General features: G+C 39.2%; 10 protein-coding genes across 21 annotated transcripts in view; 5 read left to right on the forward strand and 5 right to left on the reverse strand.

Moving 5' to 3' along the window:
- Positions 1 to 5187: 5187 nt before the first annotated feature.
- Frl (formin-like protein) lies at positions 5188 to 494353 on the forward strand. Its single transcript, XM_071590308.1, has 19 exons — positions 5188 to 5646; positions 316456 to 316539; positions 429656 to 429742; positions 445140 to 445219; positions 460144 to 460227; positions 461562 to 461856; positions 477651 to 477727; positions 481347 to 481518; positions 481772 to 481915; positions 483029 to 483145; positions 484318 to 484585; positions 485053 to 485321; positions 486616 to 486829; positions 487734 to 487861; positions 488551 to 488715; positions 490055 to 490334; positions 490798 to 491084; positions 492434 to 492550; positions 492683 to 494353. Exons 1-19 carry the CDS (start codon positions 5410 to 5412, stop codon positions 492920 to 492922), a joined length of 3345 nt encoding a protein of 1114 aa, XP_071446409.1. The 5' UTR covers positions 5188 to 5409; the 3' UTR covers positions 492923 to 494353.
- Positions 494354 to 498911: 4558 nt separating this feature from the next.
- Positions 498912 to 526203, forward strand: Arp8 (Actin-related protein 8). Its single transcript, XM_071590210.1, has 12 exons — positions 498912 to 499016; positions 499136 to 499303; positions 499542 to 499748; positions 504558 to 504731; positions 507050 to 507160; positions 508152 to 508268; positions 510565 to 510717; positions 510854 to 510928; positions 511062 to 511208; positions 520814 to 521099; positions 523156 to 523284; positions 523807 to 526203. Exons 1-12 carry the CDS (start codon positions 498987 to 498989, stop codon positions 523977 to 523979), a joined length of 1770 nt encoding a protein of 589 aa, XP_071446311.1. The 5' UTR covers positions 498912 to 498986; the 3' UTR covers positions 523980 to 526203.
- Positions 526204 to 532055: 5852 nt separating this feature from the next.
- On the reverse strand, positions 532056 to 590703 carry magu (SPARC related modular calcium binding-like protein magu). Of its 2 annotated transcripts, XM_071590349.1 has the most exons (13): positions 590632 to 590703; positions 574633 to 574737; positions 572799 to 573101; positions 571204 to 571263; positions 569257 to 569361; positions 568011 to 568274; positions 545570 to 545668; positions 542167 to 542244; positions 541874 to 541999; positions 540330 to 540534; positions 538934 to 539024; positions 536986 to 537241; positions 532056 to 533591 (listed from the first exon to the last, which is right to left on the reverse strand). In XM_071590349.1, the coding sequence occupies exons 1-13, from the start codon at positions 590681 to 590683 to the stop codon at positions 533515 to 533517; spliced, it is 1821 nt and encodes a 606-aa protein (XP_071446450.1). In that variant the 5' UTR covers positions 590684 to 590703; the 3' UTR covers positions 532056 to 533514. The 2 variants fall into 2 exon arrangements, with proteins under 2 accessions (XP_071446450.1, XP_071446451.1); XM_071590350.1 differs by lacking the exon at positions 545570 to 545668.
- A 361747-nt stretch (positions 590704 to 952450) lies between these two features.
- Positions 952451 to 990313, reverse strand: trc (Serine/threonine-protein kinase tricornered). 6 transcript variants are annotated; one of them, XM_071589702.1, is made up of 13 exons: positions 990248 to 990299; positions 990117 to 990164; positions 988309 to 988451; positions 987832 to 987932; positions 977257 to 977392; positions 973929 to 974103; positions 972945 to 973152; positions 969455 to 969572; positions 968165 to 968304; positions 962337 to 962579; positions 961869 to 961992; positions 958713 to 958900; positions 952452 to 955249 (listed from the first exon to the last, which is right to left on the reverse strand). In XM_071589702.1, the coding sequence occupies exons 3-13, from the start codon at positions 988347 to 988349 to the stop codon at positions 955137 to 955139; spliced, it is 1587 nt and encodes a 528-aa protein (XP_071445803.1). In that variant the 5' UTR covers positions 988350 to 988451; positions 990117 to 990164; positions 990248 to 990299; the 3' UTR covers positions 952452 to 955136. The 6 variants fall into 6 exon arrangements, with proteins under 6 accessions (XP_071445806.1, XP_071445803.1, XP_071445808.1 ...); XM_071589705.1 differs by having other exon boundaries at positions 952451 to 955249; positions 962337 to 962540; positions 990117 to 990293; XM_071589707.1 differs by lacking the exon at positions 988309 to 988451 and having other exon boundaries at positions 990248 to 990313.
- A 189-nt stretch (positions 990314 to 990502) lies between these two features.
- On the forward strand, positions 990503 to 997759 carry Taf11 (TATA-box binding protein associated factor 11). Its single transcript, XM_071590787.1, has 4 exons — positions 990503 to 990993; positions 991143 to 991230; positions 997087 to 997183; positions 997284 to 997759. The coding sequence occupies exons 1-4, from the start codon at positions 990581 to 990583 to the stop codon at positions 997415 to 997417; spliced, it is 732 nt and encodes a 243-aa protein (XP_071446888.1). The 5' UTR covers positions 990503 to 990580; the 3' UTR covers positions 997418 to 997759.
- Positions 997760 to 997767: 8 nt separating this feature from the next.
- pds5 (cohesin associated factor B pds5) lies at positions 997768 to 1078701 on the reverse strand. Of its 5 annotated transcripts, none has more exons than XM_071590785.1 (30): positions 1078624 to 1078701; positions 1075780 to 1076083; positions 1070307 to 1070507; positions 1069077 to 1069261; positions 1068792 to 1068999; positions 1068423 to 1068682; positions 1068065 to 1068311; positions 1066468 to 1066619; positions 1065444 to 1065590; positions 1064618 to 1064882; positions 1063257 to 1063370; positions 1060390 to 1060494; positions 1056196 to 1056337; positions 1054009 to 1054160; positions 1053724 to 1053849; positions 1052494 to 1052595; positions 1051371 to 1051504; positions 1051118 to 1051241; positions 1048821 to 1049040; positions 1045976 to 1046238; positions 1043459 to 1043598; positions 1041839 to 1042052; positions 1024618 to 1024650; positions 1018390 to 1018434; positions 1013134 to 1013698; positions 1004244 to 1004328; positions 1003684 to 1003962; positions 1002150 to 1002383; positions 1000593 to 1000797; positions 997768 to 999353 (listed from the first exon to the last, which is right to left on the reverse strand). In XM_071590785.1, the coding sequence occupies exons 2-30, from the start codon at positions 1075960 to 1075962 to the stop codon at positions 999321 to 999323; spliced, it is 5163 nt and encodes a 1720-aa protein (XP_071446886.1). In that variant the 5' UTR covers positions 1075963 to 1076083; positions 1078624 to 1078701; the 3' UTR covers positions 997768 to 999320. The 5 variants fall into 5 exon arrangements, with proteins under 5 accessions (XP_071446886.1, XP_071446882.1, XP_071446883.1 ...); XM_071590781.1 differs by having other exon boundaries at positions 1003684 to 1003983; XM_071590782.1 differs by lacking the exon at positions 1078624 to 1078701 and adding an exon at positions 1078242 to 1078387 and having other exon boundaries at positions 1003684 to 1003983.
- A 3967-nt stretch (positions 1078702 to 1082668) lies between these two features.
- Positions 1082669 to 1090778, forward strand: parvin (beta-parvin). The gene is made up of 8 exons (XM_071589852.1): positions 1082669 to 1082807; positions 1083052 to 1083141; positions 1083261 to 1083434; positions 1085020 to 1085117; positions 1086842 to 1087003; positions 1088899 to 1089039; positions 1089210 to 1089453; positions 1090022 to 1090778. Exons 1-8 carry the CDS (start codon positions 1082693 to 1082695, stop codon positions 1090096 to 1090098), a joined length of 1101 nt encoding a protein of 366 aa, XP_071445953.1. The 5' UTR covers positions 1082669 to 1082692; the 3' UTR covers positions 1090099 to 1090778.
- A 5246-nt stretch (positions 1090779 to 1096024) lies between these two features.
- Positions 1096025 to 1099691, reverse strand: LOC139692359 (uncharacterized). Its single transcript, XM_071590509.1, has 5 exons — positions 1099527 to 1099691; positions 1097956 to 1098086; positions 1097735 to 1097871; positions 1097144 to 1097395; positions 1096025 to 1096221 (listed from the first exon to the last, which is right to left on the reverse strand). Exons 1-5 carry the CDS (start codon positions 1099599 to 1099601, stop codon positions 1096091 to 1096093), a joined length of 726 nt encoding a protein of 241 aa, XP_071446610.1. The 5' UTR covers positions 1099602 to 1099691; the 3' UTR covers positions 1096025 to 1096090.
- Positions 1099692 to 1100505: 814 nt separating this feature from the next.
- UbcE2M (NEDD8-conjugating enzyme UbcE2M) lies at positions 1100506 to 1105450 on the forward strand. The gene is made up of 4 exons (XM_071590345.1): positions 1100506 to 1100756; positions 1101007 to 1101101; positions 1102410 to 1102616; positions 1103946 to 1105450. The coding sequence occupies exons 1-4, from the start codon at positions 1100651 to 1100653 to the stop codon at positions 1104084 to 1104086; spliced, it is 549 nt and encodes a 182-aa protein (XP_071446446.1). The 5' UTR covers positions 1100506 to 1100650; the 3' UTR covers positions 1104087 to 1105450.
- An 8910-nt stretch (positions 1105451 to 1114360) lies between these two features.
- The window catches only part of LOC139692341 (uncharacterized), a 103814-nt gene continuing 64741 nt past the window's right edge, over positions 1114361 to 1153433 (reverse strand). The window contains exons 2-16 of one of the 2 annotated variants that reach the window (XM_071590464.1): positions 1151145 to 1151281; positions 1150815 to 1150925; positions 1146675 to 1146846; positions 1146139 to 1146268; positions 1140920 to 1141158; positions 1140164 to 1140289; positions 1137778 to 1137885; positions 1137454 to 1137588; positions 1134784 to 1134915; positions 1131977 to 1132334; positions 1127998 to 1128131; positions 1126339 to 1126782; positions 1125547 to 1125703; positions 1118275 to 1118416; positions 1114361 to 1116838 (exon numbers count right to left, since the gene is read on the reverse strand). In XM_071590464.1, the coding sequence (XP_071446565.1) occupies positions 1115533 to 1116838; positions 1118275 to 1118416; positions 1125547 to 1125703; positions 1126339 to 1126782; positions 1127998 to 1128131; positions 1131977 to 1132334; positions 1134784 to 1134915; positions 1137454 to 1137588; positions 1137778 to 1137885; positions 1140164 to 1140289; positions 1140920 to 1141158; positions 1146139 to 1146268; positions 1146675 to 1146846; positions 1150815 to 1150925; positions 1151145 to 1151215 (3765 nt within the window). In that variant the 5' untranslated portion in view covers positions 1151216 to 1151281 and the 3' untranslated portion in view covers positions 1114361 to 1115532. Of the gene's footprint in view, positions 1116839 to 1118274; positions 1118417 to 1125546; positions 1125704 to 1126338; positions 1126783 to 1127997; positions 1128132 to 1131976; positions 1132335 to 1134783; positions 1134916 to 1137453; positions 1137589 to 1137777; positions 1137886 to 1140163; positions 1140290 to 1140919; positions 1141159 to 1146082; positions 1146269 to 1146674; positions 1146847 to 1150814; positions 1150926 to 1151144; positions 1151282 to 1153433 lie in introns of those variants that run through there. The other variant, XM_071590465.1, reaches the window with a different exon arrangement.

Genomic DNA, 1153433 nt, shown 5'->3' on the forward strand with positions numbered 1-1153433 from the left:
TGGTATGTCCACAACACTCATGCAGTTTATGGTGCCTACTCTTCCTCAGTGGCCGATATTATTGTTTGAATGATGGATAGAGCTAGAGCTAAGACACCATGTTGCTCATATTGACAAATTCTTCAACCTCAGTTTCCTGTTCCTGGAAAGGCATGTATACATATAGATGAAAGGGACTGATATTGGGTAATTAATTTTGATTTAATTATTTAATGACTTTATTGGGGCAAGATTGAGACTTCATAGTCCCTTCTTCCACCTAACTCCTAATTTATAGCCATTATGATACATCCAAATATCCCTGGAATAAAGGATATTTTTCACTGCTTTCACCTGGGAAAGATAGTGAAATATTGCACTTACAGGGCTTAAACAAGCTTTTACCAATGATGAAATATGATATTCCAGCTCCCTCAGATATTTTCAGAAATAGCCTCATGAAATGGGTTCAATTTGTACACTCTGAATAAGTTTTTTTATTTCCTCTATCATTAATTACATACTATAATTCAGCTATTTGATTTTATCTCATTGGATGAAAATTGAATTAAAAATCGTTTCTTAAAATTTTAGGATGGAGTTGCATACCAATTAGATTTGGCCGAGGAAACATTTCTTTTTGGTTGCCTTCCAATTATCCAATGTAATGTTAGACTCAAAAGTCAATAGGCAATAAAATTCATGGAGAATACAAAACAAAAGTGTAAATGAAGATCACTAACAGCAATATGTCGTGTAATCATTTTCCATGGAATGCCAAAAATATCAGGTGGATTGAATTGAAGATTCACTGCATTTTGAAGTTGTCCCCATCATTAGTCGCTTAGGGTATAAAAATGATATCTCTTTGAGCTAAAATAGTATAAAACAAATATTACATGCATCATGAATGTCATTAAAATGTTGAATACTGCCTTGTGATGACAGCCTTAGTCAATCTTAACTTATTACTCTCAGTTTGCCAGTGAGCTCGTCAAAATCACTCTCTTAATTCAATCGTTCTAAATTAAATGGGATTTTATCGAAATCATGTCCCAATGGAGGAATATTTTTTCCAATTTATACTGACGTAATGTTTTTTTTAACTTTGACTGACTATATAAAAACCTTTCTAACCATCTTGAAGCTCGTTTCTCATGATTGGAAGATATGTTAATATTTTATTAGATGTTGTTTTCAATGGTTGATATGTGTATAAAACGGATTATTTATGACATGAAATAGACAAGTTAGTCCAAATTAATGACATCTAAAATGCCAGCAGTCTTAAACATAAGCATTGGAATAATCAGCTTGAGCAAGTGAATAATATGAAATGATGAAGAAGTAAATGGAGAATAAATTGAAACAAATTGGTTTGTAAGGACATGTGCATAGTAGATTTAAATAAGGAAAGGGCTATCCTCTTAGATGAAATAAGTTCTAAATTTGAGGGACATTAATTGCATGATATTGTTTGGCTGGTAATGAAGCAGAGAGCTCATAAAATTTAAGCATCTCTCAACACAAAGAGTTAATAATTATATTTTGCCATCTGCTTCCGAAAATAAATCAATTTACATTTACCATAATGCTGCAATTCCCCCTCTACCTTATCCCTTATACATATTTTGAATATCCTGAGTATAATCTTGCCTAGCCAACATCTTAATCAAATTTAATCCTAAGGTTTGTTAAATACCTATGTAGGTGTGTGATAGTACCCAAAAGGTGTTGGTACCTATATGCATACAAGTAATTTGACATAAAAATATTAAGTTGATTTGCTGGCAGACTACAGGATCCAACATTCTGTTACTATCTTGAGGGCTTTGGTGTCAATTCCAGATTATATCTCTAGGAACTGGTAAACCTTGACTGTGCAATTTTATCTACAATTTTCAAATTCTTGTGTAGAAGCTGTAGATGGCATCTCTTCTCTAGAGAAAGAAAGTAGGCCCCAAATTTGGTCATGATTTTGCAAACTACAGGCTTAGTACAAACACTATGAGCGACCAAATCAGCCTTTAGACTGATCATTGGTTTTAGCATAATTATCAATAGCCTGGTGATAAAGTCTGCTACCAAGAGCCTGAACCAGTCAAGTGTTATATTTCAAACCACATTCTAGTTATCCACACAACCGAAACTTATTTGATCTAGCCTTCAATGAACTGAAAAGTCTGATGAAAAATTATTGTGAATTTTCTTGATTCATTTATTTGAGCACATATTGTTATTTTCGTTAAATGGCTATACATTCTCATGTAAGGCAAAGGGCATTATTCTGGGCCCAAAGACAAACTAGGTTGTGCATTTATCAGGTGGATTGGAATTTTTTATTACAGGTGGATTAGGTGATGTCTTTTTCATTGACTCTTTCCTATGACTATATAATAAATTGTGGGCAGGCTCTTTTATAAATGTGTCGTAAATGACCTATTTTTGATGCATTACACATTGCAATATTTGCTTCCAAAAACTACATAAAACATGAAATTTTTGTCATGCTAGCCTGGTTTATCATGGTAATGGGAATTATTGTGAGGTACAAAAAAGGATGGAAGTATAGGGGTATATATGATACTTTGGCAGTGATAAGGTGGCACACTGAAATAAATTTAGAAGAAAACCAGGTTGTGCTTGTTTTATTCATGGATTTCAAAGAGTCATTCAACAGATTAAATAGGGTAGAATTAATGAATGAATTGCAGAAGATATGAGTAAACTGACAGGATGGGTGACTTACACAACATCTGTATATGTCTCAGACTGCACGGGTGTGTACAGCAAATGAAGATGGGCATGTTAGCTAGGAAGTAAAGAGTGGGAGTAGGTCCATTATTACCCATGCTTTCCAATGTGTAAGTGGAAGAAATAAAAGAAGCTTAGGAAGAGCTGGGGATAGGAATGAAAGTAGCTGGGAAAATTATTGAATCAGTTAGAGTTGAGGATGATTAAGCTTAAGTTAGACAGACAACCAAAGGATCGCAATCAATGATGAATGAAGGTATATGTAAATGCCATACAAGGTCTGTCCCAAAATTAGTGGGACTTATTTTTTCCCGGGTGGCGGTTTCACTGACTGGGTTCGAGAGAGGGAAGTCTCAGGAAAGGCTGGAGGCCAGTGGCAGTCGGCACCCAGCCTTTGCGGAGTGCGGATCGTTCGTTTGCGAAACCTTACCCCATCAAATTTTGCGTGAAACTGGGCAAAACCGGGAAAGAGACTTATGACATGTTCCTGGCAGCTTATAGTAATAACGGCATGGGTAGGTAGGGCGTTTTGGAATGGCACAAGTTTTTTCGGGAGAGTAAAGATGATATTGTAGACGCCGAACGTTTGTGATGCCCGTTGACCTCAAAAAGTGAGGAAATTCTTGCAAGAGTGAAGGCTTTGGCGGACAGGGATCACAGATTAAGTGTTCGCATGGTTTATGAAGAACCAGGCATGCCTAAAAGTGATGTGCATCAACATGTGATTGAAAACATCGACATGATAAAGGTGTGTTGCGAAGTTGGTACCGCGAGTGCTCTCGGACGAACAAAAGGAATCTCGCACGCGGATCTGCCAAGAGCCTCTCGACCATGTGAGTGAGGATCCAAATTTTTAGACAATGCCCTGTCAGACTTCTTCCTCTCTCCCCGCCTCAAATTTGTGCCGAAAGAACGTCACCATGGCCCACAGTAAGCGTTACAACAGGCCGTGACGAGAGAGCTTAGCAGCATTCCGGGCCGCCTACCAGAGGGCGTATGAGGCGCGTAAAACCCACTGGCAGCGGTGATGAATGTAGAAGGGTGCTACTTGGGAAACTTATGAGTGCTTGAGTAAATTTTGGCAATGTTCTTAAAATCGACTCAGTCCTACTACTTTTGGGACAGACCTTATAGATATGAGATAAGAATCAATGTTAATGAGACAATGATGATGATGTTTTCACAAAATAAGAATGTAATCAGAATTAAAATTGGAAGCCATATGGTAGAATAGAGTAAGTGAAACAGTTTGCCTCTTTAGGAAGAGGATTGTCTAAGAATAGGGTAAAAAGAACTGCATTAGGCAAAGAAATATTTAGAGAGGGAGTTGATGACACGAGTCATGAGTACAGAAGAAGAAAAAATCATTGAAATTGAAAATTTAATGATATTGGACGGCTCCTAAAGATGACCGTTGAGTCAAGGGACAAGTGTATACTGGAGGCCTTTGAGATATGGTTATGGAGGAAAATGGAAAAATTGAAATGGACAGAAAGAATAACGAAGTTTTGGGCATTGTGGGGGAGAAGGTTCTAGGAAGAAATTCAATGGCAGCAAAACTTCATGCAAGAGGTATTAAATAGCCATTGACTGTTAAAGAGGGAAGAATGTTGGGTATTTGAGGCAGAAAAATAATAGGAATTTTGGATGAAAAGAAAGGAAGTATGTTTCTTTAAGGATTGAATTAAAATGTCTGAATTTTGAGAATTTCAATTTCGCTGGGTGCAGTGTTTCATGACGTGGATGTATATTTTAGCTTGAACCCGAGACTGCTCTTTTGAAAAATCTCCTCAAACAAGTTCACATCAAAGACACCTCAAGGAAATGAAGCTCAGTAGAAAACAATGAAATGAATTAAAATTTTTACATTTGAAGGGCTTCGCAGCTTTTCTTCATATTCGTACCTTCACATATATTATCTTGCAGCCACGTTTTCTTTTATAAAATGTTCTAATCCTGTTTACTGACATCCATTATACTTATAGCCCAAGTTAACTAAACAAGTGACCAGTACTCCTCATTCTTTAAAAATTTTCGATAGTTATGATAAATAGCTGCTAAAGTAATCAGAAATTTCGTGCGTAGATCGAGACTATACGTATGATAAGCAGCATTGAAGAGTTCCGTCATTACATCGCATTGGAACGATGCCATGTTACTTTTTCCTGAGAGAATTTTCATGAAAGGATTCTTTACATTTGCGACAATCAGTTTCAAGACTAATTTAGAGAAATCTCGGCTGTTTTCCACCCGTACTACCATAACAAAATCACTTATTTACGTGTATATTAACCACGTTGAAGCTGCGATCAACCCCACCCTCTTAGCATTTCGGCATTCTTTTGTCTTTCGAGCAGTACAGGGTTCCGACTAGCTCTGCGAGATGGAGGTAATCGGAGCGCATGCGTCTTGCAATCCCAGCAGCACACACGAAGCTTCCTGCCAGTAGTTGGGCACAGACGTGCGAGCTGTTGACGGAGCTCAGTTTTAACAACGGAATGGAGGCAGAGGTACCTGTTGATTCGGGCGTGCGGTACCTCTTGTTTTCTTAACATCACAGGATGGAAATAAGCAGTGCATGTGTTTGGCAATGTTTATAAATTAATTTTAATTTGTGACGAAGTGAAAGTGTTGGTGTGTGCACCCCATGTTAGTGAAATACCTTCTGGAAGAACGATGGGGAATTCATTCAGCTTGAAGAGTGAGTCGCCGCCCTCCTCGGCCTTGCCCACTCTATCACCTTTACCTGTAGGTGGAAACAACAAAGTTGCTTTGAACAATGCATCTTCAATGGGAACTGCAAGACCCGTCACGACCACATCTCCTACTACAACATCTACAACTTCATCCGTCAGGAGTAAACAACCAATGCCGGATTCCAGTGAATTGGATAGGAGATTCACCAAAGTTTTGGTAAGTGTTGTGAAGTTCTGTTTGGCGTTATTCCTGCTATAAAATGGTTGTCGGAATGAATGTTTGAAATTTTACCGTTGTTACCACTTGTTGACTGCTTCCGTCGCCATAGTAACCGTGGAAGGTAAAAGTTTTCCTTGTGTGATAATTTGCTCTTCGGCAATAATTTCAAGTAAAATATTGACAATTGTTATCTTTTTTATAAATAGCATCCTTGTATGCTTTCTTCGGTGCATCAGTGCACTGTCATAGTCGTTCCGCATTAAGTGATGAACGACTATTAATGAATGTCATTTAATGTTGCAATTGTGTGGAATTAAATGTGTGTCCTGTAAGACCCATAAAAATAATTTAGTTATAGTACTCTTTGGAATCATTAAATTGCGTACTTTTGATTCGTCTATCTTAAAATTGCTCTCTGGTCTATTAGCATTTGCTGACGAAGAGTAAAGATGCTTTCTCGACAATTAAATTCTCTCGATATGTAATTTGCGACCATTGTGCTTTCGCGAAATACGTTCCATTACTTTTGATGGCGTGTGAATAACTTGATGTAGTATGGCGAAGGTTTCTTTTGTTATTACACCTTTTCTTTTGTTTTCTGACGCGATGCCGACATCGCCAATTGTTCATAAGGATTTGCTGTTCAAGTTAATATATGCCAACTGATTATCTTTGAATGGCAAGCACTTTAAATAGGTTGTATTGCTTGTTAATGTGTTCTTGAATTATTTTCGTAGCTACGGAAATACATGCGCTGTATCATTTGTTTCGTCATTTGAATGAGTATTAACTCTTGTGGTGAAAAAAGTATTATTTGGACTATGTTTTTGCTTGTCGTCGGATGTACAAAACGTTTCTCTTTTCCCTCCATTTTTTTGTCTGCTTTGCCAAGGAGAGAGGGATGGCAAGAAGGGAACACAAGTGTTGCACACACTCGCAGACAACGGGCATACACAAACGACCTTTTCTCTCTCTCCCTCAACTCTGCGCTGTTGTCAAATCTCATTGAATGATGGGTGTGGGATTTTTTGAGCTGCACGAATTTTTCTCTACATATTTCTTGCCTCTTCTCCTTTGCCTCTCTCATTTAGTAGTTGACGGTAGTATCTATTGCGTCGGGAGGTGGAAGTATGTGTGACTGTTCTCGAGTAATACGTTCTCACATTGTTTGTACCCCGTTTTTTTCGCCCGGTTTGTGACCATCGCCTCACAGGGACTGCGAGTTTTACGACTGATCGTTCTCACTTTCTCGGACGTTTTTCCGCGAATGAGTCACAAGTTGAGAAATCGCTTCCTGACTTTCCTTCTAATCTGACACGATTCGCTCTCAGATTATAGGAGTGGGGTGGTATTATGTTTCTTTGCTACAATCCGGGCAATAGTGCAGTACAATCTAAGGCCACTTATGTTTTGGTGGAGGTGTTAATTTGAGTAAAAACTTCTTTTTATCCTACCTCTCTTAGACACGAGCATTGAAAGCTCCACTGATTTTATTGTTTTGAAAGTCCGAAATCAAGAGGATAACGAATGGTAACGATGTGACATTGAAACTGTAATGTTGTCCTGCAATCAGGAAAGTCGGGAGAATAAGGCAAGAGATGAAAATAGATTGGAGGGAAAGGAGGCTAAAGCGCAACCTGTACATGTCTCAGACTGCTCAGGTGCGGGTGGGAAACGGGGAGTCAGGATGGGCAGTGTTAGGAAGGGGTGTAAGGCAGGGTTGCCCATTATCACCGTTGCTGTTCAACCTGTATGCAGAGGAAATGATCAAAGAGGCATGGGAAGAACTCGAGGTAGGAATGAATGTGGGCGGGGAATTCGTAAAATCAGTTAGGTTTGCTGATGACCAAGCTTTAGTTTGTCAGTCAGCCAAGGGGCTGCAAGCATTGCTGAGTGAATTGGAAATTCAGTGCGACAGGTATGGGATGAGAATCAATATTAATAAAACAAAGGTTATGCGATTTTCTAGAAAGAAAAAGGCCAAGCTTAACATTAAAATAGGAGGGCAAAAACTAGAGCAGGTAGAACAGTTTACGTATCTCGGTAGTGTTTTGGACCAACACGGTCAAAGTAGTAGGGACGTAAGGAGAAGAATTGCGCTAGGCAAAGAGGCTTTCACAAGGAGGAGGGAGTTGATGACAGGGACGTTGAGTAAGGATGTTAAGAAAAGACTCGTAAAAACTTTGATATGGAGCGTAGCTATGTACGGCGCGGAAACGTGGTCATTGAAGCAGGAGGATAGACGTAGATTGGAGGCTTTTGAAATGTGGGTGTGGAGAAGAATGGAGAAGGTGAAATGGACAGAGAAGAAAACAAATGAGGAAGTACTTGGTATGGTGGGCGAAGAGAGGGGTTTGTTGGGAGCAATCCTATGGAGGCAGGAAAGGTGGATGAAGGGGGTGTTCACCGGCAGTGGGATGTTGAAGACTGTGATAGAGGGTAGAATGTTGGGCAAAAGAGGAAAGGGAAGGAACAGGATAGGGATGTTGGACGGGATGAATGGAGGAAGAAAGTACTCAGAGATGAAGAGGGACCTGATATAGAGTAGGATGATGGATTTTGTGTTTTGTTAGGAGTAATTAAATATTTGTTTGGTAGTTGTGTCCATCCAAAAACCTATCTTAACCGGTATATTACCTTAAAAAAAAAAAAATATATATATATATATATATATATATATATATATATATATATATATATATATATACATACTCATATATACAGAAACAGATATAAGGAAAAGGGATAGGAACACATATAAAGGACGAACACAATAGAGGTGGGGAAGGCGGAATCGAACGGATCACAAGAGTAAAAATATTTCCTCAACCGGGACTCGAACACCGGATCTTTCCACTTGCCGGGCGGATGCTCTTAACCACTTGAGCTATCGAGGATAGTCAATTTACCCTGAGATCCGTGGGTCTAATATGTCGCCAAGCGCCCCGATTCTTTCAGCCAAGAGATGGCGTCAGGGGGCTGTTTCACCCACCAAAGGAGAAATAGACAATACACAAGGAAAGGAAAGGACAGTGGGTTAGAATTCATACAACATCATACAGGAAAGGAACAGTGCGTTTCGTGGCACGCATAGCCAGAAGAAAGAGATGAGCCACATTGGCCAAATAAACATTCAAACACGAAATCCCGCCAAACGGCGAATAAATACTCATATATACAGAAACAGATATAAGGAAAAGGGATAGGAACACATATAAAGGACGAACACAATAGAGGTGGGGAAGGCGGAATCGAACGGATCACAAGAGTAAAACTATATGAGCCAATGTGGCTCATCTCTTTCTTCTGGCTATGCGTGCCACGAAACGCACTGTTCCTTTCCTGTATGATGTTGTATGAATTCTAACCCACTGTCCTTTCCTTTCCTTGTGTATTGTCTATTTCTCCTTTGGTGGGTGAAACAGCCCCCTGACGCCATCTCTTGGCTGAAAGAATCGGGGCGCTTGGCGACATATTAGACCCACGGATCTCAGGGTAAATTGACTATCCTCGATAGCTCAAGTGGTTAAGAGCATCCGCCCGGCAAGTGGAAAGATCCGGTGTTCGAGTCCCGGTTGAGGAAATATTTTTACTCTTGTGATCCGTTCGATTCCGCCTTCCCCACCTCTATTGTGTTCGTCCTTTATATGTGTTCCTATCCCTTTTCCTTATATCTGTTTCTGTATATATGAGTATTTATTCGCCGTTTGGCGGGATTTCGTGTTTGAATGTTTATATATATATATATATATATATGGTGGAGCTGCAGGTGCCCAGATTGCCTTGCCCGGAAACGAACCCGGGACCCTCTGGTCAGCAGTCCAACGCTCTACCCACTGGACTACCGCGACCCACCATATATATATATGTACATGACAGGGGGTGCGGGCCCTAGGTGAAATGGAAGAGGGAGAGAGAGGGCGTTTAAGGGGTGTGGGAAAGAAAAGAATATCCACTGAAAATCCTTAAGAGGTGTGCATGCTGGTGCACATACGAGTATACATGCATGCTAGCGGTCATCTTTTTTTAAATATTAAATAAGTGTTAATATTACCCACTACAGAAGTTTTCAGTTGTATTAAATAGGAGGAGATACAAAGAAACATGAACTACATATATTATAGACCGCAAAACCTTACTGAGACAGGTCCTGCATTACTGGGAAGCGAGAAGGTCAGAACATTAATTAAGCTGTGTTCAATCTACTTGAGGTCCTTGTGCCCCTGAGTACCCCTGACTGTGCAGATAGAAAAGTGGTGCCCTGCTGAATGGCTGTTGTTATGGCATCCCTGTTTGTTATTATTATTGTTATGTTGATATTTTGGTATACATATCCCAAGTGTGAGTTAGAAATGATTAATGAAACAATATCAACCGAAGGTAATTAATCATCTTAATCAACTGCGTGGTGCGCCGATTTTCCTTGCAAAGTATATTTTCCTAGAGGATCTGATGATAATTGAGCGTTGACCTCTCCCACGAGACCAATTTCTTCATGCGGTGTCTCTTCAAAGGTTTGTTTCTCTTTCCAAAACGAACTCCACGAAGATAGCGTAGTCTTAAGAGTTTATACGCTTCAATATTAGGTTTATTTCGCCTCACTCTCTTTTACGAGCAATTCCAGCGTCATTCTTCGAAAAAGTAGTTTTCAACGATTATTGTGCCGTGGTTTCAGCCATTTGCTGGCGTTATTTGTCTGGAATAAAATCCTTAGCCAAATCTGTTTTTTTTGTTGCAAAACTTCCCGATGAAAAACTCAGTTTGGGGCTGAAGGGAAGATAATAGTGTTCATGATAAAAACACATATTTCCGGATTCATGAGTTTGAGGGAGAAATGTGGAATACCAAAGTCCTGGAATACTGTTTTTTCTAAGATTATTTTTATGCAAATTGCAAATTTTTATTGAGTTACAAATTTTTAAGATTCATCCAGGAATGTGACAAAATTATTTGTGTGACCGTCAGTAGTGTCTTTCGAAATCTAATACTTTTTATGATCGTAATAAAAAAAATGTTAAATGCATTTATTCGTCCTACTTATATTAACGGCGTTTTGATCATCTTGTCCCACAATCAGTTGATGCAGGTAAGCAGATTGAAATGGGTCCAAACATGATCGCGGTACTAAGTGTTAACGCAACGGGCGGGTATTGAGAAGACGTTGCTAATCTTGCATATGTTCCCGTAAGGGAATGGACGTTAGGTAATCATTGCCCACGGCGTTAATGGAATTTATTCACTTCAAGGAAGAGTAAAAAGCATCAAAGAATCAAATTGAACGGTGGTGATGGGCATCGGAGGTAATGTTAGAGGAATTAAGAAGGCTTTCTTATGCGTCGCATATAAAACTAAAAAGAGGAGAATATTTTTTCATTTTAAAAGGAATGAATGCTTTAAAGATTCAATCGCGGTTCATTCGGAAGTTTAGGGTCCCGTCTGCTATTAACGCTCATTCAAATCACCAGATGGCTTCTTTGTTTTTCTGCATGTGTATATTTAAATTTGGATCCCGGACCATCGGAAGGGAGTTGGTTAACAAACCGGATCATTCTTTGCTTCCGCCGTCGAATAGAATCATGTGATATTGGTCAAGGTCACTTTGAATAACGTGATAATTTATGTAATCGAAGGAGCATATTTTTGACCTGAAAAATGTCAATAGGTCGCGACGAATAAAACCATTTGGTTTCGTTCATTTTGGAATTCTATGTTGTGTAGTCGTTAGTAATTACGGCAATGGGGGGTGGCGATCTTTGTAATGCCACATTCATGACATCGTTGTCCAGCTCGCAACAACGTTTCTCCGAACGACATGGGTGCATGTACTTTGGCTCGATCGGTATTTTTTAAGATTCCTATTTTTTATTAGGTGTCTCATAAGACGAAGGACGTAGTAAACTCTCTTAACCAACAATTATATTTTATTTCTCTCATCTGGATTGCTGTGTTTATCAGGCGAACTCTTTCTTAGCGAGAAGTATTGAAAGTAATTAATCTATGCTTTTGAGATATGTCAAATGTGATAGGCACATACGCGGCATTGTCATGCGCGTGATTCATATCGTTGTAATGGGTTCATTAGGGTAGATCGGGTTTTTTCTAGTGCGTAAATAATTTTATGTTTCTGTTCTTGGTACACCATTTTATCTATTAATTTTTGATTCCGGTAAAGTTTCAAAATGATAGTTTGCTATGCTGGACATTGGCGCGCTTTTTTCTAGTTTTAGGTAGGAAAGGCGGAATGCTTGAAAGTTATTTAACCGTTGCCGAGCTTGAGACAATGGCTAATAAACACCGCCGACGACTTGCTAGAACGATGATTTGCCGAAGCGGTGGCGTGAAACGTCACACTTTCCATTGTTGTTCGAGACATAAACAAATAGGTGGTTCAGCTGCTATTTAACATTCAAAATGCACAACATTAGTGACCGACTCAGTTTTTTGAAATTTGATTGAAATTCGATTTATTATGATTTACGTCTAGAAAAAATGCTTAAATTTAAATGGAACAACTTTTAAGGTGCACAGTGTCTGGCGAGTAGTGAAGTTGTAAGTCCCGAGTAATAATTTTGCATTGAACAGAGGTCTTGATTTTACTGAGAAAAATTCTTAGGGCTTCACGTACTCGTCGGTGGAACGGAGAATTTTCTTTAGCTAGGTGGTTTCTTTTCTCAATGGTTTTCAATGAAATAGACATTTTATAACGGGAAGTTCGATTGCGCTTGTACTCTATAGGTTCCAACAAATATAATAGCGGGGCATTGGCTTGTTTTTGGTTTGTGCGTAAACGTATACTTTTTGGTTACTACGATGTTAGTATATGATGTGGCTGATATTTATTGGCATGCTTCCCCATCTAATCTTTTCCTAGGATAAAACGGATAATTTTAGAACAGCATGCAAAATTTAGACAAGTTCAGTCTCCGAAATAAAGTGTCTTTTTCCTCTTCTCTCATTGCTGAAACTTCCTGCACTATTTTTTTCTATCTAAGGCTGCGATCATGTGAAATAAAACGGAATTTTTGTATCTTTGCCGCTCCAGTAGAACTTTTGTGATGTTGGCTGCTTTTGAATCGCAGAAATATGTTCCGGAAGAAACTGCACGGATGAAACTCGTCACTGGTTCGTACTTCTCGACGAAAGTTCCTGTGCCGCGGTGTGTTTTTCAGTTCCGATCTTATCACGTCACTCATCTCTCCGGAAACCGCTACTTCCCTGACGCAAGCAAAGGATAAGAGGTAGAATGAGGCGGAAAATCCGCGAGGAAAGGGATTTCTCGTGGCAAGCATGGGAGATCAGCGTGTGACCGATCTGCTGAAGAAGTGTGACTGTGATTTTTTTCTAAGACCGTATTTATATTCATATGAATACTCATCCTGCTGTTCCCATTCGGGGAAGGCGAAGTCAAAACAGCTAGACGTAAATGCATCAGGTACCACACGGAGAGTTATTCCGCGCGTAATAATTGCTTGGAAAAATTTCGGATGAGCACAATACGAAATGAGTCGTTTTCAAAGTTCTTCCAGAGTATGCTCATCTGTGGTAACCTTTTTGCTATAATAATTTACGACAAAGTTGAAGCGATAAGTGTGAAGATGAAAAGTCGCGGTCTTCGGTGGCTGTCCGGAGAGGTTTTTCTCTGCTTTTACACTGTTTTCAGTTGTACTGTTTCTCACAGTTTTTATTCTCCTTCCTCTCTTCTCATTTGTCACTTCTTTGTGCAAGAACTTGAACCTATTCGAGCGTAAGGGGCCGTCCTTTAAATTACGAAGGGATTTTAGGGGAGGGTGTATTTGGTTACGTTTATTTTACTTGCGTTGAGGAGTATTTACTAGTATAATTAAGTAAGGTCTATTATTGCATTAATTCAACCATTGTGCATGAAGAAAGGATTTTGATTATCCTAGAATACGTAAGAAGGCACCGTGCAAATATTCTCCGATTCAACTGAGGTTTCAGAATTATTAGAGAATGTAGCAGGCAATTGGAACTGCCTGGACATCTTTGTTTAATTACACTGAATGCATAATACCACTAAATAATTAGCGTAATACCCTGAAGTAACAATTTGCCTTAATAAGGCACTGTACTGTTTCGGTGCAAACGCGTAGTAGAAATGGTCGCTCATCCTCCAAAAAAGATTGTGAAAATGCTTTTGCCTACAAGAAGCCTAAATACGCTCCTTTTTCTTATCTTTTGGGAAAAGATGCCGTTATCGTGTTAATGAAAGCGCCGATAATTACGTAAGCGCGGGGATGAAGGTATTATCTAAAGGATCCATACCTAAAGGGAGGAGGGAAGGGGTAAAAAAATCGAAAATGGCCTTGTGCAATTTCATTGCGTAGAAATGAGAGGTATTAAGGAGGGATCTTACTAATAATTGTATTATTTTATCGGGAACAGGAATTTCGTGACCTTGTAATGTTGTATTCCCTCGTAGGATGAAAGTTGTGAACGATATTCGTCTTTCCATTCGAAGTACGTATTTAGGGATGACACTTTCATCGAGAATCTAATTTAAAGATATTTAGAGGAACAATTTTGTGAATAATTACTTGAAATGTTGAAACTGTTGTTTTGGGATAAGCGGATAACTATCGAATAAAACTTGACGAATACTGTATTTCATTTGGACCGTGAGATATTTTTTAGGTCCGCCATTTCAAATATTTAGTCAATTTAAAGGAAAGATGGGCCTTTTTGATCAAATATCTTTTTTAGCTGTCGGCGTAATGGGTTGCCTGAACCCAGCTTTGTGAAAGCTTGGCTTCTGAAGTCAACATGACCTTCACCTAAAATATGTCCTCGAGGATTTTTTTCCGGCCCCAAACCCTCGACTGACCTTCGATGGGCAGTCCCTTGGGAGTCGGCCCAAAAGGTAAAAAAATACAAAATAGGCACTTACTAACGTAGTAACAAGGCTTTTCTTTTGGCATGTGATCCATCGAGAATATTCATCGGCGAAGAAGATTACATAACACATCTCACCCGAATTGGACGCAAAATGCACCACATTTTTGAACGAAGCTAAATTTTATTGGAATTTCCATGCGCCAGCAAAGATAAACTTCTTATCGTGTTCTCTGAGCTTTGAAAGCTTTGTGAAGAGAATTCAAGGATAAAATAAATATCAATTATTTGGCTTAGAATTTGGTACCTCTGTAACCAAGGAGATTGCTAACGTACGAGTACGCATCTAACGGTGTTTAATTTTTTATCTCGTTTTGAAAATTACTATCGGCTATATTGATGATATAATGTCGTGGTTTTTAAAGATGCATTGTTAATGTGAGTGGAGACGTTTATTTGTAATTGTATTGTTGGTTCTTCCTAGTGCTTAATATTGTCATAATAAAGTGACGAAGTAAATATCGCCTTTCCATCATCAGAACGGGAATCGTTTGCTAAAGTGCAACCTTTGCAAACTGGGTTTTTCGATGGTGATGGAGAAAAGGTTTACCTCCTTATCACTGGTTTAAAACTTCTATAATACACTTGCTACTCTCCTTTAGTGCGGTTGGATGTGCTAACCACATGCGGATGTCCGATTTTTATTTATTATAAACATGGGATAGGCATAGGGATATTTTCTCCCTATTTCAATTGAGCGAATGGAAATTTGTAGATTAAATTATATACAAGTCGAGTATACTTTACCTTCGTACCTAATTGGCTTTCGCTGAACTTTTTCCCTTGCGAAATTGAGAATTTGTCCCGTTCTTGTTCTGCCATAGTTTTTAGCAAATCGGTCTTGAACACTTGCTTATCGCAATTTGTTTATCTCCAATACGTTTTATTTTTACAACAATACCTACTATCTGTTTGTCAATTCCTTGTAGTCTTATTTCCTTGTGCTCTGAACCTTAACACCATTTAATTTTTTTTTTTAAGTTTAACTTTTTTTTGATCATCGTGTCGCGTCGATGACAGTTTTATTCCGAAAAGTCTTTTCTAGTTTTTGCTGTTTCTGTTTTTGTGGTGTTACCGAATGAAAAATCTACCTTGATTTATTTGCGGTTACCCAGATCATTGAACTTTGTTTTTAGTATTCAAGGCTATTGGTATGCTTTTTTCTCCTGCCATTGAGTTTTATTGTTTCCATTCTTCGTTGCATCGACTGCATTATATGGGTGTCGGAGGAATTTGTTTCATCAAAAGAACCGGCGTTTTTCACCGTCAGCGACGATCATCGCATCCGAGTGGCGATAAAATGTTCCTTGTCTCGTATTGTATGTGTGCTGAGAGTTTGTCGGCCGTCGATTCTTCCTCTCTCTTCAGTATCACTGAAACCTTCTTGTCCTGCAGTCTCATTCAATAGCCATTTCCTCTCCACGAGCGGACACAATTGCGACCTTCAACGTCCACTGGCTTTCCAATGGTTCACTTCCGATTCTATGACTCCTCTTTACGATCCTATCTTGTCCAGGGAGGGTTGATATGGGAAACAGAGATATCTCTGCTTCGGGGAGTGGGACATTTGGGCCATACTCGTCCCCACTCGTCGGCACGGTTGGGTGTGTAAAAATTATTTTTTTCTAGCATCGTCCGTCGATGCATGATAACCATCGAGGTGACGCCGTTACATCGACGTGACGACAATGTTCAGGGTAAATCGAGTAATATCGGATATATACTGTTTTTTTAGCGTAAACAAGAGAATTATTTGGTAACTTGTGGCCGTTCAAAACCTACCTAAACTGGTAAATTACCGATAGTAATAATAATAATCGGATATATCGGCCAATATCGCCCATATCGTGATACTTACTGCCTAGTCCACATCTGCAATGTCGTCAAACCGAACATAATTACCCGCCCACGTTGTATCGGTTACTTGACATTTTCCATGTCCACCTGGTCGACATGATAGCAATATCTGCATGATTTCCATAAAGCGTCGAATCGTATGGCCTTAAGTGCGGGCCCGGATGATCTTTTGCCTAATGATAAATAATCGCGTTGAGTGGATGCGCAGACAGGGCTGTCTGTTTGTTCCAAACGCTTCCAGTGGGTCCCGCATTCACGCGAATGCTAGCGGTTGCGGTATTGACCCACACATAGGGCTCAATGTGGAAGAGACCTAAGGTACAAAATACATGCTGGTGACAAATAAGAGATATGAAATATATAATTAGGTTCCTGTTGGTAATATTTTATTGAGAGTTTGAAATCAAGGTATGCATTCTGTATAATATGGTTCTCATTTTATGGTATTTGTCTCATTTTTTCATCAGTGCTATTGTTATTCACTTCAGGTGTTCAGCTTCTTGTTAATTCAATTATTTAGCTAGTGTTGCAATGAACTGACAGAAGAATTAGTCCTACAGTAGTTGTTTTATGATAAACCCACGAGATTTAACTTTTTACTCAGGTTATCTTATGTATGCCGAAGTTCTAAATACAAAAATCTGGCACTGAAAATTGTCTGCCGTCAGTGCCTTGTATTAATTTAGATTTTCTGTCCTTCATGGCGTTCTAAGTGTGACTAATGCAATGGGAGGTGGATGGATCCTCATGGATCGGAGGGTCTTCACGATAGTATACGTACGTAGAGCAGTAAAATAAATACGCTAGAAGTACGCGTGGAAATAATTTCTTCTCTACGCTTGTTTCCCTGCTATGGTGGACTATGGATAAACCATTCGGAGGTTTGACATGTCGCCTAACTTTGCAACATGCCTACTTAGGAGAATCTTGTTTTTTTAACTCAGATTTTCTATTAATTTAAATATTAACTGCCGTTTTCAAATCACAGAATCGATCATATTGCTGCCTAATTCGCGAAGATCTCGGCGTGTTTTTTTTCAAATTTAAATCGAAAAAACTGCGATGTCCGCAGCGATGACGCTTGATATAACCCGATAGGTATTATCGAGGCACGAAGGCAAAACGGGAATATCTCCGAGCGTCTGGCATCCCTAGATCATGCGGTCGAGCGTAAAGAATTGAGGGATGCCGACCGCGTCCTCGGCCACGCTCCCTTGTCCTCCGCTCCGTCGCCTGTCCCCTCCTAACCCGACTCTTTCTCACGCATCTTCCGCGTTGTTTTTCTTGCTCTCTCACACACATCCCCTGCTTTTTTCCCGCCGCATCCGGACCCTCCGTAGTTCGGATGGGGCGATGTTGGAGGAGTAGGGGGTTGGGGGTGGCGGCAGGGAACGCGTCAGGGTTTTGTGGGGGAGGACATAAACACACGTGCTGTTATGGTGATGATTACTTTTTTTTCCACCCGCACGGGTTATGCCATCCAGCCGTGGTGTTCGAGAAAGGACTCACTGTGGTCGTTCTAGCGCTCCCTCTACTTCACTTTCTCAAGAGCTTCTTCAATCAAGTTTGAGTGGGGACACGGTGTGTTTACGGTGCATATTTCCTACGTGAAAAACTTCCCAGGCCAAATTTAACGGATGACTATCGCTACTTTATTCTGAGGTCTATCCAAGCTGTCGATAAATAATTAATTTTTTATTAATAAAAAGATAAAAATAATTTCTAATAATTTTGTGGCCAGGAAACCTTTTATTTTCTTGAAGGGTCTTGTGGGCAGGATTTGGCCGTGTTCATTCTACCGTTTTCGGAATAATGTGGAAAGTTGAACACTACCTCCATTGGGTTGGTACCACTGTGAGGGTTTCAGGGATATTTTTACTCAGGCACCTAATTTCTGAGAAGGGAAGGTAGCACACATTTCTGGAGGATTTGTTCGTTGAGACATTCGTTGATTGACGGAGAGTTCATATGCTAATGAGGCTGGTGCGAACGAACATGCTACCATGGGCTTCCGGTCGCAGATAACGACTTCGAGACGTTAGATGTTATTTCGCTCATAAGACGTATTACGCCTTTTTCTTGGGTAGCGTGGTTTCAAGTACTGTACGACTACTAGTAGTCACGTACAATTTTATGTTTGTGTGGAATGTAAGGGAATGCAAAATTGGATATTAGTTCATTTTTGGGGATTTATTTCAAGTAGTTTTTTAAATCCAGTTTAAGAATTCAGAAGAACATTCAGAGAATTATCTATTGACATAATAGGATATACTGCCTGCCATTGTGACTGTGGTAGAGAAATAATTTCCTCGAAGTAAGTCTTCGTGTAGATCATGAGTGGAGTTTCTAACACTGATATATTTTTTCTGTAGCATACAAGAACGTTCGCTCGCTGCAAAAATCCCTCATCCACCTAAGTTTTAAGAAAGAGAATTTGAAACTATTGACTGTAGTTGGCACGGTATCATCCGTTCATCATTGATGCATTTGCATGCGATAATTCGTGTGCTTTAATAACTGCACTATATTTTATGTTGTGAAAATGAAGCTCGTTCTTCTTTGCCGTTAATGTCACCATTCGAGTTGATATTTATTTTTTGTTTAACATTATACTGAGAGTATATACGCTTCAAAATGTGACTCTCCAGTGCAGACGTTAGTTATAGTTCAACTCCTCTGACATATGGTAGCCACATTAATATTTTTGTGGGCTTTTAATCATTAACCTGCCTCGGAAACTAAGTCATAGCAGCTGGCCAGGAATCGCGATTATTCTCTGCTCATATTGATATTCAGATTTAATACCTACGGTGCCGCCATTAATCACTGCGAACGCTTCCCACCCTACTAATCGTATGGTGTTTAAGATTTTCCTAATTGCCTTTTTGAATTGATGGCGAATTTCCATGCCAATATTTTTCCAAAATTAAGTGAAATAACTTTCAGGTACCATGCCGTTCTTTGCCCCATCGTTGTTATTTTAGCAACTGAAACAAGCTCGGGAAAGTGACTGTAAATGATATTCACTCCTTGGTTAGCAAGTGTGGCTTCAATCGGCCTGAGAGTCATACTAGCTGAAGCGTTGACCTTTCGATTGGGTTATTCGGTATTGCGGAACGTAATGGCTTTCTCTTTCGCAAGCCGTATTTTGCGTCGCACTGTTGGTGCGTTCGCGATTTATGGATGGTGCTGTTCCGCAGCTGGTGCACCTGTCACAAATCAAGCTGAAGGTGCGCCTGTGAATTGAAGGCATTGTGGTATTTCTGGCATCTCAGCACCTTGATGCAAGGAACATGCCGTACATTTGGTTGGGTGGGATGGAAGAAAGACTTCGGCTCTAGCGACACGTAAAATTGAAAAACAAATATGGTGATGTTGTGGTGATGTCGTAGAGGGTCTCTTGCGGAGAAAGGCTGAATGGATAAAAAAAAACGTTGTCGTGGAACAGTAAAAGTTCGGATACTTAGGAAACAATGAGGTTACATGCGTTGTTAAAATAATTAGATAATTGCAAAGCGTACAAGTTCAATGAGGGACTAACACAGAGGGACTAACTTACACTGAGGGATGAATTACACAGAGGGACTAACTCTAGCTCCTAATTGTGTTTGTATGCGTGATCAAAATAAGAAAAAATATGTTAAAGACATATTACGGGCCCCGACTTACTATGGTAGATCATATCTCCAACGTCAAATTAGAGAGATAGATAGTAGAACTGATAGATTAAAAATGTCGTTTTTTCCTCGTACCATTAGAGGTCAAATAAATGTGACAGCAATCGGTTGGGAGATAATTAGGGTTGGTTGTGTGTATATTTTGTCGATATTCTGCATGTTTTCTCATGCATGTTAGTTTTTTAATAGACGCATCTTTTTGACAGTTCTACAGCACGATTTGAATATACGTATCCCTATCATTAAACATTGTTGCATGTCAGTGCCTTTTTTTGTGTGGTTAACTTTTTTCGAGTACATGGTCAAACTAATATTTTTGTAGAGGTGACATCATTGGGATTGTGCCTGCATGGCTGGTGACCTTTCACCCCTCCACCACAAACCCTTGCGGTAGTTTGAGGGTTATTGTGTAGATGTAGATGAAGGCAAAGGGAATTGGTTGGCGAACAGTGCGATTTAAGGAATCCTACTAACATCTCACAATGCATAAGCACCTTGGTAGGAATTTTCGTGTACAGCCATCTGACTGACATTATGATTTCTCCTCTCCAGTGTTCGGCACATTGGAGGGAATGAAGGTATGCAGCAATTTCCGCTTTCGGATTTTGACCTATCGGCGTGTGCGATTTTAGTGAGTCCAAAGCTGTGATGGTTTCAGCCAGTATTCCATTTCCACTGTCAATCCTTTTCTATTTCTGGATTTCCCCCGAGGGAAGAAAACTCCAAAACGACTCACTTTTCCCCTTCAGCTGTACGAGTCATTTAATTCCACGGTGTGTTGCCCTCGCAGCAAAGTGGAGTTAATAGCACAGTAGAGAAGTTGTTAACCGTGTCTTCGACGGGCGATGCGAAAGTGAGTTCTTGCAATACCCTTCATTTTATCCTCCTGTAGTATTCGCCAAAATCGTATTATTTGTTGCGGTGACTTCATTGATCTTGTTTACCTGAAAAATCCTTTTCTAAATGGGCAAGTTTCTTCTTGCTTCACTTTCCACGTCGATGTCGCAGTTTTTATTCCCAAATTAGTCTCTCCGGTAATATGAAATACCTCCTATTATCCCCTATTTATTCAAAACTTTTTCAGTCTGGAGTTTACTCCCATTTTTGTGACAAAATCGTTTATTCCTCCATACATGTGGTTTAGTGGAAGACAGCGATAGAGGAAGAACGTTCGGCAAACGTACGTGAGGAAAAGGATAGGGGTGTTGGACGGAATGAAGGGGGATAAAAATGAATGCGGAATTGAAGGAAGGTTTATCGGAGTGTGTGGTGCCAGGATGTGTCTGGTTAGGCGAGGCTAAGAAATTTAGCAGTGCTCTTGTGTGTCCATCCAAAACCAACCTTAAACACTGGAATGACAATTACGTTTTGTTTCAAGGTCACCGGTTTAGGATAAATATCTTCTTTCCGAGTATGTACATGTATGAATATATTTGATGGCAATTACAGAGTTAGGAATTAACTTGGAGACGACCCTTTAAAAATGTACTTCTCAGTCTCTTCTAGTTGTAACGGGCATCTCAAGTATCTTAATTAAGTACACGTAACACCCTGCTCAAGTGGTCTCCTCTCTCACCCACCTGCCTGTTTATTCAAACCACAACATTCAAAGCAACTTATTTGTTTTATTATGTCATTGCGATACCGTTGTTAATTTCAAATTTGTGCTATCCCGAGGATAGCATCTCGGCACGACGGGCAATTCGACATCCTCCCCCCCCGGACCAGCCCAGTCGTTCCTGAACGTTCTCATTGCTGCGACCTCCTGCCCGCCGTCGGAAGGAATAGATAGGCGGGGACATTGGACGCTCGACCCCTCCATGCGCTCAACCAAGAGGCCCGAGGATTTTATCGTCGTCGACGTCAAAATATCCTGTCGTACAAACAACATCATTCAAGCAAGTTGTCGACATTAACGTCCCTTTAACCCCCTTGCACTCCGAGCGAGGGTGAGCGAAATTATGTGCAGGAAATGACACTTGAAGTGGATGGGGAGAGAGTGGGATGAAACACCTCCAGGTTGAATGAATGGATTGTGGATTGAGCAGCCGTGTCCATCTCTCCTTCAGCCTCATCCTCAATCACGGCCGTTTTCATTGCTATCATTTCTCCCTCTCACTTGTCGTCGTCCGCCTCCCTGACGCCCTCATCCCCCCCCCTTCTCTCTCGTACCACTGGCATACTCGTCCTATTTAATATCTCGAGCCCTCCGCTCCTTTATTTCATTCGATCCCTCTCCCCACTCCAGTGAAGCAGAAATTTTGACACACTGCTCACGTTGTGCAGCCGATACCTTAGGTGTTAATTTACTGGTGTATTTATTCATTGGGCGAAGTTTCCTGTCCTTAAAAAATAGTTTTATTTTTAAAGAATTTAGGGTATTCATTTGCACAAAAGTCATCCGCGTTAGCAGTATTAAATTTTCTTCTTCAATGGAGATTTATATGTATATTTATATATAAGCGTATTTTTACATATTATATATATATATTATATATATATATATATATATATATATATATATATATATATATATATATATATATATATATATATTCACACACACATATGTATATACGCACACACCCATACATATAAATAAATAAATAAATATATATATTTGTATATAGGACTCTTTAATCAGTTTTTACATTGGAGAACTCGGTCAAACAAACTCCTTATTCCTCGTTGATAAGGCAGTAATCTCATGTTCTATTTTGTTACGAATTACTTAGTAGTAGTAGTCTTGCATTTTAAGTGTCCTTCGGCTGCGATCATATCGCACTGCGAAATGCCTTAAATCCTTCGCGTTGCAGCACAATATCCTTGCCCGAAGCTTTATTTGAACCCGCTCGTATTCTTTCGTGCGTGCTATTCTGCGACGTAACTGTGTTGGTTGATCATCAAATTATTGTGATGTTATCATTTAGCTGTCCGGTAAAACCACTTGTGACGTGGGATAGTTCTCGTTTATGTATTTATTTTTTTCCCAATTTTGGTACATCCTATATTAGTTTGTTATGTTTATAATATCTAATAGCATTTTTACATATTTAAATGCATGTTTGTTCCACAACAAAGGCTGCTAGGAAATTACTATGTACGCGCGTGTTTACTGCGAGTTAGGCACCATTTATCCGAATAGAAGTTGTGCGTGAAAAATTTGTCCCACGGCAGAAGGTCACCGCCGGAAAAGTCTAACCCATGTGTGAGTATTCTTTTCTGTGTCAAGTTTTGAATTCAAATTAAATTATCATTTAAAGTTTTAGTGTAATAGTTTTGCAGGTAAAGTATCTTTAATAATTACTTCCTTTCCCGAACTACGCTCGTAGCTTTTCCGTTCTAACGTCCGTTGCATGTACGAGGGTCATCCGGAAAGTAGTACCCGTTCGTGAAATAAAGACACAAAAGTAAATATTAACAAACATAAAAAATTTTATTTGAAAGAGGATACTTTAAACTACTTCTCAACATAATCTCCAAGCAAATTAAGGCATTTGTCATAACGTGTGACAAGTTTCTGTATTCCTGCTGCATAGTCCTTCGCCGCCAGCTCATTGAGATACGCGAGGGACCCATCTTGCACAAATTTTTGCATAATGCAGATGGTGTTTAACAATTTCATGAACAATTGTTCGAGAAACATTGGGAAAATGCTCACAGATGTCATCAATTGTGACGCGCCGATCGTTCCTCACGAATTCGTCAACTGAGCTCACCAGTTGGTCTGTAATGACAGACGGTCTCTCCGAACGCTCATCGTCGTGTGTGTTCCCCCTCCCCATGTTGAAGTTGCGACACCACCGCCGAACAGACGACTCGTCCATTACATTGTCTCCATACACCTCCTTTAATTGGCGATGAATATCACATGGGCGAACGTTTCTTGCATTGAGGAATTTAATCACTGCCCTCACTTCACAACTGGCGGCGTTCTCAATTTTTTTAAACATTGTAAACAATCACAGAAACAACACAGGCAATGCTAGCGTCACGCAACTTGGCTCAGAGAAGGCAGACAAGCCACTGAAGCTATCTGACCTCGTCCAGCGGCTACTCGCGTCGTCAGCACTTCATGCGGCACGAACGGGTACTACTTTCCGGATGACCCTCGTACATATGTACGTCTTTGATGTAGATGATACTATTACAGACGAATCACCGACTGTCGAAGGTTTAGGTGCGGTCTTTGATCTATTAAAGGATTCGGCGTGGGTCGTTCAATAAGTCCTTAGGAAAACAAAGAAAATTATTTTGGGTATTTTTTTATTTTTCAACACTTTCTCCTTTTAGCTCGATGCCTTTTCCCCGGCGATTATATAAATTTTTTAATGAATTCAAACAGTGGGATTTCGGATGGTTCTCACAAAAGTATCTGCGTTGGAGATGACCTCCTCGTTCGACGTGAGTTGTTTTCCGCCGACTCATATTTCAAGTTTGGATGCATAAAAAGGCACTGGGGCTCACACTAGTGATTTATAGGGGATGTTGTAATAATTCGAACTTTAATTCCATTATTTTCGCAATCGAAACTGACCAGGTGTGCGCACCTGTGCATTGTTTTGATGGAAGAAAATCTTGTTCATTACTAAATTTTGACTTTTTTCTTGATTTTTTTCACCCAACCGGTACAATAACGATGCTAAATACTCTCCGTTAGTCCTCTTTGCAAGTAATCTATGTAGGTGTAATCCCAAAAAAAAACCGTGATATCCCCTTGTCGGCCAATTTCACCGCCTTCGCCTTCTTCGGAGCTGGCTCGCCTTTAGAACCCCATTGTTTCGATTTGATTCCTTTGTCTATGGAATGTAATAGTGTGTCTGTGTTTCGTCCTCGGGTATGTATCGACGCAGGAACTCGGCAGGATTGCGACCGAAAACCACAAACCAGCCTTCGAATCGACTTCACGATAGTGCTAATTCTCCAGTGTGTTTAGACGCGGCAGCCATCTTGTCGAGATTGTCACACCTAATTTTTCGTGGAAAATTAAAAACATGACTTACTTTGATATGCCTGTGGCCTCGATAATTTTGCAAACTTTGATTCGTCGATCAATCAAAATCAAATCGTAGATTTTTCTTGATCATCTCGGAGGAAGACTTGTCCACCAAACGCCCTAAATGATGTTCATTCTTTGCAGATGTAAGACCACTGTTAATCTCTTTCACCCAATTGTAAACAGTCGAAACACATGAGTAGATGTGTCATGAACTTCATCCAACTCGACTTTGATGTCTTTCGGTGTTAACCTTTTAATAGAATTGTTTAAGCAGGAAATTAATTTTGTACCATTTTTATAAATAAACCATAGTTTGTTGCTTCATTTGGCTGCGGAAATGAATCCACCTGATGGGTATAGATGGAGCTGTAACAGCAGTCTACTGAGAGATTAGACTTACGAAAATGAACCATTTTGTGTTATTACCAGTACCATCTCTTGAATTTTTTTAAGGTAGTATTGAACGGCCCTCGTACATTTTACTATAAAATGTCATGTGACCCCCCTTTTCTTAATTAAATTGGGGCGTGGCAGTGGGAATGGGTCTGGCTCAAATGGGTATGGGAGATACGAGACCCGTCCAGGGGACTACCACAACATTGGTTCCATAACGCCATGGCCTTTCCTCCCCCGCGCGTCTGGTCTAGTTCAAGGCAATCACAAGTGCCCCTGGATGCTGTCCCTCCTCCATTTCCCCCCGTGTTTTTCGGACCATATTACTGGGCATCTCCGCATCCTGTAGCCTCGTTCTAGCATCCCTCCTTCGCTCGCTATGGTGAGCGAGCCTCATCCTCCCTGCCCCGCAATCACGGAGCGCGCAACTCTATCGTCAAGAGGATGTGGTGCTGAAAGGGATGTCCTCCCTTAACTCGAGGCGGCGGACGCGACGTGCCTGAATCGTCACCGTGTTGTGGGTTAGACGCCTGGTTTCCATTTCGAATCCAAAGGAGGAGGATTCGGAGAATGCGATTTCGAAAGACGATCGGCCATTTTCTAAATGGAGACGATACAAGTTTTAGTTTCAATTACGAAACCACTGGATGAGACTGGGCCTGTTGAAATAAAAAAATAAATAAATATTCTTCTATCTGAGTGTGTTAACCGAGGGACTTGTTCATTTTTGTTCTCTCTTCCGGATTTGATATTTTTCCATCCGTTTGTGACCGATGGAGGTATTCTAAATTTGCTACTTGGTGTCGGGGAGAAAAGCTATATTTCACCGATGCTTTTTTATGTAGTTTATGTCGAATGAAAAGTTTTATTCGATCATAGTTATGACGTGTTTTTCCAACCAAAAACTTTGTGGAGAACTGGTCGATGTATTATTCGTTTATCGGCTCATGTAAGCAATTTTGCTTATTTTCTTTGTCCAGGTCGTAGGTGAAACCGAAGGATTCCTAACTGCATGGAATGAGATCAGTTGCCGAGCGATCATGTTGGTCGGATACGAATTGTATTCCAGTCCTATATGCCGTTGATAACGTTAAAAGTTGACCAGTTTTTTTTTGGCCTTAATTTTTTATTATCAAGGAAAAGAAAACAATTAGTGCCACAAACCCGGTTTCCGAAGAAGTATGAGTGAGAATAGTCAGCTGTTAGTGAGTGGAAAATGAGGTCGCATACCTCGTTTTAATTACTTTCCTCAGTTTCTAGCGGGAAATAATGGTAAAAGGAATACTTGGTGTTTGTAAATAAGTCAGTGCGAACCTTACAGCATAGGAGGTAGCCATTTGCCCCATTTTATTACTTAGTTCCCTTAACGCAAATATTTGATCGAGTATTTACGTGTATGCATTGAAAGTCCGTATTAAAAATTAGCAGCTATTTTCAGTTCTATGAAAGTTAAATATTGGAAATCATTATTCCCTGTTGTGAACTTATGAAACCAAATGAAATGTCTATATTGTAGTGTTTATCTACGTAATTTATTCGCCATAAATACCGTTTCCAGAAAATTGCATGGTAATTTTGCTGTAAATTACATTAATTAAAAATAGCAATTTTCCACAAAAATAAAATTTAATGCGACCGGTTTCAATGTTACTACATCATCATCACCTGATGATGATGTAGTAACATTGAAACCGGTCGCATTAAATTTTATTTTTGTGGAAAATTGCTATTTTTAATTAATCATGATATTCCACCATATCACGCCTGAAACGTCTCTTTTTATTTGTAAATTACATCTTGGGGTTATATTCCCGCGGTAATTTTTTCTTCGAAACGAAGTTGAATAGTCATTAATTTTGCGGTGTATTTTGTAATCTTAAATTTTTTTGTAATGTCGTTATCCCCGAATCTATCTCTCGCAAAGCCCCCTTCTGATTGACCTCCTCCATCCCATTGCGCTCAAACTATCTCATTTCGAATGGGAAATGAGTATCTCGGAGGGTGTGGGGAGGTACCCCGTCGGTGGAGGTTCGGGACCCTTTGAGCATCTAATGGAATCGAGACGACCCTGCACTCACAATGGAGTAGGATGGCCGGGTGGAGATGGCTGGGGGAGGGACTATCTCACTCCCCCCTACGAGGGATTCTCCTACAGAGGCGACCTTATACCCGCTCTAAAGAGAAACCGGAATTTTCAGTGGTCTGCCTAAAAGGTGCAGAATACCTACGTGACACAAACTCGTACACAAGTTGTCCCGTGCCGGTGGGTTTAGCGCCCATTCCTGAACTACCATCACCTGTCCTCTTCTCTGCAGGAGGTCCAGACGCAGTCCTTTTCACCTTCTCTCCACCCCGCCCCCCACCAATACCCATCCCAGCCACCCCTTCCAGGTAAAGGGCTGTCGGTTGAATCGAATGCAAATAAATTCTCCATTGTTATTCTCCCTCATCACTTTCTTCGGTGTCTGCGAAACAGGGGTAAGTGGTCCTCGTGGCGGCGGGGGTAGACCGTAGTTTCGGCAAGGGATGCCTCAGTTGGTCCTATCCTTGTTGCCAAGGCGCGAAATTGGCGAGCAGTGTTGTCGATTTTCGGGGCTTCAGCTGCGTTTACTTATTCCCTTCCTTCAGCCCCTTCCCATCTTGACCGGAGATTTTTTTCGTTGAAGCAAATGTGCACGCCAAAGCAATTCAAATGTATGACCCAACTTGTTGTACGAGGACACATTTACGAACACGCGTACTCCGAATTACCCCAACGAATACGTATTCAGCGTTTGCTAATTTCTGCTAGAATTAAGACTCGAATCGTTTATGGTAACATTGGATTTAATGTGAAGAATATCACGGTCTTATGTTGAACATTATTTCATTTTTCCCACCCTTGTCACTTTCTAGTCGCGATTTGTATTGTATGCCACTTTCAAATCTGAAGAGCCAATTCTGTTTTTTTTTCGCGGCATTAAGCTCGTGAAAGAGGCCCTCGCTTTTTTTACTGTCGAATGTGGATGTTAGAGGGAGCTATTGATCACACGAGTCTTCACTTTAGCAGGCGGTGGCTGTTTGACTGTCGTTAATTATATTATGTGCCACGTTAGATGTGTCGATTTAATTGGTAATTATGGAAACGAAAATACTTGATTGGTAATTAATCCTGAGTACAAATGAGGATTACCTTGTTCGTACCAAAGGGGTTCAAGTGGAATATCATTTTTTACCTGCAAAATTTATCCTTTATTTTTGTGAAATAGATACATTTGATGTCAGCCGCTATCGACCTTGTTGTGGTGAATCAGTATTTTTCGGCGCAAGTAGTCGAGATTTTTCCCTGTTAGTTGGATATGTCTATAAACTGGTATCCGGGATTCAATTATGGACGCTTGATTAAATGCTCAACGTTAAACTGTAGGAAAGATGTTCATCCAAGTCCGCATTTTGGGGTTTTACCAAGACGTCCCTTCTCTGGTTCGAATTGCCATTTATAGAGATGTGTGCCATTTTGAGTACGTTTGCGCTATTTTATACATTTTACTTTTTCCTCTGCTGTTGGAGCGCGAATACGTAAACCTAACTTCCTCTCATGCGTCTGCACCAGTCGAAGTTCTATGAGAACTAAATGCCACTGAAAAAACCATTCCTCCATCCCTATCGGAACCATTCCTTACATTTTGTTTTAGTTCTGGTACTCCTTCCACGAGAAAGACTACTTGCTACAGAGTTGGAGATGTGGCATGCTGGCTTTACTGTATTAAAGATCAATGCCATTTAAAAGTTACCGATAGAAGAGGATCCATTCATTCTAGTCTGGGTTTAGACGTGTGATAACTCTCGCTTCACGTGCTGAGTATGAATCAAGTGTTTCTTTCGTGTATTTCTTAGGGCATTGGAAAAATAATTACGAGCGTCACATCCTCCAGATTATCGGTATCTATGACTCTCTATACGACTTAAATAGTATTTTCGCGACAGGGGAAAATAGTTTCGAAACATTCTTTTCTGCTGATTTCTTCCCTGAATTGATTTCCTATTTTTTTCTAAGTTCGTACACTAGTATTATATCCTTTTATTTTAGATTTGGCGTTCTGATGCCTATAAACAGCAAAAATTACAATGTACTCATTAATACGTGGCACTTCTTCCGGTGTGGTATTACGGGGAAGATATCACAAGGAAAAATATCGTTTATGAAACATGCCTAAATCGAGATTTTCAGAATATATACAGATAGGAAAGTGTTCGCCAGGGAAGTGCCTTGTTGAAAAAATCGTTTTTTTTAAACTCGCCGCTCGTCAGCCACGAGTCCGCGTCTCCCCTTACGCTCTCGGCGTAAATTCTCTATTCCCCCTTGGCTCCTAACGAATGTTTGTGCTCGTCGAGGATAATGGAAGGGTGATCCTTTGCTACCCTTGTAAATAAGATTCCATCTCTTAAGGGTTATGCCGTTTGGGAATCGCGGTGAACCTCTAAAGCGAAACCTTCCCGTACCAAAATTCACCATAATAAATTCACCGTACTCGGTAGGAAACTCGCCTCAAATAAAGGATAGGGAGGTACTGAGTGTAGTTATGACTCCACGATGTCTCATTCAAAAGAGATGACACCATGACTCGGCCAAGACACGCTTATGAAAAGTGCTCTCATGTACTTTAATCTTAAATTGAAGATGATCCGTGTGATTTTGTCTGTTGTCCTGAATTTTAAATATATTGCTGGCTGTCCCTTTCATTATTTAGATCTCGTCCCCGTCTCGTCCTTCGATTTTTTTGAGTGGAGCAAAGATTGTGTTCCGAAAAGTGCTATTCAATTACGATTTTTTATGACATTGGACAAGTAGCATTAACATACTCCCGCAACTCCTTAGCGCAATGTCACAAAGTCATCTTTAATCATTTCACCTAGTCCGAGTAAGCCCACAGTAAGAGTACAGCCCAACTATTGTACAAACCTTATTATTCGCGTATTCATAAAAGTGACTAGTGAATAAAAAATTTTATGCAATACTGTCTTGTGTAGTCTCATGAATTACTGCCATGTGACGTTCACCTAAATTATATGGGCGAAGGTGAGGTAATATTACAGTTGTACATTTTAAAACTAGAAATAAGAAATCAATATATTGAAGGATATGTAAAGGCCTACGATTACAGCTTCAACTCTCCGAAAGAATACGTTAAGTGAGTTGGCGAAATTAAACTCGGAGTCTCTAGAAATAAGGGAATCAAGTGCGAAATCTTGACGTTCTCTGAGCTTCTGCAAATAATAAAAAGAGTATGCACAGATAATCTAGATGTTTTTTTTATTCTGGCCTCTTATAAATCATATCTTTATTCTTTTCTTCTCTGCGGAACAAGCCGCTTCCTTCCCAAATATATTGCTCCCAACGGGAAATTTATGAAGAGAATATTTTTTTCACCGAGAGCATTCAATTTATACAGCTCCCTACTTTCTCATTTTGATGAAAATTCTCTATTCTGTAAATATTTCCGAATTCGTTGAGCCGAAATAAAACTATTGGTGTGAATCCATTGGAAGGCGAACCCATTAGTTTCGCTCGCATGCGCATTGAGGCTTTACGTACGTGCGCTTCCCAAAGTTATCTCGTAACTGATGTAACACCAATCCAATCTTAAAACTCGCACTGTTCTCCAAGTAGCCGTGAAAGTCGTTCCTCGCCTTAGCTTGCCCCATACTCCTGTGCTTCGCTAGACGTGACGGCGTTTGGTTTCTAATAATGGCTTCCCTAGGGATATTTTCTTAGCCTGCTTAACTTCTCTGTTGTTATTGCTTATTGAACGTTTTTCCTGGTGTTTGTAGGCAGTCAAGTTAATTGTGATTTTACTTTGATTTAGCCTCAGCGGTCGAATTGACCTAATTAGACAAGTTTGATACACGCCCAAAGTGAATCGATTTATTTATACTACTATAGTTAACTGGATTTATTTCATACTTTCAGTCCGAGCGAGATATCTTTTACCAGCATACTTGTAGATGCCATTCATCATTCACATTAAAGATGTTGTAAGTAAAAATGTTTTCGCTTATATGTTGGTGGCGTTTATTTTCGTTATTCTCTTCATCATACATATAAAGTGGCATTATATTTAAATGCAATAATATTTTATTGGTTAATAATCATATATTGCTTACTTATTCACAAAGAATCAGCCTCTCCAACATAGTAAGTCATAGATTTTGGAAACCAAAACCTTAACCCGGAAGTCCATCCGAAATTTTTCCCAAAGGAAGAAAGAATATCTTGTTTTGTTACGGTTTCTCGGATGTTCTCGGCTGCTCTTGGCAATTAACAGTCCTATTTTTCTCTAATTCTCTAATTCATATGCAAGTAATTTCGATAATATTTATTTTAAAAAATTGTTTCCTTTCTATAATAATGACGTGGAGACATTGATTTTTCGGGTACCAGATCTTCCTGGGAAATACCCTGATGTGTGAATTTCACCCGCAGTCGGGATTAGTACTGGGCGAAGTCTACCATCCCCTACTAAACCGACCTTCGGGTTGATGACTGTGTTTATCGTTAAATAAATTAATAAATATATATATATATATATATATATATATATATATATATATATATATATATATAATATTTCGGTTACTCTTTATCATTGCATGTATTTTTTAGTAATTAGATAAACTCCCATTATTGCCATGTGGAAATGTTTAGGTATTAATATTTACCTTGGATTTTCAAGGTCTCAATTATTTCTGATAAATTTTCTTTTTGAATGTAGATTAAAAACAATATATTCGGTCTTATTTTTGTTAGCAAATTTTCTCAGTTGATGTTAACGGAATGTCCCTTATTGTCATGTGAAAATTGTGTGAAATCTTGAAGGAAAAAACCATTATGACCAAATATTTTGTGGAATTACTACCTTGATCAAAAAGTTCCCGGAATAACCACCGTGTGGCGCTCCCATCGTTCCGATTTGAGTTCTGTTTTTTTGTTAAATTGGTACATCTGTTGTTGATATTCCCTTTAAATCTTAGTGTCATAACTTGACATTTGCAAAAGTTACGTAGCCAAGAGTACATCTATCTCTGTGTGTGTTGGCGATTTTTTACAATTTCAGAAATGGATTTAAATTTGCAACAACGAACTTGTATTAAATTTTGCGTAAAAAACGGATTTAGTGGCGCACGGACGTTGGAAATGTTGGAAAAGTGTTTCGGCAACGATTCTCTAAAAAAAACGGTCGTTTACCAGTGGCACGAGCGGTTCAGAAGTGGTCGTGAGTCAATCGAAGATGATGAACGCAGTGGCAGACCATCGACATCGAAAGTCGGTGAAAAAATTGATAAAGTAAAAGAAATGTTGGTCAATAACCGCAAATTAATCATCAGAGAAATAGCGGAGGACTTGAACATTGCCTATGGATCCGCCCAAGACATTGTGGTTAATGATTTGGGTTTCCGTCGTGTAGCAGCAAAGTTGGTGCCAAAAGACCTCAATTTCATGCAAAAAAGAGACCGTGTTGACGTCGCAAAAGACATGATTTGCGAGGCTGAATCCGATCCCACATTCATCAAAAGGATCATTACTGGAGACGACACGTGGGTTTATGAGTACGACACGCAATCCAGACATCAGGCAAGTGAATGGCGTTCACCAAATGAGCCGAGACCAAAAAAACCACGTCGTTTTCAGTCAAAAAAGAAGGCAATGCTGACGGTTTTCATGGATTACAACGGTGTAGTGCATCATGAATTTTTGCCAGAAGGCCAGACAGTAAACAAAGAGTATTATTTGGGCGTTATGAGACGTTTGCGTGAAGCAATTCGCCGAAAGAGACCAGAAATGTGGGCAGAAAACTCGTGGATTTTGCACCATGATAACGCACCGTCGCACAGTGCTATCATTATTCGTAATTTTTTGACGAAAAATGCAACAAATACCATCCAACAGCCACCGAATTCACCTGATTTGGCTCCCTGTGACTTCTTTCTGTTCAATCGAGTTAAAAAACCATTACGGGGAACGCGTTTTAGCAGCCGAGAGGAAGTAATGGAAAAATCGCAGGAAGCACTGATGGACATACCGAAAACCGAATATAAAAAATGTTTCGAGGATTGGATCAAGCGCTGGCATAAGTGTGTTGCAGTCGATGGGGATTACTTTGAAGGGGACAATATAGATTTAGATGAATAAACTTGTATTTTTAATTTTCTGAATAAATTCCGGGAAATTTTTGATCAAGGTAGTATATTTCATCGTTATCCATTTTTTTCGAGAGATCGTATTGATTCGCATAAATATTTTAGCCTGAGGTGATTATAGCAATAACGTGTGCTGGTAGTAATTTCGCATTCAATATTTCGTGCAATGTGTTCAGCCACTTTAGACTTACTGCAGTTTCATCTCCGGCACCCCAATGTGGTCAAGGAAGGGCTGCGTGCAGTTATTTTGGAATTGGGCGCGGTCACTTCCATCCCAAGAAGCCCCTCGCCTTACGGAACACTAAAGGACACCCACGCGACTTTATTACGGAGCCTTCATTACATTCATATCCCAGCCCGCCCTCGGTGTTCTGCCCCTTCGGGGTTATTCCCGCGCACCATAAGGCGCCGACAGGAAGAGAAATATTACAAAAAAAATGGTGATCACGCACCATAAATGGAGGGTAAATTATATAGAGGGGGAATAAGCATACCTTCTCTCCTTCATCGTGAGAATTGATTGAGTCGAGAAGCCATCATTTTTGCGGAGGCGTTTTATAAAATTTCGGCTTCGTGTCCGCTGGGCATCCTCAACCCATAATCTCCATGCGTGCATCGTGAGTGGTCATTGCTTGGTGCCCACGCAGATTGTTGGTTAGGCGGTTCATGGTCTACGCCTGCTCCAACGTTTTTTCATTAACTAAAGGGTATAGCTCTAGGATACACAGGCTAAGATGACGTGTTGACATTTTCGTACGTTTGAAACTAAAATTTCCCCTGCTTTGGATTTGATGGAGTGATTTGTATAATTGATTCTAAGATGTTTCATCGCACCTGGCCATGACTGTATCTCAAATGCTCACACGTGTGTAGTACGAAGTTAACTCTTACGGAGGTCATTCCGCCATACCTCGTATTTATTCGTATTTATTTGCCAAATTCGTCAAAATGTTTTATCACTCTCGCTTAGTAGCAATGTAAGAGTATTTAATTGAAACTCACTGCAATCATGTCGCATTTATCAATTGGTCAGGTTTTATAATGTTCTGTTGAATTAAAATTTAGAATTAATCTCCGGGCAAAGCCAAAATTTAGTGTTATCATTGTCAGTTCAGTTCAAACCGATCATTTTAGTGTTCGCCAACTTGAAGGCTGATTTAATACGGTTGGTATGTTGAAAAGAAAAATAATCGCCGTCCGCCGGCGCTTATAAAATTCGACCTGTTGGTAATCTCCACGTTAACTGAAAATCGGATTTAACGAGACAAAATAAAAAACGTACCTTAGAGATGCTGGAATTAAACGGAATTTCCGCGAAAGTCTGATTTTAGCCTTATACTCTCACCTTTGGTCGTATGTTTAACAATTATGGAATGTACTGTGCTTACATGGTAGTATTCCAGTCCCGACCAATGTCCTTAAGTAATTGAATTTGTTGTCGATATTTTAAAGAGAATATTGTGCAACCCTCATTTATATCTCCGCATTGAATTAATATGGACACACGAGTCCTTAAGGTTGTTTCCGGGTCGGTAGCGCTGTGCGATTCCATACAAATGCATCTCGTGTGCATTATGCAGCGTAATATTGCGCGGTCTCAGTTACCCCTCTTCTCTTGCAGATGTTTTATTTCGACTTTGGGGAAGAAACCCAAAAATATCTCCGATTCAAACTCAAATGCGCATTTCACGTCACCGGAATAGTCATCAGTATTATTAATGGCTTTCGCGTTGGCAGTGAGTAGCTGATATGAGGAATTTCTGTCTGACGATATAAAATAACGGATTCATTCGTAATTTTCTAATGTGTTTTTTTTTCTTTTGCGGTGCCCTCCTTACCTTTATGACGGAAGTCCTTTCGGGTTGATGTTGGGTATTTTTCTTTTCGTGTTAAAAAGGCTTAGTAAGATTGACAAAAAAGAAAAAAAATAATGGGATGAGGAGTGGATCGTTCCGAATCTTTGATCGCGGCAACTCACGGAAAGAACGCGGTTCTCAAGCGACGAAGGGGGAAAAGGTCATTTCCGGCGGCGGGTCTGGCCTAATTGACAGCGGTCGCCTCCTCCTCCTCCTCTAGCACGGGACGACGGAAGCAGAAAGGGATCCATTGTGTACGAAAGTGAACTGACGAAGGGCGTGACCCCCAGGCGGAAATCATGGAAGAATCAATCCATCCCCCAAAAGCTTTCTCCTTCTGTCCAATAAATCGTGTTTTAGATTGCACGTGTTTTTACGGGGGTTTAAGTGAATTGGTTCTCTTTCATCTCTTCCCGAACGAGCGTGCGTCCAGATCGTGTTGTTTTCAGGGACTCGATTTTTACGGCTCATAATGGAAGTGGTTAGTTTCAATTTGAAAAAAAAAACGTAAATCATATGACATTTCCGATTTATTTTAACCGCCTATTTTTGAAATCTTGTCTCGTGAAAGCAAGAGTTGGAAATAGAAAAAGAAAACAAAAACGTTTCGATACATGTACACATGGTATCATCTTCGGGAAGTTTGGTATTTGTTGTGAACGTTGTTAGCGTCAGCGATATTTAATCCCAAAGTAATCACGGAAGAAAAGACTAGTTGTCAATACTATTCCAAGTAAAAGTGTTCTAGTAAATTATGACAGTTTCTGTGTGAATTTGGAAGAAATACTTGAACCATCGACGATGGTATTACTTTTAAAAATTACCACTTCACTTACTGTAGTGTGGGTTTCTCGGAAACACACACTATTGGTTAACTCTCCCCAGCGGGGAAGGGAGGGTTGATGGCGTGTGGAAACTGTGCAGGAAACTGCGCGGCTCTCAGCACACCGACCCTCTCATCATAAGCGGAAATCAAGTAGCGACCTCCCCGGCGGAGAAGGCAGAGATGCTAGCGAGATACCTCGAAGGCGTCTTCACTCCAAACCCAGGGAACAGTACTTCCGCGGCGATTGAGGCGGAAATCCACGACACTGGGGAAGCCGATGTCGAGATTCCTGGGCCTGTCATCGAGAAAGAAGACGCCAAAGCGGTTATGCGTCACCTTCACCCAAGGAAAGCGCCCGGCATTGACGGCATATCTAATACCGTCTTCCGGGAAATTCCGAAGGCGGCGGTGGCATACCTGGCCACCGCCGCCTTCCGAATTTCCTTCTTCCCGTCCACCTGGAGGAGAGCAAGAATCGTCTGCTTTCCAAAGTCGCAGAAGACTGAGTTTGGCCCCGGAGGCTTCCGGCCCATCTCCCTTCTGGACGGCTTTGGAAAGATATTCGAAAGAATACTGCAGGGGCCGATCCGCGACTTCATACGGGCAGAAGAAATTTTCCCGGAGGAACAGTTCGGCTTCCGCGAACGGCACTCAACAATCCATCAGCTAGCGAGGACTACATACTTCATCACGGACGCCTTCAACAGGAGGATGGCGGTAGCCGGTGCCTTCTTTGACATAAGGAAGGCATTCGACCGCGTCGAACACCCAGCCCTTCTGTTGAAGATGCAGCGACTCCGCTTCCCGGCATGGATCTGGCGCCTAATCAGATCCTACCTGCAGGACAGGACATTCGTCACCAGCTGGCTCAGGACGGACTCAGGGGTTCGACGGATACACGCCGGCGTGCCTCAGGGCTCAGTTCTTGGGCCTATGATGTTTAATATCTACACTCATGACATCCCTAGGGATCATGTGCGGAATGGAATCCTGTCCCTATTTGCAGACGACGCGGCGCTACTCTACCGCTCTTGGCAGAAGAACCTTGCTGCCGAGCGACTTCAGGAGGCCATCGATGATCTCATTAAATGGTATCGTCGATGGTGGATTGAAGTCAATGCCGGGAAGACGAAAGCCATCGTCTTCTAAACCGGCCGAGGAGCGCCGCCAAACGAGCGATTGTCGGTGGGTGGAATCGTCCTTCCGTGGGAGTCTGAAGTCCTTTATCTTGGTGTGCTGATGGATCGAAAGCTCGCCTGGAAATCCCAGTGCAAGCGTGCCCGCGCCAAGGGCTTTTCGGCGATGAGTCGACTTCGGCCGATTCTTCACCCGCGAGTCCTAAGCGCGGACGCTAAGAGAAGACTGTACCGGGCGTGCGTGATCCCAGTAATTACGTACGCATCACCGGTATGGTCTGAGTGCCATAGACGAGTCTTGCTCGAATCCAGGTAGTGTAGACTGCTGTACTTTGGTGTATATTGGGGCAGGGTCGCTACGAACCCGCCTCAAGCATGCACCGCGACGGGAATTTGGAACCGCTAGACGTTCTACTTCCGAAGGCAGCGCAGGATTTCTTCTTTCGTCGGACTTCGCTGTTATCGGAAGTATCTCCGAGGCACAGGTCTGGCCGTGGGATCGTCACAAACGACTTCTCGCTAGCCTAGACACCTTTGCATCACTTCCGCCAGGGAAGAAGCCAAGGAAGTGCTAAGAAGACTTCCCTGAAGTAATAGAGCCGCCAAGAGACAACGCAGAAGAACACAAAACGTCTTCATAGTCCCAAGGACTGGTAAGACGAATGGGACGCGTCCACAAAGAGATGCCTGATATCCTGCCTCTGAGCCCGTCGGTCGAGACACCAGAGACGCCCAACCTGGCCCTGCTGCACCTCTCTCGGCTTTCCGTGCCGCCTCCGAGTCCGTTGGTCTAGCGTACGACCATGCCCGAGACGCCCTGCACCAGTAAGTGCTCGCTCGTCCCTACTCCCCGGTGCCTGAGCCCCATTGCTTAGAGGGTTAAGTAAAAGACGCATAAACTGAATACGACTCTCATTCTGTGCTACGCTCCGACCAATGATGTCGCGGCCGCCAACCACGTGACATTATTCTGGTGTCAGGTGTGGGGTAGCGCAGAAATTTTCAGGCCCGAACCCGTAACGTAAAACTTAATCCCCCAAGTGATTCATTAACATTCCAAAATAATTTTTCAATTCCCCATCAGAATGTTGGAATCTTATCTACCGATAATTTTGTTTTTCATTTTCGTGTATGTCGTTTGAACCTATTGCTCTGGCTAAATTAGTTTAACCCTTATTCATTTTCATATTTCGGTGTCGCGTGCTACTGTTTACCGTCATCGCTTGGCCTAGTTATTCCCCGTTAAACCCTTTCTCCCCCCATTTTGAATCGCCTTCCCTAAGAAGTTTCACTAAACTAGATGATTTCGATCCTTTTGTGCCTTCAATTGAGCCTGACACCTTAGTCCATCCTCCAGGGAATAATCCATCCACAAGCAACACTTGGGGAACCTTGTCTATTTCCTTCCAAATTTTACCGGTGACGATGATTTGACGGTCGAGAAATTTTTAGAATGCTGAAAAAACCACCTGCCACTTTAGCTCTCGGAATGAAACTCAAAATCTTTGCGTAGCCTTCCCTTTTGATAAATTAGGAATAGACCCGTACGACCGCGTAGTGAGAAGCGCCTCAGGCCATGCATTGGTGCCTAATGGTCAGAGTGCGTACCTTTCTGTATGGACAATGGTGTTTACCCTCAGGATGCTTTAGTAATAAATCTAGGGGACACACACTATGAGGGCATATTTGGCATGGATTTTATGAAAAAGTATCGTAGCAAGATTTCTAGAGAATGTAGGAATGAACCAAATCTTAGAGCCTGAACGTAAGGAAGAGAGTCAAGGGGAGGAACTCAGTGAGAGTTCTGTGTGTATCAAGAGAAAAGTAAAGATTCCTCCGCTCTCGTGCGTCATGGCAGACACTTGTAAGAAAGATTTGGCAGGTAAAGAAGTGGTGATAGAATGGGAAGATAAGAATGTTTTGGTACCCCCAATGTTAACACGAGTTGAAGAAGACGGAACGTTTCCTCTTTTGCTATCTAATACGGGTAAAGACGAGCAGTTTGTTAAGAAAGAAACAGAAATACCAGTAGGAATGAAAGAAAAGGGTATAATTGAAACTGTAAATGAAAATTCAGTTGAAGTGGTAGAATTATGGCCCAAAAATTGTCCGCAAAGTGACCTGTTGTCTGCAGAATGGAGTATCCCAGTCACGCCCGAGAAACCTTCACCCCTGGAAAGGATCTGTACTTGGTGCCATCCCTGACCCAGCCCTTGATGACCATGGCCGCCTCCACATGGGAAGAAGATGCCCGATGCACGGAAGACGATGGACGCAAAGTTGCTGTCTCGACCACAACCACCTGGCAGCCTCCGACACCTGGGAAGGACATCGATTGGGCCCTGTTGCCCCCAATCAATTCGGTGATGCGAGAGGTTACCCCCAGCAGTTACTCCCTTCCTATCCAAAGGCCCCTTGCCGCACTCCCTAGCCACCAAAGAAACTCCCCGAGAGCCAGAAAACCTCTCCGCCACGCCCATCGTAAGCACAATCGCAGGCGAAGAGCCGCAAACGCCGCCCGGAAAGCTGAAATCCAGCTGTGCCTATAACTGTCTCACAAGTATACCAGACCTTCCAACTTTCTGACCTTCCTCTACGGCTGCGTCGAGGAGTTCACTTGGTTCGTGGAGGACAAGACCGGCTGGACAAGCGGACTCTGCATGCTCTTCGATCTATTCCAGACGGTGTGTATAGTGCTCACGTGAATGTTAGTGCAAGCTACGAGGAAAGAGGAGAAGGCGTACGAGTAACGAATTTCCCAGGCGTGAAGGTGGCACCGTATGAAAAAGACTTAATAGAACTGAAAATGTCACCGTCCTCAAAATACTTCATTTCAAGTGCCGTTTTGTGAAACATTACCAAAGACGGAGTGCTTCTTTATTTGAATCCTAGTGAATTGTACTTATATTCTAATGTTTGCTGTGATTCTATGATTTGTTCTACGAACAATCAGCCTGAGAAAATGTCGAGGTTACTGCATTAATGTAGTGTTATGAATTTCACAAGTGAACACTGTGAAGGTGAATGTTGTTTTATTGTTATTTTTTATGATTTTCATTCATTACTTTTGCCAATGTAATATCAAAAAAAAGTGTACATTCATGTAAGGGTTAAGGCACCGAACCACCATCTGTTTTATTTCTGTATTGTCGTTGGGTGGTAACAAAATATGGCATGGCACGCACACCCCACCCCCGGGCCTAATTTGCTGCGAGGGTGATGTAGTGTCGGTTTCTCGGAAACCTACACTATTGGTTAACTCTCCCAAGCATACCAGACAATGTATGGTGATCCGAAGAATCTCCGAGGCACAGGTGTGGCCGTGGGATCGTCACAAACGACCCATCGCTAGCCTGGACACCCCTGCATCACTTCCGCCAGGGAAGAAGCCAAGGAAGTGCTAAGAAGACTTCCCTGAAGTAATAAAGCCACCAAGACGCAACGTAGAAGAACACAAAACGTCTTCATAGTCCTAAGGACTGGTAAGACGATTGGGACGCCTCCACAAAGAGGTAGTCAAATTGGGCGAGGAAGCGAAGCAGGACCCCCATTCCTTACCCAATTCCCTTCCCGACTCCTGGCCCCCATTCCTTACCCCCGATTTCTCACCTGGCACCCTGTCTCCGAGTCCGTCGGTCTTAGGCTCCTACGACCACACCAGAGATGGCCAGCCTGGCCCGGCCGCTCGTCCCTACTCCCCGGTGCCTGACCCTTATTGCTTGATAGGGCTCAAATAAAAGACGCATATACCGAATACGACTCTCACATTCTGTGCTACTCTCCCACCAATGATGTCGCGGCCGCCAACCGCGCGACATTACTTGCTGAATTTTACCATTATGGGGAGAAGGTCGGACAGGCAAAGGGGAGAGGAAAAGGTTGTGCGTGGCAGATGGAATTAATACCGATACAGGGTCAGTCCCAAAAATAAGCAGAATGACTTTTTGCCACCAATGCAAATGGCTGAAGTGGGGTGCTTTGCGGTGGGAAAGGTAATGGGATATCTTGTGAAAGCAACGTGACCGACGTCAGGTGTTGCCGATTACTGTTGGACTGGACCCCTGTTCGACGGTCACGTCACGAATTCACGATGCCTCTTTCCATGGAGCAATGATCTGCGATAAAATTGTGCATTAAACTTGGAAAACTGGGTTCGGAGACCATGACCATGATTAAGGATGCTTATGGAGATGGAGAAATGTCACAAGTGATGGTTTTCTCCTTGCACAGGATGTTCTGGGAGAGTAACGAGGAGGTTGACGATGAGGAATGCCCTGGACATTCATGAAAATGGGGATCGGGATGGTGCGGTGGCTAACGTACTGGCTTCCCACCGAGAGGGCCCGGGTTCAAATCCCGAAGACGACAGATACTTTTCGGTGGTAGCCCGATCCCTACTTTAAGGTGCTTTGTCGAGAGCGCTTTAAGTGAGTACGCCGTTCGTCCGTCGGGTGGGACATTAAACTGCAACCGCTTTGGCGCCTTTCGACAAGAGTAGGCTAATGCCGACGCTGGGTTGCCCATCCATCCATGATGACGCAAATGACCTTAGCTGTTGGTCGCCTGCCCTAAAACTACTACTAAGTGTAGTGGGGTTTACAGCTCTCTTGGTATGGTCATTTTTTTTGGGGAAAGTGTAAAGACCGATCGGGATACGTTCTTTTGAACATTTTTTTTATTTTGAATCGTTGATACTGTTGTCACATTTATTGTGACCGTTCCTTTTGCTTGAGGTTGTTTTACCATGGAGAGTAATTTTTGTACGTGCACTTCTCACCCTCTGCACCAGGTGATTTTCAGTCAGATCAAATGTTAGTCGAAACACTGCACATGGCTATTTATGCATAATACAGAATTTCGTTTTAAGATAAGCTTGAAATCGTACCAGGATGAGGATTATCATAATCCCACTTATGTAAAGCGACAACGGTATTTCTGTTACAATTTAAAAGTCACCTCCTGGTCAAAGCAATAGTTTCTCTAAGATTCTTCCAGCATACTATATAATATGTTTTTCATTTCTTTGGTCAAATATAGTTGTATTTTGAAGTGGGTGTCTTTCTTTGTGGGTTCTGATAGTTGATTGATGACGTTATACTTTTACGATTATATTCGCGTACGGTAGGTCGTGGTAGGCCGGTTGGCAGAGCGGTCCGCTGATGACTGGAGGGTCCGAGTTCCATTCCCGGCGACGCCTCTGGGCACCCCCAGCTTCACACACGCTGTGATTTTTTGGGTGGCAGGTTTTCTTGTGAAACCTTGGCACAGGCTACACATTGAAAATGGCTACCCTTCGTATCCTAATGTGTTACATTTACACGCCTTATAGGGCTGAATAGTAGTTCAGTTTTATGTGAACTACTTTCGTCTGCATAGCTAACCTTTGGGGTCGATCTCTGTGGTTGGTTCGTGTGTGAGATATCATCTTTCATTGGGTAGTTCATCTTTATTGTATCCTTTCCTCAATTACATTTCTGAATCCGATCGATGATATAATCGTCTCCCTGGTAAAAGAACTTGTTCATCCGGAAATTCGATAACTAGTATTTGTAGCAGAATGCCTGGCTGTACCCAATATTTTCGTAATGCCATGTAATAGCACTTCCTTTTCCAACAGTAATCGGAAAAATTTTATCGATTCCAAGTTATCGTTTATCACGCTTTCATTATGCCCACGGAGTGGATTACCTAGTTCCAGTTGTTGTTATCCCTCGTATTATGGATTTTTTTAAGTGCCATTATTCAAAATTGATCTTATCCCGTTGGTGTCGGCGACGGGTGATATTCAGAATCGATTTAGATTCGAAGTGTATTTCCATTTTGATTTAAGCGATAAGCCTTCGGCATTTTATCGATGCACTGTCTTTTTTTGTACACACCAGTCGTGTCGTTGAATTATTATTGACCCACGTTTTTTTAATATCTCAGGATTATTTTGGATTTACCTGCAGTAAACATACTCTAAAGTATCGTAATTTAATGGAAAGTATAATGTGTATAAAAAGGCATAACCTTGTTTCTTCAGTCCTCTCGATTGTATTCATGAAAGAAGAGATCTTTTTAAATCGTTTCCGGACTTTTTAAAATTCACGCCAACGGATGGTCGGAGGGCGCTGCGGAATCTTTAACTGTTCAGTCAGAACCTTCAATCTTGATAACTTCATAGTTGCAACTACGACTGTTTCACTAAAACAATTATTTTTTCTTTTTGAGAGATTTTAAGAATTTTATGAAAAGGAAGAGCAGTGCGTGTGTGTGAAATTTTGTGACGTTTAGAAAAACGTCCACGGAAATTTTTCAGTTGTTACGAGAGGCTTTCGGGGATGAATGTTTGATTGTTTCAAGCAGTCATGAATGGTGCGTGGTGTTCAAAGAAGGTCGGAAATCGTCTGTACCCTATCCTCGTTGAGGCAGGTCGAACCTTGACGGGCAACTCTTGGTTTTCTTGGACTGGAAGGGGGTTGTCTACCCCGAATATCTTCCACAAGGTGAAGGTATTAATTTTTTTCATTACCTTTAAACCTTAAGAAAACTGCACGAGGCTGTTAGGACAATACCTGTACTGTGGGGAGCGGGTGTTGCGTCACGACAAAGCACCTGCTCTTACACGATTTGTGCATGAAAACAGTGTTGTGGTCATCCTCCAGGCCTCTTACTCACCCGATCTGGCCCCTGCGGTCTTTTTACTGTTTCCGATGATCAAGTACCCGATGAAAACACAGAAATTTGATAGCATTGAGTTGATAAAAGAAAAACCACTGACTGAGCTAAAAAGTATTTCAGAAGAAGCGCTTTCCAGATTCTTTCAGCGGTGGCGGTGGGAAAAATTGTATTGCTTTCCAAGGGTAGTACTTTGAAGGAGATCCTGTTGAATATTTTGTAAAAATGCGATTATATTTTTACAAAATAAGTCCAGTAACTTTTAGATCAGATCAGACCCCAGTGTTGGGATCGAGAATTTCCTACTATAAGAAGACGGTGACTGCCTTTTAAGGTTCATATTCGGGTGCTGCTCTTAGGCAATGTCAGCAAATGCAATACTGTGTAATGATCTAATAACTAATATGTGAATCATATGGATGCGGAGGTCATACAAGTAAATATTTCATTTCCCCAAGTCGCAAAGAAAAACTTAGATATTCCACAATCGGAATGTTTAACGTGATGGCAAGGTGAAGATCCTGTAGCCAATATTGATTTTTGTGGAATTCTATACCGATATTTCGGTCAACTAGGTGACCATCACCAGGAGTGAGTGTTTGACAACGGGGAAGACAACAGTAGCGAGGTACTGTCAGTAGTCATCTGAGTCATTGTCGCCTTATAAATTCTCAGTGAATATTTCTCACCCTCCTCATTCCAGTAAATATTGTTCGATAATCTGTTGATAATTGGGTTCCTCTATGTTTTAATGACGTCTTGTTCGTGTATATTATTACTTCCGATTTTCAGGCTTCATGATGTATTGCTTAGCGTTTTATTAGTGTCGACTTTTTGTTTAATTTTGATTTAACTTCGGAATTGAGTCGCTGCTATGCGTTTATGGTTTTGTTTTGATTCCCAAGTAATGGGATTGATTTTGATGCACGCTGAGGGGTGTTCAATTCTCCCGCATTCTACGACTTAGTCGTCCATGTTTTCAGGAAATTCGGTCACGATAAATGGAAATCTGATAAATTATTTCCCCCCTTTCCAATTCTGTTTATATGCATGCGTTCAAAATTGTCTGATTGATAAAGATCTCGGACATTTCATTTTTAAAAATTTCAAAATGGAGCCTTTTTCAAAATTATTTTTATCCATTAGAATTTTTGCTACACTATTTGGATGTACTGATCGTCGCGAAAGTTTCCTTTGCACTTAAGTTCTCTTCGTTTTTTCGTCATGATATGATTCTTAAGGCGCAAACGAGTATACGGGTATTTTTGTATAGAATCGGGTTTTTGGGGAGATTTTTCGTCCTAATTCATGCCTTAGATGCCTTAATTCTTCCCCAGGGCCGGGTTATTCTGTTAAGTCATTTTTATTGATAATTTTGATAGATATTATAATAAATTAGGGTTCCTCAAAATTATGAATGACAAACGCGTTTCGCCGATCGCGGATTGTGTAGGCACCTGCTGCCATGATAGAAAAATGAAATGAAGGGATATGGCCTGTTGCTTGGCAATTGTAGTAACGAAGGTACGTAGACTCCTAATAATAATGTTAACAATAACTCTTATATCGATATTTTGGTTAAAGGGTGACTATCTATGGGAAATATGTTTGGGCTTCACACCTTTAAGACCTCAAGGTAATGGAACACTTTTCTTTATTCTTGATCGCTACGTTAAGCGAAAATAAATAATTCCTGATCCCCGTCTTATCATAAATTATTCTGAGAAAAAAAATTAAATCAAAATCAGTATTTCACACAATGTGTTGTCCGAAGCAGTGGCATTTATTCATTATGGTACATTTTATCACCTGAGTAACAACGCCATATACTCAAATTTAGTTTGGGATCGTTCAACCTTACGTGCCAAATCAATAAGACACAATTGTACCCCAATGAACGGGTGGGTACTATGGAAGTAAATGGCATTTGAAATCTGTGCATAAATATCTTTGTAATATATAAGAGAAAGGAACGTTGAAGCATTGGTTTGTTTGAGAGAACCGTTTGTTCATCGCACTGAATAATACATGTGTGTACTTCAGGATACTCTTTTGACCTAATGTCTTTTCTCGGAACTTTTCGCCGGTAAGAAACTTTCCCTTCTCGAAGGGGTTGTGGGCCGAAATCCTCCTGGAATTGGGTTTTCTCTGCATGATGGACTTACTTGTCGCCCGCTCTTTTATTTTTATTTTATGAATCTGTTTTATTCCCCATCGTGAAATCCACAGACCTTACCTATTCTCTTGCTTCACTCACGACGCTGTGATTGAGTTGTCGATACTTTGTTCCTGTTTTCATCAGGAATGCTCGATCAATTCCACGCAAGTGGAATGTGACCCACGTATTTCCCTTTTTATTAGTCCTCGTTGTTATTCGTCCCTTGTTTGAAGGAATTTCCGAGAGACATCGCGACTTTTTTTTCCTGGGATATTTTCCCTCTCTCCTCATCCCATCCATGGATCGTTGGCGAGAATTCACGAGCTTTGGAATGGAGTGGAAAGGGGCGAATCCGTCACACTGAATTTACGGGGTCGTTCGGTTGGCGGAATCCTCCCCTTAAGCTCCTCCTCTCCCCCCTATAGCATTTTTGCTGTAGCGTGAGAGCACCACCGAAAATATGATCGTAAATGGACGTTAGCGAACTTGTGGTATGTTGTTGCTTTGCTTTTCGGGTGTAGATAGTGACTCGTAATCCCCTTGGGATCTTGATGCGCATTACGGGTCACAATTAACCTTTGAACAGTAATGCTATGTTTTTCATCCTATTCTGGTTACGTGGGGTGACAATTTTAAAAAATTCGTATCTCACACCCATTATGACTATGAGAGTCCTATGGGGGCTCATTTTTGAAATGTGAAATCACGTGATACATTGATTGACGTGAACCATGGTAAAGGTCCGGAGTTGCAAGCGTAAGCCGTTTTCGTTTGGCGCGAGATTTCAACCCGCTCTGGGGTGTTTTTTCACCCCCGTTACCGTTCTAGGGTTAAGAACGGATTTGGTACTCTAGTATTTACTAGTTGAAACATACTACGGGGTAATAATTGCCTGCCCTTCGTCACTAGACAAACCTATCTCATAATAAATTACTAAGTGGACAGTGCAAATTTTACTCTTATTTGCGGAATGGTCTTTCCCCACGTTACCGGAACTTGGTCGAATTGACATATTAAAGGGTTGTTGCAGACTTGGTTGAAAATCGAGAATACACCGGAATTTTTGAATGGCTTCGATTAATCGGGAAGCACAAGAGAAATTGCTGTTTTAACCGGCAAAATTCTACTCCTATTCCATTTCGTCGTTAGTTTTAGTGCATTTACTCACAGTTCGGCAACATAAAATTATATGTTTTGCGGGTTATGCGCTAGTCGTGTGATTTCCTGGTGGTTTTAAATGCGTAATACTTGTGTGTTTGTGTGGTTGGTTATTATTCAAAATTAAGGCGAGTAATGTAGTGAACGAATTTTCCAAACAGGCGCGTCCTGCCGCCCTTTCACATAATTTTCAATAATTTTCATTTGAATTAATGAGTGTCCAACCCCACAATTGTTGCCGAAGATATACTAATTCTGTGCGTTTATGATTATCTAGTATAAAAGATGATTGATCTAAAACTTTCCGAAAAATGGGAAAGATTGAGCGATGTATTAATTTAAAAAAACCTCCACTGAGCCTTTCCGGTATTGTTTCTACTCTTATGAATGAGATGGTGACCGCTAAGTACGCATTATAACAATGCTGGTCGCTGTTGTCATAATACGATTACCAAAATAGCGACAAGCGTTCCCGTAATGCCCATTTTTTGGGAATTGTCTCATCGAGAAGAGCTTGGTAAAAGAACAACGATCATCGGTCACAAATTAATTCTGATTACTGCCGTGTTAGACTTATATTTCCTTCGTTTTACTCTTTTAACTCAATACTTGGGTTATTTCCCGGTTACCCTGCCAGAAAGCTGCCATTGAGTTTGCGGTATTTGTTCGGCGGACGTCGTAAAAATCAATTGATACTCTTGCGGGATATTAAGGCTGATGTATTTTAGTCATGATGATATTTACCCAAAACATCACCGGATACCCTGTAATAAGGCTAAGCTAGAGTTAGTAGTAGATTTCTGCCCAGATGTTGGCTGGAACCCGCGGATTTTAGCTAGGCAGGCAGAAACGAAACCAACCATCCCTTCAAGACTGTCTGTAATGGATATCCTGTCGATGAATTAATGGCAATCTACATATCAAACGCCGAAGCACGTAGTGATCCCATTTATTTTTACTGCTACAAGTTCGAACCTTGAATATTTCCCCCGTAAATTTATGGCCGTATTTCTTCCACCAGAGGTTTGCCTGTCCCTAGTCGAACGTTTCACCTTAAAAATAGCTTCGCACCTTACGATTTATGTGCACCTCGTATTTATGTCTGCAATTGCGTTTTATTCTTCGCTTGGAAATTGTATTCCTGTAGCGTTTATTATATATATATATATATATATATATATATATATATATATATAATCTATTATTTTAATTGCAAGCTAATATATTGTTAGCTTGTCCACTTATTCCCCAAATGTGTTTCACCCAGGAGAGGTCGTGAGTGAGGGTAACACCCAGGCATTTAATAGGGTCTACATATTACTTTTCGGTGTCCCTAATGCAGCAGGCGTTCGGGAGGGAATTGTTCTTTTTCCAAAAATTTATCTCTACGCCCTTTTTAAGTTTAATTCTAATTCTAATTCTGATTGAGTGTCGCACCAGCGTTATATAGCATTAAGGTCATCTGATAAAGCTGTTGTGTCCTCAGGATCACGGATATCACGGTAAACCACAGCATCATCGGCAAATAAACGTATTTTACTAGTGACTACGGAGTCAATGTCGTTAACGTAAAGTTGGAATAAAAGAGGTCCGATAACACTTCCCTGGGGAACACCTGAAGCAATTTCTAATGCATTTGAGCCAACTCCATATATCACTACTCTTTGTACTCGACCATTCAAAAAGTCTTTGATCCAACCCCGGATATTTTTATCTGTGCCCATATGCTTCTAGCTTTGCAAGTCGTTTACTATGAGGTACTTTGTCGAGGGCTTTCTTAAAATATATAAAAATATCATCCACTGGAAAATTGCTATCTGCCGAAGTAAGAATATCTTGAACAAAAAGCGCAAGTTGGGAATTATTATTATTATTAGTTTTGGGGAATGACATGAAACTCGTGTGAAAGCTTTGTTTCAGATATCCGTACGCTGTTCAACAGAAATCTGTGACTTACTCTCTCTGGGTAAGAATTGGATTTTATGTCGGCATCTTAATTCGTAGACTTACTCTTTTTCTTACTTTTGACCTCTGAATCTTCCACCCCAATGGAGATAATGTTAGTCTGAATGAGAACTTCCAACAGTTATGTGCCTTTTCGGATTCATGCTTCCTTTCCATCCTCTTGTAATTGAAGATAAGAGATCCGTTACTGTTTGATATTTGCCGCAGATTCTCTCAGTTTACAAAGATCGTTTATGTCGCTCCCAGATGCGGCATGGTATTGAATTTCGTGCAAATGAAGTACTTGTGGTCTTGCCGCCAATCGATAGAATCAACCGCAAGTATCAATTGTTGACCCATTGTGAAACGGTCGCCTTTGTGGCTTTCGACGGCCAAGAACTATGAATCAACGGTATCAGTTGACATATATGCTCAATGGTTACCCTGACGTCAACCGCCATTAATAATCGGAGGCTTCATGCGCAATTGATCAAATAAAGTACTGCTTCGTTTGCAATATATACCCGCATACATCCTTATAGCCAGTTTATTTTTCTATCTGCTTGTGATAGCAGTTTTTGTCTTGAGGTAATTGAAATCATATTGATCGATATCTGGATTCGGCGTCCACTTGCTACTGTACATATTTTTACCTAGTTTTTATACTTACATTTATCCTTTTAATTTGATAAGCAAGAGTATTGCTTTCCCAATGAGAGCCTCAATTGTTAAATTCAGAAGTGGTATAGTTCAACCCTCCGTAAATGCCGCTCATGAATATTATAGTTGCAACCTCCCTTTCACTATGTGGGCGCGAGAATTTGCTTCCCTTCGATTATAATGCCAGCTGCCGTTGGTTGTCATTTGATATCCATCGTGTGGGAGATAATGAAAGGTTTCTTAGTTCGGAGCCGAGTGTACAAATCTTTTCACAGTTGGACAAACTTCCACTGTCCCGCCTTTTGTGTTCTAACGTGTCGACATCGGGAGAGATCTCTCTTTTTTGTGTGGGAAATTGCTGTTTAATGGATGGCGTGGTTTTCTACGATGTTTTTACTTGTACTTTCTCATTTTCGGGTTATGTATTGTTCCTACAATCCCAAATCTGGTGTCTAATTTTAATAAAGAAATCTATTTTAGCCTCGGTTATAAAACGCCTGTTCTTACGTGGTTGTTTTAAGATCACGAGTGTTCATATATGTATGTATCCCCTTATATATGTACGTATCCCCGTCTAAAATATACGTTACGGATTTTAACACTCATCAACACCCGTGCGGGTATCCCGAATCGGATACCCGAATACCTTATCGAGTACGAGTAGCAATTGAATGGAACAATTTTGCAGAAGAAATTCCTCGCTCATGAAACTATATTCAGGCACTCCAAGTGTCGTCTGAGTAAATACTGCCTCTTATGATCAATTTTTAGGTGAGTTTTTGTATGATTTATCTTCCGTGGATGCTTCTAATGGATTCAGCTTTACTCTCCCATTTATCGATGAGAATAGGTCATTGGTAACGTGATACATACTGACTGCAGGTACTCGCACTCGCATACGATCGCAATCAGCAAAACTATCATGTCTTCATTTTTCTCGGAGTGATATCCTAAGTTCTTTTCTGTCATTTCAAAATATTTCACTGCCTAAAAATATGAGTTCATTCGAGCATTATTATCGTTGTCATCCTAATCAGCATAATCGGTGTAGGATACCACATTCATTGGGATTCTTCCTCGAATGCCGCAAAGCCTTGGCTTTGGTTCTAAAATGTTTTTCGTAATACTGAAAGAACGTGTAATGTGTGCGCCCTAAAAGTGGGAAGTTCAACGTAAGAATTTCTCTTCCCCCAATTCGGCAGCCTCCATGCTCTTCTCCCTTTTCCCTCCATTAGCCGCCATTACCTTTTCGCCTCAAATTTCTCCCGATAGACTCTCGTTTAAGGTCCCTTCTCCCTCAATCCCTGTAATTGCGAAACTCTTTTCGGCAATTCTTTTTTTCCTTCTTTTTTTCACCTTCCTCCCAGTCTTTTTCTGTTGAAACGCTACTTTTATTCGCCGTCCGGGATAAAAGATTTTTCTCCCTCCGCTATCTTCCTATCTCCCTTTCCTCTTTTCCCTCCCTCCCTCACTCATTTTCTCCTTCCGTCTCCAATAATTCTTTTCCCTACCCTCAAGGTTTTCACTTTCCTCTGCATCCCTTTTCCTTTATGCCCTTCCCTTCATTTTAATCAAAGGCACCCCGATCCCAAATTACATCTATTAACAGTGTTTCCATCTAACTCGCTAGTTATACGTACCGACTTTGGCACACATCATCCTGTAAAAAAAGCCAGGATATTAAAAATGTTATGTTAACTACGGATAGAAAGCAAGTCGTTCTAGGTTATTAGTTGCTCTAGGTTATCAGTGATTAGCGCTTGCCAGTAATTTGACTTTTTTTTAACTCTGTCCCTAATGTGTCTCTCTGTACTGACATGGGAAGATAAATGTTATAAATAATGCTGGGGACAGCAGCTAGCATCGTAAAAACACATATGGTCACAGACGATAGATTTACGATTATCTTACGCCGTAGAAGCAAAGATATTAGAAATGTTCGTATAAACGTTTAAGTTATAACATGGATGCCTGCGTAGTTTTACATCTTTGTGTTTCGCTTGTCCATGACACGCGTTTAAACTTCCAGTAAGCGTTTGTGACCAGAGACTTTTGTGTAAACATTTCCGGTCGTAACCTTGGACAAAATTTTATATCTTTAATAAGTAATTGAAATATGCAACTAAGCTCTAAACGACGCTGGTTCAATAGCGTTTGGCCAATTTTCCTTTCCCACGAGTGCACGCAGCGAGGTATTTTTTAACAGATACGAACAAACGCACACGTACTAACTCACGAAAAAAATAAAGGGAAAAATATCCATTTGATATAATTTGTTACCATAGCCATTTAAAAAAACATATATTGCTCTGGCTCAATTTTTGTTTTTTTTTGTTCACTTTTGAAAGCCTGCCATATGACATATAGGTTTGAAATTCAATTTTTTCCAGAAGCCTTTTTTAATGAACACTTCCTGGGATAGCAGAAAATATTGAAAATTAATTGTTATCTTTCCGACTTTTCGTTCTCCTCTGGATAATTATTTTTGTTGAATAGGAGCGTAAAAATAACCCAAAGGCCGAGCTTTTAACCACAAGCATTGCTCTTCCCTGAGCCCTTTTAATTCCAAATCTTACTCCCATCTATTATTTCCCCTCTGACGGGAGAGAATTCCCTTAGCCCTCTCTCCCTCGACATTTTGCTCACTCTTCCTCTTGCTCCGTTTCTATATCCGATTTCCAAAGGTTCATTATTTCTTCAATTCTGCCCACATATTTTTCTTTCCTCCGGTGATCTTAATTACACGAAAAGTTGAGTCAAACTTAAAAGTCATATCAAATAATCCTTCTAACATTCAATTACCAATCATCGTTTAGTTCGTTTCGGTTTTCCCGCGAATTACTCAATTTGTGCAAAATTCTTATATCTATCAATGGCGAATAGATGGACTGCTTCCCTGTCTCATTTCTACTCAGAGGTCATACCGTCTTAATAATAGATAGGCGCATGCCTCTAGACGTCGGAGTTATAATTTAAAGTAAATTAACTGTTTATACCATGATTGATTTGATATTTTTCATAGTTCAAAATACTCGAAAAATGTATTTTCCCGTTTATTTTCAATTAATTATAATTAAAGCTATAGGAATACCCTAAATATATTTAATCAATTTATCCTGAGAATATCGTATTATTTACTTAGTGCATTTTTTGATAAAGTTGGCTTTCTTTTATCTGGGCAGGGGCTGGATCTCGTGCGGGTGGGATAAGAGGGAGTATGGACAAAGGGGTCATCGGAAAACGTCTCTCATCCGCCTGCGTCGAAGTTAGACCCTAGGATTGGAATTGCATGAAAGAATATCCTTTAATTAATATTTGAGTGCCCCAAAAATATCAAGGTGCTTGGGTTTAATGTGCGTTATTGCACGCAACGAAAAAATATTCTGGAGTACGAAGTTAGTAATTATACGATAACGTGAGAGGTGTTTTACTAATTAAGTTGCCTGTCATCAATCCTTTCCTCTTGTGCGCATGTTTATATATTTCCATCTGAATACTACCCTGCAAGCTACCGATAGGGTGTGTGGCAGGGTATGATTAACCACATGTGTATGTGTTTTTATACATGTATAAACATATGTGTACATTTGGTTAGTTATAAAAATCACCTAAAACAGTTGAAAGTTGTTATAAAACTGTGAACACAATTGCACTTATTTACCTGCACCCGTTAATTGTGTTCATATTTCATCAATTTCGACGAAACTTGAATGAATTGGTCAATGAAAGCCACATCGGTGTCTATTTAACCGAAATGGTCGTTCAATCGAGTCAACTTCCATCCACTCTCCTATTTTGCTCTCGTCCGTTGGATTGGTTCACTTCAGCTGTGGTGATACACATTCCTCCGTTCCTAATTTCCCTTATCGTTTTTCCACAAATCCCCTTCTGGTCCACCGGAGTCTTCTTTTCCTTGCCAGTTTGTGTAGTGACGCGATTGCTGAAATTTTATCTTTATTATTAATGCCGTACTGCGGGTAAGAAGTTGTGGGAAATCATCCAAGTGTAATGATTTCTGCCTGCCATTCCGCACCGTAGTGGCCTGCATTTTGCGGACCAATGCTCTTTCGTACGGGCAACCCACACCACATTTACACTGGTTTTTGTGATTGGTGGTTTTGGCACTCTGACGTGGGATTCTTCATATCCCAAAGGAGTTCGATTCGTATTGATATTTTGCTTTTAAGGTTACTGAATTGCAATGAATTTCTCACTCTCTTAATACGAATGTGTAATAAGTAATTTTTTATTTTCTTTATTTTTAAGAGAAAGTTTGTCCTGCTCTGTTTCATAGTTTTGTGTTAAATTTTTATAGCTGTTAAAGTCGTATGGTTACTTCAAAGTTCACGTTCCTGCGTTAATCATTATGATGTATAAGTTCATTTTTTAGCCACTAGTAACCTAGAGGTTCAGAGAAAAATTTTCTATTTTAGAAAATTTTTAATGTACTGAAACTTGATTTGTGTATTTGGATTTATAACTAATGGCATTTGCTCTCTTATTCTCTCCCACCAATTTTTTATTATTGTGTTTTTATCACCTGGTCGGAGGCCATTAACTTAGGTTTGAAGATTATTATTCAGAAGTTTTTTACCTTAAAGATTTCCATTTTATAACCTTCGCCATTAGGATCATTTTTCATGGCTCGATTATTTATTAATGTTAAATTCTAAGGTCTCTGTGTTACGAAATGTATTTTCTGTCTTTAAGAATGTACCATAATCAGTCATTTTCATTCTCGAGATTTTTACTTCTGATATTAATTATGCCTTAAGATATATTGGTGCTCGGTATCAATTTGTCTCTTACCAGCAACCACGCCATCCCAATGTTTTGAAAACGGACAGGATGTAATTACCATTTCAATGTTAATTGGTACCGAAGTCGGCGTTGCTTTTTTCCAGTGTTTTTATTAGTGGAATTGGTAGCATGTCAGTGATCCTTGCACTCGAAAGGGTTCCAAGTTATGAGAGACTCTTGGTAAATGTTTCCAACTTAGTCGCGGAATTTGCATTCACTCCTTCTAAATGGCACATTCAATCGTCTGAGCAGGACCCCGACCCCATTTCGTCGCGTTTATTCTACGGAAAATAATCAGGAAGATAGATTGACTCATTTCCAGTTTGCCCCGCGAGAAGCCGTTCCGTTTCAGGGGGACGCTTCTCTGACAAATGACTCGCAACTGGCGCGTCACCCCTCCAGGCGTTCACCACTCCCATCTTCAATTTCCTCGTCCTCTCTGTCTCCCTCTCACACAAACACACTCTCTCTCTTTTGAGTTTGCCCGAACTCTTTTTCGTCATTCCACTAGGGTATATCTCCTCGAGGGTATCCGACCTTCACCACTATTTCCTCTTAGGGAAGTGTAAACACTAGGGTTTGCACTGCTGGACAGCGTGGGTGAGCTGAAGTAATCAGAGAAGTTTAAGGTTAGACTTTTCAGAGATGAGAATTCGGAGAAATGAGTTAAAATTCTATGATATTCTTGAGTTGCCAAAATTAAATAAAATGGATAAATAAATTTTATAGTTTCATAATTATGAGCTGCTGTGGATTTAACCTCTTTCATCATTATTTTGTAGAATTTCACTGTTCTTAGTTGATTCTAATACACTAATAGGGAGTGTCAAATATTAATAATCTCATTACTTCTTCTCAATCAATTGTCTTGAATAAATTACAATTCTGACCCACCAAACCTGTGGGAAATTTGTATATACAGAATTGTGATAAATTTTGTAAACCATACCATCATTTACGCTTACATTGTCTGTATTAGCATGCGTAATGAGGCTGCATATATAGCTGATCCGGATGAACGAGAAGGAAAATCATGTTACCATCTTTAGTGTTGTATGGTCTGCCAAATTTTTCCTTGGAAGGATTACCTCGGTGTTTATATCTTTTCCCTCGGTTAAAACTGTTATTTACCATATAAACTCCATTTTGTGTTTGGTGTATGGTATAGCAGATAACTTAATATCGAGTAAAATTGTTCTATGCTATTTTTAGCAGTGTTCAGGTCCGACATGACCTCGATGTCTGGGGGCATAATACTTGAGCCTTAAAGCTTTTCAGGTAAAGGAAGAGGTGGGTGTATCTGCCCCGCTAGCTGTTTACCCCCTTCTTCGTTCTACTCTCTGGTCGCATCGCTCATCTCTCTCCCCAATCTCCGTCACTTCATTAAGGCCTCCTTGGTCATCCCCGAGTCTCCTTCAGAGTCCTCCACGAGGGCGGCCCCTTGGTTTGCTGTTATTCCACCGAACAAAGTGGTCGTCGAGCACGTTTGACATAACCCTCGAAAGGACATTCAACTCCATGGAGCCAGTTGCTGTCCTCCTCGTGTTTTATTTTATCGCTCTTTTTCACTCCTCGCAATGGTGAAAAGCTATGAACTGTAACTCTCCTTACGTTGCCCATATCTCTCCTTTCAGATATAATAATAATAATAATTGGAGTTCGTAGCGATTTGATAATAGCCATATTGATGTTATTGTTACAATTTTTTCGGGACACCGTTAACAACAAATCAACTCTCAGCTGTTGACACGTCAAGAGTCACGATTGTAGGATGGGCATCACTCGTAAAAATATTTTATTTCCATTACAATTATTCGATAACAAGACATTACGAGACAGTAACCCACCCTGGAACCTTGATGTCCGCCGAATGTCTGACCTCATCAAGTACAGGGTTGGTCGAGCGGTTGGAATTAGTGGGGAGAAAAATTCTGAGAAAAATACTAGGACTACAAAAATCCAGAGATGGCTCATATAGAAGGGGAGGGAACCGAGATGGGAAATAGCTCAGTAACCATCTGAATGTACCCGAACACCACTGAATACCTACTACCACTACTATTCTTCTTTATAAAAGCTTGCTCTGTTGTTATGTGAGTTTTATTTATGCAACATTTCATGCAGCTATTCATTCATAGAGGAGATAATAGGTCTCTATGAAAAAAATTGTGTCAAAATTAAATGTTTTTTCATTAACTCAATAATGCAAATGATGTCAGGCGTAACCTGTGTGGAAACTTGTTCTGCGTCCTGATTGTGGGCCTTATAATGGTAAACTAAATCATATTCATTCATTCAAGCCATCAAATTTTCATTAGAAGTGGGGATATTCGGGAAGGAAAACTTCCGTTTTTTTTGTTTGCCATCGAAATGGTTTCAAGAAAATGTCGAAAGTTATGCGCCTTATCATATACAAGTTATTCATGAGTATTAAATGACGTGCGTGAAATTTTGTAAGGCCCTTGCTCCCAACTTTAATCAGGTGCTTGTTAAAAAAGTTAATAACACAAAGTAATCTCTTGGAAGAGCACATGAAAGTTGTTCTTGAGTCATATGAGGCCTATTACGTTCGTTCGAATTCAAGTTCCGTCCGCACACCTTGAAGTGCATCGAAAAAATGACATTATTCAGCATTTATCTTTGTTGTTAAGGTAGACAATCTTACGTTAATTCTTATTCCAGTCACATGTTAGCATTCGCTCGTCTTTTTCTTATGAATAATTGAGTTCACTCCCTTGCTCAGAAGCCAGGATAACCGCTGTGCAGCTAATTTTAGTATCCACGTTCACGTTAGAGGGGGAATAGAAAATAAATTGCTCTTTCAATAATATTTTGGACCAAATTTTCACATTTATGGGATATGAACGGAATGGATCGGGTAAGGAAATGTCTAGTGGTTATTTTAAAACTTGAAATTGAGTTTCAGAACGTGGTGACGAAGGTAAATTGATTTCATCTGCCGGACATGAAATGGTTATGGCATTTTTATATTACCTCATTTTTCCTGCTGCCGGAGAGTTCATTGGGTCCTCAATGAAAATGGGTGGAGGGAAAAAAATATTTGCGGTAGGTGTGCTTATCAACCTAGCCATATGGCGTAGAGGATTATAAATTACTTTATTGCGATCAGGATATATGACACAAAGTTAAGTGCTATGAATTTTAACAAACCGAACGGTATTAGGGTTAACCCTGTGAAATTTATCCATGATGGAAAGGAAACAAACTATGCAAATTTCACTTGAATAGAGATTTATTCACGACCCGGGTTTCAAACACTTAATGTCATCTTCAGGTGACTATACAGAGTTACATATCCTATATATATGAAAAGCAATGGGGGGGGGGTAGGGGTTTAGGAGCGGAGGAGAAGGGAAGAGGGAGGGGCGAGAGGGGGGGGGAGAGGGAAAAGAGTGTAGAGGGAAGTTTGAGAGAGAAAGGGGTGTCGAAGCGGGCAAGGATCATTCTATGTTCGCCAGGCATCTCCTTGAATATGGACATTATAGCAATTTCGCTCCAGAAATTTTGCACTTCGAAGATAAGGAGAGGAGACTGGACGCCCTCGAAGCGTTGGAAATCGTCCAGCATTCCCGAAGAAAGACGTTACTAGTTAACGACCAAATTCTCCCATCCCACTCCCCATTTTTTTCCATTCCCTTTGAGTCCATGGGACTACCCAATGTAAGACGCTGATGAGGAGGAGACGGAATTTCCCCTTCCCTCCCCCCTTTTCCTCCCGGTACGCTGGCCTCCCCCGCAGGAGGCCCTTCCAACGCCGACCCTTGGAAACCAAGCCAGGTAATGAGGACGTTACCTAAAAACCACCAAGCCCAGCCGGTCAACGCCCAGCCAACGACACCAGTGACCGACTATGACTCACAGGACACAGCGGAATTTTCGGCTCGTGGACCTTCCCCCCCCCTCCCATCCTCTACCAGAACCCTCCCTCCCTCCCTTTCTTCCCCAACCCCCCCCCCCGTTTTCCTCCTTCTCTCTCCTTACCCAACCCAAACACCCCTTTCTCTCTCAAACCTCCCTCTACACTCTTTTCCCTCTCCCCCCCCTCTCGCCCCTCCCTCTTCCCTTCTCCTCCGCTCCTAAACCCCTACCCCCCCCATTGCTTTTCATATATATAGGATATGTAACTCTGTATAGTCACCTGAAGATGACATTAAGTGTTTGAAACCCGGGTCGTGAATAAATCTCTATTCAAGTGAAATTTGCATAGTTTGTTTCCTTTCCAGCTATGAATTTTGAATGGTTCAAAGTATTTTGCTCAATACTTAAAAAAATTTTCTTTGAATTGCCCAGTTTCTGCTATCCCGAATGATGTAAATGCGTGTATGTAGACTTGTGGGCAGGAAATAATATCATAAACCAGAAGTGGTGTGATTATGACGAAAAATATACATAGGTATTAATCTTCGATAATTCATATTGTAAGTTCAAAGCAATTGGCTGTTGTGCTTAAAATTTATAGAGTGCCCCCGGAATATTTAGTTATAATGTATGCTTAACCTACATTTCCATTCCTCCCGGTCAACATCCAAGCAAGCAGATAGTCATTCATAATTGTGAATCGGATTACTCAGTAACATTGGGTAATTATTTTTGCCGTTCTATGGTCGCAGGAACTAGCAAGTTGTGTATTCGAAGGAAAATGACATTAGAGGGAAAAAACCAACGTGCTTCTTGTTTGAAATTCCGATTTCTACGGAAATTAAATACCCTAAAGAAAATATTTTTCACGAGGACTCTCATTTCCTTCTTTCCTCCCCTTTGATTGAAATACTAGATATCCAATCTGTTCTGATGAAGTTCATTTTAGCCATGGGAAGTTTTTTAGAGATATTTTTCCTACAAGTCTTTTTAGAGATAAAATCATATCATAATCTCATCATAATATCAGGCATTTCTTTACGTGAAATATGCAAAACTAGTTAAGTCGTCAACTTGAATTTGGGTTTGACCTGAGAGGGTAGATCAATTAATCAGAGGGAGACAATCAATAGAAGGCGTAGGTAATCCGTGGATAGAGGCAATTCAAGTGTTGGAGTCCAGTTTCTTCTTTTATTCCGCCGTTTTTCTCCAAATAGTTCTGGAAATTCCCAATCTCCTAGTACTCCTAATGAGTAATTAGTATGGATTTGAAAAAGGTCCTCACAAGGTCTCAGTTGCGGAGATCCTATACCCATTTTTCATTTCATTGGCCTCATAATCCCGGTCCGGCTAGTTCTTATAATACCTTGGCATTTTTTTAAATCTCCGTGTTACATATTTTTGTGTGACTAATATTTTTAATACACGACATTTTGCATTGCTAGTTTGTCAATGCTTTATGTTTCTCAGGTCATGGCTGATATTTCTCAGCTCTTAGTTATCGTGTTCTTCCGAATCGTGATAGATTTTATTAAAGATATGCAGGGTGAGATGAGTGACACTAAGATATTCAACTTCTGCCTATTTATTCGTGGAATTACCAATGGTTTGATTCCCAATTTACAATGAATCGATTCCATCAATTTCCCGCGGCTGCACCTTTTTGTAGGGTCACTGTTTGATAATATAACATGCGTCGTTCCACCTTCGTCACATTTATCTTTTAGAAAGTTTGGGGTGGCTTCTATCTCGCCACACTTGTTTTTTATAACGTGGTCATTTAAAACGTTTCCATTCCATTGTCACTGCTCTATGGTCTTCGAGGACGCCAATGACGGCTAACCCATTTCCTCGATATTGGTGTTATCTCTTGGAAAACAAACTTATTTTCGAAGAAACGAGTTGGGAATGCTATCCTTGGTTACCTACTACGCTCGTGTGTGAAAGCCTACGGTGGCATTCACAATTAAATTCTTCGCCCTACTGCGCTGGAAAGTAAGACGGCCTGAAAGTCTTTTCCGACCCGTAGTTTCCCTTCGCTTTATCACCCGAAGTAAGCCTTCAGTTCGTTTATATTTGTGATAGGATTCACGCGCGTAAATATATATGTACATGTTTTTACCGTCCGACTGAATATCTGGACTTCTTGACGGAAAATAATTCTAGAGCGACGGTCTTGTGTGGCGACAAAGACGATTAAGGTATTTTTCAAAATTCGAAGACTATTTTTGTGACAAGTGGTAGTTATCTTCTGTTTACGTCCAAACTTTTTTCTTGAATTATATTCTCCTCGATTTTCGTCACCTCTGCATTTTGGAATGAATTTATTCTTAAAATGGCACGCAAGAAAAGGGCTTCTTAGAAAAGATCTAGGCTCCCAACTTTTATCAAAGGGGAATGTGTAGTTTGAGTATATAGAAGATTTTGTCGTGGGCTTGGGGGAGAGTTGGGTTGTTGAGAACTACTAGGAAAATATTTTACATGTTGAAGTATAGGTACCTATTTGAAACGTATAAACGAATTATCTCTCTCACACACACAAATTTTACAGCGAAAATTATATAAATAAGTTTGGTGTGTATATTTCCATGGGATGGATTTCCTCGTGGTGAAGACTCCAAGAAAATAAATTATAAGTAATCTATTGCGATCCATCAATGTCATCTACTTATTTGTATTCTTCTCTTTTTCAGGTAAGCAATTGACGTATGAGCATCACGCACTCCATCCCAAGTGACTGGATTCGTATTGTATGTGTCTGTTTATTTTTCTTTCAATTAATTATTTATTATTTTCCTGTTCTGTAACCAAATGGTGTGAGGCGATGAATAATGCTTCTGCGAAAATTCCTATTTCAGTAGTAGTGGCGGTGAAATTCGAAATTTAATCTCCCCTTGCTGACATTTTATCTTTTTAAGTAAATCTAAATAGGAATTGCGTGTATCTAAAGGGTTATAATTTAGAATGTGTCGTTTCAATGACTAACGCTTGTGTCACTTTTCCCAGGGTAGTTTAATGCAATTGGGAAAGGAGAAGTTAGGAGGCGTAGCAAAACTCTGGAAATTATTTTAGAAGTCGTTTTCTAAGCTGATTACATTTCTACTCTTCCTAGTCCAACTCGCGTCCTCACTTAATTCCTTATAGAATCGAATCTGATTTATAATTGATGAAATCGCTTCAAATTTCCCCGATTCATTCTCTCGATTCAGTGTTCAAAATAAGATTAATCAAACTAAAAACTAATAACCAACTAAATAAAAATGTAAACACTGGTCTTTAATTCCCGGGGCCTGGAGATTTAAAAACAACTAAGAACCATGGAACGCTCAAATGGCATTTGTGGCCTCCGCGGATAAAGGTTGAGTTTTTAAAACGCTAAGGATGGCGTGACGAGATAATGGAGGTGTAACATGGCGGCGTAGACACGAAGGGAAGGGAAAGCTTAAGGTCCCTTGTCCAAAATACACGACCTTTTCAACTCAAATAGCCGTTCTTTTTTCGCCCCCTTTTCTCTAAACTTTACATTCTAGGAATACGCCTTTCAGTCTTTATTCGTTCCAAACACGTAACATTTGTTGTTAGAATGAAGCGAAGATGTAATAAATTGTTTTGGAGGTTTCATATTTCGTAACATTTTTTAGTAGACTCATAAATGCCTTCAAGCGTTAGCCCTTTCACCAATGCAAGTCAAAGTGAGATGGACTTAGGAGCTAAATTCCGTTTTTGTCAAAAATGAAATGCCCTTTAAATTATCCCCATGTTAATGCCACTATATCTGTGTATATATATATATATATATATATATATATATATATATATATATATATATATATATATATGTATGTATATATATATGTATGTATATATGTATTTTTATAAGTGTATATATGTATATATACATATATATATATGTATACATATACATGTATATAATGTATAACACTTAGCACTAGTGGACACAGACAAAAACACAGAAACACACAAAAAAAGAGACTCACTATTTTTCGAATTTTCGGTGGTCGTTGCCACCTTTATCAAGGAAGAGAGGGACAGAAGCGATGGATGGAAGGGACGGGTTTGGAGGGGCAGCGTTAGAAGGGTGGGGAAAATGTAGAAGGTGATGGGGGTGGAAGGGGGATGAAAATATAATTAGAGCAGGGTAATTAGTGCCTAATATTGATTCATGGCCAGTTCCAGGACTCCAAAAGCCAGATGAAGGATTGCTCTAGTGTTTTCAGTTTCAGAGGAGGATCAGAGGGTGGGAGGGATGCTATGATGGATACACTATAGCATTTATCAAAGGGAGTGTTGTGTTCGGAGGCGTGTTTGGGGATAGGGAGCATGTCAATTAAGGAAGAGTTTTTGCATGAGGCTCGGTGGTTGTTGATTCTGATATTGAGGGGTGTGGTGGTTTGCCCAATATAATAGGCAGGGCAGAGTTGGCACTTCATGCAATAAACCCAGATGTAAAACATGCCCTATTTTCAAAACCAAAATCCCATCCCTCTCCCACCCGCTTTTTAACTCTCTCCCACCAATTCCCTCCTCTACTTGCACTTCTAGCAATGTAGTGTACCTTCTGAAGTGCCAACTCTGCCCTGCCTATTATATTGCCTATGGATCCGCCCAAGACATTGTGGTTAATGATTTGGGTTTCCGTCGTGTAGCAGCAAAGTTGGTGCCAAAAGACCTCAATTTCATGCAAAAAAGAGACCGTGTTGACGTCGCAAAAGACATGATTTGCGAGGCTGAATCCGATCCCACATTCATCAAAAGGATCATTACTGGAGACGAGACGTGGGTTTATGAGTACGACACGCAATCCAGACATCAGGCAAGTGAATGGCGTTCACCAAATGAGCCGAGACCAAAAAAACCACGTCGTTTTCAGTCAAAAAAGAAGGCAATGCTGACGGTTTTCATGGATTACAACGGTGTAGTGCATCATGAATTTTTGCCAGAAGGCCAGACAGTAAACAAAGAGTATTATTTGGGCGTTATGAGACGTTTGCGTGAAGCAATTCGCCGAAAGAGACCAGAAATGTGGGCAGAAAACTCGTGGATTTTGCACCATGATAACGCACCGTCGCACAGTGCTATCATTATTCGTAATTTTTTGACGAAAAATGCAACAAATACCATCCAACAGCCACCGAATTCACCTGATTTGGCTCCCTGTGACTTCTTTCTGTTCAATCGAGTTAAAAAACCATTACGGGGAACGCGTTTTAGCAGCCGAGAGGAAGTAATGGAAAAATCGCAGGAAGCACTGATGGACATACCGAAAACCGAATATAAAAAATGTTTCGAGGATTGGATCAAGCGCTGGCATAAGTGTGTTGCAGTCGATGGGGATTACTTTGAAGGGGACAATATAGATTTAGATGAATAAACTTGTATTTTTAATTTTCTGAATAAATTCCGGGAAATTTTTGATCAAGGTAGTATATATGTATTTTTATATAGTGTATATATGTATATATATATATATATATGTATATATAGTATATTAGTATTATATATGTGTATGTATTTTATATATATTTCCACGTATCCATGTACTCATTTCTGGATTGACACAATTTTAATCTGGCTTTCAGCGTGTCAGTTTTTCTGGCATTGTGCTCAGAGTATTAATAAAGGCTAAGTGCTTTTATAGGAGTAAATTTCAACTGGAACCTTGATTTTAATTTAGGTCTTGTTTTTTTCCATCAGCGACGGAAAATTAAGATGTGCTTTGAGTGTCCTTACGCTAAGAAGTATGAGTAATGTGTAGCTTAATTTTGCAAACCATTCTAGGGATGAGTTTATTTGGCGAAAGCGTACGTAAAGGATACGAACCCCACCCGCTTGTGATCTTGTCCCCGCCCACCCATTTACATTCAGCCAATAGCTGCCATTGTTTACGCCCTTACATCTTGGAGGATTGTTTGTGTTTCCGTTTTCAAGACGCCCTTTCTTAGAAAGCTTCCAGCTAGTCACTGTCAATCTTGCGCCGTGGGACGTCGTCTTCCGTTTCCTTCAAAGGGGACGATGCGACCTTTTAGACCTCTTCAAGGACCTTGCCAAGGATGGCCATTGCATGTAAACACTCTGGTCGCTTAGTATTGCCTCCAAAAGAAGAGGTTCTTCATTCTGCTCCTCTCTAGTCTATTTGTACATTAATTCGCTTGTAGTTCTAGCGGATGTAGTCTTGTAGTGATTATCTTATAAATAGGTCGCCTGACAATGTTTGTGCGTGAATTTTTCCTCACTCCTTTCAAGGCGTCACGAATAATGCATTATTGATTTTTGTGTATTTTTTTGTTCTAGTCGGAAATGTATGGGTGGGAATACTGCAGAAATATACATGACACTCTCCTTTTGGGTCTCTTATTATATCGTCATTGTAGGTAGTCTGGTAGGGTAGAGTTAGTTGTTTGAAACGCTTCTAATAATTATTGAGGAGAGGAATTATGAGAAATTCCTTTTCGCCTAAACTCTTCGTTTGCCTCACCTTATTTCCTTCATCAATTCTTCATACTTTCTATTCCAGAATTGATGCTAAAATATATTGTAAATGAAATTATGGTTTCATTGACCTTTCAGATGGTTTTTAAGGTCCTTAATTAATATGTGCAATATGTAGACTAACAACATTCTTGCACCAACTACAATTAAATGTATTACCTGTAATTCTGTTACTCTACTTTCTGTATTTTTCATATGTCCGTTCGTAGGGTGTATAGTTTTACACATATTGTAAAATCATTAACTTATTGGATTACCTATCTTACTAGTATATAAATCTGAGAATTAATTTCTTTGTTTGGGGGCAAATCACGCAAGGATGTAGAGTTAGGGCTTCAAATGTTTTGCTTAAATAAGGCAAAAATACACCAGGTAACGTAGGCTAAGTCCGATTTGGTTATACTTCTCTGGAAATTTTAGAATTTCCTGTGCTATTGCGAGTATTTATTATTCGCATATTTATTACTCTCATTTAAGTTTTTTCATTGAGTTTGTTTGCAAATTTTTTTAACTTTGTATGGTAGGATAATTCTTCCAAGCAAATTTTCCTTGGTGAGAAATCCCTGAAACTTTTTCAAGTTATTATTTTGCAGCTAAAAAGGTACCTTTTCTTTCGGAGACCCTCTTCGCTGAATTGCAATGGAGTTCAAATTATTATGGAAATCAGTATAGAGAAGGTAATTGTTGCATTATGCGCCACTCTTGAAGGTAGTTGTTTGTGAGTCCTTTCATGTTGTTATCGTCCGGATTGCGCTGTTCACCGTTCACGTAACTTGCACCGCGCTTCCGGCGGTTTCATCATCGTGTGTCTGATCCACGCTCGACGCGTTCTCGTACGCATTATGCCCACCTTGCCCGCTCGTCTCTTGCTTCAATTGACTGCGAAGGGATCGTCAAAACGTCGGCGCCGAACCATTACCGAGGCCCTTTGGGATGACCCCAAGGGCAAGGCTCGCGATGTCGAACGGCGTAGATGCCGTTTCATCACTGCGATTCTTCTGAGAATGAACCTCGACGACCTTGCTATGCTCTCCCGTTATTCTAAGGAATCTCAGGGTAGTTGTTGTACCACGATCATCGGTCGGCTCAAATTCGAGCCATTCAGCTTCGAGAACAGTCGATAGATGTCTCTTGATTTTTTTCTTTTTCATCCATCGTGTTTTTGTCGTTACGTATTTTGTTTGTTTTTTTTTTATTCCTACTCCCGAGAATCTAAAATAAAACTCTCTCTTACATAAACAACCATGATATGAAAAAAATTTAAAAAAGTTTTCAAAAATTAATTAATTAAGGGTGGTTTTGTGTTCAGCTTGGAATACAGTCCGACGGCCGACATGTCTCGCTTCCTACACACTAGTTCCTGTTGCCCAGGGCGAATTTCAAAGCTTGTGAAGGCAGACCTACGTAGATATTTTCCATTGCAGTTATTTTTATATAGCCAGGTTATCAGATATACTGCGCTCTTAATGTGGACGAAATTTGAGGAAATTAATCGTCAGTGACTGGTGTGTATGCATTGATAACTACGTGCGCAGGCACTACCTCAGCGTAGTCTTGAGAGGCTCATAGATCGGACCATTTTTTGAGCTAGGATTAGTTTGACAGAATAAAGAAATCATTCGAGATCTAAATCAAGCTGATTTCTCTTTTGATTCCACTTTCGGAATTTAAAAGAAAGAATAGCGAGAAATTAATGATCCTCCCAATTTCTGGCGTCGACTTTATGATAGCCCTCATCATTTCCCTCGAAATCATTTTCAGCCTTCCCAACTCTGTCAGCTCTCTTCCTCTTCTTCCCTTTTCTTTCTTCGGGCCCTCCCCCTTGTCGTAACGTCATTCATGTTCCAGCCCTGCCCTTAAGCCTGGCGACCTCTACGTGTTCTACCCGGAATCTCTTCGCCAATTATTTTTGCATTTGCGCATATACCCTCTCAACTATGTGCAGGATGTCTTCTTCAAAATGCAATGGAAAAATTGAAAGTGATCGATGCCAAGTGATTGATTCGTGTCGCCACGGAAAATTTACCGGTCATATCAACATCTCAACCGAAACAATTTCCCTTGTGGGGTCTCACAAACGGACAGCGTCCCAAGTTTCTTGATACGCGTGCACATGTATTTTTCATTTGTCATTCAACGTGTTTTTTCTGCCGATTCGCTCTCTTCTGCCTATCTACAATCCCGCGTACCATTAAATGAAAATGGTATTTTCAAGGAACGGAAATTGAATTTGCTCGGGTATGTTTTACTTTCCAAGATTATTATTGTGTATGTTATTTTCACTGTAATGAATAGTATTTTCTATGCAAGTAAATGCAAGATGATTTCAGTAAATGTTATTAGTAAATGTATTAATTAATTCAGTATATCTGATAGATTCCACGCCGTGGGCATCGATGTCCCTACACCGGTTCATGAGAGAAAGAGAGAAGCCTTTTCGAACCGCAGTATGATTTTGAAAAGCGGTAGAGTAACCAATTAATGAATTGTTTAATAATAATTACCGTAAAATAGCCGAGAGACTTATTTTCCGTTATATATCCTTGCTAAAGCTCCCGCCCTGGTTTGCAAATGAATAGCAAGGTTTTAGAGATTTGTTCCACCTGGATTCAATTCGTTGAACGATAGGTCCGCCGGCATTCCAGTCAGCAACTTCGGACCTATTGATTTCTGTATTTTTTAAATGTGTATTTTGTGATTACATCGGGCATTCGATCCATTCAGATAGTGCCCAGCGATGGAGTTACAGACGACCTCATGGTGGTTTCTTGGTAACCAGCATTTTGAAATCATTTTCGGCAGTGTAATACCAACGTCGATTGTGTTGTGTTTTGAGGGTTGGAATGCCAGAGGTTACGTTATCCGCTTAGCGCATGCTCCTCTAGTTTTTATTTCTAACCCACTTTTCCCTCGTGATAAAAATTAGTGAAGGCCGTTGCCTAATGACGCTCTTCGAGTACATCGATACCAAGTTATCGCGATTGAAAACGAGGGGTATGGGAATGTTTAACTCTGTGCCATAAGATTTACTTAAAGTTTCACGTTTTGCAATGGCGGCATCTTTATCTGGTTATCATTGGGAGCCGATGTTATGGGTCACTGTTTCCGACGATATGAGATGGAACAACATCACGTATAGTAACAATCGTATCGCCACTGTCCACTTTTCTAATATTTATATTTAGTCCACAGAGCACGTTTCGAAACCGTTTCTGTTATTATTTTAACACAGGAAGCGTCGCAATGAAACGTTAGTATTTCAATTTATCAATAATCTATGCAAATAATTGTATCGTTTGAGAGTTGGGTGTTTTTGTGAGGTTTAAGGATGTCAAGAATAGACAAGTGAAAACTTCAGTATGTAGCGTGGTCTTGTTCGGCTTGGAAACTTGGTCTTAGATGATAGTCGTAGAAGGTAGGCTATTGAAATGTGGGCGTGGGGAAGGAAGAAAAATGTAGAATGGGCGGAAAGGAAAACTAATGAAGAAGCATTTGGCATGTTGAGGGAGGAGGCGGGGGTTTGTCGGAGAAATCCAAAGGAGGATGCAAAGCATTTTGATTGGCGATGGAATACCGAAGACTGATAGAAAGGAGGGCGTTAGCAATGCGAGTTAGGGGGAAGAAAAGAATAGGCATGTTGAAGGGGATGAAGGGAGGTAGAAAGCAAAAAAACGTGGTATTGAACAACAGTTTAATGAACTAGCGTGGGATATCAGGTTGTATCTTACTAGGCGAGGCTAGAAATTATGAGCCTGTTCAGTCTGTGTCCATCAAAAACTTGCATTAAACGGTAGACTAACATTTAATAATCCTTCCTATTCGCCTCCCTCCCTTTCTTTTTTTATTGTCGTGGAAATTACTGATTTTCCCGTAGAAACATCGATGCGTATCACTTTAGTTCCGTCTTTCCCGATGTGAAAGCCGTCCCATTCATTTCTCCGATGGTCCAATCGCGTCCCTCCCCTCGAGGCGCCCGCTGCTTCATCCGCCCTTCCCTCCACCCCCCCCCCCCCCCGTCTGACTCAGAGCACCATCTCCCCACTCAGAGAAGTCGAGTTTCTCCCGCCGGTGGTGGCGGATCGCGAAGAGCTCAGACGGAGAGATTTCTGAAGTTTAAGTGCGTTGCTCTCCAGAAAATGTGGTCCCGGGGGAAAAAATTCTGTCTGAAATGATCTCATCTCCCTTTCTCATTTCGAAGGGCGGACGGAGCTCTAATGCTTATCTCTCCTTTCATCCATTTTATCCCTCGCTTTTACTTTTTTTCCGATATCCGCCCGTACACCATTTCGCTGATTATTTTCATCCCCTTCACTTCATCTATTCTCCTGGCATTCTTTTAATGTTAGATATGAATATTGGTGAATTGGAGTATAATGTCAAGATCATTAAGAATATATCACTCCCTGTGCATTTAAATTGATGAATCCTTAGTTGCAAAAGATATCCCTTGTAATGTCAAAGTTTATTTACCGGGAAAATAAGAAGCATAATTATAACTGTGCATTTAATTAATATACAATGATTTGAAGAGAAAAGTTAACAGTTCCAAAGGTGATAGGAGGTATGATATTTGAAAGTTTTCATTTACATGGGGATTTGATTGAGAGCAGTATTGAGACTTGGTACTGAGCCATGCTAATAGAATCATTTCGTAAAGAACCTTTTGTTATTACCAAGTTGGTGCCCAGTTGTAATGACACTCGTTTCTACCTGGCTCTCATTTGTTCATTCTCTTTTCTCTAATCCATAAGTTGCAAAATGGCTCCCTTAAATGGCATTTTTTTCTCTTAAAAAACTACTATACATGAAATTTAAAAGTTCGGAGGTATGAAATAATTTTAACCGGCAAAATTTATTTTCTCCCAAACAATGTTGAAATAGATTTTGTATAATTTTTTGGAAATGGGGGGCGTGGCAGTCCAGGGGTAGAGCGTTGGACTACCGACCGAAAGACGCGGGTTGGATTCCCGGGCACGCCTCTAGGCATATTCAGTTTCACCTAAGCTGTGGGTGAACTCTACCATCACCAATCAAAACGACCCTCGAGTTGATAACTGTATTTTTGGTTTTTGATTTTGGACCCATCTGGCTAATTCAAATAATTGCGGGAGATGCCGCGACAGTTGCTTTAACGGAATCATCCGCCCATGTTCATTGAAATGTAGGAATTTCGCCGTGCGATAATAATTAGCCCATCAAGTAGAATGATTTTTACTCTGTGAAATTCATAAATTACAGAATTGGCTATTTCTGTGACAGCCGGATAGAGGAATCCCGTCATTACATGCCCCAATTATGTATAATGTCTTTTAAGTTGATATAGCGGGCGGCGGAATCAAAGTTTTTTAGGGATTTTATTTTGATTTCCCATTGAGGACTTCCCATTGTTAGTCTCACTTAAAGCACACGCAAACGAGGGCATATTATTTTAGATTAGTTAACTTTTACTTGGACATTCCTCGGTTGACCACCAAGCTGTCGCTGACCTAATTTCCGAGTGCTATATTCTTATGCAATTGCATATTTTTAAAATGCGTAAATCGGTTTACTCCTTTTCTGAAAATATACGCCATGAAATGTTCGGTCTTCCAGGATTCCGCGGCTTGAGGTTTTAGAGCGTACGCTAATGGTTGTAGAAAGAAAAATATTCAAAATCACATTCAATATTGACGTTCCTCCGTGAAACATCCGCTGAAGTGCGGGGAGCACAGAAAATAGTATTTACTCAGTGGCGGTGGTCCTTGGAATGGCTCGGTGAAATATTTTCGTCCCCTCACGCTTGCGATTACCACCTTCTCCCGATAACTTCTTGCGGACTATGAGCGGAGTTTCCCCCCCCCTTCCCATAAGACGATACTTCATCTGTTAGTATTTTTATTTAATTTTCCAATCCCTTCCGGGGCATTATTTGTTTCATCGGGTCCATTCATTTGTCGCTCCGTTAAGTTGAAGGACGTATCTAGCTAGGCGTCGATCGAAGCGCGCTGTTGAGTTCATTTGTGTGTTGGAAGAAGAATGTTTTAAGTAATGTATACTTTTCCCTGTAGTCCCATGTTTCTCCACGCTTGCATGGGTCACTTGCACTTATGTTTAAGACATTCTTTTTGTTGAACCCAACCAGATTAGTGATCTTATATTGTGATCAATTAAGTTTTAAATATAATAGTGCAAAGAAAGTTTAAACGTGTTTAGTTTCATAAATATTTTTAAAATTTTCACAGTTTTGAGGCAGTTTATGAGTAAGAAATTCAGAAAGTTTTATCTGAACATAATGCTAGTAATGAATTTCACTTGGGGCCTCGTAGAGAGTGGAATAATCCTCCCTGATCAATACGGACTATCCTTACCGGCCGTACAATCAGTTCCTGGCTTATTAACTCTTTTCCATTAGCGTCATTAAATTCTGTTCCATAACTTTTAGTGCCACTGAGTTTATTTTCTCCCATCCTTAAAGAAAGTACTATATTTTTACGCAACAATTTTAGAGGGTAAAAATCATTCGCCTTGACTGGGATTCGAACCCGGAACACTCGATGTCCGGCCAAGTGCTTTAGCCAGTTAAGCTATGTTGGCGTCTTCTAAACTCTGAATTTTGGTGACTTTAAAGGCACAAGATTTTGTGACGAAATACCGTGCCTACAAGTGCACAGGCATTCGTAGTCGTGTGCGACGCGCCACAGTCCACGATGTTTACGCCAACTTTAAACACTTAGGCTGTTTTTACCTTAGACAAATTCCAAGAAACTGCGGGAGATGCCGCAATAGTAACTTTTAACGGAGTCACCCGCTGATATGCATTTCAGTGCTACAATTTCAGAGGGTACAAATCATTCGCCTTGACCGGGATTCGAACCCGAATCCATCGCTGTCCGGTATTTATTTATTTATGTACGGTATTTCGTCACAACATCTTGTTCCTTTGAAGCCCCCGAAATCTATAACTTTAAGTGGACGCCTAGGTAGCTTAACTCGCTAAAGCACTCAGCCCGACATGGACGGATCCGGGTTCGAATCCCGGTAAAGGCGAATGATTTTAACACTCTGAAATTGTTGCATTTTATCCCGTAGTTTCTCGGAATTTACTACAGTTTTTTATGAATATTATAATTTAACTGTTGGTGGCGCTGGGATGGATTCATAATTTGATGAAAAGAAACGGGCTGTCTTTCCTTATTTTTCCTTTTTCTAAGATCCTAAATTTTTTTCCAGTCCTTTTTTACTAAAATGTCCGATTCGCAAAAGATCTCTTTCCGTTCCTACCTGTGGTCGGATTTCTAGATGGATTTCTCTCCTTTCCTTCCCTTCTTTACTTAAGCATTGTATTCAGACCTCTGTATTCAGAAATTTCTCGACTGACGAACCGTCAAGGAAGAAAATTACCCCTGATGGCAAAGACAGTATATATTGAAAAACCTCCTTTCCACATTAGATAAATGTAAAATGTACTTCTCACGGAGTGCATATCCATTGTTTCCCTGCAGTTTTCCATTTATGTGGTCGCTTAGATGCGTCAATCCAGCATTGTGACCGTTTCAGGGATCTCCTGGTTACGCGAATTATTATTCGCGGGAAAAAACCTTCGTTGACCGCAAGTGTGGGAAATATGTTTTTCTTAGCAGTTCGTTTTCCATAGAGCTGTACGGGAAGCGTTGCCGGTTGTAATAAAGACAAGATTCTCACCAAAAATGGTAATTCACTTATGGAGAAAATATCGTTTCATAATATACATATACATAGTATGCTAAGGTGTTTAGAACCGGTGCTAAAGAAGTAATTCCGTTAAAAACGATTCTTTTCCGGGTTTTATTTCTCATGAATAAAAATTAAGACTTGCTTCTTCTGTAATACGTAGCATGTTAAGAAAGCATGAGTATCATAGAGCCAGGGGAGTGTTACATCGTATCAGTATTGAAACTACGCATATGTTGGTACAATGTATTTTATTATTTTTCTGTTTGTTACTTTTAGCAGATGACGTAATATTACATTCAATAAACGGGAAAGTTCCTTTGGAGCTTACCTTTGTCCTTAATTATATCGTGGTGTGTTCCATAATTTTTCCTCCATTTTATTTGTATTTCGCTTTTATTCCCAATACCTGTCCTTAAATTCTTTGTAATACTAGCTGTTAGCTTTAAAACCCCAACGAATTTACCCCGGTGATGTCGGTGGTGCGGTGGCTATCGTACTGGCTTCCCACCCAGAGGGCCCGGGTTCAAATCAGGCGGTGTTGAATATTTTTCAGGGGTAACTCCCTATTTGAGGTGTTTTGTGGAAGGCACTTGAAGTGAGCCCGGCGTCCGTCAGATGGGACGTTAAGCTCGGGACCCCTTGGCGCCTTCCGTAAAGAGTAGGCTAATGCCAACGCCGGGTTTCTCTCCACCCTTCACCCTTTCCTGTCCATTACTAATGGCGCAATTGACCTCAGCTGTAGGTCGCCTCCCCTAAATACTACTACTTCGAATTTGTACCACTGTTTTTAGTTTTGCATGGTACACCAAGGGGAAGAAATATCAATAAAATTCATTCTCAGTCATTTAAACATTTTAACGTAGTTTTCCCATCGGTCAATCTCGAACACTACACCACATGCCATCATATTAAATTTCCTGTGAAGATTTATGTGACTCAATCCAGGTACTGTTTACGTTCCCATCTAGGTGATAGATAAGCGTATAATGCTTGATAATATGGCTGGAAAACTATTGAGTTTGGCTGTGAACATTTCTATTCCCATGCATACCTACTGCATGATGTTAATTGCCAGCTCCGGCGTCGTCTGCTCGATTTCCGTCTTGATGGATAATCCTTCACATGCGGTTTCAGTTCGTTTTTATCCTTGTTGTTATTTCTTCTTAATACTATTTGTAAAAAGCCAAAATTTAGCTGTTCTCACATTAGTGCTAAAATAAAAAAAAGGAAGATAAGAGACGCACTGGCAAATTTGTCAATTCGCCAGCGTGGGTTTTGCCACAATAATTCTATGTTATTATTCTAATGCACTGTTATTAAAAAATCATTTATTCCTTATTTTAATTATTTTATCAAATAACTTTAAATGAAGTTGTAACGAATTTTCTCTTAGTTTAGTTTTCTATTGGTCTCTGTAGATCTAAGTCTTTCGGTATTCACTCCGTGTTGATATCTCTGCGACAACAGTTTTGCGGAAGTTGCAGTCAGTGTCTTCAAGTAAGAACTGTATTAGTGTCAAGTGTATCAATGTCGAGTGTATCAAGTGTTAGAAGTAAATCCCGGAAGATATATCTGCACTCGGTGGAAGCCTTCACAAGGAATGGTCTATGTAGTTTCGTTCACTGGTAAACGTTTTTGATACTTCGTTTCTAACACTTCCAGCGTTATTCCTTTTGGTCAAAACTGGTTTCTCAAGTGATTTCGTGAATAATAAGTGAATATTTCTTCCTGATAGGCCGGTAAACATGTTAAGCACGCGGTTGCTCTTTCCAGTGTGGACGGAAACGGATATCGAATCTTCTTCACTCATGTGATCTTTCTACTGGACGACCGCGTCTTCATTCGGTCTTCAGAAGTTTGACTTTAGCATCGGGACAAACTTTTCTCGATCGTCATGTGAATGGTACATTCAAACCGAATCCTCATACTATATAAACATGCCTTTGCACTCAGGAAGTCGTGACGGATGTCAGCTGCGATAGCGGTATCGAAGGATGACGAATGTGTTTGTTGGCTGGCAACGATGGGCTCAACTTAACTCCCAAAATGTGGTGTAACACGCATATTTCCTTTAATGAATGTGCAGTTTAAAACCTGCCAAAGTGGAAATTGCAGGGGGACCACGTGTTTTTTCCGGGATGTACGGGTTTTCCAATTGACGTAGGTAAGGCAATTAATATAGACGTCATTGCGAAAAATTAAAAACAGGAAGGGCATAATGTTACCCATTTTAATTTAATAATTTGCCTTAAAAACTTCAAAGTACGGAAGAAAGTCATAAAGAGAAAATAAAAGGGTTTTACGATCGCAGTTGGTGTTATAAACTTTGAGCAACTGAAAAGTTTTTAACATTTTAACTAGAAAATGAATTAACTATTATTTATGTCTTTAAATTAGGCTCTAGTGCAATCTATTTATAGATACAGAAAACTACGCGGAGTACTTTTACGCCCATGTTTCGGAGCGTCCAATTATAGAACAAAAAGATAATAATAGATAACCATTCATATGTATTTTTCCAATTTTACAGGTTTCTGTTTTATGCAACTCCCTTTTGGACAGGCTTCATTTGTTGAACAAATCAGCCAAAAACGGCACAAAGACTTTTATATTGGCTGACAGGCAATGCATATAATTTTTACCATATACTACCTTGAACAAAAAGTTCCCGGAATAACCACCGTGTGGCGCTCCCATCGTTCCGATTTGAGTTCTGTTTTTTTTGTTAAATTGGTACATCTGTTGTTGATATTCCCTTTAAATCTTAGTGTCATAACTTGACATTTGCAAAAGTTACGTAGCCAAGAGTACATCTATCTCTGTGTGTGCTGGCGATTTTTTACAATTTCAGAAATGGATTTAAATTTGCAACAACGAACTTGTATTAAATTTTGCGTAAAAAACGGATTTAGTGGCGCACGGACGTTGGAAATGTTGGAAAAGTGTTTCGGCAACGATTCTCTATAAAAAACGGTCGTTTACCAGTGGCACGAGCGGTTCAGAAGTGGTCGTGAGTCAATCGAAGATGATGAACGCAGTGGCAGACCATCGACATCGAAAGTCGGTGAAAAAATTGATAAAGTAAAAGAAATGTTGGTCAATAACCGCAAATTAACCATCAGAGAAATAGCGGAGGACTTGAACATTGCCTATGGATCCGCCCAAGACATTGTGGTTAATGATTTGGGTTTCCGTCGTGTAGCAGCAAAGTTGGTGCCGAGAGACCTCAATTTCATGCAAAAAAGAGACCGTGTTGACGTCGCAAAAGACATGATTTGCGAGGCTGAATCCGATCCCACATTCATCAAAAGGATCATTACTGGAGACGAGACGTGGGTTTATGAGTACGACACGCAATCCAGACATCAGGCAAGTGAATGGCGTTCACCAAATGAGCCGAGACCAAAAAAACCACGTCGTTTTCAGTCAAAAAAGAAGGCAATGCTGACGGTTTTCATGGATTACAACGGTGTAGTGCATCATGAATTTTTGCCAGAAGGCCAGACAGTAAACAAAGAGTATTATTTGGGCGTTATGAGACGTTTGCGTGAAGCAATTCGCCGAAAGAGACCAGAAATGTGGGCAGAAAACTCGTGGATTTTGCACCATGATAACGCACCGTCGCACAGTGCTATCATTATTCGTAATTTTTTGACGAAAAATGCAACAAATACCATCCAACAGCCACCGAATTCACCTGATTTGGCTCCCTGTGACTTCTTTCTGTTCAATCGAGTTAAAAAACCATTACGGGGAACGCGTTTTAGCAGCCGAGAGGAAGTAATGGAAAAATCGCAGGAAGCACTGATGGACATACCGAAAACCGACCGTAACTTTTGCAAATGTCAAGTTATGACACTAAGATTTAAAGGGAATATCAACAACAGATGTACCAATTTAACAAAAAAAACAGAACTCAAATCGGAACGATGGGAGCGCCACACGGTGGTTATTCCGGGAACTTTTTGATCAAGGTAGTATGTGCGTATTTATGTACATATTGGTGCATGTTTGTGTGTGTCTGTTTCGAGTCCACCCCTTGGGATAGATCGCCTCTTCTTAACCTCTCATTCCCACCCCCTCTCATTAACAATTGTGAGCAGGGGAGTCCAATCTCCATTAAGCTTTTAAAAGCCTTGCATACCTTTCGTAATGTTCAATGGGGCGAGAACAGGTCCATATTGCCGTACACAAAAATTATTATCCAATATCCTTTTTTTAGTTTTCCTGCAGTGCACTCCGTCTGTGTGGAAGGGTACGTGAGAGCGTTTAACGGTAATCCATCGCTCATTCTGAGCGTTCACAAACGCATTCGATGAGGTATTTTTTGTTGTACATTGATGAATCTGGTGTCGACCGACTCAGCCTATTGCGAATGTGGATGGAGAATGGCGAAATGCAGCCTAACGCGATGTTTTTTCAACGTTCGTGATGCATTGCCGTAATTTCCCTTTTGCATCGAGCACCCGTTAATATGCGGCAGGTGTCGGCTCATGATTGTGTTTTGTTTTCCGGCTGCAGAAGCGAAGTTAATGACCGCGATTTCCCGCCCTCGACGTTCGGGCGTCGTCGCTCTTATAACCCCTTCCTGTCACTCGACGATCTCGTTCGAAATCGATTCAATCGAGTATCGATTGGGACTCCTTTCTCCGTTCCCTATTCAAGGTTATTCTTTTTTTTTTAACTCCGTAGGGTTAATCCATGAAAGTGCTCCGTGATTGGTCCATTGAAATAACGAGAAAAGCTCTTTCGAGTGATCCTAGGGCGTTTCGTTTACAGCCGCGAATCACGATGGTTGCTGTGAGTTGAGCCTTGTTTTCTACGCCGCCGACCTCCCTATCGATTTCCTTTTTTGTTGTTGTTCTCGAGGGCTCTTTGCTCTGACAACGATGTTTTTGCTATGGTTCCACGATATGTCATTAAACCTCGGTGGGTATATCTGGCAAATATAGTATATCTTCTCTTCCCAGGCGCTTGCGTTCAAGTCCTCTTGCGTTGTCTTTGAAGGTGCTCGGGCAACGACAAGAAATATATCGGCAGGCATAATGGATCTTGGTTAGGATAATTTGCGTGGATTAATTAAAAAGTAACGTATTCATTATTTATTTTTATCGGAATGAGGCAATCTGGTTGTATTGTTACCATTTAATCTGTATTAGACGAAATAACCCTAAAAAAATTTCATTATTCCTAATGCGGATAAAAATTTTAGTTTTTGGTCAATTCTTTCCCGCGCGACCTAATGCCATTTCGGATGAATTAAATTCTTTCCCGTTAGCCCAAATGCCATCGCGGCCAAAATTTCATTGATCAGGGATTCGTTCTCAAAGTTGCAAACCAGTTTACATGTCACTTTTATTTGCATCTTAAGTCTAGTGATAGCAGTATATGGCGCAGAACTTGTCATTTGGCTTGTTGCGTAGTGTGTAAGTTTGACAGTTTTAAATTACATTTAATGCTTTCACAGGACATGCAAATCTTCCTGTATAGTTGAGAATGATGCCTCTGTCCATCGCAATGGAGTTTTAGAACTTCCTAATTTCGTTGTTTATGCATAAATAATGTTGATTCCGATTAATTCGTCGAAAGTTTTCATAATTAACGTACTGCTGTAGATATCCGAGGCCGACAGCAGACAGACCCTTGACCCTTCTTCTGACCGTTCTAAAGTGTTACTCCTAATAAACACGTTAATGTGTTTTTCAGGAATTTACTATTATGAATAAAATTTGGAAATATACAATAAAATATAGAATTCCTAATTAACTGAGTGGTTCATAATTTTAATGCGATGTCTGGTAAATCCCGTGTCTGCTAGGGGATCTATCACATACGTTTTAATATGGTTCTGCACTGCTTAGATGGCATGTTAAAAGGGGAATTTTCAGTGCTATTTTGTTATAGATAACCAAAATTTGTGCATCAATTTGTGATCCTTTATTGTCAATGTATTTGACTTGCTCACTGTCAGGGAAAAATCTCCATTGCGCACTTTTCACCATTCAAACTGTCCTTATTCAGCACGCCAAACATACGCCATTCATTTCACCTCCCCCTACGCCTTGGTTGGGCCCCACGGATTAGGGTCATCAAAACAAGATTTCCCACTGACAGAACTTGGGATAACGCAACTATTTCCTTCATGCGCTCGGTTCAGTTTTATCTCGCTATCACCAAAGCAGCGCGCTTTTGTTTTGATCTTTCCGCTTGAAGAATGTGATTTCCTCTTAGGTGACGAGAGGTAATCATTATTCCGGCCGCTCTTTCTTCATGATATACTCTCGTAACGTGTTGCAAAACATGAGTAGATAAAAACCTTGTTATCGATTTTATCTAAGCATATGTTATGTATTTCGGAAGAATATTTTTGCATTTCATAGAAGGAATCATCCCTCCTTCGGTCGGGAATCTCCCATATTTTTGAAAATGTTAAAAAGTTTTTTATATAACTCTTTTTCGTAAGTTTTTTTGTGCTATCTTATTTCCATCCGCAGTCGTCTTTGACCTAACGCAATTGTCTGGTTTTAGCATTTCGCAAATTTCTACTTTATCTAATGAGTTCATCACTGGTACACGATTCTCAACTTTTTATGTCAAATATTTGTTCGAGAAGCAACGTTCACTTTGTTTAGTTCTTCATTAATATTTATTAATTAACGCAGCTGACTCTTCATAATCAGGATGGAAGTCATTTACAAGATATGTTTGGTAGGGTCCTAAAAAATATGAAATCATATACTTTGGCCTCGTCAATATTATTTTTTTTGTTATTTTAACCTTTATTTCATGCATAATGTAATTTATTACTGTATAAGTTCAAACTATGTGGGAGCACATACATTTGTAATTTTCGTTCTCATGCAGGATGCTATTAAATAAGTGAACAAGGAGCGAGTAGTATGGAATGGAATTTCATTAATTACAAATCTGTAATATCTAAACATAGTTAATAGGTATAAGACTATCAAATTGTACTAGAAAACTCTCAGAAACTTTCATTTTGCATTCCGGTTGATTCGTAGTTTATATTTGCGGCACTAAGTAAATCATACTTTCATCAATTCCTTGAATACCGTTGGTATACATGTACATTCTTTGGACTACAATTTAAGCTATTATTTAACTATCGTAAGGTACAACATATGACTATTTCGAAGTATTGTATGTATTGAAGGTAAACGGACGTAAATTATGAAGATTACCTTTGTCGAATTTAGTGCATTTGTAGAAAATCACAAGTAATGACCATTTTATGGCTTTAAAATTCAATCTCTGTGTATTAACCGACTGTTAGAATTTTGGAGAAACGCTCTTCAGAAAATCAGAAGGCCTGTCATGTATAGATAGCATGGTCTCTGCTGGGTGAGGACTAGTTTCTTAATTCATTACCAGACTAATGCATACCTGTACAAATCTCTCATGCCCAAAGTGGTACTCGAACTATGGTCCTCGGGTTAGGGATTTCTACCAGACTAATCCGAAATGCATGTAGATTGTATTAAATGGCTCATGGTCCGCTCAGATTTTCGCAATTTTTCTCAGGGGCTAAATTTTCGACTTCGTATGGTAACATTGTTAGCCAACGAGGCGTTTTAGGTGCTCTATCTTCATGGATGACAGTCTTTGGGACGTAATTTGAGATTAAGGAGCTTTTCGTCTCTCTCTCTCTCGTCCCCTTCTTTCTATTCCTCACCTTCCCTTTCCTTTTCCTTCCTCCACCGTTCATTCACTTCCCTGCTCCGTGGCCTCTCTTGCTTCCGACACGTTCTGGCTACTAGCGAGCTATTCTTTTTTTATTTTATTTTTTGGCTTTTACGGTAGCTTCAGCCCGGTCCCATTTTATCGCTCCCCCACGAGACTTATCGCAACTGGAGATCTTAATCGCTTCCAGAGGCCTTTCGGCGCACCACCCGGGATCGTTAAATCAGGGAATGCGAAAACAATTCTGGGGCTCCCATATTTTTTTTTGTTCATCTCTCCCTTCGATTCAGGGTCTCGTCCTCCATCCCACGCGAACATTGCTTTTATCCGCCCGCGCGTGCGTTTGTAAGTCACTGAGTCTCGCGTTCCTGATTTTCACGCTGCTAGATTGTCATTATGATAATCTGATTAGTCAAGCGGCCCTTTATTGCAGTTTTTTTCTGCCCACTACGCCGAGAAGAGTTAACCTCGGGTTCGACCAAGTTATATGCTGTAGGGATCCACCGTTCCAGATTGAAAATAAGACCTTATTAGGCATTGCGCAATAAAGAAAGAAATTGAGTTGATTTTATGGCGGTCAAGGGCTATATTTTCCACTATATCTGGTTTATTCCTGATTTTTCGGCTTGGAGTGGCTACTGATTAACGCGGTGTCCGTTATTAGGGACGATAATTGTGTTCAATCATGATATGTTGTGAACCGTAATGTCTGAATGGAGAATATGTCATAACACCGTTGTAAAGGTGTATCAAGCCAAAAAACTCTATGAAATCGAAGTATCTTGGCTAATGATGGTTAACGATGTCTTGGAGAGTGATGTTTACACCGTTGACATTGTCATAATTCATAACAAAATTTGAGAATGATTAGAAATTCAATGTAATTTGTCTCATTTTGGGTTGTAAACCACTCAAACTCAGGTGTCCTGCCCCTTAGATGAAAGGGGTAAATTTGTAATGGAAAAAAGAAATAAATCATAAAACAACGAATAAGCTTTTGTGCTTTAAAATTGACATCTGCATAAAAACCCCGCGAGCCAAATAAAGGTGTGTGACAGGGGGTGCAAGCACCAGGTGGGATGGGTAAGAGATACGGGAGAGGAAGGGTACTTAAAAAGGTCAGGGAAAGGGAAGAAATATTCTTAGAAAAATCCCAAAAAGATGTGCAAATCCATGTACATGCTAGCGGAAAACTTCGTTCCAAATAAGTGTTAATTTCTCCCTCTAAAATATTCTTTGGTATACGAAAAAGGAGGGAATAAAAATGAATCACTACGACATGCGATAGACCTCCACCATACAGGTCATGCAGAACTGGAAATTAAGAAACGAGAAAGTTCTATTTATTCATGGCCATGAAACTTACGATTCCCACCCTTAAAGTTTAGAAATAGTACTTCCCGGCACTACTTGAAAACTTTGATTTCGCGAGGAAGATAATTTTATAGCATCTGTCAAGTGAATTCGATGTTTACCTTTGAGGCTGGCCTTCGGTGGGTAGTCGTTAGCTTCAGCGCATTGCGTTTCTTCCCAACCAAGATTTTTTCAGCACCATAAATTGCATTACGAAATCAAATACAATGGGGTTTAAACTTTTTAAATGTATTTGTGTGAAGAAATGAATACTTGGTCCTTGGAAAGTTCTAGGTAGCAGTGTAATGCGATTTAGATTATACATGGCATTAAATTGCGCTTTTAGAATTTGGTAAATCGAGGGATCTACTGGCTAGATTCCTCTTTTTACGTTTGTGGTCTTTCCTGTTTGGCTTAATGTTATGCTTGGCCTTCAGGTCTCCGCTATTTTAAAATATCCTCGTTCCTCCCCGACTTCCCTCAAGCATGGTGCAATCGGGAACTTCTAGCCGTTAGTGTGGGAGGGTGAAGGGTCCCTGGTATGACATGGTTTGGTTGTTGGCCCACCGCCAACATTTTGGGAAGACTGCTGGAACCTCATAGACCTGTCTCTTAAGATTTCGTATTTTGGGCTAATATTTACGCAAGGAAGTTGTGTTAAACATCCAAAATGTGTGTTTACGGCATCCGAATCTCGTCAGTAGAAGGAATCTACTTCCAAGACACCAGAGATTGGGAATGAAACATGAAAGGATCAAGTACATGAAAGAAGTATGGTAAATGCAGTAATTGAATATCATTTTTGATATTTATGAGCGAATTGCTTTCATTTTCAATGTTACTAATCAATCTGTTTTGCCTTTGACGATCTCATTAAATGACCAACATTATCTTAGTTTAAAAATGTTCCATGATTTTCACTTCGATTCCTCTCTCAGATTATTATGATATCTTGTATTAGGGCATAATAACAAACTCGCTCTAATGTTTCAGGTCCAAGAATGTAGTATAAATTTTAATATAGTATTTCATGTGCACTAAGCCCCATGGAATATTCATTCTATTTAATTCGTCTCCACTGGACAAGGGGAAGGGCACTCTCTTATTTTATTCGTCCCATTTTCTCTTCCCCTATGTATAATTAGCATAACTATAATGTAGAATATTCTATCTGATTATCTTTGTGAATCAGGGCACCGTAGTAACGAATAACTTAGTCCTTCAAGTTATGAATTTTGAGGTCAGTGTGTATGTATGTATTTTTTTCCTGTGTGGTTTGGATGGTATTTATGGAAAAATTATTGCTACTACTTGTACTACTAGAAAGAAGTTCCAACTTCCTGCCATTGTTTATCCGTAACTTCTCTCTGAATAGGCCGCGCCGTTCATAACTCGTTGTGAACGGCGCGGTTTCTGTGGAATGAAAGGATAAAAGAAAATTACGTTCAAGTATTCTTGTGGAAATACGAAACGTGGGTAATTTCAATGCTTTTATGTGGGGTTTCGTGGAAGAGTTTGTAAGACTCCCGAGTTAACGTATAATGGTGCTACCATTTTCCCGTTTCTCCAAGCTACAAATCAATTTATAATACCTTGTAATGTGCACTTACTAAGCCTACTGACCGTAATAAGTGTGCGAATCTCTTGTTATTTACCTACCTCGAACAGTATGCGAATTTGACATCTAGATATTAAATTTGAGTATTTTCAAAGGACTTAAAAATCGGCTTTTAGCTTTGAAAAACCCTGCCTTGAGTCTGTAATTCATGTTACTTGCTGACTGCTTTCTATGATTTTTATAAATAGGTTAACTACGCACGAGTGTATCCTTAACGGGGATTGTATTTCATTATGGCATCCACGGCGATCCTGTCTCCCCCTCAGATCGAGGAGATGATTGCGGTCATACATGCTAATGGATTAAGTTCAATAGTGAGTGACAATTTCATTGTTCTCGTTTCCGCGGCAAACAGGCGGAATCATTATTTCGCTGTTATGCGAAAAATATCCAATCATCTGGGAGAATTAAAGTCGTGCAGTGTTTGGAAATACATAATTTGGCAGATTTACTATTCATGAGACGGAGCCATTGTACTGTTTCTTATGGTAACGAAACATAAACATAACATGAAAATAACGCGTTGCATACGCATAGGTCGAAAATGGCTCCAAGAATAGGGGAAGCTTTGCAATGAACGTTTTTACTCATTGAAGCATTTACGCTTTATACTAATGGGCAACCTCATGTAACAGTTTGTAGTTAATTAAAGTAAAAATACGTATTCGTGTTCGATACATGCGTAAAAAATGTGCAATGAATTGTAGTTAATTAAAGTAAAAATACGTATTCGTGTTCGATACATGCGTAAAAAATGTGCAATGAATAATTTTCGTAATCTTTGGAAACTAGATATACCTTTGACTCTGTCAGTAGGTTAACGAATTTTATGATGAAAAAAATTATTTTAAAATCGGTAACGAATAAAAGTGTACAGCTAATATTATATAACCGTTAAATATGAGCGAAATTTTCGCAAAACTCCATTATTAACTACAACTTACGCCACACGTGTATTATGTAAAATTAAGAGGTAAAAAAATCCTTGGCTACGCCTATTTTATTTAAAATCTTTTGGCCAAAATTGGTATCTTTGGTTTCCTATTTTTTTCATAGCCATATTGGTGCTAATAAAATATCTTATCTCCCTTAGTGTTTCTTATCGTAATATAGCAAAAAACTACAACTTTATAATTGAATACGAATCATCCTAATGATTTATATGGAATCCCTTTCTACATCCAAGCGCAAATTTAAAATACATACCGCTGCTCTGTTTATTGGGGTAGATTATCAAGTCCCTAAAAGTATTTTAAATTATTCTTTAAAATCGGATCATGCGGGCTATTCCATTGATTGAGTCTGTCAAAAAAATTTGTATTATCTTAAATGTTTTTCACTCATTATAGGTATTAGCTTTTGAGCGTCATTACTCCATGGGCCATGACTGGTAAAGAAATAATTGGTGAAAGCATAACCCCATTCCTCCATAAGTGTTATGCAATTCTTAAGGAAATTAAGGCATTTTCAAATGTAAAATATTCATTAAATAAAGTCTTAACGTTATTATAATGTATAGCCTTCAGGTAGACGAGAGTGAAAGCTGCAATTTGCATGCAAAAAACGGTAGCTATTCCGAGTTGGTTGAAAAAGAGGATTCCCCTCCGTGGAAGCCAGTTTTTTAATGCAATAATTCCTCGGAAAGTATGTCGCGAAAGTCATTCGCCGTATAATACACATTCCACTCTTTCACTTGCGCTGTTGGAATGAAATCACACTATCTAAGTATCTTGCTGTTGATGAATACGTCCTGGTAGAAAAATCAAACTCCCTTCAGAATCCTATTGCCACTTAGTCCTTAAAATATTTTTGCACGATATCTCCTGGAGATTCTTAATGACCGGGAGCATGGTCTTTGTTATTACGGCAGTCTTTCATTTTCTTCTTCTCCTGGGTTGGACCGGCAAAGACAGCAATAGCGGGAAAGGAAAGCGGCGGGATCACAAATACCTTTTCTGCGACTTTAGCAATAAGTTCCCATTTCATCGGGCGGGAGGGCCTCCCACGGGGGGAGAGGTGGGGGCCCCTTTTTCCCTCTCTGCTCCCAGAAGGGTGGCTTTCCTCCGATTAATCTCCTTCCCCACCCCCGTCTTCCTTCTCGGAACTTGAAGAAGCGTCGTTTCGTGAATGGCGGCCTTTATGCACTTTCCCCATCTCGGAGAGCTCGCTTTATCCTTTCGCCCCACTTCCCTCACTCCATCCCTCCCCAACACAAACCCTCCTCATCCCGAGCGCCCGCCCAACCATTCCTCCTCTCCACGCTTTGCTTCCGATGGCTATTTCGGGATCCTCACTATCTCATCCCCCAGCTTCCTCCTCCTTCCTCTTCTGCTCCAGTGGGCTTTGGTACTCTTCCCATCCTCTCCCCAAGTCCCCTATCCTTTCACGAGGGCGCCCATTTTGGTTCGTGTGTAAGCGGCGATTTCTCTACTCCCTGCCGCACATAGGAGGCGCCTATTCAACGGTCTGGTTTCTCTCAATGGCGGATGTGACTAGTAGAAATACTATCGGCGATTAAAAAGGAAAGGGACCCTAGTTTAAAGGCGGAAGAATAATCTGTGTAGCGTATGCCCTTGACCGAAATCGGACGGTGAGCATTACGTGAGCTTACATGAGAACCTTTTTTTATCTATTTGAGGAACGAGCGTGTCCGTTAAATTCACCTCGTAATTTGCTCCGAAATCCGGGATTTGTAAAAATCCGTATGCCGCAGGGCCCAAAAAACTTTTGAACGACTCCTCCCTTGGGCTGAATAAACAAGAATCTTGCGCCAGCAGACGCGAATATTGGCGGGATGAATAATGCACCTTCTGCGTATACCCAAAATTTGACATAAATTGGATTCGTTTCTTCTGATAGGCCCATGAAAAATTATTACGGAAGATGAATTTTTGTTATTGTATGCAATTACATTTAAATACGCGAATGCTTATGATTTTAAACGTAAGGGTTCGAGCATATTCTCTTTTTGCGCCTAAGACATTTCAGTAATAGGTAGCTCATTCCATGTCTCTTTTCATTCAAAAGCACGGCGGTAGCCAGTTAATGTAAAATAGTGAAAAATTACATATATACAGAGAAGGGAGAAATAGATGCACTGTACAGAAAGGAGAAAGAAGTATCAGGCAGTAGCAAGGGAGAAACCACCCACTCTATTTTATATACCCATGAAAATTATTTATCGAACCAAGCCATTCCTTTGCGGGCGTACCGGAAAGGAATGGCTAGCAACGGTAGTGACTTCGGAAGATTCAGTAGAGATGGAGGGAATGCATAGAGGATCTACGATATAAGTATGTTAAGGACGTAGAAGGGGACAGCTTAGGCTCATACATTCTTGATTGGGAGATACAGGGCACTGTAGAAAGAGCACTAAGGGAGTTGACATCAAATACGGTTGTGGGGATAGACCACTTTTCAGCGGAACAGTTTAAGGGTTAAGAAAAAACTTGGATGAATTTTTTGGACGAATTTGAGAGAGAAATTCGGCCAGAAGACTTCGTCAGATCTGTTACAGATTAGTTCCTATTACATAAAAGAGGTGAATTCTGCAATATCTGAGGATTACAGAGCAATAAGTTTGATTTCGTAAGCAGCTTAAGTGGGTCCTCATGGTTTTCAATTAGAGGATGGAGAGCAGGGCAAATGTTTATTTAGGGGATGATCAGTTTGGGTTTAGGAAGGGGAGAGGCACGCGTGAGGCAATTGCAGTAATGACTCATATAAAAAGGAATATAGAATGTCATTAGAATGTATTTGTCTGTTTCTTAGATTTCGTAAATGCGTTTGATTGAGTGAATTGGGTAGAAGTAATGAATGTATTGGAGAACATAGGAGTAGATTGGAGAGAGAGCCGATTATCCGCCACCTGTGAAAGTGTCAAGCTGCTCACGTGTGTGTAGCGGATGGAAAGTCGGGGTGGGTAGAGTTAGGAAGATGGGTAAGACACGGGTGTCCCTTATCACCCGTGTTTTTCAGCGTATATTTGGAGGAAATGGTTAATGAGGCATGTGAAGAACTGGAGATGGAAACGAAAGTCGGTGGAAAATTCATAAAATCATTTAGGTTTGCTGATGATCAAGCTTTTGTAAGCCAGTCAGCTAAGTGTTTACAATTATTGCTGAGCACCTTAGAAAATCAGTGTCCTAGGTATGAGATGAAGTTCATGGTAAACAAGGTAAAGGTTATGAGGTTTACTAGGTTGGGGAAGGCAAATTTAAAAGTTAAATTGGAGGGAAAAACAGAGCAGATGAAACAGTTTACCTATCTTAGTAGTGCTTTGGATCAAAAAGATCAAAGTAATGGGGAAATAAGAAGAAGAACAACGTTAGATAAAGAAGCTTTCACCAGGGGGAACTGATGACTCGACGTTGAAAAAGGGTTTCAGGGGAAAAAGGCTCGTTAAAACTGAAATATTCAATGTAGTTATGTACGGCGCGGAAACATGGTAATTGAAACAAAATGATATGAGTAGATTGGAGTCTTTCGAAATGTGGCTGTGAAGAAAGATGGAAGAGGTAAATTTGACGAAAAACAAAAGCCAACGAAAACGTGACAGGCATAATGGGGTAGGAGAGACGGTTGTTGGGAGAAGTCCGAAGAAGGCAGGAAAGGTACATTTACGATATGCTTTGCTTATTTTTGAAGAATTATGCGCAGCTATTGCAAAAGTGTTGCGGCTCTAAAATGAACTCGGATGGATGACACCCTTTGAAGTACCATCCTCTTTTAGCCCCTCGCCCTCCGGCTGCTTTCTTGCTCCCACGAAGCTCGAAACGGCATGAATAAAAAACGAAAAATCCCAAATCTGAACTCATTGGAATTTAATTTATTTTTAGAAATACGCTCCATGTAAATTTGATAACTATAATAATAGATTTGGGAATTAAATCTTCATCTTTTTGTATAAAAATGAAAGAAAACTACCTTCGCAGTACCGAGTAAATATATCATCCATGGATAGCCATTTGTAGGTTTTCCTTATCCAAAGTTCCCTGTCTAAATCGCGTCTCCGTAGGCTCCCGAGACCTCGTTTTGGGAACCGTTGCAAAATATTTTTTCTAATTTTTTTAACGCTAAACGATGCTGCTTATTTCACTCTATTAATTGACTCTAGCCTCTTTTTTAGCGACTCAAAGTTGCAGCCCGAGAACAACATTAATGAAAGACATTTAATTACTTAAACCGCTACGTTTTATTATCGATAACCTTCATTTTTCGCCAATGTGCATTTCTTTATGTACACCCTTCACCCTTTTTAAACGCAACCCTCCCCAAACTTAGTCGCATCCATGAATATGTTATGAGATTGTTCTCCCATTGTTCGTTACATTTTGTTCCTTCCCTTTCGGGAGACATTATACGTCTCCGAGGTGTGGCCGTCGTAGACGCAGTGGGTGCGGGGAGGGTGGAAGGAAGGGAGGGTGGGTGGGAGTTGGGGACGAGGAGGGGGTGCGGGGTGGAGGCAAGGAAGGACAACACACCTCTCATCCCTCCCCCTTCTTCCCATTTTTGGGGGAAGGACGCGCTTTGAATCTCAAAAGCGACTTAAGCGTCGTGGGGTCGTCTCGCCATCCGCACTCCCTCTCCTTTTCCTTTCTTCTTGTTTCCCTGGCTCCTTTCCCATTCCCCTCCCGACGGGTGGTGTTCCTCTTTTTGGAAACCCGTCTTTTTCGAAACAAAAGCTCAAGAAGGAAGTCGCGAGGGAAGGAAAGTGTTTCTTTTTTTGTGGGAGGGGGTGTAAGGAAAGAGGGGCATTGGGAGGGGGAAAGGTTAACGTCTCACTGCGGAGTCAAGAGGTAAAAAGCGATGAGTGCCGAATCCCGTCACCGGTGCGGGCCTACCGCAAAGGAATACGTAGCTTGCAAAGGTAGTGACTTAGGAAGGCATAGTGCCACGTGCGGCTGTAATCGGTGGGTGGAGACATGCGATCGGTAGTTTTTGAAAGCTGTAGCGTTGGTGTAGATGTTTGATTTGTTGGCTGAACTTTAATGGCAGAGGGTAATATTTCGAGCTCTTCAAGTTTCCTAATAAATTATTCCAAGTAGTGTTGCTGTTGGGGCCTTCATTTCATAATGGTTCAGATGTTTTTAACCGAAACCTTCGTTTCGAAGTTAACTGAATATGTTTTGATCATTTTCCTGTTTCTGACTAAATGCTTGCGCGTATATTTACACGATTGTGTTACTTGTTTTATGGGAATCATAATTTAAGACGTATTGATCGGTGCCCCATCAAATTATTGTATTTAATATTTCCATTATAAATATAAACACTTTTTTAACTGATAACCTGTAATCATGAGAAGAGTTAATAGGCGTTGGGCTGCAAAGTGACCGAGTGCTTCTTTAGAAAGCGGAGATAGTATAATTTCCCGTAAGTCATTTCAGGATTTTAAGGCGAAATTCCAGGTATTTTTGTCACTTTAGGAATACTATAGGAAGTTAAAACTTTGTCCTCACATTATCGAGTTCGACAACCAACGAGAAGGTATTACTACAACATGTGATGTGCCTGGCGAGTATGGTCGATTCCGCGACTCTGAATTTTTGAAAAAATCCACTGAGCGTATTTTATTTTTTTATTTTGATTCGGCAAAGTTGGCAGTCAAGTTTTGAATTTCTTCATTGACCTACAGCCTGAAGTAGCATCCTTTGTTGCTGACTTACTCAGGATTCACGTTACGGCAGTCAATACTTTTTAAAGAGTCAATCGCAACGCTGTATTTGACTTATAATTTTATTTCAGTGTTATCACTCGTACCTGACAACTTTGATGTGACCGATAGAAGGTTGAAGGTCAAGAGTCTTTAACCAATCGCCATTAATTATAGCTTCCCCTAAAGCCTCGCTCCTCCGAGGCAATTGCGCGTTATATCGCAGGATGTAATTCTAAGTGTATTGCGAAAGACATCCTAAGTTTTATCTGCATCATATTGTGTAACTTAGCTAATGTAGCATTCCCTTGCATCAGTTTCCGGTTTAAGGGAAAAGGTGTATCCCAATTGAGGCACATGTTACCTCTAGAAAGATTAATTTACCATAAGAACCCATGACTACTCATTTTATAGCCATATGGACGCGGTTTCTGATAATTCGTGGGATGAAATGTTAGAATGGAATACATTTCGAGTAACTATGTGGAAATACGAAATGGGGTTAATTTTAATATTTGGTTTTATGATTCAGAAAGCCAAAAAATTCGACACTGTTTTCAGGCATTGTATGTTTCGAACCCTTCTTTCTTTAGCAGATACTCTATATATTGGGAACTTTTCACTTGGAGACCTTTCCTTGGGTTATCTCTCAAGTTTCGCCTCAATTAACATCTCTTTCCACTCCTGAACAACAAGTTTCATTCATTTTCCCTTTATGTTTGGAGGGAAGGGACAAGAAATAGTGGAGTTTGAGTTAAATGAGTTAGGAGCGTCGGACGTGCAGTCAGTAAAAATGGTGGTGTGAATGGCAAAAATATATCAAAGACGCCCGTCTCTCCGTGGAAACGTTTCCTGAGAAATATTATGCGATTGATCCCTTGGGCTTTTCGTTTCCTAGTCTGTGATGCGGAGATGTGTTTTTTCGCAAAGGCAAAGTTTTACGGCGTCGTTTACCTCCCATCGGTAGGAAACGGTAAACGAATGCGAGCTTCCATTATTTCTTCGTGACTTAAGTTATTCACTTCGTTGAGACAACGCTCCGACAGTGTTGGATTGTTAACCTCATCGTGCATGTCCACTGTTTGTTACACACATTTATTCTTCTTTTGAAAATATTAGAATCAGTTAAGAATGTCCTTCTTAACGACTGTTAGGAATTTATGTTCTACTAAATAGTAACAAGAGAAAAGCCAATGTTAAAAAATATGAAGCTGAAGAACTCATACTGAAGAACATTCTTCAATATTTCATTTGAAAGAAGGTCAACAATAAATTATCTTTGTTCTTATTTATTGCACTGCAGCATATTTTTGAAATTTGACGTCGATGTGGGGTTAATTGTTGTGTGCATTTGACTTGATTTTGAATATGCCACCTGCCGTCGATTCGGGAAAATTCTTCGGGATTTTTCAGAAGAGCAGACGGCCCATATTTTCTCTGATACATTCCTTTCACGTCGAAATTTATCACATGTTATCAGGCTTGTATTGGAACTCCCGATCCAACACTTCTTAGCAGCTTCTTTCAGTTGATATCCTCGAGTACCTATTGCCTGTGTTCCGAGACTTCAAATGAAGGATGTGTCAAATTGAAATGTAAGACTATTGTCTGTGGTATACGATCTACGTGTGAGATAGCAATGTGATGTCGAGCCTCCAAGGAATGATAAGTATCGCATTTCGAATCGTAGTAAGTGAATAAAATGCTGATGTGTGAATACGCGTATGCGATATTCCTTTTCCAAAATTCTGAATATTGATGTGAAATGTATTGAAGCGGTGACGTAGCGTGTGTATTGATCGACATCTAAATCACAAATACATCGTACATTTGTTGGATAGAATGGGTTAATTTGGCACAAGAGTAAAATGTCATCAAATCGCGCGACTTTATGGTCAACTATAATGACGACATAGCATTTTAAATGTATCTACACTTTAGCAATATTAAAGTCAAGCTCCGCGATGTTCGACATCGAGAAGCCATACTCAAACTATTCGGGAACTTTCCGGCCAAATTGCAATTACCTTTTGTCTTTTTTGAAGATTTTTTTGTCCCTGGTAGACAAAGTTAAGTTAGACGTGCTCAGCACACCAAGCGGTCTGCGGGAAAGTTCGTCTCTCCTCCAAAGTCCCTTTACTTAACAAAAATCGTGCCCAGCTTTGTGCGAGCAAAGGAAGTAATTCTCTTATATTCGTGAAACGAAATTGTCACCGCAGATTGCACGGGCTTGCCCTCGGTCGTAACGTGCACATTTTGAAGCCAGCCGACGATAGCCAATTAGCAGAGTGCCGCTTTCCATCGAAGGAGCTAGGATAGTATCCTATTCCTATCGTCGCCCAAACTTTCGGTCCTCTCCTCCCATCCACGGCCGCTGAGGGTTTTCACGTGCCCCGTTGTAAGGTGACCGGTGTCCCGCTTTAGATTTATGCGAGGTCCCCTTACTCTTCCCACCCCCCTACCCCGGATTATGTCTCCATCCCCTTTATGCAGCCTCCGCGGCGTAATAGAAACCTGGGCTTAAAATTTTCGATCGATGCATGTGCGTATCTGCGGTTCATTAGTGTGGTGGCAAGGGAAAGCAGCACTCCCATGCCATTTCGTAATCCCTCGCGCTCGGACTGTTTGAACGATTGAGTTTTTTTCTTTTTTTCCGTCCAATTTCCTCCGAGACTGTTCGGAAAATTAGAAATTAGTCACTTCCGCACATGCTGCCCAGGAATTTGGCCCTTAAAATGATGATTATCCTTTTTTCTGAAAGCGGTATTCAGTAGCGTCGCTCCCGTCCTGAGACTACTCACTCTTCGCTATGGGTGCTGGGGGGTGAATTCGTTAGGTCGATGGAAAACTGTCGAATAATGTAGATAGAATTATGGCGAAAGTTATTAATTTGAATTTTCATTTTGGGTAATTTTCTGAAGGAGAGTATGAGCGAACAAAGCTGTCGCTTACTAAGATTTATCCTCTTCAAACTTAAACGGTATTACGATCTAGGAAAAGCCTGACTTCCTTCGGTATTTTTGCGTTTTCTGACTTGCGTCGTATATTTTTTCAAAATATTTCACGCAGTGATGCCTTTGTTAATGTGTTTACGGCATGAAGATCTAAGCAAAAGTGTAATGACTTGAGATGCAATCTGCTAAGATCTCTACTTCCTTTGCAGCTCTTGGAAAGTTCGTGTGGCAGGTAATTTCAGCTCTCCTCAAAGCACGGTGACTGGCTATGTGTTTCTGTAATGTGGTCAAAACACCTTGAGGAAAAAAAAGTTTGTTGTCATGGGTTGTTGACCTTACGTTTGGGGCATTGTACACGAGCCCATGACAAAGTAAAAAAATATTTAGCCTTCCGCTTCGAGACGAAGAAAATCAATTCAATTTGGGCTGCTTTTGGAAAATTTTGTCCTTTCTACGTCTTGTGGTTGACAAAAGTTCTTGAAAGGAATGTAAAGCTCTTTCCGTGCTGAGTGGAAGTCACTTGAATCACTCATACTGGTGTTGGCTGACTCTCTACTTCTGACTTCTACAGTGTCAGAATTTGGTCGCCAGCTTTAGGTAATAGATACTGAAAGATATATAGATGCATTGCTTTCTTGCTTAAAAAATGGTACCTCGCATTCGGGCGTTGTTTATTGAACCCTTAGTGGACTGAAGCAGAATGCTGAATTGTAATCAACAGTTACGTACTATGAATGGAAAAAAAGGTAGTGTGCAGTGCTTTAGGGAAGAAAATACTACAATATTTCGGAATTTAAATCTTAAGAGCCTTCTTGTAATATTAAAACCGTTTTCTAGCAACTGTTGTTTGAATTTTATGCCCGCACAAATCTCGCTGTAATGCTTACGGTGATTGATGTCTTCATTTAAATTATGAAGTTAATCAATCATTACCACCGGTTGAATCAATCAGCACCTTATTGGAACACGTAAAGGGGTTGTTGAACGACGACCTAAAGTACTTGAAATTTGAGCCTGTGGAATCATTTCCTAAAATTTTCTCCATTATCAATTAAAATAACGCACACATTCTCACGACAGCAAAAAGTCAGCCGCAACCCGAAATCCCTGGTTGGACTTTTTTTAAGATTTATTTGAAGAGAGATTCATCTCATGACAGTGGTTCAAAGATTGATTAACGATTTAATTACTTACAGTGAGCCATTGAATGGGACATATTCACGAGAGTTATGGGAATCAACACGCCCATGATCCTTAAAAGATTAGTCTCTGGCAGTCATTCAGCGGCAACGTATACGTCAGTAATGAAGATATTTAACCCCTCTCTCTATCTCCTAATTCAGCGCCTCCGATAATGAAATTTTCAACCTCTTCCTTGGGTTTGACTCCGCGTTGTACGGCCCAAGAAGGGTTGCAGTGTAGTCGGCGTCCGAAATCTATTCAGAAAGTCAGGGAACCAACTTGGCGTGCACTCATTGTTTGCTTCCCTTTCTGTCCTTTCCCTTTCTTTCCACCATAAAATTCCGCCGACAAGAGAAGCGAGAACATCGCATTCGGTCCGGTCCTTTTCTCTTCCATTATCATCACTGGAGTAAATCTCTCCCGCTTCCCTACAGTTCAAGTCTCCTCTGGTGGTCGTTGTACGGGCACCCGTCCAGCTTTTACCCTCCCAGCCAAAGGGCGCGCAGTCTCCCATTCTATCCTTCCATCTTCCTCCCACCATTTGTCTCCATCTCTCTCCATCTCTCTCCTTCTACTCTCTTCCTCTGCACCCACACTCCCACCAGGCCTTGCATTAAGTCTCCCGAACTTGCCAACTTCGAAGATTTAACGTCCGATTTTTTCTGTTACTTTTGTTACCATCAGGAGTCAACGCACGCATTCACGGTGTGAGTTTGCATATTTTATTGTGAAGTTTTTGTCCCTGGTTTCCGTATAGAAAAAGTTCAAAAACGCATTAACTTCGATTGATTTTCTACTCAAAGTGAAAAATGTGAAATTGTCAATGTGTTCGGTGTGTTTTCATGTTCTCTAATCCATTTCTCTTTTGAATTTCACTTCACTTAGACCCATTGAATGGGTCTCTGTTCATTTCCTTCGGCTGGGTTTGAATGTTCATTAGTTTGCCATCAGATGCTAATCAAAAAGGATTTATCTATTTCGGCATTTCCATTGACCGTTGGGACTGATAAAACGCCTCGGGTACCGGTATTGTTACGGTGGTACGATGAATGTATTGGTGGTGGTGTATTGGTGACTCTTGATTGTATCCATAAATATTGTTAATCTTTCCTCTTATAATGGGAGTGACCCACCAACCACACTCTTAAAATGTTTTGGAGCGAGACGGAAAATCATTGAGTTTTACGCTGGCTGTATAGCTCATGAAAGTGTCACTGGCGTGGTGTCAAAGGAGAGATATCTAAAAGGAATACTCGTGGTTTCCGAGCGTATCCTCTCGAGTTTTCCACCGAGTTAGACCTCCATCTCCGCTGACCGGCAATTAGACCTCCATCTCCGTCGTCTCCGGGGCTATGTCGTTTCATCACGCCTACCTATTCCCTCCTCCCACAGAGCGCATATTCAATATCTCACAACTTGAGAATAAGTAGAGCTGTTTCCATAAGAAATCCTCGGCTCCGGTTTTTTGGCCTTACGCTAAAATATGTTGGCTAAAATGTCATAGCTTTTTTCGTCTCCTAATTGGCTCTTTATTATTTTTCTCTTCTCCGATATAGGTTCCCATGCGTTACTGTGTCGGTAACCGGAATCCGTATTGAAATTATTGTTTTGGAGCCGGATCTCAGCGGCCTCCTTTGTCATAAGAGGTAGTTGTTCAATATCCTCTCCCAGGTATTCCGTATTCGATGTCTAAATTTATTTGCATAGATTCCTCTTGTGCCTGTTATCGTGTACGGTTTTGATGTTACTTGCAATTACTTTCTAGATGTAAATCATATATATGTATATATATATATATATGTGTGTGTATATATATATATATATATATATATATATATATATATATATATATATATATATATATATATGTGTGTGTGTGTGTGTATAAATCTTGAATAACAATTCATTTCAATGGATTTTGAGCCGCACAGAAAAATCATGTGTCCTTCAAGTCAGAGGTCTTCAACCTGGAGTCTCGAAGGTTCAACTTTAATTTAGATTTATGTAGGGGTGTCAATGGTACGACTGTAATTACGACATGAGAAAACAGTCCCGCATTGGACCCCCAATTCAGATAATAGTGACAAAGTCGGAGAGGTAGACTTTAGAATAAGTATACATTTCCTCGCACAAATTACGACCTCAGTGCGGAGTGAGAGGGAAAGGGATTGAACGCCAACACTGCAAATACATATCTTCCCCCTTTCAGTCTTCTTCCTCTCCTTTTTCGCGGAAAACGTCCTTAACAGAATCTACCTCTCACCCTTCCGTCGGTTTGCTGGATATTTGTGTGTGGATATGGAAGAAATCTTTACCCTAACACGGCAAGGTAAGCAGTTTTGGTGGGACATGATAGAAATCTCAGGAAAGATGTTGCGTCGCTTCTACGAACATTTTCAGCGCAAAAATTATTCTTCTCAAGCGTTCAGTGACCCCACTGTATTTGTACTATTATGTCCTACCCTTGTGTTTGAGATAACAACGGTAAGGAAATAGGCTTCCAGCACACCAATTAGAGCAATCCCTCCCCGCGGGTTAATGACCTCAAATGAGCCTTCATTCCCGATTGAACTTTTGAGTAGGGTGTACAGCTAACCGCTTTTCTAAATTATAATTCTCTTTTTAAATTACTTCGACCCCCAGCCGCGAGAGCCTCCACCCTACAATGGTTATAACTCCGCGGTCTTATTAATTAGTCATGCTCGCAAGCATTTTGCGTTAGCAAACGCGGGTAGATTGCCTTCTTATCGCTCAATAAAAATAAGTGGTGGTGCTACTGCCTGAGATTAATGCAGGTTGCCTCCGTATTTTCACCCTAAGCCTTCCCGTAAATAATTCTGCATAAACGCGGCATGAATTATTCGACGAATGATTTGCCGCCTGTGCGCCATGAGCGACTTGAAGATTTAAAGTGCAGCCGTGGGTGCTGTATTCCGTTGAAGCCAGCGTGTATATAGATGTATTTTTAAAGGATGCACATTTACTAACCATGTTGCATGTAACAGCGATGCTGAGTTAAAGGGGTGCGCCTGCAATAAGAATGTTTCTCCCCGCAAATATTTGCTGTCAAAGAAATAATCACTATTCTAAGGGCCTCAGTTTATCCGTACCTGTATCCACTTATTCTACTACGCGAGAAGTAAGTAATGTTAGGTAATATAGCTCATGAGTACATATTAGCAATCAGCGTTAGTCCATGATGTTTATTTGTTGGATTACGGTTGTAAATTTCCGTGACGTATTTTGGATGCATTCTGCATGCTTCTCGAGTTTTCTCTGCATTCATTGATTTTGACAGCCTAATTAAATGAAATAGAACTCTAAATGGCGTTATTGGATTATTTTTCGTAGGGCAGGTAAATGAGTTAGATTAATCGACAAATATTAGAGGACTATTGAAGGTATATTGAAGATTCTTGGTTAAATGTAACTTTGTTGTCATATGACGAGGGTAGTTTCAAAGATTCTCGGAATAACCGCTAGATGTCAGCGCTAGCCCAACGAGTTATCCGCGTAGTAATAGGTAATCCTAATGGGTAAACGCGTCACGCGTCAGTGCTCTGGGAAGAGATCCGAGGTGCTGACGCCTCTTTGTTGTTGTTTCCGTATAGTTATTTGTGAAAATGGAAAAAAATTCAGATTAGAACAGAGGTTAAATACTTCGCAAAGAAAGTTATGAAAGCAAAGGGAATTCATCCTGACATTCAGAACTCCCTGGAGGATGCTGCTCCTTCACATTCAACTGTTGCCGTGTGGACAAACGAGCTTAAGTTTGGTTGGGATAGCTTAGATGATGACCTGCGTAGTAGTCGCCCAAAGTGTGCCACTACCCTAGAATTTATTGCAAAAGTGCATAAAATAGTCATGGAGGGTCGCCAAATTGAAGTGCAAGAAATCGCTGAAGCTGTATGGATGTCATCTAAACCTGAACATATCACATTTTTACAGGGGTATTGGATGTGGAAAAAATATCTGTCTGCTAGATGGGTGCCGCGACTCTTGATGCAGGATCACAAACGCATTAGAATGGAAATTTTCGAACAATTTTTGACCCGTTTTTAGAGCAACCAAGATTTTTGTGCCGGTTTGTGACCACAGATGAAACTTTGATCCACTACTATACCCCAGGGACAAAACAGCAGCCAAAGCAATGGGAGCATATTGATTCACCACCTCCAAATGGACCAAAGGCAATATGGTCGGCCTGAAAGGCAATGGCTTCAGTTTTCTGGAATGCGAAAGGGATTCTGTTGATAAATTATCTTCCCTCTGGTCAAGCAATTATTGGACAATACCACGCTAACCTCTTGGACTAACTACTGCAAAATATGCACGAAAGAAGGCCAAGTTTGGCGAGGAGGAAAGTCATCTTTCATCAAGACAATGCACGTCCACACACTAGTATCATTGCCGTGGCAAAAATACATGAACTGAGATAGGAGTTGTTGCCCCACCCGCCTTATTCGCCTGATTTGGCTCCATCAGATTTCCATTTCTTCCTCAAGCTCAAAATTTTCCTCGACGAAGATTCACTTCAAACAAAGAAATTACAGCCGAAGTAGACGGGTGGTTTGCAGGCATTGGAACATCGCTGGACTAAGTGCGTTAGTGTAAAGGGAGACTACGTTGAAAAATAAAAAAGTTTCACTGAAGTAAATCGTTTATTTCTATTCCATTCCGAGGACTTTCAAATCACTCTCCCATAACAGCGGGATTCCTACAATTTCTTTCTAAAAATCTCCTCCTCCACACTGGTGAGTTAAGCAAATGTTTTTGTAAATATTTTCGTAAAATTGAGGCAATGCCTTGTATTCTTGTTGTAACTTAATAGCGGATCGCACCTTTGCAGAACATTGGCAATTTTTAATAGTTAATTCTTCCAGAGTTTGGATAATTTGTAATAGTTAATTCTTCCAGAGTTTGGATAATTTGTAGTGCGTAATGATAAACGGAATCGGTTCCTACTGGGAAAGAAATGCAGGAGAAAGAGAGCTCATCCTTGCAATCCAAGTTTTCTTTCCTAAGCTGCTAACAGTAATGTTTTCATTTTTTCTCTTCCCACCTAACTGCGTAATGTTAAGTGATTTTTTAACTCACGAAAAATGAAAATCTTCTTCAATCCTAAATAGCCCCAAGTCGCGCATATCCCTTCTTTTTTCGGATTATGACAGTAGATACACATTCTGTCCTAGCAAGATTAGTCATTGATCTTCGAGCGCTCTTTTCAAATATTTGATTCTCTTGTCTTCTCGACGGTCAATATACCAGCTTTCCTTATCGTTCTAAGTGCCAGTTCATCTCTTGCTCAGCCACATCAAAGGGTCTCGTGGAAAACGAGGCTGTTTGTTTTATAAGTAATGATTGTTTTCTCGCCTTTTCATCGTATCTATTTTCAGCGTTTTCTGTCTTTTTATTGGCCGTGATACCTTTTTGTAAACCATTTGTTGACAATGTTTATGGAAAGCAATCGTGATTCATGTATAACACTGTTAAAAAGTCTAAGGTATAAAAAGTCACCGTACGAAACTCATTTTTTTTCTATTTTTGCAAATAAAGTTTGTTACTTCAATCGACTAGGATAATGAAACAACGAAATGGTTATAGTTGAAACCTTATCGGTAATCTCTAAGAGCAAGAGAAAAGAGGCCTACTAAAAGCCAATATTTTCCGATACCACGAGCGCCATCTCTTGGTTTTAACTAAGGAGTTATGGAACGACTCACAATCTACATAGATCAATGGCAACCCTTAAAGAAAAGAGGTTGGTAATGCACACACAAAGCTGTTAAATTAATGCGACGTGCGTCAATTGGTGCATATTAATTCGCAGGGTGGGAGTTTGTTCCGTCAAATCCGTGAGTTCGAGTTCCTACGATTTAGGGGGATCGGCGGAAGTCGCTTAAGAAAGTCACTGGCCTAACTATCGCCTACTTATACTACCTTGATCAAAAAGTTCCCGGAATAACCACCGTGTGGCGCTCCCATCGTTCCGATTTGAGTTCTGTTTTTTTTGTTAAATTGGTACATCTGTTGTTGATATTCCCTTTAAATCTTAGTGTCATAACTTGACATTTGCAAAAGTTACGGTCGGTTTTCGGTATGTCCATCAGTGCTTCCTGCGATTTTTCCATTACTTCCTCTCGGCTGCTAAAACGCGTTCCCCGTAATGGTTTTTTAACTCGATTGAACAGAATGAAGTCACAGGGAACCAAATCAGGTGAATTCGGTGGCTGTTGGATGGTATTTGTTGCATTTTTCGTCAAAAAATTACGAATAATGATAGCACTGTGCGACGGTGCGTTATCATGGTGCAAAATCCACGAGTTTTCTGCCCACATTTCTGGTCTCTTTCGGCGAATTGCTTCACGCAAACGTCTCATAACGCCCAAATAATACTCTTTGTTTACTGTCTGGCCTTCTGGCAAAAATTCATGATGCACTATACCGTTGTAATCCATGAAAACCGTCACCATTGCCTTCTTTTTTGACTGAAAACGACGTGGTTTTTTTGGTCTCGGCTCATTTGGTGAACGCCATTCACTTGCCTGATGTCTGGATTGCGTGTCGTACTTATAAACCCACGTCTCGTCTCCAGTAATGATCCTTTTGATGAATGTGGGATCGGATTCAGCCTCGCAAATCATGTCTTTTGCGACGTCAACACGGTCTCTTTTTTGCATGAAATTGAGGTCTTTTGCTGCTACACGACGGAAACCCAAATCATTAACCACAATGTCTTGGGCGGATCCATAGGCAATGTTCAAGTCCTCCGCTATTTCTCTGATGGTTAATTTGCGGTTATTGACCAACATTTCTTTTACTTTATCAATTTTTTCACCGACTTTCGATGTCGATGGTCTGCCACTGCGTTCATCATCTTCGATTGACTCACGACCACTTCTGAACCGCTCGTGCCACTGGTAAACGACCGTTTTTTTTAGAGAATCGTTGCCGAAACACTTTTCCAACATTTCCAACGTCCGTGCGCCACTAAATCCGTTTTTTACGCAAAATTTAATACAAGTTCGTTGTTGCAAATTTAAATCCATTTCTGCAATTGTAAAAAATCGCCAACACACACAGAGATAGATGTACTCTTGGCTACGTAACTTTTGCAAATGTCAAGTTATGACACTAAGATTTAAAGGGAATATCAACAACAGATGTACCAATTTAACAAAAAAAAACAGAACTCAAATCGGAACGATGGGAGCGCCACACGGTGGTTATTCCGGGAACTTTTTGATCAAGGTAGTATGCCTCTATAATGCTCATGAGCCACCACCATTTCCGATCGGTGAGTGCACGCACTGGCGCTTGAGGTATTAATCAATCTCGCCCAGAAATTCGAGCACAGGGATCGCCTGGGAGGCGATTAGAGAAACGATGCGATTAATGGCCATAGAGTATCACGGTGGAAGTGTTTGCTAACCGTGTTGAGCTAAATCGATACTTGTCCATCCTGATTTTAACGTTAACGTTACTTATTGGAAGTTTACGATTACGAGGTTCCGTTCCTCCATCACATCGTGGCTCTCAGACTAGCAAGTGGACTGACGTGGTCCACTCCAACGCTTTTCGGTATTTTCTTGGTCGCCATCAAGGTTTGACCAATCGAGGACCTCCTCTGGGACGACGCTAATCTTTTCTTCTTGACATGCTCGTTTTAAGAAATTCACTTTTACGATAATATTCCCCTGAATTGAGAATAATCTTCGTAATCTGTGTATAGTGTGTGCTGGATTCAAGCATTTATGATCTAAACCGCCACGCATGAAATCCTTCATTGAAGGTGAATTATTTTTATTTCAATGTTTTAATGCGACATCAATAAACTTTTACAGCCTCCATTGTTATTTAGCCATAAATGTTAGCAGTACATTGTTTCAAAAGTGTACGAGTTTCTTAAGAGTGCCTCTGTTTCTTTCACCGTATTTCAGTTTTCTATTTCCAAGCAAATAATTAAGAGCGCGTCACATTGACCCAAACACCATATTATTTAGTTGAGGTACTCGAAACCTAATTCTGGAAGATCAAGAAAATTGGTTCTTCCGGCCTCATCATTTAGTTTCCCAGCTTTATTATAGTGTAGACTTCCGTTTATCTGGTCACGATTCAACTAACGACCACGTTATCTGCTCTCGGTTTTTCCATACGATGAATCATAAAAATTATGTCCATAGCTCCAACGTTGCATCTGCTCCTTGGCTCACCGAATCATCAGGAAAAGAAATTTCGGGGAAATATATGGACGGAAAGAAGGGATGCTTCTAGTTCTCAGAATCCAGGTCAGCCCGTCTAATACAAAGGGTAGATTCCGTAGCTACCCAAAGCTCTAAACTCAATTAAATTGTGATGATGTTAATGGGGCATTTCACTTACTGAGAATTTACCGTAGACTTCGATAGGAACAAGTACTCTACGTTATATTATTTTTAATGTATTCACGGCACAGTGCTACCTTGCACTAAAGATTTTTAAATTCCGCATACTTGCTGTATCCCTTTTTACTCTCTTTCCTTGCTCACTCAACCTTCTCCCCCCTCCATGAAAGTCTCCAATATTCCGTTCCAAGTCAAAACACTGTTTTTCAGCTTTTCTTGCTTCCTTCGTTTTTTCCCAACAACCACCTACCCTCCTCCGCCATGCCTAGTACTTCCTCGCATTTATGTTCCCTCCCCGTCGACTTTACTTTTTTCAATCCTTTTCTACACCCACATAAAAAAATCTTCAGAAATATTTCTTTCTTTCGAAATTTAATTAATTTTACGAAATTATATTTATAAAGAAATGTGTGTGTGTATGTATGTGTGTATTTTTTTATATATAGTATGTATATATATGCATTGCGGTAGTCCAGGGGTAGAGCGTTGGACTACTAACCGGAGGGCCAGGGTTCTATTCCCGGGCAAGCCTCTCTGGGCCCCTGCAGCTCCACCCAAGCTATGTGATTTTTTGAGTACCAGACCCTGATGTGTGAATTTCACACGCCATATAGGGCTTAGTACTGGGCGAACTCTACCATCACCTACCTTCGGGTTGTTACTGTGTTTACGGTTTCATGTATATACTCTTCGTTATAAATTTTGAACGTGTGTTCGGAAAAACCGGCCATTCTCTTATTTGATCTCGCAATAGTTAGATGAGAAGTCTAGTGTTCTGAAGTGGCGAAAAGAGGGCTTTGATTTTATACACCGGACTCCCTGTACTTCTGGTAATAGACTGCATTTTGGGCCGACTTCGTCGCACAAGCACCCGTCTGGAACACCGGGGGCGCACCTTATTAGCGCGACGCAATTTACGAACGGTCCGATTGGTTGACCCGCGCGATTCGTGTGCGGATCGATGATTTTCTCTCCTCCGCCGCTCGGTACCGCATGGCCGTGATTTTCACGCGGGAGAAAAAGCGGGGGCGAGAGAAAAGGTATGGAGAGACCAGAAAAAGAGAAATGAGGACGAGTGCGCGAATGCGTGTACCACGTATCGCTTCGATCCGAGAGATCGCCGTCATGCGGTTCGGACCCCGGGCGTGAGGGGATCGAGTGGGAGAGGATGTGTGATCGATTGGCCGGCGGTGTTTGCTCCTTGTCCCCTGCCCACCTCCCTCCCTCCCGGACCGTCCCCGCTCGCCTGTCGTCGCCTCCGTCGGACGTGCCGCGGCTTCGGGATGAATGAGAGGACTGGCGCGGCGAAGCGTGGAGGAGTCGAGGAGGAAGCGGAGGAGGGAAGAAAGGAGAAAAGGGCTTCTCTAAGCGTGGGAGAGAAAGGGGAGTAGAGGGAGAGTAAAGGATTGGGCAGTTGTTGTGGGAACGGGTGTGAGGGAGAGAGAGAGAGAGAGAGATCGGCTGATTTCGAAGTAAAAGGTGGCCAGGGCTGCCAATCTGTACACCTTTTACTAACTGCTAATCCTGAAGGTGCGATCGCGACCCCTTCACAGCCGAAGTCGAAGGAATATGTCGTCTAGGGTATAATTATTATGATATCATTATTATGAAAACATTATTGTAATAATTTCATTTATTTGAAGGAAAAAGATAAAATACATTTAGTTTTCCAAGCTTAATATTGGAACAATCACTATCGTTACTAGAAACTATTGACATCGAGTTATGAGTTCCCTCATGAAGTGATTTTTTGAAAAACACGCAACAAATCTCCTTTTACGTTGAAGTTAAATATTAGTTGAAGTTTTACCTTGCTTATGCATTTTATTTATTTTTAATGTGAATGAATGTATCTCAGAAATAGGATTAGATAGGAATAATGGGCCACTTTACCGTAACTGTGTCCAACTGCTCAGGTGCGTATGGTGGATGGATAGTCTGGCTGGACAGTGTTGGGAATAGAAGAAAGACAGGGATACCCATTATCGCCAGTGCGGCTCAACGTCTATGTGGAGGAAGTGATAATAATGGCAATGGAGGAACAGGAGATAGTAATGAATGTCGGTGAACGAGTGAAATCATGAAATCAGATATGCAGATTATCCAAATTCAGTTAAACAGTCAACCAAAGGGTTATAATCATTGTTGAGCGCATTAGAAAATCAGTGTGCTAGGTATGGGATAGAATGTAAATGTGGGGTTCATAATTAATCTTGCTTATGGAAGTTAATATTGTTTTTGTTTATGCCATACATTAAATATTCTAATAATTTATGAATACTTATTTATTTATTTATTATTATTTTTCCTTTTCATGATTGATTGAATTGACATAGTTTACAGTGTGGAATCGAGTAAAATTCTAGATGGATTCTTTAAGAAGTAATGATCGTGTGTCCTATGGTCAGGTCATTGGAATTTCTCTCGTCCATTTGTTCCGTGGGCAAACTTAAGCGGAATCAAAATCATTCATCCCTCTTCCTCAATGTCTAATGGCCATTAGTTTTCATCTGAAGCTCCGATCACTCAGCGAATCCTCTCATGCAGAATATCTTATGGGGATAGCTACTTTGGTGGCAAGCAGCTGCCTGAAAAACGTACCTTGTTTTCTCTGGCATTTTTGCACTCCTCCATCCATCTCTTCATAAGAGGTCTTGGTTTTCTGCTGATGTTCGGAATGCTTATTAGAGAATGCCTTCGTCGGTGAGCATTACAGGAATGCAAATTGCGGAAGTTGAGCGTCTTCAAAAGTTTTGTTTACAGCGGGATCCCGCGAGCGGTAGGGAAGGCATTTTACTCGACTCTCCTTAATCTTTTGTGGTCGAATTTAACATACTTTGAAAACATTTTAACCATCGTCAGAGTATTTATGATCTCGCATTTTATTGGGTACCGGCGGGCTATAATTAGGATGCTATCGGATTACTCACTTCTACCTTAAAAAAATAAATCCATCTTTAAAACAATTTTAAGTGAAAACTGAAGGGAAGTTTTTATACACGTGGTGCCCTAAATAACATTTTCACGAGTTATTTCCTTGTTTGATCCGGTTGGTTGAAGTGATATGATATCATTATTCACGTGTTGGTATTCTCTTCAATATGTCCGTGTCAGGGAAAATGGTGATGTCACTGATGCCAAAACCATGGTCGGTTTGTATCAAACATTGGCGCAAAAGCTATCAGTTGTTTTGATTACATCAATGCGAATTATCATCGAACGACCAGCGGTATTTTTCTCCAAGTTACACGATAGTTAATTTACACGCACCGAGTCTTCTGATGGTGATGCAAGGTTTTTTATAATAAGTATCGGTTAAAAATTTTTTTGACATGTGCCTTAAATGCTGAATTCAGTGTGTCGGTCAAGTGTGCGCATAATCGCAGATCGTATTGGCATTCATAAGATGACAGTGTACACCATTATCACTGAAAATTTGGCGATGCGAAAGATCTGCGCTAAACTCGTCCCGAAGTTCTTGACGGACGACCAAGAGCTGAGTCGAGTGGCTACTTGCGAAGACCTTAAGCAACGGCATCGCAACACATCCCCAACCCGCTCACAGTCCCGGCTTGGCACCAGACTATTTAATATTCCCAAAAGTGAAACCCTACCTCAAAGGATACCACCTTGGGACCCTAAGTGCCGTCAAAGAAGCTTGCACGCGTACCCGTATGGACCTTCCGGAATCCGCCTACCAGGGAGCCTTCGAGTCGTGGAAAAACCGCTGACTAAGGTGTGTCGACGCTCCAGGGATACGCTTCGACGAATTTTAGGCCTTGTAGCAATATCTGAAATAAATCTATTTTTCCGAAAATTTACCCGAAAGTTTTTCATACAAACTATATAAATATTGTAGCACTTGTTATCCTACCTCCGTTACACTACATGTAAGTTTGGACGGTTTATGTTTCATTTACGACTGTTTTCGGAGGACTTGTAAATCGAGTGGTAGCTGGGGGAAACGAGTCCCAGGACGTCGTTTTTTTTTCTTGGGTTAGGTGTATTTATTTCTTGGGGATCGGTTTATGTCATTTTTGATTGACGTTCTAAACGTTCACCTTCGTTGGAAGAACTCGTCTTCCTTCGACGAAGCTCCCATTTCTATTCATTCCTTTTATAATTTCCGCTCCGAGTTCAACTCCCGAGTGTCAGTACTTCTTCGGACCCGCACCAGAAAGGGAATATGCGGCCGGAGTCGCCTTGTTGGTCCTTGCCGCTCGTCCTTGTGCCATTTATCTGAAAAGGCAAAGCAAATAATCAAGAGTAGGAGTAACGGTTGTCCCAACTGTTGCGTGAAATTTCTCCTAAACCACCACCCGACGAAGCATGAAGGAATCCCACTTCCGACACCAACCCATTAAAAAAGACAAACACTCTCACGTGCGCCTCGTACGCATCATTCGCCCTCTTACTTTCAATGTGCGACTCCCACTTCACCATTCCTATGTATTCCCAGTGGAGTAAATTCGCCACTAGATGAATTGGTCTTTGCGATCGGGAGCTATGTTGTTGGGTCTCAGAGTTAAAATCGTGCTTTACGAGGGTATCAAGGAAGATATTTGGGTGCATTGTCTTCATAAAAATTGTATAAATTTTACTATGCATTAGATACCGATCAAAATACGTTTGTTAGCTCGTTAAACACTTTTTCATCATTGCTCCAATTTTACTATTTAGGCAGCGAGATCGCTGGTGATGGAAGAAACAAGAGGGCTATGGTAAAGTCCTTAGCAGATTATTAAAGCGACCGATGGAGCAAAAATATACCTACATCGTGTGATTTGCTATAATGTTGGAGTTTATGTGAATCTTGCACAACAGCTAACTTCATGGTTCTATTTAAAAACCGATGAAGCAAAGCCAAGACCGAGTCATTTGTCCCCGTTCGCAAATTACGTCACTCGCTTTGAGAGGAAATGGTTTGGCTTTTAGCGTCACCTTCCGTGCTGAGGGAGTATTGGGTTTGACGATGCTTGGCGTCACTCTAGATGTCTTTGCAGGTGAATACAGGTGTTGAGCGAGCTTCATATTCCATTGAAGATATTACTTTTCAGCCTGGGCAGGGAGATAATATACGATGGGACCTATCGTCAGGAATTTGCGTTTGATTTCTCAACTCTTGTCATAAATTTGCTCTGTGAGGATTTTCTGTTTGGCTTTCTTCCTGCAAAGAGTCGATTCGCAACTTTCTGGCGGGTGTCCAGTCAGCTGAGGGATCGCGAATCGTAGCCATCACGCCAAGTCCAAGGGTTCCATGCAGAATTGTCGGGAGCGAATGCAACGCACGTCATCTTATGGGAGAGTTCGCTTCAGCATGACAGACCGTATCCGCGAAGGAGGAAGGGTTTTTAAATAGCCAAAAACACTGTGATGCCATTTATTTATTTATCTTTCCCTCCTTTCTCTGGGTTTCCTGGAAATATGTATGCTGGTGATTTTTAAACCGTACTCTTGCTCTAAATGGCAAATTAGAAATTACGTTTAATCTGTTTTTCGGTTCATTCGAAGACTACTAAATGACAAGGTAGCTTTTTGGACTCTCCGTGGTGCCTATTTTCTTCTGCGGATCGCTTGAACTCCCTCATTTTTTCTCCCTGCATAATTTTCATTTTCATTTCTTATTAACTCCTGCCTGCCTTCATGCTATCTAATAACATTCCTCTTTTCCATCTTTTACCCCGCTTACCCGACGTGCGCCCTTCCATCACGCTGTTCAGCATCCCACTACCTTGCAATACTCTTTCCTCTTCACACTTTCTCTGTCTTTTTCGGATTTTCCCCGACAATTTTCCTCTCTTTGCCCACACTATTCAAATCTTCATCGTTCGCCATCCTCTCTGTACAGCTTATACTCGTATTCTTCGTCACACCCACAACTCATAAGCCTCCAATCCCCTTGCCTCCTAAGACCAGATTTCATATCCATACTATTATTATTAAAAATACACATGTACTGATAGACAGTGTCAGGTGGCACACAAGTCCCAAATAATCACAAAGGTAAAATCAGTCGTTAAACAAAAGTACACTGAAAGGGAAAACACATTTCTTTCAAAAAGCAAGAAAATCCTCATCTCATTAACATCATTCAATCCGCAAGAAAAAGAAAGATAAATTAAAAAAATAAGCTGTTACATATAATTTTACACCACACATCAATCAAATTATTACATATATTCCTTACATCTATTCTTAAAAGTATGCACTCTGTTAGGAAAGGGCTCGAATATTTTTGCAGGTAAGGTGTTCCAATCAACAATTGTTTTATTTAGAAAAAAAAATTATTCGTTCTTTTTGCCCGGCATTTTACCTTAAATTTGTGGTCATTTCTCCCTATAAAATTTGGGTTCCCCGCCTCTTTCCTAAGATCTGCCCAAGCTTTCTCCCCCTTCAGAATCCATATAGTGCTGCGCTACACAAAAACGTTTTAATAATCTTATCATCGGATCTTCACTTAAATGTTTTAATGTACGAACATTATGTCGTTATTTTTTAAGTCTCCATAGCACTTCATTATCTTCAATTCTTAGATCACTGAGAACTATAGGTCGTTCTTTATTCCGAACAGAAGTATTGCCTACCCGCTACGTGGTGCAAAATCTTATACTACGAGAATGTGCACACCGAAGTAATAATTTTCTTAAATTGACTGTTACGTACGTGAGCTCATACGCACACTATTTTGGTCTAATCTTTGTTTCGTTTTTTATTGGAAGGATGAATTTTTTTCTGATCGCCGAAAAAGAAATACCCTCTAATCTTATCTTGCTGGTGCTTCCCCCTTGACTCGCGGTTCGTGTGACTATTGCATGGGTCGTGGGAGAATTAGGGAGAATGGCCTCGGTGGCGACGCTTTTTTCCGTTCCCATTGCCGCGCCCCTCTCCTATTACCTCCCGCTTGACTTTCAGCTGTTCCCCGAAGCGTAAAAAAAATGGTAGTGAATAAATGAATGCAGAACGACAACCTCTCCCCTCCCTACTCTTCCTCTCTTTCTTATTTCTGCAGTGTCGTGTTGACATGTCCGCGGTGGAATCCCGTGGGCTGATGGGCCTGGTTTGGAGGCCAGATGATCCCGTAATAAAAAAGATTGACATTTTTTCCCTCTTTCCTTTCTCTCTCTCTTTCCATTCCTCAGTACTCTTATTGTAAAGGAACGGTTCTCCGGTGCCCATTGGTTGGCTGCGGGCGCTCAGGAATGCACCTACGACGAGCCGTGGCCGTGAGCAAACGGAATTCTAGCCCTATCGTCCTGCTAGGGCGATTTCGTCATACTTTTCCTTTACTTCTGTTCTATCGCATTCCTCGCACCTCTTGTGAAACGAAGGGCTTAACCGTCCTCCACACCCGAAGTTTTGCTGTTGTTATTGGACAGCAACATTGACGAGGGGTGATCACTTGATGATATGCCACCGCCATGACGCCATAGAAAGTTAAATTTTAATATAGAGAGGGTAGTAATTCTACCACGTCATGGATATGGAAAATTTCCTCCTCTTTTAATTGATGCGCTCAAATGTCGCATTTTAGAACGCCATCTGGAAATTGTTCCAATTCATGTAAAAGTATTGACAAAGCGTTTTTTTTTGTCTAAATAGTACTCAATAATTGCCCGTAGCAGTGACATAATTTGCTGTTGTTGGAGGTGAGTAAATAATCCGCAGGATTACTTAATCTTTTAATATCAACTCACGAAATTATTTTTCTCTGAAACGTAAAAATTTGCAAGCATCCATTTGATATTAATTAATATTACTTAAATCAGACTAAATAGTTCTTTAGTTCAACATACCCTAAACCTTATTAATAACTAAAATAACCAAACTTTTCCTCTCTATACTTCACTTCCCCTACTCTTATCCTCCCCTCTCATATTTAAAAACATTCAATTTAACACTGGAAAAGCGTAGTGCACACACAGGAGCTATCAACCTATCGCTCGTTGTCACGAGTGAAACACAGACCAGAAACATTGATTCCCACTACTGTTGGAAAAATTTGCGCAATGCAAGTTGTCTAAATTATTTTTTGCTCTAGCGGTAGAGGCTTGTATTTAGGTACAGTGTGACATCGATTTCTTTCGCTCATACCCTGCACGCTGTGCAGTATCCCAAGTTTCAGTGGAGGCGCGATCGTAAAATTGAACTCCTTTTTTTTCCATCTCTCCCCATCGGCTGTGCGGTTAACAAGCATAATTTTCCTCCGGAGTAATGTTGTGGGTACATCATTATCACATATTACCAAAAATTGAAAATTACGAAAGTAACGACCGCCTTTTGGAGCAAGCTGTTATACACTGAGGTATAACGCTCTCTGTGCGTGGTCTCTTTTGAAAGCTCGGCCAGTATTTCCCTCCATAGCGTGTTGCAATCCTTGTTTTTATATTTGGAAGAAGAAGTAAGTCCCAACATTGTGAATTGAGAATTCTGTTTTTGCTCAATTCCAGTTTCGGAGAGAAATTCAAACGGGCAAATAAGCGAATGTCACCGCAGGAGCGAGTTTCGAACGTTCTCAATTTCTTTGTCTCCACCGTTTATCATTGTGATCTTGAGGAATGTCGTCTCTTAACGGTAGTCACGTTTTCCATATTCATGAAAGTTGTACGTTTCCTCCTTCAGCTCGATAGGATACCATCTTCGTGGCAAGGAAGTGTTCACAGTTCCCAAAGAAGAAGTAAAGACTCAAGATCGCTCCGGATCGCCTTCCTGGGGATCCTTTTTCCTTTTTTCTGAAGGAAACAGTAAATCCATTAATCCCCCGACACTTCGATCTAATTTTGTGGCTTCATAATGTAGATGTGTATTTCATCCATTGGTAATGTCTTTTGAAATATCTTATAGCTCTCTTTGTTCAATAGCTTCTCCGTCAGATAAGGTTCGCGGGGTGTTCGCAACATACTCCTGCATATTCATTCTGGATATTTATTTCATTCCGTTAATATTTGTTTGGAATTAATTTGGAATGTTCCTTAGAGAGTACTAACATTTAGGGTGATGATTAATCATAAAGTATTTATATTTTGAAATACTGGGACAGACTAAATCATTCTACGTAGACGCACGGTTTTAGCTATTTGTCTCTGTCCAAGACAGATAAGTTGAATTATTTTATTTCTCTCAATAGGATAGGATGACTTGCATGTAAAATTATGTTTTGGTAATTCTTGTTCAGATATTTTTGATGGGCTGAGGAATCAAACAAACTTTCATATTTTGTACTCTGATACGTTTAGGTATAGTCAACCATTTCGTTCGGTTTCATTCTTTTGAATTAGGATTTGCATTTTCGAAAATATTAGGAAATTCCCTACCTTCCCCTCACATATAAGCGCGCCCCCTGAGCCGTGAAATATGCAGTGACTCATTTTTACGTCATGAGTTCGCAATAGATATTTGCATCTGTGCATATTTTCCGTATACATTTTAGGTTGAGACGAAACTCATCACGGAGCGTATTTAAACTGTAAATCCGTTGTTACATGCCACCACTGTCGTAACCATTTCTGGTAAAGCATTCCAAGTTTAGTTCTCAGCTGCTGTTTGGATCAAAGAATATCGTAACTTTTGGATTCTTCATTTGTTTTCCTCACTTTTGTGAGCTGCAGCCAATCGGATCGCTCCCGTTTGTGATTCGACATGCATAAAAGACGTTCGAAAGATGTTTCCCATTATCGGGAATTGGACGCCGTCGGTTTTTAATCAGCTGCGGGTTGTATTCTATTCGTGATGTGCGCCATTTCTGAGGATTTTGTGCTACTACGGGAATGTGACGAAAGGCTCTTGCAGCACCTCCACTTATACCTAAACGTCGCATTCCGATTCCGTGCGTGTACATGTGCGGCTGGTTGTTGACCGAATGGGGGAGGGTCGAGGTTGGTTGACTCTAGTTGGTCGCGACGGTATGTTTCAGTGGTGTCTTACCGGTCGGGAATGGGAAATTACGTAGTGGGAGGGAGAGGTGCACCTATACAGGGGTCGGACGAGAAAAGGAGAAGGTAGAGAGAGGGGAGAAGCCCAGGGGTCGTGACGGTTGGTCGTGACACTGTTATGCAGTGGGAGTTTCCCCCCTCCTCACCGTTGTTCCATCCTCCTCTGCCCTCTTGCGCATTACTCAAGAGCCGCACGACCGAAACAGCAAACCAAGGCTACCCATTGAAGTTTTGCCCCAATTTTTTCACTCCTAAATTGACAAATAATGTATCACCTTTAAATCATGTTAACTAGTCAAACCTATGGGAAAGATTCAGTATAATTCTTGCGATGAAATTCCACAAAAATACGGCTATTGAATATCTGAGTAATTTAGATTTGGCCTGATTTTGATGAAACAAACGTTAAATTAGTATTAAAAATAACGAAAATAGGAGGTTTTAAATATTTATCTGGAAGAGAAGTCTCGATAAAATGGATTAGTGTCAAGTAACGTCTGCCAACCTTCGTGATAAATTTATGTAATTAGATTTATTTAGGGGTTTTCTTCAGGGTATCTTTCTTATTTCGTTGGTGATTATGCTTCGTAGGTAGCGCTGCTGTGGGTGTAATTTTCCATGTTATTGTTTTGCATGTGCTATTGTTCCTTTTTACGGTTGGTGACCTAACACCCCCCGCCACACGCCCTTGCGGCGGCTTGCGGGGTAGGTATTATGTCGATGTAGATGTAGGCGTAGCAAAATATTTACATTTATAGTTTTTTTTGTCTTTACTTCTAATCATCAATTTGATGCTAATTAAGTTTGATGTTGAGTTTAACTATGTATTTTCAGCATCATTGCGGATAGATGGGTAGATATGCCGCAAATCAATATTTGACGCTGGGTACTCCATAGTGACTACTGGAGATGAGATTTTCAACCTTAAGGTTAAATTAAGTTATCAGCGGAGACATCCCTGTCGTATTGTTGCCGAGCAATCCAGAATTCATTTTGGTTTTCTTAGCCATACCTTGAAATGTACGAGACATTTTGTTTTTGAGACCTTGGGCCTTGCAGTTTTATCGTAAATAGTTCGAGTTTTTTTTTTTAGGAGTGGCTTTTGAAAAGCCCCAGATCGGTATCAGGAAATCACTGATTCAATGGTGTTTTTCCCTGAAATAATCGGCTTTTTGCCTTTTCTAGACTAAGTGCGGGATGCTATTGCGTTTGGGGTTCATACTTGCTACATAAGGGAAATATTCGGAAACCAAGCTAGGGGTATCACTCTCCAGAGTCATTTGGCCTGGGTCAAGTCCATTGGCAGTTTTCCGGGTCCCTCCCCCCTTTCCCCTCTGATTCTTCCATTTGTACCGCCTGCTATGCTCCCCTTTCCATCTGGAAATCGTCTTTCCACCATGATATATTGGTATCTTCCGTTACGTATTACGGATCTTTCCATCTCTTTCTTTCTGCTCCTTCGGATCCCTTCGTTCGGTGATCTCGGATCCCCGCAGATGGAGACCGTCTGATTATTTAGTGGTGGACTGTCTGCTGCCCTTTGTTCGGACAAGGAGTCGTCGCTATCTCGAGGGTGAAATCTCGCGGCACTAATAAATCTCGTGAGTTGGGATAACAAGGGCGCGCAAGCCACCGTATCCATTCCTCAACTCTCCCTCTTTTCTCTTCTTCCGAGACTTCCTTATCCATTTTCTCTTATCCAGAGCGCCTTCTCCCCTGCATCTTTCCCCTTTACCTTCTTACAGTACTTTCTCTTGCACTTCAAGTTATTCAGGCGGACCTTATGGCCGTTTTACATTCCTTAGATCAGTGTCGAAGTACATCTACGAAGTCGAAGTACGATTTTCGAAGCAAGTACGGAATTTGTGGTACTCGTATACGTAGCCTATAAAAAGTTGTGGCTGTATTGGATAATTAAACCCGTTCAATTCGATTTTCGAAGTGAAGAATAGAAATTAATACCTTCCTTATGTTCAATATGATTCTTAATTCCAAATGCCAATCACAGAGGAGCAGGGAGGTCAAATTTTTCGACGGACCACCGATGTTGACTATGGAATTAAATAAATTTAGGGCTTAGGATCACGAAGTACGATCGAAGTGGCGCGCGACGTCATAGTCGGCTTATTGGGTATGTTATTCCTTTATTCAGTCGATAAATGTATTAAATATGGAAGATAGTACTGTCATCTTAACCAGATCATGAAATGCCCGACTAGTAATGTTCGAGTGAAGCAGCTAATTCTATTATCAGATCATGAAACCGTAAGGTGGATTATGGCGTCGCGCCCTATTTTCCCTGCTTTTTAATCTGCCTGCAACTCTAGCGGGTGTGTGACAGTTATGGGGGTTTCATATAGAGCTTGATATAAAGCTATAAATAAAATACTCTTTGATGTTGGGAAAAAGCCATTTACCGCGATCTGCCATTCTATAAAACGTGTTCTGGAGAAGTCTTCCCAATGTCAACAGCGAAGTACATTAAAGTAGGGAGTATCTGTGCAATACCTAGACTATTTAATGTTTTAAAATTAACTTGAGAGCGAGGCGTCGATGAAAACACAACGGCGTTAGCGCTAGCGTGAAAATCCCATACTGGTAGATGGTTCCATTTAAAAGGAATCGTCAAACTTAACGGAACCATATTTAAATAACATAGAAATAATGCTCCTCTAATACATTATTTAGATTTATTCGTTATGAAAATTGATTGATCATCTAAATGTCTCTTAAATTTACTGGAGATTTTAAAATATTTGGTAAGTTGCAAGGTTCGACATTTTGGCATTTCGGTTTGTCCCTAATGCCTTCCGACGCGTATATGCGAATTTTCCAGATCCCTTTCGTTTCCATGTATTTTCTTTGAATTTCATCATCATGAGTTTTAAAGCAATAAACTCGGGAAAATAATAGAACATAGTCGTATCAATGCTAAGATATTTTTCACAATGTTGTCAAAGTTAGGAAGAATAATAAATTTAAGGTGTGTTGTGTTTTATTATTTGTGATGCGTTTTTCTGAAATCTTATGGTAATCAGGTTCCCTAATTAGAGATAATAATTACAATGTCGTAATTTTGAGTGTTACTCGCTCGCTTAAAAGTAATTTCCATCTTTATACTATTCCCTGGATTCCACGCCATTAGTTTGGATTCTGGACGTCTTTTGTCACGGCAAATTGTCCCTGTAGATTTTTTTCTCTACTCACCCTCTTTAAGGAGTTTTATGATCATCCCATAGTAATTTATCCTCTACGAGAAGACATTCGGGTTGGGGTCGGTTAGTTTTTCTTCCCTCAGGCTCTTGTAGTGGCTGTTACGCTGCGCCTTTCATTATCCCTCGATCCCTTAGTTTCTTTACGCAAACGAGAATGGGGTCGAGAACCATACCTAGACTAAAACTTTCATCCGTAAGACTTTCTCAAAAATAGTTGCTGGTTTGCGGAGGTATTCCTAATTGAGATATGGTAGACACACCACTTTTTGCGTTTTTCCTTTCCTCCACTTACGCTGCTCGGCATCACGAAGGCTTCACAAATTCATATGCTCGAAGCATTATTTCTATGGAATGGGCATGCGCTATGTTTCTTTCATGCATTTGTATTCTGGCGTCTTTACCCATTCCATTTGTTAACCGCGTAAGGAATGATTTCTGGTTCTTCCGCTTGCAAAATAGGAGTTGGTTCTGACCCGGCGCTCAAGTAATAATGCTCCTGGTGCAAAGAACGTTAAGGATAGTGAAATACTTTTATACCTTAGGGAAAGTAGTGAATTTCATTCTTATTTTTAATTTTGGTATGATTAATTGCGATTCTTTCTTGTGAATGAAGATAACCTTATTAACTGAGGTAAGTAATATTGTTTGTAAGATATTTTCGTTACCTTGGATATAAATTTAATTTCTTTATAGGGACTGAATTTTCCATTTCTGGAGCACGCTATCTTGTTTATCAGAAATTTGGTAACAGTTGTCGTTGTTGCCTTGGTTACGACTGACAGAAACTGTAAATAATGCATCAAGATTTTTTAAATGGAGCTCTGATGCCGCCGAAGGAAACGAAGAAACCGAAATTTTGGGAGGAATTTTGGCTTGGTAACAAATAAATATATTTTTTTGACAATGATCTCATTAAAATTTCAGTTCTATCACTTTTTTGATATTGTTATTTTCCCATCGTAAATGCATATATATGTATGTGTGTATGTATATATATATAAATATGTATGTATAACCTCAGTTCGTCTATTTCTCAAATATTCGAATGGCTTTGGATGATATATTTCGTCTATTATTTCCCATCTATTAAACTGGTTGTTACTGAATGCTTAGTGAAAATTTTGAAGTGAGCGGCTGCTGCGAATCCAGGTAATTCGGGCTCCAATTCGCGACTCCTTCCTCGTCACTCCTACCCCATCTCATTCGATTTGTACACCGTCGAGTCAATCCCGGCATTTCGCTCCCTGCTGACTCTCTTCAATTACTGAGTCTATAAATGTATACCATTCCTACCTATTCCCCCTTTCCAGTCGGCGTGCCATTCTCTCTCTAACCAGGTTTTCTCTCTGCCCAACACTGACCATATCTGCACTTCGTGCCTCACCCCACCACATATTTCCTTGTAATTCGTCCGTGTCATCCAGTCAGCATCAATCAATCAACCGGAGAATGTGCGTCCAGTTCAACTTTTGGGATCGAGAAGCCAGGGGATGAGAGGGAAAATTAAGAGCCAATCCAGCGTGTTTGGATTTGATTGTGTCTGTTACTGTTGTACGGTCGTGGGCGTTGTCTATGGTTCTCATTCCATCCTCCTCGGTAAATACCTCATTTTCATCGTATTCTCCCATGTTATAGGCGCGTGACGTTCCCTGGACATGAAGTGGGGGAGCATTCGTGAACTTCTTCTTTATCAATTTCTTAGTAATTATGTTCGAAATACCCTTTCGCAATAGGCTACATTCAAGAAGTACAGTTATTCTGTTTTTTATGTTTATTTTTTCAGCCTGTTTCGAATATGCGAGTGAAAATGTTCATGCTGAACAAAATAAAAATTTGGAACAGGCAATAATTCATTTTAAATACTTTATTCAAAACTGGTTGTTCTCTTTGGATATTTTATGATTGTGGGAGGCCACCTGTGTGACTAGAATTTAAGAATCCATTCGATTATTGGTCATTACCGGGATTCCGTATTGCTTGTTAGAATAATTATTCAGGTTTTTTCTTTCGAATTTGTTATCTAACCCGATGATTTTCATGACTTTGTCACAAGAGGTAATATTAAATGATTTAACTGAGTCATGTTATGACGTTCTTTGGTTTTGTTTGTTGCTCCTTCCACTCTAGAACTGTTTTATATGGGAATTTGATTTATGACTTAATCGTTCGATGAACTTTTGTTGAACGTGTCCGTAATATTTAGGAATATGTATAGGCATATCTTTATTATGAAAAGAAATCGAATGGATGACTATTAAAAATCGATGTGCTTGGTTTTTTTAGCCTGACCCGTTGTTCATTATTTGTCTTTCTAATGTGTGGCACCCAAAGCCAAAAATTATAATATTTTTGGGCACGCAAGAATTTCATTTATCACCCGTATTATCATTATTCAAGCTTTCAAAAGTCCTTTTACACTCGTTAGTTCAATTTATATATATTTATCTACCCGGCGAAGTATAAAAATTACATCACTTAAGGCAAGTTCTAATGTAAAAAAATTTTTTTTAATTGGTTCGTCGCAATGCATTTACTGCAACGTATTGCGATGAAACTGATTTGGAACTGAAAAGTTTGTTGTTCATTATTTAGTGTTGCATGTTATGAGTAGATAGGTTATTCTAAATAAATATAACTTAATTGGAATAATTGTCAGTTTCCAATTTTACATTCATTGTCCTGTATTGGTTGACTGTTTTCCAGGAATTCCTAGAGTTTTTATTTGTAACATATTCTTTATTAAATTCGAACTATCTTTTGCTCTTATATCGCATGCCTTTGAGCATTAAATTTCTTTCTTTCGGAACATTTCAATTCTAGTTCTTAAACATTCTGTTCGCATTGATTCGTGGTATGTCTTTCTCTCGATATAAGCTTTTAGGGGTGGTCTACCTTTGCGCTTAAACCCAACGGAGGCATTACGGTCACGCCTCGCTGCTCCATTTAAGGAGTGATTTTTAAGAACTGCTTTTGCAGTGGGCTCCTTCCATGGTCATTGCCATCCCCTCTACGGCAGTCGTTGAATAACAGCATTTTTAAGTCGACGCGTATAATTTGTCCCTCCTTCCGGACAAGCATGACCGGCTTTACATTTCGATACCGTGGGTGCCTTATGTTTTGACGCCATGTCAATATCGGTATGTATTTCCCTGTGAAGCAGCGTGAACGCAGCAGCCGGACAGCCTAAAACCCTATCCCCGCCACTAAAATCCTTCCGGGCCTTCGATGCTGTAGTCAGCCGACCGACTCAGCATTTCGTAGTCCCATTCCATCCCTCTTTTGCTCCACCCGAGGAGAACTTTGACAATTCTCTCGAAATAAAGAAAACGTCTGGAGCAAGGGAAAAAAGCGCTTTTTCCGTTCTTTTTTACGATATTTTTGGACGACGATTTGGGAAGCATCACCGGTTCAAAATATAGTGACAAAAGAAAAGAGATAGGCCGAGGACCAGATAGATTCAAGAATTCGTTTTACCCTCGCAAAATCCGAGACGACAGCACAGAGGGAAACACTATCATGTTAAAAAAAATTACCCTCCGCAGACTTCGTCCCTTCCCCTTTTTATGGCCTGGTTTTTAAGATCTCCTGTCGCACGCCCTTGCTTGCGGTTCGCTCTGGTTATTGAGAGGGAAAGAAATTTCATTCAAGAGAAGAAAATTTTTCCCAATTGATAATAGCATTGAGTTTGGTGAACTTCTTTAGAGCGTTTTCATTTAACAGTTGGAATTTCCGTGTGACTAGCCTTGTTGAAATGGAAGAAATTTGCGTCATAAAGTCGTATTATTAATAGCCAAGGCATAAATTGAACCAAGCACCGGGGTTAACTTACTTGGGAGGATGGTACTTATGAAATAAAAATGTAGATGATCTCTATATGCACGCATTGCCGAGATAAAGTTGGCTGTCCTCCCCCCGAGTTTTTTTCCTCATTCCATCCTCGTCGAGTTTCCTTCAGTCTCCACTGTCTTGAGCCCTCATACATACACCTACATGCACGAAACGTGACAGCAAGATTTTGTAAATCCTCGGGTATATTGTGCGTATATCAAATGACAATTAGCCATCATCGTTGTGTCTTGAGAAAAAGAGCTGTGGTGTTTGGCCGAAATTACACGCTGAGGTTTTTATAGCGAGCTAATCGCTCCATCTTTTTTCAATTTTGTTTTTGGCGTAAATTATACATTGCATTTTGTTGGAGCAGGTAGAGCGCATGTCACATTTATCAGAATTTTTATCCCGATGGCTTGTTACACTCAAGGATATGTACGACTTCTCCGTGAAACTCTTATTACTTGCGTATTATATTGCATTTTCGTCATGCGTATCATATTGTCCATATTTAACAGAGTTTTATAAATAGGCAGAAAGGGATGAATTTGGTAGCTCGTGTTTCGCCCTTTCCTCCCACAATCATTCATTCAGTTCCTTCGGGCGTAAGAATAAAGCTCCATCATCATTATATGGATTGATTTTTGACTTCTTCCTTAGGTGTTCCCGACGGGCGAAAAATTCTTCTCTCTCTCCCGGGCGTCCCTCTCTACCGTATTGCCAGATTCCCTCGCCATTTTCCCCTCTAGGGATTGCTGGAGGAGAGGGAGACCGAGTCTAGGGTTTGTTGGGGTTGGCAAAGGAGGGTGTTCTTCCCCTTAGTGAAAGAGGGAATTGGGATTGGAAGGTTTTGTACGGTGGGTGGAAGGGGAGAGTTTTATTTTTCGGGTCGTGAAAGGGGGAGGGGCGTCGAATTGGCGTTCGGTTGCTAGCCAGTGAAGGTACTCGGGTCGAAGTGTAATAAATAGATCACGACGAGCGTAGTGATGTGTGGTGTAAACACTATTTTGTCTCCCTCGATCACCTTATTCCGCAAATTGATTCATTCCACAAAGAGGAAATGAGAATAATTTGGGGTTTTGCATGCATTTCAAATAGGGAATTCCAATTGCAAGGGGATTGAAAAACATCCATTTTGGAAATCGGTCTTCAATGGTACTCTTGAATTTCTCGGCCGAATCTGGTATGCAGTGGTGAATAGGGGTTCGTTACGCACCGTCACGGGGCGGAACGTCCTGGCTACTGACTTCTGTGGGCAGAATACAGAGTGACTTCGCAGAATTGAAATTTTAAAAAACATAATGCAATGCATGCGGAATTAAAATATGAAGTAATTCTGGTTAAATCATATGTAGTCAGTCCACGGATAAGCGGACTTCGATAATGTAATCCAAATACGGGCCGACCAAACTAATGAGCCCATGTCGCCAGGGGGTAAATTTTCGCAGTTCTACACTCCTAGTCTTTCAGTATGATGGGAGACTTTCGATGTATAATATATTTATGAATTATTTATCAAAAAAGGGAAAGAGTAACCCCGATCACACTAACTAAATGTTGCTTGCTTTGACGAACATTTTAGTACCGTATATTGAAGACACTCCTTGCATCGTATCTTGACTTCTACGATGCTAATCGATGATTTTAAATATTTAGTAGTCGGACAACGTCCTTACGTTTCCTCTTCATTGCTGTACCCAAGTTGTTTTTTCGTTGTTTTCCAGTTTTGTTTGGTTAATAGTTATTATTGGTAAAATTGGATTCGTCATTCATAACTTTAGGTACTACCATGTAGATGGCTTCAGATGCGTACTTGATCTACCATCTACAGATGATTTCAATTGATATAAAACTGACAATTTATAATGCTGTGAAATTCCAATAGGTTACAGAAGAGCACATGATAATTGTGAATGGATCTGGTAAATTTTGGTCATCTCAGGTAGGTCAAACTGTCACGTGTATGATCTTATTTAATATTTTCTAAATTTCAATTAATTACTTAGGCTGGACTCCATCAAGAATGACAATATTTGTGGTTTTGGGCAACCAACAATGAAGGCGTTGCATAATTAACAATGCGCGGAAAACAGTGTATGCCAACATTATATAAATAAGTATAAATATATGTATATATATACACGAGAGTATATGTATAATTATTAGGTAGGATGATAATTAGCCATTTTGGTTGGTGCCAGAGAAGACGTGAAGCATGGGAGAAGCTTTGCTTTGTTCAAACGATGTGCACATTTTCTCCTACGGTTGCTAACGCGTTTCCACGGCGTTCGTGCTTGCGTTGCTGCGATAGACTGCGTGCGAAGTTTCAGGTTGCCTTGTGGATGGGAGTGGTGGGCTTGCTAGGGGATTTTGGGTAGATGCAGCAGTGGGAGGGGATGGGAGAGAGAGCAGGGATGAGAAGGGACCGCGGGGTTAATCCACTCCACCGCCACTCGCCCTCCCGCCGACGGAAGGTGACTGACACTGACGTATGGATGGATTGGGGGGGCGGTCCGCCCCTCCTCCCCCGCACCATTGCCCTCCCTCTTATTCCCCCACCGCCATCCTCCCCCCCTCCACCCTCCCCCAGGGAACGAGCGTGGCGGGAAGGGAAAGAAGACAAAGACGGGGGGAAAGAGACGTCTTAGGGAAAGGGAAATGGATGCACCAGCACGTAAAGGCTTTTCGATGTTCCGTTTGCGAAACTAACCCTGGGTTGGAATCAGTATGGTGGCTTGAGTATGCGGTCTAACTTCCATTCCTTTGGAATGTCAGTTATTATTAAGGAGTTTAACGGTGCTTACTTGTTTGCCTGAAATAGATGCAGTACGCAACATCGTCCGCCCGTTGGGGTATCTAAAGTCTGGGAAACTTGTCGCTCTTCAGTAATACACGTACGTAATGTGACTCCGTGACAGGAATTGTATTTTGGTGACAGAGCTTGCTGTTGATAATCTTTTTCTAAGAGATACGTCAGAAGAGGGCGTCAGTCCTAATTTTAAATTTGTGAGTCCTAACGGAATTCTTCAAATTCCGTTTCATGTCGAAGCCGATCGCCACTCAATAAATATCAATCTACAATGCTTCAACTATTATCCGTCCGGAGTGAAACTTATCCCCATTTTAAATGTTATTGCTGAACTCGATATCTCGTCGAATTAAAAAAAAACAAGTAGCTGGGAAAAACCAATGATACTTATGGTAGTAGCAGAAGATGGAGAAGTAATAATTCAGCTTGCATCTCGTAGGCATGCCTTAAGCTTACAAAGAAATATTTCGATGTTTTACTGTCACGTGGCATTGTTCTTTAATTATGGTGGTACAAATACTGATTGATTACATAGCGTACATGTATAGTTACGCACGTTAATTTTCCTTTTCAAGCATGATTACTGCTATCGTAATGGCTTTAACGAATGAGTCTGATTTGTCGTTTAAACTTGCAAAATAATATTAGAAGTTTTGAGATCGCCCTGTCAAGGTCGCCCCTCTATGACAAAGGCTAAGTTTGCGAGAAAGAACTCGCCAGAAGGCATCCCCTGAAACGATTAGTAACTGCGTCCAAAAATGTCTTTGGAAGAGAAATCTCGATAAAAACGGAGGTAGACGCTCGTTAAATAATATCTGCCGTCAGAAAATTCAACTGTGGGAGAAATGTTTCACGACCATCACGAATGTTTCCTTCATCTTTCCCCTTTGTGGAATACTTCAAAATGAAAAATCAACTGTTAATTGGTTGTGGGAGAAATGATTGTTCTCTTTGCGACAATCACGGCTCCATTCCTGTGTGAACATGAATAGTCGCCAAAATACTCCAAATTAATACTTGTCTAAAAATGAACTTTCACTAAACTAAGGATGAATATGACATCTTATTCGATGAAGCTGTAAATATGGAGTCGTATCTGCAAAGTACAGGGTTCGTCCGGAAAATAAGTGTACTGACTCCTGGGCTGGGCGCGCCGCACCAGGCGCGCCCAGCACCGCTCTGACGGGCTGCGATTGGAGGGGGGTATGTTGGCAAGCGACGCTGAAAAAGGCAGTCGGCTCTGAGCTGTGGTGTAGTGAGGAGCTCTGTTAACGCGAACCTCCACGCTCGACCCACGTCACGAAATGCGATGCCGAAGTTTTTGGAGCAGCGTTATTCCATCAAATTTGCGGTAAAGCTTGGGAAATCGTCTACCGAAACTGTCGGTATGATTAACCAGGCTTACGGGGAGTCAGCCATGTCCAGAAACATGATCTTTCGGTGGCACAAGATGTTCGTGGAGGGCAGAGAAGAGGTCGACGACGAGTCTTCGAGAGGTTCCCGATGATGCCTTCGCGGGAGCGTTCCAGGAATGGGAACGCCACTGGAACAAGTGTATCGACTCACAAGGGTCCTATTTTGAGGAATATTAGCTTAAGATATGTCAAAGTGTAATAAATTTCTTTTCCTGAGCTCAGTACACCTATTTTCCGGACGAACCCTGTATGCATTATATTTCGATTGAAAAATTGCTATTGGAAAGAAGTACAATTACAAACATTGTTACATCACTTACACACAAAATTCAGTTGTGAACTGGCATTGTAGTGACATCAGAAAATCCATTAGTTTTTTTAAGCCTGTTTTTGTCGGAGTCATTTTTGATAAATTGTGGTACACTAGTCGTGTAGTGCCTTCAGAGAGTTTAAGGGCTAAGTTTTGTGATATTTAATTGTGTGAGCTTGGCTGATCCATATTTTATTTCGTCTTGCCGGACTTGCTTGAGGATTGGTCTAGTGGTGATCACGATTTATTAAAAACTATTTACGAAAACGTTGTGGTGGATTGCCTCTAATAGCAACGATCGCCTTTCTTGTGTCAATGTCTATTAAGACGTGAATATGATCAATGAAGAATGTTTTCTATAATCTATCCTTTAGTGATGAACAATTGCAATGCAATATGAACTTAATCCTGCCTAATGCAATAACCGCCAGGCATCTGATAGATACATTCATTTCTATTAGACAGGATATTCCACTCTTTTTGTAAAAATGTATAATTTTAAGAAACATTGAATTGAAAATCTTCCATCCGATATTATGTGACCTGTCTCTCTCTCCCCCCCCCCATTACTTCTGCGGGTATCCTATGAATGAAGCCTGGAGCTTAAAGGTTCGATAAATTAACTCTCTAAGATGGAGTTTTGTTGAAAACGCGTTGCATTATAGTTTTCATGATTAATTAATCGCATCGGTTGCTTTGTTTGGGTCGTAAAGCTCTTGCCTATTAACCATATGGTTATAGGTACGAATTTTGCGTAAGGTATAAAGTCAGGGTGTATGTGCGTAATGCAATTTGAAATTTAAAGTTAGACAATCTAACAACCAGAGACACTCGCAGTTTTATCCTAATACTTCCGTAATATCAATCTTACATCGGCTTCGAGTGTCTAATGTTTACCATATTATCCTCCTTACCTTACGAAAAAAAAACCAACGTCCTATTGGGTCTTCCCCTTAGCCTTTTCCGGTAAACGAGCTTTTGCAGCTTCGTGCTTTCTTTCTTGTATTTTCCAAGTGGATTTTTTTAGCATTATTGTTTGCTGATATTAGTTTGTTGTCCCTCAGAACGAGAGCATTTCGTTCCAGCTACTTAAGAAACCCAGCATTCTACGTTGACTTCCTTATCTGGTGTCATGCTCATGAAAGGATAACTTATCCGTGGTAACTCAAAGACAAGTCTTCTCCCTTACAAGTTTTTATAAGACGACAGCTGTTACGAGGATGGTGGTGCCCTCTGCGGTGTTAGTTACTTTGTCGGAGATATCAGTCAATGATAAGTTCCGTTTAACCAGTATTTTACAAAGTGAACTTCATATGCTTGCGTGTTAGTCGCACGTTTTGATGCACTGCCATATTTTGATAATCCTTGCTTTTATTCTGTCATCACTCCATTTTACTCTGTATCCTTGGTCTGAACATCACTGTCGTTTCCCGCCCTTTTCGTTTGATTGGGGTGCTTGATGCCCCATTTTTTTGTTCCTGCGTAGCTGTGGCGCGAGTATTATACTGTTTCTTTCCCCAATTGCCTTCATTACCATAATTTTACATCTCGCTCTACCCTGTATTTACTTCTCTCGAGTACCAAGAAGTAAATTGCATGATAACTGATAATGGGAGAGATTTCGCGGGAACAAACCCTCGGAATGGCCGTCATCATATCGTCGTGCGAATGGTAATAATTACGGATAATTAAGAATATCTCTCTACCCTGTTATTCACATTTTAGAACTACAGGAAATATAATGATGTATAATTTGAGGATGTTAATTAGAGAACTAGCCGAAACTGACTCCCAGCACGACAACCAGTTGGGTTAAAAATTCAAACGTGACGCTGGCGTTCTTCTGTAGACATAAGCGATAGTAATATATGAATGATTAATGATCGACGGTAGTAAGATGACTATTAAAGGTTTTGTGATTAACTTCTCAAGTGCTGAGGCTTCCCGCGAGTGGATGCAGCTCCTAGCTCCCTGTCGCTTACCTCCTTTCAAGTTTGGAGTGTACTGATTTGCTGGAAGGATATTGTCATGTCCTGTCTCGAAGAGGATGGTTTTACCTTTCTGGGAAGTGAAGCTAAGGGTCGCAACTCTCAAGAGTTGTGAAGTACGACCATCCCGACCCGCCGCGCTGCCGCTGATAAGTTGGTTTCCCGCTCGTCCACTTTCACTTCTTATTCTGATTTACTTTCTCTCTCCGCTTCTTCCTTCGGCGCGTAGACCCGTTAGCGCAATGTGTGCGCGTCTGACACAGCAGATGGGCTCGAGGATGCAGTTGACTGATAAGTGGGAGTTACAGCCTTCACGCGGGGAAAAGAAAGAACGGGAAATAACATTCACTAGGTTCGTCCTTAAAAAGGGTGAACCGAGGTTCATCGTAACTGGTTGAATGAAAACAAACTCGCCGCCTGAAAATATGTGCCTTGAGAATTCCGTCATTTAACCTGCTCTTGTGATAGGTTTGCGTATGTTGAAATTTACAAAATATTGTGGTTTGCATGTTATTCATTGTTTTCGTATAATATTTTCTTTCTGTTCTCAGCGATCTGTGGGTCAGTATGTTAATTAAATAAGAAAATTCTCTCTTAGGAAGTTTTATTTATGTTTCTGTATCAAGTTCAGACGTTCTACAGGAGATCGTACACCTAGGTTATTGAGATACCGATTCATTACAGATTACAAGCTTTTATTACAGATTACTACTATACTTAAAGTCTTCTATAGCTCGGGTGAGCAATTTTTTGCTTGAATACTTCGTTATTATAATACCTTAATTGCACCAGATTATCTTACGATTTCAATTATTCATATCATTTCGAGCCATTCTGGTTCCATCTAGTACCAAATGTGCTAAGAGATGACAAAGGAAACAAAAATTGCGAAGGTAGGTGATAGCCTTAGCTTGGGTCAACTTGGCCACCGACTACCGGATCCAAGTTGTTTAACATGCTAGTCAGTGATTTGCTGTTTATGGTGTGGGCTTCCTATCTATCAAATCACATCCCTTTTGACTTCCCTAACTCCCCTCCTTCATATCAAGTACATTTTGTTAAAAATAATCAACCCTCCGCCTTTCCCATTACCTCCGGCTGAATTTTTTTAAATTCATTATGTTTTTCAATCTTACACTTAGCCGTTAAAAATACCGAGTACTGTCTTTCGAGATTTTTTGGATTGCTGTATTTTATTCAGAATTATTTGAGTCGTCGTCCTTGTCCTATAAATTTCGGATTCTTCCTGTGTGCTGTCAAATTGCCTGTTTTTCCTGTAATTCATTTCAGTAAGCTACTCTCCGAGTACGAGTATATTACCATTCCCTCTTGAGTAGTCGTACCTTGTAAGTAAAGATGCCTCAATCTCAAAAATTTGACCATTAGTTTTATAGGAATGCTTTATTCTCTCCCATCTGATGGCAGGGCTTAGAAAGTTAAAGTCAGCATGGTTTCTTCATTCCCCTTTTCCTATCGGTTGTTGCTATTTTTGTCCAGGGGAAAACTATGAACGCGTCGAGTGTTCCGTCTTATTAAATGCACCAATATTGTTTTCCTGCGCATGCCCGAAATGGCAATTCAGCCATGTAAACCAGTTTATTGCGAACATGTTTTCTTGCCGGAGAGTTCTGGAGTTTACGTCACGGACTCTCGCTGCTTTCTCTTGAGTCGTTGGCGGTGCCCCCTCAGCTGTTTACTCTCCGCCCTTCGGCGCACATCTCACCGAAAAGAAAACTAGAAAAAACCCCGCAATAGTTTTCTTGGACGGGAAAAATTCTATCGGATCTCTAGAGAGAAAAATGAGACCTGCGAATGATTTTATTTTCCTCTTGGACATCCGTTTATTAAACATCACAGCCTCCCCCTCCTTCTCCATTTCTTTTATGCACTGGGTGTATTCTAGTTCTAAGGTCTCTTATTTTTTGCTGATGAACTACTGACACCAGAAAATTTAAACAGCTGTTACTTCCCAACAATCTCCCTGTAGACGTACACATTTTTTTTACAAAGTCGACGCCATTATTCCATGGCCGCTGAGAATGCTTCTGTGAAGCCCTTTTGCCTAGTGGAAAATTACCGATGGTCCGTGGTCGAGGCATTTTGAGTTCGTTGTCGCACGATATGTTCTCCATTCTCTGAACTGTCGCACCCACGAGCGCACATTTTACATCAATTACACCGAAACAGCATGTCTCACTCAATTGACGATTGATTTCGGTGTACGTTAAACCACACGAGTTGAGGAAAAAGGTTGATTTCATGCTGTGCTTGTACACTCAATGACGCCATTCTCAAGTGCTGAAAACGCGTCTCCCACTAGTGACCGCTATGTGAATCGTGTGCACGTCGCGGTGCAATGATGTGTGTCTTATATTTAGAAAGAATTTTAGTCTATTTTAAGCTCAGTCACTTATTAATGGCTACTTTCAGTTCTGAGGAATAGTAGTGAGATCTTAGAATTTGAACGAGCTTGGAATCCGAGTGCCAGTTTCGTCGACTTGACATAATCGATCTCTGAAAGGAGAATTCGACTTCAATTGGTAATTACGGTGACCGGAATGCGGTGAATGTATCTCTATAGTTCACTTGCTACATCATTATTCTAATCGAAGATATTTTCTTTCTTGCCTTCTTCGAATTTGGATCCATAGCAAACAAATGAAACGACTTAACTTCTGCTGAAGGCCAAGCAGAAGTGATTTGGAAGATATTGGTTTAGTCCCTGAGCTAATTTTCTGAGTCGCCAACTTTTCGAGTACCCTGAGATTATTTAGATAAAGTTTATGTGCCTACATTTTTTTATTCGAGAGCCCATTCCATGTTAGGAAACGGATAAAAAATTCATTGAAGTTTTTCCTTGGTTTACAAGTGACGTGTTTCGTGGAAGTTAAGGGTAATAGTTAAAATCAGTAGTGGAGTGCCTGTTTCGAATTTTGCTGTAATGTATGCACATTTCTTTCGATACCAAGGCGTTAACTGACGAATTTCGATGTCACAGTTTTGGAAATATATTATAATATTTATAACAAGTTTAAAATGATATAAAATAGTTTCTTATTAAAATTAAAGTTTTTTCCATCCAACGAGCTATTTTATGTTTATCAGCATTTATTAAACTTGCAAGGCACTGTTGGCATTGTAAAATATACATAGTCTCGCCTCAAATCCGTGGAATTTATAAAATAAAGTTCCTCTGAACGGAGTGTTTATTCTCCTGCGGTATTCCTGGATTTAGTATCTCGAAGTTGGCGGTGCATTTTTTCCCAAGGGCTCGGAAAATATTGTCTATTTTCCATGGTGATTAAAATCAAAGATGATTTGTGCAATATGTTAAGAATTTGCAGCATGTAATAAATGCTGCATCGGAAGCGAATAGATTTTTCATACAATTAAGTGGCCAGCAAGGGAAATGACGCACGTAAAACTTGGACATTGAATACGACTAAATGACCCGCATTAAGTGGCATTGCGTCTTTATGTTAAGCCATGTCACTCGTTCTCAATCCGTTCTCGCAATCTTAATTGTGAAATAAGGATTCCCAGATCTATTTTAGTCGATGTTTTTCTTTCTCTCTGCCCTGCGTGCATTATGTGAAATTCAAATCCAAATTAGGCTTAATGTGCACGCTTGGCGAGAAACGTGCAAGAAGATTAATCGTCGTCATTGAAGAAGAATTTCCTTTGTCCTGCTACCTGTATGCTAATTTGTCTCGTGAAAGTCCTTGGCACGCTTCTCGGGCGATGGTGGAACCAGAGCAATTTTCAGGGCGAAAGATTCTTCCAAAGGAATGTAAACCACCTGCTTCCGAATGAGAATTCCTTTTATTTATTTATTTTCGTACCCTGCAGGCCACCGCTAGGCTGTTTGGAATGGGGTGAATACACACCGGACTAATTTTGACCCGAATATGACCCTACCGCGGTCGGACAGTTTAATACTGGTCCCTCATCGTTCGTGGAAAAAATGTCATCTTCAATCTATCTGTTCTACACTTGATCTATCTTATTTTATCAGCCTATCTCTTCTATCGTAGCACGATAATAATAAATAATAAATATAATACAATACTCACGAAAATGAATGGGTAATCATACATTTTCGACATCACTGCCAAAGAGACGTCCTTCCAATTTATGCAAGAGATTTAAACGCCTTTTCAGTACCCGGAGCCGTAGCGCACCTTTTTCCATAGCCATCTGAGGTTAAATTATCCTCGAGGTAGAGCATTAACTACCTATTTTATTGTCTGTTGAACTGCAAATGAGTTGATGGCGCATGTTTTGTATAGTGTATTGGTAGTTTATATGTGGAAATGATGAGTGAAAATCTACGTACGTTTTATGGAACAGTGCTTAGAAATATCGTAGAAAGGCTATTCTTACTTTCCCTTCCCAAGCCAAACAGCATTATCATTGTTGGTTTGGTTTTAATAAAGTATAGCATGAATCGCGGCATTATCTTTCATCGTATCAAACCTCAAATTGTAACTATCTTCTGTCATTTTCTATTCCTTAGCATGAGCAATAGAACGAAAATCAGCAGCATAACTCAATCCTTACCTACCTCCGTATAGCATTCCTTAGATTTGGTATTCCTTTAATTTATATGTATGAATTAAGGCGGTTTTACTAGATCTTCTCGCCCTCAATTCGCACAAAAACTTTTTTCTGTGCGTTTATGCGTTTTTCACTTTTTCCTAAAGAAATTTGGTTTCCTATTTCAGCATAATGCAATTCATTCAAATTTTGGACTACTAAGCGATAAGGTTTATATTATTTTCCGGGATGGCACGACCTGTAACTTCTTGAAATCTGAATCTATCTCAAATCAGTAAAAATGATGATCGTCGTAGTAACTTGGATGGAATCGCGTGATAAGAATTGAAATTTTCTTTTTTTAATTCCACACAAGTTAACTGAATGAACCTGATCGATTTCGACGTCGATGCAACGACATCAAGAGACTACATCGTCGGCATTGGGCAGAATATTCCTAATATATGATTTAAAATGTTACCGTGTACCTCATTTCTTTTTATCTTTATCCGTTTTTTCTCATCGTTCGTATCCTCAATTGACGCTTTACAGCGTATTTTATTTGATGAAATAAACGAAGAGTTATTTTTTCTTTCCTCTTGACTTACTTATCTTTGCTCGTTTAAGTCTGAGGCTTCGAAAAAGTGAATTCGTACAATTGAATTTTGCTCTTACTGATTGGTGCTAAAGGGCGATGGACAACCCTAATGTTCAGTTACTATTTCCCAAGTAAATATTTATCAGGAAAAAGCCATAGTTTTATTGTGCGCATATTTTTCCTCTTGGGTTCTCTCTCTTCCATTTCCGAATTCTCAACTGTCCAGTTGGTCTCAAATTCGATTCTTATTCCGTCTGTTATTTTTTACCTATTCGTTAGAGTGATTGATCCGATGACCGATGAATCGTTAATTGTGTCATTCATTAACTTCGTCAACGGTTCTATTCGTCGCTCCCAAACACGTCGTCCCCGACTGGTTTGCCCGTTTGCGCCTTTTGCGAGTTGGGTGTTTGGTAACTTTCGCGTTGTCAGCTTGTTGCTTTAGTTTTACCTTGTGTGTGCGCCGCGATCATCATTAAATTGCCCGCCCCTTTGTGGATTCGACGCGCGTCGGGTCGTGATTCAGCTCGTTGGCTCACCTGTTGTGTTCCCCTTTCTTCGCCTGCCTTGCTTATGCATGCGATTTCTCGCCGTGCCCTCGTTTGGCTCGTTCCACGAAGGTTAAAAAGTGCACATCAAAGCGTCGGACTATTTCCCTGCTCTGTTACTATATTCTGCATCGTGTGGTATTCGCACGCGCAAGTCTGCTTGTATGTAAATACTGCTTGCATAATATATTCTCTGATATGTTAGGTGATGTTGCTTTCCCTTGTGCTTCCCTTGATAATTTATTAGGTATTTGTCCACAAGGGACTACCCAGCTTTCCATATGTTTTTCATAGTAAATAAATCGTAGTAAAGATTCCGGTAATTTTGATTTTAATGACAGTTCGAATGTAGAAAGTGTAGTAGGTTTCCGTTAAATTGGCATATAATTTCGGCTATTTGTCTATAATACCGAATATAGGAAAAAGATTTTTCCACGATGGGCTGGGGCACCTAAATTTTTCTCCGTTCTTGGGTCGAATTACCGATTTTCGATAATATGAAACAGGTTTTTAAAAAACCTTTGTTTGGGGTAGTACATGCTTCGTGAAATCAGTGCGGAGGAAAGATGCATATTGACCTAGATTATATGGAAGGTCTGGACTCGAGAAGGATTTCTAACGGTATCGGAAGCATTAGAATTATATATTTGAATCTGATGCATCAGCTTCATAAGATGATCTTTATAAATACATTATGTTTGATTAAGAACTAGTTGTGCTCTGGAAACGAAATAGTGTCCCGGAACTCACGGGTGACCTACGTGTACGGAATACGGTGACCTCGTATTTGAAGACTATGGGGCTTGATTATTGAGTTATAGCGAGTTATTGAGCATATAGCGAGTCTACCACGTCTTTTAGGGTCAGTGAAATGTGCATTAAATAATGAGAAGTTGTTTTTGAAATTTCACGTTAAATTTGGGGTCCTTTAAAAATCGAAACTCGAACAATTTCGTCTGCTGTATATCAGCCGAAAACCCTTCGTTACTGGATATGGTTAAAGAGTGAGTGAGAAGCCTTTGTGCCGTTTTTGGCTGCCTTGTTAAATAAATAAATAAATAAAGTATAGTGCTGAGCTCGACACCTTGTTTCTGTTTAATATTATTAACCTGAAGATGTTGGGTTGAGTAGCCGGGGGCTGTTGAAGACTGATAGCGGGAGAGAAAGTTGGGTAAGCGAGGTAGAGGCAGGAAAAGAATAGGCATGTGTGTCAGGACGAAGCGAGGTAGAAAGTATATGTTGATTAAAAATGATTTATCGTAATGTAGGCTGTCGCAGTATATATTATCGTGATCCATGGGACTCAGGGGCGAAAAAAAAATAAGTCGTTGGGGGCAACAAAAACCTAGCTTGACTGGTAGGCTAGTATTATTAATGTTATCAAGTAATTGAGATTGCTTAATCACCTGCAGTGTTTAATTGTTTTGCCGATTAATTATATATGTTTTATTTTATTGATTGAACAAAAATGGCGCCACGCGCAATTTAGACCCAACTTTGGGCATTTAGAGCCTTAAAGTGTGGTGTCACCAGCGAATCTTTCGGATCTATCGCCTCTAAAGAATAATTTGTTCCCCACAGCTTTCCTTTTTTTCTATATAAAAATCGCAAGCCGCGTTATGCGACGCCTTCCCTCTTTTTGCTCCGAGATGAGAAGTCCCGGGATGAATACGTCCCCAGATCAATGGCTCGGAAGTAATTAGAGTCCGTTCTCAACGTGTTTTTTCGTGGATTTCGTGGCGAGAGCTGCGATGTACCTCCACTCCCTTTCTGTCGTTTTCTTGATAACTCACCTGGGTATATTTCTTATGGAAATGGAATTCCTCTCGCTCATTAATGGTTATAATGAGGAAAATCTTGGATTCGGGAAGGTAAAATTTCCGTAGTCTTGACAACCGATTGCTTAGATGGGATGGATATCCCATCATCATCTCTGTTAGGGAAATTGATGGTTTAAATGGGCAATCGGGGTTTAATTCTATTTAAATTCCTTTAAAGTATCCCCAAACATTGGAAGGAGTGACGCCGTCCGCTAAAATTTCGCTAAATGGTACATTGCACATGCTTATTCTAGGTTGGGGCAAGGAACGATGAAAACCATTGTAGTCCAACATTTTGATGAAATATCTACTGGATATATCAATTACTATGGAAATACTATTTTACTGCGATATCTTTTTGTTGCATTAATATACCTGTTTTATTTCCGCGCAGCATAGTGAAGTTTTAGTGATTTTCATTAGCGGTTTTTGTTAGGACTCATATTCATTCTGCCTATGAATTGTTCGAGGCTTTAGACTCCAATTTTTGGCGTGTGATTATTGGGGCCCACCCATTTTATTTAAATTTACAGATTAGCAATGAAATAGTCAAATAGCGGAGTTGTTTCAAGTTACAAGACATTCATAATTTTACTCTTTATGTCCATTGTCGTTTTTTTAAATGTTTTGAATCTCATGAGTTGACTATAAAATCTCTATCGATCCATGCCAAGTACTGTTAAAGGTTAATGTAATTAAAGAGTGGAGCCATAGCAGGTCCCGAGGTAATCATACCGATTTACTCTTTGCGTTCATTATCTGTGTTCACTTAGGATGAATAAACGCTCAAATCTCTCTCTCCAAATTAACATTACTCACATTTTATGGTCGTCGAACCGTCGTCATATATCTGCTTCCACGAAGCATATATGCAATGGGATTATTTCGCGTTGCAGAAGTGCTCTAAATGTTATCCTTGTCAAAGTTCTAATTAGCAGAAGCAAATAAATTTGTTTGATCGAAAATATTTTACGGCAATTATATGGCATTTTTTTCGATATTTTAAATTGAAAAAAATAGTCCTTCATCCCCATTCATGCATAACGAAAGTTGATCTGAAAATTGAAGCTTTAATTAACTACATCAACCACTTTTTTCTATGGTATTAGAATAGCAAAATATTGCGGGAAAAGTGCTTGAACATTTTTTCTCGAGATAATCGTTTTTCAATTAGGTCATTGTCGAATATAATGTAATTACATCTTGCTCTCCGTCGTCTGTTGGTCGAAATGGCACGAGATAGAGGTGCTGTCCGTACCTACTCTTGTAAACTTAGCGGGTGATCGTACGAGATCTCGTATTTGCGACGGGTCATAATATGCGGGCAGGTTCGTCAACCTGGGGACGACCAACTTTTTGGTAGAGAGGTAGTCGGCCTTAGGGCAACTTGGGGACCGCCGGACGACCGGTAGGAGCAGAAGGAGGCGGATGGCTTATTATGTTTAGGCATTATTTCCCACTCCATACCTCCACCCACACCTTCATTTCCATTCATCATTTCCTCCCCATCCTCACCCTCGACGCCATCGGCACGTGACTCCTTGATTGGCGTGACTCGCCGAAAACGCCCACCTGCTGCTCTTCCGTCCCCCCCGCCCTCCCAGCTTGTTCCCTTGGTTCCCGACATAAACCATATCCACTCCCTTCCCATATCTGTTTCTATCCCTCTCTCTTCCGCATTCGGGCGTGTCTTTCTCGGCATGACTGACGTGTTTCCCCAAAGATTCTCTGCCTGGCCTCTGCCGAGAACAGACGTGCTCGAGCTCGCTCCCTAGAACCGGTTCGACCCTACCTGAGACTACCTGCGTGCCTGCTGATACTTCTGTACCTCTGTGTTTGTTCTTCCCAGTGAAGTGTAGTTTAGTGTTAGCTTTAATTTTGTGAAATAGTTAAGTTTATTTAGTTTTTGTGTTGCTTGTTATTAGTTTTTAATAGTTTGGTGGTATTCCTAGTGGGTACTCGTAGTGGCTTGCGGTGGTTTTTGTCCGTCGAATCTAATTGGTTATCGGTGAGTGCTTTATTTTCTTTACCATCTTTTTTCTTTCCTTTCTTTACTATCTTCCAAAGCATAACTTATTGATTGAGGTAAATTTAACTAACCCCTCTTAGAAATTTTAGCGTAGCGTATACAAGTTAGCTTTTGTTGGGAACTCGTTTGTTATTTAAGATGGCTTCATCTAGGTCCCCTGTTGCCATGCTCGAAGGCACTGGCGAATGCGCGGCTTTAAGGGCCCGTATTGTCATGCTGGAGAGAATGGTACGGGAGCTTCGATCGGAGATCGCTGGCCGGAGGACTCCCCTCAGGAGAGATGGTGCTCGGGGTGGGAATACGAAAACCCGCCACGCCCATATGGGTGCACGGATTCGTCCGAATGCAACACGTGGCTGGGCGATTAGAGACCTACCCCGTGTCCCATCTCCCAACGAGGGAGTGTCTCACGTCCGTAGGTCGGACGATTGGAGGGTCGTCTCTCGGGGCAAGGGGAAGGTAACGCTGCGGCGTGGATTGGACTCTGCGGAGGCAGATACCATCCCCGTCTCCAACAGGTACCAGGTGCTGTCGGATGACAGCACCACCGTACCTGCAGCCCCTATCCCTACTCCGAGGGCACTGCCTAGGGTAAGACGTCAGGGAACGGGAAGGGAGGGAGTTGTAGTAATAGGTAGCTCGAATGTCCGTCGTGTAATGGTTCCATTGAGGGAAAGGGCGCGCCGCGTAGGCGCCGATCAACGGGTGACCGCCTGGTGTATACCAGGCGGAGGAGTCCCTCAGGTGACGAAGGCAATCGAGGCGGCGGTCAAAGGCACGAAGTGCTCTAGGCTGCAGGTCGTGGCCCATGTGGGCACCAACGACGTCACGGACCGTGGATCCGAGGAGGTCCTCCGTTCCCTTAGGGAACTGAACTCCGAGGTGAAGCGCGTCCAGGGCGTCGAGGGGGTTCGGCTGGGACTAACGGTCTGCAGCATCGTTCCGAGGGAGGATCGCGGGTCTCTGGTTTGGAGCCGAGTGGAAGGCATAAACCAGAGACTATCGAGATTCTGCTCGGACATAGGAGCCTCCTTCGTCGACCTGAGACCAACCCTCCGATCTTGCAGGACTCCCCTTAACCGATCTGGGGTCCATTACACGGCGGAAGCGGCGAGTAAGGTGGCGGATAGGATACTCGACCACTGTAGGCCTTTTTTAGGATAAAGGGCAGGTCACTTAGTGGGTCAGTAACATCTGGGGATAGCGCGTATAATATTATTAATAAAAATATTAAAGTCACCGACAACACTGGCATTGATTTAGAAAGAATTGTGACACGCACTTCCCCACAAAGGCGTCCTAAACTACAGTCAGGCACAAATAAGGACGTTATTCAACATCAAAATAACTTAACTATACTTGTTATAAATTGCAGAAGCCTCAAGAACAAATCAGCGGATCTAGAACACATCATCCAAACTCATTCCGCTGATATAGTATTAGGCACAGAGAGTTGGCTGTGCAATGACATAAACGACCAAGAAATTTTCCCAATAGATTTCAAAGTTTACCGACACGATAGAGATACAAGACCCGGAGGAGGGGTTTTCGTGGCAGTTAAAAGTCATTTTGAAAGCAGGCAAGTTTCATTTGAAAATACGAGTAATAACATAGAAAGTGTTTGGTGCACCTTACTACGGACCAATCAACCCAATATAAATTTATGCTCTTTCTACAGACCTCCAGACTCAGATTTGAAAACACTTCAGACCCTCAACGATCAAATTTACAATTTTACACGTAAATATAATAACAGCATAAACATAATTGGTGGCGACTTTAATCTCCCTGGTATAGATTGGGACAACAATATCGTTAAATCTGGGACCCGCGATCGCGAATCTTGCAATTCCATGATAAAATTGGTTCAAAGAAACTCCCTCCATCAAGCAGTACGCATGCCCACCCGTGGAAAAAACATATTGGATCTATTTCTTACAAACACGCCTGAACGTATTATTAGTGTATCAACTGATGAGGGGTTGAGTGACCATAAAGCAATTAATGTCCACTTGGACATAGAAATAAAAAAGATCATTAAACCAAAAAGAAAAATTTATAATTACCATAAAGCAGACTTTGAATCTTTTGCCAATCAATTAAACTCTTCACTACCCGAGTTCAAAACCCGCTTAAGTCATGTCAACGTGGAAGAAACTTGGACAGAATTTGTCAATATCATGCAAAAAGGAATCGTAGATTTCATACCTATAAAATACGTTAAAGCAAATCGCGACCCCAGGTGGTACAATAAAGACGTTAGAAAAGCCCTTCGAAAGCAGAGAATGCTACACTCTAGGGTAAAGAGGGCAGGCGTGAACACATCATCCCCTGAGAATAAACAATTATGGGACACATATAGATCCTCTAAAATTGAAACCAAAACACAATTACGTAGCGCTTTACTGGACTTTAAACGCAAAGAACTTTGCGAGCACTTGGACACTGACCCCAAAGCTTTCTGGTCATATGTTAGGGAAGTAAATGGGAGTAAACAAACCGTGGCTTGCTTAAGGGATTGTAGCAATATAATTCATACAGACAGTGAGGGTAAAGCTAACATCTTAAATTCATTCTTCCAAAGCGTTTTCTCGAATGATGTTGCCACCGCATATCTCCAAGAAACAATACATACTCCACCCATGGAAAAAATAACAGTGGACCAACAAGGAATTCTAAAATTGCTTAACGAGATTAAACCCAACAAATCCCCGGGTCCCGAAAATATACCAGCTAGGGTGATAAAACATTTAGCTCCAAACATTGCCCCGTACCTTGAATTTATATTCAACAAATCCCTCACAGAGTGCAAAGTACCTAAGATTTGGAAAACCGCGCAAATAACGCCTATTTTTAAAAGTGGTGACAGGGAGGATCCCAGTAATTACAGACCTATATCTCTCACTTCTATCTGTTGCAAAATCTTAGAGCACATAATTGTCAGTTCAATAATGAGACACCTTGACAACATTAACTTTTTAAGTGACAATCAACACGGATTCAGGAAAACCCGCTCCTGCGAGACCCAATTAGGATTATTTACACATGATTTACTTTTATCGGGTGAGAGAGGTAGGCAAGTGGATGCCATCTTCTTAGATTTTCAAAAGGCATTTGATAAGGTCCCACACGGTAAACTCATTCATAAATTAAAGGTCGCGGGTATAAACAAGGGCGCCATAAGTTGGGTTAAAGATTTTCTTTCAGAGCGGGAACAGAGGGTAGTCCTTGATGGCGCTAGTTCCGACAGCGTTCGAGTCACGTCGGGGGTACCTCAGGGAAGTGTGATCGGGCCATTGCTTTTCTTGATTTTTGTTAACGATTTGAACCGCGAAGTGAAAAGTAAAATTAGGATGTTCGCGGATGACACGGTGATCTATCGGGAGATATCTGAGGATGAGGATCGTTTTATTCTAGAGCAGGATTTAGATTGCATTACTAAATGGTGTTCTAACTGGGGATTGACTCTAAATTATAATAAATGTTCAGTGGTAAATTTCTTTAAAAGATCAACGGGATTTGCTTACAAATTAGCTGGAGGTGACCTAGCAGTAGTTGATACGGTAAAATACCTAGGTGTCACATTCACCAAAGACTTAACTTGGGGGACTCACATACGTAAAGTCTGCGGTCAAGCATATAAAAAATTGGGATTCATTAGACGCATTGTCGGCAAAAGTGACTCGAAGGTCAAGGAACGTTGTTACCACGCTCTTGTAAGGCCTCATTTAGAATACGCATGCAGCGTGTGGGATCCGAGTGAAAAAGGTCTCATTCGGGAAATTGAGAAGGTTCAACGCCGGGCAGCCCGTTTTGTAAAAAATTCCTACGATAAAACGCAAAGCGTCACCGAAATGCTCATGGACTTGGGGTGGGAATCATTGGCTGAGAGACGATTCAATGCAAGATTGAAATTATTAAATAAATTTAGATCCGCATGTTTCAGCACCGAGGTCTCGCAAATTATTCGTACTCCTACATACATTAGTCGCTTGGATCATGCATATAAAATTCGGGAAATAGATGCCAGAACTAGCCGACTCAAGGACTCCTTCTTCCCACGGACAATACGGGATAGCAACTGCAGGGTTATAGCTAGCAAAAATTCCACTTGCCACCCTCAGCGTCTAAAAAATAATTAGTTGTATTTAAATGCATGCTCTTCCACTAACCTTATGTGTTTTGTTATAATAACACATTCTTCCCGAATGACCTCATTCATGTTCTGTTCATCTGTTTTTAAGTTTCCCTTTCAATCCCTCGTCCCTCTCCGCGGGGGGAAATTCCTGCTACCTGCAACGTTGGGTCGCATTCCCTGCCTTTTAAAGACTCTTTGGGGGCAGAGTGTTTCGTGGTGCATTTTCATGTGGTGTTTCAATTTCTTGCTTGTTGTGTCCTGGCTTCCGTGTTGTAGGATGTCTTTCGTGCTGCATCATGGGGTGCAGTTTTTTAGTTGTTTTGCGGTTTATGTGTTTGCATGAGTATTGGATGAAGGGATTTTTGCATGAGTGTGTGCGCTGCTGTTGGTGTAATTTTCCGTGCTGTTTTTTTTTTTTTTGCATGTGGTATTTTTCTTTTTTACGGTTGGTGACCTAGCACCCCCCGCCACACGCCCTTGCGGCGGCTTGCGGGGTATTATGTAGATGTAGATGTAGAAAGGAAATGTGCTCGTTTTGTCTCTCAAGGTGTCCAATGGAAGACGCCCCGAAATATTTAAGGAGACGATGTTCAACTTTGCAAAAAATACTTTCTTTTTTTATAGTGGTGGCTTCCATTTTTATTTTGAGCACATTTTCTTTTTTGATTTGTGACCTTAGTCAAGTCTTAATACTTATTTTCTGTTTTATTAACTTGATCCCGGGGTTATCTTTTCAATAAACATATTTTCCACTGTCGTTGCATATGGCTTATAGTTTTACATCGTTGCTGTTTTTCCATTAATAAGAATTAGAGACTTTCTTAAAAATTCCACTTTCTTAGTTTGACTTTCTTGTGAAATTATTGCATTTTTGGGAGGAATTGAGTGATTTACGATTAAATTACAAGCGGGAAAATTAAATAAAAGAGATATTAAATATACGACATATTATGGATCGTATGACCGGGGTTTAAGTGAGCATTACCCTTCGTATCCTTTTGCACTGGTGGAAGCCGTCCCCAACACAAGTAAATCGTAGAAGAAAGTAATTCATTAGTACATACGGTGGTATGCATAATGATGTAAAAACCCTTCGCTGCAATTTATTTGTTAATCGAGTAGCACTACACAACTTTACCTTTGTGGAATAAGTGTGTGCTCTGTTGGAACATATAATTTTTAGTGTCTTATTCAAATAGAATACCATAACTTTTTAACACTGAAGGAAATATAGCAAGAAATAATGAGCTCTACGGCCTCTCAATTAAAGAAGAAAGGGGAAGAAAACTCCAATGGCCGTAAGACTTGACTTTCAACCTTGTGTTGGAGGTGTTTTCCCTTCGGTTCGCTGAAGAGGGCCACTTTGTGGCCGAAACACGCGTGTTCGACGCATTTTCTAGTTGCTCTTTACCTGTGTCCAGATTCTCCCAGAGGTTGGGCCCTTTTGAGTGTGTGTGCGTTTCTTGAGTGCTTGTGTGTGTGATTGGTCTGTGCCAGTCACAGAGTGTGTGCTTGAGAATATCCTGGAATCTTTAACGGGGTCTACTCTACAGCCTCGTGAAGGATTCCATCTCCATCTGAAATTCTTTAACAGGGTCTCACAGCCTCGTGAAGGATTTCAGTCAGGATAGTGTGCGTGTGGCTGTGTGTTGGTCCCTGACGCGGATTAATTTCCCGTAAACCACCACAGAGGGTATTCTGGTCGAGAGGTTGTGGTTGGTCCCTGACGCGGATTAATTTCCCGTAAACCACCACAGAGGGTATTCTGGTCGAGAGGTTGTGGTTGGTCCCTGACGTGATTCCCGTCACACCAACACAACAATTGGTCTGACGAGAGATTGGCAACTAATTCTTACGGCCATTGGAGTTTTCTTCCCCTTTCTTCTTTACTGAAGGAAATGACTGCATTAGTAGCTACATTAGTAATTAATTGGGATAAAGTGTTATTTCCTTTATCGATTGGAATAAAGGGTGTTAAAATGCCATTTAGGAGCGATTTTATACTGTAAAAATGATTTACATGGCTCCTGGGAACGGCTTACAGAAAATGTCGATAGCGACTGAAAGTGTAAGTAGACCTCATTACTCAATCATCCAAAGGAAGCAGTTAACACAACTGCACGCTGTTTCGTCGCAAAAAACCTGTTAAATTCCACATAAATTTGCACTGAACTAGAAATCCACTACCAACACAGTTTTCGTAAGGCAGTCACCATGTATCTTACATAAATTTCAACTAGGTCGAATAGATCTTGTTATAATGGTCCTGAGCGTCGTCACTGGCAAACCTTTTTTATAATGTAGATATGCAGCATTTTAATCTCAGATGTGCTCTCAATGGAATTTTATTGTTAGGGTGTACCGATTGTTTTTAGTATTCAGAAGTAAAGGAATGTGAGTTGCCTTCCCTTTATTTACACTAGGCGTTATAAAAAAGAATTACTTTATCTAATGGCATTTTTTTTTTGTTTTGTCCATTTCCCGTGGTAACTACTGGTTCAGTGATTTCATGGAATAATCCCGGGTTGACTCATGATTCTCTTGTCCTTGAATCGAGAAGTAGCGAAATCATGTACCGTGAAGTATAATCTGCGACGTCCCATTTTCTAAAATGGACGAAAGTATGAAGAAAATATCCTAAAAAAGACACGGAAGAACGTATAAATGTGGATTTTATTTGATGAGATTGTTACGAGAACGGAGCTTGTTTAGATACACAGAGTGGTAAAGGGTTTGTAGTTTTCATTTGAATTAAAAGAAAGTTATCGTCGAAATGGAGATAGACTACTTACGCTGGAGAATTCTCTCGCTGCTATTTTATGAGCAGAATATCGTTACTGGAGATGAACGGCTCGAAAATCGAGCCAGTTATACTTTTGTAGTTCAAAGAAAGGAATAGTTGTTGCCACTTGCTCTGCGCTTAACGTGCTAACTAATTAATGCGGCCCGCGCTTCCATTTCCCTCGTTTATCCTACCTATTAGATCGGAAATATAGGGTGTCTGTGACTTCAATTTCTTTTCTCGTGACCTACTGGACGGATTTTTGTGCTTTCGTTATTTTATCTCAAAAATAAAAATGTGTTGATTTCAGTCGCAGTGCCATAATTGGCCAGTTGGTGTGGGGCCAATTAAAGCGGGGGAGGATGGGGGTATTTCACTGTAATTATGGGCGAATGCTAGAATTCAATAGTCGTTGGCATTGGTGTTTTTTTTTAATCGTTTAGAATTTAATTTCGTGTTGTTTTCTTCATATATCTGGTTGCAAAACGTGTCACCTGTTTCGCCTTACACTAGTTGATTTAACTAGACTATGCGCTAGATTATGTTTATAGAAAATTGTTTTTTAGCTGCCTTTAAAATGCAAATACGTGTCAGTTTCTGTATCATATAAATATTTTGTTAAATTTTGTGAGTGAAGGTGTAATTTTCTTTCTTTTAACAGCGGCAGAATCATTCAATTCATGCTAACGATAAAAATATCGACGTAGCTTTAGACGGAAACTCGCAGAAAAATCGATATCTTACTAATTTCCAGACGATACAGAAGATGTTATTATGATTCATTATCTTTTTGTCAAACATTGACTATTACTAGAAATCGCGATTGACGTCCGTGAAGTGCTTTTACGATACCTAATTGAGCATTCATACCACGAATTCCAAATTTTCTTCGCAGTAGACATTTATTTAAACCATTTTTAAAATGTTTTCGCCCCGATCTTAGCCAATTGAGAAGGATGTCTAGCTTAAAACACATTACTCACGTTCTCCTGTTATACTCTGGACCTGGTAAAAGTGTGCTGGTATTACGACCATTCAAAAGTTCCATTTCAACGTATATAATCTACGCTTAGCTGATTTATGCGTCATTAACTTTTTTATCGGTAGGAATCATTTAAAAAGTAATGTTAGGTTGTCTTTATTTTGTTAATGGTTCACGGTATTTTCTCAACGGCCGCGTACAACCCTGAACACTGAAAAAAAAATAGGTAGCAGATCAATAAAGACCAAGTGTGAAACACGCTTTAGAAATAGTCTGAAAGTAAATGTGAATAATAACCATACAGTCTTAAGCATTGTTAATGGAAGGTAAAAGTGGCAAAGAAATGGCAATTCGAAGAACTTTGAAACTTGAGTAGTAATAGTAGTATTTAGGGGAGGCGACCGACAGCTGAGGTCATTTGCGCCATAGAGGATGGACAGGAAAGGATGAAGGGTGGAGAGAAACCCAGCGTCCGCATTAGCCTACTCTTAACGAAAGGCGCCAAGGGGTCCGCAGCTTAACGTCCCATCCGACGGACGGTGTACTCATTCAAAGTGCCCTCCACAAAGCACCTTTAGTAGGGATCGAGATACCTCTGAAAAATATTCAAAACCGCCGGGATTTGAACCTGGGCCCTCTGAGTGAGAAGCCAGTACGTTAGCCCCCGCACCAACTCGATCCCCACTTGACTTGAGAAAACTTAAAAAGAGGTGGGGTAAATTGACCATAGCTGCAGCAGGCCTATTGACTGTCGGATAAAGTGAGCATCTAACCATAAAGAAGGAAGTGTAGAGACGGGAATCATTTAGGGTTGTAAATATGAAAGGTCAAGGCAATGGTTATGAATTTTGTCTTAACCCTGCCTACCCAACCCAGCTCATATATTGCGTGGGAAAAACTCTGAGTAAAATTGTCAAATTGCCCTAGATATAAGATACCTACATAGAGTATCCTTGAAAATAAATTCACGTTTAAGTATTTTAATGAAATTTTCCGTAAAATACTTTCGCGAAAAAATAATTTGAATTTACGAGAGAGTCCCATTCTTTGCCTGGTGATTATCTATATACGTAAACATTAATAAAATTTAAAAAGTAGCTGGAGTTCTCAAAACTGCCTTGTTCCCAACCAATCTCTTCATTCCCTCATAGCTGTTTCATCTTGTGCTGACATTTTCCTCTAGTAGTTAATCCTGGCTCTTCTTTTGTGATTCTTTCCATCCATATTTCCTTTAAATGTGATTTTCAGAAAATATCGTGCCTCAGGATCCTCCAATCAGTTTCCATCTTCTTTTAATGGCCCTCCATGGGCTTCTATCTTCATCCGCTCGTTGTACATCTTCATTTGTTAGTCTGTTTATCCATTTTATTGTCGTGATTATTTCGGTAAAACCACATTTTCACTGGCTTCAGAAGTCTATTTTCAGACCTTCGCTCCTATCATCGAAGTCAATTCCTTATATGTTGCAATGAGTTACTTTCTCCTGCCTATGCTAGTTCTAGCATATTTGCTTCCTCACATGGGAAACCTTCACTATTCTAATTCTACCTACTATGTCCCTATTGCTTATTGCATCACAAGTAATCAAAAGAGCAAAATATTTCCTTCAGCTCCTCGGTGTCATTCCCTAGTCTTTCCAGGAGATTTTCTTCCTTTCTTCGACTGCAGACCATTGCTTCAGTTTTATAATATTAAATATTGGTGGTGAAAAATGTTTTATTTAATGCCGGAGTGGTTGGTCCATGGTGGATGATTTAAGGCGTCAAAGATTAATTTATTGGAAGAAGCTAAGAAGTGTAACGGTATTCAGTTTGTGGCCATCTAAAACCTACCTTAAATGGTAGAATACCATTAATAGTGATCGATCACAGCCGTTGGTTTTAAGTCGTTGAAAATACTACTCGGTGTGGAAACCGTGGTAATTAAATATTGGTTGTAAAAAAGGAGCGTGTTTTTATGTCATAAATTTCGTTTCATACCCGAGTGGTTGGTCATAGCCATGTGTTAAGACATCTGTGCCCGATATGTCCAGTCGTAGGTGGACCACTGAGAAAGATCAACCATCTTTCTTTTTGCCCTCCCGACACCGTCTGATAAACGATGGGTGCAAGCGGCCGTGTCGTTTTTAGGGCGCTCGGAGACTGTTGGGTATCTCGTATCCTTATCCGACGGCGGGTGACTTGGAAAAAAAACCCAGGGTAGGCAATTAATGAAGTGGTGCCGCCATTGTTAAAATTTTTTGTAACGTTAACGGTTCGTGGGAATATTAATTCAATTAGCTGAATCGAGGTCGTTTCCCACGGAAACCGACTAAATAATTTGTAAGGAAGGGAGGGGAGGGGGGGAAGGTAGAATAGCGGTGTGCGCAGTTTGACCCGTTTTTCTCCTCCTTTTTATTTATTTTTATTCGGTCTTTCAACAGGAAACGCAAATGCACACGCTCTTGTTGTGAGTGGAAATGCCCGTCTGTGTTTTCCTTGCTTTCCCGTGGTGAAGTTGCATTGCCCGTACTTAAGTGTCTTTTGTCTGCTTACTGTAATTCTAACTAATGCATGTTTCTTTCTTTTTTTCATAGGTAAGTACCCGCCAAACTCCGCGATGTGTGACGGATTTTTTTTCATCGCTTTGTTTACGGTGAGGGCCGGGTAAGCAATTTTCTACAAGTTTTTATTGTCCTTCACGTGTACTCTTTTAGAGTAGCCTTCGATGGCTCGTGTGCTGATTATGGTGGACAGCATAAATCATCCTATTCCTCATGGTCAAAACCATGCGCCATTATTTTCAACCATGTACTCATGTCCTCAATATCGTGTTCGCGATGCTAAAATTTTGAAATGTCGCAAATTTCCCAGTTGACTAAGTAACTTCCCTTAATGTAGGGGAATTTCCCACGTATCATAAAAACGCGGAATCCATTTTTTTCCTAAAAAAGTCGGGAATGACAGATAAGAGCGACGTGCCTTTTCCTTGTTGAGAGCAATGCATTTATAGTATAGGATATCATACCGACAAGTATCCACTTACAGCGGACTTAATATCAACTAGAACAGTATCACGATCAACCGGGATGGACCGGGTGAGCCCAGGGATCGTATCTTAGGCGGTTCCAAGCTCTTACGGAATATTTTTGGCTTGAATAAATTTCAAAATAAATATTTCTTACCCGAACCACACTTTTTGAGCACCTTTTGTCCCTCGAGCATAAAATAATGTTCTTTAAGGATGCGTTGCGCTCTCTTAATTAGTGCCGCGATTAGTTTCAAAGTGAACATTATTTTCAATTTTATTTGTAGATAAGGTTGTTGTCTAGATCACTGCCTGATTGCAGGAGTGGGAAGACGGACTCTCATTGACTTCCAGCGATGTGAACCGAGAGAAAAAAAGGGATCAATAGGAAGTACCTAATCATATTAATTATTTCGTGTAAACCATTTGAATTTATTTTAGCATCCATTTGATTGAAAAGTAATTACTCAGACTATTGAGGTGCAAGTTAAAGTCGTATTTTTTTAACTTAGTAAAAATTTAAACTCCGTAAAAAAACCGGTACTTTACCGAATTTTTATTACCAAATTCCATTAGCGTTTATCTATTCGTTGAAAGCAATGATAAATGAAGCTAAAGCATGAACGCGTATATGTAGCTGTAGATGTGTTCATAAATTTTATTGTTATATTTTTCTCTTATGTGAACAATGTGTTATATGTAACTGATCATCAGATAAATAATATTTTCATGTGAAAGCCGTATGCTAAATAATATCTTCTGGCCTAGATCACTATCCCGACCCCAAAGCCGCATATTTTTCCGGGATATGCTTTCTGTGTTAGGCGAAGGTGGCTTGTATTATATGGAAACGTGGTGAAATTAATGATATTCCGCTGAAATGGTGCCTTAAAATATATGTTGCCAATACAGGATTAAACTGAAGTCATCCTTTCCTCCTCTGAGGACTCCATCGACTGTCGTCTTGCGCGGTAAAAATGGGCGTGGCGGTGCGTGAATCCCTTTTTTTCCGTCTGGCTAGAAAGAACTTTCTCCTTTCACGCAGTGATTACTTTAATATGTTTTGAAGTTTGTATGTTATTATATTCTTTCTTTAGTCACCATTGAAATATTCCTCAATTTGCATTTCGTAGCTTTTGCAAAATTCTTGATTAGGTTTTGTACTGTAGTCTCGGTATGATCGGAACCCACCAGAGCGTTCCAATCGAGGGATTGGAGCGTTTTTCCGTCCCCTCTCGACACCATAGTCTCGTGAGATGACCCTCGGCAAAGGCTTCCAAGAGGAACGACGTGGGAGGAACATGCCTCTACTCTTCATATCTCCTCCACTCCCCGCTCCCGTCACCTCCTCCTCTCCCTCATTCTCTCCACATGATGATGAGAGTTTTTCGTGGTCGCTGTGGTCACTGGGGGGGGAGTGATCAGGATGGTGGAGGTGTTTGCGTGTGGGTAGCGTTGGCGAGTGTGGCTCCAGAAGTCGGAAGGTTTTTCGGGTGTCCCCCGTGCGTGGCTCGAATGCTTAGTGAGATAGGCAGAGGGACGCCTCGAAGGTGGACGTGGAGGTTTTAAAGTAAGACGCGCACTCAAGTCCGACCGTCTTTGATTCCTGGCTCCAGGGAGGCTTCATATGAGATTCCTACTGGAGAGAGTAAGACGTTGGATTGAGGCAGGGAGGGAAACAATCCATTTAATTACATTTTTTCCTCCAATAGCATGTTGTGTAAGTGTTATTCAGAATGAAAATTCGTGCATTCATTGATACACAATTCTATTTTTTTACCATTGGCAGCTTCTGAATATTACTAATTGTTAAGGAGCACTGAATGTTACATATATTCATAGTATTCTACATCGTGGAAATGACAGTTTAACGCCTGATGTTCCTACTTTTGCGAGGAAGTCTTGTATTTGCGTTCACAAGGAAAAAAAGGGAAGTTTATGAGAATAATCGTCAAGAAATTCCTTTTGCAAGCCGGTTAAAACTCGTTTATACTTTAAAACCTGCTGGTATCAACGTTGAAGATGTTTTTGTACAGTTTTAGTAAAAATAAAGATATTGCAAAACTTTGGTTACGTATAAGTTTATCGCATTGAAATATGAAATATTTTTTCAGGTGATGAATTGTTCATGATCCTTTTCCAGAAGATAAATTAGTTGTTTTAACTCTTCTGTATATTAACCGGTGCACTGTATTCACATAATAGAATAGCAGTCCAGTTTTAACACAACTAACTTTGAGGTCGACCTTTACGGGAATCGCCGTAGATCTTCGCTTTATTTTCTTGATCTATAGATATTTAACACCTGACCATTTGCTTACATGGGAGTGAGGGGAGAAGGGTGAATAGCGAAGCGATTTCCGCCTTGTAATTTTCTTAAGAGCCCGGAGATAAATATTCCTGCTTTCCTTTCACGTGAAAATGATAAAAAAATAATAAGCGAAAAGCAGAACTTTATCCATATTTTCTTTGCGTGTGACATTCCATGAACTTCTTTTTGCTTCCGCTAGAATACAAACGTAGGTATCCTTCCCTTAAAGTTTTATCTCTTACTTGGTCTTCGTCATTTCGAACGTAATCTTTGATTAATAACCCTTTATGTTCCCTTAACATTTTACAGATATTATACACGTTAGATATTATATAATGTGTTCATGCCGGTACTAATATTTTTTGAGAATCAGTGTTTACGAGTGCTGTGGTGACCCGTGAGCTGTTGATTGACCTAGCTTTAGTAGTCGTTACATAATACAGCTAGGGGCCGTCAAATGAAAACCGAACACCCGCTACAACGTGACCGTGGAATGGTTTTGGACTGTGGGTCTAAACGCACCGTTATGGACCGTGAGTTGTCACTATACAGTTCTACCATAGCGATGGCAGAATCGATGCGTAACAATAGTGTTGCCACCTTTCGCTGAAAACACAATATTCAGAAATTCCGAATAGAAATGGATTTGATTAGCAAAAATAATAGTAATTTTAGCACATGATGGTCTGTAGAATTTATACTTTGTTTTGATATACGTAAATGTGTGTATACACATGCATAACTTTAAAAAAATGATTTCCTTAAGGTGGAAGGTAGTTGAATATTTTCGTGGGAGCAACTCACAGCACTCCTTAATGTGACGTGTAGGCAGGTGTATGCAACGTAATATTGTTTAACTAAAACGGCGGATTTGCTTTGGCGGATCGACGGAATTAACTCAAAATGCTCTTCGAACGTCAACCGTTATTATGGAGTCTCCGTGCAAGGTCATATGACTTATAGCGAGCAACGTGGCGTCGGGGTCGACGTTGATGTTTCCTTAATGTCAATGGTTTGACATGACACTGGTGTCGGAGTCAACATTCGACTCGTGTCAGTATTAATCGCCGTCCATGGCGACATCGTCTCCTCCTCGACATGTCGGTGAACGGACGACATCGCTGCGAGATCGAAAATAATACTCCGCGCAAGTGATGGTCGGAGGCCCGTTACGCCTCTCATCCATGGCCCCGCAACCCTGTTTCGATTCCCGAGAGTCGTGGGATTTCTTTTTAATCCCTCCCTCCCACTCGTTTCCCTCATCTCTCTGTCAGTGAGTATTAGTATCCGTCAAGTGAGACTGCGCTGGATGTAGGAGAGGCGCCGCTGTGCGGATGTCCGCCCACGATAATATTGCTTGGACTTGAAATATGGCGCCGTCTTGCGATCAGTGATAGCTTTGGTGTCGTTGGATGGGATGCGAGACGATTGAATGTAAAAATAAGAGATGGTCTGCTGCGAAGTGCCGGGAGCACGTTCGGGAATGAACAATGAAGGGAAAGGATGCTACCTGAAGATTATCATCCCGATCAGGACCGTCTTTCACATAACTTACGCAGATCACATTAGGGTAGTGGTAAGGTTGAGGAATGGCATTCTTTCTATATTTAAAATTCGACAGCACCATATCCTCCTTATAACTAATTCCTGAGCAAATGAACATTTAGACCCACCACCACGTACAAAAGAAAGGAGCTGATATGCGTGCGGTTATCACCTCCATTTCCTCATATTGGCGTGTTTTACGTTTAGATGATATCACATGTGTGAATATACATGTCTATGTACTTGAGTATATCCGTAGAACAGTTATTGCAAATGCAATTCCATCACTTTCCTCAAATTAAGCGAAATTAAGAGGTAATCGTAGTTGACATGAAAGTGTCACCTTTATCCTCTTTAATGACTTATCATTGGATGTAAAGTTATAAAAAACATTCTTTTTATAAAAAGTATCGGGAAAAGTTTCGGAAAAATAGATTTATTTTGAATATTACTTCAATGCCTTAAAATTCTTCTAAGTACATCCCTTAAGCATCGACACACTTTGGTCATTGGCTTCTCCACGACTCGAAGGCTCCCTGGTAGGCGGATTCCGGAAGGTCCTTAAGGGTCCGCATGCAAGCTTCTTCGACGACGTTCAGGGTCCCAAGGTGATGTCCTTTGAGGTAGGATTTCACTTTTGGGAATAGGAAATAGTATGCTGGTGTCAAGTAAGGGGGTTGAGGAATCGTCGCGATGCCTTTGCAGAAGGTCTTCGCAAGGCAATCGACTCTGACCTTGGTCGTCCGTCAAGATCTGCGGATCGAGTTTAGCGCCGGCCTTCTGCATCGCCAAATGTTAGTGATAATGGTGTGCACTGCTATCTTATCAATGCTAATACGAACCGTGAACATGTACACACTTAACCGATGGTCTGCATTGAGTACTACGCACACGTCAGCAAAATATTGTTACCATTACTTTTCATTACCGACCCCGGTGGCGGCGGGGTAACGTCCTCGTCTTCCATTCCAAGGGTCGCGGGTTCGATTCCCGCCTGGGTGAGTTTTCCTCCATCTAGGGCTTGGGTGTTTGTAAATGTGATCATTGTTATCGTTGTTAACAGTTCGATGTAAAGGCCAAAATGCGCTGTTTTCGGACTAATTCTGAATAAATAAATAAATAAATAAAATACAAACCTAGTAATAAGGTGAGCCTCTAAAAAGTGGAATTCATTAAGGTACACCATTTTACATTCACTTCGTTTCTGTAAAATGGTTTGTATTAATTTTCACATTCCAGGATTGGGGTGACACATTTGTCATAGATAACCTCGTAAACCCTCAGCCTAACACTTCCAGTCATCAATACAATAATTTTATAGCATACATTTCCGTAGTTTGTGGTTTAACTTTGAGGAATCGATTCAGTTAGAATGAAAAACTACAAATCTGTTATTCCTGTATTTTATCAGGATACGACCTTTTACGAAGTTCAGCGTGACTTGAAGGTAACGTTGAACGTCAAAAACCGGGTCGTGTATACAATATGTTTGAATTAAAAAAATAATAGTTTTTTCATTCTTACATACATTTAATACATAATGTAAATATCATAGAAGGAATATAAACAAAATTCACCGTTTTTTTAGGAGAATTATTTCATAATTAAAGTAATAGATGTTGAAACTACCAAAAACAAAAGCTATTCTCTCATTATTTTAATACGTAGAACATCTATTTAATGAGTCATACAATTGGGAGCATTGAGTTGTTTTATTACGTTGCTACGCGAAAGTGCCGTTAGAATGCTACTGAGCGACGTTGAACTGATTTCAGATAGTTCTCAAAATGAGTTTATTTGGACCACTTCATTTCCGCGGGCCAGGAAACGGAAGCAGGAGCTTTCTCACATCTGAGCTTTTCTGTATTTTCCCAACATATGCTTGCGTTCTGATTCACATCCCACAAGTAGGTCACTTAGTTACCAGTAGATAATGTTTCAGATCCGTAAAGCTAACCATCCACTTGCTGAACTACTTTGAATTACTTTTCATATTGGTCGTAGTAATACTATAATTAGTTATTTAATGGAAGTTAGAATTTATTGCCTTGGGTATCACATTCCCTCGAGGAAATTTGGTGAATTAACCGTCCGTTTTATATTGAGAAATCGTGAATAATATTACCATCTGATAAAAATAAAAATATTAATACTTTGTATTTGTCTTTGCTCACTGGATATTTTTCTATTTTTCAAAATGGTTTTTTTTTACGTGGAACATGCGTGTGAGAAAAAAATTGATAAATGTTTTAATAATTATCATAGATGAAACGCAGAAACGCATATCAAAATAAAATATGGTGCTAATGCAAATAAAGAAGAGTCGAAAAATGCACACATCAGTTGGAGGAACCTCAAAGTTGCCGGAATTATAACCTGCAATCTGTGGATTAGTATGCGAGGATTTCAAGGTCAACGCCTTCAAGAACGGCGTTCAAAAGTAACGTTACATCAAAGACGTTACCTTAGAAATGGTACAAAGTTTCGGTCTAATAAAGGAAACGTAAAACTCGAAAATAATATCGTTCCGTTGAAATCCATGCTTCTTCCACAAGAGTTAAAATTGTTGGTTTAAAGGTCTGAGAATTGATGAAGATGACTCATTAACACTGTTTGCCGTAGGCTTTATGTTAGGCGTTGTTATCTTACTTTTTATAGGTCGATCATCGGAGTTTATTTACCTTCACAGCTCAATGTAATCTTTAAATGCAGACGCTTGATAAGATAAATATTACCTGCAGCTCTTGTGTACCCCTCCAAAATAATTTTATAGCTCAACTGTTAACGTGAACCGATGGTCTTCCCCCTTATTAAAAATCATCACTTCTGACCAAGCTCGAGAAGTTGGAGACTCATGGGAAACAAGTTATTAGGAGCCCAAGTTTGCATTTTTCCTGCGCTTTCTCCGCGCATTGCGTAATTTTAATGCGTTTAAGCTGTCGAACCACATAAAACATTTTATGATTGTCACCAGTCATGACCATAAAAAACATTGCATGAATTTCAACAAAGTTCCGTTTTAGGTAACCATGTAAGTAATGTTACCATAAGATCATGCAAAATTCAGCATCGGGAAATTGAAAGTCGTCGAAAGTTTTGCGTGTTTGAGAAATAGGAATTGAAACATTGGTACATGTGATAATTGTCAAACTTTCACTCGTATTACTCTGATTTGTTGATCAGTAAACTCAATCTAATGAAAGTGCTCGTGCCGATCCTATGAAGTGGTATAGGCATTGTCACTCAATGAGAGAAAGTTTAATTTTATCCATTTTTCTTGTAAGTTTTCTTATTTGAGGACCGAGTGTGTGGCCCAGTGGGTAGAGAGCTGGGCTAGTGACCGGAAGACCCGGGTTCAATTCCAATTAACTACTCTGGGTACAATTAACTTCCCAAAATGTGATATTTCGGGTGCGAGATTAATGATAGTGTGAACTCACTGGCAGCACAGGGACAAAAACTGCTCCTTCCTACCGTGATGTGTGAGTTCCACACGCATTAGTATTCAGCGAATTCTACCCTTAGCTACCACACCAATCTTATGGGTTGACTAGTGTATGTTTATTTCTTATTAATTCTTCTTTCTCCTCTCCATCTCTCACGACGCAGCGCAGTTCCCTCTAGTGGAGTCGTGACGCTCAACTTGGGGAACAACTCCTCTAACGTTAGGAGGCGAAATCAATGCACCCTCGTGGTTAACCCGACCAACAAGTTACCTCCCTTCCTCATGAATAGGCTTCTGGGGTTTCTGGCTCGAGTGCTGCATCGTTGTTAACCGACGGGCAGGGAGGGGGACTGAGGGCGGCGGGATGAATTTTTCTTCTGATCTTCGTCTTTGATATGCAAATGTCCCCTCCATCCTCGCACTACTGGCACCCTCTTCCAGCCGCCCTCAGACGTTAAACTCTCCCTTCTTTGTCGTGCCCTCCCTGCCATTCTAAACGACCCCTCTTGCCTTTGCTTCTACCACCAGGGTGTGTGTGAAAGAGGGGGAGGGATAGTTAAGTGAAAGGAATAAATAAGCGAATGATTTACTCGAATACGGGCGCTTGGTCGTGAGTTTGAGAAACCACTTAAGAGAATATACATCTCACACGCAAGCATAATCTCTCCCCTTTGAATATAGTTTACCAATATTTCGTATGAATGGCTGCAAGTTGCGAAATTTAAAATATCCTAGTGCGATGTGAATTTATGCAAAGGTATTGATACCCCCACCGTCGTAATTAAGTTGAATTTTGGCATTGATACGAGTACGTTGATATATAATAGGCCGACATCGCTATAAAAAATGATACATGGATCCACCTGTCCGGTTTCGCGACAATTTTGGTGTGTCTATTTGCAACTGTTCTCGCCTACATTAAGCACGATATCGAAATGTTGGATATTCACCATTCTATCGATATTCTCGTTGTAAGTTGTTGTATGGCAATGGAGGGGTTTATTCCTTACTCCCCCCTTTTTATTCTCCTCTCTCTATCTCATTTTAAATAAGTAAAAGAGACCAATTTCTTTGTTCTTCGCCCAATGATGACTTCGTTTTCCTTTGAAAGTTGAAACCAAGGCATGGAAGTAAAGAAATTTCGCGTGAAATCTGCACCAATAGATACATGATCCCTGCCCTTCTCCAGTCTATATCTTCTTTATCGTGAGACAAAACCGGAAATAATATCGGTTTGCAATAACCTTTCCCATTAGCATTCATTTTCAGTTCAAAATCGAATTACATCACTGCATATACAACGAATTTCTCCTATCGTTGTATCGAAATTGTGTTCGATTGGACCTCCGAGTTAAAAATAGGGAGTTGGATGGATAAATAATGAGGCAGATTCAAGTACTTTTTCTTCCCTCACACAATACGCAGACTCAAATCAAATCGAACCCAAATCCTTTGAAAAATTAAATTAACTTAAAATACTTAAATTTAATGAATTATTCAAGCAAAACGATAATTTAATGATGTATATAGACATTCTGTGTGTGTGCGCGCGCGCTCGAGTGTTGTAATTATATAGAAGTTAGCATACTATTCAAGTGATTGTGTAAACTAATATTTCTGATTGTATGGCTGGTGTGCTATCACCCCGCGCCACACACCCTTAGGGGGTATTGTGTAGATGTGCGAATACAACTAAGGCTTGATTCTCGCTCACTGTCCACCACAACTCATGGAACGAGCCTCCGAGGAAGTGTGTTTCTTTCGCCTGTCTCACGCTGATGACGGAATATTTAGCAGTTGTGAATGTTTTTTCGGAAGGGTTTTTTGGGAATAATAACGATGCGAGGGCAGGTATTGGAGGGAAGAGTTGCTGTGGACGCAATGCAGTATTCATGATGAGAGGAATCTAATTGGGGAGGGGACCGAATCGTATAAGGGCGTCTCCGAGTCCTTTCCATTCATATAAAACGTGCCATGAAATGGTTTCACGCTTTGACTGCTTCGACACAAGAGGAAGGATTTGGGGGTCACCCTTCCAACCCGGACCTTTGATTAAAGTCGGAATGCATGGATAATCATGGTTCAATTTTACGCTTATTTTTTCTCGTACATAAACGCCGTGCTCACAAATCCGGCCCCGTAAAAGTATCAACATTTTAGCACGACCTTAATATTTCGTAAATTTGAACATGAACGGATGCATTAAACACATTTCAATTACCTCTTTGATTTCTTTTTACATTTTGTTGGCTTCATAAGGGATTGTTATCTCTCGGCTTAAAAACGGGTTAGCTTAATTTTCAACGTCTTTACTTTGTCAAATATTTGGCATTTTGAAAAAAATCTTGCTAGACCACCTTCAGTATTACTCTCGGGCATATGGACTGTTTCCCCATGAAGTCCGTATGGAATATTTCTTGACTACATATTGGCAAGTGAGCTATCCTGTGTATCATGTAATGACTGCTTTCACTAACAGCTCACAATTCAACGTGGGCGACGAATGAAAGAATTATTACTGGAACGAGCGACGGCAATAATACCTCGGGATTCCTAAACCCGCATCACTAAATCATTTGTCACGCACGAAATAAGGATAATTTAAGCTATAGCTCATTCAAACCAAGACCACAGTTATCAATCCGAACGTTCATTTGATTAGTACTAATAGAGCTCAGTATAACACAAAGCCCAACTGCGCGTGAAATTCACACACCAGAGTCAGAATGGCCTTGTGGTGCCGGATATGGTACCTGAAAACTCATATGGCTGGGGTGAAGCTGAGGTTGTCCATCCAGGTTCGAACCCAGGACCTCCGGTCGCTCTATCCACTGGATTATCACGTCCTTATCTCATCAGGGTAAAAGCAAATGATATTCGCTGTTGCCATTTATCCGCGTGCTTGTGATCACTTCACCCGTGCAATTGCCGCTTGTGTGAAATACCTGTAATTCTTGTTAAAAAGCTATTTTTTTTACCTATCTCTTGGTTCTTAATGTTTGCGAATGGCGGGGTTACCGAATCGAAAGTTACAACAGCAGCGATAATCGGAAGCGGAGGCTATGTATAATTTGATTCTCTTAAAGGAAGCCTCCGTGCCTAGCTTAAAGAAGTTCATTTTTGGTATTGCTGATGGATTTCGACGCAATAATCTTTATTTTGATGCTAACATACCCCGGTATAGATATCCGATGAACTTTTCAACTTGTCAAAATAGCCTAAAATTATAGCGTAAACTTCTAAATTATTATATCAAGAGTTGGAAAAGCCTTAGATAAATTTCACCTTGTGATTGGTTCTATTGAATGACGTTCGTTGCCCCACGGCCGCTGCTTTCGGATTGCAAAGTTGTCGAGCGATGTGATAGGTTTACGAGGTGATTCCTCGACATGTTCTGGAACAGAAAATGTGATAGTTTAATTAGTTAGACAGATACAGGGTGGCATTTCCAATATCCTCCTTAGTGACTGGCGTACGTAATTATTTTGAAATTACGATTCGGTGTATCTTTGTCGCCATCCCATAACTTAATGATTGCATGGAGGGTGACAGTATGATTTGGGCTTCACGATCGAGTGCTGTAGCTGTGGATTCTTGGGTTGCATTTGACTTTTAAGCTCGGCCTCGTTCCCCCCAGGGTCCCGCGTGTTCACTTTTGGTTGATTTTAACCTTCTGGATATATATTCAAGACCTTTCGTGGAAAATAACTCCAGAATTTCCATTGGAATCCTGTATTTCCATGGAGTCAGCGACATCATTCTATGAATTTCCTTTGAAAATCACGACGAGGTTTTCCAGCGGAGTAGGCACTTTCCCTAATCATCGTCGGACTCCCCTCCTAACTCGGGAGACATCTTTGCTCTGTCCTCGCACTCCAACCGAGGTCTTCACGGTCTGCAGATTCTCAAACTCGGCGTTTATTCGAAGAAATCATTGCCTCTTGTGAATTTTGCTCTTTTCGTGTTCCTGCCGCCGTGGGGGCCCGTTTGCGCGCACGAACGCCCGCGGCTCCGTTCCCATCCGCTCGGGAAGCCAAAAATATGGTTTCATTCTCTTATCCTTTCGAATTTACCCTTTCTATCGCTACCCGTTGACCTTTTGGCATCTTCCCCTGCGACGATGTATAAACGGTGAAATCAGGGGGAAAGAGGGGTGGAATTGTGGTGACTTTGGGTGGTGGGTCCTAGGGCTGTGTTGAAATTATCAAATTTCAATAGTCGTAATGATAGGTTGAGTTAATGTACTGATTTGTAAACATGCGCTTTGTGATATCCCGTTTTCTATTATCCGAGAATCGATTTAACTGAATATTTGGTTTTGTGGATTTGGATCGAGTATATTGCTAACATTGTTAATCATAGTGCATCGATGTCGTCCAGTGTTGTGTCTATGTAGTCTACAAGAAAACCAGGGGAAGGAAGTAGATTTATGCTTACACACCGAAAGAGCATCGTAGAGTTGCCTAGCCCTCATGTATTGTAAATGCGATATTGCTAAGTAGATGGGTTTATATGTAAATAATAGTGCTTAATTTTTTCAGTTAGATGAGGCTGAAAAGTTTCCTCTGTCCCCTAAACTATTCTCACATTTTTCGGAAAATATTCTATTTGCATAATGTGAAAACGCAGACACTGTATGCAAATTGCAGTCCTAGTGGTCTTCCATTGACAATTGGTGAAATATAAATGTACACACATTGAAACACGAAATCCCGCCGTATAGTGAAGAAATATTCATTCACATGGAAATAGATATAAGGAAAAGGGATAGATAGGAACACATAGAAAGGACGAACATAGGAGAGGTGGGGAAGGCGGAATCGAACAGATCACGAGCGTAAAAATCTAAAATAAATAAATAAAAAGATATAATTATAAACAAATATATATATAAATATAAATTCCACGCCATTTGGCCCACTACGCCATTGATCCATGCTTTGCACGCTTGATTCGCCACCCCCACTCGTGCATTTGTTGTGATTTCACACTGCCACCCACAGAAGGGACAGGAATATTCCCTCCTCCATGGAGCCTTCTACCTCCGTAGCGTCTTATGTGGACGCCCCCTTCTTGCCCCGGAAGAAATTCTCTCAGAGCGAGAAGGGAAAGAAATAAGATATTTCCATCACGGCGGAATTCGGACGGAGGGAAGGCGCTTATCGGGGAGAGCGTAGTGTCACCGTTTAGCGAAGGGGTTGACAAATTAGGGTGATGGTATTAATGGGGGTGGCGCCATGAATGAAGTTCCCCAAAGAGCACTCGACAATTTGCGTTAGAGTGACTGATAAAATTAATCTTCAGCGGATTCACAGTTTTCGCTATTGATATTTTTGTACCAATGTGGCTTTTTTAATACAAGCCCTGCTACTGTCCCAAGAAAATGTTAAAAAAAATGAACAATGACGAGTTCAAAATCCACTAGGCGAGAAATTGCTGCATATCGAGCGTTGTTTATAACTTTTCTCTCATCGACGGATCGTAATTTTCATCCACTGGGAGTGATGAGAATTGTAAGGTGAGAAATGTAGAGCAAGGCGATGAGTATGTTCGACTAAGGGGGTCAGGGAAGATTATGCATTAAAGAGTTAAGTAATAGGATATAATTTCGTTATATTGTTGTGATTTTCCTGGGTTATTTTACCTGATTATCACTTAATCCTCTCAAGGCCTACGAATAATTTCTTGGGTGACATTGGAGGCTACTTAGCTCCTGCGTTTCCCTTATTGTCTTGCCTTCGATTCTCTCTTCCATTTTATGCGGGGAGAATTCATTATTCCTCACGGTTAACGTGTGCGTCTCCTTTGAACTGAGTGTTGTGAAACTAAATGGCTGGGAACAGAGCATTTGTGCGCAGTGAGACATGGTTTTGCCTTTGAAACGAATGTACGTAACTAGTCAAGTTTTATTTTGGCCTCTACTAAGTATTTTTCCAGGAAATAAGAATTGTTCCTGGAAGTGCTTGGTATTCCATTTCGTATTTATGTCTTAAAACCTCGATGCACCTAAGTTGTAAAATCTAAACATTCCCCGGTTTCAATGCTTAATCGATTTTTTTCGATTTACTGGTTAATATTTCCGCAATGACAAGTTACAAAGTTAATGAAGAATATTTAACTCTTAAAAAATTAACTAAACAGAATGAACCCCCATTTTAGAAGAGATTTCTTTTCGGGGTGGAGTAAAAAAAGAAGAGAAAGGACCCTACAAAGAGGCAGCGATGGCGGTAAATCAATGCAGAAGCATCGTCAGGAGTTAAATACGCTGCTATATAGTATCATTTAAAAAAGTCCTTAGGCAGTTACCTGTTCCCGCTGAGAATTTGAGAAATGCGAAAATGTTGATTATGTTGGCATTGGCAAGTGGCTGGCGGGCACTTAAGATGCGATAGTTTTATGTCACTTCAAAGGACCGGAGTATATGTCATCCATTGAACGCCAGTATGGCAAACATTTTCACCTTTCCACAATTCTCTGGTGCCGGTGACTTCCGACAGGCTTAAGAGAATGATAGTTTGTCTCCCTCGCATAAATTTGCGACAATAGGGGTAAAGAAAGGAAAGGGAAGGTGGATCCTTTGCCTCAATGCTTCGAGTATTTGGTAAACAAGGATTGAAGAAATTTCAAGAAGTTCTCTCGGGTTTCCCACCGGGTCAGGTTGCAGTACACCGACGTTTCGAAGGCTGACTCTGCCATCGTCTTCAGGGTGAAGTGAAGTTCACTTTTCACTTTCAGTTTCAGTTTCCCACCGGGTCAGGTTGCAGTACACCGACGTTTCGAAGGCTGACTCTGCCATCGTCTTCAGGGTGAAGTGAAGTTCACTTTCACTTTCAGTTTCAGTTTCCCACCGGGTCAGGTTGCAGTACACCGACGTTTCGAAGGCTGACTCTGCCATCGTCTTCAGGGTGAAGTGAAGTTCACTTCACCCTGAAGACGATGGCTGAGTCAGCCTTCGAAACGTCGGTGTACTGCAACCTGACCCGGTTGGAAACCCGAGAGAACTTCTTGAATACCATACGCCGGGAAAACCCGAGATCCTTCATTGAAAAAATTATTTACAAAAGTGACTCAGGTTCGCACTCTTTTTATTCAAGTTTTGACATCGTCTTTATTGACCGCTAATTTTATTTTCGTTTACCAGAATCATTTTATTTCTAAACATTGTCCCACAGGCTGCCGCAGCGAGGACGTGTGGCAGGGAGTGTCAGGACACAATTCATTAAAAATAAATAATAAATGTTTGTAAAGTAGGAATATTTATTGATTTGTCAATTAAACTCTCTCTTAGTGTTGTGGTCCTCGTGAATTGCGAAAACAAAAAACGAGTAGCGTTATATACCGATATTAAATGTGCATCGTTTTGATGGGCGATGGGAGGTCGGAGACTCGGAGACTGGAGAGAATGTTGGGTAAGCGAGGTAAGGGGAGGAAGAGAATAGGCGCACTGGACGGAATGCAAGGGGTAGAATGTACGCGAGATTGAAATAGGGCTTGCTGTACTGTGGAGTTTCAGCTTGTTTCTTGTTGGGGGATGCTCAAAAATGTGGCGCTATTCAGTCTGTTCCCATCCAAAACCTACTTAAATTGATAGGATTCCATAATGATATCATTGGTATCCTGGAACCACGCAATCTTATCACCAGTGTTCAAAAAGAAAGTCCTAGTCAATGTCGTATATTCATTCACCCGACACAAACATGTCCCAACTATACGTAAGTTTAAAAAATCTGATCAGGAAGCAAGGTGTAGGAAAGGTTTCGAAAAACTGTTTTTGTCTGTTCTGTTGCACTCGTCAGAAAATTTCGCCGTTGGTCTCTTCAGTGGATGGGGGTGTGCGGGCGAATGAATCCAGTCTTTGGAAAGTGTCGAAAGTGAAGGGATACGATTGGGTAGTGTTGGAGGGGGGTTGAAATGATTGCGTTTGGGGACACGGTCCGAATACCGTTCAATTGTTTCGCCGTTGGCATCCGTTTTCTGTTGTTGGAGGAGGTCGGGATGTATTCATTGAGCCGTTTCGCTTCTACTCCCCGCTTTGACTTTCGTAACCGTTTCAATAGATCTCCCCTTCCTCTTTAATGTTGGAAAAAACGCAGTAATGTCTTTCCATCGTCGGGAAATAGAGCGGGCCCGTGCACCCCGGAAAGTCTCGCATAATCGAATGGATTCAGTTATTTTTTAAAGGGAAGCTAGTCCTTTATCTTTTAAAGGGAACGCTTTAATGTTCAGGGTTTTTTAGGCTTGGAATCTCTCCTCCTATGGTTTTTAAATGTATATATTTAAAATGTGTCGTTATTTCCATCATATTAATATTGCCTCCTCTGCATATATTAATGAAAGACGAGCGGCCTTAGATATGGTTTAGCGTTGAGGCTATAAAATTGATACTCGCCCTTTGTTTGAGTGGTGTGGAAGAATTTCGTCCACGGCGGTCATATTAGGATGATTGAGTATTTAGTTGTGGCGACAAACGATGTTCTGAGTCATAAATATTTTCTAATTAATCGAATAATGGTTCTTTTGTACCAATAATATTCCTTCACTATTCTACGAGGATAGTCATTACGAGTGGAATTTCCTCATAATGATCCCCTCTAGAGTAAAATAGGAAGAGGAGACTAGACTCACGGAGCAAAATGATGTCAAAAAGTGGAAGTAGTAAATTTCGTGTGTAAAAATTTATTTTTCGGTATTTTAAAATTAAAAATATTGAGTTATCTTGTAAGGGTGCGCTTTTCTTCGGTGAGATATTATCAAGAATTCAGGTCACGCCTGATTTGAAGTTGTTTTCCTTAGTTTGCTATTTTCACCGTGAAATATCTAGTAATTACGTAATCGTTAAATATATCAAGAGAATAGAAAAGTTATGATGTAATTGCGGAATAATAAAGGGCGTGGTAGCTAAATAACTTGGAAAATTGAAGATAATGAGAATTTTGTGCTATATCAAGGGTAGTGGTAAGTTCCTATCAGGGTGCGAGTATAGTTGTAATTACGTTTCAGGTCCTGTAAAAGGAAATAGTGTAGGGATGTTATGGTTTATATGCAAATGGAAACTTTCCAATGGTAGTGTGTTCGACTTGTTTCTTCATGTACGTAAACGAGAGAGCTTTCCTATAATTAGTATTATTGAACTCAGTTTATCTCTGTTAATGCATAAGCGAGACAAAATGAGATATTGCTCAAGGTGTTGATATTGCTTGATTATGTTTCAATCTTACGATACCTTTCACCATGTCATGGGGCATGGTAGGTCGCTAGACTAGGTACTTTTAATATTTTTCTATTGTTTTCCTGTAGCATTATTTCCTTAAGTCATCACATAACAATTTCACGGTGGTTATCGTTATACTTGTTATTATATCTCTATATTAATGCCTCCGATATTGTAGAATCCATTTTAATTCCTCCCGTAAACACTAAAGATACTTTTATTGTGCGGAAATTTTTTTGTTTCTTTATTTTTTCATTGTCCGTTGTTTGTGACTTTATCGAAATTCTTTCCGTGCGGAGAGTTTTTAATCAGCGCGGACTAGTGGGGAGTCATTGCGTGGCCATGCGTCACATTTCGTAATTTCCGTCCTCGTGTTTCTTCGGGGACGTCTCCCGCGCTCAGGAAGAAAAGGATTGGTTGGGAAATGAGCGGGGAGGAGTGCAATCTTCCCCGCGGGCTCCCTTATCGCCGAGTGGAAATTGCCTTCTCCCTCTCTCTCCCTCCCTCCCTCCTCGGAATGGATTGTCGTCGTCTCCCTTTCTCACCCCCCCCATCCCCTTGCACCCCACCGAACGCATTGCACTGGTGTCTCCCCTCAGGGCGGAGATGGGAGTGCACCAAATGTCGCGTGGAGCCGTGCATGAAAGACTTTTAGTGGAGGGGTGGGTGGGTGGTTTGGCTCACGACGGCCCTGAATGAGGGGGTTTGGGGTTTTTTTTTGCTCTCCATGGCGTCACGGAAAGGAATCTACGCCCGTCGGGAAAAGAATATGGGAAAAAATCCACTCCCCCAAAGAATTCTCCTTCCTCCACGGGATGGGCTGGGTTTATCACCAGAGGGCGCTCTCCGCCTTTTCCATCGTATGGCCTTAAGACTGTAAGTTTTCCTTTATAACATTCGTAATAATCCGCTCGGTCATGTGACCAGATTGCAATATTTCAATGTCCATCCTTTTCGTCAAAAGTTTTCCTCTTGGGGATTATTTTTTTGCGTTTGTCCGTCTTCCGCTAGCGGGATGCACGCAAGGGTCTCTGTGACGACCGCGGGAAGAGTCGAGCGAGTTTCGACCGTCACGCCAAGGCTAGTATTCCTCGCAAATTATTAAGTGAATTGCCTTTTGAGACCGAAGTGATGCCATTCTTATGGTGAGTTAGTTGTGGCGTGACGGGATGTCACATTTGGGGCGAGTTTTGGAAAAAGTCGGACGTCCTCTATGTGTCATTTCTCTATCCCTTCCCATATCAGAATAGTTCGCTGCACTAGTGGCGCACCTTATCGCGTTACGACGATGCGCATTTCGGATCGGCGAGAGGTCTCCAGTGAAAAATTCTTCCGATGCTGAATAAATTCCTGCGATTGGTTCGCATGATTCTATTTTCGCCTTGTCTGAAACCCAGATCGCAGCTTCATGTTCGGTGCAATCTCAACTCCGTAGCAAGGGAGAAACTGAAAGGCTAGAGTTAGGACTTATTGATGCTATAAATTCGCGATGGATGAAATCCAAAGGCGGGGGAATAGGGAGAATATGTCAGAGTCGTCCCTCAGGAAAGACGATGACAATGTTGTACGAAGCGTGTTTTTGAATTCTCCCGTAATAAATGAAATATATCTATGATTAAAATTAAATTTTTGGGTTTGAGTCACCGTGCTTGATGCTTTTTCGCAATGCTTCCAAGGTCCTTTTTTAATTCTCCTGGCTCAAAATGCAGTTAAATTTTACGCATGCCCCTTGCTTAGCGAAGACTATTGCTGCTAACTTTTGCCGAATGCTTAATCGTTTATTGCACAGTTGAAGCGATACTTTTTATCCTAATTAACTTCCCTAAGTAATCCTTCGTAGCAGTCATGGTATTTTTGTAAAATCTAATGCCTTCCGTTCTTCCACGAAAACCTCGCGCGAATATTCTTTCCGCATGATACACGACCGTGCGACATGAGAGACACGTGCCTCTCCCTCCTAGTTTAAATTCCTTAAATTAATTAGGGGCACTCGTGGAAGAGTCGAGGTACTCAAAAGATCCAGGTGGCTCCTGCCCACCACGTAATTCTCTCTCTGGCTCTGTTTTCTGTCGAATATAATTGCATTTTGCGGGTGGTCCTCTGAATCAGCATTGACGACTCGACTCCAACCCCCCTTGGTTCGGAAGATGTCTGCGCTCCTCCTCACTCCTTCGTTGCGGAGAAGAATAGTCATAATTCCCTTTCATTTCGTTCGGGGGTGGGTAATTGCATTTTCCATTGATGAAAGGTATTAATTATCGAATGCGTTTACTTCGTTTCCGTTCTCATTATCTTTTCTCTCTTCGCGGGCTTGGCGTTAATGATGGCCATTGTGGGGACACGCGACAAGATATGTAATTTACGTCATTTAAGATAAATATTCTATTGAGGAAAGGTGGTAGATCAGAGAGAGTCGGCCTCATCATATCACTATCGTATCAAGAAACTCGGAACCGTTCTCCGTACTGCTCTCAGGAACTTGGAGTGCCATCTGTTAATCACCATCCTCCAGAATTACCCGAGTCAACTTCTTGAGAAGCTCACAATGAGCACTGCCCTCATCCCGCATCCCCATTTGTTCTTAACCTAACGAATAAACGCATTCAAGTAGTTCAAGTCATGCGTGTCGTCCCTTATTATATTCAAACAAAGTCCTCCTCTGACCTTTATTCTGCAAGAATATGCTCACACATTGTTTGTCCTTATCGCAGTCTTTTTCTTTTCATCTGTCTTCTTGTCTTTCCTCGTAAAATCCTTGTCATCCATCCGTTCTATTCAATGGTCGAGAAATATGACTCGCATCGTTCGTATTGATGGTTTGTTTTCGCGATTACTCCAGATTTGGCATCAATTGCTGGGTTCAGTTAAGGCAAACTGCTGAATTCTTTCCGGGAAACTCACAATCGCAGTAAATAGTTCCCGACAAACAGATTCTAAGGTCATATTTTATAATAATTACAGCCAAGTCGCGTCGAGACATTTCATTATGGACTTAATAAGCGTAAATCGCTCAAGGGTATTAGTCTAGCAATTTATGTGGAGTAGTTTTCAAGGAGAGGTCGATATCTGTGTGTTCACTTTTATCACGAGATACGAAAATACGAAACACTACCATTGGATGTTAATTAGCGGAATTGTGCCTTTGAATATTCATTTGGAGGGTACTCTAGTACCCTCCAAGAGTTCGCATACGGCCTAGTTAGACGTTCCTTCCGAGCCATTGAATCCGTTTAAACCCTCTTCGATGGGGAATGGGAGGGGATGGGAAGGATCAGGGAAGATTGAATAGGAGTTGGCTTTTGTGTGCCCAAGCTCTGATTCCTTACGAGAAGGGCGACGGTAGCGATAGGTTGAGGAGTTGGGAGAGAGTGGAAGAATCTGAGTGTAGGTTAGGTCTCTCTCTCTCTCTCTTATGTTGTATTCCCTATGAGAAGGTATAGTTTGAGAGAGAGGAGATAGAGAGGTGAAACCAACTTTCCATATTGGCTTCATGGCTAATATTTTCTCTTCTTGGTACTATGCAGGAGATGAGAACGAAACTTGAGAGTTGAAAAGGCTCTCCGGACGGTGTATGAAAAGTATAGGGCTCTGCGCGAATCCTTTAACGTTAATGTCCCATATTCTGGGGCTTAACCCTAAAAATGCCTGAATGGAAATATATTTAAAAGAAAATGGGAGTTTTAGCCGATTATAATTGTGTGAATGAATAAAATGTGAGCATGTGTGTCTCACATTTTTTCCTAACATTTCTGATTTCTTAGTTTGAAAGAAAAATATGCGATGACAGTCAGTACATGTCATTGGAAGAGATATGACGCAGATGATACTATAAGGAAGTCGGATGCTGAAGATGGTAATAGATGGTAGAATGCTAAGAAAACGTGTTTGTTGGAAGAAAAGGATGGGTATTTTGGATTGGATTAAGGTAGGTAGGCAGTATGCAGATCTAAAAAGGGTTGATAAAAAATTAGGAATATTCTTGTCATGTCATTAGGGCTTAGAGTACAGCAGTATACTACCTTGATCAAAAATGTCCCGGAATTTATTCAGAAAATTAAAAATACAAGTTTATTCATCTAAATCTATATTGTCCCCTTCAAAGTAATCCCCATCGACTGCAACACACTTATGCCAGCGCTTGATCCAATCCTCGAAACATTTTTTATATTCGGTTTTCGGTATGTCCATCAGTGCTTCCTGCGATTTTTCCATTACTTCCTCTCGGCTGCTAAAACGCGTTCCCCGTAATGGTTTTTTAACTCGATTGAACATAAAGAAGTCACAGGGAGCCAAATCAGGTGAATTCGGTGGCTGTTGGATGGTATTTGTTGCATTTTTCGTCAAAAAATTACGAATAATGATAGCACTGTGCGACGGTGCGTTATCATGGTGCAAAATCCACGAGTTTTCTGCCCACATTTCTGGTCTCTTTCGGCGAATTGCTTCACGCAAACGTCTCATAACGCCCAAATAATACTCTTTGTTTACTGTCTGGCCTTCTGGCAAAAATTCATGATGCACTACACCGTTGTAATCCATGAAAACCGTCAGCATTGCCTTCTTTTTTGACTGAAAACGACGTGGTTTTTTTTGTCTCGGCTCATTTGGTGAACGCCATTCACTTGCCTGATGTCTGGATTGCGTGTCGTACTCATAAACCCACGTCTCGTCTCCAGTAATGATCCTTTTGATGAATGTGGGATCGGATTCAGCCTCGCAAATCATGTCTTTTGCGACGTCAACACGGTCTCTTTTTTGCATGAAATTGAGGTCTTTTGGCACCAACTTTGCTGCTACACGACGGAAACCCAAATCATTAACCACAATGTCTTGGGCGGATCCATAGGCAATGTTCAAGTCCTCCGCTATTTCTCTGATGGTTAATTTGCGGTTATTGACCAACATTTCTTTTACTTTATCAATTTTTTCACCGACTTTCGATGTCGATGGTCTGCCACTGCGTTCATCATCTTCGATTGACTCACGACCACTTCTGAACCGCTCGTGCCACTGGTAAACGACCGTTTTTTTTAGAGAATCGTTGCCGAAACACTTTTCCAACATTTCCAACGTCCGTGCGCCACTAAATCCGTTTTTTACGCAAAATTTAATACAAGTTCGTTGTTGCAAATTTAAATCCATTTCTGAAATTGTAAAAAATCGCCAACACACACAGAGATAGATGTACTCTTGGCTACGTAACTTTTGCAAATGTCAAGTTATGACACTAAGATTTAAAGGGAATATCAAAAACAGATGTACCAATTTAACAAAAAAAACAGAACTCAAATCGGAACGATGGGAGCGCCACACGGTGGTTATTCCGGGAACTTTTTGATCAAGGTAGTATAATTAAGCATCTCGCCGATCAGTGCCACTTTCAGTCAAAAGGTGACCGTAAATAAAATAGACTAACGCCAATAATAATTCCGATTTCTATTCAGTTGCCGAGGATGTACATCTATACGTACAAAATACCCCACAGGCCGTCAGAAGGGCGAGTGGCGGGGGATGATAGGTCACCAGCCATGCTTACACAAGGACTACACCACTGCACAAACATTAGTTCGATCATGCCCTCGAACAAATTTATATGCCGATAAATAATAGGGATGGGGTTGGAGCGAAATGACCATCCCTGTCGAAGCATCCCCCAAACAAAATACCTACCTACCTATCTTGAAACCGTGCATTTAAATCTCAATCCAATTTCTCCTCTACCCTCGTTTTGTGCAGATCTCAATTTAACATATTTTTACTGGCTGGTGAGCGCATTTTCATTTCGCCGTAGGACTTATTTTTGGCATTGAGTGAATAAAATATTGATTTGATCGTGCGTGGTGCTGTATTTGGATGAGAGAAAATCCTGGAAAAAACTCTGATGAAGAGTTAATATTTGCCGTTCAGAATGTGATGGAAAAATCTCTTTCAAATTAGGCCAACGGCATGGCGATTAGGATAACCAACGGCTGGATATAACGCTTCAGAGAGCTAGGTCACGTAGTAATACGCTTTTAATCATTGCCTTGTCTTGCAGCGGTGATCGTAATATTAGGGCGTCAGTGGAGACCTTGATGCGGTTTAGGACGATGCCTTCTAGAGAATCACAGTAGGGAAGGCATTTCTCCCAGTAGTGACACGTAGTAGTATCCTATTCGGAAAGAAAAGTATTTTTTTTGTGTTTTCTTTTAACTTTTCCAAACACGGTGGTGTAGGTGGAGGCGACGTCTCGAAAATCTGCCGAGCCGCCCGACGAAGGTATGTTGTGTGACTCGAGAACGGGTAATCCTTCTTCAGATGTTTTTATCTCCCCGTGGCTACCGTCAGGAGAGTTTCCTTACTACGTGTGGGGGCTCCGTTGTCGGCGGCGGTGAGGGAGGGAACCCCTCGCTTCGGAAGAGAAAAAGGACGATTTCACAGGTGTTCCTTTTTTCGTAGGATGCCTTTTTTTTACAGTGGATAGTGATATCAATTCCAGCGGCGTTTCAGGAAGAAACTCCTTCCTTTATTTTTCGTCCGGTCACGAAGGGTGGCAATACCTCTACAGAAGCGCTATTCATGTGGTGTAATCCGAGCAAGTGGGCGGCTAACGAGGGTCTTTTTTTCCTCCCCTTTTATATTCCGTCTCCCCTTTTTGACTTCTTCTCACATCTCCGTCACGAGTGGTCCGAAATGGATCTTCGGTCGCCTCGCCGGTTTTGAGTCGGTCGGTATTCCTTTTATTCGACTGGCAGTAGAGTGATGGGTGGATAGGGGGGTGGGGGTGGCGGGTTGAGTTGATCCCGAGGAGATGGAAAAGGTCATGACCATGCATTTTTCATTTTTGTTTATCTGTGTGCAGCGTGGGAGGTAAAAGGAGGATAGGGGGTTTATTCATTCATTTTTTGGGAAGATGAGTGCGGTGGTGTGTTTTCCAATGTATCTATCGATACCACGTCAACGTGCATTATTTATAGATAGTACTAAAAACTCAGAACGCGTCGTAAATTCGAAATGGAGTTCATAAGTATACAGGAGCATGCATTGCTATACTGCATCATCTTTATGATTCGTTCGCTCTTTTCTCACTGGGTGAGAACTTAAAGTAGTTGGGATAGTGCGGTAGCTAATGCAATGGCCTCAAACTCCCAAGGCCCGGGTTTCGAATCCCGGAAATGGCAGGATTTTTCAGTGGTATTCGGATCCCTACTTCGCTATGCATCACATCAGGTGATAATAATGCACAGAGTCGAAACCACGGTCTTGTGAAATAAGTATTTCATGCGGAATAGCAAAATTTATTCTGTCTCTATCCTCATTTGGATGGGACGTTTAATTCTGCAATACCCTTTGGTACCTTTCGTTAAGAGTACGCTAATAACGACGCCGGGTTTTTCTCCACCCTTTAATTCTCTGGATATCCCACCCCTCCCGAATTACTCACCTTTCCCAATTGGCTCAAATTACATCATTTGCCGGTCAACACCTCCCCCCTTAACAAATGATACTAAAATTCTGTTAACGCCAGTTAACCTGCCTGAGTGCAGAGCATTCCGAAGTAAAAAGATAGTAATTTTCCAAAGTTATTGCGTACAATTCGTTTTGATGCCTTTTCGTCGCAATCAGGTACGAAGCATAACAGATACATTAGGTGCCTGATGGTGGTACGTGCTGTTCATTATAAATCGCCGTAGAAAATCACTATTTTATTGTTTCGGAGACATTTAATTTTCACAGGGGAATATAAATTGACGATCGTCTATGACTCCGGTTCAAGTAAGACGTTCATCATAACGAGTTTGTCTATAATACTCGTAAGTGTACAGACGTTTTCACATCATCCGCACCTCTCCGATCGAAAGTATTTTCTGTGGCGTTGAGAATGTATAGAAATATTACGGGCATATACAGTTTGTGATTTGCTCAAGATTTCAATACGATAGGCGGATAATTAATTATTATTTAAGGTTAGCTAGGTGTTTTCTATAGTATCTCGTATCTTAGATTTGGCATAATGGTAACGTATTTAATTCAAGGATGGAGTTCCCGTAAGTCGCAGTATGTATCAAAAGTGTATTTTTCTGCACCGAAAATATAAGTGCGTAGGGCATGTAAATAGAAATGCCATTCTCGTGATCTGTGAATTGTATTCCTCAGTTGACGGCGAAAGTGAAGCGATAGTGATCGACGCCGAGTTTCTATGTAGGTATCTGGCCCATTTCTTTCATAATCGTTTTTGTTGAAAGATGGTATCATGTTTCCTCGATTAAAAAATAACTCGCCTTCATTGTTATTTTAATGCTTTGAAAGGCATTATCAGCTAATTGTAAATTACTTAGATAAACTTTCGGTATGGAAGGCACAATAAAACTGGGATTGCTTTTGTCAAGAAAAGTGTCTCTACCTCATAAACATATTGCCAACTATTCATGTAACTTTATAGAGCATAGTAGTTTTCCACGCAATGTTATTATGCCGACTGCTGTTCATTCGACGTTTTTGTGTCATTTTCAAGCCAGACTTCGTCTTCAAAACGGCATATTAGTGTTGAAACCGCGTTCGATAATATATAATTGTGTGGAAATTATTAAAGTCTTCTATTTAAGAATACGGAATCCATGAATTGAAGACAGATGCCTTAGCCATATTATTGCGGCAATAGTTGAATTTTTAGAAAAATGTTAAGAGTTATATTCTGTATTTATTTTCAGCGTTGACTTACAGTGAAAATGAAATTGAAGTGCAGGAATCGTAATGAGTTAATGTCTTAGGCGTAGTGAGTTAACGTTGGTAAGGTATGTCATTGAAATGAATTACAAAAAGGTTCTTTTGTCCTTGTTAAAAAAACTGAAAAGTTGGGAGTATCTGTCAACTGCGAAGTCCATGAATTAATTGTATGGACGTCATGATCTGAATATTTTAACGTAGAGTCATTAGCGAAGAATGGTCGCCCTCTGTCGAATCTTTAAAATTTCGCACTTCTAATAACCAAGGGTTGAAGGCTTAGTTTTTAACTCTTTGGCTTTTTTCGTTTCACTCAGCCAGCATATAGCTTCCTCTTTTCCGTCTTCGAGGAGTGCATTCTGAAGGAACTTTCTCACCTCGCAACGGAGAACTTTCTTGCGCTTACACTCTACGAAATTGAGTATCTCCTTATCTGGAAGGATTTCGCGTCCGGAATTGAAAGACTTCAAGAGATCCAACACCTCCTTCCACTTTAAGTGCCTCATTCACGGTAGTGTTCTCTCCCATTGAGGGCCATTTCTCTAGTATAATTCCGTTTGAACCTTCCCGGAGAAGATTTTTGGAATTAACTGCGCCTTACGGTTCTTAGCTGAACAATCCATCCGAAGCGGTGCATTGTTGCGATAATAGCGTTTAGAGTTCGCCCTAGCGATTATGGAGAGTTATTTCAGATGAGACGCGGAACACGGCAAAGCGTAATCTTTTGCTTACTGCCAAATAAAGAGGAAAAAAATATTAATTTTGTAAGTTACCTAGTTGATATTGCACATCCTTGGGAATTGAAAAGAAAGTATTTGGACTATTTTTTTGTCGCAGGTTACCATATTAGCAGTATCAGCAGTAGTAATAATAGCGATTACTTTGTAATTATCCGAAGACAATGGCCACTACTTACCGTAAACTGAACTCGAGGTCATCGGTTGACCGAAGCAATATGTCTCCTCGCAACTTAAAGAGTTAGCCTTCGGGTTCGGTTTTTACATACTATATAATTCATTTGATTCTCAGTTAACATTATTAAAAAAATGGAGGAAAATGAGCGCGAAAGGTTCTGAGGTGTACTATCAATCAAATTTTGTCGAGTGCTTGATGCGACTTGGGCCAAGTTAAGATTCTCCGTATTCTTCCTTCCATGAAAGTTAAGCATCATTGGAAGATCAGAAATGTAAACTTTTTGATTTTTCAGAAAGCCTGACGTACTACTCGCATAATGCCGTTTCATATTCTAGTTCAATCTATCTCGTCTTTCTCAGAATCAATTTGATGCACCGTAAGCTTGTGCGTTCTTATCTCTGTAGTTGAATTATGAATTACCAAACTATCAGTGTTGGTTCATCTCCCTAGTCACGCCCTTGCTCTTTTTTTAGACTTAGGTGCGATAACCAACAAGATAGTGGTTGTTTTGTGTCCATAATTTGACGTCCTTTGGCAACTGCTCTCGTTTAATCATTGAAGATTTTTATCATAATTTCATATGTAATCGATGTGTTAGTATCGTGTATGATGTTAAAGTTATCGAGGTAGGTCATCCTAAAGAATTAAGAAAATGTTAGCGAGTTTCTTTGACAAAGTAAGGTCTGTATGAGCTCGGTATACTTCTCGTTACACTCCGATTTAATTATTCCTCCCTAATATCTCATTCGGGCTTCATGTCATCATGTGTCATTTTACAGAATTTATGGGCAAAATATCATAATCTACATAATATGACAAAATTTTCGCAGAAATGTCCTTTGTTCATTGCTTATCCACGGTTTTGACTGACTAGATAATTTAATCCACCCGAATTTCGGTTTACCATGCCTAACGGCGTGTGAACTTCTAATCAGTGCAGAGCCAGGGGACAACTCGTTTCGCTGTGCCGCCCATGGTTTCCCATGATGATCTGGTACGCGACAAATCCTACAGATCGGGTGAAGACGAGGGTGACTGGGACTCGAACCCGTGGCCTCCGGTCAGTAGCCAAACGCTTTACCCTTTGGACTCACAGTTTTCATCATATTGTATTATTTCAGATGAGATACTTCCTATCGTGTGACTAAAATATGATTTTCTTATGATCTTATTCACTCTAATAATGGTTGGTTAGTCTTCAGTGGTAAATTAGCTGTGTGTATGTAAGTTTTTATGCTGGTTTTGTTGTTCACTATAGTCTTCTTCTGCTGACTTCATGTGTTTTTCAGTGCGAAGCCCGCATCCTAACGGATGAAGATCCGTTTGGAATGAGTACTACGTAATTGCATCTCAAAATAATTCATTTCAAAATAATATTGATGTCCATACCAACTCCCAGTGGCCTTAGTTTTTCCGTTTTGTTTGTAAAAAATGGGATGCAAATCGGAATATCCTCACGTGTTTGGAAAACAGCTAAAATTTAGTTGATTGGTCTTCTTAAATTTATTTTTCCATATGAATCGCTGAAAATATCGACATTGGTGATCCCTGTCGAGGAACGAGCTCTTGTTCGTGATTCTAACCGCAGCGATCCCCCTTCATACGATAGGATGAAAACGCCTCAATGAAGTGAAATGGTGGATTCAGGGGCGTGTCACGGCAGTAATGGCCCCGCTGAAACCGGCTCACTGGCCTTAATTTACCTCACATCCATGGGAACAGTTAGCTCGATATCGATGCAGTCACCAATAGAATTACGAAGATAGACACGGGACGTCCACTTTTATTCTATAAATAACTTTAAACTATGATTGCAAAAATATTTGGGTTACCTAATTCTATTTTCTTTAAGAATTCTCTCTCTCCCATCCCCTCCAAATATATATCCGTCCGTGATGTATTGTCTACTGGTGATTACTAATTTTAATTCTTTTGCTGGATTCTGTCGATGGGTAGCATTGGCCATTCATCCATAGCATTTTTTTTATTTTAAAAGCATAAAAAATAATCGACTCGCATCCTTGTGTCGCCGTTCTCGCGTGCGGCCGTCAATCGGGCTTCATTCGGAAGAAGGGGCAGGCAGGCGGGCGAGCAGAAACGGAAGCAGGTCACGACCGTGGCCCCGGAGAACCCCGCGGGGGCGTCCCGCAGGGCGGGTGGGAGAGAGGGAGAGGTCACGACATCCTCGCCGGGTCGGTTCGTCCGTCCACAGCATTAACTCCCGCCCACGCCTGGATGGTCGAAGTACATATTTGCAATGTAGGGCGAGGGACTCGCGAGCCCGCTATGGGTGTGATGCGGCGAAAAATCTCAATTTTGTACGTTCACTTTGCCAAATAAGGCTCCCAGAAAATGAAAATCTGCTATTCAGAGCCTGGTCACTTGTCCATATCTCTAAAATCCTTTAAAAAATACTATGAAATCGCAGCTGACTGCAATGCAGAAACCGTGTAATATGAAAATGGAAGATTCGCAAAAGAAATTTGATGACCTTTGGCATTTTGCTCACCAAATATAATACTATTTTGCCGCTTCAATAATGAAAATCGTGGAAGACAAGAATCACCGTAATAGAATAAATGGTTGATATATCTCTAACTCCGCTGTTTGTCAACGAGGTAATTCGACCTAAGAAATAATTTTAGTTTTTAAGTTTCTTATATCAGAGCTATAGTCTTGGTATAGAGGTATAGTACTTGCTCTTGGATTTGGCAGAAGCGAGCGGTGAGTTGCTCGTTCAGTGACTTCTGAAAGTGACCAAAGTTATAATTTTACAGGCCTAATCAAGCCACACAATAGAATGCGTGTACATCTCCAAAATTCTAAGTAAATTAGTCTTTAGCGTTGGGTGATGTATGTAATATGTGTTCGGTTGGACCTTAATATGATTAATAAAAGCGCTTAAAGAAAATCTATCACACATCACCATTTTTTCCCGATTATTTTTCGCCATATTTATATCCTAAGACGGGAAAGTTCGTTTGACTTTTATGATGCTTACGATTCAAGATATTGTCGTCTATCACGCGATAGGTCGTGTGCCCTTTATGACGAGGTATTGCTAAATACGGCTTGTTTTTCGGGTGGATTCCGTTGATCCAACGAGGTGGAAATGCTCGTCTTCGGAGAAGTCCTCGATTTCACACTTACACGTTGGTTTAAGTAGTGGAGAAGATGAGTGCCTTGCGATGAAAACTGGACGAGTGAATTTGGAGAACCGAAACGCTCGTTTCCTCTGAGGAAATCAGCCCAGAAATGTAAATAATTGGTCCTTGTGCAATAAATTGATCTGGGAGTAGCGTTAGCGGCGTCTAATTTCCATGGGGTTTGTGTGGCTGTCAGGAGAGTTCGTCTGCGAGAGAGTGTGTGTGTAATGCGGTGAGGAGGAAATATCGCGTGCCTTCCGCTCGAACTCGAACGGTCGAGGAGAACCAAAAGATTTATTTATTCCCTTTCCTTCGGCTCTGCTCGCCAAGGAATGAGACTGGCGTGACAATGGATTTTTCCAAGTTGTCGAATTTGCTGGGTCTCTCTCTCTCATTCCCAGTTCTCCCATCACACCTTCGGAGCTTCGTGAAAAGTTTCGGCTCTCTACTTGATCCGAGATCTCTCTCTTTGGAGGAAAAGGGTGATGTGATAATCAAAATCCACGGCGTCTATCTCAACTTATTTAAAGAGTGAGAGAACATTATTCATTGCTGGGAGTTTGTGGAAATGGCGACGGAACTTAACTGGGCGGTATGTCACTACCGTGATGGCGCCCATCAAACACCCGCGTAGCAGGAGGGCATTTTGTGCTACAGTTGGACCTTGAATTGAGGAGGAGGATGAGGACGTTTATGAGCAATCATTACTCATGAAACCAAAGCAATCTCGATTAAATCTTCATCAAATGAATTATGACTCCTAATCTCCTTTTTATTTAAAACGGCGTAGAGTAAGTAATTTATAGGTAAAGCCACTTGCGCTATTGACTCGTTAAAGGGATTTTTATTGTTTAATCTGCATCGCATGTAGATGTTACCCCGCCAGCCATCGCTAGGGTATGTGGCAGGGGGTGATTCAGCACCATTAATAAAATAACGTTTTCTTACATGTTATTTACCAGTTAATATGTTAAAAAATGAAAATAAGGAAAACAGTTTATATATTAGTTGTATGAATATACGATATCTTAGCGTAAAATAAATTTCTGCTCATGCTAGATGAGCTGCTAGTAAGAGCAACTATAAAAGGTTTGTATATATAAGGGGTTTGGAGTCAGCGTGACCTCAGAACTCAATAGACTCGCTCATCTAATCGAAATTAAGCCAGGACTTATGAGACGTTATTAAGGCAAACTTAAGTCAGTCAATATTGCCACTAACCTCAGTTTCTCGTAATTTCTCTCGCCCTTTTCAGTATCGCCCTACAATGGTCCGATGCGTCGAATAACCAAGGGCAATTACGTAACGTGTGCAATCCGGTTTTGCCCGCCCTGCCCTTTCGTTGAAGGAATGGATTTCCGTTAAAGAGTTTCACACGGGCGAATGAAGGTAGGATATACGAGCCGAGTGGAGGGAGAGAGAGAGACGAGGGAGGTCGAGGGAACCTTTAATGGGAAGCGGTTTGAATAATTACCCGAGGCCTCAATTGTCTAAGCGGCGACTTTTGTTACGAGAACGTGGGAACTAATCAAGGTGCACAGCGATGCCCGATAGGTGGTGGGATCCATGGAGAGCTCGTTGAATAGGTCGCGTTCAGAATTTAAGTAATTCCTGAGGCCGCTGTGGAAGGGTAATCTCTAGAGCTGTCTTCCATGTTTCAACCCTGCGGAGAAAAATTTGCAAAAATGTTTCATTAAACATTATAAACTTCCTGCATACTTCAACCTTTTAATTAAATACCCTTGCGCCAGAGTAGTATCAGACGCGGATGAATTTAATGTAATCCTTGCAAGTGTACTGTTGCCCAACAGCGGTATCATAAAATTGGGCGACCCAAGTCAGAATTTCGTTAGTAGTTTTCTAGAAAATGGACAAAGAACGTTGAGTTAACCTTTTGTTTTTCGTTCCTAAACGGTATCAATGCACGTGCGACCGTTTATGCTGCCCCTGGAAGAGTTGTGAGAGCATAATCTATTTTTTATAAATCAATAACAAAATCAAATCATGGCGAAAACAAAGAGTGAATAATGATTACATTTCTATGAAAAGAAATAATAGTGAGGTTGGGTACAGAAAAATTTTATTTACTCCTCACCTTGAAAAGGGAGATATTTTCGTGGTCTCTTCTTGAGTTGGAATTGCGTAGGCGAGGGGAGAAATAAGAGGTGTGTAGTTAATAATAAGGGAATAATAAAATAGTATACAGTTCAACTTCGTCGTCGACTGTTATCAATCGTTATCTGGAAACGCTGATGCAAAGTTCCAAAGCAATTCTACCCTTTTTAATATAAAAGGTAAACATACCGTCTTAGAGAGGCTACCCGCCAATTAATTATGTCTGCCTGCCCGAGTAAGCACCGCAAATCATGTGGCTTTGTATTAAATTAAGGGGAATGATGAAAGAGATTTTCGTTTCGTCGTTTCTGTTGAAATTTTGATCCTGAATGGTGAGAATGTGATCAGGTTCACAAAGAATTTTATAAATCTAACCACTACCAAACCACATTTTAAGCTACTATAGGATAACTAATTATCAAAACCTATCCTAGAAGACATTAAAAGCGTGGAAAATTATATAGCTGCTTCAATTATTAATATGATCGATTTCTGCGACGTTAATCCACCTACCACCTCTTTAATGAGAATGTGATCATCGATCGAAACTTTGAGTCTTTCGAGCGAGTATGCCCTTCAGGATTCCCCTTCTCTCTCAGTACGTCATTGTAAATCGCTCGCTTTCTTTGTTAAGGATGAAAATATCTGAAAAGAGTTTATTTATTGAATTTTTTTTAAAAAGACGCAACGAAATTTTCAATTCCGCTTTCGTTCATGTCAAGTGATAGTTTACGAGCCAAAGTTAACCCGATCGGGTAGCTCATTTTTCACGTCTCCCGTAGCGTTTTATCTCGTGGCTATTACCGGTTTCGCATCCAAATGATCGTATTATATCGATGTTTTTCATATTCGCTCGAGGTGCAAAAACCGTTTTCTTCCTGCCAGGTTGCCAACCCTTTTGCGGAATAGAGCGTGCTTCTCCGATATCTGTTTCCGTAGCCGTGCTACTTAATGTTAGCAAAGAATTCACTTGTCATTAACGGTTACGCAAATTTCTGCCCTTAACCTTCGTAGCACGAAGTCAATGCCGGAGGCAAAGGTGAAAAAAAAGTGTGAATTTTTTTTCGTGTGGCGGATTGAAACGAGTCGTTATGCAGATAATGTCGATTCCAGAATATTTTACGGGTTCGCTCCCACTGGCCGTTAATAATGCTAAAAATATATTCCTTCGATTCTTTTTTAGGGTGAGAATTAATGGCCACTCTGTGAGCAATGGCTATGGAGCCAGAGGGATGCTGAGAGGTTAGAAGCTTACTGGCTCACGGATTTGCAAGATGGAGAGGGGAATCAGAATATTGTATTGAATTGATAATACACTTTGAAACAATTTTCCCTTGGACCCTGCTCCAAGTTCCTTTTGTTGCCTTGTAGTTTGCTTCGCGCTCAAATTAAATAGTTTGGTGCCTGGTAAATTTTGCGAAATTTTTATTTATTTTTGTAAAAATGGCTTGCATTTGAATGCAGGATGTTTATTTCTGAATTAATATACAAAGTAAATATTGGAATATGTTTCATCACAAGTCATCTCCACTCCGAAAAGAGGAAACGTTTCATAAGAGGTTTTAAATAAGTGAGTTTGATGTAGTTATTGTATTACCGTTATTAACTGAAGATAGATAGCAGTAGCAAAACTATGAAAAGGAGTACTTCAGTTATATTATTTAGATCAAATTCCTCTTTGATATACTCATCCGTACGAATACGCATGTGTTTACGAATTTCTTACGCTTCTTTATTTAGAACTTCCAATTTGTTTTAAACCGTGTTACACCAAATGAATGGAGTGTTCCTTAATACTGACCAATGAATTTTTAGTTCAATTGGATGATGAATTACTAATAGTAATTTAGTGAAAACATATTATTTGGCAGAGTTACCAAAATGAATATTATCATAAACGACATTATGGTGAAGTTTTTTTTGAAGAATTTTGAAAAATAAAAACTTTGCAAGTTCCACTGATTTACGAAAAACGATCGGTTTCGTCGAATAGTCGAAATCATCAGGTAAGAAGTACAAGATAAATAAAATTAAGTAGAACTTTTGAGTTATCAGTTTTTCTTTTTCACAACGTATCATGAAGTTCCATAAAGTTGAGCGGAAAACCGTCGACGTTTTTTGAAATAATCAGACGTACGGGTACAATTACGTATCCCTCTTTGCCAATGATTTTGTTTTGTTTTTAATGTTCAAAAGTTTAGCAGCCTAGTGGGTGAATCTTAGCCTTGATACAGGATTTGTAACTTATGGAAGCATGAATGTTGCTTATAGCAGGGTTTCATTTCCACAATACTGTGTATGTATGTATGTGTATATATTTTATGTATTATATTATAAAAATATATATAGATAGATATATAGTGTAAAGAATCGGGGCGCTTGGCGACATATAAGACCCACGGATCTCAGGGTAAATTACATATCCTCGATAGCTCAAGTGGTTAAGAGCATCCGCCCGGCAAGTGGAAAGATCCGGTGTTCGAGTCCCGGTTGAGGAAATATTTTTACTCTTGTGATCCGTTCGATTCCGCCTTCCCCACCTCTATTGTGTTCGTCCTTTATACGTGTTCCTATCCCTTTTCCTTATATATGTTTCTGTATATATGAGTATATATATATATGTATATATATGTGTGTATATATATAAATATATATATATATATATATATATATATATATACACACACATATATATACATATATATATGTACACATATATATTTATATAGATGTATAGATGATATATATTTATATATCTATATATATTTATATAGATGATATATATATATATATATATATATATATATATATATATATATATATATATATATATATATCGGAGCCCTCACGAGAGCAACATAGCATTTGAACGGCGCAATAGAACTAAAAATAAAATAGATAACACGTAAAAGGACACTCACATTTTAGATTGTTTGACCTTTCGGCCTTCCCTGAGGCCTTTTTCAGGTGAGACTCCTGTAATATATTGTATTTTGTGTTCTATTGTGCCGTTTTAAGTCGTAAAAAAATTGTTCTGGTTTTAAATCGGCATATGAGTTTAAGTATTCTGAGCTGAATTCAAGCTGTTTGATATTACAGGTACTAGAGCAATCGTTTGCATCGTAGAAGGAACGGGGAAAGAAACTGGGCGTGTACGTGATTTCCCTGAATGCGTGCTTTTCTCGCATCGGGTAAAGATTCGAGTTGATTGATCGTTAGGTCCTATGTGTAAAAATTATTCTTTGGAGTGGCGATTATGATTTTGTTCTTCGAGATTTTTTGTTATTTTTTCCCTCGCCAGACGTTTTTGGTAATCGGTTTGTGCATGTTTTGAAGTCATATTTAATCCCAGGCAGAACCTGTGTTACAGTGCACATCTTGTGATAGGTTAAATGATAGAAACATGCGGGAACAAGCCCCAGCGTTTATCTTATCGCTTTTTAATTATGAGGTAATGTAATAAATTTGTGCTTTAATACACGGCAATGGTTTAAATGTTCAGCCTGGTTGAAACATTCGGACTTTGAAATACCCAAATGCAATGAGTTAATGGAATCTTTTGCCTACCCTGGAAGGAAACATAAAATGAAAGGACCTCGGTGAACATCGACCTCAGAATATTTCGAACTAAGAAGTAGGTTATGATGAAATGGGGTTTATGATACAATACTCAAGGAAGATACGGTTACAGACATGGAAGCGGGGAATGGAAGCGTTCCTAGTACTCAATTGGACAGAGATATAGGCAATTTAAAATGCAAATCGGAAAAATTAATAGCCTACAAAATCCGATGCTCAATTGGATATTGAAATTCATGTCAAAGCGACTCATTGAAATGGTATGTCAAAGCGACTCATTGAAATGGTATGTCAAAGCGAGCAAAGAGTAAATATTAAGACGAGTAGAAAAAGGAGTTGATATATGGAGCACTAAATGGGAAAAAAATTAATTGAGCCCTCCTTCAGACGCGTTGCATTTGTAAGAATATAATTAAAGGAAATACCCCGAAAAAAGTACGAAGGGTAAAAGTTAAAAAATGGCAGAATATGCATGTAGTTACATGGCATGCCATATAGAGAGGGAATCAAGCACAAACAACCCACAAAACCTCTGAGAATTAACTTTGGATTGGGAAAATGGTGGAATATCGTTAACCGATATTTACGACGAAATTATGATGAATGAATTCATATTTCGTGATTCATAGTGTATGGGTCAATTGCAAGTTCGTGTACTAATATTTATACAAATCTTTTCCCCGGCACATGCCACCTTGTGTGGTTGATGGTGCTACAATTATTATTTTCAAGCAGAAGTGAGTATGAAGTCGAATTTTAAGATTCCATTATTTCCTAAAATATATTTTTTTAAACGATGGTTCATAGTTGTTAATCTTTTGGCTCTCAAAGTGGTAAGATCTGTGAGAATAATATTTGGCCGGCCAAGGACTCGTGCGTTGTTTGGAGAATAATGGGAGAATGACCCCCGATTGGGAAAAAATCCTGCTGAATCCTGTAATTATGCTCTTGATTTAGTGGTGCTCTTGTATCTGTCATATCCTTGGTACAGTTATGAAAGTGGTCCTAATGCCGTAGGAGTGCCTTATTAATGGTGGAATCTTTCAAAATTACAATCCATGTAACTTATCAAGTTAATATAAATTTGAAAATACGAGGTACCTGGTGTGCATTAACCTTATATTCTTCTTCCTTATTTTTCACGCGGAATATTTCATGAAGGTTTTTTTTTAAAAAAGGGCAATACTGGTATTTTAGATGGAAGCAGATTTGGAAATTCACTTAATTAGATTACTGTGGGATTGATGAAAGCTTTAATTAAAAACCGGGACGACTTAATGAAGAGTAGGATATGTACGAGTATATCACCTCGAGCTACTAAGGAGCCGCTCTCGCCGATAGAGCATTGAACTTAAAGAGGAATGCAATTGGCCTAGAGGGTGTATGACCCTTGGGTCACGTTTCGCACTCCCGCTTTGAATGGAAGATTCAATCCCTCTCTTTCTTTATTTTGACGATCCCTTGAGTTTTTCTTTTCAGATCTCCGAGTTGACTCCGTCTCTTAAGAGATTGCGACTGACGTCAGGCTCTCTTTAAAATGCAAATCTCGTTTTTCGTTGACATTACCAATGGCGTTTCATTAGAGTAATATCGTTTCTCTTCATTTGTTTCGTTCGACGCTAATTCCGCTTATGTTCCATTCTTGTAAGGGCGCGCAATTAACTTCCGTGTGCGTGCGAGTTGGAATTCTAAATTTCGCCTCCGATCGATCTTCCCGGATCTTTTTATATGAACGAAGGAACTGGACTAAATTTATGTATATTAGCGTAAAAAACAATGTTTCCTTGAGTATGCCTTTCAATAACGGTAACCTCATTTAGATCCGTTTGGAATCGTACGGATTTTTTTTGCTTATAAGTTAGTGAGTGAGTTGGGAAGTTAGTGAGAGATAACACATGAATAGAATCTTTATCGCCCCCGCTTTGGCCTGAGAGGATGCACTACATTTGTTGGCCTTCTTCGTACGCGTATGAGACAATACAGGAGGTCGTTTAATCTTCAGTTTTCTCAGGTTGGAATGTTTTCCTCCAGCCTTTGCCTGGAAATAATTGTGTCCATCATCAAGCAAAATTTTGAGAAAAAATAAAAAAAATTATATTATGAGAAAATGTTTATCCATCTATTGCATAAAATTATGGTTTTCTGATAATCATATTTCTTTGCGAGCATTCAGCTATTGAAAGCAATATTTTAATGGATTTGGGAGTTTAAATTATCCTTTCAGGAAAACTTTTCACATCTCTTTACATTGGAATCGGATATGTGATATTTTAAAAAAGCCATATACATAGTAATCAACCCGAAGGTCGGTTTGGTAGGTGATGGTAGAGTTGACCCAGTACTAAGCCTTATACGGCATGTGAAATTCACACATCAGGGAAGGGGGGCCGGCTCCTTTCTCTGTGCCGGTTATGGTTTCCCGGGAAGATCTGGTACCCGAAAAATCGCATAGCTGGGGTAGCTGCAGGTGCCCAGAGACTTGTCCGGGAATCGAACCCGGGATCCTCTGGTCAACGTAAATTACGTAGTCCAACGCTCTACCCCATGGACTACCGCGACCACATATAGTATGATATTTATATTACCGTAAATCGTAGTTGAGTTCACAAGCTCCCTTCGGCTTGATATTCTAAGTTAAGGACTCAATTTCCTTAAATTACGTCAGCCCATTTTTGGCTTTTTATGTGGGTCCAACCCATTGTAAGTTATGTATCCCTAATCAGCACTAATCGTTTTCGAAAATAGGAAGAAAGCGCATCTAAATTTGACCAAAGCGTTTTTCACGTCGATTACATTCTGTTGAATTCAGTTACGTGTTTTTACTTAAACAAAGTAGATCGCCATGAATGATAACTTTTTTATTTTGTTGGTATCAGGATAAGCATACGCTGAAATAAATTACAAATTTACGTACTCTTTTTAACTGGTCCGTAAATGCTTGAATGATTCTATATCTACGGTGTCATTATTGAACAAATGAGCAATGTTTATTTGGTGATCAAAGATAATTAAAATTCTTTCATAGTAAATATGGCTGAAGTAATTCATTAATAGCCTTGCACAAGTTTCCTCCTGGATTCCCCCACCCGCGTAAAGAAATAATAAAATTACACGGCTCCGCTGACCAAAAAAAGCCTTACGTAATTTAAGGACAGTCCTCCAAGTTCACGCGACCAACGGTGCTCTGTTTCGTGTTCTGTGTCATTACTCGGGAGGTAATTGACCGTCTCAAATTTAATTTCCGTTTTCATTGAAGTTAACAGCAGAACTTCTTCCTATTTAATTTCTAAGTTTTGGTGACTGCCACAAATTTGACTGTCACGTCTAGGAGTCTTTGACCTGCCAAGGGACCACTTTGCCATTTTTTCGCTGTAATTAATTTCAGTTAGGCATTAAGGGAAGTATCTCTCATTTGATAGGTGTCAATATTTTTTCCTGAAAGGAAAACTTCCTCGCGCCTCTCGGAAACGTCACGGGCATTTTAGATTTTCCTCTATCATTCCTGGTTGATGGGACATTCGTCCGGCAATGACTCACCCAAAGGAGAGTTTATTGAGGAAATTCATCCCACGCAGTCCACGAATTGAATGATATTTGTTCCAATGAGCGTATTGTCCTAGGGGAGATTGGCATTTATGTGGAGGGTGAAATTGCATAACAAATGAAACAGACTGGCTTATAGAACGATGATGAGGCCCTTGTGGTCGGATTTTCATAGAGTTTCGACGTTAGCTCATCCACGTCGACATTGGGGTAACTTGAAATGCGGTCTCATTTTGAAAATTTCTTTTATATAATGCCACCCGGGGAAGTTAATTAGACCTGGGGTGATAATTTTAAATTCCAACGGCGGACGTATATTTCGGATGTGCGCGTTGGTATTTTGAGCTGTAGTAATCATTACGCAGTGACGTACGCATTGCGTCATTTTTAACGCCAATTTGAATTTTTGGCACCGTACATGACTTTACATTAGAACATTAGAAGGATGAATTGTGTTGGAGCCACATAGCTAGTCGTAACGAAAGTCGGCAGGAGCACGATCCGAAATACGAAAAAAGTGAATAAGCCTCCAGAAATCCGATTCCAACTCCTTGTGAGAAATCAGAGCACTATTGACCGCACTGGTACGATCTCACGCTCTCACTTCTGTCATGCAAATGTTATCGAGGATGATTATTTTGCAGCAGGGGTAAGGAAACGTTTTGGCACGAGGTCCATTGGAGGGCATCATCGGCAGGAGTGTCACATATTCTACGGGAACGCGTACGGGAGTATGTTTTAAGTCGAAAAAAGTTTGAGGTGGCGACAAAAAGTTCACTCTTACCACGGGAAAAATTGAGAATATCTTCACTTAGGTCGAAGTGCTTGATTTTGGTAAAACAATTAAATAAGCCTTGAGATTGCTTTCCTTTCTTTATGTTTTAGTTCGCAAAAAGAGTCATCAGCCGTTACGTTGAGTTGTGTTTTCGTATCTAAAAATATCGTAATTTCCCCTCTGCTTTGAGAATCCCGCCGAATCAATTTTACCCGGATGGATCATTTCCCTACATCGCGGCGATAGTTTCCCGGCTTCTGCAATATTCATCCTTCACAACTTTTGTTCTCGGAAGAACTAATCTGTGGTCTATAGTACCGAAGGATAACTGTCGAATCGAATTAGTTTGTACACTTCATGTCACGTGGTGAGCGGGGATGAATATGTGGAAATTTTAAAGGACTCTCTCTGGCTTTGACGCTAAATGAACGAATCCTCGTCACGAAAGACAGCAAAATGTGTATCACGAGAGGTTGTCAGTCCTACCGGTGACGCGTAAGGATTAATCCCGCCCGCTTCGTAGTTTCGGCTCGTGTAGCTGTACCTCGGTAGCTTCGGCAGCACAATGAGAGGAACCACAAAGAAAAATGCGGGCGTATTTTATTTCCGAGTGTCATTCAAAACCGCGTAAAAATACATAGAGCGAACGGGTACATTGTGCTGCAACCCATTGCGTAAATGAAAAGTGTTGAGGTAGAAGGGAGAGAAAGAGAGAAGCGAGTGTTTTCGCCCGTTGTATTTATTTTTTTTTCTCGTCGTCTCTCTCGGCGCGGCCATAAAAGGCGTCCATCCCCGGACGGAACTCGCAGGTGTCCTCTCCACACTCATCCGTTTCTCCACCCTCCCCCTCCCTCGTTTCTCCGCCCTTCCGGCTTAAATCCTTTAGGGTGTTGGTGCGGGGGAGGAGGGTGTGGAGGAGAGCGGAGGACGTATGGCAAGGGGCGTGGTCGGAGGGATAAGGAAGGATTACGCTTCTGTCGTTCCGACGTGTGTCACATGAAGCGCTAATGCGAGAGGGAGTGAGACAAAAGACCTCTCTCTCTCTCTCGATATATATTGCATTCACTAGATCTTCACCTTACTGATAAATATGTTGCTGCAATTATTTTTACTCTTAATGATTCTCGTTTCTCCGTGGTAGTCTCATTACAAACAACCAGATACGTCTGAGATCCAGGCCTGTTTGGTACGCTTTTGGGTTTCTTTAAGTGTTTGATTTTCATTTATTAATATTAGTTCTTCATGCTTGAACCTCAAAGCAAGCTTTAGCTCCTTTGACAACGTATCTTGTCTATAATTACTTAGCCATTCATGCGTTTTTCTTTTGAATGCACCTCAGAAGTTGAAAATTATGTTCTAAAAAGTCATTATTTTCCTAAGAATTTTTAAATCCCCTTTCGGTCATCATCCTGTGTGTCGTATTAATATGAACATAGATGTTGTGACAATTCAACGTTGGATAGAAATGAGAGGGTAATTCAACTATGGAATGGGTTAGATTTATCAAAGAATTCGGTTGAATTAAGAGGAGCTCATTCCTTCGCATATATAGTATTATGCGCTCGGTTGTAATCGGAAGAACTGGTCATAATTTGCAATTGCTATTACATGCTAACATATATTTTTACCCGTGCTCTCGTTATTCTATAAGAATTTCTATAAGCGATATTAAATTCGAAAGAAAATAGTAAATACGAACTCGTATTTGTTATTATTGAGGATAGACTACCGGTAAAACTATGGACTGAGCTCCACACTTCTAATTCCCACCGAACACGACATCAAATGCCGTGACGCACTCCAGTAAACCACTTTTAAACTAATAAAATATTTTTTACTGCAATTTATTCCATCCAACATGCCTAATATTTTACCTCTGCTGCGAGATAATTTCAGACCTATTTTGCTTGATGATAACCCCTGGTATTATTAAGGAGTACTGAAAGTTTTTATATGAGAGGTATTTTAAAACGTGTTAAGGACTGGCTTTTGCGGTGCGTAAAGGGCTACTAAGGTAACAGAACTTCAGCAAATTAAATTTGGAAGGGACAAAGGCAGTCTGACAGGCAAGTTGATGGAATTTAAATTTGGAGGTAGTTGAAGAAGGTAACTTAATTTTTTTGTAAATGAAAACGGAAAGCATGCATGTGCTGTCTACCACCACCAATTACACACTCGGTTTGAATTACTCTACGTTGGTTAAATATTAATTAATTTTAATATCTTTGTTAGAATAAATTGGCAACCCTAATTACTTTTATAGAATGTGGCGTACGCTATATTTTTTAGTAAAACTATCTCCTCTAACTAGAGATGGGCTAGTTTGATATAAGTCAAATGTTCGAAAGACTTGTCACTTGCTGTAATGAATTTCTCCTATAAACTGCCTCGGGGATTGCGCCTGCGCGATTGATTTGATGAGGGTGTGTTGCACTTGGTTAGAAGATTTGGCAGGATGCAATGTAATATATAGTATTCAAATCGTCATTCTCTAATAGTTTAATTGCGGGCAGCATGATTTTTCATTTATTTTTTGTGCTGAAAACTAAAAAAAATAGATTTGTAATTAATTATCTCTTAATTCTGATCCTTGGGCAATATTAGTATCAAATGATTAGCCGTCAATTCAGAAACAATCCCTATATGCTTTAACAACGCATCTGGTTTACAATTATTGAGCAGAAGGAAACCACTCATAATTTTTTCTGATATGCAATGCACATCAGAAGTTGAATATCATGTTCTAAACATCCTAAAAGTGCTTTCGGTTGCCATCCTGTTTTTTGTATTAACGTGAACGTAGTCGTTGTTGTAATTCAACGTTGAATAGAAATGAGAGGCTAATTCAAGTAGGAATGGGTTTGAGTTTTTAAAAGGACTCAGTTGAATGAACAGGCACTCTTTCCTGCCTTGCAGATTACGCGATCCGTTTTAGTCGAAATAACTGGTTATAATTGGCGATTGCTCTTACATGTTAACATTTATTTACCCGCAGTAACGTAATAAAAGCTGGTGCCCTCCTAATCACCTCCTATCTCTCGCCCCATGGCGGCGGCTCTCAAGGTGTAATGATGTAAACATATTCACGCCCGAAGCTCTCTAGATCCACCCGCATTGTGTTGAAAAGATGTACGTAATTCCTTTGATCCAATCCATTATTTTTCCGTAGCTCGCGAGCATAATGGCTCTAATTTGTGTTTTTAATTTCTCCTCCTTATAAGTTTCCTATGCGTTCCGACATTTTTTTCAAAAAAAACTTCCTTTGAACTCCCCCGTCACGGTCTGGTATCCACATCTTCCCATAATTTATTCACAGACCGTCACCCCCTCCTACTCTCTCACGTCTCCTTAAACCCTTCCTTTTCCCTCTCTCTCCTGTCTTGGCCTTCAGATCTCCTTCCTCCTCCTCTCCATCCCTCCTGTCCGTTCCCTCTTTCTCTCGGCTTCTCCATCATTTCCGCCTCATGATCTTCGACTTGTCGTCCCAAAATCCATCCCGTTGCAACATCACGGCACTTCTGCGTCCGTATGTAACGTGGCGTACTCTGCGCGCCCAAGGGATCCGCCCACCTTCCCAGTCCCGCGCCGTGCCTTATCTTTTTTTCCCGCCCACTGCGGGATTATAACTTTGAGGAATGCTTCGCCTAACAGTTTTCTGGGATACGTGCTTGCTTGACGTAGTTCGCCGCCGACGGAGGCAGGAGGGTACGCGTCGTGACTGAGATTTCACTTAATATCCTCCTGCTAGGAAATCGGCACTTCAGGGTAATAATTTCGTAAAACTTGATTTGATTAGGAAAACTTATTTTTCTGATATTTGAGGTAAACATTGTCTAGAGCCTCTCGTTGTTCAATGATAACGTAATAACGTACATGATACGTCATCAAAGAAATTGCCATATTCTATACATTTTTATTTCCTCACTTTTTCTTCATGCTTACCCAATAAGGTGCTAATGACCTCAGTCCGCGATGCACCTAAAAGTTAACATGCTAATACTACTACCACACGTATTAGGGTTAGAGTGCCTTGCTCCTTTCCATGTGACACCATTCCGTTTCCCAATTAGAAAACAGCCCTGCCTCATTCTTTGGAGGTTAGGGTTGTTCTAAGTTTGTCAAGGGGGTTGAACCTGGGCCTCATTTGCCCAATGCTCAAGTCATTTGCCGAATGCTCAGCCAAAATTGCTGCCTCTATTTGTGGTGCCATATATAGGCTTAGTTGTGGGAGACATTTTTTCGTAGTTTCGTGCCAGGGAATATGGAAAATGAATTTTTCGAAAACTGAACATTTTTCGGCTTCACCGGTATTTGTAGTGGAGATCTCCGGGCTCGATAGCAGATTTGCTCTACTTATACTACCGCAGACCATTTCTGTCTTAAGTGTATGTATTTAAATTAAATTTATCGCGTTCCGATTTCAAATATAAGACCAATATTGCCAGATCCTGTGTATGTTATTTTATTTTCCAGAATTTTATTTTCAATGTTTTTTGCCCCATTGCCTTTCAACGAAAAATGACTAGTGTGTAAAAACTTCATTGGCTTGTTTTTTCGATACTGTTTATTTTTTATAACCTGTCCATTTTTTGGTAGGCCACTGCAGCTCTCAGTACCTCCCATCGATCCTTACTTTCATTCGTAATGAAAAACTCAGTTACCTGTGAGCTCTGGGGCGAAAATATGAAAATGAAAGGTTGGAAAAATCCCGAAGAGTAAAGTTATTTTCTGTCATAGAACATGACCATGAAAAACAGCCGCATCCCATTTAGCTTCTTGTCCCTTGTGAACCTGAGAATCTCCTCATAAGATTGCGCCGCCCATCTGCTCCACAATTGAAATGAATAAGACATTTCAAATTTTGGAATTTCAAAGGTAGCTAAAGAATTTCAACTTTGGGCGTCGGAAATGAAATTCACTTAAATCTATCGCAGCCTGGACCCAGGGGGTGACAAAAGAGGGAGGTAAGAGGAAATCTGTGGTCCTCCCAAATTTTTTTATATCCCCCCTCCATTGTAGTCAGACTTGCACTTCTTTGCCAATAGATTGAATGATTCAAGAAAACTCCTTTCTTGCAAGTTCGCCCGTGCAGAAGAGTCGCTCCTCTTTCGGGCGTGTCGTGGAAGTCCGTCCAACAAAGGCTCGGCCGGCCAGCATTCACTTAAAAGAAGTGTACCTTGATCGTATTCAGGGTGCAATCGGGGAAAAAATCCCGCAAACTTCCCGTCCGGAATACGTCCTTTTTTATGTAGAGCACGCATGCTGGAGACGCACGACCGGCTGCATAAAAGAAGAGTAGGGAGTGGGCGAGTGGTTGGAAGGCCACAACGGGTGATTTTTATCGTCCTCCCTTGTTGTTCTTTGCCCTTTCGGTGATGTCGTCGTTTAGGGAGGCAAGTGCGATCGCCGTACCCTAGCGGGGAAGAGAATCTGTTTTCCGGAGTTCAATTTCTGGAAAAAAAAATGATTTTCCTGAATGCTACCCCTGGGAAGGAACTTTCCCCTCCTTCCGACATAAGATCGCCTCCCTCCCTCCAATCGTAGCGGAAACTTTGAAGGAGGGATGATCCTATTCATTCTGAGATATTGTTGTAAGAAGGTCGATGTGCTGTTATACCTGGTGCAAGTGTGATGTTCATTGATTCAAGATGGTCTCGCTCTACTCGAGTGGGCGAATTAGCTGTTAATTAATTATTTAGTATCACAACTCTTGTTAACGAGGACCGTCTCGAATTCAAGTTTCGTTCGTTTCAGTGTCGAGAAGTACACTACGACGTCGTTGCATATGTCTTGTTAAGGGAGAATGATGAATGGTTGCGTTCGTCTCCCCATGCGAACCGTGGTACTTCTAGCGTTCAAAATTTTCCAAGAGATTCGGTGATTCTTTGAGCTGATTGCAAAATAAATATACATTTAATTAGGAAGACAGAATGGGTTTGTTGCGTTTCACGTACCGGAAAATGCCCCTTAGTTTCAATTTGAAAGCCTCACGAGGGGTCGCCGACCCCTGAGCCGTATTCACCCGAGTGAACTGAAAATCCTCACTTCGTCGTTTTTCGCCATTTTGTTTTCGTGCACGCTGCAGTTTGGTTTGGGCCTCGATCAGCCCTTGATGGTCCAGTCCCTTTTCGGGAAGGGATCTTCCTCGTCGACATCATGTCCGTGTGGTGTTTCCAAGGCCTCCAAGTAGAGGGGGACAAACGGGAGTGTTTTTATTATTCAGACTGCTCTTTTCGATTACAAATGCGGGCGCATACACGGATGGCGTGTTTGCCGATGAGTCATTAACGTCGTGGGTTTTCTGTAGTGGATATTTTGTGGTCCTCGGGAAAAGATCTTAATTTGGAAAAAAATGTGAAATCCGAAATTCGATTACGTCAAAATCCCTAGATCTGGTGTTTGTTATTTGAGCTCCATATTGATGTGCTGTATTTAGGAATATATTGAAAACGTATTGCTGATACGAAAACGCATCATTTTTTACTACTTCCTGTGTTTTTGTTGACCTTGATCTTGATAGAAGATTTAAATTTATTTTATTCACGTTTGCCTTCGAATCGAGTGGAGAATTGTGTCAACTGCTTAAATAATCGGTCAGAGAACTCATTCCTCTTTACTCTCTCTGATTTTTCGGGGAGACCAAATAGGAATGAATTTTTTCGGTCACATTCGACGGTCGTTAACAGTCATTTTTTGTTCGTTCCCTAAAATATTCCCCATATGACTCGTCGGTTTGTTTCGGAGTCACGGTATAAAAGTTTCTTCGTCTTATGAAATAACCGGAATCGAAGGGGAGAGACGGATTTCTTCTCTGGCGAGATTGATATGCCGTCTTTAATTTTTGACGAGGTTGAATGCCTTGTAGTTGGAGAGCTTTTAAGAAGGTAGCATGAATTTTTTTTATGTCCACCCCCTAATCCTTTCCGGGCGCCAAGCCCCCTAGCCCCGTCCCATCCTCTTTCCCTTCATGCGGGAGAACGGAACGAGACCGTGTCCCTCCCGTGCTCTCGTTATCCTAAAAGAAGAGATAAGGAGAATTGGATGGGGAATTTAAATTTGTAATGTATTCTGTCTTCTTCTCCCTACCTCTTTTTTCGTTTTTACTCTTGAATCTGGAATCGCGTCACATTTTCGCATTTCCTTTCTTCTCCTCCCGCCTAGAATTCAGCCATTGTTTTTATGTCGTTGAAAATGCTACTCGGTTTGGAGACCGTGGTCATTCAATATTGGTGGTAAAAAAGAAGTATACTTTTATTTCATACGTTTCGTTTTATACTCGCGTAGTCGGTGCTTAAATAGCAAAACTCATCCTTTAACTTCAGCGTGTCTTTCCTTAGTCTTACTTGGATGATCTTTTTCTTATTTCAACTATAGAGAATGCCTTAGCTTTAATTTTGTTTATTTTAAGGTTGTATTTCCTCAAGCTCTTTTTCAATGCATGCTAGTTTCCTTGTAAGGTTTTTTCTTTGATGTGAGTATGGGCATTTAGTTCGCAAATCATAGGATACTTATCGATTCTTTTCGATTTCATGCGCCATATCATATCTTTTCCTTCATCTCGTTAATGGTCATCTCAAAATGCAGTTAAATATCAGTTCCGATAATGAGTTGCTTTGTATATTTAATTTCTTCATATTAGTTTAATCCCTGTGAGTGCGGTATCTTATTGATGGCTGATAATAACATCCGTCAATTTACAAGAAACTGTAGGAGATGCCGCGACCGTAACTTTTTGACGGAGTCATCCGCTAATATGCATTACAATGCAAAAATTGCCGAGTGTAAAAATCATTCGCCTTGACTGGGATTCTGACCCGGATCCCTTGATGTCTGGCTGAATACATTGCCCAGTTAAGCTATCGAGACGTCCTCTTATACTCCGGATCCGGGTTCGAATCCCGACGAGGTGATTGACTGTTACACTCTGCAATTTTTGCATTGCAATACTTCAGTTTTGTTATTATAATATATTTTTGCTATCATCATTCGCAATTAAGGTTTTTTCGTGTTAAATTGCGCGTTGCCTGTACCAATAATGTGTTCCTCTCTTAATAATCATATTTGTTTCTCTTTCAGGTAAGTTCAGGTTTCCTGAGATTCCGTTTTCCTAAAATTGAACTTTAAGCTGTAAATGTAAGTATGCCAACCATTAGTCCTATTTTTATATTCAATCACTATTTAGAATATGCATTACGGCTTATTTTATATTTTAAAATCATCTTTCAATCCAAAGAAAAAGGACATTAAGATCTATTATTGGAGCCCTGGCAAAAAATAAAGTCTTCGTCCAAAATGAAGCTCTTTCTGGCTGTTTTTATTAATCTAATAAAGTAAAGTATTACTTAGCGTTCGCACATAAAAATCAATTGATAAGTAATAAGTTTAAATTCTCGTAAGCCTGATCATGTAATGCATGAACTTTATGGGAAAAAGTATTATTTAAATGTGTCCAAAAGTCAAAATATTTCACCATAAAAGATTGCTCGAGTCACAGGGGCGTTGGTGTACTAATTTTGCATATTCAAAAATAATTTTACATTTGTGTACGTATAGATGTGCGACCTACATACATTGATTTTCTCTAATAGCAAAATAATTGACACTTACTGGATCTCTTTAGCACATATTAGATGTGTTTGTGCGGCCCTTTGAGGTATGGGTGATGTGGTCAAACATTTTATTATTAATATACAGAGTGGATATATATAGTGGTTAATATACGTGTGTATATTTTCAGAATATGTCAAGGGAATCATTATTTCGCGCACCTTAGCCAAGACCATTAGTTATATGAGGGATGACACTGTCGTTTTTTACGTATGTTATTTTTTGGCCGAGTCTGAGTCATGCCACTAACAGTTTGAGTTATTCTTCATTTAAACTGAAGTTTTATGAATTATATAAACATTGAAGTTATTGGCATAATTCTTCAGTTCAAATGAAACTGCGTGTTGTCGTTCTAGTAATTACCCTCGGCTTCGTTTTGATTAATGGGGAAACGGGTACTCTTTTCAGCCCACATTTCGCAACTTAAATTTATCTCTTCTCGTAAATCTGACCATTATATTTTGGGAGACAGATATAAAATTGTACTTGAGAAAACCGTGATGACATTTATATTGAACCATAGTAAGTGGTGACCATTCCAAAAGCGTATGCAAGTGATGTACCTTATCCTCATTTTCTTCTCCTGCATTCTTTCCCTGATTTCCTGCTGCGTCCTTCATGCTCATTGAGGGAAAGAATGAATCCATTGAATTCTTACGCCCTCTCAAGCGTCCTTGAGCTATTTCTCTTTTAATAACGCCAGCTTTAAGTTGACGTGAGTCACGTCGACGGGCGCTCGTAAAAGGGAGTGGGAGCGTGACACTCTTCCTTCGATTTAAAGCCGTCCCTCCACAAGATTGAGTTAATAGTGCTCTCAGAATGAGTCGAAAATATGCTTTTATTGTGTACGAACATGGCACGTACAAATTCAATGACTTCCCCCCCCCTCCCCCGTATGATTTATATTTGAAAGATCACGGCGAATTTTCCGAAAGAACCATGATTTTAGTGGTCATCGTGGTTTGGTGAAAGTTAATATTCAGTGATTTATTTTGACTCTTTGAGGAGGCGTTTAAGTGTAATTTAAATAACGCAGACCTCTCACTTCAATACGTCACGGGTTTTACGCAAAACCAGTATGCCAACACTGCCCCAATGGGAATGAATCTCAGTGGTCTGCCGGAATACTTACCCAATTCTTTTTTTTTAGATATGCGTCAAGTTGATAGGCACGAATATGGCCTGAAGATCTTTGGTACCTTCAGTCGGAGGTTAGCTTCACTTTTCTGTAGCATGCATCTTTTTGGCGTCTGGTTTTTCTCCCTCGATTCTTCTTCGCATAATTATTTTTTTCCTTTTTGGTGGTCATCTTGAGACATCGTCGTCAGGCCGAGATTTGATAAAAAATTCCGACGTTTATACTGTGGGCTCCATACGTACCTACTATGTCTATTTCTGCATCTCATTTGCGCCGAAGATTTTTAAATTTAGTGGCCCAACTCAAACAAAATTAATTAATTGTATTTCGTCGAAGTATTCTAATGAATCTTTCACAATACCACTGCCACTAAAGGATGCATACGCGTGTCTGCATCTACAAGTTACATACATATTCTATTTAGGGCAGGATTATGGCAGTCTTTTAAACCAAGATGGTTAAACCTGTAAAGGAGTATTGCGTTAGGCAATGTAGCTTTCACAAGGAGGACGGAAATGATGGCAGGAACGTTGAGGGAGCATGTGAGAAAAGATTAGCGAAAACTTTGAGGTGGAGCGTGGTTTTGTGCGACGCGAGAGCGTGGTCGTTTTTATTCTTACTTGGGAGTGCATTGGAGAATGAACTTTTGGACAGTCGTAAGTGGTGAATGATTAGAAATAAATTTAAAAAATCCCAATTATCATATTTTCGATATTCTTATATATATATATATATATATATATATATATATATATATATATATATATATATATATATATATATATATATATATATATATATATATATATATATATATATATATATATATATATATATATATATATATATATATATATATATACACACACGAGGGTCATCCGGAAAGTAGTACCCGTTCGTGAAATAAAGACACAAAAGTAAATATTAACAAACATAAAAAATTTTATTTGAAAGAGGATACTTTAAACTACTTCTCAACATAATCTCCAAGCAAATTAAGGCATTTGTCATAACGTGTGACAAGTTTCTGTATTCCTGCTGCATAGTCCTTCGCCGCCAGCTCATTGAGATACGCGAGGGACCCATCTTGCACAAATTTTTGCATAATGCAGATGGTGTTTAACAATTTCATGAACAATTGTTCGAGAAACATTGGGAAAATGCTCACAGATGTCATCAATTGTGACGCGCCGATCGTTCCTCACGAATTCGTCAACTGAGCTCACCAGTTGGTCTGTAATGACAGACGGTCTCTCCGAACGCTCATCGTCGTGTGTGTTCCCCCTCCCCATGTTGAAGTTGCGACACCACCGCCGAACAGACGACTCGTCCATTACATTGTCTCCATACACCTCCTTTAATTGGCGATGAATATCACATGGGCGAACGTTTCTTGCATTGAGGAATTTAATCACTGCCCTCACTTCACAACTGGCGGCGTTCTCAATTTTTTTAAACATTGTAAACAATCACAGAAACAACACAGGCAATGCTAGCGTCACGCAACTTGGCTCAGAGAAGGCAGACAAGCCACTGAAGCTATCTGACCTCGTCCAGCGGCTACTCGCGTCGTCAGCACTTCATGCGGCACGAACGGGTACTACTTTCCGGATGACCCTCGTATAAATCTCTATAGTTAAGTGGAATATCGAAAAAATATGAAAATGGGGATAAAGTATAATTTTTTAAATGCTTACTACTTAAAAGGATAGGCATATTGAACGGATTTAAGGAGGATAGAAAGTATGCGAAGTTGAGAAGCCGATTAATGTAAATTGGAGTGTCAGGGTTTGTCTTGTGTGAAGAAGATAATGAATGTGGGATTGTTCAGTCTGTGTTCACCCAAACCCTGCCTCAAACGGTGGATTACCAATTAATAATAATCATGACGACACTGTCATATACATTAAAGTGTATTATGCTATACTTTTAGATCCAAATTGGACTACTTATCTGTACCTTTAGTTCGTTTCTAATGCCTCAATGATATCGCAAGTTTTGCTTGTAATATTCGAGCACGCCCATCTCAAACCATTCTATTAGTGTAGTCTAACTCGCGATGTAAGAATGGTAAGGCAATTGCTATGATGAAATCATTTTAAACACTTGCGAGCTGTAGAGAAACTTGGTCGAAATACAACTACTGAGTAGGCGTCTGGGATATTTTTGAACTGAGTCCGATTTTAGTTTTCTCGGTGATTATAAATCGTTCCGTCTCGGTGATTATAAACCATTGCGCCTCCCTTGTTCGCTTATCCCTGCTACCGTGCGTAGTCATCCAGATTCCGTTCATTAAGAAGCCGCCCATGATTAAAACTCCCTTAATTATCTCGAGGGGGCTTGTTCGCAAATTTTTAATCTGGTTTTCCCGTGATGCCCTCAGAAGGAAGGTGCGCCTCATTACGTCTTTTAACGCGATTCGTTCATTTTTTTGTCTGCGCGCGCATTTTTCATAATCGCCGTTACCGGCTTTCCAATGAACGTTCTCCGATATTGCTTTTGTATCGTGCGGGGCATGTCGTGGGAGTTTCCTTCGGAAGAATCTTGCCCCACCGTCGTCTCTTTTTAATTTTAACCAGAGGCTTCTTAAGCACCGGCCGGTGATTCCACGGACGCTTCAGTGAGACTAAGTAAGCAGCTTAGGAAGTAAAGTGATGCTCAATGAGTGTAAGATCTTGAAAGACCCTGTCGGATAAGAAGTATCGTAATACACGAGGTGGTAGTGAGACTAAGGGTTTAAATAAAAAAATTCTTTCACCCTTTCAACTCGAGGATAAATTCACTAGTGTATAATTATATGCTCTGAAGAATACTTAATTTGTGCTCGGATTGTTATCGTGCGAATCTAGTTAATTTAGAGGAAATTAGTTGGCTAGATATGATTTTATTCCAAAATCCCGATTTAATATCATCCTTCCGCTGTGTCTGTATTCAGAACGACGCTGTGGAATTCTAATTACGATTTTTTGAGAATCTATACAAGGGAAATTTAATATAATTTGTAATGATAGAAATTAGAAAGGAGCTATGAAATACAGTCGTAAATATCAACTCAAATTTCGACCTACGGAAGTAAAAATATTCGATGCCAAAACAGTAAATTTAATGTTCGAAAATTATTTAAAATTTTCCAGGGATTTGTAACTGGGGAAATTATTCTAATTACAGTATTATCGTTACCTTGGGTAAGAATCCTTATTTATTTAAGGGTTCCTCGGGTAAGGTACTCGTACCAGTTCCTGGGATTTTCCCGAAATACGGTAAGAATGAAAGGTGATCATGTTTTCATGCCGGAACATTTACAAAATAGTGAAATAAAATTATTGGGAGGTAAAACATCCTTTTGACGTATCTATGCTCGTGTAATTGTTTGTAAATTAGTACCAGTTGTAAGTTTTGTGCTCCCATTGAGTCTATAAAATTTCGTCAATCTCCTTAGTTTTTTCTCGCATGTTCTTCGCCTGGACGTCGGGGAAGTGTCATGTTCAGGCACGATTGTGTTATTTTACGCCAGAATACGCCTAGGTTCACGCTCGTTTTTCAAATGAAATCTACTTCAGTTGTGACATGCTGCGGTTATTTTCTTGGGAGTTTTATTCTTCCTTTTCCTTTTGATTTATCTGCTGTCTTTTATAGCGGTAATTGTTTATTGCAGTCCAGCATGTGTTCATTTTGCGTCTTCGAGTCTTTAATTAGATTTTCGTGATGACCGTTACCACTTTCTCTCTTTCATCTCGTATCCGTGATAAAGTTGTTTCGGTGCAGTGACTCTGATCATGCCCCTTTTCCGAGGCCTACGGTTACATATTCGTGAAATACCCGTGAAAAACTTCCCGAAATTCAAGTAATTGTAATGGTCAATGATTTATTCATCGCCTGTCCATGTTGAAGGCATTGAGACAATAATGTGCCTCTTGAAAATTACAATGTAGAGCCGATATAATTTTAAAACTGACTTTCATGCCATATGCAATGCAATAATTCGTGATTTTCAAAACGTCCTTTTTACATGAGTACAAGGGAGAATATGTGGATGTTAAGCAACAAGCTTTGGAGCTGATTAGTGAGTTTTATATCTTGGTTAAATCCTGAACCTAGCCACAATCAGCACAGTAGCGTTGCCAGACAATAACTGTGCTAACTGTAAACGTATCCTATTTTATTTTTCTTTGGAAGAGATGGTGTTTTGGTGGGTGTAAAAATTCAGTTTCCTTAAAAAAGCATCTTCCCATTTCCCTTTTCAAATTATTTGATGAAAGTAATTTTGTGATCCTTTCCATCGTCGCTACGAAGTTCATTGGAGATTCGTCTATTTATTTCCACATAACTTTCCTCTCGAATGGAGCCCAAAGAGTATCTCGAAATGAATCTCGATTGAATTGGTATACAAATTGAGAAAATGTGCTTTGCGCTTGGGAACGATTGTTCATAAAATCAGAATGCCCGAAGCGTTAAAGAAATTTGGCAAGTCATGAAACATAATGGATCATAGTCAAATAAATCAGTTATAAATCAAAAGAGTATGGTCTAACGTATGTAAAAATCAATACCGTATTATTTTAGATCTTCGGCTGCAAAACATTGTTTAATAAGATCGCAAATCAATTCTTAAGATGCTCGAAAGCCACACGTTCAGTGTAGGAAAACCAGTTCCTTTCACTGTGCCACCATTTCTTTTCTTACAAAGTTCTTCCATCGAGAAAACGCGAAAGGTGTTTTGGGAGGCAAATATCTGTGAAATCATTACTAAGGTGATCTTTTCGAACGAATTATCTACATGTATCGGAGAATTTTGTCTTCTGTAATACATTTACGATGCAGGAATAATTCCACCTTTTAACAATCTCATCCTTGTTTCTAATCTGGCTCGACAGGTGGGTGGTATTTTGTCGGGAAGTGTGTTTTCTCCTACATGTATTTAATTTGTAGTATATTAAATAAAATCAGTTCTTTAGATTTCTGTTGCTGCTCTTAATGGCGCATGGAACTTAAAAGATTTACGTGACCCGGAAGTGTTCCCACGAGATGATCGTGGTTTTTCAGTCCTTGTTAAACAAAATTCAGGCACGATACTGCCCTCTCCTCATTTCTTTCGGGAGAGCATCGAACGTGGGGGGGGGGGGTGCAGGAGGAAACTGTAGCGCCATCGTGCACAATCGTAATCGCGTCCCCCTTCCCCCGTGCTAACTCCGTCGAGAGGGCTGGAGCAGAGTGAAAGGGGGAACCGGGCGGAGTGTTGAGGGTGGAGCAGCAGTCATGGAAAAGGTCGAAGTCGAGGATCAGAAAGGGAGAGTTTTCAGCGAGCAGTCGAGTCGTCTCTAATTGGAGAGGTCGGTCGTCGAGAGTGATGGGTAGGAAAGTGAGGTCACGCACTTTGCGGAGGTCGCCGAATACATTTATGAATGCGTCCATGTACCGTATCAATGAATGATCTTTTTATATAAAATACATACGCTCAAAATCACTATTGCGATTTTCGAAAGACAATTCTATTAACAGGAGGGCTCAAACATTTTTCTTTGATGTTTCGTTCGTGTGAGTGTGAAATGGATATTATTTTAAAATTGTGCATTTATAATTAATATACATACGTGTGTACGTATGTGTGTGTGTGTATATATATATATATATATATATATATATATATATATATATATATATATATATATATATATATAATTGGCTGACACAACATAACACAAATAGAAAAGAATAGACACATATAAAAGAACACTTACACGGTAAATTGTTCGAGCTTTCGGCCCTCTCAGGGGCCTTCTTCAAGAGGCCTTCAGGGGCCTTCCTCTCTTGAAGAAGGCCCCTGAGAGGGCCGAAAGCTCGAACAATTTACCGTGTAAGTGTTCTTTTATATGTGTCTATTCTTTTCTATTTGTGTTATGTTGTGTCAGCCAATTATTGTGCCGCTCGTATGAGTTTTTCCGTACAATCGTTATATATATATATATATATATATATATATATATATATATATATATAATATGTATGTGTGTGTATGTATATATATATATATATAATAATGGGCTGACACAATATAACACAAATAGAAAAGAATAGACCACTTGAAGAAGGCCTCTGAGAGGGCCGAAAGCTCGAACAATTTACCGTGTGAGTGTTCTTTTAAATGTGTCTATTCTTTTCTATTTGTGTTATAATGTGTCAGCCCATTATTGTGCCGCTCGTGTGAGTTTTTCCTGAAAATCGTTATGCATATATGTATATATATATATATATATATATATATATATATATATATATATATATATATGTGTGTGTATAATATATGTATGTGTGTGTGTATACACGCACACATGCTTACGTACAGAAAGGCTTCCTATCCATCGATTTTTTTCAAAAGCACGCTCGTTTTTTCCTCCCTAATTTTTTGCAATTCGGATGAAAGGGTGACTCGCCAGACGGAAGGGAGCTGTTGGGAGGGTGTGGGGAGAGCTGTGGAGTTTGCTCAGGCGTCAGTGTCTTCTTTCCCCCCTTATTATTTTTAGTGATACATACATACATCCCTTTTCATTTTCTTCTCCCATTGCCGTTGTCGACAGTGCACAGAGAATCTTTTTACTGTAAAGTACTCGGTAGAAAATGAAGATGCTTGTTTTGTGAAATGTCGCTAGTCTAATTCTGTGCTATGGATTCATAACCAAAAAGTATGGTCGATTTCTAATCAGCCACATCTCTAGGGACAAAAGGAGTGAAGTATTAATTACATTTCTGGCCAACATTAAGGCTTATGTTATTTCCTCTATTAACCAAAGGGACCTCGCACTCTAGTTCAGGTCACTTACTATTTAAGAGCACCAGTTGAACTATGAAAATAAATTGGAGGATGGATGAAGAGGAGAGGAAAGAATATCTACCTGGCTCTCTGGAGAATACATATAATCATGTTGGCATAAAAATGACAGGAACCAAATTCAATGGGGTTCATTGCTACCAAAGTTTTGCCTTAGCATCAATCTCCCCTAAATTCGATGCGTAGAGAGGGACTCGTAGATAGCTGCTGGAGGTGTGGGATGTATAGAAGTTGTAATTCTCTTCTTTTTATCAGTATTGTATCGGCTTATGGTAGGACTTTGATGCCCCCTGGCACTACATACTATTAGAAAAACGAAATATCCAACTGCCCACCGTTGATTTGATAAGTTTTTATTTATATGACTCAAAATTATCTTTAATCCCGTATTAATTATTACAGTGACTCATTATTTAGCCTTGCAAAGTTTTCTACTTCGTTTTCCCATCATTTTCCCCTCTTTTACCACTTTCAGCATACCATTTCCTCTCAGCACTTCTTGTATCCACCTGTCCAGTCCTATCTTCTTCAATTTTCTCCCATCAGCCGTATCTCTTCCCTTGCCATGCCCAGAACTTAATTGTTTATTTTCCAATCTGTCCATTTCATTTTCTCTGTTTTTCTCCAAACCCACGTCTCCAGTCTACTAACACAAATTTTCTTTAGATGTCTCTATACTCTGCTTACCTACCATAATATACTTGAATTGGAATAAATAATTGATTTAAACATTTAGGTTTGAGGATAGATCTCTCAAACTCTAAAACATCTGTGTCGCTATGGTAATAAGATTACGAAGATATGTCAAGTTATTTTTGCTTTAATTTAAAATTGAAAAGAAAGAAGTAGGGACGGGAGGTCAATTCTGGAGATTGAATCTTTCCTAAATTTACAGAATTACTCATTTTTAATTATATCGTGTCAATGTATAGAAAAAGTAATCAGCGCCATTCTTTGTTGCCATTAAAATGCGCTAAAGAAATTGAAACTTGGATCATGTAACCGAATTAATAACCGGGAAAAAAGGAATCATGTCCCTTTTTCATAATTTGATACCGCCCCAATCACCACCAAGAAAAAAAATAATTTATGACCTGTCTTCTACTAAGATGAGGCATCAATAGGGTGAGGATTCAGTACCCAGGGGTAAGACATTGTCTCTACTACTGCTTAACGTCGATTACATGCTAGAAAATGGAGTGGTTGAAATTTCAATGCTGCGTAGAGGTGTAAATATTATTCCTCGCAGAGGTCAGTGGGAGGTAATGATAAGAAAATCAGTAAGACAGGGTTATATGCAAAGGAAATGAGATACGTGTTAGGCTCATTATTATTACGACGTGAAACTACTTGTAATCACGAAATTTTAAAGTGTTTAATTTTTTTAGGGGTGCCGAAAAATGGATTTTCGCCGAAGTTTTCCTGCGTGAAAACGCTCGTCGTTTCAATAGGGGAATTGTTTTATTAAAGCATTACAATTCTTTATGTGCATATTGTTATTGCGCTTCATCATTGGAACTCCGGGCAATTTAATGGGGACTTGCTTCTGTAATGCGATCGAAATTTATCAGAAAGTGACAGCTTCATTGTTTATAATGTTTTGTTCGTATGAATTCATCCGCCAGAAAGCATGTCATTCTTTTGTGCCTTGAGTGTACTCGCTACAAGCTGCGTCACTTTGATGGAGATTTATTCCTTGGGTTTCTGTTTGCATGTCATACACGCTCATTAGCCATTTTGTGATAAATGAGGAATAGATAGTGGAAATGATGAAAGGGCGTTTCCGTCAATTTTTTTTTTACGACTGATATCCAAACGCGATACGGTGACGTGTGATTCATTATCAGGGATATGACATTTATGACGGGGCCCGTGAACTTTGTGTGAGCTCTCTCTCAGCGATACCCCGTGGAAAAAGGCCAGAATACTCTCTTCCTCTCATCGAAGCTGGAGTGTGTGTGGACTCACATTGGGGGCGCAAATATTTATGAGACGACGTAGATGGGATCGCGTGGTATAAACGGCGATTAAAGCCGTCTGTTGCATAAGCAGGCTCGGAAAATGATGAACAGGGACGCTCTGTGCATGTACATTGTGCACGCACAAGTTTCTGCACGCAGAATTTTGTCGAAAGTTCAGCATTTGGACCCAACGATTGTATTTCGCAATTAGTACTCCGTACTTTAAATCATCGAGGCTTCTTATAGTTGATGAATATTATTAAGGAACGGTCAAAGCTTTTTTATGGCATTTTTCATGCAAAATTTGTCAATTTTTTTAAATTGAATAAGGAATCGCATTAATTATCCCTTCGTATGTGAGGAGTAAACGCAAGGCCATTTATGACAGACTGGGAAATTTCTGTTGCTGCATTATTCGATTTCCTTTCCCTTTAATTTATTCTGTGGTGATATTTGTCGAGGAAAGGTAGAATTTAATTCACTGTTCTAATCTTCTTATCAATAATTAGATTGCCCTCTCCTTGTGTTAATTCATCTGTTTTTATCATTCTTGTTAATAACACCTATTATAATGGCCATGAAAATTGTTCAACAATTCCATATTAACTAATTGAAACCGTAAACAGAGTAAAATATAGCATTTCGGGCAAAACTTGGTAAAATATTTCATTTCCATTATAATAGAAGGATGACACATGTCAATTTTCACACTTACTCTAGTACCCCGACCATGCGTTCAACACAGTGTGTCATTAACTCCTTGATTACCTTTGCATATTACGGTACATTTTATTGAAATCATGGTTGGTGTATTAAATTAAGTTTGTAAATGGATTTATGTTATCATTTTATTTCAATTAAAATTACAATTTCGTCGCATTCTGAAGGTCAATAGTATATCTCAGGGTGATGATACCATAGGCTTCACCAGCAATAAATTAATTGTCAGGCCTAAGTTCAACCTGTGAGTACTTCTTAAAAATCAAAGTATGGATATTGGATGGCTGAGGGCCGGAGTAGCTTTTATATAGCATCGGTCTTCGGTCGTCAGACATTTCCGATTCCCTCTCAGCTCATTAGGTATCTATCTCTCTCAGCCGGTGCCATTCATCGATATCGTGAGTTTCGTCAACAGAAAACAGTGTAGTGTGAATCGATGTTTCTGGACCCCACCGTGATCGAGGTCCTAATCCCCCTCTCTCTCTCCAAGAACGGGCAACCCGCCTTCCGGGTCCCGACTGTAAATCACTCCGCCCGCGCCGTCCCAGGTGCCCGTGAAGCGGCCTGTGTGTCTCTCTCCCGGTGGTCCGTCCGTGAGATCGCCCCAGCTCAGCCTTTCCCCCCTCAGCCTCCCTCCCCCACTCCCGCGAGTCCCTCTCTCCTCCCTACCATTTCCTTTGTGCACTCACCTCCGAAGTCACACAATGGCATCCAGTTGTGAATGAGTCCGCCCACTTCAGCCTTTTAGACCACGCCGCTGCACGCATTCCCCTTTCGCCCCACGGGATGGTGACGTTGGGTCTACGGTAGCTTTTAATCGAGGCCATTTTCCTCTCCATCCCATTCATCCTCATCCCGTGCGCACCATATATAAATATATACGTACACGCCCCCACTCGACTCTTTTCGGCGTGGAGGCTCAAGTTTGGCCGTGCGTGAAAGTGCATTTTCTAATTAATCCGGGTAATTTAATTTTATCGGTCGAGTGTTTGTAAAAGGACTTTCGCCTTTCGTTTAAACGGTGTTCAACGAATCAATTTGCAGGTGACCGACTTATCCGTCTCTAAAAAAAGGACGATAGTACGATAGATAGTTAGGCCGTAAATCGGAGTCGTTAGGTGACGCAATCAGTATTGTGGTGGGATTTTTTCTGGACGTCGGGTGTGTCTAGTTCTTTTCGAGGCGTTGAATGTAATGCCCTGTAAATGAAGTTAAAGCAAAAAGCACTCCTCTGCAAATTCTAAATTATTCCAAGAAAATACCTCCCCCCCCCCTAATAATCCTGTATTTTCTCATGTACACGGCTTTTCACTTTAGAGTATGCGAGGTCTTCAGTTGTAATTAGGAGGTGCGTTCAGGAAATTATATTATTTCGTTAAAATTGTTTTTGTAACTTAAGATTTCTTCTTCTGCTCTCTGAAGGGGTTAGGTGCTGGAAAACTCATGTTTATCTAGCTCTCAGAATGAAGAAGACCTTTACAATCCCCTGAAGTATAAATCAGTTGTAGATAATAAACCTCTCGTTTTGGGGTAGGAGTCGGAAACAAGATCGAACATCTGAGTGAATATGGAAACGTATGTTGAATGATTTAAACAAAAGATACGTGTCGTTGATTCCGACACTCGGCGTTTTCCCAGAATCTATTTGTCACATTGGCAGTGAATGTTTTTCTTATACCGAAGGGGCAGTTATTCTGAGCGAATATTCCCCATTTGATTAAATGTCTCATTCGTATAAAATTAATTTTGAAAAAAATGAAGCCCTAAATATATGTCGCTAGTTGTGATTAATGCCCGCCGAGTGATCAAAACGTTATCGTGATGCGTTATGAGGCTTATTTTAAATAATGGGTCGGAATTAATTCAATCTGAGAGACCGCACTACGTTTAAAAATGAGAAAAGAATGCAATTGAAATAATGAACATGATGAATTAAACATCATTCAGACCGGGTGATCCTGGTGAGCATTTCTACCATTTTAAAAGGTACAGGTCGAGATACAAGTCCTTCTAGTTTGCTCGTGGAGTAAATACGGTGGAAATGAATGCGTGTATTCCAGGACTTATTAATACTTTTCTGAGAAGGCGTGGTTTGGAATGCTTCACTTAACATTTACATTTGTCTTCAGAAGACTTGTAACTTGACTTTTGGCTTCGAGAAACGGACCCCTGATGACAACCCTAGGCACATAGGGGTCCGTTTGTACACCGTCTTTGGAACTACCTGTAAACAAATGAGGAAGGGATGTTGATTAACGTGAAATTACAATATGAATCACGCTAATCAACCCGAAGGTTTGCTTAATGAGTGAGGATGCAGTTTACGTCGTTCTTAGCCTTAAGGCGGCGTGTGAAATTTTTTACATTCAGATTGTGGGGGGATCAGGAGGGACGATTAGTTATGCGAAAAATCGTACAGCTTGCGAGAAGCTGTGGGTTCCTTTAGGCGTCTCCTTGATATGGAGCAGAATCAGGAATGTGATGCTGGAATGGGGACTTCCTGATGGGAACGACGTTCATTTTAGCTGCGAAATCAGACCGTGTTAGCCAAAGGCCATGGGTATCATACTGGCTCAGGAAAAAGCCAAAACGATAATCCGAACGATTTCATATTTACCAATAACTCGTGAATCAGATGATCAGAGATGATACACGAAAAAATTGCTATTACGACTCCAGACACTCGGGAAAGAAATCGGGATGATAGGCGGGTTCGACGGGAGAATCGGGAAAATGCGGGAATGGGAATCTGTAAAGTGAGTGGCCGTCCTGCGTGCCCAAAATTATTCGAATGAAGAATTGAAAAAGGATCAATGTGGGTCCCAAGCGAGTGTGGTCATCCTTGGAACCGACTTGGGCTCTGGGGAGGAGGGTTGGGTGATCCAACCCGAATCATCATCGCCATGCATCGCGCATGAGCGAACGAATCGTCGCGACTTATTTCGACTGCGTAGCGCTCATCCAGCGGAATTCGGTGGGCGAGGCGGGTCTCCAATATCCATTCATTCGTCAGCCACCGCTCCTCCGTCAATCCTCTCTTCCCCAACTTCTTCGAAACAGTTTGTCGATCAGTTCTTTTGGAACCAAACTACGTTAATCAATTGTAACGACAGAGCCTTTGAAGGTTGTATCCGCGCACAACGACACAATTGTTATATATCATTAATATCGACGTACTCTTTTGTGCAAAAATAGTCCTTTTGGGCTGTCTAACCTCACTTATGAAAGCAACCTTCGGGGTGATAACTGTGGTTTACCGTTTTAGGTAGGTTTTTTGTCGGACGTAGGTTGAGCACTACTACATTTCGGAGGACACGTAACGAGACACAAATCTGACACCCCACACTACTGTAGACCCTTCTTTAATTCCACATACTTCCATCCGCCATTTATTCCGCCCAACATGCCTGCACTTTTCCTCCCCCTTCCGCTTGCCTAAAGCTCTCACCGCTATCACACAGCCTTCTACATTTCATTGTCAAGCAAAATGCTGTTCGTCCCGTTTTCCTGCAATTTCCTGGATTTATTCCGGCAACCTTTTGCCCCTCCCTCACTAAATCAAGCACTTCTTCGTTTGTATACTTTCCATCCATTTTATCTACGATCATTTTCAAAAGGATGTAGGCAGTCACTCGCCCGCGAGCCGGAAATCGGCGAAATGCGAAAACGTCAGTGCCCGACAGGAGTTTTGTCACGAGTTCACGCGGCAGCCGTGAGTTTATGCCTGGCTTGGCGTACGGGCTCGTCCCGCTGCGCTGCTGGGCGAGACGGCCACGGTGGAGATGGCCGGGGAGAGGGGCGTGGGGGGGGAAGTTGGGCGTTTATTTGCGCTCTTGTGTGTGTTTTAGTTGGTCTGAGAGAGGAGGAGGAGCGGCGACGCGAGGTGCGTGGTGTTGAGGTAGGGCGGCGGCGGTTTGGGGGGCGGAGCGGGGCGGCGTGGCACGAACCGCACAACAGTCACGCCGGCATCGATCTGAAATTCACCACCTGCACATACCCCTCCACTCATCCCTCAGCCTCTCTCTCCTCTAACTCTCCCACACGTCCCTCCCATCCACAACTTCCCGGTGCCCGGCGATACAAGGCCTGAGGAGGGGGTTCGGGCGTGCAAAACCCCGGCAATATCATCATCATCATCCAAAATGGAGGGTGGGAGTTGAGGGCGTAGAATAGGAAAAGTCCGCTCGTCTCTCCGTAACCGCGACGTAATCCCTTCCCGACCCCTGATCCCAGTGGTCACGCCCTGGTTGTGCAGGGTCCTAATTCTCCGACCGACAGTTATACAAATGCGAAATTCGTCGGTAGCGATTCGATTTGGGCGAGGTCTGTGGTGATGTTAGCAGGCATGTAATCGTCAGCCCTGATCGTGTGGTTCATTGAGTTCTATGAATTGCTTTGATGATCTTGTTAAGACATTGGGCGGAGAATTGGGTGAGATATGCACCACAAGAACAATCATGATATTAGCAAAAGGGGAATAGGAGTTCACTCTTTTATGGTCCCATGCCGCGGATGATGTGCCGTAATGTGTCCTTTGTGAAACAGAGCTGTCAGGAAAATCCAGTCGACTTTTCCCTATCTCGAGTTCTTATTGCCGTTGTTACTCTAGGCACGCCAGCAATAAACATATTCCGGGAAATAGGACTTCATGTTCCGTATTTAATGGTGCCTGAAGGCCTTAAGTGAACGAGATAACAAACAGGTCACCTTTTTGTCAGAATGGGGATGAATTTCTTAATTATTTTAGTCAGAATATGCTACCCGCAAATGGACTTTATGCAGACAATGTTTGTTTTCTGTATGTATAAATAATCTCGGTTTAATGCGGATCGAAACTGACTTTGCAAAGGACCTTCCCTCATGACTGCTGCTGTGCTGGGAGATCAGAAGAAAAACTCCGGGAAAGTCTCGTACATTTAATCTGTAGCGCTCTTGCTGGCTCGTAGCTGGATTCCTCTTCCGAGGTGATAGATAGAGAATGGATGACTTTAATAGGAGGAATCTGTGCTCGTCGGGGCCTTTCCTCAAATTAACGGCGTTTTCGTTGTTTGAAAAGGGATATTTGGTACCAAAACTGGAAAATTACCGGCACAAATTGCGTAAAATTCGTCATTTTTCTGTAACAGTCCTGTTCTTCGCTCCACATCTCCCCATCGGTCTCCCATGCCAAAATTTCTGAATGGATTTAACTTTTCTATTCCTCACCATTTTTGAAAAATTGTTGTCCACGGTTGTTTCCCTTTCAGGTGTATTGCTATGGTCATGTTTTTTATGCATAAATAGTTGACGCCAAACCGAGGAGAATAATTGAACCATACTCATTAGTATGGGTTTGAATAAAATATACGTAGCCCGTAGTCCTGAAAATTCTGTTTAATGGTAACTGCCAAATCATAATTATCAGTGTTTTTCCTCGATGATCAAGAACCTTTACTAAACATTCTGGTGTGTAGTTGTATTAGAAAGAATTTTTTTGCTGTATTAATTGGAGCTATTTCGCCAAAACTTTCATGTATTCTTTCGAGTCAATCTAACGATGGTGATGACTATGAGAAAGGATTGATAGACCTATGAAAAGTAAATAGGACCCGATAATCGAATTCCATGGATTCGCAGCACTCGCTAGCAAAAACGCCGGAAAATCATTTCTTTAAATAATTTAATTCTTGTGCGAGGAATATCCTTTCTTTGATTGAATTAGTTCTTGTGATATCACTCGTGTTGACGAGGTGGTCGGGAAAAAGTACACCTACGAAATATTATCATTCCCCTTCTCGTTTACAACATCCTTTGGCAATATACTATCTGCTTGGCTTTGCTTTCAAATCGCTTTGAGTTCGTGTTCAGAAGAGCTCAAAATCCTCTCCAGCCCGATCTATCGGACGGTGTGCGGTGATTGGAGGAAAAACGACACGTAGCATAAGGACGAAAAAGAACATTTGAGTTCGAACAAATGACACTGCGAAAGGGCTAATCCTAGTTGTCGGATCTCTGTAATTTATTTCCGACCTTAGTCGATGGGAAGGTTTTAAAAAGTTTAAGAGACATAAACTGGGACGTTTCGGAAGCTTTTCAGTCTTGCAACAAAGGGTGCATCTCGAAGGAAATCTAAAACAGAAGACCCAAAAACACAAGGCTTTCGTCGGAACTTCGGTAATGAACGTACGGAGAGTACCCAACATGATTTTAAGTTTTTTCCGCGGGGGAAAAGAAAAACAACGTGGAAATTGCTAAGTCGGTAAGGCTTTTTGTGTTATTCTTCTTTTATCGAAAAACTTCTTCTTCGAATGTTTGAGTCTTTTTCTATTCGCGAAAAAATCCTAACTTAGCTTGGAAAACTCTTGGAGAAGGGAAATAAAAATAGAAAGAATGCAAGACCGATGGTTGTGATGAAAGCTAGGATGTTGGTGACAGCGCGCAGATGCGAATGAAGGGGGTGAAAAATCATTACGTGGGCGAGGGGAGTGAGTATCTGAATGGCTTAAGTGTAGTGCAAGGGAGACATTGGGGTGGACTAGACAAAAGGGTTCGCAAACACTCCAAGGTGCACGAGTTCACGTAGGCATTCATATTCGTGCCCAGTTAACACATGTGGTAGGGAACGGCGTTGCCAGTTCTGATTTGTGAGGGACTGCATATGTGTACTCCGACTCGTCTGGAAGGATCCGGACATGAATCGCCACAAGAGGAGCACTCTTATGAAATATACGTTATGAACTTGTAAAAAAAACGGCATTTTAGTGATTTACACGAGAACCTACAGTTCTACAAAATAGATACTCCTCCGGCAATGACAAAAGTCTGACGGAATATTTTTTATAGGTGGCATTTCATTAAATTTTGAGTTTTCAGTCCTGTATGAGTGCTGTGCGTCTTTTCGATTGAGTTGACGGGCGTTCGTGGTCGCATTAATGGTCCACCGTAAATACTGAGTAGTGCAGATATATTAGTGGTGCTTAAGGTAGACCGGGTCTCAGAGTTACGTATTCCAGAATCCTGAAAATCTGTGATAGCATCTCCGATCAGTACGTTCTACCGACTGAGACCATGAAAAGATGAGCTTCCGAAACTACTTCTTGCGCGATTCTTCCTTAAATGCGGCGCTTTTAGTATGGGCTGCACGTAGTGTGCCACACTCCCAGCATCCATGAATACGTTAATTTTAATAGGCAAATATAATCTAGATGTTCAGAAAAATGAAAATGAAATAATTTGATTCTTATTGATAATATGATTGCAATACAATATGCATTAGCCGTAATTTTTTCGTAGGTAAAGAATTTTGAAGAATTGAACTTTTCAAATTTTTCATCACAAGATGAAATTGGAGGCATACTTCACACGGAAGCTTTCTCAGCAAACAGAAAGTGAACCGTTTAATGTAAACCAAACAAACAAATGCGCTCGTAATTAAATTATATTTGATCATTTGGAAAAAAATGTAATATTGCATTTAAAATTAATAACTATGCCGATTTATTTCGGAAAAAATAAGTACGATATCGTACCACGAGGGGAACTGAAGTCCATTCGCACCTTATAGTTACATCATATCCTGAAGATCAGAAATTAATTTGAATCGTGATAATCTGTATCAGGGACGTAATACTCTTTCTCCATGCTTAGACGTTTCAGGCGTGATGTGGTGGACTATCATGATTAATTAAAAATTGGAAATTTCCCGCAAAATAAAATTTAATACGGCCGGTTTCAAAGTAACTATATCATAGTCAGACCTGATGATGATGTATTTGCATTGAAACCGGTCGTATTAAATTTTAGTTTGCGGAAAATTGGCAACTTTTAATGAAACTTAGACATAATATATAAAACTAAAGAATTATTTCATTTAAAACATTTAGGAAGTGAATGACAATAGTTAACGAATTCACGAAGTCAGGTCAGGCCCACCTTGAGCGTAACGTCTTAAGGAAACGTAAGATCTCATCACACTGAAGAGAGGAGACGCCAGCGGATATTGCGTCAAGTGGATGGTGGTTAAGACGAGGGGAATCTTTCACTTCTCTCGGAAGTAGCTGCATAAGACGGAATGGAAGGAGCTCGAGGGTTATCAAGCGGAGATTAGATAGAGCTAACCAAGAAGAGGTTTACCCAGGATGAGGCGTCCACTTTGCTCTAAGAAGATAAGGTTACAAGTAAGGAATCCAATACGCGAAAACATTCCTGTGGAGTGTGAACTCCGCTCGATCGGAGAGACATGGGTCGTTCTATAGACTAAGACCAGAGGAGAATAAGTTGCTGATGGTAAAAATGTGAAATGTGGAAGTAGAGTAGCTGTATTAATTATTATGCAAAGGAAGCTTACAACTAGGTTCATTTGTGCCTATAGTGATCGGTTGGGGTCGGATGTTCAGAGTATGAGGGAGGGTGGAGAGAACTTAGCACGGCTTAGGTCTACTCTTTTCGAAAGGCGCCAAGGGGTCCACAATTTAACGTCCCATCCGACGGACAGCGTACTACACTTGGAGTGCTCTCCACATATCACCCCAAGTGGTGTTCGTGGGATACCGCTGAAAATTCCAGACACCTCCTGGATTCGAACCTGGGCGCTAGGGGTGGGAAGCCAAGTACATTAGCCACTGTACAATCCCAATCCCAGTGAAGAGGCATATGGAGGAGGGAAAGTGCACCACGAAGAATAACAAGGGACAAATACTTAGACCCAAGTAAAGAGGCAGTGTGGCGTAAGAGGGAAATGCTGTTATGGGGTGAGGAAGTCACCGTGGGGAAAGGAAGAATTGAGTATTATTATACCCGTAATGAAGGAAGTGGAAATTAGGGAACTTCACCAATTTTGATACTGGATGAAATATTAGAAAACAAGCGTTAATATCAAGATATTCTTTGTTTGGTGATCTCTTAACATCGGCGTGTGGAAACACCAACGGAAATAGTTCCTCATCCCTAGGTCATTACAAGGTAAATGAAATTCAATGAAAGTTCATTAAAGGCTCAATGGGTTCTTATCTGCTCTAAAATTGTTGAAATAGTATTAATGAAATCTTTAATTTCCTTAAAAACAATGGTAAAATTACATTTTATTCGGTAATTTATTGAATATATTGTAATTGTTGACCGGAAGATTGATATAGTTGTATTGAAGCTTGATATGAACAATTCGTGCGTGGCAAAGTTCCAATTTTTTTCATTTGATCGGTCACATTAAGTTTCAAGCCGTTTTTATTTCGAAACTCTTGTCGTTACCGTCCCCGGTTTTCACATATGAAGTGGCATGTGCAGAAATTTGAAACGTATGTTCCGTCTGACTTTACAGTGACAAATGTTCATCAGATGGAGAAGAGTTAAAGTGGCAACACTGTTCGTTAGTTGGGCGAGGGGGGGTTGGATGCGACTTTTTTTCCCCCGTGGAAGTATTCCCCTCGGCATGAAACCCACAAGTGGAGGAGGTAAGAGAAAATGGGGGAGCAGGGGATAAAAAGAGGGGATAAAAAAATGAAAGACGGGGAACAGTGATCCTCTCTCATTCGCTCCAATCTCACTCTCACAATGCCTTATCCGGACAAACGAAGAGACAGACGCGACACCACCGAGGTTGTTTAGACGCTCAAACCGTCTTAGTGAGAAGTAATGCTTATATTCACGCTGTTTCCGGCGTGGTACCATTTAGTGCACCCTTCGGTTGCGTTAACGGTTGGTCACGGTTAAATTCAAGTTTTTAGTGAACGTGTAGCTTTTACCATAGCGATCTTAATTAAAAGAGTCATAATCGTGTGATATGTCAGTTAGGCCCGAGTTTTTTTTACATCATGTCTATTATTATTATTGATGTTGAACTTAAGCTCAACCTTAACATACGGTTAGAGCCAAAATCGGTTTCATACTCGATATTTAACTCAAAAATAATCCTTTTGAAATGCCGGTGAACTTGAAGATGTACATAATACAATTATTGTAGTTGTTTGTTTGCGTTCACTAGCGAGGATTTATTTAATCAGTAACCTCCCCATTAAAGTAAGTGCCTACATTAACTAGCAGTTGGAGTTAACGAGGCATTATAAAACCTTCCCTTACGAGTGGTAGTAGCGGAGGGTTTGGATGCGTATTCCGCAAACCTCGTAGTCGGCCAGATTTATCCTCTTCTGCATTGCAATGAGGCTTCGGTTCGTCAAACGTAATGCTACACTTTTTTCCATATTAATGCATTATGGGAAACTATTCATCATGTGGGGAAATTTAAAAGGTTTAGGAGATCCATGCAACAGGATTAATGGCTAAGATTTAGATGCTTCTTTGTAACATGGTATGACATTCCAAGGTAATTCTTGAAAAGATTTATAGGCAGATAAAAGACAACGTTCTGGACCATTTTTATCGCCATTAATTTTTTGTGAATGGAGATTTTCACTAGTCATTCAAAAGTTTTCCGAAACTTTGACTTAAGAATAAAAATGAGCACATGTAGGTGATTTTGGAGATGTGGCTGTCGAAAAGGGTGGGAAAAATATGACTTGTCGGGATGACGACGAACAAAGAGTAGGATGGACGAAGATGGACACTTTTGGATTGATGAGCGGGATTTTGCGAAGAACAAAAAAAAATATTTTGTTCAGGAAAAAGTGATTATATTTTGCATAGTCTTGAAAATCCCACGAAGATGTTCAATATTTTTATAGGGACCGTCGAAGTCTTGTTTTAACTCGGTTGATCACTTATAATAATATTAATAATGATCGCAGTTATTATTCCACTTGACATGGAGAATCTAAAATTCCGGGGTCCCCAAATTAACGAATTCTATTGAGAGTTAATGAAATACGTATACCACTTGGCTGCAGTCGACGTTGCTCCATAAATATGAGGAAATTGGTCCCCGACAGGTCAAGTGCTGAAAACACAAGCTCCAGAACAGCATTCACACTTGAGCAACTGCTGTCATGTTTGTGTCTTTTACTTTTAATAATGCGTGCGGCCGGCGCGTTCTCGAGAATATACGAAGAGCAGCCGAGGGAGGCGGAGGGGCGTCTCCTCCCCCGCTTCGACCGCTTCCTCCCCTTGATGCATGCGAATGCCAAGGGCCCTCCAGAGCGCCGCCTGCCCTGCCCCCCCCCCCCCCCCAAACCCTCGGTGCGTCTGCGATTCTCGACAGGAGTGGGAAAGGTTTTAAAGCGGGTTGAAGGGATTGTACGCATGCACTGAAGGGGTTGGGGTGTTTCAAGTGGTGGTTGAAGGATTTTTCTTCTACCAAAGGGTGGAATCCGGGGATGGGGGGTGGTGGTTGTGAGTCTACACCAACTGATGTTTCGAAAGGACGTCTGGCATGGAATTGCAATGCCGGGTCCCCCGATGCAGGGGATAGTTACCTCCTCGAATGTGTGATTCGATTTTTCCGAGTGGGAACACGATTTATCTGTTTCATGCCTTCTGATAAAGACAGAGGGTCCATTTTAGATGTATGCAAGCTGACTTGAGGAATAAAAACAATTCTTACGGAGAAAAGATTCGGTATTACCGTTGATAGTTTGGTTGTGGTATTGTGTGAAATAATACAGGTTATAGATAGGTAAATTTTTGCCGAAATTATTTATCGATTGTTTTCATATATATATATATATATATATATATATATATATATATATATATAAATAACACAGTAATAAACCATAAACACAGTAATCAACCGGAAGGTCGGTTTGGTAGGTGATGAGTAGCCCCTGTCTCCTGCAGAACTCAACTGCTTTCTCCCCGCGGTCATTCCTCGTGCCTAAACCGTAGTCCCCCACCTCATCACCATCTCTTCCTTCGCCTACCGTCGCATTCCAATCCCCCATCACTATCAAATGTTTCCCTGCAGGAACACACGCGATCATGTCCTCTAACTGATCGTATATCCTATCAACCTCTTCTTCCTTATGGTTGCTCGGTGGCATGTATACCTGAATAATAACTAAGTTCGTCGGTTCTGCTTTTATCTCCACTAGTAGTATTCTATCCGTTACCTGCTCTATGTTGACTACACTTCTTCCTACCTCTTCATTTAATACTATGGCAACCCCTCGTTGGCCCTCGTCCCCACCGCTGTATATTATTCTATACTTATCACTCCAGTAATCCCCGCTATCTTTCCATCTCACCTCGCATAGACCTAAAATATCTATATTTCCCCTTTCCATCTCTCGCTTAACATTCTCCAATTTCCCTGTCCTCATCATTGTCCTAACATTCCACGTTCCTTTTCTAACTAATGTGGTCTTCTTCTCCTGCGTCTTCTGTCCTGGTGCTGCTGGTTTTCCCTTGCAAGGGTTTCGTGGGATGACGACCGCGGAAGCCTTGCCTCCCCCACTGCCGGGCACGACACACGGCCGATTGGGCCGAGCCCCGTGGTTGCCAGGACTCAAAATATCTGTATAGTCCATCATATTTTTCTTGGGAATGATAATTGAGGTGGTTTCCCGTTGCCTTCCTCAATAGTGTTTTTAACGTGACACCATCACTTACTGGCCGCCCCACTGGGGTCAGACGCCATTGCAGCCGCCTCACTGAGGAACAGACGCTGCGTGGACTACCTTTCGTCTGGCTCCTAACCTTCGACCTATCTGGCATGGGTGATCCTACCAGGAGCAATTTTTATTACTCCTGCCAGCAGAGCTCTAGGGGTCATCGGAACGCACAAGCCCTTCCACCACGTCAAGGTTGTAGTCCGGGGAGGGATATATATATATATATATATATATATATATATATATATATATATATATATATATATATATATAACGATTGTCCGGAAAAACTCATACGAGCGGCACAATAATGGGCTGACACAACATAACACAAATAGAAAAGAATAGACACATATAAAAGAACACTTACACGGTAAATTGTTCGAGCTTTCGGCCCTCTCAGGGGCCTTCTTCAAGAGAGACTCATGAGTCTCTCTTGAAGAAGGCCCCTGAGAGGGCCGAAAGCTCGAACAATTTACCGTGTAAGTGTTCTTTTATATGTGTCTATTCTTTTCTATTTGTGTTATGTTGTGTCAGCCCATTATATATATATATATATATATATATATATATATATATATATATATATATATATATATATATATCCCTCCCCGGACTACAACCTTGACGTGGTGGAAGGGCTTGTGCGTTCCGATGACCCCTAGAGCTGTACTGGCGGGAGTAATAATTATTGCTCCTGGTAGGGTCACCCATGCCAGATAGGTCGAAGGTTAGGAGCCAGACGAAAGGTAGTCCACGCAGCGTCTGTTCCTCAGTGAGGCGGCTGCAATGGCGTCTGACCCCAGTGGGGCGGCCAGTAAGTGATGGTGTCACGTTAAAAACACTATTGAGGAAGGCAACGGGAAACCACCTCAATTATCATTCCCTAGAAAAATATGATGGACAATAGAGATAATTTGAGTCCTGGCAACCACGGGGCTCGGCCCAATCGGCCGTGTGTCGTGCCCGGCAGTGGGGGAGGCAAGGCTTCCGCGGTCGTCATCCCACGAAACCCTTGCAAGGGAAAACCAGCAGCAGCAGGACAGAAGACGCAGGAGAAGAAGACAAAATTAGTTAGAATAGGAACGTGGAATGTTAGGACAATGATGAGGACAGGGAAATTGGAGAATGTTAAGCGAGAGATGGAAAGGGGAAATATAGATATTTTAGGTCTATGCGAGGTGAGATGGAAAGATAGCGGGGATTACTGGAGTGATAAGTATAGAATAATATACAGCGGTGGGGACGAGAGCCAACGAGGGGTTGCCATAGTATTAAATGAAGAGGTAGGAAGAAGCGTAGTCAACATAGAGCAGGTAACGGATAGAATACTACTAGTGGAGATAAAAGCAGAACCGACGAACTTAGTTATTATTCAGGTATACATGCCGCCGAGCAACCATAAGGAAGAAGAGGTCGATAAGATATACGATCAGTTAGAGGACATGATCGCGTGTGTTCCAGCAGGGAAACATTTGATAGTGATGGGGGACATGAATGCGACGGTAGGCGAAGGAAGAGATGGTGATGAGGTGGGCGACTACGGTTTAGGCACGAGGAATGACCGCGGGGAGAAAGCAGTTGAGTTCTGCAGGAGACAGGGGTTAGTCATCACCAACACTTGGTTTAGACACCACAAAAGACGCAGGTATACATGGAAAATGCCAGGTGACTCAGGAAGATATCAGCTAGATTATATCCTGGTTAGACACAGGTTTAGGAATAGTGTGATAAATTCCCACAGCTTTCCGGGAGCGGATGCGGACTCAGACCACAATTTAGTTGTTATGAAATGTAGCGTACGTTTCAAAAAGATAAGGCAGGGGCGGCGAGTTAGAAAATGGAATGTAGAAGCATTAAATGGGTTGAAAAGGAAGGAATACAAACAGGCGGTAGAGAAAATAATGGAGGATGGTAAAGGGCTTATTACTATCGAAGAAAAATGGGAAATGATCAAAAAAGGGTTGTCTAAAGCCGCAAAAGACACTATTGGAACCGTTAACGCTAAAAGGACTAGGAAACCATGGATCACGGATGAGATGATAACAAAGATGGATGAGCGGCGAAAATGGAAGAATATAAATACAGAATTAGGCAAAATGAAGTACAAAGAATTGAACAATAAATTGAGGCGGGCAACAAATAAGGCAAAAGACGCATGGTGGAAGACGCAGTGCGAGGATATGGAAAGTCTCCAGAGGAAGGGCGAAATCGGTGCGCTGTACAGCAAAGTTAAATCGTTATCGGGAAGTAAGAAAGGAAGAGATATGCTAATAGTTAGAGATAAAGCGGGTAAGGTAATAGTTGACGCAGGAAAGATCCAAGAGAGATGGAAGGAGTATATAGAAGAACTGTATAGTAAAGAACTCAGACCAACACAGTTAGACATTGAAAAAGAAAATGACGTAGAGGAAGACAGCTTAGGTCCAGGCATACTAGACAATGAGATAGAAAGGGCATTAAGAGAGATGAAACTAAATAAGGCCGTGGGGGTAGATAACATTCCCGTGGAACTTTTAAAATGCTTAGGAAAATGTGGGAGGAAGAGGCTATATGGGCTGATCCGTAGCATTTATGAGGAGGGAATCTGGCCGGAAGACTTTGTGAGAGCAGTTTTAGTTCCGATTCCGAAAAAGGTAAAGGCCACGTCATGTGAGGACTATAGGACAATTAGTTTGATATCCCACGCAGCTAAAGTTGTTCTCAGGATCATAAACAAACGGATAGAGAGTAGGGCAAATGATTACTTAGGGGATGATCAGTTTGGGTTTAGGAAGGGGAGAGGTACGCGTGATGCCATTGCAGTAATGAGATTATTAATCGAGAGGAATATAGAACACAACCAGGAGGTATTTGCCTGTTTCGTAGATTTCGAAAAAGCGTTTGATAGAGTGAATTGGGAAAAACTAATGAGTATATTGCAGAAAATAGGAATAGATTGGAGGGAAAGGAGGCTAATCCGCAACCTGTACATGTCTCAGACTGCTCAGGTGCGGGTGGGAAACGGGGAGTCAGGATGGGCAGTGTTAGGAAGGGGTGTAAGGCAGGGTTGCCCATTATCACCGTTGCTGTTCAACCTGTATGCAGAGGAAATGATCAAAGAGGCATGGGAAGAACTCAAGGTAGGAATGAAAGTGGGCGGGGGATTCGTAAAATCAGTTAGGTTTGCTGATGACCAAGCTTTAGTTTGTCAGTCAGCCAAGGGGCTGCAAGCATTGCTTAGTGAATTGGAAATTCAGTGCGACAGGTATGGGATGAGAATCAACATTAATAAAACAAAGGTTATGCGATTTTCTAGAAAGAAAAAGGCTAATCTTAACATTAAAGTAAGAGGGCAAAAGCTAGAGCAGGTAGAACAGTTTACGTATCTCGGTAGTGTTTTGGACCAACACGGTCAAAGTAGTAGGGACGTAAGGAGAAGAATTGCGCTAGGCAAAGAGGCTTTCACGAGGAGGAGGGAGTTGATGACGGGGACTTTGAGTAAGGATGTTAAGAAAAGACTCGTAAAAACTTTGATATGGAGCGTAGCTATGTACGGCGCGGAAACGTGGTCATTGAAGCAGGAGGATAGACGTAGACTGGAGGCTTTTGAAATGTGGGTGTGGAGAAGAATGGAAAAGGTGAAATGGACAGAGAAGAAAACAAATGAGGAAGTACTTGGTATGGTGGGCGAAGAGAGGGGTTTGTTGGGAGCAATCCTATGGAGGCAGGAAAAGTGGATGAAGGGGGTGTTGACCGGCAGTGGGATGTTGAAGACTGTGATAGAGGGTAGAATGTTGGGCAAAAGAGGAAAGGGAAGGAACAGGATAGGGATGTTGGACGGGATGAAGGGAGGAAGAAAGTACTCAGAGATGAAGAGGGACATGGTGTAGAGTAGAATTTAGGGTTGTGTTTTGTTAGTAGTCACAAAATATTTGTTTGGTAGTTGTGTCCATCAAAAAACCTACCTTAACCGGTAGATTACCTTAAAAAAAAAAAAAAAATATATATATATATATATATATATATATATATATATATATATATATATATCGGCCGTTGATATAATAGTACTCTGCGTGAATGGAAATATTTTGATGTTGGTAGTGTATATATCGTACAGCAGTGAGTAGTGTTACGACAGATCGGGAGGTGAGAATGAAAATTTGCAAATCGGCAGATGGGAAACCAATTATTGGGCAACTCTTGTGGTAACAATTTGAAATGTAAACATTTGATGTGTGCATCAAATATCCATTCATTCACTCGATCGTCTAGAAATTACTATGTCATGCTTTCGAGTGATATTCTCTTTATGCTCATTGTGGATGGTAATGAATTCTTAATTTGACCCCTATTAATTATCCTTCCTCCAGCAGTGTTGCCTTTCCTGTATATTTGTTTTATGACAATGAAACCTTGTAAAACATCCATAAAAGCTAAAAATACATTCCCTAGGAAGAGGGAAACTCGTTGATTGAATAGCTGACACATAAGATTTAAGCTAGCCGGGCTTAGAACTTTTCAGTAGGGTTAATACGGAGTATGAACATTTCGCTCGTGTCCAACTTTTGAAACAGAGCATTCCAATTGTGAATCTTCACCCTTGATAACGAATATACGGTGTTTTGAAAATATGACTTGTCACATTGTCGTTAGCACACCTTCAGAATTTACTTTTTACATCATAGTTAGTTGCAAATATTTCTTGTAAGGAGGCTACTGCTTCTTTGGCCAGGCTAGATTGGTATTCTAATCATTAAATTTACCATTAAACGCACTAACTGTGGTATGCAATTTATGGTCTCCGTGGCGACATGCCGCAAATGCACATAAATGATATAGTACTTTCTAAATGCAGTATCGATTGTAGCATAAAACTTACATGAATGGCGAAAGGGTAATCACCTATAGAATAGGTGGTATTGATAGGTGAAATCACCATTGAAAATATTTACATCATGGTAGGAATCCGTTATTTGTTTTAAACTTGAATCGGGTGTCTAATCGTTACGAAATTTCTTCTAAATGTACAGTTTGATGGACCTTTGCAAATACTATCTTATAGTCTTACTATCTCGAGCTTCCTTTCTTCGAGAACTTATTTCCTTCGAACTTCAATTCTTCGAATGGGTGTATCGATCTCAATCCTGTCATGGAAGGGACTTTATTAATTAAAAGTCAAAGCAAAAATAGCAGTGTATTTCTGCGTATATTGCGTTCAAAAACTGAAATGAATCCGAACTGTAGTATGTGGTAATATAGGAGGGATAGCGAGTGACCAAGTTTGTTAATTTTTGTGATTCCGTGTGGAACCCAAGACCTACCAATTTATTAAACGTCGCTGCAACGGGCGCCGTTTGAGTGAATTTCATCCGAGGTTTCATCCTTTCCGCTTCTTTGTTGTCTTGAAGTCAATTGCGTGCAAACCCCAAAGCCACTTGAGCCCAGCGACCAGGTTGATATCGTCGTGTTTGGTCCTTCGTCCTCATTTTCGTTTCGATGGTCTCGAGAGGATACCCCGTTGATTGCTTTCCTTAATTGAGTTCTTTCGTCGCAGCGATTGTGTGTGTGTAATTTTCGGCGCCCGTCACCTCTTTCCCGCTCCCTTTCCAACCTCCTTTCGTCGTTCATTAGTCGCCTCTTCTGACTTTGCATTTTTTTAAACGGGTAGCGGAGAGATCCACGATTGGGGATACATCGCAACACAACTTTTATGTTTCAAAATCTACGCACTAACGTATTAAGCATTATGATGCGGATGTTCTCCTTTGATTTTTCCTCAATCTGGTTTCGTCTCTTTTTATTCTACTCTACGGACAACTCTAACTGAGCCTTTTTTCGTTTTGTCATTGGTAGAAAGTGATTATTGTGCATGGGGTCCGACAGCTGTGGTCATTTATGTCCATGAGAGATGTTGGAGTAACTTGTGGGTAGACTGCATGGGATGACGAAGGGTAGAGGGAAACCCAGTGCCCATTTCTCAAAGCTAGAAATCGATTTACAAGTTCTCTGGAAACTAGCTTTAAACGTAATATAAAACTTAGCAATGGATTTATACTTTATTCTACTGCATATAGTATTGGCTAGTTACAACAAGTGCATGGAAATTGCAATGGCTTGTAAATTATTAAATTAAAAAAAACTTTTACCTTTGAGTTACGAGCCCCCTTATTCTGTTGGAAAATTAACAATTTACTAAAATTTAAAAAAATCTCCCTTACTCCTCCATCATCCTTCTAGCCGTTATTTGTGTTAATCCATCTTGATGTTCCTTCCTGTAAACCGGCTCACATTACTTAATTACAGGACCACATATAGGATATGCTTCCATACCATTTTAATTTCCAGATATTTTCACAGAATTAACACGACTAAGCTATGACCGAGTGTGTCTTAAGTATGTCCTCTAATTTCTCAGTGGGAAGATTCATATCTACAAAGGCAACCTTAACCACATCGTGCCAGCGACCAATTGTGAGAATCAGTAGCATAATACGAACGTTTACTCCTCGGTATAGTGTAATCGTTTTCAGTCATGGATTAAATATTGCCTAGCATTAATTTTTAGATCAATCGCCTTAGACGGTTGAATACTTAATATTAATGCCTAATGCCTAAACAATGACTAATGGCCACCCTGATGAAGGTGGTTCAGACAGTGTATTTTGATCTTCAAGAGCGTGAGTTATTTTCATCCCTCTCTCCCAGTAAAAAAGATTAAAGGATCGGGCTTCTTTTACTATCTTAGTTTAAATTAATTTATCCGAATGAAGTTTTGCCTGGAAGTCAAATGTCCCATTTTCATCTTTCGTAATATTTTTTATTTTCGCTTATTCATTTTTTTTCGACCTTATCCAGAAGTCGTTCTCCTTTACTCCGTGCGCCGCTTGCGCTTCTACTCTCTTTCCCGCTGAAGTCATTTAAAATTCCGTCCATGTTCTGTAATTCTGTTTTGTCCCATTCTTTATCAAAGAAGCCTTTAAAAAAGTAAACAAATGCATGTTGTTAGTTTTACTGAAAACGATTAACATTTATAATTGTAGCTGTACTGCCTTCAACTACCTCGAGAAAGAAAAGGCTATTAAAGAAGTCCAAATTGGAAATTTAAGACGTAAAATTTATCGATTACCTTCATTTTAGAATGAAATTATTTGTCCATTCCGAAAATAAATATAGCAACGATGAATTTACATCGAGTGGCTTTTGCCTTTTAAATATTAACGGTGCGAATTGAAGACGGTGTCGTTGTTGCCTTATCATTCTTTCTGATAAAGTTATTTTGTACCATATGATTGCGGCATTTTGCTGTGCTCTCTGTGGTGTTCGATATAGGCAAAGACAAAGTTTTATGGAGGGATTTATTCAAACAAAGTGGTAAATCTTCAGCTGGGGATCTGGTTGGTGCGGTGGGTAGTGTATTAGCTTCCCACCATGAGTACTCAATTTCGAAGCGTGGTGATGGCCGAATTTTGCATTGGTTCTTAGGTTGATAGGTGGAGAGCCCTTGAAGTACTAATATTCTTTACCAGATTTCTCTCCACCCTTGCTGTCTCTCCTATCCTTACTGATGCAAATGGCTTCGGCTGGCCATTATAACTAGCACTACTTTGTCTTTAGGATTCGCCTTCGTCACGTTTTGATGGACTTTTCTGCGCTGTTCTTTCGACAGTCTCATATCTCCGATCCATAGAGTGTCAAAGGGAATTGATATGTACTCATGGGCACAATGCCTTCCTGTTCATAGAGAGTATCTCAAACGAGTAACGAAAAATACAATTCGATCCGGTTGGAGGCTATGTTCCTTCCCACGTGCCGTGTAATGCAATTTTTTTTAGGAATGGGCGGAAATAGGATTCATCCTACAAATGAAGCCAACTTCGCGCTCTAGTTTACAAGTACAGAGTTAGCATAGAATGAGCTTAATGCCTTTGTGCCCTCTGCTCAATAACCCCTTCCCCCGTCTCTGGGTTGCCTCTGAGTGATATTTCCTCTCTTCCGCCCGTTCCCCAGGATGTTGCCGTGTGCGTAGGAAAGCGGATAAGGGACACGGACGGAGAGGCGGAATTTTACGACCGCGGCACGGCGTAAAGCTGTATATTGCGAGAGATAAACAAAATAGGGACGGAATGAGGTGACAAAGAAATCCCGTCCACGGAGACGTGACGTCACGTGCAAGGGGGTGGTTTATGTTCGAGTGAGACGCGGCAAGAAAGAGTTGATCCGGCGGAAATGCTTAAATTCGAAAGGTCGTTTTGGGTGTGGGGAAATGTTTAATATCTTGTAGGTGTGCCAACAAGACGACCCAAGTTAGCATGTCGGATGGATCTGGTGTTCCCAGATTTAATTTACTAAGCAAATACGAAGCGAGTCAAGCAAATAACCGAGGCGTTCTTCCTCGGCTCGACGAAAGCGTTATACTATATATTTGGCGAAAGCTATGATAAATACGTGCGGATTTCGTGGAAAGTATATAAGTAGCGACTTCGGTGTTCCCCATTTCATTTCAAATGATTCATAATCGATACGAAACGGTTGCTAGTTTATAATCAAGTAGTGTAGTAAGTATATATGAAGTGTATTAATCCCTTTACATATTATAATCTTTAATATTAAGTATATACGATATCGAAGTTGCCATTTAATCACGTGAAATGCGTGATTCAGTTGAATTACATTCACTTTTGAATCGAATCTTGTTCCATTGCTTTCACATTATTACATGTTATGTGGAGATGTTGTTTTTTCCTAAGTTTACTGCCTTTTCTGTCCCAGAATCATAAGTAATGAGGATTAGAAATTAGAGCGGGATTATTAGGAAAAGGCAAATTGGGAGGGGAGAGCGTATATTTTTATGATGATTAATAGTAGTCTACCGGTTATGGTTGATTTTGGATGGACTCTCCGACTAACCATTGCCACATTTCTAAACCTGTCTCGTGTAACGCGATGTGTTACCCTACCCTGCAATATGCCTTTCTTTCTCATACTTACTGCCTCCCTTTATACCGTCCAACATGTTGATTCTTTTTCCTACCCTGCCTCTCTTCCCATCTCTCCTCTATCACATTCTTCAACATTCTCGCCCATCAATACGCCCCGCATCCATATTTCCTGCCTTCTGAGAACTTCTCCCAATGACCTCTCTCCTCCCCTACCAACTCTAGTGCTTCTTCAATTGCTTTCCTTTCCGTCCATTTTTAGTATATCTATTTCTCCTCAAACCCAACCTTAAAGGCTTTTTATCTACGCTTATCTTCTTTCCCCTACGACCAAGTTTCCGAACCGTACAATACTACACCTTATGACTTAACAAAAAAATAAGAATGGCAGTGGTTGTGACTAAGAGAGTAATTTATTTTTCGGTTAATCCTTTTCCGGAAAGAACATCCAGCCACTGTAGTCGGGATTAGGCCGTCTTCTTCCTCTCCTCTTCTACGGACTCGGCTTACCACAATAAAAGTGATTTTCCAACCAGCTCGTTCCCCTTTTGCCCGGGGGAGCGATCGTGTTTCTGTGCATGTGCGTAGCCGTCGAAGGAAGAGGGGATACGTACGGACAGATGTGTGCGAGCAACATCGCACAGCAGCAGCTCATCTGAATCCATGTTCTCTAAGGTCTTCTCTTCCCCGGAATAAAAGCGAGGCGCCCGAGATTTGCGGGGCATCATCATCGTCCGAGGCCGACGCCTCCACGTGCGCTCACCCCACCTCGTCCGTCCAGTCCATTCACTCGTTTGGATCCCGGACCTTCGTTTCGCGGAAGCGTGTTGGAGCAGGCGAGCGAGGCGAGTCTTAATATACGCCATTCTCCATCTTCCCCCGAGTTGGTGTTTCCCTCACAACCTCTCTTTTCCTCTCTTTTCATTTATGAACTAGAAAAGACAAGTGGAAGGAATGCCGAGGATCTATCGCCCTACGCAAATGGCCTTTGAGATAACTAAGAACTTTTGGTGGTGCCAAGTGACCAGGGTATTATACATGCATATTGACCCACTGAAACCGTTAGTGCTCCACTGCTCTGTCATAAATTTTGATTGTGTAAAATTTCCATGGTGGACTTCTTGTTGTCTACGGGCGTGTGCACCTCGTCTGTATGCAGCCAGTGTCTTGTCCTTCCTAATCTCCACTTCCGTTAAAACCCATTTGCGATCCTCCTTTGAACATCTTGGGTCAATTAAAGGAAGATTTCAATGGTATTTCTGGAGAGTAATTGCATTATATTTATTGCGTGAAAGCAAGGTCTGCCGGAGATGCTGGAACTGTCACAGGTTTTGTGAAGCTTTATTTTTAAATTGGTTGAAGAAGTTTCTTCGTGACAGTTGGTGAATTATTTAGTATTTCATCTAGTCCGCATTCAACCTTGTAGGTATTCAATAGTCAGTCCTGCATGTATGCAGAAGGAAATACGAGCTTGTAGACCACTAAACAAATCCTACGTGATCAATTTGTCTCGCGTATGATGGATTTGGCAAAGAGTTCTTGGAAGTATGAGTGATAAGTAAAGTAAAACGATACTTTTGTTTTCACAGTAACATCGTAGTAGATCGATAATTTGTTTAATGGTAGTTGTTAATCGACCCCGCCTTACTTTGGCGATAAATTGGCTTGAAACTGAAATTGTCGCTATCAAAAGGACCTTTATGCTTTAATTAACTTCCGAAATTCATAAACCTGCGGTAATTCAAATGAAACGAGAAGTTTAGGGTGCTCAACTTTAATAGGAATCATCAATGGAGTGAAAATACCCCTTAAACTGTGAATAATTTGTCTTCACTTCCTAAATTTCATTGCTTTCCAGTCACTTTATTAACTTACGTAAAACATTTTTTTCCAATAGAATCCTGCCATCCTTCGTCGACTGAATGGTATACAGGGAAATAAGGATCCAACTAAATCACGAGCTACTCTCTAGAGACTTAGACACAATCTCGGATTGGCGCTAGGAATCTTTAATGCGAAGTGCGATTTTTGAAATTTTGGAAAAAAGGAAGTGGCGAACAGGACATAAAATATGAAATAGTAGGTCCAGTGCTAACTACGGCCAATCAAGTTCAATATTTGGGGGTAGTAATTACACCACGCTTTTCATGGGGAGCACATAACAGGACCATATGCGGATCCGCTTTAAAGAAACTCGGCGTCATTAAACGGATGGTGGGAAAATGTAATAAGAAAGTTAAAGAGAGGTGTTATTTTGCTCTAGTTCTTTCTAGCTCTAGGCCTCATTTGGAATATGCTGCAAGTATTTAGGATCCTTAGGAGAAAATTTGGCAAAAAAGAATTAGATAAAGTCCAGAGAAAATCCGCCAGATTCGTTAAAATTGTTAAAAGAACATAAGTGTGACAGGTCTCTTAGGGGATTTAGGCTGGGAACCACTTGAAGTGCGAAGAGAACAAGCGAGGCTTAGACTTTTAGAAAGGTTCAGAATAAGTGAGTTTAACGATGGCACTAAACGAATTATTATAGCCTTTACTTCAGTGGATCAGACAACAAAGATAAAATAAAGGAGATAGATTCCAGTACAGATAGATACAAATACACATTCTTTCCCCGAACAAACAGGAATCATAATAGTAAGAAACCGAAGTCACTTTAGAAATATGAAAAACATTTAATTAAAATTTGGAACACAAAAACATAAACATTGCAAAGACATCAGGTAAATTTGTAGGTGCATGTGTACGTATGTTAGTTGGTAGTTTGTGTACTTGCATGTTTGTGGGTTGTAATGGTTTTTGCATGTATACCATGTGTTGTTTGTGGACTGTATAAATTTGTGGCTTTTACATGCGGTTTTTTTCTAAATTACTGACACCCCCCGCCACACGCCCTTAAGGCGGTTTGCGGGGTACTAAGTAGATGTGGAAGTTGATTACATGAAATCCTCCTGAAAATTTTGTAAACTTTGCTTCCCCTTCGGTCACGCTCACTCAAGTTTCTTTTTCCACTTAGAAGCGGAGGGTACCATTTGAATTTTTAATCCTGCCTTAATGGGAGGGTGAGAGTATCGTGGAACTTATTGCCTTCTCCTGAGTCGGAACATCTATCGGAGGAGTGGTAAGTGAGAGAGGTTTTCGGAGTACGGTGTGAGGCTTCGTGCGTTTGGGGGTTTTGCTAGAACACCAGAGAGTCGGGGTGCGCTCTGGCGTAAAAGGCGCACGCACGGACGCAGACCACGAAGTAGCGTCTGCTGGATGAGGTTTCCGTGGTCAGGTAACCCCGGGCACGTTTTTCTTCTGGATGAGGGCGAGGCGAGCGCGTTTATGCTGAGTCCCGCTCCTCGGGTACAGCCTGGCCTATCTTTTCGTGTTTCGTTTTCCTCGATGATTTTTTTCCTTTGAAACCTGTCATCAGAAAGTAACTCGATGAGTACTGCGATTGTAAAAAAAACATCTTCCGAGAAGGAGAGAATCACGGATGTGCTGTGAATAAATGTGGAAAGATTTTTGAGAATATGAGTGCATAAAAAGTAGAGTAAGTTTCACGGGTTTTTACAAGTGGATACGAAGGTTGAATGACGAAATAAGATTGGGAGTCCCACAGTCGAGGAATAGGTCCGGAAGATATCTCGGATAGAGTTTGGTGGAAACAATGGCATCCCTGCCTTCATCGCCATTTATGTAACAACTCAGTAAGAAGTGATATTACTAATTTTTGTTTCCTTTGCTTTCGAAAAGGGATAATAATTTCTGCATGTTTGTGCAATTACTCTGCTAATGGCTTCTTAACAGAGTCTGGCTAACGTTACGTGCGTTCAAGCATTCTTCCTATCTCCTTCGTAGTTCCTAGTTTTTCCTTATCCTCTTGAACTTTTTTCTCCCAGTCCGTTCTTCCTCACAATGCCATTCGACATTCGTTTCGATTCTATCGCCTTTCAATCCTTCTAATTCATTCGTTTCACTTCTCCTGCATTACTCAATCTGTCCTTTCATTGCCCATTGAATCCGTTCCCTCAACCAGCTGATCTAGTGAACTAATTTTCCTCTCTGTTTATGTTGAGCTCTGTCAGGTGGGAGAGGAAGTCGTGAAGATTTGTTGGAATAATGAAGTCCATTGAGCGGAGTTTGGCTTTTGTTCGCTCTATTTTTTGACAGAAAAAGGATGTCAAATAACAATAACTGTACAGCATCTTTGAAATTTTCCAAAGTGCAGGAAGGTACTAATCCAAGGAAAGGAAGAGCCTGCCCAAACCTGCACTGAAGAGCACACGTAACTCATAAGGCCGAGTACTCTGCTAGTGGTGATTTCATTGCTGTCTGCTGGTACATAAACTGCACCCGCAAAGATGATAAATAGTAATCATCCAGACGACCCTGCGGTTACTAGGGAAACTTGCAGAGCATGGTCGTGTAAAGAGCCAGTTTAAATGAATTTAGGCCCTGGAATGTTAATGGAAGCCAAATAGTAGTTCTAATTCTTAGAACCGCGAGGGCTGCTGGGATAAATTGCGCACGGTGCCAGCAATTAGTGTTCGGCCGGAATCCGGAAGAGGAGGTTCGCTGAGAGAGAAACGGCGTGAGAACCAGAGCGTACTCTATAAACGAAAAGCGTCTAGGGATAACGATTTATCTTGCCGACGCGCGAAGTGCTACACTACAATCCACACGTAATATTAGTGCCGACCGGTGTGCGAAACCATAAAAATTCCGTCATTTCTGCGAATCAAGGTCAAGGGCGCTAACTTAATGGCCTCTTAACTTCCGATATCAACCCAAAGGAAGGATACAAAAGTTTCCACGACTACACTTAGAATTTCTCGCAGCAGCTTCCTCTTTTCCCCGCCATGTTTAAACCTTCGTCGTCAGCCTTCCTCTCTATCCAACTTATATTTCTCCACTTTTCCCCTTGCTAATAGTTAGTAAGTCTCATTTTGCACCCATTTTCTGGCCTTAAAAGTAAGGTATGGTAATGCAGGTAAGGCAATGCAAATTAATTAATATTATTCACAGTTCAAAATATGTAGTTTAAATTAATTAATATTTCTCATCACCGTAATGGAATCATATTAGAAACGTTAATTTTTTCAAAACTTGGATGAGTCTTGGAGAAAATTATATTTATTCGGAAATAAGTTTCATTGGGCTGTTAGTGTTTACGATTGTGTATGGGAAATGCGGTCCAATTTTTTAGTTATCTCTCCAATTGTATGAAATGGATCGGCATAAGCGGTACGGGTATGCTCAAAAATGATTATATTTATTCGACGCGAAATTTCAATAATTTTGAGTCAATGAATAAGTTTTATCATAGGGACCAACATGTGTGAAGGTGGACTGTGACAAAATGTGACTATTTTTAAGGATGCTTAATAAATATATTACTATAGCTTGTGAAGAAATTGAGGACGTAAGGGAGCAGGTAAAATGGGAGACAAATTCGCGGGGCATTTTTCACCCTAGGGCAGCAGGGTTCACTGGCTGCATGTGGAACGGGCGGGTGGGTGGGTGGGAAAAGTGAAAGGAGGTTGGAGAAGGCAGGGGCCAAGAGTCAAGGGTATGGCGAATATGTGTGTGTAGAGAGAGAGAGAGGAGAAATTGAATGGATATACCAGGGAGATCGATGAGGTTCTACATTGTTCGTTTGCATCAATCTCTGGAACGGGTTGATTTGCTTGGATCATGTCCGTCCGCCTGAGTGGGGTTGTACGGCTCTATGGGTTTTATGTCCACGCTTGGGGAGGGATATTCCGAGTGATTAGAAAAAAATCGGGCCACGAGATGTTTTTTTGTTTGATTTTCATGTTTATACCCCGACCGTCCGCCCCTTGCTGTTTATTTCATCTCAGTTTGTGAACGTTCGAGTTTTTAAATGTACATCCCCCGCGTTGACTCGCTTGCGAGCGATGAGTCTTTGCTCATCAAGCCTGTGCCAAGTCAAAAAGTATTCCGCCATTACGATATCAGCTTTTTGGCTGTTCATTTTACCTTCGTTATGTGATTACCCCAACCGTGATTTTATTTTGTTATCTTTTTTAACTTTAGTGAAGTAAGTGCGAGGAAAAATTATTGTAACTCTATATTCATTTGCATAAATGAAAAAATTGGAAAAATAAGATGCGTTCCAGATTTAAAATTTAACGTTTGAGTGAATGGTTTTATGAGATGAAACTATTGAAACAGTACACGAAGAGGAACGAATCAGGAACTGAATGGACCCTTATTTACATTTTCAATCGGGTGATCAAAGTGACGGTTTCTAGCTCAAGGCCAGATGGAGGAGGCATCTGAAGTTTTGATGAACGATTGAATATTCAACCCTAAGGAATACGTTTTTCAAACAGAACTAAATTTAATGTCACAAATTAGCTGCCCTACCAATCAATCCTGATGTCCGCTTGCCAAGTTGCTCTTATCACGAGCGATTTGATGCGAATTGTGCATACCTTCTAGGATATATTTTCTTTGCTCTGGATTTATTTTTTATTTTTTTACGAAGAGCTGTAATTTATAAATCTTTCACTATTATGCGTTGAAATTGTTTTTTTTAGTGTCCTTCCCTGCGCAAGAAGATGGATGATCGTGGCTTTAAACTCGGGTAATGGTTTTCAGTACGATGAAGTTAACAAGAAGGTTAAAACACTATCGGGAAGTTAGAAGGGAAGATTGTGTTAACAGTTAGAGATAAGTCAGGTAAAATACTAGTTGAAACAGAAAAGATCCTAGAGAGATGGAAGGAATACAGGTATACCTCTAAAAAAAGAAGAACTGTGTGGCAAAGAACTTAGGCCAACATGGTTAGACATAGAAAGAGAACATGACGAAGACCAGGATAGGGCATTAAGGGAGATGAAATCAAACAAGGCCGTGGGCGTGGAAAACATTCCTACTGAACTATTAAAAGGTTTAGAAAAATGTTGGAGGAAGAGTCTTTATAGACTGATTTGTAGTATCTATGGCCGGAAGACTTTGTGAGATCAATGTTATTTCCTATTCCGAAAAAGGTAAAGGCTACATCATGTTAGGACTTCAGAACAATAAGTTTGATATCCCACGTAGCTAAAATTGTTCTCAGGATCACCAACAAAAGGATAGAGATCAGGGCCAATGATTGCTTAGGGGATGATCAGTTTGGGTTTCGGATGGGGAGAGGCACGCGCGGTGCCATTGGAGTAATGAGGTCACTAAACGAGAGGGATGTAGAATAACATCAGGACGTATTAGCCAGTTTCGTAGATTTCGAAAAGGCGTTTGATAGAGTGAATTGGGAAACACTAATGAGATATTGCCGAAAATAGGTATAGATTGGAGGGACAGGAGACTAATCCGCAACCTGTACATGTCTCAGACTGCTCAGGTGCGAGAGGGGAACGGAGAGTCAGGATGGGCAGTGTTAGGAAGAGGTGTAAGGCAGGGTTGTCCATTGTCACCGGTGCTGTTTAACATATACGAGTACTATGTGGAGAAAATGATTCAAGAGGCATGGGAAGAACCGGAGATAGGGATGAAAGTCACCGGGGAAATCGTAAAATCAGTTTGGTTTTCTGATGACCAAACTCTAGTTTGTCAGTCAGGTGTTTCAAGGATTGAAGAGTGAATTTCAGTGCGATACATGTGGGATGAGAATTGATATTAATAAAACAATGGTTATGCGATTTTCTAGAAAGAGAAAAGCTAAGCTTAAGATTAAAATAGGGGGGCAAAAACTAGATCTGGTGGAACAGTTTACGTATATCGGAAGTGTTTTGGACCAACACGGTCAAAGTAGTAGATCGTAAAGAGAAGAATTACCCTGGGGAAAGAGGTTTTCACAAGAAAGAGGGAGTTGATGAGAGGGACGTTGAGTAAGGATGTTAAGAAAAGACTCGTAAAAACTTTCATATGGAGCATGGTTATGGGCGGCGCGGAAACATGGTCCCTGAAGCAGGAGGATAGACGTAGATTGGAGGCTTTTGAAATGTCTGCGTGGAGAAGGCTGGAGAAGGTGAAATGGACAGAGAAGAAAACAAATGAGGAAGTACTTGGTATGGTGGGCGAGGACAGGGGTTTTTTGGGAGAAATCCTATGTAGGCAGGAAAAATGTATGAAGGGCGTATTGATCGGCAGTGGGATGTGGAAGACTGTGATAGAGGGGAGAATGTTAGGTAAACGAGGAAAGGGCAAGAGTAGAATGAAGTAAGTCGTGTATTCAGGAAGGCAATTTGAGAAACATATAAATTATGAGGGCTCCGGATTTAAAGGCCATTATTATTATATTGAGCCTAGTATTAATTGCTATATCGATCAGTGAAATTTTCGGTAATCATTATGTTCTAGGACTGAGATTAAGCAATATGACCTTTGTTCTGCTTATTGAAGTTTTGCATAATAATGTTTTAGTCTTTGGTAAAACTGCGGCAAATTGACGATTTTTCCTCTCGCTTCATTCGTGACCACAAGGGTGAAACACATCAATGCAACAATTCAACTACTCGACAAATGTAATCATTTGGAATGATAACAATCGTCATTGACACTAATGGCTGGTGACCTTCCCCCCCCCCGCTGCGGAGGGTCGTGTCGTACTATATTGCAACGTATGCATAATTGCATTTTTTTTTCATGGGGACGCGATCTGCATATGATCTCCTTTGCTCCGTCCGGAATAGGTGATTAATTCAGGGTATTTTAGGCCTGTAGGGAGTGAAGGAAGGGAGGGAACCCTAGGATTGGCTTTTACCTACCCTTTAACGACAGACGGTTTAACAACCTTCCTGAAATACGGTGCTTGAAATGTTTATCGCACGGCACTCGTGTAGGAATCGGAAAATTTAGTCAAAAATTCGCCAAGTTCGGGATTTGAATAAAGGGCATCGCCTTTAACAGTAAAATTCACGTTCAATGAAGGTGTGTAACTATGATCAATAGTCTAGAATAATAATTATGTGTCCGAATTTCATATATCTCCTGGAAAGTTTAAATTATTGCATCATTTAATATAATGATGAATCATCAATTTTATCGATTTTTAGAACCTCTTATAGTAGTTCTGGAAAAAGTCATCGGATTTCTGACGGGAATACGACGAAACATTTTCTCAATTGCGCAGGGATAAAATACTGTTATATTTAACTATAACGCGGCCAATGGAAGCGCTTGGTTACTTGGAAGACCGTGATATTTTAAAATTGATTTACGTTTAATGACATCTACAATCTACCGGTGATTGGTTAGGCTACTACTATTCATTGTCCCAAGTAATCAGTCCTAAGATTTGTTTGCCGAAGTTCTCCACCCAGTTTAATCATTGACCAGCCTCTTCATGTGCATTTCTTTTATCTTTGATGCTTGTCGTTATAGTTGGCGTGCCGGCTTGGTTAATCTAATGGGTTTCGCGCTCACCTATCTGGTGAAAGCACGCCGGTTTAAATCCCGGCATGGATGTTGTCGACTCTGATGCTGGTTCTGTTCTTGGGACGAATTCTGACATGCCATGGGGCGCTCATCAGGATTCCGGGGGGAAACAAGACATCAGGCACGCACGGAGAGGAAGAAAGTGATTAGCATGTTCAGTAAAAAATAAATTTTCAATCTAGGGTCTTCCCCTCACTTTTTACAAGATGGCGATCCTCGTCAGGCCAGCTTTTATTTAAATACTTCAAGACAAGCAATCATATATCTACAATAATATATGCATACACAATTTTTATCACCTCGTTACGGATTTTCGTAATTACTAATTCCTTCTTTATGCACCTACTTAAAAGCCGCTGAAAGAAAACTATTTCATCAAGAACTTCCGCACTTTTTACGTCAGATATTCATTGCAGTGTTCCAGAGTGCGTGCGTGATCTTCCTTCCTCCCATCAGGGAATCCCGATTACATTGAATGTTGAAGCATTAGCCACCGTTCCCGTACTCATCGGTGTCACGCAGGACCGTGCACAATATCGATTAATCCGCCTCTAACGGACCAACGAAGCGCTCTCTCTCTCCCTTCTGCTCCCTCTCTCGATGCCGAGGGGAGCGGCCGGTTGATGCTTTCGCGTGCGTGCAGCCTCCCAACCCGGCGCCCCCCTTTGTACGAATTGTTCCCGGCGTCCCACGTTTCCTCCCCGCCTCCCACGCCCCCGAGACCATGGGGTCGTGGGAGGAGGTGGTGGATGCGTCCGGCCCCCGTTCACGTAGAGCAGATTGTGTCGCGTGGTTCACTTCGGGTCCGCAGTTCGTACCGTTTTTGTCCGAAGAGATGAGGACGGAACCCGAGCTGGGACGAGTGAATGGCGGGAGAGGCGACAGACCCCTTGATCAGTAGTGGACCGGGGGGGAAGAGAGAGGAGGGATCGTTTCCCCGGGGACGGGAGCGATGGGCGTGGGCATTTAAAGTGACCACGGTCTAATGCATTGTCGGGTTGCGGTCGGATCCGCTGGCTTCGCCCAAGAATTTTACGGGGTCGGAGGACAAGGCGAGGTATCGAACCTTGGTGGAAAAAAAATTTGTTCCCTCGTTCCCAAGCAAGTACGGACCGGTTAAAAAAACCTGATACACATGGCGATACTGCAGAGAGAGAAAAAAAACAAAACCGGCATAGTCGGGCAAAGGCTCTTCTTCCGAACCGCCGGTTCCCGATAATTTTTACCCTTCCTCTCCCCTCCCAAACTCTGGTCGACCCCTGACAACAACTATCGGCGACGTGACCATCGTATTTTTCTCTGACGAGCTGTAAAACTCTCTTGCGTTGGTGATCTATCAGAGTGACCACCCAAAGCGGGAAAGTCCGGAAAAAGTCGTAATTTCTAAACCAAATCCGGAAAAACGGGGAAAGGGCCGAATTCATTTAATAAGTCGGCCATTTGATGTTATAATCGAGAATATTGTATTGGAATGACGTTTCTTTCAGCTGTGAGGTGAGTCCGTGTTAGTCAGAGGCCATAGAGCGGTCAGTAACTGACAAAAGCCGTAACTATACCCCAACCGATTCCTGTTATACCAGTGGCTAGCGAAGCGGTGGGGAATGATCCACAAAATACTGTAAATACCTAATCAGCCTCCTAACATTCGGGAGAGTGATTGGGAAAAAAAAGGACGGCGTGTTCTGCAGGGAAATAGGCAAAACTCCGGGAACGGGAGTCCATATTTTGGGTAACCATCTTTAACAGGACCATTCATGAATGGTATTCAAATATTTTTATCCTCAATTCTTTTAAGCCCACTCTTTTCGCAAAAAAGCTTTTTGTATCGAGAAAATTAATTCGTAGAATCGATATTGAAAAGGAATGTCTACCTGTACGTCAATAGATTATTCAGGATCCAAGGGAATACTGCCAAGGGCTCGAGTTTTTTTTATACATGCATACTGTTGGTTTTCTCATTGCGCACCTACGGCAAGAAAAAAATGGAGCCTTGTAAAATAAATAAATGCCAATTTTTAGAAAGTGAATACAAAACTGTGCGTATTTCTTTTGAAAGATGATGGAGTTTTTGGGAGAGCCGTGATATGCGAGGTCAAATCAGTGAGGGAAATTGCTTATAACGGCGATTTGTTTTGTGATTGTAGGAAGTGTGGGTCCGAATCTTCGGTAATTCGATAAATACTGTAAAGAGAACTAAATTCTTGTCTCTAAATTACAAGAAGCACCTCAAAATGCTGTATTGACACTGACGTAAAGAGCGTCGTCAAATCAACATCCAACGATGCTTATTATTCATTATTATATGGTAATCTACCACTGAAATTAAAGTGGGATTTACCCAGGCTAAATACGCCTGCACGTCTTAGCCTTGCCTAACAAGAAAACCTGACATCCCACACTACAATAAACCCTTTCAGCCTTACTTAATTCTGTCCAACATGCCTAACATTCCCCTCCTCAACTATTTTGCCCAAAGTCCTCCCCTCTATCATAGTCTTCAACTCTCACATGGCAATCAAAATAATTTGTATCCACCTTTCCTGCCTCTTTCCTATTTCTCCCAACAACCCCCTCTCTTTCCCCACAATGCCAAGTACTTCTTTGTTTCTTTTCCTTCACTTCCGTTATACCTTTTGGATCCTTCTCCCCACTCACATTTTAAAAGCGTCCAAAAGCACAAGTCCTCTCGTATTGATTTTACTATTTCTTTCGTATATGCGTTGAAAAACACGAATGACAATCCTGTCTTACCACCCTGCCTAGCACCGCTTTCCTTGAATCTCTATCCGACACATACACCTGAGCAGTCGGAGACTTAGTATGCAGCTTGCGTGTAAGTCGCCTTTTCCTCCAATCTACCCTCTGTCATCTGTAATTTATCATTAATCCTATCCGATTTACTCTGTCGAACATATTTTATAAGTATACGAAGTAAAAAAATATCCTGGTTTGTACCCTGTTCCTTTTTATTAGTGTCTCATTACTGCTGGAGTAGCCTTGTCCACTTCCTGAACCCTAACTTATCTTCCCTTAGTAATCATTTGCCCTCATTATTAATAACTTCAGGTTATATATTCAAATAATATCAAAGGAGACACAAACATCGAAATTGCATGTTCATAATTATTGCGAATTTCACGCACCGTTAAATTTTTCCTGCATTAAATTAATACGAATGGTAACCATGCTCAAAATACGTATGCAATGGGAAACTGCTAATTGTATGCCAACGTCTTACGCTATGGTGTAGTCTCCGAAAAATTCAAGGGTTTGTTTCTACCACATAAATTTCTTGGTTAGATGAAGTATTTAGGTATAGATACCGTTTTAAAAGAGGACCAAATGACGCTTATCAACCTATTCTAACGGAATCGTTTTTATCTACGCCGTCGATCCGCCGGATTCAAATTATCTCCTAATTCTCCTTTCCACCTTTTTCTATTACCCCGTGTGAACCTCTCTTTATTTTCTTTTCTCTCTCTCACTAATAGCGTGCGGAAAGCCCACCGGATTGAACCAATCAATGTCTCCGAGACTGCACGCGATCCCGTGCAGAATATTACGTGCTTTCAATCTTCCGCAGGCAAAAACATACCCCGCGGGGAAATGAACTAGTTAATTTTTTTCGCGCTGGGATGAAAAGGAGTCGTTCCTTGATAGACCCTCTGCGGTAAAAAATATCTCGCCCTCCGTGTACCGAAACGACAACTAAAAATGGAAGACGGACGCTTGGGAACGTGAGCACAGATGAATACGAGCATTTCGGCACCAGGTTTTTCCCTGGTAGGCAGATTGACCCGGATGCCATTCTGTAATGAATATTGCATGGTATAATGATTAGAAATTTTGCCAAAGGGTTTACCTGTTTAATCACCGTAATAGCGGTAATGGCGTCACGCTTGTAGGTTCTTGGTGTCCTATAATTTCCAAAAGTCTGCAGGCCGTCGCGGACACGATGGGAATCAGGCGAGGGTGAAATCGCTCTTTTAATTGGCATTCATCGAATGGCAGGAATTGGGTAGGGTTGGGTGATATCTTACTTCTTGAGGTCAGAGTACTCGCCAGCTGAATGTCGACAATGCGAATACCACCTTCCCCCAAGTCTCGGCTCGCCATTGACTGACTGACTACCGACTATTTGAAGTAATAGTGCTTACAAAATGAGTTAACGTTTGACGATTGGCGAAAGATAAATTGCTGTCCGATGTTCCAGTTGCCGAAGTATTTTCTCTGCCAATTGTTTGCTATGTATTCGAAAGACAGATACAATTATGTCTACCTCGTAGCTTTTTTATCGTGCAGAGAAATAGTTTTTGTCGTTGCTTCAGCAGGATGTTGTTGTCCTGTTCTCAAACTAAGTTCATTTTTAATCCGAGTACTTGGCAATGTTTCCTTTTGTTCGTTCTAAAGTAATTGATTTTCTCGGGAATGATTTCTGATGTTTCATTCCCATTCCCCATTTTTATGCTAATTTGTACATCCCAGTAATCTCTAAAATTTCATAAACTAATTTTAATGACCGTTGGAGAAAATTTTTCCGCGTTGCTACCATACTATAACCTCCACAGTAACAGGACAAATTGATTAATCGGGAAGAATTACTAATATCGGCAAGGCTCATTGCTTTAATGCAGCTGTTGTGTGTTTTTTGCGGGTTGACCGGGTGCATTCGTTGCATGATTAGCCATTTAACCAATCAACTCAGTATTCATTTTGAATCAGTAGCCCTTTTTAAGTTTTGGTTTCAGAAAAAGTATACGAATCGAAAAAATAATGGGTCTCCAGAAGCCAAGAATTTATTTTATTAGTTCTTCAAACTTCAAAGCTCTCACATCATGTGTGTATTATAAATAACCATTAACCATCTTGGCAAAATCTTTAGTTCCTGTAGAAAAAACATATTTTGTAAATTCCGGAAAATTGCGACAAAATCGGTTCTGTCGAATGCCTTCCTAGTTGCGGAAGAATGGAATTTTCGTCATATCTCTATTGCACGAAAGTGGAGGGTCATTAGAGTTTTCTCTGAATGCGTTTCGATTGGGAGGGGATCCTCAAATTCGACCGCAAAGGGCTAATTTATTTGTTGAAATATCAAACATAAGGTTTAAAAATAGCTTTGTATAGGTAGATAATCGCTTGAAAACATTCATTTTGATTAATCCAGAATCAAGAAATGACGATATGGCGAAAATAAATGAGCCCCGTGTGACCTTAGTTTACTGATTAAACATTTAAGGGTCACAGAAATACCCGCGGTATTAATTGTCGCTCCATGTTAATTATTGCGACTACTTTGATTTGATTTAACTCCACGTGGAGGACTTGGGCTTGGAAAAGGTTCTTCGGTCCATTTATGCTAAAATAAGGATCACGAACGACCCTTCTGAAATATTGGCAGGGCGTGGTTCCTCAGTCGCTCTCGTTGTTTTATTTTTCTTCCTTTTGGCAGTTCCCATCTGCTCTCCTTCATGAGAGTAAGACGGCGCAAGCCGTTCTTTCTTCCGCTTTCGCCCCCCCACCGTTCCCCGCCCGTCTCTACCCTCCCATCTTTGTATGAGGAGGAAGTAATGGTCGCCCCCACGGAACATAAGCCATCTCCGCCATGTTACTCAACGGCGGAGAGGGGGTGGATGTCTGCGGTGCGTTCACCGTCGCGACGCGTCGTCGTCCGATAACATTTATGCTTACATCCGATGAGGGATTGCGTGGTCCGGTCGCAGTTCGTTTTCAGGTTGGCGGTGACTCCTGTGACACGAGGGATGGGATGGTTCATCTGAAGAAGACGGGAAATAAGCTAGGCCATGCCGAAATAATTGTTGAATTTATTTTCTTTTCAAAATTTCATTTTGAAGGAGCGTAGGAAACTGGTAGTAGTGTTAAAGTGTTTTTCTGTCGGAGCTTCTTCTACAGGGTCGCACCCAAAAGTGGTAGGACTGATTTTTTTACAAGAATTTTATTGGCGATATACTTACATCAACTTAATAATCTTCAAAGTATGCTCCTTGAGCTGCTACACTCTTAGTATAACGTTGCTCCCATTCCCCGTACGCCCGCTGGAAATTTTCTTTGGGGATGCCGTTGATGACCCTCGTCGAAGCCTATTGAACGGCCTTGCAATGGAATTGCATTTTGAATTGTGAGCTGTCCAACCAAATTTTTCCTTCCTTCCGAACCAAATTTTTTCACATGATGAATAATCTTTTTCCATTCCCTTTTATTTTTCGGAAATCGCTGGAAAGTTTCCTAAAATTCTTTCTTCTGTAGACTCTTCAAATTATGCGTCCGTGACAATTTCTAATAGCTCGTTCTTAATGTAGTGAGTACAGTCAAAATTATTAAGTCATTAAAGGTCATTATTACCTTGATTATTAAAAGTATCAAAAGTCATTATTACCTTGAGTATTAATCCCTTCCCTGAAGAAATACATTTTTCGGGACGTACATATTTTAATCATGGGCTCAAGTGAATGCGAGTAACTACCGAGCTTAAATGTTCTATTTTAATGGAAAAAATGGCCAAAGCCAAAGTGTTTCAGCTTCGATCATAGACAAGTAGAAATAATTCCATCAGTTTTAATTTTCACCTTTAGTGGAAAACTATGGGAGTTAATAAAAATGTGCGTAAAATTACATTTTTTATGTTACAACAGAAGTAATAAATAAGAAGTTATTAAACACTGAAGGTGAAAGCTTGGAAACGTTTCAGGGTAAATGGAAATAAGCCTCTTAGATAAGAAATGACTATGTTCATATAACCGCTATGTTTTCTAATGATGCCTAGATTTTCTATTGATTTCAATTGCATAATTACTTACATATCAAAATGTATGCGCTTAAACTCATGTCATATTTGTTAGATTCACATTTCAGATAAAAACGATCGGCGTGTGTAAACTGAGATGCTTCCCGGACTCTTGGCCACTAGCACACCAAGTCCAAGCCAATCGGTTTGGAGTCTGTTAGGAATGAGCCATGGAGCCATTGTCCGTTCATTGATTGCAACTGCAAGGCTGGACAAACTGCGATTGTGGCATATCTTCCGGTTGCAACTTGCGTCACATCCGCCTGTCTCATTTTGTGGTGGAATATTTAGAGCTATGATTCGTACCCACTTCTGTTGTCAAGCAACCAAACGAAGCGGTAGTTTGGATACCGATGTTCGATATCGGAATTTCGCAACACATTCACGACAAGATCGTCGACCCCAGATTGCATCATCCTGTATAAAGTTGGGTATTTCTCCGGGAGATCCACACCTTACTACATTGCCTCATCGGATATACATGGTGATGGCAGGGACCATAAATAGCGATGTAAAGAAAAGACTTGTGAAAGCTTTAATATTGAGCCGGCATTAGTGTAGTAGTGTCATGCGGAAATTGAGGCAATCTTTGCCAAAATTTCCGGAGCAGAAGTGAATGAAATTGCCTTTGGTTTAAACGTAGCTGATGTGTGCTAATGAAATAAATGGCTGACGGAATCAATCTTTTGATAGAATTGAATTTGAAATGGAGCAAATTGAAAGAGTGTGGTTTTTTCATGTGTCCATTGGGGACATATTGGTGGTGATAAAAGCTTGAAAAGAGTCTTTGTCTTATTTAAAGATACATTTCAACACTAATATTCAATCGTCCTTTGGCATATTTGTGCAGATGACCGATGGCTGAGGCTATTTGCTCCATTGGAAAGAGACGAATAATTGGGAAAAGATGATATGTTATGTCAAACGATATCCGATAAAAAAATTGGAATTCTGCTGAGAACTCATTCATCTCTTTTACTTGAGTATATTTTTTTAGAAGTTGGAACCATATCTTATGGGCGTGATTTATAGTTTTCGGTTGCTTCTTCTACGCAAAAATTGTCGGGAAGGAATATGAGAAGAGAAAGGTTAAAATATTCTCTAGCTACTCGATTAAGTGTTTTCCATAAGAGTTTTATCAAATTTAACCCTGTAATTTTTCGATTATGGTTTGATTGACGTTATTAGTATCCGGACAAAATCGCAAGCCGCCTTATTGGAAACTACGTATACCAGTACTCATTCATCATGTGATTTGAATTGTGTATTGGTACCTTAGCCCTAGAAAGCTGACTATTCCGTTTCCCTTTTGCTGGTGACTCCGAGTCATTGAAACAACAATTTTGCTAGGCAAAAAAGCTTTTACATACGAGGGCGATTCAATAAGTACCCATGTTAGAAATGAAGAAACCATTTTTTCAAAAACTTTATTTTTATTTTTCATAACTGTTCCCTTTTAGAGAGATACACTCATCCCTACGTTCCGGCCATTTTTTTAACCCCTCCAAAAATAGGATTTGTTGAACTCACCAAAATACACCTCTGTCTCGGTGATAACTTCCTCGTTTGAGCTAATTTTTTTCCCGCGAGCCATTTCTTCATGTTAGGGAATAAGAAAAAGCCGCAGGGAGCCAGATCGGGTGAATACGGGGGGTGCGGTAGCAATTCATAACGTAGTTCATGCAAATTGGCGGCGACAACTCCGGATGAATGTGCTGGTGCGTTGTGAGCAATCGCGGCACCCATCGGGCCGACATTTTTTTCATCGCCAACTTATCATGTGAAATATTAATTGCCGTTCCGGTCGACACACCCACGGCCTCTGCTACTTCGCGCACTTTCGTTCGTCGATCAGCGAGAATCATGGCGTGGACTTTTTGAATGACTTCCTCAGTAACCACGTCTGCCGGGCGTTCTGGTCGCTCCACATCAAACACAAATGTTCGCCCACGTTTAAATTCGTTGAACCAATATCTAACTGTGGTCATAGATGGCGAAGTGTCCCCATAAAAAGCATCCAACTTTGCTTTTATCTCCTCGCATTTCTCCTCATCCAAAAACAAAAAGCGAATGAGCGAACGATACTGCTCTTTTTCCATCTTATCGAAAATCACGAAACACGTCTCATTCGAATGGCTGCCAAATCCAAACTAACCTTTAAATCAGTCAGAAATATTTTTCACCGTTGTTTGATAGATGGCAGCACACGATGATAGCATAAATTTCCCTCAGGAACATCCTTTGGCCTCAAACACGGGTACTTATTAAACCGCCCTCGTACAAGTGGGGAGGGGTAATTTGATGCGAGGGACCATAAGTAATGGAAGAAAACTTTTGTAAGATTTGATATTGTGCTGACAGTATTATTGTAGGACTTGGAGACATAATCGTTGAGGCAAGGGGTCAGGTGCCGAGTGGGGACTTGAAAGAAATGAAGCGGGATGGAAAAAGTGGAATGGGCGGAAAGATAAACCGGTGGAGAGGTATGTTCTGAGAGATTCAAAGTAGGCAGGAAAAGTTGATGTAGGGTATCTTGAGTGTCAGTGGAATATTGTGGGACTGTGACAGAGGGGATAATTCTGGGAAACGAAAAATGTAGATGTAGGAAAAGAATATTCACGTGGGAGGGAATAATGAATGGAAACAGTAGAGTTTGGAATGTAATAATGGCTTATTCTAATGCAGATTTTAGAGTAGAAATTTATTTAGTGTCGCGTTAGGCTTAGAAATTTTGCTGTACTCCCATTGGCAGTGATTCCATCAAAACCGTACATTTTTGGATGGATATTAATAATAATAATAATAATAATAATCTCTGGCGGGTGTTATACGAGCTTTTAACAGTGGAAAATAAACTTAACAATTTCAGGTTTAACATTGTGGAATTCCTTCATGATGAGGGTAAAAAAGAAACTTGTGGAAAATAAGATGAAATAAGCGCATAGCAACGAATGGAGAGTACTTTGAAGGGGAAAAAATCGATGTAGACTAAATTTTGCAAAATAAAGTTTTTTTTAAGGCCTCAATTCGCGTATTTATTGGGCAGACCTTTTACGTCGGTATGATATCCGTAAAAAAAAAGCACATGATAATAATGAACTCGGGTTGTCGACCTGCTCCCTCAATGCCATATTTACCAATAAAAGCAACACTCTCCACACACGGTTTTAACAGTGTGCTTCCTATTTGGATTTCCTTTTCCGCGATGTCTGGGCATAGAATTATTTTCGTCCATTCGCCACAGTGGGAAGGGAGTGAGGAGGATGAGGGGTCACAAAGCGGAGTGTTTCACAGCTGCATCCACCCCCACCATCTGGCCCGTTCGTTCATCCCTCTCTCTCTCTGTGTTCCCTCAACCCTTCACCCGTTGCGCATCATCCCTCGGATGTTCCATACCCCTTCTGGGTGGGATATCGTCGGGAGTGTTGGCGTCGATTTTCACTGCGGGTTGTGGGATCTATTTTAACGTGCGTCCGTTTTCTCTGTTTGCCTTGGATCGACCCCCAAAATTCGTATATACGAGTAACGTACGTAATAAGCTTTCCCGTCGTTAGCTTATCCAGTGATGAATTAATTTTTTTCTTGCGAAGACGGCAAGTTTACGAACCACAGATTTATTCTCGTGGTGTGCCAGGCGGTTTCTTTTTTATTTCGCTTCTGTCCAAGCGGACCTTCGTCGCCGCTCCGTCTATTTGTGCATCCCTGGTGTGTTGATATTCGATGGTGTATGTACTTGATCCCCGGCATGTGTCTTCACTCGTTATCTTCCAAGCGTTTGTCATTACATCTGAGGAATAATTTATTTATTGGGCTTAATTGCGGAAAGGAAGCGAGATTATGTTTTTTACTCATTTTCAGTAGCTGACTCCAGTTTTGCTTACTTGTTCTGTTAAACCTCAGACTCTTTATTAAAAAAATGTTTATTTCCTAAGCCTAAGCGCTTTTGAATGTCGCTGAATTGTATGATTAATAGCAAATGTCGATTAAGTTATGAATTGTTCTATATCATCGCTGTATGACTTGATTTAAATAAAATATTTTGTTCTTTTACAGGTAAGTGTCATTGTTTCCGGGGAAATTGACCAGAGAATACTTGGTATAGCTGGAAAACCGTGAGTCTGACGTGTGTAATCGTGTAATATTCAGCTCGTGCAACATCTTTTTTTCCTTTTTTGAATTAGCATTTTCACATTGGCTACATTATTAACATTATCAAAAATTTGATTTGTATGCTGAGAAATCATTCATTCAATCCTCCTGGAATTTATGGTCTCCGTATAAGTCTAGGAGTACGTCCTATACGAGTTATTGAATACGAATTAATTGAAGAATACGAGTTATAAGTATTATCGTATTTCGGTGCTTAAGAAATAGAAAATTTTTAGAAGAGTATAAGGCAAAAGAATGGCCAATTGGTAGAAAATAATTTACAATGGTAACTTAAGTATATAGGTATACCTGTACAATTATTTAGGTATACCTGTATAATTACCTCTCAGTCGAGTAAATGTTAATTATGTCCGTCATAATTCACATCAATATATTTTTAATTTCATTCGATTGGAGTGAGTATTTTTAGTAGCATTGGACATTTTATCTTTTGTATACTGTTGTTTGAAAAGCTGAGGATGTTGCGTGAAACTAAATAGAAATAAGTTAATACGTATATTTAGTGCATTGGTTACTTTAACATTGTTATGATATACTGCAAACATGACTCCGGCCTCAAAATCTGTTGGATCCGGGGCATCTTAAGTTTTTTTTTAATTCTTCGATATTGCGATATTCCCAGAAGTAAATTGAGCCTCGTATTGTTTTTTATTAGCAACCTCTTCCCCGAAGAATTCCTATTTTAATTGCATCTCCATGTCTTGCGTGTCTTATTTGCCTTTCTCTCCCATCTTCTATTTCCTCCTCCCTCAAACGTTTTCTGCATTTCCCACTCGTTCCGTTTGGAGCACGCTTCCCTTCCCCTTAACTATAATCTTTTAACTTCCTCTCTTTAATGTTATTTTTTAATCTAAATGTGTAAGGGCAGAAAGTTTTTTTTAAATACTGATGATACCTAAGCATTTATGATTGTGCAACTTCTCTTTCGGTGTTGCTTTTATGAATAATGTTGTCCACATCCTTACATATCCACGGCTGTTGTTTCAATGACGGTGAACTTTTTTTTTTGGAGAACCGTTTAATGAAATCCCTTACTTTTCCAAAAGTATTATATTGCGGTTATCTTTATGCTCTGTTCTGTCTGAGTAAGTTGTTAAATTTGTGGGAATAAAATGTGCGCTATAATTATGGCCGTACTGATGTACAGGAGAATAATCGTAATGACTCCTACTCTCTCACCGTGATGTCCGCTGAGGGATTTTCAACTTTCTCATAGACATTTTTATAGTTTCCTTGAGAATATCTTTCTTTACTCAATCGGAAAAATCTTTCGCTACTAAACTTGATCAATCTCGGTGATAACTTTCTTCATTACCCTGAAAGCGTTAGATCCGGTTATCATACTCCGAAATCAGATTGAAAAAATATTTTCTGACCTTTTTTGGGCTACTAGTTTCCGCTGGAAACCAAGTAATAGTAATTGAATTTATTTCTTTGAGTGATTTCATTCGCGTATATTTTCTTGTGAAGACGCGATAGACGTCTTCTGGTTAAGTGCTGTGATTTAATTAATCCGATTTAATATCATGTAATAATGACAATTACGTATGGAAAAATCCTGAATAGAAATATACTCATATTATTAAGAACTATTCCGCGGAGGCCTTCTTAAAAAGCAATTACATTTGTTTTGGATTAAGTAGACCGGTCTGAAGCAAGGAATCTTTGAAATATCTACCGTTAATTGGTCGCGAGTCTCTCACGGTCTTTTTTTATTATTAAGGTTGGGAGACCTACATGTTTCAAAATTCTGTTTATTCTTTAAGGTTGGTTTCTGAAAAAGAGGAGAAAAAAAAAACGTTTCAATGAAATAATTTTCCCGCGAGCGAAGTCTGGTGAAATTCTCCGAATACCAATTTCATTTAAGTGATTTATACTTCCGTGGATTAATACTTTCATCCTTTTGTCCCCTTAACGCTAGAGTTTTCCTCTTTCCCCATATTAATTATGCATTATCAGTTCCATTAAAACGCTTTCCGGAATTGAAATTAATTTCGAAATCCTGACACAATGATTGAAGTCGAGCAAAGTTTTCAAAACTTCTCTTTCAATATGTTTCCTTTCTCTTAGTATAAATTTAATTTTGGTTATTCTGGTGTAGGGCTAATTGGCTCGTGATGGTATTTGCATCAGTCACTCGAGATAAGTGGCGATGAACTACGTATGTGTAAAGGTGTGCTACTATGGCACTCGGTACCCACGAGATAAAACAAGACTGCTCTGTCTCTATGCCCGTAGCAAATAAATTTTGAGCAGTTATCTCATACGAGTCAACACTTAACCGCAAACAAAGCTTAGGCTTAAGTATCTACGTGGCATTTTACCTTCGCAGGCATGCTTGTGCATAAATTTTGGCCTGATGGCACTCGTACTCGGTTGTATCCTTACTTGTTGCGCGTCAGTGTGAACTCTAGTTACTGGTATATACTTTTCATTTATCGCCAGAGAATATGACTTTTCGATTAAAAAATGTTTCGCTTTATGCAGTTTTCGAAAATTTTCAGAACACGAGAATATTCGTCTATGGAGACTAGTAGTAGTAGCTTTAAGGGAGGGGACCGATAGCCGAGGTCATTTGCGCCATTAGGAATGGAGAGGGAAGGAAGAGGAAGGGTGGACAGAGAAACCCGGCGTAGGTATGAGCCTACTCTTGACGAAAGGCACCTAGAGGTCCACAGCTTAACGTCCTATCCAACGACGATGTGCTCACTAAAAGTGCTCTCCACAAAGCATCTCAAGTAGAGATCGGGATACCACTGAATAATATCTGCCTCCGGGATTCAAGCCCGGGCCCTCTGGGTGGGAAGCCAGCACGTTAGCTACCGCACCATCACGAACCCCTCTCTCTACAGAGATTCTTTGCGGAAAAGTTCATGTATATTTTGTGGACGGCTTAAATTAATGCTGCGGGAATCTTATCGACTTTGGAATGAAATTAATTTTCTGTTAAAACTCGTGAAAGTAGTCATATAATGCCTTTTAATTAATAGATCAAAATAAGTTCGGTCATTCGTATTATATATGATTATAGTGTCGTCTCATGCATAGTTCCGTGATTAAAATTGAATTAACTTCATTAATATTCACTGTAACCTTTATCGAGGGCAATTATTTTTTGAAACTACAGATCACTGCCATATTTTCCTAATAGATTATATTTTAGTTTTGAAAATAACCTTTCATTTTTTCAAATTACCTTCAGTTAGTGTGCATTTTTTCGTGTACAGGGATGCATTCGCGAAGTGCGTTCCAATATGCCCATGTGTTCGTAGACCTGTCATCATATACTTATTCGTAACCTTCCAATATTTCCTGCCCTTTTATTGGAAGTTTTGAGGGGTGCAGTCAAGTGTGAGAGTGAATCAGAAATGTAATCAATTTCGTTAGTGTTTGATGAGGAATGTTTGGGGTAGGCAAACGAAAACTGTGAGCATTACGTCATTAATTATCTTGCAATCAATTCAAGGCTTTCATTGGACATTAATGGAGTGTTAGGAGAGTCTTAAGGGCCTCCTATGGACTTTCCCTTGCGTCATGCTGGCTACTTTCTTAGAGTGATGGTGCAAGACTAATTGGACCAGGCGTCGTTTCTATCCACGATGTAGACGGAAGTATTGTCGTTCACGTAAGTAGTCGAAGTATTGAAACACGAAATGAAAAGAAATCGTGGCTTTGACACCTGATTATTCTGGTTTGGGCATTTCTCGCGAGTAAAATTTAAAATGCACTTTAGAAACCCATACGAGGTCTTGTATGGCATTTTGATTCGGAGTCAAAGATCGTATCGCAGAGTAGAGATCATGGTGCGATAGCGATTGCAACAATTTTGAATGGATGAATGCTATTTCCCATTCCGCATTTCGTGGAATATCGGTTTGGGGCTTTATTCCAAAATTGAGAGGGTTTATCAGAGTTCATTAATTAACCTTTTGATTGGTTGCGCTGCAGAGGACGATGAAATCGTTTTCGCATCACGGACCCTCATAATTTACGCCTCAGAGCTTCAGTTCCCTCTGATCGTTTTCTTTCGAGTCGCTTTATATTCGCAGCCGTCGTGAACATTTTATCTCAATTCTCGTATGTATCCTGAGTGGGAGAAAGAGCAAATGGGTTATTTTTTGTCAAGAGGACTGTGTTAGTCTCTTTGCTTGAATTTAGTTGTGCATGAGTGGGTGTGTATTTGTCGCAGAAATCATTCCTCCTTTTTCTCTGGCTGCCTTTGTGTACCTTTGAGGCCGTCTTCTACGGAGTGCTTGTAAGCGGAGCCCTGAAAAGTCTCGGATTTTCCCTCTCCCGGTACGAATCCTCGTCGTTCGCTCGCTTGAAAATTTTCCCCGTGCATCGCTCGAATACTAAGAGCCCGTCTCGCCGCGTACGTCTTCCTCAAAGAGTCGGGGGTATAACCTTTTGTCTGCTACTTCTTAAAAGCAGTACTTCCTTCTGCGAGATAAAAGGGAATGAGTGTTTCCTCCAACCAGCATCCTTTGCCATTTTCATAGCTTTTAGCATCCTAGAAATCAGGGCAGGAAACATTCAGTAAGTATTTTGCCATGTGAAAGACGTTTTGAATTCCAAATTCTTTCTTTCTTTAAAGTCAGAGACGCAATTCTAGTTGCTGCAGTGGCGGTAAAGTTTTTCACGTTATTTCTCTACCCTGCATGTCTTTCGTAAAATTACCGTTTTAAAATTGAGATTCGAATTGTTTTGATGTGCAGGAGATTTTCATGGGTTTGTTATTTAAAGATTTTTTAAAAATTGCGTAACGTAGTTCAGAAGTTTTTCGTTCCAAAATTAGTTATTTTGTTAAAAATTTCAGACTGTCAGTATTGAATACAACTGGACGGGGCGGACGTTGGACACCGTCCTGGTGTCATATCTGGCTTTTTAAGCTGTAGATCACCTGGCGCTTATTGTTAAGAAAAAACGTTAAATTATAAGTAGCTTTCAGTGATGACGCAGGATTTTCTTCCCATCTCTATTCTCTGTCCTTAGTAATTATTTTATCGCTTATCCTGAATGGCGCAAATGAAATGAAGAGTCTAAATCCTTTCGTTTGAAATCATACTAGTCTCTTTCTTTCGTAATCATCCTCTTTTCTCCTCTACTTTATGTGGCGTAACGAAAGATACTGGTTGAGAAATATGTCAGGAATTCATCTCCGATTTAAACCGCGTTGTGTATTTTCATTGGCTCTCGATAGCATAATTAAAGCAAGAGAAAATAAAATATCGACGTTTTTTTGCCTTTGATAACTCCATGAAATCCGTTTAATAAATGCCCTCAATGATAGGTATTTTTTATTAGGATATAACTTTGTTTGGTTTTTCAGTTAATTCATATGCCATCCGGATTTTTTTATTCGGCTTCACTTTTTATGGACCAGCTATTCGCGACCTCGGCCTCTCCATCTAATCGGATTCGTTTGATGTGTGAATGAAAGGATTGTGCCGACCATGGGTTTAAATGTCCATACTAATAACCTAGGAATCGTTTCATTGCCCTGAGATTGTTCGAGTACTGCCCTCGCGAAAATTTTAACCCCAAGTTCGATAACTATTTTTCCTTCCCGCCCATGTCTGATTTGACCAACCTGTGGCACGCTTGCAGTCGTTAGCACGCTGGAAAGTTCCACGCTCTTACATGAGTTTTGACCGACGCATCACATTTTCAAAATTTCAACAGGATTAACGATCGTTTTTTTAATGTTACAGGTAAGAGGTAAGATTGAAATAGTTGTGGCACTTCTTGAAATGTGAAACCATAACCATCCGGGTCACAGATTTTCTATTCAGTGGGGTGTGACGAAAGTAAAACTTCTTACCTCAGTTTTCTTCCATTACTTAATTTCCATGCTCATAATGTGTAAAATATTTTCCATGAATGGAATAAACAGGTTTTCGGGACTTTTCACCCTGAAACTAAGACTGGATGGAATGACCCGTTTAAATGTATCACCCCTTTTCCTTATGGCACTTGACATGCATTCACCTTCAGACTTTCATCAGCTTGAAATGTTATTTTGAAACGTATCCTTGACTTTGATCCTCTCCACACACGCCATATCTCATCTCCCTCGTGGTATTATTCTTGTTTACTCTTCCTGGTCCGGACCTCTATAACTCCTTGAATTTCTCGACTATTTAGTATTTAAATTGAAATTGGTAGCTCCGTGGAACTATTTCGTTTGGAATTCGTTACGGTTTTCATCTGTATTTTTTTCATTATTTGTCTAATTCAATTAGTCATATGCTATATATTTTGTACCAAATAAATGATAGTCCTTCCTGTTCCATCGTGCAATCGAGCGCCTAAGTTCGGTGGGGTGGAAAAAATGCCTCCCATTCCCGATTCAGTAGCATAGAATCGTACTGTTGAGCTCGATGAAATGGCAAGAGTTTTTTTCTTAATTTTACAGTTTTTATTTATTTTCTTCCCGTCCTCTTTCCTATCTCTCTTTTCCTAGACGCCTTCTGCCAAAAGCGTTGTTGCCGCTTCAATGCGTAAGTGTACATGTATTACCTTGTACTTAAAAATCCCATTCTCAAATACTGCTTTTTAATTTGATCAGATGGATTTTTCGAATCGACAGTCGTTTGAACATCGAGTTTCCGTCCATGATGCTCCTCGAATTGTGATGGGTTCTTCAATGCGAATGATTTGGGGTTGCGTGGGACAGATATTATTGTTTGGTCTAGAAGTGTTATTACGTTATGGGTTTTGAGAAAATACATACATGCCAGACGATGATAAATTACTATTGTGTTTACTTTACTCTGCGTATTGGAATAATTATACGAGTAATGCCACTGGATCTCTGGTGTAGCGAAGTCAAATTTGCTCCAACTTCCAGCCATCTCATTCCAACGGGACCAAGGATTCGATTTTTCCTGTGTTCCATTATTTTCCTGGTAACTCAAATGAAGACTTTGATTGAATGCATCACGAGTCCTTGAAGCGAAGTAATTTGTTTATTTTTCTTTTAAAATTAGTGGAAGGGCAAATAATTCCGAGGCGAAATATTCCAAAGAGCAGTGCATACAGTGTGGCTTGATTTTTAAATTAGGTAGCGTAAGCGTAAAATCGTGATTAAGGTGTTCATAGATTTGATCTGGATGCGAATTAATGGCTGCTGTTTCAAATTTCGATCATATAATACTGTTTTTTCGTGTGTTTGTACTTACAAAGGATTCAGAAAATGTAAATTCAAAAATTTAGAAAATTGTAATATTTCCGTCTTCAGTAATTTCATTTAGAAAAAGAAAATAATATTAACACAGCGGATAATAATATTACCCGCTGTGTTATTCTGGAGAATTTCCAGTGATCGGTGATTTCATCCAGCTATTTTCATTTTAAAAGAATCTTCTAGTTTTTATGTACATTCTTCGTCCTAAGTCAATTAAACATTTTATTGCCCATGATGAAAAGCATTGACTCCATAACGAAAGTCATTCATCTCCCATTTTTTTCCTTCCAATCTTTATGATGCGTCAATGAAACATAATCTTGGAATTTGTTGTTGCCAAGAAATGCATTCCCCAGATCACCATTGGATAAGATCTCTCACGAAGGCCATGCATTTTGCAATTAAACGATTTAATGCACCCGCGGTTAAATAAAAGAATATTCATACCCTCCAAATTATTGCAAGTTCGTTGAGTTTGCTTGGCTGCTTGAGTTCAAATTGAAATTCCGGTGGAATGTATTCCTTTACTTTGTTGTTGGGAGAAATTATTCACTCAATGGGTGCTCCAGCCTATTTGTACCCTTAAATCTGTTTTAACTTTGACTATGTTTATATGCATATATTTTACTAAGTGTATTAAGGTAGGTTTTTGATGGATCCCGTTCCTGAGCTCTGCTATTTTTACGTCTCTAATAGGTACTAGATAAATACTTAAAAAATGACCACTGCAGTGGTCATTTTTCAACTCCGCATACTTCCTACCTCCCTTTATTCCGCGCAACATGCCTATTCGTTTCCCGCTTCTACCTCGTCTGCTCAACATTCTATTATCTGCTTCAGTCTTAAGCAGTCCATTTCCGCTCAGTTTGTCTTGCAACCACTTTTCTTGACTTCTTCGTGTGCAATTTTTCGTCCATTCTACTTTTTCCATTTTGAGCGCAGTAAAGCCTCATTTAACAGTTACTCCATTTTCTCATCGTCAATGTTTCCGAAGCCTGCAGTACAACGTCCCATACTTAAATGTTTACCTTCTTCGCATCTGCTCATTCTCCAAGTCATCAACTCCCTCCTTCGCATCAACATCTCTATGGACTCAAACTCATGCATATTCTCTTGTTTAATCGACTTTAGTTCCCGCATCGTATAATACAATCTTCCATGTTTAAATTTTCATTTGTCTTTTCTTTTAAATCTTTATTTGAATTCCCTGTCATCAAACCCTTGCTTTTGTGGGCATTTAAATATACTCGTATATATTTTTATCTATTTATCTGCATGGCATGCGTATGTATAGTATTTTTATGTATTGAATATTTGTATGTTGTATATTTTGTGTTATAGTTATTAATTAACTAGGTAACTGATGTATTGTGTTGCTGTATGTTGGTCTCTAGATATTTTACGTATTAATTTTACTACTATTCATGCACAATTTATCTAATATATTTATAAGTTTAATATTATAAATGTGCGAAGAGGGGTTAGGTGGTAGAAGAGACCCCATAGCATCAATCCCACCCCAAAATAAAGACGACTATCTATCTATCAATCTATCTCATTTCAATCTATTCCCCGGCGAATTTGTCGAATACTCGCCCGGGTTACATCTTGAGGCCAGCCGTACGTTGTTGAGTAGCAGACGCGCCGTTGACCATTTCTCCTCATGAGTGGCACCCGGGCATGAAGCGGGGAAGCCCCAGGGGGTCCATAGGACCCGGCCCTGCCCCCAAGGGGAGATCGGAGATGGAGGAGTAGGGTTCCTTCCCCCCTGTGAGTCGTGGATGGGGTGCCGTCGCCACTTAACGCGCCTCAGGGGGATGAGGTGATGCAGGACGTACGGAAGGGCCCCAAAGTGAAGTGGGGCGTGGCACCGGAAGTGATGTAGCACCGCTTGTGTGTGTGTGTGTGTGCGCGCCCGCTCTGACCCCTTTTCTTCCTTCCCCCATGTCGTCCTCCACTCCCCGTACTTTTTCTCTTTTCAAACGCCCCCTTTCCGTCCGCGTAATCCTCGCTGCTCCCCTTGGTGCGCATTGGTGTCCCCGCCCAGCCCGCCTCTTACACGTGGGCTGCGTCAAGCGATGCGATCGGCGCGGGAGAACCGTTGGTCTGGCTTCGTGATTACTACTCATTTAGCCCCAGTTGGCCCACCGAAGTAAAAGTAGCGCGCGCGTTAACTACGCCTACTAAATTTGAGCTGCCTATTTCATGGGTGCAATATTATAGGTCTGGTATGGAAATAGTGAATAGTGTATGTATGGTAGGAGGTTGCAGTATATCTGATTGATTATGTAATTCTGATTTACTCGACTAGATGGTTCCTTTGTCATTTTCGTTTAAATTTTTATTCGTTGAAGAAAATTGAATTAAAAATGCTTCCCTATGCTCCTTTATCATTTGAAGTTCCAATTAATATTGTGTTTTCGCAGAAATTTGTGGACTATTGTATTAGAATGGGTATCAAAATCATTGAGGCTCTTAGGGAGTGATTAAAAAAATGGTTGGGAAACACTGGTTGAAGAGATTAGTTTATGAATTAAATGATTCATCTGGTTGCTATTGCATATTTTTTGCGGAAAAAAAGGATTTCACAAATATTTGAATGCCATCACCTCGTATATCAGCATTCTTATGGTTGAGGTACGGTCAGTTGAGCATTCCTGGAAGTTTGCTCTTTTAGCCCCAGGGTTAAATTTTCATCGTGGTCGAAAAATACATCCTTCGAATCTTCAAGGACGGATTATCCATTGTTTCCATATTAAAAGAGAGAGATTATAACAAAAGAAAGAATAGCTGGATCGTAATTGGAATTCCAAACAATAACGGTGCCCTAAAGGCGAGCTGTCCGGGACTGTGTTCTGGAGGAATGTTTTGTTTTTACTTTGACGCAAGGAGTCTCTCCTTGCGTCAGAGTACAAAGTCTACTTATTCTAGTTCGCGAATAACGATTTTCTTTTCTTCAACTCTTTCAATTCAAGGTTCCAATTCTAATGCTAGCATGTTAACTAGCCTGTTCAATAATCCGTTCCAGGAAGACGTCCACTCTGCGCATGTAGTCCTCCTACGCGGGGGGAAAATAGGGATGAGAACATTCGACCTTGTGGGGAAGACGTAATAACGTCCTTTCATGCTTAGCCTGAGGAAGAGAGGTGGGGGAGGGGGGTGGAGGTAGTGGATTTACTCGTCAATTATAATGACTGCGTGGGTTTGGGGGAGAGAGAGAAAGACAAGAAAGGATCGGATGTTCTCCTCCTCCGGTGTGTTTGTTCTTATTTCTTCGCTCGAATCCGTAGCTCTCCGATCGGTTTGTAAATTGGTCCTACTTCTTCCAGACCTCGCTTCGTGATATGATCGTGCGAGACAAGCAGCGCCAGTCTGTCTGGAGCCGGGGACGTCAAAAACTTTTACATCCTACCGGCCGCCGAGATGCCGCTAAGGGCATACCGCCGCCGTCGAAGGCGCTTGCGTGTCGTATCCTGCGCGTTTTTCCTCGGCCCTTACCCGTCCTTCAGCCAGTTAGTCGTCGCTTGAAACGAAATATCTCCCACCTCCGAGCTGTCGACAACATCGGGGTGTTAGGCGATCTTTTAAGTGAAGGAGATTAAGGATAAAGGGATTCTTTTAGTAAATTGAAGTTTGCTAGGAATAATGATGCCTCTAAAACGTTGCTATGATAAACTGAGTAGGGTATCAAAATTATTAGAGAGGCTAGTTTGGGAATCACTCATGGAGCGAAGGTTAAATTACAGATTGAATTTCTTGCATTAATTGGAAGGATGTCTCTTTAATGTTGAAAATTTATTATTACTCCCATCGTATTACGGTAGGATGGATAATGTGATTACTCGTAAAAGTAGAGAGATCAGGTTTTGAACATATAAATTTAAGATGTGATTTTCCCCACGGCCAATAAGGGATGAGAATAACTGATCTGACTGCGCTAGGGTGAGATAATATTTTGCGTCAAATGTAGTTTGGTGTGTAATCACACCCTGCCACACGCCCTAGCGTTGGCTTATAGGGTACCATTTATGCATTTCTCTTTAGTAGTACGAAGTGTATGTACTGGATCGATAAATTTTGATAGAATGTTACCATCTTCCATTTGTTTATCCATGGTACTACGCGAAGTTGAACGTTCAGTTAGCTTACATTTAGAAAGGAAAACTTGCAGATTTTTTGCTTATTTCAGCTGATTATTTAATCGTTATGTTATTTGTGCGTTAAAAACGCACCATACCCCGATCTCCAGTGCCGAGTGTTTTGGCTGTTCTTTGGAACTTTTCGCATGCTCTGGCAAAAGGTGTTGTAGTGAATTATTCAGTTACCCTTCGAAATGAGTGTTTATTACTCGTGTTTTATGATATGTTAACGTTGAATTAATTATTCTTATGAGCTTGCCTATCTTCGGGTGTCCTTCACTTTGATTCCTTTGCCCATTTCCATACGCACTGGTTCCAGTGTCCCTGCTGCGGCCTGGACTCCTTGGTAAAATGGGCGAATCATATGACCTAGCATCAGTATGATAGATTACGATATATGTATGTAAATTAACTCAAGTCGTGCGAATCAAGGTAACTAAAGGTACATGCACAAGGGTATCTAAGTGAGGTATAGTACTTACTATCTATACATACGAGAGGAGTTGTTAGGTGCTCTTGATGTCTCAATTGGAAGTGCCGTCTTTTTTCTAAGTGTCAATCGCTGGGACTCCGAATCCAAATTTGCAAACTTCAAATAAAATAATCCCAACTCGAGATCATTCGCATTCATGAATGTTGTGTAATTGGGGGTAGGCGATTATAGATAAATATATATAATTTATGTCCACAAGTTGACACATTATCCTGTATCTGATTTGGACGCAAGTACGCCTGGAATTCTCATATGTTGTTCCATATTCAGGGTACACATCCAACACTGGATTTTTTAATATTTAAGATGATAAAACACTACGGAGCTTCAGCCTTTTCGTAGCCAAATTTTAGGAACCTTTATAGCTTTTCTTTAAGAAAATTGAACCTTCCACCGATTTTAAGATGATCACATATTTGGTAAAAACGTTAAAAATGTGCCCAAAAATATTAGCGTTTTGCTTTTTTTTACTTTTTAGTCAATGATAATCGAATCTGGATTCATTTGTGAGTGCTAAAGACTGTGATTCATTTAAGCAATCTGATAAGTGATTATAAAATTCAAGTTAGAGTGCCCTATTATCAGATTAAAATTTGAATTTTTAATATCTATTTGGATCAGAGGGTAATGTCCTGATATCTTAACTCCGTGGGCCTCGGATCACTCTACTCTTTAGCCAGAATTTACAGCCAAAACGATCGTGTTTGGATGTGGTAGGTTGATTACTTCAAGGGCGACTAACTATTGTTAGAGCAGTGCAGTTTAAGCGGCCTCATCCGCATGCTAGAGTAATCCAAACTGACGACGGCTTCCTCTCTCAACTCCTCTCTTTCCCTAGGCTCATTCCCTTCTCTAATGACCCACGGCTTCGCCATGTGATCCTCGAGGTGTTTCGCCCAACAGTGTATTATTAAAATGTGTTTTCTCTGGCGTAACTTGATGAAATTTTCATAACATATTGAAATTATATTATTGAATTTATAATTCGACACCCTTTATTTATTGCCCCTCTACACATCAGGTGATGACGACGTCCAACGTCGAAACCTGGGTCGTGTTTTAAAATAAAGTGTGTGGAATTATAAAGTCAATAATTGCATTTCAAGTGTATGATTAATATATCATGTTATAAGTATGTCATATCATCGCCATAATTATTATATCCTCAGTCATAAAATATTGCACCTGGAAATGACGTTCTTTCAGCGCGGAAGAATCGTTGAAGATAGAAAAGTAGCGAATAAGAAGTTCATTGAGGATAGAATTAATCGCGATGTTAACGGCTGATCAGGAATAATTAATGCTGAAAGATTTTAAACGTCGCTTTTGATTGACCACAAATAAATTTTCGTTGGAGTATCTTCTTTCTGAAAATTTAGCTCATCAGTGTTCCCACGTGATTTGGGGTCCTAAATGGAACATGAACATACGTAAATAGAATGCATGGAAGTAGTCGCTACATGTACCACAGTTAGCTTCTGCCGCTCATTTGCTTCGATTCGAAATTTTAGCATAATTTAAACCGTGGTATGCTCTTCTGAAACATTTATAATTATTTAATTGAGTCCTCTTTAGTATATATCTGTCAATGTACATGTACAACGTCACCGGCTAAGAAAATAGGACGTCGCCGATGTTTGCGGGTCAACGGTGTACAGTTCTTGAACAGCTGCTTCTCTGCACTTCAGGTAAATACTATATTTAGGGAAATTTCTAGCCTAACCATCGAACGGTGCCCTTCATAGTGATTGGTTTCCTTGTTATTAAAGTGGATGTGCTTGAAACCCGCGCGACCCCTTAATTAGCTAATTTTTTCGGTTGTCTGCGCAGTTCTCTTATCGCTGGTCGCGGCGCAATTCGTCCCGGCGTGCGTGACCACGGGAGATGTCGTTAGTCATTTGGTTTCACTCTTCCCTTCTCAAATCTTACTCTTGTGTGATGTACCGCCCCAATTTTCCAATATTCCACGGAACATTTCTGTACTTTATACATACATACAGTTCATTTTTTTGCCTTTCTATTTAATGGAATTTTTCTTCTACTAATGCCTCTAGGAGGCTTCTATCCTGTTTTCAAATGTTTCTATTCTTTAAAATGTTTAGGCAGAAGTGAAATTTCATTCTAATGCCATGTCTGAAGGAGTCGACGTTACCAATTTTCGACGTAAGGATTTAAAGTAAACATTAAATTAGAGCCCGGCTCAGCTGTTTCCAAAATGTTCTCGTTTGACATACGATTAGGTATTCATAGAATTGCATCATTATGTCATTCGGCTGAGGAGTAAAGTGCATGTTGATGTCTAATCGTTACTTGGCTCAAAGAAACGTTATGACGATAGACAAGTTTCTTCGGATTTTCTCCGGTATGAGTGTGTAGATGACGTGTGTCCTGACGGTGTAAAATCTATGAAGGGCAATGAGAAAAGAAACATGTCTTCTTCCTGTATCTTACTTGGTAAACAGCCGCTCGTATGAAAGGTTGTGTTTGGATTCAACCGTCAATTAATTCAGTGGTAATATCTGGAAAGGGTGGGAAGAAAAGAATCATCAGTTTGAACTTTTAAAGAAATGGTACTTGTATTAGACGATCAGAATTTCATAAATGCTTCCGACCGGAATTTGTTTTGTGGATTGCATTAGTATTCGTAGCACCATTCGTATATACTCGCTAGACGAAACAGAAATAGTGCCAGTTGAACGGTTTGAGGATTACTGGATTACCCGTCATTGGTAATGATTGTCGTCATTTTATTTCGTTGCCCCTTTGGCGACTTTCCTCCCTAACACATTAGTTTCCCTCTCCTCTCTTTCTCTCGCTTCCTCCTCACCCCATCGCACTTTCCTTCTCCTCCTCCCCAAAACACTCTTCCTCCCCCCCCCCACCTCCCTCGACGCGCGTAATCCCATACGCGTGACATTGCCTCGCCTGTGCAGGAGACCGTGGGAAGTAAAGGAGGGCACAAGGCGAGGGGAGTGGGGAGGAAGTAGAGGGTGTGTTTAAAAAAAATACTCTACCGAGTTGCACTGCTGCCAGGTCACTATTTGAATTTGTTGATTTTTTTTATTTTGTCCCGGTGTTCAATCGTCGTGACTGGCCTGACTGTTGATGTTGCTTCGACTCCGAGTCACTTATCGTAAACTGCATAAAGGAAGCGAAATTTTGCGAGTCAATTTCATGAATTGTGAACTCTGGCGTGTGTTTTCATCGAGTCGATCCCGAGGTTTTCGTTTTTACGCTTCGGGCATTCGCCATCAACTCACTCTCTTCCTCCCTTCCCATAGCTGCAGCTCGCATTATAATCAACGTACTACGATACCGTGTGTTAAGGGCCATTACTGTGTTGCGTACCACTTCTCCCCTCTTGTTGGTTTGATCTTTTGAATGAGCATTGTTACTTATCATTATTCTAAAAACAGAGATCTAATTTTTTTGCGCGTCGGGGTTTAGTTAATCGATTCCTAATTATGGCTCCGAGGTTCGCCCGAGTATTACGGGCCCCGCTGTTGATTTTCTAAGAGATTACCGGGCGTTGGTGACATTTTTTTGTCTTTTGGTGTGCAATGTGAGGGCATTTGCGTTATTGCCAATATTTTATCATCAGAGAAAACATCACCCATCCTCCTGTTCTGTGATCCCATGGGCGTAAGTGGCCTCCGCTTTGTCGCCGCCGCATTTCACAGCTGCGCGGAAGGTCGCCTGTGCTCGTGCTAGTTTCCACATTGCGCTTTTCCGTTGTTCTCTTTTTCTATTTATATTTCCGCGCGACCTAATGCTGCGTTGACGTAAGCGGCAGGATGTGCACCATATGATCGGGTGGACTCAGTGCATGCATTCTCTTTAATTGTTGTCCATCAGAAATACTGGAGAGGGAGAAATTTAAGAGCAGCAGTGTGGAGCGGGCATTGGTGATTTGGTGGCTCACGTTATAGTCCATCTCTTCGTTAGCTCCAACGCTTGGAATATGCACGTAAAACTTTTCCTAAGGCGAGTATGTTTTTCGGCGGCTTGCTGTATTTTTTATGGCTTATAATTCCATCGTTAAGTTATTCATGCATGGGAACGAGTAACAGAGTTTTTTATAGCAATTTTTCGTTATATTTAACTTGTTGAACCTATTTCTATGACCTTGTTTGAAGAAAAGGTATTAATTACACAGTGATATTGACAGCATAGTGGTATGTTTCAACAGGGACAAGGAAAAATGTTGACTTCGTAATCCAGCTTTGTTGGAAATATATATAAAAAGTTATCTTTCCGCCCATTATGAAATATTTATGCCCTATCTATATTACTTTGGATGAATGTGGTTACTAGAACCAAACCTGAACACGGCATTGCGCAAAAATTCCAAGTGCGGACACGGTATGGAAATTTTCTTGCCGATAACGATAAGCGTGTAAATGTATCAACACTATTGCTTATCGCCAAAGCGTTTTCCGTATTATGAAGTATCAAATGATGCTCATTTCACGGAATTATTAATCATTGAAGCAGGGTTCGTTAATTGAAATATATTTAAATGTAAAAGATATTACGCCTTTCGGTCCGCAACGTAATGTGAAAACGTTCATCTGGAAGGGGGGATGGCGTATTGTAACCATTTGGTGAGACGGTGCTATGCCGAATCTCGTACGCATGGATGAAACCCGCCGCTTTCAGACTCCGTCTAGTCTAAGGCCCACCCATGAACCGTAGATTTTACTATTCTTTTCCAGGACTTCCTCCCACCTTTTACTTATTTTATGCATCTGCTGGCACGCCACCCAGCCGGCGCTTCTCTTCCCGACCCCTAATGGAAATGTTTCCAAATATATCGCCTCTCCGGGGCAAAAGTTATCTCCAAAACCCTCCAGTTTATCGGGCGAGTTCGCCCCTTCGTTGTGGTCCGCACATCCTTTTCTCCATTCGCGTTTGCTCCAGGTTCAAATTGTAAGTTGGTGTCTCGAATGCAGTAATTTCAAACCGATCAGTGGGAGAGCCGGAACATATAAATTTGATGCCTGTTCTTGCGCAAGCCTTTTAAATGGTGATAATTTATTAACTGACGAGTGATCATCATAGTAATATCAAAACGAAGACAGGATGGAAGTAATAAATTAAAGGGATGTAAGGTTTTATGTGAATAACTCAAAGCTATGCGTGTTTTGGCTTCACCTACCTCGGTGTGAAGGATATTCATGAATGTACTGAAGTATCATTGTGTGTTTACTCAAATTTAGAGGTGGTCTTGGAACTTTACAATTTTTTAATTGTGTGTTACCTCCAAAAATACACAGTGTTTGTATTACTCTTTACGTAAGTTTTTGCTACGAACCTCGAGTTCAGGACTTGGAAAGTTTGATGAAACAGCCACCGTTTAAGTTTGATAATCTATTTTTTTCTCAGTTTCCTTTACTGAAATCTACGTGAGCAAAACTTCATGGTAATGAAATGGGTCTGTTGTTATTGTGCTCATGCGTATGACGATGTTTTTGCTCTAGTAAATAGACTCATTGAATCGTAGGTGGAATCTGCGCCACACCGAGTTTGATTGCAAAATAATGTAACTGGTTTGTATGCTATGGCTTGAAGCTTTGGATGTTGGAAAATTCTTTCGCAGCGGAACGATTTAGAATGCTTGTGTGTCGATGTAAAGGTGTCTACTCGTATGTGAATACGCGTGGATTGCCTTTTTTTATCGATGAATTTCGAGGCACTTGCCGATGGTCCAGTTTTCTTTTATGGCTCCCGTTCGTATTCATGTCTCACTCTCGCACAATGCACGGGTCGAATAAATGTTTTTGAAAACATCGGTCATAATTCAAATAAAAGAGCCCACATTTTCTTTGCTCCGATTTCTGAAAGAAATAAAAATTTATGTATGGAACTAAACGAATTCCATTATTATTCTGGACCTTGTTGTGAGTTCCTAGATTTGCACTTTTATGATTCAACTAGTAACACGGTTTTCGTTGCATTTATTCCTTGATGAGTTTACATAGAAAATTTCAATTATTTCATAGAATTTCTACTTATTTATTTTTGGGTATAATATTGTGTGCAAATATCTCATATGAAACATCTCCTAATGAACATTATATGATCAATTTCTCCAACACGATTGAAAAGTTTTAATTATTTTGCCAATTTTATTGTTTTGAACGTGGCTGTGTTTAGCACTTGGTTTAAAAAAAATTATTTCTGGGTAAAATAAGAGCTTTATATTAATGAAAGGGTTGAGGCGGTTCTAAATGGCCTCTTTTTGTCTTAGTTTTTCCTAATCCAACCCTTTTTCTGCATAGCAGTGTCACCAAAACTAGATTTTGATAATGAATTTAGGTCACAGGCCTGGTTTAAACAGGTATGGTAATTCAATAATTAGTTTTCTAAATAACTGGGAGAGGAGGGACAGGAATAGGTGCGAGGGAGTTCTCTTCTTGCACGTGTGCTGCCAGAAAAACAGGAATTTTGTGAAGCCGTCCTTTTGGATAATATTCTACCATATTTCCCTCCGTTATACGGAAGAAAAGATCCCAATACCCTCCCCCATCCCATTATTATTTCAGTTTGATATCGCTCAATGGCACGTTGTCGTGTCCTCCTCGCAAACTCCCTTAAGGAACAAAACGAATGTTGCTTTAAGAAAAATACTCACCGCGCTCGGTTTCTCTCTCGTGGGTGATGTCGGTGTCTTCACGACATCTTTAAAGGAAACCAGATGGAAGGATTTAAACAGATATAGCTTCCTCAGATTTTAAAGAAACCCGCGCCCGCAACTTAGATACATCGAGAAGAGTAGATATTTTTCCACTTTACGATGAAGAGTTTACCCGCTCTTTTCCACGAATAATTTATCGCACCTTTGCGTTTTCCTCCTTGTCGAAAATCTAATGCGAAGGTTTCGTTCCGCTGTCTACGGTGCACCCATCCCTCCACTAAAACACCCAACTTCCCCCTAAAGATCTCCCACCCTCCACCCACTCCTTTCCTCTTCATCTCCACTCTCGTTGCTGCGTTCCTTTCTCGGTGTAGTCTTAGGTGGAAAGACGCAAAGTTTCCTCAGAAAAGGGTTTTTTGATGTATTGGTACCTTCAGTGGAAATTCTTTCGCTCCCGATACTTACGTTGAGACCCGAGGTAAACAGTGGTAGAAAACGCTTTCCAGTCTTATTAACTTCATAGGAATACACCAGAACGAGTAAATACCTGTAGAGCGAGTTCTAGACCTCAAAACCTTCTTAGGTGCTGGGAAAGTTCTCATTGAAAAATCGAAGGTCTTAAATAATTTATTAAGTGTTTAAATTTCTACGAAGGTGATGTCAGTTAGTAGTAGAATTAAGAGTCGGGAACTTGAGATTAAGTAATGGAGAGAGTATCTAGAGGGAGGGACCGTACGTTAACTTTGAAATACAACAACCTCACATTTATGTTAAACATGAACGACACCCGTGCATGAGATTTTTAATAATTCCCTTCCGCGACAGAATTTTTGTTAAATTCCTATTTCCTAAGTATAGATTACTCGGATCTCTCTATCACCTCGATACGTTTTTCATTGGATAACGTGAGATCATAAATTGTGATTCCATCAATGGCTTAAACCGTATCCTTGGTTTTTCCTTAATTTTATCACATTTCTCCACCAAACTGCGGGCGTGTAATCTAGTGGGTAGTGGCGTTGGGCTAGCGACCGAATGGCCCGGGTTTATATCCGGGTGATGCCTCTGGGCACCCTGAGATCCACCCAAGCTGTGAGATTTTTTGGGCTCAAGATAATCCTGGGAAACCACTTGCGAAGTAGGGAAAGCGGCCATCCTCATCTGCTCTGAAGTTGTAGATCTCCCACGCCGTTGGGCTAATTTACTAATGAGTTCTTCCCCCAACTCTCGAGTAGACTTTCTGGTTGGTTGCTGTGGTTTATTAGTGCCCCCCAAAACAATTGATGCCCACTCTTATTAAGATGGGTGTGATGACATCCGCCGTGCAGCGGCTCTCACAGCCTTCATTATTTTTCCTTCGGAAGGGGCGGGGCTGGTACCCTGTGATACTCCTTAAAAGGCGTCCGGGGAGACTCCGTATTTGTAATCTGGTGCAAGACGGGACAATAAAACCCCCTTTCGCGATCCGCTTCTTGTCTATGCTTGCTTTGCAAGTTTGCCTTTTGCTCCGTTTTCATATCCCACCCCCGAATCCTTTCTTCTTTTCCCACGCCGATCATTTCCACCCCCATTCATCCTGTACCAACTCTAAATAAAAAAATCTCCTCTCTTCCTTCCACCTCCCCCTCGAAGAACCCTACTGCGGCTTCTATCCATACCCCCCTCCCACATTCCTCTCCTGCGCGCCCTTCTCCTCCCTCAGGCCCTCCAAAGCTCGCGCTTTCTTATCGCTTCGTTTGAATATCGTCCCCGCCAACACTTCCACCGAAGGCTCTGCTTCCTTAATAAATCTCTCTCCAAGCCATCTCATCCACCTCCTCCTTTCTTACGCCAGTACCTCCTTTATTCCATACCCCTTTTTTCACTTCTCCGTTCTTCTTATTTTCCGGTTCGCCATCAGTCTTCTTTTCCCATTTCCCTCGTTCGCATCCTTTCGATTCCCAATGACTCCTCTTCCCATTCGTCTTCGTTCAGACGTTCGCATCTCTTCTGAGTTTCAATCGAATGTTGTCGTTTTCCCGTTTGGGTATGGCATCGTATCATTATATTCTATTCTATTTTTCGAATTGTTCATTCTTCTCACTTCTGTGTTCCTGTGATGAACATATCTCCTCAGCTGTATTTGTACCTATATATTCATTGCCATTTACGAAATTTTCAGCAATTAACTTGGAGTGGTCAGTTTAAATCTTAAAAGTCTACTAATTTATTTTTTTATAAACAGCGCCATTTTCTTTGTATTCATTCTTTAGTCCTTTCCTATATTCTTGCATTTTATAGGGTTTACTGTTTCAGATCAAAGGAGTTTTAATCAATGGTGGTAGTGGTTTTTTTAGTAGAGGCGACCGATGGCTGAGGATTTTCAGGGAACGAGGGAGGAAGGGTGTAGAGTAACCCGGCGCCAGCGTTAGCCTAATCTTAAAGCTAGGCGCCAACGCGTCCACAGTTTATCGTCCCATCCGACGGGCGGCGTACTCCAGTTGAAGTGCTCTCTATATTACATAGCGGGATCGGGATACCATTAAAAATCCCGCCCTAATCGGGATTTTAACCTTTCGTTTTGGGATCTTAGTATTCCACCCACCGCACCAATCCGATTCCTCTAAAAATTAATGTTATGAAGATAAATGAAACTTTCACCAGTTAATTTTGATTAATTTCGCCAAACACTATCAACATGAAATTCAATTGGAAAATCACATAACGGTGTTCATCGATTGGTAAAATGAAAATATCCTGTGGATTTGTACAAATCGTCGTTTTTATCCTCGAATATGAATTTGAAAATATCTCACCCAGTAACGCTTGAATTTAAATTAGTTATTTTAGAAAATAATCAATCAGTCTTTTTGAAAAAGAGCGGAAATACGTGGTGGTGCATTTATTTCTCTATGAAATAGTTTGCAACGGGCTAGGAGCAAAATGAGAAAAAAGTCTCTTTCATCTAAATTGTACTCCCCTTATAGTTTTACCTTGTAAAGAAATGGTAATCGGTACTCCGAACTGGCAAGTTCGTCGGGTGTATTTCAACTTTCGAGGGTCAGAACAGTGGGACTTAGTGCTTAGTTCGTTCGGCTACTTTCCTCAGGGCCTAAGAAGGCTCATTCAGCAAAGCCGTAGACGTGCGATTTTCTGAGGAGCAGCACTTTCTGGGTGACCGCAGGTGACTCGGGGAAAGTAATTAGCTGAAGTGTCCTCAATGTGTGAATTTCCTGAGCCCGAGGGGTATAAAAAGCAACTTTCGGTTTGATGACTTTTTCAAGCTAGTCATGATGAATGTTATCATTTTCTCTGCTTTTTTTATCATTATAGATAAAACCACTTTATATTTATTTCTGAAAGCAAGTTTTATGAACCCAAATAACGGGTTTGAGAGTGATTATCTGTGCTGGTGAAAGATAAAAATGGATTTTTCAAATTTATTAGAGATTATTTTGTACTATAAATTATGAATGAATAGTTAACTTATATGAAGACGGAAGCAGTGTTGATTCATTATTCATCGTGATACGATTTGAGAAACTATCGTAAAATGTTTTCCATTGATTAGACAAGGATGGAGAGAATGGCACTCTAGAAGAACTTCTTCTAGATCGTAAGACAGGAGGGAAAAATTGATTATAAATCGTTCGGATTGCAAAGTAATATATTATTGGTAAAATAATGATATTTTTGTGTTAAAATTTTAGTTATTTTCTACTCTTATTTTTCGACTATTTTCTCGGATGTTCATTTTTATCCCCTTACGATAGTAACAGAACCTTCCGAGGAAATGTCTTTGATCAAAGCACTCCGGATATTAATTTTTTCTAAACGCCTGCTTTTATGCATTATTTATGAACGGCGTAAATTCCATGTTGTAATCAAGTCTGACCTAAGTAATGCAGCAGAATACTGAGCGGAGTAATACCAGGTTGTGCACTGTCGTCCTTCACTTAAAATCTTCATATTATGGAGACAATGCAATTACATACAACGCAGCAGGAGTCCTAATGTGTAACTTTAAGATGCTTTACCTTACTTTAAGATTTTAACTTTGATAGGTAACAAGTGTAACTTTAAGATAAAACAAGAATATTATCTTTAGCACGCCGAAGCACATAGTGCAAAAATGTAGATTAGCGGGCAAATTCTACAAGTGGGGGAACTTTGGTTCTTCCAAGGGATCACAAGCAATTTGGGTAAAACATAAAGAACATAGTTTCAAAATAGTAATACTCTTTAGTTCAATTAGAGGAAAAATATAATCGCAGCATTAAACTGTCTGTATATTTTGACACCTAAGGATAGTATTATTTTTTGATGTGCCTGAATTGCGAGACATTTGAATATGTATAAATAATTGTTTATACATGAACTCGTATATGTACATACTACCCTTACTGACAGTTTTGGCGTATGTGTGCTAACACACATATACAGGTCATATTTAGCCTGAATAAGTGGGTTTACAGCTTATTACATCTTTACATAATAAAAGTTTTAAAATCTGAGTTATTTAGAGTCAACTTTTTAAAGTTTAAGAAGCCCTGTCATTCTTACAACATGACTCGGCCGATAGCGACTGGGTCCAATGCGTCTTTTAGCCCCCTTCTAGTAAAAAATTAGCCCGTAAGATCCGGTACTTGTTGCACACCGGCAAAAGGTGTCCAACGGTTAAAGGAGAGTATCTGACATCGCAGTGTGGTGGGTTTCTTTCCTCACTGTAGAGGCATATAGGGTAAATTACATGCTGGCCTGCCATGGGTAGTGGCGGAAGGAGAGCAATAAGCATTGGAACCAATGGGAAAGTTGTATTATAATACGAGGATGTTGGTAATGGACAGATCGAGAGGTTAACGAAGAAGAGCGCGTAAAAGAACGAACCGTACAGATATCTCTGAAAATGTTAAACAGGGAACTTATTGCTCATTCATTGAACTATGGTGGCTTGTTGCAGACGATCTTGTGAGGCTTAGTAAATGAGAAAAGACGCTGGCTTTTTTATTGGCTTTTTTGATTGACTTTCTCTGTACCCTGCAAGTCACCGCTAGGGTGTGAATACACATTAGACTAATTTTGACCCGAAACCCTGCCACCCTACTCTAAGTATAGACAATAATTATTCGTTTAGGGCCGGAAACTGAGAAAAAATTCATACCTGTAAGACTGGAAAGGTACATTCCGTATTTAATCATAAATTTAAATAAACTATCTTATTAATATACGAGTATGATTGTAATTTAGTACATCGTGTTATACGTCCAGAAATGGGGTAATTATGACTATCCAACCTCTTGTTCGACCAGTAATCAAACTAGTACGCGTGGACATACTCAGAGAAAACAAATAAATGAGTGGGGAATTGTCAAGGTATAATAGAATTAGAGATTCCCACTAGGCACATCAACGAACGACTGACAGTAGAATACAGCTAATTTCACCTGCGAATTATGAAGTCGACGAGTACCAGTTACAAATAGGAGAGACAATGACGGCTGATAGCGAAGCTATGAGGAATATTTCCAATACGGTGGAAGAAACAGGCGATGAAGGATGAAAGTGAAGAAATGTGAACTAAGTTGGTGTTTTTGGGTAGAATTGAAGCCGATTTGATAGCTGAGTCAATTGATGGAGTACAATTGGTGACAGTCGATTAAGATAATGCACATGGTGGTATTATTTGTGGTGATCCGAGTTTTAATCGTTTTGGTAGACTCACTTCAATCTTACTGTTTCTCGTCCATGCTTAGAATCCACTACTTTGGCAAGCATGCCCACGTCACACTACCAAATCTGAACCAAATGAATGAATTCAAACACTTCGGCGGAGAGCATACGCTGTAAACTGCCTGCGCAAGGGAAAAACTTGCTGGTAGCGCTTCTTGAAGTCGTTCATATTACCTCGAATATTCTTAGTTAAGTTACGCCGGGACTTTCCGAGATGGAGAACTTTTGAGTCTAAATAAACTTGGTAAGCCTATTCCCTGGGTAGGTACACACAAAGAGAGCTTGCGTACACAACTAGAGCATTGTATGGATTTCCATTAATTAAAGTCAGTATCTGGAAGTTTATTTCTTAAAAGAATTAAAAAACATGAAAAATGCCTGTTCTCGTAAGTTTCCGGAGACTTTGAACTTGAAAGCTGCGATTGATATTATAGGCATTCGAAATTCTAAATACTTGGTTATAGATGTTCTCTCATTTTGAATTCCATTGTGTTAGAATATTTTTACTGTTACCCCATATATTTCGTGAGCACGAATTAGGACCCGTAATTTCAGGTCATCTGTTCGTAATATAGTCTTCCGCGTTGAGATTAACTCGGAAACTTTTTTATCTTATGTGAAAAGTGTTATCATTTGTAATGATGATTTCTTCAGAATAACGAGCCGATTGTCCGGGACTTCAATGTTTTTTAAGTAAATTGAATTATAAAATCACCCATTGAATATTCTAGCCCCACTATCTGAAAGGAAAATAGCTTATTATAGGTAATGTAAAGCAATAAATGGACTACTCTTGGGGTTAGATTGTTTAAGATGTCCCCATACTTTCAAACAGGCATACGAATTAACTTCGAATCTGATGCAGGAATGAAATGTTTCAAATTTTGGAATATAATAATTAAAAATCTCCAGCATCGAAACAGCAGTTATATTCTTAACTGGGATGGGGACTTCTATTGTTATTCCTTAGTTGTGTCCGTGACATTCGTCCACGATGTCGTGATAGTACCTTGTCTTCTTTTGGTTTTGAGTGCTGTAGCGACAGAGGTTAATCTTCATAAGTCTTAATTTAAAGCCCGGAGTTTGTCTTTCACTACCTCCTCTTCTCTTCAATAGTCAAGTGATAGGTCGTCGTTAATATGACAGTAGTCGTGTTAGCAGTCGTGGTTATCACCTCATACCTCAAATCTCCTTCACTGAAGGAGAAAAATCGGGTTTTAAACAAATGTCGTCGTGAAAAAATCCCAAAGGTTACCTACTTTATTAACTGCTGATATGGACCTCAAATATGTTTCACTGTGTCGAGTTAATTCTTCTTTTGTTTTAGATTAAACCTTTTGTGTAAAGATGTGTTCCTCCCTCTGAACTCGACGCAGTTGAATGGTGGAATCGTGTGTTTCTCTTTTACAAAATCCGACGAGTGATGGACGAGAACGCCCCCGGGGGAGATTTTCCCCAGCGCCCTTCAGGAAGGAATTGGAATACGCACTCCCGGATTCACGGAGGGGCGGGACCCACCCAGACCCTCGGCTTCTCCCTCCCTCGTTTTCGCCATCCCGCACCCTTACCGCACCCCCCCCCCCTGCGTGCATCTCTAGCACGGGTCGGTAGGTTCATCGACTCCGGCCGATTCGGAATGACTTGGCCGCAAAGGGAACGGAGAGGGGATCTCCCGCATTGCATCACGGGGTCGTTCGTCCGGCGCCGCCGGTGCGCCATCATCACCGACGCCACCGCCGTGGTGAATGGGACGCGGGAATGTCCCCGAGGGTGGGGGAGGACGCGGGAGGTGGCGAACGGGGAAGGCGGAGAGGGGTTCCGAGAGCGTAGTGCTGCGGAAATACACGTCCCCTTTATATCGAAGACCACAAGGGAAATACGTGGCAAGTCCCTTTCCGTAGACTACCAGGCTGCGCATTGAACTCGGGGGTTGTTAACAAAAATGGAATGCTTTTTGATGTCGTTGTCAACGAGAGGAAAAACCTGACAATTCAAAATAATAATCGTTTTGGAATTAGTCGTAGAGGAAATTAACCGGGTAACTTTGAATTTCTACATTTATCCTCTGTTCTCTGTTGTAACGTCTCAAAAACGTTATGTTTCATTAAGGAAATACCGCTTGTCTTTTTATCAATTGTGCAAAAGAGTGCGGTAGATACAGGTATGTCTCTACTTGTGTACGTATGTCTCTACTTCTACGTGTCTATAAATGATACTCGAGCCCTAATAAGCGTAAATCTTTCACTTTATTCTTAATTGTATAACATGTGAGGAACTGTTTTCTTCAGTGAAAAATCTTGCAGTTCTGTTGTTAATGTTTGCGTCAGGATTTCTCATGAGCGCGCCCGAGATATGCACGGCTTATGCAAACGGTATTACTTATTCATGAACGGTATGAAATGAAACACGAAAAGCGCGGTGCCATGAAAATTTTACCGGTACAAGAACTCGAGAAAGGCGTGTTGCGCATGTCTCCGTCGAGCGACTACGTGTTCTTCAAAAAGTACGTCGCCTCAAGTACGTATGAGTACATACGGAACGTTGGGCCGCTTCGGGGCGTCGTGTCTCTCCGATATGGGAGCGTTGCCCGTTTCCCGGAGCCGTGGGACGTGAGTAAAAGATCGTGGGGTGGCGGGGGCATGGCGGGAGATGCAAAGGGGCGGAGGGCGTGTCGCGTGCACGAAATGCGGCCATATTGATAGACCCGAAATGTGTGCTCGGATTGCTGCTGAACCCCCGTCGGGGATTCCATCGAGATATCTCGGAAAGGTGCACGTGATTCCAGGAAATAACCATTCATATTATCCATATTATTTATTCTGGATTATGGGCTTTTACTCCAGGTGTAGTTGTTTCCTTTAAATAAGAGGTTGTTGCCCTCAATGTGGAAGTCGTGGGATTAAACTGAGTGGTACTCTTTATACGGTTAATACATTTTGCTGCGAACGCTGCAATCCCTAAGTATAAACAGTTGACTCTATGTACGTGTAATAATTCCCCTGATTATGATTGGGTCTCAATGAAAATTTAATAGCAGTCAAAGCTCGTGAAATGACAGGGAAAAAGAGAATGTTGAATTAACTTGTTGCAATCCTCCCAACCTTTCACTATCGAAGAATTCTACGTCGTTTAGCCGTAAATTTCGGTGTCTTGCATAAATTTTACGATTCAAATTATTGTTTTATGTTTTTCAGTTAATATTTTTATGCTCTCTCAATTTAATTATATTTCAACAACATTTTTGTCCAGGAAAATAAAATAATGCGAGTCGAGTCTAGCATCAGTTTCGTCGTGGGTTCGTGTCGTGTATTTCGATGAAGTGGCACTAAGGCGAGCCCTTTCAACCGTGCTGATCTCATGAATATCCAACTCCTACGTTTAAAATCGTCTATTTTAAAATAAAAACGTGGTATTTGAAAATGTTTACATTGCTCCTCTTCCAACGTACTCACCACCGCCTCCCAGGTCCTTCCTTGCCGAATTGACGCGATCGAAATTCTTTTGTCGAACGCGCCCCTACGCCCAACCTCCCTTCTTCTACTTCTCCGACCCCGGCCGCCGATGTTTATTCGGAAGAGGAGTGTCCTTTCAAAGAGCAGACTCCAGCAGGGCAGTCAAACAGAATGTGCCGGAGCTTTTTTATTTCTTTTCATCCAGGAGCAGTCTCGAGCTGAGGGAAAGGAAAACTTCCGCTTCGCACTCAAGAGCTTGTATTTTCTTTTGTTTCATTCCTCCGCCTGCGATCCTATATCCTCTTTCATTTTTTTAAGGGATCATTTCCGATTAGCGCGGGCGGTTTTATTTTTCTACAGCTCATCATTAGGCGGTGATAGACTTCATCGCGCCGTAAGAAATTGAGTGTCGAGATCGAAGATTTTTGTTAGACTAATGGGGAAAAATGTCCGTGTCCATTTCTTCCGAAATCATTTTGTTGAAACCGGGTTGTTAGATAAAATATTTTGGTGGCAATGAATATTTAGCTAATTTTATCCAGCATTCGTAATTACCTCCAACTCAAATGTGTTGATCTTATGATATCTGAGCATCTGATTGAAAGACGTCCTTCCTATTTATTTGTTTGTTTACGTGATTTCGGCATTGGAATTGCGTTCTTAATGTGCTTGCTTCTTTTCTTTAATAAGACAAGTGCTTGTTTGGTTTGACCATTTTTTGGTCTTCTTGACGAACTCAAAAAGTTGTTCATGTCAGATGGTTTGCGTTCACTTTTGATGAACCTATTGGGCCGTTTTAATTTATAAGATCACTCTTTAGGATTAGTCCTGTTTTCATATCGTCACCTAATAAAATCTGTTCTAATAGCCGCTGAATGTTTTGAGTTCATGAAACAAGCAATTAAAATAATTTTCTACAGTGCTCTTGACAATCAATTCTTCTTGGGAATATATTATCTCATTATTGACCGACACAATGAAAACACAAGCTAAAAAGACATTTACTCTTTGCGTTCTGTTTCAACGTATTATCCTGAATTTTCATTTGATTCAATTTGTCCACCGTGAAATCGTGGTTCAAATTCGTCGTACTGACGCATTTCTTCCCTAAGTGGCTGGGAACTCGTCCAACCTCGAAAGTTTATTCAGATATATTCTGATTACCATTCCTTCAGAAATTTGTTCACTGCATGTCCTCTTCTGGTATTTTTTTTGTTTTCCAAGTAAAAAAAATGGATTCAAACACTTGGTCTACCATGGAAATGAAATGAGATGACAGGTACCGAAATATAAATAGTCATATTGGAATTCCTGGGATATAAAAACTTACTTGTGTATGAAACCAAATGTAGATCTAAAATTTTAGTTCATGCGTTTACACATTTAACAGATAGTACTACGCTTAAACATAGTACAATAATAATAAAATAAATGAAAGATAAGGACACCAGAAAATTTCATTTACAAGTGATATGGTAATGCTCTCTATCCGTACTCTGCAAATAGAATATCCGGAAAGAGTCCCCGAATCTTCGTGACATTTCCCATATGCGAGAGGGCTTTGATTGACATCTCTCGCTTTGTGTAGACGTATTCTGCGGCTAATGTCAGATACAGTGATCATTTCGATGTACGAGTAGAGTGGCGTGCGCGCTCTATGATTTCCTACAGGAATCCTAGCTCAAAAATATCCCGCTCGCGTGGTGAGAAAGAGGGTCGACTGCCTTAAACCCGCGTGGGGTTCTTTCGCAACGGGATCTGTGTGACAGGGTGCTTTAAGGCGTGAGGTTCTTATGCCCGTGCGTCGGGAATCCCGAGGCGAAATTAATTCGAGGCGGGGCTTTGAATTGTTGGGGCGTTGGTTGCGGTCGGTCCCCCCCCCCCTTTCCCCCTTCCACCGTATTTGAAAGGGAGTTTTTTGGGGTGAGGTGAGTTGTAAAGGGTTTTCCCTTCGCAAAGTGCCGACGCTCTTCGCTTCGAGTGTTCGCTCGCCACCCTTCTTCCCTTCAAAAGAGGGATCGGGTGGAGTGAAGAGGTGTTTCCTCGTAGTTAGGCCGATTGCCCTGAGGGTTGTAAGAAGAGTACGGTCCTCAAAACACGCGTACGGTGCGTTGCAGTGTCAAAGATACACACTCCTGGGAAAACCTGTCAACGTTCCGTCAGCATTGATTAATCCACATCTACGAGCTGAAAGACGCTGTCATGCATTTAGTTACCAAGGTAGTCGTCATGTACTGTAATCATATTCTGTAGTTTGTAAAGAAATAATACGGTTGGCATCGAACATTGATGTAAACAATATTATATTTACGACATCGGTAAAGAGACGTGACGAAATTACAGAAACGAAAACTTACGCAGTTTATAAAATTGCAAGAGTTTTCGTCACTGTCCCTCCGGAACAGTTCCACCACGTCACACCTGAATCTGTTATTTATATTAGACGTGACAAAATCGTACATTTACTTTTTCTGCACGCATAAAGGTTGCTATCTTGATCCTGCCACATATTATAATTAAAATTATCTCATGAATGGTGGTAAAAATGTGAGAGCATGTGCCTTAATAAAGGAAAAATAAAGCTTGTGCGTTGAAAGTTATGCATTAACGAAGCAATATTTCCATCTGACTACGCTCTGATTGAGAATCATGTAAAGGTGACGAACGAATTTTAGAATGCTCTAATTTGGCAGTCGATTTACAATCAATTTCTGAAATGGATGAGCTGTCAATTTATTTGGTGGAGGTATTCTAGCAATTAGTAATTGCTTCAATAACATTTACATATCACTTAGTTTTGAGTGTATCACCCTTGATTTTATGCACTGTTGCAGCTATTTCTGCAATTACATATTTTATATTGATATTACACCAACACATTGTAAGGACTGAATCCTCTTGCTGAAATATTTCTTTGTAAAACGCTTCCTTAAGATTTGGCCGGGCTGATTGCGAAGTAATACTCTGTTTTCCAAGCACATGTTTTACGAATGCTTGTGTGGTCGCTCTTCATCTTCGGGTAATGCCAACACAGTTATTCTCGAACAACTTGTAAGCCAAAAGGGATCAATAACCCTTGGGGAATGCTTTAGCATACAAAGGAATCACATTCCATATTGGAGACAGAAGTGTAAGATTATTTCAATTGTTTCTAAGGTAGATAATTAAGTACAGAAGACTGTTGATTGATCTGGAAAACTAATGCATATACATGAGTCAGGACTTTCGAAACACATTTGAGAAATAAAAACAACCTCTGGGCTACAGTATTGCTTCATACAGGTGCCTTCCTACCCACAGCTTGTTTATTCTCTTTCCCGCATGCGCGAGTTACTCCTTCTCCACGTTTCAATATCACTTGACGGATTTCTTTTTATCTTTGCAAACATAATAACGCATTCATTCGAAAGAGAAGGGATCAGTCTCGTCGAATCCAATGAAAATATTCTTTTTGCATCCCGAAGAAAGTACCTATCGCTCACTAACCCACAATGGAGCCATTTTTATTCAATTGGATTATCCAAGAAGCTTCCTCCCGCGCGCGGAGGCTGGGGTTCAGATGAGGTTATTCAGTTCAGCTACCAAGAAATCACGTATAAGTAGGTATACAATGGAGTGTGGTTAGAAAATCACCAGCGTTGAAAATACCGATCCGAACCAGTGTAACGGCGCGCGTCTAGTGCATATTGGAGTTCCGAAAGCTTATTCATCGTCCGAGTTGAATGAAGCGTTGCTCTCCATCCGGAGGAGGGCAGCGGAGTGAGATTCGGGTGAGGGGTGCACGGCACGCAGGGAAAATGGCGCGGCGGCGGGGGAAGAGAGAAGGAAGGAAAGGGAGCTGGATACATGAGGAATAGGCGGGGGAGCTGGGAGGAAAGTGCCTGCATCTGGTCGTGTCGGTGGCGGGCGGCTTAGGGGCCTCATATCCTTTTTTCAGCAGGGGAGACGGAATAAACGGCGGCTGTTCTAGTGGATTGGTATGCGTGCGTCGCCCTGGTTTCCTCGTCTCCCAACCCTTAGGCGGAGGTGCTCTTGGCCTAGGCGACATTTGTGCCGGGCATCGTGTTTACGTAGTTCAAGTGAATAATTTGGTCGGCCATGAGTCCGTGAAGAGTTGAGGCGAGATCCCTTGCTTGGCTTTCTTCTCGACGGTGCCCAAGAATTTCCCGTGGACACCGATTTTCATTTTTATTTCCGTTAATTCATATCGTGCGGTTTTGATATTTGGTGGAAGAAGAGATCGGAATGACGAGCATGAAGCACTGAAAGAAGGCACACGAAATGTGTCTGAATCGCTGCAACGTTTACGATTTCTAACTCCATTTGCTTTTAGTATTATTGCAAAATTTTATTATTTTAAATTATATTGTGCTAAAATTGTTACCATTTAACTTTGCTCAAAATGATAACTTTAAATTAACTTTATTTAACCGTAGCAGTACATATTGTTACTTAATGTAACCCAAACTAATCAACCCGAAGGTTTGTTTGGCAGGTGAGGGTAAAGCTGACCTAACACTATATAGCGTGTGAAATTCACACATCAGGTTAGTGGGGTCCATTCCCTTTGCCACATGTGGTTTCACAGGAAGAATTGGTACCCGAAATATCACTCTGATTTTGTGAAACTGGGTATGTCTGAAGTACTCGGAATCGAACCAGGGCTTTCAAGTACAAGTTTGCAGTAGACCGGCGCTCCTCGGAATACCACGCCCCTTATTGGTGCTACGAAAATTTCACGTAAAAGCCCTCTATGAATATTACACAATTTTTTCAAAAAATTAGAATGTTTTTGTGTGGGGGGATTTGGGACGTTTTGATTTTTTTTTCTTTTCCTCCTTAATATTTACTATATTTGTTTGCATCAATATCATTTCAAATCTCAGGTATAGAGAAGACGAGATATTTAGGTATATTGTTTCTCTAGTATGGAAAGGGTAACGTTGAAGTAGCTGACAGAATAAATAATGGCCGAGGAACTAGATCAGCGCCTGCATTTACGTGTTTTTATGGAAATAAAGACACGGATTAGGTGGCTAATTAGTGGTAGGAAGTATAATCGAGCTGGTACATGGAATATAAACGAAAGAGTTTAGGATCACTTGATGACAGCGGTAATGGAATTTTTGTGACGCACTATACGGAATACTAGGTTGGAAAGACGTAGTAATAGGAAGGAGCCAAGAGAAAAAATGTAAATTCCTGGTATATTGGATGACGTTCAGGGGCGTAGGATGTTTGAGTTGTTGGGTCATGTCAGTAGGATGTGGGAGGAAAGTTTACCGTAAAGAGTTTTGGGCTGGGTGCACCGTGGAGAAAAGGAGACGAGGGTGTCCAAGGCGTAAGTGGATGAAAGGTGTAACTGTGGCAAATAAATTTTTCTTGGCGAATATTCATTCTTTAGTGGGCTACGGAAAGGATCTCTCAGCTCAAGTAGATGGCGGAAAGGCCACAGCTGATTATTGGTGGCATTGCAGTGCAGGAGTCTCTATGTTTCCAACTGGCAAGAAAAGCATTTACATAAATTCACTCTCTTTTCTTAGTTAATTATATTTTTCGTTCGTTAAAATTTTTAAGAACAGAAGGAAAGAAAGAACGCGTGCCAATTATTGATGTAATCTTTTGATCTGGGCTTTAAGGTTCCGCTAAAATTCGAATATTGAGAAAAAACGAGTATTGTCACAATCTAAAATAAACTTGTGATTTTGAAGTACATGTATGTATTCGTATTATTTGCGTTTGAATATTTTTGGTGCAGAATATATGAAATAATTCCTTAAGATTTTTTTACTTTTTGCTTACGTTTCCTGATCGAATTTTCGAGTGCCTTTTTATACTATTTTTCTTGTTATGGATTAAACTTTCATCACATTTTATACTCGTGCATAGTTTTTATGACATCGACTATTTTCGAGGGGTCCATTCCCTGATCCCAACTTCGTATTTCATTCGTGACTTCTCTGTCTCTCATGGTAAACGCGAACATTTATTACCATATGTATCTCCGCTTAGCCATTTATTACTCCCCTTTGCAACATCAAATTATTTTATTCATTCGCATCATAGGATGTGAAACTAAAGCGCGATATTTTCACATCCCATACGAATAAAATCATTCGGAATTGTTTTGTATTCAGATTTTATTGTGCCGACTCTGTTTTGGGCTTCATCTGCGCGACAGGAATGAATGATGTCGTCCTAGTATATTGCCGCGTTCTTTTTGTGGAGACAAATTTATTTCGTCAGGGTCAAAACAGAGAGACCTATGCGTCAGTCGGTAGGTTCTTAAAACCATCAAATCAGCCTGAGTGACATGGAGTTCCGTCATCCCCATTCTCCGTTTCCTCCTCTGTAAGACCATCATCATTTCGCCCCCTCTTTCCGGAGAGCTGTGAGACCTGGGTCCAGAGTTATTTGGATTTATTTGAGGTTGAATATTTTTAAGCTTTTCCTTTCACTCTGCGAAAGAGGCAGGGACTCGTGGGAAAGGGATTGAAGAATTTCAAGCACCTTTTTATATCGAACATCTCGTTAGCATAGCGGTGAGCCATATTCGATTGCAATAGCTCGTTGAGAGGTTGTTTTGTTGATAATGATAAGTTTTTATTTATTTTGGGAAAAATTAAAATGGGTGGAGAGGGAAATAAACGAAGTTTACAAGATGTGGTGGGGGAGGAGAGAAAATTGTTGGGAGAAATCCAAAAGAGATGAGAAATGTGGATGCTGGCGTTTTGTATGGCGACAGAATGTTAAAGGCTGGAATAGAGGTGAGAAATTTAAGCAGGAGGAAAAGAGTTGGCTTGTTCGACGGGATGAAGGGATCCAGAAAGTATGTGGGATTAAAAAAGGGCCTAGGGCTTATCGTTGTGCAGGGCATCATGTTGTTTTGTGTTTGTTTGGGTGAGCATAGAAATGTAGCCCAGCTAATCTATAGTATGCTTCTCAGAAAATCAATCTCAGTACCGGTCTGTGAATTTTTAGGACACATTCGTCCATGCGCTTATTTTAGGATGTCTTCATCATTTTAATTAATAGCCGCGAAATATAACTTATTTATATTTTCTTCAGATTTGTATCCGTTAAAATCCTTCTCTCTCCGACTTTCCGCCTTCATTTTTTGGCTGCAATCTCTTTTAATTGTTGTCCAGGCCGCTTAAAGGAAGCGGTCTCTCCTAGAGTGAGAGGTTGATTGTTTTACTTCACTCATCTTTTTTTTCTAGTTACGTGTTTTTCTCCGCCTTCAATTCCGTGGGAAGCTCTCTCCCATTTTCAAGTGCGGCTTTTTTTTGGACAGCTGTGTGGTGTCGCTCGGCGGAAGCTATTAAAGTTGTCCATTAAAATCTTTGAGCGTCTTAAACGATCCTTCCTTTTCTTCCCTACGAGGCTTCCTACGCCATTAGGGCTTTATTAGTCTTCGACTGATGGCGGAGTCGGTACACGTCTCGGCTGAGGTTCTTGAGCTCACCGATAGAGAGGGAGACCTTCCATTGGGGACCCCATGATGCAGTAATGTCACGAGTATTTTTATTGTGATCGTAATATGGTCTATTTTGAGTGTTGAGTAGAGAGTGTGGCGTCAGAAGGATGCGATGACTAAGTTTCTCTTTTATTTATTTATTGTCCATGTTTGTATCCAAGTCTTGAAAGAGTAATGAATATTTCTACAGAATTCATATATTTAGATTGACTCTGTTTTGTCATGTTAGAAAGAACTTACAACATATAGTATAGGTTCGGTATTGGGCGTTTTGCTGTCAAGATTTTTTCCATGAAACGTAAGCCATCGCGACAATATATACTCGTATCCATTCACGAATATATTCAGGAAATTTTCTAATTATTAATGGTAGTTAGTGTTGGATGTTACCTAATTACCATTATCTGTTATGCTTCACGATAACTTCATTGTTTGCCCTACATTATTACCTAATTCATTTTTTAGCCATTTCTACCTGCTGTCATGCTCTCCAAAAGACTAATCTCTCCCTCCCTCTACCCCGCTTACCCAACGTTCTCCCTTCTATCGCGGCCCTCAAACTACTCAGTGCAATTCAATGCTTGGTCCATTCACCTTCTTTGCCTTTTTTCGATTCATCCAACCAACTTCCTCTCGTCGACGATCCCTACGTATTTAAAAACCTCAGTTTGTCTTCCTCTCTCTCCGATTATTTTCTTCGTCACATTCACATCTCGAAGGCCTTCAATCTACGCTTATCCTCTTGCCCCCAAATCAGGTTTCAGCTCTATACAACGCTACTCGATATTAAAATCGTAATTAATTAATTAATTATTTATCAATAAAATTCCTCTTATGACCTAAATTATTTAAAACTTTAGCGTTTCTAATCCCTAACCTTGCCATGAAATGCGTACGCTCTTTGATTTTTTGTGCATGAAGGTTTTCATGAATTAAGATAGTGTTTTGGTAACTATGCGACTATAGTATTTTATCACTGTGTTATTCTCCTACGTTTCCTCCCATTAATGAAGTGCGCAAACATGACTGCTTACGAGTCTTTTTTCGCCGAAATGCTATTCTTCTAAGGAAGGACATTTTAGTAAATCCATTAGGTAGTAAATCCAATGGTGGTTTTTGCAATATAGACGCTCTCCTAAATATGTATGAAATAAAATCTTAAAACATAATTAAAGTCAATGATGGTATCCGAATGAATACCGTAGAAAGTTTGTTACTTTTGCGATTTTTTAAATAAATTTTGGAATAAAACATTATTTTAATAGCATGCCAAATGTAACCATAATTTGAAAAATAAAGGGCAAAATGAGTAGCATTTCAAAACGTTATTAATTGAATTCCATGTGTTCGAGGCATCACGTGGCTTGTCGTTTGATATATACCACCAGTCAAGACTTCTCATTTGTGGTCAGGCAAAAGTAATAAACAGCGTGTGGTCCTTTTCGTTTTATTTCGACTGAGTTATTCATAACGAATGAAATCTTTGGTTTTTTTGCGAAACGAGCCACTCGGCAGCCATCACTACTAATAAAATTAAAGTTGCCATTTATCTTACTCGCTTGACGTAAATACCCGGCCAGGCGTCTGCCTGCAGAACGCTGAACGCACGCCTAGTGAATAACGTGCCCCGCGATCCTGGCAGTCTTCGTTCGCCTCGATTACATTATATAAGTGATAAATACTAGCAGAAGCACGCCCTGTTATAAAGAGGACGTTTCCAAGCATAGGCGAGGTATTTTAGGAGAAAATGTGGGGTTTAAATGTGTTTTGGATAATACGTGATGATATTTTTTCTTGCCTATCTATCTGGTTTTTTCCCCATGATTCTCAGTGCGTTTAATCAATAGAGAACGTTTCCATACTAGATGGGGGACGGCTTTACGCTGACGGTGACCGTAAACATCGCGGACTTGTCACTCGACGTGCTCGGTTTAACTAACATTAGTTGTGGGGCGGTCTTGCTCCCACTTGATCTTTAATCGTGGAACCTCGCATAGTAACGGAGGGGAAGAAACAAAATACTCTTTCCTCTACCGTGAGTCATTTGTTTCGTAGCGTCCATTGAAATCCGCCGTCCGACTTGTCCCCCTGTGTTGAGTGAACGGGGGGGGATCAGGAGTTGGGGTGGGAAGGGTTTCCTCAATGCGAGCCTGCCGATTTTCATCTCCTTGGCGGGCGGCTGGCTCCTGCGTGGCTCACTCCGTCCTCCCCCGCACCTCCCCATTCGTGTGCGCCGTTTAATTATGCTCCCCTCCCTTCGCAGTGGGAGTTCACCATCCCAGAACATTTTAACGAGGTTTCCACAGACGTGAATTCATCGTGAGTTGAATAGCGCATGCGATGACGACCCTGGGTTTAAAGGGAAATATCGAATCAACCCAGACTTCGGCTAATTGATCTCCACCCTCCTAGGCGAGACACACCTCTTATCCCAATCGGAAAAATTTTAGATTCAATAGAATATATGTATATATATATATGTTTGTTTATATATACGTATATATATACATATATACATATATATATACATATATATATATATGTGTGTGTGTGTGTGTGTATGTATATATATATATAATTATATGTATAAAATAGGTATGTATATGTATAATTATATGTATAAACTAGGTAATTTAATGATGCCGTGGCCAATGGCAGCGTGTTACCCTCAGATTTCTCCTCTTCCCCTTCATAATTTTTTATGTTTTAATGTGTATGTACTGACTCAAAAGAGTCAACACCTCATTAATCAGCTAACGAAGAGCTCGTTCATTCTGTGGGAAGTAAATTTCATCATTAGCGAAGGTTAGCCGATACAAAGTGAACGCCACGCAGGCCACAGTTATGGGAATCACGGGTGAGTGGCTCGCCACATTCTTGGTACATGGAGGAAAATTATTCCTGTGGCAGTGTGTGGGTGAAAAAGGTGAGAGTGTTAAAATTTCTTCTGTCTACGTTGACTATGCCATGAAAAAAACTTCACATGTGATACTGGGGTGTGCATTTGAATGAATTAATTTGACTAATTTAAGATACACTGCCGTTATATTTTTTCCTGTTATATTCCAGACTTTTAAATCGTGAAAAATTGAAAATTGGACGAAAAAATCTTCTTACTACTAGGGCCTATCATGTTGATTCAATGAACATATTTTTGCACTGTACAAAACCACGCTCCACATAAAAGTTTTGACTAACCTTTTCTTAATATCTTTGCTCTTAACTTCCCAAAATCGACTCCCCCCTCCTTGTGAAAGCTTTATTGTCCGATGCAGTTCTTCTGCTGATGTTCCTACAACTTTGAAAATCAATAAGTTTGTGTTTTTTATGTATATCCCCAGGTAAGGAAGTTACCACTACTCTCAATCTGTATTTCAGGAATTAAAAATATAATTTAGTACTAGTTGTGCGGACGCTTTTTAATGCACCAACGTCAAAACTCCCGCTTTGATGGTTTGGACTCGTGTCGTTGTCCGGGCGAACGCCATCATAAGAACGCGCACTTCATCGAAGAGAGAATGGGCCTCTTAGCCCCCCCTCCCCGGCGAGAGGGCGTGAAGAGAAAGGGGCGCGATTGTTTACGCGTCGGACGAGGGCGCTGATCTCCCTCTTCCGGTCAGAGAGCTTCCGTGGCGAGACCCTCCAACTCGTCCTCGCCCCCGGTCATCACGCACACTCACTTCTGATGCCTTGGAGCTCAATCGGAAGCGGCGTCCTCTAGAATGACGGCCAAGATTTTTCCTTCCCCCCCGAAAACCTTTTCTCTCACTCTGCAACCCCCTTTTCCTCCATTGCTTATTATTTGGTAGTCTACCCTTGTGATGGAGATTTTGGCTGGAGACAGACTCCAGACTCCTACATTTTTTAGTCTAAACGATGAAGACAAAACCTGACACCAGGCATTACGATAAACTATTCTTCAATTCCGCATTTATTCTCCCTACCTCCAAACCGTCCAAAATGCATACGCTTCTCCTCCCCCTATCTCCCTGGCTTTACATCCTCCTGCCTAATACAGTCTACCGTGTTCCATCGTCATAAAAAAAATGCTCTTCATCCATCTTTCCTTTGCATCCTTTGGATTTCTCACAACAACGCTCTCTTCTCCCCCACTATGCCTAGTGCTTCTTCGTTTTATTTTCTATCCGTCCATATTACTTTGTCCATCCTCCACTCCCACATATCAAAAGCATCCAATCTATGCCTCTCCTCTTGTTTCAGCGACCTAGTTTCCTTTTCCACTGTCGACGAGTAATAAAAAAGTGGAGGATTTCCTTTGAGCGTCTTAGATATCATGGTATTCCTTGATTTATTTATCACAGTTTTTAAGTCCTAGTTTTAAATTGTTTGAACTCTTAACCGCTTCAATTTGTCATCCATTCAGCTTATTTCTCATTCGTGAAACCTCCATTTTATCTGTTGCTTCTGCACCAAGTGACGAGGAGACGATGAGTTCATGAGCGATCGCAGCGTAGAGGAATATTTCACTCTCCGTGCTGTCTTTGTTTCCTAACCTGGCGATTTTGTTTCGAATGAAACTGATCGATGAGAACTTTATTTTTTACCTTTTCTATTATTTCACTGTACTATTTGCATTGTGCATATTTTCAATTTTCTGTGAACGATTAATTTTTATGTCAATCAGAACTCAAGGTTTGAAAACCTGTTGCAGGTGAATTCATTTTGGTTCTTTGTCTTCTTTTCCATCGTTGATCTAATCAATAGTTTACGACGTAGTCAAATATGAAACCCGACAGCTTTGAAGATGTATCTTAACCATAGGGTAATATCTGTATGTGATGAAACGAAGTGATACCTGCTGCTTCTATTATATTCTAGGCCCTCAGGAGGTGTTGAGGGCAATCGAGGTTCCCTTTAATTTGTCGCATAAGAAAGGATATTTCTCTACCTTTTCTTGCAAATTATTTGTATTCAGTTTTCTTATCTTCATCGTGACTCAAATATGTGGTACCTCTTACAATAAATTCTCTTTCATCGAAGTATTTTGTCCGTTACTTCTCACCCGCGCGGCGATTAGGGAGTGCGATTGGTTACTCGTCGATCATTATGCTTAAAATATTTGATTGCGTCCGTTGCATAGGATGTTATAGGAAAGTTGTACAGATATATGTTCTTCAAGTGTTGATGTTTTTGGGAAGTCTAGAATGCATGGCCTTGCAAGCATTTACACCGCATTACGTAATTCATGAGATGAATTCAAAGGTAACGGACAAGTATTGTAGTGGTGGATAAGGATAAACTAAAGCCCACTCAATGCCCTTGGCAATAATCCCGGATGATCCTCTTCCGTGCATATTATGTATATATTTTTTTTTATTGCCAAAATATTTATGCCTCTGGAAATATTCAGATTTGTGTGTAATTGAATTCTCGCCGGCCGACTTGCATGCCGAATACAATTGGGCGAGCGCCGTTTACGCACAAACAAGGCTAATATTTCCTCGAAAGTTCGCGCGCTCATTTGCATAAATGCACGCCCACGGCGAATTTATCTGACCGTGCGTGGTATATGTATATAAGGGGGTGAATTGCCGTGCTTGCTCTGCCCTTCCCCTCCCCCCTCGTGAAGATAGGCGGGTGGTCGATTGGGAAAACGGGAATTTCCCGTGCTTACCTAGGTGCGCGGTAATTACTGTGCACCGTCGGTTCGAGGCCTGTGTGCGTGTGTTTGCGTGAGGGATGGGGGTAGTGGACCTTCTACGGCTGCTCGCTCCCTCCTCTCTTGTGTCCGCTGCACAGCCGCGTGTTCACGAGATAGGCCATCATTCGGTCGTGATGCGCTCTGCGGCGTTGCCAAGTCCCCGTCTCCCACCCGCACTCTCCCTAGCTCTCTCTCTCCACGCGTCCCTCTCTCCGCAACCCCCTTCTCTCACTTCCCCGTATCTCTCTCTCTTGTGACTTGGCTCGCTACTCCCACGCCCCGTGGCAACCCTTCCCTCCTCCGCCCTCCTCATCCCTTTCACGAGTAGGGTCTGTTAGGAGGAGCAGGAGGAGGAGGTGGCGGGGACATCTGGACCAGTCGCAGCTATCGCTCCGTAGCGGTGGCTGCAACATCGTGCGGTCTTCCCTGGCGCATCCAGGTTAGAGAGAAAGGAGGCCCTATGGCCGTGGACCCAGCCTCGTTCATCTTTTCACCGGCTAGGGTTGACTTTTTTCCTCGTATGGCTTGCCGTATTTTGAAGACTGGGGCAATATTTTCGTTCATATGGTTTTTGTTGTGTAGTTGATCGTTGCATAACTGCACCCAGGACCTTTTTTTAAACCAAATGAAATATTCGCATCATTTAAGCTTCGTTTATTTCGACGAACGTCAGAATCAAATTGGAAGCGGCATGTTCCGCCTTTTATGTCCAGAATTTGTAGGGAAGCAGTGGTCGTTTGCTGCGCCAAAAAAGTTGCTCTCATGGTAAACAGTGCGGACAAGTGCTCCAGAGTAGTGTTTTTTTGCAATAATTGTCTCGAACATGCATGAACTCATTCTCCTAGGAAATAAAAATAACGCCAGAAATGTGTGGAATGGAAAGTATGACGTTTTCAGTTGGCGAGCCGTGTGACTTCTCTGGAAAACTACAGAAAACATCGTCACGCATTGTGTTCTCAGCGCTCGAGAATGGAGAATAATGTGACCGGCCTAAGGCCGAAACTTCAAATTTACATCGTTTTATTATTTTATATGAAGCGAATATTTATTCATCTGTAACAGCGATGCAAGAGAAGAATGTCACTATTATTTAACATATGATATGTGTACATATTTGAAAAAATATGTTTAAATAATGCGTGAAAGAAATGCCAAATGGATATTGACTATTGACTCTATCTGGTCCTGATAAGGCAATCAGATGTTGGCTTTACGGCTGAAGACACGTTAACAAGGCAATTGATATCAAAATATTTAACAAATTGTATAGTTACACATTGTGCCAAAGAGAATTTTTGGATGTAATTGTACCTCTCATGTGACAACCACATTTTTGTTATCTTTTTCATATTATTTATGGAACATAACTGCCTTAAGGCTTGAGGTAGTTTATTAAAAAAAGTAGAGGTACCGGTGCCTCCAATTTCATTTGATCATGATTAGTGTAGAACGTCTTTATTTTTAATTCTGATTGTCCATTTTTGCTAATTCATTTTTTTGTGTTGTGATTGTAATAATTGAACTTGTTTAGGCTTTCCACTCCAGCTTTTCAGTTTTGTTAACTTGAATAAACTTCCCTGAAGCTGCTTAAAGAAACTAGTTGGTAGTTCATACGGTCAGTTACGTTCGTGTTCCATGCACATCATTCGATTCTTGGCGTCAATCAGCGTTCAAGCCTACCCGATTCTCATATCTGAAAATCAGTTGTCTGATAAATATCAGACCTTGCCTCTTTCGAAGGCTTTTCAAGTGCGTACTCTGTTATTTTCCATGCTAGCGTTTAGGAAATGTCGGACAGGACGGAGTGCACAGCTTCAAGTAGGGACATTCATGTTTCCCTGCGCGGGCACACCTTCGTTTGACTCGACCCCTTGTTGCTTCTATCTCCCTTTCTCTTTCCCGTTCCCAACCGGAAAGGGTTGGCGAGTGAAGGAGTGAGAGGGAGGGGTGTGGGAGGGGACGGGTTAGAGGTTTGGTGAGGGGGTAGGAGGGAGATCGTGTTGAGTGGGGGGGAGGAGCGCAGGGTATAATAACCCGATCCCCGGCTCGTACCAACCCAACGCCCACGCTCCTCCAACCCCTCCCTCTTTTTTTGTGTCCCCCCCCTCATCCCCTTGCCCCCCGCTCGCTCCCCTTCGGTTGACACAGAGATGCTGTCCCTCCCACCTCTCCACCCCCCCTCGCGTCTGGGGGCGCCCTCTCGTCCCTTTCAAAGGGTTCCCCCCCTCCCGCACTCTCAATCTCCCTTTTCATCGTCTTTCCCACTCCCCGTCACCCCCGTCTTCCCTTCCTCATTCTGTGGTGCTCGCACACCGCCAACACCCCTCTCTCTCTCTCTCTTTTTCCGACCCCTCCGGCGCCCCCCTCCCCCTCAGCCTCCAAAAAAAAGAGAAGGAAAAATAAGGAACTGGATTCCTCCCTCACATGCGCACGCACGTTAGGGGATCACATCACCCTTCGGTAGGAATCGTCAGGGGAGGAATTTCTGAAAAAAGCCGCCGACGTCTCTCCTTCCGATGCTATTCTTCGCCGCATGATATTCGCGATAATTGGCGATCGGAGAAGAGGATGTCATCTGGTGAGGATTTACATGCGCCGATTTATAGTCGTAATTTTTTTATGCTAACGATAGGTGTGTGAGGGTTTTGGTGGGTAATTAAATGTTTTTGGCCTTATTTTCAAGATATATGCAATACTAATGTTTATTATTTAATCGCTACTTTGTTTAAGTCATTTTTAACAAGCTTCGCGTACGCTTAAAAATAATTTATGTGAAGTACTTATGGAGTCAAAAAAAATATATCACTCTTGTTGCATTATTATACTGGAAATGGTGGTATTAACATGTGAATTCCTCTTTCGTCGGATAAGAGGTTGCAAGTTCATTTACTTGTTGGAATTGTTATCTGCAGTTGTGTCTCATGCATGGTGCGTGAATTTGTACATGTGCATGCCTGGTGTGGACACACGCCCTACCACAGGGGACCTGCTACCTTCCAGGTAGCTTGCAGGGTATTATGTAGTTGTAGAATGGATGTGCGAAGTGCCAGTAATCTTTTCCAACGTTCATTACGGAAAGGTTTGGTTGTCAAAACACCTTCCTTTGGCAATATTTTGATTCAATGAGGAAATACACGTGGGAAACTAAATTAGAATTTTGACCTCGATTAAATGTTGATCTCGACCACCCTATCAGTCATTAAACCGTATTTACTGCTTAGGCTTCGTGTACACAAATTACGCCCTGCAGGTAGGTGTTGGCCTATATTGACTCCGCCCTCCCCCACATTACGTTTTGTCATGGTGATTATATCCTCCATTTCCACATGAGTTCACAAAGCCTGTATCTGGGTTTTTCTGCTCGCCTCAATTCGAAAAAATGCTTATATTGTTGATGTTTGTCGGCGCCAGGTAAGCAAACCTATCTTTGTGTGTCCGGCCTCAGGGTCGTTCTCCTCATTATGGGTTCTATGAGTGACGTCACGGATACCTCGACTCCCTTTCGTCGCATATTGCCAATGACGCTTGCCGGGGATCGGGATGGTGCGGAGGCTAACGTACAGGCTTCCTACCGGGAGGATCCGGGTTCAAATCCTGGAGGCAACAAATAATTTTCATTGAAATCCCGATCCCTACTTGAGGTGCTTTGTGGAGAGCACTTTGAGTTTGTACAACGTCCTTCGGTTGGGACGTTAAAATGCGGACCCCTTGGCGCCTTTCGACAAGAGTAGGCTAATGCCGACGCCGAGTTTCTCTCCTCCCTTCCTTTCACATCCATCCCTAATGGAGCAAATGACCTTAGCTGTCGGACGCCTCCCATAAAAACTACTCACGCTTGCCTCCTCTCTAATCAAACTACGTGACGTAAGCCTTAATTGCTGGCTAAGAGTATAGTAGATTTTCATTAGATTTAGCTTGTTTTTAAAAATTGCGATATTTAAGGCCGTGCGTAATTAACATAGTATTTGTAATCATTTAACTCGAATAGATGATGGTGTAGGACGGCAGCCTAAGGAACTGAGAAAGGAAGCATCAAATGGAACTCGATAGTTTTGGAGAGCTGCTATTAGGCGACCGTCGGATTGATATTTCATGAATGGGGCTGCCGTATTTTATTCCAGTCAATAGAAGGGGATAGTAGATTTATTCTTGGAGAAAGCTATGATATATTATTCAAATGCAAATGACATTCACAAATGCACGATTCATGATTTTAATCTGCTATTTATTTTCACGGATACAAAAGTACTATGTTAGAAGATGTGTGTCCATAAGCAATTTAAATTACGTAAGTATTTTTGAAAAAATATTTGAGTATAAAAATAACAAAAAAAGAAAATACATTGGCTTTATTTTTTAATGATGGAATCAGTAAATGCGTTGCATTGGAATCAGATTGGATTATATATATCTGAAATGAAAGTGATGGTGGGAGATCATTTTTATGCTTATTTAACGTTAATAAATATTCATAAACATATTTTGGGAGAGATGCCTTGATAATATTTTAGAGCAATATTACAATCCCTGGTGGGGGAAAAAAGTTTTTATTTTGGCATAAATAATTTTCCTGGCGAATTCCCAAAATGGTGAGATGTTTTTTCGCATATCTTGGGCGCAAAGTTTTATTTCAAACAACATTATTCCATCATATTAATTTGGTATGTTTTATCTTCTACGTGAACCTTTTTAATGCTGACGCGAAGTTAATGAACTCTTGTCACTGCTAAATAGAATGAGGTGGTTGTAATTCCGGAAAAAACTGGTATATTTTGTGATAGATTAAAAATATAATTACTGAAGTCCATAATACCTGCAGATAAATCCTTTAATGATCATGAGAGTCGGGAGAAAATGTGAAGCGTCACACCATAGATTCTTCGGCAGTTAAATTCGCTTATACGAGAGTATCCTTAATGCTCATTGACTATTCATGTGTGCTTCATTGAAATTTTCATCCATTAATGGTTCCAATCGACTTATTCAATTACACGTCAATTTTATGGTAGCCTCTTTTGTTCCCTCGGCAATGAAATGTGTCGCAGACAATAAAAGGCTGTTAAGTCCACCGATGAGAAACCACTTGAATGCGTGCCTATACTTATTCATGTATGTATGCACATACTTCCTATTTGCGGGACTTGTCCGAAGCTTCAGATAGGGAGGATGGACAGAATCGTAATTGTAAGTTCCCTATGGTTGAATTGATTGGTTGAGTTGAAGTATGATTTTTACGGACACCGCATCAATTGTTTGGACAAGAGCTTTGATTTTCTCAATAGTTTTAATGTATAATGTTGTATGATTTTAACAATAATAATTATAAATTAAAATATTTAATGCATAATTTTATGTTTTTATTATAATTTCAATATACTCATACATGTATTATAATATATCAGTCCTGTAAAATCTAATGGAACGGTTGATATCCTTTTTCCTTTCTCCAAGGAGATTCTTTTCAGAGTAAGTTTACAAAACTCTTCGATGGTAGTAGTTTCGATTTTGTAGTTACGCCATCTGTCACATCCAAAGGAATTTTGTAGTAAAAAACCATAATTACAGTAATCAACCCGAAGGTCGGTTTGGTAGGTGATGGTAGAACTCGCTCGGTAAGCCTGACGGCCCTATACGGCGTATGGAATTCACACATTAGGGCCAGCGCATTTCCCTGTGCCGGTTATGATCTCCCAGGGTGATCTGGTACCCGAAAAATCACATAGCTTGGGTGGAGCTTAGGGTGCCCAGAGAGGCTTGCCTGGGAATTGAACCCGGCTCCCCCGGTCCAACGCTTGATCCCTAGATTACTGCGACCCCCTTTTCCCTAGTAACTACATCTAAATAATAACTCGCGGCAAGGGAATGTGGCGGGTAATGTTAGGTCACCACCCGTAAAAAAATAAACCCACATGTTTAACTAACGAATTCTAAAATGAAGTATGCTTTCGTGCAAATTTATGCATGCATTTGCATTAATTGTAGAATTAACAAATACATGTCACCCAATGAAAATGCAATGGGGTTCTATTTTGTCATAGATAAGTGAGGACTTTCGGTCATTTACATTTTATTTACGGTGTAATAGACATTGACGGCCATTTAGGTCATAGTAAATAAAGTGAATTTCGAGGCTATTCAAACTTCCTACTATAGTATCACGTGATGTCACTGGTGAAATGTGAAAATATGCATATTTACATTTCTGGGAAAAGTAATCACACTGCACCTGCATCTAAAGCTTCCGGGGATAAGTAGAAGCGGAGCAAACTGGTGCGATAATTATCTCTCTCTCTCTTGCTTTGAGCATAACACGAGGAAAATTATTTTGTGGAGAGATTAAAGGCGCGTGGTTTCATCGAACGAGAAATCGGAAAATATTCGGATGCACGGGCATGGAATTGCAGATGGAGGCCAATGCTCTCCCTCACCCCAAAGTTAACGGGTAAACTTTGGTTTATTTTGTAAAAAGAACCGTTTAAATCTGGAAAGAATACGACTTGTATTTTCTGAAAGAAATGAGTGTGTGTAGGAAAGTTTTTTGGGGGTAGGGATGGCAATGCTTTTCGATGGTTTCTGGCTCAACTTTGTGTGGATGAAAAAGTCATTATGGTGGGAAAATACTTATGTGGTACAAATATTAGTGCATGCTTATAATGAATCGGGGATGAAGGTCACATACGTCTTAGGCATTATTATATTAACTGATAGACTGAATAAATTGTAGTTCCCAGATTATATGAGCTGTGATTGACGAAAAAATGTCTCATCGTAAAATAAAGTCCCTCTAGTACTTAAACATTGATTTCATTAATTATTTTATAGTCTGGGTGCGTCATTCAATTTTTTTTAAATCCTCATGTTGCCAGCAGAGTTGGAATCTCCAGAAACTCTAAATTTAACGAAAAGAAAATGCATTTGGGGTGGGAACTATGCAGAGGTGAATAACGGGTTATTATTATATACAGGGTTCGTCCGGAAAATAAGTGTGCTGAGCTCAGGAAAAAAAATTTATTACACTTTTACATATCTTAAGCTAATATTCCTCAAAATAGGACCCTTGTGAGTCGATAGACTTGTTCCAGCGGCGTTCCCATTCCTGGAACGCTCCCGCGAAGGCATCATCGGGAACCTCTCGAAGACTCGTCGTCGACCTCTTCTCTGCCCTCCACGAACATCTTGTGCCACCGAAAGATCATGTTTCTGGACATGGCTGACTCCCCGTAAGCCTGGTTAATCATACCGACAGTTTCGGTAGACGATTTCCCAAGCTTTACCGCAAATTTGATGGAATAACGCTGCTCCAAAAACTTCGGCATCGCGTTCCGTGACGTGGGTCGAGCGTGGAGGTTCGCGTTAACAGAGCTCCTCACTACACCACAGCTCAGAGCCGACTGCCTTTTTCAGCGTCGCTTGCCAACATACCCCCCTCCAATCGCAGCCCGTCAGAGCGGTGCTGGGCGCGCCTGGAGCGGCGCGCCCAGCCCAGGAGTCAGTATACTTATTTTCCGGACGAACCCTGTATAGTCTAGAGTTTGTGGCTATTTATTGTCACGTCAGTCTAGGGTTTAGTAACACACTAGCGCGTTGTCAAATCCGTCGAAAACCTACCCTAACCGGGTGCCTTAACACTAGGCTACCCTAGCTGCAAAAAAAAAACGACTTGCCATACGGCTCTGTGACAACTTACGAGGTAATTCATTTTTGCGAATGTGTAATACCCTCAACTTTGCAACACTTATTATTTCATTACTCATATTATTTTGGAGTAATTTCGTTGATTCTCTGCATTTGAGAGAAAAGAGCTTATTAAACATGACAGTCCCGAAAATAACGGAGGGCATGAAAAATCCTGCGCCGTATGTTTTTCATTCATATTTTATTCGGGATCACAGGGCCATTGTCCACTCCTCCCATCCACGCGTGGCCATTATTTAATCCTGTTTCTTCCGTCCGCAAACCACTTTCCCACGCATCGATTCAACCGCAAGGCTAAGGTTAACAACTCGATTACCTTTTCCGATACGACCTCCAGCGTAAGAGGGACGTGGAATGGCGGTGAGGGAGTGAGGGAGTTTAACGACCGATAGTGAACTTGCCCGCGGATCGGTTGTCATTGTAGTCTCATTACCGCCATCACCAAGATCGCGTCAACGGCCACACCACCAAGTCTCCGTTCCCCCGGCGTGAGGGTGCTGCAGGGAACCCGTCGTCGGATGGAACGTGTTCGCGTGGATCGTGTTACAAGGACAGTCTCGCAGAAATCCTTTCATGCACTCCTGACACGTGAGCGGATGCCAGCGGAGCAATCTTCTCGCACCTCAGGTGTCCTTTTGACGCAAGGGGTCGCCCACATCGCCTTATTCTTAGGTCACAGCAAAATGGGGAAGCGGTGAGAAATTGACTGGAAGTTGCAAGACATACACTAAATGTCTGAGTGAAGCATGATAAACGGCAGAGAGAATGAAATTTTCTTAAGCATTCCAGTGCTGGGAAGGATGGATTATCGACTGTAAAGTAGGAAACCATAAACACAGTAATCAACCCGAAGAGTTCAGTCCAGTCCTAAACCCTATACGGCGTGTGAAAATCACGCATGAGGGCAGGGGGGCCAGTTCCTTTCCCTGTGTCGGTTATGGTTTCTCAGGAAGATGTGGTACCCGAAAAATCACATAGCTTGGGTGGAGCTGAGGGTGCCTAGAGAGGCTTCCTGGGAATCGAACCCGGACCGTTCGGTCAGTAGTCCAACTCTACCCCTGGGCTACCGCGTACCCTGCGGTACGCGAAATACTCATTCCAAAGTTGAGGAAATAGGGGATAATAGATTTCACACAGTGTTAAGGTGGTGCTGAAACTTCGTGACACAGCAACTGATTTTTAAAGTAAGGTGACACGGTATCAAAAAACGTGTTACTAGGAAGAAAAATCCCAAATCGTATATTGGGACCCTATAAGTATAATTAAAGACGTGTCAATGTCATCAAGTATGCCAGTACCATGTCAGATTTATATTTATATTACATAAATCCTTTGTGTTCGATCTGTCGAAGGATCGATTCTCCTGATAGGTTTAGGATGAATTCCCAAGTAAACGCAGTATTTTTCCTCTATAAATTAAAATAGCTCCATAAAAATAAAAAAAGGCAAGATAACATAATAAATGTATTCTTTAAATTCATATAACTTCGAATAAATTTATTAAAAAAATAAGGTTTAATTTATTGTAATGTAGGAAACCTTGTCTTTAGACCTTATTCCTTTGTTAAGAGAACCCACATTAAATTACAGAAAAACTTGTTCCCAATATTTCATTCTCGAATAAAAATGTAGTAAGAAGATATTTTCCCAGCTAGTCTATTAGAAATAGTTTTTATGTAAAAGCAAGGGTATTTCATTATTTCAATCCTAATTACTTAGATTTATTCATACTCGGATAGTTTTCAGGCTGTTGCCGCATGGCATGAGTTTATTTTCATCTAAGTAGTGAACATCAGGCCAGTAGTAATTTAACACTGGCCACAGCATCCTTCTACTAAAATTATATAAGATTAGTAGTCTTTGCTGTCCCATCACCTGTATTCTCTCCTTATTTTTCTTGTTTCTTTTTGTTTACCACTGTCTGTCTATGACACTTTTTCCAATCATCCACTGTATAAGTGGTAAGTCCCTTTAATTGGTGAGAATGTTTAATTCGGTTGAAAGCTTGACGAATTTCTAGGCATCATCTCAATGCCCTAACTGCAGGCTTATAACGACGATGTGGCCAAAAAGAAAAACTCATCCGGGTGAGGCGTGCGTCACTTTAGCGTTGTTCATTTCTCTGGTGTATCTTCGCCTTTGACCGCCCTCGCTGGGTATCATCGTGCTGAAAACCCATGGCGAAATAGGAAGCTCCAACACGTAGCAGCGCTGTTGTTAATGGTGCCAAAAGTACCCGGCGTACGCCCACTCTACTCAACCGTGGCAGGTTTGGGAGTCTTCCTGCAAGAACTACAGCCTGAATCATAGCCGTTCACCCATCTTGAACTTTGTGACTTGGTGACCTAAATTGTTCGTCACCCTCCGAGAAAGAGGACTCGCTCTTAACCTAATTCGATGCATTGAGCCTTCGACGATTTCTACGAATTAATTTTCCGATGAGTACGCTCACGCAAATTTCCCCCGACCACAATTCCGTCGAACAGTTCGTGCTCGACGTTCAGGTTGGTGTACTATGTTCACGATGAATCGAGATGACGATGGAATAAACGGGCTTTTCAAGAATACTTTTCATTTCCGTAGTTCTCTGCGGTATATAGTATACCACTAAAATGAACCGGAAGTTATATCACGTCTTGCCTTTTGGCGAAAACATTGACTCAGAATGCGGTCATAATACTGGCCCCACACTGTCGCGAATTATGCTCTGCCAATGATGTCAGTCGCTTGTAACGGATGTGTCACAATGACGTTGGCGCGCCTTTAGGGTAGTAAGGAGAAGTGATGACGATAGCATGGCCGACCGAAGTGAACGTTAGGAAAAATCATTATTTCTTCCAGTGACCACAGTTAAGGTAATTCACTTTAGTAAGTCAGTGTGCGCGAGTGAAAAATAGAGGTGATATTCCCGGTGATATTACGAAACCTTGCTGAGGCCATAGGTAATCAAAGTGGTCAAAAGTCGTCTCAGTTATGTTTGAAATTCAACGATATACGCTTTTTTTAACGCTAACCTCAGAATACTCACTTTTGATAATCTAATAAATGAAAATTGAAAGTTGCTTTTAAGTCCGTCAGGTCTTAGAAGATTTGCTCTATGTTTTCTACTGCTGTCGAAATTATGAATGGCATTTCATGACAAATGTTATGTCTGACTCATTCTCTTAATTATTTTCCTGACGAATAGGAGGAGAAACTTAATTATTTCATTATTTAATATAGTCATACATGTATATATTATTCATTATATTTTACTTTGATTTGCCCATTGGATTTTTGCTTCCGCTGTGAATAATATGCATACTTTCGCTAACTAGATTTGTTCTGTGGCATCGGCCTACTTTTTCCAATTACAGATTTTTTCTGTTTCGCAATTTCCCGGTGATTATTTTATTCTAGTCTGTGGTAGGCTCAGTCTGGAAGACAAGGTCTACTCCACCCATGACCAGGCAAAGGTCGTCCTTTTGTGGGTCTCTTGATAGTTTACGACTGGGCGTCGAAAGAATTGGTGACTCTGTCCGTTTTCCAAGGCCGAGAAAGTGGATTAAAAGACATCCGATCTTGAGAAGCATTAAAGTGTTCCACAAAATGGAGAAAAGTCATTCTGTAGAGTACTTCCTAACGTCCTTGAATTCGGCTTAGCATTTATGAAAGGCTTATGGTATCTTCCGGGGTGATTGTCATGCCGTTGTGTGAATTTATTAGTGTAATATTTTTACGTCGACTCGGGGGTCGTGTAGATAGGATTTGGCAATGGGCTCACACGACATGAGAGACCGCATCCGTTTAAAAAGATTAAAATCAATTAAATATTTGACTTCGAACTGTGTAACGTGACCCCCCCTCCCACCTCACCTAGACACGGACTCCCTGTGCGCCTCCCCCCACCAGTCCCTCTCGACGTGACTTCTGTTCCGAAGGGCCTTTTAGGACCCCGCTCGTCCCGCACCGCCCTCCTTTAACCCGCCGCTCGTTGACCCAATCAGCAAATGCTCCCGTCGTCTGTCACTTGTCATCCCACGGTCCATATCCTCCCTCTCACTCCGCGATTACCCAACCGTCCCCTCCCCGCCGCGTCTTCCCTCGTCCTCCCCCGTTCCCCTCTCTTCCCTCGACCCCCCTTTCCCCTCTCTTCCTGTCTCCGCACGAGTAATGCATTCTCCGTCTGTCAAATAAATCTCCGGAATTCGTCTGGCCATAAGAAATTCGAGATTCCTACTTACAATGCTTTTGATGGGGAAGGGAGACATTTTCACCCGTGGTGGTTAGGCCAACAACACGGGTACAATGAGTGAGTGAGTAAGACAGTAAATCGTCTCTTACTTATCCAGAAGTGTCTATCTTCGGTACGATCACATCAAGGGAACTCATTCACGGACGCACCAAGGAGGGAATTTTTTATTTTGACTGCGACACGTGCGTTTCCGTCGGGATAAAGTATTTCAATCATCTCCGTTCCCTAGAAACGAACTTTCACTTGGGCTAAGTGTTCCTCTTAAAACGAAACCCAGGGTACGATCAAACTTCGGAGTTTTATTTTTTGTATTCAAGACTTCGAAATTTTCATTTAATTCAACTCTAAGAATTTTTAATAGCTTTAAAACAAGGAAATTGAAAAACTTATGCACAATGCGTTCATAATTTTTTCCTCTACGATCTATCGAAATTTTTTGGAAGGATTCCAGTTACTTTTAAAAAATTCCCACGATTTATACTTATGCTATTAATTCTTCCTTAGCATCGGTGAAGGTGAATAGGATGAAATTTATGCTTTTGAAAACTCGGGTGTCTAGTGTCATTACCCTTCAGTGGAAAAGGATGAGCATAGATTTTGGGTATTGAAAAGCCTGCAGCGGTGAGGTTTATTTTCATGCCGATATAAATATGTATATTATGCATATATATGTATGTATGTGTATATATATATATTTATTTATATACACATACATATATATATATATATATATATATATATATAAACAACATATATTTATATGTATATATATATATTGTTGAAGCACTCACAAGAGCAATTTTAGAAGGCACAATAGAACACATAAAATACTACCTTGATCAAAAAGTTCCCGGAATAACCACCGTGTGGCGCTCCCATCGTTCCGATTTGAGTTCTGTTTTTTTTGTTAAATTGGTACATCTGTTGTTGATATTCCCTTTAAATCTTAGTGTCATAACTTGACATTTGCAAAAGTTACGGTCGGTTTTCGGTATGTCCATCAGTGCTTCCTGCGATTTTTCCATTACTTCCTCTCGGCTGCTAAAACGCGTTCCCCGTAATGGTTTTTTAACTCGATTGAACAGAAAGAAGTCACAGGGAGCCAAATCAGGTGAATTCGGTGGCTGTTGGATGGTATTTGTTGCATTTTTCGTCAAAAAATTACGAATAATGATAGCACTGTGCGACGGTGCGTTATCATGGTGCAAAATCCACGAGTTTTCTGCCCACATTTCTGGTCTCTTTCGGCGAATTGCTTCACGCAAACGTCTCATAACGCCCAAATAATACTCTTTGTTTACTGTCTGGCCTTCTGGAAAAAATTCATGATGCACTACACCGTTGTAATCCATGAAAACCGTCAGCATTGCCTTCTTTTTTGACTGAAAACGACGTGGTTTTTTTGGTCTCGGCTCATTTGGTGAACGCCATTCACTTGCCTGATGTCTGGATTGCGTGTCGTACTCATAAACCCACGTCTCGTCTCCAGTAATGATCCTTTTGATGAATGTGGGATCGGATTCAGCCTCGCAAATCATGTCTTTTGCGACGTCAACACGGTCTCTTTTTTGCATGAAATTGAGGTATTTTGGCACCAACTTTGCTGCTACACGACGGAAACCCAAATCATTAACCACAATGTCTTGGGCGGATCCATAGGCAATGTTCAAGTCTTCCGCTATTTCTCTGATGGTTAATTTGCGGTTATTGACCAACATTTCTTTTACTTTATCAATTTTTTCACCGACTTTCGATGTCGATGGTCTGCCACTGCGTTCATCATCTTCGATTGACTCACGACCACTTCTGAACCGCTCGTGCCACTGGTAAACGACCGTTTTTTTTAGAGAATCGTTGCCGAAACACTTTTCCAACATTTCCAACGTCCGTGCGCCACTAAATCCGTTTTTTACGCAAAATTTAATACAAGTTCGTTGTTGCAAATTTGAATCCATTTCTGAAATTGTAAAAAATCGCCAACACACACAGAGATAGATGTACTCTTGGCTACGTAACTTTTGCAAATGTCAAGTTATGACACTAAGATTTAAAGGGAATATCAACAACAGATGTACCAATTTAACAAAAAAACAGAACTCAAATCGGAACGATGGGAGCGCCACACGGTGGTTATTCCGGGAACTTTTTGTTCAAGGTAGTAGATAACACTTAAAAGGAGGACACTCACATTGTAGATTGTTTGAGCTTTCGGCCTTCTTCAAGTAAGACCTTTTAAATGTTATCTATTTTATTTGTGTTATATATATGTATAAATAATAAATAAATAAATATATATATATATATATTTATTTATTTATTTATATTTCACATTTAAGATAGTTTAAGCAAAATATAGCTTAAACTATCTTAAATATGAGTGTCCTTTTAAGAGTTTTCTGTATATATTTTTGTGTTCTGTTGTGCCGTCCAAATTGCTCTCGTTGCTGGTGCTTTTACATGATCGATTTATATATTTATGTGCGTGTGTGGGTGTATATATACATTACATATACATATGTTTGCAAGACCTCGTTCCCAGGATCGCCTCTCCAAGTCCTATAGTCTTTGGGACGACCTGGCATTCTCTGGAATCAATCCTTCCCTTCAATTAACCCTTCTATGGCGGGGGAGGCTTGAGGTGTCTGGAGAGGGGGGGTGCAGGGAGTGAATGGCCCGCTCTTTTACTCTCCTTGCATTCCCTCTCTTACCGTCTGCCCCACACTCTTGAGTTCACTCATCTTCCAACCCCCGCTCTCTCCCTCTCTCTCGACATTCATCCTCAAGCTTTTATATCCTCCCCATTGATCCACGCCTACCGCGGTGGTGGGTATGTGAACCCGTCTTCTCTCCTAGCTAAAGGCCGCGGGTTCAAATTCCGTTTCGTGGCGAGGGTGTTGCTTTCACTCAATCTTGAGTTACTTGGTTGGAATGTTTGGACGATAGTGTTTCGAACCCATTAACCCGAAGTCACTCAGATTTCAGCATCGCTAATCTGTGATAGTGTTAATGAAAATGGGACCCTCGACTTTGTTCTATCATGAACTTTTGAGTAATACGAGAGAGGCGAGTGAAAAGCAGTTTGAACTATTCTAGGTATCGCAATGAAGTCTGCAACCTAGGCGCAGGTCTTCTTCATGGTAGATTTTATGTTTTCATTTTATTTTATGTGTTCGTGCGCTACTTCTTTCGACTATAATTGTATCACACTAATTCATTGATGTTGTACAGGTATTAGTCGCCTTTGGATCTTATCATTACCAACATCATTGGATAGTCAGTGTTATAAGTATTAGTATTAAGCAACAAAAGTATTTATTTACCATCAGTGCTGAATAAAATTCATTCATTAAAAGGTGATGTGGTAAGTACAGGTTGCTTGCTTTTCTGTGTGATATAAAACACTATAAAACACAATTATGTACACTCTGCTTTGTTAGCCTCCGGGTCGAAGGTGGTGTTTTAGTTTTTGGTTCATCTACATCTACAAAATACTCCTTAAGCCAATGCAAGGGCATGTGGCGGGAGGTATTAGGACACCACCCGTGAAACAGAAGGTGCATGAATGGTTTGGTCATTGATAGGGAAAAGTAGTACATTTAGTAATTTTATTGAGATTACCCAGAATCGTGCGAATACATACGTGCGTCAATACTCGTACAGGCGAATGCTTAATGCAATAGCTCTTGAGTCAGTGCAGGCATTGGCGAAAGCGTTTTCTTATTCAGTTTTAATTTCTGCACGCTCTAGTTGCTTTATTCTTCACATATCCCTTTAATTTCAATAAATAATTGAAAATAACTTACCTCATATGTAATCAATCTTAATTTCTAGCTGAGGGTAAAGATCACCTAGTACTATGCTCGACGGCACTTGAAATTCACACTTCAAGTTAGGGGGGCGTTTCCTTTCCCTTTGCCGCCTGTGGTTTCCCATGAAAATTTGGTTCCCGAATAATCATACAGCTTGGGTTAAGATGAGTGTGTGCCTAGAGGTGGTACCGGAAATCAAACCCGGACCCATCGGTTAGTGGTAACCCAGCGATCTGTGACGCCCATCATTAACTTACTACTCCAACAGAAAAAAACACAAATTACGATCAGGGTTTCAAATGAATAATTATCACCTTTAGATCGCCTTTTGTCTCTCGTCTTTCGAAGGTCCCTTATACATATTCTCGTTTTCTTTGACGATGACCCATGTGTCCAATCCTTTGAACGTATATCACTTTTCAAAAAGAAAATTTAGGGAGAAAAATTTGTGGAAGGTACAATTTGTACGTTATACCATTCTTAGGAAACTGAAAAATATTCTCATTACCAAAATAATGTAGTTGCAGTGATAGCGTCGTTCGGTTGAATCCCAGTCTCATTATTTTAATTGATGTCACTCTCTACCTAGTCTTTATCCCTCTAAGTGTACGAGATGAATTTTCGTATAGATTTTCAATGTACCTGGAGACTTTGGCTAAGGTAATCCTTTATTACATTTTCTGAAAAAAAATACGCTTATTCAGTTAACATGAGGTAAAGAACATTCCTGTTGGAGAAAGGATATTCTTTTCTCTGGAAGCTTTTGTGTCCAACTGTCCGGATTCTTGTTTGTTGACTGTTTCTGCAATTCGTATAGGATGCAAGTCGTTGAGGAGGCCTAAACTTGTGTTTACAGATTTTTTCCGGTAATTTGATGGTAGTACTCGGGCCTTTACGCCGTCGAATGGGAAATGGGTAGCGGCCGATAAAGTTGCCCCCGGGGTTGCAGGAAGCGAAGCGTGCTGCGGCAGTAGATGGAGGCAGACCCACGATGCGATAAAAAGGAGGGAGGAAGGCATCTCTATAAATAGGTCGGACAGCATGCAGACCGGCACCCTTAAAACATTCCCTCTCTACTCAAAGGCGGGGTTCGGGGAACAGATGCTTTCACGTCGCTCATGAATGAAACGGCCGCGATCACCCTCGCTTGCTACTGGGTGGATAATACGTACTATATGGGCTTCCGAGTGTTCAGAAAGATGTGATGGTATCTCATGCCATTCTGGTCGATATAACGTTGCTGTTTCGTTTCTTGCAATGCGATTTTGCATACACGACTGATTTTCAATGGCACGAACTCCCCTGCAGTACACAACCAGCATTACTCAAAAACACTGTGCATTAAGGAAGTGGCGTTGTCGGTCTGTCCATAGGTATAATGACGCCATGACCGGAGGATCAGAGGTGATCCGATGTCCCTAAGTAGAGAAGTTCGTTTTGGGTTGGTAGGAGAGGATAGAATTAGAGGAATCGTAATGTCACATGGAATTGGGAAAATTCGATCTTCCTCGTTAAAACTAACATATAGCTTCTATAAAATAAGTTTCGTGCCCCAATCTAAGGCATTAACGATGGTGAAGTGACCCTACGTTTTACAGTAATTCTGAAATCGAAAAATTTGTAAGGAGTTGCATTAGAAGAAATGTTAGGCTAGGGTAGATTATTAGAGAAATTTAACGCGGTAAAGGGGTTTAGGAATGATCGCAAAGAGCATTTAATTACCGGGCACGCCTCTGTGCACCCTCAGCTTCATCCAAGCTGTGTGATTTTTCGGAAACTAGTTCTTGGGGTATCATGGGCGGGAAAGGGTAAGGAACTTACCCCTACCCTGGTATTCTTAATACGCCGTTGTGCTTAGTGCGTGGTGAACTCTTGACTATCTTATCAAACCGACCTTTGGGTTCATAACTTTGATTTTTTTATTTTTTGTTAAATGTATAGAAATGGCAAATGTATTTATTTATCACAATCCGCGGAGCCCGAAGATTTAGATAGGTACATTCAATTAATTAGAGGAAATATAATCAATGGAGTGTGTCCAGATGCCAGATTGTGAATAACGCATTTCTTGTGCATAGTGCGGCGCAAAGCAAGCGATAGTGCAAATAATTTTGTGGATTCGAGGATTTTTGATGGTTAACGAAAAACCGCACGCAACCCCAATGAGGCATTCACAGTCTTTTCAGGGTTGCTTTCGCGATAACGAATTCTAGTCACGGTGATGAAAAACTTGTGCAAAGAAACGAGGGAAAACGTTGGGTGGTGGAAGAGAATTTTACCACTGGGACTCCTCACCCCTTTTCTCTGTTCCGGGGTTGCTTCCAATGCCCAAGGGCCCTTCACAGCCTTCCCATGCCTGTCTTTTCAAACTTTGGCCAAAGGATTTCGCCGGGAAGGACCTTATGTTAGTGGAGAGAAACGGAGGGGTATGGGAAGGTCGAACGGTGAACGTCCGGCGCGGGGGTATAGGGTCAGATTGGGGAAGAGGAAGGGGGGGTGGGAGTCAAAAACCCTGTGAACACCCTGCGGACGGGGAAGAACGGGAATTGGATGGAGAGGCGAGTTTGGGGGGGGGGGGAGGCGTCCGACTCGAATGTGTCTGGCGTTCCGAAGGGAATTTTATGTTGTTTCCTCTGAGGTCATCGGAGAACATATTCTTGAATTTGGTTTATAGTTACAAATTCTTGCGCTCGTTGTTCAAGTAGCCTAATTAGTCTAATGTTGTAAGCGAAGTGAAATGCCGTGCTCTCTAGGAGGTCGGGTTGGCGGTGAATTTTGAAAAATCGGTGAGAGAAGATGGTAGATGATTGGGAAATCGTTGGTTACTCTGAAATGAAAATTTTTGGATGATTAGTCAAAAGATTGTTTCTTCCTACCGCGTGAAATTAGTTCCTTCTATGCCCCCGAAAGTGATGTAGCCGATATGAATAGCGGACAATTTTGGAGACCTCGCTAGTTTTATGTTATTAGTTTCCAGATGAATGGTTACGCTTTTACCTGTGAGAAAAGTGAAGGAACTGAGGAAGCGGAGTGTGATTTAAAGTCGACTCGCTACATTTATTATAAAGTTCAAAACCCAATATCACGAAGTAAGTAAAAACAAAGAAGCAAAGATAAATCCTGATAGTTACCCAGGTTGTCTTTGTAGAGTCATATTGTTTGTTTGAGAATTTTTTTGAAAGTCTTTCTCTTGCGATGAAATGAAGTGCCATTTGTAAACTTAGAGCTACGGTAACAGTCAAGGAATTAGAGGGCTATAGAATAAAGGTTCAACGATTTTCGTGTAAAGCTATGCAGTGATGCTTTTTGCATATAATGTTATACGTTGGTATTCTACGAGCCACCAAGTAGACATATGGCAGTTTGTGTGAGCCTGCCGTTAGTGCTCTAGTTGTCGAATTTGTGATTATACTTTACGAGGGGTTCGTAAAAGGAAGACTGTATGGCTCACTTTTCATATCTCGTATATTATTATTTTTTTTTACTTTATTTCGACTCTGACATCTCAGGGTTTAAAATATTCACAAATGTCAATATCTGACTTCGGGCGTGCATTTTTCTCTAGTATTATTATCTTTTTTATTTAACCCGAAGGTCTAACATGGCTCTATTTATCTTGTGGTCTCGTTTATTGTAATGGTTTCAGCCAGGCTGCCTGGCACAAGGTCAAGTCTCTCTTTACCTTTTTATCTTCACATTGAAAGGTCGAATCTTAATTTTGACTACCCTCTATTGGTTGCATTACTCCTGTAAGGATTTTGACAAATTTGACGAATATTATTTCCAATCGCATAGCCAATTAAATTCCTGAATTGATGCAATTTGACGATTTCACACGTTTCAAAATCAACTTTTTGTTTTACAATCGGTATCGTTGGTTTGGCATTCGGCTCGATAGGTTTCTCTATGACTTGGGATATTATTATGATTTTTTGTACATCATATTTATGGGTGAATCCTAAACCCTGCCCCTGAAAGAGACCATTAAGATATTCGGGTGAAATTGTGAGGTACTTGAGTGACATAAACCAAGGATCAGTTCCATGTCAAATGTACAGCTGACGGAAAAGTATGAGTATTAGCGCGTCTGCGTTCCCAGTACCCCTTGCGTTCTACGGAACCCCGCGTGGTCACCGTTTCTTTTACCGCGGAAGGCTCCCGTAAGCCGTTGGCCTTGGTAGAAATTAAATGGCGCGTGTAATCGGTTACCGTGCGCTCTGCAAGTTTTCGCGTCCCTCCGGAATCGGAAAATCGCAAATGGCTCGTGTTTTGGGAAAGAGGAGTCTCTGCGAGCGGAAGCGGACAGCGGACGTAATAAGTATCCGCCCAAGCAAGTGGTTTCATGCGTCACCGCCCTCAAACGGTCGGGGAGTCGTTTTGTCTCCTTCCGATTCTGATAATCTGACGTTAATATCTCGTGCTAGGGACGACAGGATGCAAGGGCGTGGCCAGATACGCGTGTATTCACAATTGAGAAACTGGTATTTGCCAAACTTAACGGTAGAGTTCCAGTTCTGAATGGCCTGTCTTGGTATGGTGGAGGTTTGCCGTATAAATGGTTGTGGTTCATATTTGCTCTCTTCTTTTTGTATGAAAAACATATATTTTACTGGGTGAAATTTCCGCTTATTTCGAACTATGTTTTCGGCCAGCATGCGTATAAATTTGCACGTTATTTTGAGGTTTTTTTAGTGGATGTTTTTTCCCTACTTCTCCCTCATCTTCCCTTATCCCTTACCCATCCCACCTGGTGCTTGCAACCCCCCTGCGCACCTTTTTGGTGGATTGCGGCCTATTTATGTATATGTGAAAATTTGAAGAAGTCATACCATACGCCTGTATGTAGATTCCATTCTCAAAAACGTTGCATGCATTTAACATCCCTTAAAAATCAAAACTAATTCCAGAAGTGATCAATTACAGATGAAAACCCCCACCTGATCGTGAAAATCTCAGGTAGAAAAATGCTAAGCATTAGAAAATCAAGTGCGGAAGCCTTAGTACCCTTTCAAGCTCAGGTCCCCCAGAATGTATCAGCAGGTCGGAAAATGACCATTCAGAATTGGAGTAATTGCCCAAAAGATTCGTTTTTCGCTCGTGAAGCGGTGAACACGGCACAGGACATACTAAAATGCTAAAAAATATCTCCATCGTTCATATTATTCAAATAATTATTGCAAGTTAATCAAGCAGTACTTTTTCTCCATTTTCATTCATAGTTGCTGCTATAAAACTACCGCCATGCGTAAGCCTTGTAGTCAGTCTAGGCCATTGTGTTATAACTACAGATCTGAGAAAAACACAGGAAGATTAGTTTTCTTTACCAAATCGCAGAAATAAAGGCAAAAAGGTTAAATTTTCACAGCCTATGAAAAATGTGGTGTAGAAATACTTGTATCATTTTTTATTTATGTCTCGTAAGACAACTATTCATCTTCGTTGAGCATCGTATATGATATTGTGTCTAGAAGCAGAGTTGTCCATCGTACTCTTAATTCTAATTGAACATTTCAGGAAAGTTTATGATTTAAAAAAATGGAATTGTAACTGATAAAAAGACGTTTGGAAATAAAAATGAGGGGTGATCTTTAGTAAATGAATTAGAATAAACTGCGAGGATTATAAGCATTCATTGAAGTGCTGATTATCGAAGGGGCATAATTAATGGAACTATTATTAATAAGTGGCCATTCACTTGAGGGGCCCGGGTTCCACTCCCGGGCAAGGCACTCTGGGCACCTACAGCTCCACCCAAGCTATGTGATTTTTCGGGCACGAGATCTTCCTGGGAAACCACAGGGAAAGGAACTGACCCCTCTATCCTGATGTGTGAATTTCACGCGCCGTATAGACCTTAGTACTGGGTGAACTATACCATCACCTAGCAAAGCAACCTTTCGGTTGATTACTGTGTTTATGGTTTTTTTATTATTATTGATGAATAGCTAACATATATCAGATATTGTATATTGTTAGAGTAATATGGTGGAAGTGGTTGCAGAATAATTGTTTCACTGTTATTTATTTGAGCATTCAATCACTTGGTAAAAATATATTCTAGGAGTAGTACTAGTTATAAAGGCATTGATGGAAAAATCATCAGAGTTTACAATAAGTAATACATTAATTGCACTGCGGACATAGTCTTCGATTGAAGATAACTTCGATTGAACAATGAGAAAGCGTTGACCTCAGTAAAAACAAACGAACGAGTAAATAATCCAATTCTACTTAAGACACAGTTCGTCTTCCAAGGTCTAAGATGGTCTTTTTGATGCAATTGGGTTTGCACGAATCACTTACTCTCACTGTCTTTGAGGGTAAATGAGATACGTCACGGAAATAGACATGTCCGTTGATTCCCAGAATCGGTGATGTCGAATATTGTTGGTTGTGGAATACAGTGAATCATACTTAGTCGAACGTCAATGGATATTGATGTCTAAGCATTATTTTCGCTGTTGCTGATGTCGACTTCGCTACGCAACATTTCTCGCACTTCTCCGAGTTTGTCAAAGGTCGACATATTGTCTGTCGGTATGCAGCTCCATCATTTGTATCGATTACCATCGCTAAGAATTTTATCAAATCGAATATCAAACTCTCTATTCTTGGAAATCGAATATTTTCTAGTTGGCACGTTTTTTTAAACTATCATCAACATTTTCAGTATTAGCAACCCCGAAATCATCGCGAATAAAATAAATTATCAACTATGAAATTACTCAAGCATTAATGATTTGCAAAATACTTGGAGCAAGCAATTAAGTTGACTATTTTCCAATGCGACCCGAACTATTTAGTCGGAATAATCGAAATCAGTCGGACGGTGGCTACTCCATTCGAGAATCCAACTCGGTTTCCATCGAGATTGTTTGTGTTAAACGTAAAATTCGACCGCACGACTCGTGATCAAATCATCTCCTGGGTGTGATCGCCACTAAATCCAATAGCGTCGCGCCAATATACATGTTGTATCCCTTATCTATGCTGTTTATCGTTCTCGATATTTACGTCTTTTAATCCTCCCGTTCACTGGACTACCGTAATGCTTCGGCATAATCGATCGGAGGAGTTAACTTGGTACATTCAGTCATCCGCCTCCCAATGAGCCGAGCGTTGCGCCTAAATAGGGATTACGAATGCGGCGTGCATCCAGGGAGGGAGGTGAAGAGGACCTTGTACAAGGACAGCGGTGCTGGGGACAGTGACCATTGTTGTGTCGGTCCCCTTTGTCGGGTCGCGTTCGTCGAACCCTTTTGAGTATCTTATAAATAAATGTCCTTCTGCCTTGTATCTCCCTCCCCCCCTCATATCCCTTCCATCCTGCCTTGGGCGGGGAAGGGTTAGAAGTCGCCAGAATGGCGGGTGTTGACGTCACTTCCGCAGCCGGGTGATTGGGGATGAGGGTTTGGGGGGGGTCCCTGGGGTTGGTTTGTGTTTCCAATGGTGTGGGGGAGGATGTGAGGTGGCAGTCTTGCGGTTGTGGGGAGAGAGAGAGAGAGAGAGGTGTGTGTGACGAGGCGGAGGTCATTTGCGATTCCGGTCTCTTCTCTTTCCTTTCTCTGACTGCTTAGAATATTCGCTTCCTCCTCCTAAGGCCTGCGTGGCCGAGAGATGGGTGATTTTCGAGACAGTTGAACGTAAATAACATGCTGTTGTGGCAAATGAGTAACTTACGCGTATAAGGAACCGGCCGGGTGAAAATTTACTTTTTATCCAAATTGAAAAGTCACTTCTATTGGGTTTCTAATTGTTGTATGTAGGCAGTGGCAATTCTTAAGGGAACATAGTAACCAGGTGGTTAGACCGGCTGCTGACCAGAGGAGCCGGGTTCGATTCCCGGTAACTTTGTACACCCCCAGCCATACCCAGGCAGTGTGATACGTGGGGCACCAAAATTCCTTTTACCACAGTTGACCCAGGGAAAGGAATTGACGCCTTGCCTTGGGTTAGGTTCGTTCTAGTGATATCTATCCTCGCCTATCAAACTGACCTTTGAGTTGGTTACTGGTTTTTTCTTGGTAGACTGTGTGAAAGAAACCCCTATAATAAAAAATCTACTCGTAGTCAGGCCTATTTTCGGCTTCGGATTGCAGCAAGTCATTAATTCAACGATTTCCTACTCTACATACATATCATGAAAAATCTATTAACATCAATGTCCCAATGGCATAGGAAGTAGGCAAAGGTAGCAGTGAGAAATCGTTAATTGCGGCTGCGTTGGTTTTCATTCAGTGCTACACTTAACTCTGAGAAACTTTCGTTGGAATTATCTGATTGGCAAAACTTGGTATTCGTTTTCTATGGAGTAATTTCATATCACCTCCATTATTTGTTATAAGACATTGGGTTTCAATATTCCTTTAAAAATATTTGTAACACTTCATTGAGGAGTTATAACAAATATGGGTTGTTGCCAACTTACGAAGGTTCTAGAATGGCAAATTGACTCCTGATTTCCTGTAATCTTGTTAAGCTCGTAGTTTTTCATCGTTTTCGTGAAACAGGAATATTGGCGACATTTCAGATAATTCAGATGGTTCTTCGCTTTTTACTTTGACCATGCTTCATTTTTTTGAAAAAACTGAAGGGGTATTCTACGAAACATAATTTAAGTAAGAAGTGCGTTAGCGTGTGTAAAAAGTATGTAATAAATCCTACAACAGCATGTATCCATATTAATTATGAATAAATAGACAGCATTGCTTTGTCTCTTAAATTTCACGGATTTTGATATTATTTCGCACAGGTGACCTAATCATAGAAGAAGCTTTAAGTCTCTTATCTATACTCGCGTATCCGATAAGGGATTTGAAGTCGTGTTGTTTCGGGTCATTCATTTGGCGCGCAGTCCACCGGGGGTTGTAGTACCAGTGTGTGTGCATGCATAACTGAATTGCGCCAAAGTCCTTTCGAACTTTATTTTTTCTTTTATTCCGCAGTCTTGTCTATCGGAAAGTTACGTTTGGTAGAATTGTTCTTGTCATTGATCACTAGTTAATTCTGCTCTCGAAATTCTACGTTTCCCCAGTGTTTTATGTCGATTGTCATCCTCCCTTTGCCAGCGACTGGATTCGGATCGCCGACACTTGGAAAGGCTGGGATTGAGAATTCCTCAAATTAGGGTAATCCTTGGAAGTTTGGTCCGACTCGTCCGCTTTGCCTTCATGACGCGCAGGGTGATGTGTAGTTCTGGAACAATTTGGCCATTCCTCCTCACTCGTCCCCCTTTATTCCCGGTCCGATCCCCCGAAACTTCTCCCCAAGCCCGCGGATGCATGCTGGGATGCCTCTTCGCCGCAGCTTCCTTCACCCGATTCATCTCCTCTCCGTATGTTGGAGCCTGGAAGTTGACTATGTAATCATAAGTTTCCTAGAGGAGACTATTTCTGCATTACATGGGTTACTAACGGGTTCCTTTGCTCGGAGAATTATGTATGGGAGAAGTAGTTTATGGTGTGTAATGGGTTATTGTGATCTGTGAGAAATAAGGTGGTTGGTTTCGGAGATTTTGTGTTGTGAAATGTTGTTTTGAAAAATGTTGGAAAATCCCATTCGGCGATGGTCGGTCTTTCCGTTTCCGTTCTGTGGCTCAGCATACCAGTTGTGAAATTTCGAAACTGGAATTTCATCGGTCAAAATAATCCCTTTAAAAATATGATAATACAGGGTACGGCAACATAGCTTTCTTTTTTCATAGGCAAAACGCCTTCAAAAAAGGGAGTTACGTTGCCGCACCCTGTTTATCCCCTTTTCTGTGAATTTAATTTAAATAAATCTTGGTCATTAAAAGATAGACCTCTTGCGATATAGGAGCGATAATACCGGTACAAGTTACGACACGCACCTCAACCAATGACCTATTTTTGGCCATTCGCAACAATTTTAGAAGTTTGTTAGACTTCATTTGGAAGAAATATTTCTTCTTGTATATTGCTTAGCCTTTTTTTTTATTAGGTAATCTACCGGTTAAGGTAGGTTTTTGGATGGAAATAATTACTAATTAAATAATTTGTGACCCCTAGCAAAACACAACATCCTACTCTACATCAGGTCCCTCTTGAGCTCTGAGTACTTTCTTCCTCCCTTCATCCCGTCCAACATCCCTATCCTGTTCCTTCCCTTTCCTCGTTTGCCTAACATTCTCCCCTCAATTACATGCTTAGCCTCACGAAGTTATATTTTGACTTTCAAGTTTCTAAGTGTATAGTTTTGAAAAGTAAACCTTCGCGATATTTTCCTTTTGTTTTATTTCGCTTGCATTTGGGTATATTTCACGTCCAGTGGATTTTTCTGGCCTTTTCATCTAAGTATATGAGAAAATATCTTTGCTCGCGGGATATATGTCTCCATGTGGAACCCTTGATCAGATTGTAAAAAGTTGATAGTTTCCTTGGAAGGGAGATGAAAATGTGTGAAGCTTGTTCGTCTTGAGAAGAGGCTTTCGAAATATTTGAACTTGCCTGAGATTGACCTTAAGTCATACAGGTTTAATTGCTGATTCGGGAGTCGTGAGTCATAAGAGCAAACCTGAACAAAACCTTAAGAATGAATGCGTTACCTTATAAATAAAAATTGGGTTAGCGTAAACTTGCGCTGATTTAAAACGTGAATTCTTTAACCTCTCTTTGCCATAAAACGGGTTTCTCTAAGTAGTATATCTATCTGCAGCCTGCATAGTGTTAATAGTCATCTGTTTTTTTCTAAAAAATGCTATTGAGACAATAAAATTTAGATTTTACAAGGACACCATCCAACGAAAAATCAAGGCACTTTCATCAAGCCTTTTTATCGTTAGATTTTCGTTAATTCCTCGTGAATTAGATCAGGGGTTACATTTTCATAGTTCATGGAATGTTAAGTGTATCCACAAGACCCGAAAATGAATGAAACAATGGAATCATCTTCTAACTTATTGAACTTCGAAACTGGTGTCAATTTGGAATCGATCATCATAATTCAATTGAGTCTGGATTAAAAATGTCAAGTGACTTTGCTGGTAAATTTATCACTGCCGCCAAGGAAATGCCAATTTTACTATAAAGAGTTTTCCTCTGGCCTCTTTAGCGATATACGATGGGCCGGTGGGAAACGGTGAGCCTCGCTCATAATCTTTCCTGTTATCCATCGAACCAATCTACCTCGTCATACTAAATATGGAAAAAATATCAGGGATATATAGCTGATAATTTGTTTGAAAATTCGTTGCATTATTGCGGAGTTAATTCCAGTAATGCTGGTAGATACCGTCGCCTGATGTATGACCCGACCCTAAATTGCTTAATCTATTGCTACTGGACAAGAATACTAATGCCTGAATTTATTTTTATCCAGTCAAAGATATTTTGCCCTTTTATTGCGGTTTAAAGATATTTTGCCCTTTTATTGCGTCAAACCTTTTTTAATTAGTTTAACAACGCTTACTGTAAAACATGCTGTTAAGAGCATCTATTATGTATGCCAAGAGAAATATATGTAAACCGTTGTGGAAGTCGCCCATTTTCACTTATGGATGGTTGGATACCTTAGCAAATAATCTCCTGACAAATGAATCCAGTTCTCGTAGGAATGGTGTTAGATTTATCCACGTCGCTTTCCCAATATTCTTATTTTGGCTCTTCGACCGAATTTGATTAATTGAACTCAATGCTCTATCATCCTCTTCCAGTCCCTGCTATATTAATTCTTTCATAATTACTTATTCTTAATGGTATAATTTGCTATTGAGGAGTGTGCTGACGGATGTCTTATTGGTTGTCTATCCTCTTCATTTTGAGAATAATGTCCGTGTAGATGTTTATTATCAATTTTTAATCTAATGCCTGTTTTTCGTCGTCTTTTAGATTAATTTAATTGGGTCATTGCCGTCTGGGATCGTTTATGTGAGTACGAAAAGACTGGTTAATTATGAGCTGCCGCGTTTTTTCATCCAGCTTCGGGGAAAAAGTTGAATATGAATTGCCATTTTACCGTTTTGTTTCTCAGGTATTACTTGATTTGGTGACTCTAGTAAGCTACCATGGTTTTTGACGTATAAATGTCACATTGATTGATGCATTATGGTCTCGATTTTGCTGCTTTCGGCGATCCGACCTAGCTTTCTTTTCAGTCGCATAACCCGGGTTCGAACTGCGTGATTTTTCAGTTGATTCCTCTACATTGTCAGGACTCACGCTTCATAAAGAGCGCATTTTTTTCTCATTCCTATCTCCGCCCCGTTTTAAATTTAAAAAAAATCGTGCGTTTTTATTTTCACAGCATTCAATCATTAATAGATGGACTCTGTGTTATCAAAATTTATTTCAGTATTCCCTCTCCAGAGATCAGCGTTCTTGATATTCCTAAAAGTCCTCGAGCTAGTGTTGCTTATATTTTTCTTTCAAAGTAAAGGAAAACGTTTTTGAGATTTGGTAGAAAACTGGAAATCGAGACGATGTCTACATGTTAATTGGTCAGGTAGTAAGTTAATTTAATGTGCTTATTCTGTTGAATAAATATTTTATTGACAGTCCTGTCTGTATTTATAAATTTGTGTATAGTTATTTATGACTTTGTGTGTATGAATACACAATTACAATTTAGTGTTCGTGCATGATAATTATTGTAAAACTCATTGCATCACTAATTTGACTTCTTTAATTAAACTCCCCGTCTCATTTCATTTAATGCCAAATTATAGGGATTTTTTTCCAAAGATTTAGACAAATCCTATACCAATTCAACAGTTCTACGACTAATTTGTCCTTGCCAATAATCCTAACCGTTATGTAAAACTTGTTTATCGTTGTGGTATTTCCTTGTACCTATTCAAGAGCTTCACTTTCCCTACCCATATTAGACTTTGCCGAGTTATTTTCCCCTTCACTGAAGAAGGACCTACTCACTCGAGTGTTCTCGCAGTCTCTAACCCCTCCTTCTCCTTTTTCTCTTCGCAGGCTTCCATGGATTTGCCGCCGGACAAAGCCAAGTTGCTCAAGCAGTATGACGACGAAAAGAAGTGGGACATTATCTGTGATCAGGTAAGAGAGTGTTTTCCATTGCTTCTCGTTTCCAAGTTGGGTATTGCTGTTGCAGCAAGCTTAGAGGGGGGGAGATAGAGACGTGTGGGGGGGGGGGTCGTCATCCGGAATCAGAAAAGAAAAAAGGAGGACGCCTCAATTTATTAATTCCTGCACTGTCTCGGCGAATGCGAGCTTCAGAGATCTCAGAGATGAAAAGTGTCCTTATTTGCGCTTAAAGTGCCTTAATCGCGGCCGTGCATCGCACTCTCAGCGGTTAAGCACGGTGCATTAGTCTTCTCTGTCGTTACTCGGGTAACTGCCGAGATCTCGTAGAAATACTGACATGATTACCTTTGAATCACCTAAAATGTAGCTATCTCAACGGTTCAAAGGAGAATGCAGCGAAAGGTTGGATTTTGTCGGAACCACGTGACTTATCGTACAACCTGTGGGGGGAAGGGGGGGTTGTCATAACCACCGTTTCTCCATCGTTTTGTAATTTTTTCCTCACGCCCTCAATTTTATGATAGGAATAAGTGGCAGGGAAAAATGAACTAATTGTATCGTCACTATTGAGTGAACCAGTGAAACTTCACACACTGGTACCTGAAATGCGATGGTACCAAAGCAGCGGAAGAATCGAAGCGAAAGAAGATTTTTGTACTGGATATCCAAATACATGACCTACTGGTGGATGCTCAACTTTTTATGTTGTAAATCGAAAATATGGCCTTCATTAAGGGGAAATTTCTTGAAAATTCGTAAATCGACGATTTATCTCCGCGGAATTCCTTTGTGAGATGGCGCCATATTTTTTTTTCTTTGCCAATTTTTTACCATTTGTCTCTCGGTATGCACATAGAAAAATTCTGCTGAGGGGTCATCAAGCCATTTTCAACCCTGAGTATTGAGATAGGGTAGAAAGAATGATGGCTTGGATTGGTTTCGCTGTTAAACAGAAAGCGCGCTTGATTCCCCGAAGTTTTTCTGAATCGAGATTTCGGCGCACACTCCTCTTGAAATGCATGTGCGCCCCTCTCTATCTCCCTCTCATCCTGTCTCGTGTTTATTTTTTTCTTCGTCTAGTCGGGCCACTTCTTTTTTTCCTCGTGAATCATCGCCGTGGCAAAGTCTGATTTATCGTATCGTCCAAACGGCCACCTCCTTCCTCCTCCTACATCCTCCCCATCCTCCTTCCGCTGATTCCCATGTCTTCCCTCCCCTCCCCGTCAAATCCTCCGTCCTGTCTCTTTTCTCTTAGGCCTCCTCTCTCTTCGGAGCCGAACCCTTTGGCCTTCTGAGTCTACAGTACAGGCCCTCTCCCCTCATCTTTCTCCCTCCCTCTCTCCTTCTTTTAGTGCATCCACGTCCCAGCTATTTGATGATGCATTAGTCACCCCTTTAAGGAGTCGTTTCTCACCACCCCAGGCACCCACCCACGCGCCTGCCCATCCACCCACCTCCACCTACGTACCGCCGTGTTGCACACATCTCCACACTTCTCGCTCCTCTGGATTCACACTTCTCCTTCCATAGCCTTCGCGCTACTCACTCGGTTAACTATTCCTGCATTTCGTTCCTCCGAAGACCCAATGGCGTCATCGGATTAAATGCAACCGCGCGGTCGCTTTTGTAGCTGGATTCGAATGCTTGAACTACTGCGAACGCCCTGAGAAATACACGTCATAAAATGATTTGGCAGTTTACCGAGAAGAAGTCGTACGTGAATCCCATCAAGAGCTTTTAGGTTTTATGTTATTTCGTTCGACTTCAGATTTGTATATGTATTATTTTCAATGTGTTGGGGGCTATTGCACACGTTATATTCCATGTGTTTGTAAATCCACGTAGATTTGATTAGGGACGTGATCTCAAATGTTGGAAGGTTGTAATTGTAGAAACTTTAGTGCATTAGCCAATGGTAAGTAGGAGACTCTCGGAAAAAATTCGCCAACATCACAGACTACCAGTTACATTTTAGCTATGTGAAATTGAACTAGGTCATTGCTTTATTTCAGATGAACGGATGTAAATAATTTATGGCTTTTGTGGATTTAGCTACTATCGCATACTATAAGAGAGAGCCTTTCAGCATAAAAACAATTTTACTTAGATCTCCTTGATTGGGAAATAAGATTAGTTTACCTTGATTGGGGATTCCAAGTTAATTCAGAAATTCCCATCCGCTATAGTAGATTTACGTCCAAAGCGTAATGTTAATTTGGATTCGCAATTCTGGCCTCTTCTGACTGTAATACCTTTTTGTAGGGCTAATTTTTGAAGTGAGAAGGCTTATGATGTACGTGTTTCTCATTTTTACCCGCTTTCCTGCACCGTTATTTCTGGGAATTGACTTTTTGTGTTTCACAAGACTCTGGTAACCACATAATGGATGCCAATATCTTCGCCGTGTTTTTCTTGGCTTTCCCAAGTAGATGTTAGATATGTTAATACCCTGCAAGCTAGGGTGTGTGGCTGGGGATGAATACACACCAGAATAATTTTGAACAGAATATTTCTACTCCCATTGCGATTGGACCACGGTATTCTGATCCCTTATTGTTCCCGGAAAAAATGACATCCTAAATCTATCTGTTCTACCCTTAATCTACCGAATTATATTGAAATGATCTCTCTTACCGTAGTACGATGGGGGTAATAATACATTTTCAACATCATTGCTAAAGAGACATCCTTCCAATTTATTCTAGAGATTTAATCTGTAATTTAACCATCTCTACACGCTTGATTCCCAGCCTAGATCCTCTAATATTTTGGATACGCTACTTAGTTTATCATAACAACGTTATACAAGCTCTAGCTCCTCTACGCTGCACGCGATTCAAATCGGAAATCAATCCAACTTTCGACAAGTCAAAGAGCACTCTATCAACTCTCGTTATCAATCTAAAAGTATTTCGAATTCATGTTGTCGTCTCCCTCTAGGATTTCCGTAACCCGGCTTCCGTAGACGTTAAAACTATATGAGTGAGATAATATCTTTCCCCGTGAACGCCTTGAAAGAGGATTTTGTTCATTTCTTCTTCATTTAATTTTTGTATCTTCCTATTGAGGATAATGGGTTCATGATTACGGGGCGGATGTGGGGTATGGGGGGGGGGGGAGAATTGGCGTGGCAACGCACGACATGTTGGCGTGCATGGTAGGATCGGAAGTCTCGTGTTGGAGACTTACCATGATCGTTTTTCAAACTCTCTCCCGTTGCGTCAAGTGTTACGTCGACCTTGCGAAAAAAATATTACTGGCATCTCGCCTCGCAGGATTAAATGAGGAAAGGAGATTACTTAGCGTAAGTTCTCTTATCTCTTCCTCTGGAGGGCGACTATTCTCATAAGTGAGCTATGATTCAGCCTGGAGAAATAGCCACTTAGGAGCGACCCCTCAGTATCCTCGCCGGTTGAGCGATGCTCGCCCCGAATGACTCTTTTCCGTCTTCTGCCGCTTTTTTTTTATTCCTCACTATTTTCCCTCTTATGGAATGGGTGTTTTTCGAACCACTGATGTGCCCCGAAATGTTATGAGTTGAATAAAATCCGACCATCTAACGTTACTAGGCCATTTACCCCTGGCCCCTAAGTATAGATTATGTGCATTGCGGCGGATCCGAGAGTCTTAAGCCATTGATGTCGCCAGTGCGGTAATGCGTTGGTGCTTTCTTCTCGAGTGCGCTTGCGCCCTCGCATTTGGTCTCGAGATATTTCTCAGCACATACCCTGGGGTTTTGTTTTCATTTGACGGCATATGTATTCACGCAGTAGTGCTCTGCCAAATTCGCAGAATGCATAATCACCTATTTTCCCGTGACAAATCGTCATTATTAAATTTTTTCCTACTCTCTTCACTTGTTCTTCATTTTGCATGGCTTCAATCACTTTCGGACGTGACCTGGGAGAGATTTTTGCCTTAAATTTCATTTCGATCGAAAAATGATTTTTCTTGTACTTTTGGTCTGCTTCACATCATAGCGGTCGATATGAAAAGTTTTTCGGCATCGAATAATAAACGAGGATATTAAGAATTTTATACCTCGGACCGTCTCACGTCCTCTCCTTCCATAACCGTGAAGATCGTAAAGGAATTATTTTTATCTATTGAAAGTTTTCGATCGTCTCCGTAAGCTGGGTTCTCGAATGAGAAAAATCGTTTTTGTCATGGATTTCAGCGAAGCTTAAACGATCGAATCGTCGGAGAGGAATAGATAGGCGTCGTTTCGAAGGATTATGGGTAAGCCATAGAGACCCACATGAAATTCGGGAAGTATGAACGTAAAACTTGTCGTCTTCAGAATTGAAACATTCCTTTGTGAGATTACTGGAGTTTGTTCACGAGATGGTCTTGTCGCAATATTCGAGCCCGACCACGTAATTCAAGGTCGGACATGGCGTTCTTTCTCATATATACGTCATCTGGTGTCGTCTTCAAATTCCCTTGTCGATTGCAAAAACTTAATCTATAATGTATTCGTCCTCGCCATGTCGAGAACGAAGAAGTCTTTCCCTCTTCTTGTTAGCGAAAACTATCTTGACGCCTCGCCTGTTTTATTTATCCTGTTGTAATTTACTCCTGCGTGTCCGACGTTTTTCACTACCATAAGGCTTACCGTGTTAAATTGCTCTGCGGTTTTATCTATTTCCTCCTTTTCAGGTTTGTTCGGCAAAAGGAGCGATTTCTCTCAGCCAAAAAAATCGGCCGTAAAGTTTTTGTCACGCTGTGGATTCCACTAAACTTTTTCGAAGAGTATTCTTTACTGTCGCATTGAAACACCATGAAATATTTCGTTCGAATGCGAAGGACTGCATATTTTAGAGTACAGGATTCGCATGAAGAACACTTACAATATTTCACAAGTATCTTTAAAGTATATGCTCTAGTTATTTAATATATACTCTAGTTATTTAATATATACTACCTTGATCAAAAATTTCCCGGAATTTATTCAGAAAATTAAAAATACAAGTTTATTCATCTAAATCTATATTGTCCCCTTCAAAGTAATCCCCATCGACTGCAACACACTTATGCCAGCGCTTGATCCAATCCTCGAAACATTTTTTATATTCGGTTTTCGGTATGTCCATCAGTGCTTCCTGCGATTTTTCCATTACTTCCTCTCGGCTGCTAAAACGCGTTCCCCGTAATGGTTTTTTAACTCGATTGAACAGAAAGAAGTCACAGGGAGCCAAATCAGGTGAATTCGGTGGCTGTTGGATGGTATTTGTTGCATTTTTCGTCAAAAAATTACGAATAATGATAGCACTGTGCGACGGTGCGTTATCATGGTGCAAAATCCACGAGTTTTCTGCCCACATTTCTGGTCTCTTTCGGCGAATTGCTTCACGCAAACGTCTCATAACGCCCAAATAATACTCTTTGTTTACTGTCTGGCCTTCTGGCAAAAATTCATGATGCACTACACCGTTGTAATCCATGAAAACCGTCAGCATTGCCTTCTTTTTTGACTGAAAACGACGTGGTTTTTTTGGTCTCGGCTCATTTGGTGAACGCCATTCACTTGCCTGATGTCTGGATTGCGTGTCGTACTCATAAACCCACGTCTCGTCTCCAGTAATGATCCTTTTGATGAATGTGGGATCGGATTCAGCCTCGCAAATCATGTCTTTTGCGACGTCAACACGGTCTCTTTTTTGCATGAAATTGAGGTATTTTGGCACCAACTTTGCTGCTACACGACGGAAACCCAAATCATTAACCACAATGTCTTGGGCGGATCCATAGGCAATGTTCAAGTCTTCCGCTATTTCTCTGATGGTTAATTTGCGGTTATTGACCAACATTTCTTTTACTTTATCAATTTTTTCACCGACTTTCGATGTCGATGGTCTGCCACTGCGTTCATCATCTTCGATTGACTCACGACCACTTCTGAACCGCTCGTGCCACTGGTAAACGACCGTTTTTTTTAGAGAATCGTTGCCGAAACACTTTTCCAACATTTCCAACGTCCGTGCGCCACTAAATCCGTTTTTTACGCAAAATTTAATACAAGTTCGTTGTTTGCAAATTTAAATCCATTTCTGCAATTGTAAAAAATCGCCAACACACACAGAGATAGATGTACTCTTGGCTACGTAACTTTTGCAAATGTCAAGTTATGACACTAAGATTTAAAGGGAATATCAACAACAGATGTACCAATTTAACAAAAAAAACAGAACTCAAATCGGAACGATGGGAGCGGCATACGGTGGTTATTCCGGGAACTTTTTGATCAAGGTAGTACTCTAGTTATTCGTATTGTGCAATCTTTAAGTATACATGGTCCCATACGAGAGATTTAGTTAGACCATACAGGTAGATGCCGAAATGTCGGCAAGGGTGAAAGATCCGGAGTTCAAGTCACGGTCGAGGAAATATTTTTACACTTGTGATTTGCCTGATTCCGCCTTCCCCACCTGTACTGTGTTCGTCGTTTATCCTATCCGTTCGTTCCTATCCCTTTTCCTTACATCTATTTCCATGTGAATGAGTGGCGGGATTATGGTTTGAATGTGTATTCATATATATATATTTATTATAATCATCGAATTAAAAAAAAAATTCATGGAGTCCCAAAATGATTGGTCGATTTAGAGAGTAAAATTTGAACACAATACTTTTTTGGCGTTAAGCCATTCAAGCAAAATCTGAAAACTTGTAATTTTATAAGAACTTGAGTCAGTGCTACTCGAATATTGTGTATTTTTCGTCCTTATAAGTTTTTTAGATTTGGTAATTATATCTTAGACTGCAAAATTGGTCAGTTGAGCTTGAGTGTTGTCACAAATGCATCCTGGAGCTGATATGTATCACATTTTCAAAAATGACTGCTTCCATGTGTCCAATCGTTACAATATGATGGTAATTGCCATATCGAACATGATTAAATAATTTTAAAAAGTGACTGACTCGCGTTCATTGAAATACTGAGAATAAATTTCTCGGATGTACTATATTTATTAATCGTTGGATGATGAATAGGGAATAACGATTGTTGAAAATAAATTAAATACAGCTCTTCCACTTAATTTTGGCTTGTTATTGGATTCCGAACATTCCTTCGGAAATCGATCATGAATAAGATTCCAACCAGTTATTGAAATCAGACTCACGTACGTTATGTTGGTTGCCTTTTTGAAAGAGTGCATTTATCAGTCACTTATACTTGGTGTTGAATTTATTAAGTTAACAAACGGAGAGCCAACGTTAAGATTATTCGCGCCTGTCGACTCTTCTGTCTCGCTTTATTCAAATTATTACGCACAAAGAAGACTTAAGAATGGAGAGCGACTGCAGGAACAGAATTTTGACACTTGTACTTATTATCGTCGTTGCATTATGTAAATCTGGAGTAATTAGAATATACTTATGAATCATTCGGGTATATTCCTTATCGTAATGGGAACAGTTGTGTGACCTTCCGCAAGGCATCATTGTTGAATTATTAAAATATTATTTAAATATCAGAATCATGACTTAATATAAAATGTTATCGTGCTCATCATGACAGGAGAACCGTCGATCCCTACCATTTCAGTTGAACTCCTCCTCCTTTGCTTTCGCCATTAATCTTAAATAGGAGCGTTCTTCATCATTTATAATACGCTTTCCCAAAGTCACACGAGTATTGCTTATGCGCCTCGGATGGTAGCCGCTGGAAGCAGGAAGACTATTTGGAAAACCTTACCTACTTTACTATTTACGGTATTCTAGCGGTTGTGTTAGGTTCTCTTCGGGCACACAGACATATATTGCTAAATTTTGAATCCGTACCTAATAAGACAGCCAAACACCTTACAAGCAATGCCGCACACTGATTGCCACCCTTCTTCCCGTCCAACATGCGTCCTCTTTTGCTCCTGCTAACTTGCATGACCAATGTCTGTCACACTCTTCAACATTCCATCGCCGGTCAAAATTCTCAGCATTCACCTTTCCTGCCTGCTTTGGATTGCTCCCAACAACTTTTTATCCTCTCCCACCATGTCTCGTATTTCTTCGTTTTATTTTCCGTTAATTTTACCTTCTCCATCCTTCTCCACCCCCACATCTCAAAATCCTTCGGTCTACGTCTATCATCTCGCTTCGACGACCAAGTTTCCGCGCCGCGCAAAACCACTCTTCATATAAAATTTGTCACCAATCATATTATAAAATCGTCACTGAAGGTTCATGTTATTAAATATTGTAAAAGTTAATTTAGTCTGCCTGCTGGATGAGTATCAAGGGTATGAATTTAATCATTTCACTGAGGGATTAATTCAAGCCTTGAATGAAATTGGAAGACGAGGCGACGAGAAGGTAAGGCTATTTGATAAACTGATATGGGTCCCTCTTTCAATTCTTGCTCTAACAGTGCAAAAAAACACAACTATTCGCTCCACTCTCAGATCAAATGCTGCCTAATGCTCCTTCCAGATAAATGCACTTCACTAATTTGCCGGATTGTTTAATGACATAACACTCCCTGACGCGTGTCCTTGTGGCGGCTTGTGAACGTAGATGTCGGTGAATGTCTTTTGATCAAGACACGCGCGTCGTCGTCGTGTTTAAGCCCGTTTTCGCGGCGGTTGGCCTCGATATCAGCGGCCTCTCGGGTCGACGGCCCGGCCACCTCCCCCTCGAGGTGATTTCCACAAATAAGGCACTGGTTAAATGCCAGGTGAAATGTTTCTCTCCCCTTCGGTATCCACTGATTGCCTTTTCATTTCCTTATGTCATGCCCGAGTTGCTACGAAGGGAAATGTAAACTGTGGAATGTCCAGTCGGCTCCCAAATATCGAAACTTCCTGAATAATTCACGTGACGCAGCAGAAATTAGTTTTGGTTTCATAGCGTTTTATTATCGTTTTAAATATTTCTTTGCAATGAGTGATGCCTCTGGTACACTGTGAGGTGATATTTTTAAAAATTAGCCCCAATGATTCTCTAGGAAATCCTAGGTCTCTTGAGGCATAAGTATTTTCCAAACTCCCAATTCAAGGATTGGAAGAGATTTCCTTCGCCTTTAATCATGATTAAACCAAATACAATAATCTCCGTTGCAGTCATGAAGGACCCTTTACCTAAAGTTATTTCATAAGAACCTATTATGTGGTGGATTAACGGGAGAAGCTTCCTTTGTCTAACAAGAAGTCTCGAAGTGCTGATGCATTACCCTTGCATATGTATTTCTTGCCTTCGATAAGGTGCGGTATCCTATTCCGACTAATCTGTTCGGTAGGGCAAGGCTAGATGAATATTACGTTTTAAAAAGAACTGGTAGGCTTTAATGTGTGTAAATTAAACCAATTGTGATAATATGTATATTCGTCATCAGGTATTGCAAATAATGCATTATTATCAGGTAAATGAGAACTGATAATAATGATGCATTGGCATTGAAACGCGTTGCACTCTGGAGATAGTTACAATTATAAATTATAATTTTATTTATTCTATTAATTCTCTTGATTATAGCTCCTCGGGGTGAGCTCTTTATTAGCCTTTCAAGTCTTCATGTTGATTGTCATGGCTTTTCACCTAAATTAAAAACCATTGTATAAATTGTCACTTTATAATTTTAACTCGCCGAATTTGATTTTAACCACGTGTCGTCATCAATGTGTAAGAGTAGATAAACTTTGATGATGTTATAAGTTGTCGAGGTCATGGTCGGTGAATTAAAATTAGTGGTGTGTGATGGGACATAGCGGTTTTTTGTCATGAGTACCGCGAAATTTCGCCGAGTGACACATAACTAAATCTTTATTTTTCTTGACTTTCATCCTAATTTTTGAGATGTTACTAAGAATGGGCCGTCATAGTGGAAGTAGTGGGCACTTAAGTCTTAGGCGCGTTTTAAGACTTGGTCAATTCCCGCGTTGTAATTATTGAGTTTTAGGGCGTTCCATTTGTCGGGTGGACAAAATGCAAGGGAAAACCGATGATCTCCTAGCATCATCAATGCTGAAGCAGAGCGTTCCCGATACTCTCTCGTTTTCGGGATAGAAGTTTACCCTCCGGAACAGCTGTCCATTTTTCTTTTGAGTCTAACCCTTCCGTAGATCGGTTATTTCTGGCCCCTGCTGTTAGTGAAGGTGGAATTAACGTAGGCACAAATTAATTAGATGAGCATCAGGTGGTCATCGTGTATTTTTTTGTTTCTTTCGACCTGGAGGTCCTTGCACGATCGGTGGTAACACAATTACATTTGCTTGTATCGGGTTATCCTGGTGGTGAAAACCGCCAGTGTGTGCTGGAGGTAATAACATCTGGCAATGATGTAGAGAATGGAATCCTTAGAGAATGAATAAATAAGAGAGAGTAAGAAAGATGGCGAGGAGCAGACAAAAGTTTTCCATCAAATTTTTAATACCGCATCAGACCTTTAAAGAGCATTCCCCATCCTTTCTCTCTTCTTCTTTCCCCATAGCCCATTCCTTTTAAGGTGCATCATCGTTCCGAAAAAAATTGCCGTTCATATCACTACTCGACGTTTTATTCCCTTCACTTTTATGTACGCTCTAAACGATTGGATGGAATTACGAGGCATGATCGTTCCTCTGTTACAAGTTTTGAAGAAATCTGAAAAAAGAGCCGCGCAATAAATATCAGTAATTAATTATATCCGTCGTGAATTGCACAAAATCTTCCAAGAATTTAATTTACCCCCCCCCCCCACGGACTCCTATTTTGAAGCGTACAAAATTGTTTTCCAATTTGTATCCTTGAGACTTATTGCAAACCGAAATGTTATTATCGCGTTTTTAGAAGTAGCGCATCCATGAGAGTTAGCCCTTTCTTAAAGAAATATGTATGTTAAATGAGAACCCGGGAGCGGTTTATTGTTCCTGCAGAAGGACGATCTTAAAGGCGGAGCTGTTCATAATGTCGCAGTAAATTTGATCATTACTATTTCTCTCGGAATTTCATTTGTCATTTTATTTAATTTTGACTGGAGGGGATAAAAGTTGTTGCGCTGAAAACCAGAAAAATATTCACGAGATATTATTTTCCGCGTCAGCCTTTGCCAAATTAATGGGAAATGGCGCAAAAAAGTAATTGTTCGAACTTTGATGCATGCCTTAGGAAAACTTGTGCGTCTCAGAAGTTTCTTTTGCATGAAATTCTCGTCGTCATTGTCTTCCCATTGCTCGGCCTGCTGGCGCCCTGCCTTTTTGGAATATTTGTTTTTCCCAAGGCGTTCCATTTTCATCTCTCCCGTGTTATCCGTGACTCTAATCTTCTGGAACTTCGCTCCTTTAGCAGACGCCCTCCTCCTGTCGCTCTCCTCAGTGCCGCAGCTTCCTTGACTCCTCCCTGGCTTCTCATCCCTTGCCATCTGTTGATGATTTCATCGAGCTCCAGATGACAGCACCTTCACGCATCGATAAAAAAGGGAACGCAAGATGCCAGTGTTGTTATACGGCTCTCTCTGACATCACATGTTTATATATATATATATGTATAATATCTCGATGATGTAGAAGCACTCACGAGAGCAATACTTATATCGGCACAATAGAACACAAACTAAAACAGGTAGCACAAGAAAGAGAGGACAATCACATTGTAGGTTGTTTGAGCGTTCGGCCTTCTCCGGGGCCTTCTTCAAGTAATATATGTATATATATATATATATTATATATACATAATAGATATGATACATATATATAATATATATAATATATATATATATATATAATTATATATTTATTAAAATTATATATATATTCCTTCCTCCCGACTTTCTCAAATGCTATTATTTTCTTTTTTCTTCCACCCCCACCCTCCGCGAATCCAATATGCTCTCTTTGCTTGCATCCGCACTTCTTAACCACTCCAAGTTGGTCTTCCTGCCTCTTTAATTGAACGCTGGTTATCCAACCTCCTGGCGGAAATGAAAGAGCGAGCTCGGTGTTATTTTAGTTCTTTTCGTGGAAGTCCGCATTTTTCCCTGGAAGCGTAAATTAAATTTGAATTCCCTCGTCAGTACTCTCTGAGGACATAAGTAATTAAATACAAATGAACTTTGTAGTCTTTGACTGTTTTCTCATGCACAAACCAAAGTAAATATCTTCTTGTCCTCGAACATTGTCTTGTCCTTATTTTAAACCTTAGGGTCCCACATTCCAGTCCTCAATTCAATTTCCTTTGACCAACTATGGAAAGCTTCTCAAATATAATTTACTTTCTCCCCTAAAGCCGGATTAATGCGTAAAACTACAATTTCCGTTCATTATTATTTGGTAGCTTACCTTCTTGAGATAGATTTTTTTCCTCCGTAAATAACGCAGTGAAAATTTGGAAGTGATCGTTACTGCTCTCAAAACTCACAAAAGTACATCGAATTAATTGAAGAAGTAGTTATATTCTTATGCACGAATTATATACGTGTGCACACCATAGCAGTGTCTAGCCCTTACTTCCGGTATTCCAACCATCCTATGGGACGTTCGACTGTAATCCCCTCGTCGCTTTTCTCAAGGAGTAAGCTGATGCCTGCGTCGGATTACCCTCACCACTTCCGCTCCCTAAAAATTCTACCCTCCCATAATTGTCCACCAGTCGAATTGGTGATAATTATGCTATTTCAGCTTATTATTCCATTATTTTAACAGCAATTACTGTCCGCTTAATTTATACAAGTACACTCGCCAAAGTTAAATGACATTATGCCCGGTTTTATGTCGTTTCGTTAACTTTAATTGTTGGTTATTGTGAGTGTGAACTTAGCGTTGAGGTTACCGACAAATGCGATATTGTTTACGAATGAGATTTATCATGAATGAATATGAGAATTGTAAACGTAGCAACACCGTGTGTTACTCATTATGCTTTTTGACGGTTGGTTTTGAACTTAACTAGCGTTCATAAAACTTGAGTTTTCACCTTAACGTGAGGTTTAAGATAACCTTTAGTTTAACGAAACAAGAAAGGCTGACCTTAGTGCCAGCTGCAACTCGCCACCTGTAAACGCTTGCTAACTAAGCCCATCAAAATTAGTCCCCATGGTATGTTGAAACGCAGGAAGACGGCAACTTTATCATTTCGCCCGCGCTACACGTAAACCTCCAACTAGTTCTCCACGGAATGCCGCAAGCTGAGTTTGAAAAGCTATTTTACTGCGCCCGGAGATGCCATGTGTCATATGGTTACGTCCGGCCGAATTCCTACACCCCGTACGTACAAGTAGTCTTCATGACGGAATACTGAATTTCCGGGATTTGAATTCGTATTTCGCCTGAAATTCACGATTCAATAACCCCTCATCGGTGTCTCTCAATTGCTATTTCAAATATTCATGATGAATAAAACTTTAATCGCGAAAGTTCAATGATAATATAATTATATTGTAAAGTTTAGATCTGATTTAGCTGCAGTAACTAATGCGTGGAAATATTCGTTCTCCACTATAAGGCGTTGTAATGTTTGAATCTAATGTATCTTTATTTTTAATCTTTTGAATGAGACGAACGAATGGTGCATTTTTGCTGCAGGGAGAAGATTTAGCCATTGAGGAAAGAAGGAAGAACCATTGTATTCCACATACCGGGGATACGAATATATTATAATTCCCTCCTGAGAAAATGGGTTATTTATTTTTAAAATATGATATTCATATTTTATGGGAAGGAAATATTTCAGGGGGAACGAGAGATAAATGAGAATAATTTTTCAAAGAACGTGCGAATGCGCCAAGGATATAACTCTGTAATGTTTCAAATGAAATATTTCTTCGGCGTGATTACTCCGAACCCAAGTCGGTGGAGGTAATTAAAGAGCCGGGCGAAATTCAGTTTTTCTCCGAAGTAGTTATTTGCGGCGCATTTTTCGTATATGTGGGTGTTTGTGAGCCAGTCATAGTAGAACTATGTAGTGGAATTTTCCCCCACCGTCTTGGCTTGGCTGCAGCATATTGCTCTCGTGGGCGTTCGATGCACAAATTATCCTTCGGTCGCATCTGGGACGACGATTAATCAGCTTCCAAGGGCTGGCGAAGTAAATTTTTCATCCTCCCTCGCAATGGTGGACTAGGGACGATGGAACGAGATCAACGTGTTGTTAGGAATGAGAAATGGAATTATCGAAACTGTAGGCTGTGACAAATTCTTTAGAGTTGAAATGTAGTGTATTTATAAAGAGTAGTGAGAAGGATTCTCGGGATTCCGCTAGATTTTTACTCTCTCCGTCCCTACAACATTTAATGGATGTAGTATTGGCAGGTGGAAGATTGATTTTATTATGCCTTCCTTTTATGCTGAAGTTATTTTCCTTGTAAATCTATGAGAAGTTCATGAACCAATATTTTTGGTGTCCAGTAAAATGATGTATAGGCATTTTCCTAATGTGGAATGAAATAGGGTTGAACCCTGTGAAATGTCGCCGTTAGAAATACGTAATACGGTTAAGAATATTCAGTTCCGTATTGAATGGTGAAGTTTTAATGTTGGTGAAGATTTCTGGAAACGTGCAAATTTAATAAAGGGGTCAGTTCTGAGTGTCAGTAAAATATGGCGTGGAGAGGACATTGCTGAAAGTAGCACCTTATTATCGACGAGTATTCTTTGCTTTCTGTTGTTTTTATTAAATTAGTTGAATATTATTTCAATTAATTTGTTTTGAAGTTAGAGTGTGAGCTTTGTATTCGGAGTTTCGTTTTTGGGGGGATGGGGTCCCTGTAGTTTTCCTGTGGGTTTTTTATTTAATCTGCTCAACTTTTTTTCCTTACAAAATGGATGTAAATTATGATGCAGGATACGAGTATCCGTCAAAACTTTCCCTAATATTATAGCTGTGAAATGTTAAAGCTTTCCTTTTACGGAATCCGAGGAAAGAAAAGAAATCGATTGTAACCATCAAATGAAGTCCCGAGTAATAAATGAAATGGAATATTTGATAATTGGGTTCGAAGGAGAACTTTTTTTGTCAATCTCACTGAATCCTCTGCCATTTTTCCAGTATACATAATTTTCACGACGAATGCAAATTTATCATTTGGCGTAGTTTTTTTTTAATGGGATGACAGAGAAGTAAAGAAAATGCCTCTATTAAAAGCCTATGGGGAAAGACTTACTTTTCCTTGATGGAATTTGTTTAAAATTGTTATTGCGGTGTCGGATTGGTCTCCTCTTGATTTAAGATAATTGTTTTGATTGAATTGCATCTCGGAAGATAGGCGGACGTATTTACCGCTCTTGGATATACTTATGATCTTCCGTCATTGCTCGATAGAGAGATCCTAAAGGCCAGAGAGGATAGATTTGACTCAAGGTTGCTCGCATTTTTGAAGGCGACAGATCGCCTGATCACAATATGAGAGCTTCCCTACCGAACAATCCTGATTCCACATTCACGTGCCGCTTTGGAACTCCAAGGCAAAGGAATTTCACTTCAATCATATTCCGTCGAAAAAAATAAGCAGCCTTTCGATGTTCGCGACGAGCATTCGCGTATTCAGTCCTGTCCCCAACGGGGGAAGATGCGCACTATTATCGGAGTGATTTCGAATATCCAGTTCTTTTAAAGTGTCTCGCTCTTGCCTTTCACCGTTATCCAGAGGCAACGGTGTATCGAAAAGGACGGCTCTTCTGTTTATCCGCATCGAGCGAGTACCCTCGCTATCGCCGCCGAAGAACAGGTTTTTCTCGCCAAGTAGGTACACTCACCCCTCCCTCCCCCCCCAATCCACCCTGTTTCTTGGAAGAGCTTATTTTAATGCTCTTTTCGTGATTAACCGCCGTCGAGGGCTCTCCAAAAAATTCTATTTGCTGGCTCAGTGCCTGCCAATATTTATCACATCGCGTTCGTTCTTCGTCGTTGGTTTTTGCGGTGAATTTGGAATGGCAATGTCAGTTTTGCAATTTCATTTGACTTGAAAATATTACCATGGTGCAAAAACACGGTGCGTTTTTCTCATTTTCATTAATCTCATTGAGTGAGCGTGATTGGATGTAGAATAGTTTCCAACAAAATTTAATCATTTCTGCCACTATTCCCTTCCTGTGGGGGCTGATTTTATTTGTCTTTCTGAGGTGGATGCTGTTTTATATGGTGTGTTCAATTTAGAATTCAGTGAGTTTTACATGCAACTACGCCCTGAAACCCGTGAGGTCGTTCAGCGCTGTTCAAATGCCAACTAAGATTTGCAAAATTGACAGAAAATTGTCTATTGCATGAATTTTTAGAGACCAAGGACACATTACCTTAAAATTAGTTATGTCGGTATTTTTTGAAGAGAACTTTTGCAAGATTGTAAAAAACACATTGATTTGAGGCTATTGTATTCATTTATATTTTAGAATGGTTGGTACCTAAGCGTTTTACTATATTTCGTGTGAGTTATTCTTTTTGTGAAATTTATGGAACGAAAGACAAAGGATAATTAATTATATCTATCTTCCCTGAGAGAGTCCACCGTGCATGGTCGTGCAGGGAGGGTAATGGAATTAACATTATAAACTCGAGTAACACGATCCATTAGTTCAATAACCTTTTCTATATGTGTTCATTTTGCGAATTCTAATCAGCAGAGGTAAAACTCGTGTTTTATGGGATCTCTTGATACCAGAACGTATCGTTATCACTCGAGTGTCTTCTTCTACGAGTTAACCGCCTTTGTAATCCTCAGATTACCCTTCATAGATGTGGTTCTCTATTAAATTGTGGCCCCACCCGTAGGAAAATACAATTGGTATACAAGAAGAAAAATTTAAAATATCGGTTCTTTTCACTTAATACCTTTATTGATTACCTTGTCTTTTCCGTAACAATTCGGGCTTAAATTGACGCCGATTAACAAAACCGGTGGCATGTTCAGGAGCTATGGATAACTTTTCAGTTTGTTGATAAACCTGTTTTTTACTGTCTGACCACTGGCTCACGCAAATAAACGTTATAACAATAATATCGAACAAGATATGCGTCATAGGATTTCTCCCTTTTTCTTTTACATTTGGTTAAGAAATATAAGTAATTAAGTTAAGTCTTTACGTACATGTATGTACGAGTATCCTCCTCCACTTTACAGAGATGTCTCGACGCTCCTAGTTCTCCAAGTGGCGGTTAACTTACATAACTATAAGAACTGTGTGCCTCATTTCCTGTTATATCCATCATGGAATTACTTCATTGAAAACGTAGTGAGAGTGTGAATCCATTTAGAATATCGTATTTAACAACTCTTGGTATCATATGCTGATCTTCGTTCCTAGGAGATGATTTTTTTAAATTTTAGAATTCATACATTAGTTTATGCACTAAGCAACGAAGCTTCCATTTGAGCCATAGGATATGAATAATATAAACTGTAGAAAGGAAAGAAAGTCTGGAGGAAACTTAAAAAATCAGTTAGGTTTTGGGATGGTTAAGCTTCAGTTTGTTCGTTAGCCAAGGAGTTTGCTGAGAGCATTGGAAAGTCAGTGCGATAGGTACGGGAGGAGAAAAAATATAAATAAAATAAAGGTCATGCGGTTTTCCAGAAAGATAATGGCTAGTTCGATGTCAAAACTAAGTCAAATTTAAAATAGGACGGCAAAAACTAGAGCAGGTGGAACTGTTCACGTATCTCGGAAATGTGCTGGATGAAAATTGTCAAAGTAGTACGGACAGAAGGAGAAGAATTGCGTTGACCTATCTGACATGGGCGACACTACCAGAAGCAACCATCATTGCTCCTACTAGCACAGTTCTAGGGATCATCATAACTCTCAATCCCTTCCGCCACGTCTGGTTTGTAGTCTATGTAATGAAAAAGGTGAAATGGGCCGAAAGGAAAATAAACGAGGAAGTGCTAGGTGTGATTAGAGAGGAGAGGGGAGTGTTGGGAGAAATCTAAGAGAGGCAGGAAAGGTGGATTTAGAGCATTTTGATTGGCAATGGGATTTTGTTGTTAGAAGAAGGTGATAGAAGGGAGAATGTTAGACAAACGAGGAAAATCCAGGAATAGGAAAATGGTGGAAGGGATGAAGAGAGGAAGGAGGTATCTCCTACAAAGTTGATGAGGGGCTTATTGTAGAATAGGATGTTGGGTTGTGTACTGTGAGGAGAGGCAAGGGATTTGTCGCCATGCCGTTTGGTAGTTTGTCTCCATCCAAAACTTACCTTAACCGGTTGACGAGATAATGAAAGGTAATAAAAAAATTGACGGTTGACCAGTAATAAAAAATATATATTTATGCCTTTGAAAACTGTAATCAGTCCGCTGATATTTATTTTATCAAGAAAGTATTGAATTGTAACACAAACTAGTGGATTTATCTTAATTTCTCCTTTTATTATATTTTTCTAACTTGTTTTAGGTATCTACTCGTGTACATATATGTTACGATATTACCCAAATGGTATTTTTCTGTAGGACTGGTACTTCCAGTGCACTTCTAAGTGCGTATTGTTTACTTTTCTGCGCTGTTTCAAGGGGACCTGATATCCTCAGCAGGTAGTCATAAGAAATTCTCCTCTGAGAAGTCTATTCCACATTTGTGTTTTTGCAACACTCATTATACATTTTTTAAGCTTTTTGGAATGTAAGTCCGATCGAGATGAGCAGCACGAGAAAGATGGTTTTAATCTGACCGTGAAATCGGTGGATCACATCATCAACAACTCGTATGGCTGCGTTAAAATTGTCCTCTTTGGAGGAATGCATCAATTGAGTAGACTTGGAACGAGGGGATTCGTCATAATTGCGTAAGCCGTTCAGGGAGGGTGCGTTGATCTTGTTTTGAAAGACGTCTTGCGGAAATGGATTTCTCGTGTGAGCTCCCTGGCGGAGGACGGCAGATGGGGTCGACGCAGATGTGTTGGTGTGAGTGCGCTCGCGCGCTTCGCCCAGGAGATCATATCATCCTCGCCGCTGCTCGTGGACGCAACAAGACCCCCTCTTCCTCCGTGGTGGGGGGGGCGGTAAACCACTCTCTCGCACCTACTCCTCTCCATTTGATCTTTTCCTCGGAGGAGGCACCCACACGCTCCTTCTCACATCTCGTGTTCTTCCGCCTGTTTAATTAGATCCTCGCCGAGAATCAATCCTTCGGCGACCCCTCCCGGTTGTGCAGACCCGGCCGCCAAGCATTGTCTCTTTAGGTAAATACGTTTTCCCCTCTTGTCTCTGGGGGCGGTCTGCTACGTCCCCGAGAAAATCGTTGTTGGTATTTAATTGGTTCCAATTGACGAAACGGAGCTAAAAGATCAAACAACAATTACTGCACCTCTTGGGAGGCAAACGTAGAGATTTTTAAAAAGTAAAATTTCCACCTGTCCGTTTTAATTTTTCCGGTGGAAAAAATGTCTTGTCAATCATTTCCATATGGTGAACGTCTAGGAAAGGTTTTATTTAACTTTTAAATGAAGGAGACTTCCCTTTCGTGTTAGTAACAAATTTTCATTTTTAATAAGTTCCAAAACTAAGTCATTTAAAGTCATGTACTTGTATTTTGGAAGTAGGTAATAAATTGTAAGAATGTGTAATAAACTTCAATTCATTTTGTAAATTTCCATTCGTTTAAAATGCTTTAAAATATAAACTTTGAGAATACTTGTTCGTTTTTTTGCATAATTATTATTCGAACGTAATGTACTTAGTAGTTTTTACAGAAACGGCTGTCATAAAGTGATTAGATATTATGTATACAATTAAATTAGCAAGTCTTCCCCTTAGAAAACCGAGCATAACTCCAAAAAATTAAAATTACTATTTTAATTCACCGGTGTTGCAAGTAGCCACAGGAACGTTCCAATCAGGTTTTGAAGTTGTTATACCTGTAGGAGTAGAAATTTAACCAGAAAGCGTTTATTCGTTAGACTTCCAATTTTCTCATAACTTTTTGTGCCGGCCCATGTATATTACCCCAATGGTATTTTTCCTCCATCGTCCATTTTCGGAAGTTTCCATTACCCTTCCCCCTCTAAGAATGTTTTTCTGCATTTAGAATAATTGCGGAAATTCTAATTATTCCGCGTGCGCATACCAATACGTGTATTTCTTTGAAATAATCCAAATCCATATTTCACTCGTTTACATTCAATTGTTCAGTTCCATATCAATTTGTTTTTTGTTGTTTTATCCCTTGAAAATATTTATTCGCTGTGATTTTATATTCATAAATGCTAATTTATATCCTGCAACTTTGTATTTAGTGCTTTACTTAACCTCGTCGGGTTTTTATGTAGTTTATAAATGTATATCCTTATTCCTCTTATTTTGGTATTTGGTCACTAGCGTGATAAAACCTTAACAATATAGCTGGGAATCAAAATATCCCCACAGATGGCCAGACGGGCATGTCCAGATGCTCGAAGAGACTGGGAAAATCAGTCTCGCGTAAAAAAATAAAGCCGACTATTTATTCTCTCACCTTGGACGCTCAAGCGCGACGCCCAGTTTGGGAACAACTGCACTAGGATTATGGTCATCCCTAGATAATTGATCGGGCAATTAAAACCCATCCAACCGATGAAAGAGATGGCGGGAGCAGTATAATTAATATCTTCATCTTTGGTATTATAATGGAGGATCGTCAGTAACAGGGGTGTTCGACCCTCGGGACTCATGCAGTCTAAGCAAGCAATTTTAAACTAATAAACGTAAAATTTAATATTGTTTTACTATGCGAATGAACGATTATTTGCAAGAATGAAGCACGCCAAGAGTAACATGAAAACCAAAATAACCGATGGGCACCTAAAAGCTCAATGAAAAATGCAGCTATTTCCATGGTACCAGATATAAATGAGATGGGTTTATAAGTATAGTTCCAAATGTCCCTTTAGAATAATGTTAATCTTTTTTCTTTATTTTTGCAGTATTAAAAAAAAATTAATATGTGCTTGCGGTTCTTTATTCTTTATTGACCACAAACGTATATTATAACCAAATGTATTCTACATATACCTAAAAAAACAAATTACTTTTTTGTATTTCACCAAAGAACTCTAAACGGTGGATATAACGAAAATTATCAAGGGACTATTATGTTCTCCTCATATATCGTTATTATTTGTATTCTAAATTTTGCTCGAGACAATCCTTCTACCAAAGCGGCCCAGAAAACCCAGAAGGTTAGACAAGCCTGGCTTGCGGCCACTCTTAATTTCACGTGACCATTTTATTATATTACTCATCTGTCTTTCACTAAATAAATAAACTTGCTATTTTTTCACACAAAAAAACTTAATTATACTACTTCCGGTTTCGACGCACAGGTGACATCATCAGGCATATCTATCAGAAGAAATACCAAGTTTATTCATTCGGTAGTCATGAATTTTCTCTAAGTATAGGCTCGAATCATCGAATTCATGTGTCTTCGGTTTGCTCTGCCTCGTCCTTCTGCGCTTTTAACGATTCATCTTTGAAAATGAAGGGAGGTGTTTCATTAAAACTCTTATTTTGAGTTTTTCTTTACGACTGTGAGACGTGGGCAATAGGGACAGTCGCCGGGGGCATTGAAAATGTGGTACGGCCGAAAAATCATGAAAAGAAAATAAACGAACGAAGTACTTCGACGAGTAGTGGGTGAAGAGAGGAGCATGGAGGACACGTACTAGAAGAAGATGGAAATTACTTGGGCATATCCTCCTGAGTCGCGTTAGTTCACTAATCAGCTTGATTAATGCGAACATAAGAGGGGAAGAATTACAGAGGAAGGCAAGGGATAAATTATGTGGAGCGGTAATGAAAGATGTCAGCGCATTGAACTGTGAAGGAATGAAGAGATTGACATGGATCAATATAGCATGGAGAGCTGCTACAAACCAATCCTCGGGTTCAAGATCCGTGAAGCTATAGAAAATCATCTTCGGCGTTCCACTTAGGTTTCCTTTCCGTCATTCTGCTTGGTTAAATGTATAACAGCTAATTGCTAGTATGCTTTACTAGTAACCTTGTAGTTAATTATAATTGACGTTCGCTCTACTTAGTTTCTTCGTAATAAATGAGTAGCCTGTTTATCAAAGCTCCTTATTCATTAATAATTCCTAAGGAACCAGAAGGTATAATGTACGTATATTACGAAACATTCAAATTTGGAGACTGTAATATAGGTAAGTAACGAGTCCTACACCATGTATTACAATCGCCGCACTCCGTGGGTGCAAATTACAAGGACTTGTAGCTTTGAGAAACGGAGCCCTGGTGTTCTCGGGCATCGAATGCTGTGATGCATCTGAAAATTCTAAATTATGCTGCTTACTTGCACTACTTCAGTTTTTTATTTCATCCGTTTATCTACCAATGCCGATTCCTGGCAAGATGGAAATATTCAATCTCCGCTTTGAAAAGGTATCTCCTAGTGGTATAATTTCTTACGTTTCGTATATCCATTCCCACAGGGCATGTTGTTTTCGACTCTGATGGAGGTCTTCGACTTCCTGTGAGGATTGTGTTTAAAACTAAAATAGAAATAATTCCTATCGGGTAATGGTAATGAGTCTCGGTATTGAGCTACGCAAGATTCGCGAGTTTGGTTTGCGTGAGCCTCTGGAGATGGCGTTTTTGGCCTCGAGATTAGGTCGCACAACCTTTAGATGAGTGGAAAATACGATTTTGTTGCTAAATTTCGTTTATTCTCTGCTGAAGAGCAAAATTTTGAGCTTCGCGCGAAATATAGACGACCTTATTTCACTCCGTACTGAAGAAATTGAGAAACACGAAAATTGACACCCGAATACTCCCAAATTTACTCGATTGCAGTCGATCAAAAGGTTACGTAATCGAAGCCCGGGTCCGAGATCCTATTGGGAATTTTTTCCATTGTATTCAAACAGAGATGTGAGCACGCACACAGAGACCTCGCCCCCCCATTCCACCCCCCTCCCCTCCATACGCCACTTCGGGAAAAATTTGCTTTCGCTCGTAAGACGTCCGTGTACTACATACGAGCATCGCATCACCGCCTTCACATTTTTCCTTTCGCCGTGGAGTCAGTGAGTCGTTCTTCCAGTGGACGATTCTTCTCCGTCCATCACGGATGACTCACCGGTCCGCTTCACCTTCACGGAAGCGCGAGAGGTTCACAGCTGATCCTCGGGTTCCCCTCACCGTCCCTAGTGGGCAGCACCGTCCACTGATATCTAGTCGCTTAACTCGTTTGCGTAAGGAATTGCGTTCGATTGCCCCAGCCCAGTTCAACCGATCTCAGATGTAATATGTCACTGTCAATCCAGCTTTTCATATTGTGTTTGAGAATAAAGTATGTGGGAATGAATCAACTGTGGAATAATTCTCCATTCGCGTTAAATATCGGAACATCTGTCGAGATTTCGAATGAAAAATCAGTATTTGAAAGGATTTATTTAAGGGACGCGGGGTATTATTTCAATTACCTTAATCGAAGAATCAAGAGTCGGTTATTCAATCCTGCAGATTGCGTAGGAAGATGGTAATTTTTGTTTTATATCAAAATATGAACATTAAACTTATGTCATCGTATTTCAGTCCTAACACAGGTTTAAAGTAGTAGTTTTAGGGGAGGCGACCGATAGCTAAGGTCATTTGCGCAAGGATGGATGGGAAAGGATGAAGGGTGGAGAGAAACCCGGCGTTGGCATTAGCTTAACCTTGTCGAAAGGCACCAATGGGTCCACAGTTTAACATCCCATCCAACGGACGTTTCACTCACTGAAAGTGCTCTCCACAGAGCGCCTCAAGTAGGGATCGGGGTTCCTCTGAAAAAATCTGCCCTCACGTCGGGAAGCCTGTACGTTAGCCACCGCACATTACCGATCCCCTAGATAGGTTATTATTATACACGTACTATTATTCCCTTTATTCTTCTCTATACACTCCTCCATTTCTCTATTTCCCTCACCTCCGATAAGCTTTTTTGTTTCACTCCTTAATTTCTTTGTCTTCCCCACGTGATCCTCTCTTTATTATTCCTTTCTATTGTGTTTATAACTGATCCATCCATTGTGCCTCAAGGTGTGCCCTGAAACTAGTTCTTCTTTGCCGTCCGTATACGTATAGTCCTTTCCTCTTCTGCTCTTTTCTATATTTCCTCGTTCCTCACGATATCGGTCCATTTAAATGTTTAGAATTCTCTGCTAGTGTGTTTCTACCCTTCGATGGGGCTTCTTTCCAATGTTCCATGTCTCTGATCTGTAGATTTTCATGCTCCATGCGGTGACTTTAAGGTGCACGTCTTCCACGTTTGAGTTCGCGAGAATCAGTTTGTCTTCATGATATATCGTGAGGTGCATTCGTTTTTTTCATTTTTTAAACCGGAAATTCAGAGATAACCTAAAGGTCCGACATAATCTACGGCATGTCATTTCCGAAGGAATACAGTAGGGCGCAGAATGACAACCTTAATGAATATGGGTATCTAATCCGAGGACTTAGAATTTTGTTGCAATTGTGCTACCACCAGGATCAGTCCCAAATCGCACAATTCTCCCCAGTGAGAAAAGGGACTGGCTCTCGAGGAGCAGAAACCCTATCAAGGCAATTGACGCCTCGGTCTCAAACGGACGCTAATATTTTGATTGGAAACGAGACCCTTTTTCGAAGAATTTCAATTTTGCACAAGAAGTTTAATTGTGCTGCCCACACCCCCTTTTCCCACTCCGACTGGCACCAGCTACCCAGGGAGGAGGTCCCATCGCCCGAACGCCACTCGTAAACGATACGTAAAAATAGCGTCGTGGCGTGAATGGTGGTCCTTTCATCGCGTTTATCTCGTCCGTTCCCTCGGGAGAGGGTGGGGAGAAGCGGGAGCGCTCCTCTTCTTCCTGCTCCGAGGGGAAGGAGAAGAGGAGGCTGACGCGGTAAGATTGATGCGATCCCGTCGCCGCGTGATGAATAAACGCCATTGTGGTTCGCGACACAGGTTTTAAGGCATTCGGAAATTCCGCGCAACTCACTCCCCCCCTCTCTCTTTCCCCCCTCTTCGGAAATAAGACGCGTTCGGTGATCAATTTGGGCGATCCGTTTCGCTCAAGTCAGAATTCGGGGGCTGACTCTATCGAGGCGTGTGGTGACGTCCGAGCACAGCTGTGTCGGCGATGCGCTTCCTTCAGCATTGCTCGAGGAGGGAAGGCTCCCCCACCTCATTCATGTGCAACCAATGCCACCGTGTGTTGAGGAAACATTTCTCTCTCGTCAGTATCGTTCGAGTCAGCAGAATCCTCACGCAGCGTTGGCCTCTTTTGCAATCAACCATCGCCTCACGCGCTCTGTCATTTTACGGAATTCATGGTGCGATTGGCTAAGATCGTGTGGAGTGATATTTAGGTAAACAAAGTATTCTCTACTTTTTTTTTGCACCGTCCAAGCAGTTACTGTGACATTCTGTACAGTCAGAGCCCAGCGACTTCTCGCTTCCTTAGTATTCTAAGAGTCGATTGAATTCCCATCCAGTATCACCTTCTTTTGCAACGTACCATCACGTCACTCAGGCACCGTCAGGTTATGGAATTCATGAATAATTGACTAAGACTAGGTGGAATGATATAAACGTCAGCAAAGTAGTCCCTGTTTTTCTTCACATTTCAAATATTTACCGCGATCATCTAGTGTGTCTGTTTCAAAATAATCCCCCTATTCGACATCGAATATTCCTTAAAACGTCGTATTTAAATGAAAGTAGAGTCTAGAGGTCGAATTACGGAGAGAGAATGTCAATGGATTTGACCCCAAAATGAGCAACGTATCTCAAAGCAGGGTCATTGAATGTCATTAAATTTTCTTAATTAGGATGATCGATTATTATGATCGAACTGTGATGATTCAAGCGATTAAACCTTTGCTGCAATTATTACCAAAAGTCGTCCACCTGAAATCTCGTTTGAAGAGTGAGTATTGAGTTAATCGCGTATTAAGCCCAACGGCCTGTGTAGTAAAATTAGGGCAAAGTGAGACCCTATTGCCAACCGCAGTTATTCGTGAGGTTTAATTACCAAGGAAAGTGTTCAGTTTGGGTTTAGCAAGGAATGTCCGGAAGAATCTCTGGGATTCAAGTTCGCCTGCTGGTTATTAGCCGAATATTAATTCAGATTCACAAATTATCGAGAAATTAATTATGTTGCTGTGCCTCTAATTTTTAATGAAATACCTAAAGATTTAAGAATAATACAGTCTGTAACTACTGTGAAAGGGAGAATAAAAGACTGGCTATTATACAGAATGGATTAGGGCTTGGAACAAAACGTGACACAATATATCTAGCTTTATAATGGTAACACTTTAAGCTCTAGTTTTTGTTAACGTGGCACCTGTTGTCAAGCCAGAGCTGATTGGCTTAGCAGGACCAGAACGAGTATTCCATGTATACATTTTAAATTTATACTACTTTTGTATATTATGAAGATCGTATCTAATTGGTATATGATAAAGATTGACCGTAATTGTTTGTTGTGTTGATTGTCTTAATTCTTTTTATATTATATATGATGAAGATTGTACTACAATTGTAAATTATACATAAAAAGCAATAAATGCCTTGGGATAACTGATTTACTATTTTATTCGCCTGTAATTTCACGATAGCATTGCGGCAGACTTGGAGAAATATATATTTTTTCGAGAAATAATGATAACTTATGGGTAAATGGGCATAATATAGGTTTATGTATCCAGGGTCCATGGTTTCACGGAAGTCGGCGTTGAGACAAGCGAATTTCGACGTGATTTCGCGCAAGAGATTAATAGCTGGCTTAATGGTGGCAAAGGGATCCACTTCCACTTCCCCCCCCCCTTATTCCTCCTCCCCTTTCTCTGATTGCGTCACGGGAAAAACATCCGCTGGGAGCCACACACGGAGCGCTCTCGCATTCAAGCCAGTTGGTGCAAAACTGACCCATTACGAAGTTCTCGAATCGATCAGAAGTATTACATACTCAAACTCATGCTGGTTCGAGCCCTTTCGTCGTATAGTTGTGTTTTATACGTGTTATCTCTCGCATTATTTTGCATGAATTTGTTAGAGCTTTATATTTGCTAAGGCCATTAACCTCCTTTGCTCGTACGGAATTTTTAATCGAATATACTGGCCCGTGCAACTCTTGGATAATTGATAGTTTTTTTTTTCTTTTGAACTCTTATCTCTAAAAAAACGTCGTCTTGGCCTAATTTAGATAAAACTGTCTTAACTAATCTTTATTGTGGAGCGAAGGGTCAAATGAAGAATGGCGAACATAATTATTTGGAAATACATAAAACCGACGAGGTTATCTTTATTGGTCTTACCTATATCATTCAGGTGTCAGGACTTACTTGACTTGATTCTTCGTTGCCATTTCTAAATTATTCTTAAATTAAGACCTCAACGATTCGAATCCTGTTGTGGTTTCAATATTTTTACCTCATATCGTTCGATTGCTTTAGTAGTTAAAGGAGGGATTACCTCTGCAGTTTTCGCGCCATTGTAAGCATCGAAAATTTTTTTTTCGTTTTTAGAATTGATGTGAAAATAACATTCCCCTTTTTTCTTGTTAGATTCGGATTTTTTATGAACCTTCGCAGAGAGAGAGAGAGAGAAAATTTTCTGAAGGAACGGGCGCCTTCTCAAGTCGAACAATTTGATTAAATGTGCCAATAACGGATCTCATTCCCTTTCCCTCATTTATTCCCGTCGAAAAACTTTTGATTATTTCTCCTAAATTTCACTTGCTCCTGTATCAGATAAGCTTCACGACTCACCCAGAATATAATGCGCAAATGAAACGACGCCGCGTGTTTTTGAGGTGGAAATATTTTACTTTCAATCCCTACTTTTCTATGTGCACCTTTTCATTTGCTCCATTTTCCGTTTCGTTTCCTCCGAATACTTAAGTAATGATACACGTATTTTCGGCTGTTTTTCTAAGGGGAATACTGACGAGAAATGATAAGGTTTACTGCTTATACCACTGGTATTTGATCATTATAAAACTGCTATTAACTACTGTCATTCATCGATATTTATTTATTTCGTCACCTTGGTGATCAGCCCGAAATTCGTTTTAATGGGTGAGGGATAAGAGAGGCTCACTTCATCCTCCGCCCTAGCGGTGAACGAAGCATAATCATTCCGGCTAGAGCGGCCAGCATCATTTCCCTCTTCCACCTGTGATTTCCCTTCAAGTTCTTGTACTTTTCGGTAATTCACACCAACTGTGTTTTGCATCTACGTGTAGGCTTCTCCGCAATTGAAATCTGGGACATTTCGGCTATTACCGGAACTTTCTTGTGAAATAATTTTTTAGGTGTGTTTCGAACTTGATTTTTTATGATTCTTTTCTATTACGGTTCTTCATTTACCTTTTTCTCGTTGACGTGATTAAAAATGTCTCCGATCAAGTGCGTTGCATTAGCCAAAATTAAAATTTTTAACGGTTCGCTAAGTATGGAACAATTTGATCCGAGCATACCCGTATTGATAGTGTAGTAACATGATCAAGTGGAATACATTTATGTACCAAAAATACGAGGGTCATCCGGAAAGTAGTACCCGTTCGTGCCGCATGAAGTGCTGACGACGCGAGTAGCCGCTGGACGAGGTCAGATAGCTTCAGTGGCTTGTCTGCCTTCTCTGAGCCAAGTTGCGTGACGCTAGCATTGCCTGTGTTGTTTCTGTGATTGTTTACAATGTTTAAAAAAATTGAGAACGCCGCCAGTTGTGAAGTGAGGGCAGTGATTAAATTCCTCAATGCAAGAAACGTTCGCCCATGTGATATTCATCGCCAATTAAAGGAGGTGTATGGAGACAATGTAATGGACGAGTCGTCTGTTCGGCGGTGGTGTCGCAACTTCAACATGGGGAGGGGGAACACACACGACGATGAGCGTTCGGAGAGACCGTCTGTCATTACAGACCAACTGGTGAGCTCAGTTGACGAATTCGTGAGGAACGATCGGCGCGTCACAATTGATGACATCTGTGAGCATTTTCCCAATGTTTCTCGAACAATTGTTCATGAAATTGTTAAACACCATCTGCATTATGCAAAAATTTGTGCAAGATGGGTCCCTCGCGTATCTCAATGAGCTGGCGGCGAAGGACTATGCAGCAGGAATACAGAAACTTGTCACACGTTATGACAAATGCCTTAATTTGCTTGGAGATTATGTTGAGAAGTAGTTTAAAGTATCCTCTTTCAAATAAAATTTTTTATGTTTGTTAATATTTACTTTTGTGTCTTTATTTCACGAACGGGTACTACTTTCCGGATGACCCTCGTATATGTCAATTATCGGATTGGACAACAGTTGCTATCGGGTCACTGTTAAAAACAGTAACAAATACATTAATCATTCAAGCTCAATTTTTTTTTATATGACTTTTCTATAATTAAATTGGGGACGTGGTAGTCCAGGGGTAGAGCGTAGGATTGCGGGCCGTGGGGCCCGGGCTTCACCCCTGGGCCTTCTCACCTTCATTTGAACTATATGATTTTTCGGGTGTCATAACTTCTCCAGAAACCGTAGGAGGCTCATACAGAAGTACTCGTCCCCGTGCCGTCTTGTATGAATTTCACGAGCTATTGGATTTGGTACTATCCTCTTAGGTGAACCCTACCCTCACATGTAGAACCATGGTTATGGTTTTAATCATTAAATAAATGTATTGCGTGCCAATGAATGGAATATGGCAAGGGGTACGGACACCGGTGATGAGGGATGAATGCTAGGAAAGGGATTAAGGGACTACAACGATGAAAAAATTCAAGGTGCTGTCGTCACACCATTGTTCTTGGCAAAAGGAATGTGTTTCTGTTGCAATATAAAATTTCAGTTTTATGGGATCGAGCGACTAAGCCCCGGTCGCACCATCAAATCTAAGAACTCATCGTAGGACAAGAACAATGCATTCTTAAGAGGACGAAACCAACGACCTTGGGTTATCGGACCGGTATTTAACCGACTTCACCCGCGCGGGTGTCTAATATTTTATAATTATTTTTTCAGCGTGTTCTCTCCTTCAATATTCTCGGACAGATTGTTAAACGAAAAAAAAAACTTAATAATTGATTGAATTTCACAGATGTGATAACTTTTCCGTGGTTGCCATCCGTCCTTTGGTAGTGTTTCTTTTTTTAAACGAAATCCTTCGTAAATAACAGCAAGGCATGGGGTAAGGAGCGTGAATTCGTAACTTCTTTCGTACGTCTGCCATCGATTTCGCCACTCCCTCGGCAGCCTGGAATTGTAGATTTTATCCGGCATTCATTTTTAATTTTTTTCGGGGCTTCGGAATGCTAGCCTGTTGACTTGCCCCACTCCCTCCTGCCATCTCCCTCCCACTGAGAAGGATGGAGATCCTTCCCAAGGGGCGGCCGATTCCTTCGAGGGAGAGATCTTCAAGGACGTTCGAGGACGTCTTGATAGGGAGGCGTCGACCTCTCATCGGGAGCGGTGGTCGCGAACGCAGCGGCGGAAACGGGAGCGGCCAGCTTGGCGGCGGTGCATTGCGGTCGCAACCCCACGCCATTAATTACCCCCTTACCCCCTCCCCCAATCTTCGTGTCTTCCGTTGACTTTTTTCGGGAGACGCAAAACCAATCAAGGCTTTTTCTTAAATGGGGTGCATCTTCTTGTTTAGTAGCGGATTTTTCTATCTTGCAAACGTTTCGTCAATCTCCTCAGGATTTTTCGGTGATAAAAATTGGAACTTTTCCTACAAGGTGTCTTAGTGCTAGCAAGATATACTGAAGAAATAAGTCAAGAATGTGTATTTAATTTCGTTTTTGTTTTTAAATCCTAACAAAGTAGGACTCATAATATGTTATGGCTGTAGCGTTTACAAAACTGTTTTATTTTTTTTCAATTATTTTTTTTCGTTTTCGCTGTTTAAAGAAACCTTCAGCGAGTTTTCATGTTTTGGTCCTTTTTTTCAGTAGTAATCTTCTGAAATAACTGACCAAACTACTATGTCAGGGTAGGTTTTTAATGAATCCCGTAACTACTCATTGCTGTATTCTAAAGCCCCAACCAACATGGCACAAGATATCCTTAAATCCCATGCTACATGTTACAACAGCTCGTTCTTTAGCTCTATGTACTTCATCCCACCATTATTTCCATTCAAAACCTATTATTTTTCTCCCTATACCTTTCTCAGCATTCTCGTCTTTCTTTTTTCCTCTCCTAATTAATTTATAAGTTGCAATATGTTTTCTAAATTTTTTATGAAACCTTTATGAGAGTCAGTGCAAATGTGGTTCAACATTTATTGATATTATATTGACCACCGTCATTACGTTTAATCAGTTTATCCAATCACTACGTAAGTGACGCAGTGTTGAATATTATTATCTATTTTTCGAATTTATTATTGTCAATTGATATTATTGTGACTATATTACATTGACATATCTCGCGCCAAATTGTTGCAATTATCACATGATACACTCGTTTAGAACTATCACATTTCGACTTAATCGTATTTTTTTCTTGTACAAACAAACACGACATTCATGTTTTATTGCTTATCCGAATGATAGTTTTTAAAGTTGCCGTCACGAGCGCTACCTTACTGCAGTTTTTGCATATGTGTGGTTACAAGTCCTTGCTTCCACAACGATTTCCATTTAACCGAAAATAATTAGGCAGAGATTAGGCGAGTGATGTAGTATAATTCATCCAATGTAGGAGAAAGGTTTGTGGAATGTGTGACCCTATCTAGGAAATTTCACGCGATGATACAAGAGAGAATTGTGTGTGAAATAATTCTTCCCGAGACGCCGGAATTTTTGTTTTCCCATTGGAACCCGTTGCTTCGCCTTTAAAGAAGAATGGGGGCGACTATTCAACCTCAAGGAGATTTATTCCACGGGAAAATGGAAGTGCAGGCCATGTTGCGCCTTCATTTCAAGCCCTTGTGTTTCTTTACAGCTTCGCGACGTGTTCGTCCATTGTTTTATCTTTCTCCCCGTGTAACCATTCATTTTGGTTTAAATATTTAAGAGATTAAAAGGGATCAATATCCCTACCGTCTCTCTTACTCTCTCTCTCTCTCTCTTCACAAGTGTTATACTTAACTAAAAGCAAGATTCCTTTCACTTTGACGCCCGCTTTAATTGATGCTAACTTATTTACTTGATCATTCCATCCACAGCCGCTACCATACATTCTGCAGTAGGAATTATAGAAACCCCGCTTAAAGTATGAGTATTAATATACAAGTAAAATATGATACACGAGTACTCTATGGCAAAAGATTTAGATTGCAAACTAGGAAGCAGTTCGTCAAAACGTTCGTGTGGAGCATGGCACTCTAAGGGTCGGAGACATGGAATATTGGAAAAGTGGACCAACGAGGAATAGAAGCCTTTGAAACATGGTGCTGGAGGGAAATGCTGAAGATTAAATGGACCGACAAAGTGAGGAATAATGAAGTATATAGAAGAGCAGAAGAGGAAAGGAGAGTTCAAAGGCAAAGAAGAACTAAATGGATTGGACATACCTTTAGGCAAAATGGATCAGTTAGAAACATAATAGAAGGAAAAATTTAAGGTGAGATCTCGCGAGGAAGGCCAAGAGACATGTAAATAGGGTAAATTAAGGACGTAAAACAGGGATCCTATCAGAAGGTGAGGGAATTAACTCTGAATAGAGAAGAATGGAGGGCTGCAGTAAACCAATCTTAGGATTGAAATACTGATGGTAATATGACAAAAGGAGCGTAGTAGTCCAGTGGGTTGAGGATTGGACTACTTACTGGAGGGCCTGGGTTTGATTCCCTGTGGCACCTCTGGGAACCCTCAGCTTCAACCAAGATGTGTGATTTTTCCGGTACTAGATCTGACTGGAAAACCACAGGTGACCCGGGGAATTAGACTCGCTTCCACACCCTGTTAGTGTGGGAATTTCCAACGTCGTTCAAACCGAGTATTAGGTGAGCAATTATAATTAACCATTGTGTTGACTACTTTGCTTTGGTTATGGAAAAACTAAAAGAAGAATGAATGAAAGATGACCTTCAAAGGAAAAGACTAGGCATCTTGAATGGTCCGAAGAAATATTTTAACAATGAGAAGCTGTTGAATGAAATGGTGGAGTGGAAAAGGTTTTAATGTTGTTTTGAAGCCTTTGAGAATTCTCCGAGGATTTTAAAGTGTTTGTATATGTATGTATTACATATATAATACCTTGATCAAAAAGTTCCCGGAATAACCACCGTATGCCGCTCCCATCGTTCCGATTTGAGTTCTGTTTTTTTGTTAAATTGGTACATCTGTTGTTGATATTCCCTTTAAATCTTAGTGTCATAACTTGACATTTGCAAAAGTTACGTAGCCAAGAGTACATCTATCTCTGTGTGTGTTGGCGATTTTTTACAATTGCAGAAATGGATTTAAATTTGCAACAACGAACTTGTATTAAATTTTGCGTAAAAAACGGATTTAGTGGCGCACGGACGTTGGAAATGTTGGAAAAGTGTTTCGGCAACGATTCTCTAAAAAAAACGGTCGTTTACCAGTGGCACGAGCGGTTCAGAAGTGGTCGTGAGTCAATCGAAGATGATGAACGCAGTGGCAGACCATCGACATCGAAAGTCGGTGAAAAAATTGATAAAGTAAAAGAAATGTTGGTCAATAACCGCAAATTAACCATCAGAGAAATAGCGGAGGACTTGAACATTGCCTATGGATCCGCCCAAGACATTGTGGTTAATGATTTGGGTTTCCGTCGTGTAGCAGCAAAGTTGGTGCCAAAAGACCTCAATTTCATGCAAAAAAGAGACCGTGTTGACGTCGCAAAAGACATGATTTGCGAGGCTGAATCCGATCCCACATTCATCAAAAGGATCATTACTGGAGACGAGACGTGGGTTTATGAGTACGACACGCAATCCAGACATCAGGCAAGTGAATGGCGTTCACCAAATGAGCCGAGACCAAAAAAACCACGTCGTTTTCAGTCAAAAAAGAAGGCAATGCTGACGGTTTTCATGGATTACAACGGTGTAGTGCATCATGAATTTTTGCCAGAAGGCCAGACAGTAAACAAAGAGTATTATTTGGGCGTTATGAGACGTTTGCGTGAAGCAATTCGCCGAAAGAGACCAGAAATGTGGGCAGAAAACTCGTGGATTTTGCACCATGATAACGCACCGTCGCACAGTGCTATCATTATTCGTAATTTTTTGACGAAAAATGCAACAAATACCATCCAACAGCCACCGAATTCACCTGATTTGGCTCCCTGTGACTTCTTTCTGTTCAATCGAGTTAAAAACCCATTACGGGGAACGCGTTTTAGCAGCCGAGAGGAAGTAATGGAAAAATCGCAGGAAGCACTGATGGACATACCGAAAACCGAATATAAAAAATGTTTCGAGGATTGGATCAAGCGCTGGCATAAGTGTGTTGCAGTCGATGGGGATTACTTTGAAGGGGACAATATAGATTTAGATGAATAAACTTGTATTTTTAATTTTCTGAATAAATTCCGGGAAATTTTTGATCATGGTAGTATATATATATATATATATATATATATATATATATATATATATATATATTCGGTAAGGAATAAATGTACATGTTGGAATACCATCAATATTTCAGTTGTACATACATATGAATTGCTCTCTCTAAGAGAGAAATTCCTTGTTCGAGCGTAATTCCTGGCGACAAGTTGTACTTACGTAGATTCCATGAAAATGCAATATGTTAAAGAATTACGAAGTGCGTATTTAGGTACCTTGCATATTAAACTTATTTACCATTAGTTTTTCACTCGTTTACTCTCGCTCTACCGGTCCCTGTAAACCACGAGTTTAAAAGAAACTCATGCGATGATAACACTCGTGTAGTTCTAAGCACTGCTCCGGTCAAAGAACGCGAATAAATTGCATCAGTTGGGAAGGCATAAAATATACCGCAAAAAGAGATGAAATTTTCTTGCTGCGAAGCCTCCTCATGTCAGTTAAGAGAAGGAACATTATTTCCTGGAGCAAGGGATGTTCCGGCTACGTACTTATACTTACGTAGTACTTGGCTTGTAGAAAATTCGTGAAAGATTAGAATGCGTCTCGAGGGACGGGAGGGTTTTATTTCTCAAGGGTCGTAAATTCTATCCCCGCCCCTCCGCGCCGCCATCCCCAGTTCCCACCCTACAAAAGATTTTCAAGAGCAGCGCTTTATTGCCGTTCCTTTGTTTCCATCCCGAGGAGAAGAGGGAAGGGAGAGAGGGAAAGACTGCCGTAAGTTCTCTTCTTCCCGTGCCTTCTTTTTTCATCCCCCCTTCGACGGTACACAAGAAATGCATGCGGCGAAAGGAGGAAAAGAAAGGAGTGTGGGGGGGGGGTGAAAGAGGGGGTAGCAAATAATGCTGCGGGCGCCCGAGGCGGCGGCGTTTATCCCCTGGGAGGAATCGTCTCTTCCGCCCATCGGAGGTAATGAGAAGGGTGGAGTCGCTGAATTGGCCGCGTCGAATTTGTGAGTTGTGGCGGAGAATCAGAGGCATGCATCCGGAGGTGTAGCATTATGGGGGGAGGGGGGGGAGGAGGGTTGTCGAACCCCTGCACGGTGGGGGCTGGACAGCTTCAGAATGAGATATCTCGTGAAAAAAATGGTGGCAAGTCCGTGTATTTTCAATTTATTTACTTGTAGATACTTCATGGGCGGATGATCGTATTTTTGTGCAGGAAATTCCAATTTTTTTTGCGTGTCTTTGCGACTAATCCGAGGCGATTTACATTTATGGCATAATTGATTTAAACCTAACGTGCACTATTACTGTTTCTCCTCAAATCTCGAAACCAACACGAACTTTTTGGGATTTATTTTTTACATTTTAATTCTAATTTTTACACTGAATATGTTAATTTCAATTCCGGAAGTTAGGTATCGCAAAAAATATTCATTTGACTGAAAAAATGCAATTAAAGCGTCAATGTGCCAGATATTTTTGGTCCCAAAAATATGATTAAATTTAAATGTAACCACTCCTTTGCATTATGCATGATACATTCGGTTTCAGATATTACTTAGAAAAGAATCCATATGAGGAGATTATAAGTACAACCTTTTGTGTTTGTATTTATAGATCCTACTTGTAATATGTTCGTAGACTTCCGAGTGGATGTTTTAATTTAGAACCGTGTACCTTTTAAAACTTTATAAAATAACTCAGTTCTTTGTTTATGCACAGAAGGTAGCTTTGCTGAGGTTGATTTCCTATGGCAATTTTTCCATATCCCAATATAAATACGTGTAAATCCCTTCATTTCATTCGGATCCGAAATGCCGTTGGTGGAGAAATTTGTGGTTTGTATGCTCCGTAATTGAGGGCGTATACTTCAAACGTATAGTTTCTTTTTGAGGAAAAAAAGTCAATTGAAGTTGCTTAAATTTATCTGTGAAATATTAGTCTATTCAATGAGATATCCTGCCAATTTTTTATTCAGTTTGGTTTGTAGTTTGTAAGCGTCAAACGAGATGAGGTATTATCTTCTCATATGGACGGAAGCAGTGAAACAAACGCCATTAGTTCTGAATTTTGTTTTACAAAAGCAATCAAGGAAAGAAAATAATGAGTCCCATTGTTAATTTATTTATATTAAGTCCACGCGAAATAAGCTGTATTTTTCTTGCGATTTTTGGGGGGTGGGGGTGAATTTGGTGATTTTTATTCCTTAAAATGTAGAAGGAATATAATGTATACCGACCAAACTAATTGACTTAATTATTACGTGATACCTTTCACATTTTCTCTTTCCGATGGCGTATCGTACGTTAGATGGCAGTTTGGCAAGGCGGATGTGGAGGTGGTCTTTGAAGCAAGTGTGGACGTGGTTTCGGCGGAAATTGCGAAAGGGAGGAAGCTTAGAAGGCGAGGACGAGTGGAAATCGTACTAGGTGTTGTACTGGTTGAAATTTTCAGGAGTGAAGAGACGTTTGTGCAGACGCGTAGCGCAGTAAAGCGGTAAACGTACCGTGATCACCAATTAAATGGCATGATGAATATCCTATTTTTTTACTAGCTGTCGGTTTTCCATTCAGGTTCCTCTTCAAGCCGTAACGAGGGCTATCCTGCTTTTCCATCCCCCTCTCCCCTCCGGCTTAATTGTGATTGCCTGTGTCTCCTTAACGCGGCTGAGTCAAAGAGCTGGGAACACGCATAACTGCCTACGAGAAGCGGATGTGATGGGCGCCTTATTTTCTTCTACTTCAAATTGTTTCAAAGGTGTCACTTCGTGAAATGCTTGCGTAAATTTCAAGCCAAGATGTAATTTCCCGGATTTCTGCGCTGAAAGCAGATTAATGTGACAGGCGTCGTGTCAAACGGCGTAAATAAATCTCCTTCGGGACGGAAACGAAGCATACCGCTCTCACTGAATGGTATCTTAATTTTGGTCGAGATATTTTTTTCTTATTTAGGTATTTTAAACACTTTGGTGGTGGAATATAATCTTTACTCGTTCTTTTTTATCTTTGCAATTTCATTTAAAGCTCTGAGTTTCAGTAGTCGCAGAGTAATGAAACCTGAATTCTCACTCTTTGCTCTTTTCGGCGAAGATCAATTTGCAACCCTTTCTGGAATACTCTTCAAAGCAAACCAGTTGTTGAAGCGTCATTTACTCAGGGCTTAAGTGCGTATTGTGAATGCAGTGTAAACTTCTGAATTGGTCCAGCGCATTAAATTTTCGCTTATCGATGAGCCGGTTTAGTCAATTAATATAATTCATGTTTTCATATTCAGGTAATGTAAAGTCTTGTGTCTATATACTGTCTACCAGGTCCATCCGCATAGCTCCGTGGAATTGCGTTCGCAGTCCGTTGCAAAACTGAATGATTTCAGGTGGTGTTATTCAATGATTCAAATAATGGTGAATGACACCTTAACCGTTGGAGTTCCCTAAGCATGGATAAAATTTCAGCCTTGTGAAATTCTCGCTTGTCATGTAGCAATGTTAACGTAAGATGCTCTCAGCGTAGGGAGAAAATAAATCCATTAAGAATATCCGAGCTGCAACCTGAAATTTGTGCCAAATTGTAATAGGGAGTATTCCTGTGAGTTAGAATGATTTTGGGGAGAAATGCATTTGCGAACAACCGAGTTAGGTGATAAATGCAGCCACTTTTCCATCGAAGAAACATCAATAAAGCTCGCGAATATTACAAATCGCTTACGAAGATCTTGCATATTAGCTTATTGGCACTCATTATCTTGAAAAGTAGTTCAGACTGTATGATGATATTTGTGTGGAGCGGCTGACTGCATCAGTAACGAGATTCTAGCCCGACGTTCGTTTAAGGCAAGAGCTTGGCTTGCCCGTTCAGGCCATTCCGTGTTGTCCAGTATCCTAATCCGTTACTTAGTCCAAGTGCACCATGGTGCTCGCGTGAGATGTGCGTAAACGGTGCTGAAATTAAGGGTGCACGGAAAATTCACCGGGATTTCGACGTGGGTCCCCTGGGAATGACCTTGTTGCCGTCTTTATGCAAATCCCCGTGGCTGCCGGAAGATCGAGGGCAGATTAGGTGGCCAGGGAAGGGCGCTGCTGCCCGATGCGAATCTCGACATTTCTTCTCCCCTCTCTTTTCCTGATTTTTCCGGCTTAAACATGGCCGCCTCTTCGTAATTGCCGCTGCGGCATTTGCATCCACACTCCACTCTGCTGAGAAAGTCATTTATGACGTGGCAGATATGGCGGTGCCCCGCAAAGATTTTGTCCATTTACAGCCGGCTGCCTGGTTACAACGCAAATAATGGGGAAGCCATTGTGATAGAGAGATGTCTTCTGTGTTTAAATAAATGTAATGGTGTCATGGGTTGAATTAATGAAACATCTAATCCAATCTAACATTTCCAATCTAACATTGGAATTAATGTTATGTCCTTCAATTGCATCAATTTTTTTATTTGGATAAAACCCCGTTTATTCTTGTCATACTTCTCTAATGTTTACACATAATCTCCTCGTAAAATTGCGCCACAGCTGCTCCTTTGTAGCCTTAATAATTTTTCATCCCTGACCTCGTCTCACAAAACGAGCTCAGAAAACAAGTATTCGAATAGGATTTTTTAGTTACTTGGTTGATTAATCAATTCAAGAAATTAACTTTTACGAGGACGTAAATAAATATCTTACGTAATAAGTATTTTATGGCATTCCCAGAACCGTGAAATAAAACAGCGTACAGTTGCACGGTAAAATTTGTGTCTAATGATGTAGTTAAACATCAATACGCTTAAGTGTCTCCCCGTCCTCGCGAATGAGCTGCGTCGATCTCTTTATTGAGTTCATCAAAGGAGCTTTTATTTGTGCCCTTTTCATTTCAAGTAAATATTTTTAGAGCCTGCTAGGTGGAGATGAGGAGGCGGCCTGGGAGAATGTGATAAGGAAGGGAGAAGGGATTTCGGTCGTGGGGATCGGTCTAAAGGTCGGGAACTTGTTGCCTCAGGTCGTGAACCCTTGCCTTATTCCTTCCAGCCTTCTCTCTCTCTCCTTCACCCCCACTCCTCCTCCTCCCGTTCTCTCTCTTTCTCTCTCTCCCTCTCCTTCACCCCCACTTCTCCCCCTCCCCCTCCCCTTCCTTTCCCCCTCTCCCTCACTCCTTTTCGCTCTTCTGGCAATTCTTTCTCCGCCCACTCCAAGCTTTTCTGGTTGCGTTCAAACGAAATTTGTTTCCTCCATCCGACGCGTTCAAGTTTTCCAGTACTACCTTGATCAAAAATTTCCCGGAATTTATTCAGAAAATTAAAAATACAAGTTTATTCATCTAAATCTATATTGTCCCCTTCAAAGTAATCCCCATCGACTGCAACACACTTATGCCAGCGCTTGATCCAATCCTCGAAACATTTTTTATACTCGGTTTTCGGTATGTCCATCAGTGCTTCCTGCGATTTTTCCATTACTTCCTCTCGGCTGCTAAAACGCGTTCCCCGTAATGGGTTTTTAACTCGATTGAACAGAAAGAAGTCACAGGGAGCCAAATCAGGTGAATTCGGTGGCTGTTGGATGGTATTTGTTGCATTTTTCGTCAAAAAATTACGAATAATGATAGCACTGTGCGACGGTGCGTTATCATGGTGCAAAATCCACGAGTTTTCTGCCCACATTTCTGGTCTCTTTCGGCGAATTGCTTCACGCAAACGTCTCATAACGCCCAAATAATACTCTTTGTTTACTGTCTGGCCTTCTGGCAAAAATTCATGATGCACTACACCGTTGTAATCCATGAAAACCGTCAGCATTGCCTTCTTTTTTGACTGAAAACGACGTGGTTTTTTTGGTCTCGGCTCATTTGGTGAACGCCATTCACTTGCCTGATGTCTGGATTGCGTGTCGTACTCATAAACCCACGTCTCGTCTCCAGTAATGATCCTTTTGATGAATGTGGGATCGGATTCAGCCTCGCAAATCATGTCTTTTGCGACGTCAACACGGTCTCTTTTTTGCATGAAATTGAGGTCTTTCGGAACCAACTTTGCTGCTACACGACGGAAACCCAAATCATTAACCACAATGTCTTGGGCGGATCCATAGGCAATGTTCAAGTCCTCCGCTATTTCTCTGATGGTTAATTTGCGGTTATTGACCAACATTTCTTTTACTTTATCAATTTTTTCACCGACTTTCGATGTCGATGGTCTGCCACTGCGTTCATCATCTTCGATTGACTCACGACCACTTCTGAACCGCTCGTGCCACTGGTAAACGACCGTTTTTTTTAGAGAATCGTTGCCGAAACACTTTTCCAACATTTCCAACGTCCGTGCGCCACTAAATCCGTTTTTTACGCAAAATTTAATACAAGTTCGTTGTTGCAAATTTAAATCCATTTCTGAAATTGTAAAAAATCGCCAACACACACAGAGATAGATGTACTCTTGGCTACGTAACTTTTGCAAATGTCAAGTTATGACACTAAGATTTAAAGGGAATATCAACAACAAATGTACCAATTTAACAAAAAAAAACAGAACTCAAATCGGAACGATGGGAGCGCCACACGGTGGTTATTCCGGGAACTTTTTGATCAAGGTAGTATGTGTTTGAATCAGAGTCCTTTCGTGCTTATAGGACCTCAGCGAAAATTGTTGTTTTTCGATTTTCGGAGATAAAAAATTGCGTCAATGCCACCCTGGTGAGTCCAACGCAGCTTTTATTACAATTAATTCGGAAATGATTTCTTTGTTTGTTCACTATTATGAAATATGCTCTCCGCGAGTTCATCTATGAATCATTATGATAGTATTTCCCTCTAAATGATGCGGTAATTCGCCGTAATGTTTTTAACATATGGGTTTCAGGAAGTTCTGTCTACAGAATATCATTATTAATTCTTTTCTTCATTCATGCAAATATTGACTGTTAGCATTTCAATGCAGCAATTTCAGAGTGCAAAAATCATTCGCCTTGACTGGGATTCGAACCCAGATCCCTCAATATCCGGTCGAGTGCTTTAGCCACTTAAGCTACCGAGGCGTCCTCTTAAACTCTGAAATTTTGGGGCTTTTAAAGGAACAAGATGTTGTGACGAAATACCGTACATACAATGTCACAGGCATTCGTAGTAGGCATTTGAGGGAAATTGTTGCATTGAAATGCACATTAGCGGATGACTCCGTTAAAAGTTACTGTTGCGGCATCTCCCGCAGTTTCTTTGGACTGTTAGCATATTTGTCTCCCATCATAGAATCACGTAAATGGAATGACTTTTTTAATTCTTTTGTAACAAACCTCTTCGTTTCTGCACATTTTGACTTGATTTAGTTCTATAGTACCAATGAATTCCAAGATGTCCCTGTCGTCTTATATTGAATTTAATTTCGTGCCCATATTAACTACTATTCAAGCAAAGCATAAGTGTAACGCAGAGTGAATCTGGTTACCGACCATTTGATTTGTATTGAAACAATGCGATAAATCAAGCGGTTAAATGTTTACTTACCTCTGGTTAACTCAAAATTATATGTATGTATGTATATGTATGTATATGTATGTATATATATATATATATATATATATATATATATATATATTATTTGGACGGCACAATAGAACACAAATAAAACAGTAACACATAAAAGTACACTCACATTGGAAATTGTTTAAGCTTTCGGCCTTCTCCGAGGCCTTCTTCAAGTAAGAGTCTCAGGTATAGATATAGGGGAAAAGGATAGGAAAAGATGTAAAATACAAACACTGTTATATTTTAATATATTTTACACAGTGATATTATTTTTCCGTATATCTATATCCACGTGAATTAATGTGCGTTCGTCGTTTGGCGGGTTTTCGTTTTTGAATGCATGTATGCATATATTTGAGATTGTGACGAATGAAATATTGAGACAAGTAGTCCTGTCTGTTTTTCTATTAGCTTCATGATTATCCTAGTGCGATAGACTACCGAAAAGTTTTTAACTTTGTCTATTTAAGATTGCAAACTGTATAAAATCTCTCGATTATGCTAGGCGTAAGTTTCACGTTAGAAGTTTATTGATCAAATTAAGAATTTAACTCCGCAGAAAATATTTCGAGGCAAGACTGACAATTAGGATTCTCGGCTTAATTGATAGGCAGTGCAACTGGTAGCATAATGAAATCCCTCAAAGCCCTGTTCGATGTCTCAGTTGGTCGTGTTGTCTCTCCGAAAGTGGCTCCCTCTAAGTGACACGCTTATGGGCTTGTTCTAAGAGGAATTTCCGTTTCTGCATGATTCCCTTTTGTCTTTCATTGGCTTCTCCTCTTTAAGGGGTTTTTAAAGTATTCGCGTTAAAGAGATTGAGAGGAAAGAGGTAGGGAGGCAAGCTCTGCGTCTTTGGCCACGTACAAACATCGCTCACTACCCTTGTCCTCCCACGCTCTCTCAGCTCTCTCTAAATACTTATCTCCTTCCCTTTCTCCCCCTTCGATTCTTTACCTCCTCCTCTCCCACTTTCAGTTCCCTTTAGAAGGTTTCACGGGGAACGCGCCATGCCACCCATTATCCCTGCCCCACCACCCCTCGGGTTTTTACTTCATGGAAAGATTGCCTCCCTGTTCGCTGCTTGGCATTTTCATGCTCTGATACGGAAACACCGAGACTAATTTCTCAACACCGTACGCAAATTGGAACCTTGCATTGTACTCGAATTATTTGAATAATTACAAAATTCCGCTCTGTGTACACACACATATATATATATACACACACGATATATATATATATATATACACACACGATATATATATATATATATATATATATATATATATATATATATATATATATATATATATATATATATATTTAATGGGCTGACACAATATAACACAAATAGAAAAGAATAGACACATTTAAAAGAACAATCACACGGTAAATAATTATTTATATATATATATGCATACATTGAAACACGAAATTCCGCCAAACGGCGAACAAATACTCATTCACATAGAAATAGATATAAGGAAAAGGGATAGGAACACATATTAAGGACGGTAACACAGTAGAGGTGGGGAAGGCGGAATCAGGCAAATCACGAGTGTAAAAATATTTCCCAGACCGGAACTTGAACTCCGGATCTTTCCACTTGCCGGGCGGAAGCTCTCAACCACTTGAGCTATGTAGGAAACGTAATTTACACTGAGATCTGCGATGCTTTATGCAACCAAGTACCCCAATTGTTTTGGCCGAGAGATGGCGTTAGGGAGCTGTTTCACCCATCATAGGAGAAATAGGCAACACAGCCAAGAGGAAAGGATTATAGTTTAGCAATCATGTAACATCATAAAGGATAGGAACAGTGTGTTTCGTGTCACGCATTGCCAGAAGAATAGACGAGCCACATATTGTATATATACATACATACATATGTGTGTGTATATGTATATATATATATATATATATATATATATATACTCATATATACAGAAACATATATAAGGAAAAGGGATAGGAACACGTATAAAGGACGAACACAATAGAGGTGGGGAAGGCGGAATCGAACGGATCACAAGAGTAAAAATATTTCCTCAACCGGGACTCGAACACCGGATCTTTCCACTTGCCGGGCGGATGCTCTTAACCACTTGAGCTATCGAGGATATGTAATTTACCCTGAGATCCGTGGGTCTTATATGTCGCCAAGCGCCCCGATTCTTTAGCCAAGAGATGGCGTCAGTGGGCTGTTTCACCCACCAAAGGAGAAATAGACAATACACAAGAGGAAAGGACAGGGGTTAGAATTCATACAACATCATACAGGAAAAGAACAGTGCGTTTCGTGGCACGCATAGCCAGAAGAAAGAGATGAGCCACATTGGCCAAATACACATTCAAACACGAAATCCCGCCAAACGGCGAATAAATACTCATATATACAGAAACATATATAAGGAAAAGGGATAGGAACACGTATAAAGGACGAACACAATAGAGGTGGGGAAGGCGGAATCGAACGGATCACAAGAGTAAAAATATTTCCTCAACCGGGACTCGAACACCGGATCTTTCCACTTGCCGGGCGGATGCTCTTAACCACTTGAGCTATCGAGGATATGTAATTTACCCTGAGATCCGTGGGTCTTACATGTCGCCAAGCGCCCCGAATATATATATATGCATGTATATATATATATATATATGCATGTATGTATATATATATATATATATATTTTTTTTTTTTTTTTTAAGGTAATCTACCGGTTAAGGTAGGTTTTTCGATGGACACAACTACCAAACAAATATTTTGTGACTACTAACAAAACACAACCCTAAATTCTACTCTACACCAGGTCCCTCTTCATCTCTGAGTACTTTCTTCCGCCCTTCATCCCGTCCAACATCCCTATCCTGTTCCTTCCCTTTCCTCTTTTGCCCAACATTCTACCCTCTATCACAGTCTTCAACATCCCACTGCCAGTCAACACCCCCTTCATCCACTTTTCCTGCCTCCATAGGATTGCTCCCAACAAACCCCTCTCTTCGCCCACCATACCAAGTACTTCCTCATTTGTTTTCTTCTCTGTCCATTTCACCTTCTCCATTCTTCTCCACACCCACATTTCAAAAGCCTCCAGTCTACGTCTATCCTCCTGCTTCAATGACCACGTTTCCGCGCCGTACACAGCTACGCTCCATATCAAAGTTTTTACGAGTCTTTTCTTAACATCCTTACTTAAAGTCCCCGTCATCAACTCCCTCCTCCTCGTGAAAGCCTCTTTGCCTAGCGCAATTCTTCTCCTTACGTCCCTACTACTTTGACCGTGTTGGTCCAAAACACTACCGAGATACGTAAACTGTTCTACCTGCTCTAGTTTTTGCCCTCCTATTTCAATGTTAAGCTTGCCCTTTTTCTTTCTAGAAAATCGCATAACCTTTGTTTTATTAATGTTGATTCCCATCCCATACCTGTCGCACTGAATTTCCAATTCACTCAGCAATGCTTGCAGCCCCTTGGCTGACTGACAAACTAAAGCTTGGTCATCAGCAAACCTAACTGATTTTACGAATTCCCCGCCCACATTCATTCCTACCTCGAGTTCTTCCCATGCCTCTTTGATCATTTCCTCTGCATACAGGTTGAACAGCAACGGTGATAATGGGCAACCCTGCCTTACACCCCTTCCTAACATTGCCCATCCTGACTCCCCGTTTCCCACCCGCACTTGAGCAGTCTGAGACATGTACAGGTTGCGGATTAGCCTCCTTTCCCTCCAATCTATTCCTATTTTCTGCAATATACTCATTAGTTTTTCCCAATTCACTCTATCAAACGCTTTTTCGAAATCTACGAAACAGGCAAATACCTCCTGGTTGTGTTCTATATTCCTCTCGATTAATAATCTCATTACTGCAATGGCATCACGCGTACCTTTCCCCTTCCTAAACCCAAACTGATCATCCCCTAAGTAATCACTTGTCCTACTCTCTATCCTTTTGTTTATGATCCTGAGAACAACTTTAGCTGCGTGGGATATCAAACTAATTGTCCTATAGTCCTCACATGACGTGGCCTTTACCTTTTTCGCAATCGGAACTAAAACTGCTCTCACAAAGTCTTCCGGCCAGATTCCCTCCTCATAAATGCTGCAGATCAGCCTATATAGCCTCTTCCTCCCACATTTTCCTAAGCATTTTAAAAGTTCCACGGGAATGTTATCTACCCCCACGGCCTTATTTAGTTTCATCTCCCTTAATGCCCTTTCTATCTCATTGTCTAGTATGCCTGGACCTAAGCTATCTTCCTCTACGTCATTTTCTTTTTCAATGTCTAACTTTGTTGATCTGAGTCCTTTACTATACAGTTCTTCTATATACTCCTTCCATCTCTCTTGGATCTTTCCTGCGTCAACTATTACCTTACCCGCCTTATCTCTAACTGTTAGCATAGCTCTTCCTTTCTTACTTCCCGATAACGATTTAACTTTGCTGTACAGCGCACCGATTTCACCCTTCCTCTGCAGACTTTCCATATCCTCGCACTGCGTCTTCCACCATGCGTCTTTTGCCTTATTTGTTGCCCGCCTCAATTTATTGTTCAATTCTTTGTACTTCATTTTGCCTAATTCTGTATTTATATTCTTCCATTTTCGCCGCTCATCCATCTATGTAATCATCTCATCCATCTTTGTAATCATCTCATCCGTGATCCATGGTTTCCTAGTCCTTTTAGCGTTAACGGTTCCAATAGTGTCTTTTGCGGCTTTAGACAACCCTTTCTTGATCATTTCCCATTTTTCTTCGATAGTTATAAGCCCTTTACCATCCTCCATTATTTTCTCTACCGCCTGTTTGTATTCCTTCCTTTTCAACCCATTTAATGCTTCTACATTCCATTTTCTAACTCGCCGCCCCTGCCTTATCTTTTTGAAACGTACGCTACATTTCATAACAACTAAATTGTGGTCTGAGTCCGCATCCGCTCCCGGGAAGCTGTGAGAATTTATCACACTGTTCCTAAACCTGTGTCTAACCAGGATATAATCTAGCTGATATCTTCCTGAGTCACCTGGCATTTTCCATGCATACCTGCGTCTTTTGTGGTGTCTAAACCAAGTGTTGGTGATGACTAACCCCTGTCTCCTGCAGAACTCAACTGCTTTCTCCCCGCGGTCATTCCTCGTGCCTAAACCGTAGTCGCCCACCTCATCACCATCTCTTCCTTCGCCTACCGTCGCATTCCAATCCCCCATCACTATCAAATGTTTCCCTGCAGGAACACACGCGATCATGTCCTCTAACTGATCGTATATCTTATCGACCTCTTCTTCCTTATGGTTGCTCGGTGGCATGTATACCTGAATAATAACTAAGTTCGTCGGTTCTGCTTTTATCTCCACTAGTAGTATTCTATCCGTTACCTGCTCTATGTTGACTACGCTTCTCCCTACCTCTTCATTTAATACAATGGCAACCCCTCGTTGGCTCTCTTCCCCGCCGCTGTATATTATTCTGTACTTATCACTCCAGTAATCCCCGCTATCTTTCCATCTCACCTCGCATAGACCTAAAATATCTATATTTCCCCTTTCCATCTCTCGCTTAACATTCTCCAATTTCCCTGTCCTCATCATTGTCCTAACATTCCACGTTCCTATTCTAACTAATATGGTTTTCTTCTCCTGCGTCTTCTGTCCTGCTGCGGCTGGTTTTCCCATGCAAGGGTTTCGTGGGATGACGACCGCGGAAGCCTTGCCTCCCCCACTGCCGGGCACGACACACGGCCGATTGGGCCGAGCCCCGTGGTTGCCAGGACTCAAAATATCTGTAAAGTCCATCATATTTTTCTTGGGAATGATAATTGAGGTGGTTTCCCGTTGCCTTCCTCAATAGTGTTTTTAACGTGACACCATCACTTACTGGCCGCCCCACTGGGGTCAGACGCCATTGCAGCCGCCTCACTGAGGAACAGACGCTGCGTGGACTACCTTTCGTCTGGCTCCTAACCTTCGACCTATCTGGCAAGGGTGACCCTACCAGGAGCAATAATTATTACTCCCGCCAGCACAGCTCTAGGGGTCATCGGAACGCACAAGCCCGTCCAGCACGTCAAGGTTGTAGTCCGGGGAGGGGTATATATATATATATATATATATATATATATATATATATATATATATATATATATATATATATAACTTATGCGAAAGTCTTACGGATGTGAATAGTAATGTGTACCACGATAACACTAACGAACAAAAACACAGAAAAGAAACTCACAGGCATTCCGAATTTTCAGTGGCGCTGCCACCTTTCTTAGGGGAGAATGAAGGACCTGTTTCTTCCTTCTCTGCATTGAGAAAGGTGGAGGCGCCACTGAAAATTATGAATACGTGTGAGTTTCATTTTTGTGTGTTTCCAATATTTTTGTTTTGGTTCGCTTATGCTATTGTGATACACACAATTATTTTTGGAATCTGTACAACAGCTGTGAAACTACGGCATTCCTCTGGTGATTCCCTACCTACTACCTCATTCCCAATCGTCTGGTGATTGTACTCTTGTTTAATGTTCATAATGATGAAAACGCGCTCTGTTACTGAATGAATGATTGAAATAAAGTTCTTGATTTGATATCGCGCCAATTCATTATCGGAGAGAAAAAGAGAGAAAATTGTGTCCCCCTTATATTTTAACTGGTTAACAAAATCGAGCTCAGCTTGGAAATTTCATTTCCAACTGAAAAAAAGTATTTTTTAGATTCGGAGTGATATTTTTAACGGCATTAGTCTTCACTTTTACCCTGTTAATAGAGAAGTGTATTAGCTCTGAAGGCGAAATTCGCTCCTAGAAACTATATCGTTGTTGTAGCGGACAAGTTTCTCGTTTTCTATAAATTATATTTTTCTGCGTCGCGAAAGCTGATCGTGTATCATCCCTGCCTCTCTCCATATCTCGCAGTGAAGTCGGCGGGTTGTCGCCTTGAAGCTTGCGTTTGTTCCGTGCCGGCATTCGCTGCATGTGGGGTCGGCTCATGGTAGTTGCATTGCCGTGCGGGTTATTTTTATTTATTTTTTTTAATCCCGGTCAAGGCAGGCGGGTGGGCGTGTTGATGGGTGAAACGAAAGGGTGGGGGAGGAGGGTGGAGAGTGAGAAGGGGTGGGGGGGGATTAGGTTGTGTGACAACGACCGCCCTGGATATACGCCTCTGCCTCTCCCTCCTCTCTCTCCCTTCCCTTCCGACACTTCACCCCCATGACATCATCGTTATTCATTACGCCGCCTTCTCCACTTTGATATCTCCCTGCTCGGAGGACGTGTGACCTTCCTATGAAGTGGGCGCTCTCTTGCACGTGAACGGGATGTGAAACTTTCCTTACTCACACGAGTAACATGAGTGGAGGGGGGAGAAGGGGAGAATCATTAGTAATTTTTTCCCTCATGTAGCCCAGAGATAGGTATGTCTTTATGTTTTCTTCGACGGAACCCCGTCCCGCCCCCCTCCCCGCTTCCCTTTGGGCTGATTCACACATGGAGGCCTCGACCGAAAGCCTCGTCTCCTCCCCACCTATCGCTCGAAATATCGACGAAAAGCCCTCGCCCGGCACTTAATCCGTGTTCTTAGTGCTCCACCGACCCATTCGAGAGAATATAAAGAGCGCATTCGTGCTGACCTACCTGAAGAAAATATGTGATTTCCCGTGTACATTTTTGATGTCTTTGAGGAGACGCTGTAATTCAATGAGTCAAAACGAACGAGTCGGTCCATGTGCGACGTAAGCATAGTGTTATGAAAGAAGAATTCCGGCTCTAAACCCACCTTCCAGATTGTTTCAAAAATTGAAATCATGGCATGTGCAGTGGGTATAATTTTGATGGCACGCTCGTTCTTTTTATCTGCGACGGGTATGCTTACGTTCGTGGTTCAAAGCCATGTATTACCGAATGGTAAACCAAATCATGCACAAATATGTAAGGTTGAGGTCTCCTGATAAAATCTGAAAATATTGCTCTGCGATGAACTGATGGGGAAGGAATTACCTCCACTCTTAATTCTATTGACTGAGGAGCATGTATAATAATCGTAGACAAAGTGAAATACTTGAGAGTGAAGTTCCCGATGTGGAGAAAAACGTTCAGGATAACAGTGGAGCTGCATTAAAGAAATTTGTCTGCGTCACACGATTAGTAGAAGGATACCAAATTGAAAATTTGCTGAAGAGGAGCTATTTCGCCTCGGAAAATTACAGAAAAGGTCGAGCTAACCACTCATGAATTCATTGGCTGGCGAGTCCTCGAAGATAAAATAAGGATAATCTGCATTCAGGTACAAATCGACATAAAAATCCTGTTTTCACACAAACAACTCATGATCACAGTAATTCCCAAAGTAGAAAAAAAGAAGTTAACTGATTATATTCTAAATTTGATAATCAAATCGTTAGTTACCGTACTGATTGCTCGTCTAACACTCACTATCATACTCCCGTACGGTTTTAGGTGATCTTTAAATATGGATATGGAAAGGATTCTCTCCTGAGAGGTCTCATATTTAGTTTGTATTTGACTCTTTACTCTGTTTACTCAATTCGTGGGTGTATCCTTGCGTGCATTTTACTATCTTAATCATAATTGAGTTCCCAAGAAATTTCACAAAAGGTTGCATGTTTTCCTTCTTATTTATGACTCTTTGTTGAAGATCGCTGTGAACTGTCGATGAGTTGATGGTGAATGGACGTACTAGATCGAATTACGACCATAGGAATACGCGTATTAATGTGGCTGTTCCACTGCTAGTGTTGCTCTGGTTATTCTCCATTTAGGCATCGTGATGATTGGGATAGGACATCATATTTTCTTATATATGGTATTTTTCTTCATACTATCGTCTTCATTTTTTAGAAAAAAAATGCTTTTGATACTTATCGTAAATAAAGTTGGGATAAATTTATCAGGGTGTGCCGATTCCTAAGCTCATTTAGCACCTTTCACAAATCCCACATTTTCTATAAGATTAATGGGTAATCGATCAAGAAATACCCTTACACCCACATTTCCCACATTGCACGACTCATTCCTTTTTGCTGTCACTCGCTCGCCTGCGTTCTTAGTGTATTGCCCACAGTTTTCATCAGAATTCATTCGTAAGATTAAATGTATGATCGTAGTACGAGTAGTCAACCTGAAAATTGGTTTGACAGGTGAGAGTAGAGGTCACCCAATATTAAACCCAACGGCGTGTGAAATTCTTATATCAAGGTAGGAGGGTCGGTTTCTTACTCTGTGTGCCGCCTGAGGTCTTCCAGTAAAACCTGTAGCCCGAAAAATCACTCGGCTTTGGTGGAGCTGTAGATGCCCAGATGCGTCACCCAGGCCCTCCTCCACTCGGTAACCAAGCGCCTTACCCACTGATTAAATTTTGACTGAAAAAGTACTTGTTTATATCGTGTCCATTCCAAAGCGAACTCACATATCTAGCCTATCCTACGTCCAATTTTATAACTACGAGTATGCATCAGGTATTCGACCGATGGGCGTCGTCTGCTCCATATGTCACTGCTTTTATTTCGTCTTGCGAAGGAGCTACCCTGAAGCGTTTGAGGGAATGTTAACCTTCGGGAATTCGATGAAGAAGGAGAAGATAATATGGCTAGGTTATTTGGGTAGAAACTCAGGGTAGTTGTACCGGCAAATCCACTATCGTTTCTGCCCCCGGCTACAGCGTTCTTGCTGGTGGGGAAGGTTCGTCAGGGGTAGTGGCTATGCTTGATCCTAGGTGTGTGTGAGCGCCCTTGTAATCGGGTTGGATCTCGCAGGTGACTGCCGTGACGGATGTGAGATTCGTTAGGGGGTGGGAGAGGAGGAGGGTGGGAAGGCTGAAGGGGGATAAGTTCTGCCAAACACGAGCTTCGATATTGTGAAGCGGCAAAAAGAGTTTCGGCTCCTCCATTGTCGAGGTCGACAATGGAGTAGGCCGGGCGACTGCTCCGTGCTCAAGCTGCAGGGAAACGCTTCTCCCCGCCAACAACAATGGCAGGATTTTGTCGAGATTTTGATTATCCGCTCTGATGCGTCGCGTCCCGTCTTTACAGCCTTTGGTTACGGCTGATCGCGTGTCCCTTTGTTCCTCAGTCTGACAGTCAGCACGTCTCTCTCACTTATTTTCGCTCGACAAAAATAAAATGCAATTTACCGGCGAAAATCAAGTCACTTGTTTTTTTTAAATTGTCGCTGTTATAGGGCTTGAGTCCCCCTTAGCTCGGCGTTACTAGATGCTTGATGCTCATTGCGCTCTTCGTGCTAAGTCCGTTTGTAGAAACTGCATTCGCGGGTGAAAATGTTAAGATAACGTAAAACACGGAACTGGTCGCGGGAAACTAATCATTTAGCGATTGTTCTTGCACGAATACAGGGTTCGTCCGGAAAATAAGTGTACTGATTTTTTCCCGCCGCTCCAGGCGCGCACCGCTCTGACGGGCTGCGATTGGAGGGGGTTATGTTGGCAAGCGACGCTGAAAAAGGCAGTCGGCTCTGAGCTGTGGTGTAGTGAGGAGCTCTGTTAACGCGAACCTCCACGCTCGACCCACGTCACGGAACGCGATGCCGAAGTTTTTGGAGCAGCGTTATTCCATCAAATTTGCGGTAAAGCTCGGGAAATCGTCTACCGAAACTGTCGGTATGATTAACCAGGCTTACGGGGAGTCAGCCATGTCCAGAAACATGATCTTTCGGTGGCACAAGATGATCGTGGAGGGCAGAGAAGAGGTCGACGACGAGTCTTCGAGAGGTTCCCGATGATGCCTTCGCGGGAGCGTTCCAGGAATGGGAACGCCGCTGGAACAAGTGTATCGACTCACAAGGGTCCTATTTTGAGGAATATTAGCTTAAGATATGTAAAAGTGTAATAAATTTTTTTTCCTGAGCTCAGTACACTTATTTTCCGGACAAACCCTGTACATAGAGGAAAGCGTAGAAATATTGGTGAATCTCTTAGTTTTGGTATTCTCCCGCGAGTAAACATTATCTAATCGGTTAACTTCGTTTTAATAGTTCGGCTCTTATTTTTGAATGATGAATGCATTCTTTTTTTCTGGCATCGTCACAACGTGATGTCTCATGGCAGTGGTGTGCAATAGTGTAAAATATAATTATAAATCAGTTCTGAAAATGGGTCCTGTACGAAAATCGCCTACTTTTCCTAGGTTAGTGATTCGCGCTTGCAACCACTGACTTATGGAATATTTTCTTTCTCGTGCACAGCTGTCCACCGGTTAAGAGAATAGGCATACAATAAAACGAGCGCTTATTTTTCCTCCTCTCGTTTCACTTGGGTATCGGTTTAAAGTAGGGGTATCGAATTATATATTGAAAGAGAACAAAAATTCGAACTATCCGAGTAATCTGCATGTTTGCGCGGATATTTGGACAGGAAATGTACTACTATGAAAGTATTGCGCTAATGTTTGTGGTTGTGAAACAAGCCGATATGGCACGGAGCGAATGGATGCCTTGCGAATGGATGATTGGCTCTGTAAGTAAATATCTAAGGAAAAGGAATATCCATCATACAATAGATCGTTGTTTATCTGTCCTAGTAGAGGACTCAGTAGAATCGTAGTTGCCTCCAGGCATTTCTGTCTTGTGCTTTCCTCGTCAAATTCGCCTGTATATAGCTCTTCCTATCTTTATATCGGTCATTACGTCAAATTTCTGTCTTCCTCTGTCCCATTTACCTTTCCTTCAGTGAATATTTCCCAAATGCAGTCTCTCTTTAAGAGACACCCTATCCATCTTTATTTCCCTTTTCTTGCACTTTTCAATATGCTTCCTTCCTTTCCAATAATTTTCAGGGATACTTTATTACAGGGCATGGTGCTTAATGGTAAAGTTTCCTCTCTAAAAATATAGAATCAGCATGGATTGGAGACTTTTGAAATGTGGGTTAAGAGAAGAATGGAGAAAGTAAAGTCGATCGAAATGAGAACAAACGGCGTTAGGTGTGGTTAGGGAACTAAATTACCGGGAAAAATTTTAGGAAGATGGGAAAGTGAATCATGGAGATATTGAGTCATAGCGGGGCGTTGAGGGTTCTCTTGGAAGGTAAAACATTTGGCAAATGGAGGAGTAAATAAAAGAATAGAAAAGAGAGGTGAAAATATTATGGGATGGAGAGAGAATTAACGATGATCCCAAGGGAATGTCTTTGTTCGAAATTGTTTCAGATGACTATGGCGATATTTAATAGTTTTAGGAACAGTGCAAAGCATGCCTTTACGATTAGGTAAGCATTTGGATTAATTAAAGGGTCGCAATTTTAGAATTATTGATTACTAAAGCAGCCATATTTATTAAATTCATACTCCAAAGTAAGGGATAAAACAAATATATTTCTCGCATTCTAGATATTAAATATCTTATTATGGATTTTTATGCACCACATGTTAAATGTGAAGTCCTATGTAACTTCTCGCCCGTATTCTATGGATGGAGTAATCTCCCATAGTCATCGGCCAACTTGCAGCTCACCAAATTGCACTTTTTATTTCAAAACCTTGACCACCTTCTGAGACGGCTCAATAAATTAAGTAATTTCATTGAAAAGTGGGGCGGTACTTCTTTTGTTGTGGCCGTGTGGACGAGAATCTAGGCATATGCTGCAGTTTTCTCCCGAAAGCTTTTCGCGTTTTCTGAAAATGAAAATGTCGACTTCACACGTGGGTATTCCTTATGAGTCATTATCTCATCACGATTAGGGTTTAGAATGTACCTGTTTCCAAGAATATACTTAATGAGGAAAGGCATTGAATATTGCGGTCCCCCCCCCAACTTTATTCTCCAATTCCCAACCCGATAAGCGTTTTATACTCTCCCGACCGGTCGGTTATATGGAGCAATACCGTGCCTCCCTCCATACTCTACCCCTTTCTCTATAGCCTTTCCCACTCCACCCTCCATTGATAACATCTCCGCTCACCCACCTTCGACTCCCGCCTCCCTAGATTATCTCTGCGGCGGCAAAAATGGCATAAGTTCAAAAGATCCCGGGGAGGAGAGAGGTCGCCCCCAATGTCGTGCTCGCACTACGCCTTGCACACGTGGAGGTCAGTCGGCACGCCCTCCCCCACCGCCTTCGATAACAATTCCATTTTCTTTCGCCTCCCCTCCCTCCCACCTCCCCCCTACCCGAAAGGCGAACCTTTTATTCCATCCCTACCACCATTGAAAAGAAAAGAGATACTCGAAAGATATGAGTGAAGCTGGAAGGAAAGGGTGTGTTGAAAGGAGAGAGGCGGTGGGGGAAGGGAGGAGGGAAGGGGGCGATTGGGTGTGGATGCGTGATTCACGGACGGCGGTTGTTATGACAGCGGTCGGCGGAGGCCCCGGTTGCCGTTCCCTCCTGGGTCCGCAGGCCCCATTCTCGCGCTCACTGGGTGGTGGGGCTAAACCGATCTCTGATATATTTTTTGTCCGCGGCGTTGAATGCATTTTTCGAACGGAGGTGGCATGGGCTACACGCAACTAAACAGGCGGTTAGGTCTCGAAAACTCATGCCCTGAATGAATTTTATCCCCCCACTCGAGCCTTGGATTTAAAATAAAAGCCTTACAATGCCGAGGAACAAGGTCTGGCATCACTTTTTCATAATGAGGGAGCGGCACACAACCACGGGGTTTCTTTTGTCATGGCAGGTACACGTATTTAACACGTTGCTGGACTGTAAAACTTGTAGCCTACGAAAAAGATCAGTGAAATAAAGTAGGTATTCCCGCGGAAAGCAGGAAAAATCCGTGAATCCGTGAACCATTAACATGTATGCCTTTAAACTGAGGAATCTCCTCAAAAAATCCCCGATCGTTGTTTGGTTAACGATTTCATAAAATAACTACCATTGGTATACACCTATGTGGTGATATTTTTTAAGTATCTCTGAAACGAGGTACTATAAAGGAAAGATAGGACGAAAGGATAATGGGTGATTGAGTTGTCGCTGAATCTACTTCTATGAACATCGATGAACCTTTCCCACGCGCAATTGAGCGAATTGGAGTGCGGGAGAAAGATCTCTGAACTTTCTGGGCCTCCTCAATGAAATTTTAATCTGGAAAAAATTTTAATTTTGAGCCTGAAAAGCCTGTGAAATCGGGGAATTTTAAGAAATACAATAAGTAGTAACCCTGAAATATTATTCTTGTGTAAAAAAGAAGGCATAATTTTAGGAGGTTACGTAGAATGCAAAGTAAAATTGATAAAAAATAATTCGCACAATGATGGAGATTTTGAATCCTTTATGATATATGAAGGGATGAATCAATGTTAGTTCGTTTTGTCACTCTCCATAACGCGTCGGATCGTAAATAAGGATTAGGGGCAACTTTCACGTTTCATCCTCGTGCTCACGTGCTCATTTCACGGAATTATTTATTTATTAAGGTTGCACGAGGAGTGAAAACTTGACTTTAATGGATAGAGCTCTCGCGAGTGGATGGACTATGCTCGCGAAGCCCTAGGTTTAAATCCGAAAGATTAATTGGACCTATGTATATGTTTGTTGAAATGTGCGAATTAGGAAGTTTTCGGATAACTTTTTATGGAGTAAATTTCACCTCTTTTTTATTCAGAATAGTGAATTTAAAAACAATTTTAGATGGCCACTTAATTCAATTATGCAAAACGATCTGAAAAATGTTGGCTGCTCTTTCATTTTTTATTCGATTTTTGTAACCAGCGAACGAGACGTTTCAATGATGCAATCGTAGATATAAACCGTTATTTAGCATTTTAAGATTTAAAAATTCTTAAAAGTAAACGAGATGTGGCTTTTTGCACTTTAATTTGAACTCTGCTCTGTACGAAGAAAGTCTTATTCAAATAAAAGAAGTCTTTCATCCAATGACAGGATGAAGGATTTCGAATGATACCAATCGGGTCCAAGTAAAGTTTTTTGAGTAGGTGTCCGACTTATCCAGGCGGTTTTAGGAAAAGAACTCCTCCCTAACCTTGAATGCGTTACTACACGGTCGATATATGGTAATAAGAGGCGCTTTGAGAAAACCCAGTTCCTTTGGTAAATTTCAATAATTGTTTAACAAAGGCTATTGTGGAATTGGCGTTACTATTATTTTGCGATGTTATGTGTGTCTTTGGTGCGTGTTTTCCCGTACTTATTCTGTTATTTCTATTTTCAGGTTAGTGACATTTCAGCCTTAAGTGAAATTGTGAAAAGTTTGCCGATTTCCGGTGAGTTCTCAGTTCTTTGCATGCCGGGAAAACTCGGAATAAGTCTCTCGAGCTGACCACAGCGTATAGGTTCACGTATGCATAGCTTTCCATCAAATTGTGGTAATTTCACAGAAAAAAATGATTTGCCTTGATCGTGACTCGAATTCGGACCCGAAATCAAAATCCGGACGAGTGCCTTCACCAGTCACGGCACCGCGGCGGCCTTTGTAAGTGTGAATTTCTAAATGGCCGAGGCATTCAGCAGCTTATCGATGGTTCCGAGTTCGAATCTCGGTCAAGGCGAAATATTTTTCACCCTGTGAAATTCTCGCAATTCGGTGACTCCGATAAAGTAATAGTTGTGGCATTTTTCGAGGTTCTTTGAACAGCTTTGCATCTCCTCGCTATCCTTTCTCAATCAAGGGACGTTGAAGTAAATAGGCTCTAAGAATAACATTTCTGTACTGTGCTACGATTAAGTCTTCGTCGATGTGGAATTGACTGTTCGACATCGGTTATCATCGATTCACCGAGTCGCTAGTCCTCTTTTAGCTGTCAAGTCCGATAATACTCCTCTTCTCATACCACTTTTCTCACCACGATGATTCTTAGGATCTCAGTATCGATGCATCGACTCCTGGCTCGTCATCCAAAGGCAGTGGTGATTCTCCGAGCATCGCACCGGCCCTCCGTTTCACATTCAAGCTTCGTCCCCTCCCATTCAGCGTAAATAAATCTCTTTACGAGGCCGCTCGCGAGTATGACCGCTCTCCCGGCGCCGGCGTCTGACACTTGAGGAACGGGTGGGTGACTAACAAGTGAGAGGGAGGGGGAGTGAGTGTTCAAAGTCCCTTCGGGTGCTCCGGCGTCCCTTCCCCTTCACTCGTCTCGCAATCCCATCGACACGTTCGCGCACCCCCTCTAACCCCTGTCACGTTCACGCGCACTCTCCCTCGCCTCCCCCCCTCGCTATCACGTTCGTCTCGACTAACTCCGTGATTTTTGGACGCTTAAGGGAAAGACTAAAACGAGGGTTGAACGACGTTGTGCGACGGATATTTACCGTCCCGGTCACTATCTCCGAAAATGAAAAGGCCAGTCTTGCATGAATGTGGCGGCCAGGTGCCCTTTTATTTCGTACCCCGCCCTCAAAATTTACCTTTTAGTCCCTCTTAAAGTTTACAAACGTCGTTTACCTAAGTTGATTTTGAAGAGTTGACGACAGATTTTGATGAATCTGATGATTAGAGTCTCGACAAAGTGCTCAACAGTGCTCTATGTGCTATCTTTCGATCCTTCCGTAATAATTCGTGTATTTTCGGTTCTTTCGTAATTGATTAAGATAGTAGGAAATCGAATTATTGATCAAAGGAGGTCCTAGTGAAACGTAGGTGTAAATAGTCGTTAGAGGACGTCCAAAAAACCTTACCTTTAATGGCTACAATGCCTCGAAGGATAGTTACCTAATTCATGACACTTTTGGCGACAATTAAACTATACTTTTCAGGGATTGAAGTATTTTGTTCTTTATGTGTGGTGCCTCGACCAGTAAATATATGATGATTAGATTAATATTCACTTGATGAAATTAGATTTGTTAGTGATAATTTGATAAGAGGAAAATGGTCGAACACGCAGTCAGATATGTAACTAGTTAATTTATGTGAACACCCTTGTTTATGTGTATGTGAACACCCTTGTTTATGTTTATGTGAACACCCACAATTTCCCTGAGCACCCACTTAGTCTTACAGCATTATTACCTCATATCTCCATTACCAATTAATATCGTATGATTGATTTCATAGACTGCGTTTGCATTTCTGTTGCTAAACATTATTACATCCTTTCAACGTTGACATAGCGTCGTTCTCGCGGATACAGTGTTCGATAACTAATTTGTTACTCCACTTAAGAGTTCCAATTGTGGACCCACCGAAAAAAATCAAACTTTAGTTTATCAATGGCCATTTGTAATCCTAGTCGCCTCTATCGGGAAAAAAATAAATCATTCACTCCCTTGCGTCATCAAATTGAACAAAGTGGGGGCTCTCGATGTGATATGGCACTACTTCCGGCGTTGGGATTCAGAAGTGGCGTCTTCCGTGGTAATTAACACCCACCAAGAGCATTCAGTCTCCACTAAATCTTCAACGCCTCGTTGGTGGTAATTCCTACTGTGGTATTGGGGGCTTTTTTTAACCCCATTCCGTCGTCAGCTCGGAAAATCCAACCAGTTGGCACCGTAGGAGGTAGTCTCCATGAAACCCGAAGGGGTAGATGACGTGGTACAGAGTTCGGGGGGTAAGGGCGGTCTAATTCGACGTCAGATTCGTCTCATTTGCCACGCTTCGGGATCCTTTGCGATTGATTTAAGGGTGCCGCTCGGCAGGACCGGTGTGGGCCCTCGGCACCCTGGCCGCCTAGTACAATGAATCATCATCTTCACTCCATCGTGGAAGGATGCCGGCCGAGTTCCCCCTCGGAAATATGGGTTGGGCGATCGAGGGAATCTGAGATTGTCGATGATCGATTGGATCCGCTGAGTCTCTTTAATACCTCCTTTTATGTCTGGTTCGATTGTGTTCGGGAAGAATTATGCAGTCACAGTCGGAACTTGACGACACGGCATCTCTCAAGTCCTTGAATCCACCTCGTCTGTCGACCACGAAAGTTGAATAGAACTTTTTCCTTAGGCAAACTGGCATTCAAAATATTTTGTTGAAAATTGGGAAAAGCGGAAAAAAATATGTGACAAACATGAATTTCGTCGTACAAATTTTATCGGGTAGCCGGACGGCAACTTTTCAAGTTGCGTTCAAACTATTGATAATTATAACTCATTTTAATTAGTAGTAATAATGGCAGTAAGGAATTCTAATTAGTGGTGAGACAACCTATTTCTTAGTATTAGTGGTAATGAAAAGAAATATATTATTCCTCTATACCCTGGTAGTAGAAACTCATTTAATTATGCAGGAGATAAGTCTCGAGTGGAAAGTCGATAATAATTGAAGGAAAACTCAAAAATGGACCCAGACGAGGAGATTGCTGTTTGTCATATTTTAGCGTGCATGTTGAATGAAGTGTTCATATTTTGCTGTCCTCATTGAGGTTACACCTGAATGAACCAGCTGTACGAAAGAAACAAATTCTGGTGATTTTTTTTTCACGAGTCACTTTGGTGCTGCAAAGGGATATTATTTAGTAGTCCACCGTCTGTGGTAGGTTTTTTATGGTCACAAATGAAACTGTGTTTCCGTTATAAAGTCATGGGGTTAATAATTGAAGTGGTTTCCTGTTGCCTTCCTCAATAGTGTTTTTAATGTGACGCCATCACTCAATGGCCACACCACTGGCGTCAGACGCCTTTTCAGTCGCCTCACTGAGAAATAGACGCTGCGCGGATTACCTTTCTCTGGCTCCTACCCTTCGACCCATGAGTTGGTGACCATACTGGGAGCAATTATTACTCGTATTACTACTTCCAGCAAAGCTCTAGGGGTCATCAGAACGCAAAAGCCCTTCCACTACGCTAAGGTTGTAGTCCATGCGGAGAATATTTCATATTGAATACCATAAAATGAAATGCGCCAGATTGTTTTGTGAATGTGATAGCCGTAACAGTATAGCTTCGCGTATGAAGGCAATGCATGAAAAGAATATTATTTTTATGCATTAAATAAGTTATTATTCAGCTCCAGAATCCCTCTGGAAAAGATTATTCCACCTTAACTTAAAAACTAGCATATTGAGGAGATAGTTTCCTAGTCCTTACGTATATGGTCCCAGTCACCCAGTAATACAGGTAAAAACTGTCGAAATCTGCTCTAACGTTTGGGAATGAAGTGCCCGAAAGAAAAGAGCACTGGATTAGGGGATACTAGTCGTCTATCTTTTTCCTGCGTATTATTAAGAAACCATATTTTTCATTATCAAGCTTTCTTCATCTGGTTACACTCAGTACATTATCATTTTTCACTCTTTGAAAAGACCTCGTAAATAAATGAATGGAATGGGACAAAAACAATAAAATGGCTTGGTATAAAATTTACCGAACATTTATGGAAAAAGCTCGGAAACACAGCGCACGCATGCAAATGATCCAGAATCAAGCAGTTCACTTTTCATTTTTCATAAAAATTAGTGACGTTATTGTAAGAATCTGAAAATTGAGTGGAATTTCATATTTTATCCATGGAAAAATAGATGACAAAGCTTGCCCGCCAGCTTTCGCCAGTATAAAGTCGTGAACCATCATATCTCTCTCTTTCTCTCTCCTCTTTTCCGAGTTTTCCGAATTATTTCTCACCTGCGTAGAAATTAAATTATCAGTCAACAGCCTTGGGAAAGTTTCAAAGGGAAGCCCACTCGAGAGCCATCTCGCGGCGAATCCCGTGACTAGCGTCGGGAGTGAGAAAGGATTCATCTCTCTCTTTCGCGCCTCAATTTCTCTCTCTCCCTCTCTCTGTCTCTCTCCTATCGCTCGCCCTATGCCAACCCGTTTCTTCATCCGTTATGGTCCGTCCCTCTCCTCTTCCCCTTCTCCACCCGCCGCTGACACTCACACAAACACACACACTCTTGCGGCGTAGTGTCAGTGAGGGCGTGCTTCATTGCCTGTGATTGTGTTAGCTCGCCTCGTCATCCTTCCTCCCCCATCCCCTTGGCTCATCGATTAGCGGGGAAGGGGAAGGGTGCTGGGCGGGGGATTCTACGGGGCCGTAGTAGAATGACCCCTGTCAGTCTCCCCCTTGGGTGTCTGTCTGCATTTTGATGTCGATCAAATCATACTATATACGACGGTCGAGTCATTACGGCTATCTCGAAGTTTGCACCCCCCCCCCATTAGAAGATGCTCTCGTGCTGAGCGTCACCAACCGCGGCCATTGCGATTGTTTTCCTCGAGTAAGCGTCGTTTGACTTTCATCGCGTTAGGCACGTAGTAATTTGTCATCATCGGCCATCAAAATAGCGCGGACGTAAATGGTAAAGTGTGAGGCACTTCATCAGCGATTTTGTGCGCAAGTTATAAATAAAATTGACCTAACTCTTACTTAACTCTTCTCTAAGGAATCGGCAGCGTGTTCTTTTTCCCTCCCTTCATTGTAAACTTAATAGTAAATTCCCCCATCTGGTCTACAAAATTATCAAAACTTGCATCACGCCAGTCTGGATATCTGCAATCCAATTCTAGTATTAATGTTGGCCCTCCAAGCGAATCTCCATCCACTTGAAGGAGGGTAACTATTCTGTTGCTGGTTGCTCGAATCATTTTTTCTTAAGAATTAGCCAGCGCTGTGATTTTAATAGGTGAGGATACACCTCGCCCCGAGGTAAGTTTGAAGACATGTGCAATCACACTTTCAATGGTATGGAGGCCAATTCCTTTCCCCACACCACTAGGTTTCCCACGATTTACTAACAACAACAAAATCGCACCTCTTGGATGTTTCTCTGCAGTTGCTCGAAGGTCCCAGTCTGTATACGAACCCAGAACCCTCGTGTGCTAAACCTACCCCACCGCTTCCTATTAATAATAATTAACTATAAATCGTCAACTGCGTTATACGGAGTAAATTGTTGTAGAAAATCACAATTTTAATATTTTATATGACATTCAATGTAGAAATTGTAAAGGTGGCATGGAAACAACTGGCGATAAGAATGAAAGCCGGTGAAAAATGTGTAAAATCACTTAGTATCGCGGATGATCAAACTTTTGATAACTAGGAAACCGAGTCTGCTGAGCGCGTTACGAAACAAGGAGATGGACATGGGAAGAGAATCAATGTAAACAAGTCAAAGGCGTTTCAGTTTACGATAAAAAAGTAAGGCAGCGTTAAACGTTAAACTTTGAGGGTAAAAATAACAGGTTCCTACCAAAGACATGTTTTAGACGACCTCAGCGAAAAGAATTAATCTTATCAAAGAAGCTTTATTTATTTATACATACCCTGAAAGCCACCGCCAGGGTGTTTGGAAGGGGGTGAATACACCGTACAATAATTTTACCCGAACATGACCCTACCGCGCTCGGAAAATGTTATTATGATCCCTTATCGTTCTTGAAAAAATGGCACCTTAAATCTATCTGTTCTACACTTAATCCCTCTAGTTGTTTTAGCATGATATCTGCTACCGTAGTACGATGGGGGTAATAGTACATTTTCAACATCACTGCTAAAGAGACCTCCCTCCAATTTATGCAAGAGCTGCAATCTGTAATTTAACCTTCGCTTATGTACATATAACCTTAACCATAACCTTCGCTTATGTAATTTAACCTTCGCTCTGCTTATAACCTTTTACAAGGTGGAGGGAACTGCTGGCATACTTGTGCATTGTGATATTATATGTGCCTTGTAGACGTGGAGTAAGAATGTTAAGAAAAGACCAGCGAAAACCTTTGTTTGGTGCGTTTTCTTATATGGTTCAGATATATTGGTCGTTAAAACAAAATAATAGGCGCGGATTTGGAGGCTTTTGAGATGTGGGTATGGAATCGATGGAAAAAGTGAAATGGACAGAAAGGAAATCAATCGAGGAAGTGTTGGCAACGGTGGTGGGAGAGATTGTTGGAGGAAATCCAAAGGAGACAGGAAAGATGGATGCAGAGCGTTTTGATCGGCGATAGAATTTTGAAGACTGTGAGAGAGGGAGAATGTTAGACAGGCGAGGTAGGGGAAGGAAAAGGAGAGGCATATTGGACAGAATGAAGGGAGGTAGAAAGTATACAAAATTGAAGAAGTATTTCTTTACAGTGGAGGATGTCAAGTTGTGTCTTGTTAGGCAGGCTAAAAAATATAGCGGTTATCAGTTAGTTCCCGTCCAGAACTTAATCTTAAACGATAGACTACCAAATGAATAAGCTAATATTTATAAGAACGTCTTAACCCTCCGGATTTTAGGTAAATGAGCTTCCACATTCAAAAACTAGGCGTTTGACGAGGAATTCAAAGGGGTGTGATCCAGAATTCTTTCGACAGAATTAATAACATAGTTGGGGTTGGCCGAACAATGCCGAGGATCCTTTCGTGGAAAGTTAAAATGTTAAATCTATCGTACAATATGTTTAAACATAAGTGACTTCCCCATATTAAAGAAAGATGGCCAATTTTCAATGTTGTCTAGACGCCTAAGGGCGATGCTCATTCGAAAACGTAGAGAAATGATATTAGGCGTCAGGGCACGTATTAAGGACGTGAGATCTCAAGCCGAGAGAAATTGTGGGCGCGAACATTTCGAAATCCGGACTATTGGCGTCTATGTTGGTATCGTCATCGATGGGGAGTGGGAATGGGGGGATTTCGCAAACCTCTTCTTCATCTTCACGCTATTCCTTTCTCTTCTTCCAATTCCCTCCCCCTCGAGACCACCCCCGATTTCGCCTCTCCTTTAGCTCATCCCATTCGCACCGCGACATTGAAGTATGAGCAGAATCGGTGATTTCTCTAGGTACCTCACCTGGTCCATTCCAGAGTTGAGTAATTAAAAAAAAATCACGACGTGGGCGAGAAAGGTCAGTCTCCGTCTTTCCCGTCGCCACGGGGACAACGGTTGCTGTTTCGGCGTCATCCTTCGTTGTTGGTATCGGTGATGATGGCGTTCTCTGCGGTGAGGTCACCGCCAATACCTCGTGAGCCGAGCCCTGTACGGACGGCGGATATACGCGAAAAAAAACATTAGCACAACAGAGAATGAGATTTCGGATAAAGACGACGTTTCCAGAGCTGGATATAAGCAATTTTTCTCATTTGTAAAACGTTTAGCCGAAAACATCATAGTAATTTCATTTTTATGTTTTAATCAATTATGTTAGACATTTTCAATTATTCGGCGAGGTAGTTAATTAAACTAGAGATCTGGGCTACTGACTGTAAGGCTTCGGTTCGATTCCGGATTTTGACTCTGGGTACAGTCAGCTGTTTGATTTACCTTACCCTGATGTGAGACTTTCGCCTGTAGTTGACCTTAAAAGTGCTACCCTCACCGTCATACCAACTTTGGGTTGATAACCGTGGGTTTTTTGTAATGAACCTTTCGGTGTTTCGGACAAAATAGCTTGCGTCACAATCGTCGGAAAATGGTGAGAAGTTTCCCCCAACTAATATTTTTATCAAAACTATATTTGACTATTTGCAATTTTTTTTCAAAATAATAGAATGGGCGGAAATTAGTTGCATAAAAAACATGAAAGCGTGTTACAAGTCCGTGTGTGTGTCCTGCACTATGGAGAAGTTCATCATTCGTAATTCCGTGGAACATATGTCCGATTCATGTTATGGGTTTAATTTTGATTTAAGTTTTCTACTAACTTTGTGGAAATATTATGCCTCGATAAGCACTATGTCATATCGGCGGATGCTAATCCCTGTTTCAAGGATTCGAATTGGCATCTTTCGGGTATTGTTTTCGTCGCCCGCGCATGATATCTAATATCATGCGGCATTAAGGCAAAATCTGGGTGTTTGATGTTAGTGTTTGATGTTGGCGCTCTTTACCTCCAAACTTCAATTGGTCATGCACTTAATCATCACTGTACTCGATTAATATAATCGGTTGTCCACATTCTTCGCGAGAAATTCGATTGTTCAAAGGAATCATGTAGGTAATTGAAAGATTTTGCACCCATGACGAAATCGAACAAAGATCGTTTGTGGACCAAAAAAAAAACAAACAACAGCGTAGACACTTTTTATCCCGGATAATTTATGATTCTATACATTTTATGCAACTCTGAAAATATTTTTAATTGTCAAGGCAGCAGTATTAGAAAAAGATTAAATATGGGAAACCTCGCCTCTTAGACAACGTATTTGAGGTTGATGATGTAGCAGTTATTGTGCAGTTTACACGTACGTGTATATGACCGTGATTTTAGACATGAAGTTTTGCGTGTCAAAAATAAACCCTAAATTCCAACGTAGTCACCGCCGCTGACCCAGTATTCCTTAAATATTTCCTTTTTCATTTAAAATTTCTAATTTTGGATACTTAGTTTCAATATGACTATGATGTTTACCAGTTTTAGGCCGCTTTAGCGTATTACCATTCACTGCTCCTGGGTTCTTATTTCTTTCCAGATAAGGTTCACAAATAGAAACACTATGGGAAGAACTAGCAGCTGTTCCGACCGATTACTCTAAAGGGCGGTTTTCCTAGCACGAGACGTAAATAAGACGAATCATCGCAATTTTCGAATCCCTCGCTGTCTGTCGCTCGCTCCCGGAATGTCTGCCTTGTGGGATCTTTCTCGGGCTCTTCTTCGCCTTTTCTTTTTTTTGTAGAATCTGCGGCGGCAGATGTCCCGACCGTGGGCGTCCCGAGTGGGCGCGTGCCCTTCCAACATTGAGTGGTTATTCCCAAAAATGTGGATGGAAAGGGGACGACGACGGGCCCTCTGACCCTCCTCCGCTCCTCGAGTTTCAAGGAACCACTCTCCTCACTCGGACCCTTCCTTCCAGGATGTCCAGGAATGGGGAGGGAAATGGCGGCAGCGTTACTCGTCGCGTGGCAGTTGGTGTGACGAAAGACGCCGGAAGGTGTGTCCCTTTATGCGCCACAAATGGCGACAGCGCAACAGTGCTGCCCTTGAGGTCGTGTGTGCGTTTCGAGAGAATTCACTTGCAAATAATTTGAGTGGAAATTTGATCGCTTGACCCAGCGAGCGGATTCGTAGCCTTTTTTCGAGGACGTTGCCTCAGAGACTGCGGGGTGCTTGCATAACTTCGCTCCCCTGAGGTACCCGAACACGTGAATACTGCCTCTGTGAGCTAAAATGCTCGTGGATTTCCGCTGCCCTTAAGCGTGCTGCAATAGCACCCGTAAACTGTACTTGCTCACGGCCACCGTTTCTATCTTATCAAAGCACCTTTCAATTTTCTCGAATTATTTCGTTAGTGTTCCTTCACAGCAGCATACAGGGTTCGTCCGGAAAATAAGTGTACTGAGCTCAGGAAAAAAAATGTATTACACTTTTACATATCTTAAGCTAATATTCCTCAAAATAGGACCCTTGTGAGTCGATACACTTGTTCCAGCGGCGTTCCCATTCCTGGAACGCTCCCGCGAAGGCATCATCGGGAACCTCTCGAAGACTCGTCGTCGACCTCTTCTCTGCCCTCCACGATCATCTTGTGCCACCGAAAGATCGTGTTTCTGGACATGGCTGACTCCCCGTAAGCCTGGTTAATCATACCGACAGTTTCGGTAGACGATTTCCCGAGCTTTACCGCAAATTTGATGGAATAACGCTGCTCCAAAAACTTCGGCATCGCGTTCCGTGACGTGGGTCGAGCGTGGAGGTTCGCGTTAACAGAGCTCCTCACTACACCACAGCTCAGAGCCGACTGCCTTTTTCAGCGTCGCTTGCCAACATACCCCCTCCAATCGCAGCCCGTCAGAGCGGTGCTGGGCGCGCCTGGAGCGGCGGGAAAAAAATCAGTAGTCAGTACACTTATTTTCCGGACGAACCCTGTATACTTCTTTATTGCATCTTAAATATTATTTATAGTGTTTAAGAAATGTTATATATGCAGGGTCCGTACAAAAGGTATCGGGACTGGTTCGCTGTAACCTCAACGGAGCGGTGGATGGGGATCCGACCGATTGGCTCGGCAGTGGGGCAGGTCCCCCATCACTCAGGCGCACTTTAGTTCAGTCGCTTCCGGGCGTGCGTTGAGACAGTAGGTGGATTTTTGTGACGTGTGATTGTTTGTGGTGTCGTCGCGCCAGCATGGAGCGCACCTTCGAGCAACGCTACGCTGTGAAGTTTTGCGTTAAACTCGGGTAATCCGCGTCGGAGACACTTTAATTCATTAAACGGGCTTATGGGGATGATGCCTTAACCCGCACAAGAGTTTTTGAGTGGTACAAAATGTTAAAGGATGGCCGGGAGCTCGTCGAAGACTAGCACCGCGTCGGACGCCCGACGACCGCTCGAACCGATGCTCAGGTGGCCTAAGTGAAAAACGTTTTGGTCTCTTGACAGGCGTTTAACCATCGGCCTTATCAGTGAGGAGACCGGCCATTCAGTCGATACTGTCCACACCATTGTAACCGAGGATCTTGCAATGAGGAAAGTGTGCGCTAAGCTGGTGGCGAAAGTCTTGAGTGGGGAACACAAACTGTCGCGGGTGGAAATTTCGCTGCTGACAAAATACACCGTGGCAACGTCGCCTCATCCCCCCCCTACAACCCCGACCTGGCTCCATCTGACTTTTTCCCTTTTCCGCGAATAAAAAGGGAACTCAAAGGATATCGGTTCGGCTCAATCGAGGCGGTTCAAGCGGCGACGACAAAGGCTCTGAACGGTATTCCGGAAACCGACTTCCAGCGGGCTTTTGACGAGTGGTAGACGCGCCGATTTAAGTGTATTGATGCAGGAGGAATGTATTCTGAAGATTATTAAGTAATTGTTATGATAACTGCAATAAAATTTGATTTTTGGAACCAGTCCCGATACCTTTTGTACGGACCTTGTATAATATATTTATAAAATATCTTCGAAATGGAACGCTCTTCGGCGACACACAAATATGTAAAAACACAGATGTAGATTTTTAGAATATAGAGACACAAAGAAAGGACACTCACAATTTGTTATTTTACGTTTCGACAGCACGGCTGTCGTCTTCAGAATGGCGTTCTCGGGGAAGAGCGGAGAGGATGTGCGGGGGAGAGGTGGGGGAAGGAGAGGTAAAGGGACCAATAGGAAATGAACAAGGGGGTGGGGGGATATGTAGGCAGCCAATTGATGCATTCAGTGGGCTTGGTTCAGCCCGGGCGGTTTGAATGATTGGGCCACCCAGATATGCGCCATCTCGCGGGTTCTCACCTCTATTATACTCGCAGATTTGGGAAGGATTTCAATCGCCGAAACAGAGAAGCAGTCGTCAAAAGATTGGTTGTGGGAAGCGGTGTGAGTAGGGATGGGATAATTAAGAAAGGTGGGAGATTTGGTGGAATATCGGTGGTTATTCATGCGGAGGGAAAGTGCGGTCTTGCATTCGCCCACGTAGAAGGCAGGGCAGAAGTTACAGGAGAGGCGATATATAATATTTTTTGAGGTACAGGTGGCGAGTGGTTGGGAGTTGGTACTGAGTGAGGGGGAGGGTCTTAAAAGATGACAGCATTTGCAGCGTGGGCGGTTGCATGGTGCGGATAGGGGCGGGGAAGAGACGGGGGTGCTTGAAGTTGGATTTGTGGACTTAAAGATGTCTCGCAGGTTCGACGGGCGTTTAAACGAAACAGAGGGACAGTGTGGGAATAAAAGTGATGTGGACTGAGTGTTATTGATAATTGGGAAGAGGTCACGGATTAGATGTTTAATTTTGTGTGTTCCGGGGAAGAAAGTGGTGATAAGATTAGGGCATTTTGGGCGGTTTGGTTTGGGGAGGGGAGTGTATTGGGTAGACGGTTTGAGGATTTTACTGTTTAGCAGTTTTTCAGGGTACCCACATTTTCTGAGGGATTCATGCAGCTGGTCCAAGTATTTCTGTTGGGAGGGGGTGCTGTTGCAGAGACGGAAGCCACGGATAGAGAGTGAGAATGGGATGGAGCGCTTTGTGTGAGCAGGATGGCAGCTGTCGAAATGAAGATATTGTTGCTTTTTGGTTGGTTTAATGTGGACTGAAGTGTGAAACGTATTGTTTTGGAGGTGAATATCGATATCTAGGAAGGTAATATTCGAGTCGGATATAGAAGAAGTGAATGATACTGAGGAGGAGGAGTTGAGAGAGGAAATGAAAGAGGATAAAGTTTCGCGTCCGTGGGACCAAAGGAGGAAAATATCATCGATATAGCGGGCCCAGAAAAGTGGTTTTAGGGTTTGTTGTTGCAGAAAGTCGTGTTCTAGTTTACCCATAAAAAGATTGGCGTATGCAGGAGCCATACGCGTGCCCATTGCAGTGCCTTTTATTTGTAAATATATTTTGTCATTGAATTGAAAAGCATTTTTGGTAAGAACGATTTGGCTCAATTCGAGGAGGAAATCTGTGGATGGGGTGTGTGGTGTGGATCGTAGGGAGAGGTAATGTTTCAGGGCTTCTAAGCCTATTGTGAGTGTCCTTTCTTTGTGTCTCTATATTCTAAAAATCTACATCTGTGTTTATATATATATATATATATATATATATATATATATATATATATATATATATATATATATATATATATATATATATATATATATATATATATATATATATATATATATATATATATAACGATTGTACGGAAAAACTCACACCAGCGGCACAATAATGGGCTGACACAATATAACACAAATAGAATAAAATAGCAACATTTAAAAGGACACTCACCGTGTCTAAAGGACTATCCGTGTGAGTGTCCTTTTAAATGTTGTTATTTTATTCTATTTGTGTTATATTGTGTCAGCCCATTATATGTATATATATATATGTATATATATATATATATGTATATATATATATATATGTATATATATATATGTATATATATATATATGTGTATATATATATATGTATATATATATATGTATATATATATATATATATATATATATATATATATATATATATATATATATATATACAAATATATAAAAACACAGATGTAGATTTTTAGAATATAGAGACACAAAGAAAGGTCACCCACAATTTGTTATTTTACGTTTCGACAGCACGGCTGTCGTCTTCAGAATGGCGTTTTCGGGGAAGAGCGGAGAGGATGTGCGGGGGAGAGGTGGGGGAAGGAGAGGTAAAGGGACCAATAGGAAATGAACAAGGGGGTGGGGGGGATATGCAGCCAATTGATGTATTCAGTGGGCTTGGTTCAGCCCGGGCGGTTTGAACGATTGGGCCACCCAGACGACAGCCGTGCTGTCGTCTGGGTGGCCTTTCTGAAGACGACAGCCCTGCTGTCGAAACGTAAAATAACAAATTGTGAGTGTCCTTTCTTTGTGTCTCTATATTCTAAAAATCTACATCTGTGTTTTTATATATTTGTGTGTCGCCGAAGAGCGTTCCATTTCGAAGATATTATATTTATATATATATATATATATATATATATATATATATATATATACTCATATATACAGAAACATATATAAGGAAAAGGGATAGGAACACGTATAAAGGACGAACACAATAGAGGTGGGGAAGGCGGAATCGAACGGATCACAAGAGTAAAAATATTTCCTCAACCGGGACTCGAACACCGGATCTTTCCACTTGCCGGGCGGATGCTCTTAACCACTTGAGCTATCGAGGATATGTAATTTACCCTGAGATCCGTGGGTCTTATATGTCGCCAAGCGCCCAGATTCTTTAGCCAAGAGATGGCGTCAGGGGGCTGTTTCACCCACCAAAGGAGAAATAGACAATACACAAGAGGAAAGGACAGTGGTTAGAATTCATACAACATCATACAGGAAAAGAACAGTGCGTTTCGTGGCACGCATAGCCAGAAGAAAGAGATGAGCCACATTGGCCAAATACACATTCAAACACGAAACACGCCCGGCAAGTGGAAAGATCCGGTGTTCGAGTCCCGGTTGAGGAAATATTTTTAGTCTTGTGATCCGTTCGATTCCGCCTTCCCCACCTCTATTGTGTTCGTCCTTTATACGTGTTCCTATCCCTTTTCCTTATATATGTTTCTGTATATATGAGTATGTATTCGCCGTTTGGCGGGATTTCGTGTTTGAATGTGTATATATATATATATATATATATATATATATATATATATATATATATATATATATATATATATAAATCATCGCTCTTTTTGGAAGAGACTCGTATGCAGTTATACTTATTCCTATGTATTCTTATTCCTGTATTTTTTTATTATATATATATATATATATATACACATACATATCTTGTAATAAAGTCCCCCGCACACAAATGACACACGTATTCCAAATTTTCGGTGGCCATACCACCTTCCGCTAAGGAAAGGGAGGACTATTGAAAACCACCTCCTCTTGGCGAAAGGAGGGATTTCATGGGAAAGAAGGGTCAGAAGTTTAGTCCCTAAGATTTGTAATTCATAAAGGCGATTTTCCGCTCATAACCATTTGATTTTTCCATTTTATATCCCATGGAATTCTCGTCAACTTATACCTAAGATCTCCCATGAAATTTGGATTTCCTATGGTATAATTTCATGGGCAATTGCGCCCATCAACATTAAGGCTGAGTGTTATGGTGTCTATATGTCCGAAGTCCCGACTGTTCCGTGGTTGAAAGTGTTTCCCCATTTTTCATTGCATGCCCGTGGTAATGGAGAACTTAATATCGAATTGATTACGATGGAGACACCATATCCAATGGGGTGGTCCGATCTTTTACCCGGCCAACGGAATAGCCCCGATATCCTTTCTTTTTAGCTCCTTTTCTCTCTCTCCGTCGTCTACACAGCAGAGCGCCGGCCGTGGGGATTACAAACGACCTTCCCTCGGCGACGTCCGCCCGCCATAGCGTCCTTTTTCCAGTCTGCCTCCGCCGTCGGGTGTTTCATGCTTCGTTGGCGATGCTTGCTTCTTTATGGCGTTTAGTGGTTGCGCTTCATTGGATCTCAGGATCGATCATAAATGGTGTCGAACGTGAGTTAATCTCTGGGAATAGAGTCTTTTTCTGCGTCCGTGGGACGTATGCTGTTCACCCTCAATCCAGAAATCGTGTCGCGATCAACGGTGAGATATGTCCCGTCTGGGCTTGATCACCACCTCCATCCTTTCTTCTCCATTCTTTTCCGCCACATTGCCATTTGACTGGCTTTAAAAAAAATTGAAGTAACGATTTGAGTTCTGGAAGTTTCCAAATACCTTCCCTTGACGTTTCCAAGATGGTTAAGGGATTCGGTTCATTATCATTCTGGTCATACTCTCCAATTGTTTGCTGAAAATCAGCATTTTAAACGTATTTTTCGATTTTTTTTGATTGGACACTTTTGTCAAATCAGGTTTTGATCACAGGTCAGGGGCCAATTCTGTTCGTTATTGCCTTTATAAACATAAATCCTTACAAGAATACACGCCTGGTTCATTTTCTGTAATGTATCTCGAATGTTTCTAAACGGACAATTGAGTTTTTTACGTGAGTTTCGAGTTAATTTATCGTGGCGTTGATCGCATTTGAAAGTTGTCATGAATGTATAAACCGTCTTCCTTTACCTTAATTTTTGGGAGATCATTATCGAGCGTATGAAGGTGAGTCAAGTCCAAGCCTTAGAAGTGCGCCAACGATTGGAAACACCCGAGTCAATGTCCTGATAGTTCGTAGCAGTGACGCATATTTTTTGTGGATTGATCCACAGCCGGTCTTACGATGACGGAACGCAATAATGTGGTGGAAAATTAGTGTAAACATGGCTTCGCTTGAGACATGCTCCTCAGAGCAATGGTGTTTTGTCATTCAATTATTTTAATTTTGCCTAGCAAAATTTAACTTTGGTGATGAGCGTCTATCACTCCAGCAGATTTGCGTGTTGTCTAAAAATTACGTGAACATCCTTTTTCTTCTGTACTAGATAGTTAAGAAGATAGTACTTCCGTGCTATCTTCTTTACTGGGTCAGGAATATTGAGTAACGACACAAAGAGGCCTTTGGAGCAGTTGAACCCATGATTTTTGGGGTAACCAAGCTCAGTAACACTTGTATTGCCCGCTATGAAGACTAAACATAAAAATTATATGCGTGTGCACCTATTGCATTCAATAAATTGCGAGTTAAAAATATTCAAGTTTTAAGGTAAATGTCCATCCTCGAAATACTACCTTGATCAAAAAGTTCCCGGAATAACCACCGTGTGGCGCTCCCATCGTTCCGATTTGAGTTCTGTTTTTTTTGTTAAATTGGTACATCTGTTGTTGATATTCCCTTTAAATCTTAGTGTCATAACTTGACATTTGCAAAAGTTACGTAGCCAAGAGTACATCTATCTCTGTGTGTGTTGGCGATTTTTTTACAATTTCAGAAATGGATTTAAATTTGCAACAACGAACTTGTATTAAATTTTGCGTAAAAAACGGATTTAGTGGCGCACGGACGATGGAAATGTTGGAAAAGTGTTTCGGCAACGATTCTCTAAAAAAAACGGTCGTTTACCAGTGGCACGAGCGGTTCAGAAGTGGTCGTGAGTCAATCGAAGATGATGAACGCAGTGGCAGACCATCGACATCGAAAGTCGGTGAAAAAATTGATAAAGTAAAAGAAATGTTGGTCAATAACCGCAAATTAACCATCAGAGAAATAGCGGAGGACTTGAACATTGCCTATGGATCCGCCCAAGACATTGTGGTTAATGATTTGGGTTTCCGTCGTGTAGCAGCAAAGTTGGTTCCAAAAGACCTCAATTTCATGCAAAAAAGAGACCGTGTTGACGTCGCAAAAGACATGATTTGCGAGGCTGAATCCGATCCCACATTCATCAAAAGGATCATTACTGGAGACGAGACGTGGGTTTATGAGTACGACACGCAATCCAGACATCAGGCAAGTGAATGGCGTTCACCAAATGAGCCGAGACCAAAAAAACCACGTCGTTTTCAGTCAAAAAAGAAGGCAATGCTGACGGTTTTCATGGATTACAACGGTGTAGTGCATCATGAATTTTTGCCAGAAGGCCAGCCAGTAAACAAAGAGTATTATTTGGGCGTTATGAGACGTTTGCGTGAAGCAATTCGCCGAAAGAGACCAGAAATGTGGGCAGAAAACTCGTGGATTTTGCACCATGATAACGCACCGTCGCACAGTGCTATCATTATTCGTAATTTTTTGACGAAAAATGCAACAAATACCATCCAACAGCCACCGAATTCACCTGATTTGGCTCCCTGTGACTTCTTTCTGTTCAATCGAGTTAAAAAACCATTACGGGGAACGCGTTTTAGCAGCCGAGAGGAAGTAATGGAAAAATCGCAGGAAGCACTGATGGACATACCGAAAACCGACCGTAACTTTTGCAAATGTCAAGTTATGACACTAAGATTTAAAGGGAATATCAACAACAGATGTACCAATTTAACAAAAAAAACAGAACTCAAATCGGAACAATGGGAGCGCCACACGGTGGTTATTCCGGGAACTTTTTGATCAAGGTAGTTGTTTTAGATCAAGTATGTTGGCACTGAAGTAATGTCCTCAATGCATAATGCATGAAAGTATCACCAAGGGTCAACCTCCTTCATGCTGAGAATGTTTATCAAGATTTAAAATTCGAGGCGAAGAAATTTCTGCTAGTTTCTCCAATTTCACAGTACGTACTTGCTTGTCAAACTTCAACCTCCCATCGAGAATCTAAAAACTTTGAAAATAGCCCTTCTTTATTCGCTGTTTTCATGAGCCTGTCAAATGCAGAGATGTTTTCAAAATTTAGGACGCACATTGATATTCGCTGGTATTTCGAATGTAGTAGTTTACTGGTCAGAGTTAGTTTTATCAAATTTTGTCGGAGCTGCATGAACGACATTTTAATATCAGAAATTCATTTTCAGTCTCGCTAAACGTTTTATTTCAATATTATGTGTATCTTAGTAAATGAAAATAGTTGTTTTAATGGAGGAGACTGATTTTTTAACTTGCTAATGAATATATTTCTCTGTCTCTTTTCTGAAAAAATTATAGTCTCCAAGTTTCGACATTCTTCACTGTTATTTACTCTTCCTTTAGTATCGAGTACGAACGTCCTGCCGTCGGAAAACAGATTTCGTTTTTCGTTACTGTATTCGGAAAAATGAGTTTGTTTACTCAAATGGTAAAGAAGTAGCTTTTCCTCATTAAGGATTATTATTTTTAAAGCTGCACTGTGGACAGTATTTCTTTGTCCTGTTCCCCGTAAAATTTGAAATTTCTGTCTGACTGATGAACCGAAGAAGCACCCGTTTAATTATTTCGTGTCGTATCCTATTAATGAATCGCCTTCTTACTTCACCCCACCAGTCGGTATATTATTTTTTCCCTTAGCCGATGGAGAGAATATGTCGTTATCAAGGTCTTCAATTTTATCATTAAAAACACCTTAATAATTCTGTAAACCCTGGCTCGATTAATAATTATAAACTGTAGCTTGAAAAATATAGTTATTTGCGATGAACATTTTTTTGCTGAGTAAGGGACGGGGAGAAGCTCCATCCTAGTTTAAAAGCGAGTATATGTAAGATCTTACATGTTATGACCGGAGCACGGACGAAGGTTGGATGAGTGACCTCCATACCTCTACCGTGGTTCTCTTGTCCCCCGTCTTGCGTGAGGCAAACAGGTAAAGCGTGGGTTGGCACAATGGACCGCGAGGTCTAAGTTCCCGGGACTACTAGTCGAACACCCCCCCCCTCTCTCCCCTCCAGCGACAATCTGTCTTAGTAAGGGACGTCTGCCTCTCTTCAGTACGTGGCTTCCCGTTCTCCAAGGAGCTTTGGCACTTCGCAGACGTTTTCCTCGTGACTTGGGCCGAACTGTAGTTGGGAAAGATAGCGATTCTCTCCCTCCCCACCCCTTCCCCCATTTCCCTCTCTCTCTCTGTATCCCCCGACGCGTCCTTTTTTCCGTCTTCCTGTCGTCTCGTCTCACCGCGGGGACTGGGGGCACTTCCGCCGCTCCAGTCTCCCCCTTCTTCCCCTGCGATTTTCTTATTTTACGAGGAAGGGTTTAGGCGGCGAACCTCTTTGGGGGGACGATCGTGACGCGCTCTTCTCGAAATCGCATCCGTGCACTATCCCAGTCCCGAAGCATGTCCCGGAGCTTCGCGGAAACGTGCAGTTTTCCCCGGAAGGAAACGGAAGCGAGGAGGAGATGTTAATCGCGCGGAAGGCAGTGGGAGTGACGGAAGTAGACACGCGAACCAGTATCTACTGCGCACTCGTTCTCTCGTTGATGTAATCGAGAGTGTTTCGTTTGAATCTTTAAACGACCAGATCGTCCCATTGACGGGTGAAAAGGCCAGAGAACTATTTTTCTTTCCCCTCTATAGATTGTATTCTTCGTCCGTCTCCGTTATTGAATCGGTGGAAAAAGCGTTGGAAGGAATTTAATCTGCACTAAGCGAATGCATTCGATAGGATCCATTAAGCATCGATTCGTCGACAATGGTGAGAGGTTGGTTCAAGTCAGATCGCGCTCAGCAAGTTCGTGGTGGCAACTTTTTGAAAAATCAGCCCATTTTCTCGTAGACCTAGTCTCCCTGAAAACTACGTACAGCGAAAGAATGGCACTTTTCCTACGCTGAATTGATGAGGAAAAAATCCTATGAAGGATATAGTAGAGGGTCGTTTTCAGACGCGTTAAGTTTCCCCGAAGTACGGAATGCAGTAGATTCCTTTTAATAATGCCCCGATTTAAGTTATAAGCGATGTAATTTCACGTTCAACGGTAATTTCGTAATAAAAAAACGATTACGTCTAAATACAAGTACTTGATTTTGATCAATACTTGTATGTGATGTGAAAGTCTCACGGATGTGAATAATTAGCTATATCAAGTTAGCGCTAGCGAACAAAATCAATTCGAGGAAACAAGCAAAAGAAGAAACTCACAAATTTTCGAATTTTCGGTGGTCAAGCCACCTTTCTCCGGGAAGAGAAGAGAGGAACCTACATTCATTTCTTTCTCTTCTTTGGGAAAGGTAGCTTGACACCGAAAATTAGAACACGAATGAGTTTCTTTATATATATATATATATATATATATATATATATATATATATATATATATATATATCAGCAACAATCGGTATAAGAACACATGGAAAGAACACTCACATGTTATTTCTTAATAATTTCAACGGAAATATTAAGAAATAACGTGTGTTCTTATATTGTTTGTTAATGTCCAAGTTTTTTATTCAACACTTCCGTGTTACTTCGTCGAAATAATATATAAATATATATATATGTATATATATATATATATATATATATATATATATATTATTTCGTTATTTATAAACATTTATTTCGTATTTTATAAACACACTACATTTTTCTATATATATAGTGTGTTTGTGTACATATAATTTGGACGGCACAATAGAACGCAAAAATATAAATAGAGAACACGTAAAAGGACACACACACGTCCACTTCAGTCTGACCTGAAGAAGTCCGAGTGCTTCTACACTCATTTTCATTCAATCATTGTTAATAGAAATACATTCCGTAACTTACCCCCTCTTGTTAGAAATAACTTCACCAGATTAATTTAATCTGCATTCACGTTTCCTTGCCAGGAGGAAGCCTGGACATCCCTCGACTTTCCCTATTTTATTTTCGGTTATTCTTACCTCCAAGTGTGATTTCACTCACAATTGGAATGCACGGAGAGACCCATGAGGGAAAGCCGGTAGTGATTGATTCTTCTTTCGGATGATATTATTCGTTTTGTATATTCATGAATCAGCCTTGAAAAATTGCCTGCCAGGTGGTTGATCATGAAGTAATGGAGTATTATTTTCCTTTATTCATTGAGGCTTTAATAAGAGTTTCGTATTTATTTTTATATTTCAGACTCTTGAATTGTATGTTTAAATATTTACCTTGTTGAATTTCTAGCTATTTCAAACAAGGGATAGGATCCAGCGGCGACAATACGCTTCTTTTCTCTCTTTCCGTTTCATACTTCGTTCTTGTCAACCACTTGGGACTCTTTTTATTTATATCAGAATAATTTTTTTCAACATTGCGTCTTGATCATATCCTTAGCATCATATGTGAAAAAGGTTTCCCAGCAGAGTGCCTGCTGCCTCTTCACTGTCGCAGTCGCCTGTATGAAGGAATTCTCTGTTATTTCTCATCCATTTAAGGAATTTTTTCTTGGTTCACTGTCAAGTGCTTCAGAGTTGGTGGCTGGCTACGAAAGCGTTTGGGAAGTGTTTACTCAAGAATCAGTCTCAAAAAGGTGCTTTTTGCTCCCAGAATACTTTTTTTTACGACGAGAGACGCATTTCTCCTTTCAGAAGTTTTTAATAACGAGAAGTAATATCAATTCAAGAGAAAAATACCTTCGAAAAGTTTCTTCCATCCTATCAGGGGATACATTCTGGGAATGGTTTTTTTTCTCTCTCTCCTGCAGTAGAACTTTTATGTACTTAGGGATATTGAACGTTCATTTTTTAAAGCAAGCAATCCCGTTCAAATCAAGAGTTTCAGAATCCTTGTAAGAGTTTCCATTTACACATGTTTTAGTAGCGCGCAAATTCTATTATATCGACTAGCCGTGTATGTTCAAGATCGATTTGAAGCTGTAATACGTCTTCAACTTATAAATATAGTTTCATAATCGGATACGAATCTTTGTATCTTTGAAATTGCCCAAAGTTACCATTTGTTAGTCAATAAATTGCATATAATGCCTGTTAAATGTTCAGTTTTTTAAAAAGACATAGTTACGTTATTTTTCTAGTTTTGGAACTTTTTTTCGTTCAAGATCCTCCAAAGATTTATAGCATTTAGCGGGATGTTTTACGATACATGATGGGTTTTTCATGGTAATACGCCAGGTATAAGACGCTCTTAAAAATTTCGGAAGACTAGGCATAGAGAGAGGAATAACCTAGAGATTTATTCTTTCTTCTTGGCAATTAAATGTGAAACTTAATGCCCTTTCCCAAACTAATGCATATTGGAGCCACTTCTTGCCTCGGCTGGCAAGCGGCTTGTTTCGGGGCGGTAATTTGGTGTCTTGCTGTGGTCTTGACCTTGCGTCACGAGCTCAAGTGCTTCAGAGCCCTCTTTAACTCTTCCCGTGAACTGGAACACCAGTCAAAACCTCAGTTCCTCACTCTCTCTCCAACTTATAGTCCCTTTCCCTGGAAGCTCTTGTGCACGTTGGGCTCTGTTGGAAAATCATGACTCAGGCCCGCATCCGCCCTTCCATCCTCTAGGGTGGACGCGAAAGTGAGGGTCTCAGGCGAAGGACAGAGCTACAAATTTCGGTAACACTCGAGAGCATATTCCTCGCACTCGCGCCTTAAGTAGAAGGGGTGTGTTTCCGTTTCGCCGGAGTTCGGTGTTGCTTCGTGAAGGTATAGACCATGGTGGTTTATCCATGATCTCGGGAGTAATGCCGTCTGGTGGCTAATTTGAGGTAATGCAAATGGTAAAATGAACCTCCTACGTTTCAACTTTCCGGACGAATGCTCGGAACTACGGGGCCATTCAGGCTTCGTAGTTCTTTTTCAATATGAAAAGATCATACTGTACGGAACCAGGTGTTTCGTCTGGTTTGATCAGCCGCCTGCTAGTTATGAGTTAACGTAAAATAGTGTGTAATATGTCCAAGTATGGTGGGTGACATTGCTTTGTAGAACTCCTCCATGGCAAGCAGGAGAGTTAATACTTTTTAATACTAGTTAATGCTTTTCCACGCATTATACATTTATTTTCCACCAGTTTCGATACTGAGTGTCATCATCTGGCAATTTCACAAAATTATGACGTGGTTATGTCATGGCATGGTCTCCAACATCCACCCTCTACCTACTACCCTGCCCACAGTGCTATATAAACGTGTAAATAAAGGGGATCGAGATGGTGCGGGGGCTAACGTACTGACTGCCCACCCAGAGGGCCCGGGTTCAAATCCCGGCGGTGTTGAATATTTTTCAGAGGTATCTCGATCCCTATTTGAGGTGCTTTGTGGAGGGCAGTTTGAGTGAGTACGCCGTCCGTCGGATGGGACGTTAAGCTGCGGACCCCTTGGCGCCTTTCGTTAAGAGTAGGCTTATACCGACGCCGGGTTTCTCTCCAACCTTCATCCTTTCCTGTCCATCTTCTATGGCGTAAATGACCTCAGCTGTCGGTCGCCTCCCCTAAATACTACTACGTGTATATAATTCGAATGTATGAAGAATACTATGTATTTTCCACAAAACTTATACTATTAAAAAAGTGTCGTGAAAATACATAGTATTCTCCTTCCATTCGGAAATGACTTCACATTTATCAGAAAGCAAATATTTTAACCGTGGCTAGTGGATAGGCGTGGGAAGAATTATTTGTTTTAGTTTTTGTTGCATCATGCGGCTCAAAGTAACTTATAAAGGCCACCGCACCTAGACTGATGGACGGTGACCTTTCAGGGTATGGGATGGAATGAGGAAGATTCTTACAGATGTGTCTTTTTAAGAACTGCAATCGATAAAATTCCGTTAGGGTTGATGTTATTGTCAGTAATTTGGCTTTCAATTGGCCTATTCTACTTAATAATTATTTGATGTAATTTCAATAATTATTAGGATTGATCACTCTCACGAAACTTTAATTTTCAAGCCAGTGGATATATATATATATATATATATATATATATATATATATATATATATATATATATATATATATATATATATATATATATATATATGCGAACCTTCCCAACCTTGGCCGTTTTTTGTATGGTGTAGCAATGTGCGTAGCTTGGACTTATATTTTTTATCGTATTATTATGGGTTCCATTTATTAGAGAGTCATATAGCTACATACGCGTCCAGACACAAACTAGCCTAATCTTCAGCGCCATAATAAAGCAGTCAAATTAAACTGGGCCGGGAAAGTGTGAAACTTGATGTGTGGTCCGCGCGTTGTTGGGGAGAGCGAGATTTCGGAGGCAATCAAAATTCCGGCGCGAAAAAATATTCACCTTAATATTTCACGATCAACTTCTTTCCCTTTATAAACACACGTGTTATTCGAGGTTCACGAAGTAGGAGGAGCTTTTCTTGGAGGACATCGACTTCTCGGAATGGGACTTTGATGCAGGCATTTATGGACAATGAATTTTCCTGTGAGATTTTCAGAGAAATCATAAATCCCCTGACCACGAACATCCTTCAGATAGATACCATTCCGAGATTTAGTTACTCTTGAATGTTGCAGTATATTTACTCGAAATAAAAAATGTTAGCTTTTGTTTTAAAAACGTGCCGCAATGAAGGAATATAATTTTAGTGGATGAACGGTCACTAGAGAACAATTTTTCTGCTCGTTTCTCCAACGAGAAACGTTCAATGTTTCTTTAGCTTGTTATAGATACTAAAATAAGTTAAAATAGATAATAAAAGTGGAGACGTTGGGGAGAAATGTGTCAATAAGTATCGATGAGTAAAGCTGTCCACTCATCTCTATTCACTTTAAAATATAATGAAGATAGTTTCATGCTTGCAGATACTATAACACCAATAATAATGTTTTGTTGTTTTTTTTGCATTGCAAAAATAATCTCATGCGTAATTAGTATTTAGATGCCAGCATTATAATACTCAAACATAAAAATAACTGCATTGCTCGCTTGTAATTCCATGCCCGTCTAATTGATCCACGTAAAAGAAAAATTATATCACTCTCGTGAAATCTGAAGAGGCAGCTGAAACATTCTGAGGACATGGCCAATGAGTCGTCCTACGTAATCCATCTCACTAAAATTATCGAAGCGATTTTATGAGCCAACCCTGAGTGCCTGTGTTCAGTCGCCGTTTATTGGGAGGCGAATCCTGGTATATTACCATCGAGATATTCACGAGGCGCATCAGTGTTTCGAGGTGAAAAGGATTTCGACAAAAGACATCGTTAAAAGTGGCGCCAGCGAAGGCGAGCGTCGTTCCCTTAATTTGTTGCTCCACAGCATCGACGATGGGGGAAGAAGGGACGTGGATGGGGGCCCTCTTCCCATCCCCATCAGCAGCGTAAGGTGCGGCGATAAAATAATAAGATCGGTCGTCGGAAACGGCGGCGGGGTCCGTTAAAGAGTGAAATGGTTGCGGAGCCCGCACGAGCTCCCGAAACAATCGGCACGGATGATGTGGGGAAGGAGGGGGCAGGAAGGGTGAGGAATGACGCGAGGGGGAGCGGGCGGTGAAAAGAGGCGAGGGAGGGAGTTAAGTTGTTCTCCGTGGCCCTTAAAACAGAGCAAACTCGCTTAGTCCCGCCCCTTCTGCCCCCACAATAAAGTCCTCTCCGCGGGAGTAATTACACAAACGACGCTGCCGGGCGACGAGTGGATTAGAAGTCTTCCCCCGAGGCGGCGGTGCGTGGTTAAATTGCCCGTTAAGGGAATCTACAATCACCACCCACTGTGTTCACGCCATTCTCGTCGGTCTTAGGGTTTTCCCAATGGCATCCCCATTTTGATGCGGAGGGTGAGATTTAGCTCCTCTACTTCGTATGGAGCAGTCGTGAACAGAGACTTTCGCAAGTCCAATCGTGGCTCGCGTTGGATGGAAATGACGCTGACCAACGCGAAAGCTTCCATTGACCTCATTTAAGTTTAAATACTTGCATTCATTAGCTAAGAGTTCTTTAATATTTGTTATAAATTTCTCCTTAATAGCTTTGGCGACTTCCCGCATTATCGATTAGGGATAACTACTGACTGAAATAAATAGTGTAAGTATGTTTTTCGGTTTTAAGTCTTCATCGGCGCATATTTCAGGGCGAAACTTCTTTTAACTAAGTCTAGAACTATTATTTTCCATGCTCGAGGTTGGATTCAAATCATTGGGTTGCGTGGCCAGTGGGTAACCGATTTGGACGCAGGCTGGTGGCAACTCTGCTAATGTATTACGAAAATGGATGTCTTTATAAATTGTATACACACTCGTTTATCTGAGTAACTTGTGTCGGTAGATTTTTAGTAGGTTTAAGAATAAAGAATAGCATTTTTTCTTGTTGAATTAGTTAACAGAATATAATATAAAAAAACGATCTCTCACTGTAAAATCATGCAATGTATTGAAGGATTTGGTGAGTGAAAATGTGTATTGAACATTTTTTATTTTTTCCTCCTGGTTTTCTACAATAGATCATGTTACTCCTCCCTTAATGACTTTAATTATTCCACGCCTCCCCGGGGAACTGCTGCGCGCTGTTTGCCGTCCTCCGGTGCAAGCATTAATTGCCTACTAAGTGTGGCGATATAGTTAATTTCCATCTCTAGGGATAGGTGGGTAATTAGGGTTAGGTAGGAGTTGAGGGAATGGGGTGAGGCTCTAAGGAAGTCGGTGGTAAACGCATCGTCAATCTCCGTTGAAGTTGTGGAAGAGTTTTCTTCCGCAAGATATCGTGTTTCTAAATGTAATGCATACTTAGTTTATCCCTTCGTCTTTATCTCTCCATCCGCTATTTTGTTGTTCATAATTCTTAGGCAGCAGTGCATTTGCATTGCTTCAATTCTTTTCTTCTACACGCTGCCATCCCAATAGCGCCTAAGCCTCGAGCCTGTGGAGAAGACCACCCCATACGTATGCTCATGTTTTTTATTACTAGGATTGTGTTGTACTATGCTACATATGTAGATTTCCCAACCTTTGGAAAATTTTCTTGGTCGTAGTCTTCATTCAATTCTCGTATTACATCGTATTCTTCTTGCAATTTGCTTAATATTCCTGCGTCAAGAGTTGAATCTTGTGCGCCGAGTGGTGCGATTGTTTCGCCTTCCGTTATTTTGCCGCTCACCATTGTCATGGTTTTGTTTTTGTCTCAAAGTTGTTTTTCTTTGTCGCTATTTTGTAGGTGAACAACATCGTGTATTGTGGTAAAAATATTCTCCACCATACTTAATCAACTCCAGTTTCACTCGTACTCTATGATTTTTAGGATATCAGATATTCCTGAAAAACCACTGACGGTAGAGTGAATGAGAAAGCAGACCCCCTACCATGAAGCATATCAAACCAATCCTGGATTTTATTGCTTTGTTTTTTTTTATTGTCATGCAATTAATTTGACGGCGATTCTAATTGTTCCTCATCTTGCATCACAGGCGAAACTATTGCAGACGAAATCGAAATTTCAAAGGAGGAAGGAAGTATGGTACTCTCAATTTGCCCATCTGTCTTTCGTATTTCTTCAAATGGCGATCACCTGTTTCAATCAGATCACGGCGGCCCTTCATACATATTTTGAGGAACTCGATACGGAATTGCCTTCATTGCTCGGAATTTTTTGCCTTGGCACAAGATCTAATCTTCGTCATTATTCGCCCTGGTTCGGCGTCAGCTGTTGAATGCCCATCGGGAAAAAAATCTACCGTTTCTTTCGTGGCTCGTCTGGGGTTTTAAGGGATGAGTTTTTTTTATTCCGGAAATGCCTGGATCCTTACTCCCCGCAGCGCTTTGGCTCAGGTTCACGCCCGAGCTGGGCTTCCCCTAATCACCGACGGGAGGTGGCTGCGGAGAAATGGCTATTTTCTAAAAGAGAATCATTAGCAGTAATCCTATACCAGTCGTGTTATTCTAGCCAACTTTATTTTTGTTCTTCTGGAAGGACTGTTCACGGGTCATGATACTGTTTGAGTGGCAGTATTTATGTTATTATTGTAAATACATATTTATTGTTAGTAAAATTACGGCTCGGTACTGTTACGCTAGCTGTCTATGTCGACATTTTAATTACGTGCAAAATGACCATATCCTCCTCACGCTTACGTCTTAAAAATTGTTTTTGCCAAAATTTATGTAAGTCAGCACTGCGTCTGATTTTACAACTCCTTTCAATGTCCAGGTTGTTGCAAGCCGTAATATTTGCCGGGGGTTTTTATTTATTTTTCAGAAAAAAATCAAATCGTTAGTATGCGAAAACAGAATTTAAAAATGTTTTCATTTATACGTTATTAAGATTAAGATTACGATACTCACTTGAGTTTTCCAACATACTTTATTAGCATTCTTATCGGTAGCTACATTATAGCTATCGGTAATTATTAATTTATCAATTATTATTAGATTTCACGTAGTAAATTTCGGATATAAGCAATGTCGCCGAGGTCTCTCTCGATTCTTTTAGTTTTTCTTCGAAGTAGCCGTAATGAAGCATGAAGATATGGATGATTTTAAGAACGGGTTATATGTTGCAATGTAAGGTTACTAACATCATTGAGAGTAATAGACGACTATTGGTATAGAAGCGAATAATAAATTGTTAAATTTGATCTCAAATCAATAAAGAGGTTATGACTGCTTTTCGCATGATTTTATGCATTTCACCATTAAACGACGAGATTATCATCGATTTCCTGCTTTCAATATTCCTGAAAAGGTTATAACTGGAGAGTGTTCTGCATTTTACTCCTTTGTGCTTCCGCGTTTTTTTTTCCTCGTGCTGCGACTCAGTTTATGGAATCGTGCTTAATATATTCTTTTCACTAATTTAACACATGCGTTGTCAAAATCTGGTCTAGTATTAAGTTTATGAATCAATGATAACATCATTTTTTATTAACGAGATGAAATAGCAACTAAAATAGTAACGGCATACTAAAAGTAATGCATAAATGAAGGAACCTATTTTTGTACTTAATGTTTCAGTTATTTATTTTTTTTAATTAGCTGAATAAAGAATGGAAAACGAAATAGCCGAGACATTAAACTTTTCGGTAACTGTTTCCAAACACTCCCGAGTGAATGAGCGAAAACGTGCGTACATCCGTTTTATTATTTTTTATTCATCTGTGTTATTGGCGGGTCACTGGCTTAGGAGGAATCCTTGTTAACCCTGAACGAGTGAGTAAGTGTGATTCACGGTCTAACACACTCGGGTGATTGAGTGATTGCGAACGTGAATTTGGGCTTCTTTTCTTTTTTGATTTTTTTATTCAATCTGTTTTTCATTCCTGTGTGAGTACAACGGGTCCCTGGTATAGGAGATAATATCCTGTGTGTGTGTGTGTGTGAATGCGAGTCACTAGAGTGACCGTAATTCCTTGACACACCCTGGTGATCGAATGGTTGCAAGTTAGTTTCCTTATTTATTAATTTTGCATTGCTGGTGTGATTGAGGTACACGTGGGTTACAAATACACCCAAGTGACCTAGTGTTTGTTTCCTATCTTCCCCTTACTTGTATACATTTTTTGACCGCCCACTCATTAAACAAACCTAGTGCCAAACAAGTTTTACCGTCTCAGCTATAACGTCTTACATTTCATTTCTTAGGAACGTTTATGTTAAATTTACATTGAATGCAAAATGTTTTAAGTTTTGAAATTAAAACAAGCATTTTTCGGCAGCCGCATGAAATGCCATAGGTATACATTCTCCCCACGCAACCGTTGTGAATATCTCCACTCACAGCTTATCCGAAGTTTCTTATTTACGAAGAAAATCCTGGAGGAGGATGAGCCCTTTTCGGCGTATAAATTAGCATACCGATCTCACCGGGGCAGTAGAGGTGTGGCAAGTAGTTTCTCAACTCAATGACACCATCGATATGAAATTAAATGATGACTCATCCGTCGGCCATGCATTGGGTTCTATTTCCGTGTTTATATTGAAGTCACGTTCATATTTCCTAGGACTTATTCTAGTTCCTTGTTCAAGTGGACTTTCCACCGTGAATTAAGGAGCACACTGAATTTTATTCAGGTACTACTCGTTTAAATGTTTCAGCATTAACTTCAGACACTACTGATGATGACGCTGAAGCGTTGAAACTAGTCTCACTTGAATAAAATTATGTGGACGAATACAGTGTTTCCTATTTCATGTGCATGAACTACCACATAGTTGAGCCTAAAACAATCGAACCTTCCACCATTGGCATTATTGTTTTTTCATCTTAATTAACGAATCAATTTCATTCTTCAAATATTTAAAAGAAAACAATATTCATCTGACTTCAAACCTTCGTACGTGTCATGAAGAGGTTTTATCGTTCACTAATGGATTTTAATGCTTTTGCTTAATGCTCAGTGTTCAAAATGCTCCCGTGTCCTGGAATCAACTCCTAATCATTGCCCCCAACTATTCCTATTTTTAAATTTTTTTCATAACATGCGAGATGCAGTGTTTTCCAAGCTGAAACACGAAGAGTAGAATTTAAACTCGAGGGTTTTTGGGTCGATTGGCAATTCACAAAAGTGGATATTAGGTCAGAGTCTGCATGGAATATAAAACCTGTGATGTTTTTCTCTTAGCGAAATTGAGTTCCTAGGATATATTTCAGTGGTTGAGATAGCCTACGTACGTGCTATGGTGACTTTGTAGTAGTGAACCCACGTCATGAGAGGCGAATCATTTGATTGTCTACGTTTTCGACTTATGGTCGATTTGGATTTTTTTCAAGGAGACCACTGAACAAAATTGACAATCGCGGCTCGTATTTAGTCCGTGAGAAGCTGTGTTGACGTCATCTCCGCGAATGTGCGCTACCTACGCACCGTCCCCCTTCCCATACCCTCTCTCCACTGCTGTTTCCCCTTTCACGCCCCTCCCGTCACCAAGGTTTCTTTCTGTGCTCCTTTGACTTCAGCTCCACATTCCCCCCGCTTTCCAGTAGAAGCAATTAGTGGTAGCCTAGTGGGTAGAGTGACCTGAAGGTTCCGGGTTCAAATTGGGATTGATGTTTCTAACCCATCCACATTTATTTATAATTACTTGTCAAGGGAGTATGACGGGGTGTACGGTTCCAGCCTTTTAAGTTAAAATATGTAATTATATGTGAATGCGTGTATATATGTAATATATATATATATATATATATATATATATATATATATATATATATATATATATACTCATTCACTTGGAAATAGATATAAGGAAAAGGGATAGGAACACGTATAAAGGACGAACACAGTAGACGTGGGGAAGGCGAAATCAGGAAAATCACAAGTGTAAAAATATTTCCTAGCCCGGGACTTGAACTCCGGATCCTTCCACTTGCCGGACGGATGCTCTGACCACTTGAGCTATATATATATATATATATATATATATATATATATATATATATATATATATATATATATATATATATATATATATATATATATATACGAATATTTAAGGCAGTATGATTTCTTTGTCAGATGACTTTAATGATATACAACGCTGGTACGACACGTGGCTTTTATTAGAATATTATTAGAATTAAACTAAAAAGAGTGCGCAGTCATAAATTTGTGGAAAAAGAGTCCCTCCTGAACGCCTACTGCTTTGGGAACACCGAACTGGAATGTGTAGACTCAATTAAATGGCTAAACGTTACCCTCACTCACGATCTCTCCTGGATGAAACACATACGGGGAAATGTGAACCTGCTAAAAAAAATTAGGATTTATTAGAAGAGTACTGGGTAAAGGTGATGAAAAGGCCTAGGATAAATGTTATCTGTCGCTTGTTAGACCTCGTTTAGAATATGCTGCAAGTATATGTGATGCTCTTGAAGTTGGATCAATTGCCGGATTGGATCGCGTACAGCGTAGAGGAACTAGATTTGTTAAACGTTGTTATGATAAACTTTGCAGCGTATCCAAAATATTAGAACAGTTAGGCTGGGAATCACTCACGAAGCGAAGGTTAAATTACAGATTGTAGTTCTTGCATAAAGTGGTAGGAGGTCTCTTTAGCAGCGAGGTTGAAAATGTATTATTACCCCCATCGTACTACAGTAGGAGAGATCCTGCTAATAAAATTAGAGAGATTTAAGTATAGAACAGATAGACTTAAGTTGTCATTTTTTCCACGAAGGATAGGGGATCATAATAACATTGTTCGACCGCGGTAGGGTCAAGTACGGGTAAAATTACTCTGGTGTGTGTTCACCCTCTGCCACATACCCTGGTGGTGACTTGCAGGGTACATACAGGTATGAATAAAAAAGGCATACCACTCGTACACTTATGTGCCTACAATAAAACACCGCTGTTTACATTTCAAACTTTAATTTGCATTCTCTGATAATTGTTTCAATCACTTTTGTCATCATCACCTTGATGATGGCGCACGTTTTCGAAATATTCGTTTAGTTAATTAAAATATTATTAAAATTATATTGTATCAGTTTATGCATAATATTTTACTATGGATATCATTAGTTTTCACTTGCTGACTCCTTAATGATTATTTTCATGAATGCAAACTTATCTACATAATTCAATAATTGTTTTATGTATTTGAGTGAATCTTTAATATTTTCTTCATGAATTTAGAATGTCGGTTAGATCGGTTGAATTTTATTATCATTGTGTATTGTGGGAAAGAGGAATGTGTATTTGAATCTGACACTGATTTTGTCTCTCTTATGTTATCCTGGTCATCTCTGCCAATGCAATGTCTTACCATACTAATTCCCTGGGTGTCCTAAGTTAACACGGATTTCCTGTACCTCTCCAATAGTCTAAGTAATGCCCACCCATTTCGTGACTGTACGGCCTCCCATTGTAACACACCCCTCATGGTTACTCTTTTCTCGTAGAAAATTTTAAAAGATATTTGGATTTTTCTTTGAAGTTTTCCCATTCCTTAATAAATATTATCTCCAATGGATCCCAAATTTAAGCTCAATATAATTTATTTAGCTGTCGTACCAGGTCCTACTTAATAGTGATATGCCGCAGACTGGGCTCTTTGCCGCGAGTTTGTGAATTTCACACGCCGTCTAGGCCTTAGTACAAGGCGCACTCTATTCTCACCCACCAAACAAATTTTCGTGTTGATTTCTGTGGTTTTTCCCCAAAAGGAGCAAGATAGTCAGTCAGCTGCTCTGCGCTTCTCTTTGACGCTCTTCCGTCATCACTCCAGCTTTCATTTCTCTCCCTTTTCGTTCTGACGAGATTGCCAGCGTGAGGCGCAATAACCCACCTACAGAGTCCGCCTCGCGTAAATATTTGCGTTTTTCTCATGCAAACATTGCCATTCCCCGAGGAACGAAATACATTTTATTTTAGAAGCGTATAAGCCATTTGGGAAGCATACAAAATGTATACGTTATCATAATTCCTGTTTTCAGTAATCATCGGATCACTAGAGAACTTAAAATTTCTACAACTATGTTTTTCATTTCTGTAAATCGTGCTAAATGATGATACCATACCATGATGAAATAAATTGGATAGACTAGATTAACAAATGAAAATTTACTTCGAGGAGCGGGTGAAGAGGACACTTACATGAAGGGAAAAATTGATTGGACATATCTTGAGGCATTATATCTCACGGAAAACCGTAATTGGAGGAAGCATCAAGGGGAAGTGTTACAGAGGAAGGGGTAAGTTGGCTAAGAGAAGTAGATGGATTGGAAAATGTGGGTGCAAGGAGCTTTGAGGGAATGAAGAGATTGGTGGGGAACAGGACAGTTTGGAGAACTACTCCTAACCAATCCTCGAATTGAGAGGACCCGTGATGATAAAACAGTGCAAATAATAGGAATGGAAATCGTAAAATATTTCCGTTGTTTCAAAAATAAGCAATAAGATGAATGAAAGTTGGCTGTTGTTTTCTCAGATCTTCTCTACTTACTACCTCACCCGTTTATCTTAGTTTCTAGGAAATATTCAACTTCAGCGACTAATCTAATTAATCGAGTTGCTCGTAAAAATCATTGTAATATATTTCATACATTTTATTTTAATCAAATGACAATTAAGCGAAAAGACCGACACAGTCTCAGTATCTGTAACAAATTTTAAAGTGTTTCATTTTGAGTTTCATTGAAGGTCTTTGATTTAAATTGCTGAACATACGTTGCCATTCAAAAATCCCCAGTTGAAAAATAGCGTAATTACATCTGTGTGTGCTATTGGAGATACCCCCTTGTCAGTATCCGTTCAGCATGAGCGTTATTGTCAAGAGACAAACTGACAATAGGTAAGAGTCGATCTTTGATTTTTACAGAGGGAAAGTACTTGAATTTAATTTTAACGAACACTTTATTTCTATTATTGATTGTTTTACGTATGGTAGAAATGAAATTATATTCAGTTTGCCAAATTTAAAATAGTTATCAAGATAAATTAGATAATAGTGATGGTATTTATGACATTTTAATTAGTCCCGCGTTAAGAAGTAAAAGTATGGTAGATAACTCATTTAACGGAGTTTTATTTGCATGAAAATAGCATTAATTTATTCAATTAATTTTAGATACCCTTTTGAAATGTGAAAATATTGGAATATAAATAAACATGTAAATATTTGAATTTGAATGATAAACAGCATTTATAGCCACTTTTTCGGCGTGATTGATATTCTTTCTCGTAAATATACCGACATTTTTAATTTTCAGTATTAGAATTTTTTATTTTGCTCGTTTCCGATGCATTCATTTTTTTCTGTGCAATATATGTGTGTGTGTGTGTGTGTACATGTATGTATATATATATAATATATATATATATATATATATATATATATATATATATATATATGTACTCATTTTGTCAAAATGCTTGCGAGAAGGAAATATTTGACGCGGAGAGCAGTCCCGGCTAAATTTTCGACATTCTCTTCGTTTGTCACTGTCCATCTAGAAAATTCCACAGCTCCTTTTATGTAATTTACATTGTTATTTTTGGTGAATTACGTAGCGATTGCAAGCATAAAATGACGAATGATATTAGTCCTCGATAAAGTTCATTCAGAATACGCGATAAAAATTCATAAGTTATTCTTGCTACTTACTGTCCGAGGGATTACTAAGGCATTCGGTTTCCCGTCGATCCCCCACGAAAGTTTACGTTGGCGTTCGAGATGCCACCTATTTGCATGTATATGCGTAATTAAAGTGAGGGCCCAGCCATGAGTTGCAATGTTGTTAACTCATCAGACCGACGGCCATGACCTCTCTGACGTGGTGATTACGACCGTGCAGGATGAATTTGCCATATATAGGTATTTCGAGTGCTTAGTCATGTGCTGCACCGTATGCCTGCTTTGTAAGTGTCGCCATATTCGCTGCAGTGTTCTTTTGAGTGTACATCTTGTCCTTTTTATTCTAGGAGAAATGAAACTTTCAGTTTGCGTCTCGGACCCTCTCTCTTTACTCCTTCCCCCTCTCCGCTCACTCCCCTCTCAGTCTCTCCCTCCCTCTCCTCTCCATTGATGACTCACGTTGTTGTGGACCTACCCCACCCCCCAGCCACTCCTTGAACACCTTCGGAGACAGCATTCCCTCCCCAACCAGTCATCACAGCCGTGCCTCTCCTACCTCCTCTCTCTCTCACGCATCTTGGCCGAGACTCTCGCTACGAGTTCGCGGGAGCGACGCTCGCGTTCATTTTCGTAACCGAGACTGGAGAAACAGCAGCTGCCTGTGTTGCCGGAACCACTGCTTCGTCAAGCACTCGTCAGCGCACTCATTTGTGCTCTTTATTTAAGAATTACTCATGTTCGTACCAATTTCTCATACTGTTGATGTTCCACGAAAAGCAAGTTATATGTTACCGACCGTTTCAAGGTTGTTCAATACCTTCGCAGAAAACGCCCACTTACATTCGCCCATGTGATGTGTTTACCTTTTTACTTGAGACATTAGCAAGTTCGTAAATCATTTGGAATAAGACTCGTTAACTTGAATACGTATGGTACGTACCTTTTTTGTTTAGCTTCCATTTTACCGGATGTTGGCATTGGAAAAAGCCATGAATTGGTAAACATCAACATTTTCGTGTCGTACAGCACTTAGACTCGAAAAAAGGGGACACTTTAATTCTCGTCGTAAAGTAATCAACCAAAATGTTGGTTTCATATGTGAGGGTAGAGTTCACCTTGTACCACCAAATCCAACAGCTTGTGAAATACACACTTTAGACGGAATTGGGAGCAGTTCCTTTCCCTGTGCCGCCTGTGGTTTCCCAGGAAGATCTGGTGCCCGAGAAAGCACATAGCTTTATTGAAGTTGAGGGTGCCCGAGAGGCATCTCCAAGAATCATATCTGGGCCCGCCGGTCAGTAGCCCGGCACACTGCCCACTGGACTACCATGTCACCCTAACCGCGTAACACTCTTCAAAAATTCCCTCTATTTTAATGAAATACACTTAAATTCTATGGTACTCGGGTCAACTTGATCTAACTTCCTGCTAAAATTGGAAAATAAAACATGGTAAGTTCCACTGCATTGTATTAAAAACGACCGGTTTCATCGAAAAGTCGACATGATCGACGAAACCGGTCGTTTTTAATAAAATTCAGTGGGTATTAACAAGGTTTAATTTTCCAGTTAAAAACTTCTATAATTTTAAATTTAAGATGGTAAGGATGTTCTGTTAAAAGTTCCTCTGAATCTCTATATGCCCAGGTTCAAGTTAGATCTCAATATTTCCAACTCAGTAGCCGCATGTGTGATCTTTTTATAATTATGAAGTAACGCTAATCTTTTTGGAGTCTTTTTCAAGAGGTACTTCTTTAATTCCGATTAGAAGCTTTAGTTCTTGTGTCGAAGGAGATTAAATATTCTTGTTTTTATAAAGTAATATTCCGTAATAGGACGATTTCACTTATAAATGCCGTTTTATGCTTAATTTTTATGTTTATTGGCTTCCAATGTTTACATCTTCGGATTCGGGTATAAAATAATCTCCATGGTTGAAATTGTGCTACTTTTATCACAAGGGGGGCAATTTAAACAGCGAATGTCATAGTAGTAATGTTAAATGAAAGATATCATGAATGCAATTAAGACATTGAGGTGGGTAAGGGATTTGTACAATTGCAGATATAAATCCAGTGGATTTACTGTTACTTCCTTATATTTTTCTTTGGCAAGCAGCCATAACACAGTCTTTGTTTAAAAACTATTAGGTGGGGCTGACTTCATCCACAAGTTGACAAACTAAAACGTTAAGTACAGGCATGATTAATAGCCCTTCCATGTCATCTCTTTTTCTAGCCCAAAATTAGGAAAATTGTTTTTTTAATAATTTACACTATCTGCTATGACCAAATATAATTCCCTTTATTTTAAGGTAAACCTAATACGTCTAAGACCTATTTAAGATGAAGATATGTGCGCGGAACTTATTTCCTTGACAGTCCAGGAGAATGCTGATCGATAGAATAGATACCTCTGGGGGGATCCTAGCCCTCATAGAATCCAGGAGCCGATTGGTCTCGCATGATCCTCTTCAGCTGGTTTCCCCCTCCCCGTGGATGGCGCTTATGTTGATATTTTTTTCTCAGCAACGAAATTTTGTTCATAGGGGATGTTAAACTCGAGTCTCTCTCTGCATCCCTTCCCTCTTCCCCCTTCCTCCCATGCATCGCAAGTGGAACGGCATTTCGATCACTCGACGATTTGGCATCAAAGTTGCTCGAGCGCTTAGAGCTAGCTCCCTCCATTAATTGCTTTTAAAGCCCTTCTTTCACCTCCTGAGGAGGACGCGATGCCTTTCGCGGGAAACTATCCCCGCCATCTATTGATGACTCGTGCAAACCCATCGAGTGCGCTCTCGGGATAGTAGCCCCAGGCGGTAAATTCCTGATATTTGGTATCGTGAACAAACATCGCGTGCGTGACACTTGACGGTTTTAGATAATTTGGATGATGCCTGGACAGTCTTAGTTCTTGCAGGAATTTTCCCAATCGGTGAACTCCCGATGTTGTTGGATGTAAATTGTTTTTTATTAATCGTTGTCCTCGAGGTGTGTATTGACGTAATTAGCATCAGAATTGAAGATTTCTATTTTTTATCGAGGCTATGCCAAGCTCGCAAGAAATTCTTCACTAACGAACTCACTTCGAGATCCACGACGAGTGATGATAATGCGTGTCTCGCTATCGCGAGTATTTAAGCTCGCTCTCTCAATTCAAGAAAGGGATCCTCGCGAAACAAACCTGCGTTGCCCTGCTCTGGAGACTGAAATACCCACCGCTGTTCTCGCGCCTTCTGGTGGTATCCCTGATGCGCCGTTTTGTTTCTCGACGATAAGAGGATGAACGTAGGGAGGAGAAGATAACATTGGCGCTCGTTCGTCCGGCTAATTTAGAAAGATAAATTCGTTTGGCCATGTTTGCTTGTGCGTTTCATTTCACTGCCCCCCCCCCTCCCTCTCACCAGTAACCGTCGAGTCGTTGAGAGTTTCCACTCGGTCGCGTGCTTAATGCGACTCGGAGAGAGCGCCGAGCCAAGAAACGCTCTATAGTATGTCGAGGAAACGTAAAAGTAAAACAAGCCTTTGAAATTTCTCTCCCCCTGGCGGCGTCCCGCGAGCCCTGCGGTCACGCCCCAAAACTTAGGAGTGCGTGAGTGCAGACGGGGCACATCCTCATGCCTACAAAGTTAAAATTATTATTTTTTTTATATTCTAGTGTGTAAGTCTGTTTTAGATGGACAAAGACTGAACAGCGATACATTTTTCTTGCCTCTCCTAACAAGACACAACCTGTCAGCTGACACTGCAATGATTCGTTCTTCGATTTTACATACCTCCTTCATCCCTTCATTCGTCCCAACATACCTATCCTATTCCTTCCTTTTTCCTAGGTTGCCTAACGTTATCCCCTCTGTCGCAGTCTTCAACATCCCATCGCCAATCAAAATGTTCTCCACTTAGCTTCCCAGTTACCTTGTGATTTCTCCCAATATTCCCCTCCCCCATCATGCTTATCACTTGTTTCCTATGCCTAGCATACCCCATTTGTTTTCATTTCTGTCCACTTAACCTTTCCGTCCTTCTCCACACAAATTTCGAAAGCCTCCAATCTACAGCCATCATCCTGCTTCAATGACCATGTTTCCTCGCCGTACAAACGATTCAAGCGGGGAGGCCGGCAGGTGTCGATGGGGAAGGCGGGGGTGAGTGAGAATGTTTATTATACAATTAAGAGTCATGTTGACTTTTTTAACTTACCAACGATGGCGTAATTCTAGCCTAGGATAAAAATTCTAAAATGGTTCATATTTTTTCGTAAATGTTTCACAAAAGAGGATTCTAATTTTAAAGCAATTTTTTTGTTCCTTCAACTCAGTGGAGCACCATCCGCGGGCCACATGCAGCGCGTCGGGACTTATTATAGACTCCGCGACCGCTAATTTTGATTTTTTATGATTAAACCTTATTCTAAATAGTACATCACTTCGTTTTTCTCTTATAACTTTAATTTAATTGTTTAATTTTAAATGTATGTTATTTTAAGGAGCTAATAATGTAAAACATAATTTAAATTCACGAAGCATTAATTTATGTACTCGTATTTGCCACGATGTTCGTGATGCGGCCGGCCAGCTAGGAAAATGTCACTCGTGATAGGAAAAGCTTGTTATTGGGGAAAATGTTCTACATCACTGCTTTATCTTATCCTGATTATTCTGATTCATGTGCCCAGTACACCAATATTCGGAATTTCACATTCAAGAAAAGACACCCCTTTCACGAAGAAAATTTTATGCGAATTGGAGAACACTTTTCCTTCCAATAAGGCTCGATTGTTATTTTCAATCCTTCGGCCGTCTTTCCCTAAACACCAGATACCGATATTGTAATTTGGACGGAAGTGTGTCCTTTCTCCTTTAATCAGCCAGAATTGAAAGTGAACAAAGTTCGTTTAATTTTAATAGGAACTGGCTTCGTAAGCACGTTTCCGTTAATTAAATGCACGGTTTTTAATTTTGCCCGCGTGAATACCATATATTCTGATAGCTTATTTTAATTTACTCTCGGGGAGACCCTTTGAACCGGGTATCGATTTACAAACGTTAATTACTCTCAGTTTACGGAAATTTAAAATCCAGTTAAGGATGGTTTGAAGAGATTCAGTCACGTGTTCGTTTCCCATTGATGTTGTAGCTCCATTTCGTACTGATAGATATTTAAAAGACGAAAGATATTTAAAACTGAATATTTGAACTGATATTTAAAACTGACTGAAAGATATTTAAAACTGATGGAGATTAAAAGAATATTTGTACCAATTATTGATCGTTTTTGCAGTTTCCAAAACTTCTCTGAAATAGGTAATACCTCAATTCCTGGATGTGTAAAGATTTTAAAGAGACCGTGCACTTTTACCCGCGATTATGTATGTTATGTTCTGCCAGCCACATTTTTTGCAAAAGTGGGGCGTAAGTGAAGTTTTTTTGTATGCATATCAGAATTTTATAAAGTGTTAGACCAAGCTTCTGCGCTTGATTTCGGCCTACAGAAAAAATATTGTCATTAAATGCTTTTGTCGTTTTAGCAAAATGGCGATATTTAAAAGCTGACGAAGTATTTTTTGGATTAATGGACTTTTTCTATGACTTCCCTCCTTCGGGAATCCTTCCACATCCTTCCAGTTCGAGTGATTCTTGATATTTGATGTTGAAACATTTTCAACTACTGTTGAGTGTTTGTCCACGGACGAAACGCGAGTTAAACGACCCTTATAAATTTCAATTGTAAATTATTATATGATTCTCGGACCAACGGTGCGTTAGATTTCGAATGTTCCAAGCCCCATATGATTGATTGGCTATGAAATAAATAAAATGATCGGTTCCAAAAAAGGCTACGTCAACTTTCAACCATGCTATTCCGTATAATTCACATTCGAGTCGTGTGACAGTTTTAGAAAGTTCTGGTCGATTTTAGATTAATGTTTGGAGAGATCAGATGCGCAATGTATCCCCCTATTTATTGTCATAAAGATCATGCGCTAATTGCGTCCCCAGAAAAAAATAATGGCTGAAATCTGTCATTGAGTTCTTACGTAATAATCGACGTAAATTGACGATGAGAACTAATTATGTAAATTTTCCACAAATGAGTTTTAGAAAGTGAACGATTAACCCCGCTTCGGACTCGGAAAAATCTTCAGCACTGCGGGTAAATCCTTCGATATTTCCAGCTACACTATGCGTCATCTTTGTCATCGGTAATTTTGACTGATGAATGCTAATGCTACTACGCAGTGTGATGAAAAACTCTTCCGGTTCTTCACTGCTTCTCGTAAAGGTGCGGAGGTGATTACCAAACCAAATGTGAAGTTTTCCGGAAATGAAATGAAACCGTAGATCATCGTAATGGGTAGGATTTGCACGTATACTGCTCTTGGCTCCCCTTGAAATAATGCATTAAATTGATCAGTGTCGAGCCCAAAAAGTGTTCTGTCCCCACGACACTGTATAGTGGTCGCAGATCTTCCAAGTTGACACTGGAAATTATAATATCCATTGATACTCGGATCATAAACGTATGCATTTCAGCAGGTGATTATAAATTGAGGATTATTGGCCACTATTTTACTGATTGAGGTAGGGTTTGGATGGACACAGAACGAATGCCACAACATTCCTTAGTCTCGCCTAACAAGACCCAATGTGACACTCTACTCTACAATACTTCAATCTGCATACTTTCTGCCTCCCTTCATTCTGTCGAACATGCCTATAGTTTTCATATTCGATTCCATAACTACTACCACCACCCTCCTTAACTTGCCTAGGGTCTTTCCTTCAGTCACAGTCGTCAACATACTGACGCCGATCAAAATGCTCCGCATCCATCTTTCCTACCGCCTTTGAATTTCTCCCAACTATCCTCTCTATTACCCCACCATGTATAGCACACCCTCGTTTGTTTTCCTTTGAGTTCACTTCCCTTCCCGCAATGCGTAGTACTTCATTGTTTTTTCTCCTTTCCGTTCATTTTACCTTTTCCATCCTTCCCCACGCCCACATTTCAAAATCCTCAAGTCAAATCGTTTAGTAGCCGTCAGCTGTCATATGACAGTCAAAGAGACGAAAAGGAGAATGCTTACAAATATATTTAACCGCTAAATTCGTGACATGGTGGTACAGACGTGTCAAATTGGAAAATGAATAGCTCTTTGCTATCGACAGGTTTCATTTGGACACCACCAGTTTTGACTTCATTGTGCCAAGATCATTTGAAATGAAGAGTCGCCTCGAGGTTCTCGATAGAAGTCATATTGTAAAAGTGTAGAGTTTTACGGTTCAATAAAAATTTAAGTTTTTAGATGGAATTTCAAATCTGTATCAATATGTTAATTTTTCTGCGCCCGGTACCTCCTGTGCTCGCTAGCGAGACTAAAATATGCCGGCGTTCGTTAAGACCGCTGCCGTGGTCGCGTTTCAAACTGGGGCGGGGCAATCGGAGCAGCTTCCCTAGGCGTGGCTGAAAAGGGAGGAATGTTGTCCATAGTGGGAAGCATAGTAAATTTATTGCGAAACTTTTATGTATTTGCTATAGAAAAGTCAAAAGTGTCTGGTCTAATGCAATTTAATCTAATATTTATAAAGAAAAATAACTAGATAGCGGCATTACATACAATGCCGAAATTTATGCTATTCTAATCATATTAAACTGTCGCCGAATGTATTTGTTTGGCTAGTTCAGACAATAGCACCTTAGAATGTTGCTTACGTCTTAACTTAGTGAGCAAAGTTTCATTTTCCTTATCGGAAAGTTATCCTTACCGTGTACGACATCAGTTCTAAAATGATACGGGTTCTTGAAATTTGTTTTTCATTCCACTTATTATTTTCATTCCACGTTAAACTATTTGAATTGTCTTTAAGGAATTTTCTCCTCGGATGGAAGAATCCCTATGCCGTTATTTTAAGACATTGACAGTATCCAGATCGAGGCGGACGATGCGTCGCACCATCCTCCCCCCCCTCCCCCAATTCCTCCTAATCCATCCTGCCAATACGCAAATGCGGAAAATGTCGCCGAAACGAATCGAATGATTTCGGCTTTCGAGCGTCTCCCGCAGATGTTGCCGCCGCGTCTGTGGAAATGCTGTCTGCATATTATTCTGCCCTCACATCCCCGTCGGGCGGGCACTCCCTCCGTCTCCCTTTCCCATTCAACCCCCTCCCCGAATTCTCGGCGGTGGACTGCGGCCGCATTAAAATGGCAGGTGGGGATGGCGAGAGGGGTCTGGGTGTATGTGTGTGTGTGTGTGTGTGTGTGTGTGTGTGTGTGTGTGTGTGTGTGTGTGAGCGTCCCAAGTGCGTGGGTGTGTTTGCACGTCTGTCTGACTGCGGCACGGGAGCAGGATTTGGCGTCTGCGTACATTATTACCTCCCCCCCTTCCCCCTTTCCTCTCCCATACCACCCTACTCTCACCAACCCGCACTCATATCCCCCCCGCCCCACTCTACAGCCCCCTTCTACGACGCCGCATCACCCTCCTCGCAGGAGGGCGCCCGATCGATTCCCGGTGCACACTCACACACACTCACGCTCTTTGCGTAATTGCGTCCCATCCGTAGTGGGTCCGACTTTCATCCTTCTAACACCCCCCCTCCCCACCTGCTCCTCTCCCTATCTTTCCCGCTCTCCCTTATCCTTTCCCCGCCTCCCCTTCACCCCTCCCTCCACCGCCAACCCCGAATTCCCGTCTTTTCCGGCCGCCCCCACTCTCAGCGTGCCATTAATGGGTTGATGTCAGTTCCGTTCCTTGGAATGGGTTCGCTTTTCAAACTCATCTACTCGCGCCTTTTAGTAATTAATTCACCGGGTTAAACCTTTGCTGAAATCTAGCATAGGCTTGTGTCTACAAATTCGACCCGAGAGCCACTTTAGGGGTTTGCGTTGGGAGAAGTGAGGTAGGAAGAACACTTTGGCGGGTATGTTGGGTTGGGTGGTCAGGTGAACGTGGCTCGCAATTGCCTTGGAGTAAATTTACTCGTTCACTCAAGCTTTACTTATTTTGCGACTAGTGTTGGGAAAAATTTATTCTTCATGAAATGATGGATCCGATAACATTAAGTTCTTATGTGTTAATTGATTAGCGGTGAGGCTTGAATCTATCATTTCGTCCCTTCTCTTTAGTCCCTTTAACTGGAAAATGAAAATCACATATTGCTGAAAGCGATATCCCCTTATTTGACTAAGTTATAGTATTATATGCATACTCGATCATTGTGGTTGCAAAAACGATTGAATTTAATCTTGATTTGGGAACTCACCAAGATTATGATTTACTGCAAATGATGAAGCATTAGTTCTTATTATTATTGTTTTTCGACTTTATTGATAAATTCGATGACATTTCACATATTTTCGGCTATTTTGACAGGCTTTAGGAGAATTCGTGAATCATTTTATTTCTATATACTATATTCCCCTTCTTTTCCGGACAAATCGTAACTCATGAGATCAAGAGACTGGACCGGAAATTCTGCTCGGTGGAAATTACGAATATTAGGTAAAATTGACTACTTTAATGGCGGGCGGAAATATCTTACCTTTACACCTGTTGAAAAAGTTTTGTTGGGGCAAGTTTTGTAAATAAAAATTAGTGAAATTGATACAAAGTCATGTTTACCAATATATATGTAATAAAGCATACCTCAATCTTCGCTGGGTTATACGCTGTCCTTTGTTGTCTTCATTTTTCTTTCGATGGCGTTGTCATTTGCTCTAGACCGTCATTCAAATTCCACTCGTATTTTCTCTCGAACATAGCTTTATCCTGTTCCACTTTTTCTTCGTTTTGATCGTTCATGACATTTCAATGTGTGCCCAAGACATTTCCATTGTACTACTATCCTCTCTGACACCACCCGTTTCTTACGAATCTCTCATAGCTTCTTCCGTAAGGTAAGGTGTCAGACAGCACGTTTCCGGACTATAAGAGGTACTTTACGAATCGTCGTGTGTTGCTCATTTAGAGCTTTCTAACGGTGGTGCATATGCTTCAACACTTAACACTTCTACTTCGCTCAGTAATAGTGTTTGAGAATTTACATTTACGATTGTTTTATAGAGAACTTGTACGTTTACCTACAGCACTCAGACTCAGCTCCCTGGGGTGATCATGACTACTCCCTTAATTCGAGTTAGCATAAAACCCCTACGATGGTAATCCCTCTAAATAATGGAGAACTTAACGTTTATTGTGAAGAATCGGAATAGATGAGCGATATTGGGTGAATGAAAAGGATATATTGATACTTTACAGTGGTTCGTCAGTTAAAGCTGATGCATAAACATTATTAAGGGTTAATTTTGGTTAAGAATGAGACGAGTACACGATTAATGTATCAATTTACTTCTGCGCATGGGAATCTCATAGCGGTTGCTTGAGTAAATAACTTGTGGCCAACGATATTTGGCCCTTTTGTTTTTTTCGGTAGAACGCTATTGCGATCTTCTCGTTCCCAATCTGCTATATTCGACTCGTGGTGCCAACTCCCAAGATGCGAAGTTCCTGAAAAAATTGGCTATATGAAATAAAAATTTATAATTTCACAAGAGACTAGCAAATAAAACTCATCAATCTTAGCCACTTGTTGTATGAAATAAAATTTTATAAATTCGCAGAAAATTATTTTAAAAATTAATCAATATTAGCCATATCCCACTTTTCATATTTTTAAAATTATAAAACCGGCTTAATTTCATAATTGAATTTTTTTAAACAGGTACTTATTGTTAGTTTTGATGTTATAGATGGAGTCTCAATTTATACATTTTTTTCGTTCTTTCCCAGCACAGTTTTATTAATTTTAAATGTCGCAAGATCCAGAATTCTGTTTTAAAAATGAACATCTCTCCTCTAATGGTACGCACAATTGATGCGCGCAAACGAAGTAGGATAAATTTCCCTTTGAACAAAGCAGATTCATTAAGGATGATTTGGAGTCACCTTTGTTCCATTGGGCGGTGTGTTTTCCGATATTCATTTTACTTTTCCAATCAATGCACTCTAGTAGACCTCGCTACTTTAAAACTTGCCCTTCTTTGAGACTGACGGAATCGTTGTTGGCCCTATGCACATATTTTTATATTTTTTCAAAAGCTCGTTTAAATTGACGGCTATTGGTACGAGCACTGGCTTTAATCTTTTTCATAAGGACGGCAATTTCAACCGATTTCTTATCCAAAGAATTTTTTACGAGTAATGTGGTAATTTTAATCCAATACTTACGAATATTGGTACGTCATTTACACACTGAAATGAGGACATAAGAGCAGAAACAGCGATCATTACGAAACAGTAAATTTCTCTCGAAGTGCATAAACTATATTCTATCTCGAAGTCTCAACAGCAGACAATATTTATGGGTGCACGAGTTTCTCGTGGCGGCAGACGCGGATTCAAGCGATTTAATTTTCCTAAATACACATTTCCCTCCGCTATGGTTTTCCGATAAGCCGCAGTGGCGCCAAATGCGTTGTCCTTTGTGGATCGTATATTGCCGCCGCGCATCCGACTCTACACCACTTGCTTGCCAAGTCTCGCATCCGCAATAATGGAGGGACGCAGAAATAAATACAGTTTTGCATATGCCGTCGGGGGGCGAGGAGAGGGGGCGGAGGGAGGGGGACGAACGGCCGAATTTAAATCTGCGGATTGCCTATACAGAGGAAGCTATGTAGCTAGATGAAAAATAACAACGGAAGCGTACATTTGAAACTCGTGGGTTAACAAAAATGTTTTGGTGCTCGGCAGTCGCGGGCAATTCTCATTAGTGCCGTGTACGCCTCTTCAGAGACCACCCACCATATACCCAAAATGCTGGCAAATATTACTAAGACTTTTAATCTTGTAATAATGAATAATAATAAAGATAATGATGAATGAATATTGATAGATCTTGAACTTATGCAGTATTTATGTCATTTTTCTTACAGAGAAATACATGAAAATCATATTAAATTTAAAGCTATTCGCAATAATTTAGAGATCACGGCGAAATCTGCTGTGGATTATTTGGTTCGGTTGGGGTATATATAGGTAATTATGAGACGTGGTGTCGGACATAAATATTACTTGTATAGTAATATTCATTTTGAATTTATTAAAAACAAAAACATACTACAATAGCTTGTCCCCCCCACCTCCAATAGAATCGATCTTCTCCCCTGCGGGATAGGCATTTGCTCATGATCTTTATGTGTGGTACGCAGGTTGTTCCTGATTTGAATATCATCATAGTCTGATTTTGTGGGAAAATGCTAGCGTTTCTGAACAGTGAACTTTTGAGTCCGCAGTATACTTGTAGAATGTTGTCTAAACGAAGGGCCAGAGTTTCGTATTTCGAACCTACAATGTTAGGAATGAATCACATAGCAAATTCAAAGATCTGCTACAAATGTAACTTTGACGAAGTCATCCGCTAATGTTCCTTAAGATGCAACAATTCCAAAGTGTAAAAATCCCGGTCAAGGCGAATGTTTGTCGACTCTCGTAACATATGGTCTGTTTCAATAAAAACTCAGATAAGCAAAGATACCTAGTGTTGCATGCTCGGTAGTTGTGTGGGAATATAAGGTTATTAAACTACCATGCAACACGGAATGGTTGACTGGCTGAGTTTTCCGTCGAGAAAGTCGAAATTTAGGTGATTCACAACCTGCATGACAAACGCGAAACTTGAAACTCGGACCCAAGTTTCACCTGCCAAAAACGCTCGTTTATTTTTCCGACACAACTTCCTATTTTTCCCCTGTGATTCAGGAAAACGTTATCTTATTTTAGAGATCACTAAAAATGGGCGATTCCGCAGCTCAAATATTTATTGTAGTCATAAATAATTAGTTTGTGGACTTGTCAACTTTTTAGTTATCTCTTAGTGAAGTTTGGTTTCCACTTAATGTCGCTTGAACCTTCAGTTATTTTAATTTTCTTAATTTTTTTCGTCAATTGTTAATGTCTAATTGACTTAAAATTCGCTTATTACGTATTTCAATATTCAATTTTCCATCATCATTTTCCTTCATTTAATTTACTGCCATGGAGATGAATGGCATTGGGAGTTGACGAACTGCTGCTCTTGATGTTTTCGTCGTGGTTTTTCATCAAATTGAAGGAAAACTCAGCGTATCTTGACCTCATTAATTATGTATCAATGTATATCGCGCCATAAAGGTAATGGCGTTTTGGTGCGCATTAATTAATAAGTATCACGCTTCAACAATTCCGCATTGCACAGAATTTGCTAAAAGTTTTATCTTGAAAGAATTTTGGACGGTTTAAATCCAAAGATCATCATTTTGGGGAGATGTCAGTACATTTCTAAGCTCGTAAGCTTTGGTATATTTTTTTCAAACAATTGGTGAATTGAGATCGATTCATATTTTTACCAATGTCAAGTTATATATTCACATGGTCGCTCTCATCTTTCCGCTTGTCCACGCTTGGATAGTGCGTAAACCGCCGTAGTTCCGTCTTACTTCTTTCATCGACTGACGTTCCACTAGTCCGTTTCTGCTCCTCCTTGCATAACTCGAAGTCTTTTCGCCTCTAATCGACTCGATTCTGTCTTGCAAAATAAAGAGTTTCTCCCGTATAGGAGCGGAAAGCGAAGCTCCTGTTTTAAGCGTGCCGAATTATTTCTGTCGTGAATTCTTTTTTCGTTTAGCTGCATTGTCATGGAACAGTGAATGCATACGACTGCCTCCCTAACATCCGTTGAATGTTGAACAACTTCATTCGTTGCTTGCATCCGTTGCGAGAATTCGTCCCGAGGAATTGATCCGTCCAACAGTGTCCTCTTTTTACATCTGGACATTATCGATCGTGTTGAGGATTTGTGGTGATCAACATGTCATTGACGCGAGCAAGCAGGCATTTTTTAAGTGTCTCAGAAAATGAGTTCGGCATCGTAATTGATATTCTCCATCGCCTATTTTTATGGATTATGGTCAGTAACATGACCAGCCATTTAAGTCCTGAAAACGAAGAGAAATGTACGCTATTCTCTTCTGACGAAAACAATGTAAATGTTATGATTTTTGCTCTGATAATTTAGTGCACCGAGACCTATATAATTGCATCTAATAATAATAATGGGTTCCGAATTAATCGGCGAACAGCGACATCGTGTCAATGAAGTGCTCATTTTTTTTCTTTTTATTGACCAGCGTGTGAGTTATCTCTCAGCCTTTTGTGCATTTCTGGAGCGATAAAGCACACTTCTACGATACATAATAATGATGATCTCTCAATCGTTGTGGTCCTTTTCTCTTTAAAATTCGTATTCCATAATGACATTAAATGTAAAGCAAATCCTCCATATGAAGCAAACAAAAATTGTGTATTGCTAAATAATACACAATTAATAAACAATAAAAAATTGTTCATTTGCTAAATCTTCGTAAAAAATAAGTGAATCTTCTGCGTTTTAATATGAAGTAAGATTATATTTGAGAAATTAACGTCATTTCAAATAGAAAAAACATTGAAATAGAGTAATTATTATCCCCATTGCTCCAGAGTGCAATTATGAATTAGTCGTAATTGATGAATGAAGTTGTCTCTGAAATGTCACTCTGGCCTATCCTCGACGTTTGAATGTTTTTTTCGTGACAAAAAGAAATCCATGATTCTTTAAGTGTCATGCGCGCACTATGGCAGCAAATGTATACGGGACCTTAGTTATAGTGAAATTGAGAAGACTAAGTACGGTAGAGGCCTGCAAGTACTACACAATTTATCCCAATCCCATTTGTATTTCGGCATAATGGCGAAAATGTATGGTTTGCAGAATTACGTAAACCAATCGAATGGAAATATTGTCTCACTGAATAATTAAACTTAGTATTTTTATTTTTTTTAAAGGAACATTAAATTTGCTCGACATGTACTCAGACATAACAACTTCTGGGAAAACGTAATGGAGGGGAGGGTAATAGGAACAAAAAGAAAGAGGAAGGCCAAGAAATAAATTAATAGATGATATAAAAATTACTATGATAGTAACAACCTACAATGTACTGAAAAGAATGACAATGGAGAGGGATCAATGGCTGCAACGACAAGGCTCCGCCTTTAGAAGATGATGATTTTTTCACACAAATATTCTCTCTTTGTCATTGACAAAAATACGGCGCGACTCCGCCGTAAGTCTTTATAAAGTCGTTGAATTATCTTCAGGTTATCGAGGGAGCGGTATTGGTTCGAACCTAGTGTAAAGGGACGAGAGCGCAACCAACTGAACGCGATGTATCAACGAAACACATACATTCATATGCGCCGCCTCGTTCATCTTTAAAATTTATTCCGTGACGCTTTTGGAATTAAATTCCCGGAAAAGTAATTCAAGGTCAGTGACTCATGGTTAGGATCAAGCTTCTTGTTTAGGTTCTAGCCTCCCGGTAAACAGCACCATCCTCCCATTTCCGGCCACTACACCCTTCCACCCACTGTCCCCTTGGAACTCGCCTTCAGGGTCGCCCGCGTGGCGAATGCTTTCGCGTCTCTACGCCCTCCCGCTCGTGTAGTAGACATATAGTATTCTTAGGGCTCCATAGCGTCTAAGTGACGTACTGTGTTATACAAAGATGCTTGTTCAAGTCCTCGTAATCTCCGTTGATATTCGTTGTCCTTAATTGTATTCCTTTCGTTTCTTTTAATTCGAATATCTTTTTTCCTCGCTGCCCGTGAAATTTACCGCCTCGCGAAAGGGAGAGAAGGCCTCCTCTCTTTTTGTTTTCATTAGCGCATTGTCTTGTTGGTTTTGCATTTTTTATGTTCCCCTATCTTCACATATTTTATTCCTCCCCGTGCCTGGTTGTGTGGCATCTTCTGTCCACCGCCACACCCTTTACTTTCACCCTCTCTTCCTTTCTTATCATCACCTCGAGAAGGAAAGCTCACAAGTCGAGAAACTTCGAAGGTTATGGCCATTGTGTGTAAAAAGATTATCCAAATTTTTTTCTCGGAAACGAGGAAACGCCACGCCCACTTGGCTAATGTTAAGCCGACCCCTGTCCGAAAGAGAAGGGTTGTCGGAACGGGGGATTGTGGGGGGGGGGTGTTTTTTTTTATTTAAAGAGCGCGGGGTATTTTGGGTGGATGGAAATTTCCTCGACTTTTGATGAATGGCCCTTTCTCTCATCTCCACTGGCGAAGAATGGTTTTCCGTGGGCGAAAGGTTTCTCTCCGAAGTTCCTCTTTTTCCCTGAACTGCCATTTCTGGTTTTTTTTATCTTTTCTGCTGCTTCTGCTGAAAATTCGCCGTCACGACGGAGTTACGGCGGGGGGGGGGGGGAGGTTTCTTGTAAATAAAACGAGGTCAATTAATTCCATCCGCAAAATGAGATCTTCTTTGTGCTAATGCACTCATACTTATTGAAATGTAATGAAATAATTGACTTTGTAATTCCACACACTTTATTTAAAAAACACGACCCAGGTTTCGACGTTGAACGTCATAATCAGTTGACGTCATTATCAGGTGACATCAGGCCACCTAATGAAACGTCGAAACCTGGGTCGTGTTTTTTAAATAAAGTGTGTGGAATTACAAAGTCAATTATTTCATTACATTTCAATATGCTATGCAAATTCCACAAAGTTACGCCTGAGACAACAAATTTCAAAAATTGCACTCATACTTATTTCAGTTATGCTCGCTTCGCACTACAGACCAATTCCCATATTCTGGGTGACTCCTTGGGTGACGACTCATCCGTGGTCAGTGAGAGACTTAGAGTCATGAGGGCTGTTATGATGAAATTTGAATTTTTAAACGAGAGAGCATCATTATTTTGTCTGAGTTTGGTATTTAAAATTTTGAAAATATGTTTTACTCCCTTTGAAATGTAATTTAGCATTTCATGTTGTAGTATTTATGTGTCAGGACTCCATAAATGAGGTATTCTTAAGTATATTTTATAAAAGGCAGTAAACAGGGGCAAACAACTTCGATTTTTGTCGCGTCATGTCTGGTTAAAATTGTGATTAGGCTTAGAATATTGTAACCCAGAACTAATTTTTATAATTTAAACGATTCATAATTAACTCAAAAAAGTGGTAGGTAAAGTTTTTTACTCTAAGAAAACTTGTTATGTTTATCAGGAAATGCAATACGATTACCTTAGCTAAACTTTCAACTTCTGTTTCCGGTTTAAGAGATACAAATGTTGCGCGAATAAAAGACTACCGAAAAACTGTTAGTATGTTGTAAAAATATCTTCATATTTTCCCTCGGGAACTGTTTCTAGGCTTTAAAGTTGCCAAGTATTCCAAATTAGACCAAGTACTACATTAAAGTCAAACAAAAAGATATTTAATTGAGCGGATGATAATCAATCCGGGAGGAAACGCGAAAGTCAAGGGGAACTGTTTAAAAATTCTATACCACCTAGAATGCTAAATTTTTGAATTTTTTTAATTACGATTTTTTAAATATTTTTACAAAGGATTTTACGGAGAAGGTTACGAAGGATTTTATGACGGCCGAGCGAAACTCCAAAATTAATATATCTCGTCTACATCCGAAATCCATCTTTTTTTTACCGACGTAGCTTTAGCTAATTGGGAAGCTCTTCTGTGATCTGAGAGGAATGACTTTTTCGAGATTTACAAAGTAAAGCTTCGAATTCAAGGAGTAAAATTGATTAGTCACCGACACTCGATTAAAATCCCCCGCCTTTGAGGTAGCATCATTTTTATTCATTGAGTGTAATTCAGAACGTTTGCTGCCCATCTTCCCTGAATACAAATAAGAATGCTAACGAGCGGTAAAATTGAAAAAAAATACTCGATGTGAGTATTGGTCTGGTGATTTCATGAATAGTGAAGACTTCTTTGTGAATTTCTTTTGTGACAAATGTGTTTCTTTGCCTTCTACCCGTAATTAAATCCCTCGGTTCATAGCGATCTAACTGAAAATATCGTGAGTGAATATTATCAGGGATCTAAAATAACTCAGTTTGGTAATGTTTTGACCTTGATCTTCTCACTCTCGTGGTATACCAAACCCTCGTGCCTCGTTTCACCCACTTTATACTTTTCTTTGAACTTTCAGCTTTATTAATAATTTTCATTGCAACCTGTTCATAAATCCAAAGAAACTGCGGGAGATGCCGCAACAGTAACTTTTAACGGAGTCATCCGCTAATGTGCATTTCAAAAATTTCAGAGTTTAAGATGACGCCTCGATAGCTGTCTAAAGCACTCGACCGGACATGGAGGGATCCGGATTCGAATCCCGGTCAAGGCGAATGATTTTTACACTCTGAAATTGTTTCTTTGAAATGTTCATAAATCACCTTCATTACGGCCTTGCGTATTGCTTTTATGTGTGCGCAATATATTTTATTATTCATTGAATTGTGCGGGTACCAAATAACCGTGGAAAATTATATACAATGGCTGAGAGGAAATGGAGACGGCGAATGATGACTTTCGATGGCATGGTGGTAATTTCAACGGTGGAGTTATTTCCAAATTTAAAACAAATTCGAACCCTCCCTCCCGATTTTACTCGTGGACTACGTGGATGTAGATCCGCGGCGTATTAATATCGTCATACAGCCGGAGTTTTGTAATATGGAATTGATACGAGAGTCTTGTTTGAATTTTATGAAAAATAATCTCCAAGAATGCTGCTAGTGTGAGTAATTCTACTCTAGCAAAGGTTTTTTGAGACTCCAGGATAAATTTCGTATTGAGGCTGTCAGTGGCATGGCAGTTTTTACATTGATTACCTTTTTCGCAAACTCAGCACTTCTGCACCTGGCATTGTGATTGTTTTTGGCCCACGTGAATCCTCCCTGTCGGACAGGCTTTCCTCAGGCCAGAAGAGCCGACAGTTTTGAAAGAAAAGCCTCAGTTGATTGTGTTCATCCTGATAGTGTCATCACCATGAATGATTACTTCTGATCCCCCAGACGCAACTCTATTTCCCACGCCTCTGTTCAAAATATATCCCGGGTCATCCTGCCTGGATTTTTACGTTGGCACCTGTGATTTACTGTCGACTCCTTCCCCGGATTTATTGCCCTCTCGGAATATTCCGCGTATCTGCCTCTTCGGTGATGACCATAAAATGATTTTCGCAAACGCCGAGTAGAAAATCTTTCTGAGCGGAAATCTTGAATTTGCAAGTTTAAGGAGTCAAATCCACGCCACTCCTCTGGGATTTTTCATTTCATCGGGAGAGTTTTGATGCCGGCCTAAACGTAAACCGAAAACTACATATCCATCTTCAGCCGTTTATGACGTAATTTAGCGTCATGAATGAGCCGGGAAATTCATGCGTAATTTCGTGATAATTCTACCTTTTTCATATTTTTTGCTAAATAATTGGTGCATGCATATAAACAAGTGTTGATATTTAGTAGATTGTGGTGTTTATTAAGTGTTCTAAAAGTACGAAGGGAACTGTTTGACGATTTTGTGATATACTATACATGATTATTTGTGATCATAATTGATTACTTAAATGATTATAAATGGACACCCCGGCGAAATCTATATATATATATATATATATATATATATATATATATATATATATATATATATATATTTATAAATTGCAAGGCATAAACAATAGACTACCAATTGAAAGGTAAGGTCAATTATTATATACTAAAACTTGAAAATGGGTAACTTGCCCAATAGTTCTGATAATATCTCATACGCGTATGCACAAAATAAATACTCTGGAAACTAAAAATAGTAACGAGATCGTGATAAGAAGTCACCTGACTTTTTTACCGAATGTTTTTGAGTTCTCGGACAATATATTTCTATTCCTCTTAGTGTTTAGGTGTAAATATTTCATGTAAATGTCTATGGGAATATTTAAGGATATGCGAGTGAGTGAGTGATTAAGTAGGGTCCACGTTATACTTACGACATGATCTGTCTTACTATTATGGTGGTGGTCTATGCTATTAGTGGTTGTGATTCATTTTTATTCCTTCCTATTTCATATGCATGCGAACTTGTGCAGTGGGTAAAATTACCATTGTGCGACGTGTTTTAAATTAAGTTTTCTGCTAACATATAAATAAATATATATACATGTGTGTATAAATATATATATATATATATATATATATATATATATATATATATATATATATAAATACACACACACACATGTATATATGTATGTATATATATATATTTATATATACACGTATGTATGTGCCCACCATGCCTATCTTTAAAGGATTTTTTGTGGATATTCTTTCCCTTTTCCTCACCCTGTGAACATCCTCCCTCTCCCTTACCCTTTCCACCTAGTGCTTGCACCTCTTGTCACTCACCTTTTTGGTAGTTCGCGGGGTATTTGTGTAGATGGACATACCGTAGATGCAGAACTCTAAACTACGTATTTTATCTGAAGTGAAAAATTCCATGCTGACAGAAGCCACGCTTTGATTTTATTCACCTATTGTTGTTGTTTGATTTTATTCACCATCTTGTATATCAATTAAGAAAGGGTTATTTTCTGTCATTTTTAAGTGTTAATTTCCAGTTATAAATGAAGGACTCATCTTGAGTTCGTGCCGAAGTCGGAAACTGTATGACCATTTATTTGATGAGAGGAGCCTGACAAGTTAATATAACTTACCTATCCTTTAAATTATGCTTGCACTACCTATATCTTATCCCATTGTGCGTATAATATAAATTTCAAAAAATTTCTCTTTTTTATTTAATAAACCTCCTAATTTTGGTTGCTAATTGTGTATGTTTTTTTGTCTTTTCAGGAGAGAGTTCAAGCCAAAGATCCCCCATCGTACTACCTAAACAAATTGAGGACTTACTTGGATCCCAAGGCCTCAAGGAGTTCTAGGGTAAGTAAAAGACTTTTAAACTTATCCATCATGAATTAAGGTATTGATATAATTCCAGTTACTGTCATTAACTAAATCCCCATGCAGTAGCTTAGTCATCGAACACTACGAAGCAAAACCCTAGCACATTGATACAAATTTACGAAATGGTTTGGCTTTATCAAGGCTAAAAAATGGGGCAAAAAGTCGCGAAATTTTCTGCATGGAACACATCACAGATCATTTTTTACCATGGACTGTGTCCTTTCAGAGGTGGGGATCGGAATCCGATCATCATTTTATTTTTTATCGGTACTTGCAATATATATCCCATGGCTTTCACGTGCCCTCTGACCTCTCTTTGTATCCCTACTCTGTTTTTTTACTGGACGGTTCTTCAAAGGGAACCCTTTAGCCATGGAAGAAAAATTCATGCTGACTGGGTAGATTTTGATCAGCTATTGATTGATATTTTTGAATAAGTGTTCGTTTCGTTAAAATGTAAAAAAATTGTATTCAAACCCTCGATGTGTGTTGGAAAAAATCATTGGCATATTTTAGGGTTGGAATTTTTTAGTATTCAGGGAATTTTATGAACGTAACCGGCATGGCTTAGTTACGCATGGCATAGTTTTGCTTAAAGTACGCTCTTTATATCTAGAGTTTCATTTTAAGGTAATATAGAGCCTTCGTGTCGTAGGAAACATTATCCATGCATTCGTTTTATTTATAAGCTCGTTTTAAACTTTTTTATTTTTTTTCCAATTTAAGCTTCATTCAAAATTCTCAAAATAACTTGTAATGGACGCCCAGTCCAGTATAGAATCACCACGCTTTATAAATCTCGAGGTTAGTAGCAATTTCTCCCATTTATTAAAAAAACTGAGATAATGTTAGCTCTATTTTTTATCGCTTGAAATTGAAAATTAGAGACGACATTAGTACTCAGTGATTCTTAGTTGTAGACATAACCTATACCTGTATGTTAAGATGCTATGCTGACTTCTTCGAAAAAAATGTTAACGGCCAATTGAAAATGTTGATGGAATTTCACATTTTTGAGATATGATGACTTTCTGTAAAGACTTGTGTCAATATATGTAGATATTTTTCCCGGAATGATCAAATATCGGCCTGTTGTTCTTAATATTTTGAATTTGTGAATATTTGAGTAAATCAGCAAAAATGCTATTGCATAAATACACACTCCCCTCTTTATTGCGTGCAAGTGAAACTCGGATGTGACGGCATAAGCTTAGATGTCGATTAAATGCGGCGAGTCGCGATCACTTGACGATTGTTGGCCGTTAAACTTTGAGCAGTAAGGCGTATGGAATAATGAGTGTTTCATGATAAAATGTGGGCCGGTTGCACCAATAATAGACGGGAATGAGATACATTTTTAATGCCGTTTTGATCGTAGGGAAAGACTGAATTATTGTTCAATCACCAAGCACGAGAGAAAGTAAATACTTTGAGAGGAAAGTTTGGACCGAGAAATTGATGTGTAAAATTGGTCGAAGGGACTCGCAAAACGAGGAATCATGGAAGTATCATGAATAGGAAAGCATGCAAGAAACTATTTATGAACGTATCGGAGTCGGAAGGGTTTTGCAAGGATAGAACAAAAAGAAATTAATTGGTAAAAGTGAGAATGCGTCCTCTTATAAACTAAAAATCTGATTTTTAAATTGAACTTACGACGAAACGGAATGACAACCAGGTAGTACCTTAGCTTTAAACTACTTCCATTCGTTCTCTTTCTAAAAATATACAGATACAACGTTTGAAACACAGATGGCTACCCGTAATAATCAACTCCGTGGAATACATCGGTTTTTCATAAATTTCTACTTTTCAGGGGCGAATGAAAATTTTTAGGTGGGCGAGGTAATCGAAAATGTTGGGGGGACCGTTCCCGTGTGAGACAATTTCGGGTGTTCTGGTATTCTTGCGCCAAAGGCATATTTTGTTCTGCCATTTTTTTTGCTGGCGCTCGTGTAGCGTGAAATTTATAGTTTTCGTATTTGGAATTTGGTGTAATTTTTTTATAAGTAGTGATTCCATACTTTATGGCATTTGTTCTCTTTAAGGCTGAGGATCGTGTGCTAGCTTCTTTACGCATTAGAGTCGTATATAAACTTCAAAAAACTTCTCCCGAGCATAGAAACCTCTCCATTATTTTTTCCGGTCTATAAACTTTTCCCCATCCACTGATCCCTCCCATAAAATTGGAAAAGAATGACATTAGCTCTGTATTGTATTGTACAATTCCTGGCTCCGAAACATTTCCCATGTTCACCAGAACTCCACCTCTCGGAATTCGTAGCTTAAAGTATGGTTTAGATCCAGATAAGTATCGGGCTTGCTCAACGCGAATGACCACAACATTGGAACAGCCATCCAAGCATTTTCGGCGGTCGTTGTCTCCACTAGCAGCGTCGAACGGACGTTGCCATGGCTACGCAGCTGGAATTCATCACGCGGTATGGATTCTTTGAACAATTTCTGGGGAAATATGCAGCCGTTAGTGAATGAATTAATATTATCATTTCCGGGTCACGTGTCATTGACGCAATCGATTCCGATATTGCCAGTGAGCCCTCTGGTCGGCGGCGTCTTTGATCTCATCTCCCCCTTTATCAGATTAAAATAAACACCCCCTATGTGGGCCAGTTGAAACTAAGGGGAATACGTTTTTTATTGGCCGCACTTGTCTCGTACGAGCTTACGGAACGATATCACGTCGCACGTCGGGAAAAATTGGAAGTAATCTTGTTTGTCTGCGGTAATTGGTCTGCGCAATATATCCTCCCGGCGCGGTTAGAATTGTTTTAACGCGACGGAAATGGGATGGGACTATTAAAGGGAACTAGGTTAGGAACTCTAAAAAAGAAACCTCTGCTAATTTTAAGACTTTATATTCCTGCACGGCGCTGGAGTTAACTTCACTCGCTTAGGTTTTACGTCCTGCAGTGTACAGGACAGTTGGATCACGAGGATATAATGAGATAGTTTCCCGCAGTAATAAATTTAAGTGCTCCTTTATCTTTCGTGCGTGGTGCGATCACAGCCGCACCAAAGTTATTCTCCCCGTCACTTTAGGTAGGCCTTGTTATGATCTGTCATTCTTTCTGTACCAAATACATGATTTTCCTCCGCTAACCGTATCAAATTCTAAGATAGAATTTCTTCAGTTGATTATTATGATGTTTTCCTGACTCAGTAAGAGAATTTGGTTTACAGATTAGTACATTAATCACATTAAACAGAAAAAAAGTTCCTTGTAATGCAATCGTTTTATAAACACTCTTGGAAGTATGAAAACTTGAAGGGAGACCTCGAAACCATTTAGGTCATCTCAAGCTGTAAGATTTATCCAAAGGTGCATTAGTAACAATTTTCTGTGATACTTAAAATAATTTTAATGGCTTTCCTCCCCTTCTTATTGATTTAATAGGGTCTCTTAGAGTAGTGTGTCCTATTTATATCTCTCCATTATTTTTTAAATTAATTTATGTACCCTGCAAGCCACCGCTTGGATGTGTGGCAGGGGGCGAAAGCACACCAGACTTATTTTGACCCGGATATGACTCTACGGGCAATGTTATTTTGTTCCTGCATCGGTCGATCAGTTGATTTGATCCCAAATATAGGTAATGTTTTTATTTCTTTAAAAAAAAACGTATGCAAATCCTTTAGAAAATGTGTCCCATGCCATTAATAGTATCTGACCCCGGATTTAGGCCGATCACTTAAAATTCTTGAGCATATTTTTGGAAAAAAATTGATTTGAAGGTAAGCCTACAGTAACTTGTACTTTTTTATTTTTAATTGAATAGGTTAAGGAATTGTGGTAATAATAAGTGATTCATGCCAGAAGGTATCTTTTTTGTTTGCATGAATCTAACATTCCACGCCCTCAATTTACCTCCCCAAATTTTGTCAGAGTGATTTAATCTTATTATTAGTAATTTCGTTGCCTCCATATCTTATGAAAGGCACTATTACATTAGTAAAATAATGAATACTACTGCTTCTCATATCCTTTCCAATATCATTGTGATTCCACGTTTAAATAAAATGGTACATCATGAATTGTTTCCTGAAACCTACATATAGTATAAGCTTTTATAGCTCGAAACACATCGTTTTGAGTGCTATGCTCATCCAAAAATGTTTTTATCGCTTTTCAAATCACTGCTCATATAATGAACTACCAAAATTGCGTGCAGTGATGTTCTGTTGCTTAAATGAGTTAAAGTTCCCAGCGTGGGTGAAATCGTTGAATAAATCTCTGTTTACGTAATCGGAATTCAAGCAGTTGAGCATCAGAATACATCATGGAAGTATTAGTAAATATCTGTTTAGTTTACGTGCAAAATTTTAATCCACCCTGGGGTTTTGATAGAAAAAAACAAAAAATAGGTATTTATCAATTTAAAGTTGATAGGGCCTTCTTTTAAATGTCATGAAATTTAATGCTAACTTTTATTCTTTCGAAACTCTGTCTAAAACTGAGAAAGATTAGCATTTTTTTATATATTTAAGACGATTGGTGATTTTTTCATTACGAATTTCTACCGAACCACATCGTTTTATATTCCGGCAAAACAATAGATCAGGCAAAAGAGGTGACTTTGGACTTTGCGGTGAATCGGTGTTCTGGTACCTTCTCGATATCGCAGCTTTTGATAGCTCCCGAGGCGCATCGCCCCGTCATCTGTGGGATTTGTGCTTATTTCTTTTACCAATGCAGCGGTGGACATTCCGTGAAGCCTGTAAATATTTTGGCTGAGCGTCCCGCAGGCAGCCCCATCATTCTTCTTTTGAGAACTTCAAAGTTCCTGCTGGGCATCATACCGCACGTGGCGTTCGCCTAAAAATAAGCGCCTAAGTTGATTCACTGGTTCGCCGCAATGAACCTGTGACGCGTCATTTAGGCGTCTCTATGTCCCTCTGGAAAAAACTCTTTTTAAGTTGAATTTAGTGTATCGGTGACGAATTATTAAAAAGCCATCGTCTGAGGACTTCTCTTTATCAAAAACGAATCGATAGAAAGGATGTCGACTGCAATGAACGAGAGTCGTTCATTTTTTATCCCCTCTGTTTAGGTTCTTAAAAACTTAACCAAAAAAGTATTAGTCTTATGAAAAGATGTAGGTTGAATGGCGTCACCCATCGACTAATTACGGGTTGCACTTGTGGAAGTTTAGTTCTATGCTGAGACGAACATATTCCCAGCTGCCTGCTAAAAAGTTGATTTTACGCGGCTGAGTGTAGTTTTAAGAAATCCAACATAATTTAAATCGGAGAGAACAATTTAAAAAAATCAGCATAATCTCGGGATTCCTAGTGCTCTAAAAGTTACAAAATGCAGTGTCAAGACAGCAACGAATATAACTGAAGTGGACTTAAGTCTTGGCATCAAGAATATCCAGCCAGTTTCTCACATTTTCTGCGTAGTTTTAAGCGGTTATAATTAGTGCTCTACAATTCGATTTCAGAGTGAAACACAATCGACTCCGAATGGATAGCGATGATATTAATGGCGAAGCAAGACTGAAGTCTTCTCACGAGAATATTCGTAGCTTGACTGACAGTGACTCTAGATTCTTTCAGGATTGTCTCTCATGTTGCAACACAAAAATAAACAAAGCAATATTAAGTAAATATAGTCGAGAATTTGATAATAATAGAAGAATAAGAGGGAAGAGTAAAAAACGAAATTAATAAATAAAATCCAGTTGGTGTTGCGGGCATATGATATGTTTGCCCAGCCGTGTATTCCTACGCCAATCAGTTCGCTCCGTCGGAATGCCTGTGAAATTTTTGTCGGATGAAGTCATGAACGCCTTCGCACCTGGGCCGTGCAAATGAACGGGATCGTAATCGCCCCGTCGTAGGAAGTCGAAACGGATGCTACCGCCTGAAAAGGAGGGCGCTCTTACTACAACCATTCCGCACTTGCACTTTTACGAAAACTTGTGTGATTACGAGTATTTTCCTTTCGAATTCTCCCATGAATCCTTGACCCCTTCGGTGTCTTCTCACAACGTACCCTGGTCGCCTTGTTTCGTTATTCGTGTTATCCCCACCCCCCCAAACCCTCACCGTGTGTGAACCCTCCCTCCACCAGTCCTTGCCCACACGAGAGGTTATCCTTTTTCGTCGCGCAGGACACACGTGTGCGTGGGCGGAGCAGTTTCCGAGATTGGAGAGGAGGGTCGGAGAGGGACGTGGAGGAGTTGGGGTGTGTGGATGGGTGGAACGGCGGGTCGGAATGAGTGTTGGGGGGGGGGGTTTCAGTCACTTTTCAATGGGTTGTTTATGATCTCTCATCTGAGGGAGGGGAGGAAGCAGGATGGAAGAGGGATGGGCTGTGCGGGGAGCGAGTGTCGAGAGGGAGGAAGTGCGGCAGGGAAATAAAGCGTTGAGTGGGCATTGTTCAGGATCGTGGTCGTTGAATGAGAAAGACCAAGGTCCTCATCCTTCAGGTTGCAGTGCGTGCAGAGTTCTTTTCTCCTCCTAGTCCCTTAGTCATTGGTGCAAAATGAATCTTGGGGAACTCCGAATCCTTGTAGATTCCATGTACCAGGGTGTTGACGATATCATTTTTGTATCGGTATTATCGCAGAGTACTGCATGAATTAAATAGTTCAGATATATTTTAAATCGCTGGTCTCCAAACCTTTTAGATCGCGTACACCTAAGACAGGAAAAAATGGATACTGCGGACCTGCGCTCATACCTATGCAAACACACATATACGTAAGTACGTATTTCATCAACACTTAAAAATAAAATGAATATGCATCCCTACGAATCGACTCCCACGCCATACTCTGGAGATTACTGGTACCAGTAATATGATTTGTTACTCTGTAATCGACTATCTTGTCCAACATTCAGTGTTTTAACAGTATGTAGGGTCTTTGACCTTTTTCTCAGGTATCTTTTTTACGTTGTTACTGCTTCGGGCAGTAATTTATCTTCTCTTGCCATGATATGGCCGGCAAAAACAACGGTTTTTGGAACAACCTCCTGTGCTGAAATGAAATAGCAATAGCATAAAGATATAAATGAGATAGATGAAGAAAGAAGACATTTTTCTGAGCTGATACACAGGATTTCTGGAATTTCAACGGATGTTATCTATGTGCCAAAACAAAGATAACGTGTTAGAAATTGTTTCGTCCCTTGATGCTTGGTTTCCGGGTGACGGCAATATTAAGCCTTCATTCTCTTGAGTTGACGGCGTAGTGGCATGCATAATTGGAAGGAGAAATGATCGTAGCATATTGCCCCAAAGCCCTCAATGCAACTTGTTTTGTGGCAATTAATTCGAAAATTACTGTAGGATCAACTGCACCGTGTAAACTCGTGCGGTGGACCCGGAAGCATCACATAGCCGTTGACCGGATGATGTAAGGTAAAACGCAACATTTTAAGCTCTGGGAGAGTGTAACGAAGGTTGGCTTGTATTTCGGGTTGTATCTCCTTAGGGTCCCTTTCTCTTCAGAGTATGCAAATGATTTTGGTTGAAACTCGAAAGCCTAGCATCCCGCGGCACACATTCATTTAAATCCATCTTGTATTTATTCTCAGACCACGCCCCTGGGATAATACCGTGTACTTCCGAAACACCCCGCTGTTTTCAGGATTCTTGTTGAAATTAACTGTAGGAGAAATTGAATGTCACTGAGACCAACAGTTGTGCGCGCAGATTTTGTTTTCGGTTTCAGGGGCCATGTTCATATTCACCATTTTCCCTGGGCTTTCGTGAAATATTTAATTTAGGTATTTTCGTTGAAAGTGATGGAAGAGGAACAAAATTTGAATTTTGTCCGTACTTGGGAAATTTTGGCGCAATTATTTGTTTGAGTTTCTTATTGTATTAATTTATTATATTTGGATATGGTATTGGTAAACTTATCTTTTTAACTTGTTTTTAAATTTTCAATCCCACTTGTGTTCATTCAGAAGCTTAACAAGCAGCTGTGGTGGTAGACGAAGTGATTGCTAATGCCGTTTGCTACGTTAGTGAGTAACTGTGTGGATAGATAGAAATGACAACTTGAGTGTTCGTTAGGAAAATGGAGAAAGTGATAGATGAATTAATAGCTGATTAATAGGGTGCACTTAACTAATGATCCATTTTTTACGTATCTAGCGGACAGTGTGTACTGCTTTAGATGAGTGTGCACTGTGCCCGTTGGGAAATGTTCGTTCAAATATTTAGATTGCTCACAAGTGTGTCGGAGGAAGTTTGATTGGGCCATTTTATCATGTGAACTCTTTGAAAGTGTTCAGCTTGTAGCACGAGACGTCTTTCATTAGCTTTAAACTCAATATACTAGTTCTCCGATTAAAAACATGAAGTTAAAACCCTTTCATCCGTTGTCTGGATCTTTTACAACGCTCCGCAGTAAAGGCGGAACCTTTTGCAACTACGAGTCCAAAAAGAACGCGAAAACACCTTGCCGACGCGAATGCCGTAAATGTCATGAGGGGCTTATCTCGTGCCGTTCTTTCCGGAAAAGGGATTACCTCGTTCGAAATTGAGTTTCTGGGTCTTAAATCATTTCCTTTCGTGCGGAATGGGTGAATTTCATCGCGCGTCTAACGAGAGGACGTCCCCGGAGCGGGAGGGAGGAGAAGGTAAGACGCTTCCTCCGCGTTTATGTCGACAGGTTCCTGTGATGCAATTTGTGTTCCTTAAAGAGGTGTGAAAACGAGGCACACACGCCTTGCAAAACGTTGACACGCATTCAACGCCCAGAGACGTTCAACGTCCTCGTGTAGGTACGGATTTTTCTCTGAGCCAACCGATGTCATATAAGTCTGGTGTAAGGTACAGAGTTGATGGGAAATAAACGTCAGAGCGGTGTAGTAACCCCTTCATGACCGGCCAGTCTTAATGAATTTTGAGTATCACGCGTCCAAGTTGAATTTTGGTACTTTGCCAACTGTGTGGATAGATACTTTAGTTTTCGTTCTAGCAAATATCTGTGTTACATTTGATAGAATGTTGAGAATGCTTATTAGACTAGTTAAAATCCTGGGATTAATTTATTACTCTTCATTGAAAGTTAAAAAGTGGATGAAGGGGGTTATGACCGGCAGTGGGATGTTGAAGACTGTAATTGACGGGAGAATGTTTGGCAAGCGAGGAAAGGGAAGGAACAGGATAGGGATGTTGGACGGGATGAAGGAAGGAAGAAAGTACTCAGAGCTGAAGAGGGACCTGATGTAGAGTAGGATGTTGTGTTTTGCTAGGGGACACAAATTATTTAATTAGTAATTATGTCCATCCAAAAACCTACCTTAACCGGTAGAATACATAATAATAAATAATAATAATTGAAAGTTATTTAATGTCTCGAATAAATTCTAAAGCGTGCTTTTTCCCCATCGTTCAACGCCTTTAAACCCATAATCAAACATGATCTATAATTGGTTTTGACTAAAGTACAGTTGTATCCAGGGAGAGAAAGAGAGAGAATTCGGTGAAAGTTAATATTGTCATCTGCATGAATATTTCTTCATTTTTCTTGTGCGATCGAGGATTGTTAGATTCATGGGGCCAGCAGCTAGAATCAAGGTATCTGATGTTTGTTTTTAAACTTGTCTATGAAACAGTGCCCTCAGTAACCTATATCACATGGTTCGTTAATGTTCGGTACTATAGGATACTCCTCAACCCTTAAGATATTTCGGAAACCACTCTCCGGCTTGACGATTTGTAATTCTAACTTCGTAAAGGACAGAAGTGGAAAAAACGAGGCGATTCCATATTTTTCTGAATATGGAATATCTGTCGTCAAAACTTAATTCCTTTGTTCCGTATCCGTGTGCATTATTGAAACCATTTTTGTAGTTAAATTTCTGTTACCGTATTATTTCTGTTAAGGAGAATGTCGGGGGTTGGGATTGAGAGATTATTAATGTATTTAGGTAATGGGTACTCAGTCAATGATATTATTTTTTGTACCTCAGTGGGCGTCGTAGCGCTCAGTTAATTATAAGCTTCAGAAAGCCTTTTTCTTTAGAAAGAGGATGTGGCCAAATTGAGGCTTTTGAAATGGATGTATTGAGAAGGGTGGAAAAAGAAAATTGCAACGGAAACGTTTTAGGTAGGTTGAGCCTTGGAGGGAGGTTATCCTCGAAGGGGGGATTCGATTTAGGCCCAGAATAGCGTACATTTCTGAAGTCGTACGGTTACCCCTAAATGAAAACATCGTCTTATTTAGCATACAATGGAGTTTACGTTAATTTATGCTAACGCTTAGTATTATGCGTATTTTCCCCGGGAGGGACTATAGAGTGGATTATTAAATTTTCAATTTTGAGTCATCTCTTCGCTGCAAACGTAAATACCCGGGGAAAACCGCACCAAATTGCAACTTATTAAAAATCTTATATCCTCCAGGGATCGCGCCAATAAACAGAAGAAGTCAAAATGAACGGGATGATTTAAAATATTTGGTAGCCTTTTATTAGATTACGTATAGAGAAAATCGGTTTTGAAAATATTGAGAATAGCTAACGTAATTGAGTTGAGGATTTCTCTCTCCAAAATGAAATTCTGCACCAATCATTATCTGCTATATTCTGAACTATAAACTTTGGAATTATAGAATTATGCCAGATTTTGCGTAATTTTTACCATTATTTTTGGCCCAGAGTTTGGCGATGTAAATTGCGTATGGTGTGCATTCTATGCGTAGTAGAGTATTGCTCTTTGTGTATTGATTAAAGTTGGCGCCGTGACTAAGAATGAATAACTTCTACCGTAGTATTGAAAGACGAAAACGGTCATCTAATGTATCTTATTTCAAAACAGGATCTTTGATGCCTTGAGTTAGGTACACGTGAAAATCTTACGAAATTCTTGAACTGAACCCTTAAAGGCTGATGAGACCATAAATTAATTTTCCTGCCATTTATTTGTGGTTATTTCGGATATTTAATGATAATATCATAGTCGCTTGTTTCCTCTGCATTTTCTGCTTTTATTTTTTTCTTACTTTCACATATTTATTCAAATATACCCTGAATAAGCTGAAAGAAGCCATTTATTCTCATTTTGGTTTCCATGTTTCCTAATTGATCTTGTCCACCATGTCAAAGGAATGAAAAAAAAGGAAAAATAGAAATTTTCACCTGAAACTATATGGAATTACAGGGGAACTTTTCCAGCATATTTGGCTAACATCCTGTATCAGCTCAGTAAGATTTCTGGTACCTTAAACCGGGGGTCAATCAAGGTGGAGTAGCTCTGAGTAGTAACTGATATTACCCATTATCACGAGGTTATGATGCCGAGAAACCTCTCTCCCCTCCCCAAGAGTTAATCAAAATTCAACGATTGCATGTAAAGTATCATTATTCTGTAACAAAGCGTGGCTTCATAATACTGAGGAATCTTCAGGATGTACGGATAACCAATATGCGTTATTACTTTCTCTGGTTAGAACAGCTTTAGGTGAATTTCGGAAATCCATTGTGATCAAAGTGGGCGTGGGGGGTTTGGTCGTTCTCTTCTCTCCCCTCCTCTTGCTTCGTGAGTACGTCATTTACCTAAATTAATTGGTTGTCCTCCGTTTAAGGTAGATTTTATATGGACACAAACTTAACACCGCAATATATCTTAAACTCGCCTATCAAGGCACACCCTGACACTCAAAACTGCTTTAAACTCTTCTTAAATTCGGCGTATATTGCACCTCCCTTCGCTTCGGCCGATATGCCAATTCTTTTCCTACCCCTTCCTCGTTTGCATAGCATTCTCCCCTCTATTAGTCTTCAACAATCCATTGCCTATCAAAATTCTCTTCATCCACCTTTCCTGCCTCCTTTGTATTTATCCCAACAATCCTCTGGTACTTCTTTTATTTTACTTTCTATTCAGTTTACCTTTTCCACCCTTCCCCACGCCCACATTCCAAAAGCCTCCAAATTTAAACCTATCATCTTGTTTCAATTACCATGCTCCCACGCTGTAAAAAAATATGTTCCATATCAAAGTTTTGACGAATGGTTCTTAACGTCCTTACTTGACGTCCCTATCATATAGAAATCCTCCTTGAGAAAGCTTCTTTACCTAATGCAATTCTTATGCCCCCAATAATTTGACCATCTTGGTCCAACACACTTCCAAGAGAGGTAAACTGTTCTACCTGCTCCAGTTTTGTCCTTCCAATTTAAATGTTTAGCTTAGCCTACTTCCTTCTCAAAAACTTCATAACCTTTTGTTTTATTTACCATGATCTTCGTTCCATGCCTTGCACACAGAATTTCTTAAGCGCTCGGCAATGATTGTAACCCCTTGACTGACTGTCTAACTAAGTCTTGATCGTCTGCGACTCGAAATGATTTTGTGGATTCCTCTCCTACTTTCGCTTCTACCTCCGGCCAACCCCATGCTTTTCTTGCCATGAACTCCTGATGTACAATGGTATAGTATTGTATGTATATTGAATGGGGGGCATATACTTAGATTATTTCAGTAACGACGCTAGCGCAGGTCTTTTTGAGATGCATTTTATTTCGTCACGGAAAGGAAATGGAATTAGCATTTAAAAGAAATTGGATAATAAGAATTAAAGGGCTCTTATGCGTAGTCAACCGCGAAGGAAAACAAGCGTCTATAGGCATTTACCTGGCTGGATGTGCTCGTCGTCCACGGTGAGGGATTTATGTCCATCCCTCCTCCGGATCACGGGGGATGTAAAAGAGCGAGCGGAGGGAGTGAGCTGTTGGGACCGCTGCCGCCACTCAGCGTTTGGCCTGATTGAATTAGACCGCAATCCGTCAGATGGCAGCACCAGCCACGCAACGAGCCACTTTCCGAGGAGGCAGGTTGTGGAGCCGTGGTGGGAAGAGAATGTGGTGCCGGTGGGAGAGAGTGAGAGTGGTGAGGTTTGGCTCCTCTATATAGCTCCCTTTTCCGCCTATCTTCTTCCCATCCTCCAACCTTACGATCCCTCCACACGCACCTTAACTTTACCCTTTCCAGAACTAAAGTCCCGCTTAACCCTCCTAGGGCATTACCTAGATTCAATGTTTAGTGTCAGAATGATAGAAAGACTTTGCGTGGAAATAAGCCAATTAACCAACCAAATCAATTAAATTGTTCTCACGTAGTAGAATATTAAATCAGCTAAATTCAGCGAGACTTTGTGATTCTTCGAGCAAAAGTGATTTAACTGCTTTCACCGTCGCAAGTACCCATAATACCAAATCAGTTGTAAATGTATTGTGAAAAATGGGTATTTTCATCGCGAAGTGAAAACTATGAAATATCCTAGGAAGTGAATCGAGACAAGTGTGCACTTACAGTTTCTAGAAGCAATGTTGTCACTACTTATCATTGCGTTTGGGTCTTCTAATTAATAATATCCCAAAATGCGTGGGCAAGATTGGATTTTTTTTGCGCTAAATACATTTTTACTGACAATTATGAATGCTTGTTTATTGTTTGTAATTATTAGAGTATTTATATGTTTGAACTTTTACTTATATATTAGGAGATACCAAAGGAATGTATTATCATACCGTTGTATTGCATACAAAACTTACCTTAGTCGGTAGAATACCAATAATATTAATGCCTTTTATGTCTTCGGTTCTTGAAATTCTTTGTTTCTTATTCTACCAGATAGATCTCCGGATCTTGCTCTAAAAAATCGTCTTGTATCCCCTCTTTTTGATTTCTGGAATCTTCGCAATCTGCTATCTCGGAGACGATCGACACAAGCACACGTCCTTATCAAGGACTTGTACGAGCATGCGATCAATGCACTTACCAGATATTTAAGAGATGTTCGAACGGTTCATTCAGCACGCAAACTAATTTCGGTTAATCCCGTCACCGCACCTCATCCATACCTGGTGTCGGGTTAAAAGCCCGCGACCTTCGGCTTCTCCGGTTAGAACATTATACGCCAGGGTAATCAGGGTGACGAGGTTGGCACCTCAATTTTCCCCAGGATTAAGGTTTTCCCAGGGTGTGGATAATTAACGGCAAATTTATTGGTATCTGATGTGCGATCACATCACTCTGGTGGAAGGGGCGAACTGTAATTCGACCCGCCGATAAAAGTCACCCGCGTGGAATACGGTGACATGAGAGTAGGTCGATTTATCGAAAACTGAGGAAAGAACGTAATTCGTGTGTACAAGGGTCAGTAATTATATTAGTTGAGCATAGTCGGAGTTGCGCTATCGTTGTTTCATAATATTTTAAAAGAGAGAAATACAAATAAGCGCGAATATCCTTAAAATTTTTAAACAAAATTAAAGAAAAACGCTATCGGTCGTTTCATTTTTATGGGTATAAAAAAGGTGTTTAGAAATATGCCTTCGAACTTTTTTTGCGTTGAAATATTACACTAACATTGAGTTTTTTTTGTGCCAATCACGGAATACCGCTGGTTAATTTTGCTACTATTATTCAACTTACTTACGCACCTAACTATATACTCAATAGTTTCAATGGCCGTCATGAGAGATGATTAAAATATTGATGTTTTGACTGACATTATTATGTACGATGAGTTAATTCTGTAGTGTTAAACCTGGAGCGTGTCCTGCTACGTCCGCTGAAAATGTTGGAAATGACGTTCAGATGAAGATTAAATGAAGAAATGCGTTACGTAAAGAAGCATTTTACGAAGGGGGGGGGGATTGATTTCAGGCACCTTAAGTAAATGTGTAGAGGAAAAATGAAGCGAAATCTTTAACATGGGGAGTAATTTTACATGGTTCAGAAACTTGGCCGTTTGAGACAGGGAGTAAACATAGATTGGAGGCTTTTGGGCTGTGGGCCTGGGAAAGAATGGAAAAAGTGAAATAGATGGAAAGGAGAGCAAACGATGACGTTTAAGGAATGCTTGGGGATGAGAGACGTATGTTGGGAGTTATTCAAATAAGGCAGGACAAGTGGACGGAAGAGATTCTGCTCTGTTCTGAGAGGCAATGAGATGCTGAAGATGGTAATAGAAGGGAGAATGCTGGGAAAGCGAAGTGCAGGGAGGAAAAGGCATTTCGGATGGAATTATAGGAGGTAGATGATTTGAATAACGAGTTATTGCAATATTTAGTGAGCATGCTGTTTAAGGATATTTTGTGTCACGTTAATTAGGGCCTAGGAATACAGTAGTGTGTAGTGCCAGGGTGCACCAGAAGTCTACCCTAAAATAGACTAGTTGTACCCTATTATTTACCGTTGTTAGTAATAACTCGTCTGGGGTTAAACATTAAACTAACTCACTCTAAGTGAAATATTGGTGAATTTATAGACAAATGAATGCCAATGATGATGACAGTGATGATGTTGTATTTTTGCATTATGATAGTTGATCAGCCGTTTATCACGTTGCTCATGTTTGTGTGTACCCAATTGTTTTTGCAGAAACGGAAGATGGTGGGCGACTCGACGTCGACGCAGGTCCTTCGGGATCTCGAGATATCGCTTCGGACCAACCACATCGAGTAAGTACGCTTGCATCTCTCCCCCCCCCCCTCTGTTTCCAAACTTATGGTTTTGTTGCTGCTTCTCCGGCTTCCTTTTGATTTGTCATCTCTGAATCTCTTCTCCACGTAACTGAAAACCTTGCCAATTTTTGTAGTAATGTTTCTCTAGCGGTTAATCGCAAGCATTTTTGGCGTGGCACGTGCCCACGATGATTTTATTATGAATCCTTTTTTCACCTTACCGTGATCTAACGGTCTGTGGCTGCCACAGGTTGGGATTAGCCTAAATTTCCATGTTGTCAGGATGAATTTCGGGATGAAGGAGCTGGAATAGCTCCCACCCTCTCAATTCTTTTCTCCCTTCGAAAAACTTTTAACCTAATTTCAGGGGTTAAAATTAGATGCATATCATATAATATAAGGATAATATGCTGTGTCGTTAAAATTAATTATTTTTGTGGCATGTTACAGGGCCGGTGCTGTTGCTACTTCCCTCTTTGGTTGAAAGTTAAAGGTTTTATACTGGGAGCATTTATACCATGTATGCCAAACAAAAATTGGTCTATACTTCAGAATGCATATGTTTTAGAGAAAAATATATGTCCGTGTGTTCTGATCGAATCCAAATATCAGCATTTGTTATCAATTATAGGTAAAGTTTGGTAGTGTGCATAATCATTTTCGAAAGTCTGTGGACCATCATTAAACTTCCTGAGATTTGGAGAAATGTGATATCGTTTATTATGTTGGCATTCACTGACTAGTGGGCACTCTGACCTCTTAAAAGTGGCGTGCGTCCAAATGCCTGCAAACATGTGAACGCCAAAATACAAGCGTTTTTGCATTTCCCCTAATCCCATAGCTTTGTTTCTGTCTTTAGTCTTTTGAAAATTATAGTGTGGGCGTCGAACGGTCCTTGAAATCTAAAACTTTATTGGTATGTTCAAGAATTTCCATTATTCGGCAGCATGATTTTTCGCAATGAGATTATTAGGACTCTTTAATGGCTGGCTATACTTTGTAGCTTTACCGCAGTTCAAGTTCACCATTAAAGCTTGGCTCATACTCTTTAAGGGATTCAAACTACGAGCCTTCTAGCGTGTTTCTCTTTGGTACATTTTTACTGCGTTGTATTTTATTACCCGTTGCAAACTCGGAAATAGAGGCTAACAGATAAATGGAAAGAAGATGTTTAAGTGATATTCTTCATTTAGTGTGATTTATAACCACTTCTTAAACTTGTGCGTTTTATTTTTTTTAATGCTGTGCCTGCTTGTTCAAGAGGTTTGATAATTGGGTATTTAATGCAGGTGATCTTTGAGCAGATGAACCGCAAATTTAATAAATGAAAAAGAAACACTTTGTTCCAATCCACCAATTTATAATAAATGAAAAAGAAACACTTTGTTCCAATCCACCAATTTATTACAGGTACGACTAGTTTCGACGCTACGGCGTCATCCTCAGGTACAAAGTTTAAAGTCACAATCATTGTATATATACTCTCTTCTGGAAAGGGTGGGGGAGTTGTGGGAAGAGGGGGCGGGGAGGGGAGTACGGGGGTAGGTACGAAAGTATGTGGGAGAGGGTAGGGAACACCAGGAAAAGCGTTAGTGAGTGGGGGGGATTGGAAGGTGGGTTAAGAAAGGGGAAATTAGGGGAAAGGGGAGGGGATTAGTAAGCTAGGGATTTCATTGGTCAGTATAATTTGAGTCAATGGCTAATGGGGATACAGGTACGGGTTAGGAGTCAATGGGAGTTGGGGGGAAGGGGTTATTGGTTCTGTTTTTCTGTTATTGCTAGGGAGGCTTCCAGGAGAGGTGATACGTTTTCAAACAGAATGTCATTGAGTAAAGGATGTTTCTTCATTGTTCTCCGGATCTCCAACTCTTCCTTCTTGTCCATCCTCCTCCCTTTTTCTTCCCGATGTTAAAGGAAGAGTTGGAGATCCGGAGAACAATGAAGAAACATCCTTTACTCAATGACATTCTGTTTGAAAACGTATCACCTCTCCTGGAAGCCTCCCTAGCAATAACAGAAAAACAGAACCAATAACCCCTTCCCCCCAACTCCCATTGACTCCTAACCCGTACCTGTATCCCCATTAGCCATTGACTCAAATTATACTGACCAATGAAATCCCTAGCTTACTAATCCCCTCCCCTTTCCCCTAATTTCCCCTTTCTTAACCCACCTTCCAATCCCCCCCACTCACTAACGCTTTTCCTGGTGTTCCCTACCCTCTCCCACATACTTTCGTACCTACCCCCGTACTCCCCTCCCCGCCCCCTCTTCCCACAACTCCCCCACCCTTTCCAGAAGAGAGTATATATACAATGATTGTGACTTTAAACTTTGTACCTGAGGATGACGCCGTAGCGTCGAAACTAGTCGTACCTGTAATAAATTGGTGGATTGGAACAAAGTGTTTCTTTTTCATTTATTATAAATTGGTGGATTGGAACAAAGTGTTTCTTTTTCATTTATTAAAATGAACTTCCACAAAGTTGAGGCTGAAACTATTGAACTAATTAAGAACGCAAATTTAATATTTATTCCAAATGTTCTAAAAGATCCTGGTTAAAGAAAATATTCCTGGAATGAAAGAATTTTGTTATTTTTGAACGAAAGTTTAGTTGACCGTAGAAGGAAAACTGTTGGAACTAATTTCTTCCCCTATCGAGTTGTCAATTATATGTCACTCGAACTTTAATTTTGAAATTAACTTTATTTTTTTTTCCTAAAACGTTCCAAATAGACTTTCTACGAAGTATGATTTCTACCGAAATTTTTAGCTCGGAATGTAAATTATTAAATTTAAATAAATCTTATAAAAACATTTTTATTATGGAAAACGTGTTATTTTGTTCAAGATAACTGGGAAAAGGTTGCATTTAAGAAAAGATGTGATAGAATGCTACCTGCAATAATATTTAGCCCACAAATTACTCTTAGGTAACTAATAAAGTCCAGTAATGGTTTCTCGGATTGATAGGTCTTTCGTTGGCTGAAAAAACCGCTGCCCTTACCTCAATAAGGTAGTAAAGCGAACTCCTAAGTCGCTCGATCGTGGAAATCTTCGTATTTCCTTGCGTCTCATTTCAATCTTCGTTCCATTCTTATCGATATATTTATTTCATTCATCAATTGAAATTCGATAATCCAATTATCGAGGAGCGGATAGTTTACTTAAACTTAATTTGATCTCGCGAATGCCATATGGACGGTTAAGTTAATAATATAAGATTAAGGTTAAGAATAAGAAGAAGGTTAAGAATATACATCTCCACCCTCTCCGGAATATCATCACGACCACTTTGTATTTTTTCGGGTTCCAGCCGCGTTTTCTATAGTTTTGCGAAAATTTATGAATCCAATTGCTAAATATCGCACAAGCAAATATGGTGTTTTTATTAGTAATTCTCTGAACTCGCGATTGCCGTATTTTATCTTTCATTGCTTTGAGGGTCTGTTGGAAATTCAGGTGATGTTAGTGGCGATTAATGGGAACTGTAATGGGTCTATACGTGTTTAGATTTATATCTCGAAGGCAGTACGGCCGTTGTTATCTCTCCCGTTGATTTTCTCGTATCTCCTTATGAAATAGTGTATTCTGACCCTTACCTTTCCTTGAGTCCCCCTTTCCCTAAAAATAGCAGATATTTCGCCATGAGATATTGTGCGGTAAAAGATAATCACATTCGCGCTATTGCGCTAGTTCCAAGAACCTGTCGTCATCTTCAGTAAGTAACTTAAACACCGGGGACTCTTTAAAAAGCTTGGTTTTTTTTTCTTCCGTGGCTGTTTCAAATCGGAATATCCGTGATAAATCTGTCCATACCCTCCCATGCAAATGTAACTCCCTCTTAAAATTGTTCGATTGGAAAAACTGTGATGAGCCGTGAAACTTGTTTCGAGTTGGGGGTTTGGGGAAAGGGGACGGAACTACTTCTTTGGCCATAAATTTTGTGGAAGTTAGCGGGAGATATATCTCATTGCTCAAATTCACGCTGACGGGAGTATCAGATGCAATGACAATCCCGTCATACCGGACTTGCATGTTGTTCACCTGTTTTCTTGGTTCCTCGCCTGAGACGAAGAGGGCATTGGTGGATGAAGCACCATGAGTGTTCGCTGCTTTATTCTGATTGATGAATGGTAAAAAGATCGCATGCGTTCTAAGAGGGATATGAGTTTGCTTGTATAGAGACTAGGCTTTCGAGGATCACCGCACGTTATACGATTGCGCCTTTTGTTGACCTCATTTCTACGTATGGTTCCATAGTTCACAATTCCACTGGACAAGGTAGTATTTTTTTGCAACTTTCCCGTGATATCTAAAACTTGGATCACATTTTAAATTAATCAATTTACATCGGAATCGGGTTGCTTGAGAGTGCAGCCCAAAGTCGGTGGTAAACTCCACCTGAGACTGAATACGACCACGAGAGCGACAGCAAACGAGTACCGTGAGGGAAAGTTGAAAAGCACTTTGAAGAGAGAGAGTTCAAGAGTACGTGAAACCGTTTGGGAGTAAAAGGTGAAATATTAGTACGGTGACTAAGGCAATTATTTAAAATTTATAAATCGGTACGTATTCTTTTGTATATTCAGCAAGGCGGGAAAATGAGAAGTAATTTTAAATCATATTTATTGAGATAGGAAGTTATTTAAGGTAATTTTGGCTGGGGAAAAAGGTTGTTTTGGTTGGAATTTTTCAGGAATACAAGTCTTGTTAATAGAGGCTGTATATGATTTAGATGTTTTGTTTCACTCTTATTTCATTACTTGCAAAAACTTCACTCGAGGATTAATTGAAATCTTCTTTTTACTGCCATTAGGCCATCGAAGCGTATGTAATTTGTGTTTTTATTTATTACTCTATTATTACTTATTATTGCTAACATTTCTTCTTCTAAAACGATTCCCAGTTCACCTATTTAGGAAATATTTTAGAAGAAAGTGGGCAAAATTGTAAGGATATTAAAAGAATTGCGTTGGTTAAAGAAGCTTTTACAAGAAGGTGGGAGTTGATGACAGACCCTTTAAGTGGAGAAGTAAAGAAAAGAGGAGTGAACACTTTAATATGGAGGGTAGTTTCAGGTGGCGCGGAAACTCGTTAGTTACGGCAAGAGTATAATTGCAGATTTTGGAGTCTTTAGTGATGCGGATGAGGAGAAGACTGGAGAAAATAAAATGGGCAGTAAGGAAAACGCACGATGTAGATCCATGGACGGTAGGCTCGAAGGAAGAAGGTTGTTGAGAGAAATTCGAAGAGGGCAGGACGAGTGAGTGGATGCAGGAGATACTGAGAGGAAATGAGATACCGAAGACGGTGATAGAGTGGAGAATGCTGGGAAAGCGATCTAGTGGGAGGGGAAGAATTGGCATTTTGTATATAAATAAGGGGGGTCGTAAAAGTATGCAGATCTAGAGAACGAGTGATCGTAATGCATGTATGTAGTGAGTATATCTTTTAAGGTTATTTAATGTCGCGTTATTTAGGGCTCAGGATTACATTAGTGTGCAATGCGAGGGTCCATCAAATGGAACATACAAGGCACGGTAGATTACTGCTAATAAAAATGCTATTTAAGTTCATTTTTTCGCGCGTGGTAATTACAAGAAGAAGGATGAGGAAGTTAGTTCTCTGAGGACGACGTTAATTTAGGTGGTGTGGGCGGCGATTGGACTTAAACGTCTTAAGTGGTTCGGGTTGCGCAGGGCGCGTGATATCCGGCGCTTGGTGCATTTCCCGAAACCAGTAACACCTCCAACAGGCGACTGTGTTTCCATACTCCATGTAATGACAGTCGAGGGGACTGCAGTTGCCTATCTATTCCCTTTGCCTAATAACCGAAATCTTATCTCCCTGTCGCTCTGATCCTTCCCCCACCCCCCACCCTTCCTGATCCCTTTTGCTGACGTTCAGTCCCAGTCGAATCAAGTCGAGGACATGTGAATCCAATCAGAAAATCCCCTTATCGCGATCTTCCTAATCCGATTGAAATCTTTTCTTCTGCTCGCCTCATCTCTCTCCCCCCCCCTATCTCTCTCTCTCCTCCCTTCTTTGTAATTTCGGGCAGACCGAAGGAAACCAATAGTCCGTCCTGTCATGTCGGTTTCTCGTGCCCTACCGTTTTTCGTGAAATGAAATTCACCGTATATCGCGCGCCAAGGTTCGTCATTATTTTTACTATGAAAACGAACTGCATCACATTAATGGGTAGTAATTTTCTGAAGATTAATCATAATTCGGTCGCTGAATAAACTGAAATTCTGTAAAATATGTATTCATTTTATTAAGAAATACATAATATATCTTTATTGTTAAATTTTAATTGGGTTTTAATCTTATTTTCGAGCCAGCAGTTCGCTTAATTAGAGGTATTATTTTAATAATTATCTCTCTGAGACTTGATGCGGGGAATCTATCCAAAAAAATGAGTAGGTCTAAAAATTTTGGAGAGTGAGGTTTATGTGAACGATCGATCACTTCATTTATATGACTTAAGCTTTGTGGTGACTCCCTAAGGTCCGAGATTGGATATCTCCAAAGAGAATCCTCCCTTTGAATGCACGGTTGATGGCATAAGAATGAAATCTATTCCTTTTTGTCCGAGGTGGCATCCCGTTGTGAAATTTCTACAATTGCCATTCATCACATTTGCACGTGAGTTTGTGTCACACCCTTTTCACGTCAAGCCGGCGGGTGACTTGATGTCATAAGAGAGGCTCTTGGAATGATAACACTATTGTGTTGTATACTGCGTAATGTATATTCGTTTCAATAATTCTTGATCACTGAATTCGTGATGTTAATCGCTTATGCCTTATATGACGTGCGGAGTTCAAACATATTTCTTAGGATAAAAAAATGCTCGCATAAAAGTGAAGTTTTGCATACGAGCCGCAGCTGCTCGCTTGCTGAGGTCAAACGATACCGTTGCGTTTCAGACTTCGCTGTGCGAGCGGTAAAAATACTTTTGTTTATATGTAGCGCACCTGCACTGCAGTGAAATGAATATACTTTATATGAATATGCATGATCGCAGCTGGTTGCTGGCTTTTATTCCATGCGGGCCCTCGGTTCCATTCTCCCATCCGTTTCGTTTGCTATGGCTTGGTGGAAGGGTTCCCTCCTCCGAATGTACGTGAGTCGCACGTGGGAGATATCACAATGCATACATCTCCCATCTAGTAATTACTGTGGTATCCTCCGCCTGTCTCCTTTATGGAGGATATCGGAGGGATAGTTGATCGTCGTGAATGGAAGGCAAGTAGGGCGTTTGGGTGGCTCAATCCCGCACTCTTAACGTTTCACCGGATCTCGAGTGAAGGATCTCCCTCTCTTGGTCACATCCCTTGCCCCCTCCCCCCTTTATCCTTTCGCCATCTCTTTCCCTGGCGTGCGTAATGGCAGCGCTTCTTTATTTTTAGATCGGGGATCATTTTGCGTATTGCACGCCTTAGGGGTTGTTGGTCCTTTTGTACTATATCCCCCTCGTCATCCCCTCCCTCGACCAATTTCGCGGTGTCTCCAATCGTGACGGAAGGGGTCTTTGGAGACGAGGGACACGGGGTCGCCTTCGATTGGTGTGCATCCAGGCTCGATGGGGGTAGGGAGCGGTGCAGTAAGGGGGCTGGGTCGCGATAGCGAGGGGGACAACGTCCGTTGCCATAGAAACCACGCCGTCGCTGGGATAGGAGGATATTGGTATAGAAATGCGAAAAAATAAGTCTCTCCTTTGTCTGTTCGATGTGTTTCATGGTTATCTGGGCTCACTTCCGTGCGTTTTTGTTTCGAATTGGTGTAAAAGCTTTTTATTTACCTCGCAGGACGTGTGCGCATTCTGGATAAAAGCACATTATATGACAGCGATACGTACATAAAATTTTATGAAACGAGCCAAGGACTAATACAGGTATTTATGTCGTCTCTCGGGTCTGAAAGGCCCTTAAGGAGTCTCTTACGTCGAAATGTTCCTTGTGATTTTTTGCGTAATAGAGTCCTTGGTAACTCCAAGCACTGGAGTATCGCATCGGAGATTTTTATATAGGGATATGTACTTCTTAGAGTATCTCGAATATTAAATCACGGGCTGTAAATGCTCTCTCTCTCCATACAAACTCTCGTGTGGGAGTTATGTATGGAAAATTCAATGTTCTATTTTATCGCAGCTATTGTTGAGGTCATTCCACTTGGCCTCTCCACTCCTCACCCACTTTATTCCTTAGTGTTCGAGACCTATTATTGAAGGCGATGATCGTTGCTCATTTGGAAAGAGTTAATTTCACACAAACCCATAGCTGGTTTTGCTTATCTCGTCAGCTGAATTCTTGGCGCACGATTTTTATAACATCTGTTGTAATCATAACATTTATTTGCGAAACTATATTTTGTTTGGATTCCTCTAAGGATAGAATTGATGCATATTAAAAATTTTATAGTCATTTCTGATGATATAATTTATATTAACCATGGCCATGACCAGCGAGAGCTTGATGTGGGATGTTACGCAACCGCAGAACATTCGAAGTTTTACGAAATTTTGAAATTATATTCTCGGCGGTGATAGTATTATTGTGGTGGAAAATATCCATTTTGAAAGGTAAATGACATGGCATTTTTTCTACTTTTGAAAGAATTTTATTTAAGGTAAATGAAGGTAATTTCTCTGTGGGAAAATGCCTAGTTATTTATCCTACGAAATTTGATTTTGATGAATTTTTGGTTGAATTTAACTTACCCAGAAATATTTCTAGAGGAACGGCCATTAAAAAAAACAGTCAAAGTCATTGTGTTAACTTCTAATCCACCCCAATGAAAGGTGCTTCCTTTCGATATTATTATATACTCGTATTGTATCATCGGTGCCTTCATGAAGTATTTCATTTTCTTGGTACGCGAAATGGGTCGAGTGAGTCATAAATGTAATGAATTTGGAAGCATACGGTCAAAGACACACCATACTGTATTCTAATATGCTCACTACAGTTGAGCATTCGTTGCCTTGCGATTTTTGTTAAATTTCGTGCTTGTTTTTCCTCCGGAAACGTCTACTTCAGGAACGTCGGATTTTACGCGTTCGGAAGATTCCGCGTAAAAATGCTGCAAAATGTTACGTGAAACAAATTGCTTACGGTAAAGAATTCGGCTCGATCGACGAAGGAAATGGGCGCATATTTCTTTTCAAAACTATTTCTCACTGATTGCCAAATCCAGAGGACTCCGCTTGTGAATGTGAAACTTTCAAGAAGCGGGTCACGGACCCCAATTTAAAGATTCGCAATTCTTATTTTGTAGTATATGTCCCTAGGGAATAAATATCGGTGTCCTGTGTGGTCAATGATCATCATTGGAGCGAATACTATTTTTCATTTATGAAAATAGTGCGATATTCGTCCGGTATTTTTTCTTGTTTTTTTAACTGCTTGATAGACACTCACGCGACGATAATCAGAAAAAAACACTTGCTGCTGTGGCTCAAATTCCTTTTTCAGCACGAATTCATTCCCGTGTAGTTAACCCCTCGAAAAAAGTGATGAAAAAATAGGAGGAAGAAAAATTGTGATGTCGTTGAGACAAAAAATCTGCCTTTTCCTAAATATTTTCTAGTTAATTTTTTAAAAATATTTTCTCTTTCGCAGCGACATAACCAGTCAAAAGTGTCGGGATTATCATCTCTAGCAGAAGAAATGCAATCGAAAATTTTCTGCAACTGCACCATGGATCTTTTGCTCATGTCGTCACTCTGGGCCTTTTTAAATGTAAATAAAATGCCTTTGTCTTTTTCATCAGGCCTTTGTATGTGCTTTATTGGATTTAACTTACTAAAAAGCTTCGCGAAAAGAATCCTGCTCCTGTTTTTTGCATTTCTTCAGTGAAAATGACTCTTTGAAACGAAGAGAACTCACACTACGAGGAACAAATGAAGACGTTTCAAGTATAATAATAAAAAGAAAAAAAAATGTATTAAATTTATTTCAAAGATCAGAGGAGAACAAAGTAGATCTATTTTGGTAAATTACTTTTTAGTTTGAGATACGTTTATCCCTTGAGACGGTTATTTCCCCGTCGCCTTTCTTCCGTTGTTCATGGTATATTAAATTCACCACTTGAAGGTGATTTGTATTTTGTATTTTATCTTATATAGACTACTCTCGAAAATATCATTTTCATGGTATCCATGGCGTTTCAATAATGATTTAATTTGTTAATTATAAAAATATAAAACAAAAGAATGGTTTCAAAAATTTGAACCCGTAACGATGCGGTAAACACAACTGAATAATATTGAACTGACGTAGAATTTCAAGTCATGGTAAATCATTTTGCCATGGACAGTCATTGAGAACAAATTTTTAAACCGATAGAGGATGTTTTGTGTACCCATTTTCCTGGTTACATTTTACATGTTCTTATTAAACGCATTAATGACCGTGAGTCATAGAATTCAAAAGACCTTTAGCGAGTTCGTATTTAAATGAATGTCAAATTCGTTCTAGGGAACCCCTCGGTGCGGAGTGGATTTGTAACGTCTTCTCCGTCTTACAATAGCTCCACGTGAATTAATTCAATAGTGATGTTTAGATGTCCATTACCTAATTGAAAGCTCCACGAAGTCCTCTCCACTCTCGTCAATTGCGTTTCGCGGTAATCTCATCTTTGATTGCTTCTCCCTCCTCCTCACCCTCCGCCTCTCACACTCCACTCTCAAAACCCTCCGTGGCCCAACGTCGGGCAATCAAGGGCGAAGGTTTTAAATTATTTTGTAGATTTCATTCGCTATGATCAAGGAAACGTTTAATTCCCTTACTACCCGTCTGCGTAAATCATTATGCCATGTTATTTTTGAGCTGAAAATATTTGAAATTTTCAGCGCTTCCTTCATTTCTATGAATTTCGAAATAGAAATCAATTCTATAATATTTAGTGCGCTATCATATGGTAGGTGTTGGTTAGTAGCCTACTCTTAACCAAACCACGGCTTAGTGTTGTCGATGGAAGTCCTCACCTCGCTTATTGTAGGAGGAGGATCCTTTGGGATAAATTCCCCCCCCCCCCCGGCTTGAATTCGAAGACATTTACATGACTCCTTTCGAGTTGGGGCACTTGACTTCACCTCCGACCTTTCGACCATCTCTCATAACTCGACATGTCCAATCTCGTCTTCATCACTTCTGATTTAACATCATCCTCCTCGCTCCCATTTTCCAGAATTAGGTTTCGGAGAGGTACCTTTTCAAGTCATATTTGGTGAGAACCGAGAAAGTAAAAGCCACGATGAGCAATTTTAAGGGAAAGAAAAACATATGCATATGTGCGCGCATTGTGGCACAGCGTATTTCTCTAGGAGCGTGCAAGGAAGAGAAAATAGGAGAAAAGTTCCAAAGAGGAGGGGACCAGAGGAAGCATATTTAAGCCTAATAGGGATGTACGACAAAAGAGGAACCCAGGTGTCCGAGGGAATTGGCTAAGGGAGAGACGACTGTAGTCAACCTATCTCCGGGTTGAAATACGGACGTATATTTATTTCGTGAGTGCATTCAACTCCTCGGGCTCTTCGCTTCTCAGGCCAGGCCCCACCCAGTCACTCCCGTCCGTGAAATTCATGATAATAATTCTGGGGTAGATGCGCGTAGAATTGAACACTTAGGGAGGAACGTGAGTGCCTAGTTCTTTTGCTTACTTTGCTCAAGGGAAGGGAATGTTTTTATGAAACGTGGTTTTAATGAGAGGTAGCAATGGCAGAGAATAGGAAGGGCGGAGAGAAACTGATATTGTCGTCTTCTTGGAGAATTTCACCTGGTGTTTGCACATTAGCATGCCTTGCATTTAAACAGCCAGTGAAAAATACATGAAGATGCGTTAACCGGGATCCTGAAAAACCGCTCCTGGCATCTCATCTGGTGTTCAAAGGGCAGAACCATCGGCAAAACTCCTATACTCAAGGCGGCACTCGAACCCGCGACCTTTGGGTTCGAGGAAGAGCGCGGTATCCACCCGACTAATCCTGCCGTGAATGAGAATCAATCAGCGGGGGCACAATAAACAACATTAATGATGCTTGCCTTCAGCGCTCATGCGAGCTCATAGTTGCCAGAATGCATAGTTCATTGTGTTGTTTGTTTTTTTAAATCCCAGTAAAATCACTCACCTAAGTATCGTGGTAATCCCTTTGTGTGTGGAACGTTTTTCGTATATTAAGTCGTCGGGTATTAAGAGGAACGGTTATGAATGTTCGGAATGATTTTTTGACTCTCGATTTTCCTCTCGAATCCAAATTTGCCACTCGGAGTGGAGCGTTCGCGTTTGGGAAAACGGTGCGGCTTCCTAATTGTTTCGGATGTCCGTTGTAATTATCCCATCCCGGAATGTTTGCTGGCGTATTACGACTTCGTCCCGAGGAGGCTCGTTTCTCAGAATTTTACGCCGTCTTAGTACTCTTTGATTCATTCCCCTCTCGTTTCGGGCTACCTTTCGACGATCAATTAAAGGGAGTTGGGATGAATAATGGGCGTAAGAGAGTGCGTGTGTGCGTAGTTTCGTCGTGCAGCAGGAGAGATACGGACACCCGCCGCATGGGCAAATCCAGTTGAGGTATTCACGTTGAAGAGGAAATTATAAATGTTAAATATTAAAGGATCTGGGCGCCCCTTACCGTAAATTTTTGCCCTCGTTCCCTCCAGAGTGGCCACCCCACCCCGGGTCTCAACCCTTACGCCCAATTACGAATCAGACCCACGGTCCGCCAGAAGACCGTAATAATTCATTCCCCGCTCCCTTGCCGTTCTTCCGCTCCTCGTGTGTGTGTGATTTATCGCCTATTTCCCTCCTCACCGTAACTCTTCCGTGCTCTCGAGCCGCTCACGAAAGTCTCCTCCGTAACATCATTTCTTCCCGTCCTTCTCGCACTCACCCTGGTTTCATCTCCGTAATGCGCGGATTTGGCCCTCTCGTTTTCTCGTTCTCCCGTTCGCCTTTGCCTCTCTCCGTCCACCGACGCTAAAAAGAAAGGAAGGCCCTTCGCGTTTAGCGCGTCGCACGATCGTTGAATGAGCTCGCGCGATAACAGTTTTCCGTCCCCTTGATAACCTAATTAAGACCCAGTTAATCCATCTCCAGGTAAAGGGTTTTGGAGATACGAATAAGTTATCTCCCGAATAAAACTGAGTGTGGCGTTTATCCACTCGTAATTGGGCGTTATGCGCGTGGCAATGCCGCCGTCCACCAGCGAGCATTTCATATCAAATGAGAGGAAATTATCCGCCTAAGTGGCAATTAAGAGTTGAACCCACGTTATAAATATGTATTTATAAATATGTATAAATATATATAAATAAATATATACATAAATATTTATAAATATACATAGATTTAAATATGTATAAACATATATAAATGTATGTATAAATATACATAAATATGTATAAATATAAAAAATAGTTTTGGAATGAATCCTCCTCTGTATTTGCCCAGCGAACACATCTTAGTTTTCTACCGGGTATTCGGAGGATAAGTTGATAAAGACGGGCCTGAAATAAAATGAAGAGGTCAACATTCTAAATTTAAATGTTATCATAACGGGAATTTCGAACCACTCATCCCATGTTTATTGGTGCAATTCTGGTGAGTGGTTTCCGTGCCCTCTAGCTCTACTACTTTATTGGAAAGCATGGGTCATTGTCGAATTCACCCTTTTTCCCTGCTCCCTGTCATTCATTGGTCTTAATAACAGACTCGGTTTTAAAATGGTCCAAATCTATTCATGCATAACGTCTCCCACCAAAAACGTTCGTTAATATCGGTGGTTAATCGCGCTCAGAAATGGAGGCGACGTAAGTTAAAACTTTGTCTTGTCTTCTTCGCAATTCCCGTCGCAATTTCAACTGACGTCGTGATTATTTAAGTGCCCCTAAAAACTTTTGAAGGATAATGAGATTAGTTCTTCTCGTTTAGTTTTTATAGAACGACATCATCGGAGCAAAATTTTATTTGATTGTTCGGGCATTATCCAATTAAGAATAAATCTAGCAAAAAAGGGAAAGTTTTCGTCTAGTAGGTAATCAAGCCTATTAAAACTCCTAGGTTTGATGATCTATGATTTATTTTGTGTAGCATTTTTGTGTAACTGAAGAAATCTTTGTTTTCAGTACTGATTTTAACATTCGTTCAACAACATAATGACTGAATTGCACTTCATGCACAAAATGAATGAAGTATTTCGTCCATTATTTGAACAAAAAGATAAAATTTTACCTATATATTAGTGTTAACGCCCATGCGGTGATTTAAGCCAAGCGAAGTTACAAATTGTAATTTTTAATGTATTTGAATTCATGCCCTGAGGCAGCATGTCTCCAGGTAGAGTGTGGTTAGCGGATGCATGGAGGGAAAGATCCGAGCGTCCGTAATGAGTAGATGAAACTTCATTTATCCAGATTTGTTTAACCTGGTCAGCTGTGAAAGCGCCGATAGTAAATCAAAGGCGCTGATTATTTCGCGAAAGAAAGTCTCCCCTTTGGATCGGCAAAAAACAGGAGACCTTCGTTGAAAACACATGAGCACCTGATTATATAACTTCGTGATTCATAAAAGTTAATAGAGGACCGCCGACATATATTTTTGTTTGTTTATAAAATTAATTGTTTGTACCGAAATCGTTATTTTTAGTTTAAATTCAAGTTTTTTCTTTTCCGTTTCCCTATTATTTTCTTTCTCCTGTGTGCTGAAATATATTGTCTTTTTCTTCGATAGGTGTTTGGGCATTTAAGGCTTTGTTTTTCTTTTTTTATCGTCTCAACCTAGATGGAGCTCAACATTATTTTGTAAAAGACGAATAAAATAGATTCTTTCACAATTACTCGATAATTTGAGAGAAGATTATAAGTGAATTATTTTGGGAACAGTTAAACAAAGCATTATTTTTTTCTTACAGGTGGGTCCGTGAATTTTTAGACGAGCAGAACAATGGCCTGGACGTTCTTATCGACTACTTAAGCTGGAGGCTTATCATGATGAGGTGAGTTTTTGTTTCCCGACAAGGGATACTGATAGTCGTTTGGTTTTGAATTAATTCCTCTTATTGATAAGATTTTATAAATATGTTTACACGCTCCTCTTAACATACTGAAAACATATGACTGATATTGGATGAAGAAAAAATTCAAAAATCAATTTTCCCCAACCCCTTCTTGTAGCAGTAGTTTTTTCCTATCTTAGGAATTGTTTTTTTTTGTTTTTTTTACAGTATTATGGGTTTTCTTTTCTGAAAAAAACCAGCCTGAATGATAACTTAAAGTAAATCACCAAAACAAGATGACCTTGCATTATGGCAAAACTTTGTTTATGAGTTACGAAAAATATTGAATCTTTGTGTTAGTCCGGTTGAAATTGAATTTTGCGAGGTTGCAACACCCTCCCCCCCTGCCCGTGGGAATCATTAGTGCCCCAAACTACTTAATAGTGACATCACACTACCCGAATAAAGTAAGAGAAAGGGACTGTAGCACGGATATATTCGTATACCGTCGATTCTGTGTCAAATCAGGCAAGAAATGGCGTTATACGATTTTTTTAATAGTCTACACAATTTTAGGTTTTAAAAAGAAACAAAAAATATCAACTCGGAGTCGACCATCTCCAACTGTTTTTGAGATATTTCGGTTCAGTCTTGGAGCGACTCGTCAAACAGGTGCCATTTAAAATTCATCGCATCGTGAAGTAGTCGGCGCAGACAATTTTAGGTTCTCTACAAGTATAGACTTGTGTATAGTTCATGTAATGTTGTTTATTTAATATATTTCAACATCGTTTTTATGAAAAGCACATTATATATAGTTATAAATTTGTATTCATATATTTCACTTTGGTTCCACCCTTTCACAAGAATGAAAAACTTGTATCAGGCATCTCCATCTACGATAAATTCCATAATCCCTCGTCATAAAAAATTGTTTCTAAATTGAAAGCAGCCGAGCGATGGTGGCGTACGAGGTCAATGGATCGCAAGTTTGACGCACCCTCATGGTTTCAAAGGGTGAATTGTAATGATTCAATTAATCACGTATTCATTGTACAAAATTATTATCACGAACTCACCACATTTGCCTAAAATTACGAACGTGGTGTTGCGTCCAAACTACCACACGCTGCCGCGTGCAACCGTGGCAGTTTGCAGATTATCATGGCGTAGTTGTAGGCCTCTCTTGTGTTGGGCAGAAACCACAGAATGCGCAAAGACCTCTGTAATGGACAAATATTTGATTTGATGGTGGCGAACAAAGATGTGTAACATTTGTTTGCTCCCGCGTCTCGGCCCTTGTCCCGACTTTCCCGTCTGCCTCCCTCCATTAGGCACGAGCAGAGGATCATCGAGAGCCGGCTCGAGTCCTCCGAGGAGCGCATCTCGTCCTCACTGCCCCGAAGCTGCGTGGGCGGCGGGAACCACAACAGCCAGCAGCACCAGGGCAATGGGACGGGGCCCTCGAGGCCTTCCCTGCTTCTCCACCAGCAGCTCCTCCCGCCCACCGGCACCGACAGCCCCGGGGCCAAGCGGAGGTCCCGGCACGTCGCCAAACTCAACATGGGTGAGGCCAAGGACGACATACACGTCTGCATTATGTGCCTGCGAGCCATCATGAACAACAAGGTCAGTTCCCAGCCCGCTTTCGCGATATACCTTGCTTCGAATTGGAAAATGTTTTCCCTCATCCCTCCGGTTCCTTGAGATACTACGGGGCTCATTATCACAGCGATCAACCCAATCATTGTTTTTCATGGATGAGGGTAGATCTCCTTTCGTAATAAGTAGATATTGCGTGTGAAGTTAATAAAATCAGCGCATAAGGACCAGTTGTTCCTTACCAGATTTTTTGCATGAATTTCTTAGCCAGAAAATCGTATTTTTATGGATATTTATATGGGGGTTTCCGAATACGTCTCTCAGGATTTTAACTTGATAACCACCGATCAGTGTCCACTATGCTAACACTCCACCCATAGATACACTAGTAATTCACCAGAACGTTGGTTTGATTAAATAGGGGAGAGTAGAGCTCTTAGGTACTCCTATGTACCTTACATTTCATATGTAATTCACGTCTCAGAGTTTAGGGCGCAGATTCCTGTGCCACGTGCGTTTTTCCAAGGGAGATTATTTTCTGTAAAACTACAGCTTGGGTGAATTTGGCGGTTTCCAGCGCTTTTCTCTTATTTATCGTAATGGCTTGTTGACTTATTTAATGCCCACTGTATAAGTATTTGCTCGTAGAAACAAATGCGAGACCCATGACGTCACCCGAGCACCCAATGGCAAAGCTGCTTGGCTGCTTCAGACCAATAAGCTGCATGAATGGAAGCGTCTCTCAGATGACGATAGAGGAGCGCCATTTATATTCAAACATCTCTATTCATCAGCAGGCTATCATTCAATTCCCATGATTTTGTTGCCTGTGTAAGATTTTAGCTTTAGCTGAAAAATTCTTATACATGGATGAAGCCGAAAAATTACCTTTTCGTTTTCACCTGTTGTATTCACAAATAAAAATGCGTTCTTTCTTCGAAGTGGCTGAATAAGTTTACTTCGCGAACTCTATAAAATTCAAGGTTTAAAATTTATTAATTAAAAGAGTCAAAGTTGTAGCAATAAGTTACGAAACACCACACGTTAATCGTTACAATTTTTATAAAAAACTCTGGGTCATTTTCTTCAATTTACTCTTTGTCTTGCTGATTTTTACAAATGCGTTTTTGATTTTCGTTTGCAAATGCTTTATGCGTGATGCTGCTCCAAATGACTTTTTTTTGTCTGTTAATGAGAATGAGTAAAAGAAAATTATATCGATACCGTAAAAATTACACCTATGCTCCTTTGAAATCCGTGGGTTTGTTTTGAAACTAGGTTACCCTTAGATTCGTAGAGTTTAAAGAAAAAGGGCTGAAGTTTTCTTTTAGTAAGCATGAACAAAAATTTCTAATGTACCCGGAGTTTAACCGTAACCATATCTTGACTGCTAGTTCCATCCTTCCTCTTTGTAGAGTCGTGAGTCGTTTTCGGTTTCTCGTTATGAATTGGTCGTTATTTAGGGTACAACAGGGCTTCATTCGTGACCTGGAAATTTAAGTGTCGCTAACCCAAAGTCGTTGATCGCACGCGGAAGTAACGCCCGCATGCATCCACTCATTGTATGAGGCCATTCATATATCTATCTATATGGTGTTTATTTGACGCCATGGCCAGCCATCGTTCACCCCTTCCCAAGAATCAACTCTGACATTCGGGAAGCGTTGAGAAAGGAATTATATTCCCCCCGACCGTTCTTGGAAGACAGAAAGCTAGCGGAAGGTGGCCGGAATAATTTGTCGATTTGTGACACATTTCATCTCGGTATTAATGTTACTGATAAATTCTAATAAACCTCGCCCCTCGTTACCCTAAATCCTCCGTGGATGTCATGCGGGCCGCCGTTAGTGATAATGCTAAAAGTCCTGCCTTAAAAGTGCACGCGATGGGCCCCCATTTTTCTCCACCCCTTCGTGGCTATTCGAATGGAAAATATTTGACAAGCGACTCCGCGATCCAGGGCAAGCGGATGTATGCGCAATGCATCGCGGGTCCCCTTGACGGTCGCGTTTTACAATGAGTCGTTCGATCTCTTTCTTTCTTATCCTGCAGCGTCAAAATATGTGCCTTAGACTACTCATACTATTTTGACAAATTGATTTTTGTGGCACGTTATTTAATATTATTCGAGATATTCTTTATAAATTACGACTACAGTATTTCTACATCAGTTAACTATTATTATGGGGTGAAACTTCATAGCATAACTTCATCACACTCCGTGTACAAGATAGGAAAATCGTGCACAGGATACGTTATCTGGAAAGTTGATGTCTAGTCACAGTTCCATTGCAATATGGATAGGTCACACAATAGATATCGCTCGTGCCAATGTAAACTGTGCGTTGTACAGAGTTCATTTGCAAATTTTATGGAACATAGTAAACACCTACTAACAGGATACGTAGAATCTCTTCCTTGGCATCGCGCGCTCAGCAGTTGACAGATTCATCCAAATTAAAAGTATAAAGCATAACACAGAATGGTACAATTTATAAAACATAACACGGATGGTAAAACGTGGACGAAGAAAATCGTTAAGACGTCAAAGGACATGTTAGGCAAAGATGAACAGTATAAGGAACGATACCCCTGGCGACAAAAGGATGATATCATAAGATTCCAAGATATTATTTAGGGCGAATGATTTGAAGGAATTTCGGAAAGCATTAAAATAACCCAAAAGTAAATTATTTGCTGAAAATTTACCCCATCCCGAAAGCAGTTAGGTCGTATGTCTGAGAGGTTAAGAGAAACAAGTGTACTTATTCACAATGAAAAACAACAAAGGCGAAAGAGTAACAGTAGTTTGCAGTTTGGAAAAGGCCGAATAATTAAATTCCTTATTTCAAAACGTCTTCACCAATGTCTCACCAGACGTATCCTATTGCTTACCAAATTGTTTCCACCAACCGATGCCCAAAATCGAAATTTCATATACTGGAATAGAACATTTGTTGAAAAATATAAACCCTAGCAAATCCTCCGGGCTTGATCAAATACCAGCTCGTATGAACTACCGTCGGAAATTGCACTGTATCTAGTAATCATATTTAAGATGTCCCTAGTAGATCACAAGGTTCCCAGTAACTGGAAAACGGCTAATGTAACTCCTATATTTAAAAACGGAGAGAAGAAGGAACTAAGCAATTATAGACCTATTTCCCTCGCATCCATTTCGAGCAAGGTTATGGAACATGTAGTTGCTAGTTCGATCGTGAAGCACCTCGGTAATCAAGAGTTATTGATGAAAAATGAACACGGTGTCCGAAAGAGTAAATCTTGCGAGACAACTTGCGCCTTTTGTTTATGATACCTTTGGTTCGGGAGAGAGAAAAATTCCAGTGGCTTCGGTTTTTCTAGATTTTGAACAAGCTTTTGACAAAGTGCCTCATAGGGTATTACTCACCATGCTAGAAGGTTATAACATAGATAAAAAGTCTTTTTGAATGGTCGGATACAAAGAGTAGTCATAGATGGAGTTCGCTCTAATAAAGTAGAAGTCACTTAAGGTGTTCCCGAGGGAGGTTTTATCAGACCTTCGCTCTCTCTCCTTCTTAACGTTAATGTCATTATCTGCGTGGTATATAGATACGTGTATTTGCCGACGATACAGTGATTTACAGAGGTATGCGCAGCCCTGAGGATAAGTAGTTTTAGCAGATGACCTTAATGCTTTTTAAGGTGATGGGACACTTGGCAATTAGAATTTAACTTAAAAAAGTGCGTAGTGATGAATTTTTTGATTAAAATAAGTTCCTTTCCGAATGCATCCTGCGTCAGGAGCACCGAAATAGGTGGACTCGATTAAATACTCGTACATAAGCGGTACCCACACTCACGATCTCTCCTGGGTGAAACATATGCGGGGAATATGTGGGCAGGCTAACAAAATTGGATTTATTAGAAGAGTATTAGGAAAATGTGACGAAAAGGTAAAAGAGCAATTTATCTTTCGCTAGTTAGGCCTCATTTAGAATATGCTGCTGGTATATGGGTACCTCATGAAGTTTTGATTGGTTGCCAAATTAGATCGCGTGCAGCAGCGGGTTGTTTTATCCCAACTCAATCAAACAGTGCAGAATTGATGAAGTGAAAACGAAACAACGTGCTCTATTTCATTTGGCTAAAAAATTTACGTTTGTTAACCAAAGGATCCAATTTAAAAGATGCCTTGTCTTCCTCCATTGTGTGTTCAAGAGAGTTTGCCTCCCGTTAGTGCATGCGTGGATTACCCTAACGACTGTTATCTTCCGCGTACCACGTAATCCTCCGATTGTCTGCCCTGCATTATTTCCTTATTCAGTTTTTCATACTTCTTACCTACCTTCATGCTGTCTTAAAAGCCTATTCTCTTCCTTATTCCACCCTGCTTACATAGGATTCTCCACGCTCACGGTCTTAGACATCCCTCCTCCTCTCGATATTTCGGTCACCCACATTTTCCGCGTTATTTGGCCATCCCGTTGTAACTTCCGACAGTTATAATAAATAGTAAAAGGGGATCGGGTTGATTCGGTGGATAGATTCGATTGCCATTGTTGGCAGGATATTGCGCTATCCTTATTTAGGATCTTGCACTATCCTTATTTAAGGTTTTATTTGGAGAGTACTTCAAATGATTTACGCTGTACATCGTATGCGATGGTTAGGAATACAATTGTTGGACTACCCGTGGTAACTAAGGAGAGGATGGTGTGCATTTCGGATTAATGTATTTCCAGTGATTGTCATTTCCGGAAGAATGTTTATTAAATCCAATAAGATGATCATGCATCAACCATGCTTAGGAACAAATAGAAAACGACAAATAAAAAAATTATGACTTGTTTTTTTTGGTACTGAAAGAAATGAATAATAATATATTCGTAATGCGATGATAATGGTTTCTCGTTGCAGGAGATCAAAATAATCGCGCGGGACGGGCCGTTTTTGTCCCCCCCCCCAATCATATTGGGTGGGGCGTAACATTTCCGATCCTTGGTCAACTTTCGCCAACAGTTGACCAATTCCCACCCATCCAAGGTTTTCTCTATGGTCGTACTCTGCTGTTAAGCCCCAAGTTGGCGCACGATTCTTCTGAAAAACTGTAGTAAAAGTCATGTGAAATTTTCACATTTGGAAATTGGACGCATCCTCAGATGTGATAGTTTGCTTAAAACCGTGGGTGAAAGGAGTAAACAGAGGGGGAATTAGGGAGAAAGACCTTGGAGTTGAGAAGAGGTTGGTAATGAACGCTGTCAGAATGTTGAACTATGAAGAGATTGACCGGGAACAGGATAGCTAGGAGATGCGCCACAAACCAACTAATTGATGATCCGTGAAAGTAAATAAATACAATACAGCTTTCCATTTAAATCATTTCTTTCGATGATTCTGCTAGTTCAAAATTTATAACAGCCCATTATTACCATCCTTGATACTTGATTGTATTTGAAGTTCGCTCTTCGGAGTTCATTTATAATAAGATAGACTTCAGTTCCATTCCCCTAGCCTAAATGTGAATTTTCAAGTCTTCTGAAGACAGCCTTAAATGTAAGTGAAACCTTTCAAATTTGATTAAATTGTAACGTAGGTTAATAGCGAGGGCTGCACCCATTATTATTATCAACAGTCTCCGTATGTGCAAATTGTAAGGACTTGTAAACACTGATTTGTAGCTTTGAGAAACTGGCCCTCAGAACGCGCATGTAACATTTCCAATGGTTTAAATGGTCTCACCTCTCAGTCGCCTTCCTTCTAATGCCTGCTGCCTACTTGAACTTGTGGATGAGCCCCACGGGTCCATGGGACGAAGCGCGAGGAGGGGTGGTGGTGGTATTTTTGTCGCAATCACCGTGTTGAACTTTTCCCTACATTGATTGATATTTCCCACTCGTGTCTTTATGCGGATTATCCACAGATAAATTGTGAATAAAACTTAAGACTACGTATCTCACAGTTAACCCGTTCTTCAGTGAGCATTCCTATCTTCGTTTTGAAAACCATTCCAGACCCAGCGCGTCGAAAGATTCTACACAAAAAAACTATCAAAAATGGCCACTAGAACGATTTGGCGAACCAATCATTGAAAGCCATATCAAAATAACACCTGAAACAAATACGAAAGATCTGTAGGTATATTACTCTGGAGAGAATACCTCGATAGCATTTGGCATGACCTTGCCAAAATGTTGATACAATCCTTCAGTTTAAGGGCCATGAGTTTCGGAGATCCTCCTCTCCATTGTGGGAGCGCGCGAACCATCCCTCAGGTGCAGTACTAAAGAGACACATTGCAAATATATTGCAATTGCAATTTGATATTACCGTATTATTTCAATATTAAAATTTAACTGTATTGCAAACGTGTCTAATTGCGGAATGGAGATTTTAGCTATTACCGAAAAACTAGTTTCGACCATTTTAAACCATAGATTTAAATTCTTTCATGTTACAAAATCCGTGGCTACTAGAGCTGCCGTCTGTTGACATTACAGTCGATTTTTGCAAAACCAATTTATAATCGATATCCGTATTTTCTGTGTTGTGGATCTGCACCGTTAAGAGTAAACATTTTATGACGCGAATCTTCTATTATCACACTTTCAGGCTCAATTTCCAATACTCCTCAAGCGCTTTGATTTTTTGGGAAGTGATAATTATTAATGCTAACTCTGTGAATATCGGTAGAGAATGTCAAACTTGTGTTATATATATATTGCTACTTTAACTAAATAATGTCTGTATTCACGTTTGTAAAATTTTCATGCCGTCCAGTTGTACATTTATTACTGCTTTTTGAATTACGTCATCTTTGGTTTCAACTAGCGTGGCCCACCTAATATATTGTTTTATACTTATGCTCTATATTCGCTCGCAAAAAGGGAATAAACATATCTCTACTTTAAAATGAGCATATCCTGAATTTCTGTCCGTTCTGCGTTTATGTTGCCCTTTCAACGAAAAGAATATTATTCTTAAATCGTAAGATTTTTAACTTCAGTTAATCGAACGTAGCCCTGTAGCAGAAGTAGTAGTTTTTAGGGGAGGCGACCGACAAATGAGGTCATTTGCGCCATAGGGGATGGACAGGAAAGGATGAAGGGTGGAGAGAAACCCGGTGTCGGCATTAGCCTACTCTTTACGAAAGGCGCCAAGGGGTCCGCAGTTAAACGTCCCATCCGACGGACGGCGTACTCACTCGAAGTGCCCGCCACAAAGCACCTCAAGTAGGGATCGAGATACCTCTGAAAAATATTCAACACCAACGGGATTTGAACCCGCGCCCTCTAGAGGGGAAGCCAGTACGTTAGCCCCCGCACCATCTCGTTCCCCGCCCTGTAGCAATATTCATAATACCTCCTGTTGGTGGAGCATTCAGTTATTGAACGGGAAGTCCTCAGTTCAAATCCAGTTGATGTCTCGGTACTAACTAAGCTCAAGGACTTGGTGAGAGCTCGTCTTGAGAAACCTTAAGTAAAGGAACCGTCCCCCTTAACTCTGAATGTACGAATTTCAAAACACGTTAGGCTTATAACGAAGTAAGCTACACCCCCTATAGCAAGTCAACCGTTGAGTAGATGATGGTGTTTCTTAAATTTCCATTAATACATTTTTTCATTTCGAGATTCCTCATAGGTAGCCTATTCAATCAAAAATATATAAAGCAAGATTTGATAATACTATATATTCCCACCCTCGTACCTTTTTAAAGTGTTACTATACCCCTTGGTTTGTAAACTCCTTGCAGGTAAAGGTCGCAGAAAATTGTCAAGTCTACGGTTACACTCACACAGCAGTAGAAGTAGCAATTCATATTAGGGGTGGTGACCGACAGTTGGTAGGTAATATGGGTGGGGTAGGTTATTTTAGGGAAAGGGTGGAGAGAAATCCGAGGTCGGCATTAGCCTATTCGTAGCGAAAGGCTCCAAGGGGTCCACGATTCAACGCCTCATTAAAACGACGGCGTACTCACGATGCTCTCCACACAACGACCCAAGTAGTGATTGTACTGGAAAAGTCGGCCAGCTCCAGGAGTTGGATAGGAAGCGAGTACCTTAGCCACCGCACCATATCAATCCCTTTACACCGTCGCCTAAAGAAAATAAATAATTAGTCTGTTATGTTGAAAGGATAACTTTGATAAAATAAAAATTGATTGTGTTCAACCTCAGAAGTGAGTACATTGATAAGTCAAGCTTTACGAACCTCCTTACCTCCTATTCAGTGCGAAATCGATTTTCATGATCTACGAGTTTTTCATATTCACTGGAAATTGTTGGAATTAAAATGTTCTCTGCTTTGTCGTATCCAAGCTGTTTTCACTTAGAGCGCTTTGAATCTGCGAGTGATAAAAGATAAGGGCTTTATGATTGTTATAATTTATGAACTATGCGCGTCGCGTGCCACTCACGGACTTGACTGCTGTAGTCAACCCGGTTAACCTTGGGGGAATGCACGCACGTTTGAAGATTGCCGTGTGCCGTAAAGGGCTTGGTCTTTGTTTCGTCCTTAGTTCTCTTTTGAGAGTTTGTCCCAGCGCTGAATGACCGCGGGAGCAACTAGAGCCCCACAAACACATGTTGACTCGTAATTTATCGAATGAAATCTTTCGGTAGTTTCTAGACGTTCAAACTTAACGTTGGCTCTGGTGGCAACTTGCCTTCAATCGTGTATTATCGCGATATTTTCACTCGCAAGTTTTATATTGTTTGCGGCAAAGTTATATAAGTTGACAAATGAAAATATTTGCGAAAGGTATTGAATTCATGCATGCGCTTTCGTTGCTTTTGGTGACCAAAGTAGCAATATTCTCATCAAAGATTCCTGGACCATTAAAAACTCGTCAATTTCGTAATTCAAGTTTTGAAGTTGGGTCGCTTGGGACCTACGTTTTGATTCGAGACGTCTTGCGCAGTTCTTCTTGTCAACGTTTCAATGCATTGTGTGAAAGGAGCTTAAACGTAGTGATAGAACAGAAAATCAGGGAATTTTTGTGATTGGATATCCCAAATCACCCTGTTTTAAGAGGGAACTGAGGTATTTTCGTCAATAAAGAAGAGGTGAGTAGGTTTGCGTAGATAACGCCAATGTGATAGAGATAGGATTTTCAGGGAATGTGGGAAGGGTGGAGAGAAACCCGGCGTATGCATTAACCTAGTCTCATAACGAAATTCGCCTAGGGGTCAAGCAGATTTTAACATACCAACCGACGAACAGCGTACCCCACTTCAAGGGCTCTCCACGTAGTAATTAGAGATCTGGATGCCTCTAAAAATGTATGCATCTGTCTGGATTCGAACCTTAGCCCTTGAGGGTGGAAAGTCATTACGCTAACCACGATACCAGTTATGTTCTCATGCTTCCAGTTTTGCACTCATTTTTACGTCACCGTCATACCCCGTTTTCATGTCTGTGGCTTCGGCTGAAGAAAGATCATAAGTCGACGATGAATCCAGTGACCGCCAGTGAGTGGAAAAAGCGAATAGGCTCTTGGCTCACCGCCTCTACTGCGGTGGGGATCTGCGTCCTGATTGGCTTCGCAGTCTTCGGCGTCGTAAAACAGGATGCATGAAAACGTAGCTTTAGGTTTGGTAGGGTTAAAAGACCAGTCTCTGCCACTGAAACGTCAAGCGTTACTGCCATCGTCTGATTGATAATATACCGTTGTCATCCTGTTAGAACAACGCGCTCGCGTTGCATTCTTCATCTTTTGAGATAACCGAGACGTGTACCTTTGAGGAAGCGTCGGACGTCGTTCCTTTGGTGAGGGAGGACGGGGTGGGGAAGACAGGGGGGTTAGAGGGACAAATAAGAGCTGGTGGCGCTCCAAGATACGACGACAGTGAATCATCGGGCAGCCTCGGGTCCCGAACCTCGTGTGCCTCCTCTCCGCATCCCTCGCCAAATGAACGACCCGGTTCAAATATCCTCCATCGGAGGACGGCGCTCTCCAGGGTTCCACAACCTTCGCCACACGACGCTGAAAGGCGAAACCTGAAGACGCCCCACGATGAGAAATTCTGAAACGATGAAATGTGTGGATTTTGTGGCACTCTTCGTGTTCATTGTGAGTTCGTTTTGCTGATAAGCAAAGCACCTTTGATTATAATATTTTCCAAGTCCCGCAGTAACATTATCACTGATAGTCTAACGAAAGGCAATGTGTGTTTCCAAACGGCTGAGTTGGGGCTTGTAACATCAATGAGGAAGCATTCAATATTCATGGCCAGCTACCAACATGAGAAGTGGATAGATTCAGAATGGAATGGATGGAGGATAAGACGGGATGGATACTGAAACTAGGAGGCGGAATCGTGAAAGAAAGTGTCTAGTTACGCAACTTGATGATAAAGGGAACGACTCTTCTCTTGCGTCAATGGAAAAAACAAGTGAAATAAATTTCTCCTTCTTATGTCATCTTTACGGAATTAATTTGAGACCCACGGGATGAAGATTTATCATAACAGATGAAGGAGTTGACTTTATCGAGACGTCGGAAGTAGAAATATTGGTTGAGTTGGGCACAAATTTGAATTGTCGAAACAATTTGCTTGTCATGAAAGTGTTTTAATCAAAAATGAGCCAAATAACAAGTGTATTAGGAGGAGACTCTTGTTAGCCGAAGACGCGTCCGCTAAAAGAAGGAAATTAATGATCGGAGCTTTGAGCACAGTGGTAAATATATTTTAGTGGCGATCTAAATTTGGGGCGGTGCGATTTATGGCTCAGAAACTTAGCCTTCGTGGAAAAAGGACATTTTTTTCAAGTCACCCGCAGCTAGAAGCTTTATTTACAAAACAAAGTGAGGAAGAAATTTCTTTCACCCTCTTGCTTCGTGTTTGCCAGTGACTTCATAGATGGAAGTCACTCCGAATTATATGATGGACACTAAAAATGTCTTACAAAAAGCGGCACCCATCTCATGTGCATGAATTTAGCCGACCTATTTATCCTTTCGCTCAGTGTAAAAATGGGTGAATAAATATTACATTTTAAGGGTAATGCGGCCCTTAGTCATAAATCAGTGTCTATGTGTGAGTTTCTCAGTTTCTCCGATGGTGTGGAAAAATACTTGAAATTAATTTAGATTGGGTCTGGGGAGTGACATTTTGGAAGCGTGATAAGTATTTGAAGGATTGAAAATGGTTTTGTCTAAAATATTTGCACGTGCAGGGTGTTCGTATGGGGTGTGCTTTCCCGTTTGTTGCATTTAAAAATGTAGGGAGCTTACATGCGGCTTTTGGTACTATGGGTTTGATTTGTGTTTTGCGACAGTGTTTCATTGTATCGCTTAGTCTTAATGAGTTGGGCGGAAAGGAATCATTTTCACGTAATGTATGTTAACCTTATGTACCCAAACTCATGAACGCATTGGTCAACGTCTTCGCGGATTTCCTTATTGATCGACGCTTGACTAGTTGATTTCGATAAATGAAAGTACACCTCGTTATCTCCATTCCGTGCGGATTAGATTACAAGAGAGGGACTGTCCCAGTTCGTGTTTATTTGTCCTCTGCTTGTCCCTGCGACGTAACTTCTTCAAGGTCGCTGCGAACGTATTACTGTAAACATGTGCTACAATTATATTTGTTTGCGTTAAGATTTGGGATAATCATTAGAATATCCGTCGATTAACTCACAAAATCTTCCAGTTTTATTCAATTCAGTGATTATCTTCAATAAGGTTTATAATTGTAAAATGTATCCTGTGCCCTTTTTCTTCTATTAAATAAAGAAAGCATCGACCGTGTTTGATTTTGAAATTTCACACCCGCAAAGGCAGTTTACTTTAAGTAGCTCTCAAGGTGCCCGCAAGGCGTGCGACCAAGTTTTCATCGATCATCGAGCAGATCTTTAATGAGTGAAGAATTAAAATAAACTGCCTTTGAGAAAGTATTTAAACCAAGAACGCATATAAATTAATTGACGCCGTTCATCATCATTGGCAGCTTAAATGATAATTTATTAATTAGTTAATCCTCGCTATTTAGTCGTCAGACATAAAGTATGTTACCTACTCTTTTCAGCATTAAAAAATTGAATAGGAATGACACTCCAGACTAATGTAAAAACAAAACATACACTTATATGCATAAATGAATAAATAAATTTTTTATATATATGCATATATATGTATATATATGCGTGTGTGTGTATATATATATGTGTATATATATATATATATATATATATATATATATATATATATATATATATGTACGAATACACCCACACGTACATATGTATGTATACACATGGGGTTGTGTTAAAAGAGTAACGGGCATTTTGTAATTTTGCATAGTAAACTATGAGTTCTTGCCATAAGGTCACACGATCAATAAAGAGAACTACTTACTACTTACAAGTTCAACGCCGTTCGCGTGAAGCAATACAAAAATAATAGCAAAAACCAATTCATGGATTTGCACCACCTCGATAGTGCCCCTGCTCACTGCTTGTTCGTAGATTTTTGGGCACAAATAACACTGTTATGATGTCCCAGCCTCCATATTTGCCAGACATAGCCCCGTGTGACGTATTTGTTCCCAAAAATAAAGAGAACTATGAAGGGCCATCGCTTTACAAGCATAGATGAGGGTGCAAACACATCGCTGAGAAAGCTAAAAGCTATACCAAAGATCGAGTTCCAGTAGTGTTTCGAGGGTTGTAAAATGTGCTGGCATAAGTGTTTAATATAAAATGGGGACTAAATACTGAGGGGATAACTTGATGCGGACGAATAAATGAAAATTATTTTCAAATAACTCAAATCACCGTTATTTTTTTAACACGCCTCGTATTCTGTCAGGACTTTGTTTAAACTTGATAACTACAAGTTTATTGAAATACTCTGTATCACTCGGGTATGAAAGTGGATGATATTTGCCTATTAGAGTAAAAGGAAGAGAGGTAGAGGAAAGGAGAAGACGTTTAAGGGGGGAGGAATAGAATTCCAAAATTTTATGCCTAAATAAAAGTGAAATGTAGTCATTTACCTATTGAGATTATGTTCTGTTCCATTCGAGAAAAGAATCAACTATGACTTCTACCGTCTCAGATATTTATTTGTGTTATTTTCCCGTCTTGGACAGCCCTACCCATGTAATAAGGCGTTCGATTTATGGGGTCGTTTGTAAGCTGAATGTCCTGGCCAGAAATACATTTATTAGTTTTAGCCCTGCCTGCCCTTCCTCAGCTTAGCTGACCTTCCCTCCCCAAACATATCCCATTCTAATCCTAATATAACCTCGGAGTAATCTCCTGCTCTGTCATGGTTATTTTTTGCAAAGCCAATTCAATTAAAGGCTTCAAATATTTAATTGAATTTTGTACCAATATATAATGGAAAAATCACTGCAATATCGCATCACTCACTAGAAGCACACTCAAAGCAAGGCGGTACACGTAATTCTTCCCATGCCCTCAATTATTATCATATTTGAGCGTCAGTCCTAAGCGTTTTGTACTGTTGAATGCAATATTATTTCATCTATAGTTTTGCCAATATTTTTTCTCCGAAAGTGACAAACGTGGAACACTTTTTAAGATAATTGGTCATTTACGAAAATGTTTTATTGAGTCACGAGTTAGAGATGATTTGAGCGCTCCATTTTAAGCGCCAAGAATTTGAACTTTAAATGTAAATACCGAGAACATCATCTAACTTGTTTGATTTAATTTTGAATCCATGTAAATGAATTCAGATTTATATGATTTAATATGACGTAATTTACGACTGGAAAATTCGGCTTATTTCCTTTGAATTATTTTTATTCTTTCTAATTTTTTGTCCTGTTGGTAGACATTTTGAACAGCGAGGGTTAATATAATCATACACATATATTAAATAACGCAGACCAATTTGAGAAATCAAGTACTGTTAGCTTTCGCCAGTATGAATAGCACGTGGTAATAAATTCTCTCGTTCGTGATAATAAGCTTGTGCGATAGAATTCTCCCATGAGTGTTTAATAACGATTGCCCTAAGGGGTAAAATGTAGTTCCTCATCCAGTGGAGAGTTTTTGTACAGGTCGAGTTCCCAGTACCAATTGTTTACTGCACTAAAAATGCGGATTCCCCGTCGGGAAAATGTGTGGGATTAGGATGGCGGGGAATGGCCCAAAAAAATACCAAGGAAATCGCCCTCCAAGGCAAAAAAAAGGCTTGAGAGAAACGCGCGAAAACTGTTGTTTGGAAACTTGAAAGGGAGTCCTACTACATTGGTTGAAAGTTGTTCACCGCATCGAAATGATAATATTAATGTCGTATTTTCGGTCCAGAATGTTGGGGGAGTGAAGCTTGAGAGGAACGATGGAGGTATTCACTGGTGCACTTGCGAATAAATATGAGAGACAGCTGCTGGGCGGGATGATGGCGACCAGCATAGGAAGCTGTAAAGAAGTGAAGATTAATTGGAGGCAAAGAGCGAGACAATGGAATGAAATGGAGGATGTAGGAGTGAACATAAGGGGTTTAGTGGAGCCGGCCAAAAGTTTAGAGGGGTTGGCGTGGTGTACTTCAAAATTACGTCGGGGATGGGGAATTAAGGGGAATACATTGCTGATTTTTTTACCCCCCTCGGCAAGTACATAACAAATTTGTTTAATTTTGTAAGGTACTTAATATTTTATTTCTTATTGGAGCTTGTTGAATCTATTGTATTTTTAGTTATTTATTCATATACATCAAACGGTTACCCCAGACTCTTGGTTTTAATGTTCATTAATATTAGATTGTGGTTACGAAAGTCAAAAACGATACCTAAAGGCAGATAAGCAAGTGTATCGAAGGCATTACATTCGATGGTGCTTAAATTGACCGTTTAGTAAATTTTATGCTGTTGGAAAACTTGTAAAATCACATGAAAGAAGTGATTCGCGGAGAAATCATTTTAGCTTGTCAATTTTGTTATTCGAACCGATATTCGATTGGTATTTGGTATTCCACTCGTAATTTAACATTGCATCTTTGGTATAATGCGAAATGAACGTAGCAGTCGGGGCATCTATCTTCTCTATTCCTACGGTGTTCGATGATCTTATTATCACCTAGGCACAAAGTCTTCCTGTGGCATGCTAGGTTCAGGTATAGGTATATTAATTAATTGGCATTATTCATAGCATCAGATCGAATAAACATCATTCATCAGAGCGCATACCCTTCATACTGTTTCATGGGAATTTTTGAGCTCACTTGAAGCGAGCCAGAAGGATTTCCAAATGCGTTGGGTTTATACGTTTCCGGTGTGAAATATCCTAACATCAATCTTGCGATGGAGGGGGTGATCATCTTACTCTGACCTCATTAATTTTTCAGACGTTGAACCTATTTGCGCTATCAGGGCTTTCCGGTTAGCTCTATTGCGAATTATGGCTTTTTTTGAGGTGGGCAGGATTTTAAGGGATGGAGTCTTTCGTCTATCTCTCCTCCATTTCTTCGCGAATCACTTCTTTCATGTGATATTATATGTTTTCCAAGAAGCATAAAAACTTACTAAACGGTTAATTTAAGTGCAACAATTTCAGAGTGTAAAAAGCATTCGCCTTGACTGGGATTCGAACCCTACCCTCTAAGTTGGCATGCTATGGACGACGTGTTGCACGTTAAGTACTCTCCGCGTCGTCGTCTTGTTAGGATCGGTATTGCACTCGAAAATATACCATCACTAATTTATGAATCTCCTTCCTTGGCTTGGAAACTCGGAAACCGGACAATTACGGTATTTGCTTATCGGTTCTTTCTCCTTCTTTAGAGATATTTCTCGTACTATATTATGCCCGTACTTAAATTGCTGATTGCATGTTCTAATGTCTCTCTCCCTTTCCTTCTATTTCAGTATGGATTCAATATGGTCATCCAACACCAAGAGGCAATCACCTGCATTACCCTTAGCCTAATGCATAAAAGTTTAAGGTAAGTACATGTTGTTCTACCGAAGGCTATTTTCTAATGTGGTGCTTTGGACATTATTCAATTTTCCCTCCAAAACTTCCTTTTTAGAATTAATTAAGCTCTCAGAATGTAAAATACATAAATGTGACGGGATAAAAAAAATCAATTCAAAAAATCATAAAAATCATCGTTGGATTGTATGCAACAGGTATTTAAACGTTCAGCATGTCCTAAAATTTCTAGTTTAATTTCCGTGAAAGCAATGAACATGCACCTCAATTATAATTATTTATTTACGGATATCTGTGATTCATTCGGTTACTAAGGTAACGGATTTCAGTTATTTTGTGGGCTTTCCGCATTGGCGCTTTATTTTCCATAGCCTTGTCTTTATTAAGACGACATTAAATGCAAAATATCTGTATGCATGGTTTGCTAAGGGATACAATTCGTACTTTTGGAAATGCAAATGAAGACAGACGTAAGTTTCAATATTTTTTTAAACTGATTGCTAAAATAAGTAGAATGCATGCAACTGAATTTATTTCAAACAAAGATTCGACTCAGGTTCTACATCTCTGCCGAAATAATAGATATGAATGATTTATTCGCGAAGAATAGTCGTTTTCTGTTAATTTTTAATGGTAAATTATATAAGTATTTGGAGTAAACTTTACTTTCTGACTTATTTACACGAGTGTCATGTACTCAGCTTGTTTTCCATGTTATCGAGTCTATTAATGTGCTTGATTCAATTGGTTCCTCATTCGTCAGTGTCCAAAAATCGTCTTGCCTAGACATATCCTTTGCAAAAATAAATAGAAGTTTCATCCCTCGGGTAGTTAGTTTATAGTCTTGTGTAAATTACAAAATACATTAATGCCCAGTTGTAAAATTCACGCCAGGGCACATATTTAGCTCTAGTGAGAAGCACCTAAAACTGTCGTAATGTTTTCATCGTCGCATGCTGCCGTTGAAGAATACTGTCTGGCAGGAAAGAGATGTCTTTGTGCCTGTCTCGGAATCAGTTTGGGAGATAAAGGAATTTAGGAATTTTCGCATCCGTTTGTTGTCCACTCTGTCGTCTTCCTTATCGGGGGGATTCGGGCTGATTTCGAAGCATGGGCAGCGCTTGACCTCTCTCCAGCCAACAAGCTTAACCTCTCCAATGTCATCGTCTTCGCCGTACCCTTCCTCACCCCTTTCCTCTCTAGTTCTCCTCCGCCTGCCAACTTTGAGAGAATTTCCCAGAATCCCTCTCCTGAGTGCCCATGTTTGTCACCAATTGAGCCACCAAAGTGACTGCACTGCTTGACTCACAACCATTCACCCTTCTGGCGTCGGGAGTCGGGGAGCTCCCGGGAGAATGCTTGACGGAGTTCCCCCGTCCTAATTGGTCCTCGTTAAACTTCTTTCTCCGCTCTCGGAGAGCGGTGCGCCATGCAGACCCTTGACTCAGTCGACGTTCAAAGCCCAAGTCCTAAGGAATTCAGGTGTGTGTCGTGGGAGCGTCGATGCTAGAGTGGTTTCCTATTTAATTCAATGTTTTGTGCGTGAGAATCAAACTAATCGAATCGCATTTTTAAAAAGTGGCGGATAAGTGTTGCGGAAAGTGCCGCGGAACAGCCAGATGTGGTGAAACGGGCGTGCGATTCGTTTCCCTTATGGTCGCAGGGGACACTGTCTAATGACCTCGAGGTGTCCTCCGCCCTGAGAAATCGGAAATTGTCCGTGGGAGCAGGGGGTATGTCGGGGAGAATCGGTAATCCTCTTGGAATGTCCACTGTCTCCACAAAAGTTTTTTTTCATTGAGAACCGGAAGGCTGTGAAATGTGTGGCATAAATATTATCGTGTGCTTTTGAAACAAACCATTTAGCTCATGACCCAAGTCTTCTGAGTCGGCAATGGCTAAAAAAATTTCTAGCGGTTCTTCCCGCGCGGTGGTGACCGTTGAAAGAAATGAGGGTTGCGGTATGGACAGGATACCATATAATTGATCACACTTTCGACCTAGCCGCTTGCGTATCTATGGATTGGGGGCATTTCTGTGTATCGGCTGACATGTGGAATTCATGCAGTTATAGAACAACGAAGCAAATCATTACATTGTTTAATAATGTAATTTCGGATGTGCTAATTTAGATATTTACCACCATATTAAATAATATTTAGGTGCTTATGTTACATGGCAGGTATAATATGCAGTTAGGATACCCTGTTGCATTGGAAAATTATGTTTTCATTGCGATGATGTAATATTTGCTAGAGGAGAGGGAATATGGCAGGAATTACTTCAAAAAAGTAGGCAGGCTTTGGGTGTCATTGGTTGCTAATGCAATTAGATGGATAAGTCTTTTCTTAACGGAATTAGCAATGCCTATCAACGTCTTGGAACTTGCTGTAAATAACAATGCATATTAAGGTGCATAAATCATACAAATCTTGTATTTTAACTGAGAGTGATTTGCAAAATAATATTGAGGAAGTTGAGAAAGAAGAGTTATAAGCCAGGCAAATTAAAAACTGCTATTATATTTTTTTAAATAAGAAATTTTTAAGTAATTGAAAAATTAGGTTTTTAGGTATATTTTCCCAATTTCTTCCTTTTTTGAGGCTTTGAAAATAATTGAGGATAGTAGAAGTAGATCCACTATTTTGATTAAACATGTGGTAGCATTTTGGGGAAAGCATGCAGGTTGTGGACCAGAAGGCCTCAGATTCAGAAACTTCATTTTAAAAGTTTATTGTTGTTAATTGTAAGCGCCATTATTGTTTTCTCAATATTGAAGGCAGCTGCGTACATTTTCATCATTACTCTGTGTTATTATATGAGATCAAAATAATCAATTTTTGTGGCCTATAAAGTTACATTTCATAATATCAATAAATAATAGAATGGATAAATAATAATAAATGATGTTTTTATAATAATAACGATAAAAATAAACATGATGATAATATATAATAGATGGAATAAATCAAAAAGTGCGGAATTGCATATAGGTGCAAAAAGGATGGATGGGAAATAATTGTATGCATTAATGGATTGAATGATACAAGAAGTTTATGCACCTCTTCTCGTAGAAGTAGTGCATAAAATTTGGAATGCAAGTAATGCTAGAGATTCAATTCTGAAGTTGATACGATTTCTACATAGTTGCTAACTAAGCATTACTCTCATTTGATTAGATATCACTGATGAAATAGTTATTTATATATTAATTAAAGCATTGCCTTTAGCTTCATACCAGGAGAAAGTACATGTAATCATTAATGTAACATCCTTAATTGTTATCGACATCAGGTGAAACTTATTGCAAAAATGCTGTTTGTTTAAAATTAATTCAATGCTTTTAGTCGCAGAGGGAAGTTGTTTATTTTGATATCCCATTCCACCAATTCACACTTATACTCATGACTGAAAATGTTGTTGTGATCATTTCCTATGTTTTTTATTTGATGCACTTTTACCTTGAAGAAAGTTTTCTTGACTAGTTAACAGGCTGTATCAAGCCACTTTGGAAAATAAATGCTTGGTCAATGCAATATTGAATGGGTGCAGAGTTTTTATCTTAAGCTATTTGAACCTAGGTCTTGTATTTAAATTTGCAATTTTAAAGTGCATTATGTTGTTTACAGGACTAAAGCACTGGTATTGGAACTACTTGCTGCAATTTGTCTTGTGAAGGGAGGACATGAAATTATTCTGTCAGCCTTCGATAACTTTAAAGAAGTTGTGCAAGAGGCTCATCGCTTCCAGACACTGATGGACTATTTCATAAACTATGAAGTATTCCACATTGAGTTCATGGTAAATATGCTCATTTTCTTCATTTTTGGAATTGATTTTTAATAAACACATATGATGTAAACGATAAAATTTATGATTTAAACAGTTGGGGTGCTTGACTGAAAATCTTTGCTTCCATGATTTTAGTGATTATTTTCATGATGGTGTTTCACTGTGTGATAATTATTGATGGGCATGATAAATTTATCTTACTGTATTATTTATACTGTCAGTGTCTGGTCTAATGAACTCCTTGTCATCATTGGAACGATAGGTGGCCTGTATGCAGTTTGTGAACATTGTAGTACATTCCGTGGAAGACATGAATTTCCGAGTGCATCTCCAGTATGAATTCACCAAACTTAACCTTGATGACTATCTGGAGAAGTTGAGGCATACTGAAAGTGAAGAATTACAGGTAATTGCTTGGTTCATATTCACAATTATTACACTTCCAAAAATCTCTATTAGCATGAATTTTTCCTATTTTGATTGACTAAACAATAGCCATCAGTGTTTTAGTTAAGCTAATCTCATTATATATGCATTTCAACAGTGAATTGGATTTGTTTTTGAAGTTAAGAAACAAACAAACAAACTCCCTGCCATTCAGTTACAGCCTTAAATGGCATAAATCTTGCCAGGGCTCCTATGCATATTTTCTTAGTCTTCTTTAGAGATTATTTTTTTTATACACTCATTAATTTTGATAAATTGATGTGCATCAATGAATGTTAACAATGCAAGTGATTACATTCACCAAGTAGTGGTTGATAACTTATTGAAGAGATAAATAATGAAATTTATAATTATGTAAAAGGGATGGTCAATATCCCTCAGAATTGAATTTACTTGTAAGTATGCATTACATGTGGAAAAAAATATTTAATTGCATAGATTAATAAAATTACATAAAATTAATTGTGTACCTAAAAAATAAATGATTTCTTTCCTAGTTTTGTGTACAATGGGTAAAAAAGATTCTTATTTTCATTTCTCTCTTATTAATCATTGTGTAAGAGTTTTTCATTATTTGTACCAAATATAAATATTTAAAAAATGTAATCATTGAAACATCCCCTCTTCAGGAACATGATGCTCTTGTCTGTTCATGTAAAAATCTCACCCAACATATGGTGCGTTTCTTCTGAGAGAGTGCAATAATTCCATTTCAATTACAGAGAGGCTGGAATCAGTATACCATCTATTTATTGAATTCTTTTTTCCCTGTCGATGGAGTAATTTGAATTTTAGTTTCATACTTTCTTGTAAAAACTACGGGCAATATTGGCATTTAAGAAAGTAGCAGTGGAAAGTCCATATCATTACTTATTAGGAATATTCTTTTACTTAATTGCTTCCCATTATTGATTATGATGAAGTCATTAAAAGCTTATCTGTTCATTAATAATGAAAGTTTTGCAAGGTACCTGTCCGAAGGTTTTCTTATTTTTTCTCTCCAGAAAAATTAAGTATTACTTATACTGATCTTAAAAATATTTCCTCATGTATTGCAATGCTCTAATTTTAGGTTCAAATATCAGCTTATCTGGATAATGTCTTTGATGTTGCTGCATTGATGGAAGACAGTGAAACAAAGACTGCTGCTTTAGAAAAAGTTGCTGAATTGGAGGATGAACTGGGTCATGTAAGTATTTTCTCTATTTGAAAGTAAAAGTAGTAAATTAATGACAGCTTTCATCATGTTCAGATTTTATTCTTCACCACCTATTTTCTTGTATTTAATACAGATTGAATTTTATTCTATTTTTCATTGATGTCATTGGACATTATGTGCTTCTTAAACTGTGGAATATGTGCTATGAGGAACGTTGAAATATAGTCTCACCATTAGTGTCAAAAATGCACTTGCATGCATATATTGTTTGCCATATCTTTGACCAAATTTTTGGAATCAGCCTGTATTTTTTTAAACTTGATTTGGTTGCCTTTGAAAAGTCAAATCACAATATCATCCCGGAAAGACATAAATTGATGTGTATAGATGTCATAGACATGAAATTATTTAGCCAATAACTATTAGAAAGCTATCTGTTTTTTCATTGCTAAAAACAAAATTGTGATTTTAATGTTGCATCATAAGCTTCGAAAGCCTCCGTAAGTGGAGGCAGTTGGTGCAGTGAATAGGAAATTTGAGAAAATTTGTCTACTTATCATAACTTAAATTTAAAACATTCTACATCTTATCCTATCATTTTGCTCACTATTCCATATTTTGCATTTGCATTACTGAATTTTCACTGAGGTATGATGATGTACAAAACATTTTCATCAAATTTCATTGTGTTTGACTCTTTAGTTCGTTTACATTTTTTATTATCAAATTCCCACAGTGAGGAGACCGATCCATGTCTATGGTAGAAGGATTACTGTGTTACAAAATTTTCTTAAATTCTGTAAATTATTTTTAAAATTACATTTGCCATTAATGGTGGAGATGCCAGGATTGGTGCAACATAGGAGTAATCATACAGATGACCAGCCAATTTTAAACTGTACTTGGTCATTTATTTTGCATGGGAATAAATAAATGAGTACACATACCTGTAATAAGAAGCATCCCACATTTTTGCAAAAACAATTGTCCTTAGACTTTACGGTACTAATTTTACTGAAAACCCTATCAACTTGAGGGATGTGTATGGAATAGGTTAAAGTCTAAGGGAGGCATAAATTAAGTAAGTAAATTAACACTTTCAGCTATGGTGCACAATATCATTCATAAAATCAAAGGATGAGACACCTCTACAAAAGATGCACAAGACGTTTGTAACAATATGGTAATCATTATTATCGCAGGCTAATGAGAGGTTAGCGGAGTTGGAGAGGGAGTCATTGGCCAAGATGGCTGAACTGGAAACTGAGCTGGGAGCAGTACGGTCTGAGCGTGATGAGTTGAAGGAGGGCAGGCGGCAGGTGGATGAGGAGGTGGCGACACTACGAAGAGCCGTGATGCAGCAACAACAGGAGTCACAGAACAGGCAGTCGATGCTTGAGTCAAAGATAATGGAGCTGGAAACACTATCAAGGAATGTTCCTCCTGGCTCAGTGGCAGCAGCAAATGCTGGTAGGAGGGCATGAATCCATTCAAGAGCATGAAACACTCAAAATTGCTCGAGTATAGGCCAAAAACGGCTCAATTTTAATCATCAAATAGTTCCTGTAACTTAAAGTTACAAGCCAATTTACCTGTTATTTTCGTCTTAAAACATTCTGTAAATATTATATAAAATCTTCAAAAGTTGAATTAAAAACTTTTTCATAGAATAAATAAACTGCTTGATTATTCTCATGCATGTGAGAATAGTAAAACTGTAAATAAATAAGTAGTGAGCATTAATAAATTATGCCTTTGATGTAGTTTATTTGGAGTTAAATTGAGTAATTTGAGAAATAATGAACTTATTCATGGATTCTGCTTAATTTGTTCTTAAGTTTTTTTTATTAATATGGTCAAATGTATAAATTGTGCTTCAAATTCCTTCTTTCATTTTCTTGGCCAAAATTTTTGAAAGTAATTCTTTTCCTTGATAGCTTTTGAGGCTCTGGGAGTTGACGGTACGAAGCCAGGGGTGCCTCCCCCAGCAGTGCAAGTGGCTGCACCACCACCCCCACCATGCCCACCACCTCCTCCTCCTCCACCATGCCCACCACCACCTCCCATCCGTGGGTCATCCACAGTCACAGTGCCTCCACCACCTGGCATGATGTTAGCTCCTGATGGGGCTATGACAATCAAGAGGAAAGTGCAGACGAAATACAAGTTGCCAACACTAAACTGGGTTGCACTGAAGCCGAACCAAGTGAGTTTCCCTTGCTCATGAGCACTGAAGCATTGCCAAGACCATATTTTATTTGTTCATATTATTGAACAGCCAAATTCACAATGATATGAAAATAGCATTAATAATGCCTTAGTAGCTGATAAGAGTTGCTTAGAAAAAAGATCACCTGGACCAGGGAAACTATGTAATTCAAGTCAGCTATCCCATTGCATTCAAATACATTTTTGAAGCATCTGTAAAAATTAATTGAACCTATTTAATTCAAAGTATCAGACGAATTGGTATTTTTTAAACCAAAATTGATGTAGTAGGACTTTGTTTCAATTTTATCAGTTTCAGAGTGGCATTTTAAAAAGTGGCCAAAAGAGTCCAAGCAAACAAATTTTTCCAAACCAGCGAAAATACCCTTAATAGACCATTTATTTTGAAATGAAATAGAGCTGCATAAATAAATTATTTACTAGCATATAATTTAGTTTTAGTAGCTTAGCATATAATTTAGTGGATTAAATCTGTGTTTAAAGAGTCCAGGTGATTATTATATGGAAGTATAAATGAATAAATGCTATACATTAACCGTGGTAAAATAATGCTGTCTGCCAGGAGGTATGGCTGGGGAAAACTAATGTGAAAGTTGCATATGAAAGTGTTTTTTGTAATTCTCATGATAAAGTGCAAGTAGAACAAGATATATACAGTGGGTCTTCAGGTAATGACATTTTATTGATGTCACAACTGAGTGAAATTCATGGTAAACCGTGATAGAGTAAATATGTTATAAGCTAAATGGTTTTCAATATGATATGAGAGATCATTTTCACTGTTAATGCATTGTATTTAATTGTTACATAATAACTATATCTTGAAAAATACTTGTGAAAATATTTAATAATGCATTGAAAATCATGGAAACGTGGAGAAAAATGAGAGATTAATATATATTTAAAAGCATGACAAAAAGTTATTGCTTCATAAAAGGTTATGAAGCTTACAGCAAATATCAAAGAAAGGGTATAGAACGAGGCTATAGATAGAAAATAGGAATTATCTTTGTGCATCAATCCATGGCTTTTTTATGTAATTGTAGCTTTGGCTGGTTACACTCTATGAGCAATATCATAGGTGTAGGAAGTTTGTAGAATGAGATATGATTCATTACTTTTCAAAATTTTTAATTAAGCATTGACCATTGAACCAAAACTATAATTGGGATTCTGTTCTCATTTCCTTAAATGGCTTTTTTGGAGAAATTGATAATTTTGTGGAAAGTGGGAGAATCAAAACTTATCTCACATTTTCCTACACATTTCAGGTGCGAGGCACAATATTCAACGAGTTAGATGATGATCGTCTACATGGTGTGATTGACTTTGCCGATTTTGAGGAACGGTTCAAGATTGGAGGAGGAGTAGGTGGAATGCTAAATGGAGATGCTGAGGTGGATGGACTGAGCACATTCCCTAGTAAACGCTTTAAGAGACCTGAGAATATATCTCTCCTTGAGCATACCAGGCTACGTAATATCGGTAAGTGTTGTAATGTTGGAATGCCAAAGTTTTTTTTAAGGAGAACAATTTTAGCGCCTATTATTGAGTTAACCTTTCTGAAGGATTTGTCTCTTAGCTGTTGGATTTTGAAATCCTGAAAATAATATCCCTCTTTACTTCATAATCCACCATATCTATTGTAACTGACAATTGACTATTCACAGCAATGACTATTTCATAATCCCTCTCCAAAAGACCACTAGTGGCATCATGTCCTTGGTTATTTTCATAGAATTTGGAAAAAGAGATTGAATGTTTGAAGACTATTACCAATTTTTTCTTAAAATGTGAGACTTAACGAAGTAAATGCAATGTGAAATGTCATGAAGAAATTCAGATATGGTTTTGTCTTTATTTCCACCATCCGAACTCATATTTGCTCCATTCTCTGTTTGAACTCGATTGATATGAAAGTTAGTATTGATTAGCTATCTTTTTTTGAATATCATATTTTTCAATCTAATCAGCCACAAGTCAAAAACTATAATTTTCTACAGATAACTTGCAAAAATAATGTTGATTTATCATAAAAACTTGATAATATCCCAATTTCATTCATTCTCAGAGAAAATTTACCTATTGACTTAGATTGTGATCCAACAGGAATGTTTTTTTTTCGAGTAAGGGTTGAGAATTTTGAGCTTTGTAAAACTGAGAGTCAGAAATCTGGAAAATATCCTCAAGATGGATTTATTTTAAGATGGATTACTTTTTCTAAATTAAATCACGTTCATTTATTCTAAACCTGTCTGGTAAATTTTAAAAATGATTTTGTGAATAATAAAAGTGAAATTTATACATTTATTAATTTTTCCCAATGCTCAGGTTCTCATTAAAATTATGAGTGAATGCTTATTCCACCATTTCTGATTTTTCTCAACAGCTATTTCCAGGCGAAAACTTGAAATGCCAGTGGAGAAAGTTATATTTGCTGTCAATGCTCTTGATTTGAAGCTGCTGTCTTTAGAAAATGTTGAAATTCTGCAAAGGATGGTGCCGAGTGAACAAGAGGTTTGTATTGCTGTTTAAATAAGACCTCTTCTCTTCATCTCTGATTGATTCACATTCTTCATCTGTTAACCTTATCTCATTTTTAATTTATTGCTTTACTCTCTCTATATAGACAAATAGTTATTTAGGTGAGCATTGGAATGAGATATTTCATGAAATGATGTGGAATTTAAGTTCCTATTCTAATTTTGATCTAATTTGATGTTAATTTTTTTTATTCTTTCTGAGTAATCCTGTGTTCTTCTCTTATGCGAGTAATGATTAAATTTTTTGTCTGCCTACGAAACCTCTCTGTGAAATTACATCATGGGATTATTCCACAAGAGTCTTCAGAAAGTATTTATTGGGGTGATGAACCTTTTTCTGAAACCTTGGGTTGTCATTATCTCTTCCATCAAGGGTTATAATCAATTTGCATTAATATAAGGAATTGCTATTATGAAAAGACTATGATGAGGAGTAAAAATGGCATGCAATTTACATCAGTGTTTGGTGTTAACGTGATTTCTGTGGGAATAATCAAATAATTACAACCTATTTTTATTCTGGATTAATGAGTCATAGTGTAAAATGTCATTTTTTCGTGAAAGTTTTGTGAGTTACACAGTTCAGACACATTCCAAGTATCATAATAATGTTTTATATACATTATTAATAATTGTATGTATTTATTCTTCATTTCTTTCCAGACAAAGGCATATCGTGAATATGTTGCAGAGAAGAAGAATGTCAATTTGCTGACTGAAGAGGATAAATTCTTACTGCAACTTGGAAAAGTTGAAAGGTTATCCTCAAAACTCAGCATAATGAGTTACATAGGAAACTTCTTTGACAACATACATGTCGTCCAACCAGTGAGTGAATCCTTATAAATCTATCAATGTACACTCTGTAAATTGAGCACATGCATCTTCCAAATTGATCATTAAATTTATATTTAATGAAAAATATAAATCTCTCAAATTTACATCTAATCTGGAATTCGCACACGATCTCATAGTTTAGTTTATAACTATTGGATTTTATATTCATGTTAGTATATTGCTTCATTAGAATTATTTTTACTAATGAATTGATTATTAAGGTGAATTTTTATACTGTTGTGTAACGGTCATTTGAGAAGTAATTTAGTTTGTTATTTTGTGAGAAAGGGTTTTTATTGATCACCTGAAATAATGACACAGCTGCTGACAGGCATTTTATTTTTACATATTATCTTAGCATCAATTTGTATATATTTTAAAAAGTTTTTAAATAAATGTGATCTCATTAAAAATCATGCGACACTTGTAACCACTTGCAAATGTCTGCCATCAATGCACAGAAAATTTTCAGGTAAAATATAGTACTATTTGTGGTTCTTCATGTTTGTATATGCTCCAATCTCAAACTACCACCAACTACTAGTTCTATACTGGAAGAAGTAATCATTGTTTTCTAAATTGAACACTTAATTAATCATTGATGTGAATTAGTTATAATCATGCATCCTTGCTTCTTGTATAAAGGAGGAAAAGTAGAGATATGTGTTTACTATATTTCCAACTTCAACCATGGTTCACTTGGGATGTTTCATTAAAATAAATGAAACATCCCAAAACATCATAAAAAATTCCTTCATCATACATGTATTTCTTTTGTTAGTTATTTTGAAATAGCATGTTAGCCCCCATATATTTTCACCAAAAACCTTGCTATCTTCCATTTTGTTTTCCTTATCTGAAAAAGTGGGCCAATAAGTATAAAATCACACTAGAATAGCATCACAAATATAAAGTTGAAGAAAATAATATGCATCAGGATGTTATATAATTTTTTTAGTGCAAACGTTCTGTAAACATAGTATTTTCTGATCGTCTAAGTCTTGTTCTTGCTATGCACTAATAAGGCATATGAGCAATATCATCCATAGTAACATTTTTATTCTGACATAAAATATTAGTTTAAATAATAGACAAAGGAACTTGAATTGTCTGCCTAAAATAAAAAGAACTCATAAATGTAAATACATGCATTATTTTTGTTAATCTTTGACTGTTGCAGAAGGTTAAAAATGAAATAATCCAATTCAGTTAAATTATTCAGTGATCATTACTCAACCATTTTTCGATTATCGATGTTAAATTTTTGTGGTAATTTTGCCTTTGCATAATATTTAGAATTGGTACTGAAATAAAATATTCTTTCTTGTAGCAAATACATGCAGTTATTTCAGCCTCGAGTTCCGTGAAAAGTTCCAAGAAATTAAGAAAGCTCTTAGAAATTATCTTGGCCTTTGGAAACTACTTAAACAGTAGTAAACGAGGGCCAGCCTATGGATTTAAACTTCAAAGTTTGGACACGCTCCTAGATACTAAGTCTACGGATAAGAGGATGTGCCTTCTTCATTACATTGTTGACACTGTGAGGCATAAGTTTCCTGATCTGTGCAACTTTGAATCTGAATTGCTGTACATTGACAAAGCTGCCATTGGTAAGTAGTTTGTAACGTTAGCCAAGGGTAATGAATATTTTTTTATTCATGAAGTTGCCAATCTGTTTGAAAAAACTGTCTTAACCTGAATGTTTTAATATTTTGGAGGGATTCCTCAATAACCAACGAGCCATGTGGTCTAAATTCAGATTTAAATCAATGGGAGAAAACATCTTAAATTATGAATTTTTACAATAATTAAATTTATTGTATTTTAATTTTAATACATTTTATTATATCTCATGAATTGGTCATTTCAGAATGTTCTTCCAAAAACAAATAACCTTTTAGCCCAATATTATACTTGTACACCTATATGAATTTCAGTAATACTTTATTTTAATTCTGTATTAATGAATCAGGAATTTAGAATGTATAATTAGTTACATCCTGATAACTCTGATAAAAAATTGGTATTAATATAAATGCGAAATTTTCATGACTTACATCAACTTTCTTGCAGTGTCATTGGAGAATGTTGCAACAGATGTCCAAGAGCTGGAGAAAGGGATGGAACTAACAAGAAAGGAGCTGGAACATCGAAAGAATTTCCGAGGAGAAGAGAAGCATGGAATTGTATTGCGTGATTTTCTGGCAAACTCTGAGGAGAAACTTAGAAAGCTTAAGAATGATGCACGTGCTGGCCAGGAAGCTTTCCGAGAGTGTGTGGAATATTTTGGCGAGAGTCCTCGGCAGGTTGATGCCAACACATTTTTCTCACTGTTAGTGAGATTTGTCCGTGCTTTTAAGGTAAGCATGCTTAAAAATTTTCATGTTTTCTGATGGGGTTATAATTTATTGTGATTCATGAAATGGAGGTTCTCTTTATAATCATCATAGCTCTGTAAAGTCAACATAGTTGGAGCCAGAAAGGGCAATTATTCGGTGCTCCTTGATTTCCGATACGAAAAGAGACTTTGGAAATGCTGATGACATCAAAATATGGCATGATATTTTAGTATTCTAATTAAGCCATTAGAAATCTTTTGTTAGAAGTCTTGTTATGACTTAATAAGGTAATGATAAGAATATTGTGAAAATGTTAAACAAAAACTTTAACAGAAAATCTCCAGGGTAAACTGTATGGTCAGGTGAACTTCCTATGCTCCTAAGCCCATCTCGTCTTCTCATTTCTGGTTATTACCTTGAAGACATATTTTTCCATAGTCTTTTGACACGATGACAAAATCATCACTAATTTTATCAGTGCAACTGCTTAAATCATGGTTTATATGGAAACCTGTTATTAAGTGATTAATCATTACAGCCCAAATTGATATGATTAGTCTTTATTTTTTTCATCTCCAAATATTAAAGCTCTATCTCATCATCAATATGATTTGTGAGTTTTCTGAAGGTCATAAGAACTTTAAACAAACATAATTCCCACCTCCCCAGTTTCGGTTCTTGATTCATCTCATTTTCTGATATTTCAGTCAAGATTCTGTCTTGCTTGCCAAAAATATTATTTAAAAATGGGCTTTGGATCATTGGGAAACAGTCTTTGAAACAATGATTTTAAATAAGTGGGGTATATAAATTTGGTGGATGAAAAATAATGGACATCATATGAATAAATCATTGGGAGGTTGGTTTGATGTGTGAGGCTGAAGCTCAACCCACATTACCCTGCAAAGCAGCATTTGAAAGTCATTCATTTAGGTCAGTTGCTTCCCCTATGCCAATTTTGGCATCTCAGAAAGTTTTGGTGGCTTCCAAATCTGAAAACAGTGGCTTAGTTTGGATGTGTCCAGAGGCTCCTCCCTGCTTTGGACCTGGGACCAACTAACCTTCATCCAAGTGTTTTACCCATTATGTTACCACATAACCCCAAGCTTTATGCCATGTTACATCTCACTAAATTCCTCAGAAACTGGATAGGCCAGCCTGCCCTTCATAATACAACTTACTCGGAGTTCACTTTCTATTCTCAGAACTGGAGTTTGGTGGTTCAGTCTCTGAAAAGCATCCTAATCAAGTGACAGATCATTTGAATCACAGAGGGCTTTCACTGGTTATGTCATGATGAAATTGTATGTTTATTTATTACGTCATCAACCAACTTTATTTATGGTCATTCATGACACTCTTTACAACAGGTGGCTGATCAAGAAAATGAGCAGAGAAGGCGACTTCAGCAGGCTGCCCTTCAGGCCCAGAATAACAACTCCGAGGAAGTTATGAAGAGGAACAAGATCAATCAAAAGAAGCAGCAGGTAGGTTTTTACAATCCTTCGACAGCCAGTTCAACCACCTAGTTTTCAGGTTTTTCCTAGAAAATGGGCTATCCATTGAAATGAGGTAAAGTTAAAACTGTTTTGTTGACATTCACATTTTTTTGCTTAAAGGATGCTGTGATAAATGAGCTGAAGAGTAAGACAGGACAGCAAGCAGGTCCTGGCCAAGGCAGTCGGGTGCATGAGAAGAAACTCCTTCCACAGGATGAAGTCTACAACGGAGCCCTTGAAGACATTCTCCTAGGCCTGAAAAGTGAACCATATAGACGGGCAGATGCTGTCCGCAGATCTCAGCGGCGTCGAGTTGAAAACAATCGACTTTCACGGACAATGGAAGAATTAGACCTGTGAAGAGGTTTGCAGTGTTGACAGTCTTCCATTCCTGAGATTTTATATATAATGGTTTAATTATATTATTTCCACATGCATTGACTCGGATGAATTTCCATGCTCGGTGATTAGAGAAATGGTGGAAAAACGAAAGATGGCTCGGAGACATTGTGATAACATTTTTCCTTTAGTGTGCTGGATGTACTTTGTGAATTCTTCACAAAGGATTTTAACACTTTGAAGATTTCAACCTTCTTGTGGGCTGATGAAACTTAGTGCAACAGAAGTCATCGACTGCACTCGGGCAGTGGATTTATTGTATAAGAATTGTTTAAAATATGTAAATAGACATCGTTTTTAATAAGCAACAGACCAATCGATTTTAAAGCCACATTTCAGGAACATGATGCAGTGTAAATGTTTCAATTTAATTTTTAAAGGGGCACCATGTGGGAATATATTCACTGGCATCTAGTGGATGAGCATGATTCAGAACTATAATCCCATATGTGCTTGTGGATTCGTGACCTTAACGGAATTTCTTACGATTCTGTTTTCTGCCAGTGATATTTTGACTTGGTCACTAATAGTCTCAACAAGCAAAAATAATTGTTCTTGCCTGTACTTTTATATTCATACTTCTGATACAGTAGGTAAGTAAACCTTTTGCAAGTTTTTTTTAGTTTTGTATCTTAAAGATATGTATATATGTATCATAACTTGTGTGGCCATTTTTTAAAAAAATTCATCTGGAATAAAATGTACATATCAAATGGGTCATGTTTGTAATGCATTTGTTGAAATATTTGAACGAGAATTGCCAATAACTCATCTCCGAGATGTTTCTTTTTATGAATGATAGAAAAATTTCTCAAGCCCCAGAAACAATTTCACCCAACTGGGGTATGAACTTGCAGTTTGTGGGATTTGTATTGTGTACCCAGCTTTTTGGCTTTTCAATGTACAATGGCATTTCTATTTAACAGCAGTGGCATGGAGGTATTAATTCAAGTGTTTTGTTGGCTGATTAAATTGATGGAAGGCATAACTTCGATTTTTTGGAATGCTATGATGATGGGGTAGTAAGTTTTCTTCTGAGATAAACAACATTTTTGTATGAATCTCCTAAAATAAAAATTCATTCCTGTTATTTTTTAAATTTGTCTGTTTTGTGAAATGTTGCCAGTAAGTTATTACGTCTTATTTTTCATGTGGGACCAATTGTAATGCATTGTCCAGTATATGTATTTAAATAAGTAAGCCTACTAGACAAGACTTCCACATTTTCAAGACTTTCAGTGTTTGTATGGTCTTTGTTTTTTTGTGATTTAGTTGACTTTACTGTTTGTGTCGTTGATTGTACTGTTGAGTGACATATGAGACTTGGACACATGAATTAATACTCACAAGTGATATGTGTATGAATTGGTGCTTTAATTATATGAAAATAAACTAACAGCCATATAGATATCTATTGCAATTATATTTTGATATTCTCCGCTTTTTTGTCCTTCAGTAATTAGGATAATTGTTGATGGGTGAATTTTACACAAAATGTGTGGTTGAAGCACTTATCTTTTCCTATCTCCACTCTCTGGAAAATTTTAGCTGAAAATATCAATAGCATAATGTCTTATCCCTCCCATGGACTACAACCTTGACGTGGTGGAAGGGCTTGTGCATTCCAATGACCCCTAGCTGTGCTGGTGGTATTTATGATAATTACTCCTGGCAGCCCATGGTCTAAGGTTGGGAGCCAGATGAAGGTAGTCCACGCAGCATCTGTTCCTCAGTGAGGCGGCTGCAAAGGCATCTGACCCCAGTGGGGCGGCCATTTGTGGTGGGGTCACATTAAAATATTATTGACGAAGGCAACAAGAAACCACCTCAATTGTTATTCCCAAGAATATAATGATGGACAATATAGAGAATGATTCCTGGTAACTACGGGACTCGGCCCAATCGCTTGTCTGTCGAGCCCAGCAGCGGGAGAGGCAAGTTTTCTGAGGTTGTCATCTTACAAAACCCTTGGGAAAGGAAACTGACAGCAGCAAGACAGAAGACACTGAAGAAGAAGACCAATTTAGTTAGAATATGAGGGTGATCCCAGAAGTACCTGACCCAACAAAGAAAAAACAAAAATTTTGGTAAAAAATGTATTTATTTTTCAATATAATCTCCTTTTAGCTCTATAAGCATTTCCCAGTAATGTTCAATAAGTTCGATACCCTTTTTATGATAAGAACTGTCTTGCTACTCAAAATAGCCATTAACTGCCGACATCACTTCGTCACGGTTGGAAAATCTTTGACCACCAAGCCATTTTTTCAAGTTTGCCAACGGAAAATAATGCAAGGGGGCTTAATCTAGCAAATAGGGTGCATTAGGTAGCAATTCAAACTTTTATTCATGAATTTTGGCCATTGCAATAATGGATTTGTGAGCTGTTACATTGTCTTGATGAAACAACACTTTCTTCTTTGACTAATGTGGCCACTTTTGCTTTATTTCTTCACTCAAAAGTTGCAATAAGTTCACATAATACTCGCCATTGATAGTTTTTCCTTTTTCAAGATAGTCAATGAAAATTATCCCTCCGGCATCCCAAAAAACCAATGCCATGACCTTGCTTGCTGATGAAATGGTCTTCGCCTTCTTTGGAGTCGGTTCTCCCTTTTGAATCCATTGTTTTGATTGTTCTTTTGTCTCAGGTGTGAAGTAATGGACCCATGTTTCATCCGTGGTTATGTAACGGCACAAAATTCTGCTTTTTTTCTGTGAAACTTTGCTAGACCCTCAATTAAAACATCTTCACGACACTGGCTTTGCTCGAGTGCAAACGCAGCACACATCTTGCACACAGCTTTCTCATGTCCCAATTTTTGGTTATATGAGATGTACCGCACTTTTTGAAATACCTACTATGTCCACTAGCTTGTGCACTTTCACTCTACGATCATGCAGTATCACTTTGTAGATTTTCTTCACTGTTTCTAGAGTCATCTGGTCAACCAATGAAATGCTCGTCTTGACAGCTTGTATGGCCTCGTTTAAACTCTGCTACCCAATAGTTGACTGTGGTGAATGAAGGAGCAGACTCACGCTGAGTAGAATCCAGTTCAGCTTTTATATAGGTTGGGCTGAGGCCTTTCAAATAAAAGTATTGTATCACACAATGATGACCAATTTTCTCCATTTTCACAAATTCACTGAAAACATTCACTATTGATGGTTGCAAACAAATACTAAAGAACATGGCGTCTTCAAACTTCAAACATGCTTTATAGATTGCATACTTCTAATACAGTGGTATTTTTCAAACAACTACCGCCATCTCTAGGTCAGGCCGGGTACTTCTGGGACCACCATCGTAGAAACATGGAATGTTAGGACAATGTTAAGGACAGGAAAATTAGAGAATATTAAGTGAGAGATGGGACAAAGGTTTATGCTAGATAGTGAGAAGGAAGGCACTTGGAAACAGCCAAGGACATTCTGTATGGAATAATCAAAGATAGCTACAAAGACGGAAGACTTCCTGAAGACTTTCAAAAGGGTGTGATGATCACAATACCAGAAAAGACTTGGACAGAGAAATGTGAGGAACACCGAATTTGAGTCTTGCATGCATAGAAAAGACTTATGCAAATAATAATAAGTAGAAGGATGGAAAGGAAAATTGAAGATTACTTATTGGAAAATAATTTGGCTTAAGGAAGAACAGAGGAACCAGGGAAGCATACTCTGTCTGAGAATCATTGTAGAGAAAACAATGCATATGAACAAGCTACTGTATGTGGCAATTCGTGGACTTGCAGAAAGCCTTCGACAATATGGAATGGAACTAGATATTTGGACTGCTGGAAAAACTTATGAATAGATTACAATGACATAAGAAAAATCTACCAGCTATACAAAAAGTAAGTAGCCACGATGCAAATGAGAGATCGAAGCCATATAGAGGCTAAAATTAACAAATGAGTTAGACAAGGATGCAACCTATCACCTGCATTGTTCAACATGTACCTGAAGGAGGCAATTAGAGAAGTACTAGGTATTGGATTAAATGGAATTAGGATCAATGGAGTAGTGATAAACATGCTATGCTTTGCAATGATAGCAGAAAACCAGGAGGATAGTCAGAGGCCACTAAATGCATTGGATCAAGTTCTACAAAGATATATCATAATATAAACAAAGCGAAGACTAAAATCCTAGGATGTGGAAGAGAGAAGCGGAATACAGTAGTCACACTGGAAGGACAAAACGTTAGAGCAAGTTGATTCCTTCAGCTATCTCGGAAGTACCATCACATGGGATGGGAGAAGTATTACGAACATCAAGCGAAGAATAGCTCAACCTACGAGAGCATTCACAATGAAAAGACAACTGCTGTGTTCAAAAAAGATAGAACTACAGATGAGGAAACAATGTGTGAAAAAGTTTGTATGGAGCATGGCACTCTGTGGATCAGAAGCATAGACCATCAGAAAAGAATTGGAGCCTACAATATCTGGTGCTGGAGGAGGATGCTTAAGATCTAATGGACTGATAAAATAAGAAATGAAGAAGTATACAGAAGAATAGACGGATAATGGACTTTATGGAACACCATAGAGAAAAGATGAACCAAATGGAATGGCCACACCCTGAGGCACAATGGATTTGTGAAGAATATAATTGAAGGAAAAATAAGAGGGACAAGTCCCAAGAGGAAGGCCAAAGGATAAATGCATGGGACAACTAAAGAAGAAAGTACATTGCTAAAAATACAAGGAAGTAAGCCAATTAGCATCAGATAAGGTAGGGTGGAGGGCTGCAGTCAACTAATCTTAGGATTGAACGACCAATGATGTGAGTTGAGATGGAAGGATAGTGGGGATTACCGGGTGATAGTTGTAGAATAATATACAGCGGTGGGGATGAGAGCCCATGAGGGGTTGCCATAATATTGAATAAAGAGGTAAGAAGAAGTGGGGTCAATATAGAACAAGCAATGGATAGAAAATTACTTGGAGAGATAAAAGAGCAGAACGGGCAAACTTGGTTATTGTTCAGGTATACATGCCACCAAGCAATTATGAGGAGGAAAAGGTCAATAGGATACACGATCACTTAGAGGACATAATCGCATGTGTTCCTGCAGGGAAACATTAGATAGTGATGGGGGATTGGAATGCAATGCTATCATAGGCAAAGGAAGAGATGGTGATGAGGTGGGGGACTACGGTTTAGGTACGAGGAATGGCTGTGTGGAGAAAGCAATTGAGTTCGGTAGGAGACAGGGGTTAGTCATCACCAACACTTGGTTTAGACACCACAAAAGACGCAGGTATACATGGAAAATTCCAGGTGACTCAAAATGGTATCAGTTAGGTTATATTATGGTTAGCACATTTTTAGATTGGTTAGCACATATGTAGATTTCATATTACAGGGCAAATCATTTATCATGATGATTAAAAGTACTGGGCCAAACACAGAGCCTGATTCCTTCTCATCAAATGCATTAATGATATAATTAACTATGGACTCTACAGCCAAAATTGTAGATTTCCAAGATCGAAAGCCATACTGTGAAACGGACAAAGACACTAGGAAAACGGATAATTTAACTCAAAAAATCACATATTTGATAGTTTCAAAAATTTTATCAGAAACGGGAACAGTGTAAATGATGCGGAATGACATTTTAACCCTTCTTATTCATAGGCACCTATTGGTTATCAAGAATTTTCCTGAATCCCTTTAGAAACAATAAAACTCTCGGAGTAAAGGATGCATGACAATGAAGGACGCAAATAACTACTGTAAATTACTCGTATAGAAAATTAGTCAGGGCAGGCAAATGAGTTGCAATAAGCCTACTAACAAAATTAAATTAAAACTGAATTTAAAAAAAGGCGGCAATATGCGCTCTCGCTACAGGAGATGACGTTATGAAAAAGATGTTTACGGATAGTACAAGGGAGAGTTCCTTGAAAACAATTGACTTACGGAATGCATAATGGTTGGTGCGACGGGTTTTGTATGAATTGGAATTTGAAAGTATTCTGTAATTAGTGATATTGTGTTGAATTTGAAAATGCCAAACTTCACAGAATCATTCGCAGAGGTCAGTATGCATTTGGCTGCAAGTTTATATAAAATTTGGAATAATTGGAGGTTGTAAGTGGGTTATTTTCTTCCAATTGATATTAACTATGTCAAATGCAAACTCTTTTTACATTTTAGCAAATCCATGCTCAAACTGTCATAGTTATACATCCGGGTTCAAGAAACTTAAGAATTGGTCGCGCATCTGATCTCAATCCGCACACAATGCTCCATGCAGTGGCTAGACGAAGGTTACCGGGTGGGCCAATTCACCAAGATCATCTGTTGCCTCCTGAAGTACCGCGAGTAATTCTACATGACTCTTCTCTTAATTATCCGATTAATTACCCCATCGACGGGTATTTTTTGTGGAATTCATTTTTGTTGTTATTTCCTCGAATTTATATTTGATGTAAACAAAGTATTTTTTTTACCAATAATAGGTTATGAATGCCTATAATGATTATGCTCAACGTTTTGGAAATAATATCTCTATACTTGTGGTTTTTACCATTCGTAATCTTTTTAATTCCTGAACTTGAAGACTAAAGAGACTGCTCAAGAAATGGAGGAATCCCGCCTACAAGTGAGCCACACACTACAGTCATGCCTCCAATCCGATGGCAGCCGTAGGTACGCCACTCCTCCTCAGCAAATTGCAGCCTTCAATCGCCGATCTCAGCCAGAAACTGTGGCTACATCCGGAGGCGAATTCATTAAAGCAGAAGGAGATGTTGTAGTTGGTGACGAGGTAATAAGTCGTTTGGTGAAGAAAGTAATTAAAATTTCGGTGTTTGGATGAATTTTCGTGGAAAGTCTTTGTTTTTTTTCAAAGTCAGCAATATGGCAATAATAATTAAGACATGGAGGAACGAGAGAGAATGGCAGCGACAAATTTTGCCCATTGCCCTGCTCTCCGCAAAACCATTTTAGTAGAGCAGTGTCTCTGGCAAGGGAATAAAATACATCTAAAAGTTCTGTTGTGTATGGACGAAATCTGGTAACCTTCAGGGTTGAATAGTTGCAAGGTGCTGGTTGCTGGATCAACTTCTTTTTTAGTCTTAGATATGGTACAATACATGTTCTACGAATTAGCTGTTTGTATACGTGCTAAAAAAAAGCCTATGTGTAGTAATTTCTTGGACAGCTTCTTTTCCTAATATTCCCCAATAAACGCATTGGTGAATATGGCTTTGGCATATCACTGAATGGAAGAGTATCGTTTTATCCACTGTGAAGGCCTCTCCTCTCATCCCTTACTCTGTCACCAATTTTTTTATCCATTGTTTCCCTCTCCCCACCCCTTCTGAGATTTAATTTGGTGAATTTCCTGTGAAAAAAAGGTCTCCAAATTTATCATTAGGCTGAAAAAAGTATGGGTAGCAGTTGAACTTTAACAATTCTCAAAAGTTGAAACATTTTGTTGGCTTTAGAAAATGTAGGTGTAGAATTTTCTGTTATTTCTTATACAGAAGAAGATTTGGAAGTGCTCTTCTTCGTCACTTCGTCTCTCTTTGTCTCTCCGACTATCAGCTCTCCACATCAACTGCAACCACTTCATCTTCATTGGTGCAGGCTACATAATTGGCTTCAGAATTACTAAGTTTTACTATTCATAGTTGTAATTCAGTCTATTTCTTCAGTATTTTTAGGTTTGAAACATTTGCTGTTGCTGAGGATTTGATATATTTCTATGTCTTATTAAACATTTTTCCTTCCCATGGACTAAAACCATGATGTGGTGGAAGGGCTTGTGCTTTCAATGACCCCTAGAGCTGTGCTGGCAGGAGCAATGATAATTGCTCCTGATAGGGTCACCCATGTGAAATAGGTCCACTGTTAGGAGCCAGATGAAAGGTACTCGTCGCAGAGTGTATTTCTCTTTGAGGCGCCTGCAAAGGTGTCTAATCTCAGTGGGGTAGCCATTGAGTGATGGTGTCATGTTAAAAATGCTATTGGAGAAGGCAACGGAAAACCACAATAATTATTATTCCCTAGAATATAATGATGGACAGTGTAGAGAAAATGAGTCCTAGCAATTATGGAACTCGGACCAATCGTTGGTGTGTCTTGCTTGACAGCAGGAGAGGCAAGGTTCTGAGGTATTCATCTCATGAAAACCTTGCAAAGCAAAACTGACAGCAGCCACACAAAAGACGCATGAGAAGACTGAATTACTTAGAATAGGAACTTGGAATGTTAGGACAATGTTCAGTACAGGAAAATTAGAGAATATGAAGTTAGAGATGGGGAGAGGAAATATAGATATGAGGTGAGATGGAAGGATAGCATGGATTACTGGAGTAATATTTATAGTGTAATATACAGTGGAGGGGACAAGAGCTAGCCAGTGGTTGCAATAATATTGAATAAAAAGGTAGGAAGAAGTGTAGTCAACATAAGAGTAAGCAATGGGTAGACTATTACTAGTAGAGGTAAAAGTAGAGCCGATGAACTTGGTCATTGTTCAGGTATACATATCACCAACTAGTCATTAGGAGGAGGAAGTCTATGAGGTATATGATCAGTCAGAGGACATAATCATGGGTGTTCCTGGAGGAAAACCTTTGATAGTAATGGGGAATGAGAACACTACAGTAGGCAAAGGAAAATATGTTGATGAGATGGGGATTAAAATTTAGGTATGAGGGATGACCATGGGGAGAAAGCAATGGAGTTCTGCAGGAGATGGGTTAATCATTACTAATGCTTGGTTTAGACACCTTAAAAAACATAGGTATTGGTGGAAAATGCTGGGTGACTCAGAAAGGTATCGTTTAGACTATATTATGGTCAGGCACAGATTTAGGAACAATGTTATAAATTTGCAGTTTTGCAGCTCTGATTCGCTCAGCTCTCCAGTTGACTCTGTTTGCAATTTAGTAGTTATGAAGTTTAGTGTCTTATTCAAAAAGATAAGGCAGGTCAGGAAATGGAATGCAGAAGCACAAACTGGATTGACAAGGAAGGAGTATCAGCAGGCTGTAGAGAAAATCATAAGTAAGGGAAAGGAACTGAGTACTATTGAGGAAAATTGGGAAAATAAAAATAGCAAAAAAGAGTTATTCAAAGCCACAAAAGAAACTATAGGAAGTGTTAATCCGAAAAGGACAAGGAAACTGTGGTTTATGGAGAAGATGATTAGAAAGAAAGTTGAGAGAAGGAATAAATAAAATACAGAGTTAGGTAGAAGGAAGTACAAAGAGTTAAATAGTAAATGAGATGGGCAACAAATAAAGCAAATGAAGCTTATTAGAAGATGCAGTGCGAGGATATGGGAAGTTTGCAAAGGAAGGGTAAAAGTGGTGTGCTATACAACAAGGTAAAAACACTGGTGGGAAGTAAGAAGGGAAAATCTGTGTTAACAATTAGAAATAAGTCAGAAAAAATTATTTGAACCAGGAAAGATGGAAGGAATGGAAGAACTGTACGTTAAAAACATTAGGCCAGCAATGTTAGGCATAGAAATAGAATATGACTTAGATGAAGATAGCTTAGGTCCAGGCTTGCTAGATGGTTAGATAGAAAGGGAATTAAGGGAAATTAAATCAAATAAGCAGTGGGGGTAGACAACATTCCTGCTGAACTACCAAAAGGTTATAGGAAAATGTGGGAGGAAGAGTCTTTGTGGACTAATTTGTAGCATTTGTGGAAGAGACATCTGGCCGGAAGACCTTGTCAGATCAGTGTTAGTTCTTACTCCAAAAAAGGTAATTACTACTTCATGTGAGGACTACAGAACAATAAGTTTTATATGGCACGCACACATCTAAAGTGGTTCTCAGAATCATCAACCAGAGGATGGAGAGCAGGGAAAATGATAACTTAGGAGATGATCAGCTTTGGTCCTGGAAGAGGAGAGGCCTGCATGATGCCATTGCAGTAATCAGATCACTAATCAAAAGGAGGAGAATATAATCTAGACATGTTTGCCTGTTTTTTAGATTTCGAAAAGATATTTGATAGAGTGAATTTGGAAAATTTAATTAATATATTGCAGATAATAGGAATAGATTGGAAGGATAGGAGATTAACCTGCAACCTCTACATGTCTCAGACTGCTCAGGTGCTAGTGGGGGACAGAGAGTCTGGATGGGCAGTGTGAGGAAGAGGTGTTTGGCAGGGTTCTCCATTATCAACTATGCTGTTCAATACATTTCAATCAGCAACTGCCCTCACTCTTGTTTTGACTATTTTGCATCCATATTTAAGTTTAACCTTTATCACAGTATGATTTCACTTGCGTTTACTAAGTTTAGTAGGGAATTAGCTGTAGGAGAAGGAAGATTTTACTTCAAAATTGTATAATTGTTGCTGTATAATTATTTTAGGATTCCCTTCTGTGTGTCCAGTATGTTTATCAAAAGACTCAATTTTGCTCTTTCTACAGTGAATGCCACGAGGTCCTGATGTTATGTATTCTTGTTGGAAAGAATGAAACACTTAGTGTCTTGAAAATATGCTCAATATTCAGGAAATTCCAAGTAAATTCAAAGAAAAAAGTGATTATAACTTCAAAAACTTTCATTTGATGACAATTTAATTAATTTTGCTAACCTCAGTACTTGGTCTTGACATATATACGAATACACTCGTAGTAGTAGTAGTTTTTAGGGGAGGCGATCGACAGCTAAGGTCATTTGCACCATAGGGGATGGACAGGAAAGGATGAAGGGTGGAGAGAAACCCGGCATCGGCATTAGCCTACTCTTTACGAAAGGTGCCAAGGGGTCCGCAGCTTAACGTCCCATCCGACGGACGCCGTACTCACTCAAAGTGCCCTCCACAAAGCATCTCAAGTAGGGATCGAGATACCTCTGAAAAATATTAAACATCGCCAGGATTTGAACCCGCGCCCTCAGGGTGGGAAGCCAGTACGTTAGCCCCCGCACCATCTCGATCCCCAATACACTCGTACAATAAGTTGCTTGCATATTAATAATATATACAAGTATATGTATTTATTCCTTCCTTGGTATAAATAAAAACAAAGTACTGGATATGAATAATATATCTTAAATCCTCTATGGGAAATACCTTCAGCAAAATAAATGGTTGAATGATTCAAATTAAAATGAAAAATAAGTCCGTGTATTTTAAAATTCAATTTTTTCAAAAATTCTATTGTACTAACTGATGGATTTTTCAAGAATATTATTAAATTGTAAGGCATAATCCATTTGTTGATTTACTTCAGGTTTATAACTTTGAATGTTATTTTCATATATGTCATTGCCATTTTTATTTTAATACAAAATGGAATGAATTTTTATTTGCATGTTTACAGTTACATGTATTCCACAGAAAAGCCATTTTGAAAAGGATATATGAAATTCTATCTCACATTTATATGGGGAATGAAGCAATGTATTTTAGGCTTCAATGTATGGGTGTAATATACAGTAAGGGATACATTTTGCATTGTAATGAGTCAAATTCTCCTAACATGTAACAAACAGGTGCTAACTTAAAAGTGCAATCAAAACACCTCAGCTGCAGGTGGCCATCATGGATGATGGTATCCTTTGCCTGAGTGGTGATTTTTAACTTTTTCTTTCAGTGCTTGTATCTGAATCCAGCAGAGGATTTTAATATTCATTTCCCTATGCATCGAGGAGATTTGCACATTCACAGTGGCCCAGGTGGATCCTTAACTGCAGTTCTGGCCAACTTGGAGACCATTTGGAGCTGGGCCATTCAGTATCGGTTGGAAGTCCCCGTCAGGGACTTAAAGGTGCATATACTAATCATCGAAATTTCAATGCCATTTATTTTGGCTTGCTTTAAGTATATTCATGTTTGTAGGTGAAAACAAAAACATTCTTTAATCTCTCTTTGTTCTGATTAGTCATGGGATGTATCAACCTTTGTATGAAATACATTTTTACATATATTCATTCAATTGGTTTGTTTAAAATTATGTAAGAATGGGTATTGTGTTGGGTAATGCTTTTGAAGTTTTTGATGATTTTTGTGCATTGTCCCAATTGATGAAGTGATTATCCTTCATGGTGGAAAATGCTTTTCACACTGAATTTAAAAAGGTATTTGTTCTCTTAAATATATAATTTTTACTGTTTAAAAATGTATTGAATGTGTGCATAATATTGAGTGCCTTTATTTTTAATTTTGGAATACATAAATTTGATTTAATAGCCATTGCTTCGCAAAATTCAGTGCAGTTATGTTTTTTGGATTGTCTTAATCATTGATAGAATGGCCCTACTTCACTGAAAAAAGCCAATTTGTAACAATTTTACGGGAGATTATGATAATAAACCAATAGCTTTGACCAGTTGTCTGAATTATGTATATGAAATTGGCATATTTGATATTACCTTGTTCAAATAGATGCTTTTAAAAGTTCAATCATCGATTGGTACATTGAGTTAGTCAGTTGTAGGAGGCATATGCTGTAGCATGAAAATATTTTGCTATTGTGACGTGATGATGTATTTTTTCCCAAAACATGATCTCATATTATTGCTCATGAATTTTCATCAATTTTTTAAAAGTTATTTACATGTTGGAATTATTGGTCATTCAAATCTACACTCTGTTATAATGAACAGAGCATGTTATAATGAACATGGGTTCATGCTAACTGTTGTTTACTGCTAGTCTCAAATAGAAACAGAAAGTAAGTACATATATGCATCAAGGTTGGAATTAATGGTGCTGAAACATTGAAACTTTTATTAAACTCCACAGTTCTGATTCGTGCAGATAGTGATGCTAACATAATGTGTTTATGGGCAAGATACTAGTATTAAGTTGATAATGTACCATTAAGACGTTACCCCGCTGGCCTCGGTGGTGGCGGGGTAATGTCTTCGTCTGCCAATCCATGGGTCGCGGGTTCGATTCCCGCCTGGGTGGGTTTTCTCCACCTAGGGCTTGGGTGTTTGTAATCGTCTCCATTGTTATCTTTGTTAATAGTCCGATATAAAGGCCAGAGTGCTGTTTTCAGACTAAGGCAAATAAATAAATAAATAAAAGGGATGTCGTTGGAATTGATTTGAACCACTCAGTCAAGGAAAATAATCAAAATGAAGTTTAGAGAAAATTCACTAGATTCCAGGAAAAAGATAATGTGAAGGTTAGTGTTCCTGAGTTTTTGTGAAACTAAGTTGGGAATCCCTTCATTCACAAACAAAACAAACTTCTGTTTAGACACAAGACACTTAAGTTTCCTTTTGATGAATATGAGTTAAGTGTTCAATTCTATGTATGACATTTGACCATCTATATAAATTAAAAGAAATTGATTCCAACATTGAAACAGTACACATGTTACAAGGTTTTTCCTATTGCAGTTTGTCTTTACATAAAGAATAACCAATAAATTCTGAAAAAAAAGTCGCAGGCCTCGCTAGCATCTGTATAGCGAGCAGGTGTTAGCATTCACCCAAAATACCTCTTTATTTGTACTACAGAATTATGTTTCTTTTCCGGCAGTGTGTCTGAACTGGTTGTACCTATTAATCTATCTTCATGCATTGGAACAGAATTCAATTACCTGTACAGACTTAGTGGTGATCAGAGACGGACAATCGCTTTTGCTCGAAAACTGATTTCCCATAGGTATCAAATATGAAAATTGTGAATTTTCTACATCAGGAATTCAAAGAACATGAAATGTATTTGATTAATAAGTAGGCATATGATGATTTGAAACATGTTACCAATCCATACTAAAAAGATTTTGTACTTTTCCACAGATTTTTATTATAAGGTACAGTGCATTTCACTGACTTGCAGCATCATCAGATACAAATTTACTTAACAAACAATGCGAGAATATATATGCTCAGAACAGAGTAGGGGCAGGGAGGGGAGGGAGGACCTGCAAGGGGAGGGGGCGATCGGGTGAATTAAGGGGTTGGTTTGACCAATTCCAGTCAATGTTTATGATATCAGAATTGGAACTCAAAAATATGCGGGTTTTGCCTAGCTAGGAAATAAATTTGAGGCCAAAATGCATATTTTTCAAAATAATGATAAGCTATTGTGGGTGTAGATATTAATGTTCATATTTTTACTCACCACTAGCATTATAGAGCTGTCTTAGTCATCCCAGATATCTACAATCGTCAGTATCTTAAGGAATTGACAACCCTACTCCTGACAAAGATTGGCTTTGGAGCTTGCTTTCTTGTACAGGTAATAGTTTTGATGTTTTGAATTAAGTTCTTTGATCTCACAGCATTCATTGTTATAGAATTGCTCTCCCTTTGAATGATACCTTTTAACATGTAGATTTAATGTTGCCCCATTAATGTCCCAGGACTTACTTTTTTACTGGATATTCCAGGACTAACTTTTTTAAGGGGAATTAGGCAATCAAAACCTAAAAATTGATTTACTCTCCATGTTAAATGTGTGATTGCTTGAATGTTCATTGATGAAAAATAACTGGATGGACTAAAAAAAATGTATTTTGTTAATTAATGGTTGAAATCATGTATTGGTCCAGCTTATATACCTGTTGGTTTTGGAAATAACTTTGTATGACGTATGGTTTTGTTTCTCAAAAAAAATATGTATGTGGTGCTTTGCCATAGCAATGAATTCATTTGTGCTAGATCTAGTGCCTTTTGTCATCTGATGAAAAAAAATGGCATAAGAATAACATTCCACTAAGCAAGATTTGAATGCATCTCCTGTTGTTTCACATTCATTTCTTGGACCTGTAGCTATCTATTACTATTGCTTTCTTCATAATACTCTTCTTTCCATGCGTAACCTAATGGAAAACTCTGAATTAAGTAGAAGTGACACTGACTCATTGATTATTAACATGTTTTGAAATTTGAGTTTTTGAGCTGGAGCTGTATAGCCAAGTTTTCAATCTGACCAACATTACTAGGTGTCATCACACTGTTAAACTCACCCATTTGAATTTTTCCTGTATTCTACAGCCTGAACAGTTTGCCCTCTCAACTGAGTCTGGCCCTGGAATTAATGGATTACTCAATGTGTATTGAATGTGACTGATATCCATGCCAGCAGAATGAATGTAGCAGTTGACACATGTAGTTCTGTGTGAATAATCATTTCTCCATTCACTTACCACAGTTTATAATATAATTGACCCTTCACAAATTATTGTCGGCAATGCTGGTGAAGTTTATATTTTTCTCAAAAAATACAGGATCATGTTGCAGCTACATTTGGAGCTGGTCTTGGCTATGCATGTGTAGTGGATATAGGAGACCAGAAGACATCTGTTTCTTGTGTAGAGGATGGAATTTCTCATCGCAGTACTCGGGTAATTCTATTAATTTACTACTTAATCAACTAGTGTAGAACATATTTGTACTGATATAAGTCCGAAGTACTTGAATATTCTGAACATAACATCCAATCAATGTAAAGAATTTCTATGTTTTCAAGAGGAAAATGTGAAAATATTCTTATAACTGAGAATATCATATCATTTTCAGAAAGCATATGCACTTTGCTTTGAACCTTCCAACTTGACTGTTACCTGACCCTCATATCCTAATGTGGTATTTATAGTCGGTAGGAGCTCCCCCTCTTTTTGTCCATTCTCTCTTTCCATATTTTGTTTGCAGAAGTTTGAATCTGTGCAATGAAGGAATAATGCAGGGGCACACTTGGTCTAACCTCAACAGTGAGTGTTCCTACATGTATGCAAGTCATCCTTGGTCCAATCAGTATAGTGACTGCAAAATTTTAGTGCCCAATTTTTGGCGTACCTTTATGTTCTCTATTTTACTAGTGTAACCTGGTACACTCCAGTACCCTTGTGTTGGTACAATAATGGTATTTGTAAACATATTTATTCTCAGTGCATGTACATTTAAGATGTTAACTGACTAATGATGTATATATCAATATCTACTATATCTTCATCTACTATCTACTGTAACCTCATAAAAATTCCACATTTTTTGACCATGTATTAGGTACCATAACTTGTTCATTCATTGAAAAAACCATAACATAAATACAGTAATCAACCCGAAGGTCAGTTTGGTAGGTGATGGAAGAGTTCACCTAGTACTATGCCCGATGGCATGTGAAAATCACACATCAGGGTAGGGGGGCTACTTCCTTTCCCTGTGCCGGTTATGGTTTCCCAGGAAGATCTGGTACCCGAAAAATCACATAGCTTGGGTGGAGCTGCAGGTGCCCAGAAACTTGCCCGGGAATCGAACCTGGGATCCTCATGTCAGTAGTCCCCTGGACTACCGTGACCCACTGTTCATTCAGTGGCAAAGAAAAAATTGTATTGTTTGGAAAGTTACCCTATTGCTTGGATTTTTTTTTCATAGTAAATGAAGTCTGGGTATATTTTAAAGTTACATGTTGTGGCCTCTCCACAGGAAGCATTGTTCTGGTTAATTTAAGTTTAGCTCGGTTTTGATTCTCGCATGGGTGGATTTTTCTCCACTTATGGCTTGGATGCTTTCGGTTGTTTTTGTTGTTATCTCATTTTTATAGTCCTATGTAAAAGGCCAAAACTTGGCTGTTTTTGCATTAGTACTAAATAAACTTATTTTCTTGAGTAAAATTAAGTGAACACATTTTGACATGAGGCATCTTTTGAATTTGTGCTTTTAGTACAACAGAGTTCATACCAATAGAGTAAATAGTTTTTAGAAAAAATCTTAGGAGAGGTATTCTGAAACCTGTAATGGTGACTACGTAGTAGTAGTAGTTTTGAGGGGAGGCGACCGACAGCTTAGGTCATTTGTGCCATAGGGGAAGGACAGGAAAGGATGAAGGGTGGAGAGAAACCCGGCGTCGGCATTAGCCTACTCTTTACGAAAGGCGCCAAGGGGTCCGCGGCTTAACGTCCCATCCGACGGACGGCGTACTCACTCAAAGTGCCCTCCAGAAAGCACCTCAAGTGTATAATATAGAATGTGAACATTTTCCAAATGCCCCTGATGGTATGGCAGAATTGACTGGAGCTGCTAAGACTGTTCCCACCTCCAAATTCCCTCCCCCAAACTCCCTCAGACATTGAAAACGTTCACTATTGATGGCTACTAAACAGCGTGGCATCTTCAAACTTGAAACATATGCTTTATAGATTGCATACTTTCTAATACAGTGATATTTTTCAAACAACTACCACCATCTCTAGGTCAGGCCGGGTACTTCTGGGACCACCCTCGTAATTTCTTCATGTTTGTATTTAAAAGCCAAACTACTTGTCTCTCTTCAGAATGGGTAGCGGTAAGCCAATTAGAGGAAAGGATATTTCTCTCCGCTGGAAAATCTCATCGTAAAACCTCTGCGATTTTTATTTCGTCAAGTTTTGTGTGTCAGCTATCGTTTAAAATTTCCCCCAATCTGAGGGTAATTTTTTTTTTAAGTTAAAGAAATTTCACTTAATAATTGCATGCTCAACATAGCAAAGGTACTTCAATTAAATAGGAGTATCAGAATGTTTCCTGTTAAAACTACCTGAAAACTTAAGTGTTCTACCAGACACGACCTTTAACCTGTATTACCTGCTCTTAACCTTTACCCTGTAAGTTTCTTCGGGCTACGAATTTTGCTAATTTGGGCTTAAATATATTTATTTACAGTTGAGGATGGATTATGGTGGTGGAGACATAACGCAGACATTTCATTGGCTCCTTCAGAAATGTGCTTTTCCTTATCGGCAGTGCAATCCAAGCAACAGGTTAGATGGATGGCTGTTGCATCAGCTTAAGGAAAATTTTTGTCATGTTGACCTGGTGAGTACCTGCTGCATTCATTGATAAGTCAAAATCTGAATTAATCTTTGTGAAAAACTCAACATGCATCAAGAAAATGTGTTGTAAAACGGGTAATAATAATAATAAATATTTTTATTTTACTTCCGTTGCACAGGACAATTGTGGGCCTCAAGAGAAATCTTTTTTTGTTAGGCAGCCATCAGTACCTGTTCAAAAGTTTACTCTGCAGGTATTGAAATCCCATAAGCTAGTTTCTCATTGTTTATATTATGTCTGGAAATCATGAAGGATGATGCTAATTATTCCATTTCTCTTTATGTCAGTTTTAAGATGTCTCTAATGTATTACTGGATCTCATACAGGTTGCTGATGAATGTATAATTGCACCCCTAAGTCTTTTTCAACCAGAATTGTTTGGTGTTACTGGCATCAAAGGAACACATGTGCAGAAAAGATCTACTGGTGACCCAGAAGACCCGCATGATGAAAGCTACTTGAGAGAAACCAGTGTAAGATTAAAGCAAATCTTAGTATGTAGCGAATTTCATTTACAATCAAACTGGTCCAATACTAATTATTATTATTACTTTTTATTTGCCCAGAGATCAAAATACAAAAATTCCAGGTGGGTGGTGTGTGTGCATGATATAAGGCACGTCAAAAAGGAGCAAAGTCACAGGCTCAATGAAAATTGTGACGCGGTATTTAATTCATAGATAAATTTTCCCCGATACCGCGAGACAAGGGAGGCCGCGACTCTACTTGTTTTGAGGGCGCCAGGCTAGCCGCATGGCTAGCCGCAGAGTCACGCCGCTGGCTGTCACCTGGCCCATCACACTCCTCGTCCCAGGGGAGGGCTCGCTCACCTTTTATGTGCCCCGGGGTGGGCAGCGGCTCTTCAGCTGAAATCACGAGGGACGCTAGGAGGCGCATAAAAATGGACTACGACGAGTAAACTTCACAAGAACTATTTATTATCACAAGAAAAGGTGTGGGCGCTCCCAAGCAAACATGACGCGCGGTGCCGACGCCTGCTGGGCCACGATGTTGGGTGGCCGCTCGGCTGCAGCCGAAGATGGCCGCCTCGCTGTCGACTGCTGGCTCCCGATGTTCCGGTCGGGGCCCACACGGCGAGGTCGGTTACTGGCACGCGCACCACCGGTGTTCGCAGGCTGTCGGTGACTCGACGATGATAGCACACGACCTTCTCTCTCGGACGTCTCACAACGAACTCTCCTTACCACGTGTTGGCCGGCACTCTCCGCGCGCGGCGCGCCCCGCTCTTCTCTTTTCTAACATACATTGTCGGCGCCAACAGATAGCGCCCCGCCGTTCTACGGCTCGCGAGAGGGGCGCGCGTATTCGAACTGGGCAAGTGACGCTGCGCCAAGCACAACGTCACATACCCCCTCCCTAAGCCGGACACTCGTCCGAGTGGACCGCTTACAAACGAGCCTGCAACTGAAACCTATGAACACAATATAATAACAACAATTTCACAGATTTCTACCAGTAGTTCACTCAGTTTTGAGATTCTGTCTTCAGCTATTGGATAGAAAATGGATAGCACAACTTTTTCTAATTTTAACCACATTCTCTATGAACATCAAGTAATACATTTGGTATGAACAAACTTTTGGCATGAATCTTTCATACATTCCAAGGGAATTTCTCACAAAATTTCAACAAAAGCATCACTCGCTCAGATAATTCACTCTATAAAAGGCAGTACGTCCTCAGCTCAAACACATCACACCTCGTTTGCAAACTTTCATTCACCACAATTCAAGGGCTATGTGCCATAGCAACAATAATGTCCGACAGAGATTTTCACATTATTGAAAAATACATCGCTCACTTTGACTCACAGACCAGATAACATGAGGCAAACACACAATGCTGACCTATTACATAATACCAAAATTCATAAGGAATTTTTTTGAGAGTGTGCTCCTTGGGCTTGGCGCTCGGAGAACTCACCACTTTGACGAGTGGATCTTGGTGCTATATATCGTTTCAAGTCACCAATATCTACTTTCGCGTTTTGCTTATTGGAACGCGTTTCTACTATATAGACTGTTGGAGACAGTTTTTTTAGTATCGCGATTGGTCCTTCAAATTTAGGGGCTAGCTTGGCTGAAAACCTATCAATCCCACTGGACAGATGGTGGGTCCTACGCATTACTAGGTCTCCTACATTAAATTCGATGTTTCTTCTACCCTTATTATACGCTCGCGCCTGTTTTTCCTGAGCTTTCTCTATGTTCTCGGCTACTAGATCTCGTAATAAGCCTAACCTATCGGCCCTCTTTTTCCACGCTTGTGGATCCAATCTGCTCTCTATGCCTTCCCCCTTCTCAAGCTCGCGCCGCAAACTCTTCACTGGCAGTGGATGCCTTCCGAAGTTCAAGTAGGCTGGCGAGATCTTAGTCGAGGCCTGCTTCGCGGTGTTGACTGCATGCCTTAGTTCGTGTAAATGCTGATCCCAGTCTCTATGGTCTTTTTCTACAAACATCGCGATGGCCGTCTTCAGCGTTCGATTGGATCTTTCCACTGGGTTTGCCTGAGCATGGTATGGAGGCGTTGTTGTATGCGTTATTCCATACTCTGCCAATGCTTCTCTTATGCATTTGTTATCAAACTCTTTTCCATTATCTGTCAAGAGATACTCCGGCGTTCCCCAGCGAAATAGGACAAGCTCCTCAAGTGCTTTAACCACGTTGGCCCCCGTAGCAGCTCTGACCGCCTTTAGCTCCACCCATCTTGAAAATAAGTCCTGAAAGATTATTAAGTACTTGTTCTTGGCTTTGCTAAGCGGAAACTCCATGAGATCTGCTGCTACGACGCTCCATGGTCTCTCTACCGTTCTTTTACCCAATAGTCCCTGAGGCGCTTGCTGCGACGTTTTGAACTGTTGACAGTCCTGACATTGCCTCACAAAGTTGTGAATGTCGTGATAGGCCCCTCTCCAATAGTAATCTCGTACGACTCGATCGAAGGTCTTTTCCACTCCGAGGTGGCCCGATGAAGGTTCACAATGGGCATCCCTTATGACCCGCTCTCGACATTCTTTTGGAAGCACGAGTTTCCAGCCCTCTTCACAATCAGCGATTGGATCGAGCAGCTCATCGTACTTGTAACGATACAAGTGGCCCGCTTCGACCTTCCAATTTTTATACCTCTCCGGATATTTGGTGACTTCCTCGACTCTGCGTTGGTGGTCCTCATCCTTTACTTCCGTAATTTCAGCGATCTTCTCTTCGCCAGATAGTTGCTCGTACATACGAGATAGTGCATCAGGCAAATCATGGATTTTACCTCGACGATGCACCACCTCGAAGTCCCACTGCTGCAACTCCAGCGCCCACCTCGCGAGCCTACCCGTAGGTTCCTTGAGATTTCGTAGGTATTGGAGTGCGGAGTGGTCTGTGATCACGAGGAACTTGTAGCCCTCTAAATAAGGCCTTAGTTTTTTTATGGCCCATAGAATAGCTAACAACTCTCTCTCTGTCGTCGTATAGTTTTTCTCAGCTGATGTGAGAACTCGGCTGACATAAACGATTGGATGTTCTCCGTCCTCATTCACTTGAGAAAGAACACCTCCAATTGCTTCACTACTCGCATCAGTTTGTACAATGAAGGGTTTAGAGAAGTCCGGCCTTGCCAAGACCGGGGCTTCTGTAATGGCCCTTTGATATGTCTCAAACGCTTTCTGCTGTTCCTCTGTCCATTCCCACTCTTGACCTTTGTGCAATAACTTGACCAATGGAAGCTTGATTTCCGAATCGTCCTTTATGAACCGAGCGTACCATCCAATCATACCAAGAAATCGTCTTAGTTGTTTGAGGTTAGATGGTGCTGGATAATTCACGACTGGAGCTATCTTTTCCGGATCTGGTCTAAGTCCCTCTGCGTCTAACAGATATCCAAGATATGCAGCCCTGGTACAACAAAACTCGCTCTTCTCCTTATTGATTACTAGCCCTGCCTGGTCCAGTTTTCTCAACACAATTTCGACCCATTTCAAATGTTCATCGAATAATTCGGTGACTATGATTATGTCGTCCAGATATCCGAACATTATTGGTTCGAATTCTGGCCCGAACAACGAATCAATTAGTCGTTGGAACGTTGCTGGTGCGTTCGTCAAACCGAATGGCATTCGTCGGAACTGGAACAGACCTGAGCCAGGAATAGCAAAGGCTGTGTACTTCTTAGACGATTCCTCCATAGGAATCTGGTTGTAGGCCCAACGGAGATCGATTTTCGATATATACTTGGCCTTCCTCAGCTTGTCAAGGATTGAATCCATATTAGGCAGAGGGTACGCATCCTTCTTTGTAACCTTATTAAGGTCTGTGTAATCGATACAGAATCTCGCGCTACCATCTGCTTTCTTGACAATGACTGGCGCACTGCTCCAAGCTGAGGCCGACCTTTCCACTACTCCCTCGTCTAACATCCTCTGAAGTTCCTGTTGAGCTACTTCCATCATTCTAGGAGACATTCGTCTCGGCCGATGTTTTATTGGTTCTGCTCCTTGAACGTCAATATGGTGTTCTGTCAGCAGCATTAACTTCGGGCCCTCTGTGATCGCTTGCTCTATTACCTTGTTCAGTCTTCTTCTCTGGTCATCAGTGAGCGTAGTGATGCCTCCACATTCCATGTTTTTTTTCTCACCCTGTTTCACTTCCTCTCTATTAAATTCGCTCAGTAGTGCGCTGAGCCTTACGCTTTGATAACTCTCTAGGACTGATAGACCCGCACATTCTGCGAAAATGTGTGGTTCATTTCTTGTCCCTTTCTTCCAAAATGGGTGCCACGGGCCCTTTTTTGCTCTCCAACACTTCTCCGCGGACATCGTATCAATTGAAAAAAGGTTTTTCAAATCCGCTCCAACGATCACTTGATGAGAAGACAGGAAATCAGCGGCTTTCCATTGCATCTTCTCCGTTTTTTCATCGATGGTAATCGTCACATCTAGGTATCCCAAAGTCTTAGCTGGTATGGGCGTCATTGGCATCGTCACTTGAGTCATTGACCCCTTCAGTCTTGACTTATACCTTTTCACCACCTCGGGACCTACTATGGTCACTTGAGCCCCGGGGTCATAGAGCGCAATGTACTCTTTTCCCCCGATCAGGACTGAGACTTGGTCTCTATTCTCTGCCGTCACACTCGTTAAACTCACTCTAGGCGTGGACTCCACGCCGACTCCCCCTCCCTGAACCGGACACAGCCTATCAGGTTTGTCCTCAATGGTTACAGGGTATGTCACACTCTCACTCGACTCATTCCTGCCCGTCCCTTTGTTGGTACACAACCGATCCAGAGTGAACAGTACTTGAGGCAATTTCTCATAATCGCTGTCCTGTTCTGATTTCTGGCCCGCGTGAAGCGACTGGGCAGAATCTACATTCCACGCATGTCTCGGCGGGCTTTGTGGCACCGACGAGATGCTCTGAGGCCTCTCACTCATTCTCTCACTCTCTGCTTGCTTTGGCGGCTGGAGACAGGCTGGCCTGTTCGATCCTACCAAAGACTTGACCCTTTCGCTTTCTTCTGACCTAACGGATTGGCAGAGCGGAGCTGACTCCGTCGACCAATGCGCCTTCTGCCCCATATGCGGTTGATTTGGTGGGCGGAGACGGGCTGACCCGCTCGGCTCGGCGAAATCAACGGATGGACAGCAACTATCAGCTTTGCAGTGGAGGTCGGCCGTCCGTCTCGACTGCTCAGCTGGAGAGCTTTTCCTGATAGCTCCATTGCATTGGCCAGATCGATAGAGGTTGGCTGTCCACCTCGATCTGTAGATTTCTTCATCCTTGATCTTTGCCAACGCCTCAGATGGGTGGTGGATGTTGGCTGTCCAACTCGACCCAGGAGCAGATGTTTCATCTGGCCCATCTGAGTTTATCTCCCTTCCTTTCTCTATACAATCCTTTACTCCACTATTTACATCTTCTTTGATCGAATTTGGTTCGCAGAATTTGGCTGTCCAACTCGGCTTTTCCAAAATCGAATCACCATTTCCTAACTTAATCGACTTATTCCTATGATTATCTAAATCTAATTCAGCCGTTTTGTGTTCGACGGATTGGTTTGCGGGGAAGCCGCTTGGGCTAGGCGACTCCCCGCTTGTCCGTTTTCCTGCCGAGTAAACAGGTGTTTGCAATTAGGGCAATTAATTGCCAATAAGCCGACCTTGCCGCAAAGTTGGCACTTTTCTTGTGTACTACCCTGTCGACTGGGGCAATTGACACTGATATGCCCTCTTGCGCCACAGCTGAAACACTGGACTCTTGGGCACGCATTTGCCCTATGTCCCGACGCTCCACAGGAATAACAAGCTCCGTCAAAGCCCGGGCCCTGGTCTCTCGCCTGTGAAGGCCTAGACCACGTAGGTCTCGTTATGGCCCTTCCTAACTCATAGCTGATGCTCTGTCTATGTCCATCGTCCCCTGATGCATCGTCCGAGTCATCACTGCTGTCAGTAGATAACGACCCGCTCGTTACCTCCGACTCTGAAGAAGATGACGAAGTGGATGTTATTTCCCTCCGATACTTTTTCTTGGAACCCTTTCTCAAGTTCACTTCCTTATCGTTCTTCTCACTGCCCAATTTTTGTAAAATTCGGCTAATTCCATCCGTTAGGTTGTTGATCATCTCGTTCTGCTGTTGCAATTGACTCCGCAACTCCTTTATTTCCTCAGAGTTGCGGTCGCTCTGTACTGGTATCTCTTTCTGATTTGATTTCGCTTCCGAAGGCAGAATGCGCAGTTTTTCCTTTTCTCTGGTCAAATCTGACGCTTCTTTCCTTTCCCCCAGCGGCGGAAAATCATATGAGTCCATCAGCGGCAGTTTGGGCTGAGGGCCTCCCGCTGCGTTTTCTGCAATGGTCCGAATGGGGTTCAGTTCCTCATTAATTTCTCCGTCGCTTGCGGCAACTTTCTCCGTCTCGATGTGCTTCTTTTTATGCCCCTTACTGCATGCTCGTTTCATTTTCCGCCCTGCATCTAGGTCTTCGTCCCAGTTTAAGGCGTATAAAGCTCCTGAGAGGGTTACATCGTCAGGCTGCACATCCTCGTCCAATTCTTTGACCATGGTGTCCCTAACCGTGATTGTGCCAAAAGAAGCTTAGCCCGCAATAATCGCTCTTTGCGCACGAAGAGTGGCCCTACCAAGGAGTGTCCTTTACTTGACAACTCATTTTCCACCTCTTCTTCACTCATTTGCTTAATTATTTCAAATTCTGCCTTTACCGCTGAATGCCGTAATAGTGCCCTCATATCTCTCTGATATCTCGCCAAAAATCCAGTGTCACCCTCCATTGTAAATTAGGAAAAAAAAATTCTTAACCTATTGAATAATTAAAGGATTTGCCCCACCTAACCTAAAATACGCTTACTGCAAATATTTAATCCTAACCTAAAGCTTTCTCCCTATTCTACAGTTATTATAACAAATAGGGTAGAATAAATCAGAATTCTATATTAAAAGCATAACCTAACCTCAAAATTCAAAAATTACAAACTCCACTTCCTCTTTTCAAAGGATCCTCTGCCACTCTGGGGATACGTGGCCACGCACGGAGCTTCCCTCACGCCATTAATAGTAGTTAATCTTAGAAACCGATCGTCCCTCCGCAACTTAACTGGAAACAAGTCGCCTCGGGAATGTTCACAGCTTTCATCCCACCCTCAACGCCAAGCAACCACTCAAAGCAACCGCACAAACCACATTCAAGTACAAAAGATTGAGTAGAAATTATAATCTCTTATTTACTGCTTCCCTCACAAAGAATTTTAAATTTCTTAATTTCATGAAAATGTATAGCAAAAAAAAAAGGACTAATTTATAAATCAAATAGAAAAATTGTATACCGCTCGCGAAAGAGCTGTACGTAATAACTGGCGCTCGCGCGATGTTAATCACGCATCGTTCCCGCTCACACACACGCTTTGCACACCATGCCGGTATCACTCCGCTCGCTCTCCTTCACACCATTGTTGCCTCGTCAAGGCCGACGCGACGCCATTTTACACTCGCGCCGCATGCGCACTCTCGAAATATAATTGTCACTTTTCTCGCACAACAATAGAAAGGCTGCCCCACGTTGGGCGCCATTTGTGACGCGGTATTTAATTCATAGATAAATTTTCCCCGATACCGCGAGACAAGGGAGGCCGCGACTCTACTTGTTTTGAGGGCGCCAGGCTAGCCGCATGGCTAGCCGCAGAGTCACGCCGCTGGCTGTCACCTGGCCCATCACACTCCTCGTCCCAGGGGAGGGCTCGCTCACCTTTTATGTGCCCCGGGGTGGGCAGCGGCTCTTCAGCTGAAATCACGAGGGACGCTAGGAGGCGCATAAAAATGGACTACGACGAGTAAACTTCACAAGAACTATTTATTATCACAAGAAAAGGTGTGGGCGCTCCCAAGCAAACATGACGCGCGGTGCCGACGCCTGCTGGGCCACGATGTTGGGTGGCCGCTCGGCTGCAGCCGAAGATGGCCGCCTCGCTGTCGACTGCTGGCTCCCGATGTTCCGGTCGGGGCCCACACGGCGAGGTCGGTTACTGGCACGCGCACCACCGGTGTTCGCAGGCTGTCGGTGACTCGACGATGATAGCACACGACCTTCTCTCTCGGACGTCTCACAACGAACTCTCCTTACCACGTGTTGGCCGGCACTCTCCGCGCGCGGCGCGCCCCGCTCTTCTCTTTTCTAACATACATTGTCGGCGCCAACAGATAGCGCCCCGCCGTTCTACGGCTCGCGAGAGGGGCGCGCGTATTCGAACTGGGCAAGTGATGCTGCGCCAAGCACAACGTCACAAAATACATAAAAGAAATGATGCTCATAGTTACATAAATGTTTGGCACAAACCCATGAACATTGGGTGTAACATGCGCATGCAATACCAAATTCAGAAAAATCATTGATCACCAACATGAATCAGACCATGACCATTGCTAGAAACTAAAAGTATGAACTTACTGGTCGGGAATATTATTGAGATATTTGTCAACCGAGTAGAACATATTGCGCTGTAGATATCTTTTTAATTTATGCCTGAATGCAGCAGTTCCCTTTGTATCCTTGATACTTTTGGGTAGTTTGTTATGTAATCTGATGCCCATTTCATTGGGTCCTAATTTCAATGCTTTAGTTCTTATATTCCCATAATGAATGCCATTCCTTCCTCTGGTGTAATGATTATGATAGGCAGAGTTAAGAGAATAGTTGCCAATGTTATTTTTTATATATAGAATTAAAAACATAATGCCCAATGTCACACGTTGTTTTTGAGAACAAATTCTTATTTCTTGTATGAATGGTGGAAAGTTTTGAAAACCGTGAATCAATCAATAGTTTCTTCACTTTCACACTTTTTCTTTGAAATTTTTCTAGAGTGGGCCATATTTACTGCCATTTCCGCTGCAGATGGCCTGTGTAAAGCCAATCGAAATGGAGTAAAGCAAAATGGTACTCATTGGTATATATAGCATCACATGAATTGTTATTTAAACTGCAAATGAACTAGGAAATACCAAAAAATACATATTAAAGCAGAGTCATTAGATTTTATTAAAATAAGTTAAGCTTCCTTGCTGGAGCATTAGAATAAAGACATTTATCCTTTTACCATCCTAAAAAATCTTTTACTATTATTGTTTACAAAAGTGTTCAAGGCTGCAATGCTCAGCCTGTGCAAAATAATTGCAAAGTTCTGCAAAAAATTTTAACTTTCAGTAGTAGTTTTTTAATACATTTTCAAGAATTTAAGAATTTAAAGGTCGAACAGACCTATAAAATAAGCTGCTACACCTAATTATAATCTTAATCCAACATCGAGGTCGCAACCCTCCCTGTAAATATGAACTCTGGAGGATGATAATGTTGTTATCTCTAAGGTGACTTACTCTACACTATCAATAGCAATTATTATTCTGCATGCTTTTGAACCTCAAAACCTAATGTTCATTTCTTGATCACTTCCCAGCCATGCAGTTGTCATGCAAGGGTACATTGGAAAACCCTTTTTGTTTGCTTTACTCAGAAAATTATGATAACTGCTTAACTCTCGTGAATGAATGTGTGCCCTTGCAGAGGAGGGGTGCGAAGGAGGCGATGGAGTCAGGTGGTGGTGTTACAGGGGGGGGTGAGGCTTCGGGTGGTGGTTCGATGGGAGGTGGTGTCGGAGGTGGTGATGGTGGCCAGGGGGGCGATGGTGCTGGAGGGGGCCTTGAGGAGGACATAGTGGTGGACAATATGGAGGGTGGAGGGGCTGGGGGAGGAGGAGCTGGAGGAAGGGAGGCTGAGGGCCCATTGGAACCAGATCCAGGGACTCTGTTGGGGCTGGATCAAGCCATTATCCAGAGTATTGATCGCTGCTGTAAGTTTGTCTCATCTAATGTTAATGTTTTTGTGCCTAAATACTGTGAATAACTCGCCTATTATTAGATCCTGCAGTTTATTTGGGTAACTTCAGGGTTTATGCACACATAAAAGATGTTTTTAAATTTGACTAGTCAGTGCTTTTGAAGTATAAAATTAGTGAATTTATTATATTCCATCCGGTGTTGTGCATCTGATGATTTCATTTTAATGAATTACCTTTGGGCATGTCGTGAACGCTATAAACCCCGTCTAATATTTTTTAACATCAATCTGATGTGTTATTGTTGAATTCACTTGTTCTTTAGTTTTATACTCTTTCATGTTTGTCTCGCTGATGCATTGTGGATGAACTCTATACTTTGACTAAACCAATCAACATTGTTATTACAGCACACCCCTATATATTTTTACCAATCACAATGAAATAGCAATGAAAAAAAACCTAAATGAATGAATGAGCCCAAAACATGGAGGCCTATTGAAAATTAAGTTTAAAATCAAATGTTATACATCCTTACTCATGACTATGATATCATATTAAAACCAATATTGAGGAGGGCCAAGGGAAACCATCTCAGATATTTATCCCAATTTATGATGAGGGACATTAGCATAGAAATGAGTCCTGGCAACCACGGGACCTGGTCATCCGGACCATGTGTTGTGCCCTGCATTGGAGAGGCAAGGCTTCCACTGTCATCATTAATCAAAATTTGAGTGAGATGTAGATGCCCTGAATCACCTCATATTTTCAATATATATATACAGAGGTAATGGTAAGAGAGGCATGGGAAGGGTTGGAGGCAGGAGTAAAATAAGTGAAAATCTATAGAGTTGGAGTTGCAGATGATCAAGCTTAAGTTAGACTGTCAGCCATAAGGTTATAATCATTGATGACTGTGTTTAAAAATCAGTGTGATAGGTATGGGATGAGAATCAACACATACTAAATAGAGTTTATAATGTTTTGGAGAAGGAAAAAGGCCAAGTTTAGTATTAAAATTGCTGGGCAAAAGCTGGAGCAGATGGAACAGTATACCTATGTCGAAAGTGTTTTCGACCAAGATGGTCAAAGTAGCGGGGGCTTAAGAATTGCCTTAGGAAAGGAGCCTTTCACGAGGAGGAGGGAGTTGATGACTGGTACATTGAAAAACGATGTTAAGAAAAGATTGTTGGAAACTTTGATGATGGAATATGATTTTGTATGGTGCAGAAACTTGATCATTGAAGCAAGATGATAGGAATCTTGATTGGACTGAGAAATTTAGACATGTGGGTGACAAGATGGATTTTAGAGTACAAGATTGTAGAATAGGGTAGAAAAAGTAAAATGGACAGAAAGGAAGACAAACAAAGCGGTACTAGGTATTGTGTGGATGGAGAGAGGATTGATGGTAGAAATTCAAAGGAGGGAGGAAAAGTGAATGATGAGTATTTCGAATAACAATGGAATGTTGAAGACTGTGATGGAGAGGAGAACATTAGGGGAATAAGGAAGAGGGAGATAAAGGATGGAATGAACGGAGGTAAAATGTGTGTGGAACAGACAAGCAGTTTAATGTAATGTGGTCCGTCAGTGTATGTCTTGTTTGATGAACTTAAAAAAAAAGCAGGTATTAAATACATTGATGTTAAGTCAATGTCTATCCAAAGCCTACCTTAAATGTTAGACTACCAAATAATAATGTAATGCATGCCAGGTTTAATGGTTTGTCTAAGGTTATGCCTGTTGTCATCATATTCATATTTTTTAATCAGGCCATGTGAATACCTGTTAGCAGCATTGCGTAATTATAGAAAATAATCTGAATTCGTTCATTTTATCTAATCTTCAATTATTTATGAACACTTTTCCGTGACTTTCAAATTTTTTGTTCTTGTATTTGCTCAATTTGGTTGAGTTTAGTTGAGTCTAGCCTACTGTTAATCATTACACAGAAGTAATTTGACTGTAGTACAGATTCTTTTTGGTATTAAATAAAAATGATCATTTTATTTTAGAAATTTCTTAATAATCTTTGATTCCACCAATTTTTCCAATTATTCTATAGCTTCTGATGACCTTAAAAGAAAAATGTATAGCTGCATTCTTGTTGTTGGAGGAGGAATGAAATTTAAAGGAATTGGAATGTGGCTCAAAAGTCGCCTATCTCTTCAAATACCCTACATGTACAGAGGAGGTAAGCACATTAATTTGAAAGAGGAGAGGTTTTATCATATTCTTATATTTTTATGCCTGCAGGTCAGATTAGAAGTATGTATATTTCAATATTATGTCCTCATTTTCCAGCATATTCTAAATATTCATCTGTTATTGATTAATTATTTATTCAATCTGTGTAATATTTATACTATCATATCATACTATCATCCCTAATGATACATATTCATATATCATTTGTAATAATGTATTAACATTCATTTCAAACCTACCCATATGGATACACACAAATTTCTTGAGCTTTTATGCCATCATTGCTTCATTTAATACATATTATTGAATCACTTGCTTGCATTTAGTTTGAATAAAAAGTATTTTTGACAGTTAACATTCTCAGGCATGGATATACATAATACTCGATGTAATTATAATAAAGTATGACAATGCAATTATACTTGTAGTGTGGATATTTACATGTGAATAAGGGTATTGAAATTGACTTGACAATGACAAAGTATGAAATTTTCTCATCCTTTAAAAGAACAACTTGATGTGATAACGCAGCCCAAAGATATGGATCAACAGATCACCGCTTGGAAAGGTGCAGCCATCATGTCCTGCTTGGAACCAGCCCATGAGCTGTGGATTCGACCCTCTGAGTGGTCTCGATTTGGTGTGAAACTGTTGCGGGAGAGGGCTCCATTCATGTGGTAAAACGTTTAATGCCATGCCAAGTCAACACTATTTAAAGATGTTCTCTGTGAAAGGGGAACTAGCATGGAGTTTAATTCCAGCCATCAGTAGTTGTTACCTAATCATCTTCAATGTGCCAGCATTAGCAAATTAGGGCTGCTAAATCCTTGTTTTGGAATCCATGGCACCTACTTAATGAAAGTATGAATTTTTGTAGGAGCCATAGCTCTTGCTTCCCAATTCATCTGATGATATGTAATTATTGTAAGAGAAACAATGATCCTTTGTGTCTGTAATGCGGTGAGATTCCATGGGTGTTTCTCTACGAAGAGTTCCAGTAACACAGCTAATGGTAACACTTCAATAGACCGCATGGTATACCTTGAAGTAAGCATTTCTGAGGTTTTAATTTTTATCTTTGCTCCTGTGTTACCTAAGTAAGCATTTACCTAATCAGTATTCTATATCTCCCTTCCTAATGAAATGTTAAGTGTTGGATGTGTGCTTCATAGATTTCTAACATGAGCCGACAAGCTCTGCCACTGTCCACTTCATCCTCTTAATTGTGTGTCTATGTTTCACTGTATTGTACTTAATGAAAGGCCACTCTTTAAATATGTCTTCATTCTATTAAGCTGTTGAATGGTCCATGTTCATGTTTAATATTACAAGTCTGAAGATGGAAGTTGAGGGCTGATGGTGAATGAATTTCAGGAATTGTTTTATTTATTCTTTGTTCACCATTTTTTTATGCATAAGAGGCTTTGATGAAACTTTATTTTATATATGATGTAAGTTGATTTATGCATTGTAACAATGCATACATAAGCAAGGAGACATAAAAAATTTTAATGTTTTCATTGCATATGTTGGTTATATTCAGATGTTGCAAGCTGGTAATGCACAAAAAAACTCCAAGTTGGTCACAGATCACATAGGGTATGTGTGGTTTCAATTGTTATTGGAATGTACTTTGAATGCCATAAAGTTATCAATAACCACATGAAATGCAATACACTTTGCATTCTCCTTTGATTCAAGCACAAATCAAATATGTCTTCCTTAAGCTTAAATTAGTTTTGGAATGATGTTTTATCAAATAAGCTGATATTGGTAGTTGAAAAGCTGAATGTTGCCACATTGCCACAGCAGTTCCACAGACTGTATTTACAGCAAAAGTTGCGGAAAATTTATTTTTGAAATGTGGCATTTGCATTGAATGTATTTTCAATGGAGTCTCCAATCTGCATATTTGAGAAGTATGCTTCATTCAATTGCCCATTGTTCTATCAGGAATGCAAAAGAAGCAGGATTGTACGCTGAATATGAAAATGTTCTCTGTCAAGTGTTCAGCGTTTGAATGTATTAATTCTTCTGTGGTTTTGTGAAAATAGTTTTATCAAACAAACTCCTTTTGAAGGTGAAACCTCTGTTTCTTCTATGATTTTTCTCTGAGAATGGCATGCTTCTTTCCTTTATACAGGCAAAGCAAACACATCTGAGAGTTGGACTTGATAATGCAAGTTTTTTGAGTCTTCAACAATTGTTTGTGAAAGTTAGGGGTATTGGCTCAGACTGACTTCAATGCTGGATAATATGCTCTTTAGTGAAGGGCATGAGCAAAAGCAGAGCCATGTGAATATTTGCAAAATTTGGAAATGTGAAAATTCTAACTTTTGAGATGAAGATTGTTATTGTATTTTTATTCAGGGATTATTGACAATTTTATATCTTTTATATATTACATGAGTTAATCTCAGTGTTCTCAGCCTTGTTTCTTTATAAATTTTATCGCTGCAATTATTTTGTTGGTTGCAGTTGATTTTGAAACATTCTCATTCAATTTTTAATGAACGTTTGTCAGTCATTTAATTAGAGAGATATTGATGAGAAAAAAATTATGAGGTTTCCCGGGGAAATGTGATATTGTGGTTTCCTGTAAAAGTACTCAAGTTACTGTGAAAAATTTTCCTTTGGGTGTTTATATATATGCAATGCTCTTTCGACTGTGACTTGAACTCTTGGGAAATTGATGTTTTCCACTTTGGTCCAGGGAAAAAATGTCAACATTAAATTTGAACCTAATTGTTGTATGTTGTCGAATGTTTTACCATTTTAAATTTCAATGAAACTGAGAAATTCTTTCATTTTGGTGTTTGTTGTTTATTCTTTCTTTGGATATCCCTTCTGTCAAAATGGGAAGCTTTAATTCTGCTGTATGCATAACTCTTGAAACAGGAATGTGAACGAGAAATAAATGACTGAGAAAAAACTCCTTGTGGTTGATGTGTGTCCCTCTTTAAATCGATCAGCAATCCATTCATCATTTATCAAGAGGAAGGCTTGATAAGGTCTTATATTTCAGTATGATAATATCACTTTGTCACACAGAATAAAAGAGGGGATCAGGATGGTGCGGTGGCTAACATACAGGCTTCCCACCAAAAGGGCCCAGGTTCAAATCCCCCAGGCGACAAATATTTTTCAGTGGTATCCCGATCCCTACTTGAGTTGCTTTGTGGTGAGCTCTTAGAGTGAGTACACGACGCCTGTTGGATGGGACAGTTAAACTGTGGACCCCTTGGTGCCTTTCGACAAGAGTAGACCAATGCCAATGCCAGATTTCTCTCCACTTTTCCTTACCCATCCACCCCTAATGGTGCAAATGACCTTAGCTGTCAGTCCCCTCCTATAAAAACTACTAGGCTGAAAGTGCAATTTTCAGCACCATTATCCAGTAATACAGAGTAATAAATATGTAACCAATATAACCACTAATGAGATAATTCTTATTCCCTTAAAAACCTAAGAAATAAGATTGTATTGAAAGTACATCGCAGCATTATTGTCTCAATGTATTTCCTTGGTCAAAATCTTCAAATTAATCTTATGTTCACCAGATGTCACTTCCGTGATGAAAGTACATGAAAGTTTGAGTTTTCAGAAGCATTCAAGAATAGCTTCTGTGGGAAGTTTCTCCCATACATTTTGCTTTGCAAGGCCAGAAATACTTTACAGTAAAAGAGGAAGACATTAAATGAAATGAAATTGAATCATGCTCTAGGAATAAGCAATATCCTCTTAGAACTAATCCTGAATATATGACGGCTAGGAAGGAAAATTTTTTATGGTCCCATAAGTATCATTTCTGAGGGAGGAATTTGGCCAGAAGACATTGTTAGAACTATATTGTTACCAATCCCAAAATAAGGAAAATCAGCAGTATGCAAGAGCTATAGGACTTCAGCTGTACTATGGGTCAAAGTTTGACTTCACAGGTGGTAAAAGTATTACCTAGAAACCACTGCAAAAGAATGGAGAATATAGCTAATGAATATTTAGGCAAAGGTTAGTTTGAGGTTATAAAGGGGAGTGGTATGCATAATGTCAAGGCAATAATGAGATCACTTTAGAGAGGAACTCAAGACTGGTAAGAGTTAATAATGAACACTTGGCAGAAAAAATTAATAGACCGGAGGGATTGACATCTTATCTGGTACCGTACATGTGATGATTGCGAATAGTATCCAGAAGGACCATAGGCTGGGAAGTCAGAGAGGGTGTCTGTAATTGCCTCGTTTCATTAAAAATGAGTAGGAAACTGTTAGAGATTCAGTTAGGAAACGGTTATGGGAAGGGCTAGAGGCTGAAAGTGGGTGGGACCTCTAAATTAAATAGATTTGACAATCAAGCGTTAGTTAACCATTCATTCAGAGGATTACAATTAATAGGTAGCACTTTGCAGAATCATCATGATAGGTGTGAGATAAGTCATAAGAACACAAAAGCAATGAGATTCCTAAGTAGTAGGAAGATGAAGTTATGTGACATAACTAGAATAGGTGTAACAGTCAAGTTATTAAAATAAGACAAAATTGTATTTGAAAGAATGGAATGAGTGGTTGAATTAATGCACCGGCAAAGTAAAAACCAAGTCCAAAGAATATAATGATCATGCCTCATTTAATATAAAAATTTTAGTTCTTTATTTTATTTTATATTTTGAAAGTGTATGCATATTAGTTGCAGTAAATAACGTAAGTCCGAAGTTCCATTTGGGACCCAAGTACACCATAAGTCCATCTGTGCACCCAAGATGATGCGTTGTTTGCATCTATGGCTGCATTGCTGTCCAATGTCTTATGTGTCACATGCTGGGCATTATGTCCAGCAACATCCACGCATGGCCTGTAAATTTAAATTTTTTTATCCTGAAACTTTTAAAATATCCTCCATTTTATTAACGATGGCCCTTATTTCAATACTTGCCATAACCTATTTCTTATGCCCCCGAATAGTAAGGAACCTTGGTGCAAATTGAAGGCCTATTCAATGAAGGATGCATCTGATCATACATTTTGAGACTTAAGCAAAATATTGGATGATTAAGAACCTCAGCTACTTCAGTTGCTGTTCCTGTTGAATAAGACAACTCAACTTTTTTTTGAAGTTAAGTTTTAAATACCTATCTAAAAGATTGCTAACAATGCAACATTAAGTTTTACTAATGCATGTTAACATCAATAACTATTGATGAAAAATGGACACTGTATAATTCGAATAATTGAATATAAATCTTTTCTTTCTCTAGAATTGATCCAAAACAAGCTACTTACTTTACTTTTTACTAACGTGCTCTTAAGGAGTAAGACACTTGCACCAATTCTCTGCACCCTTTGCAAGAGTAAGTTCCCAAATTGAAAAATCAAATTAGTTTTAAATTTAAAAAATAAATCAGTCTATGTTTCTTTCATAAGAGTTAATTAGTAAAGTTTTCGGAATGGAATGGAAATAAAAGGCTTACCTCAGTAAAACTTATTTATTTTTTAATGTAGTCTCCCTGTACACTAATACATGTGGTCCAGCGATGTTTCAATGTCTTGATCCCATATCAAAAATTAGATTCCTTTGGGCCTGTAAAATACCAGTCTACTACGGCTGTTAATTCGTTTGAAGAGAATCTCTGGCCACTGAGGAAAATTTAGAGCTTGGGGAAGAGATGGAAATCTGATGAAGCCAAATCAGGTGAATAAGGCAACAATATGTATCTTAGTTCATGTATTTTTGCCATGGGAAAGACGTGTGTGGGTATGCATTGTCTTGATGAACAATGACATTCTTCTTTGCCAAATCCGTCCTTCTTTCTTGTATCTTTCACTGTAGTTGGTCCAGGAGGTTAGTGTAGTATTGTCCAGTAATTGTTTGACCAGTGGGAACAATTGGTTGTGTGGTCAATGCTTTTCGGCGCCTGAAGAAGCCGATGATACATTCTAAAACTATTTTTTGGTGGTACTTCAATCATAGAGGAAAAATTGTTACAAAAATTGTTCGAGTTCATGCAAAAAAGTATTGATTATCATAGAGAATACTTAAAAAAATAAAGCCATTTTCAACAATAAATTACTGTCTTTTCATTATTAGGCTAAAAAGATAAACCCTTGTATGTCCTCTACAGATAACACACTGCACCACAAATATTCTAACTTAAAAAAGCTGTACCATAATGTTTCTAAGAAATCTAAGAAATAGTATAATGATAAACTAATTTAAATGCAACTAATAATACTAAAATGGTATGGCATATTACTAAACAAAATTCTGGCTCTAATGTAGTGGAGTTACTAGCCCAATTTAGGGATGATAAAAGTAAACCAGTGGATCCAATAAAACTGGCAAATGAATTCAATAGCTCCTTAAAGCTACCAATGGTTAATGTACAAGATCCTTCTCATGGTATCAATATCTCATTTGCTGCGTCTTTCAAGTTTATTTTTCTTAGACCATGCAGAGCTTTGCAAGGAAAAATAATACATAACTGTGTAGATAAGATTTCAAGTCCCTAACTCTCACTTGTAAATCAGAGTCTGAGAGATGGTATCTATCCTGATGCCCTCAAAGTATCCAAGGTAATATCAATATATAAGAAGAAAGGGGAAAGAAATGATGTGGAACATTATTGACCTATTTAAATAATCTCCCAGCTAGGAAAAATATTGAAGTATTTGTTCAACCTAAGACTAATGGAATTCCTTGAAGTTAATAACCTGCTATTCCCTAAACAATTTGGATTTAGAAAAGGAAAGTCAACAGAGCAGGCAATTTTCAATGCAGTTGACACCATCATACAACAAATTAACTACAAGCAAAAAGTGATGGGTGTAGTCTTTGACTTGACCACAGCATTTGAGCGTGATAAACTCTTGTATAAATGTGATTAAATGGGTATTAGAGGCACAGAACAGCAGTGATTGAGAACATACCTCAAAAATCGTCAGCAAAGGGTAGCTGTCCAGAAGAACAGGAATACCTTCCTCCCGTCACCGTTAGGTGTTGATAAAGGTGTTCCTCAAGGATCAGTGTTCGGTCTAACTCTATTTTCTCCTCTCCCTTATCACCTCATCATTATTTCTCATTGCCGTACCTGAATTGCTTTGAGTGGTTTTAATTAGTCCATTGCAATACTGACAGAAGCAAATCCACAATTAATTATGCTTGGTTCTTACAATCAGTTAATAAATTCTTCCGGTCTTGTATACTTGGTAGAAAACTTGTGTTCCAATTGGAAAAATTGACACTTGTCATTTCACAGAAGAAATCATGCCACACATTCATGCGAAATAACATTTGCTGAAAGCAATGTTGTAATTTCAAGATAAATAACAGAAAAAAATCCTCATGCACTCATTGCATGCAACAAAGAGGATTAGGTGCTATTACGTATACAATATATACTCACCTTTATCCATTACCAAAGAAGAAAGGAACAAGGAAATGCGAGAAGTATTGTACAATATGCATCAACATCCTTGCAACGAAGATATTGTTAAGAATACTGAATAGAAGACTGAACAAAATCATAGAGAACACAGTGGAGGAAAAGTTCAATAGAGAAATGGGCACAAGAGATGCAATAGGAGTAGTGCTTACTATCGGAGAGCAATGTCTGGATAAGGGGAAAGGTTTATGGGTGTGCTTTGTTGATTTGATGAAGGCTTTTGACTATGTATGATGGCAAGCACTTATGAAAATTGTAAAAGAAAAAGGTGTGAACTTGAGAGACAGAAGATTGATTAGAAATTCATACTTAAACCAGGAGGTGTGTTTTAAAATTGATGGAAAGAGTTGGTTCAATGTTGGGAGAGGTACTGTCTCTCCCTCACCCTCTTTAACTTTTATTTGGAAGAAATAGTGAGGGCGTGCTGGTGAGAAGATTCAGGAATTGGAGGAAGAAGAATTGTGTGCATCAGATTTGCTGATGACATGATCCTTTTTATCAAGGAAGAAGAACAATTACATGCGAAGTTACAACACCTTAATGGCATGAAGGAGTACAGCTTGATGATAAATAGGAGCAAGGCTAAAGTAACGCATGTCGAAGGTGATGAGGAAGTAAAAATTGTAATGGAAGAAGAGAAGTTGGAAGAAGTGAAGAGGTGCAAATATCTGGGTATGGAGGTAATATAAGTTGGAGGAGTGAAAAGGAAACTAAAATAAGGAAAGAGAAAGGAAGGAGTTCAGCAGGAAAACAAAAGTGTTGTGTAGAGGAGTGGATATTAGACTGAGAAAGATACTAGTTAAGTGTTATGTTATTTGGATGTGAAACATGAACTGCGTTAAAAAGGGACCGGGGAAGGCTGGAGGTGTTTGAAATGTGGGTATGGAGAAGAATGCTGAACATAAAAAGGATAGACCAGGTTAGGAATGAGGAAGTGTTGAGGAGAGCGGGAGAAGAGAGAAGTTTGCTGAAATCAATCAAAAAAAGAAAAAGGGATTGGCTTGGACGCATGCTATGAAGGGATTGCCTCTTGGAGGAGGTGCTAGAAGGAGCAATGGAATGACCAGAAAAGAGAGGGTTTAGGAGGGTCAAAATGATGGATGATGTGGAAGAGGGTGATGGGTATGCAGAAATGAAGAGAAGGGCACAGGAAAGGAAAACATAGTTGAGAAGAGGCCTCCATAGACTTCCCAACCATGGCAGATGATTATGATGATGACTTACCTTGTTGGCTTTTTCCTTTTCTTTGACAGGAGGAAGCTATTGAATTCTAATGAGTTCTCTCTTAATTCAAAGGATGTGAAGCAATAAAAATGAACGTGAATATTTCATACTGTTTAATTGCAATACTAAGGTCTTGTTGTGTCTCCCACTTTATTGCTTTCTCATGATCTTATCACAGCTTCTTTTGAGACTACCTCTATAAAGTAATTACATTGAATTCAGTAAATATCCCACAAATTGCTGTTGGCTCATTAAGTTTCGTTTACACCACAATGACAAGTGCCAAATTTATTTTCAATACTTAAATGCTAGATATTACCTCACACTTTAATGACATGTGGTTATATCTACAATTTCTAGAATTTTATACACCTATGAACTCTAACTACAAACATAGTAAAACAACGTTTGTATTATACAATGTCCGTCCATTAACGATCATATATGCAGTTTTATGGGATTGATATAAAATTTTAAATGAATCATATAAAAACATAGACAACCATTCAGTCAGCATAAATAAAAGTTATAGAGAGCTGAGGGAGAATAAAGGATAATATAGGTATCAATTTTATTTTACAATACTATCATTCTAATTCTTGAATGTTTTTGGCTGTTTCAGCGCCAATATCAAAATATGAAGCTGGCTTACCTTGAGATCTTAAAGTTAAATAAAACTAATACTACCACAAAAATGACTACAAATGGAAACAATTAGTTTTACTCAATTAAGAAGTCTGTAATACAAACTATTTAATTCGTTAACTCTTGAGGAACACCATACAACCTACTTAATGGCAAGATGAGGTAAATATATATATATATTATAATAATTTTTAAAAAATATAATGACTTCTATCAGCTTACATATATTACCAACAAAGGATATGATAACAAATAAAGCTGTAATAGAGTTAACTAAAATTTTGGCTGCTAACATCATTTCAACAACCTATTTTTGTGCACCAGCAAACTATTTATGAAAAATATTCATCAAAGAATTCATACTTACTCAATTAAAAACTATATTTACACTCCAGCACTAGAAATAATATATTTCCTGACAGTCACTCATAAACATGGGCACGTTAATTAATTGCATTGTTACTGTACATGATTTAAATTGAGATATCTAGGTGAGATTTGCCATTTTTAAAGAACATCCTAAAGCTTCCATTACAACTTAATGATCAATGGAACTAAAAGTTGAGTGCTTCTAGCTAGCACATTTCTACAGCAAATACACCTGTCACCACTGGAATCAGTTTTCAACAACTCACTTCGAGAGTACATCAGCTATCGTTTTTTTTCTGCCTTTCCATTGAATACTCACAAAGAGTTTATTTCAGGGATGAAGTTTACATTCGATTCTGACTTGAACCTGAAATCTCTGATTCGATCGACATTTTCCCAGGGGAGGACAAGTTGCTCTTTTTCATTCTGCATCCCATTATGTATCAGTCTGAGTCACACTTTCTTTCCACTGGCATTCTCCTGGACTAATGGCCGAAAACATGGCCAACCTCTCTCTCTAATCAATCAGTCCTCGCTGTGAAATCAGTCATCGCCAATGAGGAACAAATCCAATGGGTTTGGTCCTCTTCGTTTAGGTGTGGGAGATGTTGGGAGAGAGCCTGAAACAGCACATTCACAAAGTGATTATTAATTATGAAAATCACTAAACTAAATAAATATATTTTAATTTTACCTCGGCACTATAGAAAATTGAAAAAATTGTTATTACATAATGGTTAGTATAAAAAGCATCGGGAAAAGTTTCAGCAAAATAGCTTTATTTCAGATATTGCTAATATGCCTCAATGTTCTTCAAAGTACATCCCTTGAGCATTCACACACTTTTGCTAGTGGCTTTTCCACGAATTGAAGACTCCCTGGTGGGTGGATTCCAGAAGGTCTTTGAGGGTATGTGTGCAAGCCTCATTGATGGCACTTAGGGTCCTATAGTAATGTACTTTGAGGGAGGATTTTACTTTTGGGAATAGAAAATAATCTGCTGATGCCACATCATAATCTTAAGAGCATTTGGGAATCATTGCAATGCCGTTACACAGGTCTTGACAAGCAGACCCTCAACTATGCCCTTGGTTGTCCATCAACACCTGTAGGGCAAGTTTAGCGTAGATCTTTCATAATACCAAATTTTCAATGATAATGGTATGCACTGTCATCTTATCTATACCAATATGATCTGCCATCATGCGGACACTTAAACCAATGGTCTGAATTCAGCAATTAATGCACACATCAGGAAAAATTGTCACTGATACTTTTTATACAAACCTTGTACATGTCATAGATACATAACTTGAAAGCTATAATATTATTAATCATCAAATTCATGCTTCGAAATATATTTTAATCAAGAATAACAAACATATTAAACATTCAACAAGGGGACCTTCCAGAAAGGTAATTATACTAATAAATAATAAAAGTGATATGGTGAAAAAATTTCCAAATGGAAAATTGGAAATGAAAGAATTTTATCTGTCATATGCCTTTTCACCATGCGGAACGTAAAGTTTTAGGTTTAAAACATCTTATTGGCAATCCATATCACCATATCACTCAATCAATGATAAACCCTTAAGCACTGCACTGGTTTTCATAATGAGATATTTTTTGCAGTTATTAGAGGCTAACAGGCTATTAGAGGATGATCTTAAATTATGTAAGGAATTTGGGTGAGAGGGAAGCTGTAGGATTTTGTTGCCTTTTATGATGAGGGATGGGGGAAGGTCAGAGGGAATCTTATGTTAAGTTTATTATTATTATCGGGAATCTACTGGTTCCAAGCTACCAAATGGAACAGCCACAATTTCTTTGCCTTTCCTAACAAAGCACTGCCTGACATTGCACTCTATTATAAGCCCTTACACATACTTCCTTCCTCCCTTCAATCCATCAGCATCCCTATCCCATTCCTGCCCCTTCCTTGTTTGCCTAATATTCCCCCTCAATCACAGTCTTCAACATCCCACTGCTGATCAATACGCCCTTCATCAATTTTTCCTACCTCCTTATGATTTCTCCCAACTATTCCCTCTCCTCCCCCACCATACTCAGCATTTCCACATTTGTTTCCTCTCCATTCATTTCACCTTTTCCATACTTTTCCACATCAACATTTCAAAAGCCTTCAATCCTTCTGGTTCTGCCTTCAATTGTGGTTCAATGACCATGTTCCCACGGTGTACAAAACTACGATGCATATCAAGGTTTTGACAAGCCTTTTCTTAACATCCTTACTCAAAGTTCATCTCATCAATTTCTTCCTCCTTGTGAAAGCTTCTTTGCCTAATATATTGCTCCTCCATTTGTCCCTAATTCTTTGACCATCTTGGTCCAAAACACTTCCGAGATGCGTATACTGTTCTACCAACTCAAGATTTTGCACTCCTATTTTGGGCTTTAGCTTTGCCTTACTCTTTCTGGAAAACCGTATAACCTTTTTCACTTCCTATACCTATTGCACTGACTGAATGCACTCAGCAGAGTTTGAAACCCCTTGGCTGACTGACAAACTAGATTTTGATTATCAGCAAACCTAACTGATTTTATGGATTGTCCACCAAATTTCATTTTCATCTCCAGTTTTTCCTATGCCTATTTTACCATTTCCTCTTCATATATGTTGAACATCACTAGTAATATAACAATACAAGTGATAATGGACGCCCTCCAAGCACAGCCCATCTGGGCTCTCCATCCCTCACTCGTGCCTGGGTCTGAGATTTATACAGGTTGCAGATCAGTCTCCTATCCCTCCAATCTACCTTCTTTTCTGCAATACTTATTAATTCTCTCCAATTCACTCAATCAAATGCCATTTTCGAAATCTAGGAAAAAGAAAAATACATCCTGATTGTATTCTATGTTCCTCTGTATTATTGATCTCATTACTGCAATGTCAACACACATGCCTCTCCCCTTCCTAAACCCAAACTGATCATGTTTTCAATACTCAACTGAAAGTCAAAGTGGCCATCTCCTATCTCCTAAGTAATCATTTGCCCTGTTCTCAATCCTATTGTTGATAACCATGAGAAGAACCACTTTAGCTGAACACAAAGTCAGATCTTCGTTCTGTAGCCCTACAAATTCCTCCCCCATAAATGCTGCAAATTATTCCATAAAACATCCTCTCGCATTTTCCTCAACCTTTAAGTAGTTCTGTAGGAACGATGTCCATCCCCATGGCCTTACTTCATTTCTTTTCCCTCAATTCCTTTGTATCTCTTCATTGAGTAAGCCTGGACCAAATTTATCCTCATCTACATCATATTCTCTCTCTGTCTAATCTTGCTGGCCTAATATCTTTATGGGAAACATACAGTTCTTCTTAGCATTCATTTCATCTCTCTAAAATCTTCGCTGGTTCAACTAATATTTTTCTTGACTTATCACTGATTGTCATCACAGATTTTCCCTTTTTACTTCCTGACAGTGTTTCAACCTTCCTGTATAGCAAGTGAATTTCACCCTTCCTCTGTAGACTTTAAATATATTTGCACTGTGTCCTACACCACCTTTCTTTAGCTCTATTTGTTACCAATTTCAGTTTATTATTTAACTCATTATACTTCTTTCTACCAAACTCAGTGTTTATATTCTTCTATTTCCTTTTCTGGTATTTCTTTCAAATCATCTCATCCATAATCAATGGTTTCCTTGCCCTCTTCCTGAAAACTGTTGCTATAATTTCTTTTATGGCTTTTGATAACCCTTTTTTGATACGTTCCCATTTAATTTTATTTCCATCAAATCATTTCACATCCATATATGTATTCTAATACTACTAAAAGTTGTCTTGTAAGGTAGTGTATTTTTTTTAGCAGAAATACATGAGTGAATAGGTCAGTAATCTCAATATTTTCATCATGCTTAAAAGGTATTTTTTTTCTTCTCCATAACTAACCTTCAAAATAGAAATACCTTGAATCTTAGCTCAATATGAAACTCTTAGGGGAGCATATTAAAAGTTTCCTACTCTCAGCTTTCCCTTACCTTGACTACTGTTCAAGGCTGCGGCAACAGTCCCCTCAACTGTAGCATCAATGACCAATGGATCCTGCTGCTGCCCACCAGCTGACTTCCCAACAGCAGACGATGAAGCATTCAGGCATTCTAACCACTCTGTCCTGCTTATCCTCCTGTCATTGTTGACATCACAGTACCGAGGAAGTTTCTTTCCACATCTCTTTAGGGCACGATTGGTTGACACCAATGTTCGGATGGACTTCCACTCCTTTCGCTCCAATACCTAAATTGCAAGGAATAATTGGTATTTCAAATGAAAAGATGAGCAGGCCTATGAATTAGCTCGATCTCATTTCATAGGTTTTACAGGTTGTTCACACACCCCTTTAAGAGTGGGTGTTTTTCTGCAGTTGGTTTTTTGATTGAGGGGAGCAGCCTAGAATCCTATATGATATAAGATTTATCTTTATTTTTATATAAGATAACTGTTAAAATGATGCTATCCATTTTATTTGATATTAACAACAAACTAGGTGGAATAAGAGACTGTTCACCAGAATATGGCCTCTTTGAATATGTTTTCTTTTTATAACATATGGATTCATCCTCATATTCAATTCATAAAAGATACAAATTATCTCATTAAAGAAATAATATTTTTAAAACTATTTAACATATGTTATTGCTAAGGTGCGAAGTTATTTTGAGTGATAGGTACAGCAGATGAAAGACTCAAATGTCAGCCTGAATAAGATCAATCTTTACAGTGTAATTTTTTACTCTAAACTGTGGTAAACAAATAAATTGGCATGGATTTTTATTATTACAGAGTTCCCTACTTATAAATGTGTCCACCCCATTTCTACATTTGTGCTATAAACAAGGACAAGAATAAAGTTGATGAATAGTACACTCATTAAGCAGCTAAATATGAAATGGAAAAATAAATACAACCCTCAAATATCATCAAAATACTCAAAATTCATCAGAAATAAAACACAAAACACTTCCTTACAAATAAGAGGGAGGACAGGGATAAATTTTTACTCATTTAGATTTTTGCATGTTACTAGTCCTTTGGTAACATATCTATCTCCGTAGCAATTTATACTTTCAACCAATTAAGATCCTTGCTAGTTTGTATTCATTTTTCCAGGTTATTTTTAATAATTTGGCTTCTGTGAGGTTCTGAACCTCGAGGGCTGTTAAAAGTCATTTTTGACCATTGTAATCTTTATTGCAAAATCTTTCTGACACTGAGATACTGATGCCCTCTCTCTGTGCACTCCCCAATACCCAGTGATAATGACAAATGGTCATTAAACAGTAATTGGTAGTCAAGCCGCACAAAGACACAGAATACCAAAATAAATGACCTCAAGACACTTAACATCGAAAGGAATACAATGTGCCAGGTAAACAGAAATAGTATAAGGAAACAACACTAAGTATTATCATAAAATAAAGGTGTTGAAATAAACTGGCAATTTCAGTTGAGTCAGTGATATAGTTTTATTTTATTGTTCCTTCAAACACAATGTGGTTTTTTATTTCACTAAATTTTAATTCCTGCATGTGATAACTTCTAGTGGAGGTGTGAATTAACATTGCTGGAATTTTTAACCTCCTTTATTCAGTTAGCACATGAGCCAAGCCCTGTATTTTTTACTATAATGAAATGAGATGTAGATGACCCTTTAGCACTGAAATGAAAATTGTCATTCAGTAGCTGACTGCAATCTGACACCATTCTAAATATGAGGTCAATTTATCATGGAAAAAAATAATCAGTGGTGATTAGCAAGCCTAAAACGTACTTACTATTATATCAAAAAACAATGTATGGATGAATAATAAAAATATATTTAAGATGATAAAAATTGAGAGAAATTCTCTTAATAGGTGAGAATTAAAGTACTTAAATAAAGGAAAGGAGTTCTAAAATGTTTTTCCTTTTCAATGGAGAAACATTTACCTTGTTTTTGTTCTTGTCTAATATGCCAAAGTTCCATGATGCCACTTCTTCTTCCATGGAATTATAAACTCTTCCCTCGCCGGCTGATATTCTGAAAAGTGGGAGGAAAATTAGAATCTAAGGGCATATCCCACATAATTAGTCTTGGGCCATTGTTGCACATGCATCAAAGCGCATAATAATTGTAGCATATAAACATCATTCTGACTCTTTAAATGCCAAGCCAGTTTATGCAAGGAATTATTCTCTAGTAGGAAGAGGTGGAATCAAAATGTCTATATTACTTCAGAAGGATGTGACTTCATGCTCCTTTTTTTAGATAATTTGAGTTGTATTTTTGAGTCAGTACCAAAAAATTAAATTATACCAGTATTATACCAGTGAGTGCCAAAAAATTAAATTGAACAGGATAAACATTCTCTCATGTGATATAGAAAAATTTGAGCAATGCACATTAGTTGGCCTAGTTACCTGATAGAGTTATGAATGCATTGTATCATGTAAAAATGTATGTTATATTAGTCATTGGACTATTTAGTTGTCTTTAGGGAGATTGAAGTCACCTCATACAGCTGAATTTAACCACCACTCTAGGAGACCATCATCTAAATGAATTGCGAGAAATTTAGAAATGGGTAATAACTTCACTTGGGCTTTCATTTGTTTAACAAGATCATAGCTCGATCTCTAAAAGAATGTATTTAATGTAATTGAGGATAAGTCATACTAGTTATATTCTAAAATACTTCCTGACTAAAATCCTTTGCTTGAATTTAAGCCGTCAGGAAACATGCAAAAGTTAAGTTTGGATTTTTTTGCAAAAATGAACCTACAAAGGTGCATATAAAAATTTAACAGACGATCGAAAAAATAAAAATGTTTACAGAGCAACTAAATTAACTGAAAAATTTGTGTTCTGTATGCTTGGTTGTCAAATGTGCAAATTCACTTTGCATTTGGCATATAATGAGATGAATCCCAGAGAGAATAATTTTATTTTTTGTGATTCAAATGCATACAAGTATATGAAATATAGATTTCCATCAGCTTTAGAAAAGAAAAAATTCTAAGCTTATTTTAATATTAGATAGTACTCCATTCTACCTCACAAACAATGAATGACCTCCAAAGAAACTGCGGGAGATGCTGCAACAGTAACTTTTAATGGAATCATCCGCTAATGTGCATTTCAATGCAACAATTTCAGAGTGTAAAAATCAAATCATCATCAACCGGGATCCCGGTCTAGGCGAATGATTTTTACACTCTGAAATTGCTGCCATAAATGACCTCCACTAAAGATAGAACTAAGGTTGACAGTAACAACTTGAATCAACAATAATGGTAAAGAAAAGCCTACTTATTCCCATAAAAAGAGAAAAAATGAAACTAATACCCTGAGCCATTCTTCGAATTTGCTTGCAACATCTTCTTTGTAAGGAATTCCATTAGGTCCCTTAAGAAAATCTTCTTTCTTTGCTCTGGGCAACCTTTCATTGGACGAAATGGAACTGGTATGGAATCACATTTTGGGTCTTGGTCTTTCTTTGATGTCCCAGGTATAGGTTTTCCTGTGTCTTCATGCACACACCAGCAATATCCTGTGGAAAAAGACTTTTGAGATGCACCCATACCCCTGCATTTGATTTTATGCATGGGAAAAAAGAATAAAGATGAGCTTAATACAAATACATTTTCAATTATTTTTTTTTAAATATTACATCCTAAAGACTGAATGAAAGAAGCATATTGAACTGGAAATATACATATCCTAAACAAATTTACTCTATGCAGATGCCTATGATGCATTGAGATGTGAGATATGAATGTAAACAATTTCATTGGTGTACAATATGTATAGTAAAAAAACATAAATCTTACCTAAATACAAGTATTGTAATGAGTACATTTTCCTGCAATTTATTACTGATTGTAATGACCAGCTCCCATACAAATGGCTTTGGCAACTAAATAATCACATATAGGGCCAATGAACCCTAGATAAGCCGTCACTCTGAAATCCTCAGATTATTCCTGAATACAAACAAACAATATTATATCTAAACCTTGACACCCTAGCCAGTAGACTAATCAGCCCAGAGTTGTCCAACTTAGATACATATACCTATTTAATTCATCTAATATGAATATTTTTGTTTTGGCAATTCAATGCTTGTCCATTAGCTCATTATCAAGGTTAATACTTTTTATTGGTAGTGCCCAACATTATCACAGAGAAATTATTTCTGGAGTTGCATTGCCTTACATTTCTAGTACTTATATTCTGTAACTCATTCTGTATTTTGAATGATCATTTTCAACTGTTAATGGCCATTTCTTCTGAGATATTTGTGTGTGGTGCTATTGAAATGATTAGACAACTTAGGTTGCCATAAAAGAAATGGTGGAGTAATCACTGTGAAAGCATCCAATTTTAGCTTTATTAGAGAATTAGTGATTCTCATGAATTATGGGTTTAAGAAAACATTAGTTGAAAATTTTCCAATTCATGTTGAATGGCAATAATATTTTTCCATCTTTGAGGTAATTTTGTGTCAGATACAAAGGTAACTCAAAAACAGTAATCCACTTTTAAGCCATGCAATACATATGCATGAGTAATATCACACAAAACAAACTTGATGAGGTATAATTGAGAAAAATTACATAGCCGATAACATAGGCTGAGATTTATAACTATAGAATTTGACTCATATAAGGTACATCTTATGATAATGAGATGCAAATTAAAGTGATTCCTTTTTATTCATCTGCCAAAAAAGAAATACAATAAAAAATCTACCCAAAGCCAAGAAAGTAGGTACTAATGCATATTAAATGAAAAAATGTTGCTGGGAATCAGCAATGAGCTCCACACATCTATGTAATCAAGGAAACACAAATGCATAAATTTCCCTTTCATTGAAAGAGAATTATTACCTGCAGACTTGTAGCACTGAACCTTCTGGTACCTTCCATCTGGTGCACACTCAGGTATGTAGTATTCATTGGTTGAAGAATTCTGCTCCTCAAGGACAGCTTGCCTGTCAGACAGGCAGTTATTCTCTAAAGAAGAAAGACAAAATACACTTGAATATGGACCAATTGCTTGGATAGATTTCATGTGAAAACTGCTCATTTTATTATATGCTATGTTTTTCAATTCAAGACAAGAATCATGAAGGAATATATTAGTGCCAACTAAAAAATTATTTATTATCATTGGAACTCACCTTCACCCTCCTCAGGAGCTTCAAGTGAATCATCTCTAGAACCATTGACCATCCGCGTTGGCTCACTTCCCTGTAGGGCTGCAGAAGAAATACCATACAATTCAAAATACAATGATCAATTAAGGGAGAATCGAGATATAGCTAACGCTGCTTTGATCTTACTCTGGCATAAACAATTTCAAGATCTTATCATTTTGACATTTAGGTAAGAGAAAGCTCTGCTCTTAGGGATAGCTATTACCAACTGTGTTTAGAATATTATCCCTGGGGTAATATCACCAAGCAAAGCCCAGAAAATAGATATGAGTAATTTGAATTACTTCAGGGTAAAAGAGGGTGATAAAAACAGTAAAATTTTAAAGAATTTATATCACAGGCAAAGTCAGTATGAATAGTTGCCAATACTCATACCATTAACAAAAGGGAGTAATTATATAGGTGTTATACTTTAATATTATTAAACACTGTGATCTTAACTATCATTTGAAAATAATAGACTCAATGAAATAAAGTAAAACATGCATATTTGTATCCCAGCCTTGACAAGCAACTCAAAATATTTAAATAGATGAAGCGTGTGAATAAATAAATATACATATATTCACACACTTATGAGAATACTATGTATACATATTCACAATAAATAAATAAATATAGATGAATAAATCATAGCTTTCATAAAATAAGCGTGCAGCACCAAACACGCATGACATGTAAAAAAATATAGAAAACCCTCTGTTTAAGAAATAGCTCAAATAAGAGATTTATATATATATTATTAAAAAAACATCAATCAATTTCTTAGCTGTAATTTTATCATAATCAAATAATAAAATTCATTTTGAAGGCATGCATTACTTTTTTTGCATATGGCTAGACTCAATGTCTTAATTTGGGAGGTAGCTTATGTTTCTCAAGAGAAATAGAAATGGAAAGATACTGATTTTTTAAATAAGGAAAATTATCCATTTGATAATCCAGCTACTTGAAATTAAGATAGAACTTGATCTTCCAAAATGAAATGCAAAACTACATCCATTGATTCCTGACTGATTATTAGAGGTGCAAGTAAATTTGGATGCAGATAAATATCTCCTCACTCTTAAATCCATCTTGGAAAACAGTATTCCTTCTCACAACAATGAATGATCTCCACAGAAGTTTTAAAATATTTCAGGAATAATATATTTCACATCGTATGTGAAGAATTAATTTTGCCAAAGGTGAAAGGATTAGTTTTCTTAATGCATCATTAAAAATTACTAATACCATTGAGGAAAATTGAAAAAAAATTATTTTAAAATAAAAAAAAACTCAAAATAGATGCTTTAATAAAGGTTTTCCATCCAGCGGAGAGAATTAAGTCGAGGTCGGTAAATATTGAAGGTATGTCCTCTATTTCCTATAAATACATTTAATCACACTCTTCATATTCAGTGGTTTTTAAAATTTTACTGGGAAAATTAGTGACAAAATAATAAATGTCGATGTTCAAGTAAAGACCATTCAATAATAGAGAAGTCTGCACCAATGATAAAAATCTGCAAATGTTTAAGAACCTAGATGAGAATTAATTGATTTTAGAGTGCATTCATCTCATTTACAAATTGATATGATAACTTTTTCATATACACCCTCAATTTTTTAATTAGTTAATTCTGGAGCTTCTACATATTGAAAAAAGCCCTTGTAGCCATTGTTACTGAATACACTTAAATGCAAATAGAATAAAGCCTCAAACCATTAGCTTTGAACTGTTTCCAAATCATCAATTGCTGTGAATTTGAATGATGCGCCAGAAATTATGTTTCCCAGTCTTCATCATATTTAGCAATGTGCTTCTGTCAAAGGCTCAGCTGCTTGGGCAGATTGAATATTTTAGTAAGAATGAAAATTCATCTATCTGCACATTGTAGAGTCATTATGACTACTGGAAAGCACTAATACATGGCTCCTATTTCACTGCTGAGACCATGAATAGACTCAATCAGTTTGACCATAAATAGATTTTCTCCTGGAGTTGAATTAGCTGAGAATCTATAATGGTAACTACCCCAATAAAGTTCAGATATTAAAAAGACAGCTAGACAAGAACAAGAATCATTTCTTTTGTATTCGATGGTTTCTGGCTCAACTTTTTGGAAGATCATGTTCATCAAATGAAGAACGCATTTGCTCTTCATTTAACGACCATTTCTTTACATTAATATTTATATCTAACTTATTTTTTCATTTATGTAAACATAGAATCACCATTTTGAGTATCATTACTCTCTCATTACATTTATTCACATCAGACAGCTTCCAAATGATAATACATGGTCTTGCTGGGATTGGGCTGTTTGATAAGCTGTCAGTCTCATTCACTTCCATTGAAATACTTTTTGAGTGCTCATAGTTATCCTTAAACACTTAAATGTATTCTGTTATTCCATCCAACTTTTCATTCCTAGAGGAAAAATTGGTCCTACCATGAAAATCCCAGCCACAAGTTAATTATTCACTGGTATTTTTGCCCTATGACGTGTTTTCTGAGCTCAGAGATTAATCTTGATAAGGAAAAGATTCAAATCTTGGTGAGCAGGAATGACGTGAACCAGAGAGATGAAAAGGAAAAGCATAGGAAAAGAAAGAAAGGCAAAGGAATGAGTAATAGATGTGTAACACAGGATAGAAGAGGAATAACAGGAAAATTCACTCTGTGGTGGGATTGGAGCATATGACAATTCTCAACTCTAATGAAATTCTTAGTGTTTGAGAATTAGATGTATATCATTCTATGAGTACTTCAAAAAATGATAATTAGAATGCAAGGTTTAAAGTTTTCTTACCATCTCATGTTGGTAATCTAACTGCTAGTACAAATTTTCATGAGTGTATCTGTTTTAAATAAATTCTGCCTAAAATTGGATTAAATAAAATGATTAAACAATGTTTTATACGACTTTTCAGGAATTTGATAACCTCATTCTTCGATGAACTTACTGAGCTATCAGTATGAGGGAATAAATGAAATGTATGTCAGAAAATTGGCATGCTGTCAAACTACTAACAAAAAATTGGCTTACTCTAGAGGCACACACCTATCTAGCAATTGCATCTACGTTAATATTTGGAAGTATTACCACTCATTAAATCAATTTTTACTTACACCGTTCAAGCAAAATCTCTATAAAAGAATGCATGACTTTTCACATCAAAATCTGGCGAGTCAAGGCTCGGGAGTGAAATTACTGAGTCCAGATTAGCTGGAGTCAAATTACCGGTTGCCGAAACAAAGGACTTTCCTCCCCTTTTAATTCCTCACCCCCCAATCCCTCCTCCTCCTCCTCACCCCACCTCTCCTCTTGTGGGTGCATGCGATTTTGTTTTCACAGGGCGTCAAAGGCGTGGATCCACTCACCTCCTCCTCCTCCACCTCCTCCTCTTTTCCCTCCACGACCTCCGCGCCTCCCCTGCGGCTCCTTGTCCCATAGTTCGCCCGGTTCGTGGCCCCCCTCATCTGAACGGTTCAAGGACAGACACGCACGCGCACACACAAGCACACACACACAGATATACACACGTCAGAGTTTCTTCGGATTTTATTGTCGTCAGGGGTGCCTCATTCCACAAAACGGGGAGCGTCTTCCGACGCTCGCGGTGGAGAGGGGCCTATTGATTGGTGCTCAAATCGGAGGGAGACCCTGAGCAAACTGGATCAACGTGCTTCCGGTGACTTTGCTCTATTATTTTTTTGTTCTAATTTTACCCCTTAAATCTTCAGTTGAAAAAACATTTCCAAAATAACTCAGCGTTTCTGATGAGATGTTTTTAGCATTAAAATGAAAAATAAGATGACGAATGTCTGGCCGCTGATATATCTATAGTCCCTATCGCAAAATGGTACGGTTGAGTATCTTTAATATTAATCTAGATCAACATTTTCAAATGTTAAACTAAAATTAATTACTGCTGTTTCACGTAATTCAAATGGCTTCTTGTCTTGCTATATAAAAATTACGAAAATATAGTCAATGAAAATAATAACGCATAGTCAAATACATTAACAGGTACTTTATTCCTAGTATCAAAGACGAGTAGCTCCAAATCCATTAGCTCCCTAGCCTAGCTATAAAACAAGAAGCACAATAAGATAATATGATTATGGAAAGGATATCTTATTGCTGTATCTCTTTTGATAATTCAATAATTGGCAGAGCATAGTTTATGAAAGGAAATTAAATTATTCATCAGCAGTCTAGGCAAAAAAAGTAACGAAGTATAAACGAAAAATTACAGCTAAATTTGGTAGTCAAGTGAATAATGGGACTGAACGGCGCCTTGAGGTTAGCTATAATAAACCTTTTTCTGGAATAAAATACGGAGAACATTTACTGATTCGCGCCTCATCATAGCAGGTAGCAAAGCATTTTTGCCTAAACTTGAGTAATTTCCGTTTGAAATCCAGAAAATGGCTTTACTTACAGGCAATAAAATGGAAACTCAAAATACAAAAAAAAGACATCACATTCTCCCCAGTTGTTCCAGTTTGCTCTTCGAGCTCGTGCTTCCGACTAATTCACGGAAAATGTTTCCTATAGTATGGCAATCATCGCACTCAAAAATTTTGGAAAATTGGGAGAAAATTCTGCAATTTTCTCCTTTTAATAGAAAGGCCAAGGGGATAGTTACAATCAGGGGTGAAGTCATATCTCCTCACAGTATATTATTATTTAAATGATTGACTAATTTTATTTACAGCATATTGCCCACAATTGGTCGGTTTTGGGAATGGTAGAAACAATTATTTGGATATTTTTCGCTTGGTATATTCATCTGAAAATTTTTTACCATCTCAAAATCTGATCTGGTCACGCCATTGGGCACACGTGGCCAGCCATTAAGTGTTGTACATTTTTCTTAAAACGTGATAGGCACATCGGTCACAATCAAAGAGTTCTTTCAGATTAAGGAGACTGCAGAACCATTACGACAACTGTGAGTGTCGGAATCGATACATCATGTTCATTCAAATCAACATTTATGCTGTTCTATCGTATAGACCCGAGGACCACTACCTCACGAACTCCGTCAGTATCCCACGTCTCAAATGTCCTGGGATATCTCACATTGCAAATGCTATGCGATCTCTAGTAATAGTAGAGCTCAAATGTAATGCGAGCGAGTCATATTTTACAGACATTCAGGCATTACGCAGGTCGTTTCACAATGTATATGAATACAACATAGTGTTCCATTCATGAAAATATCCAACTATTCGTACTAAGAAATGGATACGAGCTCAGACCGCGTGCGTCATTGGGTCCACTATCCTTGCTATAATCCAACATACACGATGTTAAAGAACAGAAGCTAACCACTACGAGGATATTTACTCATTTATGATGTAACTGAGATAATTAACGCGATCACAGTTTGTCCTCTCACTTATCTGCTGACGTACGACTTTGGCATATGTATAAGGCTCCTCTCACCAGCTCTTTTCGGGCGCCGAAAATTATCTTGCCTGGTCGTACTTTGGAGAATGGTCATTGCTCCCTTGGCAGGAGTTTAGTTAGAAGGCCAAGGCTCACAAAAGAATGAAGCGAAAGGAAAAAGGTAGCGAAACAAAAGGGACATAAAAAAGCCGCCGTTAATCGCAGTTTTCTCCCATTTCGTTATCACCTAAGCGATGTTCCTCACAGTGTAAATCGCATTCTACGATCCACTGATATAAAATTGACCCCTCCCACCAAGAGGGGGCCGTCCTCAAATAAGGTAAGGACATTTTTGACTTTTTTACTCAACAACGCAATACGAGAAGGCCTTACCATTTCCTCAGCAGATAAATCGGAAAGAACAGATGATAGCAAACATCCCTGTGTTACTCCCCTCCCTACCCTGTTCATTTTGACTACATTCGCTATCCGCACGTGCAGCTGAGGATATGAAAAAGAAGGCCTAAAAATCCGGCGGATTTAAGTTCAATATTTAGCGAGTGCCAAAGATTGCTCATGATTTGAATTCAAGAATTTCAATGAGGACATGTTCTCACATTATTTGTCAGGTATATGTTTTACAGAAGCGCAAATGTAGCGACACGTCGGGGCACCGGGAGAAAATTGGCATTAAAACGGTATATACCTCGTGCATGGCGCGAGGTAAACAATCATGTCAATAAAGAAATTAACAGCTTGAGAAGACGTCGGTCAGTGAAATAAGGAACATTAGCAAATTCGTCAAACATGTTTCAATTAGGAACTGAAGGCAGAAAATTAGCAGCTTGAATATTTAGCAACTTAATAAAATTAGCCTAGAATTATAACCGACCAAGGATTCGATTTTTGTCGGAAAAAAAACTGTTAACACGAAATAAATATAAATATAAATATATATATATATATATATATATATATATATATATATATATATATATAAATTTTTGCGAAAAAATAAATTATTATCATTAAAGTAAAGCATAAACTTTAAGGAAACCCCATCTTTCAATATAAAAATATTGCTACAAGAAGGAATCATCAGATTAAGCAGAATGCAAAATACTTGATTTTTCTGTCATACATTCTGCTATTGTTCACGGCATCAAAACTCACCGGGAGGTCAAGTTTGAGTGGATGTCATTATGTTTGACATAATTAAATATCAGGTAACAGTGAAGTGGTGACCATCCTTTAATTGAACAAAGCAATCTATACATACACAACTTTCATACTACGTATATTTATGATGCCTCAGATTTTACAAAATGTTACATTTATCAGATGTAAGAGGAAACGAGTTCGTTTTGCCAATAGATGTCGACCTATTGATGTGCTCAGTTATATTTTTAACCTGAGATATTTAAAATAATTTTATTTTTTGGGAAAAGCTAACTATTGTGCAAAGTGTGCAGTGATGTTTGAATATTACGACGGTCACATCATTAATAAAAAAATATACGGATGCTCAAACTTATCAAACAAAATAAAGTAAAGGAATTCATCGATGGATATAAAAAATATTGGAATTCGATTCCCTTTCTCTTTTCCTTCAAATTTAAACCGTGCGTCTCAGAAAATGTATTGCTGTGAGCAGAGAAATTGCGGGAGAAAACCGAATAATTTAACATAGAAAACTAGGAATTGCTTTCTCCTAAGCGTACTTCCGTTCCGAAAAAATGCATAGTTGTCATGTTTCGATATTTTTGATTCCCTCAAAAAAAACATTCCTAAATGTGTTTCAGTGATGACTCATAATAATATTATAACTCATTGGCATAAAAAGAGAACACTTTTCCACAGGAAGAGCTTTTCATGAATCCTATGGTTTTTAAAACTACAATGTCCGTCACTGTAAAATAAAAAAAATCTCACACAAAAAAAGTCATTTCGAATTTTAATTTCACATATTTTTCTGGTTCTTAATGCCTTGAGATTTCAATTAGTTCTTAAATATTTCTATTCTATAGACTTGTTTAGTTTCGTTCGACATTTTATTCCTCCTTTCAATCGGTTTTCTTAAAACCTCGCGGTGTTGAAATGATTTTTGCATCTCGCTCCAAATCGCTTCGACTCTATTGCTTTTGAAAAAAAATATTCATTCAGGATTTTGCGAGAGTTCACGTCACTTTCTTCCGAAAGAACGCCTTACGAGAAATGGTTAAAGGCATTTCCTTACTTGTCAGAAGAGGGAGAGACGCAATTATATTTGTCCTGGGCCATATTTGAAGTGAAGGAAGTAAAAGGAATTTTAATTTTTTAAAATTCAACCTAGAATACGGAAAGGAAACTAAAATGCCGCATTAACCTTTAATTCTTGACCAGCTACGTGACTCGGCTTTACGTGTGACGAAGGTTTCGTTTGCTCACGTAAACTGTACGTTCCCAAACAAAAAAGAGTGGCTTCTAAAGGAAACTACGTTACCCCAGGAATTATAGGGTAATGTAGCTCTCCACCAGCATTAAGTTACGTAGAAGCTCTGTGGCGTAGTCTAGAGGTTTAAAAGTAGCGCATTCTCATTCCGATTTTTCTGTCGAACTCCAGTGGGTACAAACGAGCACCTTACCGTACTGATTTGTATATTAATAATACTCTTGTCTAGTTGTTAACAATATTCATATAACAGAAAAATTGATAGGATTAGAGAATAAGCGATAAAGTGGAATCCACACTGGTCTTGGCTCGCAGTATGCAATACTGTTTGCTAACTAACTGGTGAATGACCGTCATGCATCAATACGTATGTTTGTTACAACTTATTTGCCGCCTTGAATGTTGCTCTCAGGAGAGAAGTTCTTTCTGTAAAAGCTATATAAAAGCTATATACTTTCTGAAATTTAAAGCTCATCTTCGTGGAAGTCCAGTGTGAAAATGTAGGCGAAAATGTATATTATTTTTTAATTTTGACAAGCATGTGGGTCTGCTGTGAGTATAGAGAATATTTCAATTGCGGATGTATTTTTACCAGGAAGTATTTCCATTTAATTACATCTGGACAATTACAAGCGTTTTTTGGTTTTACATTGCATAGAATATATGTATTTTAGTGATGGTACTCCAATGACAAGAATGTGAATTTCCATGCGGTATTCATACCGCATTCATATGCGGTATACATACCGTATTCTTATACAAACGTGTTTATGAATATTGTTCTTGGCCAATATGTAATATATCTATAAAAACAATATAAAATGTAGGAAAATCATTTATTACAATTTCTATTCATGACCTTAAGATTATTAATAAGCATTATCTAATTCGTTTTTCGTAATCAATACATAGTTTTGCTTTGTTTCTCGCCGGAAGACTGTGTAATCCCAAATACTGTATAACTCTCTAAAAATAGCCAAATAAATAAAAATACTCTGAGTCAAACAAAAGTAAATGCACAGCCATTAATTCAATAACTTTCACGGCCAAAATCACACATAGTCGCGCATATTTTGCTCCGTGCATATAAAAACCATAAACTCAGTAATCAACCCGAAGGTCGGTTTAGTAGGTGACGGTAGAGTTCAGCCAGTAGTAAGCCCGACGGCGTGTGAAATTCACACATCAGGGTAGGGGGGCCAGTTCCTTTCCCTGTGCCGGTTATGGTTTCCCAGGAAGATCTGGTAACCGAAAAATCACTTTAGCTTGGGTGGAGCTGCAGGTGCCCAGAGTGCCTTGCCCGGGAATCGAACCCGGGACCCTCCGATCAGCAGTCCAACGCTCTACCCACTGGAGAGGTAGAAATATAATAGCATTAATTTTAAGGCGGAATATCATGATTAACAACTTTTGAATATGTAAAAATTTGCTTTACTACGTTAACGCCCTCTCGCGAAGAGCTTTTTCTATTATTTCATGTGTTTTCATGTTCTTCACCGAAAATTGTACTTGATTGAAATTGAAATCATTCAGGGATACCTTTTTTAAACAAAGCAAAATTGGCGTTGTGTTTCCTTACAAATATATTCATAAATGTACATGGTAAGCAATGCGGGTGAAGAATTGAAAATTCATCGATACAACTCTCATTTGAACGCCGCTCGATTTACAATTTATGAAACAAGAATTCACGCAACTTTTAAAATCCAAAATGATCGTTTTCCCTTTTTGCTTCGAAACGATGGAGCGGTATCATTCCTTTCCGGTGTATCTAAAACTGCTCATCAATTACATCGATTTTTCGAATGAGCAAATAAGAACAAATCCTGGAACATTCATCCCCTGAGATGAGCAACCCTAATGTGTTCGAGTGTGAAGGGGACGCGGGACTCCCGAAGGAGCCGAAAAAAAGCAATGCGTCTGGAATATTCTCACGCATTCCACTCGAAGTGCATTTCGGGAGTGCGATAAGTGCCCTCAGTCGCGTGACTCCCAGGCGGAGATCCCAGCCGCCTTCGGGGAGCGATGGGCGGCCCCGTGTTCGCGTGCTGACGGGAGACGCCCCTTTAACGACGGCAAGAGCATCCATCCCATCCTCCCACTTGGTGCATCGAAGCGAAGTTTCACAGAGGCGCAGTGGAATGGAGAAGGGTTGAACGAAATTACACCACAATGAGAGCAGGAAGAAGGGGTTGTCGGAAAAACTCTTGGATAATGCTCATTCGAGACTTCAGAAGTCATGTGGTAACCACACAAAACATTCGAGAGGCGTTGGTGCTTTTGGGGAACACGTTTACCCGGCGTATGTTCTCAATAACTCACGTTCCTAATGTTTGAAGTCACGCCCAATGTCATATAGGGAATCCTTTTTCCTCACACTGTATTCGGTAACGTAAAAATATGGTCCGAAAATGGTGATTGACAAAGATATCCGTGATTTCTAAAAAGGACAATGTCATTTTCCATGAAATTTGAGCAGCAAAACGTTTTCTCTACGATACTGAATTTATCAATTTCGTAATTTCGATTGGCTTTCTCTCTTAAGTAGCTTCGTCTGTCACTGTGAGAGTCGCAAAAATATCATCATATTTTATTCAGGAAGATATATTTAACAAATTATTCCTTCTAACCGCTGACAGAGAAATATATTTATGTATTAAAACTTTATCAAATTTTTCATTGCATCTGTATAAATTAATCAATTAATTTTTAAGACGCTTAAGCAAATGAAATTTTTCCAGAAAAGTTGCTAAATTCGACTGCATCCGACCTAATCAACACTTTTAAATATTAAATCTTATGTAAGAAATTGAAATGAGATATTTGATTTCAGCTTGTCCTATTATTTATGACAAAAAGTCACCGATTAAGAGATATGGGCATTTATTTAAAAAAAACTCCTGGGCAACAACTTAATCAGCAAACAAATTTGCCAACGCAGTTTGTATATAATAACTTCATAGAGATAGCGATGATCATTTTTGTTATATTTTGATTACTTTCGCTTTGTGATATCCTACTGGTGCGGTGGTGATTAATATGATTCACTCCCCTTTACGTTAACTTTTGAAGGCATTGAAGTTGTAGTCACATATTCACTTATCGTGAAAGTAACAATTAGTTTACGTTGCGGTAAGCGATATTTTCTATTAACACACGCCAGGTATAAATAAGGTTCCCAGTTTTAATAACATTAACAGCGCCATCAAGCTTAAAACGACCTATTATTTAAACATTATAACGATATTAGTTTTGCATTTAGCAAATTATATTGATCACACACTACTAGTTTAATATGTTTTAAATCCTAATGATTCCCACTATGTTCTACATAAGTATGGCGAATAATATTTTTTATCGGATGAAATATTTCTCATTTCATTAATTCCTCCATAAGATCACATGCAAAAGATGTTGATTTCAATTACAAACTATTAAAAAAAGAGGACGCGAAGGAAAGTTTTTGAAATACCAAATAATAGGAAATAGTTTCGGCTACCTACATACCAGGTTCAGTGAAATTGACATATGCTTCTGACAACAGCCGAATCTTCTTAGCTATTCCTTGAGCAAATATGAAATATTGATGGGAATATTTGAAATGTATTGAGATTAATGATTTAGATCCTCTTTCAACAACTCTCCGTTTATTCATTTTCAGTCATTATTAGTGAATGCAGTCAACCACATTAATCGAACCTTCCTTTAATGGGTGTTTTCTTATATACTTCACTATTTAATCAAAGCTTAGTCTTAATTTTCTTTTGTGGGATACAAACGATGATAAGATGAGGTAATGATCGGAGTTCAAGCCTTAACGTTTTTTGGTGAAAGAGGATATAGGCTTAAAAACGTGAAGAAAGGAATACTATTAATGACGGCAGGAGACCTGAAAGACATCGGCCCACCAAAAATCCATATAGTTTTCATCAATCTCATAAAAAATCTAGTTTCGGCGAGGAAATTTTCAAAATTAATTGACGTTGTTTGCATCAAATGTATTAATGCGAACGAAGTCACTGTAGTATTTTCCTAATCAATTAACGTCGAAAAATATTTCCTTCGATTTCATTACCGAGACTCAAGAAGTTTCAGCACCACATGATAACATGATAATTTCGGGCCGTTTTAAGCTTATACGGCTTTTAAAATGGGCGAAAATGATATTTTTTTCAATTCGGTTAAAAATCGCCGCAGTGTACAAGAGAATATTTGGCGAGATTATTCTTGGGAATACACATCATCACATCCCAATATCAACTCGGTAATTTAAGGAGAAATGACGTCAACAGCAACACAATATCACTTGAGGCCAAATCAACGTCAATTACGTATATTTCGGAGGGCGACGGCTGATTAAGCAGCTGGAATGTTTTGCAAATTTGCCAGTTGAGCTACAGTCCAGTAGTGGAAGGAAAAATAGGCCAAATAAAACAATAATAAAGTTGGTATTTTAATTAATTAGTAATTATTAGTGTTTAATTTTTGTATGATAAGCTTAATTGTAAAAATTAACTATTAAAACTGGGCCAACTTCAAGAGGAATTCATGATGGGGATCATAAATAAAATTCCTACTATCTTCTGATTTCGCTTCAGGGTAACTATTTTCGAAGCGGCCTGTGTAGACAATGTCCCTCCGAAAATCGTGATCCAGCTTTGGTGTTTTTCTACCATTTCACTTCTCAGATATAAATTGAATTCTCGGAAATGTTCAACCATACAATAAAAGTGCTGCAGTGCAAGTTCAATCGAAATTTTAAGCTTCATATTTATTTTATCATTCATGCAAACAAACTTGTCAGAAAATATCGTGAATACGATTTCTTCTCGCGTTCCAAGACGCTGCGAAATGGGGAAAAACGTTGGATGGTTATTCTCCCTGGAGGACAACAAAGAACATGAAGCGCTTTCGTGTAAGTGAATGCTGCATTGTTTTATAAAACCACGTTCGAAGCAAAAGAGGAATGCATGCCACGTAATCATCTCCAAACGATTTTCAAGATAACTGTTCATAACTACTCTGAAGCGATTGTCTTCTGGAATGCTAAAAATAATTAGGATTCTTTATCCCATTACGTATTTCAATGGATGGCAAAACGGGGATTAAGTGAGAAAAAAGTCGTCTTTATTCCATTGAAAGGACAGCTTTGAAGCGAGGAGAAGAAATACATCTCCAAATGCCTATTCCGGGAATCAGGAACAAATCTAAAAAAATACTGAAATTCAAGGATCCCTGTCCTCTCCACAATAATGGAAATTCGTGGAGAAAGAAGCTAAACTAAGATTTAAAGCGGATTTCTGCCTTTGAATACTCGTCGCTACATCTTTTTAGCATCAATGAGGATACGTATTTGAATAATCAGCTCAAATATCACTTTAAATGAGTCTATTTATTTAACCTAAAACCGCACCCACAAACATTGATACTTATCATTCTCAATTTGGATGGTATTGTTTGACTCTGCATTTAGATGTCTTGTGGATGAAAACGAAACTTAAGTCTAAATAGAACAAAACCCTTTCAGAAAATTGTACGCATGCATTCGTCAAATTTACTTTATCTCAAGGATATTATTATTTTCTCAAAGAATATTTCCTCACAAACTATGTCTTCTCCGAACAGAATAATGATTTTTTGTGATATTTTGGACCCAAGGAACTGCTACAGCTATTTTTAGGAGTCATGCGCCTTCTGATACTTTCCTAATTTATCGCTAATTCAATGAAAATACAAACGAATTTTCCTCTGCAAGTAATAATTAAAATTTGGAATATAAACATCCACCCTTGAGTGTGCACCATTCTTCGTCTTCAGGTTTTAATCATTCTTGAATTTATAGAAAACATGATTTCTTGCTGATTTGAAATATGAACCATGAATGCTGCTTCACAATAAGATAATGGAACCCTTAAAACATAGCTCTTGAAATATCGAACCCGAATTAATTTCGACCACGATGCTCCATCCAGGTCTAAGGAGGCAGGCACATTCTACCCGTGATGGGCATCCGGAACTCGATTTCTCACGTGTTGCTTAATTTTTAAAATGTTCTCCAAGTCTAGTTTATATAATAAAATTTACAAGCCACTTGGGGTTCAAAAATGAAATTTATGTATAACACGAAGACTAGCTTTTGATACTTGCGCAATTTAATGAAACGAAAGAAGAAAGGAAAATATCTGACTATATGTCTAATCTATTCATGTTTACAACAAGGCATTTAATGTTATTTTGTTCCTTTAATCCTGGAATTAGCACTGCTAATCGATAATGTTTAGGTTTATGTAATAAGCATACATTTTTATTTTGTGTGATAGCCTAGAATATCACGTATATAATGATAATTCGTAGCCTAATAGAGGTGAATTTTACCCTACCAACCATAATGCATCCTATGGACTACCTCTTTGCTCGCCCTGTTTAACATCCTTCTTCGGTTGGTCGTACGCAACATTCTACCAGTCTTCACCCCTTCCAAAGAGACCATTCCCTACCTTCTTCTTCTCCTCTGACATAATACCTCTGTATTCTCCTGGTCCCACTACTTCTCAATATCTCCTCCTCTCATTTGATCCGCCTTCGAATTTTGCTCAGTAACTTAACTCTCTTCTCACCACATTTTTTAACTTCGTTGTGCCTTCCTCCATGTGCAACGTATTTTTTCCATTCTTCCTCACACCCACATTTCAAATCTCTCATCCTTTGCCAAAATGACCATATTTCGGATCCATACCGGATTTATAGCATATATGCCAATATATATATTTTTAAAATCTAATTAGCGTCTTTGTTTAGCCTGTAATTGTAACCTAAAGTTTTAGGTTGTGGATAGAAAAGACCATTGCTAGTTCTACACCCATGAGCCATTCCAGAAAGACCATTGCAGCTCCGTCCAAAAAGGAAAAACCTGACACTCCGCACATTAAGCTGTTCTTGGACTCCGAATACTTTCTATCTCCCTCCGTTCTGTTCAACCTGACTATCCTATCTCTCTTGCCTAACTATCTCTCCTCTATCACAGTCTTTAAAATTCTATTACTTCTTTACCAAACTCATTTCTTCTTCTGATTTTCCTACTACTTTGACCCTCTTTTTTCATCATAATTCATGGGATAAATAACTGAGGTGGTTTCCCGTTGTCCTCCTCAATAACGTTTTAAATGGTCGTACCACTGGGGTTAGACACCTTTGCTTCACTGAGGAACAGACGCTGCGCGGACTGCCTTTCGTCTGGTTCCTAACCTTCGACCTACCTGGCATGGGTGACCCTACCCGGAGAAAATATCATTGCTCCGGTCGGCAAAGCTCTAGCGTTCATCAGAACGCACAAACCCTTCCAATACGTTCAAGCTGGTCCCGTTACCTTTGGCAGTACTGGAGCAGCAGTACCTGGTACAGGCTACCTTTCATACATTCTCTTCTTATCGCAATGATTATTTCACCAATGGAATTATTCTCCTACCGTATGTCCATAGTCCATACCCAACTTTCAAAATATAGCAGTTGAAAGCTTCCACGCACTGTATTTTTCTACGACCAAAGTACAAGTACAGTTAATTATTAAAAAAAAAACAAAATATTTACGCTCTGCATCTCTAAATATTTATTTTATGTAGCAGCGTCTAGTGTGGAGTTGGGACATTACTACATGCAATGGAAATATATGTGGCGTTGCAGAACTAAACCAATTCAAATATCAGAACTGAAAACAGTAGTGCAACGCGAAAAATAATTTTAGTGAGTGACTTAGAAATGTAGGAGAAATGGTTGGTTTGACTAATAAATTATTTCCCTTCATTTAAATATGCGCTCCTTGATCTTGCTGCCCAAGATTTGATGGATCCTAAATGGCACAAACATGTGTAGAAGTTTTTATTTGGGACAGCCATGAAATATGCTATGCAAACTATATCGTAATATACTCATCCTTCGAGATAAAAATTCAAAGTATGTGCACACTTCGTATTCTTTAGCTTAAAAATGTGTTTAATTTCATTTATTGGAGTAGAAGTAACGACAATATTTTTATTATTACTAGCTACTTGTTGATGAGGAAATGCAGGCCACCTTGGCAGTATTAAAAATATTAAATCGCAATCTTAAAATGGAGGTATCCGCAGCATCTTTTATTAAATAAATCACACATTTTCGGGATTAAAGGAGACTTTTTTAGAATAATTGATGTTTTTCTCCTCTTAACGGGAATGCCATTAGGAGAATGCCTTTCTCAATAAAAGAAGCAAAATGTTGAGTATTAAAACAATTCGCAGCTAATCCTGAAAATCTGTGATGCTTTGGCGTATTCAGAAACAACATGTACGTTCACGCATAGGATAGTAATTTAATAGTAAATGTCTCAGTGTCATTTTTCACTGAAATTCAAATCTCAACGAGATACATCGTAATGATCTGCGCCACATTAACATCACCCAAGTTCGTGCGGATCGGAAATTTAAGAATTTTCCGAGTAAAAGAGGACAGTTCCATCACTCATGTAGGGGAGAACAACATTTTGGCCCGTCTATGAAAATAAAAATAGAGGTGGAATATTGAAAACATTTCTATACTCCCTCAAGGGAGTATAGAAATTCTAGGCATTAGCCCAGATTTCTAGGCATTAGCCCAGATTGGCAAGAAAACGTATTGAGTTTAATACTTCGTAAGTTTTTTGAACCCTTGCTTGTCAATATTTAATCAATTTTTTTCCTATTGAGGTTTGAATAATTATGAATTGCTATTCCGGAACGGATTACGGAAATACATTACGCAAGAATTCAAACGTCCCAATCCAATTAGAAGATGAAGGCAAAAGTCTTTGATTGCCCAAGGGGGCACTATACTTTTAAATAATAAACACCTTCATGAAGAAGATGAAATTAACTGCCTAGAATTGATTGCCAGAGTATAGGAAACATATTTGTTCAATATGTCATTGTATTATTTCGTTGATCCGTTATAAAAAAAATCAGAATAGTTAGGAATAAGGTATCCCTCACAGGGGAGGTCATATCAATTTGTTGCAACTTATATGGTTCCGTCTTTCAAAGAATCTCGATGTGCTAGAAAAATAAACTAAAATTTAAAAATATCACAATTATAACTGTTCCTATAAATTTCCAGTTTTTAAAACCAATTAACTATCTTAAGCACAAAAATATCTACTTTAAAAATGATTGAAGCCATTTTGATTACTTTAAAGTTTATATCATAAAATTGCTGCTATTTAGTGGAATATTTTAATTTGTTAGCAGCATAACTGTAAAAAGTTAAACAAACACCTTATTGTTATGATTTGCAATGCTACTTAAGCCATTCAGCTGATTGGATTTAAAAAAATTTTAAATGGAATAATAGTTTTTTTTAATTATTATTATTATTAAACCAGAGCCAATTTATAGAAAAATTTTTAACTGAAATTATTATGGCTGCAGATAACCAAGAATATGGAATTAATTAGAAAAAATTTAATTCAATATTAAATCATGAATTTCATTAGTTTCAAAGTGGTAACAACATATGTAGCCGTTAAAAAATATTCAACGAAAGCATTTTATACGAATTTTACAATAAAAGGCATATTTTAAGCATAATACATAATACAAGCTCGTCTATTCCAAATTCTACATAGTGGTACTGAAATTTTCAGTGAGTTAAATGAAAAAGATAAGAACCGAACCCAGGATACAAAAATAAGTGTTAGTGTTAGCCTAGGCAGTCAGGTGCCACCAAACCTTCTACACCCTTCAAAGCACTACTTTCAAAGCTTCAAAAGTAAGATAAGCAAAATAAAAAAAATTGAAGTGCACTACAAAATGTATGCTTGGGAAGCCGAATTGCCATTAATTAAGTGCGCCTTACGAGATTGAAATTCACAAAAAAAGTGACTGATGCAATGCGGACGGTTTTATAAACCGATTATGAAATGTTACAGCAACAGCGCATGACAGTACCACCTAGGACCAATTAGCCAGCCGCTCGGAAAGCAATGGTTTAGACAAAAATAAACAGGTAATATAGAAGGCAATTGGAAAGAAAGCAGAATAGCGCGAGGCGGAAATAACGCATAAATAGGTAATTTTCCGCATCCTTCTTCTCTAGCATGGCTCATTTCTATGAAAAACTTACAAATTTTCATGCTGATGATGGTAGATGAACAAAGATAGTGTCAAATCCTGGAGATCTAAAATTATTTTCAGTGCATACCAACTAGCATGAAAGTATCCGAGTAAAAAATTATTTCGTATCACTTTCAGGTTTGACAGGTTTGGTTACGGTTCCTTTTTTGCCAATGCTATTGAAAATTCTTCCCATGAATAATTAGTGAAGGGAAAATCATAAAGGTGCATGGATTTCAACGGTTTTCATTACAAAGTCCATTAGGATCATGGAATAAATGCTAAAAAACACGCTTCCCGCATTAATAGTATTCTTGCAATGGATCATTTGCATAATGAGCAGAACGCAACGACTGATATTCCCCGCATTCATGCCACATTGAAATGAGTTGCTAGCGAAATTTTCGAAGTAGAAAGCAAACATTTTTTAAATAGCAGTAAATACGGTGAAGTGTAGTCTAGGCGGACACTGACGAATTAAAATGCGCTACCGAGCGATTGTTTTCCACTCTTTGACGTTTCATTTAAAAAAAAAACGTCTTCAGTTCACGCTGACCTGATCGAAAAAATTTTTCGATGCGAGAGAGATATACACGTACATATTTTACCGAAATTATACCATTTACTGAATCATAAAACGGGAAAAAGTTTGTATCCTTCGTTCGTTCGTATTTGGATGGCGTGACTTCTGACATTAGACATGAGACCCCGAAAAAAAAGGAGATTTTTGGACGAATATAAAAAAAATGTGTACCCTGAAATCAAAACGCTCCGATGCATGCATAAGATGTTGGTTCCTTAGATTGAGTTTATACGGGAGAGTTGGCAACCCTGCATCTACACACTCTTCGACCCTTGGATAGAATGAATTGAATCGGAGCGGAAGTTCTTCTGAAAATATATTACCCTTCCCACGACTCATCGTCACATCCTTAGTTTCATAGATACTACATACCCCCTAAAAAAAGCTATCCATACTCACGACCAGCTAATGGGATGTGATCCACTAATCGCCGAGTGACAAGTCCCTGATCGGCTGGAGCTCTGTTTGAATTCACCAGCCAATGGCTATTCCGACGATTTCCCCTAAAAATATTCTTCCACCGCCTCGTATTACGTATATCCTTCGTTGTCTACGTCATTGTAGGTATCAGAAACAGGCGTTTAATCGCATGATTAAGCATTTGTAGCCGAAAACTAAAACCAAGAAGCTTCTTACCGCATTTGAAATTTTTCTTTCATTTTTATGCGCTCCATTCGAACGGGAAACAGTTGTCCCCCGTTCGAAAATAAGGGGAAGAGGAAACATTTAAAAAACGAAAGAAATTAATAGTTTTTTTCTCTTGAATTTGTACGACGATTGCATGATATCTCTTTTTCCTACACCGAAGAAACAACTGCTTCCAAGAAACATTTCTGAGTTCGAGAGAATTGACAAAACCCTAGAATTAAATTGGAATAGTACAATATCACCTAATGAGAGACTACGGAACGATAAACTGAACGTGATAACATCTTTGACGCATACCGTTGCTACATACTTTTTCATCACGAAAGTTTCCTCTACGAACGTCATAGCGGAGACTTGCCGGAATTCATAAGCAACGTTTGCCAGAGCCTATTAATTGAATTTACCTGCCTTTTTACTCCTTCAAATTAGAATTTACAACGAGAAATTGCTCACATCGAATACATTAGTTTGGGATATGGACGCAATGTTTTCTGTGAGCCTCAAAAAAGAAGCTATGAAGGGTGTAAAGATGCGCAGAGATATTCGGGCGCCTGGAAATCAATCCCACTGCTACTCCATCAAGAATGGAATACTTTGAAAGCGCTAAGGGATGATCACTCAAAGGTAGTCGTAACGTTTGTAGAAGCTGTTCAAAAACAAAATTCTGGGGTTTTTCAATTATTATTACATAGTTGTCCTTAACTCTACGAGTAAAGCGAAGGATTGGAAAAATTGCGGAAGAATTACTTCGATAAAAGTACTGAAAGACCAGTATCTGGGATGATTTAGTTCACCGATGAGTATAGCGATGGATGAAAGCAGCGCACCACCGCGGGAAACAATTCAGTGACTAAAATCGCTTCTCCGAGAATTTGACGACGCAAAATAAATTAGAGACAGATCCCACGATTCGAACTGTAATCATTCTCGGTTTTCGAGGGCCCACAAATATTTCTGGCGCAACTTCGCAAATCTTTCCAAGGCGTATATTTTCTAAACTTCTTCCCTTTCGCGAAGGGAGACTGAGAAAAATTAGAGATTCACTTCATCACAAGAAACAGGCCCATTCACGTACACCTTTAAAAGATAAAAACAAGCCATCGACTGAGTATACATGTACCGACACGGCTGTTCGACGAGGCGACCTGATACAATCGGAACCATTTGCAAGACGCGGCACGTGCCACCTGACCCACGCCGACACTCGGAGGGAATTCGAAATCCATTGATCCGAACACTCCCTTCCATCTTCTCCCGCCGCGAAGGGCGGATGCTGTCACGTGACACCGCGCCGCCTCATTTTCCTCCGCTCCCCACGCGAACCCGCACTCGGGACGGCCACGGAGTCGCCAGCACTCTGCTGCGACCCCTATTGACTCCCGCTCCACTCCGGGATCCTCCCTCCTCCGCTCTTCGGGAAGTCCCCCGCTTGACTGAAAAGATCTCCCCTCCCCACCTCCACTCAAAGAAGAGGAAATTGATGGGCGGTTGCCTCCGTCTCTTTACTGAAGGGCGCACAATGAATGCACGGCGCCGACTACGACAACGCTGATGGCGACGCGATTGTCCCAGGGAGGATTCAAAATTTTCACTCGCCTCGGAGAGAATGAGAAAAAGGAGAGAGGCACCAGAGAGAGAGAGAGAAGGTCTCTCTTCTTCCGCAATGTCGAGCGGGAAGGAGAACGTATTGGAGGGGGCGCGGAGGCGGGGGTGGATCGACGACGACGTTCGGCCGACCGGAACGAGAGACACGTGCCGGCCCGTGCCCACGGGGGCGGAACCGCGAGAAGAAACCCCAAGGTTTTTTGGATCCCCCGCCGGAAGAATCTCTCCATCCGGAAGGATCTTTCCATTTGTCTCCATCTCAATCCCCCGTCGGGGTGCGCGCTAACCGAAAATATGTGATGCCAACTCACTCTTCCGAAATCAGTCTGTTGCGCAATTTTAGTATTTTAGTACTTTTTAGTATCCTGCAAGTCACCACTAGGGTGTGAGGCAGGGGGTGAATACACAGTAGACTGATTTCGACCCGAATATTTTTCCCCCTAGCGCGGTCGGACAATGTTTTTCTGATCCCTTATCGTTCGTGGAAACAATTACATCTTACACCTATCTGTTCTACTATTATTCTTAAGCGATCAGAATAACATTGTCCGACCGCGCTGGGGGAAAAATATTCGGTCAAAATTAGTCAAAACTTCCGTCTAATTGACGATATTTTAAGACGTCTCCACCTCACCTCCTCCTTCTTCGGCCTTTCCAGAGTCGCGAGACTAGCTCCAGGTGAAATGCATTAAGGAAATGCGTCAACGTGAGTGAGACTCGACCTTAGGGGTTGCCCAATTGATAGTGCCCATTAACTGTGTCACACGCCAAGAGAGAGCAGAGATACGGAGAATCGTGATAACGGCGAGGGATAGGTCACACGAAATGTGACGTTGCACGTAAATCAACTCAAATTTCGCGCGATGGACACGGCGGAAGCCAATGAAATATGTCACCCGTAAATACGTCAGCGTATGGAAGGATCTATTGGCGGTTTTGCAAGATGGGCAGCATTGATGGATGAACTCACATTTGTCGAATTGCAGGGGGAAGAGGGTGACTCGCCTGACGTGAAGTTCGGCAGATGAGGACTGAAACTTTGTGACACCCTGACGGAGGGAGAGAAAGGGTATGGGAGTGAGCGAGGCCGGGATCAGAAAAGGTAAAAGTGGCGCTATACACACTTGGTATATCTTTGTGAAAATGATGACCGAGGCCAGACCCTGGAATCACATAGTTGACGTTAGAGTAAAAGAAAGATTTGGCGAATTCCATTGAGACAACCTTCATTCTATTAGGCAGATTTCACCGCACGATAATTACTCATAACGAATGATCTGGAAGGGATGCAATATTAAGAAATGAGGCGGGTGGAAATTAATTATTTTTACGTGAGAGTTTTTTATATTTTACATTAATTTGTTTCAGGCATCTTTTGGTGGAAATCAGCCTATAATATTGCAAAAGTAGCTCTGATATATAATATATTGCAAGAGTAGAATCTGTCTATATTTTTATTCCAATTATATTAGCTAAATTCCCATTGATTGACCTATGACAATTAATTATTAACGTGGCATTTGACATTTCAGACGACAACTCATCCACTCTTCCCTACCTTCTGAAAAAGTTTCTGCGTTAGTTGAAAACCACCACAGTAATCAATCCGAAGGTAGGTTTGTACATGAGGGTAGATGATCTTGTACTAAGTCCTACGCTCTACCTATTAGGCTACCACGTCCCTCAATTTGCAAAGGATAGAGACAACTATCACTTCCCTCTAGAGATATTTTTTCAAAAATTCAGAATGAAAACTTCCGTTACTGGGAAGCCATTTAGTCTGACATAAATAGGAACTTTTGAAAGTAAGTCAACAACGGCGTATACTACCTACGATTCCAACGACCATTAAGCAAGAAATGAATGCCTTTTTCCGTCGCAAAGATTGAAATTAAGACCAACAGGGAGTCGATCAAAAGCATAGCGTCAGAATTTAGAGAGAGAGAGAGTGAGAGAAAGAGAGAAGAAGAGAAAGCCAGCAACGCATCATTCAAAGCGACAACAACGACAGCAACAATTAAACAACAGGCTATCCCATGCATCACAGCGGATACTCGTCTTTCGTGTCAATAATCCACTCATAAGCACAAATTATATAAGCATCACATAAAAATTCGGTACAGATTACGAATAGGAAGAGGTAAAACTGCGTCTCATAGACAAAAATAGAATAAAGCGATAGACGTCGACATTGAAAGCTATAGAAAAGATTAACATATGTGTACATATCATTGGCAATATTTGACGAGATACCTACGAGCACTTATTAGCCAGCATTCGGTAACAAAAAAACACTAACATTGGAAAAGTTATGGAAGCGCACATAAAGCGTGACTCAATGACACAATGAATGTACCCACCCCGGTCGCCCCCGAGAATCATGTTGGCTCTAGAGAGTTTGCCTGCCATTTCTCTTAAAATGCGTTAATTTGACATTCGAGATTCGCGGTTTCAGAAAAGTAGATAAAAAAAACTTTGTTAGCATGCAATTGAAGTGCGCACGAAGATGCTGATCCAAGAGCGAATATTTTATTTGTAAAACATAAACAAAATGAAGTCATAGCCAGAGAGGGTTCAACTTGGTTAGTTAATTGGCTTGTCCGAACAAGAGGAAGAAATGAAAGGGCTTCCTCTTTTATTTCCCCTAAGTAGTTGTATGGCCACCCAAAATTAGATGTGAAGACTTACCCCTATAAGAGGAAAATCGGGTTGTTTTGTAAACGCAGCATCAAAAGAGCTTCACATTGCGAAGGGCCGAGAGTATGAACATATATAAGGACTGTGATTGAGAAGGAGCTTATTATTTATAACGAATGCTATAGAATGAATCCATCCAACCCAGATTTTACTGAAATGCGTATGAAGATTATCTCAAGCGGATCAAGGAAGTGTATATTTCTCCGTTTTCCACGACTGCGAGTGTATTGGACGAAATTGAACTGACATTTCTTTCACTTGACAACTAACGCTGCTCCACACAGAGCGTTTAATGTAAGCTGAAAAATAAACATCTATTCACCATTGTGTAATACATAAATAAAAAGCATGGCGTTAATAATTTAAGCTCTGAGGCGCGGAGAATTTTAGAAAAATAAGAACCATCGAACGATTTTTAATATTTTTGATAGCAGTATCTTGGGGGATGGTTGAATTCCTCTATCGTTGACCTCCTCCTGTGGTTTTACACGACTGTAAAGTCGAATTTTCGTCGAGTGCCCTATCCGGTTGGGCTTGTGGGGAGATTCAACGAGACCAAGCTGGGAAAAATCCGATAGAAGAACCAGCCTGCATGGATTCCTTTATGAAAGAACCGTCGAAATGCTAGCTTAACTGCTGATAATATTTTAATGTTGCGCCTTTTCTGGAGTGCGCATCCACTCCTTGCCCTAATTTGCTCCTTATTTTGAAGGTATTTCCAGGAATTATACCTTTAAATTTTCATGAGCCGTTAATTATAATTTGACATATTCTCTGTGACAAACAGGGTGTTGGGAAAAGTCAGCTCTTGACTGATATGGTATAATCTCTGACGGAATATAAGAAAAAAAAATCTCTACAAACATTATAGCGCAAACGGTATCTTTTCAAGGTGGCGAATAATTTATTTAGCCCAAATTGGATCGCAAATGTCAGCCCCATTATGCTTTCCTAAATGACAAGCGCGTATATCCCATTATATGCTGGAGAAGATTATTGACTAAGGGCTGATTTGCTCCCAAACTCTCTCAACAAAAATCGCCTTCCATCTCCCATACTCATTTCCAATTCTCCATCCTCGTACCCAAGTACTTACTCCTTACATTAACAGCAAAGATTGAAGCTATCCGTTTCCTTGGATAGGAATCATGGTGACATAGGTGCCTCGAGTCATCTAATGAGATGAAAGCGTTGATTATATAAGAAAGAGGGATATAGCGGCCATTTTAGATTGATTTTTGCATTAAATAATTCTTCCGCATATTAAAAATGCCGCATTTGTGCTACTATGCTCAAAGGAGCTTCACTTCTTGCATTCTGATGAAGGATATCTACCATATGAGTTTGGCGGTGGCTTTCCAGAACACAATGTATTCCGCGAACGTCAAAATATAATCCCGATGAGGGAAAATTATCATTTCAGCATGAGTCCCCAGTTGAATATTTATGAACCAATCCGTAGGACCAAACTTTATTCCCTTGAGGAGAATACATCATTTCGAGTTGTTCTTGAGCCCTTGTTTTTGGGAGGGAATGAGAATCATCGCCTCTTCCATGGCTTCTTCGTGATTCATGCAAACTAGATCCCTGTCACCTGAACGAAATGGATTCAGACCCCTTAAAGCAATCCTCGAAACCAAAAGTGCCCCCTGGAAATCCCTTATGACCCATCCCAGAAAGACGAACGCGAGGAAGATGACGTGAAAGATCTCCTAACGAGAAACTCCCGACGTTTCGATTCGTCCCGCAACGACGGAATGCTTTCACTTACGGACTGCTTCCCAGACTTTTCAACGAAAGCGTGAACATGAGATGCATTCGAATGCAGAATAGCTACACGACTACTAAAACAGAAATCAACACAGAGAGAAAGAGTGATAGAGAGAGAGAGAAAGAGTCTGAGAAATATAATCAGGATAATACGGGGTGGTAATCGTGAACAAGATAACAGAACGGGGCTGCCGCTACAACCCGTTGATCCAATGGCACAAACAAGAACGCACGCATACAAACACACTAATTAATATATGCAAAAATAAAACTATCCTTTGAAAGAGAGGAAGGAAAGAGAGAGAAAGAGAGCAAAACAAATGTGTACATAGGTACATGTATACAGAGATGAGGTGTAGGAGACAGAAGAAAGAAAAAGGGAACACACGCACGCGCGTACACACAGACACGCACAAGCACACACGCACGAACACGCACAAGAGGAGGACACTTGAAACATTGAAAAATAAAAAAAAATAGGAAACGAACACTACCGTCCACCTTCCTTGAAATTGACAATAAAAGAAGGCTTATAGACGGCGGACGCGTCATATGCACACGCGCACACTCACAGTTGAAGTCGAGGCCGACGCAGGCTCCCCACTCGGGCCGCGAGATCATCGTGTCCTTGTCGAGGTCGCAGGAGCGGGCGAATGTACGGGCGCACCGGCGGGGCCGCACCACCTTCCGCACCAAGCGCCGGAGGTCACGGTACTCGGCCTTGGAGAGGGCGCCGTCCCCGTCGCCGTCAAGGGAGGAGAACTTCCAGTCGAGCACCCGGCGGTCTCCCTCGCTGAGCCCCGCCCCCTCGCCGCCGCCCTCCTCTGAGGATGCGCCTGTAAGCACCACACACACCCGGAGTTAGTTGGCAAAAGCACGGCTCATTCCGAGCTCACGGACATCGCGTGCTCTCGGGGTGATTTGTTTCATTGTGTTTATTTTTTATTTTTGGGAAATCAGAATTGCATGCAGGGTATTCAACCAATTTAAAGGTTGATTTCGGACAGTCTCTTACGACTATTCACATCTAAATATTACGGGAATCTCATATTTCTTTACCCTACCTAGTTATCATAGTACATAGACTGAAATGAAACAAACATTTTGAAGTTATTTTCAATTAATTCCAAAGAAACTGCGGGAGATGCTGCAATAGTGACTTTTAAAATAGTTTGTAAAAATACTTTAATGATTATGAAGCGGCAATTTCATTAGTGTGCACAATTTGCACAATGTGTCCTTTAGTGATGGATGGATGGAGTGAATGATTCTCAGAATTCTTTCTTCAAAAAATAGAATTGCTCAAATAATGCTATTGTAAATTTGATGCAAGAGTCACCGCTAACCTATACAGCCTTGATACCCGTAAATAAACGCAATTAAATGACACATTCCCTTCCCACCAAAGGCCTTATGTGGTTTAGACACAGCCCCTTAGTGCAAAGTAGTTTTATCATTTTACTGAGTATTTTGCTTGACCGGAAAGGTAGGAAATTTTTTTCGAGGAGGAAATAGAACCCACCGAAAAATACTCCGATTCAACCTCAGTTTTCTTATGAGTACATGCTTCGCGCATCACCCTAGTGATCATAATATGAAAGGAAGCATGTATGGATCTTGCTCCAAAACATTTAAACACAAGAATTTAAGGTTGATAAATTGTTTCAGGGAACAAAAACCTTGTCCAAAAAACGCTGATACTCTGCACCAACCATTCATTCACACATACTCGAACATACAGTATAACCAATAAATCCCACAAGTTGATCAATTGGAGTGGAGCACGCTGGGTTGAATATAACGGCAGAGTTTTCTTACCTAATGGGATCTGTGATGCAGGTTTAGAGGGCAGCCTGTAGTACTCTGTCCGGAAGATCTTGATAAGGTTTCTGTTGAAAGTCGTTCGATCGACCCGACCGCAACCTGAGTGATAAAGAAATAAACGTTAGGCCACCACCTACGAAGAAATTGAGAGACAATTTGAGAAAGATTGAAAAAGCTCAGAACAAAAGGAAAAATAATTTATAAACACAGAGAGGTTAATATTATATAATTTACGATGTACTTCATCGCTATTCGGAAGAGTGCGTATTTAAGTGTCGGAATAATAAAGGAAAATGTGAGGAAAAAAGTATCAAATGAGCAATTACGTAGTTTCAAAGTCACTTCTAGTGTCCCGAAAATTTTTGCTGCCGACATAGAGGACATGTTTAAATTGGAGAAATCATTCACAGACACATCATGAGATGGGGACCTCGTCTCATTGGAAACAGTGTCATTCGAGAAAACGATTCGAAAATGAAACTCCTTAATTGAGAGTCTTCTATCACAGATGAAAGGGTCTAAGTACTTAAAGGAAGAAAGCACTGACGAGAAAAATGTCTTTTGTACATTTTATCCACCACTAAATCAGTAAGAAAAGTGGTATTTCGAAAACATAATCATTTTCATGTTTCCAGTGTAAGTGTAATGATGTCGCTACCAACTCTTTTAACAGCTTGCGATGATTTTTAGTTGTTATTACCCAAATTATTAAACATTTTAAAATAAAATATGCTTTCTTTTGTCACTAAATTTCTTTTCTGTATGTACACGACCTAACTTAAAATAAAATCTCATTTTTGACTAGATTATCGAGATATATTTGAAAATTCTCCCACCAACACTTGTTGACAAAATTAATATGATTACAAAATAACCCATTTACGAAAGAAATTATTATCAATAGCATACTATACTTTGTCGTATTCAGGAATTAGTAATGAGAGATGCTTATGGATAAAGTATGTTCTCGTATTTTATTACAGACCTCCATTTTTCCTCTAGTTGATTGCACGACTGAAAAGATTAAGCAGATCACCCTTGTAGCGTGACTTTACAAGAATTGGTGGTGGTGCCATGTGCATTCCTCTCGAGACCGATAAGTGATCACTAGTTCATTGCATGTCGACATTTTTCTCCTGTAGTTGTTTCTCGTGCATGGGGCGTTACATAGTCTGTTCGTGTGCTGTGCTTGTCTGGTATGGATACATCATCTGCCACACGCCTACCTTGGTGGCTTTCAGGGTATTAGGCTTATGTAGACGTATAAAGGCGCTATCTTTCCAAATAATAAAAGTAAAAATTATCGTGAGACTGGCTAGTATTCACTGATGAGTTGGAAAGTGTGTTTTTTGTTTTAATATTGACCTTTAGATGTTTACGCTGGTGTTTGGCTGATGTCTCAGTAATACGAAGTCGACTCCGGGACTTAAAAGTACGTAAAATTATACGATCTTGAAAATGTCAAAAACGAAGAGCTCCGTGCATGAAATACAACCATTTTTATATATACATTAGTGGAACCCAAAATGCCGGTCAACCAGGATTTAAAAATTCTTATAAACGGAAACTGAAAAAGTAAATACGAAGAAATTTACATAAAAAAATTGAAATTACAAATCCCGTGAAATTATGCAGAAATAATTGTAACTGATGGCGGCATTTTCTTTGATCCCTCCATCCTCTTATTACTCCTGTTTTTCTCAAGAAATTAAGGAGTGATTATCATAAATATTCATTTCTCTTATAAAAAGGAGTTACATATTGTGAAATTGGTACGTGAAGGGAATGGATACAAATATATTATCCTTCCTACAATTGTCCTACTGTGAAGATTGCACGGCCCAGGGCAAATGTCTGACGCCAATTAATAATTTATGAGAGTCAGCCCGCGAGATTTAATTAAGAGGCTCAACCGTCCGCTTCCTTATTTCCCTCTCTCACCTTTCCGGGTTTTCCTGGCGCGTCCGCTGGCTGAAGAGCTCCGCCGTGTGTTGGATTTGCCTACTCCGCAGGCGGGCGGCGTTGGATGTCCGCGACAGAAGCCGGGGGCCCAGCAGCCGAGGGCGGGCGGAGATGATGATGGGGAACGAAGAAAGGCATTTTAAAATGTTTGGTCAAATTAAAATCGAAGGAGACTATTCATTTACCCCGAGCGATGTCGCTCGTAAGAGATATTTTCATTGTTTACGATTAATCACTCTCGCACTACAAAAGTTAACAAAAATGAAATTACTTTCCATCCCATGAGATGATCGCATTTAAGGGGTTAGTTGATCAAAGATACACGCTTTCCAATTGACATATTCAAAGTAATAGAATTAAAGCTGAAAAGTAAATATCAGTATACGGGGTCACGGTACAATGAATTTTGGTTCTCGTGCTTAGTTATTGGTTTAAATTTTATTTTCTGGAGATTAATTTTTATTTTACAATCGAAATATCCTAATTTTTTGGTTGCCTTAAATTATTTTGGCATTTGGTTAGGCGTAAATATGAATTGATTTGTTTAGAATGACGCAAAATAGATCTTATTTTGCCTTTACTCAGTGATTATTCAACGATAATACTGCAACAGAATGTCTTGTTAGTTCTAAATAGTGGCCCTCGTAGTTAGAAGATTGACCCATGGCGGGGAGCACGATGCCATAATGTGAAAATAGTGTAAACATGGCGGCTACACTAGAAACATGCATCATAGAGGAACAGCGTTCTGTCATTGATATTTTCAGTATTTAAGGGATGAAACCCATCGACATCGAATGAAAGTTCAGTATAGTGACGCACATCTGTCACGTCAGCTATGATGCGTGGATTAGTTCCGATGGAGCATTAAATCTGTAACCTCTCGATCAGGTCAGGCACACGCGAGTAGTGACACCAGAGGTCTTCTCAGCAGTTAAAGTCATGACTTTTCCAATGGTATTTCCACTGCGAGCCACTGAGAAAGCATATGAAAATTATTGACAAGTCTATCCTTTGGATGTTATCGTTTGTGGGATAAAATGATAAATCTATAAAAATATTTTATCTAAGTTTATTTATTTTAAGTTTAGTTCTTTAAAGGTTTTCATTTGAATCACCGTCTAATTATGAATACTTACAATAAAAAAAACTGATACATAAAATACAGCCTAAACAATAATTAACAGTAAAAAGCCATTTGACATTAACCTGCAACTCCCGATCGTTAGAAAAGGTTTTTTTTTAATAATTAAGCACAACACCGCGTAAGCACATACGATATTTTATAGCTCCGATCGAGTAGAGTGATTATAAGCAATACAATTGCTTTGATACATCAATATATTAACATGCAATCGAACCAATTCGAAGAAAAAAATAAGATTTTAATTTTTAGGCGGCTCTTGCAATGCGAGGAGCCTATTATACTAATTTTAGGCGGAATTAGCTTCCAATTTAACTTAGCCTCCATATTGAAATGTGACTTGACTCTTGAGTTTGAATCACTTTGATAATTGCGTTGACTTTACTCATATCCGCCCCCTAGGTCACCCGTCCAAGTGGTCCCCACTCACCCCCGCCCCGGCCGCACTTGGGCTTGCCGCCACGCACAGAGGTGTCCGGGAAAGGCCTGCCGTCCGGGGTGACGCACCAGCAGTACCCGGTGTCAGCGTGGCATTGTACGGGGGCGTAGTTGCCGTCGTCGAGGCACACGGGCAGGAAGAGGGATCCGGACGTCTGCTGTCCCTGGCGCCGCCTCTCCTTGCCGGCCCTCAGGCGACCCCTTCCCGCGCCTGACTGCTGCCGCTGCATCTCTTGCTGTTCCAGTTGGTGGAGGATACTCCGAGCGTACGCCAGGTCCGACCAGCATGGTTTCTCTTCGGTCGCGGAAAAAGGGAGCCGAGATTAAAACGTTTGACAGCAAACGCGAGCGTACAAATGTATACAAGTATATACGAGTGAGCGTATATATATATATATATATATATATATATATATATATATATATATATATATATATATATATATATATATATGTGTGTGTGTGTGTACATATTTATACTATACCTGTGTATATACTCTAAGCAACACCGACAAAATTAAACCCCATAATTTTAAGTATATGACCTTCTTCGGTTTAACTGCTTTATTCTTTCTTCTATAAACTCGTAAATTATCTAGACATTCAAAGCACTCCCAGAACCCATCAACGACAAGAAATTCTTTTTAGAATATTCTTAAATTAAAGACAAAATTATCTCTTGAAAGTAAAACCTGAATGATATCCTAAGTTAAGAGATAAAGTTGGTGACTAAAGTCCGCGCAAAAAACGTGAAATTGCCTACTATTGTCAATAAACGTGTATTTCTATAGAGGAAAACATTTTACTTTTATTTCCTCTCATCATTAAAAAAATTGTAATGTCAACGCAATATTATTCTGTTTTCAATTTCAACTGGCTAAGCCTTTACATTCCTCATTGCTAATTATACAGAACTCAGATACTCAGGGCTAAAAACATTCTGCATTCATAGATTCCTCAGACTTTTTCACCTTCTCCAGACTTTAGTGCTAATTGTTCCAGATTAAAATTAAAATGAAGGTAGTTCTCAAACAATTAATTAATGCGGTTAGGAATTCATTGCAAAAGTGCTGATGGTCATTATTACCATCACAATGTCGGCACTCTGTAGAAGCCAATGTATGTTTCAAATGTCTGCTCCATTTTTTTATGGAAGTCAGTTCGAAAACACTGTACTTTTCCGCAGAATGATCGCGGATTCAATTATAAAGAGGCATTATCATAGTGTTCTCTAATGATACGTTTGAAGGCAATTCCTTACCCTGCTCCGTCAACGAACTATCATTAACAAGTCATTTTCCAAAACATCCGTCCCCAAAATACTTTTTCTGGCCCCCTATTTACTACTTCTATTCCAAGAAACCTTCCACCCGTTCTCATTATTTTGGCCACTTCGTACCTCACAACCCATTACCCCAACCACCTCCAAGTTTTCTAGTGACATTTAATAAAAATTCTTTGTAAATATACACACAAAACGTTTTGATCCCAATGCAATCCTTTCAACAACTAGGTTGTGAAACTTGGGATTTTAATCATGAAAATTTTCAATCAATTAATAATTTCCGAATTGTAAAATCGATGAAATGTTTCGAGGATTTTTTTCTCCTCAAATATCAAATATATTCTCGTGGTTAAATGCATCTGACCGACTTTTCATGTATTACGGGATCAAATTTTAATATATCACACTTTTCCGTGCTCCCCAGAGTTGCAGCAACCCCGTGCCATGGGGCGAAGTTGAGCAATCTGCAAAGTAAGTGAAATCCGGCGTCGACTGGGCCGAGAGAGGAGGGGGAACCCCGTTCAAACTGTGGCGTGCTCACCTCTGGCCGCCAGGTGCCGGCCCCGGCCCCTCTTCTTGCCCTCGTTCCCTGAGGGACGACCCGCTTCGTCCGAGACGATTGTCCGCTTCACACTCCTTGGGCCACCTGCAGGGAGAGAGAGCCGGATCCGATATTTAGAAATTCATCGAAGCATTAATCATCAGGCAAACGGTTATGCCGCAGTAAATATATTTTTAAAACAGTCACAGTTATTTTATTACAGTTGTTGTCATGCAGAATTTAGTAAGAATTAAATTATGACTTTTCTACGTCACACATACTGACATTCAGTTAAAACACATTTCGGTGTCCTCTTTATTCAATTAAAAATTGCAAGGCCACCAATAATTAAACAAGGCATTCACTTAGCTTAGGTGATCATTGATTTTGGTCACGCTCTAGTATGTTCCCCGATTCTCGGTGGTGGAGTTTGAAAAATAGAACGCCGCCCGCGGTGAAAATTATTCCTCCTCTATCACAAGCCACTGAAAATGACTTTAAGTGCTTCCTTTAGATTGTAGATCTGTATAATTTACAGCGTAGCCGTAGCTAAGTGTCAGAATAAGCCTTTTTGACTTTAATTAAGTATTGAAAACACTAAATAAGACTAAAGAAAGGGTGCCTGCCATCAGTCATGGTATCATGCGATCAATCTAATGATGGCAAGGGTGTCCAAAGTTTCCTCATAACGTTTGACTTTAGAGAGGGAAAATTGACTGCGAAGTGCTATAGAAATATAAGGTTGAAGGCCACTAAGGCATAACTAAAAATTGTAAATTTACCTCTGGAGTTGAACATTGAGTTTTTGGCCCAAGTGTAGATTCTCACTGTTCGATTGGATTCGAAGTGACTCAACTGTGACTGAACACCAACCAACCATAGTAATCAACCCAAAGGTTGGTTTGGTAGGTGACTGTTAGGCTCATCTAGGTCCACTAAGCTTAACAGCGAGTGAAATTCACACATCAGGGTGTGGGGACTAGTTCTTTTCTCAGTTCAGTCTGTGGTTTCCTAGGAGAGTTTGGTAGGTATCCGAAAAATCACACAGCTTCACAGGCGAAGCTGAGGGTTCCCAGAGGTATCACCCGGTAGCCAACCCAGGCCCTCCAGTCAGTGGCCAATATCTCTATCCACTAGATTACCTTAAACTTACGTATTTCGTTAATCATGCCAAGTTATTGAGCTGAAGAGTGTTGTCCAGTATGGCCAAAACGACAACTACGTCTCTCAAGTATCGAATCTGGCCGTGGCCACCGGTGGTATAAAGGCATAGAAGCGGATGCAAGTCACGTACCAGTCAGCAGCCTAGTGGACATCCGCACGAGTCCCCTCGTGCACGTAATCGCCGCTTGGCTCACTCCCTTTGAGTCCTGCTTGATCCCTTTGAGCTCTTGCTCATTGGGGACGCCTGGCGTGAGTCGCGTGACCAATGAGCGGACCACCCAAACGCCCGACAGCGCTCGGGCCGCGTTGATCTGGTGACCGTTTGAGGTGAGTGAATAACACGTAATTTTCACGCGAGGTAGATTTCCGGAATAAAAAGGGCTATTTTCGGAAATTACAGTAATTTTCCGGGATAGCATTCAGCGTTGACCATATAATCCTTCTATAAGGTGTGATTACAAAGATCCAATGACAAGGAAAAGAAAATTACCACCTTACACCCACCCCGAGTCCAAAAGAAATATTTTAAGATAGCCACAACGTATAATAAAATAAAATATCATCCAATACAATGCGCAAGTCAGCTCAGAATTTTTATCAATGTCACTGACTAGCTGAGAACTAGAGATCAAACTTAATAACGAGTCAGACTAGCTCAAACATTATAGAAGTGTTATTTGGCTACAAATCATTATTGGCTGACGATAGACAACTGAAAGCGGTCTGAAGCCCATCGTTGATACGACGAATTAATGAAAGAAATTGCAGCGGAAATCAGGCGTAGAAGAAATACGGAATAGGAGTGGACAAAAGAATTGACGAATAAAAGTAAAATAACATATTTTTAGCGACACATCGTTTTATTTGGAATAAATCCCGTGAATTGCTGGCCCCGAGTTTTCTTTTGAACTGTATAAGCATTTTTTTAAAAAAGTTAATGCATTAGCTTTCCATTTTAAATTGTTCAAACGTCTTACAAATACCTAAAATAAGGAAAATAAGAAATACTATTACCTACAAGTACATTGAGATTAGTACTTACAGGTACATTCCAGTTTCAATTTCTCCAATCCTTTGCAAGTTGATTGGAACTTAAATCGATCCAATTCATTATGACAACACAGAGGTACAGAAAAATACTTACGCGACCTTCTATCGCTGCAATTGAATTAGCTGTCAACGATTTGCAGCATTTAACTGCGAACTTGACGGTTGTGTTTGCAATGGAATTGAATATAAATTCATTAATGAAATGTGACTGATGGTTGAGGCCGAGACTTTGTGGAAATCCATTGCGAACAGGAGTTTCAGAAATAACTTTGCAGCTTCCACATAAAATAACTTATTTATTTTCGGAAAATAAATAAGTTATTTTATGTGGAAGCTGCAAAGTTATTTCTGAAACTCCTGTTCATTAATGAAACATTATGAAAAAGGGGCAGTGGTGCAATTTAATAATATTATGGCGTTATCTAATTAGATGCATTGAAAATATATGCTCTAAGAAATAAAATATAACAAGGCGCTACAATGAATCCTAGATATATTCAAACGTATTTCAGTGGAAAAACAATTGCAACGTGCAGGGTTATCGAAACCAATAAGCAGTTGAACAGAGATTACTTGAACTGTATCGTGAGTAGGAAAAGAGCCATACCATACAGAAAACGCTACGTTCGCCTAAAATGAAAGGTACATGACCATTCTTCTCCGAAATGATACCTTGATTGATTGATTATTTCCGAAATTATCCGCGATCGATTATTTCCGCGTTTCACGAAACACAGGAAAACAACCATAGAAATTCATTTTGTGCACAGTGTGCGTGGAATGACAAACAATCACACCCTATTTATTTCTTTGTAATTCCCATTATTTTTGCGACACCAATCCTAGAATATAAGAAACAAAATTAAAGATCCCTTGAATATCCTCAAGGCTCTCCTTCCTCGTAGTTTCAGGGCTACGTAATTACTCTAAGGGTTTTGACAGTATTACAATCCATTGGTCCAAGGTTTAATCCATTGGTCTCGTGATGCGTCATGATGGAGCTCAGTTGAGTAAAACCCACATTACCTCGTCAATTTGATGTAACATATCTTCCTCCCTTCTCAAACATTCCCATAAATAACAGTTTATAAAGATTTTAACAAATTAAATTATAACCGCTAACTTCGGGGCTTATCCTCAAACTTGCAAATAAAACAATGCTCTTCTCCTGGTTACGATGTTTTTTTGATTTCGCATAGTATATGGACTTTCCGATAGGGCTAATTAAAAAAAAACAAATAACATGAATTCATGTTTAACTATTTTTTTTGGCAAAAGCTTAGGTGATAATCCCAGATCAGGATTGATTCGGGCTTGATAATCTTCAGGGTTGACGGTGGATCTCGTAAATAGGCCGTACTAGATAAAATGAAATCAAATGCCCACAATTCGCTCACTGGAAATTGATCCCTGCTACCGCTCTTAGGTAAATTAATGACAAGAGGTAAGCTACATTCTCACACGGTGGCGATATTAGGTGACAGAAAAATATAATATTAATACATTCTCAAATTTTCGAAACTATGCCATTTCATATGTCATCATTCCTAAGTCCATTTTCGAATGTCAATAAAACATTGGGGACGTTACCGGTACCTACAAGTTATCCATCATATTTTATCGGGAAATATAACTATAATTCATAATTTTTAATAAGTACATCGCGGAGTAATTCTCTGGAAACGCCATAAGATTAAATCGGCTGAGAAGGGAATGACAATCACGAAAAATGACTTGAGCGGAAAATCATCGCAATATGATTTGAAGCAAAGAAGGCCTATTTAACCTATCGAGAGGAATATCAATTATGACAGACCATAACGTAATTTACGATAATTTCAAAGGAAATCTTCAGACCGATTAATCGCTGGAACCCATGGGATCAAACGAATCTCTGCCAGACTCAAATTGCGCGGTGCGCCACACACATATCAGCATGGGGCTAAGGGAAGCAGGACGGAGAGTGCGAGAGATTTATGATCACATTAAATATAGTCGCTCCGCGGCTCTGAAGCCTCCTCGGGATGGGGCCGTGCGCTACTCGATTCGGGCAATACATTCAGGGTGTGAGTCGCAATAATTTCCGCAATCGATATCGCTATGTAAATTATATATACATAATTACTTAATTTATGTATACACATACTATATTTATGTATACATATATACATAGGAGCTAAATTCCGTCGAAATTATTCAGAAATAACGTGTGAGTGTTCTTTTTATGGGTTCTTACATTGTTTGTTGCTGTCCAAGTTTTTTATGCAACACGTGTTACTTCGACGAAATCATATAAATATATATATCTATATATACATATATATATATAAATAATATATAGTATATATAATATATATATATATATATATATATATATATATATATATATTTATTTATTTATTAATAGTATTAATTTAATATTATAATTAAATATTATTTAATTAATATAATTAAATATTTATTAATAGTATTAGTAATAATATTTAATAGTATATATATATATATATACTATTAAATTCCCTTTGAAGCATTCATTTACATGATATATTTTGAATGCACAATGTCACCGTATTTTAACTATGGATTATCTGAATTTTTTATATCATGTAAATATTTAATGTAAATCTATTAACTAATAAATCAAAGACGTCGCTGTTACTGATTTTCTTTTACAAAAAACTGTTAATTTACAACACAAGCAATTTATTAATTTTTATTTGAAACATGATCAGTTGGCTATTTTGGGGAATATCAGTTTAATTATTAATAGTGCTATACAAGTTAAGTTAGACTTTCAATGGGCACAGAGACCTGCCACGGATTCATACACTCAAATTTCTTGCCTAATTCGACAATAAAAACCAAAATGTTCTAATATGCAGTAATTCATTCTTCAACGTCGTATATTTCCTGTCTCCCTAAACACCGTTTGACATGATATTCTACCTCAATTGCCCCAAATTATCCCCTGTACCAGCCCTTAACAGTTAGTTGATACTCAATATGCCCTCCCTCTACCTTTAATTACTTCTCTAAATTTCTTCCAACAATCCCCACTCCTTCCTTACCACATCTAATGATTTTTTAAGCCGTCTTTCTTTCCATCGATTTCAATTATTCCATCCACCCACATTCCAAGGTTTCCAATCTATATTCATCTCTTCCCCAAACGACCATGTTCCCAACCTACATAAAACTGCGCCCTGTTTAAAATATCACTGAATTTTTTCCATCTTTACTCAAGATCCGTGTTACCAACTCTCCCCTTTTATGTTTTACTGTTATTGTCTTTTGTCCTCTTTTATGTTTGTTATATTTTTCACTGTAAATTGGCGCAACTGCTGTATGTGAACAATGTTGTAAAATAAAATAAAAAATAAAATGTCACAGCTGCTTTAACTACCACAATTTTTCTTTTGATGTGTATTTGACAACTTTTCCCACCTTAATAATTATGTTAGTGTAGGTTTATTCATTCATTCAGTGAGATTCATGCTAAGCAGCCATTAAGAAGTACTAACTTTCTTCAAAGATCACAAAATTGAGTGATATCTTTCGGAACCCATTGAAAATTACCTAGTTTGCTGGCCTAGTAACAAAAAAGTCAATGGAACTATTCTTAGGATATGTTGAAGGCATTCCGTCAAGGGGTGTAGCGATTTTTCCGCGAGGTGAAAAATGACGCACCAAGTTTCATTATCTGATATGTTGGAGGTGGGGAAGGGTATGTGTTGGGATTCTCTATTCAATTTCCACTTGGGTACGCGTGCGGCCGACTTCGCCGGACGACGTGGGGGCGCTCGATTGACGTGCGTGGGACAAAAGCCGCTTTCCCGATGTCCTGCCGAGTCCGCGGCTCCGCGAGACGTCGGTGGAAGTGGGCAGAGGGGAATCGCCTCCTCCCCCGCCGGTTGAAATCACCGTCCCGAGGAATCCGCTGACGTCAGGGAGAACTACGAGTCCGTCGCGGTGCGACGCGGAGGGGATGAAAACACGAGACCAACAATGGGATTTGTGCCTCGCGGAGGGGGGGGGGGCTGGTGCGTCGGGGGTCGACAGAGGTGATGGAGGGCAGACTCCTCGGATGTATCCCGGTCGCGCAGACAAGGAGAGGAGGGGCGGCGAAATACCAAGAAGAGGGGCGACTTTGCTCCAGTGCGGATCTCGACTTGATCCGCTTAGCGCAATCGGAGCGAGGATCTCCATCCTCTCCCCCATTCCTCTCCACCCTTCGGGCACTCTTCTTTCGCACTTGCATCGGTATCCGGAGTTTCCTCGGAGAGACAACCCAAGAGGCCCATCCGTCGCTCCGGGAGAAGTGAAAAAAAGAGAACGGAAATGAATGTGCATTCCTCTGCAATTTCCCCCTCTTGATTCCTCCACTCGCGCCATGTGCACTTTACGATACAATGAGACCAAGCATGAGATTATAATGAAGAAACAATGAGATCTTTCCTAGGGTACACGCACAAAAATCTTCATGTCAATGCGACTTTAAATCAAGCATCCCATGTCGCTCAATACATGGCTAATGCTTGAAATATTCCAGTATCTGCTCATATCCTGATAAATGCAAAACCCCCCCACACCCTTTGTTTTTTTTGCATTCTGATTCGAGTTTAAAAATGCAAAACTCGAAGAAACCGCTTGCTTCATACATTCTCCTTTTATTCTGGTTCCATCGTACAACTGCTATCGAATTGAAACATTTTACAAAACAATCTTATGCACCATAATCTCACTGTAAATCGTTGATTTATTATCATTCCATGACGAATTGATCTATCTCTCAAGCCATCAACTTTAACGCCGTCTTGTATCTTACTCTAGAGGGCAATATTTAATCTTTCATGGTGCGTGAGCATTACCGTTATTTACACAACGTCTAACGAAATCTTAATCAACGTAACTCGAATTTCACGCCAAGAAATCCAGCATGTAGTGTAATCCCTAATTTGACACGAATGGATCTAAGTCGCTGGATACAGATTGCAAATTACTCTTCAGAAGACAATCGAGAAATGGGCAGTTATTGCATGATATGGCTTTAAGGAAGGCCTTCACCGCACCCCTGAAATTAAAACAATCCATCCGTCCTTATTTCATGAAATGTTTTTGATTTCATTTACAGCGCATTTTTTCTTTCGTAGAAATAGAGTAATATAATTAACGAGGCAATCGTTAGCGTTGCATTAGAAATACTCTTTCAACATCCACCTCGGAATGAGTTAACAACGGTCCCCACCTTGAAGAAACCGCCTCCGGTTGCTAGGCAGTAGAAATGATGACTCAACGTCCTCCCTATTTCTTATCTTGGTAGTCGCTCTGTTCCAAATATTTTTCTTAAAGATATTTAAAGTGGAAATCAAGCACTGCGTCACAGCACTGGAACGTGATGGCTCTCACATACACCATATAGAGAGAGGTTAAAATGCCAGGATTATAAAAAATGACCTAGTAATCACAGAACTTGCTTTATTTTTAGTAAACCTTCTTCCACACACCATTAACTTCCACTTATAGACTGTAGTTTCAGTGAAACTGGTATAGTAGGCAGCTGATCGGGAAAGCACGAGCTTAAAAGGTACATGTATAAAGACCAATGGAAGAGTAACATCGATCTTTAAAATTTAAAGAAATATATTCTATCACGAAATAAAAATAGTAACAAGCTGATATTATTGAGATGACTATTTGAATATTTTTCAAGATTCAGAACACAATAAACGGAAATAAATATGAGGCAAGGCATTTTTCGCTTTTGCGATATATAGTAAAAAGTTTGAGGATTTAATATTCGGTCATACGAGAAGTTTGTCATTTAAAGAAATTAAAAAAAACTACGGGGATATCGTGAAAAAAAACTTGCTGTTGGTCACCTGAGTACGTAGATGTATACACATCGTCAAGAACGTTCCACATCATTATTCAAGATCGAAAACCTTGTAGGTCGTGCCAGGAAACTACATTTGGAGCATAGCTAAAAGAGAATGCTACTAATGAAGGATAGAATGGTCGGAAAAATTTCAGTTTTCTAAATGGAAGCTAAGCAAAAAATGTCGTTAGTGATTGCAAAATAAAAATTTCCTCTAAGGATGGCTCACTGGTTATGAAAATATCAACTATCCATTCATCAATATAAGAATCACCCCAAACAGATTTATTAAGAGCTGATACCGTCATTGGCAGAGTAGGCGACGAAAATAGAATTAAATTGAACATCCTCGGAAGAACCTCACTAAACTAAAGTATCCAAGACATTTTTCAACTCTTTTCTCCTTATATCCTCCTTAAATATCATTCGAATAAGATACATTTGTGCGTGCATATCGTAACTGAATAAAATTCAACTGTTAGAGGCAATATCTGGTGAAACAGGAGCATAAATGATTGAATATTAATTTAAAGAGTATTTAAACACAACTTGCCTCAACCGCGGAGCTACAATTCCTCATGATAACGGCAGATACATCAGCCTGCTAATGAGGTGCTAGGAAAGTATGAAGATTAATATTGAATTTTCAATGATTCGAGAACTTAAAAAAGAAATGTATCCATAAAAACAACACTCGCTGTGATTCAAATTGTATTGCCGAAGACAGTAAAAACAATATTAAATTAATCTACAATAGAAAATCCTTTTTTGCTTCTTTTTTTTTAATTTGACGATTTTCCCGTTTTGTAAATTTTCTTCATGAATAAAGCCCCATGAACGATTTTACTTCAACTGCCCAGGGGCCATTTCTGATGACCACCCGAAGAATTTCTACTTAAATTATGTGTCAACGAATTCCACAATGAGGTGCAAGCGTAACGTTGCAGTAACAAATTCCAGAACCAAGGTATGTGTATTGCGCTGTGTTTTTATATTATGCGTCACGCAGGGAAAAGCCTTATCTGAGGTGAAGTGCACATGAGCGATCGATTAGTCTGGGACGGATTTGATCAACTGATAATGTCAGCGGGGCTATGCATCAAATGACGGGCATATTTGTTACAAAGGCCTCTTCTCGTCGACTGCCTGTTTACACATTTTATATCCTCTGGGTCTACTGGGGATCAACACGTGAATGCTGTTCAGAAGCATGACAACGTTTCACGGTGGGACTTTTTCTGAAGTTGCTTTACTATCCCCAAGTGAGTGGGAATGGAAATGAATTTTTTTTTCTGAAGTACGCAAACAATTTGAACTCACAAAACTAGTAGTCTTGATTCCAATTTAAGTCAAAAAAAGAACTTTTGCCCTGAGTCAATATGTATTTGTATGTCGCGCATTGAATTTAAAATTTGCATTTTCGATTTAACTTGCATAATTTAATAAATTGGGCCACTTTTTTGTTATCTACATGTATTTTTCACAATGCGGGGCTTCAATGGGTATCAAAAGCGATTACTCGAACAGTTTTAATATTCAGGCATTGTTGTGAAGTAATTTAATATAGCCTAATATTTTTCTGCCCAGAAAATAAGCATATTGATTTTTATACGGAAATATATCGAACGTTCCTTCCTGCAGGTTCCTATCCTTAATGACGTATGATTGCTTTCCCTACTATCCTTTCCTTCTGTGTCCTCGTTCATTCTTATTTAGTGGGTGAAGCAGCTCTCGAGTGCCATCTAATGGCCAATGAATCGGGGCATTTTAATGCATTAACCTCCACGCACATTTCAGTGTTATTAACATTTCCTCGATAGTTCAAGTCGAAAGATCTGTGGTTCAAGTCCCGGTCAAGAAACTTTTTGCGCTTGTGATTTGCTCGATTCCGCCTTATATGTGTTGCTATCCATTTCCTTATATCTATGTTAATGAATGTGTTTGCCATTCTCATATATATATATATATATATATATATATATATATATATATATATATATATATACGTACATACATATAAATATATATACGTATATATATAAATATAAATATATATATATATATATATATATATATATATATATATATACACACATATATATATATACGTACATACATATAAATATATATACGTATATATATATATATATAATATATATATATATATATATATATATATATATTTATTTATACACACATATATGTATATAAACATACATTTATACACTACTGCATGTAAAACGATTGAGCGACAAGAGATGGCGAAATCGCATTGCAATATTTCTGTCTTCAGCAATGTTACTTTTACAAACGAAATGCATATTTTTCAAGGTTTGGAGAGAGAAAAGGACCCAAAGCCAGGAAATGTGATGTTTGTGAAAGATTAACTTTTGGAAGTTTGGAAGAAGGAAGAAACGCTCCGGGAATAAACTCGGAGCTGAATGAATAGTAACAGCTCGTCCAGTCACTGTTGGACGTTGACGACGACTCAGCATTTAGCGACTGAGGTTGGAACAAGTGATTAATCACTTTTAACACGGAGCGTTCTCACAAGGTGGAGTCTGAGATAATTCTTCGCGATGGAGTAATTTCTCTGTTCGTCGCACCCTTATGTTTGTCCTTGACACGAGAAAATCTCTCCGCGTTTGGACCCATTTCCGCCATTATTATCACGCAATCCCTGAGCGCAGTGTAGACAGAGGCTAGGAAATGATTAGTATTTAAAAAAATATGTAACTGAAATTCTTCATTTAGCAAATTTTAAATTAACAATAATATATTTTTGAATTACCTTCCAGAAAATTTTCTTTTGTGAAGATTGTTCACATAAAAGCGTATCTACGCATTCAAAATCAAAATCAGGGTAAAACTGTAATCATGCCGATTTTGAATATAACAATCGAAAATTCATATGACCGTGCAAATATAATTCAAAAAGCAATGTATAATTATGAAAAAAAGCAAAATTAATTAAATAAAATAATGCTCATTAACTCACTGGATTTCCACACTAAAAATGACAAAAATTGAATGGAAATACGTTAACTTCTTTTTAGAAGAATAAAAGAAATGATTTGACCACCAAGTTCATTTTCGACCATCATCACCCTCAGTAGGAGACATTTAAGTCACCGTACCGGTTCAACCATATTTCTACGTCATCTTTCTACATGAGGAACATGACGTGAGGAGTACATATGTAAACTCCACGCATGGTTTAACCAGAAGCTTCACTGCGCCATGCACGAAATGATACGCGAATCTTGTTACGAGGAATATCTACCGGCTGAGTTCATCAGAATTCGAAATCCGGCTCGCGGACAGACGCCTTGAGGAGAAGCACAGCCGCGCACACGACCGACACGTTCTCTTTGAGGAGTCATTCTGCGATAGCTGGGCCGCTGGCCTATCAACCGCGGCACGGTTCGCCCCTCCACCAGGGCGTCGCATCTGGGGAGGCACAGGCACCGCACCCTCGCGCCCCTTCCCCACAAGGATATTCCCCCGTCTTAACTCTAGAAGAGTGTACTTCTCCGCCAGTTTCTGCGCATAATCCCCCTCTACCCCTCCCTCCTTCTTTCGGCGAAGGAGAATCGCTTGAAAGGGTTTTAAGCAAACAGCCCGTCTTCAACAGTTTACCCCTCACCTTCTCCGCCTCTCCCCATTACCTCCTTCGCCTCTTCCCCCCCCCCCCCCTCCGGTCTGTTGAGTCTACCTCCCAGCGCTAAACATTTCTCCTCCTCCGCAAATCCCGAAAACGCCACCCCGACGGTCGGTCACCTTGTTCCATCCGCCCAGACCCTTCCAAATCCCCACCGACCCATCTTCCCCCCCGACTGTAGACGTAACATTAATTTCCCGCCCGAAAATATTCGACACCAGATTTTGAGAGGTATTTTGCCTGGCCGCTCGATTCGATTGCATTCCCTTGGATACCCGAGGCCATTAAGCGAAAGGAAAGGGTGAGGTCTCGGTTGGACTCCCGAAGTCGCTCTCTTTATATTCTACAGAGTCACAGCCTACTCATCATAGTTTGCCGACCGATTTATACGGTCGGTCTAATGTTCTCGGCGAGGTCTCCTCTGGACTAAAGGTATCACTGGCCGGTCCGTAACACCTTCGGGGCAATCTAAACAAAATCCCTTTGTCGGAAATCCGCTAAATTTTACCACCAATCCTATCTTATAGTTTTCCACCATATTTCCTCATTCTTAGTATGGTTGTGGGGGAGAAAAGAGGGAGTCGGCGAAGAGCCCGGTGGCGGAGGAGGCGTTCGATTACAGACCGGGGGGGTCCTGAGTTCAAATTCCCATTAAATTCACACCGCGAGTCACTGGACCACATCAGTGGCGGACAGGACGAGTGGTTTCCGGTGAAAAGCGATGTGATTTTCGTGGAAAATGGTTTTGCCCACCACCGCTAGTGCCCATTAGTTCATGGAGTGAATGTTATGCCAACCATACTTATAGGAAATAGGGAAAGTAAATAATTCTTTGCCTTGAAGTATTGAAACTTCCACGACGAGAGGCTTAGTTCGACTGAACATTACTTTCACTAATCAAAAACCAACCTTCGGATAATTATAGCATTGTATCAAGGTCATCCAACGCTAAGACAAAATAAATGACCGTCATGGAATTGACGCAATTATCAGTCGTTATCAGCTCTAGTTAAGTTAAGTGAACGAAAGAGATTTTAGAGCTTGGAGTCTGGGGTAAAATCTGAGGTATTTAGCAGCGGATTTTCTTAATAAATTCTCAAAAATCTTCATGTTGGTCTAGTGGCGCTTCAAAACAACTTTCTCTTGAAGCAAATCCATCTCCTGTTTAGGTACTAGGCTATAAAGATTTTGCTACAGAGTTCCAATGCTAACCTCGAAGATGTTTTTAATGTATTCCATTCTAGTATATAGCCTAGTTTCTGGCCAAGAAAACACTTTCACATTTTTTTGTATTCGCAGAAATCTATGAACCTGGTCATTTGTGCCCACTTCCTCTTCACATATTGCAACCTCAATTAACACGGCCACTCCATATTAAAGACAAAGTACTTGAAAACTGCACGAGTGGCGCTGAGGCGACAGAAGTAACCGAGGTGGATCCAACCCCAGGGCATGAAGATCTCGGCATACTTCTACCCGCCCCCCTTCCGGCATTCATGGGCGATACGTGTCACGGTCGACGCTTGACTTCACTCTCATTAGATGCCCGTTTGGAACTCACTTGCGAACCCTCCTCAAGGCTTTACTTCTTCCATGCAACTGCGAGGCATTCCATTAATCTATTTCTCAAGCCAGAGCATATATTGCCGCTTTGTAATATTAATTTCAAGAGGCTGAAAATGTAAAATAATACGTACACTGATTTTCATATGGAAGTAATGTAGCGCAATGTGCTCGCCCCCGTGAACATACGTGAATATACGTACGTACACAGCAGTGGTTATCAGGGGGGGGGCGACCGGGAGTTAAGATCATTTGCGCCGTGAGGGTTATGTGGGTAATTTGGCGGAGGTAGGAATTTTAGAGAATAGAATAAGGAAGGGTGGAGAGAGACACGACACGAAGAACACTTGCCTACTCTTAATGAAAGTCGTAAAGGGGTTCACGATTAAATGCCCCATCGACGGCGTACTCCACTAAGTGCTACAGTACATAGCACCCCAAGCACGGATTGTGTTACAAATTTCCACTACCGCCAGGATTCGAACTTTAAGCCTTCTGGATGGGAAGCCAGTACACCAATCACTCCACCGCATGTCGATCAATAAATTTCCATACGCATCTGCGTGGGATACATATGCTCCATAGCAGTTCGCTATTCTCGTAGAATTGAAAAAAGAGGGAAAAATTAAAGACGCATATAACGCACAGATACATATTTCATCGTCCTTTATTTCTCCTCGGGAGGGATCGGCGAAACCAAAGAAACCAAATGTTTAATGTGAAATATTAGGACGTCGATTGCTGCAGTTTAAGAACGTTCTGGGAAATGTAAGAGTATTCCGTTCTCGGAGAGTAAAGGGAATTATTATTATTTCCCCGGCGCTTCCGCGGTTTGAAGCAGCCCATAAATTCTCCTCGCGCCGCACGTGTTTGCCGTTTCTATGGAAAGGAGAGCTGTTAGGTGCTTTGAAGCCTTAGCGGGGCGTGTTGTTTATTGGGTGAAAGAGTTTGGAAGTACCAAAAAAATACTAGGGCTTGCGTAAAGGGAGCTGCGTGGAATACGTGCGTCTGCGCACTTCGCTGAAGCAAACAGTTCCCCTTTTCCAAGATGCATCATATCCACTATCTCACTTACTGAAACGTTATGCAATATTAAAAAAATTATAGTTTAGGCTTAAAAATTTCAGTGGCGTATACATTTATAAATATTTTCCATAATTCCCTCTTTTCTTGCGCAATTCAAATGTTTAAAAAAATGTCCTTTCGACCAACTGTCTCCTTATACACGTAGGATTCTAAATCCCCGATTGCGAACAATATTCCACACAAAAACATGCCACTAGGTCAGGTCAGAAGTCCTGGGAAATCTAACTGAACGATTTTCATTTGGCTGAAGAGTAGCGATTTCCTTAAAAGCTCAAAAAAAAACATTGATTCGACGTGTTTTTACGTAGGAAGCGCGATCTTTCACATTTCAATCCAACCAGTTTCAGAATTGATGAGAAATTTGTTAATATAGTATGTTACCGCTATTCTATACGTGAACTAATGACCTAAATTTTTACTCTATTAACGTCATCTAACGTTCGATCGGAATATGATTTGATTCTATACGTGATTAGGTAACATTGGATAGTGTATTTCTTTTTTATATTTGTCCTCACCTAAACAGTTTACAGCTTCCGGCATTACACTCGAGTAAAATATTTTAGGAAAACTATTTGTGACTCCATTTAATTTCTATTTGGATATGGTTTATTCTTGAGTAACATTCCAGTGAAATTTGTGCTATAGGGTATATTAGTATTGTTGCGCGTTGGTCTAGCGAGCAGGGCAACTGTCTTCTTAGCACATCGGGGTTCAACCTTGGTCACTCCAATGTTCATCCAATTTCAAATACCAATAGGAAGGCTTTCGTGGAACTGGATTTACCAGGAAAACTATACAAAGTAGACGGAGAAAAACGTGAAAATAAATTTCATAATATTAATTGTGGATTTCATTCGGCGTAAGTCTTCGAACAAAGTGAAATCCATGACTTTACCAACCACACGTTCCTTGGATTAATACCTAACTCTATTATTTACGTACTGCAACGGGAGTGTGTATGACAGGGCGTGTTTGACACGTTTCCTTATTAGGAAAATTCGGATGAGTGTTATTTGATCGCAATAGAGGGTAACATAATGTAAGCATATGAACGTTTCAGATTATAGTTAGGTTCTATAATCTTTCTTATAGGCCTGCTTAACCTTGCTTTTGATCTGATCGTAATCTTTACGAGGAAAGCAATAATGATATTTAAATATATGTACATCGGCGTTTATTGTTCTAATGTGGCAATAAAAAATCATCTGATGATGTCATACGTTGTTGAAACCATAGTTGCGGAAATGGAAAAAAAATATTTTAAGTTGTGAAATTGTTGTGTTTTTATTTGTCCGTTCGAATTTTATTATTTTATCCAGATCTATATGCCAGATTATTCATTCGTTATCAACGGCTTTAGTGAGGACGTATTTGTTTTTTAACGGCTCGTAGGTGGTCTCTGTTCCAAAGTGAATGATGCGTTCGTTTACGATCAATGCGGGGATTTTCATTATTTCATGAACATGGTCATTTTTCACCAGCGCAGTAAGGTGATTCAAAGATAAGGAAAAACTCCCACTAGAGGATATGCGCGTGGAGGATGGAGAGAAAGGGGAGGCAGCGGAAGGACGATGGGTTGATTGATTGGGCCTCCCACCTTTGCACCGCCCGCGGTGCTGGAGCGCCAGGGGCTGGCTCAAGGGGCCCATGCCGGGGATACCGCGGCCTGCGTCACCCCCGGCGCCGCCCACCGCCACGCCGCTGCAAGCCTTCGCCGCGGCCGCCGCTCGCTCCAGGTGGCACTTGCTGGGGTACGTGCGGTTGTCAGTGCCGCACACCGGACTCCTGGACGCCCTGCGGAGAGAGGCAAGGGAGGGTCAGAGACGGCGTTCACACGGACGAGTCGAGTAAAAACTAAATTAAATATAAATTCAGTCAAGATTTGCTGAAAGGGCTGCTCACAGTTTGGAAATTATTATTTTCCCAACCCTTCCCGGAACAAAATTTTCCTTTCTTTCGAGAGGAAAATTTCGGCGAGGGAAGCATATCTTCAGTGTTACATGGCATATGGGTAGGGATTAGGGCAAGAGAGGGTATTCCTAAATGTAAACATAAAAAAAATTAGCAAAAACGTCTAAATTGAAGTTGGTTTTTTTAAACATAAATGTAACCTGGAATTTTAGTAGTTAACTGGCCGAAGGGCATGGGTTCGATTAACACTTTTCGACACCCAAATTTCACCCACACAGTGATATTTCGGTAGCCAGATCCTCCTGAGAAACTACAGGTGGTTAAAGGTAAAATAATTGGACGCCATACCCTGTATGCGTTGGATTTCACACATCGTGATGCTTGCGACATTCAAGGTGAGTTCTACTATCACCCAAACATCGGGTTGATTGTTGTACTGGTTGAAATATGGCGTGCACCTGCGTATTACGTAGCAATGCTACGTACTGATACAGCGCTAGACCCATTACATTGTGAAATTATGCCATAAAATTAAAGATTATATATTCCTTCACGCTCAAAAAAACATTCAATCATCTAGGATTTCGGAATCAATTTGGTTTTAATTCTTTGAATTTTTAGTTTTTAATCTTAATATATCATACTTCAAGGTATTCAAACCATTCAATATAATTTCTCTAAATTTACGATTTCCCAGAGATCATGGCTCGTTTTTTGTATCAATATTAAATATTGGCACCAATGATAAAAAAAATGAACACAAGCTAAAACTTGGATGAGTTATGGTACATTCATATTGTGTATCCTGACTTTTTCAGGTTTTCCACATTCATCAAGTTTGCAGCGAACCTGAAAGAATAAAAATGTGACTCCATCGTGGACTTAAAATGGAGCCGTAAAAGTAACTTCTGGAGAAGTAACCTAAGTCCCATGAAGTCTCTCCAGGAAAATTATGACTATGACTTTCAGGGATCTCGCGCTCAGGGTGGGGTCACACATACCAATAATACGCCTGGTTATATTTGATGATGGCTCACTAAGTTATCAGTATTCAAGCTATATCTCTAAATTCTCTTCAAGATTGGTTTTAAATTAGAAGATAAATCGTGTAAGGCGTAATTTTATGGGTCTACTGAACATGCAAATAAAATCTAATTTAAAATCATGAAACATAGAACATAATAAAATCGTTAATGTGGAAAGGCAAGTTTATTTCTTGAATTTTAAATCGAGAATCATGTATAACGCTGCGACTCTCCCGTGGAGGGACGAACAGGTTCGTGGTTCGTTTCCCGGTCAAGGTGAGCTTCTATCTAGAGTAAACTAGTTGGAATTCAACATAAATCCTCAGAATGAACTGTCACTTATTCATCAAGTAAATAATTAGTTTAAGCATAAAAATAAAACACATTTTGGTCACAATAATGCAACACAGCATACACGCAAACATATTGGAAATACAAAAATAGAAAAGAAACACTCGGTTAGAATTTTCGGCGGGCTCCGACACCTTTAGAGAGAGAAAAATGACTCTCTCCCAACACAAACCCTCACACTATGAAGATCTTATTTCCTCGATGATAGAGTTTCGAAACCATACAGTTCGACATCAAGGTTTTAACCAGCCTTTTATTTACGTCTTTACTGAAGGTCCCTTTCATCAAACATCCCTCCTCTTTACCCAACAAAATGTCCTTACTACGAGGTCTGATCTGATCATTAAAAGGTGACCATAACCTTTTTGATCTCATTATTTTTTGCTCAAAATTTTATTTTAAGTTGTTTTAGATTAGTATATAATGCATATGTTGTACAATTTTCATCGATTTGACTCCAGTATTACATCAATGAGAGCCGTTGCAAGTTGAAACATATTCAGCTCACCAATTCATATTTCTGATTATTAAAAAAAGTTTTGCACGAAGGTATTTCTTCAAATTGGGACACAGGAAAAAGTCACATGGGACTAAGGTTGGAATAAAGGGATTATGAGGAGAAACATTGATTTTCGCGAGTTAATTGCTATTTCGCGGAATCGACCGCGCACTAAGTCTGGAATAAAGGGATAATGAGAAAAACACATTGATTTTCGCGAGTCAATCGCGATTTCGCGGAATCGACCGCGCACAAATACATACAAATATACAAATGTTTTCTATTACCAACGTGTGGGTGGGATCAAATGAAATTTACAACACTTCCGTTTACCTCCGAAAGAGCAGTACCTAGGCTTCGGGTACATTTTCCTATGAGATTAACCTCTTAAAATATTTTAAATCTTCTTCTAGCTTTGCTATGGAAAAGAACACTCTCCATAAGCTTCCTGTAGCATTCATAAACTTCGGCTGACAATTTTGCGAGCTAAAACAAAGTATTTATGCACCAAGGCGAGTTAACCTCTATCGTTGCAGAATGTGAACTGAACATGTTTCAACTTGCAACGGCTACAAGACTCTTGTATTTCGTTGCGAGCAGTCAAGAGGGTGTAATTTAAAAGCCAGTCAATCGCACCAGTGTGTGATATGAATATAAATGTTTTAGAAACAATTGTAAATTAGTTTTCATGGAATTGGAAAATAGCAGTTTCATCTTTATTAATTAGAAAAGTTTAAAAGGTATATCGTCCATTGGTAATAATGTAAAATAAGTTTTTGAAATCGTTTAAATCGTGAAAAACCCTCTTAGGATGGGGTATTTTCACGAGAGCGAACTGCTGGTGCTCCTTGGTAGATATGTGAAGAAATGTTTTGCCCAACAATTCCACAAGGAGAAAAGGAAGAGTTTGCTGTTTGAGAAAAGTAGGGAGCAAAACATGCGGGGCTAGACGAAATGCAAAAAACACACTGTCGAAGGAAAAATTAAGAGAAGTGCATATGGATGTCTGTTGATCTTACCGGGAGAGGTGTTTTCCGAGAGGAAGAAAGAGAAAGATAATGTTGGATAAAACTTGAGAATTCTAGATGAGATAGACCATATGAGGATTTTGAAATAACAACGAGAAACTGGAAATGTACTAAGGTGGGTGAGCCATTTTTTCCGCACAGATTTTACGTAGAATGGAAAAATTTTAATGGTCTATTTAGGGTCTTTCGATAATTGATACGATCATTACTGCCCACTCCCCCTTCCCCAGTGAACGCTGAAAAATATTGAGTAATTTATTATAATAACATTGACAAATCAATTACAAATGATTATCGTTAAATGGCCACTTTTCAACATTATTTCTTTCGTTGAATGAATGTAAAACTCCAATAGCCGTAAACAGTTTACCTTTCTAAACAAAGTACAAATGAAATTAGTTGGCTAACGCCACAAGTCAAGAAGGGGTAAAAAGGAAAGGGATAAGAAAGTTGAATACGATACGAATTCGTATTCACCTTTCTTATCTCTTATCCCTTTCCTTTTTACCCCTTCTTGACTTGTGGCGTTAGCCAACTAATTTCATTTGTACTTTGTTTAGAAAGGTAAACTGTTTACGGCTATTGGAGTTTTACATTCATTCAATACTACTAGCCGTAAGAGCTCAATTCTATCAATATTATTTCTTTCACTATTATTCCAAAGCCTAATGTAAATCGAGAGTTTCATATCACTGATGTAAAAAATTTGGTATTGATGTAAAATACTTGGTACTGATATAAAATTTCATATATCAGTACCAAGTCGCTTACTGGATGGGAGTGTTTTCAACATTTTTGACATAGAATAAGTTATTATTCCATCACTAAGTATTTTCAATTGATAATTTACTTGAAGGACAGTGTACTGCCATTTCCTCATCGAAAAAACGCAGATAAGAAATCGACCACCGATATTTCTTGCCATTCAAATATCGATTTACTCATTTATTTATTCGTGTATAATTTTACGCTATTTCTTCCAGAATTTAATGATAGAAAAAAGTGAATGAAATGGGTGAGAATTGAAACACAACTACTCAGTTATACCACACAATATTTATTTGGATAAGACCCGATTTTTGGCATGAAGCGTCACCATTTGATTTACTTGATGACGAAGTTTTACGCCGAGACCCGGATCGTATCCAAACAAATATTATGTTGAATAACTAAGTTTGTTTTAAACTCAATATCAATAGGTTCCATAAAGTAACGCCTGAAACAACGAAGTTTAAAACTGGTGAGGCCTAAACGCGATTAAGGAAGTAATTTATTGTTTAAAAGAGCAGTCAATAATGTCTTAATTTAAACAAGAGCATTCCATAAACTTAATTCGAAGTGTTTTAATCGCTCTGATCAGGCCTGTTTGGCTATTTCCATTCATCACTCTCTTCCGTTCGACTTTAAGCACATCAAGATTTCCAATCATAAAAAACGAGTAGCGTCATAAAAACATCCACCAATGTCTTCAGCTTAATGATTCGCGCCACCCAAGAATTTTTAATGACCGTCATATTTTATTGAGTGTTAATAGCAAAATCTTTATTACTAGCCCCAGGTTAATAATAAAAATTGGGTCACATAAAACGCAGATGACTTCACGACCTCACTAGACACGCGGAGTCGCGGAATGATGAAAAACAAGCCCAAGTCGGTACAGGAAGAAGGATTGAAAGATTTGCCGATAAACATTGACCACATACCGATTTTTGCATGTTCAATTGAATTTAAAAATATATATTTAACAACTCTTCAACCAACTAGCCTCCTGCTCTCCTTATTTACGACTGTAATTTGTTGTTAAAAACTCTTTTAACATCCAATCTGAAGTCTGCAAAAATGATCACGGAAAAATATGTTAGGATCACACTGTGTTCATTACGTCCCTTATTCATACAGTGAGTGCAGTAAATCAGGGTCAAAGCACCGTCGTTAGGGCTAAGGAGGAAATGCCCTCCTGCCCCTCTCCAGGGTACAATCCAACAAGTCGTTGAACCATTTTGTAAAATATGATAACGCGATCTGATTAAGTAAAATCAATTTCCTTATTGGCTATCTTTTTAGTGCCAAAATATCAATTTCCTTATTTTTTGCCAACCTTTCAAGTCTATGATTGCTAACCTAAAGTAAACCTCATAATTAAATAGCTGGTTCCTTCCATCTGTTATGTCTTTTTTGAGGCATTTCCCCTTCAGCTGGCGACATGACATTGGCCACGAAGGTAGATCGATAAATTAAAATATTAAGAACATTAAGAATATAATAATATTCGTTTAGTGTATTTTGTGTCTCACTTCTTCACATGATTAATTGAAAGTTCATTTGCTAAATCCTTAGATACGAGTGGTATACACAAGCTCCACGGATATGATGGGAGACTTGGCTAAAGCTGATCTATTTTAGATATAAATCGATCCAGGTGTCTCCCTCATTCAGAAAAGCAAACTTCTATATGAGCCATTGACAACGTTGAGCACTACCACGGCCAGTTAAGGCCTCAATGGTTTCTCTAGTCACACTCTCTTGTCCCCAATTAACATTTTTCATATCTCCTTTAGCAGAGTTCAAACTGTCAAACCGCGTTCCGAGTGCTAATTTAACATTTTCAGACTGAATAAAGATATGCTGTTTGGTACAGTGAAATTCCCTTAAGCGCAAGACATAGTGCAAACATTTGCAGAAAAATCTATGTAAAACTAATCTTATTTACGTAAAGACGTATCGGATGATATCGAATACTTTATTTGAATGTGATTTTAATTTAAAATTAAAAAGTTTCAGTCAAATGATTGAATTTAAACTATTGCAGTTACCCCTTTACTCCTATTACTTTTTAGGTGAAATATTTAATATAATATTCCTGGAATTGCTTGCCATCTTTACAGAATCAAAAAAAAGTAAGCAAAACAAAGATAGGTTCTCAACATCTTTATCTGAATTTGTGCGTTTCGGTCTTTAGAAACTTTACATGCCACTTTTTTGTGTTTTTATTGAATCTTAAGCATTCTTTATTTTCCTGATCATTTTTATCGGACGATCTATTCGTCAACTATAGTTAACTGTATTACCAACTGCGTAGTTCATTCAAGGTATTCCACCTGTTATGGTATCCACCTATAATATGGTTTTGGACGATGCATGACGTCTATTTACTTAAAAGTGTCATGCAAACTTCCTCCTCTTTTGCCCTAAATTATTTCTTTCTTCATTTCTTATCAACTAATGTATGTCTTCACGGTGTCTAAAATGCCTACTCACTCACCTTCTTAACTCCGCTTATCCAACTTTCTCCCTTCTATCATGGTCTTCGGGAGACACTACCTTTTAATTTTTCCTTCATTTTTGGATTAATTCTCAGTAATGGCTCTTCACGGACCCTTTTTATAATCTCGGCATTTGTCTCCTTCTCTGTTTGGCTTATTTTATCCATTCTCACCACACCCTCATCTCAAAAGTCTCCCATCTAAGATCATCCTCTTGCCCCATAAGACCAGATCTCACATCCATAAAGCACTGCATTTCATATTAAGGTCTATATACTGTAAGGTCTGTATACTAATCTTTTTTCGTATCCTCACTCAGTATACAACTGAAAAATTCCCTTCATCTTTCAAATGCCCCTTTCTCTGACGCGATGCCAATTTTAATACCCCCAATACTATGCCGATGTTTCTCTAAAATACGACCAAAAATATTTTTTACTATTAGGTACTCACAGGCAGAGAGAGAAAGATACCCATACGCAAAACATAAGCACTGTTCCCTCCCTAAGATGAGTCATAGGATCCGCACCTAAAAAGCAAAAAAAAAAAACCGAAACGAAATCAAATTTGAAAGCGAAAACATCGACGGATCATCACGCGGAGGACTCAGGGCTTTCTCGCCGAGCATCTGTCACTTTATCCATCTGCCACTAACTTTTAATGATGCGATGATTCTTAAAAATCGTAAAACCTCGGAAATTAAACTCGCATTCCCGGAACCGCTTCCTGAGCCCTGCCAAGCAGACATTTTCTCGGCGCTGACAAGGACGATGGGCTCGCGAGAGAGATTTTTCACTCGCGCAATCCGACGACCAACTCGGCGAAAGATCGGGTGAAATCTTTCAAGAAAAAAGAGGGGGCATCAATTTCGAATGACCCCGGGCGGAGCCGTTGGGTCCGCGAGGCTTATGCACTTAGGCATACGCCCGCGTGTAGGGACACGCGTATGCCCCTTGATGATAGACACAGACCAATCCGGTCCATAATGGTGAGTCGTAAATATTCCAAAAGGGGATGGCATACGGGGGGGGGTTGCACTCCCCCCCCCCACACACACCAGGGGGCCTGGAGAGGAAGGTGCCACCGAATCAGATCCGTGGAGTAAGAGACGAGCACGGTTTCGCGTGTTTCATTCAGGATGGTACCACTGGGAGATCGGAGAGCTCAACGGAGGGGTAGTTAACGCCCCGCGGGCCGCAGCATGCACGCTATCCAGGCGGGTACGAATGCATCAAACAAGGTGCACACCTTTGGCTTCCAGCAAGTTCGAAACTTCGAGGGAGACATTTCGATGGTGCGCCCATTCGAAGCAATTTTCATTCCATGTGGTGATACATTATCAATAATCGGTTGGGAGCTCTACAGCAAAAATAAATATAATAAATGTCAGATAAAATGAAAGATAAAGGTAAAGGCTAGTAATTCCAATGAGCGCAACAATTCAAAACACCAAGCGTGCTCAAATGAAACGTGTAAGGGCCATTTCAACGTCACCTGAGTATGACGTTGAAAGAACTTCGAAACCCGGGTCGTATTGTAATAACTTTTCAGTGAAATCACAAAGTTTATATTTTTTCATTTCCAATATGAATCGATTCCATAAAGTTACGCCGGAAACCATTATTATGGATTATAAGGGCCTTATAATGAGATTTTCGGAGAGTCTCATGTCACTCCAGGAATCCCACAGTAAGAAATACTGGTGCATACATTCAAAAAATGACACAAAAATTTCTCAAGCGCTATCAACGTAGGAAGTTCCGCTCCACAATCACTCCACAAGACCATAGATACATACGTAGTTAATATAATCACGCTTACTGACTTCAATTGTTGCGGCCATTTGGGTTACTCTTATACTATGATACATTACAATCGATAGTGCACTGATTTGAAGCCGAATTCGGATGGGCTGTGAAAACTATTATACATAAATGAATTATTCTAAATCCCTTTCCCCCAGTTCTAACTCTCCTCCTTCAGTTCTTCATACGTCTTACCGACCATCGCGGCACAAAATATTCTACTCCATTCATAACAAATGATAAGTGATATACGATGCACGATACAAGTTATGAGAAGTGCGATCCATGGCGATACATAATTTGTTCCCGATGATTGATCACTGGAAGTTTAAATTTACCAAAATGATACCTAAGGGTTGTCCATATACATCACGTCACACGCGATGGAGGGTGAGGTGAGGGTTTGACCGCGTGGAAAAATATGACGTGGGTGGGTTAAATTAATTGCAACGCCACGAGGAAAGTACCCGAATTTTTCATGTTAACCCAGATATGTATTCGTCAATCAAAAGGTTACTTTCGTAATTCAGCGCGTCATTAAGTCAAATCATTTGCACGTAGTTATTATTATCACTGTAAATCTACCGCTTAAGATGAGATTTGGATGACGCACACTGAGCATCGCTACATTTCTTAACTTCGCCCAACAAGACCTGCATTTACGCCCCAAACTCCTTTAAATTATTCTTGGATTCCGCATACTTTCTACCTTTTTTAATTCCATCTAAAATGCCTCTTTTATTCCTACCCTTACCCACCTACGTAACATGCTCCCCTCTATCACAGTCTTCAACATTTCATCGCCTATCAAAATGCTCCGCATCCACCTTTCCCGCCCCCTTTGGATTTCTCCCAACGATCCTCTCTCCTCTCCCACCATACGAATAATCGCTTGGATCCGACGCAATCACTGAATTAGCACACCAGTCCGGCCATCACGAGATTGGTATTAGAATCCTGGCCCTCCAGATAAATTTTGAACGAATAAGTACCATAAAAATATCCCTTGTTAGAGGTCGGATCAATTATCATTATTGCATAACTTCTTTTTGCGTGTAAATCCACAAATCAAATAATTTGAATGATGCAACGGTAAATATGAGTCAGTGAATGATCCTTAAACATTTTTTTATTTATGAAAAAAATATCATGAAATTTTTCAGCATATTTTCCAACGGAACAATACACTAATGTCCTAATTTTTTATTGTACTTCGGTTCGTGAAGTACTAAGTGAACTTTCTTCCCATTGTCTAATTCAAGATATGTGTGGTGTTATCTCTTGCCTTACTTCATTTCACGATCAATAAATAATTTAGCTTCTCGTTGGAAATGGAGAGAAGAGGAAGGGTGAAGTAACTACCTTGCTCTTGACCAAAAGCGGCAGAGGATACGCCGGCTAACCTCCCATTTGACGTGCGGCTCATTGCCGCTCAATCGCACCCCAGGAGCCGGAATAATGAAAAAGAAAAATAAAACAACGCTACGAATGGAACTCAAACATAGGCGTACTTGAAATCCTCGCAGAGATTCTGTTTTCCACTGCCATTATAGACCGCTCCTGGACGTTAACGGAAGGTTTTTAATTGACACTGGCCTTAATGTTTACAAATGATAGCCAATCAATTAGAGAAAACCTATAGATAATATGATGTGTAAAGGGTTTTCATTAGGAAGGAACTGTATCCCTTACCCTGAATGACTGAATCCCACAAGCAGAAAGAAGTGATTGCCTCTCGCTAATGAAAGCCAACATCCGGAGTGAATAGTGAAGGCAATAATTGTCTTTTTCATTCCAAAGTGTGCGATAGCTAATTTAAAACGAACAGTATTAGAATTCTTCCGTTAATATTTCAATTTTAGAACATTAATCCTTCATTTCCTTCCCAATATGTACGTGTGGCAGAGCTCCGATGAGGTCGTATTAAAAACACTCTGACATCAGCAGGATATCGTGCAGAAGGAAGCCATAGCATCGAGGAGGAAATTTATGGGTGACGCACGATTCATATACCAACATGCGCGAATTTTCGGACATGCTGAATCTATTTGGTTACGGAAAGCTGGGAACATGTGAAACTAGGGATTTAAATGAAAATTACTAAACACACCACGAATATATGGCGAAAAAAAGGGCTAGCATAGATTTTTGCATTCATTCCAAACCGAAATTGCAAAACTCCTTAATCGATTAATTATTATGAGTCATCATCCAATATTTCATCCGTTACCTGGGGTCGTCTCCGGACGGGCACGATGGAAGATTCACACTCTTTTGCATGTCACACATTTGACCCTCGCCACCAATCCCATCCTGAAACGAAACAAGAAAAGAAATCATTTATGGCAGGTGGTGACATGGGGTCACACAGATTAATCCATTAAAAATCAAAGCAAGGAAAGGGATGTTAAGGAGACATGAAAAGAGAACGTTTTTCTAATTACTCTTAAGGGTCATGTACCAAAGTTTAAGAAATAATCTACCTGAAAATCCAACCCAGACTGAATTAAATGCATATACGAGTGTTCTACTGTTTCAGGCTTCACTTCGGGGAAGTATTTATGATACATTCTAAAAAGACCTTGCACTTTTCCACAGATTTATGGGTTGAAAATCTGTGGAAAAGTACAAGGTATTTTTAGTATCGATAATTAAAATGCATTTATTATACCTTTACAGATTGGGATTAATGTTTACTGTATTTTCTAATAAGATGCCCTGGGGTTACACCGGTAAGTATTAACTTGAAACTAAAAAATTCTCTTCACTTTAACAAAAGATAGAAAAACAACAGGAATTTAACTCATAAAAAGACGCAAAAAAAATAATTTTGACAGTAACTAACCAAAATTTCGGCTATAAATTGGCGCACTTTTCAAGAGTAAGAGCTAATATATGATGACTTCAAGGTCAAAATATATGCGCGGGGGTTACTTTCACCGCAATCAATTGACAGCTGAGTTCGAAGTGACTAATAATACCACTCTCACACTTCAATCCTGTCTGGTCCTCTTCCTTATGAAATTTCTTTTCATTTCACATTTGCCAAAAATCATAAAACACATGACGGAGATTTTGCAAATACCTTCTTATCGCACGATTTTTTTTTCATTTTTATCCTGTTAACTATGGAGTTTTAATATAAAGTCTCAAATCCACAAAAACTGTCAATGTCTTCAAATAAAAATGCATGAAGTAATTTTTCATTCATTTCGCCCTGATAATGAAATTTATCTGTGCCTAAAATAATTATACAAACATGAAACATACAGTTTCCTCTGTTTGTTCATAAACGTCGCTTTTTTAGAGTTTCCTAGTAATGATTTATTTTGCTCTTGTTGCCCTGGTATCGAGCACTTGCTCATACAGGTATCATTAGAGTTGTTCAAAAGATTATGTATTTATTTTGTCGTATTTCTCTTAATGTTCCATGGAGGTCCAATTGTCTCAGAGTAGATAAATAAATATTCATCGTATCTTCCTTTCTCATCCCACCACTCATCTTCCTCATCCTCCGCCCCACGCGTGATTATGCATTGGCGCCCGCCCTCCCGTCACCCTTGGCTCACTGCCGCTCAGACGAGCGACCCGGTCATCGGGGCCGCGATGGGCTGGGGAGAGGAAAGAGAAGCGGGTGGAGGCGGAAAGAGTGAGGGACAGGCGCCACCCCACTCTTTGTGCGTCCCACATCTTCGCCGAAGACGTACCTCCCCAAGAAAGGGATCTCTTTTAGCGCTGAAAACATTGATGAGTAACCACCTCATCTCCGACGGACGCCCAAGCGCTATATCAGGAAACTTGAGGGCGCGGTTTCACTTGATGTTGACTCAAGTGGAGAGACAGAAATACGTCTAATGATTCATTACGATGAAACAAGAGAAGGTGCAGCACTGAATGCCACGGGTCGCCTGAGTGACTATTCTTAAAACTATTCCCGAGGTCAATAGTCTCCTCCTCGCCAAGTTCTGACTCGTCCCTAATCAAGAATAAGATTAACATCACTCGGTCAATCATTGGTACTCGTCTTATACGATTGGAGAACTGTTTAGCTTTCCGAACCTTTCAGAATAGATTGTTTGATCGCAAAGTATCTACGCTTGGATAATTTAAAACCTAGGACGACTGGATAATCTGAAGGTTCAGCTCCATAGTAATGATACCGTTGATTAGTTCGAAGGGGTCGCCTCTGGTTTCATGGGAGAAAGAAACAACATACATTTGTAATGCGCGTCGTATGCTAACAGTCTCTTACTGGACGTGACACATTTTCCTCATAGAGTATTCACTTCGTGAACTGTAGCGAGCTAAAAAAATGGACTACATTTTGATGCTTGGGTTTATATTTGAGAACGTTTTCTCTTCTTTTTTTATAACATACGCATCCAAAAATGAAACCAAGGTGAACGATGAATGACGGTATGACAATTTTTTACTACCTCTCCGAACCCAACAGGACGGAGGAGGATGATAAGCACGCTGCAAAACATGAGCCTCTAACATTCTAACTCTAAATCACGATTATTTGGTTTTATACTCCATAAGGAAATCTCAAATTAGTTTTAAAATAACTAAATTCCGTAGTTTTTGCATGCAAAAGTTTTGCATGCATTTTGCATGCACGCAATGCAATCTACGAGCTCAACGAAGCACAGATATCTCGCATAAAATAACGTCAATCTACGGAGAGAGGCAAACTTAGCCAGCGTGAGTAAATCAAGTACGCAGTTGAGAGAGATACATTAATCGATCCACTATTCCTCTCGAAAACTAATGTTTCACCTTAAATTGGTTGCCATTCTGATTTTTAAAGACTACAAAATTACTATTAAATCAATCGATAATTTACTAGTGTCTAGTGACTCTAGAAGGGAATGTTTTAATGACGACAGATAAGGTGAGGCAGCTTGAGAATACATTTCACTTGCTCATCGACGCCAATATCTGAGCTTGCACATCTTCATCCTTCGTATTTTGAATATTTACCCGGAGACTTATCGTGTAAAAAGGGCACCCTTTCACCCGAGTCGAGGGGAGAGAAAAACTAAGAAGACGACCAGCTCTCTGAGTAACGGGATAACATTCACCCTGAACGTGAAACGGGAAACTTTCGTATGGCTTTTAATTTTCGCTAATTCCAGGGTCCGGGTTAATTACATCCGAAACTTTTCCGCAGCGGGAAAAAGCGAACAGCGTCCCGACAGTTAACCCAACAAATTGGATCCGTCGCGAAGACTCAAAAGGGAAGGAATGAAACTGCGTCGGAGGAAACCACGACGGAGGTGAAATCACTGACGTGATTCCAAGCATAACGAACATTTTAGAATCCCATAAAATAGATCATTCGGACGAGGAGGGGAATTAATAGGTTTTTATTGCGTGACACATAAAAACGCGTACTGCCTCATAACGACCAACATGAGAGGTCCGATGAGGGTAGGGTAGGGAGGGAAAAGGGTTGACGACAGGGGACGTGAACAGGGTGAACGCAGTGAGACGGGGAAGGGGGGGGGGAGTGTGCCCATTGATCTCGCAGAAATGAAGTGTATCGTGAAATTGGACAACGGGCGAGAATAGTTAAAGTGTGCGTGTGCGTACATAAATATATATTTTTAAACTGGGTTGCCGGGCCACAAAAGAATTTATTGGACGTGGAGCCACACAAGGAGAAAGCGTGGGGGCCCCTTGGAGTTCGCGGAACGATTTAGGAAGAGCGAGAGAGCAGTTAGTCCGTTGACCGGACGTGCCGTCGGCATGACAAAGGCCGTCCCCATCCGAAACACTCGCCGGGTTGGTTTTTTTTTGCGGGCGAAGCCTTAAAGGGAATCTGCGAGGCAGGAAAAGGAGTGGGGAGTGGTTGAGGGGCTCGCCCCTCGCTCGTGGGTGAGTCAGGGGCGGTTCTCGATAGTGCCGCGCGTGACGCGATTTCTAAAATTTTCGCCCATCGCAATCACGCCCCCCACCACCCTTCGGGTTTATTGCCCGCGATTTATAGGTATTTGTTTATTTTCTCTCGCGCCGCAATGCCCGCCGTTGTCAGCGGATTCTCTGCACGCTTGCCGTGATAATAAAGGGAAATATAATTTGGTTCGTCTCTTGTGTCTGGTCATATACCGATCGATCCGGCTATTCTGAATATCCATCGAAGACCAATCAAACTCTGGATGGCTGCATTGTGGTTAGGTGGAGACAGGGAGTTTGGAGCTGGGGCACAAAAGGAAACCGTTGGGATTGTTTGGAGCGGGAGGTGAGAAAAAGATTTTGATAAGGGGTCATGTATATTTAGTTATGAAGTCACCAAGAACATATTTTGAAAAAAAATGCTTAATACAGGTCCGTCGAAGGCACACATCGGGCTATAAATGTTTTAATACAAACTTATTACTTATTTGAAATCAAGGAATGCCAACGTAACGGCAGGGACATTCTAAACAAAAACAACTCGAACATACTTAATCAGCGAAAGTAGTGATTTTCTTTCCCTCTGAAAGGATTTTCCTAGGAAGAAAAGGATTTGATACTTATTTTGAATCACTTCCATTAATATGAAATAAGGGAAGAGGGGTGTCAAATATTGACGAATGCCTATCTAGGAAATTTGAAATTATATTTATTTCGAGTGAAAAAGCATCCATTGTCACACTCGTCACACGCCCAATTCTTCCGTTTTTACGCAAAAATCATACATATTTGAAGGGACTAACTATATTTAGACATCGTTTTAGTCTTTTTAAATAGGCTTTCAGTTGCTATGGCCATGATATTATTGGGTTACTCATTCCAAAGTTGCCAGGACGAGCCATCTACAGACAACCAGTGTTCGATATGAACTCCTAAGTAATTATGCTGTAATGTGAGTAGATTGCGATTGCACTCATTTAGGATGGCGAATGTATTCTGTCGGATATGATCGAATATCGGATTTTAATAACTTAACATAAACAATCCCAACTGATAATTTCCATGCTGAGTTATTTTTAAAATATTCAGCTGTAGATATAAGAGGCATACATGTTGCGTACACTTTACATTAAATATCATACGCATACCTTATTCCCGCATTTTTAAGTATATTACTATATAATAAAGAATCCACGTGAGGTGAAAAAACAGATTTAAAAATATTTTTTCGTAGTTGAACAGGAATTAGATGCTGAAAATATTTTAGCTGCTGTAGTGTTTCAAACATTTTACCAGATATTTACTGATTATGATCATCTCATATTAATATTTGAGTTATTATGACAAGTTTTTAACATCAGTGGAACATTCAATGCTAACATCACCAAAAAGAGGTCGAGAATGTGCGGCACGCAAAGGCCTGGGTCTGAAAGACCGAGTTTGGATCCATGGATCTTTGACAAACTAGCTTTTAGCCTCCTCGCCGCTATCGATTACGCACTTCACAAAAGGGGTGGTGCTATTTTCAGAGCCACGCTCACCCTCATATTGCTTCACTTTTGTGTATGGTACATTTCAGTCAGGTAAGTAGGTAGGTGAATGGGAGACGAAGAACTGTAACTATTCCAGCATTTCTTCATTATGCTCGCTCTCACATCGACTGCCTTCATTTTTTAGATAATTCGCAATGATAACATTTTTCTCCGTAAAATACCCCAATCAAAAATAAAAATGCACCACGTCATTGATCATGTTCCGCAATACGAAGGAAACTATGAGTTTTGAAAATGATGAAAGATCCAAAGAACCATCTACTATATAAAAATGTCTCGGAAAATACATCCATTTGACTCGAATGATATTTTAAAGCTGATGATTTTTGCGCGAATCGGAGTGAAATATGACAGCACCGCGAATATTTTAAGCTACACCTCCAACGTTGCTTATAAATATGCAAAATCCGTATTCACTCGACAATCGCGTTGATACCCTGGTGGACCTGCGTTGTTGCAGTAAATTATTACCTGAAATATCACAAACAAATTCTTTTTTGTGGAGCGAAATGGCTCGGTGCACGAGCGAGCCATTAGCACTCCCATAGAATACTTGTCGCCAAACACCCGATATATAGACACACACGAGGGCTGTCAACAAAGTAACTTACGTTTCGGCCTAGTGTGGCGGTGGGTGGGACTAGATCCACCTTTCTTGGTGTCTAAACGTCTCTACACTCAGTGCGCATCCTGCTGTGGTAGAATGCAGACTGTAGTTCTTCTACTTGACTCACTGCGAACTGTTAAAATGTGCGCTACAATAGAAAATTCCGAGTTGTGAAGTGCGATCTGTGATTAGGTTTTTACTGTCAAAAAACTACAAGCTAATTGAAATTGGCCATTGGCACTCTGTGAAGTGTACGAAGAAGGAATTATGAGTGAAGGCGGAGTGAGGCAGTGGTGCATTCAGTTTAAAAATGGCCGCACCGATGTTCACGACGAGGACCGCAGTGGTCGGCCTAGCTTTGTGACAGATGAAATGACGGATGACCAGTTCTTGGAGATGATGGACAATTTTCCGTTCATTCTTAAACTAACAACACCACAGACGCACAACGCTATCACTCGTCACTCAGTCGGCTCACAGCACAAATTTCCCGATGAATGCCAGCAGCTGTGAAGTTTATTGCTAGTAATTTGCCAGTGTCACCAAATGGATTTTACATTATGATTTTGCATTCCAATTGCATTATTCATTTTCCCTCGCTAGTGTAAACAAGGGGCGTGGGCATCCAAACATTTCAGCTCGACGCGTACTGTCCTAGTGCGTATGTCAATACAGCAAACATTCGGCTTCCCCCACTAATTCGCTCGCTACACGCAAATTTTAGTTACTCTTTGCCCTACTCTCGTGTGTGTGTGTATATATATATATATATATATATATATATAGATGATTTTGTCGAAGTAACACGGAATCGTTGAATAAAAACTTGGACAGAAACAAACAATATAAGAACACATAAAAAGAACACACACGTTATTTCTTAATAATTTCGATGGACTTTAGCTCCGTCTTCCTCGGAAGAAACAGGAGTACACAGCTGAAGACTGAAAATATGCATGTTGTTTCACAATGATGGCATTACTTGAGCTTGTTTACTAAAATATACGGAAACACTTTCAGCTCCTACAATTTAGAGGTCCTTGGCAAACCTTTCAGATTAAATGTTCAATCATTCCCAATAGTGTGAGTAAACAGGCCTTCAATACTCTTAAAAAGATTTATGATCATCCTCGCCTCCAAGAGGATTCAATCAGATTGTGAAGTATTTGAGGCAGTCCTTGTAGTTGGCGCTATTGATGGACGTGAAGTGCGGAGTAGGAGTGACTGAGTGCTTGAGTTGGTTGATGCGACACTGAAGGTACGTACCGTTACATTCGATCAAACCAACCCACCTGCGTTCTCTGGCGAAACCCCACGGTTAATTTTCCATTCATTAGTATCAACTCAGATGGAAATGTCGTATTTTTTAATTGCGTATTATATTTGTCAATGAGGGCGAACAAATTGAAATGGGCTGAAAGAAAAACAAATGAGGATGTTATAGCCTTGCAAGAAATGGAGAGAAGACTCTTTGCGGGATTAAAAAGATGGCAGAATAAATGAATCAAGGGCATATTGAATAAAAATCAATTGAATGAAATTGAATATTTGGTATTCCTGGAGTTTAAACTAACAATAATTGTAAACAAAGATCAAATATGACTCTTTGAATGTTGGGCAAGCGAGTAATAGTATTTTTCTAGTGTTATCTTTCGTGGGGCTTATAGACAGACCTTAGATGGAGCCATCAAAAACGTAACATGTCCGGTAGAATGCTCTTAATAATAAATACATTAATCAAGGAAACAAAATGACAAAGGTAACGTGAACGCACGTTTGAAAGTGTTTTTAGAAAGGGTGTTGGGAGCAACCTTTAGGCCACCCCCTCTCGTTATCTGCTTCCTTACCCTCCCTCAATTGGAATTTCCCGGACCGTGGGGGACCACCCAAGAGCTTAAGGGCTAAAGGTTAGTTCCGTGAGTGGGTGGTGAAGGGAAGAGCCAACGACGATGAAAAGGCCTCAGTTGATGTTTGAATAACATGATGTGTGACGTCCCGTGTTAAAGAAAAACCTGCTCGAAACATTTATCTCCGAGTCGGTTGTTTTTTTCGTACCATTCTTCAATGACTACAAATGAATTGGAGTATCTCTCGATTGGATTTATCATTTTAGGAAACATTCTACTGGGGTAATTTCACAGTTCCTGTGACCTAAAATATTCCATTTATTATCAGCAGTAATACGAGTAATAAATCTAACATAGAAAATAATTAGTTCGCCGGAGTAGAGTGATTAAGTTTTAGAAGCTTAATTCAGTCAATGTAAAAAGTTTACAAATTATCTTAAGTTAGCTTTTCAAAAAAATATTGTATGTTTTACGATTGAAGGGCAGTCGAACTCAGTTATGAAGAGCTACCCTACACTATACCCTGTTGTCCATTATACAGGTACACGCATACCAACGGGAATGAGGACGTGTTAGTCAAATAAATAGAGCCATGGGCCACTCATTGGAAGCCCCTGGTTCGAATTTAGGTGATGTCAGTGGGCACCCTCAGGTTCATCCAACCAGATCTTCCTCGGAGGCCATAGGCGGCACACGGAAAGGAACTGGCCCCCAACCCTGATGGGTGAATTTCACTCGCCGTTGGGCTCAGGACATGGTGGGCACTACCCTTACTTATCAAACCGACCTTCGGGCTGATATATATGGTTTTACCAATGGTTGGACACTGACGGGCAGGGGGTGAACAGAGTCTAGCATGAAGTTTAATAAACGACGGTGACAGCATTAAATTAAAAGTTACTTTGTGGCAACATGCGACATTAAATGGTTTAAAATTACTAAAATGAATGCATTCGGAGATGGAAAATTGAAGGAAATGAAGGACGGTAGAAATAACAATGAGCTGAAAGGCAATTATTTTTCTATTTAACCTGCTTAAAATATGCCCACTCATAAGGCTCCTGTACCAAACAGTCATTGCTCAAATGCAATGAATAGCTGGCATATTTACAGTTGCACTTCAAAAATGGTAATGAGAACTGAATAAGTACTATTAATTTACCAACTTGATTTTTCTGTCATGCTTCGATAACTTCTTTCCTTCTCACCTTTAAAAAATTTGTCTCTTCGTGAAAGAGTTTTAAGACTTCTTCAGTGCGTTTGCACTCCCCTACGTGTCTTTGTATAAATGGAAAATCACTTTTTTGCGTGATAAAACTTTGAAATGGTGGTGATTTCTATCAAATTATTTAGTGCTTTGCAGGCTGCTAATTATTTATTCCAATACTTTGTCAACGGCTCATGCCTAATGAAAATTCTCACGCGAATCAATAAAGCCCAGTATCGATTTTTTTCGGTAAAATCAAAAGCAAATGTCCCTGTACATCACGGCTACTATTATTAAAGCACGGAAGAAAGGGAAAGGTCACACAATTCATCCATCTTACCCTTCAGCCTAGGTGGTGGAGCAGTAACGTCCTCGCTTACTACTACGGAGGATACGGGTGTGATTTCTGCCCAGGAGGATTTTTCTCCTCCACCTTCGGTTTACGATAGCCTTTTATAATATCTGTAAAACGATTGTCTTACGTTATCATACGATTGTCGTTTATAATATCTATAATGCGGTTTTATGTAAAAGACGGTCGTATCGTCCTAATATCACCATAAAATAGAGACAGAATTATTATTATTTGTCTGGTTGTATAGCTTCCCAAAATAAATGGGGGACCGACCACCGAAGTCAGTGCCCATCGACCACTTAAATAAGAGGCCCCACGCTCCACCTTGGTCTCCAGATTGAGCAGCGGCGTCCTTTCTGACCACTCCTCCCCGCCCCGACTCTTTTACTGGCGTACTCATAACAAACATCGCAAAAAAACCCTTTCCGGAGACTTAGGAGGTTAAAGCCACTGATGTAACGTCAATCTTTCGCCACATTCTCTCCCGAATGGATTGCGACCATTCGTGTCTGGAGATGGTATTTATTTTTTTCTCCTCCCCTCATTCACCCTCGCGGTCTCGCCCGTGGGTACGGCCCACCCACGCCTCTCTCTATCTCCCCCAACCTCCCAAGCCCAGCGGCTCACAGAACATAACCTCCCACTCACCCCAGAGGAATTCACTGCCGGATTCTCCAGCGAAAAGGGTCACGGTGACGTCACCTCCCCCTACTCCCGTCCCGCTGCCTCCGGGGTGCCCAACTTTCCCCCTCTCTATGCATATCATTCCGCCGACGGACCCCCGGGGTCGCTCTCCGCCCTATGCTCCCTCCGCCTCCGCCGATGCTGCCCACTGATCGTCAGCCATCTTCAAGCCATCATCGCTTCAACCGCTCCCCCGTCCCGCAGCGTCCGCTTATCTCGACGGCTCATCTGATTCTGATGGTTCACCTGCCGTTTTGGAAAGGATTATCTCAACTTTTATTTCCAGGACCCCACTGGGACTCACTGTCGCTGTTTGTGCCCACAGGGAAGTAATCATCCTTCGAACGTGTATTCCGTCATCTACCTTTTAAGAGTCTTCCCTTCCGCTGTCTTCATCGAAGGAAGGTGGACTAGGGGGATGATAGAGTGGTGGTCCTTACTGCAAAATATGACATTGCCAGCGCGGCAATTCATGCCTGCTTATCCTGGCATACTCAAGGTTTACTTCAATTCAATACTTTTGGGGTTACCATTTCATCTACCGGCATTATCGTAAACCGCAGACGAACATTCATTTTTTGTCTAAAGCAGCAAGATTGACAGAGTGTAAAAGCGTACTACTCCTCGCCTTGTTGTATGGAAGTGGAACTTGGGTATGCCAGGTGTAACGTACATTTCGACTTAATACAGACTACATAAAATACATGAGAAATTTCGTGGTAAAATTAGGAGCTCTAGGATGAGAGCCGAATGAGCTGAAATAATGTGGATTCAGAGGCACCGGCAATAGAGAAGCACGTGAAAAGTTTGCCAGTTTGGCTTTTTTTTATAGAATGGATAGTAGTTACATCACTAATCACTATCCTACAGGGTATCCCATCAGATTTTCCGTAGAAAATTAGAGGAAACATTTGAATTTCCCATTTGTTTCCATGAAAACTGTGACACAGGCACACACACTTATATATATATATAACAAAGTTTCCATTTTCTATTCCAAACACCTAAATTTTTACGCTCAAGCCTCTCTGATATGCTAATTAAATGCAATAGTACTAATCCAGATTCCCTATTTGTAGATGCCACCCTAATACACTGGTACAGCCCTGCTATTCCCAGCGACTGTGCGCTGAGGTTGTGATCCTACTTTTAACGACTGATAATTTTGAATGGTATACTCTGAGTCAGGATGAAAATAAATCCAAACGAATAATTTGAATGGCATGGTAGGTGTGAAAAGAAGATCGTTGGGAGAAATTCAAACATGGTAAGAAAAATAGATGCAGAGCATATTGAGTGGCAACGGAATGTTGGATACTGCGGTAGAACATTGGGTGAACGAGGTAGTGGGAAGAAAACAATAGGCAAGCTGGAGGGAGGAAGCATATGGAAGGATGTGTAGTGGCTTTGGTCATGCAGGTTTGAGAGTATTTACGTATCTAGTGTCGTGCTAGTTGGGAATTTGAAATGGTAACGAGTTCATCTATGCTATGGGATGTTAGAATGCTATGAATAATGAAACGCTATAAATATTAATGGATTCATCGAAAACCTGCCTTGATCCTTAATTAATCTTAAAAATAACTCTTTCATCAATATTATAAAATTGAAAAAAGCTATGATTGGGATAACAGATAAAAGTTTCCTTTACCTCATGAGCGAGTAGGATGTCGGCCATCAAGGTATGCATGCAAAATAGGACGGCCGCGCACTCTGACGAGGAAAACAGCTTCAGACGAGAACATAAAATACACCTCGCGACGCAAAAGCATTCACTGACGGACTCTCCTTCAGACTGAATCTCATCCTAAATCACTCATGAACATATTTCAAGATCTAGATAGCATTTCCCAGACTCGAGCGATGTTATCAGCCGCTGTATGCAGCAAATGGCCGCGGGAACTTCCGCACATAGCCAAACGATTCAACCATTTCGCTTACCAAATACTTGCATACCACACCGATTTAACCAACAGTAAACGCCTGATCTCCCTCAATTTCACATTAGGGGAAGACTAAGATCATTTCGGGCAATTCCAAGGCTGTTTCTTGTTGGCAGTGTATGTATCGCTCAGATGATAACCATCGACCTTCTTCTCTCAAGCGCCTCATTCAGTATATTAGCATCTCTTCAATTGCTCCAGAGACACCGAAAAACATCTTTTTCTATGAAAACAAGTAATAACGCTCCCTCATCCAAATAACTCATACCTCCAGACTACAATTACCCACCATTTGTGTGCTCCGGCTAAAATTTTCGCTCATTCCTACCAGTTATTCATCACACGCATCGATCGAACCACTTAATTACTATACTCAGATAGATTTTTCGGTAATTTTATAGCCCTATAACTCACCTCTTGAAATGTTTTACAATATCAAAGGCGACGTGGACCTCACCCAGCCTGCACCTGGCTTTATTTACCTGAACAAGGCTATCGAATCGATAGAATTTGCCCCTTTGATGGGCGATCTTCGACATTTGACTAGTGATGACTGTGCCTACGCTTAATTCCCTCCGCTCATTTCTTACAGAGCGATCACAGCACGTGGAATTCCTCCTAGGTAGTGCATCCATTTGGCGAGGGTGCCTCTATGGTGCGCATCGAGAGTTATTTTTGGGTTCCCGGACACCGCACCACGCCATTAAGTCTTCCCGACAATCTGATGGGCATTTCAGGGAACGCGGTATAAATGATCAGTCATGATGAATATAATTTTCATTTCAACTGATTGAGAAGGTGCCAGAAGCTAAAGTTAACCCCATAATAGTTGGAGTTTACGACGGTGTCCAGGAGATCGCGTGAATCGAACTCACCAATTTTTCTGTTCCCAACATAATAGGACACCCTTTCTGTCTTGTCGACTTCATTGCATAGTTGCCTCCATACTTCTCATTACCATTAGTAAAAAAAAACGGAATAAGTTCCCTGTATTCTATTTCCTGTATTTACAAGAGATTACACTTCCCAGAAGGAATGTCGATAATGCAGTAAAAAAAATACATTCATGGCGTATGAAACCATGACATCTTCCTAAAGGAGACTTTAACGGCTCAAATTTCCTGTTGAGGTTTTAATGTATTATTGCATATTATTGTCTACTTGCTCAAAATATGGTTCTTCTGAATAGGACCTCGTGCGTATGGCCAAAGAGAATATGGATTCCAAAGAAACTGCGGGAGATGCCGCAACAGTAACTTTTAACGGAGTCATCCGCTAATGTGCATTTCAATGCAACTATTTCAGAGCGTAAAAATCATTCGCCTTGACAGTCAAGGCGAATGATTTTTACGCTCTGAAATAGTTGCATTGAGAATATGGATTAATTAATTGTGGTATCAATGCCTCCATTTATTAATAATTAGCATACGTAATTAATTCTATGATAAATGCTTAATCTTTTCCGAGAGCAAACTCCAATACCCCCGCTACGGCTTCCAATATTTTGGTGTAAGATCCCGTAATCCTTTTAATCATTACGACTTGGTAATTAGGACACCAGGTAGATTTACTTGGTTGCATCGTTCAAGGTCAGAACAATCAATATATTCGACACCTATCCGATTACCTACTGACACTAACTGGTCTGTATTAATACTCAGTCACGTTTCAAGAAATATTCATCTAGATAACCATTTTTTAAACATTAATTCGTTGCTCACGCGTCGTCATTAACGCACTCGTCCATATCATCATTTTAATTGGCATTACGCTTTACTTGTTGCTTCATTAAGCGACTCCTAATTTTTCTCCTTTTGTTTGCGTTATTACATTTTTTTAAATTTCGCTTTATTCTACTGGTTCTCTGAATTCACCTCCTCCACCACCGCTTTATGTACCTTTCACGCATACGACTTCCCACATTTTTTATACGCTGTGTGAGGGAAAGAGGACTTTACACCCCCTCCTGATACAGGTAAATAAACAAACCAATCCTCTTGGGTCGTATTTTTAGAGGACAGAGAGAGAGAACAAGGCGGGGCGGAAATCGGGGTAGCGTATAAATAAGAAAGACACTCCCACTCCATGTTCTCCACTCTTCATGTTCACCCGTAATTGGGACCTTCCCTCTTCCAAACTCCGCTCCCTTTCTCTGCCCTTCGAAGCCCTTTCCAACTCTCTCTTCCTTCCCAAACCATACATTCCCCTCCCCCAAACATATTTCAAAGCTCTTCGGCGCCTTTGAGAGGGAACTATGGAATTTCGATAAAATTGAGTGTGCCTTTGAACACTGCTTGAATGTGCAGTAATCCATAGTTTTCATCAATTCTTATCATTTCTATGATTTATTTATTTATTATTATTATTATTATAAATACACATGTGCTAATAGACACTGTCAGGTGGCACACAAGTCCCAAACAATTGCAAAATATAATACATAAAACCAGACAAACACAGATCTCTTTAACAAAACAAGTGAATCCCCATCCCATTTACAACCATTAACCAGCAAGAAAAAAAAAGATACATAAAAAAAAATTAAGCTATAACATATAATACCATACACCACACATAAATCAAATTTTTACATATATACCTTACATCTATTCTTAAAAGTATACACTCTGTTAGGAAAGGGCTCGAATATGTTTGCAGGTAAGGTGTTCCACTCAACAATTGTTCTATTTAGAAATGAAAATTTTTTTTATTTGTCCTCTGTGCCCGGCATTTTATCTTAAATTTGTGATCATTTCTGCCTATAAAATTTGGGTTCCCCGCCTCTTTCCTAAGATCTGCCCAAGCTTTCTCCCCCTTCAAAATTCGGAACATTCCACAAAGTCTGCTTACTTTTCTTCTAGATTCTAGAGGTTCCCAGCCCAGCGTTTCTAGCATGTCAGACACACTCTCCATCCTCCTATGCTTCCCCAGTACATATCGGGCAGCCTTTCTTTGCACCTTTTCCAGTTTTTTAATATGACCTTCTTCATGAGGGTCCCATACAAGAGAAGCGTACTCTAAAATTGGTCTTACTAGGGTCTGATAAGCCTTCTCCTTGGTTGCTCTAACGCTCCCTTTTAGGTTTCTCATTACCCAATGAAGAGTTTTGAAAGCTTTCTTATAGATGTACTCCACATTTAGGCCCCACCCTAAGTCCTTAGTTAAATATACACCTAAGTATTTGACAGTATCACTTCTAGGAATGACATTTTCTGAGAATTTATATTCCCTATGGTTTCCATTTACCTTATTGCTAAAAGTGATGGATTTGCATTTGTTAACATTAATATCCATCCCATTTTTTGTCACCCAATCAGCCATTTTATTAATGTCCCTCTGAAGTTTGTCACGGTCTCTGTCATTTTCGACTTTCCTGTAGATAATACAGTCGTCTGCAAAAAGTCTTAACTGAGAATTAATATTTATTGGGAGATCATTTATATATATTAAAAACAATAGCGGGCCAAGTACGCTTCCTTGTGGGACTCCCGATGTTACCCTTGCTTTTTCAGAATACACTTCTCCTAATTTTACCCTTTGTGTTCGACCTTCCATGAAATTTCTGACCCAAGAGATTACTCTTCCATCTGTGTGTAGTGGCAATTGGCCCATCTTAAGCATTAAGCGATCGTGGTCAACTTTGTCAAAGGCTTTTGACAGGTCGACTATTATAGCATCCACCTCTATTCCCGCATCCATAGAGTCGAACATTTCTTGGCAGAACCCTAATAGCTGAGTTTCACAAGAGTGCCCTTTTCTAAAACCGTATTGGCGACTATACAACCAATTCTCACTCTCCCACAGGTCCCAGAGATAATCAGCCATTATCTTTTCTAATAGCTTGCATACAACTGATGTCAAGCTTACCAGTCTATAATTATCAACTAGTGCCTTATCTCCTCCTTTGAAAATTGGCGTAACATATGCCTCCTTCCAAGCATTTGGCAGGGCATTATTGTTTAAGGTAACATTGAATAAATGATTTATATAATTTGAAGCTACACTACCGCCCAATTTAAGCAAGTCAATTGAGATACCATCTGGCCCTTTTGATTTATTTGCCCTCATTTTCATAATTTTTTTATAAATTTCTGCGCTCGTCGTTTTAATACTTTTGGTATTTAATATTTTTTCGCCTCCTTGTTGACTCAGAGATGAATCTACAGGATCCTTTTTATTTACCATAACCTTAAATACACTTGCATACCAATTATTAAACGTATTAGCCTTTTCCTTATCATCAACGATTAGTGTCCCATCCTCTTTTTTTAAAGCTGTTATGTTTTCCCTGTTGCCTTTCCTCCTCCGGAGGTACTTGTAAAATTTATTTCCATTATCTATCCCGATTATTTTCTGTAGAAAACTATCTTTGGCTATTTTCTTTTCTCTATTCAATTCACGAACTAATTTTTTGTAAATTATGAGCCATTCCGAGCTCGCGATTTATATTTAGCACTCATCTGAAAACAGTCAGAAATACCTCAGAGATATAAAGGACTTTTACAATGGATTATTTAGGCATAAAGAAAGAAAGAGGGCAATCACGAACACCCAAGACGTAGATGGAAAAAAAAATCACTCAGGCGGGAATCGAACCCGCAGTCTCTGGGGTTGTAGGTGATGACATTACCTTAACGGTGTTCCTTTCTTCAGTCTCGAATATATTTTTTCATTCCCCTTTGTGATGCCAAAAATATGGATTTCTCATTCGCTCTCTTCCACTCAAAGCAAGCCGTTATCTCTTCGATCATACCCTTCAAAATACACGTTGAATGGAAATACGAGTCAAAATGCTCGGAAAATGCCTTAAATTCATCTGGTGATACGCGAAAGATCTTTCTGATGTCAAATTTACTATTTTCTGACTTGACTCATCTCGCACACCTACCCTCGATTTTTTTTCCTCGAATTCCCTCGGACGGCAACAAAATTCCCGATTTCGAACGGTTCGCACATAATTGCTTCGTCATAGTTGAGAGGCGGAAATGAGCGATTTATTTCCTTTTTTTTATTTTTCACGAAAAGGGGGCCGAAGACAGAGGGAAGGGGGGTTGAATGAAATTGGGGGTGGGAGGCGGAGTCGGCGCTCGCATGATATCAGCCATTCCTCCTCCTCACCCCTCCCCTCCTCCCCAACCAACATTTTTAGACGCCGTGATGGAAAAACTACCCCTTCCAAGACTCACAAAACACCGGTTAGCACGGCTCGAGAGCTGGGGGGAATTAATATTTTCCCTCAGTTTATTCCGAAGACACGAGGGAGTGAAAGCTGGACTCTTTGAAAGGCCTTCGGACGTGCATGAGGGAAGCAGTTCCGCCCCACAAGTGCGTGGTTGCATACATAAATGCCATTCGTAACAAATTATACCCCTTCCCGGTGCCGTAAAACCTTGTGCACCGAATAAAAAGCTTTTCGAGACGCAAAATATCCCTCGGCCATACGCGAGGCTAAAATACCAACCTTTTTTTTTCGCTCCCTTGCCCGTCTCCGAATTTGCGTTCCCTTGCGTGCGCAGTGATGGAAAGATGGAATCTTGCGTTGGATACGACGACGTAAGCCAATCCACTTCGCATTTCAGAGAGCTTCATTCGGGAGTCAGCCGCGGCGTTTCACTGTTTCATATTAATAAAACATTCCCGGAAGAAAACAGTCTCTTATTTCACGTGCTCGAGATTCACGAGGAAACACCGGAGATTGCAATAAATTAACACACACGAAAATATAACGAAATTATCAGGGATCACGCGGCTTCTAGCACCGACGGATGTAATAGAGTAATACTCAAAACGTGAATGGACTCCTTCCATATGAAATAACACAATCGGTTCCGACCATATCATTTCAACCATCACTTGAAGGAGGAATGGCTTGTAAACCGGGTTTATTGTGAATATAAATCCCAATTCATACAAGACTCGTAATTTATTCCCTACTCAAAATCGTACCAAAGTAGTATTTATCGAAATCGCGTAAACAGTAAAAGAACACCTACTACTCCCAGAGCTAACCCAAAATTTTGCTTAAATGAGAAAAAATGCCAAGGTAATAAATTAAGACATTGAATAAATACTTTGAAAACGTAATTGTATAAAGTGCAATTATGCCATGTTTAGTATTATACATGAAGTCTTAATTTGGAAATAAAATTGACTGATTCTTTTGTTGAATCATTTTGCAAGACCGTATTTTAAATGCGTAGACCACCCTTCCGGTCCTGAATGCAAAACGTCACATCATTATACCTCAGCTCCGATTATCGAGACGCTCGAGTACAAGCAAGATACTTGAATGTCAACTCTCCATTAGCACCCCCGCGCTGGTGAGTCATTGGCAGTGACTGCGTGCTATGCGCTGTCATGGCATTTCCCGCAGCATCATTGCCTTTTTTTAAATTTAGGCTCTCAGATGAACGGTTTCATTAGAGCATGAAAAAAATATACGCGTACGGACGTGATGGATGAGTCTTGCATGTCGTATTAGTCTCCCGAGACAAACGTACCTCCAAAGCCTTCTATCGAAGCGAAGAATCCGAAAATGAAAAAACTTATTTTTCTGGAAACGCTCCACAGAAGTCACGTCACCTCAAACAAGCAGAGCAGGCGTTTCCATTCGGGATCGGGAGGGGATTTCGACTCGGGTGCGCTTTTTTAACGAATCGCAACCGCCAGCCACCCCGAATGGGGAGGGAGGGAGCCCCCATCCGTCCTAGGCACAAGAGGGGAGACATGGCCCCCGGCGGCTTGAGTGCGGGCGAGGCACGCCGCAGGATGACGGAACCGTGCTCTCAACATCGATCCCCCTCGGCACGCAAACTGATTTCCGCCGTGCTCCATGACGGATGGATACTCGGCTAGGGGGAGGAAAAGGCGCACTCGGCTCCCTCAGCTCGGGGCATAGACGCAGGCAGCATGGAGCATATCGCACACTTCACCAAAGCGTGGATCAGGAAAACCTAGGCAGGCCACGTACGTACTCCCGAAAACAAACAAACATCACCCCAGCCGCCCTTCGTTCCGAATTCCATCCGTGCAGAAGTCTGCCGTATTCCGTTCCACGTGAAGCCGGTATCCTTAAAACCTATACATTTAGCCCTGGAACGGCAACGCTATTTTTTTCAACCTATTCTGGTAACAATTTTCAAAATTCGTATCTCACACCCATTATGACTATGAGGGCTAATTCTTTTGTTTTAAAATGTAAAATCATGTGGTACAAAGATTTTTTTCAAAGTTTATGGGATGAGAGAAAATTTATTTTGCATAGCGATATTTTCAACCACTCTGGGGTGTTTTTTCACCCCAGTTACCGTTCTGGGGTTAAACGCATCAAGGAACGTCCCAACTGAGGGCATCGATTCCCTTCAAATGCTGATTATTTTTTCCCCTATCCTTTTTCTTATCCACTCACCTGATTAGTGCACTCACTCATGCTTACGTAAATTGGATGGTACCGATCTTTTTTTATTTAAAGAGATATTAAATTGAAATGGAGCATTAAAAAAGACCGAGTGCTTTATATTTAAGCTTTCTAAAATGATGCACAGGTACCTTATTGAAAACACTTGGATCGATTTCTGAAGGAGTCGGTATTTCACCAATTTAGCAAAAATGGTCCGCAGTACTCTGGATATATTCAGGGGAAAAAAGGTAAATCACCGAATTAAATGAATCGGCAAATATGAACCCAGTCAAAATATCCTACTGGCAAATTTGTTTGTTTATCTTTCCACTCTTCCGCTACTTAGAAACTATAATCAAAGTCCCTATGAAGTTCATAACATAATCTACATTACTAAAGACTGCGGGTTCTATTTTCATTTTATTTCAAGTGATGTAATAAAACGATCTAATATTTTCTACCACTCAATAACTCAAATTAACGCTCGGTTATCTATACTCTACTTCTGAAAACTCCAAAAAATATCAATGTTCTCTTCTTAGAGCATGACTGTTTCCTTTCGCGTGGTGGGCTGTCAGTATCTGCTCAACATCTGCTGAACAAAAACTACTTTTCCCAAATATGTATTCTTGCTCAGCTTATTATGGTTTCGGTACCCTTCAATTATCTTCGATCTCGAGTTGTCTCGACTATGTATAACCCAAATTAATAAATAAGCTTAAAAATTTCCGTTCCGAATTTTTTTTAGACAACATCTTCTGAATTAGCAACATCTAGTCACTTTTACAGCATTCTTCAGAATAGCTATGAAGTAAATATCGGCAATGAAAACAATAACACGTAAAGAGAACTTCTGCAGAGGATATAATTCGGTTTTCACGGAGTCATCTCCAAAATCTCATCCTTTTTCTAGTTCATTCCAAGGTGTTTATATACAATATGTGCTATTTAAAAAATAATTTATAATTTGGTATTTATCATAGTTTTACGATTCTTTTGCTAAAACTCCCCTTTTTATCGTGAAAAAATATTATAGAGCTCATTTTCAATTGGTGATCAATTTTTCTGATACATTATTTGGAATTGCGTAGAATTTGCTTTCACTCTAAGAGATTAGAGCAGTAACTTAAGGGAAGTGCTCCAATTGAATATCTTTGCCATAAATTTTCATTTTCGTATAATATAAAATTATGGACCCGGGATAGCCAAATAATACTTTACTTTGCATTTATCCCTCAGTCACGGCATTCACCGCCCCACTACTTTAGAGATTCCCCTTCCCCCATATTTATTGTTTTTATTGAATTTCCCCCGACAGCTTACTCCCTTTCCCATTCACATTTCTTTCCTTCTCCACCTCGTTTACTTTCTCTGCACTTATATCTCAAAAAGGTGGAAATCAACATCTAACTTCTATCCTCGCGAACCATTTTTTTTTAAATATTCAACGCTATGATTTATTTAAAGTCTCTACTGACACTTCATTCATGTGCCCACTAAATATTGCCATTTTTTAATATTTGCAACTTTTTAACAATTCCCTTTCAACAAATATACTTTGATAAAACTTTTTAAACGATATTCCTTAAGATTCCCTCGGGTCCATTTTCTCCCTAATTCTGTGTGCACGTTCTACCAATTCCTCCGTGCGAGTTAATGAATCTTACTATCATTTCCATTGTTATCTATGGCCCTTTTTCTATGCACCGTTCCTATTGTTTCATTTGCCGCTTTCTTTATTTTTTGTTGAGATACATCGTTTCACCACTGCATCCGTCCCCTTATCCTCGCTCAGAAGTTCATCTTCATCGAATGCCTCTTGATACTCCTTCCTTTTTAACACAACTCTTTCCCTTTCTCATTCTTTTAAATTTAACAATAAATCGTAAAACATAATTACATAAATTGTAACCCTAATCCCCCTATCTGCTTCCGGGAAAGTAAGTGAGTTGATGACGCTATTTCTTAATCTACACCTAACCTTTAGATAAGCTAACTGATATCTCCCTATATCTCTTGGAATATTCCATTCTAACCTACATATACTGTGGTGTTTAAAGCAAGTTCTAGTTTATAATTAAGCTATTTCTACCGCAAAAATCTCTGATATCACCCCGCGGCCATTCCTTTCTCCTACCTCACTCCCGTCTCTCCGTTCGCCTACGAGCACCACCTTATTCCAATGCCTCGTCGCTTTGAGGTGTTTTCTTCCATATAAATTCGCAATCATCTGGTTAAACTGATCGTAAACAATACCTACTTCTTCCTACGCATGACTGCTTCTGTCGTTGTGCAAACCTGTGTTACTATTAGACTCTACAAGTCTGCTTTTTTTATAATAATATTCCATCATCCACCTTCCCCTCGTTCATTACCCTTCTCTCTTTGGTAAATAGGACACTAAATATTGAAGTCTGCAAGTTGCACATGATCTAGCGTTCTTCAATATGAAAGCTAATGAATCTAATCAAATCCCTATTACAGATATGTAATATGCTATATATGTTACAAATTGGTGGCAGATGTGATATTTATTTGAAAGCATTCATTCATTTAATGTTCGTAAAATCTAGTTCAGAATAAAGTTTCATATCAATTAAACGAAATTTAAAATATTAATCGTACTTGTAAAATGAAATTTTTCTATCATGTTTATTTTATCAAATCGAATGGAAAGGTAATTAAATCATCTAAACTAAGCGGTAAAATGCAAAGAGGTATTTTTTTTCCTTCTTTGAGGAACTGTTAAGGTCATAATCCTCGGAGTATTTATTTTTTCAAGTGAAGGGCCTTGACCGATCACAGATGGCATTTCAAAGAAAAAATAATTATTATCTTTCAAGTTTCACAGCGTAATTAATGGTCAATAAAATATTAGGACTTCATAGCTATGTTTCACAGGCATTTCTCTAATTGGACAGAGAGCAATATTAAATTCTAGAGTTTGGATTTCTCCAAAAGCCAGGAGTGGATTTCGGTTTGAGAGTTTCTGACGTCTACGCACTGTATTAAAATACAACTTCAGGTACTAATTTGAGGACGGGCGATATTTTAGTCTTAGGCAGAATTCACCAGACCTTTTAGCTACTAGATTGGAGCGTTCCGTTCTGATAATAGCCAACACCAACGATAAGAAACTATTACTCAGGTTCCTATTAACTGCAAGGAGATAGAAAGGCATTATATTAAATTTACCTGATATCATTAATTTTCCGTAGCTTCGCAAAAGACTATTTCGCGAAAGTCAATTCTCACACAATTCATTATTAGCAAATCTCTCGTTATTATGATTAATTCACAATTACAGTTTCAATTTGACATCAAAACTGACAAAAATACCGGCATTTAAATCCTGCCGGGCGTGAGAGCCTCGAGGATAATGCGCAGTTATGGTAGTCGATAGGCTGCGGGTTCATGCCCCTCATCGGTCAGGGATGTTGTTTGTTTTAGGATTTCCTTGTAGCCTATGGCCGTCGAAGCAACAAACATCCGAAATGTGCCACCACCGCAGCTGTGGTAGTTTCTCCTCAAATGATCATTTCCCCGAAGTACACGCCCAGCAGTTACCGCGGGGTGGAGGATCTGGGATAGGAGAGGCAGGTGAGGCAAAGGGAGGGGGCGGGGTTTTTTTGGGGGGTTGGTTGGGGTGGGTTGGGGATACAAGGGGAGAGAGCGGAGGCGACGAAAAGTTTGGAGGATGTTGAGTGAGGCGGCCGTCTCGCGCGACCGTACGAGCGTGAGTCCATGCATGTTTGTAGGTGCGTGCGTTCCCGCGTCCTTGCGTACGTGCGTCCGGCTTAATAGTTTCGGCCGGTTCAATGCCCTATCTCTCGCTCCCTCCCTCTTGGAGGCGAGAAGGGGGGGCGCCACCCCGCCTCCTCCCTCCCTCTCCCGTCCATTTTCCAACTCCCGACAGGCAACACCCCCGCCTCCTACAACTACACCACCCCCCCACCGCCCCCCGACTGCTGCCGCGTTCTGAGATCCGCAACAGGCGCCCGGTCTTCCCCATCCCCTCGAAATCCAACTCCCTGCCTCTCTCCCTCCCCCTCCCTCGCGCTATAGGCGCCACTCTCCCCCTCTGCCCCGACCCTCCGGGCCCTCCCTAACACTTCGTACGCGCGACGGGGTATCTTCGCACTACGTTCCAAAGGCAGGGACGACAAGAGCCAAAAGTTTTACGAGTACCTACCGTCAAACGCCCCTTTTGCAGCACCACGATTACTTACAGCCGAGGAGACCCCAGGACTTTTTCTTTAGTTTCCCGACGACACGGCGACCGACCCGACACACATGGGTCTGGAATCGAATCTCCCATATATATAGTGGTACCTTTAATTCCCATCGAGTTGTAAGTATCGAACTTAGATTAGCTCAAATGAGACAATTTTTTCTTTGAAAATGTTAGGGTTAAATTTAATTCGTCGATCCGGTGCTGTGGTATATACTGCTATCCTAATTTCTTTGTATTAGAGTTCATAGATGATTTAATCTTCAGGAAACGAATTGAAATATTGTAATCCTAAATATGTGGTTAGTCAGTGTTGCTTACGCACCATTAGCACCCGATCTACGGAAGATTTATATCATACTTTAATCTTCTTCGAAACCCTAATGCTTGGCGTATTCCGTTCCAATCTTCATTAAAGTCTAATCTCTATCAAAATTAATGAGAGATGCGATAAAAACGCAGGTAACAGGGTAAAGTACAGAGCTATTAAAACCTATTTTCGGTTTAAGAACTAAATATGATTATGGATAAAAGCATTGTGTTCATGTATTGCAAAAAATAATCAGTCTATTGCTTGATTTCAAAACTCATTTTTAATCGTAAAGCTAAAATAACCAAAGTTGCTTATCTTGTTTCAAAAAAAATAATCGTGTCTGGAGGTAGGCCGCGCTGGAAACATACGTATTAGGAAATTCTTTTTTAACTGCCCTGTTTTCAATTCCCTAAAAATTAGCACATCTTAGTTCTTGAGCTTTCACGCAGTTCTTAAACAATTTCTGGTCTCCTCTATTTCCATCTCCGTTTCCTCGCCCTTCTTTTTCCTCTGCAAAAACTCAAAAAAGTTAAAAGAAATCTCTTATTTTATCAAAGCTGTTCATATCCCCCAGTTTTGAATGATTCTGCTATTCGTATTTTCCTCATCTCCAAATTTCTGAGGCTAACTTGCCTTAATCCAGCATTTAATCATTTTCCTTGCTCTCTCTTCATATTCTTGACCCTATATTCTTCATTCCAAAATCTGAAAAGATTTATGATGACTTTAATTACCGATTATCAATTATTTTATCTTTCGAATACACAAAATACTTTCTCTATTTTTTGCGCTCCTGCTTTAATATTCAACTTGTCCTCCTACTCCTTGACGCTCTGACATATGACAAATGAATTTTTATGTACTATTATTATTTTCAACTAACGAGTACAGATTTCGGAAATTTAAATCAGATAAAAAGAGAGAATCTTGTTTATGCCTGGCCTAGGAGCTTTCAAATGTCTTCAATTAGAGAAACTTTTATTTTGCAGATTGAAGATATTATCATCAAGGTTTTAAAGATTCCTCACACCTCCGCATGCATTTAAGTAAATGGGATTCTTGTTTGATGCTCGGTGTTTCCAAACGCGACGACACTGATCCTCGATCTTGAAATCTGCCGCCAAATTCCGTTCAATGAGAGTCTCGCACTTTTCACGAATATCCATCTAACGGGATGCGGGAGAGACCCATGCTCTGTTCTTTCGGCGAACATGAAAAGCCCTTTAATCCACGTCACGAAAAAGAATCTTTTCATCCACCAATCGCGGATAAACTTCCACAAATATGATCAAGGAGGAACGGGAAATATGTATGTACTCGTGCAGCGGGGTAGGGGTTCGGAAAAGTGCACTGATAGGCAGTAATTAACATTCCGATTTGCCGCGGCAGGGGATTGCGGCTGTCAAGAATTACTCCTCCTCTGCGTTACGTTAACGCCGCGGCTCAACATACGCACAATTAAATCGTATTCAGAAAATGAGAGCATTCATTCCACATTTTCTATGCGCGATTTCATTGGCTGTTGAGCCGTGGCGGTAATCCAACGCCGGACATTGAAAGCAGTCTTTGTCAGGCTGCTTAAGGGGTCATTTCGCCAAACGTTCTTTCATCAGAGACTACTCGACTGTTCATCATGTCTTGATCGAGCATCATACCTTGCATACATTTCCCATAACAATTGATCTTAGATCATCGCTAATTTTTGCTGGTGGATCGAAATCAATGATCGAATCATAAAATGATGGGCGCTAAAGCTTCCACTTGTTGTCAGTACCCTTTGGGCGTTGAGTAAATAGAAACGGCGCCGCCTCCTCCACTCCAACACATTGCTCCCGTTGTCCTGCATATTGTGTCCCCACCCCTGCTGACGTCATCTCTCTCCCTCGCCTGTACGCGAGGCGCCACGTTTTCTATAGGTGGTGGACCGGGTGCGCGATGGTGGCTGTAGACAATTGTTGATATTGTGCTCGAAGATTGAGGTTTTGCGCTGTGGTTCAATAAAATGTTGTCGGTCGGTTCAATAAAACATATATGGTGGTAGAAGTGATAAAAAAGGACTGAAATAAGTTTAAAATTAGCCGCTTCAAAAACTACGTCAATCCTCGATCTGCGTTACATTTTCTCATTCCATAGCTAGATAGATTCGTAATCTCTGCAAATAGAGACAACATATAGAACGGTACATCAGCGTAATCTGATACCCTCCCCACTTCCCTATTTCACTCCACCACTTTCCCAACTTTTCTCTCTATCATTGGTCGTCGTGTCAAGAGAGAAACACGGTTGCAGTTGTGTTAATAAGGAAATGTTTTATTGAGGACAAAAAAGTTCGTTTCTTGTGATCATATCCTGGTGCATTTAATTAAAAATATGGTTTCACTCCGAAACTAGTTATAAGAAGCACGTCGCTGAGAGGAAAACTACAAGTGTATATACTTCGTCATTAGAGAACATTTTACCCACGTCACAACCAATGAGGTCACATGAATTAAATCTTTAACTACCGCATAGTTCTTTATATTTAATGGTCGGAGACCAAGAGGTTTCCAGCAGAACAATTATAAAATTATTGCAAATGAATTGAAACCGAGAACTGGTCCTGGTAACAGGGAGCATTTCGAATGCGGAAGGCGAGGGAGAGAGGGGCAGATGAATTCCTGTGACGTCAATACAACTACCAAAACTATCTTAAACTAAGATTGACACTTTGGAGCATAATTCTCCGCGAGAGGGTATCCCTACACATTTAAAGCACGGTGGTGTAATCGGGGAGGGAAGGGGGCGTGCCTTTTCTTGTTCTAGCCCCGCGTAAGCATATCGCCGCTTTTGCATAACTTACGCTCCGTTTGCATGCTGAGCGGTCTCTTCTTTGTAACACTTCGCCACTAAATTAATGTGTTCACAACGAATTCTCCCAGTTCTTTGGAGAAACGCTACTTTGTTCAGTTTACTCGCAGGTAAGGAGAACGTGAATAGAAACAGGCGGGTCTAAAAATAGCCAATGGCTAGGTGGAGAAGGATACAGCGGGATGTAAATTTTCCTCCACCGCTCAATCTCTCCAGCATCTGAGTGTTATGTGGATGACGGGGGAGAGGCTCTGAGGGAGGGAATGCGGCCGGGCAGCCGGTATTGGCGTCCGCATACCTGTGAACGCTAAGAACGGGGAAAGTTCTCCGGGCGGGCACCATGGGGGTGGGGAAGAGCTGTCTAAAGGGTGGCAGACGGAGTAAAACGGTGAGATGGAGAGAGGATTTCAAAACCTCATAAGCCTGATAATGCTAGAGAATTTTGAACCTTTAAGTTTCAGAGCAAGTTGGAAAGGATGAAAGGAGGGAAAGATGCGAGGGTAGAGGGAGGAAATAGTTAAGTGTTGTTTCCTTTGGTAAACGGTGAAATAGTGCAGCAAAGAAAATTAAAATATATTAATCGAACCACTTTGGGTACATTCTCTACAGGTAGGAAGGTATTTGTTTCGAAAACGGCTCGACAACTTAAGTCACTTACACCTTCTAAGCCATTAAAATTATTTCAATGGAAGCGCTGGCCTAAGTTATATTCTTACGTAATTAAGAATTTAGCAATGGATTCGTACATACGGACGTACTCCGGTCTCTGCGCATGTCGAAAGGTGATGTTTTTTTAATGATGTCATCAACAAGACATTTATATATCCTACGTTTTGAGGATTATAGCAGCTTTGCGTCAATACAATCTACGCCCCTCATTAAGTTTAAAACTGAGTCGATTATTTTAGGAACCTCTCTAAACACTACCCTCAGTTTATCTCGGATGCCAGATGTGACAATGTTTGATGCCGCCTGTTGCAATGTGTTTAATTTTCAGGCAGGAGCCGCAGTTTGGGTAAAAAGGGGGTTTCTTTATGGCGTACAACAGGAAGACTTTAGTCAGAGAACTGTGCCCAATCAGTTAAAACAATTACTTCTTCCGACTAATATCTCTAATGGAGGAATTCCTCTGAATTACAGTGCTCTTGGTTTCCCCGAGATTGATGCGCGCTACACCTCTCTTATTCCCTTGAGTGTAAACGGGAAGTAATAATTAGTTCCTCTCATTGGTGCTCATTTTACCGAAAAGTAAGAATTCAAGTAAAATTCAGAAAATATATGAATCTAATGACTGGATGTTGGACAGGTGGAAAATGGTATACATAGATCGCATGATGAAAGACAACCAAGAGAATGCGTAATAAACCATGATAAGAGAAAAAATAGGTAATATTTGAACTAACTGACGGAGTGGAGGGAAGATGGAAGCTAAAAAGTAGCGGTATCGTGAAAGAAAATACAATGGATAATTCAGAATTTCTTTTTCCACTTTGTACCCTGCTGAAAATTAGAACAAGACTTTCCTTCCGACAGCTACCACTCAGGCATAAGCAGAATAATGAATAAAAACATAAATAATGCTTCGCACAGTGAGCGATCATCAATAGAATCAAATGATTAGAAAGTAAAAAAACTTTGAGAAGAGTCTCCTGAGGAGATAATGAACAACGTAACCATTTTATATACATAAGTCACTAAGTCGCTGACGGAAGGGAAAGGGAGAGGAGAGGAGCTGATGGGCAGAAGTTACATCGCGGAGGATGAAGAAATCGTGCTGGAATAATTAGAATAATATTACACTGACTTTGCTTGAATATCAGCATAGAATTCACGAGTAAGTATACTTTCAATTCCCAAACTTTCTCAACCATTGTTTATTTTTACCCGGGGAGGGAAGAATAGTGGATCAATCGATGAATGTAAATTACAGGAGAGATGAGAAATTGTTACGTTAAAATAGCATCCTAATGCTGCTTGAATTTGGTTTTAAGTCAGGGGATTAAAGTTTCTCGATTTTAATTCTGCCTCAACTGAAAATGGTTTTCCAACAGTTTTGAGTAATTTTAAAATTCAGCATCACGGCTGATGTTCGACGGCTATTGATTTTGCTAAACGGCTATTTTGGCAATAAATTACTTCTAAAAATTCCTAAATCAGATCCTGTATCTATGGGCATCGCTAATTAGCTGTTCGGAGGTAAAAAAAGATTTATTGTGAGGAAATACAATGTGTTTAACTTTAAATTTCGCAGTAGATACTCTGCTAAGCGGAAGTTTGTTGCCAACAACATAGTGATCTTAAATATATCTCGGGTCAATAACACAAATTATTCGAGAATCTCCACGAAAGTTTATGAGTTGGCCGGGATTTAAACCCGGATCTCTCTATTGTCGTCTTTTTGGGCTGCTGACGAGCGGCGTTGCGGATGACTCACTCTGTGTTCATTTACACCGGTGCGCGTGACTTGGTAGAACTTGCTGTTGTGGCATCTTCCGCAGAATATATATGTACTCTTAATAAGCAGTCTCTCTTGGTGAAATTAAAAGCTTATCCTCGCCTAAATGGTTCATTTAGTAGGCTTTGCTCTTTTTCCTCGTTATTTGATCAATAGGTTCTAGCGTACTCCCTTGAAATGCATTTCGAGTAAAGGTGGATTGATGGTCACCCTGGAAGAGATAGCTTTTAGGTATAAATGGGAAAAAATTGTCCTTGTAGCGAACCGCGTTTTCCCGGCTTCCTGCCACGATACGCAACAAAGTCAGTTTCAAGCACACACTACGGCAGTAAACTACGTGGCAAACGCAACTAGGGACAAATTGTGGGCTACATGACTCAAACGGAATTTCTTATCAATTCCGTATGCTTGTTTGATTATGACACCAGCCAAGAATTTAGATACCCTTACTTCACAGAACGCTGTTAAAGTTTCCAAATATATGGAAATAACAATTATCTCCGAGAGAATGAATGTTTAAATACAAATTAAGTTAAACATTTTGTTTATAATGAATTTAAAAATTTTATTTCACTAATCCATTCAAAATTTAGTAGAAAATCAGGGATTATTTATGAAAATCCCACGAGAACAACGTAAACTAGTTTATAATAAAATCTGCCCACTAATGTGATACTATTGATTGTAAAGATACCTTTTTGCCTCTTTCAAGCCTCTTACACGAAAACTCTACACGAGAAAAATGAAATACAAAAATATATACATTCTAAGAGGGATATGAAAATGAATGATACAATTAGAGGATGCATATTTGCACGAAAAACGTAATTCCACATCTACTATTAAGTGAAAATTAGTGAATGCCTATGCTGATTCCAAAGACACACGGGCAATAAAAGTGTAGGGAAGAAATAAAGAATATAGCATTTAGATACAGGGAACACAGTCAAAGGGAAACAACAAACAAGAAATTTAAATAAAAAATTATCCCGAGTCTTACAAAATTGTACTTGGAATTCTATTTTCTTTAAATAAAAAATTCAAGGAAATGTGTACCTTGCTTTGATGGTACGGCACACATTAGCATAAGACTTACGATAGTGAACTCATTATAATTTACTATTTATTCTAGAATCTTATTTTAAAAAATAGCACCTCCAAGCGGGTCTTTTTACCCTAGGGCGCAGTCTTTTTAATATTATATTTTGTTCGAAAAATCATAATAAGAACATATCTATTAGATTTATAATTATTTAAGTATAAAGGCATAAATTTGAACAAAAATATCCATCGGACAATTAAAGGGCCGCGCACACCTCGAGAGGAGGGACCACGGATATGCAAATTCGGGACTACGGCAGCGAATGCATTGGCATAAAGCGTTAAATTTCTGCGGCCGGTTCAGCGATGCATAATGAAAATTAATGCTCGACGAATTATTTCGCACGAGAAGTTAATCCGCGGACGATTAAAACAAAGGTGCAAATCGACGGCGCGCCGACGGGTTGGAGAAAGTCAAAAGAGGACGCGGGATGACGGAGGAACCGTTTTTAGGGGGTCTCCCGGAGGTGGGGTGGGGAGGGGATGACGAGCTCGAGCGGTTGGGGGTGGCGACGGAGAAGGAGGGGGAAGGAGGAGGAGGAGTGAGGCGGAGGAGGAGGAGTGAGGCAGAGGAGGAGGAGGGACGGGGTCCGTGGAATGGGGCGGAGTGGCTCCAGGATGCAGGAATTGAAGAAGAAAGGATTGTTTGTGGAGTGTCGCGCGAAGGGGTGAAAGGGTCGTAAAAGTTCGTCTCCTTTGTTTTATTATTCTTTTTCCCGAAAAAAAATAGTGGTACGAGAGGGAGGAGTCGGAAAGTGAAGGAGGGAGGAGGGGTGTTTGAGGAGATTTTAAGGCTGGGAAGGGGCAGACGTAGCCCTTTACGGAGGGGAGGAAGGAGGGAGGGGGGGTAGATGAGGGTGGTGGGATTGGGGGAGGGGTGTCCCCGAAGAGCTTTCGTGGAATTCGCTGCGGAGAGTGAAGAGTATGGGGGAGGTAGAAGAGGGGTGGAGGGAGGGAGGTAGAGAGGTGGCAAGTGCTTGCTCACGATTAGAATAAGACGTGCATAAATACGTCCACGGCGGAGGAGCGTGGGGAGGTGAATTGTGGGGGGGAAGGAGTAGGTGGGGGGGGGAGAGAACGAGAGGACGCCGAAAAGGCCACCAGAGTACACGTATCGCAAATATTTTCTCCGGCGGGACCTGGCGTGGGTATTGCGCTTGTGTGCGCTCCGTGCGTACCGCATCCGCGTCGGGAAACAAGTTCTTTTCAAAGGTTCACCTGCTCCCACGTGAACTCCACTGAACCCAACGACGACGGACGAACGTCTCCAAAGGAAACAAAGTTTCCTCATCCTTTAACGTCGCTATTTACTTCTGCTTAAGCTCTGGCTCGGAATTAACACAGGAGTCATCGGGGAGAGGGAAAGAGGAACGTTTACGTTCGGGCAAAAAATACGCTGCCCAAAATCGATTGCATATCAACATTTTTAGAGGAAGCAAACAGAGAGGAACGAGAGTGAAATTTATCCGAGCCAAATATTTGAAGAATTACTTCAACTCAAAACTCTTTGCGTACGAAGACAAAAATTTGGAAAGAGAAATGGATGGGAACCTCTTTAGGAATTAAAACTTGCGGCTAATACTAACGCATTCCTGCCAATTCAATGAAAATATATTTTAGTTTTCCACTAATATTAAATAAAAATCGACCTTGGCTTGACCAATCAGTATCATATTCAAGATTTCACTCAGCACCGAATCCATTACCATTTGTAATTAAATATTAATGTGAAAATTGACAAGTATATTTGATATCAGAGAAAGTTATGCCTGAAAACCTCGAATATATATATTTAATATCATTGTTTTGAATATAACATGTTAAAAATAAGTGACGCCTGAGAAAATGCAAACATTAAGATTTATTTTCATTTACGGTAGATGCTCTTTTGGCTGCACTTCTATTTTACGCTAAGTCTCAAGAAAAACACCAGAAAGAAAAATATGAAATCCACTTCCTATAAATAAATAAAAATTGAATTCTTAAAAATTTTCTTTTATTCTTAATTTTATTTAACCATATATTAAAATATATTGCATCACTTCCTTCCCTGTAAACGGACCTTTCACTTTCATTCACCAACGTTAGTATTGTTATTCAATATATAGTATACACCGTAATACTGTGATATCAGCTTCCGTGATTTTCCTAATGCCTCGAAATATGAACGAAAAATAAAAAACGAAAATATGAAGAATTAGAGGAGAGGAGAATCAAGGGAAGAGCTGTAGCAAATCAGTCCTATGTACCGTGCGAGGATATTTGCGAGCCCGCGTGTGGCGGTTGTGCATTTAAATTGTGTGGAGGAGGGGAATCCGCCCGAATATTCAACCAATTGATTAATACATTGGAATCGCAGTAGCTCCTTCAAACCTGTGATGATTTCATCATTCCGAAGGCCGTCCACCCGCCGCCTTCATCTCTCTCGCCCTCGCTTCCTTCCCACCTTAAGTTGACTCTCCCGAAAACCCCCTCCCCCTTCCACTCATCTCCCACATCGCGATCCGAGCCACGCGAAGTGATATCCAACGTCACGGACCTTGTGACGAGAGCGAGTGTCACTATCGCGTTTCCAAGCAACGGCATCGCACTCTCGAGCAAGAGGACGACTCTTCCTCCAAGTGTCACGATTCGGCGTCGTCATCAAGGGGGGAGGAGGAGAGAAGGGGGTGAAGGAGAGGGGCGGGGGAGATAGATGCGGCGCCCTTGATATATATTACACTATTTATAGCACCTCGGGAGATGCGTGGGAGTCGAGAGAGAGAGAGAGTGCAGTGCCTCAGAAAGGGGGGTTTTCTTGGAAACCAGACGATGTTTGCCGGAGGCTTTCTTTATTTGTTTCGCCCACCCACGTCCCCCAACCCGCCCGTCTCTCCCTCTCCCCCTCCCCGCAGCTTGAGCGGCCAATTCTCGCACGCATTGTGTCCTTGTCCCGCCAAAACCTCGGCAATGGGCGATACGCGAGCATGGGAAAGCTACGGACTGATTTCTGATGGAGGGACGTCATGGAAATTGTTCTCCCAATCAGAGTTCCCTTATAGTTTTCGGACGCTTAAATAAATATCATAATTACTTTCAATTTATTCCCATGTGTTACGAGCGTACTTGTAACACATCGGACGGGATACGCCTACAATAGGTCTATATTACACCTATTTCATAACTATAGTAAAACTCATCCAGCTATTACTTGTTAATCGTTATTTCTCTGCAAGTCACCACAAGGGGACGTTAGGATATTGGCCATAAACGGAAATTCGTACGGTTAAAAATTGGAAGGTAAAAATTTGATAATTAGATGTCCCTTTTACCTGGAACAATTTATAATAATTGCGTCCAATGTTTTGCAGTGCTTGCAAAATGGACTTGAGAGGAAGAATTTACTCTATAGACTCTTGTGATAATATTTCACGCAACTGCTCATTACGATTTGTTCCATCAATATAGTGTGGGCTACTGTAATTAACAAATATAAGTATTAGCATTATTTCAACAGTCTATTGTTCAAGTAAGTTTCTAATGCACAGAGGAAAAAAAACACCGCTGCAATTCTAAGCCATGGTTAACAATTCTGTCAATGAACAATCAAAAACTATTTTTTCATTGTGAGGCATACCTGTATGTACAAATATGATGGGCGAATCCGCTTAAAGTTCATATATTACTTCCATTCTATATAAAAAAAGCTTGTGGCTAAGAAAATATGCCATTATGCTATGAACTCCAGGTTTTCTAGGTCAATTTTGTATTTTTCCAAGTCCACTCCATCTCCTGCATTTCTCTCAGACCATGTGAGTTGACCCGGGTGCCCCAGTTAGGCCACGCGACGCCGAAATTCCGAACTCTTTACGTGAAAAAACGTAATAATTTGAAAAAATTCCACGACCTTAGAAAGATAATGCGCCACGGGATTCCGGCATATCTTTTGCGGAGTCAAAACGACGTAGCCTGATGGAAATTTTCATGCGTAAGAACGTCAAATTTACGAATTTAGAGTTTCATTTTTGGCTTATTTTTTAATTACAACAACTGCCAGTATTGTTTTACTTCAGTATTGCCAGGACTTTATTTTGCTTTTTGAGGTGTAGCTCTTTTTGTCGCGGTGCCGTAAAAAAACGTTAGTCACCAAAGATTTCTTTGCGAATCAAAAACAACTCTCAGATCTGCACAGGAGCAAGTTTAAATTTTAGCCACCAATACACAAGGCATGGGTAAAACGGCAAATCCTTACTACCCCATCGATTGAAATTTAATACCTCTGGTGGAGTATGCGTCAGACGCAGAAATTACGACTGGGCTTTTTTTTCGTTTAAGGCAATAAACCATGTTGGAGATAAGCAAATGCACCTTTTTAACTGGCAATTTTTCATGAAGTTTCTTTTCGGGCATTCAGAAAAATTTTCATACGTACGTTGGTGAAAAATTTAATCAGGCCACCCTTTCACCCCTCGACAAAGGAGGAAGAACTAAAATTGGATATTAATGTTCTCCCCTCTCAGCTTTTCCATCCATCATTCTAAAATGTATACAGAAATTCTTCTTTCATGTCGTCATCCAAGTCAAATAATTATTCACCGAAAACCATGACGCAGCGGAGATTCATTGGATACACCAACGGGTGATCCAATGCGATTTCCAAGGTCGTCCGTGACCCACAGAGGGAATCACGTCCCCATAATTTTTCGCTACACTAAAAACAACAAAGTAGCTGCGCGTATTGTATTAAATATACGTGCAATTAAAATTCCTTGGCCTTAATTCTAAAATTTTACGTTATTAACCGTTCTGTAAATAACATTTTACAAATTTGTTCTTTGAAATTTCCTTTTTTTAAAACATTTTGAGTTATCGGCGCAATGACCTCTGAAAAGCTTTGCAACTTTGAATAACCTGGCGCGGAACGCAGAGATAAATTAAAATTTCTACTTTGGTGGACATTTTCGATACGACAGCTGGTGATCATTCTCTACATCTCTATCACAGAAAAATGCAAGGATAAGCGGAAAAGTAAAAGAAGAAAACATGGAATTCGATCTTAAACCGATAAACGCGAAATCCACATCTTTATGATTATCTGAGGAGTGGCATATAACTTTTTGAAATGGACAGTGTCACTATCGTAAGGAGGTAATCCTATTCACTCAATTTCCATGCATTGGGAATACACCGACAGAATGATCAGGATCAGTAGCAGTCGGTTTTCTCCTCAACTCATCACCAATAAGTGTCCTAATGGCATCAGCAATGTGGTTACGACACAAAATGAGGTATAATCAGAGCTATATGATGGCCTGGGTGCATGAATAGTTTATTTTGGCCACTGTCGTTATAATTGGACACAAATGGTTAGGTCAAGCACGACACTCATTGAGACGAATGTATACTCAAAAAGGTTTTAGGTGTATGATTCCATGGTTGAAGGAACCCAAAGTATGCTTGAAATAGGTTTTAGATGCAAGAAACACGAAGAAAGTTATAAGCAAAAGTGCATGCCAACAGGGTTGAAGGAGCCCAGAATGTGGACAGAATCACGAATTTAATAGCTTGAATACTCCATCAATCACACATACTCGATTCGAGGCAGTATTTTCCTTTTATTTAATTACACGTAACAAAACCATTTTTACATAAATGTAGAAATAAGAACAAAATCACCTTTCATTTCGCAAATCAGGAGTCAATATTATAAGGTTGGTATACTAAATACCAACTAAATAACTAACTTACTCGTAAATCAATAATAATAAAAACCATTAGCCATAAACACAGTAATCAACCCGAAGGTTGGTTTGGTAGGTTATGGTAGAGTTCACCCAGCACTAAGCCCGACGGCGTGTGAAATTCACACATCAGGGTAGGGGGGGCCAGTTCCTTTCCATGTGCCGGTTATGGTTTCCCGGATAGATCTGGTACCCGAAAAATCACATAGCTTGGGTGGAGCTGCAGGCGCCCAGAGACTTGCCCGGGTATTGAACTTGGGACCCTCCGGTCATTAGGCCAACGCTCTCCCTAATGGACTACCGTGACCCACATCTTTTATGTTTATCAACAATAATAATCATTAAATATTTCAACCGTACGAATGATAATTTTCCAGTTGAGTTATCATGAAATATTGTTTTATCGCTGAATCCTCCCACGATTTCATCTACCTATCCGGTAGAGTACGACCCCACGGTAAAAATGTATTGAATCATTCATCGATTGAATTACACATTATTTGAATCACTCCAGTTTTGTTCTGTATCATCACCAACTTATCTCTCTCGCCTTCAGTGTATTTTAAAATGTTTCTGACATCAAAATAATCGAAACAGTTTCTGGCGTCACTTGGTGGAAATTCTTCATATTGAAATTAAATTTAAAATACTTCGCCTTTTCACATAAATCACTTTTATTACTACCTAGGTTTTGTTATGGTATAACATCATCCTAATGATGATGTTATACCATAACGAAACCTAGATAGTAATAAAAGTGATTTACGTGGAAAGGCGAAGTATTTTAAATTTAATTTCAATTAAAATAATCTTTAAAACTATTAATATGTTTGCCAATATTAATAATAGCATATCCTTAGACTTGCCATATATCGGAGTTACCAGAAGCAACCAGGGGAGGGACATCTACAGATATTTAAATATACAAAAGTAATTGAAATAGAGTGCATACTCGTATTTTCAAATGTGGTAAATTTATACAATAAGACGATGATTCAAGTAAAAACAAAAAAAAATATTACAATAAAAATAAAATAAAATCCTTCCATTGCATTAAGTAATTTAATGGAAGTAGTTTAATTGACTAACGCAACTTTAGTACGCATTTTTAAACTTCATTGATTGCGTTAACCACGACACGCCACGCCTGCGATATCGGTCACCAATAATTCGTTTTTAGCCTATGTATAAATTGCTACAAAATAAAAAATCCTCAGCAATCAAAGACTAAAAAAGATTATCATTATTATCATGATCAGTAATTTACCGTTTGGGGTAGATTTCTGCATAAACACAAGCTGTCGAATAATAGAGCGACAATACCTCGCCTTACTTAGCAAAACAAAACCTGACATCCGTCATTACAATGAGCCCTTCTTCAACCTAGTATTATTTACCTTCCTCCCATCATTATGTCCAACGTCCGAATCATATTTTTACCACTTCCTTGCTTGCCTAAGATTCTCCCCTCTATCAAAGTCTTCAACTTCCCGTTGCCAATCAAAAAGATTTATGTCCATATTTCCGGCCTCTTTTCGATTTATTCCAACAATCCTATCTTCTCCTCCACCATAATACCACTTCCTCTTTTAATTTACTTTCTTTTCGCTTTACCTTCTTCACGTTTCTCCACATCCGCATTTCAAAAGCTTCTAATCTATGCCTGTCATCCTGCTTCAATGACCACGTTTCCGCGCAGTACATAACCACGCTCCATATCAAAGTTTAGACGAGCCTTTTCTTAACATCCTTACTCAAAGTCCCTGTCATCGATGCCATCCTCCTGATGAAAGCTTCTTTGCCTAACGCAATTCTCCATCTTATGGCCCTTCTACTTTGAGCATTTTGGTCCGGAGTACTTACGAGATAGGTAAACTGTTCCATCTGCTCTAGTTTATGAACTCCTATTTTGTAAAGAGAAAAAACATAAGATATAAAAATAAAAATACTTTATGATTAGACTATACCAATTGAACTACTATTACATCTTTCAAATCGATGGCTATAGGCGTTAGTATTTAGCACCTTATTTCCGTTTACATCAGCACCATTTACACTAAAATCGTAAGCCTCCGCAAGGGCGTGTGACAGGAAGTGTTTGGGAATCACCCTTTCTCGTAGCGTTTGAGAAAATCTTCAAATGTTTCTTTTTTGAATTAAGTATTCATCGGTTCTTAGGTGTGTTTTCGTTATTAGCACGAATCGTGCGGAAGTACTTTAATATGCCGGTAATAGAGTCCATCTTTTATCCTGGAGTTCGATTTGTCAATTTAATGTGGGTTCATAATATTTCAATTGGTGATGCACGAAAGATACGGTGTGCCGTGTCTTTCCAAAAGTCTTAGTCTTGCCTTATCTCTTCCTGACTTTAGGGGCACAATTCCTGCAGCATATTCGTCACGCTTACTCTCTTCTCATAACCAAGTGGTACTTGCGAGTTAATCTCCACTAAATATACTACGCAAGTATTTCATAATTTTGTCCAGTAAAGAAATTGTGCATAAGGTGACACCTATTCAAATTTCCAGGGTTTGTGAGTGAAATATTTCCTCGGCGGTCGGCAGTCACTCGCTCCCAGTGCCCAGTCGCTCGGTTCGGTGGTCACTAAACACGTCACCTCTCCGGTGACCGGTCGCGTTCTTCACCCTGGTGACGTCTCCGGCGATACAGAAGAAACAGCTGCGGGTGTTCGTTGCACGGACACAAGCAAGTATTTCTCAAGGGTATGGTGGGGACTTCATAGAAATGAAACAGTCAACGGGTTTCTCTAGAAAAAACAATGAATGAGTGCAGGCGGAAGATTGCTAGCGCTACATTTCCTGGAGGGACATGACTCATTATGGCCTCAGCCAGTCCGGTAGCGACGAAGTAATTGCCATATGCAGGTGCGCTGAAGTGCAACTCGCATTGTCAAGCGAGGCAAAATGCAACGCAATAAAAAAATCGAAGAAAGTAAAAACTCCCATTTCTGGACAGTACTGTTATTTTTTGTTCTAGCAGCGATGTAACGTTAAACCAAAAATATCAAGTATCTGTAATAATACTCCGCCAGGTTTTACTGATCGCATTTGTTACTCTCTTTCCTTTATATATATATATATATATATATATATATATATATATATATAATTAAAGAATATTGTTTATTTATGTGCGAACAAAATTATTATCTACGAGTTATAAATCTATCACGTACAATAAAGTTTTCACATTTTTAATTTTTTAAGATTTATAAGAACTGCCTAACACACTAAGAAATGCTTAAATTTTGAGTGATTTCCCTATTCAATGCCATACCAAAATTGTAACAAGGCCGCAATTTAATAGTAGTCCTTTCTATCACATGTTTCACCACGTAAAACATATTTAGACCTAAGGAAAAAAACAAAAATCAGAAATGGTCAATAGTTCAAAACTTGAATCGGAGATTCATTGATCATTGAATCATTTAATATATTTTTTCAGAATAAGTTGACAATTTAAAAATATGGATGAATAGAACATAGTAAAGTAGTAGAGTGGTAAATAGAGCATAGTTTGAGTAAAGTGGTATAAATTTGAAATTTACCGAGCCTCGTTTTTCAGGCCTCTTATTGGCTTACTTTGCGCTGGCTTATTTCGCTGACACCAAAATTTAGAGACCCTAAAATCACTAAGAGTAAATATGCTTATTTGCACGATGCTTATTTTTGTCTAATATCAGTAGTGAATTCAGGATACTTAAAATGTTACCGATGGGATCAAAAGGGGGAATCGTATTTGACGAAAGAGATAAATTCGATTTTAGGCACTGAAAACAGAAGTACGATACTTAATTACTATCCGATCCTTGAATTCAACAACAAATAACAGATGGCAACGGGCATTTCGAGATCATGGCAACCGATTATGGCGCTGGAATCCACATTATTTGTGTAGGAATTGTATTGTAATGTAATGTATTCCACGATCTGTCGATAAAAATTCGCTTCGGGAGGAGAAGATGAACGAAGATTGGAATAACTCAACGTTTAGAACTGGGATGCATTCGCAAACAAATTATGCTCATACCAATATCTTATTTCAGCAGTTTATCTCCAAAAAATTAGTACAGTTCCCTGACGCGTTCCTTCAAGTCCAATCCTTGCCCAGATTTATATTTTTCGGTATTACAAATATTTGACAATAAACATAAATTAATCAAATTACGCCCCGACCATTTCCTCGCCATAACCATTGATGGAACTTAAACGACGACTACGAAAACGCTTTTTTGTATTGAAGCGTAAATGTTGGCGTCGACCAAAATTGCACATCCAAGCGCTTCCGCTTGCGCAAAAATCAAAAGGAATGTTGGGTCATACAAAAGGGTTCATCCGTAAGCATCATATATTGAGCATGCTAAACTCAATAGTGATTTTGATTTTAATAATTGAAGTAAGCATTGCGTAAAATGGCCTTAAGAGAAAGACCAACAAATAAATAAGAGCATGAGAGCTGTTGTGTTTGATGACAACTTCTAAACAAGGCCAGATTCACGGATCATTAGTACCCAGAACCAATTAGTAGGAACAACCAACCTAAAAGCATTTTCGGAAACTAGAAAACATAGGAGTCGAATGGGTGATATTACTCCATGCTCTCTTTTGTTAGCGCCAAGATTACAATTAGTAGTTCACCGTTTTCAATTACAATTTTTCACCTTTGCAGAGGCAAGTAGTATTGGTCAGTTAAAATACTGTCAATCGGGACAATATTATTTCTGTCTTCGGATAATTTGCCACTTAACTCGAAATAATACATCCATGACAAGAATCATTGAAATCGAGAAATTACGTTTTCCGAAAGAAATGAAAGCATAAAAAAATAGGACCGTTTTCCCACGAGAGCAAATAAGTAACGTTAGGGAAAAGAACAAAGTACAGACGTATGTATTGAGAAAGTTAAATTCAATTTCTACATGAATCGAATGCAATTTATTTTCTTCGTCTCATCAGTTCCTTTAGATTCTAACGGGGGTGACACACAGGTTTTAGGGAATTGACCCATTCTTACATTATTGCTATAGAGAGTACATATCGCAACATTACTAGAAAATTATTCATGAAATATGAGGGTATATAGGTGTACAATATCAACTAAACTTGCATGACGTAAACACACGAATGACCCCATGAATGAATGGACTGACCCCACAGACTAACAAGACATTAGCGTTCCCCACGAAGTGGCCAATGCGCCTTAGATAAAAAAAACAATAAGACGGCGCTACGGCACGTAGAGCATTGGTCACCATTTCCACTCAGAGCCGACATAACTTGGACGAAGGTCAATGAAAATTACTCTCGAACGCCACCGGATGCATAATAGTGCTTTCTCCAGTGCCCTCTCCACCCAGTTCCCTTAACGTCACGCTGGGACCTGGATTACGAGGAAACTTGCCCGATGTTTGACAAAACGAAGAAATCGCCCGAGTTCTCGTGTGCGCATTTTCCACAGGGAAAAGAAGGAAGGGAGGTAGGGAGGGAAAAGGGAACTAACGGGGCGTAGAACAAAAACCAATGGAGCAAGCGTCCTTCGCGGCCATGGCACGTGAATATCACGCCCTCTGCCTTAATTCACTGCCTCCCCAAATGCCCAGGGAGGGCCATTCCCATTCCACCCCTCCTTTTCTCCTACCCTTCCCCCTATTTTTTTTCTAAATCCCTCCCCTCCACCTCTCCGTGCTTTATGCCCGGCGTTAAGGGCATTAAAGCAAGTCTATCAACCTTCCCGGAAATTGTTTTCCCTCGAGAGTGGAATGGGGAGGGGGAGGTGAGGCGAGATTACGCTGCAAAGACTTGGGGAAGTTGATTACGCCGCTGCGCCAGTAAATCTGGCGAGGGAAAGAAACGCGAGAGCGCATAACGGCTTTTTATGTATGCAAGGAAACGGTTTCGGAGTGTTAGGTGGGGGGGGGGGAAGTGAGGGGGGGGAAGGAGAAAGAGATGCGAGAGAGTGGTTACGCCTCGACGCGGGGAGGGTGGGTGGGAGGAGGGAGTTGGGGAGGAGCGAGGGGTGTGGAAATAGGGCAGGAAGGTGGGGGTCACATCGTTCGCTCTCGCCACCACGCGAAAAAAATAAAAAGATATGTGTCCACCACTGAAATTTAACCATGTACATGAAATCCAACACAACATCTCCACTTTCATCACGTACGAACGCCCATTTCACCATGTCCCTCGATTATATCGCTGACATTCTTTGCGGTGGGTGCATTAAACCAAAAATATCGCCGTCAACAATTACATTGGTGCCACAAATTAGCTGCGGGACCACGAATCGCGACGCGGATTTAGGCGGGGACCGTGGAACTAGGCGGCATTAATTTCTGCAATCGCGACTTCGCAGAAATTACCAGGCTGCAAAGATTGCTTTAATTTGTCGAATCATTTTGAAATGGCGAATCCAACTCTTGAGATAAATTTTTAATTGATATGACTATCGCAATACTGTCGCGAATATCGTAATAAGGTTGTTCGGCCACGTTTGGGGGGAAAGCATTGTTGTGTGAACGTTCCCTGCCATGCACCTTAGCGGTGACTTGAAGGGTTCTATGAACTAATAATAATAAATATTACTTGCTTCTACCACCAAAACCCCTCAAAAATATTCATGGCTTTTATAAAATTATACATGTTTAATGCTTTCATATCCAGGTTTCACAAACATAAAATACAATGCATGCGAGCATCCCCACACTTTTGGGATCGAATTGTATGCTAGGATATGTATAAATGTTAACGAGATGAATAGTGTATGGGGCACTGGTAATGGTGAGTATTTGCGGTGAAAAAAAGGAGAAACAGGGTGACAAATGTATGGGTAATGAAAGTATGTGAATTGAATACGCCAGTATGAGACTAGTATGAAAGAAGTGTGCTGCGCTGGTTTGGTCATGTAGAGAGAATGGATGCGAGTTGAATCACCAAGCAGGAGAATAAAAGGGAGAAGAGCAAATGGTTTGAGAGAAAGGATAGGCTGAGGAATTCAATTGCTCGTAGGAATTCTCTAAACAGAGAAATTAGAAGACTTTGGAACAAACAAATACCTATAAAACAATGTCACGGACCTTACATCTCCACCTGCAGGAGATAGGTAGATACTGCGTCATTCCATTATTTAAGTCTTCTGTTACTGAAGTATGAGATGTGGAGACAGGCAAGGAGAGTACATAATGGAATAAATTAGCAAAAGGGAGTAAGCAAGTGTTTTGCAATTACCCAAAATGCGACCAGGACCATCGTGAAGGATATGCATATTGTCAGCTTTTTATTGTAAAGTTTACTTACAAAGGTGGCCTAAGAATATTAAACATAAAACCTTCAAAATAGCAAAAACTTGCACAATATTTGATTAAATAAAATTAATCGATCATCAATTTAATCCAAAAAATAGAGATATCAATGACAATTTGCCTGAGAACAGAGAAACATATTCGTGAGAGGCAATTTTCGGGAAACAAGTTTGAAAAAAAAACAAAGAGTACAGAAATTATCTGACCTAAAATGAACAACTTCAAGTTCATACGAGGCATAGCTTTACGTAAAGAGAGAATGAGAGTTCTTGATGCTAGCCTCTCAGGAAATTTTTTTAAGGACGTGAGGCTTTTAAATGGTACCAATAAATGTTTCAATGTTTCTCATGGATTTGAAGAAACACCTAGCCTACAGTAGAAACTTATACAAGAGAGGTACTCACGTGAAGATGGTATAGAGGATTGAGAAGAATTTTAAGAATTCATCGCAATCATCAAGTCAAAAAAACGCTCTCGCTGTGTATACTCACCTGAAAAGAAAAGAAAATGAACATTATTTAATTTATTCTCCTTGAATCAATATAAATAAATGGTATATTCGCACACCATCGCAAAATAATTAGGGTTAGTTAAATGGGACCACTTTATCACTACATGCCTGCGCAGCTGCCAATATCAACCCGCCTTATTAATATCTAGAACGGTGACAAGTATTTGATGTCTGGGAGTTAACATGGGCCGGTCTTTAGTGGTTCAAATTGAATTGAATTTTTCGACTTTTGGACTTCAAGTGGCACTGCATTTTCTGATTGTTGAACATTTACTTTAAATTCGCCAGGAAAAATACTATTAAATCAGCGTTTACAACTCTTTCTCCTGGTCATATGGTGAATGTGTAATTTATTTTAACTCGCCCCTCGCATGCACTCGAGAATGCAAAATTACGTAATTTGTCAACGGGACACGGACTTAATTTCACCCAAAATCACGGTAAAAAAAACAAACAAAGTGACATAAATGACATCAAAATTCAATGCATGCATACATTCGTTTCACTTATTCCACCTGAATTCTGACCTCTTTTACTACGTGGAGAATCTTTTGATGATCAGTCAATTTACCGAGTTGTCGGAAGATCCCGGTTGATATAATAGCACTATATTCCCCATTGCATATTCGAGACAGGGTGCCATACGATAGAAAAACTTCGCAGGACTCGCTAGCATATTTCGTAAATCTGATTGCGAAATGGTTCGACCGTAAGGGGACGCTAATCAACCCCGTAAACATGCCGTTTTCGCGGCGGGGAATGATGAAGGAATCACGGAACCGGATCCACGGGCGAATACCATCACAGCCGACCCGCGCGCGTTCTCTCTCTCCCTCTCCGCACGAATCGAGTGCCCACTCTGAAAAATCCGCGTTCCGATCCGCGGCGCAACTGCCCCATGCCCCCTTGAACCCCTGTTTTTTTCATGAAAGGTGGAATAGGCTATTCGGGGTCCCCGGGGCAAATATGAGAGGGGGTGGGATGGGATGGGAGGGGCAAGAGGAGTGAAGAGGCGGGGATCCGATTGCGGCGTGTGAGGGCGGGGGTGGGAGTGTTGTCCCGAATAAAAAGGCTGGCGAGAGGCCGGAGGAGAGGGGTTGACGCCGGAGTGGAGGGGAGGAAGAGACAGAGGGATTGTGAGGAGATGGAAGGGTGAGGGTTCACTTCTGCCGCGAGAAGAGAGCGAGAGGGAAAGATCCGTCACTCTAGGTATAAAAGTCGCCCGGGGCGGAGGGTCGTGGCGGGGGTGGGAGGTGAAAGGGGAGATAGACAACAGCCCCCGAGATTGGTACCTTACATTAATACGAGAGTTCCCGTTGTAGCCAGTTTTCTCCCACATGGGCAAACCCCTTCCGCGTGTTAGGAATCCCGGAATAAAACGAGCACCCATCAATTATAGTATTCCGGACTTTCGAACACACAGGCAAGTGTTAAATGCGCTGTTACACTTATGCGCAAAGGAGTACAACCTACATGCGTGCTAGTGCCTTTGAAGTGATCACTCAGAGAAAATTAACAGACAGATATCCACTTCATTATTTAAATATTCATATGAAGATGTATGGCATATCCTCGCTTTCTATTAATACAAATGATTAGTAGCAAGGACAACATGGGATTATTCAGCTCTCAGAAACGTTCGTTCTATCCATAAGCGGCCGGTTAATGTCACAAGAAAATTAAAATCCAGGTCAACTTCGGAAAAAATACGTTGCATCAATACCTTCATTTACTGAATGAATACTATATAAAATATTCAAAATCGTCAAAACCTTAATTTAGCATCAATTTCTTGGACAGAGTGGCTAACAACAAAGAGAATATACAACTTTCAAAATTATTCTCCGTTTAAATTATTATACATATATTTATGTCATTACTTCTATATCCAGTCATTACTTCTATATCTTCAGAGGAAGACGGATTGTTTCCGTCGAAATATCAAGAAAATAAGTGTGAGTGTTCTCTTTTTTTGTGTTTCTATATTATGTGTTACTGTGTATTGTACTATTCGGCACTTCCGTGTTACGTCTATGAAAGCATATATATATATATATATATATATATATATATATATATATATATATATATATATATATATATACATATATATATATATATATACATACACACAATTATATATATATATATAATTTAAACGGAGATCATATATCGGGCATCGAATATTTTCGGTTAAAGCAATGCGGAACAATTGTTGGAATGCAAGTCAAGAAAGAAGAAACTTTTGCTAATAATTCTCAGCATACTGAATTCTCTCCGAGTCAACGGAACTTAAAACCTCCGGACCTTTATGCTATAATAATGCAAGAAAGCGAGAGGAGAATGTATGTAAAAAGTTCTAAGAAAAAAGTACGTGGTATACAAGTAATCGTGATACTCATTCCTTCAGAAATGACTTTTTCAGGTGCGTTAGTTTAATGCATGTACGTTTCTCCCGCTTTTATCAACTCCATTGGGGCTTCTATAAATTAAGTCTTTCAACCATATGCCGCGATAAGTTTCTTCAATTTTCTCCAAAGTCATAATTTAAAAAAAAAGATAACGCTGTGACTACCCAACAAGGAAGTTCAAAGTATCAAGCCTTATAAATGATATCGTAACGCAAAAATAGGTTACTTCATACTGAATACTTGAAGTTTTAAATCCGACGCATCGCAATAATACAACGCATTAATACAAATGTGAATTTAAGTCCTGCACAAGAGAAATGTAGCTTTCCTTTAACGCGCATCAGAGTTCAACCTTCAATAGCACTGGAAAATATCTCGTTTTTCTTTCTTTCACGCATAGAAGTTGCAAATCTTTTCGAAATTTAACAGTTTTTTAACGATAATAAACAGAGAGAAAATTGATCATTTTATTGAACATTAAATATAAATAAACGTATAGAATTACAAAACGACTTGCACTAAAATTGATGGAATTTGTTTGACAGGTGTACCACTGAGTTCTTCAAACATTCAATATGTTATTTACAATTGATTTTTCCCACGGCATTAGATCATACTTTTTTGTCGATTAAATATGGTTCTCCGGAATTATTTTGTATTTTTGCAAATTTGTTTTAGGATCCTGACACCAAAAAAGGTGTTCTTAATTTTAACCTTTTGCTGAATTTTTGTTTTTTTTAACAAGCACACGTACTTTCACAGGTAAATTACAAAACTCACGGGAAATGGGGCACATGAAAAAGAAAATCCGTCCTTTATTTAATTATATCCTCTCTGTGGTTACAAAAGGCAGAATGATGAGTAAATAAACAGTGTGGATAGATAATGAATTTGTTAGACCGAAAAGAGAATGGGCAAATCAGTTACTCGGAGCCTACAATTGCAGTTAAATATTAATACCACATTTTTCAGCTCCAAGGTCGCATTGATACGCGAGGGTAGAGGTCACCTGATATTAAGCCCCAGGGTACCCCGCCCGTCCCGCCCTGGAAATTTTCTTTACTTCATCCATCGGTGATTTTTCCCGTGTTCTGGAAATGTCTCGCGATAAGTTTAACATTCGAATTGGTTTAGCTGACGGTGTCCAGGGACATTGACCGGATTCGAACCGGGGAATCTTCTGTGGGTAGCCAAACGACCCGCTCACTCGACCAAAAAGACACTGACTTCATCTAAATTGACGCGAATTATATCCAAAACTTCTTCGGAGAGATTTTTATTGTTCACGCATATTTACACCCGAGTCACTGACTTTGGACGTCACTCCACCCGCACTCAAATGTCCAAAAATTTCGCGAAGTTTCTCAGAGTGCAGCGCTTGCGTGTGGAACAAAATCTGGAGAGACGAAGACGGACCCAACCACCATTCCAACCCCCCCCCACCCCCACCGATTCCCACCCCCTCTCATTTCGTCACCCCAAAACCCACCGACCCTCCGGGCAGAAGGGCGGGAGAGAGAAGGGGGTTTGCCCGCGATGGGGCGAGTCGGAGGGGGTTGGCGAGCGCGGCGGAGGAAGAGAGGGAGGCCGCGGGCGGGCGGCGCCTGTCTACTCTCGGCCCCGCGCCAACCGGGCGCCACCCGCCAGCCCAATCCCCCCCTCCCCTTCCGCCACCTCCTCCTACTCCTCAAAAATCACCCCTCCCCACGACTCCCCTTCCACGCACAATGCGATCCGACCCGCCCCTCCTCCACACATCATCGAGGCGAGAGAGCACACAAGCACTACTCGCAATACTCGCGCTCTCTCTCCCTCTCGCGAAGCCCCCCCGCTCTCCACGTCGTCCCGTTTGCCCCCGAGCGGTCACGTTCGTTGAGGAGGCGGGCGGGCCGGCAGGCCACCGGTCCCGAATGCGGCGAGTGGCGCGGGGAGGCGGGGGGAGCGGCAAAGAAAGGATGGGGGACGTCCGAGGGTGTCTCTCTTCCGGGGTTTCGGGAGGTGGGATGGAAGGGGTGAAATTGGAAAGAGACGGAGAGGGAATAGAGGAGTTTGCGGGCAGTGGAGGGAAGGAGGGAGGAGGCTGAACCCGGACCGGAGAGAGATAGAGAGACGGGAAAAGGGAAAGGGAGGAGATTAGAGGGAGAGAGAGAGAGTAGGGGAGGGGTAAATGAAAGAAATGGAGACTCACGGGGTCGCCTCTAGTTCGCCATACTCTCTCTCTCTCTCCCTCTTTCCGACGGTTTCTACCTCCGAGCGTGACAACTCGCTATGGGCGCCGAAAAAAAGAAGAAATTCACACGCCGGAATGCTGTTTTCGTCACTCGTCTCCCCTCATTTGCCTCCGCCCCCGTGGCGATAAGACTCTCCCCTCCCTCAGAGGGACTTCGGTGCCAGCCTGTCGGCCCGGAAACGGGGGTGTGGGCCTCGCGGGGAGAAGTACAAGGTGCATTTGAATGGCGCGCGCCGTACGAAGGGGTTAAGTACCGCTGCAATGGTGCTTAACCTTTCCAGCAGCCGGCAACCCTTTTAGAGCTCAAACATGAATGTTGCCGAAAGTCTTTACAAGAAATCGTTAAATTAAGTAAGCTCTCAAAACATATGACAAAAGCCAAGTTTTATTTGCTGGGAAAATTCTCGGAATAATTTACCGGAATTTGGCTGTTTCAGATTGGAGCTCTTACTGCTGGATGATTGTGTCACGCATGTTTATCTTGCGGAAAACGTTGACCTGAAAGTGAATAAATGTGAGAGTTGGCTGTATCTGGCATGTAGTATGCTTGCCGAATACAAAACCTGCAAGGAAGAGATGAATGTAGAGTGAACGATTTTATCTTACATATTGCTCTTATGAACGTTTAACAGGATGCCAATCCATCCTTTACAGTTCAAAGCCAACCAAGATTTTATTAAGGAAGATCAGAAGAGTTGAGGAATAAAACTGGGCATTAATTCAAAGTTACAAATCATATGAAATGGCAGGTATTTCATTATTATTATTATTATTTATTGACTACGTTCACATGCAAAAGAAGAGTGTTTCTGTGAACGAGGGCAAATCTGCCCAAGTTGAAAACCATTTCCTTAGAAGTACCATGGGTAAGATTACTTCACTTGATCTCGCCTATGGTTCAACGTACGAAAACAGCGATACTGCTTTTAGTAATAATTTACAACCACCATCCTCTTCTCTCCCAAACTATGGTATTCCTATCCTAAATCACCAGGGACCCATAACCTCGTCATAAGTCGTGCACATCAAAAAATAACTATTTGCAGCATTTATTTATATTGTGGGGCAAGTAAAAAATAGGCGTTGTTAGAGTCGTGGTAAATATACGATTCAGTTCAAGATGCAACAGATTTTGTCGAAGAAAATTTTGCGCAACGTAACTCTTACTCAACAGACAAAATTGAGTGAAAGGTATACTGAAGGCTTTCGAAAAAACTCATGGAATCTAATTGAAATACCTTAAATATGGAAAAAGTGGAATGCTTACGCTCTAAGTGCATTTAAAGCCTATTTTGGCTGGTCATAAGGAATTAAATATGCACGCAAAAGTGGGGGTGTCCGACTTCTCACAGAGCCATGAACCAGTTTCCTTCTTCAGAGGTCGCGAAGAGGCTATGCTTCTAAGGTCGCTGTCGCTTCTCGAGAAGCTAAGAGGCGCTTGCCGTGCGTTGAATATCTTAGCAACAGCGAATCGTAAAAATAAAATCTTACGACAAAGAGACCGATGTCTTTACCTTAATTCCCAAATCAAACCCGTACACATGAGCAATCCCACGCGAAACCACCCTACTATGTGATAACTCTCCTGAATTAGTTTTTTAAAGCCCACCGCGACTCACGTCATCTTTGTGAGTACTATTAATATATATGAGAGATCTCTTTTTTTCGTCTGAAATGAATAGCTTAAGGAAGAAGTTAGGATACAAGGCAGGAGCAACAAGGATACAAGGCATGGGGAATAAAAGTTACTGTCTCGCCAAGTTCTTTGAATTTGGACATTGTTAATGACAATAGCAGATAGTTGGGGTCGGCGAGCTTCGGAAAAATACGAGGTTAGGAAATAACAAGTCGGAAAGAAATACAAAATGAAATAACTGAGGAAATATGAGAGACTCTTAAGAGAAAAGTTAGCGTAGGGGGGTTGCCACGACCCCCATTCCTTTTCAAGTCCTCCCTCTCCAGGATATGACAATGAATAATTACTATGTGCATATTTGCTTTGTGAAAATGTGCGAACCCGTAAATCTTGGAAGTGACGCCAGTGGGTATTTTGGCGCCACGTAACGACCAGACACCAAAATAATGACCAGAATTTGAATTTTTGTAGAATGGTTTCAATTTTTGGGATTTGGAACCAAGAATATTTTGACCTTGAACAAAAATTCATAATATCCATATTATTCGAATCTTCAAAGTAAGGGAGCAATTTGAATCCGTGGATATCTAATCTGAATTAGAGGATTTGAGGATACACTTTAGGATTCAAAAGATTTACGAGCGAGCCTGAGATATGCATTGCGTGGCGACGCTCTTTTTGGATGGTGGGCCACTGAGTGCGCCAAGCAGGGGCCGAATGGAACGGCCCACATCCAAGTCCTCGCATCCATCTTGACGACCAAACGTTCCACACCGCTGAAAAACAAAACGGCGGATTCCAGGTCATGTTGTGTTATTGCCTCAGTCTCCATGCATATTACTACCATTCGTCATGTCGGTGCTATACGAGACTATTTACTCAAGTCGACTGATAAAATGGAGTATTAGTGTAAGCAACGCCTCAAGGTTCCGAAGGACTGGAGAGCAATTTATCCAATAAGGATAACATACAATTCCTCCACGTCAGTACCTTTCAGAAAGACGTGACAAAAGCCTAATTATACATAATGGCGGAAAACTCACTTAGTTTTTTCAATTCCCGTCATCATGTTATAACAGCAACTTATAATTACTCATTGTGATACATTTTTGTAGATAGAATTATATACTATATTTTACAGAGTTTAGGATAACGTAGATTCATTTATTTTAATCCCTCGTATGTTTTAATATAAAAAATTATGTCGTATATTTAAATTAGAAAAATTACAAATCTCGGCAGCTCCATCCATCAAAATTAAACGAAAAAAGTCTTGAGTGAATATTCTATCACTTAATATACCGAACAGCGGGTACAATAAATAAAACATAAGGTACAACACAGCAAAGCTAAACTTAATTTTTTTAAAATTTGTAATCATTGAGCTTCGACAGCAAAATAGAGGGAAGTCCTCGCGCGTAGGTTTTGGGGGAGGGTCAAAATAATAAGGTTAAGAGTAACTCGTGACGGGAAACGGGGGACTCGACAGCCAACGATTCACACTGCACTGCGCAATGGAAACAAGGCGCCTCAAATACAAGTGGATGGGGAATCGTGACGTCAAGAGTGACGGATACCACGCAACCAAAGGATTACGTTGGAACCAAGGCCGTGGTAGCTAAACCTTGAGATTGCCGTCTCAATTTATTTAATTCCCAAAGTGACCAATCAAAATTAGAAAATTAGTAGAGGGGATTACGAGATAGAATCCCATTATTTCGGTCAAGTATTAATGCACACATTAATGAAAAAGCAAGTTTTATTCATAAGGTAGAGTACTTTTTCATTTTCAGCAAAAATTCATAATTGAACTGATTAGTTTTTGCTAGCAGTAATCTACTTGGTCGGTAATTGCATTCGTAACATTGCATGAGAAAAATATCCTTTGAACCCATTCTTCACAAAACAGAAACTCATTCTTTAGCTCTGCATACTTCTAACCTCTCTTTATTTCATCGAATTTTCTTTAATTTCCTCCTGTTACCTCGCTTTCCCAGAATTTCGCCATCTATGACTGTTTCCGGCATCCCATTGGCTCTCGGTATCTTCTCCATTTGCTTTTCCTGCCCGCTTCGAATTTCTCCCAACAGTCTTCTTTCTTCACCTACCGTGCCTAGAACTATTGTTTATTTTCCTTTCCGCCCAATTTATTTTTTCCGTCCTTCTTCACACCCACACCTAGAATGTCTCCAAAACACCCCTATCCTTTTGCCTCAATGACGACGTTTTAAAACAAAAAATATGCTCCATATTAAAAGTCTCATAAATACCATTTAACCTGTTCTTGTGCATGTCATCCAAATAGAATATTTATCTTAGCCCACCTAATTCTTTATAATGCATTACCTTCGTTTTCTTATGATTAATTCTCAGTCAGTACCGCAATGCACTATTTAATTGCTGTAACCATTAGGTTGTCTGATTAACTAACGATATATGATTCCAGTGAAAGACGCTTTATTTCAAACTTTAACACGCTCATTTTCTTTTTTTCAAAAAATGAGCCAGTTTGATATTAATGACTGCGGTGATTATTACGTAAGAGGGAGAGTTTTAGATGTTATAAATCCTAACAAAGGGAGGAGATGAAAAGTAAAGCTGAAAACAGCCTTACACAATTTAAGGATGGCGCCAATGTAAGGGAGAAGTGGCTTGTACCTTTCGATGCTACCCGGTTTCCACTCCAGATCCACCCACTCCCCCGACCTTCTCCAACCTCCAACGATTCGACCTCCTCCTCCACTCCTGATAAATCCACTCCCTTCACACCCTCTCAGTCAAAGAGCCGAGGCAGAGCCGAAGGAGGGAACGATCGACTTGCTGACTATTCATAAATCGCTAGGCTCTCCTCCCTTCACTCTCTCTCTCGCCGTGAGACGCGACTTCGCATCAAACTGGGATTAGCAGATTAGCGGCGCCGATTGCGTGTTCCCCGCCCTCCGAGGCCCTTCTTCCCCGCCATCACCTCTCTGATCCCCCCCGACTGCGCTTCCACCAATGCTTCAAGGCACGACGCCTCCGTTTGTAGCCCCACCCACTCTCTCTCCCTCACCCTTCCGAAGACGTCCCATCCATTGTCTTCCTCCTCTCCTCTCTCTCCTCCTATTCCCCCATCCCCCAAAGCATCGCAATCCCCGTTTTCCGCTCCGAGGAGAAGAGACGCAATCGCCGTCGCAGTCGAGGCGAGGGATGGACGCGATCGGCTCCTTCAAAAGGAAGGGCGAATCGGGTCGGAGAATCAACAATCGAGAATTGAGAATCGACGACGCACGATCTGTAAAATACTCCAATGGTAGCGTCCCCATGACGAGTTAGTTCAGCTTAAACGAGCTCGACCAATCATTTAAGGGTTTTCCGTCCTGGTGGCCTGAAATACAGCCAACTTCAGAATGGGAAATTGAAACTTCTAGCGGGGAATATAAAAGGGTTGCACTGACATAATTTCAGTAATACTTATCTTTTCGTCAACTTTCCAATTTTCATCTCATTTATTCGAGTTTTTACGTCTATTTATCTGATGCTATTACACAAACCTAAAATGTACTTCTTCAAAAATATCTCAGTGAAATGTACCGTTTAGAAAATTCAGAAGTTGTATTTAAAATTCATAAAAGGAATAAATGCTAAGGATGATTAAGAAACTCCTTTTTCCCTCCACAAACTAACCAATAGGGGACACTATGGCTCACAACTGCAGCCTGAACCACGAAACTTATTATGAAATGTACGGCCTAAAAGAAAGCATTTACTATATCAAATAATACCAGGCGAAAATCAACGCAAGGCGTGGGTGCAGTTCCACCATCATCAGGATTTCAATATGAAGAATAATTCACCTCAGATCACCGCTATTTTATTCCGAATACCAACTCTTTATTCCCTCATAGCTCTGATCTACCTTCACTTGGCTTGCATATTTGTGCTTTGGTCCTCGTAGGGTTTCCCACCAAAATTTCACTTCTATGACTCTCAACTCAAGTGCATCTTCTTAAAGGATATTCAATTCATGCGTGAATCAGAAGCATACTCGCACTTCCCCATTTTTAAACAATTTTATTAGACGATACCTTTCGCCTTGCTTAGTCATCACTGGGTACATATTCAATTTTATTTGTGCACCATATGAAGGCTAAGTAAGCCGAATCTCGTCGTGTAAAAAGGTTTTTTTAAGTGAAGAAAGGAGAGTGTGTTTGGTTTTTAATTCAAGGGTGAACTCCTTTCACTTCATCAAGACTGAGACAGTAGACTATTTCATGCTGTTTTTATTCTCATTATAGTGCTCCATATTGCCTTTTCTTCCTCGAGGATCATTCATTTCTCATCTCGAAAGTTCATTTGTTCTTCAACATCTGCCCGCACCACCAGGATTTGAAAACTCAAGAGAGGGATGGTTAATTAAATCAAATGCTATCAAGCTAAACGTGCTGGAATAGTATTTTGAGGATCAAAAAAAGTCTTCGCAGATTTCACCGAATATCACTGCGGTACAGCCAGTTTCATCGCAAATTTTACATTATTAGGTGCATCCTATTCCCTGACGAAAAGTTTACTGTACCTTCTACGAAGTAACTGGTGACCGAAAAATAAAGAAAATTGGTCCCCGTTAATTAATCACATATGAAAAATAAATAATTTGAAGCAGTATAGAAACATGTAATTGTTTAATTAAAAAAAATTAAACAGAAAGCTCTTCGAATTAAAAAATATGCCACATGTTTTCTCATTGTCCATGATTCCTCTGTCCGATGAAAGCGTTTTTTATCGGGAACTTTAACATTAGACAAATATTTTACGAGTATGTATAAATATATATATATATATATATACATATATATATGTATATATAAATGTATATAGATGTATATATAAATGTATATAGATGTATATATATATACATATATACATATATATACATATATATACATATATATATACATATATATATACATATATATATATATATCTATATATATATATATATATATATATATATATATATATATATATATATATGTATGCTGTCATCTTTTAAGACCCTCCCCCTCACTCAGTACCAACTCACAACCACTCGCCACCTGTACCTCAAAAAATATTATATATCGCCTCTCCTGTAACTTCTGCCCTGCCTTCTACGTGGGCGAATGCACGACCGCACTTTCCCTCCGCATGAATAACCACCGATATTCCACCAAATCTCCCACCTTTCTTAATTATCCCATCCCTACTCACACCGCTTCCCACAACCAATCTTTTGACGACTGCTTCTCTGTTTCGGTGATTGAAATCCTTCCCAAATCTGCGAGTATAACAGAGGTGAGAACCCGCGAGATGGCGCATATCTGGGTGGCCCAATCATTCAAACCGCCCGGGCTGAACCAAGCCCACTGAATGCATCAATTGGCTGCCTACATATCCCCCCCACCCCCTTGTTCATTTCCTATTGGTCCTTTTACCTCTCCTTCCCCCACCTCTCCCCCGCACATCCTCTCCGCTCTTCCCCGAGAACGCCATTCTGAAGACGACAGCCGTGCTGTCGAAACGTAAAATAACAAATTGTGAGTGTCCTTTCTTTGTGTCTCTATATTCTAAAAATCTACATCTGTGTTTTTATATATTTGTGTGTCGCCGAAGAGCGTTCCATTTCGAAGATATTTCATATATATATATATATATATATATATATATATATATATATATATATATATATATATATATATACACATACATATATATACATATATATACATATATATACATATATATACATATATATACATATATATACATATATATACATATATATACATATATATACATATATATACATATATATACATATATATATATACATATATATATATATATACATATATATATATATATATATATATATATATATATATATATATATATATATAAATTCCACGCAAAGGTAGGTGGTTGGGTATTGATAGTAAATATCCAAAACCTGGCGTGAGTAGTTAACAGGAAGACATAGGCGCGTCAGATTTTGCGTCATTAAAAATATTATGAACATTACATTCATGTTGGTGCAACAAAATGCGTAGATAAGATCTGTGAGTTCTTCTTCGAGGTTTTCGCTTTTGTAAGAAAACCAAAGGAGTCGGCACCATGTCCCATTGAACGCATTCATTCTGACTACATTACTATTTAGATTCAGAGTCCAGGAGGTCAATTATAAAACAATGGGCAGCAAATAGCTTTTCGCAACAATATGGTTATGAAGAAATTGCGTATTTTACAAATCGCGAAATACTTGAAGCACAAGAATTCACAAATGATGCGCTGAGTAGGGCTAATAATTAAGCACTAAAATACAAATTAAAAAGCTGTCAGTACACCTTTTCAATATATATATGATGTTATATACATAACTATAAGCATACGATAAACGACAGGTATACAATAGGAGGTGTTCAACCAATCGATCGCTGCTGATGACTTCATATATGCTAATGCTTCATGCGTATTATATTTGCGTATGCTGAGTATTTGAAGATAATAGAATTCTCGTAAACTCGAACATATAAATGAAAAACGTATGGAAGAAAATATTCGAAATGCATATTATTTATCTTTTATCAATGCTCGAAATCGGGTGGGCTATGAGAATTTTGAACCAATCAAGGAAAACAAGACTGAAATTGGTTCTATATTTAAAAATATAAAAAGAGAATAGCTGCCAGGGTCGCAATAAAACTTCCATCCACGCAGAAAAAGGTTTACACAATGACTACATATACCTGGAATGAAAGTTCTTGGAGACCATAAACCCTGGCGCTAGATCGAACTTACAAAAGATGTATTTATCTAGCAGTATAATTGACAACGCTGAGGAAATAATCCGATGCCAACACTATACAACGGGAAGGCGGACAAGGGAACTACTGTCGAAAAGATAAATTCAAGGATTCATTTCTACATCATAAAATTCAGTTACATATAGCCACCGTAACTATCCAACAATAATCTACTCTTTACATCATTCTTCCGATATCTTTTTAAGGCTGGTGTCCTAAGATGAGTTGCAAATATTACGTTCAAATTAAAATCTCTATAAAACAAATAAATAGCACTAAATGTGTGATAAAAGGAAGATTTGATTAAATATTAAATCATTATTTCATTTCAAAATACATCCTGTAAAAATGGATCTTCCTGTTTTGCCAGTTTCAACCAGTCCCATTAGACCTGTAATTTACAAGCACTTGAACACTATCAAGGAAAATTTTTATCCTTGCATAATTGGCTAGCGAATACGAGATATCATATTTTAAGATTTCCCATTCTTTTCTAACAAACTACTAAGACTAGAACGTTGAGATCGCCGTTAATTCTCGACCTTGGTCTTATTTGTAGACGCACACATTTTTCACAAAGTCGACGCCATGATTCCATGGCCGACGAGGACGCTTCTCTGTAAGGGTCTATTTTGACCACTGGAAAATTCCTGTTAGCGTGTGGCCGAGGTTTCTTGGGTTCGCTGTCGCACGACGCTTGACCTTCTCCGAACTGTCGAACCACGAACGAGCAGTATTAACATCCATTACAGCATCACTACTTGTCTCACTCAATTGACGATGAATTTCTATGGTTTTTGAACAACGTAAGTGAAAAAAACAAGTGATTGCTCTTGTAAACCACGCTGTTCTTGCATGACGCCATTTTAAGTATGGGAAACTCTCCTCTCCCAGGTGGCAGCATAACCCTACGCACTGTGTGATGCAGTCATCAATGTCCTACATTTATGAAGAATTCTCGCGTACTCTAAGCTCAACGACATCTATTTATCTACTATCAGTCCCGGGGAAAAATTGGGATATCTTAGGACAAAGTATGTCCTTTACTGTTTTATCGGGCAGACAGAAAAACGGTAAGTTCGTTTAATGGAGGTGGATAGTCTTCCGGCTTCCTTTCCCGCGGGACCGGTTCAATTTCCGAGGATGGCAATGTTTTTTTTGCTCAAACCTGCTCCCAAAATGGGTTTTCATGCTGTCTCAAGTTCACCGTGCGTCGGATGGTGCTTTGGTGAGATTATGGTTGCGCTTACTCACCACGTATGCATTATTGACATTTAAATTATGCATCTTTAAGTCTTGCAGCATACGCTTTATGAAAATGGATTTCGTAATCGAGGAGACTATAAGTCAGCTCTTTAAGAAAAACATCCATCTTCATTCGCGTTTGCTTCTTCATGAGAGTAGTTATTACCAATGCTCAACAGGGCGGTGGCCAGCTTAGTCGGATGGAAATTCTCTTCGAGTAATATTTCAGCGTACGACATCACTCCCTTGTCATTAGAGACGAATTCCATGGAAAACATTACTTGGCGGGAATTGACCGGTTAAGAGCGATTGGAAAACTATATTTCCTTGAAGCATCGCAATTATCTACATCAAGGAAATACATGTGTTTTTTACAACAGGAAATATACGTGGGGGGTAGAAATGGACAAATTGTCGCCAGGCAATAATTAAAGAGTCAATTAACTTGCCTTATTTGAAAATAGATGCCATTCTTCGTTTCTAATGCCCATTAATGAAAGATCAACGTAGTGTACAATCTGATACTATGCCTCCTGCTTTAATAAATGCCTCCAGCTTTATAATATACGTATAAAAACACGATCTTGAAAAGAAATAACTTTCTTTTGCAGACGTTCCTACTAAAAGTTACCTTGAACCATCATAAAACGCCTACTCTGGACTGTAAAGAATTTATGCTGCGTGAAAAAGGTAAGTTTACTTTAGAAAAAAATTGTAAAATATTTTTTAAATTAAAATCCAACACTAAAATCTCATTGGTTATCCTGTAGGTATTTTGTAAAAGCCCATTTCGTCCCGAAAACAAGAATCTCCATCCCAGGGTTGGACGGCAGGGTTTTTTCCACGCCATCCTCATGCGTACAATATTCTTCTGTAAACTTGTGACTTGTATTCTTGTGGAAACTCTATGGCTGAAGTTAACCGGCGCATCAAGCCCTACCCCAATGCTCACGCGAAGAATATCAGTGCCAGTTCATCTTCCGGTGTGTTCTGTCACCGCTCGACGCACTCTCTGGCGGTGGCCTGGCGCGCTACTACGTCATTAAGCTAGAAAATGTCAGTAACCATACTGGATGAGACCTTTGGGCGTCCTCTAGGCAGAGCCACGCGCAAATCTGTCGGGTTCGTCCGATCTCTTTACACCCAAAAGAAAGTTGAAAAATTCATTCTATTCGAATGTTGCAAGTTCAATTTGGATGAAGACCTTTCGTAAAATATAAGTGAGAACGTTTAAGCAAGAACACGCATAAAAGCCTGAAAATCTGCTGATTACCTAATACTACCAGGTACTTTCAAACATAGAAACCAAATTTTACAGTTACCTTCATAAACCCCGAGGACTACTTGCATATCATTTGGGGACCTCACTCCAATTACCGGATTAAATTTCTTTCGACACATAGTACATATGCCTACGATTGGCGAAATATCAAAATCATCATAGAACTACACAAAACTTTTTACTTTTAAGACTTTCAACGCATCATACAGAACTCTTATGATACTCTCAGAAGGCCCTTACGAGACTCTATAAACCGCGTTTTTTTATCATGGGACGCACAAAATCAATATGCAATTTTTAAACTGCAAAAAATTATATTTATAAAAGATAGAAATTAAATTTCATAAGACACCCAAACCAAAGGGGTGTTATTGGTTTGTTATCTTTGAGGCTAACAAGTAGGGAGCGAGATTGTCCGCCCATCGCGGGATGCGCTGTTGGTTTATTGCTATGGAAAGTTAATAACTTTGTGGACGTAATTAATTTACCCATTCAATAGAGAATCAACTCTAAACTGTCTTTTTCATGAATAGTTTTATCTTTCTCTCTAAATATCTTTGATGCACAACTTGTATTTTCCGCGAAGGAGGGACAAAGAACTCATGAACCAAATGCCATTAATTCTAGTTGCACCACAGAGCTTGAACTTCTCCCGAGTGCTACACGCGGACGGAAAAAATCGCGAAAATGGAGTAGTGAATGCTCGATGCTGTTTTTTATCTTGATCACACAAACATTTAGATTCCATTAATGAAATCATAGGGATCCTCAAGTATGGCAAGCCAAGTTCGGAACGTGGGTGGAGGATGTCTAAGAGTTGGTAATACGCGTATAAGCACCTAAGCGTTGTGCGTTAGTCCGATAGAAAAAACACTGTCCGGACGGAGATCGTATTCGCCGAGGGGATGTGCTCGGGACGGCTGTGCCTGGCTGCACACACCATCGTCACATACTCGTCCCGATTTCGACCGTCCAGGACACCTCGCAAGATCGCCTCCGGTGGCTATCTGACACATGTACTAAGCATCATTGCATGACGCAGCGCCGGATAGTGTGCACCGCAGAAGGATGCGGATCTTCGCCTTCTATTTGTCTTTGCAATAATCACCGTCGTTTGAGTAGACTCCGACTGGAGAAGTGGGAGGGGCCGCTACAACGCGCAAGGAGTCCCCTACCACCCCTCCATCCTCCGCCGTCGTCCACGCGTCCGCTCGGTCGAGATAATCGAATGTGGAATTCCAAACGGCCACCACCTCCTCCTCCCCCACTTGTCAGTCATATGAGAGTTGAGGTTGAGGTCGCAGTGAACCGCGAAAACTGAAACGAAAATCTTTCTCTCTCTCGCTCGCTCTCCTTCCCTCATTCGCTCTCTCACTCTCTTCCTGGAGCGATACAAGGAGATCCATCAAACGCTCGTTACCAGGGGAGGGTGACGGAGGGGGTGGTACTATTAATAAAGACGACAACACGTTACGAAACCAGAGATATGCATGCCCTCGCTGTATTTTTACGCAGCGTTCCCGACCGGTGCGACGCCTCACTTCCGATTCCTTCATTCCTTCCCTGGCCTACGATAAAAGTACGACGACAAATCGCTGGCGCTCGAGAACAATGTTTCCCGTCGAAAACGAAACACGAAACAAGTAATTCCGGGCGATACTGCTTTGCGTGTTCAACTAGGTGTTCGAGTGATGTTATGCCCTTTGATGTCGTCCCTCTGAAGGATCTGGTAAATTCTCACTTGATTTAAAATGGACGTGCAATTATCCAAATTAAATATCTAGTGTTGGTATGTAATAGTCAACGAGATACGATATTGATAAACATCGAAATATTTTCAAAATCATCCAAATGAAGCCAAATGAGGCGAGATGAATATTGCGGGGCACACCATAAAATGCCAAATCGGCGGACCCGTTTCTCGAGGACAGTCGTGACTTTGAAATAGGTCGAAAAACAACGGTGGGCGTCATTTGAAACAAATCGAAATCACACGTCCCGTCAACTTACAAGCGATTAGGGTGTGTTTTGCACACCCTATGTCGAAGTTTTGTGGCATCCAATATCCTTCCATCAGCGTAAGATAAAGTAATGTTCTCTCCCTCGTCTTCTAGTCTAGCCAACTAGTCTTTGCCCACAATAGGAATTTCTCACAAGTGTATCCGAAGAGACGATTAAGTTCATAGCCGCCTTTGATAACTATCATAAATAATGAATTTATTACTAAATTTGGAACTAAATATCAATATTATAATTGATGATATCGACATTGAGCAAAAGCATCGATATTTAAACCAAAATAAAATTGAGAGCACTTCAGGAAGGAAATTGTATGCAGCACATATTTTTATTTAAAATTATGGCTGAAAAAAAAACCCCAAAATTATATTAAAAATAATGGAAAGAGGATTTAGACAGTCAGTTAGAAACTTGCAAAAAATAAATAGTGTCCGTTAAAATTAAATGTTTCCAAAAAGAATTGACGGCATCTACGATATTGGTTTCTTCATTGTCATTTTAAAGAGTCATTAATTCCCTAAAATAAATCATAATGCACAAGGATACAAAAATATGATTTTAAATAAGAATCAGACAATGAAATAGTCAACAGCATCACAAGTGTGATGCCTGAAGTTTTATTATTTAATCAACTTTAAAAAATTAAGCAAAATAATTCAAAGAAATACATTGTCACTGGAGAAGCTTAACCATGAAAATAATGGGTAATAGTTTAAAACAAAGGTACATATTTATGCCTAATTTTACAAAACAGTACTCTAATGTAAATTTCGAAATTAGCTGTAGCATACCTCCATTTAAAAATTTCTTAAGCCTGCAGTCTAAATCATCCTAAAAAAATCATAGTCTCAAGCCTGTAGTCTAAAATATCCCATCAAGTACGGGTTGCGACATACTTTCCTTCCACAGAGATACCAAAAACGGGCGGTGAATAATTTAATGGGAAAAAGCAGCAGTTAATCAACCATCACATATATTGTAATGTTTAAAATAAATGGTAATTCAGGACTTAAAACACGATGGGTATTTTTTCATCCGACGAAACCTGCACAGGTAATACGGAATGGCCATTTAAAATGGCGGTATTTCTAAAGTGTGCCGCGCCGACATTTGAAACGTCCAAGGACAGACGGCTCGTTTGCTGTCCACCCTCGTTGTACCAATGCATTCTCTTCATTGCGATATGACATTGACCACAAAAACACTTCACACATGACCGCGTTTTTATGACTCTTCAGGGCGCTCGTTTGAAATTCGATCACAGGCGTTTCTTCCCGAGATTGTCCCCCCCCCCTTTTCAACCCCCTCCTCCGCGTCCTCTTTACTTTCCACCCCCTTCTTCCACCTCATTTCCACTCGCTCTAAGCCCTTTCCCCTCGTTCCCTCTCACCATCCCCCCCTTCTGCGTCCCCCCCCCATTTCACGTATGAAACCACACCACCCTCCGTCCCCATCGCGATTCTCGTCGGAATGTTTTTCTCTTTCCCTCCCCCTTTTTTACGACAGAGACGCAGTAGAATCACATGGGAAATGAACCCAAGACAAGTGAATACAATGCACTAATTGGAGAATAACAATAGGAAACCTCCACAGCGTCAGGAAAACACATAAAACTGTAGACATTTCATGGCGACTAATTGAACAAGTAATGCCGTTTTCTTCATTCGCCCGCATTGAATTTTTAGAATGTTCTTGGCTCGAGTTAGAGTTCAACCCAGGTAATTCATGCAAACAAAAATTATAAAAAAATCGTTAAACCTCGATCACCTGAAATTACGGTTCACTCTAATCGTACTAAATCCCCATCTCAACGGTATTACTGCAACTAATGCCACACGGAGACAACAAATCGTCTTGACGACAGCCGCTTATAGAGAGCTCTCTAGATTGTTTTACCCTATAATAGTTAACACTTTATTATGGTTAGGCATAGATCTAGGAACAACGTGATTGATTTGCACAGATTCGTGGGAGCGGATTCGGACTCAGACCATAATTTAGTCCTAATCAAGTGTAGTGTCAGTGAAGAATAATCAGAACAAATAACGCGATGGGTAAATGTTTTAAACAAAGATATGGAAATAAGTAATTGCATATGAAATGTACAAGTATACCACGGTAAGAGAAACTAATTAAATGGGAGTACTGTTAACAGCAGTTCTGATATCTGTATTTAGAAAATATTAGATAGAGATTTCCTAGTACGCCAGTATCTAAATGCTCAATGAAAGAGGATGAATATATATCATCGGAGGATTTTGAAATGTGCAGTTGTGGAGGTTGATATGCTGGTCAAAGAAGAAAATTAAACAGAAGGGAGATACTAGATGAGCAGAGAAGAAGAGAATAGTCCTGACGGACCCTTATGTAGGGTGAATGTGTTTGGAAGGAGGTGCAACAGAAAATAAAGTATGTATAACACTTTCTTTCATAGCGTAAGGAATCTACAAGGACGTTTATTAGTATTCAGCGAATATTCATAGCCTATATCTATGTATTCAGAGACCATTAAAGTCATAATACGATTCATAATTAAATTTCATATATACATTACAATTTCAGGCTTCACATCGTGGAATTGTTTGATCTCCATATTAAGTCTGTGGAAAATTACAAACTATTTTAATATGGACAGATTCCATATAATTCAAATTCTATGCAAGCATTCTTCACTCTCAAGTAAGACAGCATTCAGAGCCATGGTCTCTTCTTAAGTTATATTTACAATCAGAACTAGCACTGTCCTCCAAATCGAGGTAGACCCAAATAAAAGACGGTCATAGGATCAGCAAAAGTAAAAGAGCCGTAAATGCAAGAAATTTAGCCATTTCTTCAACAAAAGATAATAAAAATACTATAATAATGCAATGGTATTCACAGAATAAGTTTTCACGAAGTAGACAAGCGATTAAAAGGTTTATATATTTCTTTGATAAAAAATAAAATTAAGCTAAAACTTGATTTATAAAAAAAATTCATAATAGCATAAAAACTTCCATCGGTCACTTTATTTCGAATTACACACACTTTAGTCATAGGGAAGCAAAATATCAGCATGATAATTGACTACAATACGATAAATTTAGAAAGATAAGATCTCAAGTGACTGAAGAAGGAAGAGTAAGCAGAAAGGAATTGTCATGAAGGCTTTCCATCTGAAGAAGTACCCCCTAACGGTAAATAGTACTCGCAAATTCTTATAAGAAGTGATCCATTAAGAGTTTAATATGGAATCTACTCTTCTACACTTGTTAGACTAGAAGGACAGGAGGAGCGGAGTAAAGAAGGATGAAGGCGATGGAAATGTGACGCCACTGAAGGATACTGAGAATTAAAAGGATTGACAGAGCAACAATTGAAGCACTTCGACGAGTGGGTAAGGACACTTACAAGAAGAAGAAAACCGATCCCGAGGTCCCGATAGATCCTAGTTGAAGGTAAAATTGATGGGAAAATGACAGAGGCAGAGCATGCGAGATTGTAGATGAACTGTGAGAATCAGGTGATGAAACATGCCAGTGCACGGAGTTATGAGGGAACAAAGATATTGACAAATTGAAACAGGATATACGTAGAATGGAAATCTGCAGCGAACCAATTCTAAGATTTATAACAAGTAACGATGAACTTCATAATTATGGAGAAGCAAATTCTAGAGCTCTTCAACCGTAATATTTGTCAGGCTACACAAAGGCACAACGGACATTTACATATCAGAAGACTACGACTATTTGGAAACAGCTCAGCCTCAGCAGGTACTCACCCTTCCGAAAACTCTAATCGTACATGATATGCCTTATAAGTATGTACCGTGATCAAATTTTACGCAGATGACGGTACACGACGTAACTATCCACGGGAAATGTTTACATGCGTAACTGGCGTGTAACAATATTTTAAATGGTGATCTGCTTTCCATGAGCCATAAAACCTAAGTGTAAATTCATCACCATAAAAATTTATCACAGAAAATTATACCTTGGCCCACAAAAAGTGTGGAGAGGAAACTGAAGTCCTCGATGAAGATAAGGCTGTCAACGGAGACTAAATACGTACTAAATACATTCTCGCGGAGTATGACGCCCTAAAACCTTCACACGTCCAGACAAAAGTGATAGTAATAATCCACGTGCGTAATATGAACGTAACTGTCGCGGGACGGCAAGATCACTGATTGAATTACCGACTCTGTCAAGTTATTATTTTAGGTAATCTATTGGTTAAGGTAGGCTTTGGATGGACACAGACTACCAAATAATACTCTTGTCACTCCTAATAAAACACAACCTAAAATCTTACTCTGTCAAGTATCACGATCAAGTATTACCTCAAGGGTATCACCACAACAGAATATTGTACGGTGTACAATTGACGTTAACCCTATCACACTGTTGGTAATACAGTTGAAATATCGTCAGGTGTTTCCCAAGGAAGCGTCATGGCCAATTTTATTCATTGGGGATTCGAATCTCCTTCAAGTCAAAGTTTTTTATGGTGATCTTCAACGCATAAATGAATTTAAACAGATCAAAATGTTATTTTTAGGAAATTCTTCATCAAGTTTTCAAGCTAATGACTGTTTAAACAAAAGGGTTTTTCCCAAATTGAAGGTCAAACAAATCATAATACCTCGATCTTATGATTTGTTTGGTTTTCGATTCGCTTTTTAGCTCTCTAGAATGCGTTCTCTAGAGAATTGACGTATCCACAGGGGGAGCACCTCACTACCTTTGTTTCTTCGTTAAGTGTAGATACCCAGAGGTGGCAGACCACTAATATAAGGAGGAGTCCTTAGAGGAGTATCGCGGCTCGCAAGTACGAATTAATCGATTCATATCCGATTGAGTAGTGAAACTTTTTTTTCAATTTAATCACGATTTTACTCAGTCACTTATTACAGTGAAATATTTGTCGTCAAATGGCGCAGCAGCAATTCTAGCTTGCCCTTCCTTGTGGCCACGCATGAATGAAAAAGTTCACCATCTCCGCCTGACCTAGGTACATGTACATCAGCTGGCAGCTACCCACGCGAAACGTGAAAAGGTTATGTAATTATTCGCTCAATGAGAAGGATTGAGATTATCTAGTGAGCCCCTAACACGCAGCAGGAATACGATTTTACGCAAAGGATGAAGGCCATAGAGTTTTTCCGTAAATAATAAACGTAGCGATGGCGAAAGAAAACTTCAATTCAGTAAACGCTCTCATAGAAATAGTGTTCGAAAAGGTACTCCTATGATACTTTGATTCAGAGAAATAAGTCATGCGGCTTCATAATGAACGCTACGAAGGCATGTATTACTTCAACCATTTACTGAAATTGGCCTGTCGCTCATTTACGACTGGTTACGTTCAGTCGGCAGAAGCTGGGAGTGGAAAAGCAGAGAGAAAAACGTTTACGAAGCCGTCATTAGTGGGAAGCCTTAGAGAATAATGCCACACAATGCCTCACGAGCAGCTACTCAATGGATGGAGAAAGGTCAAGGGAAATCTCTCGCTAATTACATGTCAAAAATGGATGAGTACAGCAGTGCAAATAACAAGCATGGAGAAATTTTCTATGTCTCACCTTTGGCTTTTTAAAGACAACTTGATGCCATGGCAGAGTCAATGCTTACTGACGTTTTAGCAACACCTAAGAGGTCAGATAATACATCTTCCTCGGCAATCTCGTCTTGATTTAATAGCAAAAATATCTTGACGGTCATGGAAGTGGCCATTAGAACGAGATTTTATCTCGCTCGGAATCTCTTTGTAAAAATAAACTAATTCTCTTAATCGATATAGATTCGAAAATTTTCTGCAACAATATTAAAAAAAAGGCTCATCCTCTCAAATCATCAAATAAATATACACTTCTGAGGAAGTCTTACTGTAAATTCAAACAATGGAAACTACCATAATGAGGATAAATTAACGGGGTCATTACGTTTATAAACAGGAAAGAATTACGTGAGGATATCTAAGGCATTTCTACGAAGCTTGGAACCTTTTGGATCGAACGCAGACAGTAATGGAAAATCCAAACGGATCAGATTAGATTCCTTCGAAACCTAGTGGTGGAGGCAGAGATGAACCTCGGATTAAAACGAGGAGCTAAATTATGACTGCTTAAGGGGAAAGAAGAGTCAAATATTTAGAGATACCTTTAAGTATTAAATCTCTGAGAGGAACAACTTAAAAACAAATAAAAGGAAATGTGATTGAATGAGAACAATGAAAAATAAGTAAACTTTAAAGAGATGGGCATTTTAAAGTAGTGCCAGGAGAGTGTAAGAAAATGAGCACTGAATAAGAAAGAAAAGCATACTGCAGTTAACCAACCATATGACTCAAAAATCTGCATGCATAGGTAGGGGGTAAGGTTATTAGGTAGATCGAAATTATTAGTGCCAATGCAAATGTCTATACAAGGCCTCGTACAAGGAGATGTTTATGAGAACCACCCTCAATGCGAATTGACAAAAATCGATATTTTAGTCCACATTAAACATGGAAAAAATCAAAACGTACAACATATATTATAGAGAAATACTACAAATACATTATAGTACAGACTTATATATTAACATACTAACTTATATCACTTCATTATGACTTCATCCCGACTTATATTATGTCACAGTTACATTATGGTATATTACAGATATTAGAAGATATTTATACAGAAATTGCATAGATAGTAAATTCATCAGAGCGAGGCTGTAAAGACATTTACTACTGATATAGCAAGGTAAGAAGATATCTCTTATGAAGGCACAGTAGCGACTAATTTAACAATAAATTCAAAATTTAGAATTCTCAACCACATTTCATTATCAAATAATGTCATAATTCAATACATCGTTGTGGAAATTAAAATATGCGAATTCCAGGCAAGCAATGACATAGTCGGATTATTCAGTTCCACATGGCTATAGCACGTAACATTTTCAGCCGGATGCATCATCGAAATTAAACAGAAAAAAACATATGAAACTAAATAGAACGACTATATAAAACCAAATTACTGCTAAACCAGTTATTCCAATTCCTTTTAGTGAAACGTGCAAGGGTGACTCTGCTAGAGATTTATATCGAGGATAATTCCCGTTTTCTCATCAAAAGTATGTTCTCAAATTCTCTAGAGGATTGATTATGAGGGTAGACTTGAATACAAGCACTCACAATTTGTTATAACCCATAAATAGTTATCAGCTTTTAAAAATATTTTATGCATCCGGTGTTTTTGATAAGTCAAAGTATTCGACACAACTGTAGTCTGAGTTAGAAAATGTTCTCGATATCGATCTATGATATAAATTATGTAAGCTTGAAACTATGCTAAACAAATCTTCCAAGGCATTCTAAATTAAAGCGGGGCTTCCTTTTAAATTCCGCATTATTCCAAATCTCGTTTCTCTTTGCTAATACCATCCGAGGAAAGCTTAATAATAAGTACATTACATATTTTACCAAGAGATTCAACGCTGATCTAAAAGTAAACTGAACCCGCAGGCATGAATATATATTGAAAAGGTCAAATGTAACACGACTTTTAAGTAAATGAACCATGCGAAAGAAAAGGTAAGCTCTTCTAAACGCACTTCAGTAAATACTGTTACCGATAGCAAGCAAGGACAAGAAAAAAAAACAATTAGTAAGAAAGAGAGAGAAGGAAGGGCAACAAAAATGAAGTTATATTAGCAAACCGAACTGCCGGCAAATAAGAGGGCGTATTAACCTCACAAAGAACACGCTTTCGAATCAATATCCTCGAGAAGGCATCGTAAATCATTTTCTCCTCCCCCCTCCCCAAACTCCCCCGGCGAAAGTAAAAAAATAGCTTTCGCAAGTGGGCATGCATCACGATACACAACACAAGGACATGGTTCATTACGATCACTATATATGTAATCGCACGCATGCACGGAATATTGATAGGAATTTCGTATTTCATCATCTGCGGCGGATACTCTCACAGGCGGGAACAAAACGAATTGCAGGGAGAGAAGAGATATGTACGTACTCGCATACGCGCGCAATACATGAACATGGTATGTTTTCAGGTGGAATATAAGAGGGGATAGATGGGATATCCATCTCCTCGGGTGTCTTCAGGGGAATTGGGGCGGCGTGGAGGCGCTTGGGGGACTGGAGCAGGGGGAGAGTTCAGGGAAGAAAAGAGAGGAAGGGGGAGAGGGATGGGAGGTTAGTAAGAGACTCCATGAGACCGAAGACGTGTCTGAGCAATTAATTCACTTCTTAGAAATGACACATGAGAGGAAAACACGGATATGGATTTCTTTCTCGGGTGAATTCTTCTTCGCGTAAACACATGACATGATTAACGGTCAATGAGTGCGAAAACAAGGGAAACTAACTTACTGAAGAAAACAAGAATATTTTTTTATACACACAGAAAGGGAGTGGGAAGAGATGGCGATAGGAATCAAAGTCGGCGGGGAATTCATTAAATGAGTTAGATTTGCTGATGACCAGGCTTCAGAGAGCCAGTCATTCAGGGAATTACATACATTGCAGAGTGAATTAGGATTTCAATGTGATTGGTATGGGATGAGGATCAATGTAAACAAAACAATGGTTAAGAAATTTCAAGAAAGAGGAAAGCTGAGATGAACTTTACGCCTAAAAGACAAATAAGAGCAGATAAAGAATTTTACCGATTTTGGAGGTGTTCTGGACCAATATGGTTAAAGACTTTGCATCAGGAGAAGAATTATGTTGGACAAAGAAGCTTTCGCAGGGAGGAGAGAATTAATGGTAAGGACTTTGAGTAAGGATTTAAGATAAATATTATTAAAAATCTTGAAAAAGAGAATGGTTTTGTACGTCGAGAAACTTTGGCCGTTGAAACAAGATGACAAGCGCCGATCGCAGCCTTTTGATATCTTGGCATGAAGAAGGATGGAAAAAGTAAAAAGAGGCGGAAGGAAAGCCAAACAAAGAAGTAATAGACATAGCAAAGCAACAGAGAGAGTTGCTGAAATAAATTAAAGAAGGTATGAAAGGTGAATGCAGAGCATGTTGACTGGTGATTGAATTCGAGTGAGGATTTAAACTGTGATAGAGGGGAGAATGTTGGGCCAGCAAACCAGAGGGAGGAAAACAATAATCATGTTGAACGAAATTAAGGGAGGAGAAAAGTATGACGAATTGAAGAATGGCTCACTGTTGTGTATATTCTGAGGTTTTGTCTTATTAGGCGACCTTGGAAATGTAGTGGTGTCCAGTCTGTTTCAACTAATAACATTATTAACCATTGACGGTAGAAACTAAGAATTATGAACTATTTGCTCTGTGTTTGTAATGTTCCAATCTTATAGCCAATATGAAATTTTTGTGGAACTCTATATCAAAATTTCGGGAAACTAGGTGATCATCAACAGGAGTGAGAGTTTGAGAACGGGGAAGTCCACAGTAAAGAAGTACTTAACGGTGGTCGTTTTCAAACTCTCACCCTATCACCTATTGGACCGAAATATTGGTTTAGAGTTCGACAAAAATTCAATATTGGCTATAGGATCGGCAGCTGAAACGGTAGACTATTAAAGTATCTCGTGTACACGAAAGGACTAAATAAATTACACTGACCTAGTATGGTCACTGTTTGTGATTCACTGAAATAAGAACCACGCACAGATGTGTTAGAAAAAAGTTCCGAGCTATGCTAATTAAGAATCATATAAAAATAAATTACATTTAATTTGAAATTTAATGATCCAAGTTTAACAAGACCAGTCAAACAGGCTTCCATTGAGAATAAGGTTTCATAGAACGCATAACAATTCGTATCTTACTAAGCGCACTGAAAAACAATCACTTAGCAATTTCCTATCACTATTATTAATTCATTTAAGAAAAAAATCAATAAGGATAATCTAAAATCATCTCGGCGAAGAAATTGTACATGAGAGCAGTCCAATACAGTACAAGTTTTTGACGCATCCACTACGCAATGATGCTAATGAGGTTTTGTATTCGAGACTTGTATCAACATGGTTACATGTAATAAAATGCAGTGCGTCAATAAGACTGCATTCTGATTCAGAGTTGGCCTTTCTAAAAATAGAAGGGGAAGTTCATGGAGGAATATAAATATCTTCTCATCTCACATTATTCATACTGCTCCTTATTGACGTGCCTCACTTTCAGTATGATTTCATACATCCATGTTAAAAATTACTCCAAGGCAACGCTCCTCCTCATGAAATGTTCATTAAATTTTTTGTTACCTTAGTGTTATGAATAGCCTTGCAACTGAATCGATTTCTAGGCTAAAGTAACCAGTTTGATATTGCGTCACTTACAAGTTACGTTAATGTGGAGTTGGGTACCTCAGATGCGATCGTCAGCTTTGCAATTGAAAGTTACGTTATTTAAATCATAAACAGAATCGAAATTTACGCTTTTAAATTAAGGAAATATTTATATCCGACCAGGGTTTGAGCGTTGCACTACTGACCGGAGAGCCCAAGTTCGAATCCCAGGAAAGTCTCTCCGGTCACCCTCAGCTCCACCCATGTTGTGTGATTTTTCGGGTTCCAGATCTTCCTGGGAAACCATAACCGGTACAGGGAAAGGAACTGGCGCCCTTACCCTGATGTGTGAATTTCACACACCATGTGACTTAGTACTCGATAAACTCTACCAATACCTAACAAAGCGATCTTTGGGTTGATGACTGTTTTCATGGCATAACCGACGGGATAGAACCAAAGAGGGGATTGAGGCGCCGGGTGGAGAAAAATCAGTTCTTATCCTTAATGTTACGCAAACCGCGATACACACAGTCTCATTTATCCAAATCATCAGAATTTTATCAACTGGTTACCTAGATAACCTGAATCCAGCAATATGTAAGGGAAATTTTAAATTCAGACTTTTCAAAATAATGAGATAGTAAAATTCTAAATTGTTGATTAACTATGACACTATGCTTTACTAAGCGATAATTTCGTAAGAAAACTTATCTTCGAATGAAAAATGAAAAAAAGATTTCATTTCTAATGAAGTTACTACTGAGGGCAAAAAATCACCATCTAAACCATTGATGACTCTTTTTCAAAGAGAATCATGATAAATGAATAAAATATTTATTCATAAACAAGCATATTATCAAGTAAAAGAAGATGAGAATAGAGTGGCCGCTTGCACTAATTAATTATAATCCAATTGGTGAACAAACCAGTTTGCGGTTAATCTTGATGAAACTAAACTCTGAAATATCTTCGACTTCGTTCTTTTTAAATGAAATGGATGCAGCTCCAACTGAAGCAAGTTTCGGAATAGGAATATTGAAATTTTATCATAGTCTGTCGGTGTCTAAGCATAAGAACAAAGTATATGATTAGTATTATGATAAAATACCTACCAGACTGTTACTCTACAGTAACAGAACAGTATTATGAGCATTTTCTGTGACTCAATAGTAAATACTCAGAATACCAGGTGGAACGCGTAGTTATTTGTCCCAACAAAAATAGAAATTAGAGGAATTCAAAACTAAAGTATTAATAAGAAGTATGGTCGCGTATTTTTAGCACATGAAATACAGTCGTATGCTGGCCTATTCTTAACAAGAGAAATACTCTAGTAAAATCTTGAAATATGCCAAAATTAACGTGGGTTTTCAAAAGTAAACTACGGCACAGGCGCCGACTGCTGTCAAATAGGATTTGAAACCATTTTTTTGCACTTTTACTCCGTTTGGGTTCAAAATTTCAAAAACTTTGTTTCGCATTCTTTAAATTAAGACCCACATGAGATTCCGTTAATTCTTTATTGGAATAAAATATCCCCAATTAATTCAGCGGATGTTGGTTGCTGTTCGCTTCTAGCGGCATTAAAAAGCCCAAGTAGGTTGTTAAGAGGCTCAAGAAGTGAAAACGTTGCACACGCAGAATACTTGAATTCTTCCTCATCATGAAATAACCGCTGTGAAAGCCTCCAACCCAAGGAGAGATTTTAATTGATCCATCACGAAAAGGAAGCCCATAGTGTCTAAATAAGTAGATTACCTCATTAAATTTAGTCGTTATCGAAGCCATTACCATGGTTTGACTACTAACTTAGTGTGAATAAATGTCAGCTACGATATGAAAGTCATGTTTAGAGAAGGTTAGGCATTTGGCCAGAACGGATGGCTAATTATGATGAAAAACAACGAAAACATTATGCAAAGAAGGGGAAAGATGAATAGGTAAGGAAGCTGATTGAAACTACTGGATAATTACCGTTTAGAATGAATTACCTTGGGGAAACACCGACAATTGGTACAGAATGACATCCAGTAATGTACTACGTGATTACAGGTGCGTCGTAAAAATAAAATTTTTGCAATACTGCTGAAGATTTAAATTCGCGTCACTTCAAGAGTCATCACATTTCATCAATAAAGCTATTTACTAAAATTAGTATTACCTCAACGCCATTGTTTCCACAAACGAGGCGCGCAGCTCGGTATATGCCGCAAACCGGACGATGGCGGGTGCCAATAGTGAAGGTGATAAACGAGCATTTCAATTCGAGAAAGGTAAAATGTATGGCGAAGCCATTTTAGCTCTAGTGAAACCAATCCCAAGTGGGAAAAACCATAGAGACTGATGGCAAAATTGATAAACTTAAAAGGTGTGCGAAACTCGGACCTCATGCGTAGCTAAGATATTTGCCCAAGTAAATCTTCCTCTGGTGAAAAATGGGACAAAATTATAAGGGAAAACTTTAGATTTTCGAAGAATAATGACAAGAATGTAATGGAAATACTTCTGATCTCTATAAAAAATACAAATTATCACTTGTAATGAGAAACTGAAGGCCAATTAGGGTGGTAACAGAGTAAAATTTATATATTTTTCGTTCATAAGTTGAACTAGACATCCAATACTTCAGTTTCTTGACGTAAAGGATACAACTTCAAATGAGACGATGCCAAAGAGGGAGTGGGGAGAAATCATGCCAGAGAGTGCAGACGGAGTTGACTACTTGTGGAGACAAATGAAGAGTTTGAGCGGCCGAATTAAAAATTTATTGCCTAGAAGTCAACACCGTGAAACATATCGTACATATGCGGGTATCACATTCGAATGGCACAAATAATTTAACGTCACCATACGATTTGCATTGCCTTATCTATCGAAATGGATTGTTATTAAATTTTGCGATTTCTCTCGATACTATTTGAAAAGAATAGCAATTATCTTGCGGAATCTTTTCCAAGCGTTTTTTCTATTATTATCTTACACAAATATCCACCGATCTCATCACAAATTCAGATGATTATGAAGATCTTACTCTAATCCTCTCATTTTGTTTGTAAAACTTACGTGATTTCAAATGGGCATTTCCCGAATAATTTTTACCTACTCCAAAACGCACGGTAGGAGCATATAAGCTGAAAAACCTTGGTAGTATCAGAATTTAAAAGAAATATTTTGTCATGAAAAGAAACATGTACTAGATGAAATTAACCAATGAGAAAAATGTTAAAAAATCGCCGCGACTTGGCTTGGATTATAATATAGATACTCTCATTAACAGTCAAATGGATTAAGCGGAGTTAGACCTAGAACCTCGATAAAGTCAAATTATTAATCACATAAAAATTCTCACCTTTGTGCACTGATATACACCAGCCCTCGTGAAGACGTACGAGGGCATTCGAGTGATTTCTCTTATAATTTTCTCCAGATAAGGATAACCACAACTTATCTTCGTAAACCTAAAACATTGAATTTATTTACCATTGGGAGCTATTGAATATATTTAATTTAGAAGAGCAAGTTTGCAAATCTTCATTTTGTATTCATGTCCAAAAACAGAATTTCACCTTATAATGAGGGATGAGCATACTGAAATGAATATTACAACTACATCTACTTAATACCCCGCAAGCCGCCGCAAGGGCGTGTGGCGGAGGGTGTTAGGACACCACTCGTAATTAAGAAAGAAAAAAAACCGCATGCTAAAGCCACAAATTTATACAGTCCACATACAAAACATGGTATACATTCATGCAAGATAAATACACCTTACACACATGAAAACACACATACTACCAACTACCTTACACATGCACCTACAAATGTACCTGATATCTTTGCAATATTTAATTTTGTTCCGACTTGTAAATTAAATGATTTTAATATTTCTAAAGTGACTTTGGTTTTTTACTATTATGATTCCTGATTGTTCTGGGAAAGAATGAGTATTTGAAATCTATCTGTACTGGAATCTATCTCCCTCATTTTATCTTTGTGGTCTGATCTACCTAAGCAGTGTGGGGTAAATATTAATACCACGAAAATAAGAAAGCGTTCAATTAAAATGTATTACCGCATAATTATAAAATTTCTCTATCGGAAAAATATAGCTAAAACACATGACTATGAGTACGTAGTAGAAAACGTAACAATAGGAAAACATGATGCAATTGCATAAACATGAAACTGTAATTCTGTTTCAAAGCCCTGTTCAAAATGTATTCCCTCAAATCCGCTCCAATTCCAATTTCAACACTCCTCCCTCGTCCTATCACCCTTCTCCCCTCTCTCATATCTCTATTTGAATAACACCGAACTCCAATTATAATTGACCACTCAACAGAGAACCTCAATCAAACCTCATCTTCTAGGTCCGAAATAATCTTTCGCATTCTGACCCAAGCCACCTCTTCCACTACACTCAACACAAAAAAAGCATCTCTCTCCATCGTATGAGTCTCCACGAATTATTTTTTTTTCCAAGAAGTTCAACTTGCCTCCAATTATGAATTCAAGGCAGAGAGATTCCCTAGGGTGTCCTCGAAGGGAATATTTTTGCTTTAATGTGCTCAAGTGAGAGACTCGAATTCTTTTTCCAGAGATAACTTCCTACGTGACCTCGATGCATCCTTTAATGAGCCCAATTAGCGGAGGAATGGAGAAGTACTGGTGTTGAGTCTAAACAACCGTCTCCATCTAGTTAGCAGAAACGCTATCAGAGCTCAAATCAATCCTCTCCAAAAAAAATTAAAGGTAAATGTTTTCAAAATTTTCATTTTCGTTCATTTTATCAGTTTCATTTCATTAAACCATGCTTGAATGGTGGTGATATCGACGGCAACCCTTGTCCTTAAGACCTACCATGAACGGATGTTGAGGATGATGCCTTCCAAAATGATTCCCAATCATACGCCTCTCCTTTCGTTTCCTTTCACCATTGAGTTCGTATTTTTTTCGTGGTCGACTCAGAGATTAAGTGAGTTCTTCGTTAGAAGGATATGAAAAGATATTTAAATGTAATGATGAACCTATACCTGTTACTACAGATCGGAGTTTAAACTAGTAGGGGCTAATATAGATCATCAGGTGAAGAAGTCAACGAACTCGACTGCAATAGTGTGGGAAAAGGTGTCAGTTTGGTTATGTTCAGGTTTGGCGAGGCACCTATAAGGGGTAAGTCCTACCGTGTCCCATAATATTCCTACAAATCCCAGAAAGAAATCTACTTCGAATGCCCGAAAATCGGCATATGCCCACCACGGTGCAACGACGGACTACGTCTTTTTATGCTTCCGCCTACAACACCAATGCACTGGTGCAACACGTTTACTGGCCTAGGTTGTTGGTAATATTTAGTTCGTCCTGAGCAGCAATAAGCACCATGATCTGGTGAAAAATTTATTTCCCACCACAAGGTAATTGGTAGGAACCAGGTCTGCTTTGTCCCTCTCGACCTTTCATTCGTCATTGAGTCATCAGCAAACCGCACATAGATGCGAAGGATATGGATGTGATGATCATATTCCGCAATATATGCTGCGAGAATTGAAGCGAATGTAGATGAGCTACTCTGCAGATCTCATTATACTCTTAGTAGCAGCGGAGTTTAAGGCTTACTAATATGAAGCGTCAAATGCCTCACAGCCGGTAGACCTAAATAAGTAGCCCTTAACGCAAGTCCTTCACCCAAGGTGACTTTATTTCCTTCAAACCCGAACAAGGTGGCCACCTGCGGCGGTGGTCTAAGTGTTTTCTGAACTGTGCCACCCTCCCGATTCTCCAACTGATATTTGAGGGGGGTTGCTTTTATCCAAAATTCAACTTTATCCACATAATGTTCTGTGAGAGGGTCACACTCGAAAAGAGGTCAGTGCAGAAGTATTGACCGCAGTTAAGTGCAAAATGACCTCGAATGCAGAGATTGCTCTGTAATGCCCCTGGAAAACCATCACTAAACTCTTGAAGCCTTGACAATTTACAACAGGAATCACTTTATGGCATTCAAATATAACCGTTATAATTACATTTGTGGCTAATTTGCTGCAGGAAAAAAGTCGAAACCAGAGAGACTAATCTAAAAAAACAATGAAAATTCACGATTTAATGATATATTTTCGCAAGTTCGGATAAAAAATGATAAATAAAATCCACGGAATATTAAAAATTTCCATCTATTAACTGCTTTTTTGTCGAATTCCTGTGATTGTAGATATATTATTTTATATTTTTACGAATGAATTAAAATTGCTCTAGACAGAAATTGTTTGTTTTTTTTTCGATGAAATGACATTAAAAAATATACGCGTAACATTTTAATATGCCTAGGGGATAAAAACGGTGTCCTTCTATGCCTGTAGTAAATTTCAACTCTACTTGCTTTAGTTTTGGTTTAAGAGGAGGACCAAACAAATATAGAGATTTTTCAGATTTATAAATTAGTAGGGACTGCACCCGTCATATGATTAGCGTCATACATTTACTACATAAACACAGATGGAGGTAGGATAGAAGATAAAAGAAGCTTGAAGCAACCACGAAGCTTTATCCTAAGTTTATCAGTTTCACATTCGTTTATTTTTTCACGATACATTTGCTGATCCTAGATAAACAATCTTTTATTTGGGAAAATATATATAGTATACCCATGACGGACGCATATAATATTTCTATGGTTGCAGTATCATTAAATCATGAGAAAAATGACCTGGTAGCCATGTCAGAGAGCTTCTGAATCATGCTAGCGCGCCGACCGGCTCAGGACTATTTCTGGTGTTCCTTCAATGGAGAAAGAATACTCATCCCTCAGATGGTCGCTAATCTCTTTCCCAAAGAGCGGCCAAAATAAGTGTTCTTCCTTTCAAAGCATGACAATTTATTCTTATACTCAATCCTTGTCGGCCAAAATACGTACCCTCTACTTCTGCGGAATTTCTGAATAATAAACTCGTAAATACCGAGTCCTTGATTTTGGAATGTTATTTATGCCGGCGTAAATGGAGTTATTAAATGTGTGTTGAGTGCAAAATACGATTGGAAATGGACTCCAAGAAAAAAAAACTGAAGACGCACGCTTATAATGGCGAAAGCACGTGCAGCGCTGGTCATATTAAAGTTAACTTCTGCAAATGGTGTTATTTTATCCGATGGACAAATATCTTGAACGTGTTCCATTTTCGTCACAGCCCCAGGTAATAACACTCTTCGCACTCTAATGCTCCCATTTGATTTTATGCATTAATCGCTCACACTTTAAGCGTTCATTCATATTCATTTCAGATTTACACGGAGAAGGCGTTAAATGTTGAAGCTGAGTGCCCCCCCACCCCAAGGTAACCAAGGAAACATTCTGAAAATTATGAATTTATCATCCGATCAAACTGTCGACTTAATTAATAACAATTCCTTCTCATTTACAAGACGAACAGAAAGCATTTCGATCATAAATGAGCATTCGGAATATATATGGGGAGGATATGGTGCACATAACGGCAGGTAGTGAATCACGAGCGTCGTTACGAAAGGAAATATTCATGCATACTCGCCGTTTGATTCCTACGGCACCAAATTACGCTTATTTTATGGCAACGTATTTATGGCCTATCATTTGCGTGCAGTACGCACGCGACCACATTTTGTCTTAACTGTAAGTAAACTTTATGAAAACAGCTCCACAGATAAACGTAAAATATTTCCGTTCGGCTGGTTTTGAGGCAGGAGTCCAGTGAGAAAAAGGAAGGGTTGAAATGGACTCGTAGATAGGCTCCTTCAACAAACAATATGACCATGCTATGGATGTATAAATATCTTGAAAAAGGCGTTTAAAATTTACACGCAACGGTATGGTGTAATGAAATATGAATAATGTAACCAAGTCATCCTTCTAAATATTTATTTCTAACATGTCTTTCACGCTGTACGATGGTGTACTTGTTTATTCATATGGAACACGAGTAGTTCGGAAGGGATTTGAAATTTCTTGGCGTCATTACATTTGCCTCAATGATGGCTGTTATTCATTCTGACACCATGCTGAAATTGAAATTACGGGACGAATATTGCCTTCTCCTTTCCTCGGGACAGCGCGATTATATTCCATGAGTAGGAAAGCAATTGGGGATGACAGGTCACGATTGAACTCTGATTAAGAGCGCCTCCTCAAAACTAATACCTCCCGAGAATAACCATACAGACTGATCAAATTCATTTCTCTTATTGCTGAAGCATCGTCCGATGATTATACCTCTAGCGCCTTACGCTGAACGAATTGCCATTTCGAATTCATCCCCACTTGCCACTGCAAACTTATCACCCGCGACTGAAACTCCCGTGGGAAATGTCTTTTGAACGGAATTTCCCAGCACCATGAGCGCAATGCAATGCAAACGCGTGACCTTTCAATACCGCTCGGGTTCATATGTACTCTTGCTCGAGGTTTGTCAACAAAATGCTCGACGAGTGAAACTGTTTATTCAACCAAACTCGATATTTTTTACGTGTTCAATGAGAACAATTATTATTTTAATTACTCTTAATGCCTCGACGCTCGAAGCAAATAAATTAATGAACTTATGAAGTTTATCATCTAATGAATAATAATTTTAAAGTTTCTGTAATGTATTTAACACTAGGGATATTAACATTTTGCGTTATTATGCAGATTTGTTATTTAGTTGCGTCGTTCAGGCGAGGAGGTTGATGAATTGCAAACTAGATACAAGGAGCGAGAATATTCATGGGGAGGAAAATTAAACTCTGACAGGGCTGCTGCTTTAATCTAAATTGTGTGACGCGTGGGTCCCTGTGTGTCACAGTATCCCCAAACGCTCCTCCGTTTGAATCTATTAATTCAACGGCGTGAAATTTATTTTTCTCACAAGTTTACTCGCAAAAGAATTTCCTTATTTATTTCCTCCGCTAAAAATAAGAATAGCGCGCTCCAAATTACAAACTCCGACGTCCCTCTTTTGTGTTTAATTTAATGAAACTGGTAATTAAATTGATAAACAAGATGTAAAAATACATATCGAGATAAATTTGCAATGAAGTCTTTTGAATAATGAATAACTGATCGTATCACTTTTCCACTTGATAAAGTTTTTATTTTACGACCTTTGTTCGACTTCCACCACATCACGCCTGAAGCTACTCAATTTGAAGCCTTTTGCATTTCGATGCCGTGACCATAGAACAAGATGCACGATAATTACTATTATACTTACAATGGGTGAATATAAATCAAGTATCCCACGGTTCTCCAAACAGTTCTTTTTCTTCCAATTTGAAGAACATTTTAGAAGGCATTATTTCCCAATCGATCTTTTTTTTAAATTAAATCACATTCGTCGTCACTAGTTTAAAAAGGGTGATATTTAAGGGATTCACAAATTTATAATTCTGCCCTTAAATTTTCCAGCGTTCCAATATTTTCCATTAATCATGTGTGGAGTCAGCTAAAGCGCAAATTATATTAAATTAAGTGATGAGAAGAATTTAGTGCACTCGCTACATTTCATGTTTACGAGTACCACTATTAAGTTTCAAAGATATTTCTCCCATTTTATAAACATTATTCGATTTCGTACGACATAAAAATTCATTGCTTTACACCGGAGATTGAGTCGCTGAGTAAAATAATATTACAATTAATGCTCTTGGCCCTTACGAGATAAAGCAAATTATATCGTTTTTATGCCAACTATGTTGTAACTTACGAGGTAAAAATTAACGCTAAACTCGACTTAAAACGCACAACCCTTTGGAAATAAGTTAATGGATATGAATAATATTTAGTCAATGTCTATAGTTAGGCTGGGACCAACCGCTGGGACCAATGGCTGCGACATTTTAGTCTCTAAGAATTAGATATAAAATTACTCGTAAGAAGGTGAATTGGATTTTATGATCGACCAGCTTTTCTACTAACTGAATTTAGGATAGAATTCAATTCGAGATTCGATTTGGTTCGGAGGGGAAAAAGCCATCATCCTGCAAACCTTCAATTACTGGGACTTGGATTATCTAAGTTCTGTCTCTCTTAACCCCTTCCAACAAGTCAGTAGCAGCGTTTTCCAGACACACAGATACCCGGAGACTTACTTGATATTTCTCGTCGCCCTACTCCCAGCAATATGGCCTCCAATTTATTAGTCAAAACAGCGACGGCGACTCGAGCAAGAATTACGACGTCCATTTGCCGGCAGGCAGGGGGCGATCACCGCATCCAGTCCGGATTCACTCACAAATAAAAGCCGGCAAGGGGGATGCAGGTGCACGGAGTCGGGAAAGTTAAAGGGGCAGGAAGAAGCGGAGGGAGAAGGCAGAAGAGGGATGAAACGAAAAGGCAGGCGGTAGACAGAGACGGTTCGGAAAGATGTGACGCAAGGGTCTGGAGCGGAGACGAGAAAAAATCTCTCTGGATAAAATATTAAACGGCGTAAAAAACTCAATTCGACACGCACAGCACATGGACTCGGAAATCGCCAATAACAAGCTCTCTCCACTTACCCTTCAGCTTTCGCAGATGCATGCGTGGCTACACAGATATATTCTAGTTTGACCCATGTCAACCACAGCTTTTTAGGAATAATTCGGAACAATTAGCACGCATTACGTGATATCTTTTGACACTTCTACGATTGTTAGACAATTCTTAACCCAGCAACAAAAAAATTGTGGACATCGGTCCAACGTTTGGCTTGATTTTTGTATAAATCGTCGGGATGTTGGGCCTGAGAAAACGAACGAATCTGCTAGAGTTGATTTCACAAAAGTCACCAGTTTCACCCGAAACCATTAAAGACATGAGCTGGATGATTACAATAAAACGCAGATTAAACTTTTCGAAAAGTAAAAAAGGATTATAAATGGGAATGCCATATTAATTATGTACATTAAAGTTTGCACGGAGTGATTTCCAATGGTTCACGAATATGCACGAAAATTCTATATCTATTAGTCCATACTTCTTTTGCATATCTCTGTGATTTCATCCACAAGCCTAAGGGAAAATAAATGGAAAACACACACCTACATTTGATGACAGGAACGTTGAGTTGGAATGTTTACAAAATATTAGTGAAAACCTTGATATGGATCTTTGTTTTGCACGGCGCGGACAATGGGTCGTTGAAGTAAGACGATGGCGTAGATTGGAAGCTATTGAAATGTGCGTGTGGGGATGGAATGAAAAAGTAAAATGGGCGGAAAGGAAAAGAAACGAAGAAGTGCAAGAGATGGCCGGGGAGGACAGAGGACTGTTGGGAGAAATCCAAAGGAAGAAAGAAAGGAAAGATGGATGCAGAGCATTTTCATTGGCGATGGAATTCTGAGGACTTTTATAGAGGGGAGAACGTTAGGAAAGAGAGGTAGGGGAGGGAAAGGATATGCACGTTGGACGAGGTGTCAAATTATGTCTTTTTGGACGGAGGTTTAGGTATACTGATGATCACTCTTGTCCATCCAAAACATACCTGAAACTGTAGACTACCAGAATAGGCAAAACATGGAGGCTAACAAGGTTAAAAAAGACAGAAGTAGCGCGGGATGGATCCGACAAATGGTCTTTTAAAGTGCAGAGCAAATTATAGACTCTAAATAAAGACATTTTCAGTTCGTGTCCGTCCAAAACATGTCTTAAACGGCAAATTATCTAACAATTACTTTCTATTCAATTATACCTGCATCTTATTAATAAATATTGCATAATCCTGGAAGAATACTGGAAGGAAGTCGGACTACTTCAAAATTGTGAGGTCTTTGCGATACACCGATTTCTTTGCCATAATATTGGAACTTATGGATATTACTGATATTGTTAAAAAGAATGAGTCTTCGAGTTTGTTTAACAAGATAAAGGAATTCGATTACATTTTTCCATACTCCGAGAATTACGAAGTCTCTATCCACGGAGGTAGTATAATTTAAAGCTCACCCAAATCAAAGGTACACATTATAATCAAAAGACCACCTCATTGTTATCAGCCAGGTCATGATCATCCGGCTGGGAATAAAACTCCATGCCCCCATTGAGGCATTATAAATTTATTCAAGTATTGTGCTCGAGACGCCAAAGGCGTACGGAAGAAGTTGTTGGGACACGGAATTTATAGAACGGATTATGATGCACGAAATGGATAAGATTTCGTTTCACAAAGAAAATACTTTTGTTAAAGAATTATAAACCATTAAAACGGAGTCTACACGAGGTAAAAAAAGAATAATTATCATAAAAAAAGAGTCTATGCCTACCAAACACCACAAAGATGAGCGCTCAGAAAGACCCTGTTTTTGTGCTTTTTACTATCAGCACTTTTACTACGATATAATCAGCCATGCAGTGAGTTCAAATTTAAATATATTGGAACGGCAGTCAGCATTGTTCTCATTTTACCCTTTTGGCATAAACGAGCCAAAAGGCGAACATATTTCCCCCGATGGATTCCACGGCTATAAAACTCGTAAAAAAATGGCATGCCTCGGAATGATGTCATACGGAGAGCGTGAGAGGCGTAATCAAGTCGTAGACGATTGATTATACGCTCCGGCGCCTAATTCAAGGTGGCCATCAAATTGATGCTCGAAGATTCCCTGATTCGATGCTCGAAGATTTTCCTGCATTTGAACACTAATTTTTTTCCAATTATCAGGTATACTTCTACGGAATATGTGTGCATTTTTTTCGCAGTTCATTTTTTAGATATACACTATCCAAGTATAACGCTTTAGAGCTTATGTCTATTGAATGGACGATTTTATTTCCATGGTTATCTCAAGTAATAAGATCTAATGACTTAGCAAGTTTCAACTCCTGAAAAAAGCAGAGGAATTGTTCAATTAAAAAAGATAAAAGATTATCATTACTTACAAAACGATCAATGTTTAAAAATGTAGTAATGTCGCACGAACATCGATCTTAGATTGATGCTATTCAGTTACATTTTTAAATTCTGCTCAACGGAAAAATCACAGGCCAGATTTTACCAGTAACATTTAAACTCCCAGGCCCTTGGCGCAAGAAACACCACAATCGAGCTCAACGACAGCCGGAGAGGACTTTACCCCAATGCCACCGACGCCGGAACTTAACTTCCTACGGTTCCTGGTCTATAGCATACGACTGTATGCATGGGGTATTCAAAATCCCGCACTTAAAATATTCAACAGTGTAAGACTACTTGCAGCAAGCCCATACTTGCGTGTTTGCACCAGGTTTCAACTTTCTTGACAATTCCTCTAAAATTCTCTACTTTTTCATGATATTTCAAACCGAAACTATTTCTTGACTCCTGAAATTCCAGGTTTCAAATCTCATCATCAGTTCTTCAATCTGAAGAACTGCTGACTGCAGCCCTCCATTATTCTCTTATAATAATCCTTAGACCCTGATAGTAGTCCTACATGTACATTTCTCTTTTATTCGACCGATGCACTTGAAGGAAGTTTTGGTTTTTGGCTCCGGCATATAACGGTACACAAAAATATGTACGTTAGTAAATTAATCCAGATTAGGCGGTGCCAACTCAGCAGCAACCGTCCAATTGACACCGATCACTGAATTTAACGTGTTGCACGTAATCACTTCACACATGTACAAGTATTCTCAATTCATATTAGCAAGAACAGCAATGCAATGATCGAGCAAAAAAAACGACAGTACCTCGCTACAACTGCGCATGTATCTGGCCCTTGGCCTTCCTCTTGGGGCCCCTTTATCTATTTTCCCTTCTACGCATGATAAATGAGGAAAATACAAAGAATGGCTCCACATACGTACGCATGGCTCAAATAAAGCGGGACGGAACAACTATCCATGAGCACGTAGACCTGCGCACCAAACTGAGAATGGAATGTTGCAGTAAAAATATTCTGAATTGAAACACAAACGAATTCTGTGAGATCATCTATGGCACGACGGCTCTCTCTTATTCACCATAGATTACCAAAACGAAGCATGGCCCAAAATGGCGGACTATGGGGCCTCAGGCAACGAGAGAGCTACAGGTCCCGTCGGGAAACACCAAAGAAGACGATGGCGGCACTTTCTCCTCGACCCTTCTAATCTAGTACTCTCCATCTGGAGCTTAAGGGGACCAAGTAAAGGAGGTGACGATGTCGCCTTAGGATTCCGCCATCCCCGGCCGGCATCCGCTCGAGGTGGGACGCGTCACTCGCTCGGATGTGTTTGCGTCCATGCACATATGTAGTAGATACGTGTGACGGCGTCGGCTTTCTTACCGGTTGTCAAACGGGTGGCGGGGGGGAGGGAGAGGGATCCGAGGCCGTGTCCCCTGCACCACGCGCGCGCACGTCCATCGGGTCGGCGAGGGTGAAATTATTTTCGAGGCCGAGAGCGAGAGGGATGTATCGCATTTCGAATCTTTACGCCATCCCCGTCCCGAGCTCGCGAGCGATCGCCTCGCATCCGATTGCCCTTCGCATTACCGTGTGCCCACCCATGCGGAGAGACGGTGGATGAACTGATTGGTGGACACGAAGCGATCGAAAAATGAACTCACCACACCTCCTCCCCCTCGAGGGATTGTGAAGAAATGCACGTCTTTCCCTCATTTGCATGCATCTTCACATTCTTCCACAGAGGCCAGGTGTGTAAACTACCCCACATTTGGAAAAACTCCCCTGATTAACAATGAACTTGAAGTTGGGAATCCTTTGAATGCTGACAAAGAATAACAATTAGGTGCTGGTTTTTAAAAATATCACTGGAAGAATTAAACGGGGAAATCAGAAACTTAAAATCACTAACGCTAAAAATAAACACTGCCCGTATCAATTCAGACCGTTTTAATATACGATCGCATGTAATCGAACCTCACGCAATATGCGTGGGTGAAAGAAAAAAGAATTTGAGAATGTTCCGTATTTTTTCAGAAACTCTTATTAATTGGTCCATTGTAAAAATGGTCTTATTCAAAGGGTGGGAAGTCTTCATGTATATTGACGTTCCAACTCTATTGCCAGAATCTCATGCTAACAAAGAGAAGATATACTCCAACCCAAAACCCCTCATGTAGCTCATATTTCTAGTGAAAAAATTTCATAGGGTTTTATTATCTTATTAGTCTTTTATTGAAATTTTAATTCTCAACTTTGGGTCCACATTTTAAGTTGGTAGTTAATACTATTAACACATTTGTTGATCCTAATACCCCTTCAGGGTAATTCGACTATTGCAATAATAACGTTTACCAATATGATTTTTCATTTATCGTTCCTTTAACTTAGGATATTATTACTATAACTACAACTGACTTAAACTTTCAAAGTATTTATTTTAGTTTGAACATTTTGAAATACTCTGTAAATGTTAGCACTTTAACTAAGAAATAAATTTCGATGAAACTGAATATAACTCATAGCCGAAGACGCAATTGCAAGCCTTTAAAATTCACGATAAGGCAGGAGCCGGAAAGAAAATGCATTGGGAAAATCAGTGCAGAATGAATATATCAGCTATTTTAAAATGTAGGTTTAATATTTTGAGTTTTAGATTTTACCAATTCGCAGGAGTAAAATCAGCCATTAAAAGTAAAAAATTCCGAAATTGTTGGTTTTGTTAAATATGTTCTCTCTTGATTTGAATCACATTATTTGGAGAAAAAACATAAAATACTCTTGCAATTTCCAAACTGTACAAGAGATCATCAATCTGGACATCATGACATTTATAGTTAACCAGAGATATAGTCATGCCACAACTTGAAAGAAAATTATTATTATCAATGTCATAAATTAGTTAATATTAAACTATAGTTATGAAAGTACGTCATTTTTCTCAACAGATATTCAAATATTTTCTCATATATGGAGTCATCTGACCCATTCCCAGGAGTTATTTTCTGTCAAAGTGATATATTTTACTTTATACAAGGGTCATTTACGGTAGCATATTCCAATTATCTGCAAGAATAAGTATTGGCATACTAAATACAATGACTGTACCTATACCTGGAAAAAATCGAGATGATATATTTTCTATTTGCCACTAGTATAGGACTCAATCCTCCCTTTCTATGGATGTGAAATAATTTATGGGCCACGTCCCACGATACGCCATCAAGCTTACATGATATTCCGACTATGAGATACAGCGTCATCCCACTTTCAAACGCCAAAATATCAATCGATCGATGGATGGATGAATCATTCGCCACTCCCTCCCTACCTCCTCTCCGTTCCTCAGCCCTCCAACCAAGGAAAACTTATTTCCGAAGGCAGGCCACCCACGGCGATCCACGATGAGCTTGCTCGAAATGGTCCTGCAAAAGGTCCCACCTGACACCAGAAACGCTTGGAATAAGAAAATAAGAGAAACGAATTTGCCCCCTCCACACCCGACCGTCGGAAATTAGAAGCGTGATTTCATTACCACGATTCGTCAGAGACACTGGGGGCATCTGTCGAGGGATCGCCTGAATCCTCAATCGGTGCACTTAATAAGTTATCCCGAGGCGAGTGTTCTTCGGCGATTTCCTTCCAAGGCCGTGACTTGATACCCCTCCCCATTCTGTCCGCTCGCGAATGTGCAAATTCGTTTCCACGTCTCAAAATATAGGGTTATTCGCACGGTGGTACCTAATATTTATAAGCGCAATTGACGTGCCACGGATGGAGTCACAAAATAGAGCTTGAAAAAGTGTCAAATTACCTGCCTATATTAGCATTCTCCAGCATGCCTGTATGATCCTGAATTAAGGCGCTATTTCATTCTTCCCCTCAAGGGCAGATATAAAAATTAAGAGCACAACGATTTTTTTCAATATTTCATCTTTTTGCCTACAAATGAGGATACTCTCGTTCTCACAGGGAAGTTTTAAAGATAAATTAAAGACGATCTCCTAAAATATTTAAAACGTATTATCGTCGTAAAAATAAAGGTAACAGGCTCTTCATGATTTAGAGGGATAATGTGGCATTATCTCCAATAATACAAATTCACAAATTAATTTGTATAGCATTGCGTATAGAATTCCTTAGAAAGTAATTACCACTGATATCTCCCTAGGGTTTTTCTTTTATGGGTCCCGAATGGATGCCTATTTGTTAAAAAATAATACATGTGAATAATTAAACATGTCAAGTAATCCATGTCCTTCTAATTAATTACCAAGAGTTCAATCATTTGTCAGCCTATGGTTATGTCTTTGGTACTTGCTAACTGACAATAGCAGGCAAGAATAATAAAATGTACATATGCCTGACATTCATATACATTAAGGTAAATTAATCAAGCATAATTAAAGCATGAAATCAAAAACGAGTTTTGTCACATGTAACCATTCATAGAAAAAAATACCAATTTTTGCATAGAGCTATAACTAGATTTTTCAACTACGACCGGGTATCCATTTTTCAAAGTTGTCAGGCAACTTATACATATTCTTATGGTTAACTCATACAAATCCTTATATGTACCCCAAACATTAACGACAAATCAATTTTCTCTTATTCAGAGGATATATTTAGAAATGTTTATGCTATTATACTCAGGGCTGTTTTAAGATTGCTAATTAAGCTGGCCCGTAGCTCTGAGAAACGGAATACCGCTCCACCTTATGTAATAAAATTGCAGTCAATGGAAAACACAGAGAATAATGACAAGAATGGTGCAAATTGATTTTTATTCAATCCCAATTAGTTGGAATCGAGGCCGTAGTCTGAATCACTTCTACGAGTAGTTTCCAACGCGACGAAGTAGGCCGCCGGGAACGACAATGGCTCTCAACGGGTGCTTCAAAATCAAGGCCAATGGCATGGACATTGCGACGAGCGACGTGGTTACAATCCCCTAGCGTGTCTTTTTGGACACGAGGAGGGTGACTGTCGTGTTGACCACCCTCCAGAGAGCCTTACACTCAACCGCGAGAGGGTCTTCTCCCCCCCGGCATCCCACTCCCATCGCTGTGAATAGGATGTTCCGAGTGGGCATCCTTTGCCGAGAAGGATGGTTAATTACAGGGCGCTAATTTGGCTCATGCCCCGGAGAGTATTGGAAAGCCATGATGCCCAAGTACTCTTCTCTCTCTCTCTCTCTCTCTACCACCCAGTTCCATTTCTCCGCGGGTGCAACATCTCCATCCCACAGTACACATGCACTACTGCCGGAATGACGTGTGTTGGAACACCGAACCAGTGAAATATAGAAGTTTGTAAAGGAAGATTTTCATCAATTTGTCAGTGATTTGCTCTCGCTTTCTTTCTCTCTTTGATCTGTTGTTGTGAAAGATTAACGATTCCTTGGAACCGATTCTTCATTTGTATACATATTTCTTTGATTTTTCCACTTGTTTCCATCCTACCAGTGCAGAGAGGGATCAGGATTATTTCTATGCTATCGTTATACAAATTGCATCACCGATACCCTTTTGACAAATATGATTCTCAGTTGAGTTTGATAATAAAAGAGCTACAAAATCTGGTACGAGGTAGGTAGTAATTTTATGTAAGTTACGAAATAAAGTTTTGATACCGGACAGCATGTATATGTTTTTACTCTGCAAAATATTTACCGGGCAACAATTTTGAGAAGCTAAAATCATTCCAGTGGGTATCACAGTGAATAAGGAATGCATAACGCGATTAGAAGTAGGTATTCAAAAAAGCATTATTGAGGGAAAAACATCTTCCGCGTGGAGGAGAGAAATTATGACATTTTCCCTCGCTTAATAAAGTAATTGCGATTAAAATAATAAAGGAAATCCGTGGAGAGAAACTTATAAACACTTGAGTGTAGTCAGTCAGTGAGTTCAGAACACTTCCCAACCGATGGAGTCCTATCCGAGGTATGCCCGAGAGGCATTCGTGATCAATCCTCCCCAGCAGCGAGAAGCACCCTTCAGCTCCACACCACCTGCTCACCAATGACGGTGGATGACACTTTGAGTACAACAGGGAGTCAAGTACAATACTCTTTTCTCATTTTAGTTTTTAATTTTGAAAAATAAAATACTTGGTCACCTGCATTCGAGGGAGCGGCGGAGAAGAAATTAGTCGGGGCAGCCAATCAATTAGTTCGAATGGACTCCTTTCGGCCGACGGAGATGTAAAATCCCAGCTGTTTCCAGACATGGGGGTCGGAATCTGCGAGAGTCCCCATCTGTCGCTGGGAGGAGTGCGGTCATCAAGCTCCTCGGCCTAAGCGATACAAAACAATTGAACCCTCTCTAAGCACACAAACACTCACACACACCAGGCAACAGCTGCGCTAATGGGAATCCTCCTTGTTCCTTCCTCTAATCCACCCTCCCTCTCACACCCTCTACTCCTCTCCTCCACCACACTCCCCAGACCTCCCAGCTCTCAAGCATTCCCCCCTCCCCCTTTTTCCACTCCCCGTGGAGAGACCACGTGACCATGGAGCGTTTCGCGAAAAGGCAACCGGTGTTGCTCGGAGCCGGGCGACGATAAATCTCGACAACGACAAACCGTCTTCCCCACCTAACTCCCTCACTTCCCTCCTCCTCTCCCTCTCTTTTCCTCTTCCAGTGCCTGCACACACAAACCGCCGCCACCGCCCGACCTCCCGATCTTCCCCAACCCTTTCCCAGTCCTACCTCGCATTTCTTGTCTTCCCTCTTCCCTTCCTTTGCCGTCTCACTTCTTACCCAGCCCTCCTCCCCGAAGTGTGCTGCCCCTCCCCCGACAAGTGAGATTCCCTCCCCATTCCCCTCTACACGTCCTCCCTCCCCGCGAGAACATAATAAATCTTCCTCAGCTATTTTCCAATTTACCCTTCAGTTTCCTTTTTCCATCCTCCCTCCCCCCCCCCGCCCTCCGCTCACCTTCTCGTCTTCCATTGTTTGATGACCGACTGATATTTACTTTTGCTTCCTCCCGCATTGCGTATTTCATTGTCCGATCGGCGCCCTCAGAGGAAGCTTGCGTCACTTGCGCCCGCCACAGAGGAAGGTTGGTCGGTAGCGGAGAAGGAGGATTAACGGGAAGCCCGATGAAATGTGTTCGGCTCGCTCCACACACACACGAGGGATTTGAGGAGAGTGTTCCGGGAGAAAAGCATTTACCGAGCTAAAAATAATCAACGGCGTAAATCATCCGGACTTAATCTGCCATCCATTATTCTTCCCCCGAATGAATGCGGAGATCTCACAGCTCCCCCTTTCGCCGCTTACGGAAGCGCCTCGGAGAAATTCTTCTCCAATGCCGAGGTGAGTTGCAGAGTCGCGCTGTTATTAATGCAGAAATATTCGACCGTCCGGGAGGTATTCAGCTGCAGGCGCCGCCAGTGTGAGGTGGACGGCGAGAGGTGTAATGCCCCAAGAGGACGGGCGGGAGTCATGACCGGTATCGGCCCCCAATCTCGCGGTTGACACCCACTCCATTCGTGGAGATGAGGAGGATACGAGATGAGTTATCACTACTTCGGATTTGCTGATTGAAAAATTCTCCTCCATATAACCTGACTAAAAACAGGCGAAATTTGGGCGGAATGATGTAAGATTTTTTCGGAATTTATAGTTTGCCTATAATATCAAAGGAAATACAAGGTGCAGTGTGTACATTAATGTCCCTCCTGCGAAATATTTCCGTTTTCATTTCCCCAGGCAAGATTTTCTTGCTTAAAATCAATTAATTATTAATTAAAATTAATTAATTAATTATTTTTTCCCGGATAGACGGACGGACGGGCGGCGGTTTCTCTGGCTAGGTTCGAGGGAATGAAGTCTCACCTAAGGCTTGAGGCCGGTGGTAGTTGGTTCCCGGCATTTGTAGAGTACGGATCGTTCGTTTGCGAAACTTCTATAACGTGACCTCGTTAAGCTCCATCATGAACCGGTTATTGGAACAGCACTACTCCATATAATTTTGCGTGATACTGGGTAAAACTGGGAAAGGGACTCATGACATGCTCAAGGCAGCTTAAGGGCAGATCGGGTACTTTTGAGTGGCCCAAATTATTTCGGTAGGGTAGAGTAGACGACGAATGTTCAGGACGCTCTTCGACCTCAAAAAGTGACGTAAATCTTGCAATACTGATGGCCTCATTGGACAGAGATAGCAGATTAATTGTTAGCATTAGCTTATTCTGAACTTGGCATCCCTAAAAGTGATGTGCATCGACTTGTGACCGAAAATATGGGCATAATAAAGATGTGTGCGAAATTGGTGCCGCGAGCGCTCTCGCACGCGGATCTGCCATGAGCTTCTCGGCCATGTGAGTGAGGATCCAAATTTTTTAGACAACGCCCAGCCAGACCTCTTCCTCTTTCCCCGTCTCAAATCCGTGCAGAAAGGACATTACCACGGTTCGGTGGAAGCGTTACAACAGGTCGTGGCGAAGGAGCTTAGCAGCATTCCGGGCGCCGCCTCCCAGGAGTACAAGGCGTGGAAAACACGCTGGCAGCAGTGTGTTACTTCGCCAAGGGTACTACTTCAAAGATATTGAGTGAATGCATCAATTTTGGCGGTACATTTTTATTTAATCGACCAAGTCCCACTAACTTTTGGGCAGATCTTGTATCCTCGGAAATAGGAATACAGAAATCTTCATACACATACATATGTTCGTGCTTCATGATGTATGCATTTATTCTTTATCTTAAATAAAAATACAATTATTTTTGGGGATCTACTAGGCTCCTACTACCTGTATTTCATTAAAAAATATTTTCCCCCAGAAAAGAGACTGAATAATATTAATAGTAACGACCAATCAGGGTAAGCAAAGAAAAAGAAGTTTAACATTTTACATTGTTCGTTTATCACCCATTACATACCGACAAAAAACCTTTGATCTACAAAAAGAGTATCAGTTTGGCTATTGTTACTTTGATTATCTCCAATGCTGTGTCATTTTAGTGAAGAAAATTTTAGGAGGAAAAATATTTTATGCTAGCTATAGTAAAACATAATCTAGTTTTCCCTACATTTTAAACTCTTCATCTCACAAAATATTATAAAATAAAATGGATGGTAATATGTTTCCACCATTTACATTTGAAAATGGGCATCGTATGATGATGTATAGAAACACGCTTATTCAATTTTCCGAAAATAAAACGACGATACACCTCTGTAAGAATTTTGAACAATTATTACGGGATCTACCTCTGATATTTACAAAATTAGGTTTCAGTGTAGCACTGCTTTTTAAAATTATGAGTGTATTTATCGGAAGAAATTATGCGAAGAAGACATGCATTACGCGGCAAATTTTTTCGGTATTTCACTTTTATGCGCTACAATAATTGTCTCAATTTATCGGCAGTAGCCAATGTATTTACTGCAGTACGTGGCATAAATGATTGAGAGACTCCTTATCAACAAAATTGTTTGGACCGCAGAGCAAAGGTAAATACATTTAAACTGCGTTCGCTTTTAAGAAAAAAATCAATCCCCGACTAATAATCAACTTACATGCTGGTTAAATCTATCAGGCCCATAGTTCATTATGGCGAACCTCCATTCGTATAACTTGCCTTTAGATGGACCTTGAAAGGTGCAATAGTTACAAGTAAAATTTCATTAAGCAATAATTTACAACAATTGTAAATCAATGATGGAAAATTCCCTAGTTAATGTCAAAATAACTGATGCTGTAGGAAAAAAATCCACCAAGTCGCTAACGACGGTCAAACGATTTACAACAGGCACCGTTATCGTAAACAAGTATGTTTACGTTATTACGTGTACATGAACGATGCTAAATCTCAGGCTATTCCATATGCCTACGGAAATTTGTTAAATTAATTGGAGAAATAAATGATCATCAATATTTTACGTTTTACCAGTGAACTAACACAAAATAACTTGATTATCACCAAATTTACATATTAGTATCATTTAGTAATCTACCGGTTAAGTTAGCTTTTGTATGAACACTACTACCAAATAAATATTTTGTGACTCCTAATAAAACACAATCCAGCAGCCTACTCTACATTAAGTCCCTCTTCGTCTCTGTGTACTTCCTTCCCACCTTCATTCCGTCCAACGTCCCTCTTATGCTCCTGCCCTTTCCTCATTTGCCCCCTCTATTACAGTCTTCAACATCCCACTACCGATCAATACACCCTTCATCCATTTTTCCTGCCTCCATAGGATTTCTCCCAACAAACCCCTCTCCTCGCCCACCATACCAAGTACTTCCTCATTTGCTTTCCTTTCGGTCCATTTCACCTTCTCCATTCTTCTCCACACCCACATTCTAAAAGCCTCCAACCTACTTCTATCATCCTGATTCAGTGACCACGTTTGCGTGCCGTACATAACTACGCACCATATCAAAGTTTTTACAAGTCTTTTCCCAACATCCTTATTCAACGTCCCTGTCATCAACTCCCTCTAAAACTGTCCTACCTGCTCTAGTTTTTGCCCTCCTATTTTAATGTTTAGCTTATATATATGTGTACGCGTATGTGTGTGGGTGTATGTACGTACATGTAATAAAAATAAACATTTAATGTGACTCAAAAACAGGAGCAGACAATAGGAAAACGAAAAAATAAACTCCAGTTTCAATTATTTTGAACATTGCAAGAGATAAGTAACAGGACTATTTCAAATGAATGGTGAAAGGCGTTTAGCAGCATTATGCCAAAATCAGGTACGTGATAACGGTGTATTACGGTGAAACGTACCATGCCACTAATTTTAATTAAGTAGAAAAGTTATAATTTTATGTATATCCAAACCCTGCATGATTTAATACCGAAGACGTTCCATCAACATGAAATTAAATCTAAGATTTCATTATTCATGGAAATTTCCATTCGCTCATTCGAACCGGAATGGAGGACGTCCCGTAATAAATTAGCGATCTACTTATAATGCAAAGACTGTAGGTAACTATGGTAATTCCTACATTTGGAATCAGAACTGTTAAATCTATCGTTGAAGTGAACGTAAACGTTATCAATTACTATACATTAGAATGATAATATTGAGTGTAAAGCAAAGTAAAGGGTTTTATGTGTCTCAAAACACCTTAAATGCGTACTTTATCTTATTTAGTATTAATCGTACTTATCTTAATTAGACTTAAATTGATTTGTTACCTACAATATTTTACCCTATCGGTCCACATGGACTTTAAACTTTATAATGAAGAGATTTCATGATCAAAATGGTAAATGTGGACGTCATGCCCTCTCAGTATTTGCGTATTATTTAAGAATGATGCGACAAAATTAGAACACGTCCTAATTATTTAATAAATCAGGCTTATGTATTTTTATTCGAGAAATGTTCCACATGACATAGGTTTTTCGGTTGCTTAAGGTAATCTCAAGTAAGGTAAGGTTATCTCATGTAAAGCATCCCAAGAAGGTAATTGTGGAACACGAATTAAAAAAGAAATTTATATAGCATGCAATAAATTAAATGTCACGTTGAATTCATGGCTACATATTTTTCAAGTGCAGGGAGAGTATCCACTCATGCGTACAGTATTAATTAGTATAGTATCTGTTAACTGACTCTATTGGGATTCTCAAATGGGATAACTTAAAATTCAACATGAGAATCCCAAAATTGAAAAAATAATTATTACACTAATCTAGTATAATGCGTTTTTTTATTTAAGAAGAAAAATTATAGGGTGAATGCATGAATGATGTAGGTAACATGAAATGGCGTCCTATTGACACAGTGACAGCGCGGATACTGACAACGTTTTTCGTAATCAAGAATTTATCGTAATTGAAATTCGAGAAAATATATCATTAAGTTGGACGGGAATAGTCTAGTGGATAGAGTGCTGGTCTACTGGCCGATGGACCCGGGTGCGATTGAGGGTACCTCTGGTGCGCCTCTGGGTGCCCGCTGTGTGATTTTTCGGGTGCAAAATATTTATAGGAAACCGGAGCCAGCACAAGGAAAGGAACCTAGCCCCCATAGTCCGTGTAAATTTCACTCCTCATTGGACTTAGTATGTAGTGAGCTTTACCCTCACCTATCACACCAACCTGCGGTTTGATTACTGCAGTTATATTCTTGTATATTAAGTAGATTGTAGTGGAATCGATTTTGGTGTCCGAAGATATTAATGATCTCAGATTTGGAGTATCATTTAGCATATTAACATAGCATTTATTAACGGTCATCTACCGGTAATCTATCGTGCCACCAAATTCCTTTCTATCCACTTTCACCTTTTCCATCCTTCTCCAGATTAAGCATAGAGGTTTAACGGAAACCGCTAGCATAAATGGCATAGTAAGAATGAGTGATTGAATATACTAGCAAGGGATGGAATTTCCGCAAAGATACTTCCCTGGGAAGCTGTACTACCTGCTCCAATTGGGTGGTTGTCGCAGCTGCCTCGTTGAATCGTTCATCCTGAGGAGTATTCTTCCCGCGCGACTAGCTTTCAGAAATGCAGCACACGAAATCGGAGGGGGTGTGGAGGGGAGGGAGTGGAAGAAGAATGGGTCAGGTGAATTCTTCCCCTCTCGTTCAAATGCGTGGCCAAGGGTGGCACTTGTACCCGAGCCACGCAAGCACTGATGGATTACCGCTAGCCGTTGAGGTGGGAGTTCAGGAAACGAAATTCGAGGGCCAGCTCTACACTAAAAATAAAGCTTCTAACTTTTCAAAATGACAAGGAGGATAAAAGGAATTTTTCTGAGTGCTTCCTACGGGATTAATTATGGGTAGGCATCCATGCATGAAAATGAAACTAATTTTACCGTGGTTATTCTAAAATTTAATTTGTATTCTATTTCTCCATCATTTTGCAATAATATTCGTGAAATATTCTCTCTCGCGACATATTGTTACTGAAAAGGACGAATATATTTCGTTATTATGATTTGGTTTCAATGGTTTGTTTGTTTGGTGATATATCCATATTTGATTTTAATTTAAGGTGAATTCTTACGAACGAAATCAGAACATAAGCTCTTCATTGATTACTTTCTTGGATGTATCCGCAAATTTTAAAGCATCATTATTATGTTGCAATAAATAAGGTGTATAAATAAAATTTAGGGAAAATGTGATTGAAAATATATCGAATTATTTTTTCAATGTCTTCTAAAAACAATATCCACCAATACGTAACGGTATTAATGAAGCTCGAAGTGGAAACGTCTCCCCATTGAAATACTTATCCGCAGAAACATCCTCCAGGGAAAAGTTACAAAATCAACAACAAGAAAGTAAAAACAAATCAAATCGATGTCAACATACATTGCTCCAGCGAAACTGGGGACATCGCGTCTTACGTGATATTTTCCGAGCGACGGCTACATTACGAAGCGAGTTTTTTTTCGTAAAACAACCGGGGAATTCAATTACTGGGAGACTACCTCTTTCACTTTTGATTTAGAGAGCGATCTTGTGCTGGCGGAAAAGAAGCGGAACGACATGCCGGGAACACTTCACATTGGATCTGTTTCCGAGTGTTGAAAACGTGTCTTATCAAGGCGTCCTCCCATCTGGCGGCGGCGACAAAGAAAAAAGGACCGCCACGCGGTTATTGTTTCAGTCTCCGCTTTGCTCACCCATGGGGACTGGCCCCGATCACGCCGCAACGAACGCCGGGACTGGGAATTGTAAGCGGGAAGAAAAAGGAGAATCAAGCCGGTAGAATTGTCCAGCGCCCTCCCCACCCGATACAGGAGAATCTTTCTTCGTATACCTCCGTCGGAAAATATGTTCAATTCTCATTTCCGGGAAAATATTCGTGCTGAAAAAATGAAACTTTTTTTTATGATTGGTTTGCGCCGTTTCAAAATGCTCCGCGGTCCCTGTAGCGTTCATATTATTTTTTAACTTGTAAAATGAAATCAAATGGAAATGGGTGAATTCAAATGGAGTGCGTTCCCGACGATAATATACAAGCAATTATTTTTACGACTGAACGAGCCACCTCATTTATCCGTCGTTCCCATGGAGATTTCTTCTACATTATGCATCTCATCTAATGCATTTCACATTTAGTCGGCCATTACCATGCTGTTTTCGAGTTATCTTTGTCATTCTCTCATCTAAATAACTTCGTAAATTTTCGCTATCGAAAATTTCTTCCTTTAAATTAAATTAATATCTTTATAGAGATTACTTCACGTACAATGCTATATAAATGTAAATTTCACTAAGGTATAGCATTCTCTCCTGTCGCACGGGAGTCAAGATAAATATTAATGCCATAGCATAATACAAATTTACTGAAACCATATTATTAAAGACAAATACCCAGTTTTCTTTCAAAGTTATTCCCGCTCAAATTTAGATTATAAAAATGTATTAATAAAGGATAAAATCTTCCCTGCGAATAAAAACTAACCTAAATATGAAATCTTTGGACTCAAGCTCTGCACCTGCGGCTATTTTCAGATTTTGATGAAGTTTTAATATAACCACGTTCTTTATTAGCTTTATCATTCATTTTTTCCCATTCATGCATTGCTCTTTAATTCTCATTTACAACATTATGAGAAGCTCCTCCCATTTCATTTCAATTTAGCGTCTTATCACTTCTTTAATTTTGACTTCATTTTTTTCCGTACTAGTATGCGGAATCGGAAATGGATCCTGCTTCATTTATCTTCTTCTATTTTCTCGATTTTATTCACATCCACCATCCCTAAGAAATTCTGACTGACCGTACTGAATTTTGCGTATTGAAATATTTTATTGACTGAACATATTGAAAAATTTAATTTAGTGATGCACTTATCGTTATAAACTTTTCATTGACGGGATTTAACACACATTAGTTACTGATCCAAATCTGTTACTTATTTTATAATACATGCAATAATTGGAACCATCCCATAAGGCTAGGAATGTCATCTTTGAAAATAATTAGAAATACTACTTGACTACCATTCAGAATTTAAACAGAACACATTTTTTCGTCACGGTGCACTATTTTTCTTGGCGGTGCTTTGATAAGGTAGCTTTTCCTTCGCATAAAAACGAACTCGTCTATTTATTAAACTGTTCCCCACTTCAGCCCCATTTCCTTTCGAGACACTTCCAACCCTCTTTGACTCTCCGCACACCCCCGTCGCACACAAACACACACAGGCACGCTACACACACACACAAGCATGCACGCATTCATACCCTTTCCCGTCTGGAGAGAAGCCAAAGGACGCGGCGCTCTTTTGGTTTTAGTTTCCTCCCCGCTTAATTACTTCAAACCCAGGCGGGCGGGCTCTGGTGGGTGAGGGGAGATGATGAGGAGGGGGCTGGACTTTGGGGTGGGGGCGCAGCGCCACACACGCGCACCCAAAGAGACGCCCCACCACGCGATCACTATTAAGTTTCAAATGAGCCCCGATCGAGGCGAGCGTGCCGCTAGGGAGTGGGGGAAGGAAGGGGAGGAGGAGGCCGTCGAGACAAGGCGCCCTCTCACGACTCCCCTCACCCCATTTCGCCATTTCCCCAATCCCCTTCTTCCCCTTTCACCCCATCCCGGTTACTTTAATGAATTGCAAACGCCTCCTCCTCCAGACGGCGACGACATGGATCTCTTGACTCCACTCCGAGGAAGTGCCTCCTCCTTCGAACCAAATGGTACGGGCAAGTCAAACCGCGGAAGAACGACCGGGACGGCGTCGCGCGGCCCCCCTGCGTCGAGAGCATAGGGACCGCCGAGCGACGATATCGCCGCCGCTCGTCCCCCTTCTCGACTGTCTCATTCTGGGGGAATTCCGGCTGAAATTTACGAGAGCACGATTACGATCTCAAGACGGTTGAAGCACCCAGTATCGAATGAGTGGGGATCATTCGGGGTGAATCTCGGGTGAGCGGGGGAACATTTAAGGAGACCTGAACAAAATACCAGAGATAAGCCTCCCGTTCGCGGAAAGCGCTGTTGGCAAATGCATAATTTCAGACGCACAGCTGCATGCTTCACAACGTTCCCTTTCGGGGTACACGAAGTCAAGGACATTAATGATTTTGCGTTATTTCAAGGAACATACTTCCTATTATTGGTTGCTTCCATGCGATTCCATCCTTCCATACCCATTTGTCTCCTGTTACATACGTACATTATTTTCTCTAACTGAGGTATTAAATGACTTGCATTCAGGGTATGTTCGACCACATTCATTTCCCCGAAGAAATTATTCGATTTGTCTATCCCTACTCTCAAACTGTTTACACTTTTTTCGTGGGTGGATATCTCTGTTAGAAGATTTGACTTTTCAGTCTTCTCGCAATGTGAACAGGCCAAAGTAGCCCATTTCTTTTATACTTCCATACTGGTGAGTGGAGTAGGAACATTCCATATCTACTCCGGTGTATCCAGAGAACACCGATACGCATTTTTTTCTTAACCCATCCCTTTTTAAACTTATATCTCCAATGATTCACCACAAACAATCGCTAAACACTTAATAATATTCACCATATTTAGTGGACCAATGTTTTTGTCTTGTCATATAGAATTTTATTTCACTAAAATATTCAGGGTTTAAGGAGACCTCACGCCTCAAGCAAAACAGACTTACTATTAAAATATGGATCTGGAGTCCCTAGAGACACAAAGACTTATTACTAGGTTGACCTTATCGCAAAAACACCAGCTGTGCGACTTTACCCATGACCTCGAGGAAGTAAACCAAGTCATAGTAATTCATGGGGAGTTCATTCCATGCTGACAAATTAAGAGAGGGTGTTGAACGGACAGATACAAGAGCACTTTTTTCCTTCGTATAATTTACGAGCGAAAAAGGAAAAGTTGGACTCCTTAACATATTGGGTGCTCTCCAATCACGTACGTGCGCAGCGCAGATTAGCGCGCATCGTGTTCCGTTTTTCGAGCGCAAATGGCAGTGCACTCTAAAGCACAACTGAGGCTTGCTTTTACTTTACTCTTCTCCTTAGGCGCGCTCTTTCGCCGAATGTGATGCATCTTCATGACAACGCGAACATCGCTGAATTCAAAGAATACACTTTGTGATTCCGGATAAAGCATTCATTTAATCGACCTTGGTTTCAATGCGTAGCGTCATATTTAGGTCTGCATCAAGGAAATGCATTTAATATATACCCTTGGTGGATGGGTTGGGGGATCTGGCACGGTGTTGGTCATTGGCGGATGTAAGGGAGGAGTGGAGTGAACGTGAACTTTCATTCGCTCTTTCTGCTAGTATTATAACATACTAACCGTTTTAACTTTTCAGAGTTACCAACAATAAACCATTGGTTACGTGAAAGCCTTAGTTATATAATATGTCAATCTTGTTACTTCAGGAAAAAATTATCCTTTTATTCTGCGAGTGTATTCCAACAGGACAATTCCGTTAACGGCAGAAGAACAATACGATTTCAAATTAATGTCATTTCTAAAGCATGCCTGTGAGAGAAATTCGATTATCCTGTTATCCTATTTAAACATAACCAGCAGGATTTATACAAGTATATATCCTATTGGTACGAGGATATCTTTTAAACCATGTTATTATACCGATTTTGTAGTTATTTCACTCATTAGTCCTGTCTATAGCCGCAAACAAATCCCCCTGCTTGGTCTCGCTGCCGCGTTACAGTCAGCATATGTTTGCGTATTTATTTTGGAAAGATAATTGCAATAGCGAATTTAGGAAAAACGATGGTGCATATTTTGAAACCACACGATAGAAGAATAAAATCTGCTTCTACCCTTAGCAGAAAATGTCATTATTATCATTAAAATATTCAACAAAGGAGTCGTCTTCAAATGATATACCTATTTCATCTTTTTCTGTAAATTATTCTTGCCATAAAAATTGCATGATTCTTCACTAATATCACAAAGCATGATCCTAGACATTTTAAAATACTGTTCATATTTACACAAATATAAATATTTGCATACATATAAATACATGCATTTTTAATTTTTTTATGTGAGGAGAGGTGGATTTTATTCATTCAAACCGGCGGAAGATGTACATTCATTCCGTTAAATTTATCAAAAAACGATATGAATGGTAGATAGATAAATTGATAAAAAGAAGAGTTGGACTTTCTTAGGAAAATTCAGGTAGAAAATTTTAAATTTCCCTTATGATGTTTTAAACTGGCTTAACTACTGCAGTACGCGTTCATTTTTTTATAAAATCTCAAATCTTGGCTGTTTAGCCATTACTTACCGAAAATAGCATCACAATCTCAAATTCAATGTAATATATTAGAAAAACAACGCAAAAATTTCATTACTTGATTCAGGATATGTCCACCCAAAAAAAATGAATTTAGGCTGAGAATAATCTACACATAACATTCACCAAAACGGGGCCTTCAAAGTATGTGCTCCCCGCATTAGACCCTACCTTCCTTTTGGAATGTATGCATCCGCAACACTATTTTGCCAAGGCTTCTACAGCCATTTCTCAGATAAACATCTAAGATCATTAATTGGGGGTGTGCCATTTAATATCTAATTTTTATTTACTCTGGTGGTTTCTTGGCCTTATGATACAATTTATTGAGGACTGCGAGTGATGAATCACGGTCTTAGTTTTTTCGTAAAAGCAATACGCGTCTCCCTCGAGAGATATAAGAGTCCATTGCTACCATTGCCTCATTAGAGATGAACGCAAGAAGCCGCCAAGGTAAAAAAAACATACTCGTTTACCGTGACATATCTATTTTAAAGTGCATCGGGTTCTTCCGTTTCGGAAGCCAACGATTCCTATAAGCAAACAAATTCCCCGCGCCAATTACACGCGGGACGGAATGGGAGAGGAAGATAGATCCCCGCGTCAGTGGACTTTGTTGCTAGGTAGACACATGTTTCCAGTTTACTAGCGGAAGGGCAGTCGCTCGGAAGGAACGGGAGAGGAGCAGCGAGGGGAAAAAATTTGCGAATTCCAACGCGGAGTACGATTCGCCGCGCCAATTAACATCGGCGGTTGTGGTCGGGATGGAGAGGGGTTAGGCGAGAGGAGGAAGAAGGGGATTGTTGCGCGGTACATGCCGCGGGGAGAGGATCACATGACCCTGCGGCCTCCCGTAGCTGATCGAGTGGAAGCGCTCCGGATGAGAATGAGACGAAGAGACGCGGAGAGAGGGCTGCGAGAGTCCCCTTTTCTTTTTATTCACCCTCGCCAACACCGGACGATCGCCGTCTCGCGATCGCCGCCGATTGCGTGGTCGGGAAGCGAGCTCTTGGCGCCTTCGCCATTGGTGAAGGAAGGCCTTCCCAGAAACGCCCGGCGCCCCGGTGGATCCCCATCCGCGGGGGGGGGGGGGGTGGATCCGTCATAATGTCTCCTCCATCCCTAACTGCGACACTTTGCCGCATTCATTGGCACCGCCTCCGCATGAATCATGCGGATCAATCATCAGGAGCCGAGCCCTCCTGCCAGACGCGCATCACAAGTTTCCCCGCGCGTGGAAAATGCTCTCTGTTCCCCACCGATCCTCCCTTCTCCTATCTCTTTTCTTTTTTTTTTATTTTGCCACCGCGCAAACGGATGGGAGCGGTGGAGATTGTGGACCCGATAAAAATACTATATCATCCTTTGGAAGGTTGAGGACTGTTATCCGAAGCGAAAAGTTTTATAGATAAATGTCAAACGGGCATGACTACATGAAACCAGAGTCGATTCTTACGCTTCGATATCCAAAACAAACTATATGGCCTTGATATTTCTCCCACCTTGATAAAATATGACTAGCACGTTCGATGCCCGATGACTGCTATATTTCTGTTTCCATGACGTATTAAACAATTGACAATAGCTCAAGATAACGAGATGACCCGTCATAACAGTAAGGTAACGCTCTTTATGATCATCGCAAATGCATAATCTCTTGCATTCATTACCGTTGTGTTTTTTTAAATAACGTAAAACACTATTTTTTAAGTATGAACGATATACTCGTAAAGTTATAAAATGTCTGTCGTAGGAGAAAAAAATATTAGCATTTGAATCAATATTTTTATGTATCTGTGAAGGCGGAGATCTTATCGAAAACAGACTCACCAATCATACTGTGACAGCGCAACATCCATTCTCAGAACAAAACGATCACATCGCTTTAACCCGCGAGCATCGTTATAAGATCAAACTAAATAGATCGGGCGTCGTTCTACATGGCTACATCACTAGTTACCATTACAAGTGAAAGAAGTATGCGTGTAAATATATTTTCAGCGAGCGTTTTTACAGGAATTGATTCGGGAAGCAAAAACAGTGCATGCAATCAATGAATATCACATCAAACGTTTTTATGAAACATTATTGAATATTTTAATTAAATTTTGAACACTGAATTTATGTACGGAGCAATATGTAATTCCTCTCTCATCCAATTGCTAGCTAAACGCTAGCGTGCGATGCAAGACTTTTCACATGGATAGAATCTCGTCGTTCCGAGAAAAAGTCCTGGAAAATTGTTCAGCCAAGCATTGAATAAATATCATCAGGATGATTAATGATGCAACAATGAAAATTTATTGAACAGCTACATAAATGTGTGATCGTCATTAGGAACTTCATTTAAATATTTTTACTGATTGAATTCACGATGGAAACAAAGTTTTTTTTAGCCATGATCCAATCGCTGTCTACACCAGAAATGTAACGGTTAGAGAAACTTCGACTCCAATTAATTCAATGGTGTGAGGTCGCTCGAGGTCATTAGCCATCCAACCCGTTGCCCATTTCAATACTTGAAACAAAAAAATTAGTAATAAACTCCATGTTCACTCGTTTACTCCATTGCCATAAAGCTTTATTTTTTCGACGAAGGAAACGAAATTCCCATTATAAAAGAAAGCCAAGATGGTGCCCTTTGGAAATTGATAGAATTGATATGACGACAGAGTAATCTGACAACTTTTTATACCTATTCGTCTTCCTTGATAATTTCGACTAAATTCTAGTATTTAGGACTAAAAATTCCATAAAGTAATTCTCGGAGGGGTGCGTTCTGTGATCACCATGAAGGAGGATATTTTTGAGTAATGAAAATGATTGAACCTTATGATTGCATTCATTTTGTTCACTGGGGATGTAATTTTTTTATTTGAATTTATAATTTTTTGTAAAATATTAGTAGCATGATAATTGTAATAAGATTTAAAACTCCTCATTATTCCCTGGAAATTAAAGTAGCAAATTTTTACTACAAATGACGAAATAGACTTTAAAAAATATTTTAAAATATTAACCTTGAATACGCTAAGAGTTATGAGAGAGAAGTAATATCGCTAAGGGGTAATGGCGAGTTCATTTCTACTTATAATTTTGTCAAAAATTGTGGAAGGGTAAACGGAGTCCATGTTTCCAATTGCGTACGTTTTCAGATATCTTTCATGTCTTAGAGTTATGTTTCAGCCTGTCGTTATTTGAATTTGGATAATATCCTGGCTGCAAAATGTAAAACAGTGAACTCAGCGGTTAGATGTTATTTTCGTGACTTCCTTCCTCGGATGGCTTTTGGATTTCGTGACCCAGGAGTGTTCTTGTCCTCATCATATCCCGCAAAATTACCACTTTACAATATTCCACACATTTTCATCACTGCACCACTAATGGTTTCGTGCAGTGATCATTTCCAAGAGATTTCCTTAATTCACGCTGTAAAATTCCACAAAGTGAATTCATCGACTACATCCTGAAACTTTCATCAGATTTTCTGACAATATTATCACTCTCTCAAATTAGAGCATGTAATTCTGGAACCATTATTGTTTCCTTCGACTCTATGGTCGGGAGAGCATTAAACACAATAGGTATAAAAAATGCGGGTTTTCAATTTCCTTCTCGGAGCTGGGAATTCGCGCATTTCTTTCGAGGAGTGGATGACAAAGCGGCATCCTCGAATCGATTCCCATTCACTTGTACGGCATGGACACCTACCTCTCTCACTCACCCCATCGTCGCCCGCCAACATGGGCACCACCTCGGAGGGGAGATGTTCGAGGGAAAAAGAGAGAGAGTGTGCCAGAGGGGAGGAGGGTGGGTAGGTGGGTGAATGGAGAGGGGGTACCCCGACGCAAGTAAATAAAAATACGATGTGCAGCGGCAGTGAAACATTGTCGACGTCACATGCTTTATGGGCTCGCAAAGTGCTTTATGTAAGATCACGCGCCAACAAGCAAAAGGGAAGGGGGAAGAAGAGAGAGACGAGGGTAGGTGGGTTCACGGTGTGATTGGGGATGAGGAAGACGCGAAGAAGAAGCCACCCGGTGGTGTGGGAGAGTAGAGGGAGATTTTCTCTCTCTTTCTCTCTTTCTCCCTCCCTGAAAGGATGCGGGTAAGGGCGCGGCACGCGAAAAATTCCGAAGTGCGGCGCTAAGAATGCTCGCTCCGCAGTCCCTCGTCGTGAAGTTCGTCATGCGCTCTGCATGCAGCGCGTCCTACCGTCGGCGGATTTTTTAAAAGTGTGCCAACTCCCTGAAGAAACGGAAAGTACGAGGAAGGGAATAGCAAATCACGATTGAGTGGGGGGTCCCGGAGATTAGAGAGGAAGAGTGGAGGAAGGCGCAAGTGATGCAAGCGAGGGCGAGAGGGGCCGGTGGAGGGTGGCGGGGAAGAAGGGGAGGAGGCCACTTGAATTATTCAGGATATTGTCGGCGCTTGCGAGGCGATACTGCTCTCTCGCTCTCCCCATTCTTCGATTCGAATTCCTAAACAAAGCACAGGAATAGCTGCAAGAAAAAAAAGGAAGACGTTAAATGTGAAAAGATATATAAGGACAACTCCTTCCTTAAGGGAATTCTCTGAATTCCGAGGAGAGAATTCTCGGAGAGAGTGTGGGAGCGGTGGGGAAGGGGGGGGGAAGGCGATAATTCTTCTGGGAGCTCGTTTCGAAGACGTTGTTTATGATTCCAACAGAGATACATATTCCGAGGTAGAAAAAAAACACAGAAAAGGGATTGGAAATAGGGGAGGAAAGACGGACATTTTTTTTTCAACAAATGAAGCTCTCCTATCTGAGAATTGTTTTGCGTCATCATTTTTTCTTCTTTAAAGGTTTTGTAATTCGCATTTTAGTCCGTTTCATTTCCATTTTAATCGAGTCTGAGACAATTAGCCTAATGAAAACAGCAAAATATGCAGCGCTTAATTGGATCGCGTTTCAAGCGAGCGAAATACTTGTGAAGGACATCTTTGTTCTTGTCCTCTAACACGTGCGCCCAATACCCTTTTGGCTTTCAGGCTAAGAGTTGAAAATAATTCGATTTAAAAATCATGCAGTTTACACAATGTATAATCAGGCTCAAAGATAAATTCCGCTTATCACCATAGCGATAAAATATTTCCTTCTCAAACTACGTATTCAGAGAGAATGCAGAATTATAAAATAAAATCTAAATAAGTTCAAAATATTTTATGGTAACGTTACAACGGAGTATGAAATTGGTGGAACTGACCACCAACCCATTGCACATCGTATGAGGCAGAGAAATTGTCAGATAGCACAAAGGTCACCGATTGGAATCTCGACGAGGGTGTGGACGTTGTGCAATGCGTAACGATAAAGCATGACAGCGGATGAGTTAGCGTGTTATGGCAGGGAAAAAACCTTCGAGCACCTTAATCCACTTAATCGCGATTACCGCACATGATCAATTTCATATTTGAGCGTACGAAAACAATCGACATTGAAAAATATTTATCCATCTTACCTTGGTAGACGTATGATTGAGTTTATTTTTAACACATTTTCATAATCTGCGTTTGACCAAAATATAAAACTCTAATTAAAATGACGGCAAATAAATAAGATAAAGTAAAAATCGATAAGAAGAGACAGGAAAACAAATAAGGGTGTTTGATTATTGAAAATTATCCAGTAATAGTCCTTAAGCTTACATTAAATATGGAAATAATAAATATGCTCTTACGTTAGATGAATCCATTGAGGTAATCCGAAGAAAAATGTAACTTTTTATGAAATAATTCATGCATTTAGTCTTCCTAATACTAGTATTCTAACTCTCGATTAAATCCTCAATAAATGTTTAAATTATGTTAGCAAATTAAAATCTCCAGAGTTTTATGGTTCTTACCCTACATAGGTTCATCAATTCTATTTGTATTTATCAGAAGTGCTTATTATTATAATTATTAATTAAAACAGTCATGGTGCGTTAAAAATGTTATCCATAAATAAAATTTAACCAAATAAAATAAATCAACAGGCTTCGTAATCGCATTAGGGTACATTTCAAACTTTTACTGTGAAAAATTATAAAAATTATGGCCAATATTAATGCCCAATTATTTAACTCAGCTATTCGATTGCATTATCACCAATAGACCAGCAGAAGAAAGAAAACACATAACTGCGAAGGGTTTGCTTTATACTTGTACGATGGTTACCTCGTATATTTTATCAGAAAAGTTCTCGTTTAAATTATAAAAAATAGCAGGTTGTATTTCCTTCAAATAGTCAATTAATATTGAAATGCAGGATACACATCATGAAGGAATTAATTAAAATGCAAATTCAAAAGATTTCCATGATAAAAACTCAGTGACTGGATGTTTGCTTCTACATTCCTTAATTTACAGCGGGTAAGAAAATTCCATTTTCTTTCATTACTAGTTCGAGGAAATTGATGGAGAAAGAATTAATTTAATACAACTAAGATTTTATTTGCATCTCCTTAGCTTAGTCTCCATTTAATCCCAATGACCTTTAGAAACTTGTCACCTTAACTTGTTCACTGTACATAAAATTATATATCTCGTTCGGAGAATTTCCATTCCAAGGCATTTAATATTTTCATTAGTGTGGAAAATTCCTCTGCATTCAATAATTAAAATGATTTTAGTTGATGGGCCACCAGTATGTAAGCAGGAATACCTTAAGTTTGCCGGTTCACCTTTTCAAACTGTATAAGGTTCAAAGTAGTATATAAATGAATATGCCATTTAACTTTTAAAATAGTCGAGCATTCACTCATTGGTCGTTTGACTGCAGCCTTCCATCCTACCCTATCTGATGCTAATTAGCTTACTAATTGGTATTTTTTTCAATTTACTGTCTTCTTTATTTGTCGCATGCCCCATTTGCCTTCCTCTTGGGACTTTTCTCAAAATATTTTCTTCTATCATATTCTTCATGAACACATTGTGCCTCAAGGTATGGCCAATTCATCTGGCTCTTCTTTTCTCTATGGCGTTCCATAAGGTCCGTTCTTCCCCTATTCTCCTTCATTCCTTATTTTATCCGTCCATTTGTTCTTAAGCATCCTCCTCCAGTATCATGTTTCAAAGGCCTCTAAGTCTTTTCTGGTTCACTTTTCCGTGGTGGTTCTTTTTCTGTTGTCTTTTTTCGCCAGCAATTTTGAGTCTCACCTTGGCTTTTGTTTGGTCTTCTTAATTTTCTTGTAGCGAAGTTGGCTCACCATGATTACTAGGGTGTGATCGCTATTTATGTTTGCACCGGGGTAGCTATTGCACTGCTTCATCTGATTCTTGTAACTCCTTACTAGTAAATAGTCTATTTGATATCTTGCGATCCCACCTGGTATCTTTCATGTTTACCTCTTTCATCGATGTTGTTCGAAGAGGGTGTTAGCTGATACCATATTCTTCTCATTGCAGAACTCGACCACTCTTTCTCCTTTGGCGTTCCGTTATCCCAGCCCTAAATTTCAGACGCTTCGTCCATCTTTTCCTTCTCCTATGACTGCGTTCCAGTCTCCCATTATGATAAGATTTTTTTTCCTTCATCTATCGGGAGGCGACCGACAACTGAGATCATTTGCGCCATAGGGTATGGACAGGAAAGGATGAAGGGTGGAGAGAAACCCGGCGTCGGCATTAGACTACTCTTTACGAAATGCGCCATGGGGTCCGCAGTTTAACTTCCCATCCGACGGACGGTGTACTCACTCAAAGTGCCCTCCACAAAGCATCTCAAGTAGGGATCGAGATACCTCTGAAAAATATTCAACACCGCCGGGATTTGAACCCGCGTCCTCTGGGTGGGAAGCCAGTACGTTAGCCCCCGCACCATCTCGATCCCCGCTCTTCTTCAAACTTCACCATCAGAATGCTCTCTTTGTACGGCAGTATTGCCTTCAATCTTCTACCACATTCTTCCGTAAGTATGATGCCAACGCCTGCGATCCTCCGGTCGTCTCCCGAGTATATAACTCGACAGCCGTCGCACCAGTAGTCGTCTGCTCCCGTCCACTTGATCTCGCTTACTCAAAGGATGTCTACACCCAGTCTATCCATTTCTATCTTGGCATTCTGCAGCTTTCTGCTTACCCCTAAGGATCTTACATACCATTTACCTATCCTGAATCTGTCTCTCCTGGCCGATGTACCCTTCCCAGTAGTACTATTTTACCTCCAGAATATTTTACATAGAAGGATGTCATCATGTCATTTATAAGCCATAAGTTCTTAATATCCTTGAAAAACTTTCAATAAAGTATTTTTAATAGTGATAATATTTGCTTGATCAAGAGACAGTGCCTCCGCATGCCCGTCTTATCTTCAGGAATCAAAACTTTGAGATGGGAATTGAGCCCTACGCCCGCATTACATGCAACCATCAAGACTTGTCCCTCCTAATGCATCGGCAACCCGCTACCCAGGATCGTGTAGCGTATGTATTTAACGTTACGTTAATCTTCGCGAAATACGACACTTGCTAGAGAGCAATACGCGTGAGGAAGTTGCTTCAAATGGTGCCAGAAATAGGTTCAATGTGATTAGAAGAACTAAGGAGACAAGATAAAACTACCGCCCGGGGAATGTACTGTCTCCAACAAGCAGGACTGAGGCAAATAAGTTATGAAAGAAACGAGAATGGAGAAAAATAAAGAGTATTTATGCGGAATCATAATTTGCATGGAGAACACATAATTGAGTTAAATCAATTCATGATAGGTGTGCCCCATTTAATAAGTAGTCTATTTCATAAGAGCATCATAGTTCACACTGTGTCTAAGTGTTGCGTTTGTATAGACAACTATTATTATTTAATTTCTTCCACTTGTTACATGAGTCTAATTCTAATCCACACCTATGATCCCCGGAAAATAAAAGATTGCTTTACTAATGCAATGCACAAAAGATCCTTAGTGATAATGCCATTTAGGAAAAAATGAAATGAGGACGCGATTGTTATCAAAATTAAAGGTGAACTTATCACGAAAATATAACGATGTATACCAGAAAAAGTACAGTTATGTGACGTACAAATGGTATTCAATATTATCATTACAATTATAATTTATCTATCTATCGCGTTAAACGCTCGTGTTTAGTTCGTTCGCCAATGGTTGGCTCCTAATCCATGAACAGATTGGACAGATACGACATAAAAAATTCTTCAAGAAGTACCTAGATTCCATTCCCAGCAATTTATTTTACAAATTGATAAAATCACATATTCAAAATGACCTTCTGACTGCACTTCAAAATTTCACATTTTGAGTAACAGTACTTGATACAATACTGCACTCATTCGTAGCCATAACTTACGTCTATCCGGAAGTCTAGTGGAAGGAAGAGTCTAGTGGAAGTATCCTAAGTTAAGTTTCTCATATGCATGCAGATTGCGCGTGGAATGAAAACCTATCAAATTTATCGGACAAAGCAAGGCAAATAGAAGATTGGAAGTGCTGGGAATTTGGTGCTGCAGAGGGACAATAAATATGCATGGACGAATTTGATTACTAAGGAAAATATCGGTTTTAAGAAGAGTTGAAGAGGAATTCTAATGAAAACCCAGAAAAGAAGTAAGGATAACCTGATCGGACACATTCAAAATGGCAGTTTTCTCGCTAAGACTGTTTCAATAGAGAGATGAAAGGAAATTACTTCGGAGGAAAACCTAGGAGGGGAAAGTTGAAAAAATAAGAAATGGGGAGCTGAGACCAACCTATGATTGATATGACAAGCCTAATATCGATTAAAGAGGCTGAGAGAAACCTATGTGATGTAGTGAATAGTGGTAATGATGATGGCGAAAAAATAATACTAACTCCAAAAGATACTGAAGAATTTTTGTCATTGCTGTGATTAGCAAATATTATTTTAGGTATTTATGGTAAGGAATTAAAAATTTTTCAGATTACTCACGACAGCGCACGATATCAGTTTCAGTAAAAAGAATTCGCAGTACTAATCCTAAAATAAGCTTCAAGTTTTCATTTGGCTTTCTTTAGTGTTTGTAAAAACGACCATTGGGATTTCAAAACTTTCCTCCATCAATAACTAAATTATACGTTCTCAGATTAAAGAAATTGTTACGCCATGAACTATTCCAAGGTTGAATATTATCATTAACTCCATATTTTCTACCCTTTATTCAAATCAGTCTATGTTGTTTTAGTTATTTTAAATTTTCGTTTAATAATTTCATTCATTATTCCAGAAACATTCCTTACCATTTCTATTTTCTCGGATACTTTCTTCATCTACTTAATACCCCGCAAGCCGCCGCAAGGGCGTGTTGCGGGGGGATAAACCCCTCGACATAATAAAATGTCCAGTTATCCGGCATTCTAGATTGTCGCTTAAGACTTGAAAGCTAAAAATTCTTGTCTGACGTTAATTTGACTCCACCCAGACTTCATAGCGATCAACTAACGTAACAAAATATATTGACACATAAAAGTGGGATTATTCGAACCGGCTTGGCAAGTCTGAGATGGATTATTATTCTCTGACTTATTAACCTTAAGTTGAATTTTCAGATGAAGGCCCTGCTGTAAGTGTGCATAATCTTTAATAAGTTGGTTGACAAGATGTTTCATCTATCTATATTCACATGGTATAGAGATCATGCCACCATTAGAGCTTGTGGTAGGGGCTGATTCTACACCAGGCATTCGCCATCCGTATTACATGTCACTGAAGTGTATGAATTTTATTAATAATGTACCTCGACTAGTGACCACAAAATTGATCATTTCCGTGAACGTCATGGTATTTTCAGTAGTTTCAACTAGAATACTTGCCACACGAATTTCAGAAAAGAATATTTAAGGAAAAGGTAATAATAATGAAAAGTCCATAGGAGGGGGTGGAATAAAATGTAGCACTTGGTCATACAGTCTCCCATTAATTAGACGGGGTAGGCAAAAGGGGAAACTGAATTCTCGTATAAATAAAGACGACATTTCCTATGTAACAATAAATTAAGAGAAAAAACTTTTAAAAAGTTGTATTCCCCATGCATATGCACACGATTATGTTAAAAGCCAAGGAGGATCCCATATAAAAATGGAAGAAACCAGGAACAGGCTGATATTAAGTCAAATTTGTGAGCCTCATAACTTTTTGATACGAGGAAAATACACTTCCAAAAAAGTTGAGAATATTTCGAAGAGAAAAATACCCACTTCTAACATATAATAAGAGACTAGATAAAACTACTACTCTTGAAAATTAAGATATTTGTCGATTATGGATATCCGACATTTGTGGGAAGGGGGCACGGAGTGTCGATTGTGTCGGTCATTGGGCAAAACTTTGTGATTTGATTATGAAATACACGCGCATTTCTCCACCCGGACACAAGAATTAACAATCAATTTAAAATAATTCTTTTTAAAAGCAGTAGCGAAAATAAGGGTTGGGTAAATTAAATGTACACGTAAGATACCATCATCTCTAAAACACAAGAATCGGGTAATTATTTAGACTACCCGAGTGTTTTATTGCCGTGTGGAATGAACTGGGAGGGGTTGTTAAAATTAAACGACAATTTAATTTAGATAACAACGATTTTGAAAATCGTAGAAATGAAAAAAGAGATTAGGTTTACAGAAAATAAAATGAATACGTAAATCTAATCAAAAAAACATGACACTTATGTGAATAATTACATTAATAACGTTGCGAGATAAAAACTTTGGCCCATGAATGAATCATTTGGTGAAACTACAGTTGTAAACTGCACGTGTAAATTACACATAAAATGAAAACAGTTCTCATTCTCTAATTAAATGTCATTAATTTTACCATCAACGCAATTTTTTAACTCCCTCCGAACCATCCCAGCGCTCTCCTGGAAACGCAAAATCCTCAGTAATATTTCCTTTCCGTTGTGCCTTCATTCTCTCGATTGCAGAGAACAAATACAAAACGCCGCGGGATATCCTGGAAAATCTTGAACTGTCACCGACATAATTCGTGTCAAAAACGGCGCATTTTCAAGGTATGGTTTAAAAATCAGTGGCGCCCATATTTCATCCAGGGAACAGAGGATTTAAATTAAAATCGTTTTCACAAAGCACCCAAATTTTGTCATTTTATTGCTCAGAATCCTTCATAAGTACTATGGGGACCACTTTAAGCTCCGTTTTCTCTTTAATAAACTTAGGAGAAAAAATCAAATGCACATGTTAACATATCTGCTGGGAGTGTGATGCCTAGACTGATAACCCGGAATTCACGGGTTCATATTCGCGCCTAGTAGGTTTTCCTCAGCCTAGGAAGTAAGGTGTTGTTCATTGGCCTCGTGGCTATTCTCATGTTAATGATACGATATAAGAGGTCAATTTGGCAGTTTTTAGATTACCGCTGAATAAAACACATTAATTAAACACTTCCAGCGATCCTTCGCTCGTGGAAGGATTCAGCGAGTTATTATATTGGAGATTTATTCACCTTTTTTGTTTCATATTCCACGTGAAACCATTCCCTTTGATATTAATACGTGATGGGATATTAATACGGTGGAAATGAATTTTTCACACATCCGGAATACTTGGGTTAGGCGTGCACCCAAAAACGTAAATTAGGCGGCGTCACACAGCCCTCCCCCCGCAGTGACGCGTACGGCTCATTTCCATCAGACAGGATCCGTTGTTATTACGTATTAAATACAACGCGGACATGATGAACTCCCGTGACATTCGAAGGGGGTTCCTGTAAAGGGGGCGAGGCACTGGGTTGGGCACCCGTCGAGAGAGAGAGCGCGGGGGAAGGGCGGTTGGAGAGAGGGTTTGGCCGGGGAAGGAGAGAGGGTATCGGGCGAGAGGAAAGAAGACTGCGGCGGAGGGGAGAGGAAGACTCAAAAGAAGCCGTCTTAAAAAAAGGAAGAAGAGTGGGTTGGGCGGACGTGGGAGGGTTATGTGGGTGATGGGGAGGGATCAACGTTGCCAGCTCAGCTGCTTGTGGTCGCTCATAATTAACAACTTTTTCTTCCGTTGGGGGCTGTGTTCTGGCCGTTCGTCGTTTAACGAAAGTTTCACCCACCACCGGGTCAAGCGAAATGCCTGCTCCTTACGGAGAACATGGTGAGGGTGCGATGCCGATCGAATATCCATACCGATGTTATTTCGGTTAATTGGGCCAGTTAATTAGTGCCAACCGTCGAGCTCGAGTCTACACGGGTGCCCCCGACGTTATTTTTGGATTTCGTCCTTTTATGCGGGAAAGTAATGGATCTCGTGTCCGAGAACATCTGTTAAGCGCGGCTTTGGTTCTAAAATTGGCAGTGCAATTAATAGTATCAATACTAATGGGAGTTTCCCATTGAGTGAATTACGATGGGAGGCATTTCGAAATTACTTTGGTAATTGATGAGGCTACAAAAGGAATACCCAACGTAATAACCGTAATTTTTTTTTAAATACTTGAAGGTGTTTTGATATGATGGTTGGAAATGGTACTTTTACTACGGGTGAGCTTTCTTTGCGTGCTTCTCAAAATATTTCTGATTACTTACCGTGGGACATTGTTCCAATTGACGTCAAACTGCCGTGCTGTTAACGATTCTCCAAATTAATTAAATATACCAACCCATATTGTTTGTTGGTTATAAATAAATTATAAAAATTTGAATCAAACTATTCGGTTTTGATTGGAAAAATTCATCTACTTTTCAAGCTAGTAAAACAAACAAAATCATCAAATGCCCATGCTGCTGAATAAAAAAGTAATTTGTTTCAAGGAATAATAAGGCCTACTCAACTAGGGAAGCAGGTTAGCTAATTATTTTATCCAAAGTCCACCTTATGCATTATTTGTGTCTTTAGTTTCCCATCTGAATTTTGAACGGCATTCATAGGGGCGCTAAACGATTGGGTTTTCACTGTTTTCGGATGAGTGCTGAATAAAGCATATTAATTAAATATTTCCAACCATCCTTCACTAGTGGAGAGTTTGACGGACTGATTCAGTCGCACTTAGGAGAATATTTCTATCCTATGTTTCAATACCATATCTTTTACCGGATCCCGTGGCCAGAGGACACTGCACCCAGTAAGTAAAACATATATAAGAATCGGGTCAATTTCAGCAGTAAACTACGATTTGACACACCCGTATACAATTTTAAAGGGAAAACTTATCATTAATTCAACCGAACTTAATCCTAGCGGTATGCATAGCAGGCGCGCGGCAATCACGAAAAAAATAACTCCGCCGCTTAAGGATTCGTTGAACAGAAGTGGCCGTTCAACGTGCATAAGGAATCCAAAGCCAAAATGTCTTGGCACCGGTCCACCATCTTCCCTCAAAGGGACAAGTTACCCGACTCCCAGTGACTTAACGGCCACTTTCCGGAATACGTGGTTAAAACTGGCATTTCACGAATTTGTCTTGGCAACACTGGTGGGAATTCTGGGCGGCAGGGGTAACGCTGGATGAGGAGGAAGGTTTAAGGGGTGGGGGAAGTGGTTGCCGGAGGGGGTTTCGAGAATGGGGAGGAGTGGAGGCGAGCTAGACGAGGGTCCGATGCGGTAGACAGCTTGGCACTTGGCTCGGTTTCGTCTGAGGGGGATGAGGCGAGAGGGAAGGGCGAGAGGGATAGTGCGAGGATGTTTGTTGGGGGGGGAACAGAGGTGGGAAGGGGGGAGAAAGTTTGGCTGGCGATCGCTGTTTGGGGCGGCTCTCGGGAGACAGCCGGGGACCACGCTCTGCCCCTTTCCATCCACCCTCCCACCAAATCCCACACGCACCACCATCTTCCCTTCCTTCCCCCCCACGCACCCTCCATCTCCCTCGACACACCATCTTTCCGTTTCCCTCGGACTCTCCCTTCGGTAATAAGCCCTCGTTTCTTCGTCTTCTTCCTGGCCCTTCCCGAAATATCTTACTCGCATGGCAGTTAACACGGCTGTGAAGAAGGAGTTGTGAGGAATCGTCTTTACTCGGAGGAAGAGGTGGGGAAACAGTGAGAGCACTAAAATCGCAAAGGATGGAGCAAAGTTAATTCAACAAAGGCTTTCGAAACGTAACCGAAATGTTTAAAAAAAACTAACACCCAGACGTGTAATCGATGCTTACGGTTCGATTCGACCAGTAGTTTCGCGGTTCGATATAGAGGTCCGCGGAGTATACTAATCATTACATTAACTATGTCGGAACCACCATGCATTGCTTTTAGGTAACGAAAGTTTGTTTCCTTGTTCTCCCTGTCACACTCCCCGCAGTGACGCTCAGTATTTAGTGTAAATACATCAAGTCTCACGTAGAATAAATCAGGGAAACAGAAGAATCATTATTTGTATCATAATTTGCCGACTTAGATGTTTTACGACTTACCCCATATCGTATTTTCTCTATTCAGGTCTAAACATTTCAATCGTTTATATTCTATACATATGGTTTTTTATGGTTATACATATATGGTATCGTTTTTATGGTTATATATATGTATATATATATATATATATATATATATATATATATATATATATATATATATATATATATTATACGTATATATGAATAGAGAAAATATGTAAATAAAATATTACATATACGTATGAGTTACTTGCTACTTGGAAAGAGATGCAGCGCGGTGGCTCCATGATCTCTACTATTGCTCAGTACTCTACTGCTACTCAGGATCTACTATTAATTCGGAGAGAGAAGAATTGAAACTGAAGTAAACAGTAAATTCAGCCATTTCACGATATATTTTCGAGGATAACCCCGAGAAAGAAATATATTTTTGTTACGAAAAGAGGAGGGACAGAAAGAGGGAGAGATCGAGGCGCAAGGGAGTGTGAGACGAAAACCACTCTGAAGAAGAAAGAGGTGATATAGGGTCGAGGTAATTCGGAGATGAGGGCTGTGAAGGAGGGGAGGTGCAGGGTGGGAAGTGGATGGAAGGGCTTCCTTTAATGTTTGCCGACACGGGGAGCAGGGTCAGGATCCTACCGGAGGAGACTGCCTGGCGCGCACGGAGCGTGAACGTCGAGGAGTGGGGAATGTGGGGGAGGGAGGGGAGCCTCGAGCCTTTTGACGTCAGGTGGGCATGAAACAGGACCGCACCCCACCGTGTGGGTAGAGGCGGACGCAGTGTCTGTGGCCGACCCAAGGTTTGTCCGTCCTGATGAACAGGGCGGGGAAGGAAGACGGTTTTGGGTTTGGGGAGGGGCGGTCCTTGCTCCTCCTAAAAAATGATCCTTCTGCCTTGGAAGAAGTAGAAATTAGGACCACTAGAAAAAGAACCACTAAAGCGCATACGTGCAGTACTCCACCGGACAAATGAGATTTTGAATCAAATAAGACATTTCCCGTTTTCGGACTGAATTTCCCGTGGCATTAAAATGTTTCCGAGCTGCTCCAACGGCTCAAGTAATATCGCACAGTAAATTCAAACAATCGAAATCCATCTTGCTACGACGCCCATTCCTTTGGAAGGAAGGATTCGATCCCACGCCTACGAGTTGGTCAATACGAACGAGTGGCTTAAAGGCATAGGCTTTGTCAATTTTGGCCAACCAGTGCAACGTTCAGCAGCATGGAAGCCAAAAGTACTCCCTCAATAGATGGCTTGGGCCAGTTTCCAACATTTTTTTGGAGCGAAATCTAAAAAACAATAAAGACATGGCAACACCATTAACGACTTTAACAACCATCCTTCATTATAGCGGAATAAAATCTTTGACTTGAATTCTCTCTCTTTCTCTCTACCTCTCTCGGATTTATTAAGCGCGCGGGAAGAGTACCCGAGGGTTTTTAATGAAGTGTCGTGCCTTGTAGTGGCCTCTCTTGCTTAGCCTCACCACCTTCCGCAGCAATGAGAAAGCTGCTCTGTGTTTGGCAGACCTTAATTCTCTTGCGGCGGAGGATGTCATACGAGCATAAAGTAGCAAGCAGTTAACGCGTAACGAACACGGGAAAACTCTTTCGAGCAGGCAGTTTGGCTTCATTCTGTATTCCCGCAAGCCGGGGATCAAATAGAGGAACACCCTTGTGTCCCCCCGACCCCTTCCCCTCTCTACAACTAACTCCTTCAACGGGTGAATTTATGCGTATCCTCCTCAACGACGTTTTTATGCGTCCACTGCGCATCACATTATGTTAACCAGGCAATTTCTGATACATGTCCAACGTGGGATGTTTTAAGTCAGACGGGGGTCCGGGAAAAAATAACAATCCATTCATTTACGGCCACACAACGCTCTAAAACCAAGATGAATCACTTGAGCGTATGACGCACACGTAAACGCTATGAATGCTCTGACCACCTTGATTTTTTTATGGTGGACATTTTTTTTAGGAATGATACCCTCAACCACACAATTGCGAATGTCGAATCGAGCAACGTTTCGATGCCTATGCGAGAAGTCTAAACTCAGAGAGCGACTCCACTAACAACTTGGCACATATCTACCCACCTTGTCCAAGTCGCTCGACAAAAGCCGCCGCTGGGAAACATGCATCCATCTAAGAAGGGTACACGCACCTGATCGTACTACCCTATTTTATCCCCAATAAGAATCTTCGAGGAAGCCTACGAGTATACTCATGCGACGCTGAATAAATTCTTTCGAGCCACGAGATAAAAAGACGTCCAAGTGAATTGTGCTCGACCATTCAAATGCAATAGGATACCATACAATTAGAATGACTTTGTTGCTACTCGACAACGCCTTCAGATTTCTTGGAGTCCGGGATACTATTTCCTTTATGTCACCCCTGAGGTGCTTCGAAAAGATTTCACATGTGCTGCAATAGAGGTAGCGAATTTCCAAAACTATCTGCCGTTCAAAACGTAGCTGTAACGTTGAGAATTTCAATTGAATTATATGCGAGAGTCCTCAACTGTGAGTTTTATCAATCACCTTCTGCATGTTTCTTTTTGTTACCAATTTGCCTAGTAGTGGAAGTCCAAGTTTACATTTTTATTTTTGCATTGCTTAAGGTTCATTCATCACTAACTATATCTTTCAAATATTTTTTTTTAATCGATAGGACAACGAAAGGTAAACAATTTAAAGACCTCTTTATAAGGTGTGAAGACAGTTCTGATTTCAACGGAGGAAACAATAAAATATTTCTAAACCAAAAAACTACTCATAGCCTCTTAAAAAAGCTAAATTTTCTTTATCAGAAAACTCATTGGAAGCAAAATACTGTTCCACGGTTGCTACGTAAGTTCATTTTCTTACAGCTAAAAACTGAAAATATCTTAAAGAGGTCTCTTTTTTTCAATCGCCCGGTAAAAAAACAAAGAACGTGATTTTCCCCCTCCTGGCTTCTTTTTAAATCCTACGAAATCAAACGCTTAAGATGCACTTAAACAAATATCGATGAAATAAGTCAAATGGCTGTCGAAGGCAATTTGCGGAAACGGGCACAATCAGTCTTTTGTTCCACGCAAATATGCATGAACTTTTAATGCACGTGCAAATTCATGCACTTACGGAATACCATTTAGAAACAAGAATGTCCTTTCACTCTGCCGGTTGTGGTTTCCCAGGAAAATCTGGTTCCTGAAAAATCACATTGCTTGGGTTGAGCTGCAGGTGTCCAGAGAGGGTTTCCCCGGATTGTACCCGGGCCCTTCTGTTAGAAGTCCAACGCTCTAGCCCTAGACTACCGCGATCCTTACATATAAATAAATAAATATATATTTGTTTATTTATTCTGATGAAGATTGATTCTGATGATGACGGCCGTACCGTCGAAACGTCAAAACTACGTATATATGTGAGGGTCCTTTCTTTGTGTTTCAGTGTTTATACATATAGGGTGCGGTGCTTGAATCCGGACACACACGCGTTTCCTCGAATGAGATTTTCTCGCCGGGTCGACGTAATCTCCCCCAGACTTCTCCAATGGATTATTCTTAGCCACAATATCGTAAGCAGTTGATCTGTAATACCAGAAGAATCGAACTATTTTGAAATATAACTCCGGACTTGAACGTAATATCTCGGCCATTTTGAGGCTATGACTGTTCACTAGATGCCTATAGCTTCAAGAACGCCAATCGTGACCTCCATTAGAACTACGATTTTTCGGGAAATTCATCACCTACCAAAACGACCTTCGGTTTGATTACTGTATTTAGGGTCCATATATATATATATATATATATATATATATATATATATATATATATATATATATATATATATATGTAATATACACATACTCAAAGGCATACATTTGATCACTAAATTGATTGTGACTGCGTGAACTGGTGATTTCAATGATTCATTAAATATTTTCGTCGATCTGTCGATAGTAAGGCGCAATTTCATCGATGGTAAGGCGCATCTCGCCGAAGATTTCTCTATCATTCCACTCAAAAACTGATCGCACCTCAGAAAACTTTGCCAATTCGTCTACCGATCGCCGTATTTCAGCGTTTGTGGAGTTGAGCTATGAACCTTTTAGTTCCCGCAATAATTCTAGTTCAGAACCGAGTCGTGTTTGGAAGACCTATACAATATTGCAACACACGAAAACTTCCCTGTTTCCTGACAAGTTTCCTGTGGCATGTAAAAACACTGATGTTTTCCTATGGCTAAAGCGAACTGCGAAGGGACATTTTTAAAAACATGTCTAATTTCACTCTATTGATTTTTTCAATGCCACTTTCTTCAAGATCGTCCTCCCTCTCTTTCTTTCCTCCTCTCTGCCCTCCCCTAATCTTTACTCTCTTCAACTCCCCCCCCACTGCCGTTCTCAACCACCACCCTCCCGACCACCATGGCTCCCGACAACCGTCTCTCCCATCAACACATCTCCCGGAGCTTGTCATCCTCAAAATACGCCGCTCACTGAATAGGCGGGTCGGTGTTCCTCTCCCTCCCTATCACCTCTCTACCCCTGCCTTTCGACGTACAGGTGTTCGTATTGTCCGCCTTGCAGAATAACGAGTGACTTTCGAGCTGCTTAGAATATATCCTTTCGTCTCCCTCTCTCTTTCTACCGACCCCACCTTCCCACGCCGATGTCCCCCCCCCCTATCCTCGCCCTTCCACCTCGCCCACCCACCCTCCCTCGAACTCAGGGGGCCGTATCTTAGCGCCGCGCGCACAACGGATCGAACATAACTAACTCTCCCGTCCACACGGTGGAGGGGGATGGGGCCCTCCTTCCCTCCTCCCCCCGCTCTTTTCCCCCTTGACCTCCTCCGCCCCCTCGCGGACCTCCGGAACTCCTCCCTTTTCCTTAACAAAGGAATGGAAAGAGTTCCCCGACCGATGTTCGGTCTCTCCCCGCCTCCCTCTCCTCGCGGAGGATAAAGGTCCCGAGACAGCGAGCAACGTACGCGTACGCACATACACATATTCACACACACACAAGCGAGGCACATCCACGGCCTCTATCGCGTGTAGCTCACGGGAAAGGACGGGATGGTGACTCCCGGTGGATGTGGATATATCCCCGGGGACATCCGTGACGGAGAGAGTCTCTCCCTGGACGTGAATATGATAATGGATACAGGGTGTCGTCTGGGTGGGAGGAGGGAGGTTTACGTCGCGCCTCGTGACTTTGGGCGACTCGTTTGGATTCTTTTGAGCAAGGCGAGGCGGAGGAGGAGAAGGCCTCTAAACGACACCCGAACTTTACGATTTACTGCGACGAGAGACACTCGGATTTCTGGTTTTTTTTCGCGGATTTATGAATAGGTTCTCGGGGTGAATTTCAACGCCCTATAATCCCAGTTCAAATGCGAATGAGTCAAGAACGGTCACTATTGCATCGCGTAAAATGCTGTGCGTGGAGTAATATAGGATAGAGTAATGAGGGGAAGAACTCGGATGGGAGAGGTAATCTGACGGTGGGACGGTCGTATCTGGCATGAAGTATTTATGAAGCATACACAGAGATGAATATTGAAGTTAAAAGACTCCTGCCGAGGGAAGAATATTAGTTGAGAAGGGAACTGGAGGAGAATATCTCTCAAAGATGGCATGAAGGATGATTGAAACAATGAGGGACTTCAGCAGGTGATGCTATCAGTCCAAAAATGCTTATTATAGGTGAGTATGCAGGAAGTACAGGAGGTTTCGAAATTTCCTTTGTGGAAATTATTAAGCACACTCCTGCTTGGTGGACTGTATGCCTTTTCACAAAATTAACTGCCGAAAAGACAGGTTAAAGAAATCTTTCTGCCCTCGTTCTGTTCATAAAGATAACAGTTTTAAAAATGTAGTACGATGATTGGAACATACAACGAATATATTAAGAATCTAGTGGCTGGTGACCCGAAACCTTCTGCCTTTGTGGTTTTCCTCGGCGGTTCCTGAAATGCATTATATCATATGGTGCCATAGATACCTTTTGCCGCACAAAAATTCATTTTATTTCTTCTTGTGCTCAGCCGTTTCGGATGTTGGCTATTAGCATAGCTATTTTAAGATTATTTATTGTCTTTCAAAACATTTGCGTAGTAGATAAGGAAAACCTTTCTTAGATTTTTTTAGTCCTTCACATTATTTTTTTATTATTTCCTAGAAAACCAATTCTTTCTCTCCCCTTTCCTCGCATACCTGTTTTTCTCCCTTCCAACACCGAATTCCACACTACTCATCATTACCATTTCCTTCCATTTTTCTTTTTCGAATATCCACGTCTCTTCTCCTTCTCTCCATCTACCATGAGTCGAACGTCCTTGTTTGTCTTCTCCTCTGTCCAGGAAATTCTCTCCATCCTTCATATCCACATCTCTTCACCTCAAGAGGGTTCGATACCATCTCGCAACTCAAATACTCTTCGTCTAAGATCATGTTTCGGTACCAAGTGCTCCTTATCCCGGTCTTCACCCGGAAGTCGGGCGAATCAATTCCTTGTTTCAAGTCCTGGGATCAAGTCCTTGTTTCCAAACACACTTCTTCTCCCAATACTATCATTAGCATGACTGTTTTCTTCCAATATTACTCGGATACAAGAAATTTCCCAGCCTCTCCAGTGCGAATGTATGTCCTCCTACTTCGATGTTTATATCGGTGTTTCCAATATCCTGAAAAGCTTCCATCTTTTTTTGATTTACTGTCATGCCGTAACTTCTAACAATGAACTTCTATTGCCGGAAATAATGAAAAATTCACTCCAAAAGAAGTTAAAATTACATCATTTGTTTAAAATATTTTGAATTCTTATTGGTTACTTACATTTAAGTACAACTCAATTCTGATGTTGTATGCCTGTGAAATGACTCCCTTCCTCGCGCACATACGCACTATTGTTGGCTTTCAAGTCACCATTCATATGAAGTTGTTAAAGTCTTCCATCTCCGTGTCTAGTAGGTATATTTAGGGTCGCTGATGTCATGCTTTGATTTCTAGGTCATCGACAATTCCAGGAGAATTTGTTAATTGGTAAAATAGACAGAGATAAAATAAATAGGAATGCATTAAAATTAATTGGGACCCAAATTATAAGTTTTAAAAATAAAACGGATATTTTTTATCATAACTCTACGCCATGAAGCCATGCGGAGTACCATACCAGTGGTACTGAGCAAAACTTTCTTCCGTCTGCTTTTTTTCGATGCCACTTTCCTTGATTTTACCCACGAAAGATTTTGTTCTAGGAAAATTTCGAGTGCTCTTCTCCTACGTTGCTAGATTCGTGACGACCTTCCAGTGGCTATAATGTGAGAAGCTATTCATCGGCATGCAAGGCAAGTCGCACTCTCCGATTCGATCTACCTATTAGCACATAGTTGCCATTAGAAACTCTTCCGAATTCCACTCAGTCTTTTCCCTTCTCCCTAATGCCAGCGATAAATTACTCCAGGTGAGTCTTAATCCCATCACTTCTCGGATTTCTGCGCCAGCATTGGTCCAATTCCACTGCAGCGGACGAAATAATTGCAACCAAGTTTGAATCAGGAATTTCAATTTGTTTGTTAAACTGCGCTCCACGGAATTTGTTCCACTGCACGCATACTCCTTCGGCAGTATGGAATTCAGCTTCGGAGACGTATACCCACGGTGAATAATTATAAGACTTTCAGAGAAAAGATTTCCTTCCTCGCTAACTCACTTACTGGAATTTGTTGTTTTCCATTTTCCACGATTCGCTCAAAGTAATGAGAACTATTAAGTCTAACTGTTAAGCCGAGGGTAAATGGAACGCCTAAACCGATCGTTCGTTACGATGATGGTAATTACAAATGCCGATCATTTTCCTAAGATTAATTTTGTTACGCCACATACTCCAGTTTTAATGTCATTACATACACTTAGATAAGAGGTGTAAATTATAGCGGAAAATATTTACATACTTGCTTTGTCAAATTACAGAGAAAGGTAATCACGTCAACAGTTATGAGCATCCAGTAGTATTAAGAGGTGTAGAGAGGAAGGAGGAGTCAAATTTAAAAAAAACAACCTCAGAAGTCACTCGTGATATACGTACATATCACGTAATTTTTTTCTTCTGAGGCCACACATTAACATGTGTCATCAATTTCTCGAATCGGAAGAGTGAAAAATTTTCAGCGTTCTCAGCCTTAAGCAACTGACAGAAAGCTAAAACTTTTCGGTTGAAGGGTTTAATGTCATGGAAAATCTCGGGAGGAATACACGTCGAAATATTGTTAGAGGAACGTGCTCATTCCTCTACTCTCTTCACTGCGGATGGCTCAACACGTTTCAGCTCGAGTGGATCCTAACGAGGCAGAGGAAATTAGGTCTTCGTCCAGACACTTCGGAGATAACACGATTTCCACAAGGACGACTAGGGAACCTTGATCACGCTAACAGACCGCGCTGAAAGTTAACGCGACCTGCTCCAAATCCCTAAGCGTCAGCTACTAAGTCTAGCCGTAATGTAAAAGAGAGAAGAAATGTGAAGCAAGACAGGCGTTAGAACCTACGAAAAAAACATAATAAAAATGATAATTATTTGTCATGGAGTTAATGAATTCTCATGAAACACGGTAAACCACACAATCATTATACTTTTGTCACAATCGGATTGAAGACAAATGGCATGTTTTCAATATCATTATTTTCATATATATATATATACGGTTATATAATTATATATATATATATATATACATATATGATTGTATATATAAACCATATATATATATATATATACATACATACATACGAGGGTCATCCGGAAAGTAGTACCCGTTCGTGCCGCATGAAGTGCTGACGACGCGAGTAGCCGCTGGACGAGGTCAGATAGCTTCAGTGGCTTGTCTGCCTTCTCTGAGCCAAGTTGCGTGACGCTAGCATTGCCTGTGTTGTTTCTGTGATTGTTTACAATGTTTAAAAAAATTGAGAACGCCGCCAGTTGTGAAGTGAGGGCAGTGATTAAATTCCTCAATGCAAGAAACGTTCGCCCATGTGATATTCATCGCCAATTAAAGGAGGTGTATGGAGACAATGTAATGGACGAGTCGTCTGTTCGGCGGTGGTGTCGCAACTTCAACATGGGGAGGGGGAACACACACGACGATGAGCGTTCGGAGAGACCGTCTGTCATTACAGACCAACTGGTGAGCTCAGTTGACGAATTCGTGAGGAACGATCGGCGCGTCACAATTGATGACATCTGTGAGCATTTTCCCAATGTTTCTCGAACAATTGTTCATGAAATTGTTAAACACCATCTGCATTATGCAAAAATTTGTGCAAGATGGGTCCCTCGCGTATCTCAATGAGCTGGCGGCGAAGGACTATGCAGCAGGAATACAGAAACTTGTCACACGTTATGACAAATGCCTTAATTTGCTTGGAGATTATGTTGAGAAGTAGTTTAAAGTATCCTCTTTCAAATAAAATTTTTTATGTTTGTTAATATTTACTTTTGTGTCTTTATTTCACGAACGGGTACTACTTTCCGGATGACCCTCGTGTGTGTGTGTGTGTGTGTGTGTATATATATGGTTTATATATACAATCATATATGTATATATATATATATGATAGTATACATACCATATACTATACTATATATACATATGTATACTAATATATATAGTATACATTTATATACACACAGACACAGTAATTTATGAGTATTTATAATAATTTATTCATTAATAAATATTGACTGACAGTGTCCACAGTAAGTTTACGTCTATAGACAACGTACAACCATTGCATTTACAGGGAGACCAGAACGTCATTAAAATATGAAATTCGTAAATAATTTAGAGTTAGTAAGACAAAGGAAGTATCCACGTGCAAGGTTTTTAAAGATAATGAAAAATAAATCGAGTCAAAAAGAGGAGCCCCCTAGAGTCGCTAAACATTGGCTCAAAAAGAGTATCACTTCGTTCCTCTTGCCAGAAGTTGTACGCTGAGCTGTCCTTCTAAAAACGAAGGGCGTGAGCGATACTAAGAGTTACGGGGAAGAACGAGACACTTGAGTTTACTTGAGACACAAAAGGGAATCACTTAGGTCCCACATCACATCGGCAGCTCAGTCCAAACACATGTACGAGAAAGAGGCCCCTTCATCGACAGATTTAAAAAAAACTTTCAACTCGGACGCGATTCGCCGTTAGAGCAAAAACAAATTTGAGCACCCCAACAACCATGTGACATTTCCATTATGTATAATACATATTATTAAATTTTGCATTAGGAAAGGAAGTGCCCTAAAACTTTCTGCTACAAGCCCTTTGGCGGCTTGCATGATATAACTTACATGCAAAGATTAGATGTACCCCAACCAATCAGACTTCAGAAACTTGAACGCACCTAGAAAAAATTGTTGAACGCGAGGCTCAATTTTCTCTTACGAATAAATTTAAAATTATGAGGAAACTTTGTGTGCCCTAAATTCAAGTCCCTAATTTCCCGAACGAAATGTGCAAAGAGAATGGGTCGCCCAAAACTCTGTCCCACGGGAAACACAAAATAATACGCGAAACGTGACACGACTGACGAAAGACCACCCTGAAAGTTGTCGGGTTAAAGTGATTGATGACTCCATCCCAATACACTATATCTCCATCCAAATTCACAGCAAGTGATTTTCTCAGCGTCCACCTAGAATCTACGGTAAGGGGCAAGCGGGACGAAGCACGGAAATGAATTTACCGGCTGGAGATATCGGCCCATATCAGATTCTCTTCGGCTTTGAAAGATGCGAAAAAACTTCACATATGCCAAACCAGCCTGATTATTACCCATACTTATGCACTGGATACCACATTTTACCTGATTAAATCTATGGTGTTCTCAATATCAAATGAAACACGCTGCGAATTCCATGCAGCGCTGATTTTACGAATTCACAGTTCAACTAATTTCACCCTCTCGGTTATCATCAGGTAGAATTTGGAAAACATTCCAGTGGTGGCTGCCGATAATTATAATCAACATATAGCCACATAGCCTAGAACAGAGGGAATTTCTTTCTTTACTGTGTTCCAATTAAAAAATTGAATGTCTATTGTTATATTATTTATTTGGAATAATATAACTATAGTAGTAGTATACATATATATATATATATATATATATATATATATATATATATATATATATATATATATATATATATATATATCATTTCCCATTTTTGATAATTTATTTGGAATAAATTATTTACATTACATTGGTGATATAACCCCCGCTGATCCACTCACGAATGAGTGCGTTTTCACATGGCCGTCTAAGCAAAAAAAACGGTTTCCTCACTCATTAAAGGAAAAAAGACGGCCGTGGCAGCATGCCACTGTATGCCGTTTATCACGCTTCAGTATTATCTTCGGGTAACGAATAACTTAATCACATATAGTATGCATATGATATGATTAAGTACTGCAATTGCAGTAAGAAGTAAATAAAAGTATTGCGGTGGAAAGGGGAGTCTTTTTATACAAGATACTCGTACAATCCGTGAACGTGCCGAAGCGTGACCAAATTCAAGATGAAAGGCATAAGTAACGCGAGTTGCGTACCTATGGATTGAGCCAAGTCACGCAGAAACTAAATATCCTCACCGTGCAAAGGTCGTGCGATGTCAAAGGCGCATTTTAAAATCAGCATGCGATGGAAGACAAACTTAGGGATTACTTCATTGAAGGATTACTTTGACACGTATATTTCCGACCGAGAATGCGAGTATTCAGGAATCCCCTTAGCACAAATCAAGTGGGAAGTATTTACGCAAGTTAGGCACATTTCCGCTCTAGCTATCAATAGGCATGGCTATTATTCCTGCAGCAGCCCTCGCTTTCTTCCATAACCGAGTCTTCCCCATCACCTACGCCCCCCAAGCACGAATACCACCCTTCCACCCGCCAATCCCGTAATTCCACACACGTGTCCCTCGGCCCCGGCCGGTCGCGTGCCCACTCGCCCACGTCCCATCGCCGACAGCATGCCCTTTGGGATTCCGCCGCGGCGATTGATGGTCAAGAGACACTTCTGAGGGAACCGCTCCCCGCGTTTCCAGAATTCCCTCGAATGGAAAGAGAAAGAGCGGACACAATCCTCCTTTTCCCTCCACTCCGACCTCCTCCTCCACCCCTCTTGACGCAGTGGATTGGGTTGTGTAATCTATCTCACGCGGCGCGCAAATAACCCAAGTAGTTTGAGGGGATTTAGGATTCGTTCGCGATCGCACGCGCCGCGGACGATGCCGAACTTATTTCGTTCATGGATTGGGGAGCGGAGAAACATCAGCGCCGACGAGAATCGACGACGTCGGTGCATCGCCTTCGACAGCAATATCTCGCTCGTGTGAGAGCGACTTTCCATTAGCGTAAGATCGATGATACTCATATGGAAAACGTTTTCTTTGGCGAGTAGATCTTCATTCCTCTGACTGTTTCTGCGGCAGACTTAAGTCATTACGTGGAACACATATTTCCTCAGCATTATTACATTTGCCCTACGAGCAAGTTCTTTCCACAAAAATTTTCCAATTCATAGAATATGATTCTCCGTTAAGAAAGAGTATCCTCCGCTTTCGGAATATATATATATATATATTATTATATGTATATATATATTATTATATGTATATTATATATATATATATATATATATATATATATATATATATATATATATATATATATAATACACAGTAACACCTAATATAGAAACACAAAAAAAGAAGAACACTCACAAGTTATTTCTTGATAGTTCGACGGAAACACTCCGTCTTCATCTGAAGATATTGTCGAAATATCAAGAAATAACTTGTGAGTGTTCTTCTTTTTTTGTGTTTCTATATTGTGTGTTACTGTGTATTGTACTATTCGGCACTTCCGTGTTACGTCTACGAAAGTATATAAGAGCTAGGCTAGTAATGACATAACGAAGGTTCGATTGGATAATATCTCTTAAAGTGTTTAATTTGCGATTATATTGCAAATACATTACTAAAACCATAGTATTGCCGTGGAGATCATATGAAAAAGATAAGGGAGATGAACTGTTGAGCCATTTTATAAATCATTTTTTTCAATGAACGATAAGGGATCATAATAATTCTCAACGTAGATATAATTCAAAGGAATCATGATATAATTTTCTATAGTAAGTATCTAAGCCTGTATCCATTAATACAAGTATATCACTGTATTAAAATCAATATTATAGTAGCAGCTGGTATCGTATGTGTTGGAGTTTTCCATGAAAGTTAGATTCTACCCGTGTAATGGATGTAGTGCCGTTCGTAAAAATAGCTTCCAACGTTTGAATGACCATACCCCTCCGGTATCATTTCAGCAGTAATCTGGGCGGCGCAAACTGACTGTGCAATCACCACGTTCCATTAAGCCCATCGGTTGTTTTCAGGGTGACATTTAGATAATGATTAAACTATTCCTAGAATGATATCCCAGATATTTTTTAGGTTTATCGCATCCCAGTTTTACATGACTACTCAAATAACATTTATGATCCTACGATAAACAAGTTTCCTCGACAATTGCTCTAAAAACAACCGTTCTAAAATTAAAAATGTGAACTTCGGTTACACCCAGGGATGATAGAAGAAATGATTGATCATAAAAATTATCGTTATCGCTTTACCATAAAATTAGAATCTCACGAAAAATAAAAGGAGGATTAACACTAAGGAGATATGCTTTTTGCCTCAACAAAACGTAGGTCTGAGAGCACGTGCGAAGAGATATAAATAGCGCAATGCATCTGAGGCTGGAATATCTCATTCCCAGAAAGAGCCAGGTGTACAGAACGCCATAGGAAATGCCACGCAAAGGATTTTAAGGGACCAGGTGCAAATTAAAAACATGTTGTGAACCACTTCCCTACTCCCGTACAAACTAAGTTAGATCAGGCAAGATAAATATTCTTTCCACTAGATGAATAATCTACGTACGTTAAATCATTGAGTGGGATGTTTTAACAAAATGAAATTTGGAGGAGCGTAACAAAGACCCGCGATGAGGGAATTCCGTGTGGGTTTATCCACCACACATGTATTTTACAACAATATCAAAATTATTTTTATCTCATATTCCTCAATTCAATATTTTCCCCCTACCTCTATTATCTCATTTTTACCTTCAATATTCAATAATAAATCAATCTGTTGAAAAAATAAATATTTCAAAAAGGTTTTCCCCCCTCCTTCGGCATTTATTATTTTTTTAGAGGACACGAATGTTCACAGATAAAGGCGAGAGTATATAATAAGAGGTCGTTCATCCGTGGACACCAGAGGCAATGATTTTGTGGAAGAATTAACTCCTAATATAAACGAGACAAATTATGGCTGACTTTTAGTACGGGGATCAATCCGAAAAAAATAAAAGATGACCAAAAGTATTCGAGTTTGCAATGGAATCAATTCCATATACGCATTCTTTCACTCGATAATCGGAAAGTGACACGCACGAACTCATATTTACGAGTGTGGGGTGACAAGGAATGAAAAACTTCTCGAATGAAGCAGTTGCGATCATCATTACCCCTACATTCTTTTACCCTTTTTCAAGGCACACAGCGCGGTAAATATATCGATCTCGGAGTTCCAGAACACCTGTTCATAACATAAGAGTTTAAAAGTATTCTAAATCCACATCAAGAGCATATTTTCATGAAGATTTTAGGTCTATTTGATTAACAAAATAACAGTGATAAACTAGGTTTCATAAGCGCGGGAATGGGGGAGGGTACAGCTCTTTTCTTCGGAATTCCCGAAAATCACAGTCTGAGCAACGCAGGGTTTTTTCCATAGGCAACGCTCTGGTGAAAACCTGGCACCATCAGGCAGAGGGTCGAATTCTCTACTTGAGTTGCCACACCACCTGAGATTTGATTGACGGCTTAAAATTTACTTGTTAAGCATTCTTACGAGGAAATTGTGATGGTGTGTGAGATTAATGTTTTAGTTTTGAAAATTAGAGGATGATTTAAAGTATAAATAGCAGTATTTCTGGTAAAACTGTCATGATTTTTCAAATTCTAAACGAGGTTAACGAGGAAATAACGTTTGATGAGATGAAAATGCATGAATAGAATATAATTTATTTTTAGAAAATAAAGGATTAAGTGAGTAAACATTTTATATGTGCGATGCACTTCACTTTTGTAGAATTCAAATTTACTAAAGATATCGCGGAGGATGTACGAGAAAGTTTGATGCAAACAGTAGTAGCGTTGACTTGGACATAAATGATGACTCCGTATGACCAGGAAATTTTATCATTAATTAAAAAGGTTATAAAGCTAGCATTAATTATAAATGAAGGTTATTATGAGAAATGCACAATTCTGAGACAAAGGATAAACTTTCTTTTCTCTTCCCCGAATAAACCATCAATACAAAAAGCACCTCAACATACTGTACGTCCAACAGGCAGACTGTAATCGCATGGGTCAGTTAGTCCTTGTATATATCTACCGCCACAGAACCCCGAAACCAATACAGATTTCTGATTCAGTTCGGATACTAAAGACAACATGCTGCAAAGTGGTGGCCCGTCTATCGATTAGAGAGACACCCTTGCCTTACGTTGACAAGTCAAAGTGTCTCTCGGTTGCTCCCCCCTTCCTCTCACAACCAAAAGAAACCGTGTTGCTGCAACTGCGGCCCTCGTGTTTACGCCATGAATGAGATGCAAGGAAGGGCACGCAGGTGCATCGAAGGAGGAGGAAAAGGGAGAGGGGAAGGGAGTGGGAGAGTATATATGGATTCCCGTTCCGCGAATAGGGACGCGAGGAATTTGGAACCGATGCCTTCCTTTATTTTCGGACGCACAACGATTCGGTCGGTGTGTTAGGGAAGGGGAGGAGATGAAGGGATGGAGAGGACGGAAAAAGATCGGGAGAGAGAGGGAATGAATGGAAGGAGTTAGCTGCGCCTAAGTATTTACGCAGGCGCGTGCCCTTTCGGGGGGGGGGGGAGCGAGGGGCGCGACGTTATGAGGCGAGGAAGAGGTGTGATGTGGAGGGGCGAACGGAATCGTCAACTTTGCGGCTCGCGAATCGGGGAGATGGGGTGAGATGAGAGAGAGAGGGGGGGGAGACGTTGCGAAGCGTCGACTGGGATATATATTGCGATGGTCGCTGGATATCGTATTGCGATGTCTAGTCACAAAGCATTGGGACGCGTCCCACGGTGGAATAAACTCGATGTTCGTACATTTTGTCCATGAGATATTCCCTTACCATTATCAGTCCTCGAAGTGAAAAGTAACCCCGAAATAAGTACGTAGAGTGAGTTTTCATTACGATCGATATCGTGCTATATTTTATAGATGATACGCTCCCATAAGCAGATGCAAATTGGTGAAAATCGATATTCCGTGAAACTAAAGCTCCTAATAATACGAGGCGTTATATGAGATGGAGTATTGTCCAAGTGCACCGCTAGCCGATACATGAGCATTTTGGAGATGTCCTCAGAGCACACAATTTCAATGTCCTTTACTTACCCGTGAGCTTACAGAGCTCGGCTGATGATGTAAAATTTTGATCAGGTGTTAAGGTTTAATACGTATATCGTCGTACCCGAATATTATATCACCAGTCATGTTAAGAAGACATTTCGCGATTGATCCAACGTCACGGTATCAACTGGTCCAAAAATAAGGATAAAAATTGAAATGAATTGAAACGCTCGTGGAAAATATAAGAAGTGTTTTAGTAGTGCCATTGTCGTTAATGAAACAAATTCACACTTTCTCCTATACCTGCATCATACACGCCTTTTGAAATTTCTACTTCGCTTTTCCTAACGTCGCTTTCTGAAAATAATATTCTTCTTAATAGCTTAAAATATCCTTCTCAATAGCTTAAATGCATGGCTTGGTAAAAATACCCCTGGATGATTATTGGTTCTTTGAAGGGAAGGTGATGACAAGTCTGTCTGACAATAAACGATCGTAAACTATTTAACCGAGAATAATTTTAGGGACAGTGGTCAACCAGGGCCGCCGGGGCATCTCGAGGGCGTTCAAGAATCCACGCAGAGACTATGAAAAAAAGAAAGAGAATATCTATGGAGGAAGGTTGGGGTAACGGGCTATGAGATGAATAACGGCTGGGAGACGAGGGATAAGTAACGGCTTTGAGAATTCAATGATTCGAAGATGTTAACGGAGAATGCGACGACCTTATACAGCGATCTCAAGATAGCTAGCCCACGTGGTACCTCTGACGACGCTGGAGATCTTCACGTGCTCTCCGACTTCCCTCTCAGTCGACCCATTTGATGGGTCGTATCAAAGCTTTGCAAATATTCCGGTCGACCCATTCTACGAATTCATTACTTCTGTGCAGGGATTCTGACTCAAAGAAGCCAATCAATAGGCCTTGGAAACCGAACTCAGCTGTCCCCAAATTCACCCGCCCGCTTTTCCTAATAGTCACTAAGCTACGAAGGGGCAACAGCCGGTAAGATAAATGTCGACCGCACATGTGTATTGTGGCACATGAGAAACTTATTCACCCAAATAATTGTGTCATACTTTTTTCGATGTTCTTGTCCTTGGTCGTTGAATAAGGAAGCTTTAAAATCCAAAATATTTCCTGCTCTTTGAATGTACACCCCGATCGCTTGAATAGAATTTGACGGTTCTCAGCTTTGATGATTGCCAATTGAATCGTTCCTCCTGTGAGAATTGTGTAAATTTACATGTTATCTTGAAATCCACCACAAGGGTGTGTGATGGGGTGATTATACACCAAACGAAATGTATTAAAAAATAAGTTTTCGTAATTTTTAGTTAAAATATATATTCGCAGAATAATTTACATAATGTATACCCTGATGGCAACGGTTATATGCATCACATTTCCTAAGCGAGATCTACTTTTCTACGCATGAGAGAGGAGCTGTTGGTAACAAGAAGCGCAATAACTGAGGCTAGATGAGATAGTGGCAACATACTAGGCTACTAAAATTACAAATGAAAACTACTTCCCTCCCCCTAGAGCTGTTGAATAAGATATCCAAAATGGTCCATCCCCTGGATCTCCAATGGTCAGAAAATGGCTTCGAAAAACCTTGAATCACACGAAATATTTTATCTCTCTAGAGTACATCATCTCCCGAGTGGCTCAGCGTGCCGACTCACCATTTAATATTAATAATACACTAGAGTTCAGTTGTAATCGCGAATGCATGGCAGCGTCATTATGAAGCTTTCACAATAAAATTAACCTTTAAGAAAAAAAAACCTTCATCGAAATCGTCAACTGCATCTTTTTTTCGTTAAGAGTGTTGAAGATTCGCTTGACCACCTTTAATTTTCTTCACGGAAAACAACCGTGATTCTGAAGAAAATAAAACAGTGTGAATCAGCGGTCATGTAAATTTGAGGAGAAAATATTAATTTCGGGCAAAGGATTCCTATTGAGGAACCACACCCGGCGGAACAGCAAAACACCTGCGTCAGAGCAAGGCTGCAACACCTGGTCCTTTTGAAAAGACATTTGAGCGGGGAGGCAAGCTGGCGGACCAAGGGATCCTAATAACTTCCTCCCCACACGCTATGTTATGTGTAACACGGAGACGTCACCTGGTCACGTTTTCAGAGTTTCTAATTCCTCGAGTAACTGAAAAAAGAGAGCGATGGACGACAGCCAGTCATTAGGGAATCTATGGAAAAACAGAACATCGCGAACTTGTAAATTATACAAATCTGCTTGCTTTCATCATTAAAGCACTACGTTTTTGTGAGATATCTGGGAGATTGGCAAACAGACAATCCAACAAAGATATTTGCGAGTTTATTTAAAAACAATGAGGGTATATATGAAACGAAATAATTACTACTTAGATTCTCTTCCAATCCATAATATGATTCTACATTTCATTCCCTTTTCACTGAGTGGTATTCAAGCTAGGAAATAGCGTAATTGACATTTTGCAAGGGAAGAGGAGAAATAAAAGCCAGAAATTAGCTTGAAGGAAAGGAAAATGGCCAAGTCGTAATATTAACATGTTGCTAAACACCGTGGCTTTTCGCAAAAAGCAGGGACTCTAGCGGGAAGCTGGACGTAGTCTGAAAGTTTATGGTGTTAATGGAGCAGATGAAAAAAACCAAGTAGAGGAAATGTAAAATAAAAATAGAAACACACAAATAAGAGGTATTTTTGATGTAGGAGGGGTGGACTTTGAAATTACATTGAAAAATCCATGAAAGCTATAGGAATACGTTGTAACAAATCGCAGAGGGAGAAGCGAAAGTTTTTGTTGAGTGTACCGGCCGAGACCTCCACTCAGGTGAGTGAGATACTATGCCCTGAAAGATACAAATACTTATGCTGACGCAACTTCTAGGGGAAAATGAGCAGTTATCCGTAAAAATAGAGAGAGAATTAATTTAATCCCCCCACCCCGATTTGTTAAAAAAATTTGACCAGGAGCGGCTTTTAACCAACAATGTTATATCCGACGTACAAACAGAATTTTTTATAAACTCTTCTCCGACCAAGTTTGAACCTTGTTGCACTTTTCGCGCGCTGAGATCGTGAATGCTGAAAGGCAACTTAATCTGAGGCATTAGTATCAAAGTTTCCACTCCAGTCGCTTTCCAATGACTTCGAAGCAACACTATTTCCCTCCCCCTTCCTTCTACCTTTCTCCCCGCCGCAATCGACTCGATTCAGTCCCAGATAAGCCGCGTGGACCTTGTTAAAAGCATAATAAACTCGTATAAAGACATAAAATGAATGTGTAACCGCAAAGTGTTTCCCTCAAACTGCACGGAAAGACGAGCGGTGCAGATGTGTTTTAAGTAGTCGAATGAAAGAGTTTACACGAATCCTCGCAAGAATTTACTCTTGTATGCATCCCATCTAGGTAATATATTTTTACGGAAAAGAAGGCTGGTTTGTGTCGGAGGGAGAGAGGAGGTGAGAAGGAAGGGACTGTGTGAAAAACGATACGTTCTTGTTCCTAGTACTGCAGAGTCTCGGGAAGAAATCCCTGGTTTGAGAGAGGTTTGGCATCGTTCAAGGGGGTGGGTGGGGGGAGAAGAAGGGACCCCACTCTTTTACATCGTGCTGGGACGCTGTGTGTTTTGACTGTGATTGATGATCAAAGAAGAGTGAACCCGGAGTAACTTGAGAGCTCCGCCAACATTTGCGTTAACCTTTAAATTAACTGCGCCTAATGACATGACTTCAAAAAGACCTGGAGTTCCCCAGTTTTAAGACGCACATCAGCAGCCGAATCAAGTAACGAATTTGAAGATTGCGATTGAGAATCCTAAAAGTCAACCTTTCCCATATATCGCTACAAATCACGCCGGCAACTGCCAAAGCATTTTTATTGCTATTACTATTATCATTGGTAATCTATCAATAAAGGTAGGTTATGGATGGACAAACCCTGTAAAACTGTAAAAAGATACATTTCCTTCCTCCCCTTCTTAACGAACAACCTATTGCATAAAGGCAAACATTGCGAAAACAAATTTTTGGAAAAAATTAAGTCATCGGAAAGAATACTCGCACCTTTTGGATTCGGGAATTAGCGAGAGAAAGTTAGGTGGGGACTGGATCAATTTTATATTATTTTTTATTTGATTATTCATTTCTCTCAACCCCAAAAGCTAGTACAACGGAGTGAAATCAGAAATATCTATTGCACCATCGGTCTCGTCCATTTGACGAACAAGGCCTGCATTAGGGATAAAAAGAACAAAAATAACACACATCATTGACTACGCAGTTTGAGACGATACAAGCATATCCTTCCATAACAATTCAATTTCTATATCCTTGCATTAGCAACAAGGAATATTTTTATTTGGACTTCATTTCGATTTGTGTTCCATCAATCAGATCAATGAGTTACTATTCTGTTTGAGATACTGAAAAATCTTCGCAATATAATAAACGAAATAATAAGTGCTTTAATTAACATTTTATGATAGATTTATTAATTGGCTAGGATCTAGCCAAGTACAACCCCACTAAAAACACAACAGACTATTTAAAATCAAAAACAAGCGATGCCCACACGTACACACAAATATGAAACACTTCTACATTAAATTCACTTAATCTAATTTTTCAAAAATAGTACAAAAGTGAAGAGAAAAGATCAAGCGTTCACAAGAACACACAAACGTGTGTATATGTATGGGCGTGCGCATTTATATTTTTTCATAACATTTTAACATTTCAAATAAGGAAATGTATTACATTTCCTGCATTTGCTGCCCGACCCCCTAGGTAGGCGAATGTACCCACCTCCCTCTCTCTCTCTCTATCCGAATCAATGATCGTTACACCACCACATTCCCTGTCTTCTCCAATTTTCACACATCCTGTCAAAGCCCAACTTTCAATAATTGCTTTACAGTCTCAATTATCGAAGCCTAGTGTGAGTTTGCACACAGCGCGGAGGTGAGAAACCGAGAGATTGCATATCTCTCCCCCAATACGGGCAACAGTAGAATCTCCCGGGTTAAATAGAGCCCACTGATCCCATAGACATACTTCCCTCCCCTCTTCCAGAACTTATGACCGGAGTCGCACCTTTTTAATCATTATTCTTCTTAATTTCTCCATACTTCAAGCACAATAACCCAACAATGGTATTCCTCCATTTATTTATTGATGAAAAGGAAACTGTAAACATCTCTTGGCGAACTTCTGACATCGATTTTTAGTGTTCTTTCGAAAGGTACTGGTCTAGCAATATGATTTTCTCGCACTAGAAAACCGCAGATTGATCACAAACCATTTGAGTTCCAAGGAACCAAAAAGAATGGGCATAGTCACATATTTGTAATTATCATTATTTCTAACATTCACAATAGTTAACGGCACAGTAACCCAATAATAACATTCATTTATTTTATTTATGTAACTAAAAACGAAGTATAAAGATTCTCTTAGTGAACCTTGATATCCCTCATCAATGAATGTTCCCAAAATGGGGATCCACGTACGATAAATTGCTTTATCGCAACTAAAAAGATGGATTCGTTTCATTTAATCAAAATCCTTAGACCCCTTTTTTAGATATAATTTACAAGAATGAAATTTAAAACTTTTTTTAATAGTTCAAACCTAACTTATGCTAATCTGACACTATATTCAACTCAATTTCATTATTATTCTGACAGTTTTTCACAATTTTTGAAACACTTTGGTATTTTAAAAAACTATACGAAACGAAAAGCCACCAAAAATCGAAAAAATTGATCCACGAGAAATTAATGTATAATACTTAGGACAGGATTTGGATTACATGAAGTGAATCGAAGTTAACCGAGGTTAAGAGTTCGTGTATAATATGTATTTCATTCTCATTTTGTGGTAGTTTCGGCACACGTACGAATTTTCCCAGTACAGAGACCTAGCTCAATGAATTTCTCCCATCCAAAATCCTTATATAACGAAAGGTTTTGTGAAAAACCTCATAGCTCCTTCCGTTAAAATATTTATATACAAGCATACCTGTACATAAACGATTACTCCTGTTTTGCATATCAAATTCCACCCTTCACATGAATTTTTCCAAATACGAGACCGAGCTGAATGAATTTCCCAAACCCAAAAATATAAACCTACGAAATTTCACGAAGCTCCTTAGAACCATTTTCGAGAAAATTTGGCATAGGTAAATACATATATGCGTGCATTAGTATTACATTCGTTCACATATGCCAAAGTAATATATGTATGCACATAGCCATACAAACCACAGCGCAACTCGGAGCAACGTAATCCACATGGTCATCGCAAATTATTAGCCACTAGTAACCACATTTCCAGGATTCCGCTCGAATTAATTCGAATTGTGAAAGGGATACAAGGAAAAGGGACGGCATTTAAAAAAATCTTATACAGTGTGCTGCTGGTCGATTCACAAATCTGTTTCTCTTGCCCTCCAGGGAATCTCCCCCACCGCATAATATTAACAGTATCGGGCTCAACTTCCACATATTCCAGTCAATCCTTCACAGGATGTGGAGGCCGAGCAGGCGCTCTCACACTGGTTGAGAGGAAACTCCCTCGGCAAATAAGTGCGCGAGACCGAGAGAAGGGAAACTTCAATTCTGACTTCTTTCGCTAATTTCATTCCACTTCGGAATACTTAATGAGGCTTTCATCTTGGGAGCAGCAACTACACTACGGCAACGTCAAACGACCTTCCTCATTCCTCTCCTCAGACAAACAGCATATACGTACCCAACCTCGCTCACTCTCAGCCACACGGATCCCCTCTCTGACACCAATCCCTCTCACAAATCCAACAACAAATAAATCTGATTTTCGAAAGTAATATTTGGATCAAGAATACCATAAGACGGAATTTGAATTGGATCAAGACATTACAAGGACTACAAGAAGGATTCAGTTTGAATGTACCCAATGGAGCTGGTTATTTCTGACGAGAATAATTTGTTCAAGTAGTTCTTTCTTGAATAAATAACTTACTGATGAGACCATTAAAATATTTGATCGCTAAATACGCGTCCGACAGGTAATTCCAATAAATCACGTCCATTTTTACGCACAGTGTGCTTAATATCCCCAGCATCCAAATACGCTTACTTTATTTTCGTCGTCAAACTCATTCAAATAATATCCTATTGTAGCTACTTAAGTTCCTTACTACCCGTAATCAATACCCGTTTCCCTTCAATACCGACGGTGAGGATGACAACGCCACTGAAATGGTTGCCCTAATTTGTAAAAAAAATGCATAGGCGGAAGAAAAGTAATGTTTTATCTTACGGTGGATTTATTTTGCCAATGAACAATCTTCAGATCACAGCTGCCGTCACATAAACTGATAGAATAAAAATCATGGGCTAATTAAAGATGATATCAGCGTCAGATAACGGATTCTGCTCATTGAAAATTCGCGAGGAGTTCACTCGGCCCTCATCTAAGAAAAAGCAATTATTTGGGCCAATCTAGAACACGCTCATACAGATAGCACACGAACTCTGATCTGCTGACTCAGCACGAAAGACTGCTTGTATGTTAGCAAAGGCTGTGGTTTTATTACCTCCACGGGTATGGATTTTGGTACTTTGAAAAATCAAATGGTACGATACATGGCCTTCAGTGACATTTTGTGGCTAAAATGTGATTTTAGACGATTCGCACGGTGACTTAAATTATAGAAATAAAAACTTTCCGCGTTCTTCGTATGTACTGTGAAACCAATCCTCATCCATGACATTCGCCCACGTATATTTGTTCTTCCTCGAGACGAAGGCCAAGGAAATAAACAGAGCACACCCAAGGTCTCCTCAGAAAAAAAGATAAGTCGAAAGACAGGAGGAGAGAATGGGCACCTTTGAGCATCTCCTTGGCGTTTTCGATATTTCCTTCCTAATCTCGGCTCATTTCATTATCTGCATAAACCATGAGCGTTTTTTTTGCGAGCTACTACCGGGAAAACCAACAGTCAGAACATTAGGCCGTCACTCAGCCTTTCTTAGAATGAAAATTTCGTATCATCCGCCTCTCCAGTTATATCCTAAATAAATGATGCTGGACGGCAATAATTGAGCCAGTTTAAAGAGGAATAATGACCGAATCACGCATTTCAATTTTCGAGATTAAAAAAAAACAAGTAATAGCATTTCCGCGATTCAAATCATAAAATTTCAAAGGCGAAAGAGAGAGAGAGAGAGAACGAATTGGAGGAATGGCGTTCGGCGGGAAAAAGCACCGAAAGGAGTGAGACACTTTATTCCTTTTTTTTCCCTGCTAATCGCAACGACCCATCTCAATCACCAATGCTCCCGATCTCCATCTTTTTTGCACTGGAACCTTCAAAACGGGCCCAAGTCGCTCGTTCAAATTGAATGAGATTTTACCTCGACTTGCGTAGTTTTTTTCCAAATTGCTTAAGATAAGGCTTTTGTCCTTATAATAGAAGACTTCGTTCAGGAAAAGTATCTGGTAAACATTTAATGGCAATGTGTACCCGAAAAACATATAAGGGCAATATAAATTTCCCCTAAAAATTCTATCTTAAGTTTGGAAATGAAGTGAGGCGGAGATGGAAACTAATTCACTAAAACACAGTCTAAGGTTAATTATTGATAAATATTTAGTAAAGGCGAGGGTTTATCTCTAAATTTTTAGCAATATGATGTATTTTTGGTTCGCAAATGCCTAGGATTTAAAGGTAAGTCGGATGGAAACAAACGAGCAATAACTGCGCATGTCTTGAAAAATGGAAGCATTCTGATCCTGTTCTTGCAATGACGCATTGTTTTTTTTTCACAATTATTTGCCATTCTCTATTCTGAAGTAGCGGAAAGAACCCGTTTCTTAAAGCTAAAAGTCGATTTACAAGTACTATGAAAACCGTAATAAAGGAAATATAAAGCTTTCAAATTCATATTCTGCGTGATAGAGGCAATTAAATAGACCAGTATCATTTATTACCATCCCAAGACTCCGTAAGTGAAAATTACAAGGACTTACAAACTGACTAGTGACGTAAAGAAATGATCCCAGGACAGTGAGAAATGCGTTCCAAAAGAACGCCTTACTTTCAGACCACTCTGGTCTTTTTTTCCTTTATTCTGTTTCCATTGGCACCCAGATTAATAGAATTCCGGTAAACTTACCCATGCCACGGTTCACCTTCTATATAGTTTAAGCAACATTAGGCATCCACGTCAATTAATAGGGCTAACACAAACAAGATCTTGTGAATGCTTAAGCCGGTCTAATCCATGCAAAAGGATTTGCTTGAAAATTATCGATTTTTGAGCGATTTCACGAACGAACCGTGCGGCAAAGTTTACCTTATTTCCCTTTCGCTTCCCAGCACATTCCGAAATGTTCTTCTTTTCTTCCTCCGTCGCATTAGATGGACTTTTCGCGAAGAGGCGAGAAAGGGGAAAGAGAGGGAGAGGAAGGGAGAGAGAGAGAGCGTCGCCGAGTACCGAAGCAGCGCGGAAGAACGCCGTGGCCGTCCCTGTAACACGTGGATAAGTGAGAATATCAGCATTCGCGCGACGTCCACACGATAAATCTCCCCCTTCATGTTTTTGTTAGCAAAAGCATGCAACTGCCAGGACGCCGGCCATTCCGTTCTCTCGAATGCTAACCAAGGAGAAAAAGAAAAATGGATGTGGGCAGCAGCGATATTTACGATTCTGTTCCACGTTTCCTAAGCACTGATTGCGATCGCCGGCTACTTATTTAAAGACGAGCGAGCAATCAGGCAGCGCAGAACGCAGAGCAGAGAGCCGAGCTGTAGCGGCTTGGGATTGAGTAGAAGCCCTCGATTCGATGGTCCGTCACCGGCAAATTCCCAGGGTTCCGCTGAAGTAGAATCCATAACCGGGATTTCCGATACACACATGACAAAAGGTCGACCCGCATGAGGAAGTTTCATGATCAAATGATGGCGAAACAAATATTATCGAGAAGTCCAACGAATTTGCAATCCTCATCTCTGCCGACTTTCTAACGCGCGGAAATTGCCTCAGTATTTTCTACTGCCAGCTGTCAACTCCTCAATCCATTTCGTGGAGGAGTGACAAATGGATAGATATCTGCAGTTCCATCGTCCATGAAGGCCAACAGGGAAACGCCCGGCTAATTGAAATGCGGAATGTATGAAAGAAAGACTAAAAACTCATTTTTTAGATCGCTTTCAACACCTTATATGGAATAAATGGAGGAAATGAGAATATGCAGTAAAAACATTCAAGTTGCCCATTTTAGATGCTATTCGTCAACCACCTCAAGAATATTGGGAGTGACCATATCGATATTTCGATCGTATGACTCAGAAATAATCATAATATCGCTTTTTAGAGATCACAAAGAGGCTCCAGTTAAAACATCACCATTTTTACCATATTGATTCCATTGCCTATCCATTATGAATGAAGGAGCAAGTTTTATCCGTGGTATGATTCATTAGGTAATCAAACTAATTAAAATATGCAGGATCGTTTAAAATGCATAGTCGTAAATTTATGGAAAAGTGATCCATTCACCTTTTCTTCTAAAGGCATGGAAGGGTTCACATAAGCACAGAAAACTAATTAAAACGATGGATAACTGATCGAAGAATTTTTCCACTTGATAACATTTTTTTATTTTACGACGGGGTTTCGATGTATTACATCATTATCAGGTCCCATCACCGAGTAAAACACTTAGGAATAAAACTAGCTTACACCCTTACATGGGAAAACGTCTAAGAAAAATCTCGTATAGTATATCTCGAAAAATGGCCTCCTTTAAGGAAACGAGAAAATACTTTCAAACTCTCTCACCACTGAAAATACTCTCATAATACTGAAAAAGGAATAGTTTTATTTCGCATTAGTTACCACACCTTGAACAGGCGTGGGTCATTTCAGAGATTGCGAAGAATGATTTAATTTCTGACTTGAACAAGGCATTTCAAAAATATATCCTTTTTGATGGCCGAGCAGAATGCGTCATACTATTAGAAATTCTGGATCACGGATCACTGAAAACACAAATATATGATTCTCGATGAAAACTGCTAAATATATACATTTCGTTTGAAGTTGATGCCCACGCAGAGAGGAAATTTCTAGTTCTGGACAACGCCGTGAGTGGGGATGACAAAGGCAAGTTAAGGCAAATCGATTTTTGAAATGAAGGAGCCTTCCTTCATCGCACAATTCGGGGTCAAAACAAGAGAAAACACCAACGTACGAAAATTGAAACTATCCAAGAAGAAAAGATTACCTGAAATTAAAAGTCACCGATCAAACGAATGGTTGGTAATCTAATATCCCCTACCGCACACTTCTGTGGTGTCTCGCAGGAGAAGTTGCAAACGCAGATTCAAGAATGTGCTAAAAGGTTACGGGTTATGGCGTCTAATTCACGCCAAATTTTTTCAATGAGTCTTCCGACCGAGTTTTTGGGACTTAATAAAATGTTCAAGTCTTGGGATGAGGCTGGGTTTGTCTTGGGCACAGTTGGAGAATTTCAACCCATGCCTATCCTAACTGTTTCGGCTTCTGCCTGCGCTCAAAGCCTCAAATCCGATATTAGGCCTATTAAAAACCATCACCTGCCAACCCTCACGATATTTCCGAGATTTACGAAAGATAAGAAGGACACGGGCCGCTAAATGGTGTTCCCTATCGAAGCAGTGGAGAGCGATTTGAGAAGTGAGTCCCTATGGAGCTCCCCAAAAATGTGTTCCCGATCTCAAGAATCCCGAGGGGACAACATTTTGCCTCTTCAATATCACACCAAATCACACGACTCATGGCGTGTCACTCTTTTCTGGATTTCCAATATTTTTACATATATGTCGTGCAGTCAAAATACGAACCCTCTGCCACCTGTTTCACCGCCGCGAATTCCGACACGAATCGGTACTCAAACCAAAGCCACGCCTTGGATACTCCCACGCCACGCCCTCCTCTCACGCTCGTTCAAGTTTCCCTGCCCTCACTATCAGCCCCATCCCCATACCCACTCTAATCGCACTCCTCCTTTGGGTCGCGCCTCCCTTTTAAGGTCTGGGTGGTCTCGAGAGTCACCTTCCATTTTGGGGGGAGGGGGGGGGTGGAAGACCAAATTAGAGTTTCACAAAATTATGACGATTTCAATTGGAGAATGAGAGCCTTGCAAAAGAAATGACCGGTGTATGATAAACCCCACCTCTCTCAATGCTCCGCCGATCAAATCGGTCGTACGCAAAAACAAGGTGCAGTGAAGAATGAATATATCAAAGTGTACGTGTTGAAAAAGAGGGCAATATGGTCCACGATACAGGGGATTCATACCCTCGAGTTATAGATGAATGGAGACGACCTCAAGCTGAGGGTTGAGGAAACACATACAGGTAAGACCATATTCCAGTAATCTGTGACGCCACGGGTGGGAATCCTTTTTTTCCCCTAATCCAAAATCCGTATTGCTACAGGAAGTAACTAACGATTCCAATTTTTTTTAAATTTGATATTCGATCAAATATTGTTAAATTACTGCCGGAATAACACAATATTTTTGTACACCGATAAAAGACTTTTTTCTCGGAGCCTTAGCGGAACTCTCGTTGCATGGAAGGATGTGGTAGCCAAGAGTGACCGGTATCGTGCCACGGATTTCCTATTTTCTTCCTACCAGAATGTTTACAGAGGGTTAATTAAAGAGCTGAAAGATTCCCTAAGCAGGCATTAAGGTATACATACAAAAATATTACGATTGAATAAAATATTCGAGAAAATCCCCCTTGAACTAAGTAAAATGGCTTGATTGAAACTATTCCATGGATAAGGCTAAAATTAATAAATCCGGAGTTAGACTTTGGTCATTAAAAATTATCTATTTTCAATTGCAAAACCCTTTACATATAGGAAACCCATTTTAAGAAGCCGCATTGATCTCAAATTTTTCTGAGAGAGGTTTTGAATAGTTGAAAGGTTCTAGGTAACAGTTTTGTATGACACTTAAGACGGTTAAATGGAATTAAGCAAGACATTTGTAATTTCAAGAAGGAACCACGATACTACTCGTATTCTTCTCTGCTGTTTGGCAACAACAGTGTCTGGAGACGGTTTATGTTAAGAACCCAACTGTTAAGTCTCTTTTAATTTATCTGCCGAACACAGAGGGGAGAAAAACTCCTCTCCTCCAAGATGTTAAGGGTTTGCGGGCGATTTCATGAACAGTCTATGAGGCAAATAAGGCTAATCCACATTCTTTCGAAGAGCCCTTATAAGTCTGATGGTCCCTGATGATTTATCTTTGAATTTGGGACATCCGGATGTCATCCCCAATAGAGGCGATACATTTCCATGATATTCTATTTTTCAATCCTACTGAATATGAATGAGAAATGTCAAATGAAAAATAAATTGAACAAATGGAAAAATAAATGCAGCGATTCAAGCCAAGTCGCCTGCTAGTCCGTACAAAACAACCAAACTTTAATAATGATTAATTCATTCATTTTAGCTGGGACTCATTAGTCAACCCTTAACGGAATTTCTTCAAATCCAATTTTATGCATTAATTTTGTTTGCACTAGACGTCTTATTTGCTCTGGTAGACGTAACCCGAATTAAATTTTATATTTGCTCTGGCCCTCACTTTGTGTCTGAGGTCGAGAAAGTTAACTTGAAAGCACCTCGTACTTCTTTCATCATCGAATGGGTAGTAGTCACCTGATCAATCCGAAATACTCTAAAGATTTGCGTGTGTCTTAGATATAAGTTCTTAGATTTAAGTCTAACACAAAAGCACGGAGCATGGACGGACTTTACCTTTTGATGTCTTCCACCACCCGGGTGAAAGACATCAAGATTTGATTCTCAAGGGAGCGAAATGAGCAGATATCTTTCGGTTGTAGGCGTCACACTCTCAGCGGAAACACAAATCGAAGCCCCTCCGCGCCTCGCCCCTCACCTTAAACACCTGGCCCTCGCGGGCTCACGCCACGGCCGCCATCCCTCCCACGACCCGACTACTTCACTCCTCACCCACACCGACACACCCCGGGAAGCCGGGCGCCCGGTCCGGGGTTTTCCCTTCCCACGGTCGGTGCCAAATGTGGGTCGGTTTTAAAATAAATGAGGGCGAGTTATAATACGCGGCCATTACATTTGAGAGGGGGAGGAGAAGGCTAAATAAATTACTGAATTAACGGTTGCCATTGAACAAGATGCGGAAAACTTTTTTAATATTCAAGAACTGACTGAGTACGCTCTAATTAAACCCCATTTCTGTCACCTCAACCGCAGCATATAATTGTCAACGCTTAATGCCTCGATGTGTCGGAGATAAAGAGAGTTCATTATTTATTCTTCGGGCCTCCATAAATAATTGGGAATTGATTCCATCACAGGATTTGCGCTGTTTCCAGGAGGTGATCAGGCGATATACGATTCTACTCAAAGATTATGCTAAATTCAGGGTGATCATTTCTCTGAATAAAACTTTTAAATGTATCGAAAGGAGCTTCCTAGTATTTTAATAATTAAAAGAAAGCGCTTAGCAAGATTTTTATTGTGATTTTTAAATTCCTCTCCCAAGGTCATGTACTATGTCAACCATGAACATGAAGTGACCGACGTGATTAGTGTTAAAGGCTGAACCTCTTTTTAACACTTCATTGAAGCTGGCCCTTAACAAAAACTCAATTGCAGATGAAAATGGTTAGTAAATATAAATATGAATAGTAAAGAACAACCCAATTCAACCGCAGTGGTTTTTCAATAAAGAATTCCAGATTTTAGAGCATTCGGCAATAGACCGAAAGGTCAAGGCTTCAAATCTGTGTAATGACCCTGGACATTCATTTTTTCTGAGCTGTGCAATTTTTCGAGTATTAGGGGAAACCACAAGTAAAGAAACTGCCCCATATACTCCGACGCGTGAGTTTCACATGGCATATAGGGCGTGTACGGAGTGAACTCAACGTTCACCTATCAAACTTCACGCTTATTATCATTGAATGGGTTCATAATTGCCAGTGTAAATTGATCTCCAACAGATCAATTGCTCCATCGTGTTATTTTGTCAATGAAATAGAAGAAATATTTATTTTAAATGTGAGATGTGGCAATTTAAGCGTCACTTTTTTTTAAATCTAAGAAATTTGAGCTCTACGGCCTCGTAAAATACAAAATTTAAAGAATACCTTCTATGGCCGTATTAAATTAGCACCATTCGTCTAAGAGGAAAACTATAAATTGCTGTGATGGTTTTTGGGAGAAGGAGTTCCACGATAGTAACCAACAACAACCTCACAACCAGAATACCCTTCTGTAGAGGTTTGCGGGAATGTTGCTTCCTCGCCAGTGACCAACTGCGGACACACACTCAACCCAAAATGGGATCCTTCACAGGGTTGAAGAGACTCCTATAAGGATGCCTGGGTTATGACCACATGAACACTATCCGTAACTGACTGTGACTATGTATTTGTTATCACTTTTTCAATTAATTTTTAATCATCTTGCGATAGAAGAGAGATTATTATGACTGAAAGATCCAGTAAAATGATTAAAAAATAAATAATCAAGTCAGGATATTAAAAAAAATATTTCAAATCCATCGTCAACGTTTTCGCAGACCAGATATATAAAGAAATATGAATATTCCAGCGCAATTCACTCTATTAAAATTTGATTTGCCCACCTTCAAATAGTAACATGGAACTTTGAAAATTAACTTAAAAAACAATAATATAGCCTAAATTAAAGGGTCATCCACCATCATTTAATTTTCGAAGGGTAATTGTTTGACGTTTGTGAATAAATACTAGCAATATTATTTCCATCTATTTTCCTTAGAATATTAATCGTGAGGTCAAAAGTAAAGATTCAATGAATGCTACCAAGGGACTCTTGGTATTAATCAGCGTTTCAAAAAAATTAGTTTCAAAAAATAAATATTCAGGAAGTTTTCCCAGTCAATTTCGACATAAGTTACACCTCTCCAAGCCTTCGCCAATTGCTACAATAAACCACCTGAATGCGATGACATTTGAAAGGGCAGGAAATAGCTGGATTGATATAGGAGAAGCGATGAATGATGATTTTTTCTTATGAAGAAAAGAATACGCTGAACTAATGGTTGAGCGCTTGATTGGGAGAACAAATGAACCCGCTCACTCCTCACAGATTGAATTTCTTTCCTGACTTACGCCTGCAGCAATTCCTATGGTTTATGCACAGACTGACACACTCTTCAACCGATATCTGATTTAACGAGTGCGAAACCTTAAACTTTCGCTTCCAAAAAACGTCGAAATTACTCGCAGCGGTGGTTCCGAAACATTTCAGAGGTGACGCTCCTGAGGGCATTTACTTCTCGTTTTGGTTTTGTCACCGTCCATCTCGACGACTTTTTAAGCCATTAAAAAATAAAGTATTTACAGATTTACGTACCTGATTCCGTCCGCGACAAAAAAGGAAATTATCAGAAAGGTGCGCGCGCCGCTTTCGCAAAGCGGCCATGCCTCGGTACCCGACTCAAAATATAAAAAAAAATACGAGTAGAGAGGACAGAGAGATGGAGGCAAAAAGGGATTACATATTCTGATTTATGTCCGATGAATTTCCAGTCTAGTTAAAGCGGTCATTCTCTCCCTTTCTCCGTCTTTCTCGCTCTCTTAATAGGCCCTCTTTAATGGTCTCGACAGGCCAATCAATCTCCCCAGGCATTCGGGTCGGTCGGGCGCTGGATGTCCACTTAATCCATGCGTCGCACCACCGATGGTGCCGCCACCAATTTTTGTGCGCGTTTGCCACGCAATTAGAACGAGGGGTAGCGCGACGCCAAATGAGCGAGCGTCGGTCGAAGCGACGTCGGCGGTGGCGATACTTCTGTCGGCTCGCGGTTAACGCCAACGCCGCATAATCCGTCATGCTTAGGTCGATCACGAAATTTTGTTTTGGTATACGATTTGGTATTCAATGGATGCCAACCCATGTGTCAGTCTCGGAATTTCATCGTTAAGACTGCGTACCACGTTGAAATTGCCGGAAACAGGCGAACGGAAGCCACTGCATCTATAAAAATATTTTTTAAGTGGATATGCACGTAGCATTTATCAAATATTTGGGCAAAAAGCAGTTAACACTGCTTCTTAAGTGTATAGCAAAAACTATGAATTTCACTGCGGATATCTCCCAATCAATTTTAAGTAAAGGTATTGATATGAAGAGAGACCTTGCAAGATCACAGATATCATCATATTGTTTTCTTTGAACATTCAACTGTCAACCGGAACTTAAAATATTTCTTGCTAAAGGAAACAACCGGCAAGACAACTCGCAAAACAATGAACATCTTTATCGAGGGGTAGGAAAAAATTTGTTATCATTTTTATAGTTGTTCACTTTATTCAAAAATCCAGCTTTAGATTTTTTTATTTAGTAGTGGTAGTAAATTTAGAGGAGGCGATAGACAGCTGGGGTCATTTGCGTCATTAGCGATGGATGGGAAAAGAGAAAGAGTGGAGAGAAACCTGGTGTCGGCATTAGCGTACTATTGACGAAAGGCGCCAAGGGATCCGCAGTTTAACGTCCCATACGACGGACGGCGTTTTCGCTTAAAGTACTTTCCACAAAAGTCCCTCAAGTAGGGATCGGGATACCACTGAAAAAGATCTGTCACCTCCGGTATTTGAACCCGGACTCTCTTGGTGGGAAGCCAGTACGCTAGCCACCCGACCAAACCGATCATTTTTTTTTATTTCCACCATACGGTAAACAAGAGGCAGATCCAGTTTGTGGATTGCTTGGGATTGGAATTTGTAGCTGTTAGCTTGTCCTAAACAACGCAAAATCAACTTTATGTACTTTGGTATGATAATTATTTTTGGCAATATCACATACATATATAGGTATCTAATATATTTCATTATGGAAAACCTACCCTAGACCGATATATTACTATTAATATTTATACTTCCTTATCTTTTTATCCAAGCATTGTCAATAAAGTTTGCTCTTTTTGCCTCAGTGAACCACTTTCTTATCATTTTTCCACCGTATTACAAAGCGGTATTATTCAATATAGAGGTCAACTCAATAGAAGATTTGTATAAAAATAGCTTAGCGGAGAGAAGTGAAACTGTTCTGCTTGTTAGTAATGCGTGCAAAATTTTATTTTAAATACAAGTTGTTCCCGGTCAAGGCGAATGATTTTCTCATTTTTAAATTGATGCATTTTACATTCAGTCATCGTATGCAGAAACTTCCGGAAAAAACTCGAAAGTTTTATTCATACCATTCATGCCGAGACGCCATTATAATACGTTGAAAAACTTGCGGGGCTGATCAGATATTAAGCTCCATTAGCTTCTGGAACCGCCAACGTATGGCGGGAGCCTTGGCTGCTCAGCAAAGAGACGAATATTATCGCACACATCGTGTGTGCATGATTAACAAGCACGCCAAAGAATCCTAGTCATTCCTTTTTGAAAACCCACACAGCATGGAACATTTGATGTGTACAAGGTGCTAGTATTTTCTATTGTTTACACCGCACATTACACGGTTCGGTAGTAACAATTCGGGCATTTTACGGCGTCGAGAGAGTTGGCAGGTGATTATTACGACGCAAGGTTGCCAAGTCACGTGAAAGAATGTTGTTTTTCTCATTGTTACGCAAGTTGCATCATCGAGACGGTGATTTACCGACCATACCGTTCATGCCAGGAGACACGCGCAGTAAAATATAAATTATTAATTTTCTCGATCTAAAGAAAGCACAAAGCCCAAATTCCTTGAGAAATCAGCATTTTAGATCACGGAAAATCCTTTGAAAACACTTAAATAGCCGAAGGCACATTAGAAAGCCTTACAAGGACAAAAACAGAGAATTGAGCGATGGCTAGAATCCCTGTTCTCTTGAATAAAGGTTCGGATCTAAGGAGGAATGATTTTTTTCAAATAACACTGGATCTCTGATTAATTCAAATAATGTTGGTCCTCTGCATTCTAGATGGAATTAAATCGTTCGGAAACTATAAGGTAAAGAAGATTGAAATAATGGTCCACTTAAAGTTTTTGATAGTGTGTAGAGAACTGTTTTGGAACTCCTAAGGAATGGCCAATTGTTTTCGGGAGTGCGTTCAAGATGTACCACTAAGCCTTAGACGACTTGCTTAGATGATTGGGCTTGCAATAACAAAAAGAGTGTAAGTCCCTTTTTTGACGATGCTCTTCTCTAGCGGTGCTCTCGCTCAATCTGCCCCTCGATCTCACAATAGCATATCACCTACGCCCGAATTCTTCATGAACCAGAAAATAATGCTTTACAAATGGTGATAATCAGCATAATTTCATGAAACTCATACGACAATTTCTTTCCGAATTAAAATATCGAAATATAATCTGACTAACATTTTTGTTTTCCGACTCTGGTTTCGACACTTAATACCGTTGCCAAGGTCCTTGACCGTGAATATGAGAGTATGGAAGCGTGGGTGTGATGGTAAAAATTTCAACAGAACTATAAATAGATGCGTTCATTCCGAAAATGATAAAAAACGTTCCACAAAGTGACCCCTGAGATTATTGAGGTTGCTCCGTTGAACGAGTATTTGTCGCAATAGCTATCGCATCCTTCTAATTGATACACTATAATGAATTGAGAGTAAGTTTTATGCGCCTCACAAAAGTATTCTTTCCGGAAAACAAGGGAAAGAAATAACTGTGAAATAAAATTTTAAAAAATTTATCAAATGATGTGAAAAATATTTATCAAATAACGAGGTGCGGAAATAGAAGTCTCTTAAATTCAGTGCAAATGAAATTTAAATATGCAAAGCGTTCTCGGAGCGCAATCAAACAACAAAAAATAATAATAATTTTTAATTTATTGTATTTCCACTTATATCCCGAATATTTTGAAGCCTCTGCTTAGACGCCTCTGCTCAAATATCCCCATCACAACTCACGAAATTTCGGTTCGCGAACAAATACATTAGGGAAGGTATGCACTGAAAAAGTAGTAACTCAGTTGCTTAGGCTCTAAAAAAGTTTTTTCCGGTGGCTGGATATAACCTGACCAACCCTTTCCTCACGATCGTGTGGACTATTTTAAGGGAAGATGTAGACTTGTAAATGCGTAAAATATCCATGATGTTCGATTAAAAAAATAAATGATTAAGAAAACGGGGCGAAGCTGCGAGAAAAAAACATTAGACAGGTCCGTTCGTCGACTACTCTCCCATCCACCACGAGTTCCGCCAATTTCTTACACCGCGGTTTATTAAGGCTCTCGCGAAAAAAATACCTCCTCCGGCGATTAATTAAAGCAGTCGTCTAAGTGAATGAGAAATCTCTCTCTCTCTCTGTCTCTCTCTCTCTCTCGCACTCTCCATCTCTTTATTTCTCTCGCTTGGGAGTTATTTATAGATACGTTCCTGCCCTCCATCCCCTTTCTTCCCCTCCGTCAACCTCCTTGCGATTCCTTTTGGAAATCTTCGATCCCGATCTGCGTCCTCCTCCCCTCCCGCCTCCCTGCGCACGCCCTTCCCCCTCGACCAAGCGCGAGCGAGAGGCTTGACCGACACATTCCCTCTTCTTCACCTTCCGAGGCACGCATACATGTCAAAGGACAAATTCACGGGATGCCACGGCATAACGACCGTCCAAATGAAGTATCGAATATATATCGTTTTCTTTCCACCACATAACAGCACGCGATTAAGAAAGTTAAATATAATCGTCGAACAAAATCACACAGATAATATTCGTCACTTAACAATTTCAAAGTTACTTCTTTTTTTATTTACATATATTTGCTGAAATGAAGATGATACATTCGATGGAATTGCCGAAACAATTACCAGTAAATACTTCAAAACTGGTCAAACATGTTGAGGAATTTATTCATCGGCGAACGAATTATTCGCACGTCAGTCATGCTCACACTGAAAAATACAGTCGATATTTGAAAACAAACACTAGAAGTTTTTCATCCCTAACCCAGTACACTAAAATTCATCAAAAATTGAATATTTTGAAGAACTTATTATGTAAGTACTCATATTATCATTAGCTTTAGAAAATTCTTCCTCTTGTAATATCGTATACACTCTTGAGTAATGATGATTCATTGCGACTTATTAACATATTCCTCAAAGCCCAAAACGAAAAAAACAACTTTTCTAAATAAAGCAAGCTTCGAAGAATAAAAGAACGTTTTTTTCTCCACTTGATTAGATGGCTACTGAGGTAATGATGAAAACTGCAAATAACGAAACTGCAAATAGAACACGTAGGCATGTATGATTTTTTTGATTTTGAATTACACTTGTAGCAGATTCACGATCATTATAGCTGGTAGGAAAACGGAATCACTGCGGATGAAATAAGATTTTTCATTCAAAATCAGGAAAAATTTGCTGTACACAGCTGCTGAATTATCAGTTAAACGCAATTATCATTTACGCATAACATTCGACGATTTCGCCAATGCCACAATTTTCATACTAATGGACGAAATATCAACACACTGGAGTGAGGTTGCGTACCACCGCATTCGGTATACAATGAGACAATAAAATGCACGCCTCGCCACACTTAAAATTTAGATTAACCCTACGCTCTCCATTGAGAATGTGAATGCGCCATGATGTTTAAACGACCACCTTCCCCAACCTAAAATAATCGAGATTTAAAAAAATAAAGGTACGATGATGCTGTGTAATTATTAAACACAAAGAGAATGGTAAATTCAAGGCCAACAGGCCGAAGAGCCATTTGGAATACTTGGAGCGATCACGGTAAGGTATAAATAACAGACAATGGACGAAGGGTGGAGAGAAACCTGGCGTATGACTTTCTTCAGCGATACACGCCAGGGAAGAAAATTAAGGCATTATGGGGTTCGATGGCTAATTCACTGGTTTCCTACCCCGGACTACCCGGATTCGAATCCCGAAGGAGTTAGGATTCTTCACTCTACTCCCGATCCCGACTTTAGATTCTTTGTGGAGAGAACTTTAAAAGAGTACGCCGTCCGTCGGATGGGCCATTAAATTGTGAACTACTTGGCACATACGTATCATAGAGAGTAGACTAATACCGATGTCGGGTTTTTCCCCACCCGTCCTCCATTTCCTGAACATCCTACCCCTATCAAATATCTCACCTAACCCTAATGGCACAAATGACCTTACCTGCCCTCTCTGAACGATTACTGCTAAAATCAACTGCTTGTGAAGAGCAATGATGAATCCGAAAATCAGCATGCACAAGTCCGATTTTTAGTACAGCAGTAAAAAATATCCATAGAATTCGAACCTCTTCAACAGGCGCTAGAATTCAGCCACTAATCACTACCGTTCCCACTTGCCCCACCCCCACTTACCGCGACCCCAATCGTCCCACCGAATGTACCCCAGGTACATGTCTGCATTGTGCTTTTAGAGGCGGACTCTTAATTGATGTCGGGGAAAATCCTCTCCGAAGACAAAACTGAAATAAATTTCTTTCCGACAGGTCGACCTCGTAATCTTGACGATGATTTATCGCCCAATGCTTTTGGGCCCGTCTGTCGCCCTTGAGAAGCTAAGATGTCACCACTCCGGCAACAAAACCATTTGAAATTAACTCCAAAATTAAATGTACCTGCTCCAGTAGGGATTGTAATGCGGCAACCGTTTCATGGTCAACGGATTACTCCACCCTTTCGGGAAACAACTCTCAAAATAATTATTGAAAACTATATACCCAAATGAAGGCAAAAATGGAAAGAAATATTGAAAGCAGAACCGACTGCTTTATGTACGGAGGATCCTTGAATGAAGAAGCATTTTCAGGCACGTCATTCCATGGCCCGGCAGTGGGATGGACAGCAAGCGCTTCTTCTTCGGCAAGTAGTTTCACCCAAGATTTTCTCTGAGCGCCCGGCGCCGAGTAACTAAGAGGGACGCAAAAGAGCAAAAAGGTACGCACATGTCCTGGAGGAAACGAATGTCAAGGTATCGGTGAACGTTGCTTTTTTTTAACGGCACAGAAAAACTGAGACGCAATTGAGCTAATAACCTCGTTCGTTTTTTTCCTTTAAGAGTAAGTCCATCCCTCAATGATTATTCATCCCGGTCACTAAATAGTGGTGTCCGAAATATTTTCAGGACACTTCATGACAGAACGGAATGACGGACAGGCGAAGCGGATTTTACGCAGATGTCACACGGCCGCTGCGGCTGACGGCAAAATTAAGTATGCTAATCCGCGGGTTGCAAGGTTGCTTACGACACACCAATTACAATGGAATTTGAAACTGCAATTCTCTGGTAGCTAGAAATTCTATGGAAACGCAACGGTGGAACAGGGAAAGGAACTGACTTCCTTACCTTGAATGTGTGAATTTCACAAGCCGTATGCTTCGTCATGAGTGAACTCAACCCTCGCCTAACCGAACCAACTTTGTAATGTGGGTGCATTTAAAAAAAATAAAATATTCCACTGAAGAATGATCGCTAGCGGTGCGGGACAATTTGATTGTAAGCTAACAGTATGGGAAAAGGTAAATGGCGGTAGTTTTGTATCATTTGCATATTAAATTGGAGGAATGACAGAAACCGTCAACCCCTAAAATTATCGAAGTCTACTCATCATGTTTAGTTGGATAATTTGTTTGGACAATTACTAATATAGCCTTGTAGTAAAGATGTATCCCTAAGCAAAATTTTATGTATCTTACCATCAAGGTGACATTTATTTTACTATGTACACGAATGCTTAATTAATCACATCAGAGTTTTCATTTCAGAGTCAACGTATACATGAACAAATACAGTTGAAGCAGCTCAAGCAAAGTAGCTGATTTTATCCAAAAACTGAAAATTCACTTCACAAAATTGTTAAAAATCACTTAAGATATTGAAACTAATTAATTTTCGAATTCTACTGATTTTAATCATTGATTCTGATTAGAATAGAAATTCGAGGGTTTGAAGTAATTGAGCATGAGCTTAACACTCAAGTCTTATGGCTACGAACTTTCCCTCTCAACAACGTTTTCCGATAGATCGAAAACAATAAAGGAACGCTTATTCACTCTCTCGCTAATCAACGGAACACATGACAACGAAACATGTGAGTAACGAAAGAGCACAATATCCAAAATTAAGGTCTAAAAATTAAAACGAATCTCGGATTCCTCAGATAATCCTAGAAAGAATTCAATATTGTTTCATTTAATCACTCCACCGTGTTTAAATATACAGGAGAAAAACCGATTGAAAGTAGAGAGTAGAAAATTGGTAGCTGGCCTGTCGACGCTATAGGATGATGGAAAACTCAGTCACAAAACTCGCGAAAGTGATGTGACAAGCACTCGTGCGAAGAGGATAAAAAACAGAGATCAGGAGACACGAGGCGTATACCTTGTATGCCTACGTAAGAGAATCTTCGATACAAAGATAAACGAATGGAGTTACATAGGACCGGAATTATATTTTTCGGGGAGCACATGATGAATGAAATACCCATGTTGAACCAACTGGATAGATTAAGGTGTGGATAGTGCGCCGAAGAAATATGAATCACTATTGCACGGTGAAGGCCATGATGAAAAACATTTGAAACATAATTCAGTACATCCAAAGTTATGTACGACAAATCTGTACAAACCCTAATTTAATTGAAGAACTAAATGAAGCTACCAGAAATCAATTACAGAATCATTAACCATCGATGACAATGAAATTTCCTTTAAATATTTTAGTACATATGTGAAATGATGTTGATGGGTGATTCGTCATTTTTTTAGTATATTAATTTTGCCATTACAGCTTTTAAAGTTTACCAGTAATTACCACGATTTCGAGAGACCAAGGAAAGACCTGACTCCTTCCCCCCGTCCTTGGTTCCCATCCAGCACTGTTTTGACAACTCCCACGGCGTCGACAAGCGAGGGACTTGACAGCTGACGCACGCCGCGAGGCAAGATGGCACTACGAACCCGCCCCGTAACAACAAAACAAACGCAGTTGCTACCGAAGACAGTAGGGACGCGGGCGGCACGGGAAAAATCGTGAGGGAGAGGGAGGCGGGGTAAAGTGGGTAAGGGGGAAGAAGAGTGACGGTTTGAGTGAGTAATTCATGGGAGCGCACGCGGTTGAATTTCAAATCACGCCTTATTTATGGAGCGACGGCGGCACTCGTGAGTTGATTGGATCCAACCACCGCTCCTAGCGCGTTTCAATTTCGCCGTGAGCTCGAGCCTCCCCCTGACACCCATCCCCTTCCCCCTTTCTACTTTCCCCTCCACCGTCCATCACACTAACAACACCGGATCATCCCCTCCCTCTCACCTCCCACACGACCTCTTCCCCGACCCCCTCCCTCTTCTCCCGGGGGCAGACACGCCGCAACCGGGCAGGTGGACGCAGTCGGTCGCCCCTCGCTCAGCTGGCCGAGGGCATCCCGACGGCTATTGGGTAATAAATTCCCGCAAATATTCCGCTAAATCCCGGCGACCAACGAATACCTGCTTCCCGGGCTGTCGAGAACAACGGGCGTAGATCGAACACGTGCGGAGGCACTGATATTTCGAACGCCCACCCGACGACCGGTCTCCGGGAATCCACGCCTACTCTTCCTCGCCTCTTACTTCGCTCCGACGAAACCATTTGTTCGTTCGCCCGGAATAAACGGCGCGAAGGGTGAAATCCGGGCGGGATGAGACGGCCGAGGATTTGGGTCAGAGTTGTCGTTGGATTCTTGGTGCGGAGTCGCAAAAAAATAAAGTATATTTTTTCAAATATCGTGCCATATGCCCCGAAGGTAAGAGTGAAAATTAAAAAAAAAAAACCTTTCCATTTACGAAGAGTGCATATTAAGAAAACAATGGAACGTAGTGATAATAATGATATAATATGCACATGAGTTTTTATTGTTGTAGTAAGAAGTGCTTTTAAGTTAGTATTCAATTATACAATTTTAATTTCAAAGGAAAAATTACTAGAGTGGAAATAAAACTTTAATAAAAGTAAAACACCTGAGTTTTATTGCTATACCTACGGTATTGCCTTAAATTATATTGTTGGGTGAGGCCACAAGGATAGATGAAGGAGGACACAGCCACCTACGGAGTTATTCCCTAGTATGACACGTATTGACAACAAAATTGAACCCAAGGACCCGATTTTTTTACTTTTCATTTACATTTTTTTGGTATTATAGCTGTACCGTTTAAGGTAAGTTTTGGAACCCTACCTACTGTTACCTTGGATACCCTACTCCACGGTAGAATAATACATTCTCTTGCCTCTCCCTACAAAACATTTTCACTTAGAAAACGCAATTTAATGATTAAAATAATGGCATGTATATAATAAAGATAACGGCACCCATACGCATATACATAAATAAAAATATATACATATATATATATATATATATATTGTGTGTATGTATATATATTGTATGTATATATGTATTGTATATATATATATATATATATATATATATATATATATATATATATATATATATACATACATACACACACAAAATTAGAGAGGAATGGAGAACTGCAATAATCCAGCCCTAAGGTTGAAACACTGATTCCGGCTGAGGCTATTTCTATATGTATATCAAATACCTGGGTGAACTAAGATCTGGAAGGTATTGCTGATACTCTAACACCCCCTACCATATGACGTTGGGGGATCGTGATGGTACGGTTTTTAATGAACAGGCTCCCTACCGAGAGGGCCCGGGTTAAAATTCTGGAGACAACCAATATTTTTCAGTGCTATCCCGGTCCTTACTTTAGGTGCTTTGTGGAGAGCACTTTGAGTGAGTACGACGTCCGTCGAATGGGGTGTTAAACTGCGGACTCCTTGGCGCTTTTCGACAAGAGTAGGCTAATGCAGACGCCGGATTTCTCTCCACCCTTCCTTTCCCAACCATCACTAATAGCGCGAATGACCTTAGCTGTCGGTAGCCTCCCATAAAAACTACTACTACACATAACGTTGCAGTCACTTTACCACCCTTCCAAAACGCATGCTCCTGCCAGCCTTTTTTGCTCCTCTTCGATTTTTATAATTATGGTTATAATGTATTAGTCGACAAGAGTAGTTCTAAAACCGACGGAAAAATAAATTACGTCCCTGATCAACCACGACATACCCGGACGTAATGGCTCCATTCCGAAGGGTCCCAGTATTCAGTATCCTCCGCCCACAACTCTCTACGGGTGTGAATATGCACCCACTGGCAATTGGGAATTTCAGACTCGAGTGCGCTTTTTCTTTTCCAGAAAATCACTTGGGGTGCATATCCATGATACGATAATATGCGATGCGATTAATAGTTAATTGAGTTAGAATCGTGCCCATTAAAGTACTCAACTGGAGAGCCGGAGTGAAAAGGTTCTTTTCCAGACTCCTCTTCGGCCCCGGAAATAAAAGAGAGAGGGGTTTCCGCGACGAAAATCGAGAAGAAGAAGAGGATCTCGAGTGAGGGAGGCGTAATTGAGAGTAATCTCGCCGAGCGCTGCGCAGAGGAGCCAAATGATTCGCCGATCTCAATCCGGAAGCCGTTTGTTGCGAGGAGGGGGTAGGTTCGAACGAGGGCATCCATTACGCGACCACGGACCGCAATGAAAGAAAATGAGAGAAAGACCAGGGGTCTTTCTCTCTCACTTTTGAAGTCCTGCGTCCTTCTCAAAGACATCGCGGGGAGGGGAAAGGCTTGAGGGAAAGGACCGTGGGGGGGGGGACGAAATGGAAGCAAAAGAAGTATACACTGTATAACCGGGCCGTGTGGGTTCCTGCGTGTCCTTACACCTGGGTCACTCCATCACTTTCCCGCCTACTCTCCCCTTCCGCCCCCTTCCTTCCTCCACCTCCTCTCCTGACACTTCATCATCTCCCCCCCCCATTTCGAAAAGAAGAACGCCTCACACCAACGAGAGATGGGTCTCCATATAACTGCCTTCCATCTTCCTACCTAGTAGCACTGAGAAAGCATGACACCTATATCCCACACAATGCCCCGCGAGACACCACACGGGCGTGTGGCAGGAGATGTTAGGACACCGGCAATGAAATTGTCCCGGAATAAGTCTGTGAGTCTGTATTTTTTGTAAATTTGTTAACGTTTCTCTCCCTTAGTATCATGGTCGTGCGTTGTAAGGGCAAACGACGAATCCTTGGATCTATCGGCTCGAAAGTTTCCTGAAAGGTCATTACAAGAGTTATGCATATGCATGTCGACGGTCGCGGAGAAATTAATAATTAAAAATGCAAAGTTTTCACGCAAAGGAACTGTATTTTTTATACTACCATCATTGGAGTCAGGATTTACCTTCGTTAATCAACACTGAAGGGAGGAATCATTAGTATTAGAATGATCTTATACCTGATAACACAGGATATGACGAAATTAGCTGTAGCTGTTTTTTCTGACCATTTTTTATGATCTAAAAAGCAACTTGCACCAAATTATTGCTGTCACACAACTATTTACTTATTTTTCAAAATAGAATGAATTACTACACCAAAAAACTTCTTAAATTATTATACATGTCGTCTTGCGGATGCACCAAACATAAATCGTCACCACTACTACGTAAAAAGTTTGAAACCAAGTCCTCCATTAATTTATCGATTCATAGCGACTGTTGCTGTAATTTTTCATGCATCTTTCGAACGACTCAGAAGAACATCCACGGTCAATCTTAGGATAGCTGGATTTACCATGCGTCGGCACATTTTGGTCGATTCCGATGTGTCACTCGTATTTGACCAAGTATTTGCGTTTTTACCCTAGAGATAGAACTCTATTTTTTTCATAACCATCCAAACTTTCAATATCGGGTGGGACCTGCATCATTTAATGGATTTCGTGCGCAAAATCACATGATTGAAAAATCCAAACTTGATTAGATTTTTCGCGACTGCGACGGGGCACATCCCACGCCATAATAAAGTTCCGTGACACTTATTTTTCATTGAATGCAGCACTTCACGAATTGGGAAGCTGCATTTTCAGTTCACGAATCAAAATCAATTAACCAATTACGTTTTTTTCTCGGATCTTAACTCCTAGTTCTTTATATTTGATCAGTATTCCAACGCGGATATGAAACTTGAGTAAATCAATCGATTATAATATAGAAGGATATAAAATATCCATGTAGAAGTGAATAAAACATTAATTGTAACACAGAAGTTTTCTTCGTTTTGTCAAGTTTTTACGCGGTTATAAGCGCTCATCTTTCAACCACACTACTAACAATAGAAGTCACGAATGCTGAAGCTCGGTTTGAAATATTTCGTGCATTTACTTCCTTCATGCTATTGTCTCGGACTGTGAGTTTCACCAAACGCTACAAATTTTACATACTAGAATAGAGAGGGAAATGGATTAAAACGTACAAGAGAGTTTGAACCTTCTATTTGACCCTCGATAGATGTTTTTTTCAATTTTTGGAATTTCAGATAGCAATTATTTTTCGTTGATTCTGCTACAATGGCGAATGTTGTCCACGTGTCTGCAATTGTTGGTTGCGTTCGATGAACTCATCAATTAGTTTTTTTCTTTTAAAGCTCCCCTTTATTTGAAATTTCGATCAGCCTAAGCTGCATTCAAATTCATAGCCAAATCATCACTTTGATATTAACTAAAACCAAGTTTAAATTTTTAATGCGAGCGTACAGTTGCATTTATTAAAATGCTTCTTATTTACTTGGTCAAGATGCCACACCATTGGCTAATGCTTACCATGGGAGCATTAGAGATTTTACCATAACCGTATACGCATGTATACATTTTTTTACGATCGCTTCGCCAATCTATCAAATGCGTGCGAAGGTATCATTTTATTTAATTTTCTGAAAGCTTACACCATGCTTTAAGCAGTTTAATTTTGGCTCCCTTACATGCAAGGTCAAATTATTTCACTGGTTAAAACATAAATTAAGACACGGTTGAAGAAATTAGAGTTTAAAATTGGTATTAAATTAAAATACCATAACCTTTGATAACTTTTTCTAAAGTATCTCGCTCAAAATGTTGGAAAAGATGTGAACAAACATTCTTCCACGTAGCACAAACAGGTTCTAGCAAAGATGCAGGAATTCTAAAATGACGAAGAAACGATTCAAAGTGCTCAAACCATACACGCCAAGTCATGGATCTTATTATGGATCATTCTAAGTGAGTAACCTCATTGCATGTCAAGAATCCATTACTCAGATATGTTTAGAAAAGATTTCCAAAGCATAATGAAAAGTGTAGAATGAATACGAAATGCCATCCTTCGAAAAATTGCTCGAGACGGGCGCATTGTGCGTCCCTGATTTGCAGCATCCTGCGTTTATTTTTGCCGGAGTGAGAGGTGAGAGAGATAAATTGCAACTTGTCTGAGTGACCTTCACGCGCAGCCATGTCTCTCACCATCCGCTGTGACTGAGTTAAAAAAAAGTCTGATTTGCTAAAAAAAAAGCTCCTTTTTTTACCAATCAAGAGAGGGAGCTTTCTTCTGGAATTTTTAAATCGGAGCAGAATTTTTTATGGCGCACTCAATGCACTCACTAGGGCACTCGTGGAGTGAGAACGAGGGCGAGAGCGTGGAATATACGAGGTAGAGCCCTGAGATTTTTCCATGGAGTGGAGTGATCATGCAAGTCCTAAATTATTGAAAAGCTGAAACGCTGGTAAAAAAAACTCTTCATTATAGTCCACGGAAGAAACTGATATCCTTGTCTACGTCTACGACTAATTTTAGGCAGGGATTTTTTTTATGCATGACAAGTAAAATGTTTAATATCATTCAACTATCGAGATGCTTTGGTTTCCTTTTTAAAGTATCTAATTAGCATGGTTGCTTCTAAATTATAATTAATTAGGATTATTCAGCTAGGATACAATATACGAGTAGTACTCTCCTCAATGTAATGTTGTTAATAATGATCTGTAATTAAAAAAAAACTTTTGTGATTTAAATGTTAACTTTATTTAATTTCACAGTAAAATTTGTACCCATACGGTAAAAATACAACATTTTGGCACCATATTATTAAAGGTATCCGCTCATTAGGTTATCGCACCAGGTTAAAAACAAAATCATTGCTCTTCCTGACTACGTCTACGCCCCCATTCTATCTCCGAATACTTGAAAATGAACTAAAGATCATGTAATAACTTTATAAAGTGGGGAAAAAACTAATCTCTTTACGTACACCCAACCCCTCTCCCGTTCTCCTTCACCTCCATCCCTCCACGGGTTCCTTTGGTCTACTCAACCCCGACCATTTACGCCTCCCCACGCACGCCACCCAGATTCTCGCGCCCTTGCACAAGGGAAGTATTTCTTTTCCGCCACCTGCCGAAGCGATCCCGCTCTGGAAAAAGACGCCCCGGAACTCACTTCCCACTCGTCCTTCCCCTTCTATTTTCCCCCACTGGTTCACCACTCTCTCTCTCTCTCCCCCCCCCCCACTCACACACACTCCCTCCCGACCTCACCCTCCTCATTCTGTCATTATTAATAGCACGTGCCTCTTATTTCCTCCGAGCACACACGCACGGGGGAGACGCTTTCCAAACGTCTTCCGCGGATTGCACGGCGCCCCAAAGACTTGCACGTGGCCTCCAAGCTTTCACACCCCCCTCCTTCCCACCGACCCAACCCCTCCCGCGACTCCCATTCCGATCCCCATCTCGCCCCTTTCACCCTTCTTCCTTGGCCGGCCCTTCCACACCAACAAACACTTACGTACTTCCGTCTATATTGACTAATGCAAATTACGTAATTTATTTGGAGTAATTAGAACGCGGATACCATCCACCTTCTTCTTCAATTATTACCAAGCAACTTCCGTGCCTTTCTGCTCTTCTTTTTTAGATGTGGAATATGACGCCCAGAAATTTGTGCGTAAGGGTACTAAGATATTACACAAAAATTGAGCAATGCATGATCAATACCAAATTTGTCCCGCGTTAATTGGTCCAGTCTCTCTGAATATGTACATGTGCATCCACCCATAAATCAAAAAGAAATATGCTCACAGATTTCTTCCTGAAATACTTTTAAAGAATACCAGGACGATTTTGGACGATAGAGGTCAAAATAAGGTATTCTATCTCGCGTACACCATGGACGGAAGTAAATCCCAGACCGCATCGCAGCATGTCCGAAAATCGTTATGTTTTTTGGGCACCATGATAAACTTTTGATTTATTAATTATTGAATACATGAAGAGACGTGGTATCCCAGTGGGTATAGTGCTGAGTTACTGACCGGAGGGCTCGGGTGTGATTCCCGGGGACGCATCTGGGCAACCTCAGCCTTAGCCGAGCTCTGTGATTTTCCTAAGAAACCAAAAGCGGCACAGGGAAAGGAACTGTGCCCCCTTGGCTGATGTGCGTATTTCACACGCCGATGGGTATAGTATTAAGTGAACTCCACCCTCACATATCAAACCGACCTTTGGGTTGATAATTGTGGTTGGTTTGTGATAGGTGTTCCTAGACATGGACAGTTTTCATAATAGCAGTCCTCCTAAGGTTTTTCTTAAATTATATTGAGATAATCAACCAATCCCCCGAATCCATGGCACAGAAATTTATTGCCCGTTTTATTGAATTAGTGCATGGAACTGGCAGGATATATCTCATACGTATATTACGTGATATCAATCAACAGAAATACGGATATCACTATACATCAAGTTATTGGAATAATGTAAAAAAATCAATTTTTTATTTTTAGTTTATTAGGTTACTTCAAGTTTTTTTATTTTTAGTCTAGTTAAGTAATTCGCAGCATACAGTTCGAATCTAGCACACATAAAATATACTTATGTGTATGCATAAATCATGTGATAAAATTTAATGGGAATCTGTCCTCAATTATGGTTTCCCAGGAAGACCTGGTACCCGAAAAATCACATAGCTTGGGTGGAGCTGCAGGTGCCCAGAGTGCCTTGCCCGAGAATCGAACCCGGTCAGTAGTCCAACTCTCTACCCCCTAGACTACCGCGGCCCACTTATGTAAGTATACAGAGTATATATTCACGTAATTAAGTTTCACTAATTAAAACATCTTCCATGTACCATACAAATTAAACAGGTGGAATACTACAAACGATTACTTCAAAAAGCTAAGGTAATCGCTTTTACACTAAACGCAAAGAAATAGAGATGAATAGGAAAAAGTTTATTTTTACTTAAATTCTGTAATAAACAAACTTTCGGAAATTTGGGTATAAATCAAATTAGCGCGGTGCTAATATGCAAAGGATTCCATATTCGATCTCTTCCTCAAAACATTTCACCTTAAATTAAACAATTTAACGCAATAGAAAAGACTTCAAAAAACTCAAACCACCACTAAATTACATAAATAGATTTTATCTCAAATTATTCTACGTTCCATTTAAGGACATCCGACGGATGAATCCTTAAACGTAAATCTCCAGAAGCAAATATTTTTCATCGAGAAAATATTAAAATTTCATGTCATAGTTTTGTGCCTATCTTAAACATGATAGCTATGGTGATTCAATTACCACGTGCGATGCTTACGTTGAACCTAAAAACGAATTGAGCATACGTAGAAAAAGTGAAGGGAAGGTCTAATTCCATATTGATTGAGGATGGAAGACGGCGACTTTTCATGACACCGCTCTCTTGTAGTACGGGTACATAAACCCCGCGAAATGCGCGGCTCAATTATAAATTCGCGCTACTATTTTGAATGGCCATTCCTTTAGGCCATCTATTTTCGGTCGGATGGGGACGGAGATGACGCCATTTCTCATTTCCCTCCTTCCGAGTCCAGTCCACCCCCTCCCCATGCATCCCCTTCCCAACCCATCTCTGTCCATCTCCCTCCCAACCCTCGCCCCTTCCATCCTTCCTCCCCTCCACTCTTCGGAACTAAATTGAGTCGTCGTCCTTTCGTCCATCTGTCCACGAGAGATTTTGACATCCCTCTCGTCTACAACCTCGCCCTCTCTCTCTCAACCCCCCCCCCGGTCGCCCAACAACTCCCCGGCTTGACCCACCTAATTCTCCCTCCAACCCCCATCCCGCCTCCATCCCTATAATTCCTCCGCCCAGTAAGTGATTACCCCTTGATTGGCCCCATCACAAGGACGAATTCCTCCTTTAAAAAAATCCCCAAACTCCCTCTTCGTTCGCCCTCCTTCCCCCCCTGACATTCACACAGGAAAAGGCCCATCTTCATTCCTCTTCCCCCCACCTCCTCCTCAGTGGGTGCGCAGAATTACTTTTCCAAGTTCCCGTTTGACTAAATTTTGCGTGAAAAAAAACTGGAAGAAACGGATTGATAAAAATTTTATTCTCACAGCATAAAAGAAAACTCTCGTCTCAAATTTACGACACGATTCGCGAGGGAACATAATCCAAATTCAGGACAGCTGTTTCTTTGGTTACTCTTTTCTTAACCTTAGTTTCAGGGTTAAAGTTGAAACACTACTATAACCACTAATTACAAACTTTATCTGCCAATAAGTATATTATACAGGTTCATAACTGTTTTTGTGTTGACCATAATGAATTCTTAAACTGAATCATTAAGAAAGTTTTGCATGCGATTCAAAATTTCCTCATATGGAACGGAATTAAATGACCATCCTTGACTTTAGTCCGACGGAGCTGTGTGCCTTTATTTTCAAATGCTGTTTGAGTCCATGAACTCTTGTAGGTCCTTTTCCAATTGCATTCAATATGAGAGAAATACGAGAACACATAGCCGATTTGGTCCCTCACTTCCATGAGTTAATAATGAATACATTGCGCCCTTGTCATTTTCTCCTCTGGTACAAAAAATTCGCGCATACATGAAGAGGTCCTCCGAGAAAAGCTCGCGGAATTTGCGCCGACGAGCGTGTGACTGACGTGTGATCATCATATTTCGACGGCGGCTTACTCCTCAAAGCAGTGTCGAAAGTGTGCCCGGTCAAGGGATGCGCATCGCGTAGCAACTCGGCTTGTATGCCAATATGTTTACTTACAAGCAGAGGAAGTAGAATTTGGCTCCACTCAACGTTTGTTCCGGAAACTCCACATGTTTCAAAACTGCTGACCAATTTTGCGTATAATAAAAAACCTAATTCGCGTTTTGATGAATTTATTATGGAATAACTAATTTACTGTTTTTTGCTTTAGAATGAATCGATTCCATTTCTTTAGCCTGAAAGTGTTAACTTCCACACAACTTTTTTTTACGTTTCCAAGAGAGGTCTAGGGTTGGCTATGCCATTTGATCATCTTACTTGACCCGCATATCTCCTTTGCGACAGCGATAAGTTCCTTTTCCTTTCATCAGGTTTCCCAGTAGTAGTGTGCGACATTGGCTTCTGTACGCCGCGACACGAAATCAGAGCAAGGCCGATCCCTCCTCAACATATCTATTTCGACGATATCAGAGACCATGTCGATGTCAGTGTTGCCAATTTCGACCACTTTGACGTTGATGCACGTACCGCGTCAACATTCAGTTCCACGTCGCCATCCAATGCCGCGTCGAAACTGTTGAATTCCTTGTCCTGTCGTGTCATCTGTGAAATCAGTGTGTTGAACCCATTACAGGAGAATTTATCTTTCAAAAGTATAGTATCGAAACTCATCGCGAATTTATTTCCACATTACTCTTTGAAACCTCTAGCATACCATATGTTTGTAAGATATCCTTTATCTTTGCCATGGTTCGCAGATACTAGACGCCATTATTGACGCACGTGAATTCCCTCGAATCTAAAATTTAATGGATACACTCGCAAGTATGAAATCTTTTATAACAGAAGATCTGGTTATGTCCATGTTGATGACCACATTGATTCCAACCTATACATCAACATTGACGTGGGCAACAATATCGTCCGTGTCATCAATATCGCCCCCGACATTCATGTCAGTGACACCTTAGGTCAGTGTCGACAAGTCGACATCAAAGTTAACATCGACACCGACTCGAAACATCGAAGTGTCACATTGCCCAGGGGCAGAAACACCAGCGTTAACGCAACGCTTGTGCCAAAGGTGGAAACAGAACCCACGTGATTAAGATTTGCAGGTTGAGCTACTGGGGTGTCAGTTTTTAGTTTTTATGTCAAAGTTATCACCTGAGTAACTACACTGACATTAAACGAATGAGGGAAGCGAATAACCTCAGCTCTTCCAAATACGTCCTCGCGGGATCCTGATATCCTTTCGTTTAGCATCATCTCCTCAGCAGTATAAAATTTGATGAATTACCTGAATGGGCTCAAACTCAGAACCGTTGGGCTGGAAGGAGGTTACGGCACCCACCAGTCTACCCTAACCTATTGTGCCGTTACTGATGCGCCGAAAGAGGTAGCATGATTGATAGAACAATCGAGGTGAATCGGGTTGGGCAGATTGGAAGTGGTGGGATAAAAAACGATACGATATTAAAAGAAACACGTCAGGCTAAAAAAATAATATCACCATTTATGATCTACTTTCGAGGGGAGGTAACGGCGAAGATAAGGCGATAAAGCATATAAAATTTTCAAAAATTTTCGTTTAGACATAATCACGGTGTTAGGACTCGCTCGAGACTACGTGATTTTATTTTATAAAGTTGGGCGGGATCGTAGCGGCCTACCCAAGGATAGCGAATTCTTTATTATTTTCCCTCTCATTCTGGCTTAATTGATTTCCTCTCCATGAGATTTCACGTCAGCTTAGAGCACGACACAAGACTTCTGAACCCGGGTTATAGGCAGAAGAGATTCTCTTAGGGTTTCGACACCAGAATGAACCACATAACGAGCAGTATATAGTATAAACTCAACAAGTCATAAAGGTCATGTAGGAGGATCGGTGGAGACAGAATTCGTATGACAGCGGCCTGATGGAAAATATGCACATGAAGAGGGGATAGGGACCGGGAGTGGTCAAAGTTCAACATTTCTTCAAATGGCTAACAAACAAACTAATTCTTAGTAAGCATTTTTATAACACTTAAAAACGTAATCCTGAACAGGGTTCCAACACTTTTAGCGACAAGCAAACGAAAAAATTATCATTGGTACGTGTAAATGGACGAATTGGGACTGAGGTAATTTCTAATTTCTTACTTGCCGAGCGCACGAAAAAGATTTTCAAATACTGAAGAGACCGCCTAGCACAGCCCGTGCTCGTATGAACACGTAGTTAAGCTCATACCGTTCAGCAAGCCATTTCTTGAGGGATAATTTTTGACATTTTTCCTTCATGGCGGTTTCCAAAACTCTAACCTTGCATCTTTATCTTTGGTAATCGGATTGGTGAGAGGGTAACTGAATTTTCCATCAACAACTATGGTCGAGGTACAGTTTTATTCGGTAAAATCCACCGTTTATACGTAGAACCCCTCCCGACACGGAAATGTTTTTCAAATAACACTTCTAACGCACGGTGCATTCCCTTTCGCTCGCTCCAAAGAGTGCGTTCCTCTGTACTTTCATCGAGAGTAGGATAACTCTTTTCTTTCCTACCTCCTTAGGTTCTCCTGAATCTCTCACTCATGACCCAATTATCCACCTCCCGTAACTAGATACAACCCACTCCGGGTGGCGAGTGATTCCCACTGAAATCACTATGTTGACTTATGTTCTCTCTATTAACACTAACCATGATCATACAATAATAATTATCCCAATTATTCTAAGGAAGTTCCTATTTGGGAGTGTTTGGGAGAAGAGTGGGCGGTGTCGTTGAGACATTAAAAGAAGAACTACGTTCGGTAAAGATTAATAACGAAGAGGCGAGATTTAATGACAGGTATCATAAGTAAATTTAAATAAAAGGCTAGGAAAAACTTTAATGTGGACCGTAACTTTGCATGGGTCGGCAACTTGCTCGCAGAGGGAAGAGGTTGAGCGTAGTTTGAAGGTTTCCGAAATGTGGATGTGGAGAAGAATGGAGAAAATAAAGTGGACAGAAAGGAAAATGAGACGCTTGTCCCGACGACGGATTCGCGGCGAACGCGAGCTCATTGACCGACAAGGAGACCTGCCGTCAACCTACCTCTTTGGACTCTCCGAGTTCCCTCCCACTCCTCTTTTCTCGTTTCTTCCTTACCTCCCTCCGCCTTTTCCGCGGTACCATCGGGCAAGGCTCGAGGCGGCCGGCCGATAATGATTAAAAGGGCGAGGGGGCCTTAACGTCGTCTTTCAATGCGGAGACGCCATCCATCAAATCTCGCGGTAGACTGGAATGAGAATTCCAATGGCGGAGACTAAAAGGCCCCGATGCACACAGTAGTTGATTCGTAACTGTTCGATTTTTATCGAATCGAATACCAACTCGACTCGCTGAGTGAATTGTCTACGCGTTCAAAATATCGCCATCATTTTTGCTGTGGCAGGATATTTGAAACGATTTATGAGGATTAAATAAATTAACAATTAGAATCCAAAGTAAAAATGAATAGATTAATTAGTAAGTTTCCAACGCAAGAAGCAAATAAACAAATAGCGCGCCTTTAATGATGTTTTTAGTGCGTGCCGAGAGATTTGGTCGAAGTGATCGAAGTAGCTCGAAATGTGCCTAGGAAGACGGTCACTCCGCCCACCTATCGAACTCGACCGTGGTCGTCAGTGAACTCGTGTAGGAGTGGGTATGATACACGTACACGTAAAAGACGACCTTCCAAGGTGACTGCGAGCAGTATCATATATGCATAGTAGTTGCTGGCAGAGGTGAACGACAGCTGAGGTCATTTTCGCCTACAGGGATAGGTGGATAATGAGGTAGGATGTTCGAGGCATGGGATACGGGTGGAGGGAAACCCGGCACTGGGCTACTCTTCAATGTAACACCTTTTAGGATTTTGATTGTTGCAATTTTCCCTTTCTACATACGGCGTTCTTTTAAATTTCAATCGTGATACCACTGAAAATATTCTACCACCGCTGGAATTCGATCCCGGGCCCTCGCGATGAGAATCCAGTGCACTAGCCACCGTACAAGATCAACTCCTGCGTGTAAAATCTCCACTTGGAGGGTGAAGCCCCAGACCTTCATCAGCACAATGACTCCCCTCTGCACAGCGCTGATTCGGGAAGGATCCCGACGCGTAAAAATGGATTCTATTACTTTTTGCCCTCCACGGGGAGGGCAAAAAGCCCGACATATTCGGCGATTCCGCCGGCTCTTGCCGAGAGACCCTCCTCGATCCCCCCGCATTTTTTCTAGTACTCACTTCGCTTGCTCTTTTTTTATAAACAGTCCGCGGAAAGCACAAAGGAACGGTTATACTCTCCGTCTTATGTTCCCTCTGCTCCTCCTAATGATTGCTGAGCCCTACTTGGTTGGGATCGCAATCTCACCAATATTTGAGGGGTGGAGCAACATCTTTTTTACGAGTCAATATTTTGAAATGCACTGGTCATTGAATACGTCCCTATTTAAAAAATGAATATCACTCGCCTGAGCTGATTGGCCCGATCCAGACAATTCGGAGTTTGGTAGGAATTTCTGTTAAATTTTTCGTTCGCCGAGAAAGGTTAGGATTAAGGTTAAGTGCCGGTTACGAAAAGTTTAGAAGAGGTCTCTTATGACAGGGATCCAAAATTTTCTTCAGGGGCATTTAAAAAAATATTCTTGTGTGGATTTACTGTTTTTCGTTTAAAGCGCGAATAATTGATGAAACTAATGAAGACTCTTTCTGACTCAAACTACCCGTGTTAGTAGTATTATATTAATATTGTAGCCATGGGTAAAATTCTCATTTCGTTGTAAAGATAAAAAATGGTCTCCATTAATGTTTGTCTAAACAAAACTCTTTGAATTGGTAGCAGAGTATAAGGAAATAGCAGCAAGAGGACCTTTTGTTTAGGGAACGGGGATGGTGCGGTCGCTTCCCACTCAGAAGGCCCGGGTTATAGTCCTGGATGCGGTAGATCTTTTCCAATGGTATCCCGATCCCTGATTTGAATGCTATGTGGAGAGCACTTGAAGTGAGTGCGCCGTCCGTCGTATAAGACGTTAAATTGTGGATCCCTTGGCGGCTTTCTTTAAAGAGAAGGATAGTGCCGACGCCGGGTTTCTCTCCACACATTCAATATTCGCTGAAACATCCTACCCCTACGTGATTACCCACCTTCTGGTGCAAATTAATCCTGTTGTCGGTCGCCTCCCGTAACAAGTACATATATTACCTTTTGTTTGAGAAATCCATAACCTTTGCGAATGGTCATCAATTCAGCTATTCTTAGAAAGAAATAATGACAATGAAGTGGCCTCATTTGGAATATGCTGCAAGTATTTGGGATCCTCATGAAGTAGGATTGATTGCCGAATCGAATCGCGTGCAGCGTAAATGAGCAAAATTTGTAAAACATTGTTATGATGAACTGAGTAGCGTATCAAAATTATTATGGGAGCTAGGCTGGGAATCACTCACCAAGCGAAGTTTTAATTACCATTCATGTCTTGCATGAATCGGAAGGTTGTCTCTTTATCAGTGATGTTTAAAATGTATTTTAAGTCCCATCGTACTACTGTAGTGGAGATAATGACAGTAAAAATTTAGAGATTAAATGCAGGACAGATAGATTTATGATGTCATTTTTATCGGCAGATCGGACTAAATTCAAAAGGAAGGTTTTGAGAAGAATGGGCAATCTTTCAAAACCTGTTTTTATTGTTAATCAGAAAAAAAGAATAATATAATGGGAATACTCAAGCTAACTTCATGTATAATCTGCTTTAAAGTCGGGAAAATTGAATGCATTTAGATAACGAACACGAAGAAATAGATTTTTGAGGTTTTTTTTGCCGTTACGGAAATTCTAGTGGGATAAAGGCCCCCTTTAGATTTCCTGATAACCCACCCAACCTCGATGCTGCGACGCTCTGTGCTTATTTTTCATATTATATATAAACTATTCAGGTTTTAGATTTTCCTATCAATAACATTTGGCTCTCCATCAGTTTTCCCAGGAGTAGCCCCAACCTAAATACATAACACCGCATCTGCGAGATACCCATACCCCTGACCTTTGAATTAGCCTTAAATTATAATGCGATGATCTCACAGCGGAAAATCACGTCGGCTGTATTGGAACGAAGTCATCTCTGCCTACCAGACACAAGTGGAGTTTCACTGAATTACTACTCGTATCACAGGAAATAACCGCAGAGGAGACTTCCCGTGTAATTCTCAGTACGTACAAAGATATCAATGAGGTTTGAGCGAAATTTAGTGAGGTTAAGGCTCTGCCCCCCTTTACTAGTAAACCCTCCCATATTTTCAACACTCATAAGTGTATGCCAGCTAAACATAATATTACAATTCTTAAACATAACTATCACGAACAAGAATCTGTATACCGGCTGTAACTTTTCCTCGCGACTGTTTCACTTTTTGCAGGGCATATATCTGTCCACAGACTTTTCCAAAGATGCATGCGTTGTCAAAAATTGTTGCTGTTTACTTCAATTCTTCCGTTTGCAATCATCATCACAAGAAGCGGTTGGAAAACATTTCGGTGAGCGGATTAAAAGTTTTTTTTACGAATGTCTGTTTGCTTATTTTGCACACATGAGAGCTTACTCTAGCAGGTGTGAACGATACAGAAGGAGACTCATCACATGGTCCCAGTCAAGGATCGCGATGAGATAAGCTGCATAGGCTACGAATGGAAAGTTGTAGTGACAGCAAATCTCATTTGTTTACCTCCCGTGCGCCGTCAGCCGAAGATAATACACTTGCAGCGTCCATCCAGCAGGGTTGATATCATAATCCATTGCTTGCGGAAATTATGATGGCCGAGGTTTGATCGTGCGATGACTCATCTGCGTTACACACCATTTTTCAGTAATATCATTATTTGTCGACGGTTTATTTAGACTCTCGTCTAACTCGAAGGCAAGCACAACTGTATCATTTTTGGCACAAAGCCACAGGTTCCGTGTCAAGATTCCGATCTCACATTTGCTGGGATGCTCGAAAATATTTTTTTTTCTTCCCCGGACCCCGAAACTATCACCGCAGCCCTTCGTGAAACAGTATATGACGTCGACCACGCCCTCGCGGGTGTAAATTGCATCAGTCCACCTGCTTAGTCTAATTCCGGAACAGTATTGACGCGGGGCGTGGCTCCTCATTTGGCCTGACACAACCACACGCATGATTGATGGGTCCATCCTGGGATCGATGCATATTAACAAATTAAGTAACGCTAGGCTGTTATCATTTAGTCGTAAGTGCATTCCTATTGTCAAGATATTAATTTTACATATGCAAATAGTCGAAATCAACCAAAAAAAGACTTTGAATAGGAAGCAAGCGACCAAGAGGATAGGATAGTGATAGCTCCTTTTGTTTATGAAAGCCATAATATTCGCAAACGGTCATCTAAACAAGTTTAGTCATAACCAACGAATGATTTTTTTAATCGGGCTCATTTTAATATATCGATGAGATCAAGAGGAGCACTAGGATGATGAGGATAGGGAGGCAATTTGGCCGACACTGCGTCACGGGGATACGCACCCCGCTCGTCATCATATAACGGCTACGTTTGAAACGGTCTCCCATTACGTTGGTCTCTCTACCGAAGAAAACGGTTCGCGCCTCGCTCAAGACACAGCAGAGAAACAAACGAGCGCTTTCTTTGGGCGAACGAAACCCTTGCCTGGGGCAAGTCGACGCAGGCGCACTAACGTGAGCCTCCCAGGCATGTGTTGGTTACGACTGTTGACGATCCGCCGCGCGAACGCACATTCGCGGGAACTCACAAACACACACACACACGAAACTGTAGCAGACTCTCTCAAGACGTGGGATGCAAAGGGCAAGCCATCACATTTTCGCGTATATTTCCGTGTCTCTCTTTCAGACATAGCAAGTGTGGGGGTACAAAGTAGTTTCTGGAAGCCGTTTGATCACAGTTGCCGGTTTCTTACACGACATAAAAGTATGCGTGGGTGAGTCGGGCGTGGTGAAAATCATGGCGAGGAGAAGGCGGCAAACACAATTGTCATTAGTCTGTAATCTGCCTTTGAATACAATGTTTAATGCCTCACTCGACAGATAGATGTTTGGTCGCCTTGATTCTTTATGGAACGAGACTGAATCTTTAAGAAGTTTTATCTATCCGCCAGTCAAAACAATGTCGCAGCAGGTAAAATATTGATTTATCTCATTTGGAGATCCTGGGGAAGAAACTTATCCCTACGCTGAGTATAGCTACATGCTACCCTGCAAGCTACCGCAAGGGTGTGTGACAGGTGATGACACAACACCAAGCATGTAGCATCAAAAATCAAGTTTTCTAAATGTTAGTTAAAATATATATATATATATATATATATATATATATATGTTTTAAGTTAATCGTGAAAACTACAGGTACGTGCACTACGATATCTAATGTAATATGTTTCTCTAAGCATATGAGAGGAGCTCTTAGTAACAAGAAGGAAAATAAACGAAAATTAGATGACGCCTTCACATGCTTTAAACCTCAGTTTCACATAAGATTTTCATTTAATTATGAAATCTAGCGAGAGAGTAAATCAACCTTGACGGATTAACAAATATAACAATTATAAATTGGGAGTATACGTTTTGGAAATGAGAAAATTATTATCCAAGGGCATTAATTACGACATTTATAGGACGCATTTAACGAATACCTGAGCTGTGCCACAGGAAAGAGTAACAAAAGTAGAATGAATCATGAAGTCTCGAGTGGAATGAAATAAAAATAATGACAAAGCCCAGCCACTTACGGTTTCCCTAGGAGATCTTGTACCCGAAAAATCATATAGCTTGGGTGCCCTGTTATGTTTGCCCGGGAATCGAACCCGAGTCCTCCGGGTGGCAGTCTAACGCTCTAACCCTGCACCATCGCGGGCATAAAAGGCTTTGTGACTTTTGTTTAATGTGAGATAGGATTTCTTAGGAAAACAATATAATTTCCTATGAAATATCTTAAATTTCCTTTGATGTAATTGCTAATTACACTGTATATTGTTGCCAAAAACAATGCATGCACAATGCACAATGAATGGAAATGAGGCTTTCCTCAAAAAAGTATGAAATTAGAAAAAACTTCAAAATTGCATATTGAATTATTGATCTGCAATTATGCCTTAAGATGATTGATGAAAGAACCAAGGTTGAATAATTGAATTTTGGCAGAGGTTTCCTTTTCCTTTGATTAATCGACGATCTTTTTAAACCAATTGCACACAAGAGATAATGTATTGAGTTACACATTTAATTAAATTAATATATCATCACTTTAAGCGCATAAAATGTCACTCGAATGAAGCTCAATAATTCTGCTGAACACAAAACCACTTCATAAAAGCTCTCGCTTGTCGAGTGACCTAAAACGCAACCAGCAGTCATTGGCGCCTTGCAACTGTCACCACGGCGAAGACATGGGAACCAGTATGTTGTCCTTAGCACGGATGCGCACGCGCCTACGGAGAATAATAGGAGAAAGGGGAGACGTGTTCGAATCCTCTTTTTGAACGAAGTGTCCCGCAGAGGACAAGCAGAAAGCGCGAGCGGCGTGAAATATTATCGAGTCCTTTCTCCCCATCACTCCCCCCTCCCCCGCCCAGTCCACGCGTTACAGTTTGTCCCTTCGCGCCTCGACGCGGGAAAACCGAACTCGATCATTAATTGGAACGAGAAGACAAGGCGGCCGCCGCTGTGAGAGGAGAGGATACGTGCATCCGCGCCCTCCACCCCTCCCGCGGAACATAAATGTCCCCTGAAATGAGATCCCGCGTACATGACTGTTAATCTTTGCGGCCGCTATAATATATCTCCCCGCTGCGCTTCACGTATTCATTTTTAATCCTCATCATCTCACATTGTTCGCTGTTAGTGCACGTGCACGTATATTTATTGATTTCGCCCTTTCTTTCGAAGGATACGCGATATTCGTACACCCGAGAGGGAAGTGTGCGGGGAAGAGTGAGGGAGGGATGGGCGAGGAGAAGAAACGCCAGCATACCTTCGCCGGAATCGCGTAAAAGCAAAACAAATACGCATCGCTCGGCGCATGCACTCTCGATTGCACACACAGTACATGCGCGTGACATTACCGTGAATAAATCGCTGGATCAATCAGGAGATCTCTCTCCTCTCCGCCGATCTGCGAAGTCTTTTCGTCCCCCACTCTCTCCCAACACTCCTATCCTCGCGAAGAGTTATCGCCTGAATAATGCATTCGTCGCCAAATGGGAACATTTCCCGCGCGCCGGCGATTGATGGAGCTGGTCGCACCGGAAGACCTTATTTATCGCCGCCGACCCCGCTCGCTCAGTGTGTTAGTGTATGTAACAGCACGTACGTCATGAACATTTTTCTACAGGGACACTCCCTCCCCCCTTACATCCACCCTCGCAGCCGAATTCATTACATATAGGGGTATACATGTATATGCGGTGATTAAGGATTTAGGACTGGTAGGGAATCGTTCCAATTTGCCATTCGTGCAAATTGCACAGACCGCGTTCAATGTCGCATGCAAAACGCAAATGAATTTTTCCAAGTAATTTTATTATTGAGGTAAATCAATCGAGTCTACATGCCTGCAGTGGCGTTGAGCCTTTTGTTGTGTTGCAAAACACTTTAGGATTTCGTTAAGTATCCGAAGTGGCTGACTCAGGACTTCGTAAAACAATATTTACATGCCGTGAACTCACCGTATACGCATATAATTATATAGGCCCGCAACTTACACTAGATTTTTGAGTATAATCAACTGAGTGATCTTAATTTTGGTCCCTAGGACCGAGATTAACTCTCTTGAATGGCGGAAGATAAACCGAGGCTACAAATGTTATCCCAGAACATCGAGATTTGCGAATCAATTGCGTACAATGACGTGCCCCACAACACTGTACCGTGTGCCTACAGAAAAAGTTAAGGTAGCTTCAAACCTGAATTGAGGTCTACGATCTTGCTCAACGGTACAATTTTCATTTTCATCACATTCTGCTGAAAAGAAATGAGTGAAATAAAACTATCACATTAATAAATACGAAGTTTAGACTTAATATCAATATTAATGGTAAATTCAAAGGCATAAGTTTGGACACATGTCTTTAAAACCACCAGGAAACTTTAGGAATTACCTGCATCGATTGAACGAAATAAACTTCAGTACGGAAGTTGCATGAGTAGATTCAGGAGCTTGAGTGAACTAACTATACTGCTAACGACAAGAGTTCGATCCTCGTCTGCCTCTTCTGTAACATTATCCTTGATTGAATTTGCTATTAGAGTAGTACTTCAAGTGGAATTTAATTCAAATTTAAAATAAAAGACATGAAAATGTGAAATTTTCGGGATTCTCGCTACAAGGAGGTTTATGAAAGGAGATGAGTAATCTCATCGATGCCTGCCAGCTTAATGACTCTATCCGCAGAATTCGATAGTGACACTTAAATGCATTAGGCTGGCACAAGTCAAATGAAAGAGTAGAAATCACATTACTGAGGACAATGCCTACAAATAAAACAGTTCGCAGCCATACAACCGGACATAATTCACTCATACGTAGAGATTGGCAACTTTCTGGCCAATATGTGGAGATTGGCCCGGTAACCGGGATTCGGGACTCAAAACCCTACCAACTTAATGCATTTTGTCACTCTTAATTACCCCTCCGCAGGTAATACCACTCATTTTAAATGGAAAATAGCGTTACAACTCATACTTCAACTTCTCATGTTAGAACCAGTTTTAATCCCAAGATGATTGTTGCTTCAACTCTCTAACACACATGTACACTCTTCCAACAAATGCAACTTAATACTTCTTTAAACCATTCCTTCCATGGTCATTTCCCACAGTATATTTGATTCACATCGCCAATTATTTTCTTTGGGTTTTCAATTTTTTGACTTTAATATTATTCTAAAAATTCTCTGAACCTCTATCCAAATACATTTTCAATTATTCTCTCTTCACACCTTAGAAGAAATATCTTTACATATTTAGTTAAAATTCTTTTCAAAAGGTTACAATATCATCCAACTTACTACAGCTTAATTAGGATATTTCTTATGAGAAAATTATTGGAGGTTTGGCTTCTGGGGTTAGACGAAGAGATAGGGTCAATTATTCAAAAACCAAAGGCCACTGTAAATAAAATCAAAAGCGGCTCTTAAACAGAGGCTCCTTAAAATCGCAAACTTGTTTCCAGTCCCGAATGGAAAGGTAACGAGTGCAAGACCAACTTCATATCAGGTACGCGAATAAATTGTGAGTAATTTGTCTTCCTCAAAATAGTTCGCTCTTTTATGTGATGAGGCGAAAACTGGATTGAGGAGCTGTGTGTTTTTTTCGTTATGGGTGCCACGTACAGCCGATAAGGAATGAACGATTTTCCATGGAGCACTTAAAACAGATTGCGGCAACTAATCGTGCCTCAGTAATCGTTCGTGCGATTAATTTGAATGAAAATTCTGTCCAATGCGCCAGTAAATTAGGTTAATCCACTACCACGATTCAGAAAAACCAACATTCTGCTCCCGTAATCATGGAGATGCAGAGTACCCGTCGCACTACATCGATACTCGTGAAATGCTGATAGAGTTATTTTAACCATATTCGTGATGATACGATTTATCCCTTGCGTGAATGATACACAACCCCATGGAAAATTATGCAAAGCAGCATGATGATAAAACCTTCGAAAGTTCCCTAGCTCTGAATTCAAAAGTTGTTTTCATCCAATTTATGCAATAAAAATCTAGGTCCACTATTAATCGATGCATTCAGTATTGCTAAGCTAAACCCCCTTTTAATTTTTTCTTCAGAATGAAATGGTTAAAAACAGGATAGAGACGCAATGGAGATAAAGGTAAAACCTTGGAATCTTGGGGTCTGGAAAGATACCCATTTTCTGACCTCCAAGACGTTTTCTGAGAACCTATTGCACATATTAGTTCTGTAGAAGATTAAATCGTAATGGCTCGAGTACCGAATGTTGAAACTTGAGACAAATTTGAATTAAAAAATCAATCGATCATTGCAAAAACAAAATATCTGTCACAGGTACTTAAAAATAATGCATCCTGTATATGTTGCACATCAAAGATAAATGAGTTTAAAATAAGATCAATGAATTTTGGAGAGCACCTGCTCTAACTCCCAGGCCCTCGTGTCTTTTAACTAACATTTAATATATTTGTTAATCTAAAAAATATATCAGCTTGTTTCGTTATAGTACTCTAAGAGATCATTACCGCGGTAGCATCTTGCTTTCTCGACTGAATATAGACTAATCTTTGGAGTAAAGGTTGATCTTATTAAGTATTTATCACTTTGCCGGAAGCCGAAATAAATCTCTCACCTAAGCAAAATGTCATCAACTCATTATTAAAAGACGCTAAGTTATTAACTAAAAGATTTGGCATTCATCTGAGAAGTAAATTACCAATTAAAATGTAATCTCACGAAAGCAATTGAAGTTCGTACATAGGCATTTACTATAAATCACAATTTGTCACCTGATTGAATGAGAGCGCTCTTCCAAAAAGAATAAAGGGATTTTTCTGAGAGTCGTTCCTACCCCAGCAGTGATGGATTCACCCCGAATCCCTCCGGCGGCGCTGATTGACGATTAAACATAGGCGCCGGTTTATTTGGTCTCCTAATGGAGACTACCGACTCTTTTCTACGAGTCCGCTCCTCTGTGGTCGGGCTTAATCACTCTCTTCTTTCCCTTGCGGCAATGAATCAACGAACTCAAAGGAAAGCTGGGCTAAGTGACTCCGGATATATTTGGTGAAGTTTGCGTCCGGAATGAAAAAGAGAACACAGAAATGACACAATTCGTATTTAAAAAAGTTATTAAGAAGGCATCCCGAGAACCTGTTTTCGAACCTCTCAGTGAATAATACATAAAAGTGTATCCTTTCAGGTAATTGCAGCATGAAATGGCCTGACTTACATCCCATTTTGCATCACAGATATTATTTTTAGGAAATACTGTCCAAAAGATGTCGACCACCTTTCCTTTGTTATATGCACTTATACGTACACATGACCGTTTAGACAGAAAAATGACATATTTAAGCGTAAAATAATCATTCCCAAATGTTTATTCAATAAATTTAGGAGGATCAATTAGTATTCCTTAAGGACCAATACTCTTAAATTCATTTTATTGAAAAGCGATCCCTCATTAAGTATCATAACCCGATTGGGCTTTTTTTTTATTTCCTTCCCATCTGGCTGACTTAGTCTCCGCAAACTGATGTTTACTGAATGTTGGAAGCAAATATAAGAGAAAGCAAAAGAAAAGGTCGAACGAAGATGGCCATAAGCCACATAAAGGAATGTAAGAGGGAAGAAGCAACGTAAAGGTGTAGGAAATAGAAAGGGAAGAATGAAGGACAGCAGTCAACAAGCATTCGGAATGAAATAATTTTGCCTCAGTAAACATTGAATAATAAAGTGCAGTTAAGTGGCAACATGAAGGAACAAATAGATTCGGGTACTGAAGGGATCCTCGAGATATTTTCTTCGAGAATACTTCTCTATAACTGAGAGGCTTTGATATCATACTATTGTATAGTGGTCTTCCCCTTGCATTTTTTTTCTTTTCTAAGAAAAGAGGGGAAAATTCCAACCCCTCTTCAAGATGAAATAGTAGCACATGGTACAGTGCCTATCATTATTTTCACCCACTGTATCATACCCCAATGCCATTATTTGCCAGAATACATCCATTGGAAAAGAGAAGCCACCTAATTTCCTTAAAAGAACGCGTTTTCCGTGAACCTCCGAAATATTTAGCGAACATGACAGTAACATTTGTACTATATGTCAGCTCTGTAGTTCAACCGACCCACCTCACAATTTATAGAGATTCTTATCCATACTATAAATGGCAAAATAAGTATTGATTAAACCCCGCTTAATATAAGCAAAATTTTTCGGTTTTAATTCTAAGTTTAGAGTCTCAGGTTTCAAGCTTTTTTCCGTGTCTAAGCTTTTGTACGTTTCAGTTTCTTCATTTTCAGGATTCTCCACTTCCGTTAGAGTGTTTACCTTAGAAATTTCTTGCTTTGTGGAACATTAACTTCATCATCGGGTAATGATAAGAGGGATTTAAGGAGGCGTAAAAATATTCCTACAGTAAGAAAATTTACTGGAACCGTCCTGTCCGCTTGGCAAATTTCACTACAGCTTCAACATTGCCATCATCTTATGCATAAAGAGGAGCAACTAACAAACAGTGACCATTTTAAAAGTAATTTTTTACACTTTTAAGCCTTCTTAACTGGGTAACCCTTTACTATAAGATACGTTGGGAATTACGCTTTGAATTCAACCGGTTTAAATAATACAGGATTAGCGTGCATAACAATGAAATAAAGGATGTTGTGACAGACATGGAAATGAAATCAGGGATAAAACAAGGCCATTACATCTCTTTCCGAGAACAGTGAATAATTTCGCCTAAAAAATACAATTTACGTAAGGCCAAATGTATCCAGCGTTTTCGCTTTCGTTTAAAAAAAATGTCCCTAAAAATCCATTTTTACCAGCACGGTGTCTGGTTAGTTAACAAAACTCCATCAGACTTTTTTATGGCTTAATGGCACTCTTCATTTCAGTACCAACGCTTGATGCGAGCAAGTTTATTGAGCAACAAAATTTAAATCTCCAGAAATTGGACCCGAACGCTTTCCAGAGAGGCAAGAGAATCAACAGGTGGCGACCGAGAGGAAACGGATGCCAGGCGTTCCAACACGGCTTTGACGAAAGAGGTGACCCAAATAGATGGTAGGAATTCAATATACTGGTTCAATACGTCAGCTCTACAGTATTTGCAAACACGCACGTTTTCAAACGACGGTCAGAAAACAGAAGTAAATCATCCAGAACATCAACATTTCTTGTTCGCGTGTTCGTTCAAGTCATATTTGGGGCAGATCCGAAGTATCAGGTTTTGGATTTTCTACGTCCATAGCCGAAATTTTTCTATAAACTGATACAATCTATGGGTTTTGGATTTCTGATTAAAAAGTAATTTCATGGCCTCTTTCATTAAACTCGATGGCCCTGAATAACGATCCTGAAGACACAAGTCATATCAGGATGCTACAAAAATAAAGTTTATGCTCCTCATTCAGAGATATATTTACCTAAACCTTTCTTGAAGTGAATGTCGGACTATAATAGCGTTTCTCCTATGAACTGCCTTTTACATCAGGCGCTGCAAGTTATCCTGACTTTTATTAGCACAAGTTCGACTATCGAACTGGTTCCATCAAAATGTTTTGCGTGCGCAAGTGTGGTACGAGGATAAGATGTGTCCTAATCCCTCGATTAGCAATGGCCCCTTTAAAATTCATATTACTTCTTATAAACCACATACTTTTCTTTTTTAATACGTACGTCATATCCGACATCGAGAAAACGATGCGTATTATTAAATACCGATTTATTCTTTTTCTTAAGTTTTTTCCTTGATAAGAGGTGGTCCAGCGGATAAGTAGCTGGTCTGGAGGGCCAGGGTTCGATTCCGAATGACGCCTCTGGGTAGCCTCAGTTTTACCCAAGCTGCGTGATTTTTCAGGTACCTGATCTTCCTGGGAAGCCAAAGGTAGCAAAGGGGAAGGAATTGCCCCCTACCCTGAAGTGTGAATTTTACGCGCCATCGGGCTCAGTACAGGGTGAACTCCTACATGGTAATTGCCTACCAAACCGACCCTCGGGTTGATTTCTCATAGTGGTGGCTTAGTATTTCTGCATCGACCGCAAGAATAGACCACCAAAGCCGGAGTAATAAGCTAAGAAAGAGTGTTATTCTGAATACTCTAATCTGGATACGTAGTAGATTCTTAGGATAACATTTACGAGATAGGAAAAGAATGAATCCTTCCTATATGGAATGTGGTATTTAATTATCCACTGAAATTGTTAGATATGAAGTCTTTGAATAACCACCACCAGCTGTACTGACAGATTCCTTCCTACCAAGTTTTTACCTTACTTGCGTTTCCACTACATAAAAAATACCATGCGACTCAACCTTGGAGGGATCAGTAACCTTGACTGACTTTTCAAGTTTCCATTACTGACATTAAGTGGTTAGAAACGAACCATGTTGGGAATGTTAGTGATGGAAACAAGGCATTATCTGGCAGGATCACCTTTGGTGGATGTAATCATGAGAGCACAATAACCCATGAGAGACGGAATCTCTATTGGAAGAAGAAATTACAGTAAATAGCCAGATAACTAAATATCCTCCTAAGGGCATTATGAAATGGTTCACAATCACCTATTATTTATAAGATAGCGAGCCGAGGACAACGGCAGAGGCCGAAAGAAAAAGTCTGGGAGCGATTATTTTGCAAGGCACCAGTGGCGAACCAAGAAAATGAAATCGAGAGACAGGGTGACCAATTATGATAACTTTAAATAAATGAGTAATGAGAGATGGAAGAGGAAAACTGTTCGGAAGATTTGGAGACAAAATTGATTACTTTACCCCGAAATAGAGAGAGGTAGAGAGAAGAAGAACTTCAGAAGAGGGTCAAACTGAATCAGGAGCAGCGATCGACGAGAAGACGTCGGGAAGATGTACAAAAAATTCGAAAGCCGAAACAGGCACTATTTTTTTTAAACTCTGAGTCAAATATTATAATCAAAAATTAAAAACTTAAAATAACTTACTGGTTGGGAATATACATCACATACGATAAAACTAATACAATTAAGTTTGCCTTTGACGAAAAAATATTTCCTGAAATTAAATCGTATATGAAAACGAAGTGGAAAAAGCCACGAAGGGTTAGACGTGGATATAATATTAGAAATGCTGCACAGAGAGAGGATGTGCTGCCATGTCATTGTCTTCAATAGATAATCTTCGGGAAATATGCTAATAATATAATAAAATAACTTTTATTTGCATTAAATTTTTAAAAAGAGTAACAGTTGTTTTACCAAATAAATCCATATTTTCTAAAGTTCACCAAAAGAAATTGCGTCTCTATATGCGTATGATGGCTATTAAAGCAAAAAAGGTCAAAACACACCGGAAAATTCCCTAAAAATAAGCAATTTTTGTCTATAACAGGTCAACAATTCATTTTAAATATTCCTGTTAGGATATTTCTCAACAAAAACTGTCATTTTCATCACCTTTTTTATAAACAAAGAATTTTTTATCTAATTTTGCATGACTTATGGGAAAGTATACGATGATTTCCGAGGATTAAATTTTTAAAGCGATTTTTATCCCTTGCCCGTATTTTACCACGTGATTTTTGTAGTATCCGCTGGAAGGACTTCCATTACTTGTGACGACATGAAACAAGGAAGTTCGTCTTAGTACAAGCGGAAAATGTCCATGTAATTTCAAGGAACCTTGAAAATTGAATCTTTTTTTAAAAAAGGAAGAAGAAGAAAGAACCGACCGAAATGGACATTTTCTCGCGACTCCGCTAGCTCAATAAAGCGATACTTGAGCTCCATCTTCACATTACAAGCGAGAACCCATCATCGCTCGCTAGGGCACAAACTCCCTTATCGCTCACGGCAAGGGAGAGGACATTCCTTTATTGTTCCGCAATTTCTCAGGCGAACATTCAGCAGACATTCAACAGGCCTCAGCGCCTCTGAGGAGAGAGGAACTACGGAATTGGAAAGGGGCTGGCGGAGAGGGTGTTGAGGATGGGTGGGGGGGGGGAGGACGACACAGGCGCTCGGAACGAAATGGAAATAAAAAAAGAACAAGAGCGAACCGACGGCGCGAGGCATATTACTATTTGAGCGGACCCAAGGGGTTGGCAAATATTTGAATAAGATAAGAGAGAGAGAAAGGGGGACGGGGGAAAGGGCGGCGAGGGGGATGACGGGGGAGTGTCGGAGAGATTTAAAAGGGAGGAATCGGTCTTCCACTTCACGGAGCGCGCCGGCTGGACTGCGTTGAGTCTGCAGGCGAAGAAGGTGCGTGGAGGGTCCAGGAGGTGGGGTGGGGTGTGTTTGAGGGGAAAGGGGGAGGAGGAGGAATAAGGCTGAAGGATGTGGGGAAGGGATAGGAGAGAAAGGGAGAGGAGCAAGGATGCTGAATAGACGCGGGAGGAGGGGAGGCAATGTTGCCAACTTATGATTCGTAAATGGAGCTAGACTCGGCCTCAATGGGAGTTCTAGAGACGCACTCCCGCCTTCGAATTGATGATGATAAAGTATTCAACCGATTGGTGACAGGCTTTCAGAGCTCTGAAAGAAATTTACTGATTTAAAGTAATTGCTCCTAAAGTTATCGATCGCATGAAATCGTCAATTTCCTCGAATGATCACGTCTTTAAATGCGGACGATTCCCATCCTTTTTCTTACGTGAAGCAAAAGCCTATTATTTTCCGTTCGCTTCCTCGTTCTTATAAATTTTCCCCCACTCCTTCACGTGCGTTAAACTACCACAGTTCGACAACTCATTCCACTTTCCAGCCATTTCCGCACTGCGCTTCCCAAACCATCTTTCCATTATCCCAACAAAATCTTCGCTTGTTATTCATTCCCTACGGTTAACACTTTCCATGATAAGAGAACGAAAACTTGAATGCGCTCCATGGAGGAAACAACACAATCAATTACTCTGACATGAACCGAATCCCGAATCATAAAATTTCTATGCCTCAAACATTCTTATCATCACAAAATTTATATGAGGATAAACAGTATTTTTATCTGCAAGACCATTATAGGGAGTAACATGATGGCTTAGTGACCATAGCGTTCGACAGCCGATCCGAGGTTCCCGGGTTCGTATCTTGGGTGACGCCTTGACCCATCCAAATATCGATTTTGATACCATTTTCCTGTATTTTGGAAAAGTGCGGGAAACCGAAGGTGGTACAGCTGGAAAGGAACTTCCCCTCCCTTTTCTGAAAGCGTTAATGTCAAACGACTTTGAGCTCAAGTCGAGACGTATGCAATGGTCACCTAACTGACCCAAAGTTCTTAAGAATAAAAAAAAGAAGAGCTATATTCACGCATGTCAAACGAACTTTCGGATCGTGCACTGCGATTGGTTGTCTCGAAATGTTTGAAGAAACTGTTAATGAACGTTAATTATTCTCATGCTCAACAGTGCCTCAGGTGATGTCGTTCACTTTGAATATCAGGTAGGAAACGATGGGAAAAACCATTGTTGAGATCATTTGAAATCATAGAAAACAATCACGCCGAAGATTACTTCATGCCGTTAGTTTTCCAGGTTTTTTCCCGAAAGTACATTAAACTCATCAGCTTTAATATCTTTGAAGGAGTTGAGTTTCGCGAGTTAGAACACTATCATTCTCTTTAATACACTTTCTGCACTCAAAATCTTATCTCAAATGTGCTGGTTATCTCAAGCGTATGGATTTTGATAGTCATGTTTTAGGTGTTTATGCGTATACATGTCACGTTTGAATGTTCCGATAATTGAATTCATCCTTGAGGGAACTAGGTGCTCAGGGAAGGGGAGATAAGCGATTGTCTAGGCATCGGAAAACGTTTCCTTGTGGATATGTTCTCTTTGCCGCAAATGACTGAAATACATTAGAACTGAGTGAGTTATGCAAACAACTTCAATGCACTCACAACGGAGAGTAATATTTTTTTCAAATGTATGTCGATTATCGCACTTCCTTGAGATTTCTATTGAAAAATCAGTCGAATTATTTTGTATTCATTTTTATCATTTTATTACAGATTTATATTATATATATATATATATATATATATATATATATATATATATATATATATATCATATTATATTTTACATATCATTAAATTATTTTGATTCAGCATTATATTAACTTAATTTTTGTCTTTGAAGGAGTTGATTTTCGCGAGCTAGAACACCATAATTGTCTTTAATACACTTTCTGAACTCAAAACCATATCTCAAATGTGCTGGTTATCTCAAGCGAATGGATTTTGATAGTCATGATATATAGTATTACTATTATTATCAATATAACTATTATTATTTTTATTGTTACTTGAATAATGGAAGAGGTTAATAGAATTGAGTTATGTAAATTGAATAATGAAAACATTTCGACGCATTATGACTTAGATAAAAATAGACCTTAGAGCAGTGCGATTGGATAGCATTTGAACATTCAAATTTCTCATGAATGAGGGCATTTTTTCGTCTATTATAAGCTCTATCTATAAGATATTAGTTAAATTTTCTTACCAATTATATTTTATCTCAAGGAAATTTTGGCGGTGCAATTTTGCAGGGACCATTAATATCGCATTTCCACGGCCAGAGGGTATATACAGCGCATCCCTCACAATGTTAATATCGCAACCAAATATCGGAAGTACCCCAGAGGTCGATTATCGCATTCGATACATACATGTACCTACAAACAACAGAAGTTAAGCCAAGAAACAGAATACTTTGAATCCTTTTAAATAAAAAGCACAATTTCGGAGAGCGCCGGTGCTCACGCAACGGCGATTGCTTCTTAATATTAATTCAAAGACAGAGGTTTGTGGTACGATTTAAGCCGCATATAATCGTTTCTGGGTCTAAAGAAACGTCCGGATAACCTTTTACGCATATATGATTCATTCAGATCTTGAGTATACACTATTACGACGAAATGAACGTGTAATTCAATACAACATTTACAAATACAAAATTTTAACGCTGAGATCTAGTACCATTTACATATTATTGAAACTCATTCCCAAGTAGAACCATTTTGATGAATGGAATTGTAACGCAGTAAAATGACCGAGTTGAATAAAAAAAGTAGGCACTCCAAGACAATACCTATATTTTTCAACGGACTAGTGCTATTTTCATTAAATATCAGGGGTTCAACACTCCGGAATCTTAAGACTTTTGACATGATCCGCTATTTTTTTAAATAGGAACAAAAAAGCGTAAAAATGACAAAGAAAAGAAATAAAAGGCAGAATTAAAAATGTCTGGTGCTTAATAGATGTATTATTTTTCCCAAAATTGCAAGGAATAGGATCTTCCATCTTCCAACTACGATATGAAGAAAATTTATGTGAAATACCCTCTTCTCTTGAACTTTGACGCAACACACAAAAGGAAATGTTTAAATGGTTGGAGTCATAGGAATTGCCCACTTGCTACAAGCGCGGCGAATGGACGTCAAGGAGATTGGAAATGGCGGGAAATGGTAAAAAAACTCAGAGGAAAAGAAAAAGGCCGCGGGATGGGTAAGACGTACCTAAATGGAAACGTGCCGGTTTTGCAATTAACTGCACGGCACTAAACTTGAACACGCACAAAAAAGAGCTAGGGAGAGCGAACACAAAAAAATACCGAAACAAAAAAATAAACAGAGAGGAGGCACCAAATCTATCGCCAAAATGGCAACATTGCGTGAGGAAGGGGAAGCGGAGTGGGGAAAGGTGGGGGGGGGCGGGGATACGGAAGGGATTATTGGAAGGGGAAGAGGTTTAAAAGACGAGGGCGGGGGAAAGGGGAGGAGAGGGGCTTGGAATGCAACTCCCACTCCTCCACCTCCCTCCACAACACGCTCAATCTTCGTGCACCTGCTGCTTCGCTGAGAGGGAATGGGGGGAGGAGAAGCGGGAGAGAGCGAGGAGGTAGGAGAGGGAGATGTAGTAGACACGAGTGGACAGGGGGCGTAGCGAAGGGAGAGCGGGAGCCCTTAGGTTCTGGTGCCGAGAGGGTGCACACTGGGCGACCAGAAGTGTATATATGTTTACGTAACATATGTGTGTATATATATATTTGTATGTATATATATATGTATATATATATATATATATATATATATATATATATATATATATATATATATATATATATATACACACATAGACACACACACGAATCACGTTTTCGACACAAAAATGTGAAATGCTCGATCAAAAGGTAAGACACAAAAGGAAGGACTCGACATTTTTTCGAATTTTCGCCAGCCCGCCACCTTATGTGGCAGTCGAAGATTCGCCAAGTCCTAGCTCTATCACTGAATGTGAAAAACCACCGAGAATATATATCTATAATATTGACATTGTAGAAGATGCCAAAAAATTCATATTTTGGAATCGCCAAAAAATTGCAATTATAAATATTTGAAAAGAATTCCTTAAGTGTCTTAAGTCTTCTAACCCTTAGCGTGCCAACGGAAAAAAAATTTATAGACTAATAAGTGAAGTATTTTATATAAACCACCTTCACATTCACAGTAACATGGAAGTATTTTAATTACGTAATTGTAGCTAAATTAACAATGACAATTTCCACTTCGCCGAAGTGCTCTTTTTTTTCTTGCTAGCATTACATTCTTAGCTTTGTTTATTGATAATTGTCACCAAACCACCTCACACCTTGCCCGCATCGAATAAAGCAAGCAGAGGCAGACCATGAAACAAGAATTTTTCAATCATGAAATTCATGATATCAATAACTTAAGTAGAAGTAACTACGTTTGTGAAGTTTTATTCGCTGAATGTATTCTCATGGTCAACTTTATCAGTGTGATTTGGAAGGAGGAAACAATTTTATACGATAGGTTTTCGTCATGGTTCAAAATTCGTCAAATATGTAAGAATTTTACATTAATGCCATCAGTTCTTAGGTTTCCCGTAAGCTTCATCTATATGCTGACGATCCAGTGATATATATGATGTAGTGATACATAGGGACACATCCAGTCACGGAGACAATATTTTGAAGTTACGATAACTAAGTTCATGTCCCGTGGAAAACACATCCGTGAAATTTGGGGAATAACAAATGAAAGTTTAGGATTCATAAAAAGGATACCTGGTAAAATTATTGCGATGGTAAGAGAGCTCTGTTATTTTACGTTAGTTAGGCCCCATCTAGAGTACGTTGCGAGTTCATGGGACCCTCACGAGGTAGGCTTAGTGTCAGAACAAGATCGAGTACAAAGTATAGTGGCTAGGTTTGTGAAAAGTTGTTATGAACAATGTAGCAGTGTGTCGGCACTATTGGAACAATTAGGACGGGAGCCACTAGTCGACTTGAGGTCGAAATAAAAGTTAAATTTACCGCGTAAATATGAGGCAGGTCACTTATCAGAGGATTTTCAAGACGTATTACAGGCTTTATCTTATTTCAATTTTAGGAACTTAAGATTATGGAGATACGAGGGTCATCCGGAAAGTAGTACCCGTTCGTGCCGCATGAAGTGCTGACGACGCGAGTAGCCGCTGGACGAGGTCAGATAGCTTCAGTGGCTTGTCTGCCTTCTCTGAGCCAAGTTGCGTGACGCTAGCATTGCCTGTGTTGTTTCTGTGATTGTTTACAATGTTTAAAAAAATTGAGAACGCCGCCAGTTGTGAAGTGAGGGCAGTGATTAAATTCCTCAATGCAAGAAACGTTCGCCCATGTGATATTCATCGCCAATTAAAGGAGGTGTATGGAGACAATGTAATGGACGAGTCGTCTGTTCGGCGGTGGTGTCGCAACTTCAACATGGGGAGGGGGAACACACACGACGATGAGCGTTCGGAGAGACCGTCTGTCATTACAGACCAACTGGTGAGCTCAGTTGACGAATTCGTGAGGAACGATCGGCGCGTCACAATTGATGACATCTGTGAGCATTTTCCCAATGTTTCTCGAACAATTGTTCATGAAATTGTTAAACACCATCTGCATTATGCAAAAATTTGTGCAAGATGGGTCCCTCGCGTATCTCAATGAGCTGGCGGCGAAGGACTATGCAGCAGGAATACAGAAACTTGTCACACGTTATGACAAATGCCTTAATTTGCTTGGAGATTATGTTGAGAAGTAGTTTAAAGTATCCTCTTTCAAATAAAATTTTTTATGTTTGTTAATATTTACTTTTGTGTCTTTATTTCACGAACGGGTACTACTTTCCGGATGACCCTCGTAGATAGTAGAACTGATTTAAAACGTCTTTTTTTTCCTTGCATGATTAGAGATCAAAAGAGATCAGACCGCAGGCACATAGAAGAGGATAATTAACATTGGCAGTGTATACATTTTGTCGATATCCAGCATGAATTTTGAATAGGCCCATCTTCATAATATTTTTCCCGCATGATTTGTATACATCCTGTTTTTGGATATTCTGGAATGTTACTAATTTCTTTTGTGTGAATAACTTCGTCCGAATGCACGAATGAACTGATATCTGTGTAGAGGTGTTATGAGTGTGATTATGCATGCATGACGGATAACCTGACTCCCACCACCGTCCTTGAGGAGGCTTGTGGGATATTATGTAGATGTAAATGAAGACAGCCGTAATTATCGAGTTACTGACAATTTTAGTCTGCGTCGCAGGAGAGACGTTTTGAAGGGTAGCGGTAGCATCTACAAAATGAATGAAATTTTGCTCAGAGAATTCTGAACCCAAAAGAGCATGTGAAAACTGGCTCATCTCCCGAAAAATTAATGTAATACTCCTTATTTTTACAAAAAACCAATGGCAAAGCAGATAGAAATCCACCTTCTACTCCAGTGCATCAACACTGAGGGAGTGCGCTGCAATTAAATATCTACAACGTCGTCTCGTTTAAAACCACTCACTGCAGATTTTCTCAAGTTGTAAAAAAAACATTTTACTTCCTTCTGCATATGATGGGAAAACTGACCCATGTCACCCTGAGGAGATTCTCAGAAAAAGAAATGAATCACCGCTACGAAAATTTAATTTCCAAAGTACCCCGAAAACAAAAGTCACTAATTTTTTTCAATTTTAGTGACGGTGCATGCGGTAGACCACAGAAGATATATGCTTCACGAATTCATGGCGCTCCGTTTAAATAGAATTATAAGCGCTATATACTTTTCAAATTTATAATAGAATAATGGTTCATTGAATGCATAATTAGCCGAACGAATTAATATAAGGAAAGTTTAACCTATTTGAATAGTCTATCTCATAACTATAAAAACAAGATATTACCTTTTTATTAAGTCTTAAAGTACATAATTGATTTTTTTACCAAACCTACAGACGTTGCTGCAACGTCTCTTGCACTCGACGGTACTTGCCTCGTAGTAACAAGGAAAAACAAAATGGTTAAGCTACGACAGTGTAGTGTTGAGAGCTTCAAACAGATAAGATACTTATAATAAACGTCTTCGCGACTACGTAATCGTACAATTATTCTATTGCTATTGGAATATTTTAAGATAGAGATTTTATTTCCGATCGGAGTGGAATGTCACGATTATTCAAATTTCAAAAGTCACGCCAATTCGCTTGGTAAACAAACATTTAGTAATGTCTATTCTTATGGATTTGAGGGATTTCATTGAATAATGATGAAGAAAACTCCGCTTTGACTACCACTGCGGCCTAGAATTTTTGCTAATTTCCAAAAAAAACTCTTTACGACTCTTAATCACTTTCAGACCATACTTCAGTCATTATGCCAGAAAAGTTTCATGAGAACTGCGATCGCCCCTCCAAATCAAACTTAGGAACAACTCACATTAACAGTGGTACCGATAAGCACTAATAATTTGACGATTTTGTCTTATTTTATGTCTCCGTACTGCATAATCGGAGGAATAAAATAAAAAGTTATCGAATATTGACATTCCGATTGCACGTACATGAAAAGGATCGTGGAAATTATAGATAACCAAAATTAAAATATAACTTGGTGTATTAATATCACACTTTTATTTGTAGGGAGCATAAAGGGTGTGACTACTTGATCATGAAAGAAGTGAACATTTGAAAGATCGAACAGTTCTTAAAATTTTATAAAATTTCTTTTATAACGAAAAATTACTGAATATTATCGAACATAAGCTTTCATGTCAAGGTACAACGTATCATCGTGGTGGTGGAGAGCCAATGCCAATCAAGCCCAGCCGCGCAACGATCGGCGCCACTTCGAGGTGACGGTCAATTTTCCCGTACATGCATTAAGCACGGGCGTGCTCTCACCACGTGCACGCACAGGTATAAATCAATCACCTCGAAACAGTCTCGAGGCGAGAAAGGCCCATTCTCCCCTGCCTACCCCTCCACGTTCTCCCTCGAATGTATCATCCATAAAGCCTAGGCTCTGGATCATCCATCTGGTTTAATCAAGCATGTCAGCCATCCGAAGCATGCTTGTCGCCTGGCGGGGGGGTAGAGGGGGTTGAGCGGGGGAAAGCAGGAGACGGGAGTGAGCGTTGGGGTGGGGAGGGGAAAAAACGAGTACTGGAGCACGCTGTCCCCGCGCAATTGTCTTTTGAGTGAGAAAAACGTAACCGGGGTGACAGAGAGGGGGTGAGGAGGCTTGGCGGGGGGAGTGTGGGCGTACGAAGTGATAAAGAGAAGTGTTTTATTGCGCGAGACCAATGGAACTCTGGTAGACGACTTCATCGCCGACATGCGATTGTCGAATGGATAGCCTATGCTATGGCAGTGAAGCGGGGGGGGGGGTCGTGTGGTGTGGGATGGGGCTAGGGATTCCTAAGTGGTTATGATTGGGTCAGAAAAGATTTAAAAAATTGAAATAAACCCAGGATACAAAAATTATAATCAACCAAACACTGTAACTTTTAAGAAAAATTAGGAATAGCCATGTTCACATCCGCAGGGAAATGAATCCTCGGAAAACGATGCAGATGAGTCGGCTAAAAGATAATCATCATTATTGCTGTTGTTTTAACGTATAAGATAAATATTAACGGTTCAAATATATATCCCTAAAATTTGCCATAAATTTTACCCAAAAATGTCTGATTCTCCCACCCTAAAAAAGTGTGTCACATTTTGAGGGTTAGCTGGAATGCACCAAGTAAACAGATAGCCGCTTAGTAACGCTTTGCTCTGCTATAATTCTATTTTTAGGGAAAAAGGCTCGGCTCCACTTAGGTTTACTTTCCAAGTGAGCTGTCTCAAATGTAATTTGTAGGGTTATTCAAGACAAGTTTGACAAGGGCAGCGATTCTCACGGATAAAAAATTGCGTCCAGACTGCTTGAAAGTGGAAATCTGCCACAGGTTTAATACCATCGTGTCCTCAGTTTTACATTCAAGGTGGACTTGATCGTCATCAGAAATCCCAAGATTGGTTTGATGCAGTTCCTCGCTGTTATTTCTCTCCTGGGCTATTAATTGCTCACGTCTGAAAATCATTTACTACAATTAAATGAACGCTTAAAAATGACCGATCAAGGAGGATGACCAGAAATATTAGCTCATAAATCTTATTTCCAATTTGGAAACCAAATATTTAGTTTTTATAAACTATGAATATCCATTACCTGACTATTTAAGGTATCTTAAATATCAGAGTCACGTTTCTGTTTGAATGTCCCAGATATTTTGACCGTACTGCATTAGTTATAAGACTTACAACCCCGGCCATTTACAATCAAAAGGCCGCGGTATTAACCTCAGCTTTGAGGACGTTTTATTGAACTCTTTTAGATGGCGCTGGAATAATCCCAATGACACGCCTAAAAGGACTTAATAGAAACCAAGCGAGCCGACAAAACTAACGAACTAACAAAATCGATCGCATGCACTCTATGCGCAGAGAAAAATATACGATGATTGGGTTTCTGTGTGAGTGGGGTTGTGTGTTTATATATGAAGTAATTTATACTCAGATGCATATCTAGCCATTCATGCACAACTTATGGTTTTACATGTATTATAAATGCAATGCAACCATCCTTTTTGGTGATTTTCGGGGTATTATGCCCATGTACGAGAATTGTATAATTGACGCTGCATTGTATCATATGAAAAGGAGTGGATGGTAAAGGTTATTTAGCACAAACTCAAGGGGATTAATTTTGACGTTTTTAATGAACGGCGTATCGGCAGTGTCGTTAAAATGTCATTCTAGCCCGATCTTTCTTTACTGTCCTTTATGATTAACTTGGCGATTAAGAATTAAAAAATGATACCTTTTGATCTCTAGCAACTTCATTTGAATGATTTTCTTTGCGTGCTTTACAAATCAGTATCATATCATAATTTATGTCATGCAGGGAGTAGATGTTAGTATTATAGTTACGCATCACACGATGAGGGCGCATAAACGGAAGAGTTTTAAATATGTACGAACCCGAAGAGCTGGAAAAACCAATTCGACGAAATTTGTCCTAGTCATGAACCAATGACGGCCCCAAAGGTTTTTTTGTCAGGGCTGCATCATATTGTGTCCCTAAAAGTGCTTTTTTTGAACGACACAGCTATTTTCTTTCTCCTATCTTGTTGTAGTCACATCCTACTGCCATTTTCAAGGTTTAATTTAATGATGAATCATATCTAAGAGGAATGAAACGGTAGATTTGGAAAGCAGAGAAGCCAACGGAAGAACACCTGTCCCTTTCGAACCGCGTCTCTAAGCTCTCGGTCATAACATTTAATATACCCGGTTAAAAGGACCATTTTCCCGATTAAATGTGCAAAACACTGCAGCTTGAGTGAACAGTAATGATGCTTTTATTTGAAATAATAGGTACAACGAGGAGAAACTAGCAACGAGGAGATTATAAACCATGCATGCTGGGAAATGAATTAGCCCATTCGCATGCAAAATAGCCATAAGCAAGGACGAAATATTAGGAGGAGGGTGAAGATCACGCAACGATGATGCCAATTCCACTTAAACAGTTTATATTTAGTGACTGTTACAAATACCAAGAAAGTTGCGTTTTATTGGCAGTAATCCAATAGAATGGCAATGCTCCCAAGGGAACACCCTCTGATTACACGGTATGATTCTGGTTTGTTAAACGCCTTGTGCTGTTTACGTGATGATGACATTATTTAAACCATCAATCAGTCTTGTTTGATTTCACAACAAGTATTATTCAGCTGATCGTATATCCCATCCAATTTTTGCATGATATTTTCCCGGTCAAGAATTCTAACGATCTGGAGGAGCAAAAATGGCTCTCCCTCATTATGTACCCACATTCATTGCGTTCGCCTATACTTTGATGGTGCGCATTTTAATGTGTTTGAGTTAAGGTAACTAGTTTTCCGATTCATCACAGTCTGCAATTAACGCTTGTCAAGTTTGACCCTCATTTTTTTCAGAATGCGGTATATTTCATCGCCAGCAATTAGACTTTACTTCAGCAAGAAAATGACTCCCCGGCTTCTTAACTTCTAGAAAATACATAAACAGAATTTTGACTTACGGATACTGCAACACATGTACCTTCGTGAGCATATACATACCTGGAAAAGATAAGAAAATTTAATTATTTCGTTTATGATACACGCATAAGTTTTCAAAACTTTTAATAATAATAGCTAATTTTCTTTACTAAAAGAGCAGCAGAAAGACAGAGTATTTAGTTTTATTTAAATTATATATTATTCCACAGTTTTTTGTCGCTGGAAATCACAAATATATTTAAGCATTATGTATATTAAACTAATACCATAATGGCAGTGAGTTATACATTGCATTCACCCACCTGATCTAATTAACTATACTACCGCATAATACTGATAACTACGCACGCGTATGCGGTGCCTAATAGTATTTTTTTTTTAACTTTCCCGGAGATGGATTCTGATATCCTTGCCAAAATTTATTTTACGCTTGGTTAAAATCTTAATATGTTAAATTTACAGCCTGTTTACTCATTGTGGCAACTATTTCATTATATTGCGATTTTTTTTAAATGATACAAAATCAAACCGCCTATAAATACATGCTCCTAACGTTTAAAAAAATTACACTAGAACTGCCATAACACCAATGATATTAACATGCATTTGTATTTTCCATAACAGGGTACCTGAGCACTCGAAAACACATTAATATTGAAAAACTGAACAGAAATTCTTTAATATGTGAATAATATTTAACCCTTCTGCACAAGGTTCTTTGAGGTGCGTCACTTTATAAGACACTGTGATATGTTTTAAGAATGACTACTGTTTGTTATATCATGTCATTGCCACCCGGCTTATCGCCTAACAGCAATGTATCCCAAATAAATAAAATAAGGTTTGGAAACCACGTAATATTAACGATGCCACGTACGGGACGCACGTTTGAAACGTCCTATTTCATTCGACCTTCGCATTGACTAAGATTACCTTCCCGTCGTTGCAATCGGTCTGATGTGTGGATGACCATAAATCGTAGGTACTGAAGGCGCTGATGGAGATTTGAACGCTCGACACTCAACTCCCATATTGATATTCGAAATCGCATCCCTTCGCGAGTCTCAGTCTTAGAGTGGCATTGAAAGACGCGAGGGGCGGTCAGGATTGGTCATCATAAGCAACAATCCCTCCGTGGAACACCAAATCGTATAAAAACGGAAATAGACCAACATATTAAAGGTAAAACTAACAAAACTGAATCGGCTGTAATAATGAATGATGCCATGATGCTGGCCAAACTAAACACTTAATTCTCACCCTTGATATGGCCTCATATATACCAATAATAATGATGATTGAAGATGAAAGGTCTGTGATTAACTTTTTTAATCCATCGATGTGATTTCGGCGTTAGCAACTTAATTATTATACACTGCGGGAAGGCCATACCTATTTCAACATTCAAGCAAAATGCCTTATTTTAAGTGATTGCAATGCCAACCATTTGAAGCATTAAAATTTCGGTAGGCGCTAAGATTTCATTTTAATGTCTAAACGTCTGTAATTCGGACAGCAACAGCAGCAAATAATATATGACATGTACAAGTACAATTATGAATGTACTTGTACATTCATTGGAACGAAGACAATAAAACAGAGATAGCATACACATCGCAAGTATTGGCTTGATTTCAAGATATTGATGCATTAAATCGAGGCCTTGTGCAATGAATTCCCGAGGAAGAATCAATCTCTATGATTCCTGGTGCAGAGATGTAGATTGTTATCTTTTCTATTCAAGGTTTAGTTTTCACAAGCCTGTTTATCCAACAGAAAGAGGGGAAACGTAGAGATCGAAAGGATAAAAGTAGCGGAATGCCGGAAAAGGAGGATTGACATCCGATTGGCTTAAATTAATAAGAACGGCTGGCTGTAAAATACAGAGTCACTTAATTTTTATAGGAATATGACAGAGGACCACAGTAATGCTTATTAAAGTGCATGGTATTTCGTTGGCGAAATTGGAAAAATATAGTCCATGAAGAGAATAATCTAGAGAAGGTGCCATTTCAACTTTTCATAAACAGTAACTAATTGAGGTTTTTCTCTGCATTTAGAGTGTTGTGCTTAAAAATCATTTTAAAATTTATTTCACATCTGACAAAATTTTACATGCGGACAATATTTGAAATTAAAATATTATATTTCCTACGTTTTGTTAAGAAACATGATCGGTATTTAACACATTTCATTTCTCACTACATTTCAGAGATTTTGACATTTCCCCATTTACCTTGCCCTACATGGTACCCTACTAGCTACCACTGGATTTTTTGCTACAGGAAGACTACATATTACGCATGAAACATCTACCTTAAGCTTTCCTCAAATGTTAGTAATGAATAAATATTCTAAGTAATTCAAATAGAATTAATAGTTTTTCCAAAGCCTACATTCACTTTGTTATGTAAGCGTAAAATACTTCTCTCAGCATGAAATATGAGCTGATAGTAATAATAATAAAATGAGGGTTAGATAAATGATGACAACGTACGAGGCTACTCAGAGCATTCCTTTGCTAGAGTTCTTAAAATGTTTGCGACCCTTTATAGCAAATGACATCGTTCTGCACAACGATGGATGAATAACATCTTGAATATGACGGTTCTACAGTTGATCTCTCTACTCCAATTTCCGTGGCCCCACCTACTGTAAAACACCAGGGCCAATAATATGTTTCAATGTAATCACAACAGAGCTCTGATTATAATCTCAAGCTCAATAAGACTAAACTCGCATACACAGTGGGTTAACGTAAAATCTCCGCATAAACTCCATCTTACGTAGTTTTATTCGATTGCTCAAAGATCGAAAAGAATTCACCACAAGCTCGAAACGAATTTTCAAATCCCTTGTCACTATCCTGAAGCACTACATCGAAAATCTCTTTTCATTTGGGAATCATTGAGGCGACTCTTCCAGCTCCGGTTTTTTTCGCGAATGTTTTTGTTTGCGCTCTTCCCTTTATGCCGTTCAGTCGTGTGCCAAGGGTGAGACACGCTTGGGATGACAATGGCGATCCAGAGGCCCGAAGTCGAGAGGAAGATTCTTTCACCGGGGCCACTATGAATACGGCTGAGAAGTTTGGAGGAGTCAAAACATTCCACTAGGGTGGGCCTATAATATATTCTGTTGGCTTAGACTCGGAGGAGACGTTAAGGATATGATGGTAACGGAAATGAGTTTTTAAATCCTCTTAAAGGAGAGGTGTCACGAAAATGGTTGATTGTCAGGAGTGTTAGTAACAATATTACTACCATACAATTTTGTTCATTTGCGAAATATATATTTTTTTCTTCTTTGACAAGGCTACACGTCAAGCGCCCGGGGGGTTGCCACAATGCCCGAAACCAATTTTTGCATCTACATCTACATCTACATAATACCCCGCAAGCCGCCGCAAGGGCGTGTGGCGGGGGGTGTTAGGTCACCAACCGTAAAAAGGAAAAATACCACATGCAAAGAAACAACACGGAAAATCACACCCACAGCAGCGCACACACTCATGCAAAAATCCCTTCATCCAATACTCATGCAAACACATATACCGCAAAACAACTAAAAAATTGCACCCCATGATGCAGCACGAAAGCCATCCTACAACACGGAAGCCAGGACACAACAAGCAAGAAATTGAAACACCACATGAAAATGCACCAGGAAATACTCTTCCCCCACAGAGTCTCTAAAAGGCAGGGAATGCGACAGAACGTTGCAGGTAGCAGGAATTTGCCCCCGCGGAGAGGGACGAGGGATTGAAAGGGAAACTTAAAAACAGATGAACAGAACACGAATGAGGTCATTCGGAAAGAATGGGTTATTATAGCAAAACACATAAGGTTAGTGGAAGAGCATGCATTTAAATACAACTAATTATTTTTTAGACCCTGAGGGTGGCAAGTGGAATTTTTGCTAAGTATAACCCTGCAGTTGCTATCCCGTATTGTTCGTGGGAAGAAGGAGTCCTTGAGTCGGCTAGTTCTCGCATCTATTTCCCGAATTTTATATGCATGATCCAAGCGACCAATGTATGTAGGAGTACGAATAATTTGCGAGACCTCGGTGCTGAAACATGCGAGAACTTTTACGCCGCTCTTGGTGATTTCCTTAGGGTGCGATTGGTACGTCCCCAACTAAAATGAATTTTCTGGTTCAAGGTTGCGTGGGAACGGTAAGTCAATTTCAATCCACTTACATAAGTATGGTTTTTGGGCATTAACTTTTATTATTTCAGATACAACATAAGGAATCTTATGTAACACGAAACGAATCTGGAATGTTTTAAATAGACAAAATAAAGGTCAACAATAGCAATCAATTGTTCCATAAAACAAAACACTCACATTATATACCCGCGCTGTACAGTAGAAACAAGACCAACTTTATCTACAAAAGACTAAAACTACTCTGGTACCTACTTCTAAAGTGCACCATAACAGAGGGATTAATAGGCCTGGACTAACGTGTAAGAGTTTTGTGATTTTCTCCAGATTCCTCTGAAATAATTAAAGGCACACTCAGCCCATCGACAACTTTTTTCATACAAACACTCTGAGACTCAATATCCAGACCTAGGCCTCTCTTCATGTCATGTCTGGGTTAGGTAAAAAATCAAGTCCAACGATGAAGCATTTTTGAAAGCATTTTCAACAGTTAAAGCTTCCCATAAGGAACGCAAGTAAGGGGTGTCCCCAAGAGTTCTCCAAAGTGGAGCACCCAGCGACAACGTCGGTAGGGTATTCCAAATCGACTTATCGTAAACTTTCAACTCGCTTCGAGTCATCGTCTGTGCTCCAGCAATCAACACTTTCGTCAGTCAACAAAAGTCCACTTTCGAAATGTTGGTGGTCGGCGCGTCTCCCGAAGAGGCCTAAATGGAGAGAGAACTGAAATCCGCGACACACAAGAGGGCGTCGCGAAATTTATGCGTTCACTCGGCGCAAGAGTGCTCGTAAAAAGCGGCCGTGAGCCACGCATGAGTCACGGCTCGCCCCCGGGCCCCACGCCGCTCCACGCAACCCTCTGACCGAGAACGCGCGCCGCCCCCATAAAGCCCAGACGGCCGTAATAACGGCCCCCCCCTGATTCCCTATAATCCCTCGCTCCCTCCCAACCCCCGGGGCAGGACCACCCAGGGGTATTCGGGGTGCCGCGACCAGCGTCTTCCGCCCTTCTCTCCCAACCTATGGGGCGAAGAGATCGTCCCTCTTCCCTCTGGCCCCTCCCCCGAACCTCTTCCCCAGTCATATTCCCTTCCCTAAAGGGCATTTAATTAATCGGAATATAAGTTTTAAATTCAACGCTTACTAGTAAAATTGGTTCAAGATAGCGCTTTTCCTAGAAAAATTCAGTTCAAAATGCGAAAAAATCGCATCGTCAATAAAGAGTGATTTACCAAAGTCATGAGAGGAAGAAAATAAAAAACATATGTACCCGTATATACCATTAAAATCAAAGTATGGCAGATATACATGTATGTGTGTATATATCTACCTTAACCGGAAGATTACCTAATAATAATATAAGTATAAAACCATAAACACAGTAATCATCCCGAAGGTCGGTTTGGTAGGTGATGGTAGAGTTCGCCCAGCACTAAGCCCGACGGCGTGTGAATTCACACATCAGGGTAGGGGGGCAAGTTCCTTTCCCTGTGCCGGTTCTGGTATCCCAGGAAGATCTGGTACCCCAAAAATCACATAGCTTCGGTATATATATGTGGGTGTATATATATATATATATATATATATATATATATATATATATATATATATATATATATATATATACTACCTTGATCAAAAAGTTCCCGGAATAACCACCGTGTGGCGCTCCCATCGTTCCGATTTGAGTTCTGTTTTTTTTGTTAAATTGGTACATCTGTTGTTGATATTCCCTTTAAATCTTAGTGTCATAACTTGACATTTGCCAAAGTTACGTAGCCAAGAGTACATCTATCTCTGTGTGTGTTGGCGATTTTTTACAATTTCAGAAATGGATTTAAATTTGCAACAACGAACTTGTATTAAATTTTGCGTAAAAAACGGATTTAGTGGCGCACGGACGTTGGAAATGTTGGAAAAGTGTTTCGGCAACGATTCTCTAAAAAAAACGGTCGTTTACCAGTGGCACGAGCGGTTCAGAAGTGGTCGTGAGTCAATCGAAGATGATGAACGCAGTGGCAGACCATCGACATCGAAAGTCGGTGAAAAAATTGATAAAGTAAAAGAAATGTTGGTCAATAACCGCAAATTAACCATCAGAGAAATAGCGGAGGACTTGAACATTGCCTATGGATCCGCCCAAGACATTGTGGTTAATGATTTGGGTTTCCGTCGTGTAGCATGCCAAAAGACCTCAATTTCATGCAAAAAAGAGACCGTGTTGACGTCGCAAAAGACATGATTTGCGAGGCTGAATCCGATCCCACATTCATCAAAAGGATCATTACTGGAGACGAGACGTGGGTTTATGAGTACGACACGCAATCCAGACATCAGGCAAGTGAATGGCGTTCACCAAATGAGCCGAGACCAAAAAAACCACGTCGTTTTCAGTCAAAAAAGAAGGCAATGCTGACGGTTTTCATGGATTACAACGGTGTAGTGCATCATGAATTTTTGCCAGAAGGCCAGACAGTAAACAAAGAGTATTATTTGGGCGTTATGAGACGTTTGCGTCAAGCAATTCGCCGAAAGAGACCAGAAATGTGGGCAGAAAACTCGTGGATTTTGCACCATGATAACGCACCGTCGCACAGTGCTATCATTATTCGTAATTTTTTGACGAAAAATGCAACAAATACCATCCAACAGCCACCGAATTCACCTGATTTGGCTCCCTGTGACTTCTTTCTGTTCAATCGACTTAAAAAACCATTACGGGGAACGCGTTTTAGCAGCCGAGAGGAAGTAATGGAAAAATCGCAGGAAGCACTGATGGACATACCGAAAACCGAATATAAAAAATGTTTCGAGGATTGGATCAAGCGCTGGCATAAGTGTGTTGCAGTCGATGGGGATTACTTTGAAGGGGACAATATAGATTTAGATGAATAAACTTGTATTTTTAATTTTCTGAATAAATTCCGGGAAATTTTTGATCAAGGTAGTATATGGGCGCTTGGCGACATATTAGACCCACGGATCTGAGGGTTACGTTTCCACGGATCTAAATTACGTTTCCTCGATAGCTCAAGTGGTTAAGAGCATCCGCCCGGCAAGTGGAAAGATCCGAGGTTCGAGTCCCGGTCAAGGAAATATTTTTACTCTTGTGATCCGTTCGATTCCGCCTTCCCCACCTTTATTGTGTTCGTCCTTTATATGTGTTCCTATCCCTTTTCCTTATATCTGTTTCTGTATATATGAGTATTTATTCGCCGTTTGGCGGGATTTCGTGTTTGAATGTGTGTATATATATATATATATATATATATATATATATATATATATATATATATATATATATATATATATATACACATACATATATACCCAAGCTATATATATATATATACCTGCATGCATATATATATATATATATATACACATACATATATACCCAAGCTATATATATATATACCTGCATGCATATATATATATATATATATATATATATATATATATGTGTGTGTGTGTGTGTTATATACAGTAAATATACATGTACATTTTAAATATACCCGTTTCCTTTTTCCTAAAAAGTGCACACCTTTAATTGACCACACTTTTGGTCCCCCTTCCAGAGCATGCTTTGCTCGGAACGTTCTGATATTTCGTCAGTGTATAAATAAGGTCATATGTTTTAATTAAATGCAGTAATTGTAAAATAATTTTTCGATTAGCGAGGCTGATCCTTCCATAATGCAAAGCTGTGGGTAAAGTAAACGACAATTTGATACGTGAAATGCTGCACTCAACCGTTTAAGGTATTGAAACTTATTCTAACGTTTGTTACAAAAAAATTGTTTGTCTCACTCCTTTCTATGCGCACTGCATTTACCTTCTCCGGTGTATCGATGCACATAAGCAAGTCTTATCACGCACCACATGCACAGATATTGTGATATATGGAGCAAAATATGGGATTTTCATGAGCCAATTTAAATTTTCAGCAACGTGAGGGTCATGTTGACATATAGACAATTACCATAAATTCGATTTTCAAATGAAATCATGAATTTTAAAATAATAACCCTTAGTGTTTAATAGAAATTACAACCACCCAATTGTAATGTACTCTAATAAATTAAGCAATTTCCACTGTAACTTTGGAGTCATCTTCCAGTGAGTAGAGATTAAAAAAAATAAAATAAATATTATCGATTAACTAAACATACATTTCACAGTCATCCGGAATGTTTTATTTCCTTTTGCAAGATGAATATCTGCAAGTTTCCCAAAGATTTGACGTTTACTAGATCTGCTTATATTTTATACGGACGGCGACCAAGCGGACAGGAAGTTAAAACGCAGATCAACTCACTGCAAAATATTCGCCTCTCTATTGTGTGTACATCGATATTTGACGTCGGCACTTTCTTAAGACACTCCCCATTCACAACGCACTCCGGTGAGAACTGTTGCAACGCTCGTATTCGACCACCGAGCATGAGCCTCACTGCCCGAGCCCTCCCTGGCGCGCAATTCCCGGATTCCATCACTCCGCTGCCCTCGGGAATAGAAGAGGTCTCCGGGGGGGCGCGCGCGGCCACTGCCCACCCGGAGGGATCCTGGGGGAGAGAGAGAGGCAGGCCCACGCGCGAAAAACTGGGCAAGCCCACGCCCCATCGGCCGTCTTGACAACGTGAAGTACGCGAACGCACGCACGCGTATGAGCATGCACGTATTAGACAACAAACACTGAACAACGGCCATGCGAGCGAGATCTCACTCGAGATGCTCGCGAGGGAGGAGGCATTTAATGAAGCATCGTTAAAGCTCCTTATGCGCGTGCTCCCTCGGAGATTATTTATACGCGATGGAGATAGATGTGGACACGGGGCTGTATCTAATGGCAGAATCACAAAGCAAGAGCAGTGATGCAAGCCAAGGCGCCCGTAGTCGCCGGAGCATAAGTGAATAAAACGGATATGCCGATGTACGTTGAACGAATTAATAGAAACAAACGACTCGAGAAAAGGTCAGCGTTCAGGCCGCAGCCTGCGGAATGATAAACACCTTCCTCATAAAAAAGGGTTGTGGTTCAATAAAAAAAATGTTACATAATTTAAAAGGGATAATGGCTAAGTCGTCACGGAAATCAAACGTGAAAAGAGAATGAAAGAATGAGAAAACATGGGAATACGTGTTCTTGTATTCAAAATGACTGTATATGCAGAATATAATAGAGTAAATGATAATATAAACGCTGATTTGATGAATGAAAAGGTAACTCTGAATTCAACCCCACCGACGGTTTCGCCCGATCAGATTGCGAAAAACAGAATTTTAAATTTATTTTTGCCAACTTCAATATGTAATGTAAACTTAAAATGGACGTAGCTACGGACGTTAAACAGTGGAAAACGAAAAAGTTAAGCTTAAGTTAACGGACCTGGATTTTTCGTTATCCACTCAATCTGTAAACCTAATTACTCATAGCGAAAGATCACGGGATGATAAGAACGTTCGTTTTCCAAACACACAAGAGATATTACTTGACATCTGAGGGTAACAAGAAACTGCTCGTTGAGAAAAAATTTCCTTGATACAAAAATTGTAAACAGCACAAACATATAATTAGAATTACTACTCAGCATTTTAAGGTACTTTTCCAAGTTTTACTTATTCAAATTATCAAATTCACCATGTATTATAAGACGTTTAAAATCTCTATTTTCAATTCGTCAACTAAAAGAGTTCGGTGGATGAAAATCTAACTGGAATATCATTCAACAAACTATGCAAAGTATTTTCAACAAAGGTGAGTGTTACTACACACAACTATTTTAAAGGAGAATGTGTTAATAAAACACAAAATGTAACCATCAGGTCAAAGTCACCCTCTACACATATGTCAACTTCTTCAAGGTGTTAACTTATTTTCACTGTCCCACAGAGGGTGTAATGCATCTACCGATCATATTTGAGCAATTGGCACGCAATATAATGTAATGTCGCCGTTAGAATTCTGCCTATTTCAAATAAACCAGATCACCTCATCCATCCTTCGCGTCCGCAAGAAATACTCTGCAGGTAATGAGAATTGACATCAGCATGATGAGGTAGGACACTTGCGATTATGAAAACTAAGAATCCCAAGACCAGAGTATGACCGAGAAATAAGAGATAAATAGGTGAAGGAACAAGCGACATAGGAACTTGCATGTAGAAGGGAATGTGTATCGTCTGGGAATGTGTAGTCCCTTATTTATACAGACTTATACAGTTGACTGTAATCAGTAACCAGATTTATCGGGAGAATAAAAACTTTGTACGAAGAGGAAGTGAATAATGACGTAATCTTAGTTGTCATTGTACCGATCAAACCATAGTATGACGATTGGTACGATAGGTAAGGGTAGAGATCACCTTACTATTATACTATGCCCGTTGAGTAACAGTATTAAGAAAAGGCTCGTTAAAACTTTGATATGGCGCGGAAACATGCTTATTGAAGCAGGATGATAGGCATAGATAGGAGGCTTTTGAAATGTGGGTGTGGAGAAGGATGGATAAGGTTAAGTAAACAGAAAGGAAAATAAATGAGAAAGGGCTAAGTATGATGGGGGAGGAGAGGGGTTTTTTGGAAGAAGGCAGGAAAAATGGATGATTAGACGTATTGATCGGCAGTGGGATGTTGAAGATTGTAATAGTGGGGAGAATGTTAGGCAAACGAAGAAAAGGCAGAAATAGGATAGAGATGTTGGGCGGAATGAAGGGAGGAAGAAAGTATACAGAGATGAAGTGGGGCTTGTTGTAGAGTAGACTGTTTAGTTGTGTTTTGTCAGGAGGGAGAAGATATTTATTTGGCAATTGTATCCATCCAAACCAACCTTAACCGGTAGTTTGCTTATAACCGTACTAAGCCATCAATGACCTATAAAATTCACACATTTACGGCAAGGGGGGTAATTTCCTTCCCTGGGCCACCTGTGGTTTCCCAGGAAGATCTGATATCCGAAAAATCACAGAACTTGTGTAAGCCGAGATTACCCTGAGGAGCCACCCAGAATCAAACCGCGGACCTCTGTTTAGTAGCCAATCACCGTGACTACTGTACTACCAAAATACTATGCATGACCCATTTACCAATTTTATGCTTTTCAAACCAACGCTCAGGTTATTCACGGACCAAGGAGTGAAGTTCGTATTCTTCAATCATCTAAATTTTTGGTTCTGTATGGTTAAGAGTAGCGAATACATATGTACCTACACCAATGTCAAAACTCTTTTCTTTGTCGTGGCTGGTATCGTTAAGACTCCATTGCTGTGTATGCCCTTGCGACGGATTACGAGGAACTGTGTACACTTAAGTCTAAATAATACACTGAAATCCTTCAGTCATTTGGTAGGAGACCTAAATCATCAGTCATAAGAAACAGTACAAAATTATGGAACATCACACACTGAAGAAATTCAATAGTTGTTTAAAGAAGGATCCATATAAATAGAGACAATGTATCATTATTGACACCAAAATAAAGACTGAATAGCAACAATGATATGACAAAAAATCCAATTGGGAATGTTCTCTGCGCGCTTTTTTACCCTTAGCTAGATGGTAAAAATCAGTGCCAGCCAAAAAGTTCCTGGTTTGAGTACCGTCTTGTCTTGGTGTTGACAAGGTGTGTGAAAAAAGTATCGGTAACAATTTTTTCCTGATATGTGCGTGAAGTACTGATTCAGGCCGTCGGTTAAGTGTACATTGTATTGAAGATCGTATAGGCATTGATAAAATGACAGTGCACACCATTATCACTGCAAATTGGACGATGCGAAAGAGTTACGCTAAACTCATCCCGAAGACATTTGCGGACGACCAAGAGCAGAGTCGAGTTTCTGCTGGCAAAGACCTCCTGCAACGACATCGCGACGATTACCCAACCCCTTTACAGTCCCGACTTGGCACCAGAGGACTATATGCTATTTCCAAAACTGAAATCCTTCCTCAAAGGACACCACCAACACCTTAGTACAGTCATAGAAGCTTGCACGCGTAGCCTTAAGGACCTTCCATGACCCCCCTACCAGGGAGCCTTCGAGTCATGAAAAAGCAGCAGGTAAAAGTGTACTGACTCTCAAGAAATGTAATCTGAAAATTTCTGAGGCACAGTGGCACTATCTGAAATAAATCTATTTTTCCGAATCTTTTCCCGATAATTTTTATACAAACCATGCATTGTATTCATTCAAGTTATTGTACCTATTTAAAAGTAGGCTCTGCCCAGTCCCTGGCGGCTATTTAACTCTAACTATTTTAAGTATTGCGAGACCTCTTTCTTTCCCGATATTATTTCCTTCTCAATGTCTTCGTAAAATCTGCTTGCCTTCATGCTGTCCCGAAAATCTCTTCCTTCCTCTACACAGATTTCCAAAAGTTCTTCCTTCTTTCAAGGCTTGAAAAAGACAATGGACTGAAGTGAGATAAGAAATTAATTTTGGGAATAAAAAAATTATGCCCCATACAAATTTAAAGGATCGATTATTTTAGACATCAAAAGGGGCGAAGAAGTAGGAATGAACTCCTGCGAGATGAAATTTGCAGGATGGACAATTATTATATACTTAAACATTCATAAAATGGGATGGATGTGGTTCCGCCCCATTTTATTCTGTAATAAGCTCCAACTTCCAACACTAGCAGGAGACTTAAAAAGGGAAATGGGATAGAATGGAATGACGGTAACTAGGCCGAATGCGAATTGCAGTTGAGAAGTGTTGGGTCACGGGAGGGGGAGAAAGTGAGTGAGAGGGGGTAGTGGAGGGGTCGATGGATGATGGAAGAGGTGTAGGGTAGAAGCGGTGAGAAATTAAGAGAACGTGCCTCGGCACTTGATCCATGTAATTAACTTATTTCATCTCTCGAATGACTGCGGGCCCAATGAAACCTCCTAGTACTTCCGTCACTCACCTCTCCCTCTTTCCCACACAACGCGGTGAAGCCCACAGGCCTTCCTTACTTCCCGTCATCACAGTTTCTCCCACTTTCCAACCCTCAAATGAAACATCCTCGAGCTCTTGTCCGGCTTGCGACTGATCTCTTTGTTTCCTGCCAATGAGCGGGGTCAGATCTCTTCGCGACCCATTATTTCGACAGTTAAACCTTCCGGTGAACGGCCTTATACTTCAACTGCCTAAATTAGCATTGCCGTGACAAAAGCTAATACACTAGTTTCAAAACGTATTTTCATGCAGGCTTTTTTCTTGGCCATCATAATTTTAAGAACCCCGTCTAAGAGATACACGAGCTACATTTTCATCACGTACCAGAGCAATAGTTTTACGGGTTGATGTTCTTCGTATTTTCCCTTGAATGCTTCTTTAAAATTTGCTAGTTTTGTACTCGCTAGTTTTCCCAACAATGATGAGATGAGAGTATCAGAACATGGATGAGAATTACTTGATGCACCAAAGCCTTCAGTTATGGCGGACGGAGCGATGTCAATTTCAACAGCGGTATCACCACACTTATAAGAAAAATTTTCAAGGAAAAACTAGTATTTTCAACACAATCTTCTCTCTCATCCAGCATCTTAAAATGTTAAACGGTATCCATTAACAAATATGCAATGACTTAGGCTATTTAATTGTAAAATATCTATCATATTTTCAAATATTTAAAAAGATAAAAGTGGGACGGTAATTTCTAATAACTATATTTGATTATGGGCCAAGATTAAATATGAACAAATTCCAAATTGGAGAAAGTGAATATTTTGGTCACTGCACTCATGATATCACAAAGACCTGTGACTAACTTCAGGACAGTTTACCGGTCGAAGAAGTCTGTCCGTTTTTCAGATAATAAGTTCCTCTGAGGAATATAAGCGTGGAGGAAATTCAACCCTGGGCTAATACTTTTCCCTTCCACTGAAAACAATGTTTTTTTATGGTATGAATAGTATGGCAAAATAAGTTATCACGATACGGGTTAAATAAAAATATGAATTATCCATCTTAAAGTTGTTCCATGCCTTAGATTAAAGTGCAAGATAAAGGTGATATTATTAGAGCATTAACAATGTCTTTATATGGTCGGGATATGCGTGTACAGACACTTGTATGTATAAGTGTGGTAAATATAGGTCGTTTTTATGTTGGCGTCCAACTTGCTACTGGTCCAAGAAGTAGCATTTTTGGTTACAGGAGGGCATTGATTTATTCTTCCTCCTATTTTTACAGTTGATTGTGAACATATATAACCTGGAACATTCTAAAAGTGAGAGAAGTCGATTTTTTTGCAAAGACATGAAAACGAACATTTATCTTTCGCTCGTATACCTGATGAAAGTGAAACTGCCAAAAAAATATCATCGTACACGCCGTATTTCCGAGGATCCTGCACGCGATGGTCCGCCATGATTCTTCCCCACTTACAATTAAGACGCAATTAATTTTACAATGCGTAATGACCCGGGAGCGAAAACACTTCGAAAGAGCGGACCCAATTCTCACGCGAATTAAATATTTTTAAAATAAAAAGAGGAGAGGAGAGAGTGGGTGAGCATTCATCCCGCAGGTGGCGTTGATGTTATGGGGGGGGGGGAGGATGTGAGGGAGGGAGGACACGGAGCTGGAACTAAGGGTGTGAGGAGCTGAAAAAGGAGGGTCGGCATAAAGGGGAAGGGGGAAGGATTGAGGAGGAGGATGAGGAATGGCGACTTTGATTGGAAGCAGCCAACGAATTTTAACGAAAGGGAAAGGAAACAAGGAAGGCGGGGATCGTAAGGACGATGCCGGACTCACGAAATCGACCCTCAAAAACTGGCATTCTCGCCTTCCCCTGGTTGGCTCAAAATAAGCGCTGTCTATCGTCTGAAAGTCTTAGACAAATGAGGAGAATGCGAAGAGAGAAAATCCGGGAGGGAAAAAGCGGCTTTGACTCCTGATTTTAGGGAACACTGGCATTTTAGAGAGTGACAACGTTGGGCCAGAGATCGACATTACTATGTGTGCAATGCCTAGAGGTTAATTGGATGTATTCAAACTGGCATGACTTGTTTGCAAGAAAATGAGCTAAATCTTCGGAAAATATCTTCTATCTCGTTTTCAAGAGTGCTCCTTAACCGCGACCACTTTTTGTATTCCATATGACATTGTTTTCGACATCGCTATTTCAGACAAGCAGTTAATGATATAGTATAACTTTGAGACGGAAGAACTGATACATCTACATGAACCTGCTTAACTTCGGGTTGAGATACTCGAAAACACCTGAAATCTCCTCATTTTACATCTAACTAATAATTTATTGTAATATTCGTGAAAATAATCAATTTAGGTCTCGCAAATATTAATTACGTTTTACCGATTGTCACAACTGCTCACCAGCAAAAGGTTGATGGATCAATTTTCTTCTCCCATTGAAAATGTGTACCCTCTCTTCGTTTTACTACGATATTTTTAAATTATACCCATATCAACAATAATTCCTTGAGGGATAAAAAACTGTAAAAGGTAATGTTGGAGAAAGGATTCAACATACACATTGTGCCCCGTAAGTCACCGCCAGGCTAACATGCGGTACCTGACATGAAATATCTCAAGTTACGTTTTTCCTAATGGTTAGTTGTCAATGAATACGCATACATATTTGTTAAAATATAAAAAATATAACTACATGTACACGCACTACAGTATCTAAGCGTGAAATACTTCTGTAGGTCAGAAAGACAAGTGGCTACGAGCAAGAAGGACAAAAAAAGGTCATATGAAATGATGACAACCCAAATCCAAAACGTAAGAGTTTTTAAGATTAGATAAATGTCTCAATAGAACTTCCAATTTTAAAATACCATTATAAATATTTGGAAATCGGAACTGGAGATATACAAGTAAGCTATCTTGCCAAAGTAGACGTGAGGGAAAAGGAATCTGTCATGCACTAAGTTATCAGAAAATACTCGTTGATATTTTCAGCTGAAGAATGAATGTATGACCTTATAAATAACACACAATATTCTTCTATCATCATTTAATATTTGAGACATAGATTAAAAGATGTGAGAACATTCGAAAGCAGAAAAGCAGAGAGTTCCCCCTTAAATATACGGGGCTGCCTTTTAATATGGCGAGCTAATGCTTAGAGTCACTTTATACTTCACTCCTCATTTAATTCAAGGGTGCGAGCTTGCTCTATGTGTACCCTGGTATCCGAAAATAGATTTAAGTGCAAAATACGTTTGCTTCCCTATAATTAAAGGATTAATTAAGCTACATCCGAGCAAACTTAGAGAGCAAGAGAATTATAATTAAGAAGATAATAACTGATGGATGGAATCTCGAATTCAAAGTGGCAACAAATATTTGAACGGCGTAAAACTTTGAAATTAGCACCAAGGCTTTGCCCTCTTGGAATGAACCTGTTTATTTCCTCCGGAAAAGTTGCCGTGCAAGCAGAACTGGGCTTGCTTCAAGGAACTTCGTTTGCAAGGCAAAATAAAGCGTAATAGAACTCCGAGAGATCTAATTATGCGCAGATTCGGTATGAAACGCCACCAAAACCAAGTTTCGCGTTTCACCCTGCACTATTAGGGTTTTGAATGAATAGATTACGTCGCAGGTTTATTGATTTTACAAGATAAAAAGTGTTTCACGATAAATCGCCGACTGAAACATGGATTCCTCCCTTCTGTTACCAATAATTGTCTATAACGTTGCTAAATGGTTTAATTAATTATACAAATACCCGGTATCCGACCAACCAATATCACCACAATTATCAACCCGAAAGTCAGTTTCAAAGATGAGGGTGTATCTCACCAAAAACGAAGTCAAACAGCGTGTGACGTTAAAACATCAGTGTAGGAGGGCAAGTTCCTTTCATTATTCCACCTGTGTTTTCCCTGTATGGTCTCTCAGTTAACCGAATATTCCCACAGATTGATTGAAGCTGAGGATGCCCAAAGGCGTCCCCAGAAATCGAACCCGGTACCTCCTAACTGTAGCCCAGCACTCCACACTCTGCACAGCCAATTCCTTCGATAGCCGACACTTAACAAAAATAGGAACTCCCAACCGACCGGCAGTGGAGGGAGAAATGGATTGAGAGACCGACACCAGATAGACCGTCAATGCAGTAGCAGTCTCCGTTGTCAATCTGATATCATCTCCCACATCTCCGTTAAAAAATACCGCATCAATTCAGGGCCTGTGGACTAATCAAATTGGTGAATCTTCAAGTTGCTTCGAGTCGAACAAAAAACTCCTCGAGCACTTTCTACGCTGTGTTCTTAAGTTTAGGCCGATCTTGGACAGGTTCTTTACAGTTACATTTCAACCAAAAACGTTGAGGAAAATGGAAGTCCGATGAATATTTCCGAGATCACTCCGTCTGCATCCAGGCAAGCAAGCACTGCCCGAATCATCAGCATAAGTACTGCCGTGTCACACGCTCGCACGTGAACCCTCCTCCTCCCGACCTCTCGCCCGAGCAGAGAATACGGAAGGAGAGATGAAGAAGAAGAATGGGAATGGAAGGGCAAAAGAAAAGGCAGGGGAGATAAAGGAGGGAGGGAGAGCGCACGAAAACTAAGCGAAGGAATTTTTAGTGAGAGAAAAAAGCACGGTCTTTTTAAGTGCCATGGGAACAGGTTTCAGCAGGCATCTACTCCCCCTTCCCAGCGTCCTCCCCTCTAACTCCACCCCCTATATCTGCCGCCCCTCATCGTTCCCCGCCCTCCGCTATCCCCTCCCTCCCCCAACCCACACTACTCCTTCCCCCCCGACCCGACCCCACCACCGAAATCCAGCACGCCACCCCCCCCACACTCCCTCCTCCCCCCTCCCTTAACCCACCTTTCTACAAAGAGAGAGAGAGATGGAGGCAGGGGGAAGGGGGGGATTTACGAATTTTTCGAATTTTCTAAATTTCGAGTATATACCTTCACCTCGTGCGTCAGCCCCCTTCGCTCGGTACTCGACTCCCTCTCTGCGAGAGACGACCCTCCCCCCCAAACTCTCCCTCCCCCCCTTCCCTCAGTCGGAGGACTTCCAAGTCCCAGATTTCAAGAGTCCCTCGACCACTTTTCATTCTCTCGAAATCGTTTGAACCTCACCATGGTGTCTTATTGATAGATTTGGGTTTTGCGCGGACGGGCAACAAAATAATTCTTCGACGAAGGGAATAAATATTCAAACTGTCCGCGAGAAATGATACCGTCGATGGTCAAAACCTTCGTAATGACGATCATTAGTTGAAACCAACGTCAGTTTTGTTACCTGCGGACCATGATAAAGTGTAACTTCTTCCATTAAAGGATTACCGCAGTTTTTTCATCTGATGTTAACCCCAGAGGCATCGTCAAGTTCCTCGAAGCATGAAGCTCACGTGTTTGAAAATCCATGCTATAAAAACAATTACCCTATGCTGATCTAGGTCATTCATTCATTCAATGTAATTCACTAGTTTAATGAAGGTTTTGAAGTAATCCTTAATGAATAGTACGAGTATCACGAGAAATTCCTTTTGTTCGCACTGCATTATTTTCTTTTTCATTTCTTCGTAACTTCTGTCTGTCTTCATGCAGTCTAAAAAGCTACGTCCTCTCTTTTGATCTTCTCAACCTACGTTATGCCTCCCTCCCTCCCTCCCGCCTTCAACATACTAGTACCTTTCAATATTTCCTCCATCCACTTGAATTGAATATCCGCCAGTAACTTCCTCTCTTTGCCCACCCTGCTTAAAACCTCAGTGCTTGTCATGTTCTCTCTCCAACTTCTTTTCTCCATTCCCCGCTACACACAACTCAAAATCCTCCAATCTTAGCTCATCCTCTTGCCTCAAACACCAGTTTTCAATAAATTGCAACTATCCGTATTAAAGTCGTTATTAATCCTTTCTTCACACATTTACTTGGTATACCGGTGATCAATTCCCTTTTTCTTGCAAATGCTTCCTTCGGTAACTCAAGTATTCTCCTAATACCTTCTCTACTCTGCCCATTTTCATAAAATATACGAAATACAATTTACTTATTCGCCACCTTAGTAGAATCTTAATGATGCGCGATCAGTTTATTTTATTCTAATTTTTACTTGATACTTTTTAGCCAAACTGATGGTTGATACGAAATTAGTACGTGCTCAATCGGAATGATAGATGGCACCAAGGTTGCACCCTGTATGAATTTAATTCGCCACACCCATAAATAACGAGTCTATAAGATAAGTTTGACCCAGAACGCAGGATATGGCCAAAATATTGGACACAGGAACAGCCGGCTGAATCTATATTAAACTAGGTCCCTTAAGCGTTGGCGGAAATTTTGGTACGACGGCAAGATCCGTAGACCGAAAAGTCCGCTGACTTCAAGGGACGCATGTATGCTCAGACAGCAAATATTCGCAAGGTCACACAGTTTAAACACACATTTTATAACTCCAGTTTTTTTTCAATGAAAAAAGTCCTAAACTCTCCTGAGACATACCGTCCCGGAGTTTTATTCGGACCGCGTTTCAAGAAGGGAGTGAGGGGGGGCGGCGGTTACCGGGACATGGTATGCATTCCTTAAATTAAGTAAATCACATTCTCAAGGCATATGACTCCCATATTAAAGTAAGCGAAGTAGATTTATAGGAGAAGAGATCGACCCAAAGAAGCATAAAAAAGTAATTAACAATCATTAAATATAAAAAGAAAATGATCACAAAAAATTTAATTTTAAGGGCAATTCAAATTTTCAGTGGTTTCCTTGGATTCTCATCCTTCAATCTCTTATGTCGTTTTAATCTTACACTTCCAAGTCTCGAGCTCAAGAATGGGACAGTTAGTGAAAATGAGGGCAATCCAATTGAACTAGCCCACCGATTAAAGCGACGAACCTTTCTTTCAGACGACTAAATTCATACATCATCATTAGGACTTCAAATGGAAATTGACGGAAGTCTCTAGTCGTCCCTGACGCTGATCTTCTTTAAGCTGTCATGGGTCTTCCGCCTTAAAACTTCCTTTATTTTTTTCATTATATCAGTCCATTTGATCTGCAGTATCCGCCTTCAACACAAGGTTTCACTAGATCCTATTACCTCGTGTCTGTTTTTCTAACGCTCTACGTCTCTGATCCATAGAGTGCCACTCTCCAACCGAATATTTCTACTCACTGCTTCCTCGTTTGAGTCAATACGATTCTCGAGTGTAGTAGTTGCTTCTTCCACATTAAAGGCTTCCTCCACGAACTATTTTTCATTTGTGTGTGTCAAACTGCTTCCCTCCCTAGGCATGCTAAAGCGTCACACATGCTTGTATAAATCCATGGTGCCCTATCATGCCCCGCCACATAATAGAAGGGGCTTGTGGCGTGTTGTGCTGACACATGCTCCTTTCGAAGTACATACCTAATCGAAAGATTTCGATCGTTCTAAAATCTCTCTAGGTGGCACAAACACCTTCTTTCACAGCTCTAGTCTTTCGCATTCAAGGATTTCCGTTTCATTACTATCGATGTGCGTGTTAGATTCTTGAGGTGCTTCACCCATTGCCCCCCGGGTATGTAAGTCTTCTCGAATCTCAAATATACCCTCGATGACATCTGCAAAACGGAGCACGAGGCTATTTTCCCTATTCGCTATAATTATGTACTTTGAACGCCACTCGTGTTTTTGTGTCTCTTCCAAGTTGAACAATGATGGTATTTGTATCCTCCAAATTCTAAATGGCCTTATTTAGTATAGATTCTACTTAACTTGTTATCACTCGTATAAGAAAAACCTAACTTTCACTTTAAACTTCGAAGATGAAGTAAAAATAAATGAACACACAATAAAATTTAAAGTAACACGTTCAAATGTAATCTAAAATGTAACTCATTAGCTTTTTACGCTAGCATTCAAGTACAAGTGTAGTTTGTAGGTTTAGACCTTCATTCATGAAAGTCATGAATTTAATTAGATCTTAGTAGTCACGCGTAGCGCGAAAATTTTGAGTTAAATCATTGAAACGAGCAATAAATAAATATCAAGACACAAAGCTTAATGTTGTAAGGGCCAATAGGGATTTAACATCCTTCAATACTTTTTAACTGGCCACACTCAATTTACAAATCAAATTTAGTTCAAATGCTAAGGGGTATTTAAGAATATTGGTGTAATCCTAATTGTCATTTTAGCGGACATAACGGTGCAATTATCAATTAACTCGGAGATCACATACATATATTTGTCATGGGTTTGGATATCACATATTCTTTTCAATATGTGGGTTAAGTCGACTTTCTCAAGAATCGAAAAATTTTCCGACTGCTCAGTTCGCATACTCAGTTTGTACGAGAATATGATTGCAATGGACTGCGAAATATAAGTTTAAATGGTCACAACATGATTAAAAAAAAACACTCTTGTACATATCACAATAACTTCCCATTCTGAATATCGGCTCTGTATATCCTTATGACACAAATATTCGCTTGAGGCAAGAGTAGGGTCACAATCCGAGGAAGAGGGTGTGAGAGACGGAAGGAGATACGGACTGTGTGAGAGAGAGAGAGAGAGAGAGACAGGTTAGGAGGTTGGCTTCAGGAAGAAGGCTCCGCATTCGCATAATCCGGCGCACATTTTTCAGCCGGGGTCCACCTGACGCGATGCCTAAAGTGTTTCTCATCCCCCCTTCCCAAGTGGGAATAAAAGAAAAAAGTGATGGAACGAGACGAAAACCGGCGCCTACTTACCAGCACACGCTTCACTCTTTATTCTCCGTCCTCAAACTGCTTTTCTTTTTTTTTTATAAATAAACTCTCCTCCCATACCCGTCTCCCTCCCTCCTCCCCCACCGAAAAACTTCCATAACGTCGACCTGTTTTTTTTCCCCCCCATACGGACGGCCTTCTGAATGTCACGAACCGGTGGCACTGGTTGCTCCTCTCCGTCCTCCTCCCAGTACCACTTCCTCACCCCACACCCACCCACCCGTACCCTCCAATATCCCCCTTCCACTTTTTAACCTCCTCACTACATCTCCCTCGCGTGACCTACCTTCTTCTCCTCAGTCTCAGTCAGTTAAGCCTCGGTCTATCTATCTCCCTCTCTCTCTGTCGCCGGGGGGAGGGAGGTGAAGGTGGAGGTATCGCCACTGAGATCCACGCCGGCGTATTCATACTCTCTTCAATTCCTTCCACGCTCCCCGAAATGTCCCGACGTCGCACCGCGGAAGACCAAATTCTATTGACCCTCACCTCGAGAGCAAAAGTGGTTGCCCGCAGCTTGTGTGACATAACGGAGAAAATGAATGCGAGAATATCATAGTGTCAAAAGCATCCCCTCCCCCCGGCTGGGATTTGAACCCGTATCCCTCGATATTCGGCCGTTGCTGGTGGTGGTTCAGTTTCCTCATGCATCTGCACCGTGAACGTCTCACTTTCGTACGTACAACAGCGTGTGACTCCGCTAAATTTGGATACTGTTGCGGCATTCCTCGCAGTTTTTTGCAGCGAAAGAAGGAAATTGGGGCTAAATTTTCCAAAATTGAATGTAGTAGAGCGTTAATAATGAAGAGGATGAATGATTGCAAATTGATATCAAAGGTGAAATTGTTAAACAGGTGGATCACTTATTTTTTTAATTTTTGTCACAACTCTTCAATTGGCATGATTTTCATGGTTCAAGCCTTGGGGGAATTCTCTATCCCACACGTAAGTGTTGGTTTTGCATGGCACCACGTAGGTGCGTGTATACCGTAGGGCACCAGGAATACATGCACAAATATTATTTGCTCGTGCTAACATTTGAAGATATATGAATAAAAATACGCTCATATATAAAAATACGCGAAAACACGAATTCCTATACACATGTACATAATGCAATAATTGACTAAATAATTCAATGTTGGCCTTAAAGTAAATATATTCGTTTGCTTGGGTTCGATATTTATATAACTATGCATCGTTCTAAGGAAAAATGAATATTCGAATTTGTTGATGACGGTGTCTTTGTATCTCCCTTATTTCTTTTTCCTTAAGAAAACTTAATGGTCCCGTACCTTTCTCATAGACTAATACTTGCTCTTCGTTAATCAAGGGGTTCGCAAGTTGTAGATGTGTTAAATATTTCCCGACCAACAGGTTGCGAGAAGAGAGAGGGATGATTAGATAAAAAGAAGTACAACTTCTGGTAGATTGATCATTAGTTGTATGTGGGGAGCATCAGAAATTTGATGTTTGTAAAATACAGCATTAATTGTCATGTCGTAAAACAGTTTACTCCTTCATCACACTATTTCATGGAAGACAAAATTGGGTAGGGTAAAGATGAATGTTGGCAAAATGTGGTGAAGATGAAGAACTTGAGGAGTTTGTTGGTAAACAGGAAAGAGATTCAATCTCCCATTCAGCATACTAAAATAATTGAATGCACCAGTGATAAAAGGGTGAGTAATTAGTGTGCTTTGCTGCAGATCATGTTGAAGGCATTGAAGTGAATCGAATCGTCAAACACACATCTGAGAAAAGGGTAGACCGAGAAATTCATCGTTGGGAATATGGTCGATCTAAATCTGAAAATACCCTGAAAGCCCCCGCAAAGTAAGTATGAAGGGGAGTTGAGATGGCACCAGCCATACATGCAAATAATGCGGAGGAGTTCGAATAAGTGCGAAAATATCGAGCGGAAAGGAATAAATCAGTCAAACAGAGAACGTTCCCTAAGGTGTAATCAGCCTTTATTTGTCAATACAAGAAATTTTATCAGGCGTTATTTTGAGAAAATTTTCAAGGCCTTGGCGGACCTCGATAATGACACGTTATTGCAAACATGGTCAATTAAAATAATGATACGTGGTGATTTTAACTCATCGCAATGAACTTAATTCATCATCATAACTTGAATCTGCATATTCCTAAATGGAAAGGAATGAACGGAAAATGTATTTCTAATAACCCCTGCATAAACATCGGTCTATTGCGTAGGGAATAGGCGCCAACCTCCTACGTGGATGCGAAGACGGCACGATGCGCACACGAACTGAGTACGACGCCCGAGGAATCCGCCCTCTCAATCACCTTCCGTCGCTGTCTCTTCCCTCCGCTCGTCCGGCCTCACTGTCTGCGCGCTAGCTCCCTCGCTCGCTCTCTTGTCTCTCGATCGAGTCCCTGGTTACCCGGGACGGCGTCAAAAAGTGGTGGAATCCGACCGTTTATTTTATTTTATTTATTTTTTGAAGGCGGTACCAGTGTGACTGCATTAGTCATGGAATTCCTGTCTTGTATTGGCAAGGTGAAAGAGGTTTGGTGCCTCTAACTGGATCGTAATTTGCGAGACTGTCTGACAATATTCCTGGATTAAAAGGACATTAGAATTTATCAATTTCACGTTCCAAATGTTTCACTCTGGGTTTTAATGGCGAAAGTTTGAAATTTTTAAACCGCTATCGAAGTTGTACTTGAATTTTCAGTATTCAGGCTCTTTTGAGGTCAAATTTCCACTGTTGACTCGACGTAGAAAAACCCATTAATCAGTTACTCAATAACTATGACCAATGTTGGCTTCAATTTTGAATTGTTTTTGAATTTTTTATTTAATTTTTTATCTCCGAATAGATTGTTTAAATTCTAATAAGCGAATGAACATTCTGGAAAAACAGTCAGAATGAAAAATCAGCTAGTCAAAATTAGTGAGCAATACTCCTTTAACTGTTACTATAAAATAAATTTATAACTATTAACATAATGATAAGCTCTCAACATAATAATGAGCGAAAATGAAAGAAAGACGTTCATCATGCCAGATAAAAACAGAATCCAAGAGAAGAAGAATAAGAAGTGTAGATTAAAAATCCATGAACTCCAATTTCTAACGAAACTGGGTTTAATATCTGGTTTTATCAACCAATAAACTTTTAAATAAAACCTCTTTGTGCAGTAAATGAAATGATAACACTGCACTAACCTAAAAGTAAAAAAGATAAATTATTTCGAAATTCACGATCAACTTCAATAGTAAATCGACATTAGAATTATTTCTTCAACCAAAATTTGGTTAAGTTAATTTGGTGGGTGTTAAAATACTTGATGTGTTAAAACCCTTTGGTGTGCGAGACGCCGTATATTCGCGTTGGGATGATAAACATGGTGTTGATTTCAATCAGTCTTTTTTTAGTTAAATACTTGGAATAAAGCAACACGCAAAGATTCCCATTGATGTTTCCCCTTCTCATTTAGCTGTCACTAATTTAAAAACTTAAAAGCACTTTCTGCAAATTCAACTAATTAGCACATCAAAACGAAAGTTATAGTTGCCCAAAATGAAGGTTTTAGGTCGTGGAAAGTCTTTGCCATTTGCCTTTTGCTAACGAAGGAGGAAATTTAAAGTGGCTGCTTAATAGTAACCTAGTGATGAAAAACGAGATACACAATAACTAGTTAGCAATTTTGAATTATTCGAGAGTCGGAGAAAAGGCATCGTAAGAGATCCTTGAGCAAAAAGGACTCAAATTTTCTCGATTGGAAAAAACATTTTTCACAATAAAAATTTCCATAATACCAATATCATACAGCAGAATGTTACATGAAATGAAACTACTAATGATATACTATTCCTAGATATTAGCATTTACGTATTCAGCATAGTCGTTTGTTTGGCTTCCCGCCTTATTTGCACATATCATAGAAAAGAACATTGCATTAACCTTGGGCCATTCATTTTGATTCAGTTTAGAAAGAAAATGGCTGTTATTTTAAACGCCGAAGAATATCACTTCCAAGATCGGCTCAGAAAAAAACATAAGGGTAATGAACACACATTCCACCGTTTCCCCTTCGGAAATACATCAGATTTTTTTTTGCTAGTAAGGACGATCTTTATATCGGAGAGGTTTAAGAAGAAGCCTGCAAGAGTATTTCTGCGAAGAAAAAACTGTCCCGAAGGAGAATGTGAGCTTCGGAGGGCGTGATCGGTGGCCTGTTTTAGGACCGCGTCCTTGGAAAGTTCCCGACCGAGACGAATTTCCTGTTGTTGCGATCACTTCTCACTCCCTCGCCTCTCCTCCTCTTCATCCACCCTCGATAATACACCCACGATTTCATCGACTAAGGAACACTCCAATAGGCGCCTAACCTTTGACGCGTCTCCGATTCGCATATAGACCACCGTTCATAGTAGTAGTTTATTAGGAGAGGCGACCGACAGCTAAAGTCATGTGTGCTATTATTGAGGTAGGTGAGCAATTTTGTAGCTGTAGGATATTCATGATATGGCAGAAGGGCGTAAAGAAAGCCGGCGTCTGCATTAGCCAACTCTTAACGATAGTCACGAAGGGGTCTACAATTTAACGTCCCATCCGGTGGACGACCTACTACACATAGCATTCCAAGTAGTGATCGGGAGACCACTGAAAAATGCTGCAACATCCGGAGTTAGAACCCGGGCCTTCTGAGTGGGAAGTCAGTACACAAGCCACCGCACCATTCTGGTCTCTAAGAGTGTCATTCTATGGATAGTAAACGACGACATGGGACGAAACAATTAGCTAATGAATTAGTAATCTCATTGAAGGGTCAATGGCAGCAAGGAAAAAGCAGTACTTGCACTCAGTATTACAGTTACCCACAAATAGTGTGTGCCAAGCAAACAGGAATTATTGAAATTAAATTTAAAATACTTCGCCTTTCCACATAAACCACTTTCATGACTACCTATGTTTCGTTATGGTATAACATCGATGATGTTATAATATATGATATAACATATGATAATAATATGGTATAACATATGATGATGTATGGTATAACATCGATGATGATATACCATAACGAAACCTAGGTAGTAATAAAAGTGGTTTATGTGGAAAGGCGAAGTATTTTAAATTTAATTTCAATATGAAGAATTTCCACCAAGTGACGACAGAAACTGTTTCATTTAAACAGGAATTACTTCGGGACAGCTTACTGCAATAAATGGAAGGGTTAACAGCAACTACTCACGCATCGAATTCGATTGGTTATATTTTGGGGTGAACTATTTTTCACTGCCACTTTCGGGATTGAACAGACACATTTTAGAAGAATTTACAATGTTATTTAAAACTGACGGAAACGTCGAAAGACGGTGGCCCAACATTAAAAAAAAAGTGGGTCACTTTTGTCCTCAGACTTTCAATTGATAAAGCCCAGTCCGGGAAAATGGTTAATTGGCAATATTATGAAGGGTAATTAAAATTCTCCGACAAAGAAATTAATATCTGCGGAAATAAAAGCAGCATATGGTAATAACCCCAATTTCGGTACCTATAAAGTACTAAGATAGACTATATGTAAAAGGCGTTAATGACTAAATTAAATATCCAGGAGTGAGATAATCGAAAACTCCACGTTATAGAAAAACAGTCACTTGGGGTATTTAAATATACACATGCTAAATTTAATCACTTGAAGAGGATAAGAAAAATTTTCGAAAAAGTAAAAGAGTAAAGAGAAAAGCTCATGAACCTGGGAAGTGCCCATGCACTTCTGATGAAAACAGAACACTTCGAAAGGGCATAAAATTCAAAGCCCGTAAGCTGTATATATGGACACAGCTGAAAATGAAAATTTTATGTGTTTATTGGTTGCTAGGCCTGCTTATCTTAAGTCGCCTACTTAAAATTAAAATCTTTGGCGATAAATTGAACCAGAAGCCACGATCATGTTATCCAGTCTTCATGAAAGCCGCGTGAAAGCGAGCAGGAACGGCCTTATGCACATCCACCGTTTTGCCATCTCAAAATAAAAGGTGACCTTAGGTATACGAATTTTATCAATTTTTTTCACTATTTGGCTAACCCAAGCATCCTTTACCACGTCTGACCTTCCTATTCCGTCCACTAGTGGACGGTTAAACTATTCGCAAAACAAAATTGAATATCGTCAAAGTAAGAGCGATCATATTTGAGATGGTCAAAGGTGAAGCCAAACATACAATTAGTATGCTTGAGTTGAAGATTTTAAATAAACAGCAGTAATACAGGCCGTGTCTGAAATCTGTGCAATGAAAAGTGTAAAAAAGAAATGAAAACATATGAAAAAGCACCGAATCGACTGATACTTTTGATATTCAGAGATTGGCTTACTAAGGCTCCGAATACTAGTATGGACGGAATCGATTACGAACTTTTCTAGCTTAAAAACTTGATCCAGTAAAACTATGGCATAATATGATCATTTTACATTCACTACGTCACAGTCTAATATTGAGAAATTTTTAGGAAGCTTAAAATTATGAAAATCTTCAAATTTTATGAAAAAAAATTTAATGGTTCAAATAAGGATTGCATTACAGCAAAATCAGAAATAACTCCTTTAATTACTAAAAAACTATGTAATTGCTAAGTATAATCTCGAACAAATAAATTGTTGGAAAAAACGACTGTTGAAAAAGTTAATACAACATATGATTGAACAAGATCGAAATTTCAAAATTGATCACACATTTTCCTAATTTTTCAATTGTACTCATTCACTCTCAGGGATTTTAAAAAAGGGGGAATGTTGACTGTGGCCGCCAAATACTAGTTCACCGATTTACTAAGCAAAACGTTTTTTTCTGCCATGGAAAACTCTCAGGAGGATATAAATGTTTAAAACGCATCCACATAAAAAAAATGGATAAATGGCTTTGATGTTCATTTTGGCGAGAGGGAGATGCAGAGGATACAGTTTTTACTGGAGCAGGGACGCCCTTCGGTCTTGAATTCACTTAAGGGAATCGCTCGGATGCGGAAAGGCGGAGCGAGGGGAGTGGAGGGGGGGATCTTATCTGGCGATTCCTCTGACGCGCAGACGCATTCGTTCGCGGTTTCCTTCGAGACGGCGACGGCTAAATAGAGCAAGGGGCTGAAGGGGTTTTAAGACAGAACGTCCCAAGATCCTCAAGACAGATTCCTTGAGATGCACTTACTCGAGTGATGAAGCGATAAAAGGAAGGCGACAGACTGCCGTATGACGCCGATGGAAACGGCTTTGGGAAATGCGGATGGGAGAGGGGAAAGAGAGGAGTAGCGAACCCTGAAAAGTACGGCGGAAGAGGGGAAAACGTGGCTGAACGAAATCCGTAAGGGTCATAAAGTCGCACCATTTGCCCCAAAAGCGTCTGGCTCTCATATGAATCCCATTCTCACGGTAAAAAAATCCATCTATTTGAACGGCAAAATCAAAATGGAATGCTTTCTTAAAGTCCGCATCATTTTTCCAAAGACCAGAATTTCCAAACTCACGCGAGAGTAAATCACATTTTTATACGCAGATTGCAAAAAATTAACCAACAAATTTGACACATTTAGTAAGTACAAAGCATACAGTTTTTCTAGAAAGTCTTCTAATGCATTAATAAAACAAATGCTACAAGAAATGGAAAGTGTACCAATGGTATATTAAAATTACTCTCTTGCTTGGGTCAATCCGGTTTCCTTTTTACGGTTGGTGACGTAACACCCCCCGCCACACGCCCTAGCGGAGGCTTGCGGGGTATTATGTAGATGTAGATGTAGAATCCTACCAAGATTCCATCGGCTGCACAAAAAAACACATCCAATGATATTTATTACCTTGAGAGCCTAGTGTGCGTTTCTTAACCTTTACTTGCCATGGCATTACGAAACAACCGGGAGTATTTCCTATCGTTTTATTTGTAATTAATAATAAAGTTTTCTCTTCAATTTCATTGGAATTCAATTGGAACGGAATATCTCATGCTGATGGTGAAATATATCGAAATGAAGAAATGGAAACCGGGTATTGTATAGCTTGGGTGCAAAATATGTACGTGCACGCCTTGAACTGAATCAGCAACGTATTAACTATACGAATTACTGCTCCCCTATTTCGACCCCTACGAAAAATAAAAAAAGGTAGGGAAGAGAGAATAGGGAAAATCTGATGACGACCATATGCTTTACATTGATAAATATACATTTTAGCTACTTCTTGTCAGCCTATACTTTCATAGCCTATATAGCTAAATGAGTTTATAATCTTCCACAGACTTTATTTTACGGTACAATGCGTTCCACCTACTAGCGGCATCAACTGGTACAAGTTACACACACAGACGTATGTGTAAGGTGTACCTGATGATGATGCAAGTCGGTGAAACGCGTTGTACCGTAAAATAAAGTCTGTAAAAAATTGAAATCCATTTAAAATGAACATCAAACAATTCCACGACGTAAAGCCTGAAAGTGTAAAGAATATCTTTATAGCTATTTTACCGTGAAGAGGCCTGTTTTGTATGGTTATAGAAAACTAAATGAAACCTTGTCATAGTGTAAGTACGTTCCTCGTGCTGTCCAGAAAGCCTCACAGAATGGTAAAATAATCAGTATACCTTCGAAAATTTCTCCAAGAAAACGAAGATTTAGAAATTATGGAAGAAACGTGAAGGAAGGCATTTTCCAACTGGATAATACGAAGAAGCACCACTGAAAAATTGCCTACAGTCTGTTTAATAAAGTGTCAATATTAATTAAGTTTGATGAGTTAAGACTGCGCTAAATGAAGGATTTGGTAATGGTGGAGGCTCGCGTGGGTGGACCTGAATACCGTTTGCATGTTTATATCAATCTCATTGATAGGTAATGGCTGAAGAAGATAGACCAGGAGCGGCTTCTTGCTTGCTAATTTAAAGCTCTAGCGTACGACCCGCATATGGAGAACATGAACCTGACATCGCCCGAATATCATTTGTATCGGTAGATGACGAACATTACTTTATGATATAAGTAGCGAAAGCACCCCTATGCATAACTACAACTATGTACGAGCATGTGATGAACGATCAAACGTTTACAGACACGTGATTCTCATATCGTCTGAACCGTGGAAGCTGTATGTGCCTCATGCCACGTAGATCGAGAATGATGGTGGGAAATACCTCCGATTGGCATGAAACTTGAAAGTCTAATCCCACCGAGGACAATTAATAGAATCTACTTCACAAATCACGTCACGTCTAATTGACATTCGATCCCCAGATCTGAACACGCGAGGTTATATATTCCAGTAATATAAAAGGATTGCATGTTATTTCCAAATGACCCATTAGTCGGGCAAAAGGTTTCCTCCGACCTTATGAACTAGATCTCATTTTATTGCTATTTTCCTTCTTCTTCGTCCAATTGCTGAAAATGACATGGTAAACGACACATGGAGTTCGATTGAATCATTTATATATCGCCTCAAAATATTTATCGAAACAAATTGCAATCAAATAAATTAATCACCGCAGTCCTTCGCCGCTACCAAATTACGCAATAAAAAAAACCTTGAGCTACGTAACTCGAAACCTCCATCGGGTCGGACAATAACTTTTATTACCAAGATTATAACCCAGCTGGCAAGTGCGAAATGAAGGTATTTAATGGTTACCGTTATCTCGTTAGGTACACTGCCATGAGGTAGGAATGGAGGAAGCGAACGCGGGTCCTTGATAGCAATAGCCGCTGCCTCCAAGATAGATAGTGTGAGAGAGAGAGACGTTCCGTAGCGCAGCAACAAGTCACATGTCTCCTCCTTTAGAACCCCACATCACCAAACAAAAGTAAATTGAAAAAAAAAACAAAAGCAATCATCAAACATGTATTTCACTTCGGGTGTCTCATTTTTTTGTTCTGAGGTACGAGCATTTGCAAATTCACCATGAATAAAATTTAACGTTTGATGAACGACGAGAGAGCAGCAATAATTTTCGTAAAAAAATGCTATGAAAGCGAAAAAAATTGATGCATTTCGGGACGCAGTAAACTATCCGAGTGAAGCGATATCGGTTCTCGCGAAGTAAAATAGCCGATCGACGGGTTTCCCACTGTCATAAACTTCTAGCAACGATTGAATTACACCAGCTATGTGGAGTGCCAGCTACAATTCGCACTAATTTTCATTTATGAAAATCCCAACCAAGCAAATGGAGAATCTGATCATTTGCCAGCTCCGAGATAAATACCTCGAGCTCCAAATTCAGTAGACCAAAGTAACACTCGAGGCTCACTCATGTGCCGGCACGAAAGAAAGAGATCAAATGTGTACAAAGTGCTGTTAAGCGACGGGAACGTTCTGTGAAACTGAAAAAAATCGCTCACCGCCGATCTTGTGTGCCGTTGATGTTGATTAAAAGGACGGTGGCCCCTGATCGACCCTCTGCTCGCAAATCTAGTGGAACGTCTAGATTTTCTAGTCCTTATACTTACATCCTTGTCATTTACCAGGTCATTTATATGTTCAAACGGATAGTTCGTCCTTAAACAAATTTATTTTCAAAAGTTTCTCTAAAGAATTAAATCTCGATTAATAAATATCAACGGTCGTCCATTGGGGAGAGGATTGCCATGTGCCATCAATATTTTAAGATCCATTAAATGGTCTGCGTTTAGAGATTTAAAAGCATGTAATACGACCCCCTTCTCCATTGAGTCGGTGACACTGTTTACCGCTCGCGTTGGATTTTCTCGCATGTTAATTGATGGCCCATTTTATTTTATTATTATCATTCAATCAAAACAGTATCATTCATGCCATTCACGTTATGAAGAACATTCACATCCTTCTCTTTATTTAGCATTAAATATTAATTTTTACGCCTGCCATTGGCGATATTGAGGTAAAATTATTACGTAATGAATTACTCCTGGAATCTTCGTTCAATTATTTAGATCATTGCACTGGCGTGCAGAAGAAGGTATTTTAGAATATTTTCTGAATTAAAGTTAAAATTATACTCGAAGAGACAACATTTTTTAATTTACTTATCTAGGTTTCAAAACTTATCAGTGGACTATACTACAAATATTACATTGTTATTTTAAAAATTATTTCTAAATTTCACAAGGTGACGCATAAAACCTAGATTAAAGAAAACTAAAGGTTTTGGACTTGAGCACAATTTAACCCAAATGTCATTGCTTACCATAAATTATAGAGCTTAAGAGGACGCCTCGATAGCTTAACTGGCTAAAGCACTCGACCGGACATTGAGGGATCCGGGTTCGAATTCCAGTCAAAACGAATGATTTTTACACTTTCAAATTATTGCATTGAAATGCATATTAGCGGATGACTCCGTTAAAAGTTACTGTGGCGGCATCTCCCGCAGTTTCTTTGGAACGAAAATAAACGTTAAATTCATGCTGCCAAAAATATTGAAAGCATACGATGGGGTGGTATTTAATCGCAGGGGTAAATTTTATGATAATGGTTTAGATTGATAATTATTCATCAATCATAAGGAGACAATTGATTTTAACCGGAAAATGGACTTTTTTTGCATTGAATGTTCTTTCTTTACCTTGACACAAAGCTTAAAATACAGCAAGGATTCATTTCGGCGTGAAACTACCAACTGCTCTACCTTCCAAATTAATCCAGAGACTAAAAAAGGTAGATAATGAGCTAGGAACAAGACACCCGTAATTAGTTTCCATCGTTTTCCTTTGCAAGAATTATAAGTACAATGCTCCCATGATTCATTGCTCAGTGCCCTAAACGTTGGGTCCACGTGATTAAAAACGACACAAATGACTCGAAAACAGAAGTCATAAATCCAAGAAATTCCTCCGTCCCATCGCTTAAATTGCTATATTTTTGTTAAATTGGTTTGAAAACCTCCTGGACTTCAAGGAATCCCATCCCATAAGTCATGAGCAACACCAATTATTACCAAGAAGATGTGAATTCCTCTCCGAAGTAGAAATATATAATATTAATTGTGGGAAATAATAAATGTTTTTGTGTTACGTCTTTTCTAACACCGCATAACGTGTTTTAGCATCCAAAGGGAGATATTATTGTAGTAACAACGTTTTAAATATTCAATGAATCATAATCGCAAAGTATACAGAAATGCATTCATTATACTTCAGTGACAAAAAAATTATGGTATGGGTCTAAACAACGAAAAAATTGAGGAACTCTTAAAGCAATTGCAAAACTGATGATGGAATAAAGGACTTCGTAATTAATTGATGGATGTCGATAATTGAAATCGACCCTCCCAAGGTTACTTTACATAAAAAAACGTGATATTTTACGTCAATTGCAATTAGATTGATATAATTTGTCTTTTAATCAAATGCGGCATCAACTGCTTCACATACTGCGGAGCGTCTTTTCCTGTTCATTTTCGTAGACGGCCTATTTTACCACCAGCTCCTAGGAGAACAAACGCCCTTAATATATTAACTAGGGTTCGGAATTGTCTTCAGAAAATGTACTTCATAGCAGGGTATTTCGAAGTTGTGCTAAGATAGAGATGATTTCAGTTATCACCAAAATCTCCATTGTGCCTTTCCGCCGATTAATGTGTTCCCCAGCTTACCACCAACCCTGTGGTTGCGGATTCGAATCCCACCGGAGATAGGAATTTGTGGTCACTATATTATTTTTCAGTAGTTAAATTGATGCTGTCGTATTACCAACCAATTTAAATTTCGGTACTCCATAATAGGATATCCATAATCAAAACTTTTTGTTTACTAGATGAATTTCACCAATAAATTGATGCATGTCAAATTCGATTTCCTTCCGTCGGACTATCAATTAATATCCATTCAGATTGTTATCATTTGCCAAAATAATAATTGCTCCTGAGTGGATGCCATTTACTTGCGCCTGTATTTCCAATGAGTGACATTACTCAGAAAGTAATAATAAGGAACGATCATAAAACCTTTCAAATCCATAAAAAATGTACATTACTTATAGAATTGAGCACTTTACCATCTCAAAATGCATATTAATAGGAATAACTGCAACGCACACAGAAATGCAACTTGAATATGTATATAATATCAGTGGTAACTTTACCAAAAGATCCCATAGATAAACAATAAACAAGTCAGTCTTTCACTTCGGAAAGAGTCTAGCAATAACGGAAATTGAATAAAACATTGGAATTCATTTCCTTTCAACACATCTCTTTCTTAGGTATGTCACATTGATAATTTGAATATCTCATAAAAAAGGGTACACGTGCAAATAAATCATACACTCGCAAATTCGCTCAAAAACGAAAATTTATTCTCTATACAGTAAGAAATGGAACAGGGTAAAATCAAAACGACTAACGCAAGGTCATTGAAGATGTTGGAAAGAAAAAGATATCAAACTGAAAAAAATGTGACTGAATCGGGAATCGGACCACAAGCATACAATTCAATAACATATGCATGCCCATATCTCCTATACATTTTATAAATTTTCATCACAAAAAACAGGCTCATCCAACCTGTTTCCATTAGAGAGCTAATGTCGCGTTTTCAAAACGTTTTAGGTGCGCGACCGCAAGATGCGGCCGCCCGCGCGTGGTCACGCAACGACGTACATACTATACGCACTTATCAGCGCCATCGTTCCTCAATTTTGTTTCTGGAAGGAGAGGCGGTGTCTCCCGGAGGTAAAAAAAGTGGGGGTGGACTTATTATTAGATTTTTTTGTTGACTGTACGCGCGCAAAATTGGTAATTGTGGCGTCAGCGGTGAGCGAACGATGAAAAGCGCATTCTTTTTCCAAAGTTTTCGCGCGCGGAGCGGAGGGTTGAGACCGATGTGAGATAGTGGGATCGTGAGAGGGGAGGGTGGGAGGACGAGGGTTTGGAGGGGTTGAGGAGGGGGTAGAGGAGTGGAGAAAGATATGACGGGAGGTGGGACGGGGTAGGCGGGTGGGGTAAGGGCACTGGAGTCAAGGAGGCGGAGAAGGTTGGAAATTAAAAAACAGAGAGAGAAAAAGGGAAGGGAGGAACCAAGAGGAGGGGATTGCGGGAGGGAAAGGGAACGGGAAAATATGGAGAATAAATGGAGGAGGTTCGGGTGTAGGAGGCAGTGAGCAGAGGCGGAGGCCGCCGCAGCCGGTAGGTAAAGCAGACATCCCCTGCCATAAATCTTGAAACTACTGTAAATAATCTCGGAGATGTCTGTGCTCTCTCTCTCTCCCTTCAACCCCACTCCTCCTCTCCCGCAAACTTTCCATCTCCTACGCTCTTCCTCCTCTCTGAGGAATCTCCGGAGATAAAGCCGAGGGAGACCGCGAGTGAGATTCCCCCTCCCCCTCACACACACACACAAACACCCTCCCACCCCCCGGGGAAGGGTGGAGGTTCACCCACGCGTCTTCATTCCCCTCAAGGGCTGAAGCTTACTATCTGCGATTTGTATGAAAATACATGAGAAACCTTTTCAAACGAACGTTCAGCATTATATTTAGACGGAAGTACGCGAAAAATCTCCACATGTCGGAGAGATATGGATATTCCGAGCGTTCGGCCTCTCGTTGCTTGGGAGCCTTTCACGCAAGTGAAATGTACCTATCTTTTCCCCCCGCCTCTTCCATTCTCCCTCTTCTCTTCAGAAACCTCGAATTTTTATGGTTTCGGCCACTTCCATTCATCTCCCGCGGGTCGGCTCAAGTGATTAACGCTCCGCAGAGTCACACCGCACATAACTCTTCTCGTCTTGGGCCCACACACTGATATTCAGTTTCTAAGAAGTTTTTTTACAGGAATAAAGCCTTAAACAATTAAGGGACTCTTGAGATTATGATTTAAATGAAATGCGTTTTCAAAAATTTCATTTTAATGCTACGATGTATAGTATGTTTCAAAGACAAAGAGATTATTCAGACATTCTAAGTTTGACCAGAAAAACTTATTGAAAAAGAATGTATCTACAGCTCAAACGACCGGGTACAAGGACTCAAATATATCTTGGGCTGAGAATAGTAGTTACCTACTTTACACTACTCAATGGATTCAATATTTGTAAACAATTTTCTTGAATGATCCTATATTATAAAGATATTTTCACAGTAACAACATTTCGAACTTTCGTCTTGTTCGGTCAAGATATACATGTAATATATCAAATAAGAAAAACTTTCTCCTTACTATCTAATGGGATACGATACTTTCAAGAATCCGCGCCTCAAGTCAAAAGTGAAATGGTATTTGCATGGCCATCATTAATTCGCTGGAAGCTAAGAGTTAAACGATCATGACGATACGATCTATTCAGCTAAGCTTCGTCGTACGAAGAATTCAACGTTTCCGCGCGCAACTGGAGACTTAGAAGAGATAAATAAGTAAAAGAGATAAAGCAAAAAAAAGGAAGCATTGAAGGAGCAGGTTCTTGAAAGTCAAAATGTAGTATACATAATAAATTTCACTCCTGCATAACCGAGATTATGCTAATTAATTAATCCACACCTGCACCACGGGGCATTGGATAGATGTCCTGGTGGATAATGAATTCGCAGGCCATCACAAACATCGAGGGAACGAATCCCGGTCGTGGGATAAACATTAATTCAAAAATTTAATCATTTAAACCAATCATTAATTATTTCAGTATTATACCAATAATATAATGTTAGTTAGCTATCGCCGTAGCAAGTAGCATGACTGGGCGGAAGATATGAGCAACCTCGAATCAAATGTTCACCGAAGTAGTCAAATAATATTTTCAATTTGAATTCAAAAATCGCTTCCTTTAATTGCACTCTGTAGTTCATTATCTTATATATATATATATATACATACAATTATTTGCTTAAAAGTGAGAGCAAAGGGCTTCCCAAGGGAAATACACAATTAAATGTCATCCGAAAAAATAATGTCCGTTTTCCTGAAGATAACTTGTTTGTCCGTGTTAATGGATTTCTCTTTGCAACTGAGATTTTGAGTTTACAACCTATAAACTAAAATTTTAAAAATAGAACATTTAAATTTTGATTTTTACAAAAGTATAACTGATTGTATCTCTGTTTAATACCATCCACTTGAATTCACAATAGATTGATGGTAACCTTAATATTTTACTATACTCAGTCGGTTTCAACTTCAAAATATGCCATAGCATCAAATTTAAAATCTGTAGGCACAATTATTTTAACGGTTTTACAGTATGCCTATTTACCCAAAACTAATATAATTTATTTCGATTGATTCAGCATTTACAAATAACTATCATTTACTGCTCGTAAATACATTTTAGTTATTGGGAGTGGCTTCGAAACACCGGGATCTCTTGTAGGAGTCATATTAACTGCAGTGCCTCCATTTTAAAGTAAAACTAATACGGTGATATTTTCCCGTTAACTGGACATACGGTTGGAAGAATATTTATTTCCAAACATAAATAAAACAACTCTTTGGTTATTATTTCGGTAGAAAATTTACTCGGGGTCCTTTTTCTACAAGAGAACTCGTCACTTCATTTTTAAACCTCCGGGTTCAGTGGGATGTTTCGTTTTTTGCAGTTTGAAATTATTCCCAAAATATTCAATTATCCTGAGGTAACCGCATCTGTAAATGTGGATATAAACTGGAATAAAACCGGGCTGATTGTCATGGGACCCGTTTTTTAAACCTGTGAATAATTATAAATTAAATTTATAACTTTCTTAATAAAATCATTATGTTGTGACAGATTCATTGCCGAGAGAATGTTTCTATTAGCACAATAGAGGGAATGCTAAACTTATAGTATTTGCAACTTAGAGGATTTTATGACAAGGAAATGGGAAAAACTAACCAGAATTAAAGAATAGAACTTTTTTTCCACAGTTCATGTAATTCTCGACACCACTCTGGTTTTATCGCATGGCAACATCATCACGTCTTGATTTCTCCTTTCAATTTCAGCACAGAAACGTTTCACCTACGTACGCCTGACACCATTAATCAAAGGAAACTTTGTGAAACTCTAAGAGCTGAATAAAATAACACATCGTCGCTAAAACATACGATACATATGTCTCCTGACGCCCGATGCTGCCGCCCAGTCCGGTGCAGACGTGAGACACGGAGCAGAAAAGTACGTTCGCTGCTTCTTAAACGCGCAAGCAAAACCGAATTAATCCCATTTTATGATGAATATAATGGAAGAAAACCTCTAAAGCGATTTCCTGAACACCTTCACGGAAAAAGAAAGGCTAGAAAGACTTGGTACCTTGACGACTTTGTGCATGACGCGTTGAAACCATTTACTTTCTCAACATGAAATTTAACTTAGTAAATGACAACCTATTCCCTCCTCACTCCCATTTCGTATACATATCCCATTGCGCATCCACCCCTTTCCTCCGCCCACCTACCACGAACCCTCGCCCTCTCCACCCGAAATAAATACAGAGAATGTAACATATGCGTCGACCCCATCACGTGACCTATACACGAGCCACTCCCTTCAGAATCCCATCTGCACCGCCCACCCCGCCCTCTCCATCCCATATGACTATGAGATACCAACAAGTAAAACGCCGTCATTTTTGCTAACTTTGCATTTTTCGCACCTGGTGATGCTTGATACGTAACAACGGTGGCACTCGCGCAAGTCATTTGACCAATTATCTGCAAACTCCTAAATGTAACAGAGGAACCTGTCACTTTTATTGGAAAAGCTATTTCTCACTTTTGATACATGATAGACAAATTAATGTTCGACCTTTCAAGTAATCATATTTTCATAAAGCGTTCTTAATCTTAGATTCAAATTTTGAAATGCAATATTTCAACTAAACATCATAATTATCAGGTTTTGTACCTGACGACGATATAGTGAGCCAATAAGCGCATCCTGTTATTCTATATAGCTTTTATTTAGTGGAAAATGCTATATATATTTTGATTATAAGGAATCCTTCCACGCTAACGTAGTTAAAACTATGTACTTAACATAATAAGCATTTAATTCGGTCCTGCACTAAGGAAAAAGGAGATGTACCACTGTCGAGGAGGGACACCATCATTTATTAATCTAGAAACCTAATAAAAACCGATTAATTAGCTATTCCATTAAAGTGGATAGTACGGAATCACAGTATTAACCTCCAACCCACAAGAATAACTTCCTCTGTTCTCGAAAAAAATCAAAAAATGTCCTCACTGGGTGAGAACGCACGACATTTTTGAGGCGGAAGATACTTAAATAATAATGTCAAAACCTACGACAATCATAGGACAGAAAAGCATATTAGAAAAATATTGAATTTTATTGGCACAACTTATGCAAAATAGTCATCTATTTTCATTAATTTAAGCAGGAAATTTATCCCAGGAATGTGAAAATCAACTCAGTAATCTACATAGGGAAAGTTGTAAATTATTGATATGCTAGAGCTAAAGTGTTAAAATAATAAAATGTAGTTTTTTTATTTTGTATTAAAAATTAGCCATTAAGTAGCCCGTTTTTTTTGGGAACATGACTGGATTTGGAGATTCCCTAATGCTCGTTTGGTGTAATTGAAGAGATTGTAATATTCTCCCCAATCCTACATTAAATAAATACGCCGAGCACCATCTTTTATTACTGAGCTCACCGCTTCATTGTATTGTCCTCAACGGCCGGCCTCGCAGGACCTTGGTTAGCCCTACGAAAGACAGTGTTATAGCCACTAACTCTTAAAGGTCAATGAAATATATAAAAATTACGTAAGCAATAGAAGTTTGGTATACCATTCATCCAGGAAAAGCACCCAGTAATCGTAATTTTAGAATTTCCCATGTTTTCTAAATCTCTCGTCAGTGAAAATGTTCTCTGTAATTGGATGTTGTAAATTTTCATCCGAAATCAATATCCAAATTCGGAGTGGGACATGTAAAATAAGCAAAAATAACTCCAAAGACAAAAACAAATTTACTAAGCGGTAATGCTTTAAATAATGACAGAAACTAATAATGTTTACGGGTAAAAAAATGTTGGCACCCAAGAATACTGCATCACAGCCATTTTAAAATGAACCAATATAACGAGATTTCAAAGAGAAAATTTTTCAGATTTTATTTCCGTTAAGCAATACTCGCAATGGCTCGCATTGACACTTTTACCTTTCTGTTTTTTGTAGAGTCTCCGCGGCATGAACCAGCTCATCGTGAATGCCTACCGAAGACCAGGATACCTAGATGGCCACAGAGCCAATTTCGACGATGCTGTAGATCGATACTGCCGGACAACAGTGATTGCCCGGCCAGGGCAGATTGCTCCCTGCCTGTCGCACTTCATTAACAATTGAGCAAGGAAGGAACCCCATATATTTCAAAAAGGCTTTTTTCCAAATAGAAGAGCGAACAAGTATCTGGCATTACAACAACTTACTCCTCACTACCAAACCTAGCCAATAAATCTGGTGCAAGCCAATATTTTCAGGAATTATTTCCTGCACTTGCTTTAAAAATTCATCTCCACCATCATGCCCTGGTAAAGATATTCTTGACGTATGAGTCTCATGCTCCTAAAAATTTTATATTTAGCTTCTTATGCTCTATATCATAGTTCCGTTCAATACAATCGCCTAAAAACCGATATCCAGAGTTGTAAGAGGTCATAAATGCCTGGCACCCATTCAAAAATTTCTATGACCATTAGAAACTTTCACACCATGTCCCTCTTTTAAGAACTCACGAAATCCACCGATAGACCTAGGAATAAAGAATTAAATCGAAATTATTGCCTTATCGAACGGTTGAAGCCTGTGAAGACAAGAATCAGGACCGGACTTGTCGAATTGACACTCCCTGTTGATAGAGGATGCAAATGACGATACTTTTAATTATGTGACGACTCCCAGATTACACGTAGTCTCACAAAAAATCTTTCACGATACTTAAATTATCCGTTCACCTCTACTCGCTTGGGTTCTTTGTGGAAGGGGGAGAAGAGGAGCGTGAGAAGTGGAGGAATAGGGGGAATGAAGCACGAGAGATAGGAAGCGACTTCATTTAGTTGAAATGAAGACCACCATTTCTCCTTCGCATATTTATACAGCCACCTGAAAAGAACTAAAAATGGCATTAAAGCGACAGGTGGCCATTTAACGGGGGGCGTGAATGGGGGGGAGAAGGGTTGGAGGAAGGGACGGGGGATGTGAGCCCGAAATCCGCCTTCGGCCGGCGATATCGTCGCCGCCTATCGCCCTTCGGGCCACCCGACACTCCGGAGATCTCTTAATCTTCATCATTCTCCCGTGGAGCAGATTTTATTTTCGGAGAGTGTGTGTTCACAGCAGAGAGTCCCCCAGAGAATGGAACCGGTTTGAAATAAGACCGCCCAATCCAAAATCTCTTAACCGGTAATTTTTTCACACCAAGGCAAAATGTGGCGTGAGCATGTGCTCCTCTGGGTGTGTGTGTCTGTGCAACGCTCCACGCCATGGAAAATAATATATGCAATGGGGTAAAATGAGATTTTACAGTGAAATTATATAGGCACACAAGAGGTTTCACCGTTGAAAATTTACTTTAAACGTGATTACAATTGTAAACATCACGGGTAAAGGTAGGTCTCAGTGGTCTCTTATAAAACACCATTATCTATAATTCAACATTCCACCTTCCATTTAGCGCGAATTAATGTCCTAACTGAATGCACTCCCTCAAGGGTTTGATGGTGGACCATGTTACAATGAATGATGCAAAATCGACGTCACATATCTAAGTAGTGGCATTTCTTCGTTAACAGATGTAGTGCGAACGGTATAGTCGTCTGTTATATGTAAGTAGTCAGTCGAAGAATCTTCCTTATATCGTGCGCTTGAGATTACCTCATATTTAACGCTCAAAGCGCATTGTTCTTGAAACTGATTAGCGACACAAATTCCCACGCTTTAATCTTTTCAAAATGTCAGTACTAATAGTAGGATTTACACACCTCCGTTTGTACAGGTAAAAGAAAAAAACTGCTCTCCGGTGCCCATTCAGCGTGTAACAGTTTTACGGAGATATTGGTAGCAATAAAATGTAGTACATGAAAAACACTATATCGATAGTTATAAATGAAAAATTCATTATTATATAACAAAAGGCCGGAATTTATAAATAATGTATTGCCAGTCATTAAAAGAAACTAATAAAATAACTTAGTTTTTGTTGAAAGGCATTATGCTCGTAAATACCGATATTAAGTTTTTTAATTGCTATGGAGTACCTATAATTGATAACATGCCAGGAATTAATAGACTGCCATACTTTCGCTCAATTGAGTTCTGGTCACGTCAAATACGAATATACAAGAATATGTATTGATTTCATCGAATGCACTGCAGTTACGGTTTAAGGGTGCTTTAAAAAGATTTTAGAGCTAAATAATAGAAACCTTAACTGGATAAACTAGCTTGCAATTTTTTCACAAAAAATTATTTCTACGCACCTTGATTCTGTAAATTTATTGTTTATTAAAAATTCAAATGGCAAACAAAAAAATCGAAAACACAACAAGGAAACGAGAACTGTTAGTGAAGGAAACTTTGCCTCTGAACACCAAACCAACATCTCTATGGATCAAACTAACAATTTTTATCATAGGTACAACAAATACAAGTGAATGGATGAAAATTGCTGAAAATTTGAACTTTTTAAAATATTAATAGCTCTTTAAGACGAAATTAGGACGTTTAAAAATTATACTGAACAAAGTAGTCTCGCCGATAAACTTTGCAATTATCTATTTGCCATACCCTAATTATAAATAAATGAAAGGACTAACTTTGTAGTTCCACACGAAAACGATTTATTCACACGACCCAGGTTTCGAAGTAAAACTTCATCATCAGGTGAGCTCTCTACATTTGCAGCCCTTCTTATATATACAGCCAGGGCGGGGGTGGGGTGGAGATAATCAGGAAGGTTTGGGAGGGGTAAAGTCAGGATTGGTTTGCGTGCCGGAGGGGAGGGCAGTTTGGCGTCCCCTCCGCGATGTTGGTGGAATGTGGAGCGGGAGGGAGAAGTCTACATTGTAGAGCTCTCGTGAGTCAGCGGATTAGAGGGTTAGATGAAGGGGAGGGGGGGGGTGTCATCGGCCACCGTGAGGATTGGGAATTTAAGGAGGGGAGAGTGGGAGGCATACAGAAATTCGTTAACAATATTTTCATTTAAACAAACACTATTTAAAATTTCTAAATGTTCTAAGGCGTCTAATCTATAGCCTTTGCTTTCAACATGTAAAATTTCGAAATCAAAATCACTTTTATGGTTATTATCAATCAAATGCTTTGCGAATTGAGAGTTCATCTTTTTATTTCTTGCACATGCTTGATGCTCCTTCACTCGTTCTTGGAATTTCCTCCCTGTCTGTCCGATGTATATTGCCCCGCAATCGCACTTTAGCTTATATAGTATACTCCACTCTTTTCCTTATATGGGATTCTGTCCTTTGTGTGGGAGAGCAGGCCCCTGAGGCTTGTATAAAAAATAAAAAATGGTGGATAAAAAAGTCAAATGGCCCGTTGGGGTTTTCTCTCGGCCATTGCACTGAGTTGAGCGAATTAAGATAAAATTATCGAGTGGAACTTGGAATAACTTAGCACAGCGCAATTTCTACTTGCGCGGAGTGGATTCGTGCTTGTTCGGCAAAATCAGCCCGAGGGGTCACGCTCAGAAAGCCACTTCATAACATCGCAAATTTAAATCACAATGTTCAGAATAAAGATGCACGCAGAACTTCATTTCCTCCTCAAAATCCTGCAGAAATTGATTCCCGATATCACTTACGGAAAACGATAGGGCCTGAGATGTGAAATTCTTCACTTCACAGAGCACTATGTCTGGGAGACCTAGATCAAAAAAAGTATTTCGTGATCCAATATAATATGACCTCACATTCCATCCACATTCACGGACCACACAGGAAAAATAAAACCCAACATAAGAGATCCCGAAATTTCAGTTGTGGATGAAAGGAGCTCCGTCCGTTTATAGCTGTGACTCAATCATTCGCTGTTTTCCGAAACAATTAGACCAATTTTAAATTTAATTCATGATGGTTAGGATGAAATGACGAAGAAGGGACTGAATGTGCAGGTAATTTCAATTTTAATCACCATTAATTTATCAAATACTTTGCTATTTTATTATCTTTTAACATACACAACACACAGATCGAGAAGTGAAAAATATAGAGAGGTGACGAACCTCGAATCCAGCGCAATGCTCCGAGAATCAATAATGAAGCAGTTGTTTGGGATGGTACAAGAACGCCTATAAGGGGCCCGCTACCTTCTAATCAACCAATAGCGGAACCGCTTTTAGAAAAACACGTAGTTATCCTTTCCCTCTCGGATGCCTAAAACAAAATCCGCAATCAGTATGTCCTTACCACAGTTTGAGTGATGCTTGGCGTAATGTACCAACATAATTATACTCTCGTTAAACGCCTGTTTGTAATCGTAATCCCACTGGTGGCGATGGAAGCTGTTATACTGAAAGTGGCGGAACTTATAAAGAGAAAATAACACCGGGACTAATAAAGAAAAGGTCACCCGCAAGCTGGAGCGTTCCCGTGAAGGAGCTTCTATATCTCAAACACACAAAGACGTTCCAACAAACACAAAAAAAATGAAGACTTCTTGGCGGACGACGGGCACTCACGGTGCGGTAAAGTGTACAAAATGAACACGGCAATGACAAGAGAAGTGAGGATATAAGCAGTAAATATAAAACGTGACACGGGAGGAGTGAGATTTTTAAAAACTGATAAGGAGGTAACGGCTGAGGTGTTCGGACGAAGACTGGGTGAAGGTGGGGAGGGAGGAGTGGATGTCATGAAGAGAAGAGAGGAATGAGACAAGTGGGAGGGCGATAGGTGAAGAAGGGGAGGCATATGGAATGGAGAGAAGAGAATCGGGTTGGAAACAGACCGGGACGGTCGATATACCAAGAAAGAGCGATTCAACTTTTCTCAATATTTAAAAAGATACGCACATCGCTGATGCAAAACAAATGAGTGAATAATTCTTTATGAAAACTGATGGAGAAGAAGCTTGTAGGGAATCATATACATAACTGGTGACTTTGGCCATCAAATGATGAAAAATAACATTATTTGATTTATTAGAAATAAAGAGAGAGTTCCCATGGTCCCAAATTGCGTTACCACCGACCAAAGATAAGTATTTCTCTAATCAGTTTTCGACATTAACAAACTCAGTGCCTGCATGTCCAACAATGCAAAAATATCCCAATGCCCCCCGGAAATCCTCATTCTACTATTAATGTCTTTTAACATGTATTTTCTTTTCCAGTTTCTTTAATTCCCAACCTATCAGAATTGATTGTAAAAAGTTAGGCCACTCCTCAGCATCCGACTCTTCAACTTAATTCGCCGATTGACCGTTTCACCGACGTATTTTTATAAAGAAGCATCCATGGACCGAATGGTGACATCGTCAACAATAATTTTCTTTGCACTTTTAAGTATAGAGTAAAATATATTTATTTAAAAAGTCTGTACATTCGTAAAATTTAAACGAGTACCTACTTTGACTAGTACAATAGGAATCGCTCGCTATTATTGACGGTAGTTCTAAGCTCTAATAGAAAGTTCTAATTCTATTCTAAGTTAAGATTTTTACTTCGCGTAGTGCTAAAACGATTATTTTGTGAAAAATCCATATCAATTTAGATCACTTCTTACGGCGCATGGCTCGTCTTATGGACAAGGCAGGAGATTATGTTATGGTGAGAGAGTGGAAATTTTTTTGATTGCTCCATACATTCTTTACTTAACTCAATTTCACTTTGCTTTACCTTCCATCTTGCATTATGACATTTTGCTAAATTATAAACGTTCGACCAACAGGTCTTCTCCGGCAAAAGAATGAGCTTGAAATGGGAGTAATAACATTGCCAACCACAACGCAATGCTAAACGAAACTTTCTTCCGAAATCCAATTTTTAAGCCCACAAGGTAGTTCAACAATGAAATAGAGTAACTTCGACTGTTGAAAACTCGTCCTAGCTTCACCACATCTCTACCGAGTAAGTATCCATAATTAAAATCATCTCAAGAATTTTACGGATACCCAATATACATCTGTCAATATTTCTATATAATCACAAGGAAAAAGATACATGTTTCTATGGAACTCGATGAAAAATCTTAAATTTACAAGAGAGCGGTCACTGTTGTCATGGCTGTGGGTGGAGGTTGGGCGAAGGGACCGGCTAGAAGTGGTAGAAGTCGTTGATGAAGGGGCGAGGGCTGGGAGTGAATTCGATGATACGGAATGAAAGGAGAATTCCTGAGCGAAGAGCTCTCCCTCCCCCCCTACGATCTCCCACCCGTTTCGAGCTGGTATCGGGTTCTAACACTCTTCACCTCACCTCCCAACTCCCCTCTCTCTCCTTTTCGCCCATTATGAAAACACTGGTGGCAGCCTGAAAAACATATTAAGCACAAAGAACGGGATGGTGCTGTATTTTTTTCCCCTTCACAAATGAAATGGGAAAGGTGGAGATTTATTCGCCTGTGGCAATTACCGCGCCCGTTCCCCACCACACATTCCTCGCATTCCCGTCCCCCCTCCGGCTCAATATCGAAGGTGCACACATATAAACTCCGCGTGGAAACGTTCTCGCACGGGTTAAAAACCAGCAAGGGACGGAAACAGACTTATCATATCTTTCTGAAAATTATTGGTAGCCGGAAGGTGACTTTAATTGCGGAGATATTACGCTCGAAATGCATATACTTTGACGCAGCTATTTTGTCAATTCTATAATCCAATGCGGATAATAATCTAGTACAGGTTGTTGCAAAGGAGTTGATTATTTCTCATTTTTTATGTTGCTCGCTACAGACTATTTCTTTTTTTTCCTAATATATACTGCACTATTACTTGCTTTTCTCTTATTTCACCGGACGACGCAAGGGATTTAGTTCTTAAACATTAAGATAGGTAAAATATTAGTCCCAAACAACCTCGTTTCGGTTTTCTTAGGTGCCTTGGGCGATCGGAGAAACTTTTCATCACCCCAGAACATTAAAACACCTTAGTTGACATACAGCAAGCCATCACTACTCCAATTTGCAGAACTAGAATTTACTACTTACTAAATAGCCCCTTTCCTTTTTGAATATCCGTTCAAATGAATAATTAAGTTCTGTTTGGCGTAGGTACATAACGATTAAAAGTAATTATATCTACTTCTAGACGGTACTCCAAAAGAAACCGCTAGAATGTATAGCAGGAGTTGGCTCCACACTGGAAATGCAAGATCAAAGTTACGTGTTGGTGAATCGTTATTACTAATAAATCTAATAAATTACCGTATTTCATATAATAGAAATAATTTTTACGACAGCTACATGCACTAGGCATCTACGTGTGAAACACTTCTCTCTGTTGGAGAAGAGTAGAGAAGAACACAAAGATAAAATTTAGGTAAAATATTAGCCACAGTTTTGTCTAAATAATATTTTTTCATGGCACGGCGGTTTACTGATTCAATATCGTTCGCGGGAAAAGTAATAACTTCAATCTATCAGTTCTACCTCTCAAAATATTTTTATGATCTCTCCAGGCGAAACGGCAAGCGATGTACCTTTACATCAACGTAAAAGAGACACGATTTATGTCATGTAAATAATATATGCTAAGTAATAATGATATACTACACGATGTATTTTTGGGTATTTTCGAGTCAGGTGAAAGAAATAGACCTTCCGTTTTTACCAAGACATGGAAATACTGAAAATTTTAAATAAATTTTGTTTTTTCGATACCTCCCACTCCTCCTCCTACCATGATATAGGAATAGGTGAAGTTTTATAATTTCTAGTGGCCTTTTGATAAACTGTTTCAGCGTAAGTCTCGATAGTTTTCATTATTAAGGCGGTTTTTTCAGTAATAAAAAATACCAACTACCGAGGAATGTGAGCCAATACGGCTCAATGAGTATTCTAACTCTTATTGGGAACAAAAAAAAATTATATCTTCAACTTAATCTTCATTTTCGACATTTCACCCCTCCCTAAAATTAGGAACAGAATTCAACATAAGCCTAACGCTATATGAAAATATTAACCTCAAACCGCAACGTTTTCGTGCATAGTTTTTCTGCAACGCTCAGTTGTTTTTAAAGAGGCAGAAAGTAAGCGACCTTCAAACTTCGCACACTAATAAACATTGACACACGGCAAGTAATTAGCTACTTTTAAACACCTATTCGACCCCAGATCATCCACATATACTTCCAAATTAAATGCATTGAAGTGCATTATTATCGCTTGCAGACCCTATTTCTTTAGCAAAATTGAATTTGAAATGATGATTGCAGGAACTCGAGATAAGTTGCATTAGTAGGAAAATCGGATGAACTTTCTCTTTTATATAATCTAACTTTGCTTTGTACACGACATTACGAGAATTTTAATGAAGTATTCAAATATTTCCTAAAATTCAGCGGTACTCTTTTAAAGCATTCCCTTAGCAACCTGTGTCTCTGCTAATGAAAGCGTGGGGAATACACCCAAAAGGAATCAATGGAGAAATCAATTAGGATTAATTTACTCGACTGATGAAGTGACACAAAGTTGTATTCATTCCACTCAAACTTAACTTCCTTTAACTTAAATGCTGGCAATCCTTAGAGTTAAAATGTGGTATTAGTTTCTATGTTGAATTCTAGTTCAATTTTTAAACTTGCGGTCAAGGTAAACCGATGGTGATATTATTTTCCTCACACGCTATATCCTGAAAACAATATCCCAAGAATTTGATGCATTTCGCAATTGAGTTACTGGTACAGTTAGCTAAAATCAACTACTTTCGGAAAAACAAGCGGGCAGTCCAAAAATGTCGCTTGTTGTATCTATCTACTATTAAACCAAGCGCTTCGCAGACTCTGGAAAGAAAAACAAGACATTCCATTCATTAAACGTTTAAGCGTGCTCCGAATGCTGGAGTAGTGAACAAACTGTAATTCATGGACATCTATTAAAGAGTACACTGCAATTTGTGGTTATTAAAGCTAATTGCAACGCAATAGCGTCATTTCCATCGGGTTCTTTTTTCATCTGCTTGGGAATAAGAACCCGTGAAATTAGGAAGGAATCTTGCTATATACCTCACAACATTTCCCACGCTGGAATATACGGCACGTCGCTAAATGAACGAAGAATCTAATACCATGCTTTTGAAACCAGGCTTGCGCAACCCAGCAATATGAGATTCCTTTCCGTTGCGCTTCCTCTCACGACTGTTCAGGTAAACAGAGGACGTCTAATTACGTTTTCTGTTAATCTCCCTCTTCTTGCACCGACTTAATTTAACAAGCTCCGCGAGGAAATTATAATCGAGGGGTGGCGCTGAGGAATTTGTAACGGAACAAAAGAGAAGGCTAGGTGGCAACCATTAAACTCTGACAGTCTCAACCTTTCGGTCTTAATAGAAAAAAGTGGGGCATGAGAATGGGGTAGAGGTGTCGTTAATTACGAGGATGACTGGCTAAGAAGTCGCAAACTTCAGGATAGGACCGTTGTTTATCGGAGGGAGACACAATTTTCATGTCACACCCTGTCCCGAGCCGTTGGGGGGAGGGGGTGGGGAAGAAAGAAATATAAACGAGGTGATACGAGCAAACGTACGCACGAAATACTGACTTGAGATGAAATGGTGAAGCCTTCGGGGAGGGAAAAGGGGATGAGGAAGGTTTATAAAGTTGCCCGAGGAGTAAAGAAGAGGGGGTGGGTAAATTTCCAGCACGTTTATACATATATGCTGAAAATACAGATAGATTCACTGCCGAGAAACACGGAAGAGGAAGGAAATGAACAGGACATTATTTCATATACGCTTCTTATCCTCAGCCGTACATTCGAAAACAAGCGCACATTGTGAACTGGATGTAGAATTCTATCCATGGCTGACCGAAAATTTCGTCCACCATTGCCCTTCTATTTTAAGAGAATGTCAAATTAAAACATGGAAATTAACACCCACACACCGTAGGCACAGAAATGAGATTTGAAAATTCATAAAATGTATCAGAACAAAGAACTTCAATTTGACACATATGCCTCGATCGAACACATGCACGATTTTCTTAAGTCAGCACTCTGCAGATGGTGGATGTCTGCAGCCTACACACATCGTTATAGGGCAGTTTTTTAACCGAAAGGGCATTTCTTGCCTCTCTTATCTAAAGATCAAATATTCATAGAGAATTACCACAATATAATCACAAATTAAATCATACTAAAAGTTTAATCTGATATAATATTCAAATTCTAAAAAAGTAATTTTTTGCTAAATATTAAGCCTAGCTAACTAGTTTTAACTAGTTAATTTAACTAGTCAGCATTTGAAAACTGTGATGGTAAATCATGCCACTACAACCAATAGTTTAAAGTCATTAATTTCCACAGTTTGCACAGAATGGTCGAAAAAAACCCCAACCTCGAAACAATTTTTGCAACATACAATTTTGGAATTGCAGGATCAGATATATTTATTTTTGAGATTTCAATAAAAAATTGTTATTAGTTGAGGAGTCTTCCACAGTAAAAGCCCGTACCCTACGTTGATGAACTCCTTTCGTATAGGTGGAACCCTTTATTCGCCATTTCAAGTACAAAATGCAGATTAATTAACAAAAACTGGACTCATGACAGGTTAACTTAAGAAGAAAGACAAAAAAACTGACCTTATGTTTCTTTCTCTCAGTTTTTCAAATTTTTCCATGCTTTCGCAAAATGCTTCATTTAGCAACATTTAGCATTTCATCCTCACCGTTATCCGCTCTTTTTAGTGACATAAATTGCGTAAATTCACTGCAACTTTGAAATTCATGGAATAATAAGTTATCGGATTGGATATTTGCGTTCCTAATATTCCGTCTCTTAAATACTTAAGAGTACTGGAGGTAAGTTGCGGGACATGGTAACCGACGTCCAATCGACGGGAGCAATGCGATGAAGAACTTGGTCTGCGGAAAATGGGATGGCCGACTGCGAAGAGGTTGGTTGAGGGATAAGGGGTTTATGGGTTTCATAGTCTCATAAGCGGGTAGACTCGGCGCATGTTGCGGTGATGGCGGACGGCCGGTGGTAGGGGGTAGAGGGGGGGATCCATTTATTCACGCCACCTGAGGAAAGGGGTTTGGAAAAGGCTCCGGCGATAAGGGCGGAGGAGTCCATTCAGCCCCCCCGATTCGACCCCGCATAGGGAGCGTTTTGTCCGCCGGTGCTGGGTTCGGAGAGTGGCAGGAGGGAGGACTTGGGGGCGAGAGGCGGAACATGGGAAACCCGGGAGTAGGGATCGGTCTATGGCGCTGCTTATGCCGTCAAGGGGGGGGTTGGAGGGAATCGAGTGTCCGGAATGCCCCTCTGCGGGGAAAGACCACTCACTCCCGCCGGCTGTAAATCTCCACCGCTCCACACTTATGCACACAAACTCCTCCTCCACCCACGATCCACTTTGCCCTCCTTCCCCACGATTCGAGACTCCCCCGCAAAACTGACTGCAGTGGAACGAATCCTGGACATATCACTTCTTCCCACTCCGTCCCTTCGACCTATGACTCCCATTTTCCACCGCTAAAAGCCCCGCTAGCGTAAGGTATCTCACGCGAGGTATTTTACGGCGTTCCTCCCTCCCCGTTACTTTATTTGAGGACGTCGCGTCGGCGGTCCGAGAGCCGCGGATGGAAGAGAGCGTGTCGCCGACGCCTCGACTGCTTTCTTTAGTATGTTGCATATGGAGTCCCTGGATCGTCATTCGTTCACCTACCGAGGAGACCGATCAATGGCTGGACCGGCTGGCCAGTGACAGTCAATTGTGGATGGAAGGACATATAGGCTTTGGAGAAGCCCTTTCCTGATTAGAGCTCCTGACTTCTCGATGTATCTCACCCAACCAACTAAAGGGACATTTTTCTAACTATTATTCTTGGCCTATAGTGAAAGTAGATGCATACAAGATGAAAAGAATTGATGACAGGCACGCTAAGTAAATATATGAAGAAAAGGACATTAATATGAAGTGCAGCCTTTTATGGATGAGAAACCTGGGCTTTGAGCCAAGAGGATGACCGTAGGTCGGGGGCTTTTAGAAGTGGGTGTGGCTAAGAATGAGGAAAGTAAGTCGGACAGAGAAGAAGACAAACGCTGCAGTTTTATATGTGGCAAACAAAGAGAGGAGTTACTGGAGATTTTTCGAAATATGCAGAAAAATTGGATTAAGAAATGATTAGGGCTAGTAGGACGACGAGGGCTCTGATAGAAGGGAGAATACTGGAGAAGCTGGGTGGAGGAAGGAAGATAAATATTAAAGCACAAAGAAAAGGAAGTTCTAGAGATGGGTAAAATATAATAGGCGTTCTTGACCGTCAAAAATTTACCTTTAAATAGATAGAATACCTTGAATGGATTCTCATGGAAATAACCACATCCAAATTCTTCTTTTTTGATGAATGAAAACTTTATCCCTATGAGACTCTGTACTCAATTTTGTGCTGTACCTATGTTTGTGTAAATCAAAGAAAATATTTCAAAAATATAATTTTTATTTCTGAGTATCCTTTACTTGTAGATGTATTTATCACCGTGTGAGACTTCCATCCATCACTCGTCGACTGCAAAGCTTTTGTTTTGCCTGCAATCTTATATGTATCCATTCCAGCCTAGCCTTCACTTGGGTCTCTCGAATGAAAGAGCTAATCGCACATTGGCGTGCCTCTAACTTATTTTTCCCCACTGAATATCATATATCAAATTATTTATTGCGGCAAGCCGAGAAGTTCGATCCTTCATTGCGAAAACTCGCGTTCAACCAGCAAACTACAGATAGCTCAATTCATGTTTCAGCTGGAATTTTCCTCCATCAGCCTTCTGTGTATTCGTTGTGTTGATAATGGTAACCTAGGTGATTTACTTTCCGTAGTCTAGAGTGCGAACCGCTTAACAAACTGGCCTCAAAAGAAACGACTAGACCAGAAGCATCCGGCATGCATATACGAGCATCGTAATTATTTATACCAATAGCCACGCTTTTTCAAATAATTTTATGCACTCAGAATAACTGCTTACTTAACATTAATTAAGCAAACTAAACTACAGGAAAAGGTGCTGACATGAGCGATTTAATCGTGAAATTTATCTTTCGAATCATTTTAATGCACGATTCACATGACTATTAATAGTGAACAATTCAGTTTGAAGGCCAGCTTAAAGGAGAGAGAGATGAGTGTCATGTACCCGCACATTAAGGAAGTTGCTCTCAAGATATATGCGTTCCTCGTGAAGTGTAAACTATAATTCTCGACTAAAAGTACAAATCAATACAGGTTGAGATACACTGCAAAGTAAGCGTTAACTGTCGTCAAAACACTCCAGGAATTCGCAGTATTCGCTTGCCAATGCCTTCACGACTACGTTGCTCTTGATATCTACGATCCCAGCTTAGTGCATAACTTTTGAATAAGCAATAGCATATCGTTAAAAAAACATGTTTGACAACGCTTTGGACAGTATTTGCATAACATGCCGGGAATATCCACCCGATTTACCACCGAGAGTCGGTCAGGGGTGACCTTGAAGCCATTAGTCGTCGAGTTGTCAGCTTCCGCGGTGCACATGTCTATTAGATAAGTTTACGATAGTTTGTTTTATGAAAATTATCCATTAACAACCACTCGGCCAAAGAGCGCGAGTGGAGAAAGTGATGAGGTTTTTAATTCACCACTGGCACGCACTGCCGTTAGCATGGAAAGCGTCAGAAGATCTCGCAAAATCTTTCAGAAGACAGGATGAGAGGAAAAAAAATTAAGATGCCTGGGAAGGGAGTATTCCGCAAATGAGAATGGGCAAGATGGCGGGCGTCCTTAAATGTTTTGGATGGCCAATAAACGTTAGAGTCTTAAATGGAAATAAGATTGTCAAGAAAATCTATTCAAATACACTTACAAGAATGCCTGCTCATGCTCGTTCTCAAATTAATCGAATTCAACACGAAAATCGAAATATTTCTTTTATAATCGAAGCAAACGGGCGTACGGTTGTGAAGAGGTCATTCAGTTTAAAAATGGCAGCACTAATGTTCACGACAAGGACCACAGTGGTCGGCCTAGCCTTTTGACAGATAAACTCACGGGGAAATCAACGAAAAAATTCGCGTAAATCGTCAATTTACGATTACTAATCTCTCGCTAGACGTGGCTTGCAACGCAGCGCTTTGATGGTGACGCAGAATTGCATGCTGGTGTAAACAAGTGGTTAAAATATAACGTGGCAGATTTCTTCAGAGACGGAATTGAAAAACTTGTGTATCGTTATGATAAATGCCCCAATTTGAACGGCGACTATATACGCAGAAAAACAGTTTAAGAATGTGCCTTTCAAATAAACACAATAAAACTCTGTTTCGTCATTCGTTTCATATATTATTCCAAACGTGTATTTCCGGGTAGTCCTCATATTTTCATCTTACGTTCAGTAGAATAGGTAACGATGTAAGATACAAGAAGTAAATTTTTATTAGGATATCCCAGTCAAAAAAGATGATCCACCAGAAGATGATCATAAAAAGAGTCAGCAGGACAAACTTTGGAGGGAGAAGCATTCATCCGAAATCTTCATTAAAGAAAATACATCTGTCATGTGATTCTCTATGGCACTAAAATATAAGCAATGACATATAATTGCATGATGGGAAGCATTGGAAATGAGTCGTTTCAGGAAAATGATGAATGACTCAAACGGATGCATTGTTAAACTGACAAATAGGCTCTACGAAGTGGACAAGATTGAAACGGAATGACAACTCGAAACAAAGGGAGGGGTAATCATATTCAACTCATTTTGAGACACGGATGGCCTGATGGAGGTAGTCATCGAGGGAAAGTGAACCGGAAGAACTATGGAGGAAGACTCAGGTTGAGTTACAAGATTTAGTAATGACAGGTATCAAAGAGAAGCATTCTATCGACACGAAGAGGTTAACTGACAGAAGACCTGAGTGAATTCCCACGTCAAACTAATAGGAGTAAAGAATAGATGATCGCCATATATCTTTTCTCGGACAATAGCACCATTTTTGCCCTCTAATATGTAGTGTTTGCTGTTCTAAACTATGAATGTTGTCCCCATCACATGTCATACGAATATGCTATCTATGAATGAACAAATATGAGATCGGCGGGTATCCTGTTGGTATATGAGCTGGACCTACGATACCTATCACGAGTTTAAATCCCGACGGAGTTGCATATAACATTTTACAATGATATCCCGATTCCTACTTGAACCACGTGTGGAGTGCGCCTCAAGTCACTCCAATTGTTAGGGCGCTATGCATCTCCCAGCACCTTGTGCTAATAATAGGCTAATGCCGAGGTCGCGTTTCTCTCCATCTTCTTCTTGCCCAATAAACCCTATCTATGTCATACATATTCCTAATGGCTAGTACGACCTCAGCTGTCGATCGCCTCCTTCGACAACTATCATTATGATGTCGGGCATTAAATGTTTTTACAGTTACTTTGATGAGCTATGAGCTAATGGGCTACTATAAAGGTATTATGATCGAGCATTTATGACTAGTCGCAATTACATTCAGGATAAGTCTGTCTAAGATAACTCAGGTTTTTAGAAACCACTAATAGAAAGCACATGAGAGAATGAAGTTCAAGGGAGGTGGTGAATAAATGTCTCTGCCCGATGATTTCCCTTCCCCTAATTAAGGGGTTTCACGCCGCCTTTCGAATTTCACTGCTTCCTCTTAATGAACTCCCTCCTTTAAAGAAGAAAATGCACATGCATCGTCTGCCCAAGGGAGAGAGACAAAATGAATGCGGTGGAGAACAAACGAACTCTTGCCTCCCCTCCGTGCTCTTTCTTCCTTCCCACACGCGAGGCGGCCGACCCTGCCATCCATCAATTCGCCTTAATTTTCCGCCCGCTAAACGCTAAAAGAAAACAAGTCGAGTTTCCTTAGCGAGTTCACCCCCACTGGAAACAAATACTCCTCCTCCTTGACTCCTGATCCTTCACATCACTCCCGTTCGTAGCATCCGTCCACTTTTCCCGACTGCCTCACCACCATTATCCTTGCATCTCCCGTTCGCTAAAACCAAGCGTGGAATTTGCAGTGAGGAATAAGCATCGAATGTCACCGCACGTAAGATCAATAGACATGGATGCGTCTCCACTTTGAGAAAGAACATTGAAGGAAACACTTGCCTCATTTCAAAACCTTAATTCTTCGGAGTATTCGTCATTTAATTGTTTGACAGCATTGAGTTTGGAATAGAGTGTTTTGAAAAAGATTAAACGTTCGATTGAAGTTGAGTCACGAGCAACTTTGGGGAACAAATGCGGAGCGCGCACGTACGACACGTGGCAGAAGGCTGTAATGTATCCGTTGGGAATACTTTCATTCCCTTTTCTTCTTAATTAAATAAAATTTAATTTACAAGTACCAGAGGGCTTCAGGTATCTGAAGTGCCTCACTATATCTGTAATTACTAGTGCTCAAATAACTTTGCCGGAGACTTTCATTGGCCTGGAGAAACTTACAAAATGTGCACGCTTCCAAAAATTACCATTCGAAACCCAGCCTCTGATTTATCCCGGTATATATATTAAAATTATTTTCTTAAAGTTATCTCACAGAAAAGAGGAGTTAGTCTAATATCTAACAATACCTACGTTATTATTTCAGAGGCAGGCTATGCTCACTGTGGTGAAAGGAATGTTTATCTTTATGAAGAGGGAATGAATAACCTGGCCAAGAGGGTAAAGCTTCCCAGGGGATTTAATAACTTCTGCCTGGTAATTTGCTAAAATGAGGTCTACAAGGCAAGCTCTGTGTAACATAATGAAACTCTTCCTAAACAGAAGTACCATACACCAGTGAATTTTCTGCGATTTTGTGTGGAACCCCTGGGATTTTAAAAAAAAATCCCAGAGGTACCGAAAACTCATTACGTTATTCAAAGTCAGGAATAAATGAAGTCTGAACATAAAGTTCTTTATAAAAGCAGGACACTGCATGGATATACCTAACTGGGGTGAAGTCTTGACGACCCGAGAGATTTAATTTTATTCTGTTTTCGCTTCTTTTAATTAAAATCACAATTCAGTCGCCTGTGACAGAGCACATAAATCCCCTGATTTAATACCCGAAGAATGGTTTTGAGTCGACTCGTGTCGTGGGCGTGGCCGTTGGGGGAAGGGGAGCTGTGGGAGGAGGGGGGGGGGGCTGGAGGCCGCCGAACCCCACAGTAATTCCTGAGCAGTCCAAAAGAGTCGTCTTTCCCACCCGCGACGTTTTAATTAAACCACCCAAGTTTGAAAGAAAGGTTTAATGGAATGTTTTAATATAATTTCGGGAAAAAACACCCCGCCTCATTGAACCGTCTTAAACGACCCCCCCCACTCCAAAAGTCCCTCCCCAAACGCGGTTCCTAAGGAATGTCTTAAATTCCCATAAGAATCAACGCCCGAGACTTTAGAGCGCCGGGAGACCGCCGACTAATTTGACAAGTAAACTTGGGCGTTCAATACCCCGAATTATAGATGAAACAAGGTTTAACTTTCTATTCGCAGTTGCTGTAACTTGGATATCAAAGACCTAAAATGGTATTCGGGTATAGGGGACCCATATTGGAAATTTTATGAAGATAATACATTCATTCATGGATATTCATAGAAAAATGTTTCCGTTTCCATGGCAATCAATGAAAACTGCAACGCTTTCGCATGGTATTCCATAGAAAAATTTAGGTGATTTACAAGAGGGAACACGAAAAGTTTTAGAATATATAGTAACCAATTTTCCCACGATCTCGTTCCGCGTGCATGATTGAGATTTTTTTAAAGATAATCAACTCGGGAACGTGCTTATATTTTACATTCTAAATAAAAGTAGAATCACCTGCCTTGGTAATCACATAAATCGGCTCGTGGGATAGGAGCTTTAACGAGGAAAATTTTGCGATTTCGCCACTTTTCTCGTAAAAACCAAGTGAATTCGAAAGCTTAGAATCGGATTTATGAATCACTCATGTAATATTTTCTATTATCTACATTGCATTGAACAATTTTATGGTGACCCTCTACTTTTGAGCAAGAAAAAAATGTAAAGATTAAACATGAAAAAATAAAAAAAGAAGAAAATTTCGTGGAGCAATTTTGCATATTCCTCCACGGTTTTCTTACGAGCTATCCCCCGGCCCAGGCGACGTGGCCCCCACAACTAATGGCGGCAATTCGATCAACAGTGGCACGCGGGGGAGCGACGACACGGGTTCAATAAAGTCGCCGTCGCTTGGGGCAACGGTGCAAGTGGAACAAGAAATCGTTGCTTCGCCCCCTATCTCTTCGCCTTATCCGCACCTCCCCCCTCATTCCCACAACCCACTTCGTGACACGATTGCCCCCCCCCCCCACGGGCAGATGGGGTTAGTGCACTTTTGCATGCAGAAGGGGAACGAAGCACACGGAAACACGTGAACTGAAAGAAATGTCAATCACGCGCCTCGCGTTTTAATTCACGAAAGAAATTGCCCAAATTGACGATTAGATAAGAGCACAAGGAGACAGACACGAGCCACATGATTTGCCTTCTGGGCCTAAAATTTCCATCCACAAGATGATTATTTTTTCTTCCCTCTCCATAAATCATGAGTAATAGGGGCGCAAAAATATGTTACGTAGATACATGATATTTTAGTACTGGTCTTAGGAGCGATTCATTTCTCTTTTTGTAATACGAATTAAATGTGTGCGTGAACACATTTCACACAAATTTAAATCAGCTTTTATAAGATTAAACTCCCAAAATTAAAATAATAATATCGCTTTAAAACCGTTCTTTAAACTTTTTACTCCAATTTTTGGGAAAGAAACCATCTTATCCAAGCTTAGAGCTGCCATATCCCTTGAAAGGTCAAGTTTTTCATATTCTCAATCATGTTTCTATTTGTCAGTTTATATACTAAAAGCGATATTAATCTCCATTAACTACGCTGGAGATTACTCAGGGACGGAAACAGTCGAATGTCCTTCTGAGACGACCTGGAATGCGTTAATAATGGGAATAGAGTTTTGAGGGATTACGTGATTACGATGGCAGCAAATCCGCCCCGCTCGTTCCGCGGAATCCTAGCTATTCCGCTCAGCAAACATTATCTTCTATTTTGGATCTCTCTCTCTATCTGCGATTGTGGGGAGGGGGAGAGAAGGAGAGGAAATCCGACAGAGGCCTGTACTTTTTACTATCCATCAGCTGTGAAGCCTTCCCAGCCCAATGCAACCGCCCTTCCCCCATTCTGCGGTCCCTCTGTGGACGCCTTGCCGACGCCGCGGCTCGCCATTCCTCCCCTCCCCCACATCACTCGATTTTGCGCGGAAGAAAGGCGGCGGCGAGGGCGAGGAGGAGATTATCTCCTCTCAGCAGCTCTCAGTGGAGGCAGCTTCAGAGGGGAGGGGGGGGGAGGTTGAGTCGTTTCGGAGGTGGACACGAGAGAGTAAATAACTGAATTAACAGCTTCTTTATCGCGTGGCGGGATCGTCCTTTTAACTGCCAATAACGCGACTCACAATACGCGTTAAAAATCAAGATGGGGATAGATGGAGGGAGGAAAATGGGAAATAATAATGCTTCTCGTACGAGAAGGCACTCGCTTTAGGTCTCGTATGTACAAAGGGAATGCCGCTTACTACCTAATCAGGTGAATTATTTACTCTACAGAACCTGTTGGGAGAAGAGTGGGATAACAATTTATCAGCTCTTAAATGACTTACTGTCGTAAATGCCACCGCAAGTTTCGTTACATTACAAACATACTAATTACATTTTTGTGTGCACACAAATTAATTGATTTTTTTCAAGAGCCTGTGGGCCCTCATCGACACGTACTCGTACATATGCGGGGAAAGGGAAACACTTTTTGTATTACTCAACGCCTGGCAGTCTCACCCTGTGCTAGTTTTACGTCGCTCCCAGTCGTCGAAGACGGATGAGATGCGCCGTAAATGCCCAAAACGAAAGCAAATGCAAATGAGGTAAGAATAAACTTTGATAAAAGAAATTTTATAAGAATCTCATGATGGTTAAATGATCGTTACATTGTTGGCATGTTATCAATTTCCAAGTCCAAGATAATCCCATTTCATTTCTGATTAATGATACTTCTTTATCGTCAAAGCATTCAATTTATTTCGGAAGTGGAAATTAATCATGCCCTTATTCGTTATGAGAAAAATATGATTGATGATTCAATCCAGTTCCAAATTTCAATTTCCTCGCAATTTCATTCGCGCTAATCGAATAAAAATATATCCCATTGGTGACGATGATTTCTTTTGCTCTTTCTTTGGCATTTCTTATGGCTTGATTTCCCTTAATTATAACTTCACATAGAAAATAATTTTAATCCGCAATTTTAAAAACCACATTAGAATTGGATAATATATTAATTGAATTTCGCTACAGTTGAAAGTATATTCCATTTTACTACATTTGAGCGCACTCTTCTCCTTCACTCTAAGGAATACCGAAGCCTGTGCGGAAATTTGTTCAATGGAAACAGATATTCCAGATATTAAATGGTAGACTTAATTTCAAATATCAAATGTAAAACCCATTTTTAGTTTTGAAACGCATATACCGTAATTCCTTCGAGATATATTTTTGGCACGTTTCTTTCATTCCTCATTCCTATAGAAAAAGATAATCCTACCGAAAGACTTTCATATTTGGTGTTTGTTTTGAAGCCCCTCGAGGAATACGTACTTTGGAAGTATCTAATTTAACTTCTGCATGTCACTTGAATGGAAATTCATCGGAAGTTTAACCTGATTCACGAAGGACCTTGGTGCAGGAGAGATGACGTAAACATCCTTCCTGGATTAATGAAAGGCAACATCTTGGATCGCGGCGAGCCTTTCATTTCTTAGCAAACGTGGTCCACCAAGCACGTAAGTCGTATAGGGAACACGAAAAAGAAGGTTCACTACATGTGCCACGCTGTGTTATGTGGAGGAAAGCATCAAAATAGTGATGCACGCAACCTTGCTCATCAACGGGCAACACAAAAAATTCTTACCGAGGTCGCGGGCTGCTTGGGAAAAAGTTAAGCTCAGATTATAGAAAAATAACTAAATTCAAATGTGGAATATCAAGTATCGTTTAATAAAAAAATAGACATTGGCAATCAGTCGCAGGTGGCATAAACAGCGGTATCAGACCACAGGTCGTGTACCAATTTTATGAAATCACTCGCGAATCTTATATCACACAGAGTGGACAGATTTCGATTCGATAGGCAAGGGTCGATTGAATTACCTCAACCTTGAGTTCATGGATAAGAAAATTGGTGTGTGGAGAGAGGGCAAAAAGAAGGTTGAAATTTGCATCACGTGGTTTTTGGAAGACACGTTAATGCATTCAGGGCGAAGGAGCATGCTGGAGGAGCCGTTAAAAAATGAGCAAGGAAGAGCGTATGGTATGACGAGGCTGGAGATTTTGCAGATGACCATCGGTCGACAGTTTTATTCGATGGACGACCGTTCGCGGAAATGCACTCGAAATAAAATCCCGACTCTTGAGAAGGTCGCCATCTTCCCCCATCCATCCCCACCATCTCACCCCTTCTCTCTCACTCACTGGCTACCTCCCTCTCCGAGTAAACCGAGGCGCTAAAATGGAATGTCCATCGACACCTTGGGCAAGAAGCAGAGGCAGACGGCGGCGGTGGGAGCGAGCTGTTTGCAGTGTAAAAGAGCAAAAATAATCGGGGGAAGATGGGATAAACATGTAAGTAGGGCGGCAAAATGAATGGCAAAGTTGGGAGGGTCTTGGAAAACGAGTAAAGTTAGAGAGAAATACAGATCAAACGAGGGATAGATCTAAAGAATACTTTTGTGAGCGCGTAGTTAGGGATGGCCCAACGACTGGCAATCTGACTGGGATGAATTTTCCCGCATCTTCCATAGTTAAACGAGAGGGCAACTTAAACATTTATATTTTCTTTAAAATCCCACTTTTCTCTTAAAGACGTCACCATAAGTCTTCCTCATAGAGCTCACCAGCATGTTCTTCGGCGGTTTCCTTTTCTCGTCACTCAATTATCAAACGAGTAAATCACCAGTTGGAAGGATTTGTTTGAAATCGTTTAACATGATTCGTAATATCCTCGTTACAATAATATGTAATCACACTAGTGAAGTGGTGTGGAGTACTGACTTACCATGCCGACAACCCGGCTGCAAGTCTTGTCGGAAGCGGACTTTTCATCTACATTCGTTGTTTTGCTGTGATTGAATTCCTGCAGATTTCCTTTGAGGAGAACTCCAAGTGTATCATCCTGTCCGTCAGACAAGGCGTGGAAACTTGAATCTCCAGACACCATTAGCAAAGAGTAGGTCAATGCCGACGCCAAGCTATTCCCACCCTCCTTCCAATCCCTATGGCCTTCCATGTGCAATGATTACTCACCTCTACCTAAACCTTACGATTGGCCTCAGCGCTATCCGTTTTCCAAACGCAAATAGGAAACTCCCTCCCTTCCTCCGTCTCCAAGTAACTTCCACGATTAAGAGCCTGCTATATTTCTCAAAAAATATCCAGCCTTATTAAGATAAAACTCATGCACAATAGCATGAAATGGAATCAAGCCCAGTGAATATGCATATGTACATAAGTCAGTAAAACTATGACGAAACATTTTATGCAGACCATAAATATGTAATTGCAATTCATTCTTAATCCGATTCATCCCATCACTATGGGAAGCAAATTAACCCCAGCCTCTTATGAAATCCTTTTAGCGATTATACCCTCGAAAAATATTAATCCGCATTCACTATGTTACATTACACACTGCTCCGTACAATGTTTAAACTTTCGATTTTGCCAAAGCCAACGTGAAGTTTTGAGTCCCATATTCTCTAAACGTTTATAGTAAAACAAAAACGCCTTAGGCCAACGGGTTTATATCCCGGGTACGCCTCTAACAAACCCCCAAGTAAATCCAATTTATGTCATGACTCGAGAACCCGTACCTCCCTGGGAAACCTCAAGTAGCCCTGGAAAAGTAGCCCCAGAACCCTCACCGAGCCCCAGAACCCTTCCCAAACCCCCTGATCTGTGAATTTCACGCGCCGTAGTGATTGGTGTGAGATCAACCCGTCGATTACCAACAATTTGGTCGATTTAAGGATAATGGAAGATACAATTAAGTTTTTTATTTGATACATCGAATATATATACCTTAATTTTTCACACCGATCGTATCCGAAAATAGCCAAGATTGGACCATTTATATCGGATTACAGAGCAGAAAAAGAGCATGGGGACAATCACAAACACCCAAGACAAGCAAGTTAAACTAGAGATTAAATCACTTGCATAAAATGAAACTGGATCTCTTCAGCGATAATATTTTAAATATTCAATTATCCCGATCGTACTATCCGCATCGTACAAGATTATAACAAAATGGAGGAATCATAACAGTAGAGCCGACGTATATAAGATACAATTTTTCCCATTTACGATAAGGGATCAGAATTAATTATAAGCGACCGCGGTATGGAAACCTAAGTAAACTAAGTGTGTGTGTGTGTGTATATATATTTTTTATATATATATATATATATATATATATATATATATATATATATATATATATATATATATGAATGTATATGTATATATATATCTATACAGACACACACAAAAGGTGCACATACATTTTTAATTCGAGTACCTGCAAATTTTTAGGAGAATTTGTATTCATATTTCGTGTTATTTTCTTATAAATTCCCTCGAGTAGGATTTGATGAGATGCTGCCCGGAAAAATATGGGAGGGTGTATATAAGGGGGTCAAGAATGGAAGAAGTGGTTTATCTTCCCAAGAGACGCCGAGGCACGCGCGCTTAGCTTTTTTCAGGGGCAAGAGGAAGAGCTCCACCCCCCTCCCCCCACTAGCCTTCCTCCCTCCTCCTGCGCGACCACCACCGTCACTGGAACGCAGGAATGAGAGCGAGCGTCCGACGACCACGCTTCCCTAAGGAACGCTTACGCTACCAATATTCCCTCCTCCCTTCACTCCACTCCCCCCCTCACTCTCGGGTCCCGCGAACATCCGTCCCCAGCCCACTCGAACCAGGCCACCACTCACTCGCGCCCCTTCGACCACACTTCCCAAACCCCCGCGGGTTCCCGAAATAGACGGCCGAAGTCCCACGCATCTCGGGACCCGAAACGGTGGTGGGACTTACTTTCATTCCCTCCTCCCCCACCCGCGTCCTCCTCGGAAAATATAAATTTGATCTCAGGTCCTCGGCTCGCTCACGATCATAATTATACACCGTGAAAGTAAATTCCTACCCGCCGTCAAACCCTACGCAAAGGCACCCTTTTTTCCCAAGAGCAAACCGCGTTGAAAAAAAAAATACATTTTCCAAAAGTACGACGCTGACCACGACTTACGAAGGACGCATTCGCACGAATACTGTTCCCGTGGATATCAAATACGGGCATATTAAATCATCTGTCGCTTGTGCACGCACGTATACAATTCCGCTTGCCTCATCATTTGCATGCGATAATAAATTTACCATTTTCGGTGCATGATCACATTGCTTATGTAAATATCTTTAGGGAAGAGGAGCAGGTGTAATACGTACGGAATACGGCCAATTACGTATGGGATTTAGTTTATGTATTCAGCGGCCATAACGATTGCTTCTTCACGATCGATAAATATACGATAAACAGCGTAAGTAATAAAAGTGCACTTAAATGAAAAAGGTTTTTCGGTAAAATAATCACACTTCTGCCTCTTCTGAAGCTCTAATGTAAAAAAACAGTGATTACAATTTGAAACTTTTTGAATTATCGCGCCTTATTACGCGTTGTGTATCGTGTAAAGTAAAGGATTAACATTGAAAAATAATACAGATAATTATCATAAGATTTCACCATTAAAAATTAATCCAAGTAATACGTATTGCTATTTTTGAAATTACCATATTCTTCGAAGTAATTAACGTTAGGATTACCAATGAAAAATGTGCAATAAGCATTCATGCACATAACTAACTTCACCGGTCATTTAAAAAATTTAGAAATAAATTTCCACCCGCGAAGATTGTCATCGTATGTAATCGGTATTGCAGGTAATTTCAGTTTTGTGCGGAGTTCCTCTCTTTCTATTGATCCACCACCAATCGACCTGCTGTCACCCCAGTCATAAGCATTCATTTTGACGTAGTTCGATGCATACCTTTTTTTAATAATCAAGCATTATTTTGCGCGAAAAAACAAATATTCCTATTTAATTAAATGTATATACAAGAGTTCGTTATTATAACCGAACCTTTCGCGTTTTTCAACAAAACTATTGTTATCACTGATTATTTTTCACGCGCAATAACAGTTTCATATACAAAAAGTGTTAACTCTAAGAAATTAAATTAATCTTGAACATCAGCAGTCATGTAAACTGTCGTTGTTCTACTCAGATTTACGACCAAAAAGCTATCATACATCACCGCTGACCGCGCCATTCACATTGTTCAATGTATATTTAAGACCAAACTCTCAGTTGTTATTGTTAAAGTGGCGAACAATGGAATATTTTCATAAAGGGAAACTTAAAATCTAATTTCTGCGAATACCTATCCAAACATTACATAAGGGAATTCGGACCATTTGTACAGCGAGTGCGTGACGCAAGAGCGCCCAAGGGAGACCAAGATCCTCAGTGGTGTGATTACTGATCAAGTCAACGCATAAACAGAGCGCGAATTGACCTCTGCCGTTATGGGCATAAATCTAAAGCACCAGCTTTGTCATTTCATCCCGAGACCCAAAATTAATCCGGGAACGATGAACTCGTGATTGCCATGAAGTAATCAGTCAGGCGCAAATTAATTGATTCAACAACAATAAAAATTGCAGAATTTAATGTTCGAACGATATCGTATCCTCCGAGCGAGATAAGACCCTTAAGCGAAGGGGAAAAATATGTGTTTCTCCCCTCTTCCATTCTTTAAAGCCATTCATTCAGTGAGTAGATGACAGACAACGCTCAAATGCGAACACAACTCGAACGAGAACGACCAGAGGGGCCGCAAAAGTAAGCAGGTACCAAGAACGATGAGACCATAAAAGAGATTCTGCTACGTGAAAGGTTTCGGGGGGCGTTGTTTTTCTTTCGTTCGAGGTGGGAGGAAGAATGGAGTGACAGGTGCTACTTTTGCATTTACCCCCTTCCGGGGGTAACCTAGCAGCAACCAGCATTTTTGAGGCAATTCCATTTCTCCGGAATTTGGGAGGAAGAAAAGAACAGAATAAAAACCGTAGATTTAAAGAGCACAGAGATTGAAGCAGTAAATGGAAATACATCTATCTATCTCTCTCTCTCTTTCTCTCTCTCCACCACCCTCGAACGCATGGCGAGAGAGAAGGAAAATTTTTCCATCAAAGAAGGAAATAAACCCAAGAGGACGGAAATGAAAAAAAAACGAATCGAAAGAAGCGGAGGATAAATTTGCAATTTTCTTTCAATAAACGAGGGAGTTTCCAGAATTATGAGAGGTTGACTTATCCCGCTCCACTCAACCATACCATTCCACTATCGCAAACACGAAGGAAAGACATGTCTTCTTTGTGACGCCCATTAGACGGGCGGCGACCCAGGATAGGAAGAAGTGTGTAGGATCAGTTGGAGAAAATTTTCGACGAGGAAACATTTCTGGCTGTAATGAGACACTGAAAGGCAGGGTACAAAAATCAAATTTGGTGAGTGGTATCACTTGGGGGATACGGAAGAACCGCGTGACCCAAACGGTAGATTTCCACAAGGGAAAGGGTTTAATGATTCCCTAGCATATGGTTCCAACTTCTTCGAAGAAAGGATATAGCAAGGAAAGATTCCTATATTCAGCAACATATCAATCATATATTTTTACTTTCAAACAATCATGTAAAAACCAGTCTTAAAATCAAAATGCTACCGGGCACAAATGCACACCCGCGTAGAATTTCAGGAGGAATGAAACCGATCAATCGAACTAAATTAGAAAAATTAAAAGGGGTGAAAATCGTAGAGAAGTTAAATGTGCACGATCCAAGGTGGGTAAAAATGAAAAAATACCAGAGAATAATTTATTAAAATACAAGTGAAGATGAGGGAATTAAATATTTACTTAACACTAACCCAAAAACTACCATTCGTATTTCGGACTTTTACACAATAATGGGTAAATATGACTTATTAGTAAGAGCAATCATGGACACCCAAGCCGTGGGTGAAGGAAAAATCACCCAAAAATATAAAATAAAATCTCTGCTAACTCTAGATTAGCTAACTAAGGCGCAACCCTTAGGGCACCAAGGCCGGACGGGATAAGGAGGTAGTAAAAGAAGTTCAGAGGATCTCACAAATACAAACGAGATTCAGAGGAAACAATATTCATGGCAAATGTAAAAAGAAGTAACAAGTCAAAAGACCAGCCCGAGGCATTTTGTCGTTACGGATAGAATAACCATCGTTAGTTCATCTAGTTCTTTTTCTCCAAAGATAAGGAAAATTTTGTCGGTAAATTTATATTTTTGTTCCAAAATTGAAATGATATACTCTAACGTAGTGAGAAAGTTACTCGATCATACGCATCGGTACCTTTATGATAATATATAATAATTCGATCGTAACTGCATGAGTCAATGAGTCACCATAGTTCATGTATTAATGACGAGTGATGATATCACTCAGCCATGCGTATTCCGCAAACATTCATGCAATGAATATACAGTTTTAAAGCACTTTAAGGGGATCTTTTTAATATTTGTAGTACTCTAAAACTTATTTCGGACTATGAGGCATCAATTTTTGAAATTATGCGATGTCCTCTATTTTTTTCATAATTTATTAACATAATTTAAACAAATTTGGTAGATGATGTTGCAATAACATCTCTTACGCCTTTTTTCTGTATGACATCAGTTTTATGTGAGAAGAGCATGTACTTCTGTACAATTAATTCATAATTCTACGGGTATTTAAACTATACTGCAACAAGAACTTGTAAAAAATCTTGGATTTTCTAAGTCAATATCTATGAAAACTATCGCGGTAAGACCCTATTTTATCATCGTCATTTGATAGAGGGTATTTATGACAAACAGAGAAAATTTTATCAAATTTAAAAATACGTGGCATCTCAGCGTAAGTTGAGATGCAAAGTATTTTTAATCGCTCGGTCGTACTACTTGTTATATACTTGTGAGTGGAAGTTTTCTATGGGGCTTATTTACTTAAATTTTGAAATCCGAGACATATGCAAAGGAAATTTCGATCATTTCCATTTTACAAATAATAAGAACTGGAACCGTCAGGACACCCGATACGTCCTTAGCTCAAAGGTACAGAGTCCCCATTTTATCTCCATTTCTGACTTCGGATGAAGTCGTATAAAAAGCTCTGGTAACCGGAGATTTTTGGCGAAGGAGAGGCTCGGATAAGGTACCCGAAAAACTACTAACAATCCCCTACCACACTTCCATGAGCAGTTCGCAAGTTATATCATAGATGTATATGTAATAGATGAACGTGAACAAGCAGGTACACCGAGAGTCAAATAATCATCTCCGACGAGAAACCAACATGGCCAAATCAATGATTGCCATAGATGGAAAGAGTGATGATATGAAAGCAAATAAAAGTAAGCGCACTCTATAGAAAGGAGAGAAAATATTTTTACTTTGGTAATACTCATTATTTTTCGATTCTCTGCGACCATTTCTTGACTATTCTCCGAATTTCAACCCAAGGAGGAAGCAATTTATGTAGCGACTATAAATTGAGACCGCGCCGGTGACGTTAGCACGGACCAATAGTCCAAGATCTTCTTCGGACGGGGGAAGGCTTCCCCGTTAAAATGCCCTCTTTCGCCTCTTTTTTTATTTATCCCCACGAAAGTTTCCCATTCACACTCATAAATCCCCGGACTAACCCCCACCCACCACTCCCCCGCCACCTACTCCTTCCATCCCGCCATCCCGATCTCAAGAGCAAGGTCACTCCGGGAGGGGGAGGAGTATAGGGCGGGAGGGTGAGTTTGAAAGCAGAGAGAGAGACGTGGGGGGAGGGGGAAGGAGATAGAAGGAGGGATCGCCGCCAAATGACGCACATTTCGCCATTCCGATCGCAAGGAGAAGAAAAAAAGAAAGGGATGTGCCGCAGTCTTTTCTTCCCCCCCTCCCCCTTGAAAGAAAGTCTCGAGACTTGAGTTCCCCCATCCCCACTCCTCCGCCGCGGAAAGGCATCTCTCACCCGGGGCGGATGGCGTGGGTGGTCAGTGGTTAATGGGAAGCGCCGAAAGGTGGCAGCTGAGATGGGCCCGTAATGAGAGATGGCGGATGAGGGAGGGGGTATGGGTATTAGCGGCAGCGGTGGGGGAGGGGGAGGAGGAGATGGTGGTGTTGGTTTGCGTGCTCGCAGTTGTCCAAGAGGGAGTGAGTGGGAGTGGTTCGGTGTTAAAAGGGTTTTGCCTCTTTCTCTCTCTCTCTCTCCCCGTCCTTCGCCACCTCTCTCCCCGCTCCATCCCTGCTGTGGAATCCGAAATGGAGCAGGGGTGAGAAAGAGAGAGAGGTGTGGTGGGGAGGCGGACGGAATTCCACGGGCGGTCGGATTAATAGCCAGTTCACATTGACCCGCGAATTGGAACGAGGAATCTACAACCCTTTTCGGCTGCCCCTCCCTTCCCTCTTTCACCCCCTTTCACTCCACATTCTACTCGCTGAGCACGGACATAGATTTGTTTTTTCCTGAAAACAAGAGGCTCCCGCATTTTTCAACGGAATAATTTAAGGACGTAAAAAACCCAAAAAATGGAACAATACCGACCCGTTACCATCATCAATCTTTTTTATCTTATTTATACTCCGCGATAAAAATGCAATCGGTATAATTTTCACCTCACCCTCGAAACGCTGGACCAATACAAAATTCTCTGCATATCTAAACACAGCAAGCTTTGATTTATACCGGAATTTCGAACCAATTCTCACCTCCAAACCATTCTCTCGCACGAACGGATAAGGTATAAAAAAACCTTTGCTCATTAAATACATGCATTAAGGCACATAAATAAAAAAGAGTCTAAAATAAAAACAGGATAGAGAATATTTTTGAAGTCTCGAGAACAGAAGCCGAGCAAATAGCGGGTAGCGTGTCCTGTCCCAGGAAAGTGTTTAATTTGTACGAAATTGGTTTTCTGTACGTTTCGACATGACCTAAATCCTCGGAGTACCTTAAAAACGTTACCAATCTTGCACCTCTTGAATTCCAATTGTTTCTTGGGTTCACTTAAGTACTGTAGATGGCTTAATAGTTCAGCCATACATTTTAAAGAGACATGGAAACATTAAAATTCATCACCGATCACTAACTGGGTAAGGAAAGCACTTCACTATCGCAGTGACGCTCTCTTCAATAATTTCAGCAACATAACAATTGTACCAAGCAATAACTCTGCGAGAAATTCGACGCTGTCGGTGCATACATTTCATAAAAAAACCAACGATATCACAAAGTGATATATTCCCTAATAAGGGCATCAATGGCTTCAGTGAATTCTCCACATCCAGGCCTACGTATTGGAGAATACTCTTCAGACAGACTCAACAAAAAAGAAAGTTCGAGAGTCAAACCCGGGATTTCGTGATTCGAAAGCCATTCGAAAAAGAAAAAAATATTATGTCAAATACGAGGACTTTGTAAAAATTTTCTCTGCTGAAATTGTTTACTGATATATCTGTGAAACCTTTTGAACCCGAGTGCTACCTAATCTTGATTTCCCTTAATTTCAATGATTTTTCCCTTACATTACTTGTTGTATTCAACAGGCATTCATTAGTCAACCTAGGAGAGAAAGGGTAACATCTTTCCTTACCATTATGAAATCCACGTGTTCGATTTCCGTCTAGTTGGAGGTCCCAATAACCTTTACCTGAGGCTCTAAGGTTTGCCTTTGTCGCGATTTTCAATGCATGCTGAAACTTCATTAAAACTTATTTAATGGATTTTTATCAATAAGAATTTGATATAATATTTTCAACACTGAAGGTAAAAATACTATGAAATATTATTCCCATTTATTCAGCTCACCTGCGGAGTAAAATTTTAAAAATTTAAGAATGTTTCAATATTTTCCTTTGCCAATCCGGTTAGAATAAATCATATTCTTAACGGAAGCGATTTACGTACACTCATGCTAGCTCCATCTTTCTCAACTGACTCATCAAAATATTTTTACGACAGCCGTTGGGGAGATCTCGTCGGAGTCCTTCCACCAATTAAGGAAGACGCTTCTCAACACACTGTCCAAGTCTTTAATGATCGAAAGATCTTGGAGGTTTTTTACGTAAGCAAAGATTATGCTTTATCTCGTAGCTTATCGAATTGCACATTGGTTTTCACATGTAATGTGCTTTCTGAAAATGCACATTGGTCGATTGCGACAATCATACGACGTTGACAAAGCGATACAGATATATTTCGACCGTAGTACTCGCTGAATTGAATGGTTAAAAATCCACTCACCAACAATTAGCTTCGTGAAAGGAAAACTTAGGTGTTAAGGCAACGCTAATAACGAAGATCTTCACACCCTTCATGGATATAGAAAAGAGGAAAAATGGACGAAGGGGGAAAGTCAACAAATATGACCCGCACCCCATGCCCTCTGAGATAAAATCTTGCTATGAACTCTGCAAGCCTCCAAGCATTGCTTGAGCCGGGAAAATAATTAGCAATCTTTGTAAGAATACGAAAGGCACGAAAGACAGAATAATTAATGCTACTAATTTATGAGCATATTACTACTAATATATGAGCATATCTTTTTTTTGTGTGGGCAATTCTTAAGATCGAAAGTACGCACGAGAGGGATTGTTATATGAGTGGTGGTGGATGCTTAGCGTCACAAGAATGCCCAGTAAAAGTTATATTAAGTCTACGATACACACTTCAACCTTGTCACATGGCGCATTATTGCTATTTTTGCATAAATGTTGCTTAAATTATTACCACATTATGAAGTACACTATGTATGAAGGATATGGGTGGAGAGTAATCCAGCGTCAGTATTAGCCTACTCTTAACGAAAGGCGCCATGAGGTCCGCAGCTTAACGTCCCATCCGACGGACGGCGTACTCACTCAAAGTGCCCTCTAAAAATCTCAAAAAGGAATCGGGATACCACTAAAAAATATCTGCCCGCGCCGTGATTCGAACCCAGGCCCTCTCGGTGGGAAAGTAGTACGTTAGCCACCACACTATCCCGATCCCCCCATTTTTCGAGCAACAAATGCAATTAATAAAAGTACAACGCGAAATATATTGGCGGCACTTAGCAAATAAACATTTAAAGAAGAAAATATAGTAAGTCGATGGCACGTGTACTAAAACATCTTGGTGAAATCACAAAACATGAACTACATTCTGGGTTTTACTCGGTAATAATAACATACTCGCGGCAACGTAATTACCTTGGGTAATGTCAGAATATAATTCTACTGACAGAGAGCAGATTGAGGAACTAATGAAGTCTTTTGAGCAGTGTGTGAGCTGATAAGCCTAAAAGAGCAACCGTCGAGAAGAAGATGTAAATTAATTGAGTGCGTCTTGAGGCATAATAGTTAAATGATTATCCTAGCCGAAGAAAACGTGAAATGGAAGAGGATTAACAGCAGAGAAAGGCCGAGAATGAATTACGAGAAACAGGCGACGGAAGACTGGAGGACGAATGAATTGGACGTAGATAAAATTAGTTTTGACGACTTCAACATACCTAATAAACACAGAATCGATAGCCTGTAAATGATTGTCAACGAAAACTCACGAACAGAAAACTATTCCATGCACAAACATACCGAAGTTATTTATCTTCCTCGTGAAGGTAAACGTGTGATTTGCGTTTGTCCTAAGAGATTTGAATTTTCGTCCGCTGCGCTCTTTGGCACGTGAAAGAAAATGTTGCGCTCACCATTACTTCCACTGTTGGCACGCGACGGCGACGAACAGGATCGCCATCCCCTGGCCTTTAGTATCCCCTTTATTTTCGCCCGTTTTAAATGCTCCGTTATGTCCACTCATTCATTATTCCCCTTACTCGACACGACATTTGCCGTCGTCTCAGAAGACGCGAAGATGAATGCCGGTCGACACGCGCGACGCGCCCGCCAGCCTCTCTCCCTTCCCCCGGCCCCTCTCTTCATTAAGCCCATGAGCCGAGTCAAGCATTACCGCTGGTGTGACCGCGCTAATTTTTCTCTGTCTTCTCACTCGCGAGGTCTTTCATTCTCACCTCCCACCCTTTTTGTGCCCGATGCCCACGGGCTAATGCGGAAAAATTGAAAATGTCTGATCGGAATGTTTCAATGGGAAACGCAAGCCAAATACAATGGACAGCGGCGCATCCATTCGCTTTTCAGTCGACGGGCAATAGCATTTCAAAGCGGACTGATATGGCTCATAATTGAATAATGGCCATGAAAGAAATTTCGGTTAAAAATCAAATGTTAAGTAATATCCCTTTATCCGCAAAATATAATTCGCTAGCCAAATAAATCTCTTTGGGATTCGTCTGTCCTCGCTTCATGGTATGGTCGACAACGAGTTGAAAAACTTACAAAAAGCTCAATTCCACATTTCAAAAGTGATTAGTTTTCAGCCGCATTCATCGGGGAAATACTGGCATTATGTTACATCGAATAAATCACAAAGCGTTAAATTGGACCGAAAAAATTCGTAAGAACTCCAGAAAATTTTTAAAGGAGAAAAATATTTTTTTGGAATCGTATTTTCAATTAAAAGGGATGAATGCAATTAGATCAATACAAAAGTATAAGACACACACACAAGAAGAAGCCGTAAGAAAATCATGCACTTCCTAATTGAGATCTCATGTCTGCTTAATCGGAGGAAAAGGTAACTGCGGTTGCTTGTGAACCGTGTCTTAGTAATAAATCAACGCTACATTTACTCGTACTTAGTAAGCTGTGTTTAGAATTTCTTTCAAGTGTTATTTAACCTGTTTCAAGTCCAATAAACAATATCACAGTCTCAATTATATCTCATTTTCCAGCCATGATTGATTAATAAATATTTCCCGGACTCGAAATAGAAAATAAAGTTGGGTTGTGAAGTACTAAGACTACGCAACAAGATTGTATACTTTATGAGTTCCTCATTACATACCTTTACCAAACGCGAGTAATATATCGACTGTGTCTGGAGATAATGTGAAAGAGCATTCTCTCATTTCCGTATACAAGATCTCCATTTCCATGATCAAGCCCTGCGTGCATCAGAGTAGAAGGCTACCGAGAGAACCTAGTTCCTGTGCAGGAGTCTCTAAGCTAACACTTCGTTTTCCCAAGAAGGCAGAAAGGTTTCTAGGCAAGTAATTTTTTGGCCAAGAAAATTTAATACAAATCCACAAAGTTATTACATATACATCACCGTCGCTTTATTTAAAAATATAAATTGATCAATTTCGATAGGCTGGTAAGAGGAGACAATTTTCTCTCCAGTCCAGGAACACCCTCAAGAGCACGTCAGAGGCTCTCATTCCAAACGAATAAAGAAACGAATGGAAGGCTTCGCTCGAATAAGCACGTCGGTATAGAAGAAGATGATGAGAATAGCAGGACGAATATTTTATTCCGAAGGCAGACGCTCTTGTGTTTGATGCCCGAGGACGAACATATTGAATTCAAGGGAGCCTGCCGCTTGGATAGACGTAGAATCAGCACCTTTCGCGGGGACGGAGGGGGGTCGGGAGACGTAAGGAGGGTAGGTGTATGGAGAAGGAGCGTTAAAGGGTGGGAGTCGGAGGAAGAGGCTGACGGATTCTGTCGCGGAAATAAGATCGGCGGATCCTTCCTCCTCCAAGAACGACTGTAGGATCATCCAGCGGAAATATCATCCCCCTTCCCGCTCCCCACCCCCATTCACCACTTCCCATTTTTCTCCCCCCCCCCCTCTCTCTCCCCCGGCCCACACCCTCCCTCCCATCGCCTCGGAAGAAGAAGAGCGCCCCACGTGCGTTCGCTCAATTACGCTCGAAATCCGAGTCGCTTCCGGTTCGAACACAAAAATGGCGAGAGCGTCCTCTCCTCTCCGCTTAATGGGCGATGAGAACATGGGGAGAATATCGACGGTCGGATTGCGCCGAGAATAACCAGGGCGAGTGCGGAGATTGCGATTCCTTTCTTCCTCTCTCTCTCTTTCTTTCTTTGTCTGTTACCCCCACTCCTTCCCTCCCTTCCTCCAACAACACTCCTCGCAGGTGGATGAATGCCCCGCGGCCCTTATTGCACAAGACTGGGCTCGAACCTCGGTCACCCACATCCTCTACTCCTCCTAGCCTCTCAATTAACCTGGACACCCTGGAGGGCAACGGCTAAAGGTACTGACTAATCATAGAGGAGAAGAGTCCCGCCTTGTGAATGGGCGAGCCGTGCTTTCCGTTGGTTTAACTAATGAGGGCTGTTGTTCATAATGAGTATTCATAAATTTTTATTTGCAACATTTCTTTTAAAAATATTTAATTTTATGTTATATCATTAGCCTAATATGGCTAGCTCCATTTATTTGTCTCCGGTAATGGGTCAGGGGCAGTTTTTCGAAGGTGAAACAAGTTCGATTCATCTATAGCAACGATGGAGGTACTACGCAACGCTATATTGAAAATGTGCTTTCGCCTGGACAAATCGTCAACCGAGATCCATGTAATGCCGCGGGAAGCTAACGGAGAGTCTGTTCTTCACGTAAGTACAGCTGGAAGATGGTTTTAAGCGTATAAAGATATGATATTTCAAATAAGATATATATTTCAATAAAGATATATATTTCAAAAGAAGAAGGACCCGGAGCTCCAATCATAGCACTTACGGAAGCAAAAATTTACATCGCTGCTGCCATTGTGAGAGAAAATCGTCGAGTAACTTTCAGAGCACTATCAGCAATATTGAAACTTCCAATGGGTGTCACCCATGCGTTGGTAGCAAAAAAATGCACATGAGACGTGTTTTCCGCGGTGGTTTGTACGAAATCGCAGATTAGTTTGCGAAAATCGACGTGAAGTTTTCCTCATCCTCCCTAAAGTCCAGGCCTGTTCCCCAACGTGAATAAACACGTTCGTTGCACGTGTTTTTCATCATCAGAAGCAGGCAGAGGCAGACTGAATATGTTTCAACTGACAAAAGTCGCTGCTGATGCCTTACTGGAGTCAGAAATTTACATATAGGTACATCATGCATTAGGCTAACAATCAATCATTAAATTAAATTGGTGCGCTTAAAATTTTTCGAATAAAAAAATATGATTACTCTAATTAAACAGCCATCGTAGGTAAAACGATTAAACTGGTATTAATTTCGCAGATAACAACAAATGTGTTTTTAAATTACTCCCATTGGCACATCTACGCATCGAACCATGGAGAAACGTTCGGCAATCGATAATTTTACCCTCCATCTAAAGTTCGATGGAGAGAAACGCAGAATTCTTAAGAGAGAACCCCTCAATTCGGGACTAGAAGTGAGTTTTCAACGTAAGACGTTGAAATGAAAAGTACAATTACTTCTCTCCAACAGACTCCATAGACCCTTTAATATTAGCTCTTCCCCGCCAAGATAGGGATTCAGATTCAAGAGAGACTGAGCTGTCGCGGATTCTATAGAACCTTCCCATTACAATACTCATATCCTAGCGCCCCATTTATTCCGAAAATTTTCTATCACTAATATGATACAGAGTGAATGGTATTTCCATAGAATTTCATTCACAAAAGTCCCGTGCATAAATCCTGGCAGCAATTCAACGGTTTCCACGTGCCTTCATTAGTTTGGAAGACCCATTAAAAGTCACACGGAATGGATTCAGCCTCGAGTACTACAGTAGACTTGTAGCACCGGAACAAAATATCTGGAAAAAATACATCCGCTGGCTCAATTTCGCCACATGACAGGGACAGAAAAATCTCTCGCCAATCGGTGAAATCGAAGTAGCGGGAAAAATTTGGTGGAAAGTGCCCACGGGCGCAATACTACCTTGAACAAAAAGTTCCCGGAATAACCACCGTGTGGCGCTCCCATCGTTCCGATTTGAGTTCTGTTTTTTTTGTTAAATTGGTACATCTGTTGTTGATATTCCCTTTAAATCTTAGTGTCATAACTCGACATTTGCAAAAGTTACGTAGCCAAGAGTACATCTATCTCTGTGTGTGTTGGCGATTTTTTACAATTTCAGAAATGGATTTAAATTTGCAACAACGAACTTGTATTAAATTTTGCGTAAAAAACGGATTTAGTGGCGCACGGACGTTGGAAATGTTGGAAAAGTGTTTCGGCAACGATTCTCTAAAAAAAACGGTCGTTTACCAGTGGCACGAGCGGTTCAGAAGTGGTCGTGAGTCAATCGAAGATGATGAACGCAGTGGCAGACCATCGACATCGAAAGTCGGTGAAAAAATTGATAAAGTAAAAGAAATGTTGGTCAATAACCGCAAATTAACCATCAGAGAAATAGCGGAGGACTTGAACATTGCCTATGGATCCGCCCAAGACATTGTGGTTAATGATTTGGGTTTCCGTCGTGTAGCAGCAAAGTTGGTGCCAAAAGACCTCAATTTCATGCAAAAAAGAGACCGTGTCGACGTCGCAAAAGACATGATTTGCGAGGCTGAATCCGATCCCACATTCATCAAAAGGATCATTACTGGAGACGAGACGTGGGTTTATGAGTACGACACGCAATCCAGACATCAGGCAAGTGAATGGCGTTCACCAAATGAGCCGAGACCAAAAAAACCACGTCGTTTTCAGTCAAAAAAGAAGGCAATGCTGACGGTTTTCATGGATTACAACGGTGTAGTGCATCATGAATTTTTGCCAGAAGGCCAGACAGTAAACAAAGAGTATTATTTGGGCGTTATGAGACGTTTGCGTGAAGCAATTCGCCGAAAGAGACCAGAAATGTGGGCAGAAAACTCGTGGATTTTGCACCATGATAACGCACGGTCGCACAGTGCTATCATTATTCGTAATTTTTTGACGAAAAATGCAACAAATACCATCCAACAGCCACCGAATTCACCTGATTTGGCTCCCTGTGACTTCTTTCTGTTCAATCGAGTTAAAAAACCATTACGGGGAACGCGTTTTAGCAGCCGAGAGGAAGTAATGGAAAAATCGCAGGAAGCACTGATGGACATACCGAAAACCGACCGTAACTTTTGCAAATGTCAAGTTGTGACACTAAGATTTAAAGGGAATATCAACAACAGATGTACCAATTTAACAAAAAAAACAGAACTCAAATCGGAACGATGGGAGCGCCACACGGTGGTTATTCCGGGAACTTTTTGATCAAGGTAGTATAATGGGATACTTTTTTACTTCATACCGAATTCCCTATTTTTGACGATTTGTATTCTCAACTGCCACTCTGAACACGTTACCCATGCATACATTCGCTATTGAAATGGTCTTGCCATTTCAGGCCACGATTTGAGTTTGAGTGGTAATTATTTTTTTTTTTTTCATTTATGTATTTATATTTCCGATACTAACTACCTTTGCTTTTCTATATTAAGTTTTTAATACGTCACAAAATCATTTCAGTTAAAGGTGGATAATTTTTTAGGGCCCAGCAAGGTTTTTGTACTCCTTTTACTCGTTAGTTTAGTAAATCCATCTAATATGATGGATACTGGTTACTGACCAACATATGGCCAAAAATTGTTTTTGTTCTTATCAGGCGCAACAAAATATTTCATCCTAATTTAAAATCATTCATTTTTTCTCTACATCTTTTTTATATCTCGGAAACAATATTAATATTAAAATCTCTCTTCGTGTGCAGAAATGTTACAGTAATCACCGAGATTGGAAAGATTTGCAATTTTCCACAAAGGGTTTTTGGTGTCATACGAGTAAAATATTTACTCGCAGCATTGTGCTTCCAATGTGATTTGATTAATGAAATACTTACTCCAAACGAGTATACGAGTGCGACATCATAGAATCAGATATAGGACGCAAAAACTTTTCAGATAGCTGTACAAAGAATAGTCGATCCCATGCTGGTGAATCGAGCCAGTCAAATGTCCCTAGCAATGACGGGAAGGTAATGAATATTGCGGGCACGTTGATTTAAAATGTGTTTTCTGGTTATGCGCTACACAATATTGAATACGGCATAATGCCGTCGTTCTTTTTGTGACTAACTCGGGAAAAGGCATCCTCAATCTGCGCGTAACTTTATATAAAATGGAGAGAAGCTGTCTATGAAGGTACAGGTAGGTCAAAATTTGAGTCAGTAGGCACAAATCACATAAAGTCTATGATTTTTCACCATTTTTATTAACCTTCACGACCGTCACTATTTTCACCAAAAGATAGAGCATCGCAAGAAGAACACTAAAATTTTAAAAGGTACCTATGCATCGCGCGCTTCCAAGGGAGTATTTATTGCCTCAGAACCAACAATAGTCTTCAATTTTCTCTTATTTGTTATTTGGTACCTGCAAATGACGCCTCAACGTTTCGCTACACAAGCGGAGCGGAGACTTTTTCTTATACCTCCTTAGACATCACAAGTTGAGAAATTCTCGGCAGCGCAATATAGCGACCGTTCTTCAGTCCCCTCCCACCCTCCCCTGTCTTCTCCCCTCATACGGGCGGCAGACGTCTTCCGCCCTGTCAGGGGGCTGTAACGCAAGTCGAAGGATGCACCGACCCACTTCACGGCTAAATGCAATCAGCGCGAAATCTCCATCACAAACATACGAAAACATCCCATCCACCACCACCACCTCCACACTGTCTCCCCCTGCAGCAGACTCATGCCACCGTCATGAAGGAAAACACCTTTCTCGGCCCTTACGTACTCCAATAAACCTCGTCGTCCTCCTCCAACCAACGCGTCACTTTAAATTAGACATTCTAAACGCTTATTTTTTTTAACGAGAAACCTTTTACTGGGTCACACGTCGTTATTCAACACTCATCACGATGAGAGTTGATGGCGACATTTCTGAATGACACGTCAACATCAACTTTCCTTGTTCTCGGTGCTGGCATGAGAACTCCTTCACGCTCCCTTAACCTTCAGCCCTTGATGCGAACTGAAAGCTGTCATCACCACGAAAGATGACTACATGCATGTACGTGTATGTAAATGATATACAAATGAAATGTCGGAACCACGATATTATTAAGCATTACGTCTCGCAATCCGATCGTCTTTTCACAGTTTTCCTAAATATACGTATATTCATAAGGAATACTTTACAGAAAGCTTCTACTTTTTAAGACACAAAAATAACAAGCAGCAATATGCATTAATGAAAATCCTGTACTTGGGCAATGTAATATTTTGCATTTCAGCTTCATAACTACGGGTATGTATCTAAATGCAGCGACGCATTTTATCATGCTTAAATAGAGTGCAAAATTTAATATTCTTCCTAGACATTAGATAGCAAGAAGAATTAGTTACGCCAAAAAGAATTTGTTAAAAATACTTATTATCAAGTAATTTAAAAATAAATAAAATTATCTATAAAGCCATAATTGATATATGTACTAAGAGAGAAAGAGAAAGTCAATCATTCGCTTATACCGAAAGGTAATTATAAACTGTTGGCAACGAAACAGGCTTTTTTAAGTATCTTCGCGCAACCTATGAAGTCACTGGCACATTAAGAGGAAAAACCAATGTTTCCATGGAACTCTAACTGATTCGATCCCTTTCTCCCCCCGTCCGGTTTGGAGAAAATATTGCGACGATGAACTTATTCATCATCTTGCTCAAAACTACTCCCCGTTTTTCAATCGTATTTCACAGTTGACCTTAAGGAAACGGAAGCGATTACAAACAATGCATGAGGTCAAACCATACACATTCAATTCGCACAGGATCAAATTCACATCATCGACCTCTAAAAGTCATTTCACAGATGAAACCTGAATAATACTTTTGAAACAAGACAATTTTTTCTCTTCTCAAGGATCTCGTGGTAATTGATCGATATGAATTCATTAAAATATTCATTAAACTCATAACCCGTCGGCGGAGAAGAAAGCTTACGTTTCTATGTCTTGTGAGAAAATACGACGTCGCAATTCGGTTTATCACAAATGTCTATGAAAAACGTTAATGGGGAGAAATCAAATTTGTAATAGGCATTTCAAAAGTCCATCATACTTCACGACTTACCATAATTACTTTACGAAAACGATTGTGAATCAATATTTTCTATTAGAATGTTGTGTTAGCATGATAATTGGTCCAACAGATTGTTTGCGGAAAAAGCCGTTAATGTTAATTTATCGCTAATATAAAAGAATTATTACCGATAATTTATGATTGTAATGGAAATAATTGATCGAAGTCCTAACTAACTGACAGGTTACGAGTTTAACGATGACACTAAAGGAATTATAATGGCCCCACAGTACTTTGGTAGATCAGACCACGAAGATAAAATAAGGGAGATAGATTCCAGCAGATACAAATACTCATTCTTTCCCCGAAAAATCAGAAATCATAACATCAAGAAACCGGTGTCACTTTAGAAATATTAAAAACATTGAATTTACAAGTTGGAACAAAATTAAACATTGCAAAGATATTAGGTATATTTGTAGGTGCATGTGTATGTTAGTTGGAAATTTGAGTGTTTGCATGTGCGTGGGGTGTAAGTGTTCTTGCATGAATGTATATCATGGTATGCTTGTTAATAGTATAAATTTGTCGCTTTTGCATGCGGTTTTTTTTTCTTTCTTAATTACGGATGGTGTCCTAACACCCCCCGCCGCACGCCCTTGCGGCGGCTTGCGGGGTATTAAGTAGATGTAGATGACAGCAATGCATCTTGAAATATAGATAAGAACACCTCACTCTTCAGCTAACCTTTAGGCACATATATTCTGCAATGGATGTCAATAGAAAAAATTATTCAAGTTAACAAATTGTCACATGTGGTATTCATGGACATGGGGAAAACCTATGACAATAAGAAAGAAACATGATGCTCACATAGCTAGACACACTTGGTATTGATTAAGACGGTGTATATATTGATCAGAGACTTGAAAGGAGCAATATAATAAACACAATAAATATAGTATGCAGAGGACTGGAAGGAATGGGGAAGAAATCATCACGCTCCGTTTCGCAGATCGCACATTTTTTATCCTATCCTGTTACCTATCTTGGAAATGTTTTGGATCAAGATGGCCACAGTAGTAGGGATATCCAAAGAAGAATTGCGCTATACAAATAAGCTATCAGAAGAAGGACGGAGTCGATGATAGAGACTAGACAGAGAGTAAGAATGCTCAGAAAATATTAGTGAAAGCCTAGATATGTACCGTGTTTTTGTATGGCTTGGACACTTGCTCATTGAAGGAAGATTACAAGATGATGGCAAGGTGTAGATCGAAAGCTTTTGAGATGATGAAGTGGAGAAGGAAGAACAAATGAAAATGAACGGAGAGGAAAACATAAGAAGAATTACTAAGCCCGGTGGGGGAGTGGAGGATTGTTGGGAGAAACCAAAAGGCTTCTGGAAATATGAATTTTTATTCGTGATGAGATGCTGAATAATGGGGAGAACGTTGGACAAATATAACGTATTGTGGGGTGTCAGGTTGGGTCTTTAAAAAATATAGCGATGGTAGGTCGATGTCCATCCAAAACCTACTTTAAACTGTCTAATACCAAATATTTATATTTTTTATTGCACAGAAGAATCTGACTTGGGATTTGAAGGAGCTCAACGAATATCAATCATAAAAAAGCACAAGATAAGATAGCTTCCGGCACGAGGAGGCAACCACTATTCTCACAAAGAGGATACCCGCACAAACGAGGAGGCGAAATGTGGAACTATTCCTGTTGATTATGGATGATGAAGTTATTCCAATGATGAGAAAAATGGACCACTGAGAAAACAGGCCGGAGAAGAGTGGAAACCTGGTACTGAAAGCAGATGCTGAAGAACAAACGGACAGATAAAGTGAGATACGAGGAAGTATAAGGAGGAGTGCAAGACATACGGACAATGTGGAGCCTATTAAAACAAAGAAATATCAGATGGATTTGGCACAACTTGAATCATGTATTTCTTAGGAAAATAACAGAAGAGGAAATAGACGCCGTCCTACTGTATATGAAGACCTCACGAGTAAGAATGAAGGATAAAAATACTTAGTCCAAGCAAAGAAGGAGCTCAGACGGAATAGCAATCGAGGAGCTAGGGAGTTGGAATTAAATAGTGAGAGTAGAATAAAGCCCTGAGATAAATCAATCGCTGAATTCAAATACCAATGATTACGTTGCACACGCGGAACAATACAGACCCTACTGCTTTTCCATGTGGGCCAGAAATTACTTGAACACACAGGAAGCTCAAAGAATCTATTACTACATTTTGGTCGCGGGCGAAGAGTCGCGAATCCAGATTACGAGTATTATCTCATCATTTACTTTTCAACCTTGCAGCTTATAATCAGTTTTGATGACGGGAATTAGACGAAAGTTATCTTAAAACAGAAAATCAAACCTACTAGCATTCTCCTTCTCCTTTATTTGGCTATATCATTTATTTGGCCCCATTGCTTCATAAGAATATGTTTTGTTTCAGAACACTGAAAGTTTCAACGAGCGTATCATTTGATTTTTTTTGTTTTTGTGTTATGATTCAAGTACTTCACTGATTCATTATCTGTGCACACCTCCGCAGGAATTAATGTGTTTACGTAATACCAGTGAAATTTTTCTCATTGGCTTAAAGCTTTCCCAGCTTCTCTTACGACTCATGGTGAGTTTTCAAATATGATATCTAGCTCCTGTCAGTTACTGCGCTGCATTTTTTTAAATGTATCTCTAGATTCGTAGATTTTTTGATGGATCGTAGATTTTTCTAAGATATTCAGCTAATTCTATGAAGTTGCCTGTATCTAATTAATATTTTTATCACTACCTCTGTGTTAACGACAATGTATAATGAATATTCCCTGATCCCGAAACGCCTGTTTGCTAATTATTACCATGCTTTACATGATGATTGAGGTGATTCAAATTAATTCTCCACTATGAGATAGAGGCTTTTATTGTCTCTGGTAATTTTTATTTGTCATTTAAGTTAATAGCTGTCGAGAAAGATCAGATTTTCATGCAGAACTCGCGGTTTTTCTCAATCATTCTTCATTCCGTTCTCTTTGTCAGTTGGTATTGTCAAGGAGAGACTGATCATACGTTACGGAAAGAAACCTGTTCTCTTTCACTAATTATTTTCCTTCTGCCCTATCCTAGTATACTTCTTTCTCCTCTGTCATATTCATATATTGTCACATTCATGTCCCTTTCGTTCCTGAGAATTCAACTGCTCCTGGACTTGAGTACACCAGAGTGCAATGCTCAAAGATCACACTAGCGTTACCACTTCATGCATTCGTACTGCCAATGCGGTGAAAAATGTCAAGTGGTTAGCGCTAGCGAGATATTCTACCGAAAGCTCGAGTACAGTTCTCGGGAGCAGCGGGATTGTTTCGTGAAGTCACTTGGGACTTCCTTCCATCCAAAGGAGACAATTTTGAATACATAAGGGTCTGTAGGATGGTGAGTTTTGTCTAAAATAAATCTCGAGTGTGTTGGCCAACAGCAGATCATTGGCTGGGGCCTAGTTTTTATTTTGTCTTTCGTCTATATCTCCATAAGAAATTCCATGAATGTTCCCACTTTCTAAATAATATTCTGTTTACTTTCTGTAATGACGAAAAAATATGTTGACGCAAAGTCCACAGGACAAAAATATTGACTAAGTAAACAGAACTCCTCTTTAATAAGATATACTACCTTGATCAAAAAGTTCCCGGAATAACCACCGTGTGGCGCTCCCATCGTTCCGATTTGAGTTCTGTTTTTTTTGTTAAATTGGTACATCTGTTGTTGATATTCCCTTTAAATCTTAGTGTCATAACTTGACATTTGCAAAAGTTACGGTCGGTTTTCGGTATGTCCATCAGTGCTTCCTGCGATTTTTCCATTACTTCCTCTCGGCTGCTAAAACGCGTTCCCCGTAATGGTTTTTTAACTCGATTGAACAGAAAGAAGTCACAGGGAGCCAAATCAGGTGAATTCGGTGGCTGTTGGATGGTATTTGTTGCATTTTTCGTCAAAAAATTACGAATAATGATAGCACTGTGCGACGGTGCGTTATCATGGTGCAAAATCCACGAGTTTTCTGCCCACATTTCTGGTCTCTTTCGGCGAATTGCTTCACGCAAACGTCTCATAACGCCCAAATAATACTCTTTGTTTACTGTCTGGCCTTCTGGCAAAAATTCATGATGCACTACACCGTTGTAATCCATGAAAACCGTCAGCATTGCCTTCTTTTTTGACTGAAAACGACGTGGTTTTTTTGGTCTCGGCTCATTTGGTGAACGCCATTCACTTGCCTGATGTCTGGATTGCGTGTCGTACTCATAAACCCACGTCTCGTCTCCAGTAATGATCCTTTTGATGAATGTGGGATCGGATTCAGCCTCGCAAATCATGTCTTTTGCGACGTCGACACGGTCTCTTTTTTGCATGAAATTGAGGTCTTTTGGCACCAACTTTGCTGCTACACGACGGAAACCCAAATCATTAACCACAATGTCTTGGGCGGATCCATAGGCAATGTTCAAGTCCTCCGCTATTTCTCTGATGGTTAATTTGCGGTTATTGACCAACATTTCTTTTACTTTATCAATTTTTTCACCGACTTTCGATGTCGATGGTCTGCCACTGCGTTCATCATCTTCGATTGACTCACGACCACTTCTGAACCGCTCGTGCCACTGGTAAACGACCGTTCTTTTTAGAGAATCGTCGCCGAAACACTTTTCCAACATTTCCAACGTCCGTGCGCCACTAAATCCGTTTTTTACGCAAAATTTAATACAAGTTCGTTGTTGCAAATTTAAATCCATTTCTGCAATTGTAAAAAATCGCCAACACACACAGAGATAGATGTACTCTTGGCTACGTAACTTTTGCAAATGTCAAGTTATGACACTAAGATTTAAAGGGAATATCAACAACAGATGTACCAATTTAACAAAAAAAACAGAACTCAAATCGGAACGATGGGAGCGCCACACGGTGGTTATTCCGGGAACTTTTTGTTCAAGGTAGTAATAACGGCAACATCCTTCGATCTCACAGCATTCTCACTGATAAAATAAACGAGGTAAATGATGATATTCTGGTAATACAAAAACATGCACTCTAGATTTAGCGCTTTGATTTATGATCCGCGAATTTCAAAATCTATTCCTCAAACATTTAAATCTACTAAACAGGGCTGTAGCTTTAATGCAATCAGCTGGTACGTAAGCTTGACTATTCAATTAAAAATAATCTTATTTGCATAGTGTCCTGCATACCCTCCAATTTTCTATTCTAATTACAAAATACATTCTAGAAAAACTACATAACTATCGCATCTTTGCGCTAAATAAGAAGTTTTAATACAAATAATTGAATAAGAAGCTTAAAGGCGATGTATCACTTAGTGGAAAAGTTCGATTAATTCTTCAATACGCATGCCTCCCACCACTCGGAGCCTTATATTCTCTGCAACCTTAAAGCATTTTCCTCGATTATTACCGATCTTCCCCGCCTACCTTTCAAGTACAGCAAATGACCTCAGCAGTCGAGCACCTCTCAATCACCACTGCCCATATGTGTGACGCCATCCCTCCCCCCCTCCCTGCCACATTCCCGTATCCTTACCCCTTCCTGATCCACGGATGCGAGACGACAGCTCCGAGACTCCGCTCCTCTCCCCTACCCCACCCCCGGACCCGTCCACTCCGCTCACCTCCCGCCCTCCCCACATGACTCCGCGCGGGCAAATGACCTCGCCATCCATCCAGCGGTGCCCCGCGTGTGTGCGGCGAGGGATTCAAACTCGATCCTCCCGGATACCCCACCGGCGGGTGATCGACGATCTACCCCCGGGCGACCGGTGCGGCCCCTGCCTGCCTAGCGGAGGGGCGCGGAGGGGCCGCACCGGTCGCCCGCTCGTGGGCCGCTGTAGGGCCCCTCCGCCAACACGGCAAGAGGACACTTCTCTCGGAGAGTGGTGATGGGTGAATAAATTATGGGAACATATAATTGAAGCGCGTGCAACAATTCACGCACATGCAGTATTCTTCTAGAAAATTGGATTATTGACCTGGTTAGTAGCCAAATTGCGGAGATTCCAAAGAAAGATTCTTAATAAAGATGGAAAACAATGACGGTTTTTTTCTTAGCAATAACGCGAGAAAAAGATCAATGCAACACCGCTAGCCTTAGAAAATTGTTCTATCAGGATAAAGAGTATACTAGGACACTTTTTGTCGGGGTGCTGGGTAGTGCCGAAAAATAAGGCGGATAGGAAAATAGACAAATGAAGAAATGGAAGAGTGGATATTAATGAGGGAAAATCGAAAAAAAAAAATATATATATATATATAAGGATAGAGAGATTTTGGAGAGCAGCGACATTTTGTAGACATTACTTGAGCAAATATCTTATTAAGCGGGCAAGCGTAAAGAATTGGACATAATGGATATTGAGAAGCGTGGTGGAAAGTATACGGAATTTAGGGAGCCAAAAACATTGGGGAGAAGAGCCTCTTATGCTCTAAAACGTAGAAGGATATGTCATTGCAATAAGGACTCTCAAAAACCTACCTTTCCGCTGTAGGCTGCTGGAAAAATATCGCTCGTCATTAAAATCGTTGGCAAAATGTATCGGTGGCAAACTGGACGGCTGCGCAAAGAGAAAAAGGCATATTGAAATTCTATTCAAATTGATCTAATGGCACTAGGTCCGGTTAAGTGTTATTAAAAAATACTTATTTTGTAAATACTGCGTTACGAATTTAGGGCAAGTTTTTTTCTCAAAAAGAAAGTAGAATTATTTACAGTGCACAACTGAATATGCTGCAAAATTATAAGCTTATTAAATCTACGTAACAAATTCATAAGGTTATTCCGTCTCTTCAAAACCTGTTTGAAGTATTTGGGTTTTTTCCAGAGCAAAATGCAAAGGTAATTTGCGTACAAATCGATCCAGAACTGAAACGCATTTCATGTTACAGTATGCTATCATAACCTCATGCTTGGAGAATCATAAGTAAAAAGAAAAATAAAAAGACTGTGAAGAACTACGTTTACCCGAAACCCTAGTAGTAATATTTCTGTATGATATTCAACGATATAGTCCATAGCATCGAAATCGCCTTATAACATATCTTTTAGGCTTTGAGGAAGAAAACGGATTAAATCAGTGTGGAGCACGCTCAATCAAGATATAAGTACGTATAGTAAAGTAGAATTGTGTCTGGAGAAAAACATGGGCAAGACATAATTTATTTGTATCAATTTTTGCATCATTATCAAATTAAAATAAGAAATTTGCGTTGCTTCCGACAAAGATAGGCTCCATTGATCGAATTTTATTGCAAAACTTTTTTAAACCAAGAAATATTATAATAGTTTCACTGAAGTGAAACCATGTTTTCTTGTTGTTATTGGCCTGATTCTGGATCTATTACATTGTTTCATAATATAACACAGTGGTACAATGACCACAATATATGAGTTTGTTTTAATCTTATAGGTAACTCAATGATCTTACGTAAGAAATTAACTGGCACAAAGAAATGTTATGTCAGGATATGGAGAAAGTTAGGGTTTAGGGTAAAGCAGAAGCGCTGCCTAAGAAGGTAAGCGAATTGACAGGATGTAGCAAAGGAAAAACTATACCTACCATAAGATATAAGACAGGGAAGTTATTATTAGAGCCAGAAGGGATTCAGGGACGATGAAAAGAATACGTAGAAGAGCTTTATGGCAAAGATATTAGGCTGGCCAGTTTAGAAATAGAAAGGAAAAGCGATGTAGACGAGGAGAGCATGAGTCCAGGTATACTAACAGCGAGATAGAAAAATCACTACAGGAGAGGAAGTGGAACTAGGCAGTATGGATTATACCACGAAAATATCCGCATAGAATTACTCAGAAGTTTAGGGTAAAATGAAAGGAAGGGATTCTGTGAACTTTGAACTTGAACATCAAAGGCATTTACTCCATGGTATAATGCGTTTATTTGTCCACGGTGCAGTGGGTTACAGAGATATCCGTAATCCTAAATATTAAGCAGTAAATTACTTAAATGGAATACAACGCTGGTGCGACACTTGGCATTTAGAGCTTAACTTTATAAGTTCATTAGGATGAATTTTTGGAAAAATAACAGTTCCTCTTTGAACGCCGAAATGGAAAGAGTAGACTGAATTAAATACCTAGGCGTTACCCTCACTCACGATCTCTCCTGGGTGAAACATATACGGGGAATATGTGGGCAAGCCGACAAAAAATTAGGATTTATCAGAAGAGAACTGGGTAAATGCGATGAAAACGTTAAAGAGAAATGGCATCATAAGGTATGAGAACTAACCACAAGAAGATTTTCGTTAAATAGAAAAGCTAAAGTAAGCATAAAGGTAGGGGGTGACTAACTAAAACAGGTGGAGCAGATCATGTATTCGGGCTGTGTTATTTTAGAGAAAAAGGGGCGTAGTTGGAGTGGGGGCATAAGGAGAAGAAATGCGCATTTTTAAGAAGAGGAAAAGTGATGAAGGGTACACTAAGTAAACAACTGAAGAAAAGAATAACACAGACTTTTTAATATGGAGCGTAGTGCTCAGTGGATGCGAGGCCTGGTCTTTGAGGCAAGAGGATGAGCGTAAATTGGAGGATGAGATTGAGATGTGGGCGTGGCAGAGAATGGAGAAAATAAGCTGGACAAAGTCGAAGAAAAACGTCAAGGTTTTGCATTTGCTGGCCAAAGAGAGGAAGTTACGTGGGAAAATACGAAAAAGGCGAAGAAAGTGGATGGAGGAAATATTGAAAGGTAACGGAGTGTTGAAGACCGTGATAGAAGGGAGAACGTTGGGTAAGCGGGATGGAGATATGATAAGAACAGACGGCGTGAAGGCAGACGGAAGTTACGGAATAATGAAGAAATAAATGATTAAGATCAGAGAAAGAGAAAATTCTCGCAACACTTAGAAGGAATAAATTTTTGTCGTTAATGAACTCCCGATACTTGCTTTTCTTACGTGGTATGCCTTGAATGACAAGATAATCCCAACTCTAGTGTTCATGAAACTTTTATTTCCCGTGCATCTACGTCCTGTCCTAGGTCTCCATGGAGGAGCGCAGTAACGTCACTTGGGAAAATTTCCGTGTAGAAGTTCTAACCCGAAGCCGTTCTAGGGAATGGTGCTTTTACGGCAAGGCCTGGTACTATTACAATTCCTGACTGTTGCATTTACCGCCATGCAGCTCTTATGCGCAGAAAGAAAGAACGAAGGAGAAGTGATTAATCAGAAATAGAACGTGAGATTTGATTAACAATTAGCAAATTCTTAGGGTCTTCAGATTTTGATGGTCACTGCCATACTCTGCATAGTACACCGCAATCAAAACTAACATCTAGTATTTCTACAATAATTCTCACTTCAGACTCCAATTTCCACTCATTTTTATATCGCGACACGGCCACGCCTTGAAGTGACCTCGCGACATTTGGGTCAACAAGGGAACGTATATACCACACAACAAACTACTCCCGTCGGTACTGATGAAATTTCTCCAAGGCTCGAGCAATACGGAACTCGAATTTTCCTATTTGTAGGTCAATGGACAGGACTGTAAACGACACGCCATCCTACGACACGAACCGATTCACAGGAGAAAGAATTCCTTTGATCTCTGATCTAATTCTTCAATCTCCCCCTGGAAGTTTTGCGCCGCAGATCACGCTTCCATAATATAACGGTCGATGTAGAGAAAATTTAAGAACTTTCCGAGAACGCCTGAGCGTGCCAGCAAAAAGTCCTGTGAATCACAAGAGCGTTAGCGGAGGCCGCGTCAAGAAACCATAACACGGAGCAGCCTGGCCCAAAAAAAGAACTTCAGAGGACGGAGACAAGAGAAGGAGGCAATGAAAACTAAGGAAGGAAAGGGCATTTGCATTTCCGTGTTACTCCGGACCCCAGATTTATATCATGCATATGCGCTCCAAGCAATGGAAAGAGAATAAAATGGAGGATTTAAAAAAGAAATGTTTAAAGGGCGAAGCCAGTGTTCCACGTAAGTAACATGCCAATTATGAAATAAATAGTTTTTGTATGTAAAGTATTTGAATGCTCGTAATGGGAATTTTCAGGGACAATTGTAAAGGCTTCACCAGCCCAAAGTATCCACTCAACCTGATTGAAGGGCGCTGTTCTGAAGGCTAATTCTCAATCATAGTCACGTTTGTTATATGATTGAAAAAATTGTAAAAATTGCAGTTACCCAAGGCTACAAAGAGCGAGTGAGTCAATTAAATAGCTACCCAATGCATTTAGGAAGGAACGTAGTTGAAGCGAATTTCAATTTCACGGATCTTTTTTTCTCGAAGCGTTCACAATTTTAATATCTGAATGAAAAGGTCTAACCATTCCTAAATACTAAGTAAACAATGCTAACGCTTAATGAGAAAAAAATGTCTATAATAAGTGCCTGATGGAATCATTCGAAAATTTCAAAGAGGTTACTTTATGAGACGGGGAGGGGACTGTTAGGGATGACATTTTGACAGAAAATGCTACGAATACTGGCTGGGACGGTATTATTAGTGTTTACTGGCTCTCAGGTTAGGGCAGAAACAAGCATTAAACATTTGGAAACAAGAAAAAATGGAATGAGTCATTTTGGCAAATGAAAGGCCAATGGCGTCGTGCGCATTTTTTATATGAATAATATCTTTTATGATCTTCTAATACCGCAACTTAAGTGTAAATTGATCTTTTAATGTGCTCCAAAATTTTCATTTGGTAATGAATCATGCAAACATTGCAATTCAAATCCTCTGTTAACGTCGAACCATTTCTATTTTACGGATGGGGGAACAGAAATATATGTTCTCCGAATTGACTGCCGAGCACCGATCTGCTGGGACCGACACATGCTACTAATTAGGACGTATCAAACTAAAAGCTCACCATCGGCAGCTTTACTCCAATAAAACTCGCGAATAGCAGAGAATTGAGGGCAATTGTATTTGTTAGTTTACTTAACAACACTCCATAAAAGCTACTCAATGGTTGACTCTTAGCTTTTGGAATTCACTGCAATAAGTGGATATAATATTTTTCAATGTCTTCAGGATTTTTGGGAAAGAAAAGTTATATTCGTTTTACTAAAGAAAGAATTGCGAGCAGCATGAACCATATTACTATCGGAGGGATGACCATAAAAAAAACGCAAATTAGGCATATTTTCATCGTCGGAGCATAATTTGTGGCGATTGGTAATAGTTGTCCGGTATTGATAAAGCATGGCTTATTTCAGGGCTCAGCCGCCTGCCAGCGCATAGAATAGTACTATTCGATAATCCTAAGTTTCCATAATTTAAAGATGCATTACTTTTATTTGTTTCCAATAAGTTAGACGAGTTAAAATTGTGCACGATCATCGTTGAAGATGTATAAATTGCTCTGAGAAGGCCCAAAGGTGCGAAAGGTCTCGCGGCGTGGCTATTGTGCAGACTGAATGCCTCCGGGTTTCACCACGAATACTGCTATCGGCTAACAACAATTTCGCCAACATCTTCGGATCGAAGAGACAATGCAATTTTGGCCGTCCTTTTATGTAGGCGGTTTGGTGGCATTTCTGCCCTATGGCTGGGCTTGATGGCGTTGCTGTCAAAAGTTATTCTTCATATAAGGATTCAAATATGTAGGCATACCAATGCATTAAATAATAAATTGAAAAATATTTATTAATTTTTAAATCTCTTAATACTAGAATCTGTGATCATTTCCAAAATCTGAGCGACGCTTTTTTATACATAATTTACATGTAAATCTTCTGACATACAGTTTTAACCTAGGTTGACGCTGGCTCGTTAGGCTCCGTCAGTATATTTTGAAAAGGACGAGGCGACTGCTATCGCATTGCAACAGAAAATACTCGACTGCAGAGTAGGTCACTGCGTGTTTACTCGTCGGCCTCAACTCAACGAAATATGTCATACCAATTCAATTATCTTGAACTGTCCAACTTGATCGACCAATTAGAATTGACGAAGTTTAATTGTGACGCACTCATACAAATCGCATTTGAAAACAAATGAATGCCTGTATAGGACGGCTTTTGAGTTTTTCTGTTCCTAGAGAATACTACAGTTCAACGTTCCTCCCGGATTCCATAGGGCATCTTCAGGAGAAAAAGAACCTTCCTAAGTCCACCTGAAAATTTTCAATGAATGCAATTGAGGGCTCACAATTCTTTGTGAGCCTATGGTGTGGCGAAATCTATTTCAACAGCAATGTACTCAAAATCCAAATTAATTCCGCTTGAAATATTTTTCTAATTCATCACTCATATAAATTATTAGATAGGTTAATAAAATATTAGATTCGCCCCAAAAAATGTACCAGCTACCAACGTCTCAGTGACAAATTGATTAAAATTTCCTTTGTCGAGAAAATTTGCGAAATATTCGATGTTTCCGTGAGTGGTATTTGGACTCTCAGCTAAATTTTAAGCAGGTTGAATTCAATGTACTGATTAAAAATATTTATATATGTTTCCCTCGAGTACCATGAATACTTTTTTGGTAGCAGTTGATTCTAACTCATAATTTTGAATGTTTTAATTCTCTTTTTATTAAATACGTATATTATTGATCATGATTGAAATAACTAGCATTCTTCAAAGAATTTACCTCTCGACTATGTGTAGCAAAATGCAAAGTCAATATTTTTAAATAAAAATGAAAGAAAAAATGCCGCTGAATATTTATTGACGTCTTGCAAAACGGAAAGACAGCGTTTTCAGAGGAAATGACCAGGAATGTCGTAGCTCTCTTCTTCACTCGCTCTCTAATTGCCCGGAAAGCTTTAGCATAGTTAACATCTTCCCACACGAGTGGTATATATTTTTGGCTGAATCGACGATAGAGGGCATCGATTTCAATTTTCGCAACATTTCTGATAACCATACTCAGCCTTGTTGGGACTTGGCTCTTATGAGGCAGGCTGCGTTGAAGCGCTCCCATGTTGATGTGTTTAAGGGATCGGATGTTTCGTAGATAAGGTGAGAGGCGTTTTCGGGGCAGGCAAGAGTTGAAGTCGGAGGGGAGAAAGACTGGGGGGTTAAGGGGAGGGGGCGAGGGCTTTGGAAGATTTTGGCGTGGGGAAGCCCAAGCAACTGACCGTCCGTCGCAGGTGCGCGGCGGCAGGGCCTCCCACCCCACCCCTCACACCCCCTCCCAACCATCTCCCGTTCCTCTCACCTCCCCCCCTACGGCACTTCCTCTTTTGGTCTTCTTCCTCGCACGACCCTCACGGAAATTTACTGTCCCTTCAGAAAGGGACGCTTGCTTACTTTCCTTCCCTCCATTGCGAAGCACGACTATATATGTATATACGGGGAACGGTGGCGTGCTTATAGGCGACTGATGATAAGGACCATGCATTTGGATGGTGATTTCAAACGGATTAAACCGATCGAGGGTAGGCCGTTTGATTCTGATCGATGGAATTCGATATATTTGCATTCACTCGGGAGGTTCGAATTGAAGCATCTAAGTAATATTTTCAGGCAACGTTCAGTTATACTTCGTCGTGAGATATTCACAATCTCGAACCAGATAGCCCATCTAGGTCAATCGACTGAGCAGAAGAAGAGCAACAGGACAAAAGAGAAGAATATGGTAGTGAAGATGGTGAACATCCGCTTGTTAATTCACCGTGGGAATGATATAGAAATTTAAAGGCAGAGATGCAGATTAGAATTTCTCTACATTGAGTCCTCCCTTCGAGACATAGCTTAGCGAATCAACATTAGTTCAAATTTTCAAATGCACAGTGTCTGAAATGCAAATACATCCGAGATGAATTCTCACGTGAATTCATGCGCGCGAAGTCCTTTGGCAACAGCGGTAGCTTTCATGCGAAATGACGAGCATTCACATTAAGCACAGTGAATTATGATATACAGGTATATTATTTTCCAACGGATGCACTCCTTGCTTCACGAGAACTCGCAACGAATATTCAGTGCCGATGTCCATCAGAGGGGAAAACACATAAGTGTTGCATGAATTAAGAGCACGTCCGTATTTCTTGATCGGCAAAAATTGATCGCTCGCTCTAACTAAATTTTGTGGCGTGATGTTACGGATATAAATTCACCGGATTCCATTCTGCAGCAGTTATTCATGCTTAATCGTGTGATATTTCAGCTATAGATTTCCACCATTTTTGTTTCAACAATTAGCGTCTCTGAATCGACTCAAATTATGTTTCAGCCTAATGAGCGAATTTCGAGGGGAACTCGCACCGCGTTAGTATCCCTGATTAAGCTCAATTTCGCTAAATTACACTTGATTCAAAACAGATTTTGTCCCGCCGGTTTTATGCTCTCCGCTCTTCAATTCTATTTTTAATTATCAATTATCATATTTTCTTAGCATGTAGACATAATGTTCGAGCCGCGATTCGAAATATTTCACGTAAACTTCCCCAATTCAAAATCAATCAAGCCGAGCGATAACATTTTGAAAAGCCTTGGAAATGAGTCTACGGCTTTTGTAATTATTAGGGAAACATTTTAAACCATTCACTCTCTTGAAACCCTAATTAAACGCCAATTATTCAAGGATCGGGCACTAATTGCCAAGGATTCCCGTCGCTATGGCATCATTCGATAAATTACCGAATTTTTACCCTTATTATATTCAAAATGCTATCCGCAAAATTTCATCCTGCAGTTACATTTATTCGTTTTAAGCAATAATCCGGGGACATCCTTTCGGTCAATTTCATGGAAAGAATGGGTTTCAAGAAAAAGGGGTTTCAAGGCAAAATCCAAGTTTGAAGAATAAATCTCATCCAATGGAACGTTTCGAGTACTTAGTGTTAGACCCCAAAGAGGTGTGCCCCGGTATCAAACACAGCAGAAAATCATTCTTAGAAACCTATATCTTGATGAATTCCTAGTGAATAGAGATAAATAAAGTAAAAAGTCTCGATTTCTCCTTTGTCAGCTTCGAAGATTCGTCTATGATTCACCCATGGGGTTGATTTATATACATTTTCGTCGACTAACTTAACGCCCACCCTTTTCTATGCATTTCAGTTTGCCTTTCTAATGAACCTTAATTTGATCTCCCAATCCAAAATCTTAAGTCAAAGCTTGAGAATCGCATTGCAGTGTCTTCAATAGGATCTCTAAACGATGCATACCGGTTATAACTTGCAAGTCGCCACAGGTTAGTTCGGTAGGTGATGTTAGAAAATTATGTTTTATGTTGGAAAATTTAGGTGAATGTGATGTGTTCGTGATATGGATTTCACTTAACAGGTTCTTTTGAGCATGTTTGTTGGGGTACTAACACTTATCCCTGCTCCAACACATATTTTGCGAGAGAAATGCCGGTAACAGTCTGTAGTCTATTCCTCTTTCTTCATCTGAATGACCTAATATGCCGGTATATTACAATATGAAAATTCCCGCGGTACTAAAAGTAAACTCAGTAGTCCAGGAACTTCCAGGAAGTCTCAAATGATTCCTTTTCGTGTTTGGAGGGACCCCACTACAGCTTTTCTTTTAAGCTCTTATGGATAGTATTAAATCCCTTAAATTAAGACTTTCTACGACGGATCCTTCATGACTTTGTATATTTCAAATGTGTTCCCCTCAAATACAAAAGCACTAGAGTCCATTTAGTGCACTAAGTGTCTACAAGGACAACTTCCGCCATTGACTAAGTCATTTGTTCCTATTTAATTTATTATTATATTGATTTAAACTACAATTCTGAGTAATCAGCCTCTTACTCCGCCAGCAATAAAAGTTCAACACAAGAAAAACATCACTCAACAAAATAGTACGCCTAAACAGTAATGCCCGGACACTGGGCATAATTGTTGAGGCGAGGCGAAACAAATATGTCTTGCGTGTATCCCGTAATCTTTGGTTTTACCAACTATGCCATAGCCGTCTCAACGATCTCACTCACAGGCTGCACATCCATACGTACCTTGCTCCCCAATTGCTAACAAGGAATGCGCAAGAAAGGAGAAGAAAGTCGTTTCGCCTAACGGGAGTGGAGTAGGCAAAGGTGTGCACGACACCACAGGGGGGAAGAGAGGACGGATTAAAGCTCTTTGTAAGGATCCAGAGTTCCTCTCTCTCTCTTTCTTTCTCTCACTCTGTGTCCGTCAAACAAGGATTAAGGGGGGGGGGGCATGCTAGCCAGTGTACAACGTGGGATGACCACGGAAGAGCCGGCTCGAGGGGGGGGGGGGGGGCGCTGGATAGCGGGAAGGACAACTATTCTTACTGACCGTCATTTTTGTTTCTTCTCCATTAAAAACGACGGAGAAAATTTCCCCCTCCGTAAATCCACATACGAACATAAGTAAACTTGGCAATAGATATGAGACTTAGCAAACACTCAATATAAAACATGTAGCCACACTGGTTTCAAAATTATTAAAAATTGAAAATACCATCGGTTTAAATGGTTACGCATTTAAACTCAAGTATGGTTTATTTCTTGAAAGAAAAACAAAATTACACGGCAACTGCAGTCTATGGCAGGTATCATGGCAAGCGGTTTTTTTAATTTTCCACAAAAATCCCATTAATGCATTTTCAAAGGATATGGTTTTGTGAGATATGGTGTGGTCTATTAAATGGTCTAAATTATACCCTTTCACTTTCAATATTTAATCGACATAAATCATCGATGTTTCATCATTTGATAGATTTCTTTTTCAGTTAGTTAGGTGAAATTTTCATTGTAGCTATTGTTATCATTATTATATATTTATAGTTTCACATTAGTAAAGAAATTTTGAATTGTTTTGATTATTAAACGACTAAAAAATATATTTTGACCAAAATAGAATTAATTGAAAAAATAAATGTTCGTTCTAACGCATCACTTGCAGATACGTTGCTGAAATGGAGAATGGTGGTGCTGGAAACCTTCCGAATAAAAAATACCGTGGATTTGAATTCAACTGGCGAATTATCGGGATTTTCCCTACACTTGATATTATGCCTGAAATTGGTTGTTTACAATGCTCACGCTTGGTGATGAGTCGATATCAGTGAACGGTGTCACGATGCGTCACTAAAGCATGAAGCATTGTCTCTCTGTTATCACAAATATTTTAACGGGAAAACAAAAATGAGTCATTCGTGGCCTAAAAATCTGAGATCGAATAAAACCTGAGCTGTTGAATTATCTTATTGATCTCTTCCTTATTTTCCCAGAAGTATACCATATAGTAATGTTTCAATCTCTAAATCTGAATTACTTTGATTCTGCCTTCCTGGGAATTGCTCCACCAGCATTAGCATTTGAGCTACAATTATGTTATTTCTTATCACCAGATTATAAGCCATGCATTAACTCTACAGGTACTCTCTGTAATCAGTCTCCTCTGGTGCATTTCCTGGCTGCGAAACGTCTTCCGCAGTGTCGCAACCCTTTCTTCTCCACCACCATCTACTTCATCATCGCCAACTTCATTCTTCCTGGCACAATGCGTGGTATCTTGATCCTCGTATCCTCAGGGTGACTTTCAATCGCTCTGCATAATCATTTAAAGTTTAGTTCCCCGAGGAAGCATACTTTTCTCGCGATCACGAAATTCGCATTTGTCAATTTTTATCTTACACTTTGACATCACTAAAATCTCGCAATAAAAGTTAAATAAAAAAGAAAAGATACAAGAATAATAGACACCCAGACTCGGAAAATGACTACAGGGCTCCGTTTAATCAAAGCTACGAGTCGATTTGTAAGTCCTCCGTGTACCGTCATTAATGTAGCCTTAAAATTTCAAATTTGCAATCTGGGTAATACAGGCAAGTCACAAAGGCTGCGCCATTTATTTACATTGGGAAACTGCGTGCGTTCAAATTGCAGGGACCTATAAACTGACTCTTAGCTCTGTTAAATCAGTGACTGGTCGTGGTGGTAGCTTCGTTGCAAGCGCTCAGATAGCCCGGCATATTTCCGTTATAGACGATGGACCTAAGAATTTTATCCCATCAATGGGTCTTCGTCCTTCTCATGAAATATTGCCATCATACCCAGCCATCTATTTTTTAATTATCTTTTATGGTAATACTAATAAAATCATGTCATCCAAGGGAAAGCCCAATTCGCAACAAAATGATGCTGGATAAGTCCAGTACTTCCTTTCTCTGAACTCAATCACACCCTACACTAATTCATCTGTATCACAAATATATTTTTATATCGTACATGTCAATGAGGAAGTTAACGAGCCTCTTTAGGAATGAAAGCAACGACAGGTGCTTAACAAATCTACTTTACGCATTATACACATCTACATCTACATAATACCCCGCAAGCCGCCGCAAGGGCGTGTGGCGGGGGGTGTTAGGTCACCAACCAATCTATCACATAGTTCTTTATCATTTTCCGTAATAAAACTGGGAGTAGAAGCTTTTACCACCTATAATTATTTTTCCATTAATACGATTAAATTGCCTTTCTCTTCAATGCATTTATATTTTCTGAAACACACTCTTAATATCACACCAAAAAACTATGCAGAAATTATTTTCAATTCATGAATCCAGTGAAATATTCTCATGAGATGCCAAGTTTCTTAGCTTTAGTAATAATGCCACGCCGGCTATAACCTTCCCTCCATAATCATGAAAGTAAATTGCCAATTATTCCACCAGAAAACAATCGATTCTCTAAGATCTTTTTTGCACGAATCCAATAGTTCCTTTCAGAATCTCACTACTTGGTAATTGCCAGACCCAAATCATCCTCAATTAATTTTGCACTCTCAGTACTATTTTATTCAATTTGCCACCTAACTTAATATTTTAACTTTTTCTGGTCTTCCTTCGGTATTTATTCAGTTACTCATTGCTTCCATATTGTCACAAGGATGTTATATTGATGGAAAATGTGAATACTTGACGCACTGATGATTATGTTAGTGTAAAACTGCCGAATTCGCATACATCTTTATCATACCCGGCTAGCCACTAAAAGGGTGTATATCAAAGAATGTTAGAACACCAGTCACCAATTACGTGACCGTGAATTAACGTGAAAAAGTCAAAAACAGAATGGTATATGGCATTCATATTCTATTGTAAATCTTGAACGCTCACACTCGACAAAATTATCGTCACAAACTATGAGAAGGAAGGACGTGTTTACATCTATTAGTGTAACGGCCAACTTTTGGACTAAAATTGGATTTTCGATCTTCTGATATACTCTGGATTTCAAATAATTTCCTTGGTGCCAGAAGTTGAACTAGTATAATGGTATTCTAAAATCTGAAGCCTCCCTTGCTCTCTTCCAATTTAGAAAAGAGGAACTACCATGATAGATTCTCCAATAAATCGGCAGTATCGATATGTTCGTCGTCTTTTTCAACTCAAAAGGCTTTATTTACAAATAGTCTGTGTCTCAGGAACAGATATAAATAATTTTTATGTGGTTGTCCACAAAAGGCTGCGGAAAAGAGTGCAACGCGTCAGGAAGGAGACCGCCTTCCTCGTAACCGAGTACCTGGCCAAGCACAAGGTGGCAAACTGCCCCAGCCGTCCTTCTGCCCCGATGGAGCATCTTCGGACTTTTTTTTGTTCCCAAGAATAAAAAGGAGCTTGAGAGACAACCATTTTGGAACGCTCAATAACGTCAAAGAGGTCGTGACAAGAGACCTGGAAATGGTTCCCGAAGACACCTTCCAGGATGCGTATCGCGACAGGCAGAGACGCTGGTATCGGTGTGCGATGCACAAGGGTGCTATTTAGAAGAATTTGAGTAATTTGTATTTGACATGAAATAAAAGATTTCCCAAAATTATTCCACTTATTTCTGGAACAGACCATGTACTTTCTCCCCGTAATAAGTTTTCACAAATTTGGCGAATCTTCTCTGAATTTCATTTAGTTCCTTAATTAACACTTTCTGTAATGGGTCCCAGGTACCGTGTAAGCTAAATGTGGTCTAACTAATGTAAAATAACACATGTCTTTTACTTTTACATGACAGTTTCCTGTAACCTGTGTACTGATGCCAAGTTTCTTTCAGGAGGAACTAAATATTCTTCTAAAGCGTATGCTCCATTAACGGTTGAAATTTAAGAGTGACTCTTGAATGTGCCTGACTTATTTCGAGTAATTTAATTTGTAGTCAATAGCGTGTATCCCACAGTTTCCTCATGACCCAAAAGTTCGCACAGCATATTCGCTAATATTTAATTCAACCTCGGATCTTTTTACCGGACCGAAATTTCTCTAAATCATCTAAAAATAGCCTGTTGTTTTCATTAACTGGACTAAGTATCATTTCTTTGGGCTCAACCTCGCTGGCGGACTGCTGGAGAATCCCACCTAAGTGGAATAAAATATTTTAAATGCAAAGTAGGAATAATATGTCAATAAATGCACTTCCTTGTGCCACAATGGGCATCACTCCATTTCGATTTCATTTATTACAAATAAAGGAATACTTACCTATTATTTTTGGATGAGAAAAGAAATCCGACTGATTCGAATCGGATTTTTTTTCGGTAAAAATTGTACAAGGATTGCTTTAAATCTTAAAATAACGTATCTGCTGGAGTGTTTCTTTCATATGACTTCAAAATATCTTTGTATTAAAAATAAACAAATTTTCTTCGCGTGATCTACTGTTCCACAATCCTTTTGTCTTCGACTTAACATATTTGACTGCTGCGAAAGGGCATAGCATTTAACTACGTTGGACGTGGACTGTTGGAGATTTTGCAAGATATTGAGGACAAGGATATTAAAGCACACTCGGTCTCCATAATCCCAAATCTAGCTTCCCCTAATCTTGCTTCTATTCGAAGGAAACAAAACTTTATGAACTAGCGTATGCCAGTCGAGAGCAACTTTCATTCAACGCAGGACGTTAATTTTAATTCGTAAAAATATGTTTTAAAAAATTAAAAGAGTACCATAAATATTTAAAATCATAACATATTTGTTTGCGGTAGTGGAAGAATAAAATTCCGGGCGCAGACATTTATGCACATCGAATAAGAAATTTAAGGAATTACTTCAGTACTTTTCATACTTATGTGACAATCATTGTAGTTAACTGCAATTCCAATTAAATTCCGATGTAATAAATGAATCTCCTGCAATACGATGTGAAAGGGGATTGACTTGACCTCGCATTGTCACAGGCCGAAATGATAACAAAGTGATGTTTTTTCGAGAATGGAATGTCTGATAAAAGCGAGAAGCCACTTTCCCCATCCTATCCTCACACATTCCGTCCATAACCAAGCCACTTAATGCGGGCGACTTCCCCAAAAACGCCTCGTGACCAAAGTCAAAATTCCGATTGAATCGGTCTGAAATTTCTTTGGCCGCTGATAATAACTGTTGGGTACAATCCTACATTTTAAACCAACGCCGGCCCGGATATCTAAACTCAACTCCTTCACTTGGGCCAACAAAACTACTGAAGGAGAAAAATGGAAAACTTTTGGCAGGCAATTAAGTATTGATATCAGAAAACTATTAAGGTGTCCCAACTTTCACCCCTTACTAGCTAACATTCCCACGTAGCAAATATCATTTACGTCTGATCGGAAAATGTTGAAACATATCAGCGATGTGACTTCATTAGTATTTCAACGAGAGAGAAATGATAGTAATAGAGGCTGTATCTTTTGTAATTTGCTTTTTGAGGAGCTTAGAAGGCTCAAGGCCTTATCAAATCGTTAAGTAAAAAATATATGAGGAACGTCAATTTGCGATGGATGTGACGGTATTCAAACCACCCATCTACGAATTTGTAAGCAAGGTTGTTTTTTTCAGTAGGCAATTTTTAGGTCAAAAAAATCTACATTCCTCTTTATTAATTCACACCTGGTACTAAAAAAATTAATTATGAGGGAAATTATCGGACAAGTAATATTAAGAAAATTCTGCCTTCATCTGAAGGGTTCAGGAATAAAGCACGCATAATGCCATATTTAGGAGTGTACATATATAAATAGCCACACACACACACACATATATATATTTATATATATATTTATATATTTATATTTATATATATTTATATATGATTTGGGCAAATTAAATCGTATTTCGATTCCAATTCGCTTGACGAAAAAACTCCCGTGACGCATGCTGTCAGCCATTACATGGAAGGTGTCGTATGCTTATCTTGTCCTCGACACAACCCGAAAGCTAACCGGAAAACCACCGAAAACACGTCCACATCCGTTTTGACCATGACTAAGGGTAATCTTATTTACCCAGAACGGTGTGCTGAGTAAGAACACCGACTATGAATTAAAATGAAATTAACCACAAGAATTTTCCGTGGTGAACATTCCAGCTAAGAGAGATTCATTTCAATAGGTTCCTTTTCCTACTTTTTTTTAAATTTTCAAATACAGTGATATTTTATGATCAATAAAAAGGATTACTGATGCCCTGCCATTAAAATGTCTTTACAATTCGACGCTCCCATCATTTTTTTCTTTTGAAATGCCGATGCTTACATCATTATTTAGCTAATTTCAAAGGTCAAATGCCTAACTAGATGCTCAGAACTATAGCATTTTTTCTAATACGCCCATATCACGATCAAATAAGGTGAGGAATCGAGCCAATTGCAATACGAGGAGAATGGGTGATTGCGAGTGAAGCTCTCGTGGTGTGTACATATGCATACTTGAATGAAGACAATTTAAAGTATTCTAGTTCATATGCGATAAAGCACGTAAGGACAACGATAAAATAATTAGCTTTCGAAATTCAGAGTAGGAAAGGACTAATAATCAACTCTAGGGTTCAGAATACTGATTAGTGCTGAAAAAATAACAAGGCAGTTCAATGGTTACGGCGTGACACAACATTTAGGTTGAACATTTTCGACAAGGCCTTACTTGAGGAAAGGAAATAAAGGGCAGCAGAAAAGGCGTTAGGTCGTGGGACATGACCAGCCATTTTCTACATTTCTCAAAAGATTACAATGCATCGCTAAGTTTACATTCATTAATCTCTTCGTATTAACAATAGAAGTAGGTGAAATTCAAACATGGCGAAAAACTTGAATAATAACTCAGGGAGCAGTATGTCGATATACCTGTATGTGATACAATCGAATGTGTTACGTACTAGAGAAAGAGAGACAGAAAATGAATTAGATAGCAATGTGTCGAAAATGCAATAAAATGAGACTAGGGAGAGAAAGAGAGAGGATGAAAGGTAGAGGGATTCCTTATGGTATCAAAAACGTTTTTAGGCTGTTCCTCAACACTCAAGGAGGGTCTGAAGCTTACACGATAGACTGAATGGATCACATCCCCTAGTTGAGTTAGCCTTACAGAAATGTCACATTCGGGGTGGCCAAGAGGTTGCGCCCCTTCTCCCAATAGCTCGTATATGCTTTACGCTATGATGTAAGTACGTAAAGCTATGTGTGCAGAAAATCAAAGTGACATCACCCTCAGCACGTTAATAAATTAAAATACTACCGCCAATTTATAGGATATATTAAGAACGGAGAATACTTCAACATGGATCGATCCATCGCGGGGATATTGACAGCAGTTTTTTAATGTGGTCTACAGCATATATCTCCACCTACATGTCCACCTGAGAGCCCCCATGGGGGCGGGCGGCAGGGGGCGTTAGGGCACTATAATTCATCGCGTAAATTCAGGTGAATTCTTTGCGATCGTACGAGTGGAACGCGTATTGGTACGCCACGCTTTTGCGGAAGCTCCAATCTTTCTAAATAAGACTTTTGAATAATGTGCGTCGTGCTAGCATTAGTTCAGCATTTATCAGAATCGATTAACTAAATACTGACGGCATTGGCGAGATCTCTCAAGCGGAGCTGAAATCCAATGAGAGTTTTAGTGTGAAGAGCGAGGTTAGTGCGTGGGTCATAGATTAACGCCTCATTTACATGACATATTTAATGCATATAATGAGGAGAAAATAACAGTGCAGTGTAAATAAAAAACACTGGAATATTACGTTGGACAACTTCTTAGTTGCGTACAGGTTTTTAAGGTTCTATTTATATTATTAATGTTGTCTAATTCCTCTATTTGGCAATTACATTTAGAATACTATGTTAAGAATGTATTCCTAGCGCCTACTCAAGTAAGGGGTTGCTGTGAATGTAGTAGCCGTTCACATTTTGATGAAAATTAGGATATATAAATATGAAGACTTGTTAGAAAATGTTGATTACTTTAACGTGCAAAGATCTAAACAGTTTTATTATTATATTATGCGCTATCTTTTAAACTGGAATACTATTTATTCATTTTGAAAGAGATAACTCGGTTACTGTTGGTGACTCGATGAAGAACGGAAGTGCGGCAATTCAACTCCAGCACTCGTGCGGTGAGGTCGCTGACCCCAACTGCCAAAAATATAGTGCTCCTTGACACACATGTACATACATACATACATGTGTACGAGTATGTGTGTGTATATGTATGTGTGTGTGTGTGTGTGTATATATATATATATATATATATATATATATATATATATATATATATATATATATACATATAAATTTATTTATTCATAATTTTATTTTTTTAAACATTACTCAAGTCAATTAAAAATATATATCGTCGAAGGAAGGCCATCTTTATGCAATTATGATAATACGATTAGAGGCAATATTCCGGCATTTTCATACCTCATCATTTTAATTGAATTGTGATTCTAGATTCTTTTCCTTACTCTTAGCTAGAGAAAATCATAGCCTATAATATATGTACCATTCAGAGTAAGTAATCGGGCATATATGAAATAGAGACTCGACAAATGGGGGAATAGCTTATACTAGGGGCGTGTGAATTTCACGCAGAATTTAGGGAAAGAGAAGTTCCTCTTCTCAGAGCTATCCGGCGGTTTCCTATGAGGTTGCGGTCACCAGATAATCACACCGCTCGGATATCTCAACAGGCAGTGTTCAAAGTCACCATCCGGATTTGAGCCCTAAACAAATCCGGGTCAGTCACTACTCTTACGGAAGCAAAATCAACACCGGTACTGAGATTGTGAGAGTAGATCGTTCAATTAAGTTTATATCACTAACAGAAATATTGACGTTTTAATTAGGTGTCACCCACACGATTATCCCAGAATTTTCCAAATGAGACGTGTTGGTGCGCGGTGGGTTCCTAGAAATCGCAAATTATCTCGCGAAAATCAACGTGAAGGTATTCCTCATTCTCTCTATTCCCAACCTATCCCCATGTGTGTTTTTTTCTGCACCCCAATCAATAAATACTTTCGTGGAGAGCATTTTTCTCATCAGAAGTACTCGTAGGCGAACTGAACATGTTTCAACTTGATGCTATGGTCGCAATGTGTAGAAAAACAATAAAATTTGTCTTAAACATACATTACATATCAAACTAACGGTTAAACACCTAATTACATGTTTGCACAATAAATTATTCGAATGCAAAATTGCTAATAGTTTTTATTGAAATGGCTGCGTATACAGTGAAGGCTTTCGCATTGATTTAAACCAGGTCGTTTCTACGCAGACAACTCTCCGAACATGCGAATCGTTTGGTGCACATAATTTGAAATTTCACAAATTTTTATCAAGAATAGTATACGGAAAGGTAAATTACTAATAGCCTTTGGAACTCTTCGGTACGCCTTTCACAGTCTCCTCGGGGGGTAGAGTGTTTTGTGTTGCATGTTCATGTGGTGGTGGAGTTTCGCATTCTTGCTTGTTGTGTCCTGCTTGAGTGTTATAGGATGGCTTTCGTGCTGCATCCTGGGGTGCAGTTTTTTTGTTGGTTTGTTGTATATGTGTTTGTATGAATGTTGGATGAAGGGATTTTTGCATGCGTGTGTGCGCTGCTGTGGGTGTAATTTTCCATGTTGGTGTTTTGCATGTGGTATTTTTCATTTTTACGGTTGTTGACCAAACACCCCCCGCCACACGCCCTTGCGGCGACTTGCGGGGTATTATGTAGATGTATGTAGATGTACACTTTTATCGAGAGATGAGACAAAATATAGTATATCGCATATGTTTAAAATTTGCATCAAAATATACTCAGAAATATTGAAGCGAAAAAGATTTATCTTACCCAATAAGTCTCCCTAATTATGAGTAAGGAATTAACGTCAAATTATTGCACATCCTTCTTCACAAATGATATTTACTTTTTCCTCAACACAAATATTCATGAATGAAAGTATACTGTTGTATTGAAATTTTAAGTTGTTCGTATTAGAATGCATATTATCAACTGCCACACCACTTAACTCAAAAACATCGTCTCATTAAAATGTTTTAGCAATGAAAATCCATTATTTTTCTTCTTGTTATGATGGCATGTCAAATTAAAGAAACATTCAAATTTATTCTAAAATTCAGAAAAAGTATCACGATATGTTTCTCGTGTCCTTGAGCAAATATAACCCAATTTTCCTCATTAAAGACACAGGTAATTAAAAGAAACATTCTCAAGCGTATCGTAAAAACAACCCAATCAATGAAAAAATTCTCTAAATATTATTTGATATTCAAAGGAAACAGAAAAAGTTATTGCACGTTAATGCAAGTGCGTTTTTCAATGTTCTATTTTTAGCTTTAAATAACTCGAGCGTGGAATTAATTAAACAATTTAAAACAAAGGCCTCTCGATAAACTCACCGGGGATCCTCCTCTCATGACCTCGAGAACGCTTTCCACAGTCGTTACCGCGCGTGAAACGATGCGTGGGAAATTGAGTGGGTGGAGATGAGGGTGGGGGGGTGGCTTATTTATTTCCCAGTGGGAGTTCTGGAGGAGAAAAAAATAAAAGACAAATTAAACACCCCGTGAGTGCAGAGTATTTACGGCACTACAAGAGGAAAGCCACTCACTCACCCTTACACGCACACGCGCTCCCTGCCCAGAGGGAAAGTCCCGAGTTCTGGCAACACCGGGGGAGGGAGGGCGAATGAGAGGAAGGGGAAGGGAGGAGGAGAATGAGAGAGAGAGAGGGAGTAGATAAGTAGGGGGTGGAAGGGGTAGTGTCTGAGAGGAGGGGAAGGGAGGAGCGCCACGCTGTCTCTGTGTAGTGAGAGCCAAGGTCACGGGACTCCACCAAAAGCCGAGAAAGGGCAGAAAACACGGTGAAAAGAGGATCAAGGGGACTGAGGATGGGAGAGAAAGAGAGAGAGAGAATGGGGAAGACTTGGGGTGTGGGGGGGTTGAGGGAAGGAAAGGAGCACCTGTGAGACCCCGGTCAAAAGCCCATGGTCGCTCCGCCGACAGCCCTGCACGCCCCCTCCGCCCCCGGCCGCCCCTCGCAGTGGCAGTCAGTCCTTTCCCTCCGAAGAACCTCCCTTTCGGGGAGGGCGGGGCCGAGGTATGGCTGGGAGGCAGGCATCTAACCCTCCCACCCCTACCCCGCATCCTTCCCTCCCTCCCTCCAACCCCCGCGGGGTCCCGCCCAAATGAAGAGCGGCGGAGGAACGGGAGGAAGAAGAAAGGAAGGCCTTCTTCGCCGTTGAGGAGGAACATTCCCACCACCCCCCTCCAATCCCGGCCGCCGCCGCAGTCTTTTGGGTCCCTCCTGTCTTCCTTCCTCCACGGCGGGCGAGAGCGATCTATCGTCTCAAGGGAACGAGAGGCCAACTCGCGCGGCGTGACCCTCCGCATCCAATGCCCCTCGAGATTTCCTTTGCGGTACCGAGCTAGCCGGCGCGTATGCAGGGGTGGGAATGAGCCCCTCCCCCTTACCACCCTCCGCACAATGCCTCCGTCGAATGGAAATTTCTTGAAATGCACGGAGCGTCGGGCGCACTGCGCCAGTTCATTTGAGTTCGTTTTGTGACGTTTTTCCTCGTCCTTTTGTTAGGTTTGTCCGCGACGAGCCGAACTTCTCTTTGAAACGCATGCATTACCCTGTCGTTATCACCTTCCCTCAACACCCAATCCTCCCAATACTCTTCCAGTGATTCATCCTATGCAGTGTTATGATCTGGAATTGATGATCACTCACAAAGTCTTCCTCTGGACTTCTATATACTATTATCGATCTCGAGAGGCAGGTACTAACTTAAAAATATGAAATGTTTCCTCCTTGCCATGAGGTTTCAGTCACGCGAGTGAGTAACGATGATAATAATTTAAGGAGAGATGGCCGGGGAAATTTAAGCATACCGTTAAGGAACACGATAAGTTTCCTTGGTTCTCCCGTAAATTGTTTTTACTCGTTTCCGTTCACGCTCTAAAAGATTGGTTTCGTCCCCAGTTTTGTATGGTTCTATGGTTCAGAAACTTGGTCGGTGAGGAAGGAAGATAAGCGCAAGTTGGTGTCCTTTGAAATGTCAGTGTGGAGAAGAGTGGAAATAATAAAATGGACAGGAAGGGAAACAAACGATGAAGTTCAGGCACTCGTAGTAGTGGCAGAGAGGCGGCTGTTGCGAGAAATTCGAGGAAGACAGGACAAGTGGATGCAAAAATATACTGATAGGCAATGGAATACTGAAGACGGTGATAGAGGGGACTATGCTGGATAAGCAAGTTAGAGGAGGGAAAAGAAAAGGCATTTTCAATAGAATTAAGGGATTAGAATGAGTGCAGCGCTGAAGAATGATTTATTTTATTTTGGATTTAAACGATATTTTTGTGTCATATTAAATGGGGTTTAGCTGCACAGTAGCGTATAGTGCCAGGGTCCATCAAAAACCTACCCTAAGCCGGTTACATCATTACTAATAATCTTCAGTAGATGTATGAAGCATGTGCTTATAATGTTTTTTCGACAAAAAGCGGATAGCTATTTCTTCCTAGGTGTTCGGTGCTCTGACTGCCCTTCAGCAGTCTTCTGGTCGGTTATATTTCTTACTATTTTTATAATCATGTATAATTGGTGTAACTATCATCTCGCAGTATTAGTTTACTTGGAGCGGGGTCTTCTTCGACATTTCTACCCCCTCTATTATTCCCTTCAAAATCGCTTTAACCAAACTCTCGTTATGTATGTAATATTTCCTATTAGTCCTGAATTGTAATTTAGGTGAGAGAAATTTTCAGGTTTCTGAAGGCATTCTCAAAAGCTCTATTGACAGGGGAGAAAATGCAAAACCGCTTCCGGTACATGCAGAGGTTAACTATTTTCGTGAGGCTGTGAGCTTATAATACCTCTAACAACTTGTTATTTTTATCAATTTTTTTTAAAGCAGTAATAAAAATGACCGCTTCGAATACGCCGAAAAGATTGATGGACATTTTTTTTATATCTTACCATTCGTCGATGCGTTGAAACTAGTCGTACCCAGTAAAATTGGTGGAAAGATGCATTGTGTGTTGTTTTATCTCCCTGGTTACCGATGTTTGACAGAGATTGGTTATGTATGGAGTGCTTGTTAATACTTTTGTTTTTATGATACCTCAAACGAAATTTATTTTGTAACGTATAGATTAAGCTTCGTAAACCATGCTTCAAAGAACATTATTTTAAGATGCATCTATTTTATCATTAGTCATAACGATAGCTGCCTATGTAAGAGATTTATACATACTACAATGGTACTTCCTACCTTTAACGAATTCACGCAAGCATCCAGTATTCAAATTTCAATTCGCGCATTTGCAAAAAATACTCCGATTGCAATTTCGTTTGCATCGAAAAAACTTGCCATAAATCAACACAAATAAGTAATTTTGCCAAACAAAGAGTCGTACACATTCAAAAATCACTTCGCCAATATGATTAAATGTTGAAGTTGGTGGACTAAGGATGAATGAAATTTGATGGAATATTGACCTAGGTTTTCCTGTTTCGAACCTTAATCGCGGAAATTATGGGCTTCAAATTCAGCTCGAAACTCAAAGGATCGTAATTAAATAAAATTCACTAAAATTCTATTGAAACTGTATCTCAAGTACAGCAAATGCTGACAGTAAAAGATTACATTCTTCGTACGAGCAACCTTATCTTAAGAGACAACGGAACACCTATGAAAAAGTAAAATATTTTTAAATGTCGCTTACTGTAATTTGATGGCGAAAATTAATGTACACTTGGGCAAAGGGCAAAATTGTATTGACATAAATTTAACAATTTTTCAACTTGGAAACGTCATCATACTTTTGTGAAGTATTTGAGAAATCTTCTACACAATCTTTTAATAAAAACAAGTACTCGCTTCATCTACAATCAAATCAAATAAAATAAATGTGCAAGCATCTATCACATTGAAAATCTTCACTAAATGCTCTTTGAGTGCTTTGAGCGAGCCAATATACGAGAGAATTCGGACAAAAAAGGAACCAAGACCGCCGCTAAATGCGTGCGCTCTTTACTCGATTCGATGACGCCCGCAACAGTGGATTCCATTATGTAAATATGGATGCCTTTTATTTATTGGGCCGATATCCTTATACCTCCCAAATAACTGAAAAAATGAAAAAATGAGATAAAAAATTCAATATTTAGTAACTGTATATAATATTTCCGAGCGTATTTTCCAGCGCAGGGGGCACATTGAATCGAAAAAAATGAAATACTAAATTTAAGTATTTCCTAATGATCATTGAGTCTTCATCATATTTTCATGAATGAAGCCCTCACCCGCGAGGGAATTCAGCGAAATGGAGCAGAATATTCTTGGTTCGTCTATTTATTCCGTATCATTTTTGTGGGTCATCTAAACCTTACACCAGATATGAGGTTTAAAAAATAACAGATGCAGCCTTATGCGTGGAAAAAGATAGGGGAAAAGAATCTCTGACGTTGCTCTTTGTCAGGAATCTTAATCCTATTCACCAGCTGATGAAGATCATTTGTATTAAATTCTTCTCTGAACTATTGTAACGCACATACAAATTTGTTGGGAGATGAATCAGTACAATTCCCCGCGGTGGAAGGTAATCAACAGATAAAAATAATTAATAAGAGCAATCTTATTCCTTATCACGAAAGTGAAAAACGGATAAACTGAGCACAAAAATATTTCCATCCCCGAGCAAAACCTGCTAGCTGCTGCAATGATTAACAGGAAGCAGATAGGGCATTCACATACCACCGATCACACGATTTAAGCACAATACGGAGCCTCTTGCCGCCTGAGTAATCAAATCTCCTCGGGGTGAGGTTCAATGTGGATTAGCATTCCGCTAGCGTCGCGTTTCAAAGGGAATTAAAGCGACCGGAAGGAAATAATTGGAAACTGCAACACGTGTGGGATGAAAATATCACCCCTTATCTATTTAGACGGAAGAATGACTTTTTAGTGCTTTATATGGCTTTTTTCCGTTTTTTTTGTTTGACACGCAAAATATTGTTCTATACAGGGTTCATAACTTTTATAAATATGCATGGGTACATAATGAAATACGTTATGAAGAACATTCTCGGGCCAAGTGACATGGTATCAATGAATGAATGAATATTCTTGATTTTTTCCCCGAAAAAATACGCTTCACCAGTCATATATCAAATGAATTAGTCGTAAGCGTAACAAATAAATGCTTAAGAGCATTTTGAAACCGAGGAATTTCACTCATACTAAAGCCGCAATTGTGCATAGGTCAGCGAACATGAAACAAGTATCTAAGAGCCAGAGGTACCTATGGTCAAAAAGATTACTCTCAAGGGAGTCAAGTAATTCTCGGATGAGCTCAAGAACCCCAGGGGAAACGATTAACTTCGGAAATATTTAAAACGTTTCTATTTAAAAAAACAATAAGGGTGGGGGTACGTTAAATACCCTCCCAAGCCAAGTTACGAACTGCGACATAGGCACGCCACCAGAGTGATTAACGTGACCACCTTCCTCTCCTTTTGCAAAATACGTAATAACCGCTCTGGGGTGGGCATTTTATACTTTCGAGCGGACGGTGAGCGCCTCAATAACTTCTCACGGCAACACATAAAAATACTGCTGGCGGGAGGCCGACGAAGGAAATTTTGCCTGAGAATAGCTTTTAATCCATCGCAACCCATCAATAGCCATTGCAAATAAGATGGGATGGTTTGGAATGACGTTTAGAAAATATTTACGAGAGCATTAAATTTGCGATTCGCTGAACTTTTAAAAAAAAATCAATGAATCGGATCCAAAAGAACCTTTCCTGACACCAAAATTCCGAGATTAACCCAATACATGTACATGAATATGGAATGCAACACCCTTCTTTCGACCATTCATCTCGCGGACGATTACCTGAAAGCCAGCCAATTTCTAACAAAGTTAGAAATGATCGAGGGAAGTCAATGAGCAAGCGAACGTCAGGGTGGGTGATGAAAGACGGCTGTGCGTAATCGACCAATTATGCCATGGATGTTCAAATGATGAAGCGATTTATTTATTACGGAGATATTTCAGCTCATTAAACAGTCAAACTTATACGTCGTCATTCGAAGAAGTGAACATAAATCGACAGTTTTCTCTTCACCCGACATCTTGATGCACATGATTCGCTCGATGGTGGTGATGCGCGCAGCTGAGCCAATTCCCTTTCGTATCCGATATTTTACGTAAGCTCGGAATCACCCAACGGTAATCCCAGATTAAATCACAATCCCTTGGGATAGATTTAACTTTAACTTTTGACAGTCATACTTTCAAAACCCGAATTACGTCACATTTAACAAATATTGATCCAGTAAAAAACGCAATCCGGCATAAAGTAAGTGTAAATGAAACCTTTATAAGCCTACTACGACGGAAACAGGTGCCATAAGAGTTTCTGTCGCCATCGTCAAAATATTTTCAATTTTTTTGAGTTGGCCGGAGCGGTTATCGTGAGTCAAAAGGTGCATTTGATTCATCTTTTTTTTTGTCCCTACCTATGACATCTGAGGACCTTTTCTGTCTCAGCGATCGGGAACCTATTGATTTATGAAATGTAGATACTATACTTGAACTTTGGCGTTCATTTAAAGTAGTGTTGACTTTCCGTCGAATCCGCGCGGATTCTGAAAATGCTCGTAAAACAGAAATTTGAAGCAAAGTTATATGAAAATTACGGCCGACAATGGGCAGCGATCAAATGAAGTATAATGCTTATCATGGCTCATCTTATTTGGCTTTTTTTAGCTAGTATGTGGATGAAAATAACCGAAATAGCGCAAAAAATCGCATCTAGATAAAGCTTACGCTGTTTACTATTTTTAATTAACCTAAGAACGCTGATAAAACTACTACAGCGATATGCAATATTCGTCCTCAAGTATACGATTTTAGTCTTCAGAAAAAAAATACGTCTAATTTCATCAACATCTACTTGCATTAAAATATCGATTCGATCATTTTAAAGCTTAGTCCAAGGTCAGATTGTTCAATTAACAGATGGGGGTCATCAGAGAGAAGAAATAAGGAAGGTAGGAAGAGTGGAAAAAAGTTTAGGACCGAAAATAAGAGAATTCTAATAGGAGGCTTCATAGTATGATGTTTAATTCAACGGGAACCTGCACTTGAAATGACCCTCTCCCCGATCACACTTTACTGGAGTTCTACTGAAACATCCGTTGATCCCTGGTGTCGACCCGTGGCCATAGGCAACCGTTTCCAAGGCATCTAACTGATCACCTCGATCAAGATTTTGTAGATAGAGCAGACACCACCACTGATAGATTCAAGCACTCGTTCTCCCCTCACGTGATACAAAGTCATTACCAAAGTCCAAGCAACCTCTCACATTTTTAATTCAAAGAGGTAAATTGAAAGCTTAAATTGAACATACTAATTATTACATGATGTCCATAGGTGATTTTGTGTGTAAGTATACGTGTGTGTGTATCGTATGGCTTTGAAACATGTGGTTACTAATAACTTTTTGTTAATGCCTATAACCTTAAAACATCATCTCGCTGTTACAATTTTCCAAACACAATCGGAAAGAAATTTCACATTTCGTGCTCACAATACGTCTTTTCAGTATCTGTATTCGAGCTATTGTCATCTCCTCACTCTACACCCTGCACTAAAATAATAATTTTTACATACCACGGGGAGATATATTAACGGCAAACAAATGTCCTCATTTATAAACCTGATAGACAGTACCTCAGACAGTCGCGGAAATACTTGGCGGAAATGTAAGGTCACCAGTCACGCGAGGGAGAAAAAGAAATCTTCGGCAGGGAAAAAGAACTCAATAAGTCGCATTGACTTTCTGCTTTTGTTTCGATCGCGAACAGTGAGATGGAAGGAAGACTCCTAGTGTCCGCTTTTCGACAGCCTATTATTCTGTCTCTATCGTCAAAGGTACATCCTGCTGGGAGTTTCCTCGAAGGGGGAAGTAGTTTCCAATTATCACGCGCGGTGACTTGTGGGTTGATTGAGGGGGAGGTGGAGAAGAAACAGATTCCTCCGTTCGAATGATTTGTTCCTTAACTGCGCAAAAATATGACACCTCTTGAATTCCTCTCAAAAGTAACGTGCCCCTTAAAGTAGCGTTCCCTCCCATATTCACCCCTCTAGGAAAAATGTACCACAGACAAGCCACGGTATATGACTGACACCTTGATGCCTAGCACCTAAAATCAATCTGAACGAGGATATTCTCCATAGAATAAATCCCCACGCCATATTTTAAAATAATAACTATAGACAATGGTCTGTATAAGAAGAAGATTTCGGAATGAGGCTCTCTCTAATGAATTGTTGCAGGGGGTGTTAGGATAACATCCTCCATCTTGAAATTTTTGTTGAGTGTCATACGATCCTAATTAGGAATTGCAGCTAACAATTGAGTTCTCTGTAGAATATTGGTGCGGTTGTCAACCTAGTTCCTGCCGAGAACGCGGATTGTGCGAGGGAAGAAAGACTATCTAATGGTGAATAAAATTAAGGTTATGGTCAAATTGCACCATCATCACACCGAATAAACCAATGCACGAGGTGGGATATGAACCCGGGAACATTGAGTAACCTAGTAGCTCCTTTTTCGTCGTTCCGTTTCAAATCAACGCGCGGACTACCTTGGAGAGTTGATGAAGTACATGAGAGGTGGGTCGACACTCACCGATAGTTCTTGTGCGAGGGACCCTCCGAGCAGCAAGAATAAGACGGCGAGGGCTGCGGCGGCCTTCCCGGACGGTGGATGATCCAAGAGCATCATGGTGTCCAGTTTTCCCGCGCAACTGAATCGGGCCTTCCGACGAGTGATCTTCCAGAGGTGGAGATATGCCGGGGGTGAGGGAGGAGAGTGATGATTGTTGTCGGTTGTCCCACAGGTGGGGGGACGGAGGGAAAGAGGTTTTTAGCAATGGGAGGGAGGGGATTTGGCAGGAGGGAAAGTGCGGGGGCGAGGGGACCCCCCTCTACTCTTGCCGCTCTCTCGGTTCAGACGATTCACTCCCTCGACTGGACACGGGTCAGGGCGGACGCCGCGACGTCCCTTAAACGCGTGCCCATGCACACGACGCTGGCCCACGACCCTCAGCAGATGCGCCGCCGGCGATCCCGCACTTCTCGCCTGGCGACCGATAAGGGCGAAGCGGTCGGTCTTGGGAAGTCTACTCTCCCGCTACCGAACACCCGAGGGTTTGCGCCTGCCTCCCTCTCTCCCCCGTAGTGGAACGGAAACTCGGAGAGGTGTTCGCGGCGGGAGAGAGAGAGAGGAAGGTCCCGGGACTTCTTGGGACTCCTCCCCGGTTAAATTTCTTCCTCCCGGAAGCCAATATTTTTCTTTCCCTCTCTCAATCCCGGATCTTCTGCCACCTCCGACGGTCGGAAAAAGAGCAGTCGGATGTGAATCACAATCGATGCTTTTTTTTCTTCCACTCTAGACAGTCCAGGAAATGGTCACAACGTGGTCGTTCGCCGGGGGGCGGAAAAGGGAGGCGAAGAACGTCGCGTTTACGCTAGGTTTTAGGGGCAAGTCGGAGGTTTCCACCAGCTTGATGGGGGGTGAAGAGGGCGGGAGGAGTAAGTAGATGGAGAATCGGAGAAAAACTAACCGTTACAGCCGGAGTGGTCGGACGGTGCGGGAACACGTCGGAGACGCGCTCGGAAAGTCTCTCTCCCGCCTCTCTTCCCCGCCCGTCCTCGGAATTGTGAGAGAAAAATTTCTCCCGAAGCACGCGGTCCAAAAAAAATATTTGGAAAAAATATTTAAAATTTTAAAAAATAATAAACAAGAGACGAAAACGCGCCGCGGGCGGGTTGGATGCGAAGGAGACGTGGGGAAGGAGAGAGTTAATAGTGTTCTTTTTTTCTTCTTAAAAAAAAATGTTCTCTTCAACTTTCGGGAACGGCGGTGGTCCGAAGGCTGAATGCTTTTCTGAACACACACTCACTCTCACTCGACACCAGCACCCGCAATCAAACACGAACACTCAACGGGGGACGACCGACCACTCGTCCGGCCGCCGGTCTTCCTCGGCGGTGCGACAGCGCCGGTCCGGAGGGAGGAATGCTCTTCGGCTCCGCCGCCGGAGCGCCCTGGGGAGGCGAGGGAAGGAGGCTTTTCGCCCGAGGAAGGAGAAATGAAAGCGGCTGCTGCTCCGCCGAGCGAGAAGAGTGTTATTAAGTGCTGCTGCTGGATGGGGAGAGAAGCGAGAGAGTCGAGTGAGGCCGATGCGGAGAGATAGAGAGAGAGTTACAACGAGCGTTCTGTCCGCCCTCGGTCGCGGCACTGCCCCCACCAGTAACCGACGGAGGCAGGAAACCCCGCTTCTTCCCACTCCACCCCACCACCCCCTCCACCATCGCCACCACTCCACCAGCCTCCCTCCCCTCCTCCGCCCGCCACGCCCCCCTCTCCCTTCCCCTCCTCCCCACCCCTCCTCCGGGAAGGCAACTGACTGAGCGAGAGGATTGGAGAAGGGGAGGAGGGGGTGGGAACGCAGTCAGTGCTGCCAGTCTTAACGATTTCGTCGCTTTATTGGGCGATTTTTTTCCGCTGACCTCTCACTCCCACTTCGATGACTACTATGGTTCAGGTCATGGATCATGTCTGCCAACAATGAGGGGGGCCGTCGCAATCACAGCCGGCTTATTAATAAGCACCTTTTAGAAATTCCTCAAGGTTTCCCAGTTTTCTTCGAGTAACTGTGAGAGGGTACTCGAAGTCGAGGTGGTGGTTGGGAAACCCTGATTTGGGAGAGGATTTACATCCCCATCTAGTGCAGCCTCTCGAGCAAAGGAGAGCCAATCATCCAGGGGTGTCGAGAGGTGAAGGGTGACACCCTCCCCGAGAGGCGCCGCTAGGTTACGGATCCAAAATTAGGTTTTCTTGCCAAACTTCGGATCCTCGAAGACAAATGTGTTTGACGGACAAGAGCCACAAGAACTTTTATCCTTCAGAGCGAAAAAAAAAGTTGGAAAAACACAACGACGTCACCCATTCCATACTCTTTGCGAAAATTGACGAGTAGGAATTGGGTTAGGGTACTATTATAGTGAAGTTGGTACACTGAATATGTCCAACTTAATTGAAGTTACACTTATTATGGACCAGGCAAAATATTTAATTTCAACATAAGCCTCAGTCAGAATGATAGCCCCTCAATACTGAATTCCAAAAGATTCTCTCGTCTAATTATCTCGTTGAGGCAGGTATGGGCATTTTTTCGACACGCCATTTGAATTTATCTAATTCGAATTCTACAGGTTGCCACATGGACGTGTGGTAGGGGGTGTTAGGATAAAAGACTTCAATTGTGTAATATTAGGGTATCATACACTTGTAATACGAAGTGCTTCTTTGAGGCAAGGCAGATGACAAAAAGGTCTTCCGAAGATTATGTTAAATGTTTAACCTTCATACTGTTGCCTTAACGAACGGTGAGAAAGGGAAAAACTTGCGTTCAAATAATTAATTGACGCATCCTGTTTTTTTCTTATTTTACGAGGGTGATCCTAACTATCTATATGGTACCCTGCAAAACACCGCTAGGATGGTAGGGGTGATTCAACACCATGCGCGTAACTTAAAATTAAGTTTTGTTTAATTTTTTATTACCAATAAAGTTGTTAAATAATTCAAATTATGAAAAACGTAAAACATAGCAATAGAAAAATTCACTACTGTATCTACGTGTGAATCTTTGAACTTAGTATGGGCCCTAGTGTCCGAATCGTAATACCTTCTATGCCTAGTAAATTGCTCTCTCTTACAAGGCCTTAAGTGAAGCATCCCTGCCTCAGTAGGAATGAAATTCGGTTGTAGAAAAACGATTTCCCTGAAGTATTACGGAACAAAATGAGCCTACACTACAAGATTTAATGGCATCTCTTCCTCTTTTATTATCAGAAGTAAAGCGGATAAAATCAGGAATAAAGCTAAGTATAAAATGGCGAGGTGCAAATTAGATTTTCATGAAGTCAATATAAAATTCCGCTTAAGATATCTCTTGACCTCTTCGATGCATAAGATATCATTCAAGAGCATCTCTCATATGCGTCTTAAAATTAATCATAATTGAACTTAGCTTAGTTTTGGCCGAATGATTAAATCAGGTAACATCAACCAGAGAGAACGAAAGGCGCCTTCAAACTCTGGTACTTACCATCGACGCAGATGATAAAATGATTAGATAAGATGAGGAGATAGGAAACATCGAGTTGTAAATGGGGAAAAGGCAAGAGAGAACATCATATGGAAAACAAGAATCAGATGAATTGCTGACAACTTTAAACAAGATGAATTCGCAATGAACGTTGTAGAGGGAGAAATTGTATTTGTAAGTTAAGCCGCAGAGGAATATCATGCAACCAACACGCACACCAAATACAGGGATGAGAGAAGGAACAAATAGATTGTGGTGGGAAAGAGCAATTGAGAAGAGGAGCAGTCAATCAATCTTCAGACTGAAAGGCTAATTAATAAATGAATAAATTTTTCGAGGTTGACATTAGTTTTTTTGATCCAACTAAAGACTTGAAAGTTATAACGACTCGAGAGATGAATGGCTTTGTTTTAGGTTTAATGGTCTGACTTTGAACGGCGAACTGAAGGATGTTGCATTGTTTGTTGAAAACAACATATTTTGCTTCGTCAACTGCAATGAAGAAGCGACGTAAAGAAAGTGACATTTAAAACTGTAGGAAAATAAATTTTATCCTAAAATGCTCAAATTCAACCTTTCAAGCGCAGAGCTCTTTGTGGAGTTTTATGGCAGAATCAAGGCTAGAAACTTTCGAAATATTAGCATAGATATGCTGTGAGACGAGTATGCTAAGGTGGAAACTGTTTCCAAATCTACTCGCCTGCAATAATGACTGATGAAAGGGAAAAGATAGTGTACGTAAATTCATTAACTCGAAGAGAATGTTTACGAGTGCCAAAGAGTAGTTTATCAAAGGCCAAAAAAGCGTAGCAGAAATTTGAAGATGGCTAAGGCCACAAAATCTATTCGAATTCGGAAAGCCTCTCAGTATTATTACCCCTAGCTTTTGTTGCAGAATAAATTGAAATCATCAATTCCAAAAAAAATGTTACTAACTACTGAAGTCAATTTTATTTCGGGGTCGCGGACTCAACTTTTTTTCATCTCTTTCATTTTCACATTCTGAAACCTTGTGCAAACGGGATGGTACGAATATAAATCATTTTTCAGAAGTCGGCGGCAAAACTATTTGATTTTCCTACTTTGGGCAAAAATTTGACTAAATAATAAGTCCTCCATTTTGTTATAAACAATACAAAAATAGTTCAAAATAACCATCGAGAATGCGAACAATATGATACAAGAGAGTTTATTTATATCTTATTGTCCGTTAATTTCACAAGTTTGCCTCAGTGAGAATCGCATTGGTTTGACATTGAAAATTTGCAGAGATTGAAGGTGGTCGTTCATTGGTAAATTTGATCAACTTTGACAACCTTCATGTTTTTGATATTCAGATGTAACTATGCTAAAACAGATCATTGGAGAAACACGGTGGAAAGTTTCGAATCCGGACAAAAAAACAATTTTGGACAGCTTTATTCGATTTCACTCCACTGTACAGCATTTAGAGATAGATGTGAGTTTCCTGTGAACAGGATATCGGTATAAAATGACCTGTAGCTTGGAAAGGAATCAACGAGCGACCAATGGTTGCGAGCCATTGCGAGGGATATCAGCGAGGCTGGGATCCCTAAATACTCGTCCTGCCTGTTGGATATCAGGTTCCTTATTTCCACGTTGAATCGAGCGTTATCCAGACAATTTTTGTTAACTAGAGCAAGCTAGCATGGCAGAGCATGGATTCTAGCATGCGTATTTTTTAATATACGAGTACCTGGTAGTTGGTCTTTGAGTATATTTTCCTCCAGAATACCCATGGCGGCTGTCATACCCTCAACGATGATGCACTACGAGTCTGCATGTATTGGAGAAAGTAGCTTATTGTCTTTTCACAATTTCTCCACTCACGAAGATCGCGTCACTGTACGTGGATGACGCAAACCTGAAGCCTGACTCAACTCCCTTCCCTGACGGACCCTTTCCCTGACGCATATTCCTTGTTATAAAAATCCTTGAATGCAAACTACACTCACAACCCTTCAACCGATTACACCGATAGTATGCATACATGTGCCTGATATCTATGTTGATCCCACAAACACGTAGATTCTACCCCTTTTTTTATCATTTCTTTCTTAAATCTTCTCATGAACTAAACTTACTTTACTATCGGTATTGAAGAACTTCAATATCGACGTAAATTAAACTAGCACATCAAACCCAAAATAGTTTTGCACAGAGAGACAATGGATGGGGTGAAGAGTGGAAAGGGAGTAATTTCCTACTGAGCGAATATCTTCAAGGATACACAGGTAAGTACGCAGAATATATTTCGAGGTGCCAAGCAATTGCATTGGAGCTTACAGAACTATGTTCTAAACGAATGGTACCATATTTACTAACCGAGATTACAACAGGTACGGCAAGTCCTTCGATTTGGGCAGCGAAAGACCATCTGGGCTACGTGTGTGTTAGATTTAATAGCTGGAGTCATATCACATTTTAAAGTTTCACGAAACTCCTCAATTACTTTAAAAATGTATGAAAATTGTATAGCTCTTCTTTATTTGGGTGAAGTAAGAAAAGCGTTTAGGCATTTTTTCTAAACTAAAGTCACTCAAAAGTTGTTTTTATCGTTATAACACACAAAAAATAGAAAATATTTAATAAATACCCGGTAAGATATTAATTTTAGCCTCACCTCACCTAACATTAACTCTGCGATATCAGCGATAATTTCATTCACGAAGAGGGCAGGTAAGACTTGTACTTCAAGAAAGTTACTGGACACTTGAGTAATCTTGCGACACCGAAGGAATTATTACGGTGCCGAACTACTTGGTTAGATTGGACCACCGAGATTAAATAAAGGAGACACTATCATCGACGGGTTCAGGTACCCGTTCTCCCCTCGCGCGATGAGCAATCAAAACAAAATCGAGTCCAAGTACCCGATAATATTTACTTAAATCACACACATTTAGTGATTAAATCAATACTTGTATGGCATAAATAGGCAGGAGCGAGTGAATATGTGACAGTTTTTTTACATATGAGGAAACGTATACACAAACATGCATTAATTAATATTTGAGTATGTACATGAATGGCTGGTGCCTTCCACGACCCCCACCAGACGCTCCTGCAGGGTTTGCGGGTTATTGTGTGGAGGTAGGTACTTTTGAAATCTTGCATTAAAGCGGTCCGGAGCACAAATATGTGAAGCGCCACCATAATCTAGCCAATCAAACAACTGAAAATGCTTCTGATATTCATTGAATACAAAACCCAATCGAAAGAATTTAATTCACTCCAAAAACCGTCACGGTCATGATTTTTCCTGTTACTTGCCCAGCTCGACATTGCCAAGAAACCACATTCCAGAAAATTTATCTGGAGTTAAATAACTTAAATTTGAAAATTAGCGTATATTGCTTTTTTGGCATAAATTCTCGTCTGCATAAAAAATAGTGGCGCCTGCCAAGAATTCGATAAAGCGCGCCGCCATTTCCAATTTGTTCAATGTGGGTACAGGTGGGTAGTCTTGTGACGCCGACTATGAAGTTAGTTTAGCACGGGTCCAATGGCGTCAAAATTTCAAAATATTTTCAGATTTTAGAAACTCACTTTCTACTGTATGAAATAATTTCTTATGATCTAGGTGCCGACATTTTTACATAATGCGATTTGATTGCCCACTTAAATCGCTTTCAGCAAAGAGGAGCTAGTATTGTTATGATAAATTTTTATAATTGATTTTTTATTGGCATTTTAAATTATTAGAATATATATATATATACGAGGGTCATCCGGAAAGTAGTACCCGTTCGTGCCGCATGAAGTGCTGACGACGCGAGTAGCCGCTGGACGAGGTCAGATAGCTTCAGTGGCTTGTCTGCCTTCTCTGAGCCAAGTTGCGTGACGCTAGCATTGCCTGTGTTGTTTCTGTGATTGTTTACAATGTTTAAAAAAATTGAGAACGCCGCCAGTTGTGAAGTGAGGGCAGTGATTAAATTCCTCAATGCAAGAAACGTTCGCCCATGTGATATTCATCGCCAATTAAACGAGGTGTATGGAGACAATGTAATGGACGAGTCGTCTGTTCGGCGGTGGTGTCGCAACTTCAACATGGGGAGGGGGAACACACACGACGATGAGCGTTCGGAGAGACCGTCTGTCATTACAGACCAACTGGTGAGCTCAGTTGACGAATTCGTGAGGAACGATCGGCGCGTCACAATTGATGACATCTGTGAGCATTTTCCCAATGTCTCTCGAACAATTGTTCATGAAATTGTTAAACACCATCTGCATTATGCAAAAATTTGTGCAAGATGGGTCCCTCGCGTATCTCAATGAGCTGGCGGCGAAGGACTATGCAGCAGGAATACAGAAACTTGTCACACGTTATGACAAATGCCTTAATTTGCTTGGAGATTATGTTGAGAAGTAGTTTAAAGTATCCTCTTTCAAATAAAATTTTTTATGTTTGTTAATATTTACTTTTGTGTCTTTATTTCACGAACGGGTACTACTTTCCGGATGACCCTCGTATATATATATATATATATATATTAATATATATATATATATATATATATTAATATATATATATATACATATATATACAGACATATATATTAATATAATATAATAATTATATATAATATATATATTATATATAATTATATATATATATATATTATTGTTATAAGGTACTCTACCGGTTAAGGTAGGTTTTTGGATGGACAGAAATACTAATTCAACAATTTGTGACCCCCAGCAAAACACAACGTCCCACTCTACATCAGGTCCCTTTTCAACTCTGAGTACTTTCTTCCTCCCTTCATCCCGTCCAACATCCCTATCCTGTTCCTTCCCTTTCCTCGTTTGCCCAACATTCTCCCCTCAATCACAGTCTTCAAACCCCACTGCCGGTCAATACCCCCTTCATCCACTTCTCCTGCCTCCATAGGATTTCTCCCAACAAACCCCTCTCTTCGCCCACCATACCAAGTACTTCCTCATTTGTTTTCTTCTCGGTCCATTTCACCTTCTCCATTCTTCTTCACACCCTCATTTCAAAAGCCTCCAGTCTACGTCTATCCTCCTGCTTCAATGACCACGTTTCCGCGGCGTACATAGCTACGCTCCATATCAAAGTTTTTACGAGTCTTTTCTTAACATCCTTACTCAACGTCCCTGTCATGTCATCAACTCCCTCCTCCTTGTGAAAGCCTCTTTGCCTAGCGCAATTCTTCTCCTTACGTCCCTACTACTTTGACCGTGTTGATCCAATATATATATATATATATCTATATATATATATATATATATATATATAATGTATAACACTTAGCACTAGTGGACACAGACAAAAACACAGAAACACACAAAAAAAGAGACTCACTATTTTTCGAATTTTCGGTGGTCGTTGCCACCTTTATCAAGGAGGAGAGGGACAGAACTGAAGGGAATACGAGGGCTGGAGCGATGGATGGAAGGGGAAGGTGGGGAGGGAATTCCGAAGGTACGGGTTTGGAGGGCCGGCGTTAGAAGGGTGGGGAAAATGTAGAAGGTGATGGGGGTGGAAGGGGGATGAAAATATAATTAGAACAGGGTAATTAGTGCCTAATATTGATTCCTGGCCAGTTCCAGGACTCCAAAAGCCAGATGAAGGATTGCTCTAGTGTTTTCAGTTTCAGAGGAGGATCAGAGGGTGGGAGGGATGCTATGATTGATACACTATAGCATTTATCAAAGGGAGTGTTGTGTTCGGAGGCGTGTTTGGGGATAGGGAGCATGTCAATGAAGGAAGAGTTTTTGCATGAGGCTCGGTGGTTGTTGATTCTGATATTGAGGGGTGTGGTGGTTTGCCCAATATAATAGGCAGGGCACAGTTGGCACTTCAGAAGGTACACTACATTGCTAGCAGTGCAAGTAGAGGAGGGAATTGGTGGGAGAGAGTTAAAAAGCGGGTGGGAGAGGGATGGGATTTTGGTTTTGAAAATAGGGCATGTTTTACATCTGGGTTTATTGCAAGGCGTTGGAGTGGTTTTAGGACGGGTTGGGGATTTAAGGAGTGGATTTGTTGATTTGAGGAGATCGGATAGGTTGGCGGGGCGTTTGAAAGTAACTGAGGGGCATTTGGGAAAAGGGTTGGCGGTGGCATTATGATTTTTTAGGATAGGGTAGAGGTCTTTCAGGATTGATCGTATAGATTCTAAGCCCGGGAAGTATGTAGTGCAAATTGAGAGAGGGTGGGGTTCTGCGGTGGAGGAAGGTTTGGGAGTGTACGCATGTTTTCGGATTCTTTTGTTCAGGAGGGATTCGGGATAACCTCTTTTGAGGAGGGAACAGTGTAGACTTGAAAGGAAATAATCAAGGGAATCAGGGTCACTACAAATTCTGTGTCCCCTTGTGGATAGGGAGTAAGGAATGGAGCGTTTTGTGTGATATGGGTGGCAACTATTGTAGTGTAAGTATTGCTGTTTGTTTGTGGGTTTAATATGTACAGAGGTGTGAAATGTTTGGTTTCTTAATGTAACATTTACATCTAGGAAGGTGATTTGGGAGGAGGATACTGTAGAACTGAAGGAAATAGAGGACGAAGCATTGAGGTCGGAAATGAAAGCTTTCAGGGAATCGGTACCATGTTGCCAGAGGAGGAAGATATCATCGATGTACCTGAGCCACAATAGAGGTTTCAGTGGTTGTTTTGACAGGAATTTCTTCTCTGCGAGACCAAGAAAGAGGTTTGCATAGGAAGGGCTGAACCTGCTACCCATGGCACAGCCCTTGATTTGTAAGAAGAATTTGTCGTTAAAGGAAAAGGAGTTGCGGGTGAGGATGAACTCGGAAAGACTAAGGAGAAAATCTGTGCTGGGTATGTGTGGCTCAGGGCGTTGGGAGAGGTAATGTTTGAGAGCGGAGAGACCTTCTGAGTGGGGAATCGATGTGTATAGGGATGTTGCATCTATGGTGGCCATAATGATCTCAGTATCTGGAGGGAGGGAGGTTGATTTTAGCCTTTCCAGGAAATGGTAAGAATCTTTGGTGTGTGACGGTAGGGAATGGACTATCGGTTGGAGATAGTGGTCTACAAATGCAGAGATTCTTTCAGTTGGGGAGTGACGGGAGGATAAAATCGGACGACCGGGATTCCCAGGCTTGTGAATCTTTGGAAGGATATAGAAATGAGGGGTGCGTGGGTGGGGAGGGGAGAGGAGGTCCAGGTCTGAAGGAGATAGACCCTCATTTGGCCCGTTGGACACGAGAAATTCAATAAGTTCCTTCTGAAGTGCGGGGTTTGGGTCTTCGGGGATTTGCCGGTATGCGCACGTATCCGAGAGTTGCCTGTCAACCTCCGTTATGTAATCCGATCTATTTAAGACAACAACTGTTGAACCTTTGTCCGCGGAAGTAATGATGATATTAGGATCCTTAATTAGCCTTTTTAGTTCAGTGGATTCGGTTGGAGACAGGTTGGGTCGAGGATTTAGGGTCTTGAGGAAAGACGGGTTGGAAATTTTGGACAGGAGAAGGTTTATAAAAATTTCAATTGGATGATTTGGGGGGAGGGGATTGGGTTCTTGGGCAGAAGCCGGCTTGAATTTATGTAAGGCGTTGTGAAGGGGTCTGGAAACTTGCTGGAGTGACGGTTGGGAATCCCAAAATGCCTTCCACCGGAGATTCCGGCAGAAATGCAATACGTCCGCGAGGATTGTCACGTGGTTTACTCTGGGGGTGGGGGTAAAAGAGAGGCCCTTGCTCAAAAGGGAGGCCATATTTGGGCTAAGGGGTTTGGAAGAAAGGTTAACCACGTGGCTTGCGGCGTATATATATATATATATATATATATATATATATATATATATTACAGTTACTAGGACTCACGAAGCGAAGGTTAAATTATACATCTAATTTCCAGCGAGAATTGGAATAGTTTTCTTTTGCGATGAGGTAGGAATGTATAATTATTCCAATCGGACTGCGGCCATGAAAATAAGATTGGTACTTTGTCATTATTATCATCTAAACATTATTTTATTGTTTTCTTTCTACTAGCAGTGCGTCCCGTAATGCTATTCTACACTTATGACCAGGAGTACATTTAATTGGTGTTAATATTTTTTCCATTTTGCAAAATTATGGTTAACTAACATTAAGGAAACATCTAACTATGATATTTCATACCTGGCGTAAATCATTCCCTGCCACACATCCTAGTGGCTTGCATCTCAGATATAGATCATCTTTGGGTGATGATGAAGTAAAAACATCGAATCCTGAGTCGTTATACTTATGTTCAAATGGTGGAAAATCGAAATGTCATCCGCCATGCCCCAATTCCACCATAAACGCGCCTCAAAATTCACAATTGAAAAGAAAAGAATATCTTTTAGTACTGAGCAAACCTGCTCCATTTGCGCAGTCCTTTGTGCCATCACTGCGTTGAAAAAGCAGTAGACCAGAGAAGAATAGGAGCCTTTGAAAGCTGATTTTGAAGACGAACGTTGAAGATAAAATGAACAGATGACATGAGAAACGCGGAAGCCTACAGAAATCTAGGCAGTCACAATAGGGAGCACTTTACCAAAGAGAAGATCCAGATGGATCGGGCACACCAGGAGACACCTTGGATTAGTTAGGAACGAAAGAGAATAGGAAGCAGATTGAATGGTTCCAGAAGGAATACCAAGAGATAAATAAGCAAGAAAAATACAGATGGATAAATGGAAAGCGGAAAGGATAAATGCTGAAGGGAAGAATGAGAAAGAAAGGTATGAGGGCCACAGTAAGGAAGTTGCGGATCGAAAGTTGAACAAATTAATTGAGTGAATGTATTATAAACCTAAAATTCCATTATATCGCTAAAATAAATGCGGGAACAATGAAACGGGAAAAGTCACTAAATGTCACTAAAACGTCACACATCATTCAAAGCTAATAAAACTGACTATCACTCGTTAAGTGATAAATATGAATGAAAACTTGTAGTTAATGCAATAGGGAAAATATAATAACGCTCATGATTGTGGGCTTATTCTGAAGTTTTACTGAGAAGAATTCGCTCTTCTCTATCCTACCAAGTACTCTTTGTGCGGATGAACTTTCAATTTGCAAAACAAGTAAAGATGGCTGGAGAATATTAGATGGAATTATGTTTTCGAGACGCTTCACTATTTAACAAAAATAAATAGGAACTTTTCGTAAATTCTCTTTTGGCGGTATGATTTAAAGCCAAGATCAGTCAGCCTGTATTGATAAACCTAATCTTATACCCACCATTTTTAAGTTTCAATAAGCAATGAATGATCGAGGGTTAAGCTCAGAGGAATGCGTGAATTTCTACTTCTGCTTTTATGAAAGGTTTAGGCGGAAATGGGTCGGAAGTAGGTAATTTCGGTGGAGGGCAAGCAAGGGTGGAGGGAAATGTTAGGGAACCACTTATTAAGTCTAAATGGTTTTTGCTCTTTCACCACATGGGACCTCTGCCTTTGATTAACTTTGGTTTAAAGGGAAGAGATAAACACGAAAAAGTGAATAAATAACAAGCAGACATTAATACGTAAGTTGCACATGGCACGATGATCTCCCACACGCAACATGATATGCTGTAGATATTTCACTGGCAGTTCACATCAAAAAGTACTTATAGTATCGCTATCAAAACATTCTGTATCACAATTGTACATTTATTGCTGCATTTTTACCACTCACATAATATTTATTGAATGTCAATTAGACCCAAGATGTATATACCCAAATGCTGATTAAAAGCTATGAATTTTAGGTGAATGCCTGGAAAATATGGTACTAAATTATCTACATTTGCAAGACGAAGTAATACTTGATGAATCACAAACTTACACCTCATGTGAACGATGAGTGAATTTTATTCTCTTCATTGATTCAAATATCTAATTACACAAGCACTTTCATATACATACATATATATATACTTAATTGAATAAGGCCTCGGAGTAGGCCAATAGCTAAAAATATCTGCTATGTCAGTGTTCTTTTATGAGTTATGTGTCACCTGTTTCATTTTGTGTTCTACTGTGCGGTTACATTGCTCTCGTGAGTGCTTCTATATATTCGAGATATAAATTATACATACACATATATATATCCCTCCTCGGACTACAACCTTGACGTAGTGGAAGGGCCTGTGCGTTCCGATGACCCCTAAGGCAGTGCTGGCGGGAGCAATAATTATTGCTCCTGGTAGGGTCACCCATGCTAGATAGGTCGAAGGTTAGGAGCCAGACGAAAGGTAGTCCACGCAGCGTCTGTTCCTCAGTGAGGCGGCTGCAACGGCGTCTGACCCCAGTGGGGCGGCCAGTAAGTGATGGTGTCACGTTAAAAACACTATTGAGGAAGGCAACGGGAAACCACCTCAATTATCATTCCCAAGATTAACATGATGGACTATACAGATATTTTGAGTCCTGGCAACTACGGGGCACGGCCCAATCGGCCGTGTGTCGTGCCCGGCAGCGGGGGAGGCAAGGCTTCCGCGGTCGTCATCCCACGAAATCCTTGCAAGGGAAAACCAGCAGCAGCAGGACAGAAGACGCAGCAGGAGAAGAAGACCACATTAGTTAGAATAGGAACGTGGAATGTTAGGACAATGATGAGGACAGGGAAATTGGAGAATGTTAAGCGAGAGATGGAAAGGGGAAATATCGATATTTTAGGTAAATGCGAGGTGAGATGGAAGGATAGCGGGGATTACTGGAGTGATAAGTATAGATAATATACAGCAGCGGGGACGAGAGCCAACGAGGGGTTGCCATAGTATTAAATGAAGAGGTAGGAAGAAGCGTAGTTGACATAGAGCAGGTAACGGATAGAATACTACTTGTAAAGATAAAAGCAGAACCGACGAACATGGTTATTATTCAGGTATACATGCCACCGAGCAACCATAAGGAAGAAGAGTTCGACAGGATATACGATCAGTTAGAGGACATAATCGCGTGTGTTCCTGCAGGGAAACATTTGATAGTGATGGGGGATTGGAATGGGACGGTAGGCGAGGGAAGAGATGGTGATGAGGTGGGGGACTACGGTTTAGGCACGAGGAATGACCGTGGGGAGAAAGCAGTTGAGTTCTGCAGGAGACAGGGGTTAGTCATCACCAACACTTGGTTTAGACACCACAAAAGACGCAGGTATACATGGAAAATGCCAGGTGACTACGGAAGATATCAGCTAGATTATATCCTGGTTAGACACAGGTTTAGGAACAGTGTGATAAATTCCCACAGCTTCCCGGGAGCGGATGCGGACTCTGACCACAATTTAGTGGTTATGAAATGTAGCGTACGTTTCAAAAAGATAAGGCCGGGGCGGCGAGTTAGAAAATGGAATGTTGAAGCATTAAATGGTTTGAAAAGGAAGGAATATAAGCAGGTGGTAGAGAAAATCATGGAGGATGGTAAAGAGGCTAACACTATCGAAGAAAAATGGGAATTGATCAAGAAAGGGTTGTCTAAAGCCGCAAAAGACACTATTGGAACCGTTAAGGCTAAAAGGACTAGGAAACCATGGATCACGGATGAGATGATTACAAAGATTGATGAGCGACGAAAATGGAAGAATATAAATACAGAATTAGGCAAAATGAAGTACAAAGAATTGAACAATAAATTGAGGCGGGCAACAAATAAAGCAAAAGAAGCATGGTGGAAGACGCAGTGCGAGGATATGGAAAGTCTGCAGAGGAAGGGTGAAATCGGTGCGCTGTACAGCAAAGTTAAATCGTTATCGGGAAGTAAGAAAGGAAGAGCTATGCTAACAGTTAGAGATAAGGCGGGTAAGGTAATAGCTGACGCAGGAAAGATCCAAAAGAGATGGAAGGATTATATGGAAGAACTGTAGAGTAAAGAACTCAGACCAACAAAGTTAGACATTGAACAAGAAAATGACGTAGAGGAAGACAGCTTAGGTCCAGGCATACTAGACAATGAGATAGAAAGGGCATTAAGGGAGATGAAACTAAATAAGACCGTGGGGGTGGATAACATTCCCGCGGAACTTTTAAAATGCTTAGGAAAATATGGGAGGAAGAGGCTAAATGGGCTGATTCGTAGTATTTATGAGGAGGGAATCTGGCCGGAAGACTTTGTGAGATCAGTTTTAGTTCCTATTCCGAAAAAGGTAAAAGCCACGTCATGTGAGGACTACAGGACATTAAGTTTGATATCCCACGCAGCTAAAGTGGTTCTCAGGATCATAAACAAAAGGATAGAGAGTAGGGCAAATGATTACTTAGGGGATGATCAATTTGGGTTTAGGGAGGGGAGAGGTACGCGTGATGCCATTGCAGTACTGAGATTATTAATCGAGAGGAATATAGAACACAACCAGGAGGTATTTGCCTGTTTCGTAGATTTCGAAAAATCGTTTGATAGAGTGAATTGGGAAAAACTAATGAGTGTATTGCAGAAAATAGGAATAGATTGGAGGGACAGGAGGCTAATTCACAACCTTTACATGTCTCAGACTGCTCAGGTGCGAGTGGGGAATGGGGAGTCCGGATGGGCAGTGTTAGGAAGAGGTGTAAGGCAGGGTTGCCCATTATCACCGTTGCTGTTCAACGTGTATGTGGAGGAAATGATTAAAGAGGCATGGGATGAACTGGAGGTAGGAATGAAAGTCGGTGGGGAATTCGTAAAATCAGTTTGGTGTGCTGATGACCAAGCTTTAGTTTATCAGTCAGCCAAGGGGTTGCAAGCATTGCTGAGTGAATTGGAAATTCAGTGCGACAGGTATGGGATGAGAATCAAAATTAATAAAACAAAGGTTATGCGATTTTCTGGAATAAAAAAGGCTAAGCTAAACATTAAAATAGGAGGGTAAAAACTAGAGCAGGTAGAACAGTTTACGTATCTCGGAAGCGTTTTGGATCAACACGATCAAAGAAGTAGGGACGTAAGGAGAAGAATGCGCTAGGCAAAGAGGCTTTCACAAGGAGGAGGGAGTTGATGACGGGGACGTTGAGTAAGGATGTTAAGAAAAGACTCGTAAAAACTTTGATATGGAGCGTAGCTATGTACGGTGCGGAAATGTGGTCATTGAAGCAGGAGGATAGACGTAGACTGGAGGCTTTTGAAATGTGGGTGTGGAGAAGAATGGAGAAGGTGAAATGGACAGAGAAGAAAACAAATGAGGAAGTACTTGGTATGGTGGGCGAAGAAAGGGGTTTGTTGGGAGAAATCCTATGGATGCAGGAAAAGTGGATGAAGGGCGTATTGATCGGTAGTGTGTTGTTGCAGACCAAATGGAGGGGAGAATGTTATGCAAACGAGGAAAGGGCAGGAACAGGATAGGGATGTTGGACGGGATGAAGGGACGAAGGAAGTACTCAGAGAAGAAGAGGGACCTGATGTAGAGTTGGTTGCTGGATTTTGTGTTTTGTTAGGAGTCACAATATATTTATTTGGCAGTTGTGTCCATCCAAAAACCTACCTTAACCGGTAGAGCATCTTATAATAATATTATATATACGTGTATATATATATTTATATATGTTTATGCATGTATATATATATATATATATATATATATATATATATATATAATAAGTGCTTTAATCATCACTATAAACGTTTAATACTGAAGTTAAGAGGAATTTTAGCTTTCAAGATCAGTATACAATGGCGTTCAACTGTATTTGGTTCCCATTCGAAGGTGCGTATGCCAGGAAGTGGTTCGATTTATTTTCTGTTTGTTGCAAATCTCACTTTAGATTAATCTGGAGCACCTATCCGTTCGATGGATAACACAGAGAGAGATTAAGCACAATTTTTGGACGCATTGTGCCACCCGCTAAGGCGGAACCTATTCCTTTCTCACTACCGTGCCAACTATTCTAAATACTTATTTCATTGTACTCGTATTTTGCATCAAGAATGGGAGTTCGTTTAATTATATTTGTCATTGATCTGACTGAACGTTACTCTTCCCTCAATTTCTTACCTTCAAATATATTAGCCCAACTACGCTTTTATTCCTACATCATGGAATAATGGTCATGGAATGGGCCATAGCTACCCACGTGATCCGCCCGCATATAGTATGAAAAGAGTTGATGAAAAAGTGATCATATGTTCATGGTCATGAACATTTACAACCAGGGCTCCAGAAGCTACTTATTAGTTAGCAGTGAGCTACTCATCAGCAGTGATAATGAAACATTTATTATTAGCGATAAAGAACTATTTATTCATAAAATCAAAATAGCAAAAATTATTTAGACAACCGGGTGACAATCGCAATTACAAAATTTATATCGGAATTTCTGAGTCACGGTAGTGATTTAATTAATTACCACCGAAAAAACTACTAGTATAGAATCTATTACTATAGGTGCAAACTACAAGAATAGAAAACTATTGTATGGTATCACTATATCGCTGCGACATTAGGTAAAGGAAATCAGTAGCCCCTAGTGTAAATACGAGTAGGTGGAGCTTATGTACATATAATATAAATTATAAATAGGTTCCACCTATTTACGCTGGGGGTCCCTTAATTTTTATACCTTATGGTGCGGCGATAAAGTTATGCTACGGTGTTTTTTTAATTATTCCATTTTATTTCCTTCATTGAATATTAATTTCTAAGAAATATTAAGTTGTCTTAGAATATAAGCTTAACTAATGAAACTGGACTTGTGAAAATAAATGTCTAGTCGATTATTTTTTATTGACGTCAAGTGAAACAATAAGTAGAAATAATGGACCTAATAATATTATTAAAAATTAATAGACTTGAATACCCATAAATCATTCGTACATCCTATGATGTCTCAACGATATCCGTAACATCCAAGACCTTGAAAATAAATGTGAATATCTATAGGTCATCCCTGAAATATATGAGCATACAAGGGTAATATGTACAATATAGCGTACAACCTAACTTTTTGTGTCCTAATTGAAAACTATAGGGTGACTGTAAAATAGAAAATACCCAATCTTTCCTTCCTCCAATACAGAGGAATCACAAATAAAAGAACATGGTCGTGCTTACCTTCTTCAGGCTCCAACGAAACCATTCTCTAGGACAATTCGAAGAGGGAAAATATGATTCCAAAAGAATCTATGAATGTAGTATGTGGAAACGAAGGGAGACAACTTGTCCTCACCATGTCTGGAGCCATTTCTCATCCTTTTATCCAATTCTCCATACTTTAGGAAGAAAGGAAATATGTTCGAATTTTTGCTTTTAAGTATTACACTACGACTAAATGTGCACATGTATCGTCCTTGATACTTTTAAAAGGAAAATGCGGGGTAATGAGTTGATTATTTAATTTTAAAGTAAAAACAAGTAAATCTGAATGCACTTAATGATATTTTTGCCAAGCTAATAAATTTCATACTCTAATGTAGAATTACATGCACGTGCAACATTACGTATGAGTCTACTTTAATTACCAGGGCTACTTTGTGCTGTATTTCTGAAGAACAGAAAAAGCGGTAATAGATTTCTTAGATATTTTCGATTCTTTACTAAAGTATATTCATGCCCTACTGGTTTTGATCCGCCAACTCACCTATATGAAATACGCAAACCATCAAATTGGGTGGAGGAGCAGGATATAAATATCCCTAGAACGGTAACGCTATTTTTTTCACCGTATTCTGGCACCAATTTTCAAAAATTCGTATCTCACACGCATTATGACTCTGAGAGTCATATGGGGGCTCATTGTTTCCTTTTATATGCAGAATCATGCGATACAAAGATTTTTTCAAAGTTTATCGCATGAGAGAAAAATGTTTTCGTTTGGCGCGAGATTTCAACCGCTCTGGGGTGTTTTTTCACCCCCGTTACCGTTCTAGGGATATAATACACGTTCAGAAAGGTTTTTAATGTAAAAATTGTGGTCGTAAATGCAAATTTAGTGGTATGAATTCTGCAGGCAGGGAAACGCTAAATTATGGATTTTAAACATTTTCATAATGATTGTAGAACATTAAATATGCGAGTAACTAGTTCAACTAATTTGAAATATAAGCAGCGGGTTACTTTTTAGTGTGAAGTTGAACGTGATGCAAAGAATATAATGCGGTATATCTGGGGAGAGTACGACGAAATGTATGCGCTGAGCTGAACAACCATAAATTAAAAGCGTTGACAGAACAAGCGTAAAAATATAATACAAATTAGGAAATAATTTCAGAATTGAAATGAAAATGGTTCAAATGATAAATAGAAGTTTTATAAAAGAAGGAAGGGGCATAAGAGGGAAGAAAGAACAAAAGAAAATGGACGAAAGAAAATGAAAATGTGTTAAAAAAGAATAAGAAATTAAATCAACGTAAGACAAGTAAGGCCATCAAGTAATCTATGAGGGGCTCGAGTGATTTGTATTACAACCAGTGAATGAGGGAATGTTGAAGCAGCCACCAGAGAACACCATTTCAATTAACACAGAACAAAGGCAAATATCATTAGAAACGACAGAGGTGAAAACCTCACAGACTCTGAAGATAATGCGAACCATTTAAAAGAGAATTTTGGAAATTGTATGACGGAGAGATTACGGAGAGTAAAATACTCAATTAAGATGCTGTGGTTGATGAGGGTAAAGGACCATTCATGCATTATGCTAAATCTAACTGTGTATGGCAGGACGATTTCAAACAGCTCGCAATGAATTCAAAGTTTATATTATTAGGGCAAAATGACTTGACGCCGTTTTGAAAGCCAATCTGTGATCCCTATAAAAAATAAGAACTAGAAATATTTAAGAACATTCAGAAGGACGTAATAGTCCCAGTACCGAAGAAAGGGCGCATAATTTTGAAATATTTCAGATTATTACCCAGAGAACCAATAAAGTGAAACTCATGATATGAGCAATCTACCTCGAGAATGGAAAGCGGAAGAGTATCAATATGTATATTACCTCACAATCCACCGCAAAGACTTGCGACAGGTTTGCTATGGTACCAGTCATGCATGCCCAAATATTAATTCATACATACATTAGAATATAGTATGTATTTGTTCGTTTACACGAACACTCGTAATATTAAACACATAAATGCATATACACATAAATCATGCGAGAATTAGTACTTGGCTAATTAATTAAATGTTGGTCTTCAACGAAATGTACTCGGGTTCTTGAGTTCGATTTTGTTCTGATAAAATATATCGTATCATGTGATAGAAGAAGGAATACTTGGATCTGTCTCTGACGGTGCCGATATCTCGCTTACTTTTATCTCGGTGGTCGAATCTACCTCTATAAATTGGGGCCATGATAATTCCCTCGGAGAAAACTCAGCTGTTCAGCTTCAGCTGATCATAAATACTAGTATACTGTGACCATGTTTGTTGAAGAGTGTAGATATGAGAACATCGAGCTTGAAGAGAAAATAGGGTGCATAGAGGGAAAGAAGAGCACATTTCGGGTTAAGAGGCAAGCCGTACGACTAAAATAACTGGCACTGCGGGGAAGAGAATGACAAAGTAAAACTTCAAAACAAACTCATGTCAAACGAAAATGATATTCTGTAACAGCATGAATGAAGATAATCAAGCTCTATACTTTAATTCCGGGATTGAGATACAACGTTGAAAGAGTCCGCGAGAAAGTAAAAAGTGTATGGGCCATTAAAATTTCGATTGATTTAAATCTATTAGATCTTAAACTCGACAAATCAACTTCTTTGCATGGCAGAAAATATGAATAATAAAACTCGTAATACCCAAAGAGCGTACAGTTCCATTAACCGCGTCTGGATTTAGACGTTTCAATTTACTAGAATTTGGGATATCATTTAAGAATTTACTGCTACTTCACGAAATTACAAGCAAAATGTTCCAGGGAGATATTTGGTGGACGCTCAGGTTTATCATGTCACAGTCTTGGACTTCATTTCTTTCCCCTCTGTAATTTAGCAAATAAACCAGAATGAAGTCCGAGTACCGTGAAGGAAGATCTAATTATCGCATGGTGGTGAAATCATTACAAAATCAGTTTTAAATGGATCTTAAAAGTCAAAAAAATTGTCTGGGGTGGAGAAATACAGGGTGCGTTCCGATAGTGATGCAATTAAATTTCCTGCGCCGCTCCTATAGATCAGAGTGAGACACTTGGAGCAGGTGGGGAGGACGCTAGGCTTCGCCGCAAAACTGGTCTCAGTGCTCTCCAAGATGTGGAAGCGGCAGGACCTCAGTTATTGTAAACCTATGCCCACCGGCCGTGTCACGAAAAAAACGGAATTGACGATCGAGCAAGAAAACACGGGAAAAATATGATTTGGGTAGACGTCATTTTAAAATCAAGGAGGAAAATGTACACGATGGAGCAATCACATTGATGCGTGTATGTATAAAAAATTACCAGGCCTGGGAAAGACCACGCAAGATATTGTTCGGTACCTACAATTAGCGAGGCCAGTCGAGGTGTGCTGCTCTTAATGACGCATAAGACGCATAGCGCTGCATTAAAATCTGGGCAAATCAAAAGTTGAATACACTTCTCCAATGACGTTGCCTTAAACACTACCTGGTACTAATAGGGGAAAAAGAGCTATTATGAACTCGAAAAACATTTTCTAGGGATATTTATCGAATTCAAATGATCCTGTTATCCTTGGGATTTTCAAAAAATTCACCATTCACGAAAATTACAGGAAAGATATGAAGGAGACCTGGACATGAAAATGTGGCATTAAAAATTATTAATGTGGCATTGTTTCATTGATTCATAATTAGATGAACTGTTAACATTTAACCTAGTTTAAATAGACTGAGTTGACAATGATAAACCCTATTTTTCCACAGTAGCGCTGGCTCCAACGGTAAAACAGAAGGGATCACCGTTTTCAAAAGGTATTTGGAAACGAGACAGTACGAGGATAGACTTAAGAGTAGATTGAGGTACGACCTCAGAAGTTTCCTAACCCTGTTTCCCACGGAATAATATCATCATTTACCGAAAAGTAGCAAAAACATTCGCAGTGCTCGCTGCTGTGCTAAGAATTGAGAACATTCTAAGCCGTTATTTTCATGAAGAAGAAAAACTACAATATTTTGACAGATCATGACCTTCCGTCAGATTTTTAATGAGCGTGAAATTTGTAAACAACATCTTCCCCAAAAATAAGAAATGATTTTTTCCCGCCGACGTGGACGGCTGGAGTGGAATGATTTGTCACGACAAAGGTCGTGGGAGGTCTTGGAAAAGCGACGCGACCCGCGTCAGTCGCTACGGGCCGTTACGGTGTACATATTGCTGCTGGACTGGACTCCTGTTTGAGGGTCACGAATCCATAATCCCTAGTTGCATGGAGCCACGATAAGCGATGATGTTTCGTCTTTCTTTATGAAAATCGGTTTCGGGAGATGAACTAATGTCCCAAGGAATGGTTTCCTGCTGTCACAAATTGTTCCGGGGGGGTAGAGAGGTGAATAACGGCGAGGAACATCCTGGACATCCGTCGACGACACAGTGCCATTAAAATGTGCAAAAAATTTGTAAGACAAGCTGAATTCGGCACGACGCCCGATTGTCATATTGTAAACAGAAGGGTGCAATATTCCTAAAACTACAATTCCTCGCATTCTTAGAGAAGATTTAACCATGAGAAAGGTAGACACAATGTGTGCCATGATGGTCCCCAAGGTGCTGTCGGAAGATCAGAAGATTTTTGGTGTGACAATCTTGCGTGATCTCTTAGACCGCGGGGATCGAGATGGTGCGGGGGCTAATTTACTGGCTTCCCACCCAGAGGGCGCGGGTTCAAATCCCGGCGGTGGTGAATATTTTTCAGAGGTATCTCGATTCCTACTTGTGGTGCTTTGTGTGGAGGGCACTTTGAGTGAGTACGTCGTCCGTCGAATGCTGCGTACCCCTTGGCGCCTTTCGTAAAGAGTAGGCTAATGCCGACGCCGGGTTTTTCTCCACCCTTCATCCTTTCCTGTCCATCCCCTATGGCACAAATGACCTCAGCAGTCGGTCGCCTCCCCTAAAAACTACCACTACTCTCTTAGACCGCTCTGAAAGAGACATACAGCCCCGATGTGGCACCGTCGAACTTCTTTTTGTACCAAGAATAAAAACGAGATTGAAAAGCAACCATTTTTTCAATACTGCATAAAATCAAAGAAGCCGTGACGAGGTGCCTGAACGAGATTCCCGTCGACACCTGCTAGAAAGCGTACCCCGACTGGCAGAGGGGTTGAAATCGATGAATATGGGTTGCTATTTTAAAGAATTTTAGTAATTTGTATGTTGATCAGCAATACATTTTGTCGCGTATTTATTCTACTAATTTTTGGGGGAGACCATGTGGAAATGCTGCCACGTTTGAAACTTGAAATGTGCATTTCAAAAAAATCTCATTGGCCATGGTCAAATTTTGGCCGGAATACTGGTCATTCAATTATCCTACCGGAAACACTTATTCGCAAAGCAACTTCTTTATTTTTAGCCCGAAAATTTTGCAACCCCATATACTTGCTCAGGAGTTCACGAATCCTAATCCCGAATGGAAATACGGGCGGAAAACATCTTGGAGGAAGGTAAAGTCTATCAGTAGACGGATTTAAAAATAGCATTGTCTACGGAACTGTGCGCATGCAAACAGACAATCTATCGAGCAAACAGTCAGATATAATGCATGAATATATCGCCTTTTTGTTTTTTGTTTATCGCTTGGATTTTTTCAAATAATTTTGTTCTTTGAATTTTGAAGTCTTTGAATCAGTTCAGAAGGGCAAGTTAAAATTAAGTTTGTCGAAAGAAAATGGAAATTGAAATCGCTGTCGGCATTTATGAATTTCAAAGGCGTTCGCATTGGTGAGAAGGAAGAAAATTGATTTAAAAACAGAAGCAGGACGATAGGAGGTGTACGATAGCAGGCAAGACCCAGCGGTCGCCAGGGGCACAAAGGGCGGTTACTAAACCTCTTCCAACGGAGGTGTGCCCATGGGAATGAAAATCACAATGGTGAGTGAGCAGGAAGTTTGAGGTAAAGACTTCTATTGACTCCCTACAAGTTTGAATATTTGCCCACAAGAAATGGAGAAAGATCCATGCGATGAATGAAGGTGGTAGTAAGTTCATATGTCCGATGAGGATTTTTTCAACGGGAAAGCTAAGGTGCCATATTTCAAGAAACTCCAGGAGATGCCGCGACAGTAACTTTTGATGGAGTCGTCCGCTAAATGTGCATTCCAATGCAACAATTTCAGAACGCAAAAATCATTCGCCTTGACCGGGATCTTTAAAGTCACCAAAATATCGGAGTGTAAGACGACGCCTCGGTAGCTTAACTGGCTAAAGCACTCGGCCGGAGATCGAAGGAACCGGGTTCGTATCCTGGCTAAGGCTAAGGAACCACGTTTTTTACATAGTATTCGTACACTCGATTCGTATTACACACCAGACTACCTGTGATCCAAAACTCATTTCCCTTCAATCGCAGTGGGACAACGTTATTCTGATCCCTTAACGTTCGTGGGAAAAATGACATCTTGAATCTCTCTGTTCTACAACTAATCTCTCGAATTTTATTGACAAGATGGCAAATACAGGTATGTTCAAATAATGAAAATAATGAGACACAAAATTAGGGAAATCTTGCGTGAAGGAAGGTACAAATGCATGTACTATTAATAGCAACTAACCTGAAGATTGAAGGATACGGCTTAGTCATCACCTCACATTTTGTGGCATATTAAGATAGGAGAAATGCAAACGTGCAGATCATAGGGTTAAGTTAATTTCCCTGCGTCGCTTGAATAATTCAAGAAAGAACTGGTCACCTGAACATTTTAAGCCTTAGGTTACCTCCAGTATTCAAGCCCAAGACCCTTCAACCATTTCTCCACCATTAGGACATCACGCTACCAAATAAAGAGCTAAACATATTCGAATAAGAAAGTGCAAGAAAATAACAATATAAAAAAGTAACAAGTTAACAATATAAGCGGTAAAATCCACAAGAGGAACAAATCTTATTCTCAGGTAGTATTTAAAGATGAATGAAATGAGTAGCAGCTTACGCATGTTTTAGAAACGCTTTTCAAATTATCCATAAATATTGGAAAGCGTCGATTTCCAACTCCCCCAAAGAAGTTGTAGGGTGGCAGTGAAAAGGAGTGATTATGGTAATTCAAATTCCCTCTGGCTGAGCCCTCTCCCTCTCGGGAATAGGTAGTACTGTAAGATTGATGAGATATACAATAATTGAATATGGATGGAGTAAAGGCGAAGAAGTTACACCGAAGAGTGAGCGAAGGGAAAATACTTTGGAAGACACCTACAAGATGAAGTGGAAAACTGATTGAATATATCCTGAGATATGGTCGTAGACCATTACTAAAAGAAACAACCATCCACGATGGGAATAACTACAAGGGAGGGTTAGAAATTGATGAGGAGAAATGTGTGATGCAAGATGACATCGCAAGGCACAACGAAGGAATGAAAGACGGCCAGGAAAGTGGATACTTTGGAGGACCTACAGGTGTATGAACTTGGAGTAAAGATTAGATAAAACATTCATTTATATGATATCGCATGATTGTCGGAAATAAGGAAGTGTTTTGAATGAGTACGTGGGTCGGAGGTGTTCCAGATGTGGTTTAAGAGGATGTGGATGACATAGGGGAAAAGAAAGGAAAATTATTTTGGAATGATTGATGTGGAATAAGACAGTAATTTTAGATTCGGGAAATAAGTTTTTGTCTCAGACTGAGGTATCGATCATCTTGCATGCATGACTTTGTCTTAATTAATTATGTATTACTTAATCGAGAGCCATATACTTGGTGCCCGCCCTAGATGGCTTACAAACAACTTGCAAGGATAACGCTACTCCAAATATCACTCAATCTCAAAAAAAAATACTTATCAAAAATAAATTGTGAAAAATATCAACTTTGCTAGTTCCACTGAACTTTATTGAAAACGACCAGTTTGGTCGAACAGTCCACATCATCAGCTGACGATTTCGACTGTTCGAGGTCGTTTGAAATAAAATTCAGTGGAACTTACAAATATTTTTTGTTTCTTCACAAACCATCCGGTAGTCCGATTGAATTGATCCGAATGCCATAGAATTCAATGAGAAATATCTAAAGGTTTAATTGAAATGTTATGCCATGCTGCTAGCAATAAAATTTTACTGTTCAAACTGAATTCGAACTCTGAAAGGCTAAAGACCGACTGCACAAATATTTTTTTTAATAACGTCCAACGCCACTGCTCCAAATGCAGTGGGGTTAAAACAACCATATTAAATTGAAAATGCCCGCAATTAAATAGTCAATCGGTTTTCGTACACTTCCAGGTGATGAGGCTCAATTTTGACAAGACCAGTAGGTAAATTGATTTTCGTGCAAATACCACCACTAGATCAACATAGTGACCTGGAATGACTCAAATATAGAAGGGGAAGGAAACCTGATTACACGAGGGAACCCGGAATGCGATCGCTCGAGAAAGACAAGCAAGAGAAACAAAGTAGTTCCACTGGGAAAGGAAAACGAAGTAGAGAAGAGACTAATGAACTTCTGGAAGTAACTAACATAGTCATGCATCGATCAAGAAATTGTTTCTAATGCATTGAGTAAGACAATGCATGATGAAAATTCCGTAGCACCGGGAAATATGCTCGTAGCATGTGTTATTTCTTGGCGAATCAGATACATAAATCAGGTCAATATTTTTTTGCTGCAAAGGGGATCGATAAGCAACTCCTAAGAATTGTACACTTATAGCTCAAATAAAAAATAAAGAAAAATTCGCCGTAAAGTTGTTCAAACTAGAAAATCAATGGAAAATAAGGAAAATTCACAAGTATTAATAAATAGCGAGGTAGTATGTAGGTAATAAGCAGATGTGAAATAAAGATAGAATTTCGTGAAATATAATTAAATTAGAGGCCAATAATTTTCTAACAGAAAATATATTCAGGAAAGATGGATAAAAAAAGTCTAGCAAAACTCTATTGAAATCGATTCTGAGTATGAAATCCTAATGAGAACGCAAAAAAGTGAAAATAAAAACGAGAAAGTATAGTGAATAATCAAGAGAGTTTTAGATGATGGGGTGGATGGATCGTGTGCTACATTGGTATAGGTAAGAATGGTAAGGATAGGGTGGAAGAAGAAATGAGGTGGGGCAACATCATTCCCTTTGCCCGCATACTTTTATGGCAAAAATTTAAAATCAATTCGTAAATGAGAATAAGCGAACGATGGGAACAGAGGCTGGCAGATACCACAGCGCATTCACATGATCTCTCCCGCCGTAGTACATCTCTCTAACTTTTGTCAATAAAATTAGAGAGATTAAGTGTAGAATAGAGAGACGTAATTTTGCCCACGAGCGATAAGGGATCAGAATGACATCCGACCGTGCTAGATACGGAAAGTATTTCTATCAAAAAGTAGTCAGGCGTGTAACCACTCCCTGCCGCACACCCACTAGTGGTGGCTTGCAGGGTACTGCATAAATATAAAATATGTAATAAAGTTTATTTAAATGATCTCTCCTACCGTAGTACGATGGGAGTACTTTGTCGAAAGCTTTTCTTAAATCTAGAAAAACCGCGTCCACTGGAACATTGCTCTCTCCCGAACCAAGGATATTATGGGCAAAAAGCGCAAGTTGTATCTCGTAATATTTACCCTTTCGGAATCCATGCCTTAACCTTTTCATCGCACTTCCCCAATACTCTTCAAATAAATCCTGATATTTCGTTAGTTTGTCCATTTATTCTCCCTATATGGTTCACCCAGGAGAGATCGTGAGTGAAGGTAACGCCTTATTATTTAATCGAGTCTACACTTTCTATTTCGGTGTTCCTGATGCAGTAGACATTCGGGAAGGAATTACTTGTATTTCAAAATTCAACACTTCTCACTTTTTTTTAAATTTTATTTGCCAAGTGTCACACCATTATTACACTATTACAGCATTAAGGTTACCTCCTAAAGCTACCTTATTCGCAGGATTACGGATATCACCGCTGCGTCGTCGGCAAATACACGTACCTTACCATTGACCATGGATTCAATACGTAGAACGACACATTGTTAACGCATAGAAGGAATAAATGAATTTAAATGATATTTCCCTGGCGGACACCTGAACTGACTTCTACTATATTGGAGCTAAAACCATCCATAACTACCCTTCGTACACGACCATTCAATAGTCTTTAATCCTCCCGTCTACTTGCCTGCCGTAATTAGCCATTTTATAATTACTAAGAACCTTGTAATGCTAAATCTACTAGCGATTTCTTAAATATCATTTCTTGATATTGTGCAATTTCCGACGCTAGTTCCTTAAATATACGAGCGAGTATTTAATCAAGCCCGGAGGATTTATTAGATTTAATATTTTTCAGCAAATGTTCTATTCCATTATATGAGATTTCAATTTTGGGCATCGGTTGACCGGCACGATTTGGTAAGCTGTCGGGGGTATTCTGTGAGATATTAGATAAGACGCTTTGAAAGAAGGAATTAAATAAGTTAGACTTTTGCAAACTACTGGTTACCCTCTTACCTTCTCGTTATTTTTGAGTGAATTAACTGTAGACTTATTTCCCTGAACCCCTCTAACATACGACCAAAATGCTTTCGGATCCTCTTTCAAATTTTCTGCTAATATTTTTCTTTTGAATTACCTTAATACTTTCCAAAATTCCCTCTTGGTATTCGCCCAAGATATCTTATAGTTATTAGTGATTTATTCCTCTTTTTCGCTAGATATATTAACAATTATATTTTTCATCATGGCGTGACATAGCCATAGACGTTGTAAGGATTTTCAAACATCCGCGTTGTACCACCTAGGTTCCGTGTTATATTTTATATAGTTACTTGGAAAGAGCCTGTTGACTACTCAGATGTCAAGGAAATTATTCAACTTATCCGGTGTATTTCGTTGTTTACCATCTTTCTTAAAATTTAAAAAGTGACTCTGCAACACGCGTTTTAAGCCATTATGGTCCCCTTTTTAAATAAGAACTTTTTTCTTTTGAGATTTTTATTTCGGATACCATACAGGGAAAACCTTTGAAAAATTCTTTTGCCTTTTTTCTCCATCCTTCTATCAATAATTCTTGTCCAAATTTTCGATACGTGAGAAATAATGGTAAGTCCTCTCAAACCATAGAAATTGTCCGCGCTCATGGGTACAGAGATTAACACGTTCTTTAAGAAGATTAGAAAATTTTACGATTTCATAGATGCCAAAAATCAATTTGTATAATTTGAACATTCTTTCCTATTTGTTCTGGAAACTCGATTTGGTCCTTTGCTTTATAAATTGAATTTCCGGAGCCTTACCTTCGCGTAAATCCTACGCGGCAGCATCAAATTCTGATTTCATTAACGAGCCCCACTTTTCACCTCCTTCCATCAGAGCCCTTTTGAGCAATTTATAATCGAAAATCTTCTCCGAAAATCTCTTCGCCTCTTCTTCGCTTTCTATGTCTCGCAATTTACATTCCAAATACCCTTACGTTTTGTAAACCTTGCTTTGAAGTGACTTTCAAAGTTCTACACGCAACTCAAACTTTTATTTTTATTAAATTGGCTAACCCATCTTTGCGTATTTCCCGTCCATTTTTCTCTTACTTTTATTTCACATCAATAATACATGATCGACTGCCTGCCCCTCAACTTTAGAGCTCCCGAACCTCCCTGTTAATTTACTTACCGCCATCTCATTCCCACCCACAGAAATCCAAACCGTGAATTCGTTTCATCCTCCCTTGGAATTTCCCACCTCACCCATGGCCGTGTACTATCTCAAATTAAGTTACTACGCTGCATCATGAATGGATCTCCCCACTTCAATGACCTTTTTATTCTCTCTCCCCAATCCGTATTCCTCCTCGGCCGACACACAGCAGTAGTACTCAACACTTGCCAAAATTCCATATCCCAGTGTTCCCTTTTCTACCGCACTCCTACCCTATTTAACTTCCCCCACAATTTTCCTCCCTGCATCTCTTTTCATCGCCTGCTGTTGTCAGCCCCCCTTCCTAAACGCCATTTAGGCACTTAAGCTCCCATTATGTCGGTCTCCTTGTTTTCATGTACCAACTTTAAGTTGTATTTTCATTATTTAATTGCTTCAGGTTTGTTATTTATGAACTTTAGATTTGTTATTTATTGATTGGTCATTGTATGAGTCAAGCCAAAAAGCCTTAGTGCCGTTTTTGGTAGTCTTTTACTAAATTAGTTGACCCGCGGATTATTATATCACGTAAACAGGTAATTCAAAATCCTGCATATTAAGATAAGTTTTCAGAGCTCCAGATTTCGTTTTTTCGACATTGCAAAGGAAAAAAGGCGATTTGTGCCCGTCCGTTGTAGCCATATCGCTAAGTCGTCGACAAGCCAATACGAAGGTCGTGGATTTAAGTCCCGTCGAGGAAAGGATTTTGCTTATGTCTATGAATTAATTGCTTAAGACAGATAGGGTGATCAATTCGATGAAGCGCCGAAAACATAATTCGCCACTATTGCTAAGAGTTTTGAAGTAATTTAGCGCAAAGAGAGATTCAGAAATATCAGAAATGTGCAGAAAATAAAAGAAATACAACGGAGACAATATGGAGGAATTTTGATCCCACTATTGATCCTACTTTCAACATTTTTTCTACTCTACCGAAATATTCATCAGAGTTAACTGGTGGCTGAACCGTTAAGAAATATTCGGAGCCGTTTGTGATAGGATCAATATTGACAGTCCCCCCAAGACACCTACATCTTTAAAAATAGTCCGTGAAAGTTTTAACCAATTAACGAAGATGAAAAGTGGTAGATTCCCTGTACTCACTCTCCTAAAGAGCACCCGTTTCCATGACTGATTATTTTCCAAGTTTATTCGTTTATTTTGCCGGTTACCTCCATAAAATAAAGTTTGGCCTGCCACCCGCAACCGGTAACAGCGCCCTGAGAAATTTAACACACGTGTAGATAACAAATTTTCGTTTCAAAACCTTCATTTGCCAAAACTAGTTCAATTACGAGAATATTTTTTTTAATATATGGGATATGAAACTAAGATGGGACCTCGTCCAGACGTCTAAATCAAGACTTCTTTTAGGGAGGGAATTCTTGTGATTGTACACTATTTGTTAGAACTAGGCCACCGAAGTAAGGATGGTTTTTGATGGACCATCACAGTACATGCTACCGTGATCCCAAGCCCTAACTAGCATGATACAAAATATCTTTAAATCACACTTAACATATTTAACTTATTATATAGCTCGGTGTACTTTCGAATTCCCTTAATGTCGCCCATATTGTCTATTTTTCCTCCCTGTGCGTCGCTTTCTCAACATTCTCACCTACACGAACCTCTTCAGCATCCCTTGGCCTCTCCGCCCTCGATATCTCTTGCATTCACTAGCCTTGCCTTGGAGTTTCTCCCAATAGCCGCCTCTCTTTCACTACTGAGCCTAGATCACCAACGTTTGTTTTCCTTTCAGTCCATTTAATTTTTCTCATTCTTCTCCAATTCGGGACCATTTCACCCGTGCTGTTCAAAGTATATGCGTAGGGAATGGTAAAATAGGTATGGGAAGAGCTAGAGATAGGAATGAAAGTCGTGAGGGAATTTATAATATTATTTAGGTTTTCAGATGATCAAGCTTTAGTTTGTCAGGCAAGCAAGTCATTGCAAACATTGCTGAATGGTTGGGAAAGTAAATGCGATAGGTATAAGATGAGAATATTTTGCTGTTTTTCAAAAAGAGAAAGGTTAAGTAAAATGTTAAAATGGGAGGGGGAAAACTAGAATAGGTAACGCAGTTTACCTATCTCGCAAGTTTTCTGGACCAATATGGTCAAAATAGTAGGGACAAAATTGGATTGGGATAAAAAGCCTTCACAAGGAGGGATACCTGTGCCGCGGTGGTAAACTACTGACCGGAGGGCCCGGATTCGATTCCCGGGCAAACCTCTCTAAGCACCTTCAACTCAACCCAAGCTTAGTGATTTTTCGGGTACCAGATCTTCCTGGGAAAACATAACCGGCACCGGAGAAAAAACTGGCTCCCCAACCCTGATGCGTGAATTTCACACGCCGTCAGACTAAGTATTTGGTGAACCCTACCATCACCTTCCAAACTGACCTTAGGGTTGATTACTGTGTTTATATATATATATAATTATATATATATATATATATATATGTGTGTGTGCGTGTGTGTATACATATACACACACATATACATACATACTTATATAATGCCCAAAGTAATTGTTTGAAGAAAATCTTATCAATAGAATAAACAAAATACGTACGTATCTTGCTGTACTTATGACAAATATCTTGATCGACAACGGTTTTTTAATTCTATATACACACATTCAGATAGTCAAACAACTCAATTAAAATGTTCTCTATACGTAAGTTTAACTCTATCATGCAATACGGTCAGAACAAGCAACGCTTACCCGAAGTACCTATATGGTTTCAATGACGCTCCAATAGACCGCCATGAGCCTGTTGATCACAAATATTTCCAGCAGAGAATTACGGCAGTGAAGTCACCAATAATGTTACCAATAGTCAATGAGCTGCTTTATACATCAGCTAATCTACTGAAGAAATTTGAAACTGTGGCCTGCAAATATTCTGCTCATTGCAAAAACATTTATATGTCAACTCTAATTTGAAAAGGCGCGAGAATTGTGTCCTCACTGCATGGTTAGCAACGACTTGCATAACTGCCATCTACCGGAATAAAAATTTACAATAAAGAAGATAGAGACCGCGAAAATACAAGTTACAAATAAAACTCTCGGCGATTACTGTAGTTTTTACTGTCAAACTCTAAAAGAAGTGTAAAGCTTACCTGAAAGTTTTCATTGGTTAAAATAGGATATCCATAAGCATAAATTTTTATTATTTGTGCTCACATATTGTGCAAAAATGATTATATCTAATAATAGAAAACGCAATGTGTTCATAAATCATAGACATTGGGCTAACTAAAATTCTAAAATGATTAAGATCCTCACGAACCTTATCTCTTATTGTTGTGGGCATATAAATTAGCGGAGAATCGCTCCATTTGGAATATTCATTATACCTTAAATTCAATGTAGTTGGATCAAGGTTCGTGACTTTCGGAAGATATAGATGGATCTACATCGAGTAAGAAATTCGTTTACCCATTCATAATTTGGAGACAACAGAAATAGAGGGAACATAAGTTTTTATTCAAGCAGTTCCGTGCAACCGTTTATTTGACTTACTAAATTGATTATTTCTGCCCACCTACACCAGTTCTGAGTCTATAATGTAGAAATACGTAAAAGTTGAGTTTGGCGAGTCCTCATTCTAATAACAATTGTCGCTAAAATTTTCAAACAGGCTTAAAATTATTTTGTATACATATCAGCAAGAGTTTGAACGGCGGTAATGGAGTTATTATTTAGACTAAAGTAGGGGATCACAAACGAAAGTATCCATTAGTCTTCAATGAAGCGAAGCCCACAGCACTATTACCAGAATGTACGCACATGTATCAACATCACATGTAATAGAGCCTGAAAGTAAAACTTTTTGTCCTTATGTATACCTGAATGCATTCCTGTTATTTTTATTGTTTTTCTTAAAAATTGCTTCTCTGGAACGATTATAGAATTTGATGTTCTCAGTCTAATGCAATATTAATATTAAAATCAATGTCGGAAAGTTTTGTAAATATAATTACTATGTTGACCTCTGTACAAGACCTCTCCTATGAAGACCTGGAGCTATTTTTTTCGCTGTGTTTAACACTAATACAGCATTAGTTTTACAATGCATACACAATCGAAATTGGTGCATTTATTTGCCTCTTGTGTAGTGCTATAAAACGTGGGTTGATATTTGGTTACCTATAGTCAGAGAATTTGATTTTTGTTGTTGTTTTAAATGTTAAATAATCAAATGATGAGAGTATATCATAATTAAATAAATTCCATTTAACTTTAACCCAATCTGTTTGATGATTTTTCTCTAGTCTGGTTTCATCTTTATGTATAGTTTAACCAGGAGAGTAAAACATGGATTTTAACTTCAACAACTTTATGGCATAAGTAAAATATATTATTAATATTGGTATTAATTCTGAATCACCTTATTGAAATTATATTAATAGAATACAACTTGGAAACAAATTTTTCAGAAGATGCAAATGTGTATTTTACAGTAAAAATACATTGTTTCCATTTAGATTTTGTAGACAGAAATGTTTACTTTTTCTTGAAAAAATCAATTAATATTTTGTTAGAAAATAATATGCCCCTTTGTTTTACAAAAGAACATAATTTGAAGAAACTGTTCAACAAAATCCACAGTTACTGAAACAATGCAACAAATAGATGGTATTGATTCCAAATATAATAAATCGGTACATAATCTTTTTTTTTTGTCCATACATGATAATAACACTGAAAATTCTTCACTTCAAGGTAAACGAAAATGTATCAACACCTTTAATTGTAGTAAGTCTTTGATTGCTCCTAACTTGTGTTTTATCCCAGTTAACAATTTTTGTTCAGGAGAAAATTTTCTAACATCTAGGTTCTATAACCAAATACAGCAATTAGAATTGCCTTTTCACTTCATTCAAAACTATAATCAACACAGGAATAATCTCTTCACATTCATTTTTAACATCATTAAATAATATATACCACCTACTACCATGCATAGTTTCCTATTTAAAACTTTCATTTTATTCCCTTTGAATCAATGCCAAATACCAGAAATAAGCACTTTTTACTTAATATTACTTCCAAGTAAATATACCAAAAATATAATATTAAAAATATAACTGGAGCATCTAAACAAAACTAGAGTCATTCATTCTTGTTTAAATACCTTTAGTATTTTTGGTTCTAAATAAATAGGAGGCTATATTGTCAAGTAAACAATCAAAAGATTGATCTCGTCATGAATGTTGGCCTTAAACTTTAGAGCAACAAACAAATTAAAATGTTATTTCCATGCTAGGCCAGTTCATTTTACCAGGAAACTACCATGCCCTATCAGGTGATTCCAGATATTGCATCAGATCACTGCATCAGTTTTTTAAAGGGAAAGAGTTTAAGTCAAACTATACCTTGTAAGATAAATACTAAAAATGTTAAACTTACACACAATATGAACCCACTATACTTTGTGATAATTTCTGTTGCAAATGGAACACAGTTCTAACCAAACAATCCCAGTCTCATCATGTGTCTTATCATTATTGTTTAGAGTAATGCAAGCAATCTCCACAATTATTCTCCAACTTGAAAAAGTGACCAGTATTTATCATAAAACACCCTAATAAGACATGACATTTTCCTAGAAAAATACTTCCATCTAGCATTCAGATAAGCAGCAGAAGCATTTATGTTGAATTAAGAATTATTGTCAACATTCACATTTGTCAACACTTTTGCAGACTTAATGTGAATTTGAAATTCTACCCTTAATAGGAATCAACCATTTCCAGTGCATTGTAATAATTCACCTATGTGCATCTGACAAGCATCTAACAGAGAATGTCATTCAATTTCATTACCAAAGCTTTTTCTTGTTTTGCTCATGCAAAGAGAAATTGTACTACCATTGAAGGACATTACTGAATTTACTTGCTCCTCAGGCTGTTTTGACCCAATGCATGAGGGCTCCCCTTTCATGCTCATTGAAATTATGTACTTGGCCATCAACATGACTGAAATCAACATCACCTGATTTCAATCTGCATACCTTTGAAATCACCCAAATTTAAACTCACCTCCCCATTTTCCACAAATAAAATTAACACAAATTTTTGATGAACCAATCATTTTTTCATCTTTTACATTCAGGGTTCACAAAAAAATCTCTTCACACTTCTTACAACCAATTTAGTGACAAAAATTATGGCAACAAAGAAATGAACATTAACATCCATTACTGAATGCTTTCTTCTATGATAACTAACCCCATTTTATCAAAACAAAACTTGTAATTTCTGATGAAACTTCAACAGTCCCAATAAAATACTACAATAAATAAAATTAAAATAAACAAAAAACACAGTAAAAAAATAAAGAAACAAACGGTAGGGAAACAAAACTCTTCATTATTCATTACATTCATCAGTTAAAAAACCCTTTTTTTATGCCTTTCCCCTCATCTACTGTATTGTCTTAAACCTTCCTTTGTGAAGTCACTCATCACTTTTATGCATGGCTGATAAGAATGGGGAGCAAAGAAGCACAGTGCTATTATGATAGAGAGAGAGAGAGAAAGACATGAAGCACCAGATGCAGAGGGCTCATTTATAGGTTTACAAATCAAACGCAAAATACGGGCAAAGCTTTAACCAAATCTATTGCTGAACTATCTACACTGTTCTGTCACACCCAGCTGCACCACATCGAACAGCTTACCACCTTTTTTTCAAACCTTGTTTCAGGCCAAATCCTCCACTAAAGCTGTTTTAATCTACTCCAAATTTAATCCCTACTTTGGACACAACTCCCCTCACAATTTACAACCAACCACCAAAACGTTAAATTGCACATGTTGCTTTCACCTCGCATGCTCCTCCTCTCCTTTGCTGCTAAATTCAACAATAACTCTCTACACAGACACTAGAGTTCCCCACTTAATAAAAAAAGAATTGATAATTCTTTCCCATAAGCCTCAGTAGACATTGATGGAGCACCACCAATTCCATCTTCTGTTTACTCTTCAATCTTGCAGTAGCCATTCTTGTAAACACACTTTTCCAGTCAATCACATCTTGTCCTCATCTCACTTCTTCGTGGGTGTTCCTCGCTGTGTGAGTCCTTCAAAGCGCTTGAAAGTGTAGTTGATAAAAACCCAGTCCTTGTAGATAACCTCACCATCTGTCATAGGAGCTGCAGCTATAGAATATTGTCAAGAGAACATATATTAGAAGAGCACTTCTACAACACACCACCTCTACCCATTGGCAGCAAACAAAGGGTTACCTATTTTCACAAAGACAAGCAAAGTCACATGCAGGTTTAATAATTTGACACACATGTAGGTGAATGACAAAGTAAGTCTGCAGGACCATTAATGGCATTACAGGGTTATTTTAAACTTACTTTCTGATCCACCCTCATAATTCATGTCAGGTTAACCAATTAACTTGCATAAAAACGGAAACCCTTTAAATTGTGAATCCCTGTTCAAGATAGGACAATTTTATAATTAGATTATGAAGATAAGCACCTTATTAAGACTTAATTATTGTAATATTTACTTAATAAATCAATTAAGTTCATTGGAACAATAAAAGAAGAGTGTAAAAATGGCATTTAAACTATTACATTAAAATGTGATAACTTAATTTATGTGACTGGATTAGAATATTCCCAGGTATAACATTTAGTTTATCAGGCAAGGAAAGAACATGATATATACACGAGCTCAAGAAAATTTGAAATAATTGAAAGAAATTTTCCGAAGGAAAGTAGTATATTTACAAATAATAAAAGCTCATCACAGGCGATTTACTAGTACTTGGGCAACAGTAACCACTAAATTCTGGCATGAAAAGAGACAAACTGATGGCACTTCACTACATTACTTTCTCCAATCTACTTTCTCCATCCCACCCCCTCTTTCCTCTATCACCCCTCCTTCCAGCACTTCCCCATTTCAAAAAGAATATTTTATGCAAGATGGATCTTATTAATCTTCCATTTCACTATTAAGTAGGACAGAGCAAGCAAGACTTACACAAAGCCTCGTGAGACAGGACAGTACTAGAACACTGCCAATGAAATTGTCACGGCTAAGTATTTAAGTGGACTGTTTTGATAATTTGTTACATTTTTGCTTCATTGGCATTCTAGGTGCAAGTGGTACGAGGGAAAAACAAGCCCTTGGGTCTACTGGCTGAACAGGCTATCTGGACAACAATTCAAAGATTAATGTCTAAAGTCACCAAGCAGAAATTATTACTTCCAAAGCAACCTCATTAACTATGTAAAGTTTTCCTATGCTCGAATGTCATTTGTCAACCATTTTCCCAATAGAGTGTCAACTTTTGTCACCCATCCAGACAGACGTGGAGATAATTGGCTAAATCATATATACTGCCAAATGCTGTCACCACTTGTTTGTTTATCAACTTATGTCAACTGATTTTCATGAAAATTTGTCTGTGTTTCAAACAAATCTATGTATTTAATTTATCATGGCACGAGAATTATAGAATGAATGCCACGAAATGCTCACGGTTGTTCCCCTTTGTAATTCGTTGCATATGCTCTATATTTATATTTTTACATAATTTTTTTCCAATTGAACAAATTGTCTCAGTAATAGAATTTAGAATAGGATTGTGACATACTAGTAGTAACTTCTGTCATTTTAAATGCATGAACATAGATAATATTAATAGTTTCCAAGGAATAATTTTCATCGCTCATTGAATAAGAATTTCTCTTCAATTCTGCAAATCTAATTACATTTCCACGTTTGACAAAAAATATTATTGCAGTACCTGTCCTTGGATTAAGGATAATTTTGAATATGCAAACAAGGGAAACTACTTATTTTAACAGGAGCCCTTTGTGTCATGGCTTTAAACAGCAGCTAATGAATGTTGTTGTCACAAAACCCTGGCAATCTATAATTATAACCACACATTATGATAACTAGAATATACAAGTTTCAATCATTAAGTTTTAACATGGAATATTTTCACTACATTTTACTCAAAAGCAATTAAATTTTACAGCCCCTTAGATCCAATCAAGAGAGAGAGTTTTATGCCACTTTTATGAGCCTAGCCTATAGACACTCATCTCCTCTATGGTGAACATATTCCTTCTTTTAGGGGTAACCCCCTAAATGATCTGGCAATGAATTGACACTGCTGGCTGAAGCCATACAAATTATTATTTAACCCATCAACTTAAGAATAACTTAAACCTTTTACCCCTGACAAGGCTGCATATTAATATCACCAGTAATTCCTTGTCACAGTTATGATTTAATATAATGGCAAAAAGATATTATTTAAGAACTGAAATACACTCATTAACCCAACCAAGTCTACATTAATAAATATTTCTGTCAAACATCACACATTATCACCGAGGGTCAGCTGTTTCTATAATCTAGTTTTCTTAAATTATTAGGAGATATGTTTTAGTTCTCGAGTTGACATTTATAGTGCAGTCACATAGAGGTAGAGATCCCTGAATGAGCATAGACTCACTGCTCATGCTTATTCTAATGGTGCCAGTTGCCTGTGTTGCCTTGGAACTCACTGAATCTATGTACCTGAAGATGTCGCCTATGCGACGAAACCAGTCGACTTAAAAATAAAGTGTGGAAAAAAGTACCATCTCTCTTTCGATTTATTAGAAGGGATTTCCACAAAGTGAAGCCTGAAACCATCGAGTTTATGTGTAATATGTGCCTGACAATTTCCACAATACACCATTCCAAAGCCACCTAAGGCTATTTCGGTAGAACTTAGGCTTGTTGATCTGACCTTAATTCTTCAATGTTAGGCACCAAGTAGACAATTGGTTAGGGCAATAACTTCATGTCCCAGGTCATGCATTCAACTCAATTCTTTTCTCTTGCTTCCATTTCATTAAATTAGTATGCTTACTTTAATTTTTGTGGTCAGTTTTGCAAGTTAACATAAATGTTGAAATTTATATTTTTTATAGGTTGATTACTTTTCGTCTCTTTACATTCTCTCTTGTTCTCTTTGTATCTCTCTTTGCAGTTTAGTTAATTATCAAAAAAAATATTAGACCAGCTCTTTTTGAGATTATTTGTAACGGATTCTGTACTTAATATTTTACAGGGTGCATCAACATAACTTCCTTTTTTATAAAACAAAACCCCTCTAAAAAAGGAAGTTATGTTGCTGCACCATGTATTTACATATACAAATTTAAGAATATGGCTTGGGAAGATTAGTATATTCACCCTTAGGTCATACATCACAAGTAAGAAATGCGTAAATGCAGCAGTGTTGAATCATTGACAAGAAGCATTTTGTGGACACCATTGTCCACCACGGGGAAATGGAAAATGTGTACAACCAAAAGTAGTGTGTGAACCCATGGGCCGTAGTAATCATGGCAGGAATATTACAAAGCAGAGGTAGCAGTCATTCAGAGTATGAGGAGACGATACTCAGAAGACACCAGTGATCACGACAGCCAGGGAAAATCGCATATTAGTGGAAACCAAAGTAAACACTCAACCTGTTAAGCCTGATGCTTATTAGCAATCTTGCAATTGGCAAATAAAAATACATGAAAAGGGCTATACTTGGAAACAGATGGCAATTATTCCCCAGGTTAATAAAGGGTTAGAAAAACTTACGAATTTCAAGCTTGACATCAGGGAAGTCATCAAAGTTAGATGTATCATCAATTGACCGAACTTCAACTGGAATGGCAGCAGGCCTCTCTCGTATGTGTTCCCAGTCAACTCCCCGCAGGAATGGAACCGGTTTTAACTCTTCCGCACCACGCTGCGAACCAAGCCTACGTTCTGCCTCACAGCAAAACCTAAATTACACCAAGGAAATGAATCGTTAAATTCCCATGATCAGCATACCACATAGTTAATGAATGGAGAGATAGTAATAATAAAAAACTCAAGAAATTCACGCTAACTGTATTAGATTGTCCCTTTCCTTTTGTTTACCTAGTATCCAAGGTCTCCAGGCAAGTTAATTTAAAAAGATCACAAGATCTTCATTTTAACTGAATAAATTTTGAACATTTGTGATATTTTTTTATTTCTAGCTGTAATTGTGCAGCGCGCACAAAAAACAAACATCACTCACTTTAACAATTTTTTTCGTATTGTCTAAGTATAACTTAATGTCATAATTTGATTATTTATACAAAGGCACCATTTCATATATAATACATTGTGCAATACTATTTATACACACATTTACACATAAATAATATTTAATGAAGAAAACAGTTTTCATTCAAGAAATTTCTTGGGCATTAAAAATAATAATGACCTAAAAAACTGTGAGCTAAAATAATAGTACTTACCATACTTCCCGGCCAATAAGGCGCACTATATTAACTCCATATCAGCCTAGGGCTATACTTGGGTATAATTTAGACCTTTAAGTACAAGCTGATTTGATATACTATTACATTTTTTTCCCAGATCAGGCAAAGACAATAGTTGTCTTTATTACAATTGTCAATAATATCACTGTTTGAGTCAATGGGTAGCAACAAAGTTTTAATATTTTGTTGGAAGTACTTCCTAAAAAAATTCCTCAATAAATCATAAATTTATACAACGAAGCATTTAGTTTCACCTCACATGTGATGCTGCAGCAAAAATTAATATGTGTTGGACTAAAAGGGGATGTTGTACCTCTGCTAATAATACATACATTGTATCTCCTCTGATAAACTCAAAGAGTCTACAGGTATTCAACCTTAAGTAGTATGAGAGAGTCGTGAAGGTATAGAAAATGGTTTCTTTTAATAAAAATTTCTGTAATATCTAACTAATAACAGAAACTAAGCATTGCATAAAAAGTTAAAATAATAACCTCAAAGGATCTTAAGAGAGAAATTTGTCAAACAATACGGCATTTAAACAATAATTCGTGAATTAAGCCTACAACACGGAAACTTAGAGGCCTTTTGGCCCAGTAATGACAAATTTCTGGGATTCCGCAATTAATAAACATTGTAATGTGTAGCTGCCTATTTTTAATATAATCATTCAATTTTCCTTGATTTTAGTGTTAACATCAAAATAATTTGATCCAATTGTCTCATCCAAAATTTTTTTGTAAATTCTGACCTGAAAAATCAGGGTGTGTCTTATGTGCCAGGGTGTTGTGCTTTTGTGTGCCAGTGCATCTTATGGGTCAGGAAATATGGTGTATCTTTTGTCTTATTGGTTAACAAGTTGTTAACTGTGTTATTTCAATGGATTCTAACCCTTCATTCCAGCAGATTTTTAAAGCGTAATTTTTGAACAAGCATTGTGTGTGAATTTGAACATAACGATGTGGGTGATCCCTTGAAGGAACACCCTGCATCGGCTTATCATCGCTGCCATCCTCCAAATAGGATCATCTGGCTCTCCTCTACTCTTTTCCCACTCTTTGACAGTCTGGAGCAGAAAAAAAGCCTTTGAATCGAATGCTATTTGATTCATTTAGTGTTTTATTAACTCTAAAACCATTAAAAAGAGCACAATTAATATGCTACAGCAATTCTTTCTTTGACAATTTCATTGTTTTTCCCATGATTGTATAATACGATAAATACATGTCTGCCCTGTCTACACCTACACCTTATTGTACTTCAAAATGCAGATAGGTTTTTTGATTGGCAGTCCTGTGCTCCTATCTTTCCGCTGTGTATTACCCATCCTAGTGCTGTGAATTGTACTAATCATCCTCGCCTAACTTTTGTCTTTCCAAATCAACAGAAGCACTTCACCTTTACGAGGAAATGTGCACTGTGCCTTATTCATTGTTTTTACCTCACTCTTAAATTTGGCTGGGAGCCCCCTCTTTGACCTGATGGTCGTAGTAGAGATTCCCGATGAAGTATTGTCTTCATGAGCACTTTGATCAGAGTCACTTTCACTTATCAAGAGAGGAGTGGATTTTCTATTTCTGACCTTCACTATAATATTGGAATTACCTCTGCTCTTGTTGCTCTCTTCGTCATACTCTAATTGTAGATCTGACAAGTCATCAGCGCACTGATCTAACAAAATTTCTTCCTTGCACAAAGCACTCTCTTACCTATGTGATGCTATTACATGGAATATTCTCAAAAATGTTTAGAAAAATACAGATTGAGAAAACCCTCTCGCAAGACAAACCTAACACTAAATCACAATTCATGGAGACTAAAGGAAATGAGCTGCTCAAGGCATCATGATAAGGAGCTGACCAGAGCCCTAAAAGGACTATGGACCATTCATTATTGGCCCCCTCATACTTCCCATAAAAATTGTTTACATTGAAGCAGCAAAGCTGAGAGGGCATTCCATTAGCCAGGAGAGGATCTCACAGGCGTGGTGATAGATATAAGGTTCCTCACCGATAGATCAGCTAGGTCCTTGTGGATAAATACTCAAGAAATATTGAGGCAAGAAGTTGGGGTACCCGAGGAGGAGATGAAAGAAATGTTACCTCCAAAATGAAGAGGGAGGATAAATAAGTTTCAAGCTATTGAAATTGAAGTTGTGCACCATCACATAAAAACGGTCTGGGATTTAAATACAGTTATATGGCTTATATTATCAAAGTTACTTAACGATATCAAAAATTAATTTATGACTGTTCTTAATAAATAACGGAAGCTGAATGAAAAATTACCACCAAACATGAAAATTACGTTAGTTAAAAGTTTAAAATGACACATAAATGACAAGAATTCGTCATGACAAGAGTCCGCAACACATTGAACTAGTTTAAATTGACTTTCCACTATTATGGCACCTAAAGAGTAACAGTTTATCTAACATTACCTTAATATAGTATCCTTAGCTTCTTCAGAAATCGGCACCTCAGGTGGAAATGTCAAAGTCTCCCTCCAGTTCATAACTTTCCGATATGTATCCTGTGGGTTCTCACTGCAAAATGGTGGGTACCCTGAAAGCACAAAAAAAGGGTCATATAATGCAATCACATGAATTTCCAGAAAATTACAAAAATTTGTGCCTCCTTTCCTGATTCGTACATGTACAACACCAGATGAAAACAATAAATTTTATTTTTTTTTTCATTTGTTTTTAACTTGTACCTGAACAACACCAGATGAAAATGATAAATTTTATTTTTTTTCATTTGTTTTTAACTTTCCGAGAATACATTCAGAAGTCTAAATTGATCTAGTCGAATTTACAGCATGACCATTTTTGATACACTGAGCATAAAAATCCAAATAGAATCAGGGAATCAGGGTAACAAGAGTCATCAGTTTTTCTAACACTTACCAATAAGCATTTCATACATAATTACACCAAGGCTCCACCAATCACAAGCTGGTCCGTATCCGGTTTGAAGGAACACTTCGGGAGCAATGTAGTCTGGTGTGCCCACAGTGCTGTACGCAAGGGCCCTTCGATTCTTCTTCCAGCTCTCTGCCCTTCGCTTGCTGTCCATGGGACTTGAAGCTGTGGCCAGAAGTGGGCGCGAAACTAAGTTGGCAATAAGGTTTGCTCCATGAGATGATGTGTCTACATATGATGATTGTGGAGGTGGTGGTGGTGATGCCAGGTAAAAATAAAATTCAATTGATAAATAAAAAATAAACTTTCAATCAAGTGTTCAGAAGGTGCATGTTTACGCAACTAGCATCAATTCATTCAACCAAGTTGAAACAAGCCATCATATTTCAATTACTGACAATTGATGGCAATTTACTTGGTCCTCCATAAGGTGCAAATGGATAAACCACAAATTTGCTTTGATATTACATTCCTAAAGCACCTATTACATTTACTGTATAATATCAAAGTAAAAAAATAAAATAAATTAAAAAACTGAGTTTTAAAACCAAAAGAAACAATTGCACCACAATTACATAATTTAAGATAGACTACATATAATAAGGTGGATATTATTAGGCATTGTCCTTTCCATTCATTTGGCAAAATCTGTTTGTATAACTCAATTTTAAAGTTCATAGAAGGGTTTGTATTGTTGAATGGAGTTGAAACCATACAACTAATTAATTATTACCAGAGCATTAAAAAGTAGGACAGTTACAATCAATCAGTAATATATTGAATGTCTGCAACAACATCAAATATACTATGCATATATTTTCACATTCAATTTCTAAGATCATGCCTTTAATTGACAATTGGAATTCAGAATATACACAGAAGACTTTCACTTCAAACAAGGTTAACACTTTTGCAAAAGTAGATATATTTCTCAGCCAGAGGTTCCTATCGAGTATAACATATTTAAATAAGTATCTTTAAACTTAAGAGAATGAGCTCGAATTTCCTTCCAGTGTTTCATTAAAAAAGTACTAAATTCAAATTACATGATACAATTCAGGGAACAAAGCTAATGACGGTTAAGTGAGATTTAAATGAAAATTAAATATATATTATGCCATTATTTTCTCTGTCATTATATTATGAGTATTTTCAAACATAAATATTTGTTTTGCTTGTAAAAATATTATAATTCCATTAAGCCTATCAATCAACATCAAAATCAACTAAATATATAAAAAAGCAAACTTAAAAAAGATGGGTTACAAATGATGGATGTGATAATGAAGATAAGACTAATGAATGTTTTTCAAACGATATTTGCCCTTAAAATATTGAATCCAATGCATTTTTCATTAGCAGATTAGCAGTTGCCCACAATTCAAATGTATTTTTCGCTAGCAGATTAGCAGTTGCCCAAAATTCAAACGTGGGTCATTGAAAGGTTATATTCCAAATAAATCTGATATTTCAAAAATATCCATGCATTTAGAGTGTGTAGAGCAGAATAGCTCCTACTTTTGTAAATAGAGGCAATGAGAAATCTAAAAATCTTTTCTATGAAAGTATCTACAAACAGAAAAGATATGAACGTTACATGCCAGAATCATGGTTATACAAAAAAGTTAAAAATAATGGTGAACTTTAATATCATATCCATTTAAAAACAAATATAATTCCACATAAGGGTATGAAAACGTTTTTTAAGCAGCAAATTTCACATCGCTTTTATTTTTCTGGTCTGCATAGAAGGCTACTTAAACTTTCTCTGTGATATAATTAATTCAATTGGAGGCATAAACATACACATTAAAAGGATGCAGGTAGCCAACTTAAAAAAAAAACACATTCATATAAATGGTATGCAGAGAGCTCAAAAGTGTGATCAAAGAGGGTATGCTTTCATAGAAATCATTATAAAGTAAAGCAGTGCCTTGTGCTAACTTTGAAAACCGAAAACAGTTTACCTGAAACAGTAGGATCTCAAGGATTATTCCAATCCATCTCAGAATGCTCGAATATATTTTCTGTGATTATGTTTCCTTCAAAAATATTACATGGTCTAATCTATAGAAAATTTTTACTATCCATGCCATCTTAGTAAAAATAATTATATTAGAACAAGAAACTGGGAAGCGACATTTTTACCATGAAAATATTAATGTTTCAACGAAGCAGATACCTGCACCCGTGCTTATTTAAAGAAGTCATATTCAGGTTACTAGGTCTAAGTTTAGCAAATTTGGAATTTGTGTGGGTTAGGTATAATTGATTTTTGATTTTTTTTGGCATTATGTGGGTACTTATGTCTCACTTATGCTGAAAAGTTTGGCCATTTTGAATGTTCAATCAATTGTTGACAGCTGTTTTGCTTGAACGTGTTTTGGCTTGTCTTTGATTTTTGCCAGCTCAAAAAAATGGATCAAAAAGTCTATCAAATTTTGTGGGAAAATCAAAATTAAGTGCGCTGATGCATTCCAAATGTTGACTGTGGCATACGGAGAAGCTACGATGGACCGAAGCAATGATTATCGGTGGTACAAAATGTTCTCAGAGGGCCGAGAAGATGTGAATGATTAAGAGCGTGCCTAACACCCAAGCACGTTAACAACAAACAAAAACATTGATAAAATGAAGAAATTAGTATTGGCCAATCGTCGAATCACCGTTAGAGAAGTTGCTGAGGACCTAAACATATCGATTGGCTCATCGCTCCAGCATTGAGTGCACCATCGAGCAACGCTATGCTGTAAGTTTTGCATTAAACTCGGGTAATCCGCATCGGAGACCCTTGAACTCATTAAACAGGCTTATAGGGATGATGCTTTAAGCCGCACAAGAGTTTTTGAGAGGCACAAAATGTTTAAGGAAGGCCGAGAGCTCGTTGAAGACAAGCATCGCACGAGCAGATGCCTGATGACCGCTCAAACCGATGCTCAGGTAGCCAAGGTGAACAAAGTTTTGGACTTTGACAGGCATTTAACCATCTCCCTTGTCAGTGAGGAGACAGGCCTTTCAGTCAGAACCGTCCACATCATTGTAACAGGGTGGGAGTGGAAATTTTGCAAGAAATTTTGGACTGCATCCTGGAAGATGAAGATTTTCTTGAAAAAATTATTACCTCAAAGGATAGCTCAAAAGAAGCTCAAAGGATATCAGTTCTACTCCATTGAGGCAGTTTAAGTGGCTGAGCTTTAGAGTTGACTATACCCATTTTTTGTACAGGATAATCTTTTGAGTGATTCATGTTTTCATTTTTATTCATTAAAAATTCTTTTCAGCATTTGAAAATAACCACAGTTTAAAAGCTACCCAATACATACATATGAATAAAACTACCTGTGTTTTGAGCGTTTGTGTCTGATGATTCTCCACATAAAACTCCAAATCAAATCCGTAATGAATGGCAGACGACGTCATCAAGAAATATTGCCATCATATAGAGATTCACAGTTTTATAGTAATGCATACCAACATTAATAATTTAATAATTAATGGATTTTCAATCATTTATCCTACACACTGAATGAAGTTAAAGCTATTTTTATTTTACCTTATGAGTAAGTTGCAACCAACACAAAATTTATATTTCAACTTTTTAAATTCATTTACTACAAGAGAAAATGTTGCACATACATTGTGCATGTTACATTGTATCAGTGCAAGTGAGGAATTGAAAACTTTCTTCTTGGTCTGTTAGAAAATATTAGGGGATGCTGCATTGCTGCGTGTCAGCTCATTAACTACAATAGGAAAGGAGGTAAAATACCATTTTGAACATGAAAAAATGATGAAAAATACAACTAGAAAATGAAGAGGAAATTGGGAAAACACATAATTGCTATTGACATGACCTTTTAGAAAGTAATTTCAACATTGGGGATGGCTTCACTGAGTTAAGGACACCAATGTATGTTTAAAAAAATCAACAGCTAACAAGTACACATACTGTGAAAGCAATTTCATGCAAAAATTAAAGTAATAAAGGTCTGTGAACTGTTTCACAAAAGAGAGAGATAGATGAATCTAATGTTGAGATTATTTATGTAATCATGGAATCTTGCATACCATCATGTCTCAAGTACATCTTATCATCATATTACCAAAAATAAAAGATGAACATGAATTAATAACCCAGCATAGGATTGGAAAGTTGATACTTTGTCAGTCTATTACCTAATTACCATAATTCAGAAAAACTTGATAAAAAGAGGGGTTCCAAGCATTTCAAAAATTGTACCCATGACCAATAAGCAACTGCTATCAGAAGTAATTGCACCACTATTTAAAGTACAACCCACCAACCCATTAATGATTAGCACAAAGAGTATGAAACTATATATCAGAATGGGCACAAAAGATAATATAGGATATAGCAATAAGAGATTAAACCAAAAAGGAGAAGGTTGAAGTGGAAAGATGGAGACATACAAGCAATATGACAAGGATATGATTTTTCTCAAAGTTTTTTGATTTCTCCTTCTCACATTATAGTCTCTTCAGAATAAGCTGGAGAATGCTCAGTAGTCTACTATGCACAGTAGTCATTGGGGCAGTTGATCTTGGATAATAGGAGCAGTAAAATTAGCTTGAGGAGAGGGAGATGCAAAGGGAATTTGGAAGGGAAAGAGTAAAGGGAGGAGAAAAAGGTTGGTTTCCTTCTATCCACCCATAGAGATAACATTGCTTCCTGTACAAAACTTGATTGAAAAGGAGAGCATTTTTCTTCAAAAAGGCTTCTCAAAATGTAGCAACTGGCATAGAATTGATATTAACAAAATTGTACTATTACTGCCTGCAATACAACAGGGCACAGTTTTACTAAATTGATGAGACATGAGAGTATACAAATGATTGATTATTAGATAGGTACTTAATTCAATGATAATGATCTTATGATTCAAAATAAAAGGGTAAGAAGAAAAAACCTCTGTAAAGCCATTTGGTTTCTGTCAAAATTTATGGTAATGCAATTCCTTAATACTATCTATGAGCTTTAGTCATAACACACAGTCATGCTACATGGCTGGGTCTGCTTCTTCTCTCTCAATACCAAATAATCAGAGGAAGACACAGTAATAGAGAGCAAGTCCTCCAGATTTCATAGGCAATGACATATGGTCCACTATGAGAAGAACTTTCAGAGGTCATCTACAGCACCAACAAATTAAGGTTAATGACCAAACCATATTAGGAGCAGAGCTTCATCTCAATCTTATGCAGATGCATGCTCAGGACACACTTAATGAGTAAATCAAAATTTAATGAATAACTAGTGGAGTACAGTAAAAAAAACATTTCAAGCTAATAAAATTTTTGTTGATAGAATTTTATTTTCTGCATACGTTGAGGTGGAATAGAAGGTGATCAGATTGGATAGAAAAAGAGATGTTTTTTTCTGATTTGAAAAGAGATTTGCATTTCATGTCTGAGAGAAAACCAATACAACTGACCACAGGAAAAGATCCAGAACTGTCAACCGCTTAAGTGAAATTTCTAAGATATTTGTTGAGTATCGTGATACAAAATGCTTATGCTATAATTATGCAAATACACTGGGAACAAAAGGAATTGAAATCTGACAATTACAAAGGAATTTTTTGGATCCAGGTATACACAATATACAGATCTGACTAAAAAATCTTCAACAAGATAACTCTCAGTTAACAAGTATAGTTTGAGAGTAATAATACACAAAAGTGCTCATGTTTTTTAACCTATTAAATATTCAACAAGGCTAAATGCAAGACAAGAGCTCATTAAAGTGCTTCTAAGAATATTTTAAACAAAATTATTTAAGAAAAATAACTCACTGAAGTCAGAAGGTTTAGCTTGGCTGAGGTCACGATAGAAGTCTGTTCGGTGAGATTTCTTCAATCCAGTACAGAGACCAAAATCTGACAACTTAATATGTCCTCGAGCATCAAGGAGTAAATTGTCGGGCTTTATATCTCTGAAAATAGGATACAAACACATTAAGAATACAACAATTGTTATTTTTGCATACAAAGCTATAGTAATATCATATGGTGCAATATAAATTAACATTTAAGTGAACACTCCCTACGGATTTAAGCCGACTAAAAATAAATAATAGCTAGCTATGCATATGTTTACCATATAAAAATACATTATGCTCCTATTAACAAAAAAATAAATCATACCACTCAAACAAGATTGATGAAAGGCTAAGTGAAATATTGACCTATCCCACTTCATCCTTACACCAAAGGCTGTAACTATGAATAACAAAAGTTATGGACTAGCGTTATACCATTCATTTCATGACCATAGTTATATTCTACCATCTTATAACGGACACACTGTTTTTAGACCAATGTGTGTGCCACCAGTTTTCATCTATTTATCAGATTATAAGCAAGATTTTACAACATTTAGTTTCATCTAAACTGGCCCTATTTGCATGAGAGTGAGATACCCTAGCTTGAGAAGAGTCTCACAATTTAATAAGTTCCCTTTTTCAGTCACAAATTGCCACTCAAAGGGTAGAAAATATATAGATAGAAAATGCATAATACTCTGTTAATATCTAGATCATATGTGATACAATAAACCACAGGGTATGTAATGTTCAAATCAATGACACAAAAATAACATTTTAACCCGAGTTTTAAATTGCTCCAGGACATAAAATACAGGAGTCATTGAAATAGATACATGATTGCTTACTGGGATGGAAGACAGGAAAAAGTGAAGGAAGGATTCAAATCTCAGTGAGACGTGACATAATGTACAATCATAATATTATTTTTCAATTGCAATACTGGCCATAAAATTCTTCACAGGGTACAATGCACAGCCAATTTGAAGTAACACATTTCATTGTGATGATGCTAAGGATGAATATGGTAATGAATCCTCAGAAGTTTTTAATCACAGATAAAATGAATAGTTACAAAATTGAAAGGAAAAAGGTCATATAGAAAAATATACAGTGAAGCACAATCAGTGGATTATTATTCTTCCTTTTCAAAGACATATATAAGTATGGCTGTTGAACATGTCTGCGAAAGCAAACCATCACACGAAAAGCACTAGGGCAGGAACTTTCACCAACTGAGTAGTTAATATTGTATGTATACCTGTGAATAAAGCCCAGTTTATGGATGGAATCAATTGCCAGAGCTGTTTCTGCTATGTAGAACTGGGTACATTCTTCAGAAAGAGTATCTTTCTTCATAAGCAACGTCATCATGTCTCCTGCAAGGAAAAAGAAATTCATAATGAGTATTAAACAATTTGAGGCTTTAAGCAGGTGAATGCTATATACACATAAGAAATGGAGATAAAAGACTGAAGGAAAAGGAATGATATTAAATATTTTCGGGACAAAAGCATCTTTTAATGACTTTATCAATCATGTTTGCAGTTATGTACTGAAGTGATTTCAACATAATGAATGTGCAACGTACTGTGACAATGGCAAGCTGCCAACTCACATAAACTTTTCATTTTGAAATACTCATATTCCACAACTGCTTTGTCTTATCCATGAAAGGATGCTTAGGATTCACACTTAAAGCTGCTACATCAGTAGTCAATCACTAGTGATAGCTAAAGAAAGCAGACTTGCTGCAGATCAGACTGAATGAGTCATGACTAAGTTGCTCTCATGTGGGTTCTAGAGAGACTTTTCTCTTTTTCAGTCATTATCAAAAATCTTCACCATAGGTTAACTCTTAATCCATGACATCAAAACCTGAAGCATTTGGTCAGAAATTTTTTACAAGTGAAAACAATGTTCATGTATTAAATACAATAAATAACTATTCATTTATTCTCCGCTAAATTCTTTGGCTTGACCTTCAACTGAAATACAGTAATTTACAAAGCAGGAGGAATAGATTTATTTTTAAAACATACGGATATTATTGAAAATAAAATTGATTCAATAACAAATATAGGGAAAATTAAGCCATGAAATTATAACAAGTTTCTAAGTAACAAATAGTTCCTTATTAGGATAATAACGGTAAAATATTAGAAAATGATGTAAATGTTAAAAATACAGAAATCCAGTATTGGCATTAGCCTAAACTAGATCAAAGGCACTCAGGGGTCCACAGTTCAAGGTCCCATTTCATGTTAACAAGTAGGGATCAGTCTTGCCACTGAAAATCCTCCCACCATTGAAATTTGAACCTGGATCCTCAGGGTGAGAAGTCAGCACACTAACCACTGCAATAAGCGAATCTTCACTAACAAATTATAAACTCCATGTTGAACTTACATCTTTTGCACAGAAGTTATTGAATTAGATTTTCTGTGTATTCAGGGTCTGCCCCAAAAATAAGTAGAATAATTCTTTTCTGTCAGTGCTGACACCTGGATTGGGGCTTGGACTTGTGACGGGAAAGGTGGTGGGAGGTCTTGGGAAAGCAACATAACCCCCATCAGTTGTCTGCAGGCTGTTACAGAGTTCGGATCACTGCTAGACTGGACCCCTGTTCAACGGTTATATCACTAATAAAAAATGCCAAGTTCCATGGAGCAATGACATGCAATAAAATTAAGTGCAAAGCACAGCAATTCGGTTCAGAGACCATGACCATGGTTATGCTAGCCTATAGAGATGAAGCAATGTCCCAGGGAATGGTTTTCCACTAGATGTCCTAGATGTCCATCAACGACACATTGCAATGAAAATGTGCATTAGTGAAACATGCTCCATTTCGATTAACACCCAATATTCAGAATGTTAGCAAAACAGTGCAATATTTGAAAAACCAGAGTTCATGGCATTCTTACAGAAAATTTAACCTTAAGAAAAGAAAAAATGGGCCAAAATAGTCACCAACGTCAGCAGATCAGAAGGCTGCTCATGTGACAATCTCACATGACCTCTTGGACTAATGTGAGAGTGACCTACAGCCCCAATGTGGCTCCACCAGACTTCTTTTTTTCCCAATAACAAAATGGAGCTTGAGAGGCAACTATTTTGAAACACTGGATAACATCAAAGAGGCTGTGATGAGGAACCTGAACAAGGTTCCTGTCAATCCCTTCCAGGAAGCATAACACGACTGGCAGAGGCACTGGCATGGTGTCAGTGCACAAGAGTGCTATTTGAAGAATTTTAAGCATTTTGTACTTGGATCTGATATAAATATTTTCCCTGGAATTATTCCACTTATTTTTGGGAGAGACCCTGAACAATCCTTCAGAGAGGTATTTTAGGCATATTTTTTCTCACAAAAATTTAGCTCAATGGTACCTCAAGAAATGTTTGTAGCTGGCATAACTTAAACAAGTCATTTAAGGAGTCTTTTTATTGTCTGGATAATATGTTGACGATATGATTCAACAATATATTGATAATATGTGAGGCAATGGGAAAACCACCTTAATTATTCATCCCAAGAATATTATGATGGATCATATACAGAAAATGACTCCTTGCAACAACAGGATTAATTCCAATAGGTCGTGTGTCGTGCCCCCAGTGGGGGAGGCATGGCTTCCACAGTCATCATCTCACAAAATACCAGGCAAGCAAAACTGACAGCAGAAGCACAGATACAAAAGGAGACTGAATTAGTTAGAATTGGAATTTGGAATGTTAGGACTATGTTAAGGCGTGGAAATTAGACAATATAAAGTGAAAGATGGAAAGAGTATAAGTAGTATTTATGGGAGGCGACTGACAGCTGAGGTCATTTGCGCCATTGGGGATGGACAGGAAAGGATGAAGGGTGGAGAGAAACCCGGCGTCGGCATTAGCCTGCTCTTTACGAAAGGCGCCGAGGGATCCGCAGCTTAACGTCCCATCCGACGGATGGCGTACTCACTCAAAGTGCCCTCCACAAAGCACCTCAAGTAGGGATCGAGATTCCACTGTAAATTATTCAACAGCGCCGGGATTTGAACCTGGGCCTTCTGGGTGGGAAGCCAGTATGATAGCCCTTGCACCATCTCGATCCCAAGAGGGAAAGAGGAAATATAGATGTTATAAGGCTAAATGAAGTGAGATATATGGATAATAGGGATTATTGGAGTGATAGTTATAGAGTAATATATGTAAAATGGAGTGGACAAGAGCCAACAAGGGGTTGCCATAATATTTAATAAAGAGGTAGGAAGAAGCATAGTCAACATAGAGTAGGCAATGGATAGAATATTACCAGTAGAAATAAAAGCAGAACCCCAAACTTGGTCATTGTTCAGGTATACATGTCACCAAGCACTCATAAGGAGGAAGAAATCGATAGGGTATACGGTCAGTTAGAGGACATAATCGCATATGTTCCTGCAGGGGAACATTTGATAGTGATGGGGGATTGGAATGCAACAGCAGGAAAGGGAAGAAATAGAGATGAGGTGAGGATTACGGTTTAGAAACGTTTAGAACGTTCATGAAAGATTTTAAAAATTTAATTATTGTGCCCAGGAAGACAAAAATGATGTTTACAGTCATGCATGGCAGCAATGAAAGGTGTCAGGATAGTGGTCCACCCACCCCTTTCTGCCGGCAAATCATTCCCCTTAAACCCCTGGCAAGCTACAACAACAGCAGAGAAAGGGATAAAGATGAACTGAATACATCAAGTTGTACAGGGTAGTAAAACTCCTTACCACCTGGCAGGAACTCCATGATGAGGTAAAGGTTAATGGGGTCCTGGAATGAGTAATACATTTTCACAACCCACTGGTGGTCAGCCTCCACCAAAACGTCCCTCTCCGCCCTCACATGCGCCACCTGCTCCTTCTCTAGCATATCAGCCTTGCGGAGAATCTTCATCGCATACACATGTCCTGTGTCCTTCTTCTGAACCAAACGTACCTGGATACAAAAAAATTATATTGATATTATCAACTTACAGAAGTATGAATAATCAATATAACATGGATGCTACCAAAAGTGTCCCTATTCCGAATACAATGAAACCTGTCTTGAATGAAACTTACTAAGTGGATACCTGAGCTATCCAGAAAAGTTTTGTCCCAAACTGTGGGATATGATTTTAGTATATTCCAAGCCCTTCTTAAGAGGAAAAAATTCATTTCCATTCGATTAAACCTTTGCCAGGAGAAATCACAAGATGAAATTAAAACCAAAGATTCCATCTCAAGCAGGCAAAATTGCTGAACAAAAAACACCACCTTTAACAAACCTTCAAAAGGAGCTTGCCCTGACCACTTATCTATACCTGCAAAAGAATTAAAGCACAGTGAGCATCCTTGCTCATTTTTTCTCAGCCAATTCCTCCTCTAGCCAACTGGCAGTTTTTGCTTACGGACAGTACAAACCAGCAACCCATGATTCCTCAGTTGATTGGTTAACACAGTTTATGAACTCTTTCTTCATTAGATCAGGAGACTCACTTGGCATTTGAGTCATCCACTGGCCCATGCTCGTGTTTGTCTCTTATCTGTTCAGATCAATATCTTAGAATTTTTGACCTTACAATCTTTAACTCTTGGGTGTTTACAATTCAGAATATCAAGTAGCATTTCAGCATTGATGAATAAGTTGTAATCGAGTTTATGAAAAGGAAAAACAGTTGAGGGAGCAGATAAGAGAGAGGTTTGAGATAAAAGTACACAAAGTCTACTTACTTCTCCAAAAGCACCTCGGCCAATGACTTTTAGTGGCTCAAAGTCTTCAACTCCCAAACGAGAACGCTTGAGACGAAGGAACTCAGTTTCTTTCTGGGCATGCTGTTGCCTCTTTTCCTGCCGCTGTGCTTCAGTCAACCCTTCATCCTTCAGAGATTCTTCTAACTTAGCCAGCCTTAAAAAGGAGAAAAGCAATTACATTAATAAAATCATCAAAATCTTTTTGTTGATGCACCAACTACAACAGTAATCTCACCCCTTTTAAAAAAGGATATGTATTAGAAACAAGGAAAAGGCTTGAATAAATGATGAGAGATAGTAACTTGATGCCCCAAACCATAAATCCAAAAACTAACTGAAAATCATCATTTGAGCTTCCAAATTTGAATTTAAATTTCCTCTGAAGATAAAAATTTCTTCCAGATATTCAACTATCAATTATGTTTTTTTCAAAATATTCCATAATTTTAATAAACCTATACTTAAGTAAAATCCTTCAACAGGAAATAAATTCATCCAGACTATCTCAGCATCAATACTTTTCAGGTTTTAAAACAAACATCGTAATTGGTTTAAGTCAAATCAATACACATACTGTTAGCAAAGGAAAAGAAAAATGTAAAAAGAAACAATATTAAACTTGACAATTGGGTCAGACAGGATACCGGACAGGTACTTAAAGGAAACGTAGGGTGAGGTTACATAATTTCTTGTGGTATCTTAGATAGTTCTGTCCCTCAAGCACAACATTTTTTTACAAGGATAAAAGTGACATATATAATTCAATAAATAATACAATAATGAAAAAATATAAAAATTTTTTACACATTTCGTAAAAATTCAAAATAAAAGTTTTTAAAAAATTGTTCTCACACTCTTATGTCAATGCAACTTCCAAAATGCCATGCAATATAGATAGGTGACAATATTTATAGTGTCAACAGAGCAAGCTTATATCTTCCACCTGTGTGAAATTCAAATGGTGCACAGCGAATAAGGAACAGACGTCAAAAGCACATACATTGATAAAAATGCACGGTTGGTTAAAAATTAACCCGAATGTGATTTTGCAGTTCAATCCCATCAGAAGGTTCTTTGTGATAAAAAACGAACACATTCATTAGATAACCTAAACAAATTAACACTTGTGAACTTTGTAGAATGCATTACATATAGAATTAAAAAAAAATTAATTATTAATTAAATATAACCATTTGGTACTCAGGAAAAGAAACCACTTTAAGGAATGGAATATGTTAAGAAATCCTTGGAATGCATTTAAAGAATTGTTCCAAATGATAAATGCACTAAAACTAGCAAAAGTTATTGAACTTGAGCAAAACTAAAACTATCCACTCTGAAATTTTACAGTCCATTTACTACTGACTCACATGAGCAGAGGTCTTAAGGGCCATGCAAACAAATGCTCTATGTAGGTTTTCTGCATGTCTGAAAAGCTTTGGTTATAATTATGGGCAGGTTACAATATTAAATTAATTAAACGGATGAGAAGCAATTCATCAAACACAAAATTTCTGTTCTTTAACAGTCCCTAGTTAACACATATTTGAATGGTCAATTTATATTTCCATCTTAGTTAATTTACTCATAAATAAAACTTTATATCAATGATTCTTTCACAGAATTTATCAAGACAACGCTTTCGAAGATTACTAACAAACAAACATAACTATAAATAACCCACAGGCCTGAAAACTAGATATTAAAGTTTCAAAAGAAAATTATACAACAAAATAACCTTCGGAAAATATAATCATGTAATATCTCTAGCACTGAATTAAAGTGAATATTAATACAGTTATGTGCACTGATGCAAGTATATCTGAATCTAATAAATCTCACGGCATTAAGAATTTATAAAAACATGCAATGGTGTCAAGTAATTAAATATGAATAATGAGAATTCTCAGGTGGCTCATCCAGCACCTGTGTTTTAAGTCAAATCTCAATTCCACCTGTTTGTGTTCCCTTCCCCCTAGGAATTTATATTTTAAATAACTGCTAAAAGAAACTACTGGTATTTAATTGGGAAGTCTTGCCTCAGTCACAACTCCAGAATACTTTTAAATGCATACAGTTATTTCAGTGCACTAATTGAAATCAAGGTACTGATAGAATTTAAAAGCAAACATCATAAGAATTTGAAAAAATTTTCAATAATATCTAATTTATTCAGACTAGCAGATACCACTTAGATATTTAGGGTAAATGTATCTGCTACTTCGGTGTTAGTTTAGAATAAACAAAGAGCTTTTTACGGCAATTAGGAGGCTGTCTCACTGGTTTTCCTCAATCTTGATGTAAATAAATATGCTTATTATTGCATGCCATTTTATAAGGAGAGGGAACACAATGTTGTACAAAAAATTCATCAAATTCAATAGACATTACTTTATTATTCATCTGATTGCTTTTACTTTGAAGAAAAATCTACTTATTTTAGCAAGTGGATGTAGATTGTCTAAGACTCCCACAGGCAAACGAGGCACTTTTTACATTGCATTTTAACAAAGAAAGAGTATAAAAAATTATGCTCATTTGTTTTGGACACAATTATGAAGACGTAAAAATGCATTCAGAGGAAATTCAATAATACAGTAAAAACTGAAAAAAAAGAAACAATAAAAGGTAAAATATTCCACTTTGAATAAATCAGCTTCAAATTACTCTACAAATATGGTCAAGTTTTCCTCAGAATACGTAAATGGAAGGGAGAACTTCCAAGATGGAAAAGGAAAGCAATATACTGTAGAATTGAAACATGAATAAGGTGCAAATGTATCAAATATCAAAAATTTTCACAGTGAAAATTTTATGGGTTGTCTGGTATGATTAAATGATGTCTATCACACACCACTAATGGGTAAAAGCTTTTTGATTAAACGCCCTTCATCCCACATACACAAAGCCCCCTACAAGGATTATGGAGTTAATCCTGTCATTCATAATTTTCAATTAACTTACTACATATTTATACATATACATAGAGCTCAATTTGTTCATTTGAATTTAGAGAATACATCCACACATCAGAATATCAAAAGCCATGTTTATTTAATCTGTGTGTGTGTGTACAAACATATATAAAATAAATATATTTTTATATATATATTTTTATACATATATTTATATATATATATATATATATATATATATATATATATATATATATATATATATATATATATATACACACACACACACACACACACATATGTATGTGTGTGTGTGTGTGTGTGTACAGACAATTAACTCACATTAATTCCATTTTGCAAAAATCATGTTCAAATTACAAAAAAAAGCTTACCTCTGTTTCCTCTCAATATGCTGGGCAATGAGATTAGAATAATAATTCTCAAGGGTCACCTTTGCTTTGGTAGCTTTATCCAAAGTGTGTCCGCTAAAGCGGATGGTATTCTCTGTTGCTGCCATCTCTGCCACCCCTGAAAATAATGACTTAAATTAGTTAATTCCTCCATCATAACAAAACTGCATAAAAGAACATGTTTCGAGCTTAAGATTGTGAAATTATGCCATCTTGAAAGGGAAGGAAAATAATAACACAACATCATTATCCGGTGATTATACTGCAGAGTTCGAGCCAGGTCACACTCAATAAAATGTACATCCAAATTACTGTATTTTATTTATTTCTATCCTTTCAAGAAAGTTTTATCATAAATCATTGTTACATGTATGCCTGGATTTTTGTTTCTATGAATTGACGCACAGACAAACCATCACTACACTCCGAACCGTCCATTTACATTAAATACTTTAATCTTTGGCATTGCAAAAACACTTCATACAAGCCATTAGAATTTTTTAATCGCTTCAAATTAGTTTACATATATTTGTAAATACTTATCAAATGCCTAAACATTCCTGATAAGGAATTATTCAATATAGTTGGTTATAAAATAAAGACAATAGAATACAAGAGAGGGCAGTATAACATCAAGCTATGGCATTACGATTACACAAATCATTACATATTGACCAAGTGCAACTCATAAGTCAAATTTGACTTCACAGATGTGCATAATCATTGACTTATTAAAAGCATTGTAATATTTAAAACCATGTTTTCTGGCTTAAAATTAATGCATGATGTACGTCAGTCTGATAGCATACATGTAATTAGGTGATTGACTATGATTCCTGATTCCTAACAATGGTAAACTTAAAAATTCTGAAGGCGAATTTAGCGAAATGAACATTGCGAACCGATTCTAAAAGATTGCTTTTACTATCAAATAAACTTTTCGTATACCACGATTTCCTTACCAAAGAAGGTGGTAAAACGCCTGTAGCGGCCGTAATCACAATGAGACATCAATATAATCTCCGGAAACCGTTCTTGCGGGACGGTCGTATTTCCCAGGTTAACTAACCAAAGCTTTACAATACACAAACGCTCACCAGCCTTTTTTAAACCACCACTAATCGAACAAAGGACGCGAAGAGCGCACTGGCTACACCAGCCATCCATAAACACAAAAAAGGCGTCCGTACGGTAACTCCGTTCCAACTGAAGCTCGGACAATGGCACCAGATGAAGTCCCGCGGAGACCGGTATCACAACTCGCACGGCATCGCTACACTTGGCACCGCTAGCGAGAAGTCATTGACAGATCATCTGCCGGGCTAAATAGGCACTCGCTACTCTCTGGTTAATAACCGTATAGGACAAGAACGGTGCGAGGGCCACATAATTTGACGAGATTGGCGGCGGGAGGGCATAAAAAATTCAATTGGTCATCAAGGTCGGAAATGAGAACGCGCAAACTACCGCTAAAACCACCCGAATTTCCTCTCGGCTGTTCTTTCCGACGGAAGATGAATCAAACCTAACGTTAGGAGTAAGACAATGCATTGGTTTACCGGCAGTCAAGGACTTAAAAACATTAAACAATTGAATCGAGACAGTAGCAACCACTGTAGTAAATCTAAAGTTTCCGCAAACAACGAAGTACTCCCTCGAAAGTGATTCAATATGAAATATCCTCCGATATCCTTTTAAGAAATATATTTCTGAAATTCCAACCACAGAGTACAATCAAACGTCAAATTATCACATTACTGAGCACACTTCTAATTCTAGGTATCGCCAAGCTGACGCCGAAGAGCCCGTGGACGGCTAAAATCGCCGCAACAGGATGAGATAAAATCAAAACGATTCTAAGGAGCGAACGCGACGTCGAGAGGTTGCGATTTTTATCCTTTCCGCCAAGTTTTCGGTGTCGTAATGTGTGTATTACAAATACGAAAATACAGACAGCGGGAGCGTCCTAAATAAATATGTGAAGACGTGTATTAAATGGGCCTACATCAACAGTTATAACGTTAAAAAGCGTCTATGAACGGTTTAATGGCTGTCTACTGGTTGCAATTAGGGTCTAAACAGTTACGGAAAACTATCTTTATTTTCGTAGACCACTAAAGAACTTCCAATATAAAATCCGTCTCCCATAAATTATTTTCTTCTTCATTCTACGTCACTCTCTGCTTATACAACACCACATCCTGCCATATGCTTCAACATTCCGCTATCTATAAGCATTAATTAAAAAATACTAATGTAGAAACGAAGGTATACCATCGATTTTTAGGCACTCACGATGCCAAAAGCCTTGATGGACCACCTGCTATGCGGGTCACCCATAAAATAATTCATCCTCGCACCGCTAACTCGCTCATTAAATATCTCCAAGGCACCATGGACTACTGGCTACCTAATAAAAAATGTATACAAATTTCATATTTTTAAAAATTTAACATAAAGGTAAATAAATTTTAAATCCCAATGCATCAGTATGGCGGTCATGGTAATTTCAAGTTTTCGACGGTAAATCTTCAGCGTTATAAAGCTGTTTCTCTAATACGAGTACGGCCTCGAGTGGAGCAGTAAACCTCATCAAAATCACCTGGAAATTCCGCGTTGTAAATAAAATGGAGCACATCCCCATATGAACATACGACTACCCTTAAATAATTTTCGGGACAACAAAAAAGGCAAACAACTGAAACAATAATATTCTAGATCCCTTTCTTCAAACTTCTAACTCGTCAACGACAGTTAAATTTTCATTGAACCTGCTCCTATTAACGTTAACGCTCAGGGGCTAGTTTTTTCAAAGCTAAAAGTAATTTTAAAGCCCTTGTTACCCTATTCCCCGGTTCAGTTTTACAAAAAATACACGAGGCACGCGCCATAGATGAGAGGTATACAGAAAAATAAGTGTACTGACTCCTGGGCTGGGCGCGCCGCTCCAGGCGCGCCCAGCACCGCTCTGACGGGCTGCGATTGGAGGGGGGTATGTTGGCAAGCGACGCTGAAAAAGGCAGTCGGCTCTGAGTTGTGGTGTAGTGAGGAGCTCTGTTAACGCGAACCTCCACGCTCGACCCACGTCACGGAATGCGATGCCGAAGTTTTTGGAGCAGCGTTATTCCATCAAATTTGCGGTAAAGCTTGGGATATCGTCTACCGAAACTGTCGGTATGATTAACCAGGCTTACGGGGAGTCAGCCATGTCCAGAAACATGATCTTTCGGTGGCACAAGATGTTCGTGGAGGGCAGAGAAGAGGTCGACGACGAGTCTTCGAGAGGTTCCCGATGATGCCTTCGCGGGAGCGTTCCAGGAATGGGAACGCCGCTGGAACAAGTGTATCGACTCACAAGGGTCCTATTTTGAGGAATATTAGCTTAAGATATGTAAAAGTGTAATAATTTTTTTTTCCTGAGCTCAGTACACTTATTTTCCGGACGAACCCTGTATTTCCAAACATAGTAGGGGACCCAAAGTTGCCTTTTAAATAAAAATTAAGGTGAACCATGAAAAGTTTACGCACCCCTGCAATTAAAATTTGAATGCTCCTGCCCCTCTCCCACCCCTCCGCTTGCCTCCTCCAAAATATTTTTAAACTCTAGCTGCTCATTTGTATTCGCAATACTGGACCCTTTTACACGCCTAATGCAAACAGGTGGAAACTCATATTTGGTCAGAACGAGATTTCGTGAATGGAGAAATAACGTCTGATGGAATTTACATACAGGATATACATACACACATGTATAAATAAATATATATATATATATATAAATGTATAAATAATATATATATATATATATATATATATATATATATATATATATATATATATATATATATATATATATATATGTGTGTATTATCATGCAAGTTGCAGCGAGGATTGAGCCGTCTCCGCAGTTATATGGATGCCAGCCATAATAAAATTTTGTAACCGAAATAAATTCCTTCCCCGTATACCTGTGACGTAATCACTGAATTGTGCGAGAGAAAACGGCTCTTGCACAACGGTGTATTATTCAGATGCTGCCGAAAATAAGCTCGATATATTGACATTTCTGCGGCAACTTTCATCTGGTGAGGGCAACCTCCCTACGAATCTGTCTAAATTCTCAACAAAAAAAAACTTCGCCCCTGTGGGGTACATATTACATTCAGGTGAATATACAAGTCAAAATTTTTGCTACGAAATCGAATTCTTAAAACAAAATAGATCTAAATCTTGAAGACTTTCATTATATTCTCCGCTGTCTGCGTCTTGCTCTGCTACATATTTGAACTAATATTATATATAACCAAATAAATGGGCCAAAAACCTCAAGCAGGCAGAAGATATGACATGAAGACTGGGAAAACTCTAACGATTCATTCTTAAGTAGCACTAAAAAAACTGAGTTCCTGCAAGTTGTCAAACGCTCATCTGAATATAACGCGAGTCAAGATACTAGTGCGTGTGTTACAATGGTGGCTTTACTCACTTCAACTTGTTTCGCGGGATAAGTATAAATACGTCATTCTCAATGAGAAAATGTGTGATCTTCTGATTTGGTATCATGCACTGCATCCTTTTGGCGCCACTGCCCTGTGCAGTAAAGGTACGCTGACGCAGTAATTTGTAGAGTCGTAGTGACGTGCATGGCAAGTTCTATCCTAAAAAAGTCAGGGGACTATTTTGAACCATACTCCATTGTGAACCGTGACATGAGTGATGAGTCACATGGATGCACACGTGGAGGGTATAATGGAATGTTCCTGGCGAAACGTACACTGCATATGCTTTCTTTCCGGTGCAGGCCTTTGGCGGGATTGCAAGGCTGTCTACGCCTCAGCTATTGCACAAAATAATTTCGTATGGTATCCTTTGCTTCAAGTACGTACAGTGAATTCAACAGTTAATATATTTAATTTTGGGGTGGTTATGAAATTAAAAAATATTCATTTCCCAAGTATTAATCTGTCAACATTTATGAATTACCGCAGTAGGTTCTCTAAAAATGATGTGACTAACTCTACCTAGGCTTCCAAAGTGTACCATATCATACGGCAACCAATGATGGGAAAACCAGCAGAGAGCAGCACATACTTCTCTCCAATGGATTTACCCTTCCTCGTGCACGCCTCGTGGAAGGCTATTTCAGACGAGCGGTAAGCACGCACACGACTCTTGAGGATATTTTTAAAATCCTTCACTCACACGAGTATCGACACTTTTACGTACCGAAGTGGTCCTAAAATCTCGGTGGTTAAAGTTTAGCCTGCGTCACGAAACACGTAACCTACTTTTTTAAACTAGAGGCTCGGATGCCGGCAGTGACTTCCCCGGAGGATAGAAATCCCACCAAATATAAGGTTAAAGCCGCCGCTGCGTTGAAATGCGGCGATCTGAATTACGGGAGAATAATTATTTCCATGAGGGAGCAGTTTTCAAATTCAATTGGGCACTGCAATTAGTAACAATGAATTGGAATACATCTTTAACATTTACGGGTATTATAATGCTCTCCACTACTTAACGGAAAACTAATGCGAGAGGCTCGCAAGAGCTCCAAAGCCACAAAGAAAAGATAAAGACGCGGAAGTGGGTCGGTGTTTCTAATGAGCTGCGTACGAGAAAAGTAATTTCTACTGCCTAAGGTCTAATTGTGTGGAGTGCTTTCGGATTTATACCGTTTATACCGTTCTGCAGAGCATGAAATTTGAAATGCTAAACCGTCGTATCAGCTGCGAGTACAACATTATGGCAAACGAAGAATAAAATCATATCCCTATACATTACATAAACTCATGGGAATACAGGAAACTTATGACCGTGAACTAACATGTCCTCTGGCTTTCATCGCTGCTACCCTAATTTTGTGATATACGAATCGGGCGAGGTAGTTCTATCCGTTCAAATTACAGGAATTTTCACTTGCAGTAATATTCCCCTCCATCCATTCAAAGTAAGATATTTATATTGATCACTTACTTGCATTGCTACCAACTACAGAGTTGCGGTGGACACCTTCGAAAGCCGCGCAATCAGAAAGGTGGAGGGCGACGAGCGATAAAAGCGTACCAGAAACATTTTTTTTAATATCATTCCGGTGGCGTTGATAGCCAAAAACTCACCAAGGGTGGGTTAGAAGAAAGAATGCTCTTTTATTACATATACTCGGGATATTCAGTGACCTCACTATTTCGACTAATCGACGCAACCGATCAACGCAATAATAATACTTTCCGAAATCTGCATTTTTTTCTCTTTCGGTTACACTCATAATTGACCAGCAACACAGACACAAAATATAAATTCAAACAATCACCAACGAAAAGATTTCTCGATAGATAATGCCCCATTTGCGTCTTCGAAGATGACATTGATTGCGACGGAATCCGCAGTTCAGCCCAACTCCAAATACGTCGATCCTTAGTAATCCATAGCATCCAGCAAGGTCACTAACACACACACAATCCACTCGACGGCAATGCGGACGCGTCTGCGATGCCCCAAAAGGAAACTGCCTCGCTACCTTTCGCTGCCTCACAATTTTACTATCTTGGTCTTACCGCACTCTGCATTACGTGTTGAAACTGCCTCACCACGGGAGGTTACGAAGAATGTCCTCTAAGGGCAAATTTATTAATCGAAGCAAATGCTCGGCGACAGTTGACACTGGCTAAAGAAAAGAAGAGGTTGTAACGGCACAAGCCCTGCATAAACTTTTTGCGCTGAGAGAGCAAAAACAAGGACCGCGAGAGACGCGATATTTTTTTTTTAACAATTTGCAATATCCAGCATAAAACTGAGTTACTTGATACAAAAGCTTCGCTCACTTACGCGCGGATGAAGAATGAAAATTTGCGCTTGGCAACTACATTAAATTAATTTAATACCATAGCTAAGCAAGCTTGAAAATACTCCTTTACAGCGGGCGTTCACATTTACTTTTCATAAAGAAATTTTAAAAAAGCACCTCTCTGTTCTTCAACATGATCATGTACGTTCAAGCTGTAGTACCTGAGGAATTGTGGTAGTAAAAAAGTCTTTTGCTCCAAGTATTTCATCCAATAGCTCAATTTGGAAATTTAAAAAAACGATTCTCTTCCTGTCTTCTATACTTGAGGTTCTATAACAGCCGAGGCAGTGGAAGTCAGGAGGGTTGTGTTTTCTGGTCAAATCTTTGGTTGGAAAATATTGGTCCAGTTGTTCACAATATATTTTTAACTGAAGCATTTAACTCTCATCCAAATATTTCACCATAGGTATCAAAATTTAATCCTTAAATGTATAACATTGTGCAGAGAATGAGTTAATATTCCTAGTAACACTACAGTACACATTAAAATGCATAACAATATTGCAGTGAAATGTATTCCCCCCAATCAATGGATAGTCTACTACCACCAGTTTGCCATTTATCTAATTAAAGATAACTTACTCACAAGTAACTAGCTTCATATGAGCAAATATTTTAACAATATCCTCTGTCAAGTTGACAAATCAGGGTGTATTGATGTTAATAGTTAAGAATATTGAAAAGCCTTTAAATAAAAATATCCAATTCAACATATATATTATAGATTGAAATTTGAATTCCACCGCTACTGAATTCAGCCATTTTTTATCATAACAGGGATTTGGCAACCTAGTGGGTAGCATGTTTGGCTACAGAATGAAGAAACTGGCTTCAATTCCTGGCAACTTTTGATGCCCCCAGCTACACCCAAGGTGTGTGATTTTTCAGGTACCAGATCATCTTGCAAAATTGTAGGTGGTACAGAGAAAGGAACTGACTACTCCAACCATATGTCACACAAAGTATGACTTAGCAGAAGCAATGAGAACTTGTACCCACACAAATCAAATCAACCTTAGGTTGACTGTTAGCTGTAGTAAAAATTGCTGGCAATACGTCATTAAAACAATCCTCACTCTCAAATTATTGAAATTTAAATACTAAAACTCCCAAAATAAAATCCATGCTACCTTCATTGTGCATCTCTTCTAGTCCATTTAGATTCAGCTAAAACGGAATGGCAAAACAACAAACCACCAAATCTTTCAAATTTATATGCCTCCTTGCCACGTTCTAATTTACGCAATCTAAGATGCATAATTAAAAATCAGTTTACAATATAACTGATGGATTTCCACCGGCACAGAAATAACCCTGACATAGATTATGATAGGTGAGGGTAATACCCATGTTGTGCAGTAGTGTGTGAAATGCACACCTATAGGATAGGAGGGGACTGATCCAAGTGGATTCTAACTGGTACTGGCCAAAGGCATCTTCCAGAGTTCATCTTAAAACCCTACCAGTAGTCGAGTCTTACCAGACAGTGACTCTGGCTACAAGATCACGAGAATAATTAACTGAATAATGAGCAAGCTCTTAAGTACTGCCACTAATAAGCTACACAGATTTCTTAAAAAACTATACTCTTAATTATTGATAATTATGATCCCACACAATGCGTACACACACTTTACCCCAATCCCTTTCTGGATATAAAAGTCAAATAAGCCCCATTTAAAATGATTTCAAGATAAATTAATTTTCTCCATACTTCCATAACCTTGCATGCATCTTTCACCTCTGTCACCTCCAAACATACTTTCCTGTACCTTAGATTACCAATATTCTTTGCCCCGAGTCTCTTCTACCAAATTTGACCATGCCATTCTCAATCAACTCTTTCCTCTGAAACAGTTTACTCTTCTCCCATTTATTGGTTTGGTGATTAAACTCTCATCGGTCATATCAATATGACCCAACCGAAACAGCACACTTTTCCTTTACAAATTTATCCAATTCACATTCCTTCATTGCACACTCATTCCTTGACCTCTCTCTCCTATTTTAAAAAGAAGTTAAGAGAGTTGTTTTCATCATGACTCCTTCAATCTGATGATTGGTTGCCTGCCAGTATCCATTCCTCCCTATCACACACCAATTCTCTTATTCCCTGGTATTTCTTTTCTACGTCAAACTCCTCTTTATTTGGCTAAAGCATGTATCCCTTGGCATTCCTCATGACACCTTGCCATCTATTTCCCCTTTATACTCCTAACAAATTCGATGTCTCATTTGGTCTTTTTCTCTTTTATTCTTCTGTGTACTTATTCATTTCTTATGTCTCTGATCCTCATAATGCAACTCCACATGAATGTTTTCAAAAACTGCTTCTCGTTTGTCGAAGTATCTTCTTCGAGCACAGGAGTTGCCCTCTCATCAATAATACCTCCTCAGTTTGAACTATTCTGTACTTTAGATCCATTGGTCTCCAGCTATTGATCGTTAAATGCTTCCGAGGTATGTGAACACTTTCTATTGTTCTAATTTCTCTCCTCCAGTGTAGCAGTGGCCCCTTCAGATTATCTCATGGGTAAATTACAATTTTTGTTTTCTGCTTCTTCATTTTCACATTATGTTTCTCTACTTCAAAGAGCCCTCATATAAAAGCATATAAATCATACCACATTTACACATCACATGCTACCCTTTGGTATGACCTAATCTTAACAAAATTTACAGATTCAGGGTGATGTGATTGAACTGTTCCATATTAACAGTGGAAAATTGCAAGGGTTTTCATTTCCGTGATTATGATCAATTTCTTTCCAGGCACCAAACTATGCTCTAAAATATCTAATCCTTCCAATTTACCTACCATTCTCTCTTCCATCATGTACCTCAATGAACCACCACCAGCTTTCAACAACACTCCACACCACTATTTCTGGTTATAAGGCGAGTTTGTTTATGTAGAATGTTACTCTTCAAAGAAAATTTCCATAGGTCTAGGATTCGACAGTACATCTACCTTAAAATAAATTAGATTTACTGAGTCGGGATTACAATCTGAAATGGCAAAGGTATGTTTCGTAAATATTCAAAAGCTAGCCACGACAATTCTATCCCATCTCATTTTTCCATTCTCTAGCTTTCCCACTCCTCATTAAATTCTAAAATATTTATAGCTTTACATCAACAACTATTGGCTCTCACACTTTTCATTAACATTTATGTCTATCTAATGGATTATCGATTTCATATTGTTTCTGTGGCATCTACGACCACCTATACAAACAAACAGGCATATAAGGTTCAATGCATGGACCTAGTTTGAAGCTGGAAATGAAAGTCACCTTTTTCCCACTGCTAAGCTATCATATCAGTTTTGTGCCTTCTTTGATTTTTTTGGATCACAGCATGATAAAAGCTCTAGCATAAGAATTTTCTCTCTTGACTGAAGATTACGCTCATTAAAAAAATGACAGCCACCATGCTTTTATACGCAGCGTAAACTTGCAAACTCAACATCAAGCAATGACAAAATTATTATCTGATGAACAATCATTATTTCCAAAACTTATCACAAAGGTTACAGGATCTACTTAGGAGGTACTCAGGTCCAACTTATAGTCATACTGATCTAGATATTATAATCTGATGCTTATCATCAAATCTGATGTTTCCAAAGCTACTCGAATTAACCTCACTTAAAAAAGGACATATGCTCGTAATGGCGCATGAGCATAAAATAAATGCAATCTTCTTACCTGGGTGGGAGAGTAGGCGGCGACAAGGAGCAGCGTTTGGGGGTGGCTGGTGACGTGGAGACCCTAATGCCGCTGGCCCATCCAGGGAGCCAGCCCCCCGCCTGATAAAAAGACAAGGCAGCCAAAAGAGGTGTCAATACTAATGTACATATAAAAATGAAAAACGTCACACACACAAACACACGCACACATTGTCAAATCCTTCTACATCAAACAATGCTAAATTTCTGCTAATTCAGACTATTTGTTGCAAACCAAAGACTTTTAGTGATTATCAGTGCCCCCTCCCTGTTTCTCTTGAGCTTCACACAAAGCCATCCACAATTTCCATCCAAGCACAACAGTTCGCATCGCATAAAAAACTTGAGAAAGCTCACAAACACTGAGTGGAGATATTTATAGGGTAAGTAACTCTAAGGTGCAACATACATATATACAGTTTGACTGCTTTTTTAAAATTATGAAACATATACTAACGTTATATTGTGGGAATTTCTTCTTGGGATCTCCATGGGCATAGGCGATATTACTCCATTTAGGTATCCTGGGGTGATCTAATTAACCGCCGCCTCTATCAGCTGCACACTTTTCTTGCTAGGGGAGTTGCCCCTACCGCGGCCCTGACCACAATACACTACTTTTTATTTCAGAATCAATAACTTTCATGCAAAATTTTATTGCTAAATTCTTTGCTTCAGCTTAAGGTACTCCTAAGTTGAAGGCTTGCAAGTGCTGCATCTGAAGGAAAATTGACATGTCCTTGTTTTTTCATAATCATTGCTTACACCAATGTTGAGCAGACATCATTCCAACTGCATTATTTATACAGCAATGTCATAAATCGTGCTTCACGACAGAAAAACATCAACTACGGATAGGCTTTTAAAGTAAGTGGCTATAAACACTGCATGCAAATATAAGAGCACAATTCAAACCTGAAAAAACCTGGATTCGACAATGCCTTAAATTAAATACCATTAAGATAACATATACAATAAAATTTACATTGGCAATGAAAAACTTCTATCCTCTATCAGAAAAACGATATTAACAATGGAAGAGGTATCTGCATTATTTAGTAACACTAAGACTTAAAACACATTGGCTATGTTGTCTAAAAATCTAATTACTTAAAAAAATGGAAAACACGACTAATAAAACAGAAAGCGATAATGGCTAAAGATGTGTTCAAAGTCGACTAGAAGAAGCATCGCAAAAATAGTCTCCTGGAAAGTATTTTGCACTAATACATGAACAAAGCAAAATTTAACTTCCACCCACGACAGGTTCACTTGATTCACAACCAGACTAGAAACCAAGGACTGATGTATGATTAACAAGTACCAAGGAATAGAATCAGACAATCTCTTAATATTTTTAAAGAGTATAAACTGAATGAAATTTACTACTTGTTTTGTCAGTACGAGTTGACCATTTCCCACAAGAAATAACAAAATTCACTGCAATAAGCATCTTCATGAATGATTAATACCACTTATTGGTTTTATTAAGAGTAAGAACCCGTAAAATTGACGTTCCAATTTTTTCACCTTTGGATGCGCACATGTCAATTCGGTAGCTAAGAATGAAATTTTTGCATGAACCCCAAAATCAATTAAATAATAATATAAAACAGCCCTTGCTGTAATTCAATCAGAAATGTTGGCATCGAGCAAACATTACGATCATGAATGTTTTCTGCAGATAGTACTCTTATATTACGAAATTGGGATTAAAACAATATAAAACTAATGTTAAACGTAGCTAAACACAACCCCATGTACTTCTTATAATGTGCATGCCAACGATTTCGAAGGGGCAACTATAGGAACACAGAGAATGCCATGAGCATCAACAACCCCTAAAACTATCATTACCTATTGATCAATAAAAAATAGCACATAAATGGAGGTTTCTGTACCGAGAAATATAAAACACTCGTACTCGAAACGTCAAAGAGAACCTTATATTTTAAAGTTAACAGAATTGAAAATGAATAAATTATGCGTCAATTTCAATCCCAGGCAAGTAAAGGATGCACCTAACAGACAAAAAGTCATACCACTGTGGAAGATACTGATAATTGCCATTTAAGCTGACTACATCACAACCTTTACAACGCCAACCTTCTCACTTTTACATTGAAGCAACTGACTAAAACTTCGACAATTACTAAATCAAGTGTGCACAAGGGGGTATGACAACAGCCGTCACCAAACAAAATGCAACACATCACAAATTTTCTCTACCTGATGACCTTTCTTTATAAATGACTTTAATCTTACCTAGTCCCTTTCGTGATATTGGGTAGAATCGCGGCTTGCAGTTCAATTCTAGAATAGAATCTTACTATTAACTTTTCTTACTATATGGAGAAAGGTGCACTTTAACACACTTCAATCATACTTCCACGCACAACAAATCTCTTGAACTCAGGTGGTAATTCCGTTAGGCTCCAACCAGCTGAGAAGAAAATGTAGTCCTTCCGTGTTAGTACTTCCGGTTGAATACTAAACAGAAACTCTTTTGTAAAATTGCATATTTTCTAATATTTGATGCATTTATTCATATGCTAAAAATTGTTTTAAAATATTAAGATGCATGATTTTTATTTTTTAAGTACTAAATGGTACACTTTAACTTGTTTAATACTTGAGGTGACCATGAAACTTTGTAAACACAAATGGGCATTATGGCAGGAGCCAAATAGCAATGTCGTAACAAGAAAACGTACCCAGTCACACCGACTATGGAAAATATATTTGACCGCGAAGATTCGGAAAATGAAAATGATTTAAATATAAGTGTTTCCAATCAGGAAGAAGATATTGTCCTTCCTGCAGAGGTGGAAGTCGAGAATCAAGAGTCTCAGGGTAGTGACAACGGCAGAGAAATCCGTCGTGATAGCGAAGAAGGCTCACCTTTAAGATCTGAATCTGATGGATTAGATGATCAGATTTCTAATCCTGCCACTGGAGCTTTCGAAGAAATCCTGACACAAAATGAGAGTTACAGTGAGTGTACGGAACTATCTAAAGAGATCAAGGAGAATTCTGATTCCCGTGACATAGATATCCCGAAGCCTATTATCCCGGAAAAGGATAAGAGAAAAGAAATTAAAAGTAGGAAAGAAATAGAAGAAGAAGAAAGAGAGAAAATGCAGTAAGCCATATAATTTTCAATTATATTAGTATCAATCACCATGTTCAGGAGAAATACTTTTTGTTGTAAATTAATGAATGAATGAAGATAATATCAACTCACCATGACTTGAAGGAGATTGTAAAATGTTGTTTCTGACGTTTTTCTAGGGTTCTAGTTTCGAACTTCACCGAAGAGCAACTCGATAGATATGAAATGTACCGAAGATCAGCATTTCCTAAAGCGGCAATTAAAAGGGTACGAGTATTATTATTCTCTAAATATGTTCAATTTATGGTTCAATGAAACTTAAGATGTTTGACAATACGTGAAGAAGGGCTGTCACTTTCATGGCTTATTTCGCCCCCCGCGTGTAGTATGAACGACGTTTCAATCATTTTGTATTAAGATTTTGTGATGGAGTCGTCAAACCTTGGTTTTGCCTTGAAAGAAGTTGGACTTTATTTCAGTAGGGTAGATCCCTTACACATTCAATTAATCCTATACTCGACCATCAAATTTTAAGGAATTTGCCCATCCAAAGTATTTTCTTAATGGCACCCCGAAGTAAGGACAGGCTTGACAGAGCACCCTTTTGTAATTCTTTATGTTCTTATCGATCATGAAATTTAATGTTCATCTTCGATTTTACTGTGATACCTAATAGTGAAGCACAATCAAATCTGCAATGAAAGACACACCACACTGCCAATGACTGAATATCAAAACTTGGAATGAAATGGCCATATATTAATTTTTATCATTGCTTACCTCATTTTTCTTACAATAACAGTCTGTAATCATTTATCCATTTAAGGGCCGTCCATGTATCACAAAAATGGTTGTTTGGTGGTTCATCTCGATCGATGCTACAGTTCACAGCTCCCAAAAAATATTAAAACTGTTCTTTGCCTCCCCAATTTAAAAATTGGAATTTATTTTAATATTCAATAGGCAAAAGTGCATGGTAGGAATTCATGGGTTGTATCAAAGGTTATGTTTGAGGGTTATTGCTATCACTACATATTACGTTATATTCTCCGTAGCAGTTGTTCGTTGACGGTTCTTGCATCTGTCCAATTTGTTCTTTATGCAAAATTAAGTTCATTTTTTGTGGTATTATACTTATTGTTATTCCTATTTTTTGTATTTTAATAGAGCATCTCCTATTTTGTCGTGGTTATGATTTAATATTCCACAACAGACCTCATCAATCTTCATCATTCAATTATGTACTTCATCTACATAATACCCCACCAGAGCATGTGCCGAGGGGTGATAGGTCACCACCCATAAAAGAGAACAAAACCACATGCAAAATCAACACATCCATGGAAGCCTATACCCACAGTGGCGTATACATTCATGCAAAAGTCCTTTTAACTTACAGATATGCAAATACATATACTATCAGCGAACAAACAATTGCAGTGAAAAATGTGTCCAATAACGTGCGAGCTAGAATTTGAAAAGTACGAAGGCAAAATTCCACTACCACATGGACATGCCACATACAACGGTCTCCTCCCCCAAGGACACAGGTAGGGAATGTGACCCAAAACTGCAGGTAGCGGGAGGGTCCCCCCACAGAGAGAGATGAGGGATGAAAGGTTATACTTAAAACTGACAAAGCAATACTGTAATGAGCACTACATTATTTAATGGCATTCTAATGGGGTCATGCATCACTTAATACAATATTGTGAGTTGATGTGGTCACCATTAAGTCATTCTGAATTCCAGCGATACATCTTTCTGATCATGTCTGCCTTTTGATTCACCTTATTGTACATGTTATAGTTTAAAATCATTTACCTTATCACAGACACTCCACGACTCATGATAACCTAAACTCAAGTTTTTCATGTAAAGGAAGTTTCTTATTTTGCTTCACAATTGATTCGTACATGGCTAGTTTTGTTGGATAGCATCCAATTCAGGGTTTCAATGAATGAGAAGCTGGCATTAATATGTTACTGACTAATTTTAAAGTAGCTTGTGCATACTTTCCTGGTTGTAATTACATATGGTTGGGTGAGATTTTTTTCACGAGTTTTTCATATCCATTTTATCATAAAAATTGCTGGCTCCTAAGTCCTCGCAAATTTTTCATAGCATCATTCATTCTTCCTTTACCTCCCCAGGCTCTGTTTGGCTGTCATTGACATAGCCTTAGGCCATTTGCAGAGGAAATCACTAACGTGAAAACTAGTAGTCACCATGGTTAGCATGAAATGCAAGCATATTCCATTCCCTATAGTTTTCAAAATCTTCTGTTTTCATTGTATATGAAGTGATTGACACAAAATGACATTTGGCTGAATTTCCTGGTCCACTTTATTTCTTCTCAACTGCAAGTTTTCTCAAAACATAGGCCGTAAATTCCATTGAGATTTCTTCTAACACACTAGTGAGGATTATCTCGCATCACTTCTTGCTTCCCCTCATTTAATTGTTTAGGTTCATTAGCAGGCCAATAATACACTATACTTAGAAACTTGTTTTCCTCCTCTACCATGAACGAATCTCTCTAATAAAGAGAAGGGCAGACAAGAAGAGGGACTTATCATTTACAGTTGTTCTCCCACATTTCTCCTGATGGTTACATATGAAATTCATAAAAATCTTTTTTCACTCAACCAGCTGATTCTGAGGTGAAGTTCTCATGCATTTTTAAGGAATGTGAGGAATGCCTCTTTTAGAATCATTTTTACTTGCGGCATCGTGTATAATTCAACTCACAGAAAGTGAAACATAGGTCAAGCTAATAAGGCATTTATGATGAAGAGAGACGTACTATTCTCCAAAATACTGTGGCTTCAAGTATCGAGATGGTTAATAAAAATGTCTGGAATGTGAGAAAGGGCTCCTAGAGAAGAAAAGCAGAGTGGATAGGCCTTGAATGTTGATTGATTGTTGTGGTATAGCATGAAGGTAAAAGGGACAGTAAATTAGGCTAGGAATTAGGTAGAAGATGAAAACATTGTATATTAATCACTTACAAATTGAGTAGCTTCAGGCGTGATGTGGTGGAAGTCGAACATAATGAATAACTGATCAAAGCACTTTTTCAATTGATAATTTTTTTTTTATTATATGACTGGGTTTCGATGTGTTACATCATCATCAGGTTAATCACCTGATGATGATGTAATACATCGAAACCCAGTCGTAAAATTAAAAAAATTTATCAAGTGGAAAAGTGCTTTGATCAGTTATTCATTAATCACTTAGATAAAAACCTTGATTAAATGAAATATGTTTATCCAATGATTTTATTAGTAATGAAGTGAAAGGGATAGGAAGTCTCTTTACAAGTATTAGGGGAGGTAACCTGCGACTAATGTTTTGTGTGTCATTAAAAGTTATATTGGCAATTGGTAAGATTCCACACACTTTGTCTGTGGAATTACTAAGTCAATAATTTCATTTCAATATGTTAGATAGGATATTCAAGGTACGGGGCAAGGATGGAGAGAAACCCAGCGTCAGATTTGGTCTACTCACTAAAGATTTAAGGGTGAGAAATTTAATGCTCCATCTGATGAACAGCATACCCCAATGGTGTCACCTCTGAAAAATGCAGCTGCTTCCAGGGTTCAAGCCTGGGTCCTCTCAGTGGAAAGACAATGCTCTAGCCATTACATCAGCCAAATTGCTGATAGGGATAAGTATATTGACCCATAGAAGGGGAAAATGCATGTACCAAATTGAGATATCCAAGAGAACTTGCAAATCATAAGAGAATTAGGATCGAGTATGGAAGAATGGAGGCCTAGCATCTTCAAATTTAGCAAAAAATGAAATTGAAATGCCATTTGTTACTATGAACTTTATGATATATAAATATGTGTAGGTAAATAAAGAAGTGTCTGTTAACTAACTTAAAGCTTTTGACATCTTACTTCGCATACCCTAATTGAACATATTGACCAGTTTACATCTGGTTACATATTGCTGAGGAATATTGGGTTGGACTAGTCAACATAATGAGCAACACAGAGGAGGAATAAATGTATGTATGGTTTTACTTTCTGGAGTTTGAAAACACCCCCAAACATGGGTCCAGAGCACTTAATAACAGTCAACCCTCTAAATGTGTCCCTTCGGTCTTATGACAACAAGCAATTCTTAGGATCCTCGTATGACTTCTAATTATGACTGTAATTGGCAGTCAACGATTGCTGACCCCACTCCTCCCCACCTTACCATATAGTTTTCACAAATGTATCTTGGAATGACTCCCAATTTCTGTTGTAAGCATTAAGGCAGCTACAGGATGATCTCTTAGAACTATCTCACCCATTTCCAGCTCACTGACATTGCTCACTGACTTTTCATGAAAAATTATGACATTCTAGATAACATATTTTCATACTTATTTGAATTATGGTTTGTTTTCCACGTCATTAAGATTGACCATTTTTTTTAGCAACGAAATTTTGAAGTGATATTTATATTAAAATTAAATTAGACATCGATATTAAATTTGCCCACCAATAGCACACGCGATAGCTATGCAAAAATCAAAAAAATAATGATGTGCATTATGTGATCAAAATTGAAAAAATCCAACCGTACATACCTTGTTATGTACACAATAATAAAATAGTCTTGTACAAAAAAATAAATTAGTGTGGAAGCATGCCTTTCTAATTGCATTCTATTTTTTACAGATCTGCTACTTCCACAGTTATTTAATCTCATAAATCCATGAGAAAAAAAACATAATTTCTATTATTCATTTAATCTAATCCGTAGTACTTCTTTATTCTAATGCATAGTACTTAACATACATGGAGAGTACGTAGTATTACATATACATACGTATGCATACGTATACATATGACGTATAAATATATGATAGGATAGGTAGATTACTTTAATCCAAGAAATTCATCACCTGAATTACAATGAAATGAATTAAGTGCATTTATAATCTCTTCAGGCACATCAAGTTCACTCTCCAAAGTTAATTTTCCTCATCCTCTAGTACTGGCGTTGAAATATTGCCTTAAGCTTTTTCAAATCCATTTTTTACAAAAGTCACTCTGACACCCTGCCGATTCTGTGTAGTCTTTCACACCAGGCATCATCCACTTTTCCCAACTAGGACGCAACTTTAATATAAAAGATTTAGTAATGGATAAATCCTGGTAGCCTTGCGATTTCCCTTTCCTTTTGTGGAATTGATGACTTTTAGCTTTAACATCACTGTATACAATTTCCTTCTCCGTGGATAATTTTCTTGATAACATTCTAAATTACAAAAGTTTAACTCAATTCAGGTTTGAAACAATCACCATATAGGCGGCACTTGCATAGAACTTGGAGGGTGTCCAGAACAGCTGAAAGTCGATACTACGAGCTATATACTATGTACCATAGTGAAGTAACGCAAACAAAACAAGAAAATTCTATTTCATTCATTCTCTTATTGTTCTTGTATTTGTCTTGCTGAAAGTTTATTTATTTAATATGAAAGAAAATGAAAGGGCACACAAACCTATGTCTCCTTTCAACATAAGAAACACAGCAAAAAAGCAATAAGGTGGTATATTGTGTGGGCTTAAAAATAGTTTATTTTTTGATCCTTCTTGTAAGGAATTAATTAATTTCAATCACCTTGCTCCAATCTTCTCTGTACTCACAGTAGATAGTCTCGGGTAATTTTGATTTCATGTATTCATTGGTTGTTACCATCTATTAATGTGTGGATATAGATGTATTTTTACACACACTGTGTATAATATTTACATGTATATATAGATGCACGGCATCTATACAAATTCATGATAACTACAAAGTTCTGGGTGCACATTATCGATGGGAAAATACGGTAATATTTCTCATATATATTATCTAAAGCCATATACGTTTATTAACTAAATTCCTTGTTCTATGTGATTGCCACAAATTATTTTGAAAATTAAGTAATGTTGGAGACTGCAGAGTGAAATTCAGTTTTATGCACGTTTATATATTACCTGTTGAATTGAATCTTGCAGGAATAATATATCTGGAGGTATTACATCTTGGAGGTACTTAATAAATCACATTTAATTCATTTAACCACATATGTTGAATCATTTTTTTATTTCATTTCTCTTTCAGCTCATGCAAACTATTACTGGCTGTTCAGTCTCACAAAATGTAGTCATAGCAATGTCTGGAATTGCCAAAGTATTTGTCGGTGAAGTAGTAGAAGAAGGTAAGACATTTAGCTTCTTATTAGAACATGTGATTTTCTGTAAGGATTAATAAAACCTTTGAATCCTCTCCATTTCATTGAATTATGCTCCTATTTCCAGCCCTTGATGTAATGGAGGCGCAAGGTGATGTAGGACCTCTACAGCCAAAACACCTTCGTGAAGCAGTAAGGCGTTTGAGACTGAGAGGTGGAATACCAAACTGCCGAGTGAAGCGACCTCTCTTCAGCCTATAAATTTATGTGCTGAATGGATTAATTTAGTTTTTCACAACATGTGCCTTCACATTGTAAATATTTATTGTATCCTTTCAAGTCAATAATGTGAAGGAAATATATTTTTACTTTTATAGGGTAAAAGTTTAAAAAAAGTGTTTCATGTGAAATGCAATAGTAATGACTACAGCATTCGATTATGCAATTTTCTGATACATTAACTGTTTGGGTTCACTCAAAGCAACCACCAGAAAAGAAACTTTTCCATGTCATGTGCAACAATGAATATAAGTATTAATTGGAAACTGCTGTAATTCACTGCTTATCAAGTGTGTTATAATAAACAGGAAATATTACTATTAACCAGTAGTGTTTATTCCAAATGGTTCATTTACACACCTTTTGAACAAAACAAAATAGTGCAAAAGATTGTAAAGCTGATAAGAAATAGTTGTGCAACATGTTTTAATTCAACTATAATTTCTTTCTGATCATTTCTGATACTCCATGATTTTAATACTTCATCTGAAGAAAAGTGACTTTGGTAAATAAATGTAATCCAATGCTCAAAAATATGAAAATGGAAATATCCAAATGAAACATGGAATAACATTGGCAAATAATTAATAAATGAGACCTAAACCTAAATTCTATGTATGAAAAATGACAATACCAACAATAGTACCAGTCAAGAAATACGCTTGTCTGCAATAATAAAAAATTATACGATTGGCCCTATACTTCTGGAAGTACAAAACATTTAGCTACGTACACATAAGGGTTGTTAACAATACTCCCACCTTAAATAATAAGACCCATTTTCTCAGAAGAGTATGTGAACACAGCAAAACTTGGGTATCACATCATGGTGATATTGGTAGGAGGAATGGGAAGAAATACAGAAAAGTTGGCTCCCCTCAACACTATTTTAAGTGGCAATATAATTATCAAAATTGGTATTTAAGGTTCAGGATATGGCTATGACTCTACAAAAAGAAACTAATAGGAACCACTTAAGTTCACTAACTTAAAGAAATCTTTCCCCCACACTACCCTTATCCACTGAACCATGCATTAACTTTAAAACACATCACCTAAACTTGTGGTGCTTAACCTCAACTGTTGGGTGGATGAGACAATATTCAAATGATTTAAAATCATCAGCCCTTAAATATTGGAACTGCCTTCCATAAGGTAACAAAATATGCCATAAGGAAGGTCACAGTTTCTCCAGGCAATGCTGTCAAACTGCCTCCTTCAATCAATTATGGAATGATACACAAAACTGCAATTCCAAAGCTTAAATATTCTTTCCTTCAATTCAGTTCAGAAGCTTAAAAATGTTTTGACTAAAAATAGAAAGAATGTCAATAATTGTATATAAATAAGTGGCTGCCACAGTTGATAGGTAAAATATTAGCGGTTGAGGGCAGAGAAAGAATACGTACATATATTGAAGAATGATGGTGAAAAATTTTGGTTGGGTTCCCACAACCCCATGACTATATTACACCCCAAAGTCTATAAGATGATCATTCACTCACACTAGCCCACTTGAGATTGCCAAACACAAAAGCATATATAAAACACACATTCACACAAACACTCACATGCACACATCTCACCTATATTGAGTGGCATTTGCAACTTCTCATGTAAATCTTACCAAGTAAGGGCTCTTTGGCACCCAAATCTAAAGAGCTTGTACTTCAGATGTAATGTACTAGTTTGCTTTTTCACTTAACAATCAACACTAAAAAATCATCAAAACCACATATCCAAGTTTTTGAAGGACAAGCAATTATGATGATACATTTTTTTCAGGGTGTCTTTGCAGCTTCCATGAATTATGATGCAAATAGAATTAAGTTGAAGAAACTGAATGGAGTTAATAGCCAAAACAGCATTTTAAGTGGAAGTATTCTCATTTCCATCGGCGTGTTCTCCTCACAGGGCTCTGAAAAGATAAAAATAAAACATTTAATAACCAGGGTTGAGCTTAAATCCTCAGTAAAGTCAGGGAATTCCCAACTTTTCGGCTCTTATAAAAGCCAAGATTGGGAAAATAATTGATCTCAGATTTTTGCCAAATCTGAGATTTTTCATCAACATTGGTGAAAATAAAAATTGTTTAATAGTTCCTACAGCAAATTTTCATAATCTCAAGTTTTCAAAAATGTTTGATACACTTCACCTTATTTTCACATCTTATTTTAAATGTACCCAATTATAAGGATAAATTCCACTTAAGTTAAATAAACATGAAAGCACTTCATTGCCATTGATTCTCATATCAGTGTGCTTCTAGGCTATGATGGCATAGCCAAAGAATCCTTGCAACCAAACATCACATGTATCACATAAAGCACTCCAGTTGTTGATGGGCACTCCTAACACTTAGGATTGGTGATCCAGAAATGGAACAATAATATTATATGGAGGCAGAGTGAAACACGAAAAGCCTAGGGGGTCCACTATATTTCCAGATTCCTGTTCCAGTTTTTTCCAGATTTTAGACTAAAATTCAACCTTTTCCTCGTCTCTCTACCAGGGCTTGCATGCAAAATGGTTTATACCAGACACAAACTGGTATCACATTGGAAAGAAATATTTCCTTAGGAATCCTTAATTCACACATCACAGGGTGCAGCGCTTCAATCCAGGCAAATTTCAATCTGAATTTCCCACCATATCATAGTTCCACTGGAGATCGCGATTGGCATTCTTGAAAGCTATAGGCATCTAATAAACAGTCATAACCTCAAAATGGCCCAGATGGTACGTACAAGTGCGGAGTACAATCAAAGAGCCGCTATTATCGCAACTGTTCACGCTTGGCATTATATTTTGAAATAGTTCGATTCTTCTGGTACCCCAGATCAACTGTTTACGATATTGTGGCTCAGTATAATGCTTAGGAGAAGTCTGGGGAAGGTTTTGCTAACCCGGCGAGGAAAACGCATTCGGGGAAAAGCATGCTTGTCCGCATTTAAGTGCCTCACCCTGAATATTCCTCACTTTGGCCCTTTTCCCAATATATTCCCAATTTTTCAGACATTAAGGTATTTAAAATTTTTTTTCATAATCAACTGAGTGATTGGACAGCTTGGACATTATGCAACTGGCTCATCTGATTATCCTCACTATAATTATCCCAAGTACCACAAAAAGAATACAAGAAAGTAAGAAAGCTTACACTATCATCTGCAGCAGAGGGTGATTGTGCACTTTTGCGACCACTTGGACCAGGAGAAGCAGCTCTGGCTGAGGTGAATGAGGAAGGCTGATTAATTGACTGCCCTTTCAATGGCTTGCGTCCCCTCCTTTTTTCATCAGTCTCTTTGGAGTCTGTGCCGTTGACTGTGTTGCTGCCTTCCACAGAAGAGGAACCATCTCCCTTCCTGCCAAAATAGATTATTTTGCATTAAAATTAGTATGCATAAACATTCTAAAAATTAAATGTACTCCACATATTTCCTCAATGATAGAAGAAGATATTTACCCAACTTTTTAAATTAGTCACACAACGCTCCACTTTTTTCCTCTCAGAAAAGAATTATAGAGAGGTTTCAATGCATATCATTACACATGCATATAATAGTAAAATCTTGTAATTTCAAATTTAGAGGGACTGAATGTATTAGACTTCAAAATATACATCTTTGAAGTAAATTAATTTCAAATCTAATCATAAGCAATAATATTCAAGTGCTTAATGGTATATCTTTGTCATTATCTTGTACAAAATTTGGAAGTATGCAATGTGTTTGCCAGTCACTGGACCAGATCATGACTTCAAAGCTCATCGTTGATGTATTTTCATTAATTTGTACAAAGAAGCATGCAAAGTCACATGATGAGGATTTCACTTCATTGCATATTTTGATATTACATACATATTTTTATTTAAGTGAAATTTAAATCATGAGCTTTCACAGTAAATCATAAGAAGAAAATTCATTATGGTACTTTATTATTTATCATGATAACGGTTTGAGTTATTAGCTGAACCGACCCTAATTATTAAAAACCAACAATTAACATAGATGGAGAGGTAAGGCATACTTACCATGTACTTAAGCAAATATAACCATGAACTAGGCACTCCAAAGCTTTTGAGATTTCATTTGAAGGTGAATCAAGTTAATAATCATGCTTTTACTGTGATGAACTGATGATACCAAGGTGATTAGGTGGCTCCTATTCCTGCATTTGTGTAAATATAGGATGAATAAGGGTTCCATTGGCATTGCAGTAACAGCTTCAGAACCAAAGATTCTGACTGTAAAACCAGTGAAACCATCATTCAACCAAATGAAGCAAGGTTATATTTGCTTAAATGCATGGTAAAATAACTTTACCTCTCCATGTATGTATACTCCTCCAGTTAATCACAGTTTTTGGCAAGAGATAGAATCGCCATACGAACGGTTGGATTCAGAAAAGGAGATATTTATTAGAATGATTTAACTTTTTCCCCTTGATGTACCCAGTCATATAGCAATGATATATGTACAAGAGTGGTCTCAAAAATTTCCGACCTCGAAAATTTCAGAAAAAATGTCCTGTATCTTTGTCAGGCCGGAAACTTTTCAGACCACCCATGCACTTTAATTTCATTTTATCAGAACCTGAAGAAAAAAAATAATGGCTGACCATTCTAACTTTACAAATAGACTAATTTTTAAAAGTATTTCATTTAAATTCTTAATAGGTTCATGATGCACACTTCATAATACTGGTTGATACATACTCCATTCCATCACTATCCTCGCTGGCATTATCATCCTCATCTGATCCGGCCTTTGAATTCCCCCGACCTCGGCCAACACCCTTGCCGCCTCGACTGGAAGCAGCACTCCGACCCCCTCTCCCGCCCCTGCTCCCCCTAGGTCTTCCTCGTGGCCTCCCCACGCCTCGCTTCTCAACTGGCACACTTTCTTCTCCACTCAGCACATCACTCCCTTCTTCACCTGATTCATTGTCACTGAAACAACATGGAAATTTAGGGTGAAATCTCAAATTTAAAAACTTCAGGGAATCATTAAAAAGGAGGATAAAATTGGCACTATGATATTTATTATTACTATCCAAAGACAATACAAAGACTTTATTTTGATGTAGAAATCTTCAAGAAAAGATAAATATAAATAAAAGTCAAAAATATAAAAAGATGATAAAATTATTTATGGGGGAGTTTAAATTCATTTTTTACTTTCCTTGAAATGTTTCCTATTGAGTGGATTTTTTGCCACTTTTGCATATACTGTTTCATGAGGAGAGACCTGTATATATACGAGGGTGGTCTGGAAAGTTTCCAACCTTAAAAATTTCAGAAAAAATGTCTTGTATCTTTGTTAGGTCAGAAACTTTTCAGACCACCCATGTACTCATATATATTTTTATGGCCTATTTGATGTGCTACTTCTAATGTCCTGTGTCAACCAGTTTTAAGGAATTGACGTTATTAGACACTATTTACAAGTGGATGATACAGAGGTAGATGGATGATGATGACATCAACAATTTGAACATAATTTCATACAAGAGCCATGAGAGTGCTCTGGACTACCTAAAATTCTTAAGTCCTATGGAAAATGAACACTCCACAAAAAGCATGTACATCTGGAAAATATAAATGGGTAGACTGAAATAGTGGAAATTACATGCACATGACCATAAAACATGCACTTCCATTATTATTCAAACCTTGAGTAACTCAAATTACCAAACAACCGATAAGGGTGCACTGTATACATGTAAGTCTCGCTATACTAGATTTACTTCATATAAAAATCATAGGGCAATGAACTATACCTTTGACATTAATTGTTACATTTAGATCCTCAGTGTATGCATTACTATTTTATCGGGACTTCATCATATATGCTGAATGCAAAACATAACTCCCATTGAATATGGATTAACCTTTAACTTTCAATGAATAAAAGTTAAATTTTCTCCTTCGTTCGATATAATATCAGAATATCCAGTTTGACAAAAAAAATATGAGACCTTTGCTAACAGAATAACAAGTGCTGCTGAATGCAAAACTCTTTGGTGCCAGTTTTCCCAGTTATCATGTTTCAGCATGAGCTATCCTCCAGTTAGCCCCTATGAAATGTTTTCTAAGATTCAAAAAATAATATGCTTTTTCTTTCATTTTCACTTAATTTAGTCTACACCTTAAAAAATGTGTCTTAGATCCTGAATAACACCCACTGGGATAGGGAATAAGAACTATAGGGAATAAGAATTGGAGATATGAATGGAATATATGTATGTACCTCTGCTGCGCATCAGGTGGGTCTTCTCCCCTTGTCTTATGCTTTGCCGACTTCTTCCTTCCTTCCTCATCTTCCCCATCTGCTCCTTCATCTTCATCCTCCTCCCCTTCACTTTTTAATTCTTCAACGCAGACCCTCTTGCTTTTCGAGGTTTCTTCACTGCCTTTATTGGTCACAGATGACTCGCTCTTTGGTGGCCTTCCCCTTTTCCTTGGCACCTGGACTGTAGCAGGAGAGCCTTCACTGTTGGCTTCACCGGTGCGCGAAGCTGCACTTGAGCTGGAAAAAAATTGTTTGAACCTAATATCAGGGTGATGTAAATGTAGAAAGCGAGTGGGCACAAGTGTAGAAATAAAATCATTCTCAAGTGAATGCTGTTAAATAAACTAATCAAAAACTAAAATTATTTAATCAGAGAAATGAGCTAATACGTCAGAAGAATGTATTTTTGAACTCAAATTTACAGTAAGTTAATTCTATTTAGTTTTCTATTAAAATTTAAAGCAGTAGACAAAAAATTAGGCTGCAAGGATACGAATTATCAAATTTCAATTTCTAACCTTTCTTTTTGAAGTTCACTGGCAGAAGTTTCTGCTTTTGGTTTATTCCCTGATCCAGAAGGTCTACCTACTCTCTTCATAGTACCTAGATGAGGTGAAAAAATTCATTAGAATAAATTAATTCCTCATACATTTTAGGCAGTACTGTACTGATTAAATGATTGACCATTAGTTAAATGAGTCAATCAGTAATCATTATGATGTCCAAGTGCAAAACATTTACTACCACACTACTTAAAATGAAATAAACGTTAACTAAGCACATTCAAATGAAATGATAATCATTTACCACCATTGACTATAGAAATAAATGGAAAGAAGAAACGATATTTATTCTGTGAAGATTTGAAATTTCATGGCATTAAGGTAAACAAACAGCAAGGCAGAATAGAGTAAATTAACTTCTAATAAAAGGATAAATAAAAATGAAACGAATACTCATTAACATCATCAAAAAATTGGCAGTACAAAATTATCCATAACCAACAGTGCACATACTTTAGGAGATAATTTTAAACAGCATAGTATTAATACCATTAAAAAAACTCATACAAAAATAAATACATCAAAATAAAATAGAATATTATCTCATGAAAAATGTCACAATTTAAACTGCATGTAAGGACTGGCATCTACTTAAGTGTTGATGCAGAATGCACATTAGCACATGCACAACTTACCAATCATGTTATCCTTAAGTTGTTGAGTAACTAAAATACAATCTTTTCTCATAATGGGGGCAGGAATCTAACTGTAAAACCAACATACAGTTTTTTCCTATATAGGATAAAAATGGTAGGAAACTGGCACACTCAAACTTGGATGTCAACATATCAATTTTAACACTTGGAATCCACTTAGAAGTTCTAACAATTACATAAAATTACAATAGATGGCTCGCAGCAAACAAAAAAGACAATCTGATGAAAAGTAAATAATATTGTCTTCTGACTACCAGTATGTTTCACAATTACTAGAATATACCATTGCAAGACTTAGAATGCAATTTGCGAAGATAATCCCAGCTAGATCTCTTCAAATCAAAATACATTTCTCACATTATACGACAATCAAAATCAGCTTTTGGAGATAAAAAGCAATTTTCAGGGCATATAATGTTTTGACAATTATGACATATGCATTAATTCAAGTTTTTTAGCAATGAAAAGTATATTCTTTTCATTTTAAGCTAGGTTTATAGGGGTAGAATTAGAGATTTACAAGAACACAGAACTATCACGAAGTGAATAGCAAAACGTATTTTCCACAGAAGCTGAACAAATCACAGAGCCGGGAAAAAACCAATGAACGACATAGTACGCTGACAAAGGATCACTGATATGGATTCATTTTCATCATATGATACCAATTAAAGCAATGCAGACTAGATAGTAAATGAATAATTCGTTTTTTCGCAAAAATATATATTGGCTTGCCTTAAAGGAGAATACAGTTTTCTCAAGGACAATGAATGCAAATGAAATGATATTGGGAAAGTACAGATAGTACAATAATGTTTACATTAAAACATCAAATACTAATGATAACTTCTGATTTTGAGAAAATTTAACTTTTAAGATAAATAAAATGATTCAAACTTGTATTTTTTTAAACATAAATTGAACTTTCAAAGCATTTAATAATCTTTACAATTGTAATTTTATTAAAATTTCAAGGTGCTGAAAAGAGCATAGCATAGATAATCTGCATTATGGATAATACACAAAAGGATAATCAAGAGTTTACTGAACTTCATATTAAATTGTACAATGCTATGATGTTTCAGAGTATCACACAATGCATATCAATTTAATAATTTGCCTGGTATTGTAGGAAGCTTCAAATGCACTAAAATATTGGTATTATCACATTCCCTGCTAATAAGCTTAAGATTTTTTATGGATGATATCTCTAAACATTTTGAGACTGCCAAAATGTTTTGCCCCTTAGACTGCTAATACTTTTCACTAATAGGACAGACCTGGTTCAACATTGTTCCCTATCTACTCATATGGTGGACATAACTTTTGCATTCAATATTTTGTCAATAATTACTTCTGGGTCACTCAGTGTGGTCCCTCAAAAACACATTTGGACCATGCACTAGTGGATTGCATTAATTTAATTCACCTAGATTAGGAAGATGGTCAAACTACCATATTAAAATATAAACCACTGTGAAAAACGAACTTTAAAATTATGAGAAACCGACTCTGTTGATGGTGTAGGAAAAAGGAAATTTGTGCACGACCCTCAAATTAAAAACTTGGATAGAGCTTTAAAAGGTTTAGCTCAATATAATGGGGATGAATTCCCATAAAGGCGACAATGATGAAGGAACTTCTCAGTTGAGTTATTCATCTCTTCTTTACAATTACTTCTACTTCATGCAAGTCTACATCAAACACTAAATTACATACTCTGCAAATGATTGAGTTGTCAATGGAAAATGGGCATTTAACGAACTTTTTTGTCAATCTTACTTGCAAATGAAAAGTATTTTAGTTCATTCAGAAATTGAAAAGGGTATGGAAAATATACATTTTTTGTTATCTCAGGTAAATAAGACATTATTAGGCACAGCCGTTGTTCTCGCCCTATTTCACTAAGGTATATTACTGGAAGTAATGCTAGGGGTGTTAGAGCATTTCCCTGACTGGCAGGTTTCAGACTTAAATCACAGGTAATGCATATGGACCTTTTCTGAAATCCACCTAGTAAGATTTTCTGGTTCTCAGCACTTCATATGAAACCATGGGGGACACAGGAAGAGGTGGTCCCCTTGATGTATGAATTTCAAATGTAATAATACTTTCTTGGGATAACCATACCTATAATTATCAACCATTAGGTTGCTTGCTGCAGAATTGAATTTGCTACAGCGGTGAATACTTCTTGCTTTTATTTCAAGGCATCTATTTCTAAACCAAAGATACTCAACCAGTAACCCAAAGAGTTGGACTTTGTCTTAGAATTGCACAAATTAGGCTAATTATTGTGCTAACATCAAGAGGCCCTGTATCATTTGAAATTTGTATTGATGATTCCCTGTATCATTTGAAATGTGTATTTATGTTTCAATCATGATTAATAAATATGCTTTTTCAGCTACTGGCCTCAAGTTTCCTTTAAAAACACAAATGCTGCCAGTGATTTCAACGTGTAGTAGAAAATTCTCATAAAATAAAACCAGATGGATAAAACAAGAACATTTCCTCTATAACAAGTCTCAGCATTCAGGGTTCAAGACAGCTTTTACCAATTAAATGTTATTTACAAAAACCCACTGAAATATTTGTTATCATAGATAAAACTGACAGGATGACTCCAATTCCTTCCTCCTATGTTCAATTTTCCAGTTTACCTGGAAAATTAGTGAACATGAATTTTTAGTCATACATGAATCATTTTACTCAGTTTGAAATTTTTTCAGGTGATTCCACTACATTCCATGACTTTTCCATATTTTTCAGGTGAGCAGAATCAATGCGATAGCATTGCTTCTTTTGAATTGTCCTCTTCTCACAAAATGCTATTCAGAATGTAATATAATCCACTTACAAACAGGGAAAGAGGAAATTTGACTTATTGTGACAGTGCCTGAAGTCATAAAAATGGTGAGTAAAGAGAGGAAGATACTGAGGGAAATGCAATAAAGACAAAAAAAGTACATGATAGACATAGTGGAATGTAGTGACATGCTAAGGGTCGGAAAACATGGAAGAACATTGAATAATAGGGTAGATAGAGGAAGAAAATAGAATTTTCACGCAAAATGAAGTCCGGTATAAGTTATGAAGAAAAAAATAGAGAAATAATAGAGTAAACAAAAGGAAGCTCTTGTGATACACACAAGGTAATAATTAATAGGGGCTGTCCAAAACCTTCCCTCTATGGGAAGAATAACTTGAATGAATCTAGTTTCAGCAAATTAGCCTCTACAAATAAAATGTTGGGATAAGAAGAGGAAAAAATATCATGTATGAAAACATCTCAACTTTTTGAGAGGTTGTTTCATCATCTCAACTGTTAAGTTGCACTCTATGCTTCTAAGAAAACTGCACACCTACAGCAGCAATTTGAAGATTTATCATTTCAACCATTTAGGAATGGTTAGATATGGCAATGGCAAAAGTATGAAAATTTTTAGCAGCTGTCATACTCTCCATCTAAAATTACCAAGTATTTAGAGATATGAATTAAGAACACTGATTAAAACGCAATGAAAATCAGATGAAAATTAAAGTTAAATATGTTCACCTCATATTGGGTGAAGTTCAAGTCTAGTATCCCTAAAAGGGAAGTTCCTTGTCTTCCCTACTACATAATGGGTTCCCAATAACGGAATTTCCTAATCTTCACTACTCCATAATAGGCTTCCAATGCCACCTAAAAGTAGGCACGTTTTTATAAGAACTAGCAAATGAAAACTCAAACACTTCAACACAAACAAAATAGGAATAGAACTAGCGTAGGAGAGAGATAAAGTCAAATTAAGAAATATCTCGAATGATATAAACTTAAATTATTTGCATGTAAAATGGCATAAATTAATAGTGATGATTTGGTGAGATATTATTGCAGTGGCCAAGTAAATCCAATCATGAATTCCCTGACTTTTCCAGGTTTGTCCAAACAATTCCATCTTAAAAACCTCAACAAAATACTCCAAAATATTACTATTTTACTGGGTGACCTTTGCACTATACATTGTTATAACAACAAAGGTGAGTTTTACTTGTACACCAGAATTAAAGGTTTTTTGATGTTTCTTTTAGAGTACTGTCTGATGGAATGCCTTGCTTTAAGGTTATCAGGAGATATAATAGAAATTTCACAAAATTAAAATCACTTCTAAAGGTAATCATAATTTACCCACTCTAAAAACTAAATTATAAAATATTCTAAAATAAATTAAGAGTTTTAAAGATAAATTATCATCATGAGGTACTTTCACAAAATTCTGTTATTCAAATTATCTAGAACAATAACATTTATAAGCCATATCTCACCATTCTCCTTTTAAATAACCACTCTCGTTGCTCACAATGAGGAAAATGTTAAACTCAAATGCATTTAAATATAAGTTTTTATAACCGTAGAAAATCTCTTCAACTTCACACAAAATAGCCTCACTTCCCTGTCATGGCAATTCCCATATTTTCGGTTAAGTTGGCCACCATTATTACACACATATCTATCTGCATATAAGAAGAACTTTTTTTTAACATTGCTGTTTAAAGACTGAACCTGCCACCTAAATCAAAATAATTAAAAATGTAGTAATAACCTAGAAAAATTTGCAATAAAATGCTGACCAAATGCAGTAATGACCACGTTATAATGAAGTCAATTAAGTGGGAACATTGAGCGATTCTTGCATGGTTGTGCATGGAAAACGTGCTTCCTTATTACCATTACACTGCATATATAATCTAAAGGTAAGTCATCGGCCAGTACCTAAAAACACATATCCATGAAAGTTTTTTAAAGGATATCATTCAATACAGTTATTTTGTCAGCACTAGACTCTTCTTTAAATTCCACTTATTGTTAGTTTAGACACTCATAATGCCATTGATTCTTAAGGTAACATTATTTGTTGTCCTTAAGTTTCCTCAAGAATCCAAAATTATTATTAGGTAGCTTGTTGTTTAAGGTAATTTTTGGATGAGCACAGACTGAATACCAATACGTTTCTTAGCCTCTCCATAAAAAACAACATCCCACACTGTAATAAACCCTACTGCAATTCCATTCTCTGTACCTCCATTTATCCAATCCCACAAGTCAATCCCTTTCATTCCTCTACCTCGCTGGCATAACGTTCTTCTCCCTTTCTTAGTCTTCAACATTTCATCCCCAATTAAATTGCCTTGCATCCACCTCTCCTGCCTCCTTAGGATTTCTCCTAACAATCCTTTCTCCCCCACTCACCATTCCTAGTACTTCTTCATTTGTTTTCTTTTCATCCCTTCTCCATATCCACATTTGAAAAGCCCCTCATCTACCCCTAATACCTTACTTTTAATTAATTACCTATTACCTTATTTCATTTTTTGATATCCTCACTCAACATCCCTTCCATCAAATTACTCATTCTTGTAAAAGCTTCTTTGCCTAATGCAATCCTTCTCCTTATGTCCCCAATGCTTTGACCATTTTGTTCTCAAACTCTGCTGATATGATAAACTGTAAACCACCGTTAAACTGTTCCACCAGCTCTAGTTTAAGAACTTTTATTTAAATATCTAACTTGGCTTTTCTCTTTCTCAAAAATTGCATTAACTCTTTTGTTTAATTTTTTCTCATTCCACACCCATTGCATGTTCCAATATGCTCAGCAATGCTTACAACCCATTGGCTAAATGGTCAATTGAAACTTATTCATCAATAAGTGTGTTTTTATGAATTCCCCACCGACTTTCAAGAACTTTTTTTTTCCAAATATATGATGAAAAGCACAAGTAATAATGGACACTTCTGTCTTACTCTGCCTAACACTGCCCATTAAAACTCCTCTTCTGCTGCTCACACCTTAAGAATCTGAGACATGAGAGGGAATTTAACTAAAATCATTTGGGAAGGAACAAGGTTTAACAATGCAGGGATTTTATTTCAGTTATTTTCATGTATCATAGAAATAAAAACAATATTTAAAGAATATTGTGAGATTCAAATTTTATCTGCTCACATTTAATCTCATGAAATGCTATATTCCAGTCATTGCCTCTTACTCTTCCTAATCAGCAAAAGTAAGCATGACTCAATTTATTTTCAAGAGAAATGTGGATGAAAAGTTTGGTTTCATTATCTCCTTTATCTTTTATGAATAATAGGTCATTAGTATCTAGGTTGAAAATCAAAACTCATCGCAAGATAAATTACATATTACAAAACTTGCCTTTAGTAATTGATGATTCTTCTACAATTACCAAAGCTTTATATTGTAACCTAACCTATGAAAGAATATCCAGGAAGATAATGTGACGATTTCATTTATGAATATTTTTCCTTTATTTGCCAATTTGAAAAATAAGAAATAGAGATGAACTAAGGCTATTTAACACTAGATTTCCATTTTTAATCACAGGGCTGGAAGTTTCTTCTAAAGAGAGAGTGAAATAATCAGTTTCAGGTCAACTTCAAATATCAGTCAGAAAATAAAAATGCTTTTACCAATACCTGAGATACCAATATTAATGAATAAAAAAATATGTATTTAGGTTCATTTTTCACTATTCCAGACTTCACTTTACCCAAATCCAGTGTAACTCATGTTAACAATTGAGTAACCAGAAAGTGAGTTTCAAAATATGACTTGAAATCTCCAAATGAAAATAGATGTCCAGGAATAAGCACATTTCCCCAATTTTTGTAGTACGGGTTGATGACAGGATTCAAGGCATTCAGGTCAATGTTAATAAAGAACAAGTTGGGTTTATTTGTCCCCATGTTTATTTTTAATGAATATTGAATTTCAACTTCAAAATACTCATGTAAATTGTAAGAACAATATGATGTCTCAGGAATAGTTACAAAATCACCCATAAACAACAAATAAATAGCCTCCAAAACTTTGCAGGATGATTTTCCAGAGATGCTCAAACAGGAAGGCCCCAAGTGACTTAATGATAAAATGTCAATAAATTACTTGGCAAATAATTGAGTCAAGGAGTGATGAAATTATGAGTCTGAAATGTGATCGCAAAAACAAAAGAACACACAACAAAAAATGAAAATGGTTGCAGATGAGCCATTGTCGCCTCACACAAAAGCCTCAGAAAAGTAAAAAGGAAACGAAAAAGTGACACCCTTTCGGGCAAGAATGATATCAACAGAACTTGGAAATCAATGAAAGATGAAGAAATAAACGTAAACCAAAACCAACCATAACAAAGAATATTCTCCAGAAAATAAGATGAATAAGCAAATGATACTAACAGAAGATCACGTCATGATATGGAGAAGAAAATAAAAAAGTAGCTGAGCTCACAATTCAAGCATTGGCATTAGAAAATACACGTTGCTTGGGTGTCTTTATGAATTCAGGTGTCAAATTCTGCCCCATGCAGTAATTCAGCTTGTGTATAACCAAGTTTCAATAAGTGATGATTCACTGGTAATGTAAGATGAAAGATTTTTATGAATCTATGAATACATACCTATTTCAATGAAAAATGTTGGGTCATTTGTAGAGAGAATAACTGCACTTGTAACAGCACTAGATAAGAGATCTGCAGCAGGTAAAGCCCATTTATCACTCATCTTGCACAAATTTTTCCAGTTAACAAATACCCTGAGGGTCACAATAGTCAAAATGTTCATTTTCAACCAAAACACCAGAGACAGAGAGTCAAACTCAAAATTCCTCCAGTCATTCCCCATCACCACAAGTTCACCCACAATTTGTTCAGCTAACGATGGAATAAAATGTCCCAGTCACATATGTAGAGCTCACCCCAGACCATAAGAAAATCCAATTCAACAGACATTATATTCACAGATAAAGAACAATCATAATGATAACATGGACCAAAAACAAAGTAAATACATACCATAAATGTACAATGTGAAAGTTCTTAACTTCCAAGATTTGTACATGTGTTTAGACTTGACAAATAATACTGACATAATGTTTTGTTGAGGCAGGCCTTTAGCTCTTGATACAGACCAAGCTAAGACAAATTTTTCATTATTTTAACCAATGTGGACTTAAACTTGCATCAAATGTGAATGAAAACTCCACCAAGCAAAAATGCTTCATAAAAAATGAGCCCAACAAATTGGGATGCATACGGAGCCAAACATAGTCGGAACAGTGCAATTGCTGTCAAGGAAATCCTTCAACTCATGTTTTAATACTTAAAACCAAACTGGAAGGACTAACCTGTGGATCCACTAGCCAAAGGTGATGCCTTGGCTTTGCTTTTCACTTCATCAGCTCCTCTACCGACCCTCTTCCTCCTGTCAGCAGCCTGCTCTGCCTGCCTACCACTGCCACCACCCACAACCTCCATGTCCTCCATCCCATCTTCCTCCTTTATCTGCATTTTTGGCAGCAACGTCCCCCTACTCACACCATCCACCACCTCTCCTTCATCCTTTGGCTTCATAACCTCTGCACCTTCCACAGTCTCTGCTTGCAACCTTCCTGAGGCACTTGGTCCCTCGCTTATAACCCCTCCCTCTGGAACCACTTTCGCTCCTTGGCTTGGTTCCTCCTGGAGCAGCAGTGAGGCAGACTTGGTCCTTCCTCCCGTCCCCGACGACGATGATGCTGCCTCCATTGGATGCTGCGGCTCTTCCGGTATGCTTGGAGCTGACTGTGGTTTCACTGCCAACTCAGAGGCAGTGGTCCCCGCCGTACTGGCACCGGGCCGCCTCTTCTTCGCTGGTGGGGGAATAGCTTCTTCACCACTGCTGTCACCATGACTCACGCTGAGGTCCGTCTCCTTTAAAATTCCCAGCATTTATTTAAAACCTCTATTACACTTGAACTACTTGGGCTCCTCCTTTCTAAGTTATAAGCTCACCTCTTTGATTAATACTAACATATTTATAGAAAATATTTTGCAGGAAAATTATCATTGGCCTGTTTCCATAAACTTAAAGTTAATTTTCTAGTACCTACAGTTTGAAAATATATTATATTATTATATTATATATATATATTATATTATATATATTATTTTAGTTACTAAATTAATTATAGAGCTGATAATTATTACCCATAGTCTGCTGATCAAGGTCAATTTCTGAACCAAACTTACAGGCCCCTCTTCCAACACATGAACAATGTAGCACCCTTAACTACAATAAACCAATCTACAGTTCCATATGCTTTCTCCTACCTTAATTCCATCAGTAGGGCTAATCATTTCTTATATTTAAATCACTCACCCAACTTTCTCCCCTCTTTTGCAGCCTTCAATATCAACTTTTCCTACCTTCATATTCTCCAAACAACCACCTCTTTCCATACTACACCTAGAAACGATTTTGTTTTGGAATAAGTAATGTACAACATTGTTTTGCTTATTAAGTAAATTCCATGTACTCTATGATTCATAATTTGGCTTCATGAAAAATAATTCAACTGAAACTGCAATATATAAATTCATTTGTGATATCCTACTTCAACTAGACAAAATGAATAATATAATTGGTGTTTTCTATTACTTTGAAAAGACTTTTAATTCAGTTGACCATGTCGTATTATGGAGGAAATCTGAGGAAAGCGGAAAAACCGTGACAGCCAACCAAAGGCAAAAAGGTTTCCTAACAGGAAGGAAACACACAAACATTTGAAATGTACTCAGCTAAATTAAAACCATTTGCAATCTCTAATCACTTGACGATAGAGAAAAATGTCTCCCAAGGATAAATACTGAGTCCCGTCCTTTTTCTTCTGCACATAAACAACATCCCTGAACCATTATACCTGTATGCAGATGATACAACTAACCTAACCTCCTCCAAAAGCCAAAACCAAGCAGTAATGCAGAGAAACATGCACAAGTAAATGATGTGAAGATAATTTTGTGTTCATTAACCATGAGAAAACAACATTTATCAAAATTCATCCCCACGTAAAAAAAATTATAGCCCTCCCTCTTTTGAGCATAAATGGGTCCTCTTGTTAAGTATTCTACCATGCCGGGAAAAAATTCTTAGGCATAGGTGCATATTTATGAGATTCATTCCTGGGAAACTCATGTTCATAAAATAAATCCCATAAGTGGCTGTGAGATGCTCAACCCAGACACAAATTGTAACCCTGGTTGACGATGTTACCACTTCCACAGTTTACTATAATTTATTAATAGTCGACTGAAATAGAGAATTGCCAATTGGGGTTACCCATATATCATTCCATGAGCCTCTTTAGGCTACAAAAATGGGCAGTAAGAATTCTAGGTAAAGTTCCAAGGGCAAATAGTTGTAACCTTTAAGTTAAAAATTCAAAATTTTAACTATTCCTTGAATGTATTCCATACCATTAATATTGTGCAGCAAAACAAAGCCACGTTCAATTTGATAACGAATACTGATATAAAAGAGCTGTACAAAAAAGAAGAGAGTGGTCTTATTATGTGCAAACTGCTTGATGGATCACAATCAATGAGGTGTCATGCCCTATGTCAACTTGTCTCCACACAAAAGCAATTCTTGCCTGAGCTTGCATACCCTTGTTGTAGAAATTTTTGTGTCAGTGAGCATGAGGTATTGAAGAAAAATAATGTGTGCATTGAATTTTGTTGAATTTTGAGCCTTGGGAAAAGTGCAACTGAAACTTATGCAATGGATTAAGAGGCATTCGGCAATTAATCTATTAGTCAGGCAGTTTTTCAGTGATTCAACAACGTCCAGTCTGGTCAAACCTCCACCAATTAAGAACCGAAAGTGGATGTGAGGAAGATCGAGCATGAAGGTTATGTTGATTGTTTTTTTCGATTGGAAGAGATTTTTCATTATATGCCCCAAAAGGACAAACAGTTAATTGTCAAAACTATAAAGAGGCCATCAGAAGGTAAAGACACACCATGTTGCAGAAGAGACCACAAATGTGGAAAAATAAGTTTATGTACTTGCATCACGACAATGCACCAGTACATATATTACTGATGACCAAGTTTTTGAATAAAATAGCATGTTGGTGATCCCCAAGCCTCCCTCCTCTCCTGATTTGGCTCCAGTAAACTCTTTCCTATTTCCTAACTTGAAATCCACCATGAGAGGACTCTGATTTGACCCTACTGAAGACATCCAACAAAATTGTATCGCTGACTTAAAGGCTATCGTGAATGAAACATTTCAGGCGGCATTCAAAAGCTAGAAGAACCATTGAGAACTTTGTATTGCCAGCTAAGGGCTGTATTTAGAAGGCGATAAGCATGATTTAAAGGTAACTAATAAAATGAAGCATTTGTTCATAGTCTCATCTTTTTTTGAACAGACCTTGTACATCATCACATCACAAGACGCTGTAATGACTTAAGGATAACCGCCCATAATTCAGCTATGTTTGCTGAGAACCCAGGTTATGCTGTGTGAAATTCTTGAAAACATTACCTGGAAAACTAAGGGATATAGAAAATTTTTTGCCATTAAAATCTCAACTTTATCAGTCCATATGTGAGCATCACTACTATAGTGGATTAATTAATGTCTCTAACTCCGTAAATAAGGAATTTTCTTCTTATATACTTTGTTACTGCTCTTGTTCACTGTTTTTTTTGTTTGTGACTATATTTGCATGCAAATTCTAATTTAAATGAATTGTGTCAGCGTATTCTGAAATATTAGCAGTTGATGTTACATGTCCCACGCATTTCCGAAACATGTCTTTTAGGAACTAATAAACATTTTCATTTTCCTTTTTGACCATTTTTTCTCTTTTGCTTCACACCAGCATCTCAAAAAGCCTTCAATCATCAATTATTCTTTCAGCAATGTCAGAATTTGAAGCAATTGAATTGAAGCCATCCAAAATGATGCTCCATAACAAAGTTAATGCTATCTTTTCATCTCATATTTACTTAAGATTTAATCATAGAGCTTATTGCTTGAACGATATCACCAGAAGTGATTCAGAGAATTTCATGTCACAAAAAAACTCTTTTGGAGATTTTAAATCAACATGATGCTTCACAAAAAACACCCTAGGTAAAAGCCCACCTCTTACCTGTGGGTCTTGCTTACAAAATTATGTTAGAAATGTTCGAAGCATTGCATTAACAGTCAGCTAACTGATTATTACACAAAATTTTGAAGCCTAGCAAAAAAACTTGTTTCAGTATTTCCCAAGAAAAACTGCTATAAAGTTGACGAAAAGATGTCCAACACCACTAAAGATAATAATTTTGTCCCTATTGAATTAAAAATAACCTGAATAAGTCACTAACACAAGCCTCCTCTATGCATAAACACATGTCATCACAACATGTGTCATATAATTATAATTAATTTACATTGATAAATACTAATTAAAATATTTTGTCTTGGGTGTATAGTTTGATCATAATTTATTCACTATCTACCACCAAATACTTGGTTGTTAAAACATAACATTACGCAAATATTTTGTTCTATTAAGTAATTAGAAGGGTGCAACAATTTTTCTTTCATACAAAAGTAAGTCTAGTCAGAACTAAGAAAAATTAGTTTTCTCAGTACCCTGGGAAAAAGGTATTTTAAAATTTGATTGAAAAGTAGAGAAAATAACACTGGATAAAATACAGCACATACAGCTTTACAACTGTTAGGGGGCGCACAGATTCTTGTTTGTACATTAGCACATACTTGAGAAATACATAAATACACAAAATAATGCATATTGGGTATTTGTTGATTCAAAAAGGCCCATGAACTGTAAACTGAGGACATTTTTAGAAGAATTTGAGAAAATATGCAAAAAAATAAGCATTTGTTGATGGAAATTAACATCATATGACTCGTAGTAGTAGTATTTAGGGGAGGTGACTGACAGCTGAGGTCATTTGCACCATTAGGGATGGACAGGAAAGGACGAAGGGTGGAGAGAAACCCGGTGTTTAGAGTAGGAGTGGATAGGCCCTTTTGAAGGAATGATTTGAAAATGCCCAAAAAGAAAAGGAAAACTAAATTGGGGGATCAGGATAGTGATGTGGATAATGTACTGGCTTCCCACCCAGAGAGTTCCGGTTTGACCCCAGGAGATAGCAGATTTTTCAGTGGTATCCTGATCCTTACTTGAGGTGATTCATGGACAGCACTTGTGAGTACAACCTTCATCGGATGGGACGTTAAGCTGCAGGCCCGTAGATGCCTTTCATTAAGAGTAGGCTAATGCCAATGCTGGGTCTATCTTCACCATTCCTCCATTCCCATCCAGCCCTAATGGCACAAATGATCTTAGTTTATGGTTGCTTCCCCTAAAGCTGCTACTAGTACTATTACAAGACAAAGCAATCATTTTTTTCCACAAGTAAACTATTATATAGATAATATGATAATATACATTATCCAATGTGCTATAATGCCCATTCCTCATTTTTATCCCATTTTTCACAGCACCCGTGTATTGAAACATATTAATGGAGTGCAAGTCTTGCCCCCAGCAAAATAAAAATTCTAGAATAACCATAATCTTCAATATACATACCTCAATCCCTGGCAATTGAATTTTAGTGTCTGATGCTTCAGCAGGCTGGAATAGAAGGCAAAAAGAATTAGTACGTGAAAGAAAAGGCACAACATGATATTAGCCTCCAAGTGTCTTGAATGAGAATAAAGAAGGTGTAAATACGCCTACTTATGACTGAAATATCATACTATAGCAGAATTTACACAAGTAAATAATTCTGGCAAAAAAATTTCTTATAAGGAAACAAAATTGATGATAAGAGCTTAAGGTTATCGGTTGATTCAACCAACCATAAATTGGTCATAACCATTTATATGAGCATTATAATCACATGATCAAATACCCAAATTAAGATAAATACATTACATAATAACAACAACAACTAATCAAATCACATTGAATAAAAAACTTCAAATTTGAAACAGTTAAGTGAATACCCATGTAATTTAACTGCAATATTTTAATAACCATGCTCTCCACTCGATCAGAGACAATATTTTCCCTTCTTGACATCAGTAGTCTCTAATATTATGTCTTGAACATGATTAAGCTGAAAAAACATCCCGTAATTCTCATGCATGGTTGATTCCTACAATTTATATTACCTGGGAGTGATGAAATCCTACAAATATTTTATGTTTTATATTTTATTTTGTTAGCTATATTTCTGAAGCAAAGACATAAATATGTTTAAGACACTTACTATAATTAATGAATAGAACATGCCAAGTAGAGTAAAAAGAAATATAAATTTGTCAACATTTCCAAGCAATCAACTTTTTAGGCAGCATTTCAAAATGGACCAGCATGCAGAATGAAAATGAGAAAAGATGGCTATTTTGAAAGATTAATGATGGCATATAACATATCAACCATTTCCTATGCATGACATTCACCAGGGTTCACAAAAAGCTTTTAACAATAGACACATAGGTCAAAAATCAGACAAGACTTACACAAATACGTTCTATGGCAAATGTTTGTAAATGAAAGACCGTAACAAAATGCAAAATAGTATTTCACAACAATGCAGTCATTACCTAACGCAAAGGTAACAATTGCAGGCCAAATGGTTTTTCTTTAAGTGACTGCCTGCACAGCCACTTAAACAAAAAATTGTTTGGGAGTTCACCATTATTTTTTAAGACCTTTGGTGATAGTTGGCCACTGAATGCCATCTTTCGGTAGCGTTCCTCGACACAAATCTAAAAACTTTGCTCTATGGATTATTTGAAAGAGAAGAATGGGGAAACCATTAATTAACAATTAAAAATGCACTACTCCTCTGACTACGAAGTTCCAGTTAAAAACTTCCTTGATCTCTGAGAAATGCCCCCTTTTTTTCACTTAGTCTGCAGATAAACTTAAGGTGGCTAATGAAATAACACGGCGTAATGCCCAAATTTTCCCTAAAATGCTTGGGAAAATTCCAGGTATTTTGGGGATAGTGTAAAAAAAAATTCAGGTTTATTTTGTGATTCCAAAGTGGAAGACTGACATCATGAATTGCTCCTTAAGGAGAAAAAGAGTATCACAGATATGGCCTTGATAGCACTCTTTTCTTGCCTCTGTCACCTACTGTGCTGGGAGAAGTCTCCCTGCTCTGCGCTTGCATTTTCTATCTAATACATACGTGGAATTGGGAGACAGATTTCAACCCAAGCATTTATGTTATATTAAAAAAATAAATTAGTCTGCTCATAAAATATGCCCACTTTTGCCCTAAATTCCTGCCTGGTTGGCAGACTCTCAGGTTTTCCTGGCTCCTTTCAAATTTCTGGTTTGTACCTGTTTTTTTTCCATTTTCCCAGTGGCTATTTACCCTGCCAAACATATGGGTAATGGCTGAACATGTTGTGAACATCCTCAATACCATTCTCAAACATACCAAGAGTACAGGCATGGCTACTGAGAAAATGTTTATGTTAACTCAATGCTAAAAGGATATGTGTTTGGAGGCACGTAAGTAAGATCCAAGGGTTGGTGTCAATTAGATACCAGTTATCCCAGTTATATCAGTCTTTCCTGAGCACAGAGGTTTTCAGAGTAATGAGGCGATTAATTAAAATTTCCTAAATTATTTAATTCATTGTATTAAAAGTTAAATAAAAAGAAATATTTTATTATTTCTAAAATTAATTTCTTCCCCTTACTAACACCGAAAAACTTGTGGTCACCTCTGCCTGCCTCAATGGAGTCTGCCTATGCTGGTTTCAATAATAATATAAATCCAGGAAGTTCCCCTCCATCCAAGTTCATTGATATCATAATAGATGCAAGATAAAAAAATGAACACTTATATGACTAAATAATGCATTGTTGCTACTGGTCATTTGATGGTGACATGCTTAGTTCACCTCTTCCCATACAAATAGTTTTAATAATTATTAAGCCTAGTATGTTTACAGCAAATATCTTCCCCCATAGGGACAACTAATCACATAACAAACACAAATTAACAAAATCAAACAGCCACCATAGTAATAAAATTGTGCAGGTATTTATGAAGCAGTAAGTAAGCTGTTATTCCATACCACAATACTTGACAACACTCATTGAGCCAAACTGCGCCAAATGCCCATTTGAAGCGCATAGAGGCGACAAAATTTTTTTACCTTCCTGCAGAATACATAACACATTGAAAATCTGTAGTTTTTTTAATTTGCTAGGCTGGGCATTCATATTGGATTTACAGAAAAAAAACTAAAAGACTGATCTTTTCTTCCAAAATCACTACACATTTTCTTATAAAATAGCATAATTTCTCCAAAATTCCATGTTTGACTACTCAATTTCAGGTGTTTTCCAGGACTTTTCCAAGGTTTTCCTCATTACCAGTTTTTTCCCCACTTTTCAGGATTTAAGGATTGCTGACCACAGCCAAAAAAAGCGATAGAGGGAAAAGTAAAAGCAATAAAAATAGATTATATGTTTCTTTAATAACAAATATTTGACCATTAAGATGGTGATTTCGCCCTTTCGTCATTCCTAGGATGCACAAGTTTACCTTCACATTCATAGGTCTGATAAATTTACTAAAGCGAAAATATCTCTCATGCTGTTGATGGCATAAAGACTGTCATTACTTAAATTTATCAGCCAGTTTCATTTACAGCATTATGATGAACTTATGAATCTGTATATGTTTATGAGCTAATATCAATTTCAATGATAAGCATAATCTACCAGTAATACCATCTACCAGTAATCTACCATCAGGTCTTGTTTTAATTCTAATATTTTTTAAACTGATTTAGTTTCCATTACTGTACATTTCACCATAATGCTGATTACTAGTCTCAATTTATTCATTTGCATATTCAAAATTAAAGACAAGTCACCTCATATGGCCATTTTAATCACCTGCCGCTATTACCAATTTAATTCAATTTTACCTAGCATTTATACAATTTACATAAAATATACATCTATTCTAAAGCCATAAAATTATCCATCACATGGCTTAAATACACATCAGACCTAATAATCTAATCATTGTCAACCCCTCTATTATAAAATGTCTGCCCTAAATTCAAAATTAATAAAATTTCAAATCGTAACAACAATGTTCGGAGCACACCTAATCAAGGGTAAACATTTTTCAATAACTTTTATGTATGTTTGGCATTGCATTCAGAATATTCAATTACCTTACATTCTTTATAACAGATATTTAAGGCATAATTATTTATTTAGCCATTTATAGCATAGTAAAAATCTCGGTCCTTCTGCAGACAATGAGAAAAAAACTAATTTCGTAGTTTGATGCTCCTTTCTGAGTGAATGTTCGAAAGTAAAAGGAGTCATTCATCACTTTCTCATTCTGACTTAACTTACATTCCATTAGTACCAATTTAATCACAATTGGATTTTAAAATTAAAAAGAAATAAAATATGCTTTTCATTATTTTTCTGTTCAGATGGTGTTTTTAATTGATAAAATGGAATAGTATTGACAGAAAATTAAAAAAATAATTAGAATGAAAGAAAAATGTTCAATTATGATTCAATCGACCATCAAACAAATAGTAAATCCCTCCAAATGCAGTGACGTGCAATACCATGGGCAAGCCAGAAGCCTCTTGGAAATGTGCAGTGGCATTTTTCTAGGAACCAACCTCATGTTAAGTCAATATTTTGTTCTTTTACATCAATCTTTTATGGCTTCGTTTCTTAAAATTGCCTAAATGCTGTAACAGTGACTTTCAATGTAGTTATCTGCTAAATGTGCATCTGAAATTGTTGCATTGCCACAATTATATTTTATGAATTTTTTCCTGGTAGCATGCAATTCCCATTATTTAACTTTGATAATTCAGAATTCAATTCCACTTTTCTTTATCCAATACATGGCGGAAATAATGCACAATGGATGATGTATGCATTTACTACAGGAATCATCGAATCTCTATCAAAAAAATAAGAGAAATCATGATTTGCAAAATTTAAACTGCCTTCTTCTTTCACCATATATTTAGCATCATTTCCTCTAGCCTATTGGGTCTGATTCAGACTTATTCAAACAAAGATTATGACAGATTTCTCTGTAATTAGATTGACTGACAATTATAGCAGAAACAATTTCAACTTAATTGCGATCCCATGTTAACCCTGTCTCTGTTTTCCTTAACTTGACTCCGTGGGTGTTTAGAGTATACAATTAACCCACCATTGCCCAGTAATAGGATTCCAGAAACAAGATTGTGACCTTGATGGGCTCTACACTTGAAATAACATACTGCTACAGTGACAATATTACTCATGGCAATGTTTTAACCTAGCAGGAAAAGAGCTTTAGAAAAAATTAAAAACAAATATGATGGTCCGAAGATTTCAATTGAAACTAATGTCTCTTCTAAAGAATTCGGCAGGTAATTCCTGAGAATAAGTCCATCAATGTAATATTATACATTCAGAAAATTGACAAAAAAAAGCATCAATGGGTTTTAAATGAAGAGAACGAGAAAACCAAACATGAGGCACTATAATTATATTCAATGAGTACAACAGTGTGTGTCACTCCCAGGTGACCATTCACAGCTTTAAACCAAGGAGCAAACTGGCCACTCACTATGATTTTTTTACTTCCATCAATTGCATGTGAAATAGAGTGCAGATTTAAAACTGCATGTTTTACAGGTTATATATGAAGACACAAATGTGCTCATGCATTAGAACCACACATGTATGAAAGTTATTAAGTCCTAATAATTACCTAAAAATTACATAGTAAATAGTCAATCATGATAAATTAATTAAAGTCACTGAAATGTAGCCAAGTGATGTCAAATTCATTGAAAGGAAATGATAATTTTACAATGAAAAATTGAAGGAAAAATTAATAAGTTCCTTCTATTTGTCATTGTAACAATTTTAACAAAAAAACTACGATCTAAAAAACTTGCAGTAAACTGCCAAATCTTAGGATTAAAAACTGTACCCCAGAATGAGAATTTTGGGTCATTAGGAGAGCAAACTTTTAAGTTTGACGAAGTGTGTCTGACAGGATTCCACAAGGCAAATAGAAAGGATTAGTTTCAAGAAATACATACACTTCATAATTGAATGGAAATTCCCAATATTAATTTTCCCACACTTAACAATTCAGCTGATAGGTATTATTTTCCAATAACATTAATCAGAAACATATAAATACAATCTAACTGAATGTGCTGATGTACATGTCCTCTACATTTTTAGGATTTGTAGCTTCAAGTGAAAGAAAATAGTGCATAACCAAGCAAAAAAAGCCCATTTATATTCCATATGATATAGATATAAATATTCAGGTAGATACATCTAAAACGAAAGAAAAAACAGGATTACACACATTTTTAACAAGTAATCCATGACTCTATGGAACATCTTTTTAAGGCTTACATAGATGTATACTTTAAACAAACAAGCGCACATCAGGGAAAAGCAAGTAAATGGACATTTTTAAGCAGAAAAGACCAGAGTTAATTGTTATTCAAAACAAAACCAATATTGGGATCAAGACAAAACATTTCTAGACACATCAGAAAAAATACAGATACACAATTCAGCTCAGCAGATAACTGCAAGTGGAATAGCCAGGTCAACTTGCTGGGTTAACTTGCCGGGGATCAACTAGACTGAACAAGTCATTTATTCCCACAACACATATATGTTAAAAACAAACAAGTCAAAAGCCTTATGCATTAAGAATGCAAATGCCTAAACAAAATGTAAGAAACATGACCAACAAAAAAAAGGAAAATTTACCTCAGCATCTATATGACCAGGTCCATCCTCAGTCTGCCACCATTTGCGGGAATAAATGAATAAAATTGTTTCCATATTCAGGATTGATTCAGTAATTCATAAACCAATGACACCAAACAGCTAATGCTATCTCACTCAGGTGCACACATTTATGATAAGGTGAATGATCAAGTCTAGAACTGACCACAGAATGCCATCATAAGTCTTTCTCTATGAAAATGTGAATAGTGGAAAGGACTACAGTATTTTAAACTAAAAGGCAGAATTTTCAAACAATTTATACTCGTCACTTCACATTACATTTATAGTTTGAAAAAAATGAAAAATAAACAAAATATATATTTCATTCAAATTCAAATACTCAAACAGAAACGTCAGCATCGAAAGAAAAAATACACCTGCCAAATTTAAAAGCACTGAAGCACGTTAACTACAGCAAACACTGATTAAAAATGTTAGAATTTTTTTACCACTACTACAAAATAAATAACTTTCATGTGCATACCTATACATGAGCAAATTTGAGATTAAGTATGAGCATCGATATAATTCGTTGTCTCAGGCGTGACTTCATGGAATCGACTTAACATAATGAAAGGAGAAACTTTGTAATTCCACATAGATTTATTCGACGGACGACCTAGGTTTCGACGTGGCACGTCATCATCAGGTACATTTTGTAAAGAAGACAGAGAATATATAGTCACACAAATTGGGGGGGTGGGTTGGGGGGGGGGGAAGGCGAGAAGAGAGACAACTCCCCGGTCTGAGGTGAGGGTTAGGGGGTGGAAGAGGGGAAAAAACCCAGGGGGGGGGGGGGTGTTGGCCCGGAGGTGGTTAAGGGGGTTGAGAGCAAGGGGCTAGAAGAAAGGAAAGGATTAGGAACTCTGTAAACTCAGGAAGGGGGAGGTGGTGAAGGGGACGCGTGGATCAGGAGGGAGAGGGGAAACCCAGAATATACGTAAAAACGCTGTATTAAGAGCCGGTAGGGGAGGAGGTAAGGTAGGTGGGGTGTCATTAGGTGTGGAAGGAAGGAAGGTCTAGAAGGGGGGAGTGGGAAGGGTACAAGATTTCGTTAACAATGGTAACCTTATTCTTAACACATTTCAAAATTTCAAATTGCTCTAGCGCGTCAAGCCTTTGTCCTTTCTTCTCAAAATGTAAGAACTCTGGCACAAAATCACTCCGATGATTCTCGTCCAGCAGATGTTTGGCAAAGAGAGACGCCGAGTCCTTATTTTTGACGCACGATTGGTGTTCCTTGATCCTCTCTTTAAACTTTCTCCCAGTCTGGCCGATGTATCCTGCTCCACATTGACAATTTAATTTATAAACACCACTTTTCTCACTTGTAGGGATTCTGTCTTTGGTATGAGAAATTAAATTCCTCATGCACTGTTTGTTATAAAACGCTAGTCTAATTTTGTCTTTGGGGATTTTTCTGCATACCCTCAGGGATAATGGGCCTAAATAGAGAAACCTTCTCCATTGAGCCCTTGATATATCGCTAGGTATAGACCCATAAATACTGTTTCTGGCTAACTTGGACATTTTCCTCTTATAAAGTTTGTCTATTAGTTTTTCCGGGTAGCCATTGTTTACTGCTATTGTCTTAATAATATTAAGTTCCTTTAAAACGCTGGAAACCGTCATTGGTATTGAAGTTAGTCTATTGATCATGGAATGAAATGCTGCAAGTTTTTGTGAAAAGCAATGTCTGGAGGTGGAGTGAATAACATGGTCCGTGTATGTGTCTTTCCTAAATATGGAAAATTGCAATTTCTCATGGGATCTTGAAATGCAGATATCTAGAAAATTCAGGCAACCGTTTACTTCCTTTTCTATGGAAAATTGAATATTGGATTTTAATGAATTTAAGTGGGAGAGGAAATTGTCTAATTGTCTATCTGTCCCGGACCAGACACATAAAACATCGTCCACATACCTGTGCCAGCTAACTACGTTCTTGGTGAGGGGGTGGGGAGAGGAAAATAAGTCCTTTTCGAATGCGTCCATGTAAATATCTGCTAAGACAGGGGACAGGGGAGAGCCCATGGCTAAACCATTGGACTGTTTGTAGAACTGTCCGTTGAAGACGAAATAATTCTGGGAGACGCACAAGGAGAGAAGAAGACACAGTTCATAGGCAATGGGAGTCGAGATGGACTTCCGAAGGAGGATGTCCTGCGCTAGGTTCACGGCTACTTTCGGGTTCACGTTGGTAAAAAGATCTTTTACGTCAAAAGACACTAGAGTGCACTTTTTGTGAATTGTCATTCCCGAGAGCTTGTTCACCAAGTCCACTGAGTTTAACACACTGTACTTCGCAGAAAATTGAGACAAGTCTCTAAATAACACATTGAGTTTTTTCGCTAGCAGGTGGTTGGGGGAAGACACACTTGAAACAACTGGTCTTATCGGAATGTCTTTCTTATGCACTTTCGGGAGTCCGAAAAATCTCGGAGCGGAAGGATTCATTTGGAAAAGTTGAAAAATTTCTGACCATTTAAACAGTCCCTCACAGGCTTTTAACTCTTTTTTGCACTCTTGTTGGAATTTAGGGGTGGGATCAGAACGAAGGACTTCTAAGTCGTTTGCTTTAATGAAGTCTTCACATTTCTTGACATAACTGCTTTTTTCCATCACCACCACTGCGTTGCCTTTATCGGCTTTTTGTATAATCAGGTCTTTGGCGGCCAAAGTACGTTTTATAGACCTCAAAGCCGCGTTCTCGGAAGAATAAATTACTTCGTTTCTAATTTGAGAGGCCTTAAGTAACTGCTGTTTAACAACGTGTTTGATAGCACTATTTTCTTTCCGGAGGGCGACTTCACAGTCCACAGCTAAGTTTACCAAGTCTTTGTCGGAGACAGGGATGTGAGGAATGTGTTTGAGTCCTTTTTCCAATAATAACACTTCACTGGGTTTAAAGGAATGTCCTGAAAGATTCACAATTCGTGGTCCAAATTGGTGGGAGTCATGGTCGGGAGAAAAGTCCGATTTCCGAGTAGGTTTGTCACGTTGTTGAAGTACCTCGAGTTTCCGGTTGATAGTAGCTCTTTTGAGACAAGAGATCTCACTACATTGTTGTCGCACTTTATCATCGAGACACAACCACTCAATCCAATTGAGCTCGTGGGTTAGTTCCACATGTAATAACAGTAAATATTCGGAAATAGCGTCCCTTTTTACATACCACTCATGCAGTTCCCGTTTTAGCCAGGTTTTCTTGGCTACTTCCATGGCGAAGTTTCCTGCTGAAGATCGGGTTTCCTTACAATGGATATTGACGTACTTCGGGAAGATCCCGAGGGAGACGCAGCGACTGTTGAAGTAGATGTTGAGCGACGCGTTCAGGTATTTGATGGAGAGTCTTCTATACAATATTGCCTTCACTGCGTTACTGGCGCACTTGATATAATTCGTTGTCTCAGGCGTGACTTCATGGAATCGACTTAACATAATGAAAGGAGAAACTTTGTAATTCCACATAGATTTATTCGACGGACGACCTAGGTTTCGACGTGGCACGTCATCATCAGGTACATTTTGTAAAGAAGACAGAGAATATATAGTCACACAAATTGGGGGGGTGGGTTGGGGGGGGGGGAAGGCGAGAAGAGAGACAACTCCCCGGTCTGAGGTGAGGGTTAGGGGGTGGAAGAGGGGAAAAAACCCAGGGGGGGGGGGGTGTTGGCCCGGAGGTGGTTAAGGGGGTTGAGAGCAAGGGGCTAGAAGAAAGGAAAGGATTAGGAACTCTGTAAACTCAGGAAGGGGGAGGTGGTGAAGGGGACGCGTGGATCAGGAGGGAGAGGGGAAACCCAGAATATACGTAAAAACGCTGTATTAAGAGCCGGTAGGGGAGGAGGTAAGGTAGGTGGGGTGTCATTAGGTGTGGAAGGAAGGAAGGTCTAGAAGGGGGGAGTGGGAAGGGTACAAGATTTCGTTAACAATGGTAACCTTATTCTTAACACATTTCAAAATTTCAAATTGCTCTAGCGCGTCAAGCCTTTGTCCTTTCTTCTCAAAATGTAAGAACTCTGGCACAAAATCACTCCGATGATTCTCGTCCAGCAGATGTTTGGCAAAGAGAGACGCCGAGTCCTTATTTTTGACGCACGATTGGTGTTCCTTGATCCTCTCTTTAAACTTTCTCCCAGTCTGGCCGATGTATCCTGCTCCACATTGACAATTTAATTTATAAACACCACTTTTCTCACTTGTAGGGATTCTGTCTTTGGTATGAGAAATTAAATTCCTCATGCACTGTTTGTTATAAAACGCTAGTCTAATTTTGTCTTTGGGGATTTTTCTGCATACCCTCAGGGATAATGGGCCTAAATAGAGAAACCTTCTCCATTGAGCCCTTGATATATCGCTAGGTATAGACCCATAAATACTGTTTCTGGCTAACTTGGACATTTTCCTCTTATAAAGTTTGTCTATTAGTTTTTCCGGGTAGCCATTGTTTACTGCTATTGTCTTAATAATATTAAGTTCCTTTAAAACGCTGGAAACCGTCATTGGTATTGAAGTTAGTCTATTGATCATGGAATGAAATGCTGCAAGTTTTTGTGAAAAGCAATGTCTGGAGGTGGAGTGAATAACATGGTCCGTGTATGTGTCTTTCCTAAATATGGAAAATGGTAAATATGGAAAAACTTGCAGCATTTCATTCCATGATCAATAGACTAACTTCAATACCAATGACGGTTTCCAGCGTTTTAAAGGAACTTAATATTATTAAGACAATAGCAGTAAACAATGGCTACCCGGAAAAACTAATAGACAAACTTTATAAGAGGAAAATGTCCAAGTTAGCCAGAAACAGTATTTATGGGTCTATACCTAGCGATATATCAAGGGCTCAATGGAGAAGGTTTCTCTATTTAGGCCCATTATCCCTGAGGGTATGCAGAAAAATCCCCAAAGACAAAATTAGACTAGCGTTTTATAACAAACAGTGCATGAGGAATTTAATTTCTCATACCAAAGACAGAATCCCTACAAGTGAGAAAAGTGGTGTTTATAAATTAAATTGTCAATGTGGAGCAGGATACATCGGCCAGACTGGGAGAAAGTTTAAAGAGAGGATCAAGGAACACCAATCGTGCGTCAAAAATAAGGACTCGGCGTCTCTCTTTGCCAAACATCTGCTGGACGAGAATCATCGGAGTGATTTTGTGCCAGAGTTCTTACATTTTGAGAAGAAAGGACAAAGGCTTGACGCGCTAGAGCAATTTGAAATTTTGAAATGTGTTAAGAATAAGGTTACCATTGTTAACGAAATCTTGTACCCTTCCCACTCCCCCCTTCTAGACCTTCCTTCCTTCCACACCTAATGACACCCCACCTACCTTACCTCCTCCCCTACCGGCTCTTAATACAGCGTTTTTACGTATATTCTGGGTTTCCCCTCTCCCTCCTGATCCACGCGTCCCCTTCACCACCTCCCCCTTCCTGAGTTTACAGAGTTCCTAATCCTTTCCTTTCTTCTAGCCCCTTGCTCTCAACCCCCTTAACCACCTCCGGGCCAACACCCCCCCCCCCCCTGGGTTTTTTCCCCTCTTCCACCCCCTAACCCTCACCTCAGACCGGGGAGTTGTCTCTCTTCTCGCCTTCCCCCCCCCCCAACCCACCCCCCCAATTTGTGTGACTATATATTCTCTGTCTTCTTTACAAAATGTACCTGATGATGACGTGCCACGTCGAAACCTAGGTCGTCCGTCGAATAAATCTATGTGGAATTACAAAGTTTCTCCTTTCATTATATGAGCATCGAGTTGAAATATCCTCATTCCTCATTACCAGGCAAAGAGCAGATCATCACAAAATATTCCCATTCTCAGTTTTACTTATTTTTTGAATCCTTATCCATACTTACGTCAAAGATGCATTCCGGACAATGTAAATGCCAAAAGCTTTGCATTAGCATAAATTCTTTCCTTTTGACTATATTTAATGATGAGACAGGCATCAAAATTATGTTAAATATATAATCTATGTTATTACATAAATAAAACAATATTTCTTAATTAGCAAATTATCACTTTTATGCTAGCTTCAGATAAATCTGAATTTGTGATTGTAGTGAATATGTGTCTAAAATTCTATTACACATATTCCTCCACTAATCTTATTCAGGATACTCTTTACTTATCTCAATTATAACAATGCAATGAATTAACTACAAGATGCAAGTGTTGTTTACCCTAATACACCAGGTGAATGAAGACCAATAAGAAAGATGGAGATGAGGAAGAGGGATGATAAGGGCAATCAGGCAAATAATAGATGAGCCATTGGTTTCACAGGTTAAAAGAGTTGCCTGATTATTATATGGTCAATAAACCTTATGCTTTCGCATATTAATTGATATCAACTTTATGGTGTTTAGTGTAATTCTAAATTAAATTTGAAATATCATGAATATTTTGAATCTATTAAGTTAATTTACATGGGCTGAGGATAATATATGTAACAATTCAACAATACATTAGCTGCAGCGATTCATGACAAATAGGCTCAATACGTTAAATGTATATTTAGTTATATAAATAAAATGTAAGTATTTAAAGCCTCAATCCTTTTAATTATCTCTCTCATAACATGTTCATAACTAAGTTATCAATGAGTAGCCAGAGGCAAAAGAGCAATAAAAATTAATGTACAATAATAACATTACAGCAACTGAAAAAATTGATATGAACGTGGAGATTGAAAAGAGGACCAAGTGGGGGCTCAGCAATTCAAACTGAAGAAATGTACACAGGCCATTGGGCTTACTGTTGCGGAACTCACTTACCGGTAGCGGAAGACCCTCACTAATGCCTAACACCTAAGTGTGTAGAGAGGAAAAATTCACTAGCACCACATGTGCAGATGTGTAAGCTTACTCAATGGGTCTATTCCCTTCTGGTACTCTCAATTGCATTCCACCCTTTCGTGGAAAACACCGATCCACATGTGGCATACTTGATCACTGAGTGGGGCATCTTAATTCTCAAGAGAAAGACCAATAATAATGAATAAAATACCAAAACATGATGCTGGCCCTGGGAACAGGGGTGAGCTTAGCAAGCATCAATGAAAATTTCAATGCATTCAAAAGTGATGAGAAAATGAATGAATTAAAACAAAATGCAAGAGCAGCAACAAAAGAGAACCTGAAGTGAGGTAACCATCAAGGAATTAATTTAGGCACAGTTGTTAAGAATCTAACCTATTTCAACTACCATATTTTCCCATCAATAACGCAGGCATTATCAATACAAAAGTGTTCAGATGATTGAAAAAAATGGCGATGCTTATTATGTAATAAAAATTGAAAAAATCCAAACATTTACATACCTATGTACACGATAATTTACAGAAGTCTCTCGCAAAAATAAATTAGTCTGGAAGCACTTGCCTTTCAAATTGCATTGTATTTTATACACATCTGCTGCTATTACAGTTATTTCATCTCATAAATACATTAGAAAAAGAAGAAGCATATTCTAATACATAGTTCTCCTTTATTCTAATGCATAGTACCTCACGTATAAGTAGAGTACATTGTATTATATAAACATACATATAAATTTATGGTAGATCACTCGAATCAAAGAAATTAGTCACCTGAATCACAATTACATGAATTAAGCGTATTTACTATCTCTTATTTCTTACCACAGAGTTCACTCTACAAAGTCAACTTTTCCTCATCTTCTAGCACTGACGTTGATTTATTGCCTACAGCATTTTCAAATCTGTTTTTTACACAAGTCACCCTGCCACCTGCCAACTTTCCAGGATCCACCAGCTATTTCTTCACAAGACACCCTTTTAATCCTTCCTAATTCTGTGTATTCTTTCATACCAGACATCATCCACTTTTCCCAACTAGAACGTAACTTTGATTTAAAAGATTTATTAATGAATAAATCCTGGCAGCCTCGTAACTTCCTTTTTCTTTCGCGAAATTGATGGCTTCTATCTTAATCATCACTGTATACGATTTCCTTCTCCATGGGTAATTTTCCTGATAAAATTCTAAATTACAAAAGCTTAACTCAATTCAGGTTTGAAACAATCACCATGTAGGCAGCACTTGCATAGAACTTGGAGGGTGTCCAGAACAGCTGAGTGCCAATACTACAAGCTATATACTATGTAACAAAGTGAAGTAAAGCAAACAAAACAACAAAATTCTATTTCATTTATTTTCTCATTTTTTTAATATTTGATTTGCTGAAAGTTACTTCATACAGCAAATAAATCAGCACACAAACTAATGTCTCATTTGAATCACAGCGAGAAAGCAATAAGGCAGCATATTGTGCTGGCTGGTAAATATTGTTTATGTTTTGATCCTTCTGTTGTTTGGAATTAATTTCAATTACCTGACTCTAATCTTCTGTATACACTATGGTAGATATAGCCACAGGCAATTATGATTTCATGAATTCATTGGTTGTAACCATCTATTAGTGTACGGATATAGATGTATTTTTACACAATATATACAATTTTACGTGCATATATATGTACATATATACAGATGCGCGGCATCTATACGCATTCAAGATAACAATGAAGCTCTGGGTGTATGGTATCTATTCAAATTCATGGTAACTAAAAAGATCTGGGTGCACATTATACATAAGGTGCGCGTTATCGATGGGAAAATGCGGTACTTTCAATCAGCCTATTTTCTCACCACGTAAGGTTATTTCCATTGCTTACGAAGGGATTTCACTCTGATTAGATTTAATTTTTATGCATTGCTTTGGGCATGGTGAATTTGTTAGCAATATGATACATGAAACAACTCAATAAATAAAACAGTATAATAAGGCCTTCAAAGAAGATCAAGAGACCAATTAAGATGGATGTAAGAAGGGAAAAATATCATGGAGTAAGAGAGCATTGGATATGGATACTACAGTCAACCAATCATCAAGTTCAAATACTGATGGTGATGGTATGATAAAGAATACAGAGGCAAATATGTACAGATTACATTTGGTACAGCTGTAAATGCACTAATAAAAGCCACTCTCTCATTACCAAATGAATTGAAAAAAGCAGCTGAATTTCACAACAAGACTGTCACTGGATACAATTAAATTCTATTTTCTTGACCTGGCAGTGTTTTAGTCAGGTGAACATTCATCTGATCACACAATTTTTAAATTAATAACAAGGATAGATGACTTAACTACACTACATATAACTACAACTGCCAAAGACACAATTTAGGGGAAACCTCCATCAACTATGTAATTGTATGAGCATAAAAGCAAAAAAGAGACTAACATTATTATATTAAAATGGATGGCCTAACAGGACCGACTTTTTCTAAAATATTAGGCATTTTAATGAAGTAGAAAGTTCATTGCACACTAATACAAACCTATATAGCAACAGCTCAATACTGTTAATGCCAAAGGAATCAGGAAAACAAATTTCTTCTGATTTTCTGGTAATAAGATATGATGCTACTTATGGCCGTGAAAACCTTTTTATTCCTAACCACTGATCCATCTTATTGAATGAGTCCATTTGAGACTTAATAGACAAAAATGTAACACCAAGTCTCACTTCTTTCCATATCTTCACTCTTAAAGGTTTAAATATTGGTTTGAATCTAGATTGAAGATACTTGAATGTAAGAAAGGTCACTCCAAAGAACTTCATAGCTTTCCCCTTAATGCTTCTTAATTATTTCTTAGTCCTTGTCGAGACTATACTTAAAATATATTTAACAAAAAATGATAATGACTGCTTTCATTTGAACAGAGAAACATTCTATATGCATTGGGTTAAATGTGGTAGCAAATGATATGGATCCTTCAATTAGGCAAAAATGAGTCAAATACAGTGATGGCAATAATGCCTAAAACAAGTGTGATGAAATAAAAAATCATACATAGAAGTGAAGAAACAAATAACAAATAGAAATTCAAATAAATGAATCAGTATATGACATGTTCTCATAAGAAATATGGCTATATGAGCACTCAATGGGCCACATTGTAAGTTTTATTATTGTCATAAGTGTAATAAATCAATTGACTAGTAGTCCTGGCTAAGCAATTACCCTACTTAATTACCCATTGATGAGTTTTGGTGGTACATTTCACATCTTTATCAAAGATTTAAAGTGCCATAGAAAAATCACAATATGAATAGAAGTAATGACTGCTTGTAATGGGGCATAGCTCAAGGCAAGAAGAAAAGAGGGTGATGGTGTGACAAAGATTTCCTTTAACCAAGTTTTACATATGCCAAGCTCCTAAACAGCAATTTACATTCTTTGATCACATTTCAATTGTTACTATGGTATGACAAATATTAATGTGTATTTAATATCATTTTCATTTCATTTTGGTCAGATTTATAAAATAACATATCTCAAATGTTCTTCCCCTTTTTGCTCAAAATGAGCACTAATATAGCATAAGAGAAGTGAAAGAATGCATAACTGTACTAGAGGGAATGGAAAAATGCAAGTGCAAATGAATAGCACAGCTATTATCATTAATCACACATTTAAAAATATGGTATATGGTCATTAATGCAATTGCTTAGTAGTGTTCTCTCTGCAATTTTCAAATTTCTAACTCTGTTTAACATAAGTATAAATCTTATCAATCATCTCAAACCAGAAATTGGCCCACCCTGAACTTTTAAATGAGAATTTCACCAAGCATTAATGATAGTTTATTTTCAAACATAATCAATTCATCAATAAAATTGAAACATCTACTTAATTTTTAACTCATTCTTCGAGTTTTAACATTACTCAAGAGTAAAATAATTCATAAATAAACATCATCAGCTAGACTTTTATGCATCAAAGTTTAGTTTGTTCTATCAAAACAGCATGCACACTAACATATACTGCTTTCATATCTGCTGAAGCACTAGGAGGAAAGAGAAACTGCACTACAATTTTTTCACTATATGCCTTACACAAACTAATCCCTAAAAACTTAGGGTAAATAACAGGTGGTAATCATGCATGAGTTGAGTTGTCAGTTCTTTTCTCAGAAATATTATACCAATTAATGGCATGGTAGCGCATTGGAATACTAACCAGAGGAACCGGGTGATTTCTGGGCATGCCTCTCTGGGCATCCTCAGATTCACCCAAGTCGTGTAATTGACCCCCCCCCCTCCCTGATGTGTGAATTTCACATGCTGTTGGGCTTAGTATTGGGTGACCTCTACTGACACCAAACAAACAGACCTTCCGATTCATTATTGCAATGATGGTTTTTTACACCATTATTACTAGCACATTTCTTGCTCTCTCATAACTTACGCATTCCCATCTTTACTCAGAAATAATAGAAGATATTGCATCATTGCATACATAAATATCTCTTAACTTCAAACATAACAGTTTCAGGCTTAACTTTGTCGAATTCCTTCATGATGAGGGCAGAGAAATAAACTTTGCACTTCCACATAAAGATTAATTACTTCACATGAACATGGTTTCAATGCTACGCATCATCATCAGGTGACATACATGGAAATTCTTTAAACAGGGTATATACTTATGAAATTAGTTTACCAGTAGCTAATACCCAAACTTTTCCCTTATTCCCAATTGATTAGTAAATTCCCTGTCTCTCTCATTTTCCTGTTCACTAATTGCTGCAACTGTAACAATGCTGACTCATATTCAAGGTTGAGTGTTGATCACCTCTTGCAGCATTGTTGCCTACACAGCTTTCTGTTTCAATAAGCTATGCTGCCTCCGGAAACAGAAATTCAGATGCATGAAAACATAGCTTTAGTCATCTCACAGGGTAGTTCTGAGCCCACAGACGGACAGTGGATGCGCAAAAATTAGATAGGAGTTAATTTTTTTATACTCTTATTCCACTACACTCACCATAACATTGACACGTCATATGCCTATTTAGTAATAAGACACAATGTTTCTCAAATATATTTAAATAATTTCAAAGGGGGAATGCCCCATTCCTTGCAATGTAAATTTCTACTCTTAACACCTATGCTATTTTAGAGGCTTTTCATAGATTAGACTACATGGGGAGGAATGCAAATCTATTATACCAATCCACCATGAGATATATGTTACGAGGGTGGTCCCAGAAGTACTTGGCCTGACCTAGAGATGGCATAGATGGAGTAGTTGTTTGAAATATATCACTATATTAGAAAGTATGCAATCTATAAAGCATATATTTCAAGTTTGAAGACGCAATGTTTTTTATCTTTGTTTGGCAGCCATTAACAGTGAATGTTTTCAGTGAATTAGTAAAAATGGAGAAAATTGGTCATCGTTATGTGATACAATATTTTTATTTGAAAGGCCTCAGCCCAACCAATATAAAATCTGAACTGGATTCTACTCTGGGTGAGTCTGCTCCTTTGTTTACCACAGTAAAATATTGGGTAGCAGAGTTTAAACGAGGCCTTCTGAGCTGTCAACATGAGCATCGCATTGGTCAACCAAATGAGGAGACAACTCTAGAAACAGTGAAGAAAATCCACAAAGTGATACTGGATTACCTTTGACTGAGAGTACGTGCGCTTGGAGACATAGTAGGCATTTCAAAAAGTGCAGTGCATCGCATATTAACAGTAAATTTGGACATGAAAAAGCTGTGTGCAAGATGGGTGCTGCATTTGCTCACACTAGAGCAAAACCATAGTCGTGAAGATGTCTCAATTCAGTGTCAGGCAGTTTCACAGCAACATAGCAGAATTTTTGTGCTGTTTCATAACCATGGATGAAACATGGGTCCATTACTTCACACCCAAGACAAAAGAACCATCAAAACCTTGGATCAAAAGGAAGATCCGGCTCCAAAGAAGGCAAAGACCATTTCACCCGCTAGCAAGGTCATGGCATTGGTTTCTTGGGATGCGCGTGTGATAATTTTCATTGACTATCTTGAAAAAGGAAAAACTATCAACGCCGAGTATTATGCCAACTTATTGCAATGTTTGAGCGAAGAAATCAAGCAAAAGCGGCTGCATTTGGCTAGGAAGTAAGTGTTGTTTCATCAAGACAATGCACCAGCTCACAAATCCTTTATTGCAATGGCCGAACTTCATAAATTAAAGTTTGAATTGCTACCTCATGCACCTTATTTGCCAGATTTAGCCCCCTCAGATTATTTTCTGTTCGCAAACAAAAAAATGTCTCTGGGGTCAAACATTTTCCAACCGTGAAGAAGTGATGTTGGCAGTCAATGGTTATTTTCAGGAGCAAGACAGTTCTTATTATAAAAAGGGTATCAAACTTATTGAGCATCACTGGGAAAAGTGTATAGAGCTGAAAGAAGATTTTGTTGAAAATTAATACATTTTTTTCCAAAATTTTTGTGTCTTCTTTGTTGGGTCAGGTACTTCTGGGACTACCCTCGTAGAGTTACAAGATGAACAGTGAGAGGATTGGATGTTAAAAGAAGGACAACAAGAAACATCCTAAATATGAGATGTGAAGTTATGAACCCAGAGGTTGAGACGGCCCTTCGTCCTTATTATCTCTGTTAACCATTGTGCATGCGAGTGCTTCAATGTTCAGTAGTGAGAGAAAATACACTGGAAGCTTGATGAAGTACAGCATTTAACGAGGCTCTCAGTATTACATGTAAAACCCAATAAAGTTCATTGCCCTCTTATTAACATGTATAATCAATTGGTAGTGCCAATGCCTATGCATGGTGCCCACAGTGGTTGTTCTATATTATGAGTGTCTCAAATATATCTGTGTAAACACGGAAATCATACAATTGCATCTCTATTGTACGGCCAAGTGCACATATATTCAACCATTTTCCACTAACCATTTGTAATTTCTTGGCAAACATGCTTTTTATGGCTCATTTATTTTTTGCAGTACAGCATTTCAGTCATTCTAAAGCACTGTCATTGCTTGTAAACAGATTCAAATTAAAATTTGACAAAACAGATCTGCCCTTTGCAACTGATGCAGTCAACAAATTTAAGCAGCTCGTCCAGTGTTTCATACCAGCTATATCCATATATATGTAGTTGAAAATTTAAATTAAGAAAAACAAAAATTTTAATTTTCCAAGTCTTTGGATTAATAGATTACATTATCAACCCATTTCAAAATATAATCCATAAAACTCTTGCCAATGATTTACCATGTTTATGATATCAAACCAGTGTAGCCACCAAGTTCAGTCACCAACAGTTTTTTTATGCATATTATTACATCATATGCAGTGAATGGTTATGAATATTGTACAAATTCCTAAAATGTGCGATAAATTAATAACAATAGTTTTCCAGTTGATATCCTCAAACACCTATGACATAAAATGCTAATGGCTATAATATTCTGAAAGAATAAGCTAATAAATAATGATTAAATCACAATCAATAATGAAGAGACCTCGATATAGGTAATGATATCATATGAACTGTAATCTCTTGTCATATTGAGCTTCCACTATAGCAAGATGTAAGAGGAAATAGCCAAAACAAATTTAATGTGGGCCATGAGATTTCAAAATCAGTAGATGTGTATTTTTCCCAGAGGAAATATAAGACTGTAAGATTTGAGAAATATAAAAGAAAAACATACCATTGGACGCTGAAAAATGAAGTAAAATATTTTTCAACTTCCTTCAGAAATTATACAAAGAATAAATCTTGTAAGTATACAAGTCTATTTACACAGCCTGCCCCTATCTGTTGGAAAGGCTTAGAGCATCAATAATTAGTACGGGTGGGCAAAGCTTATTTGTCATCAATTTCAAAGCAAATCAGTCCAAACTGTATCACATCTTACCCAAATAGATTCAATAACCTAAAGTAGGGTTACCCATGTACAAACATTCTTGCATACTAAATCCTGGTGCTAGAAGACATGGGTATTTTTGCTAGTGTTTATACACAGTGAAACCTCACTTGTTTAATTCATGGCATCGGAAAATTTTGACTTTGAAAATAACAGGTTAGAAATAAAAATGTCAAAACAATTATGGTTTAAGAATTGCCCAATAAATTCATGATGCTATTTTAGCTGATCATTAAAACAATATCCAAATTGACCAGGCAATATTTTAATTAAATATTACATGCTACATTCAGAAATGAAGCACATGCTGTCACAAGTACTTAGTAATACAAAAATAGGAATGCGTGCCTAGCCTTGGCATGAATTGTCAAACAGTAAATTAGAGCTTACACAACTAATGTTTTCAGAGCAGATAATGAAAGTGTCTTTTATCAATTGTACTTTTCTTCCGCAAGCCTCACTTCACTTTAAGTGGGCCAAAAGGTGAGTTCTTAGAGCAAGATACTCTTTCTTCATCACTCACATTAGGGGAACCCCCATTGAGTCAACACTATGTTAATGCTTTAACATTTCCTATGAGCTTCCGCTAAGCTAGTCTATGCATTTAATATATTCTTCCAGATAAATATTATTTCTTCCTATTTTGCTAATAGATTTTCCTTTTTCTATTGTCCATTTCAAATGGCTAAAGTGAATTGTGCCATGATTGCAGTGAATTTGCAACAGAATAAGGTTCTAATAAAATAAATATGCAAATGAAACAATATTTCCAATAAAAGAAAATGAGAATTAATCGTTTACTTTCAACTTAACAAATAAAAAGTTACTTTATTCATTACTGTCATATTAAGCTGGTTGGCAGTATCCTTAACTACAACTTCTATTTTTTACATACACAGATAATCTCCGAATTTGCACTTTTCTAGGGACCCCAGAAAAAATTGCTGCATGTGGAAAAATGCAATTAGCTGGCAAAGGAGAATTTTCATTTTTACATGCTTAATTGTCTATAGCATCATCATCACAAATAACATCAACTTGAATTCCTTCATCACGATCAACATAAAATCCTGCCTTCCTAAAGCAATAAAATATTTTAGAATCCTTCGCTTGCTTCCAAGCCGATGATATGTTAAGCATCCAGGACAAGTTGACATGCCAACCACTAGTAGTTGAAGCGTCTAACTTCCATCTGCATTTGTGTTTAATATAACAGTAAGCTTAAGTTAGCAGAGCACCCCTCCATGACATTGTTTGCATATGAAGCACAGTGCTTTTACTGGCAGTAAATTAAAAAATACACCTGTCTTGTTTGTATTTAAAATGTCTTTTAGGCTGTAGCCGAAATAAGAATCAATTTTCCATATTTTATTAGATGCTAAAGCTGAAGTAAAGTCACACACCAGATAATTAGTTTCCTCCAACTCTGACTATATCAAATGGAAGAGTCCCGTAATTTGACCCACCGTCATAAATGATAATGAGACATCTGTTAACCAGCCTATCACTTATTTCACTAAACCAATTTAATATTTACGTACATAAATTATTTTTGGTAAGTGAACTAATAGATAAGTATTTTGTTCATTAAGGCTGAAGTGTAACTGGAATTCAGGGAAGTACATTATAAATAAGATGATGAATTTCAAAAGGAAAGTTTGCAATGACATTCGCTAAACTCCTATGCAAGTTTCTAAGAAATTACACATGCAAGTTCCTTTCAAAATATTGTTCTAGAACTATTTTTAGCACAGTGCTCACCTGAATACTGAAATACTATTGAAAAATTCTGTAATTTCAACGTTTGAACTCAAAATTTATGTGACACTTAAAACAAGAAACCACACCCCTCTGATTTTCTATATACCAGTTAGTTATTTTAGAGATGTGATAAGCCATCACTGATTGAAAAAACAAGAAGCATCTATGCAAGGCACAAAACTAATACCATTCAAGCAACAGGCATAATCTGAAAATGCCAGACTAAGCCACACTCTCTGGATGTGCCTCGGTGGCAAAGACAAATACCTGGATCCGTGGAAGAGAAGCAAAAAACTAAAATATCAAACTGAGGCCAACCACACTTCTGGCTGACAAGATGCAATGCTATCTATTTCCCTTGAATTTTCTCATGAACTTCAGTATGCCAACAAATGCACTATCCAGAGACTATAACTTAAATTGCCCATTTTTATGAGTATATGATGAAAGCCACTATAGCTGTAAATGTTAACTGCAAGAGTTATTGGCTCCAGTACAAAATTTCCTGAAAAATTTACTATTTCAAGTCAATTCAATTTTTTAAACCAAATGCTAAAATCGAGAAAAAGAAACTACCAATTCAGGCTAAGTCCATCGGTGAATTTGGAGACAAAACAAAATTATATTATGCCCACTTGTGAACATTGTTAATGAACTCACCCTTTCAACATCAAGACCAGAGCCACCTGATCCTCCACTGGATATTCGTCCCTTGCCCTTCCCCTTCTTGCAGCCAGTAGAATTGGCACCAACAGTAGAAACTGCAGCTGCTGGAGCACCTGGAGTGCTGACAGAGCCAACAGCTACCTTATCACCAATATGACCACCTTTCTTGGGTTGCAAGTATATGAACTCTTGCGGGAGATAAATTCGGCTGCAAAACAAAAATAAAAAAGATGTTCAGCACACTTTCCACGAGCAGTAGAATTCGAAGAATTTAATTTGAGGTAGAAAGATTAGGTTTTGCGAAAGATGCTGATGATGAATTTTCACACTGGTGGTGTTTACTGTGATAATACCAAATATGGTCGGTATGGTGCTAAATGTGTTTACATAATTAATGTTGATACCATTTTGTGTCACCTACACCTCTCATCATTAGCTTTTTTTCCAGATTATGCTCAGAACTGAGGAAAATTCAAATTTTAATGACCAAAATGTTTGAAGCAAGTTGAGCTCATATTTACTAGAACGCATAATGCACAATGAAAACATTTTCTAATACAGACATTATCAAGCATAAGGCCCTCACAGTTTATGCTGAAATAGCTTTACACATGATTCTCCTTTTGAAGATAATTCCAGTATGATGCAAAAATATACTTCAGAATATGGTGTCATTGAACATTTGTACTAGTAAAATATAGCTTTTATTAAACAGGTTTTTAAAGTCATACATTGACTAGAGGAACTTAAAATTTTTATCAAAATGCATTCACGTTGCTTCAGCAAAAAAGTACAGTAAACTCTTGAATATCCATGCTAATGGATGCATGATGAAGCAAGGATATTTGAAAAACACTGATAACACAATATGCAGACAATAATACGGTCATGCTATAAACAGATTCAAATTATTTGAATAAAAATAGTTTTTTAACAACAAGTGATATGAGTAGGAAACAAATTAACTCTCCTTTTTAGTTCCCTGAGATAAACCAAGAGTTTTTTAGCACTGCAAAGAATAATTTTTCTGTTTTTTAGCCATTTTTGCTAAGGTGTAATTACAGTTTAACAAAAACACCGAACGATCATCAGGATTAGAGAAGAATGCATTGTCAGAAAGCTAAACCAATCATGTATGCAGGAAAAACAAATCACTAGTAAAAGATGAATTGTAAAAAAGGATCGCAGATTTAGATTCGTACACATGATACCAATTAAAATAATGGATTGGAGACACTTAAAGACTTAATTTTTGCACCCTAAAACAATAGATTTGCTCAACTAAAAGGTGGAAATGTAATTCTCAGAGCTAATAAATGCGAGGGAAAGTATAGATAATAAAAATTTTTTAAATGAAAACATTAAATACTGTTGACAACTCTTTATTTCGAAATCAAAATTAAAAACGCTAAGAAAGCTGAGGTACTTCAAACCCGTGATTTGAAAAAGTATATATTGAAGTTTCAAAGCATTTAATTATCATTAAGTTGGTAATTTTATTGAAATTATGTGGTGCTAAGAGGGGTGAAAGGCATCGATAATCCAAACAGAGATACTTAAGAATTTACAGTACTATTTCTCCCCATAAATAAATTTCTTACAACTAATACTCACTGATTTATAAACAAAGGATCCTCATGCCTCTTGAAATACATTGGTGGTATTCGAGGCTCTGCAGGGAATTCTTTCATCTCAAAATTGGTGGTTTTTGATACGATGAGGCCCATTGCAAGGTCACATATTGACCAGAGTTTCTGCTCATGAAACATAAAAATGATCATTAGAATGATTAAGAGAAATTAATAGTGAATCACAGTGCATTGCAAATGTTGAAACAATAATTTTGAGAAACTCTATGAATATCACCAACATATTTTCTACATAGTCAGTACATTTTGCAAGAAATGCTACATTCCAATTCATACTGGTGTAAAAAATGCAGAAAAAATATCATAATCAAAATGAAAACATGGAAAAACAAATGTTCAAAAAATTATTTCATTGTTCCATTCGAATTTGGAGTAATAAGACTCAGCTACACATACCAATATTACATTAAAACTATAATCTGGGGAAAAATTTCAGAAGATAAAAATGACAGTAGCAAAAAACTTGCTGAATCAATATCATTGGTCATCATTGATCAATCATACCTCCATGAGCTGTCATTACTAATCTGCTTTTGATGAGAAACGGAGAAATTATTAACAAGTTATTGTTATACAGCAATAGACAGGCAGCTCTTTAACATTTTTGATGTGTGTATCAGTACTTATCATTTTTCCACTTAAAACCAATTTTTTCAGGAGTAAATGTAATTCTCACTTACTTATTTCACATCCTATAACTGCAAATTTCATAGCAGAGACACATATTTTAAGTTTCAGCATGATACACAAATTTTACATGAATATTCTGACAATTGTTATTTTTAGAAGAAACAGTGGCACAACTAATAGTTTTAAAACGGGTAGAAATTAATTCAATGTATGACAAACGTAGGTCGCGGTAGTCCAGGGGTTAGCGTTGGACTACTGACCGGAGGGGCCCAGGTTCAATTCCCGGGCAAGTCTCTGGGCACCTGCAGCTCTACCCAAGCTATGTGACTTTCGGGTACCAGATCTTCCTGGGAAACCATAACAGCAGAGGAAAAAGAACTGGCCCCCTTACCCTGATGTGTGAATTTCACATGCCATCGGGCTTAGTACTCATCACCTACCAAACCGACCTTCGGATTGATTACTGTGTTAATGGCTTTTATGGTATGACAAATAATGAAAATTTGAACAATATAAGACAAAAAATGCATTACTCAGTGTTACACAAACCACATCACTTCTAGTTTTAAGGGGAGGTGACTGACAGCTGATGTCATTTGCGCCATTAGGGTTGGACACGAGAGGATGAAAGGAAGAGAGAAACCCAACATCAGTATTAGCCTACTCTTGACGAAAGGTGCCACGGGGTCCACAGCTTCCCGTCCCATTAGACGGACAGATGGCATACTTACTCAAAGTGCTCTCCACAAAGCACCTCAAGTAGGGATCGGGACACCACTGAAAAAATATCTGCCGGGATTCAAACCCAGGCCCTCTAGGTAGGAAGCCAGTACATTTGCCACCATCTCAAACCCCCCACAACACTTATTCCTTGCCACCATATGTACTAAAAGTAATTCTCTGAAAAAAGACTTGCCAGTTGAGTGAGTAACAAACTAATACAGCGGAACTTCATAATATGAGTTACATCCATTCTGCAATATTTCTCGTGAAGGGAAATACTCATTCAGTGAAACAACTTTTTGCATTAATATAATTTAAAAAATTATGTACTATGATTATTCAAAGAAAATTATGCATACACGTGCAATGTTCATATATGTAGTATTTATGATGTTTAGGATCATGGATCACATTCATCTGTTCTTTTATTGAGGAATTCGAAAACACTCACAGATACCCTTAAATATTTGTTAGGCTGTTGATGATCCTGGCATATAATTAACAAGGTCATTGCTAAGAATATGTAAAACCCTTGCATAGATACTTTGCCACTTATTTGAAGCTTTCATCTCCTTAGTCTTGTCCGATTTCTTGAAGAAAAGGCCAATCCCTATAGTCCACCGATTGTTGATGTCCATACTAACTCAGCCACGCTCACACCTTTTGCCCGATTTTCAGTGATTTTACTTTTCACTTCTACAGTTCTTTTTATTCTCTTATGGCTTCCTTTTGCAAATTCTTCCTCAGAGTGATTTTTAAAACTACGTACAAAATATTATCAAACTTTGTACAAAACATTACTAATAATATGTTTGAACACAAGTTTAGAAAAACATGTGATCACTAGCAACACTAAGATGCTAGCAGAAAGAGTGTTGGAGACAAACTGTAGTTGCAAGCACGAAATGAATCTGGGAATTCCCCTCTCGTCATTACTCCTTATGCAACAAGTCGCTCGGAAGCGAGTCCTTTTCGGGACCAATATTTTTCATAATGCAAAATGTATGTTGTGCAAGGTGCTCATTACGCAAGGTTCCACTGTGCTTGGAACAGCAATGAAAATTAAAATAATATTTGTTCTCTAGTTAGGAATTTGAGCGTTTAAGGAGGACCATTTTTGGTTACTTACATAATTCATGTTGTCATCTCCTGACCTAAGGGCATCCACATGCATTTTCATCCGCTCCACCAGCGTCTTATAGAAGCTAAAGCAGTATCCATCATTTCTTGTCATGAGAGGCTCAAGAACAAACCATAAACTCTGACGAGCACGTTGAAGTTGCGTATGATCATCATAAGATGTAAACTCAGGGTCATGAGCCAGGACAGGTACAGCAAAAACCAGCATATAATCTGGCATGATGTGAGGCAGCTGATCAGCTGCTTTGTCAACTGCATTTTAAAAAATAAAACATTATTATGAACCTACTACTAACTCATTTATGGGTACTCACTTAAAAAGAGATAAAAAAATTATTATGCATTCAAATAGCAACCCAATCTCACCTATGATATTCAAAAGTTATCAAATAATTCCTTTATGCCAATATACACAGATAAAGACTATGATAGAAAGCATGGACCATAATATGGCATACTGAATTAGACTGTAAACACTGTCAAAAATATATGACATTACTATTAGCTGACCAACCATTTACAGCAGATTTTGGATGGACACATTGAAAAAAAATATTTTGCTTTGCCTCTCCAAACAAAACACAACCTAAAAACCAACTCTACAACAGACCCTTCTTCAATCCTGCATACTTAATTCCTCCTTCCACTCTGTCCAATATGCCTATCCTTTTCTTACCCCTTCCTTGCACTCTCCTTTCCATTCATTTCCATTCCAAGTCTTTCACATTTCACCACCAATCAAATGCTCTGAATCCATCAATCCTGCCTCCTTAGGATTTCCCCCAACATTCCTCTCTCCTCCACCACCATGCTTAGCACACCCTCGCTGGTTTTCCTTTCCATCGATTTCACTTTTTCCATCCTTTGCCATCTCCATCTCAATGTCTCTATACATCTATAACTATTATCTTGTTTCAATGACCATGTTTCATTCTGCACTGCGCAAAACCATGCTCCATATCAAAGTTTCCACCAATCTTTTCTTAACAGCTGTAGTCAAAGTCACTGCAGTCAACTCCAAACCTCTTGTAAAAGCTTCTTTACTGAATGCAGTGCTTTTTCTAACACACTTACCGCTTTGACCATTTTGGTTGATAACACTTTTGAAATAAGTCAACTTCCACCTGCTCTAAATTGTTATCTAATTTTCATGTTTAAATAATCAGCATAAAATGAATTATAGACAATAAATTTCATATAGGTAATAGGAAGAATAATACAGAAATTGACTATAGTATAAATAGGTACATGAGGACTGTCCAATAAATACCCAAACTGATGCCATAAAAACTTTATTCTGCAAAATTTAGTCTACAACGATTTTGTCCCCTTCAAAGTACTCTCCATTTGTTGCTCTTCACTTATTCCATCTTTTTTTCCGCAGTTTAAAGCACCCTTGGAAGTCCTCAGTAGTTAGGCTTTTTAGTTTTCTCATCGTTTCTTGTTTTATTGAGTCCACATCTTCTCAATGATGTCACCTCATCACATTTTTACATTTTGGGAATAGGAAAAAGTTGCAGGGGGCAAGATCTGGCGAAGAATGAGGATCAAGGAGGATGATCAAGGATGGTGATTGAATATTTTGTCAGAAACTGGAGAACAATCAAAGCTGAATGTGCAGGTGCATTGTCATGGTGAAGGACCCAACCATCATGTTCGGTTAAAATAGTGTGCACTGTTGATTTTCCCGAATTCAGTTCATTTGGACAGTTATTCAACAATCGGTAAGGAAAAGGGACCGCACACATCAATGCTGTCGTCAACACAGGTGGCTAAAGGTCATCCCGGCCTTGCATCATCCATGGTGTCTTGTTGGTCATCTTTAAAATGCTTAATCCACTTGAAAACAGACGTTTTGTTCAGAAAATTATCACCATAAGCAGCTGTCTACATTTCAATATTTTCTTGAAAACTTTTACTGCACTTCACCAAAAACTTGATGCTGATTTGTTGCTCCGTGATTTTGTCAATTTCCATTTTCAACGAACAATAAAAAAAAGGGCAACAGAAACTAACAAAACTGGCACCATATGCAAAGCTAGACAATCCACCAAGCACAGACGGCTCATTGGGTCTCAGGCAACTAGCGCTGTTAGTGGGCAGGGCTATAGTTCGTGTCATTGCCACCAGATTGCACCAGTTCGCATATTCATTAGCGATGGAGAACAAGTAATTTGATATAATATAACTTTAGTCAGCTAAAACTAATGCTTTTTGTTCTTTAAAAATATGAGCTCCTTCACAATTGCAAAAAACATCACCTTGTACAAATAACTTTTACCTTATCCATAAGACAATATGTTGCTGGTTACTTTTAATTCATAACCTTTAAAATACCATTTTAAAGTCTAATATCTCTAGAAAGTATAATTTATTATTAAATACGAAAAACTTGAGGAATAGTCATCGATTTTCGCAAAACATAGAACTTTATACTATGAATAATTTTGAAGTCATTTGCACATAAAAGCAGGTAATTTTGCTTATGTGTTGACAAATTGTTAAGGTGAGAATGTATGTTTAAAATAATATCTACTCCTCCAAAGTCATCTTTCTCTAGTTTGTGTGCATCGTTTCAATACTTTCAGTCAGTTCAGATCAGATTATCCAAGTTTTTATGTGAGATTTTAGGCAAAGAGCACATCTATACAAAGATAATATACAGAAGACATGAATACACAAACTCTTGCATTAAATTTTGCGGAGAAAAATGGTATACAAAAGTAGTTCAGTAATAACAAGTGAATCCTCATTGTTTAACAATAAACTTGGCACAGTAGTGATATAGACAGCCACTTCAATAGAAAATACCAAAAATCCAGATTTGCACTCACCTCCTCCAGTCATGGTGATAGATTTTATGTACTCCCTCCTCTTGTTGATATCCGCCACCATGTTTAGGCGCACCTGAGTCTTTAACCTTCTGTCTGGTTCCTGTCCAGCCAACACATAGTAACCCATGAAATCCAATGGTAGGCACTTTTGTGGGATTCCTCTGCTGAGGCCTTTGTGAAGTTTATTTGCAAATGTTTCTCTGACATTCAGAACTTCATCCTGTAATAGGAAATGTAATTCAAATTTTTCCAGCATGCAGCATATGCAGTAAAATGCTCCGTTGATGACATTAGTAAATGTAAACCATTGTCTTCTAAATATAAATAAATGTGAAATTACAAAACTTTTCCAATTTATTATCATACACATTGTAGCTGAAAAGTTTTTTCAATGGTATAAACATGTATCAAATGAATTTGATTAGTTCCATTACTTTCACTAGAAGATTATTTAAGCGATATAGGAAATGGTTATGGTGACAATATATATAAAGATATTACACACATATGGCCAATCATCTTACAAATGTAGAGCTGCGAGCTCAACATAATTATTAAAACCAACTTTTGCATTAATTACCTTGGCACTTATGGTACTCATCTGAAAGACTTGTACTCATCTGAAATATTTCTAGATCCCTTTGGGAGTATCTTTATAAAAACATGGTCATCCATACGCATACTATTCATGTTGTTTAATACCAGGTACTCTGTGAAATTCTACAGTAAAATTCCCTGAATTTCCCAGGAGATCCAAATACTTAAGAAATATGATAATTTACTGGATTTACTTTGCATTATACATCATAATACCAACAAAAAGTCTGGTTTGACTTATGCGATGGATCTAAAGGTTCTTGGGGGTTCCCCAAGAACCTTTGTTTTTGCCGACCCTTCAAAATTTTGTAAATTTGTCAACTTAAAATAACCATTAAATAGATTTCTGGCACACCTAACACCACATATCTGAAATAATCAATTTTAGTTCAGCAGCCAGAACCACCTTATGAAAATAACCTAACCCCAACCTTATTACTAGGGTGATGCCTTGTACACAATGCAACAGTTTCCCATGACCTCCACATCACATTTAGCCTGATGTTTTGGACTTACTTCTCCGGCACACCTAACACCACATATCTGAAATAATCAATTTTAGTTCAGCAGCCAGAACCACCTTATGAAAATAACCTAACCCCAACCTTATTACTAGGGTGATGCCTTGTACACAATGCAACAGTTTCCCATGACCTCCACATCACATTTAGCCTGATGTTTTGGACTTACTTCTTGAAGGCTCATGGAGTTTCTGAATGTTAAGCGAGCGATCTCCTTAGCCTTGTTCTTGAAGAAAATTTAAATAGTTGATGTTGACTGATTGTTGATGTGTGTACTATATCAGCCATGCTCACACCTTGTTCCCAATTATCAATGATTTTACTTTTAATATCTATTGCTATTTTTATTCTCTTATGGCTGTCTTCTAGTGGATTTTTCTTCAGGACATTAATAAAACTGTGCTCCAATATTAATAAACTTTGCACTAAAAATGATAAATAATACGTCTGAACACAAATTTGGAAAAATGTGTGATCAGAAGTGGCACTAAGATGATAGCACCACGAGTGCTAAATATGATTATGATGCAGCAGGCACGTATTCATTCCGAGAATTCCCTCTCCTTGTCACTCGTTTAGCGAAAAGTCACTTCTTAAGCAAGTCATTTTCGGAACGAATAATTTTGCTCCTTACGCGAACCACTCACTATGTGAAGTGCTCATTAAGCAAGGTTTCACTGTTCTTAGAAATAAATTTGCTACATCCCCAGCCCCGTTTGTTTCCAATAGCAGGGATTTCTCTGACTTCTTGAATTTCAAGCCACTGGCCACTATGTCACTGTGATGATCCACACACAACTATGCTTTAAAGGTAACCAAAAGAATATTATAATGCAAACAACCCAAACTTTAAAAAAACAGCCAAGTTCTTTATTAGGATATTTGTTGTGCTATGCTAGCAAGAAAATCAAATTATTTCAATCTAGAGAAGTAAGACAAATGCAACAATTTCAGAGTATGATTTTTACACTCTGAAATTGTTGCATTGAAATGCACATTAGCGGATGACTCCGTTAAAAGTTACTGTATCGGCATCTCCCGCAGTTTCTTTGGAAATTGAAGTAAGACAAACTTTGAAAAAGTCACCTTTTTTTGATAAGTTTTACCAAATTTGTCTAATTCCTCAAAATTAAAACATATCTCTTTTAAAATAAAATATTATTAAAAGGGAAAACTTACATTCATGAGTAATGACAAGTTGTAGAACTGCTCCGCTGTAAACTGGTCACCAACTCCTTTTTGCTCACACACTTTCAGCATGGAACAACCTGCAGCCAAACGAAGCCATGCCATCTCAGCTTTGCTGAAAACAATAGTAATACATGAATATTACATGCATGTGTACTCCTATGATTCAAGTTGATGAAAATAAAAACCATGAATAATCTCATAAAATGTTGTTTACCTTAATTACCATAAAATGTAAATTTACCTTAATTTTCCCTCTTCTAAAAGATCTCCACGGTGGCTAATGAAAGCACTCAGCATTCTGTATGTCTTCTGTGCCGACATTATATCAGTCTTTAAACCTAAAAGCCACCTGGCCATCATTTTCATTCCTTCAATCTGCAATTTAAAACATGAAAAGTTATAATTTTTTAGAACTACGCTAAGTTAAAAAGGAGAAAACAAATACCAAAATGTTTTTATTTTTGTTACCCAGGGAGTTTTGAAATGAATGACTGAATAGATTAATCCCATTGTTGCAGTACTACAACATGAATGAAATAACAAGCTGTAACTCTAACAGTTACAAATATTTTGAAAGCATACAAGATGTAAAATATCTCAAAAAAAGACACCTCCAGGTATCATATATGTATTTGTGAAGTTGAAATCTCCTACAGTTAATATTATCCCTGATGCCCTCTGGTGCAGAAAGATTTCATACACAATACAGGGAGCTGAACTTCTAAACAAGAAGAGAGACAATAAGAGTTCTAGAGGAGAGGGTGAATGGGCTATGCCACACACAATCTTCCTACAGTGGCAAACTCACATTTCAGGACATAGCAAGCTAATTGCATTGTAACATTTCAATGAACTGACAATAGTAAAATTCACAGTACCCTGTGGGGCTTCTGGTGGTAGTCTGAACAATGCTTTTGGCCAATAAAACAGAACATATATCTATTAAAGGGACGTGATAGTCCAGGGGTAGAGCGTTATAATTACTGGCTGGAGGGCCCGGGTTCGATTGCCGGGCATGCTCCCTGTACACTCTCAGGTTCATCCGAGCTGTGTGATTTTTCAGGTACCAGAACTTCCTGGAAAATCATAGGTAGCACAGGGAAAGGACCAGACCCCTTACCATGATGTATGAATTTCACATGCTAATGGGATTGGTACTGGCTAAACTCTACTATCACCTACCACACCGACTTTGGATTGATAATTGTGTTTATGGTTATATTTAGCCAGGCACATGCACAGCCTCCATTTATTCAAGTACTCATTATGAAAATACTGGCCAACCCAGCAATCTGTGAAACATCTGCATGAATAAATGAAGTCCAGGAAAAACGACAACAAAAGAAATCAATGGCAGAACATACCTTACACCTCGTCTCCTCTGGAAGCTCATCTTCAACACACCAATCTTCATCCATAAAATGTTTACGCTCTCCCAAATCTTTCATTAAAAGGTCCTTTACAATCTATGAGAATATGAATAATAGATTTTAAAAATAATTCACTTTCATGCAGTTCAATAATTACAATAGTAACTTTCAACTGCCCTATCAGAGTACTTTTATTACTATAAATAAAAAAGTAAATTATAATTTTAACATCTATAACATACATCAAAACCACTCCACCAAACATATGATTTCACTACTTAGCTATGGGTGTCCAGAGATCATGAACTTTTAATAGTTAATATTAAACTATTCTCTACAAAGTGGCCCTTTCAAAAATGTTTGAGATGTTTTGTCAGTTGCCTAATTGTTAGTTTATTTAGTAATACCAGTTCTGTAAATTTGTAGTATTAATGACAGTACTTTATAATTATGGCAATTACCAACATCTTTGGGAAAAATATCCCTAAAGTCATAGGAAGTAACCAATAACTGATTATGACAATATTATTGGTAATAAGAACTTGGCACAGAGTGATTTTTTCAGTGGTTGCGTAACATAGAGAGTCCGCTGTACAAACATTAGCCACCTTTGTGAAAATTCATGAAAAACCACCTAGACTGCAAATATATGATTGCAATAGGTAGGATGTAAGCACAAGCAATTCAATAAATCATTACTACATCAAGCCTATTACAAAAGAATCATTTATTCAATTAATCAGCTTGCGACTTTAAAAAAATAAGAATACTTCCACACAATATAAGCTGGTCACCCAAAAGTGAAAAAGTTAGAGAAGGATAAATGCTCTTCCAACCATTAAACAGATGCCAACCTTCAGTAAATCATCACCCATTTTTTGGTATATTTCAAATGTTTCAAAAAGTAACTTCAAATTTGTTTAATCTCTTTTTCTTTGCCCTTTTCCACCATAGCAATAGTATTATTTCACCAAAGTTATTTATTATAGTGAATCTGATATATTATTTACCCCACTCCACTAAATCAAGAGAGGCTAGCATATTCAAGTGGTGGTTTCCAAATGCTCACATGTGATAATTTTCATAAGTAAGCTATAACAAACCAACTTATTACAATAAAAAATTTAATAGCTTCTTCTAGTACAATTAGGTTTCACTGTGTGTACACAATAACCTTCATTAGGACTGCTAAAATTGAAAACTTATAAAATTTTACAAACATACCTTTCTAGAAACAATATTTTTTATCTGGATTGGGAATTTATCAGGTAGGTTATATGCTATATGCCCCAAAGAAACAATAGCAGTTCGATAATATGGAGATGTATGAGTCAAGTTCTCCTTCAGTTTCTGAAAAATGACAACAGTTTACCATGATATTCAATTCAAAATAATCAGTAAATACAGCAAATGACATTGAGTAATAAAGGTTCACATTGAATTAGTCAAGACCATATTTTCAATCTAAAATATATCATTATCAGAGAACTGACTAAAAAAAGAACTTACCTCTAGGATTTCAGTAAAAACAAGATCCTGATTATTTACAATATTGACAAAAAGGCAACGGATGGCTTGTTTTGCTTGCTTTGGTGTTCCTGTTTCAGCAAAATTCTGGCACAATGGAATAAGCACTTTTCCTATATCTGGAAATGCTTCTCCTACAGAAATAACAAAGGATTGAAGCATTAAAAAATAAGACCAATAAAAACCAGGTAATAAGGCAGCTAAAGAGCTTCACACTCATATTTAAAATAAGGTACACATGATCCAATTAACTAATGTTTCCAAAGATGCAACAACATTTATTTTTATGAGTAACCTTTATCAGCAAAACAATTCTTTGCCATAAGTTCTCTGAAAACTAGGTCAAAATAAAAAATTCATTGACAATTAGTTAATGATAAGGTTCATTGAAATTACTACTCCAGTGCTTATTAGAGAAATAAAATCATCATTTTACATCACTACTGTAGACCATAAAACCCAACGTTATGTACAGGGTACAGCGCTTACATCCCGACAAATGAAACTTTTGCTTAAAAGCAAATTTATAAAAAAAATACAAATGAAAATCCGTTTACATACAAGTAGTGGTATCTGTCAAGAGTAACATTACTCAATGTAACCCCCCTCAGCTGCAATGGCCGCCTTCAATCTTGTCCTGAATCAATTGCACGAACTCTTTAAAACAGCGCTGTCCATATTCGCAAATGCTGCTACGATAGCGGTGTGTAAAGATGCAACATTAAGGTGCCTCGTCTTACTGATAACTCTTTTGACTACGCTCCAAACATAATAGTCGAGGGGGTTCAAGTCCGGGCTATTCGGGGGCCAGAACTCCTTTGACCAGTACATGTCAATGTTATCTGAGAGCCGGTTTTGAACTAAATGACTTGTATGAGCTGGTGCACCGTCCTGTTGAAAGACAAATAGTCTCCCTGAGGCAACAGTTACCATCCACGGTTTCACAACATTCTTCAAAATTTGCAGATAGACTTATTTTGTGGTAATTTGTCCCTTTTCAAAGAAATGTGATGGCATGAGATCACCCTTGCTGGACAAAACACCTACAATGTGAACACTAGCTGGAAATTTTGTTCGAGCAACAATAAGGATGTACTTGGGGTCATGGGCAAGCCAGCGATCATTTCTCCGGTTGATTTTCGCATCAACGGTGAAAATGTTTTCATCAGAAAAGAATCTGATTCGCCCCGCAGCTTCATTTTTTAGTGAACACAATAGCAGGTTGCAGCAAGCAATCCGCTTTGTTCTGGCAGCCTCAGACAGCATGTGTCGCACCTTTATTGGGTACGACTTGTATCATAGGTCCTCCTCTGCTATCCAATGAATTATTCCCTTGCCAACATTCAATTCTGACACCTATTTCCCCGGCAATCACCCTGGGTCCTCTGAAATCAGCGCCTGAGCCTTCTTGACGACTGCCACAGCCCTTGACACGCGTTTCCTTAAATGAGGTTTCCTTGCCGGGCTTACGGAACCTTCCCCAGACTTCTCCGAAGCAATATACTTAGCCACAATATCATAAACAGTTGATTTGGGAAACCCGAAGAATCAAACTATTTTGAAATATAACGCCCAGTGCAAACACTTTAGATAATAGTGGCTCTTCGATTGTAATCTGCCTTTGTACGTAACATCTCTGCCATTTTGAGGTTATTACTAGAGGCACTGCCATTTGAGGTTTACTAGATACCTATTGCTTTCAAGAACGCCAATCGCGACCTCTAGTGGAAGTAGGATATGGCAGGAAATTCAAATTGAAATTTGTCCGGAGATAACCGCCACACCCTGTATAATCAAGATACACTTGTAACCATCATCAGTCATGGTTATGGCTTGAGGCATGTTCTAAAATAATAATACCATAATAGCACAGAAGATGTCCGCCAGGACCATTCCTGTAAACAGACTCTACCGGATAATAACAAATTGTAAATGTACAAGGTAACAAAAATATTCTTCTGTATATTCATTTTCAACATCCACATTAATCCAAAAATGCTCTGTGCTTCTAAAATACTTGCAGTTTATTGTTTTTAAAATAAAATATCAGAATTGGAATAATTTGACAGATAAGCAATTGAATCTTGTTTATAACCACATTAAGATGAAATTCATGTTCTTTTACTGCCATTAATAACATGTTCACAGCTCATGGTAGCAACTACTTACCAATTGGTTTGTACTTTCCAACAAATGTCAACACAGAGAGCACCAGCGGTGCAACTAGTTCTTCCTCAATTGAGAGGAAATTAAGGAGGTGGGTAATTACATCTCTATGCAGAAAATGGGATGGGAATACAAAAGACAACACCTGAAAAAAAGCAAATGTTAATGGTTAGAATTATCGTGAATTTAAGGAAAAATTACCAAATACTTCCCTCCCAGAAAAGAAAAATACTACATGAATATGGATGACCATAAGAAAGAAGGACATAATAAATTAAAGTCACAAATTTAGTTTAAATTGTTTCATATGCTCTAAAATTTGTTAGTCCAATGGGTGGACTAACTGGAGGGCCTGGGTTTGATTTTGGGTGATGTCTTTGAGCACCCTCAGCTTCAATCAAGCTTCATGATTTTTATGGCACCAGATCTTCCTGGGAAACCAAATGTGGTTCAAGGAAAGGAATTGGCCCCACAACCCTGATATGTAAATTCCTCAGGCTATAGGGCTAGAGTATACCAACAATAGTGAAATCACTATGAAAACTGTAAACAGTGAGCTTATGTCACAGTTTTACAGAAGTGCTGAAGTCTCAGTGATTTTGATTTTTGCCTCATCAGTTGACTCTTGCCACAGTTGCTGCGATGAACACAGTCAAGTCACAAGTATTCTCCAGGAAAGTGAACTGGGACCACCAAGTTCACAAAAAATAATATCAGGGTAAATATAAAATCTGTCATTACCACATGAAAAACAGCATTTGAAACAATGTCCATTTACTACATGTGGATAATATAACCCAATGGTTTGACAAATGCTGCAGTAGTTTAGTCAGCAGTAGTTTTTAGGGGACGCAACTGACAGCTGAGGTCATTTGTGCCATAGGGGATGACCAGGAAAGACAGAAGGGTGGAGAGAAACCGGGCGCCAGCATTAGCTTACTCTTAACCAAAGGTGCCAAGGGCTTTCCAGCTTAACATCCCATCCAAAGGATGGCGTACTAACTCCCTCCACAAAGTGCCCTCTACAAATCACCTCAAGTAGGAATCGGGACACTACAGAAAAATATCTGTCGCCACCAGGATTTGAACCCTGGCCCTTTGGGGGGAAAGCCAGAACAATAGCCACCACACCATCTAGATGCCCTCAGTAGTAGTTTAGTAGGAGGGAGAGCATATAGGGAAAAAGTCAGATAACTGGAGAATTTAGAAAGAGAAGTTAGTTTTTATTAATAAATGGTTACATCAGCATCCTTCACAATCAATATTTCAAAAAGATAAACTAACACATTAATTCATAAGGCACAGGGCTATTTTAGAGGGATAATCTCAAGTCATTTTTTTTACAAAAGAACACATGGTTTCAATAATCTTTACCATAGTTGAAAAATGTTGTGACACTAATTAGTGATGTAACTATAGGGGGAGCCTAATGCATGGATTAGAAAATAGAATTGTGCAGATGTGGAAAATTTGATCATAATATTCTAAAAAAACACCTAAGTTATATTCGAAAATTAAATGAATTTGACCAAACAAATTTCCTTAACTTTAGGTACTTCTCAAATAATCATTATAATATATACGAGGGTCATCCGGAAAGTAGTACCCGTTCGTGCCGCATGAAGTGCTGACGACGCGAGTAGCCGCTGGACGAGGTCAGATAGCTTCAGTGGCTTGTCTGCCTTCTCTGAGCCAAGTTGCGTGACGCTAGCATTGCCTGTGTTGTTTCTGTGATTGTTTACAATGTTTAAAAAAATTGAGAACGCCGCCAGTTGTGAAGTGAGGGCAGTGATTAAATTCCTCAATGCAAGAAACGTTCGCCCATGTGATATTCATCGCCAATTAAAGGAGGTGTATGGAGACAATGTAATGGACGAGTCGTCTGTTCGGCGGTGGTGTCGCAACTTCAACATGGGGAGGGGGAACACACACGACGATGAGCGTTCGGGGAGACCGTCTGTCATTACAGACCAACTGGTGAGCTCAGTTGACGAATTCGTGAGGAACGATCGGCGCGTCACAATTGATGACATCTGTGAGCATTTCCCCAATGTTTCTCGAACAATTGTTCATGAAATTGTTAAACACCATCTGCATTATGCAAAAATTTGTGCAAGATGGGTCCCTCGCGTATCTCAATGAGCTGGCGGCGAAGGACTATGCAGCAGGAATACAGAAACTTGTCACACGTTATGACAAATGCCTTAATTTGCTTGGAGATTATGTTGAGAAGTAGTTTAAAGTATCCTCTTTCAAATAAAATTTTTTATGTTTGTTAATATTTACTTTTGTGTCTTTATTTCACGAACGGGTACTACTTTCCGGATGACCCTCGTATATCTGTACGCTGGAATATATTTGATCGAAATAGAATAAACTGCGACCGAATAATCTGACGCTGCCCCGCACATCTGCATTCATTTCACTTAGGATAAGACGGGTTTAGTCATGGCATGCGGTTTCCCGCATTCCGACCTCACACCCGCTCCCGCGTTCAGTCCGTGACAGTTTATCGACTCCACGGCAAGTGTGTGTGTTCTCCTCGTCCACTTAAATGCATAACGCTATCATCCTAAGCTGGTCGTCGCTGGTGTCGTCATATTTTAAATTTTAAAGCACATTACTAATGGTTGTGTTGGAGGACGCGATTTTCTGGAAAGAATAAAAGCGCCCTTAGGCACTTAAAGAATAAATAATTCAATAGAAACAAAATCGGATATAAATTCACGCAAACATTAATAATATGACAACTTTAGTGGAAAAGGCATTTGGCCCCGCCCAAGACATTGTGGTTAATGATTTGGGTTTCCGTCGTGTAGCAGCAAAGTTGGTGCCAAAAGACCTCAATTTCATGCAAAAAAGAGACCGTGTTGACGTCGCAAAAGACATGATTTGCAAGGCTGAATCCGATCCCACATTCATCAAAAGGATCATTACTGGAGACGAGACGTGGGTTTATGAGTACGACACGCAATCCAGACATCAGGCAAGTGAATGGCGTTCACCAAATGAGCCGAGACCAAAAAAACCACGTCGTTTTCAGTCAAAAAAGAAGGCAATGCTGACGGTTTTCATGGATTACAACGGTGTAGTGCATCATGAATTTTTGCCAGAAGGCCAGACAGTAAACAAAGAGTATTATTTGGGCGTTATGAGACGTTTGCGTGAAGCAATTCGCCGAAAGAGACCAGAAATGTGGGCAGAAAACTCGTGGATTTTGCACCATGATAACGCACCGTCGCACAGTGCTATCATTATTCGTAATTTTTTGACGAAAAATGCAACAAATACCATCCAACAGCCACCGAATTCACCTGATTTGGCTCCCTGTGACTTCTTTCTGTTCAATCGAGTTAAAAAACCATTACCGGGAACGCGTTTTAGCAGCCGAGAGGAAGTAATGGAAAAATCGCAGGAAGCACTGTTGGACATACCGAAAACCGAATATAAAAAATGTTTCGAGGATTGGATCAAGCGCTGGCATAAGTGTGTTGCAGTCGATGGGGATTACTTTGAAGGGGACAATATAGATTTAGATGAATAAACTTGTATTTTTAATTTTCTGAATAAATTCCGGGAAATTTTTGATCAAGGTAGTATTATGTTAACCCGCACTACCCTAAGAAAGCAATAAAAGATTTAATACCAGTATTTTTCTATCAATAAATACCTAATTTTCACTCTCTACTAGTCACTCGTGTTTCGCACTCATCTGCAGCAATTTAATCTCATTTGTTTTTTAAAGTACCCAAATACACGTGCAATTATACATGTATATCAACCGCGAGAAGGTTCTAATACAGATTATTTTAAATATTTGCAACTACTCGCTCCATCCATTAAGTCTTTTTTATGATTTCCTAGCAAAAATTCCAAGATAATCCAAAAAAGGTATTTTCTTCTCAAATTCTTGGGGTGGCACTGAGAAAATTTAAATTCAAATTACTGCAAAGCACAAAATTCACCTGTATCTCAATGAGCTGGCGGCGAAGGACTATGCAGCAGGAATACAGAAACTTGTCACACGTTATGACAAATGCCTTAATTTGCTTGGAGATTATGTTGAGAAGTAGTTTAAAGTATCCTCTTTCAAATAAAATTTTTTATGTTTGTTAATATTTACTTTTGTCTTTTTATTTCACGAACGGGTACTACTTTCCGGATGACCCTCGTAGTAGTAGTAATAATAATACTTACATATAGAAGCTTCAAACCCCGTTCCCCAGCCGTCCCAGGATTCAAGCCAATTTCTTCTATTAGAGGGCCTCCCTTCAAGCATTGCTCAACATAGCCAACCAGGATCTATTAAAAAAAAACAGATGTCCTTGAAATCAAAGGAATTCATTTTATAAACTAGTTCTATTGACCAAGAAATATATTAATATGCCCATATTATGATCTTAGGACAAAAATAGCTAATCAAAAAATAATCAGAGATGTGAAGAGAGAAGAATAAAAAAAATGACTTGTCATGAAAATAATGTTGCAAAGAAAGCATTGCATAATGCTCAAGGGCTGATCACTGAACAATACACAAGGTGTGATCAAAAAAACCGGAGTGATTTTATTCTGCGCAAACCGTTCAACGAATCGAAATGAGACACAGTGCACCATCTGGCGACACATCAGACGACTAAAACAAGGTGTTGCGTTTGTTTACATTGAGTCGTTACACAGCAGCAGCGGTACATGTCTTCACCTGTTCATCGCCACCTGCAGCGGCAGAAATGAAGGAGCTAGAGGAACAGCATGTGTGCATGAAATTTTGTTTCAAACTAGGCAAAAGTGCTACAGAGACATTTGCAATGATTCACCAAGCCTTTGATAATGGAGCTATGAGTCGAAGCCAGTGTTTTGAGTGGTAGTCGTTTTAAATCGGGCAGAACCTCAACAGATGAAGATTCGCGAACGGGGCGGCCTTCCATTTTGACAGACCCCAACATGTAAAATCATTGAATGATTTGGTGCAGGAAAATAACCGTTTAACTGTTAGGGAGATAGCCGAGGAAGTGAACATTAGTTTTGGATCCTGTCAGACAATTTTGACAGACATTTTGGGCATGACGGGTGTCTAATCAAACTTTGTCCCATGGGTGCTGACTGATGAACAGACAAAAATGTGTGGACATTTGTCAGGAACTCCTGGATCGAGCCAATACCGACCCAGAGTTTCTTAAAACCATGGTAACTGGTGATGAAACCTGGGTTTACGGTTATGGTGTTAAGACAAAGGCCAAGTCTTCTCAGTGGAAAGGTCCTCATTCTCCGAGACTAAGGAAAGCTTTTGAAGAAAGAATGTGAAGGTGTGTTTCTTAGATTGGCAAGGGCCGATTCATTATGAATACATCCCTCAAGGTCAAACTGTCAACAAAGATTTCTACTTAGAAGTTATGAAGAGCCTGAGGCTCGAAGTGAGCCAAAAGAGACCAGACATGCGGAGAAACAATGTATGGCATTTCCACCACGATAACGTGCTGGCTCACATGGCACTGATCATGACAGTTTTTCGCCAGAGCCGGAAATCTAATAAATTTGAAAAACAATGTCTAGTTTAAGGGTTGGTTTGAAAACTTTTGAGACTACCGTTGCATTTGAAAAAACATACCGAATACAGTTTTGTTAAATTTCAAATAATTGAATTTACAGGCATTATCTTTAAATGTAATTAGAGACAATCCCTGATTATTCAATAGTTAATTACATGTCTGGAGGTATGCATTATTTTTCTGCTTGGTGTCAGTATTTATAGCATGAAGCACATCTATCAATAAGTTTTACAATTCATTTCAACAGTCACAAAAACTCAATGTCATTCTGGTATTACCTATTTACATAAACTATAAGTTGCATGTAATGAAACATTGATTTGACATTCGAATTCATGATGTCAATTTCCAGGATACTACTGCTAACAGTTCCCCATTAATCCACTCCCCATTCTCCCCAACTGGATAGTATGATACAAAAGTATCTAATTCTTCCAACATTCAAGTGAGGTATCATTTTAAAGTAATTATTACTCAGAAATAACCTGGATAAACTTTATTCTGCATATTAATTGATTCTTATGTACTTAAATGTTGTAAATTACAGCTATTGCTGATTTTTTTCAATCAGGAAGCCATAGACTGAGGTAAATTGCAGTATGGAGAAGATAGAGGTTCGCAATGTGACTGAGTTCCTTCATTTAAAAGGTTACAGTGCCCAGCAAAATGTGCGATGAAATGACAGATGCTTATAGAAATGAAAGACAATCATCCAGCACAGCTGCAAGTTTGAAAAGGAATTTTCAAACTGGCCACATGTCCTTCACAGATGACCCAAGAAGTGGAAGGCCATCACTCATTGACAATGCTGCCACAGTGAAGAAAGTGGAGGACTTAATCCTATTCGACCAAAAGAGCAACCATCCAAATGATCTTAGTCACAGCAGTGTGTAGTAAATTATTCACGAAGAACTACAGGTGTCAAAGTTGTCCGCATGCTGGGTTCCATGACAACTGACTCCTTTTCAGAAGCAAACATGGGACCACCTGCATTCGCTAACACTGCATGACCAGCAATCAAAGCAATGTGACTTTGAAAATTTGCCACATCTGCCCTATTCTCCCGATCTCAACCCTACTTTGTCCTACTCCCAAGGACTCAAAAAACCACTATGGGTCGACCAAATGACCTAATTCAAGAGGTTGAACAATTGTTTTCCATGCAAAGTTCTACAATGACAATCATTAAAAGGTCAAGTAATTCTGGGAGAAATGTAACTCTGAATGGTGACCAAGTAGAGAAGTGTTAAGAATAACAAAACTATGTTTCTATTTGAATTTTATTTGTAGCAATAATTAAAAGTTCAAGATAGCTCTTCACATACAGTTAAAAAATATGATGACTAATGAGGATACTTAAATGGGTTAATAATGCGAGCAAAATAATTGGATGAATGCAGTATTTTTAAGAGAGTTGTTTCCAGAGATGTATCGAGAATAAAAATAAAAATTATAGCTTGAAAACAAGTTTGGACATGAGTGCATACCTACACTTAGACAGAATAAATTAAAACTCACCTTCAAAGCCTCTTTGTCCACCATTACAGATGAAATACGTTCTAACAGCATTTTTACAGTGTTGTAATACAAATTTGTCATTACTGGTTGACCAAGCTTCTTCAATATTTGCGTCTGAAATTTGAAAAAGGAATGTCAAAATTATCAGATATGATGCATTTTGTTAAATATTGAGTAATTCAATGAAATTTATCATTTACATAAAAAAAGGAATATTCTTCAGTTCAACAGTTAATTTCTTTGAACAAATGATTTCCACATTTCCTTAGTAAAAAAATCAATATTTTTTAAATGCAAATGAGTGATTTTGTAGACAGAAAGTCACCTTCGAATATTTCATCTGATTAAATTGAATCTGATATTTCTTTCGTACCAACAGATGGGTGGTAATATTTTCTAAGTATGATCAGCATATCACTCATTTAGTTTTCAATACACCACCAAATTAACAACTGTGACATTGCTTGCGTCATTACCATATAAAATTACCAAAGAAACCTAGCACCATTTTTCTGACTTGATTGACTAGTTGTCTTAATTATGGAAATTGATCGGAGGAAAGGGTCAAACAATTTCATAAGCCTTAACAATGTTTAGTTCAGCCCATGAGTAAGACAATCAGTTTTACTCATGTCCTGCAAAGGATTCATTTGACTTTCATAAGCAAATATCTCATTCAGAGTTGGTGAAAAACGGAAGAAACTAAATTACTCTTTCATTTTCTCACCATACATTAAAAATTACTCATGATCTATCCTGCAGTCGATTTGCACAGCCTAAGAGTTCAAATATGAATTTATTTGTTTTAACATGACCAACTTCTGAAAATACCATAGCAAACCAAAAAATTGCTTATGTAGTAAGTAAACCATCACAAACCTCAATCTGGTTTTTGACAAGTTTCGGAGATTAAGGCTTACTTCCAAAATCAAATTGAATATTCCTAAATGGTAGAATTAAAATGTAATCCACTAAATATTCCAGTCCATATTGACTAAGTAAATACTGAACTGTTTTACAATAAATTAGAAAAATACCTGTTATTTTCCTTCTAATTCTGTGACCTACCTTTAATGTTCTAGAAAATACAACACTATATCACACACTAGGTAATTTACAGTTATGGTAAGCAGTGAGCAAATCAAGGGTGGAAGCAAGAATCAAATACAAAATACAGCTGATGAGTGTGCCATAAGGTAGATAAGTAAAGAGATCAAAGGAACATTTCATGAGCGAGAATGGTCTGTTTTATGCCTTTAAGTTCAACTTAAGAGAGTGCTTTGGTTAAACTATTTCTGCACATCTCCCTATTAATATGGAAAATTATATGTTTATTTGCATTAAACTAATTTAATATTTACCACAGTGTCAGCACATTCTTTGCAACCAACATCAGGATTAACCACCACATCCATAGCTCGAAGGAGTTGTGGATCCTGAGTGAGGTGCACAGAAAACTTCTTAATGAATTCCTGCGCCTTAACGGAGTCAGGAAGGAACTTAGAGAGGAAGTTGATGCGTGCTGCTAGCTCTCTGTCTCTTTCAGCTGCACCAGTTTCATTAGTTTCAGTAACAGAAGGCAACCTTTTGTGGAGCTCCACCAATTCTGCCACATTCTTACGAACCCTATACAGAATTTTAAAAATTACATTTTAGACGAACATAATGAAATTCACAGAATATAAAAAGGTGATTCAAACAAAAAACCAAAAATGTATTCATATTCTTTCTTCTTGTGCTAATCCAAAGTGTTTAAATAATTTAGAAATACTGCAACAAATGAATTTCATAGTGTAAAAATCATTCCCATTGACCAGGATTGATTGGTGCATTGATTGATTGAATACATTCCTGCGGCTTAATGGAGTCAGGAAGGAACTTAGAAAGGAAGTTCATGCATGCTCCTAGCTCTCTGTCACTTTAAGCTTTAGTACTGCTGTTAAAATCATTCCCATTGACTGGGATTGATTGGCAATTACACTCTGAAATTGTTGCATTGTAATGCAAATTTAGTAGATAATTCCATTTAAATTTACAGTCCATGCATCTCCTGCAGTTTCTTGATGTAGCAACGAATGTTTAAAATTACCAAAACTCCTCGAAGTCTACGTAACCTCTGGCAAACAGCCACATACACATAGCTCAAGATGTTATGACACAAGCTTATAATTATGAATGCAAACTTACGCAAGTTGATGCTTTTGTAATTCAATGAATGCCTTTGTGGCATTCTCATCAATTGTGCCAAGAAGATAGTATAATTTTTTCATTCTCTCCTCAGCAGGCAACTGATATGGCACCAGGCATGTGTTTAAAAGTCTTTCCACCAATAACCTTGATGAAAAAAAGGATTTATCATATCAATTAAAACAGCCATTTTATGTACTATTTATATCTAAAATTCAAATTTTTTGAGCCACTGCAGCTTGAGGGCTCATTTTTATTTTGCATTCAAATCACATCCCTAACATGACCACAAAAAAGGTAATGATCAATGCACAGTTGGACTGCAGTTGAACAAATATAAATGTATTGCACTGTTATCATGAAAATACTTCCAAAGTATGATTACACCTGGAAGCTATTTACAAAATTTGTTAATGGAATTACTAGTGCCGTTATATACACACTCTGGGAAAATGATAATTTAGATGCATACATAGTAAGCTATCAAGTTAAAATTTTTTTAAATTGAAAATGATTTGGCTAAAAACACAACAAATGAAAATGGAGTAGATATTTTATTAATGAAAAACATTATAGTATTGAAATACAAACTAAAGCCAGGGTGCAAAAATAAATAAGACTCCCCAAAATAATAAGTCATGAAATATCTATCAATAACCAATTCATGCAAATGTGAAACCCTAGTGTTGGTTTGAAGGGCCTAGCAGGGACTTTATCCTGAAATGCATGAAATTCACAACACAGGAGTGATGCATATATGTTATTGATATGGTAAGATTCAGAAATATGGTTTTTTGCTTCTTTCTTTTGCAGCTCTGATAGTTTAACTAAACATCAGTCTCTTTTACTAGCTTATTTTATTTAACCCAAACCAAAATTATCAGCAAGCTGGTTGCATGTGGTGATATCAAGGTAATAAAACAAGTATTCAGATTCTAATGTACATCTTCTGCTATATACAATAAGAGAGATACTCTTCTTAGCATTAAGAAATAAATGACTCCCATTTTTCATTACAACATACCTGTCATCCATTCCAGTCATATAATACCCATGAAGTATTTTGTCTTTGATCCATGTAACAGCTTTCTTAGTTGCCTCTGGTACATCTGGGTTACTGAGGTGCTTTTTATATATCATAGCTAAACCACACATGGCTTCTTTTCGTATTTTGAACTAAAAGATTGAAGGGTAGAAAAACGTAAAACAAAAAATTGCAGTTACATATTAATTAAGCATGGAAAATAAATATCATTTATGGCCTTTCTAACAACAGTAAAGGATTATTTATACAGAATTCTTAAGTGTCTACATAATAAGAGATAATTCCCAGTGAAAATAAACATTGGTAATATACATTACACTTTCAGGCTTCACTTCATGGAATTAATTGATGTTCATATTAAATGAGTATGTAATTTTACACAGACTTCATTTTATGGTACAATGTGTTTCACCAACTTGCGGCATCATCACAGGTAGTACCTGATGCTGCCACTAGTTGATGAAATGCATTATACCTAAAAATAAATGTGGAACATTACAAACTCATTTAATATGGGCATAAACACTGCCCTTACTTTTTTTACGGAAAAACATTCGCCTTATTGGAAGAATGCCCTATGTAATTGTAACATGTAATTAACAAATGTGCCAAGGTGACCATTGCATAAGGAGTAACAAACAGAGACCTATAAAAACTTGTAAGGGCATGGTACTTCATACATTGGTTAACAAAATGTTATTCTCTTCCAAAATTCTAGGCAAAAATTCATTAAAATGACAATTTAATTACACAAAACTGATTAATAAAATTTAGCAAATTACTTAAAATGAAGAAGTTAAATCTTGACATTTTTGTATTTGCAGGATGAGAAAGTCCAAAATTCCAAATTACTTATCATAAAAAGAATAAAATGAATGAAGACAACGACACCCCAACATGCATCCCTTCAACTGAGAAAATCAAATGTATTCATGGAACAAAAACACATTCACAACTGCGGCATAAAATAAATATATACTACTATTTGAAGCATTGCCAAAAATGGCTGAGGGCATTAAAATGTGACATTTAAGAATGTTCAGTAACAAGTAAGGTCTCTTCAGATACAATAGACCATGTCTCTGCTAGACCTGAAAATGCTCAAAGCAATGAACTAAACAGTTGTTTACATAGTGCGCACCTCACAGAACAAGTATGCGTGCCATGTATGGAACTCAGATAACAAGTGCATTAAATTTCTCCATATGATCAGCTGGTATGACTCTTGATTACTTCATGACAGTCATGGAGTATCAGTGAGACCCACTAGGTTAACTTGAGTGCTACAATAGACCTCATTGATTAGTTGGCAATGTCTTTTTCATATCTTCCTTCCCCAGTACTTGGATTCAATGCCTCCTCCAGACAACAAACACTACAATTTTGAACCTTTATTTAGCTATTAAAATTTATTTTTCTGATCAGCATTCTCTTTCATTGTAAAGAAATCAAAATATTGGAACCGATAAGATCCAAGACATTCCAAATAAATGACCCTTTTATTGTATGGCATTGGCTTATAACCCATTTAAAATCTGGAGCCAAGTTCCAAACATTACCTCTCTTTTCCACTCACCTTCTTATCCAATGTTCTTTCCTTGACAAAATCTAGCAAATCTTCACTATCAGACACAACAGAAAAATCCCTCCGTGCAGTCGTCACAATTGCCATGACCACCTCATAACGAACAGTCTCTTCTGAATCATGCTGACGTAACTTTAGGGTTTCGGTTATGTCACGTCTCAATTCTGGATGATTCAGTAGGAAATGCATGGAATATTGTACGCACTTGTTCCGAATAGCTACACTAATGTCATTGAACCTGAAAAAATGTTTGAGCAACACTCAGATGAGTCAGAAATTCACAACATAATCCCAGTGTATTGATATCATGAAACATTTCCCCATTATATTCAACTGGAAAAAACAATACCTTCCAAGGAAAGCTTGCCACAACTGACGATGATGTATTGCAAGGGTTGAATCTTTCTCAGAGAACATTCGAGCTAAAAGTGACACTGACCCCATTCTCTCACTCTCTTCTGTACTTTTAAGTTTGAATTCTAACTGTGGAAGTACTGATAACAGAACACTCGGACAGATATGGTTTAACTCGTAGATTAGGTCATACACCTTGCGAGAAATTCCTAGTTTCTTCTCTTCTCGTCCTAATATCAACACATGGTTGAAGAACTAATAAAAAAAAAGAATAGAATATAAATGAATTTCACCAATTCATAACTTCAATACATTCAAATATTTGCAAATAAAAACCAAAAAGCAATTAAAAAATACTCCATACAGTTTGAATGTAAGGTTCTAGAGTGTCGCTGCATTTCACGACCAACTCTTTGGCCAGCAAATAGGCATTTTTGCGTTGTGATTTGTTTGGTTCCACAACATTCATTAGAATGATATCAAGAAGTTCATTTGACACCACGTCGGACTCAGTAATGACAGGGCACAAAACATCAAGCATAAAACTCTTCACTTTTCCAGAATGTTCATCACTATTTGGAGAAGAAGCTGTGATTAGTATCAATAACTGTGACCAAATTCACTCACTAGTTATCCTTTTAGTACTTACTTCACAATTTTAAACATAAGGGAAAATAGAGCACAGAAGATTTCTTGACAGTCTTCCAATTCAAAGCACATATTGAAAGACTTGACATAGGCTAAATTTTCCAAGAGGTAAAAGTAGCGCTTGAATGCAGGATCCTTGGGATCCTTCAGCCCCGCCAACTGCTTTATCAGGAAAAGGAAAATTGTCTGCAAAAATAAGCAGAGAATATTATTTTAGACAAAATAAATTAACTACAAATACCATAAAACATACATACATATACACATCAAAACATCTTGTTCACAACCAAAAGAGCTAGTGCCTATATTGCTGATGTTGCATGAAATTCACTAGTTCCTTAACATATTATGTATGCATAGAATATCTGAACATGCCATGAAATGGCCAACTGTAATGGCAATATTCTCTGTGATCCATCATTTGTACTATTATATCATTGTAAACAATCATTTCCTTGCATCATGGAAATTTTCTGAAAAATTGGCTGCTCACAGGTCTTGGAAATGTAAATAACATTGCACATACATTGGCACAAACCTCAAATTGCAGAATTAAATATGCAGGAATTTAAAATGTTAATTTTTTTACCATTACAAGAGGAAACAAGTCACTTAATTGGATACTGCTAGGGCGATTTTTGTGCTTAAACAACATTAAATAAGTTGGCTCTTAACACAGATGTAATGAAAACATTCTACAAAACTTCTAAGTAATCCAGAATATCACCCAATTTTTTGACAGTTGTGGTTAATCTTTCACCAATTCCTTTAAGGTGACAGTTGAAAAGGAACTTTCAGGATTTACCGAGAGGCCAAACCTACATCATTAATTCCATTTCTTCATCAAAGCACACAGCATTGTGAGATAGAGAACAAATTCTTCACAGTAAGGTTTTTCCCATACATTCATTCCAAGCTACAGGAAAGCAAGCATGCCACCTTTTTGCAACACATGTGCTACAGTCCCCCTAAAGCTGTCAAGCTGTGAACTTACCCAAGGCTGGACACAGGAAAAATAAAACCTAAGCTAAAACGTTTTGAGGATGGAACAACCAATTATCGATCATGAACTAACCATGGCCTCTATCCCAAAGAATTACCCACACAGTGAAGAATATGTTTCAACTGCATCTTGTTCAATTAGCTCAAAAATCCTACCAAGATTTCCAACTGCAACATAATTTTTAAAATCAAAATCACACTAACTTGAAATAAAAATAAAAACACTCACTTTGACCTGCTCAGGATCCTTGTACGGTGCCTCAGGGGCATATACCCGGAGGACATCAGCAATACAGCATGCAATGAGCAATTGAACATCGCGACTTGGATGCAATAAAAAGTAGTCCTCAGCCAAATGCAGGGCAAGTGGTACATATTCTTGGTAGGCACCTTCATCTTGCCCCATTGATTGGAAGGTGTGAGCCAGCGTCTAATCCCGTACAGGTATCAAGTGCAAAGGAACAAACATGTTACACAACATCGAAGCAATATCACGTGACAAACAGCAACCATACATAAATCATTGACCTTTACAGCAATATGCCGATGATGGGGAAGCCTAGATAGTAGGCTACCACTGACAATTATATTGTACTTAAAAATAAATTTATGTTATGTTATGGGGTTTCACTTTGTGTCATTGCAGGACTATGTAGAGAGACCTTCAAGAGTGTGATTTACATTCTGCCTACAAATATTTTAAGTTGCAGGAGCAATGAGCTGAAAAATGTTCCACAGACAACCTAAAATATTTCCAGCATCAAACAGCAATACAGACTGTGCCATGTGACAAATGTTTTCATATAATCCATTATCCTGCAATAAACACCAAGGGCTGGCCAATCAGCATCTTAAGGGCAGAAAATGCAACTGAATGCACAAAAGGCCTCATTAAACACACGGCTCACGTAACACATATGCATGCTTGAAGTAAAATTGTTCCTTTCAAGGCTAAGAAACAACCGCAGACATAGAGGAGAAACAGGATAAACTCATGCAAGATACAACAATTGTCAACCTTGTATATGATCAGGTTATGAAAAAAAAACAGGCACTGATTTCGTATTTCAATTCTCACACACTTTCCTATATGACATCATCTTTAAGGATTAGTCAACTGCTCAAGTTTTCAGGCTTAACAACGCGGAAATTCATTATCACTGAGGTACAAAAAAAACAATTTATCTTTCCACCAAATTGGTGAAAAGATAAATGGCAAGTTTTTTTCTTCATAAAAATTGTAAGATGTATTGTTGACAGGATATTTCCACTTCTTCATTTTAGCTCACCAAAACTGAAAAGTAACAGGCAGCAAGCCCATGTAGTTGCTATTCAGCCAGATAGCCAAATGCCAGGTTACTGAACTCATAAACAATAATCCAAGCATTTTAATAATTTTCTGGGAAATGTGAGACTCAAAATATTGCATTGGTGATTATAGTGCACCTACTGTACATTTATTACCATATTTCGTGCTGCCCCAATAACTTCACTTTTTACAACCCCAAATCAGTCAAGAAGAAAACAATGGAGAAAATTTTACCACCCTTGTCGAAAATATATGTGAAATATTCACATATATTTTCTATGACCCTACAAAAGCAACATAGAATTTGACACTTTCCTATAACGAAGGGTGCCCCAAAAAGATTACAATCACAAATGGTAGCTTGTGCTCGTACCTGGCGGTTATTTAATTAGTACAATGCTATTCGGTAATCAGCCAGTTAAGCTATCAAAATTTTAAATTACAGTTACAACAAAAATTAAAATTTACAGTTACAAAAATGCAGGTGTTAGGCAACCCTCTTCTTGAAGCTTCTGACATTTACAGAAGATTGAAAAACATATTCAGGTGATTTTTTGGGATCTGGATGGTGCAGCAGCTAACGTACTTTCCCACCGAGAGGGCCTGGGTTCAAATCCTTGAGATGGCAGATATTTTTCATTGGTATCCCAATCCCTACTTGAGGTTCATAGTGGAGAACACTTTGAATGAGTATGCCGTCCATCAGATGGGACGTTAAAATGTGGATCCCTTGGTGCCTTTCAATAAGAGCATGCTAATGCCAATGCTGGGTTTCTCTCCATCCTTACTACTTTCCCATCCATCCCTAGTGGCACAAATGACCTTAACTGTCGGGAGCCTCTCCTTCAACTACAAGTAAATTTTTTCAAATTTTAAAGCACTTACTTAGTAAGGAGTCCTTTTTTATGCTGCCTCTTTCAATGAGCTATTTAAGTTTGTGTATGATCTCCTGTCCTTTGTAAAAACCAGCTTTTGTTTTCCCTTTGACATCTCCCCAGGGGTTAGGTGATAGAAGAGACTCCATAGTCTCAATCTCACCCAAAAATAAAGATGACTATGTATCAATATCCCCATGCCCCACGTACAATTCAAATATTTTTCCCAGCTTTCCAATTGCTCATCTCTTCTTTAATCTTTCCTATGGCAATTGCCTAACAATGTCATTTCCACTATCTCCCCCTTTGAATTTCCCAAAACTGAAGTGAGCAGCTTTCCTATGAACTCTTTCAATTTTTTACTCTAACTGATTGTGATAAGAATCCTATTAACTTGATCCATACTCTAATGTAGGCCTTGCTAAGTCTAGAAAACCTTTTTCTTCAGTTTTCATAGAGCATTTCTTCAGAATACGCATGATAAAACTTATCATTTTGTGTCTTATTTGTCATTTTCTCCAAAATGTTGATTCCATTTAAGGTCACTTGCAAAAGTTACTCCAAGATATTTATACTTGTGACCTACTGGTAAGACTTCTTTTCCCTATTTATCATTATGTTTTAACTTACTTTAATTGAAAATAATAATTTTGCCTTTCTAACAATTTATTTTAATTTAATTATTTCTCATCCACTCTTGAATGTTATTTGCATCATTCTGTAATAATTTACATTTAATATTAGGCTGCAATTCAGCCCCACCACAAAGGAATAAAAATAAGCCAAAAACCTGGAAGCGTACAATCAGAATTTTTAATAGGCAGAGGAAAACATGAGAACATGGTATTTTTTTATACCATTTAAATGAAAGAATGATCACTATAAATGGTATTTCAATCGATGACTTTTGCACCAATATATTTTAAAAGAGCAATTTTAATAATTTTAAAAATCAGACAAAAGTAGTCAGTCAAAGCCATTAAAATCACATTTTCCACCAAATTAAACTGAATGAACAAAACTGAATTTGGCATTCTCTTAAAACCTTGTCTGTACCTTTCTTCACCCTCAAACAATTGTAAGAACCCTCCTATTAAGTAGACTCTTCCCGAGGGCTATTCATTCCCTTTTTAAAAAACTTCCAATTCACACCTAAAACATCCAAACTTCGCCCCCTAAATGACCCAATTCATGAATGTGACAGCTACATGAAGGCCAAAAGTTACATGAAAATATACCTAGGAAGCCTAGGCCACAAGCCAGCAGCAATGTTCGAGTGAGCCTAAAAAAATTTCCTTGGCATCCATAGCATCGACACAGTGAAAAACGTGCACATCTTAAAATAGATAATGTTGAAAATTTCCAGAATTTTAACTTTACAGCGTAAGCAGTTTGTAAGAAAGAATTAGGAGACCATAAAACTTGAAGGCACTTAGTAATATGCAGGTAAATTAACAATAAGTGCAATAGGCAAATACCTATGATAAAATTTACAATAACCTGGGGAAACCTTAAAATGACCTTTAAACTTCAAATGCCAACCATTTCCCTAATACATCCAAACTCTTTAAAAGTGCTGACCCATAAGGGAAAGAACACCATTATTTTTTAAGTATCTCATGCTAATTTTATAATGTTAGACTAAATAGAACAGTTACTGGCATGACTTAGTGGAAAATCTTCATATTGAAATTGAAACTGAACAACTTGGCGTAATCAGATGATGCTATACCATAACGAAACCTAGGTAGTAAATAAAAAATTTCTCCACATGGAAAAGCCAAGTTGTTTAGTTTCAATTTCAAAAATGTTAAACTAAATCGACAACAGGAATAAAATCTTTATAGATCTCAATTCCATCTTTACATTACAATACAGATGCATGTGTATTTATCACTCTAAGACAGACACTCTTGATGGCACTTCAAGAAGAGCTATAAGGTGGAAAATTTTAGGGTGGTAGTAAAACCACTTTGGAAAAATGCAAATTCTCCAATAGGTTACCAGGGTTTCATTTTAAAAATTCCCAAAGGTATTTTTATCAACTAGTGATTAACAATGAAACAATTTTTACAAATTGTCAAGAGAAATAGATGGACTTCTTCATGTATACAAAAACACACTTTCCATCAATTACACAATGGATGTCACTGCAGTCATCTGGGGCTAAACATGATAACTTTTATACATTACTCAATTTGATGAATACATAAAATATTTGCTGTCCTTTGCAGATTAATTTTCTTTTATTCATGAAAATACAAACCATCGCTTTAGTGACTTTTAAATAGGGACTAAAAACAGTAAAAAGTATTAAGATCATTATTCTGGGAATATTTTCTTATGATTCACTTAATATTTTGCAAACATTTATTTAAATGCTTTTTCCTCATACGTTGACAGTCAATATAGGGATCCATTGTTCCAGACATGTTCAGCAATGTTGCAACAGGCAATAGAGTCTTTTCACTGAATGATATCATTACTGGCATTGACATGGAAAAATATTTCATCACAGAAATAACTTTACACCACCTTCCTTAACTGCCTTCACTTTTGGTAAAACATAGTAATCACCCTGAAGGTCAGTTTGGTAGGCGATGATAGAGCTCACCAAGTACTAAGCCTAATAACATGTGAAATTCATGCATCAGGGTAAGGGGACCTGGTCCTTTCCCTATACTGCTATGGTTTCCTGGGACGTTCTGGGACCTGATTAATCACACAGCGTGGATGTGCCTGAGGAAGCTTGGAGAGGCTTCCTCGGAGTTGAACCTAGGCCCTCCAATCAGTAGTCCAATGCTGTACCCATGGATTAATGTGACCTAGTTTTTATTAATATATATGTCCAATTAAACAAGTTTTTTGGCTACAGAAAGTGTAGGACATTGGATTCTAATTAACTCCAACATATTTTCACACTATCTACACCATAATCTTATTATTAATGATAAGAATAGTTCAATTATTTCATAATAAAATCCATGCTGTTTCGTCCAGTGGGCAGAGCATTGCACTGCTAGCCAGAGAGTGCAGTTTTGATTCCTGGTGATGCTTCTGGGCACCCTCGGCTTCAGCTCATGTGTGTTATTTTGCAGGTACCAGATCTTTTAGGGGAAACCAAAGATGGCAAAGGGAAAGGAACCTATCCTGCCCTGATGTGAGAATTTCAAACGCCAACTTAATACTATGTGAATGCTACCCTTTCCTAAGAAATCAAACTTCGGATGGATATATGTAGTTGTAGCTCCATTAAAACCAAACAATACCATGTGTTTGTTGGCAAAACAACTGCATTAGCTAGCATGCAAAATGACATCAGAATAACAAATTTAATACTAAATTTCATGCTGTTCACCACAGTTTCAGAAATTTTATCAAAAACCTATTATGAAAATATAAACATGTAGCAGTTAAATAAGTATAAATAAGTATTTCAGCATGCCCACAAGAATAATCACAATAAATGAACCATTTCCATCAGCAAAATCCACATGGAAGCATAGGAGGATTTTTACCTTAAGTCTACGAATGAGCTCATCAGGGCCAAGATCTTCAGTGACTTCCCGGCAACCTTGAGGGTACACTATTGTCACTGTGACTGTGTTTGGAGTAGTTGCACCTGCTGTGCCCATCCCGGCTGCAGTTGAACTAGCACCACTAGGCCCACCACTCCCACTCCCACCACCACCCCTCGGCATAATCACTCAAGTCTTGCACACCCCAACAGTCTAGTCAGTGCACAACCACTGACAATCCTGATGAATCAGCATCAAGCATCACTACCAACTACACTATGGGAGCACAGTACACAATCAAATCCTAAAATAAAGAGTACCAGCTATTAACAGAATAAGCACTCAAAAAATCATCAATTAGATTTTATACAGAAATATCATAGATTTAATAAAACGAAAAATATCTACACCACACCGACAATTAGATTCCAAGAAATTTTTGTGGTTAAAATTTACGACGAACATTGACAAACTAGCAAAAACCTAATGAAGTCAAGGTTTTTTCTTTTATGTGGACCATCATAATGTTTTTCGTAAGTTTATACCGCTAAATTGTTATACTTAAGAACCCAAGTGATACTACACTATAAAATCAAAAAAATGGAAGCAATTCCAGAGCTAATTGAAATGCAATAAAGAAACTTCTGATACTAGCCTTTGTTAAAAATTACAGACAAAACTTAGAAAAAGGGAGAACCATCTTTTCAATAAAATAAAGCAGCAATCATCAGAAAGAATAGTATAGGATGCTGATAATTTATGAACTCAGAACCATGGCAAAACCACACCAAAAAATTGATATTTGAATCCAGAAATTGCCTAAATGCATTTTCTAGATTTATTATGCACACATTATACAACTCATATTTCAATATTTTCTCACATAAAAGATTGAAGGCAACACATTTTCAAAACAACAAAGCAAGATAATTAATTAACTTCAGGCATATATTATTTTGCACATATATTATGAATTCATATTTTTTTATTATACAAGAAAGTCATATTAAACTGCATTTGTGATTAACACATAAACTTTAATTAGCCTTTGTCAAACTAATAAACTGTTCAAATTCAGCGCACATCGAGAAAAATATTAAATAAATAATTGCTATATATGCTTAAAACTTGCATACAAGTGGACCAAAGAGCACACAATACATTGAATATAATGAGCACACAATACATTAACAAAACTACCTTTTACGCAAGTGACAGTAAAAAACACAACAAAACTAGATGAAATATTGAAAGATCTACCCTAGGGATGGTGAAAAGGCACCTAGCTTAACAGCTAAATAATGACAACGAAACAATGTAATGCAATGGACACACTACAGAAAAGGTTTGCAACATTTGTCTTGTAAAGGGAATGCATGTTCCGATTTAACAACTTACTGGAAGTGTATGTATACCCTACGTAAATGTTAGTTATCACTGGGATATTAGAGCAGCATTTTGGAGGTAAACTTAAGATTAATGAATTGACACGATTTTACCACTCATCTTACTTCGATATTCTAGTAAATTCACATGAAAATAGGAACAAATGTTGTTACTACTCTCAAGTACATTTGTACACAATAGTTTGCCATGATACATGAATTTGTATATAACCATGGCATATTAATCACGGAAAAAAGCTTTTAACTGCACCAAAGTTGGGAACTGTGTATAAATAAGAAAGAGTGCGACATAATAATAGTTTTTGCCTTCGCGAAAGTGCATAATTGAGGCTTTGCAAAGATTCCAAAATTAGATATTGTCTTATAAGAAAGAAATACTGACTGGTAATCTTTTCACGAGAGAATATTGAGCTGTTAATAATGACACATCTAGCGGCGAACAACAACAAAAATATAGTTAACTTAGATAATACCTTGATTGTAATGACCAAAAACTAAAAAAATCCAAAACATCTAACAACTAGGCCTTATAACATAATAACTCATTTAACCACTTCGGGGCTCATCACGTACGTCGACGAGGTAGGACGAGTGCTCAGTAAATAATAAGAATACTACTTTGCTAAGGGTAGTGCTCTCCAAAATTGCAAAACTGAGATTAATAAACGTAGACTAAATTAATGTATTTCAATGTATACGTGAGGAAAATATCGAAAAGACAGCAATATGATGGTCATTTTTCAATATTTCCCCTTAAGTCTTGGGAACATAACATTGCCTTTGAAGTAATGAAGCAACAACATTTCGCACGGCGTTCTGTGAAAACTAATGATTACGATAGAAAATGACACGGACATCCCTAAACAGGAAATCGTATAATGCACTGTTAACATAATATTATTACAGAAACATAGTTCCGACATAGGCAAACTCTAAACAACTACATACAACAACGAACGGATTCTTACCGTTGTCTCAAATTTTGAACCAAATGCACATGCTAGATGTCAACGAAGGATATTAAAATCATAATAGAACCTAAACAATTAAGCTCACATGTGATGGTTGTGTAGGAATTACAGATGATGCACACCGTATCTCATGCCATTGCGGTTCGAACGACTTAACCTTGTTCGCAATGGTATCAACTGTCACGCGAAAACATTATATTACATTACAAACTAGTAACATACACCGTAATTCACGTGTGTAGGTCGATAGTATTCCTTCGTTTTCTATGTTATGCTCTCCGCACATTTGCGTGATCTCAATTCATGAAACAGTTCTACAAAAGATGGCACCATTCGCCATTTTGGCGGCGATGTATATAAACGTAAATTTTAGCATCCTTTCTCAGAAAATAAGATGTTTGAACGCTGAAACGCATTATAAATTACTCATTTGTTAATATACACAAAATTTTGCATGCATCACTTACTTGGACAACAAATATTAGAAGAATAAACTTGAGTACCAAAACGCCGGAAGCCTACAGTCGTGTTGTTGAGGAACAACAGATGGCTCCACTGTTTGTCTACTTGTCAAGCAGACAAAATCACGGGATAACGCGGAATACGAAATCGTACAGTCACGAGGAGTTAAGTACTTAGCTCGTCTGTCTCACCTGAAACAATTATGCCTAGAGTCCTGGGCATTTTGCTAGCGAAAATTTATCTTTTGATTCCCTCTAGTAAAACACGTTTAACACTTCAGTTAATCCTTAAATTATATAAGATTCGTGCGCTTTATACCGCCACCGTTAAATACGCATATAAAATTTATAATTACAAGACTTCTATTTTCAAGATGCCAATTTCAAATGAACTAAAGAAAGTTCACTTCCTATTAGTTCACGAAAGGAGGTTTCCTTTCCCACGCAATGAAGCAGCAATGATTCTTGTACTGGCTATATTATAGCCCTTCACCTATTGCATAGACCTATGTGAGCAGCATGAAATGGTTCATCCGAGTGCAAATTTATTTTTCTGGCAAAATGACTAATATGAACAAGACGCTTTTTCAAGAGGTCGATTAAATGAAAGTTACCAATCCGAATTCATATCAGCCATCAAAACATTTCACACCATAAAGGTGCCGTCAGTAGGAATGGCATAAAAATGTATTGAAAAACAAAGAGGTTTATAAACATTCTACGACTTCAATATTCTCGACCTGTTCCTAATTTTTCACGTCTTTATTTGAAATATAAATCAGAAAGAATCATAAACTTGTGATGATGTTATAGGTTAGCTTTTTATTTATCAGTCGGCTACTTTGTACTTCATATAGCTAATAAAAAAGCCGTAGTGGCCTAACAAGCGAATTGAAGGACTTCTATATTTTTCTAGGTCAAATAATCATATGCCCCTATTTAAACCACTTGATGAAAGCTCCAACTATATACCTGTAATAGCGCTCATGCAGCGACAGTAGAATTTTTGGGGATTAGACCTAGTAAGCATGGTAATGCCTTACCATTAATAATATTTTATTATAAATTAATAAGGCTTTCAGTAGTCGTAAAAGAAACTAGCTACCATTGAAGACAAGCATGATGGCAATTTAAAATAAAAGTTATTATTGGAAGTTAAGTTAACACATTTCATTTGTAAATTTAAGTGACTTACTGATGCGTTTTGATAACGATTAAATAAAACTCCAAATTCAATACATACAGGCTGTACCTAAAGTTCAAACACAAAAACTTCCTTCATATGTGGATATGCGAAGGACTTCACCCACTATGGCGGATTTCACCGAATACCGACATTCACGAGCAAAACCTATGCTGGTTATGTTTGAAATGCCCAACTTCAGTCCATTTGATGATCACACCCCGTTTCATTCAAACTTCCGTATGGCATCTAATATATGCCATTTGAAGTCGTAACGTAAAAGCAGGCAAACTTTCAAGAAATCCTATTTTCGCCTTTTATTATAATGTTTACCCACAATTCGCGCTGGGATAAACTACCGTTCAAATATGCGAATTTTATGGCTGTACGTTATGTTGCCTAAATATTAACAATGGGAATGAACAAAAAACTTCCTGCTCTTCTTGCCACCCTCCAGCCTCTCGTGCTCCCTCGATAGTAGCAGCAGAAAATTGTTAAACTCCCGTTTATGAAAAACTCGTTCAATAAACGGGGCGACAGCTTTTGTCCAACGTCGTTCTGATACCTGAGGTGCATTGTCTTTGCCTGTGGTTAAGAGCGAGAGGGCTACACGCCAATAGAATCCGTGGACCATTATTCCAGTAAATATTGTCCTTTCTTCTTCCGAAAAATCGTTTTAAAAATGCGAACACATTGAATGTCGATAGTGTGTCGAATACCGAGCAAACCGTGGTGTCTACACCTTTTGTAGGCCGTTTCAAATGGTAGCAGGCTTAACGTATGTATAACACTGTTTAAACAATGTGTCAGAGGCCCTCCACGCGTCTTCCACACGACCACAATCGCCTCTTACCATACGACGAAACTGCTTCATTCAAAATGGGATGGTGGGAAGGGGCGTTAAATACCACGGAATCTATGATGGCCAGACAGAAATAACTAGTTTTTGAACGGTATTAAAATTTAATATTCTTAAATCGTTATTTTATTGAATAAAAATATTTTTATCAAAAACATTTGAGGGAAAAACTTATTGTACATGCCAAGACCTACCCAAAGGGAGATAAGGGATCGGAAGAAAGAGAATTATCTCAATATGCCACAATTTCCTTTTCTTGCGCCGGAAGTGTCGCGGAACACAGAAAAATAGGTACTTCCATTTGGAAAAAACGTTCCGTCGTTTACTGAGCTTCCCTGTAGCTTGCCATATAATCAACCCAAAATCCTGTCAAATATCTGTCCCTGGTAAGTAACATTTTACATTTAATACCTACTTGTATATACACAATGGCATGTAAGTTTAAAGAGGAATGCTATCTAAATGGCAATAATTTCAAAGCAATTCTATTTAAGCTTATTTCTCTTGGCCCAAATAATATCCGAGGTTACTCTCAGAGCCGTAGTTTAAATAGAATGAGAAATGTCCACCGACATCCTAAAAAATACCCATTAACTAATTGCTGAAACCGTAATAGGAAAATTGAATAATTCAACTAGAAGTAGTGGTAGTATTTAGGAGAGGCGACCGACCGCTGAGGTCATTTGCGCCATTAGGGATGGATAGGAAGGACGGGAGGGTGAAGAGAAACCCGGCGTTGGCAATAGACTACACTTAACGAAAGGCGCCAAGGGGTCCGTAATTTAACGTCTCATCCGACGGACGGCGTACTCACTCAAAATGCTATCCACAAAGCACATCAAGTAGGAATCAGGATACAATGATAAAATCTGCCGGCTCCAGGATTCGAACCCAGGCCCTCGGGATAGGATGCTAGTACGTTGGCCTCCGCACCATCCTGATCCTCTAATCCAACTACTATCTACAGGTTGGGGCGTAGAATTCCAGTGAGTTAATGGTTAGTGAACGGTGGGCCTAGGTTCTTTTCCGGATGACGCCTCTGGGCAACCTTCGCTTTATCCAAGCTAGCCGATTTTTCGGTACTTCGGGACCCCTAGTGCGGAACATACAGTTGGTACAGAGAAGGAACTACCCTGCTCCCATACCCTGGAGTGTGAATTTCACGCCTCGTTAGGCTTAATATTAGGTGGTCCTCCCCTTTTGAGCCAACTTTCGGGTTTTTATTGTGGTTTGTTATCTTAAGTACCTCTTCTCGAGGAATTTTTCCTCTTTTTTTTCCATATATTTGGTGATATTAGGTATTATTTGAAGTACAATTAATTTCACTTGGGATGGCAGGGAGTGTGTTGATAGCCGAGGCCAAGAAAGATATCGATCTTCAGTCTCAGGGTAGTCTAAAACTTAACTCAAAGGGTAAAATATCAATTAATAAAACTAATTTCGCCAGCTGATAAAATTATCCAACAAAAGTGTTTGTCCCGGACAGAAAATATGATAAAATTAACTTATCGATGCAAAATGATTAGCCATAATATGTTTTATGATTAAAACGTGACTGTATTGTCACACATATTACAGAAGCAATGGAAATGAATACTGAGGAAAAACCGAAGATGGCAAGACTTTTTCGTCAACAATCCATCGAGAGGAGACTGTATCCTTCAGCGCCGGACTCCGACGATGATATTGAGGATGAGGTATTCAGTGATGAAAATACGGCATCTTCAAATGTTCCGAGGATTGTCGCATCCATAAAAAAAGTTGACATCGATGATGACATAAGCACCGAAAAAAAAGCTAACTTTGAATTCCAAGAAAGTGATACAGTTAAAGATGGTGACGTAGCGGCATCTTTGAAAGATGATGACAGTCACCACAATCAAGGTAATTGTACGCCAAACAGATATTTTTATGCCTAGAAAATCGCTGTGCAATAGTTAACGACGGGGAACATCTACGAGAAAATTACGCTGTGCAGTTAACGCCCCCAATTTAGTTTATTAGTTCCCCACGCAGGTGGCGCAGTAGCTGTCATGGCGTCTCCGAGACCGAAGTCACCCAGGCCAGTGTCTGCCAAGAAAGATGAAAAGGAGGAATCATTCTGGGAGAAGATTGGCACATTAGGAAGGAAAAAACGAATCAAAGAAGGTAAAACCGAATAATTGGATATTCTCCTTATCTTCTAATTTGTAATAAAGACACAAACTTCTTCCGAGCAAAGCTTCCCCATATTGTAACCATATAAGGGTGTGCTGGTGGGTGTATCCCATTATGCCTGATGATATTATTTGACGTTATTCCGACGAATTTAAGTCATATCCACTACTTGGATGTTAGCCCCATTGTCGAATGAAATTAAAAATAATTCGTCATTTGAATCTTTTGCTTTCAGTCCAAGAAGTTCAAGAGGAGGGCAAACATGCGATTGATTCGCCAGGCAGTCCGACAGCGCCCGACTTGCCTCCTGAGGAATATACTTTGGGTAAATATTTTGAGAAGCCTATTCAATGCATTTCAAAATTCTTTCTTAAAAATTCCATGGGCCCAGTTTCGGAATTTTTTAGTACTACCTTGTGATTTGTTACAATCGTATTTTTACAGAGGAAAATGAAGAGCGTTCGATGATAGAGCCAAAATCGTATGAAGATCCGAAATTGAAGGAGTTAATAAGTGTCCTGATTGAGTGGATAAATGACGAGTTGGCTGATCAAAGGATAATTGTTAAAGACATCGAAGAGGACTTGTATGATGGACAGGTTCTTCAAAAATTGCTCGGTAAGTCTTGATTCTCGGTGGAAATATTTTTAATTTGGTGAGTAATGGAAAACTGACAGTAACGCGCGTATGAACTTTCCTTACTTATTTTTTATGCCGAATAGGGGTATGTAATAGTGTCACTAATTTATGGTCACAAAATGCCCTCTGAGAGAGTAATTAGTTTTAAAGTTAAGGTCATATTTATGATTCTTTGATAGCATCCTTAGTTTTTTGCAAGTCAACAATATCGTGCCGCATTCCCTCAAACCCTGCATAAATTCGTATTTATAATCACTGTTAAAATTTTACCCCAAAATGCCCTTAAATATTCAATGTTCAAAAACCTAATGTATATGATTTTGTTTAAAAAATTCGGACTCATTAAAAAAAAAGTTGTCCTTGAAAGAGTTCACCAGATTTGAAAAGAAATAATGCGCCATGTTTTCTAGCGAATCGGGGTTGCAAACTTATATGGCACACTTCATATTATTGAAGGCTGGTAAATCGAAATCAATAAGTTAAGCGATCTAATTATAAAGGGATACCACTGGACAGGATAGGAATTTTAGTTGATTACTGAAGGGTTGAGGGGACATGTCAGACTTATTGAAGGAGGGGAGAAGATAGGAGAGGTGCCGAAATATAGATTTTGCCTTCTTGAGTGGTGTTTCAAATCTATATAGCCAAATAATTTGACCTTTGAACAAATGAAGTTGAATTCCATTGATCATTGTTGTTCGAACAACATTTAGAATAATTTTGCATGGGTTAAAAGTATGTGATACCTAACACTTTTGTCTGTGAAAAGACTCGAGGTTGTTCATCCGCATACACATCATCTTGTATTAATCTTATAAAGCACTTGATGATAACTGCAATCAGTAGGCTGTATATTGTTTGCATACCTGCAAACTTAGTTAAATTAAGCTCTTCTCCCTCCACTTAAATTCCAGGTTCAGGCATTTCCATACCACTCATAGAATTTCCACTGTATCATATTTAAAAGTAATGGCAATAACTAAAAAACTTGCCTTTTCCTGTCTATCACTGCCATCTCAATACTCTCTCGACTACCCTTGTGCAATCTGATTAATATATGTTTCAAATGAATCTTATATCTTTGCAGTCCTCTTACATTCCACACAACTTCCATCAACTTTTTATTCTCTACTCCTTGTCAATTTCCTACTCAAAATTCAGTATAGTCCCATTTCATCCTAATTTTAAGCTGTAATTCTTTCTATTAATGTGCTAATTACTGCAATGGTATCATGACTCAACTTTCATTGACTGAACCATGACTAATCTTTGCTCGGATGTTGTTTTTACTTTATGTAACCTATTGATAATTCTCATTATTACCTATGCTGCATTTGAAAATAAACTTATTCTCCTTAAGCAAATGGCATAGTCTAGTGTAGTTCATAGTAAGGTTCAATATTTCTCTTTTTGGCTATATTTAATAGAATATCTTCATTATCATATTGATTACCTCCTATTTGACTCTTCTGAATTTTTAAAATAAAATGTTACTTCTGATCTATTCCATTCCAAGGCTGATGATTGAAGAATATTTATATCTTCTTTAATTTCCTCTTCTCAGAGAAGCTGACTGGTGAAAAGATGGATGTTCCAGAGGTAACCCAATCCGAAGATGGACAAAAGCAAAAACTAGGAGTTGTTTTGGGGGTCACAAACAAGGTACATATCAAAATAGTCATCGTTGAGTCTTGGAATATGGTGTTCATGTTCATGTCACTACACTAAAGCACTTGTAAGAAACAGTGAAAGTTTGTGGGATGGCTTATTTATATACATAAGTGTTTGAAGTAAAATTTATTACTGTTAATTTCTAAGAAGAGCTTAAAATGGAAATTCAAAAAGAAGACCAGGTGGCTAAATAACAAGTTTGTTGCCACCAATGTGAGTGAAATGTCCCTGGAACCATGGAATGTTTATGGTATTTATTGGAGACCTAACCCAGCTGATACTTTTTACTGTTAAATAATTAATCTTTGCCTATACGGAAGAGGACTATATAACAATGCCTGTCAATACGAAGATCAACATGGTAACCAGCAATATTATCATGTATTATTAGCTGTTAGGTAAGATTGAGTGGCAAACATCCAGTAAAACTGCAGTTGACTATGTAGTTAATATGGGAGTGGCGGTCAAATTGCCAATTAAGTGCTTCACCAATGCCATATAATTCATCATTTTGCCCTTTGATATTGGTGAATTGGCACTTATGGTTTAAGGTAGATATTTGAAGTGCCCTAAGTGTTTTGCGCAATTGGGCTGCCAAATCAGATGTCAATAGAAAATATGGCTACAAAAGCTAACCCTGAATAGAAATATGTAAACCAAAAAACTGCATTTATGTAATTGACTGATGACCCTTATCAAATTTTAGCGTTGAAAATCAGTTTTGGATGAGTTCATATGTGTCATTCACTGCAAATGGATTATTTAGTAGTACCAATTTGACAAGAAAATATGTGCGACACGGGAGCAAATGCAGCTGAAAATATTCAATTGCATTTGATTCAGTGTATAGTCATTTCCATATAATAATATGCACCCGTTTTTTAGTGGAATAGAAAAATGTTCTCATTGCTGCTATGATGCAGTCATCCCAACTTTGTTGAGAATTTTTATGGTAGGAATCCTTTCCTCCTCCCCAGGCAGTAGTTTAAATACCTCTCTTTCAGCTAACAAATCCACTTTGAACTAACAAATGGTATTCATCATTGTTAAAGTATAGTTTGAATAGCTAGCATAGCTAACAAAGAGGTAGTTTTGAAATTTAATTAATAGAGCTATGTAGACATTAAGTGGAATCAAAATAAAGTTTATTGTATAAATGATATGATTATTAATTTTTTAATTAAATTTTTATATGCTAAATGCCTTTCCATTGCTTATTTTTGCCATGCATAATATGCACCCTGACTTGTTCGAAAAATTTCACTGGAGAAATTGCATATTATATATAGAAAAGTATAGTATTTTACCATGAAGCATCACCAGGCATGTTAATTCCTGCAACAATCAGGAGTCTTGGGTAAAACTATGAAGTGTAGCATCTGCAATGATTTTTGGAATAAGTTGTCTTTTATTTTTGGCGCCATGAAATTAAACTTGGACTATATTCACTTTCTTATATGAAAGGGTAAATATTTTTATTGAGTGTACATGCTCTAGCAAACAATGATGCTTTTGGTCCCAATTGAACTTTGAAGCACTTGACAATTATTGCGGTATTTGTATTCCCTCAATGATTTGTATATCTCGTAATTGGCTTTTCCAAATATTTGTGTGTTGCACTGTAGAATTCCAAAAAGTATCAGCACCAGAAGTCATGCTGTAATTAATGTCTCCATGAAGGAATTACAGTATATTAAATGATTTTTCTCTTCTAGGTCCTTGGTCTCCCACGGTGGGCTCCTGGCCGCTGGAGTGTTGAAAGTATTCATTCCAAAAATATTGTGTCTATCCTACATCTTTTGGTTGCTCTGGCCAGACATTTTCGTGCTCCAGTCCGTCTTCCAGAGAATGTGATTGTCAGTGTGGTGGTGGTCCAGGTAATTTTTTCTTTAGCTTTGGTAATCGTCTCCATTGGATGTATCCTCCTAATATGTCATTTATGCACCTTGCTAAATGGAAACTTAGAAATTTTCATGAAAATTCCAGTGCTGTAATTCGTTTTATGTTCAAAATATGGTTTATAGATCCATAAGGAACAAATTGTGTAGTTGAAATTACATAAGTTGGACCATGCAGCTTAATGACTAGTCAGATGATAATTAGGATGCCTTCATTTAAAACAGGGTTTAATATTTCAGCTGGGTATTAATTCCTGTACACAAAATGGTTATAGAACAGATTTCTTAGCGTGTTTTGCACATATTATATTTTTCATTGATAAAAACAGTAGTAGCACATGTCAAAGATGTAATATTTCGTGCATTAGCATTTTGAATGAGTCCTAATGCAACCAAATTGCTGTCTCTAAATAAATTGATGAAAACTTTCAAAAAATCCATTCTATGTTGTAGCGTTCAGAAATATTCTTTCTTGGCTCTTTTTAATGTGTCTAATTGGTTTGGAGGGGATTCAGATGGTGTGGTGGCTAACATACTGGCTTCACACCCAGGTGGCTCGGGTTCGAATCCTGGCAGTGACATATTTTTCAGTGGTGTCCCAATCCCTACTTGAGGTGCTTTGTGGAGGGCACTTTGAGTTAGTACGCCATCTGTCAGATGGGACGTTAAAGCTACGGGCACTTAGGCAGCTTTCGTTAAGAGTAGACTAATGCCAACGCCAGGTTTCTCCACCCTTTATCCTTTCCTATCCATCCTCCATGGCAAAGATGACCTCAGTTGTTGGTCACCTCCCCTAAAAACTACTACTACTAATTGGTTAGGATTTGGGTTGGAGTTATTTTATTTAATATCATTCTGCATGTATATAGTTATTAGAATAATGAAAATAAAAGTAAAAGCCAGTATTAGTACCAATTCCTATTATTGCTACAAATTGAATTAAAAATATTATGAAATATTCTATGCTTCCTGGTATATGTATTATTTTTATTGATCAGAAACTGATTCTTACCATGAATTACCATTTCTAAAATTCCTTTGCAAAATTTTATTGTTTCCAGTTATTAAACATCCTAATATTGGCAATTGTACCTTTGAAAAGATGAAACATTAGTATATTTCTTGAAGAAATAATTATGAACTATGCATTTACATGTACATAGTGTTATGGGTGCAATTGTGTACTAATTTCGTGAACCAATATTTAAAGCACAAGTAGTGTTTGCACATATCTGGTGCTGTCTCTTGGCAACAGTTATCTTAAACTCTTCATTCTAAGCATACAATAAGTTAGTATTCTTAGAAGGATAACATCTAATTTATTGCATAGGTCAGATTTTCCTAAGCTACAACTCATTGTGATAAATATTTGTGTAATTTCTTATAAACTCACTTAAAACAATTGTACATTTTATGATAAAAAATAATGCTATCAAGGGGATATCCATTGACTCTAATACGGCATAAGTGGATGCTACTCGGATCATTAATGCTGTAAAATTAGAGAAAAGGTTATTGTTCTAAAAATTGAAACAGAATGACTTGAGTGGAGTGCACTGTAACAGTTGGGAATGTAATTATCCCATAGCTTTAAATATATTCTGTATTTTGTTTAGCAAGGTTATACAACAATGTTGAACAGGTTAGAAAGAAAGACTGACTGTTTAGATGTGCCCTTGCTTGGACAAGATGAAATAATGCTAATGTTGTACTTTCTTCCCAAGAATTATGGTGCCATTTGCCTTATATACCTTATTTTCATGGAGTTTTTTTGGGCAAGCACTTGCATTTAAAGTTTGATTTTGCTTCATCTACTGTGCATATCAAAATGAACATGAAATACTGATTTCTTTCTTCATCATTACCACTTTCAGAAAAGAGATGGTTCTTTGAGCCACCGCACTGTGCAGGAAGAGATAACATCAACTTACGATGATTTAGGTATGAGATGTGAGAGAGATGCTTTTGACACACTCTTTGATCATGCCCCGGACAAACTGCAGGTTGTCAAGAAGGTAAGGATGTATGTGTGTGTCATAAATTTTGTGCAGTACAATGTCTTAACCGCATCCAATGGTGATTCTCTTGTGTGAACACACTGAAATGAGCAGAATACCTTAATATATGGTATGCATACTTATTTTGTAGCACTTAATGATGTTACTTCTTTTACATTATTTTCTAGTCACTGGTCACGTTTGTGAATAAGCATCTCAGCCGTGTCAACCTTGAAGTGACGGAATTGGAGACTCAGTTTCATGATGGAGTTTATCTCACTCTTCTAATGGGCCTCCTTGAAGGTTTCTTTGTGCCTTTGTATGAGTTCCATCTTACACCAAGAGATTTTGATCAGAAGGTACAAAATGTTATGCTGGCTTTTCAGCTGATGCAGGATGTTGGTTTGGCCCGTCCCAAGGCACGGCCTGAAGGTAATGCAACATATTTTACAATTAAAGGCACCATGTGGGTCCTTATATTGATATTATAGATTTATGAATGTTATAAAATTGTTTTGTGTATCCTGTTAGTAAACACTGAGAATGAAAATTTCTAAATTCTTTCAAGTCTTAAATGGCACAAGATTTTAGCATGTCTCATATATGTCAACTTATTGTAAATATTATGTATTCATAGAACTATTTTACAGCAAAATATGCTGACATAAACTTCATTTGGATTACATAATCTTGTGCTTGGTGAAGGAGGCTATGCATATTACATTAAAGATTTTATAATAAAATTTTTATGTATTTTAATAGCTATAAACACCCTTAGGACAAAATAAATGAAATTGCATATTTCATGTCTTACGTTTCAAATGGCTTTTAGTCTAATCAATGAGTAACAGTGTTGCCTGAAGTTAGTCTGTTGGCTCTTTATATTTTTACTTATGTAGAGGGTGCACTTCAAAGTATTACTGTGATGTTATGTTTTTTTTATAGTTAAAGTATCTATGATTTAAATGTATCTAAAAATTTTTTATCATTTTCCTTGCAGATATTGTGAATCTGGATCTGAAGTCAACATTACGGGTGCTCTACAATTTATTCACCAAGTATAAAAGTGTGAGCTAGTCCAATTGCCAATTTTGCCAAGTTGTACAGATAAATTGAACCTGTTTCAAAATTGCCTCACATGGAGATACTTTGGGTCGTATCATCATTATATTTTATAATTAAAGCCATTAGTTACTTCAGCTTTTGCAAAACAACAAATATTCTCATTGATAACAATATTAATGGTGAGGTGACATCTTAAATGTAAAACGTACATATTTATTACACACTGCCTTAAATGATGAAGTGCCTAATACAATAAGCCTGTTATTTTTTACTAAAAACAGTCCCAGCTGTTTATATTTTTAATAGTTTTAGTTTAATGACTTTCAGTATTTAATTTATAAAAACAATGCATATGTGCCTTCAAACTTGCATTGTCCTTTCAATGGTGCTTAGTGTAGAAAGAATTTCATGCCCATTTTGGAGGAATGGCAGCAGTTGATCTTAGCTGATTGAAGTTTTATTCAAATTTTTTAACAAAGTAAAAATAAAAGTTGAATGTTTTTCACTTAAAAAATAGCCTAATGATGGTTTAGATATTTTACTAAAAATTTTATTCATAATAGTTTCTATAACTATTACTGTTAAAAACAATGTTGACTTACAACTGAGAAAATTGTGTGTTGGATTTTTATTTTTTGTAGTGTATTGTATATGATGTTTTTCTAAAAGGTTATTAAATAAAATATATACTTTCTTTTAAATCCTTGGGGGTTATTCTGATTGGTTCATCGCAGGAGCAATATTAAATGCATAAGCTCAAGAGAGTGATTCTTCATGAACTGGAGATATAAAGTTTGGGGTTGTAGACACTTTATTGAAATTCTCATCAGGGTATACTCTTCATTCTAGTGTCTTTTATGCAACAAATTCATACTATTAAAGTATTTTAATTGGATAAAGACATAATATAGCAAAGATTGTTAAGAAAATATCTTAATTCTGGGGAGAAAAAGTTTCACTGAGTTTCTAAGACCATTGTCATACTAACTAGTGCATTTCCTAGTGTCACTATTTCTTTTCTTATTCTTTTCTTCCTCGTTAATGAGTAGAGCATAAGATAATCTGCATGCAGATATAGCCAATTATAGTAAACATGAGCCCAATAGACATTTCATTGTAGTAATTCTAGTATCACATGTAGCCTTGAAAACATTCTAATGCCAGATTTCAAAGATCGTGGAATTAGCAAAGATTATTTAAATAACCACAATATCTCTTATTTATACACATTCAGTATTGGAAATAATGAGATACCACCTGAAATCAACACCTTTATGCCTTGTGAAATGTAATTAATACAAGAGGTGATTCAATGTTATGTCATTTTTTCATGACATGAGATAAAAGTAAAATAGCATTTATATTAAAAATATAAACAGGTGCTTCGCTAGACTTCTCTAAAATTTTAAACAAATTTTCATATTTGGTGCAATAGATATCATTCACTGATAAATCAATACATAGAGTTGCTTCTGATCCACATAAATATTCTCCATGGCTGGTAAAAATGTCATAATTATTACCTAACCTGTTTCAATGAATTCCTACTCTTTTTCATAAGGCCCAAGTTTTTTGGTGTGAATGTGAGGCTGGACCAATTGACTAGCAATTATGATTTCTAATTTGATAGCCAGGCTCTAAAAAATATTTGTGGGAAATTTTGATGGCCTTAACCATGTAGCAATAGCATCTGGGCTAAAGGATGTGGTTCAAATCCTTCCTGCATAATTGCATCTTGCATTAACTTCATGTAGGGCCATGAATATGTTAAGTATATTTCTCCATTTGCATTTACTTGAAAGACATCTGCCATACTTTTTCAAAATACGTTGACTTTAATTGGATAGATTCTTGGTCTGATATATTTTCTTCTTTAATGTTTTAATCAATTAGTGCTCATATGAAACAATACAAAACTTTCAGAACAGTTGTAGTATTTATTAGATTAACACGATTTATTGAGAAATAACTAATGTGAAATTCCTATTGTTGATGGATTTGGATATCATCTTCAAATGATATGATGCATGTCAATTAGAATTCAGAAATAAATCTCTTTCTTGAATTCTTTTAACTTAAGAAAACATCCATCTTGGCTTAAATACAAGGTACACTTGGTATTCACATTCAATCAACTATTATCAAACCTTTCTCTTGGAGTTATCATGTGCATTAAATTATTGAGAAGCAAATGAATTTCAATAAATATATTTATGCTTTAGGTGGTTAAAAGGCATCAATTTCAAAGTTTAAAAATCATTTTCTTTGACAAGTATTTGAAACTGATCCCTCTTATTCCAGGTGAGTGCATTAGCCAATTAAGATACCAAGGTGTCCTCTAACAATGTGAATTTGTCAGGGCTTTATAGGAACAAGATTTTATGATAAAATACCATACGCGCATGGAATATCACAAGTTATCATAGTCATGCATGTTGCACCACAGTCCATGAGGCTAAATCAAATATTTAAACACAAAAGTAAATTCCTTTGGACAAATTTGAAGAACAATGCAACAATTTCAGAGTGTAAAAATCATTCGCCTTGACTAGGATTCGAACCCAGATCCCTCAATATCCGGTCGAGTGCTTTAGCCACTTAAGCTACCGAGGCGTCCTCTTAAACTCTGAAATTTTGGGGCTTTTAAAGGAACTAGGTGTTGTGACGAAATTCCGTACATACAATGTCACAGGCATTCGTAGTCGTGCGCGACGCGCCACAGTCCACGAGGTTAAAGCCAACTTTAAACACTTATGGTGTTTATACTTTGACAAATTCCAAAGAAACTGCGGGAGATGCCGCAACAGTAACTTTTAACGGAGTCATCCGCTAATGTGCATTTCAATGCAACAATTTCAGAGTGTAAAAATCAAGAGTGTAAAATCAGAGTGTAAAAAATAAATTTGAAGAACTTTGGGAGATGCCCTAACAGAAACTTTAACAGTCATTCACGAATATGCATTGAAATGCATCAATTTAAAATATTAAGGGATCCAGGTATGTATTCTGCTCAAGGTGAATGATTGGTACACTTTGTAATTGATGCATTTTAAGGCACATAGTAGATTAGTCTGTTTAAGTAACTGTCGCAGCTTCTCCTATGAGTTCTTTGAGTTAAAAGCTTCACAGGGTAACCACATGGTTGGAAAAAAATGGGATGTCTGATTTTGTATGTCAGGACGTTGATATTGAAATTGGATTCTGATATGGAAATACCCATGAGAGCAGTTTTCCTTTTGGTTGTGAGATCAGTTAACATTTGCTCTAGCCCATCATGCATCAAGGTCTGGCAGAAATCAAAACTATAATATCAAATTCACCAGTGAAAAGTGATGAGGCAAGGTTCATTCCATAAAATGAATTGCCAAACACAGGAGACGAATCTTGAAAAAGAATAAAATTTTCACCAGAAGAGAGTCAGGAATAGCAATATGCAAATTGAGGGCCAACCCTGGTACCCTTACAATGCTAACTTTTTGGCCAGAGATTTCACTTAGGACCCAGTCAGGTAAAATTTCATTCATGACATCAAGGTGACTATGTCATCATCATAGGTCATCTACCATGGTTGGCAGGTCTATGGAGGCCTCTTCACCATGTTTCCCTTTCCTGTGCCCTTCCCTTCATTCCAACATACTCATCCTCCTCTTTCACATCATCTGTCATGTTGACATTCTTCAGCCCTCTCTTGCCTGGCCCTTCCTTTGTTCCTTCTAGCACCTCCTTGAAGAGGCAATCCCTTCATAGCATGTGCCCAAGCCTTTTTCTTTTTTAGATTGTTTCCAGCAAACTTCTCTCTATTCCTGCTCTCCTAAACACTTCCCCATTCCTCACCCCCGTTGTTCAGCATTCTTCTCCACAAGCACATTTGAAACATCTCCAGCACTTCCCGTTCCCTTTAAATACAGTCCACATTTCACATCCATATAACATAACACTCCATACATAACACTTCACTAGTCTCTTTTTCAGCCTAATATCAATTGTACTTCATAACACTTTTCTTATCCTGTTGAACATTTACTTGGCCATCCTTATTTTTATTTCCTTTCCACTCCTCCAGCTTTTTGTTACCTCCGTACCCAGATATTTGTATCTCTCCACTTGTTCATGTCTTTCTCCTTCCATACAATATTTATTTGCCCGTTAATTATCATCAAGTCATAGTCCTTCATAATTTATATCCTTTGACTCAGAATTTTTGGATGAAAACTAATCAACGAAGAGAAGTAACACTTCCCACTTGCCCAAGCACACATCCAGCAGGATATTCATGTATATTTGGCCACAAATTTATCCAGGGAATAACCTCTTCATACTTTGAAGATTCATGATCAAACAGTTGGACAATCAATATTTTCAGATGTAATGCTGGCTGACCTTGCCTTTAGCGACCTCCCCTTTCAAGTTTCATTCTTTTGCTATCCATGAATTGCAACTTTATTTTTCTCTAACATTGCATGTTTGAAATACCATATTCAATAAAAATTTCTGTGAAAATGGGATAAAATCATGCTACACTGAGGTACTATTTATGTATTTAACTTCCTTCCTACCATACGCAATGGTCATCCACAACATTGCAAATTTTTCTATCATGGTGATTTGACAAAATGATAATTTATTTTTTTTTTAGTCCTACTATTTCTGTCATAAAACCATTTCATCTAGAAAACCCAGCCTTTTATGCATGCACTTTTTTATGTAGCTTGCGATGTTTACAGCTGAGTCAGTTAAATAATTGTCGCATCTATTGCCTAATATTGCTTTATAATTTTCTTTAACCTTCATTGTCAAGAAGATTTGTCATACCATTTTATTATACTCTTCAATTAACATTCATTTTACTCAATTCAAATTTTGAAGTGCCCACCGAAGGACAAAAATTGCATCATACACATGTTATACCTGGCATTGAACAAAACCCTATGTTTCCCTTGATGTTAATTATTTCTCTATCAATATTTTGTCTGGCATGGAGATATTAGGAAAATAAATCCCACAAAATATCAGGTCTAGCTGTCTATGTTACTATCGGTAGTAAATTACTCATGAATATTTGAGATGGTGTCTACTAAATAAAAGGTTTTCCTAATTGAATGAATTAGCTAACAACTTGGACTTACATTAATGAACTCACATGCCATCAACATTCATTATGTGGACCCATCTTTTTGAGAGCACTTTGCTTATATCCACAGCAATACATTTCATAAAACTACCACTTAACAAAATTCCTGATGGTATTACGTTACACAGTACTTGGAGTCTTTCCCACCAAGAATAGCACAAACGGCTTAAAAACTAATTTTTACCATGAAATTTACACTACACAATCCATATTTTTCATCCCTTACATTAATCAGCAGGCAGAATGGCAGACGAAATTATATCCTCAAGTCTAGCAACTCCGAGATTCTTAAATACAATTCAGTTTTTGACCTTGGCTTAAGGTTTACAGATTTATCTGCTTTTTAATTTCTTACAAATGAAAAATTTGATTTGCCTGCGGAAATTATTTGGCAGGAAAATTTTAAGACTATATTGGAAAAATTTCAAAGCGGTATCAATGTATTGGAAGTCACCAAAATTATTTGAAAAAAAAAGATTTAATTTGGCCATGCAAAACTGCCAATGAGCAGCAAATCTTGGAAAAAAAGCAATTATGGAATGGGGCAAAGTTTTTCTGAGACATTGATCTTCCAGTTGTTCCAATAATATTGAGTTCAAATTTTTATAATCTTTAAAGGTTTGTGATTTTTGGTAAGGCATTCAAATTCTAATCTCGAGGGCAGACACTACCAAACTTGTAGTCCTGGGGATTCTCTGAAAAAATAAAGCTACAGTTTTTCACAGACTATCAGAGGAACTTCATATCACAGCAAAAAGAAATACCTTCATACATATAAAAGTTGCCATGATGAAAAAGTTTATTCCAAATTAGTCATCATGTAATAAAATATATTTTTATTGCTAATGATAAAATAGTAGCATCCAAAATAAGTCACGACCATAGAACATTTAAAAATCTTGTCAAAAAAAGCACGTTTGAACAACTTGAAAACTCTACAATAGACCCATCCTCTTTCAAACCACTTGTCAGAAGTTTCTTCATCTTAATCACAGAGCATTTATCTGAAAAGTAAGGAAAATACTACTGACATTGTTATTTCAAAATTCCACAAAAAAGGATATATTTACTCTCGATGAAAATTTCTATTTGACTCGGTAGGAGATACATAATCAAGCAAAAGTTATTGAGAAAGAGCTTCCCCAGTTCAAACCTCATTCCATTCCTTTTCTTACATATTGCTGATCTTTTATGTAATGCTTCTTGGTTGAGCAAACACTGGTACAACATAAAGATAACCAAATCAAGGTTTTACAACTGCCAATGATAATTACAACCAGTTTTTATTAAATTATCATTAAATTTTACTACTATCAACCCTCCTAAAGCAAATCAGTATAGTGTAAATTTGGCTCATGTGGGACATGGTACTCTTTAAAACATTATATTAAGTGTTAGCTTGTAAAAAGTACCAAATGATGTTTTGTACATTTTAAGTTTCCACGAAGTGTAAATGGGTGGGCAGTGATTTCCCAATAAGAGTTTAAAGCTGAAGGTAAAACAGGAGTAATAACGATGATCAAATGTGTTTATTTCACCCCTCATAATCATCATGTACCCAATATTTTATTTTATTCATTAGTTCCTGAATGGATGTGGTCTGGATAAAAACTTTTCTTTTGGTGCTACCAGATTTTTTAAATATTGGAGGCTGGAAACATTAGAGGATTAAGGCAATCTTATGTCACTTGGAAATATCTATTTGGATCCATTAGTTAAAATTAATTTAATTGTTTAAGTGAACCTTGATTGCTAAAATGTTACAGACATTTTTAATTCAACCTGATGTACTAGAGTGCACCTAATACTACCACCCCAAGCAGTTGATGTTATACGTATATCGCGTACGCAATTGCTAATCCAAATTTAAGTTGAATATAATTTATGAATGAAAAAATGAATATGAAAAATAGGATGTATACTCACCTGAAGACTTACAATTCCTAGCATTATGCTCACAACAACCCCTTGACATTGACTCAACAATCCATATGTTGTCAAAAAATATGCTGAATGCACTAAGGCATGGAACCAGAAATTGACTCTCTAGCCCATTATCAACTTCATATGAACAAACACAGTATGTTTCTTCAGCACCATTTCGAGCAGAACAAACTTTTAAGGCATCTAAAAGTACTGCACTAATGTGTGCAATTCTTGAGATGTCTGATGTTGTCCCTATCATAGAATAAACACATTATTAATTGAGAGTTCCTAGCAGTTCAGGAGGTACAACAACTTATAAAGTTACACATAAATGTTCAACTTTTGAGTGAATTTCAGGTAAAATAACAATTCACATTTCTAAAAAATGAGCATTCCTCTAATTTCCCAATTGCACTTAACAAAATAAATATGAATCATGAGAGCTTTCAAGAATACTAAAGATAAAAAGCTGGGAATTTTTATAAAACAAAACCGAATTACAACTCCAAATTAAAATCCCCATTAACTCTAACTGCTCATTGTAACAACAGGGGCTTCATTTAATATCATCTTACAGAGTGGATAACTTACAGTCTTTTGTTGAAGATTGTTCAGCTACATTTGAACAGTAATGATTTAGACCTTTAACAATGAGGGCTCTGGGAACCAGGGCATGACAGTGCAATGAAAATAAATGCTGCATTAGGTCCTGCCATTTTGGCAAATATCTGAAAATGTCACAAATATTTAAAAATGAGAAAAATGTGTGAATCTTCTATGAAAAGGCACATGGTACACATGAGAATACCTACAGAAACTGAATTTGATTCAGTGCAGACGATGAAGGGAAATCTGCACCATGAATTGGAGGAGGTAATTCATTTAATGGTGTCGCTGATAAATAAGAAACACGCACACCAATTTCTGCCCAATGAGAAGCAAACTGAAACAAAGCAAAGAGCTGTGAATTTTTATTAATTATTTCTCATTACCAATGGCCCCAAGGCCAAGCATTTGACAATTCAATTTTGCAAAATTAATGTAAGTTTAGCAGACTTGGAATTAGCCAGACAGTGTAAAGGTCAGTTTAATGAGAGTAGATTTCACGTGACCAATCTGCATAGTCTAGTATTCCAAATATAAAATAAAATTAGTACTTTCTGGAGGCATTTCCTGAATTTCAGCTATGGAAACCTTGAGTTAGTAGCCAGAACTTTACTATACCAGAAAGTCTTCCACTCCACATAGAAATATCATAAGAAAGATGTATTCAAATATTAGGAACACATTATCTTCATTTATTTTTCGGTGGGGTAACACCATCTCTGTGGTTATGTCATACAAGTATGAATAAAAATAATTATTGCTCCATTTATCTGCACAGATTAGATCTGCTGACTATAACACAGGTAAGATTCGATGTCCGCAGGACTAGACTGAAGACAAGCTAGACTGAAGACAAGCTTCTCTAGATTAATTAAGTGTAAATAATAAATTGGTATGAATCAATATTTGTACCACGAGAGTTTTTAGTTCAATAAAACAAAAAATAGTTCCTTCAGTGAGACGGTGTGTGGCTATATCATGTTGGAATGATGATGGGCCTAAAGTTTTAACAACTAAACACCTGAGTACAAAACCAGGCACTGTCTGATTTGAAACAAAGATTTTACAATACCACTTTTTAAATCTAAACAAATAATCCATCATTACATGATATTCTGAAGAAGATTTAATAAAAACTGCACAATGACGTCTTCTTCACATAAACGCTTGGATTTTTTACCAGTCTTTGCACTAAGAACTTTGACTGTTATAGAATGAATATTTACGCAATTTTGTTACGCTGATTCGTTATCATGGCGGGGTGCAGATGTGGGTATACATAGCCAAAAAAAAATAATCGAAAGAAATAATAATATAATTATTGCAAAAAAACTATAGCATCAGATTTTGCCGGTTGGGTGTTAATTCACTCAAAAAACCATCCAATCACTTAAGGATTATTTGAGGACGATGATAGAAATACAACACAGGGCAAGAGCACAATTTTTTTAGTAAATGAATGTACACAAAATTATATATTCTTATTTTCCATTAGTCTTTCCTTCATTCTATGGCCGTTTTAGATTTGCCACGCAGTAAGAAACAAGATCAAGTCGGTGATATTTTCATATGTCGATACTGATCACAGGGTCATATGAATATTACGTATAATGTTTACAAGCTTTATGATGGTAGAAAATAAATAATATACGTAATTCATGCAAAAAATTCCTATTCCCATAGTATAAATTGTACTGCCTGATACACACACCCCCTTAATTTACACACGTATACATATTATAACATATTTAAAGTATTTAAATAAAACTTCACGGACCTGAAACAATAAAGTGGGATTTAGGGCACACTTATCCCCAGCAAGGAGTAGAGTGTTCCCTTGGTGATTCTGCATGATAACGACCAAGAATTGACCACTCCCGTGTCCAAATCCATTGATAACTACGATCAAGATTGTTGAAGGCTATAAGCTCAATTTCAGCGGGTTTTTAAACGTTGTCCATTCGCTGTCGCATTTCAATTGTCATAATATTTCTTGGAGAACGCGGGCAGTGACGCGACTTTTGAACGGTTTTCATTCCAAAATCTGTGTACATTATAATTATTGATGTTGCTCTAATGTGGACGGACACATAAATTTTAAAGAAATTAAATTACTTGCATGCACTCTATGCATTGTTTCAGTTAAGAATCAATCGTCAAAGTAAACAAATAAATGCTAGAGCCTGCTACAGGCTAACGACAGTTATTGCTTCCTTTCAAGATTGCTGTTGCAAATAATAGAATTTCACATATATTCATAAGGACCCTCTAAGCTTCCCTGTAGTCTACTATACCTGCATGATCGTTGCATACCCGTGAAAGACAGTGCTGCTCAATATCAATTAGTCCTATTTTGCAGAGATGAGAGAGTGAGGAGAGTAAAATCGTTCGATTAAAATAAAAGTTATCCATGCACACTCCATACAGTAAGTACTGAAGAGCTGCATCATATAAAGTAGCGCAGTGAATGGGAAAGAATACAAGAGAATTTCTACAGAGAAAAGGATTAAAAGCGGCAATGGAAATGTCTGATAATGGGCTTGCCTCTTCACAAGTTAAGAGAAAAAATAATTTTGCTGAAATTAGAGCAAAATCTAATTTTCATATTTTAGAAAAATTTAACCTTTAATATATCTTTAAAATTAAATATTATGGAACATGGAAACAACCACTCGGAGACTGTTTCGAATTAAATTTCTCTTCTCTTTGAATTGCTAACAACGCCACCTATCTACAGAAAAACAAACGATGCGAACTTATTGTCGAGGTTTTGTGGATCGTCAGTGATAACACTTGTCAAAATTGTTGAATATTCGTTCATTGCTAGTTGATCGGGCAGTATCCGACTTCTGAAAACCTAATCGTATGTTTCTAAAGTAGACCTCTTCCTAAGGATAAAAAATGATAAAACTGTTTTCTCTGAAGCAGCAGAAAAAAGATGGAGAAGCTGCACCAAGAGGTGGCAATCAGAAGAAAGCCTCTGCAGCTCAGCTGCGAATCACTAAAGGTAATATCTTTCAATTTCTCTTTTCTTAAGTTAGGTGTGCTGTATAATTTACGTTTTTCCAGACTCAATAGAAATGGAAAAGTTCAATTTGAGACACTTCCGTGTGACAGGTCGAAGGTCTTCAAGGTTTCTTTGTAACCTTCACTTCCTTCATATGACATTGAATTAGTCGTAATAGCTGACACTTTGAAAATAAAGATATCTCAAATCTTCACTTTGTATTTTTTTGCCTATTGTATGTTTTTTCCAGATATTCACGAATTAAACCTGCCGAAAACATGCGTCGTCGATTTTCCGGATCCAGACGACTTACTGAATTTCAAGCTCATTATCTCTCCAGACGAGGTGGGATATTTGAAATGAAATCATTTTAAATTGTACCGTCTTAAACATTATAATCATATGTATTGTGACTATTCATATTAATTTTGCTGCTTGAATACGGGAAATAGATACTCAAGGTTTCCATAGTGATTTGGTTTTAAAATTCAGTTTCTGCATCCACTGCATTTCGTGATGGTTTATACACATGTTCTTTATCGAACAAAACCGAATTTTGTGGTGCAATATCGATATGCCACGAGCCAAAGATAAACAACCAATGTTGTGAAAGTCTCTTTCAGTTGTCAAAGCAATGCAACGAATGGGAAATTTTTAAATACCATTATAATTTGTGTTCAGTGCAGAGGCATGTTTTTTAACGTCTCTTGCTAGCTTTTATCCATTACTGTTAACTTCTTAAATGCTTGAGTGCAGTTAAGACGTTCAGCACACACTTTTCCCTACCAATGTCCCTCACATCCATTTATTACAGCTGTTTCGTTAGCTTTCTGATTTTCATTGAATTTACCTGCCAATTTCTTGCCCGAATCCTTTGCAAGTTCTCATTTATCCTCTTCATCCTGCTTATTCGCCACTCATTAGCCTCCAATATATGCCCCTCTTGTTCCCTCAAATTCTAAACCACTCGATATTAATCTTATCTTTGAGTTGCATTATCTTGTCTAGATAATTTTACAATTAGCATTACTCTTGTTTTTATGTCCATTTAATCCAAAATATTACCAATTTATGGCGATTGTTTCACTTAGTGTAATTTACGACCTTTAACAATGATGTTTAAAGTTACATGATCCTCTTATCTCATAATAATTTCTTTATTTTAGTTTTCATTTGATTTGCCTTCTTCACATTGATTTTATGATGCATTACATGGTTACTGTCAACATATCTCACCTTTAGCTTGATCATACGATAATCTGACCAACTGGATAGTTCACTTCCTTTTTGCTCACATCCCATGTTTCTGTTACCATTACCAGTGTGTGTACATTTGATTCCAGACCAGCTGCTTGTAAGGTTGTGAGGTGTTAAAAATAAATCATGTATTGACTTTACAAAATAAAGTGCTCATATAAAAATCTTAATTATTTCCATTGTAGATTCAAAGGGTTATTCTGTGGCCCATTTCATTTATGATTCATGAAGTGTGTCTGATTAACTGTAATTATATGATTAGGGAGATGATTGAGATTTGGATCGCTGTTCTTAAATTTGTCGCGATCTCCTGTAAAAATCTGTTGTTTTTTTAGATTTTTGATTATCAGGGAATGGATTGAGTGATTTTTTGAAATTGTTTTTTTTTCAATTTAGGGATTCTATAGAGGAGGAAGGTTTTCTTTTTGCTTCAAAGTTGGACAGATGTACCCTCACGAGCCACCCAAGGTTAAATGTGAGACACCACCTTATCATCCTAACATAGATCTTGAAGGAAATGTTTGCCTTAATATTCTGAGAGAGGACTGGAAACCTGTGCTCACCATCAACTCCATCATATATGGTCTTCAATATTTGTTTCTGGTGAGTGTTATCTGTTAGAGCTTAAATGTGTAGATTAGCATTCATTTGGTTGTTCAGTGATGTGATATGCCTTTTTGTCCTGTAGGCAGGGACAAAAGTTATATTTGTAGGAATAGAATAGCAATTCTGGATGGAATGAAGGAATTGTGCTAAATTGAAGAGGAGCTTGATGAAATGTCAGTGTTTGTTTTGTGAAAGAGGCAAGGGAATTAACTCTTTACCATTGTGAAGCCTGTTTACATCCAAAACCTACCATAACCAGTAAATTACAAATGATAATAATTTGACTCCTAAGACACATATAGACTCCATTGATCATTTTATAGCTTTCTAACTGGAAGGATTTTAGTTTAAAGATGATTTAATAATATATAATGCTGCAACTTCCAGTTGCTGTCAATATGGTATCAAGAAGAATTAATTTACAGAAGAAATAATGAATACTAGGCATACCCAATGATGACTCAGTGATGGATAAATTACTGCAATGCCAAAATTATTTCTGGCCAAGTAGAAAATAAACATTTTTTTATTGGCAATCATTTACAGGAATAGATTTTAGTTATTAGTAAGATCAGTGTTTTAGACTTTTCAATGGGATATGGATAACCAAGGTGACTAAAAAAATGTTACTTTGGAAAAATATGAAAATAATAGATGGATAGGTTAGGTGCTGCAAATAAACAATGGAGAAGAAAAAAGAAAATTTTCATTCTTACTTCTAAATGCCATTTTACTTATATGATCCCTAAGACAGCAATTACTCTTCAATAATCAGCTTATATTAACATCAGCATATTTAACATAAGATTTATTGTGCCTAACAAGAAATACTACTTAAACCAACTTTCTAAGAAAATAATTGGATCTACCAAATTCAATAACTTTATGCTTATTGCACTTTTGTTCCATAGAGAATCCTACCCTACTACCTAAAATAAACCAGGGCTTAAATAAAACGTACGTATATGATGCCTTTCATATGTCTTATTTGGCTTGTGCAGTAATGGAGGCTCATTATTTAAGGAGATGATGTATGTATTTTCGGCATGTTTAATTCCTGATGCATAGCTTTTCTTTTTTTCTCAAAATGTGCGAATTGTTATATCTCTCTTTGATAAATTAATGTGGGCTTGTTAAATCATAATTAGTTCATGAATAGAAACTAGGTCAGTTATAGGAAATTTGAAAAGTTCATTCAACGCAACAAAACATCAAAGAAGTATATGTATATTTATTTAAATATTAGGTATTAATACATACCTGTGAAATGATGATGTGGGGATGCTTTTCTAATTATGTAATGTTAATTTCATGTTTTCTTAATAGGAACCCAATCCTGAAGACCCCCTAAATAAAGAGGCTGCTGAGGTCTTGCAAAATAATCGCCGGTTGTTTGAGCAGAATGTACAGAAGGCCATGAGGGGAGGTTATGTTGGCTCCGTTTATTTTGGCCGGTGCCTGAAGTGAAGAATGTTCGATAAGTGCAAGTGGCAAAGATATCAAGAGGAGATTCAATGACTCAGAAGACAGTTCCAGGGTGATATGTGAAGGAATAAACGGAGGAAATTAGGAATGGAAGAATTTTGATGAGAGGAGACATTGGTTGTCTTGAGAGAGAAAATAGATCATTGTCACTTGGGATTTATGAGTATGTGATGGGAATTGTGCGCTGGACTAACAGTTCTTTAGCAAGCAGTATGGTGTGGATTTAAGACAGAAACAAATGTGTGATGACAAATTACAATGTGGATTTGATTTTTTTTGAAAGCATAGATCAATTTAGTTATACATCCAAGGTAAATTGAATTACGTTGAGCCAAAAGTGAAGGAAAGATACTATTTAAATGAATGGCTGAGCATGGAGAATCTTGTCTCATCTTTGGGCTTTCTTGATTTATTGTCCACGTCAATGCTGTTATTGCTATCATTGGCCTTTATTACTATCTCTCAGTTTGCTTGGAATGTTTTAATTGTTAACACACAGAGCACAAAGACATTTCCACTGTACACCCTTATTCTTATTACAATTAAGACACAGTTTTGTTATAAATGTTTTAGTGAAGATTTTATTTAATGAGTGTTTACTGGTTGTGTACCCCAAATTTTGCTTTATTGCTTTATAGTGTGGGCAGATTGTGCTGAATTGACTACATTTTCCTTGTTCTTTGTCATCATACTGATTCCACAATGGCCTGAAACCCAACTTGAATTATTTAGTAAATTGCAAAAGTAGTGATTTTACAAACATTTCTGTCACCAATATCTGTGAAAGCTGTGAGAGCCATTTTAATTTTGCTTAAGACTTATCAAATGTCGGGTAGGAGTAAACTTTTATTTATATGATGATTCTAACCGTAAAAGATGTTACAGAGACATTATTATTTCAGACCGTGCTCCTTCTAAAAGGAGGTTGTGCTGACTTTTGAGACGATTGTATTTGGGCTCGCATTGTTGTTTAAAATGATGTAATGTATCAGCTGAGTGGTGATCTTATTTTAAATTGTGGGATGTTTGTTCCGGAGTAACTGTATACAGTTTTGTTTGGTCTTCACTCTGATTGAATAATCCTGGCTGATAATTTTGTAACAATTAAACTCAAAGTGTACATAATTAGGAGAATATATTTGTCTCTTTGGGGAGGTGGTATTTTGAGTACTGAAAACTGAGAAAATCACTTCATGTGAGTGGTAGAATTTCTTGTTAAAATTTTGTAAATAATTTTTGCCATAGTTTTAATTTTACGTAACTGTATCAGCATATTGCATGTCTGCAACAGGCTTTATGTAAGAAAATAATTTTACCTCATTTGTCAATAAATTATTGCATCTTAAGTATTGTATCTATGTATTTATTTCTTAGATTGCTCGTATTTTTTTAAATGTAAATGGCAATCAGCCAGCTTCTAGACAAAGTGAAGTTAGGTTAATTTCAATAGCTAATAATAAAAAACTTAAGAAGACTCCATTATAAGATTGTTTTGGTCTGCTAGTGACCATCAACTGAGAGTAAATGGCTGGATAATGAGAATACTTATGTGTCATAGTACTGTTCGATATCAAGTTACGCCTCTTCTTTTGAGACTGAGATTGCAAATACAAGGAATTGCTCTTCTAGGAATTTTAATGGATATCTCATTGTGAGGCAAGGGTCTGAAGGTATGACTAGTGATGAAATGCTAGCTATAAAGGTTTATCACCTTAGTTTTGTGAATGTTTTCGGTAATTTCTTCAGTTTTTCATTTATGAAATTGGAATACCTTTTTAGTGTGTAGAGGGAGCATTGCTATCGAGAGCCATTATTCAAGAAGACAAAAATCATCTGCACACATTCCTTCTTAAGGACTACAACAGTAAAATGTGGATAAAAACAAAGAAAGAAATGATGTTTTCTAGCAGAAAATAGGAGGTTTCTTGGACTCTCTATCGGATCAGGTCTTCTCATGAGCCATGGCTGATGTTACCATCAAGGTCAAGAGGAGTCCTGACCGATCAGTTGACGAGGGCATACATTTATACTGGATGGAAATTGTGAATCAGCACTCAAAGCTCTCGAGGACATCAGATGAGTTACTCATTGAAACATCCATACCGAACCTGACCCAGTGGAGAACCTGAAAGACTTTTACCAAGGATAATATTGAAAATTCACCAAATAATCCTGGCGGATTGAACATTAATGTGATAAGAAAGAATGTGATATCACCTATATGTTACATCTTTTTCCTATAATGCAAACCGACTGAAACTTGACATAACTAACACATACTTCTGATATGTATGATCTGATTCCCACATTATCAAAGTCAAAATTCAAGTGGCGAAAAAAACTGTCAGCTGGAGTCAATTCTAGGCAAATAAAAAATTAACCTTTTATTTCTTAGAAGGAAGCATATAAACTAAAAGAGCTACGACAACATACCTTGCCGTTTTTCAGGGGTCGCCTAGTTGGGCTTATGCTCTGTGCCACAATATTTATTTCCTACATCTTCCTGGAGCACCACCAGCGTTGTTGTATTGCCCTCTTTTTATTTATTTAATTATTTTTTCGTATTGTTTAGAAGTGTAACATTATTTGGTCTCTTATATTTGTCATAGGGGCCTATTTTATTTTGTTTAGTGTATGTCATAGCCCCATTAGTGTTTTCTTTTAATTTATCAAAGTATATTTTACCCTTTGTCAGTAAGAAGTCTGAAAGTTTTTCTATGTTTGTTTTTTGGTATACCATCTCGTTTTCTTCCCGGGGGGGAGACCAAAAGCCAGCCTCAGCGTCTTCCTTTCTGTACTATTTAATTTATCCATCAGGGATCTACTGACTAGTCCCATCCACGCAGGTGATGCATAGGTCAATACTGGTCTTATTACTGTCGAGTATATTAGTATATTTATGTCTTGAGGGGTGGCGCCAATTGCGACCTTATAGTGGCCGCCTTATCTCTTATCTATTTATATGTATTTTGAAGTTCAGTCTGTCATCTATGTCCACTCCTAAATATTTTATGCTTTTACTCCATTCAATAGGTTGTTGTCCAATCCTGATACATTCGCAAGATATTTTAGGTGATCTTGGGTGGGCGAAGAGTATAGTATTGCTTTGGTTTTTTTGTGTTTATCTGCAATTTCCATTTTCTGTACCATGATGTTATCTTGTCCAATGTGTCTTGTGCTCTTTCTTTGACTGAGTTGATATTTTTCCCTTTTACCAGGATTTTGGCATCGTCAGCATAGAGGGCAGTTATACTTCGCCAGTCATTTCTACGTATTTAGAAGTCGGCTGTGTAAATGTTAAATAGCAGTGGGCCTAATATGGATCCTTGTGGGACACCAGCTTTGGCAGTTGTACTGTCGCTTATTTCTTCTCCCCATTTCACTTTAAATGTCCTTCCATCTAAGTAAGACTTTGTCCAATTTGTCATCCATTTAGGGAAATTCCATGACTCCATCTTTTGCATTAGGCCCCCATGCCAGACCTTGTGAAAAGCTTTAGACAGGTCAAGAAATATTCCAATGGTTTTTTCTTTTTTATTGTAAGCATCACTTATAAAGTATGTAACTCTATGAATCTGTTGTTTGGTTGAGTATCCCTGGCGGAATCCGAACTGTTCTTGCGGTATGACTTCCTTTAGCTCCGCATATCTGTTGATGTGCAGTGCTACAACCCTTTTGAAGAGCTTACCCAAGCTTGAGAGAAGGGATATTGGTCTCAGATTTTCCTCTTAAAGTGTTTTCCCCCTTTTTTGGGGATACATTTGATTAAAGCCTCCTTCCAACTTTTCGGATAGTATCCAAGGGCGATTGACGCGTTAAAAATTTTTAATAAATATTGGCCAGCCGCTTCCAGAAGTCTTTTCATTATTTCATTCATGATCTTGTCCTCTCCCAGGGATTTCTTATTTAGGAGTTTGGATATTTCTTCAACAACATCTTCTGGTGTGATTATTAGTTGCCCCTCTGGTGACCCGACATCATTTTTGTTTTGTTGTTTCATTTCAGCTTTTTGGCCCCCAGGTCGTAATAACCTTTTCATAAAATTTTGCTATATGTTTGGCCTTTTCCAGGGACGTCGTCAGGGTCTCTGTTTTTGTTTTTATACTTGGGTCACTGGGTGGGGATTTCCGCAGTTTCTTTGTTAGCTTCCAGATGGAGTGATTGTTTTTATTTAGTTCTGCTAGTTGCTGATTAAATTTAGCAGTCCTTGATTCCTCTATTGAAGTCCTGAGTTTTTGTTATGATCTTTAACCCTAATTTTAAGTTCTCGGGTGCCTAGGCATTCTAGTGCCTATGATCATCTAAGCGCATTTCTTTCTTTGATGAGGATTTTCGGTAGGGTCACCCAGATAGGTCGAAGGTTAAGAGCCAGACAAAAGGTAGTCCACACAGCATCTGCTGCTCATTGAGGTGGCTGAAATGGCATCTGACCCTAGTGGGGCGGCCAGTAAGTGATGGTGTCATGTTAAAAACACTATTGAGGAATGCAGTGGGAAACCACCTCAATTATCATTCGCAAGATTAACATGATGGACTATACCGAGATTTTGAGTCCTGGCAACTACGGGGTTCGGCCCAATTGCCCGGCAGCATGGGAGGCAAGGCTTCCGCGGTCGTCATCCAACGAAACCCTTGCAAGGGAAAACCAGCAGCAGCAGGACAGAAGACGCAGGAAAAGAAGACCAAAGTAGTTAGAATAGGAACATGGAATGCTAGGACAATGATGAGGACAGAGAAATTGGAGAATATAAAGCGAGAGATGGAAAGGGGAAATATAGATATTTTAGGTCTATGCGACATGAGATGGAAGGATAGCGGGGATTACTGGAGTGATAATTATAGAGTAATATACAGCGGCGGGGACGAGAGCCAACGAGGGGTTGCCATTATATTAAATGAAGAGGTAGGAAGAAGCGTAGTCAACATAGAGCTCGTAACGGATAGATTACTACTAGTAGAGATAAAAGCAGAACCGACAAACTTGGTATACATGCCGCCGAGCAACCATAAGGAAGAAGAGGTCGACAGGATATACAATCATAGGAGGACATAATTGTGTGTGTTCCCTCAGGGAAACATTTGATAGTGATGGGGGATTGGAATGCAACCGTAGGCGAAGGAAGAGATGGTGATGAGGTGGGGGACTACGGTTTAGGCACGAGGAATGACTGTGGGGAGAAAGCAGTAGAGTTCTGCTGGAGACAGGGGTTAGTCATCACCAACACTTGGTTTAGACACCACAAAAGACGCAGGTATACATGGGAAATGCCAGGTGACTCAGAAAGGTATCAGCTAGATTATATCCTGGTTTGACACAGGTTTAGGAACAGTGTGATAAATTTCCACAGCTTCCCAGGAGCGGATGCAGACTCTGACCACAATTTAGTTGTTATGAAATGTAACCTCTGTTTCAAAAAGATAAGGCAGGGGCGGTGGGTTAGAAAATGGAATATAGAAGCATTAAATGGTTTGAAAAGGAAGGAGTACCAACAGGCTGTACAAAAAATCATGGAGGATGGCAAAGAGCTGGCTACTATTGAAGAAATATGGGAAAGTATCAAGAAAGGGTTAAATAAAGCTGCAAAAGACACTATTGGAACCGTTAACGCGAAAAGGACTAAGAAACCATGGATCATGGATGAGATGATTACAAAGATGGATGAGAGGAGAAAATGGAAGAATGTAAATACAGAGTTAGGTAAAATGAAGTACAAAGAGTTAAACAATAAATTGAGGCAGGCAACAAATAGAGCCAAGGAAGCATGGTGGAAGACGCAGCGTGAGGATATGGAAAGTTTGCAGAGGAAAGGTGAAATCGGTGCGCTGTACAGCAAAGTTAAATATTTATCAGGAAGTAAGAAAGGAAGATCTATGCTATGAGTTAGAGATAAGGCAGGTAAGATAATTGTTGGTGCAAGAAAGATCCAAGAGAGATGGAAGGAATATATAAAACTGTATAGTAAATAACTTAGACCAACAAAGCTATACATAAAGACATAGAAAAGGAAAATGACGTAGAGGAAGATGGCTTAGGTCCAGGCATACTCGACAATGACATAGAAAGGGCATTAAGGGAGATGAAACTAAATAAGGCCGGGGGTGGATAGCATTCCTGCGGAACTACTGAAATGTTTAGCAAAATGTGCGAGGAGGAGGCTATATGGGCTGATTCGTAGTATCTATGAGGAAGGAATCTGGTCAGAAGACTTTTTGAGATCAGTCATAGTTCCTATTCCGAAAAAAGTAAAGGCTACATCATGTAAGGACTACAGGACGATAAGTTTGATATCCCACACAGCTAAAGTTGTTCTCAGGGTCATAAACAAAAGGATAGAGAGTAGGGCAAATGATTACTTAGGGGATGACCAGTTCGAGTTTCGGAAGGGGAGAAGTACGCGTGATGCCATTGCAGTGATGAAATTATTAATCAAGAGGAATATAGAATATAACCAGGAAGTATTTGCCTGTTTCGTAGATTTTGAAAAAGCGTTTGATAGAGTGAATAGGGAAAAACTAATGAGTGTATTGCAGAAAATAGGAATAGATTGGAGGGAAAGGAGGCTAATCCGCAACCTGTACATGTCTCAGACTGCTCAGGTGCAAGTTGGGAACGGGGAGTCCGAATGGGCTGTGTTAGGACGAGGTGTAAGGCAAGGTTGCCCATTATCACCATTGCTGTTCAACCTGTATGTAGAGGAAATGATTAAAGAGGCATGGTAAGAACTGGAGGTAGGAATGAAAGTGGGCGGGGAATTCGTAAAATCAGTCAGGTTCACTGATGACCAAGCTTTAGTTTGTCAGTCAGCCAAGGGTTTGCAAGCATTGCTCAGTGAATTGGAAATTCAGTGCGACAGGTATAGGATGAGAATCAATATTAATAAAACAAAGGTTATGCGATTTTCTAGAAAGAAAAAGGCTAAGCTAAACATGAAAATAGAGGGCAAAAACTAGAGCAGGTAGAACAGTTTACGTATCTCTGAAGTATTTTGGACCAACACGGTCAAAGTAGTAGGGACATAAGGAGAAGAATTGCACTAGGCAAAGAGGCTTTCACAAGGAGGAGGGAGTTGATGACAGGGACGTTGAGTAAGGGTATTAAGAAAGGATTCATGAAAACTTTGATATCGAGCGTAGCTATTTACGTCGCGGAAACGTGGTCATTGAAGCAGGAGGATGGACATAGATTGGAGTCTTTTGAAAAGTGGGTGTAGAGAAGGATGGAGAAGGTGAATCGGATAGAGAAGAAAACAAATGAGGAAGTACTTCGTATGGTGGGCAAGCAAAGGGGTTTGTTGAGAGAAATCCTACAGAGGTAGGAAAAGTGGATGAAGGGGGTATTGACCGGCAGTGGGATGTTATGACTGTAATAGGGGGGAGAATGTTAGGCAAATGAGGGAGGGTAGGAATAGGATAGGCATGTTAGATGGGATGAAGGAAGTACTTAGAGATGAAGAGGGACCTGATATAAAGTAGGATGTGGGATTTTGTGTTTTGCTAGGAGTAATAAAATATTTATTTGGTAGTTGTGTCCATTCAAATACCTACTGGTAGATTACCTTAAAAAAAATGTGGAGAAAGATAACTTCAGAAGTAGAAAATCATGTGAAGACAATTTCCTCATTATCCTACAGGGTAGGCATAATATTCTCGGATTGTTCCCAAAAGCATTGTCAACATATGTATGTTTTTGATGAAGCAGTCACAACTACATGCCTGAATAAAAGAGCTTGTTCATAGTATTTTAAATATTATGCATTTTAATGATCCAGATTGTGCTTTCAAAATCTAGTGTCATCGTCAAGGCTCAATTTAAGGGAGTTTTCACCCTTGGCTAACATGCAGTCATTTAAACTAAGAGAGATCAATAGTGCACCTATGTTATAATAGTTTTTTTTATTTCTTACAAAGTATGCCTAATGAAATTGATCTGGTTATAAGTTGTAATTTTCTCCAAAAGGATATATTTAGTTTTAAAATATGACAGTTAATTAGAACAGACTATCCTTAACAGCTACCCCAAACAGAACTTCCAAGTTCTACTTAAACATCACATTGTAACATTAAAAATTTTAAAACTTTTATACATACATATAGTGTAGGTAAATTCGTAAAAATAAATAAAGTTTGGGCTAGAGAAATATGTATAACAGACTGGCTCATGGTGTCAACCAACCCAGGATTATATTAACCAAGAATCTCCTGGAATGTACACCTTAAGATCCCAAAAGTTGTTTTAAAGTTAAATGGATGATTATTAAGCAATTAAATTAGGCTAATCGCTAACATGTTGCCTTTCAGCTTTTTCCCAAAAATGCCAATTAAATTGCTGTTGTTCTTTCATTTTACTTTTTTTCTCTGTTCTGTATATTTACAACAGTTAGGTGTTAGAGGTGTAATAAACTACCAGATTTATGCCTTTAAAAGTATTGTTTTCCATGAGATATTGACTAATTACAATTATCAAAACACAAAAAATAAAGAAGTTTACTTGTAAAACCAGGACTATTCTTGCATGAGAATTGCCAGAATTCCATTCCACGAGTTTGATGGAAGTAACAGGAAATGATTCAGAGGTATGACAATCCTACACTTTCAATTATGTATTCCTCTGCAATGAGTACAGTGCTTATGTTTGCATATTGGCTTCCACACTCATAGCACCAATACTAATCTGCAGTGAAGAGAATTTTTTATGAGTATTCATATTTTCATCACTGCAATTACATCAACTCTAATGATCAAGTTTTTCATTTCATTATAAACAGATGATCGGAAAATGCACATTAGCCTACTCATGACGAAAGGCACAAAGGGGTCCGCAGCTTAACATCCCATTCGACAGATGGTGTACTCACTCAAAGTGCCCTCCACAAAGCACCTCAAGTAGGGATCAGGATACCACTGAAAAATGTTTGCAGCCCCTAGGATTTGAACCCAGACCCCCTGAGGTGGGTAGCCAGTACATTAGCCACCACACCATCTTGATCCGTTTGTTTATTCATCACCCAGTGTCTTCTCCATCAGCAATGACCATTATAAGATAATAGTTCCCAATTCATGGAAGCAATAAAAAAAATATTGAAATATTTTCATTTTTCATCCATATTTCTAGTATTATTTCGTTTCTACCTGCCAGGATTTAGGTACATATGACTGTTTTCCACTCATTGACTACCACTCAGTTGTAGGAAATGACAGTAGAATGTAAAATGCAGTATTGCTAGTTAATCAGCAGGTAGATTGCACTTCCCTATTGTACTGAGATTTCAAATGTGAATATTCAACTTTCTAGCAATTTCCCAACATTCAAATCTACTCCTTGCAAATTTCAAGCATCTGCTCGATTATCAATGCATTTTTATTGTCTATCATTCTTTTAAAAAAAGGATAAATTAAAATGAAATTCATAATGCCTTAAACTAGAGTCAGTCTACAGCAGTAGTGTTGTTTCAGTTATTGATTTAAAAAAAATTCCAGCAGGAAAACAATATTTCATACAGTTCAGATAATAATGTGTAGATTACTTTCCTCATGGTGAATTTTTAAAAAAATATGAAACATACCTTAATAACAAAGTTGTCAATAAAAAACCAATTTCAGCCTTGAAATACAGCTAATATAGAAATTAAGAAATCAATGAAACTTAAGAGAAAAAAAGGATCATGATTCCAGAGGGATGGTTCTATTTTATGTTAATTAGATGATTTAACTGCATTGATTTATATGGAGACTAATGTGAGCTGTAAATCATATGTTATATTCCACCATATTATAAATTAAGAGTTTTTGCCTCATTTTTGTTTTAAGTAACTGAATTTTACCTTGATTCCTTACCACTAAGGGCATAACTTTGAAATATTAGCAAAAATCCATTATTTAAAGCATGTGCATTATGTCCACCCAAATTATGAGTTGCAAAAAATGCTACAGTCTACAAAACATTTTCAAGTTTATCACGACTCATTTAATGGAAATGATCATGAGCATGTTAAAAACTGTTCAAATCAATCATTCATCCCACTTTCTTCGCACAATTTCAATCAAACACATCAAATTTGTTCTGCAGATCTCAAAATATAGGGTTTATGTCATGGATTACCTATACTCCCTCCAGATTTCAAATTAGAAATTTAAAAATAATATTATATTTATCAGGCACATTTTTAATGAAAAGTAATCACATGTTCAAAGTTATGAAGCTGTTTAATGAAGTTCATTCATACCTCATGAGAGTTTTGTATTAAAAATCAGGGCAACTTTCATAAACCAAACACAGACCACAAGTCATTTGGATCTCTCTTTATGATATACATATAAAAACTTGTAACAATAAATAATACACAATGCATGTTTGTGTGAAACAATTATAAAAATACACAATACACAGCCAAAGATATGACAATGTTTAAGTACATGAACTAAATCACAAGTTGAAATTAACTGTACTTCATCTATGTGTCCAAAACATCAAGTTTTAAAAATATGAATTAGCTATTTAAGGACAATAGCAATTTTTCTTTGCCACTGCCCCATTAAAAATTTGTATGTCTCTAAGCATAATCAGAGCTAAGATGGCCAAGTTGGGGATACCAACCTGATGTAAATACATAAATTCAGTTTTCTTACCCCCAGCATAAACAAGGAAAAGACAATTCTCTCAGTAAATCAAGTTACTAGTTACAATTGAACCTGATAATATATTGATTTCGACCAAAATATTCTTTGAAGTAATTATTTAAATATGCTTTGATGAAAACCTATCTTATCCACTGACTGAGGTAAATATATCTATTATTTTTTATCTTATGCAAATCCACACAACTACAAAATTAAAATTTGGAAAATACTTCTCTCATTCAATGAAAATTTATACTCCCCAGTCAACCTCAACCTTATTTTCATTTCACAATAAAAATATTCCTCGGTTATAAAATTACTCATTTTTGGGATCACTTGAATTAGTTCATGTTTTAGATAGAAATTATGAAAACACAACACAAAAAACAGCGTAAGAGATGGTGTGAAAAAAGTATTTTGGCTCAGGAATTTCCCAAATTTCCCATCTCAACATACAAAATAAAACATTTAACTGTCAAGAATATAATAATAATGTATGGAATTTCTGCTATTGTGTATGAGCAATACAGTAATTACCTTGTAAGATGTGCTTCTTGTTAAATCTTTTAGGCTCTAATAACACTACTAGAAATGTTTCATTTAATACTGCACTGGTGTTTTTAGAAAGCCTAGGAGCACACTTAATTAGAAATTACTGGAAGATGGTTAATACTAATTGCTTCATCCAGAAACAAAGAGACTCCTTTCAATATCCACAATCACGCTTCAGTAGGAACCTGAAAGGTTATCTAAAATGAAAAATACCTTCAGAATCCAAAATTTGTACTTCTTTAGTAAAAATGAATAACACCTAGACAGAAGTCTCAGGAGGAACTTCTTCTGCCTTATTGGGGTTTGGTTCCTCTGCAAATTCCTCTTTCTCAACATCATTTTGACCACAGTTAGTCCCTACTAACTCCACGTTTTCTTCTATGGGCTCAAGTTCAACAAAGTCTCTCAGACCACCTATCCTACGCCAACCTCCTATGGACTCCATCTCCTCGGAAACTCGACCCACTCCCTCATTTCCCGTATCACTGCCAAATCCACCACCTACATTGACTTCAAGCTCTGGGATAGAAGAAGAGATCTCCCCATTACAATCCAACGGGACATCTCCACATGAGTTGTGCGCTGGTGACATGGACGGAACTGGTATAGCGGTGGAGGGGATGTGTGGCTGGAACAAAGGTGAGGACTCCGATGTGGAGCGTAATGAGTCGCCTTCTTTAATGGGAGGAAGAGGAAGGGAGAGGTGGGGTACATTAATGTGTTGCATTAGATCCTCTTTTGTCTTGGTGATTTCTGTCCCTGGGTCATCCAGTTCAAATTCCCTTTTTACTTCAGTTACCACTCCTGCTGTTTCATTGAACTCTGGGTCACCACCACTATCATTAAGCACAGGAAAAGCTTTATGAGAGATGGCGCCAGCACCATCCTCTTCATCACAAATAATTTGTTTCACAGGGGATTCAGTAAATGGGCAAGGTTGATTTGGAGCATCAGGTAGGTTAAGGCCTAATTTGTCTATGAATTCCAATTCTATATTCTGTCCCAATGACTTTGGAGAGCCATCCCTTAGGCTGACTGGCATGGAAATGGGGGAATCATTGGTATAAGAACCATTCACATTCCAACCTCCGGGACTGGAAGGCGGAGCTAAAATTGTTTGTATTGTATTACTAAACTGAATTTTAGGTGGGGAGCTTTCACCAAATTTTCTTCTTCTCTCATTATTGAGCTCCAATGAAACGCCTAAATTATTTTCGTTCATCTTTGCAACTATTGCTTCTAAGCCTTGCGAATCTTGAGCTTGCTTAGATTTAACAGGAAGAATTGTGGAATCTTCTTTGCTAGCTGCCATCTGTGCAATGCCCTTAGCCAGTTGGGAGGTGACACGTCCCTTTGGTACCGTAATAGGAGAGCTATGAAGAGTAGGAAGAGATGGAGCATGGGGTTCAAACACATGTTTCATAGGCATCTCACTTCTTTTTGGCACTATGATGCGGGCTGATGAGTGTGATAAACCTTGTCCAATGGCTCCCAAAGACTGACCAATTAGTAAAGCATCTGCACTGGCTTTCCCATTACCAGCCCACGTTTCTGTTGGCTGCAAACTGTAGTAAAACAAAATTAAGAAAATCAGGGTAAGAATATACATTTCACATTTGGTAGATGCATAATTTTATTGCATTTTCCACAGTGCATGAGTCAAATGATATTTCACTAAGAGGGTCAACTGGAATAAAATTCCCCATTTTTTTAATTATAAAATAACAAATAAATCTTTTCCATAAAAATTGCTAAAACATACAAGGAGGTATAGTTTTTTAATTATTATTACTATGAAAGAACCAAGGTATCTGGATAAAATTTATTTTGCACATTATTTAATTGATCCTTAGGTACACAATGTTGTAAATTATGGCTATTAATGTTGATTAGTTTTGTTAGAACATTGCTTGTATTGAGAAAGTTGATGACAGCCCTAACTTCACACGTGGAAGCATTTTCAAGTTTTTCAAACATTAATAAACACTCATAAAAACAATGACAGCATTACCAAATTTCACAGCAAGTTAGTAGAAAAACAACTGAAGGTGTATGAGATTGAGTGGTGACTACTTGCATCACAAAAGGTCCTCACAGTGCTAACAGGTACTCCTTTCCAGATGATTCCAGTATCTTGGTTGAAATTGGTCCTAATTTTATTCTTTAACCACCCAGTTTCAAAAATTGGTTATCATTTCCACATGCAAATACTTAACCTGCTGAAAAATCCAGCAAGTCTAATTCACACACCAATATAATAACTCTAACAGATATTTTCTTGGTTGTAAAGCCTCCATAAAAATGGAGATTAATTGGCAAACTAACTGATTTAAACAATAATTTTCCCTATTCACAGTTCATGGCCACAATACTTCCTGGCCCATAAGTCACACCCTAATTTTTCAGGCCCGAATTCAGAAAAATATTTGAATCAGTAGAAAAGATCAAATTATTTTTACGTTAACACTTAATATGAAGAAAAGATGTATCAGTACACATCAGTTCAGTTAATGCATGGTTAATTCATCCTGTGAATTAAAGACAGTAACTTATACAATAAGTATCCAATAAAATAAATATGAACTTATCTTAACTGCAGCAAAAATAAACTATTCTTTACATTAAATGGCCCTCAAAAACAAAGATTTTTTCACAATTCAAATTTAAGCCAATGGATTCTTTCTTATTACAAAGTACACTTAAACATCAGCTTATCTTTGGCCATATCTTCAGTAGATAGCTTATTCATTTCAGAAGTATTTTCTTCTCATAAGTAGAATGGGCAAAAATAGTGGTTTTTACCAAAATCCCAGAAACTTTTGACTTAAATCAGGAGACAGTGTAACCATTGCAACCAATTTTCTTGTACGATGAAAGACTGCCAAGTGCTAATAACAGTTTCCCCTTTCCAATTGGATCATTTCAAACCTTTTCCTGGTTTCTCAAGTTACCTTGAAGACATCTGTTTGAGCAAATTAAATTCATAATTTCAATCACTCACCTTTCTCGTTCCTGAATGTTTGGAACAAAATTCATTCTTCTTTCATGTTTCTCCAATTCTTGATCAGATGGTATATTATTTGTCACTGGAGTCTCAATTACTACAGCAGGCGATGAAGCAACAGTTGTAGTGCTTCCTAAGCCTTAAGGGTTTCATTAAGGAAAGATAAAAAATAGATACTAGTCAGTATCTCAATTTGAACAGATTAATTTAATAATACAAATCAAATATTACTCCTAAGTTTGTAATTGAAAAATTGTACTTAAATAATGCTTTGCATTCAGTTGGGTGACCATCCATTCTCTAGATTCCTATTCCAGAATAGATCTTGAGTTTTATAATAAACATGCCATTTTGAACTTTACCCAATTTTTAACCATGCATGAATCAACTATTATCTCTGTGCATTCCAATATAATATTACCCAAGTCAGACCTATTACCATTTTTGTTTATTTATACCGAGAGGGCCTCCAATGTGATGGCCTATACCAAACATAAACTGGTGTAACAACTAAAACAAATATCATTCATCCTAACTGGAAAGTTTTAATTTGGATATAACATTCTTACTTAATCTAAAAAATTCATTTTCCCTAATTTTGGAAGATATTGTGTAGTTCTTGATTTCTCAAGCTTTTTCCAAACTGAGCACACATATAATCTATATGCAATCTTCTGTAACTGAATATGAAATGAATAGTGCAAAAGGAATGGAACTGCAACATTCATTTTGCAATTGCTACAAAATATTTGAATGCAGATGCATGGAATAATGAAGTGATGGTAAAATTTGAGACATTATTTTGGGATAGAAACTGCATCACTAACTCAAATGTTGAACTTTGGTAAAAACAAGGCATATTTTTCAATGAAACCCTATTTTTTCAGCTATCCTTAAATGCACGGAAGATACAGTAAAAATTCTTGAATGTCCACTGATTACCCCATTTAAAAAGTTCCTGTTATGCTCATACTTAACGTGCCTGGATCTAGGGTAATATGAGTAATCTGTACTACCCCAGATTTCCTCACTCTGACCAGAGAAGCAAAATTCACACCAGTAAACTACTGCATACACCACAATCTCTAGCATTCCATCCCAATAGCACACACACTGCTGCTCTTAACTTCACCTCTTACCCTTGCTTTCGTAAATGACTACACACCCCTTCTGGCCTTCAGTCCTTACTGTATTACTATAATAACCCATTGACCATGCACACCCTTCTTTCCCCCATTATTATCACTGATAAAGAGGATGTACGAGGCCTGTGCAATAAATGCTTTAATGGTGTAATCTGGCTTTAATGACACAGGCTATAGCTATAGGACCCATTAGCAGCGCTAGTTGCCTGAGACCCAATGAGCCATCTGTGCTTGGCAGATCATCAAGCTGTGTGTATGGTACCAGTTATGTTAGTTTCTGTTGTCCTTGTTTTTACTGATTGTTGAAAATGGAAATTGACGACATCACGGAGCAATGAATCAACATCCAGTTTTTAGGTCAAGTGCAGTAAAATTTATGAAGAAATTATTGAAATGTTGACAGCTGTTTCAGGCGATAGTGCTCTGAAGAAAACATCCATTTTCAAGTGGATTAAGCGTTTTAAGTATGGCCGACAAAACACCATGGATGATGCAAGGCCGGGACGACCTTCTACCACCTGTGTTGACAACATCATTGATTGTGTGCGGTCCCTTGTCCTTACCAAATGTTAAAAAACTGTCTGACTGACAGCTGATGAACTGAATTTGGGAAAATCAACAGTGCACACTATTTTAACTGAACATGATGGATGGATCCTTCACCATAGCAATGCACCTGCACATTCAGCATTGATTATTCACCAGTTTCTGGCAAAAAAATTCAATCACCATCCTTGTCCATCCTCCTTATTCACCAGATCTCACCCCCTGCGACTTATTCCTATTCCCAAAATGCAAAAATCTGATGAAGGGACATTACTAGGAAGATGTGGACACAATAAAGCAAGATTTGGCGAGAAAACTTAAAAGCCAAACTGCTGAGGACTTCCAAGGGTGATTCAAACAGTGGAAAAGAAGATGGAATAAGTGCATAGCAACGATGGAGAGTACTTTGAAGGGGACAAAATCGATGCAGACTAAATTTTGCATAACTAAGTTTTTATGGCCTCAGTTCGCATATTTATTGGACAGAGTCTTATGCCTTACAGCAGTCAAAGACCCTCACTTATCTCTTTCCACTTCTCTGAAGTTCCCAGCAGTGGTTGAATCAACCCCCTCTTTGCCTCCTGAGCTCTAAAGCACAGTATGAGATCAGAGGGGGGTTGGTAATTAAGGCCATTAGTTACTAGCTATCACTACCCTTTCACCAATACTTCAGGTTTTCTTTAAGCTTATGTGCATATTATTCATTGGTTAAAATGAAAAGTTTTGAATTTGCTTTGTGAATATAAGTGTAACAATTTGCAGACTTTTATGGAAAGAGAAAAGCTGAACTAAATAAATAGGAAATCATGCAGCAATAAAGAGGGTATGATGAGCTGGAATCTATGTTTCTATATACGAGTGGAAGAAGAAGTAATTGTGAAATTAATGCTTCAGATAGCAGCAAGGGCTGCGGATTTAGGGAGGAGAGGAAAGATTACAACTAGATTCCTTGAGGAATATATGAGCAATGATGGTAGTAATAATGAATTTTTTTTTTAATCCTTTTATAAATGTGATGACATTATAACTAGAAAACTTAAATGAATTGAAACTAAAGTTTATTTTAATAATAATTGCTATCTTAATTTATTAATTTAAATGATCATAAATGATATTTAGGGGTTGCGGTAGTCCAGTGGGTAGAGCGTTGGACTGCTGACTGGAGGGTCCCGGGTTCAATTCCCGGGCAAGGCACTCTAGACACCTGCAGCTCCACCCAAGCTGAAATGATTTTTCGGGTACCAGGTCTTCCTGGGAAACCATAACTGGGAAGGGGACTGGCCCCCTACCCTAATGTGTAAATTTTCACACGCCGTATAGGGCTTAGTACTGGGTGATCTCTACCATCACCTACTAAACCGACCTTCAGGTTGATTACTGTGTTTGTGGTTTTTTTATATGATATTTAATTCATCCAGAAAAAGCAACTTTGGAAAAAATGTTTTATTAAGTCTGAGTTCACCTTCCTATGACTTCATAACCTGGTAAGCATTTGTGAAAATGCTTCAATGCATTTAACTTCAGCTTATATTTTTTGTTTTTTGTCGTTGGACATACACAGAAATTTTAATATGTTTCAGTATTTTTTTACGATCACTCATTGTAATTAATAAGTAATATATTTCCCATGTGGAGTTCCAAAATATAGCATGGGAGATTGGGTTTACCTGAGAAAAACTAATTTAAAGAAGTAAAATGAAAACATAATAATTTAACTTTGGATAAAATGCTAAGCACATTCCAAATCTTTACATATTAAGCCTGTTCAAAAAGTATCGCAAATTTTGAATTTTTGTGGGTTGCGTGAATTTGATTTTCGAGTAATGGTAGTAGCATTTAGGGGAGGCGACCGACAGCTGAGGCCATTTGCGCCATTAGGGATGGACAGGAAAGGATGAAGGATGGAGAGAAACCCGGCATCGGCATTAGCCTACTCTTTACCAAAGGCACTAAGGGGTACGCAGCTTAACATCCCATCCGACAGACGTCGTACTCACTCAAAGTGCCCTCCACAAAGCACCTCAAGCAGGGATCGAGATACCTCTGAAAAATATTCAACACCGCCGGGCTTTGAACCCGGGCCCTCTTCGATTTTCTTGTGACATTATGTTAGTACTTATGTCTCTCACTTATGCCGAAAAGTACGACCATTCTGAATCTTCAGTTAATTGTTGACAGCTGTTTAGCTTCGACGTGTTGTGGCTTGTCTTTGATTTTTGCCTGTTCCAAAAAATGGATCAAAGAATCTGTATCAAATTTTGTAAGAAAAATGAAATTACCGTATTTTCCCATTGATAACACGCACCTTATGTATAATATGCACACAGAACTTTGTAGTTATCATGAATTTGTACAGATACCGCATGCCCAGAGCTTCATAGCTATCTTGAATGTGTATAGTTGCATCTGTATATTTGTATGCGCATATACGTATGTATATATGTATATATATTACGTACGCGCATGAATATTATATAAGCGCTTAAAAATTATATACAATGGGAGATAAAAATATGTCTATATCCATAGACTAATAGATTGTAACAACCACTGAATGCATGAAATCTTAATTGCCTGAGGCTATATCTACCGAAAGTATACAGATGATTGACATTAAATTTAAACAACAGAAGGATCAAAAAATAAACAATATATACAAGCCAAGCTTTTTTGCTATGATTCGTAAATCAAAATTAGACATAGGTTTGTGTGCCCTTTAATTTGCTATATAAATTATCTTTCAGCAAATCAAATATAAAAAACATATGAGAATGAATGAAATAGAATTTTCTTGTTTTGTTTGCTTTACTTTGCTTTGTTAGTATCGACACTAAGCTGTTCTAAACACCCTCCAGGTTCTATGAAAGTGCTGCCTACATATTGATTGTTTCAAACCTGAATTGAGTTGAGCTTTCATAATTTAGAATTTTCTCAAGAAAATTACCCATGGAGAAGAAAATCGTTTACAGCAATGTTTAAGCTAGAAGTCATCAATTTTGCGAAAAGGAAAGGAAATTGCGAGGCCGCCAAAATTTATCCATTATTAAATCTTTTATATCAAAGTAAGGTTCTAGTTGGGAAAATTGGATGATGTCAGGTATGAAAGACTACACAGAATCGGGAAGGATTAAAAGAGTGTCTTATGAAGAAATAAGCCAGTGGATCCTGGAAAGTTGGCAGGGTGTCAGAGTGACTTGTGCAAAAAATGAAATTGAAAAACTTAAGGCAATAATACAACACCAGTGCTAGAAGATGAGGAAGAGGTTAACTTCGGAGAGTGAACTCGTTGATGAGCCTGAAGAGATACTAAATGCGCTTAATGCCTTTAATTGTGATTTAGGTGACTAATTTCTTCGATTTGAGTGATATACCTATCCTATCATATATTTATATGTACGCGTATACAATACGACATACTCAGCGTGTACGTGAAATACTATGCATTACAATAAAGAAGTACTACGTATTAGAATAAACGGAAGAATAGAAATTATATGTTTCTTCTTTTTCTCATGGATTAATGAGATGAAATAACTGCAACAGTAGCAGATCAGTATAAAATAGAATGTAATTAAAAAGGCATGCATCCAGACTAATTTATTTTCGCGAGACTCTTCTTTAAATTATTTTGTACACAGGTATGTAAATGTTTTGATTTTTTCAATTTTCATTACATAACGAGCGTCGTCATTTTTTCGATCATCTGAACATTTTTGTATAGATAACGCACGCGTTATCGATGGGAAAATACAGTTAGTACGCGGGCACATTCCAGATGTTGATTGTGGCATATGGAGAAGCTACCTTGGACCGAAGCAACGTTTATCAGCAGTAGAAAATGCTCTCTGAGGGCCGAGAATATGTGTATGACGAAGAGCATTCTGGATGCCCGAGCACATCAAAAACAGAAGAAAACATTGATGAAGTGATGAAAATAGCATTGGCCAATCGTCGAATCACCATTAGAGAAGGTCCTGAGGACCTAAACATGGCTCGAGCCATTCGATTTTTACCAATGATTTGGGCATGACATGGGTCGCCACAAAATTCTTACCAAAATTGCTCAATTTCGATCAAAAACAGCAACACTATGAAAAAATTGCTAATGAGGTATTGGACCCAAATCCGCTCCAGATGGTCATAACTGGTGACAAATCATGGGTTCATGGTTATGACGTGGAAACTCCAAATAAAAGCTGCAGCATGAGCCAAGACCGAAAAAAGCACGCCATGTTCGCTTGAATGTGAATGTTTTCCTCACAGTTTTCTTCGATTGCAGGGGCATGGTGCATCATGAGTTCTTGCCACAGGATATAACGGTAAATATTACCTGCAAATTATGCGCAATTTGCGTGAATCAATCTGCCACAAATGCCCGGATTTGTGGAAGAACAAAAATTGGCTTTTGCACCATGACAACGCCCCTGCTCACACATCGTTACATGTGTGACCAAAAACAACACACTAATGATGCCGCAGCTACCGTATTCCTTAGATCTGGCCCCCAGTGACTTTTTCTTGTTCTCAAAACTGAAGAGGCCCATGAAGGGACAATGCTATGCTACGATTGACAAGATAAAGACTGCATCGAAGGAGGAGCTGAACAAGATCACAAAAAGTTATTTTTTGGAGTGCTTCCAGGATTGGAAAAAACGTTGGCACAAGTGTATAATATCAAATGGGGATTACTTTGAAGGCGACAAAGTAGATATTCATGAATAAATAAATAATATTTGAAAAAACACAAGAGTCGTGATACTTTTTGAACACACCTCATACTCCCCTTCCACGATCTTGATGCTGTCAAAATAACAGTAAAGAATTTTCAGCTTTAAAGTTTAAGAAGATATGTATTTTTTAATGGGTTAGAATGCATCTAAAAAATATGCCTCAGGCATTGGAGATCTACTGGAGAGAGAAAACTAGTCAATTAGAATGTAAGGACAATCTGCTCTATCTAAACTGCAAGCAAAAATCAATGAAGGATGTTCACTACTTCAGAAATAAAGTCTGATTTAGTTTGACAATTTTAGAGCGAACAAATTATTGGTAAGACCCCAGCCAATATTCTTCAAATTTTACAGTCCTGTTAACTACCTTCTCCCATTACAACATCCTGTCTCACCATAATATACTCACATACATTTAAAATATTATATAAATATGAATCAATCACAGAGGGGTTTTTTGGTGGCCAATCTTTTCTAAACGTAATCATGTACCTAGAGTCACAGGATGTTCACGTGAAGTTAATGGCTATAACAGTAAAGATGTAAGAAGATCATGTGACATAGATAGTTAATTAAATTTTATCGAATCAAGACCAATTAATAGTGAAAATAAAAATTAAAATTAAAATAAAAATTAATTTTAAAAATTTGATTTTCTTTTTAATTAAAATAGCTTTTTCTCACGTCCAATTTTTTAGCACAAACACTTAAGATCTACATAACAGTTTCAGGCTTAACTTTGCGGAATTCCTTCATGATAAGGGTAGAAAAAGAAACTTTTCCCTTCCACATTAAGATTTAATACTTTACACGACCATAGTTTCGATGCTGTTTAAAGATCTACTTACCCTTGCTTTCAGCCAATGTATCCCAGCTTCCGTGATAAAATGATGTTTTTACTGAACTATCACTGATTAAGCTCATGTCATCAACGCCACCTTCTCCTCTCTTCAAAGATTCAGTTGGGCTTTTCCGGTTGGGATCTTGCACAGGGCTGTCTAATGCCTGAGTATAATAAAAAATGCCATAATTTTTTGATTTCTTTCCAAATAAAATCTTCCATGTCACCTTTAATTTTCATCCATAAAAAGGTATTTGAAGGCAGTGAATCATGTCTAAATGCAATGTTTTCAAAATGATTTGGTCATCAGAGGACTCTTAAAGATGATTGTGAGACAGGGATAGAATAAACTTAGTTTCCTTGAGGCAATTTTTTAAATATCTCTCAGGTAATCAAATTAAATAATATTGTACAAGAATAGTTTCAACAATGGCAATCCATGTGAAACTGGATAATCGCTGCATCAATATTTAAAAATAATTCAAAACGTGTACAAATTAAAATTTTTTTTTCTAATTCCTCACACATGCAATTTGTTTGAAGCTATCACAGATTAATTTTTAAAATATGCAAAAGAAAACTGATTTTAAAACTGGATGAGAGTAAAATAAAAAATATGTAGAGTAAGGTACAGATTAATATTTGGCATTTGGTATTTTATTATTTTTCCATTAATCCAATTGAGAAATGCCTCCATGGGTATAGGAATATAATTTTTTTTAGAAAGTTTGCTTTCCCACCATGAATTACTGTGCAATAAAGATGAACTTATTATTAGAAAGAAAAGGGCACACATTACCTCTTTGGATAGAGCAGCCTTTTTCTTCATTATGAGGAGTTTCTTCTTCGCAAACCAAATGCCATTGTCATCTTCATCCCCTCTATCATCATCTTCAAAATCATCATCATTCTCCATTTCATCATTTCTTGGCTCCTTGGTTGCACCCCTTGCTTTCCGTTTTTCCTTCAAAACCCATATTCTTTTACCCACTATCCTCTCCCCTTCACCTGGAGATGAAGCCACCGTTGATGGAGTTTCCTCGCCAGCTTCCTGCACGTTGTTCTCTTCTTTAGTCGTCTGATCCCCAGCTGTAGGCTCTGTACCTGACAGACGAGCTGAAAGCCTCCTTCTACCTTGCCTTTGGTGCTGATAGCTCCTTTTCCTCTGCCTCTGATGGGCATTTTGGATCTCATTTTCAGTTGAACCACACAATGATAAGTCCGACATTTTGAATATTTCATCCTAAACAAAGAAAATAGAATACATCACTCTGAATGAGAAACTGCTGAGGATGTGATATTACTATCCAATGGAAAAGCACATACAATTAAATTTGAATTAAATTAATTTATAATTTGAATTAAAACTTATGAACCTAATCATTTACATGTATTTAACAAGAGAAATACAGCAAAACCTCATTTATCAAGACTAAATAATGGATACGTCACATCATTTAAGAATTGAATTCGAGGAACACCAGGTTATAAGTCATGCATCTATTAGTTGCCATTACTGCACCTATGTCAGAATTACAGTGACATTTCATCTTAATGGAATTCTTTAATGAAAGCATTGCTGGTTAAGGGAAACTTTTTGGTAATGCCACCAAACACATATCACAAAGAGGTCAAATTGGCATCAAAATGAACTCCTATTCAGAAAAAACTCCAAGAACTGAAAATTAGAGAAACAACCCAATCCATTTAATTTTCCATTCTTGCTCCAAAACTTCCTGCCGTCTGCACATTTTTAACTGATGGTAGATGGTTGGAGTTACAAATACGTGCTCACAGGAAGTATTTTAAAAGCATAAAAATAAGCTGATAGGCAGGACGTATCATACACGTGGGTAACATTCATTAATAATTTCCTCTTCTTCAGTGAGCTAATAAGGTGGCAATGTAATCACAACTGTCCTGAAAAACTTTGAATTTGAATGTATCTCATGATATAGCAGAAGCTGTAATTTGACCAGCTTGACTCATTTAGAAGATGATTATGTCCTGGGATAAATTCAGAATTGGCTTTCTAAAGCATTGTCTACGTTAATTCATAACTCAGAACCTATACCACAGAAACACATACGAAATACAGTTCTTCACTTGAAAAGAAAGGATTCCTAATTTCTAATGGGTGGTTACACAGATTTCAAAATAAATGGCACTAAGCTGCTTTAAAAATGTCTATTTATCATTCTTGACATATTCTAATGCTAGGAAACTATTTTATGGGCATTCTCACTCAGTTAGTCAGTAAGCTGTACACCACTGTCGGTTATAATGCTGGTCGCAAAAACTGGTTAAAAAAAACTGGTTGCAAACCAGCTATTTTCCCTATATCTCATAATGGTGTTATTCATTATCCAACATGCAAATCACCATGTGTGCAATGAGCACAGAATCTAAGATCAAAATGAAAGAAAAAAGAGAACTAAATACAAATGCAGAAACCCACCTGAAAATCTGCAGTGTTCTCTCTGTTTATAGAGGTACGAGAATTGGCTTGAGAACAGCTGACTCTTGATATACTTCTACCAAATGGTCCTCTTCTGTGGCTTCTCAGGGATGCATTACTTCCAAGGTGGCTCCCTAAAATATGTTGTAAAATGATGTATTATAACAATGTAAATATACAGTTAACTCTCAAAACACTGATTAGTGAATTTTCTGTTGCACGGATTGACTCATTTTTGCTAAGTCAATGTCTTCCAGGTTGTTAATACAGTAGAACCTTACTGTACCAGGGTAATCCATTCTCCAATCTTCCCCGTAAAGTGAAATACTTGTTCATTGAAATAACTTTTCGCATATAAATTAATGAAAAATATGATAACGTGTTCCAGACCAAAAAAAATTATGAACTACATTTATTCCAAAAAAATTATACACACATTATTTAGGAATGTGGATCATGTTTATCTTTTCTTCTACCACAGAATGAAGCAACTAGGAATGAAAACTCAAATTGACAAAAAAAAGAATCCAAATAAAGATTATTATTTATGCTACATACCTAATTCCTTTTTACTAGAAAGCTGTCTAGAGACATTTGTTTTTGCTGACACTTTAAAATTGTGTAAAAATGCAACTCAGAATTATCAAAAAAAAATTTCTGGCATGACTATTAGTAGGGCGATGTATCGCCAGCATAGTACAATACAACAGTTTCCCATGCCCTACACATCATCATTTAGCAAGCTGTTTTGGACTTAAAATTTCTTAAAGGTTCGTGATGTTTCTGAATGTTAAGGGGTTAAATTTTTAAATCTCAGCTTACAATGGCACAAAGTTGCAGCATGAGAGGGCCTTTCATCAGCTTGAGGCCGGGCTATGCAGCATTCCCTTCAACTGTCACTTGTACAAATATAGGTACATGCATAGGTTCATTTTGGCATCTTCTTCCAGAAGAGACCTGTCTCATCACAATTGAAAACCTTTAGTGGCAGGCAACCCTCAGAATCTACGAGCTTCTTGAAGTCAGTTCTCTACCACCTTTGAGTTACAGCTTGCTCCTTCACCATGACTCTGCAGATGCTGGTTCTTCTCGTGAACTTCTAGAACTACGCAAGGCTCCCCTTAAATACTCCTTCAGATGCTGATGATCCTGACATCTTCTAAACGAGGTCGACAGATATCACTTTCCCCTTCTCACAAATGATAATTCTAGTTAATAGTGTCACATTCCAATTACTTTTCATCTATCCATATTAGGTGCAACCTGTCAACATTATTGAGAATACATAAAAATTGCATAGATATTCTAGCCACTCTCTATGAAGAATCTTTCTCCTAACTCTTGTCCTTGTTTTAGAAGAAAATTTAAATTGTTGATGTCGAACGATTGTTAATGTGCCTACTAGACCATCTATGCTCACCCCTTGCTCCCGATTTTCAATGATTTTACTTTTCATATCTACGGTTATTTTTATTCTCTTATGACTGTCTTCTCATGGATTTTTTTTCGAGGACATCTTTAAAATTTTGCTCAAAATATGAAAAAATTGGCAAAAAAAGAACACAAATAATATGTCTGAACACAAGTTTGGAAAAAAATATGTGATCACTAGTGACACTAAGATGCTAGCGGAATGAGTGCTAAAGACAAACTGAAGTAGCAGGCATGCAATCATTCCAGGAATTCCTCTCTCCTCATCATTTGTTATGCAAAAATTTTTGCTCATTAAGCAAGCCAATTTCGGGACCAATATTTTTGCTTGTTATGCAAATTACTTTCTATGCAAGGTTCCACTGTGTTAAAAAAATAAAGGGCTATTATAATTTTTTCTATATTAGTAGGGATTTCAAAACTTGTTGCATGCAATTCAAATATATTAATCGGAAACTTTCTTCTGTGTCAGGGAAAATACATTCTTCACTTAAAAACAGAATTGCAAGGCAAGCATTATTATCCAGCTATAGCTATAGTATATAAATACTACGAGGGTCATCCGGAAAGTAGTACCCGTTCGTGAAATAAAGACACAAAAGTAAATATTAACAAACATAAAAAATTTTATTTGAAAGAGGATACTTTAAACTACTTCTCAACATAATCTCCAAGCAAATTAAGGCATTTGTCATAACGTGTGACAAGTTTCTGTATTCCTGCTGCATAGTCCTTCGCCGCCAGCTCATTGAGATACGCGAGGGACCCATCTTGCACAAATTTTTGCATAATGCAGATGGTGTTTAACAATTTCATGAACAATTGTTCGAGAAACATTGGGAAAATGCTCACAGATGTCATCAATTGTGACGCGCCGATCGTTCCTCACGAATTCGTCAACTGAGCTCACCAGTTGGTCTGTAATGACAGACGGTCTCCCCGAACGCTCATCGTCGTGTGTGTTCCCCCTCCCCATGTTGAAGTTGCGACACCACCGCCGAACAGACGACTCGTCCATTACATTGTCTCCATACACCTCCTTTAATTGGCGATGAATATCACATGGGCGAACGTTTCTTGCATTGAGGAATTTAATCACTGCCCTCACTTCACAACTGGCGGCGTTCTCAATTTTTTTAAACATTGTAAACAATCACAGAAACAACACAGGCAATGCTAGCGTCACGCAACTTGGCTCAGAGAAGGCAGACAAGCCACTGAAGCTATCTGACCTCGTCCAGCGGCTACTCGCGTCGTCAGCACTTCATGCGGCACGAACGGGTACTACTTTCCGGATGACCCTCGTATGTTACCAACAATAACTTGCTACAGGCTAACACTAATCTTATAACATTATAAATACTTTACAAGCTATGGACTTCTCAGGGTTAACATGTTCACAGATCCAGAAATATAAGTTTATGAACTAACTTATGGATGATAAATGAAATAATCTAGCCTAAAAGTGTTAACAATTTTCTTTAAAACGGAGTAGTCATAGGGATGGGGACAGAGCCAAGTGTAGAGAATATATGCTTGAATGAATAGAGATGAAAACAAATGAAGTACTAGGCATGGTGGGCGAAGAGCCTACTGTTGGCAGAAATCCAAAGGAGGCAGGAAAGGTACATGCAGAGCATTTAGACAGGTGATGGAATGTTAATGACAATATATAAGGGAAATAGTTAGGAAAGCGAGGAAGAGGTAGAAAATATATGCATGTTGGACAGAATGAATGGGAGAATTAAGTATTCATGAATGATGAAGGGTGTATTGTAGTGAGGGGTCAGATTTTGCCTAGGCAAGGTTGAGAAATGTTGTGTTTATATCCATAAAAATCCTACCTTAAATGGTAGACTACCAATTAATAATGATTTACTTGAAATGAGACCCTGTTCCCCTACAAAAATCATTTATCTACTTCCATCCCTTCATTCTTTCTGGTTGAACTAAAATAAGTATTAAAATGAAGTAGCGACAAAAACCAATAGGGGTTGAAAGTACATTAAAAATTTACCATTAAGTAATATCAATAAATCAACATTTTACCAAAAAATAACTCCAGTGTCCTATATACCATCATGGTTTCTCTACAACTCTGTACTGAGCACTCATGTAAGGTTTCTGAAGCAAGAAAGCTCTCAGATATAAAATTCTAGCGATTAGGACAAGAGACCCTTTCCTCAGAAATTGGGAAAACACACCCTACCCCCCTTCATCACTAGGATAACCCCTTTCAAAGCATAATTCTGTTGTCAACGAATTGTTTATGCAGTGTTTTTGCTGATTGCTCACCCCAAAAATATGACCAATGCAAATGAAAACTCACAACAGAATTTGATTACCTGATTGTATTAATATGCCCCAATTAACGATAACATGCAATTATTATTGTAAAAAAAAGTTGGTAAAAAATGCTATGGTTACAAGCTTTATATAAAATGGCATTACATAAGCATCAATGCATCATATCAAGTCCTCATTCCTGCTATCTACACTAAGTTGCATATTCATGAATAGGGAATTTTCAATGTTTCCACAGACTTACTTAATTCAACTTGAGCGTTATCTTCACGACTGAACATTCGGGTGAACATTGAAAGCATTGAATGCTTCCTTCCACCAGGACGGAATGATGCTGGTGGGTGCTGAGCAGTAGTTTGATTCTTTTGGTGGTAACTGCCACTCATCCCTTTCGTTGCTGATGAGGAATAAGATAAGCCCAACAGACTGCGTCCCATGCCTTCAATTATCTCCCCTGCCCTGCCACGAATGCTGTGCGTTTGGGTTGCACCTCCAGCTACTGATGAAGCTGATAATTTGGAGCTCACAGATGGCTTTCTGCCCATGAGAATTCTCATTGGATGGGTTTCCTTCCTCTTTTGACTGCCACTCTCAAGGTCTAACTGTAAAGAGGATATACACAAATAAGAGAATAATCAATTGACAATGGAGCAAATGTCTTCTTTCTTTCCACATTATCATCAGTGCATAGCAACATAAGTAATGGGTGAGCTTCACTTTTTTTCAACTCCTTTGTCAATTTGGTTCTTAATACTGTTTCTGAGATTTAATCCTGATAGTACCAGTAAATTGATAGGTACCACGGTATCTAGAGTTGCAACCATAAATAAAATTTCAATAACCTTATTTACTTTAACTATAATTTATGAGATGTTTCATGCTATCACAAAGTCTTATTTTCAAAACTAAAAGATGAATGAGTAAAATTTATCGACACTACCATGCAACACAATATATTATTTATTATATCTTTTATGACAATGATTAGATAACACATAGTTTCTCCTATCTTCATAGCACTGCTGTAATGCAAAGGAAGGCAATAGATGGTAGCAGCCAATTTTTTTTAGACGAATCACAATAATAATAATACTTTATTGCTATGTTGGTCAAGTACATGACATTGAACATGGTCATTATAGTGAGGAAAAGGAATAAGATAATAATAATACACCAGAAACATTATTGTGTGGTACAAAGTACCACACAATAATGTTTCTGGTGTACCACGCAAAGAAAGAATCATTCTAATTATCATTTTTCACCCTAGAATTCCTCTATACTGTAGTAACAATTGAGGATTAATTACTTCTTAATTTCAATTTCAAAAACAGTCACAGTTGACTCATTTTTAATGGCCATTGGCAGTATAATATAAATAAGTGAGGCTGTTCAATGTGGGTCTTTCTTAGAAATGGTGAGTTTTTGATTTTCCAGGTGCACGTTCTCCCTTCCATGTGTCAAGTGATCATGTACGGAAGAATTTGGTAATAACAAATGATTCTTTTTTACAAGAAAGAGCAATAAAAGATGTATATGCAAGAAAGAGTCATTAATTTAATTTCCTCAAATGGTGGCTTTCCTGGGATCCTGATGGGAGCATTCACAATTGCTTTTTCAGACCTTTTTTGCTTGGAAAATGTCATCATTGCTGTACTAGAGTTCTCCCAGAAGACAACTCCATAGGCCAGGTAGGAATGCATTGTATATATATTTCATGCTACCAAGTGAGGTAGTTGGAGCAATTTTCCTGTTCAGGTAAGTCCCAGTTGTTATTTTAAAGATTATTTTATCAACATGAGACTACCAGTAAAGGTTTTCTCTTACCAGATAATCCAAAAATTTTTGTGGACCTCAAATTTAAGTGAATCTGTTCTAAGAAGAGGACCTATATTAGGTGGCTTAACTTTATTATGATATTGTGTGAACAAGTTTTATTCTCATTCAATAGCAATTTGTTTGGCCTACACCAGTTTGAAATGTTTGTTAGAGTACAATATTATGAGCATATTTAAAAGTCTCTCCAATGTTTAACCTATAAAATTCTCTCATGTTTAAAGTGGATATATCATCAGGATATAATATTATTTCACCAATGGGTAAAAATGTGCAGATAATTGATAAATATAATAAATAAAAGTGGATATAGTATTGAGCCTTTAGTTACTACACAAATTGTTTCAACTAGGCTGGACCTAAAAGTGCTGGCACCAGACATATGCCTGAGATTTATCTGAACCATTTATTTACAATTTGAAAGGTAAGATGTGATCCATGATTAAGCATTGCCATTAATTCCGATGCTGATTAATTTGGAAGAGTATTTTGTGATCTATAGCATCTAATGCTTTAGATTGGCCGAAAATATCCTATCTCTTTTTGAATAGAAAGTTCCCAAATTATTTTATTAATAAGTTGAAAGGCTGCAGTTATGGTTGACTTTACCTTAATGAAGCCATAACAATTATACACAACATTTAAGCTATAACAATTCGTTTTGAGATATTTCATGCACAACCAACAATTTTCAAAGAGAAACCCTACATGTCAGTTCTTTCTACTTCAATAAAATTGCATGAAGGAGTTCTACAGATAACGGATTCAACTGAAATATCTTATTTTATTTCAGTGATGTAGTTAAAAAGTTACCGAGTTATGCACTAACATGCATGTTGGACCATCCATTAGAATGCATCTTGGTTCATCATCAATGGCTTTTACATTGTTTTTCTTCATTAACTATGACACGAACAGGAATAATATCATTAACTATCTTAACTGTCATAATAATAAGCTTGACCTCTAAAAAATATAGATGAAAATAGATGAATACACACAATCATTCAACTTGTTTAGCAGACTGACTAACATTTAACAATTAACTTTCCAAGTTTGCAACCATATTATGATACAAACCACAATGACAGATTTAAATGAGAAGTAATCAGCAGAGCATAATAAAAGAAGTGATTTGGATTGCCACTTCAATGAAAGCGGGCAAAAAAAATTCTTATCAAGCAAGATATGCTATTATTTCAACATTTCACAAACCTGGATATCATCCAAATCCACCATTATTTCTTCATCATCATCCAGTAGTTTCATTGAAGATTCTTCCATCACTGTTTCCATTGGCATGAACTCCACTTGGTCTTGAGGTATGTCAAGGGATTTTGTGGATCCCTGGAAAAAGTTGAAAGAGTAAACAAAATGATTTCAACAGACTATGTTAACTTCTTCCATTATTTCTTTTGGATGATATATTCATTTCAATCTATAAAACACTCAAATTTATTTATAACTATGTTCCCACTTAGTTAATGATTGTTGAAATAAAGATGACACTATGCAAAATTATGAATATGTGAAGCATCTATAGGCAAATAAATGGGATAGTATCAGGTGAACTTTTGAGATCTCACCCATTCATATCTTATATACATAACCAACATTACTAGAAATACTATACAAGAATGCTGATGTATTTTTCAAGATCTTTTTGGTTATATAAGTTTAAGTGCCAAAAAAGGGACTTACACATTATCAGATCATAAAAATTGAAAAAATATGAAGATGAAATAGTACAGAACTAGCATAGCCTGGGCAAAATATTCAATGAAAATTACGTATGTACACACTGTTTAAGATCATGGATCATGTTCACCTTTTCTTCTATCTGTGTGCTGCTGAACAAAGCAACTGTGAATGAGAACTTAATTTTTAATAGCAAAAATAAATCAAAATAAATTGTTTCTTATTTATGATACAAACCTAATTCCTTTTTACTAGAAAGTTGTCTGGAGACGTTTCACAGACAGTTCAAAATTTGGTAAAAATGCAATTCAGAACGATCGTTAAATAAATTAGTGGCATGCATAGTCACTGTCTTATTAGGGTGGTACCTCATACGCATGGTACAATGCAAAAGTTTTCCATGACCTCCACATCTCATTTAGCCTACTGTTTTGGACTTCTTGAAGGCTCGTTGAGTTTCTGAATGATAAACAAGCAGAGGTTTGATTTTCAAAACCCCACTTGCATTTCCAGCTTTTCATTTCCTTATGGTTGGGCAATGGATTTACTTCTACTGTTATAGGCACAAATCAGTTTGCTTCAGCATCTTCTTCCAAAAGAGAATCCTCTCTTCACAATTTATGGTTTCCGGCGTAACTTTATGGAATCGATTCATATTGGAAATGAAAAAATGGTAACTTTGTGATCCCACTGAAAGTGTATTACCATAGGACCCAGGTCTTGTCACAATTAAAAATATGTTCTGGCAGGCAACTCTTTGAATCTATGTGCTTTTTGAAGTCACCAATGAAGTTCCCTGCTGCCTTTGACTCAGAGCTTGCTGCTTCACCAAGTCTCACAATACTGTGAATGACGGTTCTCCTAATTAACTTCTAAAACTGCACATGGCTCCCCTTAAATACCTGTTTGTCCTTTGATGATCCTGACTTCTTACTAATGAGGTCAGCAAAAATCACTGTTCCCTTCTCAAAAATTATAGTCTCGTTAATTGTGTCACATAGCAATTGATTTTTGCTTAAGCACATGGGAAACAAATTTTCAGTATTGTTGAGAATACATAACCATTGCGCAGATACTTGCCACTCTATTTGAAGTATCCATCTCCTTAGTCTTGACTGTGTTCTTGAGGAAAAGGCCAATCATTGATGTAGACTGATTGTTGATGTGCAAACAGATCAGCCACGCTCACAACATTCTCCAGACTTATAATGATTTTACTTTTCATTCATACAGCTATTTCTAATTTTATTCTCTTATGGATTTCTTCTCATGAATTTTTCTTTAGGATCAATTGTAAAACTATGCACAAAATATTATTAAACTTTGAACAACAAAATCACTAACAATATGTTTTAACACAAGTTCGGAAAAATGAGTTATCACTACCGATAATAAGATGCTTGTGGAACGAGTGGTATTGACTAACTGCAGTAGCCCGTGCACAATAAATGCAGGAATTCCCTTCTCCTTGTTCACACTTATTAAACGAAAATTTGCTCCTTAACAGAGTCATTTATGGGACCTATATTTTCGCTTGTCATATGAATTACTGGCTGAGCAAGGTGTTCATTAAGCAAGGTTCCACAGTACTTTGAAATGGCAGGAATGTATTTAATGACTGGAAATGACAGTATTATCTATCTTCAATTTTACAAAATGTATCATGTGTATACCTTCTGCTGATAACAATGATTTGCATTCTTGATGGATACAAACATGTTATTCAGGCAAATATAAAAATGTAAATACGTCTTAGATGTATCTACACCTATAACAAATAAACTGCACTGAAATTTTAAACCACACTAACATCATTTTAAAGGCAGCTACATCAGTTTTTTCTTGGGAAGTGCCTACGAAATGTTGATGAATTGTTCATGTTCTCGGAATAACATTATTTTGGAAATTGAGCATGTTTTCCTGATTTTATGAAATGCGATGTGTCCTATACATTCTAACCGATACATCTTATCTGGGACAGAATTAATTTTATTATTATAATTACTGTTCCCAAGACACCTAGGGGAAAACAACTGATTGAGGTTAATTGTAAATTATAAGAATTAACTAAGGATATTATTTACTAAAATGAAGTAATTATAAAATATAAGAATTGACATTACTTTCATTATATTTCTCTTAAAATATTTTGAGATATAGGTTTCCAAAATTGCATGTCCTACATACCTGAGGTGGTCCTGTTTGATACTGCTTAGAGGCAGCAGTGTATGGTAGTTCTGCAGGGAACACTTCATCCCAATACTGATCTTTTACTAATTCTGGATGTTCTTGGTGCATTTCGTCCACTATGAGATAGGAGACCTAAAAATATAAGAATTAAACCCTGTACTTTTTGTTGCAAAGTATATTTCAACTTCATACATCTTCTTCTAAACATCTGCACCATGGTGCAGCATTGCTTTAAGTCCTATAGCAACAGCTGATCATATTTTTTTTTACTTGGACATTAATGAGCGGAATATCTTAAAATAGAAAGAAAAATAGGCTGACCTGTAGGTTTCTGTCAACCAACCAATTGACTTCAAAATCATCATCATCTTCACCGAATGGATTCACCAAAGATTCAGCTACTTTCAGCCAGCCCATGTAAAAGAAAAACTAGAAGAAAGAAGAACAACATGAGACGATTCTAACACAAAAATCAGTTAAGCATTGACTTGTAATCCTGAAATCTACATTCTTATGAGTTAAATGTAATTGATCATATTTGCTCGATATATTCTATTTGTTTACAAAAATATACAAAATGCATGCAAGTAAACTCCCTGATGCATAAAAAATACTAATTCATTTTTTCACATTCGTCTGTGAAATTCTCATGGTCTGGATAAAAATACAAATGCCATTCTACTATGACCGGCAACACTGCGCCACATTTTATAAAATAAAATATAGCAGGTTTAGAAAAAATAAGTATAGCAAACTCTCAATTATCCCGGCTACCCTCTTCCCAGCAAACTGAAATTCAATTCAATCAGAATTGAAATGATAAATAAATAATTTCTTTTGAGATTTTAATTTTGCAAAATCAAAAGTCGTCAATAGTATTCAATGTTTTAATTTAAATACTTTTAGACTATCTTTACTTCCCCGATTTTATTTCCCTCACATTTATTTTTTATTTTATTTATTTCACATTGATCCAAAAACGACACTTCCGCCTTCACATCAGACTTTTAACAACAATATCACAGTAGACAATTTCAAACGCCCAAGCCCTAGTAGGAGAAAAACCCACCTAGGCAGGAATCAAAATGAGGATGTTACCCTGCCACCACCTGGGCCAGCATATATTAACCTTGAAACTACCACATTCTTCTTTAAGGCAAGCAAATACATAGTTTTACTAACCAACAAATCAGTCATTAACTATCTATACTGTATTGTTATTAATGGTGGCATATGAAGGATATGAATTCATATCAGCCATCCTTTGCTAATATCCGTACTTTGTCCTTCATTTGTTTATTCTTCACTATATGATGTTTTTCTTTCTAACGAAAATGCATCTGCTATTAAAACTGTGGGGGATACTGCAACGCTAACTTTTAATGCAGTCATCTGCTTATGTGCACTGCAATGCAACAACTGGAAAAAAATCATTTCCCATTGCTAAAAAATTTGAATTAATCACATGGAATGAAAAATGAGAGTTTCCATACATATCCATTCATATCATCGCCATGTTTTCTGCATATTTGATCATCTGTGTTTTTCAACTGTTTCTCAATGGATGCTTCATCATACACCCATTAGCATGGAAAATTGAGAGTTTACAGAACAGGGAAACGCTGCATATTTCACAAAGTATCATTATGAATGAACAGAAGCAGTCATATTATTTTCGATAGTTCAAGTTAGTAGACACTAAAAACAAAAAGATTCCATAACTTAAAATTTCAGGTAAGTAAAGAGAAATTAAGTTTGAAGAAGGGATGGTAGTGGAAAAGAGGGGAAGAGGGAGGAAAGGTAGAAGGCAGCATGGGTAACTATGTATATGAGTGAGGGAAGGGAAGGGGGTGGGGAAGACAAAGTAAACAGGCTTTACAAACCTCCCCTAACTTGCTTTTCAGCATATATACTGGACTCAGAGTAATGACTGTTGCCTGACGATGATGTAGTTACATTGAAACTGGTTGCATTAATAAATTTTATTTTGTGGAGAATTGCCAATTTTTAATTAAATACTCGTTACATAACAGTTTAAACAATAGGTAAAAGCTATTTAAAAACTCAAGAGCATTGATCATCAGAATTGAGTTGAATAGGCTATAAAAGACAAATCCTAACCAGAATTCGTACTCACAAGCTAAGATGTGATTACTACAATGTTCAAGGGGCAGATTGTAGTGAGAATGAGCAAAATGGAAAGAGGGAGTTGCAGATACATACAAGGTTGATGATGTTCTGGAAAAAATCTGCTATTACATTATCAATGCAACAATAAAAATAATATTACTAAAAAATTCATGGCATAGTAAGAAGAAAGCTACTCCATTGGTTGGGGACTAATTTTTCCTTGTCTTTCAGTTGTGTAGATTCAATCCACTCATTTGAATAGCATTAGAAACTTATCTTGCTAAAATAACTGATCACAGGGTCAACCACATGCTATCGAATAATTCCAGAAGATGCTCAAGGAATTCAAGATGTGATAGAGCAGGGTAAGTAACTTTATATGCTAACCAAAAGGAAGAGAAAATTCATGGCATTTGGCAATGACCACTATCTCCAACTGGGAAAGGAGCTGACTAAACCAGCTTAACTCACTTTAGGGAGAAATGAGTTCACTCAATATATTTAAAAACTTTTAACCACACAACATAACACAGATTTGCTCAAATCTAAAGCTTTCATAAATGCAAATATATACAACCTGCAAAAATGTAAATATTGGCACCACCAAGTCCAACTGCATATCCTCAGTACTACTTGAAGTAGCCAAGAACTGATGCCCCATCAATGTTGCAAGGAAGAATATATAGACTGCCAAGGTCACCACCTAAATAATTGAAAACAAATCATCATTCAATGAATTTCTCCTAGGTACGAAACTATATCTATCATGCTTCAAAATATAATAGAGTGCTGATTATCTGACAGAAAAATTATAAGTCCATCCCTACAAGAGACATTCTCACCTATCTAATCTTTATTCCTTCCCCTCTCGCCTCAATATTAGAGGCTAATAACTTTGATTCAAACTACCATATTTTTTACGTATTATTATCCTGCTTTCGGGAATGTGGCTGGTTGATAGTATCAGAAGAACTACAACTGTACTTAATCTGGGATGAAAGTCCAAATTGATGGAAATGAATTTTCCAATTGAAATATCTGTAAACTTTGTGCAATAATTAATGATAATTTTAAAAAAATACTGCCTGGAATATGCTACAAGATAAGAAAATTGAATAGAATGAATTTTGTGATTGATGATATTACACGAATAAATACCTTTGCTGTTGATTTTTCAGTACAACAATTTGGAAATTATTAGTGCCTTCATTGGACAAAAGAGACTCTACAAACAATAATTTTTCTTTCCCAAGTTTATAAATTCTTTCATTTTTTTCAGAAGAATTAGATGATGAAGAGATGCTTGTTTCAATGGAGTTGAAAGAAATCTCACCTGAGTATATACCAACGGTATGCTTATCCAATCATAATTGAGCATGCCACCACACTGCCCTCTAAATGTACATAGACCATCAATCAGGGTCTTCATTGAGAAGTCATCACGGATTCTTCCCTCCTTGCGGGCACGGGTGACAATGCTACCTGCCCATACCAAAGGCATCCAGTACTTCGGATGGGGTGTCTTCAAATCCAAATCTTCAAATATTTTCTTCTCAGTTTGTTGCATGAAACCTAAAAAACAATAATTTTGCACAGGCATGTAAATTAAAGTGAGTTTAGACACGATATTTTCATACATACATGTGCATCCATGAAATAAAACATAAGATCAAAATATAACACAGAATGATAAAAATTAATTAAAATAAAAGGCTGGATGTTTCTATTGCTATTACCTAGGTTAACATCATAGATTGGAAAGCTAGAGCATGCAAACTTCAAAAGGCACACACAAAATTACAACTCCCATACTTTTTACTTTGCATCTTGCTAGCAGGTCACTTTATTATACTCTTGTAACATCAAAAGTTGAGTTTGAGTTACTGCACTTCCTTGGAGGATTCACATATTCCTCTTTACCAGCAATATCTATAGGAAGTTACACTACCATTACTTCCTCAACTCTATTGTTTATTTTCCTTCAGTGGCTTAGAATAAATGGCTTCAAGGATAAATAGGCTTCACAAGACATTACAGGTAATGATTCAAGAAATAATAGCACAATCATGGAAGTTTTATGTACCATGACACTTCACTGCATTAAGGGAAAAGCCATTTCAGGATCTCATTAAATTTCTATTAACTCTGACACTTAAAAACTTTCCAACATGCTTTATAACTGTATACATCATAATAATGAAATAAGAAGATGTTACAAGAAAAGAGAGACCCTTATCAAACAAAACAAGTACAGCAAAGAAACTAGCCTTGCAGGGCAAAAATCTTCAACAAAAATATACAGATATATTAATAATAATTCACTAACATAGTGAAAGGGCGGTTAGATTCCTAAGAAAATTGAAACAGAGATGCACTATTAAAAGAGAATTACAAATGCAATATGAAGAATAAGTTCCAAGATGGATTTGAATTGTTTATGGACATCTCTAAAGAATAAGCACCACAAAGAATTTTTGAAAAAAGATGTTAAAGTAGGTTAATTTGCCAAGGTCATTTGCATCATACATTTATATAAATATATACGAGGGTCATCCGGAAAGTAGTACCCGTTCGTGAAATAAAAAGACAAAAGTAAATATTAACAAACATAAAAAATTTTATTTGAAAGAGGATACTTTAAACTACTTCTCAACATAATCTCCAAGCAAATTAAGGCATTTGTCATAACGTGTGACAAGTTTCTGTATTCCTGCTGCATAGTCCTTCGCCGCCAGCTCATTGAGATACGCGAGGGACCCATCTTGCACAAATTTTTGCATAATGCAGATGGTGTTTAACAATTTCATGAACAATTGCTCGAGAAACATTGGGAAAATGCTCACAGATGTCATCAATTGTGACGCGCCGATCGTTCCTCACGAATTCGTCAACTGAGCTCACCAGTTGGTCTGTAATGACAGACGGTCTCCCCGAACGCTCATCGTCGTGTGTGTTCCCCCTCCCCATGTTGAAGTTGCGACACCACCGCCGAACAGACGACTCGTCCATTACATTGTCTCCATACACCTCCTTTAATTGGCGATGAATATCACATGGGCGAACGTTTCTTGCATTGAGGAATTTAATCACTGCCCTCACTTCACAACTGGCGGCGTTCTCAATTTTTTTAAACATTGTAAACAATCACAGAAACAACACAGGCAATGCTAGCGTCACGCAACTTGGCTCAGAGAAGGCAGACAAGCCACTGAAGCTATCTGACCTCGTCCAGCGGCTACTCGCGTCGTCAGCACTTCATGCGGCACGAACGGGTACTACTTTCCGGATGACCCTCGTACAATTGGTAAACTCAAAATAATGCCATGAAAGGAAAGTTCACATCAGAGATCAGTAAGGACAGGAGACTGGGACAGTACTAAATTAATTTTAGGAAAGGCAAGAAAGAGGGCAAAAGTTAAGCACACCAATAACAAAATTCTTTGAGTGTTCTTCACATGACACCAAAATATAACACTGAGCTTAGTCTAGCATGAAACACACCAATTGAGTGGGCCCAAGGTACTTAAAATAGGGTTTGGTATAATTAATACATCTGGAGATAGAACCCCCTGCAACACAACTTTCTGGTCGGTCACGGGATATTTATGTAGATGTACCAATTTTAAGAGAAAAATATTTTTATTTCCATGTACATTTTTTGTTCAGTTCAAGATGCATAAAAAAGAAGACTTCTATGTCACTATTTGATTAATAAATCTTAGTTTCACTCAAAATATTTTCAGTGATATTTACAACAGTGATCAAAAAAGGCTATCCTTCTAAGACATCATCCATCAAAAGCTACTTTGCAGCCCAACCAAGTGATTACCACCTTCAAACCCCATTCTTTGTGCTCAAGACTCCATTAATTTTTTCTCTCACCACTGAATTTCATCTCTTTCATATTGAATATTTTATCTCTTGAATTTTTGAAACATATGAAATTTACTGTCATTTTTTAACTCCACTATTTTTAGATCTTTAGGCAATATTTTGCGGCTAAGACAGCCCACCAGAGAACTCTAATATAGTGAAAAGGAAGCATGGTTGCCACAAATCAGTCAGTTGCTGATAATACCGCAAAATTAGACCTTGCACATTGAACCAAGTAATGCCGAAAGTTTCTTACATTTATCTCCACAAATGTTGCCGAAACATGTCATGCATTTGTATGTATGTTAATGCACCTATAAATGTAATTGAATCTTAACAAAGCCCATAAAATTATGTATTGTTCTATGGCGAATAAATCTATCTGTCTATTCTTTTTAAAGCAAAAAGAATGAAAGCCCTCTTGGGAAACAGAGTTAGTGGGAGTGAAAGAAGCAAAAAGAACAATTTTCAGAACAGTCCCAGCAAAGAAGACAATATTCCAGAAGAAAGTCAGTGTCGCCGAGAAACTTTGTGAACGAAGGGCATAAAATTAGGAAAGTATTTACCATAACAGATATATGGGACACGCTGCCATCTGGTATAATAGCATGAACAACAACAGGATTGGAAAGGAGAAGATTGGTAACATATCACCACCCCATAAAGGAGAATTTTATAATTCCTATGGCCTACTTATGCCTGCCACTTTCAGGAAGGCATAAGCATAAGCCCTCAATTCACTATTTTTGATTTGAGGAAATAAAATTAGTCCCTTCCCAAGAACAACCTTGATGTGATGGAAAGGCATATAAGTTCCTTGTCCCTAGCATATTATATCCACTGGTGAGAACAATCATTGTTTCACTCGGTAGGTAGAGTAACCAACCATAGGTCTAAGAATAACAAGGAGATGGAATCGACCATAAAGATTGCATAAAGGTGATGAACACACCACTAAGGAAGGCACAGAAAATCATTTCAATCATTTTTTTAGCATGAAAAGAATCAATGGAATAATACATCCTGACATCTGCGTTGTACCTGGTATAGTGTATAGTGTACACGAAATCCATGCAAAGCTATTGAAAAATATATGGCATGGAGCAATAGACAATTAGAAGATATGGAACTTAGAACTTTTGTAACTGTAGGGCTGAGGATATAATCGGGCATGGGGTAACAAATAAAGAGTATATGAGACATATAAAACATTCATCAACATGTATATTAGGGAAAATTCAATGATTTAAGTAGAATTACATGCCTGAAAGCAGTCATAGGGTGAAGATGTGGATAGTCCTTATGGTTAAATAGATGAAGACATTAGGAACTTCCTGGGAAGAAGCTATTCATGTTAATGTGAGACTGTAATGCAGTTTTGGGTGAAAGGGAAAGAAAAGAGCTTGACAATATTAAGCACCTGGATCAAACATCTTCAGAAGTACAGTTGTTAATGGAAAATGACCAAATGGACTGTAGTCTAGTTAGATAGCTTTAGGCAAAATGTCATCATTCCCACAATTTCTTTGCAATGGATGCAGCTTTGAATGATAACTAAGTGGTAATGAACGGTTGACTTTAATTCATGGGGAAACAATGAAAGTGAAAGGCTTTAGATGAACTAAAACTTAATGAATAACATTAATCACCTATGAATCAGGAGCTTTTACTGGCTACCAACTACGGAAATGCTAACTGTTGTTGGATGCATCAGAAAATCAGAGTGGTAGATATTGGGAAATAAACAAGATAATGCAAACAATAAATTTTTAATGAATAGGGAGTCCAAGTTAAACATCAACTTAGGGGGGTATAAATTAAAAAAACACCAAATTAATCAATTAGTTGGGCATTATTTTAGATTAAGATGGTACAGAATTAAATCCATTAAATGAATAAATGGTTTACTGGGCTGGGAATTATGAAAGGCAGCTTTTACTAAGAAGAAATTGATGGACGGGATCCAGCATAGGACTTGGTAATGTGCAATAGGAAGATGAGAATGTATAAAGAAATTTTAAAGTATATAACAGTGGTAAACAAATGAAAGATTAGTATCCACAGATAAGAATCTTTGCCCAAGTTTAGGCAACATCTAAAAACTTAAAATTTTTCTTGCCTCATTTAGTTCTAAATGAGGCATAACATGCTATAAAAATGATTCAAAATCATGCATACTGCATTGAACACATATCAAATATTTCAAGATTGTGAAAACCACCATATTATGATTAAGGTATGTAAAAGGATAGGTTAGATAGCATTATCACAAATAATATTCAGGATATTAACTAATTCATGAACACACAACTATTAAAAATGAGTTTCCAAGGATAAATATCATGTTGCTGGTATTTAATTCATAACTATAACTACGAAACTACAGTTACAACACACCTGTGGTCAGTTAGCATTCACTTACAACATCTTGATCTAAATGTTTCGGACTGTATCGTTTATCAATCCTACAGTACTCGTAAGGTCCAAAAAATGTTAGATAATTCCAAAAAGCACAGTAGATCAAAGATAATAGCCATTGAAAAACAAAAGTAATCTCTAAAAGAGAGATATGTACTTTTGATAAAACTAGAGCCAAACAGTATTTTATTGATGGCTGACTCACTGTCCTCTTGGGTGCAGCAGAGAGAAATATCCTGAATGTGGTTCAGTGGAACCCACCTGCCTCAACTAGGTGGTCTAAGGTTGGAAATCGCTTCTTTACCCGGGGACACATCATACTTAGAGTGACAACAAAAGAGAGATTCACATAGCGAAGAATCGTGCGCCTCATGAGCCGTCCTCTTTCATCCTGAGAATAATAAAAAAACAGATTTATATAAAATATATAAGGATATGAAGTTTAATAGTTTAGTAAACTAAAATTACATTGCCGTAACACGAGTAGATGAGATGGAATTCAGTTACTCTTAATTAATTGAAAAAAACCTTGGGTGCACATTTTAATTGTGTTTTCGATTACCTATGCTTTGCCTTTTCTGTGCTTGAGAAAATTTGGGAAAGTTTTGATATCCCATTCTATAGTAAAAATTTAAAGGAAGCACGTCCCAAAGGCCAAGTATTACAGATGAAAAAATAAAGCTCTGTATTATTTTAGAGGACTTTTTCCACTGATTTAAAAACTATAAGTTTACTCTGCTACAAAATTAAATGCATGATGAAGAGAAAAATTGATAACTAAAAAAAATGCTACTTACATTTCCAATAATTAAGGTACTAACAAACATAGCAAGACTGTCAGGCCATGGTATTCCCATGTATTGGTCCCACCACCTCTTGATCACAATTGAAACATAAAAACCAAGCACAAATGACACTGGAATAAGATCACTATGTGCATGGCAATACAAGGCAATGTGCTCAAAGATACTGAAATATAAAGAGAAGACATAAACGTAAGTTGGTATGCACTTGACTGGGAATATGAATTTAAAAAAACAACATTTCAGCATATCTTATATAAAATGTTCATGATGCTTAAAAAACATAACCATGTACATGCATTCACCACGCATACAAAAAAGACAATGATTTCATTTAAACTTACTGACTCAACCACATAACATCTTAATTTCAACATCAAAAATTATTTGAAATATTTGTAGAAATGTGAATACACATAGAACATCATTCCAAGAGATACCAAATTCAACACTTTCCAAAAATGAATTTTAATAGGACAAAGGAAGACTTCCTATGCAGATGACCGCTAATGATTAGATATTTATTAGCTATTACTGACTATACGTACACCACTGAACAATATGATAGTTTTATTTATTAATTCTAAATAGGTTATATTACTCTTTGGTCAGGTTAAATGGAAAAATTATTGTGGAGGTAAATTAGATACGGGGCAACATGTCTCTCGCCAAATGGCTAAGATAATGGTGGGCAAGAGCAAACTTGAGATGCACCAAGAGAATATGAGGGAAAGTTCCAACAATAGTAATGGGAGTACATGAGGCAAATACCACATTTACCAGAATGGGAGGAAAGGTTTTTTACACAAAAAGTACAATAAAGAAAATCAGTGGACTTCTTGTATCCGCATACCAATTGTTAAGGCGTGAATGCTCTCATTTCAAATGTACCTATTATAAATATCTTGATGTTATGAATTCTACCTTCGCAAATAATTCATAGACTGTAGTAGCTCATTATTGATCAAAAATTGGCAATTTTCCACAAAATAAAATTTAATGCAACCGGTTTCAATGTACTATATCATTATCAGACCTAATGATGACGTAGTTACATTGAAACCAGGCGCATTAAATTTTATTCAGTGTAAAATTGCCAATTTTTAATTAATCATGATATTCTACCATATCACGTCTGAAACATCTCTTTTCAGTAGTAGCTTATAAGATTTACTTATTCATAACAGTACATATATACCTACATTTTTATTAAAATTTCATAAAACTACCAGAACAGATTTAAGGTTTCACCATAGTGGAAATCAATGATAAGGTTCCACTCTAATGATACTGAAAAGGCTGAGGTGAGTTACAATTGGGTAGAAAATCTTACATGTGATGCAATGAAAATAATTAGTCCACACTTCACTGAGTTGTAACGCGTAACATAATCAAAAAATTGAATAATGTACCCCAAAGAATTGAAAAGACAACATGTTGAAGAAAAAATAAACGAATGTAGAAGAAAAGATGTCAAATGGAATAAGTCATAGGTACAAAAGACAGAAATTTTATTTTTTAAATATTGTGCCCACCTCACACTTTTCCCTCCTCTCACTTGCCATCAGAACTTCTTCCTAACCCCAATCCATCTCCTATGCGCAAGTCTTGTCATAATTCCTTCTCACTAATATCTGATCACCTTCTACAATGTGTGCTATATTGTTAGCGCAAGGGTGCTAACAATGGTTCTGTGATGTAAACCAACAGTTCAACTGTTTATGCTGAGCCAGGGCCTTTTTGAGGGCTTTGATGCACAATATACACGAATTGAAAAAATTCAATCTAATAATTCTATCCTTCATTATAGGCCATAAGTTAATTATTTATGTATGAGACGTATATTATCCAGCATATGGAATGAAATTTGTTAAGTTTTCTTAAGTTCCTATGCTAACTTGTTATATTCTTGTCATAATTGATGAAAAAAGTAATGATGAGTTCATGATCATCTATAAATCATAGAACCAACTATTTCTTCACTCCAGAAAAAATTAAAAAACGAATCATAATAATTGCTGTTTGTCTGGAGATCAAAGAATGTAATATGTACACAATATAGGAAAGATCTTGAAAAGGTGAACATCATAACATTTACCACAGTATATGCAAGCATTACAAAATATCAAACTCCTAAAACACCAAGAATCGAAGAGAAAAGGGTCCGTGAAAATATCAGGAGCTTGCTTATTGAAAGCAACGTCTTTTGAATTGCTTTTAGTTCACCATTCAACTTGCTAAACAGCACTAATCCCATGGGATGTGGTCCCATTGTAGCACCACAAGTATGTATGTACTTATGGTCTTCCGGGATCTAATCTAATATGAACTCACTCCTGAATTTTTTTGCATGAGAGGTTGACTAATTGTTTTTAACATTAAGCGAACATACAAAGAATGCAAGGCACTTTTAGGATGTCAAATTTTAAAAAAAATAGGCAACAGGGTCTAAATATGTTGGCGATGAGTCAGTCGCATGGCCCTTTTTTGAATCTTAAAATAGTGCATGACTGGGCACCAGAAGTACCCCAGAATATAATTTGAGAGTGCAATTCTCCATTATAAACCAAATCGGCACATCCATAGATACTGTGGTTCTATTAGTCTTTAGAAGGTATGAAATGGAGTTGACTCAATTACCCAGGGTTCTGATGTGTTTCACCCAAGTATATTACTTATCAATTATTAGGAATATGATATTTTTCCCTCCAAGGTCAACATGAAATTTTATATTTCATTCATCTTTATCAGCAAACGAAGTAAAGCAAAATCTGGGACTTAAGACTACAAATATGAGACATTTGTAGACGTAGAATTTGTAGATGTCTTCCTTTTGAGTAAATGTGGTATAAGATGTTAATTTACCACTTATTTCTAATTACAGTTGTTTCATTACATTACAGTTCCAGGCAGCTATGGTGTCAACATGTCATTACTCATTAAATAGTCATTCGACTGTGAACTGATGAAATCAAACTTAAAGGATTAAAATTACCAATTTTCTCATCAAGCAAATCTGGTTTTTAGAAGAACTTGCATAAATTGATCATCAAGAATTCCATCTCGGTTGATTACTCTCAAAACGCATAGAAACTGGTATTATAAACATGCTGCATGCTTATAAATAGTTACTGATCGAAAAGTACCAAACCACTGGAAAAATGGTATTAGAGACTATGATGAGATGGTCAAATGAAGGTTACAATGGGAAAAGAAAAGCAAGTAGTTCACTCATGAAGAGGCTCTAAAAAGGATGGGAGAGGAATGAAGTTAATGAAAATTCTGAAACAAAGAAAAAATGGAAAACTTTATGAGACAACATGGCCAGGGTAAGGCAGTCATCAAGGGTAAGGTGAATGAGGTTAGGTAACTACAGAGGAATACCCTCTATGAGATTGTGACACAAATAATGGTATGCGTCAGAGAGAATTAATATGTTGACACATAGGTCAGTAGAAGAGCTAACAGTGAATGATGAGCTGCGTCAATCTCAGGATTGATGACTGTAGATGATAATAAATTGTCAATATGGATCATCCACTTTAATGGCTACTTAGGAAGAATTCACTACTAGTACAGGAATTCAAAATGATTAGGATCAGAAATTTATAGAAATGCAATTTTTGCAAGTTGCAAATATAATTCTGCTGAAAATATAAACTATGCTGTTCTCATTTCAATTTAAATTACACAACAGTTATACATAATGTAAAAACCACCAAACGATTTTTATAGTATAATATTCTTGAAATAATACTGAAATTATTGCTGGTCTCTTTGCCAATATCCATCTAATAGACAGGAGCCATCATTTTTCTTGAGGAATAGTAACTATTCATTTACATTCACTTAAACAACATACAGAAATATGAACACTCAGGAATCAATGCTTTTGATAAGACTTGTATTATCTGTATTTGGAAAAAGGATGTAACAATTTAACTCCTTCAGTATTTTTATCGAACTAAAAGACTGATTTTGAAATTTTCTTTTCAAAAATATATGGATACTGAGATTAGTAGAACTGAGTAAAGAGTACGTTTAGCATTCTTATTTGATTTTTACCATATATACCAAGGAAATATGATATAGAGTGCTGACATTATTCAATATGGGTTAACTGAATCAGCTCACCCCTTTTGAGCCTTGTTCAGGGCAAAGCGATACAGAGCACTTAGGGAAAAATAGCAAACTGAATACAGCATGAGATTTGGCCATAGCAGCTTATAAATACTGCCTCTCCACCTGTAACGAAAGAAATTACCGATAAAGAGCTGTGAAATAACAACTCTTAAAAGGATCACAGTACATAATTATTCTACTTAGATGTTAAAACATAAATATGGACACAGAATCGAAATGCTTCAAGTAAGTAAGTACACATATGGAATAAAATAATTGCATGAAATGATATCTTATTATTATTTAAAATATTTACGTCATTAAAATTAAAGTACTACCCACCTAAAAAGTAGTTTCCAGAAACACCCAAGACCACGGCAAGTTGCTACTTCTGCTGTGTAGGTAACAGTCATTTTTATGATTGGTGCCTACTCAATTTTTCATTCAATGTAGCATTCTCATAATTATAATTCTTCAAACTGGAAAATAAAGATCACTTTCAGGTCCATGTATCAAAATTGTCACACATCATAGAATACCTACCTAATTTGTACATAAGTAAAACAAAATCCTACCACATAAAATTGAATGCCTACCAGAACTTGACTTAACATTTTGAAACCAGAAGCCATATTTCTGAACTGTTAAAAAAAACGACACAAGAATGTTAAAGGTTGAGCTCCAAACAAAAGACAATAACAGATTTATTTGTCTATAATCCGTTTCCTCACAGGATGGTACGTACTTTGAAAGAAAAAGGGAGTCCGCTAGAAATATTTTATGGGGTCGTTGGTGCTATAGAACCATGCACTGTAAAGGAACGTGCGAAATGTTTAAAATGATTCGGATATTTTACTAACTTGTCTTTCAAATATCAGCAGTCCTGTGACGAACTAGGCGTTCGCTGTGGTGTAGTTAATGTAATTCTTAATTTACTTCACAGATTCCGTCTATGCACATACTATGCATTTGAGCGATAATATACATGACATGCGAGCAATTACAAAAAATACGCTAATTGATGAATCTGCCATTTGTAAACAAATTGAAATTTTTGTGTGATTACAATGATTATATTATTATGTATTGAAGAAATGGAAGCAATTTATAGAGTAAACGACACAATGTATTTTCCAGGTCGGCACTCCGTCAAACATAAATGTAAGGGACTTCTAGGCTAAAATGTCCAACCGAAAGAAAACGACCGTGGTCGTTTTTTCCGGCCACACACGCAGCCGCCGATTAAGTAGCATTATGATTTCAAATTTTGAATTAGCCGGGATTAACGCAAGGGCGACTATGAACATTGGAATCGAAGCCACTAATTTCAAAAATACACAGGAATTAGTAAAGAAACGACATTAGCAACTTCAACAATACAAATTTTGGTACTAAAACTTACTATTCTCTTCAAGCTCATATCTTCCTCAGAGAATTTATTTTCTCATAGAAATGGTGGAAATTACTAATGTTCCCTTTTAGTTCAGTTCTAACACCTACCTTAATAATCTTTTTCACTGGTTGAGATAATATCGAACTGTGGATAGTAATCCGTTCGATAGATAGCTATTTACCAACAATACAACAGCTTTTTGTTTACGGTTGCCTCCCGCCTGCTCTCGTAGGAGTTAGAGGCTCAGCCTGGATCGGGGAAGTTACCATCCCAAAGAGACTTATGGGCACACAAGTGATTCTTCAAGAACAGTAACCATAGTACACTGGGAAGGAGTTTTATTGCGAGAATATTCTGTGCCTAATGCGCTGCAGTTCGGAGAAGCTGCAGACGTTTTTTTGGATGTATTTACGGTGTGAAGTTGCAGACCGACTAACTACACTGCACTGACTCGTTTACGCCGGGGACAGAAAAAGGAGTGGGGGGAAAGCCAGGTGTCTGAAAGGGTCGGGAAGGACGGAACGGATGGTGGTCTGGCTCAGGTTTTAGGGTAGGGTGGGGTTAAAGGGAGGGTTCATGATAAGTGGGGCCCTCTTCCCTTCCTGGAAGCCGTAGAGGTGTTTTTTTCCGAGCTCTACCTTTTCCTCAGGAACACAATAGGAGCCAGTCTTGGAAGAAAAAGCAATTTAGACGAGCATCTCGCCTCCTATGATCTTCACCCTTCTAAAATCGCCCCGTTACAAAAACTTTATTTCATTGGCCATGGTTGGAGATATTCGAGGAGCTACACAATCATCGGTGACAACCATGGGACGAACTGCTGTTTCTTAAAACCAAACATTACAGAATCAAATCCCGCCTACTTCGGCGCCCACTTCTATCCTCAGCAATAACAGAATTGCATCCTTCATTTCGCTTCTTTTTCCGTTCAATTTCCGGCAAATAAATGTCAAACAGATCGCAGCCGCTGGGAACTGGAACCGCACTGCAAGTTCGACCCCCTGCATCCTTCGCCCACGTTAGAATGAGCAAACCAAAAAACTCGTACCAAATGACACCAAGCATAACACATTTAATACAGAAATTGGGGTGGGAACCTTTAGATATGCGAAAACTCTGGGCTAGATTAAACTTATTACAAAGATATAAAGCGTGTGGTTTTGCATCCGACCCTGTAAATATAATTAGGCCCTTTAATTACATTGGTAAGGCCGAACCCTTCCGCTTCCGCTTAATCT

Source organism: Hetaerina americana, unplaced genomic scaffold (assembly GCF_022747635.1).
Source record: "Hetaerina americana unplaced genomic scaffold, ioHetAmer1.1.p SCAF_4, whole genome shotgun sequence".
Taxonomy (NCBI): Eukaryota; Metazoa; Arthropoda; class Insecta; order Odonata; family Calopterygidae; genus Hetaerina; species Hetaerina americana.

Bases quoted from the DNA above. Each gene is read 5' to 3' on its own strand.
- magu (XM_071590349.1), bottom strand. From the start codon at position 590,683: ATGGGCCCCTTGAGCCAGCCCCTGGCGCTCCAGCACCGCGGGCGGTGC. The intron at 574,738-590,631 runs GTGGGAGGCCCA...CTCTCCCTGCAG, and splicing joins GCACCGCGGGCGGTGCAAAG to GTGGCCCAAGGAGTGTGAAG. The intron at 533,592-536,985 runs GTAAGGGAAAGC...GTGCTGTTTCAG, and splicing joins AGCCTTGAACAGTAGTCAAG to GCTCTCTCCCAACATCTCCC.
- Arp8 (XM_071590210.1), top strand. From the start codon at position 498,987: ATGCCAAACTTCACAGAATCATTCGCAGAG. The intron at 508,269-510,564 runs GTAATTCTATTA...ATTTATTTACAG, and splicing joins TTTCTCATCGCAGTACTCGG to TTGAGGATGGATTATGGTGG. The intron at 510,929-511,061 runs GTATTGAAATCC...GATCTCATACAG, and splicing joins TTCAAAAGTTTACTCTGCAG to GTTGCTGATGAATGTATAAT.
- UbcE2M (XM_071590345.1), top strand. From the start codon at position 1,100,651: ATGATAAAACTGTTTTCTCTGAAGCAGCAGAAAAAAGATGGAGAAGCT. The intron at 1,100,757-1,101,006 runs GTAATATCTTTC...TGTTTTTTCCAG, and splicing joins TCAGCTGCGAATCACTAAAG to ATATTCACGAATTAAACCTG. The intron at 1,102,617-1,103,945 runs GTGAGTGTTATC...TTTTCTTAATAG, and splicing joins GTCTTCAATATTTGTTTCTG to GAACCCAATCCTGAAGACCC.
- LOC139692359 (XM_071590509.1), bottom strand. From the start codon at position 1,099,601: ATGCAGAATCACCAAGGGAACACTCTACTCCTTGCTGGGGATAAGTGT. The intron at 1,098,087-1,099,526 runs GTCCGTGAAGTT...GCTTTGTTTCAG, and splicing joins ATCCCACTTTATTGTTTCAG to TTTGCTTCTCATTGGGCAGA. The intron at 1,097,872-1,097,955 runs GTAGGTATTCTC...TGACATTTTCAG, and splicing joins CTGAATCAAATTCAGTTTCT to ATATTTGCCAAAATGGCAGG.
- Taf11 (XM_071590787.1), top strand. From the start codon at position 990,581: ATGGAAAATATATTTGACCGCGAAGATTCGGAAAATGAAAATGATTTA. The intron at 990,994-991,142 runs GTAAGCCATATA...ACGTTTTTCTAG, and splicing joins GAAGAAAGAGAGAAAATGCA to GGTTCTAGTTTCGAACTTCA. The intron at 997,184-997,283 runs GTAAGACATTTA...TCCTATTTCCAG, and splicing joins CGGTGAAGTAGTAGAAGAAG to CCCTTGATGTAATGGAGGCG.
- pds5 (XM_071590781.1), bottom strand. From the start codon at position 1,075,962: ATGCCGAGGGGTGGTGGTGGGAGTGGGAGTGGTGGGCCTAGTGGTGCT. The intron at 1,052,596-1,053,723 runs GTATGTTTGTAA...ATATTCTCATAG, and splicing joins AAAATATTGTTTCTAGAAAG to ATTGTAAAGGACCTTTTAAT. The intron at 1,004,329-1,013,133 runs GTTAGTCCTTCC...CACCTCATCTAG, and splicing joins TTTGGCTAGTGGATCCACAG to GTACTATGAAGAGAGTAGGT.
- parvin (XM_071589852.1), top strand. From the start codon at position 1,082,693: ATGGCGTCTCCGAGACCGAAGTCACCCAGGCCAGTGTCTGCCAAGAAA. The intron at 1,083,142-1,083,260 runs GTAAATATTTTG...GTATTTTTACAG, and splicing joins TCCTGAGGAATATACTTTGG to AGGAAAATGAAGAGCGTTCG. The intron at 1,083,435-1,085,019 runs GTAAGTCTTGAT...TCCTCTTCTCAG, and splicing joins GGTTCTTCAAAAATTGCTCG to AGAAGCTGACTGGTGAAAAG.
- Frl (XM_071590308.1), top strand. From the start codon at position 5,410: ATGGGGAATTCATTCAGCTTGAAGAGTGAGTCGCCGCCCTCCTCGGCC. The intron at 481,916-483,028 runs GTAATTGCTTGG...CTCTAATTTTAG, and splicing joins CTGAAAGTGAAGAATTACAG to GTTCAAATATCAGCTTATCT. The intron at 490,335-490,797 runs GTAAGTAGTTTG...ACTTTCTTGCAG, and splicing joins CATTGACAAAGCTGCCATTG to TGTCATTGGAGAATGTTGCA.
- trc (XM_071589702.1), bottom strand. From the start codon at position 988,349: ATGCCCATGGAGATCCCAAGAAGAAATTCCCACAATATAAC. The intron at 969,573-972,944 runs GTAAGGAGTTTT...TTTTCCTTGCAG, and splicing joins CATGGAGTTCCTGCCAGGTG to GAGACATGATGACGTTGCTT. The intron at 968,305-969,454 runs GTATACATACAA...TCCTATTTTCAG, and splicing joins AAACTGGGCTTTATTCACAG to AGATATAAAGCCCGACAATT.